We start from the raw sequence: 1,153,433 nt of genomic DNA, 5'->3' as shown, positions 1-1,153,433 counted from the left end.
AACGGTGAGTATCGAAAGCGGTATGGTTATAAGCTGTGAGCTTTACGCAGACATGACGTTAGTGCAGCGAATAAAAACCCAAAAGCTTCGCTGGCTAGGTCATGTTATGAAGTTGATGCAGACGCTTCGACCAATAAAGTATTTCAGTCGACACAGCAGGTGGGAAGCAGATAAAGTGGGAGACCTCCACTGAGTTGGGAGAGGCAGGTGGAGATACCCCAGCGGGTTAGGGGGGGTCAGAGTATACCCGCGGTAGGTATGCCTGTCGTAAGAGGCGACTAAAATACCAGATTCAAGGGGCTGTGTAGCGCAACCCTGCAGGTTGCCAGCGCAGCATATAGCTTCTCCAAACCCAATTGTCAACCTCACCTATCCGCGGCGAATCCTGTTTCACTAACAGACGAGGCTCTGGCGACCCTAAGCTCCTTATGGAACTTGGGGTTGGGGAGGGAGGGGATGGCCTGAAGGTTTAATGTGGCCACATAAATCGTTCCCGAGATGGTCGGGCCAGCACCTTAATGGTGCTGTGGTACCGGAGCGTGCCGGATCTGTATCCGGCAAAGGACCATCACATCGATAACACTCCCCAAAGCCTTCGGGGAGCAACCTTATCGCTACAACAACAACAACAACAACAGGCAGGTGGAGAAAGTCTTGACTCCCTCAGTGCTCCAAATGGCCGTCAGTTATGGCGAAACAGGGATAGCTTGCGTGACTTGTTACGAAACGGCCAAAATCATGTAAGCGATTAAGCGCCAATTAATCACGATGATTCCACATGAAATATTTGGCGGCCTTTGTTAGAGCGTCCAACTAGGGGAATAGAGAATATGGACTATTACCAAGGGCAAGCGATATACATAGACCTAGACATGTATAGTATTAGAACCTGGATGAATGATTAAGGCTTAAGAAGCTGGCCCAGCGTAATATATTTTCAGCCGCACCATTTTATCTTAAGTCGGATGAACGTATGTTGTGTGAGCTAGTCAAGTCAATTTTTTAAGCCATTAGCATTGACTTTCAAGACGTTCCGTTGATTGATGATTACAGAGACCTAAAACCCCTCTTATGTGTGAGCCTACACTAATATAGCTTCGCTAACCCAATTGCCAACGCGCTTGGCGAATCTTGTTTCTTTAACAGCCGAGGCTCTGGCGACCCAAAGTTCCTCATAGATCTCGGGAGTGGGAGGGCGGTCTGGCCTTGAATGTTTCATGTGTTCATACTAAATCGTTCCCGAGGTAGTCATGATGCTTTTTTTAGGAACGTACTGTATCTGCGTCCGGCAAAGGACCATCGATGGCACTCCACAGGGCCTTTTGGGAGCGTCCTTATCGCTACAACAACAACAACAACGGTTAATAACTGCGGTTTCCGTAACCATGTGATATCGAATCGCCCATACGATCAACAATGAGGCTATTGAAGCGGTCAGACTATACCACGTTTATCATTATTAAATTAGTCTTAAAACAGCAAGCACCAAGATATGTTTCCCTCCACACCACTGATGCTACTCAAAGCCCTTCTCATAATATTGTAACGAATTTACTGCAATTCCCCTTATTTAAAATCTTCTGCTAACGTTCGAATCACTAAACTGTTGAATAAATAACTCCAATATTGAATAATGGAAAAATGGCCTTTATTAAAGTACTTCACAATAAATAATACTGCTATTGCTCGCCAGATATCGTCTTAATCAAAACTGATTCTAGTGCCTCTACCTTTGGTGCTTTTATACTCTGTGATTTCCTCGTTGCATCTTCTAGGCGCTTCCAGAATTTACTTAGTTACTGCCATATAATTATAACTACAGATGCACGTGTATAGCTTCTCATATGCGCGCACGTATTTGTGAGCGACACTTCCACAATTACAATTGCATACTTTTGGGAGCATCTCAGATAAGATATCTGCATGTTTTTGTGCATCTCTTCTCCGCTGCGTGTACGTACATATATGTAGACATAATGATTGATTCGTTTATGTAGATACATAATGATTGATTTATGGAAGTGCATACAAGGCGCTGCTTAGCATCGGCTTAGAGATGGCAGTACCCCTTAGTGTTGCTAATATTCGTAACAATATATTCAAAGCAAGGAATTCATGCTCGACTGCGAAAACCCGTTGGGCAAGCAAGTTCTTTCCCTGACTTTCTGTGAGAAATTTGTTGCAAGTAGACTTGCTTACCTTTTAGAGGCATGCCATAACCATTCACTCAAGCATCACCACCACTACATAAAAACTAAGACAAAGGATTATTATCACTGGACCTAACTGCCCTTTAAGCAACTTTCTTGGCTTTAATGTGTTCTACATGCAACTTACCACATCCTCTTTGCTGTCAATGGCAATCAAAATTGCATTTAATTTGTTTAGCCCAAAGTGTGCAATTACTGGCATATGCTGATGACATTGATATCATCGGCCTAAACACCCGCGCTGTCAGCTCTGCTTACTCTACACTACTCACTTATCGTACCCGTCCTGCTATATGGGGCAGAAGCATGGACCATGACAACAGCAGACGAAGCGGCTTTGGGAGTGTTCGAGAGAAAAGTTCTTCGAAAGATTTATGGACCTCTACGCGTTGGCGATGGCGAGTACCGAAGAAGATTTAATGATGAGCTATACGAGCTATACGCAGGCATAAAAATAGTCCAGCGAATTTAAATGCAGCGGCTGCGCTGGCTAGGCCATGTTATTCGAATGAAAGATGATGCTCCGGCCAAGAAATTGTTTCTATCGGAACCCGCCTATGGAAGCAGAGGTAGAGGGCGGCCCCCACTCCGTTGGAAGGACCAGATGGAAAACGATTTAAACTCCTTTGGTGTGACCAATTGGTGCCGGTTGGCGGAGCGAAGGAGCGACTGGCGCGCCTTGTTGGACGGCCATAACCGTTTAGACGGTTAAGCGCCAATTAAGTAAGTAAGTAAGTGGCAAACAATGAATTCTTTCTTACTTACAACTACAACTATTTGCCAATATCATTACTAACATGCTAGTAACATACATATGAGACTTGCCAGACTTTTGGTGGCATGCAGCTGCAATATGTGGCCAAGTAAGATAGTTGCTATCATCCGGTGGCAAAATCCTGAGCCAGATAAATAATTTTGCATGTAAATGCAACAACAACGATTTGAGCCAGATAAATCCAGATAGAAGTCTGGTTCAATTTGTGAGCCAGATAATATGTTAATTACTTCTTTTTAGTTTGGCAACGCTGCCTTTAATAAACCTACTTTTTCATAAATAGATGTCGCTGCTTAGCCTTGCGCCGTATGAGTTAAATGAAAAACAGCAGCGGCATCTGCCCATCACATTTCACGTGTGCGAAAATTTCACATCTGCTTCTCAAGTCTCTCAATGATCCAGAGCATTCCCGTGAGAATTGAGCGTGAGCCGGAGCTGTAAAACTCACTGGAAGACGGCAAGTATTGAGGCCAAGTTTGGTTAGTTACCACAGGTGACGAACACATACGTAATACATTTTTATATCGATGCACATGTACAACACAATTTATATGTCTGTATATAGAAGAGTACATAATCACATTTTAAACTTACCCGATTTGTATGTGATTCGATGCTTCCTTTACTAGCCAATCATGATTTCAATGCTCTACCATTTCTAGCAGCATTCCTGTCCGCCCCTCCCATCCACTGCTCGTTGGTTTAAGCAGCAGCAGTAACTTTGTTACACTATAATTTACTACTGACTAATCAAGATTATATTTCGGTCATAATTTATTGGCGCTTTGCTATGAATGTGAAGAAAAATTTTACGTACAGTGCCTATCAACTAAAGTGAGACAGAATTGAGACACGTGTAAGAAAATAAGAGTACTTTTTATCCCAAGATAGGGCAAAACGATACAGGCAGATGTGGCTACAAATTTTCATTCAAGAAGTTAAGCACTCTTTGTAGAAAGACTAGAGACATATCTCTATAGACGAAAGCGTTTTGATTAACCCGCCTTCTATGACGCCGCTAGCATACATGAGAAGGAAATCCGCAGATACTGCGCTACATGAGGTATTGCAAATTGTGGGGAAGCCGGATCTGTAGGACCAATTTAAATTAGTGAATGTGGAAGCCGCTATCAACAACGTGAGTGTAAGCGAAAGGAGTAAAAACTAATATAGAATTGCACCTCGTCCCTTTTTCGATCCGCAGGAAATCAGCTGAACTCGTGCGTATTGATATGAAGATTGGGGTAAACTCATGTATATGTGAACGAATTTTGGTCATCTCTTGACAAATTTTGTTTGAAGACAAACTGTTTCCGTCGTTGTGCCATCATCAAAACCAAACCAATTGTCATAAACAAAGTAAGCCTTAAGTTGTATACAGATTGGAGGTATCTGCTAGGAAGCTTGTCAAGGTTACACGAAAAGTTTAAGGCATGACGTGCATTGCTCAGATCCCATACTTCAGATTGACTTGCATATACTCTGAACATTGGCACCAATTACGCTGAGATTCAAGTAATCTGGTTGCTCAGAAGATGCTTAGCATTGACTATCCGTACATCCAATTAACTTCCTCCAGGGGACAGGAAAATAGGGAAAGATGAAAACAAAGATAAGATGCGTCCTTAAACAAAGCAACAAGAGCTTTCTTCGCCTGTACTCGACTCGATTATAACAAAACGTGAAGGTTATTTCCCAAAATGTTATACTGGACAGTTAGTACTGTTGTGAAGCCAATTGTCACCTATGCTTCCTTAAATTGGAGACAGAAGACCACGCAAACAACGGAAACAAACATCGACTTATTGATTATTGGGGCGATGAGAACATCCTCTGCTGATGCACTTAGCTCTTTGTGGGAATACCACCCTTCCCTATTCTAATAGAGAAAGAGGCAATACTTGCTGCAATATGACTTCAAAATATCTCTGAGCTAGAGAGTGCTAACATGGCAGGGCATATGATAATAATAATAATAAACCCAACGGATTAATACCCTCCAAAGCCCGCCCAACCGACACGAGGGGCGCATCTGCATGACGCACGGATTTTGTTTTTGTAAAGCGTCGAGATCTAAAACTGCTCAGCTACAGAATACAAATCATCAGCTGAGTATTTATTATATACATAACAGTTGAAAATTATACATATAGTAAATTGTTAATACTGTTTTCACACAGAAACTTAATGATCTCATTTCACCTTCTAATGAAATCGTAAATTTTTTGCTTTCACACAGAAGTTGTTGGTCGATTAGTATGAAGGATGAAATGTCAAGCGAATAAAATGACAATGCTATGACATACAATGACATTTACTTTGACAAATAACATTTTTAAGCACTGAACACACCAAAAACTAAGAAACTGAACGCTGCCAACAGAGTTGCATTGGGCTTTTGATTTCATTAGGCATTCGATTGGTCACTAATGAAATAATTATAGATTCGAATTTTGTAGGGAAGATTGAGCTCAATAAGCGCCTTAATGTAGAAAACTGCCTTTATTATTCAATAAGCCGTGTGTGTGAAAATAGTATAAATAAGTTAATGCTTTTAGCATATAAAGATTTTTTTTTTTTGTTACGAGTTAAGATAGGATAAGACAGTTTTCCTTATTTATAGTACAAAGTGAATCCGTTATATCAAATCAATTCGAATGAGAGTTAAAACCATGACACAAACACCTGAAAGGTTCATTTAATTCGAAATTAGTTCTGCACTGCCTCAAAAGAAGAGGTTTGTAATGTCTTGACGCTCGTGATGGGACATTGAAGTTTACTTCGTTCAAAAGAAAGGAGCTAGAAATTAGTCCATTCAGTAGTTTAGCCATAAATAATACGCCTAGCATTTCTGTACGACTAGCGAGAGTTGGGAGATTGATAAGCTTTAACCGACTAGTATAAAGTGGAAGATTATGTGCAGAGTCCCAATGAAAATTCCTTAAAGAAAAAGTAAAAATTGCTTCTGTATTGACTCAAGCCTATCTGCATGAACTTGATATCGCGGATTCCAGACTATTGATCCGTATTCTTGTATCGGTCTAACTAATGTGGTAAAAAGGGCTTTGGTTATATAAGGGTCACTACATTCTTTAGACCATCTCTTCACGAATGATAGAACACCTCTAGCCTTATTGGCAGTAGTCATAAGGTTGAAACTAAGTTTAGCATCCATCGTGACTGCTGGCAAAGATCTCCGAGAGAGGCACATGAACTTACATTTCTTGATGTTCAGCGGCATTGAATTCGCGTTGCACCAAGCAACTAAGCAGTTTAAATCCGCTTGGAGCAAGGGACGTCCTTCAATAGACGCATAGGACCTAAAAAGTTTAACATCAGCATACATTAAAATTATGGAATATTTTATTGTGGTACAGATATCATTAATAAATAGAAAGAACAGAATTGGACCGAGATGACTGCCCTGTGGGACGCCATAGGGAACATTAATGACATCTGAAAGAGTGCAGCAGAATGCTTCGCCTAAACATTATGAGATTAGTAGATTTATCTAGAAATTTGTCTCTTGTATACTCCTTTGACTCTTGGGTAATTACGCATAAAAAAAGAGCATTTGCTCATATTCGCCTTTCCATTTACTTAGAAACTCGATTCTGAGAAAATGTCCGCACCTGATATCGGTTCTAACTCTAGGCCCTTTGATACGTATTATTGAACACCAGCCTCTTGATTTTTTACATACTTAGTACCTATAAATAATAGATGCCAGATGATTATTACAAAATACTTATATCCTCTTGTGTGGGGGCTATTTGGCGATTACATAATAGCGATTACGCAAATCATTAACAGAGATCAGTCTATCTTCCGTTTTTCTTTCCCATACTCAAAAATATTCGGTAGTGGACTGGACCATTTCACTTTCACAAAACCACTATATGCACCACCCTTTTGGTAATATTTTTTTATACTTACGTATTGGCTCTTGTTGATTGTCCAGTGTTGATAAAACTACCACGCCCAGTTGCGTGAGTGTGTTGGTGCGTATTTACTAACCAATCTTTAAAAATAAATAAATGTAAGGCGCGATAACCTCCGAAGAAATCTAAGGCCGATCTTCTCTTACAATTTGCGTCGTGCTCCTCTTGATTTTCCCTACAAATTGGTCGGACGGGACCTACATGTTTTATGCCGACTCCGAACGGCATCTGCAAGGCAGATGAGTTTTCACTGAGAGCTTTTCATGGCAGAAATACATCCGGAGCGCTTGCCAAACACTACCGAGGGGCGACCCCGCTTAGAAAAATGTTCGTCTAATTGAAAAACCTTATTTCTAAAATTTTGATGTTGCTTTGCCCGGGGTGTGAACCCAGGGTATACGGTGTAGTAGGCGGAGCACGCTACCATCACACCACGGTGGCCGCGATCTTCATATTGTATATTTATGCTTTTTGAGAACCTAATCAGTTATTCATGCGGCCACCGTGGTGTGATGGTAGCGTGCTCCGCCTATCACACCGTATTCACCGGGTTCAACTCCCGGGCAAAGCAACATCAAAATTTTAGAAATAAGATTTTTCAATTAGAAGAAAATTTTTCTAAGCGGGGTCGCCCCTCGGCAGTGTCTGGCAAGCGCTCCGATTGTATTTCTGCCATGAAAAGCTCTCAGTTAAAACTCATCTGCCTTGCAGATGCCGTTCGGAGTCGGCATAAAACATGTAGGTCCCGTCCGGCCAATTTGTAGGGAAAAATCAAGAGGAGCACGACGCAAATTGGAAGAGAAGCTCGGCCTTAGATCTCTTCGGAGGTTATCGCGCCTTACATTTATTTATTTTTTTATCAGTTATTCAATAAGTTCACGCGGAAATAAATTTCGATAATCACGTAGTACATATTTTCATGAGCTTGAAAATTCTAATTCAGTGCAACGAAGCGGAACTGTAGAGGCGGATTATTAAGCCAGAGTTGTAAAAATGGACTATGCAATTAGTAACTAATTTCGATCGTATGAATAATCCAGTAAAATAGTTTATTATAACTAATCGATTAATTTTTTGCATAAAAGCTGTAAAAATTTACAATCATTTCGATTTATAATCAGCGATTGACCAGCGTGATGTGATTTTTTGCTTTTTTGTGATTATAAAATGTACAATCTACTATCAAATATTGCAATCGAATTCGATTGCTCTCAGTGATTGAAAAACTGGCAATCTTTTTAAAATCAAATATGTATTGCAATTAAATTTTATTGCTTTTTTGTAATTGTAAACACCGGAATTTACAATCAACTTGATTGTAAGCACTTCGTTGAATTTAGAATCACAAACAAATGCTTTGATTGCAATCATCAAATATGCAATCATTTAGGACTTGGATATATCATATACACTTCTGTAAGTTTGTACGTATATGCGTACTCACGATTAAGAATATTTGAAATACTGTTATAGAAGACAAAGCTAGACTTTTTTTTTGGAGGAGTGACTGTCGAAAAACCGTGCGCTCAGAAATCTCAGTCGTTTTTTTGCGGTCCTGGACATCGACAGAGAAAGTAATGAATCGACTCTTAAGGGCCCATTACTGATACTTAGCATAGACTTGAGAACTGTCACTTACAGTTCTGTTAAATGAGCATTGCATGTTACTGATTACCCAAAACTTAGCAACACTTAACTTGACTTAGAAGTCTGTTGAATTTTGATTTTCTGTGTAAGTTCTAATTGACGTTTCCATTTTGAGATGCCATTTGTTTGTTTCCATTTCATTTTGACATTCCTCGTGTTCCAATGGTACATGAACCAGATACGGATAGAGATTTAACATGCAAATGCAACAACAATGTGAACCATATGGATCACATTGTTGTAGCATTTGTAAGTTAAATCTCTATCCGTATCTGGTTCATGTACCATTGGAACACAAGGATTTTGTCATACAAATTGACATTTATTGATTTTGATGCCAGATTGTATGCACTAAGTGGACTATAATCGTGGCTAAGTTGCCAAGTTTACGTCAAGTCAAGTGAAGTCTATGCTAAGGATCAGTAATGGGCCCTTTAATCGTGACAGCTTCTGCAGTAGGAGCTTGTTGGTTTGCGCCAACGTCGAAGCACTGGTGCAATAGCGCAATGAGCTGTGACGACACCCGTAAGTACGCCTACTGCAGATTTTTTACTTTAAAATGGAAGCTGATTCCTTTGCTAGCAAAATATAGTCATAAGGCCTTGCACCAAGCAAAGGGAGACGTTTAGGTATCTTATGGACGTTTAGGTATCTTATGGACGCCAGTGAGGCTCGGAAACTCCGCACGATATTCGACTTTATTACGTTGGATTTTAAAACCTTTAAAGCGGCCTGGCTGTCGACAAATATCGTTACATTGATGTCTGCGACATAGACCTCCGCCTGGAATGCACTGTATGAGTCAGTAAGTCGGTACGATTTATTTACCTGCAGAAGCTTTGCGTACATTGCCGCTCACGTTCACTTTTCGTGCCGTCTGTTTAGATTATAATGCCCTTACCACTATATAGGCCTTCCTACCATTCCTCCCTTCAAGGATGTCTTATGCTATTCGCCTGAGAGTTCGAACTAACTTACCTTTTTGTGATTTTTACATCTGAGCTCAGCGATTAAACGGCGCTTCCTCATTAAGGTTAATTTCTATACATTTTTTCTTTAAATTAACAATCAAATTTATTTTTCACATTAATAATTCCATTTTTAAATGATTTAAAAATGTAATAATCAAAAGTAAAATTTAGAAAATGAAAAAAACGAGCATAAAAATCGTATGATCTTAATAAGTAATAAAATAAAGGCAGCTGCATAGAGCTAAGCATACTTTAAGTTCAATCAAAATCAATTGGCTCATTTTTGATAGTTACAACTTCAAAGTTGTCAGAGCCTATAATGCCAGAGAAATCCATACCTTCAAAATCGGCAGGGCTTATCTCCATATCGGTTGGTCTTAATAGTGAGTTCGGTGAACGTGTATCATCGTCATCTAAATTCATATTCATCGAATAATAAGCACGCAAATTTATACCTTTTGGTAGCTCATTATTAGAGTTCGATGCATTCGGATTCGATGAGGATGTGGATTGTTGCAATCTATTTAAATTCACTGAAATAGGCATTGTTCTGGCAGATGAGCTGCTGCTAGATGCGGAGGCGCTAACTAGTGGGTTACCTCTAGCTGCAGTTGTAGTAGTCGAAGCTGTAGCAGTAACAGCAACTGTTGTAGAGTTCGAGCTGCGCCAAAGGGTTGGTAACTTGAAAAGCGCATTGTTAGGTTGGCTTGCTTGAGAATTACGACTAGCAGTGCTCACTTGGTTTACGCTCGCAAGTTTTTCATCATTTGCAGTGGTAGTTAAAACCGTATTAGGGCTCGATTCACGTTCAATGGCGGTGATACCCTGACCACAAACTGAGTAACGACGCATTGGTGGACGTGTGGCAGAAGCTATGGACAATGGTGTCCAAGCGGTAGTGCTTACAGCATTTGTTTCAATTTGCCCATAATTAGTAGTTATAGTTTTTGTAGTGGTTGCGCTGGTAGCGGTGGTGCTGCGGGTCGTTGTCACTATTGCTCGTCGAATATTAATTTGATTGGGAGCTGTTGTCGTAATTGCTGCTCCTGCTGGTGACGGTGAGCTATTATTGTTAGGCGATGTGTTGTCAATTCTTGTTTCTGGTGTAAATAAACGTCGCAAATTTGTGCTGATTGATTGATTGAGCGATGTTACTTTATTTGGTTGAATAATTTGAATGCGTCCAGAGATGTTTTGCGTAGCAGGGGCGGGAGCTGGAGCAATTCTCTGAAGGCGCGGTTTGACATACTGAGCAGCTTCGGCACCGCCGGATGTAGGCCGCATGCCGATGGTGCTTGTTGACGTACTATCGGTGTTTTCAGAGCCGTCTGATATTATGTCGGTGGAGCGCGGTTTAGTAAGCTGAATGACTTGTGGTCTGGTCACAAAGCCAGCTGACGTCACATTGGTGGTGGTGGGTGGTGTAATAATTGTAACACTATTTGTGCTTGCTGGAATTAGTTGAACGCCTCCGGTGCCACTACCACCTGCACTGTTAGAAAGTACGTTACGCAAGGCCGGAGTTGTTCCGTTACTTGGCATAAGGCGGTAAATGCGTCTACGACCGTCAATAGTGGTTGTTGTTGAGCTTGAATTAGGTGTTGTAACTTCAGTTAATTCATTAACTTTCACCACTTTACGTATGACACGACGTTTTTGTAGCGCCGAAATCGCTTGAGCTGTTGTAAGTGCTTTAATCGTAGGTGTGCTAGAAGGTAGACTAGCTGTAGGCTGCTGCACTGCACTAACACGTGGTTGTAAGCAAGTTGGCAGTTCGGCGCGCGAAACTGAAGTGCCTTTAAATGGTATCTTTGTTGGTGTGACGCGCAATAATGGTGGAGGTTTTGTTGTTGGTGCCGTTGCCGTTAAGGCTGGCATAAGCGGGCCTTGTTTTTCGTCGTCATTCACCAAGGTCACACTGTCGGTGCTGCTGTTGCTGTTGTTGTCGTTATTGTTTAGCAGCAATTCTGGCGTCTGCTTAGCCGCTTGTATTATAGCTACCAATTCGCGCACTAAACTCAGCTCTTCACCGCTAACTGTGTCTTGCAGTTGTGGTGGTATAATTGCTTTAGATGGCGCTACTGCAACTGCTGTTTCTGTGAGTTTTAACTTTTTGCTTGCCGGAAAATCGGCTCCGCTGTCAAATACTTCCATGAGTGATTCGAATATCTTTTTTTTGAAATGCAACTTTTGGCGCGCATTCATATCATTCAAATATGGACGAAGATTGCTGAGGAAATCATCAGTGGTTTCAGATTTCAACAGTTGACATTGTACGCCAACGACGAGCGTTTCAGCTTTTTTGGGCTCAGGCGTTAGTCCGTGTGTTTGCGTGCTTTTAGTTGACATTAATGTTTTCTTAATTGTTGGCTCTGGCGGTACGGCAGGCAGAGTCTGGGTTCCTGCACACTTAGTTTGCAATTTTGTTGGTAATCGCATTTTTGTTGCACTATTAGACTGCTGCGCCTCTGTTTGTACTTTATCTACAAGTTGTGGTGCATTAAGACTTTGTCTCTTCCTTCTTATGACTTCCAATTCTTTTGATTTTGCTCGTTTTGTTTCTTGCTTCGGCAATTCCAGAGATTTGCTTAATTCTTGCTTTGCTTTGGCTATAGATTTTAGACGTTCGGCACAGCGCCTTGTGCGCTTTACTTCCGGTTCCTTCTCACTATCTGCCGGCGCGTCGTTTGTTGTCTTACCGAAACTTCGCTTACAGGCTCGTTGCAAACGTAAACTACGTTCGCTTATTTGTTTCAAAGGAATGTCGTCGTCCAAATCTTCAATATCTTCAGTTTTACTGTTCAGTTTACTGTTTTCTTGCGGTTCGGTCTTATCCTTCAGTTTTTGTTTAGCAGCAGAAGATTCAGTACGTACAGTGGCATCTTTTTCTTCATCATACTTCTTTTTTATAAAGAAAGTTCCATCATTCTTTGGACTAATGTAGAAAGCAGCCAAATTTTTCTTTGGCGTTTGTGGTGTTCTATTCGTTTTAGTTTCGTGCGGATTTACAATCTCAGCACCCAAAATTTTCTTTGGTGTTTGTGGTGTTTTATTCGTTTTGGTTTCGTGCGTGTTTACAGCCTCAGCAACCAACTGTTTCTTTGGCGTTTGTGATGTTTTATTCGTTGTAGCTTCATTCGGGTCTACAACCTCAGCACTCAAATCTTTGTCTAGCGGTTGCGGTATTTTATTCGATTTAGTTTGCTTCGGATAAACAAGCTCAATATTTCCAGTTTTATCATTGAGTATACTGCCTACAGGCTGTGAACTTTCTGTTATTGGACTCTCATCCAAATTTTTTTCTTCGGTCTTAACGCTTTCATTGTTTTTTTCATCTATATCTCCATTCTTCAAACCGTCGTTATTACTATTTTCTCCTTTAGTCATATCCTCCTTTTCATTCTCACCGCTCGTTTTCATTGTGTCGCTATTTTTTTCATTTTCTTCTACATCACTATCAGGTTCACTTTTAATTTCATCTTGTGATTTGCTTTTATTGTCAATCCTTGGATTTGATTTTGGTCTTCTTCCTACGCTCACCCTTCCAGATTCAATCGGTTGATCTTGTTCATCAGTGATATCCAAGTGTGGCACCAAAAATCCTAACACGTCGCGGAGATGGTATTCCCTAGTACGAATCCCTTGCGATGCTTCCTTTAATGATTTTACGAAGGAGCGGTATAGCAGGCGCCAGCGGCTTTTACACGACGATACTGCGAAAAGAATCAAGAAAAGAAACAAATGATACAATATTTTAATGGGCGCGATGTTTCTACTCGGGTTCGTAACAGTTGGCACATAAAATTATGACTCACTGATTTGTGATATGATTTTGATGGAATGTGGTATATTTTCCCACTTTGGGAAAAGGAGGCAATAAGTTTTTATTCGGGTTTTATCGTAAGACTTTCTCAGCTAAAAGAGACTATTGACCTATGATTATGGATAGCCATATCTATTCTGTACTCAGACCAATCACTGATTATATATTACAACAAATGTCAGAATCAGTATCTAAAGAAGATGATTAAGTTGAACACTTAACTTATATACACGGTTAAAAATTTCAACCTAAGGGCCAGTTTACGTATGACGCCGTGACACTTTGCGGCGCACTCACTGGCATTCACATTCACCACCATATAATACTGTCACTAACTTAGGTGAATGAATGCTCTTATATGATACGAATTTTGGTTCACAAGAAAAAATATGAATCGTTGCGTTTTACATAATATGCCCCTAAATTTTAAGATATTCATCGGTTTAAGAAATTTTTTAAACTTTTGTGCATTTATGGAAACATTAATATTTATTACTGCGGTTTTTAAATTATATTCGGTTTAAATTTTAAACTTTTTTGAACAATAAGTCTAAAATCTTAAAATGGTTTTAAAACGAAACCAAAAAGTTTAAAACAGATGTAAAAATATAAAAATATAAATCTGTAGACACTTCTGGTTTTAAAACAAAACCAACAAGTTTAAACTTACTGATTAAAAACCTAATAAAAGGATTTCATTTGTAAAATTTCCAATTTCCAACCACTCATCGGTTTAAGCAATTTTCAAATTTCTTGTTTTGTACTAAATTGAGAGGTTTGTCTCAATTTACAAATGCGTCTTCTAATTGTATTATTTTTAAATGATAACTTTATTTGAATAATAAGTCTAGAATCTCATAATTCTTTTAAAAGCTTAAAAACTCTTTCAAAAGAAACTAGTTTGTATTCAAAACAAAAAAGTCTAAATTTATTGCTGAAAATCTAGAAGTATAAAAATTCTTTTGGGAAGAGTGTCTGAAATGTTGTGATCCAGAGCACTTCGACTCGAAAGCTACAGAGTACCGCAATATTTAATTTTTTTTTAATGTAAGTGCAATCTTCTCTGGTTCAAAATTGAAACCAAGCTCTAAGCACTCACTTTCACGCAAACAGGGTTGTTTTGATCATATATTTAGTTCGAAAAGGTTTCAGATTTAGGCTCAACTTTTTAACCGTGTAGATTGATCTTTTGCAGGTCAGTTTGCAAAAAGTCAGAGGCTTATTGTAATACGCCCAACGAAACTGTTTGCACAACACAGTTAAAAAAACACGCAAAGGAACACTGCCAATGCAGCAACTAACTTGAATGTCGCGAAGATCGCGAGATTTACGAGTATTTCGAGATATGAGAAGCGGAGTTCTCGATTTCATGGGTCTTGAAATTCTCGAAGAAATAGTAACCTCTATTTAAAATGAACCCACGAATAAGTTTCAGCATTTGTTTAAATGGCGTATTTATTGGCAGTAAAAGTAGTTTTATAGATGCCATTTCTACTACTGGAATTCGCATTAGGGCATGAATAGAATATCAATATTTATTGTTGGGATATGATTTTACAGTTTTATTTTATGTAGTTTCTTGTGAATAATCTAGCCATAGTTTTCTCTTAGTGTGAAAGAGCGTGCTCTAGTACATTTTGATGATGTTTGCTAAACTCTCCGATAAAATCTCACTGGCACGTGTGCTAAAAGCATCCCCTAAGGCTTTAAATTGCTTTGCAAGCTTTCCTTGAATCCTATATGACCTAGATGTCAGGCTAGGTACAATATATTCTGTAAGGCCATCTTCCTTAAATATCTGCGGCGGTTCAGAGAAAATTTTGAGGTAATCGAAAAGTTGTCAACAACAGCGATTTTTTCAAAAATCAAAAAGCCCTTTTCAAAGGGACTTTCCCGAAATAAAAATTCTCTGAAAAAATCATTAAGGTACAATCCCAGTGGAAATTAATTGTAGGCATACAGGATGTATGTATATATGCTGAATGCATGAAACAGCATGTAAGACTTATTTTTATTGAATTCTAAACATATTTAAAATAATTGTTTTTATCGGCCTATTTATAAAAGATTCAAGGTTCGATTCGATCTCAAGGCCAGAACAATAATTAAAAAAAATACCATTGTTAATTAACCAAGAGCACATGGGAATGTCAAACAAAGTAATTGACAATAAACAAATCCTGCATTATCAGTGATTTGCAACAGATGGCACAACGCTGATTAAATATAGTTGGTATAGAGGAATAGAAGAAGCAATTTATCAGTCAAACAAAACACCGCTGTATAGCTAAATGGTTAGCGCAGCGTGCTTAAAGCGTACTGATCATGACGGCTTAGCGCCCTTCGAAATGGATTTATCTGCGCAGCTACGGCAGGTAGTCTGAAAAATATTCTACTTACTATTCCAAAAACAAAATACAATTTTTCAATTAGTTATAGAAAAATAAAAAAAAAGGTTATCAATAAAAAAAAATTATTGTTCTGGCCTTGAGGTCGAATCGAACCTTGAACCCATATTTAAAATAAATAAATGTAAGGCACGATAACCTGCGAAGAGATTTTAGGCCGAGCTGCTCTTCCAATTTGCATCTTGCTCATTTTAATTTTTCCTACCAATTGGCGGGACGGGACCTACATGTTTTATGCCGACTCCGAACGGTAAGCTTTTCATGGCAGAAATACGCTCAGAGTGTTTGCCAAAGAAAAATTTGTATCTAATTGAAAACACTTGCTTCTAAAATTTTGATGTGCTTTGCCCGATAAAATGAAGTGTCAATGCCAATTTATATAAATCGGAAAAAGCACAAAACAACAATGATGTTATTCAGATTTATAATGATAGAAAAAATTTCAAAACAAAATTATTTTATTATTTTTTGCCTGGGGCGTGAACCCAGGATCTTTGGTGTGGTAGGTGGAGCACGCTAATATCACACCACGGTGCACAGTGGCATTTTTGCATGATTTAGACGCGAAAAATTAATAACTCACTGAAAAATGAATATATTTCATTCAAACCAAGTGTATATGTTTGTATGCCTTACCCCCCTTCCGCGAGGATAGGCAAATGGGGGATGGGGGCTTGGGGGGTTGGACCCCCTACAAAATTTTTGAATTTACCCCAAACAAAAATTTTCTTATAGCCTTATCTCGTTCTTTTGTTCACAATTGAACATACCTATATTTAAATGTCTTATCTTCTTCAAGCCATGAAGCAAGCTTTCAAAGAAAATTAACTTTGGTGTAATTCACTTGAATCCATCTCATATGAAGCTTTGATAAAAAAAATTCGAACTTTACTGCAGCATTCATCATACAATACACTTTTGAACACTTGCAAAATAATATTATTTCGTGTAGATTTTAAATAGCCAAAAAATATTTTAGCTTTTGTTTCACCACAAGGTTTAATTTAATTTTAAACCACGCGTTATTTCACTTCTGTAAATTGTACTACTTAGCGCGTCATCAACAACTCACAATTTGACAGCAGATTATTTAATGAAGAACAATAAATATAAGAAATGATAATTACCGTTATATACTGTGGACATTTTAAAAACAAACTGCATTCAAATTAAAAAAAACATGACTTGAACATTTTTACTTTTTCGCGTCTAAACCAAGCAAAAATGCCACTGTGCGGCGGCCGCTAAACATATTGATTTTGATTAAAAGTATGCGTGCTGTATGAGTGAACAAGTATGAAGAAATAATTGCTACCCGAGTGAAAAAAATTGTATGCATGCATGAAATATGCATGTTGTATCAATGATCGTATGTTTGTAAAAATGCACTTTTCTGAACTTTTCTGTCCGTTTACAATTTAGGACCCCTTGATTTTCCTTTATCCTTTCCTTTTCCTTGGGTTTCAAGACCCTAGAGATCTAAGCGTTCGAAACGTATTCTAAAGTTAAGTAGACCTCGTATGATGGAAGTTGCACTAAATTTTATGCAGTGGTTTCTGCGTGGTGCGAGTACAAGCAACCAGACAGACAGACGACAAAAATTTTAAAAACATCGACTTTTTATTAGAATTTTATTATACATATGTATTGATTTTTATTTTGTCAATTTAAAATTTGTTTTTTAATTTTGTAAGCAAAATTGTTTAATATTCTAAGTAGGGGTCTATGAAAAAATCAGATAAACCTTGTCGCTCAACTGCCTCATCCGATATAGTCGCCGTCCATATTTCTGGAGCATACACCATGGCTCCAGCCAAGAAGTGCATATAAGAGCTCGATTTCTGTTAGTCACAAAGTGTGTTTACTTCCCAACTGTCTCATTATGGATAAAACAAGTGCTATAACTTCTGCAGAGACGTCAAAATTACAAATAGAATGGATCACCCGATTTTTAGTTGACTATCGCTGTCTCATCTATCGCTGTATCTCTTTCTATCAACCGCTGAAGATAGCTGGCCCTATGCGCCGCCATATTGAACACCCTGTCAAAACGCTGCCAAAATGCTAAAAAGTAACCATATTGAACATCCTGTCAGGCAGTTGACGGATAAGATATCACACTTGTTTTATCCACAATAAACTTTCTGTTTAATTTTAAGTTTTTTCATATATGTAACACTACTATATTGCTACGTTAGGCTAGGTACACTAACAAACATCAGAGTGCCGATATATTAAACGGTTGTATTTAGCTTACTTGACAGTAATTGAAATTTAAGTAACTTCCCGATAAGCTACAAGCTTGAAACTTGGAATATAGTTCAGAACCCGAGGACAATGCAATAATTAGAAAAAATCGCCGCTAGGTGGCGCAAGGAACAAGATATTCACAAAAATCGCATTCGTGGTCCGATTTGGCTCATATTTGGAACACATAATACATACAAGAATAGAAAGCGACCTATGAAAAAATCGCCGCTAGGTGGCGCAAGGATCGAGATATTCACAAAAATCGTATTTGTGGTCCGATTTGGCTCATATTTGGAACCAGGGTTTGAATTGCTTACTGAAAAATAGTAAAATTTATAAATTTCTGGCTTTCCCACAATGAGTTTTTTGTCGGCTTGGAATTTTTGTATACAGCTTACATTTGTATTTGATATTTCAGCAACAGAAAAAAGCAAAGCAAACAAATTTTTTTTTATCATTTTACTGCAGATATTACTTGAATGGATGCGAGCTGTCGTAGTCAGCAGAAAAAAACTTGAATATTTTACTGTGCTTTGAAGCTATAAGTATTTCATGATTAACTATTTTTAAGTAAACATTTTTCAGTTTCTTTACAGCCGAAATTCTGGTTTCGAATTACTTGCTGAAAATAAGTAAAAGTAAATTGTTTTTACTATTTCAGCAGAACTATTTGATTTTCAAAGGGACATACAAACAATTGTACGATGTATTGACCTGCGAGTATGTATTTTTTGTTTTTATGTTGTTTTGACCCGCGACACACATATGTATATACGCATGCTTCTACTGAAAAAAAAAGACAAATACGTACGTACAAAATCTGCACCTCCACCGGTAGCTTGGTATATGTACTGGAGTCACTTAGGGGTTTTTTCCGGGAACAAAGCACGGCATTTCAATGTAGCATGGCTCAATTTCTCTCGGATCGTTCAAAATTTGTCACACAATGAGTAGCTGCTTGTGGAGAGACTGTGCTTCGTTCGTTCCTAGAGACTAGCACTGCCCCATCTACTGAAGAAATACATATTTATAAAACGGGCGCAGATGTATCACATGCAAAACGCGATGTTTTAGGCAAACCCTTAGTACTTGTTGTCGACGCGATTTCTTTAAAACATGTATGGCTCCTTTCTGTTCACAACCAAGAGCGATTCACGCCACGTTTAAGCGCACCTCCGTTCCTTCCTCATCTATTAGCACCAAAGCTGGTCTGATAGCCAGACAAAATTCTCGTTTGTTGTAGCGCTAAAACGCGCCTGAAGTTAAGAGATACAATCTCACAAGCTCGAAATGCCCGACCACCAACATTCATGTGAGACAAGATCATAAGATTACTCACACCGTGTGCACCGTATGTCAACAATAAAGACACTCCCCGAAGGCTTTGGGAAGTGCTATCGATGTTGATGCTCCTTTGCCGTATGTAGATCCGCTACGTTCCGGTAACAAAGCACCATTTAGGTACTAGCCCGACCATCTCGGGAACGATTAATATGACCACATTAAACCTTCTAGGCCATTCCGCCCTCCCCACCCCCTGGTTCCATGAAGAACTTGGGGTCGCCAGAGCTTCGCCTGTTAAATATAAGTCTGATACACTCATATTTGTAACAGGATTACCTACTACACCGAAGGACCTGGGTTAAAGTACCTAGAAAATCAACATCAATATCGCCCCTTAGCAAATACTCAAGAGTGTATTTCTGCTATGAAAAGCTTTTCAGCGAAAATACATCTTCCTCGCAGATGCCGTGCGGAATGGTTTTAAACAACGCAGATTGAAAGAGAACTTCGGCCTAAATCTCCGCGAAGGTATATCGTGCCTTATGTTGATTTTTTTAATTTTTTTAAGGGACATTGTGTCATGGTCATAATTGTAAAATACGTAATTTAAGTCATCATTGCGAGGATGTTCTCCTAATTTTTAAGATTGCAGCTCTTCGTAAGTTACAGATATATCTTATATGTATATGTTTGTATTTTTATAAAGAAAGTGGACGTAGTTGTCTGCCTATTGTATTTTTTTGAGCACTTCCTCCTTGAATAGGAATATCTGAAGATATTGCTCCCGACTTGAAGGCAATAGCTCAATTAGGTATTAAAATATCGAAAAGTCAATTTACAGGATATATTTGATATACATATAAAAACTCTGTGTGGCTATATACCGATTACGGCCATTTCTTGTAGGAACGTTACTCGTGTTCGAAAGTAGCGGCATGACAAATTTCACTACAACAATTAGCAACAAACGAGAATTTTTCTATCAGGCCAGCTTTGGTGCTAATAGACGAGGAAGGAACGGAGGTGCACTTAAACGCGGTGTGAATCGCTCTTGGTTATGAACAGAAAGGAGCCATACATGTTTTAAAGAAATCGCGCCGACAACAAGGACTAAGCGTTTGCCTAACATGTGACATATATGTGCCCGTTTTATAAATATGTACTTCTTCGGTAGATGGGGCAGTGCTAGTCCCTAGGACCGAACGAAGGACAGTCTCTCCACAAGCAGCTACTCATTGTGTGACAAATTTTGAACGATCCGAGAGAAATTGAGCCATGCTACATTGAAATTCCATGCTTTGGTCCCGGAAAAAAACCCCTGAGTGACTCCAGTACATATACCAAGCTACCGGTGGAGGTGCAGATTTTGTACGTACGTATTTGTCTTTTTTTCAGTAGAAGCATGCGTATATATGTGTGTCGGGGGTTAAAACAACATAAAAACAAAAAATACATACTCGCAGATCAATACATCGTACAATTGTTTGTATGTCCCTTTGAAAATCAAATAGTTCTGCTGAAATAGTAAAAACAATTTACTTTTACTTATTTTCAGCAAGTAATTCGAAACCAGAATTTCGGCTGTAAAAAACTGAAAAATGTTTACTTAAAAATAGTTAATCATGAAATACTTATAGCTTCAAAGCACAGTAAAATATTCAAGTTTTTTTTTCTGCTGACTACGACAGCTCGCATCCATTCAAGTAATATCTGCAGTAAAATTATAAAAAAAAATTTGTTTGCTTTACTTTTTTCTGTTGCTGAAATATTTTCCAAATTTAAGTTCAAGCAATTTTGTAATACTGAAAATTTGTTCAGCATTTTCAAACCCTGTTTGGAGCATATAATACATACAAGAATATAAAACGACCTATGAAAAAAATCGCCGCTAGGTGGCGCAAGAATCGATATATTCACAAAAATCGTATTTTTGGTCCGATTTGGCTCATATTTGGAACACATAATACATACAAGAATAGAAAGCGACATATGAAAAAAATCGCCTCCAGGTGGCGCAAGGATCGAGATATTCACAAAAATCGTATTTGTGGTCCGATTTGGCTCATATTTGGAACACATAATACTGTGACGAATATTAGCAACACTAAAAAGCCTTGGTTCAATAATAGAATCAATCTTAAAGCTTGTCAACAACAGCGATTTTTTCAAAAATCAAAAAGCCCTTTTCAAAGGGACTTTCCCGAAATAAAAATTCTCTGAAAAAATCATTAAGGTACAATCCCAGTGGAAATTAATTGTAGGCATACAGGATGTATGTATATATGCTGAATGCATGAAACAGCATGTAAGACTTATTTTTATTGAATTCTAAACATATTTAAAATAATTGTTTTTATCGGCCTATTTATAAAAGATTCAAGGTTCGATTCGATCTCAAGGCCAGAACAATAATTAAAAAAAATACCATTGTTAATTAACCAAGAGCACATGGGAATGTCAAACAAAGTAATTGACAATAAACAAATCCTGCATTATCAGTGATTTGCAACAGATGGCACAACGCTGATTAAATCTAGTTGGTAAAGAGGAATAGAAGAAGCAATTTATCAGTCAAACAAAACACCGCTGTATAGCTAAATGGTTAGCGCAGCGTGCTTAAAGCGTACTGATCATGACGGCTTAGCGCCCTTCGAAATGGATTTATCTGCGCAGCTACGGCAGGTAGTCTGAAAAATATTCTACTTACTATTCCAAAAACAAAATACAATTTTTCAATTAGTTATAGAAAAATAAAAAAAAAGGTTATCAATAAAAAAAAATTATTGTTCTGGCCTTGAGGTCGAATCGAACCTTGAACCCATATTTAAAATAAATAAATGTAAGGCACGATAACCTGCGAAGAGATTTTAGGCCGAGCTGCTCTTCCAATTTGCATCTTGCTCATTTTAATTTTTCCTACCAATTGGCGGGACGGGACCTACATGTTTTATGCCGACTCCGAACGGTAAGCTTTTCATGGCAGAAATACGCTCAGAGTGTTTGCCAAAGAAAAATTTGTATCTAATTGAAAACACTTGCTTCTAAAATTTTGATGTGCTTTGCCCGATAAAATGAAGTGTCAATGCCAATTTATATAAATCGGAAAAAGCACAAAACAACAATGATGTTATTCAGATTTATAATGATAGAAAAAATTTCAAAACAAAATTATTTTATTATTTTTTGCCTGGGGCGTGAACCCAGGATCTTTGGTGTGGTAGGTGGAGCACGCTAATATCACACCACGGTGCACAGTGGCATTTTTGCATGATTTAGACGCGAAAAATTAATAACTCACTGAAAAATGAATATATTTCATTCAAACCAAGTGTATATGTTTGTATGCCTTACCCCCCTTCCGCGAGGATAGGCAAATGGGGGATGGGGGCTTGGGGGGTTGGACCCCCTACAAAATTTTTGAATTTACCCCAAACAAAAATTTTCTTATAGCCTTATCTCGTTCTTTTGTTCACAATTGAACATACCTATATTTAAATGTCTTATCTTCTTCAAGCCATGAAGCAAGCTTTCAAAGAAAATTAACTTTGGTGTAATTCACTTGAATCCATCTCATATGAAGCTTTGATAAAAAAAATTCGAACTTTACTGCAGCATTCATCATACAATACACTTTTGAACACTTGCAAAATAATATTATTTCGTGTAGATTTTAAATAGCCAAAAAATATTTTAGCTTTTGTTTCACCACAAGGTTTAATTTAATTTTAAACCACGCGTTATTTCACTTCTGTAAATTGTACTACTTAGCGCGTCATCAACAACTCACAATTTGACAGCAGATTATTTAATGAAGAACAATAAATATAAGAAATGATAATTACCGTTATATACTGTGGACATTTTAAAAACAAACTGCATTCAAATTAAAAAAAACATGACTTGAACATTTTTACTTTTTCGCGTCTAAACCAAGCAAAAATGCCACTGTGCGGCGGCCGCTAAACATATTGATTTTGATTAAAAGTATGCGTGCTGTATGAGTGAACAAGTATGAAGAAATAATTGCTACCCGAGTGAAAAAAATTGTATGCATGCATGAAATATGCATGTTGTATCAATGATCGTATGTTTGTAAAAATGCACTTTTCTGAACTTTTCTGTCCGTTTACAATTTAGGACCCCTTGATTTTCCTTTATCCTTTCCTTTTCCTTGGGTTTCAAGACCCTAGAGATCTAAGCGTTCGAAACGTATTCTAAAGTTAAGTAGACCTCGTATGATGGAAGTTGCACTAAATTTTATGCAGTTGTTTCTGCGTGGTGCGAGTACAAGCAACCAGACAGACAGACGACAAAAATTTTAAAAACATCGACTTTTTATTAGAATTTTATTATACATATGTATTGATTTTTATTTTGTCAATTTAAAATTTGTTTTTTAATTTTGTAAGCAAAATTGTTTAATATTCTAAGTAGGGGTCTATGAAAAAATCAGATAAACCTTGTCGCTCAACTGCCTCATCCGATATAGTCGCCGTCCATATTTCTGGAGCATACACCATGGCTCCAGCCAAGAAGTGCATATAAGAGCTCGATTTCTGTTAGTCACAAAGTGTGTTTACTTCCCAACTGTCTCATTATGGATAAAACAAGTGCTATAACTTCTGCAGAGACGTCAAAATTACAAATAGAATGGATCACCCGATTTTTAGTTGACTATCGCTGTCTCATCTATCGCTGTATCTCTTTCTATCAACCGCTGAAGATAGCTGGCCCTATGCGCCGCCATATTGAACACCCTGTCAAAACGCTGCCAAAATGCTAAAAAGTAACCATATTGAACATCCTGTCAGGCAGTTGACGGATAAGATATCACACTTGTTTTATCCACAATAAACTTTCTGTTTAATTTTAAGTTTTTTCATATATGTAACACTACTATATTGCTACGTTAGGCTAGGTACACTAACAAACATCAGAGTGCCGATATATTAAACGGTTGTATTTAGCTTACTTGACAGTAATTGAAATTTAAGTAACTTCCCGATAAGCTACAAGCTTGAAACTTGGAATATAGTTCAGAACCCGAGGACAATGCAATAATTAGAAAAAATCGCCGCTAGGTGGCGCAAGGAACAAGATATTCACAAAAATCGCATTCGTGGTCCGATTTGGCTCATATTTGGAACACATAATACATACAAGAATAGAAAGCGACCTATGAAAAAATCGCCGCTAGGTGGCGCAAGGATCGAGATATTCACAAAAATCGTATTTGTGGTCCGATTTGGCTCATATTTGGAACCAGGGTTTGAATTACTTACTGAAAAATAGTAAAATTTATAAATTTCTGGCTTTCCCACAATGAGTTTTTTGTCGGCTTGGAATTTTTGTATACAGCTTACATTTGTATTTGATATTTCAGCAACAGAAAAAAGCAAAGCAAACAAATTTTTTTTTATCATTTTACTGCAGATATTACTTGAATGGATGCGAGCTGTCGTAGTCAGCAGAAAAAAACTTGAATATTTTACTGTGCTTTGAAGCTATAAGTATTTCATGATTAACTATTTTTAAGTAAACATTTTTCAGTTTCTTTACAGCCGAAATTCTGGTTTCGAATTACTTGCTGAAAATAAGTAAAAGTAAATTGTTTTTACTATTTCAGCAGAACTATTTGATTTTCAAAGGGACATACAAACAATTGTACGATGTATTGACCTGCGAGTATGTATTTTTTGTTTTTATGTTGTTTTGACCCGCGACACACATATGTATATACGCATGCTTCTACTGAAAAAAAAAGACAAATACGTACGTACAAAATCTGCACCTCCACCGGTAGCTTGGTATATGTACTGGAGTCACTTAGGGGTTTTTTCCGGGAACAAAGCACGGCATTTCAATGTAGCATGGCTCAATTTCTCTCGGATCGTTCAAAATTTGTCACACAATGAGTAGCTGCTTGTGGAGAGACTGTGCTTCGTTCGTTCCTAGAGACTAGCACTGCCCCATCTACTGAAGAAATACATATTTATAAAACGGGCACAGATGTATCACATGCAAAACGCGATGTTTTAGGCAAACCCTTAGTACTTGTTGTCGACGCGATTTCTTTAAAACATGTATGGCTCCTTTCTGTTCACAACCAAGAGCGATTCACGCCACGTTTAAGCGCACCTCCGTTCCTTCCTCATCTATTAGCACCAAAGCTGGTCTGATAGCCAGACAAAATTCTCGTTTGTTGTAGCGCTAAAACGCGCCTGAAGTTAAGAGATACAATCTCACAAGCTCGAAATGCCCGACCACCAACATTCATGTGAGACAAGATCATAAGATTACTCACACCGTGTGCACCGTATGTCAACAATAAAGACACTCCCCGAAGGCTTTGGGAAGTGCTATCGATGTTGATGCTCCTTTGCCGTATGTAGATCCGCTACGTTCCGGTAACAAAGCACCATTTAGGTACTAGCCCGACCATCTCGGGAACGATTAATATGACCACATTAAACCTTCTAGGCCATTCCGCCCTCCCCACCCCCTGGTTCCATGAAGAACTTGGGGTCGCCAGAGCTTCGCCTGTTAAATATAAGTCTGATACACTCATATTTGTAACAGGATTACCTACTACACCGAAGGACCTGGGTTAAAGTACCTAGAAAATCAACATCAATATCGCCCCTTAGCAAATACTCAAGAGTGTATTTCTGCTATGAAAAGCTTTTCAGCGAAAATACATCTTCCTCGCAGATGCCGTGCGGAATGGTTTTAAACAACGCAGATTGAAAGAGAACTTCGGCCTAAATCTCCGCGAAGGTATATCGTGCCTTATGTTGATTTTTTTAATTTTTTTAAGGGACATTGTGTCATGGTCATAATTGTAAAATACGTAATTTAAGTCATCATTGCGAGGATGTTCTCCTAATTTTTAAGATTGCAGCTCTTCGTAAGTTACAGATATATCTTATATGTATATGTTTGTATTTTTATAAAGAAAGTGGACGTAGTTGTCTGCCTATTGTATTTTTTTGAGCACTTCCTCCTTGAATAGGAATATCTGAAGATATTGCTCCCGACTTGAAGGCAATAGCTCAATTAGGTATTAAAATATCGAAAAGTCAATTTACAGGATATATTTGATATACATATAAAAACTCTGTGTGGCTATATACCGATTACGGCCATTTCTTGTAGGAACGTTACTCGTGTTCGAAAGTAGCGGCATGACAAATTTCACTACAACAATTAGCAACAAACGAGAATTTTTCTATCAGGCCAGCTTTGGTGCTAATAGACGAGGAAGGAACGGAGGTGCACTTAAACGCGGTGTGAATCGCTCTTGGTTATGAACAGAAAGGAGCCATACATGTTTTAAAGAAATCGCGCCGACAACAAGGACTAAGCGTTTGCCTAACATGTGACATATATGTGCCCGTTTTATAAATATGTACTTCTTCGGTAGATGGGGCAGTGCTAGTCCCTAGGACCGAACGAAGGACAGTCTCTCCACAAGCAGCTACTCATTGTGTGACAAATTTTGAACGATCCGAGAGAAATTGAGCCATGCTACATTGAAATTCCATGCTTTGGTCCCGGAAAAAAACCCCTGAGTGACTCCAGTACATATACCAAGCTACCGGTGGAGGTGCAGATTTTGTACGTACGTATTTGTCTTTTTTTCAGTAGAAGCATGCGTATATATGTGTGTCGGGGGTTAAAACAACATAAAAACAAAAAATACATACTCGCAGATCAATACATCGTACAATTGTTTGTATGTCCCTTTGAAAATCAAATAGTTCTGCTGAAATAGTAAAAACAATTTACTTTTACTTATTTTCAGCAAGTAATTCGAAACCAGAATTTCGGCTGTAAAAAACTGAAAAATGTTTACTTAAAAATAGTTAATCATGAAATACTTATAGCTTCAAAGCACAGTAAAATATTCAAGTTTTTTTTTCTGCTGACTACGACAGCTCGCATCCATTCAAGTAATATCTGCAGTAAAATTATAAAAAAAAATTTGTTTGCTTTACTTTTTTCTGTTGCTGAAATATTTTCCAAATTTAAGTTCAAGCAATTTTGTAATACTGAAAATTTGTTCAGCATTTTCAAACCCTGTTTGGAGCATAAATACATACAAGAATATAAAACGACCTATGAAAAAAATCGCCGCTAGGTGGCGCAAGAATCGATATATTCACAAAAATCGTATTTTTGGTCCGATTTGGCTCATATTTGGAACACATAATACATACAAGAATAGAAAGCGACATATGAAAAAAATCGCCTCCAGGTGGCGCAAGGATCGAGATATTCACAAAAATCGTATTTGTGGTCCGATTTGGCTCATATTTGGAACACATAATACTGTGACGAATATTAGCAACACTAAAAAGCCTTGGTTCAATAATAGAATCAATCTTAAAGCTTGTCAACAACAGCGATTTTTTCAAAAATCAAAAAGCCCTTTTCAAAGGGACTTTCCCGAAATAAAAATTCTCTGAAAAAATCATTAAGGTACAATCCCAGTGGAAATTAATTGTAGGCATACAGGATGTATGTATATATGCTGAATGCATGAAACAGCATGTAAGACTTATTTTTATTGAATTCTAAACATATTTAAAATAATTGTTTTTATCGGCCTATTTATAAAAGATTCAAGGTTCGATTCGATCTCAAGGCCAGAACAATAATTAAAAAAAATACCATTGTTAATTAACCAAGAGCACATGGGAATGTCAAACAAAGTAATTGACAATAAACAAATCCTGCATTATCAGTGATTTGCAACAGATGGCACAACGCTGATTAAATCTAGTTGGTAAAGAGGAATAGAAGAAGCAATTTATCAGTCAAACAAAACACCGCTGTATAGCTAAATGGTTAGCGCAGCGTGCTTAAAGCGTACTGATCATGACGGCTTAGCGCCCTTCGAAATGGATTTATCTGCGCAGCTACGGCAGGTAGTCTGAAAAATATTCTACTTACTATTCCAAAAACAAAATACAATTTTTCAATTAGTTATAGAAAAATAAAAAAAAAGGTTATCAATAAAAAAAAATTATTGTTCTGGCCTTGAGGTCGAATCGAACCTTGAACCCATATTTAAAATAAATAAATGTAAGGCACGATAACCTGCGAAGAGATTTTAGGCCGAGCTGCTCTTCCAATTTGCATCTTGCTCATTTTAATTTTTCCTACCAATTGGCGGGACGGGACCTACATGTTTTATGCCGACTCCGAACGGTAAGCTTTTCATGGCAGAAATACGCTCAGAGTGTTTGCCAAAGAAAAATTTGTATCTAATTGAAAACACTTGCTTCTAAAATTTTGATGTGCTTTGCCCGATAAAATGAAGTGTCAATGCCAATTTATATAAATCGGAAAAAGCACAAAACAACAATGATGTTATTCAGATTTATAATGATAGAAAAAATTTCAAAACAAAATTATTTTATTATTTTTTGCCTGGGGCGTGAACCCAGGATCTTTGGTGTGGTAGGTGGAGCACGCTAATATCACACCACGGTGCACAGTGGCATTTTTGCATGATTTAGACGCGAAAAATTAATAACTCACTGAAAAATGAATATATTTCATTCAAACCAAGTGTATATGTTTGTATGCCTTACCCCCCTTCCGCGAGGATAGGCAAATGGGGGATGGGGGCTTGGGGGGTTGGACCCCCTACAAAATTTTTGAATTTACCCCAAACAAAAATTTTCTTATAGCCTTATCTCGTTCTTTTGTTCACAATTGAACATACCTATATTTAAATGTCTTATCTTCTTCAAGCCATGAAGCAAGCTTTCAAAGAAAATTAACTTTGGTGTAATTCACTTGAATCCATCTCATATGAAGCTTTGATAAAAAAAATTCGAACTTTACTGCAGCATTCATCATACAATACACTTTTGAACACTTGCAAAATAATATTATTTCGTGTAGATTTTAAATAGCCAAAAAATATTTTAGCTTTTGTTTCACCACAAGGTTTAATTTAATTTTAAACCACGCGTTATTTCACTTCTGTAAATTGTACTACTTAGCGCGTCATCAACAACTCACAATTTGACAGCAGATTATTTAATGAAGAACAATAAATATAAGAAATGATAATTACCGTTATATACTGTGGACATTTTAAAAACAAACTGCATTCAAATTAAAAAAAACATGACTTGAACATTTTTACTTTTTCGCGTCTAAACCAAGCAAAAATGCCACTGTGCGGCGGCCGCTAAACATATTGATTTTGATTAAAAGTATGCGTGCTGTATGAGTGAACAAGTATGAAGAAATAATTGCTACCCGAGTGAAAAAAATTGTATGCATGCATGAAATATGCATGTTGTATCAATGATCGTATGTTTGTAAAAATGCACTTTTCTGAACTTTTCTGTCCGTTTACAATTTAGGACCCCTTGATTTTCCTTTATCCTTTCCTTTTCCTTGGGTTTCAAGACCCTAGAGATCTAAGCGTTCGAAACGTATTCTAAAGTTAAGTAGACCTCGTATGATGGAAGTTGCACTAAATTTTATGCAGTGGTTTCTGCGTGGTGCGAGTACAAGCAACCAGACAGACAGACGACAAAAATTTTAAAAACATCGACTTTTTATTAGAATTTTATTATACATATGTATTGATTTTTATTTTGTCAATTTAAAATTTGTTTTTTAATTTTGTAAGCAAAATTGTTTAATATTCTAAGTAGGGGTCTATGAAAAAATCAGATAAACCTTGTCGCTCAACTGCCTCATCCGATATAGTCGCCGTCCATATTTCTGGAGCATACACCATGGCTCCAGCCAAGAAGTGCATATAAGAGCTCGATTTCTGTTAGTCACAAAGTGTGTTTACTTCCCAACTGTCTCATTATGGATAAAACAAGTGCTATAACTTCTGCAGAGACGTCAAAATTACAAATAGAATGGATCACCCGATTTTTAGTTGACTATCGCTGTCTCATCTATCGCTGTATCTCTTTCTATCAACCGCTGAAGATAGCTGGCCCTATGCGCCGCCATATTGAACACCCTGTCAAAACGCTGCCAAAATGCTAAAAAGTAACCATATTGAACATCCTGTCAGGCAGTTGACGGATAAGATATCACACTTGTTTTATCCACAATAAACTTTCTGTTTAATTTTAAGTTTTTTCATATATGTAACACTACTATATTGCTACGTTAGGCTAGGTACACTAACAAACATCAGAGTGCCGATATATTAAACGGTTGTATTTAGCTTACTTGACAGTAATTGAAATTTAAGTAACTTCCCGATAAGCTACAAGCTTGAAACTTGGAATATAGTTCAGAACCCGAGGACAATGCAATAATTAGAAAAAATCGCCGCTAGGTGGCGCAAGGAACAAGATATTCACAAAAATCGCATTCGTGGTCCGATTTGGCTCATATTTGGAACACATAATACATACAAGAATAGAAAGCGACCTATGAAAAAATCGCCGCTAGGTGGCGCAAGGATCGAGATATTCACAAAAATCGTATTTGTGGTCCGATTTGGCTCATATTTGGAACCAGGGTTTGAATTGCTTACTGAAAAATAGTAAAATTTATAAATTTCTGGCTTTCCCACAATGAGTTTTTTGTCGGCTTGGAATTTTTGTATACAGCTTACATTTGTATTTGATATTTCAGCAACAGAAAAAAGCAAAGCAAACAAATTTTTTTTTATCATTTTACTGCAGATATTACTTGAATGGATGCGAGCTGTCGTAGTCAGCAGAAAAAAACTTGAATATTTTACTGTGCTTTGAAGCTATAAGTATTTCATGATTAACTATTTTTAAGTAAACATTTTTCAGTTTCTTTACAGCCGAAATTCTGGTTTCGAATTACTTGCTGAAAATAAGTAAAAGTAAATTGTTTTTACTATTTCAGCAGAACTATTTGATTTTCAAAGGGACATACAAACAATTGTACGATGTATTGACCTGCGAGTATGTATTTTTTGTTTTTATGTTGTTTTGACCCGCGACACACATATGTATATACGCATGCTTCTACTGAAAAAAAAAGACAAATACGTACGTACAAAATCTGCACCTCCACCGGTAGCTTGGTATATGTACTGGAGTCACTTAGGGGTTTTTTCCGGGAACAAAGCACGGCATTTCAATGTAGCATGGCTCAATTTCTCTCGGATCGTTCAAAATTTGTCACACAATGAGTAGCTGCTTGTGGAGAGACTGTGCTTCGTTCGTTCCTAGAGACTAGCACTGCCCCATCTACTGAAGAAATACATATTTATAAAACGGGCACAGATGTATCACATGCAAAACGCGATGTTTTAGGCAAACCCTTAGTACTTGTTGTCGACGCGATTTCTTTAAAACATGTATGGCTCCTTTCTGTTCACAACCAAGAGCGATTCACGCCACGTTTAAGCGCACCTCCGTTCCTTCCTCATCTATTAGCACCAAAGCTGGTCTGATAGCCAGACAAAATTCTCGTTTGTTGTAGCGCTAAAACGCGCCTGAAGTTAAGAGATACAATCTCACAAGCTCGAAATGCCCGACCACCAACATTCATGTGAGACAAGATCATAAGATTACTCACACCGTGTGCACCGTATGTCAACAATAAAGACACTCCCCGAAGGCTTTGGGAAGTGCTATCGATGTTGATGCTCCTTTGCCGTATATAGATCCGCTACGTTCCGGTAACAAAGCACCATTTAGGTACTAGCCCGACCATCTCGGGAACGATTAATATGACCACATTAAACCTTCTAGGCCATTCCGCCCTCCCCACCCCCTGGTTCCATGAAGAACTTGGGGTCGCCAGAGCTTCGCCTGTTAAATATAAGTCTGATACACTCATATTTGTAACAGGATTACCTACTACACCGAAGGACCTGGGTTAAAGTACCTAGAAAATCAACATCAATATCGCCCCTTAGCAAATACTCAAGAGTGTATTTCTGCTATGAAAAGCTTTTCAGCGAAAATACATCTTCCTCGCAGATGCCGTGCGGAATGGTTTTAAACAACGCAGATTGAAAGAGAACTTCGGCCTAAATCTCCGCGAAGGTATATCGTGCCTTATGTTGATTTTTTTAATTTTTTTAAGGGACATTGTGTCATGGTCATAATTGTAAAATACGTAATTTAAGTCATCATTGCGAGGATGTTCTCCTAATTTTTAAGATTGCAGCTCTTCGTAAGTTACAGATATATCTTATATGTATATGTTTGTATTTTTATAAAGAAAGTGGACGTAGTTGTCTGCCTATTGTATTTTTTTGAGCACTTCCTCCTTGAATAGGAATATCTGAAGATATTGCTCCCGACTTGAAGGCAATAGCTCAATTAGGTATTAAAATATCGAAAAGTCAATTTACAGGATATATTTGATATACATATAAAAACTCTGTGTGGCTATATACCGATTACGGCCATTTCTTGTAGGAACGTTACTCGTGTTCGAAAGTAGCGGCATGACAAATTTCACTACAACAATTAGCAACAAACGAGAATTTTTCTATCAGGCCAGCTTTGGTGCTAATAGACGAGGAAGGAACGGAGGTGCACTTAAACGCGGTGTGAATCGCTCTTGGTTATGAACAGAAAGGAGCCATACATGTTTTAAAGAAATCGCGCCGACAACAAGGACTAAGCGTTTGCCTAACATGTGACATATATGTGCCCGTTTTATAAATATGTACTTCTTCGGTAGATGGGGCAGTGCTAGTCCCTAGGACCGAACGAAGGACAGTCTCTCCACAAGCAGCTACTCATTGTGTGACAAATTTTGAACGATCCGAGAGAAATTGAGCCATGCTACATTGAAATTCCATGCTTTGGTCCCGGAAAAAAACCCCTGAGTGACTCCAGTACATATACCAAGCTACCGGTGGAGGTGCAGATTTTGTACGTACGTATTTGTCTTTTTTTCAGTAGAAGCATGCGTATATATGTGTGTCGGGGGTTAAAACAACATAAAAACAAAAAATACATACTCGCAGATCAATACATCGTACAATTGTTTGTATGTCCCTTTGAAAATCAAATAGTTCTGCTGAAATAGTAAAAACAATTTACTTTTACTTATTTTCAGCAAGTAATTCGAAACCAGAATTTCGGCTGTAAAAAACTGAAAAATGTTTACTTAAAAATAGTTAATCATGAAATACTTATAGCTTCAAAGCACAGTAAAATATTCAAGTTTTTTTTTCTGCTGACTACGACAGCTCGCATCCATTCAAGTAATATCTGCAGTAAAATTATAAAAAAAAATTTGTTTGCTTTACTTTTTTCTGTTGCTGAAATATTTTCCAAATTTAAGTTCAAGCAATTTTGTAATACTGAAAATTTGTTCAGCATTTTCAAACCCTGTTTGGAGCATATAATACATACAAGAATATAAAACGACCTATGAAAAAAATCGCCGCTAGGTGGCGCAAGAATCGATATATTCACAAAAATCGTATTTTTGGTCCGATTTGGCTCATATTTGGAACACATAATACATACAAGAATAGAAAGCGACATATGAAAAAAATCGCCTCCAGGTGGCGCAAGGATCGAGATATTCACAAAAATCGTATTTGTGGTCCGATTTGGCTCATATTTGGAACACATAATACTGTGACGAATATTAGCAACACTAAAAAGCCTTGGTTCAATAATAGAATCAATCTTAAAGCTTATCAAAAACCGTAATAATGCTTATAAATATTGGAAGCGTAACCCTACTACTGCGCGGTGGATAGAATACAAAAAATTAAGACACAAATTAACAACTGATTTGCGTCAAGCCAAAATAAACTATCTCAAAACCAAATTTAATGATATAGTTCCTTCAAAAATTCTGTGGAAAAATTTAAATTCATTAGGAGTTCGTCCGAAGGCTGATAAAGCTTGCATTGTTGATGAAAATTTAATGAACTCGTATTTCATAAATAGACGGCCTGACCATGTTTCAAAATTTGTTGTGAATCAGAGCTTAGAATACAACCTCTCTAATAAATTTACATTTGTTTCAGGCACTGACTATGAGATCGCTAAGTGTGTATACAAGCTGTGGGTGTGGGTGGACTTAGTCTACGCTTTTTAAAATTAATCTTGCCCTCTGCACTTCCCTCTCTTACACATCTCATAAACTTTGCCATAACCTCATGTAAGTTCCCAAACCAATGCCAAGAGCAACAACTACGACTGCCCTCATAATTATAGGCCTATAAGTATTTTACCAGCTTTATCAAAAGTGTTTGAAAAGTTTATTGCTAATCAAATAACATCTCACCTGAGCAAGAATAGAATGCTGGCTGACAATCAATCTGGCTTTAGAGCTGGTCACAGCTGTTCCACAGCCATGCTCAAAGTAATGCATGATATCCGCCCCAGTCTCGATGGAAAATTACTTACATTTTTAATTCTTTTAGATTTTTCTAAAGCTTTCGATACTGTCAATCACGATATATTAGTTTTGAAGCTGAAACATTATTTCGGTTTTGACTCAACTTCAATTAAGCTTATTGAAAGCTACCTCTCGAGCAGGCAACAACAAGTTCAGTGTGGTGAAGTATCAGGGGTACCTCAAGGATCAATCTTGGGTCCTATACTATTTACAACTTTTATCAACGACATCGTTCATTGCTGTAAAAATTCTTCAATACATTTATATACTGACGATACTCAGATTTATTTTTCACGCGCGATAGGACTTAGGGAAGACCTTGTCTTTAGGCTAAACGAATATCTTGATAAAATATCAGTTTGGACAGAAACAAATGGCCTTTGCCTGAACGCGGAAAAAACACAGGTCCTGCCAATATCGCACGATTCGGTTGATATAACCGCGCTATCACCCATAGTCCTCGATGGACAAATATTACAGTATCAATCCGTCGTTACTAGTCTCGGCTTTAAAGTCAACACCCGCTTAACATGTACACATCACATTTCCTATAGTATATCAAAAATATACAATACTTTAAGAAACCTGTGGCATACTTGTTTTTGTCTACCTCATAACATAAAACTTAAATTAGTTAGCTATTTTGAAAATGTGTATGGAGATTTAGACTGCGCATCTAAAAATAAGCTAAGTTTGACTATAAACAACGTGGCAAGATTCATCTATTGTAAGAGAAAGTTTGACCACAGTTCACCATACTCAAAAAATATACCTGGGTTTAGCATAGAGGTCTATCTAAATGTCCGAAGTGTTTTGTGTTTATATAAAATAACTAGCTTTACCAGGCGTACGTTGTAACGCCCGAGATAGAATGAATGTTGCGTTATTTTATCTGTTTTGTTTTCTGATAATTTAATTTATTGTTCTGTAAATTGAATTGAATTTTGTACGCATATTTGGTGAAATTTGCGTTTAAAGCATTTTATTATTGTATCTTATTGTAATGCAAGTGGGTACATAATATTTTTGGTTTTTTCGTTCGGTGCAAAGATAAGCAAATTTTTTGGTTTTCCAATTCTAGAGCAAGCAACATATAGCTGGTCATGGGAAAAGCACGGACTCTGATTTGTTGTTGAATATAGATCTCGCTCCTGAGGATGCTAGGGTGACTAGCGAAACGTCGAGCTGCGACAGTGAAGTAAAATTGAAATATGAAAAACTTTCGTCTTGATCGAAGGAACCAACAGCCAAAATTTGGTGATGATTGATGTATGGGAAACACGTTTTCATAGGGAGCACACACACAGAATTTGATTTTTATATATATAGATAGATGTAGATAGACTGAAGCTAACAAATTTTTTTAACGGCGGCAGATTACTAAACGTCCAAAAGGCATAACAGCCAAACTCAACAATGCAGTCAAACTTTAGGTGTTAAAATAACTTAAGTTTGTACGGCAGCCATAGTTCTGAAAAATCCCATTTGTAGGGAAGGTGCCACGCCCCTTTTTCCCCATTCCACATTTTACTGGAGGTGTTAGGACTTAACGTCATATAGCTCCTTACCACTTTTCATTATCCTACCATTACTACATCAAGAGATATGCAGTATGATATATTCCATTTGTATTGGAGGTGCCACGCCCCGTTTTCCTAATCCCACATTTTCTTGGTGGTGTTAGGGATTGACCTCATATAACTCCTTACTGAATTTCAATGTTCTGGCATGTATACCTTCAAAGTTATGCAGTACCAAAGATACCATTTGTATGGGAGGTGCCACGCCCCTTTTATATATCGAAATTATTTTTAGCCTAAAACCTTCCCGTTGATCGAAGGAACCTATAACCAAAATTTGGTGATGATTGAAGTGTGGGAAATACGTTTCTTTGGCGAACATACACACATACACAGAATTTGATTTTTATATTCTTATGGCTAAACCGATTTGGGATTTCAAAATCAACTAACCATCATCTCTCCTTCCTGTATCTTTCCTAAAAATTTCATGGCAATCTTTCTATCCGTTCTCGAGTTATGGAGTGACAATTAAATGTACACTTCTTTTTATATACATACTAGCACACCCGGCAGACATTGTTCTGCCCTAAATTTGGTCTATCTGCATACATTTTAATAAGCTTTTTCCGTCTAACTCTGCCCTCCCTCTCTTCACTTTTTCTTAATCCTTTTATTCACTCCTCCCTCCATCTTTTCCGCTTCATCTATCTCTATCTTGGTCTCACTCTATCTCTTTCTCAGTCTCCTTCTCCTTCCCTCTTTTCTCTTATCTCAAATTCTTCTCATTCTTCTTCGTCATTTATTGCCAGTCCAAGAGGGTGGTATCTATTTTGTTCCAGTCCCATTCCGAGTCCCAGTCCCACTCCGAGTCTCAGTCCCAGTCCGTCTCTGGTCTACTACCAGAAAAAAGGATCGTAAATACTAATATAGGCAAATTTATATACCAAATTTCAGGAAAATCGAATAGTACGTATATAAATAGGTATGCGGGTATTATTAATTCATGTCCTTATTTCGGCTTCGCATGCATATTTATCAGTATTGCCAGGTTGATGCAACTAAATCGAATATCACAATGAAAATTACTTCAAAGCTCTCAGCACACACACATTCTAGGGGAATCCGGGTCCACGTTTTGGCCTATATATCGAGACAATAGTCACCAGTAGGTATGAAAACTACCCTGTACTAAAGCACACATCAACAGCTTCAATTTGATACCCATAATTTAAAAACACATCCTAGTGTTACCCTGATCCACGTTTTGGCATATATCTCGAGACGCTAGTCACAAATAGGTATGAAACTTATCCTGTACTAAAGCACTCATCAACAGCTTTCATTTGTTATCCATATTGTATAAGCACATCCTAGGGGTACCCGGGTTCACGTTTTGGCCTATATCTCGAGACCCTAGTCACCAATAGGTATGAAAACTACCATTTACTAAAGCACTCATCAACAGCTTTCATTTCATATCCATATTGTATAAACTCTGTCTAGGGGTACACGGGCCCACGTTTTGGCCTATATCACGAGACCCTAGTCACCCAGGGGTATGCAAATTACCCTCTACTAAAGCACTCATCAACAGCTTTCATTTGTTATCCATATTGTATAAACACTTTCTAGGGGTACCCGGGTCACGTTTGGCCTCAATCTCGAGACCCTCTTCACCAATAGGTATGAAAACTACCCTGTACTAAAGCACTCATCAACAGCTTTCATTTGATATCCATATTGTATAAACTCTGTCTAGGGGTACACGGGCCCACGTTTTGGCCTATATCTCGAAACTCTAGTAACAAATAGGTATGAAACTTACCCTGTACTAAAGCACTCATCAACAGCTTTCATTTGTTGTACATATTGTATAAACACATTCTAGGGGTACCCGGGTTCACGTTTTGGCCTATATCTCGAGACCATAGTCACCAATAGGTATGAAAACTACCATTTACTAAAGCACTCATCAACAGCTTTCATTTGATATCCATATTGTATAAGCTCTGTCTAGGGGTACACGGGCCCTCGTTTTGGCCTATATCACGAGACCCTAGTCACCCAGGGGTATGCAAATTACCCTCTACTAAAGCACTTATCAACAGCTTTCATTTGTTATGCATATTGTATAAACACTTTCTAGGGGTACCCGGGTCCGTTTTGGCCTCAATCTCGAGACTCTATTCACCAATAAGTATGAAAACTACCCTGTACTAAAGCACTCATCAACAGCTTTCATTTGATATCCTCTGTCTAGGGGTACACGGGCCCACGTTTTGGCCTATATCTCGAGACCCTAATCACCCAGGGGTATGCAAATTACCCTCTACTAAAGCACTCATCAACAGCTTCCATTTGCTATCCATATTGTATAAACACATTCTATGGGTACCCGGGTCCACGTTTTGGCCTATATCTCGAGACCCTTGTCACCAATAGATATGAAAACTTCCCTTTACTAAAGCACTAATCAACAGCTTTCATTTGATATCCATATTGTATAAGCTCTGTCTAGGGGTACACGGGCCCTCGTTTTGGCCTATATCTCGAGACCCTAGTCACCAATAGGTATGAAAACTACCATTTACTAAAGCACTCATCAACAGCTTTCATTTGATATCCATATTGTATAAGCTCTGTCTAGGGGTACACGGGCCCTCGTTTTGGCCTATATCTCGAGACCCTAGTCACCCAGGGGTATGCAAATTACCCTATACCAAAGCACTCATCAACAGCTTTCATTTGTTATCCATATTGTATAAACACTTTCTATGGGTACCCGGGTCCACGTTTTGGCCTCAATCTCGAGACCCTATTCACCAATAGGTATGAAACCTACCCTGTACTAAAGCACTCATCAACAGCTTTCATTTGTTATCCATATTCTATAAACACATTCTAGGGTACCAGGTCCACGTTTTCGCTTATATCTCTAGACCCTAGTTACCCGCGGGTACGAAAAATACCCCGTAACAAAGTACTCATAAACAGCTTCCATTTGATACCCATATTGTACAAACATATCTCAGGATTACCCAGGTCCACGTTTTGATCTCAAGACCCTAGCCAGAACGGGATAAAAATTATCCTATGTCTGTTTCCTGGTTCTAAGCTACTCCTCCACCAATTTTCAGCCAAATATGTTCATCCGTTCCTTCCTCTTCATCTTCGTCTCTATCTATTAAAAAAAAGCGCATCAAAATCCGTTGCGTATTTTTAAAGGTTTAAGCATTCAAAGGGACATAGGGACAGAAAAAGCGACTTTGTTTTATACTATGTAGTGATGTACATCCATACATACCTATAAACCTACGCCCGAAGTTAAATAACGCAGCGAATGCTGTGTATGTACGTATGTATGTGTCACATCATCCTCACTCAAAAGCAATTAGCGCGAACAGTTCACAGCGAACAACCACACAAACACATTTTTTGGTAAAAATTTTACTTTTATTTAAACAATTTGGCCGATATAAGAAAGGAATCAAGAATTTTTTTTGATGCAGAACGAACATAAATATTTCAAAGTTTTACTGAAAAGTAGAATTTTTCAAATCCATCCTTCTGTTTATGAGTTATAGCTGTGTAAACAAAAATTTTATGATTTTTTACTACATTTTGGCAATTTGCCACGCCCCTATAATATATACCTTCAAATTATATTAACTGTACCATCTCACGTAGCTAAAGCGCCAAATACACGACACGAACATTTCCGCGAACATTCCGCAATCTTGTTTTGGCCATACACCATACGAACTTTTGGCCGAACATTAGTTTCTTTCAGACAGCGATGAATACGGACAACAATTGTGCTGCAGCAATATTGCTCGCTGTGGCAATTAAGCGTAAAAAAATTTATACATTTCAATAAATTCACTCAGAAATTTTTTATATTTTACTTTTCCGCGCACGTCTGTTCCGTTCAGAAATTACTACGATTATGAGCTATTTCGCCATACACGCACGAATAGTTCGCGCAAATGTTCGCCAAAAATTAAAATATTTTGATTTTTGGCGAACATTTGCGCGAACTGGCAAACACCACCATACACGACAGAAAAGGTCGCAGAAACATGACATAACGGGAATGTTCGCGGAAATGTTCGTGTCGTGTATTTGGCGCTTAAGCTTTCAAATGCAAAAAACCGTTTTAAAATCGGAGCATTCTGTGTGAAGTTATGTGCATACATGGCATTTAGCGACTTTATTTTATAAGATTTATAGCAGGCATGCTTAACGAACGAAACGATATCATTTCGTTACGATAATCAACGCTAATAAACGGAACGAAGTCACTTCGTTTCGTTTATTAACGTTAAGATCGTAAAATTAACGTTAATTTGACGTTCTTAACGTTAATAAACGAAACGAAGTGACTTCGTTTCGTTTATTAGCGTTGATTATCGTAACGAAATGATATCGTTTCGTTCGTTAAGCATGCCTGATTTATAGATAGATATAGATTAAATTTCAACAACCTAGATATCTTTATGAGAAACTAAAATTTGTACAATCTTCGCGAACTCACAACATCGTGGGCCCCAGTAGAGATATACGCCGCCAATAAACGCCGCCGCCGACGTTTATCGCACGCCGCCGCCGAAAGTCAAAAATTTCGGCGCGGCGGCGGCGGTGGCGGCGTACAGCGCGTTACTATATTTTCTACTCGTTTAAGACTGTTTATGCCATTTATTGTTCATGTCGAAAATTGGTCGGATATGGTCGAAAGTGGTATCAACGGATGCGCATAACTGCCACTTATAAGAAACTAATTGTGAAATTTAACTCATTCTAAATGTTCAAAAGTTATTTAAAAAAAACAGGCGTTTTCGATGTCAGCTTAACACGGACTTTCCATCACCCAATTCACCAAGTTATTAAAACAAAACACTAAAAGAAAAGTGATATAATAAATTTATGTGCTCACTTTGCATATTTTTTAAAAAAAAAATTAATAATGAACAATGAATTCAAATAAAATGACCCAAGGCGTTTCAAATTGTTTTCAAATTGTCCTCAAGTTGTAAAAAAAACCAAAATACCCAGAAAAGGTGCCGGTTTTTTTTTTAAATATTATATTGCGATTGGCTGAAAGAATAATCGAAATCAGTGATGCAAAACCCTTTAGTAGGTTCTAAGGGCATAAACAGTCCATTGAAATGATTCTTACCCCATACTTAAGTTGAGGATATATGTATGTCTGAGAAGGGTTTGAAAAATCGATTGGGCTTACATTCAAACATCTGTTGTTTATTTGCGAAATTATACAATAGCGTCTGAAATGTTAATTTCACGCTTCATCCTTCAATACCCAAGTCTCCCGGTTTGACATTTCCTAAAGTTGGCGGCCCTATCCAAAACTAGTCCCTGGGAGTGAATTACATTGATTATAGCCTATCAACCGAGTTTAAACATCAACTACACGTTACGGCTCCTTTTACAAATTTGAATACGTAGGCACATATATTTACCAGGTGAGGCTTTTTCCTTCGCAAGAACACTCAAAGTGGTGAAGCAAAAGCTTTCCGAAGACAGTCGAACTAATGACCGTGTGTGCTACTACCCTAACGTAGTGGACATTCGAACAAGTCTGAAAACAGAAGCTACGCGGTCATCCATAATGAGCTCTTATATCATAAGGCCGGAAAACAGCAGTAAACATCTTTCAACTTAAAATCGGTCGACTTTCATTCTAAAATATATTTTTGATTTAAGGAAGACTCTTGAAATCAATGTTGTGAACACAAACGTTTGCAAAATTTGGTCTACATTTTAAAAATTTTATCCAGGGTCCTTGTAAAATTTTAATCATGCAGATTCGCCGAGGATTATACGATTATAGATTGCTTTTGATTTCGAAGGCGGCATCCTGGGCCGAATAATCACTCCCTAACGTTTCATGGCGTTTCTCTGGTGTAGCTCGGCAGCATAGCGCGACAAAAGCATCCCTTGGAAAGTCGTCGGGGCTACACCTAGAGCTTCTAGGAAAGTGAAGTCGACGAAGGTATGAGTTCGAAGTCGCAGTCCTATAGCTTCTGTACTGGCATATGGTGTGAGGGTCAGGAGGTGCGGTAGCGACTGGTTGTAGGGATTGCTACTGTTCGCATATCGAGAATTGTAGCTCTTAAAAACAGCCGAAAACACTGGAGGCACCCTGTGCTACGAGTCATGAGTATTAATAGACCATTAATAACAACCGTAAGTCGCCTTTGTGCGTGACCGCCAAGGAGCCACAAATGATTTAAAGAAATTGTGTTCGCGACGACTATTAGGAGTTAACCCTAGGTGAAACTACGCTTTGCACGAGACATGCAGACAAAAGTGTGGCTATTTTATGTATCTCTATTTCTTTTCAACAGACGCAGCAGTACCAATTCCAAAGACCGGGGTTAGGTTCGAAGCCTCTCTGGAGTAAGTGAACGAGGGACAATCCCTCCGCAAGGAGCTACTCCTGAAAATTTTTGAACGGTCTGCGAGATCTTGAGGCAAAAACCCCGGATCTTTCCGATATGGCCAACACGTTAATTTCCTTAAATACATACAAACAAAACTTTTCCTAAATATTATTTTTTAAATAGAAAAATCAAGCTTTTTAAAGCAAGAACACCGGCGTACGCCGCCGCAGATAAAGCGATCGGCGTAAACCTCTAGTCCCCAGGCATAACACAGTAGCGGCTTCTAGATTATTCTTTGTTAGTGCTGTGAAACTGTGGAATTCTCTACCTATTCCAATAAAATGCATTAAGTCGTATGGATGCTTCAAAACGGCAGTAACAGATATTTTCAAAAACTAACCCTCTCCTCTTGTTCAACCTACCTACCTACTACGCCTGTGTCGTATTGTCTAAAACTAATGTTAGCTTAAGCTTAAATTTAAGTAGAAAAATTGTAATAAACCTCTTAAATATGTGCAATGAAAAGACTCCAAGTCTTAATGTACTTTGAGATAAATAAATAATAATAATATAATAATAAGGGATACTATCATCTCTAAGCCAATACTAAGCAGTCACTTGTATGTACATAAACAAATCAATCATTATGTCTACACATATGTACATACAAGCAGCGGAGAGATACGCACAAACACATGCATATATCTGAGATACTCACAAAAGTATACAATCATCATTACTCACATATACACGCGCATATGGCTATGCGAGAGCCTATAAACTACAGATACACACGCGACGCGTATAGCTGGTAACCAAGTAGAAAATTCTATCAGAAGAAACGCCTAGAAGTATGCGAACGAGATAGCACAGAGTATAAAAGGAGCGAAAGCTGAGTAGGCAGGAATCAGTTTGATTTAAGCACGCTATTGGTTTCGAAGTATAAGTGTTATTGTGAAGTATTTTCAAAGTAGTCTAATAAAGACCATTTTGCACTATTGAATATTGGAGTTATTTATTCAACAATTTAGCGTTACGAACGATAGTAGAAGGTTGCAAATAGGCGGAATTTCACTAAATTCGTTACAATACATACAAGAATAAAAAGCGACCTATGAAAAAAAATCGCCGCTATGTGGCGCAAAGATCGAGATATTCAAAAAAATCGTATTTGTGGTCCGATTTGGCTCATATTTGGAACAAATATTACATACAGTCCGGTAGAAGTGACATCGAAATATTTTGGAGTTGGAGGAGGGACAAGCATACGTGGCGCAGAGTCGAGTAAAGTCTTTGGAAGGATTATGTATTGAGTACTTAGATTGTAACAAATTGTCAGGAAGGAGTCCTTGTAATAATGAGTCACTAAATGAACTAAATAGAGTGAGAAATAATAGGCAATTAAATAAAGACTAAAAACTTGAAAATAAAATAATTTAAAACAAGTAAGGAACGTTAAGTTCGGGTGTAACCGAACGTTACATACTCAGTTGAGAGCTATGGTGACAACATAAGGGAAAATAACCAAGTAGGAAAATGAACCGAGCGAAACCTGGAATGTGTTTGTATGACATGTGTATCAAATGAAAGGCATTAAAGAGTATTCTATGAGGGAGTGGGCCATAGTTCTATAGGTGGACGCCATTTAGGGATATCGCCATAAAGGTGGATCAGGGTTGACCCTAGAATTTGTTTGTACAATATGGGTATCAAAAGAAAGGTGTTAATGAGTATTTTAAAAGGGAGTGATCCTTAGTTCCATAGGTGGACGCCGTTTCGAGATATCGCCATAAAGGTGGGTCAGGGGTGACCCTAGAATTTGTTTGTACGATATAGGTATCAAATTAAAGGTATTAATGAGGGTTTTAAAAGGCAGTGGTGGTAGTTGTATAGGTGGTCGCCTTTTCGAGATATCGCCATAAAGGTGGACCAGGGGTGACTCTAGAATGCGTTTGTACAATATGGGTATCAAATGAAGGGTGTTGATGAGTATTTTAAAAGGGAGTGGGCCTTAGTTCTATTGGTGGACGCCGTTTCGAAATATCGCCATAAAGGTGGACCAGGGGTGACTCTAGAATGTGTATGTACGATATGGGTATCAAATGAAAGGTGTTGATGAGTATTTTAAAAGGGAGTGATCCTTAGTTCCATAGGTGGACGCCGTTTCGAGATATCGCCATAAAGGTGGGTCAGGGGTGACCCTAGAATTTGTTTGTACGATATAGGTATCAAATTAAAGGTATTAATGAGGGTTTTAAAAGGGAGTGGTGGTAGTTGTATAGGTGGTCGCCTTTTCGAGATATCGCCATAAAGGTGGAACAGGGGTGACTCTAGACTTTGTTTGTACGATATGGGTATCAAATGAAAGGTGTTAATGAGTATTTTTAAAAGGGAGTGGGCCTTCGTTCTATAGGTGGTCGCCTTTTCGAGATATCGCCATAAAGGTGGACCAGGGGTGACTCTAGAATGTGTTTGTACGATATTGGTATCAAATTAAAGGTATTAATGAGAGTTTTAAAAGGGAGTGGTGGTAGTTGTATATGTGAAGTCGGTTTCCAGATATCGACCAAAATGTGGACCAGGGTGACCCAGAACATCATCTGTTGGATACCGTTAATTTATTTATATATGTAATACCTGCCAAGATTTCAAGGGTGTTTTATTTCGCCCTGCAGAACTTTTTCATTTTCTTCTACTTAATATGGTAGGTGTCACAACCATTTTACAAAGTTTTTTCTAAAGTTATATTTCGCGTCAATAAACCAATCCAATTACCATATTTCATCCCTTTTTTCGTATTTGGTATAGAATTATGGCATTTTTTTCATTTTTCGTAATTTTCGATATCGAAAAAGTGGGCGTGGTCATAGTCGGATTTCGTTCATTTTTTATACCAAGATAAAGTGAGTTCAGATAAGTACGTGAACTAAGTTCAGTAAAGATATGTCGATTTTTGCTCAAGTTATCGTGTTAACGGCCATGCGGAAGGACAGACGGAAGACTGTGTATAAAAACTGGTTCGTGGCTTCAACCGATTTCGGCCATTTTCACAGAAAACAGTTATCGTCATAGAATCTATGCCCCTACCAAATTTCAAAAGGATTGGAAAATTTTTGTTCGACTTATGGCATTAAAAGTATCCTAGACAAACTAAATGAAAAACGGCGGAGCCACGCCCATTTTGAAATTTTCTTTATTTTTTGTATTTTGTTGCACCATATCATTACTAGAGTTGAATGTTGACATAATTTACTTATATACTGTAAAGATATTCAATTTTTTGTTAAAATTTTACTTAAAAAAAAAATGTGTTTAAAATTGGGTGTGGTCCTTCTCCGATTTTGCTAATTTTTATTAAGCGTACATATAGTAATAGGAGTAACGTTCCTACCAAATTTCATCATGATATCTTCAACTACTGCCAAATTACAGCTTGCAAAAGTTTTAAATTACCTTGTTTTAAAAGTGGGCGGTGCCACGCCCATTGTCCAAAATTTTACTAATTTTCTATTCTTCGTCATAAGTTCAACTCACCTACCAAGTTTCATCGCTTTATCTGTCTTTGGTAATGAATTATTGCACTTTTTCGCTTTTTCGAAATTTTCGATATCGAAAAAGTGGGCGTGGTTATTTATTTATTTTTTATTTATTTAATTATTTAAAGTCAACTAACAAGAGTGGTCGACTAACAAAATACAAAAGATAGCGTAAAAATATATACAAGTATAGAATTAAAAATGGAATAAATTAAAAATTTACAATTTCTTTTAACATTGAACAAGAACTAAAATTAAACTATCATTACAAATTAAACAAATAAACTTTAAGATATCAGTTGAGACTGAAAAGTATACCATTGCGTAAGGCAACAAACGAACATTCGATACTAATGCAATTATACAAGTCGTTATAGTACGAGCACCAAACACGTATAGGATCATTTTTGCCAAAATTTCTACGACACAGGGGTAAATGGAAGGGCACGTAGTGTCTGGACGTCCTAGCAGGAACTGCAAAGCTCAATCGACTTAGCAGCTCAGAGGAGTCAACCTCACCTAGAATTAGCTTATGCAGGAACATTACCCCGAGTAATATTCTACGATTTTCCAGAGTTGGCAAATTAATGAGAAGAAGTCTACTTCTATAAGACGGAAGATGAAGATTTGAGTCCCAGTTAAAGGCCCGTAGAGCAAAAATTAAAAATTGTTTCTGCACAGACTCAATACGCTTTATATGAGTAATATATAATGGACACCAAACACACGAGCAATACTCAAGTATTGGGCGGACCAGTGAAGTGTAGAGGACTTTGTTCAGATACGGATCCTTGAACTCCTTAGCCCAGCGTTTAACAAAACCAAGGGTACCCATTGCTTTATTAGTAATAGCTGAAATATGTGAGTTGTAGCTCAGTTTCGAGTCAAACAGAACCCCTAAATCGTTAATCGAAGATATACGCTCCATAAGAGTGCCATAAAATGCATAAGATGACAGGACAGGCTTCACGCGATGAAATGTCATGAACTTACATTTGGAACAGTTTAGAACTAATGCATTTATTGTACACCAACGTTGAAATGAGTCCAAATCAACTTGAAGTAGATTTGAGCGAGTTAAATCAGAAGGCAAGCATGTATAGCAAATTTTTACATCATCGGCATACATTAGAACTCGTGAATGATTCAAAATCTGTAGCAGATCATTTATAAAAAGAGTAAAAAGCAATGGGCCTAAATGACTGCCCTGAGGTACACCAGAGGTAACATGAATTGATTTTGAAATAATATTTTTATAAAGCACCTTTTGGGTTCTATTAGAAAGATAGCTTGAGAGCCATGAAGTCAGACTCTTCGGAAAGCCCAGTAAATCAAGCTTCAGAATCAGAAGTTCGTGATTCACTGAATCAAAAGCTTTACTAAAATCCGTATAAATCACATCTGTTTGCTTGCTAGCCAAAAAACAATCCCGAACTAAAGAGGTAAACTCAAGTAGGTTTGTGGTGGTTGACCTACATCTCACAAACCCATGCTGAAAGGGTGATAATATAGAAGTACACGAATGTTGAAGCTGACAGGTAATTATTTGTTCAAAGGTTTTAGGAATAGCTGAAAGCTTAGCAATTCCCCTATAATTCTCAATATTAGATCTACTACCTTTCTTGTGCAGAGGTATGATAAATGACTGTTTCCAAATTGATGGAAATGACGCCGATTGTAAAGATAAATTGAACAATTTTACGATCGGTTCTGTTAAGTTCACAGCACAGAACTTAAGCATACAGCCAGGAATACCATCGGGCCCTGGAGAAAAAATCGGTTTCAGAGCTAAAAAACTCTGAAGTACAGTGGCACTATCAATGACTGGATTGAGAATACAGTTAGAACTAACTATCTCGAACGGATAACTACCGGTTTGGGTACAGGTTGACGAATAGGTCGGCAATATCATGGTCAAGGCTAGCATTCTCGCCACCCAAATACAAAGATGATGGAAATCCCGAAGATCTGCGCTTTGAATTAACAAACCCGTAAAATTTTTTAGGATTGTTAAAAAACTCAATTTTGCATCTTGTTAAATACGACTTGTAGCAGTTTTGATTCAGGCGTTGGAAATTGGAACGGGCAACTAAATATTTAGAAAAATCTTCAGAATAACCAGATCTTTTAAAACGCTTAAAGAGCCTCGATTTAATATTGTTCAGGTTAGCAAGTTGCCTCGAGAACCAAGGTGGTTTACTACTCTTAGCCTTAACAAAATGAACCGGAACGCAACGATTAATAAAGTCACTTAGGTAACTATAAAAAATAGACGTGGCAGCCTCAACATCAGTACAAGCATAAAGGTCAGACCAATCGTGGGAAGCTAACAGTTGATTAAGCAAATCAAAGTTAGCCTTTTTAAAACATCTCGAACGAGAACGACATAACACTTCCATGAAATTAATCGTAGGCAGTAAATTGTCCAGTGTAACCTCAAGTGTAGGGTGCAAGGGATCTTCAGGCAGGGATAAGGCAGGGATTCGACTGAGACCAGTACCTATTGAACTATCACCAAAAACTAAATCTAACAACTTATTTTTAGAGTTCACCACGTTATTAATCTGAACTAGCGGCAATTCCATAAGCGAACCAATGAAATCATGCTGAGTAACAGGAGTCAAAAAGTTTGAATCATCGTTGCCAATCCAACTAACGTATGGTAAATTAAAGTCCCCAAGAACCACTAGGCGATCGTTATCACGCAAACGAGAATGTAGGCTGTGGATAACTGCTTTATGGCAATCATAAACGTACATATCTGACCGAGGCGGTATGTAGGAACAAGAAATATATAAGAAAAAATTCGGGAAAAAGAGCTTTACAGCTATGAATTCAATGTCAAGCGCGTCCTCAAAGCTCAACAATTCAGTAGAAATACTGGACAATACAGCTATCAGGACACCGCCTGCTCTCGATTGATATAATAATACTAAAAGCTAGAAAATAATTAGGTAGGTCCTAATTATTATATTATCTATTGATAGTCATATATAAGACCAACTGAACCTTAATCAGGTTATGCTACGCCTCACATTTTTAAAAATTTCACGCGCCCAACGCTTTTATTTAATTGTCTTATCAACGCCCTACATTGATGAGGAGTGTGATGATTAGTACTAATTATTTTCTAGCTTTTAGAATTATTAATACTTCATGTAAGTATTGTTTTCAATAAAACCGTTTAACTTAAACATTTTTGTGTTTCTTTCATTTCTATTTAAAATTTAAATTTTAAATGTTTTGGTTTTTGTATTCATTGCTCAACTATGTACATATGTATATGGTTGGCTCATCTCTACAGCAACAACATACCTTTTTTCAGATTTTCAGATAGTCAAAATATGCGTGTTGGTGTTAGGCGAATGAAATGGATTGAAAACATAAAAATTTGCAGTTTCTGTGTGTGTAAGAAAATATTCAGCCCAATTATAAATATTCCCTCGGAATTTTGTTCTCGCGGATTTTTTTATTCCCGTGGAAAAATCCTCCAATTCTTTTCTCCTAGGGAATAGGAATTTCGAATTATCGAAGTCAGCTGTTTTGACAATTGAAATTTCGTTGCGCATTCCTCATTTTGTTTAAAAAATAGAAAAGTTTAATTATTGTTGCGAATTTGTTTGAAATTAAGGTATTCACTGAAATGAGTAATGAATTGGTGCCACAGCAACATCAACAGAGGAGCATAAGAATAAGAAGACGGCGGATAATACAAATCCGCCGAAGTTGCCTGCTTCCATTCAGCAAAGCAATTTTGAGGCGGCCAAGTCGAATTAATTCGTATTTCGTCATATGCCAAAATCTATTTAAGCCTTCTTAAAAAATCCCTGCCCAATTTCTGGATGGTTGGATCAAATATACCAAGAGCTCTTCCGCTGCTTATGATATACTTTTCGACTTAATATAAAGAATATTGTGGTAGAATTTACATACATATTTTAGCACAAATTTATACAAATAAGTGTTCTTTCTTAAAACAACCAATTTCCTTTAACTATTTTGATGCATACCCTTTAATTTAACAAGTGAAAAAACTCCTATGAATTGGCAGAGAAATCTCTCTCTCCCTCACATTCACTACTACTACTACCTACTTTTCTCCCATAACCGATTTCCGCTTTTTCGGAAAAACTCGAACGGAATTTTTGTTTAGAATTGGGCTGATTGTCAATGTGATGGTTGTATTTTGAGTTTGACATCTCCTTTTGACAATCCCTACTCCAGTGAAATGAAAACAAGTAAGGAAGTCTAAGTTCGGGTGAAACCGAACATTACATACCCAGCTGTACACTTGAAATGCTGCGTTTAAAAGAAGCAAAAAGGATACAGAGGCTAACACCAATGACCATGAGCGGGTAATAATGTAGTTTTCTTTCAGATATGGGGATTTCCCTACTGTTTATTTTAAAATAAAGATATAACAGAATACTAAACATAAACACAAGTGCCATTGCACTAAAAAGCGTTATTACAAAAAAGGGCGGGGTTATTAAGGAAATTTTCCAACTTTTACTAGAAATAGCTAATTACCTTCATCTACGCACTTTTACAAAATCTTTCGCTAAGACTTAACTTATTATTTTTGCCTACGACGCTTTTAAAAATCTTTTATATAAAAGTGGGCGTGGTCTTTAACCGATCTCGTCCATTTTTTCTAGGAATATTTCCTGCTATAGGGAAAATTTGTGTACCCAATTTCATTACGATCCGTTAATTTTTTTCGAGTTATGGCTCCCGAAACATAGAAATTGCTTAGTCATAAAAGGGGCGGTACCACCCTCATTTTTACACTCAGCTGAGCAGAGCTCACAGAGTATATTAACTTTGTTCGCATAACGGTAATCCGTAACGGCATAAACTAATCGAGATAGATATAGACTTCTGTATATCAAAATGATTTGGGCGATAAAATAAATTCATTTAGCTATGTCCGTCCGTCCGTAAACACGATAACTTGAGTAAATTTTAAGGTATCTTGATGCGCTGGGATCGAGATATTCACAAAAATTGTATTTGTGGTCCGATTTGGCTCATATTTGGAACACATAATACATACAAGAATAGAAAGCGACCTATGAAAAAAATCGCCGCTAGGTGGCGCAAGGATCGAGATATTCACAAAAAACCGTATTTGTGGTCCGATTTGTCTCATATTTGGAACACATAATAAATACAAGAATAAAGTGAACTATGAAAAAAAATCTCCGCTAGGTGGCGCAAGGATCGAGATATTCACAAAAAACCGTATTTGTGGTCCGATTAGGCTCATATTTGGAACACATAATGCATACCAGAATAAAGTGACCTATGAAAAAAATCGCCGCTAGGTTGCGCAAGGATCGAGATATTCACAAGAATCGTATTTGTGGTCCGATTTGGCTCATATTTGGAACACATAATACATACAAGAATAGAAAGCGACCTATGAAAAAATCGCCGCTAGGTGGCGCAAGGATCGAGATATTCACAAAAAACCGTAAAGTGAACTATGAAAAAAATCGCCGCTAGATGGCGCAAGGATCGAGATATTCACAAAAATCGTATTTGTTTTCTGATTTGGCTCATATTTGGAACACAATACATACAAGAATAGAAAGCGACCTATGAAAAAAATCGCCGCTAGGTGGCGCAAAGATCGAGATATTCAAAAATCGTATTTGTGGTCCGATTTGTTCCATATTTGGAACACATAATACATACATGAATAGAAAGCGACCCATGATGTCCGATTTGGCTCATATGGAACAAATTACATACAGTCCAGTAGAAGTCACATCAAAATATTGTGGAGTTGGAGCAGGGAAAAGCATACGTGGCGCAGAGTCGAGTAAAGTCTTTGGAAGGATTATGTATTGAGGACTTAGATTGTAACAAATTGTCAGGAAAGAGGCCTTGTAATAATGGGTCACTAAATGAACTAAATAGAATGAGAAATAATAGGCAATTAAATAAAGACTAAAAACTTTGAAATAAAATAATTAAAAAAATTTTTTAAGTTAAACGGTTTTATTGAAAACAATACTTACACTAAAAGCTAGAAAATAACTAGATAGGTCCTAGGTACTAGTCATCACACTCCTCACCAATCTAGGGCGTTGATCAGACAATTAAATAAAAGCGTTGGACGCGTCAAATTTCTATTAGTAGTCATAAGACCAACTGAACCTTAATAAGGTTACGCTGCAGCTCACATTTTTAGAAATTTCACGCGACCAACGCATTTATTTGATTTTCTGATAAACTTCCTACATTGATGAGGAGTGCGATGACTAGTACCTAGGACCTCCCGAATTATTTTCTAGCTTTTTTTTAATTTTTTTATTATTAATTAATATAAGTATTGTTTTCAATAAAACCGTTTAACTTAAAATTTTTTTCTAATTATTTTAAATACGATTTTTTGAATATCTCGATACCCGCGCCACCTACATATGTATGTAGCTGCGATTTTTTTCAAATATGGGCCAAATCGGGCCACAAAAACGATTTTTTAATATTTCGATTCAGGCGCCACCTATCGGAGTTTTTTATGTTGTTGTTGTTGTAGCGATAAGGCTTTGGGGAGTGTTATCGATGTGATGGTCCTTTGCCGGATACAGATCCGGTACGCCCCGGTAACACAGCACCATTAAGGTGCTAGCCCGACCATCTCGTGAACGATTTATGTGGCCACATTAAACCTTCAGGCCATCCCTCCCTCCCAACCCCAAGTTCTTATTATTGCATTGTCGTCGGGTTCTGAACTTATTGCAAGTTTCAAGCTTGTAGCTTATCGGGAAGTTGCTTATATTTTAATTACAATATTCGTAAACGGCTAAATAAACCCCTTTTAAAAATATAATTGAGGCATGGACTTTCCTTACCATTTTTGGGTATGAAAAATAGATAACATCTCAAACTTATACAAAATTTCGTGAGAATGGCACAAGAATTTTATTTCGATTAATGAACGTATGTAACGATTATTTTAAGTATAGTTTATGCCGAAAAATACCCTTTTCTAAGTACTTAAAATTCATTTTTGACTTAACAGGGTACTTTTTTATGACTTAACGAAACAAACATATTAAACGTAATTATTTTAAAGCAAAATGGGCAACTCTTCCAAATACGAAAATACATATATTTTACAATTCTGGCAACTCTTAAAATGTGACTGCATTACATCTTTCACGAAACTTACCCGATTCTCCGCAATTTTCCGATATTTCAAGCCATGCTGTTTCATACGCTTCCCTTTTGTTATAATTTTCATGCGAACGATCATAAATAATCGGACGTTCTTTGACGGCCTGGCACAAACGTGCATTGCTGTCAAGTCTTGTTTTAAGAATGATCATAGCAACTTGGTCGCTTGCCGTAGCAATAAATAAACAAAAGCATGAAAACTATTTTAATGTTCACACAAAGCACTTCAATTTAATACACTTTACACACATGCATATTTGGAAATTGTTTGCTTTGTATTTTAGATTAGTTTTTTACACTTTACCAAACACAAAAGTCACTGCAAAGTAAATCACAAATTCTTATGCACAAAATAGAAAATTTGTTGTATTGTTGGTCGTGTGTCAAATTGACGCGAGCATTGCTGACAACTGTCAAACGATACGCCGGGTTGCTTTTGTCGTGTCGAACGAATATGTGCTAAAGGGTGTGTATATATGTGTCGTATTGCCAGCATTGAATAATTCAAACGCCTTTTGTTTTTTTTTTGTCGTGTCGAACGAATATGAGCTAGTGTGTATATATGTGTCGCATTGCCAGCATTGAATAATTCAAACGCCTTTTGTTTTTTTTTGTATGCAGAAGTATACGCGTTTTTATTCGTTGCTTGCTTGTGTTATTGATTTCGTTTTTCGCTTTGCTTATGCTTCTGCTTTTTATATACACACTGGCTTTGCATTGGTATCTTAATTTAATTTGCTGATGTTAATCGTGATGTTTATATGAGCGGCATTGCCAACTCATTATTAAGACTGATATCGCTGTCTCCGCGTATTGAATGTTGAGTGAAACGAAGATGATTTATTTTGTTGGTAGTGCTGCGTTTTATTGGCAATCGTGTGCGTCTGTTTGAAGTTTAATAACCACTGTTGGAGAAAGCAAGTACTACAATTGAAAAAACCGTGTAGTACAATATAAACATAAAAGTATTGGGTGTAGTGCAATATGCGTATGCGATTGCTTGTACGTACATTAAGGTTGCTCGAAAAAATTTATATTTCAAAAAAAAAAACACTCCTAACATAAACGGGAGATATTTTAAATAAGGTGCCATGATTTTTCAATTTTTTTTTTGAGGGGTGGAGCGGGTCCTGAAAAATACAAAAATATCATCCGCATCTCTAGGAAACTCTTAGTTTATGAGAAAAAGGCTTTTAAATTCCGAAATTTGGTAATATTAATACTTAAGTTTTGCACCTGAAATTCGCGTCGAACTTGTCGAAAATGGTACCCAAAGGCGCGTATTTTCGGCAAGCTTCAGAATACAAAAGCAGAAATTATATTTTTTTACACGTATCTAATAAGATAATAAAAAATCTCCTTTTTTAATGTTGATGTTTCCGACAGCATAAAAGTTTGAGTCGTTTTGGAATCGTTTCAAAATAAAGTGTTACGAGAATTAAACTTGCCGAATTACATGTATAGTTACTCCAATGGTGAATTACCTTCCAGCAATTTCATTCTTTACTTTTCTATAGCTTACAAGCTCTCTATTTAAAATGTTATGTCAAACATTTAAATAGGTTCAAACACACACCAAATTGGCAATTTATACTATTTGGGCAATTTATTACGCAATTTGTCGTATAATAAATTGTAATAATAAATTGCCAATTTAAAAAAAATTGCGTAATAAATTGTTTCAAACTGCAAATGCAACATTGTAAAGTGTGTTTATTGAGTATATTAAAAGTCAGTTACGCATGGCTGAACTATATGGTTGGCTCATCTCATCAGCTGATTTTATGTCTTTCATTTCACTGGAGTAGGGATTGTCAAAAGAAGATGGCAAAATCAAAATGAAACCAAAACATTGAACACATTTTCTTACAACACACAAAAATTTCAAAGTTTTATGTTTCCATTTCATTCCATGCACCTAATACCAACACGCACATTTTGACAGTCTCAACAAAGATATGTTCTTACTGTAGAGATGAGCCAACCAGCTATCAAAATACTATTGTGTAAGCTAAATAGAGTTGTATGAACACCACTCAAGTTAAACCGAAATAGCCTCAATTTATTTTTCTGTTTGAACATAGTATTATACTACAAGTTTTGTTCGAAAAAATCACATGTGGCAACTCTACATGCGAGAGAAGAAATTGAGAGTAATAGCTCCGCCACATAAGCAGTTTTTCATATAGATGAGTTTAACACAAGCTTATGCATTATGAGTAGATTGCACGTATTTTTATGGACAACGGTAGAATGAGCGACACTGGCGCCATCTGATATTGAAATGTGGCCATCTCCCAAATTTTGTGCCAAGCAAAGCATAAGAAGAACAATTTGACTGTTGCTTTGGCTAAGGGTGTTGGCACACTTTGCAAGTGAAATTTTTTTTCCCACATTTTTCGCAATTAATAACTGAACAATCGATTACGACACAAAATATGTTAGCAAGTATTTTTGTTGTACAGGGAGAATGTTTATAACATTGCTTCGCGAGATTTTGTATGTGAATGGGCAAGGCGTAATAAACTTCAATTGCGACGTCTGAACTTCCTTCATATTTACAAACGCAACATCTTGGTTGATTGTGGCGATGTTATTGGAATGCATAAGCTTGTGTTAAACTATCTATATGAAAAATGTCATTGTGTCAGCGCCTTAAGCAGTAAAGTGACGCGCGGTGAAGTTCAAAACTATAAATTATAAAAAATAAAATTTGGCGAAAGTGCGTTTAATAAAACAAAGTAATAAAATGTATAATGTTTAATTGTAAAAATGAAATAAAGTTCTTGAAACCGACGCCAATTTGGTTTAACAAACGGTATATGCTCTTATTTTCGCTAGTGCATGTACTAACGCGTGTGTGAATATGTATGTAGCATATATACATATATATATGTAGCAAGCATGCGTATTTATGTATTCACACATTTACGTATATAGATGGCAACGTGCTTTCGTACAAAGCTTTCGATGGTGATTTTAAACAAGCTTTGTTTATTTGAATTCAGATTTAAGTTAATATTATTTTAATTAATATTACTAAATACAGCAATAAAATTATTAGAAATGAAATGTACTTATGTGTATTTATACAAATAAAAAAAAAACTACGTAAGTTTAAAAATATATTCATCCGGCTTTTATTTTTTCCACAGGTATTAATGTCAGGCGGCCACCGTGGTGTGATGGTAGCGTGCTCCGCCTATCACACCGTATGCCCTGGGTTCAACTCCCGGGCAAACCAACATCAAAATTTTAGAAATAAGATTTTTCAATTAGAAGAAAATGTTTCTAAGCGGGGTCGCCCCTCGGCAGTGTCTGGCAAGCGCTCCGATTGTATTTCTGCCATGAAAAGCTCTCAGTGAAAACTCATCTGCCTTGCAGATGCCGTTCGGAGTCGGCATAAAACATGTAGGTCCCGTCCGGCCAATTTGTAGGGAAAAATCAAGAGGAGCACGACGCAAATTGGAAGAGAAGCTCGGCCTTAGATCTCTTCGGAGGTTATCGCGCCTTACATTTATTTATTTTTTTTTATTAATGTCATTGGTATGAATATAAAACTCTATTGATGTAAAAGTTTACGCTATTAATCTAGAAAAAACAGAAATATCTGTTGTTTCAATAGATTTCACTGTCAGTGTCATTTCGACCATAAACACTGTTAATTTAACAGTTTACGCTGGTTATTTCGAATGAACAGAAGTTCCTTTTATATTAACAGTTTTGACTGGTATTCTTAGAGCGACACTAATAATTGTTAATTTAACAAAACCATGGGTAAAGTATAATGAAACGACTTTTTTGTTTATTTGACTACTAAAACGGTCAATTACGAATCAACGATTTGTGCGCAGTTGATTCAACATCTTGTTGCGATGGATAAAAATTTACAGAAATTTCGTTTGAATTGACCCAGATTTCGGTTAATTTTACCAGTTTTTTTCTTTCAGTGCATATACATGTAAAATTATTTTATTTTGTGAACAATATTGGTCTCTCTTTCCGTTGTTGGAAATTATTTTTGTAATTTGACTTTCCGATAAAGTTTCGTCAGTTTTTTTAGCTTGGAATCCAAGCAAAAATAAAGTATTGTCATATAGGTATAACCATTGGTGCACTTGTAATTCTCAACTGGAAGGTTATTCAGTTATTATTTTTTAATCATATACACACAGAAATAATTTATTTATACGTGGGCGTTTTACCGGGTCGGTACCCACGAGTTATTCCAAGTCAATAAAATACATGAATAATTATGTGCTCATTTAAGAGCCCAAAATAAGTGTATTGCCCTTATCGAACCTTATTTCATACATTATATAAGCTTAAATTCGAGTCTGATCGGACTCCCATTTCGCTCGTAATTTGTTTCTTATATAATTTAAAAAAATTTTTTTAAGTTAAACGGTTTTATTGAAAACAATACTTACATGAAGTAATAATAACACTAAAAGCTAGAAAATAACTAGATAGGTCCTAGGTACTAGTCATCACACTCCTCACCAATCTAGGGCGTTGATCAGACAATTAAATAAAAGCGTTGGACGCGTCAAATTTCTATTGATAGTCCTAGATTGATGAGGAGTGCGATGACTAGTACCTAGTACCTACCTAATTATTTTCTAGCTTTTAGTATTATTATTACTTCATGTAAGTATTGTTTTCAATAAAACCGTTTAACTTAAAAAAATTTTTTTAAATTATTTTATTTGAAATATAGTTTACACACTTACACCAGTACTGAAACTGTATTAGGAGGGAGGGCGACAAAAAATATAAGAGAAATAAAGTAGTGTCATATAGGTATTATATTAATTAATAATAGTACTAAAGCTAAAAAATAATTAGGTAGGTCCTAGGTACTAGTCATCACACTCCTCATCAATCTAGGGCGTTGATCATACAATTAAATAAAAGCGTTGGGCGCTTCAAATTTCTATTATTAGTCATAAGACCAACTGAACCTTAATAAGGTTACGCTGCAGCTCACATTTTTAGAAATTTCACGCGACCAACGCTTTTATTTGATTTTCTGATAAACTTCCTACATTGATGAGGAGTGCGATGACTAGAACCTAGGACCTCCCGAATTATTTTCTATCTTTTAGTATTATTATTACTTAATATAAGTATTGTTTTCAATAAAACCGCTTAACTTAAAATTTTTTTCTAATTATTTTAAATACGATTTTTTGAATATCTCGATACCCGCGCCACCTACATATGTATGTAGCAGCGATTTTTTTCAAATATGGGCCAAATCGGAACACAAAAACGATTTTTTTAATATTTCGATTCAGGCGCCACCTATCGGAGTTTTTTATGTTGTTGTTGTAGCGATAAGGCTTTGGGGAGTGTTATTGATGTGATGGTCCTTTGCCGGATACAGATCCGGTACGCTCCGGTAACACAGCACCATTAAGGTGCTAGCCCGACCATCTCGGGAACGATTTATGTGGCCACATTAAACCTTCAGGCCATCCCTCCCTCCCCACCCCAAGTTCTTATTATTGCATTGTCGTCGGGTTCTGAATTTATTGCAAGTTTCAAGCTTGTAGCTTATCGGGAAGTTGCTTATATTTTAATTACAATATTCGTAAACGGCTAAATAAACCCGTTTAAAAATATAATTGAGGCGTGGACCTTCCGTACCATTTTTGGGTATGAAAAATAGATAACATCTCAAACTTATACAAAATTTCGTGAGAATGGCACAAGAATTTTATTTCGATTAATGAACGTATGTAACGATTATTTTAAGTATAGTTTATGCCGAAAAATACCCTTTTCTAAGTACTTAAAATTCATTTTTGACTTAACAGGGTACTTTTTTATGACTTAACGAAACAAACATATTAAACGTAATTATTTAAAGCAAAATGGGCAACTCTACCAAATACGAAAATACATATATTTTACAATTCTGGCAACTCTTAAAATGTGAATGCATTACATCTTTCACGAAACTTACCCGATTCTCCGCAATCTTCGGATATTTCAAGCCATGCTGTTTCATACGCTTCCCTTTTGTTATAATTTTCATGCGAACGATCATAAATAATCGGACGTTCTTTGACGGCCTGGCACAAACGTGCATTGCTGTCAAGTCTTGTTTTAAGAATGATCATAGCAACTTGGTCGCTTGCCGTAGCAATAAATAAACAAAAGCATGAAAACTATTTTAATGTTCACACAAAGCACTTCAATTTAATACACTTTACACACATGCATATTTGGAAATTGTTTGCTTTGTATTTTAGATTAGTTTTTTACACTTTAGCAAACACAAAAGTTACTGCAAAGTAAATCACAAATTCTTATGCACAAAATAGAAAATTTTTTGTATTGTTGGTCGTGTGTCAAATTGACGCGAGCATTGCAGACAACTGTCAAACGATACGCCGGGTTGCTTTTGTCGTGTCGAACGAATATGTGGTAAAGGGTGTGTATATATGTGTCGTATTGCCAGCATTGAATAATTCAAACGCCTTTTGTTTTTTTTGTCGTGTCGAACGAATATATGCTAGTGTGTATATATGTTTCGCATTGCCAGCATTGAATAATTCAAACGCCTTTTGTTTTTTTTTTGTATGCAGAAGTATACGCGTTTTTATTCGTTGCTTGCCTGTGTTGTTGATTTCGTTTTTCGCTTTGCTTATGCTTCTGCTTTTTATATACACATTGGCTTTGCATTGGTATCTTAATTTAATTTGCTGATATTAATCGTGATGTTTATATGAGCGACATTGCCAACTCATTATTAAGACTGATATCGCTGTCTCTGCGTATTGAATATTGAGTGAAACGAAGTTGATTTATTTTGTTGGCAGTGCTGCGTTTTGTTGGCAATCGTGTACGTCTGTTTGCAGTTTAATAGCCAATGTTGGAGAAAGCAAGTACTACAATTGAAAAAGCCGTGTAGTACAATATAAACATAAAAGTATTGGGTGTAGTGCAATATGCGTATGCGATTGCTTGTTCGTACATTAAGGGGTGCAGCGGGTCCTGAAAAATACAAAAACATCATCCGCATTTTTAGGAAACTCTTAGTTTATGAGAAAAAAGCTTTTAAATTCCGAAATTTGGTAATATTAATACTTAAATTTTGCACCTGAAATTCGCGTCGAACTTGTCGAAAATGGTACCCAAAGACGCGTATTTTCGTCAAGCTTCAGAATACAAAAGCAGAAATTATATTTTTTTTACACGTATCTAATAAGATAATAAAAAAAACATCCTTTTTTAATGTTGATGTTTTCGACAGCATAAAAGTTTGAGTCGGTTTGGAATCGTTTCAAAATAAAGTGTTACGAGAATTAAACTTGCCGAATTACATGTATAGTTACTCCAATGGTGAATTACCTTCCAGAAATTTCATTCTTTACTTTTCTATAGCTTACAAGCTCTCTATTTAAAATGTTATGTCAAACATTTATACTACAAGTTTTGTTCGAAAAAATCAAATGTGGCAACTCTACATGCGAGAGAAGAAATTGAGAGTAATAGCTCCGACACATAAGCAGTTTTTCATATAGATGAGTTTAACACAAGCTTATGCATTATGAGTAGATTGCACGTATTTTTATGGACAACGGTAGAATGAGCGACACTGGCGCCATCTGATATTGAAAAGTAGCCATCTCCCAAATTTTGTGCCAAGCAAAGCATAAGAAGAAGAATTTGACAGTTGCTTTGGCTAAGGGTGTTGGCACACTTTGCAAGTGAAATTATTTTTCCCACATTTTTCGCAATTAATAACTGCACTATAACAATCGATTACGACACAAAATATGTTAGCAAGTATTTTTGTTGCATAGGGAGAATGTTTATAACAGTGCTTCGCGAAATTTTGTATGTGAATGGGCAAGGTGTAATAAACTTCAATTGCGACGTCTGAACTTCCTTCATATTTACAAACGCAACATATTGGTTAATTGTGGCGATGTTATTGGAATGCATAAGCTTGTGTTAAATGCATCTATATGAAAAATGTCATTGTGTCACCACCTTAAGCAGTAAAGTGACGCGCGGCGAAGTTCAAAACTATAAATTAAATAAATTATAAAAAATAAAATTTGGCGAAAGTGCGTTTAATAAAACAAAGTAATAAAGTGTATAATGCTTAATTGTAAAAATGAAATAAAGTTCTTGAAACCGACGCCAATTTGGTTTAACAAACGGTACATGCTCTTTTTTCGCTAGTGCATGTACTAACGCGTGTGTGAATATGTATGTAGCATATATACATATATATATATATATATATATATATATATATGTAGCAAGCATGCGTATTTATGTATTCACATATTTACGTATATATATGGCAACATACTTTCGTACAAAGCTTTCGATGGTGATTTTAAACAAGTTTTGTTTATTTGAATTCAGATTTAAGTTATTATTATTTTAATTAATATTACTAAATATAGCAATAAAACTATTAGAAATGAAATGTACTTATGTATAATTTATACAAATAAAAAAAAACTACGTAAGTTTAAAAATATATTCATCCGGCTTTTATTTTTTCCGCAGGTATTAATGTAATAGGTATGAATATAAAACTCTGTTAATGTAAAAAATTACGCTATTAATCTAGAAAAAAAACAGAAATATCTGTTGTTTCAATAGATTTCACTGTCAGTGTAATTTCGACCATAAACACTGTTAATTTAACAGTTTACGCTGGTTATTTCGAATGAACAGAAATTCCTTTATATTAAGAGTTTTGACTGGTATTTTTAGAGCGACACTAATAATTGCTAATTTAACAAAACTATGGGTAAAGTATAATGAAACGACCTTTTTGTTTATTTGACTACCCAATTACGAATCAATGATTTGTGCGCAATTGATTCAACATCTTGTTGCGATGGATAAAAATTTACAGAAATTTCGTTTGAATTGACCCATATTTCGGTTGGTTTTACCAGTATTTTTCTTTCAGTGCAAATACATGTAAAATTATTTTATTTTGTGGACAATATTGGTCTCTCTTTTCCTTGTTGGAAATTATTTTTGTAATTTAAATTTCCGATAAAGTTTCGTCAGTTTTTTTAGCTTGGAATCCAAGCAAAAATAAAGTATTGGCATATAGATATAACCATTGGTGCGCTTGTAATTCTCAACTAGAAGGTTATTCAGTTATTATTTTTTTTATCATATACACACAGAAATAATTTATTCATACATGGACGTCTTACCGGGTCGGTACCCACGAATTATTCCAAGTCAATAAAATACATGAATAATTATGTGCTCATTTAAGAGCCCAAAATAAGTGTATTGCCCTTATCGAACCTTATTTCATACATTATATAAGCTTAAATTCGAGTCTGGTCGGACTCCCATTTCGCTCATAATTTGTTTCTTATATCACTCTTTTCGGATTCAATTATTTTCTTTTTATGCGGAGTTAGGGTTGGCCAGATCAGTGCGGATTTTTGATGCATGGCATTAACGCGGGGAAGGAAGCATATCCTTAATTTTTGTTTGAAAACAGGAAATTAAGTTATACCAACGTCAGCTCTAGTTCAAGATATGAAGGGCTCGATATACTAATCAGGGCATACCACGGAGTCAATTTTGTGGTTATAGTGAAAAAATACTTACACTGTTAAAGCGAAGTGTCCATGCCAACTTAAATCGGCAACAGCACAACACAACCTTGACTTTATTCAAATTCATAAAAAATGAAAAAACATTTCAAAATAAAATATGATTATTTTTTCCAAAGTTGCTTTGTTTTGGTAACTCTTGACATACAGCTCATAATTTTTATCATATCGGATTCATAACAGATTTCTGTGATTAAAAACCTAAGGCTCATATTTTTCACATATTTTGACTTATACCGCATTCCTGAATTATGAACGCTCCGAGAATGTTAGAGGTGTGGAGCTTAAGATTTATCAATTTTGGCTTCTCGTGAGATGAATTTTAGACCGCATTCCTGAATTATGAACGCTCCGAGAATGGTAGAGGTGTGGAGCTTAAGATTTCGGCTTCTCGTGAGATTCTCTCTTCCGAAACTCTGCGAAATTTTCCACAAAACCACAAATAAAATACAACCATGTGCATATAATACTGCCATGCAGCGACTAAGTTGAATGTCGACTTGCGAGTTTTATGCGTATTTCGAGATTCGAGAATCTCCCGAGAGGCCGAGTATCCAAGTTATCCCCTGCGTTCGAGAAGAAATCCTTAGACCTGGTTTAAATCCTAAAATTACTATGTAATAGCATTAGATCAGTATAGAGCACAATTGTTTAAGCACATTCAAATGAATTGAGTTGAGCTTTGCTTATTTCATATTTGTTGTATTACGGGCAAGTTTCATATGTATCGACGCAATCGTAATGTTGAAGCGTATAAATATTACTTAGCCTAATAAATTTTGGCATAATTTAACTTTATTACTATTTTAACAAGAAATAATAAATCCTGTAAACTACCTCACAACCAGTATGAATTCCAAGACAGGTGTATTTTCTTATATTAATCACCTAGTGCTTTTAATATGGCTTGCTAAACAAAATTCTGGTTTACTTATAACAAAAGAATACTTATTAAAGGCCACCGTTGTAGAAATAATGGTTTCAATTTTGACCTTTTAGGGGGGGGGGGGGGGGGGGGGAATTTCTCGCGTTTTTTGCGATACCTCATATGGCTTGGAGCTATCGACGGAAAGTTGGACCACAAACAATTAGGTTATAGGGCATTACTTTCCGAAGGTGTTTAGGCCACCAGCCTAAATATTACGGATCACCCTAACGCGCGCACCAATCTATTTTCTTTATTACCGGTAACGGCTAACACCTGCCGAGCACTAACCTCGAAAGGGGAAAAACTCGACGAAAGTTAGCTATCGGCAGGTGCCGCGGACTTTTTCGCGATTTAATTATTTCTTCCATTTTGGAACGTTCACGAGCCAGCAGCTAGCCCCAGGTGAGTTATCCTACCACATATCCATTTTATATTTTTTTTTTAAATTTAAGAATTTGCATTTGAATTAATATTGCAAGCAATTCTTTTGATAAGCTTGAGTTGCCAATTTTTTCTTTCCGTGAATTAATATTTGCACGTAACTATTTTAATAAATTTGAATTGCCAAGTGCATAGTGAAGTGTGCATTTAATTAATTCTTTCTTTTAACCAATACGTTTTGGGTTTGCATTAATTAAACCCCTTCATTAAATACAGCGAATAGTTGCACTTCTATATACAGTGAATAAATTGTTATTGTTTGATATTAACTCGGTTTTTTTATTTCTTTTTATGGTGACGCACACACCCGACTTCTCCGGGTCCACATTGCCCCGCAAACAGAAGGTATATAGTTTCTGAAATATAACTTTCGATAATTGTTGGTTTCTATTTATATACCCCACACCCGTTATCCACTTTACAAACCATTTTAACTGTGAGTACGGTCTCATAAAATTTTAGTCTAGCAATTTGCTATTTTCGGGAAGTTTAACAGTGGCCATTCATTTTTAGAAAGTTCAGCGTAAACCTAAATCAACGAGTTTTCAATTTTAAATTAAAAGTTTATAAGCTTTTTTATGATTTGTAGCCATAAGAGTTTATTCTTCATTATTAAATACAGATTTTATAAAAATATTTCTTTGGCAGAAAATCAGTCCAATTTTCCACAATCTGAAGAAGTTTTTTAAGAACTGTGGCTATGTAGATACTTATAAGCTTGTCTTTATTTATTATCTGGTTTCAATTAGTATTGTTACGAGGTTTCTACACATTGTTTTAACAGATGGTATTGAGAAAACCTCTTTCTCCTCTCATAACGTAATTAAACTTAGTTTTCTCTAGAATGTATATTTTATCAGAAATAGTATTTTTATATCAAATTGGCAATTTTTTACAGTCTGGCCCCTTCTTACGATAATACCAAATTCAAAAGTACCACATTACAATTTTGGTCCTGATTTTAGACGGTTGAAGGGTGTCGAACCGGTGTCATAGTTAAGATTTCTCTATGGAAACTCAAAAAAAAAAAATAAAATTTTATTTCTTCTTTTCTAATACCTAAATATAAGTACATATGAGGGCCACCCTAATGTATCTACCATCAATCATGACGCTGAAATGCCCGGCACTGCCAGACCGTAAAATCGGTTATTAACGCGGGAGCAGCTCATTGAAAATCAAGGGGAATGAACATGTTCTTTTTTGCTGGCAGTGCTTCGATTTGTTAAGTTGGCAATGCTAAATGAGTGCCAACAGCAGTTTGTCAGCCACTGGAAGAATAATAGGCAAGGGCGTTAAAAAAAATAGGGTGGCGAAATAAAATGGTCACGAGTCAAATACAAAAATCTCATGTTTATATGAAAGGGTAAATGTTAGGGTGTTTCGAAAAAAATAAAAATACTTAGGTATATTTGGCATTTTCGATCCTTATCATCGAAAAAGTGTGATTTGTGATTGTCCGAAGAAAAATTTATAGAAAAAATAATAATAATAGAAAAAAAATGCCGATACTTAGCCCTTGGTCTTCTTAATTTTGGCTGAAATGCGAAATATGTGTTAATTTTAAGAAAAAAAATATTGAAATAATAACTTAATATATGACCCTGCGGTTTGTAAGCCTTCAAAAATTATTTAATTACATATTTCATTAAATAAAATTATCAGAACTGATTATGGTGGATTCAAGTCTGGAGGTATTCTTGCTTATGACAATCGGGCAACACATATTAAAAGCAGACTCGCTAGCACTTAAAGTTAGTGATCATAGATTCGAGTCCCGGGAAAACTAACATCGAAATGGTTTACGAAAAGGTTTTCTGGAGGTGGTAGCACTTCGGCAGTGGTTCGACAAACGCTCCTAGTGTATTTCTGCCATTAAACGCTTCTCATATTAAAAAAGTCTTTGCCCAGAAAGAGTTCCTATCGGCAACAGAAATCCACATCGGAAAAGAGGAGATATCACTGAGTTGATGACTTGACATTATAGGTTTTTATCGAAAAGAAGCGCTTAGTTAGTGGAATAAACCTCAAAGTGTGAGTACGAGGAACCCCGGATGCTGGGGCATAGGAGTACGGCGCAAAAACTTTACAAGAAAATCTGGGGGAAGGTATTTATAATAATAGTTTGGTGCGATACTCCTCCGAGGAGATTTAGGCCAAGCTTCCGATGCAAGTTCCCACAGAAATGAAGATATTCCTATATATAGAGAGAGATAGATGATTAATCCGATACGCAACTGCCTGTTAATGGAATATACGTTCCGCAACACGTTAGGACGACGTCTGAAAAACAAATCACCAAGAAACGTTCCTCTAATGGACGTCAGTTGTCGCTAAACAGGTGCAATATTGCGTGATTGATTGGCGTAATGTGCCACGCAAAAGGCAAAATCACGTAGACGCTTGAGCTTCAATCAATTATGACTTTATATGATTTAGTATCTACCTCGAGGGAGCTCTTGTAGGTGAAAAGAAAATGATTCGAAAAGTTGTTTAGAATATTTAAGAATTGTGGACAATCTTTAGACAAACCTCCTCATACTTTGTTCGGGAAATGAAATATTGCTGCTGATGTTCTGGCTATTTAAAGCAAGATGACAATAGTAAGAGCGAACGATCGGAATGATCAATGACTTCATAGAATAACTATCATCGGTATGTATGGCTAGCATACAAGGCAAACGGAATTTTGGCGCGCAAAATTAATCATCACTCAATGATGATGTTGACTTGGTTAGATGCTATGGCAACGCTGTGAGACACAACTGCCCATAGTAAACAATAATAAACAGAGGTCCTTGTTTTCAACCGTATTGTTGTTGTTATGTATTAGTAGTTGCCACAAGGCCCGGAAAGACGTAAGCAATGTTTAGAAAGAAGTGAATTAAAGAATAACTAAATAATCTGAAAAAGGTATACCAAATGGCAGAGAGCGAGTGAGAGCGCCAAGACATTCTTGTGGCTTGTTTTGTACTCAATCGCTTTCGTACATCCCTTGATATATAATTGCTACCTACTCGCCCCTACCCGAGATATCTAAACGACTAATGACGTAGCTGTTTTTAGCGGCAGCACAGCAGTACTGCAGCTTCTCTGCAACTGCACTGCGACTTTTGAGAAGCGAACTGAACGAAGGAAAACAAAACGCAGAAAACGAGTGTTTTTAGGCACGAGTAGCAAAATTTAAGCAAGAGAGCTATGTATTTTTGCATGTATGAATATGTGTGAGTGCAGTCGTCGAGTTTGCTGGGGCGAGCCAAATATGCTGTTGGCAAACAAACACATATATCTACAAAACAAAACGCGTACATACTTCAAACGGCAATGAAATGTAGGCAACAGTGTTGAACGACAACAGCTGCTGCTGTTGTTGCTTTTCTCATGCTGCTAGCCACACACAACAATGGCGGTTGTTGTTATTACAATGTTGCTGCGGATAGGTAGGTTTGTACTTACAGATACATACATACATACATATGTAGTGTATGTACATATTGGGATTTAGGTATGTAATTGCTTGTGTGGTGCAATTGCTTCTAGTAGGGACTTCAGCCACAAAAGGAGGTAACCCGATGTGCTTCTGCTGATACCCTGAACAGCTTAATCAAGAAAATTAACGGGACCTAATTGTTTTATGTCGATTACGAGAGCTGTCTTCGTAAATTTATGCCGATGGTTTGCAAAAACGCACCGCAGTTTGGAATCAGAGGAAGAGGAGACCTCCACTGAGTTGGGAGAGGCAGGTGGAGAAAGACTTGACCTCTCTCGGTGTTCCCAGTTAGCATCAGTTATGGCGAAACTTTTATAGCTGCCGTTACGCAACGTCCAGAGCACCAATTAAGGATAATGATGATGATTTTCCAAAGGGCGACCCTGTCGGAGCAGCAAGATCAAGTCTTCCTTCACTTGCTTCTCCCAACTTGGAGGTCTATTTATTCCTATTGTGGTGTGGATTGAAATACTTTCTTGGCCCTGATGTCTTCGTCTGTTCGCATAACGTTTCCTAGCCAGCGAATCCCTTGGGATTTTATTCATTGAGCTATCTGCCTAAAGCTCATACATATCAACGGACAGGGTAATACATCTTCCGGAGAACTTTTTTCTCTCGAACAATACAAGTAGCTATCTAAACTTCCCTCGAGACAGTATTGATTCCTAGCCAAACAAAAGGTATGATGAGCGACAAGTACACAGTGGCGTAGATAGGGGGGGACGAGGGGATCAAGGGAAATTGAAAATATAATTTTTGAAAAATTGTACTTGTACATATTCATGTACGCATTCATTTTTCGAAATGCCATTAACCTTTTTGCAGTATTAAATCCTTTATATCACTCTAAAATTAGAAAGAAAAAATTTGTTTTTGACAGTTATGAATTTGTGCCACGACGGCACCCGGCCACTAATAAAAAGCTCAGTCGACCTCGTTGTGCGTCTCCGAATCGCATTCATGAAAGAAGGAGAAGAGTCTGGCTTACGTTTAAAATTTTGTAGTTTTCCGTTACATACACTGAAAGAAATGGTGCTAGTAAAATCAACAAATCGGTTCTGTTGTTCTTGACTTAACGGAGATTCGGTGAAATTGATCGAATTATGGTTAATTCGACCGAGTTCCTTGTCAAGCGAACAAATTAGTTTAGTCATTTTAACAGAAGAGAAATTGTCGCTCTTAAGTTAACAAAATTATGTAAAATTGACAGATTCCTATTCAATCTAACTGATTTTTCTGTTAACACAACTGATCTTACAATCCATTTCAACGGCGATCAACTGTCAATACATGAGCAAATTTCGAAGAGAATTTTACGCTCACTGCGCTCTGTACTTTGTACTTATGACGATGGTGCAACTTGTTAAAAAAAACACCAAAATAAGAAAACTATCAAATCGAAAAAAACACACAAAATGGAAAAACAGTAAAAAAAACTAGTTTTTCAGTTATCAATACAAAACGAAAAAACCCTTTTTTGAATTTATTGTGCAAAAAATTATGAGATACCGGGACACCTATTTATCGGGTGCAATTTAACAACTTGTCGTCCAAGCGAAATGCAAAATTGCGCCCTCTTGTTGCAAAAGTTTTGCTTGAACGAACAGGATTTTTCCAAAGTTAGTAACATTTTGTTCAAGTTTTTATGAATTTTCACTCACGTGAACGAATCTACTAAGATAATAAAAAAAACATCCTTTTTTAATGTTAATTTTTTAATTTATATGGCAACATAGGTACTTTCATACAAAGCTGTCGCAACAACTTTTTTTTGTTAATTTGACTACTAAAACGGTCAATAACGAATCAACGATTTGTGCGCAGTTGATTCAACATCTTATTGCGATGGATAAAAATTGACAGACATTTTAGCTGAATTGACCCGTATTTCGGTTGATTTTACCAGTCTTTTTCTTTCAGTATATGAAAAAATAAATCATATAATCAGCTGACTCGGTCTACTATGTAAAAAATTTTCTCTGCCGAGTAACGGCATCGCGATCGATACCATCTCGCTACCTCATGAATCGCATTATTCAAACTTCAGTTTACTTATGTTGCACGCCTTTGAGTCGCGAATTGCAAATGGTTAATTAAGATTTCGTTCAAGCCATGGATCCTGCAAAATATTTGCGCGAGGAAGTAAAAAAAAAGACGCCCTTTTCTGAAACTTGCGAAGCTTCGAAAATAATTGCTGAAACTTTTAAAATTGAGATTAAACACAAAAGAATAGCGCGGAGAAAAAAATCGGACAAATCCTGAAGTTCAAAGTGCAAAAAATTCCTTTCCATTTCCTTTCCTAGATTCTTACATCATGGATCTTGGAGAAAGATTCACTAAACATGCAAATATACTAGCATGCTTTGAATGAAATCGAAAAAGTAGCAGATATCATCAGATTCATCAAGACAGTCGAGTTTTATCAATAATTTTTCACAGCGGGCCACCTGCTGTTTTTGCCGAATTGGAAGTGTGAAAAACATGTTTGATTCGTAGAGGCGATATCAAACCCGGAAACTCTTTGGATGCGCTTGATCATTGTCCAGAAGAAAACTTTCCTGGCTGACTGCTCTGGCTATTCATCATGACATTGCATTCACAGCTGATGACGTTATAGATAAATTATCCAAAAAATTCCGAAAACTTGATTTCCTTCTTTAATTCTTGAAATCCGTTTTCGTATATTGACGGCATCCAAGGCAAAAATGTATCCCTATTTTTTGTTTGTTTTTATACAATATAATAATGCAGACGATACCCAATTATACATGTCTCGACTTATCGGTCTTTCCGAAGAGTTATTTGCTAGACTGAATGAAGACTTAAGACGTATAGCAAACTGGGCTAACCTAAATAAACTATCTCTCCATGCAGCTAAATCTAAGGCGATTGCGTTAGCAAATACATCAAATGACGTAAACAATTTCCTGATATTATTCTCAATGGAGATAAAATCATTTTTCATAATGTGGTAACTAATTTAGGTTATAAAATCAACTCTAAACTGACTTGAGTTGACCATATCAACCTTGTGGTGAGGAAGATATATAATACCTTGCGTAATTTATACAGAACTGCCTATTTGTTACCACGAGACGCTAAGATGAAACTGGTCAAAGCTCTAATAATACCTCAAATCTCGTATGGTGAACTAATATACGGTAACCTGGACTCAATGTCACTCAACAAATTGCAGCTGGCCTTTAACAATGTTTGTTTTTTCTAAAAAGAAATTTGATCACATATCTTCTTATGCAATGCAGATTCTTGGATGCGATATTTATAATTTCCTAAAAATGCGAAATCTCTGTTTTTTGCTTAAGCTAATACACTCGCAAAAGCCGCCGTACTTATTTAACAAACTAAGTTTCTGCCAATCTACACGGACTTTGAATCTATTAGTCCCGAATTTTAAGTACACAACGTCATCCAGAATGTTCTTTGTCAGTACAATCCGTCTATGGAACTCACTCACATACGCAACTAAAGCTATTAGGAAAGCAGGATGTTTTAAGCAGGCAGTATTATCTTTTCTCAAATCTTAACCTACCTTTTAATTATATATCTTTATCCTTGTCACAAAAATTTTGAACTGAGGATGTTTAATTGTTAATGAATAAGTTTATTTTATTATCTTTTTAACTCTTGTATTTACGTTATATTATATTAGATTATATTATATTATATTACTCTACTTTTATTTTTGATAATGTGATACGATTGATGTACTATCTAAAAGACTATGTCTTACTTGTACAAAAAACTCAAATAAATGAAATGAAATGAAATGAAATAAGTGATTCTCATAGTTGTAAAAAAGAACCAATAAAAATAACGTGAAAGTAAAAAAAAAATTCAAATTAAATCGCCCCCATCACAAAGAGGTATCTACGCCACTGCAAGTACATAGTGGATTTTGTTCGTCGAGAGAAGACTATACCCCTGCAAAAATCGTTAGATCATGTGGTCCACTGGAATACTTACCATTATACTCCACTGTAATGCATCAATGGACCAACTCATGTTTCTACACGAACATGTTGTAAGCCGATCATTGCTCGTTTATAACGATTGTAATCACTACACGATGTTTATTGGACTTTGGGTACTCCATGGATTACTCTGATGTAATGCGGAGCTGGAGTGTATGGTCCGGTCCTAGGACATTGCAATGTTACCCTGCAAAAATCGTTGGATCATGTGGTCCACTGGAGTACTTACCATTATACTCCACTGTAATGCAGCAATGGACCAACTCATGTTTCTACACGAACACATTGTAAGACGATCATTGCTCGTTTTTAACGATTGTAATCACTACACGATGTTTATTGGACTGTGGGTACTCCATGGATTACTCTGATGTAATGCGAAGCTGGAGTATATGGTCCAGTCCTAGGACATCGCAATGTTAATTGGACCATATTTTTTGCATGCATGGAGTACTCGCGATTTTTGCAGGGTAATTGGACCATATTTTTTGTATGAATTGTGGTTAATATTGGAGCACTCGCTTGGTCCATAGCGAGTACTCCATACATGCATGCATGGAGTACTAGCGATTTTTTCAGGGTCCCAGTCTCGACTTAACATCAGTTAACAGAGCGCGAATGCGCCGATTCTTTCTTGAATGACAGCCAGTATTTCGTCTTGTCAACCTAAACTAAACTCCTCCGTATAAAGCTTGGTAGTTGAAAATTGAAAGCAGATTTCAGTCTTACTAGATTAGGGGACTAGACACAATTACATATTGTAGAGAACAAACTATGTTTCTTTGAATTTACAAGCGCGACCCTACAAGTACAGTCACTATGAATTGATCTGTTAATTGAGATCGGGGTTTTGCCATCTTCAGAATATTAGTTGACACTGGGGTGGTCCAACTGCCTCACTGGCTTCCCCATCTACGCCGAAACACGCATACCTACGTATGTACATATCTGTGGATAAAATGTGTATGCAATATTGTTGCCACTCGTTTTTAGCCTACCTGCGGCATTTGTTCTCTTTGTTGATGTTGCCTTGGTTATTATTGCTTGTTTGCTTGCACTATTACTGGTGTTGTGTTATTGTTGTTACAGCAACGACCCAGCGTAATGGGTTTTGCTCCGCAATTTCATTTCAACTTTAGTTGTTATTACATTTGCAATGTTGTTTGTTATTACCCGCTGTTGGTGGTTATTTTTGTAGCATTTATTACTCGCCGTGATTACCTGACCCAGTCGGCTGCTTATATTCAACCGTATACAAATGTATGTAGGTAATCCACTTTTTTGCTGATTTGGCTTTCGGTTGTTTTGGCCCCGCCTGTCGCTTCATATGACGTATGTTTCTGCCTGTTGTCACAATCTCGTCAACAGCCTACTGTGTCGGATACTTTGCCAGTGTTGCCTTATACAAGTTCTTATCATGCTAAGTCATATGAGAAAGTTTAAGGAGTAAGAGATGTTTAGCACTTATGGGGTCTGCACAGTGTGCGTCTGACTCCGAAATCATATGTGTTCGTATTGACTCGCCGTCAAAATCAAACACATTTGGTTTTTTGACAAGTCAGCCAGAGTTGTGTCTATGTGACTAATATCAAAATATTTTCACTAACACATAGAAATTGAGTACAACCTATGTAGAAATGAAGGGGTTCGCAATAGCTTAGCGTTGTTGTTGTTGCGATAAAGATACTCGTTCCGATAACAAGCACAATTAAGGTACAACCCATCCTGCCCCACCCCTTACTTCCGTGAAGAACTTGTGGTCGCCAGAGCCTCAGCTGTTAAAAAACAGGCTTCACCAGGGGTAGGATGAGTGGACAACGTTGGAGAAGCTATAAATTGAGCTGGCCACCTCTTGAAAGGGTTGCGCTACACAGCCCATCATTTGGATATTTTAATCGCCTCTTACGACAGGCATACCTGCCTCGGGTACATTTTAAGCTGCCTAACCCGCTGGGGACCAATAGCTTAGCGTCGGTATGACGGCAGCGACTGAATAGCGGACGACCAGTCACAGTTGGTGACTGAATGCATACCAACATATCCCTTTTCTTCTCGACCGCGTGCAACGGTCGCTTCTTCAGAGATAATTGTCTGCGATAGAAGGCGGGTCGGTATCCTACCATGGTTGCAAATGAGTTGTAGTTGCAGAGGCATAATGGTCATCCCAGCTGCTCACGCATTGGTTTACGGCCGGAACCAGGGATGTGCAGTGTAGTCACAAGATGTACGAAGAGGCGGCCTTTATCTCCCTTTGCTCTGTTAAGGTGAAGGCTACTCCTGCCAAGCTTTTCACAGCAGTGTTTTTGATACCTATTTAAAATTTGTCAACAGTTTTTGTGGTCAGAAACACTACCGTATCTGCTTACCTTCGAAAATTATGGAAATATATCATAACTGGCAGCCCTGGCCACCACATTCTCTGCGACTAGCATGTTTTTAACCATTGCGTTCTATATCTTTCACTATTCTCTAACAATTTCTGTTATTATTATACTCAGCTGAGCAGAGGTCACAGAGTATATTTGTTCGCATAACGGTAATCCGTAACGTCATAAGCTAATCGAGATAGATATATACTTCTATATATCAAAATGATCTGGGCGAAAAAAGAAATTCATTTAGCCATGTCCGTCCGTCCGTCCGTCTGTCCGTAAACACTATAACTTGAGTAAATTTCGAGGTATTTTGATGAAATTTGGCATGTAGGTTCCTGGGCACTCATCTCAGATCGCCATTTAAAATGAACGAAATCGGACTATAACCACACCCACTTTTTCGATATCGAAAATTTCGAAACACCGAAAAAGTGCGATAATTCATTACCAAAGACGGATAAAGCGATAAAACTTGGTAGGTGGGTTGACTTTATGAGGCAGAATAGAAAATTTGTAAAATTTTGGACAATGGGCGTGGTACCGCCCACTTTTAAAAGAAGGTAATTTAAAAGTTATGCAAGCTGTAATTTTGGAAGTCGTTGAAGATGTCATGATGAAATTTGGCAGGAGCGTTACTTCTATTACTGTATGTGTGCTAAATAAAAATTAGGAAAATCGGATGAATAACACGCCCACTTTAAAAAAAAAATTTAAAAGTCAAATTTTAACAAAAAATTTAATATCTTTACAGTATATAAGTAAATTATGTCAACATTCAACTCCAGTAATGATATGGGCTCCACCCTTTTTCATTTAATTTGTCTATAATACTTTTAATGCCATAAGTCGAACAAAAATGTACCAATCCTTGTGAAATTTGGTAGGTGCATAGATTCTATAACGATAACTGTTTTCTGCGAAAATGGGCGAAATCGGTTGAAGCCACGCCCAGTTTTTATACACAGTCGACCGTCTGTCCTTCCGCTCGGCCGTTAACACGATAACTTGAGCAAAACTCGATATATCTTTACCAAACTTAATTCACGTACTTATCTGAACTCACTTTATCCTGGTATTAAAAATGGGCGAAATCCGACTATGACCACGCCCACTTTTTCGATATCGAAAATTTCGAAAAATGAAAAAAATGCCATAATTCTATACCAAATATGAAAAAAGGGATGAAACATGGTAATTGGATTGGTTTATTGACGCAAAATATAACTTAAAAAAAAACGTTGTAATATGGGTGTGACACCTACCATATTAAGTAGAAGAAATGAAAGAGTTCTGCAGCGCGAAATCAAAAGCCCTTGGAATCTTGGCAGGAATACTCTTCGTGGTATTGCATATATAAATAAATTAGCGGTACCCGACAGATGATGTTCTGGGTTACCCTGATCCACATTTTGGTCGATACATCGGAAACGCCGTACAAACATCGTACCTACAAACACATTATAGTCACCCCTGGTCCACCTTTATGGCGATATCTCGAAAAGGCGTTCACCTATAGAACTAAGGCCCACTCCCTTTTAACATACTCATTAACACCTTTCATTTAATACCCATATCATACAAACACATTCTGGTCCACCTTTATGGCGTTTGCTCTAGAAGGCGTCCACCTATAGCACTAAGTCCCACTCCCTTTTAAAACATTCTTTAATACCTTTCATTTGATACCCATGTCATACAAACACATTCCAGGGTTACCCTAGGTTAATTTTCCTACATGGTGATTTTCCCTTATTTTGTCTCCAAAGCTCTCAGCTGAGTATGTAATGTTCGGTTACACCCGAACTTAGCCTTCCTTAATTGTTACTATTGTTACTTTTTTGCTGCTTGTACGCATAGATTAAAATCCTATGTATGTAGATGTGTATGTGTTTTCATTTATCTTGCTCCGCTGGCTTTCGCGTTAAAATCCCCTTCTCGGGACGTGGTCTTTTCCTCCACCACTTACTTGCCTTCTGTTGCCTTGCCAGTTTCGTTGGTTTTTTTGCTCATATTTAATTGTTGTTTGCTTGTTGTTCGTTATCGGTTGCTGTCGCCTGCTCATTGTTGATTGTCTGCTTGCATGCCTGGCTTGCCGATGATGCCTAGTTGTTGTTGTCAATGCAAACAAAAGAGTGTACGCTGCAAAAAGCGCGAGTACTCCATGCATGCATGTATGGAGTACTCGCGATGGCCCAAGGGATTGCTCCAAAATTAATCACAATTCATACAAATAATATGGTCCAATTAACATTGCGATGGCTTAGGTCTGGACCATATACTCCAGCTCCGCATTACATCAGAGTGATCCATGGAGTACCCACAGTCCAATAAACATCGTGTAGTCATTACAGTCGTTAAAAACGGCCTACAATATGTTCGTGTAGAAACTGAGTTGGTCCATTGTAATGCAGAAGTGGAGTATAATGGTAAGTACTCCAGTATGACACAAGTGGACCACATAATCCAACGATTTTTGCAGGGTAACATAGTTTGTGAGTATATGCGTGGTTGTGTATGAATTGCTTTGCTATTTCGTTACCTTGTAGTATATGCAACTAGCTGGAAACTCGTCTCACATCTAGAATGAATCCCGAGCCTAACTACAGTTTTCTAATGGTAAATAAAATTATATGTTGAAAACGTTGACATCCTACAGGTTCTAAATTTTTATTATTTTGGAAGTAGAGCAAACAAACGTCTTACAATCATGATAGGCGCATACATAACTAATATAAATAGTGCGTTAAGTACTCAGCCCATATGGGAAAAAATAAAAACTAAAATAAAGAATTGTTAAGAGTTTTTTTAACGGTCCTCGAAACTCTAGATCTGTAGTTTTTACAAGATTGATCTCAAAGTCAAAACGGTTTTCGTTTTAAACTTTTTTTTTTGCTTCGTGGAAGGAGGAAATGCTTTATGCACTGACCGGCATATTTAAGCCTCACTTTGGGACTCTCCGTGTGTGACTCCCTGCTTCCTTAAGCTAGAATTCTCCGTACTTGGAACCGCATTTGGCATTACTTCGGGTATGGGTGCGCAATACCTGACCTCCATGGATACTCTCACGCTAATGTATTAGGCATCCATCTTTTCGTTTGCTGAGAAGTATATGCCGCACATTTGTGCTGACCGTATCCCATCTATTGTTTCGGCAGGTCAGGTTGCTAATGAGACTAACTAGGTATAGGTCGCCAAGTATTTCTTCGACCCTTCTTCACAGTTCAGCGAAGTGCTAGCACTCCGAAAAGGTGTTGTGTACATCGTCTAATTTTCCAAAGTACAGGCAGTTCAGGTTTTCTACCTTGCACATTCTGTGGACTTACTTTCGAGGGCACCGTTTCTGGTTAGAAATTGAATCAGGTAAAAGTATATCTCTCTGTGTGGTCACACCATGGATTAAGTTTTAATTTAGTTCCTTTGTCCGCTTTCCACGGGGCTGTTGCTCTTTTGTTCTTGTCAACGTTGAACCGAATCTTCTCGTTTTAAAGTTATTTAGTTATTTTGACTACATAGTTTGAAGTTTTACTGCTGGGTAATTATATGTACCTACAGATGTATTGTTATTGTGACTGTTACTAACAGCATAACCGCTGTTAGCTATTGTTATTATTTGTTGCCGTTGTGTTTTTTGTTATTGTTTTTCAATGTGTGTATCTATTCCTTTTCTACATTTCAGCTGCTGTTTTGTCTAATTCATAATTTTTCACACTTTTTATTGTTCTTGCCTCACTTGTAGGGGGGCATACTAGTGCGTCTACCATACCAAAGGCTGTGTTTGTGTTAGGGTGTTCGATTATTCGTGTAATTGAAAATTGCCAACCGATACCGATCTCGTTGAATATGTTTGAACTAAACGATGCCACGTAACGTGTGGTAGAGCAACAGATTCATTGAGAGGGGTGAAAGTCGTCATATATGTATGTACACTAATTTGTCGTAATTGTTGTTGTAATGGTAAAGGCACACCGCAAGATTTAGGGGAGTTAGAATTATTTTGGAACAATTTTCCGTCATCTCTTGTAAATTTTTTTTTCAAGACAACCCAGGTTCGACATTGTGCCTTCTTCGGTGTTTAGTTGTGAGCTTTTATAGTATTTCATTGTACTGAACGATTCTTTTAGGTACGCATTATGTGTATAGCAGGTACTCAACTCGTGTGTACTCGTGACGCGGTATTTAGTTATCAGGTGTGTGCGATTCGCTGGCAGGTAGAAGTATGCCTTCTGGGCGTTGGGTTGGGAAAAATTAAGAACACCTTCTGATACTATAACTATCATGTGAGTCTTCAGGTCTAATACCTTTGCTTATCTCTTCTAATATAAAAATGTTATTGAAATTAACTGTGATACATAGGAAAGAAACTGCAAAGATACCCCCCCCCCCCCCCAAAGTTTAGGGCAATGTAATAGACATTTACTGGATGTGATTTCTTACGCTGTGTTGCGTGAAGCTTCTGGTACTAGCCCAAATCTTGCGAGTACGATTAGCCAACGAGCTTTTGAGTCTGTAAATGTTAGTCGCGGGTATATTTTAAACGCTTTAACCTGAATTGGAAGTAGGCTGCATGTGCCTTTATGAGCATTCTTGCTCCCTACTACGTGCAAGGGACTTCGCTATCCTCGGCGCCCTCATAGATCTTTTGAAGCTAGACACAAATATAGGCGAAGCCCTACTTCCAATAAAGACATTTAAATAGGCAGTTTAAAAAAAAGTTGTAAACGCCAATCAGTGTTGTTGGAGAAATTAAAAACGTTGATCTATGCCATAGTAAAGGGCGTTTCTTTGCGTTTCTGCACAATAATGGTTGGCCCGTATAACGTTTTTTGTGTCGCCCATTTATTTAGATAATGTTGGGTGCTGTAAAGTTTTTTAGTCACGGAGTTCAATAGATGTATTTTCTTATAGTCAAGTTGCTCTCAAGATTCATACTATATTTAATCCCATGCGCCAATTATAAGATGAAAATCATCTGGACTAAGAATCACTGGAGGCGATACGAAATGGAGTCTATCGACCTTTATGCGCTATCTAATTCTTCGAAAGATGTGTGCTCACCTATGGATGCAAGTTTGCTTTGCCTAAGCAAAGAAATCGGTAAATCGGTTCCAATGAAGGTGGCAGGAGCATGCATTAGATATTTTCTATATTTTTACAACCCCAACGAATCATCTGTGGTATATTCCAGCAACTTTTACCATTTGAAACATTTCATAGAGATCAGCAGGTTAGAACAGAAAGGAAAGTACTCTGCAGATTTCAATGCAGAGCACTAGGCTCTTTTCAGAACCCAAAAACTCTGAATGCTAGCCCCTTTGAGCTTTATATAAGCCTGCGATCCGACTATTTCCATATGATGAAATTTCCAGCGAAGATTGTTCAGCAAAACTTGTCTATGTATTTAAAACAAACCCATAACAATGTTTACATATGATTTCAAATTAACGGCAGGGTTCGGGTCTGCTATTTACTTTGTCGATTCAAAAACAATTATATGATCAATCAAGCAGAAAGGGCGTGGACGAAGCGCTGGGCTGCGAAATTTATAAGATCATGCGCAAATCATATGACGTTAAACTCACAAAGTTGCGCATATCTTAAAAAAGAGAAGACTCGAGGTACATACTAACTGGACACTGCCTTCTGGCGTCACATGCTTATAAGGTAGGGCTCGTCAGTAACAGCAGATGTAGGAAGGGAAAGCTGCAGGAAGAAATGTTTGAGCACATTCTGTGCTCGCGAGGTCAAGGCTCCAGCTATAATGGACGGCAGAGTTGCCGGACCTCGACTCAGCTATTAAGCTAGGCGCTAGAAAACTTCTAGTATTTGTCACAAGGATAGTTATTTTATAACGTAAGCTTTGATACGTAACTGGATTTTTCCGTTTGGTCGTCAAACAAGAATCTCCAAGGAAAATTTCAGTTTCAACAGTGTTGGACCAAAGAGATAAGGTTGTTATAGGCTATGAAAAGATGGTTGGGGTCATGTGGGGACACATAACAATTTAGCACATATATCGCGTATATCAAAGACGGAGAAGACTAAGGTAGTCTAAAACACTCTCTACCTAATTGGAAGCGCCTTTTATTCATATGCCTGTTGAGAATTGCGAGTTTTGAAAACGCAAATAAAATAAATGAAAACAAGTAAGGAAGGCTAAATTCGGGTGTAACCCAACATTACATACTCTGCTGAGAGCTTTGGAGCTGGGCCGCCGAGAGAAAATCCGGGCCCGGGGGCAAAAAAAATACGGGCCCCCTTCTAAAATGAACGAATTCTCAAAATTACCATCTTTTACATATTTATATGCATTTGTATATACATGTATATTTAAGCGTATACATGCATACGTATTAGGCTGGGTCGATATATTAACCGATATCGCGCCATCGATTTTTCGATAGGATTTGGGCTCAGGAAGAAAGAACTCCACTACGCATACCCAAAAAAATAATTTTCGAGCCTGCGGAAAAAATAATGAATTTTTCGACCAAAACACTCCCCAAAACCCAAAAGATATCTTTTTTTTTCAAAAAACTGTTATCGCCAACGTTTTTACATACATACATACATACATGTGTATCGCTGTATAAGAATTTGCATCATACCGAATTTTTCTGCTGCACCAGAAAACGAATTCAACTTTATGCTAAAAACCGACATCAAAAACCAATAACACCTTATACGGGGTGTAGACACGTTGAGATTTTTAAAATTTGTTTAAATTTAAAATTATTGCTACCTACGAAAGGTGATTAAAGGTGTTGTTTGTTTATTTTCTGTAAGCAAAAAGCTTGGATAGCATTTTGAGATTCCTGGGCCCCTCAAAGCTCGGGCCAGGGGTAAAGGAACCCCTCAGCCCCCTCTCGTCGAGCCTGCTTTGGAGACAAAATAAGGGAAAATCACCATGTAGGAAAATGAACCTAGGGTAACACTGGAATGTGTTTGTATAACATGTGTGTCAAATGGAAGGTATTAAAGAGTATTTTGAAAGGGAGTGGGCCTTAGTTCAATAGGTGGACTCCTTTTCGAGATATCGCCATAAAGGTGGACCAGGAGTGACTCTAGAATGTGTTTGTACGATATGGGTATCAAATGAAAGGTGTTAATGAGTATTTTAAAATGGGGTAGGCCTTAGTTCTACAGGTGGACGCCTTTTCGAGATATCTCCATAAAGGTGGACCAGGGGTGACTCTAGAATGCGTTTGTACGATATGGGTATCAAATGAAAGGTGTTAATGAGTACATATTTTAAAAGAGAGTGGGCCTTAGTTCTATAGGTGGACGCCTTTTCGAGATATCTAGAATGTGTTTGTACGATATGGGTATCAAATGAAAGGTGTTAATGGGTATTTTAAAAGGGAGTGGACCTTAGTTCTATAGGTGGATGCCCTTTCGAGATATAGCCATAGAGGTGGATCAGGGTTGACTCTAGAATGCGTTTGTACGTTATGGGTATCAAATTAAAGGTATTAATGAGTATTTTAAAAGGGAGTGGCCCTTAGTTGTATATGTGAAGGCGTTTTCGAGATATCGACCAAAATGTGGACCAGGGTGACCCAGAACATCATCTGTCGGGTACCGCTAATTTATTTATATATGTAATACCACGCACAGTATTCCTGCCAAGATTCCAAGGGCTTTTGATTTCCCCTGCAGAACTTTTTCATTTTCTTCTACTTAATATGGTAGATGTCACACCCATTTTGCAAAGTTTTTTCTAAAGTTATATTGTGCGTCAATAAACCAATGCAAATACCATGTTTCATCCCTTTTTTCATATTTGGTATAGAGTTATGGCATTTTTTTTTTCATTTTTCGTAATTTTCGATATCCAAAAAGTGGGCGTGATCATAGTCGGTTTTCAGCCATTTTTTATACCAAGATAAAGTGAGTTCAGATAAGTACGTGAACTAAGTTTAGTAAAGATATATCGATTTTTGCTCAAGTTATCGTGTTAATGGCCGAGCGGAAGGACAGACGGTCGACTGTGTATAAAAACTGGGCGTGGCCACGCCCCTTTTGAAATTGTCTTTTATTTTTGTATTTTGTTGCATCATATCATTACTGGAGTTGAATGTTGACATAATTTAATTATATACTGTAAAGATATTAACTTTTCTTTTAAAATTTGACTTTAAGAAAAGTTTCCCGATTTTGCTAATTTTTATTAAGCATACATATAGTAATAAGAGTAACGTTCCTGCCAAATTTCATCATGATATCTTCAACGACTGCCAAATTACAGCTAGCAAAACCTTTAAATTACCTTCTTTTAAAAGTGGGCGGTGCCACGCCCATTGTCCAAAATTTTACTAATTTTCTATTCTGCGTCATAAGTTCAACACACCTACCAAGCTTCATCGCTTTATACGTCTTTGGTAATGAATTATCGCACTTTTTCTGTTTTTCGAAATTTTCAATATCGAAAAAGTGGGCGTGGTTTATAGTCCGATTTCGTTCATTTCAAATAGCGATCTGGTATGAGTGCCCAGGAACCTACATACCAAATTTCATCAAGATACCTTAAAATTTACTCAAGTTATCGTGTTTACGGACGGACAGACGAACGGACATGGCTAAATGAATTTCCTTTTTCGCCCAGATCATGTTGATATATAGAAGTCTATATCTATCTCGATTAGTTTATGCCGTTACGGATTACCGTTATGCGAACAGAATTAATATACTCTGTGAGCTCTGCTCAGCTGAGTATAAATCTGAAAGGCATTGTTCGTTTCGATGACTATACAAATGAACTTAGACTTCGTCAGTGCTGCGCTAGAACGACGTTGTTCCAAGAACGGGAAGTAGCGCAAAAGATACTGACAATATGGGTATAACAAACACACCAACAAACGCAGTAAGCTGTCTGGGGAGGTGATTCTCAGCGCCAAAATGGGCAACAACCACAATGAAATGGCATGGAGCAGCAACAACATACCAAGCGATAACAATGACAAAACGTGCGCCAGCGACTTTTGGCAGCGTGGCCAACAATAAAAGCAAAAAATCACATAAATATGTATGTATGTATGTACCTACATATCAAGATTTACATATATGTATGCTTTGTGAATATCGCTAACTCAAGCAGAAATTTTAAGCGCCCAGACAGACAGAGACACTTTTTGTTTTTTTCTTGCAAAAACCAAAAATACAAAACCGAGCAACGAGTTTGAAGGCAACCGACCAGTATGGCACGATGACAATAAATATGAATACCTATGTCAACAGCGGATTTTGCTAAACGCAGTGAGCGAATTGACAATAATAACAATAGTAACAACAAAATAGGCAACATATTATTTTCGTTGTAGTTTTTGTTTAATATTTTTCTTTCTACTTTGTTGCTGCTGCTCGGGCAATAACAATGACAAACAATAATCCGTACATACAGAGCGATAAGAGAGCAATATACAATATTGAAAAGAGACAACATGCAAAAATAACAATCACATCTGTATTTATGTAAATATGTACATACATACATATATGGTGTTAAAAAATTAAAGCAACAAAACTAACAAACCAACCGCAGAAATTAAATTCACCGAATGTATCTAATCACTGAATGTAACAGCAACAACATCAAAAATCAGCAACAGTATCGGAGAGAAATCAACCTGAAAACACCAGTAGCGACGTGTGCATAGTATTTGAAGGGTATGTTGCAGGGCTGCCAAAGTCTATTAATTTTATCAGGCATGCTTAACGAACGAAACGATATCATTTCGTTACGATAATCAACGTTAATAACACAGCATAACTAGCTTCCTTTTCAAGCTAAACACATCTGCAATGAGAGTACTTACGGATGTCATCGCATACCATCAATCTCCCAATGAAAGAGCTGTCAGGATGAGGAGGAAGATGATTCGATTCATCACTTTCTCTGCCGATGTCCAGGACTGCAAACAAGATGCCTCAGATTTCTGGGCACATGGTTTTATAACAGTATGACAGAGTTTGGTGAGGTGGATCTCTCACTCCAATTAGCTAATTTGGAAGCACCAAGGGACATGAAGTCTTTCTCAATCTGTGTCTGCCCATTAATTAAGATCTCCCCTTTATTGGCCGGTCATTTATAAATTCTTAGCTAAAAACTAACGCGGTTTCCACGCAAGGGAGAAAAGTATCTGTTCGCCTGTTCATACCAACTTCGAGTATGCTTCCACTTCATCTGCCAAAGTTGGATGTCGATAAGGTCCGACCATTTCCTTCCACGGGAATAACGCAAATCGCCATTAAATGTCCTGCGATACTTCTCGTTTGGCAAAATAGCACTAAGGGCAATTGATTGGTATGGTGAAACACCTTTCCAAAGTAGGTAGAGATATATTTCTATTCTCACGCCGTCAGCCAAAAGGTGAAACTCATTGTAACAGTGATTCGCCCCATTCCGAGAGGTGCAACATCTTCTAACAGTGCTTCGCCACATTTCAATAGGTGTTATTTTTTACAAATTGTTGCCCATTTTCTCTAAAACAGAACCCTGAGAAAACTGACAGTTACTACAGGGTTGGATCATAGAGACAGAATTTACCGACTGTATATGAATGAGGCTGAGGGGTTTCTCGTGCGCTCCTACATGAAACGGTTGAGTTACTGAAGCCAAATCTGTTCATATTACCTATGGAAAAGTCCCCTTATTTGCTGTTCGGATGTCCGCGTTTCTGCGAATTCAATAAAAACGGCCTGTTGGACAGGGCAGTAATTTCGCTTGTGTGAATGATGTTTAGGTGTCATAAGGAGACATGCCGTTGTAGCATTTCTTTATTCTTGTCCCAAGTGATACTAGAGACGGACTTGAGAATTTTGATTTCGGATGTGTGTCTTAAATGCAATTGCGGTTGTAAGGAAGGTAAGACTATTTCACCTCTGTAAAACAAATGCTTTAAATTAACTATAGTTCGCCCAGGTGTTGAAATTAAACCAAAATAAAACAAATGGATAACTTCTTGGTTACAAATCGAAAGCTTTTCGATAACAAAACGTTAATTTTTTCATACCAATTCAATTACAAGCCAATAACAAATTGGTACCTTTTCAGAAAGAAGTCGTTAGCTTTTTGATAACATTTCGACTAGAGTTGTCACGAATATTCGGCAACTATTCGGTATTCGGCCTATTCGGCCACTTTTTTTGCTATTCGGTATTCGGCCATACCATATCATGTAAAAAAGACCCGCTATATTACTCAAAATTATGTACTTACGGCGGCCACCGTGGTGTGATGGTAGCGTGCTCCGCCTACCACACCGTATGCCCTGGGTTCGCACCCCGGAAAAAGCAACATCAAAATTTTAGAAATAAAGTTTTTAAATTAGAAGTAATTTTTTCTAAGCGGGGTCGCCCCTCGGCAGTGTTTGGCAAGCGCTCTGGGTGTATTTCTGCCATGAAAAGCTCTCAGTGAAAACTCATCTGCCTTGCAGATGCCGTTCGGAGTCGGCATAAAACATGTAGGTCCTTTCCGGCCAATTTGTAGGGAAAATCAAGAGGAGCACGACGCAAATTGGAAGAGAAGCTCGGCCTTAGATCTTTTCGGAGGTTATCGCCCCTTACATTTATTTTTTTTTTAATGTACTTATTTCCAAATTACAACACTTTAGTATTTAAAATTGATCAGTGGTAAGTTATGTTAGACAAAAATAAGCTTTTCATCATTTTTGGGTAGTAAACGATTATGCTTTTCATCGTAAATGTTACCAGCATCAGAAAATAAGGTCTCACTATACACGCTACTTCCAGGAAAAGAAAGATAAACTTTAGCAAACTTTTAAACTTTGCCACAGCATTCTTTTCCACGTTCTCCTCATCATTAGCATTTCGCATATTATCTGTAGCGACTTCCTCAAATCAGTTCCAGAAACTTTCAGTACTCCTATCATTTTCATTCAGGCTTCTTTTCTTACGAATTGGAGAAGAATCGTTATCGGTACTATTTTCAGAGCTTCTAGAAGAATTTTTTGTCTTGCTCTTTCTGCTTGAACCAATCTTAGGAAACACGGTTTAAAGCGAGGATCCAGAAAAGCAGCAACCAGATATTTGTTTTTTTTTTCATCGAAGCTGAATCGCTTTTCAAACTCGCCTTGCAGTGAAGATCTCATTATTACTAAATTTGGTACTTTCTCAGCTGTCTCTGCTTTTCCCAGATATTTTAATAAATTTACTGCATGTGGAATCACTTCAGAGATGCAACAGATACCTGAGCTCGTTATTTTTGTAATCTCTTCGAATGATTTGAGGAGTTTGATACATTGTTCCAATAGTTCCCATTGTCAGATTTATTAAAGTTACATGATCTGTTATGTACAAGCAGGAAAACAGGTGTCCACTTGTCTTAATCCAGCTAACGCGCCCAGACAAGCATATATTTCGTGCCGAATATTCGGCGCTTCGGCCGACAGCGTTGCCGAATATTCGGTATTCGGTATTCGGCCAATTCACTATTCGTGGCATCTCTAATTTTGACAAATAATCGACAAATTTTCGATAATTTCGGTAATTTAGGCCGAGCTTCTCTTTTAACTTGCATCGTGGTCCTTTTAATTTTTCCCATAAATTGGCATGTTTCACACCGACTCCGAACGGCATCTGCGAGGCAGAAAAGTTTTCATTGAGAAGCTTTTCATGGCAGAAATACACTCGGAGTGTTTGCCAAATTTCTGCCGAGGGGCAAGGCAACCCCGCTTACAAAAACTTTTAAAAACTATTCGTACCCTGATTACCTTGAAATTTCACAAAATTGACAGCCCTGAGAGAGCAATTATACAAAATATTGCGCTTTATTCAGGGCTTACAAAAAAATAAAAAAAAACAAATACATACAAACGTACCGTACATGCTACGTACACCACACATACCAACCCACAATATCATCTGTGACCACAAACCCTAGAATTAATATAGCAGCCGCACGGAGAACAACAATTTATTTACCATCAGTAACAGCAACAAAAGTTTGTGGTGAAAAATAAAAACATTCAATTCGTTGGCAAGACGAACTAATGTAAAGGGGTGCCAAGTGTAAAAACATAACTGGGCTATAAAGCAGCAGCTGCTCACATCATTTATATTTTTGTTCTTGCGTCCAGCACCAATACATATATAATAGGTATAAGAGTATATAAAAAAGAAGGTTTAACATTAACGAATACAACGCGGACAGTAGTGACAGCGGCAACGGAAGCAAAAACCAAAGTTGTCGCGTAAACGTGCCGACATTAGGCCAAATACTACAAATGTAAATCCATACATACGTACATGCATACATATTTAGGTCTAAGCCGTTCAGTCATTTCTTTTGCTATTAAAACATACATGCACACTTACATAAGATCCGACACAAGAAAGACAGACTTTTTTAGCCAGAAGCCATTTCGACCTCTATTATGTGGAGACCGCTCTTTGCCGGACAGGTTTTCTTGCAACAAATATTAGGTAAAATTTTTAGCACATATACATAGACCTTCGTAAGGAGGAAACTCTCTTGCTACAAAATGGGATGAAAAACTTGTGCTGAGCGAACACAAACATTTTATGGGTCTGTCTTCATAACAAATCAGTCAGAAACCTCTCTTGGACGGACGCGTACTCCTCGTAAGCGAACAAAGTAGGAGAATGAATATTAATTTATATTTTTGAAAAACGTCGTCGGCTGGAGGCCCAAATAAAAGCAATTTGCATTAGATGAATATGTACATACTCAAGTTTAAGAAGTGTCATAGTCGGTCACTACTTAGTAAGATTATCTGAAGATAGGTTAGGTTGAACTGGTGGCTTCCTAAGTACTTCACATAACCTGAATGTATACATAGAGTTAACAGAAGCTTAATCGACGACCAAACTGAAAAATCCCCTCAAGATCCATCCAGCCTATGTTATGACATAACTACGTCCTCTGAGAAAATATTAGAAATTATCTAGGGCCCACCCCACTAGCGCATTCTAGACCTGAAAATTTGATTTGACTTGAACTTCGACACCTTGCAGGCTTACGCTTGACTTCACAACTTTCCTAATTGGTTCGTCCTATACAGCTATTGTCTCCTTTCCCAGTTCAGCTGCCTTTTCGTTACTCTCTACCTTCATATGACCGAAACCCTATAATGATTGTAAACTTCCCACTGTTCCAATTCTTCTAAGTGCTTAATTGCACCCTAACGCACTTCTAGTTGTTGTGCTCTTGTGCTGACAAACATTGCTTGAGTGAGTATCCGCCCAAGGGAGGTTTCACTGTATATACATAAATACTTTGACTTATCTGCCAGCAGGCAATTAAGTAATAATAACTGCACAAACATTAAGCAGATTTTTTTTTAAACTGTTAGCACCTTTTCATAATTGTTGAACTACCGTGAATACTTTGCATATGACCTTGCGTAGATTTCGCTTCGAATTATACCTACAATTTTTCACGCACAATTCAAAATAACCCTTTCCTGTTAGACATGGCCAGAGGGGATGTTATAACAGAACTGCTTTGAAATAAAAATGTCAATTCGACGCCCTTGAGTTGCCGTAAATTGATGTTGCATGTATAATGTGGGAGCAAGAGAACTGGCTTTGGGCGACTAGAAATCAGCGTTCTGGATTTATCAAACTCATGCCCAATGCTAATCCTGAATCTACGAGCAATCTATTAACTTTATCCTAAAATTTTAAACACAGTTGTTTTGCAATATTTAGCCAGACTCGATGTTGTTGTTGTAGCGATAACGACACACCCCGAAGGTTTTAGAGAGTGTTATCGATGTTGATGATCCTTTGCTGTATATAGATCCGGTACGTTCCGCTTACAAGCACCGACCATCTCGAAAACGGTGTAATATGATCTTATCGTTTTGTACCCGATAATCCAAAAAAAAAAAAAAAACGCATATCGATCTGAATGTCTTGCATTACGCCTACAAATTTTTCCCACTCCTATTGCACAGAGCAATTTGAATACGACTGTGAAAACTAAAATGTTGAAACTCTGGGCGAGTTTACCATCATACCAATGCTTTCTAAGTACCAGGGAAACAGTCATATAGGTAATATCGAAGGTTGTTATATATCAGAATATGAATGGAAGGTGGAAAATCATTAGAAATCATAGGACAACGGTCTGGTAAAAATTCCAGAAATTTATAGCAAGCAGACTTGGCAAACTCAAAGAGGCTGCCATCATAGAGTAGCTGGAGGAGTCCAACGTCCTTTCAGCAAAGTGCTTACAACTACGTATACTATATTCCAGGGTGGAGTATACTCAGAGAAAAATGCCCTTCTAAAATCCAGCACCACCGGACTCAATTCCAGCTTTTCATGTTCTTACTTTTTTGTTCTTAAAAAACGAATGACCTGTTCTCAAAACAACAACCTTGTTCATGAACTGACAACCATTTTCTTGAAAAGAGAATGGCTGGTCTTTAAATATGAACAAATGTTCTTAAATTAAGTTCAAGAAAACGGTATACATAATTCGCGTGTGCTACAATGTTAAATACAACATTTGGCACAAGCTATCAAGCAGTTGTAGTGGCCTAGCGGCTACGATGTTGCGGTTGCGATCGTGTGACGCGAGTTCGATCACCGTCAAACTCTGAAGTTTTTTGAAACAATTTTTTTATATTATATTTTTTTAACTCTTATTTTTCGTTGAGTTCCATTCACATATGCACAGGGAATTCTCAATCTTGTTATGCAATGTTTTTAATATATATTCAGATTGCATTATCAAATAAGAAGAATTTCTCAATAAGAGAAATATATGAAAAAAATTTGTATTATGTGTTTTTTTCTAATCTTTTGGAATTTTAATAATTTTTTTTTTTTGTTATTAATATTTTTTATTAATGACAAAAAAATTATTTATTAATAAAAAAATAAATAAATGGTACCTTCCCGCTCCCACCAATGATCAATCACAAACCGTTCTTGAATTAAATCGACCACAAATCGTTCCGAAGCATGAGAACGAAAAATCTTAAATCAAGCCCAAGTAGTGCTTGAAATGAGCACAGAAGGTTCCCACATCAATATCAAAGTGGTCATTAAATACGAACGGTGTGATTGGAAAAACTGTTCTTAAAACGAACCCATCGGTCACGAGTTAACAAAAAACGTACTTAACAGACTTTTGTCAACGAATGTTATTAATTTTGAACTTGTTTCGTTCGTTTTAGAAACATTTTTTCTCTGAGTGTATGAAGTTGAGTATTCTTGGATGGCAGGAAAGGGACATTTTTAAGCTGGTAAAAGCTGCGGAAAGCGAAGAGTGCTGGGACGAATATAGAGATATGTTGGGAACTATAAACGTGAAATTAAGAGGCTGAAGCGGGCTTTCATGGAAAAATGTCTGTGCGGGCATAGAATTCTCAAGCGAAACGATGATACCGGGGAAATTTCACCCTAAGAGATACAATTTAGAAACTGATGAAAAAAGACAGGGGAGTGGTCATACAGAAGTGATGCTTAATATGCACTAACCATCGGGATATGAAGACTTAAGGCTCATGTTGGGCATGCTAACTTGACACTGCCTTTTGACGTCATATGCTTATAACGGTTGAGCGCATTCTGTGCACGTGTTTTGTGCTTCCGAGGCCAAGGCTACAGTTACTAGGGGCGGCAGAGCTGCCAGATCTGGTAATACTATATACTATGGCAGGAGCGTGCGCAGGAATTATCTATGAGAGGGGGAGTTTGAACATATAGATGCTCATAGTAAGCATCCGTTATTGTCAATACTAGTTTTGCGATAAAAATTAATAGAAATGGGAGTAAAGAGAAACATTTACCATATTTATTGGCTATCAGTCAACAAATGCACTCTTCCATCTACCACTTTTTATGAAAAAAAATTCAGTCGTTGTAAGCCCATGGAGGGTTTGAACTCCGCCCGCCTCCCCCTTGCGCACGACCCTGTAATATGGATATATTCAGTCTATATATAGTAATCGTTTTCCGTCTGCTTCAACCTAATTTAATCTTAAACTGAAGGCAGTTGTGAAAATGTAGTCCATTTTTGGGTTGTGATATAGGAGTCGTTAACATTGAGCATTGCATATGCTTTCCTCAGGCTCTTACACTACCGCAGCCTAATAGCACTCTGTTATGCCCCAAAAGTCAATTTGAAGCTTTGCACTGTATTAAGCCTCCATTTCATCTAAGGTCATCAACATACGCTTAGATATTTTGCGATCGCTATAAGAAAAATTTAGGTCTGATAGCTTCAGCAATAGCATTAGCTATGTTGAGTATTAGATTACATCTGAACTTTGATTCCAACGTCTTAACTATCTTCAATTAAGACCAAAATAACTTATTTTTGAACGTGGTATTACCATGGTCAGTTCACACTGATGTGTGTATACACCGAATCGGGCGGTGCAGTGCCACTTTAAGAGATGGACCGGGACAGATACCATGAAAAGTGTCTCTGCCTATAAAAATCTCTCTATAGTAAAACCTTTTCGCCAGGTAACACTATGGCCTCATACAGAGAGATCTTACGGACCGTCTAGTCCAACCTAACCTAAACCCCTTTCATGTGCTAGATGTAGTTTACACAAATCGATCTGTCTTTTCGCTTGGAGCAATGGCAATGGTTATAAATATCTGCCAATGAAAGGGACGAAAAAACCCATAGTACATACCTATTTGAAACCAAACCATAAGTTCTAAACCCAACAAAAGTACTGCAGCACAGGTAAATGTGGAAGTTAATTGTCAACAACATTGTTGTCGGTAGAGTTAACGAAATATAACATTTGCTGTTTTGGCTTTTTTACTGCATGTATGTATGTATATATATATATAGGTTTTATGTATACAAATGTGTATGGATGTATAGTTGTATGCTAAATTATATTAGTTGCAATATATATAATCATATACACATACATACATATAAAATGTACAGTACCTTTACAGTTGCCTTTTTTGCTGCCATGTCAGTCAGTCTAACCCAGTGGGGGTTGTTGGTGAATTCAAGAATGTGTGAACGAAAATTTGAACACTTTCCATATGCCATTATTGTTCTGTCAAAACTAAAATGGAGAAAAATACGCGAGCAACACGTATTAGGTGTTGTCGTTTCTCAAATGCATATCGAGTGCTGAGTGTTCTCCTCGGCTACCAGTCCTACCAGCGGCAACTGAAAAGGCCCTCTCAAAAGCAGCGAGTAGCGAGAGCGGCGGCCCAGAGAAGGGGTACGCCACAGGGGGTGTTCTTTCTCCCCTATTTTTGTCTTGATAATGAACGAAATGCTTCAGGAACTTGACAGTAGCGGCTGCCGATGTCCTGGCAACTATTATCAGGGAAAATTCTGAAAACACAAAAACGTTTTAGAGGGTTAGACGGTTGTCGAGAGCACGTGGTTCGAATCATGTGGACCAGCTGTCGGCAAGAGCGAAGCGTAGTAGGTAGGTTTGTTTACGCGGAGGTACAAGATACATGGTTAAGTACCTTGGGAGTATTCTTGACAGCAAACTGTCATGGAAAGGTAATGTGTAGAACAGGGCTAAAAAGACTTCGGCTGCCTTGTACTGCTGTCGAGAGACTTCCTCACCTGCTGCCACATTCACCTCCCCCCCCCCCCCCTCCATATTCCTTAAAAAGAGCAATGGAGTGGGGAATTAATATAGGACGGGAGTCTGGTGACCTAGTGAAGATTGGGTGTGGAGAAGGCTGTCCGATCACTACAGCGTCCTTCAGGCGGATGTCGGCACTATAAAGGATGCGGTAGATGGGATGATATTCGTTACTGTACACAAAATCTGTAGACCCATGCTTCACGGGATCAAAAAAGATGATCCCGCATCAGGTGTTAGTATCGGATTCACATCAGGTAAAGGACTATTTCGGAAGTGTTTTTGCCGTTACAACAACGACAATAGGAAACCTGAATGTGCTACGGTTATCTAAAGAGATCCCGGATCCCGTAGTCATGAAAATATGAATGAGGCAGCCTCTGTTGCTGCGTTCATGTCTGTAAGCATACTTCTGGGCCGATGGGTTGTTGCTAATTTGCTGAAAGCTTGACGTTAGTTCTCCGAGTTTTGTGAAGAATATTTTTGGGACAACATTTGATACTATCTGGATACTTAACGAGATATGCATATTACTGTTATAGCCCTGGGGTTTCATTTCGTTTTTGACGAGATTTTGCGCGGATGAAAACTTGCAATGAACTCCACTTTAACACGCTTATATTAGCTTCACTTGTATGTATGCTTGTTTGTAACTCTCTACGCTAGGCGCGAAAAGGAGAGTTAGACCCATCTAGCGGCAATCAACATCAAATATCTAAGTGGATTTTAGATACTAAAACGGCACCGTACTTACGTGTTTTTTAGTTTTTATACTCAGCTGAGCAGAGCTCACAGAGTATATTAATTTTGTTCGCATAACGGTACCCCGTAACGGCATAAACTAATCCAGATAGATATATACTTCAATATATATTATAATGATCTGGGCGAAAAAACAAATTCTTTTAGCCATGTCCGTCCGTCCGTCCGTCTGTCCGTAAACACGACAACTTGAGTAAATTTTAAGGTATCTTAATGAAATTTGGTATGTAAGTTCCTGGGCACTCATCTCAGATCGCTATTTAAAATGAACGAAATCGGACTTTAACCACGCCCACTTTTTCGATATCGAAAATTTCGAAAAACGATAATTCATTACCAAAGACAAATAAAGCGATGAAACTTGGTAGATGGGTTGACCTTATGATGAAGAATAGAAAATTAATAAAATTTTGGACAATGGGCGTGGCACCGCCCACTTTTAAAAGAAGGTATTTTAAAAGTTTTGCAAGCTGTAATTTTGTAGTCGTTGAAGATATCATGGTGAAATTTGGCAGGAACGTTACTATATGTGTGCTAAATAAAAATTAGGAAAATCGGATGAAGAACACGCCCACTTTGTAAAAAAAAATTTTCTTAAAGTAAAATTTTAACAAAAAATTTAATATCTTTACATTTTATAAGTAAGTTATGTCAACATTCAACTCCAGTAATAACATGGTGCAACAAAATACAAAAATAAAAGAAAATTTGAAAACGGGGCGTGGCTCCGGCCGTTTTCATTTAATTTGTCTAGGATACTTTTAATGCCATAAGTCGAACAAAAATTTACCAATACTTGTGAAATTTTGTAGGCGCTTAGATTCTAGGACGATAACTGTTTTCTGTAAAAATGGGCGAAATCGGTTGAAGCCACGCCCAGTTTTTATACACAGTCGACCGTCTGTCCCTCCGCTCGGCCGTTAACACGATAACTTGAGCAAAAATCGATATATCTTTACTAAACTCAGTTCTCGTACTTCTCCGAACTCACTTTGTATTGGTATAAAAAATGGCCGAAATCCGGCTATGACCACACCCACTTTTCCGATATCGAAAATTATGAAAATATTAAAAAAATGCCATAATTCTATACCAAATACGAAAAAAGGGATGAAACATGGTAATTGAATTGGTTTATTCACGCAAAATATAACTTTAGAAAAAACTTTGTAAAATGGGTGTGACACCTACCATATTAAGTAGAAGAAAATGAAAAAGTTCTGCAGGGCGAAATCAAAAGCCCTTGGAATCTTGGCAGGAATACTGTTTGTGGTATTATATATATAAATAAATTAGCGGTACCCGACAGATGATGTTCTCGGTCACCCTGGTCCACATTTTGGTCGATATCTCGAAAACACCTTCACATATACCACTACCACCACACCCTTTTAAAACCCCCATTAATACCTTTAATTTGATACCCATATCGTACAAACGCATTCTAGAGTCAACCCTGGTCCACTTTTATAACGATATTCCGAAAAGCCGTCCACCAATAGAACTAAGGCCCACTCCCTTTTAAAATACCCATTAACACCTTTGGTTTGATATCCATATTGTACAAACAAATTCTAGAGTCAGCCCTGGTCCACATTTATGGCGATATCCCTAAATGGCGTCCACCTATAGAACTATGGCCCACTCCCTTTTATAATACTCATTAACAGCTTTCATTTGATACCCATATCGTACAAACAAATTCTAGAGTCAGCCCTGGTCCACCTTTATGGCGATATCTCGAAAAGGCGTCCACCTATAGAACTAAGGCCAACTCCCTTTTATAATACTCATTAACAGCTTTCATTTGATACCCATATCGTACAAACAAATTCTAGAGTCAGCCCTGGTCCACCTTTATGGCGATATCCCTAAATGGCTTCCACCTATAGAACTATGGCCCACTCCATCTTAAAATACTCTTTAATACCTTCCATTTGATACCCATGTCATACAAACACATTCCAGGGTTACCCTAGGTTCATTTTCCTACATGGTGATTTTCCCTTATTTTGTCTCCAAAGCTCTCAGCTGAGTATGTAATGTTCGGTTACACCCGAACTTAGCCTTCCTTACTTGTTTTAAACTATATATTATTTCGTTTCCAATGTTAATCATTCAACAATTTCCTAATATACTTACAGTTGTGATATTTAATAAACAAACATTCATTCATACACACGCGCGCGCATACAAACATACTCAGAAATAATTGAAATTACCGTCACATACGCTAGCGGCGGCACTCAATTGTTGTTATTTCATTGCTGCGCATTCAACTCACTTTCATACAAACATCATTGCTACATTTCAACGCCATCATTGCTTCAGCTGTCATTGTTGTTGTTGTTGGTTTTATTGCTTATGTGTGCTGTTGCTTTGTCGCTATTGCCATTGTCGTCATCACCACAGCAACACTGTTGCCATTGCCTCCACCCGGCTAGCCGCATTCGTCTCATCAAAAATGAGCAATGCGCTGCACTACATACATATTAACGCGTCGTTTTTGCCTTTTCAGCGCAGCCGACAGGGAATGATGACAGAGCGGCTTTGATTATCGTTGAATTTTGGCCAGGCATTGTTAGGCAGGTAGTTGGGAGCAAGTGTCATGTTTTGGGTATAGTCAAAGTAAAGGGCAGTTGTTTATTGCGCTCGCGCTTGTATGTATGCGAATGTGGTTGTTGAGCGCGTCTATGTTCTGTTCATACACTCGCATGTACATAGCTACAGCTGTTTGTTATTATCGGCGCTTTGTTTTCGTCTGGTGTTGACAATACTATAATGTGTAGTTCGTTTTCGTTTTGTTTTTTCGAAGGCGCTATTGTTGTTGCTGCTGCTCGCAAACATATGCGCGCTCATATGAAGTATGGGGCGTACATATATACGTTGTTGCCGCGCTGCGCGCTTATAAGTTTACATATATAGCAACAGCGCAGCCCGCGTATGCATATAATACAAACTCATGTTTCATGCCTCTCCTCTCACTGCTAGCTGTCGCGTGGTACCCCTCTTTCTTACATTTAGAGGATTACTTTGCAGCAGGCAGTCAGCAACTAGCAATCGCTGCCACCCCGCACAATTATTTTCACAAACATCATAGCTTAGCGCAGCGCGTCACATTGAATGTTATTTCAGTTCTTTGTCCACCGGTGTGGCTGTTGCCCGCTTTTTACGAAGATTTTTATTATCTTGTTTGGTACGTGCGCGCGTTAGTTGTTATTGCCATTTGTTATCGTTGTTCTCTATACACGCGCTTACATCACAAACCACTACACTTTGTTGTTGACTACAATTGCAAGCTGTTGTGTACGCGCTGACATTGCTGCTGCTGCTAGGTGGCGATTTCATCATCACACAACTCGTAACGCAGTCGCTAAAATCGTAAGCGCGCAGTCACTAAATACATATCATTGAGGTTGGTTGAATTTTTGAAACGAAGCGCAAAGTGAATAATTAATTAAAAATTTGCAACTGTTGCTAGTGATTGTGTGAAAAATATATACTATATTTTTGAAAAAAGGTTTGTTTGCGAATATTGTCGGTTTCAAGCGCCTAAAAATAACTCGTCGCTTTGGCGTTATTGACTTAAACGCGCGGCACGCAGCGCTTATAATCATTTGCTTGCCGACCAACAACAATAACTAGTTGTTTAAAAAAATAGTCAAATAATTTAAAAACAAAAATGAGGCTGTCCACATCAATCGATTCGAAACCGGATAATTATCAAATCAATGCGAAAATTTGCCGTCTAGTCGAACATTATCCTTGCATGTACGACCGTTCGCATCCGCATTACCTGAAAAAGGATGTTGTCGATAAGGCGTGGGTGAAGATTTCCAAAGAAATGGATGACTCAAGTAAGTATTATACATACATATAAAGATACACATAAACACACTCTTGCATGCGGGCGCATTGCATTTACAACAATCGCGCAGCGTTCGAAATTGCAATTGCCCATTCACTTAACGCCGCACTAACCCTGCTTTCCTTCATATACCACGACGTCAACTGTCGCCCCATGGCCTGTCAGGCAATTGTACCTTTTGGCTCGCAGCTGTCATGACGTGTTTTTTTACTAAGCTGTTGGGAATTGTTATTGCTTTGTTGTTTTGGTCACTGTTGTTACTGTTTGTGCCAGGCCACATCACATTTGGGCAGGGGTGTAACTAAATTTGTTTTAGAGGGGTTCCTTTCATAGTAAGGATTGCGCTTAATCTGTGCTATCTTTTGAAATTGATGTCAGAAAGGCTAGTGGTTAGATTTATTCAACAAATCACTACATTCGCATATCCTATTATATCAGCCGAGTAACAACTTACCTCGGTTGGCGGTTCGAAATTGTCTTGTCTCAAAAAAGTTTGAAAAATTATCTTCAAACAAATTCTACTAGAACGAAAAACGTAAATATTACACTCAGTCACACATTTTTACAGTTAGGTAAGGTTGTACAAGCGGCCTGTGAAAACGACATATACAGGGCTGTCATGGAATCCAATTGTTGTCGGAATCGGATTTAAAAACGACAAAAAAATACTTTCGTGTCATGAAATCCAATGTTATCGGTTTAATGTTCGAATTGGAATTAGTGTCGGTTTTAGGTGTCACAGAATCCGATTTATTGATTTTGATATCGGAAACAATCCAATCAGTTAAATGCTGTTGGATTTCATTTTTTCATAGTTGTGTTTTTCTTGCAGTTGAATATTTTCTAAAAATGTAAGTAAATAAAGGTTTATTTTATAAAAATAAATGTAAATTTACATATATTTTCATTCTTAATAGGGAAAAGCATAAAAATTCAATGCAAAACAGTATTTTGATTAAATTTATGGAGAAACATCCAGATATTGCGAAGGGCTTCACGAAGCACATCATCTAAAATCGTTGACACCTACACTCATGCTAGAATCCTTGCCAACTGATCTTTGATAGGATCCTTCAGATAAAAATCGTAACGTTGCTGCCAGTTGCAGCACTGGCAGAACTTTCGAGCATGTTAAGCGTCCTTCAGTGGTGTCCAATACCATTCGGAAAGCCTCTTTGTTTATGCGATAGTATGCAATGAAACTGCAAACACACTATAAATATTTAGAAACGCACATTAAGGAATATTTTTACTTACGTTGTCTCTGGCAGCTCCAATGGATTGCTGCGATCTCTCAAAATTTTTCTTTTGACCTTCTCCCAACTTTCTTCTTCCAATAACATAAACGCTACAACTGCTTATGCCATTTTGCACTCAATAAATTTCTTTATTTCTGTTTAAATGCACAAAACAATTAATTTTACAAAATTTTGCCAAAAAAATTTACATCAAAATTGCCGATGCACCGATAACACTGCAAATCAGCTGATTCGAACATCGCTTTTATTTACATTCGAAAAGAGCGAAACCGATACGGTTTTATGGCACCAATTTAAATCAATATTGGTTTGTAATTCCGACAAAACGCAAAACCGACTTGGATTCCATGACAGCCCTGATAGACTGAATGAGTCCATAGGTTTGTGTAATGAAGAAACTGAAAAAGCATATCAAAAACCACGACATTTGCTAAAAAATAACTTCCTCCTCTTGGCAAATGATAGAAGCATTCTAGGACCTATGTCACTTCCTACTTTTAGTCTTAGTTTGGCGAGCGCAAAAAAAGGTGCTCGATCGTTTTCCTCTCTTCAACTGCTATCGCTAACTAAGCCTAATTCCACCTGTCATTCGCCTAAATTCCTTAATTTTCAATGATGAGAGCATTGTGTTAGTCTAATGTTGTAAGACCTTTTCAGGGATTGCTTTCTTTCTAAGTAATAGTTTAGATGATGGGGTATTCTTAAAAAGTCTTGCTGAATTAAAGGAATGTCGAAAGGGAAGCTCATTAGGGTTATCTTTCACTTATAGCGTTTTCTTTCTTTTTTGCAAAAAAATGTTGCCCTCATGTTGCACTCTTAAATTCTAACTTTTGATCTAGTTACCTGCCGTGATGCAAAATGGCTCTTCTTCGTAGTTAATGAGACCCTTTTTCTTATTCGGTGGAAAATATTTTGTGAAAAGAACAAACAAGCTCACGAGAGAGCTGGGAAAAGCCAACAGGACGACACTTTTCAGAAAAGAAAACGCTATTAGGCAATTTAATCATGTAAAGTAGATTTACATATATTTGTTATATATTTAGCCTACTGCCAATAATAAATCTTGTAATATTCGAACGCACACGATGTGCCTTTAACCTTTCCCTTCGTTCCGAAATTTGCTTTTAATACGTGATCATTACCTGATAAGTCTGCTCAGGTTCAGGAAATAAAACAAGGATCGCTAATTTGAGGTTCTTCAATCTACTGCTTGTAACAACTTCGTACGCCATCCACCAAAGCAAACGATAGGTCTTAAGCTTTTTCTTAGTTCTGAAATTTGTTATCGATATACGATAGCCTGCTAGAAGCATTTTGTTGTTGCGTGTACCAGAAAATAAACAATGGGCATTATTTTGAACTTTGACCTGTAATTCATTCTAGTCGAAAGGTTTGCTATGACCAGTTATTCGAATGTGTACAAAATTTATCAACGTTTCCAACAACGGCGGAGGCCCATTGGCGAAAAGATCAAAATAGCAATAGCAATGGCGAAAAGATCTAGATAGCAATATAGATCTGGCCTTTCAAATTAAATCAGCTTTACTGTTGTTAAAACTGATTTCCAGCTGGTATGACAAACTAGGGCATGAAAAGAACGTGCCTTGTCTCCTCGCAGGTATACCGCGCTATGCTATTAACTTGCGTTCAAAAGTGCGACATTAAATACGTTCAGTGTGCTTAAAAGTTCGATCTAAGCAATCACAGCGAAGCTAAGAAAATGAAAATGTTTCTTCCATATTCGGCCATTTGTGCAGTTTCTTGATGCTTGGTGGTTACATCATCCTGGGTGAGCAGCATGAATATAAGCGTACATACTGTAGGAAAGAACTTTGCTACATCCCTCCGTCCTTATTAAATGAAACAGCTGAATAGTTGATTGCCAAGCTATAAAAATTCGACTGTATGCATGCATTAAAATCCCACGGTCCCTTGTGTTTTGGAAACGACGATGTGGTGGACAAGGAGGGTAAAGAAGTAAGAGAAGAAATTGGATGATAATGAAAAGGCGGGTGAGCTGGAGAGCTAGGATGCAACTCTTGAATCATATTAGGTTTCAAATTGATGAAATTAAAAAGAGACAAAAGTTGCACATGACCAACCTAGGAAAGGTGTGAAATAAAGCGCGGGGCTGCAAAACGACTAGGTTAAGTGCAAGTCTCATGATATTAGACTAACAAAGTTAGCGGCGCAATTTTCCGATGTAGTAGCGTCTAGTATTTTGTCCTAAAAAACGTCTAGTAGCCGCGAAGGGGACACAGTTATTTCGATAATACTATGGACATATTCCGTCAATGTGAGGTTCTTGCAGATCGAAGAGTTCAAACTTTACAAAACCCACATCTGCCAAACCCATTTATTATGTGATTTAGTTATTCCATGCCCATGCGATTACTAGGTAGGTTCAGAATACAGACCTGCATAGGACATTGCAATGCAGAAAATATTATTTACTCTGTAACTTTTGTATCACCCATGCTTTGAATTTGAGTTTATCATGACATATAAGTTGTATTTGTTCGGGCAACTTGAAGCATACACGGTCTGCATTGAGATCTAGGTCGTTAAAGGACATGCGCCAACACTCATGAGTCAAATTAGTGTAATTGATTTCATTTGAACAGAACATGACGAAGCGAAAAGCTGGGTATATTGTTAGAATAACAAACGTTTCAATGCTCAAAACTTTTGAGGGATACTTTCGCATAGTTCCAAGAACCCCCAAAGCTCCGCGCCTGCAACAATCATTTATTGCGTCGTAGTTGCGCGTACATTGTTGCTGTTGTGGCTTAGTTACGTTGCGACGGCAACAACGACGATTCGGCCTTTGTTTTTATCGTTGGCAATCCGCACGCAGGCAGACAAGCAGCCACTCAACGAAGCTCTCAACCACCACCAGACAACAAGCAAACAACCGCTTACCTCGCGCGCTCTTAGCTTAACAATCAAGCAAAAGTGGAAAAAATGTTGCTATCGCTAACGTCTGGTCATTTTGTTGTTATTGTCTATTGCTGCGCTATAACCCGACGTTTTTATTGTTATCGCCATTGCAGCAGCACTGTCTGCGTCATAGCTGGCAGTAAATTTTTAATGGCTTTGTTATTGACGACGGTGGTTGTTGATTGTAGTTGGCTCTTTTCAATATCTGCGCTGCGCGCGCGCTTCCCCACAAACACATTCTCATATATGTTTCTCTCTTAAAAATTATTTAATTTCTCTCGCATTGCTTGTTTGGTTTTTCTTGTTCCTTTTTTCTCTAGCGTTTTCTGTTTTTCTTTCCATTTGCCTCGATTATTGTTTTTCGATTTTACGACGCGTTCTCCGTGCTGCAATGCTGCCAACAACAAAATTATGCAAGAGATAGCAGCGAGGGCAACATTTATTTGGCGTGGCAAGGCGGAAATGCCGGTGAGTCAACCATGTTGTACTGGTTATCTTGAGGTTGTTTGTGTTTTTTTATTTTCCTTGCGCGCGTCGTTATTTTGGTGCCTTTTCAGTAGGGTTGCATTAGATGGGCTGCTGTTTCGGAGGTTTTGTTATGTATTTTCGTTTGCTGTTGCGTCTTCTAAACAATAATAAGAAAAAGATAAGGACAAAATGGCTTTCTCACTCTTTTCTCGTTGAAAAGGAGAGTACGCATGCATACATACAGTTGCTCACTAAAGTAAGTACACACAAGATATTGTGGGAATCATTTCGAAATATTTTATTATATTACATGAAAAGCATTAACATAAAGGTGACTTCAGCCAACAAAAAGTATACATATATTAAAACTTACATAAACTAAATTATGAGTAGAAATAATAAAACATGAGTTACAGTTAGATAAATGAAGATATGGTGGATTTCACATTACAAAAGTAAGTACGCAGGCAGTAAAAACTTAGAAAAAAATGTGTTTAATATTTTGTTGGGTATCCTTTTGACTTCATAACTGCGTGAAGTCGGGCTGGCATTGATTTCACTAGGTTTTTAGTCGTCTCTGAGGTAATTTTGTTCCACTCTTCCTTAAGCACTCGCTGTAAATCGGTTTTGTTCCTAATTTCATGTTTGCGTATTTGCCGGTCTAAATGCTCCCACAAGTGCTCGATGGGGTTGAGGTCAGGCGATTGGGGTGGAGTTTTGAGCTGTTTTGGCACATTATATAAAAGCCATCCACGAACAGTAAGGGCAGTGTGTTTGGGGTCGTTATCCTGCTGAAATATAAACGACCCTTCAATGTCCAACTTTACAGCACTTTGCTTTAAATTTTCTTTCAAAATACGCAAATATGCATACTTGTCCATTGTCCCTTCAATTATGACCAAGTTCCCCACTCCATTTGCCGCCATACATCCCCAAACCATCACACAACCACCACCATGTTTAACCGTACCAGCCATGTTGTTTGGATTCAGCTCTTCATTCTTTTTTCTCCAAACATTTGCGCGCCCATCAGACCCACAGATGTTAAATTTGCTTTCGTCAGAAAAAATAACATTATTCCAGAAGCTTTCGTCATATTTTTGGTGGTTTGTTGCAAACTCTATACGTTTGTGTCGATTGATTTCATTCACATATGGCTTTTTTCGTATTTTTCGGCAATGATAACCTGCATCATATAGAATGCTGCGGATGGTTTGGGGGTTACAATCTTTTCCAAACTGATTTTGAACTTCGGTCTTAATTTTAGGAACACTTTTCTTCGGATCTTGCTGTATTTTTCGAACAATTAAGCGACTTTCAGTGTTGGTAAATATTTTTGGGCGACCAGAACGCTCCTTATTAGTAACTGAGCCCGACGTTTTATATTTTTTTATTATTTTTTGCACTGTATTGTGACTTTTTTCAACAATTTTGCCAATTTCTCTAATAGATTTATTGTTTTTATAATATTTTATAATAAGTTCTTTCATTTCTCTTGAAATTTCTTTTCCTCTCGGAGCCATTATCAAAATATCTATTTGCCTAATTGTTTTTTAACCGTTTTAGTTTTTTTTTTAAGTTCACATAAAAATTTTAAAGAGATTTTTCAAAATTAAATGACGTTGCTTTTTCTTTTTGTCATATCTCTTGACATTTTCGTAGTAAACGCACGCTGTGTACTAACTTTTGTTATGTTAAAAATGACAACATCTCAAGCAAATGTACACAGCGCATAACGGTATCAAAACATACCGTTGGTTTGCAGTGGAATGCATAGTGTAAGCAGTACCTCAACTTCAGACTGGAAAATTATTGTGTTCTGCTTATAGTTTTAGAGATGTGAAGGAATTTTGGAAGAAGGAAAGGCTGTGTACTTACTTAAGTGAACAACTGTATATATATATGTATGTATGCTCTAAACTGGGCCATGGTGTTACTAACGCAACAGAAATCTAATCGAATAAAAATGTGATCGTAATACTTTTTACTACTCTATAATTCTTAGACCCTTCATTTTTTTCAACATAGAGGCAAACAATTTCATTCAAGATATTGCTCGCCGCTCTGCAGCTATGTTGCGAACCAATGGCTATCATACTGGGAAGACCTCAGCGCTCTGCCTATGTTGCTAATACTAAATTAATGACACCTATAAGTTCGGATTTTGGTCGGAACGAACATAACATCACTGCCCTACTCTGCTGGGCTTGAACGAGTCTTTCATTAGCACGAAATCAAACTTGCATTGAGCAAGCACCCATTCAGGGGATGCTTCGTCCCATGTTATATATTTTTTGCATCACTTAGTGATTTGAAGTTTTGTTGTCTTAGTGACTTCCGCAACCTGCTTTTCTGTTGGTGGGATCGGTGTATTAACACTATTTACCCATTCTTCAGTTTCTTGCAACGTATATCTTCAAGAGCCTATCCGAAATGAGACATGATTTGTCTCAGCAAAAATTAGGGGTTTTGAACTTATGGTACATTGGAAGCCGACTTCTGTCCAAACTGCTAAACATTCGACTTTTCCTGTATTTTCATTGGTTGCATTTTTAGATGTGGTTTCAAAACAGTTGCCCAGCTCTAATTGTGACCCTTTCCCAAACATTGGCGTCTGTTTTAAGAGGGTTCTTAGGATAAATATAATACAATGGCCTCAGGATTCCTACCGAACCTTATTACTGCTATGCTCTTAGTCTTCACATGATTTCGTATTGTTCAGAAGTTTACTCAAAATGCGAATTTCAGGATAAAGAGGAGTGGTTGTCCATACATGATACCTTCATTGTGAAAAGAGCTTGATTTGATAGCTTTCGTTTTTAGATATATGCACCCAGACAAACCAGACAATGCTGAAGATATAAGGAGCTCGTAACGGAAAACATGTGAGCTTTTGTCATTCAAAATGGTCCTCTGAAGTTTTCTAGAAAAGACAAGATTGCGAAAAGGACGGATAAAAGTAGACTAGAGGCTACGATAGGGATTGTCTTTCATACCATACATAAACATTTCCTTCTTAATCTTAAGTCCCTCCAGAAAATGCTATATCTATGTATACTAATCCTTACTCCCTCTCTTCTGCTTCTAGTTCCTTCATGCAAAGAACGTTGGCGCAACATACGTACCTCATTCGCACGCTCGATTAATGTTAACAAAATACCGTCCAGTGCGAATCGTACCAAACCCTATTATCTACATGAAGAGCTACAATTTTTAGCGCGTCACATCACACCCGGCATACCGGTAGCGCGTCGGCCGAACTACTACAGTTCAGCTGATGAAAAGAGTGAAATGATTGAGGTACCTATTGGCGAAGAGTCATTCGATGGTTTTGCCGCTATGGCAGCACAGAATGCGGAGGAAGAAGAAGTGGACGAGCAAAAGCATCAGCAACAACACACCGATGAGGGTGAATCACAACAGGAACGTTCGCCGAGTACCAGCGCTGATGAAGCAACAATGTCGGGTAGAGGAGAACAAGTGACGTCATGCCCACCAAATCAAGAAGCCCAAGCTGAAATATTGGAAGAAAAAATGCCAGTACAAAGTTCACCATTACCATTGGTGCAACATGTAATTCAACCACAGCAGCAACAACTAACTGTACCTCACATCGTACCTCAACTTCAGCAACAGAATATGATACCACAGCAACAACAACCACAAAATGTACCGTTACCTACGCAGCTTCCCCCACCGCCTGTACCAGCACCAGCACCAGCTGAACCCATGCAAGTTGAACGCATTGTGGCTGAAGTTCCTGTGCTACCGTTGTATCCATTCAAAAAAAGGCTGCGCCCCGCTGAAGCAATGATATATGCCGAAGTGGAGCCAGAGCGCGATGTGAAGGTGAGATTTAAATTGTTTTTACTTCAAACAAATTGTTCATTTATACTTTCCTTTTCTATGTCTTATCTCAGCCACAACCCAGCGAACTCTGCACACCTGATCCCGACTTTGATGCTACCTTCTTGCAAGGTTTACTCCCTGAAATGAAAGCGATGGACTTTCGTCAAAAGATACTCTTCAAGAAACGTATCTATGAAGTGATTGGTGAAATTTTTGAAGGCGCATCACACACCACAAGCTCGTCACGCCGTACCTCACAGCATAACACCAACTTTAATGGCAACAGTTGTGTATCACCACTTGTTAATGGGTATGCCGCAACCTATATGGATAGCTGCACGCCAAATGAAAAGAGTCAGGCGCATACACCCACACCTACACACACTGCCACCCCAACACCTACACCATCACCTAACGCTTCAGGTTATGCTTCGCCTCTACATGTTTTTAATGTTGCCACTATAGCCAGCACCAACACCGTTCCAGTAGCAGCTGTTAATGCTGCTGATTTGGCCTTGATACGCCGCCTTGGCACATTACTACAAAGTCCAGCGGTGGTGTCTAGCACAAGCGCTCTGACAGCATTACCCAAAAATGTTTCATCCATATCTTCGACTGTACGCAATAACAGCAGCGCAGCAACAACAGCGGCGTCCTCTTCACCATCAGCGGTTAGTGTCCACCGTGGCGCAATGACGCGCTCCAGCGCTCATTTACTACGTAATAGTTTGTCTAATGGTTCAACGCCTACATCGTCCACTTCGTTTGGCTCACACTCATCCAGTCCTGCAATTAGTCATGAAGTCAAGCAGGAGCTATTGGATGAATGAGTTAATCGTTGTGGTGTGACGCCTTCGCGTTAGTTTGAAAGACGTGTGGTTGAATAGTCCAGCATTTTTTTTTTTTTTTTTGTAATGCTTTTGGTAAAATGAAGCTTTAGAATTTTAGGAGTTTAAATTGCTCCCTATTATTTGTAAACACATTTGTCTTTTTTTATGTTTTTAGTTTTATAACTTCTAGATGGATAAATACATACCTAAATAGACGTAAGAAGATCACTATTTAATTTTACTGAATAAATAAATATTTTAAATAATTTGTACTTAATAGAAAAAAGCTAATAAAACTATTTTTTGATTGTAAAACTGTATATCTTTGCAAGCACCACGGTTTTCAGCCCAATGTCCTACGAATAAGGGAGAGCTTCCTCTCAGTAGCATAAGAGACATATTTATGAATGGAGCGATGAGATCCATTCCCGAAATAGGCGAGCTAGTACCGCAATGATGCTAATTTTCAGAATGGACCATCAACATCAACGTGTGTTCACACTCCACGTGTATTCATCGTTACAAGGAAAAAAAAGTTGCAATGCACCAGCTCGCTGCCGAGCCATTTGATGCTTTCACCAAGTCTATTAAGCTATTTGAGCCGAATCATCATCTATTGCGAACAAAGAACGTAACTTGCCTCGTGAGACCTGCGTTACTTTGGCACAATTTCGAGCTGAGAAGGGTGAGCCGCAAAACGGCGAGAACCACCAGTTCATACGCATTAAACAAACTCATCTCGTTTTAGACTTGCACTTCCATTAGACCAAGATGCTTTTAGCCTCGCTAAGCTAAGGATAAGAGATACATAGTCCGATAAAGTCCAGGTGCGCAAAAACATGTTCCAAGACAGCAACATCTTAAACCATTACCAAAACTCTATACTACATTTCAACGTTACTCTGTTTAGGCCAACTTTAAAACTGTTATATCTAAAGCAGCTGGTGCATGCGTTAGTGCTCAGCTTATTTTTCTCCCAATTGAGTGTACTCTGCCGCGAAAAAGATCGATTTTAAAATATGTATTAAGGGCTTCTTTGTATAATAGAATATCGTCTATTTATCGTCGCGGTGTAGTAGTAACAAAAATGGTGTAAAAGGTTTAGCGTCAATTAAGTAAAGATAAAGACACTCCCCAAAGACCCCAAGAAGAGTGTTATCAATAGTACGCCCGGCAACTAACATCTTCAGGCTACGACTATTTTAGAAACAATTTGACCACTTCGAGTCTTCTTGGTCATTCGAACTCCGCCTATGCAAGGAATTGGCGCTTAACCGTTGAACAAATCGCTCTTTCCTAATTGACGCCAGTTGGTAATACTAAGGAACTTGGATCTTTTTCCTCCTGCCGCCAAACTCCAACCATCAGCAACGCTGAAACTCCATCCCAAAAATCTAAACCAATTTCAAGTGCGCAGAAAAGCATGCAACATTTAATAAAATTAAAGAAAAAAAAACTTTTTTTTAAAATAAGCCTTTATTATTGGTTAAAAAAACTTTAAGATTTAATAATTTAGTTGTAAAGTTTTAATGTTAAAAATATATGTATAATTATGTACAATATGGAATTTTTTGTCGCAGACCAAAAAGCCTAATAATCGTTAAAGGTTACAATGAACTTATAAAGTGTTATGTTTCTTTACAGTCAATTTATTTTTTACTTTTCAGTTAATTTTACTAATTAATAATAAAAGCTTATTAAAAAATAGTTTTTTCTTTAATTTTATTTTTTACCTTTTAGTTCGTTTTATTAACAAGTAATAGAAGCTTGCTCTTAGAAAAGCGTTTTTCTTAAATTTAATTTAAATATGAATTTTTTTTAATTTTTAGTAGGGTAAAATATTGTTTAAATTAGTTATGTAATATTTACTTAGGTATTTGTAACATTTCTCATCCTATCAATTTCTTTTAATGCATCAACATTACAAGGTTTTTTCGAAGTCAACTTTGAACAGTTAAGTTCTTCTATTCGAGTGTTAACTAACTTAAAATCATATTTTATTGCGACTTTGCCTATGTCGCGTTCAGTTTACAACTACTCCTTGCAGATCTCTGCTCTGTTCCATCGCCAAAAATCTGTAAAACAAAATCAAGTGCGCAGAAAAGTATGCAACAATTAGCGATAACAGCCTAACTTTTACGTTTGTTGCATACACAAACAAAGCGAAGTTACCTGCGTTCTTGAGGATTTGTCATTGGTGCCGTTTGTCGTATCGCTGTAGTCGTATCCCTAACGTAACCCTATACGATACATTGTTATCGATTAATGGTGCCTTAACCTAAAAATCGTGAAAATTTCATAAAAATGAAGAAAACGCAAAAAATTGCAAACATATTCTACAAAAAATAAGTCTAGTCATAACGTATCCAAAACAATGAATAAAATCTACAAAAAGTTATTAAATTCACCAACTCAAATATTTTTAGGTTATGAATATGGCGAAAAACCAAATGGTTGGCGTTACGACCTTAGCGTTACGATATGGCACCAATAATCGATTAAATTCACCCTTATCGCGAAGTTCACGCGGAAAAGTGTTCGCCTTCACTTCTTTTGTTCGGGTGAACTTTTTCCGCCTATTGGCAATTTCGGGCTAACAAAAGTTCACTTCGAAACAGCTGATGCTCTATTGTGAATTAGCAGTGAAAAAATAATTTACTTACATTTGTGTAAATTTTGTAACCAAGCATATATTTCCTTAAAATACAACAAAAATAGAAATAAAAAATTATTCAAGGTTCGAATCGAGCTCAAGGCCAGAACAATAATTTTTTTCAAATGATAATTATTGTTATTTTTTAATTTTTCTAAATTTGAAAAATTGTATTTTGTTTTTGGAATAGTAAGTAGAAAATTTTTCAGACAACCTGCCATAGCTGCGCAGATAGATCCATTTCGAAGGGTGCTAAGCCTTCATCATCAGTACGCTTTAGGAATGCTGCGCTAACCATTTAGCTATACAGCGGTGGTTTGTTTGACTGGCAAATTTGCTACTTCTATTCCTTTTTACCAACTATATTTATTCAGTGTTGCGCCATCTGGTGCAAATCACTGATAATGCTGGATTTTTTGTTTATTGTCAATTACTTTGTTTGACATTCCCAAGTGCTCATGGTTTATTAACAATTGTTTTTGTTTTTATCGGCCTATTGATAAATATAGTTGGTAAAAAGGAATAGAAGTAGCAAATTTGCCAGTCAAACAAACCACCGCTGTATAGCTAAATGGTTAGCGCAGCATTCCTAAAGCGTACTGATGATGAAGGCTTAGCACCCTTCGAAATGGATCTATCTGCGCAGCTATGGCAGGTTGTCTGAAAAATTTTCTACTTACTATTCCAAAAACAAAATACAATTTTTCAAATTTAGAAAAATTAAAAAATAACAATAATTATCATTTGAAAAAAATTATTGTTCTGGCCTTGAGCTCGATTCGAACCTTGAATGATTTATCAATAGGCCGATAAAAACAAAAACAATTGGAAATAAAAAATTTATATAATAATGGCCCCTATTATGAGAATTTTTCGATCTTCGATCTTCGCTGGGTATCGAACATCGAAAATCGAATTTGAAATTGGTATTATGACATCTAATCTCTGTCGCAATTTTCGTTGTGTATCTAATTTTGAAGCGAATAGAAATTTGTTGTCGACGCTGTATCGAATTAGAAGAAAATTGTTTCAAACGTAAGTTTTTTGTGTTTATTTTCTACTTTTTTGCTACCTAATAGTAATTTTAAACTATTTGTATTAATCGTATATATTGTAGGATGCTTTATTTTTAATAAAATTAATATCTACACAAAAATTATTTAAAAGAAAATGTTATATTTTCGTGATGCAAAATTTAATAATAATTAAAATTTTGGAAATAGAAAAATCAATATTGAAAATTTAAATATTGTAAAACATATTAAAATTATAAAGTTCAAAGCAACATAATTACAAAGTTAGATGAGAATAATTGAGTCATATAGATTCAAGGTCGTGAATACAAAACAACTGCTTGAAAGACTGGGTTCAAAAATTTGACAAAATCCGTTTATAACAAAAGGAACTTGTAGAAAGGATCAAGTGGAAAAAATTCCAAGTGTATTCTCGTGCCGGATGCTCAGTTGAGACAATCCCTAGAGCAAAATCTGAGAATTGTTGCCAATTCCAAAAAGGTTGGAATAGACTTGGCTCTTGTGCATTGTTGCAGCCATTCATTTTTACTGGATAGCAAGGCCATGAACGCTTTTATGGTCATTATGAAGTTTAGTTTTTAACACATGTAACAACATGTTTAGAAAGTTATAATGTTTAGAAAGCTACAACTACGCGTTGAAATTCATTTCAGCGTTTTATACTTCTGGCTAGTTGCAGTCCTTAAGCTTTTTTCTTCATAATAAATAATTTTGCTTTCATTTTATTTGACAGATGGTGGGAATGTACTTTTCTGAACGGTTCAATTTATCGATTTATCGAACAATGACACTAGTCTTGATCGAATGAGTGTCATAATACCGAGTGAAAATTCGTTCGATCAGCTCTTTCGACCACAGTCGAAGATCGAATTTGTCTCATAATAGGGGCCAATGTTTAGTATTGCACTTAGGTTGGTATTGAATGAGCGTGAGGAGAATATAGATGTGAAACCGATTCGGAGGCAATAAAGAGACAGTTCTAACCCTTTGGAGCAAAATGATCCACTGTAAGCTAAAAATTACTATTGTCAGCACTTTTGAATAACAAGTTAATTTTGTTTTTCAAATATTTGGCGATGAGTTTTAGCGTTAGCGCTGCTTACAATTTGGGGACTGGTGTTTCCAGCGGAATGGGGCCTGGCATCTTCCTCTGCTTTTATTGTTTGGCTCCGATAAGCATTCTGGGCCGAAACATAGTTTTTCATTAGCAAACCTTGGCATTGCCAACGTAGACACAATGTTTTAGTCCGCTGGACAACGTTGATGTCGGCATTAAGGTCGTACTGCTCATCATTAAATCTTTTTCGGCACTCGTCATCGCCAACTAATGGAGGTCAGTAAATCTTTTTCTTTTTTTCTGTATCATCCGATGTTGTCAGCGGTGGGAAGTAGATGACGAACCTGGTATCCCAAACAGAAGAATAGCTATGTCTTGACTAAAACACAATAAAGTGAAATCTACGGACTACAGGCCGTGTTGCTGAAACATCAGAGTAGCTATCGGCCTGGTAAACCGACTAGGGACCAGGATACCCAAAATTCTTGAAAATACACGCCTTACGCTGCTATGTATAAATTTCAGTTACCTGCAAAGCTAATACGGGTTTTCCAAATAACGTTACGTACATAATCAGCTGTGTAGGGATTAAAAATGACCTCTCCAAGCTTTGCGAAACCAAACGAGGCTGCGGAGAAGCTATTACTCGAGAAGACAAATTTAACTGCGGAACTAAATGGTGATGTTTCAATTAATTTCAAAAACATGGAATCTGTGGGACATGCGGATGAAAGTGACATCATACGCGACGTAAGTTCTGACTTCTCTAGCTTAGTTCAAGGGGCAAAAACAGAGTGCAAGGCACATCATTGTTAACAGGCATTGGAAATTGAAAGATTTTTGCCTTGGAAAAAATCACAAAAGCACGCTTCATACGTCTCTCATTATAACTGCCCTGATGAATGGCTTGGAACAATGGACCTCCATATGTGGTAAAATACCTTCCAGCGTAGTCTTCCTGCAAGAAAAATAGGAGGCAGCCATTTAAGGCGACAGTTTCGTACTACAGGTATAATGACTGCTGGTGGCCATACTGATACAAAAAGAGCTTTGGTCTAAGCTGCATATACATATCTTAATATATAAAAAACACGTGTCACACAATTGAGGCCAATGGACTCCTAAACTACTGAACCGATTTTCAATTTATTTTGCACCACGTGTATAGTTTGATCTAACTTGAAATATAGGATAGGTGACTAGGGTCTCGAGATATAGACCAAAACGTGGACCCGGGTACCCCTAGAGTGTGTTTATAGAATATGAATATCAAATGAAAGCTGTTGATGAGTGCTTTATTATAGGGTAATTTTCATACCCCTGGGTGACTAGGGTCTCGAGATATAGGCTAAAACGTGGACCCGGGCACCCCTAGAGTGTGTTTATAGAATATGGATATCAAATGAAAGCTGTTGATGAGTGCTTTAGTAGAGGGTAATTTTCATACCCCTGGGTGACTAGGGTGCCGAGATATAGGCCAAAACGTGGACCCGGGTACCCCTAGAGTGTGTTTATAAAATATGGATATCAAATGAAAGCTGTTGATGAGTGCTTTAGTAGAGGGTAATTTCCATACCCCTGGGTGACTAGGGTCTCGAGATATAGGCTAAAACGTGGACCCGGGCACCCCTAGAGTGTGTTTATAGAATATGGATATCAACTGAAAGCTGTTGATGAGTGCTTTAATAGAGGGTAATTTCCATACCCCTGTGTGACTAGGGTCTCGAGATATAGGCCAAAACGTGGGCCAGTGAATGCCTAGACAGTGTTTATACAATATGGATATTAAATGAAAGCTGTTGATGAGTGCTTTAGTACAGAGTAATATATTATCCAGAACCGTACTGGGACTGAGACTCGGAGTGGGACTGGGACTGGGACTGGAATAAAATACATACCACCTTCTGGGACAGGCAATAAGGGATGCAGAAGAATGAGAAGAAAATGAGAGGAGAGAAAAGAGAGAAGGAGATTGAGAAAGAGTTAGAATGAGACGAAGATGGAGATAGATGAAGCGATAAAGACGGAGGGAGGAGTGAATAAAAGGATTAGGAAAAAGTGAAGAGGGGGGAGGGCAGAGTCAGACGGAAAAAGCTTATTAAAATGTGTGCAGATCGGCCAAATTTAGGGCAGGACAACGTCTGCCGGGTCTCCTAGTATACATATGTATTTAAATAAATAAATAAAATAGCACCGACTATTGAAGAACCACATACAGCTGAATCACTTAGGAACGCGTTCATAAGGTCTAAATAGAATTAGCACTAGTACCGTCTCTTATTACCATAGTTCTGCGCTAGTTCGGTTGCCTCGGGGTTGTTTATAAACGACAACACTTGCCTAGGTAGTTAAGCGCCATTTAATGAATGATTCAAGAGAATTAATACATAGAGAAGAGAAATAATACAAAAGATTTATTAGAAGACTATCAAATACTAAATACAAGTGGGGCCTCATCAATCAGCTTCTTGTTTTTCATTGATGCATTTTCTCCTAGTAAATAGCACCTCTAATTAATCATATCTTGTTCTGTCGATGTAGGCTCTTGCTTTGAATTGCATGGCGCACCCAGAAATGTTGGTGAACGTTCTGATGTATTCGTAACATTATTATCACATATGAGGTAATTGCCGCTATTGACAGGTATTTGAACCATCACATCGTCACGAAGTTCAATTTCGCGTTCACGTTGACGCATGAGTCGTTTCATTTCACGCAATTCACTTTCATTTAGTCTGGCAATACCTAACTTCATTTGCTGCATAAAAGTTTGAGTGTCACTGTGATGTTTGCTATCGTACGTCCTATCAGTGTCGGTAGACATGTTGTTGTTTTGATTAGTGGAGTAATCGGCATCTGAGTCCATAACGATGTGTACGTTCTTCCAAATATTAGCTTTAAAAATATGCTTTTGACGTTTATTCATATCTTGCATGACATATAATATACAGTTAAGAAACTTTTTATCCTCCAAAATGATGATGTTATCTTTGGCGTCGTTATTAGATTCTAGCTCAGTTGTATCCTCTGGCGTTGGTGATGACGAAATTAAACTGCGTTTTGCAATAAGGTTCTCGCTTAAGAGGCTTGCTCTACGTTTGAGTCCACTTGTATTGGCTTCTGTTGGTGTTTCTGATCCAACTTCAGAATACTTATCAACTTCGTTATTATGCTCTTCTATTTCTATTGGGCTTGGGTCTTCTTCTAATCGAGTTTGGTTTTCAAGCACTGGCATAGAGTCATTCGAATCGTCGGTTAATATTTCTATAATTGTTTCCCTCTGTGGGTTTGCTCCCTTTCGTCCACGGGTCGAAGTTAAAAAGGGTTTTAAAAAGTCCAATTGCTTATGTAAATAGTAGGGCTTGACAATATTGGCACCCTTATCGGTTTTGTAAGCGTTAATAGAGATTCCATATGCAAGGCGCAAATTGCGAAAACGTTTTTTACAGAACAGTTCTAGAATGAAGAAGAAAAAATAAATTTGAAATATCAGTAACATCAAGGACAAAGTAAAATAATTTTGCGCGATATATCTCCGAGAAGATGAAGGCTAAGCTTTGGGGGGCCTACAGGTTTTATGCCGACTCCGAACAGCATCTGCAAGGCAGAGAAATTTTTCTTGGTCGAAGTTTACTTGGAAGTCTTGCGAAAAGACTTTGCAAATGCTAACCCTTGAAGAAAAGTCTGAAATATTGTGGTGACAGTTGCCCTGTCATTTGAGCCGGGCACCTTCGCCTTGAAAGGCCGGTAAACTACCCCGAAACTTGACACTGCCTTCTGACATCACTTGCTTATAAGTTAGGCCTTGGGGGCAACAGGAAATGTAGGAAGTGCGAGCTGCTGGATGGGCCGGCAGAGTTGCCAGATCTTGAGGCAGCAATTAAGCTAGTTCATAGAATTTTGCCAAGTCTATGTAATCCATTATCATGAAGTCACTTTCAGTAATCTCAACTTATATCAGTCGACTCTCTAAACTAGATTCTAATAGCCATTAAGAGGGCATATTAGACTGGATCGGTACCCATGCGAAACAAAAAGTTACCAGAACGGCTGCTGAATTTGAAGTTTATGTTGAAAGGGTCTGGAGAAAACGCTTTTATCTTAAGAAAACCTAACGGGACTCCCAGGTAAGCTTCTGCGAAAATGTGGAAAGGTGACCGCCAGGCTCAGGAAGATGCTCTCGGAGGATCTTGCACCATTGGGGTACCTAAGGGATGTGAATGTAAGCTGTTCGATGAGCGGGGAAGAATCCTTTGGTTTTCTAATGAACACTCATTTTTCGGAAGTCCCAGGAGTGCAGAAATCTCCTAAACTGTCGACGATTGCCAGCCCAAGGGGAATGCTATTCATCCCCCTTGGCGAAAGCCTTAAACTTATTAGAGCCATTACTCTTTTAAGCCCAACAAATCTCCGGGAAGGTGTTGGAATAATTCCTGCGCTACCTCGGTGGTTTTTCGGGGTTTCTGGAAGCGTGCTGGCTCTCAGTTACGCCAACTGTCTAAGGATGGGCTATGTTCCCAAAGTCATGCCGTAGGCGAGTAAAAGTTCTCACGTGTATGGTGTGTAGCATTCTGCCATGAGGTCAGCGTCAGCCAGAAACTTCGGCTACCCGACCACTGGAGAATCTTTCAGGCGGAGGTCGCCGCCATAAAAGATGTGGTAGATGGGATGTTATCCTCCAAAGTAATTTAATATTTACTCAGACAGTCAGGCGGCTATAAAAGCGTTAAGCTCTGCCATCGTGAGGTCGAGGACTGTGAGCGATTGCCTTACCACATTTGCGGTGGCATCTAGCTACATTTTGATAATAATTATATATCCGTGGCAGCTGTCAGCTGACCTCTTGGCCAGAGTGATTGAAATTGCCTGCCAGTGGAGGCCATTGGTAGGTCTCGAGTCAGCGAAGAAAGCGCTGGGCTGACCCACTGCTTGCCATATGTCTACGTATTTCTGTTCTCTTGACTCCAAGCGTTTGGCAGTGCTAATAGGGTTTACAAAAGCTCATATATCCATGGTTATTCGAGTTTTAACACTGCATTGCCCAATAGTAGCACATGCAGTATGCTTTTATATACTGGGCAGCCCCAATCTGTGTTAGCTGTATGGAGGACGACGAGGTTGAATCAGCCAGTTACTTTATGCTCAGTTGTCCAGCATTTGCGAGAATGAGGCGTATTACACCCTGCGGAGGAAACTACTCTTGTTGTGGTTTTTGCAGCGATAAAGACATTCCGCGAAAGTTTGGGGAGTGTTATTTATGTTGATGGTCCTATGTCAGATATAGATCCGTTACGTTTCGGTAACAAGCACCATTAAGGTACAAGCCCGACCATCTCGGCAACGATTTAACATGACCACATTGAACCTTCTAGGTCATCCATCCCCCAAGTTCCATGAAATTGGGGGTCACCATGGCCTCGGTTACTAAAGGATTCGGTACGCGTAGATGGGGTTTACAGTTGGTTTGGATAAGCTATAAATTGCGCTGACAAACCCTTGAATCATTTGGGTATTTTAGTCGCTTCTTAAAACAGGAGAAAACTACTTGGGTCGATTTGTACCTTATTCGTAGCTTTATACTGGTAGCCAGTTTCACCGTTAAAGTATAGGACCTTAATAAATAGAAGAGCTAACCAAATTCATGACCCCAACCAGTCGATGCTCCTGTATAGCAAAACACTTCGCATATGAAGCGATAACATAAATACAAGATAACCTAACTTAACTACATACCTGGATGTCCACACCTTTCAGCAATCATTTTCCAAGCCGCTTCCACTGCCTCTTTGTTTCCATAATTAATATGATTGTTGTCGTAAATACATGGTGCCGCTTTAACTAATTCACATAATTTTGCATTTTCCAGACGTTGCTCAGAAGGTCGGCAGTCAACATCTTCACCAAATATTGCGGTTTGGCGCCTTTTTGTAATTTTATTGTTGTTGTTCATGGGTGAAGCATTGTTGACGCTGCTAGAGCGCTGATCGCGTTTTGGTGGCATTGTTCCAAGATGATGTAATTGGACTTTCTTGAAATGGGAAGTTTTGAAATTGATAACGCTGGTTACACACTTTGCTTAGATTATTCCGCCTTCTGGAGAAGAAATTTGCATTTATGTAGTACGAGCCGAACCCGTGCGCATATTGCGCAACAAATATGAAAGTCTCATATCAAATATCAACAAGAATCAGCTGTTCTATCAATCAATCATCTATCAATAAAAGCAATGGTGCTTACACTGCCATCTGGCGAATGTTAGCAACTGCCGGTAATGTAGTGTTAGTTCTAATCAAATATTCACAATAGTCCCATAGTACAAATATATTTCATTGTGTGCTCACAATCGTTTATTTTTAATAAATTATTTTAATAAAATATAGCTAAACAAAAGCACTACGACCAAAAAAGCTCGCTAATAGCACGAATCCCCATCTTTGCAACCAAAACTTTATTTATACAGTTGGATTCAAAATAAGAGCGAAAAAGGGACCTGTACATAAAAACAGCAATTAGAAATATTATATAAGATTTGACTAAAGATATTGAAGTAGAGCGAAATATTTTAAAAATTGCAAGCTTGGGATGGGATTTCAATGGATTTCTCAATTTTGTCCTAGTAGCTGCCGTTGCTCCAGCATCTTGGGAGAGACGATTACATACTAGGTGAACCGTTTTTGATCCTTTTGCATTATTTGATTAGAAATTTGATGAATTTCTATTTGAAACTCAAGCAGAAAGAAACTACAGTTCCCGCCTTCGATCGAATGCAGATATCTAGGAAAAACTCACTCTGCCCTGAGGCTGCAGAGTTGATATCGCTGTAGACGGCTGGGCAGTCTTTAAATTAGAGGAACCGCCGAAGAATATTGTACTCCGGTAACAAGCACATTTAAGGTATAAGCTCCACTTTCAAGGCGATCCCGCTCTCCTCGCCCTAGTTTCATGAGGTGAGTGAGTTTGACAATAAATGCTATAAATTGCGCTGACATCTCCTTGATAGGGTTACGCTACCAACATTTTGGGTATTTTAGATGCCTCTGAGGACAGGCATACTTGCCGTGGGTATATTGTAAGCCTCCTAACCCGCTGGAGCCTATCTTAGTGATGGTATCGTTAAATAACAAACCTCAGAGGGGCAGCGACCCTGAAAGTTACATGCGGAGTAGCACAGGGCTTAATTTTTGGTCCTCACCGGTGAAACGCCAGTAGCGATGAAGTTTTTAATTTTTAAATGCCTGATGATTCATTCTTAGTTGTATACGCAGATGACATTGCTGCAGTTTTTACAGCCCGTAATACAGAAGAACCACGATAAAGCTCAATCTATTCATGATACGCACAAAGGAGGGGCTAGACTCTCGTGGACTATTGCTGGCATCAGAAAAAACAGAGTTGATACACCTAGCAAGAAAACAAATACCGGTAGAAGTTAGCTTTCAAATCTTCTTCGGAAAGATAAGATCGAAGAAGGTAGTCAACTATATAAGAGTAAGGTTAGGCTCCCGACTAATATATTGGGCGCAAATTCTACATGCGACTGAGAAGGCGTCTAAACATTTATCGTTGTTAAGCAGAAGCAGAAAGCAAAAGGACGTTGCTGATGGACACAACCCTATCCGCGTTAATATACGGCTCCGAACTGTGGGAAGACACACTACGTAAGGTGAATCGTTGTAAGTATCTAACGTACAGCTGTTAGAAATATCAACTCTGAGAGTATGCGAAGGATATCGCACTGAATCAGGAGTAGATGTACTAGTGATTAGCGGATTAATACCCTCCAAAGCCCGCCCAACCGACACGAGGCGCGCATCCGCATGACGCACGGATTTTGTTTTTGCCGAGTTCTTGATAGGTGGAAGTTTCGAGATCTAAGACTGCTCAGCTACAAAATTAAAATCATCAGCGGAGTATTATACATAAGAGTTGGAAATTATACATATATTACATTGTGAAATAAGTGAGCACTTTTAGCTTATAAATATTTTTTTATAGTAAAGTGAATCCGTTATATCAAATGAATTGGAATGAGAGTTAAAATCATGGCACAAACGCTGAAAAGGTTCATTTAATTCGAAATTAGTCCTGCACTGCCCCAAAAGAATAGGTTTGGATTGTCTTGACGCTCGTGATGGAACATTGAAGTTTACTTCGTTCAAAAAGGGCTAGAAATCAGTCCACTGAGTAGTTTAGCCATAAATAATACGCCTAGCATTTCTCTACGACTTGCGAGAGTTGGAAGATTGATAAGCTTTAACCGACTAGTATAAGGTGGAAGATTATACGCAGAGTCCGAATGAGAATTTCTTAAAGAGAAATGTAAAAATTGGTCTGTATTGACTCAAATCAATCTGCATGAACTAAATATCGCGGATTCCAGACTATTGATCCGTATCGGTCTAACTAATGTGGTAAAAAGGGCTTTGGTTACATAAAGGTCACTAAATTCTTCAGAACATCGCTTCACGAATGATAGAACACCTCTAGCCTTATTGACATTAGTCATAATATGAAGGTTGAAACTAAGTTTGGCATCCATCGTGACTCCCAAGCCAACAAAATAATTTACTGATACAAGACAAAAATTATTAATTACGTAAGAGGCTGCTGGCAAAGATCTCCGAGAGAGGCACATGAATTTACATTTATTGAGGTTCAGCAGCATTGAATTAGCGTTGCACTAAGCAACTAAGCAGTTTAAATCCGCTTGAATCAAGGGACTTTCTTCAATAGACGCATAGGACCTAAAAAGTTTATCATCATCAGCATACATTAAAATTATGGAATATTTTATTGTGATACAGATATCATTAATAAATAGAAAGAACAGATTTAGACCGAGATGATTACCCTGTGGGACGCCAGAGGGAACATTAATGGCATTTGGAAGAGTAGTTTTAAAAATTATTTGTTGCGTTCTACCGCAGAGATACGAAGATATCCACTGGGTGAGACCATGTTGGAAGCCAAGTCGATCCAGCTTGTGGACCCCATCGGATTATGGGGTGAGAATATAACCGCGGTAGGTATGCCTGTCATAAGAGGCGATTAAAATACCAAATAGATTCAAGGCGGGATGACCTAGAATGTCGCATGTGGTCATAACAAATCGTTCCCGAGATATTCGGGCTTGGTACCGGAACGTACCGGATCTGCATCCGGCGAAGGACCATCAATATGGATAACACTCCCCAAGGCCTTCGGGGAGTGTCCTTATCGCTACAACAACAACAAAAATATCCAGCTTGTGGATAAGCAAGGAGTGGGGGAAACTTTATCAAATACTTTACTGAAATCAGTGTAAATAACATCGGTGTGAAGATTATCTCTAAACCCATTAGAAACATGAGTTGTGAATACAAGTAGGTTGTTAAGGCTAGATTTGCCTTTACAGAATCCATGATGGGAGTCTGCAATCAATGTAGAAATGGAAAATGTTAGGTGATTGGTAACAATGGCTTCAAATACCTTTGGGATGGTAGATAATTTTGCAATTCCTCGATAATTTTCTACACATGACCTACTGCCGTTTTTGTGAAGGGGTATTAGAAAAGATTTCTTCCAAGCAAGCCCAACGCACTCCCTTATCGTTATCATTAAGTGCGTCAACCACTTTTGCTGAAAAACCGGCGCACTTCATATGGGCAAGCCAATCGCAAAGCCAGCATGCCGCGAAGGGATGCGATTCACTTTTTACTAAACAGTTTGGATATAGACATGACATTAATAAACTTACAGAGGGTGAAGAAGAAATATATATATATATATTTATATATGCTACAGAGAACCGAGAATTAATAAAATAATTTAACGATAGCACAACGGGTTATACAGAAAAAAATTCAACAGTTTGAAAGTAGCTGTTAGAAAGGGATATGTATGAGCAGTTTCTGATGCACTGTTATAACACTGAACAAACCACACAAACAGCTGACACTGAGGAAAGACTGTGCACGCAAAGAATCAAAAATAAAAACAAGAAATACACCTTAAAACTGATATCAACAGCAACAACACAATGCAAAAACACTCGGCAATTCAACTGCTAGTAATATGTACATACATACATATGTGCATATGCAAACTGATGAAAATTTTATATTTTGATATTAAAAATTTAAGGAAAAGCAATTGAAATTAAATATTGCTTAATTCAGCATACACAATTGTTGCACTTCACCAACTATGTGAACAATAAAACTATATTTAGCAATATTAAACACTATATTTATTGAAAAGACAAGAGCACAGATAAAAAATCAACTACACAGCTTGACGTTTGCGAGAAGTCCGTGAACCTATTAGCGCTGGAAAGGTGTAGGTTATGGGGAACAAAAGTGAGTGCATGAGAGCAGCGTCGGTAGCAAAGAGAGCAGCGAAGAAACGTTTAGGTTGTGGAAAGAACGGTGGGAAAATGAGCAACGGAAATACAAGCCAGAACGGACAAATGCTCGAGGAAAGTGTCGACCAAATCATTGTCGATAATGTTACAGCAAAAATGCTAAGCGGTCCAGAAGAGTGACAAAAAATCAGTAACTTCGAAGAAACCACACTCAGCAGCGGGATCTAGACGCAGGAATAACAGAAGGCTCTTAAAAATTTTAGGAATATGGAATGTCACCCTGAAGTTATGCGAAAGCAGTCCCTGATGATTGTTTTTAACACGCTTATATTAGCATCACTTGTATGTTTGTAACTCTCTAGGATAGACGCGCAAAGAGACTCATCTAGCGGGAATTATTGAAGAAGGCAGTGGTTAAATAAAACGCTACAAAACGAGTTGTGCTTAACAGCAGAGACACGAACCTCTGTGCTACGGCGTGTTGTTTAGTATTTATGTCATAAGTACTCGGAAACATTTTTGCTGCATTAGAATTTTTTTATCCCAACCCGCAAAAAAATAAAAAAAAGTTACGCTCCACTCTAACACATAGACGAGCGCGCGTTCATTGGACGTACAAACGTCATGGTATACATTTACTTTGCTCGCTTATCGCTGACTAAGCATAACGGTTTACTTTGTATTCAATTTTTATTGCATTTCCTTGATCACTAAAATATGTATACATATTGCAATTTATATTCCCACCAAAATATTTCCCGCTTATATATTTCGAAAATTCACAAGAGTGTCGTATTCGTTGCTAAGTTCTAAGAACCTGGCAAAGTTGACATAGTCATAACAAAGAGGATAAATATTGTGACAAATATTAGCGACACTAAGGGATACTATCATCTCTAAGCCGATACTAAGCAGTCACTTGTATCTACATAAACAAACCAAACATTATGTCTACACATATGTACGTACACGCAGCGGAGAGAAACGCACAAACACATGCATATATCTTATCTGAGATGCTCACAAAGTAGGCAATCATTTGTGCAAGTATAACTCACATATACACGCGCATATGAGAAGCTATAAACGTGCATCTATCTGTAGTTATAGCTAGTAATTTTAAAGCTTGTAGTAAATTCTAGAAACGCCTAGAAGTATGCGAGCGAGGAAATAGAAGAGTATAAAAGAGCGACAGCTGAGGCATGGAAATCAGTTTGATTTAAGCACGCTATCTGTTGAGAAGTAGAAGTGCTATTGTGAAAGTAGTCTAATAAAGACCATTTTGCATTAATGAATATTGGAGTTATTTATTCATCAGTTTAGTGATTCGAACATTTGCAAAAGGTTGCAAATAAGCGAAATTGCACTAAATTCGTTACAATATAATAAGAGCCACCAGTCTGCTACGAGTGGCGAGTAACTCGCTGGAAATCAAAAAATTGATGCCGAATATTTTCTAAGAGGGACATTTTTGAATTGTCTCGCATTTATCCATGCGGTGTAGGCACCTTGTGCAACTGTGATTTTTGGAATGAGAATTAATTAATTAAATACAGTCGGAAAAATAAACACAAATACCCCACGAAAATGTATAGAAGACATTTTATGTACATCTCGCCCAAAAAAAAAGCCAGCGACTACCTCTTAGAAAACATCGAGCAAATGGCCGTGAGTACCGACTAACGTCTCTTATAATAACTGATCCTCTTTGGTCATAATACCTTAGTCATAACCATATTTTTACTTAACCATATCGATTGACAACGGATATCGGCGCCTTAATCTATCTTATAAATAAAAATAAATGTGTGCTTGATAGGCGTCCAAAGTGGTCTCCACCGATCTTCATGAAATTTTCAGGGTAGGTTCACGTATTCATTCGGTATTTTTCTTGCTATATCTATAGAATTTTGGAAAATTGGGCGGTGGCACGCCCACATGTGTATGTGGGTATGTGTATGTGGCCCGGTGGTACAAAAATTATGTATCTTTTGCAAATAATGAAAGAACAATTCTTTCCCCTATTATAAAAAATGAATGTGTGTTTGTGTGTGTGATCAATGGGCATCCAAAAACTCAAGTGATCTTGACAAAAAGTTCACAGTAGATTCACGTGGTCGTCAAAGTATGTGGTGGAGGTGGGGAGAGTAGATATGAAAGTCGAAGTAGGAACAAGAGTAGTGGCGTTGTGAGGTTATCTTGCGCCCTGGACAAACTATTTTTTGTTTTGTTTTTTTTACCCAAGTCGGTTCAGCATATGAAAGAGCTTTTGCTTTGCACTTTCATGAGAAAACTTCCATATGTATTTTAATTATGTATATGTGTGGGCATATGGGAGTGCTCTTTTTTTAATTTGAAATGTAAATGATTCAGGGCAAAACAAAAACAAAAGTGCTATAAGTGTATAGTGGTTGAGTAGCTCTATTTGTAACCATTGAAAATAAAATCCGAAACATCAAGCAAAACCGTATAGATTTTTGACTCCATTAGGCACTCAATAAAGCAATATTGAGATAATTTAGAATTTCTATTTTGTATGGAACATTGGGTTTATTAGGGGCTTTAATGTAGAAAACTTGGCTAATTATTTCATTAATCCTCTTTGTGAAATTGCTATAGAAATAACTAAATTGTACGAATTTGGGAAGGATGAAGAGAAGTTTAAGTCCACAACCAATTAACGTCTCATTAACACTTAACACAGGACTTTGATTATGTCAGACCACTTAACTTCGAGCAATGTTGCTCCTCAAAACTTGGTGAACTGCTCCCAACTCTGGTTTTGTTGGAAACAGCAGTTTGGAAACAGATAAAACTAATTAGTGTACCTTTTGTACTTTTCTGTGTTTGTCAATTAAAAATACAAACATTAGCATTTCTCAATTCAATAGCGCAATTAAACTGTGCAAATATACATATAAACAAATCTCAAGGAAATTTTATTTTGAAAACAGCCAAATATTTTCTTTGTGCTCATTTCCTGAAATCTAGAAGTTTCTGCTTATTTTTTATTCACACAGTCCACTAATATATAAATAACGCCCACAAAACTTATCTTGATTTACTTAATATCTAACAATCGTCTGATAAAGTCATAATCTAAAATGAGTTTACGAAATTATTTAGTGCTCCTGTTGGTCGCGCTTAGCTTCCCTTTGACCTACGCGAATGCGGAATTTCGTGTTGGAGGTAGCAGTTCTAGCAGTTCTGTGAATATTCAAAAACGGAGAATATCTTTGCCTTGGTTCATTGATTACTATGGAATTCGTGGTTACAGCTTTAGAATGCCTGAGGAGAGAAGAACGGAAAAGGGTCACAGTTGAAGCTGGTGCATCCAGTATATTTCAAAAGGGGCAAGGGAAAGTTCGCATAGTGAGTTATTTTATTCATAAAAGAGTCACGGGTTGCTACGATATGAATATAGGTATAAATAAAATGGAACACCCCTTTAACCAAGATTCTACAGTAGGAACAATAAAACTTTGCAAAACTGTTACAACAGGGCAGGCAAATGCAAATGCAAGTTAGTGTATTGTGTTCAAGAATAGGATTTAGTTATAATATCCGTTCTACTGTCGAAACTATAGTAGAATGGAGCTTTTGCGATCGTTATTTCCATGGGACAAGGAAAAGTTTTAAAAGAACAACGAATTTGTGCTGGAAATGGTTTGAGAAGTGAAGTGGATTCTGGAGCACCGGGCCCTGTGGACGGAGCTCTTTGTGCTGTATCCGGGCCTTATTTGGGTACTTCGTCAAAGTTATATACAGATTTATCTGATTGAAGTTCTGCTCTATTATATATAAAAGAAGTTACGGGATGTTCATAAGTGGTGTTATAAATAAAATGCTGTCATAAAAGTATGTAATACTTCTAAATTAATAGTACAGAGAGGGTACATACTCGCATTCTTCATGAAAGCCCTATTACAGAATTTTTTGTATAAATGCCCCCGCTCACGTCAAAACATTTTAAATTTATGCAGAGGTAGCGCGTTTTCGAAATTTTGGCTGAGATAGGGTGAAATTCCACTCAGCAGTCGAAATGGCGATATTTTTATGATATTATCTAGAAAAAAATGGTGATGGTTGCGATTTAATAAAAAGTTTTGGTTATATTCATTGAAAGTGTGATAAATTAAATTTTTATTTTCTTAATGACTTCAACCAAACTCATTATAAATTTATTTCTTTTTCATCAATTATGAATTCACAAAAAATGAATACTCTACTCTTAAAACTCATTGAAATATTTATCGCTTTTTATGATATTAAACAAGGTAAAATTGACATCTCTCCAACCTCCTAATCCAGAGTGTTAGGCACGATCCCTATTGCATGTATTGCAGCCAGGGGCGCTCTTGTAGCCGACGGTTCTTATCCCCACTTTTAACATTAGACCGCTGAGCCCGACTTGTTGGACAGGTGGTTGTACGACCAAAATGAATTCAAAAGCTTCTAAAGTAAGTAAGGATGAGAAGTAAAAAGAGATGGTGCCGCTAGCCCGGGAGTAAGAAATCGCTATCAGTGATGATTCGGACGCGGCCATTTGGCGCCCCCCCCTGTTAGTAGCGCCCGGAGCAAGAATCGGCACTATTTTGAAATCGTTATGGAATCACATTGGGATCGGTCCGAAGACATTTCGAAATAGTTCCGAAGATATTTCGATATAATTGCGGGATTAAGTTACCAACTCTATTTCGGCATTATTATGGGACTATTTTGGAATAATTTAGCAGGGCCCGTATTACGTGTTACGATCAGTGACTGAAAACCATTTTCACTCAAGCAATAACTATGCAACTGTCAAAATTTTTTTTAAAAATTATAACAAAGAATGGATCTAACGAGTACTATTTGTCGCTAGTTCAAATATGCCATTAATCCGATCTACCTTTTAAGTGCTATTGTGATTTAAAAAATGAGTTTTGATCACGGATCGTAACACCAGGATTCGGAAAAATTCTTTTATGAATACGAAAAATTATCGGACTGTTATTATGCATTATCGGATTGTTATCGACATATTATCGGCTTGTTATCAGTAATTGCCGCTAGATGGGTCTCCTAAACATTATCTAAGTGATGATAGCGTATTTTTTTTACCCGCGTATGCAGTTGTATATACATGCATGTAAAGAAAACACGGCTAATATTGTATGCAAGTTGTTTATATTATTTACATTATTATTTATCTAGAATCATCTTTTTTATTTTAATTTTTTCTAATCGCAGTTTGTTCCTTTGCATATCGCTATTTATTTGATACACATGTTTATTTTGTGCAAGCTTTAATTTTGCCATTTTTAGCTTCAATTTTTCTTCCATTATCTCAACTTCTTTCTTTTTTTATCTGGATATTGATTTTAAATTGAAATATATCTTTTTCAAGACTCTAACAGAATCTTTGTAGAACTATGTATGTTTGAAGGGCAGCCATTTGTATTTTTGAAAAGTTCGATTCGGTCGTATTTCGGGAACGTATTGTGCTGTAAGTCGCCGATCCGTGGGAGCAGAATGGCGTTGTGATACCCGGCACTTCTTCAGTATCTTGAAAGTCGCGCGAATTGTTCGGAGTGTTTTGCATGTCCGATTCGTTGTTAACTACGGTTTTGCTTGCCCCGCATTGCATATGTTTTATTCCACTTACCGAATTGTCCATTCTTATTTTTTCGCTCTGAGGTGGGTTTTGTAATCTGTTCAAGCCTATATTATATATGTATATGCGAAACAAATGATAACATGAGTATAAAAGTCATTTATGTCACAAAAATTATTACCTTTTTTCACGATTTAATATTCCGCGTAGGTTCTTGGAAATCTACTTCGCATCGGGGAACTTTATATAACCTTTGGCCAAACCTGAGTAGGTACCTGTGCATATAATCTATTATTAAATCGATTTGATTTTGCTTTGTGTGCTGTTTCTTGTCTGTCGAGTCCCTATTTTTTAAATTTAAAGCAGTTTATATTGTTTAGAGTATTAATAAAATAAAAGCCATATTTTTTTTTAAGCTCAGCTACTTAATACATTTTTATTCCTCTCTGACATGACCAGCGCTCCAATTTTGGTGCGGCCTTTTTCTGAAAACCGGCGAGCGATACGAATGAAATACTTAAAGCACTCGGATATTGGGGTCTCTTAGTACACTTATGTTGTATAATTCACTTCAAAATTGTAGTTTCAAAAAGTTGGGATTATATGGGTTAAATATATCACGTCAACGTACCAAGGAAGAAGAATTAAAAACTGGTATGGCCTTGAGAAAAAGTTAAAAAAAAAAATAAACTGGAGCTAATTTCCACGTATAAACATTGCTTAAATAACCACTACATACATTTTTCTATATAAAAATATATATGTATATAGATATACCTCCGAAGAAAATTTAGGCAGCGCTTCTCTTCCAATTAGTGTACTCCTTTTAATTTTTGCGACAAATTGGAGTGACTGGTTCATATATTTTACGCTGACTTCGAACGGCATTTGCTAAGGCAGATGAATTTTCACTGAGAAACTTTCCATGGCAGAAATACACTAAAAATAAAAGGTGACTGGTTTCCCGTTCAAACGGATGCTTTTTTGCGATTTTTCATACACATATACAAATATCTCAAGAGCAGCTTTCTAATGCACTTAATACTTTGTCTGAAAAATTTTTAGTTTTTTTCTGGTTAAGGTCTAGAAAAAAAAAAAAAAAAATGTGTACGATTTGTCCCGTACCAACCGCGAAATGCTCCAGTAGCAATTATTGTGAAGAGCAGGTGGAAAATTATCACCTTCGCTGGTTGCTTTTAAGCTGCCTCCGTTTAAGATGACAACTTCACTCTATAATCCAAGCTCTCTTTGAACATTGGTTGCCAGATCACATTTTTCCTTCTGACAGAAATTTCACCCTGACTTGGAACCTTCCTTATTCGCCGAATTTTTGGTAGTATTTTAAATTTTTCCTATACTCTGTACAGTATTTTTCGATCGGCTGACAGTGATGTAGCTTTATCAATATTTTACTGTTTAAACTTTGAGATGGATACGAAACCCTTTCGCAAAACAGCGAAGTCGATCGTCCTTACTTTATTAATCTTAATATATAAAAATCACGTGTCACTATGTTTGGCGCAAATGGACTCCTAAACTACTGAACCGATTTTGAATTTGGTTTGCACCCCGTGTGTAGTTTGATCTAACTTGAAAGATAGGATAGTTTATATCTCAGTTTATAATCGCAATATTATTTTATTGCAATTTTTTTATATGTTTATACGTAATAATAAAATGTTACGTATACGCATCTCACATTTTCAGGGGTGCGGATATACTTCCTTGTAATTGGTTGGTGTTTAATTAAACAACGTGCTTATCAATGAAAAATATTTTAGCGAATGATATCAAGTATAGCACATAACCAGGCCCGCCGAGAGGGTGGGGGGGGGGGGTTTCTGAGGGGGGCCCGTGATTTATAGGTACTATGACATTTTTTTCAGGAGAGTCTTTAGTTGTTCCATGTGCAATTTTTAAGCCGAATTTCAGAAGCAATGAATATCTGCAATTAGTTTTAATATTATAGTGAAGTGTGAAAAACATAAATCTATATTGTAGCGAATTTACTGCAATTCCGCTTATTTCAAATCTTCTACTAAGGTTCGAATCACTAAACTGTTGAATAAATAACTCCACTTTTCAATAATGCAAAATGGCCTTTATTAAAGTACAACAACACAACTATTGCCCGACAGATAGCGTACGTAATTCAAAACTTATTGTAGCGCCTCTACTATTGCTGCCTTTTATATTCTTTGATTTCCTCGTTGCATCTTATAGGCGCTTCTGTTCTAGAATCTACTAGTTGGTTATCTGTTATAATTATAACTACAGATGTACGTGTGTAGCTCTCATATACGCGTGTGTTTGAGAGCGACACTTCCACAATTATAATTGCATATCTCAGATAAGATATCTGCATGTGTGTGTGCGTTGCTTCTCCGCTGCGTGTACGTACATATGGTCTACACATATGATTGATTCGTTTATGTAGATACATAATGATTGATTTATGGATGTGCATACAAATCACTCTTAGCATCGGCTTAGAGATGACACTACCCCTTAGTGTTGCTAATATTCGTAACACTGCCCTCCACCTAAGTCTGATCGTCCCGATCAGACAAATCTCCCGATTTAAACGCCGCTAGCATCTTCAAATGTACCACTCTTCTACTCCGTGGCTTCCCAATGGTTTGTATGCGGTAGATGGTATCACTGATCTTCTTCACAACTTTGTACGGACCTTCCCAACTGCACCGAATCTTGGATAGAACACCTTTCCGCCTGGGAGGGTTGTATAACAGTACCAAATCTCCCGCCAAGAAACCTTCCGAATTATTGTTCTCATCGTACCTGTGTTTCATCTCATCGTACCTGTGTTTACTCATTACCCTGGTTCGTTCCTTCACACTCTGTTGTTTGGCCAATGAACTACTTCGTAGAGCTTGCGCTTGACGGATTTGCTTCGCATATTCAGTATCGTTCCGACGCTTCACCACAGTAGTGTGTCCTGGCTTGAAACCACCCTTGCATTCTTTCTGCGAAATTCTTTCCTTCGTTTTAGTGCGTCCGTTAGGGCTTTTCAATGCCAGTGTTTCTCTCACAGGTACCTTCGGTTTTGATTTGTTTGGCCCATTTGTTCCATCAACCTTTGCTCAATCTACTTTCCTTGACTTTCGTGGTCTCTGTCGAATCTCCTGCACCAGCACTCGCTTACTGCTGAACCCTTTTTCCAAACTGAAGTTAAGTGGCACATCCTGGTTCTTATACTGCATAATCCTTCTCTGCATATCGATCCTGATGTCATAGTCAACTAGGAAATCCACTCCCAATATGACTTCATCAACGATCTCTGCCACAACGAATTTGTGTAGAACCATGACCTCCCAATTAAGACTTCACATACAACTTCTCCCTGGACTTGGTTATACTCGCCAGTAATCGTACGCAATCTTGCTCCAGGTAATGGCTTTACTCTCCTGTTGACCAAATCAGATCGGATCAAGGAATGAGATGCGTCCGTATCTACGGTCAGTACACGCTCCTTGCCATCCACATCTGCTTTGACAGTAAGACTGCTCGATTTCCTTCCAGTTTGCGAGATAGGTATCACACGACATTCAATATCTGGGGCAAGTTCTCGATCTTTACATTTGAATCGCTCTTGTTTATCTCCTCCAGCTTTGCGTTTACGACCAGCCAAGTTGGAACTACCATGACCGGTGCTGCAATGACGTGCAATGTGACTTGGGTTACCGCACTTGAAACACTTCATAACTCCGGTATTGTTTTGTTGTAATCCGTTCAGTGCTTCCAAAATTGTGTCTACCCAATCGGCCCTTTCCACTTCCACGCGATGAGCTTTGTATGCGGGCTTACTCAAAAGTGACGCTGTTTCCTGAGTCAGTGCATGGGATACCGTTTCAGCAAATGTTGGCTTTGGGTTCGCGTATGTTGCTCGCTTCGTTTCGACGTCCCGCATGCCGTTAATAAAGCTCTGAATCTTTACCCTTTCAGTGTATTCCACGGGTGCGTCCGCATTTGCAAGATGAGCCAATCTTTCAACATCCGAAGCAAACTCCTGTAATGTCTCATTTGCTTTTTGGTAACAATTTTGCAACTCAATTTGATATATCTGTTTTCTATGCTCGCTTCCATAACGTCTCTCAACAGCGGCCATCAATGCTTCATAGTTGTTCCGCTCTCCTTCGGGAATCGTCTGTAGGATTTCGGCTGCTGGCCCCTTCAATGCTACGAATAGAGCAGCAACTTTATCTTCAGCATTCCAGTTGTTCACTGCTGACGTCTTCTCAAATTGAAGCTTGAATACCTCGAAAGGAACAGAGCCGTCAAAAGATGGAGTTTTTACCTTCGGATTGCTCGCTGGAACAGCTGGGCGATTTAGTTGTAACTGTTGCATAAGACCTTTCAACGCTTCTATCTCGGCATCAATTTTGTCCTCGAGTTGTAAAATGTTTGCTTCCTGCTCTTCCAGTTTCGCAAAGAGCTGCGATGATACCTGTCCCGAAATTTTTGTCGACATTCCAGATATACGTACCTCTTGCGCTTCCAGTTGAGATGACATATATGTCTTCTGTTCTTCCAATTGAGATGACATTTGCGACGCCATTTCTGAAATTCGTGCCTCCTGTGACTCCAGCTGAGATGCCATTGTCGATGTTTGTACAGATATTGTGCTCGTCACTGTCTGCGGTGTTTCGTTTTTTTCTTCAATTTTTGTTGTTGTTTTGTCGCTATCATAATGAAAGACATACTCCTCAGCATTGATTATTCCTTCAAATACCATAGCTACACTTAGTCGTTTTTGTAGCTGGGATTTATCGCCAAAAGTAGCCAGTCCACGGACTTCCAACTCCTCCTTCAGTTGCTGGATCGTTAATTCACTCAACTTTGCCATGTCCAAGTTGTATTCGAAGTCTTCGGAATTTATTCAACAATTCCTCTTCTGACACCAATTGTAACGAATTTACTGCAATTCCGCTTTTTAAAATCTTCTACTAAGGTTCGAATCACTAAACTGTTGAATAAATAACTCCACTTTTCAATAATGCAAAATGGCCTTTATTAAAGTACAATAACACAACTATTGCCCGACAGAGTACTTAATTCAAAACTGATTATAGCACCTCTACTATTGCTGCCTTTTATACTCTTTGATTTCCTCGTTGCATCTTCTAGGCGCTTCTGTTCTAGAATCTACTAGTTGGTTATCTGTTATAATTATAACTACAGATGTACGTGTATAGCTCTCATATGCGCGTGTGTTTGTGAGCGACACTTCCACAATTATAATTGCATATCACAGATAAAATATCTTCATGTGTTTGTGCGTTGCTTCTCCGCTGCATGTACGTACATATGTGTAGACGTAATGATTGATTCGTTTATGTAGATACATAATGATTGATTTATGGATGTGCATACAAATCACTCTTAGCATCGGCTTAGAGATGACAGTATCCCTTAGTGTTGCTAATATTCGGAAAAATATATATAAAAAGAAAGGCTAAAATGTGTGTTAGTTGGTCGCCGGTGTTTGAAGAGATGCGTCAGTCGATTTTGTTCAAACTTTCACACAAGTTGCGTAAACATCACGCGGTGGCTACTACATAGGTTTGGTTGCGATCGACGTACAGGGTCTCGAAAACGTGGACCCGAGTACCCCTAGAATGTGTTTATAGAATATGGATAACAAATGAAAGCTGTTGATGAGTGCTTTAGTATAGAGTAATATATTATCCGGAGACGGACTGGGACTGGGATTAGGACTAGGACTGGGACTGAGACTCGGAGTGGGACTGGGACTGGAATAAAATAGGATTAGGAAAAAGTGAAGAGGGGGGAGGGTAGAGTCAGACGGAAAAAGCTTATTAAAATGTATGCAGATAGGCCATATTTAGGGCAGGACAACGTCTGCCGGGTCTTCTAGTTAATGTATGAAATTTGCCGTGTACTTGTATTTTTATGAACAATATATGTTATGAATGTATGTCCTTTTTTCATCGCAAAATACATGGGAAGAAGCGGTAGATACTACAGATCGTGAATTTGTATTTTTCATTTTTATATAGAAAGTGGGCGAGGTAATCAACCGATTTTGAAAAGGAAAGATGGTTATAAATAACATCACAATATCTTCAAACGTTTTTGAAGTCGAAGCAAAGATTTTCAGAAGATTCGAGCGGCCTTAGTAGGCCATGAGTTTTTTTAAAGTTAGTTAACTACAGTTTTTAAGTCAACCCCACGAAGTGCCTCATATAAAACGTTAGCCTTGTAGCTTTACAAATGGCGGAAATATCGCGTTAAGGTTACAATTATCACAGAATTATATTTCATTTTGAAATAATATTTTTTTACAGTAGTATTAGCCGGGGTTGTTGTTGTTGTTGTTGTTGTAGCGATAAGGTTGCTCCCCGAAGGCTTTGGGGAGTGTTATCGATGTGATTGTCCTTTGCCGGATACAGATCCGGTACGCTCCGGTACCACAGCACCATTAAGGTGCTGGCCCGACCATCTCGGGAACGATTTATGTGGCCACATTAAACCTTCAGGCCATCCCCTCCCTCCCCAACCCCAAGTTCCATAAGGAGCTTAGGGTCGCCAGAGGCTCGTCTGTTAGTAAAACAGGATTCGCCGCGGATAGGTGAGGTTGACAATTGGGTTTGGAGAAGCTATATGTTGCGCTGGCAACTTGCAGGGTTGCGCTACACAGCCCCTTGAATCTGGTATTTTAGTCGCCTCTTACGACAGGCATACCTACCGCGGGTATATTCTGACCCCCCCTAACCCGCTGGGGGGTCAAAAGTAGTAGTGTATTAAAATTCATTACAATATATTTCTATTAATGAAATGTATCGCAAAAAAAATCGTTGGGCGCTACCAACGATACAGTCGATAGTGGCTGCCGAAAAAATTGTTTTTTTTTTTTATGAGTCCACTCTAATGTTCTTTGCTCGTTAAGGCAGCGGCACAATGAAATTTTTCATATAAATGCGTTTAACAGAAGGTTATGCATTCCAGTAAAATCGCCACAATCAACCAACATGTTGCGTTTATAAATATGAAGGAACTTTAGACTTGGCATTTGAAGTTTATTTCGCCTTGCCCATGTTTTAAACATTCTCCCTATACAACAAAAATTCTTGCTAACATATTTTGTATCGTATTCATTTGTTATATTGCAGTTTTTAATTGCGAAAAATGTTAGAAAAGTTACCAGCGAGTGGGAAAAATAATTTCGCTTGCAAAGTATGCCAGCACCCGTGGCCAAAGCAAATGCCAAATTATTCTTATGCTTTGCTTGCAATAAAAGTTGATACTTTTTCATGTCAGATGGCGCCGGTGCCGCTCAATCTACCGTTCTCCATAAAAATACGTTCAATCTACTCATACTGCTTAAGATTGAGTTAAGCGCATCTATTCTACATATATGAAAAACTGCTTATATGACGTGGCTTTTACTATTAGTGAGGGAAGCAAAGACAAACAAAAACAGAATGTTGCTTCAGTGAGAATCTTTTCAATTCTGCTTATTTTTTAATAATTACAAGTGTTTATATACAAATTCTTACAATTATATTCTTAATCTATTTATGTTTCTATGTATGTTTATTTGTATTTCAGAAAACAGTTGGTCCCATTTTTTATTGACTTTTTATGTGAGCATTTTTTTTCACTTGCTTGAGTGCATATAAAAATGTGCATCTTATTAGCCGGTGATAAGTAATGCTCGTCATGTAGTTTAATACTATTTTCACACAGACGGCTTATTGAATAATAAAGGCAGTTTTCTACATTAAGACGCTTATGAGCTCAATCTTCCCTACAAAATTCGAATATATTATTATTTCATTAGTAGCTAATCGAATGCCTAATGAAGTCAAAAGCACAATGCAACTCTGTTGACAGCGTTCCGCTTCCGTTTCCGCTTCTTAGTTTCCAAAGCAAATGTCAATGTCTGCATGGCGGAACGATACAAGGTGGCCGCATCGAACAGCTGATTATAACCTTTTTTATTTGATTTGATGGCGGCCACCGTGGTGTGATGGTAGCGTGCTCCGCCTATCACACCGTATGCCCTGGGTTCAACTCCCGGGCAAAGCAACATCAAAATTTTAGAAATAAGATTTTTCAATTAGAAGAAAATTTTTCTAAGCGGGGTCGCCCCTCGGCAGTGTCTGGCAAGCGCTCCGATTGTATTTCTGCCATGAAAAGCTCTCAGTGAAAACTCATCTGCCTTGCAGATGCCGTTCGGAGTCGGCATAAAACATGTAGGTCCCGTCCGGCCAATTTGTAGGGAAAAATCAAGAGGAGCACGACGCAAATTGGAAGAGAAGCTCGGCCTTAGATCTCTTCGGAGGTTATCGCGCCTTACATTTATTTTTTTTTTTTTTTATTTATTTGGCTCATGTTTGGAACACATCGCTCATTTACTTCAATAGTGTCACAACTCAAAAAACATGACTTTTGAGTTAATAACATATAAACGTACCCAATAACATGATCTATGTTGTATAAAAAAATCTTTGTGATCCGTTAAAAATTTAATTAAATTTTAATTTTCTGATCAACGCCCTAGATTGATGAGCAATGTGATGACTAGTACCTAGGACCTACCTAATTGTTTTCTAGCTTTTAGTATTATTAGTACTTAATGTAAGTATTGTTTTCAATAAAACCGTTTAACTTAAATTTTGTTTTAATTATTTTTTTACATCTATCTACGTTTACGCTTAGACTTTATATGGACTGCTAAGCGTTACACTTTATCTAACTTCTGAAATTGCTGCGCCTAAAACTAGTACTCCTAAATTTCAATACGCACTATACTCAGATGCAACTGAAATATGTGCCTATGCTTCACCTCTACAAACGGTGTGTGTCCACTATTCATCGCAACCGATTCAGCTATATGTTATACACTATGACCACCAGAGGTTTGTGTCTGCGCTTTTTGGTACAACATTTTCTGTAGCTAGTTGCCGCTAGATGGGTATCCTAAGCATTATCTAAGTGAGGATAAGCGTTTGTTTATTTGAATATCTATTGTGACGAATATTAGCAGCACTAAGGGATATTATCATCTCTAAGCCGTAATACGCTATCTGGCGAGCAATAGAAGTGTTATTGTGAAGTACTTTAATAAAGGCCATTTTGCATTATTGAATAGTGGAGTTATTTATTCAACAGTTTAGTGATTCGAACGTTAGCAGAAGGTTGCAAATAAGAGGAATTGCAGAAAATTCGTTACACTATCTTAAAAAAAAGAAGATACACAAGTTTTAAATCTTCCTTTATGTAGATGGTTTAAAACGCAGCGGATTATGTGTCCTTAAACACAGGCATAATGTTGATGAATTTTGATTTTGAAATTTTAGCAGTAGCTATTGTAAACAGCTTATCAAAAAATAAACAATAAACCTGTTTTCTGGGACGTTTGATATTTTTTTAAGTCACCAGTGCACCACCTAGCGGTTTTGTTTCTCCATTTGTTGCATTGTCACGATGCACTGAACTAAAAGCCCCGTCACATAAGATTCTTGATGCAGCATCGTGCGATGACAGATGAGTAGATTGCATGGAGAGCGTCAAATAACGCATCAACAGCGCCATCTGACAAGGAAAAGTAGCCAACTTAAAACTTTTGTTGCAAGCAAAGCATAGGAGAAGAATTTGACATTTGCTTTGGCTATGAGTGCTTTGAGACCTTGAAAGTGTAATTATTTTGCCGTCTCGTTGGCTCTTTTCTAACATTTTTCACAATTAAAACCTGTCTTTTAACAAATGAATACTAGACAAAATATGTTAGCTAGTATTTTCTGGTATTGTGGTAATTTTTTATGTGAATAACCAAGCCGAAATAAGTATCAACTGCTAAGTCTGAAGTGCTTTTAAATTTACAAATGCAACATTCTGCGCGATTGTGACGATGTTCGCTTTTGCATCAAAACTCGTGAACATGGGAAATTTCATTATGACGCGGTCATAAGTGCAATGTTTGAAGTTTCAATCTCAATTAAAAGTTACTCAAAGATCGATCTCAAGCTTCTAAATTATCCAAATGGACTCTCTAAATATCTCGATCCCTTCTCAAAGCAAAATTTCCGATCTCGGAGGTTTTTTTTTTTACGTTTAACGATCGCTGAACCACCCAATGAAAACCTTTCCGCCCATGTTGCATTATCATGGGGTTCCGTAGTACGTTCCTAGTTTGAAATAGCGGTCTCAAAATTCCACATGCTCTAAATTTCTCTTAATATTTCAATCTCTGTCCCATCTTCGTTCAAAGCTTCAGGTCTCTGGGTTATCGGGATTGGGGAGATCGAATGTAAAATTTCCAAGTTCGGACTATTTTCTAAAATTTTCACGTTCAACCAAAATTTCCATCATGTTAAATTGTCATCGCGTTCTGATATGTGTTCCAAACTTCAAGACTCTAGCTCCACGGGAAGTTACTCAAAAATGGGTTGCAAGATTCCAGGATTTTGTGAGAAGATTTTTTTCAACTTCGACCACATTTCGATGTCCAATAAGATATGAACTGGAGAAGTGTGTTGAATATTCATTTAAAAACGATCTCAAAATCTCGCAATGGTTGGAGTATAATTTGAGAATGGATAGAGATCAACTCGAGAGCTCTAAATTTAAAAAAATTCTCAAAGATTGAATAGTGATTGGAGAACGAAGTAAGAGTTAAGAATTATCAGTTTTAAGAATAATTTTAGATTCGAAAATATAGTATGATGTTTGATATGTAGATACACATTTCTCTAACGCTCGAGAAATAATTGTCAATGTTTGTTGGGTAAACAAAATCCAGCTGTTGTCGTATCTACAAATTATCTAAATAATAAAAAACCAATTTTGCCGTCAATAAAGCCTACCCCAAAGGCGGCCTTAAACTGTGACTGAAAAACTACACTGTAGTTTACCTGGAGTTAAAATTTGACTGGATTTTAATAAAACTTAGATTAAGCTAAACTTAACCAACTAATCAAAACCCAGGCCTAACTGAAGGCGATGAAAACAGCTTCAAGTCATTTTCCGAAATTTTTTGCACAATGTTTTGATTTCGGCGAAAAAAATGTATTTCGTATAAAAAAAAATTTTTTTTTTATTTATATCAAGCTACATTTGATACAAAATCATAGAGGTGGAGAGTTTAGATGGGAAACGGTTTTCTCACTAATGTTCCAGAAAATTTTAACTGTTATTCATTGTGCTGAAATGGTAGCATAATCTATAATTAATGGCAGTGAAAAATTATTTTAATAATTAAGTCGATTTTTTTTAATTCTTAATGCAATTTAGCAGTACTAAGTTTCAGTGCTATAATTTCATAAGCGTAGATAAAGTTATGCACCTTGTAAATCTCTTCAATACCTTTTCTCGCGGGAGTGGGATTTGAACCCGCACTCCTACGATTCATTAATTTCACAATTATGAGAGCAGTTTTCACTAGAAATAAAATCTTATAAATAACTCATTTGCATTTTCTAAGTTTAAATAGCCAATACTGGACCTACTGAATGAATATTTAGTTCAAGGTTGGAATCTAAAACAGATGTTTGTGGAGATAACGTTCAACGTGAGTCAGCAAACATCGTTAATGAGAGAATCCAAAAAAATATACATACCATATGGTCATTAAAATAGGTACTCCCATGTGAGTACTAATAATTCATTATTTTTAAGCGAATAGTAACAGATTTTCAATTCTGTGATGTTTTTGTTTTCAGACTATTAAGAAAAATGTAAATAATAACTCAAACATATTTTGAAGTTTACACTATTGTGAATATAAACAAAAATGATATTTTCATGCGGCCATTAAAATAGGTACTAAATAGTTTTAGTAATAGTTTTACAAAACTTAATGAACTTATTTTAAAAATATGTTTTCAGCCTCCAAGCTTGATCAATAACCACTGTGTCCACCGTAATTATCAATAACTTTTTGCATTCGGTTCGGCATAGAGCTGATAATCCTGCGGTACGTCTCTATGGGAGTGGAATACCACAACTCTTTAACTTTTTGCATAAGTCCATCTTGTTTTCCATCTTTCCATGTTTCCGTCTTTCCCGATTCACTTCCTTAAGTCTCCCCAAAGATTTTCAATAGGATTTATATCCGGTGATTGGCTTGGCCAATCCAGAACGCTTACATTATTTTGGGAAAACCAGTCAGGTACTAGCCTTGAGGAGTGTTTAGGGTTATTGTCTTGCATAAAAAGCCATCGAAGTGGCATGTTTTCTTCAGAAAAGGGCAACATCACATCTTGTATTATATTCCTGTACATGAACTTATCCATTGTATCCGAGATTATAGGATATATGGATAGGGCCAACTCCGTACCAAGAGAAGGAATCCCAAATCATTATGTATGGTGCCGCCACCGTGCTTAACTGTTTTTTCGTGTACCGCGCTGAGAATTCTTTGCGTGTAGGATGCCTTACATTCCGGCCAGCATCGTTTCCGAATTAATTTATTTTTGTTTCATCGCTCCAAAGAATATTATACCATTTTTTAATACCCTCTAATCCACACCATATGCTGTGCTCTCGAGCAAACGATTTCCTCTTCCGTAAATTTGCACTTCGCAACAAAGGCACTTTTCGCGCTACTATGCCTGGTAAGTTCCTGTTGCGCAATCGACGGCGTACAGTTCTGGCTGATATTGCATTATTAATTTCTGCTGCAATAGCCTTTGACGACATAAAAGGATCCCGCTTGGCAAGAATTCCAATTAAATTGTCAGTAGTGAGACTAGTTTTCTTTTTACCACCTCTTCGTTCCGTCGATTTTATGGGCTTAAGGGCATTTACAACAAAATTTTTAGACCTTCCTAGTGATTCAGCGATAAATTTATAAGATTTATTCTGTTTTCGAAGGTTGAGAACAAGTCTTCGCTCCTCAAGACTACAATGCCGAGCACGACCCATCATTTAAAAAATTGTACACTGATTTTTATTTATTTTTCTTTAATGAACGTCACATTCAATATTTTCCGCATACTTAGTTAAAAGCAAAAGTTATACGCAAAGTACCTATTTTAGTGGCCAAGTTAAATTGCAAACGGCTCTATGAAGCTTACAACGCAATTTATTATAACGGGACTTGCAATATACAATGAAGCAAAGTTGCCGCATGTGAAAAAAGTACAATTTCAAAAATGCCCTTAAAACTACGCGAGCTGCGAAAGGAAATCGATTTAAAAGTACAGGGTACCTATTTTAATGACCATATGTATATGGGGTATTCCCTCCCATTTCGACCAATTTTGAACCCGACCCCTTTAAAATTGGCTGCAAGTTTTTCTTCTTTTTCTAGCTTACGAAAGACGTTTTTCAGAAGTTTTTCAAATTTTTTCATCCAACTCAAAGTTATGAATTTAAAAAAAACACCGTTTTTGTTTTCAAAATGCTATAACTTTTCCAAAAATTGATCGTTTGGGATCATTTTTTTTTTAAATACGTTTTTAAATGTACTTTTCGGAAAAAATTCAAAAAAATTTCTGAAGTTTTTTTTTGTAATTTTTCAGTTTTTCTAGATTTTCCCAATTTCGCCCTTTTTTTCACATAAAAAACTTCAATCAATTCTGCAATCATCCCCAATAATCCCGGAGTGGGCCGAAATTTTTTTTTTTTTATTTAATTGGAAAAAAAAAACTTAAAATTTTTTTTTCCGAAAAGTACATTTATAAACATATTTAAAAAAAAAATGATCCCAAACGGTGAATTTTTGAAAAAGTTATAGCATTTTGAAAAAAACACCGTTTTTTTCAAAATATTTAAAACTTATTTTGAGTTGGAAAACGGTGTTTTTTTTTTAAATGCTATAAATTTTTCAAAAATTGACCGTTTGGGATCATTTTTTTTTAAATATGTTTTTAAATGTACTTTTCGGAAAAAATACAAAAAAAAAAAATTTAAAGTTTTTTTTTCAATTAAATAAAAAAAAAAAAAAAATTTCGGCCCACTCCGGGATTAGTGGGGATGATTGCAGAATTGATTGAAGTTTTTTATGAGAAAACAAGTAAGGAAGGTTAAGTTCGGGTGTAACCGAACATTACATACTCAGTTGAGAGCTATGGTGACAACATAAGGGAAAATAACCATGTAGGAAAATGAACCGAGGGAAACCCTTGAATGTGTTTGTATGACATGCGTATCAAATAAAAGGCATTAAAGAGTATTTTATGAGGGAGTGGGCTATAGTTCTACAGGTGGACGCCATTTAGGGATATAGCCATAAAGGTGGATCAGGGTTGACTCTAGAATGCGTTTGTACGATATGGGTATCAAATGAAAGATGTTAATGAGTATTTTAAAAGGGAGTAATCCTTAGTTCCATAGGTGGACGCCGTTTCGAGATATCGCCATGAAGGTGGGCCAGGGGTGACCCTAGAATTTGTTTCTACAATATGGGCATCAAACGAATGGTGTTTATGAGTATCTTAAAAGGGAGTGTGCCTTAGTTCTATAGGTGGATGCCGTTTCGAAATATCGCCATAAAAGTGGACCAGGGGTGACTCTAGAATGTGTTTGTACGATATGGGTATCAAATTAAAGGTATTAATGAGGGTTTTAAAAGGAAGCGGTGGTTGTTGTATAGGTGGTCGCCTTTTCGAAATATCGCCATAAAGGTGGACCAGGGGTGACTCTAGAATGCATTTGTACGATATGGGTATCAAAAGAAAGGTGTTAATGAGTATTTTAAAAGGGAGTAATCCTTAGTTCCATAGGTGGACGCCGTTTCGAGATATCGCCATAAAGGTGGAGCAGGGGTGACCCTAGAATTTGTTTGTACAATATGGGTATCAAAAGAAAGGTGTTAATGAGTTTTTTAAAAGGGAGTAATCCTTAGTTCTATAGGTGGACGCCGTTTCGAGATATTGCTATAAAGGTGGACCAGGGGTGACCCTAGAATTTGTTTGTACAATATGGGTATCAAACGAAAGGAGTTAATGAGTATTTTAAAAGGAATGGGCCTAGTTCTATAGGTGGACGCCTTTTCGAGGTATCGCAATAAAGGTGGACCAGGGGTGACTCTAGACTTTGTTTGTGCGATATGGGTATCAAATGAAAGGTGTTAATGAGTATTTTTAAAAGGGAGTGGGCCTTCGTTCTATAGGTGCTCGCCTTTTCGAGATATCGCCATAAAGGTGGACCAGGGGTGACTTTAGAAGATGTTTGTACGATATGGGTATCAAATGAAAGGTGTTATCGAGTATTTTAAAAGGGCGTGGGCCTTAGTTCTATAGGTGGACGCCTTTTCGAGGTATCGCAATAAAGGTGGACCAGGGGTGACTCTAGACTTTGTTTGTGCGATATGGGTATCAAATGAAAGGTGTTAATGAGTATTTTTAAAAGGGAGTGGGCCTTCGTTCTATAGGTGGACGCCTTTTCGAGATATCGCCATAAAGGTGGACCAGGGGTGACTCTAGAATTAGTTTGTACGATATGGGTATCAAATTAAAGGTATTAATGAGAGTTTAAAAGGGAGTGGTGGTAGTTGTATATGTGAAGGCGTTTTCCAGATATCGACCAAAATGTGGACCAGGGTGACCCAGAACATTATCTGTTGGATACCGCTAATTTATTTATATATGTAATACCTGCCAAGATTTTAAGGGTTTTTTATTTCGCCCTGCAGAACTTTTTCATTTTCTTCTACTTAATATGGTAGGTGTCACAACCATTTTATAAAGTTTTTTCTAAAGTTATATTTCGCGTCAATAAAACAATCCAATTACCTTACCATGTTTCATCCATTTTTTCGCATTTGGTATAGAATTATGGCATTTTTTTCATTTTTCTTAATTTTCGATATCAAAAAAGTGGGCGTGGTCATAGTCGGATTTCGTTCATTTTTCATACGAAGATAAAATGAGTTCAAGTAAGCACGTGAACTAAGTTCATTAAAGATATGTCGATTTTTGCTGAAGTTATCGTGTTAACGGCCATGCGGAAGGACAGACGGACGACTGTGTATAAAAACTGGGCGTGGCATCAACCGATTCCGCCCATTTTCACAGAAAAGAGTTAACGTCATAAAATCTATGCCCCTACCTGGTAAGTTCCTGTTGCGCAATCGACGGCGTACAGTTCTGGCTGATATTGCATTATTAATTTCTGCTGCAATAGCCTTTGACGACATAAAAGGATCCCGCTTGGCAAGAATTCCAATTAAATTGTCAGTAGTGAGACTAGTTTTCTTTTTACCACCTCTTCGTTCCGTCGATTTTATGGGCTTAAGGGCATTTACAACAAAATTTTTAGACCTTCCTAGTGATTCAGCGATAAATTTATAAGATTTATTCTGTTTTCGAAGGTTGAGAACAAGTCTTCGCTCCTCAAGACTACAATGCCGAGCACGACCCATCATTTAAAAAATTGTACACTGATTTTTATTTATTTTTCTTTAATGAACGTCACATTCAATATTTTCCGCATACTTAGTTAAAAGCAAAAGTTATACGCAAAGTACCTATTTTAGTGGCCAAGTTAAATTGCAAACGGCTCTATGAAGCTTACAACGCAATTTATTATAACGGGACTTGCAATATACAATGAAGCAAAGTTGCCACATGTGAAAAAAGTACAATTTCAAAAATGCCCTTAAAACTACGCGAGCTGCGAAAGGAAATCGATTTAAAAGTACAGGGCACCTATTTTAATGACCATATGTATATGGGGTATTCCCTCCCATTTCGACCAATTTTGAACCCGACCCCTTTAAAATTGGCTGAAAGTTTTTCTTCTTTTTCTAGCTTACGAAAGACGTTTTTCAGAAGTTTTTCAAATTTTTTCATCCAACTCAAACAAAGTTATGAATTTAAAAAAAACACCGTTTTTGTTTTCAAAATGCTATAACTTTTCCAAAAATTGATCGTTTGGGATCATTTTTTTTTTAAATACGTTTTTAAATGTACTTTTCGGAAAAAATTCAAAAAAATTTCTGAAGTTTTTTTTTGTAATTTTTCAGTTTTTCTAGATTTTCCCAATTTCGCCCTTTTTTTCACATAAAAAACTTCAATCAATTCTGCAATCATCCCCAATAATCCCGGAGTGGGCCGAAATTTTTTTTTTTTTATTTAATTGGAAAAAAAAAATTAAAATTTTTTTTTCCGAAAAGTACATTTATAAACATATTTAAAAAAAAAATGATCCCAAACGGTGAATTTTTGAAAAAGTTATAGCATTTTGAAAAAAAAACACCGTTTTTTTCAAAATATTTAAAACTTATTTTGAGTTGGAAAACGGTGTTTTTTTTTTAAATGCTATAAATTTTTCAAAAATTGACCGTTTGGGATCATTTTTTTTTAAATATGTTTTTAAATGTACTTTTCGGAAAAAATACAAAAAAAAAAAAAATTTAAAGTTTTTTTTTCAATTAAATAAAAAAAAAAAAAAATTTTTCGGCCCACTCCGGGATTAGTGGGGATGATTGCAGAATTGATTGAAGTTTTTTATGAGAAAACAAGTAAGGAAGGTTAAGTTCGGGTGTAACCGAACATTACATACTCAGTTGAGAGCTATGGTGACAACATAAGGGAAAATAACCATGTAGGAAAATGAACCGAGGGAAACCCTTGAATGTGTTTGTATGACATGCGTATCAAATAAAAGGCATTAAAGAGTATTTTATGAGGGAGTGGGCTATAGTTCTACAGGTGGACGCCATTTAGGGATATAGCCATAAAGGTGGATCAGGGTTGACTCTAGAATGCGTTTGTACGATATGGGTATCAAATGAAAGATGTTAATGAGTATTTTAAAAGGGAGTAATCCTTAGTTCCATAGGTGGACGCCGTTTCGAGATATCGCCATGAAGGTGGGCCAGGGGTGACCCTAGAATTTGTTTGTACAATATGGGCATCAAACGAATGGTGTTTATGAGTATCTTAAAAGGGAGTGTGCCTTAGTTCTATAGGTGGATGCCGTTTCGAAATATCGCCATAAAAGTGGACCAGGGGTGACTCTAGAATGTGTTTGTACGATATGGGTATCAAATTAAAGGTATTAATGAGGGTTTTAAAAGGAAGCGGTGGTTGTTGTATAGGTGGTCGCCTTTTCGAAATATCGCCATAAAGGTGGACCAGGGGTGACTCTAGAATGCATTTGTACGATATGGGTATCAAAAGAAAGGTGTTAATGAGTATTTTAAAAGGGAGTAATCCTTAGTTCCATAGGTGGACGCCGTTTCGAGATATCGCCATAAAGGTGGAGCAGGGGTGACCCTAGAATTTGTTTGTACAATATGGGTATCAAAAGAAAGGTGTTAATGAGTTTTTTAAAAGGGAGTAATCCTTAGTTCTATAGGTGGACGCCGTTTCGAGATATCGCCATAAAGGTGGACCAGGGGTGACCCTAGAATTTGTTTGTACAATATGGGTATCAAACGAAAGGAGTTAATGAGTATTTTAAAAGGGAGTGGGCCTAGTTCTATAGGTGGACGCCTTTTCGAGGTATCGCAATAAAGGTGGACCAGGGGTGACTCTAGACTTTGTTTGTGCGATATGGGTATCAAATGAAACGTGTTAATGAGTATTTTTAAAAGGGAGTGGGCCTTCGTTCTATAGGTGCTCGCCTTTTCGAGATATCGCCATAAAGGTGGACCAGGGGTGACTTTAGAAGATGTTTGTACGATATGGGTATCAAATGAAAGGTGTTATAGAGTATTTTAAAAGGGCGTGGGCCTTAGTTCTATAGGTGGACGCCTATTCGAGGTATCGCAATAAAGGTGGACCAGGGGTGACTCTAGACTTTGTTTGTGCGATATGGGTATCAAATGAAAGGTGTTAATGAGTATTTTTAAAAGGGAGTGGGCCTTCGTTCTATAGGTGGACGCCTTTTCGAGATATCGCCATAAAGGTGGACCAGGGGTGACTCTAGAATTAGTTTGTACGATATGGGTATCAAATTAAAGGTATTAATGAGAGTTTAAAAGGGAGTGGTGGTAGTTGTATATGTGAAGGCGTTTTCCAGATATCGACCAAAATGTGGACCAGGGTGACCCAGAACATTATCTGTTGGATACCGCTAATTTATTTATATATGTAATACCTGCCAAGATTTTAAGGGTTTTTTATTTCGCCCTGCAGAACTTTTTCATTTTCTTCTACTTAATATGGTAGGTGTCACAACCATTTTATAAAGTTTTTTCTAAAGTTATATTTCGCGTCAATAAAACAATCCAATTACCTTACCATGTTTCATCCATTTTTTCGTATTTGGTATAGAATTATGGCATTTTTTTAATTTTTCTTAATTTTCGATATCAAAAAAGTGGGCGTGGTCATAGTCGGATTTCGTTCATTTTGCATACGAAGATAAAATGAGTTCAAGTAAGCACGTGAACTAAGTTCATTAAAGATATGTCGATTTTTGCTCAAGTTATCCTGTTAACGGCCATGCGGAAGGACAGACGGACGACTGTGTATAAAAACTGGGCGTGGCATCAACCGATTCCGCCCATTTTCACAGAAAAGAGTTAACGTCATAAAATCTATGCCCCTACCAAATTTCAAAAGGATTGGTTAATTTTTGTTCGACTTATGTTAACGCCGTATCCTAGACAAATTAAATGAAAAAGGGCGGAGCCACGCCCATTTTGAAATTTTCTTTTATTTTTGTATTTTGTTGCACCACATCATTACTGGAGTTGAATGTTGACATAATTTACTTATATACTGTAAAGATATTAAATTTTTTGTTAAAATTTTACTTAAAAAAATTTTTTTTTTTAAAAGTGGGTGCGGTGCTTCTCTGATTTTGCTAATTTTTATTAAGCGTACATATAGTAATAGGAGTAACGTTCCTGCCAAATTTCATTATGATATCTTCAACGACTGCCAAATTACAGCTTGCAAAATTTTAAATTACCTTCTTTTAAAAGTGGGCGGTGCCACGCCCATTGCCCAAAATTTTACTAATTTTATATTTTGCGTCATAAGTTCAACTCATCTACCAAGTTTCGTCGCTTTATCTGTCTTTTGTAATGAATTGTCGCACTTTTTCGGTTTTTCGAAATTTTCGATATCGAAAAAGTGGGCGTGGTTATAGTCCGATTTCGTTCATTTTAAATAGCGATCTGAGATGAGTGCTCAGGAACCTACACACCAAATTTCATCAAGATACCTCAAAATTTACTCAAGTTATCGTGTTAACGGACGGACGGACGGACATGGCTCAATCAAATTTTTTTTCGATCCTGATTATTTTGATATATGGAAGTCTATATCTATCTCGATTCCTTTATATATGTACAACCAACCGTTATCCAATCAAACTTAATATACTCTGTGAGCTCTGCTCAACTGAGTATGAAAAGGGCGAAATTCGAAAAATCTCGAAAAACTGAAAAATTACAAAAAAAAAACTTTAAAAATGTTTTTGAATTTTTTCCGAAAAGTACATTTAAAAACATATTTAAAAAAAAAATTATCCCAAACGGTCAATTTTTGAAAAAGTTATAGCCTTTTGAAAACAAAAACGGTGTTTTTTTTTTAAATTCATAACTTTTTTTGAGTTCGATGAAAAAATTTGAAAAACTTCTGAAAAACGTCTTTTGTAAGCTAGAAAAAGAAGAAAAACTTTCAGCCAATTCTGAAGGGGTCGGGTTCAAAATTGGTCGAAATGGGATGGAATACCCAATATACTATTTTAAGATTTCAGTTGTAACAGACCAATGGATTTTTTTTTAATTAACACAAATAAAGATGAAATCTTTAATTGAACCCATTTTCATATTTTTTTAATCACATTTTTAAAATTACGAGGAAAACAAAAATTTGAAAATACGAAATTGATTTACATACCTACAGCAATCTTCTTTTCTTTATTTTCGATAATTTAAGAAGAAACTTCTATGAATTTTGAATAAATAAACATTAAATTATTATAAATAATACATTCCACAATCATTTTATAATTGACACATATATTTATATATCCACATTTTTACTAACCTACTAAGTAAAATAATATTCGTTTCCAAAATATTGGTTTGTTGCTTTAGTTTTGCACAGCTCAATGATAGCCAAAATACACATTTTTGTTGTGCTCACTGGTATCTGCTTTAAGGCAGGCATGTTTTATAAATAGTTGACGTGTCAATCACTATTACATATTTTGGAAAAAACACTGCTTTATATATATTTGAGTGGAACATACAGCCCATTGTAAATTTGCATTGCTTTTGTTTTCCCAACACTGTATATAAATATACCTAAATCATTTAACTGCGTGACATTTTTAAGATACATTGAAATATATACCCATGATACAACAAATAGAGGTAGTTCCATTTAGTGTGACATTAGCTACTTGACTTTTGCGGGGACAATTACAATTTCACCAAAACAAGCTACCAGATTGAAAAATGTTACAAATTTTTCTAATTTTGATGGATTTTATATTAACAAATACGACTAAATTACTTTCATAGTTAAAGAAAAAAAATGAGCCGCATGCGTTGGAAATATTTTAATACGAAATATCAGCCTAGAAAAGAAGGGTTTTAATAAGTTTTGTTAATAAGTTTTGTTGGAAGAAACCTGGGTCGAAGTATTACTATTATTACTAGGTCTGGAAGCACTGCGACCTTTGTGTAGATCTATTGTTGGTCAAAGTATACAAAGCAAGAAATATAGCCTTCTTAAGGTGCGTCCACACTACATGTTACAAACAGTTATATAACCAATGTTATGTAACTTGTTAGAAATTCAACTGAAAAATGTTGTATAACACGATGTTGTGTAACTTTTTTTCTGTTTTTATGGCAGGTTACATGTTACCCAGAGGTTGTCGGTAAAGATCAAAGGAAGTAGATGACTTGGTTGTATAACAAGTTGCAAGTTGTTTTAACACAATGGTGTGGACGTACCTTTAAGTGTCCGTACGTTTGCTCAGAACATGTTGACAAAACATACACGTTTGCCAATTGATTGCCCGAAGGAGGTCCTTATAAACCGACACCGCAATTTCTAAAGAGTTTAGCATACTTAAAAGCAGTTTTTATGAAATTGAATGGTGATAAATTGGCTACAAGTGCATATTTTTTATTTATTGTATAATTCAATCGTAGCTCTTGAGGAGGGAATTGTTAAACCATTTTTTAGGTTAGACACTAGTTAGTTGTACCAGGCGCATCTTGGGGCAAGCCCCACCTATACATATTCTGTGCCCTTTTAGCATTGACATGGATGCGGCGTCCCACAAACGTAACAAATTAAACACCTACCACTTACTGCAGACTTTGGAGGTAGACTTGAGAAATATCCACTGTAGAGGCATGATAATAGGGCCATGCTAGAACAACAGAATTTTTCGTTTGTTTTTTTCTGTCTAGGTATCAAGCTGCCATAAAGATATGAGTCATTAACCAATGTATGTGTCATTATCCATTATTTTTCAATAAAATTGCTTGTTTTACTGTATTCTCAATCGATATTTATGCACATAAATCGTGCTAAGCATATTATTATTGTCTCAGATGACCATTGCGTTTTCATCTTGAAGAAAATTTCAATCCCGGAAAACCACAGTTTCGCCTTAAACAGTAACGGTATGGCAACGCTTTTAGCAAAACAACAAACATTATGAAACTTCAAAAATCCCCAAATACCCATGTACGTCAAAAAATTTTGAGTGCAACTAACTTTATTTTTTATACCATATACATATATACCTGCTTGTAAAAGCCACAAATGCACACAAGCAATAAAAAAGCAATTAAATGCTTAGAATAGGTAAAGACCTACTGATTATTTATATATATATATGTAGATATATATTTCAAGTTACAAAAAATACACGCACAAACATATGTAAATATGTACATAATTAGATTAGGAACATAATTTTAAGAAATTGTATATAAGAACTTGTACATTATTAAATAAACCACATTCGTACAAAATCTCAAAACGAGCTTTGCTTTCCCTCACCAGCGGTAAGGGGCAATACTTAACATTTTTTGGTCCTTCGAGCCGGATATAAGAATTCAATCTCATTATTTTCCCCAAATTTGATGTAGTGATCGGAACGCCTGGCTCCTTATTTTTTGGAGTTCTCGAATTTTTTAGTTGTTCAAGAGTGTGGACGTATTTAACTCTCCATCGGTTCAAACAATTTGAATCGATTTCGTGGCTGATTTGCTTTTCAATAGTAAAGTGTTTACGCGGAATGAGTTTCAAATTTATCTTCTGCGGCTCCAGCGTTGTAGCACCATTTACTATTCCACTTTTATCCTCGGTTGGGCAAATTTGACCAGAATTTCCTGCCGTGGGAAAATAATGCGTTATGATGGTTGCGTTTTTAATGCTTTTCTGCTCCAACGTAGTACAAATACTGTTAACTCCGTCTATATTTATATCAAAAAATGCGAGATTTCTTCCTTTGCTCCTTCTTGTTCATTCGATTTAATATCTTCTTCTATACTTGGTTGAGCCTTGATATTGAATTCTCTGCTCTCTTCAATTTTACATCTTTCAAGCAGCATTTGAAGATGATCAATTTTTCCTTTAAATCCATTTTCCAGATTTTACTGTTCCGACTTACATATATTTTTGCTTTCTTGTTCATGCTATTCTTCTTTGCAGAGACTTACAGTACCTTCGTTGAGCTCTTTTGAGGCACGTATTGCCCCTTAGCGCTGTTGTGCGGAAGAAGCAAAGACGCAGAGGCGGAGCACGCTACCACATCGAAAGCCCTGGGTTCCCACCCCGGGCAAAGCAAAATCAAAATTTTAGAAATAAGGTTTCTCAATTAGAAGAAAATTTGTCTAAGCGGGGTCGCCCCTCGGCAGTGTTTGGCAAGCGCTCCGGGTGTATTTCTGTCATGAAAAGCTTTCAGTGAAAACTCATCTGCCTCGCAGATGCCGTTCGGAGTCGGCATAAAACAAGTAGGTCCCGTCCCGCCAATTTGTAGGAGAAATTAAAAAGGAGCACGACGCAAATTGGAAGAGAAGCTCGGCCTAAAATCTCTTCGCGCCTTACATTTATTAATTCATTTTAATACATACAAGAATAGAAAGCGACCTATGAAAAAAAATTGCCGCTAGGTGGCGCAAAGATCGAGATATTAAAAAAAATCGTGTTTCTGGTCCGATTTGGTCCATATTTGAACACATAATACATACATGAATAGAAAGCGAACTATGATGTCCGATTTGGCTCATAAAAAATAAAAAAACTCATATTTCGAACAAATATTACATACAGTCCGGTAGAAGTGACATCAAAATATTTTGGAGTTGGTGGAGGGACAAGCACACATGGCGCAGAGTAGAGTAAAGTCTTTGGAAGTATTATGATTGTAACAAATTGTCAGGAAAGAGTCTTTGTAATAATGAGTCACTAAATGAACTAAATAATATGAGAAATAATAGGCAACTAAATAAAGACTAAAAACTTGAAAATAAAATAATTAAAAAAAATTTTTAAGTTAAACGGTTTTATTGAAAACAATACTTACATGTAATAATAATAATACTAAACGCTAAAAAATAATTAGGTAGGTCCTAGGTACAAGTTATCACACACCTCATCAATCTAGGGCATTGATCAGACAATTAAATAAGAGCGTTGGACGCGTCAAATTTCTATTGATAAGTCATATATAAGACCAACTGAACCTTAATCAGGTTATGCTACGCCTCACATTTTTAGAAATTTCACGCGCCCAACGCTTTTATTTAATTGTCTGATCAACGCCCTAGATTGATGGGGAGTGTGATGACTAGTACCTGGACCTACCCAATTATTTTCTAGCTCTTAGTAGTATTATTATTTCATGTAAATATTGTTTTCAATAAAACCGTTTAACTTAAAATTTGTTTTAATTATTTTATTAATGTACAAGTTCTTCTGTGAAACTAATAACAAACCCAAATTTCGTATGTAAAAGTTATGTAGAGTCATTACACTTATGGGCAATAAAAAAACACCCAATTTCAGTACCAAGTTCCTGTAACAGTCGGACCATCATATCGACTGTTTTTTCTGTGTCGTAAACATAACAGGAATAAACCGTAGAAATCACTGTAAATGGTTTTATCCCACCCTAGGGTTATTGTTGTTGTTGTAGCAGTACACTGAAATGACAGCCATTAAAAAATAAAAAATAAATGTAAGGCGCGATAACCTCCGAAGAGATCTAAGGCCGAGCTTCTCTTCCAATTTGCGTCGTGCTCCTCTTAATTTTTCCCTACAAATTGGCCGGACGGGACCTACATGTTTTATGCCGACTCCGAACGGCATCTGCAAGGCAGACGAGTTTTCACTGAGAGCTTTTCATGGCAGAAATACAATCGGAGCGCTTGCCAGACACTGCCGAGGTGCGACCCCGCTTAGAAAAATTTTCTTCTAATTGAAAAATCTTATTTCTAAAATTTTTGATGTTGCTTTGCCCGGGAGTTGAACCCAGGGCATACGGTGTGATAGGCGGAGCACGCTGCCATCACACCACGGTGGCCGCCAGTGACAGCCATTAGTCAGGAAAAATGTCGAGTCGCTGTGGTTTCAAAACAATCCGGTTTCGGCGTTGTTCCATCATCAACATGAGTATCAAGATGCACTTTCTCCATAGCCATCTGGACCATTTTCCTTAAAATTTAGGCATCTTCAGTGAAGAGCAGGGCGAGCGTTTTCTTCAGGGCCACCGCACTATGGATTATTTATTCATTTTAATCTAAAAAATGGCAAGTTCTATCTTGGTCTCCCAAAATTCGCATTGATTTAGTAAATTTTTTTTTCCCAAGGCTGGTTCAGATTTTCTTCCATATTTTTTATTTTTTTTATACTGGGATCGCCATCTCTATTATCAAGTCAATCAGCTAAAGCTTGTCGCAAATTGTAATCAATCGAAATCGAATTAACTTGATTTGCATCTAACACTTATTGACTCAAAATACTACATATATTATTAGTGTAAACATTAGGGCATATCAAAATAAAAAAAAACATTTTTTTCTCAAAAATATGCTAAAAAATGTTGTTTAGATGCCAAATATGTTGGTAGAAATGATAAAACTTAGTTATTACCAATTTTTCCGCATGATCCCTTCAAATTCTTATACAAAATGTATGTAGAAATTTGGTATCACATTTTCTGCATCGCCGTTAAACTAGCTAAGGGAGTTACTGTAGGAAAAATGGGTTGACAAATTTTGAAGAGAATTGAACGCTTTACAAAATAGCTTTTTTTTATTTTTGTATTATGAAATTTTCTTTGCTAAATTTCTCTGTATAGCAAACTGTAATAGATTTAATAACTTTTAAGTCAAACGGTTTAGCGAACTTTTTTGTAGAGCGCTTAGCGCATAGACTAGGTATTAGGTGGGCAAGCATGGGAGCTACTCTTTTTAAAGAAGTTGGAAAGGACGCGTTTGTAATCCTCAATTGATAATTGATTTCGATCAACACAGATGAACACGTATTGGAAGGTTGAGAAGAATGCATTTCGAAGCCTCCCATGTTCCACACTTCACTAATTACGCAGCCCGACAAATTTAAGAGCCAGAAATGAGCCTATACTCTTCTGAAAGTGCAAACATTTTCATTAAAGATGTAGTATCATATTTGAGAAAGCTCTCTTCGCGATTACTTTAATACAGTCTGCGATAATTTTTCCCTACAAAATTTCTTCACAAGTTTGAAGTCCACTTTTAGGCGCGTTTGTCTCTTAGAAAGTGAATGTATGAACAAAACACTTAATTTATAGGGAACTATATCGACCACTCCATCTGCAACACAACTTCAAACTCAATATAAGAGAAATCTGCCCGAAAGAATGCTACATGTATTGATTTTGTTTTATGTAAGAATATCTCGAAAACAAGAACCAAATCCATCGAAGACTTTTCGAAAGGCATTATCTCATTTCTGCGTCTGGACATTTTTCAAATTTTGTCGGCCTGTGTTATTTACGCTGGAATGAGTGAGATTTCGATCAATACAGCTCAATGCGTATCTGGAAAGAACGTGTTTCCAATCTTCTCCTTGTCACACTCTGCATAGAAAAAGTCATTCATATTGATAACTTTTTACGTTACGTTTTCATTGATGTTGGAATGCACGTAATTCCGATGAGCGATGAGGGAAGCCATAATTTCCAAAACACCCTTATCGTGTCTTTAGGCGATCAGAAGATGTAATACGAAATTCGCCCATACAATTTATATGGGAGGTTAAAACTATGATGCCGGCAACCTTATAATCAGGGCTCTTCTTATCAGACCCCTCCATTAACATCTAAACCAGACGTCATCAGCTAGTGAAATAACTATTCGCGCGCAATTCACACATATTATTTTTCTCTTTTGACGAATTTCACTAGTTGCAATTTAGATAAATATTTCCACTTTAGAAATTGTTCCTTATTGGCATTTTTTCGATAGTTCCGAAATAGTGTTAAAATTGACAGCTAAGATATAGTTCGTTTCTTGGCACTATTTCGTTGGCTCCGTACAGGACCGAAACTCTACATGTGGCTTCTAGTAAGACATTATCCCCTTTTCCATAGTTCCGAACTGGTGAGAAAGTGGGGGGGGGGGGAAGGCATACTATAGTCGAAGCTCCTAGTAGTTTTTTTTATTGGTGGCCCATTTCTCAAATATATGTTAAATATGAAATATAAAAATCCAAACAGGATTTTATAGCTGGAGAAAATATAGTCACTAATGAACTAGTAATTAATTGGCATTATAGCTCTAGTTCCGAACCAGAAATTTGTATCTCTTGTTAATGACTTCCCATCATAGTAAATGTTCATCCGCAAAAGGTTTTAATTGTTTACTTGGCAATAAATTTTGTTAGACTCAAGCAATAAAATACTGTATGTATTGCCTATTTGTGAATTTATTTTCCATTGTTAATTCACTTACATATGTTTCTCGTTGATCAACGACTAAAGCGGCAATTACCCACCGACGTGTGCCGTACGTACGAACGTTTGTCGTACGAAACACGTTAAACCGAACTCTCAAGCCCGTAGGAATCAATGTGTGCGTCTGTGTACATGTACATAACATATTTGTGTGTGTATTGTTTACAGATAAGCACTGTTACCATTGACCAGTTTGCATGCATGCTTATGGAAACATCAACTTTTTCCAATTTAATTTTTGATGTTGTAAAAGGCTGGAATTAATATTAAATAAATATAAATAGATTACATATTTATAATCTGCACTTTTACATAATTATTTCGAATTATTTACACAATTTTTCAAACATTAATTAGGTGTTTTTACATAAAACTGCAAACGGTCAAAAATTAGCGCACAAAAGTTTACTAGGCAACTCTGTCTAGTGAGAGAGCGATCAGCTGACGCGTTCTTACGGAAAAATCAAAATTGTTTTGACTTCTACGTTCCGGGCTACGTACGAACGGGCGTTGCACGTTGGTGAGTTTTCGTTTACATTGCACACTCATAAGATAGGTCGTGTCAGCTGACACGTTTTTGGTACGTACGGTCGTGAGTAACTGCCGCATAACTGCTGCATAAACCACTAACAACACTACGAATATTTTATTCTTACCAACACAGGCACACTTTCAATGTTGTTGACCACTTGTCCAAACAAAGCTTTTAAATGTGACTCCGTGTGAAAACAAAACTACGCGTTAGTGCTTGTAGACTTGTAATTAAAAAATGTTAATTTACAAAAAATTTGTTTGTTTGGTTTTTACTTTTCATTACTCTGCCTTTATCACTAAACATGTGTGGGTACTTTTTATTTTATTTTTAATAATACACACACATATGTATATCACAATTTATTATTAGGAAATTTGAGTATCCAAACCACACTTGGTGGCCGCTTGTGTTAAACTGATTTTGAATTTTGAGTATAGAATGCAAGCGCGGCTTAGCAGCGTGAATTATCTATCCTTTGCATATGCGTGTGTGTGTGTGTGTGTGTGTGAGTTTGTGTTTATATAACACATATAAACTTCAAGTACATTGTAATGTGTTTTCACTTTTTGTTTAAAGTGTATCCATTGAATATCCGATATGATATTGCTAGCTAGGTGAGGAAAATTAGTTCTTTTGGCATACACAGGCATGAATATGAAGTGCGGCAATATAAAATCGCATATTTTACTTAGAACGATTTAGTAATGGACGTTTTAAAACAGTCACAATGGAGTTTCATATCGGAATGAGAGATAAGAAAAAGGAGTCTTATACTTACATAAAGGGGCATTTCATGCCTACTCACTCATTCTATGGATTTTGTATCGCCGATTTCGCTAAGATTTTACATCTTTCTGTACACTTTGACGCTTTTTGATTTTTTGAATATTTTCTTACTGGCAATTAGTAGATGTAGATTTTTGAGATTAACGGAATTTATTTTGAAACAAGAGAAGCAATATAATAAGAGATACATACTTGAAATGCTTCATATTATCAATATAGAGAGCGACAAACGGATAAATTTTAAAACGGACACGGAAAATTGTGCTTCGGCCTATAGGCAGCTAATAAGCAGAAACAAAAAAGCCCTTTGAGAGTAATTTGTTAGTTTAATGTCCCACCAATATTTTTATTATAATGTTAGACAACAACAGTTTACCTGTAGCTGATATATGTACATATACATATATGTATGCTGAGCGCGACGTACAGTTGGAGAAATTTGTACATGGTTGTTTTTGTCAAAATTTGTTTATATTTATGGTATTTATTTGTTTACATTATGTTGTTTATATTCGTTTCATATGTAATCTTTTAAAATTAGTCGATCAGGCACAGCCAAGAGTGTAAGTTGTGTTATAGTGATATATGTAAAATGCACTTTTTGATGTTTTTATTGTTTTTAATCTTTTTAGTCTTGAGGATGATCTCAGATTGAGGTCGAAATATTGATCAATTATTAAACAAATATATTTATTGAAACATATAAAATATTTTGTTTTTATTTATGCGTGGCCTTGAGCTCGAAAAAATGAATAATTTAAATATTGAAGGCCGAAAAACAACAAATAAAAATTATTTAATGAAAAATTTTCTTTTGAGTTACTTTTTTTTAGTTTTAGCTTTTGATGAACTTTTTATTTTAAAGTAAAAAAACTCACTACTCCTTTTCAGGCTGTTTTCATAATCTTCAGTTAATGCTAACTAATACTCTATTTTGCCGAAATAGTTCGGAGACCTATCAGATGTTGTTGTTGTTGTTGCGATAAAGGCACTTCCCGAAGATTTTGGGGAGTGTTATTGTAGGGTCCATATTTAGTTTTTAACTCTATTTTATTTACATATGTTAATACTTTAACTTGTTTTTCTACTTGTAATATTTCAATATTTAAAAATAATTTTGTACCGTTTAAATATGAAAATTTTTGAGTCAATCAAAAAAAAGAAATAAAAAGATGATAAAAAAATTTTAAGGACTACCTTTAGATACATGGACCAAAAAATAGAAGGCAATTTTTCCTTTAATACAGACATAGTCTTGTTGAATTTTTACTAAAAAACTTTAACAATAGCTCTTGTAAGAATTTTGGGATTTAAAACTATAAAGGTTGGGCGCAATCTTTCAATTTAAGGAAAACCATGTATTTGGGGTTAACTAATTGACTATTTAAAATTTAAACACGCACTCTACCTTTATAATTTTAAATCCCAAAATTCTTTTACAAGAGCTATTCTTAAAGTTTTTTAGTCAAAATTCAACAAGACTATGTCTGTATTAAAGGAAAAATTGCCTTCTATTTTTTGGTTCATTTATATAAAGGTAGTCCTTAAAATTTTTTTATCATCCTTTTATTTTCAATTCTTTAGTACTGCCTACAAAAAGGCAATTGCAACTTTGATTAGTAATTTAAGTAATTCCTAAGTGAAAATTCTTATCTTTATTTATTTGTTCAAAATAGCAAGATTTAATAGAATTAGTGGAATTTGCGCTGACAAAACTGGCGAAAACAACAGAATTCCACCTCGAATCATAACAGGAGAATTCCACGGTTTGTCAGCTACTTAATTTGCACAGCTGAAAATCGTGGTGAAATTCGCATACGCCTGAAAGTCTAAAAGAATCATGGTGAAAGTCGCGTACGCCTAAAAATATGCAAGGGCGTGCATTGAGTTGGGCCTTCAACGAGGTGGAATTCTACAACGCCTGCAACACTCAGGAGGCTAGCCATGAAGGTATGGCTTAATTTTCTAAATAGTTCGACTTGTGCGTTACGTAGCTCAATTTTTTTGATCAAACATTGCATTGTCACAGAGTTTTAAACTATATTTCAGGTTTCAAGTCTCTAGATATCCAGGAAGTTAGTTAAAAATCGATTGCAAGATTCCCAATTTAAAACTATCTCGAACCATGCGCCAAATAGCGGTTTGTTTTTGATAAAATATTGCATTGTCACCGTGTTCTGACTTACGGCCCAAGTTTCATGTCTCTAGCTCATCGGGAAGTTACTCGAAAATCGATCGCAAGATTCCCCCCGTTTTTAAAGGATTTGCAGTTATCTTGACTAGCGCGCCACATAGCGGAACTTTGTTTTCTATAAGTTATATTTTCTCCAGTCCTCTAACCAAGTGCCAAGTTTCAAGTGTCTAGGTAACCGGGAAGTTAGTTAAAAATGGATTGAAATATTTCCAAATTAAAATTTGTTTTCTTACTATCTCGATCCGCGTGCCACCTAGTGAATTTTTTTTGATCAAATGTTTGCATTGTCACCCGGTTATGACCCACGGCCCAAGTTTAAAGCCTCTAGCTCACCGGCAAGTTACTCAAAAATCGATCGCAAGATTCCCCTCGTTTTTCAGGTATTTGTAGTTATCTCAATCAGCACGCCACCTAGCGGAACTTTGTTTCCTCTAAATTGTATTTTCACCGGGTCTCGAACTATGTGCTAAGTTACAAGTCTCTAGGTAGCCGGAAAGTTAGTTAAAAATGGATTGAAAGATTCCCAAATTAAAATTAATTTTCCTAATATCTCGATCCATGCGCCACCTAGCGGAATTTTTTTGATAAAATATTGCACTGTCACCGGGTTCTGACTCGCGGCTCAAGTTTCATATCCCCAGCTCACCGGGATGTTGCTCAAAAATCGATTGCAAGATTTCCCTCGTTTTTTAAGGATTTTTAGTTATCCACTTAGCGCGCCTCCTAGCGTAACTTTGTTTTCTGTAAATTGTATATTAACCGGGTCTCGAACTGTGTGCTAAGCTACAAGTCTCTAGGTAACCGGGAAGTTAGTTAAAAATTGATTGAAAGATTCCCAAATTAAAATTAATTTTCCTAATAGCTCGATCCATGCGCCACCTGGTGGAATTTTTTGATAAAATATTGCATTGTCACCGGGTTCTGACTTACGGCTCAAGTTTCATATCTCCAGCTCACAGGGAAGTTACTCAAAAATTGATTGCAAGATTCCCTGCGTTTTTTCAGGGATTTTCAGGGATTCTCGTTTATCTCGATTCGTCTGCCACTTGGCTGCATTTTGTTTTCCACGAATTGTAGTGCCATCGACTGGCAGACTATGTGCTAAGTTTCAAGTCTATGGATCACCGAGAAGTTAGTTAAAAGTCGATCGCAAAATTTCCATTTTAAAATTAATTTTCTGTATATCTCGATCCGCGCGCCACCTAGCGGATTTTTTTCACTTGCATTGTAATGTCTCTCAATCTCAATAATGTAATCTGAGCTATGTTCTAAGTATCAAGTGTCTAGCTCAACGGGAAGTTACCGAAAAAGACTTTTCCGTGGGTCAACAATTCGTATGGAAATGAGGGGACAAACATGAAAGCGACTTAATATAAAGGTAAAAATAAAAAAAAATAAAATTTCTTTATAATAAAAGGTTTTGTAAAATACATAAATATTCAAATGAATAAAATAGAAATATTTTTAAAATTAATAGTTTTATTCTGACTATAATTGGCGATCCTGCCAGGGAACCTAAAATTAACTGAAAGTGCATGCTTGTACAACGAACGTTTTTAAATGCAGAACTAGTGAATTATAAATGTTAATATGACTATAATTATCACTTATGTACATGTGCCTACACAATGATACAGAAATGTGATTACAGAAAATCCAGATCATTAAGGCAGTGATTAGTTTAAAACTCAAAGACTTTTTTATATAGGAATTTAGATAACAGAAATATATTCAAAAAAATAAACTAATTAATTTTTATAGTTTTAAAAAAGACTATTATTTAGAAAATAGTTTATATGCAAAATTTTCGTTTCAGCATCAATAAATTAGTTATTGATATTAGAGAAAAATTGTAAAGTTTACAAACGGCGATGGTTACTAGGAAATGTTTCTGAATTTCACTTCTTCATCAGCTAGCTTTTCGGGAACTGAGCATTGAACTCGAGTCTCCAACATTCATATCAATGCAAAGGCAAATGCCTTTAGCTACTGTGTCATATGAATATCCCGTTGCTCGCTGTACAATTGGTCTCTAAGAATTGCCTTTTTGTTTCTATTCCTTTTAGTCACCATGTAGGCACATACACTCTGTATGTAGCTTATTCCTAATAGTGTGGATATGATTTTTAGGCGCGCTTTTGAAAGCTTAGTAACATTTGTTCGGATTTTTACAGTACTTGTTTTTAATACTTCCGCTGTTACTATTATATCAATATGATACATATGGTATACAATTTTTCTCTAATATCAATAACAAAAACCATTATATAAAGCAATATCAGCAAAGCTCGCTAATTAAATACATACGATCAATAAATTAGTTGAACAAGAATCTTTAAATTTTTAATATGGTAGTGAACAAAAATAAAACAATTATAAAATTAAAATCTCTACTATTACAAACACCTATCAATAATTCTCAACAATTTTTAATACAAATTTTTCTTCTTTCAAATTTAAAAATTTTCTACCAATATCAACAATCAATAATTTTACATGAAGCTACTCTTCAATCAATTTAAAATTAACTACGATAACAACAATCAATAATCAAAATTTCAAACTAAATTTATTTGGAAATTCACAGAAAGTTATTTAGTCATATTTTTTATTTATTGTAATATTTTATGAATATTTAACTTTTTAATTATATGTTGATAAATAATTGTTTTTGTTTTTGATAAATTAAAAAAAAAATTATATTTCTTGATCACCTTATTATTCAATTAAATTTTTCTTTATTTAATTAGATATTCTCAAATTTATTTTTACTTTTGTACACTCCATCTCCAATAAATTTTAAAATTATCGATCACTCTATACGTACACGAAAATGTACAACAACAGAAAATCAAAGTGAAGATATCCAACAACAAAACACAGATTTTAACATAACACAAAATATATAATCAAATACTTCAACACAAGATGGAAACAATTTTAGATCAACTTTAATTAAATCCATTAAATTACCTGAATTTTGGACAGAATGCCCTGAGGCATAAATTTTATTAGTTGAAGGACAATTTGAAATAAACGGAATTTTAGATGAAAATGTTAAATTTCAAACTGTTCTGATTGTTCTTCAACGAGAAACTATTTCCAAAACTATTGATATTATTAATCCACCCCCTCTTATAAATAAATATAAAACTATTAAGAAAATTTTAATTGAGAGATTTTCTCTTAGTGAAGAGAAAAGGTTGGAACAACTATTTTCAAATACAGAGTTAGGTGATCGATCTCCATCTGAACTTTTTTAGATACATAAAGTCACTAACAGGTTCAACATCTATTGTTAGTCAGGAATTTCTTTTTTAATTATGGATCCCAAAATTACCCCAAGATATTCAAATACATTTAACTTCAGGTAATATTCAAAATATTAATGATACAATTTCTCTTGCAGACAAACTTTTTGATTTAATTAATAAACCACATTCTTTTAAAATTTCTTTAATTGCTAGTATTGAAAATAATGTGGAGTAAATGTAGGGTCTATATTTAGTTTTTAACTCTATTTTATTTATGTTAATACTTTAACTTGTCTTTCTACTTGTAATATTTCAATATTGAGAAATAATTTTGTACCTTTTAAAAATAAAAATTTTGTAATCAATCAAAAAAAATTTTTTTTTATAATCATATATGTAATACTTCTATTTTGCTAATAGAAAATACTCGCAATGTGTTTTGAATTCGAAATCAAAACAAGACAGCCTATACAATTTTTGTGATTGTAGCAGCATAAGTGTGACAAGAAAAAATTTAAATTTAGGTACATTCGATTATTGAATACAAAAACAAAACCGTTTAAAAAACAATATATCGGCACTCTGATGTTTGGGAATGTACCTAGACTTTTGTAGCAATATAGGTGTATTACATATATGTTTATAATAAAAGGTTTTGTAAAATACATACATAAATATTCAAATGAATAAAATATAAATACATATTTTTAAAATAAATAGTTTTATTCTAACTATATTATCGATGTTGATGGCCCTTTGTCGCATATAGATAGGTTCGTTCCGGTAAGAAGCACCATTTAGGAACAAGTGCAACCATCACGGGAACGATTTAATATGACCACATTGAACCTTCTAGGCCAACTCATGAGAAACTTGGAGTCGCCAGGGCCTCGCCTGGTAAAGAAGCGGAAGGTGAGGTTAACAATTGGTTTGGAGAATCTATAAACTGCGCTGGCAACCCCTTGAACTAGATTTATGAGATAATACCTGTTAGCGTTAACTGAAAATAATGGAAACATACCTTAGATACCGGGTTTAATATTTGCTTTTCCGGAAGAGGTTTGTTGAGAACTTGGAAAGAAAATTAAATATGCAACCAATTTAAAGTTCATGCTTTAATTTTCTTTTTTAATATTGAAATAATAATAAAAAACATTTAAAGTTTTAATAAACTCCCCGCTTACCAACAACAACTAACACTCATATTAAAAATAGGTCAATGTAAAAAACCTGTTCATAAAGAAGAACCTGCCAATAACAATGCATAGCTTTTGTACAAGCAAATATACAAAGTACGCAAGTATAAATATACGCAGCAGAAAAAAATTAGGAAAAAGTTGTACAACAAGGCATGGGTTTGGGCACCTGTTTGTCAAGAGATCGATCAACGTAGGAGTGCGGATTTCAATTCCACTCCCAGACGAAAAAGCTTTGAGGAGATTTCCAAGGTATAATTTAAAGAGTGCATTACTTTCATGTTCTAGAAAATATTAATTAAAAAAAGTATATCATTGAATTTCAAAAATTCTTTTGAAATTCTATTTAGAAATGCGTAGTTAAGCGAGAAAATAAAAAACTAGGAAATCTGAAATAAGTTGAATCGACTAAAAGAGCTTTATTTGGAAGCATATCAATTGGGAAAAAGTTTTAACTCTACTTTTTGCCATTGAATGTGAAAGTTTAAATTGCTGGCCTGCTGTGAGTTATACTGCAATTCCTAAACAAGTGAATGGGGCTGAACAATAATCTTATGCCGTTCGTAATCTCCGAATAATCGGATGTATAAGATAAGAAATATATAATGAACAGATCTACATACCTAAACGATTTTTCAGATAAATATAAAATAAAAAATAGGTAGGTACTTTGTGTGAGGATGCAAAGTTTCAGGTTTTTTGTGGTCTGCGTGTAAAAACTATGACTACGAATCACGTATTTCAAAAATATATGACGTAAACGTAACTATTTGATGAAATTTGACGAATTTTGAAGCTTCTAGCCGTAACAAAGGGGCAAAAAAATACAGTTTATATGGGGTATATAATATATATACCACCGATCTCTATGATTTTTTCAGACAACAATATATGCTATATACGTAAGCATTTGGTGAAATTTGAAGCTTCTATCTGTTAAAATGGGGCAGAAATTGCGCAAAATTTCTTATCTGAACAATCGGTTGTATGAGATATATACTATATATACCACCGATCTCAATGATTTTTTCAGACAACAATATATGATATACACGTAAGCGTTTGGTGAAATTTGAAGCTTCTAGCTGTTAAAATGGGGAAGAAATTACGCAAAGTTTCTTATCTCAACAATCGGTTGTATGATGCCTCTATGATTTTTTCAGACAACAGTATATGCTATACACGTAAAAATTTGGTGAAATTTGAACATATCTAAACGATTTTTAAGATAAATATAAAATAAAAAATAGGTAGGTACTTTGTGTGAGGATGCAAAGTTTCAGGTTTTTTGTGGTCTGCGTGTAAAAACTATGACTACGAATCACGTATTTCAAAAATATATGACGTAAACGTAACTATTTGATGAAATTTGACGAATTTTGAAGCTTCTAGCCGTAACAAAGGGGCAAAAAAATACAGTTTATATGGGGTATATAATATATATACCACCGATCTCTATGATTTTTTCAGACAACAATATATGCTATATACGTAAGCATTTGGTGAAATTTGAAGCTTCTATCTGTTAAAATGGGGCAGAAATTGCGCAAAGTTTCTTATCTCAACAATCGGTTGTATGATGTCTCTATGATTTTTTCAGACAACAGTATATGCTATACACGTAAAAATTTGGTGAAATTTGAACATATCTAAACGATTTTTAAGATAAATATAAAATAAAAAATAGGTAGGTACTTTGTGTGAGGATGCAAAGTTTCAGGTTTTTTGTGGTCTGCGTGTAAAAACTATGACTACGAATCACGTATTTCAAAAATATATGACGTAAACGTAACTATTTGATGAAATTTGATGAATTTTGAAGCTTCTAGCCATAAAAAAGGGGCAAAAATGAAAGTTTATATGAAGTATATAATATATAAACCACTGATCTCTATGATTTTTTTAGACAACAATATATGCTATATACGTAAGCATTTGGTGAAATTTGATGCTTCTAGCTGTTAAAACGGGGCAGAAATTGCGCAAAGTTTCTTATCTGAACAATCGGTTGTATGAGATATATACTATGTATACCACCGATCTCAATGATTTTTTCAGACATCAATATATGCTATACACGTAAGCATTTGGTGAAATTTGAAGCTTCTAGCTGTTAAAATGGGGCCGAAATCGCAAAAAAAAATATATATATACTATATATGTGGCAACCCTGCCACTTACTTACTTACTTAATTGGCGCTTAACCGTCTAAACCCTGCCACTACTCATATGTAAAATGTATTAGCTTTCCAGTCTCTCAGAGCGACTAGTTATCCCGCTAAACAATCCGTTATCGTATTGAGTTTGCTATTTTAGATCTCAAATACCTTAAAGTGATCACATGCCATTTTATGTGACTTTTAATGCCACCTTTACAACGCCAAAATATAGGCATATGCAAGTTTTCAGCTGCGAGGTAAAATTGTAATATGACTGGACTGTTAGCTAATATGGCCAGATTGAACATGCCTGGTTATTTTCAAAACGTTTAAAGACTTGCACTTGAGCTAACATATACATATGCATACCTTTTTATTGATTGTCGTAACAAACATTTGAGAAAGTCCTCTTAGTATGTAGTGCGTATACATATTTCTTGCAAATAGTTAAAAAATATATTTTCCTTCTTCTGAGATGACATGTTAAGGGATACACACGCGACTCGGTCAAACATTGCTCAATAAAGTTTGTATTAAATTCGTAAGCAAAACGTGTACTTAATATATAAGCACAAGGCTACATTGGGTGTAAATTTCCGGGAAACGCGAAGGATGGTCAATAGTGGCGGTCGAAGGCTCTCCAATAAAAACATCGCGCCGCCTTTTCCTCACAGACCGGTACACTGGGATGCAATTCCTGGTGGACACTGGAGCCGACCTCTCCGTCTTCCCCCGATCCCGTATCAAAACAAAAGTAACCCCCGTTGGCTATCAATTATACACTGCTACAGATGCAATAATTGAAACATACGGACATCATACGCTTTTACTGGACTTTGGCTTGCGACGTGAATTTACATGGCGCTTCGTTATCGCCGACGTTTCGCAGCCCATCATTGGAGCCGACTTCATAAGCAATTCGGTATATTGGTCGACTTGAAACATCAAAAAATTAGCGACGAAAAAACCGGCATATCTTCGAATGGGAAAATGCGAAAGGCAGCGAAAATTGAATCAATAAAAGTTCTGCCGAACAACTCGCCGTACAATTCTCTTTTGAAAGAATTTTCGGCAATAACAAAACCTGACGCCGCATTCAAACGAACGAAGCACTCCACAGTGCATCATATTAAAGCAACGGATGGCCCACCAGTTTCAAGTAAGGCTCGTCGCCTTGCGCCAGAAAAACTAAAAATTGCGAAAGATGAGTTCGCTAAAATGTTAACGCTTGGAATAGCTCGTCCGTCCGACAATCCGTGGTCATCTCCGTTGCACCTAGCTGCCAAGAAATCAGGTGAGCCTCGCCCATGTGGAGACTACCGTCGTCTTAATGATCGTACAGTGCCTGACCTAGAAGATTTTGGTGTCAACCTACACGGCAAAACAATATTTTCAACTGTAGACCTCGTCAGAGCATTCAACCAGATCCCAGTCGCTGAAGATGATATAAAGAAAACAGCGATTATCACGCCTTTCGGTCTATATGAATTCCCGTTTATGACATTCGGTTTGAGAAATGCAGCCCAAACCTTTCAGCGCTTCATCGATGAAGTTACGCGTGACTTGCCCTTCGTTTTCCCGTATATCGATGATATACTCATTGCTTCAGACAATGAGCATCAGCATATATGTCATCTACGAACATTGTTTCAACGTCTTCACGATCATGGGCTTATTATCAACGTTGCCAAATCTTGCTTCGGTCAACCGGAAGTTAAATTTCTGGGACATCATATCACATGCCACGGTATAAAACCACTATCCGAAAAGTAAAAGCAATACGAGAACTAACGCCACCAGCAACAGTGAAGAAGCTTCGTGCTTTCATCGGTATGATAAACTGTTACCGAAAGTTCATAAAAATGCAGCAGAGCTTCTTTCCCCATTGAAGAATTCATTATCAGGGCCTGAGGTACGAGGATCACATGCTGTACAATGGACGCCAATAATGATAGATGCATTTGAAAGGTCTAAGGAGGCACTTGCAAATTGCGCCGAACTGGCACATCCAAATATCGAGGCGAACGTAGCAATCTTCACAGATGCCTCCAGTTCTTCAGTTGGTGCGGTCTTGCAACAACACATGAATGGTTCCTGGCAGCCACTAGCTTTTTTCAGTCGTACACTACCCGATTCAATACGGAAGCTATCAACGTATGATCGAGAGCTACATGCAATATACGAAGCAGTTAAACAGACGTCGAACTCATACAACTCATTAATTTACCGAATCCGACACTTCAACTAAAAAAGCTGTATTTTCCAGAACATAAGGTAAGCTTGTACTGCGATGTATCATCTGGCGTAGTGCGACCATTTGTCGCTGCATCTCTGAGAAGAGCAGTATTCGATTCGCTGCATTCCCTCTCGCATCCAGGTGTACGCTGCTCCCAAAAATTGTTTACAAGCCGCTACGTGTGGCCAGCGATGAATAAGGACTGTCGTGCATGGGCGAGGGCCTGCATTCAATGCCAGCGGAACAGAATTCAGCGCCACGTCGTCACTGCACCTGCAAGATTTCAATTACCCACTCATCGATTTCAACACATTCACGTAGATCTTATCCCGCTGCCATTCTCAAAAGGGTTTACGCAATGTTTAACAATAATTGATCGCTTTACGCGCTTTCCTGAAGCGATTCCACTGGAAAATGGTAACACATAAACGATCGTTAGAGCAATTTTTTACCATTGGATAGCTAGATATGGTGTTCCACTCAGAATAACGTCAGACCGTGGTCGACAATTTGAGTCCACGATGTTTCGTCAACTTTCGCAAATGTTCGGCATCAGCCACCTAAAAACTTCGCCTTACCATCCACAGGCTAACGGGCTCGTCGAACGTCTACACAGGCAGCTCAAGGCAGCGTTGCTATGCCACAGCGAAACTTGCTATGACGCACTGCCTGTAGTACTCATGGGCTTGCGCGCCGCTTGGAAAAACGATATCTCCACGACACCGGCCGAGTTAGTTTATGGTGAGCCAATAAGGCTTCCTGGCGAATTTATTAATCCGGCAAACAACGACCAACCTACATACGGTCTACTCAAATACCTAAGAAATCCTTTCCACAATTTGACACCAGCCGATATGTCCCGACATGGTAAGCGTTCTTTGTTTCGTTTCAGGGAACTGGACACATGCTCACACGTTCTGGTCCGCCAAGGCCAAATCGGGCCCTCTCTGAAAGCACCATACCAAGGACCATATCGCGTTGTTTCAAGACATGGTAAAACTTTTTGCGTGGACATACAAGGCCAACGTTCTACTGTATCTGTGGATCCTCTAAAACCTGTATATGAAATTTACGACGACCAACCAGCTGATAACACACAGGAAGAGCCAAGTACAAGTCGAGCTTCACGACATGTTCACTTTGCAGCTGACGTTTAAATTTATTACGCAAACATTATAATTTGTATTAATTTCTTAATAGTATAACTTGTATATAAAATGAATTCGTAAACTTAAATGTATATAAAATGAATTTATAAACTTAAAAAATTTAACAAGGGGAGGCATGTGGCAACCCTGCCACTACTCATATGTAAAATGTAAAATGTATTAGCTTTCCAGTCTGTCAGAGCGACTAAACAATCCGTTATCGTATTGAGTTTGCTGGTCTTAGCAGCTGATAAAAAATATATTTTCCTTCTTCTGAGATGACATGTTAAGGGATACACACGCGACTCGGTCAAACATTGCTCAATAAAGTTTGTATTAAATTCGTAAGCAAAACATGTACTTAATATATAAGCACAACGCTACATATATACCATTATATATATATATTATATATACCACCGATCTCTATGATTTTTTGACACAACAATATATACTATATACGTAAGAAATCGGTGAAATTTGAAGCTTATAGCTGTTAAAATGGGGTAGAAATTGCGAAAAGTTTCTTATCTGAACAATCGGTTGAATGAGATATATGCTATATATACAACAACATATATACATCAGACAACAATATATGCTATATACGTAAGCATTCGGTGAAATTTGAAGCTTCTAGCTGCTGAAATGGGGTTAACATTGCGAAAATATATATATATACTATATATACCACCATATATATACTATATATACCACCGATCTTTATGTTTTTTTCAGACAACAAAATATGCTATATATGTAAGCATTCGTTGAAATTTGAAGCCTCTAGCTCTTAAAATAGGGCAGTAATTACGAACAGTTTCTTATCTGAACAATCGGTTGTGGGGGATATATACTACATATACGACCGATCTCATCAATTTTTTCAGGCAACAATATGTGCAATATACGAAAGTATATGGTGAAATTTGAAGCTTTAATCTGTTAAATTGAGTAAGATATTACAAAAATCCTCTTTTTCTGAAATATCGGTTGTATGGAGGATATATGCTATAGGGGTCCGATCCGGCCGGTTCCGACAAATGTCTAATCGGACACCCAAATAAACCCGCTCACCAAATTTTATTAAGATATCTCAAAAATTGAGGGACTAGTTTGCATACAAATAGACAAACGGACAGACGGACATGGCTAAATCAACTTAGCTCTTCAACCTGATTATTTCGGTATACTTAATGGTGGGTCCATCTATTTTCTTTTAAGGACTTACAATTTTGGGTTTCGTGACGAAATTAATATACCATTTCATTTTCATGAAAGGTATAAATATAATATTGTGCTTATTTTCTAAGGTATGCTTATTTTAGTAAATATACATTTTTGTTATTTTAATTGAACATGAATTAGTTTTTCATGTTATAGTGGGATAATGTTAAATTAAGTAAAATTTTTGAAATGGTTTGACTTCATAAGACCAGCAACCTCGTTATCCGCGTTTATCCGATTAAATTTATATCTAAACTTCTTTGCTACTATTGGTAAAACTAAAGTAGTACAACTTTAACTGCAGGAAAATGCAGGTTTTCATGTAATATTTTGTTTTTAGGAAATATGGGAATTTCGAGGGGTGAATTTTTCGAGATTCGGTATAAGAAACATAACGCAAAAGAAAAAAAAAAAAAAAATACAGCACAAAGTTGACTTCAATAAAAAAGCAGTTTCAAAATTTGTGAGTGCAAAAGTTGCAGACGTATTTTAAAAGAAGAAGGGATGACCAGTGATATCTTTTTCGGAGGCTAGTCATCAGTCGAAAAGGAAAAAGTTATCACTTTCGATAAGAAACTATTCAAAAGAAGAGTTGACTTTTGCAACTGCTTCTAGCTTGAGGTTATCGGGTCAGCGAGATGCAGGATTAATGGTAGAAACCATCACAAAAAATTCAGACGCAACTAAAATATAACATGCCCTTACTCGTCCAGCATCAGTGTTAGTTAAATATACTCCAGAAGAGGCAGTAGCTCTATACATAAATCGAAAGTTTACAGTTAAAACGTATTTAGAAATACGATCTGGGGCTAAACAAAGACATGCTGACATTTACCCATCATATGAATTCCTTAGAAAAGAAAAAATTGCATGATACCCTCCAAAGGAATCCATTCTTATAACTGATCTGTCAGCGGAAGTCCACCTGCAAGCGTTGGAGGACAAAACTCTTGAAGGAACGGAAAAAAAGATTGTTGAAGAGAGAAAAAAAAAAGATTTAAAGAATACAATGGGTCATTAGTAGATCTTCCAAAACAAGGCTTTGGGACGACCAATGATGGCAACATAGCCAGGCGTCTTTTCCAATGCCCTTCAAATGCTGCGGAAATAAGGGGTGTTGACGAAAATTTAATTCAGCGACTTGCTGTCATACTTCAAACTATTTCATATGGATTCGCCATTGATTCCGAAGTATTTCGAAAGTATGCCATTTTGACCACAAAAATGTTTGTAGATTTGTACCCATGGTAGTACATGCCATCGAGCATTCACAAAATTTTGACTCATGGGGCAGACATTATTAATAAAGCAGTACTTCCAACAGGAAAGCTCTCAGAGGAAGCACCGGAGAGTAGAAATTAAGATTTTAAGAGAAACAGGCGAAATATTACAAGAAAGATGTCTCGTAAATATACAATGGAATATATATATTATTTTTGTCGTCCGATCCCCTAATATACTCTATTTCAGAAAAGAACTCGAATGGATTTATGGCTAATGAGGCACTCGACAAAGAAGTACTTAAACTATTGTCAAACCCAGAAGCAAATTTTGATCAAGGCTCCGACATCTCAGACCTAGATGCAGAGTTCTACTCCAGTGTGTTTTATAACCTGGTAGTCTGTTCTTGCCTTCGCACTAATTTTTATTTCTCTATGGAAATGAAATAAATATGACGTGTAAACAATTATGTGTGCTTCAGAGTCTCTTCCAAATAAAATTGGAAAATCAGTAGTTTTATTCGATGAAAATTAAAAATATATTAAAACAAGTAAGGAAGGTTAAGTTCGGGTGTAACCGAACATTACATACTCAGTTGAGAGCTATGGTGACAACATAGGGGAAAATAACCATGTAGGAAAATGAACCGAGGGAAACCCTGGAATGTGTTTGTATGACATGTGTATCAAATGAAAGGCATTAAAGAGTATTTTATGAGGGAGTGGGCCATAGTTCTATAGGTGGACGCCATTTAGGGATATAGCCATAAAGGTGGATCAGGGTTGACTCTAGAATGCGTTTGTACGATATGGGTATCAAATGAAAGATATTAATGAGTATTTTAAAAGGGCGGGGACCTAAGTTCTATAGATGGACACCTTTTCGAGATATCGCCGTAAAGATGGACCAGGGGTGACTCTAGAATGTGTTTGCACGATATGGGTATCAAATGAAAGGTGTTAATGACCATTTTAAAAGGGAGTAATCCTTAGTTCCATAGGTGGACGCCGTTTCGAGATATCGCCATAAAGGTGGACCAGGGGTGACCCTAGAATTTGTTTGCACAATATGGGCATCAAACGAAAGGTGTTAATGAGTATTTTAAAAGGGAGTGGGCCTTAGTTCTATAGGTGGACGCCGTTTCGAGATATCGCCATAAAGGTGGGCCAGGGGTGACTCTAGAATTCGTTTGTGCAATATGGGTACCAAACGAAAGGAGTTAATGAGTATTTTAAGAGGGAGTGTGCCTTAGTTCTATAGGTGGACGCATTTTCGAGGTATCGCAATAAAGGTGGACCAGGGGTGACTCTAGACTTTGTTTGTACGATATGGGTATCAAATGAAAGGTGCTAATGAGTATTTTTAAAAGGGAGTGGGCCCTAGTTTTATAGGTGTTCGCCTTTTCGAGATATCGCCATAAAGGTGGACCAGGGGTGACTTTAGAATTTGTTTGTATGATATGGGTATCAAATGAAAGGTGTTAATGATTATTTTAAAAGGGCGTGGGGCTTAGTTCTATAGGTGGACCCCTTTTCGAGATATCGCCATAAAGGTGGACCAGGGGTGACTCTAGAATTCGTTTGTGCAATATGGGTATCAAACGAAAGGAGTTAATGAGTATTTTAAGAGGGAGTGGGCCTTTCTGGACCAGGGATGACTCTAGACTTTGTTTGTACGATATGGGTATCAAATGAAAGGTGTTAATGAGTATTTTTAAAAGGGAGTGGGCCTTCGTTCTATAGGTGGACGCCTTTTCGAGATATCGCCATAAAGATGGACCAGGTGTGACTCTAGAATGCGTTTGTACGATATGGGTATCAAATGAAAGGTGTTAATGAGTATTTTAAAAGGGAGTAATCCTTACTTCCATAGGTGGACGCCGTTTCGAGATATCGCCATTAAAGTGGGCCAGGGGTGACTCTAGAATTCGTTTGTGCAATATGGGTATCAAACGAAAGGAGTTAATGAGTATTTTAAGAGGGAGTGGGCCTTTCTGGACCAGGGGTGACTCTAGACTTTGTTTGTACGATATGGGTATCAAATGAAAGGTGTTAATGAGTATTTTTAAAAGGGAGTGGGCCTTCGTTCTATAGGTGTTCGCCTTTTCGAAATATCGCCATAAAGGTGGACCAGGGGTGACTCTAGAATGAGTTTGTACGCTATGGGTATCAAATTAAAGGTATTAATGAGAGTTTTAAAAGGGAGTGGTGGTAGTTGTATATGTGAAGGCGTTTTCCAGATATCGACCAAAATGGGGACCAGGGTGACCCAGAACATCATCTGTTGGATACCGCTAATTTATTTATATATGTAATACCTGCCAAGATTTCAAGGGTTTTTTATTTCGCCCTGCAGAACTTTTTCATTTTCTTCTACTTAATATGGTAGGTGTCACAACCATTTTATAAAGTTTTTTCTAAAGGTATATTTCGCGTCAATAAAACAATCCAATTACCTTACCATATTTCATCCCTTTTTTCGTATTTGGTATAGAATTATGGCCTTTTTTTCATTTTTCGTAATTTTCGATATCGAAAAAGTGGGCGTGGTCATAGTCGGATTTCGTTCATTTTTCATACCAAGATAAAGTGAGTACAGATAAGTACGTGAACTGAGTTTAGTAAAGATATATCGATTTTTGCTCAAGTTATCGTGTTAACGGCCATGCGGAAGGACTGACGGACGACTGTGTATAAAAACTGGGCGTGACATCAACCGATTTCGCCCATTTTCACAGAAAACAGTTAACGCCATAAAATCTATGCCCCTACCAAATTTCAAAAGGATTGGTTAATTTTTGTTCGACTTATGGCGTTAAAAGTATCCTAGACAAATTAAATGAAAAAGGGCGGAGCCACGCCCATTTTTAAATTTTCTTTTATTTTTGTATTTTGTTGCACCATATCATTACTGGAGTTGAATCTTGACATAATTTACTTATATACTGTAAAGATATTAAATTTTTTGTTAAAATTTTACTTTAAAAAAATTTGTTTTTTAAAAGTGGGCGTGGTCCTTCTCCGATTTTGCTAATTTTTATTAAGCGTACATATAGTAATAAGAGTAACGTTGCTGCCAAATTTCATCATGATATCTTCAACGACTGCTAAATTACAGCTTGCAAAAGTTTTAAATTACCTTCTTTTAAAAGTGGGCGGTGCCACGCCCATTGTCCAAGATTTTACTAATTTTCTATTTTGCGTCATAAGTTCAACTCATCTACCAAGTTTCGTCGCTTTATCGGTCTTTTGTAATGAATTATCGCACTTTTTCGGTTTTTCGAAATTTTCGATATCGAAAAAGTGGGCGTGGTTAAAGTCCGATATCGTTCATTTTAAATAGCGATCTGAGATGAGTGCTCAGGAACCTACATACCAAATTTCATCAAGATACCTCAAAATTTACTCAAGTTATCGTGTTAACGGACGGACGGACGGACGGACGGACGGACATGGCTCAATCAAATTTTTTTTCGATCCTGATTATTTTGATATATGGAAGTCTATATCTATCTCGATTCCTTTATATATGTACAACCAACCGTTATCCAATCAAACTTAATATACTCTGTGAGCTCTGCTCAACTGAGTATAAAAAAAGATAACCCTAATGTTGAATAAAATGCTACAAAATAGCAACCTCAATTATCATAATAGAAAATATTAATATTAACACACAAACAAAAAACATATGGGGAAACAAATGATCAAAATAACAAGAAACCTTGACGAAAATATCTATTGTGTTAGAAGCAAATAAGTTTTGTAAACAAACCGTGAGACGCATTCGCTGTTAGTACCTATCATCTATACGATGATCAGTGAAAACAGTATATGGGACCCTGTGAGGCACACTTTACTCATAAAACGGGAAGGTGGTTGCTTAGCTTTTTAATCTGAGTGTAGTGGGAGCATTCCGCACCTGGGACGGGACAAATCGTATAAATTTTCAGATCTGAACTAAAGACCAACTATTTAGGCGATCCAACAAAGCGTTCGATCAGCTGTCTTCATAACTTCAGAACGACGAATTCGTCGTCACCATTCTGACTGATAGCCAACTCCACTATTTGTGAGACTAATTAGCCTACAAGATGGGGTCCTCATGGACCGGCCAGTTCAACCTAGCCTACAAGATCAAAAGATCCCTAAATAGAGGACTTTATTATGGAAATTAGACGACTGGTTGACTATTAAAGGGTAAGCTATGGTCATCTGTGAAGTCCTTGTTAAGTTCGCCAAAATATAATGAAAAAATACTGCTTTTGGCAATGAAATTATGTATGTCGAGTCCGAAAGAGTACGCAAGGCCTTTCTATCAACAATTTGCAACAAGGTCGAACGAAGATCCACCAGGTCGGCGCGCAGACAAACTCCGTGAATCTGACTGTATCAATTTATCTACCACCTCGATTGCCTCTAAAATACATGGGCGTAACGAAATCTGAAGTCGTTTGCTGTGAACACACAAACCAAGTACCAACAGATAGTATATTACTCGCCTCCGATATGGTCGACTAACCTTATTTGGGAAAGCTGCTCTCTTAGGACCGAGAGCATTGACACATGTTAATGCTTGTTTTTGCAAGGATTTGTATTGTATAAAATGTATAAAATTTTAGAGCATCCTCCTCCAAATAGTAAACTACAATTAATTATATATATATTTTTTTTTCAAGTATATTCAATGCACGAATTCACCCAATGCTTTCACGCTTTTTCAGAATTTACGATTTTCCATGGAATGTTCGTGCGACTCCTAGACTTTTTGCACAACAGAGCTCAATCGGGTAGAGCACACGACGCAGATCCATAGAACTTCGACTCGGAAACTTCTCATGCCGAAAATTTAAACCACATCCTGCACACTAATTTTCTCGAAGGCAGATATTTATCAAATTAATATATCATACTGTTTATTTCTTAATCTGATTTTCGACCACAGAGCTAACTTCACTCGACTTATGAGAATTGTGTTAGCGTCAATCTTCACTCATAATGAGTCTCAGAGTCGCACCGTATGTCGGGTGCTAGTTCTGAGAATATTTTCAAAAACGCGCTATTTCAGAGTTTGCTTCAAAAACGCTCTATTGCTCAAAATTCGGTCGAGGAATGTCCTATCTGAGAATTCATAAATTAACGCTCAATTAGGGCGTTTTCAACGGGATCCGTACGATATGTCGAAAAAAAAATTGTCGAAACACAAAAGGCCGAATCGTTTTTTTTTTATCGAATTAAAAAATGTCGAAAAAAGAAAAACGACCGAAAATGGCCAAAAAAAGTCGAAATTGGTATACTTAAAGCAAAATTCCAAAAACAAAATTTTAAGGCAGTGTTTTATTATTGTGGTTGTAAATTATGATAACATCAAGAAAACTATACTTGTACAATGAATGGTGGGCGTTAAGACGGCACCAATATAAAAAATCTGTTTCCTAATCACAATAACGTAATTTTTGGAAATAGTATTCATATATAATTATAACAGAAAATTGCTTTCATTAATTTAAATTAAAGACACAAATTACATAACATAATTTCGGATATATTAAACAAACTAAATTTATTTCAAAGTTACATTCTAACAACCATAAATATGTCGAAGTATCTAGAGTTACAAACAAATTACGGACGCGTTAGCATAGCGAATTGGAATATGCTAAATTTCTCAAAACTAAAATTTTTGTATACCCTGTCTTTTTATCTGTGCCCTGCACTTGCCAGGCTAAGACTCCAGCTATTAGGAGTGATACAGCTGTCAGATCTAGAAGCAGCAAGTGGTTTAAGTCCTAGAAAGCTTTTAGTATTTGCCAAGAGGACGGAGTTATTTTATAACATAGGTCCTGGTTTTTGATAGGGTTTTCAGTTTGGTCGTTAAAACAAACTTCTGGTAACACTACGGACCCAATTAGTCTATGTGAGGTCGTCATGGACCGGCCAGTTCAACCTAACCTAACCTGTCTTTTTATTAAGAATATTTCTAATGCGTTCTTTTCTCTTTTGATATACTTTTTTAGGTTTTGTTGCATTTTCAGTACTAATTAAGCTGATTTTATTGAGAAAAGCTGATGGTTTGTTGAGCATATTTAGGTTTACCGTTGCCCTGCAAAAATTGTTGGATTACGTGTTCGATTTTCTTCATGCTGGAGTACTCTAACAATACTCCTTTGCAATGCGTTTGCGGACCACCATCAGCCGATAATTGCTCGTTTTTTAACGACCGTGACCACGACACGATGGCGATCGAACAGAGTTGCCAAAAATAAAATATTGCATACAAATAACTGATAATAAAATTTTACTATGGGTAGTCTGATAAAATGCAACCGCGCACTAGTTTTATGCATACATTCTATAGTATGGAGAAATATTAGTTTCTTTTTTCACGCAAATGCTAAATAACATAAGAATTTTCGTAGTATAAAATATAAAAGTTGTATTGCGCCTCTTCATTTACTTTCATTTTAAATTAAATTCACTCCGATAATTCTTTCCGGCACAATTCCTCTTTAGTACTTTGGCATATGATCCTCTGTGGGTGCTCCATGGAGTACTACAGTGAAAGCACTTTGGAAAGTACTCTCACGCATGTACTCTATGGAATACTCACAAACAAAGCGAGAGTGGTATCACCTAATCCTCTCCTAGGACATCGCAATGTTAATTGGAGCACATTTTTTGTATGAATACAGATTAGTTTTGGAACACTCCTATACTCCTAAAGGAGTATTCTTTACACTATTTATAGAGTACTCGCGTTTTTTGAAGGGTAGCTCGCATATATTTAGTTGGAGCATTTACATCAGACGTCGGCAAATAGTGGAACAATTGTGCACACTCAATTCACACGTATTCTTATTCTCTTTAGTTTAGTAGTCGCTGAGAATTTGGCGCAGCAACATCGATTGCATAGATAAATGGATTTGTAACTCTTTGTTTCGGGAGAGCGCTTTCAAAATGCACATTTTTTCCAATGATGCCACTCCAAACAAAAATGAATAGATCTGAATATAAGGATTTTTGACATACATTTCGGCGATTATAGTTTCAATCATTTGATAAAATGATAGCCGTAAAATATTCATTTCTTTAAACTTATTTTACAATAATACGACTAGTTAGAGTTAAATATAAACCAATCTAAGTAAAATTTACATTGTGATTAAATTAATTAGTCAAATATTGTAACGCATTTAACTCACAGTAAAAACAATATATTCTTTTGAAATTTCAGTAAATCGAACCTATGATATAATAGTCAACATCATTTAATGGATAGGGCTTATCCTACATGTCTGACGTTCCACGTTCTGTGATCAAAATGGACTGGTTTCATCGGGACTTCATATTTACAAAACCTGTTTTTAGTGATAGCTTTTGAATGGGAAATAATATTTACCCTCCGCCTTCGAACTAATAATATTTACACTAAAACAAGTATTTTTATCCTTTTTCACATAATTTTTGAACGCTATTCTACAGTTGTAGGTCAAACTAAAGTTTGGACCGTTTTTCGTTTTAGCTGGCACATTTTTTGTTTTGGCACCCGCTTCAGCTGGCGCGAGGGATTTATCTGTGATTTTTACCAGCACAATATTGATATAAATCCCTCGTGAGAGCGCAAAAAATGAGAGAGTTTCGTATCAAGTCATCTTTGATCGATTGTCTGCGTCGCTCGCAATGTTGACGAATGTTGTTAGCAAGCAACAAGCAAATGCGTTTGCGTTTGTTAGTTTCTTTCAATGCGCACAAGGAAAAATATTTTATTTCCACCGACCATTTTGCGCAAATGCAATATGTTTTATTGTATAAACCTTTTGCTTGCCATTGTGCGCCTTAAAAAATTAATAAACGGTCTTGTCTTGTTGCTTGCTAATAAGCGAATGAACTAAGCAAACCGATGCATTAAGTGATGTGTGTGATCATCGCGCTCTCACTAACACATCTGCATTTTCATTTTGCCGACGTCAGAAAGAAAAATACTTCCTACGAAACAGTCGAAACAATGTAATGAATGATGTGTAAAATTCGGCACATCATTCATTACATTGTTTCGACATTTTGTTCTTCGGCATTTTATTTTTCGATATTTTAATTTTCAAAATTAGCTATGTTTTTGTTTAACAACTACATATATACATACGCGTTCGCTTAAACTTTATATGGACTGCTAAGCGTTAAACTTAATAAACTCTTCTGAAATTGCTGCGCAGAAAATTGGTACTCCTAAATTTCAATACGCATTATACTCAGATGCCACTGAAATATGTGTCTATGTTTCAGCTCTACACTAATTCTATGTATTACCTCTACAAATGGTGTGTGTCCACTATTCACAGAAACCGATTCAGCTATAGGTTATACACAGACACACAACAGAGGTTTGTGTCTTCGCTTTTCGGTACATGTTCTGTAGCAAGTTGCCGCTAGATGGGTCTCCTAAGCATTATCTAAGTAACAATAAGCGTTTTTTACGCGCAAACGTAGACGTATATACCTGTGAAAAAACACGACTATTCTTGGTTCTCGACATTTTTTTTCGGCATTTTTAGTTTCGACATTTAAATTTTCGACATATCGTATCAGACCAGTTTTGAACACAAATTCTGAGATAACACGGTTTTTAATCGATTTCTGAAATAGGGCGTTTTTCAAACTTATTATAAAATATGGCGTTATTCAAAAGCGTTTTTAAAACGGCAGCCGAGATAAGGTGGTATTCTACTCAGCAGTCGATATACATATACGAGATACTGAACTTAATCACAAAATCGTCCTTATTGAAATACACTATCAGCTTCCTATACTACGTTGAAACAATATCGCGACATATCCATTTTCATTCATCAAAGTGTATACTCATATTTCTAATACTGTCTACTAATAATTAACTTTATTCGGTTCTTACTGGTATTCGTACTATAACTGCACGGTTAATACGCCAATTTAAGTAAACTTCACTCTAAAACGTTTTGATTGCAACTGATGGCACAGCTCCATTTAACTGCGCTTTTATATGCCCTTTTGGCGGGAATTTTATGACTCATTTCTGCGGTTGAATCGTTACATCCGTGAATCTAATGAAACGAAATTTTTTCAAATGAATAAAACTTTTTTCAAATCAAATGAGACCAAATACAACTTTTCCATACCAAATGAAACTTTCTTCAAATGAACTGAAACTTTTTTCAAATCAAATGCAACTTTTTTTACGACAAATGAAATTTTTTTAAAATCAAAGGGAACTTTTTGCAAATTGAATGAAACTTTGTTCAAATTAATTGAAACATCTTTCACCTCAAAAGAAACTTTTTTTCAAATCAACAGAGTTTTTTTTTCAAATGAAATAAAAAGTTTCATTCCATTTGAAAAAAGTGTCATTTGATTTGTTTCAGTTGATTTGAAAAAAGGTCATTTGGTATGAGAATGTCTCATTTAATTTGAAAAGTTTCATTTGGTTTGAAATAAGTTTAATTTGACTTGAAAAAAGTTTCATTTGATTTGTGAGAGGTTTAATTTGATTTGAAAAAAGTTTCGTTTAATTTGAAAAGTTTCATTTGATTTGGGAAAAAGTTTGATCTGACAAAAATTTCGTTTTATTCGAAAAAAGTTTCACGTGACTTAAAAAAAAATCTTTATTTGATTAAAAAAATTTTAATACATTAATTTTGGGCCAATTTTTTGTTACAATTGTAATTATTTGGAGCTTTTAGGCCGCTAAAATAAAGACAAAACACAAGGTTTCTCTTTTCCTCCTACGCGTTTCGATGAAATTTTTTCATCTTCATCAGGGAGACTGTATATTTATAATAAAATATGATATAAAACAAAACAAACATTAGCACATTACTTAGTATTACACAATTTACATCACTCTGTTGTTAACATAATACTTACATTCAATCTATAACATTGAAACTTTTAACATCTAACACATAAATAAACAAAACTTTACATTTAATTTACTGCCACCATTCATGTTTCCTGCTTCATCCATTGGCTGATAATGCCGTCATATAAGCGCAGTTTATATTGTTGACGTCTTCTTTGAAATTCATTGCAGTATTGATTTTTTGTTGTATTCGTAGAGCTTCCAGCGTCATTCGTGTTCGTTCTTTCCCCTCAACGTCTAACATTTTCGCGTTTTCGAAGTCCGTTGTGTGTCCCTTGTTGGTCAAATGTTCGCATAGTGCTGTTGTTGTTTTTCTATTTTTGGCGTCTAGTCTATGTTCGTTTATTCGTACATTTAGCGATCGCTTCGTCGTTCCAATGTATATTTGATTGCAAGTTTCTCCTGCGCTCCCATTACATTTTATTTCGTATACCACATTATGTTGTTGTTCTTTGTCGATTTTGTCTTTTGTTTGTATAAAGATTGTGTTCAAAGTTCGAATTGGTTTATGCGCAAATTTTATATTGTTGTTGCGTGTGATGCTATACAATGTTTTGTTGTCCGTTAATCCTGGTATGTAATTGACGCCTGCATATATTTGCTTTTCTTTTGCATTCTTTTGATCAGTGATGCTTTGCGCGCAGTTGGTTTGACTAATTGTTGTTGCTATCCATGCATCTATTAATGTATTAGGGTAGCCATTCTTATATAAAATATTTTTAATTTTTTTAAAATTTGTGGTCATGAACTCCTGTTCACTTAAATTGTAGATTTTCTTTATAAAGCTTATGGCCGTGTTCTTTTTTTGTATCCATGGGTGATTTGAATGGTAGTTTATTATTCTAGATGATGATACGGCTTTAGCATACCAATTAGATTTTAGGGTTTGGTTCGATTTTATAACTTCGATATCTAGGAAGGGCAACTTGTTGTTTTTCTCTTTCTCTACTGTAAATTTTATTTTGGTATGTTGGTTATTTAGTGTTTTAAGTATTTCTTCCACGTCCTTAGTTTTAATTATAGCGAATATATAATCTACATATTTGTTTATGTATTTGATATATATGTCCTTTAATTTAAGCTCAGCAATGCTGTCGTCAATTATTTTGTCTAAGACTATATCAGCTACAGTGGGCGATAGAGGATTCCCCATGGGCATGCCATACACCTGTTGATAGAACGTACCATCATAGGTGAAATAGTTGTTATCCCTCAAGCAGAATTCGAGACAGGCTTGAAATTGTTTCTTCGATAATGTTGTGTGCATTTCTAGGTCACTCCACTGTTTTATGATCGTATTTATCGCTAGATGAATTGGTATATTAGTAAAGAAGGATACCACGTCGAAAGGGAGGATCTTAAAAAGAGATTAGACGGACAGGACTTAAACTTAGTTTTGGAAAACCAAATACAATTTACCAAGAAAATAAACACTGATACAGAACAACATTTAAACTCAAAAATGTTCATGACCACAAATTTTAAAAAAATTAAAAATATTTTATATAAGAATGGCTACCTTAATACATTAATGGACGCATGGATAGCAACAACAATTAGTCAAACCAACTGCGCGCAAAGCATCACTGAACAAAAGAATGCAAAAGAAAAGCAAATACATATATGCAGGCGTCAATTACATACCAGGATTAACGGACAACAAAACCATTGTTTACTATATAGTTTGGCAGCTTAAGTAAAGGTTATGTTGCGAATAGAGTGGAAGGCAGTGGACTAGGCAGTCGAATGTCATATAATGAAGGAATGGTGTTCGGAGATTTTTCAAAGTTAAAAAAAAAATGATAAAAGCTTTAATATAAATAAAACTATTGTTTCAATAACAACAAAAACGCCATATATATTCTGTATACATAAATTTGTAAGGATTATCTCACTTTAAAATTTGAATTAAATAATCTAAAGTTTTTTTTTGAAACAGAGTCGAGAACTGTGCGTATGAATGTGCGAGTTTTCACCGATCAGCTGTTAGTTGCGCTACTTGGTAAAATTTACAATGTTTATATGCTTTAAAACGCATGAAATTGTTAAAATAAAGTTGAAAAAAATGATAAAAACTTTAATATAAATAAAAAGATTGTTTTAATAACAACAAAAACGCCTTATATATTCTATATATACATAAAGTCGTAAGGATTATCTCACTTTAAAATTTAAGCTTAATAAACTAAAGTTTTTTTTTTGAAACTGAGTCGAGAACTGTGCGTGTGAATGTGCGAATTTTCACCGATCAGCTGTTAATTGCGCTACTTGGTAAGATATACAATGAACAAAACATTGTATAGCATAACACGCAACAACGACATAAAATTTGCGCATAAACCAAATCGAACTTTGAACACAATCTTTACACAAACAAAAGACAAAATCGACAAAGAACAACAACATAATGTGGTATACGAAATAAAATGTAAAGGGAGCGCAGGAGAAACTTGCAATCAAATATACATTGGAACGACGAAGCGATCGCTAAGTGTACGAATAAACGAACATAGACTAGACGCCAAAAATAGAAAAACAACAACAGCACTATGCGAACATTTGACCAACAAAGGACACACAGCGGACTTCGAAAACGCGAAAATATTAGACGTTGAGGGGAATGAACGAACACGAATGACGCTGGAAGCTCTCCGAATACAACAAAAAATCAATACTGCAATGAATTTCAAAGAAGACGTCAACAATATAAACTGCGCTTATATGACGGCATTATCAGCCAATGGATGAAGCAGGAAACATGAAAGGTGGCAGTAAATTAAATGTAAAGTTTTGTTTATTTATGTGTTAGATGTTAAAATTTTCAATGTTATAGATTGAATGTAAGTATTATGTTAACAACATAGTGATGTAAATTGTGTAATACTAAGTAATGTGCTAATGTTTGTTTTGTTTTATATCATATTTTATTATAAATATACAGTCTCCCTGATGAAGATGAAAAAATTTCATCGAAACGCGTAGGAGGAAAAGAGAAACCTTGTGTTTTGTCTTTATTTTAGCAGCCTAAAAGCTTCAAATAATTACAAAAAAATTTTAATTTTGTTTGAAAAAAGTTTCATTTGATTTGAAAAAGTTTCATTTTATTTGAAAAATATTTGATTTGATTTGTGAAAGCTTTAATTTGATTTGGAAAACGTTTCATTTGATTTGAAAAAGGTTTCCTTTGATTTAAAACAAATTTTATTTTATTTGAAAAAAATTCCATTTGTGGTGAAAAAAGTTTCATGTGACTTGAAAAAAGTGTCCTTAGATATAAATGTTTTAACAAAACTTTGACACCTTCAAAAGTCTTGATAAATCCCATTTGACTTAAAAGACTGACGTATCGTGCAAATTTTTTTATGTCGTTGCCATTCCATAACCGTATTTTACGATTCGACTTCTGATTATTCATACATCTGTATTCCGTACTTATTCTAGAAAGTTCGTATGTAGATATGTAACTTTATCGCCATTGCTCAACCACAATTTTAATATTTCCCGCGTTGAATTCAAATATTTCTTATCTACATACACGTGTACATATTTTATTGGAGGGTGATCAGCGGCTTTTTCATGTTGAGTTGTAATTACAAAAATTTTGATTACATATATATTAGGGTGGGTCGATTTGTTGGGAGGCAAAAATGTTTGTATGGTGAACCCCCAGGGGGGTTGCAGGGGGTGTGCCACTGGCATCGGTGGGTCGGGCCTCCAAAGTTAGTGGGGATCGGTCATACATTTGGACTCGATTGGAGCACTCTAAATGGGTCAAAGTGGGATTTTTCAAAATTTGCCCCTACCCAAAAGTTCGACCCAAATTGGGGTGGGGGGACATCAGAATTCGTTTTAGAGGTATGATTCCTTCGGCAAAGTTTCTTATTTTGACCCTAGAATACGATTTTCACAGAGCAATGAGCGATTTTTAAATCGACCCGCCCTAATAACTATGTATGTACATATATTTAGTGCAATCTAATATATAAAATTCTTGTGTCACGGTGTTAGAGGCATAAATCCTCCGAAACGGCTAAACCGATTCTCATGAAACTTTGTGAGCATATTGTGTAGGTCAGAGAATCGGCCAGCGTCTACCTTTTTTCACTAGGTGGATAGGGTCTTGAGATCAAAACGTGGACGTGGGTAATCCTGGGAAGTGTTTGTACAATATGGGTATCAAATAGAAGCTGTTTATGTGTACTTTGATTCGGGGTATTATTTGTACCCCTGGGTGACTAGGGTCTCGAGATATAGGGCAAAACGTGGACCCGGGTACCCCTAGAATATGTTTATGCAATATGGGTATCAAATTGCAGCTGTTGATGTGTGCTTTAGTACAGAGTATTTTTTATACTGCTGGGTGACTAGGGTATCGAGATATAGACCAAAACGTGGACCTGGGTAACTCTTGGATGTGTGAGCTGTTGATGTTAGCTTAAGGGCCGTTTTCTCATGTAGCCTTTATTTTTAGCGCTCACTTTATCCTGCCTATAAATGATTTTTCCTTTGCTCAAGTTCTTTTTAAATTACCGGGCGGAAAAATTTACCGGCAGCTCATCTGCCCTTTAAAATTTATTTTTAGGTTTAAACGTAAATAAAAACAAGTAAGGAAGGCTAAGTTCGGGTGTAACCGATCATTACATACTCAGCTGAGAGCTTAGCTGCGTTGCTTTCGTAGGATTTCGTAGATGGTTTATAAGTGGTTTTTAATTCCATATTACATGCATTTGGGAAATATCGACCAAATTGTAGACCAAGGGTGACGTTTTTTGGAACGATGTTCCTTCATCCTTTGTCAAATAAGGGAAAATCACCATGTAGGAAAATGCACCTAGGGTAATCCTGGAATGTGTTTGTATGACATGGGTATCAAATGAAAGGTATTAAAGAGTATTTTAAAAGGGAGTGTGCCTTAGTCCTATAGGTGGACGCCATTTAGGGATATCGCCATAAGGGTGGACCAGGGGTGACCCTAGAATCTGTTTGTACGATATGGGTATGAAATTAAAGGTATTAATGAGGGTTTTAAGAGAGAGTGGTGGTAGTTGTTTTAATAGTTACCAAGAGTCGTAATTTAAATTATATTTGTTAACAACGAAGAATTTTCTACCATAAATAAAGTATACTTTCACTGTCTACAACGCTTTCTATTATAAATACAACCCTATGGTAAGTTTTAATATTTGGCGTACTTTGTACACAGAGTATATTAACTTTGATTGGATAACGTTGGTTGTACAGGTATAAAGGAATCGAGATAGATATAGACTTCCATATATCAAAATCATCAGTATCGAAAAAAATTTGATTGAGCCATGTCCGTCTGTCCGTTAACACGATAACTTGAGTAAATATTGAGATATCTTCACCAAATTTGGCATACGAGCTTATCTGGACCAAAAATAGATTGGTATTGAAAATAAGCGAAATCGGCCCTTTTTATATATATAACATTTTGGAAAACACAAAAACCTGATTATTTAGTAAATAATACACCTAGAATGTTGAAATTTGACGTGTGGACTGATATTGAGACTCTTGATAAAAATTTGAAAAATTTTTTTAAAATGGGCGTGGCACCGCCCACTTGTGATAAAATCAATTTTACATATACTATTAATCATGAATCAAAAATCTTTAAACCTATCGTTACAAAATTCGGCAGAGAGGTTGCCTTTACTATAAGGAATGCTTTGAAGAAAAATTAACGAAATCGGTTAAGGACCACGCCCACTTTTATATAAAAGATTTTTAAAAGGGTCGTGGACGAATAAAATAAGCTATATCTTTGCAAAGAAAAGGTTTTATATCAAAGGTATTTCATTTCCCAAGTGGATTTATAACAATAAATAGGAAAAACTTCAAGTTTTAAAAAATGGGCGTGGCACCGCCCCTTTTATGACTAAGCAATTTTCTATTTTTCGGGAGCCATAACTGGAAGAAAAATTAACGGATCGTAATAAAATTGGGTACACAAATTTTCTCTATAGTAGAAAATATTTCTAGTAAAAATGGACGGGATCGGTTAAAGACCACGGCAACTTAGATATAAAACTAGTTTAAAGACTAGAATAATTAGCAAAAAATAGTTTTGAATCAATGATATTTCACTTATCGAGTTTTATTGTAAGAGGAAATGGGGAGAAATTGAAAAAAATTCCATCCGATTGGAAAAGAGATTCAGTTTATTTGTAAAATATTTTATGCGATTTGGAAAATGTTTCATTTGAAGTGAAATTAGCAGGGTTACGTGATGTTTATTTGAATGAATTACGAATCCAAAAATAAAATGTATTTTTTATTTGAAAATGTTTTCAAATGAAAGATATTTTTTATCTTTTATTTGAGTCGGCATTCAAATAAAAGGTACTTTATATTTGTTATTTGATTCCTCAGCCGAATCATAGATACCGTTTATTTTTTATTTACTCGGCGTGCAAATAAAAAATATTTATTATTTGTTATTTGATTCTTCAGGCGAATGAAAGATATTTCTATTTTTTATTTACTCGGCGTTCAAATAAAAAATATTTTTTATTTGTTATTTGATTCTTCAGCCAAATCTTACTTACTTAATTGGCGCTTAACCGTTTAAACGGTTATGACCGTCCAACAAGGCGCGCCATTCGCTCCTTCTCTCTGCCAACCGGCGCCCACCAAGGGAGTTTAATTCGTTTTCCACCTGGTCCTTCCAACGGAGTGGTGGCCGCCCTCTACCTCTGCTTCCATAGGGGGGTTCCGATAGAAACACTTTCTTGGCCGGAGCTTTATCTTTCATTCGCATAACATGGCCTAGCCAGGGCAGCCGCTGCGTTTTAATTCGCTGGACTATGTTGATGTCTGCGTAGAGCTCGTACAGCTCATCGTTAATTCTTCTTCTGTACCCGCCATCCCCAACGCGAGAGGTCCATAAATCTTTCGAGTAACTTTTCTCTCGAACACTCCCAGAGACGGGAACGATAAGTGACTTGTAGAGTATGATTTTCGTTTGCCAAGAGAGAGGAATTTACTTTTCAATTGCCTACCTAGTCCAAAGTAGCATTTATTGGCAAGAGTGATTCTTCGCTGGATTTCAGAGCTGATGTTGTTGGTAGTGTTGATGCTGGTTCCGAAATAAACGAAGTCTTTTACTAATTCGAAATTATGACTGCCAACAGTAGCGAGGTTGCCAAGGCGCGTATGCGCTGACTCTTTGCTAGATGACAGCAGGTACTTCGTTTTGTCCTCATTCAACATCAAACCCATCTTTACCGCTTCTTTTTCCAGTTTGACGAAAGAAGAACAAACGGCGCGGGTGTTTAGGCCGATGATATCAATGTCACCAGCATATGCTAGTAATTGCACGCTTTTATAGAATCATATATGTTGTACTCCTATATTGCTACAAAAGGCTAGGTACATTCCCATACATCAGAGTGCCGATATATTTCTGTTTATACGTTTTTGTTTTTGTATTCAATAATCGAATGTACCTAAATTTAAATTTTTTTTCACACTTATGCTGCTACAATCGCAAAAATTGTATAGGCTGTCTTGTTTTGATTTCGAATTAAAAACACATTGCGAGCATTTTCTATTAGCAATATAGGAGTATTACATATATATATAGAATATTGTTCTAGAGCCGTTAAGTTCTACAGCTAGTATAATTTTCTCCAGCATCAAATTAAAGACATCGCACGATGGGGGGTAACCCTGTCTGAAACCCCGTTTAGTTTCGAACGGCTCGCAGAGGTCCTTTCCTATTCTGACTGAGCTGATGGTGTTGCTCAACGTAATTTTGCACAGCCCTATAAGTTTTGCGGGGAAACCAAATTCAGACATCATGAACCTCGTGCTGGATATGACCATGTTTCGAGTACCGACAAAGTTAATCAGCCTCACTCCGTTAGGAGAAGTTTCATTGCGTAGGCTGAACTTTCCGACTGTACGGTCAAGAACACGTTCTTTGCCCACCCTGGCGTTAAAGTCGCCAAGCACGACTTTTCTATCATCATGATATAAAAGTCGTGTCGCTTTCATATGTGTCCGCAAATTTCAGTACAAAATTGTGGAATCTTGCAAACGATTTCGAGTAAGTTCTCGTGAAGCTAGAGTCTTGAAACTTGGAACATACTTCAGAAACTGATCGCAGTTCAAAACAAGGAGAATATTGCGATCGGTTTTTAAAATAACGTACTCATTAGGTAAATACTTATATCTATTATTGTTTCAAAGTTAAGTATTTACACAAGTGTTTGATTCTGATAGCATAAGGGTCGTTTTTTGTTATACATTATCGTATTTTAATATTCTTTTTGTATAAGCGAGACTTGTTGACATATCTTTTTTGTTATTGTCGTGCTTATATTATATATATGTGACCTGGAATAATGAAAGGGACCTATTGTGTGAAAACACGTTTTCGAGAAAAACGCTTTTAAAGTTTTTGTTTAGCTTGACTTTGCGGCCGGCCGTTGTGAACGAATTTTATAATTAAAATTTAAGCAACTTCCCGATAAGCTGCAAGCTCGAAACTTGGAATGTAGTTCAGAACCCGATGACAATGCAATAATAAGAAAAAAAACTCCGATAGCTGGCGCGTGGATCGAAATATTTCAAAAAATCGCATTTGTGGTCCCCTTTCGATTTAAATACGATTTGTGAAAAAACTAAGAAAGATAGAAAACTGCGGTTTGTTCCATGGAAAGAGCGTTAAATTTCCTACATACAAGAATCACCCAATCGGATTGGGAGATTTTTGTTCGACTTTTGGCATTAAAAGTATTTTGGAAAGAGTAATAAAAAAGGGGCGCATCCCGCCCATTTGAAAAATTTGTTCTAAGCTCAACCATACCACTACTGGGGTAGAATATCTGTCAAATGTAGTTAAATACCATAAAGTTATTGCAAACTTTGTTAAGGGTAGACCTTAAGGAAAAGTGGGCGTGGTCTTTAACCGATTTTGATTATCTTCACTCAGTCTATATAACTTGGCAAGGATAGTGTCTCTGCCAAATTTACAACGGCTTTTGATTTACGGCTTGTTAAACTTCCAAATTTTCTTCTTCTAAATGTGGGTAGTGCACGCCCATATGCCAAATTTTTTTGCAATTTATTTTTTGCGTCATAAAACCAATCCCCTTACTATATTTCATTAGATTAGCGGTATTCGTGTTTAAATTTTCAAATCTTTCCCACTTTTCTAAATTTTCGATATCAAAAAAGTGGGCGTGGTTGTTGTCCGATTTCACTCATTTTCAATACCAATCTATTCTGGGTCCAGATAAGCCCGTGTACCGATTTTGGTCATATCTCAATATTTGCTTAAGCTATGTTGTTAGGGGACGGACAGATATGGCTTAATCAAATTTTTTTTTCGATACTGAAGATTTTGTTATGTATATGGAAGTATGTAAAAAGAACATGCATTTGATTTATGTCACCTAATTACTCGTAGTCTTACGGTTGAAAAATTAGATTATCTTTCTTATGTATTTGTTGGTGGAGTTGCAATTTATTGCAGAGAGGTTTTAAACCCAAAGATAGTTTATTGTTCAGATGACGCAAGTGTGGTTGAATATATTTTCATTGAAATAGGTGACTCACGAACAAACTGCTTCGTAGCGTGTGTTTATAACCAGAGTAGGACTAACGATTTGGCAGATTTATTTAAGAAAATTTCTGAATTTACAGTTAAATACCAACATGTTGTCATCTGCGGAGATCTTAATGTTGATCTTCTTATTAACGATTCCCGTAGTAGAAGCATTCTTGGTAATTTTCAGGCTTATGACTTGAACATTGTTAACCAGTTCGCGACACGCTTTGCGCCAAATAGTAAACCTAGCATGCTAGATCTTATATGCGTTAACAATACTAAGTTTGTAAACCATGTTGACCAAATTCCTATGGAGGGTATCTCTGACCATGAAATGATTTTCCTATCCTATGGTTTAAAATTTAATGCAATAGAGCACGACATAGAATTAACGTACCGAGATTTCAATCGCATAGTGATAGAAGCATTAAATGAAGAGGCCTCTCGTCTGGACTGGAGTGGATGTTTTTCATTTTCTCAGTTAGACGAAAAGTTGAAATATTTTAATAATCTTGTCCACTACCTCTTCAGTAGATTTGTACCTCTTAAAACCATTAGAGTTCGAAGTAATAAGAAACCATGGTTTACAAGAGAAATTTTAAATCTAATAAAAAGACGGGGTATAGCATACGGGGAATGGAAGATATCTCAGAGTAAAAACCACTGGGAAGCTTACCGCCTTTTGCGTAACCAAGCTACCCTGTGCATTCGGAATGCCAAGATAGCATACCTAAACACAAAATTTAATAATAATTTGCCCCCTAAAACGCTTTGGAAAAATCTTCGCTCATTGGGAATATCTAATAACAGTAAAATTCAATGTAATTTTGATCCAAAGAAATGAACCAACATTTTTTGGGCAGTAGTTCTGATGGTAATACTAATGATAGTATCGATAATATGTCTTTCAGTGTAGGCAGTAGACCAAATATCAATAGCTTCGATTTCTCAGTGGTTACAGAAGCTGAAGTGTTAAACGCTATATTTGATATTAATCGATGAAATTAGCATACGATTTATCAAACTAATCCTTCCTGTTGTTATCTCTCCGCTTACTCACATTTTCAATTTTTCTGTAACTAGCAGTAGTTTTTCTAGACAATGGAAAATAGCCAATATTGTCCCGGTCCCCAAAACTAAGTCTCCGAGTTCCTGCAATGAGTTTAGACCGATAAGTCTATTGCCTTCTTTATCGAAGGTATATGAGAAGTTATTGGCAACGCAAATAACTGAACATACAACTACGAATAATTTGCTATCGGACGTCCAGTCGGGATTCAGAAGAGGGCACAGCTGTGCGTCATCCGTGTTAAAGATTCTTGAAGATATACGACCAGCCTATGACAATAATGAACTCACTGTGTTAGTACTACTGGATTTCTCCAAAGCTTTTGATACGGTTGATTTCAAAATACTTCTTTTCAAGCTCGAAGCCAGCTATAATTTCAGCCCTTTTGCAATCAAGTTAATGAGAAGTTATCTCCTCGAGCGATTTCAACAGGTTCAATGCGATAACCAAGTCTCTAGTCTAAAACCAATCACATCTGGTGTTCCACAGGGGTCGATCATTGTTTACACTCTTCATCAGTGACATAGTTACTTGTTGCCACAATGCCTCCATACATTTATATGCAGACGATAGCCAATTATACATGTCTCGACCTATCGGTCTTTCTGAAGACTTATTTGCTAGACTGAATGAAGACTTAAGACGTATAGCAAATTGGCTAACCTAAATAAATTATCTCTCAATGCAGCTAAATCTAAGGCGATTGCGTTAGCAAACACATCAAATGACGTAAACAACTTTCCTGATATTATTCTCAATGGAGATAAAATCATTTTTCATAATGTGGTAACTAATTTAGGTTATTATAAAATCAACTCTAAACTGACTCGTGTTGACCATATCAACCTTGTGGTGGGGAAGATATATAATACCTTGCGTAATTTATACAGAACTACCTATTTGTTACCACGAGACGCTAAGATGAAACTGTTCAAAGCTCTAATAATACCTCAAGTCTCTTATGGTGAACTAATATATGGTAACCTGGACTCAATGTCACTCAACAAATTGCAGCTGACCTTTAACAATGTTGCCCGGTTTGTTTTTTCTAAAAATAAATTTGATCACATTTCTTCATATGCAATGCAGATTCTCGGATGCGATATTTATAATTTCCTAAAAATGCGAAATTTCTGTTTTTTGCATAAGCTAATACACTCACAAAAGCCGCCGTACTTATTTAACAAACTAAGTTTCTGCCAATCTACACGGACTTTGAATCTATTAGTCCCGAATTTTAAGTACACAACGTCATCCAGAATGTTCTTTGTCAGTACAATCCGTCTATGGAACTCACTCCCATACGCGACTAAAGCTATTAGGAAAGCAGGATGTTTTAAGCAGGCAGTATTACTTTTTCTCAACTCTTAACTTACCTTTTAATTATATATCTTTATCCTTGTCACAAAAATTTTGAACTGAGGATGTTTAATTGTTAAAAAATAAGTTTATTTTATTATCTTTTTAACTCTTGTATTTACGTTATATTATATTATATAGATTATATTATATTATATTACTCTACTTTTATTTTTGATAATGTGATACGATTGATGTACTATCTAAAAGACTATGTCTTACTTGTACAAAAAAACTCAAATAAATGAAATGAAATGAAATGTATATACATACATATGTATATGTACCTTGATTCCTTTATACCTGTATGACCAAGCTTTATCCAATCAAAGATATAATACCATGTGTACAAGTACAGCTTGGTATAAAAAAAACTGATCTTCATTTTCATATTCAGGTCACATCCATATGTGTCTGCACATTTCAGTACAATATTTTGGAATCTTGCAAACGATTTCGAGTAAGTTGAAAATTGGAACATACATGCTTCAGAAACTGATGGCAGTACAAAACAAGGACAATATTGCGATCTGTTTTTAAAATAACATACTCATCAGGTAAAAACTTATATCTATTATTGTTTCAAGGTTACACACGTGTTTGGTTCTGATAGCATAAGGGCCGTTTTTTGTTATACATTATCGTATTTTAATGTTCTTTTTGTATAAGCGAAACTTGTTGTCATTTCTTTTTTGTTATTGTCGTGCTTATATTACATATATGTACATATGTATATGCGTGTACATATGTCCGGTTTGTAAGTAGTTGGTTAAGCTAAACTTAAACTAAGTTTCCTTAACTTAATTTAAACTCCAGTTAAACTAATCAGCAGTTTTTCAGTCACAGTTTAAGGCCACCTTTCGTGTTGGCTTTATGTGCGGCAACATTATTTACCCAACAAACATGGAAACATACTCCAGCGAAAATATATATCTAGTTCCAAAAGTGAAATCCAACATCACTATTTAATTATTTTTAAACCAGATAGTTCTCGAGTTCATATCCAACTTCATTCTCCAATCACTACCGACCTTTGAGACATTTTGTAAAATTAAGAGTTTTCGAGTTGATCTCAAACGTCGTTAATATTTTCCAATTATTATCCAACTTTCGAGAGATTTTGAGGTATGTGCAGTTCCAAAATATTAACTCAAATAACAGGGCCAGAAAATTATAAATCCATAATTGCATTTTGTCAGAAGAATTGTTACTCTCTAATAATAAATGAAACGACTGATATATGTATATCAAAAAATTTGGCAGTTTCGATTCGAATTTTTTATAAAAAGTGCATTGATAGATTATAGTGATAGATAGATTCATACCATTGACCGATAGTAGCACGTAGGGTATTTTTAATGCCATTATTAAATCTTTAAAAGACCATTCAATACCACTTGAAAAAATGTTTGGTTTCACTGCCGACAATTGCTCGGTTATGATGGGAGCAAAAGCGGAGTGCAATCAAGGCTGAAGCAAGTTGTTCCAAATCTGCATGTTAATGGATGTCTTTGTCACATTTTAAATTTAGCTTCAATGGCCGCTTGTAATGCATTTCCCAACAAAATTGATACATTTTTAAAAGACGTAAACTATCATTTTTGGATAACCTGCCGTAAGGACTGTGGAGTTTCAGAGTTTTCAAGAACATTTCGGTACAGAAATGCATGTTATACTAAAGTACGCCCCCACAAGGTGGCTTTCTGGACAAGCAGTCATAGATAGAATTCTTGAGCAATGGAATACCCTCAGGTATTATTTAAAACTTTACGTATTTGAAAATAAAAGCAGTAATCAAAATATTAATCTTATATCTGAAAATTTTCAAAGTCCTATTTATAAAGTATATTTTACATTTCTTTCTTATATTTTAAATGAAATAAATAATGTGAATATAGAAATGCAGTCTGAAGATATTCGCATACATTTACTTATTACCAAGTTAAAAATTTGATAAAAAACCTTATTTAGACTCCACTCCTATTTGGATGTTAAATATTGATTCAGACGACAATCACTTAACCCCAGATGAAGTTTACTGCTGTGTTAATGTGGATATTATTATATCAACCAATCTTTTCGAAAAAGCTGAATACACATATTTAAGAGCTGTGCTAAACAATTTTATATACAAATTTGTAGTACGTAAAGTAAATTTAAATGATAAAACTTTGTTGTCGGCTGCAAAGCTTTCACCAAAAAGTATTTTAAGCGGCGAAACAAATTGTATTGTGCCTTTAGTTATGGACTGGTTTCCGCAATCTGAATTTGATAAAATAGAGAAAATTAATTCCGAAATTAGAGCTTTAGCAGAGAATGAGAGACTTAAAAATTCAAGAATTTAAATATATGCAGCTTTTGGGCAGAATTAAGATCACTTAAAAATGAATTAAACGCGCAAATGTTTTCCAATATTTATAGAATAGTTCAAGGCGTATTGTAGATTCCACATTCATCTACAAACGTAGAAAGGATATTTTTTATACAAAATTCAATTAAAACTAAGTGCAGAAATATACTTCAAATAAACACAGTTTCGAATTTAATAAAAACTAAAGACTCGATGAAATCAGCTAACAGTAGTTGTCATAATATAGATACGAAAAAAAGCATTTTGTCAACTGAGGTATTTAAAGAACTCAAAGAGTTTCCTGACTAAAAACAGTTTTTGGATGAAGAAGCAGAATATAACTCTAGTTTGGTTCAAATTCGCATCCGAAAACTTTTGGTACATATTTGGATGATTTGGTACATTTTTATTCCTCGTTTGGTACAAATTGAACAAGTAAGGAAGGTTAAGTTCGGGTGTAACCGAACATTACATACTCAGTTGAGAGCTATGGTGACAACATAAGGGAAAATAACCATGTAGGAAAATGAACCGAGGGTAATCATGGAATGTGTTTGTATGACATGTGTATCAAATGAAAGGCATTAAAGAGTATTTTATGAGGGAGTGAGCCATAGTTCTATAGGTGGAAGCCTTTTCGAAATATCGCCATAAAGGTGGACCAGGGGTGACTCTAGAATGTGTTTGTACGATATGGTATGAAATTAAAGGTATTAATGAGGGTTTTAAAAGAGAGTGGTGGTAGTTGTATGGGTGGTCGCCTTTTCGAAATATCGCCATAAAGATGGACCAGGTGTGACTCTAGAATGCGTTTGTACAATATGGGTATCAAATGAAAGGTATTAATGAGTATTTTAAAAGGGCGTGGGGCTTAGTTCTATAGGTGGACGTCTTTTCGAGATATCGCCATAAAGGTGGACCAGGGGTGACTCGAGAATGTGTTTGTACGATATGGGTATCAAATTAAAGGTATTAATGAGGGTTTTAAAAGGGAGTGGTGGTAGTTGTATATGTGAAGGCGTTTTCCAGATATCGACCAAAATGTGGACCAGGGTGACCCAGAACATCATCTGTTGGATACCGTTAATTTATTTATATATGTAATACCACGAACAGTATTCCTGCCAAGATTTCAAGGGTTGTTTATTTCGCCCTGCAGAACTTTTTCGTCAATAGACCAACCCAATTCCATGTTTCATCCCTTTTTCGTATTTGGTATAGAATTATGGCATTTTTAATTTTTCCAAACTTTCGATATCGAAAAAGTGGGCGTGGTCATAGTCGGATTTCGGTCATTTTTTATACCAATTCTAAGTCAGTTCAGATAAGTACGTGAACTGAGTTTAGTAAAGATGTATCGATTTTTGCGTCAAGTTATCGTGTTAACGGCCGAGCGGAAGGATAGACTGTGTATAAAAACTGGGCGTGGCTTCAACCGATTTCGTCCTTTTTCACAGAAATAAGTTATCGTCCTAGAATCTAAGCCCCTACCAAATTTCACAAGGATTGGTAAATTTTTGTTAGACTTGTGGCATTAAAAATATTCTATACGAATTAAATGAAAAAGGGCGGAGCCACGCCCTTTTTGAAATTTTGTTTTATTTTTGTATTTTGTTACACCATATCATTACTGGAGTTGAATGTTGACATAATTTACTTATATACTGTAAAGATATTAAATTTTTTGTTAAAATTTTACTTAAAAAATTTTTTTTTTAAAAGTGGGCGTGGTCGTTCTCCGATTTTGCAAATTTTTTTTAAGCATACATATAGTAATAGGAGTAACGTTACTGCCAAATTTCATCATGATATCTTCAAAGAATGCCAAATTACAGCTTGCAAAACTTTTAAATTACCTTCTTCTTTTAAAAGTGGGCGGTGCCACGCCCGTTGTCCAAAATTTTACTAATTTTCTATTCTGCGTCATAAGTCCAACTCACCTACCAAGTTTCATCGCTTTATCCGTCTTTGGTAATGAATTATCGCACTTTGTCGGTTTTTAGAAATGTTCGATATCGAAAAAGTGGGTGTGGTTATAGTCCGATATCGTTCATTTTAAATAGCGATCTGAGATGAGTGCTCAGGAACATACATACCAAATTTCATCAAGTTACCTCAAAATTTACTCAAGTTATCGTGTTAACGGACGGACGGACATGGCTGAATCAAATTTTTTTTTGATACTGATGATTTTGATATATGGAAGTCTATATCAATCTCGATTTCTTTGTACCTGTACAATCAACCGTTATCCAATCAATGTTAATATACTCCGTGAGCTCTGCTCAACTGAGTATAAAAAATCCATTTATCTTCCCTGGTTGATATCCTACGCTGAATATCGAGTTGAGGTGGAGTGGTGGTACCACCAAATCCAACAGCTGTTTATTGTGAGAAATAAAAACCTGGTTGATAGCAGTAATTAAGCATAATTAATCAAAAAGAAATTATATATATATTTTATTTTATTTTCGTGAAAATACTGTAGTATGGAATTTTACTTTTGAGTCCAGTTAGAGAACCACAAGTTGGGAATTAAATTCTTTCAACTTAAGCAATAGCATTTTTAATAAAAAATAAATGTAAGACGCGATAACCTCCGAAGAGATCTAAGGCTGAGCTTCGAGCGATAGCATTTTTTGCCTTATAAAAAAAAGCGCTCATTTGCTGAGTATGGTATGATTCTCGAGTTGAGCCACTGTTTCGAAACAACTCTTGAGATTTTAGAAGTAAGCCCAAATGCTTGGTGGGTATATTCGACGCCATTTCGAACGAACTCAAATAACTGATAGGTTAACTAGAGTTTAACCCTGCCAGATCGGCCGCTTAAGCTTAGCTTAAACTTCAGTTAAAGTAGACTGAAAAACTGCAGAATACGTTTAAGCGTAGCGTAACTGACAAACTGAGTTGAAAATGTACTGAAAAACCGGGCCTAAATCTCTCAAAGTATATACCATGATTCAACGGCTCATCTCATACCTTTATTCGGTGATAGCGAAGAAAAAAACTCTCGCTCATAAGAAGCAATTGCAATACCATCCAGCTATATTCTTAGCGTGACAACCATTGAACTGCACAGAGTATGACAGCAGTGATGGCGAAGATATGTCCACTTAAACAGTCAACGGAGCGTACACACTCCCGGAAGTAACGTATAGGTACTGTCTGCATAGATCTTAGCGCCATTTGCCAAAATATCTCAACTTATCCGCCATCATCACCATTCATCATGAATTGGCACTTAATCGCGATTTTGGCAGTTTCGTAACAAATCATGCCAGCTTTCCCTGTTTCGCGCTAACTGACGGCGATTGGGAGCACCATGAGAGGTCAAGTCTTCCTCCACCTTGGCCACTCTGTGGAGGTCTCTCCCTTCCACTGCTTCCAAACTGCTGTTTCGACTGAAGTACTTTCTTGGCCGCAGCGCCATCATGCACTTGTTGGAAAGAATTGTCCTCCATTTCATTTCAAGGTTCGGGATGGACACACCACGAAGAAAACTTGGGGTGCGCTATACCCAAGCCACCATTTTGGCAGCATGGTCAACGAAGTATCACCACATCCGCAAGTAACATATAAGTATAAAATTAATATTAATTAAAATAACTTTTCAAAATTAACACCCTACTTATAAATTTCTGAATTCGAACTGTAATTTTCTGAACTTGAAATATAATTTTCAGAACTTGAAATGAAAATTCTGAACTTGAATTGCAATTTTCTGAACTTGAATTGTAGTTTTCTGCATTTAAATTGGAATTTCTGAACTTGAATTGTAATTTTCTGAACTTGAATTGGAAAAACCGAACTTGAATTGTAAATTTCTGAATTTAAATTGGAAATTCTGAACTTGAATTGTAATTTTCTGAACTTGAATTGCAATTTTCTTAACTTGAATTGTAAATTTCTGAACTTAAACTAAAAAAGGTGTAGAAATAGCCTAAGCCTGTGCCATTGTGGATAAGGCAATAATGATAGCTTCAGCATAGACGTTAAAATAACAAATAGAACCGACCACCTATTTTTTAAAGTGACTATCGCGGTATCATCCTGTATCTCTATCATCCGCTAAAGATAGCCGACCGTATGCGCCGTCATATTGAGTATCCTGTCAAAGCGTTGTAAAAACGCTTAAGAGTAGCCATCTTGAACATCCTGCCAGGCAGTTGACAGATAAGATATCACACTTGTTTTGTACATAATGGCTTCTTCCTGGAATAAGTAAATAAGAGTAAATTTACATGTATAAACAATGCTTTAGATAACCACAGCATCAATTTTTCTACATTGGATAAAACAGAGTTTCGTAGGTGTTCCGCACAAACACGAATGTCACGTACAAACAATTTAATTTTCATACGTAAATTTTATTAATTTTTTTGAATAAAATTATTTTAAAGAGTTAGACACTTGGAAAAATTCGTATGAACAATGTGTCTGAATATATTTACGCAGAGGAATTGACATATGTACATATAATGTAAATATTGTAACGAATTCACTGCAAATCCTCTTATTTGCAACCTTCTGCTAAGTTCGAATCACTAAACTGTTGAATAAATAACTCCACTATTCAATAATGCAAAATGGCCTTTATTAAAGTTCTTCACAATAACACTACTATTGCTCGCCAGATAGCGTCTTAAATCGAACTGATTGTAGCGCCTCTACTGTTGCTGCCTTTTATACTCTGTGATTTCCTCGTTGCATCTTCTAGACGCTTCCAGAATTTACTTAGTTACTGCTACAAAATTATAACTACAGATGCACGTGTATAGCTTTTCATATGCGCGTGTATTTGTGAGCGACACTTCCACAATTATAATTGCATACTTTTGGGAGCATCTCAGATAAGATATCTGCATGTGTTTGTGCGTCTCTGCTCCGCTGCGTGTACGTATATATGTGAAGACATAATGATTGATCTATTGATGTGCATACAAGTCACTGCTTAGCATCGCCTTAAAGATGATAGTATCCCTTAGTGTTGCTAATATTCGTCACATTGCCCTCCACCTAAGTCTGATGGTCCTGATCAGACAAATCTCTCGATCTAAACGCTGTTAGCATCTCCAAATGTACCAGTCTTCTATTTCGTGGTTTCCCAATGGTTTGTATGCGGTAGATGGTATCACTGATCTTCTTCACAACTTTGTATGTGCCTTCCCAACTGCATTGAAATTTGTATGGAACATCTTTCCGCCGGTGAGGGTTGTATAACAGTACCAAATCTCCCTCCAAGAAACCTTCCGAATTATTGTTCTCATCGTACCTGCGTTTCATCTTACTACTCATTATCCTGGATCGTTCCCTCGCACTCTGTTGTTTAGACAATGAACTACTTCGCAGACCTTGCGCTTGACGGATTGGGTTCGCATAATTAGTATCGTTCCCACGTTTCACAACAGTGGTGCACCCTGGCTTGAAACTACCCTCGCATTCCTTCTGGGAAATTCTTTCCTTCGCTTTCGTGCGTCCCTTGGCTTTTGTCAATGCCAGTGTTTCTCTCGCAGGTACTTTTAATTTCGCTTTATTTGGCCCATTCGATCCATTAAACTTTACCGTTGACTTCCGTGGTCTTTGTCGAGTCTTCTCCACCAGTACTCGATTACTGCTGAACCCTTCCTCCAAACTAAAGTTAAGTGGTACATCCTGGTTCTCATAACGCATAACCGTTCTCTGCATATCGATCTTGATGTCATGGTCAACTAAGAAGTCCACTCTCAATATGACTTCATCAACAATCTCCACCAAAATAAATTTGTGTAGAACCATAACCTTTCCGAATGACCAATTAAGACTTCACATATCACTTCTCCCTGGACTTGGTTATACTCGCCTGTGACCGTACGCAACCTTGCTGCAGGTAACGGTTTTACTCTCCTGTTGACTAAATCAGATCGAATCAAGGAATGAGATGCGGCCGTATCTACAGTCAGTACATGCTCCTTGCCATCCACATTTCTCCGACGGTAAGACTGCTTGATTTCCTTCCAATTTGCGACACAGATATCACAGGACATTCAATAGCTGGGGCAAGTTTTCGATCTTTACATCTGACTCGCTCTTGCTTATCTCCTCCAGCTTTGCGTTTACGGCCACCCAAGTTGGAACTACCAGGACCGGTGCTGCAATGACGAGCAATGTGCCCTGGGTTTCCGCACTTCAAACATTTGATTGAACCATTATTCTTCTGTTGTGTTCATTTTAAAGCTTCTAAAATTGCGTCTACCCACCCTGGCCTTTCTACTTCCACACGGCGTGCTTTAAAAACTAGCTTACACAGATGCGACACTGTTTCCTGAATCATAGCATGTGATACAGTTTCTGCGAATGTTGGTTTTGGGTTTGCATACATATGTAGCTCCCTTTGTTTCGACGTCCCGTACGCCATTTATGAAGCTATAAATTTTTACCCTTTCTGTGTATTCTACGGGTGCGTCCGCATTCGCTAAATGTGCCAGCCTTTCAACATCCGACGCAAACTCTTGCAATGTTTCACCAGGCCTCTGGAAGCGATTCAGTAACTCCATTTGGTATATCTGTTTTTTATGCTCGCTTCCATAACGTCTCTCGACAGCAGCAATCAATGCTTCATAGTTGTTCCGCTCGTACTCTGGAATAGTTTGTAAGATTTCGGCAGCTGGTCCTTTCAATGCTACTAAGGGTGCAGCAACTTTATGTTCGCATTCCAGTTGTTCACTGTTGCGGTCTTCTCAAATTGTAGCTTAAAGACCTGGAAAGAAACAGAGCCGTCAAAGGATGGTGCTTTTATCTTTGGATTACTCGCTGAAACTGCTGGGCGATTTAGTTGCAACTCCTGCATACGATCTTTCAAAGTATCCATCTCTGCCTCCATTTTATCTTGTCGTTCACTAAAAGCCTCCAGCTGCGATGAGAATTTTGTTTCCCGTGCCTCCAGCTTCGTTGAGATACGCTCTTCCTGTGCTTCGAGTTGTAATCTTATGCGTGCCTCTTGCTCTCTTAATTGTTCTGCAATTTGTGACGCCATGTATGTTTTCTGTTCATCCAATTGTGCTTCAATCTTCACCGTTATACGGTTCTCCTGCGATTCCAGCTGAGATGACATTTGCGACGACATTTCGGATATACGTGTCTCGTGTGCTTCCATCTTGGATGTTATACGGTTCTCCTGGGATTCTAGTTGTGTTTCCATCTTGGATGTTATACGTGTTTCCTGTGATTCCAGTTGAGATGCCATTGTCGATGTTTGAGCAGATATTGCAGCCAAAATTGTGTTCAAGTCTGTGCTCATAACTGTCTGCGATGTTTCATTTTTCTCTTCAATTTTTGTTGTCTCCACGTTAATTCCCTCTAATTCCATTGCCTTTCGTAGTCGTGCCTGAAGTTCGAGTTTATTGCCGGTTGTATTCAATCCACGGCTCTCCAACTCCCTCTTCAGTTGCTGGATCTTCAATTCGCTCCACTTTGCCATATCCAAGTTGTATTCAAAATCTCCAGAATTTATTCAACAATTCCTCTTCTGACACCAATTGTAACGAATTTAATACAATTCCTCTTATTTGCAACCTTCTATTAACGTTCGTATCGCTAAACTGTTGAATAAATTACTCCAATATTTAATAATACAAAATGGCCTTTATTAAAGTACTTCACAATAACACTGATACTTCACAACCAATAGCTTGCTTAAATGAAACTGATTGTAGCGCCTCTACTGTTGCTGCCTTTTATACTCTGTGATTTTCTCGTTTCATCTTCTAGGCGCTTCCAGAATTTACTTAGTTACTGCTATAAAATTATAACTACAGATGCACGTGTATAGCTTCTCATATGCGCGTGTATTTGTGAGCGACACTTCCACAATTATAATTGCATACTTTTGGGAGCATCTTAGATAATATATCTGTATGTGTTTGTGCGTCTCTTCTCCACTGCGTGTACGTACATATGTGTAGACATAATGATTGATCTATTGATGTTCATACAAGTCACTGCTTATCATCGCCTTAGAGATGATAGTATCCCTTAGTGTTGCTAATATTCGTCACAATATGTTTTTCTTCTTGTAGAAGTGGTACGCCCATCGAATAGCTACGATCACTCAGGAACTGTCATCGTTATCCTCTAACCGAAGTCTCATGAAACTAGGGTGGTGGGGCGAGATTTATTCAAACACTTCTTCGGTACTATTCGTTGTAATGTTAGTCTTAAAGATCATCCTACACCGAAAGATTTCCGATTTAGGCTTCATAAATATATATTGTAAGTTTTCACTATTTAAACATTCTTACATCGAAAAGTATTACTCTCAAGCTGGCCCGAGGCCTTAAGCGATATTTTTGGCGATTTAGGTTAAAACTGTAAATATTTTTCCAAAAATGCTGTGTTTTTTTGAGCTTACAGCTGCGTTTTAGTCACTTTTTTATTATTACCATTGATTGAGCTTCCAGTGTCGGGAAGTGGGTTAGGGACCTATCTATTCGAACAAATTCTGTGAATGGTTCGATTTGTCTGCAATTTAGTATGTAGGTAGCCCTTTGCCTAGACCCGACTTTAAAATACTTTTCCGAGAAACGTACCAGGGACCGATTGGGACTCGAACTGAGGCTGGGACTATAACTGGAACATAAACTTAGATTGAGACTTGGAATAAGAGATTGAGAATAGTAAGAAGAACTAGAGAGAAGAGAAAAGAGGGAAGAAGAAAGAGATAGAGTTGAAGTTAAATGAAGATAGATAGAAAGGGATGCACAGAGCGGAGAAGAAGCGAGGGAACGGACGGAGGGGAGGCGCAAAGAAAGAGAAAAGCAGAGAGAGAAATGAATAAAATAATTAGGAAAAGGGGGAGAGAAGGGGAGGGAGAGTAAGAGATAAAACCTTCTTTAAAGTTATGCAAATAAGCCAAATATAGGGCAAAACAACGTCTGCTTGATCGAATAGTTATTTTAATATAAATTGGCTTAGACAGATATTTACTTCTCGATTCCTAACTGAGCAGACTTATAACAGCTGTAAAGGCATCAAAGACCAGAAAAATTAGCTGATATCTTCTGAAGCAAACAATTCTTTTTTTTGACGTTCAACAAACTGTTCTAAGCAGGTATTGAGCGCAGTACCCGTTCAAGAACATACAAGACCTGCATCTGCCGGAAAATATGTATATATACAAATATATGTAACGGTTCATACGCTGTGGGTTAATCGGTTTATCGATAACTACTTTCGATTTGGGTATATCCCTTGAACCAAGTAAAGTTACATTTTTTTTGGTTTTGCAATACATATAATTATCGGTACACAAAAGGCCCACCCCCAAAATTGCCTTATTTCCTCTTGAACTTGATTTTCTAAACTCTCGTTTTGCATTATGTAGCTAACTGTTTGTAGAATAAGACATAATTTATTTCAGGGTTCTAGCATTAACGGTGCGGTACGTGAGATATCCGGTTTATGGACTAACTACAGACGACTAACCCGATATTGACAGTAGTCATCGATTAACCGATAAACCCTTGTAGCGCCCTAGTCGTTACGGCTTTTTAATTGCTTATTGCTATAGTGATATAAATTTATTTTAATTTTATTAATATTAATTAAAATTTTTATTGCAGGGATCGCAACAGACCGCCCTTGATTTCGCAACTCTCACACCTACTCTCTGAGCGCACAAGTCAACCCGATTGAATGCAGGAGCATATCTTTAAAGCACTTCGTACCGCCGCCGAGAAAAAAATTGGTGATTGGCGACCGCGGAAAACAACTGATACGATGAAGGATGCCGCTTTGCAACCGAAAGAAAAAACGCCGCCTACAGGGCTACCTTAAAAGCGAATGCAACAAGAGATGGAAAATGGATTGCCTGCGGAGCTATTTACATAAAAATACGGCGCTTAGGAGTTGGTAAGGCGTATGCATCAGCTTCTTTGCAAAATATGGTTGGACGCGTGCATGCGTGGCAATTGGAATCTAAGTGCTTTTTGCCCAGTCCACAAGAAGGGGGATGCTGCAAATCGTATTGTGGGAGAGATTGCAGCCCAACGTGGATCGGCTGATTGGTCTTACCAGTGCGGCTTCAGTCCTGGTAAATCTACCATCGGCCAGATGATTTAACAAGTTGGAAGTTTATAATTGTGGTTAAAACAAATTTTCATTTAAGTTGAAAAAAAAAATGGAGAGGCAATTCCATGGAAACGTAAATTTATCTAGTGATTAACCATTATTTAGTTTAATTTATCTTATTTGAATTGAATAAACAAATTTAATGAATTCAAATATTTTAAAAACAATGTGAATGTTTCTTATTTTAGTGTTTCCAACAAAATTGATAAAGCCGGTTCTATAGTTTTCAAATGAGATAACAAACACATGAAAGTAACGCAGCTGATTTTTTATTCTCACGGTCTAGTGTCGTTCTTTTTCTTATCCAAAGTAACAGGAGTTCAGAACTCAAATACCAGCGGCAGCGAAAGCAATTCCACTATTAAACGCTCCTAAAAGTTACTACAAATTTACTCATTTGTGTAGAGCATGATATACCCTATTTGTAGGAGCTGAATATAATTTGTATGATCTTGCTATAAAAGTGGGCGTGATTTCCTTTTTGTTTGTTTGTGTAAATATTACGTTCGACTATATTTAACCTTCTAAGTCGTCCTATACTCCATCCTTCTGGTTCTAAAATTTGTCGGCCTGTGAAGTTTATGTTGGGTTAGGTGGACAAGAGCAGCGGCTTTGGACACCACGAAATTCATTTTTAATATTTACCATATAAAATAGTCTAAGAGAATAACTGGGTTCCAACGATAAACGAGCATTAGTGAAAGCAATGAGTTCAGCAAAGCGCCCTCCATACACTTGCGAGCATACCAATCTCGCTACACATCTGCACAGCGAATGATTACAGGTGGATAGTTGAGTTCCGAATTCCCTACAGAATGGCCATGAAATTTATATGACAGCTACTGCTCAGAATATTGTCATGCCCCTGTATCCAGTTGAAACTAATCCTAAAACAAATAATTTCGAGGAAATCAAAGGCATCTTCAGTCTACCCTTCATCGTATCACTTTTAAGACGCTCTTGTTTGCGCTGAAAACACAAAGAGGCTAAGAAACTAGCTTTTGTGGCTTACATCGAGCTGCTCGCATAAAAACTTGCTTTAGAACTGTCATCCTAACTCCGATCCATCAGCGAAGTTCACCAGAGTGAAAGAGTAATCTGTCTTACTTAGGATTAAGTCGTGGCTGATACTAATCAGTAATTCAACGGCTGCACACATACTAGCTTTTTAGACAGCAAAAACTTTACACTGCACCCAGACAAGCATAGAAGACTCATATAAACCTAATACATGCCCCTTCGATGGCTACAAAGTCACTTATAGCAGATTCTCGAGCTGCTGGAGAGCCATAAAATCCAATGACAGACATAAAACGACCATGTTCGAGTGAACATTGGAGTACAATCAAGGTCCATCGCAGTAGAATATTCCAATCTGTCAAGGAAGACCTGAGAGTATCGGATAATTTCGAGCTAAATTCTGACATAGGATAATAGTTTATCCGTCTTAATTAAACTATGAGCACCTTAAATAGTCCCTGCATGGTGTAAGATACGTTTTACCTTCAAGAAAATTCCGCTTTCTGACATTGCCATAGATATGTTTGAAGGCTAGAAGGACTCATAAATTATTCCTTAACCGTAAGTTCGAAGGATTCTGAATTTTAAAAATGTTTTGTTTAATCCCAAAGTTGTGTGTGGTTTGTTTCTTATTGACAGCGACAAGGACCTGACAAATCCAAATTTTACTTCGGAAGTTTAAAAAAGGCCGAAAATTTTACAAATCTTGCATATTCTAACAGGAGCTCAGAAATTGAACAGAAGCCGCAGCGGAAGCAAAGCATTATGAACTACGCCTAAATGAATGCTACACACTAAGAACATGTTTCCTCTGCACGGGTTGAGCTTCCGCCTCAGGTTGTTAATATGTAGCATATATTTAGGCGCATTTCATAAAACAATTGTTTCAGCTGCCGCTTGTGTTCAATTTCTGAGCTCCTGTTAGAATATGCAAGGTTTTGTAAAATTTTCAGACTTTTTTAAACTTCGAAGTAAAACTTGGTTTTGTTAGCAGGGTCCATGTCGCTGTCAATAAGAACAAATCACACAATAATTTGAGATCAAACAAAACATTTTTAAAATTATGAATCGCTAGAGCATACAGTTCAGGAACAATTTATGAGTTCATTTAGCCCACAAACTATAAATAAACCTCTATGACGATGTCAGAAAGCAGCTCTACAGTTTTATGTGGACTGAAGGTTCGGAGTCTGCTGCTACAATTTTATCTTGCTTTGATAGAATTCGATTTTTATCTTAATTTGTTTGTTTCTGTAATTACGCTGTCCTCTTTCCCTGCCTTTTCTGATTCCTTTTAATATCATTGCCGAAAATTAATCAATTAAAATTGGCAAGTTCCCAAAAAACAGCCAACTAATTAATGCAACCTCGCCTCTCAGGGAAACGAAGTTCGGCCGTCCAAGAACTCATCCGATTTATCAAAAAAAGAATGGAAAGACCCTTTGCCTTACCTGTGCACGGTCATTAAATTCTTATGGCAAGCTATGCCCGGTAAGCTCTCTTCTTAGAGTTCACTACCAAATTCGATGTGTATATTGGGATTGTTATCAAAAATCAACCTCTCACACACGTTACGTATTTCATTTGTGTTGTGTCTCCACCAACCATACTTATATTCAATTGAATTGTAGAACTATCGCTTCTAACTACAAAGTCTCTATGCTCAAACTCTGTTGAAACTGCCAGTTTCCCTGTGCTTCCGTTGGAGAATATAGATGATAATTCGTGAGCTACCACAGCTGTTAGATGGGGCGAAGCACGGAAGAAGAGAATTTATTATTACAATGAGAATTTATCAAATGGGATGGTTCGCTCTCGAAATTATGTATAATATTTGACGTAGCTCAGGGCATGTGGTTCGAACATTTTCTGTCGAATGTTCACTCCATAAAAAGAAGTCAGGATCTGGTGACCTGAACGCCAGTGCAAATCATTATAACGCAGTATGAAGTGCGCCAGAAAGTGCCACGTTCTCTTTGTCACTTTGAATTCTGTGTTTTTTACTTCACAGGTCAGCTATGTATTTAAAATGCAGCTTGTCTGTTATGTCAGTCACGATCGCCATCATCAATAATTGTTGCGGACGTCGCTTTTAGTGAAATACTCTACATTTTAACAGGTGCTCAGAATAGAAGTACAAGCAACAACGGAAACATTATGTTACACTTTGCGCCTAAAAGTATGCTACGTTATTTATGTTGCATATCATTTCCGTGCGTACAATTGAAGTGTTAGTGATGGAACTTTATACCAAATTGTGGTTTGATGTACAAGTGGGTAGCTATATGAATGCAAAAAAAATTGAAATGCATTTACCCAATGCCTCTTTCTTGTATGGCGAGCCGCATGCATTTATTACCTTCAATGAAACAATGTAATACTTTTTTTTTAAATTATTGTTTGATATTTAGTTAATTTATTTAAAAGCAGTATACATACATATTTCGTTTTATTATGGATATACATAAGTATGTATTAAGTATAATAAATGAATATTTATAAGTATTTTTGTATATGTATAAAGAACATAATATGTATGTATTATAAATGTAACGTATATTTATGTATGCATATGTATCATATATCGTATAATCTTTTCACATAAAATGTCATACTTCTTAAAGCAGCATTTCAAATTTGTATGTATGTATTCACTATTATTAACATTTCTTTAATATTATATTGTTTATATGTATGTAACTATAAGTAAGCTTTTTCAGTAAGCTTTCAGCTGCACTATTGTATACAAATTTTGTTTATCGTATTTTAAGTGTTAGCGCCAGCTGCCCATAAAAGGTAAATATTACGTACTGAAGCACGAATATGTACTATTTAGCTAAGTAAAAGTTTGCGCGCTTAGTTTCGTTTTGTTGTTAGTGATTTTGCGCATTTATTTTAAAGAAAAATATTTTGAGGAAATGCAAATAGTGCTCTTTGAGTGGAAAAAAATTTATTTACTTCACAAATTTGAAATTAAAAAATTTTATTAGTTTTTAAAATTTTTGTACAAAAACTGAAAGAAAAAAATTTAAAAATGTGAATATTTTAAACATAAATGCTTTTATATTTCATGTTTACTCTTCGATAGGAAAAAAATCTATTAATTCCACAAATTAAAAAATATCTTTTTTTTTAATTCTTAAAATATTTGTTCAAAAACTCCAAGAATAAAAATTTAAAGAAAAAAATGTATATATTTAATTTTTGGAGAATCAAATGTAATTTTGAAAAATTTTTTTTTATAATTTTTTATTTTTGTTCAAAAACTAAAAAGAGTTCGACTCGAACATGCGTTCTTAAAAGAAAAATAGTTATAAAAAAATTTGAGTTTTTTTTAACTTTTTTTAAGTAAAATATATATAAAATTTTTAGGGAATCTAATTTTCAGAAAAAAGCAAAAATGCTGTTTGTGGGAAACAATTAATTAATTTTAAAATTGAAAATATGATACTTTTTTTTTAAATTGTGAAAACTTTTGTTCAAAAACTCAAAGAAAAACAGTTTTAAAAAAATGTTAATTAAAAAAAATTTTGTATAATTTGTGGAGAATCGAATGTAATTTTGATAAACGGCAAAAGATCCTTTGAAAGGAAAAAAAAATCGATTAATTTCACAAATTGGAAATCATTTTTTTTTAATTCTTAGAATTTTTGTTCAAACACTCCAAAAAAAATTGATATTTTTGAGGGTTTTGAATTTTTCTTTAAAATTCTTGAAACTCTTGTACAAAAACTCAAAAAATAAAAGTTTTCAAAAAATTTTAAATAGAAAAAATATTTAAAAAAAATTTAAATCTTTTTGAAAATGTTTAGATTTAAAAAAATTTTTTTAAATAAAATATTTACTTACATTAAACAATTTTTTAATGTTTTAACAAAGCAAATTTCTTAAATCTTTAGCATTAAAATAATATATAAACATTTTTTTTTAAATATTGATTTAATTAATTCAGTACAAAAAAATTTTTTTTGAGGGTTTTGAGATTTTATTTCATCGAATTAATTTTTGAGAAAAAAGAAAATGGTGCTCTTTGAGGAAAAAACTGTTTTATACACAAATGATATAAAATTGTTTTTTCTTTAAAATTCTTGAAACTCTTGTACAAAAACTCAAAAAATAAAAGTTTTCAGAAAAATGTTAAATAACAAAATATTAAAAAAAAATTGAAATCTTTTTGAAAATGTTTAGATTTAAAAAATTTTTTAAAACAAAATATTTACTTCTTACATTAAACAATTTTTTAATGTTTTAACAAAGCAAATTTCTTAAATCTTTAGCATTAAAATAAAATATTAAAAAAAAAATTAAATATTGATTTAATTAATTCAGTACAAACATTTTCAAATCTTTTCTTTTTTTTATTGAATTTTTTTTTGCTGTTTTTCTTTGTGGTCTATAAAAATAAATTTCCGCACAAATAGCCTGTTTCTTAAAAAATGTGACACTTTCGAAAAATTTTAATATTTTCATATGTACTCGGAAAAAAATTGCACATAATGCTACAAAACATAAACAAATATGTATTTAATAAATAATAGTAACACGCTTAGTTATAATAATAATAATAATAATATACATATTTTAAGCACTTTTGAGATTTTTTTACACATTTTTCGTTACAAATTTTTAGTACAAAAAATAATTATATAAATGCCTACACGAAAGCCATTGGGTATTTAAGTTTGTTTTTTCAAAATTTTTGTTTAATTAAATGTTTTTTTTTCACATACGTACACACACATTTATAGCAATTTGCATGTATGCATTTCTGGCAAAATTTGCACGCACATAAAAATATTTGTTTCTTCTTTCGCTGCTAATGGCAAGACTTTGAAATAAGAATGCGCTTTTATAACTGATAAATCTTTTTCTATTAAATAAAAAATAAAAAAGAATGTAAGAAAAAAAAATTTATATTAATTTCTTAAAACCTTTGTACAAAATACACAAAGATTGAAAGCTTTTAATAAATTTAACTTTTTTGAGAGTAATGGAAATTTTTTTTTCAAAAAATTCTACAAAACAAAATTTAAAAATTTAAAAAATTAGTTTGCCTTCCTAAATTTAGTTCTTTTTTAAATACATTTAAATTTTTTTCAATATTCTGCTTATCTTCGTACGTTCTCGAATTTCAACTTAAGCAAATGCATGTTTTATTTAACATTTATATTCAAGCAGAATAAAATAAAAAAATTACAAAATAATTAACAACAAATATGCCTTCGTAATGCTTAAAAAGTACAAAGTTTACCCAGCTTATTATATAAAAATAATTATAATTATAATAAGTTATAGCAATAAAGCATCAAACAGCAAAATGCATACATTTTTTAGAAAAAAAAAAATTATATAAAATAAAGCAAAACTTAAAATTAAGAAATATTTTTTTTTAACATAAAAAAAAAAAATTATGCCTATTTCGATTAAAATATATACTAATTACATAATATTGTGACAATAAGTATTTGCTGCGCCAATTTATGCAAAAACAATTTTGACTGGTCCCATTGGCAATTGCTTCATATAATTCCAGGCATCGACGCGTGTCATTTTGGCTGTAGAGGCACCGCCAATGGTTAGGATCTCATCACCATTGCGTACTTGACCTGTTTTGTGTGCGGCACCGCCTGCAGTCAAACAAAATATTATAAAATCAAGATTTTTTTGTTCTGAAAATAGCTTTAAAATTTATAAAACTAAATTCATACATATAAAGCCATCCGTGCTCGTTCGGAAAGCTTAGAAAAAAATTTCCGAAAATTTTTTGGTTTTTCTCTTTTTGCCTCGATGAGCTGCGACCTTTATTTACATCTATGGCGTTATCTACCTTGCAGAGCAACACTGTCGCAGACAATGTGAAGCGACAGATTTGTGTATCGGATAAATTTAACTCACTTAGCTATATCTTAGACTGCAATGTCCCGTATAGTACCCAGGGTATTGTTTGAACTGCTTTGTTTCCCAATTACTTATGGCTTCCTTAGTGTGTGCCTTTTTGAGTCCATAGAGAGGCTTTGGACCATAGAATGCTGCTATAAAGTCTTGCTTAGCTAGATAGTCTTATTGTACATTTCCTTCATTTCCCTGATGTCCGAGAATCGATTCTAAGAAAACTTTGTTTTGGCTCCCATTGCATTCATGCATGGCACGTAAAACTGTCGGCTGTCTTATATAATGAGGATATTCCTCCAAAATGAGCCTCTTTGTAGACATTCTCTACCGCAGAATTCTATTGCATAGGTTTCTGCCTGAAATATAGTGGGAGAGAAGTTCGGCTCATAGAAGTCAGCTCTTGTTTTTCCGCCATCAAATTTTGATCCATCCGTGGATCAGACTTTCGAGTCATGTAGAACATTCTGATGATAGGACGCTCTTTGAAAATATTTTACGCTAGTGTGTCTGAATCTTACTCTGTTATAAGGTAGATATACAGTAATGTTTTTAAGCAGCTTTTAGATTGCCAAAACAGAGTATATTGCCGAAATATGAGCTTTGAGCTTTACATGGATCATGATTTCGTTGATATTGGAAAAAATGTTCATGACAGTGCTAACATATTGTGTTATGTCACTACGGCAGAGCCCTAAATCATTAAGTAGGGGTTTTTTTATCGAGTAATCAACAACAAATGTTTGCGCGAAAGTATCTAGTTGGAAATTCGAAACTGCGACCGTCAGATCTAATACTGAGTTCCAGATTCCAAATTCTGTAGGGCTCCACAATAGTGTAACTAGTGAAAACTATCCTCATACAGGAAACATGCCACATAGTTCAGCACAACACAACTGTTATGGAGTACATGTGCGAATGACGGTGTGCTATTGTTTTTTTTATCCGCGCCATAAAGTTATTGGAGCGACTATGCAAGAAACACTAAAGAAGATAAGCGAATGGACGAAAGCCTTTGGCCTTGACGCTAATCCAACACATGTATGTCAATTTCTTTAAGGTTGTTGAAGTACATATTTGCTTGTCCTAATTAGGTATTTGATCATTACTACTTTACTACTTTAACAGATGCTTTGTTATATCAGTTGGATGTAATAAAAAAGTGTTACCTAATTTTAGGCGTTCAATGTTATTTAGCTCAGCTATGCCCTTCTTTTGTTCTTACTTCAATTCAAAGCGTAAAGTCATTTTGTATTTAACTGATGTTCATTTACTTACCCATGAAGACTTTCTTCACAATCAACGGCTTATTTCCCAAAGGCGAATCGAAGCCACCCTCAATGGAGAAACCAAGACCGCAGCTATCTTTAATGATTTCCACAATGCGTGAACCAGTGGCGGCATCTTCTGTGGAGAGAAATAATAAGGTTAAAAATAAAAATATTTTGTTGACTTTGGAATAGACAGTTAATAAAGTTGTGCAGGATTTTAGGCGCAGCTGATATTATCACTCACTTGCTAACCCGTGGAAATTTAACAATGATTAAAGTTCGATTTCTAATGAGATATAACTTAACGAGTTTCGAAAAACTGAATCATTTTGGAAAGGGTAATTCTTTCACCTGAAAACCTAAAGGGTGCACATAAAAGGCAATTTGGAAATGTTATGGTAGAAATAAAGGAAAAAGAAAAGATCATTGGTAGTGGAAGCGGAGCACGTTTCAGTTGATAGAATGAAAGCTAGCTTAAACCTCCTTAATGTTCTTCTTGATATACTGTAAATAGGTGAATATCAAAGATTTTAGAGAAGTTGTCCTGAGTGCATTTTTCAGTGAGGAAGTGTGAATGTTTTTTAAAGAACCCGAAGCTTATTTCCTTGGGTTTTTGTACAAACGGAAACGAGTGTAGACTCTCCAGCGGGATAGGCGGTTAGGATATACCCGCGGTAGGTATGCCTGTCGTAAGAGGCGACTAAAATACCATATTGATTTAAGGGGTTGTGTAGCGCAACCTTTTCAGATTGCCAGCGTAATATATAGATTCTCCAAACCTAATTGCCAACCTCATCCATCCGTGGCGAATCCTGTTTTATCAACAGCCGATGCTCTGGCGACCCCGAACTCCTCATGGATCTAGGGGGTGGGGAGTGTCCTTATCACTACAACAACAACACCACAACAACAGTGATGTAGACAAACCTGTTCGGAGGGTATCTAAGCAGGATTTTAAAAAAGTTAGGGTTAAACTCATTTGGCAGGGGATCGATTGAATATGTTCTAGATGGCCAACCCTGCATATATTTGTATGCATAAAGATACATGATTAACTGTTTTTATCTTTAGGCCGGGTTAAGTTGAACTCGCCGGTTCATGAGAACTTCACATTAAATGAATGAGTCCATAATGTGACCAGAAGTTTACTCAGCGATCAAACTGAAAAACTGTATCAAAACCACGAACGATGTCATAAAGCAACTCTATGCTACTTGCTCTTTATACATCTGATAAACGTGTCATCTAATAGCTGGTGTCTTATTTTTAGTTCTCTATTTTTAGCGACAAGAGTACTTTTGTTGGTCGTAAGACCTGCATATAATCTTCCACAATTTGCAGCCTTGTGGTTGGTCGATCATGTGCGTTTCTCGCCTTCGTTTAAACTCACCCAATCTGACTAGGACGTCTAAGGTAGAGACGTTGTGAGATGCCCCTTTTTAGCTAGCTCGCCTTTGCAATAAACTTCTTCCTATATTTTTTACTTTTAGTTTTCTCTAATTTTTAGTTCTTAATGTTGCATTACTCACCTTGCGCACGGATCTCTGCCGCAATGGCATTACGCGTTTCCGCTGCACGCTCCAATAGTTCACTAGTACTTAGTTTACTGGCATCGATACGTGATTGCTGACGGCGTGAGCGTATGCTAGCCAATGTGGAAGCCGTAGTATCGGTCATTGTCGGCGTAGGACTAGCACTTGATACAGTGCTGGGTGTTTTGGATGCACCCGCATCTTCGCTTGCTGAAACAATATCTAAATCTAAGTCTAGAGAGCGCGACGCTTTGTGATAGTTACGCTTCTTCTCGTAATCCACTTCATTGGGTTTCTCATTTAGCGAGGTGAGTGAGCCAAGTGATGAGCGTTTCTTGGTAAGAGGTTTCACAATGACCGATTCTGAACGGGTTACAACAAGCACCACTTCGGGACGGGGATTCTGCAAAGGAGTAAACAAAAAAATGTAGGATAAGTATGTTAATACAACTTTGTTTATTATACTCACCTTCAGCACAGTGATAGACTCACGGTGCGTTAAGCCACGCATGCTCATTCCATTAACCGCCAAAATGCGATCACCCTTCTTCAAGCGGCCATCCTTAGCCGCTGGTGTATTATTTAAAATTTTGTGGATCTGTGTAACGAAAAAAAATAGAGACGAGGAAATTTTTTTAAATAAAGAAACTACGACTTACCGTAATCTCCTTAGCTTCATAGTCGGATCCACCGGCAAGCGTTATACCAATACTGCTCTCGGGCGTTTCACGTTGTAGCACCACAATGAAAGCTTCCGGTGTCTTGAGTGGAGGTTCTGCCTCTTCGATAATTTGTTGTATATCTTGCGCAGTAATCAAGCTTTGATTGCTACCAAGCGATGAAAAGCTACCAAACTCTGTAGTGTTTTCTTGTGTTGAAACATTTTGTGTACTCGAGCTCACACCGGACGATGATGAAGCTATGGAATCGAGTGATGGAAAACGCTCATGACAGCTAGCACCTTTACCGCCAATAGCTTTGGTGGCAAGTAAAATATTTGTCGAGACCGCAGGTGAGGCTACGGATGAGGCATTTGAAACAGCAGCAGCGGCGCGCTCCGCGGCAGCTGTGCGCTCGAACTTTTCACGTATCTCGGCGGTAGTGACTTTAGCTGTTGTCGATGTTGATAAAGTTTTACTGTTGTATATTTTCGAGCTCACAACAGACGATTCGTACTTCTCTAGCACCGGCTTGAGTGACATACGTTCGGGTATAACTCTACTCGGCATTTGTGTGGCCTTCTTAGCTACCTCAACTTGCATCCATTGTGATAACTCATTGCTAGATTCTATTTGCATCTTCTTTGGACTTACCACTTCGGTAGCTTTGCGTGGCGTGACATGCTGAACAGGTACGGCGTTTACGGCAGGAAGAATAGCAATTGGTTTTGGTTTCACAACAACTTTGGGTGGTGTGCTGGCCTTTTGACTGGAATCGGCTTTGAAGCTAGCTTTGCGTTCTTCATCGATGAACATGGCACTGAGTTTTGATGGCGAATTGCTATCCGACTTACGACTGCTATCATCTGTATCAGAGGTTACCTCAACATAGGCGGCTACATTGATTACTTTGTCCACGAGACTTTGCTCGTTTTTGGACACAAGCTTGTAGTTAATAGGCGCCGATGCTGACAACGTTTTGTTAGGCATTATCACGAGCGAGGCACCTGATGAAGAGCGTGGTTTGGATTTATGCACACGCCGAACTTCATCTTCATCATAACCGTCGGTGCTATCCTCATCGTCGTATGGACGATTACGCAGCAACGCCGAAGCATCACCACGTCCATTGCGACATTTAGCTGATGCAAGTATATTTTTGCGATTCGTTGCCGAGTCACTGGAACCTGATTTGAGCACACGTCTTGAGAGATCAACTGTTGGTGTGCTGCCCACTGAAGAGCAGCTAGCTTGCGAACCCGAGCCCGATGTGAGCGTGGAAGTCGTTGAGCTGGCAATGGAAGTGTTTGTTTCTGAGGAAAGTGTGCGTGTGAGCGCAAACTTTTCAGGCACTTGCGGTACTGAAGGCGACATGGGTGGCGAGGAAACTTTCGAAGAGAAAACTGAATCAGAATCGCTTTCTTCATGCATAGCGTGCTGATGACGTGGTGGTACACTAAGTGATGTGCGCGGCGGTTTTGCAGGTGGTGTGCTATTGAGCATTGGTTCAAAACGGCGTGGTTGGTGTGGTATGGTCAGCGGCGATTGTACCGTTGTTGCATGATGACGCGGTGATGAATTTTGCGTTACAAAAATGCTACGATAGCCATTATTAGCGGAAATATTGGCGGCGCTATTATTTGCTGTAGCTACAGTCAGCGGTCGCAAAGGTGTATTCTGCGCTAAGATCTCGTTACGTTTGGCAGCGCGCGGCACTGTTGAAAAGTAACTACTGCTCGAACCGACGCCACTATCTGTCGAATCTGTGGACGATGTATTACCTGACTTGGGCTTTTCATTATTATCACGACTCTTGATCTCTGGCAGATCAAGTATGGGCTCCAGCGGCACATGTGGACGTTCCGGTATGACCAAACCACGCAACTTTGACATGCTGCGCCGTCGCTGTTCCAATATATTTGTTATTGCTGCTTTACGCGATGCCTCGTCTGGCATATAAGTCGGCTGACCAGAAAAGCTAATACGTCGCTCCAAACTCTGCATGTGACGACGCGGCAATGAAGCATAATTTTGTGTATAATCTGAAGCCAGCGTATTTAAAGCATACATTGAATCTGAATAGTTTTGCGCGGGCAATTGTTTCGCCAATTTCACCTGACGCGCCACATCATTCAAATTTTCTACGCTCATTGCGCGCGTCTTTGTCAGATTCGTGGCTGTTGTCGCATAGCGCGCGCTTGTTGCCGTATCAAGCAAATTCTCAGTACTCAAATTGAGTGGTTTCGTTGCGCTTTGTGTGCGTGAGAAATTCAAGGGTTTCACTGGTGTTTCTGCAGCCCCACTCTCAGCTTCATTTGAAAACATTGCAATTTTATCGCGTACGCTCTTCTCTGACTTTTCATCTTTACGCCAATCGCTATGACGGCGTGGCGCACTCAATGAACGTTTATAATCGCTGCTGCCTGTACCCACCACATCAAAGGAGGGTGGCTCCATTTTGTTGGCTGTTGGAGTGCTACCGCCGCTTGACGAAAGATTCTGCGTGGAACGACTGTGACGTGACTCGAATACTAATTTGCCGCTACCCGCACCTGAGGGTGTAGTGGCTTCGGCTAGCACATCACTGCGTTTATCAGACGCAAGACGCGCATCCTCTACTTTCACCACAAGATCTTGGCGATAAACCTTACGGGGCACAGTTGGTGGTGGTCCCGATTTTGGTAGTGGTGGCGGTGCGGCGGTATCTTTTGCTCCATTGCCGTCATTGCTGATGGTGAATTCCAGCGTCGGCATCTCGACCTTGCTGCTACAAAATCCCAAACTTCCATTCTGTGCGTTAGCCATCGTCGTTGCAGCGGTTGTTATGTCAGACGTAGTACTGGCGGCTGTTGTATTGTTAACGGCGCTGTTGTTTTTATTGCTAATGTGTGTTGTATGCGTTGTGCGTGTGCTAGCGACCATTGTTTGCCCACCGTTGGCGCTGGCTGCAGTGCATAATTTCTCTGTGTAAACTGTGTTTGTGTTGTTTTTGCTGTTAGTGTTGCCCTTAGTGCTGGAAATTGTCATGGTGGTGGAGGTGGACTGCATAAGGCTAGCTACCTTTAACAAGTTTGTGCTTGGCGGGGGCATTATGAGTGGTTCGCTGAAATTGGGTGGGAATTCATGCCCGTCAGGTGGCAAGCGTGAATATGTGGGTGGTGAGCTGAGTGTTAGATAATCGCTGACAAGTAACGGTGTTTGCGGCACCACCTGTATGCCGTTCTCCATTTTGTTTTTGCTACTCAAATGTGTTTGGTCAAGATCTGTGCGGGAGTGGAAGAAACAAAACAAACAAAAGGAAAACAAATAAATGGTTAGTCAAAGGGGCAAACACAGTGGTAGGAAATAGAAAAATCGTATGTATGTAAAATAATAATAAATTAAAACTAAATTTATCAGGGGCTGGACCATTTGTTATGTCGTTCATGTTTTATGATTTGATTATGTATAAGGATAAACTTAATTTACTTCTAACAGCTGAATTATGCCTTCGTGAAGTAAGGGGGCTGACCTCATCAATTGTACGGGAACCATTGTGTAGGCATTGCACTTTACCACGCCTACCGAAAGTGAAAAGTAAAGGAGGGCAAAATTCGGTTCACTGATATCAAGGAACCTTTCCTCACGCGCTGCATAAAAGCTCGAAGCTTCAAATTGTTTTTTATCTGCAGTCACTTACCGATGAAAAAACTCACGAACAGGTAAACGAGTACATATCACTCGTGCGTACAGCCAAGTCCTGGGAGAAGAGACATGTGAAGTTGTTATTGGGATGGTCCCGGTTCTATATAATTTCATAGTTGCAGAGATTGTTGATGAAGTCATAATATGGGTGGACTTCTCAGTTGACCGAGCAAAGATTGATGGAGAGAATAGGACAAATAAATGAAATCCGAAAATAAATACAAGAATACTTGGCGCAATTTACCTCCGAAGAGATTGAGACGGAACTTTTTTCTAATTGAAAACAATTTTTTCTACATTTTTGAAGAATTGTATTATCCAAACAACAAAGTTTGAGACAACGCAGCAATATCATGAGGCGTAAGATGAGAAAGAGTTGGGACAAGGATAAAAGCTCGGAAGGTTTCCTGGAGGGAGATTTGCTGCTTTTATACAACACCCACCAACAGAAAGGTTTTTCATCAAAAGTGTAAGTGGTAAGGCCCATACAAAGTAAAAAAGATCAGCGATGTCCCCTACCACATACGAAAAATTGGGAAACCACGAAGTAGAAGAAGGTTGGTTCATTTGGAAGGGTCAACAGCATTTTGATCGGGAAATTTGTCTGATCGACGATTTTAGGTGGAGAGCAGTGTGGCGATTCCGGCATATCTTTATGCATGTAGTAAATAAATGCTACATAACCACAGCAATGTAAGCGGATGAGACAACAAATAGCTACAAAGAAGAGAACAGCGAGTATGAGATGCAGAGATATGAGAGAACTAAATAAGCAGCTAATTGAGAAGGCTGTTCATGAGAAGTCTAGACCCAAGAGGAAATAGGCGAACGAGGTAATTGAGATAATACATTAAATTGTGCTGTTAATGAAGAGTATTTTGCATGTCAAACATTTGAGCTTATTTATGCGACAGCTAAGTGCTTCGCACAATAACAGAAGGCAATATTTAGATGGAATTCACAACAATATTGTGACGACTATTAGCATCACTAAGCGATACTATCATCACTAAGCCGATACTAAGCAGCCACTCGTATGTACGTAAACAAATTAATCATCATGTACACACATGCATACAAGGCAGCGGAGAGATACTCACAAGCGGATGTCATCATCAGCCGAAGTAGTACTCACATATACACACGCATATGGCTACAAGCTACAAATATACATGTATATGACTGGTAAACAAGCATGAAGTTTACGAAATTACTAGACCTTAGGAGAAATGGGTGAACGAGGAAACTGAGAGTATAAAAGCAGCGCAAGCTGAGGCATGACTAAGCAGTTTGATTTAAACGCGCAATTAGTTGTGAAGTAAGAGTTATTGTGAAGTACACTCAAAGTATTCTAATAAAGACCATTTTGCATTATTGAATATTGGAGTTATTTATTCAACAGTTTAGTGATTTTAACGTTAGCAGAAGGTTTGCAATAAGCGGAATTTCACTAAATTCGTTACAATATTATGACGCAGGCAGGCGGATCAAAATTAAGAGAGGAGGAATACGAGTCTACATGAAGGGTGAATATTCTGAGTGCCTGAAAAAGGGATGGTTTTTCAAACTTCGATCTTATTTGAAAATACCAAAAAAGTATTTTCAATCACTTTTTTGAAAGGGGATACGTTTTTGTTTTTAAACATATGTAGGCTGTGGGTTTCTATACATTTACACATATCTTTTAATCACAAATAATAAGAACGACAAAAATAATCTGTGTCACATATGTAAGCATAATAATTTTACATGATTGAGTATGTAGTATGTAGGTGTGTGTGAATTCAAAGAAAAGTAAATTAAAAATTGAAAAAGATATATTAAAAACTATTTATCAGTTTTGCACAAAAAGGCAATAATACTAATGTCGTATATAAAAAGACCTAAGTATATTGTACAAAGTGTGTGTACATAATAGGTGCATTTGCAATAATAGACCCAACGGTTATACCCATTTGTTCATACATTAATAATAATTATTTATGCACCAAATGTGACAAAAATCATACTTAAATCGTAACAGGCACAGCGATTACATATTTACATATCTTTATACATAGTAATGCAATCGTAAGCAGTTGTAACGAAAAAGTTGTCAAACTCGTAAGCAAATCAAAGCGCATAAATCATGAAACCAAAATTTGTTATGTTGGTCAGCTAAATAATAAATCAAAAAGTGGCGGGGAAAAAATTGAAAAAAAAAAATGTATGATTGTACAAAGTTTGCATCTAATTTAAGGCTGTTAAAGCCAAGTAAGTTTTTGTTATGCTTTATTCTGTAATATTCTGTTACGCTATGTTATGCAATGTAAAGTAATTTTACGTTATGTTCTTTGATTAATGTTATGTTATGTTATGTTATTTTATGTTATACTATATTATGTAATTTTATTGTTATGTTATGTTATATTTGGTTACGTTATGATATGTTATGTGGTGTACGTAATATCTATAATGTAATGTGTTATACTATGTTATGGGTCATGTTATGTCACGTTACATTACGTAATGATATGTCATTTTAAGTTTTGTTGTATTATGTTGTGCTATGTTAAGGCTGTTAAAGCCAAGTAAGTTTTTGTTATGCTTTATTCTGTAATGTTCTGTTACGCTATGTTATGCAATGTAAAGTACTTTTACGTTATGTTCTTTGATTAATGTTATGTTATGTTATGTAATGTTATGATATGTCATGTTATGCTATGTATTACATACTGAATCCTCTCAGCATAAATTTACGAACCTATATTATTTTCGCACATTTCTTAAAATAATTAAGAGTCGGTACATCTAGCAGGTGTCGATCTTGAAAGGGCAAATGCAACTCTGCGTTTCTTGCCATTCCATTGTCCAATTCCAAAAACCAACAGATATGAAATCTGATAGATTGAGCATAGGCTCACTTGCAGAACGGCAAGTTATACGAGTTTAACCTTCCATGAGGAGCTAATGATAAAAGTTAATTTTTCATTCAGAAAGTGGGCCTTAGGTGTTAATGGAACCCACTATGTTAATGAGCATTTATTTACTCAGTGTATACTGTAGTGTTTGTTTGTATGCTTTGCTGTGTACAAAGAAGTGTTTCGAACCGTAAATGCAATATATGTAACCTCCTCTTCCAAGTCAGTTAATTAAATTACTATTCCTCAAGGAACTTCGCCTACAATGGATGCTTCAAATTTCCGTCAAATCTTATCTACATATGTAGATTACAATGAGAATCGCAGTATCGTGAATATTACCCAGAAATTCAATTGAAGCACATCCATTAAGTTTTTTTTTACTCAATTTTTAGCACACTGGCTGCCAGCGTATGACCGTTGATCTTATCAAGAACTTGCCGAAGGTGTCCCCAGGTTATCCTCACCCAAGTCACCGCTGATACATTTGCTTATGGAATTATTTCTTTTTGTAAGCACCGTTGATACACTGGAAGCCAACGTGTTAAATGGATTACAAGTCACTACTACACCCAGATATATACCACTATATTGTCTTGGGTAAAAGTCTAGTTAATGGGTCGACTGCTAATGCGCTATCAAACGTATCGAGAGAGGTGTCAAACGACGCGTCTTGACATCAGTATTAATAATCCGAAGGCGGAAAATAAAAACTTTAACTCGTTCAATAGATATTAAAAAAAACCGAAAAATTACCCGCGGTCCCTCCGATGCAGGGGGTGGGATTCAGAGTATTTTTGCGCAGAACACTTTTCTGCATTGGCGGCCTTCGGCCGCGCTTATAAAAAATTACCATGGGTGGGGCCAACACCGGTTTGGAGACCAAAACTATATCCACGCAAAACAGTTATGTTCTCAATTTTTTTTGTGGGTACAACAACATTGCAACAACCACATGAAAACCGCCAATTTCAACTGCAAATATCCCCAGACAGAGATATAATTTTCTCTTTTCCGCCTTCGCATTATTGTTGTCGAGGTTAATACGCGTCTTTTGACATCCCTATCGATATTTTTTGAAGCGTATTAGGAGTCGACCCTTCAACTAGACTTTTACCTTGTCTTGATATTTAATACTGTCGAAAGGCCTTAATAACGCCTTCAATACCCAGCTTTTAGTTCATATCGCAGATAGGAAATATTTTTATTAAGCAGGGTGACAGCTCAACTTAATTTTCGATTTAAATTAGTTAAATAGAAGTGAGATGAAAAGTAATGTAGAAATAACCACCCTTGACTATTTCTTGGTCTTTGACATACAAAAATAGTTAGCTTTTTTGAAACAAAACAAACAGATAATAATGCACTTTGGTTTACATTTCCTAGATTCTTTTCCTGATGGGTATATATTGTGACGAATATTAGCATCACTATGCTGTTAGTAAATAATCACAACAACAAATACAGTAAGCAGCCAAACTTATGTACATGCACACACATAACTAGCAGCTCGAAGTGAAGAGATATCTCACACACACACATGTAGTCATCAGCCGAAGTTGTTACTCACATATACACACACATATAGCTCAATTACCAAGCAGGAGATACAACAGTTCTAGAAGGCGAAACGTCTAGACCTTAGTAGAAATATGTGGACGAGGCAACAGAGAGTATAAAAGCAGCGCAAGATGAGGACGACTAACCAGTTTGATTAAAACACGCTTTTGTGAAATACGTGATATTGAAGTATAATTGTAGTACTCCCAAAGTAGACTAAATAAAGACCATATTGCAATACTGTATATTGGAGTTTTATTCGACAGTTCAGCGATACGAACGTTAGCAGAAGGTGCATAATAACCAGGATTTCCCTAAATTCGTTACAATATGTATGGTAATTGGTTGAGAGAAGAATAACCAATCATGCGCGTATCGTGCTTCGAAAAATAACTGGTATTGTATACTAGGGACCCAAAATGTATGATGCACATTCTCGGACGAATATCTTTGGACTTCAATTCTTAATCTTGCAAAAAGCGAAAATAACCTAAAAGTTGGATGCGAAGCTTAAGTCTTCGTTGCTAAATCGATTTTTGATTATATCTGCGAATAACGAGAATGGGGCAAGGGTTACCATGTTAGACCAAAGGGATGCGTTATAGATTTGGAACACAAGTTGCATGGAGCATGCTGTTTGCACATACCAACTTTTTCCGAAAAAGCTTAACATTTGCTATGCTGTTATTTTGTTAGTTTCAGTAGCCATTTGTTGTTAAATTTTCTACCTCGCACACTGTGCTGCTTTGTCTCAACTACACTGGCCAACAATATTCAAAATCGCCCAGAATTAAGAGTGGAAACATAAATTTAAATGACAGTTACGAGCGTGAAATATATGAAGAAATCTGAATTATAAGAAGTAACAAAAAGAATAGATTAATTTGTCTTTGATGAAAAGAATGGAAACCGGTTTCCATGTCTACATAGTTGTGATTTTTGTGAACTTTTTCTGCTTTAAACATACATATATTATTTTGATTACAGGAATTTTCAGAATATAGATTAGGAAACGGATGATAAATTGCTGCATAAATTAAATTGTGCAATAAAATAAATATATTAACACACACATATGCAGACATACCTATATTATAGAACTTATTTAAATTACTATTTATTATCCTAGAACCAAGCGAATTTTAAATTACTTAAATATTTTTTAATGCCAAAATATGATTTACACTTACAGTAGCGAATACTAAAATAGCAGTCGCAATTTTTATAAAATTTCGTACTTATTTTTTTATTCTCGATAATTTTAGGAGGAAGACTATCACCCAGGCAAAAGGGCTTAGGCCCGGAAAATGCACTTTAGGCGCATTTGAAAACGTTTTAGCACTGCGAGATAATGCTTAATGCAAGCGAGTTGTTCTCTTTGCATCCTTAGACGCAAGAAACACTTTTACCAGCGCGAGATGGGCAGATATGCTGACCGCCTTAGAACAGCGATTCCAAATATCATGCTGACTACAGCGCATCATCAGAAGTTACCTCAGTGCTCGCATCCATATACATCACACCTCAGAGAGGCCGCGTACTATGAAAAGCACATGTGGAGCAGCAAGCTTGGTTCTGTTGAACGCCTGCTGATACATTTTTAGTTGGAATCGCAGGCGACATTGCTGCAGTCATTAAAGCCCGAAACACAGAAGAAGAACACATAAAGCTTAATCTAGTTATGATACGTACAAAGGAGTGACTCGCGTGAACTTCAGTTGGCAGCAGAAAAACAAAGTAAATGTTCCTAACAAAAAAGCGTATACCACTAGAAGTTAGCTTAAAAGGGTGATCAAATATTTAGTAGTAAGGTTAGACACATTTAGCGCAAGTTCAACATGCGACTGAGAAGGCATCTAAATAGGTATCTTTGCTAAGCAGGTTGCTGACAAACATTCGAGGACCAACAGAAAGCAAAAGGAAGCTGCTGATGGAGATCATACTATCCACGTTACTATACGGCTCCGAACTGTGGGCAAAGACATTACGTAAGAACAGAGGCGTATCCAGGATTTTGCCAAGGCGGGGGAGGGGGCGGGGGATGAGCAATAATTTATTTTAAGTTAAATAGAAATTAAGCTAAGATATTAATCTATATAAAGCAATGTAGTGATATTTCAAATACCTGTCCCGTAGAAAGTACGCTCTGATGTGGAAGTGGAAACGGGGAGTGTTGAAAAAATTTAAGCAATTGAAATAAGTTATTAAATGACGTTTTGTATCAGCGTCCAGCGCAGTTTGTGATGAAAGATTTTGTCGCTTTAAAAACGCCCTCCATACATTGGTTTCTGCTACAATATTTTTACTTTCAATATTCAGTATTTTACTTTCAATATATAATTTCGCGTCATTAACATCAGTACAGTTAGCCGAAAAAATTGAAGCAAATCCTTTGAAGATTATTTTATGTTCATTGAATCGAGTCACATTGTGGTTGAGGTAGTGAACAAGTGCACATGTGGATCAGAAACTTTAAGTGTTTCGAAATAGTTATTGTTACAACAATAACCAAATAAATATTACAATATAAAAAACAATAGACAATAGCTATTTAAAGCTTAACATATTTAAGTTCAAGAGTGTTATTATTCCAAAGTGAAGTTTTGTTAATAAAACTATCACAATAAAAATTAACACGTGAACAAATGAGTGACCAACGCTCACCTTCAGAGCAAGGTCACACTGTGCAGAGATCAGCAGACATAGTCAATGAGTTAAATGCTTTAATTAACCAATACTCAGCACAAACAACAAACCTCAATGCTGCGTTGCAAGGCAACTCAATCAATATGACATCTTTGAGCACAACTAATGATAATGCTGCTATCGTGGACTTTGATATGAGCAACGAAAATGACAGCAAAGTGGAATGGCAAACTGTGACAAACAAAAGACGCCAGTTAGGCTCTCCCACTATTGATCATAAGAGAACTAAGACAGCCAACAATAAAAACTTAGCAGAAAATATTAACAAAATTCCAAACAACAACAACAACAATTACATAATCAGCAATTCCAGCAGCACAAACATGTTTGCCGGCTTACAAGACGAGTCAGATGGTAATAATGGAAATCAACAGAACTTCGAAGAGACTACACCAAAACCACCACCAATTATTATACCAAATATTACAGACATTAGCGGTATGATTAAGTATTTTGAAAGTGTTATAAATAAATCCGAGTTTAGTTATAAGTCTCTGAGAGATGGTCAAATTCGAGTAATGGTGAAGCCTATAGATTCATACAGAACTTTGATAAAAGCTATCAAAGAAAAAGAAATTAACTTCCATACATATCAACTTAAGCAGGAGCGTGCGTATAGAATTGTGTTAAAAAATTTACATTTCTCTACTCCAGTAGACGAAATAAAAAAAGAAATAGAAGCGTTGGGTTTTCAGGTAAGAAATGTGAGTAACATACGAAGTAGATTCACAAACATGCCTTTATGTATGCATTTCGTTGACCTAGAACCAAACAATAACAATAAAAATATATTTGAATTAAAATATCTCGGTAATGCTATTGTAAAGGTTGACCCACCAAAGAGGGTAACTGATATTGTACAGTGTCATCGATGCCAAGAGTTCGGTCATACTAAATCATATTGCACAAAACCGTATAGATGTGTTAAATGTGGTCTAGATCACGCAACAGTGGAATGTGGTAAAAGCAAAGATACACCAGCCAAATGCATTAATTGCTTGCAAAACCACCCAGCGAACTATAAGGGATGTAAGGTGTATCAGAGCCTTGCCAAAAAACCAGCTTTTTCCGACAAAAGACAAAATGTTTTAACTTATTCTCATGCAGATCAACATTTCCCTCAATTGCATAACTCTACACAAAGAGAAAATGTTAATTCCAACCCAAATATGTCTTATGCACAATGTGTTCAAAATAATTCCAATCAAAATAATAATCTCCTTGAAAAGATTGAAAACTTACTTTCTAAACAACTTGAAATGACTCAAAGTTTATTTAAAATGATGTCCCTGTTGTTGGAAAAATTATGCAAGTAAACCTGCGAATAGCGATTTGGAACGCCAACGGCTTGAACAGCCATTTAGATGAAGTAAAAATGTTTCTCAATTCAAACAATATTGATATTTTCTTAGTGTCCGAAACTCATTTCACTAGTAAATCCTACTTTAAAGTTATAGGTTACAACCTTATTTGCGCCAATCATCCCCACGACAGAGCTCATGGCGGCTCTGCTATCTTAATCAGAACTACCATCAAATATGAAGTTTTGGAAGAAGTGAGGGAAGAATATTTACAAGCGGCCGGTGTTAAAATTAAATGTGATGCTTACGATTTACCCATATACTCAGTATACTTTCCACCACGATTCAGTATAAAAACTGATCAGTATGATGACATCTTTAAAAATTTTGGTTCCAAATTCTTTGTAGGTGGGGACTTTAATGCTAAGCACCCATGGTGGGGATCTAGGCTCGCTAACCCTAAAGGCAGAGAGCTTCAAAGATGCATAAGTAAAAGAAATTATGACATTTTATCAACAGGCACGCCAACGTACTGGCCAAGTGATCCCAGAAAAATCCCGGATCTTATTGATTTTGTGGTATACACTGATATACCCGTTAGCAAACTAAGCATACAGAGCAGTAATGATCTTAGTTCCGATCATTCTCCCTTAATTGTACTATACAATGGCAATGTTCATAACATTTCTAAGAAATATAAGATCCTTACCCCAAAAACTAACATCGAATACTTCCAACAGTGGATTACTGAACATATTGACTTAAATGTATCGGTGGAAAAAGGCGTTGACCTGGACGAAGCAATAGAATCTTTTACAAATCTTATCCATGAGGCTGCACATCTATCAAGCCCTAAGGATCAACCTACTTCTAATGATAACTTTCAACTCCCAGCTGAAATATTGCAGCTTATTGCTTCCAAGAGAAGATTAAGAAAAGCCTGGCAGGAAAATAGATATCCTGCAGAAAAGAGAGCTCTGAATAGAGCGACGAAGCAACTAAAGTTAAAGCTATCTGATTTTAAAAATAAGTATTTCAGTTCATTCATTAAAAACCTTGAACCTACTAAAAATGACGAACACAGTCTCTGGAGAGCTACAAAGTACTTAAAACGGCCAACCAAGCGTAACGCCGCCGTAAGGGATTTAGATGGTGTATGGTGTAGGAGTGATGAAACCAAAGCAGAGGCTTTTGCTAAACATCTATATCAAACATTCCAGCCTAATTCTTTGAATAGCAACAGCGACGATACAGAGGTACTAAGTTTTCTAGAATGTCCATGTCAAATGGACTTGCCAATCAGTAAGATATTAAATAGTGAAGTTTCGGCAGAAGTGTTTAAATTAAGTAATGGCAAAACGCCTGGATACGACTATATTGATAGCAAAGTTGTGAAGGCTCTTCCTGAGAAAGCTATCGAATTTCTAACTATTATTTACAATGCTATTCTTAATACAAACCACTACCCAACTCAGTGGAAATGTGCTGCTGTTATCATGGTACCTAAACCGAATAAACCCGAAAACTGTCTCAAGTCTTACCGTCCTATTAGTCTGCTGGCAACATTTTCGAAAATATTCGAAAGAATATTTTTGCAAAGAATGTTGCCAGTAATTGAGGATCACAACATCATACCTGAACATCAGTTTGGGTTTAGAGTGAAGCATGGTACACCAGAGCAATGCCATAGAATTGCAAATGTTATAACAGATGCACTTGAGGGGAAAAATACTGTTCTGCAGCTTTTCTAGATATTCAACAAGCCTTTGACAAAGTATGGCATCCGGGACTTCTTTTTAAGATAAAAAAGCTTTTGCCAGCACATTTCTACTTAGTACTCAAGTCCTATTTAAGTTACAGACACTTTTACGTAAGTCACCAGGATGCGACATCACAAATTCACGGAATTTATGCTGGTGTACCTCAGGGTAGTGTTTTAGGTCCCGTCCTATATACTATATTTACATCGGATATGCCAACATCAGAAGAAGTAGAAGTGGCGACTTTTGCTGATGATACCGCTTTTATCGCTTGTAGTGAGTCCCCTGTAGAAGCTTCTTCTATTCTTCAAAATCAACTTGACCTTTTCGAATCTTGGCTTATAAAATGGAAAATTAAAGTTAACACAGAAAAATCCACACATGTGACTTTTACATTAAGAAGAGATCAATGTCCCGCTGTATTTCTAAACAATAATCAGATTCCTACTAGTGATAAGGTCAAATATTTAGGAATGCATCTTGATCGACGCCTTACCTGGAAACCCCGTATTAAGGCTAAGCAACAACAGCTAAAAATAAAAACAAAACGGATGTACTGGCTCTTGGGTCGCAAATCTCAACTAGGTCTAGAAAACAAAGTACGGCTTTACAAAGCTATACTTAAACCTATTTGGACCTACAGCATACAGCTTTGGGGTACTGCTAGCAAATCCAATGTGGAGATCCTGCAACGGTATCAATCTAAAACATTACGATCAATGGTTAATGCGCCTTGGTTTGTCACTAATGAAGCTATTCACAATGATCTAAGCATTCCTTTCATAAAGTGTGAAATATCAAAATACAGTGCTAGATATCTTACACGCCTATCTAACCACATAAACCCAACTGCTATTTGTTTATTAGACACCACTAACGAAACTATACGGCTAAAGCGCCGCCATATCGTAGACCTGCCATTCTTCTAAATTTGAAATCTAACCACATAAACCCAACTGCTATTTGTTTATTAGACACCACTAACGAAACTATACGGCTAAAGCGCCGCCATATCGTAGACCTGCCATTCTTCTAAATTTGAAATCTATCTAAGAATAAAAATATATATATATATATAAATGTATAAACATATATATATATATATATATATATATAGATGTTTATATATTTATATACATATATATATTATATATATATACTTATATACAAAAATAAACTAAAAAGTTTTAATAACTATAATAAAAAGCTAGAAAACTTAAGTTAAATATAAGTAAGACCCTTTTTTCTTTTTATTTTAACTAAGAAATGAATTCAAAAATGAAGCTAAGCAACTTTGAAGTAATTTTGAAATTAATTCAACTTAAGAATGTATGTAAATATATCAAATTTTATACATATTTCTCTATGTAGATTTGTACAAGGCAAACCTACCGCTGTCATTATCTTATAAGATCCAATTTGCTGAATGTCTCATGTAAGATAGATTGCAAATAAAATATAAGTTAAAATAAAAAAAAAAAAATTGAATCGAGTATTAATTTCCATTATTATGTGGTCAATAAATGGGTAAAAGACTGATACCTTGACATAATCAGCTAGATCTTGCGGAACTTGGTTAGATTTCAATCGTTTCTTTTTGATTTCTATACCTATGTCATTTGCACACTTTTCACAACTTTTGATTTAAAATATTTGAAAATTGTTGAAGTGATTATATCGTTGGTTCCATGGAAGACTATCTCAGTTCAAATTGCGTCGAAGACTATCTCAGTTCGTTTTGTTTTTTAAAAACTAACACCTTTCGTTTGTTTGCTAATTTTGTATTATTTGGCTTATTTTTACCTATTTTTGTATTATTTTATTTTGTTTGTTTTTGTGTTTATTACTTAGGTTTTTCTCTTTTTTTTTAAATTAATTTTATAAATAACAAGTAACCGAACATTACATACTCAGTTGAGAGCTATAGAGACAAAATAAGGTTAAATCACCATGTAGGAAAATGAACCTAGGGTAACCCTGGAATGTCTTTGTATGACATGCGTATCAAATGGCAGGTATTAAAGAGTATTTTAAGAGGGAGCCGGCCATAGTTCTATAGGTGAACGCCTTTTCGAAATATCGCCATAAAGGTGGACCAGGGGTGACTCTGGAATTTGTTTGTACGATATGGGTATCAAATGAAAGGTGTTAATGAGTATTTTAAAAGGGAGTGGGCCTTAGTTCTATAGGTGGACGCCTTTTCGGGATATCGTTATAAAGGTGGACCAGGGGTGACTCTAGAATGCGTTTGTACAATAAGGGTATCAAACCAAAGGTGTTAATGAGTATTTTAAAAGGGAGTGGACCTTAGTTCTATGGGTGGACACCTTTTCGAGATATTGCCATAAAGGTGGACCAGGGGTGACTCTAGAATTAATTTGTACGATATGGGTATCAAATGAAAGGTGTTAATGAGTATTTTAAAAGTGGGTGGGCCTTAGTTCTATGGGTGGACACCATTTCGAGATATCGCCATAAAGGTAGACCAGGGATGACTCTAGAATGCGTTTGTAAAATATGGGTATCAAACGAAAGGTGATAATGAGTATTTTAAATGGGGGTGGGCCTTAGTTGTATAGGTGGACGCCTTTTCGATATATCGCCATAAAGGTGGACCAGGGGTGACTCTATAATGTGTTTGTATAATATGGGTGTCAAATTAAAGGTACTAATAAGAATTTTAAAAGGGAGTGGTGGTAGTTGTATATGTGAAGGCATTTTCGAGATATCGACCAAAATGTGGACCAGGGTGACCCAGAACATCATCTGTCGGGTACCGCTAATTTATTTATATATGTAATACCACGAACAGTATTCCTGCCATGATTCCAAGGGCTTTTGATTTCGCCCTGCAGAACTTTTTCATTTTCTTCTACTTAATATGGTAGGTGTCACATCTATTTTGCAAAGTTTTTTTCTAAAGTTATATTTTGCGTCAATAAACCAATCCAATTACCATGTTTCAACCCTTTTTTCGTATTTGGTATAGAATTATGGCACTTTTTTCATTTTTCGTAATTTTCAATATCGAAAAAGTGGGCGTGGTCATAGTCAGATTTCGGCCATTTTTTATACCAATAGAAAGTGAGTTCAGGTAATTATTTGAACTGAGTTTAGTAAAGATTTATCGATTTTTGCTTAAGTTATCGTGTTAATGGGCGAGCGGAAGGACAGACGGTCGACTGTGTATAAAAACTGGGCGTGGCTTCAACCGATTTCGCCCCTTTTTACAGAAAACAGTTATCGTCCTAGAATCTAAGCCGCTACCAAATTTCACAAGGATTGGTAAATTTTTGTTCGACTTATGGCATTAAATGTATCCTAGACAAATCAAATGAAAAAGGGCGGAGCCACGCCCATTTTGAAATTTTCTTTTATTTTTGTATTTTGTTGCACCATATCATTACTGGAGTTGAATGTTGACATAATTTACTTATATACTGTAAAGATATTAAATTTTTTGTAAAAATTTCACTTAAAAAAAAAATTTTTTTTAAAAGTAGGCGTGGTCGTTCTCTGATTTTGCTAATTTTTATTAAGCATACATATAGTAATAGGAGTAACGTTCGTGCCAAATTTCATCATGATATCTTCAACGACTGCCAAATTACAGCTTGCAAAACTTCTAAATTACCTTCTTTTAAAAGTGGGCGGTGCCACTCCCATTGTCCAAAATTTTACTTATTTTCTATTCTGCGTCATAAGTTCAACCCACCTACCAAGTTTCATCGCTTTATCCCTCTTTGGTAATGAATTATCACAATTTTTCGATTTTTCGAAATTTTCGATATCGAAAAAGTGGGCGTGGTTATAGTCCGATATCGTTCATTTTAAATAGCGATCTGAGATGAACGCCCAGGAACCTACATACCAAATTTCGTCAAGATATCTCAAAATTTACTCAAGTTATCGTGTTAACGGACAGACGGACGGACGGACGGACATGGCTTAATCAAATTTTTTTCGATACTAATGATTTTGATATATGGAAGTCTATATCTATCTCGATTCCTTTATACTTGTACAACCAACCGTTATCCAATCAAAGTTAATATACTCTGTGAGCTCTGCTCAACTGAGTATAACAAGCGAAAGGTGTCTGCTCTTCATAAATCAAAACGAACTGAGATAGTCTTCGATGCAAATAACGAACTGAGATATTCACGATATGGAATTTTATGAGTACTGTATACTCCATCATAAAATTAAATATTAAACAAAAAAGCAGAAGGATAAAGAGCGCAAAAAACACGATAGCAAAGAGAGCAGGAAAGAAGCGTCTAGGAGGGAAAATTAACCACGAGACATATGGAAAGCGAAACAAATAAACAGATGTTGAAGCATTGAGCACCAGACGCTTTGACAAGGTGAATTACTACATTACCCAAATGACCAGCAGCCAGGGGTATTTAAAAATTATTTGCACAGAAAAAAAAAACAAAGGCCGAAGTTGCTAAGTATATTTACGGCTATGCAGACGAGAAACTATGCTGAAAATACTTTCTTAAATGGATGGAGCCAGAACCGACAAATGCTTGAGAAGAGTCAACCAAATCACTATCTATAATGTTACAGCAAAAATACTGAGTGGCCTAAAACTGTGGCAATAAATCAGTAATTTTAATATAATAGAAACCATACACAGAGCAAAGAAGCTGTGCCTGGATGCAGGAACAGCAGAAGGCTATTAAAAAAACGATAAATATGGAACGCTACCTTGAAGATATGCGAAAGCCGTGCCGGGGAAGGTGACGAATTCGGTGCCAAATGAGGTGGATTTTAGTTCACGGACACTTGTTTGCTGCGGCGGCAGAAAATCTGGTGCAGTAGGCATTTTCCAATCAAGCCCACATATAAAAAAAAAAGTACAAAATATAGCTCCCTCAAAACTTTCACTAATTTTTTACAAGTCCTTGAGCTCAACTACAGTACGATCGAGGGTGGTCTGGGAGTGCCTGACATCGCTTGCGATGCATCGAATTATTTTATAATTAAGATTATCTGGGTCCCGGGCCATAGTGATATCCCGGGTAACTGTCAAGCGAATCTCTTAGCTCGCATCGGTACAACTGAACCGGATGAAGATGGCTGTAGGGATTTCGGGATCCTGCTGGCCACCTGTGGATTGCTCCTCCATAGCTGGGCCTCGAGTCAGCTCAGCAAACGTTGGGCGGACACCACGTCATGCAGGGTAGCAAGATCTTTCTGGCCGAAAGTGGATGGCAGGAGGTCTGCTGAAATAATTGGGTTCACTAAGGCTCATCTATCAATGGTCATTTGGCGTTTTGACAAGGCACTGTCCCATGGGTATCCATGCGGTACGTCTCAATATACTGGAAACTCCATCCTGCTGCAGCTGTATGGAGGATGATGAGGCGGAATCACCAAATCACTTTATGATTGATTGCACAGCTTTTGCCAGAACTAGGCGAAAGTACTTCGGTCGCGACTCACTTGGATCTCCCGAGGATTTATCCAAAGTTGAGATCAGTATCATTCGGAGCTTTATCGTTGCTACCCAACGATTCTCTAAGTAGCTAGATCTAAGTCACCGTTATTTTTGGTGTATGTGGTATCACAACGGACCTTCGTGTTGCCCATGTGAACTATCCCTATCAGGGCAGCTACCACCTAACCTAACCTACCAAAGAGTGTTTTATATTTTTGTATATACAAAGGGCGAACAATTTTTCGTATATGGAAGCAAACATGCCACACTCGAAAGTTTCTAGAATTTATAATTATTTTCGAATATGTTATCGAAATTGGTTTGCATAGTTTTAATTGTAAAATGCGGCAAGTTTTTTCTTTAGCGAAAAAAATTGAGTTTAATCGCCGAATCCGGCAAAAATTGCTAGAATTTAGAAAGTCACATTTTGCTTCTTATTTATTATTGCGATTTGTCATATTTAAATTAAATACTTAAGCATCTTTCATGGCTTGTCTGAATCGAAATTTCGTGAATCACATCATTCGTATCAACAGCATTAGTAAATGAATAATGAAAGTGAACTGCAAAACAATGTGAGTTTGCTGCGTAGGCGGCCTTGGAATTGCTAAATCTAGAAAAACGTTGGTCAATTCAAGAACGGTTAATGCTTTTAATGAGTAAAGCGAGGTAAGTTTGTCGTGAAAGCTCATATGTATGAGTATAAACTCTTGGACTCTAGTTAATAGTTATATTGGCAACCTTTTTTGATAGATGTAAATAGAAATCTTAATATTTTGATATGAAAAAATTTAAAATCCAAATTATTTTTTTCTTTAAATTCAAAAGCGTTTTAAATGATACTAAGGTCGAAAAGCTGCAAAATACGCATTCTTTTCTATGTGAATCCAACACCATTTTAATGTCAATATTGCATTTAAAAAAATTGCAAAGGTTTGTTCTGATTATTTAAATTTAACCACATGAGCAAAAACTTAGGGCCTCATTCGCTATTACGAAACGAACGTTTGTTTCGCCTCAGAGGCGAATTGCAAGTGTATTTACACTAGTTTAAACGATGGCAACATATCATTTGACAATTGCTTTGATATAAAGTAAGAACCGTTAAGGTCAAATGAAAATGATAAAGAATACCACTGGTAGACAAAATCGTTCGGAGGCGAATCGTTCGCAACACAGAATGAATCCCTTAATTATAGCTTCTTTTCTTCCTTAATGAATGGAAATGTGGGCAGCGGTATATACTCAAAAGATTTTTCGCTCGCCTTAAGTATTGAGATACCGAGCCATTTCAGCGTCTTTCAGGCAGAACTAAGAGCCATAAAAGGGAATGCCTGATAGCTACTATTAACTCCGTTGCAATTTACAATGGCAGTCCAAGAGCGATCAAAGCTATTGAAGGTAGGAGCACTTCCTCGTGTTTTGCTATAGAATGCAGTTAGTCGCTAAATGAACTAGCCTCACAATGGTGATGTGTATCCCGGGTCAGATTGGTGTACCTGGGAACTGTGTTGCTGATGAACTAGTGAGAAAAACCACACCACTGAACAGACAGAGGTAATTCAGTTAATGCACATCGCTCCTTCTCCCGCCACGTGCAAACACTTCCACATGTATACATTTACAACGAAAGTCAATGTTAGAACTAGAACTCACCCGTGAGGTGTCTCGATAAACTTGGCCTCGCATAAACTAGTTTGCTTACCAATCTCAATCGCCTCTCTTTAGGTCCACTGATCGGGATTTTAATGAAACGGTGTATGGTGGGAATATGCGGCGAACGCATTAGAATCCCAACGAATGAATTGTTGTTTGAAGCTGCAGGGACAAGGAGGAGATGGAAAGTCTTGAACATTTTCTTAGAAGATGCCCACCTCCAGCCAGAACACGCATACAATGTCTCAACCAGCAATTCATTGGCGGTTTAGAAGAGTTTGCATCCCATGACATTGAAGGCAGTAGTATCACACTTTCCCATTGGCCTAAGTGTTCCCTACGGCCTTACAGGGGGGCAGCCACTACAACCTAACCTTCTCCCTTCAATTAAATTATGAATTACTTTGACTATTCAACTTCTAAGCCAATTTTATTCAAATAAAAAAAAAGGTGAGTCCTGGCACTCTCCTACTCCCTCCCTCCCTCTTTTTTCCCTCTACGAAATGTGCTTATAAATTGCTAAAGCTTGGCTTTCACTTAACTGGGACCAATACTATACATTACTAGAAGATCCGGCAGACTTTGTCCTGCCCTAAATTTGGCCTATCTGCATACATTTTAATAAACTTTTTCCGTCTCTAGGCATTCACTGGCCCACGTTTTGGCCTATATCTCGAGACCCTACTCACCCAGGGGTGTGAAAATTACTCTCTACACAACTAAAGACTCTCCTGAATTAAAAAAAATGTCATAGTACCTCTAAATCGCGGGCACCTTCAGATATTGGGTCCCAGGGCATATGGGAATAGATGGGACTGAAAAAGCGGACGAACTAGGTAAAAAGTGCGCATCCCTTGAAGCTTGCTCCGTAGACGTCCCAATTAGATTGGGCGAGATTAAGCGAAGGCGAGAGGTGTACATGATCGACCAAGCGGGAAAGGCGTGGGTTTAAGCGCGCGGTTGTAAAGTGTCGAAGATTATGTGTAGGTCTTATAACCTTAGACTAACACAGTTGCTTCTATTATTAAAAAGAGAGGACTGTAGACTCATGACGGGTATTCTGACTGGACACTGCCTTCTGGCGTCACATGCCTTTAAGTTAGGCTTGGTCAGTGATAGCAGATGTAGGAAGTGCGGGTTGGAGGAGGAAACGATCGAGCACGTTCTGTGCTCGTTCCTTGCACTTGACAGGCTAAGACTCCAGCTATGTGTCTTAAGTCCTAGGAAGCTTCTAGTATTTGCCAAGAGGACGGAGTTATTTTATAACAGAGGTCCTGGTTTTTGATAGAGTTTTTCAGTTTGGTCGTTAAAACAAACTTCTGGTAACACTACGGACTCAATTAGTCTATGTGAGGTCATCATGGACCGTCCAGTTCAACCTCCCAAGCATAATGCAAGTAGACTCCTTTCTGCTAATTTGCAGGAAAAATTAAAAAGTATTGTGGCGCAAGTTGGAAGTAAAGCTCTGCCTAGATTCCGTTGGAGTTATAACGCGCCAAGCTTTTTTTTTAATATTTTTATTAATTTTTCTTCAACCTTGCATGCGTCTGGTTGTTACACCCGCCATAATAGAAAGACACGAATGTCGCAATATCCAGTCAGCTGTTGTGAAACATCTGTTATTCTGCTATTTATATTGAGTACTTTGGTTCTTTAATTTAATTTTTTGCTTTTAGTAACAGGCGAATTCTTTTTTAAATTCTTTGTAACTCTTTTTGTATGAATAGCAAAAGCTCAGCTGTTTTTTGTTTACATCAGACATTGGGGAGTTTTGTTTACCTTTCCTTACTCCAAAATCTGGCTGTACGGTTCAGAAATGCTTTTGAACTGAATGCAATGACTGGTACTTAAAAAAATAAAATAAGTAAATAAATAGCCCCCTTGTTTATAGTTAACTATTCAGTGAACCTGCTGTTTTTCATTGAATAAATCTGGCCATCACAACAGTTTCTATGAAACCGTTTTTGACAAAACCCGCACATGACACAAGTAAGTCATTTCTCGCAAAGCCTTTATTGCACTGAGCACAAAAATCATACATTTAGGAAAAACTTTAAATAAAATCGCGGAGCAAACAAAAGCACGTCTATACGCGACGAAAGGTAGCACTGTACGCAGCTATTTTCGTTAGGAATTTTCATGCTGGATACAAATTCGTGGGCACAAACCTCCAACATTTGTTATATCAGAAAATGTGGTTTGAATGGACTGCACTAAAACGGATCAAAATGACATTTTGCGTTTTAAGACAATTTTTTAACTGATTAATTTTTATTTGGAATGATTTTCCAATAGAGTGGAGAATTTATGTATATTGGAACGATTTTCCGTCATCCCTTGTCAAATTTGGTTTGGAGATAAACTGGTTTCGGCGTTGCGCCATCTTCAGTGTCATTTTCCGTTCACTGAAGATGGAACAGTGCTAAAACCGGTTAGCTTGATTGACTAGGGATAACGGAAACTCCTTCCAATATACAGCAATTTTTAAACTTTATTAATTTTTTTGCTACCTGCGTCGCTCATAATCTATATCAATGGCAGTAATTTGCTTGCCTGCGCAACGAACTATGCTCGGCTTTCACATGTATTCAATCGGTTATTTCCGGTATGTATGAGATTACTAGCAAACTTGATTTGCTTCACGCAAGCATAAAGCTCAAAAACTTAAAAAAATAAATGCAAGGCGCGATAACCTCCGAAGAGATTTTAAGCCGATCTTCTCTTCCAATTTGCGTCGTGCTCCTCTTCATTTTTCCTACAAATTGGCGGGATGGGACCTACTTGTTTTATGCCGACTCCGAACGGCATCTGCAAGGCAGATGAGTTTTCACTGAGAGCTTTTCATGGCAGAAATACACTCGGAGCGCTTGCCAAACACTGACGAGGGGCGACCCCGCTTAGAAAAATTTTCTTCTAATCGAAAAACCTTATTTCTAAAATTTTGATGTTGCTTTGCCCGGGGTGTGAACCCAGGGCATACGGTGTGGTAGGGGGACCACGGTGGCCGCCAAAAACTCAAAAGCTCAAAAACTTATCGATTATTTATAAAAAGGTATGTTATCAAAAATTAATCGAAGCACTTTCTATATACATATGATTAAGGAGTTATCGATTTATTAACAAAATGTTAACGATTTATTATCGAAAGTTTACCAAACATTAATCGAAATTCATCGATATATTATCAATTTATCGATTTTTATCGACCTTTTATTGATGCATTACCGATTTCGATTATCGTTATAGATTCTTTATCGAAAAGTTATCGATTTGATATTGGTGTATTCTCAATTTGTTATCAGCGTATTAACGATTTGTTATCGATTTCAAAAATCGAATGTCAAACAAACGAATTTACGCGGAGTTGATCTCAGAGCAAGCTTAAAATTTAATGCCAAATATTTTAAATTTTTTTCCACCCAAACTAATGCACATCAAATGGATTGTTATTTAAAAACAATTTGTAAAACATTGAAAAGAAATAAACAATTAAAGCAGCGAGCTACATCTGAACAAAAGTGATCATTAATTTATTTCGCAATATTCGGACAATTAGCTTGACCTCTTCTTTGGCTAATGTCTTTGCCATTTTATTAGATATTTTTTGTTTGCTCAAAGCAAATTCGTCATGGTGCCCTTCCATGTGACCGCTTTAAGTAATGCATGTGGCACAAGTCATTTCTTTCATATTTAGTCGTATACTCAAAAGTACCTTATTCATGTCATTCATACTTAGATACATATTTGGGCGGTATTTTTAATAGTTATTGTTGTTGTTGTCATTAGCAAATGGTTATCTAAAAAAGCGCCATATGCAATTACTTTAATTACAAGGCAAGCACCAACCACCGCCACGAAATTAATAATGTAAATTTTGTATAGAAAATATAAGATATATGAAAAATTGCCAAAAAATAAAAAAGAAACCAATTTCAAGTGCAAAAAACCAAAAAGTTTCTATATAAAAAAATGGCAACACAAATATGTAATACATTAACCTCAAAAAAAAAAAATTTGCGACTTTAATGATGCGCTCTTTGTTTTTCAAATTATTTGAGATTTTCTTTTGTGGTTTTCTATGTCATAATTACATTGCTTTGACATTAAAAATGAATCTTCATTTACGAATTTGTACATATGTCGAAAAAAACGAAAGTCACTCATTTCATTTTCGCATGGTGGAATAACCAGGTGAAGTAAGCCGTCAATTGTCTCGCTCTAAATTCTTCTATGTTCTGTCATTCGGCTATCTGAAAATTTTTCTCTAATGTTGTCCCCGAAAACTTGTTGTTTTTTTTTGCATTTTTCAGGAGTAAAGTATGTCAGTATTAGTACTTTTTTCACATAAACTAGTAAGCGAATATCGATGGACCTTTACTGGGTGCGAGTTCGCCTCAAATTTAGGTACCTTAACTAATATTCCACAGGAACTTTCCAACACTGCAATAATTTAGGAAAAAGCTCTCAAAACAGTGCGAGTTGATTTGAAACCCTGAATTGTTTATTTCTGCTAAGAAAATAATAACAATACGGGAAATTTGGTATTTTTGATGCGTTTTCACGCTTAAAAAGAACAGAGGTCAATTAGGGTCCGCGTTAAGTACCTATCCCAAGGTAGCAGTTCAAGAAAATGCAGTGGCTCCGTTTTATAAGACTTTGTTTTGGACATAATGGAGCACGTGTACAAGGACCTTTTGCACAATTTCGAATTCAATACTGTGATGTTGATACGTCTCCAATAACTTGTTTAAGCCAATTAGTGCACTTGGCTGCCAAATATGTTCAGATTGCGGTCCATATTTGAGAAGGATCAAATTCTTGTGTCGCCAACATCAGCTTGAACAGAATTGAGCTCACCATCACGTACAATCGATTGGACCTTAATCGCAGCAGGGATCGTCGCTCCATTATCTATGATTTACTTAAATTGAATGGACAAGAGCTATTTATTTGCATATACAATATTGAAAAATTAATATATTTGTTTTTGAAATTTGACATTTGAATTTAGGTTGAAAAGTATGCTCATAAAAGTTCTAAATTTTTATTTTGCACTGCCTTGTCGACAGTTTCCAGTGATTTAGGTTTTTTCTCTATTTAGGTAGAAATTTAGGTCAACTCGCACACAGCCTTAATTACAGATATTCGTCATTTGAGTATCTTTCGTATTGACTTTCATAAGTAAGACCGTGCCTAACTTTTAGGTTCATATTGTTGATGTTTCCATTATATATAAATTGAAACAGGGCTTTGTTAAAACAAACTATTTGTATTCACGCCATATCCAATAAGGATTTTCGCCTGTGCAGCGCTACTGAAGACTTTCGACAAATGTATTTGTCATTCCTGCATCAAGAACACCAAAACTATCGTATTACACCTTATTTATGTAAAACTTCGCTAAAACAATGGATTTCTGAATATAGTTACAAAAAATAAAAATTGTAACTCACTGCAGTTGTTTTGCCCTAAAAATTAGACCACTAAGATAAGAGTAATGTTACAGTTATGGATTGTTATTTAGAATATATATATGAATCCGGCTCGATCGGATCAGCATCTTCTGGTTCTAGGCCGACTTCCGTGGGGCTAGTATATCCCCTGGCATATTTTAGAAATTAATAACTTGGTAATATTAGCAATACATCATAAATTGAGCTGTCAGGAGTTTTTGGGGGATCTTCTGATAAAGTTTGTATAATATATTAGAAGCGCATAAGTTTTAGTTCCGACTCTCAACGACAAATCAACAGAGCAGATGGCAATATCAATGAATTTTTAGGGGTGGAAACACATTTAGAAGTATTATGGTCACTTCCAAGTGGGACTGTAAAACTTTTCACCGAACCCGAAACCCATTTAAGTGCACAAATTTACTGCAGTTCAGCTAATTAATGGATAACACCTCCCCTTATATGTCCGGTTTTTCGATGAAAGCTTCAACTTCAGTTGAAGTTGAGGTAAGTTTACTTTAGACGCATTGTTGAATTTTACTTTCATTTTATTCGATGCCACACTCGCACTGGTCCTCTAAATCCCCTTTTTGTATTGGCGTTAGGTGACACTGATATGCTGAAAAAAAAACAGTTTCTGTAATAGCCTTTGTAGCAAGGTATTAATTTTTCTGCTCCTATTTTTTCAAAGCGGGTAAAAATTTTACCCTCTTCTACCGTTCAAAATACATACCGTTTCAGATAGCGTAAATCTTCTGCCTTTGTTTATTTACTTCACCTGGTGATTCCACCATGCATTTTCGGCTTAGTTGACATTTTTAATTGTTTTATTATTTTTTTGCCAGAAAATATGTGATTTTTCCGCCTGAAACATCACAGAGACAGTGAAAGTTATTGTTATCGCAACTGCGAAATTTTTTTAATTTAAATTTTTTTCAGAAAATTGCGGCAGAAGATACAATGTTGGTGTAAGCAGTGATGAAGTCAGTAGGCACTTCGTAAAATAGGTTACTGGGTTTTGTTTATTTATAATCGTATGCAAAAGCATATTTTTAATCGAGGCCGTAGAAACCCCAGACCAAGTTGCAAGCTCGTTTTGTGTCAGAAGGATTAATATATCTCTGATGTGTTTTGCATATTTGCATACTTCTTGCATATTTACACGTTTTTGCATATTTCATTCACTTAGATCAGAGCTAGTGTAAAAAAATTTTCAAAAATATATCAGTTTAACCCCTTATGTCAGGTTAGCTCTGAGTTAAAAGTTAACTTGTCGTTCTGCAAGTAGGCCTAAGCTTAAGGGGCTTAGTGCCCCGCTATTAACTTTTCTGTGTGCTTTTTATTTTCATTCAAAAATTTTATACGACTTCAGTTGTGATTAATTGTGATACGAGTGGTGTTGTATTAATGATGTCTGTTATCAGTTTTTTATCGGCGAGTTTTCTAAGTTTTATCGGTTTGTTACATATCGCAACGTTAACAAGCCCATAATAAATCGATAGCCCCTCGATAACAAGCCGATGAGAAACCAATAATAACCCGATGACTCGACAATAACAATCCAATAACAAATCGATAGCTCGACGATAGTGTACTTTTCGATAACAGACGGCAAACTCTTCGATCACTGAGCTGATGAAACTCTGTTCAAAAAGTCCCGAAATTGAAGCGAAATGGTGCTAAATTATTGCCAACATGGTCCCAATAAAAGTCCCAAATCATCTACGAAATAAATTCCAAATTTTTTTTTTTAGGTGAGAAATGACCCCCAGATATCTGAACTAGTTCCTACATCATTACGAAAAGGTTTCAAATTTGACACAGAATGAAACCCAAGTCGTTCCGAAAATATTACAAACGAATACGAATTTATCCCAAATGATCCTTGAAGTGGACAACATTCTAAAAACACCCTATACGATTCCCGAAGAAGACCTTAAAATAGTGAAGAAAACCTTTTGAAAATAGCCACAAACTAATGAAGTGGTAGTCTCTCATTTTCCAGAAATGGTTTCGCAAATGGTCTTAATCATAGACGTACATCTGTACGTTTCATACGCCCGCGAACTTTTTTACGGACATAAATTTTACATATTTCTGGCATATTTTATTATTTGAATATATTTGACATATGTATACATATATGTACTTAATTTGCATAGAAACCCGAGCTGTGACTATAAGTCGGTGCAGTGAAATAACTCCCAAATGAAATAACTCCCATGAAATAACTCCCAATGAAATAAGTCCCAAAAAAATGAAATAAATCCCAAATGAAAATTTGAAATGGTATCTTTATACTATATAATCAGTTACAATGATATTTGAACAAGTAAGGAAGGCTAAGTTCGGGTGTAACCGAAAATTACATACTCAGCTGAGAGCTTTGGAGACAAAATAAGGGAAAATCACAATTTAGCAAAATCGACCTAGGGTAACCCTGGAATGTGTTTGTATGACATGTGTATCAAACGAAAGGTGTTAATGATTATTTAAAACGTAGTGGGCCTTAGTTCTATAGGTGGACGCCTTTTCGAGATTACGCCATAAAGGTGGACCAGGGATGACTCTATAATGTGTTTGTACGATATGGGTATCAAGTTAAAGGTATTAATGAGGGTTTTAAAAGGGAGTGGTGGTAGTTGTATATGTGAAGGCGTTTTCGAGATATCGACCAAAATGTGGACCAGGGTGACCCAAAACATCATCTGTCGGGTACCGCTAATTTATTTATATATGTAATACCACGAACAGTATTCCTGCCAAGGGTTTTTGATTTCGCCCTGCAGAAATTTTTTCATTTTCTTTTACTTAATATGGTAGGTGTCACACCTATTTTACAAAGTTTTTTTCTCAAGTTATATTTTGCGTCAATAAACCAATCCAATTACCATGTTTCAACCCTTTTTTCGTATTTGGTATAGAATTATGGCACTTTTTTCATTTTTCGTAATTTTCGATATCGAAAAAGTGGGCGTGGTCATAGTCAGATTTCGGCCATTTTTTATACCAATAGAAAGTGAGTTCAGATAATTATGTGAACTGAGTTTAGTAAAGATATATCGATTTTTGCTCAAGTTATCGTGTTAATGGCCGAGTGGAAGGACAGACGGTCGACTGTGCATAAAAACTGGGCGTGTCTTCAACCGATTTCGCCCTTTTTCACAGAAAACAGTTACCGTCCTAGAATCTAAGCCGCTACCAAATTTCACAAGGATTGGTAAATTTTTGTTCGTCTTATGGCATTAAATGTATCCTAGACAAATCAAATGAAAAAGGGCGGAGCCACGCCCATTTTGAAATTTTCTTTTATTTTTGTATTTTGTTGCACCATGTCATTACTGGAGTTGAATGTTGACATAATTTACTTATATACTGTAAAGATATTAAATTTATTATGCGTCATAAGCTCAACTCACCTACCAAGTTTCATCGCTTAATGCGTATTTGGTAATGAATTATCGCACTTTTTCGATTTTTCGAAATTTTTGATATAGAAAAAGTGGGCGTGGTTATTGTCCGATATCGTTCATTTTAAATAGCGATCTGAGATGAGCGCCCAGGAATCTACATACCAAATTTCGTCAAGATATCTCAAAATTTACTCAAGTTATCGTGTTAACGGACAGACGGACGGACGGACATGGCTTAATCAAATTTTTTTTCGATGCTGATGATTTTGATATATGGAAGTCTATATCTATCTTGATTCCTTTATACCTGTACAACCAACCGTTATCCAATCAAAGTTAATATACTCTCTGAGCTCTGCTCAACTGAGTATAAAAATCGTTAATGATGAGACATGTACTCTTAAGTCTTTATGGTGTAGTATAATGTACTGCCTGACGGATCGGATAGCTCCACTGAGGCAACAGGTTCTAAAACATAAGATTTTGACAACATGAATATAAACGCCGGCATTAGAGAGAAGAGTTCAGAAGTTCATCTGCAAGAAGCAATGATCGCAAGGAAAAGCCTTATCGACTCTTCAGTGTTGGAGAAAAGCTCTGACTTTACCAGTTTATCGGGGGTGATATTACTCAACCAACAAAAAAAATTTACAAAAGAGCGTCTGTAGTTAGGCAAAGTATTCGCCAGCCCATAAGCTTGTATCGTATATTCATGGATCGGAGATACCGTAAAGAATCTGAACTGGTTTTTGCAGCCGCCCCAAATCCAAAATATTTCTCGCGCTAGATATCTTCGCAAAAATACTTCGTGAAATCGCAATATTAATAGGCTGGCAGCACAAATTTTACGACAAGGAATGTAGAGTGAAGCGCAAGCTGATAGTTCAAAAAGGAAAAGCATCGAACACCTGAACTATACCTAATAACAGGCTCACACATTATACCCAAAATTATCCTTATCTATTCAAAGGTTACCAATTAAACTTTGTAGAACAAACGGAATTTACACTAATAGAACCGAAAGACATTTCCCAAAAATTAGCTTACCAAAGCATTTCAAAACGTCTTTGCTCTTTATCCCTTGATATCTACTTATCTGTAATTATGTTATATTTTATGTTCTGTTTATTCTTTCCCTTCGTCTATCCGTCCTCTTCTTTTCCTCTACCTACACGTTTGCCTCCTCCTTTTTTTCTTTTTCCCAACGAAGTGCATCACAACGATGAAAACTGCTCCATGGTGACCATCTTTTTTCAAGCTTTAATCGTTTCGCTTTCCAATTTTTAATTTTTATGGAATTATCAATGTATGTATGTATCCACAGCGCTCTTATGAACTAATTAGCTGAACAACAAAAAGGAGTAAACAACCTTGAGCAAAATATTCAGCAAGTTAATTAGGTTAAGCGAAAAAAAAAATACAAAAGAGCCAAAAATACAAAAGTTTCGCATTAGTTAAAATAATTAACCGTTAAACCTGTATTTGCAAATCTTTGTGTTTTTTTGTATTCTTCTCAAATAAGAAAAGATTAATTGATTGAACTAAGTGTGGCAATCTTAACAAATTTTAATGTGTGTACATTATTTCATGAAAAAAAAAAACCAGTAAGGACGGGACTGTATTCGGCTGTGCCGAAGACTTCATACCTTTCATGAATGGGGCTGAACAATGATCTTATCCCATTCGTAATCTCCAAATAATGCGCTGTATAAGATAAGAAATATATAGTGAACAGATGTACATACCTAAACGATTTTAAGTTAAATATAAAAAAATAGCAAAAAACCCCCTTATCTGAACGATCGGTTGTATGGGATATATATTATATATAGCTCCGATCGAAATGATTTTTACAGGAAATCTTCTATGATATATTAGAATAAATATCATCAAGTTTAACGTTTTTATATTGGAAATTAAGGGAGAAATTGGCAAAAATCTTTCTATCTCAACGATCGGTTGTATGGGATATATACTATATGTAGCTCCGATCAAAGTAATTTTTTCAGAAAATTTTCTATGATATATTAAAATATATATCAACGAGTTTCACGTTTATTTTTTCTAAATTAAGGGAGAAATGGCCAAAAATCTTTCTATCTGAACGATCGGTTGTATGGGATATAACTACATATATATAGCTCCGATCAAAGTGATTTTTTCAGGATATCTTCTATGATATATTAGAATATATATCACAGAGTTTCACGTTTATACTTTCTAAATTGTGGCAGGAATGACCCAAATCATCTTATCTGAACCATCGGTTGTATTGGAGATATATGTTATAGAGGTCCGATCCTACCGGATTCGACAAATGTCTAATATAATACAAAAATACATCCTTGTGCCAAATTTCATTGAGATATCTCAAAATTTGAGGGACTAGTTCGCGTTCAAACATACAGACGGACGGACGGACAGACGGACATGGCTATATCAACTCAGTTCGTCGCTCTGATTAATGGTGTGTCTATTTTCTATATTTCTCAACGTTACAAACATCGGACCAAAGTTAATATACCATTTCATGTTCATGAAAGTTATAAAAAGACTTGCTTTAGCCAATGATTAAATTAGCAAAAATGTGTAAAACTTTATGACAGCAGACATTACTGATTGTTGATTATAATAAAACAAAAACACAAAAAAAAATAGATTTTAGTTAATGTTTTTAGCTTTAGTTTTGATTTGTTAGTTTTGGTTTCATATTTTTGCAGGTCGTCAAAGTTCGTTGTGTTGCTGACAGATTACCATTAGGCAAATTGGAAATCTTTGACTATTGACACTTTGACACCAATTTGATTAATTTATTGAAATGATGTATTAAGTTGTTGATAAACCTTATGCAAAATTATTAAAATTAATTATATTTGATATATATAAATCATTTTTTTAATATATATTAAAAATTCTTTTATGCATTTGACTAGCCGACTAGTCGTTTATTTGAATAGTCGAAAATTTTGAACTAACTCAAAATGGAGTTGAAAGTATATTAGCGTTTTAAAATTTCATTAAATCGACTAAATGTCATAAATCATATAACTGGCATTAATCATATAATAGGTTGAATGCAATTTTTCTCACTTCAAAGCAAAAATGTTCACTTTAGTGTTTTAAAGACGCAAAAGAAGTCGTACAATATAGGATGGAAAACAATAATAACTAAACGTATTCGTAAAACTAATTAAACTAAAAACTGCAGTCTGAAGAAATCCTGAAAGAAAATAGTTAGTTAGGTGATTAGTCGAACTAGTCGGCAATTAGTCGACTTTGAAGGATTAGCGAAAAAAGGAATTACACTAATTTTTGAAACCCCTTTCACTATTCGATGAAATGAGTCAGGCCAATGTGAGAAACTTTTAATGGATGAATTTTATTCACTTATTTATTCAAATCTTTTATTTATAAGCTTTTTCTTAAATGGTTATTTTTTATTTCAAGTATAAGATTAAAACTAATCCAAAACGTTTTATTTAATTTTATTTGCGAAAAATATATGACTGCCAGTTCGAAAACGCCCTATCTCATAATATTTTTCAAAAACGCCCTTCTTCAGAATCCGGGCTGAAGAATGCTATATCTCAGAACTTGTTTCATAAATGCCATATCACTCGTGTATGAATTTATGCTCAGGTAGCATGTTTTTGAAACAAATTCTGAGAAAGGGCTTTCTTTAAACAAATTCTGATATAATATTTTCTGAGATAGGGTGCGTTCGAAATGGCTGTCGAAATAGTATTATCTTCTACTGAGCAGCCACTTTGACACCGTTTTGCACCTCAATTTGTAAGAAATCGAACCTGAAATTAAAATCGCTGGTACAAATAGATTTTTCAAACGTTAAGTGAGGTTAGTTTGAGAGTACGTGCATTTTGTACTTTGTGAATGACCTCGGTGAGTGTCGTGGCGTGAAGTCACATTCGTCTTTCGTACTTTATAATTAGTCTTCAACAAATCACTTGCTTTCCCTTATAGTCCTACGTAGTAGCGAAGATCCGCCTTTTTTTTTATCTAGACTGTCGAAAAACCGTGCGCCCAGAAATCTAAATCGTATTGCTTGCACCCCTGGGCAGAAAAAATGTTTGATCGACTTCTCTTGCTGATAGCTTCTGAGAAGAAAGCTTTTTGGTATATGTAGTTCCTTTCCTGGTAATAACTTCAGCAAACTCAATTGTTTCGATATTGCTGTGCTCTGGCACGCAGCAGAGGTAGACCATGCAGGCTCGATATATCCGTAAGATATCCGATTTTTTCAAGGTGGATTTGTATGCTTCAAACACAGTCGGACTTTCAGCAAAAGTCGTTACATTGGCTTCTAATACTGTACTGTATCAGAAGCATCCTAGTTGCTGTCTCTAAGGCATATTCCTATGCCTTGAAGACATTACAAGATTTGGGTAGTCGGCAAAATTGACTGAGCCGCAGATACTTCGATTACAGCAAAGCCCCACTTCTCTTTTTCGTTTTCGAGCCACTTGTATACACTGTAATTTCCTTACCATCGCCCTCCTTTCATTCCCCCCTCCAAGAATACCTTATGTTCTGGAAGTCAACAGTTGCGTAAAAGAGTTCGTGTCAGACATACATAAGGTCAGTTTGTATATTGTTCATTCGTTATTCTGACCTGTTATCTAATATTGGTCGATTGTTTTTCTGATGTTGGGTTCTCGCAGTCTTAGAATTTTGCAGCCAAAGCCAGCACGAATATATGCATAGGCACCAAGTGAAGGATGACTGATATTCCCTAGCATGCTAAACTTTGCACCTTCCCAACCTTCTGCTGATTTCTCTTTTTGTTTAGCGCTTTCCATCAGACTACTGCACCACGCGTTAGTATCGGTTGATATATTGATAACGAAATAATTAGGATTTTATATTTTTTATTAATCATCTCTCTGTAATTCATTATCTCTCTGAAGTATTCGCCATAAGTTTATGTAGAGATCTGTAAATCTGCAACGCGGCTACCCAAATGAAACTATCGCGATTCTTAGCGATTATCAAGCGGCTCTCAATGCAATATTTAGCCTCGACTGAAATAAAATCCTCAATGGTCCTTGACTATGTGAAGTAACTGAATAGCCTAGCAGCTAATACCGACATCAGGCTGGCCTTGGCTTCAGGCCACAGAGGGTTGGAAGGCAATGAGCAGACAAACCAGGAAGGTAAGTACTAAAAGGTCCTTAGGCATTACACCCTTTCTGGCCGTAGGAACTCACGTAATAAAGAATGAGCTTAGAAGGGAAAAGGCAAATCTGAAGAAGCAACACTGGAACCAAACCATAGGGCTGTAACAAGAAAAGACATTGCTGGTGGGATACAAAATCGAGTGATACAGAGCTGTTATAAACCTCTCCAAAAGTAAATATAGAATGTTAACAGGAATACTTGCAGGTCATTGCAGACTCAATAGCCACATGCACAATCTGTGCATCTTTTCCAACAGTATCTGTCGGTTCAGCGACAACGCTGGTGAGGCTGTAGAACATATCACTATCGATTGCAATGCAATAGCGAGAAGAAGACTAAACATTTTCGGCACATTCAAGCTTGAAGATAAGCACATACACTCCGTGAAACCGAGTGCCATGCTCGGTTTTCTGACAGTGCCCGGCATGGATGAGGCACACGAGACCCATTAATCGTAGAGCATTATTCTATTATATTCTGTTCCTTTTAGACCACATTGATGGACCAATATATAACCAAAACTTCATAGCGTTTAACAACGAAGAAAATACATAAAAATTTTCATAATTTTTCTTGTAAACTCTTCCTAAAAACATTTACCATTAACACCTCACTATTTTCCCTTGAAGCATAGATAAACACCTGCGTACATACAGAAAAGTACATATTTACATAACTGTAAAAACCCCTGATTTAAAGTTGATTCAGAATTTCTTGGCCAAATGTGTTTATGCGAAATGTCAATAGCTCTGACATATGAATTGTCCACAAAAAACACGTCATGCCGGTCAGTGCAAATAAATAAACAATCAGACCATTGGCAACGGAATGACAGCACCAACAACGTAGGCCAACAAGACCAGCGAGTCACCAAATGAGTCATACAAGTACATGCATTGAAGATATACAAATGTCTACAAACGTATTGCGAACAAATCGCAAAAAAATCTTACAAAAAGTTTTTTGCCAAGGGTGCTCGAGAAGTTTTCTCCGGTGAGTGTATAGCGGTAAAACGAGCACGATTATTTGCTATTGTTTTGCAAATCATGATTTAACATTGATTTTAGACTTAAAGGATTTAAATATTTTTTGGGACAACATTATTAAGCTGTGAGTATATGCAGTTCTTATTTTTGTCTTTGCCGAGGTGAAAAAAATTAGCACTGATTCATGAATGAAGTTATAACTTTTAGGTAAATAATTTAACAATTCGTAATATTTACGTACTTATTAACACTTACTTATGTATGTATTTACTGATACTAAAATTGGCAACACATATGTATCATGACCATTATAATTAATATCATTAAGCACTCACACCGATATTTTAACAATCACTGAAACAAAAAAGTTGATAAAATCCACCGAATCACGAGTCGATATAGCCGGAATTTCTAACAAATAAGCTATTGAATCAACTTCGCACAAATTTTTGTTGTCAAACGTAAGCCATAGATAGCTCTGTTAACCATTATTCGCATAAGACTACCAATGACAACTGTTAAAGTAACAACTTTTTCCAACATTATTTTAACAAAGAAGGCTGTTGATACGACAGAAATTTCTGTGGCACCATGATCATAAAAACAAACCAGTGAGTGCCCAGTGTCCGTGCCATGAGTGAGCTTAAGTTCTCTTCAAAATTTTGCAGATGTATTTGTAAAACATCCACAGTTGCTCGCTATTTAAATAACTAAAGAAATCAGTTTTTTAACCAAATAATCAGTTAGATTCATTGAGAGTCTGTAATTTTTACAAAATATTTTTTGCATAAAACGTACAGTTTCTCTTCTACTGAAGTTACTAAAAAAATTGTTTTCTTCACAAAACACTCGGTTAAATTAACCATAATGCGATCAATTGCAATTAATGTCTGTTAATTCAAGAGCAATAAACGCGATTTGTTGATTTAACTAGCAACCGTTCTTTCGGTGATGACGCATACCAACAAGTTGACACTGCGGAAGCAGAATAAGGCAAAAGTGAAGTCGATTCATCATTTTCTCTGCTAAATCCAGGACTGAGTGCATGTTTTACCGATAGTTTGTGAGGGTAATGGAAGTGTATACCTTGCTGCTAATTAAGTTGATGGGGAAATTCAGTGGCTTAAAAGAGAATAAACTGGCTGGTCCGTAAGGGCCTCACATAGACTAAATGAGTCAATAGTGTTTTAAAATGTATTGAGTATGAAATATTTGTGGTTGGGAGCATGGACATATTTACAATGGAAATAAATATTTCCGAGTGGAAGTGTGAGAAATCACATTTACGCAATCTCAACTTAAACCTAACCTGACATACATAACTCCTTAACACAGGTACCCATATACTATATGTATCTTACCTAAATGGTATCGGTTATATACGGAGAATAATGCCAACTTAGGATAGAAGATACAGTCCGATTCCGACGGATGACCGGTGGATTAGTCTATTTTGGCAGCCAGTTCGAAAACTTTCTATCTCAACTGAATATATATTGAGTTCGGTCGGCTTTGAATGAAAAATCCAAGATAGGACGTTCTTTTGTTGATTCCTTAGATATAAAACTCTTTGGTTGCTTTTGAATCCTAAGCCGGGTTATGTATTAAACCCATAATCTTGCCTAACATTATCCATTAGATTTCCACTAACTATTAGCTTAGCCCAATCTGAATAACGTAACGTTTTGAAGGTGGTTATGGGATAGTATTTCCTTTGACATTCATTTACTGAAGAGTTTTACGAGCTTTTACTTGCAAAGTTCTTCTTTTTTTAGATCTACCTTAGTACAATTTTTGTTTGCTCAAATTGTGCCCAAACTGATCTTATCATGAGAGCGCTAATAGTTCTGTGTTATTTTTATTTCGCTCACAACAAAATGGAAGGAAACATCTAATGTACCCACAACCTTTATAAGAGCCATTCTCACCATCTCTACTTTAGTTTAAAATCATTCTTCAGATAGCTTCATTTTATATTTGCGTTCTCATCAAGACAGGGTGGCTCCCCAGTTGAACCGATAATTGTCAATGTTTGGTAGAGAAAATGGCGAAACTGGATTGCTAATATACGACTACCAACAAAACGACTAACTTTTGTTTAAACTTTTTTCAATAATTTCGTTAACTTAGACTAACTGAAGATAGTGAAAACGGCCCTAAGTACCTGTTTTTGATCATCTTATATTTTTCTTAACGGAACACAGTGGAATAAAACAAGAAAATATATAATATATTATATTAATTTACCTTGCCTTGATTATGTCTGTATGTCGTGAAACTGCAGGAATTAACAACCCCATGCGTTTACTGGTATTTAAAAGAGGCTACTTCTATAAACACAATAAACATTTTTGAGCAATATGAATTTGAAGGGTACTTCATAACTGAGCGCGTTCTAAAACTTAAAATTTTATAGCATACTCAAACTGAAAATCATATTTTTAATTACAGATTATCTTTCTTCGCAATTATATATGCATGGAATGATATGGAATCGAAACACCATTTTGAAATCATTTTCAAAAGGTACTTACGTTGAAAAATAAGAATGTGTATACTTTGAGTTAACGTTTCGTCTTAAGTGATAACTAATTGCGAGCTTAGCTTTCCTTAAGTAAATTTCTTTTGTTTATTGGGTAACTGACTGGTTCGCATTAACACACTTCCAGCTGCATCATCGTCACTTCTCTGAATGACTCATCAGATTTTATTATAGTAAGAATGTGCATCGACCAAATAGCACATGTTCATATTTGTGCACAATAATTCGCACTACTTAATTTTGCTTCACGTTCACATGGCGGTAGATATATAAATGTAAAGGATGGCTCATATAGTGGTTTCATTTAAAAAACAAAACAAAACAAAAAACAACATTCGGATTTTTTATGAACTAATTCACCTAGTTTCCTTATTAGTGCAATCGGAGCAATATTACCATTACCTAACCTGGAGGTCAAAAGCTTGGCAATGAAATGGGATGCGGCCATATAAAGGGCAGTCCTCCCACAAACAATAAAAGTTTGTTCCAGTCTAAGTGTTTTACTTTCGGCTACATCAGTGTAGAGCAGCATTTCACCATGATGGATAAAACATAAAGAACAAACAGAAAGGTTGAAGACAACGTTGTTCGAGCCTGAATCAAAAAAATTTGATTTCTCTTCAGTCTTCTTTTTGGTGTCAGTCTTCTAAAACAAAGCCTAATAAGTGTTTGTTCTTTTTAAGAGTCCATTACTGTGAGATGGTTAAAGGCTAGATGCAGGCGGCTCCGAAGTCAAGCTGTTATGGCTTAACATATGCAATATGTCACATACGTGGCGGACAAGGAAGAGACTGCCAAATGATTTGGCGGTTTGTACTTTAATAGTAAAACGTCAGACATTCGACGCGTCTGTTGTCACATTCGGCATAATTTGCGAATTTTCTACTTTTGAGGCACGTCAGCCCCGTTTCTTATGTTACAAAGCATTTTTTGCCATTTATAGTACAAGTTCGCGAAAAATTGGTGTGAAAAATTTGGATTGCTTCATAAATTAATATTATGGCAGTTCTATACATCACTATGCTGCTACTAAATAAATGCACAACAATAATAAAGCAAGCAGTCACACTTATGTACATGAAGACACCATAGCAAGCAGCCACACATACACATAACCAGCAGCTCGAAGAAGGAAAAACAATCACATATCACGTTATCATCAGCTAAGAGCAGAAGCTGTTACTCACACATACACACGCATATAGCTAAATAACCAAGTATGAGATACAACTGTTCCAGAAGGCATGTTCGTGAAAAGTCTAGACCTTAGGAGAAATATCCAAATGGGGCAACAGAGAGTATAAAAGCAGCGCAAGCTGAGGAATGGTCAATCAGTTTGATTTTAACATGCTTTTAGCGAATTACGCTAGTATTGTAATTGTGAAGTACTACTACTTCAGTAGAGTTTTTAATATAACATTTAAAAATTGAGTTATTTATTCAACAGTTCAGCGATTCGAACGATATCAGAAGGTGCAAGATAAATGGAATTCCCAAAATTCGTTACAATATTATTTTGAGGATTAAGGCCACAATTTATTTTATAAAAAACAATATTTACGTCAGTTGTTATGTGTTCCCCGTTACGTGACGTAACGTGCTGTCAATCGAAATCGATGTACGTCATGAAGGAGACGGATGGTATCTGCTTAGCACTTTATTATAACTTCAAATATGTCCAATAGTTCTTAAATTCCAATTTTGCGAAATATTTCTTCAAAAAGGTTTCAATATGGGCGGGTGGAACATTAGGTAACTTCTCGTTTACTAGTAACTATAGAATTTTGGAAAATTTACCGCTTAAAGGCAAGTACTAAATTAATACGAAGCTATTGCAAGATAAAATTTAGGTGGTGGAATTTATACGAAAAATTGACATTTTCTGAGAGTGACGGGTGGGACTACGAATGCAAACCTGCTAAGTGTCATAATTGTCCAAAATTACTTTTTATATATATAGCAAGAGCTACTACATCAATCGGACAAATCAGTAACAAAATATAGTGACTATCAACGAAGGAAGTCAAATTTATGTTCGTTTCCATTATATGATTTCAATGAAAAATTCAAATAGTTTTTTGCATGCCATGTTAAATTTGTTTATGAGCAGGTTTACACTCTAAGCCGATGATATGCTTCAAAAAGAAGTACTATATGTATCACCATTTTGGTATTGTGTTACTTATCTCGTTCCAGCGGGGCTATTCAACTCACATATCTACCTACAGACATATTAACACACTCATCGACTTCAAGTTGAAATAAATTCATTACTTAATAGTCTGACTTTAATGCGTTGGCAATAATAAATAATTACAAACATATCTACAAGTTGCTTGTTATATAAATAAACGAAGCAACACATGAGCAAAAATTTAAAGTTATATACAGTGGGAACATTTTCTAACGGACACCTGTATGGGTGCACATTTCATCAACAGTATGAATTTCAGAACAAATCGACTGCTGAGTAGAATATCCCATTATCTTGGCTGTCAGATCAAAATCGGCTTATTTTGAAATTCGGTTTCGATTTTTGATTAATTCTCAGGGAGGAGAAGGAAGTTTTCTGAATAGGAGTTGTTGTAACCGCAGCCAAGACAAGTTGACTCGGTTAAGGAATTTATCGATTATTTATCGATAAGACTAAAGGTTTTTCTCATGTTATATGAACAGTCTACGGATACCGGACAAATGCCTGCATCTTTTCAATCTTTTTAGACTGAACTGGGATGGAATAATGTCTCTATGCACCACATATTTAAAAAAAAAATGTTGAGTACCAAGTACTTGTGAGGTACAATGCGTAAACAGACAGTTGTCCGCATAAAAACGAATGTTTTCAAGGCAACCATAGCAGAGGTAACTTAACCAGAAACATATCGTCGGTCCCATGGAAGACAAAAAGTGCGTGCACACTTAGCGGCGCGATATGTAGAGCTTCCTCGGCTTCTTAGCGGTACAACCGATACTAAGAAGTTATTGTTTTAACAACGGCTTGTTAACGATAACTGAAATATTATCATCGTGTCATCGACTTAGTGATTTCTTAACTGTTTGCTATTGGCGTATTACAGATGTGTCATCAATTTTATATTGAATGCTTATCGGTATCGGTTTCATAAAAAACCGATTAATCGTAGATAACAAACCGATAATACGCTGGTAACAAATTGGTAGCATTCCAATCTGAAATCAATATCTTATCGATAACTTTTTAACAGCCAATCGATACATTTTAGATTACACATAGATAAATTCTCGATAAAAAGTCTATACCTCATCAAAAACACACCCAACCGGTAACTTATCGATAACAAACGGTTAACACCATTAATCGCGACAACAAATGGATAAATTTTCCATAACAAACCGATATACTTTCGATATCAAATGTATAACTTTTTAAAAGTCGATAACTTTCGATAACTTTGTGATAGCAAGTAGTTATATTCTCAATAACAAATCGATAAACTTTTGATAACATAGCGTTTGTTTTTTTATTACATATCGATAACTCTTCGCTAAATAATTGATAATTTAACGAAAATAAATCGATAGAAATTTTTTAAAATTTTTAAGTTCATGAACGGGATGCGCGATTGAAAATTGTCAGACAGTGAGTGTCTGCCAAAGTAGGGTTTCACTGTGTATTGGTATGCCTGAAACGCTCATTCAATGCCTGCCTACAAACATTTATATATTTTCCTTGTCTATTAATAAACTCAAGCTTCAGTTCGCCACCAACAACGCCAATAACCTATAAGCCAATGATTTTTGTAGCTCTTTTACTTTTGCGTCGTTTCTGTAGCATCTATTGTTGCTTTTATAATGCTTCACTGCTTTTATGCCTGCAGCCTTTGCTCTTGCAGCTCCTCGCCGCCCCACTGCCGCAACACATCGTTCTCAATTCAATGTGGGACTCCACCCATTTGTCATAACATTTTATTAGTTGGCCACATTCTTTCCCAGGCCTTGAGCTTCCGTAGAGCAGCAGCAACACAAACAACAACATCAGAGCCAGCAGCTACGCATTTTTTTCACTTATGACAAATACCTACATTTTTTTTGCTTTTTGTTGTTGTTTTTTTTCACCTTCAACTTGATTTGTGTTTCACGGTATGTCCGCTGTTTCTTGTAAGTTTCCGCGAAGGATTTTGAAAAAAAAAGCCGCATGGGCAACCGGAAGCGCAGATAGTGTCGCTTCGCACATGCGAAAAGTTTAAAAGATTAATGATTTCATTGGAAACTGTTTTTGTTAATTTAACTAGAACTTGGGGGGTACTTAAGTGTTTAACCCGTTACGCGCCTAAAAGGCGATTATATATTTGTGGCGCCGTGGGAAACTTTTAAGTTGTATGGAATGCGTATGTTTGCGCTTTGCGGTAAAGCTAAAAAAGATGTGTGCGGAAAAAAACACCTACTAGCAATTTATTTAATTAATTATAATAATGCGCTTTACTGTTGATTTACCTTGGCATTTGTTACTGTAGTATTTTTTTCTTGTTCTATGCTTTTTGCATTACTCATTTGCTTCAGGCTTCTTTTCATAAAACCAGAACAAATTGCTTACATTTTATATTGCTTTTGTAAAGCATCATAGCAACAACAATTGCCATCGCTCTCTCACATTTCCAGTTTGCCTCCTACTTGACATTTGCAACTTTTAATCGGCCTGACTTAAATGGCTGGGAAAAGTTTCCTTACGTTCTTGTAAGACAACATAATTTATAGTGAGTGTAGCCGCGCTGGCGCTGTTGTTGCTTAGTTTCCGTTGTCAGTGCATCTTCTTCTTTAGTGAACTTTTCTCACTGTTGGTTTCTTTTCGAATTCCGGCTTTTGTTTATCTGTTTGACGTGTGAATATTTTCTTTTTCTGCTGTTCATAACAGATTTTGGGAATCGAGTTTTTGTTGTAAAGTTATTTATCACAAACCAAGACTTATTTTTTTATCTTTAATTTGAGAGATTACATATATTTGACTGATTTTTGCAAAGTCATTTAAAAGATTTTTTACTGCCAAAAAGGCTTTGAATAATAAAACAAATATTTTACAAAATATAATATGTATTTACGCGTTCCATCCCATTTCATTATGCTGAGGATTTTGTTCTAATATTCACGAATTCTCAGAATGTTAATATTTTGCGAAAAAAATACTTTTTGGTAAGTTTCATTCCATTTTGTTCCTTAAAGGTGCGGTAATTTTCATTTAGAACACCTCTTTGCGTGCTTATCTTCAACTAGTTTAAGTTTCCAACGAAATCGCAATTCGTATTTAGTGGGGAGTACTCTTATTGATTTAGATGTATGAAGACATTTTTATGAAGCAATTTTTTTGTGTTTTTAATTTTGTAATATTTTTTTTTTATATTTAGTTTTTAATTTTTTTAATGTTTTATTTTTCTTTTATTTTTTTTTCGTTTGTTTATTTTTATTATTTTTTTATTTTTTTTTTATTTTTTTCAATTTCCTTTTTATTTATTTTTTTATTTTTATATATAATTAAAAAATAAAAAAAACTAACGCATGCTAAATTGAACGGAATCTTAGATAGGTTTGCATTTAAATCTAAGAAAACTTTTAATTTTGCAAAGCGTTTCAGATATGTTTCATTCCACTTCGTTTCTTCGATAAGTTTTGATTTATCTTACTTTTAAATTCTTTTAAATCCGCGGATTTGCGTGTTTATCTTGAAATTTTCTTAAACCTTCAACAAATTAAAGCTTTGGACTAATTAAAACTTTTGAAAGAAAGCTACTTTACGTGTTTCATTCCATTTCGTTTCTTCTGAAATTTTTATATATATCAACATAGAGAAATTAGGTTTTTTAATTGTTAGCGAAACTTCAACTTTTTGGTGGGGACAGGCGATTAATTGAATTATCGTAATCATATCTTAAATTACTCAATTAATCAATGAATTATTCTTGACTTATCAAACAGGAAAGTTACTTAAGTTAATGTGTTTCATACCATTTCGTTCCTATTGAAAATTGAATGTCGATATAACAACATACAGCCAATAAGAAGCATTTTTTAATTGTAAGCGAAGGTTCAACTTTTTCGTGGAAACGTGCGATTAACTTATTACTTAAAATTGTAATTATAAATTCTATTTTTTATTAATCACAACCGAAGTTTACTCGCTTAAACAGTTCCTTGATTAACCACAACTAATTAACGAAAATTTTTGATTTATCACAATCAATTTATTACTGAAAATTATAATTAATCACATACCGATATAATAAATTAATCAATAAATTCTATTCACTATCACACAATTTCTTGATTAACTAAAATGAATTGATAATTGCTTTTTTGATTAATCACAAACAATTTATTACTTAAAATTATGATTAATCACATTTCAAGTTAATAAATTAATCAATAAATTCTATTCCTGATTAATTAAAACCGAAGTTTACTCGAGTAGACAATTTTTGACTAAACGAAGCTAAAGAGAATTAAGTAATCACCGTTTTGCTAAATCACAGCTTGAATGAAGTCATTAATGAGAGATGTGGTTCATTTCACCACGTTCCTTAAAAACACATGGTATCTCGGACCAAATAAATCTCAGAACGAAAAATGATGCTTGTTTCTCAATGTTTGCGACGCTTAACAACTTTGAATATATTCGCTAAACAAGGAACGAAGCGAAAACTTCAAAGCTGAATGAAACGTCGGGCTAACATGGTCGTATGAACGAAAATAAGGCTGTACGTTTTTGAAACTATTACTTAACGCTTTTTCATGGGATGGAATTGGAAAAGTTGAAATTTAGAAGATGTAAGATATGATGAATTTCAATCATATGTGAAAGGGTAGATCCTTGAAAAATAAGCAAAGCTCTGATTCTTACATGAAAAGCCGGGATTTTCGAAAACTTTTTTAAAAGAAAGCATCTCAAGTTTTAAAGTTGGCTAAAAACTGGTTAAAACCCTTAGACAATCAATCAATTAAGAGAAATATACTCTGATTACTTACAGTAAAGAAAGAAATAGAATTGGGGGCAGGATGACCACTCACACCACACCAATAGGAGTATACACGTGACATACATAAGTCATTTCTACATAAGTAATTTCCAAACAATACATAGGACATATATGTATACTCCATTAGCACACATTACGATTGGTCTATATGTACCAATCGTATTTATTGCAGGGTATTCAAGTTTGCATTAAGTTTTGAATGTGAATGCCTACGGGGCAAACTTTATAAGCGTAACTTAAAGTGTTTATTACGCTATTATTATATTTATACTAATGATAATAATCTACACTTACTAAATTGACGTAACTTATTTAAGCTATGCATATCGTGAGTACTTTAACAGATAATAGTTGATTTTTTTGTCTACATAGCTAACATCTATTTTTTTATTGTTAGTGTAAGCCAATGTTTGAAGGAACAGGCGTTTTAAATAATGGACAGCATTAAGGGGTTAATATTTTTTTAATGACATAACAACGTACTTCAAGATGTCTTAAATTTATGTTCAGATACGGCTTTTTTGAAACAAATTCTGAGATGGATCTTGTTTAAAGCCAATAAGTGCTTTATTTTATCAAAAACCAACTAATTACACGCAAACTTAACCATACAATCTTAAAAGAAGGGTACCGGTGCGTTTATTGTATACCGTAACGGTACAGGTATTGTCAAAATTGTGTATATTTTGTTATGTGTATGTGCTGTGTGTTCATTCAGAACCGAGGGTGGTTTTTACTAATCGATTTGTATGGCTGACTGAGGGAGGTAAAAGTCCGTAATATTAGTCGTTTGACCTTCTTTGTGGGTTTGTTGTTTTCGTGCGTTAATTGTTTTGTGTTTATTTGTTGCTGTGTGTTTGTCTGTTGTACCTGTGAGATTACTTTGTTTCTTGTAAACAAGTTTTAAAGGCTTTTATTTAATTGTCTGATCAACGCCCTAGATTTGTGAGGAGGGTGATGAATAGTACCTAGGGCTTACCTAATTATTTTCCAGCTTTTAGTATTATTATTACTGAATGTAAGTATTGTTTTCAATAAAACCGTTTAACTTAAAATTTTTTTTAAATTATTTTGTTTTCAAGTTTTTAGTCTTAATTGCCTATTTTTTCTCATTCTATTTAGTTCATGTAGTGACTCATTATTAGAAGGAGTCTTTCCTGACAATTTGTTACAATCGCAGTCCTCGAACTCCAAAGTATTTTGATGTCACTTCTACCGGACTGCATGTAATATTTGTTCCAAATATGAGCCAAATCGGACCACAAATACGATTTTTTTAATATCTCGATCCTTGCCGCACCTAGCGGAATTTTTTTTTTCATAAAGCGATTTCTATTTCTGTATGTTATATGTGTTCCAAATAGAAGCAAAATCGGACCACAAATACAATTTTTTTTAACATCTCGACTCTTGGGCCACCTGGCGCCGTTTTTTTCATTTCTTTCCTATTCATGTATGTAATATGTGTTCCAAATATGAGCCAAATCGGACCACAAATACAACTTTTTGAAATATTTCGATCCATGCGCCAACTATCGGAGTTTTTTCTTCTTATTATTGCATTGTCATCGGGTTCTGAACTATGTTCCAAGTATGAAGCTTGTAGCTTATCGGGAAGTTACTTAAATTTTAATAACAAAATTCGTGCCGGCCGGCCGGTCTGTCAAGTCAAGCTAAATAAAACCGTTTAAAAATGGGTCCAGATAGGGATATATTCGAATTTCTGAGTGTGCAGTTTTTGTTTACTCCTCATGGCCTAGAACTTGAGGTATGGATGTATGTATCATAAGAAGTGTACAAAATTTATTATTTTTTGTCTCACAGTTAAGTTTTCAGGATTCATGGAGCAGAGTTTTTGTTAAACGGCAATATGAAGGGGATGCGGAAATTTCTCAGCTAAAAATGATTTCTTGCTTCTGTGATACCAGTGTTTGGATACTAGATGCATAAACATATCGAGAAGAAAATATATCGGCGATAGCATTCGAAATTGACGGCGATACGCTATTCAAGGAAATATAGTTCCTTGAAATGTGATATTTTTGAACTACTGGATCGACAAGATATCGATGTGTTAACAAGAAATTATAACTATGTTATCAATTTATTATCGGAAAGTTATCGATTATTTAATGAAAAACGGATCGATTTGATATCAAACAGTTATCGATTTATTGATATCGAAAGTCTCATGCCTGAGCTTTGAAAGAGACTTTGGGGCCACAATAGAGCCGGAGGCGGAAATGGCAGAACATACTATACACAAGTGTACCAATGGTTAAAATAACGGTAGGAATCGGCATGCAGTTTGCTGACTCGATCGAGTAATAATTAGATTCTACAGGCCAGATCAGTGCAGTGTCTTTCAGGCGGAAATTGAAGCCGTGAAAAAAACACCAGAAATACTAGAGGAAGCATGATAAGCTGCAGTCGTGTTAATATATATACTCATAGTCAGGCTGCGATCAAGGCAATAATCTCACACAGTACTTCATCAAGAAGTGTCCTGGAATGCAAATAAGCTTCAGACTTCGCTCAGGCCAAAAATCTATACTGGGTTTCTCTACAGAAAGGGATAGAAGCACACGATGAATCTAAAAGGAGACTGGAGTTGCTTATGATTCACCAAGCAGGAAAGGCGTGGGTAGAAGCGTGACGCTGCAAAGTTTCTAAGATTGTGTGCAAATCCTAGATTTACAAAGTTGCCTCTGAAGAGAGAAGATGTACGGAGAAGAAACGGTTGGGCGCGTTCCGTGCTCGTGATCTGCGCTCGCAAGCTCAAAGCTTCAGCTTCTAGGGGAGGCAGAGTTTCGAGAATACGAGGCAGCAGTTAAGCTAGGTTTTGGAAAATTTATAGTATTTGTCAAGAGGTAACTACCTAAAAGTGGTACCTAATTGTGGGTTTTCAGTTCGGTCGCCAAATTCTGGAATCACTATGGACACATTCAGTCTGTAAGAGGTTTTTATTGACCAGCCAGTTCACCCTAGCCTGAATCAAAAAGTTATCGACTTCTTGTCGGCGTGTTATTGTTTCGTTAGTGATGATTCATCGGTTTGTTATGAACCAGATACCGAATAAAACATCACTATAACGACACATCTGTTACACGTCGATATTAAGCCGATATGAAACCAATAGGAAGCCGATGACTGGCGATAACAAGGCGATAAATAACCGATACTCGACGATGATAATTCGTTTACGACAGTAAAACAATAACTTGTCGAACTTTACGAGTACTTGATACTCAAGTTTTTTTTTTCCTTTTTCTCTCTTAACAAATATGACACACTAAAATAATCACTTTGTGTCGAATTTTAACTAATTAAAACTTTTTTTACAACTATTAAAGTTTTTTCATGCATTTAAATTGTAATTGTATAATTTTGCTATTTTGTATTTTTGTATTCAAAATAAATCTTATGCAATACTGCTTTTTTTTAATATTTTATCCCAACTTTTCTTTTGTTTCTTGATTAGTTGTTTATGGTAAATTATTTTTGTACAATACCATAAAATTAAAAAAAATAATAATGAAAACTTAAATGTTTATTTTTTATCTCAAATACTTTTATCTTTCTTTAAGTTTTTTTTTCAACATATTAATGCTTTTTAAATGCTACCGTGAAATACAAATTTATTTTATTTTTATTTTCTTTCCACCTCTTTATGCATTGTTTAATCGTCTATAGTCCAAAAAACAACGATGCTTATTTAAAAAAAATATTTATGTATAAACACGCTACAGCAATTGAATGATAACAATCGAATTTCATATGAAATTGTGACAATTGAAAGCGCATTTTTCGGCTCTTGCCAACATGGCCACATTAATATGTTATAACTATTGTTTTAGGTATATTAAATTTATTTACGTTACACATGCGCACATTTATATGTCCTTAAAAAGTTTCTTGGAAATTATGTTGAAAAAGATATAAACTCATAAGTTACACGGCAACTGGCTGCTACTGAGAGATCGCCACTGGGCATCTGGTAATCGGTTGCTGTCTAAAATTGTGGCTACATATGTTGTTGTTGGCAGGTGAGTTATGCGCGTAAACATTAAACGTTTATTTGGTGAGAATTTGTGTATGGGAAATGAAAAATGTGTAATGTAAAAATTTCTGACCTTTACAATAGGGCAAAAGTTGAGATCAGTAGGTGATTAAATATTTCTAAATTTGTGAGGAATAAGAATAGAAATTAGATGACAATTTAAGTAGCAAAAAAAAAAAAAAAAAAACATAATATTAGAAAGGCATAGGCATATTGAATGGGAATAAAGAATAGAAGATAAAGGTAGAAATGAAATTCTTAATAATGTTAACAAAAAAATCTCTAAATATTTTCGAATGTTTAACCCTAAAGGCATGAAAGCTCTCACAAAATGCTAACACATTGCTCTGACCTTTTTGTTAATAACAGTTAAATATTTTGCTGTTTTAGACTACTGTACTTGTTGTTTTTGTCAGCCTGTCATTTGTATATAAATAGACACATTGAAAACTGTGCGCCCCTTGAAATTTCGTGTACTGCTACTTAATAAAATAAAATAAAATATATAAAATAAAATGAAATAAAATAAAATAAATTAAAATAAGATTAAAAAAATAAAACAAAACAAAAAAATAATACAAAATAAAATATAATAAAATAAAACTAACTAAATAAAATAAAGCAAAAAAAAAAAAAACAAATACAAAAATAAAATAAAATGAAATAAAAAAAGTATTTTACCTTAAATACTAAAAAACAAAACAAAATAACAAAAAATTTAAGAAAATAAACTGAGGCAATAAAAAATAAAATAAAATATAAAAATAAATGTAAGGCGCGATAACCTCCGAAGAGATCTAAGGCCGAGCTTCTCTTCCAATTTGCGTCGTGCTCCTATTGATTTTCCCTACAAATCGGCCGGACGGTACCCTACATGTTTTATGCCGACTCCGAACGGCATCTACAAGGCAGATGAGTTTTCCTTGACAGCTTTTCATGGCAGAAATACACCCGGAGCGCTTGCCAAACACTGCCGAGGGGCGACCCCGCTTAGAAAAATTTTCTTCTAATTGAAAAACCTTATTTCTAAAACTTTTATGTTGCTTTGCCCGGGGTGTGAACCCAGGGCATACGGTGTGGTAGGAGGACCACGCTACCATCACACCACGGTGGCCGCCAGAAAAAAAAAAATAACAAAATAAAATAAATAAAATCAAACAGATTTAAATAAATTTAATAAAACAAAAAAGTAAAATAAAACAAAATAAGTTACTAAAAATAAAATAAAATAAAATGAAAAAGTTAAATAGAATGAAATACTAATTAAAAGAAGTAAGGACGGGATTGTCTTCGACTGTGCCGAAGACTTCATACTTTTCATGAATGGGGCTGAACTATAATCTTATCCCGTTTGTAATCTCCAAATAATCCAAATAATCTCCAAATAATCGGATTTATAAGATAAGAAATATATAGTGAACAGATGTACATACCTAAACGATTTTTAAGATAAATATAAAATAAATAAAATAAATAAAAAAAAATTTTTAAGTTAAACGGTTAGAAAGTAATTAGGTAGGTCCTAGGTACTAGTTATCACACTCCTTATCAATCTATGGCGTTGACCAGACAATTAAATAAAAGCGTTGGGCGCGTGAAATTTCTAAAAATGTTAGGCGTAGCATAACCTGATTAAGGTTCAGTTGGTTTTACTTATGACTATCAATAGAAATATGACGCGTCCAACGCTTTTATTTAATTGTCTGATCAACGCCATAGATTGAAAAGGAGTGTGACGACTAGTACCTAGGACCTACCTAATTATTCCGTATTATTATTACTTCATGTAAGTATTGTTTTCAATAAAACCGTTTAACTTAAAATTTTTTTTTTTTTATTTATTTCATTTTCAAGTTTTTAGTCTTTATTTAATTGCCTATTATTTCTCATTCTATTTAGTTCATTTAGTGACTCATTATTACAAGGACTCTTTCCTGACAATTTGTTACAATCTAAGTCCTCAATACATAATCCTCCCAAAGACTTTACTCGACTCTGCGCAACGTATGCTTGTCCCTCCTCCAACTCCAAAATATTTTGATGTCACTTCTACCGGACTGTATGCAATATTTGTTCCAAATATGAGCCAAATCGGGCATCATAGGTCGCTTTCTATTCATGTATGTATTATGTGTTCCAAATATGGACCAAATCAAATCGGACCACAAATACGATTTTTGTGAATATCTCGATCCTTGCGCCACCCAGCGGCGATTTTTTTGATAGGTCGCTTTCTATTCTTGTGTGTATTATGTGTTCCAAGCATGAGCCAAATCGGACCACAAATGCGAATTTTGCGAATATCTCGATTCTTGCGCCACCTAGCGGCGATATTTTTCTTATTATTGCATTGTCATCGGGTTCTGAACTACATTCCAAGTTTCAAGCTTGTAGCTTATCGGGAAGTTACTTAAATTTTAATTAAAAGATTCGTTCACAACGGCCGTGCATGCGGCCGTGCGGCCTGCCTGTCAAGTCAACCTAAATAAAACCGTTTAAAAATGGGAAAAAACCCCTTATTTGAAAGATCGGTTGTATGGGATATATATTATATATAGCTCCGATCGAAATGATTTTTACAGGAAATCTTCTATGATATATTGGAATATATATCACTAAGTTTCACGTTTTTATATTGGATACTAAGGGAGAAATGGCCAAAAATCTTTGTATCTGAACGATCGGTTGTATGGGATAGGTATATACTAGGCTGGGTCGATTTGTGGGGAGGCAAAAAAATCGCCCATTGCTCTGTGAAAATCATATTCTAGGGATCAAAATAAGAAACTTTGCCGAAGGAACCATACCTCTAAAACGAATTCTGATGTCCCCTCCTTTGGGTCGTAGGGACAAATTTTGAAAAATCCAACTTTGAAATGCCTATGTTTTTTTCTTTTTGGAGTTTATTTTTCTCTTTAGAAATTTATTTAGTCAGAACATATGTAAATGAAAAAATGAATTTAACTTAGTAATAGAAAAGAAATTTAAAAAAATTATTAGAAATTAGCGTTTTTACAACCCCCTTTTAAAACCAAGGCATCACTGTGATGCATTTGCATGTCGTAAACATAGTTGTGTGGGTTTTTTATTCAACCGTTTTAAAAAATGAAGATATCACTGTGACACAATTGCAGATCGTAAAATTGCTTGTTGTTTTTTTTAAGCCACCACAAGACACAGCAGGTAGAATTGAAATTGCCCCTACCCAAAAGTTCGACCCAAAGGGGGGGGGGGGGGGGGACATCAGAATTCGTTTCAGAGGTATGGTTCCTTCGGCAAAGTTTCTTATTTTGATCCCTAGAATACGATTTTCACAGAGCAATGAGCGATTTTTAAATCGACCCGCCCTAGTATATACTATATACATATAGCTCCCATCAAAGTGACTTTTTCAGGAAATCTTCTATAATATATTAAAATATATATCACCGAGTTTCACGTTTATACTTTCTAAATTAAGGAAGAAATGGCCAGAAATCTTTCTATCTGAACGATCGGTTGTATGGGATATAACTATATATAGCTCCTATCAAAGTGATTTTTTCAGAATATCTTCTATGATATATTAGAAAATATATAACCGAGGTTCACGTTTATACTTTCTAAATTGCGGCAGGAATGACCAAAATCGTCTTATCTGAACGATCGGTTGTATGGGAGATATAGTGGTCCGGATCCGACAAATGTCTAATATAATACAAAAATACATCCTTGTGCCAAATTTCATTGAGATATCTCAAAATTTGAGGGACTAGCTTGCGTTCAAACAGACAGACGGACGGACGGACGGACATGGCTATATCAACTCAGTTCGTCGCCCTGAACAATTCGGTATACTTAATGGTGAGTATATCTTCTATATTTCTCAACGTTACAAACATCGGACCAAAGTTAATATACCATTTCATGTTCATGAAAGGTATACAAATAAAATGAGCATAGGAATGGAAAGGAGATAAAAGGAAATGAAAGGAAAGGCAAGCCAAGGAAAGTTAGGAAAGTGATGGCAATAAAAGGAGAGGAAGAAAGGGAAGAAAAGTAAAGGAAAGAAAAGAATATGAAAGGAAGGAAAATGAGGATGAAAGGAAAAAGCAAAGGAAAGTGGAGGTAGTGTCGCGTGTAGTGGTTGAATTTAAACTACTGCGTGAACCCCAGTTATATTGATAAACACACAAAATGAAAGGAGCATTTTCTACTTTCTACGTGCTGTGTCCCATCCCTAAGTCCATTTAGCTTGAAAACCCACATCATGTCAAAACATTTCAATTTTAGCAAACATTTTTAAAGATTTTTAGCTATTTATTTCAGTTTTAAGGGATGCTCGAGTCAACGGCCCTTTATTTCGGTCATCAGTGCTTTTTTGGTCGGCTCAGTGAACCATTTGACCATGCGAACTGGGGTGTTGCGTTCGTCTGCTCAGTTTATATAATATATTCAGCAGTTTTTAAAAATATATTTTAATTTTATAACATACTTACTTAAATTACATAAATTACGAAAGTTTCAGCAAAAAGATTTTTTTTCTTAGCCGTGAAATCAATACATACCTGCAAAGAAAATACAAGAAAAATATTTTTAATTAGTTTTATTGCAAAAATAAATAATTAAGTTATATTTATTTGTAATTAAATGCAAACTTCTTTTTGTATGTACAGTAGAGAGCACGAAAAAAGAAGTCGATATTCGATATTTAAAAAAAACTTCGAATAATTATGTAATTGACATTATGTAAACGAAACCGAATAAAGCATTGTTTTAAATACAATACAACTGATCAAGTTCTCTTGAATGAGCCAAAAAATATTCCTCACAATTTGGGTTTGAAAATATGGAGTATGTATATACCAAAATTGTGTATAAAAGAATAGCACCAAAAGGAAATACTTAGAGTCAATTTACAAAGCGTGCCGGGTGGGGTTCAGAAGAATGAGAGGACCGAGTTCAAAACTTATAAACCGAAAAGCTAGCTCATAAAGAAGTGAAATTAAGAAACATGTCCTAGTAATAGTCGCAGTGTGAAACTTTTGTAATTTGAAAACCCAGTCAGATAAAAATTTTCAAAAATCAACGCAAATTATGAGAGATCTATTAGACTTAAATTCAGAGAAAACCAAATAAAAAGTTCGAAAGTTTTGTAAAACTTTCTGGAGTTTGGGATTTCTTCCGAAAACTCTTTTACGGTTGGCTTGCATAGTTTCGGTTACAAAAATTATAGAAGTAAAATATCGAATATAAAAAAGAGAATTTAGTAGACGAAATTTGATAAAAACTTCCACAACTATTTTTACGTTCGCTGCTGTATATGAGTCATTCTGCATTAAACTGGAAAATTTATATTTTTTTAAATATATTTTTAATTAAAAAGCCGCATAAAGTTGTTTTCCCATACTTCTTTAATACTTTAACCTTACTGTTGTGAGTAATGGATGATTAAAATTTTTTAAAGAGAAACCGAGGGTTAATTCTTGGACAGAATCCACTCAGGAGATTGAAACTATGTGATCAATGTTGGTGAGATATTGAAGATCAAAGACGAAGGCCGGACTGCCTGAGATAAAGGCTTTCGTTGGATCTAGTGGTGGGAGAAGTGGTAACTTAAGATCCTAAAAAATATAAAAACGTACCTGAGTAAAAGGCTAATCAGGCCATGATTTTACCCGCCAGTTATATCTGAGCGCAAACTAGCCTCTTACCGTAGCTATGACAGTAATCTAAGTACTTAAGTCTGACATAAAATGCAGGAAAATAAAACAATGTATGGAAGCAAAACGAAAAACCACAATAGTAATACCAACAACAATAAGTACAGTATTATACAAAATCAAGCACAAAAATGTACATATAAGTAAAACAACAATCAGTCGACATTTATACGTTTGATCTCTTGCCGTACAGAACGGTAGTCCATTCTAATCTCCCGCTGCACTTCTTGCTGTTATTTTAATTGTTGTTGCCTCTTTTAAGTGCACTACTAATGTTTCTGGCGTTGTAGTTGCTGTTTTCGTAGCAACAACCAACTACCGCATTGACAGCAACTTGTCGCTTATGCGTATTTATTGTCAATGTTTTTCTCAAAAGCATTTACAACATTTTCGAAATTTTCCATGCTTTGCCACAACGAAGAAGATTCTATGCGCAAACTTAAGCAACACAAATGCAGCAAATATTTCATTCACTTCCTTCATTGTTGAGAATTTTAAAAATTTTATACTGTTGCTGTTGTTGTTAATAAATATTTTGTATTGTTTTTTGTTGTTTTTGGTTATTCAGCATACCAATAAAAAGGTGGCACATAAAATACGATGCAATCGACTTTAAATTGCAACAATTAGCTGCCGCTTAGTGGGCAGAGTATGAAAACGAACAATGCAAAAACAGCATTTTTATGTTTTTTGTTTAGTTTCTTTCATTTAGAAAATCTAAACGGTAAGGCGGGCGACAGAGTGCTCGGGCTAGTACCTTAATGGTTCTTTGTTATCAGAACGTACCAGATACATATATGTATATGCGGCAAAGGACCATCAACATCGATACACTCCCTAAAGCCTTCTGGAAATGTCTTTATCTTAATACAACAACAACAACAGAGTGCTCGCTATGCACGACAAGAAGCAATATTTATTTTCATATATTTTACAAGCTTCAAACGTTTCTAGGACTCTGACATCTTTTAGAATTTTCCATAAGAAATAATTTCCATAGCCTTCTATCGTTTTATTATAACAACGCTTCTCGCGTCCACTCTGTCGTCAGGCTAAGGAAATACAAAAGAAAGTAGCAAAAGTTGTTTTGTGCCGTACTGTGCAGAGTATGACAACAAACCAAACAAAACCAGCATTCGATAATTTTTGCTAGTTTAATTGTGTGTTGTTGTTGTTAATAAATATTTTATATTTTACAGTGGTTGTTGGTTATTCAGCATATCTAGCTGCCGCTCTGTACAGATTGTGAAAACAAACAATGCAAAACAGCATTTGACGTTTCTTGTTTAGTACATTCATTTAGTAGAGCTAAGCGATAAAAAGATACAAATCAAGGTAATGGTAGCTTGAGTTCAAATCTTACGAACTTTTAAAAGGACGCAGCTGCGAATCAAGAAAGTTATGTTATGAAAACAATATTCAAGCGTTTGGACGTCGTCTTACATTGTTATTATGCAGATGGGGAGTTCTTGAATTAAAGGTACCGCAGGCTTCGGTGCACGGTTTAATGAACGAGCTCGAGAAAAAACAAAAGAAGTTGAGTACCAATTCATTCTGAGTTGTTTTCAGCATAATTTTTTCACTATTATTTCAGAATAATATTTAAACTATGTTCGGAGCTGTTGCGCTTGTATATCAACTAATATGGATCTAATTGCATCTTTTTCCCTGTGGATGAACTGTATCGCATATTCTTTGACTATTTTGGGACTACTTCAGTACCGTCTCCTGAAAATATTGGGATGACTTTATAATCATTTTGGGACTATATCGGAACCGCCTCGAAACAATTTCAGGATCGCTTCAGGACTATTTCGAAACCATTTCAGGACAATTACAGGCTCGCGGTAGAATCGTTTCGAGACTATTTCAGGACGGAATCGGTAAAATTTCAGGATCACTTCGGAATTAGTGTAGGTATCATTTCGCTAAAACTTCAGAATCATTTCGAGATTGTTTAAAAACAATTTTCGGACAGTTGAAGAACTCTTTCGGGTACGCTTTTGGACTACTTCTGGAATTATTTCGAGATTGTTTTGGAACAATACAGAATACTTTCAGGACAGTTACAGGATCACTTCCGGATTACACTGTGTTTATGATATTTTTATAGAATTCACATGCTAACTTGCGCACGTCTTCATAAAAAGCCTAATCTCAATCCTTTTTGTATACCGCGCCTAGTTATATGTAAGAACTCATCGGGGTTAATATAATATTCTGTTTTATAGTTTTTTTATAAATCTTTTTTGTTTTTGCTACAATAGAGTTGCCTTTTGCGGTCGCGTCAACAAACCACACGCTTGGCTGATTTCAATAATAGGCGCTGCTACTTGGCTTTGCCGGCAGCTGATGCAGTCAGTTCATAGGTAAAGTAAGCACTCAGTCAGTCAGTCAGACTGTCAGCTAAGCTACAGCGGTCAGTTGCCAAGCAATAGCAGTGCAAAGGTGATGGCCAATGTTGACCACATTGCCAACCGCCAACTACCAACTAACCGCCAACTGCGAACTAGAATAACAACGCCACTTTCACCCCTGCCTTCTTTGCCCTTCTTACTTATCGCACAACTTGGTGGCAATGGCAAAAGTTTAATTCTTAACCAAATAGAACAAAGGCGTTAAGTTCCGCAGCTGTGCTGTTGACTGCTTGGCTGATTACCTTACGCGCTGACAATCAGTTGGCGTAACAAAAACGAAATGCAGTCAATTGTAAGAAAAAAGGGCAAACAATGGCATAAAGAACTTATTTTTAGTGGCGATCATCAAGAGCAATAAAATTTTTTTTTTTTGTTTTAGGATAAAATTTATTTTTTTTTTGCCTTACTATATTGTTTTGTATTAAAAACCACAAAATATCAAGCAATTGTAAAAGAATGATTATTGAGGTTTTTGTTGTAAATATGTACAATTGTAAGAAAAAAACAGGCGTAATTACACGCACGCCATATTTTTTTTTTTGCTTTGTAATTCCTCAAAGTGTACCATCAACAATTTTTGTCATCACCCCAAACTCATTGCTCTCTACTGTGTCTACTCTACTACTGCTGATGTGCCTCACTGTCGCATCTTCATACTACAGTTAAGCGTCATTATGTTGACCTATAAAGCTTAACTTTCCACTTGAACATTAATAGAAATTTTCCGTAAAACTTACAATTAACCAAATTTCATAGCAAAGGGCCTGAAGTGTCTTTTAATTTTGTGCTCTCATTCATTTGGTCTGCCATATAAGGAAGTGATACAAAGTTTATGGTCTAATTGCGCAAATTAACTATGACAATTTTAAGAGTTTCAAATCTTAAACTTGCAGCGAGGGGCGCAAACAAAGTCAGCTATAATCAGCTATCAAATATGTATTATCTTGCGATATACTTTCGTAATTTCGTCCGAAAGTGTTGCAGTGTGTAAGTTGTAATTTAAATTTGTAAATTGTCTAACTACACTTATTATTTCTCTTACAGAGTCTTCAAATTTGTTGCAATCCTATTGCTCATTACCAAAAACTAATGGCGTTTAATTAAATTTATATTAGCCGTTCGCATTTGTAACAACAAATCGCCTGCAAATGCATCAAGGAAATTTGAGCTTCGAAAATATTAACAATTATCAAGACTATCTTTTTCTTTACACATCCTTTGACCCATCTTAGCCAAAACGGGCCCATCGTAGGAAAACGGCGACCTGTAGTATGATATGACCATAACGCATAACAGCCTAAGTCCTATGTAAAAGTATAGGAGTGAGGCCGTATTTTCCTGGAGACTATCGTATATATCATATATATGTATATTATTTCTAATTGCTGTTTTTATCTAAGGGTCCCTTTTTCGCTCTTATTTGGAAACCAAATCTATAAATAAAGTTTTGGTTGTAAAAATGGAGATTCGAGCGATATTTGGGCATTTTGGTCGTAGTGCTTTTTTTTTTTAGCTATATTTTATTAAAATAATTTGTTAAAAATAAACGATTGTGGGCACACAAAGAAATCTATTTGTACTATGGCACTATTGTGAATATTTGCAGTGCATTACAGGCAGTTGCTACCATACGCTAGATGGCAGCGCAAGCTGTAAGTTTTAATTGATTGATAGAACAGCCGATTTCTGTTGATATTTGATAAGAGACTTTTATATTGGTTGAGCAAGATGCGCGGTCGCCGCGGTGTGATGGCAGCGTGCTCCGCCATCCACACTGAAGATCCTGGATTCACGCCCCGGGAAAAGCAACATCAAAATTTTAGAAATAAGGTTTTTCAATTAGAAGAAATTTTTTCTAAGCGGGGTCGCCCCTAGGCAGTGTTTGGCAAGCACTCCGAGTGTATTTCTGCTATGAAAAGCTCTCAGTGAAAACTCATCTGCCTTGCAGATGCCGTTCGGAGTCGGCATAAAACAAGTAGGTCCCATCCCGCCAATTTGTAGGAAAAATGAAGAGGAGCACGACGCAAATTGGAAGAGAAGCTCGGCCTAAAATCTCTTCGGAGGTTATCGCGCCTTACATTTATTTTTTAAAATGCGCCCGGGTCCGGCTCGTATTTTAATAAAATGTTGCATACTTTTCTGTGCATATTATAGTGTTTTCGATATTTTTGGCGATGGAGTTTTAGCGTAAGCGAAGGTTGGAATTTAGAGCCTGGTAACCGATGTCCAGAGAATGCTAAGATTATGCAGGGAACACTTTCTCTGTGCTCCTAAGTGGAGAGAGCGATGAATCACCCGCTATGGATGGAATTAATGTTCCCCCACCCAACTATGACGAAGTCGGAAAAGCAATAACCAGATTAAAAAATAAAAAGGCGGCGGGCGGTGATGTATTGCCTGCAGAGCTATTCAAATAGGGCCGCACGGAGTTGGTAAGACGCATGCATCAACTTCTATGCAAAATGTGGTCGGACGAGTGCATGCCCGAAGACTGCGCAAACTATCGCGGAATCAATCTTCTTAGCATCGCATATAAGGTCGTGTCAAGCGTATTGTGCGAAAGATTGAGGCCCACCGTGAATCGGCTGATTGGACCTTATTAGTGCGGCTTCAGACCTGACAATACTGAAAAAAGAATTGACACACATCACCTCTTCGTCGATTTTATAGTCTTCGCCAGCGCGAAAGGGAGCTGCCAATATGCTGTTATGTCTGAATTCGATTTCCCGGTAAAAGGCTTAATCAACACATCAGTATTGAAACCCAGCGAAGAATCGGCCTTGCCAATAAATGCGACTTTGGACTAGGTAGGCAATTGAAAAGTAAAGTCCTCTATCTCGGCAAGCGAAAATCCTGCTCTACAAGTGACTTATCGTACCCGTCCTGCTATAGTGTGCAGAAGCATGGACCATGCCAACATCAGGTGAGGCGGATCTGAGAGTGTGCGACAGAAAAGTACTTCGAAAGGTTTACTGGCCTCTACGCGTCGGTGACGGCGAATAATGCAGCGAATTAAAACACAGAGACTATGTAAGTTAGATCATGTTATGCGAATGAAAGATGATGCTTCGGCTATGAAAGTATTCTATTTGGAACCCGCCTACAGCAACAGATGAAGAGGGCGACCCCCACACCGCTGGATGGACCTGGTGGAAAATGATTTAAACGTAACAAATTGGCGGCAGTTGGCCCAACAAAGAAACGAATGGTGCGACTTGTTGGACGGCAACAACAATTAAAACAATTAAGTGCCAATTAAGTAAGTAAGTAAGTAAATAAACAAGATTCCAAAATTGTTTTAAAACAAAACAAAAAAGTTTAAATTTGCTACTGAAAATCTAAAATTTGAAGCAGAATTGCTGTTTCGTTTCGTTTTATTTAGGGGAGCTAAGCATTTCTTTTCAGAACATTCAGGCCTGTTCTGAATTCCGATTCCGATCAATTTTTTCGGAATCGAAATGGATTGGTGTTCTCAATTTCGATTCCGACCAAAAATTATCGGTTTGAAAAGTATTGCCTCTGAGCAGTCGGAATGAAAATTAATTGGCAGATTATACACAAATGTTGCGATATTTGTCTTTCAAATAATTTTTTTTTAATTCTTCATTTTATTTGGAAGAGTTGTATGTATTTCTTTGTTTAAATTTGAGTTAAATTGGCATAATAAATCTTTCTTTAAAAACTTCTATCAAGAAATCTATTAGGCAAACAAATCGATGCTGATCGAAATGAAGTCGACCTGTTCTGAATTCCGATCAAGCGCATTTTTATGATTCGCACGCACAATAGCACGTCTTCTTGCGTCTGCGTATCCAAAAACCATATCTGCAGGCATTTTTTAATTAAAATAAAATTTTATGATACTTAAAACAAAACACATAAACAAAAACAGCTGATTAAACTGGTTACCGAATCGGAATGAAAACGATTCGAAATCGACTTCGAATCGATTTTTTACAATCGGAATTGACAACACCAAATAGAAACCGAGTCGAAATCAATGTCGTTTTACTTTTCATTCCGAGTCGGAATTCAGAACAGGCCTGATTGTGGTATTTTGTTCTTTGGGTGCATACAACTCTGATTCGGACAACATCTACAGAAAATTTTCCGACGGATCGCATAGCTTTTATTCTTATTCGAATTGCTTGTGTAAACTTCTATGGTTTAAAATTGATACCATATAAGATATAGTTTAAACCCAATTTCGCTTTGCTAAATTTTTAATCGTGTATCTTTAGTTCTATTATAGCAAAAGATCTTGATTTATATCGCCAACTTAGCTCATTTGGCGGCCTTTGAAAGTCGTTTGAACAGAATGATATCAGCTTTTAATTTTAGCAATTGTTATCTAGAGGAAACTTGTCATTAGCGAAAGCTATTATTATTCCAAATTTATCATTTTTTATACATACATGCGATACATATTTCCCTTAATTGGTGACGCGCATAAATATAATTAATTAAAATGTATTTCAACCATTAGCTGATAATAGAATTGAAATTGAACTACCTTTGCTTTCAGCAAGCTTTTTATGCAGGTGGAGCTGATAATAAATATATACTAAAAATATATGCATAAATTTTTTGATAATTAAAAAAAATAGCTTATTCATATAAACATACGAACGATCACGAACGATGTGATAATCAAAAGTTTGTACACCTGCGAAAAGAAAAATTGCAGTGGCAACTGTTATCAAATTTTGTCCATTGGAACTCCTATTTTTTCATATTTGATATTTTAAGAAAAAACTTCAATGAATTTTGTAGCTGAAACTGTGTAACCAAAATCAAAAGAGCGTTTTCAAAAAGTAAAATAAATTCGCTTAAACTATACGAAAATTTCGAACTTTTACTTAGAGTTTTCTGAATATTTTTGAGCATGCATTTTTGTAGTCCCTTAATTTTTGGTCTAACAAAGTGCAAGTTATATACCTCTCAACACTCGCATTGATTTTTGACAACTTTTTTTGAAAGGCATTTCAGCATCTCGTAAATTAAAAGATAATGTTCACACTTTGGAGAAAAAATTGTCAAAAATCAATACGAACTTTGAGAGATATATAACTTGCACTTTGTTAAATCAAAATTTATTGGACTACAAAACTACATGCTCAAAAATATTCAGAAATACTCTAAGCAAAAAGTTTGAAATTTTCGTTAATTTTTCTCGAACTTTCGAATCTTTTCGAAAACGGTTTTGGCACAGTTAAAAAAGAAAATTTCAATTGACGAAATTTGATTAAAATTGCCACTGCTATTTTTCTGTTCCCTACTGTTTGTAAAAAAAATATTCGCATTTATAGGCCTTAGTTACATCACACTTTTGATGATACTTGAAATTATCAAATGCGATCAAGTTGATTGACGTTAGTGTTTTGCTAGTGTAAACAAAACAAAAAATATGAATATGATTGCAAAAAAATAAAACATGTCAACAAATAAAATACTTTGTATGCATTTAAAGTTCAGAATCAAAAGAATAATTGCGCATAAATAAATTTAAGCAATACGAAAAGTAAACAAAGAAATCAAATTTAATTAAATTCAATATCGCATTCGTACTTCATTTTTAATGCATTTTGTTCAAGGAAAAAGACGACCTTGAGTGTTTAAGGTGAAACAATTATTATTTTACTAAAGCTAAGTAGATACTCTTATATATATAAAAGTAATCACCAACACATGCATATTAGGATGGTCTTTAATAATCGAATATACGATTTTTTCCAGTGTCAGCCTTTCAAACGGTCATATTAACGGCAAAAATATCACATGCAAATTTCGGTCCCGATTCGAGACGGTTATATAGAGGTCAAAGTCGTATAGAGGTCAAAGTGCGACATCACTTAATCATCTTCAAAGGGAACCAAATATTATGTGTGATATTTATGTCCATAGTTTTACCGTTTGAAGGGGAAAGACTGGAAAAAATCGGTACTTTAGATTTATAAGGACCACCCTCATGTACATACATATGTATGAACACATAAGTAACTATGATAGAAAAAAGTTATTTCTTATGTCATCGATTTTTTGTGTAATTTAATTTAGCAAAAAGTGACTAAGACTTTTCTATGATTGGCTGTTGCGCTGGCAGAATTCACTCTGTCCATTACGAATCATGTAAAAGCTTATCAGCTGATACCTAATAAGTTAATTAAAGAATCAAAACATAAATTTTTTTGCTCGAAATTGGCATGTGAAAAAATTGCTGAGATCATCAATAAGTGAGTAACAAGTGTCCCCCTCCAGCGGGTTAGGGGGTCAGAATATACCCGCGGTCGGTATGCCTGTCGTAAGAGGCGACTAAAATACCAGATTCAAGGGGCTGTGTAGCGCAACCCTTCAGGTTGCCAGCGTAATATATAGCTTCTCCAAACCCAATTGTCAACCTCACCTATGCGCGGCGAATCCTGTTTCAGACGAGGCTCTGGCGACCCCAAGCTCCTCATGGAACTTGGGGGTGGGGAGGGAGGATGTGGCCTGAAGGTTTAATGTGGCCACATAAATCGTTCACGAGATGGTCGGGCTAGCATCTTAATGGTGCTGTGGTACCGGAGCGTACCGGATCTGTATCCGGCGAAGGACCTTTACATCGATAACACTCCCCAAAACCTTCGGGGAGCAACCTTATCGCTACAACAACAACAACAACAACAACAACAACAACAACAACAACAACAACAGTAACAAGTATCACTTGATGATATGCCAATTTTAAAATGTTCGAAATATTTATTTATGTAGGCGAAATACAATGAATCTCACCGTAGATAAATAAGATTTTTTCTCATAGATTGGTTCCTAGTTCTTCCAGGTAGTGGCTCGGAAAACAGATGTCCTAAGTGTCTCACAAATAAAAACAATGCGCGATAAACTCCGAAGAGATTTTATGCCTAGCTTCTCTTCCAATTTGTGTCGCGCTTATTTAATTTTTTTTTTAATAATTGACCGGACGGGACCTACATGTTGTACGCCGATTCTGAACGACATCCGCAAGGGCGTTTTCACTGAGAAGCTATCCATGGCAGAATAGCCGCAGAGCGCTTAACAAGTCACCACCGAGAGGCGACTCCACTTAGAAAAGCTTTTTTTCCAATTGAAAGAACTTTTTTCTATATTTTTTGATGTTGGTTTGCCCGGAAATTGAACCGGGGATCTTCAGTGTGGGAGGCGGAGCACGTTACCACCACACCACTCATAATCTAAGCAATAACCTACCAATGAACGCATACGCATCCCCTAAATACTATTCGCTAGAATTCATTGGTCAATTACCTACGTCCCGAAAAAAAAATGAATAGGAGCACTCTCTGGGCGTTTATACAGCTATCTTGGAAATTTAATTAAAATCGGTTGAGTGGAGTCTTAGGAAATGGACTTATTTTGCCTTAAATGAATACGTAGGTATGCTAACGAACGTTTTTAAGCGTTTGGTTCACGGTAAACAAATACATAACCTGCTTTTTGTAAATGTCGTTTTATTTGAACAAAGTTTTAAAACAAATATTTAAAAGTTTAATTGCATGTAATGCTTGGTTGTCACTATGCCCAATTTGACCACAAACTCGGCAATATTAATGAATACGGCTTGTCATACAACGTCAAATACGTTTGCCATCCGTTTTGACTACAAAGTGACAATTAAATTGACCAATAAGTGAAAACGGATATTGCTCAACGGTATGACAATTTTTACACTCAAATTTAATTTGCTAACATTTTATTTTCGTTTGCCAACAGGCGTCCCATCAATAAATAATGCCAAAGCGCGTGAAACCACTGGATTTAATTAAATGAATGGGCACAAAATTGATAACGCACTCCTTTATCAACTACTTGTCAGTAATGTGACATAATGGAAACACTTATGACCCCAACTGACCAGGGGTTAGCTTGAGGTTTTTGACGTCAATCATTTCGATATAATGAACAGCAAGCATGAAAAGTATTTCTCTCGAGCTAGCTAAGCCTTAAAATGTAAATAACCTTCTGTGCGAAGAGAGATGTATTGAAATACGCTTAGTTAATAATAAATTTTCATCATATGTTTCAGAATCCTTTCTCACTATAACAAAAGTATCAAATTGTATGCAGAAATATTTGGGCGAGGTGAAAAAAGTGGATGGATATATAGGGGCATTTATACCAATTTCCACAAAATAGATAATGATTTCCCAAAAAGCGTCTAGGGCCGGGTAAGGCTCACCGAAAACTTGCTCGATGCTACCAAAAAGATTGAAGCTTTAAATGGGCGCAGTCAATTATTTGTAAGCCGTCTTTGTACCGCAGTGGGTAGTGCAATGGTCTTTCGCTTCGATTACAGACTCATATTGCTTGTGGGTATTGGTAGACATATGTACCATCTAAAATTGGATCAGATATTCGGAGTCAGCATAAGAGTTCAAAGCATATATATATACAAAATTTTTTTTAAAGATTTATAAAAAACTTCTTAGAGCTTTGGTTGCCAAGTCATATGTTTACCGCATTATAATTTGGGGTTTGAATGAGACTTGTGTTACTACAGACCACATTTCATGGTAGCATTCACCTAAAATTCATAGAACAAAAAATGTATTGGAATGAGAAAATATTAAACACGTCAGTGGCACATCTGGATCCACGGTGCTTAAGTATATCAAATTGGACAATATGGATCAGAGTTGTTATGGAAATCAATTACCCCAGAATGCAATCTATGCATTCACATTCCTGGACTAATGATTTTGGATTGCAGCCTTTCTTCCTTTTTTTTGGAATAGTAAATTAATTTCTTTAGCCATTATTCAATTTTGTTAGTCCTTACTAACTACCCAGCAAAAATGCCTGCAAAAATCGCGAGTATTCCATGCATGTATGTATGGAGTACTCACTATGGACCAAGCGAGTGCTCCAAAATTAACCAAAATGCATACAAAAAATATGGTCCAGTTAACATTGCGATGTCCTAGGACTGGACCATATACTCCAGCTCCGCATTACATCAGAGTAATCCATGGAGTACCCACCGTCCAATAAACATCTTGTAGTGATTACAATCGTTAAAAACGATCCATGCTCGGCTTACAATATGTTCGTGTAGAACCATGAGTTGGTCCGTTGCTGCATTACAGTGGAGTATAATGGTAAGTACTCCAGTGGACCACATGATCCAACGATTTTTGCAGGGTATTCCTTTTTGCATTCCTCATGTGGAATAATAAGATTTAAAAGAATTCCTCTTATGGAATAACAAAATTTTAAAGCATTTCGCAACTGAATAATAACATTGAAAAGCAAAAGGAATGAAAAGGATTGCGGAATGCATTCCTGCGAGTATTGCAGTTCAATGAATGCAATCCATGGAATAAAAAAAGAGAAATAAAAAAAGGGATTATTAGTCCGGAATGCAAAAAGTAATATTGACTGAAACGTTTTATTCATTATTTCAGACTAACAAAAGAGGATTGCAATTCACTGCAGTCCAATGAATGCAATCCATGGAATTAAAAAAATAGAAGAAAAAAGTGTTTATTAGTCCAGAATGCAAAAAGTAATATTGACTGAAACTTTTTATTCATTATTCCGGACTAACAAAAAAGGATTGCAATCCACTAATTAAAGGAATAATTATTCTAAATGGAATGCATTCCTTAATAACTCTGGTATGGATTATAATCTTCTTTAAAATTTCGCGTATGTTCACGTTATTTGAGGATCGAGCTGAAATATGCAAGTTTGAGCCTACCAATTGAACGTTGAGACGAGTGAGCTTCGAACTTAAAGATTTATCCAAAATTAAAATGTAGTCCCATTCCCTTACCAAGTGCTCATGCACGAATTCTTTTTTTGATTCACTCATGCAATTAGATTTCTCAATAATTAAACTAGTTAAGAAGGTTCTATAAGCATTTAATGCATATTCCGTTAACCCTCTACACTACTTCTGAGAAATGCGTCGTGGAAAATAGCTTTAGTGCATTCAATATTTAATTATTACTCAAAAGAAGTTCTATGGAAAAATGTCTAACGTATTTCCCACTTTTTAAGAAATACTAAATTACAAACAAAAGAAAAGCTTACATTTTTGCTCTCTGTGTTTTTTTAAAGGATGTATTATAATTTTTTTTTGACGACAGCTGCTTTTGCGGACAACGTCATGCAAGAGTAACCTGGGGTGGTGGACGAGTTGAAGCAACACTTTTGAACAGCTGAATGAGCGAATGAATCAATGCATAGCGAATTTGTAACACGAAAATAACAAAGGGGCATTGAAGTACTTTAAAATTTGCATACCCAAGAAGAAAGTGGTTTAGTTTGAGACTAGAACATTTGAGTTGAGTATTGGTACGATGTGGAAATAAGAAAATTGAATTTGACTGACAATTATCTGTATTCTCTATTCCAATAGAGAGATAGAAGATTGTAGCACTAAGAAATTCTGAGTCGAGTCTAAGTCTCAGAATTACCCTAATTCATTACTGTGCAAGAGTTGTTACTTCGTTAGCATTCTTCGTCTATCTATCGTTTGTAAAAGCTTTGATAGTTTTCGTAAGGTATAAATTACTCATTACCCAGTTTTTGCAGCTGGGTTTTGGTACAAAGGTATATACATATACCTATAAATAAAGACAAGTGTTACTGCGATAAAAATTGCATTAAAACAATAAAATTACTTAAAGTTGGATCATATATATTTAAGTACGCTTGGGCTTTTCCGAAGCCACATGCACATATGCGATACATTTATACCAACGTTGGAATATATAAGTGGAAGTATGCATTGCGCTTTAGTATTAGTAAATGTAAATAAAAAAAATTTTAATTCGTTCACTTTTGCATTCATTTACGAAAAAAAAGGCATAACAGAATGCGCAAGAATGCCCGCAAAAGACCATATAAAATGTTCGCCGTTGGTGTTGATATAAGAAGAGGGACGCTAATAGCGTTGTAAGCAAAATAGAGAAGCACAAAATAACTGAAAAAGTAGATAATACCCTGTAAGGCTAAAAAATTAATGTGTGAAATGACTGTGACGATTTCGAAGTATTTGAAATAATTGCGGGTTGTTGAAGCCAGCGATGGCGGAGGCCGCATTGTGTCGTCTGCATTTGAGATTAAGCGTCAATTTTTTTAGACAAAAAATCGTTCAGTTTGTCAAAGACTACAGAAATTATACACAATTATTTAAAAGTAATTCCCCGAACAGTCCAATCTATGCGTCGGCACCACCGCAATTTCCTTAAAAGAAAACAGATATGCTGAATGAGAATGCTTATTGTGAAGCTCAGTGGAAAAACTTTGAAGTTTATATGTCAACTAACAGGTGTACATACGTCTAGAAAACTAAATAAATAAAAATAAATGTAAGGCGCGATAACCTCCGAAGGGATTTAAGGCCGAGCTTCTCTTCCAATTTGCGTCGTGCTCCTCTTAGTTTTACCTACAAATTGGCTGGATGGGACCTACTTGTTTTATTCCGACTCCGAACGGCATCTGCAAGGCAGATGAGTTTTCACTGAGAGCTTTTCATGGCAGAAATACACTCGGAGTGCTTGCCAAACACTGCCGAGGGGCGACCCCCTTTCACTACCATAGGGATTATGCATCCCTATAGAAATTAAAAAAAAAACTGTCCGCCCTATTTGAATAAGCTGCGTCCCACTGGTTCTTATGAATTTTTTCCTTTCACGATCAGCTGTTATGGTTCCATCTGATGGTGCTTTTGAAAAGTGCGTATATTTACGAGTGAAAATAAACCTTTTTAGATCTAATTTGGGATTATATATCCCATCAATGTGGGTAAGGCCACAAAAAGGGAATATATCATCACATTGGTGTACAAAAATGGCACAACAGTCAATATATTTGAATAAATAATACCGATGGGTTAATGAGTCCTAAGCAACAGCTTGCTGAAACATATTATCCCAGCAGAAAATCTATTTTTCAAGGACTTTCCATCTTTTTCAAAGTGTTTCTTGCAAAGTTAGCTATCTGGGAAAATTTGCCTAATATGTGTCAGACTGCTACTTCAGGTACATTATTGAAAGGGTTAAACCATAAAATAGGTGAATATGCGCCATTTTATCGAAGGGTTACAAATGTGTCATCGGTTTTATATTAAAGCTATGTCGGTATCTATTTCGTAAAAAACGGATGAGTTATCGTTAGCGAATCGATAACCTGTCGATATTAAATCGATAACTTTTTGAAAATAAATCGATAACATTTAATTTTTTATGAAAAATCGATAACTTATCGATTACAAATCATTAACTTCTGTTACAAGAAATCGATAACTTTTCGATAAGAAATCGAAATCTTTAAGCAACAAATCGATTATTTTCGATAAAATATCGATAACTTTTTGATAAAAATTTGCTTACCTTTCGGAAATTCGCTTACTTTTCACAAGTCGAAACTTTTTTATGAAAAATCGATAACTTATCGTTTACAAATCATTAACTTCTGTTAACGATAACTTTACGATAAGAAATCGATAGCTTTACGCAACAAATCGATTATTTTCAATAAAAAAGCGATAAGTTTTTGATAAAAATTCGCTTACTTTTCGGAAAGAAATCCATAATATTTCGACTAAAAATCGATAAATTTTTGATAATTGGTAAAATTTGCTAGAACAAATCGATAATTTTTCGATAAATTATCTATCACTATTTATAATAAATCGATAACTATTCAGAGCTATTAAATAAAATTTGATAAAACATCGATCTTTATCGGAAAGAAATCAATAACGTTTCGATAACAAGTCGATGCTTTTATTTAAAACAAATCGATCACTTTTCGATAACTCGTCGATAAAAAATCAATAACTCAACAATAATTTTCGTGTGGGTAACTTTTTTCTATTGTGCATTGATTTTTATTATGTTAATCGATTTTTGTGAAATAAAAATTTTTTTTGAACTTTGAAACTTTTTGATAACACACCGATAACTTTTCGATAAATTATCTATAACTTTTTTGTAAAAAATCGTGCACTTTTCGATAACTCGTCGATAAAAAATCGATAACTGAACAATAATTTCGGTGTGGGTTACTTTTTTTACTATTGTGCATTGATTCTTATTATGTCAATCGATTTTTGTGAAATACAATTTTTTTTGAAGTGCGACTGGCTTTTCAAAACTAATAGACTAAGAAATCATATAATCTTAGCTTGGCTGGGTTTTCATTGTCTTGCAAAATATTTAAAGGCAGTTTCGATAATTCCCAACTTTGCGTTTTATTTTGGAATTTTTATCGAATTAGATGTTTCTGACATTGCTTGTCTTCTTCGTGTCTGCTTTCGATTTTCATTGATTATTATAAATTTTAAAAGTAGTATCGATTGACAATTAAATGTAATGTTTATCGATACTTTTCAATAGTTCAAACCAAATTCATTATTATTTCACATTGGTTTTTGGAGTAAATTTTTTTGAAGTTTTTTTTACTAAGAACTGGCTCGATGTTTATCGATTTGTATGGACTTCAGCGATTTTCAAAAATCTTGTATTTGTGAAAAAAAAGGTTAAAATATTTTAAAATGAAGATTACGCTCATTAATGCAACCTTGAATTGAATTTTAAATTATTTAAAAAATTAGCTGCTCTGACTTTGAAAGTTTAATAAAACTGCATAATTTATTACCCAAATAAAAGTCAGCATGTGGACGATACTCGTATAAGTAACTTCACAAAATGTGCTTAAAATTTTAAGTACCGATGTAGTTCATTGATATATGTATACTTTAAGGCAGATATACATACATTTATATAGACAGTCTTCTTTTGTACGACAACATTTGCTTTTATTGCATTTTTGACAATGGAAATTACTGCAAAATCAACAATTCCCTACTTTTGTTACCATTTTTTGTTGTTTTTTTCTTTTAATTTCGAAATAATTTTTATGTTTCCAGTGCATACCCAAATCGCATTACAAAACCACAAACAAAGAAGAGCAGAAGACGAAATGTTGTTGATATACATAAATGTGTATGTATATATGTACAAATGTACCTATGCAAACATTTATGCCATACAATTAAATTAAAATGGAAGCAGTAACCAGCAGAATTTGCTAACAGGTGAAAAAAAGAGGGCAAAAAGACTTTGTTTTGTAGGATTGTATATATTTTTATTTATATATGTTCACCGAATAGCTTATAGTTGAGTACTCATGTATATATCCTCATATGGAGTTAAACAGCAGCAAACACGAAAATAGAAGTGGCAACTTTTATCAAATTTTGACAATTAAGTTCTTAGAAAAAACTTCGATTAAGTTTGTAACTGAAACTATGCAAAGTAGTTTTAAATATATTTTCGAAAGAATTCGAAGGTTCGAAAAAATTTGTAAGAAATTCCAACTTTTTGTTTTCAGTATTTTGAATTTCTTGAATATGCAATTTTGCAGCGCAATCAATTTTACTCGGTTAAGGCACAGGCAAACCAATCTCAAACACGTTTTCGAAAAAATTCGAATATTTCGAACTTTTTATTTAAAGTTTTTGAAATTTTTTTAGCATGCCGTTTTGCAGCCCAATAAATTTTACTTTGTTAAAGTACAAGTTTTAGGTTTGGTCTCTCAAAATTAGCATTAATTTTTCAAAGTTTTTATTCGAATGGCGTTTTATATTTGCTTCCATACGAAGGGCGCATATAGCTTTATTTTTTATATGGAAAAAAATCTGAAACACACTGTGGACATTTTTTTTAAAGCAATGTAAATTTAGAGAGGCCTGTAACTTGTATTTCGTAAATTTTGAAATGATTGGGCTATAAAACTTCATTAAAAAAAAAAAAATTCAAACAACTTTAAATAAAAGGTCCGAAATTTCTGAATTATTTCGAAAACATTTTCGAGATTGCTGATGTTGAGGAAAATGTAAAAACTTTGCACATGACAATGGTTACTAGGACATATTCTGAATATCACTTCTTCATCAGCTTTCTTTCGGATGCTGAATTTTGAACTCGAGTTCACCTGCTTTTATACTGATGTTATGGCAAATGCCTTTATCTAATCACCCATTTTAATGCTCCACTGCACGTTTTATAATTTTTCTTTCAGTATTGCCTTTTTGTTGCTATTAATTTTTTACACAAATTGGTTTAAATATACCATATTGTTACTTAATCCCAAACAGTGCGGAATATTTTTCGTTCAACAGAACTTGATCAGTGACTTTGAATTTTTGAGCAAAGCATTATTAGCAATGCTTCGCTAATCACCATTTTTTGAGATTTGTTTTTTTTTCACTCCAACAATCGAAAATAAAATAATAAAAAATTAATTGGCGAAATGTGATAAAAATTGCTACTGCTATTTTTGTGAGCGCAGCTGTATAGCCATGTATAGATAAGAGGTAAGTAAGTGATGGCCATTGTATCGGTGTGACAATTTAAAATGCAATGTAAGCTTTATTTAAGCGAATGCGCACTCAATTGGCTAAAATAAAAAAAAAGTATCAAACAATCAGTTCAGCGTTAAGTATGTGGCCTGTGTAGGAAACACGGCCCCTTGACGTGAACTAACAACACACCGGTAGTGAACGAAAACCTGAGGAAGCGTACATAAAACAACAATCGATATTCATAAATCAGTAGTAGACACATATCGATATTAAACGATAAAAAATAAAAGCGAAATCGAAACAGATTTCACAAAAGTATGTTTAAATCGAAGAGGAAATAAAAATTTCGCTAGAGATCGGTGTTTCAATCGATACTAGTTTTTTTCGATAATATTCGATACTAGCTTTTTTTCGACAATTTCCCAATTTGGTAAAGTTTTGATTTGCGTCCATTTCTGCATTCATTGTTTGGGATATTCACAAAACTCGAAATCGAAATGCATCGATTTTTAGTTTTTTTTTATCGATTTATCGATAGTTTGCTTCTACATATATTGGTATGTATCCCTTTTAACATTTGTAATGACAAACGGTTTTTAAGGACTTCCTTCAATATCCGTGTATATCGACCGATACCTTAATCTCAATCTCAATTCAATATACATACATTTAAAAGAGCCAATGGCAGGAAATGTGGGCTCACCCCCTAATTTTTGTAGATGGATTTATAACGCGATTATCTGAACTATACCTTTTTATGGGATAGTCGTATTTTGGGCAGACTTGAAATGGACATCAAATCTAAACTTGTTGGGTAAAGTCTACAAATCAAGTATGATCGGCTCTTTATATAAGTCTTGGTATCCTACCATCAAATCTGCTGGTTTTCGAGCAGCGGCAACGTCAGCCCTGCGTTTAAGAGTGTTATCCAATTCTCCTGGCTTTTACTCCTTCATTTCTGAACTAACACTAAACTGTCGCCAATCTCTTCAAGAGATAGCCCAATATAACCGTGTACAGCCCACATGGGTACCAGTATACAGGAACATTGAGAGAAACTGCATTACAGACGAGCTCGCCAGGCATTGTACGACCAGGTCGTTTTTTTTTTGACCAAGAACATGCTTAGGTATGGCCAACACCGGGGTGAGGGACATCGCAGAAAACCTGGCCGAAATGGGGTCCTAAAGGATTTCGTCAAGCTTACACCCTAAGTAGGGATGAAATTTCCACACTTGTAGGAGTACTAACTGGACACTGCCCAGGCATACATAAAGGTTGGGAGCGCTTTGGCTACAGACGTTTTAAACAGCGTTTTTTGGGAACTCTCTTTCAGGATAATCTGCGCCAGACCGTGGAGTATTACATCAATGACTTGGTAGCCTTTATCAACTCCTCAAAACGGCTCGAAGAGGACAAGGGGTGGCGATTTTTCGTGGTATCACAACGAGCCTTATGTCACTGGTCTAAGAGAGCTCTCGGGCAACCACTTCAAACTAACCTAATATACACTTAAATAAGTATGTATATACATTTGAAAGCCTTAAAAAAATAAAGATAAGTAATAAGTGCAAAGAATAATTAAATTAAAAGAAATTCGCGTTCACCGCGCAAAGTTGCGATACTTCATTCTCACAGCTCCGCCACTCAACCAATGTGGGTGTGCGTTTGTCGCTTATGTAGCACATTTAACGAGGTTGTTAACACGTTACCAAATTTGCTTATATGCTTAAGTTACTGCGTGTGGGGAAATGTCAGAAAAAATTGTACACATCACAGCCTTGAAGAAATGCGGCTAATGTGAGAGACGCTTTAATAGTGTGACAAGCCTGCGAATACATTAAATTTACATTTCACGCAGACAATGCGCATGCGTAGCAGTTTTTGTGCGTTTTTTTGTTGCTGATTGTAGAATTTTTTTGAAATTTTTCGTTTTTATTTATTTTTTGTTAACGTTTTTGATAGTGTATAAGAATCTTGTAAGCTTTACAGAAGGAGAATTGCTTATAATTTTATACAAGCTCGCTATGACTCTCACTCCTACTCCAACTGTGGCTCCCACTCCTACTCTCACCTTCATCCCACTACCTTTCCAACTCAATCGCACCCCAACTACCACTCCAACTCGCACTTCCACTCCCACTCTCACTTTACTCGAAATCCATAAGAAATGAGCACATTTTTCACAACGAAAACAACTTTTCGATTTTCACATATTTTACTTAGTATCAATACAAAAGTAATAAATACTAATATTATTATTAAAATTTCTGAATAACAACAACAAAATCGGCATATGCACTCAAATACAAACAACAGCACAATCTTCATTTAATTTCCTATTCAATTAGCTTTATCGTCTGTTCACACCAACGACAAATATTTGCTACGAGTTTGCATAAAGAAATATTTGCATGAGCTTGTTTATTTGCAAAGTGAAAATGCCGCAACGCAGTTTTATTTATTATGGCTTATAACAATATTATGTTTTTTCGAAAGTAAGAAAATTTCACTTTTTAGTATTATTATTTTTCTACATATCTATAACGTAAAAATTTTCACAATTTGCTCTTCATTTGAGTTGGAATTTCTTTTGTTTTTAATTGAGAAAGATTCGCTAAATATCATATTTATGTAAATATGTAATAAGCAAAAAGGCAAAAAACAATTAAATTTAAAACGAATAGGAAAGCAAGTGCTTTGCACTACTCAAGCCTCAAAGTTTTGTACATATATTTATATAAGGGCTTAGTACAGCTGCGAACACGAAAATAGCAGTGGTGACTTTTATCAACTTTCGTCGATTAAATTATGTTTTTTTTTTAATTTTTGATAATTAAAAAAAAAAAAAGTTGCATGCATTTCGTTACTGCAACTATGTAAACCCATCTCAAAAACGTTTTCGAAAAAGTTCGAAAATTGGGGAAAATTTTACGAAAATTCAAACTTTTTATTTAGAGTTTTCTGAGTATGCAGTTTTGTAGCCCAATCAATTTTAGTGCAACAAAGTACAAGTTATAGGTGTCACAAAACTTGTATTGATTTTTGAAAACTTTTTTTCCGTAGAGTGTGTATATTTTCATCCGTACAAAGCTATGCTCCCATAGTTTTTTTTTTTATATGGAAGAAAATCTGAAATAACCTTCAGAAAAAAAATTGTCAAAAATCAATGTGAATTGTGTGATACCTATAATTTGTACTTTGTTAGACTAAAATTGATTGAGCTACAAAGCTGCATAGTCAAAACAATTCTAAAAACTCGAAATAAGAAATTCGGTTATTTCGAATTTTCGAAATTTTTTTGAAAACGTTTTTAAGTTGGGTTGCTTCAGTTACTAAATACACCAGAACTTTTTCCTAAATTACGGCTACCTAAAATTTTTGGTCAAGCTCAAGGCCGGATGTGTATTTTATTTTTCAATACTTCGACTTCATTCTAAAGTCATCCTCAGGATGAAGGAGAACTTAATTGACAACATTTTACAAAAATTTCCACTGCTATTTTCGTGTTCGCAACTGTACACATTTATTGAAATTTTTCCATTTAAAATTTTTTTCGTCAAGCTCACCGTTGGTTTGAAGTTAATTAATTTAGCAAATTTCGTTATGTACTTTTCGCGCCTTTTGTTTGTAATTTTCGTTTTTTAGTGTTGGGCATCTAAAGCAATTAATGCTACACTTCATTGCGCATGGCACATGGGCTCTTTTGAAGATTTAAAGAGGTATGCTGAGGTGCCTTTCAGTTATCACAAAAAATAACCACACAAATTATAAAATATCGAGAAATAAGTACTGAAATGAACATAAAAACGTTAGCTGAAAATTAGAATAATAAAAATTCTGCGGATATTTGTCAGCTTAAAGTCTTAAAAAAATAAACATTTTGCTTCAAGCCATGCAAGCGATTCCAAATACAGTTCCGGTTGTGTTCTTTCAAAATGGTTTTGATTGCGTTCCTTCATTGTACAAAACTGCTTTCGCTTTGATTTCGGCTATGATTTTTCTTTCGTTTGTCGAATCGCTTTCGAGCTCGTTTCGGTTGCAATTTTGTGCCAGCAGTTTCGTTCTAGTTTTGCTTTAAGTTCGTGATTTTTTTCGGTTTCGCCTTTTCATCTAAAGAGCTTTCGATTCTGCATTTTTATTGAATTGGTTTTGGCAAAGATCCTGTTTCGGTTTTAGTTTCGTTCCTTTTAAGTTTAGTTTTCAAATTGTTTCAGTTTCACCTTTTTTGGCACTCTATCATTGGCACATTAGTTCCGAGTTTGTTGTGGGATTCGCCCTTTTCGTTCCTTAAAACTGGTTTTATGTGTGTTCTAATTTTAGTTTCGATTCCGTTGTTAAACATTATCTTTTTATCTTTTCCGACTTTGGTTTAAATTTCGGGCTCGTTTTAGTTTCTTGTATAGGTTTCAGTTGGCATTCATTTTTTTATATCATTTATTAGTGCGTTTGTAAACTGGCTCTACTTTGTTCTACTACGTTAGTCAATGTTGGGATTATTCAAATTTTTGTTCCAAATTCGTTCTTAGTTTATTTCTGGCATTGAGTTTCGTTTCCAAAGTGTTTCGGATTCAACTTTCGGATTATTCTTCAAAGTGGATTTAGTTCCGGGTTTGGGTTCACTTTCGTTTCCGGTTTTTGTTTAAGGCTTCGTTAAAGGTTTTAATTTCTTCCATGGTTTGGTTTCAGTTCGGACATTTTTTTGGTGCAGTTTCCTTTTTAAAAGTATTTTTTTTTCACTTTTAAGTTTGTTCCACCATTAGGATTGGTTTTTTTATATTTACAGCTGTTAGATGGTTTCACCAAGAATTGGATGGGGTAACTTACTGATCCAATATTAACTTATGTACGATGAGTTTAATAGGTTAACTCATTTGCAATCCCTCTATGCTTCCTAATCACGGTTGAGCGAAATACTCGCAGAGTTTTATAAGCCTTTGCTTCGGTGCTCAACGCAGGGATGTCTTGAAGTAATTTCGAATCAATAAATGCCTGCAGCCTCCTCAAGTGATAAGTCGTTCTTTACCATAACTTGTAGACTTAAGGCGTATCGGCAAATGTTCTGAAATCTATAAATCAATCACAGACCACTATTAGAGTTATATAGCGTAATCTCTGCTTGGATTTCTTTTAATATCTTGTCCAAACAGGTAATATCTGTTTGTACTGGCCAGAGCTTAGCATCCTCCTCGTCCCTACCAGTTTTAAAATTCCTGGGGAGTTTTGGTTTAGAGCATTGGCGCCTCTTTAGTTGTTTCTCTTTAAAATTCTTTCACCGAAAATTCTTAACCTACTAAGCCAAATCGCGTTTACCTCAATTACCGCCTGTGTCACTAATTAACATTGACATCTGTTGCGCGTGTATTGCGGTTTTTTTGTTGCATAGGCCATACGAATGAGGTGACAGGCGGATAAATATGGTTAGGCAAAAACGAAAGTGTTCCGCAATAAGTTACGGTGCATTTCTTTGGTTAAGTTTTTTTGGAAATGATTTTTTTTTAGTCTTATTTTTAACAAATTTAAAAATTTAAACGGAACAAAAAATTTAAACATTTTTGAAAAATAAGGAAAGGAAAGGCTGGGAAAGGATACCTGGGGTGTTACTGTCGGCTTCATAGCATGCGTACTGCAAGGGCAGATCGACGGAAATGGCTCTCCATTCGATTGTAAAGCAAATAGAGGGGTCCCAAGAACACAAAGAGTATGCTCTGGGAGCATTTTCAGACATCGAGGGGCTTTTAACAATGTCTTACCGGGGGCAATCGAAAGAGGTCTTGGGTTTAGGAGTCGAGGCGGCTCTGGCTGAATTTATTATCAAACTTCTATGCGGCAGAATTGTCGCAGCGGAGTGGGGAGGGGCCATAATTAAGGGGAAGGTGTGCAGGGGCACGCCACAGAGGGGTGTCCTATCTCCTCTCCCCTGGGTTGTGGTAGTCAACGAGCTTCTTGTAGAGCTGGAAGCCAATGGTTGTCGGGTGGTTGCCTATGCAGATGACCTCGCTATCCTAGTCAGAATCAAATTTCTGGGCACCGTGCGCGATGTTCTGCAGGGCTACCTGGATACTGTGGCTAGGTGGGCATGTGGATTGGCGGTCAACCCGGGAAAAGCGGAATTGGTTATATAAAATGCCCGATTTCAGAACTCCCTCCATTGGAGGGGTAAGGTTGGTACTTTCTGATAGGGTTAAATATTTGGGGATTGTTTTGGACGAGAAACTGTCCTGGAGACCAAATGTGGAAGATCGGGCCAGGAAGGCCGCCATTGCCTTGTACTGCTGCAGAGGGGCTATCGGAAAGAGATGGGGACTCTCGCCAGGAGTAGTACACTGGCTTTATGAGATGGTGGTCCAACCGATTCTGCTATATGGGGTGCTGGTCTGGTGGAAAGCACTGAACACGGCGAGCACCTCCAAAATCTTAGTGTCAGTGCAATGGGCAACGTTGGTCAGGCTTCGCGATATGGGATATGGACTTTTTGTCAAGAGCTAAATTTAAGCCGCAAGTTTAAGTTGGCTGATCACTGCAGTGTATTCCAACCGGAAGTTTCTGCGATTAAGGATGCGGTGGACGGAATGCTATCCAGTGCTACTACGGTTAGGGAATTTAACATCTACTCTGATAGCCAAGCAGCTATCAAGGCCTTGAGTTCAACTACAGTGCGGTCGAGGATGGTCTGGGAGTGCCTGACCTCTCTTGCGATTGCATCGAATTATTTTACAATTAAGATTATCTGGGTCCCGGGCCATAGTGATATCCCGGATAACTGTCAATCGGATCTCTTAGCCCGCATCGGTACAACTGAACCGGATGAAGATGGTTGTGGGGATTTCAGGATCCCGCTGGCCACCTGTGGATTGCTCCTCCATAGCTGGGCCTCGAGTCAGCTCAGCAAACTTTGGGCGGACACCACGTCTTGCAGGGTAGCAAGATCTTTCTGGCCGAAAGTGGATGGCAGGAGGTCTGCAGAAATAATTGGATTCACCAAGGCTCACCTATCAATGGTCAGTGGGGTTTTGACAGGGCACTGTCCCATGGGTATTCATACGGTACGTCTCAATATACTGGAAACTCCATCCTGCTGCAGCTGTATGGAGGGTGATGAGGTGGAATTACCAAATCACTTTATGCTTGAATGCCCAGCTTTTGCCAGAACTAGGCGAAAGTACTTCGGTCGCGACTCTCTTGGATCTCCCGAGGATTTATCCAAAGTTGAGATCGGTATCATTCGGAGCTTTATCGTTGCTACCCAACGATTCTCTAAGTAGCTAGATCTAAGTCACCGTTATTTTTGGTGTATGTGGTATCACAACGGACCTTCGTGTTGTCCAAGTGAGCTATCCTCATCAGGGCAGCTACCACCTAACCTAACCTAACCTAACCTATAATGGAGTACATTTGTTTATTGTAGTTTAAAAATGGAAATAAAAATTTAGGAAAAGTTGTATGGGAAATTTTATGAAATAGCTTGTTGTTGAAAAATAAAATTCATTTTGAAATAAAGCAGAAATTTGAACAAAATATAATTTTGTATGTTTAAAATATTTAATAATTTTTGGAATCAATTTTTTAACAACCATAAATTTTGAAATTTTAAGAAAAGAGTAGAATATTTGGAAAAAAATACTGAAAAATAGTCTTTTTTAAAAATTTTATAATAATTATTACATTTGAATCTTCATTTCAAACAATTTTTGAAATATTTTTTTTTCTAAAATTTTTGAATTTGTTATGAAATAATTTGTTACTGAAAAATTTTATAAAATTTCGAATGCATTTTTTTTTAGTCTAGCGTAAGTTTGAACACAATTTTTGAGAAAAATATCATTTTTATCGTAAAAAAAAGTAAAAATGGCAAAAAGAGGTAAATAAAACAAGAACAAAAAACTCGAAGTTTTTGTAAAAATGTGTGCTTATGTTTGGAAATTCGAGAGCATAGAAAATTAAAATTTTTTTATAACAATCAACAATTAATTAAAAAAAAATGTGAGACATTTTTTTTGTTTGAAAAATTTATTTGAAATGAAATTGGAAAAACTTATTGAATATAAACGATTTAAAAAATTTTTTTAATATCTAGAAGTTTGAAAATCAAGCTAAAAGTTTTGGAAGAGGTTAATCGCCCGGAATTTTTTTTTATAGTCCAGAATAAAGTAAAATGAAGAAAAATAGAAAAAAAGCAAAACAGAACTTCCCAAGTTTTTGTACTGAGTTTTCCGTACGAATAGGGACAGCCGAAAAAGTTAGCACTAGAATTTGTTTCTGTTTAGAAACTGTAATAGCATTGAAAATTTAATTTTATTCATAACAATAAATTTTAGAATTTGAAAAAAAAAATGTTGTGTGAAATATATTTTTTGTGTTTGAAAAACTATATACATATTACAAAAAAAAAAAGCCGCAATGAAACTGAAAAAATTTAAATTGATAATTTTTTTTTGTGTTTGAAAAATGTTATAAATAAAAAAAAAAATTATGTGAAAAGGAGTTGAAATAATCTCAATTTGTATATTTTTTTTATTATAAAAGTAAATAATTTTTTTTTGACTACAATCTCTATGATTTGGCAATGCAGCTGAGGAATTGAAATCATTTTATTTGGCTATAATTTTTTCTTTGAAATTTTTAAGTTTTTATTTTAAATCATTCATAAATCTCGTAATTCCTCAAATTAATGACGCTGACTACATGAAGTCTTAACCTTCGCTTGTTTTTTTTAACGCAATTAAATTTATGAACGTTTTCCTGATTTGCGAAATCGACAAAAATTTATGAAATATTTTTTTTTAGGACTTTTTAATTGTTATTTTTGGCTTACACTTACTTGTTCGTCTTCGTTTGTTGGTTTTAATTGCGGCTCACATTTAATAATTTTTTTTTTAATATTATATTATTCTTTTATTAATTTTTTCTCGTTATTTTTTTTACTTCGCGCTTACTTTAAATCTTTATTTTTTTTCGTGCTTACTGCTTTGTTTGTTTCACATAAGGTAAAATTGCCACAGCCGGTTTTTGCGAATTATTTCTGCACTTTGCTTTTTTACGATAGTTGTAGAGGGTTTGTGTTGTTGTTTTTGTTATTACTACAGGCACGTATCTACTTCTTTATAGCGCACAGCACCAACGCGCTAGCGATCCCACTAGCACAATCTATATTTACCTCTACGCAGAGGGGGTAACTTCTACACGTTTGTTTGGTCGATTTTATATGGTTTGAATAAAAAAATTATAAAACACTGTTTGTTGTGCCTTTCATTAACTCTTTTTTTGGTTTTTAAATTTTCTTTTTATTAATTGTAATTGTAGAATTTGCACGCAAGAAAAAATTTCAATATACAACTGTTTGCGCTATGCAATGACTGAAGGCTTGGTTCACTGGCCGCAAGCGGGTAAAAAAAAATGCGCAACCAATACAGTCACAGAACAATATAAACACATACACAAACAAGAAGAAGAATGAAATGAAACTTGAAGAAGCAGCTGTGCAGAAAAAAGTTTTAATAAGCGGAATGTATAACGTGTGCGCTTAGCAAAGTTTCCGCAACCCCAGCGGTAAGCGTTTGTTTGACTAAACATGAACCAGACGAAGCGAGCAACAAAGACGAACTGAACTTGGTTGACTGGCCGCAAAGAATGTTAAGCAATACACAAGCTGTTAGCCCCCACAAGACCAACTGCTGTTGTTGCTCTTGCTGCTGGTGCTGGTGTTGCTGCCGGTTCAACTGACTGAATGAATTTTTTTGGAACTTTGTAACGTAAGCGGGCTGAAAAGGGTTGATACTAGTGTGGAACGCTATATAGTGCCGGTTAAGAATCGCGCGCGATGGTATGTGTACCGTTGTTGGTGAGATAGCAAGAGAGCACACGGGTAATTGGAGCTATAGCAAAATGAGAGTGGAGTATGGCGCTCAAGTGGCGTTTGAGTGGCGCTCGTGAGCGGCAATAATTTTTGGAGATCGGTGAGATATATGTGAAGTGGAGTAACAGTTAACAAAAAGTGTTTGACTAATTTCGAAGGGGAGAGGATGGTTGTTGTATAAATTCATTGCTTATTGCATGAAATTTATTGATGTGACGTCACATGCTATTTTCCACAGGAATTTGATTGTAAGACAGTTATTTCTTGTAACATAACGTGATGCTATCATGATCTGTGTGATTTGTTTTGGTATGAACTGCTTCTATGGAGTGTGATTTTATATGACCTGATACGACTATAATTGATCAGATATGATGTTGTGATGTAACATGTGACGTGTATGATTTATAAATGGTATTTTCATAGAGATTCTATCCACAGTCTTTATATTAACGATTAATTTCTATTTTAATATTACTGCAGGTAACGTTTAGTGGTTTGATATCATATACAAATTTATTTGCTATTGCATAACCTCATTTTATCTGACATGACATGATTTGATTTGACTTAACCCTATTCCAACTATGTTGTTAAGATGACATTGTGCCACAGGTGGCGGTATGAAATGATCTAATTTAGAGTAATTGGGTATGAAGCGATAAGATCTTAGATACACTGGTATAGTGATAATTGATACGATGCGATATTGTAAGACATGATTTATATATCGACTGCTGAGTGGAATATCACCATAACCCGGCTGCCTTTTCGAGCAACTGATTATTTCGCATTTTAACTTATTTGGTTATTTTGCACATGATAAATGTAACTGGTAGCTGGTTTGATAACAAATCATATGACATGATCGAATGTCGTGCATGCTTTGCTATGATAGATATTATCATGTCTTAAGTGTTTTGAAATCACCTCACATTATCTAATAAACTATAATTTGATGTGGGTTTTGCTATGATACGATATTGCCTTCACTAGTTTGATAAGACATCATTTGAAACGATCTAATTTGTTGTGTGCTTTGCTTTATTATGATATTGTCTTAACTGATTTGATTTGGCCTAATACATACATTAAGTATTTATTTTGGGCGTGATATCACTTCATATGAAAGGACTTAATATAATATGTACTTTACTTATTTATATCGATCTGGAATGTGAAATTTTAGAGATGATATCACTCATGGCATCATATGACGTGATACCATTGAAGAGCCACCCAGCGGGTTAGGGGATCAGAATATACCCGCGGTGGGTATGCCTGTCGTAAGAGGCGACTAAAATACAAGATTGAAGGGGCTGTGTAGCGCAACCCTTCAGGTTGCCAGCGCAATATATAGCTTCTCCAAACCCAATTGTCAACCTCACCTATCCGCGGCGAATCCTGTTTCACTAACAGACGAGGCTCTGGCGACCCCAAGCTCCTCATGGAACTTGCGGATGGGGAGGGAGGGAATGGCATGAAGGTTTAATGTGGCCACATAAATTGTTCCCGAGATGGTCGGGCTAGCACCTTAATGGTGCTATGGTACCGGAGCGTACCGGATCTGTATCCGGCAAAAGACCATCACATCGATAACACTCCCCAAAGCCTTCGGGGAGCAACCTTATCGCTACAACAAAAACATACCATTGAAGAGCACTTTAATATGATATGATGTTGTTTCAAGTGGCTTGACATGACCTATTCAGATGTATGTATACTTTGCTACGATATGATGTTGCCTCCGTTGATTTGATACGCTTTAACTAATTTGATGTGTGCTTTGCTATGATTTCATGTTGTTCTAACTGACTTCCATATGCTATCTTATCAAATTACCAAATATGACTCATGCTTCGATATCTAAACGATAATAGTTATAATTGGTTTGATATCACATCATCGGTTATGATACATCATGATATTGTCTTTGCTACATTGATATGATTACATTTGAACTAAAATATTCTAGGCTATGATATCATTCATTCGCATCCACTTAAACTTGAATTATTTTACTTGATTTGTTCTGATTTAATATGCTCTGATGAATATCATAGCATATGATGTGATCCAAATTGTTATGATAACATTCCCTGACACCTATTTAGATATCGTATTATCTAGACCAACTTCTTTCGCGGTAGTGAAAACAGGGTGTATCGTAATCAAATCATTTGGTTCACGAATGGCTAAGATAATCGGTCATAAATATAAGTTGATATGGTGATACGTTGATTCGTTTGATATGATATTGTAATATTTAATGAAACGCGGTTACTTAAATCAGCGAAATATACCATCACAACTTATCATTTCCTAAATTTTTATCAAGTGTAGTGGTGTTACTTGATGTGAATGATGGTGTTTTCTAATGTGATATGATCTTATATGATATGATCACTGAACATATTTACGCTGATGCGTATGATGTTCGCAACAGCAATTTGGCAATTGATCACTTAATGAAAATGCAAACTACACAAGATAAAAAATCTCAGAGAAGCAAGAGTTCTCACCTAGTTTCTTTTCTCAGTGTGCTCTGTATAAAGTTTTGCTTTCTCGCAAACACAACAATAGTGTATTAAAAAACAGTAGCACATTATCATGTTGGCACCACTAGCTGGACTTAAGCGCACAACTTTGCACTAATTTTACTCAGAATTATTGACTTGAACTCAGTTTGCGTTTGCTTCCAACCAGATCTCACACATTCTTATACTCTGAAGTGATCATTTATCTCATTCCTGCAAAGCTTAAGCCTGCTTATTTTCTATTTGGCTCTCAAACTACTCAGCATTCTCTCATACTTTTCTCTTTCCTTGAATTTTTGCTTTAACTGACAAAAATTGTCGCTTATGCACAACTAGAAATTAAACAATTAGAGCCGGTGTTTTTTGCAGTACCCCTCCCTTTACATTCCTCAAAAAAAGTTAAACGTTATGTTAAGCGGCCGTCGAACTACAAAATTGAAAAAATATAATCGCGCTTACATCAACTAAAAATATACCACAAATGCATATTTAGTATCTGTCTTCAAGTTAATATATCCAACCATATAGGTAAGTACATATGTATTGACAGCCAGTCAGTCAGCGAGTCTTCAAGTTCGTTCTAAAGTAATATTTGTCTTACTATGCTGTCTTGCCTTCCTTCTACCGCAATATTTTAGAGGCGCGCCGTGAAATTAATATCTTCTTTCCTTTTTGGAGCTGAGTTCTTATTTCTGTACGAAATATTAGTTAAATTGTTGCATTTTCAGCTTTTGCTAATTTTATGCTTAATTTTCTTTTCTTTTTAACTAATTCCATTACGTGTGTACTTCCGTTTAACTGACTTTTTTCCGGTTTTAACAGTCAATTTGGCTTTTTAATGTATTTGTTGTGAGTAATGTATGCATATTAATTAAAAAAAATATTTTTTTATGTAAAAATATAAGTCGTGCTCGGAAGACCTATGACCAGAAGCAAGAAGTACTTATTATTATCCAAAAATAATCAACCAAATAAAAAATATTGTTGCACATTTCATGGAGTATACTGGTTCTTGCAGACTTTGTAATGCTACCTACTTCAATAGCATCACAAGTCCTCATACACACAGTTCTTACCACTTCATGCGCACACACACGGCGAATGCTTGCATGCATTTCGTTCAGCAGCCCTACAACTTCGAGTGCGTAAACTTCTCAACCGTGTTATTATAACTTTTATTTATGTACACTGATTTTCGCTCTAGTTATAAACCTTTTTTGGTCTTCGGCAATCAATTTTTTCATATGGGAAAAGTCTACAGATACAACTGGCGTTGTTGATGTTTCTGAATCTCTAGGCGAATCCATCCGTTTTTTATTAACAACCTATTCCTCCAGTAATTTTAAGCACAAGTCAACTATTCACACATTCTATAGGTCCTTTTGTATTAAACAACTATTTACCAAATCCCGCCTTCACCTACAACGTAGATTTTTTATAAAGTATATGAGGCAGTGAAAGAAATTTCGAATGAAGCGTGGAGAAACTCTAATAAATTAACTTTAAGTCAAAATATTTTATATTATCTCAATTATGTTTTGTAAAAGGTAAAGAATTATCAACCATGATATTATAAATTCAAATAAGTTAGTGAGAGGAATGAGGCGAAGTGTCTAAATGTATAAAATGTAGATAAGCATACAACCTGATCAAAACGGAACACTATACTTCCGAATCGACCAGTTTATCACAGTTTTCGGAAAAAAAGAATGTGACTCCCCAAAATCTTTGGATTGTATGCAGGAGCATGAGAAGTTGTATAACATACAACTTTCTGTATAGTGTAAAAAAAATAAGTACTTGGCGCGATTTACCTCCGAGGAGATTTAGGCCCAGATTCTTTTCGAATTTACGTCCGTTCCTTTCTAATTTCTGAAAAAAATTTACGGGCCGGCACCTATATGTTTTATGCCGACTTCGAACGGCATCCGTACGGCAGATGAATTTCCACTGAGAAGCTTTTAATGCCAGAAATACATCCGGGGTGTTTGCCAAATCACTGCCGAGGGACGCACTTAGAAAAACTTGTTTCCAATAGTAATAAACCTTTGTCTAAATTTTCGATGTTGATTTGTCCGGGACTTGAACCCAGGACATTCGGTGTGATAGGCGGAGTACCAAAGATGGAATGCTGAGTTGATATCATTTTGCACGTGCCGTGCAGATATGAGGAACATCTCACTATGACTCAAGCAGGTTCGATAACTATACAGATGCACGTCTAGGTAAATTCACTTGACCACACCCAGAGGCAACTTTACCAGAAACAAATAATTTCAGGCTTTTCATGAGCCTCGTCGGCTGCTAATACCATCAAATTATTATTATTATCGATAGCGAATAGTTATTGTCGAGTTATCGGTTAGTTATCGGCTTATTATCGACGAGTTTAAAACCGATACGATTGTTATCGCAGATAACAAATGTGCCCTTGACTTCATATTGAAATTTTGTATCTACTTCATAACAAACCCATGTACAGTAATAAATCGATAACACGCCGATAACAACAACACTCTACTATCAGATAACTTTTTGATAACAAGCCGATACCTTTTTTATAACATTTTGGTAAAACTCGAATAGCTAATCGTTATTGATAACAAATCGATAATTTTCCACAACAAATAAATAACTTTTTGATAACAAATCGATCAGTCTTCTGTATCGAATCAATATTTTTTTTGATAACAAGTCGATAATTTTTTCATAGAAAATCGATAACACACCGATAAGAAATTGATAACATCCCTATAACAAATCAATAGCTTTTCGATAACAAATTGGTAACTTTTCGAAATTAAATCGATACATTTTCGATAAATATTCGATACTTTTCCGATAATAAATCGATAACAAACCGATAACTTGTATATAAAAAACTATTAACACTTAGATAACAAACTGGTAACATACCATCCGGTTTTGGTTAGGGCTTCTGGTTTTGATTCCGGCTTTGACTTCTAGTCTTTCTTTTCTTTTCTTTATGTTCCCTCTTATTATTTTTCCTTTTCTTTTTATTTCCTTCCGTTTCCTTTCCTTTCTTTTCTTTTCCCTTTCCCTTTCCCTTTCCTCTCCTTCCCTTTCATTTCATTCACTTTTTTCCATTTCGTTTTTTCACCTGAATAAGAACTTTAGTGTCAACACAAAATAGAAACCGAAAGTTACCTTTTATTCGAAATAACTTTCTCTACTCCAGTAAATCAAAAAATCATAGCACTTGCTAAAAAATGTACATAAACTAAAACACACAACAATAGCAAAGCTCATAAAAAACTTTAATTCGCCACTCCAGCAGCGCTGGCATATTCCAGACCGACTCTGGTTGGTGGGTCGTCTTTTTCTCCTCTTCTTTTTCCCCTTCCCTAAATTCATACTACAGCTTATTTTTCCTAATAGAAAGGGGCCACACAGTCAGCAAAATTGATTTTATTAATTTGTCAACGACTGTTTGTTGATTTTATTGCCACACAAAAGCGTATACTGTGTGCCCTACAAAATTGACAATTCAAGCAACAAAGAGACAATGTAGCAAACATACAACACAAGCATATTCGCCTTGAGAAAAGTCAATGAAAATTAATTTGTAATTTTTATTTTCACGCTAAATAATAAAACAAAATAAATTGCGTAATAAATATTTCTATTATGTAGTTACATTTATCTTTCCTTTTATAAGCGAACATTGGCTTTGTGCTGCATGCCACTGTCGCATTGCATTGCATTGCATGATGTCTCTAGCTGAGCTTTAAATAAAACAATTTTTTATTAATTACACCTTAATAATGCGCTATTCAATGAAGCTCAACTCAATGGAACTGAACGTAGTGGTTTTTGCTTTGTGTCCTCTATTCTCTTCTGGTACGATTGACTTCCCAAGTTCAATTAAGGAATTGTACGAGCGTGTGTACTTTAAAAACTTATATGTTTTAGCTTTTGCTACCGTGCAACGCAATTTATGCCACTCCCTCCTATTTCTAATTTTCAAACCATTTGTCCGCCTTTTTGAACTAAATACACTTACACTAATAAACAATCTGTGCACGCATTTATCTTCATATTTTCTGCATTTGTAAAGCATCAATTGCAAGACTTGGCTATTGGTAACCCTAATGACGCACTGATTGCTTTACGTTAGTAGCTACAGTAGATCGTAGACAAAATGGCACACACAATGTTTAGAATATTTTTCTGTGGAAGTGACTGTCCCTACAAAAAACAAATAGGAGACAGTCACGCAAAGTTCTACACAGCAGTCTTAATTGCTACCTCAAAGATGGTGGTAATCGGATGCAGAGCCGGACAGTTGTAAGCCAAACTGATACCCAAAGATGCTACTCTGCCCGATCACCATTTTCGAAATTAAATAATTTTTTGCACTGTCTATCTAATTTTCACTGTTACCCTCACTCCAAGTCCAACTCTCAACTTTCACTCTCCCTCTCACTTTTACTTTCTACAACCATTCGCTCTTCTATTGCGGTCTCTATCTCTGCTCTCTTTCTTACCAGCTAAAATTTCACCTTTCGGGAACAAATTAAGATGCAACTTAACTGGAGGACGTAAGCTGACGTTAGGTTATATGGTCGCTGCCCAGTAAAAGAATAGCTCACCTGAACGTTTTTTCTCTGGTCCTTGTTGTTACCACATTCTCTAACGGTGAAATCAGCCATTAATTATTAAACGTATACCAGCGTGGCAACGATAAAATTGCGGATAAGGCAGACATCGACTCTGGTTACCTTCTTCAGAGAATCCAATAAGTCCTGACCGAGATATTTACGCCTCGTCATGCCAAAGACTGGAGCAGAAAGAATGCGAATGATTCCACCTCGGCATCCTACATTCACCTAATGCAGTAGGGCTGTTCAGGATATTAAGGCAGTCTGCATAAAGCACAGGAGTGCTCTGTTAACAATCCATTACCATTGATAGATGATTTTTGGAGAACCTTAAAAGCTCTGCTGAGCGCTTACACTCAACCACAGGCCAGAAAGACCTCAGCATAACTTCGACAGCCTAGTAATACTTATCAAAAAGTAGACCAATTCCACTACAAGTGAGGTCAAGCAATCCCTGATAGACCACGAATTAACAGTGACAGAGTTTGACGCTGACTATCTACCTCACTTTTTTAAGCTATACAATTGCAAAGAGCTGTGATGAAATGGCGACATTCTGTGTAATACCTTTTTAAATTTCTGTGCTTAAATGTCTGTTGGCTTATATAGTTTGCACCAAAACGTTTAAGATCAGGTAGTGCGGTGGAGCACTCGTTTTCCTCTGAAGTAGAATTTGCCTTGATTTAGTGCAGTATAGGTCCTGTAGAAGAGTTTGTCTTGGTTTAGTGTAGTAGAGGTTCTATAGATTTCTTGGAAGCCACTTTGACAAACCTAGGTGGCAGTGTGATGCGTAAGCACCCTCAAGTGCCATCGCTACCACATTCTCATTTAGAACCGCCATCCTGTTACAGTCAAAACTATGTATTCCTTTATTCGTCTGCTCCATTTTCCTGACAGCCACTGTATTTATATGTACATATATCAAACATGAGGAGGCATATAAATTGCTACTTTTAAAGCTGTTGACGTATATATTTCACGAACAGTGTTTTTTGCAAACTATATTGCCCATTTGTGCTTTATTTACTCTTCATACTTTTCAATAATAAATAATTTAAAATTTCTTGTTTTTTTTTTTGTTACTTGCTGACAACTGCGTGATTTTACTTTGCTCTTTACCGCCGTTACGCTCAATTGATGTTTACTTGCGGATGACAAATATAAAGTGCAGTGATTGTCGCATAACCAAAGAGCGATCTCTACTGCGATAGCCTCAAGAGCTCCGTGTTAAAAAGTGATCGGTGGTCTTTTGCGGCACACAATTACATACATCCATATGTATATACCTATGTACATGATAGAGTGGCGTTAAAAGGAGTGACGTGATGAAATCCAATAATGGCTTTAAAATCCTTGTCGTAAACTTTGGCTAACAAGCCTCATCTGCAATGGTTCATTGAAGTCATAAACGACTACTCACGAGATCATGGGACTAAAATTTGTCACCTTGCAGGCGTGAGATCAGCTAAATTTGTGAATAGTTTAAAACCTCCCCTTGCTTGACCTTTAAAAGATAATTGGTGGACATGCCCACATAATGTCCGACTCTTTGTGTTTTCGTTGAGAAGTGTCGAGCATTTTTATGTTTTCTTTGCTTAAAAACAAGTGACAGACAACAGAACTACCATGTGATGTTACCACAGCGGAGCACCTCCTCCTCCGAAGATGAAGCTAAGGATGGTCCGATTAAAATGCTGATAAAATATTCAAAGCATGCTTCTTACAGGTTCACGGTGATTTCAGGGACCACTATATATGAGCGCACTAGTGCTATTCAATGAAGCTGGAGTTTTCGTAAGTAATAACTCAGAGCTTCCTCTGAGCAGGAAAAATAATTCAACAAATTGTTTTGGAATAAGCTTCGAGCAATAGACAGAAGAGGTAACATTCGGCAGAAAGGACGTAAAACTCCTAGACAGATGGACCCCAATAGCGAGGTAGAAACTACATCGAAATCTGCAAGTCAAATAGAGGATGTGAAAAGTGGCGATTTGACAATGACAGTAGGATATAAGCCAAAGGGAGGTAGCACTAAGATTCCGGCTTTTTGGGCGGGTCTAAATCGAGGTTAAACTAAAACACCTACTGAAAGTTATCACAAGAGTCGAGGCTAAGCAACAATCCTGATTAGTACTTTAGGAAGGTCTGTCAAGTCAGCACCATGCCTCAGAAACTCTGGGGTAAGTTTTTGCATTTTATATAATCTCTCAGCAAAGTAATGGTCTGCCGACTGAACACGTAATTTTTCTTAACTGAAATATATTTAGTACAATCTATGAAAAAACAGATGGTGCCATCGTTGGCAATCTCGGCAAGATCAACATTCTCAAAATGACATTTAAAGTTATGTAAAGAGCATTAAAGTGCAGAGACTCATATTTTATGGACTAATGGGAACTTAACAATAGACTTATTGGATTTTAGCAGGCTTAAGTAATCACATGACGAAGAATATCTACTAGGACAAACGTTTTGGCCCTGCAGGGTAGGACAGATAAGCTATCTAGCCAGTATCGTTGCTAAGCAGACTGATGGATGATAGAGTTAGGCTTTAAACCGTAGGCAAGCACATTTACAACGAAGGGCTCCTATAAGCCCGTAAATCGTGTACGGAGCTCTAAAAGTGGCCTACACTTATCGGCTATTTCAGGCCCAAGATTGTAGCGATTAGCGTTTCAAAGAAAAAAAATAGTTTGCAAAAATGAAATTTTAATAAAGACAGAATCAAACTCGTTAGCTACGAAAGCAGAGATTGTGAAATGGCCAGTTTTATAATAAATGAACAGACAGACACCAAGACTTATGATAAACGCTATAAGTGTAGAACGACACTCTGAAGCAACGGAAAAACGATCAACACATTTTTGAATTTTTGTCCTCAAGTCGATTTTTCTGCAGAAAAGACCGCTGGATTGATCGTGTCTAGAGCGATGTGCAATGAGAAAGGGAAAGCAACTTAGTACAACTTTTCTCGAAAAGCTCATTGTTTTATCAGACCATAAAATACTCTGAAAGGAAAACCTTCTGTTTTAACGACCAAACTGAAAACCCCTATCAAAAACCAGGACCTATGTTATAAAATAACTCCGTCCTCTTGGCAAATACTAGAAGCTTCCTTGGATTTAAGCCACTTGCTGCTTCCAGATCTGACAGCTGTATCACTCCTAATAGCTGGAGTCTTAGCCTGGCAAGAGCAGGGCAAGAGCACAGAACGTGCTCGATCGTTTCCTCCTCCAGGCCGCACTTCCTAAATCTGCTATCACTGACCAAGCCTAATTTAAAGGCATGTGACGCCAGAAGGCAGTGCCCAGTCATGAGTCTACAGTCCTTTCTTTTTAATGGTAGAAGCAACTTTGTTAGTCTAAAGTTGTAAGACCTGCACATAATCTTCGACACTTTACAGCCCCGCGCTTGAACACACGCCTTTCGTGCTTGGTCGATCATGTGCACCTCTCGCCTTCGCTTAATTTCGCCCAGTCTAATTGGGACGTCTACGGAGCAAGCTTCAAACAATTTGATTTAATTACAAGTACTAAGAAACTAATTTAAGCATCGTCACTAAAACAAGACAGTAATATGAAAATTTGTAAATACATACTAGAATAAAAGCACCATAAACATCTCATCATGGAACTCATTATGTTGTTGGATCATTACTCAACAGCAAACTAAAATAATATTGCGCATGCGTACACATATTAGACACACATAAACACACACACACATCACCACTTATGCTACCAATTGATTTTGATTGCAATTTGTTTTGATTGATTTACTTAGCAATCAAAGCTAAAAAAACATAAAAAATTGTGAAAAATTGTTGCTGCCACAACAGCTGCTACTGATCTCATTGCTGATCTTATTTATATTGCCTGCTATATATAAACAGCAACAAATATGTTAAACCAAATTAGTTAGATGTTGTTTGTTTGTTGCCAGCTTTACACATGTGATTTATTGTTGAGCTGCTGTATAGAGTAATGAGTTCATAGGGATTATCATGATTGGGAGATCTATTTTAGTGTTTTTTGTTTTTGAAGTATGTGAGAAACGCAGTGGGTTTGTTTTGTGCTTAAAATTAGGTGCGATAAAAAATGACTTGCGAATTTATTTTTAAAAGGGCGGAATATTAAACGATTGGTTATGAAGCCTAAACAAGTAGGTTAGTAGTGTCTTAAAACTTTTATTTTTATTTTTAGTTTCAAACTGTAATATTCAAAAGCTTCATTACGAAAATATGACCGACCTTGTAACTGAAAATATGGACGGACGAGTGCATGCCCGACGGTTGGAATCTAAGTGTTCTTTGCCCAGTCCACAAGAAGGGGGATACTGCAAAATGCACCAACTATCGTGGAATCAGCCTTCTTAATATCGCATATAAGGTCCTTTCAAGTGTATTGTGCGAAAGATTGAAGCCCACCGTGAACCGGCTGATTGGACCTTATCAGTGCGGCTTCAGACCTGGTAAATCTACCATCGACCAGATTTTCACAATGCGCCAAATCTAGGAAAAAACCCGTGAAAAGAGAATCGACACACATCACCTCTTCGTCGACTTTAAAGCCGCCTTCGACAGCACGAAAAGGAGCTGCCTATATGCCGCTATGTCTGAATTTGGTTTCCCCGCAAAACTTGTACGGCTGTGCAAAATGACGTTGAGCAACACCATCAGCTCAGTCATAATTGGGAAGGACATCTCTGAGCCGTTCGAAACTAAACGAGGTTTCAGACAGGGTGACCCCCTATCGTGCGATTTCTTTAATTTGATGCTGGAGAAAATTATACAAGCTGCAGAACTTAACCGCTCTGGAACAATATACTATAAAAGCGTGCAATTACTAGCATATGCTGATGACATTGATATCATCGGCCTAAACACCCGCGCTGTTAGTTCTGCTTACTCCAAACTGGAAAAAGAAGCGGTAAAGATGGGTTTGATGGTGAATGAGGACAAAACGAAGTACCTGCTGTCATCCAGCAAAGAGTCAGCGCATACGCGCCTTGGCAACCACGCTACTGTTGGCAGCCATAATTTCGAAATAGTAAAAGACTTCGTTTATTTGGGAACTAGCATCAACACTGGCAACAACATCAGCACTGAAATACAGCGAAGAATCAATCTTACCAATAAATGGTACTTTGGACTAGGTAGGCAATTGAAAAGTAAAGTCCTCTCTCGGCGAACGAAAATCATACTCTACAAGTCATTTATCGTACCCGTCCTGCTATATGGGGCAGAAGCATGGAGCATGACAACAGAAGATGAAGCGACTTTGGGAGTGTTCGAGAGAAAAGTTCTTCGAAAGATTTATGGACCTCTACGCGTTGGCGATGGCGAGTACCGAAGAAGATTTAATGATGAGCTGTACGAGCTATACGCAGACATCAACATAGTCCAGCGAATTAAAACGCAGCGGCTGCGCTGGCTAGGCCATGTTATGCGAATGAATGATGATGCTCCGGCCAAGAAAGTGTTTCTATCAGAACCCGCCTATGGAAGCAGAGGTAGAGGGCGGCCCCCACTCCGTTGGAAGGACCAGGTGGAAAACGATTTAAACCCCCTTGGTGTGACCAATTGGCGCCGGTTGGCGGAGCGAAGGAGCGACTGGCGCGTCTTGTTGGACGGCCATAACCGTTTAGACGGTTAAGCGCCAATTAAGGAAGTAAGTAAGCATTACGAAAATAGTGGAAGTGCGTGTGGATGGGACTGCTTACTGAGAGCAATCTTCGACCTGCCGATGTGGCCGAGCAAAGGGGCATATTCTCTCTCATTACGAAACGCTGCTGCTGATACCATAGCGAAACCGCAAAAACAAATTATACGATGAGGAGTGTAGCGCTGCCTCGGAAAAGAAGGACGCAGCGCTACACTCCTCATCGTATAATTTGTTTTTGCGGTTTCGCTATGGTATCAGCAGCAGCGTTGCGTAATGAGAGAGGCACGTATTTAGTAGGAAAAAAACGTGAAAAAGAAAGGCGTGAGTCCGAGGAGCTTCAAGTGTTGGCTGACAGCTTTTGATGTGTTCGAATGAAAAGTTTCCCTGAAAAATGTATGGTCCTGTCCGTGATACCGACGTCGCGTATCGAAGGAGGTATAATGATAAGCTGTATGAGTTTAACGCAGATATGAAGAAAGTGCAGTGAAACAGGGATAGCTTTCGTGATTTTTTACGAAACGGCCAAAGTCACTTAGGCGGTTAAGAGCAAATTAATGATGAGTATGTAGGATGTGGATGGGAAGCTGGCGTGAAAGTGGGAGTGCGAGTGGGAGTGGGAGTACAAAAGGGAGTGAGATTGGTAGTAGGATTGAAAATTGAATTGAGGGTGAGAGTAGGAGTGGGTGTGGAAGTGGAAGTATGAGTTGGAGTAGGATTGGGAGTGTGGGTGTGAGTAGGAGTTAGCGTGGGAGCGAGAGTGCAACATTTTCAGATCAAATCTTATGTGCGAGGTCTTTGCCTCTAAGAGTAACAGTTCCCGGGATGTCATGAAAAATATTTAAAAATTGTGTGACCTTACATTATGACCTCAGATTTGACCACAGGACCAGAAGTCACAACTAAGATAGTATCGAAGTAAGATTCTAAGTTCGGACAATTTAGACTAAAATATTTCCACAAACTTAGGGATGCCCTAGTGAACATAAATCACAGTCAATTAGATATATTTGAAAATAAAAAAATTGCATATAATTAATTTGTAAGTCATTCCGAGCTGCAAAAAACTCAATAAGAATGCTAAAAAATTCAAAAAAAAAAAAAAACAAAATAGCGCAAAGAAATTTTTAGAAATTTCTAAGCAAAAAACTTAAAAAAACAATACAATACAAATACAAAAAATAACGAATATCTTGTGAAAACAAAACATTTAATTTGGAACAGTACGTAGCAAGCTTTGTTCACATTTAAATTTGCATATAATAAATTATTCCACATGCAAAAGAAAGTGATCGCAGAATAGGGGATAGATCTATGCATAACAACTGGCGGCCACCGTGGTATGATGGTAGCGTGCTCCGCCTACCACACCGAATGCTCTGTGTTTACACCCCGGGCAAAGCAACATACAAATTTTAGAAATAAGGTTTTTCAATTAGAAGAAAATTTTTCTAAGCGGGGTCGCCCACCGGCAGTGTTTGGCAAACACTCCGAGTGTATTTCTGCCATGAAAAGTTCTCAGTGAAAACTCATCTGCCTCGCAGATGCCGTTCGGAGTCGGCATAAAACAAGTAGGTCCCGTCCCGCCAATTTGTAGGAAAAAATAAAAAGGAGCACGACGCTAATTGGAAGAGAAGCTCGGCCTAAAATCTCTTCGGAGGTTATCGCCCCTAATATTTTTTTTTTTTATAACAACTAAATGAAAGCGTGGACCAAAATGTCTAAAAATTACAACAACAAAAATACTGAACAAAAAAATTTTTTCAAAATGAACAAAGTCAAACGCGCACTTTAAAATACCCAAGATTATATACCCAGAGCAATGTTCAACGATTAATCAACAAATTAAAAGTTTAAAAACGTAAACTGAACACAACAAAGCGAGTGTGCACCTCTCTTACACCGCCTTAATCTTAGCAGCGTTACTTTTGCGCTTGCAGCTTTGGCTGATTTGATTTTCGTAAACTTGGCACTTTGTTCTGACCGAAGTTTGAAAAAAAGTGCCTGCTGGTGGTGCAAAGATTGGTTTAATGAAGTGATAAAAAAACGCTTACCATAATACAAATCTCAAAGAAATCTACTTTTTGTTCCGCGGTCATATACATAAATATATTTTTTAAACGCTGATTGGTTTGTTAGCATTTGATTTAAACAATAACTATAATTTCAAGGTGCCTTGCTAAATGAGCAAAGTGCTAAATAAGGCACAAAAAAAAAAAAAAAAAAAAATTAAAATTTAATGGGAAATTTTAAGCATGAAAAAAAAATTGCTTGTTTTGTTAAGAAAATTCGTTTTTGTTAGAAGTTAAATACAAAATAGTGCTGCTAACAAGGCACTTAAAGTTTAAAAATTAGTAGCTAATAAAAAAATAAAAATAAGATTGTATACATAACACAAAAATTATTAAATCGCAAGATGTTTGAATAAAATTAATTAAGAAAATATTAAGCACCAGAGCTACCGATATTTTAAGTGTTATATAAATTTATTTACTATTTTGAAATTTTATAACTTATCACACAATTATTATAGGTGTTAATTATGTTTATTGTATTATGTTATTTTTTGTTTGGTGCATAACGTGTTAATTAATAATCAATTTATATTTTCAGCTTAAGTACATAGAAAAATCACAATAAAACAAGAATAATGCATACAAAAAATTATATTGACTGCGATGAGGCTATATACCTTTCCACGACGACAAGCTACATATAAACATCTGTTTACTTGCCGAACTAAACGATACTAATTCGGGTGCTTTGATTTTATTCTCCACATTTAAATAATGTTAAATTTACAGCAGTTTTTCGAAGTACACATTTCCTATTTTGAAATATAATGCAAATTTGACATTATTTTCCATGTGGAAAACACATTATTATAATGTAATATCTACATTTTTTTCATATCAAAAACACATTTCAAAAATGAAAAATTCAAATTATTTGATAAATGAAAAAATAATGTGTTTTTCACATTTTAAAATATAAACAAGTAAGGAAGGCAAAGTTCGGGTGTAACCGAACATTACATACTCAGCTGAAAGCTTTGGGGACAAAATAAGGGAAAATCACAATTTAGCAAAATTAACCTAGGGTAACCCTGGAATGTGTTTGTATTACATGGGTTTCAAATGGAAGGTATTAAAGAGTATTTTAAGAGAGAGTGGGCCATAGTTTTATAGGTGGACGCCATTTCAGGATATCGCCATAAAGGTGGACCAGGGGTGACTCTGGAATGTGCTTGTACGATATGGGTATCAAATGAAAGGTGTTAATGAGTATTTTAAAAGGGAGTGGGCCTTAGTTCCATAGGTTGAAGCCTTTTCGAGATATTGCCATAAGGGTGGACCAGGGGTGACTATAGAATGTGTTTGTACGATATGGGTATCAAATTTATTTATTTATTTATTTATTTAAAATACACATATAAGACATAGTCTTTTACAGTTCCATATTTGTTATTAATCTTATTACTAGTACAAAGTAAGTTTAAAAGCTAGAAACAAAAATAGAAGTAATATTCAAACCATACAGCATATGTTCCATGGTGGTAAGTAAAAAAGAAAAAGAAAAAGTAAGACACATAATAATGTTCAAGAACAAAGGGTGCGATGTACAGCTAATTTGAAGCGCTTAGGATTTGATTCTAACTTTACTTTATTAGGCAAAGCATTCCACAACTGCAGAGCCCTAACGAAAAACATTCTCGATGTTACTGAATACTTAAAATGCGGTACAATTAGATTGCAAGTACGGGATGATTGTGCGAAAGTAAGTTTTACAAAAAGGCATTCCGGCGTACGAGAAAAGATAATCTTATGTATAAATATTAGTAAACGACGGTCAAAGAACGCTGATAAACTGCATTCAAGAATAGTTTTTGAGAAGTTCGAAATATGATCATATTTCCGTTTAAGATAGATATATCTGGCACAATTATTAATCAGTAGTTGATATTTGTTCATGGAAGCTTTATCCAGGCAACCGTATATCAATTCATGGTAAGATATTATTGGTATAATAGACTTTTGACAAGTTTAAGTTTTATGTCTTCTCGAATAAAATAAGCCGTTTTCCATAAATGCCTTAACATATAATATAACCTTCTAATTGAGGAATTCACATGATCAACACAATTAAGATGCTTATTTAAGACAAATCCAAGAGTTTTGACATTCTTCTCATATTTCACAACACATCGATTTATAACTATCGAAGAAATGCCATTCAGATTGTAGGAAAAATGTGAAATAGCGATCGCCTGTGTTTTGGATGCATTAAGGTGTAGCTTGTTCTTTTTAGACCATTGAAATATAGCTTCTAAATCTTCATTTAATCGGCAAACTGAATCCTCCATTAAGCCAAGAGGGGCAGAAAGGTATATCTGAGCATCATCCGCGTAGAGATGAATGGATACTTTACGACAGCATTTTACTATGTCATTAATGTACAAACTAAATAAAATTGGACCAAGAATAGAACCCTGTGGTACCCCAGATTTTACTGGTAATAACCTGGATCCACTATCCACACATATTACCCGTTGGTACCTGTTTGTCAAATAGCTCTCAAGTAGCTTCACAGCATCGCTACTGAATCCAAAATATTTTTTTAGCTTATGCAGGAGAATTCTATGGCAGACCGTGTCGAATGCCTTAGAGAAGTCCAACAACGTAAGAATTGTGAGTTCGCCATTGTCAAAGTTTGGTCGTATGTCTTCTAAAACCTTGAGCATAGCGGTTGAGCAACTATGTCCAATGCGATAACCTGATTGATTTTCCGAAAGCAGATTTTCTTCAGTCAGATATTTCCTAATCTGGTTCGATAAGAGCTTTTCCAAAACTTTTGATAAACAGGGAAGAATACTTATTGGCCGAAAATCACATGGTTGGGAAGCATTACCCTTTTTTGGAATAGGTATAATATTAGCCACCTTCCAAGCATCAGGAAAACTTAGAGATGTTAAAGCAAAATATAAAATATGCGTCAATGGCGCAATCACATATGGTAATATAAGTTTAATAAATCTTAGACTTATTTTATCTTCCCCTGTTGCATTTGAATTTATTGAAAATATGGATTGTATTGTTTCAGATTCAGTAATATTAGAAAAGTTAAATTTACTGCACCAATCAAACAAAAAATCGTCGCTGGAAATATTTGACTCACTCTCATTCGGTAAAGAAATCATTCATTACATCAGCCTCAATCGAGCATTCCGATTTTAAATCATTCTTAACACCAAGTTGTTTTAGATTATTCCAGAGAATCTTTGGTGGTAGGCATACATCAAATTTGCTTTGGAAATAACCCCTTTTGGCAACCCTAGTAATTTTCGTAGCTCTGTTTCGCAATATCTTATAAGCCTGCCAATTTTCTTCACAAGAGGATTTCCTCCAAAGTGAATAGCTTTTATTTCTTGCTTTTATTGCCTGAAGTATATCTCGATTGAACCATGGTTGCTTATTTTTGTTCACTCTAATTTTCTTAAGTGGGTCATATTTATTAAATAGGTAGTTAACCAAATTGGAAAAATTTTCAACTTTTTTATTTATGTCTGCTTCAAACCAATTGTCATTCCAAGGAAGTGAAGATGCTTCAGCAGCTAAAGCTCTGACATTTATTCTATTGAAATCACGAACGTACAGGTTGCCAATGGAGATAGTATTCGTAGATTGCAAAACTACATTATAACTAAAAAAAATTAAGTCATGGTCGCTAACACCTCCCAGAGAAAGCTGATCAAAATGTAAGACATTTCCCATGTCAGCCACACAAAATACATCTAGTAAACTAGGTTTGCAATGGGGTCCGAAACGAGTAGCAAGTTTATTTACAACTTCCAATCCTACGCCTGATATGCTATCAACAAAATGTTTGGACCGATCGTTTTCCACAAGCAGATATTTAAGTCTCCACACAAGAGTATGTGTTCATAAATTAAAGGTATTAATGATGGTTTTGAAAGGGAGTGACCCTTAGATGTATATGTGAAGGCGTTTTCGAGATATCGATCAAAATGTGGACCAGGGTGACCCAGAACATCATCACCCGACACCGCTAATTTATTTATATATGTAATACCATGAACAGTATTCCTGCCAAGATGCCAAGGGCGTTTGATTTCGCCCTGCAGAACTTTTTCATTTTATTCTACTTCATATGGAAGGTGTCACACCCATTTTACAAAGTTTTTTCTAAAGTTATATTTTGCGTCAATAAACCAATCCAATTACAATGTTTCATCTCTTTTTTCATATTTGGTATAGAATTATGGCATTTTTTCATTCTTCGTAATTTTCGATATCGAAAAAGTGGGCGTGGTCATAGTCGGATTTCGGTCATTTTTTATACCAAGATAAAGTGAGTTCAGATATGTACGTGAACTAAGTTTAGTAAAGATATATAGAATTTTTTCTCAAGTTATCGTGTTAACGGCCGAGCGGAAGAACAGACGGACGACTGTGAATAAAAACTGGGAGCGGCTTCAACCGATTTCACCCATTTTCACAGAAAATAGTTAGCGTCATAAAATCTATGCCCGTACCAAATTTCGCAAGGATTGGTAAATTTTTGTTCGACTTATGGCACTAAAAGTATTCTAGACGAATTAAATGAAAAAGGGCGGAGCCACGCCCATTTTGAAATTTTCTTTTATTTTTGTATTTTGTTGCACCATATCATTACTGGAGTTGAATTTTGACATAATTTACTTATATACTGTAAAGATATTAAATTTTTTGTTAAAATTTGACTTAAAAAATTTTTTTTTTAAAGTGGGCGTGTTCGTAATTCGATTTTGCTAATTTTTACTTAGCATACTTACTACATATAGTAATAGGAGTAACGTTCCTGCCAAATTTCATCATGATATCTTCAACGACTGCCAAATTACAGCTTGCAAAACTTTGAAATTACCTTCTTTTAAAAGTGGGCGGTGCCACTCCCATTGGTCAAAAATTTACTAATTTTCTATTTTGCGTCATAAGTTCCACTCACCTACCAAGTTTCATCGCTTTATCCGTCTTTGGTAATGAATTATCGCACTTTTTCGGTTTTTCGAAATTTTCGAATTTCATCAAGATACCTCAAAATTTACTTAAGTTATCGTGTTAACGGACGGACGGACATGACTAAATGAATTTATTTTTTCGCCCAGATCATTTAGATATATAGAAGCCTATATCTATCTCGATTAGTTTATGCCGTTACGGATTACCGTTATGCGAACAAAGTTAATATACTCTGTGAGCTCTGCTCAGCTGAGTATAAAAACACATTAGTGTTTTTCCGTGTAGATAGGACTTTTTTAAATTAAATTTTTTTCTATTCGATCAGTTTCTTTCTTTTGAATTTTATATACGTATACGTTAGAGCTCATGCATAGGCTCAAAAAGCATGAATTCTACTTATTCCTGAAGGAGGTACTTCGGTTTTTTTTTTTATCAATTTATCTTTGATTAATACTACAGGAATGCGATTCTGTGGCTTTTCCTAATGTTCACATGTTGTTGAAAACCTTGCGTACGCTTCGAGTAACAACGGTAACGAACGAGAGCCCTTTTTCAACTCTTACGCTTATTAAAAACTATTTGAGAAACACGATGAGTGAAAATTGATTGAATGAATGTGCATCACTAAGCATCCACCGTGATCAAATTGTTACCGTTGATGAAGTTTTAGATGAAATGGCAAAGAAAAGCCGACGCATGTGCTTGAGTTTTTAATGTAACCTTTTTCATATCATATTCTAAATACACGTACTTTAATGCTAAAGCTAAAGACAACGTTTATTTAACTGAAAAAAAAAAAAAATTCAACCAATTCGCCGTGCAAAAGAATGTAAAATCAATAGAAAATTTTCATTGATTTCGATCACCTGACATATTGTAGTACAAGGCGTTGTATGGAAAATAATCAAGAAAAAGCAATCAGCTGTTGGGATAACAACACCTAGTAATAAATTCGCCTTGCGAAAACTTTATAAAATTCGAGAAAATTTTGCACTTTTTATTTAGAGTTTTATTATTTTTTATATGCAGTTTTGTAGCCCAATCAATTTTAGTTTAACAAAGTACAATATATACATCTGTAGATCTCTCAAAATTCGTATTGATTTTTGAAATTTTTGTCCCAAGGGTGTTTCATATTTGCTTACTTACTTACGAAGGGCGCTTGTCTTTACTTTTTATATGGAAGAAAATATAAAATACCTCTCGAAAAAAAAAATTGTCAAAAGTCAATACGAACTTTGAGCGACTTACAGTTTGCACTTTGGGGGATTAAGTGCTTTATTCTGTATTACGAACGATAGCTCAGACGAACGATTCGCCTCCAAACGATTTCGTCTAACAATGGTATTCTCTATCATTTTTGTTCGGCCTTTACGTTTCTTAACTTATGTCAAACATGAAACATGAAAGCAGTCGTAAATTTATATATTGTCATATTTTAACAAAGTGCAAATACACCAGCGATTCATCTCTGAGACGAAACGAACGATCGTTTCGTAATAGAGAACGAGGCTCTAAAATTGATTGGGCTACAATACAGCGTACAAAAAAAATTCAAAAATCTCTTAATAAAAATCTTGAAAAATTTCGAACTTTTTCGAAAAAACTTTTAAGGTTGGTTTGTATAGTTTCAGTTACAAAATTCGCAAAAGTGTTTCTCAAACATTTCCATTGTTATTTTCGTAATCGCTGCTGTACATAAGAACATGTCATGAAAAAGAGTTGAAAATATTCCACTGGGATTTGATAACTGTCCCATGAGTTTAAGAAATGTAAAAAAAAACTTAAATTTTATCTAATAACCGTCCAGAGCACATTCCGCCCGTAGAAGCCATTAATTTATCTCAATAACTGTAGCTCTTACCTAAATTTTCTATAAAAATGACAGCCTTTATTAGACTCACATTTAGCATAGAGGAAGCAAAGGTAGAAATAACATTCGCGTGTGAAGTCAAGTGAAGACAATAAGTACGTTGTTTCATTAAAAAATCAACCAATTGCACGCAAACATATCCGCAACACATGAAAAGCCGGGTCCCGATGCGTACACGTAACATTTTTTTTATTATTTCAACGGCTGAGTGGAATATCACCCTATTTCAGAATTTGGTTGTAGAATACCCCATGTCAAGATTTTTTTCATAAACGTCAGAGATAAAGCCAAAATGTATTGAATTTAAGCTCAGATATAGTTTTTTGAAACAAAATTTTGAAATAGGGCGTTATTCAAAAGTTTTATGAGATGGACCGTCTTTGTTCTCGAAAAGGCAGCCGGTATAGGGTGATAATCCACTCAGCAGTCGATTTTGTATAAAAGAATTACATCAATACAAACTTGCAGTGAAGTTTATATAAGGGTGTTAAAATAGAGTGCCATGGTTTCTTTATTCGGGGTGCAGCACTTTTTTTTGAGAGTCTAATAACGTCAATCCTCATTGCGAAGAATCAGTTGTTTGAAATAAAACCAACGTTGATGCTGTCCAAAGTCAGTAGGAAAACTTGTAATAAAAGTATGACTTGACGTTAGAAAATTAAAAATTACGTAACAAAGCATATCAAAGATAACATAGCAAGCCATATCATAACGTAATATAGCGCAACATAGCAAACATAATATGCCAGAGCATAAAGTTACACAAGGCAACATATCATTGCATTAAGCGCCATCACAGAACTAACATAGTATAATACAACATGTGCTGTCAGCTACTCTTTATATTTCAAGAGACCGCATTGCAAATGCGAAAGAGTTTTCTAAAGGCTCTTTTCAAAACATTGCAAAATTATTAAACTTGTGATTTTTTATAAACATAAATACCTGTGCTCTTGATTCCTAAAAAATGTATGTATATTCCAATAAATTTTGATTTACGATACTCTTGCACCGGATTTGAATACTGCAATTAGTTTAATGAAATACATACCTGTAAAGAGAAGAAATCTAAATTTAATTCAGAAGCTAAAACCATTTTGAGTAAATTTCTTATCAAGATTTATTTATACATTAGGGGAAAACTATGTATAAGGCTACTCAATACAACGTGTAATAATTTGTAGTGTGAAACAAAAGTCGTATGATATAATTAAGAACATTCACTCACATTAGTGAATAGTTTTGTGAAATTTTTGGTATGATACAGCGGCAAATGCGTACGTAAATGACTGCCGCACGAAGTGTCACGGCGTCATACATAATTTGGCCTTAATATACATCGCCTGAAAAAAGATGAATCAAGCACACATATCTTACTTTATCACGAATCGTTTCGGTAAGTAGCACTGGCAGTTTATATGATGTTAGAAAAATCACACACACACGTATATCGCCACAACGAATATGAGACACAGAACAACGAGAAGTCAATAAGCAACTACTCGGTAAAGTTCTTCGCGAAAAGTCTAGACCCTGTCAGAAAATAGTGACGAACCAACTGAGTTGTATATAAGCAGCGAAATCTAAGGAATGGTGCTGCAGTTTGATTTTTACACATTGCAAGTGAATTACGCGAATACTTTGAATTGTTAAGCTCTAGTACCTTTGTCGTGGTGAATAAAGAACATTTCGATAAATGAAGAATTCATCGAAAAATATTGAAATATTATATATCACTTCTAAAGTTGAGCATACCTGACTGGAATTCGTTGAAAATGCACGATCAGGTGAACATCATGTCAAGGCTTAAAAGGATTTTTTGTTCGCAAATTTAAGAAATAAAGTTTAGGTAGTAACCGACTAAATGCGTTTTAAACAACAATTTAAAAAATAATTCCTCCATACAATAAAAAAAATAACTGAGGCGTTATTTGTTGTAATAGGCATCATCCAATGACAAAGACCCTGAGCCAGATACATAATTTTGCATGTAAATGCAACAACAACGATTTGAGCCAGATAATTCCAGATAGAAGTCTGGTTCAATTTGCAAGCCAGATTCTTTGTTCAATTCTTGTCTTTAGTTTGGCGAAACGACCTTACATGAATCTACTTAGATGTCGCTGCTTAGCCCCTTGCCGCATATGTTAAAAGAAGCATAACAGCGACATCTGCCTATCACAACTCATGTGTGGAAAAATATCACGAAATCTGCTTCTCAAGCCTCCCAATGACCTAGAGTATTCCCGCGAGAATTGAGCGTGATATGGAGCTAGACAATTTACTGGATGAAGGCTACTGGCTTACAGCAGCGAAAATGAAAATAGCAGTGGCAATCATTTTAATATATTTCATTGAAATTATTCTCTTTTTATTTTCGATAAATTAGGAGTAACTGAAACTATGCAAATTAATCATAAAAACATTTTCGAAAAAACTTGAAAGTTTTGACATTTTTATTTAGAGTTTTCTACTTTTTTAGGTGTGCAATTTTATGCCTCAATTAATTCAAGCCTAACAAAGTACAAGTTATGGGTCTCGCGAAATTCATATTGATTTTTGCCATTTCACATATGGATTAAAATCTGAAACACCTTTCGAAAAAAAAATGTCAAAAATCCACGCAAATTTTGTGAGTTCTATAACTTGTACTTTGTTAGACTAGAATTGATTGGGTTACAAGATTGCATACTCAAAAAATAATGTACAAAACTCTAAATAAACAAGTCGAAATTTTCGTAAAATTTTCTAGATTTTTTTCGAAAACGTTTTAGTGGTTGGTTTTCATAGTTTCAGCAACAAAAATAACAGCTCAAATGCTTTGTTATATTAATGCCAAAACAGTGGAAATTTTAATGTAAATAAAACGATTTAAATATGCATAAAGAACCCCTATAAGAGACTCAACCCATTTGCTTCATAAAAAAATAAATTTCCCTTGGCTATAAAACAAAAGCTTGAAATATGAATGCAACACTCTTGGCTATATTTACAGTTATTAATAAGATTGCTTACAACAAATTTGTTTTTATTACTAGTTAAATATTGTTAAATTCTTTTATTTGTAAATCACTATAAACTACGTTAAACATTTGAGCTCATTTTAGAAAGGCGCCATCAAATTTTTTCTATATTGTGACGAATATAAGCAACACTAAGGGATACTATCATCTCTAAGCCGATGCTAAGCAGTGAATTGTATGCACACCAATAGACCAATCATTATGTCTACACATATGTACGTACACGCAGCGGAGAAGAGACGCACAAACACATGCAGATATCTTATCTGAGATGCTCCCAAAAGTACGCAATTATAATTGTGGAAGTGTTGCTCACAAATACACGCGCATATGAGAAGCTTTATACGTGCATCAGTAGTTATAATTTTATAGCAGTAACTAAGTAAATTCTGGAAGAGCCTAGAAGTATGCAAACGAGAAATCACAGAGTATAAAAGGCCACAACAGTAGAGGCACGACAATCAGTTTGATTTAAGACGCTATCTGGCGAGCGTAAGTGAAAGTACTTTAATAAAGGCCATTTTGCATTATTGAATAGTGGAGTTATTTATTCAACAGTTTAGTGATTCGAACGTTAGCAGAAGCTTGGAACTAAGGGGAATTGCAGTAAATTCATTACAATATATTTGTGGCAGCAAAAACCACAGATAAATGACACGATAAATAACGAAAATATACATAAATTATAACTAAATATTAAGCATGCTCTTTATGCAGGCCGTTTTATAAAAAAATAAGCAATAATATTCACAGCTCAAATTAATGCGTGCAATTTAATGCTAAAACCATTTTATTATTTTTATAGTCGCAAATTCTTTCTTTTTTTATGACTGAATTAACAGTGACAAATTGAAATATTTAAATTAAGTATTTCGAACAGGGATCGTCAATAACTATTGTTGATCGAAATTTTAAACAAAATAATCTTAATAAAAGGGTAAATACGAAGAACCCCTCATTACCCAGACTATCCACAAATAAATTTTTATTTTTTTGAGTTTTACTATAAAAATCGAAAATAATTATTATTTTTAAGTTTTTTTTTATTTCGCCGGGAAAATAATAGTAATTTTTCAAGCGAAATAAAAAACTAAAAAAATAACTGTCAACGTCCTATCGAAATAAAAAAAACCAAAAAATAATGATTATTTTTCGCGCGAAAAATAAAACGCAACAAATAATTATTAAGAAACGATTTTAATAAAAAAAAAAACATGTGTTACGTTCCCAGGATTATCACTAGAAAGTTAAACAAGGAGCTCGAATACCATTTACTACCCAATAGCTTTATTTCACGACTCATATTTTACCACACCTTTACAAGTCATTATTACTTACAAACTAGATCTCTTTATCGCTTCGGCACCGCCTTTGTCTGGAAGAGCGGAACATTTTTCGTTCCTCTCCTTTAGTTATCTTCACTACAGTTAATTGTCCATATTTTCAGAAGGAACTTGATCGTATTCAGATTTCTATGAGGAAAAATTACTACCATGTTGGCAAAACTGTTTTAAGGTTGTAATCGTAGCTTGCACTTGTCGGGGGGAGCTGATTTTAAGAGAGTTATCTGTAATTTATCGCCCAACGCTAATGACGGAAAGTATAACTATATGAAATATACGTCTGGTGGAGAACAGGGCGTATGATCGCTCAAAGCTTAATGAAAAAATGGGGGATGATATCACCTCTTGGCTCTGATGCCTGTACTTCTGCTTTCGATTAAAAAATAAATGCAGCACTATTCAGGTCGAAGTGAAAGTCATTATGAAAGTTGTGACGCAAAGAACTGTAGGGAAGTGATTTCATCTTTTGTCATAACCAGGTTCCAATATAATCAATTGAACCCTAAGCAATTAGTATTAATCTAGTGTCGAACTGTCTTCGGCTAGCAGACGAATATTCACCTGGGTCTTATATTACAGGAACATAAGGCGAAACTACACTACATACGAATGTATAACGTCAAGTGCGACAAGCAATTGTTCCAAGCAAGGACCACATTTTTATGCCGAAAAGAAATAAGTCAACTTCGCTGTATTAACAGAGCACTGCCTTGATCAACAAGCACAAATGCTGGGTTTGCCTTTCTGAATATGCGGCAGATATAAAATCCGTAAAATTATTAATTGCAATCAGTTTGGAGACGCAATCAAACACTACGATTGCAATCATGTCGCATTCGGGTTGCCTCCGTGCTAATCTTGTTCATTAAAATAAATTTTCCGAAAACCCGAAAATGATTGCTTTTACAATTAATTGCAATCAGCATTTTTGTTAAATCCATAACGTCCCGTACCACAAGCGTGATTGCAATCACTTACATTCAAATCTTGTAGATTGATTCGAGCTCCAATTCGAATCAAGGATCTTTTAAACTAATATTCCGACTAAACAATTACTATTATAAATTGCAATTTTAGCACAATCAGTGATTGTTAACAAAAAATGATTGCAATCAACTTTAATACAATCAATACAATGCCTTGAAATAATTTAAATTGTAGTTTGTTTAAGTGACTTAAACTATGAACGTTTTTCGTTCTTTTGTATCGTTAGCCATTGAGTGTGCTTGTTATTCTCAACTGGTTAGTGAAATATTCTAAAGACATAGTTAAAATTTTTTATCCCAAAGCGGGGGTTTTTCAAAGCAAAACAAGGGGCTCAACCCGCAGCCAATACCTTGAAGCCCCCAGTGCTCGCCTCCATTGAATACATACAAGGTGTAACAGGCGCATAGCGACCTCTCTCTAAATAAAATTATATACAGCCCAAATAATATACAAATAATATAATAACAAAAAAACTATTCGCCCGTCGAATCACCAAAGCTTAGACATAGCTTTTACAACCACATTTGATTTAAACATAAAGTGATTGCAATATTTGTAGAATTTTGTAAGTGCAATAATTTACTATTTTATAAAATCGAACAATTTATTTTCAAACCTTTAATTCTTCATATTAACTCTTATCGCTTCGATCAATTTTAGCCACCCAAATGTTGATTATACATATATGTATACCGTATGAGCAATAACGATATCAAGTTCAAATAGAAACAGATATCTAAATATTTTTCAAACTTTCGAATTTAAAGAAGAAATTCAGTGCATAAATACTCTTTCACATATTTGCTTGCTGATTTCAGGTTAATGAAGCGTTTAAAATGCTAGACTGTCATAAAACAAATGACAATTGAATAGACAAAATGAATGAAGAAAACAAGAAAAACAAAAAATATACAATAAAAAGAACTTAAACAAGTAAGGAAGGCTAAGTTCGGGTGTAACCGAACATTACATACTCAGTTGAGAGCTATGGAGACAAAATAAGGGAAAATCATCATGTAGGAAAATGCACCTAGGGTAACCCTAGAATGTGGTTGTATGAAATGTGTATCAAATGGAAGGTATTAAAGAGTATTTTAAGAGAGAGTAGGCCATAGTTCTATGGATGGACGCTATTTAGGGATATCGCCATAAAGGTGGACCAGGGCTGACTCTAGAATTTGTTTGTACGATATAGGTATCAAATGAAAGGTGTTACTGAGCATTTTAAGAGGGAGTGGGCTTTAGTTCTATAGGTGAACGCCTTTTCGAGATATCGCCATAAAGGTGGACCACGGGTGACTCTAGAATATGTTTGTACGATATGGGTATCAAATGAAAGGTGTTAATGAGTATTTTAAAAAGGAGTGATCCTTAGTTCCATAGGTGGACGCCGTTTCCAGATATCGTCATAAAGGTGGACCAGGGGTGACTCTAGAATGTGTTTGTACGATATGGGAATCAAATGAAAGGTGTTAATGAAAATTTTAAAAGCGAGCGGGCCTTCGGTGTATTGGTGGACGCCTTTTCGAGATATCGCCATAAAGGTGGACCAAGGGTGACTCTAGAATGTTTGTACGATATGGGTATCAAACGAAAGGTGTTACTGAGCATTTTAAGAGGGAGTGGGCCTTAGGTATATAGGTGGACTCCTTTTCGAGATATCGCCATTAAGGTGCGACAGGGGTGACTCTAGAATGTGTTTGTACGATATGGGTATCAAATGAAAGGTGGTAATGAGTATTTTAAAAGGGAGTGATCCTTAGTTCTATAGGTGAACGCCTTTTCGAGATATCGCCATAAAGGTGGACCAGGGGTGACTCTAGAATATGTTTGTACGATATGGGTATCAAATGAAAGGTGTTAATGAGTATTTTAAAAAGGAGTGATCCTTAGTTCCATAGGTGGACGCCGTTTCCAGATATCGCCATAAAGGTGAACCAGGGTGACTCTAGAATGTGTTTGTACGATATGGGAATCAAATGAAAGGTGTTAATGAAAATTTTAAAAGCGAGTGGGCCTTCGGTGTATAGGTGGACGCCTTTTCGAGATATCGCCATAAAGGTGGACCAAGGGTGACTCTAAAATGTTTGTACGATATGGGTATCAAACGAAAGGTGTTACTGAGCATTTTAAGAGGGAGTGGGCCTTAGGTTTATAGGTGGACGCCTTTTCGAGATATCGCTATAAAGGTGGGCCAGGGGTGACTCTAGAATGTGTTTGTACGATATGGGTATGAAATGAATGGTGTTAATGAGTATTTTAAAAGGGAGTGGGCCTTAGTTCTATATGTGGACGCCTTTTCCATATATCGCCATAAAGTTGGACCAGGGGTGACTCTATAATGTGTTTGTGCGATATGGGTATCAAATTAAAGGTATTAATGAGGGTTTTAAAAGCGAGTGACCCTTAGATTTATATGTGAAGGCGTTTTCGCGATATCGACAAAAATGTGGACCAGGGTGATCCAGAAAATCATCTGTCGGGTACTGCTAATTTATTTATATATGCAATACCATGAACAGTATTCCTGCCAAGATTCCAAGGGCTGTTGATTTCGTCGTATGTGTCACACCCGTTTTACAAAGTTTTTTCTAAAGTTATATTTTGCGTCAATAAACCAATCAAATTACCATGTTTCATCCTTTTTTTCGCCATTTTTTATACCAAGATAAAGTGAGTTCAGATAAGTACGTGGACTAAGTTTAGTAAAGATATATCGGTTTTTGCTCAAGTTATCGTGTTAAAGGCCGAGCGGAAGGACAGACGGTGGACTGTGCTTAAAAACTGGGCGTGGCTTGAACCGATTTCGCCCATTTTCACAGAAAACAGTTACCGTCATAGAATCTATACCCCTACCAAATTTCAGAAGGACTGGTAAATTTTTGTTCGACTTATGGCATTAAAGTATTCTAGACAAACTAAATGAAAATGGGCTGAGCCACACCCATTTTGAAATTTCTTTTATTTTTGTATTTTGTTGCACCACATCATTACTGGAGTTGAATGTTGACATAATTTACTTATATACAGTAAATTTAACTTTAAAAAAATTTTTTTTATTAATTGGGCGTGTTCTTCATCCGATTTTGCTCATTTTTATTTAGCACATATATAGTAATAGGAGTACTGTTCCTGCCAAATTTCATCATGATATTTTCAACGACTGCCAAATTACAGCTTGCAAAACTTTTAAATTACCTTCATTTAAAAGTGGGCGGTGCCACGCCCATTGTCCAAAAATTTACTACTTTTCTATTCTGCGTCATAAGGTCAACCCACCTGCTAAGTTTCATCGCTTTATCCGTCTTTGATAATGAATTATCGCATTTTTCGGTTTTTCGAAATTTTCGATATCGAAAAAGTGGGCGTGGTTATAGTCCGATATCGTTCATTTTAAATAGCGATCTGAGATGAGTGCCCAGAAACCTACATACCAAATTTCATCAAGATACCTCAAAATTTACTCAAGTTATCGTGTTGACGGACAGGCGGACGGACGGACGGAGGACATGGCTCAATCAAATTTTTTTTCGAAACTGATGATTTTGATATATGTTAGTCTATATCTATCTCGATTCCTTTATACCTGTACAACCAACCGTTATCCAATCAAAGTTAATATACTCGGTGAGCTCTGCTCAACTGAGTATAAAAATAGATAAACCAATTCAAAATGTCATTTACAAGAGCAGAATATGAATGGAACGACAATCGTTCTCGAGATGGTCGGGCCGGTACCTTAATGGTGCTTGTACTGCAACGTACCGGATCTATATCCTAAAAAGGACCATCAGCATCGATAACACTCACTAAAGCCTTTGCGAGAGTGTCTTAACAAAAGGAATAATGGAAGGGTTCAAGGGTGCCACCACTGTTGGAGTTGGCAAAACTTTCCAAAAATTGGAAAAGGTATAAGCTTTTCAACATTAAAATGAGTGAAGCTCACTTAAATAAAATTTTTGTTTCGCAGAGTTCAACGGCCATTTAAGAACTCGCAATTAAAGAGGGAAATCATTCCAAACTTATTCATGGCTTATTACATTTTTACACACCCAATCAAATGTGTTTGATTTTTATGATCGTTACAGTAATAATTCGCAAAAGTTCTATCAACGCCATATAACAAAGAATTTTATTGTAAAAAATATGCAAACTTTTATCTTAATCTGATTGGTATTTTATATCGAACACCTAACGGAGGTTTAGCGTACCAAACAATCAAACTTTGATACAAAAAAATTTGCCTATGTGGGTGTCAGCAGTATTGAGTAATTCCATATGTATCTATTAATTATATGCGTACAAATTTTACATATATTACATACAGGTTCGCTTTTTGTCTTTTTTTTTTTGTTTAGATGAAATCTAATCGGGGCGATATATATAACACGTCCGCTTACTGAAACCATTATTAAATTGAGATTGTATATATTATAGAATATTGAGTGTGGTTTTGTTATATGAAAGTATAGCAAACATTTGCAAATACTTATGAGTCGGCAAGTATATATTTGAAGGCTTGCGCAAGCCTTTCCATATGGTTTCGTTAAATCATTAATTACTCATATTACTTATTGTAATTTTAATGAAGTTTTCTTTAATGGTTTTTCATAAAGCGTATATGAGGGTGGTCTAAAATTATGTCACAAAAGGAAAATGGAATATTTATCAATTTGAAGTCTTAGAAAACTTACATTTTTTAATAGGAATGAACCCCTGCTCTTGTGTTTTTTAGAAAGGTCGTGTTTCTCTTCAGCTACTGTCCCTGAAGGTCTGTCAGTATACTGCCGGCCCTGTTTTTGTATATATATCACCAATTGGCTTCATCGTCTTTATACTACAAAGAGAAAATCGCGCTTTTGTTTGCCCCCGTATTTAAGTATTGGTACTTGACGAGAATACCATCGGAAAAGGAAAAATAACCTGCTAGATGGCGCATGGAATGACGAGAGCAGGGGGACGGTTCTAGCTAATAACGGCGTACAAATCTACACCGATGGCTCTAAAATGGACTTTGGTGTGTTGGGTGGAATTTATTCGTATTCCCTGGACATAACCACATCATTGAAAGTGTCGTCATACTGTAGTATGTTTCAAGCAGAAGCCATCACGATTTGGGAGGCCTGCAAAACACTCGAGGTCTGGAGCATAATAGGCAAAGTATTCATCTTTACTGATAATCACGCAGCAATACAATAAATAACCGACACTCTGGAAATATCCATTAGCTGGGTTCCGTTACATAGGGGAATCGAATAAAATGAGATGTCTGATGAGCTGCCACGTAGGAGCTCAGCGGAAGGAAGTGAGAGAATAAGCGTAGAAGTAGGTACACCACTGGGGGTAGCCATGAGAGAAATTCGAAATGTTTACCTAAACAAAGCTCAGCAAAAGTGGAACAGCCACACCGGCTGTACATTTTCAAGAACTACATGGCCAGAATACAATGCAAGGAGGACATGGAGTCTTTCTACTGGGTAGATCTAGGGTTGACATCTATAAACTTATATTGGTCTGCACCGTTCATTGAGATTTACGCACGCATACTGGAAGGGAGGGGATTCCGCATAACGACTACTGCAACAGTTGTAAAGACCTTACTGCACAAGAGACCGTTGAGCACTTCCAATGCCCGACTGTAGCTAGAACTCGTTTAAGATTCTTCGGAAGTCTCTGATGGAAAATCTAGGTAAATTATCGGAAATAGGGATTCAAAATATTCCAGATTTTATAAACAACTCGGGCTGGTTGAAGTAAATATCCATTGTCGCACTTAGTAGGTTCAAACGAGTTTTATGGCTTTTCATTGCAGACTTGGGCTACCTCGACCGCAGTCTTTATACCTTCTTCTGTGTTAATGTTTGTTTTGTTTTATGTTATATTTTATGATAAATATACAGTCTCCCTGATGAAGATGAAAAAATATCATCGAAACGCGTAGGAGGAAAAGAGAAACCTTGTGTTTTGTCTTTAATTTATCGGCCGAAAATCTCCAAATATTTACAATTTACACCTTCTTACCTACTTAGGTCAGTCACAGGCAAATTAAGCAGATTTTATATAATTTAGTTGCAAAATTTATTTATTTTTGTTTATTAAAAAGCGATTTTTATAACAGAACTAAAACTCCGCCGCTGCTTCATATCACCACGATTTAACACCCTCGTTATTTACCATCCATTACATCCTCTGCCACATTATACATATCAGTCATACTCCATGTAACGGTGACTAACAGCTGTTCACTTCCCACTCTCAGCTGTTGTGTTTAATTATCTGACAACTCGTGTTGCTGATAAAATTCCCTATTCAATATATTACAGCTAAGGTACACTTAATTTTTTTTTCGTTAATCAACGACAAATTAAAATCTGTTGCTGTTTTGTGTTTTTAATGTTTTTCTGTTTTAATGTTTGTGTTTTTTTTTAATGTTGTTGTTCAACAAATATTTAGTTAACGCGCTCATCAAAAAAGCTGTTTAGCACTCATTGCATGACCTTGTCATCACTTTGCTCGTTGTTTTATTGTTTACTTACTTCAAGAGTGTTGTTGTTGTTATTTTATGTATGAAAATATGGTTAGATCACTTAACTTATTTGTATTTTTGCCAAAAGTGTCAAGAATTTTTTAATTTCGCTAATTGCTCAGTGTAATGTTTCTTAGATTTAATTTTCTTTTGAACTGAAAACAAGTTTGAGGATGATAAGGAAATACAAATTAATTTTGAATATTAAATATTTTCAATTTAAAAATGTCAATTGTTAATACGTGCTTTGCTGATGTTCATCTAGTTTTTTTAAGAAGCAACTTATCAGATTTAATTAACTTATTTGGCACAATTGTTTTTGTAATAAGCGCGCAAAAAGCTTTAAAAAGCATCTCTACAGAAGTTCGAACTTATCACAAAAGACTTAAAAAGCAATAGAATGCCTCTAAGACTTCAAGTTTTCGAATATTGGCTACTAATGTCAAATATCTTCGCTATAACCTCAAAAACGCAAACTTCAAAATTCTTCTGACACTGCGTCCAAAATTAATTCAAATTTTATAAATTCGTCAATTAAGCACTTCCGTTTTTATTTTCAATATTTTAAGAAACAGTTCTATGAATTTTGTAACTGGAACTGTGCTAACTAATCTCAAAAACGTTTTAAAAATGCGAAGATTTTTGAGTTTCGAAATTTTCCTTTGGAGTTCACCGAATTTTTTTGAGTACATATATAATTTTGTAGCCCAATGAATTATAGTCTAACAAAGTTCAAGTTATAGGTCTTTCAAAATTTGCATTGATTTTTGAATTTTTTTTTCTGAAGGGGGTTTAGGATTGTCTTTATATCAAAGAAATTTTTACACTTCCAAAAAAAAAAACTAAATCCTCAAAAATCAATGCGAACTATAATTTGTAATTTGTTGGACCGAAATTGACTGGTCTACAAAACTGCATACTCAAAAAAAATTCAGAGTACTTCAAATAAAAAGTTCGAATTTTCATAAATCTTTTTTGAAATTTCGAATTTTTTCGAAAATGTTTTTGTGATTTGTTTGTATGATTTCAGTTACAAACTTCATGGAAGTATTTTTTTTCAAATAAAAAGTTCGAAATTTTTATAAAATTTTTTTCGAAATTTTGAATCTGTTTTCGAAAACCTTTTGAGTTTTGTTTGTATGGTTTCAGTTACAAACTTCATGGAAGTATTTGCTTTATATAAAAAGTTCGAAATTTTCATAAAATTTTGTTCGAAATTTCGAATATTTTTAGAGAAAGTTTTTGAGTTTTGTTTGTATGGTTTTAGTTATAAACTTCGACAAATTTTTTTTTAAATTTCGAAATTAATAAAAGAAGCATTTAATTGACGAAATTTGAAAGAGATTTCCTCTACTATTTTTCTGTTCGCTGCTGTAAATTTAAAAATATAATTGAACTCTTGAAAATTTGAAAAGAATATATGTGGTAAACGGAAATGGGGTGCAATTAGCGATTAATTTAGACCTAATCAAAGATCCATCGTTAAGATACATATATCAAAATTGTTTTAATAATTGATTTCAGAGTCAGTTGTATTGTGAATCTCCTCGGATATCTGAATTAATTAGATGTTGTAACGAATTTACTGCAAATCCTCTTATTTGTAACCTTCTGATAAGTTCGAATCACTAAACTGTTAAATAAATAACTCCAATATTGAATAATGGAAAAATGGCCTTTATTAAAGTACTTCACAATAACACTTATACTTTGCAACCAGCAAAGTCGCCCTTTATACTGTCCGACCTCCTCGTTCCATATTTCTAGGCTTTTCTAATTCCAGAACTTACTAGTTAGTTATAAATTTCTCAGCTACAACTACAGATGTATAATTTTTATAGCTTCTCTCATACCACATGCGCTTGTATGTGTGAGCGACACTTCCACAATCACAATTGCATATCTTTAGGAGCATTTCATATAAGATATCTGCATGTGCTTGTGCGTTGCTTCTCCGCTGCGTGCACGCGTATGTGTAGACATAATGATTGAATTATTGATGTGAATTCACGTCACTGCTTAGCATCGGCCTAGAGATGGTAGTACCCCTTAGTGCCGCCAACATTCGTAACACTGCCCTCCACCTAAGTCTTATCGTCCCGATCAGACAAATCTCTCGATCTAAACGTTGCCAGCCTTTCCAAATGGACCACTTTCATTTTGGTTCGTGGTTTACCGATGGCTTGTATGCGTTACACTACACCGTTGATCCGTTTTACAACTTTGTATGGGCCTTCCCAATTACACTGCAATTTCGGGGACAAACCTTTTTTTACGTTGTGGGTTGTATAACAGCACCAAATCTCCTTCCTGAAAACCTTCCGAATTAATTGCTTTATCGTATCTGGCTTTCATATTATCACTCATAATCTTTGTTCGTTGCCTTATCAGATCATGTATTTCTCTTAGCTCTTCTTCCAAATCACCAGTGGATTTCTTGACATTTCTCTCCGCATTGGCATCTATCCCAAACTTCAAATCAGCTGACAGTCTAAGGTCATTGCCAAAAATTACTTTTGCAGGGGCTTGGCCCGTTGTCTCATGCACTGCTGATCGGTAAGCCATCAAGAATAATCGTATGCGGGTATCCCACTCTTTATGGTACTTTTCTACTACTTTCCTCAAGTGCTCCTCCAATGTTCTATTGAATCGTTCTACCATACCAGCGGATTGAGGATGCAATGCAGTTGTCCGTGTTTTTCGAATGCCCAATAATTTACATATTTCCTGGAACACAGCTGATTCGAAATTTCTGCCTTGGTCAGAATGTAACTCCATTGGTACACCATACCTTGCAACCCAATTGTTTATAAACACTTCTGCTGCTGTTTCCGTTTCTTGATTTGGGATTGGGTATACCTCTGGCCTCTGGCTGAAATAATCCATAACTACCAGTACATATTTGTTTCCGCCGTTGCTAGTAGGAAATGGACCGGCGACATCCATAGCGATCCTTTCAAATGGCGCACCTGAGTTATATTGCTTCATCTGGTCATGATTTCGGGTTTTGGGCCCTTTCGCTCTGCTGCAAACCTCGCAGTTCGCAATCCACTCAGTGACCGACTGACGGCAACCAACCCAATAGAATCTCTTTTTAATCTTTTCGAGCGTCTTCGTGATTCCAAGATGACCTCCGCTTGGACCATTATGCAGCTTCCTGAGCACGTCAGGAATTCTCTTTCTGGGAACAACTATCAGTTTATTTTTTCTTTGACCATCCTCACTCTCCCATACTCGATGCAAGCAACCGGATATCAATTCTAAACTGTTCCACTGGGCCCAATATGACTGCGCAAAGAGACTCTCTGCTGACATATCCTCTCTGCTTGGTCTTTCGTTTCGTTCGAGCCCTTGCATAACATGTGACAGATCTGTATCTTCTAGCTGACACTTTCTTAGTTGTGCCTTGTCCCATTCATCCGTACACGTTATAGTCATTGGCCGGAAATCTGTAATGTATTCTTTAGCCTCGGCCTTTGAACAGTGCTTGCATTCCAAACTACATGGTCTTCGTGACATTGCATCGGCATTTCCATGGGTACTGCCTTTTCGATGCTCAATGGAAAAGTCATAGCTTTGTAGTCGCTCGATCCACCGTGCCAATTGTCCTTCCGGATTACGGAACTGCAGAAGCCAATTTAACGCTGCGTGATCTGTCCTGACACGGAATCGCTGGCCGTAGAGGTATTTGTGAAAATATTTAATGCACTCTGCCAATACCAACGGCTCTCTCCGCGTAACGCAGTAGTTCCTCTCTGGTTTTCCAATCGAACGGCTGTAATATGAAACTACCTTCTCCTGTCCATCGACCAGTTGTGATAAAACGCCTTCTATAGCATATCCACTCGCATCTGTGTCTAGAATAAATGTTGCTCCTGGAATCGGATATGCTAACATTGGGGCAGTGCACAACCGCTCCTTCAATGTTTGGAAAGCCACTTCTTGCTCCTTCTTCCATTCAAAAGCTTTATTTTTTCTTGTAAGCTCATGAGGCTATAGGCTACGCTGGAAAATTTGGTACAAATCGGCGGTAATATGTGCACAGCCCAAGGAAACTTCTCAATTCATGTAGGTTCTGTGGTCTTGGTCAATCCTTTACAGCCTCTATCTTTTCATTCGCAGTACAGATGCCCTCTGTCGTTACCTTGTGACCCACATAATTTACTTCCTTTTTAAACAGCGCAAACTTTTTGGGACTTAACTTCAGACCAGCGCCAGCTATTCTCTGGAAAACTTCCTCCAAGTTCTTAAGATGTTCATCAAAGTTCTTGCCCAATACGATGATGTCGTCCACGTACACCAAGCATGTTTTCCAATGTAGACCTTTCAGTACCTGGTCCATGAGTCTCTCAAAAGTAGCTGGTGCATTACAAAGTCCAAAAGGCATCACTGTAAATTGCCAAAGACCATCACCGACACTGAAGGCTGTTTTCTCTTTATCTTCCTCCTTCACCTCAACTTGCCAGTAGCCGCTTTTCAAGTCCAGTATGGAAAACAATTTCGTACCAGATAGCGAGTCCAGAGTGTTGTCAATTCTTGGTAATGGGTAGCTATCCTTTTTCGTAACGTCATTCAACTTCCGGTAGTCCACGCAAAACCTCATTTTTCCATCCTTCTTCTTTACAAGTACTACCGGTGAGCTCCATGGACTAGCTGATGGTTCGATGACGCCGCTGTCGCTCATTTCTTGTACGATTTGACTCGCAACTTCTCGTTTCGCAAGTGGAACACTACGAGGAGCTTGACGTATCGTCCTCGCGTCTGCAGTGTCAATTTGATGTTTCACAATATTGGTGCAGCCTGGTTTGGAACAATCCTGGTCAAATATGTTCGCGTACTTCAGGAGCAGTTATTTTGCCTTACTCTGATAGGCTTCCTCTAGTCCCTGCGTCCATGCCGTGATGTCATTTGAAAGATCAGTATTACTAGATGAATCGTGTTCCTGGATCTGTTCACAGTTAATAACTACTTCAGCCTCTTGGCATCTTCCCAAAATAGCTCCTTTGGTCAAATTGAATGGTGACTTGAACTCATTGAGTACTCTTACCGGAATACGTCCATCTTGTTTTGTCATAGTCAGGGTTTTTCCTACAAGTATGTTCAGTGCTGATTTGTTTGCTGCTTTGACAACCCACAATTTGTTTGTCCCACAATCTCCATCAACCTTTGCCCAGATGGCTGCTTCGGATTTTGGTGGTATTTGCTGACTCTCTTCCACCAGCACCCGTTTACTGCTGTAGCCTATCTCGTAACCGAAATGAAGTGGCACATCCATGTTCTTATATTGCATCGTCTTGCTTTGCATATCGATCTTGGTGCCTTGGTCGATTAAGAAGTCTACTCCAATTATGATTTCATCAACAATATCTGCCACTATAAAATTGTGTAGTACCGTGACGTTCCCAATTGCTACTTCACATTCTACTTCTCCAATTACCTGGGTATCCTCTCCCGTTGCTGTACGTAATCTTGCTCCAAGTAATGGTCTTATCTTTTTGTTGACTAAATCCGCTCGAATGATGGAATGAGATGCACCCGTATCTACAGTCAGTAAACGTGCCTTTCCATCCACATATCCCCCAACAGTAAGATTGCGCGATCTTCTTCCAATCTGCGAGATAGAGATTATGGGGCATTCAATTGTGGGAGCCAGCTGTCGCCCCTTGCGGCTGACTCGATTTAGTTTAACGATTGAGTGGTCTTGGAGATTTGCTCATCTCCTTCTGCTCTGCGTTTACGACCACCCACATTGTTGGAACTTTTAGGGTTGGGGTTGCAATAACGCGCAATATGCCCTGGCTTTCCACACTTAAAGCATTTGACTGTATCATTATTCTTCTGCTGCGTACCCTTCAATGCCTCCAAAATTGCGTCTACCCAGTCTGGCCTTTCCACATCCACGCGATGAGCTTTGTACGCTGGCTTACTCAAAAGTGAGGCTGTTTCCTGAGTCAGTGCATGCGATACCGTTTCAGCAAATGTTAGTTTTGGATTCGCATATGTAGCCCGCTTCGATTCCATATCTTGTATGCCATTTATGAAGCTCTGGTTTTTACCCTTTCAGTGTATTCCACGGGTGCGTCCGCATTTGCAAGATGAGCCAATCTTTCAATATCTGAAGCAAACTCCTGCAATGTCTCATTTGCTTTTTGGTAGCGGTTTTGCAACTCAATCTAGAATTTCGGTTTTCCATGCTCGCTTCCATAACGTCGTTCTACAACATCAATGGTTCATAATTGTTCCGCTCTCCTTCGGGAATCGTCTGTAGGATTTCGGCTGCTGGCCCCTTCAATGCCACGAACAGTGCAGCAACTTTATCTTCCGCATTCCAGTTGTTTACTGCTGCGGTCTTCTCAAATTGTAGCTTGAAGACCTGGAAAGGAACAGAACCGTCAAAAAATGGAGTTTTTACCTTTGGATTACTCGTTGAAACTGCCGGGCGATTTAGTTGCAACTGTAAAATTTTTGTATCCTGGGCCTCCAGCTTCGATGTTACCCTTATCTCCTGTGCCTCCAGCTGCGAGGATATGCGGGCCTCCTGTGCTTTCAACTGCTCAGCCAACTGAGATGTTATATATGTCTTTTGCTCTTCTAGTTGGGATGACATATATGTTTTCTGTTCTTCCAGTTGAGATGCCATCTTGGATGTAATGCGTGTCTCCTGCGATTTCAGTTGAGATGACATTTGCGACGACATTTCTGAAATGCGTGCCTCCTGTGCCTCCAGTTGGTATGATATTTGCGACGACATTGATGTTACTGTCGATGTTTGTGCAGATATTGCAGCCAATATCATGTTCAAGTCTGTGCTCGTAACTGTCTGCGGTGTTTCTTCCATTTTTGTTGTTTCCTCGCCATCAAGAGGAAAGTCATACTCTTCCACGTCAATTCCTTCTAATTCCATTGCCTGTCGTAGTCGTTCCTGAAGTTCTAGTTTAATGCCAGTTGTATTCAATCTTCGGCTCTCCAACTCCTTCTTCAGTTGCTGGATCTTCAATTCACTTAACTTTGGCATGTCCAAGTTGTTGTTGTTGTTGTTGTTGTTGTAGCGATTAGGTTACTCCCCGAAGGCTTTGGGGAGTGTTATCGATGTGATGGTCCTTTGTCGGATACAGATCCGATACGCTCCGGTAACACAGCACCATTAAGGTGCTGGCCCGACCATCTCGGGAACGATTTATATGGCCACATTGAACCTTCAGGCCATCCCTCCCTCCCCACCCCCAAGTTCCATGAGGAGCTTGGGGTCGCCAGAGCCTCGTCTGTTAGTGAAACAGGATTCGCCGCCCGAAGGTGAGGTTGACAATTGGGTTGGAGAAGCTATATATTGCGCTACACAACCCCTTGAATCCCATGTCCAAGTTGTATTCGAAGTCTTTGGAATTTATTCAACAATTCCTCTTCTGACACCAATTGTAACGAATTTACTGCAAATCCTCTTATTTGCAACCTTCTGGAAAAATGGCCTTTATTAAAGTACTTCACAATAACACTTATACTTTGCAACTAGCTTGCTTAATAACCAAACTGACTGATAGCCTAAATGAAACTGATCTCCCGCCTCCACTGTTGTCGCCCTTTTATACTGTCCGACCTCCTCGTTGCATATTTCTAGGCTTTTCTAATTCCAAAACTTACTAGTTAGTTATAAATTTCTCAGCTACAACTACAGATGTATAATTTTTATAGCTTCTCTCATACCCCATGCGCTTGTATGTGTGAGCGACACTTCCACAATCACAACTGCATACCTTTAGGAGCATTTCATGTAAGATATCTGCATTGTGCACGCGCATGTGTAGACATAATGATTGAATTGTTGATGTGAATTCACGTCACTGCTTAGCATCGGCCTAGAGATGGCAGTACCCCTTAGTGCCGCCAACATTCGTAACAATGTGAATTTTTAATGGCGTACTTGTAACTACTGAAGTGGCAGGAAACTACAACATGAGAGCATAACGACTATCTTCATTTAAGTGGAGATTTGATCAGTATTTCTTTCATATTTGAGAGAGAGAATGATAAAGCTAGATTAATTTTAAGTGGCTGTCTTCTGTTGGAGCGGAAAGCACCAATTGACGTATAGCAAAATCATTGGTGGAATGGCAAGATTTCTTTATTCTAACCAAATACTGTGACCGAGTTTGGTTTTAAACACAATTGCTAGAAATCATGTGGATGACAATCCTTAGATTTATATTGAAGTCTTCTTGGGCCTTAATCAGAATACGGTATTGTAGTTTTGTCTTACTACTTTGATCGTCAGAGGGCTGATAAATCACAGGCTGGTACCTTGGTGGATTAAAATAATAGCGCAAGAAGTCTGTAGTGCTTTAATAGCCGGCTTAGAATATACCCGCCGCCGCCGTGGTGTTTTGGTAGCGTACACCGCCTTTCACACCGAAGATCTTGGGTTCACGCTCCGGGCAAAGCAACATCAAAATTTTAGAAACTCATATATTTTATCTGCCTTTCCATATGTTCATTCCCGAGTTACTCATAAGCTGGATTATAAAACAGATATAGACGAATTATCTAAATATTATGAATTTGATATCGATAATAGAGTTAAGCGGTCAGTTATCGAAATTTCATCGACGAATTTTGCTATAGAGGTTTGTTATGGAAAAGCTGTTGAGTTATAATGGATTTGTTTTTGAGTTATCAAAAACAGGGTCAATGCAATTTGTTAGCGCGTATTTTCGATTTATTCTCGAAATTTCTTTCGATTTGTAGGCAAGAGTTAATGGGGCTTTTATCGAATAGTATATATTATTTCTCGAAAAGTAATTTTCATGTTATCAAAAAATCATTGATTTGTTATTGTAGTGTTACCAACTTATTAAAGGAGTGTCAAAAAGTTGTCGATTTGTTGGTGCAGTGTTACCAACTTATTAAAGGCGTGTTATCGATTTGTTACCGAACATTTTTTGATTTGCTATCAATTAGTTATCGATTTGCTATGGAAAAGTTGTCGATTTCTTATCGTAGTGCTTCCAATTTGTTGGGCGTGTTATCAATTCTTTACGGACGATTCATCGATTTGTTATGGAACAGATACCAATAAAACTAAAATAGAAAATCGATGACACATCTGTAACCCGTCGATATCAAGCCGATAAACAACTAATAAGAAGCTGATGACTCGCCGATAGGAAACCGCTAACTTCAAGAAAATAAGTCGCTATCGATAAAAAGTTTATAAAAAACAGCAACTTTCCGGTGTCAGTTGCTACCGATAGATAAAAAGCTGACGAATCCCTTCTCAAATAGCTCAAGATTATTTGTTTCTGGTTAAGTTGCCTCTGTTGTGTTTCAACATCAACCCATGAGCGAGCTCCACTTCGCGATTACTTAGTACTCACGCCTAAATTACTTTAATTTCATAGCAACAAAAAAACCTAACGCGACGTAGTTTGAGTTGAGGTTGAGTTTGGGTAAAAATAAATAAAATATGGAGGTGTGCATAATTGGATGGTAAAGGGGGATGAGTACGGCAAAATGTTCACTTGTGCCCTTCGCATAACTTTGTTGAAAAACCCAAATGTAAAATAATAAGTTTAAATCGAATTTTCACGTGCATATACATTACGCAAAATAGACCACCGATGATGCCTAGATGGTATTAATTAATTATTATTATTTTTATTAAAATTTTTTTTTATTCGTTAAAGCATTCAAGTTCCCACAGTTTTATCCACCACAAATGCTTCCATTTAATACTTCTTCATTTTATGTATTTATTTTTTGATCATAAATGTAGAAGCATTCAATGTTTTCAACTTAACAAAATACTCAATTTTATACGCTCAATCGAAATTCATTATGAAATAATTTGCTTGCAACTTTTGTTGTTGGCTATAAATATTTGTGTGTTTCACTGCAACAATGCGTTGCAAAACTGCGTGAAGTGCATCAAAAAGCTAATAAATCATACAGACCGATCCAAAACTGGTGTAGACTCCCAACAATCATGTATGAAAAATATTACAGCAACAACACCAACTAACAACACTGCAGCGCACTATGCAGCTCAACGCTTTGACGTTCGAAGAGCAATCAAACAATCAACAAGTAAATAATCAGTTCAACTCCGCCTTGTTGGCGTTTTTTTGGGTTTTTTCGATTTTCACTGTTGTAATGAGGCTTACAAAGTGTAAAAGCCTTATTTTTTATACCCAGCTGTACTTGTATACAGGGTACTATAACTTTGATTGGATTACGGTTGGTTGTACAGGTATAAAGGAATCGAGATAGATATAGACAAAATCAGCAGTATCGAAAAAAAATTAACACGATAGCTTGAGTAAATATTGAGGTACCTTCACCAAATTTGATACACGAGCTTACCTGGACCCAGAATAGATTGGTACTGAAAATGAGCGAAATCGAATGATATACACGCCCACTTTTTATATATATAACATTTTTGAAAACACAAAAAACCCGATTATTTGTAAATAATACACCTAGAATGTTGAAATTTGCCGTGTGGACTGATTAAGGAACACGCCCACTTTTATATAAAAGAGTTTTAAAAGGATCGTGCATGAATAAAATAAGTTATGTCTTTGGAAAAAATTGCTTTATATGAATGGTATTTCATTTCCCAAGTGGATTTATAACAATAAATAGGAAAAACTTCAAATTTAAAAATTGGGCGTGGCACCGCCCTTCAATTTTCTATATTTCGGAAGCCATAACTCGAAGAAAAATTAGTTCAGAATAGAACCATATGTATATGTATTATTGCGCAGCCTTGTAACACAACAGCATTTCAAGTGTACAGCTGGGTATGTAATGTTCGGTTTCACCCGAACTTAGACTTCCTTACTTGTTGTTACTGTTTTGATTGCTATTTTAGCAGAAGCATGCAAGAACAGTCGTGGGCAGGTTAAGCGCTAATGAGATTTGTTTTTGTAAATATTTTCACACATAAAACATATTTGCGATAATTTAATTTAAAACTTAATTAAGTAATTAAATAAGGTTTGGTACAAGAAGGCGGCAACGAGAATCTTATTAAAATGCATTTTTGCGTACAAAACTCTGAGGAATTCTTAAGAGCTAATTTGTTTTTAGACTTGTAATAAATTCACATGCCAATTTCCCACTAAATTGGGTAGCGGAGAAAAAAAGCAGGTCTAGGAATCAAAACTATTTCCTAAAAATGTCAGAAGCGTAAAACGTAAAACATAAACACATTAAAATTAGGAACAGTACCAAATATTTCAACCAATTATTGTTAGAAAAGATGGTTTATCAAAAAGGATTGCATTCAAGCTAAGTTTCAGGAACTATAAAAAATGGCACGTGCCCATAATGCGTGATGCATTGAGGAGAAAAAATTCTTAGATTTGTCACAAGGAGGACAGGCTTTCAGCTTATCGTCTTTTCAGAGCTACACTCATGTATGGAAAGAGTTTGGTGATTTTATAACTAGAATGTTAAAGCTTATGATTTCATCGAAGTCGATAACTTAGCTTCTCGGGCAATTTTCAAATCTTGAAGCACTCGTAAAGCCCGCGAGCTTCTCGATTTCTTGGAGAACCGGCTTACCGCGAGTTTCTCGTAAGGTTCTTCTCAATATTTAATGCAATCGCTTCATTGCCAGTATTATATGTAGAGCACAAGCAAGAGTTACGAAACTTGAGATTCGTGTGCTCAAGAAACACTCGAATCTCGAAATACAATTCTGTCGATGCATTGCCAGTATTACGTGTAGAGTTTGCTTTTTCTTTTTGAGCACAGGCGAGAATTTCGATACTCGTGAAATATAAATCTCGGCTTCTCGCGAGATCTACGAATCTCAAAAACTCGTAATGCTCGCGAGATTTTCGACATTCAATTCAGTCGCAGCATTGCCAGTATTATACCTGTGGCTTCCCGGCTAACCGAAAAATCACCCTTTCCTCGAGTTGAGTTAATGCGCGATTCAATATCTGTAAATCTCCATTTTCAATTCTGAACTAAAAAAAACTGCAGGATCAAGTGTGCTTTAAAATTTTGAAGGCAAGTTTTCTTGAAAACAGCTGTAAGTGACTTTTTCGGTTATGCTGCGAAGCCACATATGTATATGTAAACCTTATAATTTCTTCCTAAACACAAACGAGAATTTCGAGACTCGAAAAATCAAGAACTCGGGTTCTCGTATCTCGAAATACTCGTAAAGCTTGCGAGCTCCTCAAATTCAACGTAGACGCGGTATTGGCAGTATTATATGGAGAGCTTACGATTTCTTCTCGAACACAAGCGAAAATTTCGATACTCGGCTTCCCACAAGTTGCTCGAATCTCAAAATACTCGTAGAGTTTGCGAACTTCTCAACATTAAACTTAGTCGTGGCATTGGCAGTATTATATGTAGAGTTTGTGGCTCCTTCTCGAAATTCGCCCTTGTGTTCGAGCAGCAAATTTTTGTAGGGATGAGAGATAAACGATTGTTTTCATAATCTAGTTTTCAAGACTTAAATGTCACGCCAGTGTCAGTTGAGACGTAAGTAACAACTGCGTTTTTTTAACTTTAACGAGAACCAGACAATATATTTCTGAAAATGAAGCCGATTGCTTTGCAGCATTTTCAAGCAAATTCGTTTCGTGTGCAGCACATAAAATCAGTTTTCGAGTATATAATTATACTCAGCGTGCTTTGAACACAGAGTATATTAATTTTGTTTGCATAACGGTTGGTTGTACAGGTATAAAGGAATCGAGACGGATATAGACTTCATTAATCAAAATCATCAGTATCGAAAAAAAATTTGATTGAGCCATGTCCGTCCGTCCGTCTGTCCGTTAACACGATAACTTGAGTAAATATTGAGATATCTTCACCAAGTTTGGTACACGAGCTTATCTGGACCCAGAATAGATTGGTATTGAAAATGAATGAAATCGGCTGATAACCACGCCCACTTTTTATATATAACATTTTGGAAAACACAAAAAACCTGATTATTTAGTAAATAATATACCTAGAATGTTGAAAATTTGTTTAAAAGGGGCGTGGCACCGCCCACTTGTGATAAAATCAATTTTACAAATATTATTAATCATAAATCAAAAATTGTTAAACCTATCGTAACAAAATTCGGCAGAAAGGTTGCCTTTACTATAAGGAATGCTTTGAAGATAAATTACCGAAATCGGTTAAGGACCACGTCCACTTTTATATAAAAGATTTTTAAAAGGGTCGTGGACGAATAAAATAATTTATATCTTTGCAAAAAAGAGCTTTATATCAATGGTATTTCATTTCCCAAGTGGATTTATAACAATAAATAGGAAACACTTCAAACTTAAAAAAATGGGCGTGCCACCGCCCCTTTTATGACTAAGCAATTTTCTATGTTTCGGGAGCCATAACTCGAAGAAAAATTAACATATCGTAATGAAATTGTGTACACATATTTTCCTTATAGCAGAAAATATTTCTAGTAAAAATGGACGGGATCGGTTAAGGACCACGGAAACTTAGATATAAAACAAGTTTAAAAGGGTCGTAGACTAGAATAATAAGCTATAACTTAGCAAAAAATAGTTTTGGATCAATGATATTTCATTTATGGAAGCTTCCATGAGAAAGAGAACCTCAGACCAAAAATTTGTTTTTTATTAAAACTAACAAACCCTGTTAAATATATTAACGCATCCGAGAAATTTTAAACTTTAACATTAAATACACTTTTAATGACTTTTTTCACTTTTTAAAGTAAAGTATTTGGCACGCATTTTTTGTAAGGATGAATAAGGTAGTTTTGAAATAGCTGTCAAATTGTTTGTGGTTCTCAATTCAAGTGAATGATAATTGTAGTGAATACAGGAGCTCGTCTTTATTTAATAAAATTTAGTTTTATCTCACATTGGGTAAGTTATTATAATTTGTTGTACAATAAATAAAACAATATCCGCCCGTGACAAAAAAAAAAAACAAAATTTCTTATTTTCCTAAATTAGTGATGAACCGTTTTTTTTCGTGTTTATTGCCTAAAACTAGAATTATATTGCGAATGTATACCACAATTGCAATTTCGTTTCTACAAACATATTTAAGAGATATGCAGTAGTGAAATATGTCCCACCCGTGACAGATATGGGTGGGACCGTTCTTGGAGGTGGGTTAACAGGGCTGATGGGCCTTATAGTGACAAAGAATGTTTCTTATAATTATGTTAACAGAAATTTTGATCAGAACTATGGGTAAAACAACATCGGCGGAAAGAATGAAAAAGTATAGACAGAAACTAAAGGAATTACCTGACAATTTTGCTGGCCACTTATTGCTGGAAAGGAAAATAGATCAGATAAGCCGTAAAGTAAGGAATGAGGAGGAAACTCGTTTCAAACAAATAAAATGGGGCAGGCAATAAAAAGAAAGGGAGAGGCAAAGACGGTATACAAGAAAGCGGAGTCGTTTTCATCTTTGGGGTCGTATTCTTTCAATCAGACATTGGGAAGAGCTGTAAATAAGGTAAGGAAAATACTTCCTTCCAGCCCAAACAAGAAACTAGCAGTGATTCGAAAGCTTGTTTTGGAAAATGTTGATAATCCTCGTAACTTACTTCTCCCACCTGAAGGTAAAAGAATGTGTAGGCATGCTATTTCTGATGTAATAAAAAAATTAATAACAAACATAAAGATGATAAGATTATAAAGGATATTGAAACAGGGAAAAAAGTGCCAATTCAGAAGCATCATATGAATATGACGGTACGAGAAGCTTATTTTCTCTTCCAAAATGACAACCCTGAAGCGAATATACACATTTCTAAATTTTATGAGCGGCGTCCTGAATATGTGCTATTGACTAGTCAAATGCCACATAATGTCTGTGTATGTAAGTACCACGCAAATTTCAATTATCTAACGGAAAGTATTGCCAGAAAGATTCCAGATTTCCCTTCTACTGGCAGTGACTTATTACAGAAGATTTGTTGTGATGTCACATGTGAGGAATGTATGCTTGGAGAATGCAGTCGATGCATAAAGCAAATTAAGAATATTCTAGGAAACACTAATAGAAATGATTTAAATGCTTTTTTTTTTGCTGGAAAAAATTTACCGAAATTGATGTACGGCATAAATTGATATCAGTAGAAGGCACTATCGAAAACGCCCTTGCAGAGTTAGATGAACAAGTCCCCCGCTTTAAGAGTCATCTTTATACAAAAAGAGTGCAATCTGACAAATTTATTAAGGTGAAACTAGAAATAGCTACTGACGATGCAATCATGCAAATAGATTTTGCTGAAAACTATAGCGTAATAATGCAAGATGAGATTCAGTCTGCACATTGGGTCTATGCACAGATTACAGTATTTACTGCATGTGTATGGCTGGCTGAAGGCAAAAGATATTCATACATCATTGTTAGTGGCATTTTATGCCATGACAAGTATACTGTGTATGCATGCCTAAAAAAGATTATCGTGTCACTAAACAATGAAATTCCCGGACTAAAAACAATTAAAGTGTTCTCTGATGGTGCAGCATCACAACTTAAAAACAAGTATACCTTATCGAACCTTTGCTATATGCCTACAGATTTTAATGTGCAGGTAGAGTGGTATTTTTTCGCCACTTCCCATGGAAAAGGAGCAGTGGATGGAGTTGGCGCCGTTGTGAAGAGGTCGGTATGGAGTCAAGTACGGCAACGTAAGGCTGATATCAATAATGCTGTAGATTTCATGTTGACTGCTAGAAAGAATATTGAGACTCTGCATTTATCTGAAGAAGAGGTTGAAGCTAACAGAATCATGCTTGACCGAAGATAGAACGATGTACTCGCTATTAAAAATGTTCAGTCACACCATTTCTTCAAAAGATGTAGTCAAAAGGATCTTTCTATGGGACTTACATTCAAGTCAAAACATACTAGTCTTAAAGTATTTAAACTTAACGTAAATAAAATTTATTCCGACGATGATGAAAGTTCGTGGAACGAGTCCGACTCTGAACCTTTGGCATCTTTAATTTATGGTAAAGCGTCGAACGAGTCCGATTCTAAACCTTTGGCATCTATAAATTATGGCAAATAAGCTTTCAAAGTACTTTCAGTTCGAACGAGTCCCAATCGTGACACAGGCTGTCCCACCCATGACACTACAATTTTGAATTATTATTATAAAAGTAGAAACTGAAAGAAAGCTATTTTTATGTTATTATATTCCGCATATGTCAGTATAAATGGAGATATTTAAATAATATGAATTACTTTTATAAATTCGCAGAGTTCAAGTAATACTTTATGTGACTAGAAAATACTTTCTTTTTTCTGTCCCACCCGTGACAATTTTTAAAATTTAATTTTTTCCAAACACGTTGTAATGTTACGGTTCTTTTCTTAATTGGTGCATTAACAATTGACTATGTTTTCCGAAATCTATATTTAAACTAGGAATAACATGTAAAATTTATTAAAATCCTTTAACAAACATGCAATTATGCGTACAAGTGTCCCACCCGTAACGATGGAATATCCCTTATCAAGTTTTATTGAAAGAGGAAATGGGGAGACATGTTGTTTTTGTAAACGGGCGGTGCCACGTGTTATGCAGAAAAGTTATTTATCTGAAATGAAATGTACACGCTAAGTATATAATGTTCGGTTACACCCGAACTTAGACACCTTTATTTGTTTTCAGTTAATTTTTATCAGCAATATTTAAAATGAACTGCCGTTTTTGAAAGTGCTGCAAGTTAACTTTTGATAAAAATTGTGTTAAATAAAATACACATATATTCACGCGTCTAAAATAATTCTAAAATTTATTTTTTCCCAAAATGCATTTGTGCCATTCTTAAAAAACGTCGTAATTTTTTGTAATCAATCACACGTGTTATTATTGTCGCTACGTGTTCAACGTGCAATCGAAACAATTAATATTTTAATGAATTCATTTGTTTATTTGTTTTTGCATTTGCACATTTGTTTTGCACACAATCACATATTGAATTAAAATGCACGCCAATTCTGACGCCAATATGTCTAGCTGGAAAAATAAATGAATCATTTTTGTTGGTGCAGCGCTTACGTGAGCGTATTTTCAATGGCATTTTTTCAATTTGAAATTGATTTGTTTAAAATATACCAAAGTGAATGTAATACCTTTCATCAATTACACGTTTCTTAATAGAAAAATATCAAGTAAGTGATTTCAATTGATTGATTTTTTTCTATTTTCCTATCAACGTTGACTAGTGAGCCAATTATTCGTCATTCAAATTTTAAGATTCTTGATTTGATTCTGCAGGCGCAAAGGTCTGTAGAGATGGGAAAAAACCTACTACAATAGTATAAAATTCCACGAACAGTTCTTCAGTTAAAGAGGCAATAAAATTAATTTAAAAACAAAAATTTGGAAATAAATTAACGATCACATAAAGACATCAATATAAAAACGTTGGATAAGTCCACGAACAACTTGCTTAAAAAAAAATATTCTTTCAAAAGATTCCAAAAAACCTGAGGTAAATTTTAAAACTTTTCTGTTTTCAAAATTCCAAACTTGCAGATTTTTAAGAATTTGTTTATTAACAATTAAAAAGTTGTCTAAAAAAAAAATTAAACAAATCAAATCAGTTCTAAAAATGAACCTACAACAACAAAGCGTAGCTTTGGTACAAGCGAACATATGTACAAAGCATGTCTGTTCAAAGAATAAATCTTTGCAAAGAAGGAAATTAGGAAAAGTTGCAGAACAAAGAAGTAAGGACGGGACTGTCTTCGGCTGTGCCGAAGACTTCAAACCTGAACAATAATCTTATCCCGTTCGTAATCTGCAAATAAGCGGATGTATAAGATAAGAAATATATAGATGTACATACCTAAACGATTTTTAAGATAAATATAAAATAAAAAATGGCAAAAAACCCCCTTATCTGAACGATCGGTTGTATGGGATATATATTATATATAGCTCCGATCGAAATGATTTTTACAGGAAATCTTTATGATATATTAGAATATATATCACCAAGTTTCACGTTTTTATATTGGAAACTAAGGGAGAAATAGCCAAAAATCTTTCTCTCTGAACGATCGGTTGTATGGGATATATATTATATATAGCTCCGATCGAAGTGATTTCTACAGGAAATCTTCTATGATATATTAAAATATATATCACCAAGTTTCACGTTTTTATATTGGAAACTAAGGGAGAAATGGCCAAAAAATTTTCTATCTGAACGATCGGTTGTATGGGATAGGTATATACATATAGCTCCAATCAAAGTGATTTTTCAGGAAATCTTCTATGATATTTAGAAAAAACATTACAAAGTTTAAAGTTTTTATATTGGAAATTAAGGGAGAAATGGCTAAAAATCTTTCTATCTGAACGATCGGTTGTATGGGATATATATTATATATAGCTCCGATCGAAATGATTTTTACAGGAAATCTTTTACGATATATTAGAATATATGTATATCACCAAGTTTCGTGTTTTTATATTGGAAACTAAGGGAGAAATGGCCAATAATCTTTCTAACTGAACGATCGGTTGTATGGGATATATACTATATATAGCTCCGATCAAAGTGATTTTTCAGGATATCTTCTACGATATATTACAATATATATCACCGAGTTTCACGTTTATACTTTTTAAATTGCGGCAGGAATGACCAAAATCGTCTTATCTGAACGATCGGTTGTATGGGAGATATATGTTATAGTGGTCCGATCCTACCGGATCCGACAAAAGTCTAATATAATACAAACAAATATAATACAAATCAAACAGACAGACGGACTGACGGACGGACAGACGGACTTGGCTATATCAACTCAGTTCGTCACCCTGATCAATTCGGTATACCTAATTGTGAGTCTATCTTCTATATTTCTCAACGTTACAAACATCGGACCAAAGTTAATATACCATTTCATGTTCATGAAAGGTATAAAAAGGTATTTCTTTGGCTGAATGTGTATGTCAACATATCAAACATAACAGGAGTGCAGGTTCCAGTGTCACTCCTGGAAGGAAAGGCTTTGAAGAGATTTACAAGGTATAGTTGAAATAGCTGTCGCTTTGTACGTCCTGGTGTCACCTTGCGGTAACTTTCCTAAAATATTAAATAAATAAAAAATTGCTATAAAAAATTGTATCATAGTTTAAAAGCAATAAATAGCCCAAAACAAAAAAGTTAGTTTTCAAAACCAAATTTCCTGTGAAAACATTTAAAATTTCAAATATATTAAAATTTTGAACATTAAAAAGACTTTTTTATCAAACATTTTTACCCAACTTGTAAATTGATTTAAATTGAGTTTTAAAATTTGACCAAAAAGAAAATTTGTATGTATAAATTATATTAACCAAATTCCAAAGTTTCCTGTGCACATTCTTAAGGGCCCATTACTAATACTAAGCATAGACTTGACTTGGCGTAAACTTGGCAACTTAGCCACGATTGTACTCCACTTAGCGCATACAATCTGACATCATAATCAGCTTTGAAAATTATTTTTAAATAAATGTCAATTTGTATGACAAAATGTCAAAATGAAACGGAAACAAACAAATGGCATCTCAAAATGTAAACGTCACTTAGAACTTACATAGAAAATCAAAATTCAACAGACTTCTAAGTCAAGTTAAGTGTTGCTAAGTTTTGAGTAATCAGTAATATGCTATGTTCATTTAACAGAACTGTAAGTGACAGTTCTCAAGCCAAGTCAAGTATATGCTAAGTATCAGTAATGGGCCCTTTACCATTTCAAATATTTTGAAAATCGAACTGACTTTAACGAAAAAATTGAATACAACTTTTTTTCCGATTCGAAGTATCTGATTTTATTTAAAAAAAAATGTTGTCCAAATTCCAAATTGATGTTTTCTGTTCCATTTATACCTATAAATTTATAAATTTAACTAAAATATTTTTTCCGATTCGAAGTTTCTTGTACGAATATTACAATTTTAATAATTTTTAAAATTTAAAAAATTTCAAATATTTTAAAGATTTTCAAAATCAAAACTAACTTTCCGTAAAGAAAATTGTTATCTGAACTCCGAATTGAAGTTTTTGTTTCGAGCTATACAATTTCAAGTAAGAAATCTCCAAATTATAATTTTTTTAAATCCAAACTCGAAATCAAGGTTTTCTATCCGAATATTAAAATTTTCACGATTTCCAAACTGAGCAGTTAAAAGAAATTAAGTTTTTTTACAAATACAAGTTTACAAAAACACAAAAAACTTTTTTTTAAGCAATTAAAAAAACAGGTTTTGTTTCCAAAAGACAACATATGTAAACATTACAGTAAAAGAACGGTAAAGGGAAATTCAAAATAAAATACTTTTTGAACGGAATTTCATTATCCTTGCTCCCAGTTAATACCATTAATTTCAATTTTTCAATTTAAAAAATTCAAAATTTTTAAAAAAAAAATCAAATTGATGTTTTTGGTAAATTTCAATACGATTGGTAAATTTCAATACGTTACTAGAACAGCAAATATCATCACTGTACGTGATTTTTGAAAATCAAATGTTACATAAAACGAAATTGCTTTTTAATATATCTGTAAAAAATTTTAATAGTTATATTTTTTTTTCAAAATAAAAAGAGTTTCTCGAAATTGATTGATTTTCGAAAACCGATAAGATCTTCCGATTTCCATTCAAGTAACCTTGAACCGGAACAGCGCTGTTAGTTTTTGGCTATTTTTATACTCAGCTGAGCAGAGCTCATAGAGTATATAAAATTTTGTTCGCATAACAGTCCCTCGTAACGGCATAAACTAATCGAGATAGACATAGACATATCATAATGATCTGGGGGAAAAAGAAATTTATTTAGCCATGTCCGTCCGTCTGTCCGTAAACACGATAACTTGAGTAAATTTTGAGGGATCTTAATGAAATATGGTATGTAAGGTCCTGGATAGGGTTAGATAGGGCTTCAGCCCTAAATTGGCTGCTCTTTGTTACCGCTGGTTTTTATTTTTCTATAATCGCCACTTACGCGCACTGATTTTATAGCGGGATATTAATAAATATTTTTGTTTGTTAATTTAGCTTCACTTTAGCTACAACCACTCCGACTCAAAGTTTAATTTTTAAACGTTACTTTCCTTTTATTTATTTTTTTAAGACGATGATGTTGACGGTCCTCGATCTCAGCAGGAAAAGAAAGATATTATGTTGCGAAAGTGGTATTAGACCCACATGCTGGATATATATGTCTATAATTAAGTTCAAAATCAGCCGGTTTTGAGATAAACTGTGTATATTGGGGTTTTGGAGTTGGAAAAGTGGTGGTAGAGAAAAATGGACACAAAAAAATATTTTTAAAGCAAAAAAAATTAATGAATATGAAGAAGAATTTGCGGCTCTGTACTACGGTACAGCACTCATTTCAGATCGCTATTTCAGATGAACGAAATCGGACTATAACCACGCGATAATATTACCAAAGACGGATAAAGTGATGAAACTTGGTAGGTGGGTTGACCTTATGACGCAGAATATAAAATTACTAAAATGTTGGACAATGGGTGTGGCACCACCCACTTCTAAAAGAAGGCAATTTAAAAGATTTGCAAGCTGTAATTCGGCAGCTGAGTATATAATTCGATTATACCCGAACTTAGCCGTCCTTACTTGTTTTATGATAAATTTTTGTCTACATATATGAAAATTAAATTTTTTAAAATTACTTATTACGCATTTAGTCGCATAGGTTGGGCAGCAAAAACCTCGCAGGCTTTGTGCCGACAAAGGCTTTGTTTTAAATGGTGCACAATTTTTTTTCACTTCCATTTGCTTTACCCCTTAATTATGGGCAGTGGTTAGTTGATCAATTTATGATTTTTTAAATAACTTTATTGCTTTGCTATTGAAATTTTTTGTTGTTGGACGCCTTTCTTGCATTGTAAATAACATTTATTTTAATTTAGTTGTATTTGAACCAATTTAATATTTTCTTATGTAAGTTGTTTGTAGTACTTATCTTTGTATACTTCTTCAGGCATTTGAGTCAGAAGCATCTTTTGTGAAAGATGCTTAAGTTGATATTGCGAAGAAATAAATTTTAGGGATGTTTTAGTATATTTTGGTATTATTTCAATAAAATAGTTATTAACTAAAATTTTTCGAAATTGAACTTACGCCATTTCATATGTGTTGTAGATGTTATTGTTTTTCAATTATTATCATGTAGTAAAACTAGTCAGTTTTTCTTTTATCTTCCGAGTTTTTAGTTTTCGTCTCCACTGCACCTTAGCGCCTTTAGGCTCCCTTCAACCCCTTGAGCGATGCCGCTTGTTCACGAATAAGTTTTATTGTTATTTGGTTGCCTGCTCGTGTCCATTGTTGCATGCATTTTTTGATTTGTTGTTTATACATATTTTTTTTTGTATTGCCAATTTTATTCTAAGGTCAACTAATGTATTTGACCGAAAAATTAAGATTTAAGCGTGCATTGTATTGTATGGTTAATTGAAAAATTTTCATATTCAATTACAATTTAATTCGCTGTTTTGCCGAATTTGTGCTTATTGCGATTATCTGATTATTTTAAGTATTCATAATTTCTTGTGTATTTATTGCTTCATTAAAATATATTTATTACGACTCTCTTGTTTGCAAAACACAGAAATTGTATTTATTTCAATATTATTTAGTTGCAGTAATCGATTTCGCAGTTCTAAACTAAACTTTTTTTTACAGATTTTGGGATTCAATCGTCATTGTTATCAGATTTTCCAATCATTACAGTCCGTCCTACACTAGGGATAGTTGATGGAAACGACAGTTTTTTTTCAAATGGGTCTTAAAACTAATTCATTAACAAAACTCACCTATATAACTCTACGAACATCTTAATCTTGGTTTCGGGCCCAACGTTGGGCGCTATTATTACGTGACAGACTAGTTGGGTGTTGAGAAGCGACAGCGAACAGGTAAGGTTTGCATATCAGACTAACTGATAAGATTGAGTGGAGAAACATAGCCGAAATTGTGCTGTAAGGAGCTGAGTCTTCTTAGCAGACAGGTAGAAGAGATTTGTAGGGACGAATGTAAAATATCGATACGGTACCCATGTCAAGTATTGCACAACAAGTATCGACAGTATCGAATCAAACAGACTGGATACTCAAAATATCGATACTGAATTTAAAAACAATATGCATCTTGAAATTAGATCTCAATATACCCTTAGATGTGTAAACTAAATGCTGCAATAGGGCCGAATTTGCAAAGAGCGTGTATTGTATCCCAGCATGACACCAACCACCTTTTACCTTTTCTGGTGAGAGGACTTCGATGACAATTTGGGACTGATCGCACCTACAGGATGGGAAAAATACTGTTACTAGCAGAAGATTTGCAATGAACGCTCTGCCAAAAGCTACAATTTTGACAGACGAGATTTTGACTTTTCGCTTCGTTTTACGTTCCACAATTTTTGTGTAGCAGAACCGCACCTGAACTTTACATTTAACATATTTGTCAAAGCCAAGCACTGGGCCATGCATTCTATACAAATTCGGTACAGGAATTATCAATGGAAACTTTGATTGTGCAGTTGTCTCCTTTTTTCTGACGAAACTAATTGCGAATTATCCAGAAAACTAGAGGAAGAGATAATCAGAGCCGCCTGTTGAGTCGATGAGCTCTTTCCTTGTAGCTATGCCGCCACCTTTTGTCGAAAGATGCTGCGATCGAAGTAGTCAATGTCAAAATGTATCGAGTATACTTAAAGTATCGACATGGTAAAGTAGCGTATCGAAATTTGTATCCCTATGAACGTGAAACCCAAAGGACGAAACTAGCATAAAGAAAATTGTCTGTGCGGACATCGAGTGCCCCAGCGAAACAGCGACGCCAAGGAGAAATAGAATCCAGAGGTACTAAAGAAAGGCAATGGAAAATGGTTGAATAATAGTAAAAAGTCCCTCAACATGCTTGCTGACTGATACCACAATCGAATGGGCGTTGAGAGTTTATCTACTTCTCCCACACATGGAAAACTAATTGTGTCGTTTTCCTGCCAAAGGTAAGAAATATCAGAATATGATCGGGGAGGGATGACTTAAGATCAACAGCCCATGACTACTTCAAATGGCCACAAGGTCAAGAATAAGTCCTTATTCAACTAAAAGCCTATTGAAAATTTGGAATGAAAAATCGCGCGAATAAACCTATTCCAACTTAAGTTCTAATTCACCCTGTGGAGCTTTTTTGTTTTGCGCTATGGTCGTTGTCCCCAAATTGTCGTATGGTCAAAGGGAAATATCATTGATGCCTTTATGTCAAATTTAAAATGGTTCATAAAGTCAATGGTCTTTATGACCATTCAAAGTACTCGTTGCAAAGATAAGTGGCCGAGAGGTTAGCATCACTTCCCAGAAACGAGAGTATCAGCTAAACTGATCAATCTAAGCAAAGAGGACCTACGAACTCTCGCTGGGTACTATACACTATAAAGTAAGATATCACCTATTAAGTTAAATATATTCGATACACAAATCAGTGGCTTTTGTGAGCTCGAGGATGAAATTCCTGTAAATGTATCACTCTTGCAAGGCAGATACCCTCACATATAGGTGACGTGACTCTTAACCCCATTGCGATATGGAGTAAAAAGCCTGAATAGGTACTTAAATACATTAAAACCCTCTACATATTGTAATAGGCTGAAAAGTCAAGCACAAAAAAGTCGCAGTGTACCGGCTTAAATCTAAGGTTTTACCCTAGTACTTATGTACTCTATACGCCTCTAGTTTTCGCAGCCAATGAAGCTTTTAGCCTTTACTAAGCTAAAATTTGACTGTAGGCATAGAAGTAGAGTTCATGATTCGATCTACATATATTTTCATTATTTCTTGGTGTGCAAAACAGTTTCGACTTACTGTTAGAATTGTGATAAATAAGAAGACACACCTACTAAGGTAGTAAAAAAAAAATATATAAAATACAACAACAACACAAATAAGCAAACTAATTGAGATGAAGTGTTAAAGCTACAAAAGTTAGCAACAAAAACAATAAAGATAAAGAACAACTTATTGCTGAAATCATATCCGGAGCAAAGTCACTGTTAAGATTAGAATACATTTTTACGAGCACGATGCAAAAAACCCGATACATTGCCAACTTAACTTTTAGTATTCAAGCAATCAGCCAAACACCCCCCAATAGCAGCCTCGTGACTCTTGACTGATAAGTATGAGCTCATTATGAGCTTACATTGGCAAATTGCTCTCTACATACATATACCTACAGTTTCAGTTTTAATTTTTTTACGCTGGGCAGGTCACTGTTGGAGTTAGATTGCGCAGGCGTGGCCGCATTCGGCTGGCAAAATTACAACTTTGTACGAATGAATGTACACACTCGTATGTATGTATGTATGTTTATGGATTCATATCTACATTTTTTGACCTGGTATTTATTTGCCGTTAATTTGTTGTTTATTGTTGGTTTCAGGTTCAACCTTTGCATTAAGTGATCGTCGTACTTTTCACATATTTAAGTATTTTGGTTTGTTGAGATTTATTTTTATGCGCAACACAAAATCCAGATAACAAGTGCATTGAGCGAGCGTTCATAGAGTGCTAGTTAATATTTATTGTTCCTTTGTAAGGTGATGTTAATGATTATTTACTATGTTTTGTTGTTATTTTTGTTACGCTGTTTTGATTTCATACTGTGTTTTAGCTCTTGTAGGTCTGTTTACTTTTAATTAGCGCAACGAATTACCTTCGTTGGCGGCAGCCAACAGCCAATATGTCAAGTCAAAAAGCAGGTAAAACCAACCCAACGAATCCTACGACTAACTACAGTGGAGTCTGGATATAGTGAACTAATTTCTGCAAGGCCTGTTCACAGAATCCAGGTTGTTCACTATATTAAGTTTGACATTTTTTTTTAACTTGGTTTATTAGCTTTAAATTCATGTTTGCTTATGGAAACAAAACAGGTTATTTGTATAAAGTAATATTTTGAAAAATACCGACATATTATTTAAAGAATTTACGAATAGATGTTTGCATTTTGTGTTCGGAAATTGACTTTTGAACCGCTTTTTCGCGTAGACTTTTCAGTACTAACATGCCAGCATAGTCAGTGGTGTTAGCTTCAGCCCATGCGATAACTATATCGAAGCTTTTAATGGCTTCAGTAGCTTTTATTGAATTTCCGATCTGTCCTTCGCCTTGGCTGTTATCACCAGATTCTTCAGTATCCATAAGAGTCTTCCGCTTAGATGCTCCGACTGCCTGGTGGGATATAATACTACGAGTATTTTTTTATTCCCGAAACTGTTGATTTGGCCACACCATAAATCTTTGCTAAGGATGAAACACTAGCACCTTTCTCGATTTTTTGAGCAATTTCAAGTTTTTGCTTTAATGGAAGGAATTTCCTCACAGGCATGATAATTTAATTTATTAGCACATAAACACTGCACATTCACTCAGAAGCGTTTTGCAACCGACAAGAGACAAATAAATATTGGCACCAAATACCTACGTAGCAGCAGTAAAAACATAAAATGAGCAATTTTGCGGAATACCCGACTTTATTTCTGTTTAAGTTTTTTTTTTTAACAGTTTATGCTTGCTGTTGCGTTTAGAACTTTGTTCACTATTTCGAGTTTTCGATAGTTCACTCTTTAGAGTACTCAATGTAAATTTTTAGGCGTTCACTATATCGAGGTGTTCATTATACCGGGGGTTCACTATACCCAGACTCCACTGTACGTAATTAAGAATTTAACATAGGAAATGTCAAAAGTCTTGCGGATATATTTAGCTGTGCTTGCAAATATTCATACAAACGTACATACAAACATACAAGTGGTGGTCTCAATCGTCAGTTAATTGTATTTATACATTGAAAGGCGATTAATGGCTTTAAAAATATGCGAAACAAATTAAAACAAGTAAGGAAGGCTAAGTTCGGGTGTAACCGAACATAACATACTCAGTTGAGAGCTATGGAGACAAAATAAGGAAAATCAATCTGGGGTAACCCTGGAATGTGGTTGTATAACATGTGTATCAAATGAAAGGTATTAAAGAGTATTTTAAGAGAGAATAGGCCATAGTTCTATGGATGAACGCCATTTAGGGATATCGCCATAAAGGTAGACCAGGGCTGACTCTAGAATTTGTTTGTACGATATGGGTATCAAATGAAAGGTGTTACTGAGCATTTTAAGAGGGAGTGGGCCTTAGGTCTATCGGTGGACGCCTTTTCGAGATGTCCCCATTAAGGTGGACCAGGGGTGATTCTATAATGTGTTTGTACGATATGGGTATCAAATGAAAGCTGTTAATGAGTATTTTGAAAAAGAGTGATCCTTAGTTCCATAGGTGGACGCCGTTTCGAGATATCGCCATAAAGGTGGACCAGGGGTGTCTCTAGAATGTGTTTGTACGATATGGGAATCAAATGAAAGGTGTTACTGAGCATTTTAAGAGGGAGTGGGCATTAGGTCTATAGGTGGACGCCCTTTCGAGATATCGCCATTAGGGTGGGCCAGGGGTGACTCTAGAATGTTTGTACGATATGGGTATCAAACGAAAGGTGTTACTGAGCATTTTAAGAGGGAGTGGGCATTAGGTCTATAGGTGGACGCCTTTTCGAGATATCGCTATTAGGGTGGGCCAGGGGTGACTCTAGAATGTGTTTGTACGATATGGGTATCAAATGAAAGGTGGTAAGGAGTATTTTAAAAGGGAGTAATCCTTAGTTCTATAGGTGGACGCCTTTTCGAGATATCGCCATAAAGGTGGACCAAGGGTGACTCTAGAATGTTTGTACGATATGGGTATCAAACGAAAGGTGTTACTGAGCATTTTAAGAGGGAGTGGGCATTAGGTCTATAGGTGGACGCCTTTTCGAGATATCGCCATTAGGGTGGGCCAGGGTGACTCTAGAATGTGTTTGTACGATATGGGTATCAAATGAAAGGTGGTAATGAGTATTTTAAAAGGGAGTAATCCTTAGTTCTATAGGTGGACGCCTTTTCGAGATGTCGCCATAAAGCTGGACCAAGGGTGACTCTAGAATGTTTGTACGGTATGGGTATCAAACGAAAGTTATTACTGAGCATTTTAAGAGGGAGTGGGCATTAGGTCTATAGGTGGACGCCTTTTCGAGATATCGCCATTAGGGTGGGCCAGGGTGACTCTAGAATGTGTTTGTACGATATGGGTATCAAATGAAAGGTGGTAATGAGTATTTTAAAAGGGAGTAATCCTTAGTTCTATAGGTGGACGCCTTTTCGAGATATCGCCATTAGGGTGGGCCAGGTGTGACTCTAGAATGTTTGTACGATATGGGTATCAAACGAAAGGTGTTACTGAGCATTTTAAGAGGGAGTGGGCATTAGGTCTATAGGTGGACGCCTTTTCGAGATATCGCCATTAGGGTGGGACAGGGGTGACTCTAGAATGTTTGTACGATATGGGTATCAAACGAAAGGTGTTACTGAGCATTTTAAGAGGGAGTGTACATTAGGTCTATAGGTGGACGCCTTTTCGAGATATCGCCATTAGGGTGGGCCAGGGGTGACTCTAGAATGTTTGTACGATATGGGTATCAAACGAAAGGTGTTACTGAGCATTTTAAGAGGGAGTGGACATTAGGTCTATAGGTGGACGCCTTTTCGAGATATCGCCATTAGGGTGGGCCAGGGTGACTCTAGAATGTGTTTGTACGATATGGGTATCAAATGAAAGGTGGTAATGAGTATTTTAAAAGGGAGTAATCCTTAGTTCTATAGGTGGACGCCTTTTCGAAATATCGCCATTAGGGTGGGCCAGGTGTGACTCTAGAATGTTTGTACGATATGGGTATCAAACGAAAGCTGTTACTGAGCATTTTAAGAGGGAGTGGGCATTAGGTCTATAGGTGGACGCCTTTTCTAGATATTGCCATTAGGGTGGGCCAGGGGTGACTCTAGAATGTTTGTACGATATGGGTATCAAACGAAAGGTGTTACTGAGCATTTTAAGAGGGAGTGGACACTAGGTCTATAGGTGGACGCCTTTTCGAGATATCGCCATTAGGGTGGGCCAGGGGTTACTCTAGAATGTTTGTACGATATGGGTATCAAACGAAAGGTGTTACTAGCATTTTAAGAGAGAGGGGGCATTAGTTCTATAGGTGGACGCCTTTTCGAGATATCGCCATTAGGGTGGGACAGGGGTGACTCTGGTATGTTTTTGTACGATATGGATATCAAATTAAAGGTATTAATGAGGGTTTTAAAAGCGAGTGGCCCTTAGATGTATATGTGAAGGCGTTCTCGTGATATCCACCAAAATGTGGACCAGGTGATCCAGAAAATCATCTGTCGGGTACTGCTAATTTATTTATATATGCAATACCACTAACAGTATTCCTGCCAAGATTCCAAGGGCTGTTGATTTCGCCTTGTAGAACTTTTTCATTTTCTTCTACTTAATATGGTAGGTGTCACACCCATTTTACAAAGATTTTTCCAAAGTTATATTTTGCGTCAACAAACCAATCCAGTTACCATGTTTCATCCCTTTTTTCGTATTTGGTATAGAATTATGACATTTTTTTCATTTTTCGTAATTTTCGATATCGATAAAGTGGGCGTGGTTATGGTCAGATTTCGCCCATTTTTTATACCAAGAAAAAGTGAGCTCAGGTAAGTACGTGGGCTAAGTTTAGTAAAGATATATCGGATTTTGCTCAAGTTATTGTGTTAATGGCCGAGCGGAAGGACAGACGGTGGACTGTGTATAAAAACTGGGCGTGGCTTCCACCAATTTCGCCCATTTTCACAGAGAACAGTTACCGTCATAGAATCTATGCTCCTACCAAATTTGAGAAGGATTGGTAAATTTTTGTTCGACTTATGGCAATAAAAGTATTCTAGACATACTAAATGAAAATGGGCGGAGCCACGCCCATTTTGAAATTTTCTTTTATTTTTGTATTTTGTTGCATCATATCATTACTGGAGTTGAATTTTGACTTAATTTACTTATATACAGTAAAGATATTAAATTTTTTGTTAAAATTTTAATTTAAAAAAATTTTTTTTTAAAAAGTGGGCGTGTTCTTAATCCAATTTTGCTAATTTTTATTTAGCACATATAGAGTAATAGTAGTAACGTTCCTGCCAAATTTCATCATGATATCTTCAACGACTGCCAAATTACAGCTTGCAAAACTTTTAAATTACCTTCTTGTAAAAGTGGGCGGGGCCACGCCCATTGTCCAAAATCTTACTAATTTTCTATTCTGCGTCATAACGTCAACCCATCTACCAAGTTTCGTCGCTTTATCTGTCTTTTGTAATGAGTTATCGCACTTTTTCGGTTTTTCGAAATTTTCGATATCGAAAAAGTGGGCGTGGTTATAGTCCGATATCGTTCATTTTAAATAGCGATCTGAGATGAGTGCTCAGGAACCTACATACCAAATTTCATCAAGATACCTCAAAATTTACTCAAGTTATCGTGTTAACGGACGGACGGACGGACGGACGGACGGACGGACGGACGGACGGACGGACATGGCTCAATCAAATTTTTTTTCGATCCTGATTATTTTGATATATGGAAGTCTATATCTATCTCGATTCCTTTATATATGTACAACCAACCGTTATCCAATCAAACTTAATATACTCTGTGAGCTCTGCTCAACTGAGTATAAAAAAAAATTAAAAACTTTAACTAGCTGCATCGGTAGATTCGTAAGTACTGCGTCAAAATTTACTTCCAATTTTTTTTCTTTCCGATAGGGGAGTCGTATAAAATCATGCAGCCAGCATGAGGTCCTCTCTGAGATAAGAAGGATTTATTCAACTAAAAGTTTAGAGAAAATTTTGAAAAAAATTCACATGATTATCTGTTTGTTATCGAAGTGTTATCGGTTTGTTTTCGACATGTTATCAAAAACTTCTCATTTTGTTATCGGAGTATTACCAATTTGTTATCGGCCTGTATTTGATTTGTTATCAAAAATGTATCTATTTGTTGTCAAAAATGTATCGATTTCGTAATAGAAAAGTTAGTTGTTACCAAAAATGTTATCGATTTGCTTTCGAAAAGTTATCGATTTGTAATATAAAAATTATCGATTTGTTATCGGAGTTTTATAAAAATTTTATCGATTTTTATCAAAAAGTTATCGATTTGCTATTTAAAAATTATCGATTTGTTATAAAAAACTCTCGATTTTTTATCAGAAATTTATCGATTTGTGATCAGAATCAACAAACTATCGATCTTTATAAAACAGTTGTCGATTTGTAATAAAAAAGTCAATGATTTGTTTTCGAAGTTTTATGAATATGTTATCGGTCTCTAATTGATTTGTTATAAAAAATTCAGCGGTTTAAAAATAAAAATAAATGTAAGGTGCGATAGCATCCGAAGAGATTTTAGGACGAGCTTCTCTTCCAATTTACGTCGTGCTCCTTTCAATTTTCCCTACAAATTGGTGGGACGGGACCAACTTGTTTCATGCCGACTCCAAACGGCATCTGCTATGCAGATGAGTTTTAGCTGCGAGCAGCAGTCCAACACTCTGTGTCTGCACATTAGGGGAGCTACATTCGTCATGGAACGTTCGTCACCAAAAAACTCTGTGTACAGAGAGTCTTTTGCTATTAAAACCTTCTACACATTTTTAAGAAGTTTGTATTAATATATATTGGGATTGTTGGAAAGAGGACGAATTGTTTAATTAATACAATCCCTTAAAACAAACAAAAATGCCTCATTAAAATGTGTAGAAGCAATTTAAAATTGCCCCTCAAATGGGACACTATAAATGAATTTCGCGTAAAATATGAACTGACGTCTCTTATTATATCTATCCTTTCTGGTATTATATTATCGAGCTAGTTACGTTGGATAATAGCTGACCAGTAGCTTCAACTGGGCCACCAATGTTGGGCATTTATCGCATTAGGGCTCCACTAAACTTAGAAGCTTTCTCTTCAACCGCCTTGAAGTGCGCCTTAAAGAATATTTTTGAGTCCAAGTCTACTCATAAATAATTAAAGTAAGGCTTTGACATTTTTGATAATTTCCTATGGTAAGGAATAATCTCTATCTCTATCACTCTCCTTATCTCTATGTCTATCGCTGTCTCCATCGATATCTCAATTTCTTTCTCCAAACACTATTTCTATTTCTATCTCTATCTCCATTTCTATCTTTCGAAAACGTTTTTGGTATAGCTTTATATTGTTTCACTTACAAGATTTATGAAAGTTTTTTCTGAAATTATCCAAAACAAAAAAACTTATTTAACTGTCAAAAACTTGGTAAGAATCGGCACCGCTCTTTTCGTGTTCGCTGCTGTATGTGTCTCTGCAAGTTGTTCTCCGGCAGAGAAACTCGTCAATAGTTGTATTTTGGGTTTAGTTAAAATGCGGAGAGCGGAAGTTTACTAAATTTCATCGAACTTAGCTAGAGGAAGAACAAATACTCCTACCTTTAAAGTATGAGCTTTGTGGCCCACCAACTCTTAACTAATGTGATGCATGAAAATGGGCAAGAAATATTTCAAAGTTAATAAATGTCTTATGTAAAACTTCACTTACGATGGTCAACCTTCCGTATGGACTACTTGCCTACATATCGCACACGTAATACATGAAATCAAACAGTTAAGAATTAGGGCCTATTACCTCATAACCGCTTATTTAATTAACATACCTTTCACTCGCACAATTAAATTCATATACCACTTTTTGCATTCGTTTTACTCTTCACTCAATACTCCACCCACAAGTCATTACGAGTACTTATTAATCATTTCAACGATCCAAACTAACTTACTGTGTAGAAATCGCTGAAAGTAGCTCTTAAACTAAGTTAATAGTTAGCGCATGCCAAATGCAAAAAAAATGAAAACGCCAACCATACGGACCATTAGGAATACCATAGGGTACATAACTGCTGCCAAACCAAAGATGTAAAGGGAAACCGTAAAAAAAAATAATATCGTTACAAAAATATCTAAATAAAAAATGTATGTAATTACACTTTTTATGTTGAAATTATGCAAACGTGTATCTCATTTCGAGATAAACTGAAAATAAAGAAAACAAGCGGACAAAAAATAAGAGGAAAATTTGCAATAAAGAAAAAAGCCAAAAGACGTTACTATATGCTGTAAAAAACAAAACCAAATAAGAATTGTAATAAAAAAATAAATTTTAAAGAAAATGTCTTCATCAAGTAGGCAGTTATGTAGAAATTTACCTAGAAACAAGTAGGGGTGTCTAAGTTCGGGTGTCACCGAACATTATATACTCAGCGTGAGCTTCAATTGTACATTTCATTTCAGATAAATTACTTTTCTACATAACACGTTGCACCGCCCGTTTAAAAGAAATGTCTCCCCATTTCCTCTTGCAGTAAAACTTGATAACTGAAATATCATTGATTCAAAACAATTTTTTGCTAAGTTATAGCTTATTATTCGAGTCTGCGACCTTTTTAAACTTGTTTTATATCTAAGTTGCCGTGGTTTTTAAACGATCTCGTCCATTTTCACTAGAAATATTTTCTGCTATAAGGAAAATATGTGTACCCAATTTTGTTACGATACGTAAATTTTTCTTTGAGTTATGGCTCCCGAAACATAGAAAATTGCTTATTCATAAAAGGGCGGTGCTAAGCCCATTTTTAAAAATTTGGATTTTTTCCTATTTATAGTAATAAATCTACTTCGGAAATGAAATACCATTGATATAAAGCTCTTTTTTGCAAAGATATAGCTTATTTTGTTCGTCCATGACCCTTTTAAAAATCTTTTATATAAAAGTGGGCGTGGTCCTTAACCTATTTCGTTAAATTTTCTTCAAATCATTCCTTATAGTAAAGGCTACCTCTCTGCCGAATTTTGTTACGATAGGTTAAACGAGTTTTGATTTATGATTAATAATATTTGTAAAATTGATTTTATCACAGGTGGGCGGTGCCACGCCCATTTAATATTTTTTTTTTTTTAATTTTTATCAAGACTCAATATCAGTCCACACATCAAATTTCAACATTCTGGGTGTATTATTTACTAAATAATCAGGTTTTTGTGTTTTCCAAAATGTTATATATATAAAAAGTGGGCGTGGTTATCATCCGATTTCGCTCATTTTCAATAACAATCTATTCTGGGTCCAGAGCAGCTCGCGGGGAAGATATCTCAATATTTACTCAAGTTATCGTGTTAACGGACAGATGGACGGACGGACGGGCATGGCTCAATCAATTATTTTTAAACGGTTTTATTTAGCTTGACTTGACAGGCTGGTTGGTTGGATGGCTGGTTGGCTGGCTGGCACGAATTTTGTAATTGAAATTTAAGTAACTTTCCGATAAGCTACAAGCTTGAGACTTGGAATATAGTTCACAACCCGATGACAAAAAAATTGTATTTGTTGTCCGATTTGGTTCATATTTGGAACAAATATAAATACAGTCCGGTAGAAATGACATATCTTGGAGTTGGAGGAGGGACAAGCATACATGGCGCAGAGTCGAGTAAAGTCTTTCGAAGGATTATGTATTGAGGACTTAGATTGTAACAAATTGTCAGGAAAGAGTCCTTGGATTAACGAGTCACTAAATGAACTAAATAGAATGAGAAATAATAGGCAATTAAATAAAGACTAACAACTTGAAAATAAAATAATTAAAAAAAAAATTGTTAAGTTAAACCGTTTTATTGAAAACAATACTTACATGAAGTAATAATAATACGAAAAGCTAGAAAATAATTAGGTAGGTCCTAGGTACTAGTCATCACACTCCTCATCAATCTAGGGCGTTGATCAGACAATTAAATAAAAGCGTTGGACGCGTCAAATTTCTATTGATCATATATAAGACCAACTGAACCTTAATCAAGTTATGCTACGCCTCACATTTTTAGAAATTTCAAGCGCCCAACGCTTTTATTTAATTGTCGGATCAACGCCCTAGATTGATGAGGAGTGTGATGACTAGTACCTAGGACCTACCTAATTATTTTCTAGCTTTTAGTATTATTATTACTTCATGTAAGTATTGTTTTCAATAAAACCATTTAACTAAAATTTTTTTTTTTAATTATTTTATTTTTCGATACTGATGATTTTGATATATCTTTTATACCTGTACAACCAACCGTTATCCAATCAAAATTAATATACTCTGTGTGCAAAGCACGCTGAGTATAAAAATAAATAAATTAAGAAATTTGCGCGTCACCAAAAACGGTCAAGAAATGGAAATTTTTGGCTGTGCAAATGTTTAGTTTTACGAAAAACAAAATTTCAGCGATAACAATACATTCGTGGTAAATGACAATATTAGCATGTAGTTGGCGTAATGGCAACATAAAATGATAATAAAAGAAGTATTTTTTCAGCTATTAAACGAGAAAAAAATATCTTTTCGTATTTTTGCTTATTCACGTTCATGGAATTCGCAATTATTTTCATTGCACTCTGGCGAAAGCTTAATTGAAATTTAAGTGGAATAAGGAAATTATTCAGGGCTTCAAATTAATTTTAATATATTAAATTATTTGGAATATATTACATTAAATATCTAATTAAATTTATTTTTGAAATAGGTATAACATTTCCTGAGTGGTAACACCGAAGTTAGGGGGTTAGTACTACAGCTTGTTAGTCATACACTGAAATTTCTTCCAAACAAGCCTTTTGCAGATTGTAGCCGATAATGACCCGTATATTAACAGAACTCTTCCCTATTCTCTTCCAACATTGTGATACATTGAAGTCTGTTAAAAAACAATACCTGGTCTTTGCGCTGAAGGGACGAAATCTTCCTCCTTGTACTAAGCGCCTGGAACCTATACCCTTACATACTTTACGATGTCACAGCGAAATGTTTGGTGTATTTACTATTCATTGGCGAAATTAAATAAAGGCATGCTTTTTTTTATGTTGGACGGCAATTTTTTGTTTTGAGAGATTATGTTCAACATACCCTTTATGCTGTCTAGACATTTTTAATCACTTTTCTTAGGCACGTGTAGATCAAATTTTGAAATTCACGGACCTTTACCAATTTTACTATGGTGCTTGAAGTCCTGTACCACCACCGGCAAAACAACTTTTGTTTTCCAATTAAAAGAAAGGGACGATAAACTGAAAACTTATAAGTTCGAACAAATTTCTACTATGGTGATCGGAATAACGTCCATACCGATATCATCAACAGTATAGCTCTGAATTTAAATAAACAAGTAAGGATGGGACTGTCGTCGGCTGTGCCGAAAAACTCATACCTTTCATGAATGAAGCTGAACAATAATGTGCCAAAATTTCAAAAATTCATAAAATCCGAACAAGTAGTTGTATGGGATATATATTATATATACGATCGATCTTAACGATTTTTTTAGACAGCAATAAATGCCTTATCCATATGTAAGCATTCTGTGAAATTTCAAACGTTAGCTGTTAAAATGATGAAGAAATTATCTTAAGCCTCTTATCTAAACAATCGGTTGTATGGGATATATATAATGTATAAGACCGATCTTGACGATTTTTTTTTAGAAAATAACGTACGACATACGTGTAAGCAGCTTGTGAAATTTCAAGCTTCTAGCTATTTAAATTAGGAAAAAATTATGTTAAACCTTTCATCTGAACATTCGGTTGTATTGGAAAAATAATATGTTTTTAACCGATCTTAACTATTTTTTCAGGCAATAATATATGCCTTACTTGTAAGCATCTGGAAAAATTTGAAGCTTTTAGCGGTTAAAATGAGGAAGCAATTACGTTGAACCTGATTTATTTTGTTTTGTTGATTTTCCGACCGGGTGGAGAAATAATGTATATTGGAATGATTTTCCGCCATCTCTTGTCAAATTTTGTTTCGAGATAAACCGGTTTCGGCGTTGTGCCATCATCAGTGTCTATTTTCGTTCTCAGAGAACGATGATGGATACATATTATACATATATATATGTATATGTATATGTATATGTATGAATGATCTTAACAATTTTTGCAGACAACAATGTATGCCTCATACTGTGAAATATTAATCTTCTAGCTGTCAAAATGAAGAATAAATGACAAAAGCGCTCTTTTTCTAAAAATCGTTTGCATGGGAGATATATGTTATAGTGGTCCGATAGGGTCGGTTCCGGCGAATGATTAATCGGACACCCAAATATAGTAGCTCACCAAATTTCATCAAGATATCCCAAAAATTGAGGTACTAGTTTGTTTTCAAACAGATAGACGGGCATGGCTAAATCAACTTTAGATCAACATTTGCACAGATATATAATGGACGGGAAAAGGTACCGAGATGGTAGATTTAGAGCGGCTCAAGTAGCGGAAATATTCGTTCGCCTTTTCTTAAAACAAGAAGATATTGGTTGTATGATACTGGCTCCAACTGACTCAGTCATTACAACAAAAACAATTTCAGCCAATTTAAATAGCAAAAAATAAAAAATAAAGTTTCTTCATGTTTTAATTAATCGAAGTGAGTGTGAGTAGGAGTACAATGAATGTTAAATTTTTATTGAACCAACAAAGTCAATAATTCAAATATTTTTTGATCAAAAACACATATTAAATTATTATTATTGCTTCGCTTTCATATGACTATTGTTTATTATTGCTTTTGCTTTTATTTGTTTGCCTTTTCTATTACTAGCCACAATTGTTTTGTTATTTTTAATAAACATTTATTTGTTAAACTGCTTTGCATAATAGTTTCTTGTTCACTTTTCGTTGTTGTTTAAAATTTAAATTAATTGCTTGCTGTTTGCTGGGTACATGTTTTACAGAAAAAAAAAATTGCTATATATATTTGTAAATGTTTAATTAAGTATGCAGACATGCATATGCGGTAGTGCTTACATATCTATGAACATATGTTAATACCTACTTGTTTTTTTCATTATAAAAATTAGCTTGGTTTTTACGTTGGTGATTATTTCATAAGCGGCAGCATCGCCCATGCAAGAAGTCTGACGTTCGTTGCCACTCGTCAGCTCTATGACATCAAGCATGCGCCGCCACTAGCCATGGTCAACTACAGAAGAAAGTCATGGGCGTGTATAGAGGGTAATAAGTTAGGTCTCTGTTCCTTTTTGTTTCTAAAATATTTGTTGATAGTCGATCTAATATAATCTTCTCTTAGGGACGAAGTTGAAAGTCTCACAGATCAGTTCCTAAAGGCGGATTATTACAACCTACAATGTTTTCCGTCTCTTAGTATGGCTTGAACGAAATTAAGTTTTCGTAGGCTAGCAGTCTCAAACTGGAAAAATGGTGCAATGTTGTTTTGTAAGGTAAAATAAATGACATGTCTCTTAGTATATATTGCCTTTTTGTTGCTATTCCTTTTATACACAACTAGCAGGGTACCCAGCGTTGCGCGGGTTGGGCATATACTAATCTAAATAAGGTGTATTTTAACGCATTCCTTCCCTTTACTCAAAGTCAAGCAATCAGTATATAAGATTTTATTGATCTTCTTCAAAATGTATCTCCCAATTTTTCTCATTCTTACCCTTTATAATTTCCTTATCTCTCCCTCTTCGTTCTTTACACCCTCTAACTCTCTCCTTCTTTTTTATCAGATCCCTCATTCCTCTAATATATCATTCTTTGCTTTATTTTTAAATTTTTTTTGTCATACACAATTCATATATAAAATCTCATAATTTTTAAATTACTCAATGCAATCGCTTTAACTTTTTGTGAATTCAATGCTATGACCAAACAAAAGTTGTTCATTTCAGTGCATACATGGCGTATGAGTAACTTCTGCTGACATACAAAATTTGTCGCATTGCCCAGTTGCGCATGTGAAATTGAAAAAAAAAATTTTAATTTAAAATCCTTAGTTCTGAAATATGAAAAACCTTCACCTTGATCGAACGAACCTATAGCCAAAATTTGGTGATGATTGAATTATGGGAAATACGTTTCCATAGGGAACACAACACACACACACACATTGGTTTTAATGGCCTGTTCAACGAAGCTTGGTCAGTGACATTGGATTTTCTAGCAGTGCATTATTAGCAAAGCACAATTACAAGATCCAATCAAATGAGTTGGCCATATATATTCATACGCTACGAAATTTCCCTGGACTATCGAAAGATAACGTTTTACGAGTGCGTCTCAATCCAACATAACAAACACTCAAAAATATGCATTTTATTAGAGAACATTGGCAAGCCAACAAACTTGTCTCAACATTGCATGAATGTCTTCTCAGGGCACTTTTAAGCACAGACGTAAAAAAGCTGGCAAAATAAATTGAAATTTCTGTTAATTTTTACACATCGCGAAAATTGTTCACTCTAAATTGAGTCGTAGCTCTGTTAACTTAACAACTAATATACAAAAATAAAAAATAAAAATAACAATTAGCATTAGAATAACAGGGAGGGCTGTTGATATAACAGAGATAGTAGTGAGCGCCGCGAGCACAACTTTCTCGTTTAAACTAGCTGTTTTATTTGCATAATACTGACAGTACTTCGCTGTTGAAATGTCCAATGAAACCAGCGCTTTCAAGAGAAACATCAGTTAGATTGACAGAAAGTATGCTCCTTTAACAGAATAGTTAGATAATCTTACTTTTATTACACGACTTAAAAAGAAAATTTAGTCAAATATCTTACTCCCTATTACAAAAGTAAAAGTTCAATGCTAGGGTCCCAAGCCCTCTGGGAACAGTTATTTTTTTTTTATTCCCATAACTGTGAGTAATCTTGAGATAGATCAAGTACAAGTTAAGACCGAGGCCTAGCCAAGTTTGATAAGGCTAGTATGTTTATATACCACTCTAAACGAGACACAAATTAATTTGATTGCTACTAGATATTGAAATTTTTGCAATTTGCTGAACTTTCCGATTCCGACAAAAAACAAAGTAAGCGAATAGACAAAAATTTCGAGAAAAATCAATATTTTGGTTGGAATATCGAACAATGATCAAAAATCAAAAAGTTTTTGGAGCCTTTTTTGTGAATATCGTGCATACTTATAGCTTTAGATATAAGAGAAAAATTACGCCTTTCCAACATGCCATATCCGATCTTTCTAACATTAAAAATACGCTAATAATCGGCCGATATGTTAAGCGCGGTATCCACGAGGTAAGAAATGAAAAATACCATACAAAAAACGTTGAAATAAAATTTCGTTTGTCAGGTAATATCCACCTCTCAAGAAAGCTCATACGCTTTCTGCTACCTTTCTAAACGATTTTTTAGCAAACGTGCTACGTGCACGGTGGTTTCCCAAAGAAATTATTTCTTGAGCAACGACCCTATAGGAACACAGTCGGATAAATACCAGGGTTGGCAGTTATTATATATATGAGTTTTTTGGATGGAATTTACAATTGTATCTGAGCAAAAGTGTTCCTTCTCTCTTGTTTAGTATATAACTTAATTGCATTTTTAATACGAATATTTTATGTTTAAAAACATTTCTTCTTATGTATTGCTAAATCTGACTTTCGTGACTTGCAGGGATGTGACGCCGCTTCATACAGAACAGAGAAATAGAGGAAATGTCTTGTTTTCCCCACAAGAAATATATACGAAATTTTTCTTGTGCGTTATCTTATTTTGTGGGTGGTAAGAAAGTTCTGAGCACGATTTCTCAAACATGTTGTATGGAATTCAAAAAAATTTATCTAATACAATTTGATAGTCTTGTTCTTTGGAGTACGTGTACGAAGTATTACAATCCAATTTTTTTGGATCATCAAGTTTAGACTCCTTCCGGTGTCTACGCCCCTGTATATTTCTATAACTGCTGACGTTCACTGACATCTTTAGTCGCTTGTGCCGCTTATTTATTATTACATATTAGTGTTGTACGCTTTTTTTTCTCTTACTTAGTTATATAGTTAGTAGTTGTTTTCAACTTTTTGCATGCAATTGAAAGTGAAATGCATGCGCTCACTTCATACATTTGGCCCGCCCCATATCAGCCGTCTGGCGCCTCTTATCCACAATCGCTCACTCACTTAGAAATTATCGCTTTATCACGATTTACATTTACTATTGTATATTTGTTTTGTGTATTACGTATCTATTATTATTTTCTCCTACATTTCACCGAAGTAGCAACAAAATGATAAACCAATTTCCACATTTTATTTCGATGACTTCTACTGACGAATGCTTTCGCAGGCGCGATTGTGTTGCATGAATTTGGGCCTCACTATTGCAATAAATTCTGTTTTAATATTTCATAGTCGTTAATTATGCAATTTTTCGTTTGAAATTGGTTGCATATCTTTTCGAGCCAGTTTTTTCGTTTATTTCGCTGAGGTAATTTCTTCAAAATTTTCCATTTCTACTTTTTCTACATCGGGCATTGCCTGTCTGCAATCTTCAATACTTCATTGTTTATGTACTTGAACATTTTCCTTTGTTCGTTTTTATACTCAGTTGAGCAGAGCTCACAGAGTATATTAAGTTTGATTGGATAACGGTTGGTTGTACATATATAAAGGAATCGAGATAGATATAGACTTCCATATATCAAAATAATCAGGATCGAAAAAAAATTTGATTGAGCCATGTCCGTCCGTCCGTCCGTCCGTCCGTCCGTTAACACGATAACTTGAGTAAATTTTGAGGTATCTTGATGAAATTTGGTATGTAGGTTCCTGAGCACTCATCTCAGATCGCTATTTAAAATGAACGATATCGGACTATAACCACGCCCACTTTTTCGATATCGAAAATTTCGAAAAACCGAAAAAGTGCGATAACTCATTACAAAAGACAGATAAAGCGACGAAACTTGGTAGATGGGTTGACGTTATGACGCAGAATAGAAAATTAGTAAGATTTTGGACAATGGGCGTGGCCCCACCCACTTTTACAAGAAGGTAATTTAAAAGTTTTGCAAGCTGTAATTTGGCAGTCGTTGAAGATATCATGATGAAATTTGGCAGGAACGTTACTACTATTACTCTATATGTGCTAAATAAAACTTAGCAAAATTGGATTAAGAACACGCCCACTTTTTAAAAAAAAATTTTTTTAAATTAAAATTTTAACAAAAAATTTAATATCTTTACTGTATATAAGTAAATTAAGTCAAAATTCAACTCCAGTAATGATATGATGCAACAAAATACAAAAATAAAAGAAAATTTCAAAATGGGCGTGGCTCCGCCCATTTTCATTTAGTATGTCTAGAATACTTTTATTGCCATAAGTCGAACAAAAATTTACCAATCCTTCTCAAATTTGGTAGGAGCATAGATTCTATGACGGTAACTGTTCTCTGTGAAAATGGGCGAAATTGGTGGAAGCCACGCCCAGTTTTTATACACAGTCCACCGTCTGTCCTTCCGCTCGGCCATTAACACAATAACTTGAGCAAAATCCGATATATCTTTACTAAACTTAGCCCACGTACTTACCTGAGCTCACTTTTTCTTGGTATAAAAAATGGGCGAAATCTGACCATAACCACGCCCACTTTATCGATATCGAAAATTACGAAAAATGAAAAAAATGCCATAATTCTATACCAAATACGAAAAAAGGGATGAAACATGGTAACTGGATTGGTTTGTTGACGCAAAATATAACTTTGGAAAAATCTTTGTAAAATGGGTGTGACACCTACCATATTAAGTAGAAGAAAATGAAAAAGTTCTACAAGGCGAAATCAACAGCCCTTGGAATCTTGGCAGGAATACTGTTAGTGGTATTGCATATATAAATAAATTAGCAGTACCCGACAGATGATTTTCTGGATCACCTGGTCCACATTTTGGTGGATATCACGAGAACGCCTTCACATATACATCTAAGGGCCACTCGCTTTTAAAACCCTCATTAATACCTTTAATTTGATATCCATATCGTACAAAAACATACCAGAGTCACCCCTGTCCCACCCTAATGGCGATATCTCGAAAAGGCGTCCACCTATAGAACTAATGCCCCCCTCTCTTAAAATGCTAGTAACACCTTTCGTTTGATACCCATATCGTACAAACATTCTAGAGTAACCCCTGGCCCACCCTAATGGCGATATCTCGAAAAGGCGTCCACCTATAGACCTAGTGTCCACTCCCTCTTAAAATGCTCAGTAACACCTTTCGTTTGATACCCATATCGTACAAACATTCTAGAGTCACCCCTGGCCCACCCTAATGGCAATATCTCGAAAAGGCGTCCACCTATAGACCTAATGCCCACTCCCTCTTAAAATGCTCAGTAACAGCTTTCGTTTGATACCCATATCGTACAAACATTCTAGAGTCACACCTGGCCCACCCTAATGGCGATATTTCGAAAAGGCGTCCACCTATAGAACTAAGGATTACTCCCTTTTAAAATACTCATTACCACCTTTCATTTGATACCCATATCGTACAAACACATTCTAGAGTCACCCTGGCCCACCCTAATGGCGATATCTCGAAAAGGCGTCCACCTATAGACCTAATGTCCACTCCCTCTTAAAATGCTCAGTAACACCTTTCGTTTGATACCCATATCGTACAAACATTCTAGAGTCACCCCTAGCCCACCCTAATGGCGATATCTCGAAAAGGCGTCCACCTATAGACCTAATGTACACTCCCTCTTAAAATGCTCAGTAACACCTTTCGTTTGATACCCATATCGTACAAACATTCTAGAGTCACCCCTGTCCCACCCTAATGGCGATATCTCGAAAAGGCGTCCACCTATAGACCTAATGCCCACTCCCTCTTAAAATGCTCAGTAACACCTTTCGTTTGATACCCATATCGTACAAACATTCTAGAGTCACACCTGGCCCACCCTAATGGCGATATCTCGAAAAGGCGTCCACCTATAGAACTAAGGATTACTCCCTTTTAAAATACTCATTACCACCTTTCATTTGATACCCATATCGTACAAACACATTCTAGAGTCACCCTGGCCCACCCTAATGGCGATATCTCGAAAAGGCGTCCACCTATAGACCTAATGCCCACTCCCTCTTAAAATGCTCAGTAACAACTTTCGTTTGATACCCATACCGTACAAACATTCTAGAGTCACCCTTGGTCCAGCTTTATGGCGACATCTCGAAAAGGCGTCCACCTATAGAACTAAGGATTACTCCCTTTTAAAATACTCATTACGACCTTTCATTTGATACCCATATCGTACAAACACATTCTAGAGTCACCCTGGCCCACCCTAATGGCGATATCTCGAAAAGGCGTCCACCTATAGACCTAATGCCCACTCCCTCTTAAAATGCTCAGTAACACCTTTCGTTTGATACCCATATCGTACAAACATTCTAGAGTCACCCTTGGTCCACCTTTATGGCGATATCTCGAAAAGGCGTCCACCTATAGAACTAAGGATTACTCCCTTTTAAAATACTCCTTACCACCTTTCATTTGATACCCATATCGTACAAACACATTCTAGAGTCACCCCTGGCCCACCCTAATGGCGATATCTCGAAAAGGCGTCCACCTATAGACCTAATGCCCACTCCCTCTTAAAATGCTCAGTAACACCTTTCGTTTGATACCCATATCGTACAAACATTCTAGAGTCACCCCTGGCCCACCCTAATGGCGATATCTCGAAAGGGCGTCCACCTATAGACCTAATGCCCACTCCCTCTTAAAATGCTCAGTAACACCTTTCGTTTGATGCACATATCGTACAAACACATTCTAGAGTCACCCCTGGCCCACCCTAATGACGATATCTCGAAAAGGCGTCCACCTATAGACCTCATGCCCACTCCCTCTTAAAATGCTCAGTAACACCTTTCGTTTGATACCCATACCGTACAAACATTCTAGAGTCACCCCTGGCCCACCCTAATGGCGATATCTCGAAAAGGCGTCCACCTGTAGACCTAATGCCCACTCCCTCTTAAAATGCTCAGTAACACCTTTCATTTGATTCCCATATCGTACAAACACATTCTAGAGACACCCCTGGTCCACCTTTATGGCGATATCTCGAAACGGCGTCCACCTATGGAACTAAGGATCACTCCTTTTCAAAATACTCATTAACAGCTTTCATTTGATACCCATATCGTACAAACACATTATAGAATCACCCCTGGTCCACCTTAATGGGGACATCTCGAAAAGGCGTCCACCGATAGACCTAAGGCCCACTCCCTCTTAAAATGCTCAGTAACACCTTTCATTTGATACCCATATCGTACAAACAAATTCTAGAGTCAGCCCTGGTCTACCTTTATGGCGATATCCCTAAATGGCGTTCATCCATAGAACTATGGCCTATTCTCTCTTAAAATACTCTTTAATACCTTTCATTTGATACACATGTTATACAACCACATTCCAGGGTTACCCCAGATTGATTTTCCTTATTTTGTCTCCATAGCTCTCAACTGAGTGTGTTATGTTCGGTTACACCCGAACTTAGCCTTCCTTACTTGTTTTGCTTAATTTAATTTGTTTTCGATTTCGAAAGCAATTGATACATTGTTGTCCGATTTGTTAGTAAGTTTCTTCATAAATAAATTTTTTTTCTACTTTCATGCTTTTGTTCAATGAATAATACTCTACAATTTTTTAGATTCTTATCAAGCGCAGTTATTATTATTACAGCGTGGGTTGTTACAAGTTTTTCCATTATTTCTCATGTCTGAAGCTTTTTGTTTTTATTTCATCCACTTGAAAATGATACTAAATTCATAATTTTAAAGATTTTTAAAAACGATAATTTTGAATGGCCTTGCTCATGGCCAAGGGCCAATGTTCGAAGCATAGGAAAAGAAATTGAAAGTTATGCAGGGAAATTTTTAAAGCAAGTTAGATAATGGATCGACTACATGTTAAATTACAAGAAGATAACTTCACAAGAGCCAGGAAATCAGTGGACAAGGGCATGCCGCAAGGCGGGGTATTGTTATGTCTGCGCTGCACGCTGGTTATCAACGAACTGCTCAGGAGGCCGAATGTACAGCGTGCGTAGGTACCTTTGTAGTAGTCGTAAGTAAAAAGTGCCTTCCGACAATTAGCTCTTTAATGGGTCAGGCGCTTTAGGATATAGATATGGTCGTGTTTATTAAGAAGTGTTTACTAAGAGGTACAAAATCGCAAGTTCCATCAGGCCTAAACTAGCAGGGGTGACCCTGCAGCAGAAACTTTGCACAAAATATCTTGGAATCATTATGGGCAGTAAGTTGTAGGTTAGAGTATAAACAATCACGAGAAGGAATCGTGATAGGGCCAAGCATACATCTATATTAGGCCCCAAGGCATATGGGAATAGATGAAAATGAAAAAGCGGATGAGCTAAACAGGGCGATTCGCTCGAAGCTTGTACCGTAGACATTCCAATTGGACTGAGCGAGATTAAAAGAAGGCGAGAGCTGCACATAATCTACCAAGCAGCAAAGGCGTGGAACCAAACGCCGACTGTAAAGTGCCGAAGATCGTGTGCAGGTTTTACAGCGTTAGTTACTCTTATCATTGAACAAAGGGGACTATAGGCTCATGATGGGTATTCTGACTAGACACGCCTTTTGGCGTCACATGCATTTAAATTAGGCCTTGACAGCCGAGGAAACGGGCCCATTTTGTGCTCGTGCCCTGCAATCGCAGGGCTAAGTCTCCAGCTATTGGGAGTAGCAGAGTTTTCAGATCTAAATGCAGCAAGTAGCATCGCTTCTAGTATTTTCCAAGATGACGGAGTTATTTCATAACATTAGCCTTGGTTTCTAATGGGGGTTTTCAGTTTTGTCGTTGAGAAAACTTTTGTTAGCACTAAGGACCCATTCAGTTCATGTGAGTTCCTCACGTGCCGGTCAACCTATCCTAACCTTTCAATTTACAACTATTTTAAGATAGAGATCATCAGGGCCCTGCGTTATAGCAAGGTCACTCGTAATTGTCACACGCGCATGGATAATATCAAACCAGAAGACCAAAGATGACTGTCGGGAGTACGGATTACCCCTGGTTACCTGTAGTCTGCTTCTCTACAGATGGGCTGCGATTCAGCTAAGCAAACGGTAGGCGGACTTTACTTTTTGCAGGCGGTCCGCTGAAACTATTGGCTTCACCAAAGCCCATATATAGATGCTGATTAGAGTTTTGATGGGCCGCTGTCCAGCGATACAACTCAATATACTTGAAAACCCCATTTGCTGCAGCTGCATGGATCGCCGAGGCACTTCAAATTTCACTATCCAGCTTTTCCGGAACCTAGCTAAAGTATTCGATTTAGGCTCACTAGGACTTATACAGGATCGAGCTCGGTCTTATTCGATACTAGCCTGTTGCTATGCAATACTTCTCTAAGCTGTAAGCTGTAGTTTACTTCAGCGTTATCTCATGTGCCATCACAGCGGACCTTGTGTAAGTGTGTTTCTTCTGCAGGTGTGGCTACCACTTTTTATTCTTATCCTGATTCCGAGGCTTGAGAAGGACTAAAACTGAATAAAAATACAACGGAAACCAGTGTTTATGGACTGAAATTTGCAAACTATCCCTCAGCAGCGAAAGATAAAGTTTCAATAACTTTTTCAAAACGAAGTGGCCCTGGCAATATTTTGGTAAACCTGTGTTTGATTTTGTTACAGCGGCTGGAAAACTTCAGCAAACCGCAGGTCACAGCTTCAAAGAAATTACGGTAACAAGCTAAGAGTAACTAGTAAACATTGTCGCCAGCAGCTAACTGGGAGGCAAAGCAGTAGATCATGGCAGTGTTACAGGGACCAATCTTTTCCAAAAATTCGTACTCATGCTTTTATTTGTTTGAAATTTGAAACGAAAGTGGTAAAAGATTGAAACTTCACCGAAGTTTCCTAAATTTATGCCAAAGTTCTGACAGGATAACGTCTGCCGGACTTTCCAGTTTAAGAATAATGCCAATAATTGAATCACAGATTGGATCTCTAGGTCGAGAGTCTATTTGAGCTAAAGGCGCCTTTAATTGCAATAAATAGAAACTTCAACTTCACCAAAAAAAAAAAAAATAATAATAATTTAAAAAATTATTAAAAAAGATGTCAAGAAAGAAAAAAGTATTCTATCAATAAATGATGGTGAAAAAGGAAGTTGTTGCATCAGCATCTGCAAAGCCACATATTTCGCGTTCTATGTACCATTCCAGAGGTTTACTTTTTTTACAACAAAAATGTTGAAGAAATTTTCTATAACTTAGCACAATATAGCAAACATTTTTAAGCTTTAATTGATCTCATAAATCATTCAGCTTATCTTTTAATACTTTCAATAAAAACAAGAAAATGCAAAAAAAAAAATAATAATAAGAAAAAGCAAAAATAACAAACACTTCCTCTACACATCACGCCCGGAAATTAATTCCACAGCATTTTCACAGTTTTCCTAACACACAACTAATCAACACTTAAGAATCTTTCAAGTGAATGCCAAAAAAGGTAGGAAAAAAGGCAGGCAACAATACAACAAAAATAAAAAATAAAAGAAGAAGAATGAAATCGAAATGCTTCTTTAACAAAATTTTTCTCACCATGAAACAACAAAAGCTGTAACTGCTACGACAACACAAACGTTCGCAAAAGATTAAAGCAAACATAAACGCCCATCTTAGTCAATTTTCAGGCGAGCATGTGCCACAAACTTAGTTGGCCACCTTGGGGTTTGCTTTTGTGCCTTGATTTGCCTTGCCTTGACGAAGAATGCGCATAACACATTTTACTCCTCAAACTTCTAAGGACACGAGCTGAGTATAAATGCAAGAACACACACACATATACACTTGTGTAAATGTGTGCATCATTGATCCTCTCCTACGTCTTGCATCTTCTTTCATCCACTAAACATTATCTACACATGCCATATTTGTTTTTGCTGCCTGTTGCATGCAACTTCCTGTCAATATTTTTCACTTTTCAACGTTTTCCTGTCGTTTTTACGAAATTTATTGCATTCGCTAGGCTTTTTCTGCGCTTACTTATCTCGAAAATTACCAAAGTAAATCAAAAAACTGTGAAATCCCTTTCTTCAGAAAATGCAACATGCAACAAATGCAGTGGTGATATGTATGTACATTAGGGTGTGTCCTTTTTTGTTGGCCACCAAAGTTCTATGCTCAAGTTGCAAAATAAGACGCACTATAATGCACATGCTAACATACATTCACACACCCATTGTAGTCGTAAAGCTATGCTAAGTATGCGCGTGGTAATGGTCAATTGGCCCTTATGGCTGCTGCGGCTGCTGTTGCTTCAAGCTGACATTCTTGTATCGCTAAGTATGCGTGGAGGAGTAGCGGTGTAAGAGCGCGTTCGATCATTGCATTGAGATCGGAAAAAGCAGACGAAGCCATTATTATTGCACGCTTTCAATGGAAAAACAGCACAAAATGTGACAGCGCAGTGGTGGAGCAGAGAGGTGCTTTGGCATGCAGTGTGTTGTAATAATGGAGTATTGGAGATTTTTTTTTAAATTATTAAAAAATATTATATATTACTCCCCAGCGGGTTTCGGAGGCCTAGAATATACCCACAGTAAGTATGCCCGTCGTAAAAGGCTACTTAAGTCCAAATCCCATTCCTGGGCTGTGCGCTCGGCTTGGAACCTGTCACTCTCTTTCCAATGAAACACATGAAAAAGCATCGAACGAGAACTCTTTTTTATAAGCGTTTATTTACTTTTACTTGGCTGTTGTAATGTTGGCTTGTAATGAAAACTTGCAAGTTAAATTTGATACACTTCCCGGTGTCCGATTGAGCTGAAATTTTGCACACATGTATAACTCCGATGACAATGCAATATTACTTTGCGAGAATTCGATAAATTAATTGATAACAGAGTTATCGGTAAAGATTTGTATTCACAAGGGAATAACAGCCTAAGTCGTCAAGAACGCAGGTAACTTCGCTTTGTTTGTGTATGCAACAAACGTAGAAGTTAGGCTGTCATTCCTCAATGTTGCATATTTTTCTGCGTACTTGATTTGGTTTTACAGATTTTTGGCGATCACGGTTGCTACTTTGGGTCCATTTGGACCAAAAATGGTCCCTTCCAACCACATTTGGTCCACTGGTCCATTTTCTTCAATTTGGTCCTTTTAGGGAGTTACCACGATTTTGGTACTTTTCTTTCTTTTTCACTCAGGTAAAAATTCACAATATTGCCCAAAAAATTTGCAGCGCATTCCTTAACCCACATATAATTTTGAATTTACTTGAATGGATTTCTCACCACAAAAAATTGCTCAGTCAATAAAAATTTACGAGAACAGTGACATTTCACCGAGGAAATAATTTAGGTGAGGAATTAAAAAGAAAAGTGTTGGCAAACAAACTGCCGTTAATTGTTGATGAAACAGCCGACTAATGAAAAAAACACTTGCTTAATATTTATAATAATAATGACTAGATATTTCCATCGGTTATTAAACACTTAGTGCAAGATTTTTGTCACTAGTAGAGCTAAAAGTATGTATTTCAAATGCACTTGCGCCTCTAAGAAATTTGACAAGGCTTGCAACTAATGAAGCGTGGAGATTAATGAATTGAAGATTAAGTAAAAGAATGAAACTAATTTATTTTGTATTAAGTGTACTTGCCACTTACTTGCCACTAAGCCTACCGAGAGATATTGAGAGTTTGTGAAGGCACGTCGATATTTAAATCTTTTTCACCCAGCACAAGAAATATTTTAACTGGAAGGCAGAAATACTTCTTGAAGGCGATAACTTTATAAATGTACAACGAATGCGATTAAAAAATTTTATTTTTATATTCAGCTTTTGAAGCAAATGCAAAAGAGATTTGTTTTTGGAAGAAATATTTTGTGTAAAATTATCCCCGTAGGTGCTAGCATTAACCCCTGATGCCAGGTATCAAAACTCACACTTACTGAATCTAGGCTATGATATAAAGTTTAAACGTTAAGAGAAAAAGTAAGCATCTATAGAAATAGAACTAACTAAATTGCTTAGCTTCATTTATGCTCTACTGAGTTTTCCACATAGTTCGACCAGAATGCAAATTTTTGAACCCTCCCTTACTAAAACTTAACTGCGCTATACATTTTATTTCATTGCACCCAACAACATAATGCTGCAACTAAAAGCTTTGTGAGCAAATCTAGGTTCACCACGTTAGGTTGGTGAACGACATACACTTATTCTGGAAATGTGAAAATATAATACCATCAACTACATTTTATTTTTGTTTGTTCCTTGAATTTAAGCAAAGTATTTATTATGTCCAGTAAAATTTTATATAGGAAACCATTGAAACATCCTAAAGTTTTGTATTTTACAACGAATACGACCTCCTTATATACCAATAAAAAAAAAAAAAAAAATTGGTCCTTTTTTGAGTTTTGGTCCTCTTTTCCGTGAATTTTGGTCCCAAATGAAAACATGGTGTGGCAAACGTGTTGGCGATGGAACAGAGCAGAGATCTGCAATGAGTAGTTGTCAACTGAACGCGACATAGGCAAAGTCACAATAAAATATGACTTTATGTTAGTTAACACTCGAATGGAAGAACTTGACTGTTCAAAGTTGACTTCGAAGAAACCTTGTAATGTTGATGCATTGAAAGAAATTGATAGGATGAGAAACGTTACAAATAACTAAGTAAAGATTACATAACTAATTTAAACAATATTTTACCCTACTAAAAATTAAAAAAAAAATTCATATTTAAATTAAATTTAACAAAAAAGCTTTTCTAAGAACAAGCTTCTATTACTTGTTAATAAAACGAACTGAAAAGTAAAAAATAAAATTAAATAAAAAGTAAAAAATAAATTGACTGTAAAGAAATATAACACTTTATAAATTCATTGTAACCTTTAACGATAATTAGTCTTTTTCGTCTGCGACAAAAAAATTCCATATTGTACATAATTATATATTTTTAACATTAAAACTTTACACCTAAATTATTAAATCTTACAGTTTATATCACAGTCCTAATTGTTCTAATAAAAGCGTGTTACATTGTGATAGAAAGAAAAGGACGTCCTAAATGTTCTTAATTATGTACAATATGGAATTTTTTTGTCGCAGACGAAAAATCCTAATTATCTTTAAAGGTTGGAATGAACTTATAAACTGTTATATTTCCTTACAGTCAATTTATTTTTTACTTTTTAGTTAATTTTATTAACCAATAATAAAAGCTTATTTTTAAAAAAGTTTTTTTTCTTTAATTTTATTTTCTGATGACGACAACTGCAAACGTTTAACGTTTTAAAGATCATGACTTGAGGCATGTATATCCGAACTTGTTTAGGAGAAGGTACCGATGCCCGGCTGTTTCGGTTGTTTGATGTCCGTGTCAAGGCAAAGGCCGACAACACCGCCATACAGGAAGTATGATGGATGGGACAAGGCAGCAGAACGAGGCGTTGCGATGTCACTACATTGGCCATATGAACAAAAGTGAAAGATGGGAACGAAACTTCGCCGCCAAGTACTATTGTTCACGGCATACTAAGGCGAAGTTTTTGAACAGCTCGATGCCGACGAAAAAGATAAGGACTCTTTTTATGAGAAACTAGAAATGACATACGTTGACTGCCCCGCCATGATATTAAAATATGGTGGGCGACTTTAACGTCAGGGTGGGAAAGGAAGGGCTCTTTGGTCGACAGTCGAGAAATTTAGCCTCCACGATGTAACATTGACCGATGGGTCGAGGCTGCTTGACTTCGCCGCGGTTCGAAATATGGTCTTTTTTTTTTAATAATGTTTATTTATTTAATATTCATGAGCTTAGATACTAAAATAAACAATAGTTTCAGTTGTCTTGTTCAATATAGTTATACAATGACTCTAGACGAGTTCTCATGTATATGACGGTCTTCCTATTGATATAATATAACATTTTATTAATTTATAAAATTTAAATGTTACTGCTTTAACTTAAAGCTTTTTATGTCCTTTATAATTATATTGCAAAGAAAAAACATGTAAAAACAATGCCTTATTAGCTATTTATGGAACGAAATATGGTCATTTGCAGTACAAGGTTCCAGCATAAAAAGATACAACAAGCTACTTGGCTATATTATTTAGCTCTGTTTGAGCGGATAATCCATTCGAGGGAATGGAACGTGACAAACGAAACAGCGGTTCTTTGGCCGAAATAACAGCCATTTCTCATGCAAAACCCACTGTGCACCTGACATAGTGTGCTCATCACGTCGCTTACCAATTCGCCGACAACTTGCTACCGCCATCGCCGCGCTCATTCTTAATTCCGCGCATTTTCTTGCTACAACCATTTTTGGCTGGTTGACGCCGCGGCTGGAGCAACATTGCAATATACAACATACAGCATGCAATATGCAGTGTGGCATGCAACGCGGTAGCTTACACTTGGGCTCGTTTTTTTAATTTATATATTTGAAATCGCGCGGCACATTTCGTATTTCTTATCACATTTGGACTCAGCGCCGCAGTAAGGGCGTTCTAAAAATAGATATCAAGTAAATGGCAAGCAAACATTCAATAGCGGCGTGCAATGTGCAACAACGTGCAATAAACAGACATCAAGCATGCAACAGCACTGCAACAACAAAACAAGAAGCAAAGAACAGAGCAGCAACGTGGCGGCAATGTAACAACGTTCCAACAGAGATGATGATGGCGACAGACGCGCAAGGCATTCTTCTGCATTGCTGCACATTTTGTTTTCCAAGGAACAATGCGCAGAATAGCAATAACAAAAACAACAACAAGCAGCAGCTGCTATAGCAACAGCTACGACGACGACGACAACAATTACATACAGCAAAACAAACGGGCTTGTTGTAAGTACACATTGTTTTTACGGACGATTTTGTACTTATGTTTTAAAAGTTGTTGTTTTTGTTATACATTGTACGAAAAAAGGGCGCATCATGAAATGCGCTGATGCTATTAAATTGATAGCGCGCGCGCTCAATCCTCTAGCCACTAGTGAGACGACTGGCTGACTTGGCGTCGTGTCGCATCATGGCCTGGCATCGGCTGTAAGATGGTTTTATAAAGTTTTTTGTGTGTTGAATATTTTATTTATTTATTTGCGCATTTGCTGCATGCATTGCATGTTGCACGATTATTGCAGCTGCAACAACAACAACGCGCGCGCTTAATCAAATACAATGCCATGTAACGTGTTGTCCATAGCAAAATATTTAGACGCTCAAGAACAGCAGCAAACAAAACCAATGTGGGCGCGTTGTGTTAAGGTCCCTTCGTTATTTATTTTTCATGATTTTTTTTCTATTTTGCTTGTGCCTGTGTATCTTATCTATTGGATATGCCTGACAGTTACTTAAGGACAGCGAAAGTTTTATAACGACCAACTTATTATTTACACGCAGATGTGTAGTACAAGGTGGAGGGAAGCGTAGATTTCGTTTAAAGGGTTAAAGCACTGCGACCTTGAAGCATTTTTTTGACATCGAACAACCTTCGGAAGAGAGTAACTGTTAGAAACTCACATAGAGTTGAATTCCTTAGTACACGGAGTCTCTAAATATAGTGGTTAGTTATCTCCACTGGAGAGAGCAGTCTCTTATTTTCGTGGCGGCATGGCAGATGCCCTTGAAGGGGAAGAGCTTACAAAAGAATCAATCATGATTACAAAAAAAAATCGGATCTGGTAATGCGGCACGATGTGCTGAATCCGAAAACGCTATGGTAGAAATTGGCTAGCGAATCCTGGTTCGGCCCTAGGCACAAAAAAACTCAATCGCCACGACTCGTTACGTCAATTCTGGTAGCGGATTCCTACTCAGCGCATTAAAACGCATCGTAATACATTAGCTGCATTACCGGATCCTAACATTTTTCCCTTTTTGTTGCGATGTTATTTATGGAATAACTGCATTCTAGCGATATAATTCCTCACTATTTACAAAAAAAATTTGTTGTCCAAAAGTTTTCGATTTATTATCAAAAATTTATCGATTTGTTACCGAAAATTTATCGACTTGCTACAAATTTGCAATCGATAACAAAGTTAATCATTGATTTACTGCTGTATTTTCGACGACCTATCGAAAATTTGTCCATTTTTGATAAACAAGTTATCGATTATTATCAAAAAGTTATCGCTAGGTTATCAAAACGTTCACGATTTTTATCGGAAAGTGATGGATTTTTTAACAAATAAAAATCGTGTTGTGTTATCGAAAAGTGCGGTAACTGCTTCGAAAAGTTATCGATTTTTTTATCAAATAATTATTATTTACTATGAAATAATAAAAGTTACCGAATGCTTAAAAGAAATTTCCAATTTGTTACTGAAAACGTACATTGCTATAAAATCGTTTTCAATAACAAAGTTAATTAATGAATTATGGCTGTATTTTCAACGAGTTACCGAAAAATTATCAACATGTTATATATAAGTTATCAATTATTTATCAAAAAGCTATGGATATGTTATCAAAATGGTAACGATTTTTATCGAGAAGTACTCGATTTTTTTACAAATAAATATCGATTTGTTTTTTTGTTGTCGATTTACTATCGAAAAGTTACCAAGGTGTTATCGAAAAGATATAAATTTTTTTATCAAATAATTATCGATTTACTATTTGACCGGAAAACTATCGACTTACTATAAATTCGCTGTCGATAACAAGGTTAATTCATGAGCAATCGCTTAAATTTTGACGAGTTAACGAGAAGTCATCAATTTATAATATAAAAGTTATCGATACGTTGTCAAAATATTAACGATTTTTTATGGGAAAGTTATCAATTTTTTAACAAATAACTATCGATTTGTTTTTTTGATAAAGAATTACTATCAAAAAGTTACCAAGGTATTATCGAAAAGATATAGATTTTTTTATCAAAAATTTATCGATTCACTATAGAAAAGTTATCGATTATTAAAAAAAAAACAATTCGTTATCAAAAATTTGTCGATTTGTTGTCGATGACACATCCGTAACCCGTCGTCGCTAATAATTCGCTATCGATAATAAGCCAATAGTAAAACAATAGTTTGTCGCCATCGGTAGGTACCGACAAGAACACAACAAAGCTCTTCTAAAAAGCCCGAAATTATTTGATTCTGGTCCTGTAAGCTTTGTTGTGGTTTAACTTAAACCACTGGGTGAGCTCTAGCTAATAATTAGTTTTCTCGACGTCTACACGTGTGTTTATACATCAGCCTTCACGAGTACCTGGTACTCGCACCTCTTTTTGCGAAGGCCTTCTAAAGTACATTCAAGTAATATTTTAAAATTTTTTCTTACCACGATAACGCATTGCAAAAAGTTTCATTTTGTTACCTGAAAAGATAAAACAAAACATATTATTACAGAAATACTTAAAAAAGCTGCTACATGCACTGAAAGGAATGGTGCTAGTAAAGTCAACAAATCGGTTCTGATGTTCTTGACTTAACGGCAATTCGGTGAAATTGATCGAATTATGGGTATTTCGACCGAGTTCTTTGTCAAGCGAACAAATTAGTTTAGTCATTTCAACAGAAGAGAAATTGTCGCTCTTAAGTTAACAAAATTCTGTAAAATTCACAGATTCCTAATCAATTTAACTGATTTTTTTTGTTAACACAACTGATCTCACTGGTCATTTCAACAGCGATCAACAGTCAATACATGAGAAAATTTCAAAGAGAATTTTACGCTCACTGCGCTCTCTACTTTGTACTTATGTATGCTGTGTACTACATGTATGCACATATTTACGTATGTATATGGCGGTCGCCGTGGTGTGATGGTAGCGTGCTCCGCCTACCACACCGAAGAGCCTGGGTTCACACCCCGGGCAAAGAAACATAAGAGTTTTAGAAATAAGGTTTTTCAATTAGAAGAAAATTTTCCTAAGCGGGGTTGCCCCTCGGCACTGTTCGGCAAGCACTCCGAGTGTATTTCTGCCATGAAAAGATCTCAGTGAAAACTCATCTGCCTTGCCAATGCCGCAATATAGGTACTTTCGTACAAAACTGTCGCAACAACTTTCTTTGTTAATTTGACTACTAAAATGGTCAATTACGAATCAACGATTTGTGCGCAGTTGATTCAACATCTTGTTGCGATGGATAAAAATTGACAGAAATTTCCGTTGAATTGACTTATTTCGGTTGATTTTACCAGTCTTTTTCTTTCAGTGTGTATGAAGATGTAATAAATCTCCAAAATCTTCAATTATTTATTACACAAATTACAATGGGCAGCCCCTTAATAAATTATTTAGATGGAACATCTGCGACTTGCTACAGATTCAAGTTCACATACTGTGGATTGGGTTAGAATAATTTCATACGCTAGGAAGGGCTCGACCAATAGTATCATTCGGATCCCTTGCAGTCTTGCTATCAGTAATCACCCATTTTTCAGCTAAATTCCTGAGCTTACACATCTCTCAAAAGTAAAAAAAAACAAGTAAGGAAGGCTAAGTTCGGGTGTAACCGAACATTACATACTCAGCTGAGAGCTTTGGAGACAAAATAAGGGAAAATCACCATTTAGCAAAATGAACCTAGGGTAACCCTGGAATGTGTTTGTATGACATGTGAATCAAATGAAAGGTGTTAATGATTATTTAAAACGTAGTTGGCCTTAGTTCTATAGGTGGACACCTTTTCGAGATATCGCAATAAGGGTGGACCAGGGGGGACTCTAGAATGTGTTTGTACGATATGGGTATCAAATTAAAAGTATTAATGAGGGTTTTAAAAGGGAGTAGCCCTTAGTTGTATATGTGAAGGCGTTTTAGAAATATCGACTAAAATGTGGACCAGGGTGACCCAGAACATCTTCTGTCGGGTACCGCTAATTTATTTATATATGTCATACCACGAACAGTATTTCTGCCAAGATTCCAAGGGCTTTTGATTTCGCCCTGCAGAACTTTTTCATTTTCTTCTACTTAATATGGTAGGTGTCACACCCATTTTACAAAGTTTTTTACAAAGTTATATTTTGCGTCAATAAACCAATCCAATTACCATGTTTCATCTCTTTTTTCATATTTGGTACAGAATTATGACTTTTTTTCATTTTTCTAAATTTTCGATATCGGAAAAGTGGGCGTGCTCATAGTCGGATTTCGGCCATATTTTATACCAAGATAAAGTGAGTTCATATAAGTACGTGAACTAAGTTTAGTAAAGATATATCGATTTTTGCTCAAGTTATCGTGTTAAGGGCCGAGCGGAAGGACAGACGGTCGACTGTGTATAAAAACTGGCGTGGCTTCAACCGATTTCGCCCATTTTAATAGAAAACAGTTATCGTCATCGAATCTATGCACCTACAAACTTTCACAAGGATTGGTAAATTTTTATTCGACTTATGGCCTTAAAAGTATTCTAGACTAATTAAATGAAAAAGGGCGGAGCCACGCCAATTTTGAAATTTTGTTTTATTTTTGTATTTTGTTACACCATATCATTACTGCAGTTGAATGTTGACATAATTTACTTATATACTTTAAGGATTTAAAATTTTTTGTTAAAATTTGGCTTTAAAAAAATTTTTTTTTAAAAGTGGGCGTGTTCGTCATCCGATTTTGCTAATTTTTTTTAGCATACATATAGTAATAGGAGTAACGTACCTGCCAAACTTCATCATGATATCTTCAACGACTACGAAATTACAGCTTGCAAAACTTTAAATTACCTTCTTTTAAAAGTGGGCGGTACCACGCCCATTGTTCAAAAGCTTATCTACTAATTTTCTATTGTGCGTCATAAAGTCAACGCACCTACCAAGTTTTATCGCTTTATCCGTCTGTGGTAATGAATTATCGCACTTTTTCGATTTTTCGAAATTTTCGATATCGAAAAAGTGGGCGTGGTTGTAGTCCGATTTCGTTCATTTTAAATAGCGATCTGAGATGAGCGCCCAGGAACCTACACACCAAATTTCATCAAGATACCTCAAAATTTACTCAAGTTATCCTGTTTCCAGACGGACGGACGGACGGACATGGCTAAATGAATTTATTTTTTCACCCAGATCATTTTGATATACAGAAGTCTATATCTATCTCGATTAGTTTATGCCGTTATGGATTACCGTTATGCGAACAAAGTTAATATACTCTGTGAGCTCTGCTCAGCTGAGTATAAAAATATCACAACCATTTCGTGTTTGGCACGCGTTTTCAATTGATCGTCGATAATTAAAAGAAAAATGTGCAAAATTATTTCCATTATTAAAATAACATTGATTTCTTTAGATAAGCAGCAAACACAAAAGCTAAAAACGTATTGCTGTGCCACATGCGTTTTTTCTTCTATTTCATCCTTTTACTATTCAAGTTAATCCTTTTGTTTGTGCTTTGTTGGCGCTGATTACCCCAGAGATTACAACATCAGTTCTGTAGGCCGCAAGTGAGGAGCGCCATAAAGAATAACAAAAATATTTGTAAATAAAGTCAGTATTTTCGTTAAATATATTTGCTAAAAGGTAAAGTGCATTGATAGGAGTTCCCGCTTGCCGCAGGCCATAGAGGAGCCCGCGTTCCCTTCGGGCAACAATAAATAAGCTATGGAAAACTACTGTAATGCAAGAATTTTTAAATATACATATGTACACACGCATGTATGTTTGTAATATGTGGCTATATTTTATAGATGCGTCTATCAACTACATGTGTAGGTTTGAACTGATCCTGTAGGGAAAATCTACAGTTCTAAGCTGGTTCGCTTATTATTAGATCAAAAGTGTCGATCGAATGGTTCGATTTTTTTAATTTAAGTAAAGAAATGTAATGAATTTGTCACAGGGGGATTTCTCAAGTCTATTTTTTAATAACATATATATTTAATTAAATTATACATATTAATAATGCAAAGGTTTGCTTGGTCATTCGCCATATGATGAATTTCATATCAAAGGCTGAAAAAAACGTACATTTTGAACCCGACCCCCTCAGAATTTGATGAAATTTTGCATGGGCTTACATCTTACCCACCCAAACACAACCTCATTTTTAGAAATTGCATTTTCGAAAAATTGTGGGCGTGACAAGGTATCGAAATATCCGAAAATATTAGAAAAATTACGATAATAGGTACTTTTAAAGTATGATTACTACGGAATGGCCTTACCGATTTCAAAGATCTTCATACCGTTAGAAAGGTATTGAAATAAGCTTTCAAAAAAATACACTGTCGAAATTTTTAGTACACTGAAAAAAAAATTTTTTTTTAATAAAATTTAAAACTGAAAAAACACTTCAAAGATCAAGCGATTTTGAAAAATAAAATTTTATTTTAGAAAAGTCTATTTAATATATATAACATATCTGAAAACTAAAATGGGTTTTTTTTTTTTAATTTTTTTAAGTAAATGCATCTCTTGGTTACTTTCTGATATTTTGATATCACGCGTAAACTAATCAACCGATTTCAAAAATTTTTATACCGTTAGAAAGGTATTAAAATCACCTTTGAAAACATATACTGTAAAGATTCTATATTACACTGAAAAAATTTTTTTAAAATTTTTTTTTCAAACTGGAAAACACTTCAAAGACCAAGCGATTTAAAAAAATTTTTTTTAGAAAGGTCGATTTAATATATATAACATATCTGAAAACTAGAAGGGTGTTTTTTTTTCTTTTTTTTAAATTTATTTAAGTAAATGCATCTCTTGGTTACTTTCTGATATTTTGATATCACGCGTAAACTAATCAACCGATTTCAAACATTTTTATACCGTTAGAAAGGTATTAGAATGAACTTTTGAAAAAAAAACACTGTAAAAAATTTTTATTCCAGTGGCGTGCACCCCATCTAACATCAAAACAACGGCTCGAATACTTCACGTACAAGGAAAAGGTCGGCGGCTCAATGTACTTGAGAACATGGAGATATACAAGTTAAAAACATTTGACGGCAGAATAATAAACGAACAAACCAACACTATCTCTGACGAAATATTTGAACCCTTAAAACTAGTTTACAAAAAACAACACAAGCCAAAAGGTACAGCAACCAAACACGTAACAATGAACAAGCAAAAACGAAAAATTTACCAAACGGCAAAAATCACCGATTTCTACCTACCTCAACCTACCGCTTAGCTAACAAGCGGTATGTCTAGATACCTACAAAAACAACCCTTGGAAAAGGTAACAATTCGGACGTATCAATGCCGCGCACACACACACGCATATTAACGTTACCTACCACGGACACATAGATTGACATTACCTGCCACAGCGCCCATGGACTATAAAAAACAACACAACGGATAGACACAGACCAGAACGAAACTAGGCATTGATATGGATTCAACTAATAAATACAGATGTGTGCAGCTATCAAGAAAATGTTCCTCTCAACTTCGAAACATTAGCTTAAACGAAGCAGCGCTGATATCTGAGCATTTTCCAGCAGTCTCCGACATGCATCGTTGCCGTATTTGCGAAAGTTGTCGCTTTAAACTTAAGGATGCTATCAAGATTGCTGATAATCAGCGTTCTACTGAAACGGAAAGTGAAGAGGCACAAGAAATCTTGACTAGCGGTGAATTGTATCAAGAATATAAGGAAGTTCCAACATGCAGCAGCTATACTAAATCACTCGAACGCAACGTACTCGTCGACAATATAAATAAGCATGTTATTCCTCATCTTGGAAGCCATCCATCGCCAATGAAGCGAAAATATTTAGAAAGGGATTCATACTGCAAAAAAAAAAAACAGCAAATTGCGCAAAGTATTTCGGTGGTTCACTGTCAACTTTATCAGAAGACCTAAAGAAGATCAAAGCTTACTACGAACAAGTTTTGGAGAACATGAAATATCAAATCGAAAACTGCTCAAATAATTTGGATAAGCAAAAAATATTATCTCTATTACCAAACACCATGACATCTAAGGAAAATAAAGACATTTTTGGGCATGATTTATCTTACGAATTGATAAAAATTAGCAAAGATATACAAAAAAATAAAACAAAGTTTTCGGATGTCAAACGCTCTAGCATGGACTATTAGAATACTTAGTCATAGTATCTGTATCTGTATAACTTCCAAAGTATAGTTAGGTACCATTTTTGTCACACAATAATAGCAAAATAAAAAAAAAGTTAACAAGAGATGGTTTTACTTATAAATTTTTTTAAAAAAAAAAAAAAAACACCATTCTAGTTTTTATATTAAATCGACCTTTCTAAAAAAATTTTTTTTTAAATCGCTTGGTCTTTGAATTGTTTTCCCAGTTTGAAAAAAAAAAAAAATGTAGAAAAAAATTAAAAAAAAAAAATTTTTTTTCAGTGTAATATAGAATCTTTACAGTATATCTTTTCAAAGGTGATTTTAATACCTTTCTAAAGGTATAAACAATTTTGAAATCGGTTGATTAGTTTACGCGTGATATCAAAATATCAGAAAGTAACCAAGAGATGCATTTACTTAAAAAAATTAAAAAAAAAAAACCAATTTTAGTTTTCAGATATGTTATATATATTAAATAGACCTTTCTAAAATAAAATTTTATTTTTCAAAATCGCTTGATCTTTGAAGTGTTATTTCAGTTTTAAATTTAATTAAAAAAAAAATTCTTTTTCAGTGTACTAAAATTTTTTAAAGGTGTATTTGTTTGAAAGCTTATTTCAATACCTTTCTAATGGTGTGAAGATCTTTGAAATCGGTAAAGCCATTCCGTAGTAATCACACTTTAAAAGTACCTATTATCGTAACTTTTCTAATAGTTTCGGATATTTCGATACCTTGCCACGCCCACAATTTTTCGAAAATGCAATTTCTAAAAATGAGGTTGTGTTTGGGTGGGTAAGATGTACCCCCACGCAAAATTTCATCAAATTCTGAGGGGGTCGGGTTCAACGCATATTGGATTTGATATGAAATTCATCATATACGCGTTTTTGCTTAGAGAGCTGCAGAAAACCTATTATATAAGGTGTTTATAAGAGAAAACATACCAAGTTTTGTTTTGCTTTAAGGGACTGACCGAATATCGGCCTTTGATCCGACTCATGAAGTTCAACTCGATTTGCTTGTGACCTCCGTGGTGTTCCTGGGTGGTGGTCCTGGGTTCACAGCTGGGTCAAAGCAACATAAAAATATTAGAAACAAATTTTTTTTTCAATTTGTAAAAGTTTTTTTAAGCGGGGTCGCCCCTCGGCAGTGATTTGGCATGCACTCAGAGTGTATATCTGCCATGAAAAGCCTCTCAGTGAAAACTCATCTGCCTTGCAGATGCCGCTTGGAGTCGGCTTAAAACATGTAGGTGCCGTCCCGCCAATTTGTAGGAGAAATTAAAAGGAGCACGACGCAAGTTGGAAGAGAATCACAGCCTAAAATCTCTTCGAAGGACAACGCGCCTTACATTAATTGTTTTTATAGGACGTGCAACGAAATGGCGAATGCCCAGTACAGTCGTCGGTGACATAGTCGCAGCTTTTGATTAATTATGGCTTTTTCTTTTCTGAAAATAATGCCACGCTGTTGATTCTTCTCCCCACTGTTGTTATTGTTGTGTTAACGACAAATACACTCCCCTAAGGTTTTGGGGAGTGTTATCGATGTTGATGGTGCTTTGCCGTATATATGTAGATGTGGTACGTTCCGGTAAGGTACTAGCCCATTAAGGTACTAGCCCGACCATCTCGGGTACGATTAAAATGGTCACATTAAATCTTATAGGCCATTCCGCCCAACATCCTAGTTCCATGAGGAACTTGGGGTCGCCAGATCCTCGCCTGCTAAATATGTGTTTGATACATTCATATTTGTAACAGTATTCCCCTCGCATAGGTGAGATTGACCATTGGGCTGCGGAAGCTTTGTAGCTATAAAGGTTTGTATTGCCCATATCAATCCTCTTCTCCCCTCTAGGATGCATTTGTGAATTCCTTTCACCAAATATTTTCGCATATTAAGAATGGAAATCTCATTATCTACAAGTAGAGTCATTCTGTATAGCGATAGCGAAAGCTGACCTAGTTCAAAAGTTATAATTTAAAAGTGCAACATAAGGGAAACATTTTTTCCAGAAAAGTGAACGCTATTGGTCGCATTACGTAACTGCCACCTACATTTTCTGCAGGAAAGATTATTGTATGTCGACCCACAGCTAGATTGTCCTGGTAAAAATGAACCTAGTTCCTGTTAGATACTGTCACTATAGTACTAAACCGATTATTTCGTTTACGCGGTAGTTATTGAACTTTTCCTGCAGGGTCTTTATGCCCGGAACTATTTACGTGTTCGTTTCGGTTGCATATGTGCCAAGGCGTTGCACTGCACGGCTATCTTTAGACTTGTAGGTGAGTTTCAATTTACCTGCTAGACAAGAATATATTTTTATGTTGTCGTTGAGTTATTTATAGATAGGTGTGAACTTACAATATTGAGTCGTAGCAGGAGACCAAAGCTTAAGTTGAGATACACAAAATGCGCCAAATAAGAAGTTAAGATGGTTGCAGAGAGTGGTTGAACAAAGTGAATCGAAAGGCTGTTTTTAGCTAAGAAAGGGCAGTTAGAACTCACTCGGAGCACTAAAAATCAATAATTATAAGCTTGCTTAAATACAGAATGTAAGCGTAATTGTAGTCATTACACTGTAGCGTCATGTGGGAACAATATACGTGGTAAAGTTGGTATAAGAGAAAAGGTTTTATAACGGTTTTTTATCGATGAGTTATCGGTTTTTTATCGAGGGTTTATAATTGTGTTACCCATCTCTAACGAGTTATCGCTTTGCTATTGGTGTGTTATCGACGAGGTATAGATAAGTTATCAGCAACATCGAATAAATAAGAGTTGAACCTGCTGCAGTACCCAGTCGAAGTTGAGCTGGAGTGGCGCGCGTCTTACTAGGGAGGTTGCTTTCCTCAACTGTGAGAAATGGGTACTTGTCTTTGATATAGTGGTTAACTGGGAATTTCTGGCAAAATAGTTTGCCTAATTTTTGTGGATATCTCTAATTGAGGGTCATTTCGTGCTTATTTTCTTAATACGGCTGACTGCGTGAGTGCTTACGGAGATGTCTCCTTACGTTCCTGGGAGGTGGATCCTCTTCAATAAGATCTCTGTTGGGATGTTCAGGTTTCTAGGGGTATCCCGCAGAAATTGGTTGTTTAGTATTTCATTTCTCTCCTTTATGGGGAGTATTCTTGCCTCATTACCCCATTTTATAATTTACGAAGCTGTCATAATGGAAAGCGCAAGGAATGCGTCACTATTTTGAATTTGACCAGCTTAAAGTCTCACGACATAGAGTTGTTGAAAGTATCGGAAACCAATACACTCCGTATCGACGGATTGGACAATGCTTGCACGGTTGAGTGCAGGCTTAAGGTGGTCATATTAATCATTCCCGAAATGGTCGGGCTAGTACCTCACTTGTGCTTTGTTACCGGACCATCAACGTCGATAACACTCCCCAAAACCTTCGGGGAAGGTCATTGTCGTTAATGCAACAACAACAACTGCAGTCAATCTACACTGATGGAAAAGTTGCAGGTGACGTTTTCAAATCCAATGCTTATCGGGATACAATTGACGCTTCGCCCTGTGATATAATGCTATTTAATTTAGTAAGTTCATGTTGATGAGGGTGGTCTCAACTCGAAACTTTTTATTCTCTAAGACTTCCACAACAAGACGCTATTAAAATACTTTGCTGCGCTCGGCCGGAAAAGGGCCAATTGAAGAATAGAAAAAATATGAGAAGTATTTTCGCCAGAAACTGTAAACCTTCAAGGCGCCTAAATCATTAGAAAGCAAAAGAAAAACAAACAAAAAATTACTCTATAATCAAGATTGAAGCGATTGGATAACGAAGAACTCTCAACAGAGTACCTGCAGCTAATTAAAATGTGCATTAAATTGACTTTTCGTCGCTAATTTCACCTTACAATTATTTTAAATTACATGCGAAAAAATTGAAATCGACATTTGTGCTCAATTTCGTACGAAAATTCGTGAGCTCAAAAACACACATAATAAATACACAAGGAAATTAAGCAAAATAAAAGCGAAAGAGCATAAAAAGAATGTAACAACGTTTAAACTACAAATGTGATCGCTTACGGGCAGGCAGCAATTCACCGATATTTGCTTTCTGCTACATTCGTTTTTTTGTTGTTTTTTTTTGCATTTTTTTTTTTTAATTTTTTTTCTTAAATTTAATATGTTTTTTTTTCTTCACTACTTTTCGCTTAATCACTCGCAATTGATCAGTGATCCGTGATTTGACATCCAAAGTAGCTACGCGCCATCGATTGCGCCGAATCGATGCTTTGATCGCATTACGTACGCCAATACCTACTTATTAAAAGAGTCACTCTATCTCGATACAATCCCACATATACAAATTATGTGTGTGTGTGCGTTGTGAACTACATTGAATCATCTGGCAAATGCCAAAGTACTGTCGTCACATCGCCGCCCTCTACCGCCTGGCGCTGTATGCGCATACCTTGTACGCTCACTTCCATAGACCACGTTTGCTTAGTTCGTCAGTCATTTTGCCATTTAGACAGGCATGCGGCAGTTTAAGCACCAGCTAATTCAGTCAGCCACTCATTTCCAGTCAACGCAAGTCGGCCAGAAATTTTGCAATCAATAACAGTTCATTGCTTGCCAGAATGTCACCGCTTTGCTTTATTTACGTCTTCAATTCGAATTGGGTTTTTCGGTTTTTAATCTCTTCGGTTTTGTTTTTTTTTTTTCATTTTAAGGAGTTAAGAAATGAGATCACTGCAAAATCGCAACCCAGTTTGTGGCATGTGAAATTCACTCGACCGTCTGCTTGCTAAACTTTTGACTTCTTGGAGCTCCAGTTATTATTACATATTTATGCTTTTCTGCTTTCTGCGTGAGTTTTATTAAGGCTTTTGGTGTTTTGCAACGATGTGTGACGAATTTAAATTTTTGGTTAAGAAAAAAAAAAAAATGTTTTTACTTGCACAGCTGTCCGTTTGTTTTCAGGGAGTGTACGTGTTGAAATTTACAATTTATGTACTGCCACAGTGTGACGTTGTTGTGTATTGTTTCAAAATTTACAATCAACTTGCTCATAATTTCCTTGGAAATATCTCGGTGCTGATTTATGTTGTAAAAAAAAAAAGTTGAAAAAGATGTAAATAATTTAAAAACGTTTTCAAAAGTAAAGTGCTCGAGTTCAAACGTGCTAAAGGTATTTTAGGAAGGCTGAAAACGATAATGAATTTGGAAAGGGAGTGTAGTTCATATTTTGCAAGGTAGGTTAGGTTAGGTGCCCTGATAAGGCTGCCCTGATAAGGATAGCTCACTTGGACAAAATGAAGGTCCGTTGTGATACCACATCCACCAAAAATAACGGTGACTTAGATCTAGCTACTTAGAGAATCATTGAGTAGCAACGATAAAGCTCCGAATGATACCGATCTCAACTTTGGATAAATCCTCGGGAGATCCCCGACCGAAGTACTTTCGCCTAGTTCTGGCAAAAGCTGGGCAATCAAGCATATAGTGATTTGGTGATTCCACCTCATCGTCCTCCATACAGCTGCAGCAAGATGGAGTTTCCAGTATATTGAGACGTACCGCATGGATACGCATCGGACAGTGCCCTGTCAAAACCCCAATGACCATTGATAGGTGAGCCTTAGTGAACCCAATTATTTCAGCAGACCTCCTGCCATCCACTTTCGGCCAGAAAGATCTTGCTACCCTGCAAGAAGTGGTATCCACCCAACGTTTGCTGAGCTGACTCGAGGCCCAGATATGGAGGAGTAATCCACAGGTGGCCAGCGGAATCCCGAAATCCCTACAGCCATCTTCATCCGATTCAGTTGTACCGATGCGGGCTAAGAGATCCGCTTGACAGTTACCCGGGATATCACTATGGCCCGGGACACAGGAAATCTTAATTTTAAAATAATTCGATACGCTTGGCTATCAGAGTAGATGTTAAATTCCCTAACCGTAGTTGCACTGGATAGCATTCCATCCACCGCATCCTTAATCGCAGCAACTTCCGCTTGGAATACAATGCAGTGATCAGCCAACTTAAACTTGCGGCTTACATTTAGCTCTTGGCAAAAGACCCCCCTGCCAACCTTTCCGTCCAACTTCGACCCATCCGTGAACAAGTTAACCGATCCCATGCCCCAGATAATTCCTCTTCCCCACTCCTCCCTCGGGGGAACGACTGGGGTGAAGGTTGCATAGGGAGCGGTCATCGGCATACAATAGTCCGTCCTGTCCGGGATATAGTCGAAATTAGTAAGAAGGCTAGAGTGTCCGTAGTCAGAAAGCCCATAACCCATATCACGAAGCCTGACCAACGACCGGGCCGCGGCTGCCTTTCCCGCAATATCTATTGGATGTATGTTCAGCATGACATTCAGTGCAAGGTAAATGATAAAAAATATTATTTTATGGCGTAGGAAGAAACTAGTTCAGATTTTTTCTATCGAGAGTCTTAAGTTGGTATCATAAATATCAACATAAAAACTTTGGTTTCAGCACTTCGTTTGTAAGTATCTTGTCGATTTAAGAGCCAGCAGCTCCAGCTTGTTTGCTGACTCAGTCTATGTCGAAGAAGCAGTCCCGGTACAAGTTTTCTACCCAGATATACACTTATATGCCGTTTCAGTATTTTGCTCTCTCGTCTTTAATGTCGAGAAGCTCGCCAATCACTTTATCATTGGCAATGATGCAAAGCGACATTGGATTGTTTCACTCTGCATCCCAATTTAAGGTGGTCTTAATAAATGTCGTTAATTATTGCGTTATTGGAAAAATGAGACAGTTTAAAAAAGAATACCGCTAAGCTAGTGCCTAGGTGGGTTGGTTTTATGACGCTAAACATAAAATCCCAACAATTTTGGAATATGTGCATGGCAACAACCACATTTAGAAGAAGAAAATTTGGAAGTTTAACAAGCCGTAAATCAAAAGCCGTTAAAAATATTACGTTGAAATCTGCAGAGACACTATCCTTGCCAAACTCTATAAACTGAGTGAAGATAATCAAAATCGGTTAAAGACCACCCCCAAAGGTCTAACCTTAACAAAGTTTGCAATAAATCTATTTCAAGTGCACAGCTGGGTATATAGTGTTTGGCTTCACACCCAAACTTTGACTTGTTTACTTGTTTTTATTTTACATACACATCTACTTATTTATCTAATATGCGCTGAGTTAAATAATTCAATATTAATGCGAGTAATCGAAAAAAAGTTGTCAGTGCAATTATTCAATGTCGAATAAGCGCCAAACCAAACACCAAAATATAGTTGAATTAAGTTGAATAAATATAAATTAAACAAATAACTATATGGATTTTTAATGCAATTTGTTAAGGCCGTTGAAAATTTTTGTGGTTAAAAGTTATGATCAGCTGAGAGATATGCAAGTAATAAATATTGACGAAGAAGTTAAACGAAATTGAATGTGAGCAAAGGGGGATCAACAAACCGTGTAATATATTTTTACTTTACAAACATGTAAATAATCACAAATAAGCTCAACCTATACTAATGATGGCGAAGTATTTAAAAAATATATGTATATGTATATATTTAAGGCAATTTTAAATGGTTTTATTTAGCTTGGCTGGCTGGCACGAATTTTGTAATTGAAATTTAAGTAACTTCCCGATAAGCTACAAACTTGAAACTTGGAATATAGTTCACAACACGATGACCGCTAGGTGGCGAAAGGATCGAGATATTCAAAAAAATCGTATTTGTGGTTCGATTTGGCTCATATTTGTAACACATTATACATACAAGAAAAGAAAGCGACCTATGAAAAAAATCGCCGCTAGGTGGCGCAAGGGTCGATGTATTCAAAGAATCGTATTTGTGGTCCAATTTGGTTTATACTTGGAACAAATATTACATACAGTCCGGCAGAAGTGACATAAAAATATTTTGGAGTTCGAGGAGGGACAAGCATAAAGACTAAAAACTTGAAAATAATATAATAAAAAAAAATTTTTAAGTTAAAACGGTTTTATTGAAAACAATACTTACATGAAGTAATAATAATACTAAAATCTAGAAAATAATTAGGTAGGTCCTAGGTACTAGTCATCACACTCCTCATAAACCTAGAGCGTTGATCAGATAATTAAATAAAAGCGTTGGACGCGTCAAATTTCTATTGATAGTCATATATAAGACCAACTGAAGCTTAATAAGGTCATGCTTAACGTGACCATACGTCCCGATTTGGGCGGGACCGTCGCGCTATGAGGCTGTCTGTCCCGCTGTCCCCAGAGAGACCTAAAATGTCCCGCTTTCGCCAACAGAATACGCAACAGAGAAAAAATCTACCAGTTATTCTAGAAATGGTTCGTAACGGCAGCCTTGTAATATCAGCTGATTATGTCAAGTTTGTATGCATCCTTTCAATTGCTGAGAAGAAAAACACGGGAATAATAAAACAATTAATTTGCAGTTATTCGTGGTTATAACATTAAAAAATGTCGAAACGTAAGTGTACTTTTAATATTACTTTGCAAAGAAAGTACCCATTTATAAAACAAAGAAGTGGGATAGCCGATGTTACGTGCGAAAATGTTGTACTTATTTTAGTGTAGGACATGGTGGCGCTAGCGATATTGAAAAGCACTTGAGATCTGAAAGACACAAGCTTTCTTATCAAGCTGACACTTCAAGCTCAACAATGCTTAATTTTTTTAAAATAACTGATTTGCCAACTTCCAAAGATTTGGATATAGCTGCAGCAAAGGGCGCATGGGCGTACCACACTGTGCAAGAAAACCATAGTTTTCGCTCGAATGATTGTGTCTCTAATTTAATACAAACATGTTTCGAGTAAAAACTTAGATGTGCTCGTACAAAATCACAGGCCATAATTGTAAATATTTTAGCACCTATGGCATTGGAGGACTTAAAAGACAAACTTCAGGATGCCCACTGCATATCTTTATTAACGGATGCTTCCAACCACGGCTCAATGAAGATATTTCCCATTTTAGTTGGGTACTTTTTACCACAAGAAGGGGTCAAAGTGAGAATTTTAGAGTTTCGGGAGCTTCCAGGCAAATCATTTGATATAATTAGCGATTATTTGATACAAGTATTACGTTCCAATGATTTGAATAAAAAAGTTGTGGCATTTTGTGGAGACAATACGAACTACAATTTTGGGGGAAATAATAGAAAAGGAAAAAATAATGTTTTCGCAAAATTGAACCAAACGATTGGACGGCAGCTCATTGGTATTGGATGTGCAGCCCACGTAGTTCACAACGTTATAAAAACAGCTGCTTGTCTCTCTGTGGATTTCGAGTGCATCATTGTAAAAATCTATTCATTCTTCTACATCTACAGTGTTCGAGTAGAAGGTGGCTTGCATTAATGCCTGCTCTTGAGAGAGTTTTAAAAATGTATAAGCCATTGGAAAAATACTTCTTGAGCATCGATAAATGCCCAACTATTTTAAAAACGTTTTTCGAAACCTTAAGTTCGGAGTTGTGGTTATCTTTTTTACACGCACAGGCAGCCACTTTCAATCAAGCCATTTTCAAAATTGAGGGACAAAAGGTGTCACCAATGAAGTCTGCAAATGAAATTAATCGTCTCCGAGATAATGTAGCACTCAAAAGGCACTCGATTTTTGTTCCTCTGATAGTTCGTAATTTACTAGAAAAACTGAAAGAAAGTGACGTTGCTGTAGATGTGCAGAATGTGAAAAGCGTTGCTGTTGAATTTTGTAAGACAAGTAAACCATACTTAGAACAATGGTGCCAGTTCAATGAACAGTTAGCGGTGTTTGATTGGTCAAATTTGCCGAAAGTGCCTTCTTGGAAAGGAGTACAGAATATTACGGATTTGCTGATTATACAAGATTTTATTAACTGCAACCAAGATACAGCAGTGTTCGACGAATTTTTGCTTATTACCAGTTATGTCATAGAAGAAAAAATCCGAAGCTGGAACGACGGAAATGTTGCAACTGAAGACCGTTGGGTGGAGTTGTTCCAGCAGTTTCGTGCTAACAATGTCAACTGCAGAAATTTTTCCCGAATTATTGAGTATATTCATTGTTTGCCTGGGAGCAACGCACCTGTCGCAAGAGGCTTTTCCCTAATGAGTAAAATATGGACTAGCAAAAAACCCCAATTAAGTGTCAAAGTTTTAAATGCTGTTTTCATTACTAAGGTCAACATCGAAAAATCATGTAATCAGCTCCATTCCTACTTGAAAACAAGGCCCGATATCTTAAAATCGATTTGTTCTGCGGACAAATATAAAACAACTACATAGACGTAAAAGTAATTCAATAGTGGAATAATAACGCAGTACAACAAATGTAGATCTTTTGTTTGCTAAATGGTTACCATGGTATTTTTAAGAAAGGGGACTTCGTACAGATCATATCTGTGGAACATGCTTATAGTCCAGCACGCCTGAACTTTTTGTATATTTTTATTCGAAAATTATTCTTTCAGAGAAACCATGGCTACTATTTAAAAATTAAAAAGATTAAAATATGTTGAACTGTGTTAAAATTGCCATTGTACAGTGCAAGTAAACTATTAATGTACATACATATATCTATACATAATCTTCATTTTTGATTAAAAATTAATGAAATACCAGAGCATTTTTTATTCAGAAATTGTCCCGCCCTGAAGATAAAAATAAATGGTCACATTAGTCATGCTACGCCTCACATTTTTAGAAATTTCACGCGCCAAATGCTTTTATTTAATTGTCTGATCAACGCCCTAGATTGATGAGGAGTGTTATGACTAGTAACTAGGACCTACCTAATTATTTTCTAGCTTTTAGTATTATTATTACTTCAAGTAAGCATTGTTTTCAATAAAACCGTTTAACTTAAAAATTTTCTTTTAATTATTTGATTTAATAAAATACATAGCAAAACATTAGTGACGAAAGCTTGACTTAAAAATAAGTAAATAGCAGTAGGTAGTGCCTTTCCCAATACTTCAGCCTAATTAATTTAAGGCATAGCGGGAGTTTATTGTTTGGTAAAACAGAGAGGGAAAAACTCAGCTTATGTTTAATGTTTTGAAAAAAAAAAAAAAATAAATAAAAAATAAAAAATAAAAATTAATAAATAAATGCAATTCCTTAGCAAAAGTAGTGTTGCTTCATTTACAGCCAGCAAGATTGCCCTTATAGCTGTTCAAGCTGTCATTGTTTCATACTGTGAATTTAGTTTATAATAAACAGTTTCAAGTACTAACTGGGTGTGAAAGACTTATGAAATTTATGAAAAATTAACTAGACATGCAAAAATGCGTAAAAATTGCTGGGGAGTAAAAATTAATGTAATAAAGCACATGAAAAATGAAAGTTTCGAAATTGTGTAATATATGATTTTGAGAAATTAACATAACTACAATAATTTTGACGTTTTTATTTTCGTTAAGATAAGACTTCGCAATGAAGATTGTCAGCAAATCATTTTTATAAAATATAAATTTAATTAGACCTTGTATATTGCAATGTACCCGTAATAATTTTCTCTCAGAATATGCGCTGCATGATTGCGCGAAGTGTAAGTTAGTGGATTTTTGCACGTACCACTTCAGTTGTGCAAATATTTTTAGCGAGTTTGTAATATTACATCATAGTTATTTGAATGGAGATGCATATAAGATAATATCATGATATTCCACACAGCAGTCGATATGAAATAGTCTGTTCTCAATTTCAAGTAGAGTGAATGCCTCTTTTACCTCTCACGGGAAACAGTGGCTACTTAAGTCTAACACTCTGTTTGGCGAACGAAAAGTTTTACGAGAGATACCTGCGTTGAGAACTTCGGGTATGTATGAGAAGTAAAACCCAACAACATCTTTATAATGTATTAAACAAGAATGTTTCAAACAAAGATATATTGTCCGGCCAAAGCGAAGTTTTTGAAATGCTTCTTTGCATTCCACAACACTTCTTGATGAAGTACTGTGTGTGATTATTGCCTGACTATCAATAAGTAAATTGCCCGCTTCCTCCAGAATTTCTGCTGCTTTCTTCACTGCTATAATATGCGCTGAAAAACGCTGCAGTAATCTGGCAGCCGGTATGATCTGTTATTTCTGGGTCGACACAGTAAACAGCAAACCCAATCACTTTCATTAATTTGGAACCATTCGTGTATAGTATGATCTGCCATTTCTGCACCCCGGCACCAACCCTCCGGCTCAATACCGAAGCTCAGGCACGAGACTATATATTCCGTTGGCCCGATATTAGATGGCGCTTTGCTGCTGTGGCCATAAGGCCTGCTCAAGCTGTTCCGAGGCCTTAGGCCTTATTGCCGTTGCGAACGTGATGTTTTTGGCCGTTAGGTCTGCACGCGGGATGTGTAGAATGGCATGCAATGCTGCTGTCAGTCATAAAAACCTAAAATATTTCGACGCAGAAAAAAAGGTGCTAATCACGCCATGTCAAGGTGCGAAGTCACAAGACTACGGAGCACCAAAAAAACTCGTCAAACAAAAAGACGTACAAATGACCACCAGCAACAGACAAGCAATCACCGCAGTTGGGCAGCAAGCTTAACAATAAACAAGAGTTGGTGGATGTGTAAGCTAGATGCGAGCTTGAAAATGAATTTAGCAAAAAAAGGTGCCATATGGCACTAACCAACGACAGCTAAGTTAGGTATAACTAGTAATTGCTACAATAACAACTATAAAAGCAACAATAAAACAACCTAACAACAAAAACTAGCTAACACCATAAAGCAAGTAAGTTGCAAAACTGAGGAGGCAACTATTGCACAAATAAATTGCACAATCTCAATGCACAATATTGAATTTGATTTAAGGCTGCTAAGAGTCAAGAAAAATTACAACAACTAAGCGCGCTTGTTTAAAAGGCAACACCCTGGAGGAGGATGTGAGGAGTGAGAGCGCGCAGAAAAACGCGCCAAATGTTAATTTTACGGTTTGGTTGCGCATCCAGGAAGACGAACCAAACAGCAATGAACCTGCTCAACTGGGCCCAAATATAAAAAAATTGTAACTCGTCTGGCAGGCGAATTGCTTTAAGGCAACGTTAGCTCTAAACTATAGCCGTTGTTGTTGGTTGCGTTACTTGCATTGTTGTTTGCACGTAGTTAAAACGGTAAATTTGCGTTCATTGCCAACAATTCATGAAAATTTCATAATTGTTGGCAACGTTGGTCTTTTTTGTTTGCGCAAGCTAAAATATTTCTACATTTTTATTTGATATCTTCTTCAGTGTTCGGCTTTTAATAAAGGTCATAACATTGACATTGAATGAAAGGATTGAGGACGGGTAGCTGAGCTGTAGTAGTCGGTAAGCTGCAGACATTGGTGCTTTATCGGTAACCTTATAACAGCTGATTCGAACAACCTTATGTGAATCAATGCAATCGATTATTGGTGCCGCTAAGGTCGTAACCGTATCGTACCCAACCAATTGGTTTTTGGTTTACCGTCATAACGATAAACAGCTGATTACGTTAAGGATACGACTACAGCGATACGACATACAGCACCAATGACTCCCGCTTTAAGCGCTACAGCATATATTTAAAGAAATTGTGTAAACAACTGCATTGTGGCCTGTCGTAGGCCAGCAGTGCGTGGGTGTAATAAAAGAAAAAAAAAATACGACAAATAAGTCGTGAATACGTTGCCATTACGAAGTTAAGTAGACAATTTTTCGATTAGGCTATACGCACGTAGATGTAAGTAAAGTTATCGCAGACCAGTGTGATGCCTCACAATACTATGTAGTGTTGTGACAGACGTTAGATTTTTGTAGTAAATCAGTAGTGGAAAACGTCGTAAATAGTTTTAAGGGAGCGTGCAGTTCTGATATAGGCTTCGTAAGATAACCAAGCCTTGTTGTGAGAATGAAATATGATGCTCCGGCCAAGAAGGCATTCTTATTGGAACCCGCCTACGGAGGCAGGCGGCCGCTTTGCGAACGAAAGATTTGAGGGTACTACCGTTATATATTTTAAAGAGCCGATTGTTTATGTGTCAAGGCCGAATACATCGCCCCTCAAAGGAAAATGCGAGTGCTGATGTACATCTACAGCGTAGCTCCGACTATAAATGCAACATTTTTCGTAGTTGTATGAGTTTGAGGACAATAATGTGAGAGTTTGAGCATAGAACTTTTGCAATAGATGTGTACTGCTTGAAGTAAAACCGAAAACTGTTTAACGGTTTACTTAACTGAATCTCAGTCGCTCTCATGACATGTAGCTGAGGGTAAAATCGTTTTCCGAAGCTCTACAATGCTCGTGAGGCCACCTCTGATATGTTTTCGAATTTTCATAGCGTTGTGGTCAGAATAGGAATTTTTGATGAGTGGAAATAGATAGATTTCGGGTTCTCCAAATATATCTAAGCAATGAATATCAATCACTTATATTTTTTAGATAGATAGGTAAAATCGGCAGTGAAGCACTAAAAATCCATTATGCTGCCAATTTTTTGCATTCTTTGCTTTGAAGCCAGTCAAAATCGATAACTTGTTTATAGTGAATCAATTAATCTTCATTAACAAATGGGTACTTATCGATAAGTTATCGACGATAACAAACCCATAACTTTTCTAAAACACGTCGCTAATAAATTTTGCAACACTCTGTTAACAAATATAAAGCCTACGATAACAAATCGATCACGTTTTGATAAATAATCGATATCTTTTCGATAACATATCGATACATTTTTGATAACAAGCGGTAAACAAGTCGAAACATTTTGATAACGTACAAATTTTCGATTAGAACAGTGCTATAAGAAATCAGTAACTTTTCGATAACAAATCACAAATAATCAGTCACTTTTCGACAGTAAGTTGATAACATTCCGACAAAAAGTCGTTGACAAAACAATACTTTTTATAGCAAATCGATACTTATCCATAGCAAACCCATAATTTTCAATAATACGCCGATAAAAAATTGTTAACACTGTTATAAGAAATCGATAACATTTCCATAACAAATTGATAGTTTTCTAAAAAATAATTGACTTCTTGACTATTGACTGGTCGATAACACTTCGGTAACTTTTTGATAGCAAATCGATACTTTTTTAATAACAAGTCGTTAACTTTTGGGTAATATAACTCGTCGATAGTCTTTTTTATCGATAGTAAATTCATAACACTTCGATAAAAAATCTGTAGGTCATCTATGCCTCGTCGATAAAATAAATACATGTAAAGCGCGATAACCTCCGAAGAGATCTAAGGCCTAGCTTTTCTTCCAATTTGCGTCGTGCTCCTCTTTATTTTCACTACAAATTGGCCGGACGGGCCTACATGTTTTATGCCGACTCCGAACGGCATCTGCAAGGCAGACGAGTTTTCACTCAGAGCTTTTCATGGCAGAAATACACTCGAAGCGCTTGCCAAACACTGCCGAGGGGCGACCCCGCTTGGAAAAATTTTCTTCTAAATGAAAAACCTTATTTCTAAAATTTTTGATTTTGCTTTGTGTGCACCCAGGGCATACGGTGTGGTAGACGGAGCACGCTACCATCACACCATGGTGGCCGCCCCGTCGATAACACACTTAAAAAAGCGTATAACTTTTTAATAATAAATCCGCGATAACAAACCGATAACTCCTCGCAAACAAATCATGAGGCATCATCCCTTCGCAAGATCTTGAGCGAGATAAATAATTTTGCATGCAAATGCAGCAACAATGATTTGAGCCAGATAAATCCAGATAGAAAGAAGTCTGGGTCAATTTGTAAGCCATATAATTTGTTAATTTCTCATCTTTATTTTGGCAATGCTGCCTTTAATAAAACGACTTTTTTAGAAAGTTGGTGATGCTTGTGCTTTAGCCGTATGTGTTAAATGAAATACCACGTCGACATCTGCCTATCACAACTCATATGTACAAAAATTTCACTACATCTGCTACTCAAGTCTCCCAATAATCCAGAGCATTCCCGTGAGAATTGAGCGTGATACGGAGCTAGAAAACTCACTGGATGATGGCTATTAACACTTCGATAGCGAATTGATAGCACGCCGTCCAGTTTCGGCTCCGGCTTCGGTTTTGACTGCTAATCTTTTTCCTCTCTCCCCGTGGGCAGAACTTGTTGTGAAATACTTCTCCCAAAAAAGGTAGTGGAACCGTTAATTTGAGAAAAAAGGTGGTAGGCGGTAGAGGGTGGGAAACTTTAGTAGGAAAAGTCCGAACACTGCTTATATGCTGCAATGCACTGCATTGGTCATCGCCGCTTGCCGACGACTTACAAATGTCTTTACAGTCAATCACGGCGCGCATACTCAAAGACATAACAGTTACATCACTCTATTGCGGTTGACAGCTCGTGGCGCGGGAGGTGCGCGCTTGAAAAAACATTTCTGCACATTTCTAAATTAAATAACAAACAGACCATGCCTGCTGACAAAGCATTGAGAGTAAGCAGAAGAAAAAAACACAAATGAAAAAAACGACAACAATAATAAGGAAATAACAATAGTGACAATAAAATTACGGTTAAGCCTTTAAGCGTATGGTACGTTAAAGAAAATAACGTTTAAATCATTTACTTTGAACTTTTCAAAAATTGACATGACGCTTATTGTGTTGGAAATCACGCGGACGCTGCCATAGAGCTCATTATGCACCGCGCCGCCGTGCAAACGAAAGTCAGGCGAGTTCAAATGTGCATTTCATCAAATTTGTTGTTTTAAGAGTTTGAAGTTTTATTACAAGAAATGTATTTCAAGTTATGAAAGAAAAGAAGTTATCTCAGTTATAATGAAATTTCAATTCTTACAATTGAATTTATTATTATTTTTTCTTGTTGCAATGAACTGAGCTAGTAAAATCAATCAAATTGCTGACAACTCACAAAACGGTACTTTGATTTTTTTTATAGCACATTACCGCTTACTGCAAAAGAGAATTAACAAAAAGAAGATTAGAACTCCAGCTACGAATCAAATTTACAATTCATTCAATTCCTCTGTTTGTTGAGGCACTCAGTTATAATTTAAAATAAGCCCAACCATTAATTCTCCTCACCTTCATCACTCATTACCCAGAATCATAAATGCATTCATATCACTTATGTAATTACGGCATTTTTCAACAATACTACAAGCTTTGTATAACACAATTAAGTATGCCATAATTGATATTGTTTCTTTCACCTTTATTCTCGATTTTAAGAGAAAAGAGATGAAAAATACTTAGTTTGTTTGGAATTGAAACCTAAACAACCAAACCTGACTCAAATTAATTAAACTCTTAGGTCTGATTCTCGTACTTCCCTACCGAAAGAATGTTAGATCTCATAATTTTTCGAAACCTTCCTATAGCAGCAGATCTCAGAGCTCAGAAGGGCATTAAATGGAGTTATAGGACATCTTAAAATAATAAGGGTAACAAAGTCATCATTGAATATTTTGAGATGTGACAACGCACGACACATGTGACATTAACATATGTGATATAATATGTAGAGGAATTCATACAAACTCACAAATGACTCGATAAGCTTGTAAACTGTGGTAGCTTGTAAAATTAAAAGAAACATATTTACATTTAACTCTTTTATTGTTGAAAGCAAGCAACGATCTTGAGATGTGATATGAGGTGGCATGATGTATTGCAGTAAAATAAGATACAAGTGCTTTTTAATAACAATAAATTATCTGATATGTTGTGATATAGTGTCACAGGGTGTCAAATGACGTGATATATCACGATATGTTTTAGTGGATATTATGACACATAATTAAATGAGCACTGTGCGGCCACCGTCGTGTGATGGTAGCGTGCTCCGCCTACCACACCGAATGCCCTGGGCTCACACACCGGGCAAAGCAACATCAAAATTTTAGAAATAAGGTTTTTCAATTAAAAGCAAATTTTTCTAAGCGGGGTCGCCCCTCGGCAGTGTTTGGCAAGCACTACGAGTGTATTTCTGCCATGAAAAGCTCTCAGTGAAAACTCATCTGCCTCGCAGATGCCGTTCGGAGTCGGCATAAAACAAGTAGGTTCCGTCCCACCAATTTGTATGAAAAATTAAAAGGAGCACGACGCAAATTGGAAGAGAAGCTGGGCTTTACATAAATCTCTTCGGAGGTTATCACGCCTTACATTTATTTTATTTTTTAATTAAATGAGCAACCTTGGATATGATAAGGTGATGCGACACAAACACATAAAGGAGCATCACTTATAAATAAATCGAAAGTTCGAGCATCGTATGATGATTATTATTGGAAATTATATCATAATGTGATTTGATGACTAGTCCAAGCAGATGTGAAATAAAATTAAGGTCGGAAGCGGAAATGGTACTAAACCAAATATTCTGATATATGATATAATCAGGTTCTCTGGATTGTCAGAGTAGCGCATCTACAAAATTATTTAACTTATTTATTGGTGAAAGCAAGCAAAATATATGGGTTATGACATGTAGCGAAGTGATATTGTGCATGAATATCATACAAAAATGCTATTAAAAAACGATGAGATCAATATTGCGTATGATTGATTGTGATGTGATATTTTTTCCACTTTACATGATATGATATGATATAGTGTCACATGCAGTCGTATGAAATTATATGTGACGAAATATTTATGCTTTTATTTATTTTTTGCCACTTTCCTTCTTTCTGGACGATAAAAGAATTTACAGACGAAAACCAATTTAATTAATTTTTATACGATATCATCATGTGATATGGCGATGTGATAAATAATCAGATAAGCTATGAAAAAAAAAATTATATCAGATGCAGAATAAACTTCAACAACTAATACTATCAGGCAATTATTAAAATATGTGCTTGAAAAAGATTTATAAACCAAAATGAACTTAATATGTGCTATGACATGATGTGGTTTGTAAGCCTATGGCCCTTTATCACATCGTACGAGCATTTGTTAAGCCCTTATTTGCAAGGAACAAAGAAAAATAATAAAACAGTGCCACAAATCATATCTGTCCTTTACAGAGCATACACTTAGCTCTACAGGGAGCTAACTCAAAAGTCTCAACTTTTGGAACTATGTGTGCTACCTGGCTCCTAAATTCAAAATATTTCATAAATATTAAATATTTTCTTCTTCTTCAGCGCTTCATTATGCAACTCGGTAATACTTTAACAGTTCAATTTGATTATCGTTAATCATGTTTCTATAGTTAATTATTATGCATTTTGATAGCGATTTCAACAAAATCTTCAATTCATTGCGTGATTATTTGTGATAATATGTGACGAATTGAATGCAGCAACGCTATTTAACAACAGTTATGTAAGTAGTTGCCACTCAATAGCATGATGTTTTATTCATTTGTGGGGCTGGGGCGAGATTTGGTTTCTTTTATCGTTTCAACTTTTTTTTTGTGCACTAAATTGCTGCTGATTTGTAATTGTTCGTTGAATGCAACTACATTAACAAAGCGTTTTGCAATTATTTATGCTGCAGGTATAAACTTAATTCATTCTCACATTAAATGATGTGTATTAACTAAAGATATTGTAACACAAAGTAAGACCTTGAAGAAATTGAAGAAGTGATGTTGGTATTTATGATTATTTGGAACGCGTTATGACTTTTTTGTTCGATTAACTTATTAAGAGGTCAATTGAGACAAGCGCTGATATTTGGGTTAATTAGATGGGATTAATTTTTGGTTACTGACATTTAAGTGAAAAATTAGCGCCTTAAACAGTATCTATTGCTGGATGGTAAGGAATTATTTGATCGCACAGTTTTGTTCGTTTTAAATATCTCCGGTTTAAACTTGTGATACAAATAGCTTACAGAGCTTCCAATACAAGCTAAGCATTTTTTGTAGTAGTATGTGTGTACAATGAGAAATCTGAACATAAAATTAACAACATTAAAATAACAGCAAATTTAACGTCATTTAAATCCTTCGTCGCTTATGTCACGTTTGACCAGAATTGCATTCTGGATCGGCAAGAAACAAAGAACAGGTTCCTACTGAAACAACTAGAGTGTGAAGCGGCAGTTTTTCCATATACCGCAAAGTCATCCTTACAACAAAATACAAAGTCCTCAATTCGGTAGCAAATTCTGTTTTCAAACCAAGTACTTACTACAAATTAATATATTCACTTAGATCCAAGTAGAAGGCAAAGCGGAAGCCAACTGCAGTCCACAGTAATGTGGTTTCTGGACATCATAGAAAATAATGAACAATAGCAAACATAAAACAAGGAAGCTTTACACTAATAATATTTAAAATAAATCTTAAGAAAATGAAAGTAAATCCCAAAGGCGATGATTGTGCAATTTCAAGCAGTTGCCGCTCCCACATATGAGCCTACAAGGTAAATATATAACAGTACAATTGTCTCCGTTTCCTCAAGCTTTATTATACAATATTAGTTGAAGTAAAAGAAAAAGGAAATCTTAAACAACTAAAAATTTTGCAATGACTGAATGGTGATTATCAAAACCACATTTCTTAGAAAGTCTCCCACATGACCACAAGTTTTTTTTTCGTAAAAACCAAACGGCAGCAATTATTGCAAGTAAAGCACAACAAAAACTCGAACAACAAAACAAAGAATAAAATAGCAAATATGCTCCTCTCTATAAATAAATATCAGGGAGCGGAAAGGTTGTGGCGCACAACTCAACTGGAAAGCGTGTATTAAGGAGTGGATATGGAGAGCAGCATATCTTTCTACACCTAAGTCAATGTACGGTAAAACCTGGGGTCTCGGGTCAAAGATGGTAATAGCACCATCTATATGAGGCAGTGGTGCGACCTATAATGTGGTGGGAGCTTTTAGTGATAACTATAATCTCACCAACAGAAGTTCAGCGCACTGCGTGTGTTGCACCTGCCCCAAGGCTGCTATAAATCTCATATTAAACCTGCTGCCGATAGCCATTCACATAATGTACACGTCAGCACAAACCGTACCGCGGCGCAGGGAATCTGGGTGTTGGATGGATACTCAGAAAGGGCATCTTCCGTTGGAAATATTCTATACTGAAATAGATTATCACCCTAGCAAATTGCAGTTCGAGGGCAGCGTTAGTACTATCATTTCAAGTAGGAATGTTCGCAAGAAGGATGCGGGCTCAGCAAATAACGGTATGCAAATCTATACTGACGGTTCAAAAATGGACTCAGGTGTGGGAGCTAGAATCTATTTGCATTCTCTAGAAATATCGGCGCAATTCAAACTGCTGTCATACTTTAGTGTGTTTCAGGTGGATGTCCTCGCGATTTCGCAAGACTTTAAGTCATTTATTTATCTTTTCTTAGAGACAAGCAGCAATAAAAGCCCTAGCTGCATCATACACTAGCTCAAACTAGTAGGAGTACGAAAGCAATTTATAGCTGCACTCAAAATATAGTAATATCTGTTATCTGGGTTCTGGGTCGAAGGAAATGAGATGGCGGATGAGTTTAGCGTAAGAAATGAGGGAATAACCAGCGTCGATGTAGGCATACCCCTATTACACAGCTCAGCAAAAAGTGAAAGAGCACTACGAGCTATACAATTTCACTACATGCTACATGGCCAGAATACAATGACAGAAGGACAAGGAGTCTTTTGAGTAGCCTCTAGCGGTCCGCCCCGGTCATTGGGCTTTAGGCGCGTACGGAAAAGATGGGTATTTCCCATAATGACTACTACAGAAGTTGTAAAGATGTAACTGCAACACAAACTGTTGAGCACTTTCTTTGTAAATGCCGACTCTAGCTAAAACACATCCGAGATTATTCGGAAGCCCCATTCTGCTAATCTGGGTAGATTATGAGATAAAGACCTTGGAAATATTCCAACCATCCTTCAAATTGATCAATTGTTTGAAAAACTTTGTAAAAGGAAAAATAAATAAAATTTGAAATCAAATTCGAAAAAAATAATAATAAAATCTAACACATACGCAACTTTCAAGCCTCTTTTTAACTTATGTTGACGGTTTTTGTAAGCAAAAACACAGCGTTGTACGGGAAGAAAAAAAAATTTATTGTTTCAAAAGTTGACTTCCTCTCTACTTTGTTGACTGCGCTTGGTGCACGACTCGCTAACACCATTCAAGTTTCAAAATCAACGAAATAATTGATTGCGAAGTTGATTACGGCAAAAAGCTTTTAAACTTACAAAAATGACTTTGCTACATGAAAACTATTAAATTAGGTCCCTGAAAAATATGCAAATACCATGTCAACAAGTAGGGAAAGGCGTAACAAAGTTGCCACCATCCACGATACTTTCAGTTAGTTATGCTCGCCCAACAAAATACTTGAAACTTTGCGACAAGTGGAAAAGCGTCCCATTTTTGCAATATTGCAAAGTTTGTTTGGTGAATTGGTATTTGCACTATGACGCTTTTCGATTGCACTAATTGTTGTTGTTCATATGCATATATACATTTGTATGTATGTACATTGGTACGATCTCATATAATGGGTGCAAATGTAGGGGCGCTAGCTATTTGAAGCGGCAGCAGCAGCAGCAGTAACAACACATTCATTACGATGGCAGTCAGCCATTAACCTCAGTTGATGTCAGATTTGACATGGTAAAGCGCAGCGACAACAAATGCCAGACTTAAGAGTGGAAGAGGGCAAAAAATGTCCAGTAAAGCGGTGTGAGTTTGAATGAATATAGCCAGTTGTGTGTTTTAAGAAAAACTTCACGTATGGCAATTCAAGGGTGCAAGGTCGTCTCCCGGAATGGTTGGCGATCAATATCCGACAGAGGGCCATCAACATCGATGAAGCTCTCAAAGCCTTCGGGGATTCGCCATATTGCTACAAGAAGAGGTACACTTTGCAAACATGTAAGAAGTTAGAGCCCAATAGACACTCAAGTAAGTCCGTTCAATGCGCTGATACTGCCAGCGGCGCTAGCTTCATGTTAGTTGCGCAATTATCCAACATTAGCACGAATATCGTGAAGCATCGTAGTATACAAAGTTCAAACGATTGTTTTCGTTCTAGATTTTTTATAATTTTTTTCTAGTGTCTTTTTAAAGAGCCGTTTTAAGCATTGGTAGTTGTGTACTTCATCATAGAATTAATCAATTCGTTAAATGTGTGCAATTCGAGGTGGATTGAACCCCGCCCATTTTCAATTACAATGTACAAGTTGTTTTAAATTCCAGAAAATATTTTTATATGAAATTCGGTATATATTATAATTGTGCTAGTAGCAATTGTAATTTTTTTAATAATTTCGAAAGTTCGAACTCGAACTTCGAAAATAAGAAATCAAACTTTGAAAATTCTAAATCGAAAAATTTACCCTTTTTCACATTTTGACCAGTTTGATTAAAATTACATGTTTCTTATTATGCTCGAAAATCCGATTTTAAAAGCAATCCTCCAAGTCTATATAAAGGTACAAGAGGGTATAAAAACTGGCCAAAAAACGCCAACAACAATAATAAATTAAAAATTTACTACTGAACAATGACAACTATTGTGTGGCACAAAGCGAAATAAATGTGCAACAAGTGCACAATGACATTTCCTACAAACAAGCATACAGCAGCATATGAGCATATTTTCAAACACATAAACACACAAACAAACATGCATGAATAAATTAATGAGAAAAATAGGGTGACTAACAATTCAGCGGCAGTGGGGTGTTAATGTTAAGTGTAAACCGTTAAAAATTTAGCTGCAAGGCAAATGCATCAAGTTTTGCAAATTGTAATGAGCGCACATTCAAATGATGACAATTACAATAACAACTACAATGCATACTTGTGTCTATGTTAATATGGAAGTTGGAAGATTTTGTATTATCTGCACAACGCTGCTGATGACAATCACATTTATTTATGTCTGGCAGTTGACATGTGACGGTTAAAGGTCGAGGCAAGTGCTTAGAATTGAGAATGTGGAAATGAGTCGTTTGTGGTGTGTTAAAAAGAGGAAATTGGATTATGAATTACTTATAGTATGTAAGTACTTAAGATTTCCCAAGTATGACATGCTCTACACTGATGTGAACATATTTCTAGCGCAAAAATATGCAGCGTATAGAGCTACATATGTTGATTGCATCAGAAGGGGAGTAAAATGAGTCTGGATTTATGCAGAAATCTTCGTGGTATGCACTAATTTAATTTGCAATGTTTTAGCGCCTTGTAAGGCATGCAAAAAAAAAGGAAGATGCTTGCTCAGTAATATGGAAGTAAATATGGAATTTATGGCGCTGTCTGCGGTGATTACGTACAGATTCATGCTATTTTTAATTTGAATTAATATTTTTTGTTCCCTGTAGGAATTTAAATATTATCAGAGGTTTGTATGCCGCATGAGATTCAGAGGCAGCCAACTTCCCACCCTTCTTTAAACTGTAGCCGGAGGGACAGAATTCGAGTAGAATGTTGCTGCCTTTTCTGGTGGTGTAAAAAAGTTTGCTGTGACTCAACAGAACTAAGATAGTTATCTTTTGAGGGACCATAACTCGGTATTCTAATCTTAAGTCTTTGCTTAGGTCTTCGTATAACCGCCTAAGTCTTATGTTAAGGTATAAGAGTTAGGCTGTAATTCCTTGCGACAATATGGTACTAAATGTTGCATACTTTCTGCGAACTTGATACTGTTTTAGATATTTTTGGCGATGGAGTTTCCAACCTTCGCTAACCCTAAAACTTCATTGCCAGAAATCCCAACCTTCACCCCCGAATTCCAACCTTCGCTAACGGCAAACTCCATCGCCAAAAATATCTAAAACAGTAACAGGTGCGCAGACAAGTGCCATATGGTCATTAAGAATAAATCCTTACTCCCATACTTCACATAGGACTTAGGCGGTTATTCCTTATGACCACATGGTACTAAATGTTTCATACTTTTTTCGTAACTGATACTGTTTTAGATCATTAGCAGAAGAAGGAGTTTGAGGGCTGGTGTATCCAAACAGTTTGCTTGGATACTATTGGATGATTCATACTTTTCAACTAATGCAGGACTTGTAAGATATAATGTCCTGTTGTGCATTCACTGTTATCCGGTCACTCCCACTACAAGCCCACGAAAGATAGTATATCACATTGGACAAGAAATTAAGAAAAAAATAGTCCACACTGATGCACGACATGTCGGAAGTCTCTTGAGTAATAATTTGGCAACATAGGTAATTTGGCATAGTTCCAGACTCCAGTTTCTGGAGAAAAGCGGGGTGTTTTGTAACTGTAATAAAATAAACAAGCCACATTCTTCTTAAAAGTCTACTCTTAAAGAATTTTTTTTTTGGCATAAAGTCCAATATAACTCAAAGAAATTTGAGGCGGAGCTTTCCACCAATGAATGTTTGCTGAAAGGTTTTCATGGTAGACATACAGGGAAAACGAGGCTCATTCTGACTTTAGACGTACTTCGCTTGATAGGCAATTTACTGGTCGCGTATTCAAAGCTTATGCCCGATAGCAAATTGTTTGCAGTATATATCCCTAATAAACTTCGTACAACAAACGACAAACCCATAAAGACGGGCGAAAATCTAGCAGTTTTTGTCTCTCGTACTCCGCGCCCAGAATATGGATATGATTCGAAGCTACATAGTAATGAAGCATGAATGAATGAAGCAGCTGAACGTATGTTGCCAACCGATATACAAGGGTGAATTTTCTGTCACGGTGGATGTTTGCAGGATCGTCACGTTACTCCAGAATAATACGACATTGAATAATATCGCACTGACCACCATTTTATAGTGCAAATGTATTGTATGTTCCTGACAAAAACATTGGCAATTTTTTAATGGCATTCGGCATTATTATGAGACAACGGTCTTTGCAATGCTCTGTCGAAGTCTTCCAGGGAGCGAGTAGCTAAAATACATTTAGTGTGGTTAGAACAATCCTTATATGGGGCATTGGTCTGGTGGACGAGCTTAGATACTAAATCAAACCTTCGGGTATTTCAGAAGGTACAAAGAAGTACTCTAGTCTGCGTGGGGGTGCTCAGCCACCCCTACGGAGGCACTGAACACCCTTTTTAATGTGTTTCCAATAGTTTTAATGGCCAAGCAATGTGCGGCCTTTTCTGCTCTGCGGCTGCGAGAGTTATCCGGCTGGAGGAACAAAGTTAACAACAATTAAGAATCTGGATTCGCCTTCGTCGGACTATTGCGCTCCGGCTGTCTTTTCGATACGAAGTATGAGGCTGTTATCCCGGACAGGGATTATTGGTTGAAGGAGTCGCCGCACCTGAATGATAGGCTGCAAATATATACTTACGGCTCCAAACTGGGTATTAAGGTGGGTAGCGGTGTCTTTGCACCTCAACTAGGGTGGAATCTATCTTTAAGCCTACCGGATCATTGCAGCGTCTTTCAGGCGGAGGTGGGTACTATTAACGAGGCCGTTGATCACCTGGGAAAGGCTGTTCACGGCTATAACCAAAATTGTGTTTACTCTGACAGCCAGGCTGCACTGAAAGCACTTGGATCGGTTTCGTGTAAGTCCAGGACAGTAGAAAAGTTAATATCATAACGGAATCGCGGAGCAAACTTCCCTTAGTCTGGAATGGGTGCCTGGACACTCGGATATACCGGGCAATGATATGGCTGACGAACTTGCAAGAGGGGGCAAATCCTCTCCGCCTTCGTCGTTCTGGAAGGGAGCAGGCCGCTCGCTCGCTATCTGTAAGCTCACTTTGAAAGCGATTTTCCTTAGGGAAGTAGGTGTAAGATGGAGCAATATTGAATCCTGCTGTCATTTGGAATGGGGACATATCTCTGGTGGTTGGACTTATAACCGGCCACATAGCAATCGGGAGGCATGCACAACGGCTGGGTGCTACTTATAATGATTACTACAGGATCTGCAAAGACGAAGAGGAGATAGAAACAGCCAAGCATTTTCTGTGCGATTGTCCTGCGCTTTGGCACATTTTTATTTATTATTTTTTTTTTTTGGCACAAGAGAAAGAAATCTCTGGGATCTCCCTTCTTTGACGATCTTTGTGATGTGGCTAAGTTAGAAACTAAGAAATTCCTGACGTTTGCTGAACCGACCTGTTGGTCTCAGTAGGGGAGAGATCCAAGGGGTATCACAATGGGGCCTAAGAGCACTGGTGTAAGTCTGGCCACTCTAACCTAATCTAACCAAACCTACGTGATAAACCTACTATGTAAGGCTCGAGTTAGATAGTAATTTAAAAATTGTTTCATCTGAAACTGAAACCGTTGCGTTATTTTAAATTAATTTCGCTCCGTAATCTCTATTCTTTTCTTAACGATACTACCCTATTTTCCATATAAAATGTGGGCACAAACTTCCTTTTCTAGATACGTCGCAAGTTCACTTAGTAACTTAGGATTATCTTCGGACTAGCTCAAGGCTTCATCTCTATGGTATGTGAAAGGAAACAGAAAAGGACTGAAAGTTATCGCTATTCAATTAACTGCGCGGGTATTCGGATGGTCTTGCGGCGAGCAGAATCTGTACTCGAAACTCGTTCAATGCGAAGTAGAAAAGTAAAAGTTCGTTTTTCTTTAAGCCATTTTGCAGAATAGTAACCTTTCACTTTTTTGCTTAGTTTTAAAATATTCAAGCTGAGCCAATTGATATCTGCCAATTAAAATGAACGCGCTAAGCGTTTCGCCCATTCATCTAATTTACAAATCCGCACCCACATTATTGCAGCGCATTTATGTCAGCTTTAGTATATTTGCTGTCAAAATAGTTTGACATAGCTGAAAATTAACAAAAATCCGCTTCAAATGTCACCTCATATAAGCACACGAGATGCTGAAGAGCTGAACTAGAAAACCAGAAAATCTGTCACACTTAAGTAACCAGATATGCTAAATTCAAAATAGAATGCAGAAAATTAACGAAAAACTTAAAAGCAATCAATGCTGATAAAATCGAATTACAAGAAAAAATAAATCAATGAGCTATGAATACAAGACACAAGATAGATTTCATTAGCTACCATATAATGAATGACTGTGGCACAGTGGCATTAAATGCTAAAAAATTGCTTTTTAAGTTGACACAAAACATTGACAGCTACAAGTTGACAGTATTTACAGAGGATATAAACAAATTTATATATAATTTTGCATATGGTTACTTGTTTGTGCACGCTCAAATGAATACTCATACAAATTTGCACAATATACGAGCTGTCAAATTAAATTATAATTTACAATATGAGCAAATGTGCGCATGCGCATTGAAGCAAATCAATGAGCGGTTGCATGCCACATATTGAATGCTAGTAAGTTTTGTAATATTTCTATGGGTCGGCAATCAATTAAGTTTTGGGAGTATGTGGAGTATGTAACTGTTTTATTGAAAACAATACTAACGCCAAGTAATAGTAATACTAAAAGCTAGAAAATAATTAGGTAGATGCTAGGTATTAGTCATCACACTCCTCATCAATCTAGGACGTTGCTCAGACAATTAAATAAAAGCGCTGAAGCGTCAAATTTCTATTAATAGTCATATATAAGACCAACTGAACCTTAATAAGGTCATGCTACGCCTCACATTTTTAGAAATTTCACGCGCCCAATGCTTTTATTTAATTGTCTGAGCAACGTCCTAGATTGATGAGGAGTGTGATGACTAGTACCTAGCATCTACCTAATTATTTTCTAGCTTTTAGTATTACTATTACTTGGTATTAGTATTGTTTTCAATAAAACCGTTTAACTTAAACATTTTTTTTTAATTATTTTATTTGAGTATGTAGTTTTGTAGCCCAATCAATTTTATTCTAGCAAAGTCCTTGTTATATGTCTCTCGTAATTTGCATTGATTTTTGAAAATTTTTTTTCTGAAGGGTAATTTAAATTTTTATCCATGCAAAAAGCTGTGCGTCCTTCGTATAAAAGAAAATCTAAAACACTATTCGGAAAATATTGTCAAAAATCAATGCGAATTTTGAGAGACCTATGACTTTTACTTTGTCAGACTATACTTGATTGGGCTATAAAACGGCATACTAAAAAAATCAGAAAATTTTAAATAAAAATTTTGAAATTTTTGTCAAAGTTTCTCGAATTTTAAAATTTTATCTTTCTAAAATTCTCAAAAATAAAAAAGGAGGAGTTATATTATGTTCAAACAGAAAAATAAATTGAGGAAATTTCGATTTAAACATGATACGAAAACTGGAGGTAGTTCCATTTAGTGTGACGTTAGCCACTTGACTTTTGCGGGGACAATGACAATTTCACCAAAAACAAGCTACCAGATTGAAAAATTTTACGAATTTTTCTAATTTTGATGATTTCATATTAACGGGTACGATGAAATTACTTTCATAGTTATATATATATATATATATATAGAAAAAACAATGAAATATTTTAACACGAAATATCAGCCTAGAAAAGAAGGTTTTTAATAAATTGTTTTGGTGGAAAAGACATGGATCGAAGTATACAAAGCAAGGGAATATAGCCCGTACGTTTGCTCAGAACATTTTGACAAAACATAGACGTTTGTCAATTGCTTGCTCAAAGGAGGTCCTTACGAACCGACACCGCAATTTCTTGATAAATTGGCTAAAGTTCCACATTTTTTATTTATTGTATAATTCAAGCGTTGCGCTTTAGGAGGGAATTGTTAAACAATTTTTTAGGGAGAACATTACCCTGTAGCTCTGAAGGTTAGCCACTAGTTATGTGAGTGTTTTTGCACCTACACACATTCTGTGCCTTTTTATCATTGACATAGATGTGCAGACTTTGGAGGTACACTTTTTCTCAACATGCCTTGAGAAATATTCACTGTAGGGGCATGGTAATAGCGCCGTGCTAGAACAACAGGATTTTTCATGTATTTTTTCTGTTTAGGGGTCAAGCTGCCATAAAGATATGAGTCATTAACCAATGTATGAGTCATTATCCACAATTTTTCAATAAAATTGAATGTTCTACTGTATTCTCCATCGATATGTATGCATTAAATCGAGCTAAAGCATATTATTATTGTCTCAGATGACCATTGCGTTTTCATCCTAAAAGAAATTTCCATCCCGAAAAACCACAATTTCGCCTTAAACAGTAACGGTATGGCAACGCTTATGGCAAAACATCAAACATTTTGAAACTTCAATAGTCACCAAATACGTCAAAAAATTTTGAGTGGAACTACCTTCTTTTTTGTATCATGTATTTAAATTGAGTGGTGTTCATACAACTCAATTTAGCTTACACAATAGTGATTTGATAGCTAGTTGGCTCATCTCTCTAGCAACAACATACCTTTGTTCAGACTGTCGAAATGTGCGTGTTGGTATTAGACGAATGGAATGGAATGAAAACATAAAACTTTGAAATTTTTATGTGTTGTAAGAAAATGTGTTCAATATATTGGTTTCATTTGGAGATTCCCATCTTCTTTTGACTATGCCTACTCCAGTGAAATGAAAAAAAAATATAAAATCAGCTGGTGAGATGAGCCAACCATATAGTTGACCCATGCGTAAAACTGACGTTTAAATCTAATCAATAAACACACTTTACAAGGTTGCATTTGCAGTTTGAAACAATTTATTACGCAATTTTTTTTTTTAAATTGGCAATTTATTATATGATAAGTTGAGTAATAAATTGCCCAAATGCTATAAATTGCCAATTTGGTGTGTTTGTACATATTATTATGTAGACGATATTTCATATAGATTACTACTGTGTTTTTCGTTTTCGCTGCTGTAGCTGTTCTAAAATGTAAAATGTAGCAAATGAACTATGGTGAGTTATGATTTTGTAATGGTGAGAAAATTTTGTAGTTATAATAGATACGTGATAGCGTAAAGTTGTTTCTAAATAAAAGGCATAAACCTCCTATCGTAAGTACTTTGCCAGCGTCTGTTATAGGCTCTATGATGATAAACTCACCACTCTGCGAGATTGTTCAACTATATTCACCACATAAGTGCAGTCAGTTGTTAAACCGATGTAGTTTATTTCCGATTGATATTGACCATGTGGTCACATCTTTCGATACTAATAATTAGCAAAATTGTGAAACTACATATATTCACCTCATAACTGTCAAATTTCGAATGCAAGATACTTTACTACAGTTTAACTTATATGGTATGGTGAGAAAGTTTTCTGTTCGCTATTTTCTAGAACATGTATTTATATTTTCCTCATAGCTGGCACAATTACTACAGTGAGAAAATTGCTACTAGTAATTCAAGAAATCGTGAAATTGTTTTCACCTCACAATTATCAAAATCTCCCACCCATGGTACTTTCTTACTTTCTGGCAACAAGCAATTCTACAATTCAGGATACCTTCCTAATGCTTTTCACGCATCTTTTGAATAATTCCTTCACTTTTCGCTACATCGGTTAAGTGCGAACTGTTAAAATCAGCTGTTTAACGCTTTAATGAAATTAGATAAGTATGCGTAAATGCTAATGCAAACTTTCTGCCGCTAAAATAATTACCGTAAACTGCTAGAAAATTTCATGTAAGCAACTTTTTATCTTGTAATTTTTTGCCTCTTTTGATTGTTTCCTATTGCTCCATATTTTTATACTCAGCTGTGTTAGCATACAGCTTTTTCAAATCTGTTCCTCTTTGTTGTTATGATAGTCTCTATCGGACTTTCTACCTCATTTCCAACGAATATTATTATAAGGCTCTGGATCCAAAATGACGACAAGCCCTGGTTTTTATAACGGAGTGAGAATCACCTAGCAATGGTACAATGTCAAAAAAAAGCCGTGAGCACCATGAATCTGTGTTGTTCGACGTGTTCGATAATGCTGCTTTAATTTACTATAATTGTATGTAATAAAATTTTAAATAATCGATAGATTTTCGATAAAAAATCGATAACATTTCGATAACAAAACTATACATTTTCGATAACAAATTGGTAAATTCTCCGATAAGAGTTTGATAAATAGTCAGTAGCTTGTCGATAACTTTTTGATAGGAAATCGATAACTCTTTGATAATATATATATAACTTTTCAATTAATCGATATCTTTTCGATCATAAATCGACAACCTTTCGGTAATAAACCTCGTCGTAATAGCTCGTCGATGCAAATCCAAAACCTTTGTAATTGCTTGCAAACTATAACCTGTCGATAACAAACCGATAACTCATTGATAACAAACCGTCAACACTACGTAAACAAATTGATAACACTTCGTCCAGTTTCTGTTACGGGTCCGATTTCGACTTAGGTTTTGAGTCCTACCCATTCCTTTCTCTATTCTTCTTTCGTTAGTTCGAGAAATGGGCTGGCTAAGGTCAGGGCTGAAGTAAACCATGTAGCTCGAGGAATCGTTCCTATTGTGTAACGAAGTCTATCTTGCCCAAATTCATAGTAATTCTGTTAGACACGGCATAATTACTTTATTTCTTTTCCAAGGCAGAGAGCGGTAAAATTAAAAACACATACTTATTGAAAAACGAGTTGCCACATAACGTAAAATTTATTACGTCAGACACAAATACACAGTTAAATGTCAACGTGACAGCGCGTCTTCGCCAAAGTCAGTGTCATTTGGAAAAACGTAAAAATCATGCAACTTAAAATGGTTAGAAAAAATGTCGCACGTTCATCGCCTTAACACATACGCCTATGCGTTGTTGTTGTTTGTAACCGAAGTTGTTATTTGTGTTGCTAGCTGCTGTTGGTTTTATTCTTGCTTTACTACGGTATTAGTTGTTAGACGCGTGTTACTTATGCTGAAGCGCGTGTTAAGCGTAAAGAATTTTTTACTTCTTTTTTTCATACTTGCTGTCTATTTGGCGACTTGTCTGCATATTCTGCCAACTAACGGTTATCGTGTGAAAGAGCAAGCAAACCAGATAGGCCAGACAAGCACTTGGGTGCAAACATAATGTGTGGACATAGCCAATCCGTAAATAAATTCTATGGAAAATGTCATTCGGTATGCGTTTTGCGTTTGGATATGGTAGAATACAGCGATGCACTGGAAACAATTTTCGGAAGTAAGGTATTAGATAAAAACTTTCTCAAAGTTTTACTCAAGTTTTTTCATTGCACTCGATTTTTTCTTGAAATGATGCATGCAGACTTGTAAAGGGGCTTCAAGCTTTTGTTGATGTAACGAATAGACGGGTATTTAGTTTTCCGGCAAAGACCAAGAAAGCTTATGCAGGCATTTTCTGTTGTATGAGTGAAATTGAGTAATAATCTGTGAATGAGCGTTAGTTCTTCGTTTAGTGATGAGACCGCAATATTTGCTTTATTCGTGTGCATGTTTACGGGTAAGCGTCCGCAGGTTGGGCGCTGCCTTGATCTTCTCACGGGAGAGTAAGAAATCTCCAGCCATTCTTCTAACAAGTGGTCCTACAACCGACCTTTATTACTCTGTTGCAAAGGCAGCTTATATATATTCAAAGCATCGTATTAAAGGTCGGGTGTGGGACCACTAGATGTCTGGATTTAAGTAAATCAGGATAAAAGAAAGTTTGTTTTGATTTCCTACTCTCTCTTATGCAGGTTTGGACAGCGCCTAAACTTCGCGCGCTTTCACGTCAACATACATATGAGTAAGACATATATGTCACCGTCTACCCAATACTCGATAAACAAGAAGGAAGTGATTTGGATATCGAAACCATCGTCTTCGTCCCTTGCTTGACTTGTTTGGCTTTAGCATTGTCAAAAGATAGTTCATACTTAGCTTTAAGCGTATAAGGCGGAAGCCGATTATGGTGTCGGGCCCCTGATATTAATAATGAAAATCCATCTTGCGGCTGCCTGTTTCTGTAGTTCTAGCAGATCGATTATCTTTGTTTCGAGGAAACAAATTGCGGAAGCCTGGAATACCATAAGCATGAATTTAGATAGGATTGGTTTCTTTCTGAAATTTGGTTTCAGACGCAGTACAGTGTGGCATGCTCTGTATTCTTTGTCCGCCAATTTATTTGATGATGACAAAATTAATTCTGACGACGAAAATTTCGAGCTCTTATCGGAGGCTAGCTACTATAGGTAAGAGTATTTCTTCTGAAAGGCATCTTTAATGCTATTATATGCTGACAAATCATAAAAACGTTACCAGCGGGTTAGCAGGCTTCGAATATACACGCAGCAGTTATGCCTGTCGTAAGAGGTGACTAAAAAACCCAAATAATTCAAAGGGTTGTGTAGTGCAACACTTTCAAGGGGTTGCCAGCGCAATTTATAGCTTCTCCAGCCAAAATTTCAACTTCACCTACCCGTAGCGAATCCTGTTTCTTTAGTAGAAGGTTCAATTCATATCATTCAATTCATTAAATCATTCCCGAGATGGTCGGGCTTTTACCTTACTGGTGCTTGTTACCATAACGTGCCGGTACTATATCCGGCCAAGGACCATCAACATCGATAACACTCCCAAAAACCTTCGAGGAGTGCCTATATCGCTAAAACAACAACAGCAACAACAAAAGAGACATTACTAGCTAAAATATATAGGACACGTACCCCAATTTCAAGTATTGCTTGGCCAACAATCATAACGGAAGCAATAATCGATGCCTCTCAATGAGCTGAACCTATTATTGGCTTTTCTTATGTGCCTTGCCCTTTCGCAGTCTCAGCAAAACAATGATCCAATTTTAATGGTCGATTCTTTTGTTTTCAGAACAACTACTTATACCTGGAATACTGTCACTGATTGAGTTTTGCTTTCGCGTTTGCTCTGTAAGGTGCAACAAGATGGAAGAAATAGCCTTCCGGATGAGAGTTAAGCACATATCCAAAGAAGTCGAACGGATTTCTTCAACATTCGGGCCGGGGACATATGCATTAGTAGGTACAGCCTCCAATATTGAAACCTCTTCCCACTATCTGTTGATAAGTTTCGCCCCGGATGTAATGGAGCACCTCCATGCCAAAAAGCGTTTCCATCTTTTCTTTCAGTGCATGTAAAACTCTTGCCCTGCAGCAATATACACCTTTATCAACAACAACACCAACAACGACACCAACAACTTCACGCAGACACATATTACATGTTTACCGCATTTTTGTGTGCAAAGCAGCGACAATGCGAAAAATGCGAAGAAAATACTATAACTAAATATGTAGGTACTTAACTTGCATAGCAAGTGCAATGCAACAACAACAAATATGTAATAGAAAAACAACAACATATTGAACCTGTCGTCTATCATGACAAAACCACATATTCATTTAGCATAGAAGTTGGCCGCCTAACCCTAACTGTATGTGGCTGACACTGACTGGCCAAAGTTGTAGGAGCAACTAAATGGCAAACAGCAAGCAACAGGCAACAAACAACAACTTGCCACTGTCAAATACACAACAATTGCCTCCAATACCTTATTTGCTAATGCTTTAAAGCTGACTACAGGTAAATATTTATTTTATTTTATATTCTTTAGATGCCCGCTTGACTGACTATGTATGTAAATACAGTCTGTTAAAGAAGAAGTTTTTTGCAGCATTAAACATTTTTTTGGTTTTTTCGTAATAGACGGAATTTTCTAAAAAAATCCTGAAAACTTCGTCTTATTCTGAAATTTTCAAATATTTTCACATGATTTTTTAACCTGTTGAAAAAATTGAAAAGCTTTTGGTACATCATGTAACCCTATGAATTAACCCAAATAACCTATCCGATTTGCTTAAAAAAGTTCCAAAAACTGCTAATTTTTATAAACTGGAAAATTATAAAAAGCAATTATGCAATTCATTCATTTATTCATTTATTTTCTAAAGTATTTAAAAAAAATACAAAAAAGTCCTTAAAAGTTATTTATGTAGTTCCAATGAACCGTAAGCTGAGAAAAATAAGAGAAAAGTAAAAAGTTAGAACTTATATTTACAACTTTTTACCTACGTACATACATACATGTTTTTTTTCATTTAATTTTCAAAATAAAATTTAATACAAATTTACAAAGGAAAATTTTCAAAAAATTTTTAATTTTTTTTTTAAACATTTTTTTTGTTTGGCTTTGAAAGTTTAATGAAAAAATAATTAAAAAAGATTAATTTGATAAAAAAAATTGCACCAAATTTTATAATTTTATTTTTAATTTCATTGATTAAAAATATTTAACATATTTGGTTTTATTATTCGAAAAATTCATAGATTTGTATTTTCCAGGGTCATCTTAAGCATTAAGACTTTATAATTACAAAAAAAAAAAAATATATTTTTCATGAATAAATTTGCATTTTTTTGTTTGATGTTGAAAATTAATTTTAAAATTTTATAGAAAAAATAAAAAAAAAACAACAAATTTTTTACCTACGTACATACATACGCTTTCTTTTTCCATTTAATTTTCAAAATATAATTTAATACAAATTTACAAAAGAAAATTTTAACAAATTACGAAAAAAACGTTATCAGTATTCTTTATTTTTTATAATTTTTGTTTTGTTTGACTGAGAGTTGAATTAAAAAAATTAAAAGGTAAATTTGCTAAAAAAAAATTGCTACAAACTTTATAATTTTATTTTTAATTTCATTAATTAAAAATATTAAACAGATTTGGTTTTCTTATTCGAAAAAATTCATAGTTTTGTATTTTCCAAGGTCATTTGAAACATTAAAACTTTATAATTAAAAAAAAAAATTTTTTTTCATGAATAAATCTGCATGTTTTTTTTGTTTGATGTTGAAAATTTATTTAAAAATTTTAGAAAAAATAAAAAAAACAACAAATTTTTTACCTACGTACATACATACATATTTCCTTTTTCCATTTAATTTTCAAAATATAATTTAACACAAATTTACAAAAGAAAATTTTTTAACAAATTACGAAAAAACGTTATCAGTATTCTTTATTTTTTATAATTTTTTTTGTTTGACTGAAAGTTTAATTAAAAAATAATTTAAAAAAATTAAAAGGTAAATTTGTTAAAAAAAAGTTACTACAATCTTTATTATTTTATTTTTAATTTCATTAATTAAAAATATTAAAAAGATTTGGTTTTCTTATTCGAAAAATTCATAGTTTTGTATTTTCCAAGGTCATCTTAAACAATAAAACTTTAAATGTAAATACAAGAAATTGTTTTTTTTTTTCATGAATAAATCTGCAAACTTTATTAGTTTGATATTGAGAATCAATTTAAAAATTTTATCAAAAAGAAAAAAAAAAATTTTATAAAAAAACTTAAAACAAAATTTGAAAATAAATTTTTTTATGGATCAAAAACGATTTAACAAAAAATTTCATATTTTTTTTATTGTCCAAAAAAGGGATTGTCTAACAAATTTTTTTTTTAATTTATTTAATAATTTGGGAAAAATTAAAACAACGTGACATCAGGACGGACAAGGCGACAGCTGTTTCGATTATACCTTGTAAATCTCTTCAAAGCCTTTTCTCCCGGGAGTGGGAGTCGAACTCGCACTCCTACGATAGTTGAAATGGTTATAAACGCATTCAGCTACCACTCCCGGGAGAAAAGGCTTTGAAGAGATTTACAAGGTATAATCGAAACAGCTGTCGCCTTGTCCGTCCTGATGTCACGTTGTTTTAAAATTTTCCCAAATTATTAAATAAATTATAAAAATTAAAAAATTGCTTCAAATAAATGTTTTCATACATTTATAAAAGCAATATGGGCAATCCCCGATTATTAAAATCATAATTTTTTTTGTTTAAAATTAAGGTTTTTTCTTACTGAAAAAATCTGCAAATTAATGGAAAAATTATAAAAAATATACAAAAAAAATTTATTAAATATATTATAAATATTTTCTTGGTTAATTATTTATGTTCTCCCAATTTTATAATTTTTTTTTATTTTATAAATTGTTTTATTATTTACTTTATTAAATTTATAAAGTTAAAATAATCTATGTTTTTTATTCCCCAAAGTAGTTTTAAGAAATAAATTTAAACAAATATTTAAAAAATGTCCTATAAAGAAGAAATATAAAACGACAGTAGTAATGACCAATGACCATTGCATTGAGCTCATTTGGTACCAATGATCATACAAATAAATCAGGCCGAAAAACAGAATCAAATATATCTTGGAAATAAAAGAGTAAAGTATACACAATTTTGCAAATGACTGTAAAACCATAAACTTTTTCATATTTTATAAAATGTTTTGTTTTGTTGTACTAGTGCGATCGTCGCTTACAATTGCGATGTTGTTGGTTGCAATATTTGTTGTTGTTATCTATAAGAGCTCTTTGCACAAGTGCCTATATATTTGTTTTTGTTGTTGTTCCTGTCAAAAGTTTACTTTAGTTTTAAGTTGGATAAATACATACATTTATAGTCTTGTTGAAAGTAGTAACCACTTTGTTGTAATTTTTACAGAAAATTTATACTTTAAACGGCTTGTATTTGTTGTAGTTTGTTTGAATGACACATTTACAACTAAAATGTGCTGATTGTTGTACGAGAGCTTTACTGTTATTTACCGCCCTCAACAACAATCGCCAGCAACCTGCCTTTGCGGTGAGCGTGTTTGCAGCGATTTTTTAGTCATAAATATTTTTATATTTCTTTATTGTTGAATTGTTTTTGTTTTTTGTGTTAACTATGTTGAACAATAAATGCTCATCGATTTGCGTTACATTTTATGCTCTGCTTATGCCATTACTTTTATCTTTTTATTTATAATTTTTGAAAAAGTTGGTTTGTATATTTGCAGTAAATTTGCATTTTTGTGTTACTTGTTTTAATTGGTTTGTTTTTTTTTTCAAGTTTTTTTTTAGAATTTCAATGGTGCAGTTTAGTAAAATTTATGACCCATTTCGTTAAAATTTATACCTTATAAACACAAAATAAAATTAGTTTTAAAAGTATTTCCCGAAATGAAAGTACTGTATACAAGCTCTATCTCATAATTTCCTGTTGCAAAATGTTAGTCAAAGAGAGACTCAAGGGACTCTTTACTACTGCCGATTCTCGCTGTCCTTCTTTATCTGTTCCAGAACTAGCTCAAACCTGGACAAGACTTTTCTTAAGCTCGCCGCCTTGAAAGAGTATTCGACCACCGCACTGCTTTTACTTAGCATAAACTAGCTCGACGCTACTTTAGTATGCTGAAGTTTTTTGTAGAACTCGCAAGCACGATGAACTATTTGTCCACCGACTACACCGTCCTACGTCTAACGCCCTTCTCTTGCCGCTTTAATTTAAGTCTTTCGAGGTCCCTTTCTACCGCGCCCGCTTCTAGTGTGTTATGGTTGTGAGTATGGAACTTCTCTTTCAGAGATGCGTATAAATACTGGCTGCACCAAGTTCACATGTCTCATCGTTACACGAAGTAATTTCAAATAGTCAAACCATGCGGTCGTGCCCCGCGTTTAGAGGTCAGAAACAACTTCCTATAGTCACACTAAACCGCCATTCTCAACTTCACTTTATTGCAATAACTAGCCGAAGCAAATGATGGACACGCTTTACTCGATTCGTGCTGCAATATTGTGATCATGAAGCCAAGAACCTTCATTTTCACTTATCTTCACTACCCAAAGAGATTACCACGTTCAATTAGCTCTGCTTCGCTCCTCCTGTCAGTTATATAGAACAAGGTTCCAAAAGGCGGACAAAAATCTCAATATTGTCCTCTACTGTGAGTGGACTATCTCACTCTCCTACAAGGTTTTATTTTGATTCGGAATTTAGAACAGGCCTGAATCTTACCAGAAGCGTATTTATTTGACCAAACTGAAAGCCAATATATATGTTATTAAATAACACTGTCCTCTGCACAGAAATAGAAAGTCTTTTAAGAAAAACTCTGCTTGCTGCTTCTAGATTTCAAAATGATGTCTACTTTTAGTAACGGTACCTTTATCCGGGTGAGAGCAAGACGACTATACAATGAGAGAAATAACTTCCCAATGTATTGGTAAGTAATTTTCAAATTTTCTAGTTGAAACGAAACAATCAAAACCACCAATTACAAAGAAAAACGGGTGTAACCGAACATTACATAATCAGCTGAGAGCTTTGGAGAAAAAATAAGGGAAAATCACCATGTAGGAAAATGAACCTAGGGTAACCCTGGAATGTGTTTGTATGACATGTGTATCAAATGAAAGGCATTAAAGAGTGTTTTATGAGGGAGTGGGCCATAGTTCTATAGGTGGACCAGGGGTGACTCTAGAATGAGTTTGTACGATATGGGTATGAAATGAATGGTGTTAATGAGTATTTTAAAAGGGAGTGGGCCTTAGTTCTATATGTGAAGGCGTTTTCGAGATATCGACCAAAATGTGGACCAGGGTGACCCAGAACATCAGCTGTCGGGTACCACTAATTTATTTATATATATGTAATACCACGGACAGCATTCCTGCCAAGAGTCCAAGGGCTCTTGATTGCGCCCTGCAGAACTTTTCCATGCTTTTCTACTTAATATGGTAGGTGTCACACCCATTTTACAAAGTTTTTTCTAAAGTTATTTTTTGCGTCAATAAACCAATCAAATTACCATGTTTCATCCCTTTTTTCATATTTGGTATAGAATTATGGCATTTTTTTCATTTTTCGTAATTTTCGATTTCGAAAAAGTGGGCGCGGTTATAGTCGGATTTCGGCCATTTTTTGCACCAAGATAAAGTGAGTTCAGAAAAGTACGCGAACTGAGTTTAGTAAAGATATATCGGTTTTTGCTCAAGTTATGTGTTAACGGATAGACGGACAGACGGACGGACGGACGGACATGGCTCAATTAAATTTTTTTTCGATACTGATGATTTTGATATATCGAAGTCTATATCTATCTCGATTCCTTTATACCTGTACAACCAACTGTTATCCAATCAAAGTTAAAATACTCTGTGAGCTCTGCTCAACTGAGTATAAAAATAATTAATATAACAAAAACAACATGCTTGTGTGCATGTCAAAATAATATGTTTGGCCTCAAAACACAGAAACTAAAAGAACTACTCCCACAAGGGCATACATAGGAAGAAAAATCAATGATACATGCAACATGACATCAAGAAAAAGTAAAAACAGAAAGAAATATATGTTTGGATTACACGACAAAGTGAAAAGCGAAAGGGCAGAAAGAAAAAATAAGTAATAACAAGAAAACAAAAGTAAAAACGATAATGAAAATCAAAGTTAAAAAAACATAACATATGCATGAAAGGTATGTATTGAAAATAAAGATATGCAACAAAACAACAAATTGATAACAGTAAAGAAAATCACTACAACAATAACAACAACAAAAACAGCAAACGAAATAATAGCAGCAACAAGTACAATTGGTAAAATAACAACAACTATAAAATCAGCAACAGCAACAACAACACAATTTAACAACTAACCCACTAACGTTTAACTGCATACAATGTAGCACAACGAAAACATTTTTCCTAATTGTTTATCATGTTTTTGTTTTTGAGTCTGCTTTGCTTCTTGTCATCGCCAGTTTGTTGCTGATCATCATTGCAAGCAAAAGAATAATGTTTTGGTTTCTTTATTTTCAAAGCAACTTAACAAGGTTTAAGGTATTTTAACGGAACCCTTAAGCTGCAGCAAAACAATTTTATCGTAATTTCACGCTGATTTCTTTACAATTTTGACCATTAATAAGCTTTTTTCAAATCTTTTTTTTTCAAGCTTTTTTTAGGCTGATGAATTTAGCAGATATTATTTATCATAAAACATCTTCGGCTCTGTAGGACGAGTGAAAGTTCAAGTACTGACTGCATATTTTGATAGATTTGATTTGAAGAACTACATTTAATTTTTGTTTCATAATGTTGTTGTAAGTTGCGTTGCCAGAAATCTTAGAACCAAACAAAATACAAAGCTTTTTGGAAAAAAAACAATAAATAAATAACAATCGTTTACTACACCGAAAGAAATGAAGTTTGTAGTTCTTGAATTAACTAAATGTCTGTTTAATTGAACCAGAAAGTCAATTTGTTTAGATATCTCCAGAGAAGAAAAACTGTTGACATTAATAATTGTAAGAGCTAGACGGTCAGTGCGGTGTGATGGTAGCGTGCTGCGCCTACCACACCGAAAATGTCGGATTTAAGGCCTGGAAAAAGCAATGTAAAAATCTTTCGAAAAAAAGTTCAACAGCTATTTGGATAAGATAAAAATTGAGAGAAATGTCGGTTAAACTGATCCGTAATTCGGTTGATTTATCCATCTTTTTGCTATTGTTGCTAATGTTGTACTTGCGGGTCCGTGAGAACCTCACATAAACTGAAAGAGTCCATAGTGTTACGAGAAGATTGCTCAACGACCAAACTGAAACACCTTATCAGAAATCAGGACCTATGTTGTAAAAGAACTCCGTCTTATTTGCAAATACAAGAAGCTTTCTAGGACCTATGCTACTTGCTGCTTCTAGATCTGATAGCTGGCACCCCGAGGGTATTTCTGCCATGAAAATCTCTCAGTGAAAACTCATTTGTCTCGCAGCTGCCGTTCGGAGTCGGCATAAAACAAGTTTGTCCAGTCCCGCCAATTTGTATGAAAAATTAAAAGGATCACGACGCAAACTGGAAGAGAAGCTCGGCCTCAAACCTCTGCGGAGATTATCGCGCCTTACATTTATTTTATTTTTAAACGGTTTTATTTAGATTGTCTTGACAGGCTGCACGGCCGTTGTGGACGAATTTTGTAATTAAAATTTAAGTAACTTCCCGATAATCTACAAGTTTGAAACTCGGAATATAGTTCAGAACCCGATGACAATGCAATAATGAGAAAAAATCGTCGCTAGGTGGCGCAAAAATCGAGATATTAAAAAAAAATCTTATTTGTGGTCCGATTTTGTCCATATTTGGAACACATAATACATACATGAATAGAAAGCGACCTATGATGGCTCATATTTGGAACAAGTGTTACATACAGTCCGGTAGAAGTGACATCAAAATATTTTGGAGTTGGAGGAGGGACAAGCATACATGGCGCAGAGTCGAGTAAAGTCTTTGGAAGGATTATGTATTGAGGGCTTACATTGTAACAAATTGTCAGGAAAGAGTCCTTGTAATAATGAGTCACTAAATGAACTTAATAGAATGAGTAGTTATAGGCAATAATTAAAGACTAAAAATTTGAAAAAAAAAAATAATAAAAAAAAAATTTTAGTTAAACGGTTTTATTGAAAACAATACTAACATGAAATAATTATAATACTAAAAGCTAGAAAATAATTAGGTATATGCTAAGTATTAGTCACCACACTCTTCATCAATCTAGGGAGTTGCTGAGACAATTAAATAAAAGCGTTGGACGCGTCAAATTTCTATTGATAGTCATATATAAGACATACTGAACCTTAATAAGGTTATGCTATGTTTCACATTTTTAGAAATTTCACGCGCCCAATGCTGTTATTTAATTGTCTGATCAACGCCCTAAATTGATGAGGAGTGTGATGATTTGTATCTATGACCTACCTAATTATTTTCTAGCTTTTAGTATTATTATTATTTCATGTAAGTATTGTTTTCAATAAAACCGTTTAACTAAAATTTTTTTTTTTAAATTATTTTATTATTAACTCATCTTATGTATAATTTTACTAATTTTCACAACATTGTGCGTACTTGCATGCAAACTACTGATTGTACAATACAAAATATGCGTGCGCAAGCGCAATAAGGTCGTGCGAATGATGTCAGCTAATGATTCCAAAAAGTAACAGTATTTACAAGTACTTTTTGTTAAAGGCTGTATGCGTGCTGTGGCTGAAATGACGACATACCTACTATAGTTTACTTTTGTATTTATTTTGAACCACGTCTACACGAAGAAAGTATAACAAACAGTTATTGCGGTATGAAACCGATATGATTCTGAAAACAGTTGATATACCGTCTTTGAAAAAATCGTGAAACAGTCCCTTAGTTATAATGCAAGCAGTCATGAAATAGTAGAAAGATAAGCCCTAGGTGATCCAAGGTGGCTCCGAAATGATTTCAAAATAATACAAAATTATTAATAAAACAATCACAAAAACAGCGGTGATGGTCCTAAAATCATCCTGAAATAGTGCCAAAATGAGCTCGTAAATAACTTAGGCATATACGCACATATACATAGAAAGGGAGTAGTAAATATGCAACTTATTGAGAAGGCTTTTCGCGAAAGGACAGACCCTTGAGGAACGAGGCAACTGAGAGTATAAAAGCAGCGCAAGTTAAGCACCTGTCAATCAGTTTGATTTTAAAACGGTGTAAGTCGAAAATGTTTTTGAGGTTGGTTTGCATGGTCTCAATTACAAAATTCATTGAAGTTGTTTCCTAAATCAACGAAAATAAAAAAAGAGAACTTAATTAATCGCAAATTATGAAAATCGTTACTGCTTTTTTCGTATTCGCTGCTGTATATATCTGCATATAATTATAGCATATGTATAACGTATGTATGTAAGCTTATAAAAAAGACAAAATACAGAATAAATATTAACATTTTTACTAAGAACTGCAGTAAATATATGAAAATTCAGAAACAGTGCAAGAAGATTAAATAAATGGCAATTGTTGAATACCCTATCATATGCGCAGGTGCGCTTACTTACACATACGTCAGTTTATTTAAATAATGCATTTATGCAAAAGGGCAACCGATTGACAAGTAAGTATTTCCAGAGAACATTCCGATGAAATAAAAAAGTTCACTGGGCAACATTTTTCTTCACTTGGCTTTTAAATATACATAATTCTTTTTTTTTTTTTTTTGGCTTAACACGATAATTTCCATGAATGAATGAATGTAATGTAAGGGCCTATTAGGGTTGTTTACATACATTGACAGTCATCATGACTATATGACTACGTAGCGTAACTGCCGGTCATATTTACTATAACATGGTTCTTTTTCTTTATACCTTCCACTAGATTCAAGTGTTTTTCTGACTTAAGCGCCTGAAGTTGAATATTTCTATTATGTCAGTCACTAAATCAAATATGTTGAATTATGCAGAGGAGCAACTGTCTACCTAGAACTCGTAAGTACTAATGTACATAGTAGAGTCAATTCATAGGAATGGTTGTATGACGACATGTATGATAGGGCTTAAAAGTATAAGCATTGTAGTCTAAAGTGAATTTCCCTACTATACATACATATTTATTGTATATTGAGTGAATGAAAAGACTAAAAATTTTACCGCCTGACAGATTGAATGAGAGGGTCTAAATGACTACATGCTTGACTAGCTTACTAACCGGCTTGCTGTGGCGTTTAAAACACAAAAAAAAAGCTGCGTGAGAACGCCTTGTGTCTTGTTATTTATTCCAAGCACGTTTTTGCGAATGTTTGTAGATATTTTTTCACAATTGCTTTAACGAGACATTGGTTTTGAAAAAAATTCTACATGTTGAACAGTAACTTGTTCTAGGAAGTGTGGTTTGTTAGGTGTGCAAGAAAGCTAAGAAAGCTTTGAAGTGAAGCTTTACAATAACACGTCTAAGCTTTCATAACCTAGCAGAAAAACAGCTGAATGTAAAAATAGCTCAAAATTTATTAACTTAAATTTTTTATTGATGTTTGCGACCCTCTTTTAGAGAAGGGAATCATTCGCAAGGCACTTCGTACGAGTTAAACTTCAAGTTCCTTCAAGGCCTTATGAGAAATAAATACAAACACATGTCCCATACATAATTCGAGCAAAAAGTTTTACGAAGGATTTCTGATATCTTTGCAAGCTGAAAACTTCTACGACTCAAAAGTTGGATTTTCTAAACTTAGCAAAAGGGCGGGATGGTATCTAGAACATTGAAACATACGAGTGAATTCATGCCCATTCAAAAGCTCATAGAACTTACTTGGAAAGCTTAACTCAAAGTGCTCAATCTTAAAAATCGAGCTTTATAACACGCTTGAGAATACGGCCAACTTTGAGACTGTCACTGTGTCACTTTTTAAATTAGGGCTTGCACTTAAGTGGCACCTGAGTAGAGTTTTTATAGAGTGTCAGTAATCATGAAAATGAAAACTCTTACATCTTTCACAAGCTGATATGGCGCACATGGAAAGCTTTATTTAGCCCTTACCCTTAAATGGCGCCCGAGCAGGTATAAGGGCAAGGTACTTTGAAAATGATAAGAAAACGAAAGTAATAAATTGGGTGGCAAATTAAAAACGCAGAAAAAGACCGATTTTAGTGAAAAATAGAAACTTTGAGGAAAGAATTGCCTTAAATAAGGAAAATAGATCACGTAGTATAAACTGGATGTTTTTAAAGACTCTAAGCCACGTATTCATTCAAGGTAAAACTGTTTTTGCAAAAATTATAAAAAAGTAATCAAATATTTGAGCTCTTAGGGATTCAGTATTGACGACTAGGTTCGTTTATAGGGGAAAGCGCAGTTAACAGCTTGATTCAATTAAAAATTATGAGCTTGTATGAAGTGTTTTAGGTTTCAGCCTCTTGATGCATAAACAGCGCATTTCAAAAGCTTTCGGGCTCCCAGCATATTTTCGATTATCCAAAACAGCTTTTATTTATGAAATTTTTGTAAGTTCCGCTAGATTGATTCTAAGAACAATAGTAATGGCGCTTCCTGAGCTTTCTAAGCTTATGAGCTTTCAATGAAAGTTTGAAGTTAGAATTTGATGTACCTACCATTTATTAATAGTAATTGAGTATTTTGAGTTTTCGAAGTCTTTGCGCCTAGTTTCAAAAAGCGCATTCCAAAAGCTTTTGAACACCCAGTATATTTTCGAATATCCAAATAAGCTTTTATTTATGCACCTAAAAACGAAATTTTAGTAACTTTCCTTCTATGTGTTCTGAGGTATTAAAAATCAGATTTCCTGTTTCAAAATAAGTTCAGCTTAAAAGCTATTTAATCAATAGATAAAATTCTTGAGCTTTCGAAATTTTTGAGCTTTTATTGAGAGTTTGAAATATGAACTTGATGTACCAGTAAAAAGTAAAATTGCTATTATTAAAAGGATAATCGAAATATGTTTTGAAGACTTTTTATTCACATAAACACTTTGGGGTGATTCATAAAAGCTCGTAAACTCATCGCAAAGCTCGTAAGCTACATAAACCTTAACAAACTACAACAAAAGTTGTGTTATTTGCGAAGTTTTCATGTTATTGCTTAAAAAAATTTTTATAAAAAATTTTCATTCTGAAATTCGACCGCAACGCAACAAGTAGATCAATTTATGCAGTGTCAGCTGAAATGGAAAAAACCGCCGTACGCAGCAATGACAGCAAAAAGTTAATGACTGATATTAACGTAAAATAAGAAGAGCAATAAAACGACAGCACAAACAAAAAACCAACGCGTCAGCAAGCCATTTCCCCATGAGTTGTTGAACCCTACCAACGAGCATGGATCTTTTTTCTTTCAAATTATTTCATGCTTTTCAAGCTAATGCAATTCAGCGCTTAAAGGTAGCACTAAGCGCATTTTTCAAACACATTCTCTTAGCGCAAAAGCCATGTCGTACTCTGTGTGTGTTATACTGAAAAAAAAACACAATTTTTAATAACAAGAAAAGCAAAAGTCGGAAAAAAGTAGCAAATTCTTGGCAATTAATCTATGCATGCTCACAACGTGTCTACCAGCATTACGCTCATTCTTCACGCTTGAATATAACTATTTACATATGTAGTAGTTATATATGCATGTTGGTATGATTACAACACACAAATATTATTGGTACATTGAATGTTATGCATACCATAAGTACTTGGAGTGAAAATGCCGCATGGAAACTTAAGCTCAGTATACAGACAACAGGGAGGGTTAGAAGGGAGTTTCAACAACAATGCTAAGTTATGTCAAACCTTGGCTATGTAATAGCATGTTTTACTATTATAAATTATTGCTGGTCTTAAGTCTTTAGATGTACTACATATTAGTGTTAGACGTCGAAAAAACTGGGAGTTCCAAGCGATAAAGGGCCCCGGGCCACGGTCAGTTTTTTGAAAATTACGTACATGTTTCATGTCCCGCGAATCACTAGCCTAGGTCAAATAAACTCGTTTAAAAACAACTGATCACACGAAAGAGATATACTACGTACCTTTGCAAAACTACTTAGACCCTGAACTATATAGTCCTATATCATATTTAATTGTACAGACCTCGACTTATGTAGTGATTCAGGTAAATCGATTGTTTAAGCTATAATTTTTGGATCACTTCAGGATGGTTTCCAGATCGTTACGGCGCCCTTTGGAATTGTTTCTGAATAATAGTGTATAACAAATTTGAGTTCAACAGATTGTTTAAGGTATCATTTTTGGATCAGTTTAGGACTGTCTCGTGAACATTATGGCAACCTTCGAATTGTTTCTAGATAATTTCCGCAATATTTCCGGTTTATTTTTGGAATCACATCGGAACTATTTCGGAATCCTTTCGGTGCTGCCTCGCGTTAATTTTGGGATTATTTTCAGGATCCGTTCCGAAATATTTCCTGATACTTTGTGGACTATATTTGGGACCGTTTCAGAGTTGTGCTTGGGAATATAATGAACTAACATTTGAAGACTGCTCACTGCCGAGATCATTTTGAATGATTGATTCTATAGGGTGCCATTTTCGGATCACTTCGGGATTGTTTGAAGATCATTACGGAACGCTTGTTGTTGTTATTGTATTAACGACAAAGACACTTCCCGAAGGTTTTGGGGAGTGTTATCGATGTTGATGTTCCTTTGCAGGATATAGATCCGGTACGTTCCGGTAACAAAGCACCATTAAGGTAAGGAGCTTGGGGTCGCCAGAACCTCGCCTGCTAAATATGTGTATGATACATTCATATTTGTAACAGGATGGAAGCTTTGTAGCTAGAAAGATTTGTATTGCGCTTATCTACCCCTTGAATCCCATAATGGAACGCTTCGGGATTGTTTCTGGATGTTTTCAGCAAGATTTCCAAATTTTTTAAGGAATAACATCGGCACTATTTCGGAATCGTTTAGGAGATTTCCTGAGTTAATTTCAGGTTTATTTTTAAGATCAGTTCAGAATTTTTTCTGGATCATTTCAAGGTTATTTTGGGACTATATTAAGGATCGTTTGAGTATTGTGCTTGGGAACATCAAAAACTAACATTTAGGACTATTCTCTGACGAGTTAATCTTTGAACTACATATATTGCGAAAGTATTCGGTATAGTACGGCGGCCACCGTGGTGTGATGGTAGCGTGCTCCGCCTATCACACCGTATGCCCTGGGTTCAACTCCCGGGCAAAGCAACATCAAAATTTTAGAAATAAGATTTTTCAATTAGAAGAAAATTTTTCTAAGCGGGGTCGCCCCTCGGCAGTATCTGGCAAGCGCTCGATTGTATTTCTGCCATGAAAAGCTCTCAGTGAAAACTCATCTGCCTTGCAGATGCCGTTCGGAGTCGGCATAAAACATGTAGGTCCCGTCCGGCCAATTTGTAGGGAAAAATCAAGAGGATCACGACGCAAATTGGAAGAGAAGCTCGGCCTTAGATCTCTTCGGAGGTTATCGCGCCTTACATTTATTTATTTTTTATTCGGTATAGTCCACCTCTCTGATGCACTGCATCTCCTACTAAGTCCTGTCTAACAAACTATGCCACTTACTGCCAACTCCATTACCCGCACACTTGACTGCATAGCTAAGGCATTAAAGATTACTTTTTTTTGCTCAGCTTAGCTAACTTAGCAGTGGATTTTTTGCTGCGCTGCCCTTACACACTTCTAACTCTTTCCGTCATATTTTCCCCCTTTTACTATCATATCATAACATACCACAATTTTTTTTGTTGCTTTACATTTGTAAGTAGCAGTAACGCTTTACTTTAGTGCGCTGATTCTTTGCCATCACGCGCATTATCTGCATTCCATCGCCAAGTCACTAGCCTCATCTAACTACTACTCTTAGCTATTTGTTACCCATATTCAGTTGGCTGATTTGACGTGCGCAGCAGCTTTTGCTTTAAGTTACTTACCACTACTTATTACTTATTAACTACCTTCCACGCATACTTTGCTTAATACCAATAGACGTTGGATCGTCATGTAACAAATTTTAGATGTATTTTTTGGAAAATAAGCTAAGTTCACTTTTCATAATTTTTTTTGTAGCTGTTTTAATAGTTACAGCTATCACTCGTAGCAAATATACAAAAAAAAAAAATTTTTTCAAAAGTGCACTTATATCGTTTTCTAAAAAGATTCGGCTAATATCAAATACATATTTCTGCGGATGTAATGTTTTTATGTTGGTGCTTCTTTCATTGTTATTTTGTAATTACAACATGCTTTATAGTGTGTTAACAAATGTTTCTAGGCAAAAAGATGTTGTAGAGTGCAAAGCTCAAGAGGGGTATTCACAAAGCAGTGTAACATAGTTTGATTGAAAATAAAATTTTAAGTTTTTCTTTATTAATATACAATTTTTTAAATTAGATACAACTTTTTTGTGTTTGTTACCCATATATGTAATACTCCTATATTGATAATTGAAAATACTCGCAGTGTGTTTTGAATTCGAAATCAAAAAAAGACATAAAATTTTTGTGATTGCAGCAACATAAGTGTGACCAGAAAAAATTTAAATTTAGGTACATTCGATTATTGAATACAAAAACAAAAACGTTTAAACAGCAATATATCGGCACTCTGATGTTTGGGAATGTACCTAGCCTTTTGTAGCAATATAAGAAGTATTATATATGAGCATTTCCGTAGAATGGTCAACCAGAGCAAACATTTTAAATGTTTATAAAAATAAATTCTTTTTTAACCCTGTTATACAAAATTACCCAAATATTTATAAAAATAAAGGTTTGGAAGTTAATTTGAATATTTTTATGAAAAATTTAGCTTAAAACCTGAAAAAAATTTTTTTTTTCATTTCCAGCCAGTTTTAAAGGCTTGTTTCTTTTTAATTTTTTCATATGTACGACTTATTCTAGCGATCCCTTTTTGCAACGAAATACCCCCATAAATATCAATTAAGACTATCAAAATGAAAGAAGAGTGAACGACGATGTATTAATGGTAAATTTTTATTGAAACTTTTACCTCTGCCTGGATCGTACCTTCGCGACCAAAAAAATACATTTTTTGTTACCACTTCTCAAGGAGTGTAAGGAAATGTCTAGAACTACATTGCTAAAGCCAGTTGAGTGCACTTAATTGAAAACCAAAACTAATTCTCGTGAAGGGTTTACCAAACCTTTTTTTTTTTTTTTTTTAATTTTCAAAGTTGCGTACGTTCGCGACCGTTTTGCATTTTGATATATTTTTGGCCTGTTCACTTTGAAATTATGTACTTTGTGCTTTATTTTTCTATCCATCGTGTTAGCAGTTGTTGTGAATCAGCGTTCAGGCTGCTGGAAAAAGAGTAACGTTAATATTAGATGGGAAAATTGTTGCTAAACGTTATATGCTGATAACAGTTTCTGAGGCTTACGAGATCTACAAACCGCAAGTAATCGGGAAAACCGTAAATAAACACAGTTTTTTGAATGTCGTCCAAGAAGTGTCCAGCTTTCGAGCAAAATGCCACATAACATGTGTGTATGCATTTATCATGACAATTTTAATTATTTATTGAAAAGTTTATCGAACGCTATGGACCCTATATCTGAAGACTTCGAAAAATTCCTCAAATTAGCGTGTTGCAATATAGAAAATGAATATTGCATGACCAACGCTTGCGAAAATGTAAGAGCGAAATTAAAGGGAGCATTCCCTTGAAATACCTTTAAAAAATGGACGAGAACGTCAAATGGAAGCAATGGCGGAAAGTGGATGATCGTGTAACACTGAATTACATTGTTGCTCCGTTATCTGACTTGTTACACGAGATACAAGTTCAACTACCACTTTTCAAGGAACATAGCAAAGCTATTTCGAAGCTGTAAGGAAAAATATGCCACCAGTACTTGTTATACAAGTAGATTTCGCAGAGAATTATAACTAGGCTAATCTGCCAAAACGAAATTCAGAGTGCGTATTTTAGTTATAAGCAAGTTTCTATTTTTACTTGCGTCGCTTGGATGTCTGACCAAACTAAGTCGTTTGCAACAATAAGTGACAGTTTAGCACACAGCAAAATCGATATTTACGTGTTTATAACACATCTTGTGCAAGAGATAAAAAGGCAACATGGCGAATTCCAAGACATTTCCTTTTTCTCGGATGGAAGTAGCCGCCAATTTAAAAATAAGTATATAGTTCGGAGTCTTCCAGATTTGCTGACTCAATTTAATTGCAAAAAGTTTGAGTGGAACTATTTTGCGACATCTCATGGCAAGGGTGCAGTCGATGGTGTTGGAGCAGTTTTGAAAAGAAAAGTCTGGCAACTAACAAGAACAACAAATCTTATTTTAAATGATGCATTAATTTTTATAATTGTGCAAAAGAGCACATCACTGGAGTTGAACTTAAATATATTGGAGCTGATTCAATCGCCGAGATATCCCCAACTTTAAGTCAAAAATGGACGAATATACCAAGCATTCCAGGTATCAGATTGATACATTCAATTTCCTGTGACGAAAACTTGAAGTTACATGTAGCTCGTACGGCATATTCACAATATAAAGATATTTAATAATAATTCATTATATAGATATATATGTTTGTATGTATATTAATAATAATAAATAATACTGATGCCGCGTTTTACTCCCATCAATCATAAAAGTTCCCATAAACTGCAAAAATTAAAAAAAGTGTTTTCACATTATCGTACGATGACATACACCTCACTGTACCAATTGTTTTCCCGGACTCTCTGGCACTCTATAATATCCGCACTAGTACTCCGTGTTGAAGGAGAATGTGCTCTCATTGCTCGGTCATATATTTAGATCGAAGTTTGCTAACGGTAAGCAGGCGTCGGAGCAAAGTGTAACTGTTTGAATTGAAGTTTTATCCTAAGAAATTTTTTTTACATAGATCTGAGGTCAAAACTCAATAATTCAATATATCAAACATACTTTTTTAGGGATCATATGTATGTACTTATGTTTCTGACTTTATTGTATTTTAAAACCGGATTCTACAACACTCCACACGCTCCACACGCGAGGGAAGTGAGATAAAAAAGCTGACCTAAGTTCTCTATATAACCGGATAATCATCACAGCCGCCATAAGGTTGTATTAGCGTTATCGTCTACCAAACCGAAGGTGTTGGGTCCAAGCCTCTATATGTAAATGCATGAGCCCTTCGATGCCGTTCGAAGTCGGCATAAAAGATGTAGGTATCGTAGGAAACATTTGAGAGTGGCAGCAGGCAAAGAGGAAGAAAAGCAGCGGAGGAATATCGCGCCAAGTATTCGTGTTTTTTCTATTTTTGTTAACACGCTTATATTAGCTTCACTTGTAAGCTTACTTGTAAGTATGAAACTTTCTTTTGGACTAGAACTAGCGGCTTATTATTGATAGTATATCCAACCGCTCTAAAAAGTATCCAGATTCGAAAAGGTACCCGGATTGGAATACTCAAAAGTAACGGGTTGAAAGAAGCATCCGGATCTAAAAAGATTTTTTGCAAAGCTTTGTTTTCATATATAATGTAGTGAAAGAAATTTGGAAGAAAAACCGGAGCACAAAATAATGAATAAATAAACAGTGGGTACAACAAAATTGACCGATGGATCGGGTAAAATAAAATTAGGTTCCATATACTGCTCCATTAGCCTAAGTATACCAATTTCTACCAAATTAAACAATTTCCAACTCAAATGCAGCTTTTTTTCAGCGAAAAAAACTTTTTTCAAACCAAATTAATCTTTTTTCTAGTCAAATGAATCTTTTATCCGTTTATTAAAAAAAAGTTTCACTTGATTTTAAAGAAGTTTTGTCCGACTAGAAAAGTTAAATTGGGTTTAAAGAAAGTTTTATTTGACTTGAAAAAAGTTTCATTTGACTTAAAAAACGTCTCATTTGATTTGAAAAGAGCTACATTTGACTTCCAAAAAGTTTCATTTGAAATGAAAATACTATACTGACTTGTGACAAAATTTGTTAACATTGTTACTACTTGAAACTTATTTAGTGAATACCCTTAACTGCTTTCTACATTAAAAAAATAGCAACGAAACCTTATTTTTGCAATTTTTGTTATTTATTTCGAGTGCTGAGTGGCTAAAGATTGTAAACACGTACAAATGAAGGTCACTGTACAAAATGCTGGTGCTTTTATGAAGGAGGGAGGGTTTAAAGCAAAATTTTAGTACCAGAAAAAAGCTCCCTAAAAAGTTAAGTAGGAAAAAGCAAGCAACATGAAAAAAGTATTAAAAATGTAAATTCTGCATAACGTTTTTTTGAATTAAATTTTGTTTACATATTTCTTACACGCACTAAACACCGAATAAAAGATAAACTAAAAGAAACAAAGAAAAATTTGGCGCACTTTTTTGCGCAAGGTTTTCTGCAGCTTTTTCGCTAAGCTAAGCTAGCTTACCTCATTATGTAAGAATTTGTTTGCTCTTTTTTAAACTTTTTTATTTTTCCCTTCTTTTATTTTATTCGCAATTTTTTTTTTTTGTTCAGCAAAAAAACTTTTTTGCTCATTCAGTTTTGTTTCCGTTTTGTCGCTTTGTGTGTATTTGGCATATTTGGGTTATGGGCGTTAGTGTTCCCGTTTTTGACAGCTGTAGACAGTTTATGACAGCTGCTGTAAATGTAGCACTCAACACTGTTGTTAAACGTTTTTTTATTCATAAAATTTTTTGAATAAATACTTCACACTGCAACCAGCAGCAGCTTAGAATTGTGTAATAACTTTTGTACTCGTAATTTAAATATTCTTTGGCGTGAAGTAATAGTTTTAAGTGCTATTTTTATACTCAGCTGAGCAGAGCTCACAGAGTATATTAACTTTGTTCGCATAACGGTAATCCGTATTAGCATAAACTAATCGAGATAGATATAGACTTCTGTATATCAAAATGATCTGGGTGAAAAAAGAAATTTATTTAGCCATGTCCGTCCGTCCGCCTGTCCGTCCGTCCGTAAACACGATAACTTGAGTAAATTTTGAGATATCTTTATGAAATTTGGTATGTAGGTTCCTGGGCACTCATCTCAGATCGCTATTTAAAATGAACGAAATGAACCACGCCCGCTTTTTCGATATCGAAATTTTCGAAAAACACAAAAAGTGCGATAATTCATTACCAAAGCCGGGTAAAGCGATGAAACTTGGTAGGTGGGTTGACCTTATGACGTAGAATAGAAAATTAGTAAAATTTTGCACAAAGGGTGTGGCACCGCCCTCTTTAAAAGAAGGTAATTTAAAAGTTTTGCAATCTGTAATTTGGCAGTCGTTGAAAATATCATGATGGAATTTGGCAGGAACGTTACTACTATTACTATATATGTGCTAAATAAAAAGTAGCAAAATTGGATGAAGAACACGCCCACTTTTAAAAAAAAAAATTTTTAAAAGTCAAATTTTAACAAAAAATTCAATATCTTTACTGTATATAAGTAAATTATGTCAACATTCAACTCCAGTAATGATATTGTGAAACAAAATACAAAAATAAAAGACTATTTCAAAATGGGAGTAGCTCCGCTCTTTTTCATTTAGTTTGTCTAGAATACTTTTAATGCCATAAGTCGAACAAAAATTAACTAATCCTTGTGAAATTTGGTAGGGGCATAGATTCTATGACGATGACTGTTTTCTGTGAAAGTGGGCGAAATCGGTTGAAGCCACGCCTAGTTCCCGTCGCCCTTCCGCTCGGCCCTTAACACGATAAATTGAGCAAAAATCGATATATCTTTGCTAAACTTAGTTCACGTACTTTCTGAACTCACTTAATCTTGGTATTCCACGCCCACTTTTTCGACATCGAAAATTTCGAAAAATGAAAAAAATGCCATATTCCTATATCAAATATGAAAAAAGGGATGAAACATTGTAATTGAATGGGTATACTGACGCAAAATATAACTTTAGAAAAAACTTTGTAAAATGGGTGTGACACCTACCATATTAAGTGGAAGAAAATGAAAAAGTTCTGCAGGGCGAAATCAAAAGCCCTTGAAATCTTGGCAGGAATACTGTTCGTGGTATTACATATATACCCGACAGATGATGTTCTGGGCCACTCTGGTCCACATTTTCGTCGATATCTCGAAAACGCCTTCACATATACAACTAAGGGCCACTCCCTTTTAAAATACTCATTAATACCTTTAATTTGATACCCATATCGTACAAACACATTCTAGAGTCACCCCTGGCCCACCTTTATGGTGACATCTCGAAAAGGTGTCCCACTCCCATTTAAAATACTCATTAACACCTTTCGTTTGATACCCATATCGTATAAACACATTCTAGATTCACCCCCGGTCCACCTTTATGGCGATATCTCGAAAATGCGTCGACATATAGAACTAAGGCCCACTACCTTTTAAAATACTCTTTAATACCTTCCATTTGATACCCATGTCATACAAACACATTCCAGGGTTACCATGGAATGATTTTCCTACTTGGTGATTTTCTCTTATTTTGTCTTCAAAGTTCTCAGCTGAATATGTAATGTTCGGTTACACCCCAACTTAGCCTTGCTTACTTGTTGATACTATTTTTAACTACTTTTGTAGCACAACAAAAAAAAAAAAATGTTTGATATTTGTTTGCACAAATATTTTTTGTTTTTTATTTGCATATTCAGTTTCGCTTTCAGAATTTGTGTGCCAATTTATCTCAAAAGGTATGTGTTTGCTCTAAACGTTTTCACAAATTCATTGATAGCTGTCAAAATGGCACACTAAGTGAAAATATACAATTGCTGATTGTGGGTGGACGTCAAACAACCAGCCCTTTGTTTGTTTTTGCATTTTTTGGTGTGGCACTGTCAAAAATTGACATTTCAAACGTATATATGGGTCACATTTTTTGGGTATTCATAATTTGAGAATATTTTTTTTTTTGATGCAAATATATTTTTCAGTTGAAATTTTTTTTATATTGTAATAAAAGCGGAAATAGTGCTTCAACAAATGTTCTTATATTAAGTAACCAAATATGCATTTCCACGTATGCATTCACCTGCCTTAGATTTCTTTCTGAGCACGCTCTTTTTATGAGCTCATTTGGGTACGGAAATACCATTGGCAGTTATCAATGTTGCGCTTGTTATATCCACTTTCTTCGTAAATACTCAAGTTTGTTTAGGCTCCATAAGCTGCCAAATATTTACCACACATGTTCAGCGGTATGCCAGTTTTTTTTAAATTATCTTTTTTCAGTATTTTATGTTGTTTGTTGGCTTTTCGAGAATATTCAGTTCGTACTGCTTATCTTGAAAAAAGACGCTGGTTTGTTGTGTTTGCAAGCAAACCTAGTCCCACAGTTGCTGCAGCAAAGATGAATGGGTAGCTGGGGAAAACCCCAAAATATATTAAGAAATAGGAACTTAAAAATGCGATGAAATCGGGATGTGGAAGTTTAGCTAATAAATTGGTGGGCGAATATCCTCGCCATTGTTAAGCTGTTTTGCACTTGTATATTAAGAAAATTAAAGACGTTCGTAAGGCTTTTAAAAAACATGACTTCGTTTGGATAATTTCCATGAGGATTCATAACATACCGTTAATATTGTCATTGTTGTTGTGATAACAGCGGGATTTCAAGGAAACTAGCAGTTTCAACAAGGTTACTGTTGGAGGCGAAGGTTCTACGTTAGGTTAGGTTCAAGTGGCTGCCGTCCGTATCGGAGCGGCACACTTAGGCCTTTATAAGCACATTGTGAAACCACACGGATTTGTTCCTACTCTCCTAATCAAACCACTTCGTTGAGTTGGTGAAGATAACTAAGCGTCGTATATTGAACACAGCTATATCAGTCAGATCTACGAGAAATATCTTGCCCACAAAACATTAACTTCTTCTACCGTGCGCTGGACATTCGCTGAGTAGATGCCTAACAGTTTCAGGCTCTTCTTCGTTGTCGCAGCTTCTACAATAATCATTAAATGAGGGCCAATCCTTTCCACATGCGGTCCAAAGCAAACGTGACCAGTGAGAAGAACCACAAGTAAAGAAAGATCTCTCTTACGGAGAGTGAGAAGCTCACGCGATCTCTTCTCATTCCATTCCGGCCATGTAAGTTTTGCCGTGTGGCATCTATCATGATGCTTCCACCTGGTTCCCGCTTCAATCAGTACAGCCTTCCTTATCTTGAGCTTGCAGGTGGAGAGCAGCATGCCCAACCTCTTCCAGGATGGCGAAAGTGGAAGGGAGGTACACTTTCTTGCAAGCTCATCCGTCATCTCATTACCTGGTATGCCCCTATGCCCCGGAATCCATACCAGATGCAGAGTAAACTGTTCAGCCATCAGGTGAAGTGATCTGCGACAGCCTTCTACAGCTGCAGAATTAGTTCTAACAGAGTCAAGGGCTTTCAGCGCAGCTCGACTGTATGAGAAAATATAAATGTGCTTCTGAGAGACTGCTTTCTGCCTAAGGCAGTGCACAGCGTCTTGTGTGGCCGCAAGCTTGGCCTGAAATACGCTACAATGATCCGTAAGGCGAAACGATCTTTGTAGGTCCAATCGTTCCGAATAGACACTCTCTCCGACCCTGTTATCCAGTTTAGATCCATCTGTGTAGATCTGAATGTTGTCAGTGGGCTAATCTGGGTTATTTCCCTACTGTTCCCTCTCAAGGATTAATACCTCGTATCCCTTGTTAAAGTTGGTATGTGGTTTGCAGAAATCAATCCATTCTGGTATGCAGGTTCAACAGTACAATTGAAAAAATGGTTGGTGTCATGTGACGACACATAGCATGTACAACATACATACATTACGTATGCCGGGATTGATTCTGGATAAGTAAAAGTTTAAACTGTTACAGTATCCAGAACGAAATTGTGACTTGTGTCCCCCTGGTAATCTGCTATCTTCTTCTGCAAACGTTGGATAGTATATATTGAGACATCCTTATGCTTACCTGAATTATACGGCTGCGTAGGAAGGAGCCAGATCACAGTGCTTACGGAGATATTTCCTTATCTCTCTGGTAGGCGGAGCTAGATCAAGCAGTTCTTTGCTAGGGTGTCCAGGTTTCTGACAACTTAGCAAAACTGTCTGTTCAGCATTTCGTTGTGCTCTTTTATGTTGAGCACGAGAACAATTTCGGACCGTTGATAGTAGAGATAAAAAGAAAAAATGGGAGAGGAAGGGAAAGAAAAGAAACCAAAACTGAATCTAAACCGCATGATATCAATTTGATATCGAAGTGTTAGCAGTTTGTTTTTGATAAGAACCGTTATCGACGACTGGGTTCGTTATTGCAAATATATGGGCCTTTCATCGATTGCAATAAAACTTCGATGGTATTTTTCGATAAAAAATCGATATTTTTTTATTCTAAACCGATTAGTTTTCGATAAGACCGATATTTTTTTGATAAATCGATATTTTTTGGATAACAAAGCGATAACTCATCGTTAAAAAAAAATAAATGTAAGGTGCGAAATCTGCGAAGAGATTTTAGGCCGAGCTTCTTTTCCAAGTTGCGTCGTGCTTCTGTAAGGCAGATGAGTTTTCACTGAGAAGCTTTTCATGGCAGAAATACACTCGGAGTGCTTGCCAAACACTGCCGACCCCGCTTAAAAAATTTTTCTTATTTGATGTCCCATTTTCTGTTCTTATATTCTTGAAATGTTGATGATGTGACGTCACACTCTCGCAGCTGATTGGTAAGAGAAAACAAATGAGGCTGCTCGAAGCAAACTTTATATTCTATCACTCCTGACTAACAACACACTAAATATCACTTCCTTCGTGATTTATAGACTTTACCAGAATTCTCAACATAGTTATGAAACATATTCAATAATTCGAATCGAAATGCATACATTTTTGTGCGTGGAAGAGTAGATTAATGGTCGTAGAAAAAGATTGTTTTCTATTGACATTCATGCTGGTAGCTCAGTAATAGATTTTCTCTAAATTATGAGAGCCCCTCAAGTGCGCTAGAAATGTATGAAGTAATTATGAGAAAAATACGACGTTATTGTAGAATACAAAGTAGAAACGAAGACTACTGAAGTGCAGTAATAATCACTTGTGCGATGTGATAATAGTTAAAGGGTGTCTGCAAATCTTTTGTTATACAAATGATTATTTTAAATCGATCCTGCACTCAAACCAAAACCAATCTTTTCTCACAGACTCGCCATATTTACATGTTAAATATTTGTTGGTTAAAGTAGTTTTTGAAGTAGTTATTGAAGTGTGAATCAGACAAAAGTAAATATTTGTGAGGATTAAGTAAACAAAAATATGTTGAGTGTGATAATGAAAATTTCGTGAAGGCGAGATGATTCTATTGGAACTCATGTTCATGCGTTGTATTGATACATCGGATTGATGCGACTCACAGGCATATTGTTGAGTATGCATATGTGATATGATTTTATTTTGAGATTTTCTAACAATCCTGGTGTATTTTTGAGGTAGATGACGCACAGCTCACATGTGTGATTTTTTATGTTAAAATCAAACAGATGATACAACATTTACAGGTCGAATGAAACTTTTTTAAGTCAAATGAAATGAAACTCTCTTCGAAATAAATTGAACTTTTTTCAAATCAAATGAAACTTTAAAAATTTATTTTGATTTGAAAAAAGCTTAATTTGAATTGAAAAAAATTTGAATTGATTTGAATAAAACTTAAGTTGACTTGAAAAAAGTTGAAAAAAGTTTAATTTAACCCGATAAAGTCTCATTTGATTTGAAAAAGTTTAATTTATTTTGAAAAAATTTCATTTGATTTGAAAAAAGTTTCTATTGATTTGAAAAAAGTTTCATTTGACTTGGAAAGTTTTTCATTTGACTTGAAAAAAGTTTCATTTGACTTGAAAAAAGTTTCATTCGACTTGAAAAAATTTTCGTCTAATTCTTTTTCAAAAAGGTTTTTTGATTTGAAAAAAGTTTCGTTTTACTTGAAAAAAAGTTTTATTTCACTTGAGAAAAATTTTCATTTGATTGAAGAAAGGTTTAATTTGACTTTAAAAGATTTTCATTTGACTTAAAAAAAGTTCCATTTGATTTAAAAAAGTGTCATTTGGTTTGAAAAAAGTTTTATTTGATTTAAGAAGTGTTTTATTTGATTTGGAAAAAGTTATATTTGACACGAAAAAAGTTTAATTTGATTTGAAAAAATTTGATTTGGTTTGAAAAAAGTTAAATTTAAATCGATAGTCTGATTTGAAAAAAGTCTAACTTGTTTTGAAAAAATTTCATTTGATTTGAAAAAAGTTATATTTGACACGAAAAAAGTTTAATTTGCTTTGAAAAAATTTGAATTGGTTTGAAAAAAGTTAAATTTAAATCAATAGTCTGATTTGAAAAAGTCTAATTTGTTTTGAAAAAATTTTATTTGATTTAAAAAAAGTTTCTATTGATTTGAAAAGAAGTTTCATTTGACTTGGAAACAGTTTCATTTGACTTGAAAAAAGTTTAATTTGACTTCAAAAAAAATTTCATTCGACTTGAAAAATTGTTGCTTTAATCCTTTTTCAAAAAGGATCTTTTGGTTGGAAAAAAGTTTCATTTTATTTGAAAAAAGTTATATTTGATTTTGAAAAGGGTTTAATTTGATTTTAAAAGAGTTTCAGTTTCAAAAGTTCCTTTTGATTTAAAAGAAAAGTTTCATTTGGTTTGAAAAAAATTTCAACAGATTAAAGTCTCATTTGACTTGAAAAAATTTCCTTTGATTTAAAAAAAATTTCATTTTATTTGATAAAAGTTTCATTGGATTTTGAAAAAAAGTTTCATTTGACTTGAAAAAAGTTTAATATGACTTGAAAAAAGTTTCATTTGATTTGAAAAAAGTAAAATTTGTTTTAAAAAAAATTTAATTTAATTTGTTTTGAAAAAAGTTTCGTTTGATTTGTAAAAAGTTTAATTTGTTTTGAAAAAAGTTTCTATTAATATGAAAAAAGATTAAAAAAATTGAAAAGAGGAGGTAACAATAAAACCCAAGGAAACCCAAAGAGGAACGTACAAAATGGGATCTGGAAAGCGGAAGGAAACCTTTTTAATACCTTCCGGACGACAGAGGCAAGAAAAAGTGCGAAATTTTTGCGTGCGCCCATTTAAATGTGCCACTTCAAATAGGCTAGCTACTTATGTCTAATTGACAGATTGTCGATATATAAAAATCATAGAATATTTAAATAAAAGAAAGCAATAAATAATCGATGAAAAAAGAAAAAATGCATAACATAAGTCATAAAAATGAAAACAAAAACAAAAAATAATGAGGGAAGCCAAGAAAAACTCAACAAATTGAAGCAACCCAGACCATCAGCCGGCACACAGACAATTTAAAGGCGAGCAGACTTTGGAACTAAGCAAACAAATCGTTCAGCATTACACAATAGTCCGCATGTGACTGTGGGTTTTTTTATACCTACACCAGCAGTATGCAGTCAACAGATGGATAAATTCCTTAGCTGAGCATAGTGCTATCAATCGACAGTCATAAAAACATATGATTACAGCGCATGCGTGCTGCATGCAGCAAAAAAGCAAGCAGTTATGGAAACGTATGAATGACCCCCATTTCAAAGTGATAAAAAAGGAAAGGGAAATATTGAAAATTAAGAAAAACCAAAGAGTGACAAAACAAATTACAACAAAAAATACATTTCTTTCACCCCATAGCGGCAAATATGACATAAAAGTTATAATCAATGATCAAATAGACAATATTTGGTGAACTTGCACTTTGAACTGCTCGTTATGCCGCTAGATCGATCAGGTAGGTAAGGTAAGATGGGTACACTCTTGTGTTTTCATATGTTTGTCTACTTCTTTTGTTCTAAAGAACACAAATATAACAAAATAATTAACAAGCAATAAAATACATGCCCTCGCGGTAATTTTTTTCTTAATTGAAAGACCATAAAACAAATAATTGGATGTTCGCTCGTATTGTGCTACATAAGAATGTACTTACATAAATACATATGAACATAATATTTTAATAAATTTTGACATTAGTTTGTTATTTTTGCCGAATAGGTAACTTTTTCTTTTTTCAGATTACAAGCAACGGCTTAATGCCGCTTTTTTCTTTGCGCATGCGTTACTGCTGTGGATGTATGCGTGTGATGAAATTCGAATACATCAAAGGTAGATCACATAATCACGCTCGTAACGAATGATGTAATCCCAATTTTTTTTTGGTGATAGTGTCATTTCAAGGTCTAAAAAGGTATTACAGATTCATAACGCCATTGAAATTTAGATCTAGCTGAACACTGGGTATCGTTAAGGATAACTCAGAAGCTCAGATCACTATTATCACCAACTTGGCAATATTCATTATGCTTTGGTGTTTATCTGGCAATGTGAAAAGTTGGTGTATATTTGAATAAGTTTCCGGCGTCAGCTTTTAAATTTGGTTTATATGCAAATCGGCGTTGTTTCGGCGATGAAACGAACAATGTAACTGAAGATGGCAAAATGTCGAATCTAGACTATCTCTAAACAAAATTTGTAAAGACAATGCGGAAAATTGTTTGAAACTCTTCATGAATAAGAAATCTTTACTTGGACGAAAACAACAGTCGGAACAAATTTCAAAGTTTCTTATATGGAAGTTATTTTCAATGGATCGGATGACTAGTTTTATGTGTAAGATATATGAATTGTTAATTACAAACCAGGACCCGAGATCGTAAAGCTAAATTCAAAGGATAGGAAATCTACACTAGTAGAGTGGTAGCCACCCCAGCAAGGGAATAAGATATCGGTGACGTGAGCTATAGCTATTGAGAAAACCGTTAAGTGGCAACGATGTAGTTTCGAATAAGACCGATCATGAGCCAGTATAAGTTCTTCGGAGGATCCTAGTGAGCCGGTAATGAAACACTTTCGCCTGGTTCTAGCAAAACATGACTCGAGGCCCGTCTATAGAGGAGCAGACCACAGGTGACCAGGTGTACTTCGCGGGTTATAGCTGTGTATATGCGGTTCAGTTCTATCCTTGCGCGCCAGGAGGTCTGCCTGCCAGATCCCATCCACCACATCCTTATTGACACAAAATAGTCTGTATTCTGCCTGGGATGAAGCAAAGGTTGCCAAAAATGCTGGGAAGTTGCAGCTACCTTGCCCTTTGGCGAGAGTTTCCTTCTCCTATTGATGTCCCCTCTACAGCACTACAATACAACCGGGGACTTCCTAGCCCTATCTCCCACATTTGCATTCCAATGATATTTTCCCCAATCGAGGGTGTTCTGAAAGCGGGGATCTTGTACCTCCGCTTTTCCAGGGTTGATCTCCAGCCCACATGACTCAGCTCACTTAGTCACTGGGTTCAGATAGTTCTGCAAAATATCGCACAGGCTGCCCAGAAATCACCTTCTGGCAATGATTGGCAGTCCACACTCATAGGCCACCACTCGCTTACTAACACAACAGAAAGTAGATATAGTACATTCCTTGTGGTTTGCCTGTGCATACTTATTTACTTACTTAATTGGCGCTTAACCGTCCAAACGGTTATGGCCGTCCAACAAGGCGCGCCAGTCCCTCCTTCGATCCGCCAACCGGCGCCAATTGGTCACACCAAGGGAGTTTGAATCGTTTTCCACCTGGTCCTTCCAACGGAGTGGGGGCCACCCTCTACCTCTGCTTCCATAGGCGGGTTCCGATAGAAACACTTTCTTGGCCGGTGCATCATCTTTCATTCGCATAACATGGCCTAGCCAGCACAGCCGCTGCGTTTTAATTCGCTGGACTATGTTGATGTCTGCGTATAGCTCGTACAGCTCATCATTAAATCTTCTTCGGTACTCGCCATCGCCAACGCGTAGAGGTCCATAAATCTTTCGAAGAACTTTTCTCTCGAACACTCCCAAAGCCGCTTCATCTGCTGTTGTCATGGTCCATGCTTCTGCCCCATATAGCAGGACGGGTACGATAAGTGACTTGTAGAGTATGATTTTCGTTCGCCGAGAGAGGACTTTACTTTTCAATTGCCTACCTAGTCAAAAGTAGCATTTATTGGCGTGATTGATTCTTCGCTGGATTTCAGTGCTGATGCTGCTGCTAGTGTTGATGGCTGTGCATACCCTTCTCTCAATTCTGCCATCCCCTACTCACTCCGCAGGGACAATTCTGTTGCACAGAAGATTGTTAATGATTTCAACCAGAACTCCCTCGACTCTTAAGTTGATTAGGGCATTTCCAATAGCTCCGAACGCTTCTCTATTTGCTCTACAATCGGCGACGCGCAGTTACAATAGGCATGCTGCGAATTCGATGGTAAACCCCGAGAAACAAAAAGATTGGTCTGAAGTCCATAGGTGACACGTGAGAGCTCTTAACGCCATTCGTAATTAAAGTCACATTGACCGCATTCAAATACTTTGGTATTTAGCCCCGTTTAAAGCAATTAATGTATTTGATGGTCAACCAGCGATGTACGATATGTTATCTTAGAATCTTAATTTAGAGTCGATCTGTGTTAGTACCAAGTTATAATTATTCATAAAAACTACAAATGCATACATGCAAATCAAATTTGTTTATTCTGAATAAGTTATTATTGTTATCGATACTTTTGATCACAGTTCGTGGTGTGATCTAGGATGATCACTGACAAAAATATCACCTTAGTACATTTTAAGCTTACACCATCTTCTTGTGTATTTCTCACTGGAAAATATAACATATAGATGATTTTGTTAGGAAAGTTTTAGCGATGTAAAGTACATACTTTCATCTAACAACCTAAAACTCAAATGTTTCTATCGGCCCTACGTGTTTTACTCAAAATTTCTTACTTTTATTGCTTGCTTCGTTCTTTAAGTAGAATCACTAATTCTCTATAAGTTATCAAACATTTTAGCTAACTATTACACTTTTAAAAATTTAACGATCCTTAGAGGATTTCCTGGTTATTACAATTTTAACATTTTACCGATCTTCACTGATCGTCAAAATACTTTTCACAAAATCTGTGTTACATTTTTAATTAACACATCGGTTTTAACAACCTAAAAGTGACCGCCGCATTGAACTGTGGCCTGTAAAGCAAACTTCACACTATTCCTTATCTCTAATATTTGTTTTATCTTCTTAATTTTGAGTGTCTTGTTTGTTTGATGATCGCTACACAATGCGTAACGATTTATTTTTCGTATCTATTTTTTGTTAATGTATCCAAACAGTTCTTTTCAGTTATCACCTACTGTTACACAAAAGGATATTGTTTATTCTACAGGATTTTATTTGCTTTACGCATTCCTGAAGAGCTAAGATAAAATTGGAAATTTGTTTGCATGCTCGTTTTATGATCTTGAGGAGAAGATCACTGCGAATCCTTTGTAAATATATTCATATGTAGTAGTTATGCATTAAATCTGGGCTCTTTCACTTCTGTATATGTATGACCTCTTGTCAATAATAGTATCTCTCGCTAAGTACTAGGACTGTAAACGTGGTTAAATAGCTCTTCCACATCATCTCCTGTTGGGAAGTGTGTGTTAGGTATTGCCTCAAGGGACTCTTCACTACTGTGTGACCATTCCCCGTCGTCTGTTTTTAGCAGTCCTTGGAATGTATCATTGTTCATTAAAATGTGAGGTCCTTGTGGACCGGCCAGTTGAACCTCAATAACAATGATACTTAAGTTAGGTACTCCACGATCGCTGACAACTTAAAAGTGAAGTCCTTACGGACCGGCCAGTTCAGCCTAAATAACCAAGACCCTCAAGGTACCTAATCCACGTTCAATGATCAGTGATCATTAAAATGTGATATCCTTCGAACCAGAGAGTGCAATCTAAATAATCAAGATGTTTAATATAGCTTATCCACGATCAATGATCACTTGTAACAAAAATGTGTGTTCAATGATCACTGATCATTAAAATGTGATATCCTTCGAACCAGAGAGTTCAATCTAAATTACCAAGATCTTTAATATAGCTTATCCACGATCAATGATCACAAAAATGTGAAATCCTTACCGACCGGCCAATTTAACCTAATCTAGCCTAGACCCGTAAAATAGCTTATACACGATCATTATTCATCGATGATAAGTTTGGTGATTACAAATATAAAAGCGCAAAGACACATGTTTAAAACTTACGATCTCTCATTTTGCTGCGTTGTAGTGTAGAAAAAGCTAAGTTTACCTAAAACTGATTTTTCCTGATTTTTTTTATTTATTACGATTACTACTGTGAGCTGTTCGTTGGGTTTAAGTGTTCTGCACTCTTATATTGCTGTAAGCTTTGTAAAAAAACTCAGTTAAATTTCGAAAGCAACAAGCTTACTAGGCTGATATACTGATTCATGAGTAGACACAGTAGCGATCACTTGAGGATCAGTTGTAGAACACCAATTATTAGAAGTCACTATGAGTATATTTTTTCTTAGATCTCTTTGAACTTCTTTTGCAGCGAAGACAAATGAAGTAAAGATTAATTTGACATTATTTGAAATTTTTATTTATGCAACAAAAACTTGCAAAGTCAAAATTTCATTTTTAGAGTTCACTTCATAAAAAATTTCTTATACATTTTTCCTTTATTCAAAAAATCCATTACTGAAGAAACATATACAATTCATACACACTTCTTCGAATCACACACTAACTTTACGCTACGCTCGAATGCCAAGAGTGCAACGAACGTACAAAGTGGAAATAACGTATTCATGAAGTTAAAACAAATTTTATTTTTAACTTGACCAACCGGTGAAATGCCGCACGCCACGCGCTTCCAAGTGGAAATGCAACAACGGAATGATACAGCACCGGCGCGCAGCCAGAACATAGTCAATAATCTGGTGGTGGTGGTGAAGGTAAATCACAAGCTGCTGCAGCAAACACCAACAAATAACGTGCAACTTTGGCAACATTTGTTTGACGTCGATCAGTGACGATCGACAGACAGACAGGCAGGCAGGCAAGCAAACGGAAATGCAGCGCGCATGTCATTGTCTGCGTTCGTGTGCAGGTATGTTGCATGTTGTGAAAAGGCAATCAAGCATCAAAAACTGATCGCGTTTGTTAAATGAATGCAGTTGAGCGAAATTGAAGTTTGTTATATTCGGGAAGTGAGTGGAAGAGCGCGATCGAGTGATCGTGTGAGAATAGTGAAAGAGGAAATGTGCAGAACTTGAGTATGAGCTATAGTTGTTTCAGTGGGTTGGCTCGCTAGTGCAACATATCTCTGGGTATGGTGAGTGTGCAGCGATATATTGCTACAACTGCCTTTTACTAGCATGGTGAGTTTAGATATTGTATTGATATCAATAATGGTGGGTTTCTAGTATTTAAAATATAGCAAGCCAAATAGATAGGAGTTTGGATTTTTAAAAGTGAGAGTTTTGTTTATCCAAACAAATGGTTCAGCATAAATTCATCCATTCTACTAGATGAAATCACGATATCCTTTTTATATCAACTTCGTGTCTTTATGTTATAATAGGCTAACGCGAAATCTCAAACTTAAAACGTTTCACATAGTACATTTTGTATCATTGTTTCTGTAGCCGGGGTAGTTACATAAACCGTTTAAAACCTATCTTGCTCTACGACTGTAATAAGAGCAAATGTTTCGTTTTAGCCCCACAGTTGGAATGAAATCTTTAACGAAGAAGATTTTCCTTCCCTCATTGTGGTAAAACTCTAAAGCAAGCGATATACAGCTTTTTGTTGGATCTGAGAAGGGATACATTTATGTAGACATTTCTCTTAATGCAATTCTCATCGCGTGATCAGTAATAGTCAGTGACAAATGAGGACATTAACTTAAATTGTCCTCTTTACATATTTATAATGGCCGATTAACCTGGCCGTTCAGTCAAGACCTCACAAAGACTAAATGTGTCTATAGACTTCAACCAAGGGTTAAGCCGAACTCTTCTTTTATCAGAACCTCAGCCATCTTATACTTATACTATATAAAAACTGGCCCTTTATGTGCTCCAACAACTCAAGACCTTCTTTCTACTTTGTGTCATGTCAGGCTACGTTTGGTGACTTCCGTATGCCGAAGAAAAATGTTCTGAATACCTAAGGATATAAAGGGCCACCGAAATCCCAAAGTCACCACTGGCAAACACACACCTGGTCGGGTTAAAACATCTATCTGGTTGTTGCGAAGGCTATGACTATGTCCCAACTTACCCAGATAATTTGTATCAAAAATTGGTTAAATGTCACCGAAAATGAAGTCAAACTATCTCTCAGAGGCCTCGAGCTCACTTTGACAGAGTTTAGAGCTTTCTTGGTAGCCTGAGTATCTGAGTTTGTCTTATATTCGCTATTAGTTACAGCTATGGATAACATCCCAATTACTGCAACCTTTTTAGTGACGGCCTTCAGCTGAAATATGGGCACCCTAATTTACACCGAGCAAAATGCTAGAGTGCCCGTATTTCACAAGCTGATATCCAGCGTTACGACGCCGTATCGGCTATTTTTCCTGCGATGTCATCCTCGTAAAGATTCACTGGTTCTATGCTTTTGACCATGGAAGAAGTGTTTAGTGCTGTCCACTACACAAGAACTGCACAGAAGAGAATAGTACATATAATGTACTACTCTTAGCCTTAGTCCCAAGTGCGCTTCGAGAGCAGTAAAAAGAAAGCGAAGCTTTCTGAAGTCTTGTCCTCCGCATTCAGCTTTCATGAGAGCTTGATGTCAAGAATAAACCCAAGTCACTCAAGCCTGTAGTCCCAAATTAATGCTTGTCCAAATCTGTACCATCGCTTAGGTAAAGCGAGTTAGTTTTGCTAGGGTTGAGCAGTTTGGCAGGAGCAGCTCTTTCACAACCACTACCCAAACTAGCCGTTGCTCCCCACTCCGTCGTTTTAGTTGTGCCACTTAGAAATCTGCTGACGAGTTCTAATAGAGCCGATTCGACTCCCAGTGTTAAGAGAACTCTTTCAATGGTCCCTCTTCCGATGTTAAGAAAGGCATTCAGCATAAATTCTTTGCTCTCGAGAGACCACTCTGTCACTTTGGCAACCGAATGAAAAGCAGTGTCCATTAAAATGTGTGTTAGTTACCAAGAATACCACTGTAAGTTCTCATAACAGCCGGCTTCCAGCACACTAGCGAACTAGATTCATAAGGCACCAAGAAATATTATTCACGCAATACCTTTCAAAAGTGAGCCTCTACCACGCTATATAGCTCTTTTTTCTCTTTTTTGCCTATTGGAAAGGATGGTATGTCCTTCGAAAGCTTTATTTTTTTATTTTCGTTGAGCCAGTAGGTTGTCGTTGTTGTATTAACGATAAGAGCACTCGCCGACGAATTCGGGAATATTATCCATGTTGATTATCCAAGTTGCTGGATATAGATCTGTACGTTCCGCTAACAAGCACTATTGAAGTACTAGCCCGACCATTTCGGAAACGATAAATATAACTGCATTAAACCTTCTAAGCCATATCGCCCCCACCCTTAGTTCCAGAGCTTCGCCTGCTAAGTATGTGTATGATACATTCTTATTTGTAACAGAATTCCCTTCGCGTAGGTGAGGTAGACAATTGGGTTGCGGAAGCTCTGAAGATATAAAGCTTAAATCTCACCCAGTAGGTAATGAAATATTGCACGTGTTGAAAAGGCAGACATCTGCCGGTCATTGTTAAGACTATATAACTGAGGATTGCAGTAAAAACGACGCAAACGATTTTATCACTATATTAAATTCTTAGATTCATGAGTGAAGATAAGCCCCCGGAGCTTTCCCCAGTTCTGTTTGTTTGGGACAGGCTTCCGCTACCATCGTGGTGACTGTGGTTGATATCCAAGTGCGCAAGAGTTTTTAACTTGAGTGTGGAATTGCATTGCAGCCAAGTGACATGACCCATATATTGGAAAAGGGGTTAGATTGAGTCCAACCCAACCGAGGTGGTGTTTTTCACTCACATCAAGGTAAGCAAGCCATTGCTTTGACCCACCCTAATCTTCGTAATACCGTTTAAGACCTAAGAGCTCTAACAAAGTAACATTTTTCGAGTTTGCTTCCTTGAAACCAAACTAAAAAGTTCTGTATGCGAGCTAAAGGCTGCATGACCACAAAGGGTGGTACTCGATAATTCCAAAAGTAATGACTTAAAGAGCGCTAGACATATCGAGGACATGCATGTTAGCAGATTTTTCCTTTTGCTCAACTCAGCAACATAGCGCTGGCAACATTTTATGTTAACAGCAGGCATGCTTAACCAACGAACCGATATCATTTCGTTACGATAAATAACGTTAATAAACGAAACAAAGTCATTTCGTTTCGTTTATTAACGTTAAGAACGTTAAATTAACGAAATGATTTTGTTTCGTTTTCTGCCATATCAAAACGAAATCAAATCGTTTATGTTGATTATTAATTTCAAACTATGCTGGCAAAGCTGATTGATGGCGGAGTCATTAAAGGTGAAAGCATTAGCCAAGCTGATTGCAACTTTTCTCATGAATTTTGACAGTACGAACATTTCTCACAGTATTTTTGACATTACCACCAACGAATTACAGAAACAAATTACATGGAGTTTGTGTGTGTATGTCCGCTCGCTGTTACCACCTTACGGCTTCACCATGGCTATAGCATTGCCAGCACAATTCAAACATAAAGTATCACGTTTTTGTTAACGTTAACGAAGGCTTTTCGTTTCGGTTAAAAACGAGATGCAATTTATCTTGCTAATTTCTTTATCGATAATATTTTGAAGTGTTTCAACGGAAACGATGGAAATTTTTTGATAAACGATTAGCTTAACGTTAAGGTGCATCCCTGGTTAACAGTCCTTTTAAATGTTGCAAGAAGTCACGTAGTTACATGTAGCGCTGAAGATTGTTTATATACATATGATGCCAACAAATAGTACAATCGCAACAAGTTTTTCTGCAACAAAAAACATGCTGCCCAACATGTTGCTCAGCAATTGTGAATCGACGCTGCAACTGTAAGGAAACAAATACACATTTCTTTTTTCGCATAAACAAAGGAAAGTGTTATCGATTGTTGATGGCCAACAATAAGTCATGCACTTTATATCTCATTTTTCAATGCAACTCCTTTAGCGGCATATTTCGACCCATTTTTAATAAATTTCAACATATTTATCAAGCTGCCACTACGACACGGCAATCAACACATTTGTGACCCAATAAAATAATAACATGCATTGATGCGCGTGTGTGTGTGTATATATGTTTGCATATATAAAATTAAGCTTAAATTATGATAAATTCACTTTATAAAAAAGTAAAGCTTTCATACATATATAGAGAAAAAGAGCTCTAGTAAAACTGAAAGCATATCAAAAATTCAAAAAAAAGTGAAAAGCGCAATGTACGAAATTGGGACAAATGCGCGCGCATGCGCAAACACACAATACACTATGCCGTTGGGCAAAGGAGGCTTGTTGTGCACATATTAAAAAAAGCCAATAAGAATCACGCAACAACAACTAAGTCAAAAAGTGACCTGCTTTATGGCGCAAAATATTTAGTACACGTGTCCAGTTCATTGTTTGTCCCCAGCCATCTATCCATCCAATGGCTGCAGCATTCTCAATATAATGGGCCCCCTCATAATCGACAGGCGCACGGTTGAATGGATGGGCAGACAAGCACATGCAACATTGCCGTGGATATGGTGCATGTTGCATTGTAGTGCCCAACGCAAAATTGGTAGACTTTGGCATTTTTGACATATCGCGCATTGCCAAATACTTAACTGCTCCATTTATTTTTTTTCCAACAATATTTCTCTTTAACAATGGTCAACCAGAGCAGTAACAAAAAAAAAAAAATAATAATAAAAATTTTGCTGAGTTTATTGTTGTACTCCTTGTTTGCAGTTGGCAATGTAATAAGGTAAGTATGCATCTATCATGTGCTAGAGATATCATGTGGTTAGCTATGACAATGAGCTTTGGTCGCGCATGCGCAGCGCATGATTGGAAACGAAAAATATAAAGTCTTTTGCTATAAAGTTTTTGTTGCTCTTTTGCACATATTACCTATTGACATCTTAAAAAATTTGACAATGTTTATAACTTATCATACACGAAATGGTTATATGTCAAATAAAAGCTGTCTTTATGCTAGGTCAAGAGAAATGGGTCATATTAAGAATAAGTCTTAAGTGAATGTAGTAAGTGAAATTCTTATAAAGGATCTTTTGAGATTCTGTGAGGGAGGCGTGGTGATATTTCAATTACGGCTTTGATTTCGACTTCGATTTGCCCTTGGAGTGCAGTTTCAGTTTTTATAGATTCTTGTTCCATCTTCGCTTGAAGAACCCCATTATGTCTCCCATTATATTCGCAATTGAGTTGACAGGGAAGGCGAACAGACATATTGCTAAGCTGTTGATTAAATAGTGATAGGGACACTCTCTGAAGATTTTGGGATTGTTACCACCCATGACAATAACTAATCGCCGGTTATTGAAACGCTCAGCTCGGGAACTTTCTAGTTCATCACAGATACTTCTTCTGCGCGCAACTTGGGGTAGGCTAAGTAAGCATGTGTACGTATACATAGGATTCGCTTCGCATGGGAGATAATTGGGTTTGACAACACTGTAATATTCTGCATGCAAGGAGCGTATAAAAAGCGATCGCTCGAAGGGGAAAGAAAAGTCGCTTTCTTACAGAAAGCAGGCGGAATATCACATGAATACGCTAAAGACTACACACCCATAAGCCTTACATGCTTCATGCTGAAAAATAGGGTAATACAAGCTAACATGGATTCGATAACAAGTACGCGCCTCATGTGCAGCGTAACTCCATAGGAAGGGGTTCTTTCACCGCTTTTGTGGGTCGTCGCACTTAACGAGATTACACTAGAGCTCAATTAAAATGGGCTGGTCGCAAACGTTGTTTCAGGTCCGTTCCTTTCGACATTTTGTAAATTATTGTTTACTAACAAGAGCAAAATACAATAATTTCGACTGTTCTCTCTAAATAGTACTGCTCTCTCCCCTTCATGGGAGTTAAGCATTTGGGCGTCGAGATAGACAGGTTCGTTTCCGATTTCTGCAAAGTTTTTGGTATCGGCTTCAGTTGCGGCTTGGGTACAGTTTCAATTCCGTTTTCGTTTCCGGTTATAAACCTGTTTCAGATTTCGGCTTTGGCTTCGGTTCCAGTTTCATTATTAATTTCGGCTCCAACTTCAGCTTGGTTGCGGTTTAAGATTCAATTTTGTTTTCATTTTTGATTCCGGTCCCAGCTCAGGTTCTTCTCATTTAGTTTACCTTCGTTTCCGCTTTCGGTACTTACTTATTTTTTTTTTTCGTTTCGTTTACGGTTTCGATTTTAGTTTCTCTCTTTAACAGGTTTTCGTTCCGGCACGGTTTAATTTCCTTTTTTTTGGTTAAAGTTTCGGATCTCATTTTGGCAGGGTTTTCAATGCCGTATTTGGTTCCGGTTCAGATTCGTCTACTTTAGATTTTTTCATTTAATGTCTCTATTCCATTTTCCATTTTCCTTTCAATCCAATTGATTTCAATAACGGTCTTTCTTCTTTCGTCTTCGGTTTTTCTTACGCTTTTCCTTTCCCGTTTTGCTTCATCATCTTGGCTTTCCTTTCGGTTCCGGTTTCGGTCCAAATTCGATATCGTTTTGGGCTTAGTTTTAGGTTATGATTGCAATTCCGACATCGTTTTCGGTTCCGGTATTGGCCCTTTCTTTTACGTTTTTTTCTTTACCGTTGCACGTATCGATGCCGGTATTGATACCGATTCCAGTTGCTATTCCTATTCTTTTTTTACTTCCGAATCAGCATTCTGTTTCGACTCTGATTTCAGTTTCGGTTTCCCTTCATTTAGTTCATTTCTGTTCCGGTGCAAGTATCGTTTAGGATGTCGGTATTGATCCCGATCGTTTCTTCCATTACAGTTTTGGTTACGTTTCCGATTCTGGTTCAGGTATGGATTACGTATTAAGTTTCTGTTCCGATTCCCACTCTGGTTACGATCTGTATTGCTATTTAATAGAACATCGCAATGTTGGCGGCGTCAGCTGAAAGCAATGAGAGGGGACAGAATTGGAATTCGGGTACCTACAGGTCTGTATGCATGAAAGGTGAGTAACCTGTATTAAGTGAATAAGTGTGTGAGTGCTGTTGGATTTGAAAGGAAAAATATAAAAAAAATTTGTGCGATCTCTTTAGATATCAAAATTGGACAACTGAATATGATAGCACTATTGAGTATTTAAAAAAATGGGAGCAAATATCAACACTCAAATTCTTACTCATATGCAAATTGGGAACTCGCATTTCAAAGGAAGAAATTCAAATATCTATAAGAGAAAAATTAAATATGTATAAAGCGCAAATTCTTGTAAATAAAAAGAGGATAAAAATTAAAATTTTCCTCCATCAAGGTGATAATTTTTCAGCTATCGCAGTCCTTTACGAATCTTCTTTCACTTAAGAATTTCAATTGACATTCCTGCAAGTTTGTCTTTCGAATATCACAAAGTCAGTGGTCCCGTCTTTGTTTATTGTATCTGAAAGTGCATTAATATTCACTTTTAATTACTCGAAAGTGAACGAAAAGTGAGTGTCAGCAGCTGCTTTCTAAGGATTTGGGCTCTCAACAATGCGCTTGTTTGAAAGTTAAATAAAAGAACCTGCATGAATAAGTGCACAAAGCAATTAAAATACATTTTTTACTATCAAATAATTTACTGCTTACGAAAAGGCAAACAAAATATAGAAATGAAGATGAGTTTTTCTGCAGATGCAATATTTCATCATTAACATTTTTGTAAGGCCTCTTTTGGATCACAACAAAAATAAAAAATAATATTTTTTTCAAATTTTTTTTTTTTACAATTTTTTTTATTATTGCATACCTTAAATTTGCATATAACAAACCCCAATTGCCTCTCCAAAAAAAAAAAAAGAGAATTAAATTAACCAACTTCAATCACTGCCAACACGAAGTTGCCACTTTTAAAGCCTCAGCAGCAGCCAATACGCACCACCACTTCATATAACAATTGTCATTGCCAACTGTCAAAGTCATCATTTTTGGCTGTCAAAATAACAGAAGGCAATATGCAAATCTCAACAGACATAACAGTAAAATAATAAAAACGCCCACGTTAATAGCTGCTTGCAACTGAAATGTCACTCGACAGTGTAGCATAAGAAATAAAAATTTGCATAAAAATCAGAAACAAAAATTGTTTTATTGGCGGTCAATAAATAAAAATCAAAGAGCGCATGCTATATTCGAAAATGAAATAAAATGAGGAATGCATTTTATGTCGTTGCTACTGTCTGCTCTTACAATGAGGGTCGTCGATCATACTTTATGGTACGAAAATAAAAGTAACTGTCACATGAATGCCTGCTTTTGTTGCAAGCAAATTCGGTGGCATTTTAGGCCAACCTACGTGCAAGTGAGTCAGTCAGACTAGTAAAGTTTTTATGCGCTATAGTTTATTGGCTTAACTTTGTAACGAATGAGATTAATTAAAAAAAAAAGGTTGTGCTCTTTGAAAGTGTGTTTTTTTTACGTTCGACAATGTGCAATCGGTGGCGGCCACCGTGGTGTGATGGTAGCGTGCTCCGCCTATCACACCGTATGCCCTGGGTTCAACTCCCGGGCAAAGCAACATCAAAATTTTAGAAATAAGATTTTTCAATTAGAAGAAAATTTTTCTAAGCGGGGTCGCCCCTCGGCAGTGTCTGGCAAGCGCTCCGATTGTATTTCTGCCATGAAAAGCTCTCAGTGAAAACTCATCTGCCTTGCAGATGCCGTTCGGAGTCGGCATAAAACATGTAGGTCCCGTCCGGCCAATTTGTAGGGAAAAATCAAGAGGAGCACGACGAAAATTGGAAGAGAAGCTCGGCCTTAGATCTCTTCGAAGGTTATCGCGCCTTACATTTATTTTTTTTTTTAATGTGCAATCGGTTTACGCAAGTACTGCTAACGCATGGCGAGCGCCAACCCAGAGCCATTTTAAGTGACCCACTAGCGTGCGGGAAAATCGTATAGAAGTGCTTTTCATGCAGCATTTAAGAGACTTATTTAAGCCCGACCATACATCTATACTGAATTCTAGGTCACTAAGGGATAGAAGGTAACGAAAAGGCCGATGCCTTGGCATAGGCGGACGCAGCACTCGATGAATTGACGTTAGAAGCCCCAATCAGTTTGAGAGAAATCAAAAGAAGACGGGAGTTGCATTTGATTCATCAAGCAGGAAAGGCATGGACAGAAGCATGGGGCTAAAAAAATTCTAAGATCATTTGCAAAACCTACAACTTTAGACTCACAAAGTTGCTGTTATCTCTAAAGGGAGAAGACTTAAGGCTCATGGTAAACATCTAACTGGACACTGCCTTCTAGCATTACATGCTTATAAGTTAGGCCTCGTGAATAACAGCAGATGTAGAAAATGCGAGCTGGAGAAAGAAACGGTTGAGCACGTTATGTGCTCGCCGGATCAAAGCTTCAACTACTAGGGGCGGCAGAGTAGCCAGTTCTCGAGGCAACAATTTAGCTATATCCTACATAGAAAACTTCTAGTATTTGCCAAGAGGACGAAGTTATTCTATAACATAAGTCCTGGCACCTGATTGGGTTCCTCCGTTTGGTCGTCAAACAAACTCTGGTAACACTATGGACACATTCAGTCTGTATGAGCTCCTACCTACCTTAAGACCATAGAACGAAAAAAGTTAGAATATAATTATTTTTAAACCCATTAATTTTTAGGAAATTGGTTTAAAGTTTGTGCATACTGTTTAAGTGACTTAAACTATGAACGTTTTCGTTCGTTTGTTTCATTAGCCATTGAGTGTGCTTGTAATTCTCAATTGGTTAGTGAAATATTCTAAAGACATAGCTTAATTTTTTTATCCCAAAGCGGGGTTTTTCAAAGCAAAACAAGGTGGCTCAACCCGCAGCCAATACCTTGGAGCCCCCAGTGCTAGCCCCCAATGAAAAAATATAAGGTGAAACAGGTGCAAAGCGACCTCCCTATCTAAAAATAATAATATAATATAGAGTCCACAAAAATAACAAATAATATAATAAAAAAAAAAACTATTCGCCCGCCGGATAACTAGCTCGTATGGAAATTTCACTAGACAACTAAGCCGCCTGGGCGGGCGAGTATGTTTAAGTGACTTAAACTATGAACGTTTTCGTTCGTTTGTTTCAATAGCCATTGAGTGTGCTTGTAATTCTCAATTGGTTAGTGAAATATTCTAAAGACATAGCTTAATTTTTTTATCCCAAAGCGGGGTTTTTCAAAGCAAAACAAGGTGGCTCAACCCGCATCCAGTACTTGGAGACCCCAGTGCTCGCCCCCAATGAACAAATACAAGGTGCAACAGGTGCATAGCGACTCCCTCTCTAAAAATAATAACATAATATACAGTCCACAAAAATAACAAATAATATAATAATATAATAATAAAAACTATTCGCCCGTCGAATCACCAAAGCTTAAACACATACATTTTTTTTAAGTCTTAACAACAAAAATAATTAAACACAAAAACAATTAATATTAATGGTTAAATTTACTCGAACTTTCCTTTTTATTTAAGCCTACAAAAAAAAAAAAAAAATCAAACATATTGTTTGTAAAAATAATTTGAAACGTTTATATTATTTGTTGTTTTTTGTCAAAGGGAAAATAAAAAAGAAATCAGCAAAACAAACATGCCTTTTTATATTCTTCAATTTTATTAAAACTTTCCAGTAATGTATTTTAAAGAGTTTTGCACTTTATTTTTAATGCTAGGCATTAAAAAATTAAAACAAAATATTATTTTATATTATTAACAGTTATATTTAAGACTTAGTTCTAAAAAGTAAAGAAATAATAAAAATTAAAATAAATATTTGTAAACATAAAAGTTTTTATTTTAATAATAACACTTTTTAGAAAATTTGCTTAAAATTTTTTATATTTTTTTCAAATCTTAACAACAGAAATTGATCAACACAATAAAATACCTTATATTACTTTTTTGGAGCTTAATATTTTTTTTTATAATTTATTTAATAATATGGGAAAAATTTAAACAACGTGATATCAGGACGGACAATGCGACAGCTGTTTCGATATTATACCTTGTAAATCTCTCCAAAGCCTTTTCTCCCGGGAGTGGGAGTCGAACCCGCACTCCTACGATAGGTGAAATGGTTACAAACGCATTCAGCTACGTCATGCCTTGATATAATATTAATATTTTAATATTAATATTAATATTTTTTATTAACACTTGACAAAAAAAATTATAAAAAATGCCTTAGCCAATTTTTTTTGAGCTTTCTTTTTTCTTTAAGTCTAAACTCAACAAAAAAAAAATTAAACCAAATTTCATTTAAACTGATAATTTGTAACATTTTCTTAAGAATTTTTACATATTTTTTTAAATCTAAAAAATAAAAAAAGCAACCAAAGCAAAAAAATGTCTGATTTATTCTATTTTTTTTAGCTATCTTTTGAGACATTTTTTTAAATAGTTCGTACTAAGTGTAAGCAGTAAACAAAAATTAAAAAAAAAATTTATTTTACAAACTGTAAAAATAAGTTTTTTAAGAAAAAGTAATAAATATTAATAAAAATAAATTTTTTTCATAAAAATATTTTTCTCAACGAATAGACCTTTAAGTCCAAATGAAAACACAGCACTTAGGATTTTAAATCTAAACAATACATAAAATCAAACACAAAAAATTTTTTTATTTATTTAGCAGTGTTAAGAAATATTTCTTAGAAGTTGTTCGCTACCTTTTTGCTAAGTCCAGACAAAAAAAAAATTTAATTAAGCAGTTTTGCTCAGTTTAAGCCTTAAAAAACATAAAAAAAAGATGATCAAAAAATTTTAAGAACTACCTTTCTATAAATGAACCAAAAAATAGAATGCAATTTTTCCTTTAATATAGGCATAGTCTTGTTGAATTTTGACTAAAAAACTTTAACAATAGCTCTTGTAAAAGAATTTTGGGATATAAAACTATAAATGTGGAGCGCAATCTTTCAATTTAAGGCAAACCATGTACATGGGATTAGGTAATTGATTATTTAAAATTTAAACACGCACTCTACCTTTGTAATTTTAAATCCCAAAATTCTTTTACAAGAGCTATTGTTAAAGTTTTTTAGTCAAAATTCAACAAGACTATGTCTGTATTAAAAGAAAAATTGCCTTCTATTTTTTGGTTCATTTATATAAAGGTAGTCCACCGTGGTGTGATGGTAGCGTGCTCCGCCTGCCACACCGTATGCCCTGGGTTCGCACCCCGCGCAAAGCAACATCAAAATTTTAGAAATAAGGTTTTTCAATTAGAAGAAAATTTTTCCAAACGGGGTCGCCCCTCGGCAGTGTTTGGCAAGCACTCCGAGTGTATTTCTGTCATGAAAAGCTCTCAGTGAAAAGTCATCTTCCTTGCAGATGCCGTCCGGAGTCGGCATAAAACATGTAGGTCCCGTCCGGTCAATTTGTAGGGAAAATCAAGAGGAGCACGACGCAAATTGGAAGAGAAGCTCGGCCTTAGAACTCTTCGGAGGTTATCGCGCCTTACATTTTTAATTTTTTTTTTTATTTAGTCCTTAAAATTTTTTTATCATCTTTTTATTTTCAATTTTTTAGTACTGCTTGCAAAAAGGCAATTGCAACTTTGAAAATTCTTAATTTTATTTGTTTGTTCAAAATAGCAAGATATAATAGAATTAGTGGAATTTTTGGCTGCCAACACTGGCGAAAACAACAGAACTCCACGTCGCATCATAACAAGAGAATTCCACCTCGTTTGTCAGCTACTTAATTTGCACAGCTGAAAATCGTGGTGAAATTCGTATACGCCTGAAAGTCTAAAAGAATCGTGGTGAAAGTCGCGTACGCCTAAAAGTATGCAAGGAAGTGCATTCAGTTGAGGTGGAATTCTACAACGCCTGCAACACACAGGAGGCTAGCCATGAACGTATGGCCTAATCTTCTAAATTGTTCGACTTGTGCGTTACGTAGCTCACATTTTTTGATCAAACATTGCACTGTCACCGAGTTTTAAACTATATTTCAGGTTTCAAGTCTCTAGATATCCAGGAAGTTAGTTAAAAATCGATTGCAAAATTCCCAATTTAAAACTAGTTTTCTCAATATCTCGATTCATGCGCCACCTAGCGGAATTTTTTGATAAAATATTGCATTGTCACCGAGCTCTGACTTACGGCCCAAGTTTCATGTCCTAGCTCATCAGGAAGTTACTCGAAAATCGATCGCAAGATTCAACCCGTTTTTAAAGGATTTGTAGTTATTTTGACTAGCGCGCCACCTAGCGGAACTTTGTTTTCAATAAGTTGTATTGTCACCAGGTCTCTAACTAAGTGCCAAGTTTTAAGTCTCTAGGTAACCGGGAAGTTAGTTAAAAATGGATTGAAAGATTCCCAAATTAAAATTTATTTTCTTACTATCTCGATCCGCGTGCCACCTAGAGAATTTTGTTTGATCAAATGTTGCATTATCACCGGGTTCTGACCCACGGCCCAAGTTTCAAGTCTCCAGCTCACCGGCAAGTTACTCAAAAATCGATCGCAAGATTCCCCTCGTTTTTCAGGGATTTGCAGTTACCTCAATTAACACGCCACATAGTGGAACTTTGTTTTCTGTAAATTGTATTGTCAGCAGGGCTCGAACTATGTGCCATGTTACAAGTCTCTAGGTAATCGGGAAGTTAGTTAAAAACAGATTGCAAGATTCCCAAATTAAAACTAATTTTCCAATATCTCGATCCATGCGCCACCCAGCGGAAGTTTTTTGTTAAAATATTGCATTGTCACCAGGTTCTGACTTACGGCTCAAGTTTCATATCTCCAGCTCACCGGCAAGTTACTCAAAAATCGATTACAAGAATCCTTGCATTTTTTCAGGGATCTTCAGGGATTTTCGTTTATCTCGATTCGTCTGCCACCTGGCGGCATTTTGTTTTCCACGAATTGTAGTGCCATCGACTCGCAAACTATGTGCTAAGTTTCAAGTCTAGGGATCACCGAGAAGTTAGTTAAAAATCGATCGCAAAATTCCCATTTTAAAATTAATTTTCTGTATATGTCGATCCGTGCGCCACCTATCGGATTTTTTTCACATGCATTGTAACGTCTCTCAGATCTGAAGTATGTTCTAAGTATCAAGTGTCTAGCTCAACGGGAAGTTACCGAAAAAGATTTTTCCGTGGGTCAAAAATTCGTATGGAAATGAGGGGACAGACATGAAAGCGACTTAATATAAAGGTATAAATAAGAAAGATTGTTTAATTTTAGCCTCACATTTTTTTTAGATGTTGGAAACATTCCTTTTTTGGACGTGGTTATTCGCCCGAAAAAAAAAAAGTTGTTTTGCCATGATTGAAAAAAATGAGGAAAAACAACAAACAAAAAAAAGAAATATGAGTTTTTTTTACGAAATTTTTCGAACGAAAAGCGCACTCTGTTTATTTCCGTCCAATAAGTAAAGTAATAATATTAAGTAATAAAGTAGGAAATTTTAAATTTTTTTTGAATTTTGGCGTCATATTTTTTAAACATAATTTTTTTGAATGTGGATGTTGGCGTAGGAAAAAAAATTTTTTTTTTCGTGAAGGAAAAGCACCAAGAAACTCCAAGCTATAAAACCCATTTATAAAAAACAATAGTTTCATTTTTATATTGTTTAGACGTTTCTAAAAATGTTTTTTTTTTCTCTCGCCCAGAGTTGAAATGAAAAAAATAATCAAAAAAAAAATAAAAAATGTTCGAGTATATTTGTACTGAATTTTGCGGACGAATAGGAACAACCTATTTTTTTAAAGTCCAAAATCTTAAAATCAAAAATTTTTTATTAAGTAACAACTTTTTAGCTAGTTTCTGTGCCGTTTTTTTTAAGCTACAAAATATTTCTTTTGTTTAATATCCGGAACATTAATTTAATTTATTTTAAAGCATTGAAAAATATATTCTAAATAAATTTTAAAGAAAAAAGCAACTGCTGGAAATCCAATGCCTCTTAGCAAGTTCTGTTGAACGAGCCTAAAAATATTCCACAAAATTTGGATTGTAAACATAGAGTATATATATATCAAAGTGTATATAAAAGGAAAAGCAACAAAAAAGGCAAAACTTGGAGAAAAATTACAAAGCGTGCAGCGGGGAATTCAAATGGCTGAATGGATAGAGACATCTGAGATAGCTGACTTTTGTACGAGAGCTTCATTCATACTGTCAGTACCAGAAGAGCTAGCTGATGAAGAAGTGAAAATCAGAAATATGTTCTAGTAACCCTCGCCATGCGTAAGTTTCTAGTTTTTCTCTAATATCATCAATAACAAAAATTTCATTTTCCAAGTTAAGCACTATTTTACTAATTGGTTTTCTTAAAATGTTCTGTGAAAGCTGGTGGTCTGCAGAAAAAATTTTTTTTAATCATAATGCAATTTAATTTTAGGACATTAGTTTATATAATCAAATATTTCATAAAAACCAAATTTCAATATTTTGTCTAACAAAAAACAACAAAAAAAATTATAATAGAAAGTGTTTTTTTTTTTTTTTGCTCTTTTTATTGGCAGCTAAACTAAAAATAAAACAGGTAACGTTTCTATTACAAGTATAACAAGAAAATATATTGCACTTGAAAGCTCAGGTGTATGAAAAGTCGTAACTTGAGCTATCTAAAAAATGTATGCAGTATTAATACTCTGCAAACTAAATTATGGAATATCGTCCGCAAGTTGTATTAATCAGTGGCGAGTTTTATGGCAAAAGTCAGACATTTAAGCCAAGTAAAACGGTGGTAGCGTCAAATATTTCAGTTAAATTGCACCAGTAAGGGGATAATCAACTGAAATGTTGAACATGTATATTAGTAAGTGACAGCAGCAGGTTGATCAGAAGAAATTTGTAAAAAAAAATTGAATATGAGCAAAAACTAAAAAAATTTGGTTGCTGCTGCCAGGCAACCGAAGAACTTACGCGAAGTTGCCACATTCAAAGCGAAGGTGAAATGTGATCCATCTGAAACAAGCACCCGCATAACCAGCAAAGTGAAGCTAACAAAAATGGCAAAGAGGAGCGTTACTACAAAAAAAAAAAAAAAAAAAAAAACACAAAGTAGCATTTGTGTTGTAAGTGTGCAAAGTTGACACTGAATTGTACACTGAAAGAAAAAACTAGTAAAATCAACCGAATTCAACCGAAATTCATCCAATTTTTATCCATCGCAACAAGATGTTGAATCAACTGCGCACAAATCGTTGATTCGTAATTGACCGTTTTAGTAGTCAAATGAACAAAAAAAGTTGTTGCGACAAAAAATAAAAATAAATGTAATGCGCGATAACCTCCGAAGAGATCTAAGGCCGAGCTTCTCTTCCAATTTGCGTCGTGCTCCTTTTTAATTTTTCCTACAATTTTCCGGGACCGGGACCTGCTTGTCTTATGCCGACTCCGAACGCCATCTGCGAGGCAGATGAGTTTTCACTGAGAGCTTTTCATGGCAGAAATACACTCGGAGTGCTTGCCAAAAACTGCCGGGGGCGTTGCTTTGCTCGGGGTGTGAACCCAGGGCATTCGGTGTGGTAGGCGGAGCACGCTACCATCACACCACGGTGGCACTTACTAACCGAACTTCAATTGGGCGCACCTCAAATATGCTGGCACACATTAAACATTATACACTTTATTATTTTGTTTTATTAAACACACTTTCACAAAATTTTATATTTTATAATTTATTGTTTTTGTTTTTATCGGCCTATTGATAAATCATTCAAGGTTCGAATCGAGCTCAAGGCCAGAACAATAATTTTTTTCAAATGGTAATTATTGTTTTTTTTTTTTTAATTTTTCTAAATTTGAAAAATTGAATTTTGTTTTTGGAATAGTAAGTAGAAAATTTTTCAGACAACCTGCCATAGCTGCGCAGATAGATCCATTTCGAAGGGTGCTAAGCCTTCATCATCAGTACGCTTTAGGCATGCTGCGCTAACCATTTAGCTATACAGCGGTGGTTTGTTTGACTGGCAAATTTGCTACTTCTATTCCTTTTTACCAACTATATTTATTCAGTGTTGCGCCATCTGGTGCAAAGCACTGATAATGCTGGATTTTTGTTTATTGTCAATTACTTTGTTTGACATTCCCAAGTGCTCATGGTTTATTAACAATTGTTTTTGTTTTTATCGGCCTATTGATAAATCATTCAAGGTTCGAATCGAGCTCAAGGCCAGAACAATAATTTTTTTCAAATGGTAATTATTGTTTTTTTTTTTTTTTTTTTTTAATTTTTCTAAATTTGAAAAATTGAATTTTGTTTTTGGAATAGTAAGTAGAAAATTTTTCAGACAACCTGCCATAGCTGCGCAGATAGATCCATTTCGAAGGGTGCTAAGCCTTCATCATCAGTACGCTTTAGGCATGCTGCGCTAACCATTTAGCTATACAGCGGTGGTTTGTTTGACTGGCAAATTTGCTACTTCTATTCCTTTTTACCAACTATATTTATTCAGTGTTGCGCCATCTGGTGCAAAGCACTGATAATGCTGGATTTTTGTTTATTGTCAATTACTTTGTTTGACATTCCCAAGTGCTCATGGTTTATTAACAATTGTTTTTGTTTTTATCGGCCTATTGATAAATCATTCAAGGTTCGAATCGAGCTCAAGGCCAGAACAATAATTTTTTTCAAATGGTAATTATTGTTTTTTTTTTTTAATTTTTCTAAATTTGAAAAATTGAATTTTGTTTTTGGAATAGTAAGTAGAAAATTTTTCAGACAACCTGCCATAGCTGCGCAGATAGATCCATTTCGAAGGGTGCTAAGCCTTCATCATCAGTACGCTTTAGGCATGCTGCGCTAACCATTTAGCTATACAGCGGTGGTTTGTTTGACTGGCAAATTTGCTACTTCTATTCCTTTTTACCAACTATATTTATTCAGTGTTGCGCCATCTGGTGCAAAGCACTGATAATGCTGGATTTTTGTTTATTGTCAATTACTTTGTTTGACATTCCCAAGTGCTCATGGTTTATTAACAATTGTTTTTGTTTTTATCGGCCTATTGATAAATCATTCAAGGTTCGAATCGAGCTCAAGGCCAGAACAATAATTTTTTTCAAATGGTAATTATTGTTTTTTTTTTTTTTTAATTTTTCTAAATTTGAAAAATTGAATTTTGTTTTTGGAATAGTAAGTAGAAAATTTTTCAGACAACCTGCCATAGCTGCGCAGATAGATCCATTTCGAAGGGTGCTAAGCCTTCATCATCAGTACGCTTTAGGCATGCTGCGCTAACCATTTAGCTATACAGCGGTGGTTTGTTTGACTGGCAAATTTGCTACTTCTATTCCTTTTTACCAACTATATTTATTCAGTGTTGCGCCATCTGGTGCAAAGCACTGATAATGCTGGATTTTTGTTTATTGTCAATTACTTTGTTTGACATTCCCAAGTGCTCATGGTTTATTAACAATTGTTTTTGTTTTTATCGGCCTATTGATAAATCATTCAAGGTTCGAATCGAGCTCAAGGCCAGAACAATAATTTTTTTCAAATGGTAATTATTGTTTTTTTTTTTTTTAATTTTTCTAAATTTGAAAAATTGAATTTTGTTTTTGGAATAGTAAGTAGAAAATTTTTCAGACAACCTGCCATAGCTGCGCAGATAGATCCATTTCGAAGGGTGCTAAGCCTTCATCATCAGTACGCTTTAGGCATGCTGCGCTAACCATTTAGCTATACAGCGGTGGTTTGTTTGACTGGCAAATTTGCTACTTCTATTCCTTTTTACCAACTATATTTATTCAGTGTTGCGCCATCTGGTGCAAAGCACTGATAATGCTGGATTTTTGTTTATTGTCAATTACTTTGTTTGACATTCCCAAGTGCTCATGGTTTATTAACAATTGTTTTTGTTTTTATCGGCCTATTGATAAATCATTCAAGGTTCGAATCGAGCTCAAGGCCAGAACAATAATTTTTTTCAAATGGTAATTATTGTTTTTTTTTTTTTTTAATTTTTCTAAATTTGAAAAATTGAATTTTGTTTTTGGAATAGTAAGTAGAAAATTTTTCAGACAACCTGCCATAGCTGCGCAGATAGATCCATTTCGAAGGGTGCTAAGCCTTCATCATCAGTACGCTTTAGGCATGCTGCGCTAACCATTTAGCTATACAGCGGTGGTTTGTTTGACTGGCAAATTTGCTACTTCTATTCCTTTTTACCAACTATATTTATTCAGTGTTGCGCCATCTGGTGCAAAGCACTGATAATGCTGGATTTTTGTTTATTGTCAATTACTTTGTTTGACATTCCCAAGTGCTCATGGTTTATTAACAATTGTTTTTGTTTTTATCGGCCTATTGATAAATCATTCAAGGTTCGAATCGAGCTCAAGGCCAGAACAATAATTTTTTTCAAATGGTAATTATTGTTTTTTTTTTTTTTTTAATTTTTCTAAATTTACTATTCCAAAAACAAAATTCAATTTTTCAAATTTAGAAAAATTAAAAAAAAAAAACAATAATTACCATTTGAAAAAAATTATTGTTCTGGCCTTGAGCTCGATTCGAACCTTGAATGATTTATCAATAGGCCGATAAAAACAAAAACAATTGTTAATAAACCATGAGCACTTGGGAATGTCAAACAAAGTAATTGACAATAAACAAAAATCCAGCATTATCAGTGCTTTGCACCAGATGGCGCAACACTGAATAAATATAGTTGGTAAAAAGGAATAGAAGTAGCAAATTTGCCAGTCAAACAAACCACCGCTGTATAGCTAAATGGTTAGCGCAGCATGCCTAAAGCGTACTGATGATGAAGGCTTAGCACCCTTCGAAATGGATCTATCTGCGCAGCTATGGCAGGTTGTCTGAAAAATTTTCTACTTACTATTCCAAAAACAAAATTCAATTTTTCAAATTTAGAAAAATTAAAAAAAAAAAACAATAATTACCATTTGAAAAAAATTATTGTTCTGGCCTTGAGCTCGATTCGAACCTTGAATGATTTATCAATAGGCCGATAAAAACAAAAACAATTGTTAATAAACCATGAGCACTTGGGAATGTCAAACAAAGTAATTGACAATAAACAAAAATCCAGCATTATCAGTGCTTTGCACCAGATGGCGCAACACTGAATAAATATAGTTGGTAAAAAGGAATAGAAGTAGCAAATTTGCCAGTCAAACAAACCACCGCTGTATAGCTAAATGGTTAGCGCAGCATGCCTAAAGCGTACTGATGATGAAGGCTTAGCACCCTTCGAAATGGATCTATCTGCGCAGCTATGGCAGGTTGTCTGAAAAATTTTCTACTTACTATTCCAAAAACAAAATTCAATTTTTCAAATTTAGAAAAATTAAAAAAAAAAAAAAAAAAAAAACAATAATTACCATTTGAAAAAAATTATTGTTCTGGCCTTGAGCTCGATTCGAACCTTGAATGATTTATCAATAGGCCGATAAAAACAAAAACAATTGTTAATAAACCATGAGCACTTGGGAATGTCAAACAAAGTAATTGACAATAAACAAAAATCCAGCATTATCAGTGCTTTGCACCAGATGGCGCAACACTGAATAAATATAGTTGGTAAAAAGGAATAGAAGTAGCAAATTTGCCAGTCAAACAAACCACCGCTGTATAGCTAAATGGTTAGCGCAGCATGCCTAAAGCGTACTGATGATGAAGGCTTAGCACCCTTCGAAATGGATCTATCTGCGCAGCTATGGCAGGTTGTCTGAAAAATTTTCTACTTACTATTCCAAAAACAAAATTCAATTTTTCAAATTTAGAAAAATTAAAAAAAAAAACAATAATTACCATTTGAAAAAAATTATTGTTCTGGCCTTGAGCTCGATTCGAACCTTGAATGATTTATCAATAGGCCGATAAAAACAAAAACAATTGTTAATAAACCATGAGCACTTGGGAATGTCAAACAAAGTAATTGACAATAAACAAAAATCCAGCATTATCAGTGCTTTGCACCAGATGGCGCAACACTGAATAAATATAGTTGGTAAAAAGGAATAGAAGTAGCAAATTTGCCAGTCAAACAAACCACCGCTGTATAGCTAAATGGTTAGCGCAGCATGCCTAAAGCGTACTGATGATGAAGGCTTAGCACCCTTCGAAATGGATCTATCTGCGCAGCTATGGCAGGTTGTCTGAAAAATTTTCTACTTACTATTCCAAAAACAAAATTCAATTTTTCAAATTTAGAAAAATTAAAAAAAAAAAAAACAATAATTACCATTTGAAAAAAATTATTGTTCTGGCCTTGAGCTCGATTCGAACCTTGAATGATTTATCAATAGGCCGATAAAAACAAAAACAATTGTTAATAAACCATGAGCACTTGGGAATGTCAAACAAAGTAATTGACAATAAACAAAAATCCAGCATTATCAGTGCTTTGCACCAGATGGCGCAACACTGAATAAATATAGTTGGTAAAAAGGAATAGAAGTAGCAAATTTGCCAGTCAAACAAACCACCGCTGTATAGCTAAATGGTTAGCGCAGCATGCCTAAAGCGTACTGATGATGAAGGCTTAGCACCCTTCGAAATGGATCTATCTGCGCAGCTATGGCAGGTTGTCTGAAAAATTTTCTACTTACTATTCCAAAAACAAAATTCAATTTTTCAAATTTAGAAAAATTAAAAAAAAAAAAAAAAAAAAACAATAATTACCATTTGAAAAAAATTATTGTTCTGGCCTTGAGCTCGATTCGAACCTTGAATGATTTATCAATAGGCCGATAAAAACAAAAACAATTGTTAATAAACCATGAGCACTTGGGAATGTCAAACAAAGTAATTGACAATAAACAAAAATCCAGCATTATCAGTGCTTTGCACCAGATGGCGCAACACTGAATAAATATAGTTGGTAAAAAGGAATAGAAGTAGCAAATTTGCCAGTCAAACAAACCACCGCTGTATAGCTAAATGGTTAGCGCAGCATGCCTAAAGCGTACTGATGATGAAGGCTTAGCACCCTTCGAAATGGATCTATCTGCGCAGCTATGGCAGGTTGTCTGAAAAATTTTCTACTTACTATTCCAAAAACAAAATTCAATTTTTCAAATTTAGAAAAATTAAAAAAAAAAAAAAAAAAAAAAAAAAAAAAAAAAAACAATAATTACCATTTGAAAAAAATTATTGTTCTGGCCTTGAGCTCGATTCGAACCTTGAATGTTTTATAATTTATTTAATTTATAGTTTTGAACTTCGCTTTGCAAATAGCAATGAAAATAGTAGTCACAAAACTGTTTCTCAATTCTTTCAGTTGCAGCTCAGCTAATTCTCAATTTCTTCTCTCGCATGTAGAGTTGCCACACATGATTTTTTCGAACAAAACTTGTAGTATAAATGCTTGACATAAATAAAAAAATAGAGAACTTGTAATTTATAGAAAAGTAAAGAAACAAATCGCAGGAAGGTAATTCACCACTGGAGTAACTTTACATGTAATTCGGCAAGTTTAATTTTCTTAACACTTAAAGTTGAAACGATTCCAAAAGAACTCAAACTTGTATGTTGTCGGAAACATTAACATTAAAAAAGGATGTATTTTATTATGTTATTAGATTCGTTTGCGTGAGTGAAAATTCGTAAAAACTTGAACAAAATTTTTCTAACTTTGGAAAAATCCTGCTCGTTCAAACAAAACTTTTGCAACAAGAGGGCGCAATTTTGCATTTCGCTTGGAGGAGAAGCTGCAAAATTGTACCCGATAAATAGGTGTCCCGGTATAATTTTTGGCAGTGTTATGCACAGTAAATTAATAAAAGGGTTTTTCGTTTTGTATTGATGACTGAAAAAGTAGTTTTTTTGTTGTTTTCCCATTTTGTGTGTTCTTTCGATTTGGTGGTTTTCTTATTTTGGGGTGTTTTTTTAACAAGTGGCACCATCGTCATAAGTAGAAAGTAGAGAGCGCAGTGAGCGTAGAATTCTCTTTGAAATTTGCTCATGTATTGACTGTTGAACGCTGTTGAAATGACCAGTGAAATCAGTTAGATTGATTAAGAATCTGTAAATTTTACAGAATTTTGTTAACTTAAGAGCGACAATTTCTGTTCTGTTGAAATGACTAAACTAATTTGTTCGCTTAACAAAGAACTCGGTCGAATTAAACGTAATTCGATCAATTTCACCGAATCTCCGTTAAGTCAAGAACAACAAGATAGATTTGTTGATTTTACTAGCACCATTTCTTTCAGTGTAAGAAAATGCCAAAAAAATACATGAATTCTGTTGGTAAAATTGAAACAAAAAAATGTTGTGCATATCAAACTTATTCCAACTGCTATTGCTGCTCCCAGGAATTTCTTGGTGTCGGCATACAAAAGCAAACTTTCAAGATTAAGCCATATGCCACCCACACAAAACCTATAGGTACACATACACATGCCTACTCCTTGCAAAGAAATATTTGCCCATGAGCTGTATTACTAGTAGAAAAAAGCCAATAACAATAAAAATGACAACTATTATAGAAATTTGCAGGAAGCACGAAAAAGCAATAGAACTTGACAAAGGTTAAAAAAAAGCGTAAAAAATGGACGCAAATGTTGCTTTTGATATAAAACTGCGATTGTTGCTGCACTAAAATTGGACAGATGTTGGTTGGTTGCTTGCTGTTTTGTGGTTTTTTGGACAAAATTTGTTGGTGTGCGCGCACAGCAAAGTTGGCATACTGAAACGATTGGACATTTTGCATGTCATGACATGCAGTGAAAGCAGGTTAAATGTAAATGTTAATGTAAATGTAAATGCACAGGAAATTGAAGGGGAAAAAATGTGTGTAGACAAGAACATGATAAAAAACAATCACAGCAATGATAAGCAGAAAAGAAATGAGTGAAACTATAACGGAAGAAAAAATAAAACAATTACTGTAGAAAAACAAATAACTTCAACGTAATTTTTTGTTTCAATTTTAATTGCTAAATTTTTTTTTATCTATTAAGTAGACTGTTGCAGCAGAAAGTTTTTTCCAACAAGCTCACAATAGCGAACAGAAAACTAGAAGTGGCAATTTTTTTTGAATTTCGCTATGTAAATACCTCGTTTTTTATTTTCGCTGATAGGGAAAAAACTTCTATAAATTTCATATCGAAATTCTACAAACCAATGTAAAAAATGCTTTCGAAATAAATCGAAAATCGAAAAAAATTGTAGGAAAGTCTAAACTTTTTATTAGCGGGTAAGCGCCATGGGCGCTCTTTGGTTATCCGACAGGAGCGTAGACGCCCTTTATACCTAAAATTTCCGCTTGTAGTTCTCTGAATTTTTATGAATATGCAGCTTTGTAGCCAATTCAATTCTAGTCTAGCAAAGTATAGTCTATCAAAAACAGCATTTATTATGGAATTTTTTTTTCCCGAAAGGTATTATCAATTTTCCTCCATTCAAAGTGTGAACATTTTTATATAGATGAAAATTTTAAATACCCTTCGAAAAAATTTTTTTTTAAATGATTGCTAATTTAGAGAGACCTATTTCTTGTAGAGCTTACGATTTCTCGAACTTGTTCGAGAAGAGATTTCTCGCGAGTCTCGCCTTCTCGCGAGATTTTCGAATTTCGAATTACTCGTAAGGCCCGCGAGCTTCTTGACATTCAATTTAATCGATTCATTGGCTGTTTTATATAGAGCATACGATTTCTTCGGGAGCACAAGCGAAAATTTCCATAAAACCACAACTAAAAACACCGAAATGTATAGAGTACTGCCAGATGCAGCGACTGAATTGAAAGTCGAGAAGCTCGCGAATATTACAAGTATTTCGAGATTCGAGAATCTCGCGAGAATTGAAAGTCGAGTAGCTCGCAAGATTTACGAGTACTTCGAGACACAAGAATCTCGCGAGAAGTCGACAACAACTATAAAGCCCTGGATTCTATTTCCAAAAGTACCCTGCATATCGCCCGCGTTTCAATATTATTGAGTAGTTCAAAGAGAACGTGATTCGGCGTCGATTCGGCGGAAGTTAGTATTGCCTTTTTTATGAAGGTCAAAAGAACTACAGAGTGTTGATATAGGGCGAAACAGGCTGATTGGCCTGTTGACTATGGTTTCTCAATACTTTGGTATTCCTACTTTAGGAACGAAATGCAAAGAGTTAAGAGTTCAATATTTTTTCGTAAGCGATAAAAACGTGAAAGGCACACTCAACAAATTTGCTTTCCGATATTCGGAAATTAAAATTGTTTGTTTTGTAAAGGTATGTAAGCCTCCCCAGTGGTAGAGTAAAGGAAGAGAGGCTTATTGGCTTGTAGTATTTTGCTTCTATGTAGTTTGCTCGCTTAAGGATTGCAATTCATACTATCTCCACGACTCTTGCATACACTCATCTAAAAAAGTACCCGGTTCATAAAAAGTACTGGGATCAGAAAGTACCCGGTTCGTAAAAAGTACCCGGTTGCAAAAGGACCCGGATTGGAAAAGGTACCCGGTTTTGAAGAAGTACCAAGTTACAAAAAGTACCCGGTTCTGTAAAAGTTACGGTACAAAAAAGGAAAAAGTTTTCGCATCGGAAAATAACCGGCTCACCGCACTGTCGACTGTGAAGGAATATAAACCCAATATTTTCTAGGCCAAATACTCCTCACTCATTTAGCTGAATATCTTGAATAAGGTTTTATGAAGCGTGATCTTTTTAATTGGATAACCCATAATAGTTCACCACATACATTATTTGTTTTTTATTGGTCCTAAATTAGATGCGAAAAAATGCGTTTTTGGGGCCTTATTTTTTCTTTATGTTGCAGGTTCCCCTTTTATTTAATGAAACCTTCATTTTCGTAGTAAAAATGAGGCAACACATTTCCTAGGAATGCTGATGTGACCCGGAACATAAGCATTTCATTGCTCACCTACTCATACTTCTGCGTCTTTCCCTTAAAAACGCTATTAACTTATTTTGGCAACCATTCAAAAAAAATTTTACTCACATAAATAAAAAAGTCCAAAGAATAACTATAGATCCACCGTTTTGAGTGAATATCATGTCAGGGAGAGATGTTGGTTAATAAGACTAATGCTTAAATATGATGGTCTTCCCTATCGTACCTACAAAAGACTTAAGACACGAACTTGATGATAGTATATTTAGATTGAGAAATATAAATTTAAGGTCTTCATTATCTAAGAGAAGGGCATAAGACCAGATGCGGTATGATGGGGAGAAGGCGACATTACAAACAAAAACATTGAGTTGACTGCTGTTTCGAATATCTCCTTACCTCGGTTTTTTGTCGCAAATGCCCAGAAAATGTATGAGAAACATTATTCAAAAACGCTATATCTGAACATAAATTCAATATATTCTGACTTTAGATATGGCATTTATGAAAAAAAAAAAAAATTTTGAGATAGGCCGTTATTCAATAGAATTTTGAAATAGAGCGCTTTTGATGCAAATCCTGAAGTCCCTTTTTTGAAAAAAAAAAAAAAAACATTACGACATAGGTAATTTTCGAACTGGCAGCCGATATAGGTTGATATTCCAATCAGCCTTCGAAGTGCTTTGGGCGTATGTTGGTGCTCTCAGGTAGCATGAACACATCATAATACAAATATTTTTATTATATTTATTTAAAATCAGAAAACAATAGTCAGTCAACCAATTGCTTCACTGTTCAACGCACTGTAACGAAAGACTGAAGACACAAACTTGCAAAATGTTGTAAAAGGGAACGCATAAACAAATATGCACATATTTTAACATACACACGTATAAGCCTAAAGCAGAATTGATTTATTAAAAGAAAAATACGTGTGTGGCATATGTGAAACTGAATGAGAGCGCCTGAGAATATAAAAATAAAAAAAAATGCTTTAAAAGCGATCAAATTACGGCAACGGCGACGTGGGTATTGCCAGATAATCATTACATGTAAAAGAGAACAAAAACAGGCAGAAAAAGTAAACAAAAAATAATACCCAGACAGAAAAGTAAAAAAATTTTTTTTAAATGCTTCAAGTACCGTTAAGGTCGTTTGGGCCACACGAATGGCCGGACAGCAGCAGCAGCAGCATATGCGTCGCCATACTTACTCTCTCCTTCATTGAGAAAAAAAAATGATAAAAATAATAATAAAAATTAAAAGACAAGCAAAAGCACAAAAAAGAAACGAAGAAAAAACTGCAGCGAGAATGAAATAAAAAATGTATTGTTTTAGTTTTGTATAGTCAGTGCTTGTAATCGCTGCTCAAGTTGTTGCTGCTGCAGCACTAAACTTTGAACGTTTAACTGTGGCTGTCAACGCGCTCACCTTATAAGTTGCAGGTAAAAATTAAGAAAATAAAAATTAATTTAAAAATGTATACTTAAGCAGAGAATAATCAAATTGTCTGCTTTGTTTTTTTTTTTTTTTTTTTAAATTTTCATTGTTCTTCTTCGTTTGCTTCTACAACATTCGCTTACTTTGGCTTTTACTTTGACCTCAATTATATATAGTTTGCTGGTCGGCCTATAGCTGCTACATAGCTGTTGGCTGCATTCTTCAGTGCGAGCATGACTCCATCGCTTCTTATTATGCGCATCACCTGCGTGTTTATCGCTTTTTTGAGACTCAATTGTTTTTTTTTTTTTTGTTGTTGAAATTTTCGAACTTATTGCCCTTAGCCAAAATCTGTTTTTATCACCTTTTTATGTTTTGATACATTTTTGCTCGAATTTTTGTTGCACAACATGCTTTCTTCCGGAAGCCGGCCGGCTGAAATGAAGCTATGAAACAAGCGAGTATGGTATGCGCGTAAAAAATAGAGAGGAACATGAATTGCTGATAAAATGATGATAAAAAATTTTAAGGACTACCTTTATATAAATGAACCAAAAAATAGAAAGCAATTTATCCTTTAATACAGACATAGTCTTTTTGAATTTTGGCTAAAAAATTTAACAATAGCTCTTGTAAAAGAATTTTGGGATTTAAAATTATAAAGGTGGAGCGCAATCTTTCAATTTAAGGCAAACCGTGTACTTGGGATTAACTAAGTGATTATTTAAAATTTAAACACGTGCTACACTTTATAATTTTAAATCCCAAAATTCTTTTACAAGAGCTATTGTTAAAGTTTTTTACTCAAAATTAAACAAGGCTATGTCTGTATTAAAGGAAAAATTGCCTTCTATTTGTTGGTCCATTTATATAAAGGTAGTCCTTAATAATTTTTTATCATCTTTTTATTTTCAATTTTTTAGTACTGCCTACAAAAAGGCAATTGCAACTTTAATTAGTAATTTAAGTAATTCCTAAGTGAAAATTCTTATCTTTATTTATTTGTTTAAAATAGCAAGATTTAAGAGAATTTGTGGAAACAACAGAATTCCACTTCGCATGATAACAAGAAAATTCCACCTCGTTTGTCAGCTACTTAATTTGCACAGCTGAAAATCGTGGTGAAATTCGAGTACGCCTGAAAGTCTAAAAGAATCATGGTGAAAGTCGCGTACACCTAAAAGTATGCAAGCACGTATATTGAGTTGGGCCTTCAACGAGGTGGAATTCTACAACGCCTGCAACACACAGGAGGCTAGCCATGAACGTATGGCCTAATCTTCTAAATAGTTCGACTTGTGCGTTACGTAGCTCAAATTTTTTGATCAAACATTGCACTGTCACCGAGTTTTAAACTATATTTCAGTTTCAAGTCTCTAGATATACAGGAAGATTAAAAATTGATTGCAAGATTCCCAATTTAAAACTAGTTTTCTCAGCGAAATTTACTCAAAACTCGATCGCAAGATTCCCCTCGTTTTTCAGGGATTTGTAGTTATCTCAATTAGCAGGCCACCTAGCGGAACATTGTTTTCTATATATTTTACTGTCACCGGGTCTCGAATTATTTGCTAAGTTACAAGTCTCTAGGTAACCGGGAAGTTAGTTAAAAATGGATTGAAAAATTCTCAAATTAAAATTAATTTTCCTAATATCTCGATCCATGCGCCACCTAGCAGAATTTGTTTGATAACGTATTGCATTGGCACCGGGTTCTGACTTACGGCTTAAGTTTCATATCTCCAGCTCACCGGGAAGTTACTCAAAAATCGATTGCCTGATTCCCCTCGCTTTTCAAGGATTTGTAGTTATCTCACTTAGCGCGTCACCTAGCGGAATTTTGTGTTCTGTAAATTGTATTTTCGACGGGTCTCGAACTATGTGCTAAGTTACAAGTCTCTAGATAACCGGGAAGTTAGTTAAAAATGGATTAAAAGATTCCCAAATTAATATTAATTTCCCTAATATTTCGATCCATGCGTCACCTAGCGGATTTTTTTTGATCAAGTGTTACATTGTTACCGAGCTCTGACCCACGGCCCAAGTTTCAAGTCTCTAGCTCACCGGCAAGTTACTCAAAAATCGATCGCAATATTCCCCTCGTTTTTCAGGGATTTTCAGGGATTTTCGTTTATTTCGATTCGTCTGCCACCTGGCGGCATTTTGCTTTCCACGAATTGTGGTGCCATCGGCTGGCAAACTATGTGCTAAGTTTCAAGTCTCTGGATCACCAAGAAGTTAGTTAAAAGTCGATCGCAAAATTTGCATTTTAAAATTTATTTTCTGTGTCTCGATCCATGCGCCAGCTAGCGGATTTTTTTCACTTGCATTGTAATGTCTCCCAGATCTGAACTATGTTCTAAGTATCAAGTGTCTAGACCAACGGGAAGTTACCGAAAAAGACTTTTCCGTGGGTCAGAAATTCGTATGGAAATGAGGGGAAAACATGAAATGGACTTAATATAAAGGTAATAAAAAGCCATCATTTCTTCTTCTTTTTCTTTCTCTGTACAACATTTAAACGCTTTCTATTTTAGCCAAAAACAATTTACATTAATTTTGTTAGCTCTTTCAATACCACTTAAATGGGTGTAAAAATGCGCATTAAATTCTTGTTAAATAGGCAAAGGAAATGTGACAGCGCAAAAGCAAAAAAGGAATAAAAAAATAAAAAAAAATTACCAAAATTTCGTCCATAATTATGATTAAGAGTTTTGACAGTTTCTTTGCATAATGATGATTACTTTGATTATGCACATTGGTGTCGTTACATTGTGGCTTATACGCATTGCTACGACACTAAGCGGCAATATTTCATGCGCCAACTTATCGACCCTTTTCCTTACGGTACAGCCCACTGTCCTAATTGTTGCACCAGCAAGCATGCTGCACAATTCGCTTGCCATGCCCCCTTTAACAATGTATTTTAAGCAAAAAATCTCTTTATAGAATGCAGAGAAAATATATTTTTAATTAATTGCCTTGTGCTGATGAAAGCTGCACTTGTTGAGGGCGGAAATCAGCGAAAAATTTTAAAGTTATGCTTTTAAGAATTTAATGAACGCTTTCAGTATTTATGCCGGCAAAAATTGCATAAGTAGAAGCAAGATCAAAGTGAAGCGCCACCGAAGTATTAAAACATACAGTGGGACGCACAATAAATTTTATTCCAACAAAGCCCAGGTTATAGATCTCTCAAAATTCGCACTGTTTTTTGGCAATTTGTTTTATCAAAAATCTTCAATGAATTTTATAACAGAAACTGTGCAAATCGATATCAAGTGTTTTTTGAAGCAATTTTTATAAAAATTTCGAATTTTTTAATCAAATCAATGTTCTTTCCAAAAAAGTTCGAAAATATTTACGTAAATTTCGAACAGCGAAATCAAATTTTGTCAATTACATTTTTTTTCATTTTCGATGATTTAAAAAAAGATTTCAATGAATTTTATAACTGAAAGTGTGCAAATAAATCCTAAAAATGTTTTAAAAAAAATTTGAAAATTTTAGAAATTTTTACAATTTCGAACAGTGGTAATTTTTATAAAATTTTGTAACTTACATTCTTTTTCAGATTTTCGATAATTTATCATTCAATGAATTTTTGAACTGAAACTATGGAAACCAATCTCAAACCAGTTTTCGAAAAAATTCGACAATTTCAAAAAGTTTTACGAAAATTTCGAACTTTTTATTTGGGGCCAAAATGTTTTCCAAAAAAATTTGAAAATTTAATTTGAGAAAAATTTACGAAAATTTGGAACATTTTTTTTCCTCAAATTTAAAGATTGCAATGATTTTTTTAACTGAAACTGTGCAAATCAACCTGAAAATTCAAGAAAATTTTACAAAAATTTCGAACAGCGGTAATTTTTATCAAATTTTTTCAATTACATTTTTTTCTTATATTCGATGATTTATCTGAAAACCTCACTGAATTTTTGAACTAGGATTACGCAAACCAATTTAAAAATTTTCTCGGAAAAATTCGAAAAAACTGCGAAAATTGTGTAGTTTTTATTTTGAACTTACTGAATTTTTTCGAGTAGGCAATTTTGTAGCCCAACCAATTTAGGTCTCACAAAGTAGCAGTTATAAGTATCCAGAAATTCAAATAGATTTTTGATAATTTTTGTTCGAAGGGTGTTTCAGATTTTCTTCCATGCAAAGTGCGCTTAGTTTTATTTTCTATATTGAAACGCGGCCACCGTGGTGTGATGGTAGCGGGCTCCGCCTACCACACCGTATGCCCTGGGTTCGCACCCGGGCAAAGCAACCTCAAAATTTTAGAAATAAGGTTTTCAATTAGAAGAAAATTTTTCTAAGGGAGGTCGCCCTTCGGCAGTGTTTGGCAAGCGCTCCGGGTGTATTTCTGCAATGAAAAGCTCTCAGTGAAAACTCATCTGCCTTTCAGATGCCGTTCGGAGTCGGCATAAAATATGTAGGTCCCGTCCGGCCAATTTGTAGGGAAAATCAAGAGGAGCACGACGCAAATTGGAAGAGAAGCTCGGCCTTAGATCTCTTCGGAGGTTATCGCGCCTTACATTTATTTTTTTTTTTTAATTTTATTATTGAAAAAATCTGAGTTTTGTGTGACTTATAACTGGTACTTTATCAGACTAAAATTGATTGGGTTACAAAACTGAATACTCAAAAAAATTTCAAGAAATCTAAATAAAAGTTTGAAGTTTTCCCGAAATTCAAATAGATTTTTGATAATTTTTTTCCGAATGGTGTTTCGGATTTTCTTCTATATTGAAAAAATCCGAGTTTTTTGTGATCTATAACTGCTACTTTATCAGACTAAAATTGATTGGGCTATAAAACTGAATACTCAAGAAAATTTAGAAAAATATAAATAAAAGTTTGAAGTTTTCGTAAATTTGTTTCCAATTTTTTTGAAAATTTTTGGTGATTGGTTACATAATTCATAGATGTTTTTTCTCAATATATGGAAAATTAAAAACGAAAAATTTGTTGAAATATCGAAAATTGAAAAAGAAAATTTTCTTCAAATTTACTACTGCTATTTTTGTGCTCGCTACTGTATATACCAAAATGCACTTGTATAGTACTTAAAGAGCATCATACATAAATAAATTAAGAATATTTCCCTGTAACTAATTTTCCATTCCCACAAATTTAATTAACTTCTTTATACCTCTGTGAGCTCGTTCTCATTTCCACATTCAATTAATTATTTTTTGGTTTTTAATTTCTTTCAATCCTATATTTGTTACCGTTTAAGGCAACTTTTAAAAAGTACGTGAATTGCATATTTTAGTTACTTTGTTGCGTTTAATGGTTTTGCTTTTAGCATTCTACATAATTAGGGCAACAAATTTAGGCCAATTAAAAACATGCACGCTCATATACAAAACTACCGAAGGCTAGATATGGGACGAAAACATATGTTTGGTGATCAGGTGATTGCAGCTGAAAAAAGATAACGGAACTGATACAGTAAACTTTTCCCTGCCCGATTTTTGACTTTCATATATCAAAAAAAAAAAAAAATTTCCCCTCTTTCCACTTACTCCTTTTCAGTATCCCATTTCCTCTCAACTTTTTTCCCACCTTCTCATCATTGATGGTTGAAGTGTTACAAACGCATTCAGCCACGTCATGCCTTGGTTGTAGTAAACCTTATCCCAATTGCCTTCTTTTGCATCGTAGGAGTGCGGGTTCAAATTCTACTCCCGGGAGAAAAGGTCTTGAAGAGATTTAAAAGGTATAATCGAAACAGCTGTCGCATTGTCCGTCCTGATAATGTCCCAAATTATAAAATAAACTTTTTTCGAAAAAATCAGTTTTTGTGTGACTGTTCGTTGTGAATCAAACATTCAAACACTCTTTCAGTGAGTGTAATCCACCACAACACAAACAAATGTGTATGTTAAACTAGATAACTGCAGTAAACCCCATTAAAACTGCAAACATCTTTCTAAACATACCCTTCTTTTAAAACCCTTGAACCTTTTTGTATGTTTGTATGTATATACCTATACCTATGTTTGTACTTATTTTATGCTAATGTGTATGCTGAATTGCAAAGACAAAAGCAGATCTATGTTCTCCGACTACTAAAAGATTTTATTGAAATTTAAATAAAGCTGCGTAGGCATCTAGGCAGTGCACTATCAAAGTTGTTACAGGATGTGGACCAGAAACCGATAAATTTTAAAAAGTCAGATTTACAAGGTGAAACCTTACATTGCTAAGCCCTTGTGCAGATCAGAAGGAACTTAGATGCGTCTTTTTGAAATTCGCGTACATTAATATTTCGCGTACTTTTTTCATGAAGCCGACTACTGGTAATTTGAATAGCGGAAACGTTATGAGTGGAATAAGCGGGGATGGAAGAAAGCGAGGAGTTAGATAGAGAAACAGAGGAAGGGAGAGAAAAAGACGGCGAGGAAAAAAGCGACGCAGAGCAAGAAGAAGAAAGAGCGAGGAGTGAGGAAAGAAAAGGATAATAGAGAGATATGGAGCGGCAGAGCGGAGCGAAATACAGAGTATAGGGGAGAGACAAAGGGAGAGAGGAGAGGAGATAAAGTCATACAGACGTCGGTAATATGAAAATGCAGATGATTAGTGAGAGCGCGATGATCGCGCACATCATTTTATGCATCGTTCATTCGCTTATTAGCAAGCAAAGAGACAAAAGCGTTTATTATTATTATTATTTTTTTTTTTTTTAATTCCATTCAATAAAATGATACAACATCGATGTTACTGCGCCAAATGCTCAGCGACTACTAAACTGAAGAGAATAAGAATACGTGTGAATTGAGTGCGAACAATTGTTTCACTATTTGCCAACGTCTGAATTAAAGTTAAGTCAGAACAATGTCTATCGCGGTTGCTGATAAAGCTTGTTATAACACATTATAACTTAATTGTTTTTTATTGAAAGGGCATATGGGCAGCTCCAGGAAAAAATTGCCATTTCGGTTTCAATGTATAATGCATCAACACCTTATTGCGAAAACCACGTTTACTCTATACAATTTTATAGGCGATGGAGTTTTGCTTTTAATTCGAAAATGGCTTATTGCATGGTTACGTTTTTTATGTCTGCTCAACAATTTGAAAAAAAAAAAGAGGACATATGCTCTTTTAACAATAAACGATTCAATGAATGTGTATCAAAATATAACCGAAATCATGGAGAAGAGTATACGTATATTTTCTGCAAGCATTGTATCACCCATTTTGCAAATCATTTGGACAGTGACCTTCTTAATCTACCCTGACGTATGTCGCCTGCTAAGTGGAATACCACTCTATCTCTGCTGGCGATTCGGGAACGCACTATCTCCGAAACATTTTCAAAAGCACGGTATCTCAGATGTGTTATTTAATATGGATACAGATATTACATACCATAATGTACTAACCATACAGAAATGTACTAACCACCAAAAATGTCTGATAAGTAATTTTGAGTCACCGTAATATTTGAGTTTACTGTGAAAATATAGTTCCTTACCTGTAAAGAAATATAAGAAACAAATTAGATATTAGTATTTAATAAATAATATATAGTAAGCATAGTTAAGAAAAAACCGTAGGGCAGCATAAGTATCCGGCATGCGTGTGAGCAAAAGGGCATAGTGTGAAAAGTTTGAGACGGGTTTTTGGAAAACATAACCAATAAAAATCTATCTATCTTATATTCCAAAAGCTGGGATATTGAAAAGAGTGTCAGAAGGCAAATTTTTCAGAATTGGTGGCATTTTAGTTGCAGAAGCTATGATTAAAGTCAACAGTCACAGTACCGCGACAACTAGCTCCAAGGCGCTCGAAAATAATCAGCGAAATAAAACTGTTTGAGAAGAGCTCTGCATTGACACAGGTTCAAGAAATTTAATATAAAACAAGAACTTATAAGGAAAACCACCCTGAAAACCAAACTGTTATCCGAATATACCAATATTTTTGAACATTTACCTCCTGCATCATACCAAGCCCTTCCCAAAAGTCAAAAGGAGGTACACTCGATGCGATTTTACTTTTTAAAGATTTATCTTTAAAACTCGACGCAACACTGATTTGTTGCTTCCTATCCAACATATGAGTCAATGCGTCTATGCCTTATTTTTTCTCTGTCTGCAACATATGCTCCGCTCCATTGTTTATTTTGGGTTGCAGTGCTGACTCTCGGTATATTATGCGATAAATTCGGGTAGACATTAGGAGCACCACTGTCAATAACTGCTTCGTCGCTCCATTGGTTTACCGGTAGTCAACCGAAAAAGCATCGTTTGCTCCTTTTAAAATTACTGAGTGATTCCGAGCATTTTTGCTAACTCTCTTTATCTTGTCAATCAATACCTGGCAACAGCGCGATTGCTGCTGCAGTGAGCCCACTGTTCTTTTGCAAAGGCACACAAGTTTGGGCAATTCAGCGTAATGCACTGGTGCAAGAATTTAACCGCTCAGCAACATAGGACAGCTCCGCGGAGCTCGAATAAGCCCCCCACCAGAGACACACCAGTACTTTAAACCGCCATCAACAGAAACCGTAGGCTTGACACATTATAACATGCAAATTATATACTGTGCAAAAAATTAACTATGAAAAAAGGCAATTGGGATAAGTTCTACAACAAAACTAAGGCATGGCATGACTGAATGTGTTTTAAACAGTTCAAACATTGCAGAAGTGCGCCACGCCCGGGAGAAAAGGCGTTAAAGAGATTTACAGGGTATAATAGAAACGGCTATCTCCTAGTTCGTCCTGATGTCACGTTGTTTCAAAATTATTTAACAATTTCCGTTTAGTTTTAAATTGAAACCAATAAGTTTTACTTGAAAAAAACTTCAAATTATAAAATATAAATCTATTCATTAAGAAAAAATATAGAAGATATTCAAATGTAATCAAGTTTTAAATAAAAGAAAATTGTTTTAAGTAGAACCTGTATAGTTACAGTTAGAGCGCGCCTATAATTATTCCACACAATTAGGATTAAAAAGAATGTAGAATTAGTATGTACCTAAATGGTGAATAAAGGAATAGCAAGAAAAAGGCAATACTTAGAGACCAATTGCAAAGCGAGCATCGGGGCATTCATATGGCTGAGTAATTAAAGGCTTCTGCCTTTACAATAGTATAAGGTATGAATGTTGGAGATTTCGAGTTCAAAATCAGCTCAAGAGAAGCTAGCTGATGAAGAACTGAAATTCAGAAACATGTCTTAGTAACCATCGTCGTTTGTAATGTTATAAACCCAATGTTAATAAGTTCTTAGAGCGCGCCTATAATTATTCCACACAATTAGGATTAAAAAGCGTATAGAATTAGTATGTACCTAAATGGTGAATAAAGGAATAGCAACAAAAAGGCAATATTTGGAGACCAATTGCAAAGCGAGCAGCGGGGTATTCATATGGCTGAGTGGTTAAAGGCATCTGCCTTTACCCTAGTATAAAGTATGAATGTTGGAGATTTGGAGTTCAAGGCTCAGCTCACGAGAATCAAGATGTGAAATTCAGAAACATGTCCTAGTAACCAGCTGTTTGCAAACATTGTAATTTTTCTCTAATATCAATAAGAATAATACAAAAAAAAAATTTGTAAAGGTCTTGAACCTGATTTGAGCCCATGATCTTAAGAGAAAAACAAGGAATTTTTATTAATACTTTTTAGGACTTTCAAGAAAATTGCATCAAATGGTGGAATAATTAAACCAAACTTATTTCTAAAATTACATAAATACTTTATATAAACACGAAATTATTAAGGTTCATCTGCATGTCCTTCTGTAAAAATATCCATAACTTATATAACAACTCATTTTCGCAATGAAATTTAATCACAACTCGAACACGGATAATTTACTTCAAGTGTACTTTAATAGGTAATATTTATATTTTATTGGCTATAAATTTGAACAGCAATAACAAAACAAACACAAAGACACTCTCACTTTTGTTCACTGCTAATAGCTCAATAAAATATTTTTTTACACAAAGAATTGACAACGTAAAAACAATAAAAAGCAAAAAAATAAAAAAAAAAAAAAAAAAAAATCGAAAATCGTGAAAGTCATTGATAATGAAATTAAATATGTGAAGGGTTACAAAAAAAAAAAAAGAAAAACCCATAAAGCAGGGACATAAAATTTAACACTAAAAAACAAATTTCCAACGAAGAATTCGATTGCTATTTTTGTAGTCAATAACAAAACGCCAAGTGGGGGCGCAGCCAGTAACCTAAAGAATAAAAAGTGAAATAAAAATTTCAAAAAAAAAAAACAAACAAAAAAATTCACACAACCCATGAAAGTGAGTGAAGGCTACTCTGTGAGTGAAGGCTACTCTGTGACTGCAGGAGGGCATATCGCCTGCTTGCTGGCAATTTTTAGGCGACAATGCGAAAAATTTCCCTTTTATGTGGCACTATATCATAGTGATGCAGCAACAAAAACAACGAACGGCAAGCGGCAACAATCATCAATAACAGTAAATAAGAGACTGTGAAACAACATTAAAATTGTTTGTTGTTGTTGTTTAAAATGCAGTTGCATGCAGAGAAAATATTTCATATTTTACACCGCCGCCGCACAGTGGGTGGTCATAACCCTAAAAGTGAAATTAATTTAAGGTATAAGTAAAGAGACAAAAAAAAACGAAAAGAGTGATCCATAGTTATCAATAAAAATATGAAAAATGAGACTATTTAAAGTGTCCAAGGTTAAGTGGTATATCAAACCAAAGTGGAGTTTTTTGTTTTCCGAAACTGTTCGACATGGAATTTTCTCGCGAGTTTTTTCTGCACCCAATAACGATGTGTTCAATTTGGCTTTGTGCAACCTGCTACAATGAATTAATCAATCCGTTTATATATCTTACTTTGTGGAGGCTTAATTTTCGGACTGTTGTACAAATATTCCTTCTATCCTTATGTTTTTATGATGGCGTGGCCGGAAAGCGACCGTATGACTTGAATAGTTTATCATAGAAGACAATTTTCTCAGTCGGCAACATAGCACAGATCAACATTACACATTCAAGGACCTGGCTTTGATGAGGATCGCGGTTACAATGGTATGCTGACGGCAGCCGTTGCATTTATGAGGACATAAACCAGCCAGGAAGAGGTACCTTTGCTGATGGATTCAAGTGGTTCTACAGCGCACCCCCGAAGGAGTTCTCAGCGCGATTCATAGCTACTACACAGCTACTACTTCACCTACTCGTGGGGAATTCTGCTTATTTAGCAAGCGAAGTTCTGGCGACCACAATTTTCTTCTGTTCTTGGAAAGCTCAATGTGGTCATAACAAATCGTTCTACGTATGGTCGGACTAGTCCCTGATGGCGTTATTTTCCGCAACGTATCGGAGACCGCATATAGGGTTTAACTATGAAATCTAATTATATCGACTGATCTAATTTTACCAGGTACAAGAGCGATCTCTACGATCCCACTTGTTATCAGCTATGTGCCCGTGGTATATTGGAGACCACTCTGACTCAATAACGTTAAGAACTACATTAAATAGCTCCTTAAAGTATGACTAAGGGCTCCGTGGGGCTTTTATCTTGAAAAATAATGATGCTCTTGTTTCCGTGACGTCTTTGCAAGTGGGAGCTTCTTAGGCCACTAAGGCCCTAGGGAAATTATGTACTTAAACATGCAGAGGCCAGTACTTTCCACCACCATTAAGTTTACAGGCGGTCTTTTTTTATTTTTGAGTTTCCTGAAGCGCAGTTTTGGCTTGATATTAATTTTGAGCTCTGGTGTGAAAATTTAAGTTTATTTTTAACTATATTACCAAACACGACGCGCTTACTTTATTCATAGTATCAACCCACACAGGAGCTCCTCGAATTGCCAGAATGTCCACTTGCCTACGGAAGGTCATGATCAGTTATTTCTCGGTCCACAAAAAGTTCAATCACTCGCTCCTCCGACTACCGAAATCAGTTTAATAATTTAGGTTAAACTGGCCGGTCCGCGAGAACCTCACAGAGACTGAATGAGTCCATAGTGCTACCAGAAATTTGCTCAACGACCAAATCTCGTAGGGAAGTTTTTAAATATTTTATTCAGTCACAAAGATCTTTTTAAGAAGCTTTCGTAATTTTGGTTGCTTTCCTTGTAAGGGGATGCCAAGTACACACTATTCATTAAGAGGAAAGTGGAGGTTTAAGCGAATTCATGAAGGAAGTTTGTGGAAAGATGGTTGAAAACGGAAGCTTTTCTCTTTGGCAAAATCTAAAAAAATCAGTGAAGACAGTATTTTTCAGTAATATCCTGATACTATCAGTTAAGAGGAACACTTCAAGACTAGAAACACTCCACCAGGATCATACTATTATATGGTATACACATGGTTCGAAAACATCGGTATACTTGGGCCCAAAATCCAAAAATGTCTATACCAATTGGAAAATATCCGAAAAAACAACAGTGATGTGAAAGTACAGGACTGCTGCACGGCGAAAGCCCCGAAAGGGGAAAACAACACAATGCGGTATAAAACCATTATTAAAAATAAAATAAATAAATAAATTTAAGGCGCGAAAACCTCCGAAGAGATCTAAGGCCGAGCTTCTCTTCCAATTTGCGTCGTGCTCCTCTTGATTTTCCCTACAAATTGACCGGACGGGACCTACATCTTTTATGCCGACTCCGAACGGCATCTGCAAGGCAGATGAGTTTTTACTGAGAGCTTTTCATGGCAGAAATACACCCGGAGCCCTTGCCAAACACTGCCGAGGGGCGACCCCGCTTAGAAAAATTTTCTTCTAATTGAAAAACCTTATTTCTAAAATTTTGATGTTGCTTTGCCTGGGAGTTGAACCCAGGGCATACGGTGTGATAGGCGGAGCACGCTACCATCACACCACGGTGGCCGCCAAACCATTATTAGCCTCTTTTAAAAGTTTAACACTGCAAACTCGAGCTACATGCACAAACAAGGAATACGGGCTGTGCATGTGCAAATGCTTCTGCGATAGCAAGCATGAGGCTCCCGATATAAGAAAGTAGATATATACGCTCACTAAGCCGGACACCATTCTGGTATTCCTCGGAAAGCTTGGCTTGGATGGATGCCTTTAAGAGAATGAGGACATTGTAGACCAATGGGTCCCAGTGTATAGCCCGACAACAATTTTTCTATCTAAATTTTTCTTAGAACACGCGATTCGCCGATTCTTTCAGTAATTTCAGGTAAAATTCGTGGCAAAGTAAAAGCTTAAATTTTGCCTTTTCTCACCTACGCGTTTCGACGCTTTCACGCCTTGTCCAGAGAGTCTGATAGTTTTATCCACTTTTATTTTCTTTAAAATTACTAATTTTATAAATTTGTATTCAAATTTAGCCAATATTTATATACCCAAATATTACATTAACTAATCCCACTGTTTTCCGCTCGCTCAGACATCGCTAGTCGTACGCTAAGGTGCTCGCGGATTGCCCTCGTATCTACTAAATACGTTTAACTAAATTTGTAGGTAATCTTATACTAGCACTATGTATGCATGTGTATTTAGGTAATTTTAAAGCGCCGCGCTGCGTGTCATCCACAGCACGTTTGGCGCGTCATTTTAATGACGTTGAAGTGTTCGAAAAATACCGATATTTAAATACAAATTCAGCTACAATTCACAATGAGATGAGTGCAGCAGCAATGCTGGGGATCCTAACAATTTGCTACGAACACAGCAAGATGGTCATGGTTGCGCATTCAAAGAAATTATAGTATATCCGTATAATATTAAAATGCTAGTTAAAGAGTAGTTGTTGTTGCTGTTGTTCTTATTATTAGTGTAGTTGCTATATTTATGGCATGAGCTCGAACGTTTCATTTTGGAGTTCATGGTTCGTTTGCGCTCCTTTTTATTGTTGTTGTTGCACATTTGCTTTTTGCCAATGACCAGCTTTGGCAGCCAACAACAGACAAAAGGGCAAATGAAAAACCAATAAAATCAATAAAAAGGTTGCGCTTAAAAATTGGCCAAAATCTAGCAAAACGCTAAAGGCAATTGAAGATGCGCTGCAGCTTTCAAGTATTGTGTAGAAAGAAAGTTTGCAAATGATAGCCGGAAGAAGGTTTTTATGTTTTAGTAGATATCAAGTGTTTATTGCTGTTGTTGTATTAGATGGGTAGTTTAGGTCGTTTGCGTTTTTGTGCAGTAAATTTCTGCAAGGGAAAAGGCCAATTAAGCGAGAAATTTTTGTTGCAAGCGCACGAAACGCAAATTGTGACAGATACAAAAATATCTCTGGTTTTCAGTCTGATCGCTTTTTTCTGCCTTAAGTCAATTGAGTGACACAAGAAATTTTAATTTGAAAATTTCCCATTCTGTGACCCAACATATAAAATAAAGAATTGGTTGAAGAAAATTGAATTGAAGTTGCTGATCTTTTTTTTCTTATATAAATACATTGGACCGTCTTAAAAACAAAAGCCTCCATATGAGTAAAGACTTTTGATATCTCGAAAAAAAAAAAAAAATAAAAATCCGGGTCACCCTTTTTCTGTAAATTTTTTTTATCATTACTTGCGAATAGGTCCAAAGTATTCAATATTCAATATAAATACATATTTATATTTTTTTTTGTTTTTTAACCAGAAAATTTAGATGTCGAAAGCTAACGAAAATTGTGTTTACAGGGTGACCGGACAAACATTTTATTTTACTTTTTTTTACATTGTAATCGACGGGAGCTGGGCGGTCGATATGACCTTACCTTTATTGAACGTGTATGTAGGAAACTTCAATCTAAAACGTAGAAGAGGCGGCCATCGTGGTGTGATGGTAGCGTGCTCCGCCTACCATACCGGATGCCCTGGGTTCAAACCCCAGGCAAAACAACATCAACCATTTTAGAAATAAGGTTTTTCAATTAGAAGAACATTTTTTTAAGCGGGTCGCCCCTCGGCAGTGTTTGGCAAGCGCTCCGGGTGTATTTCTGCCATGAAAAGCTCTCAGTGAAAACTCATCTGCCTTGCAGATGCCGTTCGGAGTCGGCATAAAACCATGTAGGTCCCATCTGGCCAAATTGTAGGGAAAATCAAGAGGAGCACGACGCAAATTGGAAGAGAAGCTCGGCCTTAGATCTCTTCGGAGGTTATCGCCCTTACATTTATTTTTATTTTTTAAAACGAAGAAGAACCCAAAAAGGCGTCCACCGGGTGCACCGAAAAAAAAAATTATGTAACGGTTTATAAAGTTTACTGAACATCACAACAAATCAATATGACAAATGTAGAATATGGTGCTCAGAAAAAAGGTGATCAAAATCCTTTTTTTTTATTCCGAAAGCTCACTGAACTTAAGTAATTCATTATAAGCTCGCGAAAAACATGTTTGCAGGGTGACCGGGCAAACATTTCCTTTTACTCTGAAAGCTAATTGTAATAAGTGGAGCGGACCGGTCCAAATGACCTCATATACCTTGAACGTGTCTGCAATCTAGTACTTTTTTAAATATTCCTGTAAAAACGAATTCAACAAAGTGTCCACAGGCTGTACCGAAAAAAAAAAAATATGTAACGATTTCCAAAGTTTACTGTACAACGTTATAAATCAGTATGATAAAAAATGTAGATATGGTGCTCACAAAAAATAGTGAACAAAATAAACTTTTTATTCCGAAAGTTTAGTGAAATCAAGTACTTCATTACAAGCTCACCAAAAACGTGTTTCCAGGGTGACCGGACAAACATTTATTTATACTCCAAAAGCTCATTGTAATCAGAGCTTCACAGAAAAAAGGGCGTCCGAAATACTTTTTTCTATTTCGAAGTACTTCATTATAAAATAAAATGATGGAAAATGTAAAAAGGCGTCCACAGGGTGACACATTTTTTGTACCGCAAGTTTACTAACTGGACTACTTCACTACATAATGATGTTCTAGAAAATGTATGTTATTGAACAATTCAATGTTGATGATTTATAAGATCGTTTTCAATAAAAAAGCTTTTTGGGCACCCTATTTCCCACAGATTCTTTTTAGACGTTTTCGGTTAGATTTTAAAATACGACCCATAAGTATTTTTTGCTCAACTCAATACATTGAGATTTCCAAGGGTAGCGAAAAAGACGTGCACAGGGTGACCGGACTTATGAATGTCTATAGCAAAGTCTTAATGTGAATATAGAGTACGTAATGCACACAGGGTAAAACGTATAAAAAATAATATCTTTATAAATGCTAAAAGACATTGACAGGATGATGCAAAATTTGAAAATGGTGTTAAAATAAATTAACAATTTTTTTTTATTCCGAAAGAACACCGCACGCACGGAGTACGTCAGAAAATATATTATAAAAGGGCTGCTACAAGGTGACCACATTTTTTATAGTGAAAGCACTGCATTGAAAAGTAATATGATGAAAGATTTGTAAAGGCATTATAAGGCGATGCAAATTGCTTGCATATAATTGAAAGTATGAAAAGGTGGCCAGAAAACAATATTGCTTTTTTGATTTGTTATCCTAACATACATTATAAATTGATGTTGAACAATTTAAAAAAGCGTTCACAGGATGGCCCAAATATTTTTTTGAAATCGAAAGCGAAACTTCAACATGAATTCCCATATAAAGTGATATGACGAAATATGAAAAAGAGCATTGTCAGATTGGTTGAAAAAATTGTAAACAGGGTGACCCGAACAAATTTTTTTTTTATTTGTAGCTTGTCGAATGAAGGTTAGGTTGAACTGGCAGGTCCGCGAGGACCCTCGTTGAGTGAACTACTTTTACCGACTAAAATGATACGGTGGGAGATTGAAAAGGACGTCCACAAAGTGACCGTAATTTTTCTTTATATCGGCAGCTTACCAACTGAAGTACTTCATTGGAAAATAAGTAATTTGACCAAAAAGAGATAACGGTGTTATAGGGTGACCCCGAATTTTTGTTTACTAGAAACCTATGAACTTGCACAGGGTGGCTCAAATTCTTCTATATATCGACAGCTTAGCAAAGTAATATGATGAAAGGTAATATGATGAAAAATCGATAACGGTGTTATAGGGTGACCATAAGTGCATATAATTAAAATGCTGAAAGGGTGACCAGAAAATATATAGCTTTTGATACCGCAAGTTCACTTGACTTACAGACTTCATAATTAAATAATTTTGATTAATTTAGAAAGGTTTTCACAGGGTGATTGGATTTTTTCTTCTCTATTAAGAAAGTTTACTGAACGCGATATGAAAATTCAAAAATTATTTGATTACTATATTGCATAGTAAAATTTTTATCAGATAAATTTGTTGGTGTACACATCTTAATAAGATGAATATGATGAAAAATATAAAAGGAGTATACAGGGTTACCAGAAAAAAATTTTTGTTTCACTAAACTGCTTTGAAAAATACTTCATGCTATGTGTCGATTGCAAACCTTGGTTTTTTTAAAGACGGTGTAATACAAAAACTTACATATAATGAGACTTATAGGAAATGGGCTTATAAGCAGAGAAAAACAAAACTAAATTGTCAAATAATGAAAAAGTTAACATTGCCAACCTATTGAAAAACAAATATACAACATAATATTGCATTTGAAGGAAATGGATTTTTTTTGCATAAACGAATTTGAATATGGGTATAGGTATATAGTATATACGCAAGTATGTAAGTTATGTGAAAAAATTGTATCAGATCAACTTTGCTGCTGCCGTAATTTTGCTGATTTTAGTTAGCCAATTATTGCGAAATGGACAAACGTGACTTTTACCTTAAATATAATTATGAATGAAGTATTATAAAGGTTGTATGTATAAGTATGTAAATACATATGTATATGCTTTAATGTATTTATAATATTATCGCACTGTCAGCAAAACTTATATTGGAAGTTTTTAGTTTTGAACATTTTTAAGAAATTTGATGACGTAGATTTGAATTGCTTTTCTTCATGACTTATATAATAAAATATTTGCATTTGTATATATATTTATGTATAACCTTTAGCTGTTTTTATCAATATGTATGTATTAAGTAACTTTAATAATTGTAATAAAAGCTCGAGGGATTTGTCGCCTATTCCATAATTTAATAAATACCTTGCAGATGATCTATTTGAAGAGCTGAAGCAGGTATAACAGATTTGATAAATTGAACGAAATTGTGAGGATGCATGGAGAATACCCTGAGATCTATGACGGAACCAGTGTCGAAAGTATATTTCCCTGGCTCATGTAGAAGTTCAAGCCTTAGGGGTGTAAGGCTTTCGCGAAGAATTCTACTTCTATCGTTAGTTCTACTACTAACCCATACAGTGTTGGGTGTTTACCCTGTACCTCTATGGTAATCCCAAGAATCATGTTATTAAGCTCTATGCTAGTCATGCTCTGAGATGCATAACAACTGAACATGTATATTCCTTTGATTTTTGCCCCCGTGAATCCAACCACTGTCGATGCCACGGAAGAAGTTTTCCTGGTACCCGACTTGAGGCTTTCCCAGCCGAGCTAGCCTTACTCCTGCTAATTTCTGTATGGCTCAGATAGTACCGCTGTGTCAAATCCTCCTTCAAACATTGTTTGGGATAAGAGGTCTTGGGCCGCTTCACAGTGGCTTAATTGAGTTGCAACAATCTCATAGGGCAATCTGGTTGCTTCCTTCCCGCTGTGACTACAAAATTTTGACCTATCTATAGTCTCCTTGCATTTATGGGCTATATGTCTATAGCCCCCGCACCTATAACAGCATCTCTCCTGTTCCTATTCTCCAATTCGACAAGATTACCACCCAAAGGTAGCAGAAGTTACTATAGCCCATAAAACTAAACCATACGTGTCTATGGTAGCTGAAAAGAACAGTGATAACGTTTACAAAGCGTTTGATGTCGATAAGGTTGGTGACTGAAAAGCGTGTTAACACAACAATAACAGAAAAGCAAGCTGTTTAGAGACAGTAGACTCCAGGTATTTACCATATGAAATGCATACTAAAGCAAATCGTCCCAAAAGGATGAGCTCAATACGAGCTCAAAAGAAAATGTGAGCCAAGCGTGGGAAAACTTTTGACAGATAAGGAAATACAAATTGGTCAAATGCCTCTCAAAATCAAGCAATAAGACTATATGAAGGGGACCTTTGGAGTAAAACGGAACAGGAAGAACCAAGGCGTAAATGATGAAGAAGCTATGAGGCTAGACGATCAGAGAACAAGAGCTGGTCAAAAGCGTGTGCAACGAATGCAAGTGATGTCTCTCCTCCCCGTACGTTTACATTTTCTTACCTTTTTTCTCATGCACGAGCCTGCATAAAACCCCAATGGAAAAACAATCTATCGACTATCGCAATTATTTTCCCATCAATATGTATTTAATATTATAAATATCCACCGCAGCTGTGACTAATCACGCAGCGCATACTCTCAACACGTTCTGAACGAATTAAGGTTGCCCGTAAAATTCTGATTAGACGCTAAGATGAGTAGTTGAAAAAACCTTCTCACAATATTTTGCATATGCCAAACAGCGAATGCCCATGGAAATTTACCAACACAAAATTTTCCCATCATAACTAATTTTAAACAGATCGATATTGTGATTTTTGTTTCTATTTTGTTAGCTCGCGGGCTTCTATTCTTTATGCTATCTTCCGCTTTCCTTCTTTTGCCTATCTATTTTATGCACTTTAACAATTTTATGCTTCCCACGTTTTAAGCACACTTCCGTTCTTCATTAATGGCTTTCTTTTTCTTCTTGCTATTAAGATTTTCTAGTCAGCGACTGTTTTACCTGCTAACTACAGTTAGATTTGACTGTTATTGTCCTTTTATTGATACGCTGTGTCAAATGCTCGCCCATTTCTTGTGCGCTTCGTGGTGAAGCATACACGAATACAAAGATATGTTGGTCAAATCAAGTATTTTCCATTGATTTCACCTTGGCGAAATTCTTGTGTTTTTGTTTTTGTCCGTTCATTCATTCATTGTTGTCAATAGCATGTTTCTTTTGTTGACATCACGTGTCACAGATTTATTGGGTCACTAAAAATTTTCTGTCTCACAAATATCCAACGAAACAGCAGCATCGCATTACATTAGTTAAGGTTTTTGTATTTGCTGTATTTTTGTAATGCAAACGTTTTACGATCTTAGGTGTCCAATTACTCTTTCATTGAAATGCTATTCATTGGCTTTTGATTTTTAATGTGATATTCATTCATGGTAATGTACGTGAGAATTTTGTGATTTTCATATTCACCATAACTGTTGCTTTCGATTTGTGAAATTTGTGTGCAAATATTTAAATTTTTTTATAAATGAACACATGCAGACATACATATTTTGCAGATCTAATACTTTATTTCCGAAAAAGGTTAGATAGGTTTTTCGAATAAAAAATAGCAGCGACAATTTTTAGCAAATTTCGTCAATTAAATTCTCCAATTTTTATTTAAATAATATAGGAAAAAACTTTTATTAATGTCGTAATTGAAATTGTGCAAATCAATCTCAAGTACGTATTCGAAAATTCGTGAAGTTTTTTTCGAAAATTTTTTTTTTGAACATGCAGTTTTATAAGCCAACCAATTTTACAAAGATTAAAAATCACTTAAAATTCGCATTGATTAAAAAAAAATTTTGTTTTTTGAATTTAAAAGCATGACTTTTTTTGGGATAAGTGACTTTCTTGTTACTTTTTCATTGTATCAGTGTGTTTTTTAATAAAGCGTTTTTTTCCTTCAGAAATTCCTAGAGCAGAGCGTAGGTTTTTGCAACAAGCGACTTTTTTATAACTTATAAGAAAACAGTGACTATTTTTGGAACCAGTGACTTATTGCAATACTTAAACTTTTCACACAGATTTTTTTTAAATTTAAATTGGTTTTTTCTTTTTCTTTTGTTTTGTTACTTTACGTTGTTGTGGGCGTTGATGCTATTTTTTATACAAATATTTGAATAAAATAATATTGAAAAGCGTGATTTTTTCATCATTAGTGACTTTATGGCACTATTTCCTGGCATTAGTGACTTTTTTGAATAAAATATTATTATTCGGACGGAAATTTTTGAACCGTGAAGCTTTGTTGCGACAAGCGACTATTTTGTATTTTTTCGGAAACCAGTGATTGTTTTTGGCACCGGTGACTTATTACAAGCCTTCAATTATTATTCACTCAGACGTTTTTAAGTTTTCTGTTTTTCTTTCTGTAATTATTGCAGATGATTTTGTTTTTGATACAAATAATTAAACAAGACAGCTTTAAATTGCGTTATTTTTTTGGAACCAGTGACTTTTTAAAATTAAAACAGTGCTCTCCGAAAATTACTGAGACGGTGAGTTTCTCACAGCAAGTGATAGCATTGCAATTCCCTTGCTAGAGTAAAATTATTTGTCCGGAAATTTTGGTTTCAATGTGGCTTCTTTTTTACGTGTTTTTACTGGGCTCATTGGTACGTGCTTACTGCTTTTGAAAAAATCGAACGGAACTGTTTTGTAATTTGTGAATTTTTTGATATGTCACTTAGGAACCTGTGATTTTTCTTAAATAAAAATTAAAAATTTTGTCCAGAAATGTTGTAATCATTGAGTTTTTCTCGAAACAAATTACTTTTTGTCACCATTGTTTTCTGAAACTAGTGATTGCTTTCGGAACCGGTGACTTGTTAATAATTCTCAGTTATTCGTCCAGATTTTCTTTCAATGTTGTTTTTATGTCTTCATTTTTTGGGTTTTATTACATTATTGAAGCTGCAGTTTCCATTTTTTTTGCGAATGATTGAACAAACCAGTTTTGGAACAGGTGTTTTTTTTGATAAGTGACTTTTTTGTTCCTTGTTTCCATGAGAATAACAGCGACTTTTTGTGAATAAAGTATTCACTTAAAGTTTTGGAGCTGGTAAACCTCTCACAAAAATTACTTCGCTATTGCCATGATTCCCTTTTGAAACAGTGACTTGTTCCTAATATTCACTTAGTCATCCAGAATACTTTGTTTCGGTGAATTTTTTACAAGTGACCCTTTTACGCTATTTTTGGCACAAGTGATCTTTTAATAACTAATCTCAAAACGGTTTACTTTTCGGAACTAGTTGTTTTCTTCAGAATGTTCAAAAACATTTCCGAAGCCAATCCGAAAACAATTTCAAAATGGTCCAGAAGAGACCATCTTCTTATCATTCCAAAATAGTTCCGAAATCTTTTCATAATGCCAACGAAGAGAGCAGGTAGCTTTGCTTATACACTACAGGTTAGCAACAAGCGACTTTTTCACTATTTTTGGTATCAGTGACTAATTAAATAGCAGTTACCTCTTCTGAGCCATTTATTTTGTCATAGTTGCTTCTATTCCAAAACGACCCGAATTTATATTAGAAAAAGCTTCCACATTCATTTCTGAAGCTATACCGACTAAAATCCTCAAATGGTGCAGAAGAGATTTCGAAACTTTGCTAGAGTGATCCTGTGGACGTATAGTGGAAATGCGCTCAAAAAGGTTCCAAACTGGGTGACGAAATGGGTTCCTTATGATACCGAACAGACTCCGAAATGTTGAAATTTATCGCGAATTTATTAATTGGAAAAATAACTCATAACATATCATCTGAGCTACAATATTTTCAGCTCTAGTGCAGGGATCGCCACAAGCTTCTTATGGAAGCGTGACCACACCTACTTTGAAATCCAAAAAAAAAAAAAAAAAAATGGCGACGGAGCTTGTAACAAGTACACTGTAAAAACTTCGAAATTTCATAAAATACGATTTTTTTTGAATATCTCAATCCTTGCACCACCTAGCGGTGATTTTTAATAGGTCGTTTTCTATTCATATATGTAGTACGTGTTCCAAATATGAGCCAAATAAGACTAAAAATACGATTTTTTTAATATCTTGATCCTTGCACCACCTAGCGCTGACTTTTTTCATAGGTCGCTTTCCATTTATGCATGTATTATGTGTTCCAAATATGAACCAAATCGGACCACAAATACGATTTTTTGACATATTTCGATCCATGCACCACCTATCGGAGTTTTTTCTTATTATTATTGCATTGGCATCGAGTTCTGAAATATATTCCAAGTTTCAAGCTTGTAGCTTATCGGGAAGTTACTTAAATTTCGATTACAAAATTCTGTTCGTTACACAGAGTCAAGCTAAATTAAACCGTTTTAAAAAACACTGCTATTATTTATTATATTCTATTAGATAAATGACTGATAATCTTAAATTATCTTCTTACTTCAAACTTTTCACTAATATGTATATTCCATATTCAATTTTTAAGATCAAGTGAGACGAAATAAATTTTTGTCAGTGCATGTCTATTCATCATCTTGTTTTCTAAAAAAAACAAGTAAGGGAGGCTAAGTTCGGGTGTAACCTAACATTACATACTCAGTTGAGAGCTATGGAGACAAAATAAGGAAAATCACCATGTAGGAAAATGAACCTAGGGTAACCTTGGAATGTGGTTGTATGACATGTGTATCAAATGGAAGGTATTAAAGAGTATTTTAAGAGAGAGTCGGCCATAGTTCTATGGATGGACGCCATTTAGGAATATCGCCATAAAGGTGGACCAGGGCTGACTCTAGAATTTGTTTGTACGATATGGGTATCAAATGAAAGGTGTTACTGAGCATTTTAAGAGGGAGTGGGCCTTAGGTCTATCGGTGGACGCCCTTTCGAGATATCGCCATTAAGGTGGACCAGGGGTGACTCTAGAATGTGTTTGTAGGATATGGGTATCAAATGAAAGGTGGTAATGAGTATTTTAAAAGGGAATGGGCTTTGGTTCTATAGGTGAACGCCTTTTCGAGAAATCGCCATAAAGGTGGACCAGGGGTGACTCTAGAATATGTTTGTACGATATGGGTATCAAAGGAAAGCTGTTAATGAGTATTTTGAAAAGGAGTGATCCTTAGTCCATAGGTGGCCGCCGTTTCGAGATATCGCCATAAAGGTGGACCAGGGGTGTCTCTAGAATGTGTTTGTACGATATGGGAATCAAATGAAAGGTGTTACTGAGCATTTTAAGAGGGAGTGGGCATTAGGTCTATAGGTGGACGCCTTTTCGAGATATTGCCATTAGGGTGGGCCAGGGGTGACTCTAGAATGTTTGTACGATATGGGTATAAAACAAAAAGTGTTACTGAGCATTTTAAGAGGGAGTGGGCAATAGGTCTATAGGTGGACGCCTTTTCGAAATGTCGCCATTAGGGTGGGCCAGGGGTGACTCTAGAATGTGTTTGTATGATATGGGTATCAAATGAAAGATGGTAATGAGTATCTTAAAAGGGAGTAATCCTTAGTTCTATAGGTGGACGCCTTTTCGATATATCGCCATAAAGGTGGACCAAGGGTGACTCTAGAATGTTTGTACGATATGGGTATCAAACGAAAGGTGTTACTGAGCATTTTAAGAGGGAGTGGGCATTAGGTCTATAAGTGGACGCCTTTTTGAGATATCGTCATTAGGGTGGGCCAGGGGTGACTCTAGAATGTGTTTGTACGATATGGGTATCAAACGAAAGGTGTTACTGAGCATTTTAAGAGGGAGTGGGCATTAGGTCTATAGGTGGACGTCTTTTCGAGATATCGCCATTAGTGTGGGCCGGGGTGACTCTATAATGTTTGTGCGATATGGGTATCAAACGAAAGGTGTTACTGAGCATTTTAAGAGGGAGTGGGCATTAGGTCTATAGGTGGACGCCTTTTCGAGATATCGCCATTAGGGTGGGCCAGGGGTGACTCTAGAATGTGTTTGTACGATATGGGTATCAAATGAAAGGTGGTAATGAGTATTTTAAAAGGGAGTAATCCTTAGTTCTATATGTGGACGCCTTTTCGAGATATCGCCATAAAGGTGGACCAAGGGTGACTCTAGAATGTTTGTACGATATGGGTATCAAACGAAAGGTGTTACTGAGCATTTTAAGAGGGAGTGGGCATTAGGTCTATAGGTGGACGCCTTTTCGAGATATCGCCATAAAGGTGGACCAAGGGTGACTCTAGAATGTTTGTACGATATGGGTATCAAACGAAAGGTGTGACTGAGCATTTTAAGAGGGAGTGGGCCTTAGGTCTATAGGTGGACGCCTTTTCGAGATATCGCCATTAGGGTGGGCCAGGGGGACTCTAGAATGTTTGTACGATATGGGTATCAAACGAAATGTGTTACTGAGCATTTTAAGAGGGAGTGGGCATTAGGTCTATAGGTGGCCTTTTCGAGACATCGCCAATAAGGTGGGCCAGGGGTGACTCTAGAATGTTTGTACGATATGGGTATCAAACGAAAGGTGTTACTGAGCATTTTAAGAGGGAGTGGACATTAGGTCTATAGGTGGACGCCTTTTCGAGATATCGCCATTAGGGTGGGCCAGAGGTGACTCTAGAATGTTTGTACGATATGGGTATCAAACGAAAGGTGTTACTGAGCATTTTAAGAGGGAGTGGGCATTAGGTCTATAGGTGGACGCCTTTTCGAGATATCGCCATTAGGGTGGGCCAGGGGTGACTCTAGAATGTGTTTGTACGATATGGATATCAAATTAAAGGTATTAATGAGGGTTTTAAAAGCGAGTGGCCCTTAGATGTATATGTGAAGGTGTTCTCGCGATATCGACCAAAATGTGGACCAGGTGATCCAGAAAATCATCTGTCGGGTACTGCTAATTTATTTATATATGCAATACCACTAACAGTATTCCTGCCAAGATTCCAAGGGCTGTTGATTTTGCCTTGTAGAACTTTTTCATTTTCTTCTACTTAATATGGTAGGTGTCACACCCATTTTACAAAATTTTTTCCAAAGTTATATTTTGCGTCAATAAACCAATCCAGTTACCATGTTTCATCCCTTTTTTCGTATTTGGTATAGAATTATGGCATTTTTTTCATTTTTCGTAATTTTCGATATCGATAAAGTGGGCGTGGTTATGGTCGGATTTCGGCTATTTTTTATACCGAGATAAAGTGAGTTCAGATAAGTAGGTGGGCTAAGTTTAGTAAAGATATATCGGTTTTTGCTCAAGTTATTGTGTTAACAGCCGAGCGGAAGGACAGACGGTGGACTGTGTATAAAAACTGGGCGTGGCTTCCACCGATTTCGGCCATTTTCACAGAGAACAGTTACCGTCATAGAATCTATGTATGTGAGAAGGATTGGTAAATTTTTGTTCGACTTATGGCATTAAAAGTATTCTAGACAAACTAAATGAAAATGGGCGGAGCCACGCCCATTTTGAAATTTTCTTTTATTTTTGTATTTTGTTGCATCATATCATTACAGGAGTTGAATTTTGACTTAATTTACTTATATACAGTAAAGATATTAAATTTTTTGTTAAAATTTGAATTAAAAAATTTTTTTTTTTAAAAAGTGGGCGTGTTCTTCATCCAATTTTGCTAATTTTTATTTAGCACATATATAGTAATAGTAGCAGCGTTCCTGCCAAATTTCATCATGATATCTTCAACGACTGCCAAATTACAGCTTGCAAAACTTTTAAATTACCTTCTTGTAAAAGTGGGCGGTGCCACGCCCATTGTCCAAAATCTTACTAGTTTTCTATTCTGCGTCATAACGTCAACCCATCTGCCAAGTTTCATCGCTTTAATTGCCTTTGGCAATGAATTATCGCATTTTTTCGGTTTTTCGAAATTTTCGATATCGAAAAAGTGGGCGTGGTTATAGTCCGATATCGTTCATTTTAAATAGCGATCTGAGATGAGTGCCCAGGAATCTACATACCAAATTTCATCAAGATAGCTCAAAATTTACTCAATTTATCGTGTTAACGGACGGACGGACGGACGGACATGGCTCAATCAAATTTTTTTTCGATCCTGATTATTTTGATATATGGAAGTCTATATCTATCTCGATTCCTTTATATATGTACAACCAACCGTTATCCAATCAAACTTAATATACTCTGTGAGCTCTGCTCAACTGAGTATAAAAAGCGGCAACCAATGAGTGAGCATAAATGGCGGTGGCACGTACACAAACCCAGTCGGACTTGGTAGCTTTCATAATAAACGTATCGAATTGTTTTCTTGAATGCATTTAAAAATACTTCTACATGCGCTCAATTAAAATTTTATTAAAATTAAAATTTAATTATTAAATAAATCAAATAAAGCTTCTTTGTTTTCGTACAGGTGAACCAAAAATATTCCCAAAAATATTACTTCAAGTAACTTTACACGAAATTATAGCAGTTTAGTTCCTAATGGGCACAGCATAGAATGAGTGCGCGCGGGAATGTGTGGGGCGCTTGCATGAGCGCTTTACAAAAACAATTGGGTGAAAGCTCTTATTGGGTGACGATCACTGCTCTAGTGAGATAAGAACGCGAAGCTGCGAACATATACTAGAGGTGCTAGTTACAGCTTCTTTTCGGCCTTTAACTAAATCTGAATAGTTTCTTCATTCTTTAAAGCTGAGGTGTCTTAGTCAGATTGGCCAGATAGTCAAAGAGGAGGTGCAGCATATACACACATTTAGATTCTTCCCTCTCAATGTTTCAATATTTCTAGAGAACCTTCAATATGCACGTATCTTCCAACTGAGGGACTTTGCTTCTTATCTTTTGATACGTTATTATCTTTGCTCGCGGTATGAGAACATCAAAAAATTTTCCAGAAAGGAAAAGAAACGAAACGGAAGTTTGTTATCTTTGCCATCAGATTATCTATTATTTATCGAGTCTTTGTCGACGTGTCTTTGGTTTTTTAACGAAAAGTTATGGATTTGTTATCGAAAAGTTATAGACTTGTCATCGAAAAGATTTCTATTTGTTTTTTAAAAGCTATCGATTTTTAATCGGATTATTATCAATATCTCGTCGGCGCGTTATCGATTTTTGTATCCAAAAGTTATCGGTATGCTATCGAAAAGTATCCGTTTGTTATTAAAAAGTTATCGATTTCTTATCGAAGTGTTATCAGTTTGTATACGGCGATTTATTGGTTTGTTGTGAAACATATAACGATAAAACCTTTTCAGGTCGTGACACTCGCGCCTTTTTAACATGCTTATATTAGCTTCACTTATTGCAACTCTCTAGGCTAGGTGCGCAAAGAGACTCATCTAGCGGCAATTATTGAAGAAGGCACTGCAAAACGAGTTGTGCTTAATAGCGGAGACACGAACCTCTGTGCTACGGCGTGTTGTTTAGTTTTTTTTAACAATATTTATTTTATTTACAAATGCCTGCCTTCATCACCTTCAATACACTTGACTTTGTGACATAAACAATTTCGGCCTCATGAACTTGTCAACACTTTCTCGGCACTCTCCTTCCATTTAAATCTGATACACCTCCATTCGATTGCCGGTTGCACCTCCACTGAACTCATCATAACATCAACCTTGTGGCAATCAACCCATGTGTACCGTGCAACTGTGCAACACTCCTCATTATATGCTGCTGTGGGTGCATCATTTCTTTTAAGTCAAAGCGTTATTGGTGCTGCTGACACCAACATCAACTAAAAGCGCCTACGACATATCTAAAAAACTTGTAATACGTTATTGCTCCAAGCGGTAAGTGCGCGCATGCGACCCAATTTTCAGAGCGGCAATTTAATGTTTTGGTTTAATTTTTTGTTTTTTTGACATTGCTTTTGTTTTTGGTGGTAAGAGAACTTGCTGCTGCTTCCTGGTGCGCGATGGCATTCACAACTCATTATGCTTTGTGGCAATATAACGCAGTGGTGTTTTTGTTGCGGCACACAGCTTGACTACTTACTAAACTTTCAAATAGTTTAAGTTTTTTCTTTGTTTTAACAAAATTAACTATTAGATTCAATTCATTTTGCTTAATAAAATACTTTGATGGCATATCCCGTCTTTCATTTGAATATTCACTGTTATGTGTGTGTGCCATGTGGCATGTGGCATGTGCACCCCATGTTGTGATTTTACCAACTTTTCGGCATTCTTGTATATACATACGTGCTGATACAAAAATACAATCGATTTAATAACATTTTCACTGGCCTTGCAACTGCGATTTTCCACAATGCATGTTGGGTGTATCATTAATTGTTGTTGTTGTGGCAGCACTCTCTAAACCGCTTCCAATTGCATTTCATACGCTCAATGGTATTGTCACCTCATGCGGCGCGTATCAAATGAACTTTCCACTGTTACATTTTGAATTTGTTACCGCCAGCCAATCATTCATATCTACAGTTATAATACCTCTCATCCGCTTACCAGATAAATGCGCATGCGCGCAATGGGCTGTTGTGTGTTTGCTTAGAACGTGCCTGCTTGATATTAAACTCAAAATTCTAACTCCTACTTAAAAGTTTTCTTAGTTCTTGTTATTATTATGTGTAATACATAAAGGTAAATTTTACTACATGTAGCGCATATCTAAAAGAGGTTCATTAACACGCTCGCTACACACCAAATAATATGATTATTTCAACACTTTGCTGCAATTAAACTTAGATTTTAGTAATCAAAATTATTACCGCTGTTTGTTTTGGCATGGAAGTTCTTTGATTCTTACTATGTAGAACTCTTCATTTAAAGCTAAAGACCTAATAAAAAAATGTCTTGCTCGGGCGCCATATAAAAGGTAAATATTTTCAAATGCGGCGGGTTAACTCAGTAAATGCAGTATCAAGTAAACCTAACAATACAAATCTTAAGGCTCAATCTTAGATGGACAAAGGTCCAAATAAAAAATTGCCTGCCCTGGCGCCATTTATTTGATGAGTATTGAGCTCAGTCAGTTTAAGATCAAAAACAACTAACAAGTAAAGTCTTAACCCTCAACCTAGTATATAAGGCTAAGGGGCAAATAACACAGTACCTGCTCGGGCTCCATTTCTAGGGTGAACTTTGTCAAAGGCATGTGATAAGCTCAGTCAATTCAGGATCAAGTAAAACTAACAACTGGAAACTCCAGACTTAAGCTCAAGTTCCTGCTGGGGTCCCATTTATGAAGCAAATTTTATCAAACGCTGAGAATGAGCTCTGCCAGTTCAAAATCAAGTAAAACTCACAAAAAAAAGCTTAAGTTTGTCTCTAAGTTTACAGCTTAAACCCAAATAGATAAAGGTTCCTGCTCTGGCGCAATTTATAAGGTGAATATTTTCAAACGCAGACGATGAGCTTAGTCAATTCAGGACCAAACAAAACTAACAATTAAAAGCTTAAGATAAGGTAAATTTTCTCAGAGGCAAAGAATGAGGTGAAATTTCTCAAGATCGGAGGATAAGCTCAGTCAATTTAGAACTAAAGAAAGCTAACAATTGAAAGTATAAAATTTAACCTTGGATTTAAAGCTAAAGACCAAATAACACAAAGTTACTGCTCGGGCGTCATTTTAAGACTTAAGGTTTTAAGGCTTAAAGCCAAATAACAAAGGTCCTGTCAAATTTTGCCAAAGGAGGAGAATTTCTTCAGTCAACTCCGGATCAAAGAAAAAAATAATAAATAAAAGCTTAGGACTTTACCTTAGATTTAAGGCTTAAGGCCCAAAAAAGCAAAATACCTGCTCCAGCGCCATTTATGAGGTGAATTGTCAAAGGCGGACGATGAGCTCAGTTACTTAGTTCAGGTCACACATATTTCAAATCGGCAACAGTTGAGCAACATCTTTATAGAAGTATGGTGCGGCGGATAGGATATAGCTAATCAGCGATAAATGTGAAACAGAGGAGCGAGTGCCATTCACAGCAGCGGCAAAGTGACAAGATAACAGAGTGGGTAAGTTGTTTGATGCACAGCAGCACTGCTGAGATTCTGATTGGAATGCTGGAATACGGACTCTTTCGCTGAATAAATCGTTTTCGTAGTTGTGAAAGGTAGCCGAATGGAAGGGGGCTTTGTATCAGCTTGAACTTTTTAGCACAATGCGGAATATGAAGGCAAAGGCACTCTTAAGACCCAAATGTAGCCTATAGTACGCATGCATCGCTCCACGGCAGGAGCCAGAGAAGACTTGCAGCGAGCCATTTTTACTTTATCACGTTAAATGATCGTAAGTTAAGGGCTTAGGATGCTTTTGGCCAACTGCTTGCAGTATTTCTGATGTGAGTAGCTCCGGGTAAGGTAATTTAAGAAGTGGAATTTCTATGGCTAAAGGCGTTGGAAGAGATCATCCTCCAGGGGGTTAGGGGGCTTAGAATATACCAGCGGTAGGCTTGCCTGTCGTAAGAGGCAACTAAAGTACCAAGTGGATTCAAGGGGTTGTGTGGCGCAACGCTCTCAACGGGTTCCCAGCGCAATATATAGCTTCTCCAATCCAATTGTCAACTTCACCTACCCTTGGCGGATCCTGTTTCATTAACAGCCGAGGCTCTGGCGACCCGGAACTCCTGATAGACTAGGGGTTGGGAGGGCCTGATGGCCTATAAGGTTTCATGTGGTCAAGCCAAATCGCTCCCGAGATGGTCGGGCTAGTACCGGAACGTACTGGAGCTTCATCCGGCAAAGGACCATCAATATCGATAATAACCCCAAGGCCTTCGGGAAGTGTCCTTATCGCTACAACAATAACAATAGCATCATAGCCAGTACAATTTTTAAACAAAAAATATCTCTGGTAGGAAAGCCCGCAAGTGGGTACAGAAATGATTGTTATAAAAGTACTTTGCTTTCAAGATTTTGGCTGACACAGTATCAGGAAGCTGTCGGTAAAGTTCCGCCTAACAGAAGACAGATTCTCATGCGAAGCAAATTATTTGAACATTGTTAGTAAGCGTTACACATCTGGGAAATATAGGAAGGACAAAATTTCCATCACGTGGTAAAGAAACACGAAAGTCTTTGCCGGCGTTCACCTTCTTTTTAATTTTATCCCACCTGAGATAATACATACATGGGGGAAGTCTTCGGAGTAGTGCACTTTTGGGCTGCTTTGACTGCCTTAATCATTTATTCATTTGTGAAAGTTGAATGACCAAATATGTGGCAGAAAGACAGCCAACGCAGTAAAAGTGCTGACAAACAAGGAAACAACAACCATATTAATTAAAAAAAAAAAAAAACTTAATGACACAAACAAGAAAGGATGCATTGCAACATAAAACAACAGCCAAAAACAAACTAAACACTTTAAACAACAAATAAAACAAGGTAATCGACAGAACATTCACAACGCATTCACTGAACCAAATTGGTTGAACGCGCGTTGACAAAGCGCAACAATGAAAATGCCACATTTTAACTGCGAATATGTAAGCGCGCTGACAAAAAAACATTTATTGCAATACTTATACAAAAACAAAAAAAAGATGTAAAAACTACTTACAATTTGGTTGCAAAAAGTTGATAAAAACTTTGCATACAATGCGGCGCGCGCACGCAAACAAAACGGATGCAAACGGCATTCAAATCAGCAGCGCGATCAGTGCGCAACGATCTTGCGCTCAGCCGCTCACGCGTTCGGCCGCATTGCGCCAACTCTTTCGCTTTCTATCAGCGCGCAAAACAATTGCGCTGAAATGCATTGCCGTTGCGCGTTGGCTTGTTGTTTTTACTACAACTTTTTAGACAATTCTTATTTACCTTCTTATAAGCAAAGATTTATTGGCTGTGAAAAATTGTATGCGCGCGCGTAATAAAAAAAAAACACAGTTACTTAAAAAGCAGCTACTTTACTTATAAGTAAATGCGTGTAGATACGTTTGTCCAAAAAGAACGTCAAGAAATGTAGAGCAGATTCGTATCAGCTGCAGACACGTTGAGTTGTCAATAGCCAGTCAATAGCGCGCCAACTAATGACAGGAAAACAAACTGACTTGGCGTTTTTCTAAGCCAACGCGCGTTGGCAAGTTACAGCTTCCTTCTTTATGAAGCTTAAGCAACAGCAGCAACAACAGTTTGCGCGTTCAAGCTAAAGCTGATAAATCGAATTTAGAAAGCAACACATTTTACAAATGAACAAATAAAAAAAGAAGCGTATAAAGCTTTTGCTAAGTTATTCACTTTTTCTGTTGCTTTATTTACGTACTGATCGCGTTTGATCGCGCGCTGATCTTCACTGGAGCAATAATGGCATGAGCTACATTAAAATTAGTGGAAAAAATTTAGATAAATTGAAATAGTCGTTAACAACACCCGCACTTTCTAGTTTAGACAAATGAAAAGAAAAAAAACGGTGAGAGTAATTTCAAGTTCACCCTTCTTTCTCTGCTCGTTTCCTGAAAGCAATTTTCTTATGTTGGTTCTCGACGATCGTTGCTGATCGTACTTTGTTGTGCGACCCGTATTTTCAATATCGTTAAGCAGTTTTGCTTTATTTTTTTGAGGCGTTTTTAGAAATATTTATCTACTTATTGTTTTATTACCTCCGTCAGCTATATGTATTAATTTTTTTTAGCTAGAACTTTCTGCTACTCGTGGGCGTTTGCATAGTCCATAAATTCGAATATTTGGCGATTTTTTGTTGTTGCTTTTTTCTATTTGTTATCATGTTTTATAGAACGAAATTGCGTTATTAATTATGAAAAATTTTATTTTACATTTGATTTTTTAATTGCAGATCTCCATAAGTTTCATATAAGAACAGCGATCACTACGCAAAGAATTACAGCAATGAGCACGAAAATACCAGAGGCAATTTTTATAAAATTTTCTCAATTAAATTTTCCTTTTTTATATTTTCCATAATTTAAGAAAAAACTTTCATGGATTTTATAAACGAAACAATGCAAACCAATCTTCAAAACCTTTTCGAAAAAATTCGAAAAATATTCAAGAAAAAAAAGATACCTTTATTGACGAAATTTGATAAGAATATCCATTGCTATTTTCCAGTAATAGTCATTTGACAGAAAAAGGCGGTTTACAACCTACGATCAGTTGACCTGTCCATTTCGTAAGGACCTTACATTTACCGAATACGTCCATAACGCTCCTAGAAATATGTGCGACCAAACTGGATACCCCAAAGGCAAAGCCAGAACTTCAGCTTTAAAATAACTCTAGGCAACAAGCTCTTAAACCGAGTTAGTTTGAATGATCATTCTTTCAGCAGTGCTTAAGCAATTCACTATCAAGTTTTCACGAACGACTACAGTGGACTTAAGTACCGATATTAAGTATGGACGTTGAGGTCCAAATACCGATTTAGGCTACAGAAAGATCAAAACTTGTTACCAAAAGTTAGAAAAGAGTGTGAAAAGAGATATAAACTAAAGGTAAGCGTAAGATAGAAGAAATACAAGGGGAAAAGTCAAAGTGTATAAGGTAACGCTTTGCAAAGTAGATTTGTATTGAAGATATCGTCTTCCATCACTCAATGGTATCAAAGGAAATTGTCTCAGCTCATCGGCTATTCTCAGGCTGGAAATCTAAGCCGCGTAGAAGGAAATTGTCTCAGCTCGCCAAATATTTGCATCGTCAGCTAGGAATTCGAAACACTATAGACACATTCAGTCTATGTGTGGCCTTTATTGACCGGCCAGTTCAATCCTAGTAATTCGAAGCCGCGTTGTCCTTACCCCACTCCCTCAAATAATGAGCGAGCCGACTTCATCACCTAGGAAATTCAGACCACAAAATATTCATCAACTTTATTCAAACCATGCCACCTTGAATTTGCAGAAAGCTTCTTTGCTTCTTTTTAATTTCGCCTGATGTCCGAAAGAAAATTGAAGATTTTTTTTTTATTCGCTTTATACAGACAGGTAGAGAATCAAGAAAATATGGTTTTTATTGCGGAAACTAGGCGAGAGTATCTTAGGACCTGCAGCTTCCCTGCTAAATAACGCAAATTTTGGTCGCTGTTTAACTCCGCAAGACACTAAAATAATGTATCTACTGAATTTCGCGACAATACGAGAACTCCATAAAATGCTAACCGTTTGATCAGCAGCACAGTTCTTGCAATTACCATCAGAGAGGTAGATAAGCCTATATGGGCGAATCTTGTAACTAATATAAATACTTAGCAACCCAATGTTCTTCGAAGGATGCTTTGGGGGCAGATATGACCTAGAGGTTACAACGTGGAACGTTCTGGATATACGGTAGCCAAAGGTGCATTACCATAGCTACAATAATAAGAACAATAACATCAAAGAGCTCAGGCTAGTTATCCCACATATGTGTCTCTAACTCGCCTCTGTCCACCTTTGCTATTATCGAAATATGCAAATGAAATGCTCATTCATATCCATCTAGATTTAGATGGAAGCGTCTTCAGACACTTCTGATCTTTTACAATAAAACTAATCTCTGTCTAGCCTATGCTATGAACGTATTTGCGCTCAGTTAATTCGTAGGCGTATTGGAAAAATGCCTTAGGACAGTATGGTAGTCGTGAGATTGGACATCAAAAGCAAAGCTTCTTGAAAACTAAGAAGGTGTTGTCCAGAGTGTAAAAAAGTGCACCGAAAATTAACTGAATGGTCGATAGGGATCTGTGGAATTCTTTCTAAAGCAGATGATTGTTGATTATCACAACGTCAATCTTCAACTTTTACATGTTTCCAACCTGCCAACGTTGACAATATCCCTCTTCCTTTTGAAACGTACTTATTTATCGGTATAGAGCGCCGCGCAAACTGGTTTGTAATTGCAGTAAGCTGCTGCTAAAGAGCATTGAAATGGGTTATAAAAACTTAGAGCCCCTTTTATGCTGTAAAACTTTGCCGATTTTTACGCAATTATTCGCAGACACCTTTTCAGAAAGAAAAAAGCAGAGGCAGAAAGGCGTGAGTGCGAGGAGCTTGAGCTGCTAGCCACCAGGAATAACGCCCGAAAATTTTACAACAAATTCGGCGACAGACGGAAGGTTTTAAAACCGGGGCAAACTTCTGTAAGAACGAAAACGGCGACCTTGCAACTGATGTCCAGAGAGTACTTAGATTATGGAGGGAACACTTCTCTGCTCTACTAAATGGTGACAACAATATACCGCACAGAAAAGACGATCCCGCAATCGATGATGATGGAATAAATGTCCCCCACCCGATTATGACGAACCAGATTGAAAAACAAGGCCGCGGGCGCTGATGGATTTTCTGCGGAGCTATTCAAATACGGCGGCGAGGAGTTGGTAAGGCGCATGCATCAGCTTTTTCGCAAAATATGGGCGGACGAGTGCATGCCCGACGATTGAAATCTAAGTGTTCTTTGCCCAGTCCACAAGAAGGGGGGTACTGCAAACTGCACCAACTATCGCGGAATCAGCCTTCTTAATATCGCATACAAGGTCTTGTCAAGTGTATTGTGCGAAAGATTGAAGCGCACCGTGAATCAACTGATTGGACCTTATCAGTGCGGCTTCAGACCTGGTAAATCTACCATCGACCAGATTTTCACAATGCGCCAAATCTTGGAATAATAAATCGACACACATCACCTCTTCGTCGATTTTAAAGCCGCCTTCGCTGCCTATATGCCGCTATGTCTGAATTTGGTTTCCCCGCAAAACTTATACGGCTGTGCAAAATTACGTTGAGGAACACTATCAGCTCAGTCAGAATTGGGAAGGACCTCTCCGAGCTGTTCAAACTAAACGAGGTTTCAGACAGGGTGACCCCCTATCGTGCGATTTCTTTATTTTGATGCTGGAGAAAATTATACTAGCTACAGAACTTAACCGTACTGGAATAATATTCTATAAAAGCGTGCAATTACTGGCATATGCTGATGACATTCATATCATCGGCATAAACACCCGCGCCGTTAGATGTGCTTACTCCAAACTGGTAAAAGAAGCGGTAAAATGGGTTTTATGGTGAATGAGGACAAAACGAAGTACCTGCTGTCATCCAGCAAAGAGTCAGCGCATACGCGCCTTGGCAACCACGCTACTGTTGGCAGCCATAATTTCGAAATAGTAAAAGACTTCGTTTATTTGGGAACCAGCATCAACACTAGCAACAACATCAGCTCTGCAATACAGCGAAGAATCACTCTTGGCAATAAATGCTACTTTCGACTAGGTAGGCAATTGAAAAGTAAAGTCCTCTCTCGGCAAACGAAAATCATACTCTACACGTCACTTATCGTACCCGTCCTGCTATATGGGGCAGAAGCATGGACCATGACAATAGCAGATGAAGCGGCTCTGGGAGTGTTGGAGAGAAAAGTTCTTCGAAAGATTTATGGACCTCTACGCATTGGCGATGGCGAGTACCGAAGAAGATTTAACGATGAGCTGTACGAGCTATACGCAGACATCAACATAGTCCAGCGAATTAAAATTCAGCGGCTGCACTGGTTAGACCATGTTATGCGAATGAAAGATGATACTCCGGCCAAGAAAGTGTTTCTATCGGAACCCGCCTATGGAAGCAGAGATAGATAGCGGCCCCCACTCCGTTGGAAGGACAAGGTGGAAAACGATTTAAACTCCCTTGGTGTGACAAATTGGCGCCGGTTGGCAGAGAGAAGGAGCGACTGGCGCGCCTTACGGCCATAACCGTTTAAACGGTTAAGCGCCAACCATGTAAGTAAGTAAGTAATTCGTAGACGAGGCGACTAATAATCATACAATAATGTAGATACTCTTACGATCAGGACTAGGCCGGATATATATGTGATAATCCCATCTATCCTTGCCTGCAGCTAGACCAGGCCAAGCCCCAATACTGTAAGACGTAAAGACAGCGACTGGAAAGACAGAGAAAACGGGAAGGAAAGTAGGGATCGGAGATATACACTTCATTCATGCCAATTGAGAGTATCTAGAGATACCAAGTCTGGAAGGCTCCACTGCTCTTAAAAACGGGCGCCGAAATAAATACTATCAGGGCCGAAGTGTCTTCATCCATTCGCAAAATTGAAAGTGGTTAACGCGACCTTGGGAATTTTATTAGCTGCATAATGTCTATGTAAGGCTAATATCGAGTATCATTGAATATTCTCTGATACGAGCCTAAGGGGAAGGAGGGGGAAGCGGGAAGATCGGAGGGAATCTTCCGCAAATTTTTTCTCTGAAATGCTCTAGAGATGGGCAATGCCACTATGGAAAGTGTCTGGCAATGAGGCTAGTGGCTTCTAATATCGTTACGAAGACCATGTATGAAAATCAGGGTTTAGAAAATTACGAAAGTAAGGTCTTTTTTTTTGCACGATATCTGCTTATGCCACTATGACTCAGGCTTCATAATACACCAACATTCCTACTTCAATCGGAAGTATGCGCTAATACGAAATTTCAGCTTTAATAAAATGACGAAGGTTTGGCAGTTACGGGCTTTTAGACCACCCCAGAGATCATTACATTTTTAAATTAAATCTTTGAATCGCCTGTTATTCCGAGTTGTACATTGAATTAGATACGAGGTTTAAAGAAGTGATTTTTGTAAATCGCGTGAGGACTCTATTTCAGTCCAAAGTAAGATTTGTTGGCGAAGAATGATTATCCGGGTATCAATTCTTTCTTTGATGACAGACGAAGTACTCTATCTTGTGCTGAGTTGGCTTGTTTAAGAAAACAAGAAAATCTTTTACTCAAAATTGCTTTCTAGATAAGTATTCATAAAAGAACAATCTCTTTGACTATTAAATTAAATTAACACTTCAGCACACCAACTAAAATTCCATTAACACATTTTACGACAACTCACTAATGTTTCCCATAAAAATATGAACAAATGAATCTTTAAGCAATTGTTGAAAAGTGTTAAAATCAAAATTATGCCTGCTGCTAACTAATTTCAAAAATATTCAAAATAATAAGAAATCAACCACTTAAGGCTCATTGCGGACATTTTATAATTAGCATACTAGTACTACTTACAGACAAACTTAAAAGAACTAGCGCATGCATATCGTCCAAAAGCAACAGCTAAGTGTGGGCGCAATAGGCCACAAGAAAGCGCCAATGATGAAGGCAACAAAAAGGTGTCAGCAAAAGCGGACAAAGCCCACACCTAAATGAAATAAATGCAAAAGGCAACTGATTTCACACTGAATAATGCATGTTTTTAATTTTGTTGTTGTTTTATTTTATTAAATTTTATTATATGCGCAAATAAATAAAATGTGGGCGCGTCTATGGCCAAATGACATGCACGACAAATCTTAAGCAACTTAAGCAAAAAACTTCGAGAGCAGGAAATCTTGTAACTTCTTTTTATAGTTAAATACGATAAACGTTTTTATAGTTACATCAGCGAACAGAAAATTTTGTAACTGAAACTGTGCAAAGCAAACTCAAACACGTTTTTGAAAAATTTCGAGAATTCGAGAATATTATTCGAAAATTTCGAACTTTTTATTTAGGTTAGGTTGGGTTAAGTGCGCGTGCGTGGAAGTTTCCCACAATTCTGCTAGAAAATAATTTTTGGCCATCCAACCTTTGCAAGACTGGCGAGAAACAGGGCGGTCAGCAATCTGAGACGTCTTCTTTGCAGTCCTCCTCATGCTGACAGCTTCAGCAGAGTGAGCTTGTTGGTATGTGCCAACGTTGGAGCATTTTTGCAAGGATCTGATGACACACGTAATTATACTCTTTGTATATTTGTTTAGCTTAAGCAATCTTGGCCACAAGGAACTTGAGACCGCGTTGGGCCTGTTTGGTCCACAGAAAGTTTGTTGCAATAATCTCATATTCCTCGATTTTCCTCAGTAGATAACCCGGAGGCGGTCGTACGGAGCAGTCCGCCGCGCTTAGGTATATTTCGGAACTTTTTATCTGCAAATTCATTCCTTTTAATGTTGTTGTGCTCAGGGACCAGGTAAAGAGAGTTATTTATGGACTCCAGCGAAGCTCTATACCTCCGCACCATATCCCACTTTATCACGTTGGATTCTTATGCCTTTAAGGCGGCCTGACCTGGCTGTCGAAAAAGTTCTTCACACTGATGTCTGAGATATAGCATAGACATCCGCCTTGAAGACACTGCATTCAGTACGATTAATTTACCTTCAGACGCTTTAAGTACATTCCTTCTTCATTTCCCTTTACCATTTTTTAGCTGCTTGTGTAGATTTTAATGTCCCCATTCTGTCCAATTCTCCTTCCCATTCTTCCCTTGAAGGATATCTTTTGTTCTGCAGCTGTAAGTCAAAAATCGCCAAATTTTTGGTCAGTATTGGATGTTACGTCAGATGTGATTTCCTTTAGTCGTTCTTTTTTCATGCCATCTAATATCCTCGCGTTCCCGTTTTCGATTGATTTCCCCATGTTGGATTCCTTAGTAGTAGCAAAAATACGTTTAACACTCTTCAAGAAGGTACTGGTAAAGGCGCCTGACATACCCAGGCATGCTAGCCTTCCCACCTTCCTAATCATATTTTGCTTTCCCTTCTTGTCTAGCGCCTTCCACCAGACAAGAGCTCCATACGTAAGTATCTGTCGGATGACTGTGTTGCACATGACATGCATGTCTTGCGTGGAATATTGCCAGTTCCTCCTGGAAGCCGCTTTACAGATGTTGCCAGAGCTTGCTTTCATCTCACGTCAAGGTTCCTTTTCAGCTTAATTTGCAGTCGAGTATAATGCTAAGATATTTGGCTTCGGAAAAGACATTTGTCGTTGTGCCATTTAGCCTTAAGTCAAGGAAGGGGATTTTTCTTTTTCTTTTGAACAACAGGACAAGTTCTGTTTTTGTCCATGAGCTCGCTAATCATGAGCAGGAATTTACCTGTCATCAGAATGACTAAGTTGTTGGCGTATGTGACTATTCTCATTCATTCTGCCCTAAAGATCTCAAAATTTCATTAGTAACCGGTATCGAAAGAAGAAGCGATAACAAGTCGCTCTGAAGCGTGCCTCTGTTGGCGATTCTTGTAACTGTGCCAGCTCCTAAAGCTGCGTTGACGACCCTAATCCTGAGCATAAAACCGATCCATGTAGCAATAGGGTTATGGGTTCCATGTCGTGTAAGTAATCTGCATATGGTCTCCGTTTGAACGTTGACGAAAGCACCCTCAATGTCGGGGAAGAATTTTTTATTTGAAGTTTTCTGAATGTTTTGAGCATAAGCAGCCCAATTAATTTTAGACGAACAAAGAGCAAGGACTCTCCAAATTCACAATAAATGTAGATAGTTTTTTTCCGAAGGGTGGTTTAGATTTTCCTTAAAACTAAGTGCGAAAAATTGTTTTTTAAATGAAGGCGTATCTGAAACAGGCTTCGGAAAAAATTGTCAAAAATCAATACGAATTTTGAGAAGCAATTAACTTGTACTTTGTAAGATTAAAATTTATGTAGCTACAAGACTGCGTACTCAAAAAAATTCAAGAGAACCTTAAATAAAAAGTTTGAAACTATCGAACATTTTTTTCGAACTTTTGCGAAAACGTTTTTCAGATTGATTTTAAATGTGAATTAATGAAAGTTTTTACTTAAATTATCGAAAAAAACGAGAGGAATTTAAAAAGCAACATTTGATAAAAATTGGCACTGCTATTTGCGTGGTCGCTGCTGTATATGTGATAATGAGCTGAGAAATGCAGTAGAACTTGCAAATGCGTATATGTGAGCTCCACGTAAATTTCTATTCCTAAATTTCAAATGCATTTTTTTCTTTTTCCATTTTTTTAATTAACACAAATGAGTAAGCACTCACTTCACTCTGCGCATTACTCACACTACTTGAAGATCCCTTAATGGCAAGCGCAACAAATTCCAAAATACATTTCAAATATACGCGCGATTTAATAATTTATTGACATTGGGTGGTTAAGCAATTCAGCTCCGTTTGCACCACAGCCAGCAAACAGCAATCAATTAAGCCATTCATTAACAAATGAATCAATTTTTTTCGAACTTTTGTTGTTCTTATTTCCCATTCTTAGCAAACAGCAACAAAATCATTTGCATAATCTAAACCACTTTTCAAAGTTTATCACATTCTATCGTTTAACAGCTGTCAATTTTGCAGTTGAAATTTTTTATAATATGTACTGCTTTTGTTATATTAAAATTTTAATTAGCAAACGTCTACATGATAATTGTATAGCGGTAATATCAGTAGCTGTTAGTGGAAAAGCACTTAAAAATAAAAATAAAAAACACTAAAAATGAGAATCACTTTTGAAGCAACTCGTGCTACGTAGGCCATGTCGCAATGCTCTTTCGAATACTTAATAGCAATGCGGAAATGAAAGACTTAAGCAACGAACGCGACACATAAAAATTTTGATTGAATATTGAAAGAAATGTGCGCTAAACAGTTAGAATAACGGATGTACACGTAAATGATCTTTCTGTTTTAAATTTAAAAAAACAAATCAAGAATATTCATTCACGTCATAAGAATGCAGCGCGTAGAAGCGGATCAGTAGCAATATGAAAGGAGATAATCGACTTATAAACTTTTTGAATTCCACGTTATCAGTACATACTTTTCTGATTCCTTTATATGAGTATGGTTAGCCACTGGGGGCTTTAACAAATAAAATATTTTTCTAATAAGCTCAGCGATGGTGTGCTGCCTTTGTTAAGACTATGCTGTACTAGGTTGAACTGGCTGATCCGTGAGGACCTCACAATGACTGAATGAGTCCATAGCGATTTTTGCTATAATAGCTTTAATTAAATTTAAGTGTGCAAGCCCTAACTCCAGCAATCAGTCTACTTAACAACGCATATAATATTTTATCAGTGCGGCTCTAGACAAACGTTTTCTTCTTGTAGTCATAAGGAAACTTTCCGACAATTTTAGGGGAGTTTCATCAATGTTGATGTTCCTTTGCCAGATATTGAGTCGGTATGTGCAGGAAAATAGCAGTAGCTCGATCATCTTTGGAATGATTTCATAATACCACATTGAACACTCTAGTTCCGCCGACCACTCCCTCCAGTGAGGAGCTTCGGCTGCTAAATAAACAAGATTGGCAAAGAGTAGGCGAGGTTGACAATTGTGTTCGTAAAGCTTTAAATTGCGCTGGATATGCCTTGAAAAAGTTGTATTACACAACCACTTGAATTTCTTTAAGGAAAATGGATGTCGTATGGTTATGATGTAAGTTCTATCTTCTTTGGACTAGTTGGGTATGCAAAACAAGGGTGGTCTTGCCGCAACGAGTAACAGACGAGTCGCAGGAAGAATCGCTGCTTCGGCAGCCAAGTCTCTTATAATGGAATTCGAGACAGCAAGGAGCTTGGTCTATCTGCGAAAAACGAAAGATCATTTTTTCCAACAAATCTTCTTTAAACTGAGTAGGCAGTTAGACAGTAACGTTCTCTCCCAATGAACGTGATGATGGACTGTATGAGCAAAAGTTACAGTGGCTAGCTCATGTTATAGGAACTGGATAAGATGCGTAGGCTAACAATTCATTCCTGTCTGCGCCCGTGTTTGTAAGCAGACGAAGGCGTGGATCCCCCTAGGTTGGAAGCGTGTAATGGAGGAAGTATTGGCAGCAGCTATTGCGATGTAGAGATAAGCAGTTATGCGTTAGTCAACGAAACTGATGATGCATTTTTGAGTCAATATGGGTTCTGTTATAGCGTATTAGGGCTGAGAGCGTACCCACGGTAAAACGTAAGGGCAATGGAAATTTTGGTTGCACTGCGGAAGTACGCTTGATTAATCATTTGGCTGTATTTTTACATAATTTACCCTACAGAACTTAGGAGGAGAAAGTACTCTCTCTGCATCTGCACCGCCTTAGGTAGGATAACTTTGGGTCAAAAGTAAATTTCGGTCTTAACTTTCATTTCTACCTTGAGCAGAAAGAGACAGCGGTGACTTCATTATTTTCGTGCGGATAAGGTAAGAGACTGGTTATACTCAGTAGTGTAAGTTACGGCAGAACATCGTCATTCCAGCGGAGGTTGGACCGTCAATATCTTCTGCTTTCATAGCCAGATTCTAATAAATTTAAATAGATTAATTGGAGCCCAAGAGGTAGGATGAGCTGTCTACATTTTTTGAATGGTAAGTCCCTCGCCTGCGTTGTTAAAATTAAGATAATGTAAACTTTACAAATAAGTTTTATTCTTCAAAATTTTCACCAGAAAAATCATATTATGTCCTGATCAGATATTTTTGTGGCCATGCAGAGACTATTGCTGGAAAAATTTTGAGATCATTTCTGGATATTTGGGGCTCATTTTTGAATCATTTCGAGAATTCCCGGAACTAGTTGATTGGGTTGATTTCGGGACTGTTATTAATTTTTTTTAGCATCGTTTAAGGCACTGCTTGGATATAATTTTAAGAAGGTGTTAAGGAACATTTCGCAAATCATTCGCACTATAATTTCGGTATCATTTCGGGACTATTTCGCGATTATTTTATAGATAATATCGCGATTATTCTGTGTTCATTTTAGGACAATTTTAGAAATAATTTGGCATAATTCGAGAAAACTAGTTTATTAATACGGAAAGTTAGAGTACTATTATTATTATTGGCTTCTTTTATGACTTTATTTACTTTGTTATCGACGTGTCGATAGTTGTTATCTGTTGAGAATATTTCGCTACTTCTCTAATACAATATGCATGTCAGTATGGCATCTCTGTTCAAATGTCAATATTCTATTATACTTTTTCTCTCTCTTTTGTTATTCACTCTTTTTGTACTTTTTTTCTATTGATACATATTAAAAGTTATAACACTAAACGAGTAAGTCGCCTTCTTTTTTAAATCGGATATTTCAGCTGCAATCTCAACAGGTTATGGGCCCAGTTACCCAAAATAACCCTGCTGAAATAATTTCGATTGCGCGTAATGGTTAAAACCGACAAAGAGGCGATTCCAAAAGAAGATTCAGAAATTATCCAACAGACACGTGGATCGACTCTTGAAAGTGCATCTGAGATGGCTGTGAATTCAGTGTCCAGCTCATCCAGAATTGAGCTCTTGTCCAAGGAGAACTTTGACACTTGGAGTATGCAGGTAGAGGCGTTGCTTATTAAAAATGACTTATGGGATTACGTCAATGGTACGTGTGCTATGCCAACAGAGGGTGATGCTGCTGCTAAAGCCTTATGGTTGAAAAATGATAAAAAGGCTAAGGCAGATTTAGTTCTTTCAATTCAGCCATCAGAATTGAAGCAAGTTCGTGGTTGCGACACTTCGCGGGACGTGTGGCTCAAATTGGAGTCAATTTATGCATCAAAAGGGCCGGCGCGCAAAGCAACTCTTTTGAAACAGCTGATGCTACAAAAATTGGATGAGGGTGGTAATGTTAAAGAGCATATCGCTACGTTCTTCGATGCAGTTGATAAGTTGGAAAGCATGAGTGTACCAATAAATGGTGATTTATTGTCAATTATGCTACTGTATAGTTTACCATCGTCGTACGAAAACTTTCGTTGTGCTATTGAGTCAAGAGACGAACTGCCCAAAGCTGATATATTGAAGATCAAGATTATTGAAGAGAGCGAGGCACGTAAACAAGCTTCGGGAAGTGCGGTTATTGCAATGGCCGCTGGGGAGCGTATACATGCTCATAAGAAATTTACAAAAAGTGAAGAGAAGTTCACTCCTAAACAAAACTTTAAATGTTTTAAGTGTGGTGCATTTGGGCACAAGGCAAGCGCTTGTAAAGCACGAAAAGGTGATAGTGCGAATCGCGGAAAACAACAACATCAAGAAGTAAACAAATCGTATGCAGCTTGTTATACTGCTGCTGAGCATAGTTTCAGGTCGAAACATGATTGGGTTCTTGACAGTGGATGTACGGCGCATTTATGTGGCGATGTTTCAAATTTTTCGTCGATTGATAAATCAACAAAGGTAAAACTGAATCTCGCTAGTCAAGCTTGTGCAGAAGTCAAGGGCAAGGGTAAAGTTAAGCTGGCAGTTGCTGGTTATGGTGGCGAACAACTCATTGAGTTCAACAATACATTATTTGTGCCGGACTTGCGCACAAACTTGGTATCTGTTGCAAAGATCACCGACAAAGGGCATACAGTAACATTTGCCAAGAATGGAGCATATGTTAGGGACGAGAATGGCAAAACAATTCTAGTCGCTGATCGTAAAGGTGATTTGTTCTTTGTACGTGAAGGCAACGAATGCGCGATTGCTGAAGTCAATTGCTCTGAGTTATTTAAGTGGCATTGTCGTCTAGGTCATCTTAACTCCAAAGACTTAGTAAGATTAGTTAATCAGGGTGCACTTCCTAAAGTGGATGTTAGCGACAGTAGAGAACCTTTAAACTGTGAAACTTGTTTGAAGAGCAAAATGACGGCTTTACCGTTTGATAAAAGCCGTGAGCATTGCAAAGAGTTGTTAAAGATCGTGCACTCTGACGTCGTTGGCCCTTTCAGGGAAGAATCAATAGGCCGTGCCAGGTACTTCGTCACGTTTATAGACGACAGTTCACGATGGTGCGAAGTTTATTTCTTACGGCAAAAATCAGAAGTTTTCACTGCTTTCAAACTTTATCAAACTTGCATCGAGAGGCAGACAGGACAGAAAATAAAGTGTCTACAATCAGACAATGGTCGTGAGTACTGTAATAACGTTTTTGATCAGTATCTTTCAGATAACGGTATTTTGAGGAGGTTAAGTATTCCCAATACTCCTGAGCAGAATGGGCTCGCCGAAAGAATGAATCGGACATTGTTGGACATGTCTAGGTGTCTTTTATCACAATCTGGCTTAGGGAAATCATTTTGGGCGGAAGCTGTTGCGACCTCGGCATACATTCGCAACAGGTGCCCATCGAGTAGTATAAATTGGAAAACACCCTACGAAAAGTTAAATGGCGACCAACCCCTGCTCAATCGCATGAAAGTATTTGGATCAAAAGTAATGGTGCTCGATAAGGATCCAGGTAAAAATAAACTTGCTCCTAGATCCATAGAAGCTATATTTGTAGGATACCCACGAGATAGAAAGGGTTATCGTATATGGGTCCCCAATACTCATCAATTAATCTATGCTCAAGATGTTAAATTTTTAGAGATGAATCTACCACGGTCACCAACTACGGTGGTTGTTGATGAGTTGTTATTGTCTGACAAAGAAGAAAACATCAATAATGACGAGCAAAGGGTGGTTGAGTTTTCTCCTCCGAAGTTGCAGGGAGATAATTCAGCAAGTACTGAAGGTGATCCTGTGAAAGATGTTGACCCTGTGAATGATATTAAACAGGTTGGAAATAGGGCACCTGGAAGACCACGACTCCTCCGCGGGCGTAGAGGGCGTCCGCGAAAGTTATTCCGTTCTCGAAATTCAGAAGAAACATCACATGATTCCGATCCTCCAGATGTTCAGGCTGACGAACTTAGTGATGACGTATTTACTGGAATAGCCGAAATTGAAACTCGAAGTGCTTTGAAAGGTCCCGATTGTGATGAATGGAAAGATGCTATGGAAAGTGAGGTTATTAGTATTCTTAAAAATGACACCTTTAAGATCGTGAAAATCGACGGTAACAAAAACATTATTGGCTGTCGATTTGTGCTTACCAACAAGTATGGAAACGAAGGAAAAATTGAGCGACGTAAAGCACGACTTGTAGCTAAGGGTTATAGTCAACAATGTGAATTACAATGAGACGTTCGCTCCTGTTGCGAGGTTGGAGACAGTCCGACTGATGTTGGCATTGGCCATTCATTTTAACTTTAAAATTTGGCAATTTGATGTCGTTACAGCTTATCTCAACGGCCCTTTAGATGAAGACGTATTCATGAAGGTTCCAGACATGTTACCTGAGATGCTGAAGCGTATTGTGTCAAAACGGAGCGATAATTGTCCGATTAGTATATGTGCTGGAAATATGCTCACAAATTTACATAATGGTGGTAACGCGTGTAAGCTTAATAAGGCTTTATATGGCCTAAAGCAATCTGGTCGCCAATGGTATATTAAACTTCGATCAAAGCTATCTGAAATGGGATTGAAGCCATTGAAAAATGAACCCTGTTTGTTTTCTGGTATAATCTGTGATGAGTTTTGCTTGTTATTGTTGTATGTCGACGATTTATTAATTTCAGCAAAAAGTTTGAAATGCATTGAATACGTAAAGAAGCAGCTCTTGCAAGAATTTGAGATCAAAGATTTGGGTCAAGCGAAATATTGTTTGGGACTTGAAATAAGTCAATCTGCAGATTATATAGCTTTGCGACAAACAGGTTATGTAATGAATTTGTTGAAGCAATATGGTATGGAAGATTGCAATCCTGTAATGACGCCATCCGAAGTGAGTGTTAAGTTTCCAGATTCTAAAAATCTGTCCGAAGTAAATAATTATAGAGAATTAATTGGGAGTTTGATGTATTTGTCAGTGGCAACGAGACCTGACATAGCTAATACTGTATCGCGTTTAGCACAGTATGTAACTAACCCATCTATGTGCCATTGATTGGCTGCGAAGAGAGTTCTGAGATATCTTGCTGGCTCGGCACATAGGGGATTAGTGTTTCGTAAGACGAATGACCCACTGATTGGCTACGCGGATGCTGATTGGGGAGGTTGCACCGTAGACCGTCGTTCATATACCGGCTACGTATTTTTGATTAGCGGCGCTGCGATTACCTGGAAGTCGCTAAAGCAGCGCACGGTCGCACTATCATCGACGGAAGCAGAGTACATTAGCTTGGCAGAAGCAACGAAAGAAGCAATATATTTACGAAGTTTGTTAACTGAGCTTGGTCTTCGAGAGTTTATCGACATAACAATTTTTGTTGATAATAAAGGAGCTCAATGTTTGGCTGGTGACCCTGTTTTTCATGCTCGCACGAAGCACATCGACATTAAGCATCACTTCATTCGTGAAACAGTCGCCGCTGGCCATTTAAAGCTACAACACATATCAACGCAAAACATGATTGCAGATGTTATGACGAAATCACTCCCAAAAGTTAGTCACGAGAGATGCTTGGATGGACTTGGATTTTCCACTTAAGTTGACCTGCTTATTGAGGGGGCGTGTTGAGAATATTTCGCTACTTCTCTAATACAATATGCATGTCAGTATGGCATCTCTGTTCAAATGTCAATATTCTATTATACTTTTTCTCTCTCTTTTGTTATTCACTCTTTTTGTACTTTTTTTCTATTGATACATATTAAAAGTTATAACACTAAACGAGTAAGTCGCCTTCTTTTTTAAATCGGATATTTCAGCTGCAATCTCAACATTATCAATAACAACTTTTATCGAAGAATTATCGGTTAACTATTGACGAGTCATCGACATGTTATCATTTTGTTATTGAAAAGTTATAGGTTTTTTATCAAAAAAATATCGATTTGCTATCAAAAATATATTGATTTGTTCTTATAAAGTTATCCACTTGGTATCGGACAATTATTGATTTTTTTATCGAAAAGTTATCGTATTGGTAAGACGTTAGGATTGATTAAGAGTATTAGCGAAATATTGAAAGTGGAAGTGACTAATATATTGTGGCGAATATTAATATTTCTAACATCACTATGATGTTAGTAAATAAACACAATCACAGTAAGCAATTTACATACATACATATAAGGCAACGAAGAATATTTCACACACATAACCAGCAGCTTGAAGCAATGAGATTATTTCACATATGTACATACGTATGTATTTAGCAGATAAGAGCGAAGAAGAAAGAGGGACAATCACACATCACGTTATCATCAGTTAAAGGCAGATATTGTTACTCACACATACACACGCATATATGTAGCTAAAAGAAAAACATAAACTACAGATATACATGTATATAGCTAAATAACCAAGTATTAAATACAACTGTTCCAGAAGGCATGTTCGTGAAAAGTCTACACCTTAGGAGAAACGGGCGAACGAGGTAACCGAGAGTATAAAAGCAGCACGCTGCAAGCGAGATTCAATCAGTTTGATTTTAACAAGCTTTAGTGAAATACGCGATATTTGTAAAGTACTACGTCCAAAGTAGTCTAAATAAAGAATGTTTTGTTATATTGAATATTTGAGTTATTTATTCTACAGTTCATAGATTCGAACGTTAACAGAAACTACCACATTATCAGGAATTTCCCAAAATTTGTTAGAATATGATAAAATATAGAAAGCTCATGAGTGTGCATGCTTGCAATTTTTTGTGTACGAATAATTATTTTTTTGCTGGTGAATAATTTAAACTGCTCAAAAAATCGACCATTGCCTGCAGTCAATTGGTCAACATATAATATACATATTTCAATGTACAATTCTTCAACAATTTGCGCTACGTAAAAGAAATATTTCTTTATTTATCTATCGGAATTTTTTTTGCTGGCGCAAAGTGAAAGGCTTTTGCAGCTCGCGCTTTTAGTTGTTTGTGTAGCTGTCGGTATTTGCTTAAGTTGTTATTGTATTGTATTTTTTTCTTAACTTTCTTCCCTTCTCTTGCCACTTATCGTGTTTAGTTATTCTCTTTCACACCCACTCACCCCCTTCCTTTGCCGATTTCAGGGTTTCATTGAAGTTGTAGTTATTTTTTTTTCATGCTTACATTCCGCCACAAAAATTTTGTGCAGAACATATAAATGTCGCCAATGGAAGCAAATAACGGCAGAAAATGCTTAAAAAAAATAAAGCAAAATTATTTAACACAAAAAAATCGTCTCAGCAGCTAGGAATGAGTCTTAAAATGCCGAAATTTACATTAACATTGGCAATGACAATGCGCAAAATTATATACTGCGAATACGTATTTACAACAACAACAAAATACAACCCACAATTATCACAACTTAGCACAACATAAACAAGTTTCCACGTTGAGATCATAAATAATGCATGAATTGGTTTGCTGGTCAATTTTACATTTGGACTTTTTGCATTTTTTAGAGATCTTGCTCAAGTTGTTCAAGGAGCATTGCAGCAGAAATAAATTTTTTAAATAGCTTTTATTTTTTTACTTATTTTAACAAATTTGACGCCTTCAAGCAAATAATAGTTGCGCTTGAACGTTTTCAATATTCTTCTTTTTTTATAAAAAAAGAAAAGAAGTGTACATTCGGATTACAAAATCTAAAACTAAGCAGCTTTATGTGGTTAAAAAAAACTTAACTTAAGAACTAGAGCAATAAAAACATTATGAAAATGTGTAATTTATGAGAATACTTATTCAGCATTTTTTTATTGGTATACTAATTTCTTTGTTTAATTTTAGACTAAATAATATTGAACTCTATAACGGAAAAAAATTAAACAAAAAATTTATCAAAAAGAATGTATTTTTTTTTTTGAAAAATGATATTTTTCTCCAAACGTTTGTTGTACAATCTAGAATAAAGTACAATTAAAAAACAAGGTAATAAAAACACACAAAAAAATTTTTGGTGGTTTTTGTACAGAATTTTTCGGAAGAATAGGGACAGATTTTTTTACTGCTTGGCACTGGTTAAAAACAAATAACAATGCAGTTTGGTTTCAAATACATCTTAAATGAGAATGAAAAATATGGAACAAAAGAAATAAAAAAAAATTAATAATTTTAAAATAAGTTAGATATTACTTAAGTAATTTGTTTTATAAGGTTTTGAGAAAGAAATAAGTAAGTGCGGGACTGTCTTCGGCTGTGCCTTTCATTAATGGGGCTGAACAATAATCTTATCCCGTTCGTAATATCCAAATAATCGGATTTATAAGATAAGAAATATATAGTGAACTGATGTACATACCTAAACGATTTTTAAGATAAATATAAAATAAAAAATGGCAAAAACCCCTTATCTGAACGATCGGTTATATGGGATATATATTATATAGCTCCGATCAAAATGATTTTTACAGGAAATATTCTATGATATAAGTACTAGAATATATATCACCAAGTTTCACGTTTTTGTATTGGAAACTTAATGGAGAAATGGCCAAAAATCTTTCTATCTGAACGATCGGTTGTATGGGATAGGTATATACTATATACGTAGAGCTCCGATCAAAGTGATTTTTTCAGGAAACTTTCTATGATATATTAGAATAAATATCACAAAGTTTAACGTTTTTATATTTGAAATTAAGGGAGAAATGGCCAAAAATCTTTCTATCTGAACGTTTGGTTGTATGGGATATATACTATATATAGCTCCGATCAAAGTGATTATTTCAGGATATTTTCTATGATATATTAGAATATATATCACCGAGTTTAAAATTTATACTTTCTAAATTGCGGCAGGAATGACCCAAATCGTCTTATCTGAACGATCCGTTGTATAGGAGATATATGTTATAGTGGTCCGATCCTACCGGATCCGACAAATGTCTAATATAATACAAAAATGCATCCTTGTACCAAATTTCATTGAGATATCTCAAAATTTGAGGGACTAGTTTGCGTTCAAACAGACAGACGGACGGACAGATGGACCTGGCTATATCAACTCAGTTCGTCGCCCTGATCAATTCGGTATACTTAATGGTGAGTCTATCTTCTATATTTCTCAACGTTACAAACATCGGACCAAAGTTAATATACCATTTCATGTTCATGAAAGGTATACAAATGGTTAAATATAAACACTAAAAATATATAGACTTTTTATGTTTTCAAAGCGTAGCTTAAGATTCCTGAGGATGACTGCAGACTGAAGTCGAAATATTGAAAAATAAAACCAAAAATAAAATACACATCCAAGTGTTTTATTTAAGAAAACCCGCCCTTGAAGTCAACCAAAAATTTTAGTGTTGCAACATATGTAATCCAAAATTGTAATTTTTTGAGTTTTTAAGATACACCACAACAGCCAACTGGTAAGATTACGTTCATGTGGTATTTGACTTAAATTTTTGTAATGAATCTGTACGTTTGCCTTTTCCCAACAAATTTTGATTTTTAATTACATCTGTTTACAATAAAACGGGCGAAATATTAATATTAAAAAAACATATTTCTCTGCCAAAAAATATAAGTGAAATTTGTTTTTAAAGGCAAACTAAAATAAAATAATGAAGGATTAAGGAAAAATTAACCAAAAAAACAAATAAAAATGAAAGTAAATTAACAAAAAGAAAAGAAACGTACAAAGAAAGTTTGTATTTTTACAAAAAAATGCATTAATCGTTCAGAATTAAGGAATGAATTTCGGAACAAATATTTTGAAAACAAAATTTTTTGGTATTAATATACAAATTTTATAATACGAAACAAATATTTTTTTGTGTCGCACGCATCGAAAAAAAAAAAATATATTAAAAATAAAACCTCTCCAAAAGATTTGTTTATCATCGGGAAAGAAGGAAATGAAGAAAAAAAGCAAAAAACGTAGAAAAAATTAATAAAAAAGACCTATACTTATTCGTCCGGACTTGTCTTTTTATCCTTGAGAGTGAAGTAAAATCTAAGAAAAACAGAATTTTTTGTACTGAAATTTTCGCACGAAGGGAGACAAAGGCACATTAAAAAGTAAATAAAGTGTTAAAAGGATTAAAAAATTGTTTAGAAAAATCGGAAAAAACTTTTTAACATCGTTCAGAATGAAGTGAAATGAAGAAATGAAGAAAATATTGTAATTTATGTACGGAAATTTAAGGATGAGTAGGAACAGCCCAAAAAAGTTGTTTGCACACTAGTGAGCACAAAAATAAACGATTAGTGTTAGTGAATTTTGTTTAAAAGAAAAGTTAGTTAAAAAAACTAAATGAGTTGTAAACCAAATTTTTAAGTACAAAGAAATGTTAACGTTTGAGACGTACAGCAGAAAACATATAAAAGAAAGATTCACTAAAAAATCGTTGCTAGAATTAAAATTACGTTGTTTTATTTAAAATTAAACACTTATAAGCACGCCTATCTATACTATCTGAAATGACGGGTACCGATATTTATACGTAACATTTTTTTATATAATTTAAAAGAGTTAAATACCTAGAAACATACGGATGACTTTTTAGCGGATTAAGATTTATTGGGCTACAAAAATGCATACTCAGAAAAATTCTAAATACTTTAAAGAAAAAATTTGAAATTTTTGTATAATTTTATTGAGTTTTGTTAATGTCGTTTTTTTTTAGAGATATATTTGCACAATTTCCTTCACTAAATTCATGGATTTTTTTTTTAATCTAAATTATCAAAAATAAATTTGTTAAACTGACCGCTGGTATTTTCGCGCACGCAACTGTATGTAACCACATGTACAATTATACATATTTTATTTTTGCTATCTCTCAATTGAAAATTAGGTTAACAACCATTTAAAGATTCCTGCTTTATTAATTGAACTAAATGCGCGTTATATTTGACACAATTGCGCGCTTTTATTGCAATCGCATTTTAGGTATTTATTTGGCTTTGATTATAGATAAACGTGCTCCTTAAGTATTTCAACTCGTAAGCAAAAGCTTCAGAGCTAACCAAATAGCTGACCATAAAGAAATAACTAACCAGCTGTGAGTAGTTTTTTCTTTACACTTTTTTTGGTGAGATCATTCAATTATTTAGCATTTCAATAGCGTTATGCTTAGAGCAGAACAAGAACAACAATAATTGAAATACCAAATAAATAACACCAAAAACAGCTGGTACGAATGAGAGTTCCATTTTAAGTACGCCATTAAATTTGAATCGAAATGATTGTCTCAGCTTGAAGATTATTTTTTGTTTTTTTTTTTGTTTTTTTGTTCTTAATTTGTTGTGTTTTTTTTTTTTTGGGTGGACTTTACCACACGAATGACCTGATATGCTTTTAAGTAAAAATTTTAAGCAAATGTAATTTGGCTTTTTTAACTTCAATTCAAATTTGGTTATTTTCAGCTCCTTTGGTTTCGTTTATGGCCATATGTGCCAGCTGCTCTGTTTGTGAGTGCTTTGTGTTTTAAAGCTGCGAAATTTTAGAAGGTAATTCAATGACGCGTGAATCGTGATTCGCTGAAATATTTTTGTAAAGAAATTTCGATGACTGAATGGAAAAAAGCAGAAGGTGTCTATGAACTTTGGCGTACATTTAAGTGATCGACACGGGTTTTGTGGAGTATTATGATTTAGGTAAAAAAGTCGTGAAGAAAAAAGAACGGCAATTAGAAGTATTGTGTTCTATTGCTTTAGCTTACAGAAGAACTTAACCTCTTTTTAACCGCTGCATATGGAATTTTCTAAATTTCTTCATACCGCCTCACGCTTGATAGTCCGATACTTTAATATGGGGGTCTAAGACTTTCGATGATCGAAAGCCTTTACGTGTATGCAATAACGTAGTAGGAGTCACGGAATATCTTGATGAGTGAATGTAACATCAAACATTCGGACTTCATTAAAGGCGCCTGATTCGTCATGTAATGTGCTGAAAAACTGTTATTACCAGTGATCTCATAAAAATAACGAAAAGGCAAACATTTCTATGCCAAGAATAATAAGAAAAATTGTTTGGAAAACTTTGGATATCACATATTTCGAGCTAAAAAGGCTTTACCAAAATCTTTATACTCTATAGAAAATTTAATAACTTTTCAAATAATATTTCAACTCGCAGACATTTTTGTCCATTGTGAGTGCCCTCAGTAAGTGCAGGGTGGCGGCACATTCGTTTAACCCCATTACCTCCTAGTGGTCCTCAACGAACTTTTGGATATCCCTGATGAACCCAAGAAGAAGCGAGAAGTCCGCCTTCCCAACCTCTGCCAGCCTGTCGCAGAACCGTGAGCCCAGAAATCTGCGAATTCTTCTCTGAAGCCCCGGACATCGGCAGAGAGATTGGTAGATCGACTCCTCTTCCTCCTCATCCTGACAGCTTCTGCAGAGGGAGCTTGTTGGTATTCGCCACCGTCGGAACATTTATGCGATAGCGCAATGACCTGTGATGACACCCGTAAGCACCTTCACCGCGGATTTGTTCAGTTTGAGAAGGAAGCTGGTGCCTTTCCTATCCACGCATGACCATAAGGGCCTTGAGGTGCCGCAGTCAACTCTTTTGGTCCATAGCAAGTCCGTTGCCCTATTCTCATATTCCTCGATTCTCCCCAGGAGATAACTCAGCGGTAGTCAGACGGAGCTGTCCACTTCACTTTTATCCAAATCGGAACCTTTCCTAACCATCTCATCTGCGAATTTATTGCCTTAAATACCGCTGTGCTTAGGGACCCAGCAAAGGGGGACATGGAGATGACTTATAGAAGCCATGTTGGACTCTAGTACCCTTAAGGCGGCTTGGCTGTCAACAAGGATTGTTATGTCGGTGTCGGAGACCATACTATCTTGAAACAGCTTGCTGCTCTGCCGGTAAGTTGCCTATGAACAAATTTATGCACATATACTTATCAACAGAAGTGCAAAGAACCTTAAATTTCATCTCCACTATTAAATGTGCTGTCTTCGATATTGGCCTGGTAACATAAGAGGGATATTTAGCTCTTTTTTTGAGAAAGTCTCCACAACAAAGAATTTTGAATAAATTAAGCTCAAGGGCCACCAGTATGACTCCAACGCATCTATGACCTCATCCGAGTAATTAAACAATAACCTTTACAGTAAGGATGGCGTTTAGAGACTGTGGATGTTTGCCACACCTTCACAGCAAACACTTTCATCTATATCGACCGATTTGAATTGATAAGCATTTGTTTCATTGAAAATCAACCAATTACACCCCAACATATTCGTACCACTGAAAACACGGGTACTGCTGCATATACGTAACATTTAGTTTATTATTTACTATGAAAGAGTTAAAAAGAAGAACACCTAAGGTAGTTTTCTTTAGAACCTGAAGCCAAAATTAAGCATTAAGATTCTCAAACGTCTTCCAGGTGGTGGTATCTGACTCCACGAAAGCTAGAAAGAACACTGCGCCTGAAAACCTAAAATCGAAATCTTTATCCCTATCAATATCCAAACTAAAGTAAATTCGTTGATCTCATTTCATTACCTACTACTATTACTGCAGTGATCGAACAGACTACATTTTCTTCTGACACTGACCTCCTCAAAACTTCTAAAAACAAGTACACAGAACAGTAATGATGAAGATATTTCGCCTCATGAATCAGGTGATACTTAGATGAAGACGCGCGCTCTTCGCCATAAAGCTTATAAGACTTTTAAGGAGATGAGCACGTTATACGCGAACAAAACCAGGTGAAACCATAAAACGCAGAACCACGCCGAGCTTTTCGTGAACATGTACAACAAAGTATTCGGAGGAAAAAATGCCACCGCCAGATCAAAGACAGCACGACAACTTATCAATGTGAAGCAGCAAGAAAACTCCACTAAACACTGCCTAAATAATGATGGAAAATGTTCCGAGGCGACTCACGGTAGCTAGAGAAGACAGACTCATCAAAAGCATTGTTTGCGTAGGAAGCACCCTCTAAGTATTAAGTACTGCTGATATCCTATGTATGTGCAGAGTAACTAGAGCTCATCCAGGGCATGAAGTTAAACCACCACAGAGGTAACCTTACCAGAAACAAATAGTTTCAGGCTTTTTGAGAAGAGCTTGATCTGCTTATCGGTTTGTCATCGCTAAATCATAGGCTTGCAGTTGATTTTTTCTCAGTTTTTTATCGACGCGTTACAGATATGTCAACGATTTTATTTTGAAGTTTTATCGGTATCAGTTAAACAAAAATCGATAATACACCAATAAGAATTCGATACATTTTCTACAAAAAACCGATTACTATTTGATAAGAACTCTATAAATTTCGATAAAAAAAAAATTTTCAGTAAAAAATCTATAACACGCTGATAAAATTTGATAGCAAATCGAGAACTTTTCGATAGCGAACCCGATAGACTTTTTATGAAGTATCGATCATTCTTCATAACTGGTGCCCGAGCAGAAACCCACTCAAATAAGGATTCCTAAAATGGATCTCTCTTTACGTGAGATTCCCACTGTGATATAACCAAAAGATAAATTGGGGACGGTTTTGCTTCAAGAGCTTTATCAACTTTAACAATTTTTAGTTAAAATACATGTTGCGTGCTTACTGGCGCCCGAGCACTCTGAAATTAAGACGTTTTGAAACAAATCTGTTTATCACGTCGCAGATCAATAAAATGAGCTGGCTGTTTGCCGTCAATAACCTCATGTTATTGCGGGTGGTTGCTTTAGTGTTGGTTTGAATTAGTCTGGGTTAACAAAAACGTGATTCAGTGGGTAAAAACTTCACTATATGAGCTAGAAATATTAAGAAATCACTAGAGCTTGACTTGGTTCATACCCAGCAGACATATGTGTTAAAGAAAATATATTAATTGCATAGGTAGCTTTTTGTTTCAGAAAAAAGCGTATTTGTATGAACAGCTCTCACTTTTCTCAAAAATATTATGACTGGCCTAATTACGAATCTCGACACCTTCAGAAAATTCAAAGTTTTTTGATGATGCGGGAGGTAATTTGATGTAAAAAGATTCCTAGTGGGATTTCTAATCATCTACAATCATACAAAACCCCAAATATATCAGAATTAAACTACATATTCATGTTAGCTTACTTGTCCAATGTAAGCCAGTTTTTCTGTCTAATAGAGTTTATGTTATGATATAAACAATCAAGATACTGTTACCTCACACAAGCTCCATCCTCAACTCAGATGTTGCAATATCCATAAATTCTTCAAATGATGGACTTAAAGAAAATTTGTAATGAGGAAAGAAAAAAAGCTAAGCAAGAAAAATCATGGCGATGACAATGAAGACAGGGCAAAAATTGAATATGCGGATGAACCATTACCATGAAAATTATCGTGCACAAACGCCTTAATGTATACAAATTAAATTTTAAGAGATCATTCAAGCACCACACCCATGCAAACATACGTTAGCGGAATGAAAGAACGAAATTTGCAAAAAAAAAAAACAAAACAAGAAAAGAAATCGGATCTAAAAGCACCAAATTTTTTTATACCGCAAAAAGTACGTGAAATTGCATAACAAAACTAAGCGTACTAAGCAGATTGGCTCCAGTGGGCTCAGTCTGGACTTTAGCTTAAATTTTGAGGTGCAAGCACAATAGCCGTAACTAAGTTGCTTTAACATACACGAAAATAAGCGCCAAACTCTAAGTCATATGGGATTTGAAACTCCGAATTATAGCAAAAGATACTAAGGGGTATTTGCGCTTGCGCAACAGGCTAAGGAGAGCTTTAATGTATAAATAGCATACAAAATGTGGGCTTTATGAGCAACTTTGGCAACAACAGAAACAAAAAGAAGCATAGAGAATAATGAAGATAATATTATAATAGTAACAGCAATCTTTCAAGGACTATAAAAATGAGCTGAGATACGAAAGCATTTTTTAGGCAGATTTAAAGTCAGCTTAAAATGGGCTGGATACTTTTTTAGAGCAGAAATTAGAAGAGAAAGAGTGTGCAATTTGAATACAAAATTTTCCAGTAATCCAATTTTTGTTTACTAATCGCCACTACTCCTACATGCGCTTATCAAGGCCTGGTATGTACATATAGCTACAGTAGCGAACTCGCAACTTTAGCGGGAGAGTATGAACTTGTAAGACAGCAAGACCCTGGCGACCGTCAAATCAGGGACATAAACCAGCCCATCAGACAGCTTGCACACAAACACAAGCGTGCAAAATGGGGGAGGAACATCTAAAAAATTGTAGCCTCTCAGCCGGTGTATGTAGCCGAAAGATCCCCATCAGACGTGACTAAGCACAATAACCAATATACATCGCTTTTGGCGAAAAAGAGCTATAGGATGCGAAGAAATGCGCCCGCACTTTCTGCCGACGAACCGTAATGCGACAACTCCAGTCGACAAGCCAACATACGCGCAGAAAAGCATAAACACACCGCTTCTCATATCACCATTTAAATCAGTAGGCCTGGACGGGATTGCTATGCCGATGCTTAACATCCTTGGCTATGAGTGATTAAAGTAGATTGCGCTCGTACTCGAGCTGTTTTTGTACACTTTCGTTATCCCTGAAAAATGGAAAATTTCGAGGGTACTACTGCTTGTAAAGCCCGGGAAGCCAGCTAACGTAGGAGATTCTTGTCGTGCGATATCTCTCATGTCGCCGGTAGCCAAGATATTTGAAGCTGTCCTGCTTCTTTGTTTCAGCACAAGCCTACGACTGCCAAACATCAGCATGGCTTCCGAAAATTACATAGTACCATCACCGCGCTAAACACCATCAACACACAAATAAATTGCAAGCTGAACCACGAACTCCATCCTAGAACAGTACTTGTAGCGTTAGACTGGTCAATAGCTTTTAATACAATAAATCAAAGCACATTTCTGTAACACTTGGAAGTGTCTACCCTTACTCCCAGTCTAGAAGGGTGGGCTGCAAGTTATCCTTCTAGTCAGCAGGCATCGGTGCAGTTCCGAAACGTAACATCACAACTCAGAAGATTTAAACAAGGTGTCTCACGCTGTGGTGTCCCTTTCCCATCAGAATGAGCCATCATTGTGTTCTATGCCGATGATTGTACAATTATGGCAAAAGTTTCGACCAAATCCTCGGCGAACTTATTGAAAACGTGAAAAAGGCAATCGTAACCATATTGGATGGAATTACACAACCGACTGTCCCCACCTCCGAGGAACTTAAGAAGTTATCTCCGTAAGCCTTATAAAGAAATTTGGCACTAAAGAGTTCAGCCGTATGAGGAAAAGGAGCACGAGAAGATCCTCAGAGACATCCGTAAAAAGTCATTAGATTAAAATTCCAACAGTTGCCCGGTGAACCCCGTTATAAAACACAAATACCTCGCAACTGAAGAAAGCAACCTCCCCAGGGTGACGCGCGTCAGTCTAGCTCAACTTCCGTGTATTGTAATAGGTAAAACTCTCACTTATCCAGAATTAACCTCGACATACCCAATGTATGTCCTGGGCCCGTATTACGTGTTACGATCCGTGATCGAAACTCATTTTTTAAATCACAATAGCTCTGATCCGATCCCCCAGATTAATGGCATATTTGAACTAGCGACAAATAGTACTCGTTAGATCCATACCGTATTATAATTTTAGAAAAACCTTGACAGTTGCATAGTTATTGCTGGAGTGAAAATGGTTTTCAGTCACTGATCGTAACACGTAATACGGGCCCTGCTTGTAACGTGAGTGATCGCACTAATTGGATGGTGTGAAGCACTGCTACAACGACAACAATAACTTATACTGTGATCCTTATGTTACGTACCGAATTTCATCGAAACCTTTCGAATAGTTTCCAAGATAGAACGGACATTAAAAGAAATAAATTATATAAAATAAGGCGTTAGGTGGCCACTCTATTTAAAATTATTTTTTGTTAAAATATAACATAAAATGCTTTAATTTTATTTCTAAAATTGACATAACTTAATTAACTTTTTAAAATAGCTTGAATCTCTATATTATCTGGCCCACCCTAATACACTTTCAAGTACACTTTCCTAACCAGGAAGCAAAAAAGTTCAACTCACTAAATTCTCCATCAAAGTAAAATGAGACTTTCAATGCCGCAAGGTTAAACAATTTCATCACGTTTATGTTTAAAATTTTATGTGTATTCATTTATGTTGATTCACATAATGCACACACACAGAAACATAACACACGAGCCCATCCCAACAAACACTGAAAACAAAAATCTCAAATATTTGAGAAAAAATTGATTATCAGTTTGATATTCAACATTATTTATTATTTGAAGCTATATATTCTCTCAACTTTTTCTCAAACGTTGTTCTTCAACTTCAGAATGGTTTGAGATATACTTGCATTTCGTTCCATTCTGGTTGAAAACCATCGATATCATGGAATATTTTCGTTAATAATAATGTGAATACTTTTTGCGCCAATGTGTCTAAATTTTAAAGTACATAATAAGTGTTCATGAAACCCAAAAATAAAATAAAACACAGTACAACATGCTTATTTTACATCAATGCTTTCGATAGTGTCGTCGATAGTGCCGTTGATAATTTGTCGATCTCTAATTTGCATACTTTAGCTGGAAATATAAACAAGCGATTTTATAGAGTGAAGTTGGACAAAAAGTGAAAAAATAAGGAAGTATTTATACATTTTAATAATATTAAGTTATATTGTACTACTACTGTAAAATATAGATTGGAAAGCCTACTTACATATATATTTAATATCAAAGAAGAACCAATCGGAATATATATAAAAAGATATTGTACTACATTATGCATACATCTAAACGAGCTAAAAGTGAAGTGAGGCAAATAATAAATTTGCTTACTGAAAGTGACACAACAGTGGATTCCATTTCGTTCCGCTTTATTCTCGTTTGAGAAAAAGTTTAGAATCCAAAAATTCTCAATTTGAAAATACAGAAAAATTCCATATTAAAAATGTGCCTTTTAACTTGAGAATGCTATCAACGGTTATTTGAAATGCATTTGAAAGCTACGTTTGAAATGTGAGAAATGGACCGATTATCTAATGTATCCCAAACTGAGAATTGAGAAAAATGTTTATTGGGATATGAGGACGTATGTATTGCCTATGTATTTGTGCATAAAAGTGCACAACCATAATGTAATGCCAAACCATAATGTGACTGCTTGCACATCACGAGTACTGCTCGAGCTTTGCTCCATTTCTTGAACTCATTGCATGCATTGACTGGGCATAACGGTTGCTCTTTGTTTATGGCGTTTGGTGTATTTTGGATTTTCAATTCTCCACCCATTGCTAAGTTGTAGGTGTAGCTGGTCATTTAATATTAACAGTTAAATTGTATGTAATTTGCAGCGCTCAATGTGCAGCTATAGCAGCAACAACAACGACAAAATCAAAATGCAACGTTTTGCACTTGAAAAGGAACGCTGCTGCTGCATATAGTTGTTGTGATATATGCTCTCATGGGCGAGGTATGTTTTGATAAAGTTTTGGGGAGAACGTTACTCAGTAAGCGAAAAAGAGTTGTCAGCTGGGTTTTAGTTGGGTTGTTCGAATGTAAGGCTCTCTTGAATATAATTTTAAGGCCAATACTAGGAGCTCATAGAGTGTATGGAGTCTGAGTTTATATTACAGTCCAATGGCATCCTGCTTACAGAACATCTGACATTATACCCGTCTTTCTATATGGTGCAGAGTCCAGGCTGCTTACAACACCAATTGAGTAAAGTGTTTGAGTAAAAGTTTCTCCAAAGATGTTTGGACTCTTAAGCGTGGAAGACGGAGAGTCGCAAATGAGATTTAGTGTTGCGCTAACAACCACGAAATAAATACAACGGTTACGCTACTCCGAAAAGAGTGGTATCGGCACCAACCTATGATAGTATAGGAAGAAAGATGCTCCGATTTCGTTGGAAGGACGAAACAGAAAAATATCAGTGTTTTCGCAGTGTCTACAAGTGGTGCCTAATGGTAAACCTAAGAAGCGGCTGGCATGCTCTGGGGAATCAAGCACCATTCGGTAACTTTGGTCCTTGGAGGTGTAACCTTCAAGCCTCAATATAAAATTTCCATCGAATCATGTCAACGTTTTCGATAAAAAGCTGATTTTTAGAGGAGTGAAAAATCAGTACGGGCTATCGGTTTATCGGCATCTTCAAGAGCACATGTTTTTTCGCTAAGCTATATGCTTGCTTACTGAGCTGAATCCTATATGCTGGAAGTAACCCTGGAAAAACTGGTTATTTTAACGAAGAAATGCAAGATTTTCCCTTTCAGGACACAGTCGATTGGCGAAATACTATTGCTTTTTTCTGATAGGGCTACGCTTATGGGGATACTGCACAGGAAATTGTCTTGGAGGGTCAATGTGGAGGATTGTAATGGTTTGGAAGACCCACTTAATATGGCAAACATTATCAAAATGTTAATGTTAGTGCAGCATACACCGCCCATTGGTATCAGCGGTGCGCTTAGAACAACACCGTCCTTGGCACTGAATGTCATGTAGAACATCCATCCAATGAATATTGCGGACAAGGCGGCTGTGGCCAAGTCGCTGATCAGGCTTCGTTACATGGGCTTTGGGCTTCTTTAATTAGGGCATTTCTGCATTCTTACCAACTTTCACTTTACCTCAGATAAGTTAGAGTATTGTGGTTCCGTCAGAAGCTCGCTTTACGCCTCAAGTTACTGCTATTAGCGATGTGGTGGATGTAATGCTTTCCAATACTACAACGATTAGAGAATTCAACATCTACTCCCATAGCCAACTGTGTTGCGATTGAGGGTGGTATGAGAATGACCTCCCTTGCGGACATAGCAATATGCCTGATAATTGTCACACGGATCTCATAGCGTGCATGGATACAATCGAACCGAATGTAGATGGCTGCAGCAATTCCCACCTGTGGTTTGCTCCTCTATAGGTGCGCTTCAAGCTAGCTTAATAAACGCTGGGCGGACACTACCTTTTGCAGCGCAGCGAAGTATTTCTAGTGGAAAGTGGCGAGCAGGCGGTCTACTGAAATTATTGGGTTCACCATGGTTTATGTATCAATGCTTATTGGGGTTTTGAAAGGCCACAGGTCAATATGAATCCGTTCGGTAAGTCTCAACATACTAGAAAATTCCTTTTGATGCAACTTTTCACAGAATAAGGCGAAAGTATATTTCGGTGTCGGCTCACCGGGATCCTCAAAGTACTTATACAGGGTCGAAATCGGTCTTCTTCGAAACTATCATGGTTTATTTATGCTGTCCTACTGACCTTCTCTTTCCGGGGTGTCTATCCCTCAACCTCAACAGTACAGCGCATATTACTGAGGCATATACAAACAATACATATGTAAAAGGCAACAGTTAATATGATATACGGAAACGAGCAATAAACAAGAAACTATTCGAGAAGGCTGTTCGTAAAAAGTCTAAACCCTGGGAGAAGAATGTGAACGAGACAACTGAGAGTATAAAAGCAGCCCAAGCTAAAGAAGAAAGTCAATCAATTAGACTTTAAAACGTTGTAAGTGAAGTACGACAGTAATTTAAATGTGCATTACCCTTACCATAGTAGTGCTGTAGATAAGGAACATTCATTTTATAGAATATTTTATTGTATTTAGTTATTAATCTCGCCCGATTTTATATACTACGGTCATTATGTCTACTACCAATAGAAAAAACCCACCAATATTTCAAATGCATTAACCATGGCAATCTTGTACTAACATTCATTAATATAGCTAGCCAAATAAAATATTCTTAGAAATAATATCTTTAGAGGGCACTTACTAAGTGAATAACTATTGAGTAGCGCTTAAACTAACCTGACTACCAAATTGGCTGCCAATGGGTTAAAAAGCTGTAAATGTTCACCTATTATTGAAGTTAACTGATAGGTAAATGTTTGACAGTTTACGGTAAAAATTGTAAAGGGTCAGGTATTATGACGAAATAACAGGTAAACACTTTTCTTTGACTAGTAAAGTGTGTGAGAGGTGCGAAAAAAGCCATAAAAAAGATGCTTGTAAAATTACCACTTACAAGTAGCAAATATGAATAACAGTAACTGCTACGTAACAAAATTATACGTTATTGGCAAGTTTTTTTGTTTACCGTTAACAATATGATGGGCGGTATGAGGGCGAGTAACTAAGTATAGCTCTAATAAAATGTACCAACTTGTTAGGTTTAGAAGAAAAACAAAAAATTTATACTATTTTGTTGGTCGGAGTAAACTTTTTCTAAATTAAATTTTACCTTAAGCAGAGGTTGGAGAAGTGAGCCTAAAATTATGTTGTAAATGATGACGTACCTGAAATGAAAAGAGTAAAAATCTGATATTACTAAAATGTAAGTTGTGAGAGATCAGCAGAATAGTAATTGCAGTTTTTTTGAAAATACTAAAACAAAAGACACTTATTTGTACTATATTGCAGGCAGGTATATAGACCCGCTCGCCCTATATATATATGAATGTTGATGATATTGTTTTTGAAGGGTCCACAAAAAGGTCTGCTTTTGCCTGTTCTCTTGGCAAGGTGGTCTGACTGTCCAATACCTTCATGTCCTCATGACAGTAACAAATCCTTACCACTAGAGTGTTGGCATACTGAGAGCATCTCATTGAGTTATATGTTCCTAAAACTCCATGTCGTCGGTCCCATTGAAGGCTTAAGACGACATATTTCATTATTAAAAAAGGAATCACACTACTAAGGGCTTTCACGCAAATAACGAAGGCACGAGTCCTCCATTGGAAATTGGAACGAGCGGCGAATATTTAAATTTTATCATATCGTATCAAACTTCATGTACCTATCCTTAAGACCAGCACAGGCGGTTAACTCTGCACACATAAAAAAATTGTCTTAGCCTTTGCCTTTTTAGTCAAAAGATTGGGTACGACAACGAAAAATCTTTATTTTCGTGTATGTTGCAGCATGTAATCGGTTGCGTTGCCGACCTCGGCCTTAATTCATACACAGCCTATAAATGGATATCGATTAAAACTATTAAAAGCTGAAACGAAGTATTCGACACTTCGAACATATGCTTCCCAAAGAGATAGCTCCTTTGGTAGTGCATTACTCAGGGACAAGAACTACATAGTTCTGAGCATTCTCAATACACTACGACCCTTTTCGATCAAACCGACCAGCGGATAAAATAACACGGTATACTTAAGCTGGGCTCACTTTTGCATCGGATCATCGATCCATATTTTATCTTCATCATTCTTCTTATTCTTCATTCTGCACACTTTTAAAAGTCCACTTTGATGGCTTCCGTGAATTGAAAGGGAGCGCCTTCGCTGCTGTTCCAATTCTGTTTGAAGGCGGACACGGCTAGCGAGAGTTCGCCAAGACTTGGGATATTGCCTACTGTATATGTTTAGAAAAGATGATCGAGATTATTGAACTTTGAAAACAAGCTAAAATGATGCTTCTTGAAACTTCTTAAACCACCTAAGGAAAGAGTGATGATTGATACCTTTTCGCAAGTAGCGATCGTCTTATTTCCTTACTACATCGTGTATATAGTTCTATACATTTCCGGCTCAGATCCTTACATAAAGGCGTGTAGGTAACTTGCATGACAAATGGTCGTGGTTGGAGTCAATCTGAGCACCTTGAATATTGCGCTTCTTCTTGTAGCAATAAACAAATCCCCTTTGGTTTTTGCGAGTATCTCGGTGTACTTTGCCAGATTAAAGCGACCATCTCCAATTATTTAATATGACCACGTTGAACCTTCTATATCATCACTCCCTTTGTTCCTTGAGAAGCCTGGGTCACCATAGCCTTGACTGTTGAACTAAGGGATGATACATTCATATTTGGGACAGGATTCGCTTTGTTTAGTATGTTGAAGCCATTATTGTTATTATTCTGACCTTTACACCTTTATTTAGATCTATTGTTATTGTGAGTCTCACCTTTCAGTCTATTACTGTATGTGAAGGTTTTTCTGCGGTATTTAAATACCTCTTCAGAATTTTGACTCCTTTTCACGATAGGCTTAAAATAATGCCATTTCGATGGAAGAGTCTCTGCCTTGCCAGAAGCATTGGCAAAGAATGTGAAGCTGCGGTTCATGCTCTAGCTCAAAAACGCGCCTGCTCCTATCAGAACATGTAATATGGTGGGTGTTGTATTCCACCTCCTTATGGACAAATATACCTTATCCTAATATTTCCAGCAATCGTGATTTATAGTCCTCTTCTTTAACCTGCCTCTCCTCCGTCGAGGGCGCAGTTGAACGATGTGTTGATAAACCTTGCTGTGATGCTAGTTGTGGCGAGATGCATGACTCATGCACGGATTGATAGTCTTTAATAATCTTTAGTAATACCTTTCTCTCCTTACAAATCAAAGTGCCTAGCTAAATTAATAAAATAAAGTCAGCCATTGTGTTCACGATACCAGCAATTAGGCGGATATGGAACATCATCACCACCATTATTTGACGCTTAACCGCCTATCGATATTGACCGTTTCGTACCAACCCTGCAGCGGAGCGCCTTACTCCCGTACTAGCACAAAACTATCTTATTAAGAGGCGGGACTAGTTCTAATTCTGTCCCCTTGCAGTGATTTCAGCTGAAACGTCTAACATTGTGATGACCCACGAAACGATAATTTATCCACTAAGCAGAGCTCTTGAACGCGTTTTGAACTACTTCACTGGTGCAGGTGGCTCTTACGATAGTCGCAGCCCTTAATTGATTAATTTAAATACATAACGTCAAATGTACCGTCCTGCATCTGATTAGCACCAGTTCGGAGGTAGTCATTAAAAATCTTGTGCTGAAATTTAGTTTTGCGCGTCTGCCCCCAAGAAAGTTACGCCAGCAAACCCTGTTTCGCGATAACTGACGCACTAAGTAAGATCAAGTCTTCCTCCACGAGCCTCTCTCAACTCTTTTCTCCTTCTTCCATTCCTTCCGAATGTGGGTGTCAATTCGGATTCTTTCTCGACCGGAGCGTCTTCGTCCATTCACTTAACATGACTTAAACAGGCTTTGAGACTTTATACGTTGGTCGGGTATAAACCCCTGTTCAATATCTCGTACTGTTAAATCACTTCGAAAATTTAATGTCGACTTTGTTATTTTTTATTTTCAGCCAAGTTCAACAAATCAGCGAGCTTCAAAAAAATGATCTTCATTATTCTATTGCTTTGTTTTTTATACCTTTATATTAGGTCGCTTTCATGTTTGTCCCCTCATTTCCATACGAATTTTTGACCCAATGAAAAGTCTTTTTCGGTAACTTCCCGTTGAGCTAGACACTTGATACTTAGAACATACTTCAAATTTGAGAGATATTACAATGCAAGTGAAAAAAAAAAATCCGCTAGCGGGCGCACGGATCGAGATATACAGAAAATTAATTTTAAAATGGAAATTTTGTGATCGACTTTTAACTGACTTCTCGGTGATCCCCAGACTTGAAACTTAGCACATAGTTTGCCAGTCGATGGCACTACGATTCAAGGAAAACAAAATGCCGCCAGGTGGCCGACGAATCGAGATAAACGAAAATCCCTGAAAAACCGCAGGGAATCTTGCAATCGATTTTTAAGTAACTTCCCGGTGAGCTGGAGATATGAAACTTGAGCCGTAAGTCAGAACCCGGTGACAATGCAATATTTTATTAAAAATCTGATAGGGGCGCATGGATCGAGACATTAGAAAAATTAATTTTAATTTGAGAATCTTTCAATTCATTTTTAACCAACTTCCCGGTTACCTAGAGACTTGTAACTTAGCACATAGTTCGAGACACGCTGACAATACAATCTATAGAAAACAAAGTTCCACTAGGTGGCGTGCTCATTGAGATAACTACAAAACCTTGAAAAACGAGGGGAATCTTGCGATCGATTTTTGAGTAACTTTCCGGTGAGCTATAGACTTGAAACTTGGGCCGTAAGTCAGAACCCGATGTCAATGCAATATTTTATCAAACAAATTCCACTAGGTGGCGCAAGGATCGAGATATTAGGAAAATTATTTTTAATTTGGGAATCTTTCAATCCATTTTTAACTAACTTCCCGGTTACCTAGAGACTTGTAACTTAGTACATAGTTCGAGTCCCGCTGACAATGCAATTTATAGACGACAAAGTTCCGCTAGGTGGCGTGCTAATTGAGATAGCTACAAATCCCTGAAAAACGAGGGGAATCTTGCGATCGATTTTTGAGTAACTTGCCGGTGAGCTAGAGACTTGAAACTTGGCCCTAGGGTCAGAACCCGGTGACAATGCAATATTTTATCAAAAAATATTAGGAAAATTAATTTTAATTTGGGAATATTTCAAACAATTTTTATCTAACTTCCCGGTTACCTAGAGTCTTGTATCTTAGCACATATTTCGAGACCCGGTGACAATACAATTTACAGAAAACAATATTCCGCGCTAAGTGTGGTAACTACAAATACTTGAAAACCGAGGGGAGTCTTGCAATCGATTTTTAAGAAACTTCCTGGTGAGCTGGAGATATGAAATATTTATTAAAAAATGCCGCTAGGTGGCGCATGGATCGAGATATGAAGAAAATTAATTTTAATTTGGGAATTTTCAATCCATTTTTAACTAACTTCCCGGTTACCTAGATACTTCTAACTTAGCACATAGTTCGAGACCCTGTGACAATACAATTTACAGAAAACAAAATTCCGCTAGGTGGCGTGCTAATTGAGATAACTACTAACCCGGAAAAACGAGGGGAATCTTGCGATCGATTTTTGAGAAACTTGCCGATGAGCTAGAAACTTGGAACTTGGGCCGTGGGTCAGAACCCGGTGACAACGCAATATTTTATCAAAAAAATTCCGCTAGGTGGCGCATGGATCCAGATATTGAGAAAACTAGTTTTAAATTGGGAATCTTGCAATCGATTTTTAACTAACTTCCTGGATATCTAGAGACTTGAAACCTGAAATAGAGTTTAAAACTCGGTGACAGTGCAATGTTTGATCAACAAATTTGAGCTACGTAACGCACAAGTCGAACTATTTAGAAGATTAGGCCATACCTTCATGGCTAGCCTCGTGAGTGTTGCAGGTGTAGAATTCCACATCGTTGAAGGCCCAACTCAATGCACATCCTTGAATACTTTTAGGCGTACACGACTTTCACCACGATTCTTTTAGACTTTGAGGCGTATGCGCATTTCACCACGATTTTCAGCTGTGCAAATTAAGTAGCTGACAAACGAGGTGGAATTCTCTTGTTATGATGAGAGGTGGAATTCTGTTGTTTTCGCCAGTGTTGTCAGCGAAAATTCCACTAATTCTATTAAATCTTGCTATTTTGAACAAATAAATAAAGATAAGAATTTCCACTTAGGAATTACTTATATTACTAATCAAAGTTGCAATTGCCTTTTTGTAGGCAGTACTAAAAAATTCAAAATAAAAAGATGATAAAAAAATTTTAAGGACTACCTTTATATAAATGGACCAAAAAAATTTAAGGCAATCTTTCCTTTAATGCAGACATAGTCTTGTTGAATTTTGACTAAAAAACTTTAACAATAGCTCTTGTAAAAGAATTTTGGGATTTAAAATTATAAAGTTAGAGCGCGTGCGTAAATTTTAAATAATCAATTAGTTAATCCCAAGTACATGATTTGCCTTAAATTGAAAGATTGCGCCCAACCTTTATAGTTTTAAATCCCAAGATTCTATTACAAGAGCTATTGTTAAAGTTTTTTAGTAAAATTCAACAAGACTATGTTGTATTAAAGGAAAGATTGCCTTCAATTTTTTTGGTCCATTTATATAAAGGCAGTCCTTAAAATTTGTTTATTATCTTTTTATTTTTTGTTCTTTTTCAAAGAAACAAAGTGCATATTTGCCTAATATCACAATTATGTGCCGCATACCTTGAAGCCTTCTGCTAATTGTATAACAAAAATAATTTTAAAGCAAGGCACGAAGTGAACGAAAAGCTAAATGTCTTCTACTGGCTTCTAGCGGTCCAACACCAACGGTCCAACGCATATTCTTTCTATGTATATTATGCATCCTTCTATACACAATTCTACATACATATATCTTTATACATGCACTGTGTAGCAATCGTAAAAATTCCAGAGATAACCATTTTAAAGTAATAATAATAAATGCACTACCATGCAGGGAGATACAACATTCTTCGTCTTGAAACCCCAACTCGCACTACTCTACTAAGTTCCATGTTATAAGCTTTAGGATTGCCTGCTGCCAGCAATCAACACTTTTGTTGCTATTGCGTTTGTTGTTATAAAAATAGTCGCACTATTTACATACCACACACAGGCAGTCAGGCAGGCCGGCGAGCAGGTTGAAAAACCTACAAATGACGTGAAAAAGTTAAAGAGTGTCTTATATGTGGAATATTTAGCTACCAATGCCCCAAGTTGCCACGAGTTTGCTCCAGCACGTCTGCCAACAACAACTATGTACATATCTATTCACCTTTTTGCCATGGCATGCCGACAATTTACAAAAGCGCGCAGCAACCAACCAACACTTCAGCATCAAACGTCAAATTCAAGGTCGTTTCATTACGTAGCACAAAACGCGTCCTTGGATAATTACCTTTATGGCAGCATGCGTAGGTATATATGTATTTGTATGAAGGTATGTTTGTGTAGCTATGATGATGTGCTTGCTGCTTACATGGTGCTTACGTTGTTGATCTATTTTCTTCTTATTCTTACCATTGCAGCAACAAGACAATATTGGCCGCTGTTGCTTTGGCATCTCACATGCCTGCATAAAAATTTGCACTAATTTTCCGCTCCATGCGCATTAAGCAGTTGTGCTCTGCTTTACTTCTTCGTGTTTTTTTCTTTTTTATTTAATTTTATTTACTTTTTCATACTTCCTTTTTTACTCTTTTACTTCTATTTTTGTTTTGTTGTTTCATATTGTTCAATTCCGCCTATTTACACTCGGGTGCCATACTTTCTCAATGTGAACAACCTGCCAGAGTTGAATGTTGCGAGTTTTTCGCACCTCTCTGCTCGGTCCGTTCGTCATTTCCAACTAAAACGACTGTGATTTGCGTGTGAAGCTAAAATATTTGCTGCTGTTGCATCGCACTGTATTGGCTGCCAGTGATCGAAAGAAAAATGCCTTCAATTAACTCAGATCTTAAATTCCAAACACAGCTGCAATGCATCGTCCATTGAATTCTGGTCGCATGAATGTGACCCTCAGAATGTCTGTATTTAAGAACAAATTTTTTGGTGCGTTTTGATCCTATTGTTGTTGTTGTAGCGATAATGACATTCCCCGAAGGCCTTGCGGATTGTTATCGATTTTGATGTTCCTTTGCCGGATGGAGCAGATACGGTAATGAGGGCCCATTAAGGCACCAGCCCGACCATCTCCTTCCAAGGCCAAAACTACCCTCCTACCCCCTTGATCCACGAGGAACTTAGGATCGCCAGAACTTCGGCTGTTAAAGCAACAAGATTCGCCGCAGGTAGGTGGGGTTGACTATTGGGTTGGCAATTTAGTCGCCTTTTACGACAAGCATACCTGCCGCGGGTATATGCTAAGCCCCCTAAACCGCTGAGGGCTTTTGATCCTTTTACATTAAGCAAGAGTTTAAAATTTGTGTATATCTTTTTTATTCTCCCCTTTTATTGCATACTCTAGGTACTTTGAGGTATGTGAGAAGTTTCAAGCTTGTAGCTCAGATGTAATTATCTTAAAAATTGTTCACCAGATTTCCCATTCCCTCGATGCGTTCGTTTTCTAGGGGATCTTATTAATATAGATGTGTTCTACTCCCTTTGGAAACTGAAATACATTTAAAATTTCAATTCCCTAGCTTACCGGTAAATAACTTGAAAATGTATCACAAGATTCCAAGTTTCGTGCGAATTTTTTAATTAGCGGATCTTTTCCCACTTTTGCTGCATTGCCTCTTTGCTATTCCAATTTGCGCATACCTTTTTTTTACTCTCTGGACCCCTGCGCCATACGATAACAGGGGTGAGGCCATATTCCGTGTCCGTTGTCGGGAAGTTACTTGAAATTCGACAGCAAAGTTTGCAAACTCCAACGGTGTTTTAAATATCACATAGACGTTTTGCCACCGAGCGAAAGTTTTTACCCCATCTTGCATTGTCGTTGCGTTCTTAAGTATGTTCCATGTACCAGGACTCCAGTTCAACGGGAAGGTACTCAAAAATAGTTTGGAAGATTTCTCAATTTCGTATTAACATTTGCGAATGAACATAAACCGACCAATGTAAGGGAAGTGGAAAGTCTATCGATACGAGATATATTTTGCTCGAATTTCATGGTTTTTTCTCCCTAAGAACTTTCGGGCACTGTAGAGTGGCTGCAAATTATAATACCAGTATCAACGCTAGAGCCTCACTCTTAATATGTTTTCACACTAAACAATTTAAGAGAGCGCGTCTAAAGATCAGTAACGAAAGCTTTTCTCGACCAATTCCATACCAGGCCTCTTATGTTCGATAACAAAAAATGTTACAATCAACATTTTGAGTATAAAAATGGTTTTCAAATTGTAAAACTTGGAAAACAATATCGTGTCATATCTTCTTAATATACTCAATGTAAAGACAAGCATAGTTGGGGACGGACTTTGTATTGTGGCGCTTCTTTATTTACGATACCAAGAATCCGCTCTATGAGTGTGACGTCAGATTATCAATGAAATGGAACGAGTATACCTACGTTCTGGTTTGATTCTATTAACAGTTATCTCTTTTGCGTTTCTATTGGTTTAAGGAAGGTTTTAGTTTTTTGATTGTATAAAAAACCATTCAATTATAAATTTTTTCTTAAAGTGATATTCCATACTAAAGGTCCTAGGTTCAGGTAAGGTCCCACCAATTCATAAACAAAGCAAAAGTAATGTATCTCGCCACAAATTGAAAGAAAAAATCTGCCTTAATATTCAGACCAATTCTAAATATTCTCGCGGGAGAAGAATAATTGGGGAACAGGAATTTCGAATTTTCAAAGTCAGCTGTTTTGTCAATTGAAATTTCGTTGCGCATTTCTTATTTTGTTTAAAAAATGTAAAGTTTAATTATTGTTGCCAATTTGTTTGAAATTAAGAAATAAGGTATAAACAATGCACATTATTGCATTTCATGTGGTATTCACTGAAATGAGTAATGAATTGGTGCCACAGCAACATCAACAAAGGAGCATAAGAAGAAGACCGGCGGGATAACACAAATCCGCCGGAGTTGCCTGCATTCATTCTGCAAAGCAATTTTCTGGCGGCCAAGTCGAGTTGAGTTCGCCTTTCGCCATATGCCAAAATCTACTTAAGCCTTCTTAAAAAATGCTTCCGCAATTTCTGGATGGCTGCATCAAATATGCGAAGAGCTCTTCCGTTGCTTATGATATATTTTTCGACTTAAAATAAAGAATATTGTGGTTGTTGTTCTTGTTGTTGTTGTTGTATTAACAGTGAGAATATTGTGGTAGAATGTAAATACATATTTTAGCACAAATTTGTACAAATAAGTGTTCTTTCTTAAAAGAACCAATTTCTTTTAACTATTTTGATGCATTCCCTTTAATTTAACTAGTGAAAAAACTCCTATGAAATCGCAGAGAAATCTCCCTCTCCCTCACATTCATAGTACCTACTTTTCTCCCATAACCGGTTTCCGCTTTTTCGAACATTGTTCAGAATAAGAGGAAAGGGAGAAGTGAAAAAACTCACAAGGAATTTTTATTTAGAATTGGGCTGATTATTTCTAATTGCTGTTTTTATGTACAAGTCCCTTTTTCCAAATCTATATATACAGTTTTGGTTGTAAAGATGGGGATTCGTGCTATTAGCGAGATTTGGCATTATTACTCGTAGTGCTTTTGTTTAGCTATATTTTATTAAAATAATTTGATAAAAATAAACGATTGTGTGCACACAAAGAAATCTATTTGTGCTGTGGTACTATTGTGAATATTTGATTAGAACTAGCACTACATTACCGGCAGTTGCTAACATTCGCCAGATGGCAGCGCAGGCGCATGTAAGTATATAGATGTTTGATTGATATTTGATATGAGACTTTTATATGTGGTGCGCAAGATACGCACGGGTCCGGCTCGTTTTTATTGTAACGAATTTAGTGCATTTCGCTTATTTGCAACTTTCTACTAACGTTCGTATCGCTAAACTGTTGAATAAATTACTCCAATATTCAATAATGCAAAAATGACCTTTATTACACTACTTGAAAGTACTTCACAATAACACTTCACAACCAATAGCGTGATTAAATCAAACTGATTACTGATTGCTCAGCTTGCGCTCTTTTACACTCTTCGATTTTCTAGTTCGCATACTTCTAGGCATTTCTAGCATTTACTACTTAGTTACCAGCTATAAAATTACAAGCTATAACTACAGATGCACGTTTATAGCTTCTCATATGTGCGTGTATATGTGAGTGATACTTGCACAAATGATTGCCTACTTCTGTGAGCATCTCAGATAAGATATATGCATGTGTTTGTTCGTTTTTCTCCGCTGCGTGTACGTACATATGTGTAGACATAATGATTGATTTGTTTATGTAAATACAACTGACTGCTTAGTATCGGCTTAGAGATGATAGTATCGCTTAGTGTTGCTAATATTCGCCACAGTATTATTATAATTTTTTCAACAGAAAGCTCCCAGTTCCATCATTATTCTTTTATGAAAGTCCGTGCACTGTTCGCTGCACACAATATTTCGCACAACTTGTTGCCGTGTATTTATACTCTACAAAGCTCTTCTATGCATCTTCCCTTATGCATATTCCCGCTCTCCGTTTCCATTATTGTAGATACTCTGTTCGTTCAACTTGTACTTGTTTCTGCATCATTACTTCCTTTTAAGCTTCTAATAAGTTGCGTTATTGTATCGAATAGCTCGTTAACTGCTCGCATTCTCCTTTCTCTACCGCATACTTGCGATTAGTTAGAGTTGCCGCAGCAAAATCAAATAAAAACGATGACCAAAGCATTATTACATAGTGGATAAATTTCAGCAATTGACATATTATATTTTCATGAGAACTCCATGGAACTCACGGCAGGTCGAAATATAGACTTCATATGTACACGCAACTCTACAGCGAAGCAAGTACGCGCAGTGGTACAATGAAAGTTTGCCGACGAAAAGCTGATTACGACACAGACAGCTTATAATGACTCTCTCAGCCCCAGATCTGCTTATTATGAGTGATCTTCAACCTGTCGATGTAGCCGAGTAATGGGAGCACATTTCTCTCTGATTGCATACCGCTGCTGCTGACAACATATGTAGGTTTCCAGCGATCCCGAAAAAACAACTGGTACGATGAGATATATATAGGACCACGCTGCGTGCGGGTATATTCGAGTGTTTGTGAGACGCGAAGAAGGAAGAGAGACGCCTATTTGGAAGGAAAAAACTGCGGAAGAATTGCGTGAATACGAGGAGCTTCAGATGCTGGTTGCTAGCAATAATGCCGGTTTCATAACCGGAGCAGCTTTGTAGCGGAATACAACAGAGACCTGGTAGCTGATGTACAGAGTGTACTTAAGTTGTAGAGAGATCGCCTCTACGCATTGCTAGCGAGGGAGAAGACGGCCCCAATACCCTAAGCGCCAATTGCAGCAAACCTTTTCCGGTACCTGACTATGACAAAGTGATCGTGGCTATATTACGGCTAAAGAATAACGAGTGTGACGACAGAATACTATCCGAGCTGTCCAAAAGCGGAGACGAAGAAATGGTAAAAAGCAACAATGAATTTCTATAAAAATTCAATGCCTCGCATTTGAATTTAAGTTATCTCTACGCAATCAATAAGAAAAACGATCCCAAGAACCACACAAATGGCTGCGACCAAGCTCAGCCTACTTGCCAACGCGTTTGAATCAGCTAACTGATTGGACCATATCAGTGCGTTTTCAAATCTGATAAATCTACTATCGGGCAGATCATCACGATATGCCAAATCATGTCGATATTAAAAAGTGCGTTCCCGCAAGGCCAGACAATACACAGTACTTGTTGTCATTTAAGACACAATCAGCAAATTCGCACCTTGGTAGCCAATTATAAAAGCCCAAAGGCTTCGCAGTCTAGGTCATATTGCAGAAATGCACTAAGACGTTCCGGTCAAAAAGTATTTCAATCAACACGCGCCGTTGAAATCAGAGGCATGGGAGATGACACAGAGTTGGAAGAGGTAGGTGGGGCAAGACTTAATTTCATTTGGTTTTATCAATCGGAATCAGTTATCACGAGGCTGAGATAGCTGGCTTGACTTTTTACGGGTGTGACTTGTTACGAAAAGGCCAAAATAGCTGAGACAAAAAATGTTTTCATTTTCCTATGGTACAGTAAGCGGATAGAAATTGTATATTGCATCAAACGTGCCACTACCATTTAACCTCAAGTAAGCTTCTGAAAGTTCCCTTAGCATTGTAAATGTGTTAATAACATTGGCAACTCTGGCATTCACTAATGAAACAACATTCACATGTTATGTTATTTCGTGGTTCTTTGCATTGAACTTTGTTGCTGAGCTGCTCTACAAGTTTTACGTACGTAAATGCATAGCAGACCGACTGACGTGACTTCGTTCTTAGTCTATACTTACTATTTTTTGTTTTTGTTTCTTCACTAATTCCATGTTGTCAACTTGCGCGCCCGCCAAGTTCAATGCACGCTATTGCCGCAAGCATTTTTGTGCAATTTTTCATCTGCTGCGCATGTTCTTCTCTAGTTTATAGCTGCTTTTATTTACTTGCTGTTGTTGGTTTTTTGTTCTACGATATTTTACGCTTGCAACTCGTTTGCATTTTTTGCGATTTTGTTATTATTTTTTATTTATAACTTCTTTTTTTTATTTCCTAAGGCCACTTATCGGTTTGCATAGTCGCACTGTGACTGTGGACTCACTTGCAGGGAAGTATGTAGAAAGTGCAGCTGCCTCTCTTTCCCGCCATCTCTCCGCTATTGATTTGAAGTTGTCGTGTACAATGGCTTTTTAAAATTCTTCACCTTTCCGATTTCTGCCTTAAGTGGGTGGCTCGAACTTGGACCTTTTTTCAATTACTATGACTCTGCTCCGTTTCACATTAGTGGCGGCATGGAACATCTGCAACTGCATGCAAAATTATTGCAATTCATGCAAAACAAACGGCAGCCTGAGACAGGACAGTGAAACGGACAGACAAAGAGCTTACTCAAGCAACCAACTTACCATTTGGGCTATTGTGTTTCTACGCAGTGGCGTAGGTATTCTTATACAAGAGGTGGGGGTTTACGTGGACTAAGGATATTTTTTAATTGCAAGCTAGCTTATTTAGTTGCAGGCTCACGTGCAAAGCTCTCTTGGGCTCATGGGGAGGCTATGTTGATCAGTTCATGGTCGCTGAATTTCTTGTACAATTATGAAATGCGCTCTTTCTCCTCCCTCGCATTCAGCGTGGTGGCAGGTTGGCTGATAGCCACCGCGGCAGAGGAAGCTCACTTGGAGAATATGAAGGTGCGTTGTGATACCATACTAGATAACTGAAGAACCTTTGCGTGGCATCGTTTTTGCTTCGAATAAGACCCGTCTTGACCCTGTGCCGAAATACTTTCGCTTAGCTCTCGAAAAAACTGGACAATCAAGCATGAAGTGTTCGTCATTCTCCATGCAACTTTGGCAAGACGAGTTTTCCAGTATGTTGAGATGTACAGCACGTGCTCTCAGTGGACACTGACCCGTCAAAACCCCAATCACTATTGATGGCTGAGCCTTAGTGTACCCAATAATTTCAGTAGCCAGATATATATTGTTCAGTTGTACCCATATATGCTAGGAGGTCCACGTGACAGTTGCCAGGCATTTTGCTGTCCCGGGACTTAGATGATATTAATATTAACTTAGTTCGATGAAGCCGCACGCGAAGTTAGGTATACTCATACCATTCTCGATTGCATCAAAGTGTAAGTTAGGGCTTAAGATACCATCGGGTACCAGCCCGACCATCTCGGGAACGATTTGATTTGACCATATCGAATCTTCTAGGTCAGTGGATTTTACTCGCCTCTTAAGACAGCCACGTCTTGCGCGAGAGGATTTTAAATCACATAACCCACCCGCTGCTAGATGAGCCCGTGTCCTGCTCAGGCGCCATGTGGTGATTTCATTGAAAGGCTCAGGTAGTACTCAACTAATCTATGAACAAGAAGACATTGCAAAATTCCCTATTGAATTTCATACTGAAAAAAGGGGCGAAGCGAAATGAAATGTTTTGACACACGCAGACCGTATCATAAATTCATTCTAATGAGCACTGATCTTTGGTAGGCAATAGCTGAGCGATTTGAGACGACAGCAACAACAGTTGAGTGCGACAGTAGACGATGTGTGTGGCCATGTCATCGGAGCAGTAAACAGGGAAAACAGCACAAATGAGGTACTAGGCCGATCATCTCGGAAACAATTTTATTTGACCATCCAACCCCATCCTGCCGTGAGGTATGGGGTCATGAGATCTTTGCCTGCTAAATAAGCTAGATCGTCTAATCGTGGCGAGGTGAGGTTGAAATTGGATTGGAAAAGCTAGGATTTGCGCTGAAAATACCTTGAATCGCATTACGCTCATTTTCTTCGGTTCTTTTAGTGAAAAGTGAAGATGATTGCACCCTTCTCTCTGCTACTACCTTCTAGCATGTCACTGTTCCTAACCGTGGTGTGGGTAAGCCTTTCCTGTATCATTGCTTCTACTGCTGACCAGTCACCTCTTCTTTTTAGTTGTTCCATGCATTAATCTAGTACTAGAATTCACGTTAGGGCAAGCGGCCCTCTTCTTCCGCTGATTCTTCTGCCTTCAATTCTTTTGTTATTCTTTTGTCGATATGTCGGATAGCGGTGTCTGGTTTTGGTTTCCAGTTCAATTGCATGCACAATTGTGGATCCCGCGATGTCCCCGGAAGCATTTGCTTGTTGTTTTCGATAAACCGTGCAACCATATGCGTCGATTTAAGATGTATTTATGTTTGTATGTATGCATGTGTTTATGTCCGATTTTACACCGGCTTGTTATGCCCAGAGTTTTGGTAGGCATAACAAGGCTTTTTTTCAGATTTACTGCTAAGCGCATAAATATATAACAACAATAAATAAATAGCAACTAAGCTCAAACGATTGTGTAGTGTTCTACCTTCGTATGTGTGTGTGTGTGTGTATTGCTATTATTATTATAGTGACCACTTCATACTTTAACTTATGGCATTTATTTATATGTTTGCTATTGAGTAGTTTTTTATTCACTTATAGTTTGTTTGTTTGCCATTCATTTATTACTTCTTCAGTTTTTAGTTATTCTTTTGTTGCAACAACTTCCTACTTCTGATTTCAGCTGCCTTGCTGATAACTAAGTACTTTTGGTTTTATGATTTTGATTGCAGATTAACGGTTAGTTTAAAGCAACACCAACAACCAACGGCTTTGCAACGGCTTTAGGAAGCATAAACTCTCAGAGGAAGCTATTTGATGTTGTACTGGGAATAACTTATGATTGGCATTGTGTTTGTGGCATTTGGTGAGGATAAAAATGACCGACTGAAGTATAAATGTAGGGAGCGGTGAAATTTACTGTTCTTCCCTAACCCAGCTATAGGGTTCATTATCTTCTTAGTGTGTTTATGAGGCTGTATGAGTTCAAGAAACAAAATACCACAACGTCCTTGGTGACATGGGCGCGCTTTAAGCTTTGGATGGCGATTCTGCCATGTATGGGTGGGGGTATATAGTTCTTAGTTCTCGACTAGGGACGGGAAAATAAAACCTACGTTGAAGAGGCAATAAAATCTTGTCAAAAAAGAGATTAAAGCTTTTCTTCTCTGAACTTTCAGCTACAACGATGTAACTACAGTCAGTCTCAGGCAGCAGACGGAAATATGTGGGTGGTTTCCATATATAGAAGGCCCATGACGGTGAAACGGGGCCCCCACCTGGTCTCTGACGCCAATGTGAATGCCAGCATACCATCCGTGGGAGCTTGGATAAAAATACGGGAGGTGAGTATTTAGTTTTATTATCAATGGCGATCTCTCAATATGTAAAAGAGAAGATGTCCCGACTTTTGTTACGTTTAAGGGACGAGGTTTTGAATCTCACCCTGGTGAGTAGGAAAGTGTAAGCTCGATAAGGGGTTGGAGAGTTCTTAACGAACAGCGACCTGTATCGCAGGAAGTTAGAAGAGCTTCTGTATGCGACGCCTGCCGTACCCTATGAAAAACTAATAGAAACTAATAGAAGAAAAGGCAAGCTCCTTTGGTCGCAAATCCCCCAACGACCTTAGAGCTTCAAGTAGGCAGCTCTTTAACAGAGCCAGGAGAAGTAAATGACCCTTTTACCGGTAGTTCTATAAGGTTAGTTGGTCGATTTATAAATACCAAATAAGTATAGCCAATCGGTGTTCGTTGAGAAGCATCAGCGAAAACGTTGAATGTCGCAACGAATCTGCGATGCACAGGAAAGTCATCTATATGAATCCTACCTTTTGTGGTAACTGAGGGATGTGAATGGTGGCTGGTTGATAAGTAGCGAGGAATCTCTGAAACTTCTGATGGATAATCATTTCTAAGTTTTTCAAGCCATACAAATATACGGGCTCGGACAGCATTATTCCTGCGCATTTTTAAAACTCTTTGGGAACTTCTTGCCGTTGTTTGGCCATACCGAAATCTTGGAACAAGGTCAAGGTTATTTTTATTACAAAGGCCGGTTAGATCTCTTCTATATCACCTTAGAGCTTCATACCAATCAGTCTCCCGTCATTTCTCCAACAAACGGTAGTTGACATGGGCTATGGGCTTTCTTATAATCCAATCGGATATCGCCGCTATTAAGTATGCGGTGGATTAGATGTGTTCCAGAGCTACCACATTCAGAGAATACAACATAGAGTCCAAAAGCCAAGCGGCTATTAAGTTCATCGGAATTTGCATCGAAGGTTGATGTTTGACATCTCTTGCCGTTGCGTCGAAAATTTGACAACCACGTCATCCAGATCCAGGGTATTACCAAGATCTCTTGATACAATTGAATCCCTGGCCACCTGTGGTCTGCCCATCTATAGATGGACCTCGACTCAGCTAAACCAGGAGTCTTGTGATCAGCGGGCTTTTTTCACGCGTTTGAGATTCAGGTATCGACAACTGTTGTGGACGTGTCTAATTTAGGGTTATTTTTTTCCAACATTGACTCACATGGGTAATGTGAAGAACAAAAAGAATGTATTGGAAATTATTGCAAGCAGAAGACCGCAGAGAGAAGATCAAATAGCTAAAAGAATTGGATCAGATTAAGAGGGAGTTTCTAATATAAGAAATCGTAAATGATATAGAAAAGGTCTACAACAATCAAGTAATGAAGATCAGAGATCGTAAATAATAGACAAAAAATCGACGATCAAATAATGAAGATCAGAGGCCAGAGATCGAAGGCGAAAGATCCAAGATTAAACATCAAAGCTCTAAGATAGCAGGGACAAGATCAAAAATCCGAAGAAAATATAGCAAAGATTGAAAATCAAATATCAGAAAGCAAAAATTATATATCGAAAATTGGCGATCGAATAAGGAATATCTGAGACCAGAGATCGGAGGCCACAGATTAAAGATCGAAGATGAAGCATCGGAAATGAAAAATCAAATAATATAGTAAACATCGACGATCAAATAATAAAGACCAGAGGCCAGTGATCGAAGATCGAGTGCAACATATCACAGACCAAAGATTGAAGAACAGAGCGGAATTAACAAAAATCGAGGATCAAAGATCAATGATGAGAGATCAAAAGTCAAGACTGAGTTTTCAAAACAAGAGATATGTTCTAAAAAAAATGCTCAGTAGAACACGTGGCTCATGAAATAACCTCACGTCTAAGTTATCAAATCATGGTTTCGAAATTCAAAAGCTGGCTTATCTTAAGCATAGCAAGTCAAAATTTATCTTTATAAGTATCTAAAGCATCACTGCGCTGTCTCTAGTTGAGGTGGACAATTCTGTTGTTAAGGAAACAAAAGCTGTTATGTCTTAGTGCAATATAAAATAGCGAAATAGTCAAGGTTACATTGTAGTGCCGTTGATCGGCCTGTTAGCAGAGTGGGCGCAGGAATGGATTGCGGCAAACATAGTTTACATGTATGGCGTATATAGATATGTAGAAGCCACCACCGATCGTGTGACGGCACATAATGCGTGGTCGGTTTGGGTGTAGTCAATGAAACAGTAACCAGGCTGTAACCTTAAGTAAGCGCGCGGAGTTGAACGCGGCTGTCGGCCAGTCTATGTACATATGTAAGTGCACCGGTCAATGTTGTAAAGCGCTTGTTATTTTATAACGATTGCGGTTTACTTATATGTATTTAATATATCAAGTATATAGTTTTTGTTTTCACAGTTGCTGCTGCAACAATGACACAAACGAGTTTATATTGTAAAAAAAATATATATATTTTATTTTTAAAAATGCAGCTTTTTATTTGTTTCAAGTTGCACTTTTAGACAAATACTGGCAAATGTGGTATTTACTTGCCTGATGTGGCTGTTGAAAGTCTCCTCTACTAAAAATATAAACTACATAGTAGTAGGTGTTCTAGGTGTATACACCAAATCACAAGTTCAACAGCACAATGCCCATACACTTGCCGGCGTTGAACCATCTACCAACTTAGACTGCTGTTGCCCCATTGGCGCGACGCGACGTAACTCTGGCGCTCCTTATTATTATTTGTACAGCTTTTGTTATTTGCTACAGGCTGACTTGTTTGTTTACCATGGGAAATCAGCGTTTAAACAGGAAATCTTATTTATATTGCATTGCATTGTAAATATTGTTGTTACTATTACCCAGCCCATTGCGGCTGCTGTGGCAAGAAATTGTTGTTTCATTTCGAGTTCAAGTTTGTTTTACGATTGCTTGTGTGGCAATGTGTGGAGGTAGAGTTTTTATGTTGTTGCTTTTGTTGTTCTGCAATTGCATGTATATTTTTCTCGCGTAAGTAGTTAGCGTAATTGTTTCACACGGATTGTGACTATAACATTAATCAAAATGCAATAATCGTAAGCGTAGAATCTTTGGCCGCATTAAATTTTGCTCGTCTTCTTGCTTCCCTGTAATTATCATTTCCTTGACACCCACTTTCTTTTTTGCATACATTGAAAGTAAGATTTTTTGGATTTTATTTTTACATTTCACATAATTCGCACCTAAGATGAAATCTTAGCAATCAAAGGCAATCACAGATGATTTACAAAAAAAAAAAAAACTCGAAAAGGGTACGCCGCATCATCCATTACTTCGTCTAACGCCGTCAGCAGCTACGAGAGGTCGCTTCAAACCGCAGCTAATTCCGCAAGCATAACGCTTATATGGTTACGTGGACAAGAAAATCGGGAGAAACGCGAAGGCAGACAAACTTGCAAGGGCGGGGGCACTGCAGTAAGCAACCGCTTACATCAATCAAAAAAAACAAGTAAAGAAGGTTAAGTTCGGGTGCAACCGACATTACATACTCAGTTGAGAGCTATGGTGACAACATAAGGGAAAATAACCATGTAGGAAAATGAACCGAGGGAAACCCTGGAATGTGTTTGTATGACATGTCTATCAAATGAAAGGCACTAAAGAGTATTTTATGAGGGAGTGGGCCATAGTTCTATAGGTGGACGCCATTTAGGGATATCGCCATAAAAGTGGACCAGGGGTGACTCTAGAATGTGTTTGTACGATATGGGTATCAAAAGAAAGGTGTTAATGAATATTTTAAAAGGGAGTGGGCCTTAGTTCTATAGGTGGACGCCTTTTCGAGGTATCGCAACTTAGACTTTGTTTGTACGATATGGGTATCAAATGAAAGGTGTTAATGAGTATTTTTAAAAGGGAGTGGGTCTTCGTTCTATAGGTGGTTGCTTTTTCGAGATATCGCCATAAAGGTGGACCAGGGGTGACTCTAGAATATGTTTGTATGATATTGGTATCAAATTAAAGGTATTAATGAGAGTTTTAAAAGGGAGTGGTGGTATTTGTATATGTGAAGGCGTTTTCCAGATATCGACCAAAATATGGACCAGGGTGACCCAGAACATCATCTGTTGGATACCGCTAATTTATTTATATATTTAATATTTAATACCTGCCAAGATTTCAAGGGTTTTTTTATTTCGCACTGCATCATTTTCTTCTACCTAATATGGTAGGTGTCACAACCATTTTTCAAAGTTTTTTCTAAAGTTATATTTTGCGTCAATAAACCAATCCAATTACCATGTTTCAACCCTTTTTTCGTATTTGGTATAGAATTGTGGCACTTTTTTCATTTTTCGTAATTTTCGATATCGAAAAAGTGGGCGTGGTCATAGTCAGATTTCGGCCATTTTTTATACCAAGATAAAGTGAGTTCAGGTAAGTACGTGAACTAAGTTCAGTAAAGATATGTCGATTTTTGCTCAAGTTATCGTGTTAAGGGCAATGCGGAAGGACAGACGGACGACTGTGTATAAAAACTGGGCGTGGCTTCAACCGATTTCGCCCATTTTCACAGAATAGTTAACGTCATAAAATCTATGCCCCTACCAAATTTCAAAAGGATTGGTAAATTTTTGTTCGACTTATGGCATTAAAAGTATCCTAGACAAATTAAATGAAAAAGGGCGGAGCCACGCCCATTTTGAAATTTTCTTTTATTTTTTTATTTTGTTGCACCATATCATTACTGGAGTTGAATGTTGACATAATTTACTTATATACTGTAAAGATATTAAATTTTTTGTTAAAATTTTACTTTAAAAAAAATTTTTTTAAAAGTGGGCGTGGTCCTTCTCCGATTTTGCTAATTTTTATTAAGCGTACATATAGTAATAGGAGTAACGTTCCTGCCAAATTTAATCATGATATCTTCAACGACTGCCAAATTACAGCTTGCAAAACTTTTAAATTACCTTCTTTTAAAAGTGGGCGGTGCCACACCCATAGTCCAAAATTTTACTAATTTTATATTCTGCGTCATAATTTCAACCCACCTACCAGGTTTCATCACTTTATCTGTCTTTGGTAATGAATTATCGCACTTTTTCGGTTTTTCGAAATATTCGATATCGAAAAAGTGTGCGTGGTTATAGTCCGATATCGTTCATTTTAAATAGCGATCTGAGGTGAGTGCTCAGGAACCTACATACCAAATTTCATCAAGATACCTCAAAATTTACTCAAGTTATCGTGTTAACGGACGGACGGACATGGCTCAATCAAATTTTTTTTCGATCCTGATGATTTTGATATATGGAAGTCTATATCTATCTCGATTCCTTTATACCTGTACAACCAACCGTTATCCAATCAAACTTAATATACTGTGTGAGCTCTGCTCAACTGAGTATAAAAAACGTGGATAACAGAGTCAATGAGTTAATATTGACTTTGAGTTTTGGATTTTGAGTTTTGAATTATGAATTTTTAATTATAATTATTATTTGAATCATGAAACGTGAATTATTAATTGTGAGTCATGAATTAATAATTATGAATTGGTAAATATTTATTAAAAATTATGATTTATGAATTATGAAATACGAATTATTAATAATGAAGTATGAATTATAAATTATGAGTTATAACTTATGAGTTATGAATTAGGAGCAATGAATTATGAATTATGAAAAAAAAAATATTAATTATAACTTGTGAGTTATGAATTATGAACTATTAATTATAGATTATGAATTATAAATTACGAATTATAGATTATGAATTATGAACTATTCGATGTACATAGATTATGAACTAAGATTTATGAATTATGAATGAAATATGAATTATGAATTACGAAGTATGAGATATGTGTTATGAATGATGAATAATGGATTATGAGTTTTGAATTATGGCTCACGATTTATAAATTATGAATTATGAAATATAAGTTATGAATTACAATTTATGAAAAATTAATTATGAATGAATTATGAACTATTAGTTATAGAATGAATTATGAACTATAAATTATGAGCTATTAGATATAGATTATACAATAAGATTTAAAAATTATCAATAATTAATTACGAGTTACGAATTATGAGCTTTGAATTATGAGTAATGAACTATGAACTTGAATTATGACTCAAAAAATTACGAGATATAAATTATGAATTATGCATTATCAATTATGAATTACAATTTATGAATTATGAACTGTAGACTATTAATTATAGATTATGAATTACGAGTTATGAATAAAATATGTATTATGAATTGTGGATTATGAATCATAAATTATGAATTTGAATTATGAACTACTACTTATTGATTTTGAATTATGAATAAATTATTATGAATTATGGATTATAAAACATGAATAATGAAGTATGAATTATACATTTTTTTTAAATTCTAAGTACTGGATTTCGATTGTGCTTCTTCGTGCATACATGTTTGCATTGGAATTTTCGAATTTTTGCTTCTTAATTCAATTCTAGTTCACATTTTCTTACATTCTTTTCCTCGTATTTGTTTATCCAGACGAAATTGTTTTTTTTTTTTTTAATTTTTGTAGTTTGCATTTTGAATATTTGTATTTAGAATTTAAGTGATAAATTTAAAATTTTGAATTTTTTTAGATACTAGAAGATCCGGCAGACGTTTTTCTGGCCTATCTGCATACATTTTAATAAGCTTTTTCCGTCTGACTCTCCCTCCCCTTTTTCCTAATCCTTTTATTCATTCCTCCCTCCGTCTTTTTGGCTTCATCTATCTCCATCTTTGTCTCATTCTATCTCTTTCTCAATCTCCTTCTCTCTTTTCTCTTCTCTCAATTCCTTCTCATTCTTCTGCATCCCTTATTGCCTGTCCCAGAGGTTGGTATGTATTTTATTCCAGTCCTAGTCCCAGTGCCACTCCGAGTCTCAGTCCCAATCCTAGTCCTAATCCCAGTCCCAGTCCGTCTCTGGATAATATATTACTCTGTACTAAAGCACTCATCAACAGCTTTCATTTGATATCTATATTGTATAAACACTGTCTAGGCATTCACTGGCCCACGTTTTGGCCTATATCTCGAGACCCTAGTCACCCAGAGGTATGAAAATTACCCTCTACTAAAGCACTCATCAACAGCTTTCATTTTTTATCCATATTCTATAAACACATTCCACGGGTACTCGGGTCCACATTTCGGCCTATATCTCGAGACCCTATACGTCGATCGCAACCAAACCTATGTAGTAACCACCGTGTGAGGTTTACGCAACTTGTGTCAAAGTTTGAACAAAATCGACAGACGCATCTCTTCAAACACCGGCGACCAACTAAAACACATTTTAGTCTTTCTTTTTATATATATAGATTTTTATTTTTCACACTTCACTATAATATTAAAACGAAATGCAGATTTTCGTTGCTTTTGAAATTCGGCTTAAAAATTGAACATGGAACAACTAAAGACTCTCCTGAATTAAAAAAAATGTCATAGTACCACTAAATCGCGGCCCCCCTCAGAAACCCCGGACCCGGGGCTAATCCCCACCCTCTCGCCGGGCCTGGTGATGTGCTATACTTGATATTAGTCGCTATAATATTTTTTATTGATAAGCACGTTGTTTAATTAAACACCAACCAATTACACGGAAGTATATCCGCACCACCTGAAAATGTGAGTGCCGGTGCGTATACGTAACGTTTTATTATTACGTATAAACAAATAAAAAATTTGCAATAAAATAATATTGCGGCTATAAACTGAGATATAACCTATTCTATATTTCAAGTTAGATCGAACTACACACGGGGTGCAAAAAAAATTCAAAATCGGTTCAGTAGTTTAGGAGTCCATCGGGAACAAACATAGTGACACGTGATTTTTATATATTAAGATTTGAATTTTGCACAAAGCAAAAACCTATTCATGAACCTGCCAACGGCAAGCGTGGATTGGTACAAGCAAACATACAAAGTATGTACTATCCCAAGAACAAAAACAATACAAAGGAGGCGATTAGGAGAAATTGCACAACAACAAAAGCATTAATTTGGTTGAATATGCTTTCCAACAGCTCAAGCATCACAGGAGTGAGCGGGTACAAAATCCACTCCCGGCAGAAAAGGCTTTGAAGAGATTTACAAAGTATAAACGAAACAGCTTTCGCCTTGTGCGTTCTGAAATCGCGTTGTTTAAATTTTTACCAAATTACCAAGTAAATTAAAACATAAAATTTGCTTTAAGGATTCTTTTCATACATTGAAAGCAATTATGGTACTCCCCGCTTAATAAAATAAAAATTTTGATTTAAGTTTCAACTAAATTGCTAGGTAAGTTCTTTTTAATGTTCGCCAGCAGATAACAACCTACAACTCAACCTGATCAACCTAGTACCACTTTACCAACACCATCATAAAAATGATGAGTATCTGCCTGACTAGGCTGCGCTGCGTTCAAGCTTTATAAGTATTTTTATACTCAGCGTGCTTTGCACACAGAGTATATTAACTTTGATTGGATAACGGTTGGTTGTACAGGTATAAAGGAATCGAGATAGATATAGACTTCCATATATCAAAATCATCAGTATCGAAAAAAAATTTGATTGAGCCATGTCCGTCCGTCCGTCCGTCTGTCCGTTAAAACCATAACTTGAGACAATTTTGAGGTATCTTGATGGAATTTGGTATGTAGGTTCCTGGGGACTCATCTCAGACCGCTTTTAAAATGAACGATATCGGACTATAACCACGCCCACTTTTTCGATATCGAAAATTTCGAAAAACCGAAAAAGTGGGATAGTTCATTACCAAAATACGGCTAAAGCGATAAAACTGGGTAGGTGGGTTGATGTTATGACGCAGAATAGAAAATTAGTCAAATTTTGGACAATGGGCGTGGCACCGCCCACTTTTAACAGAAGGTAATTTAAAAGTTTTGCAAGCTGTAACTTGGCAGTCGTTGAAGATATCATGATGAAATTTGGCAGGAACGTTACTCCTATTACTATATGTGTGCTAAATAAAAATTAGAAAAATCGGATTAAGAACACGCCCACTTAAAAAAAAATTATTTTGTTTAAGTCAAGTTTTTACAAAAAATTGAATATCTTTACAGTATATAAGTAAATTATGTCAACATTCAACTGCAGTAATGATGTGGTGCAACAAAATACAAAAATAAAAGAAAAGTTCAAAATTGGCGTGGCGCCGCCCTTTTTAATTCAATTTGTCTAGAATACTTTTAATGCCATAATTGGAACAAAAATTTACCAATCCTTCTGAAATTTGGTAGGGGCATAGATTCTATGACGGTAACTGTTTTCTATGAAAATAGGCGAAATCGGTTGAAGCCACGCCCAGTTTTTAAACACAGTCGACCGGCTGTCCTTCCGCTCGGCCGTTTACACGATAACTTGAGCAAAAATCAATATATCTTTACTAAACTTAGTTCACGTACTTATCTGAACTCACTTTATCTTGGTATAAAAATGGCCGAAATCCGACTATGACCACGCCCACTTTTTCGATATCGAAAATTTTGAAAAATTAAAAAATCAAAACATGATAACTGGATTGGTTTATTGACGCAAAATATAACCTTAGAAGAAACTGTGTAAAATGGTTGTGACACCCACCATATTAAGTAGAAGAAAGTGAAAAAGTTCTGCAGGGCGAAATCAAAAGCCCTTGGAATCATGGAAGGAATACTGTTGATAGTATTATATATATAAATAAATTAGCGGTACCCGACAGATGATGTTTGGGTCATCCTGGTCACATTTTGGTTGATATCTCGAAAACGCCTTCAAGTATATAACCAAGGGTCACTCCCTTTTAAAATACTCATTAACACCTTTCATTTGATACTCATATCGTATAAACAAATTTTAGAGTCACCCATGGTCCACCTTTATGGCGATATCCCGAAATGGCGTCCAGCTATAGAACTATGGCCCACTCCCTTTTAAAATACTCTTTAATACCTTCCATTTGATGCCCATTTCATACAACCACATTCCAGGGTTACCCTAGATTCATTTTGCTAAATGGTGATTTTCCCTTATTTTGTCTCCAAAGCTCTCAGCTGAATATGTAATGTTCGTTCACACCCAAACTTAGCCTTCCTTACTTGTTTCATCTTCAGTTAACTTGCTTTGCAAATAAGGAATTTTTGACTAACTTGTTGAATAGTTGTTGTCTAGCGGTTCTTGTGCATTTTTACTTTTTTTTTGGGTTTTTATTATCAGCACTGTATTTTACTTGCAGCTTTGTAACTACAAATACAGACGCTTATATAATTGCGCCATCTAGCGTCTTTACCTCTACTACATGGCTTTTTTTCTACAACATTTTTTTGTGGCATTGTTTTTATCGTACAAATCGAGTTGCTTTTTCCCAGTTGCTATCTTTACAACCGCTTTATATAGCCATTTTAATTCTGTTATTTATGACAGGCGTATTATTAAATAATAACAGGCTTACATAGGTAAAAAGTAGTAGAAGTAAGAGAGCTAATGCGGATACTACTTTTAGAACAGCTGATACTTGAAAATGAAGTTGTTGCTCAGCTGGAATATATGGAAGTTGGCGCATGGCGTGAGGGGTGGGTAAATTGATTTGTTTCAATTTCTTTAGGCTACTAAGGCTCTTACTAAAAAGGTAGTTGAAGCACCGACATGAGCCTTCATATCTTTCGATACTGAAAACCGTATTTTGATCGAAAAGCTACTTTTCAGTGTCTTGGCTATTAAGTTGGGAATCGTCTTCGAAAAAAAAATGGTTGGCAGAGCCTAGAATATCCTTAGTAGTATTTTTACAGCTTGGGTGGCTCTCGCTGCTCGCTGATTGACAAAGCCTTTTCGGACTAAAATTTGAGACAGATATATTTAAGTTTGGGCTTATTATAGATTTTTCTCTTTTCTTCCCTAAAGTACCTCCTACTTTACTAAAGAGCATCTCCGATATTGCAGCGCCTAAAAGTATGCTCATGTCCAATAAATATAAAAAAAACGTAAGGTGCGATGACCTCTGAAGCGATTTTAGGCCAGGCTTCCCTTCCAATTTGCACCTTTTAATTTTTGCTACAAACTGCCGGGACGAGACCTACTTGTTTTATGCCGACTCCGCACGGCATCTGTTGTCGTTATATACCTCTGTTTTAAATTACTTAATCAAAGTCTGAGACTATTTCAGAATAACCTACGACTGAAACAGTTAACAATACTTTCAAAAGGCTCGCAAAGAGGTCTATTGCCATTTCGTAGGACAACCCAATGTTAAAAGTACTGCAACGGGACTGAATTTGAACTCGAACTTGCGCTATTCGCTGCAGTGTTGCTGGAAGGGCCCGTTCGATACTTGCGATTGACTATCATTCTTTGAGCGTTTCGCTGCACATTTGTGAGTTTTCTTTTTAAAGCGTTTGTTCCCTTAACACAATATTCATCATATTGTAATTTCCCACACTCACTCTCAATCACGATCACAATATTGAGTACAAAACTTTGTCACATAAAGTTTAAGTGCTGACACATGAGCAATAAATATATCAAATGTCAAGGAGAAAAAAAACTGCCTTTAAGTCAAGCGCTAAAGAAGTTAAAATACACAGCAAACACACAAAGAGAGACAATAAATGGCAGATAATAAATTAAAAAAAATAAACGAGCTTTATTTATAATTGACTGATGAAGCAAATAACTTAAGGCGATACGAAATTTACTGCCTTGCCTGGATCGAATGGTTAAGCGCCAAAGAACAGTGAAAGAAACTGTGTTCTTTTTACTATGGCGCGCGCTGTAATCACTCTAATGAAAGTACAAATTTTAGCAACCATATGGTTGAGGGCTTAGTGGCGTATGTGGTGTCTACTAATCCTTAGCAATAAAGAAAGCATAAATAGATGCGGCTTACAGTAGCGAGAGCCGCCATTGAATAGCAGGGCTATTATTATCCAAAAAAAAAAGTAAAGCAAAAATAACAAATAATAATAACAAAAAAAAAAACACAACGAAGAGGCATGATAATAAAAATAATAATCCCAGCCCTAAACACTATAATTATGGTATGGAAAAGCTTGAATAGACGAAGGAAGCTGACACACACAAATAAGTACGCGTGCAATAGAAGAAAAGAGCAGTATTGTGATGGGTGCGCGCTACTGTATGCCGCATGCGCATCTACAAAGGCTTTTATATTACTTGCTTTTTGTTATTGCATTGTTAATTTATTATTACAAAAAGGAGCTGAATACGCGCAAATAATAACTATTGCACATATACACAAGCGCATGAGCGCTAGATACCCTGTGGCACAAACGTCATAACTCAAAAGTGGCATTTCAGTGACGCGCTGCGCTGCGCCGCTCAGCCCTAAGGCATCATTAGCATTTAGAGTGTGTGCGCGCGTGCTTTTACGCGTACGCGCCTTAAACATTAAAACGTCAAATTGAAAATAATTAAAGGTTAATTTATGTAGAAGAATGTTTGTTATATCTTGGCTTAAAGGGAAACTAGAAAAAAGAATTAGAAATAAATCGGCGCACAATTGAGAGTCTAAAACAATTGTTAGACAGATTAGATAGATATTTCATGGATTCGCATAGACGTTGCGCGTCAGCTTATCACCTCAAGTGATGACTAGTAGGCGTTGTGTAGCGTGCGCTGGCAAATGAGCGACTGAGTGATGGCACAAAACTAATGACTTGCAGTGTAGTTATATAAAAAAATACGAAGCGCTCAGTTTTCTTGATGATTTGCTGCTTGAAATGTGAGTGTGAGTTTAGTTAAAGGTACTCTACTTAGAGCGACAGGTCACAGGCACTTATGGGCGTGATTTTGAATGAGTGGTGCACAACTGTAAATAATTATATCAGCTTCTTTAAAAAAAAAAATAGGAATAAGAATGTGAATAGGATCACCAACGAGTATTAATAATTTGAACATGATTATGAATGCCAGCAAGAATAGTATAAAAAACCAACACTTATACAAATAGCAATATCAGTACGCACACGAATGTGATCTAATGTGAAGTGCTAATTTGAAATGCTCATACTGCATTCGCTATACATGTTCGGGTCACTTCACATAAGACGCATTGGTTGTACATATGGGGCTTAATGCAACTCTAAAGGTTGGAACACATAAAATTTTAGATGCAGCATCGTGTGTTGACAGCTATTTGTCGCCCCCTATACAAACACATGCAATCTACTTATATGTTACCGCACGATGGTGCATCAAACATCTTATGTGTTCGGGCTTTAATGCATTAGGTGTGTTTTCCTTCATCTGAGGTTGCTTCCAACCATCGTAACTCCTGGTCGTAAGTCTAAGCGAGGACTGGAAAATTCACACATATGGAATATTTTATAAGTTTAGGAGGAAAATGGAATAATTTTCCAGAGGGAACTGGTAGGATGCTGAAAAAAGAGATTTCACATTGAAGCTCATAGTTTAGGACAACTGCTTGAATGAAATGTGGAAGAAGCAAAGTATAAATAGCAGCAGGTTAAGCTTACATTTACGTACGTTTTGATAAAAATATGCGTACCTTTACGCCGTATCTCACACTTGGATGTGCAGCAAACCCTTTAGAGCTTTAAGTACACTGAAAGAAAAATACTGGTAAAATCAACCGAAATATGGGTCAATTCAACCGAAATTTCTGTCAATTTTTATCCATCGCAACAAGGTGTTGAATCAACTGCGAACAAATCGTTGATTCGTAATTGACCGTTTCAGTAGTTAAATGAACAAAAAAAAGTTGTTGCGACAGCTTTGTACGAAAGTATCTATGTAGCGGCATTTGCAAGACGCTTAGGAAATTTTTCTGCTTTGTCCGGGATGTGAACTCAGGTCTTCTGTGTAGTAGGTGGAGCATGCTACCATCGCACCACGGCGGCGGCCATATTCATACGTAAATATTTGCATACATATAGTACACAGCATACATAAGTACAAAGTTGAGAGCGCAGTGAGCGTAAAATTCTCTTTGAAATTTGCTCGTGTATTGACTGTTGATCGCTGTTGAAATGACCAGGAGATCAGTTGTGTTAACAAAAAAAAGCAGTTAGATTCATTAGGAATCTGTCAATTTTACATAATTTTGTTAACTTAAGAGCGACAATTTCTCTTCTGTTGAAATGACTAAACTAATTTGTTCGCTGGACAAAGAACTCGGTCGAATTAACCATAATTCGATCAATTTCACCGAATCTCCGTTAAGTCAATAACAACAGAACCGATTTGTTGATTTTACTAGCACCATTTCTTTCAGTGTAAAATGAAATTTATAGCTAAAGGGACTTCTTAATTTTGTGTTAGTAGATTTTAGACTGTCAAGCCTTCTCGCTATATCGACTGCTGAGTGGATTATCAACCTATCTCGACTGCCGTTTCAGAGTTCAGTTGTAGAACGACCTCTTTTAAATTTTGTTTCAAAACGCCCTATCTGTTCACAAAAATATTCTGAGATACGGCGTTCTTCAACCGAATTTTGAAATAGGGCGTTACTCAAACGTTTAGCGAGATAGGGCGTTTTTGAAAGGGCAGCCGAGTTAGGGTAGAATTCCACTCAGCAGTCGACATGTGCTAACCCTGTGAGAATAGTGTGCTTCATCTGATAGATGGGGCTACAAGCAAACTATTTTAACTTTTTTAAGCTTATGAGACTTTTCGAGATAATTTGAAACTCTGTCCGACTTATATACTACATAAAAATTTACCTTCCTTTTGCATTCCGCATCACATATACAAGAAATAGGACAATCAGAAACATACCTGAAAAAGAAAAATAATAAATATATAAGTAAATCTATTGACATCAAGACGAAGAAAACTTTTAAATAATAAGAAAGTAGTCGCACCTCAAAAACTATCACCTAAGAATATTAAAACTATGTGAAACTATTTATTAGCTTACAGCTACAAATTGCATACTTTTAGGTCTACGTGTTATTTTTTCTGGGTAGCAAAGGGTTAATTATATTCCCCTGACGCGCCTATAAAGGTTATCATTTGTCGATATACTGAACAAACCGGGCGTTTGCATATGATTTTCACAACATATAGAAAAATATACGATGCCCCCAAAGGTATGCTATTCCCGCCAAAGTTTTAGTAATGTCTGATCACATCTGGCGTTATGACAGCCAAATTTTGCATTTAGAATAATTTGTACAATACAATGTTATAGGTTAGGTTAGGTTAGAGTGGCCACCGGTGCGAACACCAGTGCACTTAGGACCAAAAAGGTCCCATTGTGATACCACGTGGATCTTTACCCTACTCAAACCAGCAGCTCGATACAGCAAACATCAGGAGTTTCTTAGGTTCCAACTTAGCCAGATCACAAAGATCGTGAAAGAAGGGAGATCCCAAAAATTTCTTCCTCTTGTGCCAAAGCGCGGGACAATCGCACAGAAAATGTTTGACTGTTTCTATCTCCTCTTCGTCTTTGCAGCTCCTGCAGTAATCATTATAGGAAGCACCCAGCCGTTGTGCGTGCCTCCCGATTGATATGTGGCCGGTTATAAGTCCAACCACCAGAGATATGCCCCCCTACCAAGAAGAAGGAGACTTTTTGTGTCCAGCGCCTCTGCAAGGGTGGTACGCAGGGCACTCCCCACGCAGATTAGAGGACTTCTTTGTACCTTCTGGAATATCTGTAGGTTTGATTTAGTATCTAGTAGGTTGGATTAGTACTAAGATAATTGGTCTAACCACAGCGGTGTAGAGCCACAGGGTAATATCCGGTGATAATCCCCATCTTCGCGCAATAGCTCCCCTGCAGCTGTACAGTGCCACCGTTGCTTTTTTCACACGCTCCTGAGCGTTTTCCCTCCAGGATAGTTTCCTATCCAAAATTACTCCTAGGTATTTGGCAGAGTCCCTCAGCATTAGGGTCATACCCGTTAGCACCGGCAACTGCAGTGCAGGTATCTTATATTTGCTGGTGAACAGCACCAGTTCAGTTTTGGCTGAATTGACCGATAGACCTTTACTCCTGGTCCAGTTCTCCACCAGTCTCAGCTTTGTTTGCATTATATCGCATTGTGTCTGCAGAAACTTCCCGCTAACTAACAGCGCAAGGTCATCTGCATATGCGATCACCTTGATGCATCCGTCCTCAAGAAGAACCAAGAGCTCATTTTGTGTGGCAACCCTTAGAAGTGGATAAAGTATCCCCCCCGCGGGGTGCCTCTCCGTATGTATTTGACCACCGTTGAACCAGCCAGATCGGCGTGAACCTTTCTTCGCAACAGTAACTGAACAAGTTCCACTAGCCCCGAATCGGCCCCAATCATTGTTGAAAGCTCCCTCAATGTCGAGGAAAGCTATGAGTGTGAATTCCTTGAACGCCAAGGATTTATCGATCTGGGAGACAACTGCATGCCACGCCGTTTCCGTGGACTTCCCTTTCATATACGCATGCTGGGATGTCAATAACTTTCCCTCCAAGGACTCCCTTAATGTGGAGGCTATTAACCTCTCGAATGTCTTCAGCTGAAAGGATGCCAGATATACCGGTCTAAAGTCTTTAGGGGTCGCGTGGCCGGTCGTACCAGCTTTTGGTATAAAGGTGACCCTTGAATCGTTCCAACCCCGTGGAATATAGTTAAGAGCACAAACTCCTTTGAAGATGTTATACAACCACAAAGAACTCAGCTCAATTGTTTGCTGGAATCCATCCGGCCCTGGTGCTTTGAAGGGCTTGAACGACATTAAAGCCTATTTAATTTTACCCTCATACGGCTCATCAGTATGAATCTCCCTCCAGTTCATTACTTCATCACTAGCGCCCGGAAAGTGCGTACTCAGGAGCAGGCAAATGGTACTCTCTGCCGAATTCGTCCATGTCCCATCAGATCCTTGCAGACATGCAGTTACACATTTTGGAGCACCAGAGAGTACCTGTCTGAGCCTAGATCCCTCAGACACCGTCTCCATTTCGCTACAAAACTTCCGCCAGGAGATCCTCTTCGACGACCTTAGAAGTTTCTTGTAACCCCCTAGGATCATCTTATATGCATCCCATTATACATTGTTATAATTATAAAGCAATATTCGAACTCGGATTTAGTTAAAACGATAAAAATAATTTGAGGTGAGCCTAAAGTGTGCTTTGCAAATATATCCTTTAATATATCCTTTTTAAAATTGATTTATTCCTTCTAAAAGGTAAATTATGTTCCACGGAGTATTTCATTGGGAGCTCACACTCCACCTCGCACTGAAATGTCTTTTGAGAAGCAAATATCGACTCAAATAAATCTAAAGTTATGGTAGTTACGCCTAGAAATATGCAAAATTTAGTATATGAAAAAATTTTGGTAGTTTTCGTGGCGGATAGCTGCGTACGATCGCCGCTGTGTTATCTCCTGACGAAAATTGAGGAGCATAACAAAAGTGCAACGGACTTGCTGTGGGCCAATTAGGATGATTGCGATATAAAAGTAGCTTTCTACTCAAGCTAAACAAATCTGCTGTGAGAGTACTTGCATGTGTCTTTCTAGGTCATTGCGCTATTGTATTGATGCTCGGACGGTGGCGCATACAGAAGCTTTAAGGATGAAGAGGAGCAGGAGTCTGTACATAATATTTGTCCAAACCTTCAGACGAGACGCCTTAGATTTCTAGAAGCTCACTTTTTTCCGCGTGGCCGAGGTTGGGAAAGTGAATCTTTCGCTCCTATTCAAGTTCATCAGAGAAAGCATGTGTTTCATTTAGGACTACTAGTAAGTAATCTGGTTGGACACTACACTCACTTAGGGCCTTCACAATCGACAAGGATGTCTTTGAGTGGCAGTGTGGGTAGTTCCGATGCATGCCTTCTCAACCTAACCTAACTTACTCCCTGTGAAATTTCCATCTCCAATAAAAGAAAAAAAACTGTGAGCGAAAATTGCGAAAATTACCACAATAGGCAACGCTGACCTAGACAAAAATGTTTTCTCACCGAAATCAAGAAGATACAACGAACTGACCTCGAACTAACTTCTAAGCAAATTAAAGCAATCAAAAGGCAAAAATAACAAAAGCTGTAAATTTACAAGCCGAATGCCAACACATAAAGTCAAGCAGATGAAGCAGGCATAGAGCAAATTACTGACAAAAATTGGGACATGTAAATCACAGCGCGAGTACATGGAAGAATTTATTGCTATATATAGGGTATCTTTATGAAAGCAACAACAACAAAAAATACTTGAGCAAAAGAGGCTAACTAAAAAAAAATTAAAAAAAAGACCACAAGTTAGAGCCACCAGGATTGTATGAATAAAGTGCTTAGTGCAAACTGACCGTAAGATATGCCAGAACCTCTCTAAGTTATGCTGAGCCACAAACACGCAAACCACGAATAAGTGATAATCAATTTACTTTTGATTACAAAAACAAAAACAAATTTAAATTAACCCATAAAAAGAATTAGAAGCTATAGTAACCTTCACTAGGTTATATGGTTAAAGTTGCGGTTGGGAAACGGCGCAGGAGCTAGTACACTGAGGCAGGCAGCTACAAAATTTTGTGTGAAATTGTTGGAAACGAAAAGTGCATAGAAATGGAAGAAAGCGATGCGAAGTAGAAATAAATAAATGATTGTAAGGAAAATAGTTGTTAACCATTGCAAGTCGACCTAAAAAAGCTACTAAATGCGATAAATGTGGAAAATTATGTTGCGGCAAAGGAAGTTACAGTTACACTGAGTTAAAATAGGCCACACAATTTTTGTAGTCAAATTTATTTTGAAAACCGATTTTCGAAATTTATGTGAAATTTATAGAATTTCCAAAAAAAATGTTAATTAAAAATAAACAAAAAAATTTGTTTGTATGAGTTAATCGGGGATTGCCCGTATTGCTTTAAATGTATGAAAACATTTATTTCAAGCAATTTTTAATTTTATAATTTTTAATTTTATAATTTATTTAATAATTTGGGAAAAATTAAAACAACGTCACATCAGGACGGACAAGGCACCAGCTGTTTCGATTATACCTTGTAGATCTCTTCAAAGCCTTTTCTCCTGGGAGTGGGATTCGAACACGCACTCCTATTATAGTTGAAATGGTTACAAACGTCCTGATGTCACGTTGTTTAAATTTTTCCCAAATCATTAAACAAAAAATTTGTATTTATAAAAATAATTTCAAGTTTTATTTTATGTTTTTTGAAGATTATTTCATACATTTTTGACATAGGAGGAGCAGCAGGTGTTTTGCTACGGGACTTATTTAGAAATCTAACAACTTTTCTAAGACAATTTTTCGTGTAACATGTACTTTGCTGCAAGAAAAATATTGGAACAAAAATTTTAAAATTTGGAAAAATTTAAAAATATATACTGTTTCGTATGTTATCTTAAAATCGTGTTTTATTTTGTTATATGAATTTTTCAAAAATAGTTTCAAATATAAGTTAAAAGTTTTTAAATAAAAACCATAAAAATTAAAAATTTGTACAGTGCGGATTATTAAAAAAGATCCATAAATTCATTCTTATCCAAACAATTTTTTTTTTTCGATTTTCAAAATAAAAATTACTACGAAATATTAAAAAAAAAAAATAATAAAATGTTTAAAATCAAAAGGCCTAAGTTTATAAGCCGCTTTCTATTTTATTCTGAAATGGCAGTTTTTGTTTTTCAAATTATGTAACAGCTGATGAGTTAATCAAAAAAAAAAAAAATATATATATATATATTTTAAAATATAAATTAAACTTTTTCTTCATATATTTTTGTTAAGCTTTTCCGATCTATTCTGAACTTTTTCTGTTTTTTGTTTTTGTCGGCCTAGTGATTAAGGATTCTTGAGTTTCGAGCTCAAGGCCTATACACATTTTTTTTATTAGAAGCCATGGAATCTGAATATTTTAACATTACCAAAATTAAGAAAAAATTCATATATTCGAATTCAAAAAAATTTGTTTTTCAAAACAAAGTTTATTTTGTGTTTTTTTTTTAAGATTAAACTAAAATTTCGAAAAATTATTTATAATTTGGAAAATTTTGAAATTTATATAGACTTATAAACCTCTTTATGTGTTATCTTGAAATGGTTTCTTTTACATGTACATATGTACCAGCTAATGAATTTAAAAAAATATATTTGAAATATAAATTTAACTTTTTTTTATTAAAAATCATGGAAACTAGAAATTTCAACTCTACCAAATATTGAAAAAATTCATACATCAAAAATGAAAAAATTTGATTTTTTAAAACAAAGTTCTTGTTTTGAAGAAAACTTGAGACAAAAGTTTTTAAAATTAAAAAAATTTTCCAAAATTTATTAACTTTTTTATTGGTTGTTCTTGAAATGACTTTTTTCAAATGTAGGGCCTGCTTATTAATTAAAAAAATATATATTATGAAACATAAATTGAACGTTTTTAAAAAAAAATTATGGAAATTAAAAATTTATCACTGCAAAGTATTAAAAAAAAGCACTGCAAAGTATTAAAAATATACAAATATTCAAATTCGAAAAATTTGTTTTAAGGCTTTTTCAAAAAATTGGTTTCTTTATTTTTTTTTTACTTTTTACGAAAAAAATAGGCGAAAAAAACTTAATTTATGCAATTTCTAAAATTTTATAGTTTTTAAATATTTAAATTTAAAAAATCATCAAATGTAAAAAGCAAAGTCAGTGTTATATTTTTTACATTAAAAATACAACACATTTGAAAATTCAGATTTTTATTTTGAATATAGTAATTTTAGAGCTTTAAAATAAATAAGAATGCAAGAAAAAACTTAAAAAATAATTTACAAAAATTAAAAAATAATAATAAAATAAAATCTACTAAACCTTTCTAATAAAAATAAACAAACAAAAAAATTTTTAAATTTTAACACTAAAAAATACAGCAGTTTCTTGATATTACGAACATTCGATTCTACGAAATTTCGATCTTACGAACATTCAAAATTTTTACATTGAGTACTTTATAGTACGAACAAACGTGCATCGACAGTACTTGGTTGTACGAACTAATAACATATTTTGTGTTTTGTATGATAAAAAATTGCAATTGAAGAGCCAAAAGTTAAGCATACATACGCTATTTAAAGTGCGTGCATTCTGTGGGCCAATCAAAACAATGTTGAGGCTTCAAATTTGGGTTTTTGGTTGACGGTGCTTTAAAAAGCTGCAGTAAACAGTTACCTCAATATTCCTGTCAAACACGCAATGATTAATACATTTTTTACATAAACATTAAATACTGTCTTACTGAATTAAGCACATGATATTGTTAGAACAACTTTTCTGAGCATACACCTAAGCTAAAATATGCACTATGTATTGTGACGAATATTAGTGACACTCACTTATCTCACATCACTAGTTTGATGCTAAGTAAATGAAGCCACAACAACAATAAAGCAAGCAGTTATTGTGAAGTACTTTAATAAAGGCCATTTTGCATTATTGAATAGTGGAGTTATTTATTCAACAGTTTAGTTATTCGAACGTTAGTAGAAGGTTGAAAATAAGAGGAATTCCAGTAAATTCGTTACAGTATGTACATATGTATGTATGTTATACGGTGATTACCACTCTGAAATTATTTTTTTCTTTTTGTTCTTTTTTTTGAATTTTTTATTTGAGTAAAACAAGTTTTAAAAAAGACGTGTACTTTCTCTGGTTAGTTTAGCTATTTTAATAAAGAATATATAAAAAATGTTATGGAACTCCATTTTACGAAAAAATCGATTTTACGAACAAACTCTGCAACGATGGTGTTCGTAAAATCAAGAAACTACTGTATATTTAAAAAATCTAAAGTTTTTATTTTGTACACAGAAATTCGGTAATCTGCTTTTTATGTAAATTTTTCTTTTATAAAATTTTTTTACATATTCCGTTTCATATCACCAAAGTACCCTGTACTACTATAAAAATCTAAAAAATTTCGAGAACATGATTGGCTTGTTTTAAAAAGGATATAAATTCTCATAAACCCTGAAAAGTTGAAATTGTATAAAAATTTGTTTTTTCTCGTAGATTGAGGTATATACTTTTTAAAGTGAACCCGGATATACTTTAGAATTCCTGATTAACAGAATGGTACAGTTTTTTTTTTTTTTTTTTAAATAAAGCCCACATTTCTTACAAAAACTTCAAAAATATAAGATTTTGATTTTTTAACCAAAATTTCGTGACACATAACTCCAAAAGCAGAGATCAGGTTAATCCAACTTAGGAAAGAGCCAAATAAATGAAATGAGAGGCTATTATTGATATATTAATTTTTTGTTAATGACATGATATGATGTCCCATTTTGACTATGAGTGACTATACACATATGGAATATAGAAGCAGTAACAAAGTGGGAAGCCTGGCAGCGGCCGTAGCAGTAGCTCCATAACAGATAAATTCAATGGGATTCATCGGCGTCTTTATCTACAACATTTGATGTCTAAGCACAATAACTGCTAACCGAAATAAAAATAAAAAACAATAGTTTTTGGGTTACGAGTGTAAAACGATTTTTTATGCATCCGTCCCTCAAAGGGAGAGCAACGCTAACAAAAGAAACACGCTGCCTAAAACTTGGAAAGCTCAAAGAAAATGCAATGAATAATAATAATAAATAAATATAAATGCAGAAAAAAAGAAGTTAGAAGAAAAACTAAATAAAAATATATTACATTCAACTTTAAACTTGACGTTAGCGCATTCAAAATTGTTATGGGCTGCCAAAATGGCCAGACAAACGATTTTCACTTTGTTGTTGTTCTTCTTCTGTGCAATTTTGGGTTGTTTGAGAAGAAAACACCAAAATAAGACTGTAGATGAGCGCATGCGCAACTACTAAGCTGAGCATTCAACAAAGAGTATTCGCCTACTTGCAGTTTCATCTCCCCACTTCCTCGAAGAAATGCAACAAAGCATAGCGTGCAACTGTTACAGAACGCCCATGTCAGTCAGGCTGCTATACTAGCCAGCTAGCTTTGCTAAGTTTTACCTATTTGCCTGTTGTCTCAATTTTGCATGCTTAAGCGCATGACAGCGCCACATTCGTAGGGCAGTTTGTCGTCGTCGTCGTCGTCATTGTATCAGCAATTCGTTACGATTGCTATGTAAGCAGCGTTATTCACTGGTGTTTTTCCGGTGTGCGCTATGCATTTTACCTGTGCATATTTTCGTAGCTGTGTAGGTGCTTAGACCGCAATTGTTGCTCTGCTGCGAATGCAGCATCTATATTGCAAATGCGCCAAGTTCAAAGTCGTGCAAATGTGATTTTGCGCTCCTACAAATATAAATAAACGTATGGATATTCATGCATTCGAACATATGAGACTATGGGGAAGCCTATGAGGCTATGAGCATGCATGAAGATGTTTGGGGAAGTAAATCAGGGGAATCCCAAATCCACAAAAATACGAATATGGACAGGAACATTTAAAAGGAATTTATCACGCTAAGAAGTTGAAATTGAAAAAAAGTCGAAGTCAATGTGGAATTCGATATCGAACTCGAAAAAGAAGTCGATATAGAATGCGAAATCGAATTCAAAATAAAACTCGAAGTCGATTTGGAAATAGAAATCGATATATAATTCGAAATTGAATTCGATGTAGCGTTCAAATCAATTTCTAATCGAATTAGAAGACCAAGACGCAATCAGCAGTCGTCAGAATCGAAATTGAGCTCGATATCGAAATATAAATCGTAATTGAAAGATAAATCAAGATCGAGAGATATAAATAAATCGAAATAAAAGTCAAAATCAAAATCGATTTTAGGCATAATGAAATTGAAATATAAATGCAAATTGAAAGAGGTATTGGAATTCCAAAGAATTAAAAATCTAAGTCGCATGTGTATTTGACAAATTCTCACGGCAGCCGGTTCTATGTACCGGAGCGACTCAGGATTTTTTTCCCGACCAAGGACTGTAATTTCGGTGAAACCCCATTTAATTTGCTGCGGCCCTCCCCGACAAATTTTTAAAATTAAATGTGAAAATCTTTAGTGGGATCGAAGTTCCAAATCCTAGAAGAAATACAGGGCTTGAATACAAAACGAAATTGAAATCAGTCGCTTAAGATCTGAATCAAACCAATAAGGATATTTAAGCTGTGTAACACTTATAACCCCATAAGCAGATAAGCTGATAAATAGGGTCACATGAATAGGAAATTTATTCGAATGAATAGAAAACCCATCAAAACAGAAAGAGAAAATGAGAGCATGCGATTTCTTCTCGAATACAAGCGAGAATAATTTCGAGAAACGAGATCTCGGCCTCTCGCGAGGTTCTCATATCTGGAAATACTCGTAAAGCACACGAGCCTCTCGGCATTTATTCATCTAGGGAAAAAGCCTATACTTGCGATAAATTTCTTCTCGAACGAATTCGAGACATTGTAAGCTCTAGAAAAAATATGAGGGGAAATATAAGTTACTGAAATGAAAAACAAATAAAGTTGAACTCAATATTGGAATTCAAATAAAAATCAAAAAGAAATAACAGCAACAGCAATCGAAAAATTCCAAAAAAAAACCGAATTTAAATGCTTTATATAGAAATCGAAAAAGAATTAGAAATTAAAATCGGAATTAAATACCAAGTTGAATTCGAAATCAATTCGAAGTCGAGATTGAGACAGCAAAACACCAAATTTAAAATTTAAAACGATATATATCGAAATCGAAAAATCGTCCAAAGTCACAAAAAAATCAATATGAAATTGCAAAATTTACCTCCCAGGAGGCTAAGTTTATTTTCCAATTTCCGTCGACCTACCTCCTAATTCCTCTACAAATTGGCGGGACGGGACCTACATGTTCTATACCGGCTTCTGTAAGCAGATAAATGATAAACTTTTCAGTGAAGAAATATGCTCGAAGTGTTTGTTATGCCACTACCGAGGACTACCCTGCTTATACACTTCTTTTTCCTATTTGAAAAAAACTTTCTTCCCAAAGATTTTGATGTTCTTCTCTGGTTTTGAGCCAAGGACCTTTTACACAACAATGCTACCTTCATACCACGGTAACCGCGTTAGCACGAAAATTTGGAAAATAGGCGTACCACCACACACATTTATAAGAAACAAAATAAGTTTTGCAAGCAATGAAGTAAAAGCCGTTGAAGATATTGTGGCGAATGTTGACATCACTATGCTGTTAGTAAATAATTGCAACAACAAAAACAGCAAGCAGCCACACTTATGTACAAGGCAACGAAGAATATTACACACCTAACCAGCAGCTCGAAGTGAAGAGATATCTGACATACACACATGTAGTTATCAGCTAATAGCAGAAGTTGTTACTCACACATACCCACGCATATAACTACATAACCAAGTATGCGATACAACTGTTCCATGTTCGTGAAAAGTCTACACCTTAGCAGAAATGTGCGAACGAGGCAACAGAGAGTATAAAAGCAGCGCAATCTGGGGAATAACTAATCAGTTTGACTTAAACACAGTAGTAGTGAAGTATAATTGAATTTGTGAGGTACTACTCCCAAAGAAATCCAAATAAAGACAATTTTGAAATACTGAATATTGGAGTTATTTATTCGACAGTACAGCGATTCGAACGTTAGCAGACGGTGCATAATTATCAGAAATCCCCAGAATTCGTAGCAATATTATGTGGAAATTTTGGCGGAGGTTGTCCGTTCAATTATATGTACTTTTTCAAAATTTAACAAAATCGTTTGGCGACCACGTCCACTTAAACATTTTTTTTTTTTCAAAGTCGAATCGTCATAAAAAAATCAATGCCTTTGAAGTAAATAGGTAACTAAATCCTGCTGATATTTCATCTCAGCAGTGATATGATGTAGCAAAGTACCTGATTTGAAAAACTTTTAAAAAAATGTGTGGCCTGCGCCTTTCTTAAGTTATTTCTTTAAAATACTATTAATGCCATAATTAAAACAAAAATCGCCCAATCCTAACAAAATTCTGTATATGCATTGTTTTTATAACAAAAAATGTTTCTCGTAAAATATGGTGAAATCGGTTTGGAAGCCATGCCCACTTTTTATAACCAGACGTACGTCTGACCTTCCGCCCGTAAATTAACACAACAACTTGAACCAAAAGTGATATTTGTATGCACTAAATTTAGTACAAGAGCTTATCTGAACTCAAAATATTTTCTGTTGAAAATTATCGAATTCGGTTAGTAACCACGCCTACTTTTTCGATATGGAAAAATGGTACAATGGAATAACAAAAAATGTTAAAGTTATGAAGCTTGCCGAGAAGATTAGATGTACAACAATGGAAACGGTTGCATTCGAAATTGAAAAGAAATAAGTCATCTCAATTTTATAGCAATTTAATAAAAAATATAAAAAATCCGACTTGCAGATGTGAGGTAATCAATCGGCTGATGGATAAGTTCCAAAAATCAAGAATCACATAAGCTGAAACTCTTCGACGCAGCTCTACCTAAGAGAAATATTCGAAATTAACAAAAGCAACACGACTCAGTTCAATTCATTCCACAGCCCTAAGTAGGTCAGTATTATGCCTTTATTTATATTTACTATACAAGTATTCGAACTTAAAAATAATCTCATCGCCTGTCGTCTCATCATATTTCCCTACATATTTATACAAATCAATGCGCAATTTTTCAGTTTACATCTACATCTTTATTACATTTAGTATATGTCAGTAGCAATCTTTTGTTACAAAGTTGCAAAACCAACCAGTATCCCAATTATTTCTTTCGTAACTGTTCCGTATAAAATCAACATGCACGCCCTGCTGTTGTTGTTGTTGTAGGAGTGCTTCGCCCCACCTAATAGTTGCGACCGATCACAAATTGTCATCAATATCCTCTAACGGGAGTCCAAGGAAACTTGCTGTTTTAACAGGGGTGGACCATAATGAGAGGGGTGTTAGAGGCGCTGGTTCCACATTACAATTAAAGACATGGTTGGTGTCATGTGGGGACACATTGCAAGCGGAGCATACATTTTGTATGTTGGGGTTGATTCTGGATAGGTAAGAGTTTAACCTGTTACAGTATCCAGAACGAAGTTGAGCCAGAGTGACTCGCGTTTCTCTGGGGAGTATGCGTTCCTCTTCCGCAAGTTTTGGGTACTGTTCTTTGAGTAACTACTGGAATCACCGGGCAATTCCTGGCATAAAGGTCCGATGCCTGTTTGTGGAGTTCACCAAGGACCTGCTTGTGTTTTTTTGCTTCATACGGCTGAGTTCTCAGGTGCCGTATTTCCTCAAAATGCTTACGGAGATGACTCCTTAAGTCCCTATGTGGTGTTGGCTCATCAATCAGATGTCTGATGGGATGCCCAGGTTACTGGGTATTCAACAGGAACTGTTTGGTTAGCATCTCATTTCTCTCCCTGATGGGGAGTATTCTCGCCTCATTATGTAGATGGTGTTCTGGGGACATAAGAAGACAGCCCGTAGCGGTTCTTAGAGCAGTATTTTGGCAGGCCTGAAGCTTCTTCCAGTGCGTAATTTTTAGGCTTGGCGACCATATAGGGGACGCGTAGCACGCAATCGGCTGGCCAATTGCTTTGCATGTGGTAATGAGCGCTTCTTTGTCTTTTCCCCAAGTACTGCCAGCAAGGGATTTGAGGATTTTATTACGGCTCTGGATTTTTGGAAAAATTGCGGCTGCGTGCTCACCAAAATGTAGATCCTGATCAAACGTCACACCCGCCAGGTTTCGCGAGGCAAAAAAACTGAAGAGATCAGGGAGGTAGCCGTTTATTCTGTTGCAAAGCTCATCGATCTGTGGGCCTGGGCCTGTGGCCATTATTGTGCAGTCATCGGCGTAGGAAACGATAGTAACTACTTCTGGTGGCGAAGGTAGCACCCCCTCTTTAATTCTTCTTGGTTTTGATGTTTCATTTCTAAATTGCACCGATGCCTGCCGACCACCCAGATAATTTGCGGACCACCTTTTAAGACATGGGGGTCTTGTAGTAACGTACCATGGTTGACCGTATCAAAAGCTTTTGATAGGTCTAGCGCAACGAGTACTGTTCTATGGTGGAGGTTTTGATTTAAACCACAATTTATCTGGGCGCTGATGGAATGGAGCGTTCTGAAGCCATGCTGATGACAGGCTAGCTGCAAATTTGCTTTGAAGTAGGGGAGCAAAATGGCTTCAAGGGTCTTGGCTACTGGCGATAGGAGAGATCGCTATGGCGTCTGGGCCCACTGTTTTAGATGGTTTAGCATGATCGATGGCGTAACCTCTTTGGCGGTGATGGTAATTGAAGACGCGCGAAATTTATGTTTATGTGCGCGCGTGTTGGCCCTCCGTCTATCTTTGTTGAACTTAGAATGCATTATATATTGTCGGCTGAAAGAGCTCGCGCATTTTTTCGCATCCGAGAGCACTTTATGGCCAAAGGCGATGGAAATTTTGGCATTGTGCTTAGACGGATTCGATAGGGAATTTACGGTGGACCAAAGTTTACCTACACCGGCAGAGAGGTTACAACCGCTTAGGTGCTCCTCCCATTTCGCCCGCTTGTGTTCATCCACAAACAATCTGATGCGTTGGTTTATATCCCTTATTTGGGGGTCCCCGGGATCGAGCTGTCTTATAAGGTCACGTTCTCTCGCTAAACTTGCGGCCTCCGTCGGGAAGTGGGCCTAATTTCGGGAATTCTACTGGCGGTAGTGAAACGAGCCGAGGCGGATTCAATGACCTTGCGGAAAGCACGCTCCCTTTGGCGGGCGTCAGTCGGGATAGGGAGGGCAGCAAAGCGGTTGTCTGTAAAGGATTTGTATTCGTCCCGCTTTCCTTTTTTAAAGTTAATGAAGGTGCGTTTTTCTGTGACGATGAAGTCGGAGGAACGCTCGAGCGAAATAAGTATAGGCAGGTGGTCGGATGCCAATGTTACCATCGGCTGCCAGTTGACGCAGTTTAGGAGTTCTGCGCTCACGATTAAAATATCCGGCGAACTGTGACACCTTCCTACCATACGTGTGGGGGCGTCTCCGTTTATTGTGCAGGACGTCGTTTCTTCTATTTGATCCGCCAACATCTCACCCCTACTGTCCGCCCGCAAGTTTGAATGCCATATATCGTGATGGGCATTGAAATCGCCTAAGATGATGCGATTGTTGCCAGTGAGTAAGGCGCTGATATTATGGCGGTATCCACTGGGGCAACAGGTGGAAGGAGGGATGTAGACGTTGGTGATTTCTACGTTTGCATTGCCTGACCGGACAGATAAGCCTTGACGTTCTAAGACTCTGTCCCTGCGGTCGATGTCGGGATCAAATATATGATATTGCACAGAGTAGTGCATGATAAACGCGAGGCCGCCTCCATTTCTACTCTCGCGATCTTTTCTGTGGACATTATACCCAGAACAGGTCTGCAGTGCAGATCTTGCTGTGAGTTTAGTGTCTTGAATTGCAGCAATGCGGATGTTGTGCCGCTTCATGAAATCGACTATATGCGTGATCTTCCCAGTTAATCCATTACAGTTTAACTGCAGAATTCTGAAGTGCATAGGGGGAGACGTCGTCACTCTGGGAGTAAGTGACGGGTGACTACGCCTGGGTTGTGGAAAGCTAGGGTGCGACTGCTGTTGTCGCCCTGGGACTGGACGTCCTTGGGTAAGCATTGGGGTACCCGGTGTATTTGGGTATGCGGCCTGGCAACATGGCGTAATGAAACCCGTCGGGGGATTGCCGTCGCGGAGACCACAACATCTAGGAAAGTGGCACCGTCCATGGCAGGAGCTGCATTGGGCGATTGTCGCAAACATATATATTCTGTGCTGGCAGACCGTGCAAAGGGAGGTAGGGACTAAGAGTATGTTTCCCTGAGGGGCTGATGCTCGGCATTGCTCCCGACTCTACTCCGGAGATTGTAGGTATGAGTGGGAGCAGCCATGTGAGTTGGTGGCGCCTTAGGGCGCGAGCAGCAGCGGGTACTTGTTGTGGCTTGCTGAGCAGCAAGGCTGCTGGAAGGTAGCGGGAGCGCTAAGGCGCAGACTACGGGACGTCCTAGGGCGTGAACATCAAGGAGCCACCAAGATTTATAGAAGTTACGTGGACGTCTGGTTTTGGGATCTAGCCCAGAAAATCCTGTCCGATGCAAACATCCCTTACACGAGACACACTGACAAGAGTATGACTGTCCTAAAAAGATTCTTTTCCGGCAGATGCAGCAAAACCATTTCTCAGGACCGGATTGGGTTCGATACCTTCCCGGAGCAAGAGAATATGGAGCAGTCCCGTTGCAAGGAGCTGCTGGGAGGATGACAATTTGTGGGAGGGACGCAACAAATTAAATGGTGTTACACTCCCTGCTAATAGAGGTTGCCGCCTTATCTAACTTTTGAAGCACAGCAGCGAACGCAAAAATAGCAGTGGCAATTTTTTATCAAATTTCGTCAATAAAATAGTACTTTTTTATTTTCATTAATTTACGAAAAACAAGTCCATTAATCTTGTAACTAAAACTATGCAAATCAATCTCAAAAACGTTTTCGAAAAAAATCGGAAACCCGAAAATAAATGAAATTTTCAAGTTTGTGACTGAAACTATTCATAGCAATCTCAATAACATTTTGGCAAAAGTTCGGAAATTCTAGAAAAATTTTCGAATGATTCGAACTTATTTTGAAATTTCTCTGAATTTTTTTGAGGATGCAATTTGGTGGCCCAATCATCTTTGGTCTAACGAAACTATGGAAGCGAATCTCAAAAACTTTTTCGAAAAAACAAAAATGTTTTCGAAAAAATTTGACAATTTCGCATTTTTTCTTTATTCTTCTATATTAAAAAAAAATGCAATTATGTAGCTTGATCAATTTTGACATAACAAATCTATTCAAACTAATCTCAATCATCTTTGGTCTAACGAAACTATGGAAGCGAATCTCAAAAACTTTTTCGAAAAACCAAAAATGTTTTCGAAAAAATTTGACAATTTCGCATTTTTTCTTTATTCTTCTATATTAAAAAAAAAATGCAATTATGTAGCTTGATCAATTTTGACATAACAAATCTATTCAAACTAATCCCAATCATCTTTGGTCTAACGAAACTATGGAAGCGAATCTCAAAAACTTTTTCGAAAAACCAAAAATGTTTTCGAAAAAATTTGACAATTTCGTATTTTTTCTTTATTCTTCTATATTAAAAAAAATTAAATTATGTAGCTTGATCAATTTTGACATAACAAATCTATTCAAACTAATCTCAAAAACTTTTCTAAAAAATTTGAAAAGTTTCGAAAGATTTTTGAATGTTTCGCATTATTTATCTAGTTTTCTGAAATTATGCGTATATGCAGTTTTGTAGCCCCATGACATTTAGTGTAACGAAACTATGCAAACCAATCTCAAACAAGTTTTAAAAAAAAATTTTTGAAACAGTTCGATTTTTTATTTAGTTTTCCAAATATTTTCGAATATGCAGTTTTGTAGCCCAATAAATTTTAGTCTAGGAAATCAATCTCAAAAACGTTTTCAAAAAAAAAAAAAAATAGAAAACTTGAGATAAATTTTTGAAATTTCGGATTTTTTTCATTTTCTAAATTTTTTCGAATATGCAATTTTAATTTTAATTGAACAAAACTATGCAAATCAATCTTCCAAACATATTCGAAAAAATTCGAAAATATTAGTAACATTTCGAATTTTTATTTAGTTTTTATAATCAGCTGAGCAGAGCTCAAGGAGTATATTAATTTTGTTCGCATAACGGTACACTGTAACGGCATAATCTAATCGAGATAGATATAGAATTCTATATTTCAAAATGATCTGGGCGAAAAAAGAAATTCATTTGGCCATGTCCGTCCGTCCGTCGTCCGTAAACACGATAACTTGAGTAAATTTTGAGGTATCTTGATGAAATTTGGTATGTACGTTCCCGGGCACTCATCTCAGATCGCCATTTAAAATGAACGAAATCGGACTATAACCACGCCCACTTTTAAAAGAAGGTAATTTAAAAGTTTTGCAAGCTGTAATTTGGCATTCGTTTAAGATATCATGATGAAATTTGGCGGGAACGTTACTTCTATTACTATATATGTGCTAAATAAAAATTAGCAAAATCCGATAACGAACACGTCCACTTAAAAAAAATAATTTTAAATGTAAAATTTTAACAAAATTTTAATATATTTACGGTATATAAGTAAATTATGTCAACATTCAACTCCAGTAATGATATGGTGCAACAAAATACAAAAATAAAAGAAAATTTCAAAATGGGCGTAGCTCCGCCCTTTTTCATTTAATTTGTCTAGAATACTTTTAATGCCTTAAGTCGAACAAAAATTTACCAATCCTTGTGAAATTTGGGCATAGCTGCTATGATGATAACTGTTTTCTGTGAAAATGGGTGCAATCGGTTGAAGCCACGCCCAGTTTTTATACACAGACGACCGTCTGTCCTTCCGCTCGGCCGGCCGCTAATACGATAACTTGAGCAAAAATCGATATATCTTTAATAAACTTATTTCACGTACTTATCTGAACTCACTTTATCTTGGTACTAAAAATGCGCGAAATCCGACTATGACTACGCCCACTTGTTCGATATCGAAAATTTCGAAAAATCAAAAAAATTCCCTAATTCTATACCAAATATGAAAAAATGGATGAAACATGGTGTTTGGATTGGTTTTTTGAGGCAAAATTTAACTTTAGAAAAAACTTTGTAAAATGGGTGTGACATCTACCATATTAGGTAGAAGAAAATGAAAAAGTTTTGCAGGGCAAAATCCAAAGCCCTTGGAATCATGACAGGAATACTGTTCGTGGTATTACGTATATAACTAAATTAGCGGTACCCCGCAGATGATGTTCTAGGTCACCCTGGTCCGATATCTCGAAAATTTCTTCACATATACAACTAAGGTTCACTCCCTTTTAAAACCCTCATTAATACCCTTAATGTGATACCCATATCGTACAAACATATTCTAGAGTCACCCCTGGTCCACCTTTATGGCGATATCTCGAAAATTCGTCCAACTATAGAACTAAGGCCTACTCCCTTTTAAAATACTCATTAGCACCTTTCATCTGATACCCATATCGTACAAACAAACTCTAGAGTCACCCCTGGTCCACCTTTATGGCGATATCTCGAAAATGCGTCCACCTATAGAACTAAGGTTACACCCGAACTTAGCCTTCCTTACTTGTTTTGAATATGCAGTTTTGTAGCCCAATAAATTTTTGTCTAACAAATCCATGTAAACCAATCTCAAAAACGTTTTCGAAAAAATTCGAAAACTTTAGAAACATTTTCTAAGATAATAAATTTTGGTCTAACAAAGTTAGCATTAAATTTTAAAAATTTTTTTCCTGAAGTGTGCTTCAGATATCCTTCCATATAAAATATAAAGCTATGCTGATAAAGAAGAAAATATAAAACAGTCATCGGGAAAAAAGTGCAGATTAGTAACCAAAGATTACCGCTATCAATACTTTCTTGTTTTTTTTTTTTGCAATACAAAAAACACCGCACACCAAGTAACGGCTAGGTACCGAAATAAAGGTAGGTCACGGCCGACGTCGGCAATACAATACTCATACACCACGTGCGCCTTGCCTTCCTACTCGCATACAATATGAGCCAAACAAATTATGCGAGTCGATTGCTCGTAGGTACTACAACGTCGATATGAAGTGTTGCTAAATCGCATGATTTATGAGCGAAATGCTGAGAAAATGAAAGAAAATTTATGTATGCACAAATATGCAATGAATTATCAGTAAACCGCATAGGCACTGGAGGGAACATGTAATGGCGAAAATATGGAAATTTGGCAAGCGTGCAAACAACGAAATTGTTGAATCCTTATGCTTTTTCGAATAACTAAGTATATAAGTATGCACGAATGTATGTTAGTCGGAAAATTGTTTGAAAAAAAAAATTAATAAATAACTGTTAAGTTGTGAAAAATTGTAAAAATTGTTCGAAATTATGGAATATGTGTAAGTTGGTCAAGCGAACAACCAGCGCGAAAAGCAGCAGCAGCAGCACTTTTTCGGTAGCCTGCAGAAAACTTCAATTTAGTAGTCGTTTTTACATGTATATTATGCATGGGAGAATTTGTGAATTATTTAAGGTTTGAATGCCAATTTTTTAACATTTGTTTGTTTGTTTGTTTTTAGGCATGAAAATGCGTGGAGTTTATAGCACCTACTTACCAAATCATGGTCAGTCAAATTTTGAAGTTTAATAATTTAACTAACCAAGCTCTTCATAGCAAGAAAAACAAATGCTGAACTTGTGTGCCGTTTATACTGAAGTTAAGAAACTGTTAACGCTTTCTTGAGCTAGAAAATTGATTTAGCTTGAATTTCTAAATGTTTTTTCGGCTGAAATTGCATCTATGACTGCTGCATTTAGGATAAGCAAAGAAGTTAACAAATAAGCTTTCACCTAACCAACCTTGTTTCTTTAAAAGCTAAACAATTTGTTGGCATTCCATTACGTACAATAGATAGCATGGCTGAGCTTGAGAAGAAGCCCCTTTAGCACAAGAAGGTTCATTAGAAGGGGAGTCCTCAAATGTAGTATTCTTTATTAAATCCATTTAAAATTATCAAAAAATATGAAATAAATGCTCCAGAAATGTCTATCAGTCGGCTCAACGGTACTTTTTAGCTACTAAATGAGCATTTTGAATTTCATTTCATTTCGGAATTTTCAATAGTTTCTAGAAAATGCAAAACATCCTCGCAGAGGAACTTATTCACATACTTCCCTAATATTTCTGCAGTAAGCTAACGGCCATCTTGAAACTACCTAAAATATGCACGAAATCTCGAATTTCCAAATATCAGCACTGTTATGGTGTTTTCTTTTCTACACGAAAATGTCGCCTTCACGCCAACCCTTCAAAGAGTTTTGTTCTGTTGTAAAATCAGCTTAGCCTAAATAGAGGGCATAATTATCTCTTCTCAACAACCTACCCGTAAAAATGGCCAAAAATGCAACATTACTTGCCCTTGCTGCCATTGACGGTGCAGAAAACAGCCCTGTCGATTAGCTGATGAATCGCACGAAGCTGAAGCGAATGCTATATATGTAGGTATGTGTCGCATCATGCCTCACTCAAAAGCAATTTGCGATCACAGTTGACAGCGAACAACCACACGAACTGCATTTTTTTTGGAAAAATTGTTACAATTTTTGTTCGTTTCAAGTCATGCAGGGTGGCACTGAACATTTTAAGTGGCTACAATTTCACAGGGCGAAGCGAGAATCTTAAAAATGGTTTCCGCTGATAGTGGCGACATTTTCGTGTAGAAAAGTAATCACCATTAGTTAATGTAGTGATTTAGCTTTCCTCATTTTGATGCTGAAAGATCCTTCACTTGAAGCTTTTTATTATCAGTCACCGTTAGGGGAATCACTGCAGCAACACAATGTCCAACGAAGCCACATTTTATTTTACCTTTACTCTCTAGGAGATAGGTGTTGAGGTACTTGGCGCAAGGTAAACTTAATTTATTTTTATAATTTAATGTAACTTTTAAGAAACTTTTATGGATTACTCTCGTTTTACTTCTACCTCGCACTTCCACTCCCCTCCACTCCCTTGCACTCCTTGGTTCACACTTCCTCTCATTTCCCTCCCCCTACCTCTTTATCTATATGCTCCTCTACCTCCTTTTGCCTCTTCGCCTTCTTTGCCTCTTTCTTCTTGTCACACTTTTTCGCCCTGTCTCTCTCCTAATTTCTCTCATTTATTTTCTCTGTCTCCCTCCCTCAGTTTCTCCCTGTAACAAAGTGAGTTACACTTTAAGATATGGCACGTTCGTTAATTTCTAAAATATTTAAGAATTAAGTTGTAAAATTGTTTACACTACGCACAGCATTATCTACGAGCGAACGCAAACTTAGTGCTGTACCGAAAAGAAGTGTTATTGTGTGCGTCGTAAATCAACTGCTCTTCGTTTATTCGGCTAACGAATTGGTTTTTCGTATATGTTGTTGATTTAACCTCATAATGAGGGCCTTGCATCTGTTCAAGTAGGTTGAAGCTAGATAAATAAAGATAAAGCGCAAATTGGGGCTATCAAATATGTATGGTGAAATTTTTTAAACGTAAACCTTGGCGAAAACAATGAGTGAACTCAATGTCGCATTTAAAGGAATTTGCTTTTGTACTATGCAAACTCATTTAACCAAAAATGTAAAGTGTGTCTGTTTCTCACATGCTAATTAATATTTTAATTTGTTTTCGCGCTTTTCGTCGTTCTGATTCGAAAACTTAACAAAGGAGAAACGGTTGAGCACGTCCTGTGTTCGTGTACTGCGCTCGCCAGGTCAAGGCTCTAGCTATTAGGGGCTGCAGAGTTGCCACCTCTCGAGGTATCAATTCAGCTACTTCTTAGAAAGTTTCTAAGTTGCTAAGAGGAGGGAGTTATTCTAAAACATAAGTCTTGTTCTTACGATTGATCGTCAAACAAATTCTGGTAACACTATGGACACATTCAGCCTATGGGAGGTCTTAATGACCGGCCAGTTCAAGCTAGCCTATCAGCACTTAGTTCTTTACCTTAAAATAAAGAGGTGAGAAGCGAATAGAAAAAATGTAATCATCAGCTAGGTCTTAGAAAGCTTCTAGCATTTGCAAAGAGGACGGAGTTATTCTAAAACATAAGTCTTGTTCATACGATTGATCGTCAAACAAATTCTGGTAACACTATGGACACATTCAGCATATGCGAGGTCTTAATGACCGGCCAGTTCAAGCTAGCCTATCAGTACTTAGTTCTTTACCTTAAAATAAAGAGGTGAGAAGCGAATAGAAAAAATGTAATCATTTAATTTATTTTTCAAGGAGCATAAATAAATAAGAAACCGGGGAATACTTATACGGAAACTCGTTAGCTGATATTCAGCCGAGCGACCCAAGAAAAAATCAGTAACTGTAAAAGATGGTGATAGGACGTCAACGCAATTTAATTAAATGACTATAATTTTAGAAACACTGTGTAGGAGCAACAAGAGTCAAGCGTTGTTATCTCAGAACATTGTAGACGACGTAGCTAAATAGTGGCCAAGCAACAAAAATTCCTTTTCCAAAGAAAAAGATCAAGCAAAACTATAAAAATAAAAAAGTAATCAAAACACATAACGCAATTCTAAAACTGTAAATACAGTGAGAGGGAGAACAATAAAAATAAGCGTCGCGCGCAGAGATGCAACTGTCAGATGAACGGCACAACAACACAAAATGGCAAAGTGAACCGCAGCACGGCACAATCACGCATATGAAATCTTGATCTAGATCAGGAAGGAAATCAAGAGTCGTTATAATTGAATAACTGCGCATGTGCATCAACAACAACACTGCAGTAAGATAGCAAAAAAAAAACATGAAACAACAAAACGAAGAACGCCAAGCAACTTGTGATGAGGCAAAGTGGTTGTAGGAATAAAACAGCGAATAAGCGGCAAAGAGAGCAAAGCATGCTTTGCTACAATGCGACATGGGGGAAGCGCCAAAAGCAAGTTAAAACGAGTCAAGTTAAAGTTGGAGGCTGAAGCATTTCTTTTTGTAGCGTTCTTTTTTATTTTTCCGTAGCTGTCGAAGCAGTTAGACAAGTGCGTTTCGTTGCTTGAATTAAATGCGTACACGCGAAAGATATGCAATTACAACGACACGCATTAAATCGTAGTTGAATAAAAGCAGACAAAGACGGCAGAGTTAAATCAGAAGTGGAATTATTCTCAATAAGAAAAGAAAAAAAGCAGTTTGCTGCAAAAGTTAAGGTGCTGCGTGAAAAGCAGTGGCCGCTAATGAAAAAAAGTATGCGCAGCATCCCTAGAATACAGTAAAACCTTGCTTGAGCATACATTCATCATCAGCCAACTTTTGTCTGCCCAAGAGAGGTGTACGCTGAACGGAGAAGGTAACTATTTTACTTTTTTTAAATTGATATACAGATTTAGTACTCACAAGCTTCTATTTTGAAGACATTTTTTTTTTATTATACTCTTCTAGAAATTATATAAGCTTAGGTTGAGAAACTCAATTGAGTTGGAAGGGATAGGCAAGGGCACCGAAATGTCGAAAGATACAATACACGATACGCGAACGGAACCAAACGAATAGCACCGGGATGGTCTATGACACTGTACACGATTTTGGTAAAATTCTTGCTTACTCTGCACTTCCTGTTACTTTCGAATCTCAGAACTGTCGAGTAAATAACTTATATATTCAGTGTGGCAAAATGTTCTCTATTTACAACATTACTGTGGTAGTATTACTTCAAAGCTAAACTACTCACGTAGTTCACTTATAGCGTTTAAAAATCAAACGATTATTATTTGTTATTTACGCTGCTTTTATACTCTCAGCTGCCTCGTTCGTCTATCTCTTTTTGGGTCTAGACTGTTCGCAAACAGCCGTCTCGGACAGTTGCTTATATCTTTCTCGCTTGGATATCACATAGTTGCAAGTGTATGTGTGAGTAATGTCATCTTCGCTCTTAACTGATTACAACTGTTTCTCTTTCTGCCTCGATCTTAGCTGCTGATTTCATGTATGTGAAATATTCTCTACACTCTTAGCTTTGATGTTTACATGTATATGCAACTGCTTGATTTGCTGTTTTTGTGCATTTATTTACTAGCAGCTTAATAACGTATCGAAACTGCAGATATACTATGACGATCTGGTAGTAAAAAGGTTGTACAAACTGGTAGAGGTACTGGAAAGAAATGCACAAACTGCAGCTTCGTTAAATTTTGTATTGAAACCCAGGCGGTCATGAGGGCGGTAATACCGCATAGCACAACAACTAGAAGTGTGTTAGAGTGCATTTAAGCACTTGGAAGAATTGGAACCGAGATAAGCCTAAACTAATTATAGGAATCCGGTCATATGGGCGTAGATGGTAAAGAAAAGGCGGATAAACGAACGGAAACCATAGCTGCACACGATCAACGAAGTAGGACAGTTGTGAAACAAAGCATAGGGCTGAAAAGTGTTAAGGATCACGTCAAATAAAATTGTCAGGTCTAGAAGCCGCTAGTAGGGTAGACCCTTCTAGTATTTTCCAAGAAGACGTAGGTATTTCATAACATGGGTGATGGGCCATGAGGCGGTTTTACAGTTTGGTTGTCGGAAAAGCTTCTGGTAACTCTTTTAATACATTCAGTTTATGTGTAGTACTTAAAACAGACCAGTTCAACCTAACTTAACTTCAGGCAATCTGGTGGCCTTCGCGCTTTTTCATCCCATTTCATAGCAAATAACTATCTGCATCCGTGCAAGAGAGTGTCCGCCTAACGGAGGGACATTTATACTTAAAATTATACCTAAAACTTGTTGCGTGAACAAATTTACGGCCACATAATGGAGGTTACCGTTAGGAGGGTGGCCATCTGTATGTTCGAATGCAAGACGTTGGACAAGCAGTCGACATGCATTGAAATCATACATTTTAAATTGGCAAATGGCAAAGGCGCGAAGAGCAAATGAAAAATAAACTAAACTGGTAGCACATAGGGGCAACAAAAGTGAGTACTTAGGCGTATAAAGAAGGAAATTGGTAGGTGAGTCAAAACAAGCGGAGAGGCGGGAAAGCTTGAGTGTGCTTGCTGTTAGACGTTAAGCCATTGACGCACTGAAACTTTGGCCACAAATTGGCAATACAAACCACTCATATACACAAAAATGGGCAATGACGCCGAGCAAAGCGTCACACTACAGCTTCGAATGGATGGACAGTTGAATAGACAAAATGTGCATGCTGAGCTTCTACTAAAACAGTGAGGAAAAAACAGCATTGACAGCACCAGCGCTTCGGCAAGAAACAACAACAGCCTTCGAAAAAGCCTGCACATATACATAAGTTTCTAAGGAGCATGCGTTCTACAAACTTCTTTGCTCCTATTTCCCACCCCTCAGCGCATCATTCAAGCGCTTGCACCAGAAAGGGAAAGCAACCGTTGGCTCTTACTATTAGTTAAGTCCGTTGGGGCAAATTGCGGTAAATTTTTACTAAGCAGACATGCCACAATGTTGCAGCAACAGCAGCCGGTTTTGTGCAGCACGTCTACTGCAATTGGCTAAAATGCGCAAAAGATGAGATTTGAAAACAAATGCAATAATAGCAAAAAGCAATAAAAATATGTTATCTAACAAAGAAAAATATGCTTCACTTCTGGCAAGATGTAGCAGTCGAGTCGCATTAGCGCCATTAGCAATAAAATATAATGTGAATTTAAAGAGAGTCACGCGTGCGCAAAACTGTAAAGGTGGGAAGTATATGAAGCTGTAGAAATAACAGTACATTTAGGTATCTACAAGAGGGAAATACAAGCAAAAAATTATATGTAAGCGAATGGCAAACAAATCGCAAATAGCATTTTGGTCAAACGAGATGGTCAAGCAGCTGATAACATTTTACTGCTTAATGATGATGAATGAGTGTAATGTGATGATGAGCGCAGTAATAATAATAATGTTCGTAATGATAATGAAAATAACAATTATAAAAGAAATATGACTATAGCCGGTTAACAGGTACAAAGCGCAATGATGAAGCAATTGAAACGAGAAAAGTTGATAAAAAAAAGCAATGGTATCGCTTGACTTTTATGGTGAGCTTTTGTTGAACATGTATCAAATAAAATCACTAGGAATAATAATTACACAATAATAAATTGTGGTTTGAGATTATTTTATGAATAGCGAAATAACATAATAATGGTAGAAGGACGAGTAATGCAAATGAGACAAGGCAAGTTCGGAATTGGCAGTGATTGTGGATGACTAAAATGTTGCTTGACTAGCCAATTCGTCAGCGGAAATTGCACTTAGATATGGAATTTTCACAAAAATATTATCTGATAATAAAATAAAAACTTCGAATCAGTGAAATGTGTGTCGAATTAGGCAATAGATACTGTAAACTCCACTGGTATTGCGAAAAATATAGCTATAATTCCGTGGCTGCACAGCTATATGCAACTAGCCGACCTGGAAGACGTTCTTCTGCCCTAGCTTTGGTCTATCCGCATAAGTTTTTAGAAGCTTTTACTCCTTACTCTCCCTCACTTTTATTCACTCCTCTCTCTGAGTTTCTCCCTCCTCAGGTCCATCTATTCCTATCTCTATCTCTTTCTCAGTCTCTTTCTCCTTCCCTGTTTTTGTTCTGTCTAAGTTTTTCATTCTTCTGGATCCGTTATTTCTAGTCCCTGTCCCCGAGGGTTGTAAATATTTTTTAATGCTGTTTCAATAAAAAATATAAACAAACCTACTCAATATGCTCACAAAGTCTCATGAAAATTGGATGCGCCGTTTTCAACCAAAAATACTGTGACACGAGAGTTTAATATATAAGAGAGATAATACCCCTGAACCACATTTTAGCATATATCTCTTAAACGGGTTGAAGATATCGCAAAAAGTTTACCTTTGCATTAAAGCTCTCATTAGCAGCCCTCTCTCCATGAAACAAGAATGAATGCCTTTAAATTCAGTTTCCGCAAACAGTTCATTAAAATATACTTGAATTGCTTCCCTTAACCCAATTAGCTAAAACTTCTCATAAGAGCTTGATATAAAATATTTCTCTAATATGGAGCTTAAAGTGCCCCAAAAAAATATGTGTTCATTGACTAAATCTCAGCTGAATATAAAAACAACATTTTGCGGTATTACTTAACTTTTCTACTACTTCCTACAAAGCTCTGCACGGAAAGTCTTTCTAGATTGATCATATTAGAGTGCCCCAATTAAAGTGTTACCAGAGCTAGCTCCCCATTGAACGATAGTTTATAATACAAATCATTCGAAAATGTCTTCAAAAACTTCTTCGAAGTTTCCCCCATACCCAAATAGCCAAGATTTCTCTCAAAAGATCCCAAAAAAATTTCTCAACTTATGCTTAGAGGGCAACAGTAAAGGATATGAATTGAAGACCAGCTGAGAAGATTTTACCTTACATAATAAAAATTAACTGTTTTAACGGCTTTGGCCATCCACCAAGGCAGCCCTGTCGCTTCACTACCAGGTGGCAAACTAAAACACCAAAGGCTCTAAATTCGTTCTAACCTGATGATACTAACAGCGAAGGATCCTCTCTGCTTATAAAGGAGGGCGCCATTTAAAGCACTTTTTGGGCAGGATCATCTTCGCTCACTCGAATGGCATGACTTGGTTAGTGTCAGTACCACTATCAATTCAAAACCGTGCGTTAAATCACTGAACTATATCGATGTCTTTGTGAAACCTATCATCCTCTTTTATACTCGCCATCACCATCGCGCCATTTTTTATGAGCTTTTATTTTGACTATTCGCAAAAATTTCTCATCGGACGTCCGATCGTCCAGGTTTCTGCAGAATAAGTACATTGTATAAGTTGTACAGATTGATTGCCTAGTCAGTCCAAAGTAGCACTTCATTTTGGAAACTGATTATACACTGAATACTTAGTAATGCCAAGTATACGAGGCCATTCACAGCTTCAAATTTACATGTGATAACAGTGATATGACTGCCAGAAGGTGAATGCGTTGATTCGTTATTTTTTTCAGCGAGTAATTTGCATCTTCCCTTTTCAACTCAAAGCCCTCCCTTCTGTGTAAATCAGCCGCATAAACTTCCTCTATCTTTCAGTGACTCCTTAATAAAAATATATTTCGGGAAGCTAATTTAATGCAGGACTTACTCTTAACCGGCGCATTGTTGCTGCAGAAAATTTGATTAAAATATGAATATTTCTTTGAAAAGTTAATTTTATTAAAGCACACGATTAATAGTTGTCCCTTCTTCATACTATACCTTTTCATCTTATACCTCTGTTCTCTTTCCCTCTCTAAACCTCAATTTTTCTCTGCATCCCCTCCTATGCCACTCTCTAACCCTTTTTGTACCCCTTCCTCTTTCTCCTAAAATCTCTCTCTACCTTTCAATATACCTATACCAACTCCTCTCCACTTCCTCTCCTTCTGCCTGTCTTGTCCCTCTCCGGTCCTTTTCATTTTCCTTGCGCTTTGCTCTCAGTCTCTCTGCCTCCGTCTCTCTCTTATTACCTAAGCTGCTCCCTAATCAGTGCCCACCCCTTTATCACCTTTTTTTCTTCTCCTTCTACCCCTACCCCTCTTCATAACGAAAGATAAACACGATTTCGAAAACGACCGTCTCTGGCTCACTTCCCGAAAAAAGGTATTAAAAATATCAACCTAAGCAAAAAGCTACTTACGTACTTCATTTCAAGCTAATCTCATGGTTCACAGATGTATCAAAATTTGATGATGGAAAAACGGGGGCTTCCGAACTTTAAGTAATCGATACCAATGGGATGCTACCCCACTACTTTTCAGGAAGGAATTCATACAATATAAGTTCGCGGTAGAGAATGCCTAGGAAAAGTCTTATCTTCGAGGAGTATTCTTGTTATATCAGACAGCTTTACGTGCCTGGCAGTCTTACACATTTACTTCTAAGCTGGTGGATGAATGCATTGAAATCCTAAATGACGTAGAAGCCAAAAACACGGTTATGGTAGGATGGGATTCCGGACATCAAAGACAATGAAGGTAATGAACAAGCAGACTACCTAGCCAAGTAAGGTGCTATAGCGGTATTTTATGCACCAAAGCCTTTCTGTGGACTCACCAAAGGCACACCCTAGGGAAACTATAAGTAATTGAGAAACAAATCAGTTCGAACGACACTAGATTGAATGGCCACGGTAAACAGCAGAGAGGACCTACGAACTCTCATTGGATACTAAGTATACGGGACACTGTAGTCAACGATGTCACCTAAATAAGTTCAATCTATCCGATACACGAATATGTCGGTTTTGTGAGCTGGAAGATGAAACGCCGGTATACATTATCTAAAGTTCAGCCCAACTACACTTCAAATAACGAATTCTTCATGAATGGTTATTTGTATGTAAAAACGAAAATTTTGTTGAGGCAACTCTGAATAATAATTGTTCGATGTCCTGAGCAACATTTTCCTATACCAAACGGAAAAAGACGGTTTTTTTTCACTATGCAAAATTCCAATTTTATTGTACGGTGGCGTGATGGTAGCGTGCTCCGCCATCCACACCGAAGATCCTGGGTTCACTCCCCGTGAAAAGCAACATCAAAATTTTAGAAACAAGTTTTTTCAAATAGAAAAAAATTTTCTAAGCGGGGTCGCCCCTCGGCAGTGTTTGCCAAGCACTCCGAGTATATTTCTGCTATGAAAAGCTCTCCGTGAAAACTCAGCTGCCTTGCAGATGGCGTTCGGAGTCGGCATAAAACAAGTAGGTCCTGTCCCACCAATTTGTAGGAAACATTAAAAGGAGCACGACGCGAATTGGAAAAGAAGCTCGGCCTAAAATCTCTTCGGAGGTTATCGCGCCTTACATTTATTTTATTTTAATTGATTTGTTCCTTTTTATTTAAAATGATGTAAGTATAATGGTGTAATTAGAATTGTGTTATGTTTTTACAAAATAAAATCAGGCTCCCTGAAGTGTGAAGAGGAAAAAGCAAAAAGCTAGTAAAGGACAAAGGTAGAAGTAAATTAATTTAAAAATACGCTCATATTAGCTTCACTTGTATGTTTGTATGTATGTAGCTTTTTTATAAAAAAAAAAAATATAAAATGCTAGCAGACCCGGCAGACGTTGTCCTGCCCATTTGGTCTATCTGCATACATTTTACCATTTACCATTTATTTATTTATTAAGTCTATGAACACATGTTCTTACAGACTACCAATGAAAAAAGTGAACAGCATATTATTAACAAAATTCTTACAGACTACTAACAATTTTCATACAATTAAAAAACTGACTACAATTAAGAAATACAAAAAGTTAACAAGTCAGTGAAAAACTAACACTTACAGACTAATATAAAAGAATTGATAACTAAAAAACACACTTTAATAAATTAATAAAAACGTTCTTCGACAAAGAGAAATCAAGTTCGACAAAATATGAGATCTTATTAAATTCATTCATAGCGCGGGTAATTGGGGCATTTCTCGCATAATTAGTTCTACTATTAATGCCATAAAAAGGGTAAAAGCTTTTAAGTTCTCTTCTTGGAACATTAAAATTAATTTTCTCAAGAAGAGCAGCACAATCTGTATCCCCATGGATGATGCAATATAAAAAGGTCAAAGAAATAATAGATTTTCTCGCTTCTAAAGTTTTAAGATTTAAAAGAAGTAAACGTGCATTATATGAGGGAAGAGGGCTAGTAAATCTAAGTGACCGCAGACAGTATTTAAGAACGGTCGCCAAATGATAGTGGCATACTCGAGATGAGATCGTACAAATGAATTGTAGAGCAATTTGAGTGTATACGGGTCAGAGAACTCTGCACTATTACGCCGAATAAAACCAAGCATTGCATACGATTTGGCTATGATAAAGTTTACATGGCTGTTGAAAGAAAATTTGGTATCATAAACCACACCAAGGTCCTTGATTTTATCAACAGTCTGCAGTGGTTTGTTATCAATGGTATATCAACTATTAAACTTAAAGCGCAATTTAGAGTAGGTTACGTGAAAGCATTTATTAATATTTAAAGAAAGGTGCGATCTAACGCACCAGGAATAGAGATTATTAATTTCACACTGAAGTTCGTACATATCACGCGAAGACTTTATAATGGAGAAAACTTTAAGATCATCAGCGTACAAGAGAAACCTAGCATACGAAAAGCAAGTGCTGATGTCGTTGATGAACAGGACAAAGAGCAAGGGTCCAAGAATACTGCCCTGCGGAACGCCGGAAGTTGCAAGGTATGGATCGGATGATACACCATCAATGCAGACAATACACCCTCTGTTAATTAAATACGATTTTAGCCACTGCAGAAAATTTGAGTGAAAACCAAGACAGGAAAGTTTATGAATAAGGATCTCATGTGATACCTTATCGAAGGCTTTGGAGAAGTTAGTATAAATATAATCCACCTGGTATCCAGATGCAAAAGCAGATATCCAATACTCACTAAACTCCACTAGATTGGTGACCGTCGAACGTCCCGCAACAAAACCATGCTGTTTGGCACAAATTAGGCTCTTCACTGAAAATTATAACTTGTCTTTTACAACACATTCAAATAACTTCGAAACAGTAGTGAGCTTTGATATAGGCCTGTAGTTACAGACATCATTCTTATTTCCAGACTTGTAGATAGGAGTTATCGATGCAAGTTTCCAAGCATCAATAAACTCCCCGCACTGAAGTGACATATTAAACAGGATCTCAACCTTTAAGCAAGGCACTTGAGAGACCATCAGAATCTGTCTTGACCGACTGCTTTAAATTAGTAATACCACTTGAGATATCGTCACGTGAAATCGACATTGAACCGAAATCCAGAGCAGAATTTAAATCAGATGCAAAGTTGAAAGAAGGGGCATCATCATAGGATGCAAAATTGGCACTAAAATAGTCCGCAAACAGGTTCACTACCGCATTAGGATTTGTAGCTACATTATCTTGGTAAAAGACAGAAGTAGGAACCGAGGAGCAGGTCCTTTTAGATTTAATAAAACTCCAAAATGTTTTTGGATTGGACTTAATATTTGCCTCAAAGCTAAGAATATAGTTTTTGTAAAGAAACTTATCCAAGCAGTTAAACTCCTTTGGGTACTGCTGATACTTTTCGTAAAAGAACAGATTCTTTGTCTGACTAAACTTTTTGTAGTATTTGTTTCGCAAATTCTTAAATTTTTTTAAACCCTTAGTATACCAAGGTAATTTATACGGTTTTTTTCTTAAAGACTGGAACATGCCTTAAACATAGGTCAAAAAGCGTTGATCTAAATATCTCATAGCAAATGCCAACATCTGAGGAGGAAAAAAGATCAACCCAGTTAATTTCCGAGAAAACATGGTTAAGTATAGACATGTCGCACCGTGCAAAATTAAAAGCGATATCATCATTTATAGAGGGCACACAAAACACATAAAACTCAAGTTTAAGAACAATAGTAGTGTGATGCATATCCGACGGAGCAAATGGTGCATGGCATTCGGAAATGTTAAAATTAATATTATCACTGAGGAATATAATATCTAGTATTATGTCAAGCCTGTTAGTGAAGTTATTGATTTGCAGCAAGTTTAAGCTTAGCATGTTATGTATAAAATAAGTCTCATAGGACTTCGATATATTATTTGGCATGAGGCCCGAACCACAGAAACCCTGAGACCAAGTGACATCACTTAGATTAAAGTCACCTAAAATACATATATGATTATCACCAAGCTTATTAAGAACTACAGATGAAATATTGTCAGCATGAGCTTTATAAAGATCTTCAGAACTATTCGGCGGAATATAAGATGCCATCAAGAATAGAGAGCCGGAGTACGTAGAGCCACTAACTTTAACACAGAGTTGGTCAAGTAGCGAATCGTTATTATCCAGCTGAATTAGGGAAGCATTATACTTGCGTTGAGCTGCAATAAGTACACCTCCACCTCGAGAACGCCCAGTTTTTTCGGCATCCCTGTCTTTACGGAAAACGACAAACAAATTGGGATCGAAGAATTCGCCATCAAAAAAATCTGGAGTCAGCCAAGTTTCAAAAATGACAAAAATATCATACTCTAACTGCGAGCTCAGCGACTTAACAGCATGCGCTTTTGTTCTGATGCCAGAAGCATTTTGAAAATAGATATTTAGTTGCATGTTGACAAGATTAGTATTGCCACTGGCAACTAAGGGCAATTCGATTGCCTTACCTCTTTGGAAAAAAAAAAGAAATGACCGAACGTTCACCCCAGCAGGCCACAAATCTGGTGATAAAACAGCATCATATAGTGTTTCTGTAACACCAAGCTTAAAGTTGACTTTTGTTAATGAGTCAAGCGGAGTGTCATTTTTTATTATATTTTTTTATTTATTTTAATAAGCTTTTTCCGTCTAACTCTACCCTCGCACCTTTACACTTTTTCGTAGGGGTACCCGGCTCCACGTTTTGGCCTATATCTCGAGACCCTAGTCACCAAGGGGTATGAAAATTACCCTCTACTAAAGCACTCATGATATCCATATTCTATAAACACATTCTAGGGGTACCCGGCTCCACGTTTTGGCCTATATCTCGTGACTCTGTGTGTCGATCCTGAATTGTCCTTGCATAAACCTCACGGAGCCCGAGACCTTCCCAACGAATGCAAAACCGTGGAAATCGGTTAGTGCGTTCTGGAGTCATAGCGTCAGTAACGAAATCCCGACTTATTTTTATATTATAGAAATAAAAAAATGTTACGTATACGCAACGGTACCCAACTTATTAGGTGTTACAGGTATGTTTGCGTGTATTTTGGTTGGATTTTAATAAAACAACGTGTTGATTATAACTTTTAAGAATTCTTTGAGATAACAACACGAAGACCCTTCAACTCAACGTACAGAAATTAAACGTTTCATTTTGAATACAACATACTGTGTAATACTATTAATCTAGTTGCTCCTTTACCTTTCTTGACATTTAATGTTGCCATACGTGTACGATACATTTATGAAAGTATATTCTCTGTAGCTTTTTTACCAAATAACACTTAATAGATATCCACAAAATTCATTTACAGCAACAAAGCTTTTCTAAACTTTAGTATAAGAACAAAGAAACTGTTAGCTCAAAGTAAGTTAAAATGTTTTTTTAATTTTGTTAGAAATTCTATTTTGGCGACTTTATAAATTTCACACAAATTTACTTCAAACATTTCACAAACTTTGTAAGGATGTATTCAAGTCTGTATGCAGTCACTTTTGCACCTCCACCTATTGGATATAAGTAATTGATTTAACAGTCCATTTAATTGCAGCACCAGAACAACACTTCTTTTTCACAGGTTATGAATTATTAAGTCGAGTTTAAGCCACGTAGAGTACATAAATAAACATCGGCTCAATAAAATCAGTTCATATAATCAGCGCAAGAATCAACCAATCTAAGCAAAGTCCGAAATCTTACTGAAATCTGCTTGACCAAAACGAAGGTGTCGATTGATGCGATCACACGAGAACTAGAACAACTCCTGTGCCAATGTTAGCTAGAACACGGCTTAACATGAGTTTAGCACAATTTTCTATTGCAGTAGAACTTTTGAAGAATTAGGCCCGCTTTTTCAGTGCGAGTTAAAGTTGACTATAGTTTAATCTTGCCTATGCCTCGATAACATAAAATTCTGCAGCGCATCTCACCTTAAGCGGCCGAAGTGGCAGGTTTAAACTTTAGTCAACTTTAACTTTAGTTTAAACTCGCACTGGAAAATCGGGTATTAATAACTGCTAATGTATCGCTGGTACTACCAACAGCACAAATGCGCACTTAACAGAGCGATAACAGTTTCTGTTGCTACTATTGTACTTACATGTAACATCCAAATGCAAAAACACGTTGGCAATGTTGCAGCAAAAATTTTGCAGCGTTTTTGCAGCATCCAACGATCACTGTTAATGAACAGAGACGATCAGCAATGAAAATAATTGAGTTTTATACTCATGCCTGCAAGGCTGCTTTGTAGTATTTGTTGCTGCACACTTCACACACGTTCGATGTTGCTGAAGAGAACTTATTCGCTGGATACAAAAAGAGTGCAACAGCTTGCATAATGCATTTGCAGTGCTCTTTGTCATGCTGCAACTACTTCTCTGCAGATTTGTTCTTAAGCTTGCTGTTCAAATAGTGATGTGATTTAGTTGAGTGGCAACATTGATCGATCATCGATTAAATTTACCCAGTTGTGCAATGTGAATCATTTTTTATAAAGGTAGTGATTCCCCCACTTTTCTGTGCTAGTAGTGCAATCATTTTTACTTCAATACAGTGTTATACAAACTTTGATAGAAAGTTATATTTAAAATAAGATTGCTTGATATACATACATATGTGAACGCTTGTGATGTGAAAAGAGAAAAGCCTAGTTAGAAGAAAGATACGCTCCGCTAGGGAACATAGGTGCTACTAGCTTCAGATAGTTTGAGAGTCCAACTGTGCCGGCGGATAAGGGAGGTTTGACTACCGCCTTAAATTCCTCCAGGTACGTATTGGCGCTTCATAACCGACATAATGGACTTGCTTAAGTTGTGAAGGGAGATTTTTCCTCATTGTGAGAATAAGATAATCTTATTCATGAAATATGTTACATGATTTGGCTGTGAAGAAGTGAGAGTACCCAGGCTAGAAAACATTGAAGCTTCGTCACAAGCCGGCCAAGTTGTTTTAAGTGTTGGAAAAGGGCGTGTTGGCAGCCTCGTCAGTGCTGACAAATAAGAATTAGAAAGAGTGAACTATTTTGCCTATTTGGTAACCAAGACTTAAACGAAAACAATTTAAGCCTAGAAATATAATAAAAGAATACAGCCAGACTAGAGAGCATCCCGCGACCACACAGCTTGTATGGCACACTTATGACTCAAATACGTCATAAGTCATTGTGCTAAGCTGAACCCTCAACGCAGGTACTGCAACGAAACTATTGCCATACAGAGCAACAATCAAGCCGCACTCGAGGCGATATCGGCGTTTGTAATAAAGTCAGCACCAATCTTAGTAGTACTGCTGGCTCGGTTAACAGTTCTGATGGGAGTGAAGGGTTAGGAGCCGGCGGACTTCAGCGGACGGCAGCGACTACACGATCCACGGGGTCTGAGCCGTTTATGATAGTTGGCTAACAGGAAATTAGAGGGCTTGTGCTTATAGAAGCGAGGGAGAAGAGAGAAGAATCGTTCTATTCAACAAGAGATAGTTGGACTAACTATTGAAATTACAACACTCTCTCATCATTCATCAACATTATTTGGAGGTTAACTGCCTAGAAGATTTTAGCTATTTTATTCGCGTTTACTAACGTTGATTGCAACCACCAAGGAAGATCAAGTCTTGCTCCATCTGCGTCTTTCAACTCAGTGAAAGTCTCCCACTTCCTTTGCTTCCAAGTATGGATGTGGACAGAAACACTTTATTGACTTGATTGCCTTTGTCCAAATGCATAACATGACCTAGCCAGTGAAGCCTTTTATTCGCTGCATATCTTTATACCTACTTTTAGCTCATACTACTTATTTGTATACATTCTTCGATACTCGCTATCGGCATAACAGACAGGACCATAATCTTCCGTAAAACTCTTCTCTCGAACACTCAAACAAACGTCTCATTTTCTCTAGACACCGTCTATGATTGCGAGTCATAGATAAGGGCATGTATGATAAGCGACTTATAGAGCGTGATTTTTCTTCGTCGTCGAGAGAATTTGCTCTATGATACCCGTGCCGGTAGTTCGTTCAGAATAGTGAGCGGTGTCGAAGGAAGATTGGGTGAGCTTTAGTGTATTCGAGAGAGGGGACCTCAGTAGGATTTCAAGTATCTAAGGGTGTTTAATAATGTGATATACGAGCTCTATGCCAATGTGCGGATGTATAAACATGCTCTGGTTCAAAACTTATTTCGAAACTTTAAATAGGCTGTAAAAAACAGCCAGGATGGCGGTTTGAGCACCAATCTAATATGATGATCGATATCATAATGGGAATGGATATAGGAGTAGAAATAGGAATAGTGATAGTAGTGGGTTAGTAGTAGCAGTAGGAATAGGAATTGAATTAGGAATAGGACAATTAATAGCAATAGGAATAAGAATAGAAAACGAAATAGAAATAGGAGTAGGAATAGAAATAGGAGTAGAAAAGGAGTGGGTATGGGAAAAGGAATAAAGGAAAAGGAGTAAGAATAGGAATAGGAAAAAGAATAGAAATAGTAATAAGACAAGAAAAAGGAATAATAATAGGAATATGATTAGGAGTAGGAATAAGAAGTTAAAGATCAAAATAAAAAGGAAACGGAATAGGAAAAGGAGAAGGAAAAGGAAAGGGAATACCAAAGACTAATGGATATGATTGGAGTAGGAATAGGAAAAAGAGGCTAAAGGCGAAAATGAAAAGGAATAGAAAAGGAGGATGAAAAGAAATACCAAGGGATAATGCAGTGAAAAAGAAGAGAAGGCAAGGAAATAGGAAGTGGAAATAAAAATGTGTGTGGAATTAGTATTGGATTTGGTAAAGGAAGACTTGGAAAAAGGATGCAAGTAAAAGTAATATGAAGAGAAAATGGAAGATGAAGGCTAATAGTAAGAGAAAGGCCAATACCATTAAAAGTAAAGGGAGAAGAAGAGGTAGGGGAAGAGGAAGGTGAGGAAGAAGATGTAAGATAGGAATAAAGGACCAAGGGTGGGGAAGATAAGAAGAAAATTAAGAATTTTTTCGTATAGAAGGAGGCCTATAGATGGAAATAGAAAGAGATGGCAGAAGACAGAAAAAATTATGTTTTTAAACCAACAATAAACTGACAACGTAGAAAAACAAATTAGCAACAAACACAACAAAATATTTGGAACTTTATGACTTTCCATTAAAACAACAACAAGCAATTGAGACTGAGTCAAGCAATCTAGAAACTCACCATTGTTAACGCTATTGTTTTTGGCTATTTGGCTGATTTTAACGAGAATTTTGCTTTGTAAACTGGCATATCCTTGTACTTAAGTAAAAATAAAACTTGAGTACATAAACAATTAGCACATACATGCATATACATCCCGGATAGACGCTTAAACGACCTAACTCCGCAATGTCAAGCTGTGAGTATTTCTTGGTCTCTCAACACAGTCAGCATGCTATCAGCATTAGAAATATAAAAATTAGTTTTCTGTGTTGTAACTTAAGTACAACAACTTGACTATTGTTATTATTATTTACATTATAACAACTGCTTTTCTTATTGTTTTTGTTGTTGCTGCAAATTTTTATACGCTTTTGTGTTAAGACTTGAGCGTTTGTTGTATTTTGCAAGACAAGAAAATTTTTTATGAGTAAATTTTTTTTACAGCAACTACTAATTTGCAAAGTTATTTTCTCATAAAATTTTAGCGGCGCGTAAATAGAGAAGCGATAAAAATTGAAGAGAGTACAAAAAAATGATTTGAAATTGTGTGCGAGGTTCAGCGCCAACGTTGAAGTCATGTTAAGCTGGTATTTTGCTCTTGGAGATGAAGTTGTAAGTATGTAGCCTAGTATTAGTATTTAATACAGTTACTACTTTCTAATGTTACCAAGTCAATTTTTGTGTCTAAATAACATAAATATTTGCGTTATGTGGCAGTAGGTGGGTGCACTTTTTGGCAGTTATCGCTTAGTTGGGGTAGCAATTGGTGTGAGCTTATAATCTCAAACTTATTTATGTGCATGGGTTTGTGTTTATAAAGCTTGCTATGTTCCTTATTGAGTATAGATATCCACACAAAATAAGACAGGCGCAAGCTTCAGGCACTAATTGAGACGTTTGCTTCCAACTGACATCGGATGCAAAAATATGTTTATAACCAAAGTTAGTGAAAAGTTTAGTTTCCGAACAGCTTTCACTTTCAATCTGCATGCCTCTTCTGGCAAATTCACGCACCTAGGAACGTGTTATCTATGGCGCTTTGGATATGGTGACATCTCTTAACCTGGTATTGTCCAGGTTATGTGGTAGCTTTAGCACCCCTTCAACACCCGATTTTCCATCCTACTTGTCAAGCCCACACAGAAAGAAATGGTGCTAGTAAAATCAACAAATCGGTTCTGTTGTTCTTGACTTAACGAAGATTCGGTCAAATTAATCGAATTATGGTTAATTCGACCGAGTTATTTGTCAAGCGAACAAATTAGTTTAGTAATTTCAACAGAAGAGAAATTGTCGCTCTTAAGTAAAAAAAATTCTGTAAAATTGACAGATTCCTAATCAAGCTAACTGATTTTTTTGTTAACACAACTGATCTTACTGGTCATTTCAACAGCGATCAACAGTCAATACATGAGCACATTTCAAAGAGAATTTTACGCTCACTGCGCTCTCTACTTTGTACTTATGTATGCTGCGTACTATATGTATACACATATTTACGTATCTATATGGCGGCCGCCGTGGTGTGATGGTAGCGTGCTCCGCCTACCACTCTGAAGACCCTGGGTTTACACCCCGGGCAAAGCAACATAAAAATTTTAGAAATAAGGTTTTTCAATTAGAAGAAAATTTTCCTAAGCGGGGTCGCCCCTCGGCACTGTTCGGCAAGCACTCCGAAAGTATTTCTGCCATGAAAAGATCTCAGTGAAAGCTCATCTGCCTTGTAAATGTCGCAGCATAGGTACTTTCGTACAAAGCTGTCGCAACAACTTTTTTTGTTCATTTGTCTACTAAAACGGTCAATTACGAATCAACGATTTGTGCAGTTGATTCAACATTTTGTTGCGATGGATAAACACTGACAGAAATTTCGGTTGAACTGACCCGAATTTCGTTTGATTTTACCAGTTTTTTTCTTTCAGTGCATTAGCTTAACAACATTTCTGCTCAAAACGTTTGAGAGGTTAATAGATGTGTTCATTAAGTATAACGCGGATGAAAAACTGCTCTCCACAACACAACATGCGTACAGTAGGAGTATTCTTAGACATTTGCGGGGCTTTTAACAATGTTTCTAAATGGGCGATCATGTGTAAGTACATTGAAGTTCATCAAGCCATAACCAGATGGATCAGATGCATGTTAAATTGCCGGAAGATTACTTCACAACAGGGATTGTATGAGGTGACGAAATCAGTGAACATGGGCACGCCGCAGGACGGAGTGTTATCACCTCTGCTGTGGACGCTGGTCATTAACCAACTGCTCAAGCGGTTCGATGAGGGACCCACAAGTACAAAGTGCATTCCAACAATTGGCTCTTTGATAAATCGAGCGCATCGGGATATACGTACCTGTGTTACTAATGTCGGGTTAACCGCGCCAACACGTTGAAGATGAACATGGTCTTGTTTGCTAAGAGGTACAAGGTCCCAAATTGTAGCAGTCCTAAGTTAGCAGAAGCAGTCCTGCGGGAGAAACGTTGCACAAAATATCTAAGAATAACTTTAGACAGTAAAATATCGCGGAAGCTCAACGTGGAGGAGACAGTGAAGAAGGACTATACAACACTTTATTTATATAAAGGAATGCTGGGGTGTACGTGGAGTCTATCTCTCTCTCTCTTATTGGGTATTTATAGCTATTGTAAAGCCTATCCTATGTATATTATGGATTCCTTGTTTGGTGGACAGCCACACAAAAAAGAAGCTACCTCAAAAAATTAGAGGCGGTATGCAGGCTATCAATGCTTAGCACAACGGTAGCTCTGAAAAGAATCCCGACGGCTACACTGTATGCCATTCTGCACATTCCACCTATAGAACTGAAAGCGAAGAACAAACCGGTAACAACTGCAATGACACGCAATGCCTCCGGGAAGCTTGAACAAAGACCATGCGGCCACAGTAGTATAGCGTCGTAAAATATTGGACGCATATGATACTTACTTCCCTAACTACGTTTAGATGCGTATTTTAAAGCCACAATTGAGATATACGTGTACCAATGGTTCCGAGGTAATGGAAGGAGTAGGGTCGGCAGCATACTACCTAAATCTCTGTAGTGGTTTTCAGGCGGGAGTAGTAGACGTGAGTAAAGCAGTAGAAACACTGAAGAAAAATAGCTTAAGCTGTCATAATCTCTCATAGCACAACATCTAAAATTGTGTTAGAGTGTAAGTAATCCCTGAAAAGAATCATGATAGGGAGAAGCATATATCCCTATTAGGTCAAAGGGATGCTTTATTCGAAGCTTTCCCCGTAGATGTCACAATTAGATTAGCCACGATTAAGAGAAGGCGAGAGTTGCTCTTAATCGACTAAACGGGAAATTAATGGACCCAAGCGCGCGGCTGTACATTGTCGAAATCATGCGAAGTTCTTACAACCTTAGACTAACTGAGTTACTTTAATCATTAACAAGAAAGAACTGTAGGCTCATGGGGGGTTTTTGGACTAGTTACTGGCATCACATGCTTTTAAATTATGCCTTGTCAATGATTGCAGATAAGAGACGTGCGGATTGCAGAACAAAACATTCAGGTAAGCTCTCTTCTTGTGCCATGCACTTGCCGGGAAGGGTAAAAAGGATTGGTCCTGGAAAACTTCTTGTATCTTCCAAAAGGATGAATTTATTTTATAACATAGATCCCCTTTTGTGATTGGGCTTTGCAGTTTGGTTGTCGACCAAGCTTCTGGTAACGCTATACACATTCAAAGCATCTACGGATATTCAAAGCATCAATCAAATCAAATGCCGACTTTCGGACTTACGTGGTGTCTTACAAGAGGAGGTCTACGTCAAAGATATAGCAGTCAGACTGCTCCAGGATAGTACGGTTCAAGACATCTATGTAACAATCTTTGTCGACAGGCATTATAAGAGGAATTAGAATTTAACGTGATTAAGTCGAATATCGTGCGGAGGTATTGAGTATCGCTGGTGTCCATAAGGTACTTAAATGTCTCCCTTTGGTGGGTTATGGTGCACAGCGATATTGAAGGGAATAAATTTGCAGATTGTACGGGCATAAAACGCTCCAAAATAGACATAAGCCAGGCGGACAGCTCCGTACGACCTGAGTTATCACCTGAAGTAAATCGAGGCATATAAGGTTAGGGCAACAGACTTGCTGTAGACCAACAGGGATGGTTGAAGTGTTTCAAGCTCCTAATGGCGCTATTGCCCGAATGACGGCCAGAGTGTGGAAGAAAAGTCGATTCATCATCTTCTCTGCCGATGCCTAGTACTGCAAACAAGATGACTCAAACTTCGAGACGCACGGCTTTTCGACAGTCTGGTAGAGGTTGGTAAGTTGGATCCATCACTTCAACAAAAGTTCATGAGAGAAAGCAAATGGTTCGTTGCGAGCTACTACAGCCTTATCAAACCTAGTCCTCTGCGCTTGCTCTGTCTATGAAACGCTTTAAGTTACGGCAATGGTTAAGTTTATCTAACATATACCGGCTTAAGCCGATCGTGTTTTTTTTTTTTTTTGTTTTGTACTACAATAATAGTAATTGTTGCAGTCCATCCCTTTCCATATTGATTGATACAGCGCGCAAATAGTAATTTTTCAAACAAGACAGAAATCTTCCATACCATTCTTTTAAGTTCCATAGAATTAATCCAATTTCTATATCGCGAATGGCGCCCGAGCAGAATCCGCCGTAACAGCAAGCATCAGCACTGTAGAAGCATTTCTGTTACAAAGTTAAGATTTACCAATATTGTTAGCCATTTCTTTTGATCAGTGATATACAAATATGTCGCTGAATGTGTTGCTAGGTTGAGAGAAAAAAATTGTTTCGGGAAGTGTACCAGGGACCAATCTATTCGAACAAATTCTATTCATCATTCATTTGCCTGAAATTTGGTATACAGGTAGCCCTCTGCCTAGATTAGTATTTACAACACTTGTATTTCCGGCCAATGGACCAGAGACCGACTGGGAGTGGGACTGGGATGAGAACTGGAACTGCGACAGGGAATAAGGGATGGAGAATAAGAACAAGAAAGAAGAGAAAAGAGGGAACGAGAAAGAGAAGGAGACTGAGGAATAGATAGTTAACCAAAGATAGAGATAGAGAAAGATGGAGCGGGAAAGAAGTGAGGGAAAAGACGGAGAGGGAGAAAGAGAAGCAGAGAAAGGGAAAGGAAGAGAGAGGAGTGAATAAAACGATACGGAAAATGAGGAGAGTAAGAGGTAAATATTTTTTAAAAGATATGCAGATAAACCAAAGTCAGGGTAGAACAACATCTGCCGGGTTTGTTCCTTAACATTTAATGTGAATGTCATTGTAGCCCAGCGCTAGTTAGACTCCATTTGAAGGTGTGCGACTAACTATCTTTATTTCTCATCTATTCCAAATAATTAAACATTTGCTCCCAAAACTCCAGTTTACTGTATTTTTTGTCATATGTGACCCGGCCTATGAAGTTGGCTTGTGACTCAAAAAAGAAATTGCGTGAAGCAGCTGTTAAAGATAAATAATACATTTCTTCAGTTTCTTAGTAGTAGTAGTAGTTTTTTCAAGTCATAAGCCACCTTTTCATAGGCCGGGTCACATATATTCCCACAAAAATTATGATCACTGAAAAAAAAAATCGACTTGCTACTCAGCCAACGCGCTACATTTATTTATCTCGAATCGATTCAAAATATTTTGGCAGCGATTGTTTCAAAGTTATCGGATGTTGATAATGAAGGGTTAACTATTGTTTAGCCGTAATTTCCCTATTTGATTTCTAAACAAGCGTAAATTTCTATTGCTATTGACTTTAAAATTAGCTGCTGTCATCAAATGAATTTACATTTAAATTTCTTATCTCAGCGAAAACTAGCAATTAATTTTACAAGCAAGCTTTCAAGTTCGTTGCTGACCTATTTCAGTTGTTTTTTATTTTGCTGTGTGGTTTTTAATTACACCGTTGGTGCTTCTTGAAGTATGAGAGAATTTATGTGGTATTGCTCGAATTGTTTGTTAGCATGAAAATTTAAAACTTAATAAATAACGGCGCTAATTAAAAATTTATAGCAAAATTTAAAAATGTTTTTTTTTTGGGTCTTTTGTTTTATTTTTATTTAAATTTTTATATTTCTTTTTTCACTCCCACAAATCTTTTCAGCTATTTAATTGAGCATTTTATGTTTTTTTTTTTGCAAATTTTATGAAACTTTTCGAATAGCAACACAACAACAAAAAAGCGTAGGTACTTCTAGCATAAAAAAGCACGAAAACATACAAACTCACTACATATGTATTTCCATAAACGAAATGTGTATTTCACGCCCTCAACACAATAAGCGTTTAGCCAAGTTTATTGAACTTAATTACAGACTATGCTTACTTACTGATATAACTTACACATTTTGAAACCCATTTCACTTTGACTGTCCAGCGGGTAAACATTCTTGAGTTTTATTTAAATATAAATCATTGACTGAATTCTAATACAAAAGTTTTTGCATGCTTTTCTCACAGTGTGAATGTGAGCGTAAAGGTTGTGCATGTGATTGGTATGCTGTATGAGGGAATATAGAGAATATAGGCGTAATGTGAGAAAAATGTAGCCGTGATCGAGACCCTACGTTTCGGTTTTTCTCAGTTTGTTATGGAAGTGCTAACGGTTTCTTATCGACGTGTTATGGGCATTGTAACCATTTCTTATCAGCGATTTATGGCAATGTTAAAGCGGTTTAAACGATTTGCTATCGAAGTGTTATCGATTAGTTATCGCTTCCAATTTGCTATCGACTTGTTATATATTTATTGTTAGCAAACATTTTGTAAAGAAGTGTATCGATTTTTTATCGAAAATTTATCGATTTGATGTTAAAAAGTTATTGATTTAATATAGGAAATTTATCGATATTATATCGGAGCATTACCAATTAGTTATCGGCGTATTATCGATTCTTTATTGACGACTCGTCTGTGTTGCGAAACAAATACCTATAACGCTTAAATATTAAGTGCAGGACTGCTCAAAAATTTTTGTATTGAAGTGCAAATACTAACACAACTACAAAAATTGTACGTGCACTGAGAAAAACTAAAATATTTTTTTTAAATGGAATTATTTTTTTGTAAATAATATTGTGTTACAGTTCAAGTAATTTTATGTCTGTATAGATCTACATATAATAATACAACAAGCATAGAATATTGTAACGAATTTACTTGCAATTCCGCTTATTTCAAATCTTCTACTAAGGTTCGAATCACTAAACTGTTGAGCAAATAACTCCAATATTGAATAATGGAAAAATTGCCTTTAGTAAAGTACTTCACAATAAATAATACTGCTATTGCTCGCCAGATAGCGTCTTAATCAAAACTGATTCTAGCGCCTCTATCTGTCGCTTCCTTTTATACTCTTTGATTTCCTCGTTCGCATCTTCTAGGCGTTTCCATTTCCAGAATCCACTAGTTGGCCATCAGCTATCAAATTTCTCAGCTGTAACTACAGTTCACGATTTTAAAGCTTTTCTCATTGCATTCTTACGGGAGTATCTCAGATATATGCATGTTGTTGTGCGTTGCTTCTCAGCTGCGTATACGTACATATGTGTAGACATAGTGATTGATTCGTTTATGTGGATACATAATGATTGATTTACGGATGTGCATACAAGGCGCTGCTTAGCATCGGCTTAGAGATGGCAGTACCCCTTAGTGTTGCTAATATTCGTAATAATATGTATTGAGTTAAATGGAATAAACGCAGTAACAAATTCATAATGTGTATACTTGTAACGATAAGTTTAAAATGTTTAAGTGCGAAGGTATTCGTCTAGAAATTTCTTAAATTTTCTATGTGTAAGTGCGTTATGACCTCTTATATTTTTTAAAATTTGTACTACTACATCCATAGTATTAGTGGTGTGCTTTCATTGAGCGCATAAGTTTTCTTGGTGGATTATGCAGTGATATTCAGGTACTTCTATTCCCCTTTTGATTAGCTGACCAACAAGACCATTATTCTTACCAACCATGGCTGGTGCTGCGTCTGTACATATAGCAGATACTTTTGTCAAAGCAAGATTCTCGTTAAACTTTTTATAAATAGCGTTGAATATATCTATTCCTCTGGTATTTTCAAAAGTGGCATGATACCAAATATCTCCTCGCTAATTTCAAAATCATCATCAATAATACGTATTCCTAAGCATTGATAAGTGAGATGTTAGTAAATAAGTTCATCGCGTCACCAATTACCATCACCGCCAAAGAGGTTGAGGATGCCATCGGTCATGCTAAACCATCCAAAGCAGTGGGCCCAGACGGCATAGCCATGCCGATTCTTAAAAACCTAGGGAAAGAGGGTTTCAAATATTTAGCACATGTCTTCAGCCTGTCTCTATCCACATTTGTCATACCCGAAAAATGGAAAATGGCCAAAGTGGTACCGCTACTAAAGCCTGGGAAACCAGCTAACATAGGAGAGTCATATCGCCCGATATCTCTCCTATCGCCAGTAGCCAAGACGCTTGGAGCCATTTTGCTCCCCCACTTCAAAGCAAATTTGCAGCGAGCCTGTCATCGGCATGGCTTTAGAAAACTCCATAGCACTACCACCGCGCTAAATGCCATTAGCACCCAGATAAATTGCGGTTTAAATCAAAACTCCTACCATAGAACAGTACTCGTTGCGCTAGACCTATCAAAAGCTTTTGATACGGTCAACCATGACACGTTACTGCAAGACTTGGAAGGGTCTATCCTTCCCCATGTCTAAAAAGGTGGACCGCAAATTATCTGGGTGGTCGGTAGGCATCGGTGCAATTCAGAAACGAAATATCAAATCCAAGAAGAATTAAACAAGGGGTGCCTCAGGGTGGTGTCCTATCCCCACTTCTGTTTAATTTTTACATATCAAAACTACCTTCGCCACCAGAAGGAGTTACTATCGTTTCTTACGCCGATGACTGCAAAATAATAGCCACAGGCCCGGGCCCAAAGATAGATGAGCTGTGCAACAAAATAAGCGGCTACCTCCCTGATATCTACAGTTTTTTCGCCTTGCGAAACCTGGCATTATCACCGAATAAATCATCCGCGACTCTATTTACAACTTGGACGTCCCAAATGTTGACCATTTGGAACATCCACGTCGATGGCACCACGCTACCGACTGTCCTACACCCCAAAATCTTGGGCGTGACATTTGATCAGGATCTACATTTTGGTGAGCACGCAGCAGCAATTGTTCCGAAAATCCAGAGCCGTAATAAAATCCTCAAATCCCTTGCTGGCAGTACTTGGGGAAAATACAAAGAAACGCCTATTACTACATACAAAGCAATTTGCCAGCCTTTTGCGTGCTACGCGTCCCCTATATGGTCGCCAAGCCTAAAAACTACCCACTGGAAGAAGCTACAGGCCTGCCAAAATACTGCTCTCAGAATCGCCACTGGCTGTCTTCTTATGTCCCCAGAACGCCATCTGCATAATGAGGCGAGAATACTCCCCATCAGGGAGAGAAATGAGATGCTGACCAAACAGTTCCTGTTGAATACCCAGGAACCTGGACATCCCAACAGACATCTGATTGATGAACCAGCACCGCCTAGGGACTTAAGGAGTCATCTCCGTAAGCATTTTGAGGAAATACGGCACCTGAGAACTCAGCCGTATGAAGCAAAAAACACAAGCAGGTCCTTGGTGAACTCCACACACAGGCGTCGGACCTTTATGCCGGAATTGCCCGGTGAATCCAGTACTCTGGGAACAGTACCCAAAAATTGCGGAAGAGGAACGCATACTCCCCAGGAAACGCGAGTCACTCTGGCTCAACTTCGTTCGGGATACTGTAACAGGTTAAACTCTTACATATCCAGAATCAACCCCGACATACAAAATGTATGCCCCGCTTGCAATGTGTCCCCACATGACACCAACCGCCATGGAACCAACGCCTCTAACACCCCTTTCGAAACAGCAAGTTTCCTTGGACTCCCGTTAGAGGATATTGACGACAATTAGTGATCGGTCGCAGCTATTAGGTGGGGCGAAACATTGCTACAACAACAACAGCATGTTAGTAAATATATACTAACTGGGTGAATTTTTTTGAAGTATTTCAGATTTTTTCGATGCTGATTTTTTTTTTGAGGTTTAAAATATAAACTTTTGCTAAACTTTCACTGAAAAGTAATTTTTTTCACCCGTGATAGCAATATATTATGCTTTATGACTACGTACCTATCAAAAGCTGGCTAGTATCTGCTATATCACAAGACTCATCTACTGCAATTGAAAAATATCCGCATGCATCCAGTTTCACTCTCAATTTATTATTTAAATATTGGTATAAATTTCTTAATTCGACGTGTTAGTGTTTATCGAGATAGTTTTACCCTGTTTATTTCGCTTGCCATTGCCTTTCCATATACTCTAAAATATGAAAGCATCTCCTGGCATATTTACTTTATTAAAGGTCCATCGGAAAAGGGCTTCAAACTTATTGCTATACGTAAGCTTGTCGTGTACGAGGCTTTCAATGCGCACATATCATAACTATCTTTGGTGTATAAAATTCTGACATGATTTGGAGGACCTTCGTCTTCAATCACATCAAGTATTCTTCTCGCACCATACTCAATAAACTCTTCTTTTAAGGCTTTTACCTTTTCTAGCCTTTCTTGATCCCCTTTGACCATTTCAAAAAAGTTTTGGTGACACGTGAAGAAATGTCGTTTCAACTGGTATTTCGATTTTTTTTTTTCATAGTTACAAAGCACATCATATCTACATTGTGCTTCGCACTCAAAATTTTCGCCAAAAAGGAACTCATGCTCCCATTCTTTATTAAAGGACATTTCTATTACTCGCTATTAGTTCCAAAATTCACACACACCAAATATATGAAAACTTTTTGTTATACAATTTTTTCAGTGCTGTCACATTTTTTATATTTTTTATACTCAGTTGAGCAGAGCTCACAGAGTATATTAACTTTGATTGGATAACGGTTGGTTGTACATATATAAAGGAATCGAGATATATATAGACTTCCATATACCAAAATAATCAGGATCGAAAAAAAATTTGATTGAGCCATGTCCGTCCGTCCGTCCGTCCGTCCGTCCGTTAACACGATAACTTGAGTAAATTTTGTGGTATCTTGATGAAATTTGTTACGTAGGTTCCTGAGCACTCATCTCAGATCGCTATTTAAAATGAACGATATCGGACTATAACCACGCCCACTTTTTCGATATCGAAAATTTCGAAAAATCGATAAAGTGCGATAATTCATTACCAAATACGGATTAAGCGATGAAGCTTGGTAGGTGAGTTGAACTTATGACACAGAATAGAAAACTAGTAAAATTTTGGACAATGGGCGTGGCACCGCCCACTTTAAAAGAAGGTAATTTAGAAGTTTTGCAAACTGTAATTTGGCAGTCGTTGAAGATATCATGATGAAATTTGGCAGGAACGTTACTCTTATTACCATATGTCTGCTTAATAAAAATTAGCAAAAGCGGAGTACGACCACGCCCACTTTTTAAAAAATGTTTTTTTTTAAATTCAAATTTTAAAAGAAAAGTTAATATCTTTACAGTATATAAGTAAATTATGCCAACATTCAACTCCAGCAATGATATGGTGCAACAAAATACAAAAATAAAAGAAAATTTCAAAATGGGCGTGGCTCCGCCCTTTTTCTTTTAATTTGTCTAGGATACTTTTAATGCCATAAGTCGAACAAAAATTTACCAATCTTTGTGAAATTTGGTAGAGGCTTAGATTCTAGGACGATAACTGTTTTCCGTGAAAAAGGGCGAAATCGGTTGAAGCCACGCCCAGTTTTTATACACAGTCGGCCGTCTGTCCTTCCGCTCGGCCGTTAACACGATAACTTGAGCAAAAATCGATATATCTTTACTAAACTCAGTTCACGTACTTATCTTATCTGAACTCACTTTGTATTGGTGTAAAAAATGGCCGAAATCCGACTATGACCACGACCACTTTTTCGATATCGAAAATTACGAAAAATTAAGGGGATTCAAGGGGTTGTGTAGCGCAATATATAGCTTCTCCAACCCAATTGTCAACCTCACCTTCGAGCGGCGAATCCCGTTTCACTAACAGACGAGGCTCTGGCGACCCCAAGCTCCTCATGGACCCCAAGCTCCTCATGGAACTTGGGGGTGGGGAGGGAGGGATGGTCTGAAGGTTTAATGTGGCCATATAAATCGTTCCCGAGATGGTCGGGCCAGCACCTTAATGGTGCTGTGTTACCGGAGCGTATCGGATCTGTATCCGACAAAGGACCATTACATCGATAACACTCCCCAAAGCCTTCGGGGAGTAACCTAATCGCTACAACAACAACAACAACAACGAAAAATGAAAAAATGCCATAATTATATACCAAATACGAAAAAAGGGATGAAACATGGTAATTTGATTGGTCTATTGACGCAAAATATAACTTTATAAAAAAACTTTGTAAAATGGGTGTAGAAGAAAATGAAAAAGTTTTGCAGGGCGATATCAAAAGCCCTTGGAATCTTGGAAGGAATACTGTTCGTGGTATTACATATATAAATAAATTAGCGGTACCCGACAGATGATGTTCTGGATCACCCTGGTCCACATTTTGGTCGATATCTCGAAAACGCCTTCACATATACAACTAAGGGCCACTCCCTTTTAAAACCCTCATTAATACCTTTAATTTGATACCCATATCGTACAAAAAAATTCTAGAGTCACCCCTGGTCCACCTTTATGGCGATATCTCGAAAAGGCGTCCACCTATAGAACTAAGGCCCACTCACTTTTAAAATACTCATTAACACCTTTCATTTGATACCCATATCGTACAAACGCATTCTAGAGTCACCCCTTGTCCACCTTTATGGCGATATCCCGAAAAGGCGTCTACCTATAGAACTGAGGCCCAGGCCCTTTTAAAATACTCATTATCACCTTTAATTTGATACCCATATCGTACAAACAAATTCTAGAGTCACCCCTGGTCCACCTTTATGGCTATATCTCGAAAAGGCGTTCACCTATGGAACTAAGGCCCATGCCCTTTTAAAATACTCATTAACACCTTTCATTTGATATCCATATCGCATAAACAAATTCTAGAGTCACCCCTTGTCCACCTTTATGGCGATATCCCGAAAAGGCGTCCACCTATAGAACTAAGGCCCACGCCCTTTCAAAATACTCATTAACACCTTTCATTTGATACCCATATCGCCACCTTTATGGCTATATCTCGAAAAGGCGTCCACCTATAGAACTAAGGCGCATGCCCTTTTAAAATACTCATTAACACCTTTCATTTGATATCCATATCGTACAAACAAATAATAATTTTGTTTATATGCGAGGGCATACGGGAGTGCTTTGACATTTTTTTTTATATTCAAAGTGTGAATTTGTATCTGTGCCTATGATTCAGGGCAAAACAAAAACAAAAGTGCTACAAGTGTATAGGGGTTGAGCAGCCCTGATTAAGTGGATGAGACATCTGTTGCAAACTGTAGAAAAGTTCGTGCATTTTAAAATTTGATTTGTGCTTAAGAAAACTGAATGAAAATGTCTAGACAGCTTTATGCGCACGTTGAATATAATCACACTTAGCAGAACAGGGCTATCCACCATACCTCTGGATAATTTCGCAATAATAATACTTCGCAAAGTTTTTTCGTATAAAAGTTTCTGACGGTTAGAATGGAAAGATGGGCACACCCTTCAACGCAAATGGCAAAAGTGTTTTTGGACAGATTCTATGTTATGGATGTAAATCTGACTACGCGGGTTACAAACGACTAAAGCATTTTACAAAATATCGTCGGATTCTTTATCCCAATGCTTAATAAATGCTAGGATCACTTTAAGCGTATACATATATGTGATTTAAAGTCAATTTGGGGGTCCATTGCTAAACCACAGTCAATGAAAGTAGTAACTTGTTCAATTTCATAGCGATCTGTCCTTAAATTACGGATATGCAACGATGTTTTAGCAAAGCATAAGGCTTTTTCAGGTTGAGTGACATGCACCAGTCCACAACACTTTTACTCGTAGATCGGTCTGGTAACGTAATAGGCCCTTTGCCGTATGAATGAGGATCAAAATCTTAATATCATCGGCGTAAATGAAATGTTTGGAAAGACTTGGAACATCGTTAATAAATAAATTAATAATAAATTTAATAATAAGATGAGTGGTGGCTTCCATGTTGGCTTTCTTGGAGTATACCGGATGGAACATCATGTTTTTAGTATTAGTGGTAGATTTGTTAGTCTATAGTCGAAAGACCGGCACATGATCTTCAATACATAAAATAATTAATTAAACGGTTTTATTTAGCTTGACTTGACAGCCTGGCTGGCCGGCACGAATTTTTTAATTAAAATTTAAATAAATTCCCGATAAGCTACAAGCTTGAAACTTGGAATATAGTTCAGAACCCGATGACAATGCAATAATAAGAAAAAAACTCCGATAGGTGGCGCATGGATCGAAATATTTCACAAAATTGTATTTGCGGTCCGATTTTTTTTTTTGGACCACATAATGCATATATGAATAGAAAGCGACCTATGATGTCCGATTTGGCTCATATTTGAAACAAATATTACATATAGTGACATCAAAATATTTTGAAGTTCGAGGAGGGACAAGCATACGTGGCGAGTATAGTCTTTGGAAGGACTATGTATTGAGGACTTAGATTGTAACAAATTGTCAGGAAAGAGTCCTTGTAATAATGAGTCACTAAATGAACTAAATATAATGAGAAATAATAGGCAATAAAATAAAGACTAAAAACTTGAAAATAAAATAATAATAATAAAAAAAAAGTTTAAGTTAAACGGTTTTATTGAAAACAATACTTACATGAAGTAATAATAATACTAAAAGCTAGAAAATAATTAGGTAGGTCCTAGGTACTAGTCATCACACTTCTCATCAATGTAGGGAGTTGATTAGACAGTTAAATAAAAGCGTTGGGAGCGTGAAATTTCTAAAAATGTGAGGCGGAGCATAACCCTATCAAGGTTCAGTTGGTCTTTTATATATGACTATCAATAGAAATTTGACACGTACATAGATGAGGAGTGTGATGACTAGTATCTAGGACCTACCTTATTATTTTCGAGCTTTTAGTATTATTACTACTTCATGTAAGTATTGTTTTCAATAAAACCGTTTAACTTAAAAAATGTGTTTAATTATTTTTTTTTAAGTTATGTTTAGTCTATGACACTCAAACTGACTCAAATTAATTGGAATATGCTGCATTACTGTGCACTTTGTTCACTTTTAATTTATCAACGAGTCAGCATCCAATAAAAAGTGAATAAAAAGTTCAAAAATTCAAAGTCAAACAAATTTGTCAATAAATATATTTGGTTGCTATGAAAAAAACGGAAGCGCCAATTGAAAAACATTGAAAAGGGCTACTATTCAAATGTTTAACCGACGCACAAAATTTGAATCTTTTCAGTTATCCAAATTGGCATTAATTGCTGAATTTGATTTTTTTTCGCTGTAACATAAAACTTTGCTAACATGATCAATTGAATTGAGTGAGCAGAGAGCAAAGAGCGCGTAAGTAATCAACTGTTAGAAGTATTGTGAAAAAAATTTGAGCTGGTGATATAAAAAAAGGATTGTTTTTTTAAACTGAGGTTACTTAAGTGCAGCATATATATAAAAATAAACTTTTGATTTGAGTTTATTTATTATTAATTACGCTATTAGGAAACAAAAAACAGCGTACACACACAGAGGAAAATGAGGCTAGTAAAATCAATAAATCGGGTTTCTTATTTTATTTTTAACAGACATTCATTCAAATTTGTCGCATTATGGTTGATTCAACAGAGATTTTTGTAAAGAGAACAAATTTGTTTAGTCATCTTAATAGGAGACAAATTTTTCGTCTCAAGTTACCAATATACTGTAAAAATAAAAGATTCTCAATCAATCTAACTGATTTTTCTGTTAAAAGAACTGATTTCATTGGTAATTTAAGTAGCGAAGAACTGTCAATATTATGCCACTTCATCAGCGCACTACCATGGTGCCACAAAAATCATTGTGATATTAACAGTTTTCACTGTTATTCTAATATTGACAAAAATCTGTTAAATTAACAATTTTCATTGGCATATTATGTGACAGTAATATTTGTTAAGTTTACAGAGCAATGGCTAAAGTACGATATGATCACTTTTTTTTGTGTTGATTTGACTGCTGAAACGGTCAATTTAGAATCAACAATTTGTGCGAAGTCTATTCAGCAGTTTTTTGCGATGAATAAAAATTGGCAGAAATTTTGATTGAACGGTCTCGTCAATAAAAAATGTAAGGCGCGAAACCTCCGAAGAGATCTAAGGCCGAGCTTCTCTTCCAATTTGCGTGGTGCTCCTCTTGATTTTCCCTACAAATTGGCCGGACGTGACCTACATGTTTATGCCGACTCCGAACGGCATCTGCAAGGCAGATGTGTTTTCAATGAGAGCTTTTCATAGCAGAAATACATCCGGAGCGCTTGCCAAACACTGCCGAAAGGCGACCCTATTTTGAAAAAATTCTTCTAATTGAAAAATCTTATTTCTAAAATTTTTGATGTTGCTTTGCCCGGGGTGTGAACCCAGTACGGTAGGCGGAGCACGTTACCATCACACCACGGTGGCCGCCAATCGTCAATAATACTAAAATATTTAATAGTATACTAGAATACATTAAAGTGGAAAATTATATTATGTGACGTAATAAATTATTCCACTTAAATTTTTAAACTAAATCTCTTAAGGATTTCACCTGAGTGATAGAAGATTACAACAAAGTCTTAGCCCCGGTTTTTAGTGCGAGTTTAAACTACAGTTAAACTTGGCTAGATTTCAACCGTCGGATGAAGTAAAATCGTTCCAATATACACCAACAAATGGTTCTCGCTAAAAGGGCGACATCTACTGGGGTGGCCATAAAATAAGCGCAGTTTCTGCGTCGGTAGGAGAGAGACTTTGTCTCCAAGAAGAATAAAATAGAGATGTGACTGCAATTCTGGCTCAAAAAGAACAGATCACTAGTTTGACATGCACTTAGCCTCGAGTAGAGCCATAGCGTGAGCGGCTCACATAGTGAGGTGACTTTTATCTGAACCTTTTTCCGACTGGCATCATTAATATTCGTAACAATCTCCACAGAATGCACATGAATTCTGCAAGCCATATCTTTTTCTACTGCGACCATTACGCGAAGATTGGATGAGATACTTTTTGCCCTTTGGTTTTTAATTATTTAAATGATGTAAACACTCACCGAAGGTTTTGGTATACCATAAAGGTACTATCCTGACCCTCTCGGGAACAATTTGTTATAACCAAATTGACCATTTCACTCCCATCACTTCTTCCCTGAAGAGCCAGAGCCTCGCCTGCTACATATGTGTATAATACATTCGTATTTGTAATAGAACTCTCCTCCCTTAGGTGAGGTTGGCCATTGGATTGGAAAAGCTATAAATTGCGCTTATACTTATACTTAGGAAGTGCGGGTTGGAGGAGGCAATAATCGAGTACGTTTTGTACTCGTGACCTGAGCTTGCCAGGCTATGACTCCAGCTACTAAGAGTGATGCAGCTATTAGATCTTGAAGCAACAAGTGATAAAGGCCCTAGAAAGCTTCAAGTATTTTCCAAGAGAATGAGGTTATTTTATTACATAAGTCCTGGTTTCTGATATCTTTTTTCTGTTGAGTACTTTAACAAACTTCAGACACCAAAAGGCCAAAAAATGTATGGGAACAAAAAAAACATAAATATGTACTTATTTATACACTTGCATATATACATAGAAGTACAGACTCTTGTCTGCAAAAATTAAAACCGAAAAAAAAAACACAAAATCAACTATAAGAAAAATATTATTTTATAATTCATAAAAAATCACAGAATGAAGCAACTCATTGTTTATCGAATCAGCGTCATAACATCTTGTCAAATTTAGCGACAATAAACAATCGAAAGCATAACAACCAAAAAATCGCCACAAATGTGCGCGGCGCCAATCAACCAGTTTCCCAAACAAAAAATAATAATAATGGAAGAAAAAAAGTGTAAAAACACACATAAAGAAATCGAAATTATTGGGCGCCACTTAGCAGTTCATTGGTTCTTGTTTGTAATTCCTTATGGCTGACATAAGTGAATTCAATGAACAGTGAAGGTCAAAATGCTTAAAAAGAATTAAGTTTGGGTGTTGGTTAAAAAAAAAAAAACAAAAACAATATAAAACTAAATACTCATAGCAAGAAAAATTAAATTATTTGTTTTGAGCTTAGGCTGGCAAACAACAATTCAAAGAGTATTTTGCCGAAACTTATTTCGTTCCATTTATGTTTCTATTTATCTTCCCTAGAAACATAAAATTGGTTCCCAAAAAAAATTTGTTTATCAGACGTATGAACCGGGAGCTTGCTTTAGAAAATGGCCTTAAATCTTTTTATGAGCTGTTTTTTTTACATTTATATACATATGCGTTTAAACTTTATATGGACTGCTAAGTGTAACTTTGTCTACACTTATGAAATTGTTGCGCAGGAAATAAGAACTCTTCAATTTCAGTATACATTATACTCAGTTGCAACAGTTTATCTCTACACTATTCTCCGTGTGTCACTACGGACTCATTCAGTCTATATGAGGTCCTCACGAATCAGACAATTCAAACTAAGCTAACCTTCCTGGTAACATAACCGTAAACGGAAGCATCGCCATTGCAGTTAATACTTCACTATATTATTGTCGACAGGAGTAGTTTGAACGCAACCGCAACAATGACAACAGCTGTAAGCCTAAACTATCGGGACCGCAGTCATATCTTCGCCTTAATTACTCGTCCCCTGCTTCTTCTTTATCTATTTTTCCCGTAAAATTTTCCCTCTTTTTTTATTTTTTACCCTTATTAATTCGCTTTCATGTTTGTCCCCTCATTTCCATACGAATTTTCGACCCACGGAAAAGTCTTTTTCAGTAACTTCCCGTTGAGATAGATACTTGATACTTAGAACATAGGTCAGATCTGAGAGACATTACAATGCAAGTGAAAAAAATCCGCTAGGTGGTGCACGGATCGAGATATATATAGAAAATTAATTTTAAAATGGAAACTTAAAACTTAGCACATAGTTTGCGAGTAGATGGCACTACAATTCGTGAAAAACAAAATGCCGCCAGGTGGTAGACAAATCCAGATAAACGAAAATCCCTGAAAAAACGCATGGAATCTTGCAATCGATTTTTGAGTAACTTCCCGGTGAGCTGGAGATATAAAACTTGAGCCGTAAGTCAGAACCCGGTTACAATGCAATGTTTTATCACAAAAATTCCGCTAGGTGGCGCATCGACCGGGATATTAGGAAAATTAATTTTAATTTGGGAATATTTCAATCCATTTTTAACTAATTTCCCGGTTACCTAGAGACTTGAAACTTGGCACAGAGTTAGAGGCCTGGTGACAATACAACTTGTAGGAAACAAAGTTCCGCTAGGTGGCGCGCTTGTCAAGATAACTGCAAATCCTTTAAAAATGGGGGGAATCTTGCGATCGATTTTCGAGTAACTTCCCGATGAGCTAGAGACATGAAACTTGGGCCGTAAGTCAGAACCCGGCGACAATGCAATATTTTATCAAAAAAATTCCGCTAGGTGGCGCATGGATCGAGGTATTGAGAAAACTAGTTTTAAATTGGGAATCTTGCAATCGATTTTTAACTAACCTCCTGGATATCTAGAGACTTGAAACCTGAAATATAGTTTAAAAATCGGTGACAGTGCAACGTTTGATCAAAAAATTTGAGCTACGTAACGCACAAGTTGAACTATTTAGAAGACCTTCATGGTACCTTCATGGCTAGCCTCCTGAGTGTTGCAGGCGTTGTAGAATTCCACCTCGTTGAAGGCCCAACACAATGCACGTCCTTGCATACTTTTAGGCGTATGCGAATTTTACCACGATTTTCAGCTGTGCAAATTAAGTAGCTGACAAACGAGGTGGAATTCTCTTGCTATGATGCGAGGTGGAATTCTGTTGTTCTCGCCAGTGTTGTCAGCGAAAATTTCACTAATTCTCTTAAATCTTCAAATTTTGAACAAATAAATAAAGATAAGAATTTTCACTTAGGAATTACTTTAATTACTATTCAAAGTTGCAATTGCCTTTTTGTAGGCAGTACTAAAAAATTGAAAATAAAAAGATGATATAAAATTATTAAGGACTACCTTTATATAAATGGACCAAAAAATAGAAGGCAATTTTTCCTTTAATACAGACGTAGCCTTGTTTAATTTTGAGTAAAAAACTTTAACAATGGCTCTTGTAAAAGAATTTTGGGATTTAAAATTATAAAGTTAAAGCGCGTGTTTAAATTTTAAATAATCACTTAGTTAATCCCAAGTACATGGTTTGCCTTAAATTGAAAGATTGTGCCCACCTTTATAGTTTTAAGTCCCAAAATTCTTTTACAAAAGCTATGTCTGTATTAAAGGAAAAATTGCCTTCTATTTTTTGGTCCATTTATATAAAGGTAGTCCTTAAATTTTTTTATCATCTTTTTTTCGTTTTTTTCTTTCCGTCCGTAGAATTGTACATTTTGCTTTTAAGTTAACTTTTCTTTTTCCCTCCTGTTTACCTTTTCCTAATTCGCAGACTTTGTTGTTCTAATTGATAACTTACAGTTTGTTATGATCTTTTTGCCTGTGAGAGTACAACATTGACTAATTTTTATTGCCATTTGTTCAACTTTTCATAACAACATACCTGAAAAAAAAAAAAAAAAAAATAAATAAAAAAAAAGTTAGTCAATTGGAAAGTTTATTTGGTTATGTACATATTTATATTCAGATACATAGATTAGACGGTTGAGGAATGAGTATCATATAGTAAATATTTTTGAATTTTAATCAAAACTAAAAATAGATATAAGTTATATATTACAAAACTAATTCGTTAGATCTTAAAAAATCGAATTTTGTATACAGATACTTTTTAGATGAAAGCTGCCTTAGCTGTATACCAACAACTCTATTTTCAAGAAAAAATTTTATATATCAGAAAAAGGGGTAATTTTAGAACTAAGTCGGCTTTCAGAATTAATAATTAAAAAAATATATTTTTTTCGTTTCTCAAAACTATTCTTCAAACCATAAGTAAGGACTTAAGAAGTTCGAAATTGGAGCTTTATAATAAATTATTCGAAAACTTAAAAATGTTAAAATATTGATGTGATCTTCATTCGTTTCTTATTTGGAATTTCAGCTAAAATTTTTTTCTAATTTTGTAAACCTCTACTTAGACGACTAACCTCAGCAGGACCCTAACCTCAGCCAAACCGAAAATGAAATATAAAAAAAGAAATTATTGGCAGGATTTAGCTCCAATGTAATTCAGACCGTGCTTCTGGCAGAAATACACTGGGAGTCTTTGCCAAACCATTGCCGGGACGAACCAGCTTAGCAAAACTTATTTTTAATTGTCAACACTTTTTTATATTTTTTGATGTTGCTTTGCACGGGACTTGAACTTAGGACCTTTGGTGTGGGAGGCGGAGCACGCGGTCGCCAGCAGAGTACATGTATAGTTTTTTTATTGAATTTTTTAAATTCACTACCATTTGCATAAAGGTTTCATTTTCTCAACTATATTTTTGTCAGTATCCTGTAAAGCATATGATCTTTTTGCACATGTGATATATTTACAGACGGGTGATATGTCACCAGTGTTGACAGCTTTTGTTGCATTTGTCGACAATGCGGCTTTGTGCCTTTGTTTATCTTCCGGCCATTATATGGACACGAATATACCCTTTGCACTTTACTCATTACTCTACAAAACATATGTGTCTACAAAATTTATGACACTTGAATATACTGGGCGCGGTCATAAGAAGGGGTGTCCAGGTATATGAAAGCAAACATGTGTATGTAATAGAACAACAGCAGGGCATGACACAAGGGAGGGTAGACTGTGGAGCTGAGACTCAAGTGGAACGGTAACAGAGTCAAAGGTGGCATCATAAAAACATTTAATGAGTATCGGCGTTAAGGTGCTAAAAAAATTATTAAGAATAAGAGTGAATGCTAAACGTAGGTCTAATAAAAATATGAGTAATTGCAAACAACGTTGAAAGAAGAAATGAAAAAAGAGCAAATGTGTGTAGTACAAATTTAAGGTGTGGTCGAAAAAAGGTGTTAAGGAAAAGAAGAAAAAAATAATGCTAAATGTATGAAATTTTGTTCTTGAAGTAACACTACACACAAAAATAAGTTAAATTTGCCCTAATTGCTTCCGACCTTTTGGCTAACAAAACTAAAGGAGAATAAAATAAAAATTTAAAAATATAAAAAATAAACACCCTAATAATTTTATCAAACTTTCAACACCCGATTTTTGATGTGCAAACATCTTTGCTCAGAGTGTCGGGGAATATTTAATGTAAGCGTAAGAAGTAAAGTGTAAACGTAGCCTTTAAAATGCAGGCATGGTAGTTGTAGCCGTGGGCGTAGTGTGTGGCATTTGTATGTTGTATGGAGTTATACAGAATTTAAGTATAAGTGTAGTCATTTACACTGCGGCATAATGTGGGAAAAATGTACGTGGCACAGTTGATATGACCGAAATCAGACAGTACATCTAGGCAAGGCAAGGCCATGAAAGGAAAGAAAAGGAAAGGTAAGGAAAGATAAGAAATAGTATCCCAAACCCGGAACGGAGCCCGACACCTGAACCGAACCCGGGACCTAACCCAGAAGCGAAACCGTAACCGCAACCCGGTGCCGAACCCAGAAGCGAACGCGTGACCATAACCGAACCCATAGTCGAGCCCGGAACCAAATCCGGAAACGAACCTAAACCCGAAACCAGACGTCATACCATCAATTTGTTATTGAAGTATTAACAGTTTGTTATCGTTGAGCTATTGGTTCAATATAGGTATTTTATAGACGAGATATGGACGAGTTATCAATTTTATATCAAAGTGTTATAAATTTGCTACCGATAACAAATGTTACGAGTTACTGATTTTTCATCGACGAGTTATCGGCTTGTTGCCAGAAATGTATCGAACAATCACCAATGTTGTAAAGTTATCGATATGTCATCGAAAAGTTATCGAATAGTTATCGCTTATATAACGAATATTAATCGTGTTTGTATTGAAAAATTTGTTGTGAAATAGATACCGATAAAATTTTACTATAAAAGCGAATACATATTTATCTCTAACCCAGTTATGACAGGCCGATATGAAATCAATAAGAAGTTAATGACACGCCGAAAACAAACAGATAAAATAAATAAATGTAAGGCCCAAAAACTTCCGAAGAGATTTTAGGCCGAGCTTCTCTCAGCGATAACTCGCCGATAATAATTCGTTGTCGATAATAAGCCGATAACAAAATAAGCGCATGATAGTATTGGCTGTTACCGCTGAGTAGCCAACGAAACTCCGCTCATAAAGCCCGAAGTTATTTATTTCTGGTAAAGTTGCCTCTGTTGTGGTTTCACTTCAACTTCTGGGCGAGCTCCACTTAACTTGAGAACATTAGTTTTCTAGACGGACACTGGCATGTCTATACATGGAATATCACGCGTAGTTCGTACTCACGCTTTCTTTTATTTATTTTTTTTTACCCTCTTTTCCTTTTTAATTGTCTTTTGTTTTTTTGAAATTAATTTTAAATCTGTTCCACATGCTTTCGAACAAGCTGATTCCAAAAGTGCTAACCACTTGTTTTTGACATTTTTGACGTTTCTCTCTCGCGCGTCCCCTTCACCTACCCCACCCTACATTCACTCTCGCTGCCTGTCACTCAGATGCACTTTGGTGTAAACAGTAAGGAAGCTTTGTTGTGCTCTTTGGGTTTGACGTGTATGATTTCAAAAATCATTACAATTTTTGAGAATGCAATATTTTGAATTGTCATTTTTGACATTTAAACATCAGAAGTGTATATGTCAAGATTCGTTCTTTTCTGGACACCCATATGCTTTATTTATATTAATCTGTTCCATCAGGTCTACATATAGCCTCTTATGTATTAAGACTCCGTTTTTTAATTTACTTAATTTTTTTTTTACATCTTATCCAGCTTTCTGACTGTCAACTTTTCACATATTTTTGCTTCATTTAATTTTATTAAAGCTCTGCTCATTTTTAACACATTTATGACAGTTTTGAGGAAGTACTTTTGTTGACAACGCCGCTTTAAGTTTTTTGTTGGGGGTAGTCATGGATATTGCAAATTTTTTCCAGTATTTTCTTTGATTAATTTCTAATACTATGATATCTGTCTGTAAAGCGATTATCTGCAATTGTTTTTGATGTGGGTGTATTTATTTTGACGCCTTCTTACCCATATGGTATCAAAGGGATTCTGGTTGTCAGATTTGATTTCCCAATGAAGCATGGGCAATTTATCTGGAGGTACGTCATTAATGCCATTTTAATGAGATTATATGATACCAGAGTTATGATTTGAAAACCAAAAAAAAAAAATTATATAACCAAATCTAATATATAGGGATAAAATGAGCTTGGCTGTCTTATGTGTATCCGGAACCTAAGACACAATCGTGACGAACAGAAAAAAGGCCTACTCGTTAAGCTCGATATGCAAACAAACAGGTGTACGTCAAGGCAAATAATGTTTTCAACTAGAGCTCGCCCTGAGATTAAAATTAAACCAGAACAGAGGTAACATTACCGGAAATATACAATTTCGGGCTTTTTTATAAGTGCCTCGTCGGCTTCTTATTGGTAACAACTGATGCCGGCAAGTTATTTTTTTATTATTGCCATATTATTAATAAAAAAATTGTATCACCGAGTTCTCGTTTTGCTTTCGGCATACTATCGCCGAGTTATCGGTTTCTTATTGGTTTTTTATCGGCTTGTTGTCGTGGACTGCAGATGTGTAAAGTGATTTTATATTGAATTTAATCGGTATCTGTTTCACAACAAACCGATGGGTCTCGTTATCGATGACGATAGCGATATCAAGCCGTCACCAAATAGGTAACATTCCGATAAGAGTGTGAAAACTTTTCCATAAGTCATTGCTGGCAAATATATAACTTTTCGATAGTACTTCGATCACCAATTGCCAATGTTTGATAAAATATCTATAACATAACAAAAATCGATAACCTAACGATAACAAATTGATAGCTCTCCAATAGCAAATTATTTGCAATCCGATAAGAAACTGACAGATTTCCGATAGCAAATATAACTTTTTGATAATATATGGCACCTTTTCAATAGATAAACCGTAACCTTTTTATAGTCAGCCGATAACATTTCGATATCAAACTTATAACTTTTTGATAACAAATAGCTGTTAACGATAGCTTTTCTATAACCAATTGATAAATTTTCGATAGAAAATCGACAGCTTTATTATAACAAATATATAACTTCCCGATAGAAAATAAATATAGAAATAATATAGAAAATCGATACAAAGTCGTTTTTTCAATAACAAATAGATAAAAAGTTAATAACAAATCGATAACTTTCCGATAACAAATATATAAGAAATGGGTAGCACGCCGATAGCAAAATTATTAACTCCCCGATAACGAATTGAGAACTTTTTTGTAATAAATCAGTAAGTTTTCAATAAATAAAGTTGATCCTTAATATCTTAGAAGTAACTTTTGTCGTTTGAGAGATAAGAGCAAACTTTCACTGAAGGGAACACCACTGACCTTATTATAGATACTGAACTTATTATAGAGCAGTCAATTCTGGAAAAAACCTTAGCTAAGGACTTACCAAAAATTCTATATACTCGAAGAAGATAAATCAAATTTAGCGTATATTTTTTTAGGGAAATGCTGTAAAAGCTTAAAAAAGCTCTATGATAAACAAGTTCAGAGCATATTTTTGCTAAGAGTGCACTTAGCAGAGCTGCAGTACGGGTTTTTCTTTTGAGTACGATTTTATTATATTCCCTTTGTTTGGGAATGATCATAGTAAAAATTACTTTCGGCTATAGTTATTTATACCTTGCTGAAACGCTTTATTAAGCTTTAGGATCTCAGATTTATATGCCTTTATGGCATTGATCTTCGTACTACAAAAGCTTTACATTGCCTGTGTCAAAGTTTTGAAAAGCTTTATAGTAAATAAGTGCCTAACGGCTTGAGAAAGACCTGCAGATTCATGCATTCCATTTAGTAATTTTTTTTCTTTAAGCTTTTTTCCCTTTATATTGTATGATCATAGAGAAAGTGAATACTACTGTTTGTTAAAACCTTGCTAAAAAGCGTTAATGAGCTTTAGATACAATCGCACTTCAGTTAAGAGTTCTTCAAGAAGATCTTTGATTTATAGCATTTTTTAACAATCAACTTCGTACTATAAAAGATTTGCGCTGTCAATGCAAAAGTTGGGAAAAGCTCAAATAATTTCTGAATACCTGGATAATTTTTTTACTAGAATGCTTAAATACAAGGTTAAAAGCTTAAAAGCTCAAATGAATTGAAGATTGAAGTAAGTACGGATTTTAACTTTGATAAGCAGTTTTTATACCTTTCATGAACATGAAATGGTATATTAACTTTGGTCCGATGTTTGTAACGTTGAGAAATATAGACTCACCATTAAGTATACCGAATTGATCAGGGCGACGAACTGAGTTGATATATCCATGTCCGTCTGTCCGTCCGTCCGTCTATCTATTTGAACGCAAACTAGTCCCTCAAATGTTGAGATATCTCAATGAAATTTGGCACAAGGATGTATTTTTGTATTATATTAGACATTTGTCCGATCCGGTAGAATCGGGCCACTATAACATATATCTCCCATACAACCGATCGTTCAGATAATACGACTTTTGTCATTCCTGCCGCAATTTAGAAAGTATAAACGTGAAGCTCGGTGATATATATTCTAGAATATCATAGAAGATATCCTAAAAAATCACTTTGATTGGAGCTATATATAGTTATATCCCATACAACCGATCGTTCAGATAGAAAGATTTTTGGCCATTTCTCCCCTAATTTAGAAAGTATAAACGTGAAACTCAGTGATATATATTTTAACTAGAAGACCCGGCAGACGTTGTTCTGCCCTAAATTTGGCCTACCAGCATACACTTTAATAAGCTTTTTCCATCTGACTCTGCCCTCCCCCTCTTAACTTTTTCCTAATCCTTTTATTCACTCCTCCCTCCGTCTTTTTCGCTTCATCTATCTCAATTTTCGTCTCATTCTATCTCTTTCTCAATCTCCTTCTCTCTTTTATCTTCTCTCAATTTCTTCTCATTCCTCTGCATCCCTTATTGCCTGTCCCAGAAGGTGGTATGTAATTTATTCCAGTCCCAGTCTCAGTCCCATTCCGAGTCTCAGTCCCAGTCCTAGTCCTAATCCCAGTCCCAGTCCGTCTCTGGGTCTACGTTTTGGCCTATATATCGAGATCCTTGTCACCCAGGGGTATGAAAATAACCCTCTAATAAAGCACTCATCAACAGCTTTCATTTGATATCCACATTCTATAAACACATTCTAGGGGTACCCGGGTCCACGTTTTGGCCTATATCTCGAGACCATAGTTACCCAAGGGTATGAAAATTACCTTCTACTAACTCACTCATCAACAGCTTTCATTTGGTATCAATATTCTATAAACACATTCTAGGGGTACCCGGGTCCACTTTTAGGCCTATAGCTCGAGACCCCAGTCACCCAGGGGTATGAGGAGTCCATAGGAGTCCATTGGCCTCAATTGTGTGACACGTGTTTTTTATATATTAAGATATATCATACAAGATTTCATGAAAAAATCATTTCGATCGGAGCTATATATAATATATATCCCATACAACCGATCGCTCAGATAAGGGGGTTTTTTGCCATTTTTTATTTTATATTTATGTATCTTAAAAACCGTTTAGGTATGTACATCTGTTCACTATATATTTCTTATCTTATACATCCGATTATTTGGAGATTACGAACGGTATAAGATTATTCTTCAGCCCCATTCATGAAAGGTATGAAGTCTTCGGTACAGGCGAATACAGTCCCGTCCTTACTTGTTTTATTAATTTTCACTCTTTACAAAATGGCGGCCACCGTGGTGTGATGGTAGCGTGCTACGCCTACCACACCGAGCATCCTGGGTTCACGCCCCGGGCAAAACAACATCAAAATTTTAGAAATAAAGTTTTCCAATTAAAAAAAAAATTTCTAAGGGGGCACTCCGAGTGTATTTCTGCTATGAAAAGCTCTCAGTGAAAACTCATCTGCCTTGCAGATGCCGTTCGGTGTCGGCATAAAACAAGTAGGTAGAAAAAATTAAAAAGAAGCACAACGCAAATTGGAAGAGAATCTCGGCCTAAAATCTCTTCGGAGGTTATCGTGCCTTATATTTACTTATTTTTTACTTTAGAAAATAGTTGCACTGTTGGTGTAAACTTGAAGAAGCTCTAAGTTCTAGTATCTAATCATCTATCAGTTTTATATGGACAAGATGCCTCAATTCTTTGTTCAAGCGATTCAATGAGCTGCAGATTCATGTTAATGACGAACTAGTTTCAAAGCCCTTACTTTCAAAGCTAATTTCCACTCTTTGATAATATTATGTTTGGAGAGCGTTTAAAAAATAACTATATATACATAAGTGTATAAGAATATATTTTATATCTTAAAGTCACCAAAGACCTGTGCCAATCACCTGCAGTTTTGTAACAGAATTCATACGTGTTTCCTAGATTCTTTTCAAAAAGCGATTACTTGCTTGCTGATGAGCAAATTCTCTTTTCCTAATGTCCCATCACATAAATAAGCTACCACTTGAGCTTTTAGTATTAACTTTGTTGGCACGCAACATCTGCTTTATTGCGTTATTCGAATGTTTAGCTTTTTTTCCAATTTTTTACTACGGCCAATATCAACCCGTGATCGACGAATCGTTTTGATCAGCTAATGCTGAAGGGCAACAACCAACCACCATCACCAACAGGTAACTAAGTAAAAGGCAAAAAGGAGAATATTCTTCCTTATGCTGAAGGCCAACTGCAATGTGCAAACCAACAACAACAACAGCAGCAGCAAGTAAGACAAATAAATATCTAATAACGAAATCGAGAGGGGGAATAATGAATGTTTGCATTGTTGCGCAACAAACTTACTGACAATCATTCTAGACAACAGATGGTCATTTTATTAGAAGGAGAAGCAAAAAACTATAATAAATATTAAATGAAAGAAAATAAGATAAAAAAAAATTGAGAAGAAAAAAAATCAAATAAAAATTTGCAGCTGTGTAGATGCAGCTAACAACTGACGGCCCAGGAAACGCGCATAAATTGCATTTTGTCGATTTGTTGTCGTTGTACAATTGTTTGTTGTTGTGGTTGTTCGTTGAATTTCATTTCATACTCTCTATTTGTACATAAGCATACATAAAGTACACGTTATAAACGAGCTTAGAATTATTATTTGTAATTACAATGCAAAGCACACACAAGAATACAAAAGCAAATAGAAATTGTTGAATATTGAGGAAGCTGCCCAGCTGTTGGGCGCGGGAACGCAGAGCGATATGAAAAAAGTGATAAGCAAAGGCATTGAGAAGTTTTTAAGAAGGCAGCAGTGTTGAGATTTTGCTTCGAGTTGAGTATATATTGAGTGTGGGGGAAATATATATTTCAAAAACGTAAAAATCAAATTCAGACAAGATCAATTGTATTTGAGAAGGCCGCAAATGAGATTCAGTAATGGGGATTTATATTTGAGAAAGTAGCAAATACATTTCAGAAATTATCAAATGAATTTGAGAAGAAGACAAGCGATTTTGAAGAAGAGGAAATTTAATTCAGAAAATATCAAATGAGTTTGAGAAATGGTGAAAGGATTTTGACTTTTCAAGTTCAGAAAAGGGAGTTTGGGTTGGGAAACCCTCTAATTGAACTCAGCACTGGACAAATATATTCGAGGAAAGAAGAGAAATATTTTTCAGAAAATATCAAATAAATTTGAGAAGATGTCAAACGATTTTGAGAAATGGTAAAATTTTTTCCGGAAAATAAATTCAGAAAATGGCAAATAAGTTGATGAAAATTTAGATATGGAAAAAAATTCAGAAACAGGCCGGGGTAATTCAGAAAAATCAAACGAATATGAGAAATGAGAAAACGAAGTTCAGAAAACTGGAAATGAGTTGAGTAAACCGCTAAAGAAATTCAAAAGGGGAAAACGAGATTTCACGAACGAGTAAATGTATTTCAGAAAAGTCAAATAAGTTTAAGAAAAGGGCAAACGATTTTGAGAAAAGGGGAAATGTATTTCAAAAGCGGCAAAATAAAATTCTGAAAACGGCAACTGAAGGCAGTTGGCGGAATCTCTACTGAAACTCAAAAAAGGAAAAATAGATTTCATAAACGAGAAAAAGTGCTTCAAAAAAGTCAAATGAGTTTGAGAAACGGGCATACGATTTTGAGAAAGGAGGAAATTTATTCCAGAAAGGCGTATTTAGAAAACGGCAAATCAGTCGTGAAAGCCGCAAATTTGAACCATAAATGGAAAAATGTATTCCAGAAACAAGCAAATTTATCTACGATAAGGTAAAATGAATTTAGAAAAAGGGTAAATGCATTTGATAATATTCAAATGCCAGACAAATGAATTCGAGAAAATTCAAATGTACTTCACAAATGGTGAAATGTATTTCGCAAAGGGACAGTTTACAAGTGCACAAAATTTTGGTCGTCTTAAAACAAAATCGATCTATTTTCTGACTCTTATAGCGGCCAACATAGATCACTACAACGCAATCGGAGATTAAAGCACGCCTTAGTGGCGAATGCCATTCCATATGTCCGGGTTGGCACTATGAAGATATCTGGCACAAAAGAACTCAACCGTTTTAATCAAAGTAACAAAAACAGGTCATCAGCCTTATCCACAACAAAAAGAGGAGGCCAGGTATTATGCTAATAACCGTCCCACGAGCAACGTGTCTAAAACCTGAAACTCGCTGTAGTGGAAAGCAGAATTCCCAGGGATGACACGCGTCACTTCAACCTGGATACTGTAATAGGTTAAATTCTTACTTATGTCCTGCATGTAATGTGTGGAATTAGTTGAGTCAATACTGGACAGTTTAAAACTCTTAATATACTTATATAAATAAGTATCGCAAAAGCCCGGGGAGTTCGATACCGTGGCACTTAAATGTTATCCAATCAATAGCTGGTCAGTTAAGCAAGAAACCCCTTGATGATTTCAACTCGTCATCCCATAATTCAGCAGCTAAAAGAACTATCCTCAAGTAAGCTGAGACACACATAATAAACTTTTATTGTAAAATGACCTTTCATAATATAAGAGTGGCGGGAATAAATGACCCTCAGGCAATTCAACGATTTCAGCGGAAAGGCGACTATTCTTCTCCAGCTAAAAGTATCTGGTTAAAATACAAGGGATATTATTTGCCCAGCATTTGGTAAGCTGAATAGAGACACATTTTTTCGAAACAAGATAACAGTAGGCCAGCGAAATCCCGAATTTCTTACAGCCAGCAACGACTGGCTCGCGGTCTCCCATTTGTCATTAAAGTTCTGCAGGGTAGTTGCGCAAAATGTTGCTATATTTGGGATGATATTTATAACAAGAGTTTAATGCAATCGACAGTGTGGGGATGTATTCCCCGACCAATCCGCACCACTGTCGAGCTCAAAGCCTTAATTGCCGTTTGGCTGCATGAGTAAATGTTTCCAAACCAAACTGTTAGAATTAGCCCACAAAAAAGCAACAACAGTGCACGAATGGATGCGTAATATCGATTCTTGACCATGGCCGCTACTTAATCACATCCATCGAAACGTTCCGATTGTGAGGATAACTGTTTTCTGTGAAAATGGGCGAAATTGGTTGAAGCCATGCCCAATTTTTATACACAGTCGACCGTCTGTTCTTCCGCTCGGCCACGATAACTTGAGCAAAAATGGATATATCTTTATTGAACTTATTTCACGTACTTATCTGAACTCACTTTATCTTGGTATTAAAAATGGGCGAAATATGACGACGCCCACTTTTTCGATATCGAAAATTCGAAAAATGAAAAAAATGCCATAATTCTATACCAAATACGAAAAAGGGATGAAACATGGTGATTGGATTGGTTTTTTGACGCAAAATATAACTTTAGAAAAAACTATGTAAAATGGGTGTGACACCTACCATATTAAGTAGACGAAAATGAAAAAGTTCTGCTGGGCGAAATCAAAAGCCTTTGGAATCATGGCAGGAATACTGTTCGTGGTATTACATATATGATTTTCCCTTATTTTGTCTCCAAAGCTCCCAGCTGAGTATGTAATGTTCGGTTTCACCCGAACTTAGCCTTCCTTACTTCTTCAAGTATATTTTTCTGACAAGGTTTCCAAAATAAAAAATTGTCTGAAGCTGATTGATTTTATTCTGTAATTTTTGTGATAGTAGAACTTAGTACCGACAAAGGCGTTTTCCGAAGACTCTGGGTTACAGGCCAACTAAAAGTTTTACAAAATTATTCCACCAGGGTATCTCCGTCTTTCATTCTCATTCTCCCTCTCGCTTCCCTCGAAAATGAAGATGCCTCAGCGCTAAAGTAAGGGAAAGCAAATCAACTAACTAAGCTTAAAGCCTATCAACCTCACTCACACACATCCCCCTTAAAGTCATTGAGACGAGCTATACAATCAACACATTTGAATTTATTGCACATAGAAAATGTTTTATTATCCCCATGCCTGGAACGTCGGCGAATTGCCAAGCTCGAGAATGCCACAAAACGCAAATCAATAGAAATTACGAGACAAGCGCTGAGCTAACGAATAAATGAAAGCAAAAATAAACTTAGAACAAAACAAGACTTATGATTTCTAAGGATCTCTTGTGAATGTAATTTGAAGACAGGCAAGGCAAGTGCGTATGAGTTGAACGCTATGAATTTATTGCGCTTAGGGGTCCCATAAACGTTGAACGCTTCAACGGTGTATCGATTGTTTGTTTGCTTCGTATCTACGTTCGACTCACCATTCAAACTGCCGCACCCCGTGAGCCATATAAACAAACTGGCTATTTAGTTGGTTAGTTAGTTACTAAGTTCGTTAGGTGATGTTTTGATGATTTGTTGTTGAATTTTTTTGATGTTGTTGCGCAAACAAGCCATTTCGCTAGAACTACATTAAATACTGCAGTAAAAGCAAAACAGCTGAGATCACTTTTCTACAGCATTCTTCTGCATCCTTTTAAATCACACAAGCTGGCGTTGGCATTTCGCGTATCTGTTCAAATTTCCATTTCACTGCTTCACTGAAAGTTGAAATTTTTGTTTCGCATTGAGCAGAAACTTTTTTAATTGCTTTTCTGCAATTTTTATGATGCCACATAAAGTTTAAGCAACAACAACAAATAGGACATGAAATATAACGTAAATACACAAAAGCTGAAAGTGAAACATTTTAATGGCAACAACAATCAATAAACATGTACATTCTTTAGCATTTCTTGAGAAATACACAAAAATATTTAATTTCAAATAAACTAAGCCTCAGCCTAAGATGAATGGGGAGTTTATCACTGAAAAGCGGTAAGCGCACCGTTGCACATGCGCATTGTCAAAAAAAAAAGTTTTAATCAACTTGGGAGACAGTGTCACACGGTGCACATTTTTGGTAGGAAATTAGCATGATAATATTTCTAAGTCTAAAGCAAAGTTAGCATATAACGAGATTACCTGCATTTTCGTAATTAAATTTCAATCGATAGTTAATTTTTTCTTGTAGGAAGTTATGACCAAATCTTATAGGTATCGATACTTTTTTCTATATCATCTCTAGACTTTCATCTCTTAATAAAAACACGAACTAAAAGAGAAACGAAAAAGAAAGAGTAAACAAGATGGTTGACCGATAGATTTGAGACGTGCAGGTTAACTTTAGTGTATTTATTATGGTCTATAGTACCGGGAAATAGGTTTGTCTACATTTGAAAAGTAAGCATTGCTTCCCATTTTCACTCTCTTCCACATTCTCTTCTATTTTATCTTCCATTTTTTTTTATTTTTCTTGCGCATCCCGTTTCCAGTTTTCTTCCTACCATTCCCGACCTATTCGAAACTCCAACTATCGCTCCTACTCTCACACTTACTCCCACTCTCACTCTTACTCCCAATCTGACTCTTACTCCCACTCTAACTCTTACTTCCACTCCTACTTCCACTTCCACTCCCATTCCTACTTCCAATAACGCTCACCTCAATTTCTACATACATACATATATGGAATCTCTATCCCAAATATGGAGAACCTGCTTCACCTGACCGGCCGCTTTCAATATGTATGTTTTTATAAATCAATACCAAACTATATGAAACCAGCAAAAGTAAAATTTTTAAAATCGCATTCATCCTTACATATAAGATATATATAGATAATTAAGATGTTCTCCTGTCCGATAATAAAATATCTAAGTAAACAGAGGTATTTGTTATATTGTAGCTTCTGCAAAAAAAAATTGTATCATCTTGCTTCTCCCTCCTGTTCTCCATGTGGGATCGCGTCTCTCCTACGAATCTTCTCCTTTTAACTTTCTCGATTTTCCTCCCTTCTCCCTCATCCTTTCTCTAATTTTCTGCATCTCCTTCCCTTCCCTATGTTCCACTTTTCATTGTCCTTCTTCCGTCTCCAATTCCCACTCATGCCTCTTATTTTCCTTTTTCTCTTTTTCAGCCAATGGCTTTTTGTATACATCTCTCTTTCCCTCTCACTCTTATTCTTAACAGCTACCTCTTGTTAAAGCCTTTTTCGATATCCATAAACACATTCTGGTCCACATTTTAGTCCATATCTCGGGTCCACATATGGAACTAAACGTAAAATTTACGAAAATAACGCAGCTATTATTTCTAAAATTGGTTCTTCCGTTCTTGAGTTATAAAGTTACCAACAGATCTGGTTCCACTTTTAGGAAGGAAAGGGTCCCAAATATTAAGCTTCTCGAAGAGAAATCCCTGCATGCGCCTAATTTCAAGCAAATTGAACAATATATTCGATGTTTTAGAAGATCTTGATCTCTGATTCACTTGCGGAAAAAAAATGTTTCTCAAATGATAAGCCAGTCAAAGAAGTACCCATGTACCGGAGTTCAAGAAAATCGCACCATAAATTTTTTTTTTAGAACAGGTCGGCCCCTGGTTCACTTCTCGGAAAGATAAGAGAAAGAACGGACCAAATTGTAAATCTAGCGCATCCTGTAATCGCCTTGAACACACACACTTCATCAAAATGGTGTCATCGAAACATTACTCTAGTCTCCCAGATAAGGAGAAACAGCCTTTCCTTAAGGCGAGTATAGGCGCTTGGTGCAAGCTGCTGTCAAAGCAAAGTAAAACAAGAATGAGATAAGTCAGTTGAGGGCTGCTTTTACGACCAGTATGAAGAGAAAACGGGAAGAGCGTCGAAAAGATGCCCCTCTGTGGGCCTGGGTTTAAAAATAATACTAAAAAATATTTCGACCTGATTGTTAACATAGGAGCTGGATATATTAAAATAGATAACAAGGCAAAATCACTCTTACCGTACAAACGTAATGAGGGAATTAAATGAAGTCAACATTAGCAGACTTGAAAAAACTATATTCGAACCAACATGGCTCCACGGCAGCAAAACGTCCTTAAAGCCGTAGAATTAACACAGAGAGGTAATGTTAAGTCTAAACAAGCTGTCTTCTTTGCAACCTAAGACGTAAGATATAGACATGCTGCTACCAATGCACGTCACTGGTCTGAGAAACGTCAGCTATGACGAAATTTTCAATATTGAAATGCTCGATAACTTGTTCATGAGTCGGATAAGCAGACGCCGTTGCTGCCTTCGCTACAGCCTGAAACGCAGAAGAAGTATGCAAAAAGCTCGATAAGGATGCACACAAATTTAGTAAGACACTCGCGGATTTGACCTGGCAGCAGAAAACACAGAGTTGATACTCCTAAAATACAGCTAAAGTTGACTTTGAAACCTTCTCTGGAAATATATCACCAAAGAAGGTAGTCGCCGAAAATTTGACATGCGACCGAGAAGGCATCTTAAAAGATATCGTTGTTAAGTAGGTTGATGGCAAACGCTGGAGGACTAAGAGGAAGCAAAAGGAAGCTGCTAAGGTACATCACGTTACTGTACGACTGCGTATTGTGGGAAGACCCACTTCAGACGAAGACTCGCTGTAAGCTTTTGACAGCGAACAGCAGCTCTGAGAGTAGCCTCCGCGTATTACTCTATATTAATTTTCAGCTGTACAAGTGATTGCTGAAAATAAGAAACTTATGTGAAACAGCTGGATCAAGAGCACTTGAAAGTCGTTAGCAAAAAGAGCAGGGTAGAAACGTTTTGGCTGAGGCGAGAGTACTGAGAAACGTACAACGATGTAGATGTATAGCGTAACTAATTACACATGCTTTGGCATGATCGGTGTAGGAAGAAGATCCTAAGTACGTTTACTACGACGAAAACGAAGACTGATAACATTTAACTATCTTGACTTTCTTCAAATATCTGCGATGGAGCCAGAACCGACAAAAGCTCGAACAAAGTGTCAGCCAAATCCTTGTCGCTTCTGTTACACGAAATATGTTAAGCTGTCCAGACGAGTGGGAACAAACCATCAACATCGTAAAATCCGGACTGGGGTTGGCTATGGCACTTTCCAGTCGCCTCTATCGATGTATTCTTTATCGATCAAAGTTAATCGATTGAGAACGAATCGTTTTTACTAATTTCCTAAGAAAATTTATAAACTACTTCTATAGAATCTCGGTATGAATTCATATTTTGTATGCGATCATATTCTGAAAACTTATTTTTCACCGAGAATAACCTACTGTGCGGCTGTGTAGCATTTTCCATACATATAATCAAAACATGTGGTATCTTCTTTATATTCTCTTCACACTATCCACCCTACATATATCGTGACTCCCTAACATTTCGCCCTTTTCAAGCCAGCACCCCCTTTTAAGTTTTCGCCATCAATACTTAACTGGCTAATTTGAAATGATATATTCATGTTAATAAATTTGATATATGATTGACAAGCTTGTTTTTGTTGTGCGTTTGCTCGTCTCGTATTTTGTTTCGCTCGTTCGTTGTCAACAATGACATATTTAGTATCTTAAAACTATTTTATGAACACCAATTTAAGTATCTCTTTTATTCGCGCAAATTAAAGTTTTGAGCCGTACCAAATAGGGTCGCAGAACGGCATCCTAAATCTTATCGTGCAACATAAACGCCAAATTGCCAAATGGTCTGGAATAATTGCAACACACACTGTTATTGTGGTTATGCGTTTATATGTGGGTATGTTGGTGGTCCTGGGCAATATGTGAATGTAGAAGTCATTCAAACGGAAAAATTAAAAAACATGAAAAAAAATATTATAAAGGAATACGCCAAGCCTTGCAAATGGTGCATAGATTGTCGTGTCATAAAAACAAATTACACTAAAAAAATTATATGCAACTCGTGAAATGTAAACCACGCTCGAACCTATATATACCTTAACCGACGGACTATTTTTTTAAGGTTTTTTGTTATTTGTGTAGCGATAAAGACCACTCCCTCAAAGTTTTGGGGATGTTATAGATGCCATGTATAGATCCGATACGTTCCGGTAACAAGCACCATTAAGGTACAAGCACGACCATCTCGGCAGCGATTTAATATTGTGACGAATACCAGCAATACTAAGGGGTACTATCGTCTCCAAGCCGATACTAAACACTGACTCGTATGCACATCAACAAATCAATCATTATGTCTACCCATATGTCCATACGAGCAGCGGAGAAGAGACGTACAAACACATGCATATATCTTATCTGAGATGCTCCCAAAAGTAGGCAATTATCTGTGGAAGTGTCACTCACATATACACGCGCATATGAGAAGCTATACATGTGCATCTGTAGTTATAATTTTATAGCAGTAACTAAGTAAATTCTGGAAGCGCCTAGAAGTATGGAACGAGGAAACCGCACAGTATAAAAGCAGCAATAGTTGAGACATGACAATCAGTTTTGTTTAAGCAAGCTATCAGTTGCGAAGTATAAGTGTTATTGTGAATTACTTTAATAAAGGCCATTTTAGCATTATTCAATATTGGAGTTATTTATTCAACAGTTTAGTGATTCGACCGTTAGCAGTAGATTTGGAATAAGTGGAATTTCAGTAAATTCGTTACAATACAATATAATCAAATGAATATTCTAGACCATACCTAGTCCCATGGAACTTGGGGTCGCCAGAGCACCGGCTGCTAAAGAAACAGGATTCGCCACGGGTAGGTGAAGTTGGCAACCCTTGAAAGGATTGCTGACAGCCCCTTGATTCATTTGGATATTTTAGTCGCCTCTTACGACTGGGGTACTATTTCCTTATAATTTTGTTTTGTTGATTTTTATCGATGTAGATGGAACCGATTCGCAGTTATTCTTTGCCAAATTTGCTTCGAAGACAACGAGGTTTTGGCGATGTGCCATATCTGAAAGAAAAATGACACTGAAGATGGCACAACGGCAAAACAGGAACTTTTCTCCTTTCGATCAAGAAAAATTAGAAACACTGGTGTAACGCCAGCAAACTTTCTCCGCACTTGATTGAAAGTCCTACTGGTAACTTCAAAATAATATAAAGTTACATACATTCCAAAGGCGGGAAAGAACTCCCACATATCTGCCAAGAGTCTGGCCAGTAAGATGTGACAAAAACGTTGGAGTGCCATGGAGATATGTCTATAAGGGATAGAATTCCTAGAGGGTACTATCGGCGTTGCAACATATATTTTTCAATAGAAGCCAACGGAAACGTTTCTCATACGATTGCGCATTGGTTAAGAAGATCGCTGTGTGACAGAACTTTTGTAGCGAAGTGGGGTGCGGCCATCATTCAAAAATGAGTATGAGGAGTTTCGTCACATGGTGATGTTGTCTTTCTCCTCTTTCTGCGTTGTGACTGTAAACAGGCTTCTGCTTTATTTGCCAACACACATGACCTGGCAATACTGGTTAGCGGAAAACTGCATGGTATGGTTTGCTAGACAAGGTGACACGGATGCCCCTTTAGCGCCCTATCTGCTTTCAAGGGATGTTCTCTTACCATTCGCTTAGTGCTGAAGTAGCAAGCGAGCTTCTGCTGGGCTTCGAAGCTAGTGGCTGTCCAGTGGTTGCCAATGCAGATGACCCGGCAGGTCTGGTGAGTGAAAAACATCCAAGAAGCGTTTGTGTGCTTATCTAGGCAGTGTGACTAAGAGAACGTAGCCATGGCGACTACCTAAATCCTCAGCAAAGCAAAACAAACTCTTTTAGCGGGAGAATATATGATATCCGCTTTCAGGCCAGCCTCACTTGTACTTTCTGATAGACAAGAGCAAGAATCTCTCAGCAAGGGTATTATACTGTTTTCATCAAATGGTAGTTAAGCCAATGTTTTACTATGAAATGCTTCTTCTTTCCTTGTCAAGACCAGCTCTGCCACAGTTTGGTGTTTCCAACTGGTTTCTACTGGTTGGTAACAGAGGCGTTCTTAGAACCAGACACTAAATGTAATTTTAATGGACCCGATGGATAATACTGGCAAGCAGGCTTCAGCGTGGGGTCAGTTAGTCTTTCTAGAAAGAGTCAATGAGCTTGCGGCTCATGCATTCTTATCAGCATCAACTTTTATCCGGGATAGGCAGATTATTGGTAGCCGCTCACTGCCTCTTTACCAGCTTTAGCAATTGTATTCCTAAGTGAGAGGGATGGATTAAGGACCTGAATTGGATGTCTTAGCACTAACGACATAAAACTAAATGCAATTTTGGCAAGTAAACATAGCAAAAAAAAAATCATAATTTATCGTCAGTAAGCAAAACTATTCTCCAAAAAAGAAACACCGTATTAGAAAGGGCATATCCTGCTTAAAGAAAAAGCAAATAAAATCCCGCATCAAACTTAGCAACCAACACATATAACAACAATAATAGCAACAATAAGCAATATACAGCAGCTGATATTACAGCGTTTAATAAGCCAATATGCGGACATTGACCATTGCAACAAACATAAATAACAATAGCAACAACAACAAAATAGAATTTATATGAATCGACATACCAACAAAACAGGGCAAGGCTTGAGCCGCACAGCAACCTGTTGTAAGTTGGCTATAACTATTGTTGTTATTGTAATGGTACTACATTGTTGGTGTCGTACTTTTTTCCAATACTGTTTGAACCATTGCTACAGCCTCTGCTAGTCAATGACACTTTGGTGCTTCTTCAGCGCGTGCGCCTATAGCAGCCAAGCGTGCCACTTGAGAATTTAAGATTGCACGTAGCAACGCTTTAAAGCCCTTAATGCCAGCGCAATGTTGGATATACTAAAGGAAGTAAGAATAGTTGGAGCGATCGTAGCCAGGGCTACAAAATACGAGTTAATGTTGAAAATTCTGAAGAATATGCGGCGGCCGCCGTGTTGTGAAGGTAGCGTGCTCCGGCTACCACACTGAATATCCTGTGCTCACGCACCGGGAAAAGCAACGTGAACATTTCAGAAACCAGGTTTTTCAATTAAAAGAACATTTTTCTAGGCGGGGTCGCCTCTCGGCAGTGTTTGGCAAGCCCGCCGAGTGCATTTCTGCCATGAGAAACTCCCAGTGAAAACTCATCTGTCTCACAGATGCCGTTCGGAGTCGGCATAAAACAAGTAGGTCCCGTCCCGCCAAATTGTAGGAAAAATTAAAAAGGAGCGCAACGAAAGTTGGAAGGGGAGATGCTCGGCCTAAAACATTTTCGGAGGTTATCGCATTTATATAGTAACTATTTAGTAATTTATCACTGACACACAGTGAGGAGATATATTTATTTATTTCCCCAAATAACTGTTATCAAATAAGAGAAATATATAACTTACTCGAATAAATCTCCTCTCAGCAAATCTGTCCAAATTACTAGTTAAGATGAAAGGAGCATTGCGATTGGTACCAACATATAAAAAGTCACTACTGGCTTTTGTTATAAATTTGTTGAGTTCAGTCGTAGAGCAATCACTAATCCTTTTGTTAAGCGGAATTCCAAGTTATGACCTAAAAGTGATTCGAGTGCGATCTGTACCAAACTTTGGTGCAAAAGTTTTTAATAAGAAAGCTTCTGGCTTTTAAAATAACTAATTGAGTATAGTCGTGGAGCAATCGCAGGAATATTTTTTGCTCACATGAGCTTAGGATATCTCTCCGTAACGGAGAAAGATATATTTCTATACAGAAATAAAAGAAAATTAAAAAGAGTTAAATGTTATATGCTGAATGATATACATCTCTCTTTCAACAACTCTTTTAATGCGACCTCTGCAAATAGTTGAGAGTTATTCTGGCGCTCAGATCATGCCAGCAATATATATTTGCTCACAAAACATCAATAGCAGCAGCAACGTTGCCATGAAATCCTATAAAATTGTTATCTTAATGGCTTTTATATTTGTAAAATCCTAAAACAAAAAGTAAACTAAGAATAATAACAACAACAACAACAATGAAAACAACAAAGCCAAGTGCAGTGAAGATGCATTGCAAAATTTTTATTGTGATTGCTATACTGTTTTACTTTTTGTTGTTGCTAGGATGCACTCACGTCATAGTGTTAGAGCTACATAGTAACCATCACATCATCCGTTTAGTACAACAGCAACAACAAGCGGTATTTGGCATAAATTTTCGTGCGCATGCGCAGCTTTACCCTTTTCTTTAACTATAAATTGTATCTTCCCTTTTTTCTTCATTTATTTGCTTCGTTATTGAAAAGTAATCGTTTGAATGGCATCGCCTGCCGTATTAAAAATATTTATCACTTTAAGTTGGAAGGAAGGAAATGCAAGTGGGAAAATAACGCTGGTATGCAGGGAAAAGAATTGATATGACGAAAATTAAACATCTGCCTACTTTCAAGTAAGCTTTAAGGGATATATTTCTCTGTCTTTTCGGTGATAACAGTAAGCTATAGCAAACTAATAATCCGTATCGTTGGAAAACTGACTTTATCCAACTTGAAAGAGATACCGATTTATACAGCTGGAATTCGTTGAATGTCGGGTGAGGTATGCGCCTTTAAGGGTTTGGGGTGCGGTGCCATTTTTTTATTACATCTAAATACGGTTATCAGCTAGCTTTTCGGGAGCTGAGTTTTGAACCTCGAAATCTCTTACATTCATACTTCATATTGGTATTAAGCAGATGCTTCTACCTATTCAGCCATATAAATGCCCCTCTGCCCGCTTTATAATTTGCCTCTAAGCATTGCCATTTTGTTGCTATTTCTTGTATACAGAATTATACATATATATACTATATGTTTTCAATCCGAATTGTGGGGAATATTTTAAGGCTCGTTCAAAGGCCACATTGCATTATCTCATATTTTTTAATTTTTCTCTAATATTAATAAACAAAAAGTTTAATTTTTTTATTTTATTTTGTTTCATTTTATTTTCTTTTGCTTTGTTTTATTTTATGTTACTTATTTTACTTTATTTTTTATATTTTATATCATATTATACTTCATTTTATTAAAATTTTTTTTTATTTGATTTTGTTTTAATTTAATATATATTTTATTTTGGTTTGTTTTAATTCATTTCATTTTACATAATTTTATTTTATTTTATCTTATCTTATCTTATCTTATCTTATCTTATCTTATCTTATCTTATCTTATCTTATCTTATCTTATCTTATCATATATTATCTTATCATATCTTACCTTATCTTATCTTATCTTATCTTATCTTATCTTATCTTATCTTATCTCATCTTATCTTATCTTATCTTATCTTATTTTATTTTATTTTATTTTGTTTTATTTTAATTATATTTTAATTAATTCCTGTTTTATTTTATTTTAATTTTATCTAATTTTATTTTATTTCTATTTCTTTTACTTATTTCAGTTTATTTTATTTTAATTAAATTTTTTTTAATTTATTTAATTGCACTTTGTTTTATTTTTTTAATATTATTTTATATGAGTTAATCGGGGATTGCCCGTATTGCTTTAAATGTATGAAAATATTTATTTCAAGCAATTTTTAATTTTATAATTTATTTAATAATTTGGGAAAAATTTAGACAACGTGACATCAGGACGGACAAGGCGACAGCTGTTTCGATTATACCTTGTATGGCTTTGAAGAGATTTACAAGGTATAATCGAAACAGCTGTCACCTTGTCCGTCCTGATGTCACGTTGTTTAAATTTTTCCCAAATTATTAAATAAATTATAAATTTGTAACGTAGCAAGATAACGTATCATAACATATTTGAAGTATTTTATAAGACAATTGTACGGTAACTCCTTTCACTTTAAAACTTTCGTTACCATAGTAATAGTAGTATAACTGAAGAACTATGTTTGTCTTTTTCTTTCTTTTGCATTTGCATTGTATAACATTTTTCTTAACAGGATTGCCTTAAAATAATTTTGCTCTGGCGCAGACTATAAAAAGGCCGCGCACTCTTAATTTTCAATCATTTCGTTTTGCGATCGGCGGTAAGAACACTTATCAGTAGAGGTGCGGAGTACGTGGCAAGCGCTAAACTCGCGTACAAAGTGCAAATTCTGATAAGTGGAATTTTATATTCTGGATGAAGTACGGAGTACGTGGTAAGCGCTAAGCTCGCCGTACAAAGTACCAATTCCAAGAATTGGAATTAAAGACAATGTTGACTGCGTTGTAGTGGGGACAGCGATGGTTGGCCGCTGCAAAGCAGAAGACATTTTCCGAAGTTTGCTAAACGATTTTGTACGAATAGTTTTACTTTAGCTGTGGAAAAATACATTTTTGTGAACATATAGACATTTTTGCGAACAATAATAAATAATTATAACGAAACGAACCAGCTGTTTTCGATTTTCATTTGAACGAGAGTAGAAATTAACAATTTAAACTCTACAAATTTATTTTATTTTATTTAATTTCATTTAATTTAATTTTATATCCTTTTATTTTATCTTATTTTATTTTTTTTTATTAAATTAAAATTTTTTTGTTATAAATTAAATTAATTATTTTTTATTTAAATAAAATTTTTTTTGTTATATTTTAATTAATTCTTTTTTTATTTTACTTAACTTTTTTAATTTTATTTTGTTTTATTTTTCTTTTAATTTAATTCATTTCATTTCTTTTTTTAATACTATCTTATTTTATTGAATTCTGTTTTTATTTTATTTTGACTTTTTTAATTTAATTCAGTTTAATTAATTTTATTTTATTTCAATTTAATTTATTTATTTCAGTTTATTTTAATTTATTTTATTTTGTTTTATATTATTTTATTTTATATTATTTTATTTAAACCTTTTTTTTTTAATTTTATTTCTAACACGGTTAGCCAAAGAGCAGCGAGATTTGGGATGAGCTCGGTAAGCGCTAAGATGGGATCCGGCACCTGCCAACGCAGCCGTTTGATCCAGATAAACATAAGTTGACCCTTATAATAATCCACGGAGAATCGGCAAATACCTTTGCTAGGTCGAACTAGGTTTGAACTCAACACTATCCCTGGGGGACACGAGTCACACTGTCACAACTTTTTCAGAATCAACCCCGACACACGTTGTGTATGTTCTTCATGTGATTTGGTGTCCATATGACACCAACTATTTTTTCAACTGTAATGTGGAACCTACGTCTCTTACAGCAACATCCTTTACATCTAACTCTGTTGAAACTGCTACTTTCCTTGAGTTCCCGTTAGCGGACTTTGATGATAAATTGTGAGTAGTCGCACCTACATAAGTACTGAATGTGGCAAAACACTTTTAACACAACAACAATAAGCAGCGAGATTTCATTAAAAGCGATAGCCACTATTTTTCCTATGTCCACCATACACTCTTTCATTCATTCATGACAACAACGGCGCCTATTTTCTTAGAAAACAACACCCTTTTCTGCTGGCTGCTGGCGACTGTTGATGTTGTGTGCAAAAATTGTAGCAAAACCATAGAAAAATGCTTAATGGCAGAAACAAGCCTTTGTCGCACAAAAAACATAAAGCATTTTTATAAGCATGTATGTATATACCTCTTTAAGTAAGTGTGTTTTTATGGCTTTTTTTACTCTTGTTAGGTACTGTATAGCCATAAATGGCAAAAGGGCTTGTCGCTTAAGTCGCCTAACACGCTGAATATTGAGAAGTAGGCGCAGACTTATGCACCCTTTAAAAGAAAAAGTGTGAAGAAAATAAATGGATTACAAAAATGTATATGTTTGAATAATGCAATGTTTTAGTCAAAGGGAATCGTGAAGTACAAAGATATGTAAGCTATTGTGAGTTATATGAAACATAAAGTTCGTGTCTTAAGTCTTTCGTTCAAATATTTGTTTTTTCGCTGTTTTACAAAATTTTCGTTTTTCATATTGGAAAATATTACGAAAGGGTGCATAATACGCCCTTTAATAGAATCAGTTGAAATAAAATAAAAACTATTATATGCAAAAGTTCAAGGCAGGACTAAAAAGCCAAAACCTTTGAGTCAAAAGTTGTGTGCCCTGAAAGCTTTAAATAAAAATTTGACCAGCCATTTTTCATCAAAATTTTTATTTCATTTAATGTTGTAAACAAACATCTATTCCTTATTGTTTGCATTCTTAAAAAAACATATTAATGGTCTCATTCAATAGGATTCAACTAAGCAAACACAACAAAATTACTAAGCGCATCAACTGCATAAACAACAAAAGCAACGATAGTAACCACAATGATAGTACAATAAGCTGAATAAACAATAATGCATCAACAAAACAAAAGACAAGTCAAAGTAAACAAATAAATGCACTGAAACAAAACTTTTTATCGCGATTTTAAAGCAAACTTCTTTCTGTTTTATTAGAGGTTCTAAAGTAACGACGAGTCTCTTTTGCATTGCCATCAGCTCGTGAAATCTGCTGTTGATTGTGTACTTCACCTTTTGTTTACATAACCCTACACCAACAGTTAGTTGCTATTCTTTTTTTCTCGATATTTGTGGTTTATTTGTTTGTCTCTTTATTCGTTTACTTATTTGTTTATTTATTTGTGTTTGTTAAAGCTGCTTTCATTGTTGTTTAGCTGCTGTTGGCATGTTGCATTTTGCTGGTTTCTGTTTTACTTACTTGCCATTTTTTAATAACAACAACAACGAATAGCAGCAAGTTGAAAGGGTTGAGTGCGAGTAGAAATGACAAACTGGAGTATTCACGAACTCTTGAAGATATATACAAAGCTTAATCGTATATGTGTGAGTGTGATTTGAATTCTAATATCTAAACCATAGGCCGAGAAGCGAATTCATAGAAAATTCATAGGAAATCCCACATTACAACTGCGTGACGTAATGGCCCCTAAGCTCAGAGTTTCACAGAAATTTGAACTGTCCATTGTGGACAGGACCCATTGGGAAACACAGAATCCTTATACTGACCCCCGCTCAGAGGTCTGGCTAACGGTTGGATCGAAATTCGATGACGGAAGAATGGGAGCTGACATCTATGGGCCGAACTTCGAGAAATAGATACCAATGTCAGGCAGAAATCCATGCAATAAAAGTCTGCGGAGAGGCTCATCCTCAAAGAGCATACACATTATGTCGGACAGCCAGGCGACCCTGCGTGCCTTGTAATCCTGCACAGTTACACCTAAGCTAGTGGATGACTGCATCTTTAATGACCTGGGAGCCAAAACCAAGGTTTTGTTAGGATGGGTTCCCGGGCATCAGGGACACGAAGGTAATGAACATGCAAACTGTTTATACTTCCGGCAACGAAAGTATCAGACAAACTCATTAATCTAAGCAGGCAGGACCTAAGAACTCTCACTGGGTACTGTACGGGACACTGTGGTCTACGATATCACCTAATTAAATTAAATCTATCCGATACTCTCTTTGTCGTTTCTGTAAGCTGGAAAATGAAGCGCCGGCTCACATTCTCTGCGAGTGCTTCACTCTGGCAAGGCAGAGACTCTCCCATCCAGGTGGTGTCACTCTTAGTCCCTTTGTGATATAGAGTAAAAAGTATGGAGAGGTACTTATATACATCAAAATCCTTCACATACAAAATTAGGCTGAAAGGACATGCACAATAGATCTGCGCAAAGATCGCAGTGCTTCCAGGCCTAATAATAATAAATATCAAACTTAAAAAGAAAAAAAAACCAACTACCGGGAAAAGTATCGTCAAAAATTTATAAAAAACAGTTTTTCCACCAGAAAAAAATTTCTAATCAGGTTCGCCACTCGGCAGATATTTGGCAAACACTTCAAATCAAAAAAACGCACTGAAGTTAACTTTTTCCTTAATTATTGTCTAAAGCGTATTTTGAAAATTATTTTAAACTTTTTAGTTCGAAGCGAGTTTTTTAGTTTTTTCAAACTATATTTATTATTTAGTTCGTATTTTTGTGCTGGTCTGAACTCATAAAAAACATAGTTGTGGGCTATTCACCGAAATAGTCACATGGTCAAACGGAAATTTTCTACATGGAGACTGCAACAAATTTTGAAGTCAGTTGGGCGTATGGCCGCTTAAAATGTCCAATTGATTAAATGACCAGTGCATAAGGCCATAAGCTAAATTGTCCGTTGACTTTATGTCACCCCATTATCAAATTATTGCATCGGTTCTCGATACGTGTGCAAAGTTTCAATTGACCGTATGGCAATTTTAAGTGGTATATGGTCAATTGAACTTATGCCCGTTGTCCTTGTGTCGCTCCGTCATCAAATTATAGCGTTGTCATTGGTCCTTGATAAGTGTACAAGGTTTAAATTATATTTAAACGTTTAAAGTGGTTTAAAATCGAGTCCAAAGCAGTCGGTTACATACATACAAACAAACAAACATGCGGGTGAGGTTAATATAAGCGTGTTAATAAAGCTATATACCTATGATATGGTAGAAAACACTCTTCAAAAAAAAATTTCAGATATGATTTGACTAAGGAACTGCATACTCAAAAAATTCTGAAAACTCTCGTTTTTGTAAATTACTATCGAATTTTCGAGTTTTTTCGAAACAGTTTCTGAGACTAGTTTGCATAGTTTTAGTTAAAAACCTCTAAGAAGCTTTTTCTTAAATTATAAAAAGTAGCAAAACAACAAGAATTTAATTGATGAAATGTTGCCACTTCATATTAAAAAATTAATTGAACTCTGAAAATTTTATCCATACTTTTCTAACTTTCGAATTTTTTCGAAAACATTTTTAATATAACGAAGTTTATAGAAGTTTTTTTTCAAATTGTGGTATATAAAAAAAGTAGAATTTAAGTCTCGAAATGGGCAAATATTGCCATGGCTATTTTCGCGTTGGCAGTTGTTTTTGTATCCATGCGCCATCTACCGGGATTTTTTTCAGGCTCACAGCTATATTCCCATCTTTATTACCGTTACGTCAAAATTGATTTCAACAAATTGAAATTGATTTTCTTAATATCTACCAAAAATGTTCAAATTTAGTTAGATTTTTTTCAACATCCCATTGCTTGCGCCACCTAGCGGCTGTTCTGTATCTCCTGTTGCATTGTCATCGAATTCTTAGTCATCTTGTCACTAATAAGTTAGCCAGATTCCATTGGTTTTTTACGGATTCTCCAAATATTAGGACCAGTGGGTCGTCTAGCGGAATTTACTTGTCTGAAATTAAATCGTCGGCGGGATTTGAACTACCATCGCCGGCTCCCAACAATCAATCAATCAAATCGGGATTCCAAGTAAAATTCGAAACATCTAAAGATAAATTATCACAACAACAAAAAAAAGGAAGCAGCCACACTTATGTACATGCACACATTAAAGCAAGCAGCCACATTTATGTACAAGGCAACGAAGAAGAAGCGAAGAGATTATTTCACATACATATATGTAGCAAGCAGACAAGAGCAGAAGATGTTTCTCACACATACAGACGCATATAGCTAGAAGAAAAACATAAAATACAGATATAAGTGTATATAGCAAAATAGCCAAGCGTGAGATACAACTGTTCCAGAAAGCAAGTTCGGGAAAAGTCTAGACCTTAGGAGAAATAGGTGAACGAGGATAACTGAGAATACAAAAGCAGCGCGGTGCAAGCGATAATCAATCAGTTTCATTTAAGCACGCTATTAGGAAAGTATAATTGTTATTGTGAAATACTACTCACAAAGTAGTCTAACTACATTAAAACTCTTTCGGCAACACTTTGTTTTAAGCTTGTCCAAAAATAATGAATCGCGAAAACGATAAGAATGAAGCAGCACATGTAAGCCGATTTCGGCTATTTGCGAGTTTTTATGTATTGCAGGTTGCCACTTTTGACAACAGCCCATTGCGTAAAGAAACAAAAACTCAAACACAAACCGTTCTTGTTCAACATATGTTGCAGCATATGTATGTTTGTGGGCATAAAATTACCAAACAAATATACATCCCAAGTTCTTTTTGAAGCGGTGCCTTTGCGTAACCAAATTAAGTTTTAAAGCGCAAAGGAAGCTGTGTCTGCCCAAATTGTAGATGATATATATGCACTTTCGGGATCCCTTTGTAATTTTTTACACTTTTTTAAATTTTTTTTTTCGTCTTTAACTCTTTGATGTAGGTTTTGTTGATTCAATAGACTACCCGCAGCGCCAGCTTACGTCTCATTTGCTTAACGTACTATGCGTTTGGCGAATTTATTATTTGAATCGTATTTTGGCATAATACTTTGGGATGCTTATTGACTTAAGTTGCAAAGATATACTTTATAATTTATGAAGTGTCCAATGGATATCCTAATTTTGAAAATATATGGTGTCACAAATTCTTTGATTTTTATCTCGGAAATTTGTTGGTTCCAAAGAAGGCACTGCAGGAAATTTGAATAAAGCAAAAATCTTGTTTATTAGACTGACAGATAGCATTAAAGCTAGTCCGCAAAAGATATCGTACTAGAAGAAATATCGCGACAGGTCGAAAGCAAAGAACTTTGCATACAGCACTAATTTGCATACGGATGAGTCACGTTATTTAGAAAAAGCGGCATAAGGTCAGTACTGCTGGCTTTGACAGCAGAGAAAGCCATAGTCGTTCACGGAGTTGGAAGACTTAAAAGTTATTGTTGTTGTAACCACAAACAAACCGCTCTTAAATTAAGAGAAGTGTCACGAACATAACCAATTCAATAAACTCCCATGTTAAATACTTTCCTATACTAGCTCAAATGTCACGAGGAGCTGGTGGATGCTAACTGTGGTAACTAGCGTGAAGACGATCAAGAGATTGGTAGGGTGAGGGGACATACGGCTTGGGGAAAAGGTTAATTGAGTCATCACACCACAACGGCTAAACAGATTTGCATGAAAGTTGATGGAAGGATATACTATATTTTTTTGAAAAATATGGGGTGGGGTCCTACGCCCCTTGGGCACAGTAACTTTTTGCCGGTATAGCCATAAGTATACTGACTGTGAGCAGTGATTGCAAGTATATGGATTTATAGAAGTAAAAAAATTAAGAAAAAGTTGTTCAGATACTCAACCCCCCTCCCTCCACACACTCTAGAACAGTATTTTTAAATTGCTCAAATACCGCCTGCTTTTTTTATATACCAATAATATTTGGTTTCTTATTGATATAAAGTCCTAAGCAACAATGAGCACTGGAACAGTCCCTTCACCCTAAAGTCCTCTTAGACCAATAATATTCAGTATATGGAGCATATAGATAGCGGTCAAGGCAGTTTTACAAAGTGGACAGTGGCGCGCTATCATTCCCCCCCCCCCCCCCCCAAGACACGAGGGACCTTTTTATAAATCGTCATAACTCTGAATGTAATGACCTCAGACCAAAAATATTTAGTATGTGGGTCATGCAGGTGGGGGTCAAAGCAATTTTGGAAAAATTAGCAGTGGCCCAATCCTTCCCACTCCAAGCCACATGCAACCTTTTAATAGGAAATTGCTATAACTCTAAGTGCCTTCACCTCAGACCAATTATATTTGGTTAATGGGTCACTTTAATCGTGGTCTACCAATTTTTTGTATATATTTTGTGGAAAAGTGAGCAGTGGTAAATCCGAGATGATTTAGGGATTATAATCATTACGCGACTGTTTTAAGTACACCATCGGAAATTTCTCCGTATCTGCACTATTTCGGGATCAACTTCGGATTATTTCGGAAATTTGTTTTCCGAATAAATTCGGAATTGTGGTGAGAGCTATTTCGCAATCATTTTGGAACTTTTTTGGGTGCGTTCCGGAATACATTTAGAACTATTTCGGTATTTTTTAAGGATCTTTTCGGGGCTTCTTGGATACGATTTCGGAAAAATTTCAGAATGGGTTTTGTCACCATTTCGTATTACTTCTGTATATATTTAGGACTATTACAATAAAATTTTGATCATTTTGAGGCTATTTTCGAATCATTATGGAATTGTTTTCTTAATAATATCAGGACTATTTCGAGATGATTTCAAGACACTACCGCCCTTAAAAAAAATATGCCCAGTAAATTCTTATTGAGTATTAACGGCGGACACCGTGGTGTGATGGTAGCGTGCTCCGCTATCCATACCGAAGATCCTGGGTTCAAGCCCCGGAAAGGGAACATCACAATTTTAGAAACAAGTTTTTTAAATTGGAAGAAAATGTTTCTTCTCGGCAGTGTTTGGCAAGCACTCCGAGCGTATTTTTACCATGAAAAGCTCTCAGTGATCGGAGTCGGCATAAAACATGTAGGTCCTGTCCCGCCAATTTGTAAGAAAAATTAAAAGGGCATGACGCAAATTGGAAGAGAAGCTGGGCCTAAAATCTCTTCGGAGGTTACTGCGCCTTTTATTTATTTTTATTTTTTATTAAGTAAATAAGTTCAGCCGTTCTGGCGTGATTCGAGTCACAATGGCTCCAACTGATTATCCAGATATCCTAACATCCCAACTTTCACAGTAGTTCTAACTCAAACCCTACGTCTACTTACTTCTGCTTCTAATTCCACTTCTACTTCTGCTTCTTGTCTACTTATCCCACCATTTCTATTTTTTGCGCTTTATCCCTTTCTTTCTGCTCCATTTTTTCTTTCCCCTCAACTTATCTTTCACCTTTCCCTCATCTCGTCCCCTTACATAAGTGCGCCTTCCTCAGCTTTGGAAAACTCAACTTTTTCGGAGCCTCAGCCGTTCGCAATTATGCATTTTATGCTACCTTCGTTACTATTGAATCTGAACAACTACAATTGCACACGCTACACTGTAACACGCAGCGCAATCAATTGTTAGATAACAACATTGACGACATTGGCATTGGCTATGGTGGCATTTGTCGAATGTTTTGCTTTACAATCTGCTAATGGTGGTAGCTGCTGGTTGCTGGTAGCTCGTAGCTGATATCTGTTGTTCTTTGACTAGTGTTTAGTTGTTGTGTGTTTGTAGCATACAACATGCAACAAACACAAAAACATGTCGCCCATTCACGTCGATCGCGCTTGTTATATATCGGCGACAATGTCATCAATAACTACGCGCTGAGCGTCAACAGGGTGGCCTAAGGAGCAACAAAAACTACAGCAAGTACATAGAAGTGACAACAACAAATAAAAGATGTCACCTTTTTTCTGCCGCAATAGCAATGACATCAACAAAATGAAAGAATAATTACTGTGCTTGATTTTAAATTGCTTGTGTGATGCGTGTTGTAGTTGTTATAGGTTGATTATGTGTATGTTTTGTTGTCGCTTTCATATATGCTAGTTTACCTATTTCTTTCCAGGCAAATTTCTTCTAATGTTTTCTTCGATCTTCAATCGATAAAAACATCAAACCCAACTGCATAGTATGGCGGAAAGTACCATTTCCTCGCAAAACATCACGTATACTTTCAGACTGACGCTACTGCCCGATTAAAGCATCTTGAAAGTCAAATTGATAAAGAAAGCCGCAAGATCACTACTATGAGGGAAAGAACAATATTTCGAGATCTGTTTAGGGAGCCATATATAAATATAGGTATACCACATGCTCTAAGGGGCATTAAAATGCTTAATGACAAGATATTAAGGATATATGCATTGCAGAAGGTCTTGTGATGTTACAACTGACTATCTCGTCATGTCATAGAAGCATATGATATCGGTCAAGCGATGTAAACCACATACACCCCTTTCACAAACTTGCGGTACAAATTTGGTTGACTAGGCTGACCTGTACATAAGTGACAGATACAACTAAATTATATAGCTATACTAGAAGACCCGGCAGACGTTGTCCTGCCCTAAATTTGGCCTATCTGCATACATTTTAATAAAATTTTTCCATCTGACTCTGTCCTTCCCCCTTTTCACTTTTTCCTAATCCTTTTATTCACTCCTCCCTCCGTCTTTTTCGCTTCGTCTATCTCCATCTTCGTCTCAGTCTATCTCTTTCTTAATCTCCTTCTCTGTTTTCTATTCTCTCAATTCCTTCTCATTCTTCTGCATCCCTTATTGCCTGTCCCAGAGGGTGGTATGTATTTTCTTCCAGTCCCAGTCCTACTCAAGTCTCAGTCCCAGTCCCAGTCCTAATCCCAGTCCCAGTCCGTCTCTGGATAATATATTACTCTGTACTAAAGCACCCATCAACAGCTTTCATTTGATATCCATATTGTATATGTAAACACTGTCTAGGCATTCACTGACCCACGTTTTGGCCTATATCTCGAGACACTAGTCACCCAGGGGTATGAAAATTACCCTCTACACCACTTAAGACTCTCCTGAATTAAAAAAGATGTCATAGTACCTCTAAATCGCGGGCCCCCTCAGAAACGCCCACCCTCTCGGCGGGCTTGGTGATGTGCTATACTTGATATCATTCGCTATAATATTTTTTATTGATAAGCACGTTGTTTAATTAAACACCAAGCAATTACACAGAAGTATATCCGCACCACCTGAAAATATGAGTGCCACTGCGTATACGCAACATTTTATTATTACGTATAAACCAATAAAAAAATTGCAATAAAATAATATTGCGAATATAAACTGAGATATAACCTATCCTATCTCTCAAGTTAGATCAAACTACACACGGGGTGCAAACCAAATCCAAAATCGGTTTAATAGTTTAGGAGTCCATCGCGGCCGAAAATGTTGTGACACGTGTTTTTTATATATTAAGATTTAAAAATATTTTCCATCCCATTAATGAATATGGAAGCAAGATGTTTTGTTCCTATTTTTGTTGTTTATAATATTTTTGATGTGTCTTTTATTTTACTTTTCATTGAATTGTAAATAATATTTTGTCCGGAATTCGAAAATATTTATGTCGTTATATCGCAAGAGATAGACCAACCAGGTTAGGTTAGGTTGAACTGGCCAGTCAATAAAGAGTTCACATAGACTAGAATTTGTTAGACGACCTAACGAAGAACCCCAATCCGGTGCCAAGACTCATTTTATAAAATAACTCCGTCCTCTTGCCAAATACTAGAAGCTTTCTATGACCAACTTAATTGCTACCTCGATATCTGGCAACTCTGCCGCCTGTTAAAGCTGGAGCCTTGACCTGGCGAGCGCAGGACATGAACACTGAGCGTGCTCAACCGTTTCTTCCTGCAGCTCGAACTTCCTACATCTGCTGCTACTGACGAGGCCTAACTTATAAGCATGCAACTCCAGAGGGCAGTGTCCAGTTATTACGCCCATCGGGAGCCTTAAGTCTTCTCTCTTCAGATAAATGAGCCACTTTCTGAGTTTAATATCGTAGGATTTGCACATGATCTTAGAAATTTTACAGCCCCGCGCTTCTGTCTACGCTTTTCCTGCTTGATGCTTTATATGCAACTCCTGTCTCCTTTTGATCTCTCCCAAACAGATGGGACGTCTGCCGTCAATTCACCCTCCTTTGCCAACTCATCGGCCTTTTCGTTATCTTCATAGTCCGGCGTAAGCGAAATCTCTCTAATGCTTCTTGACGTTCCAGGACATTTCCCTATGAATGAAGTACTGTGTGAGATTATTGCCTTAATCACCGCCTGACTATCAATATATATAACAAGACTGCAGCTTAGATACGCTTCCTCCACAATTTCTGTTGCTTTCTTCACGCCTATAATTTCCACCTGAAAAACGCTGCAGTTATCTGGCCTGTAGTATCTACTTGTTTCTGGATCGACACAGTAAGCAGCAGACCCGACCCTTCCGTCAAATTGGAATCATCGGTACACACGTGTATAGTATGTTCTGTCATTTTTGCACCATAGTACCAACCCTCCGGCTCTTTCGAGACTCAGGCATGGGACAATATATTATGGTGCGCTTTACTGCTATGGTCATACGCCCTGCACTCAAGCTACCCCGAAGTCTCGAGCCCTATTGATCCCATTATGCTAATCATTGATAATCTGCATACCCCTCATTTGTATTGGTATACGTACTTGTACAATAAGAGATTATAAGTGAAAGCCCCAACGTGCTTCCTAGCGTCCCTTTGCATGCGTACAATGCCGAGGAGGCTTTCTTCGCTCTCTCTTCCACACTCTCCTTACTGTCTAGTATAACTCCTAAATACTTTATGCTATATTTTTCATGTAGAGTTGCCCCTCCAAGCTTAGGTTTGGTCCAGTTAGGGACCTTATATTCCCTAGTAAATAATACCAGATCAGTTGTTTTCCCACACATGTACATCCCGAAGTGCCCGATTCATAAGAGAGCTGATTTTTGTTAGATATTTACCTCTTGTGATGACTGAAAAGTCATCTGCATATGCTGTAAGTTTGACTGGTCCGCCGTCGAACCGTCTAATAAATTGGTTTATAACCAGCGGTGAAATCATTTTGCAGCTTAACAAAAGCCGATCCAACTGGTTAAGGGAACTTCAATCGAGTTGATACTGTCCATGATTGCTCGTTTCTACACTGAAAGAAATGGTGCTAGTAAAATCAACAAATCGGTTCTGTTGTTCTTGACTTAACGGAGATTCGGTGAAATTGATCGAATTATGGTTAATTCGACCGAGTTCTATGTCAAGCGGACAAATTAGTTTATCCATTTCAACAGAAGAGAAATTGTCGCTCTTAAGTTAAAAAAATTCTGTAAAATTGGCAGATGTCTAATCAATCTAACTGATATTTTTGTTAACACAACTGATCTCACTTCGTACTTATGTATGATGTGTACTATATGTATGCACATATTTACGTATGTATATGGCGGCCGCAGTGGTGTGATGGTAGCGTGCTCCGCCTACAACACCGAAGACCCTGGGTTCACAACGCGGGCAAAGCAACATAAAAATTTTAGAAATAAGGTTTTTCAATTAGAAGAAAATTTTCTAAGCGGGGTCGCCCCTCGGCACTATTCGGCAAGCACTCCCAGTGTATTTCTGCCATGAAAAGATCTCAGTGAAAACTCATCTGCCTTGCAAATGCGGCAACATAGGTACTTTCGTACAAAGCTGTCGCAATGCCTTTTTTTCATTTGACTACTAAAACGGTCAATTACGAATCAACGATTTGTGCGCAGTTGATCCAACATCTTGTTGCGATGGATAAAAATTGACAGAAATTTCGGTTGAATTGACCCGTATTTCGGTTGATTTTACCAATATTTTTTTCAGTGTAGACATTGTTGAAAGCTCCGGTTAAGGTCAACACATAAGGCATATTCCTGGTGTTCCATTGCATTCTCTATATTCATGATCACCCTATGCAATGCAGTGTCGACTCACCTTCCTTTGGTGGGCATATTTTGCTGAAGATAACAATCCCTCATTCATATATGATTACATATACACATCTATTAATCACTCTAGGGTTTTGAGCAGCAAAAATGTCAAACTGAAAGGCGGCATGTAGTCTTTCGGGTGCAGAGGGCAGTTTTCCCCGCTTTCGGTATGAAGAATACTCCTGCCGTTATCCAAGGTTTGATTCAAATATTATTCTTAGCCATTCTATAATCGTTCCACCTGCCATCTGCAGCATAGCAGCGAATATCCCACCTGAACCCGGCGATTTTAACTTGGTACCAACAGTCATATAAAAATGAGCAGCATGAAGGGATTAGTTGATTAAACCTTGTATATATATTTATGTCAGATTAGACAAAGATCGTACCACTGTGCCTCCCATACTACCGATTTTTCAGATAAGGGGGTTTTTGACGTCTCTTCCTCTTTTTACAGCCAGAAGCTTGAAATTTCCTACATTGGTAAGCAATTTCAATCCCACTATTGAAATTATCTGCCGCAATTGTACAGTCCTTAGGTAAAACATGCGCACTGTTTATATTTCGACGGCCATCAACTGTACTGCATGTTGAATTGCTATCCTCCATGTTCTTTTATTTTTAGCATTCCACTTTTTTATTGTTGCATGCATGTCTCATGTTGTCCCCGCATATATTTTTGCTGTTGTCTTTAGAACTACATTCGAAATGGCAGCAATTTTCAGTTAAAAAAGTGCCGCATCGCAGCATGTGGCACAAACCACGACAGACAATGTCACACACATACACACACACGTATACACGAGATCATCAATACAAGCACGCAAAGCAACATACATTCCAACACATCTTCCAAGAAGTTTATTTGCCGTTGTTGGCTTTGCACTGTAATCGGCAACTAACAGCCGTTCAACCACCAACTAGCGCCAACAACAGTTGCCGCCACAGCATGCCGTCGCCGCGACCGCCGTCGACGTCGCCACCATGATTGCAATGTCAACGCAACGATATAAGAAGCTGGGAGGCGAGTAGTGGTGCTGCATTTTAGCATTGAACTTAAAGACAACAACGAATGCAATGAGCACCCGCAGATATCAGATTTTTTTTCTGCTTTCAAGTGATGCTTGTTCTTCTTCAACTATTCATTCTTTTTCTTAATCAATGTGAGCCCTTGCTTTTGCTTGGTGGCTTCGTCTTCATCTACTGTCGTCTATTGCTTTTGGCGACTTATGGCGTTGCAACGCGTTCAGCACAATGCTTCTGTATGACAATTCGTTTGCCACTGCCGAACTATGCTGGATTGGCGTCACAGCGGACACGGGGAGTGAAAATAAAGTTAAAAGCAAAACTGTTATACCCAATGAAAGTTAAAGAGGGGTTTCAAACAGTGTACACATATGTACGTTGCAAGAGCTCAACCACTGAGGATTTAGAAACCCATACCACCCGATCTAAATGCAGTTGTTGTTGTCGATGTTGATGGTCCTTTGCCGGATGCAGATCCGACACGTTCCGGTAATAAGCGCCATTAAGGCACCAGCCCGACCATCTCGGGAACGATTTAGTATGACCAAATGAAACCTTCAAGGCCATCCCGCTCTCCCACCCCCTACTCCTAGACATTCCTTATCCTAGATGAAATCGGTATCTCCATTTGCGACTTCCAAATATATGTTACCCACTAGAAAAAGATAGTTATTCAAGTCTTTTCGATTACCATGTCCTTGTACATTAATTTCTGGGTAGCTGGGTATAACCACACACATCCAGCGAAACCTATCCCTTTACATTGTATTAGATCTTTGCTTAAACGCTTGCCTGTATTTTCCACTTCCAGGAGCTGAGGTTAACAACCAACCATTGCTTTTGCGCGTGTTCATGCCACAATCTTGATATGTTTGTTGCCACTGCCATTGCTGAAACTCTGTTTCATTGCTAAAACTATAACATACATATGTATGTACATACCTAAAGCACAACAGCAAAAGCAACAGTCTTCGGTTGTTTTTATGATCCCTTCTTTCTAATGAATGTCGATGGCAAAGCGCTTCCAGATTTAAAATTAAACTTTTGTGCCACTAAAGATATATAGTAAGTAGATGTTGGTGGTAAATTTCTTAACCCTTGAAAGGATATGAGAGCAAAAAAAACTCTCTTTGATAAGGGAGCTTCTTCTTTAGAACTATCAGTTGTATAATACAGATGGGTTTGTATTAAAAGGGGTTGTGGTAGGCCGGGAAACCAAATTTTGATTGTAGCTGAGTTCAAAAGAAGTAAAAAAGGCATCTCAATACGCTTATTGTAAGGGCAAGTTTTTGGAAACAGCTCTGCATTTCGTTGTCAAACTTATAGAGGGGTCTCTTGAAAGCAAGGAATTTGTGATGGGTGTCTTTGTTGGCACAGAAGGAGTCTCCAACAATGTCCTACCAGTGACATTTGATAGCGGTAGTATTCCAAACCATATTGTTGAGTGGCACAACCTTAGCGACGAAGTAAGAAAGGGGCGCCGGCTCAGAGAAGGGATGCCACAGATGAGTATTCCTTCTCCTTTTATTTGGGACGTCGTAATAAGGAGCCTGCTTCAGAACCGTGACAGTAGTGGCTACCTACTGAGGGACGTTTTACAGGGTTACCAGGAGGTCGTACCTAAGCGGTACCTTAGCAAACCGGATATTGTTTTGTTTACGCGGAGCTGCAAAATTCCTATATTTGGACCTCCCTATTTTTGGGGAGTACCTCTGATACTGTAAGGGTATAGTACCTTGGGTGTCATGAAAGCTTAATGTAAAGGACAGGGCTGAGAAGGCTGCCTTTTAGTGCTGCTGAAGGGTAGTGGGCAAACGCCGGGGGTTACTTCAAGGTAGTACATTGGCTATACGATTATTTTCTATCGCGTTCTGGTTTGGTGGACAATATTAGACACTTCTTCCACCGTAAATAGGTAGGAAGCAGTGCAGCGATCAATCATTGGTGGGATAGGCGGAGGCTTGCGTACAACACCTACACTGGCACTAAACGCGATGCTGAATCTGTATCCAGTTGACAATACCTAAACTGGCACTAAACGCGATGCTGGATCTGTACACAGTTCATATAGTTGGCAAAATAGCCGCAGCATGAGCAGTAAAACGACTGCGTGATAGACTTCGACTTTTACCTTGGTAGAGCAGACTACTCTACGCTGGCTTCCGCTCCTATTTCTACATTCGCCACTTATAATCACCCAAGGGATTAATGGGATGGAGAATTAATATGGGATTGAGTCTGGTGTTCACGGAAAGATCCAGCTGTACGAGAGGGTTGTGAGTGGAGTATTCTGCCACGATCTCGATGATACGCAGTAATTTAGAATGAGCGATCACTGCAGCGTCCTCCAGGCGGAGCACGCTGCTACAAAAGATGCAAGAAGATAGATTGCTTTCTGCAGCTGTAAAGTTCAGGGAATCTAACTTCTACTCAGTCATGCGGCTATTACAGCGCTAAGCTCTGACCTTACGGTGGATCTAAAAAAGTAAAATAACTTGATAAAAATTATGTGGGTACCAGAGAAAATCGGAAGTGTCTGTCATTGGAGACTTTGGGATTCTTCTGGTCACTTGCTCTCTGCTTCTGGTTAGGTGGACACCACCTATTGCCGTGTTCTGAGCTCTACGTGGTCCGTTGTAGAGTCCAAGCGCTCGGCGGAGCTGATAGGATTTACAATAGCTCATCTATCCATTGGTATTGGAGTGTTAACTGCCCAATGGGAGTCCATACCATACCTTACCATACTGAAAAGCCCAGCTGTATTATATGTATGGAGACAGCGAGGTTGAATCATCCAGCCACTTTATGCTCAAATGTGAATGAGGGTGTAAATGGTGGTGATAGTGGTAATAGTGCAAATAGTTGGGGTAGCGGTATTTTGTATTGGTAGTGCTAGTAGTGGTGTTGGAAGTGGCAGTGACAGTAGTAGCAGTAGTGATAGTGTTCGTGGTAGTAATAGTTGTAGTGGTATTGTTTGTGGCTGTGGAGGTGCCAGGATCAGTAGTAGTGTTAGTTGTAGTGGTATTGATATTGGTAATGATACTGTTAGTGCTTGTGACTGTGGAAGTCGTGGCGGAAGCGATAGCGATATTGATGGTAGTAAAGGTGGAAGTGACAGTGCTAGTGAATGAGAAGGGAAACAATATACTAAGGGCCCCCAGAGAATAAGGGAAGGGTAGAGAGGGAGAACGAATGGAAATAGCTAGCTTCGAACTGTTCACTACATATTCGAAAAAAGTAAATAGTCTGTGGTAGCCAACGAGGTGTGGTGAAAGCTTTTACGCAAAAATTCATCTGCCTTGAAGATGCCGTTCAGAGTCGGCATAAAACATGCCGGTCCAGCCCCCAATTTGCAGAAAAATTTGAAAGTAGCTCGACTTAAATTGGAAGCGAAGCTCGGCCTAAATCCTCTAGAAGGTTTACCGCGCCTTGTTTATTTGTTTGTTGATTTAAATAATCAATTAGTCAAGGGTTAAGCAATCAATATTTACACAAACGACTTTATTTCAACTTTTCTGTTTTCATTGGCGCTGTCACTTAATTTAGCTTTACAAAACGCTTAATTAAAAGTTCATAAGCATAAAATGAAAATGGAGGCTGACTTTGATGAGGTCAGAGGAAAAAGCACAAGAAAAATAGAGAAACATAAATAAGGCATAACCATGCAAAGCTATAAAGAAAAGGCTACTAGAAAAATACATAGCTCAACCAAAGCAATGGAGGACACAATTTTGCTAAGAACAGCAGCTGCAACAGCAACAACAAGAACCCACTACACAGTTTCGCTAGCTATAAAACTACCAAAGCAAATATAGACAAATTCAAACGAAACAAGTCGAAATTAAAAGCTTAACGCTACCACAATCCGCCTTTATCTTTCATGTTGTTTGTTTTTTTTTTTTTTAATTTTACTGCAACCAATTTCCAATTACTCGTTATCCAACACTAACAAAACTATTTGCTAGCATGGCTGCTTTATCGGTGGCAATTGCTATAGCGCGCTTGCTTAGTTAGATATTTGTTATATTTTTTTTCCTGTTAAAGGTTGTTAGTTGCTTATAAGCCAAATAACCTACACATATTCAAGCATTTTTATCTACACGTGCTAGATAGTCCTTCTTATGTAGTCATAATGTGTCACTGGACCACCGATGTGGTGAACTTTTATAGGTCGCCAGCGTTAATAATACCTATTGTGCCGAATTGTGAAGTGCAATTTTCATGTTGGCATCAATAAATGAACTATTGTGGTAAAGCTCTAGTCATAAAAACACTAGTTCGGTAAGCACTGGAACCAGTTCGAAAAGTGCTTTATTGTGAGGTACGATCTATCATCTACAAACCCCAGAGTGTGGAGAATATGCCATTTGCCAGGGACTGTGCCAAGTTATGGGGAGAGTAGATAGGGGAGTTTCAATTGCATCTCAACTAACGGTATTCAACTTGCGACATCTGTGTGTAATATTTAGCAGTAGCGCCAAAGCCAATGAAGCGCCAGTCCAAAAACGCAAATTCATTCCGATAAGGGCGTGGTTAATGATGACATTATCGCTGGTGCCCATTACAACAAACAGCAACCCCAGCGGGTTGGGGGGTTAGAATATACCCGCGGTAGGTATGCCTGTCGTAAGAGACGACTAAAATACCAGATTGAAGGGGTTGTGTAGCGCAACCTATTCAGGTTGCCAGCGCAATATATAGCTTATCCAAACCCAATTGTCAACCTCACCTATCCGTGGCGAATCCTGTTTTATTAACAGCCGAGGTTCTGGCGACAACGAACTCCTCATTGATGTAGGGGGTGGGAGGGCGGGATGGCCTAGAAGGTCGCATGTGGTCATAACAAATCGTTCCCGAGATGGTCGGGCTTGGTACCGGAACGTGCCGGATCTGCATCCGGCAAAGGACCATCAACTCGATAACACTCCCCAAGGCCTTCGGGGTGTCTCCTTATCGCTACAACAACAACAAAAATAACAAAAACAACAACAACAAGTAAGGAAGGTTAAGTTCGGGTGTAACCGAACATCACATACTCAGTTGAGAGCTATGGTGGCAACATAAGGGAAAATAACCATGTAGGAAAATGAACCGAGGGTAACCCTGGAATGTATTTGTATGACATGTGTATTAAATGAAAGGTATTAAAGAGTATTTTAAGATGGAGTCGGCCATAGTTCTATAGGTGGACGCCTTTTCGATATATCGTCATAAAGGTGGACCAGGGGTGACCCTAGAATGGGTTTGTACGATATGGGTATCAAATTAAAGGCATTAATGAGGGTTTTAAAAGGGAGTGGTGGTAGTTGTATAGGTGGTCGCCTTTTCGAGATATCGGCATAAAGGTGGACCAGGGGTGACTCTAGAATGCGTTTGTACAATATGGGTATCAAACGAAAGGTGTTAATGAGTATTTTAAAAGGGAGTGGGCCTTAGTTCTATAGGTTGACGCCTTTTCGATATATCGTCATAAAGGTGGACCAGGGGTGACTCTAGAATGTGTTTGTACGATATGGGTATCAAATTAAAGGTATTAATGAGGGTTTTAAAAGGGAGTGGTGGTAGTTGTATAGGTGGTCGCCTCTTCGAGATATCGGCATAAAGGTGGACCAGGGGTGACTCTAGAATGCGTTTGTACAATATGGGTATCAAATGAAAGGTGTTAATGAGTATTTTAAAAGGGCGTGGGGCTTTGTTCTATAGGTGGACGCCTTTTCGAGATATCGCCATAAAGGTGGACCAGGGGCGACTCTAGAATGTGTTTGTACGATATGGGTATCAAATTAAAGGTATTAATGAGGGTTTTAAAAGGGAGTGGTGGTAGTTGTCGCGTTTTCGAGATATTGGCATAAGCGTGGACCAGGGGTGACTCTAGAATGCGTTTGTACAATATGGGTATCAAACGAAAGGTGTTAATGAGTATTTTAAAAGGGAGTGGGCCTTAGTTCTATAGGTGGACGCCTTTTCGAGATATCGCCATAAAGGTGGACCAGGGGCGACTCTAGAATGTGTTTGTACGATATGGGTATCAAATTAAAGGTATTAATGAGGGTTTTAAAAGGGAGTGGTGGTAGTTGTCGCGTTTTCGAGATATTGGCATAAGCGTGGACCAGGGGTGACTCTAGAATGCGTTTGTACAATATGGGTATCAAACGAAAGGTGTTAATGAGTATTTTAAAAGGGAGTGGGCCTTAGTTCTATAGGTGGACGCCTTTTCGAGATATCGCCATAAAGGTGGACCAGGGGCGACTCTAGAATGTGTTTGTACGATATGGGTATCAAATTAAAGGTATTAATGAGGGTTTTAAAAGGGAGTGGTGGTAGTTGTCGCGTTTTCGAGATATTGGCATAAGCGTGGACCAGGGGTGACTCTAGAATGCGTTTGTACAATATGGGTATCAAACGAAAGGTGTTAATGCGTATTTTAAAAGGGAGTGGGCCTTAGTTCTATAGGTGGACGCCTTTTCGAGATATCGCCATAAAGGTGGACCAGGGGCGACTCTAGAATGTGTTTGTACGATATGGGTATCAAATTAAAGGTATATATCGTCATAAACGTGGACCAGGGGTGACTCTAGAATGTGCTTGTACGATATGGGTATCAAATGAAAGGTATTAATGAGGCTTTTAAATGGGAGTGGTGGTAGTTGTATATGTGAAGGCGTTTTCCAGATATCGACCAAAATGTGGACCAGAGTGACCCAGAACATCATCTGTTGGATACCGCTAATTTATTTATATATGTAATACCACGAACAGTATTCCTGCCAAGATTTCAAGGGTTTTTTATTTCGTCCTGCAGAACTTTTTCATTTCATTCTACTTAACATGGCAGGTGTCACTCCCATTTTACAAAGTTTTTTTCTAAAGTTATATTTTGCGTCAATAAACTTATCCAAATACCAAGTTTCATCCCTTTTTTCGTATTTGGTATAGATTTATGGCATTTTTTTCGTTTTTCGTAATTTCCGATATCGAAAAAGTGGGTGTGGTCACAGTTCGATTTCGGCCATTTTTTATAACAATACAAAGTGAGTTCATATAAGTACGTGAACTCAGTTTAGTAAAGATATATCGAATTTTGCTCAAGTTATCGTGTTAACGACCGAGCTGAAGGACAGACGATCGACTGTGTATAAAAACTGGGCGTGGCTTCAACCGATTTCGCCATTTTTCACAGAAATAAGTTATCGTCCCAGAATCTAAGACCCTTCCAAATTTCACAAGGATTGGTAAATTTTTGTTCGACTTATGGCATTAAAAGTATCCTAAACAAATTAAATGAAAAAGGGCGGAGCCACGCCCATTTTGAAATTTTCTTTTATTTTTGCATTTTGTTGCACCATATCATTACTGGAATTGAATGTTGACATAGTTTACTTATATACTGTAAAGATATTAAATTTTTTGTTAAAATTTGACTTTAAAAAAATTTTTTTTTTAAAAGTGGGCGTGATCGTTCTCCTATTTTTCTAATTTTTATTAAGCATACATATAGTAATAGGAGTAACGTTCCTGCCAAATTTCATCATGATATCTTCAAAGACTGCCAAATTACAGCTTGCAAAACTTTTAAATTACCTTCTTTTAAAAGTGGGCGGTGCCACGCCCATTGTCCAAAATTTTACTTATTTTCTATTCTGCGTTATAAGTTTAACTCACCTACCAAGTTTCATCGCTTTATTCGGCTTTGGTAATGAATTATCGCACTTTTTCGGTTTTTCGAAATTTTCGATATCGAAAAAGTGGGCGTGGTTATAGTCCGATATTGTTCATTTTAAATAGCGATCTGAGATGAGTGCTCAGAAACCTACATACCAAATTTCATCAAGATACCTCAAAATTTACTCAAGTTATCGTGTTAACGGACGAACGGACATGGCTCAATCAATATTTTTTTCGATCCTGATGATTTTGATATATGGAAGTCTATATCTATCTCGATTCCTTTATACCTGTACAACCAACCGTTACCCAATCAAAGTTAATATACTCTGTGAGCTCTGCTCAACTGAGTATAAAAAGCAATATGGAAGATCTCCAGATTCGTAGAGGTGGTGGGCCAAGAACTGAATTTTACACCGAAAGGACTCCTATCATTATATCCAGATAATCTTATCTCTGCTTTACTTTAACGAGAGGCCGGAGAATCCAAACCCTTGCTTTTTTGCTGAATTTGTTTGTCCAGGGAAGAGGAGGATGGAAAATCATGTAGATTTTGTATGACAATCCAGGAGGTCTCAGCAAAGAAACTGAACCATCTCGGAGTTGATGATTGAACGTAATAAACAAAAAAATGTTTACAGCCTTTACCAAAAGCGCTTCCAAATTGTTCTGTATTTCGGAGTGTTGCCCCACTTTCTCTTAAGAGCCCTTGGAGCTAGTGCATGCATTGCCTTGCTAACTCATCGACCATCTCGTTGATATGTATTGAGATATTAATATCGTCTGTGGCATCTTATCTGTGTAGGATATTCTGCTGTCGGTATTTGTGCATATATTTATGCTTTACGTGCCTTCTAGATTGTGAAATGCTTAGATTGAAATACCTGCGCTTAGTGAGGAAGGCGCATATAGAGCCATTCGTGAAAAGTGATATAACGAATGTCTGAGTAAGCTTTCAGTCTTTTCACACAGACCACATTGGTCTCGTTTCTGTTGAGTTGCGACAGGACACCGTCTTGAGGAGTCTTTCTCCATGGAGGTTCTGAACCTGCAGCGCGCACCCTATCCAGTTTACGATATGAGTTGCAAATCAACGGCATAAAGTGCGTATTTTACTGTTTCTATTCGAGTATATTTTAAGGCTTCATCTATGTCCAATGATAGGAATGTCAGGCTGTTAACTGCCCAGAGGTAACCAACCTTCTAAGAATGTGGGCGGCTAGTAGTATTTCAAACGTTTTTTTAAACAAACTACGAAAGGCTTATGGGCCTGACGTTCTTGGGGATTTTATTGCCCCTTTTGCTGAACTTTTGAATGAGGGCTACCCAGGTCCTTATTCAACTCAGGGGGACATGATTTAGTCGAATAACTTAAATATACGTTCTAGTCAGAATATTTCCAGCGAACAGGTTTTCAAGCCATCGAGACCGCTGGTAGCCTAGTAGTATAATAAAAAAACGATAAAAAGATATTATATTATTTTTTAGCACATAAGCGGTATTATTTCGAACTGCACCACACTCCTGCATTGGCTGGTACAGTCAGCTTCAGAGCCACCGACCACACACGCAGCTTCTTTCTAGATGTGGATGATCTCATTTGAGCGGAAGAAAGATTGGCTTTCCAGGTACACAAACTCCTTGGAAAGTTAGATGCAAAAATGTAACCAATTTATTTGACTATTGGGTAATACGTACAATGTAGGTAATATCATATGTTTGCTTTCTTCGTTATGACCAACACGATAATCTTTATTAACAATCATGTCGTAATCATGTAATGACTTCATGTTTAATTAGTGTGTTAATTATTTAATGATTGGTATTTAATGACCAGCAAAATACATAATAAAATGTTGAAGTTTTGAAAAGGAGATAGAAGATATAAAATGTGGGCTAAGTCTTTCACAGATTCTATGCCAAAAAATTACTAAGCTTACTTCATTTGCCGAACTATAAACTCCTCATTCGTTAATGCAAAGGCCATAAAACAATAAACCTGTTGTGAGCTGGAAACATTTTTTTTAAATCTGCGCATTTAGGTCAGTGAACTACAATCAAAGCACAACAACGGGAGATACCGCCGGATAAAATTGAGAGTCAAGAGATACGCTTAAAAGCACAATATAAACTGCCAACCGCGTAGCCAGAAATAGGGTATCGAACGTTGAGCTTTCAGATAACTTCAATGTGAAATCGTACTCAAAGAGCGGATAGCTGTGCCGAATTTGCTGTGATATCGCACGATTCTCTAGGAAGATTTCGGAGTGTATAGCGGGAGTGACATTAATTTCACCGAATATAAATCCGATATGATCAGATACCATTCAAATAATTTTACTGGACCACGACGAATTTTCTTGGAATTTTCTAAACCATTTCCAGTCGTAAATGAGAAAGCATCATTTGGAAATGAGAACAGTTACTTTAAAATGAGAAAGCGTCATTTGAAAATGAGAATAGTTACTTGAAAATGAGAAAGCGTAATTTGAAAATAAGATTTGTAAATTGTAAATGAGACTAATCAGTTGTAAATTAGAAAGCGTCAAATGTAAATGCGAAAGCGTTATATGGAAATGAGAACAGTCACTTGTAAATGAGAAAGCGTCATTTCAAAATTAGAAAGCGTCAATTGTAATTGAAAATAGTCACTTGTAAATGAGAAAACATTAAATGAAACTGCGAAAGCATCATTTGTGATTGAGAATACGCAGTCAATTATAAATAAGAAAGTATCACTTAAAAATGCGAAAGCGTCATATGGAAATGAGAATAGTAAGTAAATTTTGAGTGAGTAAGCATTAAATGAAAAATCGAAAGACATAGTTAGTTCTGCTTACTCCAAACTGGAAAAAGAAGCGGTAAAGATGGGTTTGATGATGAATGAGGACAAATCGAAGCACCTGCTGTCATCGAGCAAAGAGTCAGCGCATATGCGCCTTGGCAACCACGCTACTGTTGGTAGCCATAATTTCGAAATAGTAAAAGACTTCGTTTATTTGGGAACCAGCATCAACACTACGTAGCAACAACATCAGGTCTGAAATACAGCGAAGAATCACTCTTGCCAATAAATGCTACTTTGAACTAGGTAGGCAATTGAAAAGTAAAGTCCTCTCTCGGCAAACGAAAATCACACTCTACAAGTCACTTATTGTACCCGTCCTGCTATATGGGGCAGAAGCATGGACCATGACAACAGCAGATGAAGCGGCTCTGGGAACCCGCCTATAGAAACAGAGGTAGAGGGCGTCCCCACTCCGTTGGAAGGACCAGGTGGAAAACGATTTAAACTTCCTTGGTGTGACCAATTGGCGTTGGTTGGCAGATAGAAGGAGCGACTGGCACTCCTTGTTGTACGGCCATAACCGCTTAAACGGTTAAGCGCCAATTAAGTAAGTAAGAAAGCCTTCTTATTTACAAGTGACTACATATTCTCATTTCCATATGACACTTTCGCATTTTCAAGTAATAGCTTCTTATTTATAATTGCCTACGTATTCTCAATTACAAATGACGCTTTCGCATTTTCATTTAATGCTTTCTCATTTACAAGTGACTATTCTCATTTACGTATGCCGCTTTCGCATTTACAATTGACTATTCTCATTTCCATATGACGGTTTCGCATTTATATCTGACGCTTTCTCATTTACAACTGTAAATGGTGTAGATAGGACTTAATAGCATGACGTCCAGCAAAATAACCTGATGAAATGTAATACATCAGAGTGACGAGAGAGGTTACCGCAAAATAACATGGACCGAGCAAATAAAATACACGCAGGCATACTATTAACTACGCGCTATAAGGGCGATAGAAAGAGAAGCAAAGAATGTAAGTTGCGACAGAGTCCAGCGCTCGGGTTTTTTGTTGTATTTCGATAATGCGACGTCACGTACAAAGAACAAATTTCTAATATCGTAAAAAGAAAGGCTGCCCCCATCACCACACTTCGATAATATGACGTCACTCTCAGCGAGCGAATTGTGATACTTCCTTAAGGGGAAAGGCAACGGAGCTTTGCAAAGCTAAACAATTTTCTGCTATTCCTGCCTAGAAAAGCTTTTGTTTTCATGAAGTATTGGGCCACCGGTGCAACCACACACCGATGGGTTCGGTCCACAGTTCGTGTCGCAGTCTACCGATGTGGTTGAGCACTACGCGACGTTTTTTCAACACCCTGCGAAAGTACAGCGAATTTCATTACACGTTTTTTCGATAGACCTGCAAATTTCAGGAACATAAAGTAAGAAGCGGAGTTCTATAGAAGTTGGAATCAATTCATATTTATAAATATTATTTTTATTATTTTTTTAGTGCTCTAGGCAAATAACAACTTTTTTAGTGTAATCTACATTACACCAATTGCATGCAAACAAATACGTACTGCCAGAAAAGACGGGTACTTGCGCATAAACGTAACATTTTTTTATTTTTATTATCACTACATAGTATTTTTCGTACTCCTGGGTGACTAGGGTCTCCCAAAACGTGGGCGCGTGTACGTCTAGACAGTGTTTATAAAATATGGATATCAAATGAAAACTGTTGATGAGTGCTTTAGTACAGGGTAGTTTTCATACCTATTGGTGACTAGGGTCTAGAGATATAGGCCAAAACGTGGACCCGGGTACCCCTGGAATTTGTTTTTACGTTATGGGTGTCAAATGGAAGCTGTTGATATGTGCTTTAAGTAATTTTTATACCGCTGGGTGAATAGGGTTTCGAAATATAGGCCAAACCATGGACCCGGATACCCGTAGAGTGTGTGTAATATGGATATCAAATAAAAGCTATTGCTGAGAGCTTTAAAGTAACTTTGATTCTGATATTCGATTTGGTCGCAACAACCTGGCAAAACTGATAAATATGCATACGAAATCGAAATAAAGACATGAATTAATAATACTTACATACCTATTTACATACGTCCTATTCGATTTGCCTGAAATTTGCCTATATTAGTATTTACGATCCTTTTTTCCGGAAAGTATACCAGAGATGGGCTGTGACTGGGATTAGGACTAGGACTGGGACTTAGACTCGGAGTGGGACTGGGACTCGGAATGGGACAGGAACAAAATACATACCACCCTCTGGAACTGGCAATAAGGGATGAGAAGAACTTGAGAGAAGAGAAAAGAGGAAAGGAGAAGGAGACTGAGAATGAGATAGAGTGAGACGAAGATAGAGATAGATGAAACGAAAAGGACGGAGGAAGGAGTGAATAAAAGGATTAAGAAAAGGTGAAGAGGGGGGGGGGGGGGGGGGGGAGGGGGCTGAGTTAAACGGAAAAAGCTTATACGAATGTATGCACATAGACCAAATTTAAGGCATAACAACATCTGCCGGGTCTGTTAGTTTGATATAAAATAGAGTTTTATACAAACAAACACACAAGTCAAGCTAATATAAGCAGATTGAATATGTCAGGTTTTATCAGACCACAAATTCTTCCTTTGCTAGTGGTAAGCTAGTTAAAAATTTTTGGTATCTTTTGGTAGATATCTTTTTGAAATCATAGCGCTCTCTTATCTCCTTAGAAATCATTTCAGATGCGATCTTGTATATTTTTTTGACACAATCGGCTTCATGACAGCATGTGCACCCTTTGACTTAGATGACTTTCGTGAATAAGTCAGCTAATTCTAAGCAAAGCTCTTTTTTTCTTGCCAGAAATATTTTGTTTTGTTTTTACTCTTGTCTCTTTCAGAACACTTACCGATAACGTCAATGACATTTTTCGGGCTAAGATAACAATCGACATTCAAAGGAGCAACCAACCAACCAAATAATCAGTAAGTCAGGCACGAAAACATCGATAAAAAAAAGAATGTTGTATCTACAACAAAACTTAGAAAATCCTGCCAGTGACATTAAATTCAAATAGCTTAAAATGAACATTGTGAATTGCAAAATAGTGTAAACGGAAGGCAAACAACAACAAAAACTACAAAGAGTAATAAAAATGACAGTGCCACTGACATTGGCACACTAACAGTGGTAATAGCAAAATCAAATTCAAGCGAAAAAAAAATATAATATATTCAAAGGCGATGGCGTCAAACTGTCAAAAAACGACGTGTAGAGTATGTTCTCCTGCAAAGTAAGTTGGTGAAGCCTAATATAGAGAGTTGTTGTAGTGAAATGTACACAACATTTTTAATGACATCACGACAATGACATAACTGACAAAACAACAAGAATAACAATAGGACTCCTTTTCCCTAGCGCAGATAAATCGCGAATAAGGAAAAAACCAAATAAAATAATATTAGCAAAGACTTTAAGAACTTTCAGAAAAGTTAGCACATACAAATTAAGCAAAAAGGAAGACAAGCCCTGTTGGAATTGACAGTTGTGAAACGGTATAGATCACCGATGGGCAAAACGGCTCGTATGAGCCTTTTGCTCATACGGGCACGCTTCGCACATTTAAGTGCTTGGTGAGGGACGATCAAGTGCAGGTATGTGGGGCGAAGAACACAGGAAGAGAATAATATACAAACACACCTAAGATTGATAAAGAGAGTGTATTTGGCCTTATACATATGTGGAAAATAGAGCTGCCACCGCCTTTATTATGTTCAAATTATTAAACGTTTTAGGATAAACTAGCCTTTATTTACCGGCGGCTTCGCTCGCACTAAAGGCCACAAATATGTAATGTCGCTTTTGTGTTTCACAACTCAAACTGAATTTTCGGTTGTAATTTTAAAAGTTCCCTTATAATTCAAATCATAAACAAAGCAAGTTTTAAAATTAGAAAAATGGTCGCCGTAAATTCAACACACATGCAACACATGCTCCAACAATTTTTGCAGTGTGGATTTAACGATATAGGTATGCATGTAAGCTGAAGAAATTTGAAAATTCCTCCATAATTTGAAATTTATAAATGAAAGCAGTTATCTATACTATAATAAATCTCTAGAAAATCGTGTCTGTACATCCAAGATTTCTACAAAAAAAAAATGAGTGTACTTGACGTTTGGAATGTCGTAGAATCCATCGGCACAACTTTTTTCTGTTTGTCTGTTTGTCTGTTTGTCGGTTTGTCCGTTTGTCTGTTTGTCTGTATGATATCGATAATCTCGGAAACTAGCGAATGGATTTTTATGAGACTTTCACAGATGGATAGCCTGTAATCCAGAAGGGAATCTAGAACTTATTTCATTAAAATCGCGTGAGAAACAAAAAAGATATAGTTGTTTAAGCTATAATTAAGCTACTTTTAAGGATTTTTTTTTTTGAAAAACGAAGGAAAATACACTTAGTTTCCAAACAAATATCAAAGAATGCCTTTGCAAAGTTTTTTTCAGCTTCATATAAATTAAAAATCAAATTCATGAATAGATACAGTGGCGTACCAAAAAAAAATTATTTCACGCTGCCATATTACGATAATCGGTTAAAATGAGGTTACCTAAAACCTCTAAATATGCGTACAATATGGGCATCAAACAATAGAGGAAGGTCACAGGCTTCATTTGAATTTTGTGATATTTCGATAAATTAATCGATAACTGAGTTATCGGTCAAAATGTATTTGCTCCAAAATCTTTAAATTTACCTACAATATGAAATACTTTTAGCTAAGATTTTAAACCTTTTACACGCGTTAATCAGGGAATCAAACCTTTTGGTGCAATTCGGTTTATCTATTCGCTGACAGGTGGCGCAAAGTTTTCGTGTGTACTGCGATGCTTTGGTAGGTGTGCGATTGGTTGTCGTACACATACACTAAATAAAATAAAAAAAAAAATAAGGGCCACTTTAATATAAATACGCATCCCGAATAACGTCGGGTACCCTGCTAGTGTTTATAATAAAACTGGTAAAATTAGTCGTTGTTTATGCGATTGGTACCGTTTTTATTTGTAAACGGATACATTTCTTTCTAGGCTCACGGCAACCCTGCCAACAAGTCTGAAAAGGGTTTCGTTTTCCCACGATTGTATACGAAACGTGCATTTGTACGTTTTTCTACTACTACTTCCTCTAATGCTACTACTTTAAAAATACTTTTTTAAATACTTTTATGTATATATTGCAAAATGAATCGGCTTGCATATAATTAAATGTATGTGAAGGCGAAATGAATGTCAATAAAGCGCTGCTTAACATAAAGTCGACTTCAGTCTATGGTTATTCCGTTATTCGTATTTCTTGCCACACCTAGCAGTCGCTGGCACTGAAACTGATTTAGGAGCCGAAAATAGGTTCATCCCTGGTATAGATAAATATTCTACCTTGTCACCAGATCCAGCTACTCATATACAGCAAATGCTCTGGTCTTTGCTGTTAACATTTAACATATTGTGGCAAATATAAGCATCACTATGCTGTTAAATAATCACAAATACAGCAAGCAGCCACACTTATGCACATATATACATTAAAGCAAGCAGACACCCTTATGTCAACGCAACGAAGAATATTCCATACACAAAACCAGCAGCTTGAAGCAGAGAGATTATTTCACATGCATATATCTAGCCGGCAGCTAAGAGCAGAAGTTATTACTCACACATTGTTAAAGGCAGTGACGCATACGTGATTTATATTCAATTATTATTCATTTATTGAATATTAACACTTAAAACTAACAATAGAAATTGGTGTATTCAACCAAAGATTTACGAAATGAATTTTATGAATTGAATGGTGCGCTTAAGGCCTTCTTCCGCGATGGCACGTATAGGTTCCGATGACTATCGCGCAAGGATATTGGCACATGTATACGCAAGGTGGACAAAGAGTTCACCGCAAGTGCGTGAGTTGATTAGTATAAATTAACAAACTAAAGATAATGTTTTTTTTTATTTTATTTTAAAGATAATGTTTGGAGATACTTCCTGAATGGATTTGATTGGTGATATGTTGAATGCATTGAATCTGCTTGAAGATGGTTGCACTTCTTTGGTAGACTTAGGCTTTCTAGCAACTGATAATTGATTACAGATGAACGATATGCCCATGCGACTAGTTGATGATAACGAATAAGAAGAGAGCGAAATGACGGATTGCACTTGTATATGTATATAGAAGTACACGTCAGTGGAAGGCATATCCAATGAGTGTTGGTTGGAAGTAATGGATGGCAACTCCAGTCCACTTCACTTGCAGGAATGTATGAGCGCATGTTATACAACTGGTTAGGTGATCGAAAGTCACTTATGAAACGGATAGTGACCTAAGGAACGGAATATTATTTAAGCGATCACAACTCACTTAAACACACATACATACGCATATGGCTAGAAGAAAAGCTTAAACTACAGTTATACATGTATATAACTAAATAACTAAGCATGAGATACTACTGTTCTAGAACACATGTTCGTGAAGCGACTAGACCTTAGGAAAAATGGGCGAACGAGGTAACTGAGAATATAAAAGCAGCGCAAGCTGAAGAATCAGTAATCAGTTTGATTTAAACACGCTATTAAGTGAAGTATAATTGTTATTGTGAAGTACTACTCCCAAAGTAGTATACGGCCCCACTGTAAAACCTATCAGCAAGCGAGCGAGAATGCACAAACTAAACGTAAGTAATCGCTTGCATCTATGTCATTCGCGCGACAGTCGTCTAACCTCGAGTGCGCAAACTTCTCGAACCGTTTACAGCGACTTATACTTAAATAGAAACAATTTTCATTTGATAGGGCGTCGAAGGCACGACCTATGATAAGTTACGTTTATAGCGCAAACACTGCTTAAACTATTATATTTTATTTATTTCCTTTATCTCGCACCCACTTCTGATCAACATGCGAACTTGATTGCCCACTACTTTTTGGTGTGTCCGGAGATTGGGTGTGAAGAAACCTAGTTATTTACTTGTTTAATTGGTGCTTAACCGTCTAAACGGTTATGGCCATCCAACAAGGCGCGCCAGTCGCTCCTTCGCTCCGCCAACCGGCGCCAATTGGTCACACCAAGGGAGTTTAAATCATTTTCCACCTGGTCCTTCCAACGGAGTGGAGGCCGCCCTCTACCTCTGCTTCCATAGGCGGGTTCCGATAGAAATACTTTCTTGGCCGGAGCATCATCTTTCATTCGCATAACATGGCCTAGCCAGCGCAGCCGCTGCGTTTTAATTCGCTGGACTATGTTGATGACCGTGGTGCGATGGTAGCGTGCTCCGCCTATCACACCGTATGCCCTGGGTTCAACTCCCGGGCAAAGCAACATCAAAATTTTAGAAATAAGATTTTTCAATTAGAAGAAAATTTTTCTAAGCGGGGTCGCCCCTCGGCAGTGTCTGGCAAGCGCTCCGATTGTATTTCTGCCATGAAAAGCTCTCAGCGAAAACTCATCTGCCTTGCAGATGCCGTTCGGAGTCGGCATAAAACATGTAGGTCCCGTCCGACCAATTTGTAGGGAAAAATCAAGAGGAGCACGACGCAAATTGGAAGAGAAGCTCGGCCTTAGATCTCTTCGGAGGTTATCGCGCCTTACATTTATTTTTTTTTTTTTATGTTGATGTCTGCGTATAGCTCGTACAGCGCATCGTTACATCTTCTTCGGTACTCGCCATCGCCAACGCGTAGAGGTCCATAAATCTTTCAAAGAACTTTTCTCTCGAACACTCCCAAAGCCGCTTCATCTGCTGTTGTTATGGTCCATGTTTCTGCCACATATAGCAGGACGGGTACGATAAGTGACTTGTAGAGTATGATTTTCGTTCGCCGAGAGAGGACTTTACTTTTCAATTGCCTACATAGTCCAAAGTAGGATTTATTGGCAAGATTGATTCTTCGCTGGATTTCAGTGCTGATGTTGTTGCTAGTGTTGATGCTGGTTCCCAAATAAACGAAGTATTTTACTATTTCGAAATTATGGCTGCCAACAGTAGCGTGGTTGTTAAGGCGCATATGCGCTGACTCTTTGCTCGATGACAGCAGGTACTTCGTTTTGTCCTCATTCACCATCAAACCCATCTTTACCGCTTCTTTTTCCAGTTTGGAGTAAGCAGAGCTAACAGCGCGGGTGTTTAGGCCGATGATATCAATGTCATCAGCATATGCCATTAATTGCACGCTTTTATAATATATTGTTCCAGTGCGGTTAAGTTCTGCAGCTAGTATCATTTTCTCCAGCATCAAATTAAAGAAATCGCACGATAGGGGGTCGCCCTGTCTGAAACCTCGTTTAGTTTCGAACGGCTCGGAGAGGTCCTTCCCAATTCTGACTGAGCTGATGGTGTTGCTCAACGTCATTTTGCACAGCCGTATAAGTTTTGCTGGGAAACCAAATTCAGACATAGCGGCATATAGGCAGCTCCTTTTCGTGCTGTCGAAGGCGGCTTTAAAGTCGACGAAGAGGTGATGTGTGTCGATTCGTTTTTCACGGGGTTTTTCCAAGATTTAGCGCATTGTGAAAATCTGGTCGATGGTAGATTTACCAGGTCTGAGACCGCACTGATAAGGTCCAATCAGCCGGTTCACGGTGGGCTTCAATCTTTCGCACAATACACTTGAAAGGGCCTTATTTGCGATATTGAGAAGGCTGATTCCACGATAGTTGGTGCATTTTGCAGTATTCCCTTCTTGTGGACTGGGCAAAGAACACTTAGATTCCAACCGTCGGGCATGCACTCTTCCGCCCATATCTTGCTAAGAAGCTGCTGCATGCGCCTTACCAACTCCTCGCCGCCGTACTTGAATAGCTCTACAGGCAATCCATCAGCGCCCACGGCCTTGTTGTTTTTCAATCTGGTTATTGCTATTCTAACTTCGTCATAATCGGGTTCCCTCCATAATCTAGGCACACTGTGGACATCAGTTACAAGGTCGCCGTTTTCGTTCCTACAGGAGTTTGCCCCGGTCTTAAAACCTTCCGTCTGTCGCCGTATTTTTTGGTAAAATTTTCGGGTGTTATTCCTGGCGGCTAGCAGCTCAAGCTCCTCGCACTCACGCCTTTCTGCTTCTGCTTTTTTCTTCCTGAAAAGGCCTCTCGCTTCCTTTTTCAACTCATGATAGCGTTCACACACTCCTCTTGTCGCGCTCGCTTTTAACGTAGCCCTGTAGGCAGCGTCTTTTCTTTCAGTTGCAACGCGGCATTCTTCATTGTACCAGCTGTTTTTTCGTGGTCGCCGGTAACCAATTTTTTCCTCGGCGGCAGTACGAAGTGCTTTGGAAATATGCTCCCACTGCTTCTGTATTCCTTCAGGATAAGTTGTGCTCTCAGAGAGCAGGTGTGAGAGTCGAGTTGCGAAATCATTGGCAGTCTGTTATGATTGAAGCTTTTCGAGGTTTAGCCGCGTTGAGGCGGGTGCGTATTTTGGCTGCAACGAGATAATGGTCCGAGTCGACCAACTCTTACCGCATTCGGATATCAACCACAGCCACCATGGTGCCAAAGGGCCCTCCCGCAAATGAGCAGAAACGGAGCAAGCCCTGTGGTCTATCTGCTCCCCATGGTACCACTTGGAGTCTTGGTCTGACTTTCGCAGCCGAAGGTACTACCGTTTAAGTATCCACCTACTCCGGACGGTGCCTAGAAAATTAAAAAAAGACGAAAAGAAAGAGAAAAATGAGATTGGATTGTAACCTCACCGCATACAAACTCACACAATCAACGATTCTTACCACCATTAGTCACCAATCGACGCCGTCGAAACACTTCCACTGCATAATAATTCAACAAATCAACAGAAAGACTAGTGGAGAGAGCGCTACTTACATCAAAACCATTTTCCCCAACAACAAAAAAAAAAAAAAAAAAAAACAACCCTTCAGATTAAATCTGAAGTCTGGGTTTTCTGCCACTCGTCTTCTATAACTCGCCGGGTATCAACCCCACCATCCATTGATTCGTTATCGCCGCCACCAACCGCCGCCAACCATCGAGCCCCTTCTCTACTGATCGATGAGACACTAGTCCGCTACAAACCCGCGTCATCGTCAACCGGTACACCGTTCACTGTTTACACCAGCAACCGTAAGGTGTCTATCCAAAGAAACACCGTTCACCCGGCAGCCGGACGCTGTTCATCAATCCTACAGCTGCCTGGATTGACGTGCTACTGAAGGCTTCGGCAAAGCACACCTAACAAGCATAAGCTCCGGATTCCTTACGAAATTTAAGGCTTCTTTGCTGTACTAAAGGCGAAGCTTACAAAATTTGTTTAGTTTGCTAAATAAATTAGCAAGTGAATCATTTCTAATTGTAACTCCAAGCTCATTCTCGAGGCAGAGTCCACATATTTTTCATTCCAACAGTGATGCGCAGCACAAAAAGACCCGCGTTCTAGTAAGACACCAACGCTGTGTTGGTAAGATCAGAATACAACCGCATTTGTCCCACTTGAGTACTAACGCATTACAACAAGAAAAACAGCAGTTCTTCATCGCTTACTGCAACCTTGCTAGAACTGTTAATTTTTCAAAGAATGCTATGAACAAGAAAAATTGCATACTAATTTACAATAACACCAACAAAGCAGCGACCACTTGGCGCATAAGTAAAAATTTATTTTACGTAAAATGATTTGACTGTCAATTAACACATTGAGCGCCGTTTTTTTTGTCCCATTTTAGTATAACATTTTTATGTATGTGCTTGGTAAGCATCATGAATGCACTTCATTGTTGTTGTTTGTTTTGCACCGTTATGAACTATTGCATAATGCATTACACCACAAGTGCGCTTAGTTCAGAGACCGAAGGCATTGAAATGATTATGCTAAGATAAAACAAGAAGAATTAAACAAGTTGTGCCGCAGTGTGGTGTACTATCCCCTTTGTTTAAGTTTTATATATCGAAGGTCCCTTCCTTAAATGAGGAAGTTACCATTGTTTCCTACGCGTGTCTTGGCACTATCACAGACCAAAGTGTCGGCGACCTTATTTACCACATGAAAAAGGCGAATTTAACAATATTGGACAGACATGTCAAGGGCATTACGCTACGGACTGCCCGGCAACCAAAAGTGTAATGAGCAGCATTGCAGCCGCAGTTGTACCTTAAGTTTAGAGCCGTAAAAAAATCCTGAAGTCTCTCGATGGCAGTAATTGAGGCAAAAACAAATAAACCCTGATAGCTAGCTGCCTGCGCTTAGCCAACTTCTTGTGTGCTGCGCGTCTCCAATATGGTCGCCGCGCCTAAAGAAATACTCTGCAAGTCTTTTAAAACACAGCGCTTAGAACTGCTAAATGATTTCTTTCTATGTTGACAGAACATCATCTAAATTGTGAGACTGGAATACTTCACACAAAGCAAAGAAACAAAATGCTTATCAGTTTCTTTGTAAATGCCCATAAAACTGAGCAGCCCAACAGACATCTGGTTGAAGAGGCCCAGGGCCATAAGAAATTATCTCCGCAAGTACTATGAAGTAATATGCCGCATAAGAACTCCGACGTTTCATCCTGATGGTCATACACAGATCCTCAGCCTCGCAGTTGAGGAAAGCAGACTTCCCAAGGGGATGCGCATCACTTTGGCACACCTTCGATCTGGATACTGTAATAGGTTAAACTTTCACTTAATCAATATCAACCACCATATACGTAATGTATGTTCACATGACGCCAACCAATATTCAGTCAATTGCAATAAGTCCAATGCTTCCAGGAGACATGAGTTTTTGTTTTGAGTTTGTTTGCACTTACGTTAGAGGATATCGATGACATTTTGTGAGTTATCGCACCTATTGCATGGAGCGAAGCGCTGTAATAAGGCGAAGAAGATAGCTTCTTGCTTAGTTTATGAGATATTTTGGACACTCTTTTTCTGGGTAGTGGGCTAAAAATAAATTGGTTGGCGTTTTCTTTTTGAAAATAATGCCGCCCTGTAGTTCTTCTCCGCTCTGTCCTGAGTTTATGTGTCCCTTTCACAAAATATTTTCCACCGAATAAGAATACGGGTCTCATTATCTACAAATGGAGCCATTATCCTTGTTTAAAAAAATTTAGAATTTAAGGGAGGTAACATGTTTTTCTTAGGAAGCGGATTGATAGAAATTTGAATAGAAGAAACGGGGAAGCGAGTGAAGGAGAAAGAGATAGATTAAGATGAAGAAAGAGAGATAGAGGGCGCTGGGATGGGAGAAGGAAAAGGAGCTAGATACCTATAAATACGGAGAGAGAGAATAGAGAGAAAAAGGCAGAGGCTGAGAGAGTAGCAGATAAAGATAAAGGAAGAGGTAGGAGCGAATAAAAGCAAGAGAGGTAGGCAGAGGGGGAGAGGGAGTAAGAGATAAAGTCTTCTTAAAAGTCATGGAGATAAACCAAAGTTAAGTTCTCAGAAAAACATCTAACGGGTCTGTTAGTTATGAATAAAATAAATGTGTTTAAGTGTCTTAAACTACATTTTTCTTTCCTTCTTTTCATTAACCATTGTGTGCGCTTGTAATTCTCAACTAGTTAGTGAAATATTCTAAAAACATAGTTCAATACTTGTATCCCAAATGGGGTTTTTTTGTAGAAATTTAATTGGCCCAACACGCAGCCAACATCGCAGAGCCCAAATGCTCGCCACAAATAAATACAGATAAGTTATAGCAGCGGGATTTTCACAGCAAAATGAGAAAGCTTTTCCTTGAGAGGCACAAAAAATCACAAAACACAGGACCCAGATATACATTAGCACACACAACCAAATCCCAACCATTCATAACATAGACACGGCAAAATCTCGACCATACTTAGGAAAGTATTATCCGGACACACAGACTCGACTATATATTAAAAGTTTTAAAAATCGCTTGTAGTTCCAGCCTATGAACACCCGACATCCTATTTTGTCTGAATTGTGCCTCGGTGCTGTTATTCAGGAATATTGGGATATTACCTATACTGGACGTTGTGCTATCTTAATGTTGTCCTTCTTGGATTACCATATAGCCTGTTTTTAGACAGGCTTGATAAGTGTAAATATCAAATATATCTCAGTTTTTCTAGTTTTGCCAAAATATCGCTGGTACCACTAATAATATGAAACGTCAAACAAATAGTTAAAGTCAAAGTAATCAAGCGTGTGGCGCCTGTGTATGCTTTCTTAATCAAGAATGATTAAATAAACTCGCTATTTAAAGAAATTCTTAGTAATTTTTCATTTAATAAGTATAGTGGAGTTTAGCACGTTTAGCTTTAACGGTATTAAGTCTACACATCAACGTATGGAATACAAAACAAGTAAGGAAGGCTAAGTTCGGGTGTAACCGAGCATTACATACTCAGCTGAGAGCTTAGCTGCGTTGGTTTCGTAGATGGTTTATAAGTGGTTTGTAATTCCATATCACATACGTTTGGGAAATTTCGACCAAATTGTAGACCAAGGGTGGCGTTTTTTGGAACGATGTTCCTTCATCCTGTGTCAAATAAGGGAAAATCACCATGTAGGAAAATGAACCTAGGTTAACCCTGGAATGTGTTTGTATGTCATGGGTAGCAAATGAAAGGTATTAAAGAGTATTTTAAAAGAGAGTGGGCCTTAGTTCTATAGGTGGACACCTTTTCAAGATATTGCCATAAAGGTGGACCAGGGGTGACTCTAGAATGTGTTTGTACGATATGGGTATCAAATGAAAGGTGCTAGTGAGTATTTTAAAAGTTAGTGGGCCTTAGTTCTATAGGTGGACGCCTTTCCGAGATATCGCCATAATGGTGGGCCAGGGGTGACTCTAGAACGTGTTTGTGCGATATGGGTATCAAATGAAAGGTGTTAATGAGTATTTTAAAAGGAAGTGGGCCTTAGTTCTATAGGTGGACACCTTTTCGAGATATGGTGAACCAGGGGTGACCCTATAATGTGTTCAAACGATATGGGTATCAAATTAAAGGCATTAAAGAGGATTTTAAAAGGGAGTGGCCCTTAGTTGTTTGTGTGAAGGCATTTTCGAAATATCGACCAAAATATGGACCAGGGTGACACAGAACATCATCAGTCGGGTACCGCTGATTTATTTAGATATGTAATACCACGAAAAGTGTTCCAGCCATGATTCCAAGGGCTTTTGATTTCGCCCTGCAGAACTTTTTCATTTCATTCTACTTAATATGGTAGGTGTCACAACCATTTTACAAAGTTTTTTCTAAAGTTATATTTTGCGTCAATAAACCAATCCAATCACCATGTTTCATCCCTTTTTTCGTATTTGGTATAGAATTATGGCATTTTTTTTCATTTTTTCGAAATTTTCGATATAGAAAAAGTGGGCGTGGTCATAGTCGGATTTCGCCCAATACCAAGATAAATTGAGTTCCAAAAAGTAAAGATATATCGATTTTTGCTCAAGTTATCGTGTGAACGGCCGAGCGGAAGGACAGAAGGTCGACTGTATATAAAAACTGGGCGTGGCTTTAACCGATTTCGCCCATTTTCACAGAAAACAGTTACCGTTATAGAGGCTATACGCTTACCAAATTTCACAAGGATTGGTAAATTTTTATTCGACTTATGGCATTAAAAGTATTCTAGACAAATTAAACGAAAAAGGGCGGAGCCACGCCCATTTTGAAATTTTATTTTATTTTTGTATTTTGTTGCATCATATCATTACTGGAGTTGAATGTTGACTTAATTTACTTATATACTGTAAAGATATTCAATTTTTTGTTAAAATTTGACTTAAAATTTTTTTTTTTAAAGTGGATTATACTAATTTTTATTAAGAACACATACAGTAATAGGAGTAACGTTCTTGCCAAATTTCATCATGATATCTTCAACGCCTGCCAAATTGCAGCTAGCAAAATTTTTAAATTACCTTAAAGTCGGCGGTGCCACGCCCATTGTCCAAAATTTTACTAATTTTCTATTCTGCTTCATAAGGTTAATCCACCTACCAAGTTTCATCGCTTTATCCGTCTTTGGTAATGAATTATCGCACTTTTTCGGTTTTTCGAAATTTGCGATATCGAAAAAGTGGGTGTGGTTATAGTCCGATTTCGTTCATTTTAAATAGAGATCTGAGATGACTGCCCAGGAACTTACGTACCAAATTTCATCAAGATACCTTAAAATTTACTCAAGTTATCGTGTTTACGGACGGACGTGGCTAAATGAATTTCTTTTTTTGCCCAGATCATTTTGATATATAGAAGACTATATCTATCTCGATTAGTTTATGCCGTTATGGGTACCGTTATGCGAACAAAATTAATATACTCTGTGAGCTCTGCTCAGCTGAGTATAACAATAATAACTGCATAGGTTTATTGGTAAGCCTGACGCAAAGGCTAGCACTGAATGCAACAAAAAGAAAACAAATAACAGCAACTGGCATATTTTTAAAATAAGTTATTAGAATCACAGTAATTACTAAAGTAAATTTAACAACAACCATAAAAATAACAATACCAAATCGTAACAGCAACCATATACCGATATAAGAACAACATCTTAGTGGGCAGTATTTAAGAAGAGTCTACAATAACCCCTTGCCACAGCAGGAAAGCGTAAAAGTAGTAGTAGCAACAAAACAAAAAACATTGCTAGCAGCAATACAACAATGCAACAAACAACTAAAGCAACCCTACAAAAAATGCGATTAGTCTAGAACGAATCTGGAATGGTTTGTTGTTGTTGTTGTAGCGATAAGGTTGCTCCCCGAAGGCTTTGGGGATTGTTATCGATGTGATGGTCATTTGCCGTATACAGATCCGGTACGCTCCGGTAACACAGCACCATTAAGGTGCTAGCCCGAACATCTCAGGAACGATTTATATGGCCAGATTTAACCTTCAGGCCATCCCTCCCTCCCCACTCCCAAGTCCCATGAGGAGCTTGGGGTCGCCAAAGCCTCGTCGGTTAGTAAAACAGGATTCGCCGCGGATAGGTGAGGTTGACAATTTTGGTTTGGAGAAGCTGTATATTGCCCTGGCAACCTGAAGGGTTGCACTACACAGCCACTTGAATCTGGTATTTTAGTCGCCTCTTACGACAGACATACCTACCGCTGGTATATTCTGACCCCCTAAACCGCTGGAGGAATGGGTCGGAAAGGGGTATGCGACGAATGCTAGTTTTGATATCTTTGTAGGCGCTGAACTGTTCCCTTTCGTTTGGCATGGCCTATGAAGAAGAGACTAATTGTACCCATTTATACGGGAACGATAGGACCAATCCCCTTTGTACCCATATGGGAACGAACGAAGAGTAATAGCCTTTCTCATAAAAAAGTGTTAGTTATCGTATGGTTTGGGGTTATGTTACATGTTACGGGCAATATTAAAATTCGCAAAAGATTGTTAAATACACATACAATACAGTTGGAAAGTATTAGAACAAGATGAAAAAAGTTGTTTTTGTCAGCTTATCGTATCATTTATTAAATTATTATTGACATATTCGCAGTAGTTTTGTACATTCAACTAAGTTCTATGATCCGAAGAAATGTTTAATGAATTTATAAGAAAACAGTGAGTATGTTACTACACTGAAAGAAATGGTGCTAGTAAAATCAACAAATCGGTTCTGTTGTTCTTAACTTAACGGAGATTCGGTGAAATTGATGGAATTAGGGTTAATTCGACCGAGTTCTTTGTCAAACGAACAAATTAATTTAGTCATTTCAACAGAAGATAAATTTTCGCTTCTGTAAAATTGACAGATTCCTGGTCAATCTAACTGATTTTTCTGTTAACACAGCTGATCTTACAGGTCATTTCAACAGTGATCAACTGCCAATACATGAGCAAATATCAAAGAGAATTTTACGCTCACTGCGCTATCTACTTTGTACTTATGACGATGGTGCCACTTGTTAAAAAAAAAACACCAAAATAAGAAAACCATCAAATAGAAAAAACACACAAAATGGGAAAACAACAAAAAACTAGTTTTTCAGTTATCAATACAAAACAAAAAACGCTTTTTTGAATTTACTGTGCAAAATTATGAAATACCGGGACACCTATCTATAGGGTACAATTTTGCAACTTCTCGTCCAAGCGAAATGCAAAATCTCGCCCTCTTGTTGCAAAAGTTTTGTTTGAACGAACAGGAATTTTTCCAAAGTTAGTAACATTTTGTTCAAGTTTTTACTAATTTTCACTCATGCGAACGAATTTAATAAGATAATAAAAAACATCCTTTTTTAATGTTGATGTTTCCGACAACATAAAAGTTTGAGTCGTTTTGGAATCGTTTCAACTTAAAGTGTTACGAAAATTAAACTTGCCGAATTACATGTCAGGTTACTCCAGTGGTGAATTACCTGCCTGCGATTTGATTCTTTACTTTTCTATGACTTACAAGTTCTCTTTTTAAAATATTATGTCAAACATTTATACTACAAGTTTTGTTCGAAACAATCAAGTGTGGGAACTACATGCGAGAGAAGAAATTGAGAATGAGCTGAGATGGAACTGAAAGAATTGAGAATCAGTTTTGTGACTACTATTTTCATTTCTATTTGCAAAGCGGAGTTCAAAACTATAAATTAAATAAACTATAAAATATAAAATTTTGTGAAAGTGCGTTTAATAAAACAAAATAATAAAGTGTATAATGTTTAATGTGTGCCAGCATATTTGATGTACGCCCAATTGAAGTTCGGTTAGTAAGTGCCACCGTGGTGTAGTGCCACCGATGGTAGCGTGCTCCGCCTGCCCCATCGTATGCCCTGTGTTCGCACCCCGGGCAAAGCAACATCAAAATTTTAGAAATAAGGTTTTTCAATTAGAAGACAATTTTTCTCAGCGGGGTCGCCCTTCGGCGGTGTTTGGCAAGCGCTCCGAGTGTATTTCTGCCATGAAAAGCTCTCAGTGAAAATTCATCTGCCTTGCAGATGCCGTTCGGAGTCGGCATAGTCCATGTAGGTCCCGTCCGGCAAATTTGTAGGGAAAATCAAGAGGAGCACGACGCAAATTGGAAGAGAAAGAAGTTCGGCCTAAAATATCTTCGGAGGTTATCGCGCCTTACATTTATTTACAACTTCTTTTTGTTATTTGACTTCTAAAACGGTCAATTACGAATCACCGATTTGTGCGCCGTTGACTCAACGTCTTGTTGGGATGGATAAAAATTGACAGAAATTTCGGTTGAATTGGCCCGTATTTCGGTTGAGTTTAGCAATCTTTTTCTTGTGTTTCTATCTTTTCGCAGTGTTTCTATCGGAACCCGCCTATGGAAGCAGAGGTAGAGGACGGCCCGCACTCCGTTGGAAGGATCAGGTGGAAAGCGATTTAAACTCCCTTGGTGTGACCTATTGGTGCCGGTTGGCAGAGAGCAGGAACGACTGGCGCGCCTTGTTGGACGGCCATAACCGTTTAAACGGTTAAGCGCCAATTCAGTAAGTAAGTAAGATCGAATCTATCACCTGCAATCTTTTTTATTTTAATCACTTCGTTGCCATTTTTGTATGTTTCTTAAAATGGGCTACATAGAATTAAACTGACTAGTCCCAACTGTGCCCAAAAGAGACTAAAGGGTAGAATAATGCCTCACTCTAAACGAAAGAGACCAATCTGAGACCACTCTCTTTGGAATCAATCGCACGCTTTTTTTCCTCGGAATGCACGGACAACTACACAAACATACGTACATACAAAACTACTAAGCATTTCTACCTATTGTGGTGCTAGTTACTACGTGCAATCTACACAATGTTGCTGTGTGTGCCACACAAAATGATTGGCGCCAGTAATTACACATTCCGCGCTGTTTGGCCAGCATTGCGACAAAACATTTAAGGAAGCTACCGACGCACTATAACATTATGCTGCCCAACCCGCACACTTGACACCCGCCAAACGTCAACCGGCAAACCAACAACCGATAGCCAAAGTCGACACAAGCCAACTAAACACAAAAAAGGCGACAACAGGTATGGAAAGCAACAACATTTTGCACATAAGATGCACTATTTTTGTTGTTGCTTGACTTTTAAAGGTAGCAACTAAGGAATTAACTTCCTTTTTTTGTCTTCTTCTTTTTAACTTTGGTTGCATTTCCTTGTAGATTTTTCTTTGATTATTACTTGCTGCAGCAGTTGGTACAGGCGACAAGATAGCGGTGTTAATGCTATCAATCCGACAATATGGCAACACTGTCTCTTAAGCGTGCCAACTATTGTTCTTTGTTACGTAGCTAGCACGACTGCTTCGTAGGTTGGATTGCTCTGCTGCTGCTGTTGTTCTTTTTGACTCCTACAACTGTTTCAAAATGTGGCATTAACGTTGTTAGTGTGTGGTAAGAACTTGTCATGTAAAAATAAAAAACAAGGCAAAAAATAGCAAAAATATCTGCTATGACAACAACAATATCAAATAAAAATCCTCTGAGGTTTACGCCTGTTGTGCGAGAATTTTAATGAGGTGTTCAATACCAAACAACAGCTAAAGAAATCCCACAACGCCAACAATGAAAATTGCTACTACGTAATAGAGAAGAATAATTGAGGGCAACAAAAAAGTGAAAAAAGAAGAGTTATAAAAGCTAGCAGAGCTATAAATGTAGTAAAACATGCGTCAAGAGCAAAGTGCGAAAATGTCATTGTTATTAGGTGGCATAGGTAACTCTTGGTGTTAGATCCCAGGAACTTCATAAAGTGCTTTTACTTAGGTGAGGTTTGTCGGAGACATGTTAAACACTCCAAAGTTAAGCTGAAATCCCCCTAGCATCTAATTTGCAATATCACTGCGAACTCGCCACGATTGAAAGGAATATGACCGTATTTTGTTGCCAGTTTGATGAAGCACTCTCACATTTTGTTTAAAGAAAGAGTCATTTCCAATTTCTTATGTGTAAACAACTTTACTCACGGTATGTATGCGTAGGGTAAGTGTAGGCGTTGTGTGATATTGGTATACTGTATGGGAGAATATATATTAAGAAGGCGTAAGTGTAGTATCTACACTGTAGCTCAATGTGAGAAAAATTAGCAATTAGTTTGTTCTCGAAGTGTTAACGATTTCTTATCGATGAGATATCGATTTATTATCTATGGTTTATCTGTTTTTAAAGGTGTGTTATCGACAAAGTTGTTACTCTCACATACACATGCATATAACTAGAAGACAAACGTGAATATCAGATACATAAGGGAGAAATAAATAAGCGGATGTTCGAGAAGGCTGTTCGTGAAAAGTGTAGACCTTAGGAGAAATGGGCGAACGAGTTAACCGAGAGTATGAAAGCAGCGCAAGCTGAGAAATACTGGGTTTGTTTGACTTTAACACGCTACAAGTGAAGTACGCGAGTATTGTAATAACGAAGTACTACTGCTACAGTAGAGTTGTAAATATATAACATTTTACTATACTGAATAGCATTTCTTAATTTCTACCCCATTTTAAGAGCTATAATTATTGTTCTCTGAAAAATTGGTCAAAATCGTTCATACAAATAATATGTATTCTATACAACCACGCAGGGGGGTTAAGATAAAGTAATGAGCGAAATCATGGAAAGGGCCTTGGCTAAACTCAGCAGGTGGGCACAGGGTTGTGGCCTTAGGTTAAATACCGACAAGGCGGACCTGCTTCTCTTCACGGGGAAGTACAAGCCACCTGCCTTCAGACTACCATTCCTAAACGGCCAGCAATTAACCCTGTCATCGAGTACCAAGTATCTGGGACTAACAATTGACTGCAAGTTTAATTGGAAAGTAATCATCGAAGAGCGGGTACAATCTCACCAGCCTGCAAAAAGTCCAGCGTACTGCGTGTGTTGGTGCCATAGGGGCCGGACGCACTTGTCCCATAGCTGCTTTAGGCCCTATTTTGCACCTGCTTCCGATCGAATTGCATATACTTTCTACATCGTCACAAACCGCACTGAGACTCAGGGAGTCTGGGTGTTGGGAGGATACTCAGCAAGGGCATAGTAGTATCCTAAATAAACTTCCGGATGGTACATGTAGTACCGATACAGATTACTACCCTCGCAAACTGAAGTTTGAGTACGGTTGCAATACCGCCATTCCAAGCAGGAACGAGTGGAAGAGAAACCCGGGCATAAGGGACGACATCCAAATCTACACTGACGGCTCCGAGATGGAATCGGGAGTGGGGGCCGGAGTCTTCTCTGAGTCCCTAGATTTGTCTGTCTCATTCAGACTCCCGTCGCCCTGCAGCGTGTTTCAAGCAGAAATCATCGCGATTTAGCAAGCCTGCAAATCACGGGAGGGCTTGAATGTAGCTGGTAAAGTTTGCATCCTGTCGGATAGCCAAGCAGCGATAAAAGCGTTTTCCTCGCCACACATTAACTCAAAATTAGTGTAAGCTTGTATACGACTCATATCCCAGTTATCCACCAATCTAGAACTACGCGTTATCTGGGTCCCGGGTCATAGGGGGATTGAGGGTAATGAGAAGGCCGACGAGCTATCACGCAGGGGCTCATCGGAGATGAACGAGGAAATAACCAGTGTCGAAATAGGCATACCCTTAGCAGTAGACAAGGGGAATATCCAAAGCTTCTACTTGAAGAAAGCACAAACAAAGTGGAATAACATCACCACCTGTGCAATATCAAAATCCATTTGGCCAAAATATGATGGAAAGAGGACGGGAAGTCTTCTGAACAAATCAAGGGCTAACACACGCAAACTGATGGCAGTCTGCATCATTGGGCAGTAGGTACGCATGCGGAAAAGATGGGCATTCCGTATAACGAATATTGCAGAAGCTGCAAAGTTCCAAATGCCAGGGAGACAGTAGAACACTTTATGTTTAAATGCCCGACTTTAGCTAGAGCCCGGCTCAGTTTCCTTGGAACCCCGTTTCTAGAAGACCTCAGAGGGTTATCTGTGATAGCAATCCCGAATATTCTTAATTTTATCAACAACTCTGGCTGGTTGTAATACATTGACCATAACATTCCGTAGGATTTTATACGAGTTACATGGCATCAAAACGGCTTTAAATAGCTACTTGGGCGACCAGGGTCGCAGCCATTTCACCTACCATACAACCAATTGTTAAGATAAAAGGATTTTCGTTATAACTTCCAGCTAAAAGCTTCAAATATCTCTGGATGCTTACATATATTGATGGTATGAGGTCTGCCGCACAGCCGAAGACAGTCCCGTCCTTACTTGTTTTTGATAGCTCGCTGAAGGGATTCACTGTTCATTGTTTGTCATTTATATCATTTCTCTTGCTTTGTAAAGCCAATTAATAACAGTGGGAGCGTGGCTTAATGCTGCATCCTAACTATAGCTATAACCTATAATGGTTCGTCGTTTAAGAATCACAAGCTCACAAATGATTATGAGAAAAAAATTATTCTTTTTAACGTTCAAATAACATGAAATGCTAACATTTATCTTAAAGAGAAAACACTTACCAAGAAATTTTGCTAGCAGATCATTAATAAATTTAGCCAAAAAGCTTGTAATTTCAACATACCTAAAACGAGAGAAAAAAGACGAATAAAAAACAAGTTAAATATTGTGCCACAAATGTGCATTTTGCATAAAATATTTGTATTTATGTATGAAAGTAAGAAAATGTTTGTGCGCTACCATTAATGGCGCAAATTTGCGATTTGATAAATTGACAGCATCAAATAAATGTCACTTGCAATAGCGAACACTATGAAAATAATTTGAAGAGCAAGATAGTTATTTTTTTTTTCTTTGAATAGCTCGATGGCAATCTGAAAGCAGCAGTGAAGAGTGGAAGCAGAGGAGCCATGATTTCAGAGAATAAGCTGACTGGTTAAGAAATGAAATGATAAAATAGAAAATACAATGAAGCTAAAATATGTACATATACCCAGCTGCGGGTTATGATTCGATAACATAGTGATGTCGGCTGTCCTTAAAAATGTTAGTGAGCACTACTGGCTTTGAGACAATATCGATCTTTGTATAAACATCTTTGTTCACAATATGGGGTAATCCATAATGTAAGTGTAAGTGTATTGTGAGTGTGTTGATATGAGCGCAATCATACACTAAATTAGTTATGATGATAATAATGATGTGGATGATAATAATGCTAACGCGTTTCGGAGCGACTGTTGCAAAAAAAAGAAAATACGTGGAATAAAAGGGAACTATAGAAAATAAAATGTAAGCAGAAAAGGTAGAGGAGAGGAAATGCGATGAAAAGGAAGGAAAGAAAGAAAGAAGGAAATGGAGAGAAAGGAACAGCAAGATATCGAATTGGAAACCGTAACCGATTTTAGACAGAAAGCAAAAGCTAAACTGAACAAAAACCGGAACCAAAAACATACCTAAACTGAATATGGAACCGGAAACCAGACACTAAACCAAACAGAAACCGCAAGCTGAAATAGAATAGAAATCAGAACCGAAAATATACCAAAACTGAATATGGAATTGAGATCGAACAGAAACCAGAATCTCAACCGGACCGAAACCAAAAACATATATATCAATAGCCGTTGAAGAGACGGAAACAAGAATAGAAACCGAAGTCAGAATGAAAGCGAAGCCGAAACCCGAAGAGAATCCCGACAAATCGCATCCTGAACCGAAATCGGATCGAAAGCGGATTGAAACCTTTTCCTCAACTATAAAAGGAACCAGACTGAAATCCGATCCGAATCTGCTACAAATACCGGAAGCAGACTGAATTGGAATGAAAAACTGCGAGAATACTGAGCGCTAAAATTTTACGAGACTGAATCCCGAAAAAGATTCGAAGCTGAAATCTCTCCTAAAACTTGATCCAAATATGGGACCGAAACCTGAATAGGTGTCGACGCCGGAACCGAAACCGGACCACACGCAGACCCAAACCATTAACGAAACCGGAACCAAATATGGAATCTAAACCGAAACTGCGACCGAAACCAAAACCAGAGCCACACCCAGGTTAAAGCCCGGAAAACGTGATACGACATACAACCGCATATTCACACATCAAATATCATGAGTACTTGGTGCTCACGCTCTTCCCACGCCCTCATATTAGCATGCGGCATTTGTAAGTGCAATCGATCTTTACGCTCTGAATTTTACAATATAATAATTGTGTTTGATATGCCACTGCAGAGATATCAGAAGTAAGGACCATTGGTACAGCAGAAAGGCATTGAAGGGGATTGTGCAGGGTGTTTAGAGGAGCTGCCATCGCAATAAAATGCCCCTAGCGAATCCTGTTTATTTGTGGTGCGAGGCACTGGCGGCTCACAATTCTTACGGAAGGAGGGTGTTGGATGACTTAAAGGTTCCTTGTGGTTATATCAAATCGTTACCGCGATGGTCGGGCTAGTACGTTAATGGTACTATTTTTCAAAAGAAGAAGAATATATAGTAGACAAGCGGGCAAGCTGCTAGTGTGGTAACATTGCTATGCCAAGTTATAAAGATTGCAAAATCTCTAGCCCCGATGACGTCTATCCCACAAATGAATATAAGCGCTAAATACGATGCAGTAATCCCAGTTATCTGCCTTGTTTTCGACCGCAGGCCTAGATATCAATTGAGTTTATTACAGCATTTATATAAATGTAGCTTAAGTTGTTTCAAGTGCCAGAGCAAGGACGTAAGAATGGATTTTTTATCGTGAGTTATCGTTTTGTTATCGAAAAGTAATGGGTTTGTAATCGATATTTTTTAGAAAATTTATAGACATGTTATCGCTTTGCTATTGGAGTATTACAAATTTTAATCGGCGTGTAGACATTTGCTATTGATTTACTATCTACTCGTTATCGAAAAGTTATCGTTTGTAATCGGCATTTTTTTAGTTATCGATTTGCTATAGAAAAGGTGTCGATTTACTGTCAAAAAAAAAAAGATTTGTTATCGAAAGTTCCCAATTTTTCATCGGAGGGTTATCGGCGTGTTATTGATTTCTTGGCGACTACTAATTGGTTTATTATGAGCAGAGCTGTTCAAAAATTTTTATATTGAAGTGCGAATCACAACACATATACAAAATTATATGTACACGGAAACTTTTGTAGGTTGAAAAACAAAAAAAAAATGTTTGAAAGAGTTTTGATGGTCCCCTTAAAGAAGAAATTTTTAATTAAAATCTTTCTCAGTGCTACAATATTTTTGAAAAATTTTGTGGTGTTAATTTGTTAGTGTAAATTTGAATATCATACCGAGGTGCCTTGGCTTCATATGGAAGTGCTTTTGCTTTGCACTTTCATATGAAATTCAGGCACTTTCAGATGAATTGAATTTATATGTGAGGGCATATGGGAATGCTAGGTTTTTTTTTTTTATATTCCAGGTGTGAATTTATATCTTCAGGGCAAAACAAAAACAAAAGTGCTATAAGTGTATAGGGGATGAGCGATCTGATTATGAGAGTTACCAATAAGACATCAACATAAAATTTAAGACACGGGTCTATAACAAGCTGTAGCCCGTCTATAACAAGCATATGAATGGGCGATGATAATTCGCTATCGATAGTAAAAAATAATTTTTCGCTATCGATTGACACCAATGAAGCTCTTGTACGCAAGTGATCCAACCTCAGACAGAGATTCATATTCATTTAATAGAAGTTTTGTCAATGTCATCTTTTGGTACCAGAATCGAACCGTCAGCTTACCACTTCATGAAAATTCTCATGTTAGACTGAGTAATGACCATCAATGACATATTTCGCAGCCGGGTATTTAAGGGGTGATGGTAGCTTAAAGCTGTCAACTGGGTATATTAAATAAAACAACAAACAAGTAAGGACGGGATACCTTTCATGAATGGGGCTGAACAATAATCTTATCCCGTTCGTAATCTCCAAATAATATATAGTGAACAGATGCACATACCTAAACGATTTTTAAGATAAATATAAAATAAAAAATGGCAAAAAAATCCCTTATCTGAACGATCGGTATGGGATATATATTATATATAGCTCCGATCGAAATGATTTTTACAGGAAATCTTCTATGATATATTAGAATAAATATCACCAAATTTAACGTTTTTATATTGGAAATTAAGGGAGAAATTGCCAAAAATCTTTCTTTCTGAACGATCGGTTGTATAGGATATATACTATATATAGCTCCGATCAAAGTGATTTTTTCAGGATATGTTCTATAATATATTAGAATATATATCACCGAGTTTCAGGTTTATACTTTCTAAATTGCGGCAGGAATGACCAAAATCGTCTTATCTGAACGATCGGTTGTATGGGAGACATATGTTATAGTGGTCCGATCCTACCGGATCCGACAAATGTCTAATATAATACAAAAATACATCCTTTTGCCAAATTTCATTGATATCTCAAAATTTGAGGGACTAGTTTGCGTCCAAACAGACAGACGGACGGACAGACGGACATGGCTATATCAACTCAGTTCGTCGCCCTGATCAATTCGGTATACTTAATGGTGAGTATACCTTCTATATTTCTCAACGTTACAAACATCGGACCAAAGTTAATATACCATTTCATGTTCATGAAAGGTATAATTAAATGCCGGACTGTTAGAGAGGCCCAGCAGCGACAACATTCAACAGTTTTACATCACTTGAATACAAGACACTGTTGTCAGTTGTTATTGTTATTGCTATTATTAGCACTGGTTCGTACTAAAGGTGCCACACAACATTCATCGACGGCGACTAACTATCAGCAATTTTCTACTGCAAATCATTTTACTTAACAGCCATTATTTTTTACACACTTGGTCTCGCAAACACATAAGGAAAGTGCGGAACGCAGTCGTGAACCTTAAGGGCCCAATACTGATACTTAGCATAGACTTGGCTTGACTTGGTATAAACTTGGCAACTAAGCCACGATTATACTCCACTTAGTGCATACAATCTGGCATCATAATCGATAAATGTCAATTTGTATGACAAAATATCAAAATGAAATGGAAACAAAAAAATGGCATCTCAAAATGTAAACGTCACTTGGAACTTACATAGAAAATCAAAATTCAACAGACTTCTAAGTCAAGTTAAGTGTTGCTAAGTTTCGAGTAATCAGTAACATGCAATGTTCATTTAACGGAACTGTAACTGACAGTTCTAAAGTCAAGTTAAGTCTATGCTAAGTATCAGTAATGGGCCCTTTACTCACTTCTGTTTTATTGATGCGCTCAAACGGCATCAAACAATTTTGTAATTTTTTTTATGTTTTTGTTTTCTTTTTTTGTTTTTGTTTATAACTTCAATTTCGGCGCGCACCCTAAACTTGAAACGTCTGCACATTTGCAGAAATGATTAAAAATGCCGAATACTACCGAATACCAAATACAGCTGAAAAGCTTCAGCTGCCTCACAGCTCATTACTCAGTGATGCGGCAAGTGTTTTGTTAGCGACTGATATCTGGTAATCTTTAAATTTGCGCAGCTTTACTTTTCCAACGCCTGTCTTCCAATACGTTCTTGTTTTGTTTTGTTTGTTGTCGGCCTGTTTGTCCAAACGTTCAACTGTCTGTTCAGCGCCATCTAACCGATCATCGCATATCGCTTGTCACTTTTTTAGTTACCGATCCTCAAACAAAAAAAAAACGTTAAAGCACCAACAACAACAATAGAGACAATTACTTAAACTATAATCGCTTTTAGCTCGTGTTTTTATTGCAGTTGCAATTTCAGTTTTAGTTCTTTGAAGTCGCGACAGCAGCTGGACCTTAACCTTAACCCTTCTTTTGTTACTGCGTTGCAGTCTTTGGATTTCTCTTTGAAGATGCGCTACTCCGTGGCTTACCTGTAGCTGTTTCGCGAGTACACGTTTGAATTCGTGTTTGCCTCAACATGTTGCACTGTCACTGGTCAGTTGTTTACCTACATCACGTCAGCGTTGATTCTAGCTTGCTCTGTTTTTTTTTTTTTCGAAGTTCATAGAAATTTTAAAAAGTATACAATCGAAATATAATAGTGAGACAATATAGCCGCGGAGCCCCCCCCCCCCCTCCCCACCAAAATCAGCCAGTTGGAGGTAAGGAGAGGACTGCCCACATACGTGATCCAAGAGGTTTTCAAACGCAATATAAAGCTTTATCAATCTGTCAGTTTCATTTGCTCGACCCCAAGCTCCTGGAGCTAAGGGATAGGAGGTAGGATGACCTAGAAAGTACAAGGTTGGCATATAAAATCGTTTCCATGGGGCGTTAACCTCAATGGCGCTAGTTACCGAAAAGTATCGGATCTAAATGCGGAAAGGTACCATCAGCATCAGTACGATCCGCAAAACCCTCGCTGAGTGTCTTTATCGTTATAACAACAAAACGAACTTCCTGGCGGATATATCAGTCTAACTATAAATTTTATGAAAGCCGGTTCGAACTTATAAGTTAGTAGATCCCTATTATACTACAGTAAGCATATTGATGTTGGCGCTCTCGATGTACAAAGAGGTTTTCAATAGAAACCCCAGCCTATGGAGGGACCTCTCTAGCAATTTTGCAACCGAATGCAGAACAAGTTCTATAGTGCATTTATGAAAGGTGTGTTTTAAATCCCATAACGGTTCTCAATACGTGGAGGGCAGTGAGAAAAAGCGGAGAAGATTATTGGTCAAAAATATTTTTTCGAGACGTGATAGTTGTCATCTTCCGTTAGTGTGAAGGTAATTTAAGCTACATTGGACTAATTGCGCTACCTGGTTTTCTACTAGGGCGACGGCTGACAATCCTCTTGAACGGGCAATCGCCTTATAAATTTAAGCAATGTATTGCCACTCAGAACTCAAGTTTTATTTGCAACCACATTGGATCTCAAGGGCGAAACACCATTTGTCAAGATTTACGAGACTCTCAGCAAAAAATAGTACTTGGGAGCCCTTAATTTCGGGACCCTGAAGAGGATAAATTACGATCCCGATTTGCGGTTCGAACTGGGATCCGTTTAATACTGCTCACATATTTGTTGCACTTTCCAAATCAATATTTAATAGCAAATCCCTGGATTTCCACAGATTACATATCTGTTACATCCTGAATACCCAACTCCACCATGTTATTGGAGCTCCTTATCAGAGAGTTGATTAGTTCTCCTGGGATTGTTGGTTCACTTGTCCAAAAACAGACTATAAAGTGGAAACAAGTGCTCCGAAGTGCCTCTCACTCGTCTCTCCAACTCTCAGTTATCTGTTTCGACAGAGCAGAGTAGATATCCCAAATGACCCGATTTCTCAATTGCGCGAACCTCCGCTTGGAAGACACCGCAGAGTACCAAGTAATTCTTTATACAGAGTTTGCATACTACCAACTTATCTCAACCCTCCAGAGCATGATGCAGATGGTGAATAATCCAAATGGATCAGTGTCGTGTGCAAAGTATAGAGTGTTAATAAGGAAGAAATCGAATCTAGTCAAAATGCTGGAGGCGTCGTGGTCTGCAAATTTACGTATAAGCCATTTTACGAAGGGTAATTGAAGCCGATCCTCCTTGGCTTATTGTTCACAGAGTTCAGAATTGTATTCAATGCCAATATGAGTGCCGTTTGAAAGCTCTACTTATACCAACCAGATAAGTGTTATTGGCATCCAGCACAGGCTTAGTTGACTACGACTTCATACAGACAGTGTACATGAGGGGGACATCTCTATGATTGAAGTTTCCCCTCAGCAATGGTAGCATATGTTGGAGGCCTTATTTGCATTGGTTTGCATTGGAGGGGTTAACTCCCAGATAGCACGACTCAGACTACCTTGTTTACAGAATGTACAGAAGTATTATTTGTCAAGAATTTCCAGATCCTCAGCGAAGGATAGCGCTTGCTATGCCTCAATTTAAGGGCCTTGCAGTCTCGATTTACGGCTCGAGTTGGAATCTCTAGTATAATACTTCAATATTTATTCAAAATCAATTTCCTTAAGTAACTCCAAGGACTTCCCCGGGCCACATATGTTAGAACTTCTATGGAAATACATTAATTTTTACTCTAAGAGGTTAAACTGTCAGTGTGTATGACTTATCACTGCAGACTCTTGACACCGCTGCGCCCTTTACATTTTTTTTTTTCGTTTTTACCTGGGTTATCTTTCCTAGTCACTTGAGTTGATTGCACTTAAAAATCGAAACTTCACCTTGCCACCAATGGACAATTTGCAGCCGTGGCGGTCCGGTGCGATTATAGGCGCACGTAAAAGACATAGCAATAACAACAACAATCGAAGAACATCGGCAAACAAAATGAAATGCAAGGTGAACCTAAGAGAGTCGCTGGCAAGCGGAAAGAGTGTAAAACAGCGAAAGCTTTTCAAAAATCCCTTTGAAGATGCCACGAAATAAAAGTGATGTGTGAGTACATATGTACGGAGCTCATATGATACGTATGTAAGTATGTACTTTGCTACAATGTCAGGTGAAATATCACTCGTTGGGTCAGGTTGAAAATTGAACAGACCAAAGCTGGCGAACGGCCATTTATGAGAATTATTACCTCCGCTGTAGTTTTGTTTTCTGCTCCCTCCACCTCTAAGTTGCATACATAATGTGGATGATACTTGAACCAATTCCAGTACTGACACTACGAACCTGCTTTTCGATACTTACTTTCCAGCATGCAAGGATGTGCCTGCGTGCCACAGCTGGTGGAAGAAAGGAAGCTAGATAGGAATTTATCAAATTTTGGGCCCTATAACTCACCAGAGCCGAATGGTATCTTCCCGGCCCAACTGCAACACACTGCCCAGTTAAGTGTTATATTTGTAAGCTGCCTTAGCCTTAATTACGTACCCGCATATGGAAAGAATTTGTGGAAGTCTTTATATAGGAAAGACGAAGATAGTCTTGCACTCAAATCAGAACGATTTCAGGCCTACAAGCCTATCTTCTTCTATCTCACAATTTTAGAAAGACTTCAGGAAGACTTAATTAGGAGATCACGCGATCCCTCGTTTCTTTCGTAAGCTCAACATGCATATATAGTTAAGGTATATCAACCGAAACTGTTCTTCTCTCCTTGGTGTCTGTCATTGGTTGGTCGCTCGACCACAAGGATGCAACTGGTGGCATTATTGTATATGGATAGTGATATGCTTCCCAAGGCAATCACTTCGGCCTTAACGAGCCTGCGAGCCTAGATGAGTTCATACACAATCGCCTACTTGCAGAAGATTCAACACAGCGCTAGATGGAAATACGCTACAAATGCTGGTAAACAGAAGCACCCCTCCAAGAGGTGTTCTCTCTGCGCTACTGTGGGTGTTGACCGTTTACCGACTACTACAACCCATGGAGGTGGAAGGCTATAAGGCAATCGCCTATGCGAATGATGTTTGAGTTAATATACGGAGGAAATTCCCTCAAACTCGCTTCAATCTATTGCAAACTGTAATTTCAACAATATGCAACTGGGCAAGAAGGTCGGGGCTCGTAGTCAACGTGAAACAGCCTGAACTGGTCCTCTTCAGAAGAAAGTACACCACGTCGAATCTTATACCACCAAGGTAGGCGGCGAAAGCCTGGCTTTCAGTGATAAAGTACAGTAACTGGTAATCATTATGGTAACCATATAAGAAACTACTTTGAAGTGACAATATAGCAGATTCTGTAATGAAAGTAACAACTGCATTGTTTTCTTTTAAATAGCAATTGGTGTCTCGTGAGGTGTTTCTCCTAAAGTAGTACATTGTTGTTGTAGCAGTTTATACTGAAATCACAGCCCTTGGTCGGGAAAAAATTCCGAGTCGTACATAGAACTAACTGCCTTGGGAAGCCACCACTTTACCATGCTACTGTATAGTATTCCGGTTCGGTGAACGGCGCTTACACAGGACTTGGAACTAGAGAACTTCTTTCGTCTTCGCTACCAATTTGGTGGTAAATATCTGCAATACGCGATGGTGTAAAAACACGAAATAGCCAAGCCGCTCTAAAGGCCTTGGACTCATATGTCGATAACGCAAAGTAGATCACTGAGTGCCGCAGATCGCACAAAGGGGCAGCCCAATACTTCTCCATCAGACGTTGTTGGGTATCAGGACACAAGAATGTTTAAGGCAACTGTAGTACTGATGAGCTGGCCGGAAGGGGTACTATCGCCCTACCCGAAAAGAATTAAGCAAACAAATATGGAATGGTCGGTGCTTTCATTCAGGGGGCGTTTGACCTTCCTATGATAAAGGACACCCTATCACTCTTTTGATCCTGAATATGTCAATACCTCTATGTAAAATTCACACTGTTCACTGTTTTATAGGTACTCACGCAGCTGCAAATATATTGAGGAGGAGGAAAGAGTGCAGTATGTTCTGCGCCACTGAACGGCACTAAGTAGAAGAAGGTTGGCTGCTCTCAGTCAACCGTTTTTCAATGATCTTGCGGAGCTTTCTACTCTCAAAATATGGAAGATAGTTAAGTTCATTGTCTCCACGGAGTGGTTCGATCCGCAGTTTCTGATACAGTAAGGGTTTCTTACCGTCTATGGCAGCACAATGAGCCAATCGGTGGCCTAAATGTCGCGCTGGGAGGCAACTTCTCGACTCAGTCTTTTAACCTAACCTAGCCTGTAATTTTGGAATGGCAAATTACTGACTTACTTAATTGGCGCTTAATCATTTAAACGGTTATGGCCGTTCAATAAGGCGCGCCAGTCGCTTCTTCTCTCTACCAGCTGCCGCCAATTGGTCACACCAAGGGAGTTTAAATAGTTTTCCACCTGGTCCTTCCAGCGGAGTTGGGGCCGCCCTCTTCTTCTGCTCCCATAGGCGGGTTCCGACAGAAACTCTTTCTTAGCCGGAGCGTCAACTTTCATTTGCATAACATGGCCTAGTCAGCGCAGCCGCTGCGTTTTAGTTCGCTGTACTATGTTGTTGTCTGCGAAAAGCTCGTATAGCTCATCGTTAAACCTTCTTCGGTACTCGCCATCGCCAACGCGTAGAGGTCCATAAATCTTTCGAAGAACTTTTCTCTCGAACACTCCCAGAGCCGCTTCATCTCATCTTGTCATGGTCCATGCTTCTGCACCATGGAGAACCGAGCAACAACAGCAGGACAAACTTAACAGAGGACACGACATGGATGCTGTCTAAGATTTTAAATCTATTTTTCCTACAGATCAGAGCTTATAACTGAAATTGACTTCTATACTTAAATTTCTACCCAAATAACCATTCGAAGTCAGCTCTTCTTCGAGGAAGCATCTCAAAAGGCAAACTGTCAAACCGGCCAGGTTCTCCCAAGTAAGTGGTCAGGCTGCCTGCTGTAGCACTCAGAGAAAGCAACATCCAGTGCTTTAAAGTGTTTGTTGTAAAATTCTTGCAACATAAAAATGCAACAAAGTTTGCCAAAGCAAATAAAATTACAAAATAACATCAAAATTAAAAACAAATACCACAACAGTAGCTCACCAACTATTTTCAGCTTCAAACAACGCATTGTGCGCGCCTCCAACTTTGATCCAAGAAGCAGCCGACGTGCAACATTTAAGTGGCACATTTTTGTTTAAAGGGCTTGTGGTTAACGCGAAAAGTAAACAAATAAAAGAAAAAACTTTGTGCAACAACAAAAAAACTGCACACAACTAACTATTTTGGTTACTCAATGGTTTAGCGTTGTTTGTATTTGCTTCTAAGTTTTTTTTAAGAATTTTGCTGTGCAACTATTTTTTTTTTTTTTTCTTCTTGCTTTTTATGTTTCTGAAGGACTTAAAGTGTTATTTTTTATTGTTTTTTAATTATGTTTTTGTTCTTAAATGTTGTTAAATATTTATACGCTTGTTGTCCCACCCAGGCGTTGAATTGCTATTACCCAGCCATCCATCATAGACTGCGAATTCGCACCTCCAAGAAAGTGACTTTTTATATGATATGCAACCACCCATTTCCCACTCCTCTACGCTTAAGCTTCTTAACACATTTCTTGCCTTGCTGGCGAACTCTAATCAGTCGCTTGATGTTGCTAACATTATTTGCATTATCTAAGCTGTGTGGTTACTGGCCAGCCGACCCTTGCGTTATTATTGTGAAGTGCTGCTTTTAAGGCTCAATTCAACTCAAGCCTATTGGAATGCCACTTGGTTGCTTTTTTATACTCAGCTGAGCAGAGCTCGGTAATCCGTAACGGCATAAACTAATCGAGATAGATATAGACTTCTATATATCAAAATAATCTGGGTGAAAAAAGAAATTCATTTAGCCATGTCCGTCCGCCCGTCTGTCCGTCCGTCCGTTTGTCCGTCCGTCTGTAAACACGATAACTTGAGTAAATTTTGAGGTATCTTGATGAAATTTGGGCGCTCATCTCAGATCGCTATTTAAAATGAACGAAATCGGACTACAACCACGCCCACTTTTTCGATATCGAAAATTTCGAAAAATCGAAAAAGTGCTATAATTCATTACCAAAGACGGATAAAGCGATGAAACTTGGTAGGTGTGTTGACCTTATGAAGCAAAATAGAAAATTAGAAAAATTTTGGACAACGGGCGTGACACCGCCCACTTTTAAAAGAAGGTAATTTAAAAGTTTTGCAAGCTGTAATTTGGCAGTCGTTGAAGATATCATGATGAAATATGGTAGGCACGTTACTCCTATTACTATATGTATGCTTAATAAAAATTAGCGAAATCGGATGACGAACACGCCCACTTTTAAACAATATTTTTTTTAAGTCAAATTTTAACAAAAAATACAATATCTTTACAGTATATAAGTAAATTATGTCAACATTCGACTACAGTAATGATATGGTGCAACAAAATACAAAGACAAAAGAAAATTTCAAAATGGGCGTAACTCCGCCCTTTTTCATTTAATTCGTCTAGAATACTTTTAAAGCCATAAGTCTAACAAAAATTTACCAATCCTTGTGAAATTTGGTAGGGACATAGATTTCTGTGAAAATGGGCGAAATCGGTTGAAGCCACGCCCAGTTTTTATACACAGTCGACCGTCTGTCCTTCCGCTCGGCCGTTAACACGATAACTTGCGCAAAAAACGATATATCTTAACTAAACTTAGTTCACGTACTTATCTAAAGTCACTTTATTTTGGTATAAAATATGGCCGAAAACCGACTATGACCACGCCCACTTTTCCGATATCGAAAATAACGAAAAATGAAAAAAAATGCCATAATTCTGTACCAAATATGAAAAAAGAGATGAAACATGGCAATTGGATTGGTGTATTGACGCAAAATATAACTTTAGAAAAAACTATGTAAAATGGGTGTGACACCTACTATATTAAGTAGAAGAAAATGAAAAAGTTCTGCAGGGCGAAATCAAAAGCGCTTGGAATCTTGGCAGGAATACTATTCGTGGTATGACATATATAAATAAATTAGCGGTACCCGACAGAAGGTGTTCTGGATCACCCTGGTCCACATCTCGAAAACGCCTTCACATATACCACTAAGGGCTACTCCCTTTTAAAACCCTCATTAATAGTTTTAATTTGATACCCATATCGTACAAACACATTCTAGAGTTACCCCTGGTCCACCCTTATTGCGATATCTCGAAAAGGCGTCCACCTATACAACCAAGGCCCACTACGTTTTAAATAATCATTAACACCTTTCATTCGAATGTGTATCATACAAACACATTCCAGGGTTACGCTAGGTTCAGTTTCCTAAATGGTAATTTTCCCTTATTTTGTCTCCAAAGCTCTCAGCTGAGTATGTAATGTTCGGTTAAACCCGAACTTAGCCTTTCTTACTTGTTTTACCTAAATTCCAACCAATTGTATGTTTTTTGAGTACGAGCATCCTCATATCGAGTTGTTATTGTTGTGTTATCGATGCTGATGGTCCTTTGCCGAATGCAGATCCGGTACGTTCCGGTAGTATGCACCATAAAGGTACTAGCCCGACCATCTCGGGAATGATTTGGTATGACCAATCGAAACCTTCTTGGCTATAACGCCCTCCCACCCTCTAGATCCATCAGGAGTCCAGGGTCGCCAGAGCCTCGGCTATTAATGAAACAGGATTCGTCGCGGGTAGGTGAGGTTAACAATTGGGTTGGAGAAGCTATATATTGCGCTGGAAACCTTGAGAGGGTTGCGCTACACAAACCCTTGAATCAATTTGGTATTTTAGTCGCCTCTTGCGACAGGCATACATACCGCGGGTATATTCTAAGCCCGCTAACCCGCTGGGGGTGCCTCATATCGAGTCACAGTACCCAGTATTAAGTTAAGGAACAGCTCGGGATTTTCTGCACACACTGCTTCCTGTATAGCCCTCTGACTCATTGAACGGTTATGTCGTCTAAAGGCCGTTTTCTCATATGAAAGGGGAAGTACTGCTACAACAACTACGTCAGTCGAATAGTAATACTAATAGCGTTTTCTTTTCTGGAAAAGGTGTTATGCTTTTTGTACGCCGCGCAAGGATTGTAAATATATTTTGTTTTATTCTAAAAAGCAGATAACGCCTTTACGGGGTATTTCGTTCTTTTGTGAAAACTGTTGCCTGCTCGCAACGCAAAGGCGTTACACTTTTACCCTGCATAAAATGGCGGTGTGGCAGTGCAACTCTGTGAAACTCTCAATTCGCTCTTAAGTTCCACATATACTCTGTTAATATGAGTGAATATGGTGAGTTGAAATGTTCTTTGTATGCACTATAATTGTTGAACATTTTCTGGGGTAGGAGTAACTCTATTAAGGCTTTACCATTTACTTAGGCAACAATTTATTTCAGAAAACAAAACGCTATGACATCTGTAAAAATTTCATCTTACTTATTTAAACCTTCGACAGTTTTAAAATATAACTTTTAAGGAAGGTTTGTTACATTGGACTGTGTATTGCAATTGAGCTGGGAGTTGGGAAGTTAGAGAATATTATCCCCAAGTGGAAGGCAACAGATTTTTTTGTACCAATTAGTTCATAAGGTCTCGTTTGCATTACGTAACGCTTTTGAGCAAGAAATTATATTAGCTTTGCAAGCGTTAAGACATTATACCATACTTTCAGGCTGTCCTTGGTTTATATAGATGAATGTATTAGGACGCATTGGACTGGTTTTATGAAATGCTAAATCATAGTAACTATCTTTTAAAAGATGCCATCTGAATAATGTGGTTGCTCAAATACTGATAAATCAACAATCTAAGCTCGGACCCATAGCAAAGGCGTAGTTTTAAAACAAGTTTCCAAAGTGTTCGTTCATAATCGATGGCCTTAGTATACAAAACCTTAAACCTAAAAGCTAAGGTTGTCTCATACACAAATAAAGATTTGAGGTTACCTACTGTAAAGCTTCATACAGTTGTCTCATATTCACGAGCTACCTGAGCTTGGCTTTTATACCTGGCACATTCTTCTTCGGAGAAATTTAACATAACACACAATGAAAATAACTCGACAGCTTATACAGCATACGAGACAGGAAAGAATGAAAGTGAAACAAAGTGACAAATTGATTTGAATTTAATTGCTTGTCACGCACAGATATCACAAGCAAAGGGCACTGACGCTGCATAAAGTAAATAAATTGCCGACGAAACATTTCAAGTTCTTCGCCTGCTTTTCAAACAGTTGATGTTCTTCCGTCTGACATTCTGTTAACTTTGGTTGCTTGTTAGTTTTTAGCGACTCATTAATTTTATCACCACCTTTTGTCTACCTTTGTGGCAGACAGATGTCACTATCATTTTTTTTTTTATAAGCAAACTTTAAAGAAATTTAACAACGCTCAGCTTTGTTAGTATTATCTCACAAGTGTTGGACTGTAAGATTTCATTTTCCTCTTACATTGCTCCCTACCGCCACAACTCTGTGAGTGAGTTGCTGAAATTTGCACTGGCAATTAGTGCACCAAAAGCATACCAAAACTGACAATTTAAAAATTTGTAGCATGCGATTAGAACGTCTAGCGGTAGAATATTAAAGGCAACATTATCTAGATAAATGGATTACGCAATTTACTTCCACATGCGCAGGCACGCACAACGAAAACAGACTTCCCTTATAAACTTTGAAGCTGATTCTATTTTACTACTTACGCGCATGCGCGCGCACGCGTTGCCTTATAGTCGTACCATTTTGCACAGCTTCATCCGATATGTTGACTAGCCGGCTGTCGCTGTGCACCAAATGCTCTATGCGAAATGCTCTTAGACAGCTCGGTTAGATTAGGCTGTAGAGTTATCTAATTTAAGCTGTCAAGCGAGCCACCGCTGCCAGTGCGCCAGTTATATCTGCTTTCGTTCCTTGTTTCGTTCCTTGTTCACTTAGCAAGAACGCGTTTTTATACTCAGTTGAGCAGAGCTCACAGAGTATATTAAGTTTGATTGGAGAACGGTTGGTTGTACATATATAAAGGAATCGAGATAGATATAGACTTCCATATATCAAAATAATCAGGATCGAAAAAAACTTTGGTTGAGCCATGTCCGTCCGTCCGTCCGTCCGTTAACACGATAACTTGAGTAAATTTTGAGGTATCTTGATGAAATTTGGTATGTAGGTTCCTGAGCACACTTCTCAGATCGCTATTTAAAATGAACGATATCGGACTATAACCACGCCCACTTTTTGATATCAAAAATTTCGAAAAACCGAAAAAGTGTGATAATTCATTACAAAAGACAGCTAAAGCGACGAGACTTGGTAGATGAGTTGAACTTATGACGCAGAATAGAAAATTAGTAAAATTTTGGACAATGGGCGTGGCAGCGCCCACTTTTAAAAGAAGGTAATTTAAAACTTTGTAAGCTGTAATTTGGCAGTCGTTGAAGATATCAGGATGAAATTTGGCAGGAACGTTACTCCTATTACTATATATACGCTTAATAAAAATTAGCAAAATCGGAAAAGGACCACGCCCACTTTTAAAAAAAAAATTTTTAAGTAAAATTTTAACAAAAAATTTAATATCTTTACAGTATTTTTAAGAAAAAATTTAATATCTTTACAGTATATAAGTAAATTATGTCAACATTCAACTCCAGTAATGATATGGTGCAACAAAATACAAAAATAAAAGAAAATTTCAAAATGGGCGTGGCTCCGCCCTTTTTCATTTAATTTCTCTAGGATATTTTTAACGCCATAAGTCGAACAAAAGTTAACCAATCCTTTTGAAATTTGGTAGAGGCATATATTTTATGACGTTAACTGTTTTCTGTGAAAATGGGCGAAATCGGTTGATGCCACGCCCAGTTTTTATACACAGTCGTCCGTCTGTCCTTCCGCATGGCCGTTAACACGATAACTTGAGCAAAAATCGACATATCTTTAATGAACTTAGTTCACGTGCTTACTTGAACTCACTTTATCTTGGTATGAAAAATGAACGAAATCCGACTATGACCACGCCCACTTTTTCGACATCGAAAATTACGAAAAATGAAAAAAATGCCATAATTCTATACCAAATACGAAAAAAGGGATGAAACATGGTAAGGTAATTGGATTGTTTTATTGACGCGAAATATAACTTTAGAAAAAACTTTATAAAATGGTTGTGACACCTACCATATTAAGTAGAAGAAATAAAAAGTTCTATAGGGCGAAATAAAAAACCCTTAAAATCTTGGCAGGTATTACATATATAAATAAATTAGCGGTATCCAACCGATGATGTTCTGGGTCACCCTGGTCCACATTTTGGTCGATATCTGGAAAACGCCTTCACACCACTCCATTTTAAAACTCTCATTAATACCTTTAATTTGATACCCATATCGTACAAACTCATTCTAGAGTCACCACTGGTCCATCTTTATGGCGATATTTCGAAACGGCGTTCACCTATAGAAATAAGGCCCACTCCCTTTTAAAATACTCATTAACACCATCCGTTTGATGCCCATATTGTACAAACAAATTCTAGGGTCACCCCTGGTCCACTTTTATGGCGATATCTCGAAAAGGCGTCCACCTATAGCACTAAGCCCCACGCCCTTTTCAAATACTCATTAACACCTTTTATTTGATACCCATATCGTACAAACATATTCTAAAGTCACCCCTGGTCCACCTTTATTGCGATACCTCGAAAAGGCGTCCACCTATAGAACTAAGGCCCACTCCCTTTTAAAATACTCATTAACTCCTTTCGTTTGATACCCATATTGCACAAACGAATTCTAGAGTCACCCCTGGCCCACCTTTATGGCGATATCTCGAAACGGCGTCCACTTATGGAACTAAGGATTACTCCCTTTTAAAATACTCATTAACACCTTTATTTTGATACTCATATTGTACAAACAAATTCTATGGCCACCCCTGCTCCACCTTTATGGCGATATCTCGAAACGGCGTCCACCTATGGAACTAAGGATTACTCCCATTTAAAATACTCATTAATACCTTTCTTTTGATACCCATATTGTACACACAAATTCTAGGGTCACCCCTGGTCCACATTTATGGCGATATCTCGAAAATACGACCACCTATACAACAACCACCACTCCCTTTTAAAACCCTCATTAATACCTTTAATTTGATACCCATATTGTACAAACAAATTCTAGAGTCACCCCTGGTCCACCTTTATGGCGATATTTCGAAACGGCGTCCACCTATAGAACTAAGGCCCACTCCCTTTTAAAATACTCATTAACACCTTTCGTTTGATGCCCATATTGTACAAACAAATTCTAGGGTCACCCCTGGTCCACCTTTATGGCGATATCTCGAAACGGCGTCCCTATGGAACTAAGGATTACTCACTTTTAAAATACTCATTAACACCTTTCTTTTGATACCCATATTGTACAAACAAATTCTAGGGTCACGCCTGGTCCACCTTTATGGCGATATCTCGAAACGGCGTCCACCTATGGAACTAAGGATTATTCCCTTTTAAAATACTCATTAACACCTTTCATTTGATACCCATAAGGTACAAACGCATTCTAGAGTCACCCCTGGCCCACCTTTATGACAATATCTCGAAAATACGACCACCTATACAACAACCACCACTTCCTTTTAAAACCCTCATTAATACCTTTAATTTGATACCCATATTGTACAAACAAATTCTAGAGTCACCCCTCGTCCACCTTTATGGCGATATTTCGAAACGGCGTCCACCTATAGAACTAAGGCCCACTCCCTTTTAAAATACACATTAGCACCTTTCGTTTGATGACCATATTGTACAAACAAATTCTAGGGTCACCCCTGGTCCCCTTTATGGCGATATCTCGAAACGGCGTCCACCTATGGAACTAAGGATTACTCACTTTTAAAATACTCATTAACACCTTTCTTTTGATACCCATATTGTACAAACAAATTCTAGGGTCACCCCTGGTCCACCTTTATGGCGATATCTCGAAACGGCGTCCACCTATGGAACTAAGGATTACTCCTTTTTAAAATACTCATTAACACCTTTCATTTGATACCCATAACGTACAAACACATTCTAGAGTCACCACTGGTCCACCTTTATGGCGATATTTCGAAACGGCGTCCACCTATAGAACTAAGGCCCACTCCCTTTTAAAATACTCATTAACACCAACCGTTTGATGCCCATATTGTACAAACAAATTCTAGGGTCACCCCTGGTCCAACTTTGTGGCTATATCTCGAAACGGCGTCCACCTATGGAACTAAGGATTACTCCCTTTTAAAATACTCATTAACACCTTTCATTAGATACCCATAACGTACAAACGCATTCTAGAGTCAACCCTGATCTACCTTTATGGCTATATCCCTAAATGGCTTCCACCTATAGAACTATGGCCCACTCCCTCATAAAATACTCTTTAATGCCTTTCATTTGATACACATGTCATACAAACACATTCCAGGGTTTCCCTCGGTTCATTTTTCTACATGGTTATTTTCCCTTATGTTGTCACCATAGCTCTCAACTGAGTATGTAATGTTTGGTTACACCCGAACTTAACCTTCCTTACTTGTTTTTTTGTTAGAGTCGTTGTTCGGAAGTGCTGGATACGTTAGCAACTTAACATTCTAAACTCATTTTTTTACTCGAAGTGAAGACCGAGAAGCTAACGTGAAAGGCAGTCAGTTTACTTTTTCATTCAACAAATTATTAATGCGTCGAGGTTAGCCCATTGTTAGCTTGAAAACAGTACTGGTTACAGCGCTAGTAGTGGAACCGCTGCTGGGAAGTACCTTAAATTGTTATTTATCTCTGTAATTTCCCATGACAACTACACAATCGCTCCAATCACTTTTTTAAGCCGGACAGCTACTCTGAATGTGGATAGCTTCATCTAAAACTTATCCGTGTAGGAATTTCAAAGAAAATACTGCAGTTTATACTTTAGTGAGCATGCAACATACATTTTTCATACTACGGATAATGCGGATAAATTTATCGTGGTTATCCGAATTTATCCGAAAGGTGTCTAATTGTCTCCCAGCGAAAAGCGATGCTATTTTCAAGTACTAAAAGGTAGAAATATGTGTCAGCTTTTGTTATGAGCTCAAAAATTCTATCCACTCACATGGTTTCCTAAAATTTGACAGTTTGAGAAAACAAATTGCTCTGCTTCATATGTTTTCTTTTAGTACCCAACCTACGAAAAAAAAAACAGTTTTTTATGGTTGGTACTATTTATTAGAAATGTAATCGAAATAATGTTGATAGCCACTAGAGTAAAGCGAAAATTTTGCAAACGGCACGAGTTCTTACATTTTGGATGATCAGAAGGACTTTCAACAAGGTACTATTTTTTAAGCAACGTAACCAAGAAAGTGTAAGATACTAGAATATAACGAAAACCTTTCGCTTTATAGTTTTTTTTTGTTTCTTTAAACTCGTGACGTTTTGACTATGATTATGTTGCCATCCCGATTATTCGTTTGTTACAATAATGTCTATGCAGTATTTTCAATGATATTACAGGGAAAATGGGATGTAACTATTCACATAGTACGGATAACTTTATCCACCCTATCCCATTTTAATAGATTTTATGTCACTTGCTGGCAGGAGTTATTTTTCATACATCGGATATGCCGAAAGTAAATTTATTCGTGTTACTCGTTTTATCCGCAAAAAAAACTTCTAATTTTTTTTACCGTTAAACCATGAGTAGAATATCAAGAAAACATATTGTAGGTTTTACTTATAAGCGGCAAAAATGGAGTTTTTAAACAACTTCTTGTAGCAAAAGTGTTTGCAATAATGTTTATCCGTGCCGCATTCTCAATGCTATTAAGGGCAGGAATGGCTCACAATGTAATCAGAAGACAATTTTTACCATTCAGATAAACCGGATAACTTTATCATTGCTATCCGAAAGTTGTTAAATTGCCACTTTATGGGCTGTTGCAAAATTTTGTACCAGCTTGAAATATCCTAAGATAGTAATGAAATTTTTGAGAAAAGGTTAGTTAATGGTTAGATAAGCCGACAATTAAACTCAATTTCAAATTACATATTGTAAAAATTAGCTTCACATCCGCAATTTCCTAATAAAACTTGTCCCTGTAGGATATAGAATCTATTTATACTAGGATAAGTTATCAGCTTTCATAAAATCTTGTTCCGATAAACCGGATAAATATTATCCGCTCTATCCGAGCTATCCCAAAAGCAATACTTGTTGCTATTCTTTAGTACGCCTTAAAATAAGCACAAAAATAATGTGCAAGCTTTATAATGCAATTTCCGCTATACTTTTACTGTTGCCATAACCAACTTACGTTTTAAAAATGTTATTTAAGCCATCACTTGCTTAACCAATCCTCCTGTCACAGTGGCATCCAGCACTATGTACCCACAGATCTTACCACATTCTAGCCTTAAGTATTGTTTAGTGCCATCAAGGCATTTCAAAGTTGAAAAGCGCAGTCAAAAAAAACGATAAATAAATGGCAAAAGTTAATTGGTTTATGTCAATCTGCAGGGCAGAAAATTGCCCACGTAACCACAACACGCATACATATGTTTGGCACACCAAAAAATCTACATATTTATGAACGCTCGCAAAGATTTTACAAGTGCGAGTATTTTACTATAAGTAAAACTGCTATCGCATATGCCACATCCGCGCTTACTCGAAGCTCATCCCGTTTACTGGGCGTAAGAAATTTTTATACGGAATAAAGACATTACATGGACACGACGTGATATTACATGCACTTGATGCTTTCTTTTACCTCAGCGGTAATTTTTTTTAAGCTTTTCAAGTTTTCCTCCAAAGTCGGCAAGTTGAACGTCTTTAGTCATGTGTTGATAGAAAAGTTCAGAATGATTTACTTACATTCATTTGCATAAAATTTTTTATAAATAAACATTCCACTGGTTAAATGACAGATTATCGAAAGGAAGAATGTGATTTATGTATGCGGAACTAAAAGCCATGTGGAATTTGTTAATTTGATTGCAGTTGAAACCCTTAGAGGAAATGAGAATAGTTTAGAAAATTTCATCTGAATTTCTTTTCGGGTATGTATATTATTTATATGTCACGTATTTCTATCAGTCTCTCGGATAAATTATTGTTTGTATTTATTTAGTTTAAGTTTTGATAGTACTGAGACTTATCCGTTACATATCTCAAACTTTATCCGCATAAAGTGGGCCATGTAATTCAACAACTTCGAAAATTAGAATCTAGCCTCAAATTCTTCAAACTGCCTTTGCTTCTCGTTTTAACCCTTGCAATATATAAATTCTGAGATGGATAAACATATTTTGCTTTTTTCAAACTCCAAATAGCCTATAGACCTTCCACTTATAATTTTAAGAGTCTAAAAGTAAGCAGGATAACGGCTTTCTCTTATCCTTTCACTTATTTTAATATTTTTAGTACCGAAAACTTAACCAAACGCATCTTAAAACAAATACCGGACTATACAAGAAAGTCGGATACTATTTTTGTTTATCCGTTTAATTGACATAGATGAGACTTGCTTCCTTCACCAACAAAAAGTATTTGTAATATACAATTAACAAAAGCCAGACTCTAAATGTAACTCAGAAAAACGTTTCCCCCTATCTGATCATTTAACTTAATTTTAAAATACCAAAAATTTAACCGGATAATGTTTTTGTTTATGAATTTCATTGATATCAATAAGACCTACTACTTATAATTTTCAATAAATATATTAGATATGTTCGCTAACTTGTCTCATTGTTTTCCTCAAATGAAGTTTTATAATTTTTTGTAATGACCGAACGAAATTTGGTCTTTATTTATCTACAATGCGATTCTGTTGCATTCGGTTCAAGCAGCTCACTACTGCGGGTCGCTTGCAAGTATCTTCTGGGTAGGCGCTAAACATCCGGCATGCACCTGGAACTTTCGCTCCCTGAATGGGATTGGTGCAGATGCCCTGCTGGTTGATGTCCTCGTCAAAGCCAAATCTGGCATCACCGCCATCCAAGATATGCGTTGGACGAAGCAAGGAAGAAAGAGGTGAACAATTGTGACATCTATTGGAGTGACCATACGAATAAGCGCAGCTTCGGCGTCGGATTCGTGGTGGGAGAGAGACTTTGTCGCCAAGTTCACGCCTGTGGACGAGCGTCTCGCCGCTATCTGAATAAAAGCTAAATTTTTTAATACATCATTCATCTGCGCCCATGCGCCGACAGAGGAGAAAGACGATGAGGTGAAAGACACTTTTTATGAACAATTAGAACGCACATACGAGCGCTGCCCCCATCATGATATAAAAGTCGTGCTTGGCGACTTTAACGCCAGGGTGGGCAAAAACGGTGTTTTTGGCCCTACAGTCGGAAAGTTCAGCACACAATGAAACTTCTCCTAACGAACTGAGGCGTATTGACTTTGCCGCTGCTCGAAAGATGATCATATCCAGCACGAGGTTCATGCATAAAAAATACATCAAGCTACATGGCTGTCTCCTGATCGAAATACTCGCAATCAGATCGATCACGTTTTGATAGACGGACGGCATGCCTCCAGTGTTTTAGATGTGCGCACGATCCGAGTACCTAACATCGACTCGGACAATTATCTCGTTGCAGCCAAAATACGCACCCGCCTCAGCGCGGCTAAAACCAAGGAACAAAAACCACAAGGAAAGCTAGACGTCGAGAAGCTTCAATCACAACAGGCTGCCAATGATTTCGCAACTCGACTCTCACACTTGCTCTCTGACAGCACAACTCAGCCTGAAGGAATACAGGAGCAGTGGGAGCATATCTCCAAAGCACTTCGTACTGCCGCCGAGGAAAAAATTGGTTACCGGCGGCCACGAAAAAACAACTGGTACGATGAAGAATGCCGCGTTGCAACCGAAAGAAAAGACGTGTAGGCAGCGTTAAAAGCGAGCGCAACAATAGGAGTGTGTGAACGCTATCGTGAGTTGAAAAGGGAAGCGAGAGGCCTTTTCAGGAAGAAAAAAGCAGAAGCAAAAAGGCGTGAGTGCTTGAGCTCCTAGCCACCAGGAATAACGCTCGAAAATTTTACCAAAAAATACGGCGACAGACGGAAGGTTTTAAGACCGGGGCAAACTCCTGTAGGAACGAAAACGGCGACCTTGTAACTGATGTCCACAGAGTGCTTAGATTATGGATGGAACACTTCTCTGCTCTCCTAAATGGAGGCAGCGATTCACTGCGCAGAGATGTCGAACCCGATCCCGCAATCGATGATGATGTAATATATGTCTCCCCGCCCGATTATGACGAAGTTAGAATAGCAATAAGCAGGTTAAAAAACAACAAGCCCGTGGGCGCTGATGGATTGCCTGCGGAGCTATTCAAGTACGGCGGCGAGGAGTTGGTAAGGCACATGCAGCAGCTTCTTCGCAAAATATGGGCGGACGAGTGCATGCCCGACGATTGGAATCTAAGTGTTCTTTGCCCAGTCCACAAGAAGGGGGATACTGCAAACAGCACCAACTATCGCGGAATCAGCCTTCTTAATATCGCATATAAGGTCCTGTGAAGTGTTGTTCGAAAGATTGAAGCCCACCGTAAATCGGCTGATTGAACCTTATCAGTGCGGATTCAGACCTGGTAAATCGACTATATTTTCACAATGCGCAAATCTTGGAAAAACCCCGTGAAAATAGAATCGATACACATCGCCTCTTCGTCGATTTTAAAGCCGCCTTCGACAGCACGAAACGGAGCTGCCTATATACCGCTATGTCTGAATTTGGTTTCCCCGCAAAACTTATACGGCTGTGCAAAATGACGTTGGGCAACACCATCAGCTCAGTCTAAATTGGGAAAGACCTCTCCGAGCCGTTCGAAACTAAACGAGGTTTTGAAAAGTTAAATTTAATGAGAAGAAAGGTTTCAGCTTCAATGTCTGACAAATATTTATTTTATTAAAGAAATTCTTTTCTCTTTTATACATAATTTCTTAACCTACACATTCATAATTATTCTAATACTAACAAACTAAAAATATGTACATTTGTAATAATAGTATGCAAAGTCATCAGATTGCTATTTATGTAAACCACGTAAAATGTTTGTGTATGAATATTTGGGTGATTCACGTTAACAAAGTAAACAATGTAAATTAGTTGTGTGTAAATATTTTGGTGACAAACTAACATTGACGATCGGCAAGTGTATTGACCGGGGTGAGTGACTGAGCAAAAATGTTAAGGTGTGAACTGACAAGGGTTTCGTATTCGGCATTCAATTGATGTTGGCTTCCCGCTGTGTCGGGTCAATGTAATTTATGTCGCATAATATTGTAATATGATTATGCTATGACTGCGTGTGGTCGGTTCATAAAAATGCATTGGCATAGAAATTCATGATACATAATGCCCCAAATGTATTGCATAGGTGGGCATGACGCATAATGTTACAGTTTCAGACAGGGTGACCCCCTATCATGCGATTTCTTTAAGTTGATGCTGGAGAAAACAATAATAGCTGCAGAAGTTAGAGGCTCTTGAAAAATATTCTATAAAAGCGTGCAATTACTGGCATATGCTGATGACATTGATATCATCGGCCTAAACACCCGCGCTGTTAGTTCTGCTTACTCCAAACTGGAAAAAGAAGCGGTAAAGATGGGTTTGATGGTGAATGAGGACAAAACGAAGTACCTGCTGTCATCGAGAAAAGAGTCAGCGCATACGCGCCTTGGCAACCACGCTACTGTTGGCAGCCATAATTTCGAAATAGTAAAAGACTTCGTTTATTTGGGAATCAGCATCAACACTAGCAACCACATCAGCACTGAAATCCAGCGAAGAATCAATCTTGCAAATAAATGTTACTTTGGACTAGGTAGGCAATTGAAAAGTAAAGTCCTCTCTCGGCGAACGAAAATCATACTCTACAAGTCACTTATCGTACCCGTCCTGCTCGTTCGAGAGAAAAGTTCTTCGAAAGCTTTATGGACCTCTACGCGTTGGCGATGGCGAGTACCGAAGAAGATTTAATGATCCCCTATCATAAAAGGCAACTCAAACATTAAAAAAAATTGGAAAAAGTTCCAAATTATTTCGAACGAATCCAATCTCATAATTCAACAATCCGAGAGAGTCAAATACCTTCGTATATATCTGGATAAATTTTTATACTATAACGATCACATTAACTACCAAATAACGAAAACTACTAAGGCGTTCCATGCTTATAAAAAAATGTTCTCGACAAAATTTTTGGATAAAAGGCTGAAATCCATTATGTATCAAACACTTTTAAGACCTATACTTACGTTTGGATGCCAGATTTGGTTTAACATATCCCCATCATACATGGAAAGACTAAGAAAGTTTGAACGTAAAATTTTGAGATCCTGTACTTCCTTGTACAGGTCAGCATATGGTAATTATACCAAATACATTTCGAATGCGAAGGTCTATAGTTCAGCAAAAGTACCGAGAATTGGCTGTCACATAATAAATTTGACAAGGAGACATATAATACGCTGTCTTAACAATGACAATAACACACTGATAAGTGCACCCTTCTATGAAAGCGAAGAATGCTTTTCCCTTACAGTTAGAAATAGATTTACACCCCCATAATCATTCCATTACCTTGACAGGAATTTATTTATACAAAATAAAGATCACATACCGATAATCTATCACATTTTTAGAAGAGCGAATATGAAAATAATCACCTCGAAAACAATTAACACAGAAAACAAACGTTTTAATACATATATCTCTACCAGAGAAAAACTAGAAGCATCTTCCATCATAAGACAATGCTGGTGGCTAAATCACATATAACCACAACACCTGCTCATGCCGGAAATCCGACATAACTTTCCCTTACTTAATTTTATCTTTTATTAAAAATATTTAATCAGGCATTGTTTTTTAATGTTTTTTTTTTCTTTGAAACATAATCATGGTCATACATGCTTTATGTTAAAGCGGTTACACATAAGTGTTATTAACTAATAAAATGTTATATTATATCATATGTAGCCCGTCAAGTACATGAAAACTCGTCTAGAGTCATTGTATAATTGTATTATTCAATGAAAACTATTGTTTATTTTAGTATATAAGATCATCAACATCGCAATAAATAAACACTAAAAAAAAAAAAACAGATTTAATGATGAGCTGTACGAGTTATACGCAGACATCCACATAGTCTAGCGAATTAAAACGCAGCGGCTGCGCTGGCTAGGCCATGTTATGCGAATTAAAGGTGATGATCGGGCCAAGAAATCTATCGGAACCCGCCTATGGAAGCAGAGGTAGAGGGCGGCCCCCACTCCGTTGGAAGGACCAGGTGTAAAACGATTTAAACTCTCTTGGTGTGACCAATTGGCGCCGGTTGGCGGAGCGAAGGAGCGATTGGCGCGCCTTGTTGAACGGCCATAACCGTTTAGACGGTTAAGCGCCAATTAAGTAAGTAAGTATTTATCTACAATTATATTGCAGTATTATTCTGCTTATCCGCCTAACAATATATATATATTTTTTTGATATTTGGAAGTATTCAGAAGCTTCTTGCACATGATAAATATATAAGAAGGTAACTATGGATAATAATTTTTTAACGTTTTCTCCTTATCAAAATTGATAACGCATAAAATTGGTTATCAAAGAAGTTATCGGTGCATGTGCTCATTTTAGAACATCTTCACACATATAACGCTTGTCCCCTATGAATAATAAATTTTCCTCACTATAAAACATAGTTTTATTTTATTTAATAATTTGGAAAAAATTTAAACAACGTTTTCTCAAATTATTAAATAAATTATAAATTAAAAATTGCTTCAAACAAATGTTTTCATACATTTAAAAGAAATAAGGGTAATCCCCACTTAAACTCATTTCAACTTTTATTTCCAAATCAAATCAAAAAGCTTTTATCCGTTCCATGTTTTGATGGTTTAGCGCGATTCATTGTTATATTTATAACACTAGCGATTTTCGGATAATTTAATACTCTGGATAAACCCGGATCACAATTATTTGTTAAACCGATATTGCTACTTCTTCAAATTATAATTTCAGACTAGTTTAAACACGCATGTTAGTCGCGGACAACTTTATCTCTTCAGCAAATTTTATAATAATTATTTTTAAACCTTATTAAACGGTTTAGAGCTGTGGAAATCTTACTTAACATCACCCATATTTCCAAATTTATCAATTCTTCTACATATATGTATAGCTTGGATAATCACGCATATTGCTTAAATTGTCCAAAACTATGTTAGCTTCATCGTACATGCTTTGAACAATATATTAAGCATTGTGCGTGGGATCTTATAATTTAACACGCTTTATCCGTTTTATGCGGCCTTAAGAAAATTCTAACGTTTTAAAATTGGAATCTTTACTAAAACGATTTCGCCTATCTGTTCAATTAATTCAATTTTAAAATACCAAAAATTTAACCGGATAATGTTTTTGCTTGTGATTTTCATTGATATCAATTAGACTTACTTCTTATTATTTTCAACAAATAGATTAGATATGTTCGCTAATTTATCTCATTGTTTTCCTCAAATGAAGTTTTATAATTTTTTGCAATGAACGAACGAAATTTCGTCTTTATTTATCTACAAGCATACTGTAGTATTATTCTGCTTATCCGCCTAACAAAATATATATTTTTTGATATTTGGAAGTACTCAGAAGCTTCTTGCACATGACAAATATATAAGAAGATAACTATGGATAATAATTTTTTAACGTTTTCTCCTTATCAAAATTGATAACGCATAAAATTGCTTATCAAAGAAGTTATCCGTGCATGCGCTCATTTTGGTACATTTTCACACATATGTATAACGCTTAGGGGACAAGCGAATATTATGAATAATAAATTTTCCTCACTAGAAAACATCAACTTTTATTTTATTTAATAATTTGGGGAAACTTTAAATAACGTTTTCCCAAATTTTTAAATAAATCATAAATTAAAATTTGCTTCAAATAAATGTTTTCATACATTTAAAAGCAATAAGGTTAATCCCCACTTAAACTCATATAAACTTTTATTTCCAAATGAAATCAAAAAGCTTTTATCCGTTCCATGTTTTGATGGTTTAGCGCGATTCATTGTTATGTTTATAACACTAATGATTTTCGGATCATTTATATATACGATATCCGTTTTATCCAAATCATTAAAAATGCATAAGGGATATAAAATTACAGAAGAAACGGATTATAAAAGCAGCTAGTAATCAAATACCTTAATTGACTAAAAAATTTGGTTACCGTCTACAAATAAACTTATTCTAGATTTCATTTGGATGGTTTTGGTTTTGGAAAAAAAAACGAACGTAGACAGAGTCCATTTAAAATCTTTAAGTTTTTTGATATAATAATCATTGGCAAAGAGTTTAAGTATCTTGTACCGATATAAAATTTTCCCGCAAAAAGCACTATAACCACATTCACTTTGTGTGAACTTCTTACGAACCAGCCAGTTAAGTCACATCGGTAAACTCAAAAGTCTACAGCCAGATACGAACTCAACAAACGTAGAGCAAACTATATCAAAAACAGGGAAATTTAGTCATTCAATCTCAAACCACGATAAGTTCACAAAATAGTTAAATATGTACAAAAGTGACGAAAAAAGCATTGCTAATTTTATAAGCCTATTGAAACACCTATTTCTTTGCGCTTAATACTCTGGATAGACCCGGACAACAATTATTTGTTAAATGAATATTGCTACTTCTTCAAATTGTAATTTCAGACTAGTTTAAACACGCATGTTAGTCGCGGATAACTTCATCTCTTCAGCAAATTTTATAAGAACTATTTTTTAACCTTATTAAACAGTTTAGGGCTGTTGAAATCTTACATAACATCATCCATATTTCCAAATTTATCAATTCTGAAATATGTATACGACCTTGGATAATGCTTAAATTGTTCAAAACTATGCTAGCTTCATCGTACAACCTTTGAACAATATTTTAAACATTGTGGGTGGCATCTTATAATTTAACACGCTTTATCCGTTTTATAGGAGCTTAAGAAAATTCTAACGTTTTAAAATTGGAAAAATTACTAAAACAACATACTAGCAAATAAACCATCAAAATATATGTTAAAATAGCTATTTTTAAACTAACATAAACTTCACAAGCTCGGATAAGTTCGGATAATAGTAATTTACTTATAACTTGAAAAAAAATTAGTTTCTCTGAGTTTTTTCGTACGCTGGATAAACTTAAATATTGTCTCTGTCTTAACTATTTTTATCGAAAAGCGTTTAAAGTACACAGCACTACGTAAATAATAAGACTGAAAACTCATCTGCCTTGCAGATGTCGTTCGGAGTCGGCATAAAACATGTAGGTCCCGTCCGGTCAATTTGTAGCGAAAATCAAGAGGAGCACGCAAATTGGAAGAGAATCTTGGCCTTAGATATCTTCGGAAGTTATCGCGTCTTACATTTATTTGTTTTTTAAATATAAAATTTTTAAAAGTTTTAATAAAAAATTTAAAACCTTAAACTACGTGTTTAAAGATAAAAAAATTAGAAAGATGTTGAAATTACTTTATTATTTTGTATACATATTTGACTACCTCGGAAAACGACGGTATTTATTAGATACTAATTCAGACTATTCTATAGTGGCTATTAAACCATAATAAATAAATAATAAATGGTAACCGCGGATAATGTTATCCGGTTTATCCGTTTTATTCAAAGTGTGAAGTTCCCAGCACTACTAAAATTCCAAAACGAGAAGCGAAAAAAGGAAAAGTAAAAGCACTAAATTCAACACTTAAAACTAGAAATTTTCAAATAAAATATTTAAGATGTTGAACTAATTGATGTTGAAATAACTTAACTCTGGCACATTTTCCTACGACGGATAATCACGGATAACAATAATTTATTAGAACTATGTTCAAATTTTTTATTCTCAATGATTATTATACCCCAAATAACTTTTGATAATGTTATTCGATTTACCCGCTTTATCCGAAATGTGCCTAACGCTCATAGAACTCATTAAACGGTATGCATAAATTGTAAACTTAATATTTTTTAACATTTTCTCAACTCCAAATGTAGTTAACGCTCTTAATTAAAATTTAAATCTTTCTTTTTTATTTCCATCTACTTTTTTCCTTTTTGTTTCATCGCACCCGCAACTTTTGCATATTTTTTATAAATTTTATCGCTTGAAAATTTCCTAGTAAATCGCAATTGTAATGCAAGTGTGAGGTGTCACATATATATGTAGGAAGCATAAAGCATATGAGACTATTCCTAAACTCACGACTTCATACAAGTCGTCTAAATAAATGTTCAACTTTTCTTGCACATATGTAAACATGTATGGATATATGTATGTAATGTACATTTGCATCTGTAAGATTCTTGATTTACTAGCTGCCTGCAAGTCTGCTTGATCGCCATAGCTTTTTTTTCACAGACATCCACACCAGCTGAGGGTATACAGTTTGAGCATGAGCGCAGCTGCGTCAAACGAGACTGTTTGTCAAATAGTAAAATGACTTCTAGGAAGCCAAACTAAAAAAATATGAACGCAACAAAAACTTCGCTTGAAAAAAATCAACAATATCTTTTACTTCCAGAATCTCATATAGCACAAAAACTAACTTGAACACTCCCGCAGCTTCAAGCATCGTTTGAAAACACATTAGAGTACTGGAACTGTTCGCTAGTTTAAATGGGTTTTTATTTTTTGTTACTCGCCTTATATTTACTCTGCTTTACGACGAATATGAGTTCCTTCTACTATAATGATCATATTTCATAAATTGTCACGGACCACGAAATCTTAACTGACGATATGCGTAAAGCGCAAAGATGGAATGACGAGATGGTGAAATGGGTGGCAATACTTGAAAGCTAGTTAAAATATTTGGCGCATTCCATCAAACAAATTTTTAATTATTCGATTCAACCCAAAAAGGTTACGATAAAACTTGAAAGTAATTTATTTCGGGCAAAAAAAATTTAGTGCGCCTAAAGGTATGCATATGGTAATTTGGTACACTTCATAGTACCGCCCAGTGATTTGCAAATAGGCTACATAGTGTAAATAATTCATATTGCGTAAGACGACTGAAATCCCCCACCTGAAACTTCTTAAAGAAGTATATCAGCCCTGTCATACTTGGGCTTACATTGAGCTGCTTTTGGTTGCCCATACGTGAAGCCTGAATTTCTTCACTTAAAGTCACGGGGAATGGGCCTGATACAGGATTACGACTGTGTCTGCGTATGCGACTACCTTCATGCTTCACTACCTTTTATGGAGTTCCAGTAGGTCCGACGACCCACAAAGCGGTGAGAGAGCCCTTTATTGGGAAGTTCCTCAGCTCACGCGCCGGGTATTTTTAATCGAACCCCTTATTATCTCGTACTCCGCATTTCGCAGCATTGATTACCTCCATGGCAGATTTCGCCAGCTCTGCGTGGGGCGTTGTTAACCGCGTAGATTTCTATATTGTTACAGGGTGCATCTTTATTTGAGAAAATATATTCTGTGTAGTGTAGTGTCCTCTATATGGCACCTATAAGACAATAAAAGGCAATTTCAGTAGACCTGCACTTAATGTATGCATGCTGCGCTATAAATACCTTGGGTCCATTTAGTACCGACCTTAAGTGGATATTTATGAGCCTTTCCAGAATCCTAACCATGTAGGAGGTATTGCTTATGGGTCTGTAGTCTTAAGCGAGTTCATGTGATCTTATGCCTGCTTCGAGTAAGAAAATAAACACTAACCCTTCTTTGAGGAATATGGGCTAGAGTGATGCTTGTTTATACACTCTTTCCAACCAGGGATTTGTAGGCTCACCAAATTTCTAGAGTATCACCCGAGTTATACCGTGAAGGCCGGGCTATTCGAAGGCGATAACGCTATTGTTAACGAAATTTATTTTTTCCTTGTCAATGACCGAGCCCAGCAGTCTCACCCAAGGAAGCTGCGGGCTCTGCATAGCTCGGTTACCTGAGGGACTAACGCGGTCAGGGAAACAGGTATTCAAGAGGATGTTTAGTGATTCCACAGCAGATTCCGCCCACACCCCATCCTTCCCTCGTGATCGCTGTGGTGTTCTTTGGACAGAGTTTTGCTGCGCCTCTATGAATCACGGCCTATTTTTAATCTACAAGAACAGGGATTACCAAGCCTCAGTTTAGGCTATTGCTTTCTTATATTTTTTGAGTGTCCCAATATATGGTTCTCATGGCATATTTATGAAAGACTCATTGTATAGCTTACTTCTTTTTGGTCTTGACACCCTGAGTTCACGGCTCCACCAGGGCGGGAGTTTCTTCTTTTGGATATTGCTCTAGGTATATTTGTTGAACGATATTGTGAGAGCGCGCTCTGGCTTATCTACCGTGTCATGCAGCTCAGGCATGCTTAACGAAATAATATCGTTTCGTTCGTTAAGCATGCCTGATGCAGCTCTTGCAGGTTGGTGATAGTACCGCTAGAGTTAGCGTGTTTATGAGATCTTGGTGACAAACTAATGTATTTATCCCAACCGAGTAGTTTTTCGAACATGTCTCCAAATGAAAGGGGTTTATTCTAACCAAAGGCAGTCTTAACATGGAACGCCCCAATACATTTGACCGACAGTGAAGTTGAGGAACTTCAAGAACACACGCCATGCAGCGCTAGCTGTCACATAAGACACTGCAGGTTACTCCCATGTAACTAAAAAAATCCGGTAGCTGGCGTGTATTGCGCTTCACATGGAAATGTTAAAAGCTGGTAAGTACACACATATGATTACTGAAAACACTCACTCTGACAGCGCATCATCAAGCCTTCGAGGGTGCCATTGCGGTCGCTGCTGTTGACAATATGAGGGCACTCAAACAAACTACATATAAATATGAAGATGAACCGTCGTAAAGACCTTAGCATATTTTCTATACCTTTAAGTCATATCTTAGTAGTGGTGACAACTATAGGAATGACTTTGCCACTTTGTTGTCATAATTCTCATTTGTTGACATTTATGACATGTGCACATGAGATTTGACAGTTTGCAAATGTAAAAGCTATATACAAATGTATTTGTTCCATCACGATGACTGTGATCAGACTATGTATAGAACAGCTGTGCAAATGTTGCTAACGTCGGCTAATTCGTTTTTTTTTTTCACAGTAGCTAGTAAATAAGACAAGCCATTGACATTTAGCTCTCATCTCATATTCTGCATTTGCAATATTTTAACGTATTTATTTTCCTTATACTTTTCTTAGACTCTAATGAAATTCTATAGAATTTGGTAACAGTAGGTGAATAAATTCTTTCGTCGAATTGTTTTTGTTTCTAATTCGAGCTAAAATTATGCTTTGAAGCATGTTGTTTCGTGAATGTGAAGAATTTGAATTATATTTGCTATTCATGAAATAAGATACAGTTTTAGTAAATTTTTTAATATTTCGGATAATACGGATAACATTTTAAGAGTTATCCGAAGAAGCTTTTAATTAATAAATAATTTTAAAATTGAGAAAAAGTATAAAAAATATATTATCCGGGTTAGGTTAGGTTGAACTGGCCGGTCCATGACGACCTCACGTAGACTGATTGAGTTCGTAGTGTTACCAGAAGTTTGTTTTAACGACCAAACTGAAAAACCCTATCATAAACCAGGACCTATGTTATAAAATAACTCCGTCCTCTTAGCAAATACTAGAAGCTTCCTAGGACTTAAGCCACTTGCTGCTTCTAGATCTGACAGCTGTATCACTTCTAATAGCTGGAGTCTTAGCCTGGCAAGTGCAGGGCACGAGCACAGAACGTGCTCGATGGTTTCCTCCTCCAACGCGCACTTCCTACATATGCTATCACTGACCAAGCGTAATTTAAAGGCATGTGACGCCAGAAGGCAGTGTCCAGTCAGAATACCTGTCATGAGACTACAGTCCTCTCTTTTTAATGATAGAAGCAACTTTGTTAGTCTAAGGTTGTAAGACCTACATATTTTCCGGGTTATCCGAGACATTAATTTTGACAATGTCCTAGAAAAAACCTTTACTGTACTTTTAATAATTAAAATCGTTAGGTTGAAGAAAGTATAAGGATTAGTTGAGACAATAAGCTTAACTTTAACAACTTTTTTCCATTGCGGATAAACGGGATAAAACTATTAATAAAATTCGGTCTGGATACGAAACGCCTAAAACACATATACAAATTTGCAATATTAATAAAACTTTATAATTTATAGTGCCATATATGTATGAATATAAAAGGCTAATATTGTAAAGCGTTAAACGTTTTAATAAAATGTACTAAAAACTTGTTTATCCGGCTTATCCAAGATACATTTTGCACACATTTCAAATATTTATCTTTTAAATTTCTTCTAAGTTACCAACGTAATAAATTTTTTTTTTTTTTTCGGAAAAATATTTTCCTAAACTATGTCCGGATAAGAGGAGTCATAAATAAATTGTTAATCCAAACCATAGGAACATATCTATCCTTCAAATTTCTGTGAAATGCATAAACCATTTTCTTATCCGGTGTATAAAAAAATTAAAGACCTTTTCGGAATTGAAAAGCAACTAATAGGAAATTTATTTTCTATATGTATTTGACAACTATTTACTAACTTTTTTACTCCAAGGATAATTCGGATAAAGTTATAATTTCTAAAAGAAACGTTTAATGCAGCTAATTTGAGCTTTTGTCCTGTGGGAAGGGCACCTACATGTTTTATGTAGACTTCGCACGGCACCTGAAGGCAGGTAATTTTTAACTGAGAAGCTTTTGATGGCAGAAATATACTCGGACTGTTTACCAAACTACTCCCGGGAGCGATACCGCATATAAAACCTTTTTTTTTAGCGAAATTAGGCAGATATCTTCCAAAGGGGAATGAGAATTAAGTTCCATCAAACCACATCAAATATTTTAGGGAAAGGATATAAGTGTTTTTGATCCACTGGATAATCCCGGATAAGTTTATTCGGTTTGTTGGAAGTGCATCAAATCTATTTTTCGCCTCAAAATCAACGCGCATTCTTATATAAATCAAGACACCGGTTAGTAACGGTTAATTAATAAAAAAATTAAAATTGTTTGAGCCAAATTTCCTAAAATTCGCTTTAAATAAATATCAACAGTTTTGAAAAAATTACTTATGAGTATTTTTGGTGCACCGGATAACCTCGGATAAATCCATTATGTTTATCCGAATGCTGAGAAAAAAATTATTTATTAGTATTTTTGGATAGCCTCGGTTGAATGCATACTGTTTATCCGAACAACTCAACTCAACTCAACTTTTTTGTTAAAAATGTTTTGGTTAAAACACTTTATTATACAAATAGTGAAGTAGATGTAACTAAACTCAATTATCTACGTAGGCAAATATTTTAAAGCTTTACATATTACATATTAACATATTACATATTAATGTGCTTTTTATGAGCTGGGCTTTGCTGTAAACCAATTATTATTAAAATCTTTTAAAGGCGTACTTTAAGATAAAGCAGTTTTACTAAGTTTGCGCACAATAAGTTCCAAAAAGTGAAAAAATTTGAATTAGATTAAACATGATTTATCAAAAAGCTTTTAAAATTATGTCAAAAATATGTTTTTCAAGCCTTCAGCGACCCGGATAATTTCGGATAACTTTGTCCATTCTATCCGAAACGAAAAATCTAAATGTTTGATTCAGCAGCATGTAGCCTGTACTCAGTTTTAGCAAAAAATATAGTCCGGATAATCAATAAACTCAAACTGGAGAAAACACTGAAGTATACAGATTTACAAAGAAAGTCAACTAAAACATTCACGTTTGATCGAAGAAAAATATTGACATTATTGCTTGATAATGAATTTGATATGAAAAGAGGAAATATTATGGTATATTGAGGCGGATATTCTATCACTCATCAACCACAAACGTGATTGCCATATTTCTTAGTTATCTCAAACCTTTTTTGCTTTCTTCTTGCTTGTTTTTCTTTTATTTATTTTAAATTTTCGAAACCTACCATCTTAATGCTCGTTTAACGTTGAAAGTGCTTTCGAGTGGCAAGTGAGGCAGCATGCCAAAGGGTAAATATGTCATATGTTGAAAAATACATTTGCCAATTCTGTATCTTTTTTTTTAAATTAGTTTTTTATCTGCAATTTATTCACTTAATCCACGCCATAACTCACATTCACACAAACTTGCAATGTATGAGTGTGTCATTTGGACGTGAATGTGTACAGCCAGAAAGTGGCAAATGTAAGTTTACGAATGCGTCTGTTAACTGCCTTCACTTAGGAGTATTCCCAGTGTTGTTGTCTATGTCACTGGCGCTGTTTTGTTGTCCCATAGGCGCTTCTGTATTTAAAGTAAGTCTTGGCCTGTACAACAACTGCCACCGTGACATGTCAACAGCATTTAAAATTGATTGATTGCCAGTTGCAAAAAATTTCAGGTTTTAACGATTTGGCTTTCAGAATTTTTTTTACTTTTTTGCTTTTTTTTTTTTTGTGATAGCTTTTTATGTTTAATGTGGCTTGTCGCTAACTTTCATTTCCTATTCCATTGGTTTTCAATTACGTTTCGAAGCGGTGCCATTTACTTTTAAAAGTTTTTTATTTTATTTTTGTCATTTCATTTGTAATCATTTTTTCTTTGCAATGCCCTTTTGACACATTTGACCGATTAATTGTCAAGTGAAAGCTCTTAACCCACATTTGGGAAAAGGAATTGAACACATGTATACATCTGTGTTTTTTGGTTCTTCGTTTTGTTTATTGCAATTGCTACCCCAAAGCTTTTGAGCTAAGTATCGTACTTTCATAGCTTACGCTTTTGGGGACTTTTCTATATCGTTCTCTAGCTAAACGCTATTCAACTAAAGGTACTTAGGCATAAAACCATTAAAAACAATTTACAGAAATCAAATTTACTCTTTTTTAACAAAAAATCCTTTATCCGGACTTATCCGCAACTATCCGGGTTTACCTAATTTATCCGAATTAAGAACTTAAAGTCTTAGGAACGATTATGCATATATTAATGGCAGTTAAAAAGCCCTATCCGAAAAAAATTATAATATTCTTTACACATAATTGGTTTTTTTTTTAATTTCTGAAATAATTTTTACAACTCGCATAGAGCTGGACGAAGTACTAGAGATCAAAACAAAGCACACATTTTAAGCAAAATACTTCATTTAATTTTCTAGTTTGCTGAAAGCCGGCGGCCGTTGTGGTGTGCTTCGCCTACCACGCGTAGATCCAGGACTTACGCCCCGATCTAAGCAACATCAAAATTGCAGAAAGAAGATTTTTTAATTTGAAAAAAGTTTATCTAACCAGGATCACCTCTCGGCAGTGGTATGGCAAGCACTCCTAGTGTATTTCTGCCATGAAAAGCTTTTCAGTGAAAACTCCTCCGCCTTGCAGATTGCGTTCGGAGTCGGCATAAAACATGTAGGCTCCCTCCCGCCAATTTGTAGGAAAAATTAAAAGGAGCTGGACGCAAGTCGGAAGAGAAACTCGCCTAACATCTTTTCGAAAATAATCTCGCCTAACATTTATTTTATTTAAATCACCGGGAAGCGAATGTTATGTTATCCGAGATTATCCGCAGGATATATTTCAAGCAAACTTACTACGTAAAAGTATTACTTGAAATGAGCTCATCAACAATGTGTAAACTACTCCATTTAGTGAATGAGCTACGTCAAAAATAGAATATGTACCCGAATTTGTCCAGAACGTAAAACGTAATTAAGTAAACTCGCCTCTTATAACCCATATATTGCTGAAATAAATGCTATTCGAAAAATAAATGATGTTATCCACGACTATTCGAAGTACACATTTAAAGCAAACTTGCTTAGTATAAGTGTTGTTTTATGCGAATGATCCAGCGATTTGAGCAATTTATCCGAGGTTATCCCGAGCCTAAAACACAAACAACGTTGGCTTTTTTAACTGCAGTGTTACTTATAAAATTGACCTGAGATTGAATTTTTTTATCCGATCCTATCCACAGTAGATAAAATATTTAGATAAAATTTAATAGCCTTAAATGTTGCAATTAATTAGGTTTGTTGAGCTAAAAGGCCGCGGTTATTGAATAAAACTTCCTTTTGATTTGTTTTATATCCGTAAATTTTAATTTTGGTCGATATTTCGACTTTCAATCTGAAGTTATCATCAGGGACATATGGACATGTATGATCGACTGATGATCGACCTAAATATTTATTAATTAGATTTGTTGAGATAAAAGGCAGCGGTTATTGAATAAAACTTCCTTTTGGTTTGTTTTCTATTCATAAATTTTAATTTTCGTCGATATTTCGGCTTTCAATCTGAAGTCATCATCAGGGACGTATGGACATGTATGATCGACTGATGATAACTTTAGTTTTAGTGAAAAAGTTGCCATGATATGAAAATTAGTTTATCCGGGCTTATCCGTAGTTGATAAAACACGCATTTCATCACAAAAATTAGTTTTTTACAAACTTTTTGTACCATACTTATTATCAACGTATCACATGCCAATGCTAATGTACATTTTATGCCACTTCTCAGTAGCTCAAAGAAATTTCACGTTTGAAAAATCACACATTAGCAAATGCATATGGGCTAAGAGAAGAAAACATACTTGTGCAAATATATATCACTATGCCCTTCAAGAATCATCTGGGGGCATGGGATGGCCAGAGAAAATTGGCATTACAATGCAACCAATTATAAAACATCCATCACAGCGATTTACAATGGTACACTTTAGTTATTAGCCTCGCTTGCCATTTGATGTGGTGGCCCTACACAGTACAAAAAAAACATCACTAGTAATAGCAATATCAAGTAGAGCCAGGGGCGGATTTACCTCTAGAGCGCCCTGGGCAAACAAATCAAGCCGCACCCCAATATTTCCAAAAAACCGTGCTTGCTTTCGTGTGGTGACATTTCATTACTGATATATTTTACGGATTGAAAAAATTTGATTCGAGTTTTCTTAGAAAGGATATTTATTTCATTTTTATTGATATATTGAAGCGTATCACAAAATATTTTTAGTTTCAAGAAACTTTTAGATTGTCAGAAAACTAATAACATAGACATATGGAAAAGATTATTCAAAAACACTTGCGTCTTACTTTTTGGAAGGCAAAATCTGTAATCAAATGTTCAAAATTCAAAGAGAAGAATATCAGATTCAATACAAAGCAGTGCTAAACTGTTGATTCGATCTTCAGTCATTTTGGAGCGAAGGTAATTTTGTATCCTTTTCAAAAAAGAAAAAGACCTTTCGGCGCTGCAATTAGTCACTGCCATGGTAGCAAACATACGATACGCGATGTCAACATTCGGAAAAATTGTGTTCAAATCATCGGACCGAATAAGCTTCATAACATTCAGTGGAGATTTCGTTTTAATATTATTTTCTTTGCAATAAGCAAAAAAATGGACGAATTCGTCATCAGTTGTCTGTTCCAAATCAGACGAGAACGTAGATATCAGCGCCTTCGATTCCATTCTGATTTCTTCGTTAGAACACAATTCGCTCGCCTTGAGGATAATCATACATTTATTTTTTATTTTATCGTATGCCTTGCGTCTCTTTTCTAATTCCACAGTCAAATTATCTAAAATAACATTGAAGATATTTACTCTGAAATTTTCTCTTCCGCACAGTGTCACTTCTCCACGAACCGATTCATCTGTTCTCAATTTACGTTTCCGTTTTCGTGTCATACTGGAATGGTACTCTGGATCTTCTGATAACTCGAGGGCTCGTTTCTCGTATTCATAAATTCATCCCGACAGTCAGAGATGATCTTTTGCAGTCCCTTGTAATGTTCAATGATTTCGGTAATACTTCATTCAACAGCTTGTAATTTTTGACTCCCTGCATTGAATCTTGCAAGCAGGAAGTGCCACAAAATAGTCAGAAATGAAGTTTCAAGCTTCTCCAATTGAATTCGAATGCCCTTCGCTTCTTGCCGACAAATTGCTTTTTCTGTCAAATCTTCTTCAACCGCTATCAAAACTTCAATAATTTTGACATAATTATCATTCAGAATTTTAACTGCGTCGTATCGAGCTGACCATCTAGTTGTAGATAATGATTTCAAAGTGATGGGTTTTGAGGCAGCTGATTGCAGATGCTCCAAACGTATCGTTGATGCAGTAAAAAAGTTGTACAAGCTTTGAATTGTAAAAAAAATGTCGCTGCTTCCGGACAATTCTCCACTGCCTGTACACCCACTAAATTCAGCGAATGAGCAGCACAAGGTACATATTCTGCTGCAGGATTTGATGCTTTTATCCGAGCTTGAAGACCATTATAAATTCCAGACATGTTTTTCGCGTTATCGTATGATTGACCGCGACAGTCAGCAATGCCTAGTCCGAGGTCAGTCAGAGTTTTTAAAATAGCATCAGCTAATTCTATCGCCTTGCGCCCCGCGTTCTCCATGAATTTTAGAAATCGTTCAACGTAGACACCATTTTTCTGGACATATCTAAAAACGAACGATAGCTGGTCAACGTGGGATATATCAGGGGTCGAATCTAATACGATAGAAAAATATTTTGCTGCTTTTATCTCCTCTGAAATGGTAGATATCACTTTTTTCGCCATCAAATATATGAACTCCTCACAAATCTTTTTGGATAAATAACTCGTGTTCAGCCAAGAAGCGGTCATATTCTGCAACAACTTCCAGAAACATCAAAAAATTCGCATTATTTGGAAATCCCAGTTTTTCGTTACTGCCCCTGAATGGAAGTCCACGGGATGCTAAAGCTTTCGTTACAGAAAAAACTCGGTTTAAAACTTTCCTCCAGTAATCTATTTCTTCATTCAATTGAATAACGAGCGTTTTATCAATCCTTGATTCCTGATGATTCCTTTGTTTCAGTTTCAATACGTTGTTTTTGTGGTTTGGAGAATTTTCATGCTCTTTTACTCGTTGAGTCGAATGTTTCCAATCATTGAATCCCATTTTGCAGTTGAAATAAGAAGCAGGATCGAACAAAAGAGATGGTACACAAACCACACTTCCTTTGCTAGCAGAATAAATTATCCAAGTGCGAAGACTTGTCTCTCCATTTTGAAGATTTCTATGAAAGAGATTTTTTGATAGGTATCTTACGCTTCCATCAAGATATATTCGTTTGGATAGACTGAAATCAGCTTCAGAATTCTGTTTGCATCCATGTATTGCTATATGATCACAAATTGCATCATTAATTGTCCATTTGGCGGGATCATCACTCAAAATCAATTGATCCAGTCCACTAGGGTCTTGTGGGAATTCAAATCTTTATTTTCCTGAATAGGAATGTCACATGTAGGATTTGATGTGACTTCTCCACTTTCGAGACTTTGACCTATAATGTATAAAACATATAATTAAAACTCTTATATAGGTACCACATTTTTTTCCATATTCTAACCTTCAAAATGATCTGATCTTAAACCTTCATTATTAGGTGGCACAGATTTCGCACTATCATTAAATTGCAGTTCATCATTCGAATCTGAAAAAAAATTTTATAGTGAAAATGTTAGGTACTGAAACTAAACTCACAATATTTGACAGTAGGGTGCCTCCCAGGTAGCGAAATCTGGCTTTCTGGCCCAGAATCTACCTGGGCTAACCTAGCTGTCGATCAATTGACTTATGCATTTTTACCTTTTTGGTTATGATCAACAAGGGAGTTATTTTCTTTTCGAGGAGTTTGAAAAAAACAATCAAGTTTAGGGATTTTCGACAGTAAATCTTTGTCTTTCTGCACTTTCTCGGCTGCACGTTTTTTGTTTGCTGCGCCGCTTAACTTTTTCATATTTGCACTCATTCTTCTATTTTTCACAAAAACATTAATTCACTGACATTTTTTTGATGTTTTTAACTCGGAAAGACTTTTAAGATTACATAAAATGTACGCAGCGCATTGTATAGAGGCGCGAACTATTCAAATTAACCAGAAACAGAAAATATTCAGATCTTAGTTTCCTCTGAAAAAGTGAGCTCGCGCATTTCCCCGAAAAAATACTTCAATGCCTACTTTATTTTTAAATTTGAAATTTCAATTAAATTTGAATCTTTTAGGGAAAACAGATTCAAGACGGTGCGGCATCTGTCAAGTTATTTTTACACATGTTCTTATGGGGAGGAATTTTTTTGGCACGACACGACAAAGCGGCAATCTATTATGAATGCCGCTGTCGCTAGATTATTTCTATTTTGACAGGCGACGGTCGTGGCGTCCTTTTTTCTTTTTGTGAATAAAAATCAAAATAAATGCAAATACCCTTAAATATCTGTCGAAATTAATTAGTTATACATTTTTTTAACACATGCAATACTTTTTTCTAAATTTTTTGTTGTTTGAGCTAATGCAGAACTGTCGTTGTCGCTTTCATTATAATCAGTCGTCGGTGCTTGGCGGCAAATATCGCGCAGTCGTCGTTTTGAATGTGGGCCGGGCTTTTCACGTCATTTACTGCACACAAACTGCTAAAACTTAGTGTTTACATATCGCTCATTTGCTGCAAGACCGGCATAAATCAAAAAACGTGATTTTTGGGTTAATGCTGCAGAATAGTTAGTTACATCATACTTCATGTTGAGTAAAAAATTCTTTATGATTTGTTGAAAACTAAGCGCTTCAGATACAAACCAAATGTTGGATTTACTTGCGCACCATATGGCGGTTGAATCTCAAAATTACCCTTCCTGAAAAGTTATGTATTTTGAAAAGTGCAAATGCCGCAAATGAGCCATATGTAAGTCCCACTGGGGCGAAGGTTAAGAACTGTACCAATGTTCTGAAATGTACTTTGATTCATTTTTTCTCTGTAAAAAATTTAAAAAATCTTTCATTCTTGTTGTAATATTAAAAAAAAATTTTTTTTGATAAATAAAAAAAAAATATTTTTTCCATGTCTTAGTTTTGGCGCCCCTTTTGAAATGGCGCCCTGGGCAGCTACCCATGTTGCCCCTATGTAAATCCGCTCCTGAATAGAGCTATGAATGCAATAATCAAATAGGCTGGAAAACCCGAATAAATATCTAAAGAAAATAAAAATATTTAAGGACGGGACTGTCCTCGGCTGTGTCGAAGATTTCATACCTTTCATGAATGGGGCTGAACAATAATCTTATTCCATTCTTAATCTCCAAATAATCGGATGTATAAGATAAGAAATATATAGTAAACAGATGTACATACCTAAACGATTTTTAAGATAAATATAAAATAAAAAATGGCAAAAAAACCCCCTTATCTGAACGACCGATATGGGATATATATTATATATAGCTCCGATCGAAATGATTTTTACAGGAAATCTTCTATGATATATTAGAATATATATCACCAAGTTTCACGTTTTTATATTGGAAACTAAGGGAGAAATGGCCAAAAATCTTTCTGTCTGAACGATCGGTTGTATGGGATAGGTATATACTATATACATATAACCCCGATCAAAGTGATTTTTTCAGAAAATCTATGATATATTAAAATATATGTCACCAAGTTTCACGTTTATACTTTCTAATTAAGGGAAAAATAGCCAGAAATCTTTCTATCTGAACGATCGGTTGTATGGGATATAACTATTATAACTAACGATCAAAGTGATTTTTTCAGGATATCTTCTATGATATATTAGAATATATATCACAAGTTTCACGTTTATACTTTCTAAATTGCGGCAGAAATGACCAAAATCGTCTTATCTGAACGATCGGTTGTATGGGAGATATATGTTTTAGTGGTCCGATCCTACCGGATCCGACAAATGTCTAATATAATACAAAAATACATCCTTGTGCCAAATTTCATTGAGATATCTCAAAATTTGAGGGACTAGTTTGCGTTCAAACAGACAGACGGACGGACGGACAGACGGACATGGCTATATCAACTCAGTTCGTCGCCCTGATCAATTCGGTATACTTAATGGTGAGTCTATCTTATATATTTCTCAACGTTACAAATATCGGACCAAAGTTAATATACCATTTCATGTTCATGAAAGGTATAAATATAATATGAAGTGCATAAATGAGTTTGTCAGCCACTAACAGCAAAAGGGTTATTATCCAGCAAGGCAACATAATAATAGGCATCAGTAAGCAATAGCGTGGCAAAGTACTTGTAAGAATGGTTACTTACTGCCATGCCCTGCGAACTATGCAGAAGCAAAACCGAACGATCAGCAGCAACAGCAGAAGTTTTGCACATTAACACCTTGCAAAAACACAAATTAACACGAGTTGAAGGTGCTTTTTGCTTAACCTTTGTAAGATTGCCGAATATGCTTATTAATTTTTAAAATAGGATTGTTAAAAAAAAATTTTAAAAGTATAAATCAATAAACTAACAAAATTATTTGAAAAAGAAAAAAGTGATTTGTAAAATAAAAAAATTATTTTTTGAAAGAAAAATTTTTCACTCAAAAAGGCAATCGAACAATTCGATATTTTAAGTTTTTCCTACTATGATTTTCAAAAATGAAAAGTCTTGGAAATTTTTTTAATTTTTACAAACTTATTTTTAATGGATAGTTATTTTGTAAGGTTATGGTCAAATCAAATGTACATTTTTTGAATACTGAAATACTGTGAAATTGCACTCAAAGTAAGGTAACCGAATTTGCAAGTTCCAGAAATTTTGGAAAGAAAATGTTTTGAAATTTATAAAATAAAGTTTTTCAAAAAGTTAATCGAATTCAACATTTTCAAAAGCTTTTCCGTGCGACATTTTCGAGGAAAGACTTAAATTTAAATTCTGGAAATATTTTTCACTTATTCCAAACTTTTGAAGTGGGTGACTTATTTCATACATGCTTAAACTTGCAAGGCTCAAAACCTTTTTAAATACAATTCAAAGTAAAAAATGATTATGAATCTTTATGAAAGCATTTGGAAGGTTCAGGAAAATCATTGGCTGACCTAGTCAGTCAAAGTCTTAAATAGAGTCTCAAAATCAATTTTTTGAAAAGCTACTTCATATGCAAAAAGTTATATGCATTCAAAATATGCGAAACTGGTTTCATCCAAATATGGAGAGGGAAATTGTTTTAAAAATGTACAATTTTTTTTCTAACTGGAGAAAAATTTGAAATTTCAAAATTAAAAAAAAAAAAATAATAACTTAAATTTTGGAAAAATTTTTCATTTATTCGAAATTTTTTAAATAAGTCACTTACTCCATACATGCAAAAGAGGTAAGGGTCAAATCAAAAGTATATTTTTTCAAAATTAAAAAAAAATCTCCTTATGAAAGTATTCGAAAATTTCAGTAAAATCAATAACTCGAGAGTTTACAAAATATTTGCAAAATTTGTTCAAACTATTTTTGAAATTTTCTAAAGTTTTTTTATATCGCAATTTTAAAATATTTTTTGAGTAAATTTTGAGGTATCCCATGGTTCCTGGGCGCTCATCTCAGATCGCTATTTAAAATGAACGAAATCGGACTACAACTACTTTTTCGATATCGAAAATTTCGAAAAACCGAAAAAGTGCGATAAAGACGGATAAAGCGATGAAGCTTAGTAGATGCGTTGACCTTATGACGCAAAATAGAAAATTAGAAACACTTTGGACAATGGGCATAGCACCGCCCACTTTTAAAAGAAGGTAATTTAAAAGTTTTGCAAGCTGTAATTTGGCAGTCGTTGAAGATATCATGATGAAATTTGGTAGGCACATTACTCCTATTACTATATGTGTGCTAAATAAAAATCAGCGAAATCGGATGACGACCACGCCCACTTTAAAAAAAAAATTTTTTTTTAAGTCAAATTTTTACAAAAAATTTAATATCTTTACAGTATAAAAGTAAATTATGTCAACATTCGACTCCAGTAATGATATGGTGCAACAAAATACAAAGATAAAAGAAAATTTCAAAATGGGCGTAACTCCGCCCTTTATCATTTAATTCGTCTAGAATACCTTTAATGCCATAAGTCGAACAAAAATTTACCAATCCTTGTGATATTTGGCAGTGACATAGATTCTATGAAATCGGTTGAAGCCACACCCAGTTTTTATACACAGTCGACCGTCTGTCCTTCCGCTCGGCCGTTAGCACGATAGCTTGCGCAACAAACGATATATCTTAACTAAACTTAGTTCACGTACTTATCTGAACTCACTTTATCTTGGTATAAAATATGACCGAAATCCGACTATGACCAATGAAAAAGTTCTGCCGGGCGAAATCAAAACCCCTTGGAATCTTGGCAGGAATACTGTTCGTGGTATGACATATATAAATAAATTAGCGGTACCCGACAGAAGATGTTCTGGGTCACCCTGGTCCATATTTTGGTCGATATCTCGAAAACGCCTTCAAATATACAACGAAGGGCTACTCCCTTTTAAAACCCTCATTAATACTTTTAATTTGATACCCATATCGTACAAACACATTCTAGAGTCACCCCCGGTCCACCCTTATTGCGATATCTCGAAAAGGCGTCCACCTATAGAACTAAGGCCCACTACGTTTTAAATAATCATTAACACCTTTCATTTCATACACATGTAATACAAACACATTCCGGGGTTACCCTAGGTTCATTTTGCTAAATGGTGATTTTCCCTTATTTTGTCTCCAAAGCTCTCAGCTGAGTATGTAATGTTCGGTTACACCCGAACTTAGCCTTCCTTACTTGATATAATTTAAAAATTAAATTTGATAGTTTACATTGTACATTAGGCTCCTATGTAGATTAGGCTAAACAAAATTTTCAATTAAAATAAAAAAACAGTAAATTTTAAATTAAAAAAAATGTGTGGACATTTCTTAAGTAATTTCTTGTTAGTAGATTTTAATCAAAGCTTAATTTTTAATAAATTTTATTAGAAAAATCAGTTATTTTAAAAAGAATAAAGCATCTTTCTCGAATACGGGCCAAACATGACCCAAACACCGTACAATGGTTAAGCACAGGTATTTTTTACATAATTCTTATTTCTGCTTGCATTTTGTTCTATTTCGCTTGAAGGCGTTTTTCATCTCTTTTCGATTGCTATTAAGAACGTTTTAGCCTTTTAGTGTTGTCAACATGTTGATTGCATTACATGTCTTAATCATCATCACAGACACAGACAGAGCAAAAAAATTTATTAAAAAATTACTACTAGATACAAAGTAGCAGCACAATCAGAATCAGAAGCAGACTTTAACATTACATGCACATTTTTACTAAGCGATTCCTTCACTCATGCTGTTCGCAGTGCTTCCGCTTCAAAAATGATTCGCATGGTTCACAAGTTGCGTGATTGACATTGACTATTTGTACATAATTGCATATAAGTATATATATACGTATATAAGACTTAATATAGTTACATTAACTGTACTGTTGACAGAGGGTGTTAGCAGCATATAATTACAATCGGCTATAAACAATTTTTTATTTTTTTTTAAGAAATAATAAAGTACCAATGTGTATGTGATAATCACGAAAGCATGAAACCCCGTATAAACCGATATGAACGGACGAAATGTTTAGTTTTATCTACGAAAAGCATTCAGGGAAAAAATTATGCCGACCAAGTTCCTCGGGACCTTAAAAATAGTTCTCGTATCAAGGCATGATTGTCCCGTATTTGAACTAGCTCTCGTTGGCTCGCAACTTTCTAGCTTTAGCTCTAACTGGCTCACTTTCAACTAACTCAGATATTTAGATCCGCAATTTTGATGATGACTCCACACGTTGTTTTTGTAGTCGATTGAAACTGCGTGACTTTAGTCAAAGCAGACGAAGTCAAAATCAGTTACTGTTGGCTCGTTGTGGCTCGCTTTTACTTGATAAGTATTAAGTAAATTTCCGTTGACGTCCAATGCTCCTTTTTTGGGCATTGTTTCCGTATAGAGCTGTACGACAATAACAAGATCGAAGTTGAGCTAGAGTGACGCGCGTCTCACTGGGAAGGTTTCTCTCCTCTACTGCGAGTTCAGGCTATTTGATTTAAAGAACGGGATTCACCGAGAAAATCCGACGTCCGACGCCGTTTTGTGGATATCACTGAGAACCTTATTTTACTCTATTTCTGCTTACGGCCGAATTTTCAGGAGCTCAATTTCTGTTGAATACTCAGAGACCTGAGCAACCCAACAGACTTCCGATTGAATAGGCCCCGCCTCCCAGCGACTTAAAAAGTCATTAGGTCAGAGGACTCATACAACAAGAGAGTGGTAAATCCTGAGATACCATTGTCAAGATTTCCATTCTCAGTGAAGTCATTTGTGAAAGTAGTCTGTAGCCTGTTTGGCTACAGTATGAAATTTTTTCCCTTTATATTTTCCTCAGATATAGTTCAGAAAACTCTTTCTCGAAATAAAGTATCAAAGTGCATACTCCAAAGTACTCCAGTTCCAGGGTGTGGCCTCCAAATAATGTCCAAATCAGCAATCAATATGATTGCATTCAGTCTAAGTGCTCTGTCTGAAGGTTACCATGTAGGTGTTCTATAGAAGGTTGAGCAAGGACAGCGTAAAGACTCAAAGAAGTTTTTGAGTATATTGCCTAGTATGAAATTATTGGGCCGATAGCTATCACCTATTGTTCTGCTCATCTCTTTTCTGTAACACGGATAGATTTGCATACTTCGCCTACCAAATACACAAGAAAAAAAGTTACCTACATACGCACCAGCAAAACTACAATAATAAATTGACTTTGATATGCATAGCCAATACAGTAAGAATACTACGACCAAATTATCTATCGTACTGATCAAGCAAATATTAACTGCAGATATTTTGGCGGCATAATGGTTGTTAATAATCGGTAGAATCCTCTCCCTCCTAGTAAAGGAAAGGATTTAACTTCCCCTGTGCAGGGCGGAAGATTTAACGTATAAATTGAGTTTATAATTATTTTGGGAGAAGAGGAATGGCTGGAATCTTGTAAGGCCCCTGAGAAATTAATTAATGCAACGTTGGAACTTGCTGTGAACATCACAAAGTGAAATTAGAGCTAGACCTAAATTGTGTGCACCCTGCTTTCATCATCGCCCTGATTCAATTAAACAATTTAACATAAATAAAGCAGTCAGTTATATACCTCAAGCCTTAATCAAACAAAATGCTTTTATACTTTTTCTTCATACCACCAAACTGTTTTAATGACATGTTTCCCACTTTCAAACCACAATCACGTACACTTACACTGAATGCACACTCAAAGATGCATGTGAATAAATTTAATGTGGCAATAACGCGCTTTACATATCAAAATGCACAATCATTATGTTAGTTTTACGTATGTATGTGCGTGTGTTCATAAATATTATTATACGTGCCGTAAAACAGTTATCCTTCCATAAACGCATGACTTACACGCTGCAAGGCGTAAAACCATCAGTCGTCGCCGTTAATGCACAGTCGTCGTATTATTGTTACCAATTTTGCATGCCATTGGGCTAAAGAGCCAAAGGCCTAGAGGCCTTCAACATTTTTTTATAATAGCTCGTAATATGTGTGTGTATGTGTATATGTGTTACTAGTAGAGCAGAGACCTTTTATCATTGATTTCTTCTTCTTCCATTCTCATACACATTTATATGCTAGGAGCATATGCGCTTAGGTTGGCGAGCTGCGCACTAACAAAAGTGGCAGAGGAGCATAATTGCTCGCATGCGGTGGACAATAAATGCACTAAAAAGTTTTGTATGTACAAGCAAGTTTATGACAGATTATTTGCCGTGATAAATATGCTTTGAATATGTGAGTATGTAAATATGAACATGCGGGGTCTAATTAAAGGCAAAGCGAGGAAAGGAGAAGAATGAAAGGAAAGGAAAAGAATGAAAAAGAAAGGAAACGAAAGGAAAGGAAAGGAAAAGAAAGAAAGGAAATAGAAAGAAGAGGAGAGGAAAGGAAATGAAAGGAAAGGACAGACTAGAAGTCAAAACTGAAGCCAAAACTGACACCGGAACCGCAACCGGACGGCGTGTAATCAACTTTTATCGAAGTGGTGATAGCTTGTGTTAATAATATTTATCGATGATTCATCGAGTTGCTTTCGAAAAGTAATCGATTTATTATATAACAGTTATCGATATTTTATCAAATAATTATCGATATGTTATAGAAAAATTATTGATTTACTATCGAAAAGTTGTTGATATAAAGTCATTATGTTATCGATTTGTTATTGGAGAATTAACAATGGGTTATTGCCGTATAAAAGATTTGTTATGGAAAAGTTATCGACTAGCTATCGAAAGGTTATCGCTTTGTTATTGATTAAACCGATAATTTTTCAAACGGTTATCGATTTACTATCGAGAATCGTCCATTATGTATTAAAAAGTTATCGATATGTTATTAAAAAGTTATCGATTTGTTATCGAAAAATTATCGATTTGCGAGCGATTTGTTATCAAAACGATATCGATTAGCTATTGATGTTTTACATTTTTTATTGAAGTGCTACCAGTTTGTTATCGGCATGCTAACGATATGTTATCTAATACTCATTGGTTTGCTATAAAAGGGCTACCCATAAATATTCAACATAAAATCGATGACGTAACCCAATGCGATAACAAGCAGATTTAGAGATGTCAATTACAAGCCGATAAGAAACAAAAAAACAGAGAGAAACAAAAACAGATATATACTTATCTAATTGGCGCTTAACCGTTTAAACGGTTTTGGCCGGCCAACAAGCTGCGACAGTCGCTTCTTTGTTGGGCTAACCGGTGCCAACTGGTAATATCAAAGGAATCTAAGTCGTTTTCCAGTTGGTCCTTCCAGCAGAGTGGAGACGCGCTCTTCCTCTGCTTCCGTAGACAGGATCCTATAAGAGTACGTTCTTGGCTAGAGCATCATTTTTCAACTTCAAAACATGGTCTTGCCGGCATCGCCTATGTTTATGTCCGCTTAAAGATCGAACAACTTATTAAATCTCCGTCTCTACTCGCCGTCATCAAAGCGTTGAGGTTCGTTAATCTTTCGAAGAACTTGAAATCGAAGTATGAAACAGACTGTTCTTAATAAAAGCAAGTACGATTATTACGTTCATTAGGCAGCTGTTACAATGCTGAAATATGTATAAGTAGGCATACCGTGATATGAAAGACCGAAACCTTAGGTGTGCTGAATACGATCTAATGACCTGTCGTTAGTCCTCTCGTATGTAGTATATGTATATCTGTTTCATTGCATCTTTGTAGTCACTTCGTAGGCAAAATTTTTGAATAGCTTCTGCACGAAACGCCAACACATTGCGGTTTTTCATACACTTCACAGCCTTACATCCCCTACCTTTTTGCATATATGTATGTGGTATAAATCTGTTAAAGCGTTTCATAAAATTTATTAGCAAAGCACGAATTAACTGCTTGCCATATGAATCCCACAATATTTTTATAAAATATTTACATACACTAGTGGCTATATAAGTGTGACAAGCACAAATTATCAGAGAAGTCCGCAGAAGTAAATTGTATTATAAATAGTCTCAGCTTTAAAGGAGGTATATTTAAAATGGAATATGAATATTTTCTTATGAATTTCATAATAGTTTTATTTGATTAACGCGGAACAATCGAGTGATGTTTGCTCCCCTCGTCAACCCACGTTACCTAAAATGGCATTATTTGTAAAAGAACACAAACAACAGCGGCTTTAGTGAGAGGAATAATGTGTGAGCGCTTCTCAACTATCAGTATGATCTTTCGAAAACATAACGTAGGCAGTAGAGATATACACCGCCGCCGATTTTGGTCGATTTTCGCAAGCCGCCGCCGAATGTCAAAAATATCGGCGCGGCGGCGGCGCACAGTGGGCTGGAATGGCTTTCAGTGGACTTAGGGAAATGAAAAAAATATTAGTTAATAACACAAAAACTTTGATGGGGATCGATTTTAAGTCTCATTACATAACGTTTTTATATATGAGTATTTTTTCAGAAAGTCTTAAACAAAAAAGATATAGCAAATAAACAAATTTTATGTATGGGAAAATCACATTTTTACAGTTAACTCATTTTCCTCACATTTCCTTAAAACTTCATTAATTTATTTATATAGTTAGGCTTATATACTATGCAATGTACTCGGTTTCATGGTTCGAAAAGGTTCGGGGTTTTTTTTTTTTTTTTTTGTTTTTTTTAGTATTACGAATCACTTTTTAATTTTGGGTAGAATTTAAAAACAAAAATATTTTTTTTTTTGTTTTTTTTAATGTTAGCATGGCGAATCACTTTTTAATTCTGGATAATATTTAAAAACAAAAATATTTGATAATTCATATTATGCATTTAATTTTTTTATATTGAATTTGCATTTAACAATCCAAAAAAGGTTCAAATCAAAAATTTAGCTATTCCAGCTTGTTCGTTAATTTTTTTTTTTATATGATGCTTACTACTCCAGCTTGTTCGTTAGTACCAAAAGAGTAATTGAAGAAATCTCAAAATATACATACAGGTATATGACCAAAAAAATAAAAAAGACAATCTTTATTATTTTAAGTAAATGTTGCGTTTCATATGTAGTATGTATATTCGTACCCAATTAAAATTGAGAAACTAAAATATTTAGTTTAGTCAGAACTAACAAATTATTTTAAACCTCCTCATTTGTGGCTTTGCGGCTAATTTTCTTGCATTGTCTCGACGATATGCTCTAAAATCTTTATTTCTGGATTCAGCGGCTTCTTCGGACAACTTTCCGATAGGAATGGAACCAAAATGCGCTATTATTGAAGCTCCGTGTACTAAAATTGTATGTACACTTGAAGGCGTGTAATACCATTCATATAGTTCGACGTAAACTCGAATGGTTTCTCTGGCGTTCATGTTGAACTTTTGTACATCTATTGGACACCCACATGAAAGTGCCCCTAATATTATAGAGAATCTTTGAATTAGATTTTCACTAACACCAGTTATAGAGGCGGTAGTTTTAATGTCAACGAAAAATCGTCTAGCGGTATTTGCATCATTCGTTGTACCGTGCCCTTGCTTTACCACGTCTACCAATAAACCAGTCTGAATAGTAAAAATTATTTTAGTGAAGCCAAAACTGCTGGAAATTGGAAAAAATACCTAGATGTACACATATGCTCGTTAGGGTAGGTCGATATGAAACCCGGTTACTAAAAGTGTCATAACTTTTTTAAATTAGGTTTTACGAAAAAATATTATAAAACAATAAATTATGGAAAAAGATCACAGAATACGAAAATGTACATTTAAAGTCCTAAGTCCCAAATTTTTAATTTCGTTCCACTGTGCGGCGTCCGGCGCGTTACTGTATTCTCTAATCGTTTAAGACTGTTTAGGCCATTTATTGTTCATCTCGAAAATTGGTCCGATATGGTCGAATGTGGTATCAACGGATGCGCATCACTGTCAGTTATAGGAAACTAATTACGAAATTTAACTCTTTTTAGCTGTTCAAAAGTTATTTTAAAAAAACAGGCGCTTTCGATGTCAGCTTAACACGGACTTTGCATCACTCAATTCACCAAGTTATCAGAACAAAACACTAAAAGAAAAAAATAAATAAATAAATAAATGTAAGGCGCGATAACCTCCGAAGAGATCTAAGGCTGAGCTTCTCTTCCAATTTGCGTCGTGCTCCTCTTGATTTTTCGCTACAAATTGGCCGGACGGGACCTACATGTTTTATGCCGACTCCGAACGGCATCTGCAAGGCAGATGAGTTTTCACTGAGAGCTTTTCATGGCAGAAATACAATCGGAGCGCTTGCCAGACACTGCCGAGGGGCGACCCCGCTTAGAAAAATTTTCTTCTAATTGAAAAATCTTATTTCTAAAATTTTGATGTTGCTTTGCCCGGGAGTTGAACCCAGGGCATACGGTGTGATAGGCGGAGCACGCTACCATCACACCACGGTGGCCGCCAAAAAGAAAGCTGCTAAAAGAAAAGCTATATAATATATTATATGCTCACGTTGCATATTTCTTTCAAAAAATTAATAATGAACAATGAATTCAAATAAAATGACCCAAGGCGAACATGTTTTTAAATTGTCCTCAAGCTGTTAAAAAAAGCAAATTACCCAAAAAAGTTGCCGATTTTTAAAGAATTTTATATTGCGATTGGCTGAAAGAATAAGCGATATCAGTGATACAAAATACTTTAGTAGGTTCTAGGGGCATAAACACTCCTTTGAAATGTTTCTTACCTCATACTAAAGTTGAGGTATATGTACGTATGAGAAGAGTTTGAAAAATAACTTGGGCTTACATTCAAACATCTGTTGTTTATTTGCGAAACTATACAATGGCGTCTGAAACGTCTTCGCGTTTGACATTTCCTAAAGTTGGCGGCCCTATCCAAAACCAGTCCCTTGGATTGATTATAGCCTATCAACCAAGTTTAAATATCACCTACACGTTACGGCTCCTTTTACAAATGTGAATACGTAGGCACATATATTTACCAGGTGAGGCTTTGTCCTTCGCAAGAACACTCAAATCGGCTAAGCAAAAGCTTTTCCAAGACAGTCGAACAAATGACCGGGTGTGCTACTACCCTAACGTAGTGGACATTCGAACTAGGCTGAAAAGTAAAACTACGCAGTTATTTATAATGAAAACAGCAGTTTGGACTGAGCCTAGTATCAACATCTTTCAACTTAAAATCGGTCGACTTTCATTCTTAACTATAGTTTTAGTTTAACGAAGACTACGTAAATCAATGTTTCGAGCAGAAAAATTTACAAATTTTGATCTACATTTAAAAAAAATTATCCATGGTCTTTGTAAAATTTATTATGTAAGATTATAATATTTTCACCTATAAGTTACGAAATAATATCCACTTGGACTGCTTATGATTTCGAGGGCGGTATCCTTGGCCGAATAGTTACTCCCTAATGTTAAGGTGTTTTTCTAGTAGTGCTCGAAAGGATAAATAAATAAATGGAAGGCCAATTTGCGTTGTGCTCCTTTTAATTTTTCTTACAAATTGGTGGGACGGGACCTACTTGTGTTATGTCTACTCCGAACGGCATCTGCTTTGCCCGGCTCGTGAACCCATGATCTTCAGTGTGGTAGGCGGAGCACGCTACCATCGCACCACTTCGGCAGCATAGCACGACAACAAAAATCAGTGAGAAAGTCTTCGGTGTTTCATCTAGAAGAAAGTGACGTCGACGAAGCACAGTGTTTCGTGTAGAACAAGCTAGCTGGACAAAATTATTTTATGAGATTTTCCGTTTCATATGCAGTCATTTATTACAACTACGTCATTTTTTTCAGCCATATGTTCTTTTTTTTTATTTTTTTCCAAAATGTTACTTCATATGCATACATTTGCTTATTTCATATACAGTAACTCATGTGAATAAGTGTCATAGATCCAAAAAAATTTAAAGGACTTAAGAATATTACTTTATTGTACTTAAATTGAATGGAATACAAATCTCAATACTCTAAAAAATTCTAAAAATTCGGAAAAAAAAATTAAAATTTTTTATGAAAATTCGTCGAATATTTTAAATATAAATTAGTTTTTGTTATAGATCGTGACAAATTTTCTTATGGGAAATTAGTTATACAGCCCAATTCTAAACGAAAATTCCGTGCGAGTTTTTTCCCTTCTCCCATTCCTCGTATTCTAAATAAAAATTCCTTGAGAGTTTTTTCACTTCTCCCTTTCCTCCTATTCTGAACAATGTTCGAAAAAGAGGAAACCGGTTATGGGAGAAAAGTAGGTATTATGAATGTGAGGGAGAGGGAGATTTCCTTGCCATTTCATAGGAGTTTTTTCACTAGTTAAATTAAAGGGAATGCATCAAAATAGTTAAAGGAAATTGGTTCTTTTAAGAAAGAACACTTATTTGTACTAATTTGCGCTAAAATATGTATTTACATTCTACCACAATATTCTCACTGTTAATACAACAACAGCAACCATATTCTTTATTTTAAGTCGAAAAGTATATCATAAGCAACGGAAGAGCTCTTTGTATATTTGATGCATCCATCCAGAAATTGCGCAAGGATTTTTAAAGAAGGCTTAATTAGATTTTGGCATATGGCGAAAGGCGAACTCAACTCAACGTGGCCGCCAGAAAATTGCTTTGCAGAATGAAAGCAGGTAACTCCGGCGGATTTGTGTTAACCCGCCGTCTTCTTCTTATGCTCCTCTGTTGATGTTGCTGTGGCACCAATTCATTACTCATTTCAGTGTATACCACATGAAATGCAATAATGTGCATTGTTTATACCTTATTTCTTAATTTCAAACAAATTCGCAACAATAATTAAACTTTTCAATTTTTTAAACAAAATAAGAAATGCGCAACGAAATTTCAATTGACAAAACAGCTGACTTCGAAAATTCGAAATTCCTATTCCCCAATTTTTCTTCTCCCTAGGAGAAAAGAATTGGAGGAATTTTTCCGCGGGAATAAAAAAATCCGCGAGAACAAAATTCCGTGAGAATATTTAGAATTGGTCTGATAATAAATTTGCGAAAGCGAAAATTGTAAGAATTATCCAAAAAGGGGCGTCTACTTATTTATGTGAGTGACTGTACATATGTACATACATATTCAGCCCAATTCTAAACCAAAATTCCGTGCGAGTTTTTTCCCTTCTCCCATTCCTCGTATTCTAAATAAAAATTCCTTGTGAGTTTTTTCACTTCTCCCTTTCCTCCTATTCTGAACAATGTTCGAAAAAGCGGAAACCGGTTATGGAAGAAAAGTAGGTATTATGAATGTGAGGGAGAGGGAGATTTCTCTGACATTTCATAGGAGTTTTTTCACTTGTTAAATTAAAGGGAATGCATCAAAATAGTTAAAGGAAATTGGTTATTTTAAGAAAGAACACTTATTTGTACAAATTTGTGCTAAAAGATGTATTTATATTCTACCACAATATTCTCACTGCTTATACAACAACAACTACAACCACAATATTCTTTATTTTAAGTTGAAAAGTATATCATAAGCAACGGTAGAGCTCTTGGTATACAAATTTGATGCAGCCATTCAGAAATTGCGCAAGGATTTTTTAATAAGGCTTAAATAGATTTTGGCATATGATGAAGGACGAATTCAACTCAACTTGGCCGCCAGAAAATTGCTTTGCTGAATGAAAGCAGGCAACTCCGGCAGATTTGTGTTATGCGGCCGTCTTCTTCTTATGTTCCGCTGTTGATGTTGCTGTGGCACCAATTCATTACTCATTTCAGTGAATACCACATGAAATGCAATAAATACTGTGCCATGTTTATATTTTATTTCTTAATTTCCAACAAATTTGCAACAATAATTAAACTTTTCAATTTTTAAACAAAATAAGAAATGTGCAACAAAATTTCAGTTGACAAAACAGCTGACTTCGAAAATTCGAAATTCCTATTCCCCAATTATTGTTCTCCCTAGGAGAACAGAATTGGAGGAATTTTTCCGCGGGAATAAAAAAATCCGCGAGAACAAAATTCCGCGAGAATATTTAGAATTGGTCTGATTTTGTATTTATTTGAGTATTTATCCTGACACTACAATTTTTACAGAATTATTTTATTGTACCAGTCAGGAATGTAAAAGTGAATTACAATAATAATAATAACAATGTAAATAATTAAATTAATTATGTGAAAATTACTTATTACAAAAACTTAAAAGTAAAGTATCATACAATGTAGAAAAGACAATAGATTTAAATTGAATAAAACCTGATCCAACAAAAAGTTTTAGGGTAGGTTATCTTTTATAATTATGTTATTATTCGCTATCATCACTTTCATTGGATGAGTCACTTGTGAAATAGTCATGAACATCAGCAACACTACTGTGAAAGCTTGAAACATCTGGGGTATTTATTGACTCCTCAACGTTATCGGGGGACAGTCAGACTTTTAAATTTTTTCTTAGGTATCTCCCTAAAACTGTTAACTAAAGGATCCGATGTTATAAGCAACATATTCATAAAATCTCTATTCGTGGCTTCACGCGACTGCTTTTGTGTGTTATCAGCCCTGAATCGTCTCAAATCTTTGTTACGGGCTTCCTGTGCTTCCTCGGAAAGTTGACCAATAGGTAAAATTGCTGATTTTATAATATCAGTACTATGCACTAAGAATTTATGAACTGTAACAGGCATATTAAACCATGGATAGAGATCTATATATAGTTTTTTAGTCTCGACCGCAAATTTTTCAAATCTTTGGATATTTATATTGTACCCAGATGCTAATGCGCGAAGGAGAGTATCGAATCTTTTGATGAGCGTTATATCCAATCCCGTAATCTCAGCACTAGCCTCAGAATTTTCGAAAAACCTACGAGCAGTGTTGCCGTCATTGGTATTGCCCAAACCTGGTTTTGGTTTATCTTCATCAATCCATTGTATGTACCTGTTTTTATGCCTTGGTGATTGGTGCGGTAGGTTGTGGCAGGTTGAAGTCAATGATCTTCGCCTTTTTGCTTTTGGTATGCTCTTGTTGACCTTGCGCGTTTATTTTTGTATGTTTTATGGCTACGTGTTTGTTCCCTGTACCAGGGAATTGGTTTTGCCGTTTGTAGATCAGCTTTAAAGGTTCAAATATCTCTTCGGAGCTGGTACGTACATACATCCTATTTGATATGTAGAGATAACTAAATCTACCAAAAAAAAATAAATAAAAATAGATGTGCAAAGAATTCGCAATGGTTTTTTCTTTCGACTATTAGATAATACTTGCGACTATAACATATGTAAAACTAAGCCCGGATGTCCGCGGATGTATGTAACTTTTTTGTCCCTAAAGTTAAAAATATAGGGAAAAAATACCTTTTCTTCTTAATAACGGAATGTTAAATATATTGAAAATACTCTAATTGTGAAAGAATTACTATTAAAAAATTTTACTTACCTTCGAGCTTAGAATCCATCAAAAAAATTATGTAAAAGTGTTCACTTAAAATAAATATGAATCTTAATATTCAACAAGAATTTTGCAAATTAATCAATGCATTTTACGGCCACTCCTGCCTTCTTACTTCAATTACTCAATATATATGAGCAAAAATATCAAAAAAAAAGCAAAAATCCCGTTATTTTGTTTGTTTTCTTTCATTTCTCATTACACTTTTCTTGGAACAAGAACTTTATTTTTGTCCAGCTAGCTTGTTCTACACGAAACACTGTGCGAAGGTACGAGTTCGAAGTCGCAATCCTATAGCTTCTGTACTGGCATGTGGTGTGAGGACCAGGAGGCGTGGTAGTGATAGGTGGTGGACATTATTACTACTGTTCGCACATCGGGAATTATAGCTCTTAAAACAGCCGAAAAAACTAGAGGTGCCCTTTGCCGCGATCAACAATAGGCCAGCGTTGGTGTTAATCGTTAAAACTGTGCCAAGAGAGCCATGAGTATTAAAAGGGCATCAATAGCAACCGTAAGTCGCCTTTGTGCGCGACAGGGGCCATAAATAATTTAAAGAAGGCGTGTCTAGTACGAGTAATAGGAGTTAACCAGAACAACTCCTTCGGTGAAAATATATTTTGTACGAGACATACAGACAAAATGGTGAACATTTTAAGTAATTGAATTTTTGCGGCAGACGGGGCAGCACCAGTCCCTTAGACCAGGGTTAGGTTCGAAGCCTCCCTGAAATGCAGGACAGTCCCTCCGCAAGTACCTGAATGATTCGCGAGACCTTGAGGCAAACCCACGGATATTTCCGGAATTACCACAACATTGATTTCCTTAAATACCTACAAACAAAACCTTTCCTAAATATAATTTTTTTAAATAGAAAAATCAAGCTTTTTAAAGTAAAAACACCAGCGTAGGCCGGCACGCCGCCCACGCCGCTGCCGCCGGTATATAATAGAGCCTACGCCGCCGAAGCCGATAAAGTGATCTATTCTATTATTTACACACTTCGGAAAAAATTTTCACAAATCAATGCGAATTGTGAGATACTTCTATATTGTTAGACTAAAATTGAATGCTCGAAAATTTTCAGAAAAATTTAAATTAAAATTTTGAAATTTTCGAATTACCCATTTTTTTCGAAAACCTTCTCGAAATTGGTTTGCAATAAATCACATTATCTGCTATGAACAAATAGGAGTTCCATTGACAAAATCTGATAAAAAACTGCCACTTCCCTTTTCGTGTTCGCGAGATCAAAATCGTAATAAGTATCAAGGAATCATTAAAGTCGTCCACAAAATTAAAATAATGGCCAGCAATAAAAACTTATGCTTTAATAACAAAATTTTTCTCGCCACCATTGTAGTTTGAGCTTAGTTGGATTTTTTGAGCGATGTGTTGAAAATTTACTCACTTTTTAAGTATTTATTTACTGTCATTGTGGTCAATGTAAACGTCTTCCACTCCAATATTTCCGAATTTTTTTCACGCATGCAAATATGGCACGCATGCGCTGTTGTAGCTTAATATATCATTCCGTTTAGTTGCTTTTATTGTTTTTTTTGTGAAGTTGAAAAATTGCGAAATGCAGCAGATAAATTACTTTTGTGGTTTTCAAAGTAGTCAGTATTTTCATCCTTATTTTTATTTACATATGTATGTACAAACTTTTATTTTTCCTTAATAATTGTTTGTTGTTAAATTTTTAGAGAACGCACTCACGCAGTCTCATATTCACCGCAACAATTTACGTGAGAGGTTATGGTTGAAGCTCAATTGAAAATATGAAGAGCGTTTATTGTTTCATGAACATTTTTTGTTTCTACCTTTTGCTTGCTCAATTGGATCATAGCTGGGCAGTTTTTTTCTCTCAATCTTCAGTTATTAAGATCATTGTGAATCAAACTAAGTGTGATATCTTCTACATAGACGTCAAAATTCCAAAGTGATTGGATCACCTGATTTGAAATTGACTATTGCTGTCTCATTCTGTATCTCTTTCTATCAACCGCTGAAGATATCCGGCCCTATGCGCCGCCATATTGAACACCCTGTCAAAACGCTAAAAAGTAGCCATATTGAACATCCTGTCAGGCAGTTGACAGATAAGATATCACACTTAGTTTGATTCACAATGATTAAGATGACGCGTTGTTGTTGTAAATCTCAGTAGGTCTTTCTAAAACCGTGAGTATTATAGAATGATGTAGAATTGCATAGGCGCGCTTGGTAACTTCACACACTTTCAGTCGGAGACACCTTACCCCTCATCTTGTCCACGGCCCTTGACATCGGCAAAGAAAATAATTATTCGACTGCTCATTCTAACAGAGTTCCAAAAATGGAACTTTTTGGGTTACGCCATTGCCAAAGCCGCAGTCTCTTAAGTACTGCGGTTGTCGCACGGAGCTATCGATCACCTTTTTATCCATTTTGGAAACTTGAAATAACAGTAAGTGAATTCGACTCTAACAAAATTGCCGCGCCAGATAACTGATCAAGGGGAAGATATCAAGAAACCCTATGGACATTAGCTCTGTTGGCAACCTTTCTACAATATCCAATTTATGGTTTAAATAAAAATCTTTTTCATAACTAGAGTAAAGTGCTCTCGACTATTTTATTTATTCTCAATAAAGCTCACTTAGCTGCGCTCCCATACCTCAAAAGAAATCCGGCACGAATAGAACAGCGCTTGCGGCCCGAATTTAAGGAAACACATAAGAACGTGTAACTTCCTTCTCAACGGAAGAAAACCAAGCGATATCTTTGTCAGCCAACAGTACTTTACCATCTCAACCGGTCTAGCTTGCGTAAAACTTTGGCCTTTCACATTTTTTTTCCACTCTTCGAGCAGTCTCTCGCTGTTCCCAGCAATCATGGAGCTAGTTAATCTTTGATACAGTCGTCTACGGAAAAAGGTCTCTGCTCGGAGGCCAACTACGAATACAGTGTCTTCAAAGCAGAAGGGATCACTCAATTACACTGGTACGAGGTAGATAGACATCCAACTGTTCCTGCCTGAAGGGAATAATCGTTTATGATGATTTCACATTTCTATGAAACATGTCCCTGCTCGGACGCCATTTATATAGTGATTTGTTTTAAAAGCACAAACAAGCAGTCAGCTACCCTAGAATAAAGTATACACTTCTCAATGCTTAATATAATATCAATGCTTAACATAATATCTGGGAGCATCGATATAATAATTATATGTTTCCATGAAATGGGGAACCACTAAGTCAAATAAGGTAGACATCCAATCGTTTCTCGATGAATATCAGGGAACATCGATAATGATTACTTCATGCTTCTGTAAAACAGGTCCCTGCTCGGACGCAGCACACTTCTGGCTTCTTTAAACTATCCATAAAGCTCTTAAGTTCTTATTCTGTCTGTCAACCATTACAACAATTATTTGAGAGATGAAAAACAACGTTTACAGTAAAATATGAATTCGATGCTGTTTGCGCAAATCAACTGTATACACCGTTGCAGTAAGTGCTTTATTTTTTCACTATTTAGAACGATATTTCCTGGCTTTTTTAAAGTTTTTTAGTCAAAATTCAACAAGTCTATGTCTGTATTAATGGAAAAATTACCTTCTATTTTTCGGTGCATTTATATAAAGGTAGTCCTTAAAATTTTTTATCATATTTTTATTTTAAATTTTTTAGTATTGCCTACAAAAAGGCAATTGCAACTTTGATTAGTAATTCCTATGTCAAAATTCTTATCTTTAATTATTTGTTCAAAATAGCAAGATTTAAGAGAATTTGTGGAATTTTCGCTGACAACACTGGCGAAAACAACAGAATTCCACCTCGCATCATAACAAGAGAATTCCACCTCGTTTTCCAGCTACTTAATTTGCACAGCTGAAAATCGTGGTGAAATTCGCATACGCCTGAAAGTCTAAAAGAATCGTGGTGAAAGTCGCGTACGCCTAAAAGTATGCAAGGACGTGCATTGAATTGGGCCTTAAACGAGGTGGAATTCTACAACATCTGCAACACTCAGGAGGCTAGCCATAAAGGAATGGCCTAATCTTCTAAATAGTTCGACTTGTGCGTTACGTAGCTCAAATTTTTTGATCAAACATTGAACTGTCACCGAGTTTTAAACTATATTTCAGGTTTCAAGTCTCTATATATCCAGGAAGTTAGTTAAAAATCGATTGCAAGATTCCCAGTTTAAAACAAGTTTTCTCAATTTCTTCATCCATGCGCCACCTAGCGGAATTTTTTTGATAAAATATTGCATTGACACCGGGTTCTGACTTACGGCCCAAGCTTCATGTCTCTAGCTCATCGGAAAGTTACTCGAAAATCGATCGCAAGATTCCCCCTGTTTTTAAAGGATTTGCAGTTGTCTTGACTGGCGCGCCACCTAACGGAAGTGTCAAGTTTCAAGTCTCTAGGTAACCGGGAAGTTAGTTAAAAATGGATTGAAAGTTTCCCAAATTAAAATTTGTTTTCTTACTATCTCGATCCGCGTGCCACCTAGCGATTTTTTTTTTTGATCAAATGTTGCATTGTCACCGGGTTCTGGCCCACGGCACAAGTTTCAAGTTTCTAACTCATCGGCAAGTTACTCAAAAATCCATCGCAAGATTCCCCTCGTTTTTCAGGGATTTGTAGTTATCTCAATTAGCACCCCACCTAGAGGTACTCTGTTTTCTATAAATTGTATTGTCACCGGGTCTCGAACTATATGCTAAGTTACAAGTCTCTAGGTAACCGGGAAGTTAGTTAAAAATGGATTGACAGATTCCAAAATTAAAATTAATGTTCCTAATATCTCGATCCATGCGCCACCTAGCGGAGTTTTTTTGATAAAATATTGCATTGTCACCGGGTTCTGACTTACGGCTCAAGTTTCATATCTCCAGCTAAGCGGGAAGTAACGCAAAAATCGATTGCAAGATTCCCCTCCTTTTTCAAGGATTTGTAGTTATCTCACTTAGCGCGCCACCTAGCGGAATTTTGTATTGTGTAAATTGTATTGTCACCGGGTCTCGAATTATTTGGTAAGCTACAAGTCTCTAGGTAACCGGTAAGTTAGTTAAAAATGGATTGAAAGATTCCCAAATTAAAATTAATTTTCCTAATATCTCGATCCATGCGCCACCTAGTGGAATTTGTTTGATAAAGTATTGCATTGTCACCGGGTTCTGACCCACGGCCCAAGTTTAAAGTTTCTAGCTCACCGGAAAGTTACTCAAAAATAGATCGCAAGATTCCCCTCGTTTTTTTTCAGGGATTTTCGTTTATCTCGATTCGTCTGCCAACCGGCAGCATTTTGTTTTCCACGAATTGTAGTGCCATCGACTCGCAAACTATGTGCTAAGTTTCAAGTCTCTGGATCACCGAGAAGTTAGTTAAAAGTCGATCGCAAAATTTCCATTTAAAAAATAATTTTCTGTATATCTCGAGATCTGAACTATGCTCTAAGTAACAAGTGTCTAGCTCAACGGGAAGTTACCGAAAAAAACTTTTCCGTGGGTCAAAAATTCGTATTGAAATGAGGGGACAAACATGAAAGCGACTTAATATAAAGGTATAAACAAGCATTTAGTTGAAAAGGATTGATAAAGATTGCCACTGCTATTTTTTTGCTCGCTGTTATAAGAGAAATGTTGACATGCGAATGCATAACAGATAGGTTAAAAAGATGCATAAGTAATTTTGATACGTATTGTGCACATACATATTTATAGATGTATAAATGTCGTACGTTTGTTTGCTTGCTTATAAAACTTTTAGTAGGCAATTCATTGATGTAAAATGCAAAAAAATGCATCATTGCATGCCAAAGCAACACAAAATCGAACTTAGTTAAATGGCTAAATGAATGCCGACAAAGTATTTAACCACCTTAGAGCATAATGAGTCTGTGTATGTGTGTGTGTTTGTGTGTGTGTGTGTGTGTGTGTGTGTGTGAAACTCTTTATTTGCATTTGCGGCCAGCGAATCAACCAACCAGCCGAGCTCGTTTGCACAAATTTTAATTTGTATACTGTTAGTGTATTAATTAAAAAATCACAGTAAAGAAAGAAGCGAGTGCATGTTTGTATGTATGTATGTTCGTATGCATATATGTATATGTTAGAGAGCATATAGAACAAAAATTAATTTACTCCTTACGGTCGTCATTCAATCGCTAACAGACAATAAATACATGGAGGGAGGTCAATTGATGCACGGCAATACAAACCCAAGCACACATACAGTCTGGTGCAATATAAAAGCAGCGCTAGATGTGGAGAGCACAGAATATCTGTATTTTTTTAAATTTATACGTGCATTCCATTTCATTTTTGGCGAAAAGTTTATTTGTTTTTAAAAAAGAAAGGGCTTTAGAGGGATTTTATGCTCTTTAGCGTTGCCAAGAAGTTCGTTGACTGGGGTTTATGACACTTCATTACATGCAACTCTTCCATCATACCATACAATCAATCCCACAGAAAATGCAGGCCAGGACAACGCATAGAGCATATAATACGTTCCACAGAAATTTCATACCCGGAAAATTTGTCCCATGGAAAGCTCACACTCGGAAAATCATCTTACGGAAACGAAAAATTCACACCAGAACAAATCATCACACAGAAAATAAAAAGTTAAAAATTCATCCCACAGAAAACTCAACCCACATCCCGAAAAATGCATCCCATCAAAGGTTCTTACCCGAGAATTCATCCCACAGAAAATGTCATACAAAAAATGTATCCCACTAAAAAATGCATACTAACACAATTCAGCCAACGAGATATTCATACCTAAAATATTGCATCGCATTGAAAATCCATACCCCGAAAATTCATGCATAGAAAAACTCTTCCCAGCTAAAATTCATAACCGAACAATTCATCCCACAAGAATGTCTAACCCAAAAATTCATACCACTGAAATTCATACTTGGGCAAGTGATCGCTCGGAAAATTCATACCAAAAAATGCATTCCAAACAAAATACATACACGGCAACACATCCAACGGAGAAATCACATCTGGGCAATTCACCTTTCAGAATATTCAAACCTAGATAATTAATTTAAAAAAAATGCATGCCATGACATCCTGTACCACAAAAAATTCTTAACCGCCTTTGGTATCGCTTCATAACCGGACCGAGCGATCGTCCGTTACGAGATTCATGATATTTCTTTACCGTAAAATTTTCTGCTTTGAGGACTTCGGCGGCTGTTTAAAATTAATTATATTAAAAGCGGTCAGCAAATAAAGTGCAGCAAAAGGAACGGCGAAGAAACACTTCATAAATTTTGCATGAGATGAATCTTGAGTAGTATGGATTTTATGGTAAAAAAAATTTCTAGGAACCGACGGAGAGCAAATTGTCAGAAGAAGCTCATTGCCTTCTTAGTTCGCATTAGATTTGTTGACTCCAAGCACAAGTGTTTGAGAGAAGAGTGTATGCAGTAAGCAGACCTCCACCTGTTCGCCACGTCCGGTTCGCAAGTATTCATTCGGTCGTAGATATATGCAGATTTTTTAAACAACCTACTACTTTCCATCTTATCCTTTGTGACACCATAGTGTTTTGAACTGTCGAATGCTTCTTCTTTGAAAGGTGTCTATTACAATTTCTATAAGCTTGAAATTCCACTATAAGTTTCGTCCCTTTCTAAGGAACTCCCAAACCATATGGATAATCACCTGAATACGCGCGTCGAAATCTGGTCGAGGAGCCTGATCCCATTTTAATACCCAGCGTATTCGAGGAGTTAATAAAGCACAGATTAATCCCTGAGTACGATGATGTCAGCCGCTGTGTCATTATCCCTATCAAAAAAGCACGCAAGGGAAAGGAGTATGTACGTTTAATTATTTCGGTGAAAGTCATCAACGCATTTATATTTTTAGAGTGCCATGTAATTCCAATACTGGTACCTTCTTTTTTGCCTTTCGCCTCCACAGCTGGCTGCATCATGGTATCAAACGTTGTCAAGTTCCAGTCGGCAGAACTTAGTTTAGGCCGCTCTATTTGTATCTTTCTCTCCAAAAATTCAGAGCCACCACAACTGTCGTAGCACTTCAGGATTTTCACGACCAGTCGCCGACCACAAACAGCCTTGCTCTTCTCCATTCCAACTTTGATTTCAAAGACCCTGTTGGAAATTTTCTAATTTTAGAAAATCCCTAAAATAAAAAATAAATAAAAGTAACACGCGTAACTCTCCGGAGAGATTTGAAGCTGAGCTTCTTTTCCAACTTGCGCCATGCTTCTTTTAATTTTTCCAACAAATTGGTGCGCCGGGACCTACATGTTTTATGCCCACTCTAAACGGCATCTGCGAGGCAGATGAGTGTTCACTGAGCAGCTTTTCAAGGCAGAAATGCTCGGAATGCTTGCCAAATTACTACCGAGGGACAACCCCGTTTAGAAAAACTTTCTTCTAATTGAAAATATTTGTTTCTAAAATTGTGATGTTGCTTTACCCAGCGCGTGAAACCATGATTTTCGGTGTGGTACGCGGACATACGCCACGTCAAATTGCTATTTAAGAGGAGTAACATACACCTGTGTCGGTACTGGTCTTTCTACTGAAGCTTAAAACACTAGCCTTTCCGACTTCACCAAACTCTACTCCTCGTCATCAGAGTATATGCCCTGCGGCATCCGCTCAAGTTCAGCGACAGTTTTGGATATCACATCACCGTCAGAAGGTTTTTCAGTAATACGAGCAAGACCACATAAGCTGTATAACCACATTCGAGAAAAAATCTGTTACAAACAAATATTATATGTTACTAAGCTCTTAGAGCGTGCCTATAATTATTCCACACAATTAGTATTAAAAAGTGTATAGAACTAGTATGGTGAATAAAGGAATAGCAACAAAAAGGCAACACTTAGAGACCAATTGCAAAGCGAGCAGCCGGGAATTTATATGGCTGAGTGGACAAAGGCATCTGCCTTTACACTAGTATAAAGTATGAATGTTGGAGATTTCGAGTTCAATGCTCAGCTCCCGAGAAGATAGCTGATGAAGAAGTGAAATTCAGAAGCATATCCTAGTAACCATAGCCGTTGTAATTTTTCTCTAATATCATTAACAAAAACAATTGTATAAAGCAACATGATCATGTCTCTCTAATTAAATACAGCTAATCAAAATATAATATACACAAGTAAGGAAGGCTAAGTTCAGGTGTAACCGAAAATTACATACTCATACCTATAAAAGGGAGTATAGGTGGACGCTTTTTCGAGATATCGCCATAAAGGTGGACCAAGGGTGACTCTAGAATGTGTTGCACGACATGGGTATCAAATGGAAGGTGCTAATGAGTTATTTAAAAGGGAGTGGGCCTTAGTTCTATAGGTGGACGCCTTTCGAAATATCGCCATAAAGGTTGACCAGGGGTGACTCTATAATGTGTTTGTACGATATGGGTATCAAATTAAAGGTACTAATTAGGGTTTTAAAAGGCAGTGGCCCTTAGTTGTATATGTGAAGGCGTTTTCGAGATATCGACCAAAATGTGGACCAGGGTGACCCAGAACATCATCTGTATGACACCGCTAATTTATTTATATATGTACTACCAAGAAAAGTATTCCTGCCATGATTTCAAGGGTTTTTGATTTCTCTCTGCAGAACGTTTTAATTTTCTTCTACATAATATGGTTGGTGTCACACCCATTTTACAAAGTTTTTTCTAAAGTTATATTTTGCGTTAAAAAACCAATCCAATCACCATGTTTGATCCCTTTTTTCGTATCTGGTATAGAATTATGACATTTTTTCCATTTTTCGAACTTTTCGATATCGAAAAAGTGGGCGTGGTCATAGTCGGATTTCGCCCATTTTTAATACCAAGATAAAATGAGTTCAGATAAGTACGCGAACTAAGTTTAGTAAAGATATATTGATTTTTGCTCAAGTTATCATGTTAAGGGCCGAGCGGAAGGACAGACGGTCGACTGTATAAAAACTGGGCGTGGCTTCAACCGATTTCTCCCATTTTCACAGAAAACAGTTATCGTCATAAAATCTAGAATCTTTTCCTTTACCAAATTTCACAAAGATTGGTAAATTTTTGTTCGACTTATGGCACTAAAAGTATTCTAGGCAAATTGAATGAAAAAGGGCGGAGCCACGCCCATTTGAAATGTTCTTTTATTTTTGTATTTTGTTGCACCATGTCATTACTGGAGTTGAATGTGGACATAATTTACTTATATACTGTAAAGATCTGCAATTTTTTGTTAAAATTTGACTTTTAAAATTTTTTTTTTATTTTGATAATTTTTATTTAGCACACATATAATAATAGGAGTAACATTCCTGCCAAAATCATCAAAATATCTTCAACAACTGCCAAATTACAGCTTGCAAAACTTTTAAATTACCTTATTTTAAAAATGGGCGGTGCCACGCCCATTGTGCAAAATTTTACTAATTCTCTATTCTTCGTCATAAGGTCAACCCACCTACCAAGTTTCATCGCTTTCTCCCTCTTTGGTAATGAATTATCGCACTTTTTCGGTTTTTCGATTTCGTTCACTCTTACCAGGAACTTACATACAAAATTTTATTAAGATACCTCAAAATTTACTCAAGTTTTCGTGTTTACGGACAGACGGACTGACGGTAAGACGAACATGGCTAAATTAATTTCTTTTTTCGCCCAGATCATTTTGATATATAGAAGTCTATATCTGTCTCGATTAGTTGATGCCGTTACGGATTACCGTTATGCGAACAAAATTAATATACTCTGTTAGCTCAGCTGAGTATAAAAATTTAAACAAACAGCCAAAACCGAATAAAAGAATATAAACTACAATCTTTTGCACAACTTTGAGTGATCACATAGCCTCCCGCAAAGAAATACGGCTTAATCAATCTCTTACAATTCAAAATTTGGTTGCAACAACTATATGTTCAACATTCTTTTTATAGCCAATGTCGAATTGAACAGAACTTCGCCGAAGCGAAAAGCGAAGCTCTCTTCTGCTCTAGTTATTAGTTATGCTGCTATTATATTGCACAAGACTGCGCCAGCCGCCATTTAGCTGCGTATTGTGATGCAGAACATGCAACTACATTTTGCCACATGCAAAATGCAAAAGTACCAAATCAACAACAACAAAATGATATAGCCTTCATTTAAATTAAAAACCAGAAAAATTGTAAAGAATATATGCGCCAGCAAAAATCGATCGCCATAAAAGCGGCTAAAACAATGCGAAAATTGCACGAAATGCCTGCTGCAGCTGATGCTGTTTGGGAGCTGCTGAGACGGCTTCGCTCTTGTTGCTACCTCATATTACCATTTAAATACAAAATACAAAAATATTCTTGTGGCACATGCCAACTTTGCATTGCAGTGCTCTACCTACCATATGCGGCTCACAAACTTTTTTTCTTTCATATTTGTATGTTTGTTTGTTTTTGTTTGTTTGTTCGTTTGTTTGTATAGTGCTCGCCTATGTAAATCACAGCGTACCATCATCGTTCGTCTGTCTGACCTGAAAATTTATATCTTTTAGGGCATTTATAACTCTCGGCCATTGCAATGATGCGAGCTTATTGATTTTCCGCTTTTTTTGCCGCACATATCTATGTTTGAGTTTGTTTGTTTGCTTGCATTGTTGTTGGCCATCACTTTACTTACTATGTTGCATGCCAACTAACTAGAGATCTTAATTTTATTATAGAATGGAATAATTTCAGAGATTTTTGTTTATTTCATTTTGTTTGTTTTGTGCTATCATTTGCTACACGTTTATGCTCTTATAGAACGAACGTTTAGCTAAATCAGTCAATGCTTGAATATTTTCATCGTCTGATATGCAAATGGTATATTTTTTTTGTTTTTTTTTTTACAAATATTTGCATTGCATGAAGCTATTAAAAAATGTAAAATAGTACAAATGACTAGGTAGGCAATTGAAAAGTAAAGTCCTCTCTCGGCAAACGAAAATCATGCTCTACAACAGCAGATGAAGCGGCTCTGGGAGTGTTCGAGTGAAAAGTTCTTCGAAAGATATATGGACCTCTACGCGTTGGCGATTGCGAGTATCGAAGCAGATTTAATGATGAGCTGTACGAGTTTTACGCAGACATCAACATAGTCCAGCGAATTAAAACGCAGCGGCTACGCTGGCTAGGTCATGGTATGCGAATGAAAGATGAAGCTCCAGTTAAGAAAGTATTTTTATCGGAACCCGCCTATGGAAGCAGATGAGGACGGTGCACCCGCCCCCCACCCTTGGTGTGACCAATTGACAGAGCGAGGAAGCGACTGGCGCGCCTTGTTGGACAGCTATAACCGTTTAAACGGTTAAGCGCCATTTAAGAAAGTATGTAAGTATAAATGAAGATAGATTTCGAATTTTTCTCATTTTTGTAAAAATAATTTATTAGAGATGGAAAGCTCGCAAAAAGGTGTAGGACAGAACTCCCAACCAAGCTTTGACTGTCACTTAGAGTTCGTTATGTTTGATGTGTTAGCTGTACAAGGCTCGTCTCAGCATAAACCATCTTCTTTGCTATGGATCATATTGATATGTTTGTTGCAAGATTAGGTTAGGTTAGGTTAGGTTGAACTGGCCTGTCAATGAAGACCTTACATAGACTGAATGTGTCCATAGTGTTACCAGAATTTGTTTGACGACCAAACGGAAGAAAACCCCAATCAAGTGCCAGGAGACATTTTATAGAATAACTCCGTCTTCTTGGTAAATACTAGCAGTTTTCTAGGACCAAGCTTAATTACTGCCTCGAGATCTGGCAATCCTGCCGCCCCTAATAGCTTTGACCTGGCGAACACAGAATGTGCTCAAGCGTTTCTTCCTGCAGCTCACACTTCCTGCACTTGTTGTTACTGACGAGGCCTAACTTATAAGCATGTGACGCCAGAAGGCAGTGTCCAGTCAGTATACCCATCGTGAGCCTAAAGTCTTCTCTCTTCAGTGGTATGAACCACTTTTGTGCCAAGGTGAACGAGTTTCTCTCCGCGATTCCTATTAAGGCGATGTTTTTCAATATAATATTTATCATAACGTATACGACGATAGATGATGCGGTCAGCGTGGATAGAAAGGCAAACAACGAAATCGTGCTTAGTGACTCTCAAAATAGGGATCATATGGAAGGTATTGTTATTATATACATATCTTTAGACAGCCGAAAATGCAACATCCACTATATAAAATCTCTTAATGCGTTGAAGTTGATCAACATCGCTGCAGCTCGAAAAATGGCCCTATATAGTAGCATAAAAAGATGTAGCAAGCTTTTTGGCAGTACCAGATCAAAGAACCGTATACCAAATTTAACACGTCGTGTTGAGGTCCATATATTGATTCGCAGTACTACCTTGTAGCAGCCGAGATACGCACAATAATCTATGTAGCACACATTGGTACTAGGGACCTCGCTGTGCTGGGACGCAGCAACGCGCAGTATGTGAGATAGGGTACGTGACGTTAAGGCGAGTAATGGCGTCACCATAGAAGAAAAGTACGTAAGGACAAACGAAGTGAGTGCGAGGAGCTTTGGATTAAGGCAAAGTCCTGCAAAAATGATAGTGGTAGCTGACGACTAGAGCATGTGTAAATTATAAAGTACCTACATTTCCGATATCGTATTCCTTGATGACGAAATACAGGTTCAGGCATCTGACTATGACGAATTTAGTGTGGCAATATCTCAGTTGAAAGAACAAAACTGCAGAAAACGACTGACTACTGGTGGAACTTTTCTTGCGGTAAGACTAAGAGGGCGCTGCCGCCAAAGGAATAATAGGGCTATTCGCGCCTTTGGCAGTCATGTGACTATATAAATTCAAGAGCTATGCCTTCCTAGAATTTTAACAATGAATCGCTCTTGTCAAGTAGTACTTAGTTGTACTAGCTGACATACGGGCCTTTTTCTTATACTTCGCTATCCCCTTATATCTTTCTGCGGGGAACACTTGTCGAGTGATATACTAAGGCTTGAAAGATGTTGAAAATAATAGACGTAAGACAGAAAGTGCGACCATCCTTCGATGATATTCTGAGGAAAATCTAAAAGTATGATCTTATGAAAGAAAGGAGTAAGACTCCATTAATCGACAATGTGCTATTGCACCCATAGCTCAGATATTGCTCATAAGAAAGAGTTTACACAGAAGAAACTTATTCATTACTAACCTTGCTCTGATGCCCGAGAAACGCAACCAACGCAAGTCAGATTACTGGCCACACATTTTTTGTACGTCTTTAGGAGATACAAAAAGTAAGTGCTTTAATAGGAACTAAATTAAAGGTAACTGGGTTGCTGAATAAAATTTTTTCGCGTGGAGGTGTACACAGTCTAAAAATTTCCACCTCTCAGCCTAAACCTTTTGTACTACTACCATGAAAAGCATCTAAGTCACAAAAAAAGGTCAAAGCAAATGCCTAAAGAAAACTCGGAGGCTAAGCACTTGAAGATGCAGGTTGGTTGCACGTGGCAATACTCTGCTCATCCTCATCCCAAGTGGTTTTGCTTAAAAAGTCACACATGATACCGCTATTCTGCCAATTGGCAGCATCAATAGAGATCAAGTCGTTCACCGCTCAGAACCCAGTAGATATCCTCCTCCTCTGCGTTCAAATACTGTTGCCTTTAGGAACAATTTCTGGGACGGAGCATGTTCATCCCTTCGCATAACATGTCTTAGCCAGTGTGGCCCAATTAAAGCCAAAAAATATGTCTCCTAAGGTCTTAACTGAAACAACTTGAATCCTGAATATCAGCACTATCCTCCTACTCGCATGATCTTTTTCGAAAGCTGAAAATCGTCTAACGGAAGGTCCAGGAAATATGGATTTCCAGACCATACAGAAATTGCTATTAGAGCCGTTTGCGCTACCTTACAGCTGAAAAGAAGGATCTTTGTCATGTAGGTGAATGCGTAAGTCGCAGTTCGCGTTGCATAAATAAAAGTTTAACCTGTTGGACTATTCAGATGCAGAAAGAGGCGAGCGAGTATCTCTATAATTCGTATCTCTAACAAACGTTGGAAAATCAGCTCTGATAACACCATTCAACGGGCGCGTCTCAAGAAAAATACCATTTCACAAGACAGCTGGTGCTATTCAAGGGATTTTTTGAGTGCTTTTCTCACCAAAAGGAGTCATTCCTGGCGTCATCAGAAACACGCTGTTGTACGTTTGGCATGTTCTTTTAGTTGGCCTTGTCATTTTTGAAATTCCTTGCATCTCAGACGATACTAGAGTGTACCAGTTGTCCAACGAATGAGTCGAGGTCTTCAAATCAGCGCCTAGGTTCACTTCATTGTTTTGTCATGACCTATGTATCTAATCTGCTTTTGGAATCGCTTCGCTTTCATGTAACTCGGATTCGTCAGTATACGGGTTTGTTCGTTATTCCTTCCCTTTAGGTTACCTGACTGTCAGTACTTAAATTCAACAATGACATTCAACATTTACAATATCCTATAAAAACTCGGAACTTTTTCCAGCCTCTATTAAAAACATGTGTATAATCTACTAAAATATATAAGATATTTACATTTGCAAAATTTCCATTCCTTGCTGAAAATTCTTATAGAACTGGCTTTATTTAGTGAGAAAGATGCATTACCTCATTAGAGCCTTTCATGCTAAAAGGTAATACTTGAGACATGGATTCGCATACGATCAATTAATAGTATACGTAGTTTAAAGTTGGATTGATATTGTGGCGAATATTAGCATCACTATGCTGCTAGTAAATAATCACAACAACAAAAACAGCAAGAGCCACACTCATGTACATGTACACTAACCTGGGTCGATTTGTATGGACGAAAGTTAACCGAAATTGCGCCATCGATTTTTCGATAGGATGTGGGCTCAGGAAAAAGTTCCACTACGCATACCCAAAAATAATAATTTTCGAGCCTGCAAAATGGCGAAAGGGTAAATTTTTCGACCAACACCCAAAAAATATATTTATTTTTATTTTTTTTTTTTTTTCAAAAAACTGTTGTAAAAACGTTGGCGATAACAGTTTTTTGAAAAAAAAAATATTTTTTGGATTTTGGGGTGTTTTGGTCGAAAAATTTACCCTTTCGCCATTTTTTTTTTGCAGGCTCGAAAACTGTTTTTTTGGGTATGCGTAGTGGAACTTTTTTTCCTGAGCCCAAATCCTATCGAAAAATCGATGGCGCGATATCGGTTAATAAATCGACCCAGTCTAATGTACACATTAAAGCAAGCAGCCACACTTATGCACAAGGCAACGAAGAATATTTCATACACACAACCAGCAGCTTGAAGCAGAGAGATTATGTAGCCGGCAGCTAAGAGCGGAAGTTGTGACTCACACATACACATGTATATAGCTAAATAACCAAGCACGAGATACAACAGTTCTAGAAGGCATGTGCGTGAAGCATCTATGTAGACTTAAGGAGAAATATGCGAACGAAGTAACAGAGAGAGCAGCGCAAGCTGAGGAATAACTAATCAGTTTGATTTAAACACGTTATTAGTGAAGTGTAATTGTTTAGCACTAGGCCCAAAGTAGTCTAAATAAAGACCATTTTGCAATCCTAAATATTGGATTTATTTATTCGACAGTTCAGCGATTCAAACGTTAGCAGAAGGTGCAAAATAATCGGAGTTCCCCAAAATTCGTTACAATATTTTTATAAAAATGTATCGGGGATTGCTTAGCAAGAGCTTCCCGTGAACCCATCTTTAAAAATTAACAGTAAATAGTATATATGTGCACTTACCTTCTTCACTCGCATTTTTCGACACTCCGCTACGTTCGATGACTTCATCCTCTGACGGCGATTCTACAATGGTACCAACTTCGATTACACTTTGCATCGAATCAGCTGAAGATGATGTTGACACAAATGTCGTACACGTGCTGTTCACAGTCGATGTTGTTGTTTTTGGCATTTGCATACCATCAGCAACACGTTCTGTTTGCTTCAATTTCTCTACAGTTTTAGATGACACATTTTGTAGCTCATTTGGCAAATTAATAGTTTCCAAATGCAATTCAGCAAGCTTTGCGCCGCTAGCGCCACCAACAGCGCTACCGAAATTGCCTCTATTAACCACACTTGTGCCAACACCTTTCAACGCATTCGCCGTCATTTCGTTGGGTAAATCTACGCTAGCTAAAGTAATAATTGCAGTATCTTTGTTGTTTTTCGCATCGTCAAATTGTTGTTGCTCTAAACCAACTATAATACGCTCCAGCTTTTGTTGTTGTGCGGACGGTGCTGGTGGGAGTTGATTACTGTTTATGACTGTTTGTGTTTCTGCTGTTTGCTCGAGGAATTTAGTTTTCGTTTTAATTGGCATTTCTAATTTAGACGTTTGCGCTTTATCGTTAGCGCACGTTGTGTGGTCGCCTACGGTGGCATGCTGCAGCATTTCGATTGAGCCACGTTTTTTGGGAGTTGGTGTGTTGGTTTTGTCTGCTGCTGCAGGCGTAGATTTCTTGCTGGTCGTTTTATCTGTAGATTTGTGTTCACGCTTCTGTGGGATCGGCGGCGTTGTAGGCTTTGTCGACTTTTTTATCGCCGATTCACCCGCTTTGGCTTTTCTTGCGCTTTTGGGTGTTGGTAGTTTCTCTTTGATCTGGATCTCCACATTTTCAGACGGATATGTTATTTCTTGTAAATGTATGTCATCAGCAATCAATTGTGTTGCCTCCTTTATTTCTATAACTTCACAAAGCTCCGCTGGTGCGGTGGTCGCGTCTAGATCAGAAAGCTCTGCAAAGTTTGGTTCAGCTTTTCGTTCTTCAATGATATTCTTATGTAGCACATAAATCGGTTCTATGTCCAATAAGTCTGGTGTCATATTTTTGTGTGCGGTTTGCTTCAAACCATTCTGCTTGGAGCTAACTTTTAGCTCATCTTCTCTCAAGACAACTTTTGTTTGATTCCTTGCTTTGCCGCGCTTATCTGCTTTTTCTCTGTATGCGTTTTCATGCTGCATGAAACGACGCTCTTCTTCCAAAAAGGCTGCGGTTAGTTTAAAGGCATCCAGCTTGTTTTCAACTGCGCTTAATACACTTTCAACCAAATCGGATTTCTGCTCAGCTTGATCTTTCGTACTAGTTTTGCCAGTAGTCTGCGTGCTTTTCTTTGATAGCTTCTTTGACTGCTCTAGCTCCACTTGTGTGCTATCCTCATTCTTAGTTATCTTCGCCAGTTCCTCCTTTGAGTTTGTCACTTGCTCGTGATCATTTGTGGTTGTCGCTTCAACTTTTGCGCTTTTTTCGTTCTCACTTGCTCCTTCCACTACTTTATCTACAGCCTCTTCCACCGTCATGCCATTATGTTCCTCCTCAGCATTCGTTTGCTTTTCGTCACCAAAATCGAAGCCTCCTTCGTCGGAAAACTGATGCTGAAATAACTTTTCCGCCTCTTTCTTCACCTTTTGATAGCTTTCAATCAACTTTTGCGCCTCCAACTCTAAACGCCGCTCATCCTCGGATTTCTTTAGCAACTTAACGCCCTTTTTGGGTGTCTCTTTTGTTGTCTCACTGCGATGCGTCACTTGTTTCTCACCATCCTTGGTCACAGCTAGAGTTTCACTGAACTCACGCAACAAACTCGGCTCTTTATCATGATTAGCTACATCCCCACCACCTAAAATCTGCTCCATATCTTCATATGAGTCTTGTACATGATGCTCACATTCCATATATTCCACACCTCCTGCCTCATTGCGTTGCAATTGTTTACCACTCTCCGATAAATTCAAAATACCCCTTTCAATACTTTGCTTATCTTGTGGGTTCTCAGCTAGTTCCAATAAACGCGTCTCCGCTGTGGCGGTGACCGTCATCGGCTTCAGTTTGTCGTTTGCAGCATCAATTTTCGCTTCGTCTAATGCAATACCGAGTCGATCGAGTTCGTCTTCATGGCTATGTACCTTTTTGAGCTTGGCGCGCTCCTTATGCGATTCGGCGCTCGTTTGTACTTTCTCCTCACCCGCGGCATCGCGTGTCCTTACTTCGGTGTAGGCATTTTGTTTCGTCTCAAATTGACGTTCTTCAAAAACCGTAATGCGTGGCGTTCCAGCTGAGCTTATGCGTTCTGTATAAGGTTGTAGCGTGAAAGCGATGGGTTTGTTGGAAGTAGGTGTTATCGGACTTGTCTTACCGCTTGACTCGAGCAGCTTACGCATATCTTCGTTTAGTCCATCAAGCGCATCGTGTGAGGTGTTCTCAATTAACTGTGAGCTAGATGATGTCGACGACTTGATTACTTGCTTTTTGGTAGTTGTAGTTGTGGTCTTTGTATGTGCCATCTTCTCAGACCTCGACTCGCACTTTTGCTCTGTCTTTTCTTCAAACTTTAGTTCTGTGCTTGAGCTATTGCTGCTTGCGCTTGTAGTTGTTGACTGTGCGCTTTCTTCGGTCTTACACTCTGCCCTCTCGTTCTTTGACCCATCAAGCATATATGAACGCTTAGACTCCGCCGCTACTTCACTCTCTTGTTTCCTCGTTCTCGTTGTTTTGCTGTCCACTTTCGCATCGTTGGCAGCACCTTTTGGTATCACTGCTGGCTCATTTGCTTTTTGGCTTACTTGTTGTGCCGCCGCTGTTTTTGACACTTGTTCAAATATTATCTGTGCGTCATTGTTGTCATAATTTTCTGCCCTATTAGCCTTGTTATTTTGCATATCAGCCGCTGGCTCTTCGACATCGCTTGTTTGGTAATTAACGTCCGTGGCTATTTCCACTGCAGCGTCGGTTATCTTATCGCTTATATCCACAAAGTTTGTTGTTATGGCATTTGATAAGGTCACATTCTCTTTGTCATTAGTGATTTCTGTATTCACATCTGTTTTATTCCCACTGGCTTCTTTATCGACGTTCGTCGCTATAAGCTTAGCATTTGTTTCAGGTGCATCCATTGTGGGCACTGAGGGCGGCTTTACAGGCAGGCCAATTGGAAGTGGTTTTCTGAATTTGCTTGTAACTAAAGGAGACGTGTTTGGAGACTTTGTGGAACCTTTAGTGAAGTCGCGAGCTCTAGACTCCGTTTCATCAATATCTTTCGCACCCTTTTCTTTAACTTTCTTCACTTCGGTGTTGCTATCTTTTGATATTTCTTCACGTTTTTGTTCTTCAGTTTCTTCTTCACAATTTTTGTGTGCTTTCTGGTCTGTTTGAGCTTTATTTGCTTGCTGCTTTGCGTGTTGGCTCAAATCATCCACAATTACAATTGGTCTGAAAAAGCAGGAAATTGTTTAAAAAATATAAATATTTTGAACTTTTTCTTTCAAAATCACTTGATCTCATAACACAGGATGACTCATGTTAATTATACAAATAAAAACTGTAACAAATAAAAATTGATTCGTTTCATTTTCTTTTGCCGAAGGGGTGGAAATATGATGCATATTGTGGGATCTTCAGTGCAGTTTTTCGAAAAATGACTCTGAAGATGGAAAAATGCAGCAACTGGATTGTCTTTAAGCGTAATTTTAAAAGGGACGATATACATCAACATTTTTCTTTGTACTCTTTTGCATTGCGCAAATTACGTTTACCCTTAAACGGCCACTGCGTCAAAAGAAATATCTTCAACAAAGAACTTTTATTCCTTTTAAATCTCAAAGAGTTCTCCTGCTCTACGTGGAATTAAATTTTCCACACATCTTAACGATGTGCATTGGACATTTCCCAAAGATGAGTTCTTATAAGTTTTTCTTTCAGAATTCAGAATATCAAACCGTCTAACAACAGCTATCTGCTCTACGACGGTTTGTCATGGGATACTTTCATTAGAGCAGTGACAGAAAAAGATAAGATTATACAGATAGAGCGTGCATGCTTCCACATCCATATTGAAATGCAGGGCTCATTCACCTCTAAGAAAAAACGAAAACTGAAATACGTAACCTTCGAAATAGGAGTTGCCTCCTTTGTAGTCCTAAACACCGCCATGGGGAGCAATGAATCGACCCTTCGTTACAATTCGTATTATGATAGTTTTGACCGAGAGACCTTGTTTCTATATGCCTTCTTCGTAGAATCAATGAACTGATGCCTTTAAGATAGGTTGGCTATCGATGGTTTCGTGGTGTATTATCGAAGGGGATGATACTTTTCCGGATATTGATCCGGCTCGTTTCGGGAAATTATCGCCATTTCGGACTAGTCCGACCATCTTGAGAACGGTTTGGTAAGACCATTTCGAATTTTCTAGGTGCGTGGTTTTTAAACGCCTTTAACGCCAGGCATAGCTATCAATGTAGACTTATAAAGGACTACTGTTTATAGCATATTTTTGTCACTTCACACATGATAAGGGACGGGACACTTGCCCATAAATTGGTATGAAATCTAATTTAAGCCTAGTAGGCTTATCATAGAGAGATGATTATACAATAATTTTGTAAGTTCTTGGGCGTACCTAAAAGAGCTGAGGAGTTACTATGATAAAACTCATTTTGGCAAAATTAAGGAGATAAGGGGGGAGGAGGTATGCGAAGTTTCCAGAATACGATTTGACTTAAGCCATTATCAAAGACCGGCGCTAATACGACAATGTGATAAACTCATGAGCGTAGCTGCATGGGTGATGCGGAGCAGGAGCCTCGCCCATTCCGTGCCATAAAATCATATTTAAGCATTGCAGATTTTTCAATGGCCGATGATAATACAATAAGGGAGTTGTTGTGTAAGGGAAGTTGTGTGCTTTGTATAGGAAAAGTATCCCATAGCAAATAAAAGTTAGGGATCATGAGCAACATTTAATTAAAAATTTTTTCTTTTCACTTTTTGTTTTGTACTGACGGTACAAATTTAATTTTCAACGTTAAAAATATAAACTATGTATTTTGATGTTGCACATTTGCAATGACGTAGCAAATGTATGGACGTGTGTTTTGTTAGTAGGGAATTAAGGATTTTGTACAAAAGGTGTAATCATTGCATTTGCAAACTGGTATAGTTTATTTGCAAAATACATTAACAAAATATACGACTATGGATTTGCTACGTCTTTGCAAATATGCAACACCTAACAACTCTGAGCAGCAAATCAGCAACTGTCAATACAACACAAAACATAAAAAAGGTAAATTAAAAATCTTGCTATAATAACGTTTCCAATATCGAATGCAAGTTTGCAATGCCATTTGCACAAAATCCAGAACTGCCTTAATAAGGCAGTTGTTGGTTGTAGGTGGTTTTGTTTCTGTTCAATATTAAAATTTCATTTGGTCGTAGCTTTGGTGGTGATGAGGGTAAGCAGGAGTCATGACTATGCTGCGCAGTGTGATTTAGTTTAACCCTTCAACAGTTATCAAGAATGATGACTCTTCAATAATTTCAATAAATTCAGGGATGTACCTAAGCTCAATGTCAAAAATTTAATCAGAACATGAACTCGCATAGAAAATCTGTTAAATAATTATCTGTTAAATAACAAAATCACCAGTCACAGACACAAAAGAGACTCTCCGTTGAACTCAAATGATTTTTTTGCAAATGGTCCTCCTTAGACATTCAAGGGTTAATTTTAAAATATTTGAAATATTTTTCACATTTATTTTGCTTGCACTTTTTTCTTCTTTTTAACACAACAATCGCTACAACAATCGGAAATTACTTTTTGCACAATTTGAAAAATTTTAATATTCATTAACAACAAATTGCTCTACACTTAACACAGAACTTCCTTCTCTGCCTCTTTAACTCTGCCTATCGCTTCCACAGTCACTAACTAGCGATTCGAATAGATAGATCTTGCCGTTGTTTCTCACCTTAACTGTGCTAAATTGAAACTTGTACTAATTACTTTTGCCTACAATGCAGAGCGTTGAGGTTAGAGCTCATCGACGCAATGCAAAATGTGAAGTTTGGTCTATGCAATACATAGGAATTAATTTTTGTTTGTTTGTAACCCCTTTCGCACAGCGACCGCCAAACTTCCCATCGAGTATATCTATGTTTACTACCTTATCTACACATATACATTTTTGGCTCTTCGCTTCTCCTTTCGCTACTGTTGTGCCATAATCAGTATACCTATACTACCTCTTATCATTATTTCTATTTCCATTTCAACACCATTATTCATGTAGGTACTAATATACGCCCTCTCCCCTCAGGCCTTGCATCGATAAGCCTGCGGTTGCGTTAATTGTTCTTTTGGCCGCTTCATACTCCCCATTTCAGCCAATTTTGTTTGCACATTTGCATTGTGCCGGTAATTTCTTTATTAGTTCATATTCATATTATTTCTCTCACTCTATTTCGCTTCGCTGATTGTTTCACTGTTTTGTTTATTTTTATTTTTTATTTTTGCTACCTTATCTTTTTATGCATATTTTTATCTTGCATTTTGTTTAGTGATTTCTGTTGTAACTAATCATTTTTGTTATGGTTTCTAGCTAATGATGGCGAGCGTGAGGAATTTGTTAACGAAACGCTCGCATATCAGTTGTGTTAACCTGAAAGCGCCTAAAAGTATGCGACAGCTAATATATTGAAGAATGATGGTCTGCGTTTGCAGGTAGATCACAGATCGTTTTATTAATATTTTAAGTTTTAAAATTTTCCTCTATAACCAAACAGTCTTACCAGCTGCTTTCTACTATCTTCTCTGTTCTCATAAATCCGTTGAGAATTGCAGACAACAGATGTTAGCGAAGTAAATGAAAACTGTTTCCAAACAAAATTATACTATTTTGTCTTTTGACTATTCTCTACCAATTCTAATAAATTTTGCGCGTATAATTGTCTCGTAAAATAAACTTGGGCAGATATTTCTGAGATCCCAATATATTTGCAGATCTGCTGTCTTCACAGCCAGTTGGTGCCGAAAGTAAGCCTTATGTAAAGCAAACTGACATAATCAAGCAGAATTGTACAGCTTTTTTAGAATCCCACTACCCCAACAACAAAGCGCTAACAACAAGTCGCACGAATGATTCAAGGGTTGTTTAGCGCAATCCTTTCTAGAGTTGCCAGCACAGTTTTTGGCTACTTCACCTCAACTGTCAACCTCACCTACTCGTGACGAATCTTGTTTCTTAAGAAGGCGAGACCTAGAACGTTCAACGTGGGCATATCAAAGCTTTCACGCGATAGTTTGGGCAGTACGTTTAAGAGGATATTTTCGGAATGTACCGGATCAATATACGACAAACTCCCCAAAACCCTCGGGTAGTTTCCTCACCGCAATAAGAAAAATAATAAGAGGCCGAACAACTTTTCTTACTTCTAGGGTGAGTGGCTGGTATATGAGCCGAGATCTGTTGTACCATTTTCACGCCGGTTTTTTTTTTCGCAATGGTTGGAATAGTACCTTAATTGTGATATTTTCCGGAGCAGATAGATAGATAGATAATAGAATTAATTGAGGATCGCACTGCGACCATTGGTCTATTGTGCCCTCAGTTCCTTCACAGCTCCTCATCCAAGCCGACATCTCTGATGAACCCTAGCAGTTCACCTGGCTTGAGAGATTTGATGTGAGAATTCTCTGGCCATGGTGAGCCCATAAACTTAGCCCTGCGTCTTGAGATTGCATCACACTACAGGAGGATATGGTCCACCGGAGCATACCGGATCACTGTTTGTCGAAGGCCCATCAGCATCGATAAAATTGCCCAATAACCTTGGGGGGAGTGTCCTTATCGCTATAAAAAGAAGAAATCGCAAGAGTTTGCTTACTTCCAGGTAAGTAGCTTCCATATGACGGAAGATTTGTTTTAAGTACTAATATCTCGCCTGCTTTTTTTCTCAACGCTATCTCGTGAGCATTACAAACTATACAGCCGGCTCAGAAGCGAAAAAGGGAACTTAGCGCGCAGCATTTACGGCTCAGTCAGTCTTACCTTTCTTCCGACTCTTTCTTGTGCCTTCCAGGAGGAGATCTTTGCCATAGAATACGCCACCTTAACTCATAGTTTGAATTTGGATCTGCCCTAAACATAGACGACCTACTGGATATGGTCTTTGACTCCTATAAAATACGGGATTTTGCCTGCCATATCGATGTACCTAACATAGACTACTTCCTGAGCCTTCCTTATTTTAGAAAGACATAAATTTTCAACTCACCCATTCGGCAAAGATTGTGGCTCCAACGATGAGAATTCCTCCTCTACCTCACCAATGGTAGGCAACATATTCGAATGCCAATAGAGATTGAAGTATGCCTCCGACGGTCCAGGACCATTTATTACCTCTGGTGGTCCCAATTTTTCACCATCTTCACAATCGTAATCGTGTTCGCCATCATTATCTACTGCACCAACGCAGTCCTCATCATCATCTTCACTCGAACTGGAGTAATAAGTAGGCTGTGAATCATTCACTTTGATACATTTACCAACTACAGCTGGTGGAGTATCGTCATCATCAACATTGCTCTCTAAATGCGCTTCCTGTTTTGCAACAACAGGTGGCTTGAAGGAGGTCAAAGTAGTAGGAGATTCATCTTTACGTTGCGCTTCTGGGCTATACTTGCGTACCAAATCAAAGAGACTGGGCATTTTGTCTTGCTCATTATCGTTAACATCTGTGAAGGGGGTACGAGGCTCTTGCGCCTTACTCTCATAAGTTTGTATTTTGAAACGTATCTCCCGATTGGGTGACGCGCCTGCGGGTGGTGTTTGCTGTTTGAAAGTTTGCATAGTTGGCGTATTGTTGTAGGTAGGTGGTGGAGTATGTACGGTCACCGTAACCGAACCACTTGTTGGTGAGGTTTGCAGCTTGGGTATATGCGTCGGTGGCGTCTTGGCTAAAGATTGTACACGCTCTGGTGGTTTTGGTTTGGGACCTTTCACCTTCGTAGGCGTACTGGGTGTGGTAGGCGTAAGTATAGCTTCAGCGGATGCAGACTGGCCACTAAAGATGGGTACGAGAGTGCGCTCGGGACTTTTTAGTTTCGAATCAACTGAATTTGTGCGTTGTAACGATGTTTTGAGACTGAAAGGCGGACTTGCTTCTTTGGATTTGCTGCGATATAGGCCAAGCTTCAAGTCAGTTTCAGACTTCTGTTTGTGCGTCAAGAAGCGTGGTATATTTGATGGACTACCGCTGAATTTGCGCTCGCCGTGTGCATCTAAATCGAGTGAACGCTTTGGCGAGAGCACCACTGGTATGCGTGACTTGGGTGGTGGCGTTAGTTTGCTTACTTCTATTGCTTTCGATTTCTCAGCCGCTGTTGGCTTACGTATTGTGCTTGCTACGCTATCGGAAGAACTATGACATTCCTTATCCAGAAACATTGCAGTTTGCTGTTTAATTGACGCTGACATATCAGCTGATTGTTTTAGCTTGATCTCTCCTTCAGTTTTGGCGCGCTCGAATGAGCGTTGCGAGTTAGGACCAAACACCGAAGCGATAGCTTTTGGTATTTTTGTTATAAACTCTTTCGTGGTTTGTGTGTGATCGTGTGAGGGCGTGGTTGGTTTATTTGCGGGTGCGTGTGGCATTTTGGGCTGCGTCGTGGGAGTAGAAGGTGCCACTGGTGTGGAGGGAGCAGTAGGCGCTGTAGGCGATTTTTGCGCATTTGAAGCTTTTGTTGGTGTCTTCACATGCATTGCCTCGGCAGGTACCACTGGTGGCGGCACTTGTATAGGTAACTTAGTAGTCGTGGCAATCTTGCGCGGTGTTGGTATGATCGAACGCTTCTTGGGCTCCACAGCCGTTGATGTACCAACAGTAGCGCCCGCCTGACGTGGTTTTGGTGTTGGCATTATAACTACTGGTGCACCTTGCAACTGCGGCTTCAGCTCAACATTCTCATAAGTATTTATCTTTTCCGTTTTGAATTCGACATTTTCATAGTTATTTCCTGGTATAAATGTCATTGGCTGCTTAGCGTGCGCTTGTGCTGTCATTGCGCTCGCCAATAAATCAGGCATTACATCGCCTGTTGACGCGACAACTTCTTTCAAACATTCATCCAGCTCTGCTGTCGCATTACCATTCACATTTACATTAAACTCCTGCTCGAGCATTGTAAATGGCTTGAGCACCTTTGCCAACTCTGATTTATTAATTACACTCTGTCCATTAGTCAGCGATGCGTAGCTGGACAAGTCTGATTCAGACGAATAATTAGAGCTTATAGAAAATTTATCAATCACTGTCGAAATTGTGCTTGCAGTGTCATCCGATTCAGATTCGGTCTTAAGCGATTGCCCATCCGCAAACAGATTGATGTAGTACTCAGCATCTGGCGGCGGTGTAAAAGGTTTTTCCGTCTCATTACTTTGTGATGCGCTTGCAGCGGTGAGTGTTATTGTTGGCGCAGTGCTTGTACTGCTGCTGCTGCCTTCAACTGCCGACATATTACTTTCGCCATTCAAGGACTTACGCTTCACAAGCTTACGCGGTGGCACAGGTGGCGGTGGTGGTGGACTGCCCTTCATTTGCCCATTACTCATAGTCGCAGTTACGCCGCGATCTCCTTCACCTCTATCTCTGCTTGTATCAGCACTCATCACTTGTCTACCTGCAGTCGCGCTACCATTATTAACACCATCTACTGTCGTTATACTAGTTATCACAACCTCCTCTTCCGCAGCCGGTTTGCGTCCATAACCATTACGCACCTGTAGCTCTACAGCCACATTATCTTTTAAGCAGCGCACGCATTCAATGCGCGTCAGCTCACAAACCCGCTGTCCATCGATGCTTACAATTTCATCACCTTCGCGCAGCGCACCCCAGCTAGCGCGCACTTTGGCGGCGGGGCTATCGGTAGCACAAGATTGTATAAAAAGTGTATGCACCTTTTCGGCGCTGCGCGTACCACCTTGAAATTTCAAACCAAAACCCAAACGTTCACCAGGCTGACGATGCACAATCAATTGTTCAACTTCCGCCTCCGCTTCAGTTGCTATGACTGCACTTTTGGCATCGCCGCCATATCCCATTTCTTCACCATTAACACTAACATTTCCGTCACTTTTTTCTCTGCCATCACTGTTGTTGCTTTTGTGCAATTGTTCGGTTTGATTGTTGATTGTTAGCACAGTTATATATGAAGAATCTTCTTCGACGGAGCTTTGTCTTTGCTTGACTAGTTGCCTGGGGTTTTTGTCTGTGGATGCCGGTTCGTCTACTTCAACAACTGTTATATAGTCATCATCAGCGTTAGGCGTTGTTGTTGCTATCGTTGTATTTGTTGGTGTTGCTGTCGTTGTATTGTTAAACGTCGCCATAATGTTGTCGTTGAATATTTCTTGTTGAACACAGTTGGTGTATTTGATCGTGTGTTGTGTTGTTGTGCGCTAGCAGTTTTGTTGTGGTGAATATCAAACATGAAATTGTTGATTTATCTGTTTTCACCAGTGGTTTGTGCATTGGATAAAGTTGCGCTTGACACCTGTGCTGCTCATTGGTGAAATGCGGCGATCGTGTTGTTGGTGTAGTTGAATTTTCGTTAAGCTCGTGGTGAAACTGAAAAAGCAAAGAGAAGTGCTTTAAATAAAAGTATATTACAGTTGGTAGAAAACTTAATTCTTTTTTTTTTTATTTAGTGCAAATATTGTCTATGTACTACGAAACAAATACTACAGTAACCTACAAAAGTTTTAGGACAGAAAAAATCAAAAAGAGGGCTGCTCGAATATATGTTCCCGTAAGTACGTATTATAGGTAGAGCTTACGATTTCTCGAACTGGTTCGAGAAGAGATTTCCCGCGAGACTCGCCTTCTCGCGAGATTCTCGCATCTCGAAATACTCGCAAAGGTTGCGAGCTTGGCTGTTTTATATAGAGCTTACGATTTATTCTGGAGCACAAACGAAAATTTCCACAATACCGCAATTAAAACCCACCGAAATGCGTAGATTACTGCCATTGCAGCAACCTAATTGAATATCGAGAAGCTAGCGAGCAATACGAGTACTTCTAGATTCGAGAATCACGCGAGAAGCCGAGTTCTGGTTTTTTCGATAAAAAATTTGAATATTATGAACGAAATTATGTATGTAAATAAATATATTTGAGTGCAGTATCGTTGGAAAGGAAATTTTATAAAAAAACACACAAGTACAAACATAAACGGAGTGTAAAGACTGTCAAAACAGCGACCAATTGAATTTCGAGAATCTCGCGAGATTTACGGGTATCTCGAGAAACGAGGATCTCGCGAGAAGTCGAGTTCTCGGCTCTTGGAATACTCGCTTGTGTTCGAGAAGAAATCGTAAGCTCTAATTGAAGGCATAATAAGCAAACGAGTTCTACAAGGCTAATAGGCAACGGGCAAGGTCCGATATTTATTTATTTATTTATTTATTTATTTATTTATTTGTTTAAGTCTATGAATTTTAATCCTTACAGACTATGATACAATGAAAATTTAAAAAATACTTATGCCTAAAAGTAATCGGTTTACTTAGAAAGCAGACTTCAAAATATTCATAAATTCAGCTCTCTGTATAGAAAAATCAAGAGCAGCGGAATTACTTATTGAGTTATGCTCCCGAATAGCACGCGTAATGGGAGCATTACCAGCGTAAATCGTTCTGAAATAATCGCAATAAAATGGAAAGGAATTTCTGAGAGATCTTTGGGGAACATTAAATCGAATCCTTTCCAGCAAATAAGGGCAATCAATGTAGCCATTAATAACATTATACATGAATGACAACCACAGTATAGATCTACGATTTTCCAAAGACTTGAGGCTTAAAAGTAAAAGACGTGCAGAGTAGGAAGGAATCGGCTCCGAAAAGTTTAACGGGCGAAGGGCATATTTAAGGAAAATTTTTTGAATTCTCTCAATTCTACAAATGGCCGTTTGGTTGCTTGGTCTCCAAATGAAGACAGCATATTCAATATGAGATCTAACGTATGACGTGTAGAGCAGCTTAAATGTATAGGGGTCTGAGAATTTTGAAGCATTGCGCCGTACAAATCTGAGCATAGAATATGCTTTCGATGTTACGTAGTTAATGTGATTAATGAAGGAAAACCTTTTGTCAAAAACGACACCCAGGTCTTTAATCTCGTCAACACATTGAAGTTCACAGTTAGATATACTGTATTTTGTAGACAAATTGTTAGTTGGTTTTGAATAAACTATTTGGAAGCATTTTTGCGTATTTAAAGAGAGACAGGAATTCAGGCACCATTGGTGAAGCTTATTTATATCATCCTGCAGCTTTATGGCATCTTCTTGCGATTTAATAGCTGAGAATATTTTTAAGTCATCTGCATAAAGTAAACACTTTGCAAACGAAAAACAACTGCTGATGTCATTAATAAATAATATAAATAAAAGTGGGCCTAGTATACTTCCCTGGGGAACGCCAGAAGTCGCAACGAACGGACTAGACATTTTCCCATCAATGGTAACAACGCAGTGTCTATTACTTAAATAAGAACGAATCCACAAAAGAAACGTTTAATGAAAACCGATACAGCTTAATTTTTTTATCAGAACTGTGTGAGGAACTCTATCAAAAGCTTTGGAAAAGTCAGAGTAAATGCAATCAACCTGTAGTCCAGCAGAGAAAGAATCTACACAGTATTCGCTAAAAACAGTAAGATTTGAAACCGTGGACCTATCAGCAACAAACCCGTGCTGGTGGGGTGATATAAGGGATTTAACTGCAAAACTCAACTTGGCATTCACAGCATGCTCAAAAATTTTAGAGATTGTAGACAGCTTGGATATTGGTCTATAGTTACGCACATCGTTCTTATTTCCACATTTGAAAACGGGCGTAATCAAGGTGAGCTTCCAATCATCGATGAACGTCCCAGATGATAATGATTTATTGAAAATCAGAGTCAACGGATAGACCAAGGCTGGACAGTTTACTTTTAACAAGACAGAAGAAAACCCATCAACGTCAGTTTGGGATGAGGATTTAAGTATAATAATAGCCTCAGTAACATCCTCACAGGAGAGAGTAAGCGTACCGAAGTTCAGGATACTAACGGCATCCAATGAAAAATCAACCGCTTTATTATTATCATCCTGAGAAAAATTTGACTTAAAAAACTCAGCAAATAAGTTCGCTGCCTCACTTAGAGATCGCGCAGGTTGATCATCAAGGAAAACTCCAGAGGGTACACTGGAGCCACCTTTTCTTGACTTTATATAGTTCCAAAAAGTTTTAGGATTCGATTTAATATTCGACTCAATATTATAAATATAGTTATTGTACAGAAACTTATCTAAATGATTAAATATCTTTAAATAGTGCTTGTACTTAGTAAAGAATATATGATTCTTTGTCCGTTGGAAGTTACGCAAATATTTATTTTTTATGTTCTTCAGTTTTTTTAATTCTTTCGAATACCACGGAAGTTTATACGGCCTCTTTCGCTTTACCGGAATTTTATCCAAACAGTGGCTAAATAGAATGGATTTGAACGTGGCGAAGCAGTTAGAGGTATCAAGTCCCTCCAGTAATTCGTCACAGTTTATTTCCATTAAAAAATCGTTAAATCTAGGAAAATCGCACGAATTGAAGTTGAACGTTAATCTGCTATCTGAAGTATCCGACGCATAATAATAAAAACTACAAGTAATGACCAGGGGTAGGTGATGCCTATCCTTGGGAATAACTGCATTAGAGCATTCGCTGACTTCACAATTAATGTTGTCACTTATAAATACTAGATCCAGTAATCTATTTAGGGCATTAACACTTTTATTAATTTGCTTTAAATTGAGACTCAATAAATTATCAATGAAATACAGTTCGTGATTCAAAGAAAGATTATTAGGTGTGAGACCATAACTAGAAACATTTGTTGACCAGTGAATATTACAAAGGTTGAAGTCTCCAAGCACGCAGAGGTGGTCATCATTAAGGTTTCGTAAAACAAGAGAGATTATGTTATCAGCATGTGCTTTATATACATCAAATGCGCTGCCTGGTGGAACATACGAGGCAAGCAGATATAGGGAGCCTTGCGCACCAGAACCAGAACCATTTATACACACGCAGATTTGGTCCAGTAGCAAGTCGTCCTTGTTGAGCGGAAATAAAAATGAACGCAGCTGGCGCTTGACAGCAATTAAAACACCACCACCGCGACTGCAACCAATTTTCCCAGCATCCCGATCCTTGCGATAGACATTGAAAAGATTTGGGTCTAAGAACTCACTATCAAAAAATTTTTCATTGAGCCATGTCTCGATGAAGACAAATATATCATAATCCATTTGCGCACTAAAATTATACACAAGATCAGACTTGGTTCTCATGCCAGATACATTGTGAAAATATATCCTTAAGTCGTTATTGCTGTTATTAGCGGGACGATTTCTCCCTACTGTGTGCGAGGAGGCTTTTTGTGAGCCTTCCGAAAAAACTGAAAAGGCTTCACCGTAACATTAGTCGGCAAAATTTCGGAACTGAGCAATTTTTCAAATGATGACTCAGGAACTCCCAACTTGAAACTAACTCTATTCAGATTTGCCAACGCAACATCTTTTTTTTACTAGCTTCGTACAACTTAATGCGGTTTTATTTAAATTAGCTTGCCTAGCCACATATTCAATTATATTATCTTCAGTTACAGATGGCGAAAAAGACGATATATGTAGCCATATTAGTCGTATATGCTATGTCTAAAATAATATATTTTGGAAATCATGGAAACAACAAAAAACTGAAGACTATATAGCGAATATGAAACTCTTGTAAATGGCCTAAATCTTGATCCGTTTTCGCAGATTATTGCCTTTTTCTGCCGCAAGACTACGAATAATTATCTTCGCGGAATTATTCTTAGCTGCAGACGGACTAGAGCGGTACTTCTTAGAGGGCGCCCATCTCCATTTATCAAATACTTTTGCAGTAAACTAGCAAAATTCACAGCGCCTATAGCCCAACTGTGCCTAGTTGATGAAAGTAGTTTAGGTGCAGCATGACAGCATGACAACTAAAAAAGAGCAACAACAACAACTAGCACATATTGCTACTGCCTCCATCGACGACGCCGCTACAACATGAAAAACTATGTCAGACAATCACTTCGCCATCGTACTCAGCTAGATTTGTCTGCTGCGCATGCGCAACTAGAATGTGCAGCTATGGGGTGCTTTATAGGAATGTTTGCATATTTAACTAGTACATATGTATAAGTATTATTGAGTGACGTTATATGTACATATATATGTGTGTCTCAACATGTATATATGTCTTTTAAAGCAGGTTCTAACTGCATGTCATTGTTGTTAACCGCAATTCTTGTTTGCTACAAAGATATCATTGACATTACATACTTGCTATTTACACACTTCTGTATGCCTACAATGAAAGCTAAAAATATGCTATGAAATGCTCGTAGAAAAATACTATCAGCAATAAGAACAACAAACATAGTATCGCGCTACCGGTAAAGTGCATTTGTGTGTTTGTTATGTTGTGTAAAGCACATAATCGCTTGTTAAGTTTGTTGCTTCAGTCTTTTGTTAGTCAGATCGAATATCAAGTGGTGGTGATGGTGGTTGCTTGAATAGACTCGTTTAAGCTGGATAATAAGGAAGTGCAGTCGAAAATAATAAAATGCTTCATTGAATTTGTTTGGGATGTATTTTTGAAATCTTAGCGAATGCAAGTGAAGCAACTGAGTGGCGTGCAGGGTTATTGTTGGAAATACTTAAGTTCAAGGAATATACTTTAAAATGCAGCAAAATATCTCTTGAGGTTCTAGATTTTGGGATAATAAACGAATAAACAGCCATTCAATTTTGTAATAAAAAAAAGTTACACCGCTGACAATCTTCGAAATATAATTTATATCGCTAGATGGATTGACGGTTATGTTATAGGAAAGAGCATGAAGGTCTAGATCTCTAAACAAATATTATGCGATGAGTATTATATGGGTTAAGTGGTAGGAAGCGCTATTTTCTGCTAAGAGCTCTATATTAGCGTCTTCCTCTTACACTTAACTTCCTTTAAAAAATAGGAGGGGGGGGGGGGGGGGGGTACGAGTCATCTTAAAATATACCCGCGGCATGTATGCCTGTCGTAATAGGCGACCAAAATACCCAAATGATTGAAGCGGCTGTGTAGCGCAACTCTTTCAAAGGGGTTCCAGCACAATTTACAGCTTCTCCAACCTAATTGTCAATCTCATCTAACCGTGGCGAATCCTGTTTGCTTAGCAGCAGAGGCTCTGGCTACCCAAAGTTCCATGGAACTAGGCGGTGGAGGGAGGGATGGCCTAGAAGGTTCAATGTAGTCATATTGAATCGTGCCCGAGATGGTCGGGCTTGTAACTTAACGATGCTTGTTACCGGAACGAACCAGATCTATATCCGACAAAGGACCATCAACATCGATGAAACTCCCCAAAACCATCGGGGAGTGTCTTAATCGCTACAGCAACAACAAGGAGTAATCTCAGCAAGCGAAGGGTTGATACTACATACCTTTAATGTACCTAGAGTGGCTATCGATAAGGGTGATTTTTAATTGGCACCTTGTAAGCTTAATTGCAACAGGAACTCGCATAAAGTAGTAATGTTGATTTCAGTGACAGAGGGTACATCATTTGCAGCTTATACGAGGGACTTTCGATTTTTTCTGCAAGCTTCAATGAGATAGCTGGGCATCTAACTATTCATCTCAAAATTCGATAGGATGACCCCAGCTCCGATAAGGGAAGAAGTGTCTTTTCGATGCCTCACTTGGTGCATCTCTTAACATGAAGATATTGTGGAAAATAGTTACTTTAACATTTTTTAAGCGAAAGTAAGGAAAACCCAATTTCAACAGTGGAAATGTTAATTTAAGGATTTCCAAAGTAAAAAAATAATATGACTAGCCACACTAGAAAAGCAAAGGCATAAAATAAAATATTTATCTTAGTTGAAAAAAATATTCCGCCAACACTAACCAATCACCAAGCACACAAGAAAATTTAAGCTCTCATCATATTGTGACGAATATTAGCAACACTAAGGGATACTCTAAGCCGATACTAAACAGCGACTCGTATGCACATCAACAAATCAATCATTATGTCTACCCATATGTCCATACGAGCAGCGGAGAGTAACGCAGAAACACGTGCATATATCTGAGATACTCCCAAAAGTATGCAATCATTTGTGCAAGTATCACTCACATATACACGCGCATGGGCTATGAGAGCTATAAAATCGTGCCTCTGTAGTTTTAGCTGAGAAATGTATAACTAATAACTAACTAGTAAATTCTAGAAATAGAAGCGCCTAGAAATATGTCAACGGGGAAATCAAACAGTATGAAAGGCGGCAACAGTTGAGGCACGAAAATCAGTTTGATTTAAGCAAGCTATCAGTTGCGAAGTATAAGTGTTATTGTGAAGTACTTTAATAAAGGTCATTTTGCATTTTTGAATAGGGGAGTTATTTATTCAACAGTTTAGTGATTCGAGCGTTAGTAGAAGGTTGCAAATAAGAGGTATTGCAGTAAATTCGTTACAATATATTTGTATGTACAATAGAATGGGTCGATTTATTAATCGATATCGCACCATCGAGTTTTCGATAGGATATGGGCACAGGAAAAAAAGTTCCAATACGTATACCGAAATTTCAGTTTTTTTTTGATTTTTTCGACTTTGATTTTTAAGGTTTTTTTCATGCCCTACTAAAAAAATTTTCATTTGATTGTAAAATTTTCATGTATACCCTGTCCGACCCAAAAATGTCCGCTAAAAACTTTGTCGATAACAGAGATGTTTTATATAGAGACTTTTATTTTTAGTAAATGATGATTTCCATTTCTAAGATATATTTATAAGATTTATTATTTTTCTTCAACCTAAATAAAAATTATTTGGTGAGAGAAATCAGAACAAAATAAATCTCCCTCTAAATAATTATGATCTCAAGACATTTATAAATTTTCTCTCCTTAAAAGAGATTTATTATTACTTCCTTTATATTAGGTCCGTTGAATATTTGTCCGCTTTGGATACAAATCTTGTCGATCTTTAAGTAACTTCTCATTGAGCTACAAAAGTTAAAGGAAAAAATCCGTTAGGTGTCGCACGGATCGAAATAATCAGATAATAATTTGGAAATTTAAAAAGGGTTTTAAGGAGCGTAACTTCTCGATGAGCTAGAGACTAAAAATTTATAGCTTAATTTAGAGGTCGATGACAGCTGATGACCAGGCTCGACGAGAGGGGAGGGGATGGGGGTGATTCCCCCTGGACCCGGCGTTTCTCAGGGGGCCCGCGATTTAGAGGTACTAAGACATTTTTTTAATTCAGGAGAGTCTTTAGTTGTTCCATGTGCTAATTTTAAGCCGATATTTAAAATGCAACGAATACTTATAATAATTTTTTTTTCTGGGCCTGAGGAGACAATAAAAACATCAAACAAAAATGTATGTTTACATGAATCCGAAATCGTAAAGTTTTCGTGTGGTGACACTTATGAAGGTTCATCTTCAAAAAGTCTTCCAACAATACCACCAACTCTGTATCAAAGTCCAGATTATTTAAACTACTTCGATAGTGGTACCGTGAATAATGAGTTTTTGCGACCTGAAGAAGTCAACGAAATAATTCGTCGAGGTCATCAAAAATGTCCTATTATTTTTCCACGTGATTGTCATGATGAGGCATTTCCTACCTCGTTGTTAAACACAATCTTGCCAAATGGAGAGAAAGTGGAGCATGACTGGTTAGTGTGGAGTGCCAATAGCAATGCTTTTTGTTGCCTACCATGTCGTCTATTAAGCACCAATACTTTAAATTGACCTAAAATTTGTTGCGGATATTCGGAATTTCAGGTATGGAAGAAGCTATACGATAAACTGCAAGCACACGAAAATATTCAAGACCACATTAAATGTTATATTCAATGGTGATCTTTACAAAATCTAACTCAAAAGGAGGCTGCAATTGATACACTTATCAATGACCAGCTAATCACTGAAACTCAAAAGTAGAAAGAAACTTTATATAGAATTTTGGACACAATTTTACTTATGGGTGAAAATGGCCTAGCTTTCAAAGGCGACAGTATATATCTTGGTGAACGAAACAAGGGACATTTTTGGGCATCTCAGATCTTATAAGCCATTATGATCCGATACTTAGAGATCATTTGGAGAAAGTCAGGATTTCACAACAGCAGCACAAACGTTTACAAGTTCACAACCTTCCCCAGACATTCAGAACGAGTTTATAGAAATTTGTGCAAAGCACGTGAGGGAAAATATATTAGATCAAGGCAAGAAAGCCAAGTATTTTGCTATTATCGTTGATGCTATGCCTGATGCTAATCACGTTGACTACGTTCATTTTGCGCTAACTCCATTTCAATTCGAAAGCAACAAATTTTGCAATTCAAGAACGGTTTTTGGCTTTCGTGAATTGTAACAAAAAAACTGGTCACAAAGTCGTTCATCTAATTTGCCATACTTGATTGAAGATTGTCGTGCACAAGGGTACAATAACGGCGCCAATATGAAAGGAGCTTTCAACGGAGCACTACGTCACATTCTCGGCAAAAACTCGAATGCTGATTAGTCGCCTTGTGTAGTCTCAATTTATTTGGTGTTGATGCTGCAGAATGTTGTACGGCTGCAATTACTTTCTTCGAAGTTGTACAAAAATGTTTTACTATTTTCAGCAGCACTCTACAAGGATGGGACATCCTCAAAAAAAATTTACCGAGCTCTCTTCATAGTCTTTCAGACAAAAGCCAAATTTGACTGCACAAGCATACGGAGATGCTGTCCTCAATTTGGTTCAAAATACCAACTACCATTAATGAAAGCAACGTGGTCTTCCAAGCTAGATACGCCACCATAGATGTTGAGGTCCGACATCTAGATACCTTATTAGCTTCTTTGAAGTTGATCAGGAACCAATGGGAAACAATTTTAAACGAATGCAAAACAGTTGCTATTCAATTGAACATCCCGCCAAAGTTTCTGGACATTCGAAAGAGAAAACCCAAAAGACGTTCTGAAGATAATTTAAATGAGATGATTACGGATGATTCAGTCTGATTTTAAAAATAATACATTCCTGGTGATCGTTGATTCAATCACTGGCATTACTGAACGATTTGCAGCTATGAGAAATTTAAGCGAGACGTTTTCCTTTTTGTGGCAATTTGAAGACATGGATGAAACTACGGTGCGGGCGAGCGCAGCAAAATTTGTCGAAAAATACAAGTCGAACAAAGCTTAAAATACGAAATAATTCACTTGAAACACATTTATGAAGCAAATTTTGATAAAGCTCTGTCACCATTGGAATTGCTAAATGCCATTTACATATTTTCAACATTTGTGTTGCTTTACGTATCTGTCAAAAACTTTCATAGACCGTGTTCATCTCAGGAACGAGTTTCAGAACTTGCCACGCTTTGTGTTGAATCCGTTTTGGCAAGACAGTTAAATTTTGATATTATTAGCCGTGTTTTTTAACACGCGCGTATACGTTTCGTTTGCGCGTGTTAAAAAACGCCTATCTTCGCTTAGATAATGCTTAGGTGACCCATCTAGCGGCTGTGGTTAAACAACTAGCTACAGCAACAGGGTGTACCGAAAAGCGGAGACGCAACGCTCTGATGGCCATAGGGTATAACATATAGCTGAATCAGTTGCGATGAATTGTGGACACACATAGAATACATAGAATTAGTGTAGAGGGTGAAACAAAGACACATATTTCAGTTACATCTGAGTATAATGCGTATTGAAATTTAGTAGGACAAAATTTATGCGCAGCAATTTCAGAGGTGTATTTATAGTTTGTCGACTAGCAGTCAATATAAAGTTTAAGCGTAAACGGATATACGCGTGTTAAAAAACACGGCTATTATAAAAATTTTGTAACGAAAAAAAGCAAGTAAAGCCACTCTTTGATATCCGAAATTTCTATATTGAATAATGAAAATTTATAAACATCATTAAATTTATCAGAAATGTATTAAAATGTAACCAAATAACTAGAAAAGATTATTTGAAACAATATGTGGCTGTTAAAAGAGAATTTTATTTCTACGTTACAATAAAATAGTACAAATAGTAAATATTCTGTGATAATTTTATTGTCAGCTCTTAGTTTAAAAATCATTTTGATGTGGCAAAATTTTTTTTTCATGTAATTCATCAATAATGATTCATGAATGAGACGTCATTAATTCAAATTAATCAAATGCTTTAGTGATTTTTTTATAGGGGGCCCGTAAATTGTTTAGTCCCGGGCCCGGATTTCCTCTCTACGGCCCTGCTGATGACACAATACAAAAAGTTTCGCTAGGGGGCGCACGGACTGAGATATTTAGAAAAATCAAACAGAATGGAGGGAATTTTGGGATTGATTTTTATGTAAGTTCTCACTGAGCTACAAGCGTAAAACTTAACGTATAAGTTAAGACACCGAGGAAATGTAAGAAAAGGAGAAAATAAAAATAAAATAAAAAAATGTTAAGACTTACTTTACAAAAATGGAAAAAAATCAGTGTGTAATGTCTCCTTATATAAAGACATACTCTTGCTAAACTTTCCTACCAACTTTCCAGTCCAAGTAGTGTGCGCTCCACTTTTATACTTATATTTCTCATAAATATTTTTGCAATTTCTATGTCAAAATTTAAAAATCAAAGTTTAGCAAGAATATGTCTTTATATAAGGAAACATTTTTCGCTGATTTTTGTCTAACTATATAAAGGAAGTGCTTAAAACTTTTTTATTTTATTTTTATCTTTCATTTATATAAGTTGCATTCTGAGAGAAATCGAAAACCAATTTTAACAACCGAAATTTGTGCCTCCTTAAATAGAGGTTTTTGCTCAGTTGATGCAGACTTATTCGATAGCTGTGCTTTTTACTAATTTCGCTCATACAAACTTACGAAATCTGTGTTGCAGTTCAACACTCCTCATTCGGATGCTGTTTGGAATGAATAAAATTTCTGGTATGCGGTCACCTGTAAATATTCAGTTTTCCAGTTTTCAATTTCAATTGAAAGCTCTATATTTTTTTGTGTTGTTATTGCTCAAACAAACATACCAAACAACCAAAATTCATGGCGGTATGAGACAAATAAAAACAAGTAAGGAAGGCTAAGTTCGGGTGTAAGCGAACATTACATACTCAGCTGAGAGCTTTGGAGACAAAATAAGGGAAAATGACAATGTAGGAAAATGAACCTAGGGTAAACCTGGAATGTGTTTGTGTGAAATGTGTATCAAATGGAAGGTATTAAAGAGTATTTTAAGAGAGAGTAGGCCATAGTTCTATGGATGGACGCCATTTAGGGATATCGCCATAAAGGTGGACCAGGGCTGACTCTAGAATTTATTTATTGATACCCATAAATGAAAGGTGTTAATGAGTATTTTAAAAGGGCGTGGGCCTTAGTTCTATAGGTGGACGCCTTTTCAAGATATCGCCATAAAGGTGGACCAGGGGTGACTCTAGAATTTGTTTGTACGATATGGGTATGAAATTAAATGTATTAATGAGGGTTTTAAAAGAGAGTGGTGGTAGTTGTATTGGTGGTCGCCTTTTCGAGATATCGCCATAAAGATGTACCAGGTGTGACTCTAGAATGCGTTTGTACGATATGGGTATCAAACGAAAGGTGCTAATGATTATTTAAAACGTAGTGGGCCCTAGTTCTATAGGTGGACGCCTTTTCGAGATGTCGCAATAAGGGTGGACCAGGGGTGACTATAGAATGTGTTTGTATGATATGGGTACCAAATTAAAGGTATTAATGGGGGTTTTAAAAGGGAGTGGCCCTTAGTTGTATAGGTGGACACCTTTTCGAGATATCGCCACAAAGGTGGACCAGGGGTGACTCTAGAATGTGTTTGTACGATATGGGTATCAAATGGGTATTTTAAAAGGGAGTGGGCCTTAGTTCTATAGGACGCCTTTTCGTGATATCGCCATAAAAGTGGAACAGGGTGACTCTACAATACGCGTGTATAATATGGGTATCAAATAAAAGGTGCTAATGATTATTTAAAACGTAGTGGGCCTTAGTTCTATAGGTGGACGCCTTTTCGAGCTGTCGCAATAAGGGTGGACCAGAGGTGACTCTAGAATGTGTTTTTACGATATGGGTATCAAATTAAAGGTATTAGTGCGGGTTTTAAAAGGGATTGGCCCTTAGTTGTATATGTGAAGGCGTTTTCGAGATATTGAACAAAATGTTGACCAGGGTGACCCAGAACATCATCTGTCGGGTACCGCTAATTTATTTATATATATAATACCACGAACAGTATTCCTGCCAAGATTCCAAGGGCTTTTGATTTCGCCCTGCAGAACTTTTTCATTTTCTTCTACCTAATATGGTAGGTGTCACACCCATTTTACAAAGTTTTTTCTAAAGTTATATTTTGCGTCAATAAACCAATCAAATTACCACGTTTCATCAATTTTTTCGTATTTGGTATAGAATTATGGCATTTTTTTCATTTTTCGTAATTTTCGATATCGAAAAGTGGGCGTGATCATTGTCGGATTTCGGCCATTTTTTATACCAAGATAAAGTGAGTTCAGATAAATACGTGAACTAAGTTTAGTAAAGATATATCGATTTTTGCTCAAGTTATTGTGTTAACGACCAGCGGAAGCACAGGCGGTCGACTGTGTATAAAAACTGGGCGTGGCTTCAACCGATTTTGCCTATTTTCGCAGAAAACAGTTATCGTCATAGAACCTATGCACCTACCAAATTTCACAAGGATTGGTAAATTTTTGTTCGATTTATGGCCTTAAAAGTATTCTAGACGAATTAAATGAAAAAGGGCGGAACCACGCCCATTTTGACATTTTCTTTTATTTTTGTATTTTTTTGAACCATATCGTTACTGGAGTTGAATGTTGACATAATTTACTTATATACTGTAAAGATATCAAATTTTTTATTAAAATTTGACTTTAAAAAAAATTTTTTTAAAAGTGGGCGTGTTCGTCACCCGATTTTGCTAATTTTTATTTAGCACACATATAGTAGTAGGAGGAACGTGCTTGCCAAATTTCATCATGATATCTTCAACGACTGCGAAATTACAGCTTGCAAAACCTTTAAATTACCTTGTTTTAAAAGTGGGCGGTGCCACGCCTATTGTCCAAAATTTTACTAATTTTCTATTTTTCGCACCTACCAAATTTCATCGCTATATCCGTTTTCGGTAATGAATTATCGCACTTTTTCGGTTTTTCGAAATTTTCGATATCGAAAAAGTGGGCGTGGTTGCAATCCGATTTCATTCATTTTAAATAGCGATCTGAGACGATCGCCCAGGAATATACATACCAAATTTCATCAAGATACCTCAAAATTTACTCAAGCTATCGTGTTTACTGACTGACGGACGGACATGGCTAAATGAATTTCTTTTTTTACCCAGATCATTTTGATATATAGAAGTCTATATCTATCTCGATCAGTTACGGATTACCGTTAATCGAACAAAGTTAATATACACTGTGAGCTCTGCTCAGCTGAGTATAATAAACTACATTACTGTAAAACTTGTTGTATAAGGCAATGAATGTGAATGGCGTTTGGTAGATCGAAGCAAAGCTGAAAATCTAACTGAAAAGCAACCGGCTTTAACCGGAAAATTAGCTTTGGCAGAGCAGACTTGTTGTTGGCTGCAATTATTTGGAGACTGTGATTTGCCAAAAAGGGCAAAACGAAATGCGACAATGGAAGGAAAGGAGTAATAAATAAAAAGCAAAGACGAAAAAATGTAAGTAATAGAGTACAAAATAAGAGAAAAATGTCAGTAAAAATTTTTTCGAAACTTGCAAGGCAGCAGTGTTCGTAGTGTGAAAAAAAATTTAAAATGCCAAAAAAAAGCCACTACTGCTACTAGTCCGAGTGACTAGGAAACTTAATTTTTGACCTCTAGAGCCCGCGGGTCGGTGGGTTTCATGCAGTACCCTACTTTGACAGCATAATATTAAAGCAAAAAATATTTAAAGCACTTTAGCAGGTTAAGGGAGCCAACCCATAGAAATATTAATAGGAATGGGAACAGGAATATGAATAAGAAAGAGAATAGGAATGGGAGTAGAAACAGGAATAGGAATAGGAATAGTAATATGAATAGGAATGCGGAAAGGAATAAAAATAGAATTAGGAATAGGAATAGGAGTATAAATAAGAAAGGAAGTAGAAATAGGAATAGGAGTATAAATAAGAAGAGGAATAGGAATAGGAGTAGAAACAGGGATAACAATAGGAATATGAAAAGGAATGGGATGGGAAAAGGAATAAAAATAGGATAAGGAATAGGAATATGAGTATGAATAAGAGAAAACCAATGGCATATAAGCGCAAGAACCTACCTCGGAGGCGTTTCGATAAACTTTGCCATATGTGAGAACCGAACTAGGATCGTCATCAACCTCAAATGTCTCTCCTTGGGTCCCCTGATCGGTATATGAACGGGTTATTGTCTGATGGGAGTACACGGCGAACGCATGGGAGTCCCAAGGAAAGACTTCTGTCGAAGCTGTACGGAGTAGGGGATAAAAAGTGTTCAAAATTCACTCTGCAGAGGCCCAGCTGTAGCACACAGAACTCTATATTATCATCACCAAGATACAGAAGGAGGTTGCCTAGGTTGAAGGCATCTTTCCCGACATGACTCAGGGGGAAATTAGAAGCATCCTGCGAGACTAAACGGAAAAATTTGTTTCAACTTTTTACATACATAAGGGCGAAGCACATAAGCTCATTCAGTGGTATCACAATAGGCCAGCTGGTCTTAGTGTGCCCCTTGCTGCGAAGCAGCCACTATAACCTAACCTTACCTAAGAGGAAGTGTATAAAGAGGTAGAAAAACGAGGAATATAAAAATAACGAAAAGATATCAGAGGAAGAAGTAGAGAAGAATTGAAGAAGAAGAGAAAGGGAGAGATGAGGAGCAGAGTACAATTAAACAAAGGTAGAGATATCAGTTGTCGGATAGGACAACGTCTGTCATGTCCGCTAGTGTTATTTAAACATAAATATTTTAAGGCAAGTGAGTAGTAGTGGTCCTAAGATGTCGAACTGAGTTCTTTGCTTGCCTTTGTGGCGTTAAACATCGCACAACTTTGCAAGAAGAAGTTTCAGCCCAGTGCTTGCTTAGCTGTCTGCCCCAATTGAGAATGACCAAAGAAGTTAGCATTTTTCCTACCCGAGAGATTTTGCTCAGGCCGGACCATGTATCTATACTGGGTTCTCCGTCATAAAAGGATACAAGTTAACGAAAAGGCCACGCCGATGAGTTCGCATAGCAGGGAGCAGCACTCGATGGACGTATACGTCCCAACCCGTTTGTGAGAAGTAAGGACAGGTGTTGGATATGACCCATCTCTAAAGAGTAAAAGCTTTAAACTCACGATGGGCATACTAACTGGATACTGCCTTCTGGCGGCAAATGCTTATAAATTAGGCCTCATCAGTAAGAACAGATATAGAAAGTGCGAACTGCATCTCCCTTTCCTTCCCCTACGCATTTAATGCATCCTAAACTTTGTGCTGTTGACTTGTATTTCATCCCACTCGGAGAATTTCACTTGAGGCCACTCATAAAACTAAAGAAAGTAGAAATAAACATAAACGTACTTAAGTCGTGCGCCAGCCATAAAATGTATTCAATAATGTCAGTGACCAATGCAACCATTCACAGTTAGTTGTTCACATATCTACAATTTTCCCAGCATGAGTCTTTGAGGGTGGCACCTGATTGGGGTGTCAAGTTTGCAACGAAACATATTTATTTGCATAATTTATGTGGCTAGTTTGTTTTAACGTGTGACTAATGGCAGGCAAAAGGTTAAGTTTTTGTAAAGCAAAGATCACATCTTTTGTAGTTCAGGGTGCATAAAAGGCAGTTCGAGAAATTTAGCGTAAAAGAGTTTTCGTTCCGACAATGAATATTTAAGCAACAACTGGGAATGCGATTATAGATATGCAGAAAAATACTCTTACAATTTAAATGAAAGTAAAAATCATTTCCGCCAGTACATCATTCGCTTTTTTTTAATAAAGTGCGCTAATTAATTCACCAGGTAGTGCCGCTGAGTGCTGGAACCAATGCAACAGGGTGACAACTTTCAACCGAAAAAATATCCTTTTATGAAAAAGTACCCCGATCTATATTATTATCCCTGCTCGCACCAGTGGCCGCTCTAACCCAACCTAACCATATGAGTATCCTACTCTGGAGTATCCGCTCTGGTAAAGAACCCGAATCCCAAGAACTACCCGCTTCTGAAAAGGCTTAAAATTTACCTTTATCCGTTACGAAAAAGTACTCTGTTCGAAAACAGGACCCCTTTCTATGAAGAAGTACCCGATTCGGAAAGAGAATCCGGATTAGAAAAAGGATTCAGTGCTAGAAAAGTACACAGTTATGAAAAAGTTCCCTTTTCTGAATAAATACCCGGCTCCGAAAAAGTACCCAGCTCCAAAGAAATACCCGGTTTTTAGTAAGCAATCGGCTCTGGAAAAGTACCAGAATTCCAAGAACTAGCCGGCTCTGAAAAAGGCGGTTCTTAAAATTTACCCTTATTCGTTTCGAAAAAGTATCCGGTTCGAAAACAGCATCCTTTTCTAAAGAAGTACCCGGTTCGGAAAAACTATTCGATTTTGAAAGAAGGGCTCAGTTCTAATAAGGTACCCGGTTATGAAAAAAACACTGTTCTGAATAAGCACCCGGCTCTGGAAAAGAATCCGAATTCCTAGAACTAAAGGGTCCTGCAAAAAGGCGGTTCTCAAATTTTACCTTTATTCGTAACCAGAATGTTCGCAGTTTTAAATCAGGTCCCTTTTTTAAAGAAGCACCCGTATGGTAAAAAGTACTATGTTCCAAAAATGTACATGTTCCCTGAACATAAGAAAGTGATCAGCTCTAAAAAAAAGTACCAATATCCGATAAACTACCCGGTTCTTGAATAATTGCTCGACTCTCAAAAACTGCTCGTTTCTTATTTAAAAACTGTCTATTACCCGACGAGTTGCTGCCGCAGACAAACTAATTTTAGAACTAGGTATTTTTTTTGAAAAGCTTTTTTGTTTAGTGATAACTTATGGTAACTTATGAATATTTCTCACTCGTAACCACTTCCTTTCGTACTATGTTTTATCCTAATTCTTTTCTTCCTTTTATATATATCCTTACACCTGTATTTCCTCCTTTAACTCTCCATTTTTCTCTATTCGCCTCCTCCCCCTAACTCAACCATCTCTCTTACATCTGATTCTGCCTCTGCCCCCGTCAACGTCTCTTTCTCCTTCCTTTTCCATTTCCTTTTCGCTTCACCTCTCTTTCCTCAGCCCCCTCAATTGTTCTCCTGCAGTAACCAGAAATAGGATACCTGACTATGCATTTCCAAAACTAATTTTGGCAAAAAGCTAACGAATATTTTATGAAACAGGTCTGTTCCAGGTTCATTTATCGGACAAAAGTTAAAATCTTAATTTAATCCGTTTTAGGTAGTTTAAATAGTAGTACGTACTACAATAAAAACTTTGAAATTCAAACTTATAATAAAGCTGTAAATAACTATTATACCCAGCATTTTGTTGCCATAAATAAATAGCAACAACTATATTATAATTACGTTTAAAACGGACCACAACTATAAAATATTAGTATTAACTCTGGTAATGCATATTTTACGTACACTTAACTCATTTAATACAGACAACAAGAAAGTTAGCAATTAAAGTGCAGCAAAAATTAACATAATTTTTTGCAATTATCACACACAGCAAAAAATTTGCAAGTTAAGCAAGCAACGTTGTTATGAGTGAGATACAAACACTATTAGGGAGGCTCTTAACTGCTTCAAGGTAGAAATCATATACACTGAAAGAAATGGTTCCAGTAAAATCAAAAAATCGGTTCTGTTGTTCTTGACTCAACGGAAACTCGGTGAATTCGATCGAATTATGGTTAATTCGACTGAGTTCTTTGTCAAGCGAAAAAATTAGTTTAGCCATTTCAACAGAAGAGAAATTGTGGCTCTTAAGTTAACAAAATTCTGTAAAATTGACAGATTCCTAATCAATCTAACAGATTTTTTGTTAACACAACTGATCTCACTGGTCATTTCAACAGCGATCAACAGTCAATACATGAGCAAATTTCAAAGAGAATTTTACGCTCACTGCGCTCTCTACTTTGTACTTATGCAGGCTGTGTACTATATGTATCCACATATTTACGTATGTATATGGCAGCCGCCGTGGTGCGGTGGTAGCGTGCTCCGCCTACCACACCGGTATGTTCTCTGTAACTTTTCGATAGCACTTCGTTAAGAAGTTGGTAACAATGCGACAAAATATCATAACATAGCGACAATTTTTCGATGATAAATCCAAAAATTTGCTATAACAAATGGGTAACTCATCCTTTTAAATCAATTTAATTTAAAATAGTTTAATTTAATTAAATTCAATATAATTTAATTTAGTTTAGTTTAATTTCATTTAATTCGTTTAATTTAATTTGACTTTAGTGTAATTGAATTTCAGTTGCACGGTGTATGGTAACATAACGGTTCATCGTAACAGCATAAATCATCCAATATAAATATTGTAACGAATTTGCTGCAATTCCCCTTATTTTCAGTTTTCTGCCAACGTTCGTATCTTCTAGGTGCTTCCATTTCCAGAATCTACTAGTTGCCATCAGCTCTCAAATTTCTCAGCTGTAACTACAATTGCACGATTTTATAGCTTCTCTCATTGTGACTGTCTGCTTTATTGTTGTTGTGACTTTATTTACTTGGCATCAGACTAGGGATGTGAGTATCACTTAGTGTCACTCATAATCGTCACACTGCCCTCCACCTAAGTCTGATCGTCCCAATCAGACAAATCTCTCGATCTAAACGCTGCTAGCAACGCCAAATGTACCACTCTTCTATTTCTTGGTTTCCCAATTGCTTGTATGCCGTAGATGACATCACTGATCGTCTTCACAACTCTGTACCGGGCCTTCCCTACTGCACCGATATTTGGATGGAACACCTTTCCGCCGGTGAGGGTTGTATAGCAGTACCAAATCTCCCTCCAAGAAACCTTCCGAATTAAAGTTCTTGTAATGCCAGTGTCTGATCTTACTACGCATTACCCTGGGTCGTTCTCTCACACTGTTGTTTGTCAAATGAACTACTTTGTAGAGCTTGCGCTTGACGGATTGGCTTCGCATAATCAGTATCGTTCCCACGTTTCACAATAGTAGTGCGCTCCGGCTGGAAATTACCCTCGCATTCTTTCTCGGAAATTCGTTGCTTCGTTTTCCAGCGTCTTTTAAGTTTTTGCCAATGCCAGTGTTTCTCTCGCAGGTACTTCTGATTTTGCTTTATTTGGCCCATTCGATCTATTAACCTTTGCCTTTGATTTCCGTGGTTTTTGTCGAGTCTTCTCCACCAGTACTCGATTACTACTGAATCCTTTCTGCAAACTGAAATTAAGTGGTATATCCTGGTTCTTATAACGCATCACGCTTTTCTGCATATCGATCTTGCTGTCATGGTCAACCAAGAAGTCCACTCCCAATATGACTTCTTCAACGATCTCCGCCACAACGAATTTGTGTAGAACTGTGACCTTTCCAATCAAGACTTCACATACCACTTCTCCCTGCACTTGGTTATACTCGCCAGTAACCGTACGCAACCTTGCTCCAGGTAACAGTTTTAGTCTCCTGTTGACCAAGTCAGATCGGATTAAGGAATGAGATGCGCCCGTATCTACAATCAATACACGCTCCTTGCCATCGACATTCCCTCTGACGGTAAGACTGCTTGAATTCCTTCCAATTTGCGAGACAGATATCACAGGACATTCAATAGCTGGAGCAAGCTCTCGATCTCTACATCTTATTCGCTCTTGCTCATCTCTTCCAACTTTGCGTTTACGGCCACCCATATTGTTGGAACTATTAGGACCAAGATCGCAATAACGTGCAATGTGAACGGTTTCTCGCATTTGAAACATTTGATAACTCTTTCACTCCGCTTTTGCGATCCTTTCAGCACCTCCAATATTGCGTCTACCCACTCTGGTCTTTCTACTTCCACACGACGTGCTTTGAAAATTTGCTTACACAGAAGCGACGCTGTTTCCTGAATCAGAGCTTGTGACACCGTTTCTGCGAATGTTGGCTTTGGGTTTGCGTATGTAGCTCGCTTTGTTTCAACGTCCCGTATGCCATTTATAAAACTCTGGATTTTTACCCTCTCGGTGTACTCCACGGGTGCGTCCGCTTTGCCAAATGTGCCAACCTTTCAACATCCGAGGCAAACTCCTGCAACGTCTCACTAGGCTTCTGGAAGCGGTTCAGTAACTCCATTTGGTATATCTGTCTCCTATGCTCAGTTCCATATCGTCTCTCTAGAGCACCCATCAATGCTTCATAACAGTTCCGTTCGCCCTCTGGAATGGTTTGTAAAATCTCAGCTGCAGGTCCTTTCAATGCCATGAACAGTGCAGCAACTTTATCTTCAGCACTCCAGTTATTCACTGCTGCGGTGTTCTCAAACTGGAGCTTAAATACCTGGAATGGAACAGAACCATCAAACGTTGGGGATTTTACCTTCAGAGTAGACGTTGAAGTGATTGGACGGTTCAATTGTAACTCCTGAATCCGATCTTTCAAAGCATCCATCTCGGCCTCCACTTTATCTTGTCGTTCACTAACAGCCTCCAGCTGCGATGAGAATTTTGTTTCCTCTGCCTCCAGCTATGTTGAGATACGCTCTTCTTGTGCTTCGAGCTGTAATGTTATGCGTGCCTCTTGTTCTTTTAATTGTTCTTCAATTTGTGACGCCATGTATGTTTTCTGTTCTTCCAATTGTGTTTCCATCTTGGATGTTATACGGTCCTCCTGGGATTCCAATTGAGATGCCAGTTGAGATGTTATTTCTGTCTTTTGCGATTCCAGTTGGGATGATATTTGCGACGACATTTCTGAAATGTGTGGCTCCTGTGCTTCCACTTCGGACGATATTTGCGACGACATTGATGTTACTGTCGATGTTTGTGCAGATATTGCAGCCAATATCGTGTTCAAGTCTGTGCTGGTAACTATCTGCGATGTTTCGTTTTTCTCTTCAATTTTTGTTGTTGTTTCGTCGCCATCAAGATGAAACACATATTCTTCCACGTTAATTCCTTCTGCTTCCATTGTCTTGCCTCGTAGTCTTGCCTGAAGCTCGAGTTTATTGCCGGTTGTATTCAATCCACGAGCTTCCAACTCCTTTTTCAGTTACTGGATCCATAATTCACTTAACTTCGCCATGTCCTTGTTGTGCTTTGGAATTTATTCAACAATTCCTCTTCTGACACCAATTGTAACAAATTTGCTGCAATTCCCCTTATTTGCAATTTTCTGCCAACGTTCGTATCTTCTAGGCGCTTCCATTTCCAGAATCTACTAGTTGCCATCAGCTCTCAAATTTCTCAACTGTAACTACAATTGCACGATTTTATAGCTTCTCTCATTGCATACTTTCAGGAGTATCTCAGATATATGCATGTGGTTGTACATTGCTTCTCAGCTGCGTGTACCTACATATGTGTAGACATAATGATTGATTCGTTTATGTAGATACAAGTGACTGTCTGCTTTACTGTTGTTGTGACTTTATTTACTTAGCATCAGACTAGGGATGCGAGTATCACTTAGTGTCACTCATAATCGTCACAATATTAACTTCCACATATCAAAATGCTCAGGACGAAAAAAGGAATTGTCTGTGCACACGATAACTTAAGTAAATACTGAGATATCTTTAATTTAATTTTACCAAAAAATTCGGCTACAGACGGAAGGTTTTAAGACCGGAGCAAACTCCTGTAAGAACGAAAACGGCGACCTTCTAACTGATGTTGAGAGAGTACTTAGATTATGGAGGGAACATTTCGCTTCTCTCTTAAATGGAGACGATTACCGCACAGAGATGACGAACGCGATCCCGCAATCGATGATGATAGAATAAATGTCCCCCACCTGATTATGACGAAGTCAGAATAGCAATAACCAGATTGAAAAACAACAGGCCGCCGGCGCTGATGGATTGCCTGCGGAGCTATTCAAATACGGCGGCGAGGAGTTGGTAAGGCGCATGCATCTGCTTCTTCGCAAAATATGGTCGGAGGAGTGCATGTCCAACGACTGAAATCAAAGTGTTCTTTGCCCAGTCTACAAGAAAGGGGATACTGCAAACTGTGCCAACTATCGCGGAATCAGCCTCCTTACCAACGCATATAAGGTCCTGTCAAGTGTGTTGTTCGAAAGATTGAAGCCCACCGTGAATCGGCTGATTGGATCTTATTAATGCGGCTTCAGACCTGGTAAATCTACCATCGACCAGATTTTCACAATACGCTAAATGGGGGAAAAAACCCGCGAAAAAAGAGTTGGCACACTTCACCTCTTCGCCGATTTTAAAACCGCCTTCGACAGCTTGAAAAGGAGCTGCCTATATGCCGCTATATCTGAATTTGGTTTCTCCGCAAAACTTATACGGCTGCGCAAAATTACGTTGAGCAACATCATCAGTTCAGTCAGAATTGGAAAGGACCTTTCCGAGTCGTTCGAAACTAAGCAAGGTTTCAGACAGACGAGGTGCGATTACTTTAATTTGATGCTACTTTGGACTAGGTAGGCAGTTGAAAAGTAAAGTTCTCTCTCGAGAAACGAATATCATGCTCTACAGGTCACTTTTCGTACCCGTCCTCCTATATTGTGCAGAAGCATGGACCATGACAACAGCAGATGAGGCGGCTCTGGGAGTGTTCGAGAGAAAAGTTCTTCGAAAGATTTATGGACCTCTACGCTTTGGCGATGGCGAGTACCGGAGAAGATGTAACGATGAGCTGTACGAGCTATACGCAGACATCAACATAGTCCAGCGAATTAAAACGCAGCGGCTGCGATGGCTAGGCCATGTTATGCGAATAAAAAATGACGCTCCAGCCAAGAAAGTGTTTCTATGGGAACCCGCCTATGGAAGCAGAGGGCGGCCCCCACTCCGTTGGAAGGACCAGGTGGAAAACGGTTTAAACTCCCTTTGGTGTGACCAATTGGCGCCGATTGGCAGAGAAAAGGAGCGACTGGCGCGCCTTGTTGGACGGCCATAACCGTTTAAACGGTCAAGCGTCAATTAAGTAAGTAATATGGGTTCTTTGACGTGATCTTATTTTATTTTTTCAGCTCAAGTCAGTTTAATTCAATTTAATTTATTTTAATTTTATTTAATTTGATTTAATTTAATTGAATTTAATTCCATTTAATTTAATTAATTTTATTTTATTTAATTTTAATTAGTTGAATATAATTTAATTAATTTAATTTAGTTTAGTTTAATTGAATTAAATTAAATTTTATTTAATTTATTTTCATTTGATTTAACTTAATTCAATTCATTTTAATGATTGATGTGATTTAATTTTATTTTCTTTGGTTCAATTCAATTCAAATTAATTTTATGTAATTTAATTTAATTAGTTTTAATCCAATTTAATTTTATTTCATTTAATTTAGTTTAGTTGAATTGAATTGAATTTATTTAAATTTAATTTTACTTAATCTAATTTAACTTAATGCAATTGTCTTTAATTTTATTTTGTTCAATTTAATTTAATTATTTTTTATTTAATTAAGTTTCGTTTATTTTAAATTAATGCAATTTAGTTTAATTTTATTTAATTTAATCTAATTTAATTTAACTTAATTTAATTTAATTTAATTTTGATAAATTTAAATTAGGTTGATTTTATTTAATTTATTTGAATTAATTTATGTATTTTATTATTAACTTGCATTTATTTTTTTTTTTATGTTTTTAACTCATTCCTTATTTCAAAGTAGAAATCGGATTGACTCCAAAAAAGCATAGTGATGCATCGAAATGCGAATATTCGCCACAATATGTATGTATCTAAATCTTCTACTTGGTATGGTGACCAAATCTATAAAACATCATCTTAAACGGTAGCAAGCGGTGAATTGTATACAACAGCAATTTTTTCCCACAACTATTTAAGTACATATTTACACTTAAATAAAATGTGCATTACTTTTACAACAATAATAAAAGCATCAAAGCAAATAGTTTGAATGTTATATAATCCTAACAATAATTACTCACCTAAAGCAAATATACTTGATGCAAATGATCTAGTATTTTCAGTGTTAAATTTTACGCTTAAGATTTGTTTGTATATAAATGCCCGATATTATAGTAATTTTCGTTTCTGAAAAAAAAGCTACCCTCATATCATCATCATCATCATCATTTATTGCAAAAATAGTATTAGTACAATAAGATCTAGGATCTTTTATAGTACAACAAAAAGATAAATCGCAATGTAAAAAAGAACAAAAGTCATAACAGAGGGTTATGTAGGTTAAATAATCACATCAAACATAGAGAATTATCGTAATTTACTAGTATCTAAAATAAACAAATAATTAAATTCAATAACAAAACATTGTATACACTCATACATATTGACGGCGAAAACTCAAGAAGTATAATGCTTTCAACTAAAATGAGCATAAAGAACATTTTTAAAGTTGCTTTTATTTAGACTACTACGTACGGATACTGGAATATAGTTCCATAGGCGAATGGCATTGACAAAGAATAGCCGTCCAGATGTTAGATAGTTATAAGTTGGTACTATTAGGTCGTTGATTCGAGCAGACCTGGGGAATATTAGCTTATCATATAGGTAACTAGGCTCCTTATACATGATAAGTTGACAAAGGAAAATGCTGTTCCTAGCTTTCAGATATTCGAAGATTTCGCAGCCCAGTAGACGCGCTCTCCAACTGGATATATGATCAAATCTGGCTAAGCCGAAAACATAACGTGTAACATGATTAAATGCTACATCAATTTTATGAGCAGACTGGGAGCTCAGTTTACTGTACACTAGCTCAGAGTAGCAAATGATCGGCATAATCAATTGAATTGCAAGTTTTCTTCTAACATTGACCGGAGTATAAATAGCAGACATTCGTAAGTTTCTTAAGATATAGTATACTTTCTTAACCACCGAATTTACATGATCATCACAGGACAACGTCGTGTTAATAACAAAACCAAGATTAGTCACCTTTGAAACGAGTTTGAGACATTTACTGGCAACGCGCAAGGGCGGAATACTTGAGAAACTTATTCGTTTTTTAGATATAGGCAACACGTATGATTTCTCACTGTTCATGCATAAGTCATTTTTCCTAGCCCATTCAAATATGGATGTTAAGTCATTATTCAATCTTGAGCATAAATCGTTTGTCCCCTCATGATTTCCCGACAAATATAGTTGGACATCATCAGCATATGCATGCATATGAGCATGCTGGCATGCATTAAATATGTCATTAATAAAAATACTAAAAAGTAGTGGAACCAAGATAGAGCCTTGCACTCTTAAATTCTAACTTTTGAACTAGCTAAACTGGTGCTATGCAAAATGACTCTATTTAAAACCTCTAAGCAACTGCTATCAGCTAAATAAATAAACCTTCAAAACCTTCAGCAAAATTATTTGTAGCTATAGGAAAATCGATTTGCTATGTTGATTGACATTTCATTGCCATTTGTTGTTTGGAGCAAAAGCGAATTATTATGGAAACTCGAGCACCGCAAAGAGCGCATAATACAATAAGGGATAGTAAAATATGTACTGATAAAAACACGATAATATTTATCATATTTTTACAAACTACGCAAATGATAAATGTGTTATTTATAGCAGCGTTTATTTATAAGCGTTTAATTAATATTTCTTTTATACTTCATTCTTTTCCCCCCCAAATAATGCAGTAACGAAAAATCCCTGTAGGAACTGTGCAGACCCATCTCCTTCATAATCATACCTTCGGCTATTGTTCGTTCACACGGCTTTTTCTCCAGGCATGATGCCTTAATTATGGTCTAAACAGATACAATACGTCACTTATTTGGCGCAGTGGAAAAAACTGACAGCAGAGTTGGCTGTGTTTATTTTAAAGGTGACCCCAGTTAAGCAATGTATTAGTCATTGCATCCGTCATTCTATGCCAATTTTCGTCTTTTGACATAGGTCAGCCACGTCTCCTTTTACTTTTCCAACAAATTGGTGGGACGGGACCTACATGTTTTATGCCGTCTACGAACGGCATCTGAATGTCAGTTGAGTTTTCAATGAAATGCTTTTCATGGCAGAAATATACTGGGAGTGTTTGCAAATCACTTCCAAGGGGCGACCCCGCTTAGAAAACTTGCTTCTAATTGGAAAAACTTGTTTCTAAAATTTTAATGTTGCTTTCACGTGGCGTGAACCGAGGATCTTCGGTGTATGCTACCACCACAACACGGGGGTCGCGGACAAGCTACTAATATTTTGATTGCTAAATAAAAGTATTTACGTCAGTTGTTATGCGTCCCACTCCACATATGTAAGTGCTGTCAGTGGAAAATAGCGTACGTTGTTCCGGTGACGTATTGTATCTGTTTAAGCCATTATCCACCATCTGTGATCCCATTGCCTTTTCGATCTTCTTCACGTTGTGTCATGCATTCAAGGACATTGACTAAGTGCCATCACATTTTATCGCTTGTAAACTGTCAACCCAACGAATTATTCAACTGTCATCGACAACAACTATGTAAGTATTATCGCAAGTAGTAACAACTGTTGTTATGCCTGTACTATTTTTTTTTTTTTTTTTTGTAAGACGGCAACTTTTGATGTTGTGCTGGCGTGCAGCGGTTTATGTCCTTGTTGGCATACTTACCATTGCCACAATGGAATGTGCAATTGATAGTGAACGCACAATTGCTTTTATTTTGTACAAATGTATGTGTGCTTGTTATATGTACCCGATATTTGTACTGGTCACTGGGTAAGTGGTTGTTGCGGCATAATTGCCACATATTTTATTGTAGAATGCTATTACCCTGCAAAAACCCCGAGTATTCCAAGCATGCATGTATGGAGTACTCGCTATGGACCAACCGAGTGCTCCAAAATTAACCACAATTCATACCAAAAATATTGTCCAATTAACATTGCGATGTCCTGGACTGGACCATATACTTCAGCTCAGCATTACATTAGAGTAATCCAGGGAGTACTCTAGTATGACATAAGTGGACCACATGATCCAACGATCTGGCAGGGTATTGCCAGACGGCAAAGTCTATTTTGAAAGAAATTAAAATTGCTGCTGGGTAGCAAAATAGCACAAAGCAAAGCTTGTGAGTTGCTGTAATGCATATTGTGAAATCTTGTGTTCGTTAGCCGTGGAGTTCACGTATATTTATGCATGAAAATTGTGCAGGGTCCTGTTTTAACTGCTATGCATTTGGCCGATGGGAAGACTCCGTCAACCTGAAACAATTTGACTTATTGTGACGGCCGATCGGACGACGTATTTGTACTAGTATTTGGTACGGAGGCCGCCCGATTAAGCAGAAAACCCTCAAAGATATAACGTGCTTTTCAGTACTAAAGCGAAAATGGCAAAATTTCACTTGCCATCTCTAGTCTCTCTGAGAGTGCCAAATACTTGAGAACACTTTTGACACCTTAGCTCAACTGTAGCCTAGAGCCAAAGAGAGGATACTTTGGCCAAAACTCATGTCATACATATCAAGCATTGATGTGATGGATGGTAGCCGCAGTTGCCTATGGCATTCAAAAACTGAACGAGGTATGCAATGAGCTACCTCTCTCTCTCTTTTTATTACGATAAATACATCACCGAGTGTAATAAGTAATCGTGAGTTGGGCTGAATGGAATGGGCTGTTTTCTGTTCAATGTTAATGACCTCCATATTACAACACTCTCTCGGATATTTGATATCTCAGATTTCACGGAGGCATAAGATGCTTGTGCAGTGAAACCTAGCATGCTTGGATCACTTCCGGCTGCAATCCTTTTCATGGGTCTCCCTTACTCAGCTTGCGTTATACCTTTGCTACCTAGAAGGCAGGGGAAGCTTTCAGTCTTCATTGCTAATCTACGTTTAGCCGTCTGGAGATGTTGCCCGTTGCGTAGCTACTCACGTTAATTAAGAGCCCCAAGGGAAATCAATTCGTCCTCCATCTGTCTCTTTGTTACTCAGAGGGCATGGGAAGCCTTCATCTTCCATTACTATTTAAGTTTAAGCGTGTGGAGATATTACCTATTGCATAGCAACGCTCGTCAATTAGGTAAACCAAGGGAGATCAATTCTTCCTCCATCTCTTTCGTTGCTACGCAAAAGGCAAAGGAAGCCTTCATCTTTCATAATTAGTTTTGGCTTAACAGTCGGGGGGGTTTTGCTCATTGCAAAGCAACTCTCGTCAGTTAGGAACACCATCAGATATCAGTACTTGCTCCATCGCTGTCTTTGTATCCACAAGGTAAGAGTAGCCTTCATCTTTTATTAAAAGTTGGGGCTCTCTTCACAATTAGGAACACCAAGGGAGATCAATTATTCCTCTATCTGCCTCTTCCAGCTCGATGTAGTTGTTCCTATCGTTCCGTGTATTTAACCATTTTCATAACAAGACCTAGCGTAACTTTTGGGCTTAAACTCGTTGCACTGTGTTCATATATACGTAAAGCTCATTAAACTCAGCATTTACCCTATCACGGTATGACGAAAAGGAACATAAATTTCCCTGAGAACTTAACTTTCGAATACTTCAAGAACAATCTCATATTCTCTTCTCCCTGGTAATGAGAGTGGTAATAGTCAGCTGGTTGCCTGAGCCATAGTACAGGTTTACAAGTATGATATGTATGAGAAGAAAGCAATTCCTTTCTCTTTCTAACATACTGCCGTTTGACACTTCGGTCAGTGTCAAACTATTGTAGAACTCAGTGGAACCTGCGTGAAACATGCGTTTGACACTGAACGAATTGCCAAATTTACCGGGGTTGCTGTCGCGGAAAGCGACGCAGGGAAACAAAAAAAGGAGCGGAATATCATATATGGGTTGCTGTGATGGTAAATTTTTTTGAACGAATTTACTATGAAAATGTAGTGCACCTATACGGGTCCTACAGAAAATTATACAAAAGTCTTGAATTGGGGTATCTGAGGACGCGTAGTTATTCCAGTATTAAGAATACAAACACGGAGGCTAAGTTTTTCTACCCGTTCAAAAGTTCTCCGCGAAAAACAGTTTGAAACCGAGGTAGACTGCAATAACCCGTCCAAAAATGTGGAAAGAGAAATGAAAGCACGCGTTTTGTCCTGTTATCAATAGTCCAAAGGTGAAAAAGTATTCGAGATATTGGAAGCAAGGCAAAAACCTCCCCCGACGGTTTTGGTCGTGTTTTAGCAATCGTCCCCGGTAATAAAGTATCACAATTTGTTAATTAAAATTGTCCAAAATATATGGATTTTAAAGAGAGATGTAATTAAGTGCTCGTTTGAAAGTAAATAAGGATATTTCTTTGTAATTTGACAATAAAAATTTTACGCAGTTTTCGTTAGCAGCTACTTCACTTTTCTTGGACCTAAGAAGTACAACAGTGCCAAACAGCATCCACAAAAAAAACGAACAAGAACAAGCATTTCATCAGGTGAGCGTGGCTGTGTATGTGCGTGTTGCTACATATCCTACTTGTAGACCTGTACTATGGCCTCAGCAACGAATTATGCTCGGCCTACACATGTAAACCATCGGCTTTTCACATGTATACAAGTCGAATGGAAACAGCGATTCCAAAATTGATATGTGACAAGGGAGCGATATTACTGAGAAAAATTACGATTGCTCTCTTTTTGAAGATAACTGGATTACGGACTTAAATAGCGTGACTTTTGTTAGTAAGCAGAGAGAGATTTAAAGCTAAAATACATTTTATTAGCGTAGCTTTATAACTTCATGTTCACTTTTATTGCAAAAACTAAACACAGCTCTCTCCAATTTAAAATAAATAACTGATTCTTTATTGATTTATATTCAACTTATACATCTAATTATTTCGTGCAATAGCATGCATCCTTCGTATTCGTCGAAATCCATTCCAAATATCGACTGACTCGGGTGTAGATGCCAGGCGCATTCGGCTTAGCGCAACCGTATCCAAACGAAACAACACCAGCCAATTGGAAGACACGCTCACGAACAGCTAATGGACCACCGCTATCGCCCTGAATTAACAGAAATAAAAGGTATATGAAACAACAATGAGTAAAGAGAGAGCTATAAAAAAGGTGATAAAACATAAAGCTGATACGATATTTTGCTAGCAAGCGGGCAAAGCATTATACAGATCGAAGAAGACAAAAGCTCTGTCTGAACTGTGAGATATGAGTCATAAAGGAAACAGAAAAAGACGGGCGCATTTTAGAGAAAAAACTATAGAGCATAGATAGTTTTGGGTAAGAAAACTGAGTAAGCGACGATATAACAAAATTGAGTGAAGAGATTTAGTGATATCTATAGAAGAGCAAATCGTTGTTTTCAAACTTTCCTTTTCCTAACTCGACACTTTTTCACGTGCTCTTTCTCACCTGACAAGCATCCTTGCCACCTTTCTCAACCAACCCAGCACACAACATCGTATCCGTGATCATAGATTTATACGACGTAGCACGACATTGCGTATTCGTAATTATTGGCACCGCAACCTCTCTCAAGACACTTGAAGCCATGCCATCCTCAGAAGTCAAGCCCCAGCCAGCAACAACGCCCTTAAACATCATAAAAAGAAATCAATTTACGAGTTTTTATAAATTGTATTTAATCACGACATACCTCCTTAAAATCAAAATTCTGATTCCAACGACTAGGCAAACAAACTGGACGCATTGGATCAAAGAGCTCTATTGGCTTATACATTCCCACCAATGCAATATCATTAACCAAAGTATGTACATTGTATTTGCTATGCATTAGCAACGATTTGACACGCCTCGTAATACCCATATTATTTGTGGAACGATTGAGTTGCAACAAGCGTACGGAGAGTGACTTAGCGCTCTGTCCATAAATGCAATGAGCAGCAGTGAGTACATAACGATCATTAATGAGCGTACCACCGCAATAGACGAGATCACCTTTGAGTAACTGTGCAGTCCATGGATATTTATTGAATGGTACAACAGTGCCGCCAACTATGCGATTTACATTCGGTACACCACAAGCTAAGAGAGAGATTTATAGAGTAGGTTGTGAGATGATGAGTGAAGATGAGAATGATAGAGTGAAACAGAAGCGTCGCACGACAACATAGAGCGAAAGGAAGTAATTGGTAGTAATAAGGAAAAAAAATGTATAAATTATTTTTTGTTAATATGGCAGCATTAAAATCTCATCACTTACTACACGAAGCACATTTATTAAATTTCGTCACTTTTGAGTCATCGTCATCTCCATATGCACTCGCCGCATCGCTATTACCCAGCAATGATGTAAGTATTTGCTCTTTCTGCTGATTGATAATATCATCGATGAAGTCACCCATTACGATTGGCATTTGAGAGCCAGCTGTTGTATCATTGCTTGTTTCGTAGTTTACATTCTCCGCAGATAATGGCGGAAGGCGTGATGGTGGTCGTGGATAGAAGTAGCCACCGAAATTTTGTTGAGATAAATCTGGTTGTAAAACCGAAGGTGGTGGATAGTAGTAACCGTTGTTGGGAGCGAAATTTTCTTGTGGTAAAGCGGGAAAATTATTGTTGGGTGGTTCATATATATAGCCCGGTTCCTTGGGAAATATTGCGTTTTAAATATAGTATATTTTTTATTAATGAAGTTTTTGAAAATATATTCAATATTTGAAATTGCTTATTTGGTAGTTAAATGTTTTACTTTATTGCCTTAACTTAGCTTTTAGAACTTTTTTATACTCAGTTGAGCAGAGCTCACAGAGTATATTAACTTTGATTGGATAACGGTTGGTTGTACAGGTATAAAGGAATCGAGATAGATATAGACTTCCATATATCAAAATCATCAGTATCGAAAAAAAAATTGATTAAGCCATGTCCGTCCGTCCGTCCGTCCGTGCGTCCGTCCGTCTGTCCGTTAACACGATAACTTGAGTAAATTTTGAGATATCTTGACGAAATTTGGTATGTAGATTCCTGGGCGCTCATCTCAGATCGCTATTTAAAATGAACGACATCGGACTATAACCACTATCGAAAATTTCGAAAAATTGAAAAATTGCGATATGTCATTACCAAAGAGGGATAAAGCGATGAAACTTGGTAGGTGCGTTGAACTTATGACGCAGAATAGAAAATAAGTAAAATTTTGGACAACGGGCTTGGCACCGCCCACTTTTAGAAGAAGGTAATTTAGAAGTTTTGCAAGCTGTAATTTGGCAGTCGTTGAAGATATCATGACGAAATTTGGCAGGAACGTTACTCCTATTACTATATGTATGCTTAACAAAAATTAGCAAAATCGGAGAACGACCACGCCCACTTTTAAAAAAAAAATTTTTTAAAGTGAAATTTTTACAAAAAATTTAATATCTTTACAGTATATAAGTAAATTATGTCAACATTCAACTCCAGTAATGATATGGTGCAACAAAATACAAAAATAAAAGAAATTTTCAAAATGGGCGTGGCTCCGCCCTTTTTCATTTGATTTGTCTAGGATACATTTAATGCCATAAGTCGAACAAAAATTTACCAATCCTTGTGAAATTTGGTAGCGGCTTAGATTCTAGGACGATAACTGTTTTCTGTGAATAAGGGCGAAATTGGTTGAAGCCACGCCCAGTTTTTATACACAGTCTGTCCTTCCGCTCGGTTATTAACACGATAACTTGAGCAAAAATCGATATATCTTTACTAAACTCAGTTCACATAATTACCTGAACCCACTTTCTATTGGCATAAAAAATGGCCGAAATCTGACTATGACCACGCCCACTTTTTCGATATCGAAAATTACGAAAAATGGAAAAAGTGCCATAATTCTATACCAAATACGAAAAAAGGGTTGAAACATGGTAATTGGATTGGTTTATTGACGCAAAATATAACTTTAGAAAAAAACTTTGTAAAATAGGTGTGACACCTACCATATTAAGTAAAAGAAAATGAAAAAGTTCTGCAGGGCGAAATCAAAATCCCTTGGAATCATGGCAGGAATACTGTTCGTGGTATTACATATATAAATAAATTAGCGGTACCCGACAGATGATGTTCTGGGTCACCCTGGTCCACATTTAGGTCGATATCTCGAAAAGGCGTCCACCCATAGAACTAAGGCGCACCCACTTTTAAAATACTCATTAACACCTTTCATTTGATACCCATATCGTACAAACAAATTCTAGAGTCACCCCTGGTCCACCTTTATGGCAATATCTCGAAAAGGAGTCAACCCATAGAACTAAGGCCCACTCCCTTTTAAAATACTCATTAACACCTTTCATTTGATACCCATATCGTACAAATTAATTCTAGAGTCACCCCTGGTCCACCTTTATGGCAATATCTCGAAAAGGCGTCCACCCATAGAACTAAGGCCCACTCCCTTTTAAAATACTCATTAACACCTTTTGTTTGGTACCCATATCGTACAAACTAATTCTAGAGTCACCCCTGGTCCACCTTTATAACGATATCCCGAAAAGGCGTTCACCTATAGAACTAAGGCCCACTCCCTTTTAAAATACTCATTAACATCTTTCGTTTGATACCCATATTGTACAATAGCATTCTAGAGTCATCCCTGGTCCACCTTTATGGCGATATCTCGAAAAGGCGTCCACCCATAGAACTAAGGCGCACCCACTTTTAAAATACTCATTAACACCTTTCATTTGATACCCATATCGTACAAACAAATTCTAGAGTCACCCCTGGTCCACCTTTATGGCAATATCTCGAAAAGGCGTCAACCCATAGAACTAAGGCCCATTCCCTTTTAAAATACTCATTAACGCCTTTCATTTGTTACCCATATCGTACAAATTAATTCTAGAGTCACCCCTGGTCCACCTTTATGGCAATATCTCGAAAAGGCGTCCACCCATAGAACTAAGGCCCACTCCCTTTTAAAATACTGATTAACACCTTTTGTTTGGTACCCATATCGTACAAACTAATTCTAGAGTCACCCCTGGTCCACCTTTATAACGATATCCCGAAAAGGCGTCCACCTATAGAACTAAGGCCCACTCCCTTTTAAAATACTCATTAACATCTTTCGTTTGATACCCATATTGTACAAACGCATTCTAGAGTCATCCCTGGTCCACCTTTATAACGATATCCCGAAAAGCCGTTCACCTATAGAACTAAGGCCCACTCCCTTTTAAAATACTCATTAACATCTTTCGTTTGATACCCATATTGTACAAACGCATTCTAGAGTCATCCCTGGTCCACCTTTATGGCGATATCTCGAAAAGGAGTCCACCCATAGAACTAAGGCGCACCCACTTTTAAAATACTCATTAACACCTTTCATTTGATACCCATATCGTACAAACAAATTCTAGAGTCACCCCTGGTCCACCTTTATGGCAATATCTCGAAAAGGCGTCAACCCATAGAACTAAGGCCCACTCCCTTTTAAAATACTCATTAACACCTTTCATTTGATACCCATATCGTACAAATTAATTCTAGAGTCACCCCTGGTCCACCTTTATGGCAATATCTCGAAAAGGCGTCCACCCATAGAACTAAGGCCCACTCCCTTTTAAAATACTCATTAACACCTTTTGTTTGGTACCCATATCGTACAAACTAATTCTAGGTTCACCCCTGGTCCACCTTTATAACGATATCCCGAAAAGGCGTTCACCTATAGAACTAAGGCCCACTCCCTTTTAAAATATTCATTAACATCTTTCGTTTGATACCCATATTGTACAAACGCATTCTAGAGTCATCCCTGGTCCACCTTTATGGCGATATCTCGAAAAGGCGTCCACCCATAGAACTAAGGCGCACCCACTTTTAAAATACTCATTAACACCTTTCATTTGATACCCATATCGTACAAACAAATTCTAGAGTCACCCCTGGTCCACCTTTATGGCAATATCTCGAAAAGGCGTCAACCCATAGAACTAAGGCCCACTCCCTTTTAAAATACTCATTAACACCTTTCATTTGATACCCATATCGTACAAATTAAGAGTCACCCCTGGTCCACCTTTATGGCAATATCTCGAAAAGGCGTCCACCCATAGAACTAAGGCCCACTCCCTTTTAAAATACTCATTAACACCTCTTGTTTGGTAGCTATATCGTACAAACTAATTCTAGAGTCACCCCTGGTCCACCTTTATAACGATATCCCGAAAAGGCGTTCACCTATAGAACTAAGGCCCACTCCCTTTTGAAATACTCATTAACATCTTTCGTTTGATACCCATATTGTACAAACGCATTCTAGAGTCATCCCTGGTTCACCTTTATGGCGATATCTCGAAAAGGCGTCCACCCATAGAACTAAGGCGCACCCACTTTTAAAATACTCATTAACACCTTTCATTTGATACCCATATCGTACAAACAAATTCTAGAGTCACCCCTGGTCCACCTTTATGGCAATATCTGGAAAAGGCATCAACCCATAGAACTAAGGCCCACTCCCTTTTAAAACACTCATTAACACCTTTCGTTTGATACCCTTATTGTACAAACGCATGGTCCACCTTTATAACGATATCCCGAAAATGCGTCCACCTATAGAACTAAGGCCCACTCCCTTTTAAAATACTTATTAACACCTTTCATTTGATACCCATATCGTACAAACAATTTCTAGAATCAGCCCTGGTCCACCTTTATGGCGATATCTCGAAAAGGTGTCCACCTATAAAGCTATGGCCCACTCCCTCTTAAAATACTCTTTAATACCTTTAATTTGATACGCATGTCATACAAACACATTCCAGGGTTACCCGAGGTTCATTTTCCTACATGGTGATTTTCCCTTATTTTGCCTCCATAGCTCTCAACTGAGCATGTAATGTTCGGTTACACCCGAACTTAGCCTTCCTTACTTGTTTATACTTTTTTTAATTTTTTTAGTATGATTTTACTTCTTTTATATTAGGTCGCTTGCATGTTTGTCCGAAAATTTCGGTAAAAAATTTGCAAATCTTTAAATCGATTTTTGTGTAACTCCGCGCGGTTCTAAAGTCCTGAAACTTGTCACAGCCCTGCAGCGAATCGCACTAGTTCCGAACTAAGACACAACTATCTCATTGAGAGCCGCCACTAGTTCTAGTTCTGTCAGCCTCGGATTCTATACTCTTGTACGGTGCAGACATATGGGCGAACGCAATGAAATACGGGAAGAACCGAATCGCCCTCACCTCGGTCCGGCTTACCGCACGTTCTCGGCTGAAGCTTTCCTGGTCGTTGCGCGAACCATACCGTTTTATCTTCACGCTGAGGAAATAAAACCCATATACGACAACGGATCGCAAGCGAATAGAGGTGCTGTTGCCAAGCAGGCGCGAGAAGAATCGATTCGACGCTGGCAAGAACAGTGGAGCAACAGCATCGTAGGAAAGTGGACTAGGGAACTAATCCCTGAACTGAATCCATGTTCAAGCGACCGCACGGCGAGGTAGACTTTTACATGACCCAGTTTCTAACCGGACACGGATACTTCCGCAAATACCTGTACATAACGGGCAACGTTAATAACCCGCGCTACGTGTATTGTCGGATAATAGACAATGTACGCCATACCTTCTCCGAATGCAGCACTTATCCGATCAGCGAAGAAGGGTAGAAGGAGATACTTGGCGATCTTTCCCCATGCAGTGTCATCAATAACATGACCTTCCGAAGAGACAGATGGGATACGGTCAGAACATATGTGAGGCGTATAAAAACAATAAAAAATAAATGTACGGCGCGATAACCTCCGAAGAGATTTTAGTCCGAGCTTCTGTTCCAACTTACGTCGTGCTTCTTTTAAATTTCTCCTACAAATTGGCGGGACGGGACCTACTTGTTTTATGCCGGCTCCGAACGTCATCTGCGAGGCAGGTGAGTTTTCACTGAGAGCTTTTCATGGCAGAAATACACTCGGAGTGCTTGCCAAACACTGTCGAGGGGCGACCCCGCTTAGAAAAATTTTCTTCTAATTGAAAAACCTTATTTCTAAAATTTGGATGTTGCTTTGCCCGGGGTGTGAACCCAAGACGTTCGGTGTGATATGCGGAGCACGCTACCATCACACCAAGGTGGCCGCTAGAAGACGTATGCCTAGCCTATTAGCGTGAGAGTAGCCATGGAGCTCACGTAGAGCGCACCAGTACCCGAAGTTATTCTGAAAGCGGTCCCAGGTACGGGGATTTGCACGGGTCGTGGGAGATTAGGTTATAGTGGGTAGCCCTTCATGGAAGAAGTCCTTCACTTGGAGAGTCTCGCAGTGAGGCTTAAATATTCCGGCCAATGCATAAAGCATTTCCGCCTTCCACGAAACACAAAAAAGTTTTAGTTCTGTCAACTCGCAGTGCTTTCAACTGACACTTTTAACATTGTGAAGCCCTGAAGTGGCAGACTTCTTTAAAGCCTTATCAGTTGGCTCCATCGCTGGTGGTTCTAAAATAGTCGCTGCCTTGGAGTATTATTTCAAACTCATACAAGACAGTCTTAAGTTCTGCTGGTACAACTACCGACTGTCCCTTTCTGCATCCGATTAGCACTAATTCAGATATAGTCATGAAACCAATAGTGCAAAATTGGTCTTTGCGTGATTGACATGACTGAAAAAACTGCCGGTAGGTGGCGCCAAGATAGTAATTTAAAAAAATTCGAAATTTTGCTGCCCAGTTTTAAGTAACTTCCCAATAACCTAGAGACCTGAAAATTTTTACATAGCTTAGAGCCATATCAAAATGCAATATTTTAGATAAGCAATTCTTCAAAAAAGAGCTGAAGTCGAGTTATTTAAAAATCTTTAGAGAATCCATATCGAACGGTGGAATCTTGCGGTCAGTTTTAAGTAACTTCTCATTGAGCTTGAAACTTTATACGTTATACTAGTGTGCGGGAATCGTGGCAACGCAACGAAAGGAAAAAACTCCGCTAGATGGCGTACGGATCGTGATAATTTAAAAACTCGTACGAGACTAGGAATGTAAGGATCGGGTTCTAATTAACTTACTGATAAATAAGAACGTCAAATTGTAATATTTAGAATAAAATATTCTTCTTAATAAATGGTGCATGGATCGCGGTATTTAGAAAATCCGTTCAGAGCAAATGGAGTCTTGTGATCAACTTTTAATAACTTCACGCTGAGCTAGAAACCGTTCAGGAAATCGTGATGTATTGATCAAAATGAAAACTTCGCTAGGTGGCGTACGAAATTTGGAATTTTGAGATCGATTTTCATGTAACGTTCACATGAGCTAGAGACGCGCCGATTGAGTATTACGAAAATTGTACAAAAGGGGGACTTCGGCGATCAATGTTTAGGAGACTTAGCATTGAACTACAACCCCGTAACTTCACACATTGTGCAGATCATCAAGACAATGCAACAAAAGTGTGGAAAGTTTCCGCTAGTTGGCGAAAGGTTCGAAATATTTAGAAAACTCGTACTAGACTTTGAATTTTCCTATCGACTTTTAAGTAGCTTACCGGTATGCTAGAAGCCTTGGCTTTTTAAACGTATTTCAGAAGCTTAAGGATGTAGATGAATATGACAAAAAGTTTTTCTGGGGGCGCACAAAACAATCTGTATAAAAAATCGTGCAAAAGAGGAGACATTTTTCCATCAAACGGTGTCTAATCGATTATTAATATATTCCTTACGGCTAAGTTACCAATTCAAGTGTACTTTAAAAACCCGGTTCACTATAGATTATGTTAGGTTAAGGGGGCGTGCATGGGTATTACCCACACTTCAACTCGGAGGCATTTTTGTCCATTGTGAGTGCCCTCAGTAAGTGCAGGGTGGGGCACATTCGTTTAACCCCATTACCTCCCAGTGGTCCTCAACGAACCACTTGCTTTTCCCTGATGAACCCAAGAAGAAGCGATACGTCCACCTCTCCATCCTCTGCCGGACTGTGGAAGAACTGTAAGCCCAGAAATCTGAGCCTTCTTCTTTGAAGCCCCGGACATCGGCAGAGAAAGTGGAAGACAGCTTCTGCATAGGGAGCTTGTTGGTATACACCACCGTCGGAGCATTGGTGCGCTAGCACAATGACCTGTAATGACACCCGTAAGTACCCTCACCGCGGATTTGCTCAGTTTCAGAAGCAAGCTGATGCCTTTCCTATCCAACCATGGCCATAAGGAGGCAACCCCTTTGGTCCATAGAAAGTCCGTTCTCCTGTTCTCTTTATCCCCGATTCTCCCCAGGAGATAACTCAGCGGTGGTCGGACGGAGCTGTCCACCTCACTTTTGTCCAAATCGGAAGCTTTCCTAGCCATCTCATCTGCGCGTTCATTCTCTTCAATAGCGCTGTGCCCAGGGACCCAGCAAAGGGAGACATTGAGATGACTTATAGAAGCCAGCGATGCTCTGCGCTCTACTTTTATAGTTTTTTATTTTGTTCAGGTGTTTCCAACAGCTTCTGCTAAGATTTCAAAATCAAAATTCACCAATATTCTGTGTTCAGAGACATATTTATGATTCACTTATATAAAGGAAGTGTGAATTTATTTATCTTCATTTCATTACTTCTATTTAAATAGGACGTCCAGATAATTCGACAAAAAAAATTTTCGTATTTTTGTATTCCTTTTTTGCCGTTTATCTTCATTCCTGCTGGAAAAACCAACTTCCGGCCGGATAGTCGCCTCGATTTTTTTATTGTAATTTTAGAAAATATCTTTTATTATTAACTCTGCTTTTATGTTTGCAATTTTTCAATTCAATTTAATGGTACTCTCTTTTCAGCACAGTAAATATTTAAAATTTTTCACTTTTCACATATCTGATTTCATTTGATTTCACTTTTTTATCCACTCACCGCTTTTCCAGCTCTTAAGAGCGCCAAGATTACAGCCAACACCGCAGACTTGAATTTGCTAATTTTCATTTTGACTAGCCACCGGTTACTAGGTTTGCTGGCTGTTTCTGATTCTTGTCTTTTCCCTTATTTTTAAACCTACAGTTTAATTAAAATAATTATTTTGTCAACGTCTGACTTGTTTCCATAGCCCTTCTGCGCTACGCAAGACTCGTGATTCAACTAAAGGAGAAAGTTGCCTTCGATTGCTTCTTATACGTCAGTCAGTATTCTTTTGCCCAGTGCCTACGATCGGAAGATCATTGCAAAAAAACAAAAATCTGACATATTTTTCTGTAATCAATTAAACGATTTGCCATGCCGTTTGTGGTCAGGCTCCAACTGCTATTCATGTTAACTTATGGTCTTCTTATTCTGTTTTCTTATAGTTCTACATTCATTTTGCCTTACTTTCTGCTTCTTAACGTATTAAAGTCAAAGGAATAATTTTTAATCGTTTAGTAGCATGATTTTTATATATTTTTTGTCTTCAAAGCGTTCCAACACTTCTCTGTTCATCTAAATGGAGACAGCGATTTACCGCGCAGGGATGACGAACCCGATACCGCAATCGATGATGATGGAATAAATGTCCCCCCACCCGATTATGACGAAGTCAGAATAGCAGTAATCAGATTGAAAAACAACAAGGCCGCGGGCGCTGATGGATTGCCTACGAAGATCTTCAAATACGGCGGCGAGGAGTTGGTAAGGCGCATGCATCAGCTTCTTCGCAAAATATGGTCGGAGGAGTGTATGCCCGACTCTTGGAATCTAAGTGTTCTTTGTCCAGTCCACAAGAAAGGTGATACTGCAAACTACGCCAACTATTGCGGCTTCAACCTTATTAATATCGCATATAAGGTCTGATCAAGTGTAATGTGGGAAAGATTGAAGCCCACCGTGAATCGGCTAATTGGATCTTATCAGTGCGGGTTAAGACCTGGTAAATCTACCATCGACCAGATTCTCACAATGCGTCAAATCTTGGAAAAACCCGCGAAAAGAGAATCGACACACTTCACCAAATTACCTCTTCGTCGATTTTAAAGCCGCCTTCGACAGCACGAAAAGGAGCTGCCTATATGACGCTTTGTCTGCATTTGGTTTCCTCGCAAATCTTATGCAGCTGTGCAAAATTACGTTGAGCAACATCATCAGCTCAGTCAGAATTGGAAATGACATTTCCGAGTCGTTCGAAACTAAGCAAGGTTTCAGACAGACGAGGTGCGATTACTTTAATTTGATGCTAGAGAAAACTAGACCAGCTGCGGAACTTAACCGCTCTGGAACAATAGTCTATAAAAGCGTGCAATTACTGGCGTATACTGATGACATTGATATCATCGGCCTAAACACCCGCGCCGTTAGTTCTGCTTACTCCAAACTGGAAAAATAAGCGGTAAAGATGGGTTTGATGGTGAATGAGGACAAAGCGAAGTACGAGCTGATATCGAACAAAGAGTCAGCGCATATGCGCTTTGGCAACCACGCCACTGTTGGCAGTCTTAATTTCGAAATAGTAAAAGACTTCGTTTATTTGGGAACCAGCATTAACAATAACAACAACATCAGCTCTGAAATCTAGCGAACAACCACTCTTGCCATTAAATGCTACTTTGGACTAGGTAGGCAGTTGAAAAGTAAAGTTCTCTCTCGAGAAACGAATATCATACTCTACAAGTCACTTTTCGTACCCGTCCTGCTATATGGTGCAGAAGCATGGACCATGACGAAATGAGATGAAACGGCGCTAGGAGTGCTCGATAGCAAAGTTCTTCGAAATATTTATGGACCTATACACATTGGCGATGGCGAGTACGGAAGAGGATTGTACATGCTTTAATCAGACATCAGCATAGTCCAGCGAATTAAAACGCAGCGGCTGCGCTGGCTAGGCCATGTTATGCGAATAAAAAATGACGCTCCGGCTAAGAAAGTATTTTTATATGAATCCGCTTATGGAAGCAGAGGAAGAGGACAGCCCCTACTCCGCTGGAAGGACCAGGTGGAAAACGATTTCAACTTCCTTGGCGTGACTAATTGGCGCCAGTTGGCGGAGCGAAGAAACGACTGGCGCGCCTTTTTGGACGACCATAACTATTCAAAGTGTTATGCGCTAATTAAGTAAGTAAGCAATACGCATACAAATATTTCGGTTATTCATGTGAATTGTATTTCTGTGAAAAATGTGCAGTTAAAATTATCAAGAAATTACGAATCACACTTAAGCATGATGACCCCCCTTAAGCATAACATTAAACAAATATGGGTCAGCAGAACAAAAGCACTTAACAGCTGAGCGTATAGGAATTCCTTACTGCTTAGCAACTTTTAAGTTTTTCTCAGCACACGAGTGATTTCGTATATGGATATCATTATCAATTTTATAGCCTCAAGAATAAAAGAATTCGAAAGTAAGCTAAGTAGCAGCAAACTTAGCTGGAAGTCAAGAAAAAGTTCAAAGTAATAGAAAAGTATAAATATGTATAATTAGAGGATTAACTTGAAAAAAATAAATACATAAATAAAAGATGAATATACAAAAACAATGTAAAACAACCAGTTTCAATTTAATTACGCGTGCGTTCTTGTCATCTTAACTGCGACGCTAGCAAACTAAGGATGCATAGATATTCACTTGTAGCTGCTTAAGCTGACCACCGACCCAAGCGCTCATTTATGCTGTACTAATTCAACGACTTAGTCAAGCTGACAGGTGACGAGATTAAGGTTAATCGCTAGAGCACAAATAACATAAATAGTCTTAATTTTTTCATTTAGTATAAACAACGCGAGTAAAACTGGCAGCAAGTGTATACAAGAAGCAGCAGCACCTAACGAAAGACTTGAGCAACGAACTTGCTGTTAAGCGTAATTTTTCCGCAGAATTAAGACGAAAATTAATAATTTTTTTCTACGCTCTACTGTCATAAACTCTTTTATTGTCATTTAAAAATGCTCTTAAAAATTTATGTGAAATTATGATTTCATGGAAAAGAAGTTGAAACGGAAGTGAAGCAACCAAGAACTGGGCAAATTCAAGCATTTAACGGTATTCTAATGTAGCAAGTGCCGTAAGATTTTAGCACTCAAATAGCGCTATCTTTTTTTATTAATGACCACATTGCATGCTGTTTTTAGTTTTTGTTGTTTTTTTATTTTATTTTCTTATGCGTTTTTGTTTCGCTTTTGCCTACATGCTGTTGGCCAATTCGTTCCACTTGCTTTCAACTGGGTCAGCACGAAGATGTTGCGAGATAAAGATGAAACAAATGCGCAAAAAGACTTTTGACGAAAGCTGTAAGCAGATAGCTGCAGCAGTTAGGCTACTGCAGTACCAAAAACAACAACAGTAATAGAATTGAAAGCTGCAAGCTTTTGTAATTGCGTAGCAAATAAACACAATGAGTGTGGAATGAATTTTTATAAATAATTCAGTAAACACATTTCACATACCCTACATTTTGCTAAAACATATGGCACCCAAGCATCTTCTAAAATGAGTGTATTCTGAATGCGAACTGGGTTTTTGTCGACACTATTCTGCTATACTTTTCACTGGATCAGGTTGAGTTAGTTTTTTTTCCAGTGGAAGTCGATGCGATTTCGAAAGCTATGCGTGGGATGTTATCCAGTAATACTACGGCGAAATAATATAGCATTTGCTCGGATACCCAGGATGCAAGCGCGACCCTTAGATTAACTGTGGTGGGCTTGAGGGTGACCTTGATGTGCTAGACCTCATCTTGCAATTGCACGTAACTATTTTAAGATTAGTTTAAACTATATCCCGTAATAAAAAAATTTCCCGGGAATATATTACATAGTCGTAGCAGGCTTTATGGAGTCGGCAGTTTCGCTGGTCAGCCGTAGTCCACATCAGGCCCCTTCATGTATCCGCTATGCTGCAGAATAATGGTCATTGATATCATAGTCCCTGATCTGGCACAAAAAAGTAAGAAAGGGAGCTCGCAGTTAGTGCTGTCTGGTGCTACGTAAAGCCTGGCAGTTCCAAATGAGGTTATTTAAAGTTTTCTTCACTTCTTCGTCTTTACAACTCCTACAGTATCGACGATAAGGCACTCCTAGTTTTTCTGCATGCCTATCAATACGGCAGTGCCCAGTTATTGCAAGTACAAATGTTAAAATTGTTTCAGTACTTACACCGATGGTACCTCAGTTATCTAAGCATATACTCTACAGCCTGTATATCTTCTTGAATAGCGAGACGCTCCTAATTGGAAGTGGATGCCAGATAGTCAGATTACAAGGATCTCTGGCGAACTTATCCAAGATCGAGGTAAATTTTATTTGAAAGTGCGTAGTTTTTACGTCTTGATTTTCTACGCCACCGTTATATCCTGTAGTAACACGAAGATCGTAAGGTCGGTGTGCAGTTCAAGTGAAGGTATCACGCCGGGGGATCCCCTTCTTAGCCTACACTACTGGTCCAATCTTTCGAGTGGCCGCTTTGCTTTATCACTTTAGATTGCAGAAGCTACATAAACCTTATTAATTCTAACGGAGAATGCCTTTTAGAACCTTTGCGGCTTTCCCTACTCCAGCAGATGTTCGAAATTGTTATTAGCAACACCAGTCATTTACATGATTTCGCCTTGTTTCTGGAATTTTCTCAAAGTTTCAGCACCGAACTAGTAAGAAAGTCAATATTGTGCACCAGTAGCATCCAGGGGACTGCAAATTCAAAAATATTACTTAAGAAATAAAGACATAGGTTGAAAAAAGGATATGAGCCAAATATAAGAAGAACGTGGAAAGCTAAAAATAAGGCTAAATCCTAAAATCCAGTGGGCCCAAATAGCATCGACAAGCTAATGCTAACACATCCTCAAAGTGAGCTAGCTACCTAATCCTCAGGAGGGGTGACTGTGGCATTCGATCTGTGGAAAGCTTTCGGGGTTGAATTACTTCCTTTTCTAGATGACGTTTAAGGGACACATTTCGATAAAACTTTGTAGCTTTATAGAGACACCGCAACCCAATCGTCAACCTCAGCTACTAGAGTGGAATCTTGCTACAAAGATTCTGGCTACCCCAAGCTATTGACGAAACTAGGGGTGGGGCCAGATGTCCTAGTAGGTTTAATTTGGTTACATTAAAACGTTTCCGATATGATCGGACTAGTGTCTTAATGGTGTTTGTTACCGGGATGTACCAGGTCGATATACGGCAAAGGAACATCAATATCTATAACGCTCCCAAAAACCGACACTATACAGGTAGAGCGAAAATTGGCAGAGTGAAGTCCTCAAAATTAAATATAATTAAAGATCTAACGTAATGGTTGTGCCAGATCATCGGCACTTCATGTACATATAGAAACTTCCTTAAGTAAGTTCGGTACATATATGACTGTTCGATTAATGCAGAAGAAATCATGGCTTATGAGCTCTCCTGCATAATAAATGACTTTTGTCCGTGAATGCCTAGCTTCATCGCTTGGCGTAATTTGGCCCTACTACATAAACTAGCAGTGTAATAAAAGCGGATCAATTTTCTTGAGTGTCAAAAACTCAAGCAGAAAATCCATTAGACTTTGCGGTGGGTGAGAACTAGGCTTTTAATGCGCACGCTGCTGTTCAGCTTGAATCTAATCTTAAGAGCAATAATATATTTGAGTTATGAGTGTAGACGATTTACCATTCGTTTCACTCTTGGATTCAATGAAAAATTTACTGTGAAAGCATAACATCTACAACACCTTGACCTTCGCTTGACCTAAATTTTTAGGTGAGTACTTATGAGTGCTCCTTTTTTAACACTGATGTCACTTCAATACGCCATAGCACTGCATCTCATTCAGTTACAGTACACAAAGGGTTTTCGTTCAGATCTAGAGGAAGATATTGTGGCGAATCACTATGCTGTTAGTAAATAATCACAGCAAGCAGCCACACTTATGTACACGTACATATTAAAGCAAGCAGCCACACTTATGTACAAGGCAACACTTAACCATCAGCTTGAAGCAGAGAGATTATGTAGCCGGCAGCTAAGAGCAGAAGTTGTTACTCAGACATACACTCGCATATGGCTAGAAGAAAAACATAAACTACAGAGATACATGTATACAGCCAAATAACCTAGCATGAGATACAACTGTTATAAAAAGTGAAACGCCTAGACCTTAAGAAAAATGGGCGAACGAGGTAACCGAGAGTATAAAAGCAGCGCAAGCTGAGGAATAAGTAATCAGTTTGATTTAAACAAGCTATTAGTGCAGTATAATTGTGAAGTACTACTCCCAAAGTAGTCTAAATAAAGACCATTTTGCAATACTGAATATTGGAGTTATTTATTCGACAGCTCAGCGCTTCAAACGTTAGCAGAAGGTGTATAATTATCAGGAATTTCCCAAAATTCGTTACAATATTTTATCATTCACACATACTTACTTATTAGATTGCTTTTTGGAACTCGGCAACAAAAGATTGCCCCAGCATCAGCAGCAACCTCTCTTTCAGTTTTGCCCCTGTTTTGTATGTTACTTGTCAGCCGAATATCAAAGTAAGTAGTAACAACAATTACAAGCTTAGTGGCAGTTTCTTATCGCCAGCAATCACCGCTGCTTTGTAGAAACTGATTTCCTAAGCAAATGAAGCCTTAGAAATTACTTAGAGCACATAAAACAACAACAAGAAATGTGAAGAAAAATAAATTGCTAAGCAAACTTGCAGCAAACTTGCTACAAGACGACTTTTTTTTCTTCAATAGCAGAAATTTATCGCCATTGCCATCACACATGTCAGTTATATGCTAGCAGCAAAAAAAAAAACAACAACAAAAGCTCTTATCGTTTAAAAATCGCCCAGCGTAGTAAATAACGAAATGTGTTATAAAAACAAAATACTTTTTGACTTGGCAATGTTGCTGCATAATTTGTTGCTTTAATTATTAAATATGTTTGCCATTTGTAAAAGGCAAATCCAAAACGTGTTGTATGTGCAATGTTGTTTGTTGTTATTTGTTGTTGCCATGCATGTAATAGCAGTTTTGATTGTTACTAATTGCATGTGCTTTTTAAAAATAAAAAAAAAATAAGTTTTTTTTGGAACTTAGCATTTGCAATAGATGTTTGGTTGGACTCCAGAAAATGGATGTAGGCTGACCGACGTCAAAGATGTCCGAAACATGTTCATACCCAGCTACAGGTACAAACATGAAAAGATCCATCAAGCTGAATGGCTATCACCACAGCCAGGTGGTCCATGTTGCAAAAGGCGGATGACATGCCTGCAGTATTTTAGATACTATCACAGCTCGAGGTCCCTACATCGAGTCGGATAACTAAATCAGCAGCAGCTCTCTTGGACACCGCGTGGTAATCGAATGCAACGAGAGCAGTTTAAACAGTTGCCGTAAGTTGAAAAAGGAAGCTAAGTGTATTTTCAGCAAGAAACAAGTAGACGCAGGAAGATGTTAATGTGAAGAGCATGAGCCGCTAGCTCACATATAAGCGCACGATTTTACCAACAAACTCAGCAAAAGACGGAAGGATTTAGTACTGGGGTTAAACTTCATAGAAAACTGTGACCTGGTAATCCAGGTCTAAAAAGTGCTTACATTATGGATCCGGTCAGCAATGAAGCACACAGCTAAGATGGTGAGCTTGAGCTCAAAACGTAAGGAGGCATTACCTGTGGAGGTAAACTGCGCTAACAGTCACTCTAACCCAGCTTCCCATCCTCCTTTCCCTAGCCCCCCCCCCCCCCCCCCCCTCAAACATTCTCAAAAAAAAACATATTACCAAGGTTGTGAAAATGAGAAGCTTTGGTTTGATGGTTGGCCTGATTATGCAGAACCTGCGGACTTAACCAAGTTCACTTGTGAAAAAGTAGTAGTAAAGTAAGCTATTTTTTTGTGTTCAAACATTTTAGAGTAGTGGTCCACCAAAAGCTCGCCTCCAGCACAGATTGGTTGATACTGCGCAGCTGATCGACAACATTTGAGGAACAGCTAAGTGAACTGTACAAACCACAGAACCGAAACGACGGATTGCGTAGCAGAAGCAAAACAGACACAATTGAAGCGAGTGATAATGAATAGGGAGCAACAGAGCAACAGTAGTCACCTATAACGAGCTGAAGGCGCCTGAATTGCGATAATGTCTCTCTGTCTCTCTCGTGAGAGCAACGAAGATGTACTGAAATAAAATGGATTTGTACCAGCCTCGAGTGATAAAACTATTCTACTAAATAGACAGTACAGCTAAGCGGGAGTTACAGCTAAGCGCAAGCCAATAGACGAATGCATAGATTTCCTAAAAAGCTCCGGTATATCGTCCTCAACAAAGTCATAAAAAGCACGCCCAAAGCAGTTTCTATACTATATACTACTACTTCGGCTTCCATGCTCAAAACTTGTTTGCTTCCGATAGGGTAGGCATTACCCTATTATCTCACTGAGCATCGTCGCTTCCCTAGCACGCTGCACCTTTTACCACCAGTCGAAGAAGTAAAGCTAGAAGGATACAGAGGACTAATAAACTATCTTTTTCAAAAGGGACAGCCCAGAAAAATGTAGAAAAATATCTGGGACCATACGTAAAAACTGTTAACAAACTCTCAACGACCATCCCTTGGAAAAAGCTCTATGACCTTGGCAAAATCGGGTGTCATTTTTTAGACGGGTTCGGTAAGATGCACATACTCGTACTTTAATTGGGTAATTCAATAGTTTATATTAGAATGATATGTTACAACTTTTTAGTAATCTTATAGTTTTACTAATCTTATGGATTTTCCATCTCGTTTTATTTTTTCCGCGAATTCGAGCCCAAAATGGGCAACCATTATCGAGTCTTGAGACATCGAGCCATGATACAGAATTTGAGTACTATAAAGAAAAATAAACATCCGCTAGGTGGGGCATGAATTTGCAAGATGGGATCGATAAATTCGTGAAAAGTGTGCCCGACAATGAAAATATTCTTTTTGAACTATGATATTTGTTTATGACTTAATTGTATGAAAACATGACCAAGGTGAGAAATGTAGAAAATTTTATCACGAGTAAAAGGAATGTTAAACTTTTCATGTACCATCTATCGTTTCCGTCCGTCCGTCCGTCTGTCCGTTAACACGATAACTTGAGTAAATATTGAGATATCTTCACCGAATTTGGTACACGAGCTTATCTGGACCCATAATAGATTGGTATTGAAAATGAGAATGAGATGAAAACCACGCCCACTTTTTATATATACAACATTTTGGAAAAAAAACATGATTGTTTAGTAGGGCGGGTCGATTTGTGGGGAGACTAAAAAATCGCCCATTGCTCTGTGAAAATCATATTCTAGGGATCAAAATAAGAAACTTTGCCGAAGGAACCATACCTCTAAAATGAATTCTGATGTCCCCCTCTTTGGGTCGTAGGGGCAAATTTTGAAAAATCTCACTTTGAAATGCCTATGTTTTTTTCTTTTTGGAGTTTATTTTTCTCTTTAGAAATTTATTTAGTCAGAACATATCTAAATGAAAAAATGAATTTAACTTAGTAATAGAAAAGAAATTAAAAAAATTTATTAGAAATTTGCGTTTTTGCAACCCCCTTTTAAAACCAAGGCATCACTGTGATGCATTTGCATGTCGTAAAATTGCTTGTGTTGTTTTTTTTAAGCCACCGCAAGATACAGCAGGTAGAATTGAAATTGCCCCTACCCAAAAGTTCGACCCAAAGGGGGGGACATCAGAATTCGTTTTAGAGGTATGGTTCCTTCGGCAAAGTTTCTTATTTTGATTCCTAGAATACGATTTTTACAGAGCAATGGGCGATTTTTAAATCGACCCGCCCTATTATTTAGTAAATACTACACCTAGAATGTTGAAACTTGAACTGTGGACTGATATTGAGACTCTTGATAAAAATTTGAAAAAAATTTTTAAGATGGGCGTGGCACCGCCCACTTGTGATAAAATCAATTTTACAAATACTATTAATCATAAATGAAAAATAGTTAAACCTATCGTAACAAAATTCGGCAGGGAGGTTGCCTTTACTATAAGAAATGCTTTGAAGCAAAATTAACGAAATCAGTTAAGGACCACGCCCACTTTTATATAAAAGATTTTTAAAAGGGTCGTGGACGAAAATAATAAGCTATATCTTAGCGAAAAGAGCTTTATATTAATGGTATTTCATTTCCCAAGTGGATTTATAACAGTAAATAGGAAAGACTTCAAATTTACAAAAATGGACGTGGCACCGCCCCTTTTATGACTAAGAAATTTTATATTTTTCGGGAGCCCTAACTCGAAGAAAAATTAACGGATCGTAATAAAATTGGGTACACAAATTTCCCCTATAGCAGGATATAATTCTAGAAAAAATGGACGAGATCGGTTAAAGACCACGCCCACTTTTATATAAAAGATGTTTAAAAGTGTCGTAGACGAAAATAATAAGCTATATCTTAGCGAAAAGAGCTTTGTATGAATATAATTTTACTTTCTAAATTGAATTATAACATTAAAGTGGAAAACACTAAAATTTTTAAAAATGGGTGTGGCCCCTTTTATGACTAAGCTATTTTCTATGTTTCGGGTACCATAACTCGAAGAAAAATTAACATATCGTAATGAAATTGTGTACACATATTTTAATTATAACAGAAAATGTTTCTAGTAAAAATGGGCGGGATCGGTTAAAGACCACGGCAACTTAGATATAAAAGAAATGTAAAGGGGTCGTAGACTAGAATAATAAGCTGTAACTTAGCACCAAATAGCTTTGAATCAATGATATTTCACTTATCAAGTTTTATTGTAAGAGGAAATGGGGAGACATTCTTTTTTAATTGGCGGTGCCACGTGTTATGTAGAAAATTAATTTACCTGAAATGAAATGTACAATTGAAGCTCACGCTGAGTATATAATGTTTGGTTACACCCGAACTTAGACAATTTTACTTATTTTGTATAACTTTGCAAAAAATATTTTCACGACCCTGCAAATCTGAAATTAAGCTTTCATTAATGAAAAATGTTCCTGATAGTCTTCCCCGCGAACAAATGAAATGTGTTAGTCTTCCACGCGACAAGTGAAACTTTTTTGTCTTAGTTAGGAGCGACGGTATCATCTTTTCATTTTATCATATTTCATTCTAAAGCCCATTAGCTGAGTTTTTAACTGATTACGTACTTTACATAATTACTCAATTTGTTCCGAATTCACTAATTAGTATAAAACGTTATTTGGTTTGACCGTTGCATACTTAATGGTAGTGTATTTCAGCTATGCTTCCCGTTACAATCCCGTAAACTCGTCAATACATTCTTCTTTCATTACTACACCTATCACAATTTTACTATAATGTAACTTTACTGATTCATTCTCAAGAAAGCATGTCATCTCACGCCGAAGTGATATATTAAAAATTTCTCATGCATATTAATTTCAAACATCATAATCACCATTATCATTAATCATCATCACTTTAATTGATTAGCGTTTATACTTGTTTACTTATCTGCTGTGACTTATTTGCGTTTGTGTGCGATAGAGTGTCATATCGAGAGTTGTGTAAGTATGCATTAAAATTCTCTAAAACCACAGTCAGTTTGCTTAAAGTTTTCAATAAAAAACAAGTAAGGATGGGACTGTCTTGGGCTGTGCCGAAGACTTAATACCTTTCATGAATGGGGCTGAACAATAATCTTATCCCGTCCGTAATCTCCAAATAATCGGATGTATTAGATAAGAAATATATAGTGAACAGATGTACATACCTAAACGATTTTTAAGATAAATATAAAATAAAAAATTGCAAAAAAAAAACCCTTATCTGAACGATAGGTTGTATGTGATATATATTATATATAGCTCCGATCAAAGTGATTTCTTCAGGAAATCTTCTATGATATATTAGAATAAATATCACCAAGTTTAACGTTTTTATGTTGGAAATTAAGGGAGAAATTGCCAAACATCTTTCTATCTGAACGATCGGTTCATCGGTTCGGATTTTTTCAGGATATCTTCTATGATATATTAGAATATATATCACCGAGTTTCAAATTTATACTTTCTAAATTGCGGCAGGAATGACCAAAATCGTCTTATCTGAACGATCGGTTGTATGGGAGATATATGTTATAGCGGTCCGATCCTACCGGATCCAACAAATGTCTAATATAATACAAAAATACATCCTTTTGCCAAATTTCATTGAGATATCTCAAAATTTAAGGGACTAGTTTCCGTTCAAACAGATAGACGGACGGACAGACAGACATGGCTATATCAACTCAGTTCGTCGCCCTGATCAATTCGGTATACTTAATGGTGAGTCTATCTTCTATATTTCTCAACGTTACAAACATCGGACCAAAGTTAGTATACCATTTCATGTTCATAAAAGGTATAAAAATGCATTGCGTTTTATGCTTGACAGCTTTTGCTCGAATGTTAAACAGTGGAATCGTATTGAAATATGCAAGTTAAAGAGGAGATGAAGTCAGGTTGATCACATCATCAGAAGAATATCAACGGACAAGCTACTTCAAGGCCTTCACATTACAGTACTTGTTCAAGAAAGTTTCAAAATTTAGAGGCAAAGTGCATAGTTGTTGTTCTGATGCGCAATTAGTTTTAATCAAAGGACATTATGATATCACATTTAGAAAGAAAAACGTTTGTAATCTTTGTTTATCCAAGTTTTTTTTAGTAATTTTTCCATTGATTCTCACAAGTTACAGACGTTATTTTGATGTCATTGGAATAAATTTTAATTTTGATTGGGAAACCGGACCCTCGTTTAATGAAGCGCTAAATATTTTATTACTTTTTTGTATATACTCTTCAACCTGAAACTCCCATTTAGGGCGCTGGATTACTCGTATCTTATTCTGGTTTTATTGCCCTACTATTCTCGTATGCTCATTATTACACTGGTTTACAGCCAAAATGCATCAGGAACGCCATTATGAAATTCCTATGTAAAATCACCCGCTGATTCCGAAAATCAAGGTTATTTTTAATTCTATAGTAACGTTTTCGAGATATTTACGAATTATCGTTATTTCAAAAAAAAAAAAGTTGGGTACACTTAATCATATATATCTCAAGAACGAATGCAGCAATTCCAAAACGGTTTGAAATTTTTTAAAGGTAATAAAATTTGCTATAAACTGTGCATACAGGGGCTCTGCAGATTCAAAGAAAACGAACAATCATTACGGATTTTTTAAATTTTTTTTGTAAGAAAATAAAAAAAATTGTAATTTGCGAGGAACGATATCGAAAACTTTTTATTTTTTTGCAGATTTTTTTTTTTCTCTCTAAGCTCTGTTTTATTACAAAAAAATAAGCTTTTATTCAACAAATCGATGGACTAATACAAAATTTATAAGCATTCAAGTAAATATATCCATTTAATACTCACAATTGCGTCCCAATTAATAAGTGGACCCAACTTTTTTTCTTTCTTTTTTTTAAAATAACGGTAATTCGTAAATATCTAAAACACGTTTACATAGAATTAAAAATAACCCTCATTTTCGGAATCAGGGGGTTATTTTACATAGGAATTCCATAATGGCATCTCTCGTGCAGAAAAAAAGTTGGAATTTGTGATCCAGTGTTATTCACATCATGTGATATATTCAAATTACACAAATATGTACATACATATATGTATGTAAAATTGTATTTATATACAATCAAATTTTAAATCAAATAAGACCAGTAAATTTTGGCTTTAAGTGTGAGAAAAAAATAAATGATGAATAACCGTTTATTATTAGCTCAAAAACTCTTGCCATGAAGTGCGACTTTAAACTAAGTAGCCAATTGAAAATTAAAATTCTCTATTGACAAACAAAAATCACGCTCTATAAGCCGCTCATCATACCTGTTCTGTTGTATGACTCAGAATCATGGATGGTGTTGTTATAGATTAGAACGTCCTTGGAGTCTTCGAGGGAAAGATTCTGCGGAATATTTATTTTCCGGTCGGCGATGTTGACGGCGAGCACCAAAGGAGGTATAATGATAGCTGAATGAAGATCTTGAAAAAGAATAAAAGCTCACAAGCTTCACTGGCTAGGTCATGTAATGCGAATCGTCGAATTACTCCGCCCAGAAAAAGTATTTCTTTCTATTTAGAAGCAGAAAAATAAGATTTTCTTCCCTAAAAAAGGAAGGAATATGGAAGAAAACCTGAAACACCCTTCGGAAAAAAAAATTCAATAATCAATGCGAATTTGAGCAATTTGTGTCTTTTACTTTGGGAGACTAAAATTGATTGCGATACAAGGATGTACTCGAAAAAAGTCTAAAAGCGATAAATGAAAACAAGTTTTCAACATGTATGTTTGTAGGTATGTAACTCTCTTTTATATCAAATAGTAAAAAAATGTTACGTACACGCACCGGTACCCGTCTTTTCGTGTGATAGGAATAACAAGATTATTAACATTACGGAATATAAAAATAGATAATATAATTGATGAAAATGCCAATGGTATTATCGTGCTCTCAACTGTATGTCCAAACATAAGACACAAATTAGCTTGCTGTGAAATGTTATTGAAAATCTAAAACTGAGTATATATAATCTTAGGTTCTACCCTATCTGAACTAAGACTTTCTCATTTGTAACACTTGAGTTTCTCATATTGCCTTTAGTTTGTAATTTTTTTTCTAGAATTTCGAGCTGCTATCATTATAAAATTTAATTGCCAGAATCAAATATAGCATTCGCTTTGAGACACGTTTTATTTATATTTACCTGAATCTTATCTTATAACTTTAAACGAGCAACTCTTGTTTGTTTGTATAGCCGACCGATCTCGGAAACGACTCAACCGATTTAAATGAAATTTGGCATAGAGATAATGTGTCACCTTCTAAGACTTTCTACCTAGGTGTTGCCACTCAGAATGTTTCACAAGGTTGCCACCTATTCGAAATTAAAAAAATTGCATGAAATATGCCGATATGGGTATCAAACGAAAGGTATTTCACTCCGAATTACAATAGGGACATTTTTGAGTAGGATTACCATTTAGGGTTGCCACCTATTCGAAATTAAAAAAAAATTGCATGAGATATGCCGAAATGGGTATCAAAGAAAAGGCATTTCACTCCGCATTACAATAGGGACATTTTTGAGTAGGGTTGCCCTTTAAGGTTGCCACTTATTCGAAATTAAAAAGAAGAAGCGTTGCTAACACAACGAAACGTTGCAATGCAAAGCTCAGTCGCCCAAATACTGAGTATTATAAATGAGTAATATTTTGAATTCATAAAATTTAATCGCTCACTCACGACGAACTAAAAAATGCAAATACTTTTATTGAAATAACGTGAAGTAATATAAAGATAAAAAAAAATAATAAAAAATAAATAATTAAAATGAAAAAGAAATAATAATAGAAAAAATTAGCAATGAAAATTAAGCACATTTCACGATAATGAAGTATAACAGTAAGATAAAATATTTTAACTATTTAAAATTATGTAAGTACAGCAGCGAACAGAAAAGTAGCAGTGGAAATTTTTATCAAATTTGGTAAATAAAATTTTTTTTTGCATTATTTAAGCGGGTTTTGCTTTTAATGAATTAAAACATTTTTTAAGCATTTTTTAAATTAAAATTTATTTAGTAATTTAGGAAAAATTTAAACAAGGTGACATCAGGACATACAGGGCGACAGCTGTTTCGATTATAGCTTATAAAGTTCTTCAAAGCCTCTCCTCCCGAGAGTGGGACTCGACCCGCACTTGCGATAATTGAAATGTTGACAAACGCTTTCAGCCAAAGCCATATCTTTGTTGTTGTGTAGCTTCTCACAGTTGCTTCCTTTCCATAGAGTTATTGTTCGAAGAGTCGCCAAAGCTACGCTTTTGTTGTTGGTGGTTCATTTTAAATACTCATTTTGCTTTGTTCTATTTATTTAAATACAAAGATAACACCATTTCTATATTTTATTTAACATATTTTAAGAATATGAATTTTGCGACTGAAACTATGCAAACCAATTTAAAAAACGTTTTCCAGAAAATTAGAAATTTCGAAAAAAATTTACCGAAATTTCGAACTTTTTATTTGGCGTTCTCTGAATTTGTTTGAGTTTGCAGCTTTGTAGCAAAATTGATTTTAGTCCAACAATAGGGCTCTGATATTTGAGAATTTTTTTCTGAAGTGTATATTTAGATCTTTCACCTTACAAGGTTTGAAACTTTTATTTTTTATGGAAGAAAACCTGATATAACCTTCGGCAAAAATTTTCAAAAATCAATGCAAATTGTGAGACTTATAACTTATACTTCGTTAGATTGAAATTGAATTAACTGCACACTGAAAAATTCGAAATTTTTTCTAGATTAATATATTTCATAATTTGAGAAAAAATGGAAACAACGTCACATTAAGATAGACAAGGGGACAGCTTTTTCGCTTATAACTTGTAAATCACTTTAAATTCTTTCTCTCCGGGAGTGAAATTCGAACTGGCACTCATGCAATAATTAAACTGTTTACAAACACATTCCATTGAGATTGGTTTACATAGTTTAAGGAAAAAGTTTATAGCAGTTTGTTTTTAAATTGGCAAAAAAATTGTCACTGCTATTTTCGTACACGCTGCTGTACTAAACAACTATCTAGATCCTCATAAGTACCAACTCAATTAAATACGTAGCGACGAGGCACGCGCCATGCGTCATGATATTCGAGGCGTGTGTCACAACAGCTGGGCTGCCTTAATTTGCTGGCCTACCGTTTACGCATGCGCAGCATATTGCCACATGCACTAATTCATTACCAAAATGGCAAGTTGTGTATGGTCAGGTTTGACATAAATTTTAGTTAATACAATATAAATAAATAAATATGGCAGGAAAATATGTACGTGCGTTTAACAAAATCAATATCAAATGCAAAGATACCAAAAAACTATATGAGACATACTTTCCATTTTTAATTTTCTTCAGCTCCCACTTTACTACTTTTTCTCTCTAATGCATATCAAGCACTTTTGTCAATTTCATATTATTACAACACTTTACTGTAATATTACGCTTTACGCTTTTGTTGTTATTGTAGATATTTAGCTTTTAAATCGTGAACACCTAAAAGTGAGTTCATTACAAAGTTAAGACACGCTCCTACAACTCAGTCAACGCCCCTTTTTCCCTCTATGAAACACTATACTCACACTTGGTATTTGAACGCTTGGCGAGGTTGTCGACTGCTTGGTGGTCGCATTGTTTTTACTATTTATCGCTATGGCTGCCCTGGCTCTGTTCCTGCTATTGTAGCTGTCAGCCAGCGGTGGCTGTTGTTGGTTTGCCATATAAACACGTTCTTGCACATTTGTGTAATATGAGCCAACATAAATGGACCGGGACACGTACAAGCAAGTGGAGTGTGTGCATCGCGCTGTGTGGAGTTACTAATGAGTGCGACGTACTGACAATGTAACTTGCTTGATATTTACGTTGTAACAACATATTTATATCATGAAAGCCGGTCGGTAGACTGACTGACCGCTAGCTGTTTGTTGCTTACATTGAGTAGGTACACTAACGATTTTGCTTGACTTGGCTGATTATATTACAAGCGTTGGTAGCAATTGCCCAACTATGTGTACATTACACGCTGCCCTTAATGAATGGTAAAAAGTTAAATATCGCTTCGGTTTCTGTTGCCGTAAGCGTTTTTTGTTATTTCAAACCATTTTTGCTCATTCAATTCATTCGCCGTTTTGTTGGGCGCTAGGCAAGTGTACATTGTTATTGATACAAATATTACTTTACAGTTTAATATTAAATAAGAAATGTAAGTAATATGTAGTAAAAAGTAGTCAAAGAAAAATAAAAGTCAATTCAATTTTACGGGTTTATGGCAAAAACAGAAAAAACTGTACAAAAGATTATATGAGTCACTTTTACGCACTTATAGTATAAACAGAAAAAAACTGTATGGTTCATATATAAGATCACATGTGTTAACTGGAGATTGCAATCTTTGTCGCCTTGAAGGTTTGCGTTTTTCTGATCATAAAGAGTACAGCAAAAACTGAGGCTTGTAGCGAATTTCAAGCATGGACCTTTTTAAAACAGATCTAAGATTATTTATTTTACTGTTGGGACAAATTTTTAAGTTTTGTATATTGAGTTGGAACTTTCCCCCGGAAAATAGAAGAAATCTATACTACACTACGCGTTTTGATATCTCCGCGTCTTCTTCAGGGAGCCTTGTGTTTTTATTTTAAAAATATTCTACTTATTATATATAGCAATCCTATACTCCAAACATGGTGTGGGTAAGTTTAGTTTTGATGGCTGCTGTTCCAACTAAATGAAGACAGCTCAATTTAACAGCTTTAATGTACGTTGTCATTAAATAAATACTGAGTAGCATCAGAGAGGAGAACATCAGTCCTCGATAATTTCTCGGGGATAAATATAAATTCGCGCTGAGTTATGTATCTAGGAAATTTTTCTAACAAAAAATTCTCATGATTCCACCGAGTCATCTTTCATGCAACTAAGATGGTTTGGGGTGTTCGAACACCAAGCTGTAGCGCTTGGAATCCCATCATCTTTGAGAGCTGAGCCTGAGTGGAACCTAGTTAGTCTGCTGAAAGCTAAATATTAGTTCCACCAACAAAGTCAATAGCCATTCTATTTGCTATTTCTCGACTTAAAACTTAAAGCCGAAGTGATAATGTCGTGATCGGAGGCAGGCAAACTGATGCAGGGAAATAAATATACCCAGCATCGCCGGGAAAGCGAAATATATATGTGGATTTTTAAACTAGCGTGGAAATATATTTCCTACTCTCGGCGGAATGGAATCTTGGATGGAAGCATATTACTCACTCTCGGCATACTACGCTAGCGTTATGTGAAAATGGGATGCAAGTCACATAGGCATAGATAAATGTGTGTATCTGGAAAGTAAATACGAGAACCTTCTAATACATTCTCATATAAATAAAGCCTCAAAACTCAGCCATAAAGCATGACGGATGACGGCAGGTTTAAAGGCAGGAAAATAATAATAATAACAAAAGACTGGAGCTAAGTATCTTTATGACAAACTGTATTTTACCAGGTCTCAAAGAAACCGTAAATTGGTGGTTCCAATGTGCAAATACTTAACGTCTAGCAGATTGTTTTTTATTAGCGCTGTTAGACTTTGGAACTCAATTCCCGAATCAATTAAAGTACGGCTGAATAATAGCAACTTCAAAAGCATTATACTGAAATACTTCGCCAATGTTGATATTTCTTCTATATTTTGACTAAAATACTGTTTCTAAAATAATCTTTATGTCATCTAATTTCCTTGTTTCTCCTTTCATTGTTTTCTGTACCTCTGCTATTCATGTGTCTAGATTAATTTGTAATAGTTATAAGATTAATTTAAGTAAATGCATATATATAAACGCATACTTTTATGTCAGTACGTAAATTTTAATTTTCTTTAAATTTTATATTGTGAACTTCCCATTTACATAAAATGTATTAGCATAAGTTTTTAATGTCAGTTGATGTACATATAAAAGGCTTTAAGTTCTTAGTTGTACAAATTTGTTAAATAAATGAAATGAAATGAAATGAAATGAATGTGTATTGCGTATGAATGTAAAGTAAAGCAGAGACATGGGGAGAGGAACGAACTGTTATCAGCGACTTATCGTTTTGTTTTCGGAATATTAGCGACAATTTATAGAGAAAGTGTTCGTTACTTATCGAAAAGTTGTAAACTTGCTATCGAAAAGTTATTGATTAATTATCGAAAAAACCGGTTTTTTACTGAAAGAATATCTTTGTTATCGGTAAGTTTTCGGTTTACTATCGCTTTTAACCGATAACAATAACACTGCATTAACAAGTAAATAAAATTACGTTAACAAATCGATAACTTTCCGATATTAAAATTGATATTTTTTCGATTATACGTCGATAGAAAACCAATAACATGCCCGTCATAATCCGATAGTAATAAAACCCGATAATTTTTTGTATTCATAAATGAATTTTCATAAACTATGTCAAAATGATTCCAAAATGGTTTCGAAGTAGACGATAATATTATTCCAAAATCACCCCAAAATGGCTCCGGAATGATCCTTAGATGGTACCATAATGATCTTGAAACAATTCCAAAATGTTCCTTAACACGTTCACAAAATGGTCCCAAATTACCCTGAGCATAATCTCAACATAACCTGAAATATGTCTCATACTTATCATAAAATTGTCCCAGAAATAGTACCTACATGACCCCAAAAATATACTACAGGGATGGTTTTTCTGGTTACAATTTTGAGGAATAATATTTATTTACAAACCCTGATTACAAGATGATGTTAAGTTTACTTTATGTTATGCCTAACAGAGCAGACGAGAGATTCCCCAAACCTATATCGGTCCGAAAATAACAGTTTAAGAAACCCTCTGGCAACAAATGAAACTAAACAATCTTAGTGATAATGAGAAAAGATTTGACAATAAAAATTAATCATTTTGAAAAACCGGAAAAAATTACCAACAAAAAGACATCTCACATAGAAAGTCCTTTCTTATGCTTGGAAATCGATTATTGTCCGTGAACTGAATTGCTTTTTCTGATTAACCGTTAAATACAATCTCTGAATAGAATACTTTTATTTCGAAAACTCACTTGCATTGTCTCAGTTCATTTTCTAATTGCTAACTATTTTCAAAAGCTAATTGTAGTTTACTGACTCATTTCATTGCTGACTGCTGGCTTATTTGCCTACATGCACACACATAGATAGCAGTATCCGTTACCAGCCTCAATACTAGTTGCTTTTTTTTGCAAGCGAGCTTTAAAAAACAATTACCTAACAATTTCATCTTGAGGGAACCATAGAGATGGGGAAGGCAAATCAGCTAATTGGTACTTTATTTAGGTGCTCTAACATTTCCGCTTCTGCTGCAGAACGTTTTTGACTCTAATCCAGAGAATTAAAAAAGCAAAATACATGGAATGCGTGTGTTTGTTTGTATGTGTGTCACCCTGCCGCCACAATGTTATTTGGTTGTTTGCGTTTATCTGCACATTCGTATTGTAAAGAATTCTCGGGATTTCTGCACTTTCTGCTAACGTTCGAATCGCTGAACTGTCCAATAAATAAATCTAATATTCAGTATTGCAAAATGGTCTCTATTTAGACTACTCCAAGTTGTACAATTATACTTCACTATCACGTACTTCACAAAAGCGTGTTTAAAACAAACTTATTTGTTATTCCTCATCCTGCGCTGCTTTTACACTCTCTGTTCCCTCGTTCACATGTACATAAGTGTAGGTGCTGCTGTTTTTGTTATTGTGATTATTTACTAACAGCATAGTGATACCAACATTCGCCACAGTATATACATTTCGATCGTTCACAATAGTGCCCTATTTCTGGTCGACTGTTGCTTAAGCGATTTCATCTCAAACCGTACAGCCAACTCAACTATCTTTCTTTGTGTTGTTGCTTTGTATGCAATTACGTAATCTACGTAGCGATTTATTTCCACTAGCTTGCACAAAAAAGCGGCTATTGCCTGACTAGCCAACCAAGCAATTGCTGATCCAACTGTCTATGCTATTTAGGCGCTTTTTGTTAGAAGTTAAATAGAAAAATTAAAAACAAATAAAAACATGCATGCACTACATTGAAAATAAATTCTTACTGACATTAAATGAGTGGACATTGCATTTGAATAGAGTAAAAACAAGTAAGGAAGGCTAAGTTCGGGTGTAACCGAACATTACATACTCAGCTGAGAGATAAGCAGACAAAATAAGGGAAAATCACCAGGTAGGAAAATGAACCTAGAGTAACCCTGGAATGCGTTTAAATAACGTGTGTATAAAATGGAAGGTATTAATGAGTATTTTAAAAGGGAGTGGGCCTTAGTTATATAGGTGGACGCCTTTTCGAAATATAGCCATAAAGCTGGACCAGGGGTGACTGTATAATGTGTTTGTACGATATGGGTATCAAATTAAATGTATTAATGAGGGTTTTAAAAGGGAGCGGGGGTAGTTGTATATGTGAAGGCGTTTTCGAGATATCGAAAATGTGGGCCAGGGTGACCCAGAACATCATCTGTCGGGTACCGCTAATTTATTTATATATGTAATACAACCAACAATATTCCTGCCAAGATTCCAAGGGCTTTTAATTTCGCCCTGCAGAACTTTTTCATTTCCTTCTACTTAACATGGTAGGTGTCACACACATTTTACAAAGTTTTTTTCTAAAGTTATATTTTGCGTCAACAAACCAATCCAATTACCATGTCTCATCCATTTCACAAGGATTGGTAAATTTTTGTTCGACCTATGGTAAATTAAATGAAAAAGGCGGAGCCACGCCCATTTTGAAATTTTCTTTTATTTTTGTATTTTGTTGCACCATATCATTACTAGAGTTGAATGTTGACATAAAAAAAATAAATAAATGTAAGGCGCGATAACCTCCGAAGAGATCTAAGGCCGAGCTTCTCTTCCAATTTGCGTCGTGCTCCTTTTTACTTTTTCCTACAAATTGGCGGGACGGGACCTACTTGTTTTATGCCGAATCCGAACGACATCTGCAAGGCAGATGAGTTTTCACTGAGAGCTTCTCGTGGCAGAAATACACCCGGAGCGCTTGCCAAACACTGCCGAAGGGCGACCCGCTTAGAAAATTTTCTTCTAATTGAAAAACCCTATTTCTAAAATTTTGATGTTGCTTTGTCTGGGGTGTGAACCCAGGGCATACGGTGTGGTAGGCGGAGCACGCTACCATCACACCACGGTGACATAATTTACTTATATACTGTAAAGATATTAAATTTTTTGTTAAAATTTGACTTAAAATTTTTTTTTTTCAAGTGGGTGTGGTCGTTCTCAGTTTTTGCTAATTTTTATTAAGCATACATATAGTAATAGGAGTAACGTTCCTGCCAAATTTCATCATGATATCTTCAACGACTGCCAAATTACAGCTTGCAAAACTTTTAAATTACCTTCCTTTAAAAGAGGGCGGTGCCACGCCCATTGTCCAAAATTTTAATAATTTTCCATTCTGCGTCATAAGTTAAACTCACCTACCAAGTTTCATCGCTTTATCCGTCTTTGGTAATAAATTATCGCACTTTTTCGGATTTTCGAAATTTTCGATATCGAAAAAGTTGGTGGTTATAGTCCGATATCGTTCATTTTAAATAGCGATCTGAGATGAGTGCCCAGGAACTTACATACCAAATTTCATCAAGATATCTCAAAATTTACTCAAGTTATCGTGTTAACGGACAGACGGAAGGACGGACGGACATGGCTCAATCAAATTTTTTTTCGATACTGATGCTTTTGATATATGGAAGTCTATATCTATGTAGATTCCTTTATACATGTACAACCAACCGCTATCCAATCAAAGTTAATATAATCTGTGAGCTCTGCTCAACTGAGTATAAAAAATTGCAATGCAACTTGCATACAAAGTGAGCTTTTTTAGTGCTGCTGCTTGGTGTTTGTTGCAAATTGATATGTGCCACAGTGTTGTTTCACATGTTAATGTAGAATAGAATAGGAGAACAGTTGCAATGGCAACTAGTCAGGCGTTGTAATTCGACATACTGAAACTAGTTTTCCGACATAGCATACATATGTACATGTGTATGTATGTGTGTATATTGTACCTGTTCATTAGTGCATGCGGGCTTGTGTCTCTTTTGAGTTCTTGTCTATCTTACCATGAACTCAAAATAGGTCACTGGTCTGCCATTCTAATGATTTCATTACATAAATTCTATATCGATTTTCATTAAAACGAGCTGCCTGCAACAATGCACTTTCTAGTGAGCGTGTGTGGAATATACATACTTATGTACATATATGTACATAAGACATATTTGGTGGTATATGCATATTGAAGTGTGGGCACACAAGTTTTCTCTAGCTTAAATATCAAAAGTGAATGTATGGCCTTTTTCTCTTTTAAACCTAATTGAACACAGGAACAACTTGAAAAAAAAATATATAGCTTTTTGTCAGCGAGAAACAGAGAAGAACGAAAAATCACACTGACGATAGCGCAATGCTGAAACCGGTTCGTCTCCAAACCAAATTTGTCAAGGGATGACGGAAATATACAACAGAAATAGGTGTATTCTACTAGACGCCCAAGATCGTCCAATCGCTATTCACTTTCAATTTGACATCAATTTGGCAATATCTCACAATCTGACACGTGATGAATGATATCGAATAAGCTCTACTGGAAATAGAAATCTGCATACATCTATATAGCAGAACATACATAAGTACTCGTGAGTACCAAGTACTCGTGATGTGTAAACAATAAAACTAATATTTTTATTTTAAATTAACTAGAGCTCCCCCTTGCGCTGAAATTAAACCACGACACAGGTTAATTTACCAGAAACAATTTTCGGCTTTAACTTGAATACATATCGATAGCTTTTCGATAACTTATCGATAACAAAGCTTTAAGTATTCAGTAACGTACAGATAGCAGATAAGATGGTAAACTTGTAACACTGCAATAAAAAATTTATGACTTTTCGTAAAAAATTGGACAATACCCCGCTAATAAATGGGTAACACTTCGATAACAAATCGATAACTTTTTTATTATGACATGGCGATCAATATTCGGTAAAAAATGGAAACATTTTTGATAATAAATCTCTAACTTTCCGCAAACAATTCGATAAGTTTTCTATAACACGCCGATAGCAAATTCTTAACATTCCGATAAAAAATTCGCTTTTTTCCAATGACAAATCACTACCTTTAAATTAAGTCGCACTGAAATGACATCCCTTGATTGGGAAAAATACTGACTTGCTCCGGAAAGCTGCAGGCCTATCAAACCACCGCCCTCAGAACTGCCAGGGGATGTATTCTTATGTCACCAGAACATCATCTACGCAGTGAGGTGTGATTACTACCCGTTAAGGGGAGAAACGAAAAGCTGCACTTTCTGTTAAGCACTCAGAAACCTGAACATCCCAACAGACATCTTAGTGAGTGAAGTCCCGTCCACTAGAGACATAAAGAGTCATCACCGCAAGCACAAAAGAGAAATCAACCATTTAAACCAAAACTGCGTAAACAGTCGGTCAGCCTCGCCCACTAAAAGTCCGCAAAGTCTCATACCGACAAATTCCTGGCGAATCCTGTCCTTAGTCTCCAATACCCGTAGTTCGTAGTGGAGGAAAGCAGACTTCCCATAAAGACGCGTCTCACAGTGGCACAACTTTGATCGAGATACTGGAATAGTTTAAATTTTTACTGAGCTAGAATCAACTACTACATACTCAATGTATGCAATGTGGAACCAACGCCCCTAACACCCAAATTTCTCTGGTCCAATCCTATTGAAACCACAAGTTTCCTAATACTCTCTTCAAAAGATATCGATGACAATTTGTTATTGAACGTGCTATTGAATGGAGCTAATCACTGCTAAAAGAACAGGAATGAAAGGGTCATACAAATATTGCCTAAAGGATAAGGTGTTAAGCAAAATAATTCCGTAGTCCCAAGGGACTGTTCTGGGAGTGCTCAAGTGCAGTTCTCAAGTTCTACTTGGTTTGAAAGAAGCCGGTTAAAATGAATTAAGAAACAATTTTCTTCAAATTAATGGTAAGTTTTATACCAAAACGGATGTTTTTATTCATACTCTGGCGAATTTTAGCACCACTATGCTGTTAGTAAATAATCACAATAACAAAAACAGCAAGCAGCCACACTTATGTACATGTACACATTAAAGCAAGCAGCCACACTTATGTACAAGGCAGCGAACGAGCAGCTTGTAGCAAACAGATTATTTTTCATACAGATATATAGTAGAGCTGGGACTATCCGCATATTCGAATATCCGGATATCCATACGGATATCCGTTGACACGGATAAAATCCGGACGGCATAGATATCCGGTTAATATTCGTTTGTGAAACTATCCGGATATCTGGATTTATGAACATCTGGTTAATAACTGTATTTTTGGATATCCAGTGAAAGCAACAAATTGATGTGCCATGTATGTTTATTTAACATTAATAACAATAAATTCGTTGGGCATTTAAATCAATTAACAGCGAATACAAAAAAGGCTCGTATTGAGAAATATGTAACACTAACTTATGCCCGTGTGTTTTACCACACGTTTCTATAAAAATATGAAAGCTACGCGTAACTGGTCATGGGTAAAACATGAGTTGGTAAGATTGACACTACAGCTAGCGACTGTTGTTGTATGATATAATCATATTTGTAACAGGATTCCCCTTGCGTAGGTGAGGTTGACAATTGAGTTGCAGAAGCTCTGAAGCTATAAAGGTTTGTATTGCGCTCATCAATCCCTTGATTCGCATCTAATGATTGTCGTTGAGCTTCATTGATAGGAATAGCAAATTTGAGGCATTTAAAATTGAAAAGACAAATCTATCGGTATCAATGGAGGCCTTGGTTCTAAACTTTATTGTTTTCGAAATTTTCCGATCAAATGAATTGCTGCAATGATATCCATAAAAGTTTTGTGATGAAAAGCCTTGTCCCACTACATAAGCGTGGAGAATCGGAATAACGAAGCATAAATATTATGATATTATGGGCCCTTTTTAAGGATCAATCGATGAGGAAAAATTTCTGATGGCTCAAAAGAGCTAATAAACTCAATCGGAGAATGAGCTTGGGACTCTTCCACGACTGTGTTAATAGAGTGATAGGTTTTCTTGGTTCTAGTGATATTAACATTCTCAGTTTAAGGTGCCTAAAATGCCTTTTCTCAAAGCAATTTATAGTTTGTAAAGATAGATTCAATATTTGGAAGAAATATTAGATATTAAACCTTCAGGTGATGTCATAATTTCTCAAAAACTTTTAGGAAAAGAAATCAAATCTGTTAGTAAAGAAATAGGAATTTTGCCATAATTAATTTCAAGAAGTTGTTTAGCAAAAGCTACTGCTGAAGTGTTTCCACCAAAATGCCCTCACATATTTCTAAAGAGAGTGAATTGTTGTACGTAAAGCCGTCTATAGACGAAAAAGCACGCATTTACTTCAACTGCGGCTGTTCCAGCAAGTAACAGGAAAGCACCACCTTTGGGATGATCATTACACCTTAAAATTACATCAATTAATATCAAATTAAACAGAAATGTGTACTTAACCTCATATAGCTCCTTACCAATTTTCATTATCCTATCATTACTACATCCAGAGATATGCATAATGAAAAATTCCCTTTATATGGGAGGTGCCACACCCCCTTCTCACCCACCCCACATTTTCTTGGTGGTGTTAGGGATTGCCTCATATAACTCCTTACTGAATTTCAATGTTCTAGCATGAATACATTCAGAGTTATGTAGTACCAAATATACATTTTGTATTGGAGGTGCCACGCCCCTTTTATATATCGATATTATTTTTAGCCTATGACCATCCTTGGAAGGTTTCTAGTGGGTTGTGCAAATTTGGTTGTGATAGGTCGATCCGTTTATGACGCAATTCCATCTATACCTACGTACATACATACATAATTTGAATTTTATATATGGGGTATTCCATCCCATTTGGACCAATTTTGAACCCGACCCCTTTAGAATTAGCTGAAAGTTTTTCTTCTTTTTCTAGCTTACGAAAGACGTTTTTCAGAAGTTTTTCAAATTTTTTCATCCAACTCAAAAAAAGTTATGAATTTAAAAAAAAAACACCGTTTTTGTTTTTAAAATGCTATAACTTTTTCAAAAATTGACCGTTTGGGGTCTTTTTTTTTTTTAAATATGTTTTTAAATGTACTTTTCCAAAAAAATACAAAAAAAATGTTAAAGTTTTTTTTTCAATTAAATAAAAAAAAAATTCTCGGCCCACTCCGGGATTAGTGGGGATGATTGCAGAATTGATCGAAGTTTTTTATAAGAAAAAAAATGGGCGACATTTGAAAAATCTCGAAAATCTGAAAAATTACAAAAAAAAAACTTTAACAATTTTTTTGAATTTTTTCCGAAAAGTACATTTAAAAACAAATTTAAAAAAAAAGATCCCAGACGGTCAATTTTTGAAAAAGTTATAGCATTTTGAAAACAAAAACGGTGTTTTTTTAAAAATTCATTACTTTTTTTTTAGTTGGATGAAAAAATTTGAAAAACTTCTGAAAAACGTCTTTCGTAAGCTAGAAAAAGAAGAAAAACTTTCAGCCAATTCTAAAGGGGTCGGGTTCAAAATTGGTCGAAATGGGATGGAATACCCCATATATATATCATGTTAAACTATTTTCTTCTAGTTCTGGTGTAAGAAAATAAGTGCCGATCATTTCCCGACTCAAACAATTTCGTATGGGACGAACTACATTTCCAGCACTTGAAAATACCCTTTCAAAAGCTGTTGAAGTGGCAGAAACCGCAAGATACCTTTTGGCGATTTTCGACAGATTGGGATATATTTTTTCATGGTATTGCCACCAATTACTGGCATTGAGATTGTGCTTTATTTGTTCTTCGACAAGGAACTACATACTCTAGTTCGAGGACATTAGGAAACTTCTTGAATCTATCACATTACACCAATGATATATGCAATAAGTTAACATCAATCATATTAGCCAAGGCTTGTGTTATTATCTCTTCACGTTCTTTGGGCATATACTTATTGCGAACAGCTTGAGCTACGCGTGATGTTCGAACTTTCTTCATTGGGTTTCTGAACATTTCGAATTGTGATCAAAATTACTTTGTCATGAACTGCTACTCGGCTTATATTCTGGCGCAGATTTAGAGAGAAAAGCTGCGTCCATACCATTCCCTTGAATATGGAAAAACCGATAGTGGCTCCATAGACTAAATGTCGATCCTTTGTTTTGTAGCGTTTTTTTCACAATATAAACAAATGGCACTGTTCTTATTTTCACTTTTTTCGATCTCGCTGACCATTTTAGCACGCATTATTAGATTAAATTGACACTTTGTAAAATATCCAAGTATGAGATCCAACTGTTCCAGAAGACATGTTCCTGAAAAGTCTAGGATAAATATGCGAACGAATCAACAGAGAGTATAAAAGCAGCGCATGCTGAGGACCAACTAAACACTTTGATTTCTACACGCTATTAAGTGAAGTATAATTTTGATTTTAAAGAACTACTCCCAAAGTAGTCCAAAATAAAAACCATTTTGTAATACTGAATATTGGAGTTATTTATTCGACAGTTCAGCGATTCGAACGTTAGCAGATGTATAATTATCAGAAATACTCCAAAAATTCGTTACAATATACATAAAAAGTCCTGAATTCAAGGAACTTGTTTTTATGAAATATTTTCCTTATTTAGAGCATGGGTATTTTTTCTGAGCGTATATTTACAACACTTTAAGTTATAAGATCCATTAAATAGCTATTCAGTTGTTTCTAGAGCTTTTTTAAAAAGAAATGTATTCTATAGTACCGTACAACTTCACTACACTTACTTCTTCTACAATAACTTAAAAGTTCATTGAGCTTTATTGCAGTTTTTATGACAAATGTTTAGTACGCCATTTAGTGGCTTAAGTAAATAAATGTAGAGTTAAAATAGTCTTAAAAAGTCTTGCCTTTAAACAGATATTTTGTGTTACTTCATTACTAAGCAACAAAATGCTTTACTTACTCAATGGAGATAACTCTTGTCCATACTCTACTTTTAAGTAGAGCTTATTTCTATTGCAGTTTGAGTTGGTATCGTGTGAAATATTATGTCTTTTTCCGTTGTCTTATGCAACATAATTTTTTACGAGGTCATTAAATTATGTAATTTTGTGCAAAAGAAAAGTAGGGAACATGAACACGGTGCTGGAGCACAATAGCAGTAGATTTAGTGATAGGGTTGCCATACAAACGTACCCATATGTAACTTCAAGGTGTATATCTGTTACGAAAGCACTGTTACAGCTAATGCCTTTAAGTATTTATATTACTCTTAGGTTTTGTTAACTTAAGTTAGGCATACAACTACTCAATAGATAGAATTAGAAATAAGCTTTCATAGCAATATAGTGATGATGCCATTTTCACACAGAGAGTTAATGAAATAATTAGTCAATTTGTCCCAATTATCTCATTATTGCTTAATTGAATGCCTAATGGAATTAAAAATCTAGTACGTTTTTACAAACGCATTCAGCGACGTCATTACTTAGTTGTTGTATATATATTTTGTGCCTGCTGACAGATGTGCGCTTAATGAAGCATTGTGATTCGAATAAGTTTCTGTGTGAAATCGGTATAACATAGAGTACCGACAAACATCGTAATGCCTAAGTAGCGAAAGAAAAATTTAAAAAAATATATCTTTTCAGTACCCCATTTCACATCTCTCTCTTCACTCTACCACACACTCCCCTCACCATCCTTTACACTCTCCCCACTATCATCTTTATTCTTTTCTTTAAAATAAAGCTCAACTAACTCTCACACTTGCAAGCAATTAATTTCGTGAATGCTTGTAACACATAAACTGCGGAGAGAATGAGATTAATAACAAACACACAATAAGGCGAGCATGATCGTCCTTCGTTTGTGCGCATATCTTCGTAGATACTTTTAAAATAATAAAGAAATGAAAATTTTATAGTGCAGCGAATTTAAAGAATTCTTAATCACTCTCCACCTTCTGTTATGGTTCGAATCGATGAACTGTCGTATAAATAACTCGAATATTCAGTACATCAAAATGTTCTTTATTTACAACTCTACTGTAGTAGTAGTACTTCACATTTACCATACTCGCGTACTTTACTTATAGTGTATTTAAATCAAACTTATTGATTATTCCTCCGTTTGTGCTGCTTTTATACCCTCAGTTGCATCGTTCACATATTTCTACCAGCACCTAGATATTTCAAGAACAACCTCCTCGAATAGTTATATCTCATAGTTGGTTATTTAGCTATATATGTATGAGTGATGCCATCGTTGCTCTTAGCTGACGTTTACATGATGTGTGACCGTTTCTCTTTCCTTTTCGCTCTTAGCCGCTGACTACATGTATGTATGTGAAATATTCTCTTTGCTGTTTAAAATGCTAATATCCACCATAATAGAATTTGCTAAAAGCGTGTGCGGTTTTATCGGTAGGAGAAAAATTACACATGAAATTATATCAATAATATAACTAAGTACCAAAAAAGTTAGCATATTATACGCCAAATGGTCTATAATTCAGGCTTAGGCCAATATATGCGTCATTCATCACCATCTCCGCCAAAGGATATATAGAAGACCCTATCAAACTTGCTAAACCATCGAAATCAGCAGGCCCGTACGGGATGGACATGTGTTACTTGACGAGCATCTTTAACTTGTCTCTGGCAATTTTCGTCATCCCAGAAAAATTGAAAATGGTTAGGGTGGTGCCGCTACTAAAGTCTGCGATACCATCTAACAAAGGAAATTCATATCATCCGATATCCCTCCCATCGCCATTAGTCAGACAATTGAAGACGCTCCGCCATCGCACTAAATGCTTTCAACACGCAAATAAATCCCAGATTGATACAAGTACTCCGTCATAGAACAGTAGCGCTACAGTTATCAAAAGTTGTTGACACAATCAATCACAGCAAACTGGATGTGGGCCACAAATTATTTGTGTGGTTGACAGGCAGTTAAGGAACGCAACAGCAATACCAAGGCCTGTAAAAACACTGGTTTCAAACCTGCCAACGGATGTATTCTAATGCCTCCAGAACATCATCTAAACAGTGATATGGGAATATTCTTTCACTACTATAAGGGAGAAACGAAATTCTGAACAAAGAGTTTCTGTTAAATACAATAAATGCAATACCTAACCTAACCTAACCTTATGGCGATAAATGCCCGCCGAACCCCGTTCTCAGAGTCCGATATACTATAATATACTCATAGTCCGATACTATAGTTGCTTAAACTTATACAGAATCAACACCTACAAACGTAATGTATGTGATACAAATATTTAGTCCCTACATAACACCAATCATCTCTTCAATTGTAACGTAGAACCAACCCTATGTCTGTTCGTTCCAACCCTATTGAAATAGGATGTCGATCACAATTTCTGAATGATCGCATCTTTGGGCTGGAGCGCAGCACTGCTATAAAAAGAAGAAGAACGGGACAAGTCGAGGAAGAGATAAATAACCGAGGAACAGGGCAACTAATTCTACTTATTGTATTATGTGTATGAATATTTCTTTAAATACATGTGTAAGTATGTCTACTTTTTCAAAAAAATTCAAAAAAAAAATAAAAAAAATTTAAATCAGAAAATAGTTCTACTAACCGCTTAGTACTGTCTATAAATTCACATTATTTTTTGCACTTAACAAAGACAATGCATTCCCGTGCAGATTGTGTGAAAATTTACACAATTCATTTTGCAATTACATACATACTTAAAGTCACTGAATAATGGGGTCTGTTTGCTGAGAAAGCGGCTTGAATAGCTTTTAATTTGTCTTAATAGCTTTGGCAACAATTAAGAAATGATTCTGAATGGCGGCGAGTGCACACTTTTTTATTGGGAAAGCAAACAAGTTAATAGCGGAAAAGAACATAAAGTGAATGTACACATGAAGAGCAAGCCGCACAGACATTGAGGCTAACAAAGTATGTAAGTATGCTGTTAAATATTCAGAACGGTAGTAGACAGTCACACGAGTTACCAATCAAACGTTGTGTCAGTTAGACAGTCACGTGAATTGAGCACTCGAAACTATGTTCCCCTTCAGAGGGTAGTCGCACTGTCTACCTTCTGGCAGCATATGTTTCGCGCTCAGAAATGATGGGCGTATATTTTGACCAGCTGTTGTATTTACTTGTAAAGTTTTTTGCTAGAATACAGTGACTCATATTTGTAATCCAAACTTACTTAAAGACTTCTAGTTTCAAAACTAAAAATATTTATTTGTATCTCTTATTTTATGGATTCCATGTTTTAGTTTTAGATTGTGCTTCTAAAATTTTCATATACAATTAGTTACGCGTTCAGGTATTGAAGGCACTGTTCTTTAATCACATGAATAATTGCCTTTTTATTTTGTTAAATGAATAATAATTGTTCTGCTTCGCTGAGCTATCTTTTTCCCTCAACTTAAGCGCTCGTACAAAATTGACGGTTTCGGCATTGTTTTGTTAAATTGTTGTTGATATAACAACTCAAATTTGTAGATAATAAGTCTTACTATTGTGAATGTCAAGGTTGTTGCATTCGGTTTAAATTATATCAAGTAATTGTTTTGAGTTTCAAGAGCAAACTCAAACTATTTTTATATTCATTAAGAAAGAAGTAAATTGTCTTGTAATTTTCAGAGTTTCTGGCATAACATAACAACTAAAGAAAAGTCGGATCTAAGTATCGAAGAGGTATGAATTCAAAGCCTTTTTTTTGGACGTTTTGGCAACGCACTGCCTCAAGTTTGATTTCATTATTAACATTTTTCCCCAAAAACACAAAGTCATCATATCTGGAATCATCTACACTGAAAGAAATGGTGCTAGTAAAATCAACAAATCGGTTCTCTTGTTCTTGACTTAACGGAGATTCGGTGAAATTGATCGAATTATGGTTAATTCGACCGAGTTCTTTGTGAAGCGAACAAATTAGTTTAGTCATTTAAACAGAAGAGAAATTGTCGCTCTTAAGTTAACAAAATTCTGTAAAATTTACAGATTCCTTATCAGTCTAACTGATTTTTTTTTAATACAACTGATCTCACTGGTCATTTCAACAGCGATCAACAGTCAATACATGAGCAAATTTCAAAGAGAATTTTACTTTGTACTTATGTATGCTGTGTACTATACGTATGCACATATTTACGTATGTCTATGGCGGCCGCCGTGGTGTGATGGTAGCGTGCTCCCCCTACCACACCGAAGACCCTGGGTTCACACCCCGGGCAAAGCAACATAAAAATTTTAGAAATAAGGTTTTTCAATTAGAAGAAAATTTTCCTAAGCGGGGTCGCCCCCTGGCACTGTTCTGCAAGCACTCCGAGTGTATTTCTGCCATGAAAAGATCTCAGTGAAAACTCATCTGCCTTGCAAATGCCGCAATATAGGTACTTTCGTACAAAGCTGTCGCAACAACTTTTTTTTGTTCATTTGACTACTAAAATGGTCAATTACGGATCAACGATTTGTGCGCAGTTGATTCAACAGTTTGTTGCGGTGGATAAAAATTGACAGAAATTTCGGTTGAATTGACCCTTATTTCGGTTGATTTTACCAGTATTTTTCTTTCAGTGTACGGTAAAGCTAAAACACGAATATGGATACCGAAAATTATTAAGTGCTAAAAATCTTTCAAATTCAAAAAGGGAATACAAAAAAAACTTTATTATTTATTTTGTTTATTTTAAAATAAATTAGCAACTCGCGAAAAGCAACAAAAAATAAACCAGTTTTAAACCTTGCTAACAGCTTAAGGCGCATCATTAGTCATTTACTTATATTAAATATCAGAAACAGTGAAGTCCGTGTCTGCTAATGCCCTACTAAGAAATATGGAAAAAAGAAGTTCGTAATTGTTTGGTCAAGGTGACCAACTTAAGTGAAATTGTTAATGCATTAGTCGACAACTTTATATTGCAATATTAAATGAGTTTACGGAATTCACTTATCTGTAAAAAAACAAATCGTAAACGAAAAAGGTTTTTTGTCATTCTAAAACTAAGCTTTGTGCGCTAAGCCATCTTCGATTTAAATTGTTAAAATATGCTGAATACCCATAAACTTGTAGTGCTATAATTCAACAGCGAAAACCCTTGCTACAAAACAAAACAAAAATTACATTTTCTCAAAAAAAATGTATGTGTGTATGTTCGCTGTCCACCAAACAGAAAACGTGTAAATATTGGTAAAAGAAACATTAAATATAGCTCAGTCAATTACAAAAAAATATATTTAAGGTGCGACGGCAGACTTCTTACCTAGATTATGAGGAACAAGAACACTATTCTTCTGGGTAATGGACACAGGACTTATCTATGAAATATTTCTCACTAGCAATTAAAAAAAATATATAATTTTCCCAAAAAAAGCAGTTTGTATGTGTTCCCTGTCAACCATACAAAAACCGTTTAAGTTCCGTAAATACAAAAATAAATATACCTGCTAGCACTGCACTCAACCGAGATATCGGCATAGGCACCCAGAGAGTGCTCCAAATCATATAGGTCCCGTCACGCCAATTCGAGGGCAAAATTAAAATGAGCACCACTCAAATTGGAAAAGAACCTCGGCCTAGATTCTCTTCGGAGATTTATTTATTAATAAAATTTTTTTTTAGGAAACGGATTGATAGAAATCGAGGAAACGGTAGAAAGAAGAAGAAAGATACTGAGGGAGCGGAGGAAAGAGAACTAAAGAGGGAGTGAGATGGGGATAAAAAGGGAGATAGTGAAATGAAAAGAAAAAGACGTATAGGGAGAAAGAGAGAACGAATGGCGAATTAAAGGTAAATGGGGAGTAAGTGATGAAGACTTCATAAAAGGCAGATAAACCAAAGTTAGAGCAGAACAATAGGCAACTCTTGTGCTGTTTCATCATAAATATATATTTAGAAAATGAGAGATTGTTGTGATTCGTTTTCGAATCTCAACTCGAGGAGGATGAAATTTAGATATCTGAAGATATTTGGCGGAATTGAAAAAGGTATAACATTAATCGGTATCTTAAATTATTTTCAGTTTTTCTATGGTAATTAAATATAATAATTTTAAAAAGAAAAAATTGCTGTAAAAGGCATATACAACTTTTTAAATTTATGAATATTCTAAGTTTATGGTAAAAAAAATGTTTTAAAAAATGTATAAAAGTAAAAAAATAATTTCTACTCACAGCTCTTTTTATGAACTCCTTTGCTTTGTGGTATATCCTTCTTTGCCGATTTTTGCTAAAAGGTTTTTATTTTTTTGAGCACTTTTAATCACTTATTTGTAATTAATCACTTTCCTTTCGTAATCCACTTAGATAATATAAAAATTTCATTAATCACGCAAAGTTTTTTTTTTTTCTTTGGATTTTTGAAAATTTTTTCTCAACACTGCAAGGTTTCTTGCTTTGATATCTTTAAATTTTTTCAGTAGACAATTTACAGACACTCGAGTATATTAACTTTAACTTCATTAATATGCTCATGTAAATACATATAGATTTACCATACGTACTGAGCTAAATATTTTTTTACTATCGCTTGTTTCGTAAAAACTTCACACGATTTCCTGTCGTTCACTGAACTGTGACGGTATTTTGTTTTTTTTTTTTTGCACTTTTGCGGTTTTTATCTCACGTGTTGTATTTTCATTTTCATTTAGATTATTTCTTTTTTTTCAATTTTTTACTTCGTATATATGTTGTTACTTAATTACATTTATACCTTTCGGTTTCACTATATTTGAGTTTAGTTTGTTTCTTTAAAACGTCTAAGTTGATAACAGTAAACGTTTCATACAACCTGTAGGGCATTTCCTGTATTTTGCATAATAAAGTAGATGATTAATTACCGTTACTTTATATCACAAAAAAAATTACTAATTTTGGTCTATTTTGCAAATGTTTACGAGCACTCAACAGGGACCAAAACAGTTATGGCTTTTATCAAAAGAGTCTAAAAATAATAGCTAAACGTTGAATTTTATATTTAAAATCAAAAATAAAAGTTAAAACCTTCTCTAAACTGTTTCAGTAAAAAAACAGTGCAACTTTTATTTGAAAGTAAATAATAACTTTGAGATTTATATTGTGTTATCAGTGATGACTTTTATCAAAAAAGTCAGAAAATAACTCTTAAAAATTGCAAAAAATTAGATAAGTATAAAATTAAAAATCTTTAGGGCAAAGCAGTAACCCATTAAAACTTTTCGAGAGACTTAAGCTAAGAGCCATTGAATGAGGATTACCGCAGGCCAACAGCCGGAAAAATTAGTTATTAGGCTCGGTACAACCTTAGTCAACACTGGCAGACATCAACATACCAATGATCGGACTTGGTATACTCGATTCATGATAAGTTCCAGAAAGCTTGCTGTCACACTTTGCTGCATGGAGCATCCCACATGGAAGGTGTTATACAAAAAACTGCCATGGGGCATCATTTAAGAACGCTCGACTGATATAAAACACAAGAAAAGCGGTGAAGAAATCTTGCACTTTCTTCATAACACTTACTATGTCTCCGTGTCACGAAGAGGAACGTGAATAGGCAAGTGCTGAAATAGTAAAGTGTGGCACGCCTGGGCTCTAAAAAATACGGAACCATAAAAGAAATAAAAAAAAGCACTCAGCATCTCCAAGCAAAACGAACTCACATGCTGTAAAGCGCTTTTAAAGATGTTGAATAATGAACAAACTCCATCCACCCAGACAAGTAATGAAACGGAAAATATGAGAAATATTGTAGACATTTCTCATCTCAGCATTCAAAGAGTAGGAGCACCTGAGACCCCAATGTATAACCATTCAGTTAAAAAGAGTTCTAAACAATCCTGCTAGCATAAACGTAATAATGCCCCAGGATCTGATAATGACTGCTAAAATTAGCTGCCCTGAGCTTTTGTGTCACGCCCTGAAACAAAAATACTAATGGCCAGATTGAAGGCATGAGTTCGAAATGATCCCAGTAAGGGCTGCGGATATTATAAAGAAACAACGTGGATTAATGTAAACATAATTTTTTCGCATGGGATTCTCTTGCATGCTGCAGAATTCAGCACGAATGTAATGAAATATCAGAAGCACCGAGCTCTTATCACCTCTGCCTTTAGCAGAGGCGCGCTAGGAATTACTGCCGGTCATCACCCGGTGTCTGCAGAATATGTCTTGGTTTATGCGCACGCTCTACCATGATGTTTAATTTTTGATGGAAGCAAAGAAATTTTCGAAGTAAGTAGAAGCGTTGATATTAAGCGGAATCTAAATTCCCATCAGAGCATCAACCATCATCTTCATTAACTGGCGTTTAGTTGTCTAAACGATTTGGTCGGTTTGTAACAAGTCACGCCAGGTATTCGGGTTTCGCGGTAACTGATGCCGACTGGGAGCTAACTGATGCCGACTGGGAGCACCAAGGGAGGTCAAGTCTTTCTTCGCCTTCTTTTTTCAATTCAGTGGATATCTCCCTTTCTCCCTGCTTCCAAACGGCGGTATCGATTGCAAGACTTCGTTGGTCGGACTGCCTTCGTTCATTTACATCACATGAATAACCACCGATGTTTAAAAACCTCTTTGCGGGAAAATAGTAAAAAAAATTATGTTCTTTCCTTTGCTATGCATTTTACTGTTTTTACGTTAAATTTTGCTTACGTTATTTTTTTTTTTTGTGTTATGTTTTAATTATTTTATTTGGGGCTTGTCTTATGATCAGGTCATTTTTATGTTATGGTTTCGTTTATGTTATATTTGGATTATGTTTACGTTATATTACTTTATATGTATTTTATATTAAGTTACGTTTTGTATATGTTATGTTTATGAATTGCTTATGTTGTGTTCATGTTATGTTTGTTAGTACTATTTTCAAGTCAGTTTATATTACTTTTGTGCTATTCTTATACGTTTGCTTTTCTTTTGATACATTTATGTTATGCTAATGTAACGTTTTCGGTAAATTTATATTATGGTAATGGTAAGTTAGTCTTATGTGTACGTTATGATTATGTTACGTTGATGTAATTGTTTCGTTCCGTTTACGTTATATTTATGTTATGTTTGTGTTATGATTATGTTATGTTTATGATATTTATGTTATATCTATGTCATTTTTATGTTATTTTTATGTATTGTTTATGTTATATTTATAATTGTTTATGTTGTTGTTATTTTGTGCTTAAGTGAGCAAGTATGTTAATTATATTGTATTATGTTATATTTTATTAGGTTTACATATAATCTTTTTACGATATGTTTATGTTATACACATACATGTTTTTATATTTTGTTCATTTTCTTTTATAATTTGTAATGTTATGTTAAGTTATGATATGCTATGCTATGTTGTGATATGCTATGTTATGTTATACTTATGTTATTTCTGTATTATGCGTAGATTATGTTCATGTTATCTTTATTTTATGGTTGTTGTTGTTATTGTTGTTGTTGCAGTGATAAAGTTACTCCCCGAAGGCTTTGGGCAGTGTTATCGATGTGATGGTCCTTTGCCGGATACAGATCCGATACGCTCTGGTAACAGAGCTCCATTCAGGTGCTATCCCGACCATATCGGGAACGATTTATATGGCCACATGAAACCTTCAGGCCATACCTCCCTCCCCACCCCCAAGTTCCATGAGGAGCTTTGAGGAGGAGGTTGACAATTGGGTTTGGAGAAGCTATATATTGCGCTGGCAACCTGAAAAAGTTGCGTTACACAACCCCTTGAATCTGGTATTTTAGTCGCCTCTTACGACAGGCATACCTACCGCGGGTATACTCTAACCCCCTACCACGCTGGGGGTATTTTATGGTAGTTCCAACTGCATATTCTATTTATGTTAGAGTTATGGTATATATGTCCTTGTTATACTGAATTCCTTCGTTTGTTTGTCAGCTTACATTTTTTGCAATCAAATATTACAAAAAAAAAAAGTCACATTTTATGATCGCATAACAACTAAGTCGTTTTTCGTTATATCGTTAATAATTTAACGTCATAATTCAATTTGGAGTTTCTCCTTAATAAAAATTGTAATTAAATTTTCAGTGCTCATAATATCTTGAAAATAACTTTACTATGCTTTAACGATTTTTTTATTTGATTTTTTATATTTTAACAACAAATTTCGTGGTAATAAACAAAAACATTTTGCATTTCTACTTTCACAAAGGAACCACTGTCAACTTTTTATTATCACATAAAAAATTTGCCAGATATTTAAAAGATTTTTCACACTAAGTTATTAGTGAAAAAATAATTTTGTTTGGTGCTGTAGAAATAAAAAGTGTTAAAAATGAAAAATTATTTTGTTTTCTTTTTAAATTGAATTGAAGAAATTTAAAAAAATAACACTACGCAACACACTTTTTACAGTAATAATACTGTACACATTTTGTTTGTGTTTAATTAAGCTATTTAACAAAATTTTGCGGTGTAATAAATCAAAAGTAATTAACTAAAAAAATTATTCAATAATAAAGCTACTTATATTGCAGCTTTTCTCCACCTCACACGCCATCCAAATCGTCACTAATTGACAGCTAAATGTTTTTGGGTGTTCTGCAAATTAAATGATCAAATAAATCACTCACGTTCACACCAAAATATCAGTTTTCGCACATGCACTACTTTTTTATATTTTTTATTCGTTATTATTATTTTTTTAATATTTTTCTTGCATGCAACAAATCTCAAGCACAACGCAACTGATTTAATGCAACAATTGCAACGATCTCGCCAGCAACATCATTTAATTGCTGGCCAGTGAATGGCCAAGACACAAGTGTTGTCTAAAAACGATTAGCGATTAGAAATTGGCGGTTGGCGCTTGTAGATCGTACGCTGAGCGTGCAACGACCGCGCCGCTCAGGCATTTTCACATTTGTCAGCAATTTTTTGTTTATTTCTTTTTGTCACACAACTAACGGTAGCCGGCAATTGGCATTCGCTAGAAATAGGCACATATTTGAAAGGCATTTAAATTTAGCTCTATGCGACAAAACACCCGTTAGCCGTCGTTGACCGGCCGAAATAGATTGATTTTATTTTTGTTTACAGAGAAGTTTTGTTTGTGATAAAATTTACATTAAGTTCCGGGTGCTCTTACTTATTCATGAATAATGCAGAATATTGCAATTATAGGTCAAAATATCAAAGGAAACCCAAAATGTTTTAACTAGCAATAGAGGGGAACATCATCCTATAAATCTGGGTATGCTTCTGTGTTGGGATCAATACAGAAGCGGATGATAAGATAAAGAACAGCTGGCTCAACGCAATTAACATAAAGAAACTGTGTTTTGAAAGAGAAGTTTTGTTTCAAGAATAATTAGAAACGATAGGAATACTTTTGTCTAGTAGATAGACTGTGTACATCATATAATATAGATTAATGTGGGATCTTGTTTGGATTTGATACCTGCAGATAGCACCGGATAACCCAAAATGATCAGTACTCTCGCTCAAGCCTCAATTACCTCCCATCAGCCATGCCGGCAGCTCTTGGGGTAAAGACAAAGAAACGCTCATTACCACTTACAAAGCAATTGGCCGTCCGATTGCATGCTACGCGTCCCCGATATGGTCGTCAAACGTAAAGGTTACTCACTGGAAGAAAATACAAGCCTGGCAAACCACTTCCCACAGAACCGATACGGGCTGTCTTCTTATGTCCACAGAACACCAACTACACAATGAGATTACTCCCCATTAGGGAGAGAAATTAAATGCTGAACAAACAGTTATCACATCATCAGTGATTTCACAAACAGGCGTCGGACCTCTTCGCCAGGAATTTCCCAGCGAATCCAGTTCTTAAAGAAAAATACCCAGAACTCGCAGAAGAGGAACGCACTCTCCCTAGGGAAACGCGCGTCACTCTAGCTCAACTTCTATCTGGGTACTGTAACAGGTTAAGCTCTTATGTATCCACGATCAACCCCGACATACAAAGCGTATGCCCTGCTTGCAATGTGTCCCTACATGACACCTACTATCTCTTTAATTGTAATGTGGAACCAACGCCTCTGACACCCCTCTCACTATGGTCCACCCCTGTTGAAACTGCTTTCCTTGGACTCCCGTTAGAGGATATTGATGACAATTTGTAATCGGTCGCGCCTACTGGATAGGGCGAAGCACTGCTACAACAACAACAACCTCCCATCAGCAGAAGGGCACCAAGGTTTTTGGTACTTGTCTAAAACTTTCCTGAATATTTAAATACTGAGTTCAGTTTTAAAGATAAAAAAAAGCGGCTCGCTATATAAACGTGCCAAGTAATATTTTCACCCCGGCTGAGTGGGTTATGCGCTGGGTTTGGGACCCGCCACGTAAAACCATACTCCAATGAAATATAACAACAAGCCTCGGATAAATACACTCTCTATTGATGACGACCATGGCAAACGTTTGAAGGACAATGAATTGAGGGCATGCACCTGGAACGTCCGCTCCCTGAATGGGATTGGTGCAGATGCCCGGCTGGTTGATGTCCTCGTCAAAGCAAAATCTGACATCACCGCCATCGAAGAAATGCGTTGGACGAAGCAAGGAAGAAAGAAGATCAAAAATTGTGACATATATTAGAGTGGTCATACGAATAAGCGCAGTTTCGGCGTCGGATTCGTGGTGGGAGAGATACTTTGTCGCCAAGTGCTGGCGTTCACGCCTGTGGACGAGCGTCTCGCCGCTATCCGAATAAAAGCAAAATTTTTTAATATATCATTCATCTGCGCCCATGCGCCGACAGAGGAGAAAGACGATGAGGTGAAAGACACTTTTTATGAACAATTAGAACGCACATACGAGCGCTGCCCCCGTCATGATATAAAAGTCGTGCTTGGCGACTTTAACGCCAGGATGGGCAAAGAAGGTGTTTTTGGCCCTACAGTGGGAAAGTTCAGCCTACACAATGAAACTTCTCCTAACGGACTGAGGCTGATTGACTTTGCCGGTGCTCGAAACATGGTCATATCCAACACGAGGTTCATGCATAAAAAGATACATCAAGCTACATGGCTGTCTCCTGATCGAAATACTCGCACCCAGATCGATGATAGACGGATGGCATGCATCCAGTGTTTTAGATGTGCGCACGATCCGAGGACCTAACATCGACTCGGACCATTATCTCGTTGCAGCCAAAATACGCACCCGCCTCAACGCGGCTAAAACCAAGGAAAGCTAGACGTCGAAAAGCTTCAATCACAACAGACTGCCAATGATTTCGCAACTCGACTCTCACACCTGCTCTCTGAGAGCACAACTCATCCTGAAGGAATACGGCAGGAGTGGGAGCATATCTCCAAAGCACTTTGTACTGCCGCCGAGGAAAAAATTGGTTACCGGCGGCCACGAAAAAACAACTGGTACGATGAAGAATGCCGCGTTGCAACCGAAAGAAAAGACGCTGCCTACAGGGCTACGTTAAAAGCGAGCGCGACAAGAGGAGTGTGTGAACGATATCTTGAGTTGAAAAGGGAATCGAGACGCCTTTTCAGGAAGAAAAAAGCAGAAGCAGAAAGGCGTGAGTGCGAGGAGCTTGAGCTGCTAGCCACCAGGAATAACGCACGAAAATTCTACCAAAAAATACGGCGACAGACGGAAGGTTTTAAGACCGGGGCAAACTCCTGTAGGAATGAAAACGGCGACCTTGTAACTGATGTCCAGAGAGTGATTAGATTATGGAGGGAATACTTCTCTGCTCTCATAAATGGAGGCAGCAGTTCACCGCGCAGAGATGAAGAACCCGATCCCGCAATCGATGATGATGGAGTATATGTCCCCCCGCCCGATTTTGAGGAAGTTAGAATAGCAATAACCAAATTCAAAAGCAACAAGGCCGTGGGCGCTGATGGATTGCCTGCGGAGCTATTCAAGTTCGGCGGCGAGGAGTTGGTAAGGCGCATGCAGCAGCTTCTTAGCAAAATATGGGCGGACGAAAGCATGCCCGACGGTTGGAATCTAAGTGTTCTTTGCCCAGTCCACAAGAAGGGGAATACTGCAAAATGCACCAACTATCGTGGAATCAGCCTTCTTAATATCGCATATAAGGTCCTTTCAAGTGTATTGTGCGAAAGATTGAAGCCCACCGTGAACCGGCTGATTGGACTGCGGCTTCAGACCTGGTATATATACCATCGACCAGATTTTCACAATGCGCCAAATCTTGGAAAAAACCCGTGAAAAGAGAATTGACACACATCACCTCTTCGTCGACTTTAAAGCCGCCTTCGACAGCACGAAAAGGAGCTGCCTATATGCCGCTATGTCTAAATTTGGTTTTGCCGCAAAACTTATACGGCTGTGCAAAATGACGTTGAGCAACACCATCATCAGCTCAGTCAGAATTGGGAAGGACCTCTCCGAGCCGTTCGAAACTAAACGAGGTTTCAGACAGGGTGACCCCCTATCGTGCGATTTCTTTAATTTGATGCTGGAGAAAATTATACTAGCTGCAGAACTTAACCGGCATATGCTTATGACATTGATATCATCGGCCTAAACACCCACGCTGTTAGTTCTGCTTACTCCAAACTGGAAAAAGAAGCAGTAAAGATGGGTTTGATGGTGAATGAGGACAAAACGAAGTACCTGCTGTCATCGAGTAAAGAGTCAGCGCATATGCGCCTTGGCAACCATGCTACTGTTGGCAGCCATAATTTCGAAATAGTAAAAGACTTCGTTTATTTGGGAACCAGCATCAACACTAGCAACAACATCAGCACTGAAATCCAGCGAAGAATCAATATTGCCAATAAATGCTACTTTGGACTAGGTAGGCAATTGAAAAGTAAAGTCCTCTCTCGGCGAACAAAAATTATACTCTACAAGTCACTTATCGTACCCTCCTGCTATATGGGGCAGAAGCATGGACCATGACAACAGCAGATGAAGCAGCTTTGGGAGTGTTCGAGAGAAAATTTCTTCGAAAGATCTATGGACCTCTACGCTTTGGCGATGGCGATTACCGAAGAAGATTTAATAATGAGCTGTACGAGCTATACGCAGACATCAACATAGACCAGGGAATTAAAACGCAGCGGTTGCGCTGGCTAGGCCATGTTATGCGTATGAAAGATGATGCTCCCGCCAAGAAAGTGTTTCTATCGGAACCCACCTATGGAAGCAGAGGTAGAGGGCGGCCCCCACTCCGTTGGAAGGACCAGGTGGAAAACGATTTAAACTCCCTTGGTGTGACCAATTGGCGCCGGTTGGCGGAGCGAAGGAGCGACTGGCGCGCCTTGTTGGACGGCCATAACCGTTTAGACGGTTAAGCGCCTATTAAGTAAGTAAGTAATATTGGGTGCAGAGATTCTAACTGCTTTGATCTTCCACCTCTTCCTGCCCCGAAAAATATTGGACATACAGACCACCTAGTTCTGTTGTTGTTGTTGTATTAACGATAAAGACACTCTCCGAAGGTTTTGGGGAGTGTTATCGATATTGATGGTCCTTTACCGGATATAGATCCGGTACGCTCCGGTAACAAGGCACCATTAAGATACTAGCTCGTCCATCTCGAGAATGATTAATATGGCCACATTAAACCTTCTAGCCCATCCCGCCCCATCCATGAAGAATTTGGGGTCGCCAGAGCCTCGTCCCCTCCTACCTAGTTCTCTAGCTTCGCTTCGATTGGTCTCTTAGGGCCACGATAGTGGTGGAAGGTTATCTTAATGACGCTCAAATGGCAGATGAGGCGATACACGTGTGTACCGATGGTTCAAAACTATTGGAAAGTGGAGTCTCCGGAAATAAAAAAATCTAACAAGCTGCCGCACTAAAGTAGAAGAAACACTGGAGAAAATTGTTTAAACTGCAGCGAAGCTGCAAGTAAGAATATAATATCCCACAGCACAACATCTAAAAGAGTGTTAGAGTGTAAGCAAACCCCGCGAAAAAATCGGGATAGGGAAAAATATACATCATCATTGGGTACCTGGGCATATGGAAATAGATGGCAATAAAAATGCGGATGAGCTAGCTAAACAGGGCGCATCCCTCGATGCTCGTGCTGTAGACGTTCCAATCAGGGCACGTATTACGGTTTACGATCAGTGATCGTAATTTTATTAAATCCCAATAACTATGAGATGGTGGATAGGATTAATGTCATATAAGAACTAGCGACAGATATTATTATAATGTTTATTGTTTGACAGTTGCATAATTATCGTGTGAGTAAAAATGGGTTCCAGTCGATGATCCTAAAACGTCATAGCCCATATTGGGGAAGTTTAAAAGAAGGCGAGAGCTGCACATGATCGACTAAGCAGGAAAAGCGCGAAACCAACCACGCAGCTACAAAGTGTCGAAGATCATATGCAGGTCTTACATCCTTAGACTAATAAAGTTTCTCTTATCATTGAAGAGAGGGGGGCTGTAAGCTCGTAATGGGTATTCTGACTGACCACTGCCTTCTGGTGTCATGCGCTGTAAAATCAGAGATAGGAGATATAGGAAGTGCGGGTTGGATGAGAAACGGTCGAGTACGTTTCGTGGCCTCTTTCTTTAGCTCGTATATGTATATGGCAACCTCTCTCTCCGCTCTCTCAGCATACTTCTATCATCTCTCCACCTCGACATAAAGGATATTTTTACCAAATATCTTTGTGAGTCATGTACATAAATTGTGCATATGCAAGGAACTTATTTAAGATGGACAATTGGACAATGTATGTAATAGCTTTAAGTGGATATCTGCCAAATATGGTTTAACGTCACGGTGTTCCAAAACATACGGATCTAATTACGTATTATCATCATTTCTGTACAACTCAGAGAGTACCGCTATGTCAAATCCTCCTTGGTCTTGGGCCGCTTCAAAGTGGTTTATATGGAGTTGCAACAATCTCATATGGCAATCTGGTTGCTTCCTTCCCGTTGTGGGCATCTAAACTGCCTGCCGAATGTTGTGCCCCACATAACAAACATTTCGATAAGTTTGAGCAGTTCGCGGCCTTATGGCCCTCCTGATCGCATTTCCCTCAATGTTTTGACCTGTCTATAGTCGCTTTGCACTTCTGTATGTCCATAGGCCCAGCACCTATAACAGTATCTCTCCCCTGTTTTACCTCTCTAATTCTACAAAATACCCATCCTACTCTTAATCTTTGCGCCTTTTATGGGTATATTCGCCCGGTTGCTCAACAACTTCACCACGAATTTCGCAGCCTATTTGAAAACCTCCCAAAAGGTATACGCATCACAGCTCGCTGCTTCTGAATACTGATGTACACGCCAGATTTGGTAACCGGGATTTCAGTCTGCTTTTACGATAGGCTTAGATACAGTAGTAACTCGATTCGTGCACATACTCAGTACTTGCACACCTCGATTCTTGCAACATAGAAAATTTTTCCATTACATATTCAGTGCACACACATATTCTAGGGGTATCGGGGTCCACGTTTTGGCCTATATCTCGAGACCCTAGTCACCCAGCGGTATAATATATTACTCTGTACTAAAGCACTCATCAACAGCTTTCATTTGTTATCCATATTCTATAAACACATTCTAGGGGACCTTGGTCCACTTTTGAACAAAATCGACTGACGCATCTCTTCAAACACCGCCGACCAACTAACACACATTTTAGCCTTTCCTTTTATATATATATATACATTTTTATTTTTCACACTTCAGTATAATATTAAAACGAAATGCAGATATTCATTGCTTTTGAAATTCGGCTTAAAAATTGCACATGGAACAACTAAAGACTGTCCTGAATTAAAAAAAAATGTCTTAGTACTTCTAAATCGCGGGCCCCCTCAGAAACCCCGGGTCCGGGGGTAATCCCCCACCCCTCTCTCGACGGGCCTGGTGATGTGCTATACTTGATATCATTCGCTATAATATTTTTTATTGATAAGCAGGTTGTTTAATTAAACACCAAGCAATTACACGGAAGTATATCTGTACCACCTGAAAGTATGAGTACCGCTGCGTATACGTAACATTTTATTATTACGTATAAACATTTTTAAAAAAATTGCAATAAAATAATATTGCGAATATAAACTGAGATATAACCTATCCTATATTTCAAGTTAGATTAAACTACACACGGGGTGCAAAACAAATTCAAAATCGGTTGAGTAGTTTAGGAGTCCATCGCGGACAAACATAGTGACACGTGATTTTTATATATAAAAATGTATATGAACGAATTGAACTTAAGCGTTTTGAATTAAAATGCATTTTAAAAATAACAAACTTATTTTCCAATCAAATTCTTACATAAAATTACCTTTCATTTCCTACGAAAAAAAAACTTGGTACTTGCGACAACCTCAAAACGTGCACCGAGCCCGGTTTCCATTACGTACAAGAATCGAGTTACTACTGTATATACTAAAACCTTAAGCCGTTGGGGGAACAAAAGTAAATATTATTTCTAATTCATATCATAGACTCACGGCTTTACAAACATCTCAACAAAAACAAAGCTTTAGTGCAAATTTCATTGAAAATCGAACATCACATCACAGTCAACTGTATCAAAGCAACAATGCAGCAATTAATGAAAACGCCAGCAATTTATGTGGCATTTAAAGTATTCATAAATGCATTAAAACATAACGATTTGTTCACAGCCTATATGAAAAGATAAAATGTGTGTGGCAAGTACACTCGCCATAATGAATGTTGCAAACGATGTGAAAGTCGATGACTACAACAGCAGCAAAAACAAAAACTATGAAAGCAATCAGTGATTGCAATACAACAATTTATAGAGAAATGGTGGACAATAATCCAAAAAAAAAGAAATGTTGTCGATATTGTCAACGCACAATGAACTTGATCGAACAGTAAATGTGTGGCATGAAACTTGAACTAAAGATACACGTAGCATAAACTACATACAAACACACATACGTACAAACATAAATACTACGTCGTCACACGTTGGTCACAGCATTAAGAAAATGGTGAAAGAAATGCAGCCAAAGCGATGTATATAAAAAAATTAAAAAAAAAAAAAAGAAAAAATATCTTATGTGAAATAAAAATTCCACAGCAAAAGCAATAAAAACAGCAAAAAAGTGAACACTTTTTAATGCTCTTGGATGCTGCTACACGATAGGCGCACGCGACGAACTCACTGAGCGCAAATGGGCACAGCAACGCGTGTTACCAGCGCCCGGTGAAGCTAACAATAAACAACAACAAAAAAACGAAATGCAAACAACAACTGACCTGACAACATTGTACCTACATAAATTTACAGTTACTTGCAGCAAGTGGCTGTCACTTGCTAGAAAAAAGCTGACTGCAGTGAATTGGGCGAAATAAAACCAAAAGAAGAAAGCATTCTCGAACAAGAACAACAAATTGCAGTGGGAGATGGCTGCGCTTAAATATAATCTTTAGAGATTGGTTCTGGAGGTTTGTTTTCCGATCAACTTTTCTTAAGAAAACCAATTTTTTAGTTATAACTTTTCCTGATTTCCATTATTTCATTCGAGGTCCTTTTAGGAATTCGTCTTTAAAAGAAAAACTATCTCTATCTTCATACTTAAAATTTTATCCTTTTGTGGGCAGGAAGCAGTTGACGAGTGCTGACTACATTTGAAGGGTGCTACGCAGACCTTCATCGCGATTAAGAACGCGATAGTGAGAAGCCCGTTAATGTGGCGTTCGCATCTGATTGTGTCTGTTTCTTAGACCGCCCAAATGGGTAGGAAGATCATCTGCTAAGCTACTTGCATTTAAATTACTTTGGCAGTAGATGGCCATTAGCGTGCCAGTTTGGGATTTGCAGAAACAATTAGAGATTTGAAAGTGCTGTAATGCTTGCAAGCGGAAAGATGCTCGAGTTCCTAGGTAAAACTCCAAGTTGCAGAGGAGACCATGCAGTCAATTTACGGCCACCTCCAAAGTATCTTATTGTGCCTTTCAATATCTGCGCCGAGACAAATTTAGCTGGATGGCCTTTTTTGCGCTTTCCAAGCCAGCCTATATATGAAGGTCTTATCTTTTTCCGATAGGTGGCACTTCTGCTCGAATCTGATAGAGTACCCGACATCACCATCCAATTTCATTCCCAGCCTTTAACGACGGGATGACGATACGCGCACGTAAATAAGTGCTCAAAATGAAAAGAGATAGCAATAGTAACAGCGAGTGAGAAAAGTGTGAGTGAATGAGAGACATGTGAACGAAGATTCAAGAGCGAAGTACCAGCTTTTAAGTAAAAAAATTATAGTAGCCAGACTATAAAAGGCGGCATAAAACAAATAAGGCAAATTAACTCGATTCAACCTGTTTCACTGGTTCGGGGAATTTTCAAGTTTGTAATAATACGTTCCTCTCCGTCTTTTCGGGAAAAGAAAAATAATTAGCACTCCTATGATACTCTTTTTTTAAATCTTGGAGAGCTTTTAAACTTTTGCTACCACTTGTACATGCTCAGCTTATATCGTAATCCCTATAGTAGTGCCGAGGACGCTTTAGAATACTGCGAAAACTTGATGATGGATTTACACTTGAGCTATTTTAGCCACAAATTTTGCTGAATGAGTGCCCGTCTTAGTCCTTTTTTTCTTTCGCTTTATGAGCTTTCATGGTGTGGTATTCACGGTGAGTGGAATCGCAATTGAAACTTGCATCTCTCTCTAACAAATAAAGTCTTAGGTTAGGTTAGGTTAAGAGGATGTGCGTGGGTATTACCCACACTTCCACTTGGAGACATTTTTGTCCATTGTGAGTGCCCAGAGTGAGTGCAGGGTGGCGGCCCAAGAAGAAGCGAGACGTCCACCTTCCCAACCTCTGCCAGGCTGTCGAAGAACCGTGAGCCCACAAATCTGCTCCTTCTTCTTTGAAGCGCTGGACATCGGCAAAGAAAGTGGTAGATCGACTCCTCTTCCTCATCCTAACAGCTTATGCAGAGGGAGCTTGTTGATATTCGCCACCGTCGGAGCGTTGGTACGATAGCACAATGACCTGTGATGACACCGGTTAGTCATTATTTTGTTTAAGATGTTCTAAAAGGGTAAGAGCTTGAAGCCCATTTCGGGTACTTATCTTTCGAACTACCATCATCGCCAGCTCAATGAATAGTGATGTTGCAGTGCACTACGAGATCGAGAAACCTACGTACGAAATACTTATTGCAGCATAGTTAAAACGCAAGTCATATTATTCCACATGTGTACCCCCCTTTTGGCAAGTTTTGTTAGATAATACACTGAAAGAAATGGCACTAGTAAAATCAACAAATCGGTTCTGTTGTTCTTGACTTAAGGGAGATTCGGTGAAATTGATCGAATTATGGTTAATTCGACCGAGTTCTTTTTCAAGCGAACAAATTAGTTTAGTAATTTCAACAGAAGAGATATTGTCGTTTTAAGTTAACAAAATTCTGTAAAATTGGCAGATTCCTAATCAATCTAACTGATTTTTCTGTTAACACAACTGATCTCACTGGTCATTTCAACAGCGATCAACAGTCAATACATGAGCAAATTTCAAAGAGAATTTTACGCTCACTGCGCTCTCTACTACGATGGTACCACTTGTTAAAAAAAAAACACCAAAATAAGAAAACCACCAAATCAAAAAAACACACAAAATCGGAGAACAACAAAAAACTAGTTCTTCAGTTATCAATACAAAACGAAAAACCCTTTTTTGAATTTACTGTGCAAAAAATTATGAGATATCGGGTACACTTTTGCAACTTCTCCAAGCGAAATGCAAAATTGCGCCCTCTTGCTGAAAAAGTTTTGTTTGAATGAACAGGATTTTTAAAAAAGTTAGTAACATTTTGTTCAAGTTTTTACGAATTTTCACTCACGCGAACGAATCTAATAAGATAATAAAAAAACATCCTTTTTTAATGTTGATGTTTCCGACAACATAAAAGTTTGAGTTGTTTTGGAATCGTTTCAACTTAAAGTGTTACGAAAATTAAACTTGCCGAATTACATGTAAAGTTACTCCGGTGGTGAATTGCCTTCCTGCGATTTGATTTATTACTTTTCTATAACTTACAAGTTCTATATTTAAAATATTATGGAAACATGTATACTACAAGTTTTGTTGGAAACAATCAAGTGTGGCAACTACATGTGAGAGAAGAAACTGAGAATGAGCTGAGCTGCAACTGAAAGAATTGAGAATCAGTTTTGTGACTACTATTTTCATTTCTATTTGCAAAGCGAAGTTCAAAACTATAAATTAAATAAATTATAAAATATAAAATTTTGTGAAAGTGCGTTTAATAAAACAAAATAATAAAGTGTATAATGTTTAAAGTGTGCCAGCATATTTGATGTACGCCCAATTGAAGTTTGGTTGGAAGTGCGTACATATGTATTTATATTAAGCTGGGGCGATTTATTAACCTATATCACGCCATCGATTTTTCGATAGGTTTTGGGCTCAGGAAAAAAATTTGAGTTTTTTGACTTTTTTTCTTTGATTTTTAAAAAAATCTCGAAAAACTGAAAAATTAAAAAAAAAAAAACTTTAAAAATTTTTTTGTATTTTTTCCGAAAAGTACATTTAAAAACAAATTTAAAAAAAGAAAGATCACAAACGGTCAATTTTTGAAAAAGTTATAGCATTTTGAAAACAAAAACGGTGTTTTTTTTTTAAATTTATAACTTTTTTTGAGTTGGATGAAAAAATTTGAAAAAATTCTGAAAAACGAAACGATTCGAAAAGAAGAAAAACTTTCAGCCAATTCTAAAGGGGTCGGGTTAAAAATTGGTCGAAATGGGATGGAATACCCCATATGTTTCCGTTAGACCCACCAATAAGTATACCAAAATGATCAGGGGACGAGCTAAGTTGATTTACCCATCTCCGTCTGTCCGTCCGTCCATCTGTCCGTTTGTTTGAACGCAAATTAGTACCTCAATGTTTGAGATATCTTGATGAAATTTGGTTAGCAGGCATATTTTGATGGGGGATTTGACATTTGTCGGAATCGACCGGATCCGACCACTATAACTTTAAGTGGGATAGGAACTATGAGGCAAATTCGTTTTCATCTGCAACACTTGAGGCAAATTCGTTTTCATCTGCAACACTTTTGCACGTTTCTGAAGAAACCTTTAAAAAAAAATGGCGAAAAAATTAATTTTTTCACCAAAACACTCCTCAAAACCCAAAAAATATTTTTTTTTTTTTTTTTTTTTCAAAAAACTGTTATCGCCAAGGTTTTTAGCGGACAATTTTGAGTCGGCCAGGGTATACATGCAAATTTTAAAATCAAATGAACAATTTTTAAGTAGGTCATGAAAAAACCTTAAAAATCAAAGAAAAAAAAGTCAAAAAACTCAAATTTTGCAGGCTCGAAAATTATTTTTTTGGGTATGCTTAGTGGAACTTTTTTTCTGAGCCCAAAACCTATCGAAAAATCGATGGCGCGATATGGGTTAACTTTCGTCCATGCAAACCAATCCAGCTTAATGTATATCTAGCACATATTTACGTATGTGTTTATATGGCAACATAGGTACTTTCGTACAAAGCTGTCGCAACAACTTTTTTTGTTCATTTGACTACTAAAACGGTCAATTACGAATCAACGATTTGTGCGCAGTTGATTCAACATCTTGTTGCAATGGATAAAAATTGACAGAAATTTCGGTTGAATTGACCCGTATTTCGGTTGATTTTACCAGTATTTTTCTTTCAGTGTACCGTCCTAAGCTTACTATAGTCCGCCCTGCTAAATGAAAACCGAAACATCTTTTAAATTCTTATTCGTGGTTATAGAATATTAGGTTAAGCTTAAATTTTTTTGCCGATCTCAGCGAAGCCACTTGCCATCAGAAAATAAATTATCCACTCTTACGGAGCTACCAGAACTTTTAGCATTAACTAGATTATGACATAGTAGACTGCAGGCAAAACATTCTGACTGGCTTTTAACAAGAAAATTGTTGTAGAGAAAAGAAGCTGCCATAGGTTGGGTTGAATTTAGAGTATGTAGGCAGCTCACAGAGACAGGAAGCAAATGTGAACTAAGATAAGAACGGTTTGGACTATTGCACTGAAGTAACAGTGGAACGCCTGCGCTAGTGTCAAACTAGTTTCATAGGCAGTGGCCGCTGAACTAACAGATTGAAAACAGTTTCGGAGGCACTATATGACAGTACGTAAACAGCTGATTCAAAATAAATGAGACGGAAAATACATAAAAAACTAGTAAGGACGGAACTTCATACTTTTCATGAATGGGGCTGAACAATAATCTTATCCCATTCGTAATCTCCAAATAATGCGCTGTATAAGATAAGAAATATATAGTGAACAGTTGTACATACCTAAACGATTTTAAGATATATATAAAAAAATGACAAAAAACCCCCTAATGTGAACGATCGGTTGTATGGGATATATATTATATACAGCTCCAATCGAAATGATATATCTTCTATGATATATTAGAATAAATATCACCAAGTTTAACGTTTTTATATTGAAAATTAAGGGAGAAATTGCCAAAAATATTTCTATCTGAACGATCGGTTGTATGGGATATAACTATATATAGCTCCGATCACAGTGATTTTTTCAGAATATCTTCTATGATATATTAAAATATATATCACCGAGTTTCACGTTTATACTTTCTAAATTTCGGCAGGAATGACCAAAATCGTCTTATCTGACGATTGGTTGTATGGGAGATATATATTATAGTGGTCCGATCCTACCGGATCCGACAAATGTCTAATATAATACAAAAATACATCCTTGTGCCAAATTTCATTGAGATATCTCAAAATTTGAGGGACTAGTTTGCGTTCAAACAGACAGACGGGCATGGCTATATCATTCAGTTCGTCGCCCTGATCAATTCGGTTTACTGAGTGAGTCTATCTTCTATATTTCTCAACGTTACAAACATTGGACCAAAATTAGTATACCATTTCATGTTCATGAAAGGTATAATTATTAAGGTAAATGTATCATTTTTTTTCGTTTTTTTTTATTTTTTTCTTTTTAATGTTATTCTTTATGTTATTGTTTATTCTGTTATTTTTTAAGTCTAATGCTTTTTCTCTTTCTACTGATTTCTCCTTAATCAATTTACAATACTTATGTTATTTTTTATTCAGGTTTCCTCTTTCTTTTGCTCTTCTATTACCGCATTGTTTTGCAACTTTTCATTATGTGGAAATTTTCAAGTTTCACGTTTATTTGTTTATTATTTTTGTTGTTGTTATTTAGCAAATTTTTCCGTATTTTTATTTTAATTTATTTAAATTTTTGTTGTTATTTTCGCATTTACACACACACGTCGATTTAAGTGAATGGTGAACGGAAAGTGGTTAGCGGCTGTTGATTTTGCAATTTTTTTTTTTTTGTATTTTTGCACCAACGAAGCTGCAAACAACTAATCACTAGTAATCAAATCGACAGCAACATCAACAACATGCAACAGCAACATCCAACATCTCCGCTGCCGCATTGCAACAGTGAAATTTTTTAATGTATTAATCAAAACGTCGCGGTCTTCGGCAACGCGACCGCGTATTGTAGTTGTTGTTGTCGTTGCTGCCAATTCCGATGACTATCGATGTCGAAACCGATGATAAAACCGCTAGCGCAGATGCCGTTGTTGCTGTTTTGGCCGTTATTACAATTGCTTGTTGTTAGAGGCTAGCGCTAATATTGTGGGCAATATGTGAGGTTAGGTACATAGATACATATGTGTGTATGTACGCATTGTTTGAAGGCACTTATACATTGTGCATATAAATGTGCATGGGTTTTCTTTTTACGTATAGATATGCAAATTTCTAATTAATTTTTGTTGCTGTTTTCCGCTGAATTACACACATTCACACTATTTGCGATGGTTCTTTAAACGGTGCCTCACAATAAAAGTAAGGCTAGGAAGATTGAACTAGATAGTCCGTAAGGACCTCACATAGACTGAAGGTGGCCATATTGTTACTGGAAATTTGCTCGCCGACCGAATTCCAAGAGGTGTAGGGAAATTCAGGCCTTATGAATTCTAGAGAAGATTCCCATATTGACGGTCAAACCTAAGTCATAAGCCCGGCATTTACAAATATTGTAAAGCACCCGATTCCATAAAGAGCTCCTTTAACCTCATCAGCGTATATGTTGGATTTGACGTGTCCCTCGGCGAACCGTCCGAGCAGTCGATTGACGACCAACGCTCACAATCCCTTGTCTTGTGAAGAGCCTTTTTTCTCAGCTTTCCTGGCGTCATAAAAGCTCTATTGTGAGGCAAATCTAAAAGCATCCGATTCAACTCGTCAATGCAGGATGTCATCGCCCGTTTTGAATGAATGTGGCAAGCACAGTCTGCCGGCTTGCCTTTGATGTAGGCGTGCTATGGTTAGGAATGCATTTCCCGCTGCATATTTGCATATATTAAACTCTCAAGGGTTCTGAGCAGCAAATATATTATTCTAATGGATCTTTAGTCTTTGGTGACAAGCAGCTGATCTTGCAGTAGAGACCATCTGCGGTAGGTAGACCACAACGCCTCCAGAAATGCCGCATATGACATAATATTTTGCACCTATCAAAGATTTGAGCATGTACGGGAATAATTCATTTGAAGCCGACGATTTAAGCCTTCAAATCCACTCAACTATGGCACCACTTATTCCAACATTATAATGTACTGTGCCACAGTGCTTGCAAATATGTTTTTAAACTGTGATAGCAGTATCCAGTGACTATAAAATTATTTTAACTCTACAGACATCCCAATGTTACTAAAACGCTCTCGTCCACACCATTCTCCGTAAGTAAATTGATTGTAGGGTAACTGACTTTAAACCCTTCAGTCTGTTCAATATTACGAAAAATTGCTTTCTTCAGTTTCATAAGGACTTGCTAGTATTGTCTATTGGCTATTTCAGATCATCTCTCGATGGAGAATGTGCATTTTTAAACTACTCTACAGGCGACTGGTCTCCCTAGATCGTTTGAAGTCTAAGCAGTAATTTCTCTATGAGTATTTCTATGTTAAGTAAATCGTTAGATCCCTATATTGGTCAGAGTACACCTCTTTCTTTATGACTTTTGCCAGTTTAAAAGTATTCCTTACATGTTTTGAAGAATTTCAAGCGCTTTGCTCTACCTTGGCTTTACACCTGAATATCTTTGAATGTCAGGATTTATTGTAAGCGCTTTGCGAGGCCTAGGTAACGATGTTGCTGGATACGAATTTTTATAATTTGGTTGCTCTAAAAAGCACTACTTTGAACATCCATCTAACGTGAAAGACGAAGAGACAAAGCCTCTGTAAACCTTAGAAATTCCAAAAACTCTTAGACAGGAGTCTAGTTCAGTATTAAAGATACCAATGTACTCAGCAGAGCTGGAGAAATACAACAACATCGTAACCCAAAAAATTATTAAAAATCAAACGAATTCCGAAGATTCGAGTATGCAGTTTTTTATGGTGTTAATCGGAAGTCATTGGTGCCGTTTATCGTATCGCTGTAGTCGTATCCCTAACGTAATCAGCTGTTTATCGTTACGGCGGCAAACCAAAAACCAATTGATTGGCTGCGATACGGTCACGACCTTAGCGGCACCAATAATCGATTGCATTGATACCCATAAGGTTGGTCGAATCAGCTGTTATAAGGTTACCGATACGGTTACCGATAAAGCACCAATGTCTCCAGCTTTAAGTGTTAGTCAAGACAAAGTTTCGATATGTTAGTGAAAATATTTTAGTTGCCCCGAAATGCATCTATGCAACGAGCTATAGCAGTTGTCTAAAATTTGTTTCTTTTTTCTACCCACGATCTCGAAAATATTTTAATATTAATCACATCGACATGACTCTGACTGACTCTTGATAATCAGTTCACATTTGACAAGGAGGAGTCAACATGTACGCAGCTGACTCGCGAGTCAGACGTAGCGTGTGTAGCCTCTATTTGGCTAATAGTTAATGGCTTTCGCAGTTTCTGAAAATCCTAGGAATGTATTTTGACATTTTCATAAAAATTTTAGAATTGTTCGAATTTTTCGAAATGAAAACAGTTTTGCTTTAAAATTTAGAAAATACAAAAATTGCTAAAAGAAAATAAAAACTGGAAAAAAAACATTGCAAAAATTGGAGGACTTGATGGAAGGGTTTATGGAAATTTTATGAAATAATTTATAAAATAATAAAAGTTATGAGTTCTTCTGTAACACTTTTATTCTATGTAAATAAAATAAAATAAAACGAATTTGGGAATCAGCATCAACACTAGCAACAACATCAGCACTGAAATCCAGCGAAGAATCAATCTTGCCAATAAATGCTACTTTGGACTAGGTAGGCAAGTCGTCTCTCGGCAAACGAAAATCATACTCTACAAGTGACTTATCGTACCCGTCCTGCTATATGGGGCAGAAGCATTGACCATGACAACAGCAGATTAAGTGGCTTTGGGAGTGTTTGAGAGAAAATTTTTTCGAAAGATTTATGGAACTCTACGCGTTGGCGATGGCGAGTTCCGAAGAAGATTTAACGATGAGCTGTACGAGCTATACGCAGGCATCCACATAGTCCAGCGAATTAAAACGCAGCAGCTGCGCTGGCTAGGCCATGTTATGCGAAAGAAAGATGATGCACCGGCCAAGAAAGTGTTTCTATCGGAACCCGCCTATGGAAGCAGAGGTAGAGGGCGGCCCCACTCCGTTGGAAGGACCAGGTGGAAAACGATTTAAACTCCCTTGGTATGACCAATTGGCGCCGGTTGGCGGAGCGAAGGAGCGACTGGCGCGCCTTGTTGGACGGCCATAACCGTTTAGACGGTTAAGCGCCAATTAAGTAAGTAAGTAAATAAAACAAATATTTTTGACTCATTATTTTTTTTTTATGGCGATTTCTTTTTAATTTATTTTTTCAGAATATTTTAGACTTTGGATACGTTTTGCGTATATTGTTTGAAATTTTTTTGTTTTTGGTATATCAAGTCAAAACAATTTTTTTTTTTGGATACATTTAAATAAATTTTTTTTTTATTTTTTTATTTTTTCGATTTGTTTCTTAATTTTTTTATTTTTTTATTTTATTTTTATTTTTTTTTTTTTCAATTATATAATTTCTAAGAATCTGATTACGTGTTATGTATAATGTTTGAATAGTTATTAATGTTTAAGGTATATGTACCAAGTCAAAACATTTTTTTTTTTAAGTGAAACTAACTTTTTTAATCCTTTTTTTTCAGTGGCATTAGTTAAAAAAAATTTATATTTTTTTCTTTTATTTTTTTTTTTGTAAGAAAAATTAAATAAACAACAAACGTTTTTCAATCGTTTTCCTTTTTCATACAGTTTATTCATTTTTTAAATTTTTTAGCTTTACAGTTTTTTTTTAATTTGTGTAACTTTTTTTTTTTTTTAATTTTTTTTTTTCAGGAAGATTAAATAAAAAACATAAATTTTTCAATATTTTTCCTTTTTCATATTTTTTTTTCTTTAGTTTTTTTAATTCTTTTTGTTCTAAAAGTTTTTTAATTTGTGTAACTTTTATTTTTTTAAGTATTTTGTTAGGAGTTTTATTTGATATTTTCTAACAAGTGTAAACGTTTTGCGTATATCTTTTGAAACAGTTATTTTTGGTTTTAAGTTTACCAAGTCAAAACCAGTTTTTGTCTAAATTTTAATAAACTAATTTTTTAATTCTAATTTATTTAAAGAGTATTGTTTAAAAAATTGGTTTCATATTTTTCTTTCGTTTTTCTCATCAAATTTTTTTTTTTCAGGAGTAAAGTTTACACATTTTTTTTTTATTTTTTTTTTTTTTTACATTCTTTTAATTACAATTTTTTTGTATTTTTCAATTTTTTTAGTTTGATGTATTTTTTTGTTTTGTGTTAGGGCTTTATAGATGTTTTCTAACACAGAACATGAATTATGCAAAACATTGATAAATTCGTTTTAAAATTTTTTAACAGTTGAACAATTTTGGGTTTGAACCAGTTTCTTTTTTCTATTCAAACGCCTTCAACGTCGAATTTACGTTCAGTTGCTTCAGCAACAAATTTAGCACAGCAGCTCCCAAAACATAACATTCTAACGGTATATGTCAAACTTGAAACACAAAAAACAGAAATTCGAAGCAGGTTTTAAAGCTGCACATCTCTATAATATTTAAAATTTTAAAAACATATACATTACACACACACCTACAAGTTTCAATGCTTAGCAACGCATAGTTGAATTCGAGCGCGATTTCGATACCAAAATGGTGACATAAACAAAACACAAATAAAACAAAAAAAATAACAAAAACAATTATACGTCTCTTTATTTATAAACAAAAAGTCAAAAAAATCTATAAGCACAAACGATTCGCAATAAAAATTTCAATAATTTTAAGCGAACAACGAACGCGTCTTGCACACGCAACGTATCAAACTCTAACTGCGCGCAATGGCCTAAACAAAACTCAAAATACACAACAATTGGTAAAAAATATTATTGGAGCAGCGCTACTCAACAAACGCTTGCCGCTTAACCGGCAAAACGTCAGCTACTCTATAGCTTTGCTTTGAAAGGCTTGCTGACTATCAAAGTTAACTTGAAACTTGAGACTGGGCAGCAAACTGGCTTACAATTACAAGCACACACACACACACAAATCGAAAAAATGCATGAGTAAAACTATGATAATAACAACAAAAATAAACAACCACAACAAAAACCATACAAGAGCAAGCAATGAATAATGAAACAGGCGACGTAAAAGTTGCTGCTGAGACTTTGTTGAGACTGATAGCTACTAACAAAGTCACCTAAGCGGCTTAAGAAACTAGTTAGTCAGCGGTGCCTTAGTGTGAGAAGAGCGCGCGCTGGAGCGTCAGAGTCAATAAAAAAAACAATCCACAAACGCCTGAGCGCTAAAATTTAATACAACTAAGGTGGACAAATGTAAAATAAACAAAAATCATTTAACTTAGTTTAAAAATAGAAAAAATAAATAAATAATTGTACGCATTTAATTGTGAAAGCGTTGCAACGGCGTGCGGCGTGCGGCGTGCGGTGTGGTGTTGGTGCGGCCGCATTTGCTGCTTTCAACGTCTGGCTAAACTTGAATGAAAATAGACACCGCGCCCGCTTAGCACACAATTAGAGAAGGATTTGAGAGTTTGAATTTGTTTGAGCGTTGTTGCTTAGATATTCAATAAATAAACAAAACAAAAGTACTCTACTCACTAAGCTCACTGAGTGTGAACAAAGCGTGTAAGTTGGTGCTCAAACTCATAAAGAGCTCGTAAAGAGAGACTACTTGCAAGTGAGCGAAATGTAGTGACGTGTTTCATTGTTGCTTGTGTGGTTTTTTTTTATTATTTTTTTCTTAAATATTTTTTGTCATTACTTGATAGTTTCTTATTTTTTTTTTTATAACTATTTGTTTTAGATATTATCAAATGTTTAATGAATTTGCTTTTATCACTCGCCTTCTTTCTCCAAGTCTTATGATAGTGTAAAGTACGTCCTACTTACATGTATTTTGTTCCCATAACAAATTTTAATTAAGCGAAACAAAACGCTTACCATTAATCTTTCTTTGATGGAAATAACGAATTTTACAAGCCTTTAAACTATTGACCGTTATATGATCAACTGTTGGAATGAGTAAAAGCAGGCTGTAGAGGTTGTGTGTTCCTAAAGAAAATACTGAGAACGATAATACTCCTGTCAGTGTGTCACGTGAATGATTGCATCTGGGTTAGATCTAAGCATTCATCCACCCCGTAATTTATATAGAACTTTTGTGGCATCTTGATGTCCTACATCAAATGTTGTGACATCAGTCATATTTTCAATTGCAATGTGGACCCAACGCCTCTAGCACTCATGTCCTTTTGGCCAACCCGATTGAAAATACAAGTTTTATTGAACCTGCATTGGAGAATATCGCTGACAATTTGTGAGTTAGGAGAAGGTTAAGAAGATAGTGGAAGAGGTGATGAAGATGGAAGGGTTGCCAGTAATCACCGAATTGTTGGCCTATCCTATCCGCTAGTTCTTCTTGTAGCGACAGGGAGACTCGCCGAATAATTTGGGGAGTTTTATCAGTGTTGGTGGACCTTTGCCAGACTTCGCACAATTAAGGTACTAGCCCGTGGATAATTTGATATTCCCTTAAAAAATTGGGGTCGCGAGAGCATCGTCTTCTACAAAAACAGGATTCGCCAAGGGTACCTGAGGTAGGAAACTTGGTTGGCAACTCCTTAAAACGTATACAGCCCCTTGACTACCTGTTTTTCTTTCTTATCCATATCAGCTGTAACAACGCTGACTGCTCTTTATACATGTTTAAAGAAGGTTACACCTTTTTGAATAGTGGTAAAAGCGGAAGTTTTGAACATGATGCTTGTTATTAGGGAACTATTTAATCGAGTCTTGGGTAAAGTATTCTCACCGAACACTTCTTCTCTGATCACCTATTTATACTCTTCTTTGTTAGTGAAGTATAACCCAGTAGAATATCTTTGAGAAACCTTAGACGCACTAACTGGGACTTGTATTGAAAGAATTATTGCGTGCAATGACGGAGCTGAGCTTCTTGAGAAAATTTTCCTGGTTCTAGCATATCCTAATTCTATTGGCGACGAAGAAAACTCTAAGGTCGTCGAGACACTTCCCCAGACGCTTGCCCTTCTTCCTATGAGTTATCTACCAAAGGTAAGTGTGAAGTCAATTCTGTTCCACAGCGTGCTGGTGTCTTTGATATTAATGCTAAACATATAAAGCGATTGATCAGGCTTTACGATTTCGGCTACTTCCACACAAGACAGACTATTTTATGCCAACAACTGCCCCTTGCTCGGGCTTTAGTTCTTTCATTTCTCAATATAATCAAAGGCTGAGGTACTCTTCACTGCCACGAATCTGTTTTCTGGTGCACAGATGGCTCTAAGCTAGAACGTAAACAGGTTGACGAGATATCTGTCATGGCGCGATGAAAGTCTAATATCGATTGGGACAGCCAAACTCCCATTAAGGCATTCATCTCGACTATGATGCGATCGAGGGAGGTCTAGAAGTGGATGATCCCACCTTCGTTTGCTTCTAATTAACGATTTGGAAACATCTTTGCTCACGGCATCACATGTAGTCCTAAAGTAAGCGTAGTCGTGGTAGTAGTACGCGGTATTTAGGCATCCAGAATGTCATTGTAGGGTAAATTTAGGAGTGAAGTGTAGGAGTGTTGGGAGGAAAGGAAATTAAAGATAAGGAGAGAAATAAGAGAGGGGAGATTAAGAGAAAGATGAGAAGCAAGCACTGAAGCCGGAACCGAAAGCGTTGACAGTTATTTTTCGATAACTACCGTTAACGACGAGTTATCGGATTGTTTTCCACGAGTTAAGGGCGTGTTACCCAGTTCTTTTCGACAAGTTGTTGGTTTTTTATACATTTCTTGTCGGCGTGTTATTGACGAGGTATAGGTGAGTTATCGCAGTGTTATACAGTTTTTATCGTTATTAATGAGCTATCAGTTTTTTAAAACCGGTTTAACGATTTTTATCGATGAGTTATCGATTTGTAAGCGGCGTCGCCTTTATGTCAGTCGCGAATGCACCATATGTATCTTTGCTGCTTACAGAATATTCTCTGCCTTGCAGCTGCCGTTCGGGGTCGCCATAAAATTTTTGTAGGAAGCTTGGCCTAAATCTTCTCGGAGATAAATCACGCTGTATACCAATTTAATCGTTTTTTATCAAAAAAATTTTCAAAAAAGTATTGATTTACGAGCCGGACCTGTGCGCATCTTGCGCAACCAATATAAAAGCCTCTTATCAAATATCAACAGCTGGTCTATCAAGCAATTAAAACTTACAGCTTGCGCTGCCATCTGGCGTATGGTAGCAACTGCCGGTAATGCAGTTCAAATATACACAATTTATTTTAACAACTTATTTTAATAAAATATAGCTAAAACAAAAGCACTGCGACCAAAATTGCCCAAAGCTCCCTAATAGCCCGAATCTCCATATTTACAACCAAAACTTTATTTATAGATTTGGATTCCAAATAAGAACGAAAAAGGGACCCGTACATAAAAACAGCAATTAGAAAAAATATATATGATCAACCAAAGTTTATCGATTTCTTATCGTAGTGTTATGGATTTGTTAAAAACGAGCTATCGGCGTGTTATCGACTTGCTATCGACGAATTATCGGGTTGTAGTTTGCGAGTTATCGAGTTTTTTACGAAGTATTATAGGTGTGTTATCGACAAATTAACGCTATGTTACCGAAGTGTTAGCGGTTTGTTATCGCTAGCAGCATTATCGACGGCTTATCGATTTGTAGTCAAACAAATACGGATAACACATCAAAAAATATCGCTAATGCGTAAAAAAAATTTGTTTAATTTAAATTGAAAATTAAAAATATTTGACCTGCTGCGTGTGTCAATAAAAATAATTAATGATTTAAGATATTTTCATTTTTAGCATGAAAACTAATTAAGTAAAATTCGCAGAGTTGAAATGCATATACAGTGTACTCTCTCTTAAACGGACACCTAAAAGACTGCCAAATTTGTCCGCTTATGAGAGGTGTCCGCTTATGAGAAAAGTATTATTGATGAATGTTTAAACAGTTTCATTTCCAAAACAAGGATATTAATACATACAAATAAGACTGAGTTAGGAGGTTCATAAAGCTTTCAATCAAAATAATTTAAAAAAGTCAGAAATTTTCGCTTGGCGAGTTTTTCCTTTAATTTCAATATCTTGAAGATGTAGTTGAATATCAATTAGCAGTTCAACGCCCCTAAGGTCGCCTTGATTTAAAGAAAAATCTTTTAGTTTTTTGTTTTGAAGCTTTCCAGCCAGCCAGATGATGCACTAAAATCGTCGTAATTGAGTCTCACTGCAATTTCTTTAGCTTTGCTCCTTATAAGTGTGCCTGACAGAGGAATGCTCTTATATCAAGCCTTCACCAACCATTCGTAGCACAATTTATCAATATTAAGGCCTTTGGGCTTCAGCAGATTCTTTTTCTCCCCGAGTTGACGTCAGTGTCCCACAAACTTAAAATTTGATCTTTGTTTTTGATAATGCTAGCAGCTTGCGTTTTTGCTGATCTTACATTTCTTTGCCAACTCTCGTACACTTAGTTTTTCTTTCTTATGAATTTCAGTGACATTAACTTTATCTTTAATACTCAACACTACTTTAGGCATTGCGATTCACGTACGTACACACACAAGAAGATACTAACTACGTGTATGCAATAGGTACATACATTTTTATGTTTTTTTGCTGTATTGAAAACAGGTTCTTCGTATTTAGGGGATTCCCCTACATCCATGTACGTATTAGTGAATAAGCAACAGCTGTACGAATATGGTAAAGAGTAAATGAAAAAAAAGTGTTGTAAGCTGTTCGGTTATGGGAGGGTTGTCCGCTCAAAAGGGAAAAACTTAAAAAAATGCTTAAGGATTTTTTTGGTACTGAAAAAATTGTCCGTTTATAAGAGGTGTCCGCTTAAGAGAAGTATCCGTTAGGAGAGAGTACACTGTACAATGTAAATAATAACAAATATAAAAAACAAGCAAAATGAAAATGGTGCTTAAGCAAATATGAACAAGCTGCATTCAAGGTCTACCGGCAAGCTGGCGTTAGCTAGCGAGACTATAAACTATCTCAACTCCAATTGGAATGTCTTAGAGTAGTTAGAGCTACGAAAAAAAACGGCATACCAATGAATATGGAATATAAAAATAAAAAAACATGAAAGCATGTCATTAAAGACTGCGCTACAAAAAAATATAGGTGCGCTGCGATTTCTTGCACAAAACAATGAAAAATTCATATTCGAAAATAAATAGAAACATTTGCAAATGCTGCATTAATGGCATGAAAAAATAACGAAAAATAATAAATAAAGAAGAAGAAATAAAAACATTAAAAAATAATAATAAGCATACATGCAACCGAAATAAAATGTTAAACTATGCACAATAATAACAAAATGGCAAAAAAATTACAACAAATTAAATAAACCAACGCCTGACATTTCGGCCGCAAAGCAAATGTAGCATAACAAATGACTGCTGCATGCAGACTTGAATTAAATATTAAAAAATAAATATGCAAATATCATAATCAGTGAAGCATTAAATTGTGCATTATTGATTTTTATGATCAATTTGTTTGAAGATTAGAGTTGCATGCGCTTAATACAAATGCTTGAAGCAAATTTTCAAAGAAATCGTTGAAAAAAATTAATAAACACATTTTATGTGAAAAAATTAGAAGCTTTAAGCAATATTAAACGCTTACAATTGTTTATTAATTAGCTTTGCATAAGAAATTGCAAAAATACAACTCGTTATAACTTTGTTATACAAAATTATGTTAGTATTTAATTACCAACAGCCAAATTGTATAAAAGACTTAAGCAACAAACCTGTACACTAATAGCTGTTCGTATATTAATTGCAAGTCACACTCGTGACGCTTGTCTTTTAAGATAAAATCAAGATTCTACATTGATCAAGATGGCGCTTTCACTTTACCGCAACCAAAGCTAACAACAACAACAGCACTAATGTTAATCAAATCAAATCATGTTGTTACACACCCAATTGAAGTACGCGGGGACACAAGTGGTTGATAAGCGCAATACAAAGCTTTACAGCTTCAAAGCTTCCAAACCCATTTGTCAACCTCACATACGCGAGGGGAATCCGGTTACAAATATGAGTCTATCGTACACATACTAAGCAGGCGAGACTCTGGCGACCCCAAGTTTCTTATGGAACTAGGGGGTGGGGAGGGTGGTATGGCCTAGAAGGCTTAATGTGGTCATATTATTCCTTCCCGAGATGGTCGGACTAGTACCTAATGGTGCTTTCCTACCGGAACGTACCGGATCTATATCCGGCAAAGGACCATCAACATCGATTACACTACCCAAAGACTGCGCGGAGTATTTTTATCGTTAATACAACAACAACAAGGCGGGAAGGCGTGAGTGTGAGCAACTTCAGATGCTAGCTAACAGGGAAAGAATCGAAAATTCGACCCGAGAATCCTGCGGTAGGTCATGGAAGATTTTAAAATGGGAGCAACCTTCTGCCACACCAATAGTGGCGACCTGGGGAACAACATACAGAGCATGATAGGTAGCGTAGAGAATGATAAACCCGACAATGAAACCCCTAATGTCGAAAAAGGCACCTGCGTAAAGCTGGCAGACCCAAGTGCTCAAAAATAAGTTTAAGTTGTTTGAGAATTAAGTGCATTTTAGGTGCTATTTAGGGCCACAAAAGATAATTTAGGTGCTCATCTGGTTTTCGAGATATTCGCAAAAAAGTGTGGGTCTGCTAGCTTAACGTCAAGCTAGCAGACCCACAACTTAAATTTCATTTTATTTTAAATAAAAAATATATCGAAATTAGGAGCTATTTAGGTGCTTTTTAGGGACACAAAAGATAATTTAGGTTTTCGTTTAGTTTTCGAGATATTCGCAAAAAAGTGTGGGTTTGCTAGCTAAACGTCAAGCTAGCAGACCCACAACTTAAATGTCATTTCATTTTAAATAAAAAATATATCGAAATTAGGAGCTATTTAGATTTTCGTTTAGTTTTCGAGATATTCGCAAAAAAGTGTGGGTCTGCTAGCTTAACGTCAAGCTAGCAGACCCACAACTTAAATTTAATTTTATTTTAAATAAAAAATATATCGAAATTAGGAGCTATTTAGGTGCTTTTTAGGGCCACAAAAGACAATTTAGGTTTTCGTTTAGTTTTCGAGATATTCGCAAAAAAGTGTGGGTCTGCTAGCTTAACGTCAAGCTTTTTTGCGAATATCTCGAAAACCAAATGAGCACCTCAATTATCTTTTGTGGCCCTAAATAGCACCTAAAATGCACTTAATTCTCAAACAACTTAAACTTATTTTTGAGCACTTGGGTCTGCCAGTTTTACGCCCGTGAAAAAGGCCTTGCTTCACATGACAACAACGAAGTGTGAACGGCAATATCCCGGCTTAAAAATAACAAAGCAGAGATAACGATGTAGTGCCCTCCGGGCTATTGTTCTTTTAATAGTGCTTCGACTCATCAAATAGTTAGGAAATACCCCAGTTAGGAAATACCATGGAAACAGGCTGTTTCAATAGGACTGAACCACAGGGACAAAATGGTTGGTGTCATTGAAATATATTACATGAAAGATATATGTACGTTGCTTTGTCGGAGTTGATTCTAGCTAAGCAAAAGTTTCCAGATCGAACCCACTGAGGCTAGGAGTGACCTCATGCCCTTGTGGACTGAATGGATAAGTTTATTTAATTAGGAATCCCTTATTAAGACTTACGGAAATGTTCCTTCAAATGGCTACAAGACAGGGTCGCTCAGATTGCTTGTTTCGTTCGTCGTGTTTCTGGGAACTTATCAGAAACTGTCTGTTCCGTCCTTCGATTCGATCCTTCATGGGGTAGAATATATGCCGCATTGTGCTAATGATAGTAAGGTATCCTGAAACCTCTCGTGTCAGTTTCGATGGCACTGTTTTGGCCAGTCTGAAGCCTCCTTCGAAAGCCAGCAGATTTATGAGTTATTAGCAGTGTTTTTCTTTCTTCTTTTTGTTCTAATTGCTGCAAGGGTGAGAGTTGAGGATTTTCTGGTGGCTCCGTATTTAAGATATGATTATGGTTCCATGTGCCCAAAAGTTTTAGATATCTTACACTCAGTAGCGGAACGGACGTCCATTAAACTATTTCGCATATTGCGTTCATGTCGTTAATAAGGTATCCCTTGGTCCGCTCAAATGGGGGCAGTTATCGCGAAGCAAAATTACTAGAACGATTGGCTTTAGCGAACAAAGATATGAATCATGGAGGGAAGTTATGAGAACGAAACGGAAATTATGAGAACGAAAAGATGTGAGCAGGTCTTTAGATGAGCTGGTGCGATCCTCATATCAGCAGAGATGTAAAATAGTTAAAGGACGAGGACAATATAAGCCGGCTTTGCCTACCTTATCACTTCACAGAGAAGCATGGAGGACTGCGAAAGTGGACAACTATTGACGAGCATTGTAAAGAGATACCATTATGGGGATTTCGATGCGGGCGACAAAATAGGAAAAATGGGGGAAGATTAAGGCAAATTTGTCTCACATGGTCAACGATTATGTGACTGCCAACCCGGCAGTTCATCCAGATAGAGGCTGTAATCGAATACAATATAAGAAAGCTCGAAAACCAGCATTCCAAAGGCTTATAAGAGAATTTTCTGTTGGACTTAAGTGATGAGTGGATGGCGAAAGGCATCGACTGTTCTGTTCGTTGAAACTTCAAAAAAAAATCGGGCTTGGATAAATGCCGAAGGTCCATATCCATTGCCAAGGTATACTGTTCAAACTTGTGGAAACTAATAACAGTCAGAAGCCTATATGCAGTCTTTGTTTGGAAAGGAGAACTGCATTACTCTGCTGAAAAGTGCGCCTTTCGTAAACCGTTTTGGCGTGGGAACTCCGCATTAGGAGTATTAACTACGAAGCGAGAACTGCATTACTCTGCTGAAAAGCGCGCCTTTCATAAGCTGTTTTGGCGTGGGAACTCCGCATTATGGGAACTTCTCATTACGATAAAGAGAGAGAGAGAGCATAGAGTGTTGACAACGTAAACGGGCTCTTTTCGGAGAAGCTGCTTATAAAAGCAAAATAAATGTAAGGCGCGATAACCACCGTAGGCATTTTAAACCCAGCTTCTCTTCCAACTTGCGTCGTGCTCCTTTTAATTTTTCTCACGAATTGGCGGGACGGAACCCAATTGTTTTATGCCGACTCCGAACGGCATTTGCAAGGCAGATGAGTTTCCACTGAGATCTTTTCATAGCAGAAGTACACTCGAAATGCTTGCCAAATACTGCCGAGGGCGATCCTGTAAGAAAAATTGTCTTCTAATTGAAAAAAAATGTTTTCGAAAATTTTGATGTCGCATTTCCCGGGGCGTGAACCCAGGATCTTCGGTGTGGTAGGCGGAGCACGCTACCATCACACCACATCGGTCGCCGGATTAAGCTTCGGAATACGCGTTTGGCTACGGACAACCTTACCATTTTGGAGAAGTACCCTTTATGTTGCCTTCTTTCAGGGGTCCTGGTGGCTAAACACTGAGAGTTTGGTACTCTCTTTAAAGAAATATTTATTTTGCAAGCTGCGATGCTTTGCTCCTTTTCTCTCATAGCGCTCCAAGTCTGGTAACAATTTCACTTAAGGCAACGGAGACTGTAAGGTGACTGTAAGAGGTGTAAGGTTGAGGTCTATATATTGACTTGATTGCAATGTCAGTTGCAGTTTCACCTGTGCGGAAGTAGAGGAGTAAAAGTTCGCAGTTTATCCGGTACCCATTTATTGGAAAAAAAAAACTATATTGATTCTTCATCTCTTCGACATGGAATGCAGCCATACAGAGTTCTTGTTGTTCCTCAATTCTTACACTAAATGCTGCTCGACAATATAAAAATTAAAAAAAAAAAACAAGTAAGGACGGGACTGTCTTCGGCTGTGCCGAAGACTTCATACCTTTCATGAATGGGGCTGAACAATAATCTTATCCCGTTCGTAATCTCCAAATAATAGGATGTATAAGATAGGAAATATATAGTGAACAGATGTACATACCTAAACGATTTTTAAGATAAATATAAAATAAAAAATGGCAAAAACTCCTTATCTGAATGATCGGTTGTATGGGCTATATACTATATATAGCTCCGATCAAAGTGATTTTTTCAGGAAATCTTCTATTATATATTAGAATAAATATCACCAAGTTTAACGTTTTTATATTGGAAATTAAGGGAGAAATGGCAAAAATCTTTCTATCTGAACGATCGGTTGTATGGGATATATATTATATATAGCTCTGATCGAAATGATTTTTTCATGAAATCTTCTATTATATATTAGAATAAATATCACCAAGTTTAACGTTTTTATATTGAAAATTTAGGGAGAAATTGCTAAAAATCTTTCTATCTGAACGATCGGTTGTATGGGCTATATATTATATATAGCTCCGATCGAAATGATTTTTTCATGAAATCGTCTATGATATATTACAATAAATATCACCAAGTTTAACATTTTTATATTGGAAATTAGGGAGAAGTTGCCAAAAATCTTTCTATCTGAACGATCGGTTGTATGGGATATATACTATATATAGCTCCGATCAAAGTGATTTTTTCAGGATATCTTCTATGATATATTAGAATATATTTCACCTAGTTTCACGTTTATACTTTCTAAATTGCGGCATAAATGACCAAAATCGTCTTATCTGAACGATCGGTTGTATGGGAGATATATGTTTTAGTGGTCCGATCCTACCGGATCCGACAAATGTCTAATATAATACAAAAATATATCTTTGTGCCAAATTTCATTGAGATATCTCAATATTTGAGGGACAAGTTTGCGTTCAAACAGACAGACGGACGGATAGACGGATGGACAGACGGACGGACAGACGGACATGCCTATATCAACGTCGCCCTGATCAATTCGGTATACTTAATGGTGAGTCTATGTTCTATATTTCTCAACGTTACAAACATCGGACCAAAGTTAATATACCATTTCATGTTCATGAAAGGTATAAAAATCGCAATGGCATGAGAAAATTCTTGCATAATTAAATATTCCCAAGTCCTTGTAATAATAACATTTTTTTTTTCTTTTTTCAATAATTTTTTGTATCTTTTCAATATCATACTTTTTAAATTTAATGAACTTTTTCCATGCATGTTAAGTGTCTACTTCAATGGCATTTTTTTTTTTTCTAAAAATTCAATCGCATATCCAGTTTTAGAATAAGTGTCTCAATAGAGTACTTGTATAGATAGCCAAGTAACCAACTGCCACACCCTTGGGCGAAATAAACTTATTATTTTGTCCGCAAAAGATTTATTGTTTCTATGGTGGCTGTGATGTCCGTGCTATGTAGCCAAATGTAATGTAACAAAGCCAAATTGAAAACTTAGCAACTGTGCTTGAATTGAGCAAGACTCGAAATTTATTTACTTCTGTACATACGCATGTACGCGTATATTTCATGTTTTTTTTTATATGTGAGTAAGTTTGTATTGTGCTAAGCGAATTCTCATGGCAATGGTATGCGTGTTTGAGATTTTTTTAAGCCTGGAGTAATGTGGATTTCAAGATTTTCTTTTTATTACTTTTTAAGTTTCATGTGCTGGCTTTTAACGCTTATTTGTTGAATATTTGAAATAATTTTTTATACAATTAAAGACTGAATAAATATATTAAAATATTCAGTTATTTTTATTAATTGTCCGAAATAGTTTCTAATCTAAATTGTTTTTTTAATCATTTGGAAAAAATTTTAAACAACGTGAAATCAAGACGGACAAGGCGACAGCTGTTTCGATTATACCTTTTTTAAATATCTTCAAAAAATATTTCCCAAATTATTAAATAAATTATAAATTAAGAATTGCTTCAAATAAATCTTTTCATATATTTAAAGCAATAAGGGTAATCCACGCTTAAAAAATCTCATACAAATAGACAACATTGGTGTTAATTCGTTGTAGTCCTATAAATAGAACAAAGCAACAACACCAAGTTTCTCTGAAACCGCCTTACCAACGCATAACTTTACCATATGATGCCATACGAAGTATGGACTATGAATAAAGAAAATATGCAAAGAAGGCAATTGGGATAAGGTTTACAACAACTAAGGCATGACGTGGCTGAATGCGTTTATAACACTTCAACCATCGTAGGAGTGCAGGGTCCGAATCCCACTCCCGGGAGAAAAGGCTTTGAAGAGATTTAAAAAAGGTATAATCGAAACAGCTGTCGCCTTGTCCATCCTGATGTCACGTTGTTTAAATTTTTCCCAAATTGTTAAATAAATTATAAATTAAAAATTGCTTCAAATAAATGTTTTCATACATTTAAAGCAATAAGGGTAATCGCCGCTTAAAAAAAACTCATCTAAATTATTTTTTTTCCAAGTTCGATAAAAAAAAATTATTTTTAATTTGAGTTTCATTTGTAAAGTCATTATTGGTACTCCTTTTATGATTATATAAAATTGTACATACACTAAGCAACTCTATATCAAATATTATATATCTCTGTCAGATTTATATTTTCTTTACAAGAAGGCCTGGCACTCGCCACTTTGTAAAACTTGTTCCATTCATATTGCCCTGCCTTCTAAACAACGCTCTTGAAACCAAATTTTGTTAATCAGGGTTAATCAAAATCAAAGACTAAAGCGTCAAACTCGTCACGCTTTTTGATTAAGTAAAAAAAAATCCAAAAAAATTTTATTTTTAGTTTTCGAAAAAAATATGTTTTGTTTTACTTTGACAGCAAAATAACATTTAAAAATATGTATATAATTTAAATCTCTAAAATAAATTAAAATTTATTGAACAATTAATTAACTTTTTCTTTATCTAACATCTCTCATCTCAAAAAAAATGCTTTCGAATAAATATTTCTATTTACTGATTTATTGACCTTTTCTTCTTAACTTTCCAGTTTGCTGGCTCGAGGTCGATGTTTTTCTTGCAGAAACTAATAAAACACAAGTTTTTCGTTCTGCCAATATATTAATGCTTTATGTTGTTATTAGTTTGTCCTGAAGACGATTACCGACGGTAATTCGAAATATATTGGCAGAACGAAAAACTTGTGTTTTATTAGTTTCTGCAAGAAAAACATCGACCTCGAGCCAGCAAACTGGAAAGTTATTTCTATTTACTTTTAAAGTACTATTAAAATTATAATTTTCTGTCAGTTATTGCAATCCCAAGATTAACAGATAAATTTAATAGATAAAAAAAAGTTTTATGAAATTCAAAATTATAAAAAAGAATATATGAAAATTAATGAAAGTGGCTTTTCGTCCACAAAATGTACTGTGTCTTCCAAAATTAAATAATATGAGGAATCGTGTACTAGACACTACAAAAACAATGTAGAACGAATTTCGAACTTAACGAACCTTTCCGGCGTTTATGCCAAGATTGATATGTGGGCTCCCTTTTTATCTATAAAAAATACTGTTCTTATTTCTTTCAATTTTATATCTCGACGCTTGACAAACGACTGCCAATCAATGATTCGGCAAAAAAAAAAATAAAAACAAAAAATTTATAAATAATAAAACTAATAAAAAAATTAATAAACAGGATTAGCCTGGTGTCATTGGCCCACTTTAGGGCAGTGCGCTGCCACAACGTACAGTTATTATTATTAAAAGCAAAAAAAAATTAAAAAGCACAAAAAATTTTGGAAATTTTTTTGCCGAATTTAAAACTATAAAATGATATTGTAACGAATTTAGTGCAATTCCTCTTATTTGCAACCTTCTACTAACGTTCGTATCGCTAAGCTGATGAATAAATAACTCCAATATTCAGTAATGCAAAATGGCCTTTATTAAAGTACTTCACAATAACACTTCTACTTCTCGGCAGATAGCGTGCTTAAATCAAACTGATTCGTCGTGCCTCAGCTCGTGCTGCTTTTATACTCTTTGGTTTCCTCGCACATTTCTAGGCGTTTCTATTTCTAGAATTTACTACCAGCTATAAACTTATCAGCAATAACACAGATGCACGATTATTATAGCTTCTCGCATAGCTATATGCGCGTGTATATGTGAGTGATACTCCCACAGATAATTGCCTACTTTTGGGAGTATCTCAGATAAGATATATGCACGCGTTTGTGCGTCTCTCTCCGCTGCGTGTACGTACATATGTGTAAACATAATGATTGATTCGTTTATGTAGATACAAGTGATTGCCTGTTTTATTGTTGTTGTGGCTTCATTTACTTAACATCAGACTAGTGATGTGAGTATGACTTAGTGTCACTAATATTCGTCACAATATTTTATTTGTTCATTAAGTAATTGATTTTTTCAAATCCTAACCAAAAAATATTTAAAAAAAAGTAAGTTTAAGTTAAATTATTATATAAAACTTGAAATTATAAAAAAATAATAATAATAATACATGAAAAAATTTTAATTAATATAATTTTGAAAAAAGTGTTTTTTTTTATTTTTGAAGCGATTTTTTTAGTTTTCAACTAATAAGTTATTAAAAAAAATATTTAATTTCAAATGCTCCATAAAATTTCAAATTTTTAAATAATAAAAAATACATTTAATAAAGAAGGAGAGGTTATTATTTTTTATCTACGTAACTTTTATCAAAAAAAATTTTTTAAAAAAAGTTTTTTCAATTTACAATCAGCTTATAATTTTAATGTCTCAAAAGTCTTACTACATTCGCTTTTTCCACAGCACAAACTAGTTCAACTGAGCACAATAACAACAACAAATGCATACAAGTTCTTTATGTGCATACATTTTGATGCGTAGGTGCCATCAATATCCGGTTGCCACCACTTGACCAATGCAGTCACCATTTTTCAACACATTTAATAAGACCATCTATCCAAAAAAAACTAGCCACTTATGTCACAAATATGCCTACTTGAGCTCGCATAATTTTATTTATTTAATTTTTTATTTAAATAATATTTTGTTTTATTTATTTGCGTGCGGCAAATTTCAACTTTTACACCAAACGAGTTAAAAAATATGGTTTAATGTTTGATACTCAGGCAGGCAACCATGAACGTGTCGCTAGTTGCAGTTTTTCGGCCATAAATATGTATAACTCAGTACGACTTATATGGGAAATTCGTTGGCATGCGGTCGTCGTCGTCGTCATCATCGTCGTCAACTAAATCCATATGCGCCCATAACGCTAAGGCAAAAGAAGCTGTGCATGCCATCTACGAGTATCTGCTGAAACGAATTGCAATGCCGTTAGACTGGTTATGATTGCAATAAGCTTGCGCCACTTGCCCGCTAGCTATTTCTTTACGCCGCTTTAACCCTTTTCGCCCTCACTTCCGTTTGTATGCTGCAGGTGTATATGGAATGCGGTTATAGATTTTGGGCCACAAGTTCATAAACCGGCACCGTACACATGAAAATTGCCAGCATGAAAATGTTGCCAATTGAAAAGTGAATGAGTGGAAATTCGGTTCTTGTGGCATATACTTTCTGGTAGTTTTTCATAAATTGATTAAATTTGTGTTTACAATTTTTTTGAGTAGGAGCAAGATTGCTCAATTTGCATATCTAGTTCAGGCGGCAGATAAGAACTAACTAAATTTGATGGAAGCTAGATGTTTACGATAATTCCAAAACTTGTAAGCAGCGCAAGATGATATGATCGTATCAGTTGTCGATAACATTTTCCAAAGCAAGCGCCTGTGTATCCGGGGACTTTCCCCGTTAGTAACGAAATTGTTATATCTCCAAAAAGGGTTGGCATGTTGACATGCAGTTCGCCAAAACTTTTACACGCAATCCGTATTCAAACTCAAAACCAGCTACAGGAACTTATATTTATTGCGGATTGCACAAATCCATGCAAAACTTTTCATGCTGAAAGTTGTACTTTCCTAGAGGCGTGTCCTATTGATATTGTCACGGATATTAACATCACTAAGTTATACCATCACTAAGGCGATGCTAAGGCCACGATAAGCAGTATTTACGTCAATAATCAAATCATTTATACACATATATAAGGCAGCCGAAAGATGTCACACACAGATGCATTTACTTATACGCCTATGTATGCGCGAGAGACTGTAAACTACAAACATTCACATCAATAATTCAATCATTATGTATCTACATAAACGAATAAATAATTGCGTCTACACATATGTACGTATACGAGCAGCGGAGCGGCAATGCACAAACACATGCATATATCTTATCTGAGTTGTCACAAGAGAGAGCAATAATTTGTGCACGTAGTTGTGGCTGGCGATTTTGTAGCCGAAACTAACTAGTAATTTCTGGAAATCGAAGAGCCTAGAAGTATGCAGCGTAAACTATAAAATCGGGGCAGGCGAGTAAGAAGTAATTCAGTTTCATTTGAGTTGTCAAGCAGTTTCGACTAAGACGCTATCTAGCGAGCAAGAGCAGTATTATTTTGAATAGTAGAGTTTCATTTGAGCTATCAATCAGTTTGGTTATTAAGCAAGCTATTCGTTGCACAGTTTGAGTGTTATTGTGAAGTACTTTAATAAAGGTCATTTTGCATTATTACAAATTGGAGTTATTTATTCAACAGTTTAGTGATTCGAACTTAGCAGAGGATTGCAAATAAGAGGATTTGCAAGTAAATTCGTTACAATTGGTGTTAGAAGAGGAATTGTTGAATAAATTCCAGAGGATAACAAGGACATGGCAAAGTTCAGTGAATTGAAGATCCAGCAACTAAAGAAGGAGTTGGAGAGCCGTGGACTGAATACAAGCGGCGTTAAACTTGAACTTCAGGCACGGCTACGAGAGGCAATGGAAGCAGAAGGAATGGATGTGGAAGAGTACGACTTTTATCTTGTTGGCGATGAAATAACAAAAATGGAAGAAACACCGCAGACAATGGCAAGCACAGACCTGAACATGATATTGGCTGCAATATCGGCACGAATGTCCGAAATGTTATCACAAATATCTACCAACATGTCATCACAATTGGAATCGCAGGAGACACGCATAACATCGAAGATTGAAGCAAAAGAAACGCGAATGTCAGAAATGTCGACGCAGATTACATCCAAGATGGAAACACAACTGGAAGAGCAAAAGACATATATGACATCTCAGTTGGCTGAGCAGTTGAAATCACAGGAGGCCCGCATAACCTCGCAGCTGGAGGCACAGGAGATAAAGGTAACATCGAAGCTGGAGGCCCAGGATACAAAAATTTTACAGTTTGAGGAAAAAATCGAGGCCCAAGTGAATGCTTTGAGAGGATGTATCAAGCAGTTGCAACTGAATCGCCAGCAGTTTCAACGAGTAATCCAAAGGTAAAAGCACCATGCTTTGACGGTTCTGTTCCTTTCCAGGTATTTAAGCTACAGTTTGAGAAGACCGCAGCAGTGAACAACTGGAATGTGGAAGATAAAGTTGCCGCACTCTTCGTAGCATTGAAAGGACCAGCTGCCGAAATCTTACAGACTATTCCAGAGTACGAACGGAACAGTTATGACGCATTGATGGCTGCTGTAGAACGGCGATACGGAAGTGAATACAGGAAACAGATATTTCAAATAGAATTGCAAAACCGCTACCAAAAAGTTAACGAGACTTTGCAGGAGTTTGTTTCGGGCATTGAAAGATTGGCTCATCTTGCAAATGCGGATTCACCCGTGGAATACACGGAAAGGGTAAAGATTCAGAGCTTTATAAATGGCATACGAGATGTGGAAACGAAGCGGGCTACATATGCGAATCCAAAACTAACATTTGCTGAAACGGTATCGCATGCTCTGATTCAGGAAACAGCGTCGCTTCTGTGTAAGCCAGTTTTCAAAGCACGCCGTGTGGAAGTAGAAAGGCCAGAGTGGGTAGACACAATTTTGGAAGCACTGAAGGGATCTTAACAGAAGAATGCCGGAGTTATTAAATGTTTCAAGTGCGGCAACCCAGGTCACATTGCACGTCATTGCGATCTTGGTCCTAATAGTTCCAACAATGTGGGTGGCCGTAAACGCAAAGCTGGTGGAAATGAGCAAGAGCGTGTCGGATGTAGAGAACGAAAACTTGCCCCGGCTATTGAATGTCCTGTGATATCTGTGTCGCAGATTGGAAGGAAATCAAGCAGTCTTACCATCAGAGGGAATGTGGATGGTAAAGAGCGTGTACTGACTGTAGATACGGGGGCATCTCATTCCTTGATTCGATCTGATTTGGTCTACAGGAGAGTAAAGTCATTACCTAGAGCAAGGTTGCGTACGGTCAAAGGCGAGTATAATGAAGTCCAAGGCGAAGTGGTATGTGAGGTATTAATTGGAAAAGTCATGGTTCTACACAAATTCGTTGTGGCGGAGATCGTTGATGAAGTCATATTGGGAGTGGACTTCTTGGTTGACTATGACGTCAGAATCGATATGCGGAGGAAAATTATGCGCTATAAGAACCAGGACATACCACTTAACTTTAGTTTGGAAAAGGGTTCAGCAGTAATCGAGTACTGGTTGAAAAGATTCGACAAAGACCACGAAAGTCAAAGGCAAAGTTTGATAGATCGAATGGGCCAAATAAATCAAAATCAAAAGTACCTGGGAGAGAAACACTGGCATTGAAAAACCCTAAACGACGCAGAAAAACGAAGCAACGAATTTCCGAGAAAGAATGCGGGGGTAGTTTCAAGCCAGAGCGCACCACTGTTGTGAAATGTGGGAACGATACTGATTATGCGAAGCCAATCCGTCAAGCGCAAGCTCTACGAAGTAGTTCATTGGCCAACCAACAGAGTGTGAAGGAACGAACCAGGGTATTGAGTGGTACGATGAAACACAGGTACCATGAGAACAATAATTCGAAAGGTTTCTTGGCGGGAGATTTGGTACTGTTATACAACCCTCACCGGCGGAAAGGTGTTCCATCCAAATTTCGGTGCAGTTGGGAAGGCCCGTACAAGGTTGTGAAGAAGATCAGTGATACCATCTACCGCATACAAAGCATTGAGAAACCACGGAGTAGAAGAGTGGTACATTTGGCAATGCTAGCAGCGTTTAGATCGAGAGATTTGTCTGATCAGGACGATCAGACTTAGGTGGAGGGCAGTGTCACGGATATTAACATCACTAAGTTATACCATCACTAAGGCGATGCTAAGGCCACGATAAGCAGTATTTACGTCAATAATCAAATCATGTATACACATATATAAGGCAGCCGAAAGATGTCACACACAGATGCATTTACTTATACGCCTATGTATGCGCGAGAGACTGTAAACTACAAACATTCACATCAATAATTCAATCATTATGTATCTACATAAACGAATAAATAATTGCGTCTACACATATGTACGTATACGAGCAGCGGAGCGGCAATGCACAAACACATGCATATATCTTATCTGAGTTGTCACAAGAGAGAGCAATAATTTGTGCACGTAGTTGTGGCTAGCGATTTTGTAGCCGAAATTAACTAGTAAGTTCTGGAAATCGAAGAGCCTAGAAGTATGCAGCGTAAACTATAAAAGCGGGGCAGGCGAGTAAGAAGTAATTCAGTTTGATTTGAGTTGTCAAGCAGTTTCGACTAAGACGCTATCTAGCGAGCAAAAGCAGTATTATTTTGAATAGTAGAGTTTCATCTGAGCTATCAATCAGTTTGGTTATTAAGCAAGCTATTCGTTGCACAGTTTGAGTGTTATTGTGAAGTACTTTAATAAAGGTCATTTTGCATTATTACAAATTGGAGTTATTTATTCAACAGTTTAGTGATTCGAGCAGAGGATTGCAAATAAGAGGATTTGCAAGTAAATTCGTGACAATATATTTGCGGTCAAAAAAAATTGTTGATTGTGGACTGCTACCAAGAGCATGGGAGGTATTTCAAATACTAATTACTAAGAGCGAATCAAAACAAGTATACCCAATAGACAAATGAGACTGTGTCTTTGAAAGCAGCATATTCCAAGAGTTCCACCGAGAGGGCAACATGATGCCGTCCTAAAAGACCCGTCAAGCAGTTTCAGGATCAGAAGCCGTAAAATTCTGTTGACCATTACCAGAATAAAGAAGTTAAATAGTGTGCAACGGGCTGGCGACGACGATAGTCTGCCTATTTAATAGACAAAGGTGGCACCTTGCTGAGACGGTTGGTCAGTTAACAGCGCCAGAGCCTCATTATCGAAACACTATCTATTAACTTAATGGTGTAGGATCATTTGAGATAACTTCTGGCTAATGCTGTATTCTGTCTCTGCATGCTGACTCGCATAAGGAATTGCGTTCATCGACAAGATTTCAATGTGACTAGACAACGGCATCTGCACGTTGTGCGGAAATATAGGCTTGATGCGGAGACTCTATGACACTCTATAGGAGCACAAAAACTAAAAACTCAACAAAAGTGAAAAAGAAATTAGGAACAGAAAGAGGACTACAACAAGATCTTACACCTAGTCTGGAGACTAGGACGACAAAAGCCGAAACAGTGGCCCAACCAGCCAAGATTTTAACCCTGTGGACGCCCCTTTGGCCAAAAAATCGAAATGAACGGAGTATTCAACTTTTAACTTTTGTGATATAGCCTGGAGCCAGTCCTGGCCCAAAGACACCGGTATGGTGATACGATCAGTCTTTTGCACTGAAGTCTAGTAACTTACTGATACATAGAATGCTCTCGAAACGCTGTTCCTTGTCGTAAAGAAGGATTTCGGCAGCGACCAACTGAAAATGCTTATTGTCCAATGCACAGAAACTCGATCATCTCCTATGGTATGCTGCATAACGAAACGCAAGGAAAAGTAAAATAAGTTGTTATCGTTGAGTTATCGATTTCTTATAGATGCTATTAAGGAGTTATTTATTTGTTATCGGAGTGCTTTAAACTATAGGTTACAATGGGTATCAATGTGTACCCAGTTTATTTCGACAAGTTATCGGTTTGTTATGCAAAAGTTATCAATTGTTTTTCGAAAAAATATCGTTTGTTATCGAAAAATTATAGGTTTGTAATCAAAAATTTATCGTTTTGTCATAATAAAGTGATCGTTTCGTTATCAAAATGTTATCGATATGTAATCGGAAAGCTATCGATTTATATAGAGAAGTTATCGATTTATTATCAAAATTGATCAATTTGTTATCGGAGTATTAACAACTTACTTTATGCGTGTTATCGAAAAGTTATCTGTTTGTTATCAAAAACTTATCGATTTGTCATAAAAAAGTTATCGATTTGTTAACGAAAAGCCAAAGATTTGTTACAAAAAAGTTATCGATGTAAGTATTATAGAGAAATTATTATATGTTCACACATCAAACTTTAAACGCGGGCACTCTAGTGAAAATTTGTTTGTGAAGCATGAGATCAATATTCTAAAATCTAGTTTGTGAGGTATCTCTGGAATGTTTTTCAAAAATTTTGAGTATACGAATACAATACACTTCCAAGATGAAGTTTCTATCTGCCTAGCGGCGCAGTTACGCTTTGTGATGCAGGTAACCATACCGTTCGCCAAAGCTAACTACTTGAAAAGTTGTTGTATTATGTCCAAGCCAAGCAATCTGTCATACGCATCCAACTGAAAGTTCGCACATCCACTCGGCCGATCTCTATAAGCAGATGTATGTAGAACAGCCGGATATATTGTAACCTAAAAGGCTCACCGTGGTGTGATGGTAGCGTGCTCCGCCTATCACACCGTATGCCCTGGGTTCGCACCCCGGGCAAAGCAACATCAAAATTTTAGAAATAAGGTTTTTCAATTAGAAGAAAATTTTTCTAAGCGGGGTCGCCCCTCGGCAGTGTTTGGCAAGCGCTCCGGGTGTATTTCTGTCTTGAAAAGTTCTCAGTGAAAACTCATCTGCCTTGCAGATGCCGTTCGGAGTCGGCATAAAACATGTAGGTCCCGTCCGGCCAATTTGTAGGGAAAATCAAGAGGAGCACGACGCAAATTGGAAGAGAAGCTCGGCCTTAGATCTCTTCGGAGGTTATCGCGCCTTACATTTATTTATTTATTTTAAAAGGCTATTTGAGCAGATCAAGCATGCCTTCCTCCTCCCGCGAGTTAGGACGTTAGGGCTGTCATAAGAGGCGACCAAAATACCAAATTTATTCAAGGGGTTGTGTAGCGCAACCCTTTCAAGGGGTTACCAGCGCAAAATATAGCTTCTCCATCCCAATTGTCAACCTGACCTACACGTGGCGAATCCTGTAACTTTAACAGCCGAGGCTATGGCGACCCCAAGTTCCTCAAGGATCTAGGGGGTGGGAGGGCGTGTTTTCGCCTTGAAGGTTTCATGTGGTCATACTAAATCGTTCCCGATATGGTCGGGCTGGTGCCTTAATGGTGCTTGTTACCGGAACGTACCGGATCTGCATCCGGCAAAGGACCATCAACATCGATAACACTCTCCAAGGTCTTCGGGGGGTGTCCTTATCGCTACAACAACAACAACAACATCAAGTATGCGCTCCGATATGTTGAGGTTCGTACATTTTGTATGTCCTGTGTGGCAAATAGGTGCTGCTTGATGAGATTTCGTCACTGTAACGAAGAGATTTTTGTACTATACTCTGTTGTTGTTGTTTTTCAACGACTAAGAACTCTACCTCGTTATTGGGAGTGCAAGACGAGAGGCAGTTACGGTATCACTCAGATAAGCCTTTGCAGCACCAATGCTTATTTCAATTAAATACAACCAAAAAATGCTACAAGAAAATCCCTAATAGCTTTTACTTTCAATCATTTTCAATTTCTGGTTTCTTTTTTAATTTATTTTTATTTATTTTTTTTTTTTTTTTTTTTGCTTTTGCAGAATTAAAATTCCCATTACGTATTAAACACGACAACGCGTGCATTGTTGTTGTGCACGACTGTCAGGGCATTTTTTAAGGATTTTTCACTAGGTGGCCAAAAGAAAAATATCTCCTCGACATGACTGACCATACCGGTCAGCTTTTGAATATTACCATTTTTGGTCAAAAAAAAACATGCTGTGGCAACCGTGGTTGTGACTCACTCATACCAAAACATTTGCAATAAAACAAGTAATCCCAGGAATAGTTATTTTTCATATCCAACTTATTACATTCTTGGCCAAAAATTTTTTATTATATGCTGACAAAAATCCTCGAGTACGTGCAGAATTTGTAGAATTTATATATGTCACGGAAGTCGTGAGTACCCATGTTCTTTTCCAAATAAATCCTTATTGACAGTGTATTGGATGAACTATCATTAGAGTTGGGATTCTACCGGGTATTTACCATTTTTATGGGTAAATACCGGGAAAATCCCCGGAATATTCCTTTTTTGTATCTTTTTTTGGCTATTTAAAAATCGTTTGAATCGAGGCTGCTTGGAATTACAATTCAGCAATTAAATTTATACGCCATTTGAAATTAAAAAAATTTCGTTTTTATTTTAAACAAACAACCCAGCAAACACTCGGAGTCAACAATTAGTCTGAAAGGAGTCCAAACTTTGGATTGTTTGCACTCGTTATGAACTCATTTAGGAACCTGAAGCGAATGCTATATGCTTATATTTTGCCTCTAACATAAATCTTATACAGGCCTCCTTCCGATATCATATATGACCCTTATTGGCGTCATATACTGCTAATTTTGAACCTTTTAATGAAACTACTTCAGGGCTTTTAGGAAGAATTTTTGACATATATCCGAAGCGAAAAACATAGGGGAGAAAATTGTTGTGATAGAACTCACATGAGGATAAGATAGAAATGAAATAAGTATTAGTTGAATTAATTATTTATTTAGAATAAATTGTCGCAGAAAAATTTTAGAGTTTTTATTCCGGAGCTGCATAGTTTTTTAATATTTTTCGCTTGTTCAAAATTTCATCAAATTGGAGTCATAAAAGGCTCTAAGGTGATAGCATTTTTGAAGCTTTTGAACCATATTAAACTCCAGAACTGTAAGCGAACATTTATAAGGGACACATATCTACCCAAACAAACAGGCTCACGGCGCTCATAATTTAAGAAGCCGAAACGAGTCCAAAATAAGTGGGCAATGTAGGAATCAGAAAAGCGTCGAAACGCGTAGGAGGGTAAAAGAAAATTTAATTTTTACCTTTTATTTAACGGCCTAAAAGCTCCTAACCTAGCATGCAAAAATTATCATTTATCAACTATTTATGTTCGTCACAGCGAGTTTGGAACAAATTTTGAAACTTAGTTACGATCACTGTTCATTTTAATACAAAATGAATTACATTTGTACATTATTTTTACCCTTGCTATTCTTTTATTGTATAAGCATCTTTTTTAGGCTCAAATGATTTACGTTAATAGGCTCATATAGGACGACCATTGCAAGAAGGAAATACATTGGTTTCGGCCTCCCAAATGAGCACATACCGGCTGTAAAGGCTCCAATTTAGATATTTTTCCGACTCTTTTTTGACCCAAAATGTTTACTGGGTAAACTTAAATATTTGCAACGGCATGCATTATTGGCTAAATATTTTAAAAAAACGCTGGATTACAGATTAAAGCTAACTCAACCGATAGCGTAATGATAACTACCCACCAATATAGGACAAATTGGATACATTTTGGAATGAATGTGTGTGTTTGTTTCCCATATTTTCCAAAAGATTATTTTTACCCTTATTTTGGGTAAATATTTGGGACTTTACCCATTTTTACCATGTATAACCAATTTACCGTGTATTTACCTTTTGGGTATTTACCCCTTTCCCATCTCTAACTATCATTCATTCGTTGATAAATTTCTTCGATTAGCACCAAAAACTTCATTAGAATTAGCAAGTTATATATTTTTTGACATTTTTGGGAAATCATGTATGTTCAGAAAATTTCTGACATTATTTCAGTTAGGTGTTGTTCACGCATTTTAGTTGTGGCCAGATTATGATTACTACGTGGCCACGGCGGACTACTACGTGGCCATTTGGCCACGTTCGTATTACTTAAAAAATGCCCTGACGACTGTCACATGCAATTTAAAAATATTGGCATTTTTGAACATCTGTAAACAAATTTTGTTGTCATTTTTGTGCAGCAATAACTTCCAACATAACAACAACAATACACATACACACTTAGTTAAGTATGCAGACAGATGAGACGAACAAACCGCAAATTTAAATTTCACTTTATCTAACGATAAATAGTGAAATGTGGAAAAATTTGAGAAAATTGCCTAGTACAAAGGAAAATTTAAAAAAAAATGTTAAAAACAGCTAAATGTGAATGTCAGTAAAATGTTTGCGTAAAAAATTATACATTTATTAATAATAAAATTTTTTTTTACTTCGTTATTAATCTCGCGCACAACAAATTAACTTTCGATTTCATTGCAATACTCATAAATTTAGTTGCAATTTTCTTTAATGTGCACGATCACACATATATACATATGTAGTAAGTGAGTGGATTAATATTTTTGCATATAAAAATTTCTTCATTAAAAATCAAAAGTTGCGTATAGCCTTGACCAGTCAGTCAGTCAGCTGCGGAAGGCCCGAAGGCATTCATATGTATGTGTTGAGCTTATACGTTTATATATCCACGCACTCGTATGTTACTTAAATTGCGACATGGTAAGCAAAAGAAATGGCAAACAATTACATTTCGTAAAAATATGCTGATTGCATTTTACGTTTTTTTGTTTGTTGTAAAAATAAACAAACAAAATTTAAATTAAATAGGTGGGCTAGCTTATTCGAATGTTTTATACCAAGCTGTGTTTGATAATATTTTTTACGCAGGGACCCATTTGAATAATGTTTTTTTTTTGTTTTTAGTCGAAAAATACCGTATCGAAAAAAAATGTCATTAAGCCAATCCGCTAACACGATAACTTGAGCAAACTGGCTTATCTGAACCCAGAATAGATTAGTATTGAAAATTACTGAAATCGGATGATAACCACGCCCACTTTTTATATATGGTGGCGAATGCTAGCATCACTATGCTGTTAGTAAATAATCACAGCAACAAAAATAGCAAGCAACCACACTTATGTACATGTACACATTAAAGCAAGCAGCCACACTTCTGTACAAGGCAACGAAGAATATTCCCTACACATAACCAGCAGCTTGAAGCAGAGAGTTTATTTCACATGCATATATGTAGCCGGCAGCTAAGAGCGGAAGTTGTTACTCACACATACACACGCATATGGCTAAAAGATAAACATAATCTACAGATATACGGGTATATAGCTAAATAACGAGGCATGAGATACAACTGTTACCCCAGCGGATTAGGGGGTCAGAATATAACCGCGGTAGGTATGCCTGTCGTAAGAGGCGACTAAAATAACAGATTCAAGGGGCTATGTAGCGCAACCCTTCAGGCTGCCAGCGCAATATATAGCTGCTCCAAACCCAATTGTCAACCACACCTATCCGCGGCTAAACCTGTTTCACTAACAGACGAGGCTCTGGCGACCCCAAGCTCCTCATGGAACTTGGGGGTGGGGAGGGAGGGAATAGCCTGAACGTTTAATGTGGCCGCATAAATCGTTCCCGAGATGGTCGAGCTATTACCTTAATGGTGCTGTGGTACCGGAGCGTACCGGATCTGTATCCGGCAAAGGGCCATCACATCGATAACACTCCCCAAAGCCTTCGGGGAGCAACCTTATCGCTACAACAACAACAACAACAGATACAACTGTTCTAGAAGGCATGCTCGTAAAACGCCTAGACCTTAGGAGAAATAGGCGAACGAAGTAACCGAGAGTATAAAAGCAGCGCAAGCTGAGGAATCAGTAATCAGTTAGATTTAAAAACACTATTAGAGAGGTATAATTGTAATTGTGAAGTACGACTCCCAAAGTAGTATAATAATGGCCATTTTGCAATACTGAATATTGGAGTTATTTATTCGATAGTTCAGCGATTCGAACGTTAGCAGGTGTATAATTATCAGGAACTCACCAAAATTCGTTAGCATATTTTAAAGCTAATGGTCTTTTTTGAAGTTCGAAAATTATCTACGAACAAAAATATTTTTTTTTGTGTGAACTAAGCAAAATACCAGTTTCTTTGAAACAACAAACAACAAAAAGCATAACTTTGACACATGATAATATAAACGAAATATGTGCTGAGCAAAGAATAAAATATGCAAGTAAGTTGATTAAGCAAAAGCTATTTTATTAATTTATTTAATAATTTGGGAAAAGTTTAAACAACGTGCAAAAGCTATTTTATTAATTTATTTAATAATTTGGGAAAAGTTTAAACAACGTGATATCAACTATTAAATAAATTAAAAAAATAGTTTTTGCTTAATCAAAAAATTGTTCGTAATGAAACAGGTTTTTTTTAAACAAAACTGGGACAGAATCAAACAAACACAGTAAACGCCTAATCCCAAATATGAGATGGGTGGGGGATTGATTATTGTTTTGTGAAGTGGAGAAATGAAAACAAAAATATTCCAAACAAAAATGTATGCAAATGAATGAAAATTTGTTTTTATCGTTTCACAAAGCACGAAATTGGTTTGTTTGATACCCATACAGGCATGTCTAACTTTTTTAAATGTATGCGTACATATTTTGCTCTTAGTTCCAACACTTCGTGTTGGGTATAAAAAATGAAAATTAAAAAATCGTATACAGCTTAGAAGCTGATTATACTCCATAACGACAGCATATAACCTACAAAGAAAACAAAAAACCGCAACACCAACGTCACAATTTTGCAAAAGCTCACTTTAGCATTTAAAATTCCATACACGTAGGCAAATTTAATGTCACTTTCAGACTCGGTAGACAACAAAAGTGACAGTTCGTATGTAACTAACGCGAAGCAATGGTAAATTTTTAATGAATTAAAAACAAAAACGAAAAACTACCTGACAACCAGCTACAGACAAAAATTTAGTTAATATTTCTGATTGTATTATAAGTGAGCAAGAACAAAGTGAGTTCTTTGTTTCTATATGACTCAGTAAAATAGTAGTTGTAGTTTTGAAAGCTGCTGTTTGCTTTTGAAATGCTAATAAATCGTTGAATAAGAGACTGGCGACAGACTTGGAATGGGTAAAGAATTTTGGAACTCAAAATATACACTATTCAAAAAAGCAAATTTTTACTTTTATTATGCAATCCCGGAGGTAAAAACCTTATACACCCCAAGGTAACTATATACGAAAACCTTGTTGTTTCTTTTTTTTTTTGTGTTTCGTGGAAGGAGGAAATGCTTTATGCACTGACCGGGATATTTAAGCCTCACTGCGAGACTCTCCGAGTGTAGGACTCCCTTCTTCCATGAAAGGCTACCCACTCAAACTTAACGCCCCACGGCCCGCGGAAATCCCCGTACCTGGGACCGCGTTTAGCATTACTTCGGGTACGTCTTCTCGTTTACTGATAAGTATATGCCTCAAATAAGTGCTGACCGTATCCCATCTGTCTCTTTGGCAGGCCATGTTATTGATGATACTGCCCGGGGATAGGTCGCCAAGTACCTCTTCTACCCTCCTTCGCTGATCCGAGAAGTGCCCGCATTCGAAGAAGATGTGGCGTACATCGTCTATTTTTCCACAGTACAGGCAGCTCGGGTTATCAACCTCGCCCATTTTGTGTAGGTATTTGCGGAAGTAACCGTGTCCGGTTAGAAAAGGCTTAATTGGCCACAATCAAATTTTAGACTATTTTTTTCTTATACCCCGAAGTTGAGTGCTAAACTTCGAAGCTTTACATTTAAAACTGTACTGTGACCTTTACAGTCGATAAATGGAAATTTCGAAATATATCGACGGTTGTGTGTAAGATCTCCCTATACATAGCCCATTCACCAATTCCATAAAATCCTAAAGAATATTCACTATAAATTTGGGTACAAAGGATCCACGTATAAACCAATGATCTTCAAAAAACAAGAACTCATTAGTATTTATTGATGGTATTTCACAGATCAAGCTAATGAATGAATGCATATATCCAAAGTACCTAATTCATGTCATTCAACAATGCGACATCAATATGCTTTCCTTCACTTTTCCATGAGACTGGATTAACTTGCCACTTTTTTACTCTTACCTTCGGCGATCTGGTAGTGTACATGTAAAACGCGGGTTATGTAAGTGTGAAGACCGAACAAATGTACATATTTCGAATCACAAGCAAATATTTAGCGAACAACAGCACAATGAACAGACGACGTGCTTCTAATCGCTATTGAGCGGGAAATGGGCAGGATGACGCTTTATCGTGCGATTCAAAAAGCTCATACTTTCCGACGCTCTCGACGCAAGTATTCGCTGGGTAGCCACTGAGCACATATAAGAAAGCGAAAGTCTAGTAAAGTCAGTGCGACATGGTTAAATGGCTAGCTGGGTGACTCTCACGGCATCGTCTGATGTAGTGCGGTTGCAAATTTACATACTCAACATCAATACCTTCGAATCAGGATGCTGGGCTTAAGATCCGCCTACACAAAACTTAGTTCAATTAAAATCCGTATAGGCCTCGGATGATGAGTTCTGATTTTTTCGATGACGACCCTTAAAAACATGATGAGTTTACGATTTGTAGGTGTACTTCTGAAATGCCTAATTCCTTAAAGCGTATGGTGCCGCTCCCGGGCTAGAGACATTTCATCACCAAGTGCTGCCACGCGTATGGACGAACGTGACTCCACTATCCTCATAGAGCCAATATTACTTTCATCCGCTCCCAGGCGCTGTTGACTATGGTAGTGAAATACGCATTTTTCCTGCGTCTGAAACGTACATACATTCAGTCGCTGCTCTTGTCTTAATATGGTTGACTCAATCAGCTCCATATTGGGCAAAGAAGGCGCATTTGGCGTCCCATAGACGGAAAATGCAACCATCACGATAATACTCGACCAAATGGATTGAAGGTGATCAATTCCGTCGGTGCTGAAAACTGGTCATATTTAGACCTGAATTCTGCACTCCAAATGAAAGAAAAGATGCTGCCTATAGGGCAACAAAATAACGCGAAGAGTTTTCGAACAAAACGCTGAGTTGAAAGGATAAGCGAGACGTTTTTTTTTTTCAGGTGGAGAAATACGTGAATGCTTGGTCTATTAGTCAACAGAAAAAGCTTCCAAAAACATCATAAAAAAATTCGGCGCAAGACGGAAGGTACCAAACGCCGAACGAGCTACTATAAGAATGAAAACGTAGAAGTAAAAGCTTCGAATATTCCCTCTCTATTTCAGCAATAGTCTACGTTTCTGTTACCGGCTACTGTTTTGTTATCGCAGTGTGATAGTACTTGGTGGGTTTTACTTTCTATATCGAACAAAAGGCTTTCTTCCGATTACCACCTACATAGGGGCTCAGAGTTCAGGCTCGCCAAAGAATACTCCACATTTTATCTACTCTTTCTTTTTGTGCAATGAAGCCAGCATGTATCAAAAAATCCAATACAAAAACAAGAATCATGAGATGATGTACAGAGCTGATCAACCCCTATACACTTATAGCACTTTTGTTTTTGTTTTGCCCTGAAGAATAGGCACAGATACAAATTCACACTTTAAATATAAAAAAAATTTGCGTAGCCCTCCCATTTGTCCTCACATATAAATGCGATTCATTTGAAAGTGCCTGAATTTCATATAAAAGTGCAAAGGAAAAGCACTTCCATATGAAGCCAATGTACTTTGTTATAATATTCAAATTTACACTAACAAATTGTTAACAAAAAATTATTCAAAAATATTTTAGCACTAAGAAAAATTTTAAATCAAAATGTATTCATTAAAGGGGCCATCAAAATTCTTTAAACATTTAAATTGTATATTATTACTAGAAGGCCCGGCAGACGTTGTCCTGCCCTAAATTTGGCCTATCTGCATACATTTTAAGAAGCTTTTTCCGTCTGACTCTGCCCTCCCCCCTCTTCACTTTTTCCTAATCCTTTTATTCACTCCTCCCCCGCCTTTTTCGCTTCATCTATCTCCATCTTCGTCTCATTCTATCTCTTTCTCAATCTCCTTCTCTCTTTTCTCTTCTCTCAATTTCTTCTCATTCTTTGCATCCCTTATTACCTGTCTCAGAGGGTGGTATGTATTTTATTCCAGTCCCAGTCCCAGTCCCACTCCGCGTCTCAGTCCCAGTCCTAGTCCTAATCCCAGTCCCAGTCCGTCTCTGGATAATATTACTCTGTACTAAAGCACTCATCAACAGCTTTCATTTGATATCCATATTGTATAAACACTGTCTAGGCATTCACTGGACCACATTTTGGCCTATATCTCGAGACCCTAGTCACCCAGGGGTATGAAAATTACCCTCTACACAACTAAAGACTAGCGTGCTCCGCCTACCACACCGAATGCCCTGGGATCACACCCCGGGCAAAGCAACATCAAAATTTTAGAAATAAGGTTTTTCAATAAGAAGAAATTTTTCTAAGTGGGGTCGCCCTCGGCAGTGTTTGGCAAGCGCTCCGAGTGTATTTCTGCCATGAAAAGCTCTCAGTGAAAACTCATCTGCCTTGCAGATGCCGTTCGGAGTCGGCATAAAACATGTAGGTCCCGTCCGGCCAATTTGTAGGGAAAATCAAGAGGAGCACGACGCAAATTGGACGAGAAGCACGGCCTTAGATCTCTTCGGAGGTTATCGCGCCTTACATTTATTTTTATACTCAGTTGAGCAGAGCTCACAGAGTATATTAAGTTTGATTGGATAACGGTTGGTTGTACATATATAAAGGAATCGAGATAGATATAGACTTCCATATATCAAAATAATCAGGATCGAAAAAAAATTTGATTGAGCCATGTCCGTCCGTCCGTCCGTCCGTCCGTCCGTCCGTCCGTTAACACGATAACTTGAGTAAATTTTGAGGTATCTTGATGAAATTTGGTATGTAGGTTCCTGAGCACTCATCTCAGATCGCTATTTAAAATGAACGATATCGGACTATAACCACGCCCACTTTTTCGATATCGAAAATTTCGAAAAACCGAAAAAGTGCGATAATTCATTACAAAAGACCGATAAAGCGACGAAACTTGGTAGAAGAGTTGAAATTATGACGCAAAATAGAAAATTAGTAAAATTTTGGATAATGGGCGTGGCACCGCCCACTTTTAAAAGAAGGTAATTTAAAACTTTTGCAAGCTGTAATTTGGCAGTCGTTGAAGATATCATGATGAAATTTGGCAGGAACGTTACTCTTATTACTATATGTACGCTTAATAAAAATTAACAAAATCGGAGAAGGACCACGCCCACTTTTAAAAAAAATTTTTTTTTAAAGTAAAATTTTAACAAAAAATTTAATATCTTTACAGTATATAAGTAAATTATGTCAAGATTCAACTCCAGTAATGATATCGTGCAACAAAATACAAAAATAAAAGAAAATTTAAAAATGGGCGTGGCTCCGCCCTTTTTCATTTAATTTGTCTAGGATACTTTTAACGCCATAAGTCGAACAAAAACATCCTTTTGAAATTTGGTAGGGGCATAGATTTTATGGTGCTAACTGTTTTCTGTGAAAATGGGCGAAATCGGTTGATGTCACGCCCAGTTTTTATACACAGTCGTCCGTCTGTCCTTCCGCATGGCCGTTAACACGATAACTTGAGCAAAAATCGATATATCTTTACTAAACTCAGTTCAGAAAAATGAACGAAATAAGACTATGACCACGCCCACTTTTTCGATATCGAAAATTACGAAAAATGAAAAAATGCCATAATTCTATACCAAATACGAAAAAAGGGATGAAATATGGTAAGGTAATTGGATTGTTTTATTGACGCGAAATATAACTTTAGAAAAAACTTTATAAAATGGTTGTGACACCTACCATATTAAGTAGAAGAAAATGAAAAGGTTCTGCAGGGCGAAATAAAAAACCCTTAAAATCTTGGCAGGTATTACATATATAAATAAATTAGCGGTATCCAACAGATGATGTTCTGGGTCGCCCTGGTCCACATTTTGGTCGATATCTGGAAAACGCCTTCACATATACAACTACCACCACTCCCTTTTAAAAATCTCATTAATACCTTTAATTTGATACCCATATCGTACAAACTCATTCTAAAGTCACCCCTGGTCCACCTTTATGGCGATATTTCGAAAAGGCGAACACCTATAGAACGAAGCCCCACTCCCTTTTAAAAATACTCATTAACACCTTTCATTTGATACCCATATGGTACAAAAAAAGTCTAGAGTCACCCCTGGTCCACCTTTATTGCGATACCTCGAAAATGCGGCCATCTATAGAACTAAGGCCCACTCCCTCTTAAAATACTCATTAACTCCTTTCGTTTGATACCCATATTGCACAAACGAATTCTAGTCACCCCTGGTCCACCTTTATGGCGATATCTCGAAAAGGGGTCCACCTATAGAACTAAGCCCCACGCCCTTTTAAAATAATGATTAACACCTTTCATTTGATACCCATATCATACAAACAAATTCTAAAGTCACCCCTGGTCCACCTTTATGGCTATATCCCTAAATGGCGTCCACCTATAGAACTATGGCCCACTCCCTCATAAAATACTCTTTAATGCCTTTCATTTGATACACATGTCATACAAACACATTCCAGGGGTTCCCTCGGTTCATTTTCCTACATGGTTATTTTCCCTTATGTTGTCACCATAGCTCTCAACTGAGTATGTAATGTTCGGTTACACCCGAACTTAACCTTCCTTACTTGTTTTTTATATTTTTTATTGAAAAGCAGGTTGTTTAATTAAACACAAAGCAATTACACGGAAGTATATCTGCACCACCTGAAAATATGAGTGCCACTGCGTATACGTGACATTTTATTATTACGTATAAACAAATAAAAAAAATTGCAATAAAATAATATTGCGACTATAAACTGAGATATAACCTATCCTATCTCTCAAGTTAGATCAAACTACACACGGTGTGCAAAACAAATTCAAATTCGGTTCAGTAGTTTAGGAGTCCATCGCGCCCAAAAATGTTGTGACACGTGGTTTTTATATATTAAGATTATTATTTTGTTTTTTTTTTTTTAGTTTTAAAAATTTTCAGGGCGCATATAATTTTGTATATGTATTGTGATTTGCACTTCAATATAAAGATTTTTAATCAGCCCTGATGATGGACAAAACAGGTAATATGCAAGAAATAAGATGAAGAGAAACAGTAGCACAGCAGTAAATTAATACTGATTAACATAGAAAATAAATAACATTAATCAATCAAACAATGTTGCAACTGACCTAATAACATCCGCATTCAACATCGACACTAAACTGTATGAATGAATAACCAAAGAGAAGTTGACTAAGCAACCGTCTTATTGATTAAATGCCAGAATCATCGACACACGAAAGCGCAAAATGCTAAGCACATAAAGAATGGCTTGAGTAAAGATGAGTTAGATGAAATGCTGAAATTGATGAAATATGTATGGCATACAAGAGAATAAAAGCTAAAAAAACAAAAAATAAGGTAAAACATGAACGGACGGATGGCAATACAACAGCGCAACGGCACGCAAGCGAGAAAGCTCCAATCCACTGCAAGCAGGAATAAATGGGGGAAACAAATTAAAATAGAAGAAGAAAATGTAATCAAACATTATTATTACTTTGCTGCTGCTTTGATCAGACAACAAATGTGGCAGGTGTAGACAGATGAACCAGCAATAATAATAATACAAAAATAACCGTGACACACTTTCATGCGATGCAACTGGCGATATAAATAGGTATGCTAGTTATGGCTTAGTATTTATGGGATGGTTTTGCTGAGGCTGTGCAAGCATTTAAGCATCTCAGGAAATTTTTGCAGGGTATAGTTTTGTTTTCGCGTAGAATACATGAGTTCAACTAAGCTGAGCTTTTTGTTATTGCTATTTGCGAAAATAAATTAAAAAGGAAAGAAAAACTTGGCATGATTTACCTTCGAGGAGATTTAGGTCGAGCTTCTCTTCCAATTTGCGTCGCGGAACTTTTTCATTTTTCCTACAAATTGGCGGGATGTGACCTGCATGTTTTATGGCTACTCCGAACGGTAGCTGCAAGGCAGATGAATTTTTACTTAGGAACCTTTCATACCAGAAATACACTTGAAACCTTTGCCAAACAACTCTCGAGAGTAGAAAAACTGTTTTCTAATTGAAACAACTTGTTTCTAAATTTAGATGTTGCTTTGTCTGGAACTTGAACCCAGGACCTTAGGTGTAGTAGGTGGAACTCGCTATCGCCACACCACAGCAAATCACAAACAAAACTGTGTCCAGGTCCTCTTTCCGGAGGAAAACTGTTCAATTAGTCAATTGAGGCAAAAACGCTACCTTTTTAGAAAATTTCGCTAGATTCAGAACATAAATACAATTTCTTGTTGTAGTTATTGTAGCGATAAGAACACTCCACGAAGGCTTTGGGGAGTGTTATTGATGTTGATGGTCCTTTTCCCGATGCAGATCCGGTACGTTGACGTTATAGCCATTGACCTTATTTCACTCCACCGCTGGTACAGGTAAGCTTTGGACAATCGTGGTCCTTGTCAAATGGGACAAAACTTAATGAGAAATTATGAATAGTTCTTGGGGACTACGTCCAACTGTGAAAAATTGTCGATATAAGCACATTTATTTTTTTTTTTTTTTAATAAGAGGATAATTTTCGAATTTTGCATTGTTATTCGAAGTTTTATATTCGAAGTTGAGTATGTACATACCAATTTGTAGACTTTATTTTTTCATTCAAAACCAACAAACTTCATAACACTCCGAAAATTTTTCAAGTTGGTTTTTATACTCAGTTGAGCAGAGCTCACAGAGTATATTAAGTTTGATTGGATAACGGTTGGTTGTACATATATAAAGGAATCGAGATAGATATAGACTTCCATATATCAAAATAATCAGGATCGAAAAAAAATTTGATTGAGCCATGTCCGTCCGTCCGTCCGTTAACACGATAACTTGAGTAAATTTTGAGGTATCTTGATGAAATTTGGTATGTAGGTTCCTGAGCACTCATCTCAGATCGCTATTTAAAATGAACGATATCGGACTATAACCACGCCCACTTTTTCGATATCGAAAATTTCGAAAAACCGAAAAAGTGCGATAATTCATTACAAAAGACCGATAAAGCGACGAAACTTGGTAGATGAGTTGAACTTATGACGCAAAATAGAAAATTAGTAAAATTTTGGACAATGGGCGTGGCACCGCCCACTTTTAAAAGAAGGTAATTTAAAACTTTTGCAAGCTGTAATTTGGCAGTCGTTGAAGATATCATGATGAAATTTGGCACGAACGTTACTCTTATTACTATATATACGCTTAATAAAAATTAGCAAAATCGGAGAAGGACCACGCCCACTTTTAAAAAAATTTTTTTTTAAAGTAAAATTTTAACAAAAAATTTAATATCTTTACAGTATATATGTAAATTATGTCAAGATTCAACTCCAGTAATGATATGGTGCAACAAAATACAAAAACAAAAGAAAATTTAAAAATGGGCGTGGCTCCGCCCTTTTTCATTTAATTTGTCTAGGATACTTTTAACGCCATAAGTCAAACAAAAATTAACCAATCCTTTTGAAATTGGGTAGGGGCATATATTTTATGGCGTTAACTGTTTTCTGTGAAAATGGGCGAAATCGGTTGATGTCACGCCCAGTTTTTATACACAGTCGTCCGTCTGCCCTTCCGCATGGCCGTTAACACGATAACTTGAGCAAAAATCGATATATCTTTACTAAACTCAGTTCACGTACTTATCTGAACTCACTTTATCTTGGTATGAAAAATGAACGAAATCCGACTATGACCACGCCCACATTTTCGATATCGAAAATTACGAAAAATGAAAAAAATGCCATAATTCTATACCAAATACGAAAAAAGGGATGAAATATGGTAAGGTAATTGGATTGTTTTATTGACGCGAAATATAACTTTAGAAAAAACTTTATAAAATGGTTGTGACACCTACCATATTAAGTAGAAGAAAATGAAAAAGTTCTGCAGGGCGAAATAAAAAACCCTTAAAATCTTGGCAGGTATTACATATATAAATAAATTAGCGGTATACAACAGATGATGTTCTGGGTCTCCCTGGTCAACATTTTGGTCGATATCTGGAAAACGCCTTCACATATACAACTACCACCACTCCCTTTTAAAACTCTCATTAATACCTTTAATTTGATACCCATATCGTACAAACTCATTCTAGAGTCACCCCTGGTCCACCTTTATGGCGATATTTCGAAAAGGCGAACACCTATAGAACGAAGGCCCACTCCCTTTTAAAAATACTCATTAACACCTTTCATTTGATACCCATATCGTACAAACAAAGTCTAGAGTCACCCCTGGTCCAGAAAGGCCCACTCCCTCTTAAAATACTCATTAACTCCTTTCGTGTGATACCCATATTGCACAAACGAATTCTAGAGTCACCCCTGGCCCACCTTTATGGCGATATCTCGAAACGGCGTCCACCTATAGAACTAAGGCCCACTCTCTCTTAAAATACTCATTAACTCCTTTCGTTTGATACCCATATTCCAAAAACGAATTCTAGAGTTACCCCTGGTCCACCTTTATGGAGATATCTCGAAAAGGGGTCCACCTAGAACTAAGCCCCACGCCCTTTTAAAATAATCATTAACACCTTTCATTTGATACCCATATCATACAAACAAATTCTAAATTCACCCCTGGTGCACGTTTATGGCGATATCTCGAAAAGGCGAACACCTATAAAACGAAGGCCCACTCCCTTTTAAAAATACTCATTATCACCTTTCATTTGATACCCATATCGTACAAACAAAGTCTAGAGTCACCCCTGGTCCACCTTTATGGCGATATCTCGAAACGGCGTCCACCTATGGAACTAAGGATTACTCCCTTTTAAAATGCTCATTAACACCTTTCATTTGATACCCATATCGTACAAACGCATTCTAGAGTTACCCCTGGTCCATCTTTACGGCGATATCTCGAAAAGGCGTCCATCTATAGAACTTAGGCCCACTCCCTCTTAAAATACTCATTAACTCCTTTCGTTTGATACCCATATTGCACAAACAAATTCTAGCGTCACCCCTGGTCCACCTTTATGGCGATATCTCGAAACGGCGTCCACCTATGGAACTAAGGATTACTCCCTTTTAAAATGCTCATTAACACCTTTCATTTGATACCCATATCGTACAAACGCATTCTAGAGTTACCCCTGGTCCATCTTTACGGCGATATCTCGAAAAGGCGTCCATCTATAGAACTTAGGTCCACTCCCTTTTAAAATACTCATTAATACCTTTCATTTGATACCCATATCGTACAAACGCATTCTAGAGTCAACCCTGATCCACCTTTATGGCTATATCCCTAAATGGCGTCCACTTATAGAACTATGGCCCACTCCCTCATAAAATACTCTTTAATGCCTTTCATTTGATACACATGTCATACAAACACATTCCATTTCATTTTCCTACATGGTTATTTTCCCTTATGTTGTCACCATAGCTCTCAACTGAGTATGTAATGTTCGGTTACACCCGAACTTAACCTTCCTTACTTGTTTATATTCAAACTGTTTTCAAAACTCGAATTATTTACAATTTTCCAAAAAAATTCGAAGTATTTATGTATATAAATATATAGTAATATATACTTTTCTAACAAAATTTTTATTCAAACCATTTTCGAAATTCTAGAAATTTCCAGTGTTCGAATTATTTTCCAGATTTGAATTTTTTATAATGCTGTGGTAAAACAAAATTTTTCATGTTTCCAATTCCAAGTTAATATTTTTAAAAAATACTAAATAGGTCTTAGAGCTGAAATTCTCAAACCCGGTTGCCTTGAGCGGCCTTAACTTAGATGCGCAATGTGAAAGGCCTTCGGGGAGTGTCCTTATCGCTACAACAACAACAACATTAAAAACAGCCTTGCATGTTTATGTTTAGCAGCCTTACTTCCAAATCAGACCGCAGGCCAAGGTTAGCGCATGGAATTAATAGTTTGTTGTTACTCTCCCTCTCCTCTTTGAACTAAACAAGTAAGGAAGGCTAAGTTCGGGTGTAACCGAACATTACATACTCAGTTGAGAGCTATGGAGACAAAATAAGGAAAATCACCATGTAGGAAAATGAACCTGGGTAACCCTGGAATGTGGTTGTATGACATGTGTATCAAATGGAAGGTATTAAAGATTATTTTAAGAGAGAGTAGGCCATAGTTCTATGGATGGACGCCATTTAGGGATATCGCCATAAAGGTGGACCAGGGCTGACTCTAGAATGTGTTTGTACGATATGGGTATCAAATGAAAGGTGATAACGAGTATTTTAAAAGGGAATGGGCTTTAGTTCTATAGGTGAACGCCTTTTCGAGAAATCGCCATAAAGGTGGACCAGGGGTGACTCTAGAATATGTTTGTACGATATGTGTATCAAATGAAAGCTGTTAATGAGTATTTTGAAAAGGAGTGATCCTTAGTTCCCTAGGTGGACGCCGTTTCGAGATATCGCCATAAAGGTGGACCAGGGGTGTCTCTAGTTGTACGATATGGGAATCAAATGAAAGGTGTTACTGAGCATTTTAAGAGGGAGTGGGCATTAGGTCTATTGGTGGACGCTTTTCGAAATGTCGCCATTAGGGTGGGCCAGGGGTGACTTTAGAATGTGTTTGTATGATATGGGTATCAAATGAAAGATGGTAATGAGTAAAAGGGAGTAATCCTTAGTTCTATAGGTGGACGCCTTTTCGAGATATCGCCATTACGGTGGGCCAGGGGTGACTCTAGAATGTTTGTACGATATGGGTATCAAAGGAAAGGTGTTACTGAGCATTTTAAGAGGGAGTGGGCATTAGGTCTATAGGTGGACGCCTTTTCGAGATATCGCCATTAGGGTGGGCCAGGGGTGACTCTAGAATGTGTTTGTACGATATGGGTATCAAATGAAAGGTGGTAATGAGTATTTTAAAAGGGAGTAATACTTAGTTCTATAGGTGGACGCCTTTTCGAGATATCGCCATAAAGGTGGACCAAGGGTGACTCTAGAATGTTTGTACGATATGGGTATCAAACGAAAGGTGTTACTGAGCATTTTAAGAGGGAGTGGGCATTAGGTCTATAGGTGGACGCCTTTTCGAGATATCGCCATTAGGGTGGGCCAGGGGTGACTCTAGAATGTTTGTACGATATGGGTATCAAACGAAAGGTGTTACTGAGCATTTTAAGAGGGAGTGGGCATTAGGTCTATAGGTGGACGCCTTTTCGAGATATCGCCATTAGGGTGGGCCAGGGTGTCTCTAGAATGTGTTTGTACGATATGGGTATCAAATGAAAGGTGTTAATGAGTATTTTGAAAAGGAGTGATCCTTAGTTCCCTAGGTGGACGCCGTTTCGAGATATCGCCATTAGGGTGGGCCAGGGGTGACTCTAGAATGTTTGTACGATATGGGTATCAAACGAAAGGTGTTACTGAGCATTTTAAGAGGGAGTGGGCATTAGGTCTTTAGGTGGACGCCTTTTCGAGATATCGCCATTAGGGTGGGCCAGGGGTGACTCTAGAATGTTTGTACGATATGGGTATCAAACGAAAGGTGTTACTGAGCATTTTAAGAGGGAGTGGACATTAGGTCTATAGGTGGACGCCTTTTCGAGATATCGCCATTAGGGTGGCCCAGGGGTGACTCTAGAATGTTTTTACGATATGGGTATCAAACGAAAGGTGTTACTGAGCATTTTAAGAGGGAGTGGGCATTAGGTCTATAGGTGGACGCCTTTTCGAGATATCGCCATTAGGGTGGGCCAGGGGTGACTCTAGAATGTGTTTGTACGATATGGATATCAAATTAAAGGTATTAATGAGGGTTTTAAAAGCGAGTGGCCCTTAGATGTATATGTGAAGGCGTTCTCGCGATATCGACCAAAATGTGGACCAGGTGATCCAGAAAATCATCTGTCGGGTACTGCTAATTTATTTATATATGCAATACCACTAACAGTATTCCTGCCAAGATTCCAAGGGCTGTTGATTTCGCCTTGTAGAACTTTTTCATTTTCTTCTACTTAATATGGTAGGTGTCACACCCATTTTACAAAGTTTTTTCCAAAGTTATATTTTGCGTCAATAAACCAATCCAGTTACCATGTTTCATCCCTGTTTTCGTATTTGGTATAGAATTATGGCATTTTTTTAATTTTTCGTAATTTTCGATATCGATAAAGTGGGCGTGGCTATGGTCGGATTTCGGCCATTTTTTATACCAAGATAAAGTGAGTTCAGATAAGTACGTGGGCTAAGTTTAGTAAAGATATATCGGTTTTTGCTCAAGTTATTGTGTTAACGGCCGAGCGGAAGGACAGACGGTGGACTGTGTATAAAAACTGGGCGCGTCTTCCACCGATTTCGCCCATTTTCACAGAGAACAGTTACCGTCATAGAATCTATGCTCCTACCGAATTTGAGAAGGATTGGTAAATTTTTGTTCGACTTATGGCATTAAAAGTATTCTAGACAAAATAATGAAAATGGGCGGAGCCACGCCCATTTTGAAATTTTCTTTTATTTTTGTATTTTGTTGCATCATATCATTACTGGAGTTGAATTTTGACTTAATTTACTTATATACAGTAAAGATATTAAATTTTTTGTTAAAATTTTTTTTTAAAAAATTTTTTTTTTAAAAAGTGGGCGTGTTCTTCATCCAATTTTGCTAATTTTTATTTAGCACATATAGAGTAATAGTAGTAACGTTCCTGCCAAATTTCATCATGATATCTTCAACGACTGCCAAATTACAGCTTGCAAAACTTTTAAATTAAAAAAAAAAATAAATAAATAAATGTAAGGCGCGATAACCTCCGAAGAGATCTAAGGCCGAGCTTCTCTTCCAATTTGCGTCGTGCTCCTCTTGATTTTTCCCTACAAATTGGCCGGACGGGACCTACATGTTTTATGCCGACTCCGAACGGCATCTGCAAGGCAGATGAGTTTTCACTGAGAGCTTTTCATGGCAGAAATACAATCGGAGCGCTTGCCAGACACTGCCGAGGGGCGACCCCGCTTAGAAAAATGTTCTTCTAATTGAAAAATCTTATTTCTAAAATTTTGATGTTGCTTTGCCCGGGAGTTGAACCTAGGGCATACGGTGTGATAGGCGGAGCACGCTACCATCACACCACGGTGGCCGCAAACTTTTTAATTAGCTTCTTGTAAAAGTGGGCGGTGCCACGCCCATTGTCCAAAATCTTACTAATTTTCTATTCTGCGTCATAACGTCAACCCATCTACCAAGTTTCATCGCTTTAACCGCCTTTGGCAATGAATTATCGCATTTTGTCGGTTTTTCGAAATTTTCGATATCGAAAAAGTGGGCGTGGTTATATTCCGATATCGTTCATTTTAAATAGCGATCTGAGATGAGTGCTCAGGAACCTACACACCAAATTTCATCAAGATACCTCAAAATTTACTCAAGTTATCGTGTTAACGGACGGACGGACGGACATGGCTCAATCAAATTTTTTTTGGATCCTAATTATTTTGATATATGGAAGTCTATATCTATCTCGATTCCTTTATATATGTACAACCAACCGTTATCCAATCAAACTTAATATACTCTGTGAGCTCTGCTCAACTGAGTATAAAAAATTGTGATGAATCTCTTAATGTCGATTTCATAGAATTTATTGAAACTGAATGGAGCTAAAATATTTATCATTGGACTTTCTACATCAATAAGAGAACAGAAGAATTTCTATGGGCTATTTAAGTCATTGCAAGTCAAATGCACAAAAATTGAAATAAAAAAACAAAAGAAAAGTATTGTCATCAGTAGGACAAGGCTCGCGTGTGGGAATGTGTTATTGAGTATATGTATGTTTGTATATAGAGTTGTATGTTTATAAGTAAATAAAAACTTTTATGAGCTAGTACATTTAAGTGATTGTTATTTATTCATTATATAATTCTAAACGTCAGCAGCATTTTCTTAAATCATTCGAAGCCAATATTAGAGAGATTAGAAAATTATAATCTATCCCCATAGCAGTGAGGAACGTTGGCGCTTGAAGTGAAGTAGCATTGACATAAAAACCCAAAAAAAAAGAAATATATTTACTTTTACTTCGTTCTTCATTTAGGCTTCTGATCGCACCTTGAAGCATAATCTTTACGTTTTACTTCACTAATTTTTCCTTTTTCTTCTACCTAACTTTTTTGTTATTTTCTCCATTAAGTTTAAATATTATTGTATGTTAAATAAGACAAAATCATTTCATTGCATATTGGGTCACTCACTTCTGGTGGTTGAGGAAAATTGTGAAGATAATTTAAACATGAGAGTGAGAGAAAATCAATGTAAATAAAGATGAGCTAGCAGTTGGTAGCTAGATATATACATTTTTGGAAATAACTACATAGACGTGTTAGTTTTGTTTGCAATAGTTAAGCAAATAACGTAACTATTATACAATAAGTAAACAAAATAAATGCATAAAGATGCTTGCTTAAGTCTTTCGTTTGTTGCATTAGGTATATCCCTATATACCTATAGCTTTGGAAATAATTCGTTTTTCAAAAATTTTCGAACTTCGAAAATTATTCGAATTTCGAAAATTAATTTTTTTTAATTATATCCACATAGAAGTTCCTTTTAATTTTGGAAATATTTCTAGCGTTACTAATAATCAATACGCTCACACTTAACACAAATGCATAAAACTGTTTGATTTCTGAAATTAATTCGATTTTGTTAAATTTTCGCCATAACCTCATTCTGTATTTATAAAGGTCCACACCAAATGGACGCATTTTTATATGAAAAGCATATTCTATTAAAAAAATACTTTCTACAAATCGACTGCTTAGTTGAATAATACCCTATCTCGGCTACCGTTTCGAAAACGCTCTATCTCAGAAAACTCTTGAATAACGTCCTATTTCAGAATTGGTTCACTAAATGCTCTATTTTAGAATTCTGTTGAAGAACGCCCTTTCTCAGATATTGTTTCCAAAATGCCCTATCGGTGCTTAAATTCAACGGTAACCGATATATAACGATATTTCAACCAGCAGTCGAAATGCTATTTTAAATTAACACGAAGCTCAGAAAATTGTTGTTTTTTTTTTTTTGTTAAAAATAGTTCATGATTAAGTTTTATGCTATAAAAGGTAGCAGAGTTTGATAACTTCTTAACTTTTTTGAATTTCAATAACTTTTGAACCGACAAACTTACCGAAAAATATTTATCAACTTTTTTCTTCGCAGCGCAATTTTTTGAATCTTCGAAAATGGCGCCAAACATGAAGATTTATTATGAGTATTTTGTTTTTTGTTTTTTGTTTTGTAGCAAAAATTCGTTTTGAAAATATTATATACAGCCATAATATCGAAGAAAAGTTTTACATCGAATGATTTTAAAAGGTTTTATTTTTCATTTTTGCGTTAAATTTTATATTCTTGTTCTACTAAAACCACAATTCCTTAAATGAATTGATATTCGAAAACTATTCGAAATATGTAAACATTTTTTTAAAGCAACGAGAAAGCAAGCAAGTAACTTTTAAACAAGTTAGGTTTCGAGAATATTTTAAATTTCAAACAAAAAATTTTGGAATTTGCATGTTTTTGTACTTGTTATGGTTTATAACACAGACCTCAAAAGAAATGCTTATAAAATATAGAAGGGGAAATGCCAAAAAATCCATTAAAACATATTTTAAAACATATTTCGAATTTCGAAAACAATTCGAACTTTGAAAATTATACTAAGTTCGAAAAAAAGTTGCTTGATTTTCCAAAAAAGAATTTTATGTATAACAAGTAAGGAAGGTTAAGTTCGGGTGTAACCGAACATTACATACTCAGTTGAGAGCTATGGTGACAACATAAGGGAAAATAACCATGTAGGAAAATGAACCGAGGGAAACCCTGGAATGTGTTTGTATGACATGTGTATCAAATGAAAGGCATTAAAGAGTATTTTATGAGGGAGTGGGCCATAGTTCTATAGGTGGACGCCATTTAGGGATATAGCCATAAAGGTGGATCAGGGTTGACTCTAGAATTCGTTTGTGCAATATGGGTATCAAACGAAAGGAGTTAATGAGTATTTTAAGAGGGAGTGGGCCTTAGTTCTATAGGTGGACGCCGTTTCGAGATATCGCCATAAAGGTGGGCCAGGGGTGACTCTAGAATTCGTTTGTGCAATATGGGTATCACACGAAAGGAGTTAATGAGTATTTTAAGAGGGAGTGGGCCTTTCTGGACCAGGGGTGACTCTAGACTTTGTTTGTACGATATGGGTATCAAATGAAAGGTGTTAATGAGTATTTTTAAAAGGGAGTGGGCCTTCGTTCTATAGGTGTTCGCCTTTTCGAAATATCGCCATAAAGGTGGACCAGGGGTGACTCTAGAATGAGTTTGTACGATATGGGTATCAAATTAAAGGTATTAATGAGAGTTTTAAAAGGGAGTGGTGGTAGTTGTATATGTGAAGGCGTTTTCCAGATATCGACCAAAATGTTGACCAGGGAGACCCAGAACATCATCTGTTGTATACCGCTAATTTATTTATATATGTAATACCTGCCTAGATTTTAAGGGATTTTTATTTCGCCCTGCAGAACTTTTTCATTTTCTTCTACTTAATATGGTAGGTGTCACAACCATTTTATAAAGTTTTTTCTAAAGTTATATTTCGCGTCAATAAAACAATCCAATTACCTTACCATATTTCATCCCTTTTTTCGTATTTGGTATAGAATTATGGCATTTTTTTCATTTTTCGTAATTTTCGATATCAAAAAAGTGGGCGTGGTCATAGTCGGATTTCGTTCATTTTTCATACCAAGATAAAGTGAGTTCAGATAAGTACGTGAACTGAGTTTAGTAAAGATATATCGATTTTTGCTCAAGTTATCGTGTTAACGGCCATGCGGAAGGGCAGACGGACGACTGTGTATAAAAACTGGTCGTGACATCAACCGATTTCGCCCATTTTCACAGAAAACAGTTAACGCCATAAAATATATGCCCCTACCAAATTTCAAAAGGATTGGTTAATTTTTGTTTGACTTATGGCGTTAAAAGTATCCTAGACAAATTAAATGAAAAAGGGCGGAGCCACGCCCATTTTTAAATTTTCTTTTGTTTTTGTATTTTGTTGCACCATATCATTACTGGAGTTGAATCTTGACATAATTTACATATATACTGTAAAGATATTAAATTTTTTGTTAAAATTTTACTTTAAAAAAATTTTTTTTTTAAAAATGGGCGTGGTCCTTCTCCGATTTTGCTAATTTTTATTAAGCGTATATATAGTAATAAGAGTAACGTTCGTGCCAAATTTCATCATGATATCTTCAACGACTGCCAAATTACAGCTTGCAAAAGTTTTAAATTACCTTCTTTTAAAAGTGGGCGGTGCCATGCCCATTGTCCAAAATTTTACTAATTTTCTATTTTCCGTCATAAGTTCAACTCATCTACCAAGTTTCGTCGCTTTATCGGTCTTTTGTAATGAATTATCGCACTTTTTCGGTATTTCGAAATTTTCGATATCGAAAAAGTGGGCGTGGTTATAGTCCGATATCGTTCATTTTAAATAGCGATCTGAGATGAGTGCTCAGGAACCTACATACCAAATTTCATCAAGATACCTCAAAATTTACTCAAGTTATCGTGTTAACGGACGGACGGACGGACGGACATGGCTCAATCAAATTTTTTTTCGATCCTGATTATTTTGATATATGGAAGTCTATATCTATCTCGATTCCTTTATATATGTACAACCAACCGTTATCCAATCAAACTTAATATACTCTGTGAGCTCTGCTCAACTGAGTATAAAAATGTTCTAGTCCTACTAACTTGAGAGTTTAATTTGATTGCATGTTATACAAAAATAGTCACAAGTTCGAAAGCCAAGCGGGATCTCGAATTTATCATATTGCAAAACTTTAATAGGAGTTACAAATATACAAACATAAGGAATATATCCCATATATAATTACGAGCATTAGAATTTGCCGAAAAGCAATTTTTTTTATTTCGAGCTACAGAAAATATATTTATTTTTTAATTGCTCTCTATTTCTGCGCGTCTGTCAATATGCATGAGAGTTCTTATAGTCTCATACTCTATATAATTTAAAGTATGATATTTTCGAAAACATGTAGTTAATTTTACAAAAGGATAATTACTTCGAAATTTAGTTCGAAGGTAAATGTTTTGATATTTAGAAAATAAAAATGTTTAAGCTTGAACAAAAATAGTGACAAGTTCGAAAACTATGCGGAGTTCGGAAGGTTTCACCATTTCAAAAAAGTTTGAATAGTAATTATTTCGAAAATGCATATATACATACATCAGAATTCGAACTTTTCTAACTTTTTTTAATTTTTTAATGTTAGTCTATAAATAATAACGCAGTTGTGTCATAGTTATGAGAGCGAAAATAATTTGAGCATAGAAATATTCTGAGTTTTATGTAGAGTTGCTTTGACATTAGTTGTGTTCTTTTAAATCTACATACATATGCACTTAAACTTTATTTGGATTGCTAGGTATGTAACTTTATCTATACTTATGAAATTGTTGCGCAGAAAATTAGTACTGCTAAATTTCAGTATGCATTATACTCAGTTGCAATTGAAATATATCTCTATTTTATCTGTACAGTATTCTCACACTTTTGTGACCTAAAAGAGTGTGCGTTCACGGTTCATCGCAATCGATGCAGCTATAGATTTACACTATAACCAACAGGGGTCGTGTCTGCGCTATTAAGCACAACCCGTTTTGTAGCGAGTTATTTAACCACTGCCGCTAGTCTTAAATAATTGCCGCTAGATGGGTCTCCTTAACATTATCTAAGTGATGATAAACGTTTTTTTTACCTTAGAAATGTAGAGTATTATCTGCCAAACCACGCTCAAAGCCGCACTCAATATTCACTGCCAATTTGGAGTAAAATTTTTCAAACAAACACTCCATACCATCTTCACATATCTCTAACGCAAGCTTAATATTAAACACATTTGCCGTAAGGCATATAAAAACAGTCTGGCCCATTGATGATATCAGGGATGCACCTTAACGTTAAGCTAATCGTTTATCAAAAAATTTCCACCGTTTCCGTTGAAACACTTCGAAATATTATCGATAAAGAAATTATCAAGATAAATTGTATCTCGTTTTTAACCGAAACGAAAAGCTTTCGTTAACGTTAAAAACGTTAACGAAAACGTGATACTTTATGTTTGTATTGTGCTGGCAATGCTATAGCCATGGTGAAGCCGTAAGGTGGCAACAACGAGCGCACATACACACACAAACTCTATGTAATTTGTTTGTGTAATTCGTTGGTGGTAATGTCAAAAATACTCTGAGAAATGTTCGTACTGTCAAAATTCATGAGAAAAGTTGCAATCAGCTTGGATAATGCTTTCACCTTTAATGACTCCGCCATCAATCAGCTTTGCCAGCATAGTTTGAAATTAATAATCAACATAAACGATTTGATTTCGTTTTGATATGGCAGAAAACGAAACGAAATCATTTCGTTAATTTGACGATCTTAACGTTAATAAACGAAACGAAATGACTTCGTTTCGTTTATTAACGTTGATTATCGTAACGAAATGATATCGTTTCGTTGGTTAAGCATGCCTGGATGATATGGTTGATTACAGGCAGGAAAACATGCTTAAAAGACGCATTGGTCAACAAGCAAAAAACAACAACAATATCAAAATATATTAACAGTTAGCAATGCTGTCAATCCAGATGCTTTTTATACCAAGCTGTCCAAAAGAGGCTGAACATAAATGCAATGCTGCAGCATTGGGCGCGGTAGGGAATCTTACATACCCCCATCTATAGTTGTGTTTATATTATGGATATCCAACGCCGAACACGCGCAACTGTCAAACAATTTGGACAGCGTATGCTTGAGCTAACCAAACAAGTACAAAACCCATAAACTCTGTTATTATATAAAAAAACATATCTACATACATATTTACCAATGTACCTGTGCTTTTTGCCCATGAGCAAATTGGAAGCAGCAGCAGCAATTCTTTTGCGTCACTCTCATCGACGCAAGCGCATACGTGAGCTCATGCTATGTTATGTTTGTAAGCTCGGCTAAGTAGCAAGTGTGCAAAATCAAAATATGAAGCAAAAATACTACAAAAAAAAAACAAAAGAAGAGTAAGCATAAAAAGCCGCTAGCAGCGTATTTCAAAAGAAGATGCTTAACAAACAACCGGTTCAAATAACTGTTGTTTACGCCTTGGCCCGTTTTGGTTGATTATGCGTTGAGATGGGACTGAGTGGCTGAGTTTGGCTTGAAGTTTGCTTAAATGGATGACAATTGCTTTGGGACAAATTCTTTGTGTGTACAAATTTTCTAGCTTAAATTTTAATTCGTTGTTGTTGGTGTTGTTGTTGTTGTAGCAATGTTTCGCCCCACCTAATAGCTGCGACCGATCACAAATTGTTAATTCGTTGTATTTTTAGTTGTTGTTTTAATTTATTTTTATTGTAATTTGTCTGCTTTCTTGTTGTTGTTGTTGTTGTTGTTGTTGTAGCGATTAGTTACTCCCCGAAGGCATTGGGGAGTGTTATCGATGTGATGGTCCTTTGTCGGATACAGATCCGATACGCTCCGGTAACACAGCACCATTAAGGTGCTGGCCCGACCATCTCGGGAACGATTTATATGGCCACATTAAACCTTCAGGCCATCCCTCCCTCCCCACCCCCAAGTTCCATGAGGAGCTTGGGGTCGCCAGAGCCTCGTCTGTTAGTGAAACGGGATTCGCCGCTCGAAGGTGAGGTTGACAATTGGGTTGGAGAAGCTATATATTGCGCTACACAACCCCTTGAATCCCTCTGCTTTCTTGTCATTGCATTCTATTAATAATTTCTTCGTTTTTTTTTTTTGCCTCTTCTTTTTCCTATTAGCTGTGTAACAGTGCTAACGGGTCGACAGGTCATTTTGCATGTGACTTGGAAAATATTAATTTTATTTTATGTGAGAGCGTGTGTGTTTTGCTCTGACACTCAGTCTGTTTCATTAATTTTCCTACAATTAGCGGTAAAATTTTGCTGCTTAAGTCTTTCGTTTTGATTGCAATAACTGGTTAATCAGTAATTTTTAATTACTTAACCCTCATTTGTACTGATGGGTCCAGCCAGACCTTTTTGAACTTTAATTCACTATTTCTACGCCAGGAGATGAGTTTATGTTTTAACGCTTCTTGATATCCTTCGTCATGTATTTTAGCATAATTTTTTTTATGCATACATTTATAAACATTTGTAAATAGTTATTAAATTGAATTTTTCAGTGTCAAAGTCATATTGAGTACTGATGGGTCCGGCCAGACCCTTAAGTAAATAGCGTAGTGACTAAATACGTTCGTATGCATCGGCCTACTTTATTTTCGGATTGTGCATGGCTTTCTTTGCTGTTTTGTGTTTGAAGTCCCGTTTTCCAAAATATTTTTGTTTTCTCACTTTTCACGTGGCATTAGAACTCGATGTTAACCGTGAAAACGTATATTTATTTATAAAAAAATAAGTAAAATATATTTTATTTATGATAATGTCCCACGTAGGGATCCCAAATTTTATGAGTTGGCTGCAAATGCTTTGGCCGAGGAAGTTGAGAACGATAATGACAATGACCAGTATGATTGTGCCTCAGAAGTGGAAAATGAGTCGGGATTTGAAGCTTCAGAAATTGAAGCTGAACATGAAAGTGAAGTCGCAGCAGTTATATACATATATAACAGTTCAGATAGCGACGATGATTTGAATACTGATGCAAGTAACGACTTTTTTGGTAAGGATGGGACCGTTTGGGGTAAGACAGTGCCGCAATGTGGTCGTATTCGCTACCATAATCTACTACGTGTTCCCGGTGGATCGACTAGCAAATCGAGTTCTCCTGTTGAAGTTTTTGATGAGTTTTTACACCAAACATATCATACATTATAATAAGTGAAACAAACAAATACGGTATGGAAAACACAAATGAATGGAACTTGAAAAATCCTACCAATATAAAAGAATGGCAAAATCTTATAAAAGCAGAGCTGAGGTGTTTTCTTGGTATTCTATTGCAGCAGGAGTCAGCAATATCAATAACCAAGCGGCGTCGGCTTTATGGAAAACGATTCAAATGCCGATTTTCAGAGCAAAAATGTTTTACCATAGTTTTTTGAATATATCCGGTTATATGCGCTTCAATGACGGGCGTACTAGATCTCGCTCAGAAAATGCACCTATAGGAGATATTTGAAATTTTTTAAATGTAAGCTTTCAAAGGAATTTTCGTCCGTATAGTGAAATAACTCTTGACGAGCAACTCTTTCCTTATCGAGGAAAAACAAAAATTGACTCAATACATACCTTCAAAACCGGCTAAGTACGGTATAAAAGTATAGTGGGCACGTGACGCAAAAACTCATTATCATTTAATTGGATATATTTATACTGGAAGAGTAACCAATGAAGAGAGAGCAAAAAAACCAAGGAGAAAATGAACGGATGCACTTGGTTTCAAAATATGCAAACTCAGGGCGCACAGTAGTTGCCGATAACTTCTTTTCTAGTTTTAATTTATGTAAGCGTCTAATGATCTTGGGGCTGTCCTATGTTGGAAATCTTCGAAGTAATAAAGCATGGATCCACCAGAAATTAAAAAACACAAGAATAGGGCAGTTATTTCCTCTGAGTAGAAAAATAAGATTATTTTGCCAGGAGTGTGAAGAAGCTCTTTGCCAGCAACACTCAAAATGCTATTACATACATATGTTTTAAGTGCACAAAAATAAATTTATTTTAATTTAAACATTTTATTTTATTAATATTAATATAAATATTTAAGTTTTCAAGATGGTATTAAAAAAAGTGCAGTTTCGATAAATTTATGTTAAATTTTCTTTGGGGTCTAACCAGAACCATGGGTACTCAATATGACAATACAGGTATCCGTCAAAATGAGGGTTAAGATAATTTTTTTATTTAATGTGACAACATACATTTATGAAATATGTATATACATATATGGTGGTTAGTGTATTGGCCTTCGTTACCAGAGCTCTCGAGTTCGATTACCGATTGTGGGTACAACAAAAATACTTGTACTGTGGCTTATATACTCTCCGGGTGTTTCTGCCTTGTCCAACAACTAAGACTGTGATAAGACAGATGTCTTTCGGTGCTGGAATAAGAATAAATAGCAGCGAAAATGAATATATAGCAGTGGCAACCCCCAGCGGGTAAGAGGGCTTAGAATATACCCGCGGTAGGTATGCATGTCGTAAGAGCCGACTAAAATACCAAATTGATTCAAGGGGTTTCCAGCGCAATATATAGCTTATCCAAACCTCACCTACCCGTGGCAAGTCCTGTTTCATTAACAGCCGAGGCTGTGGCGACCCTGAACTCCTGATTGATCTAGGGAATGGGCTAGAATGTTTCATGTGGTCATACCAAAGTGTTCCAGAGATGGTCGGGCTAGTATCTTTATGGTGCTTGTCACCGGAACGTACCTGATCTGCACGTTGTTGTTGTAGCGATAAGGTTGCTCCCCGAAGGCTTTGGCGAGTGTTATCAATGTGATGGTCGTTTTTCGGATACAGATCCGGTACGCTCCAGTACCACAGCACCATTAAGATGATAGCCCGAGCATCTCGGGATCGATTTATATGGCCACATTAAACTTTCAGGCCATCCCTCCCTCCACACCCCCAAGTTCATGAAGAGCCCCTTTGAATCTGGTATTTTAGTCGCCTCTTACGACAGGCATACCTACCGCGGATCTGCATCCGGCAAAGGACCATCAACATCGATAACACTCCCCAAGGCCTTCGGGGAGTGTCCTTATCTCTACAACAAAATAGCAGTGGCAATTTTTACCAAAATTTCGTCAATTAATGCCCACTTGCAGAACGGCAAATTATCTTCTTAACTCTGGGTGAGCTTCTCACCCGCTCTTTAAAAAATTTTAAAATAGACTTTGAGTAAAAAAAATAAGGTGTCGTTCTGCAAATGGGCCTAAGCTCTTTTTTTGGTAATTGAGAAGAAACTTTTCATGAATTTTATAACCGAAATCAGGCCAAATAACCTGAAATAAGTTTACGAAAAAAGCAGAAAATTTTATGAAAACTACGAACTTTTTATTTGGGGTTTTCACAGAATTTTGTGTAGGGAGTTTTTTAACCCAATTTATTATACTCAGTTGAGCAGAGCTCACACAGTATATTAACTTTGATTGGATAACGGTTGGTTGTACAGGTATAAAGGAATCGAGATAGATATAGACTTCCATATAACAAAATCATCAGTATCGAAAAAAAATTCGATTGAGCCATGTCCGTCCGTCCGTTAACACGATAACTAGAGTAAATTTTGAGGTATCTTGATGAAATTTGGTATGTAGGTTCCTGGGCACTCATCTGAGATTTAAAATGAACGGTATTGGACTATAACCACGCCCACTTTTTCGATATCGAAAATTTCAAAAAATCGAAAAATTGCGATAATTCATTACCAAATACGGATACAGCGATGAAACTTGGTAGGTGAGTTGAACTTATGACGCAGAATAGAAAACTAGTAAAATTTTGGACAATTTGGCAGGAACGTTACTCTTATTACTATATGTATGCTTAATAAAAATGAGCAAAATCGGAGAACGACCACGCCCACTGTTTAAAAAAAAAAATTTTAAGTCAAATTTTAAAAGAAAAGTTAATATCTTTACAGTATATAAGCAAATTATGTCAACATTCAACTCCAGTAATGATATGGTGCAACAAAATACAAAAATAAAAGAAATTTTCAAAATGGGCGTGGCTCCGCCCTTTTTCATTTAATTTGTCTACAATACTTTTAATGCCATAAGTCGAACAAAATATTACCAATCCTTGTGAAATTTGGTAGAGGCTTAGATTCTAGGACGATAACTGTTTTCTGTGAAAAAGGGAGAAATCGGTTGAAGCCACGCCCAGTTTTATACACAGTCGACCGTCTGCCCTTCCGCTCGGCCGTTAACATGATAACTTGAGCAAAAATTGATATATCTTTACTAAACTCAGTTCACGCACTTATCTGAACTCACTTTATATTGGTGTAAAAAATGGCCGAAATCCGACTATGACCACACCCACTTTTTCGATATCGAAAATTACTAAAAATTAAAAAAATTCCATAATAATATACCAAATACGAAAAAAGGGATGAAACATGGTAATTGGATTGGTCTATTGACGCAAAATATAACTTAAAAAAAAAACTTTGTAAAATGGGTGTGACACCTACCATATTAAGTAGAAGAAAATGAAAAAGTTTTGCAGGGCGAAATGGAAAGCCCTTGGAATCTTGGAAGGATAACTGTTCGTGGTATTACATATATAAATAAATTAGCGGTACCCGACAGATGATGTTCTGGGTCACCCTGGTCCACATTTTGGTCGATATCTCGAAAACGCCTTCACATATACAACTACCACCACTCCCTTTTAAAACCCTCATTAATACCTTTAACCGGCGGCCACCGTGGTGTGATGGTAGCGTGCTCCGCCTACCACACCGTATTCCCTGGGTTCACACCCCGGGCAAAGCAGCATCAAAATTTTGGAAATAAGGTTTTTCAATTAGAAGAAAATTTTTCTAAGCGGGGTCGCCCTCGGCAGTGTTTGGCAAGCGCTCCGGGTGTATTTCTGCCATGAAAAGCTCTCAGTGAAAACTCATCTGCCTTGCAGATGCCGTTCGGAGTCGGCATAAAACATGTAGGTCCCGTTCGGCCAATTTGTAGGGAAAAGCAAGAGGAGCACGACGCAAATTGGAAGAGAAGCTCGGCCTTAGATCTCTTCGGAGGTTATCGCGCCTTACATTTATTTTATTTATTTAATACTTTTAATTTGATACCCATATCGTACAAACACATTATAGAGTCACCCCTGGTCCACCTTTATGGCGATATCTCCAAATGGCGTCCACCTATAGAACTAGGGCCCACTCCCTTTTAAAATACTCATTATCACCTTTCGTTTGATACCCATATCATACAAACAAATTCTAGAGTCGCCCCTGGTCCACCTTTATGGCGATATCTCGAAAAGGCGTTCACCCATAGAACTAAGGCCCACTCCCTTTTAAAATACTTATTAACACCTTTCGTTTGATACCCATATTGTACAAACGCATTCTAGAGTCGCCCCTGGTCCACATTTATGGCGATATCTCGAAAAGGCGTCCACCCATAGAACTAAGGCCCACTCCCTTTTAAAATACTTATTAACACCTTTCATTTGATATCCATATGGTACAAACAAATTCTAGAGCCACCCCTGGTCCACCTTTATGGCGATATCTGTAAAAGGCGTCCACCTATAGCACTTAGGCCCACTCCCTTTTAAAATACTCATTAACACCTTTCATTTGATACCCATATCGTACAAACAAATTCTAGAGTCAGCCCTGGTCCACCTTTATGGCGATATCCCTAGATGGCGTTCATCTATAGAACTAAGGCCCACTGCCTCTTAAAATACTCTTTAATACCTTCCATTTGATACATATGTCATACAAACACATTCCAGGGTTACCCTAGGTTCATTTTACTACGAGGTGATTTTCCCTTATTTTGTCTCCATATCTCTCAACTGAGTATGTAATGTTCGGTTACACCCGAACTTAGCCTTCCTTACTTGTTTTTCTTATAGGTTCCTTGAACTTCGAATTGGTTTTAGCGGCTGCAAGCTCGAAATTACGGGGCCTCTTCGTAAAGTGAAGTCGGCCTTATCGGAGCAGAGGGCGCTGCTGCCCCGCAGTGATTGATGAACTAAAGAGAAGTAACACAGAGATTCCGGTTTCATATGAAATTCTAAAAGGAGCAAATGCTTCGACTCTAGTTCTGCCCACGAAAGTGAAAAGAGCAAGAAATATGCGCATTAGGCGATGCCAAATGAACTGAAGAATGATTCTTAATATCACGTTGACTGATGCGGGAGGAGTAAATAAACTGCTACCTCTCTTCGATACACCAGGTACAATGGAGTTCATTTGATAGGGCTCAACAATATTAATACCTTAAAAAAGTTGAAGGCAGTTTTTCCAAACTTTCAACGGCAAGGTTTGAATCTCATCAGGGTCGAAATTGAAGGACGTGCCTAAACTGTTGCAGCTTCAGAACCCTAATGTACGGAAATGGTATAGGAATACACATACCTACATCCGTCGTCCTAATAAGAAATGAGTTTAAGTACATATATATATGTTTGCAGGGTGGTTTTCCCTCCTAAGAGATAAAAAGTTAAGAAGTACTACTCTCCTTAGAGGTGTTGTTTTTTTGTGGAGGTGGTAATTACTTGAAATATAAGCTCCAAGAAAAATATTTTTAGATATTTTAGGATGTCCTAGAAGTTTTAATGTGGCCGTATTAATCGTTCCCGAGATGGTGGGGCTTATACCTTAATGGTGTTTGTTACCGGAACGTGCCGGATCTATATCCAGCAAAGGAGCATCATCATTAATAACACTCCCCAAAACCTTGGGTTAGGGCGGGATGGCCTAGAAGTCACAATGTGGTCATATTTAATCGTTCAAAAAATGGTGGGGCTTATCTATACCTGTTGTTGTTGTTGTAGCGATAAGGTTGGTCCCCGAAGGCTTTGGGGAGTGTTATCGATGTGATGGTCCTTTGCCGGATACAAATCCGGTACGCTCCGGTACCATAGCACCATTAAGGTACTAGCCCGACCATCTCGGGAACGATTTATGTGGCCACATTAAACCTGCAGGCCATTCCCTCCCTCCTTACCCCCAAGTTCCATGAGGAGCTTGGGGTCGTCAGAGCCTCGTCTGTTAGTGAAACAGGATTCGCCGCGGATAGGTGAGGTTGACAATTGGGTTTGGAGAAGCTATATATTGCGCTGGCAACCTGAAAGGTTGCGCTACACAGCCCCTTGAATCTGGTATTTTAGTCGCCTCTTACGACAGGCATACCTACCGCTGGTATATTCTGATCCCCTAACCTGCTGGGAGCCTTATCTATACCTCAATTGTGCTTGTTACCTGAACGTACCGAATCTATTTCCGGCAACAACAAAAACCTGTTCAAACTAAATTTGCATAGAATCAGGGTTGGGTAACAAAAAACGTAAACAATCATGAACAAGCACAAAACAAAATGTCAAGTAAGCAAATATAAAATCAAGGCGAATCCATACAAGGTGATGGCAAAGCGAATTCCACCTGATTCGCTGTGCAGAAAAATTCCAAGTCAAAAAATTTGTATTGATTTCGATTAACTGACATTTTTTCAAGCCAAGGCTAAGCAATCAACTGATTGGATAACATCACTTGGTACTGAATTCGCCTTGTCACCTTGATTTAAAATCAAAAAATTATATTCAAAACAATTTCCTTGTTAGTGTGCTGTTGTTTGACATACATAAGTCGCTGCGTGGAACTGCAGCGTAAATATAGCTGCATATGTTTCCACAAAACTAGCAGCGCTGCAGCAAAACTGCTGCACATATATTTTGGTCCTTATGGTATTTTTAAAATATTAAAATTCTAGTTTTAAAATGCATTATAGAATTTTTGGACATTTCCATTGGGCTGGAACCAGAAGAAGGTCTAACACAGTTTCCACCTTTTCTTGTCTAAATATTAAATATGTCGCTGGCGCGGATCAACGGGGGAGGGGAATGTCCCCTATTCCCCCCCCCCCCCCCCCCCCTCCAAAAGGTCGAGAAATTTTATTTTATTTTTCAAATACTTTACAGAACAAAAATGAAATATCCAAAGAAAACAAATATGTTTTCAATGTTCAATACTTAATTTTGGCATTTCACGATGCACGGCAATTTTTACATGAATACCGCTTGAAACCGCTATGAAACTTTTTGATACCATTTCTCCCCCCCCCCCCCCCCCCCCCCCCCCACACACACACACCCAAGCTCACGATCCGCTACTGATATGTCGACATTGCAAAATTTTATCCGTAGGCACAACAAACATTTTGGATTTTTCATGGCAGAACAGAACTAAAAATTAACAACACTTGCCGTCTTTCAGTGAGTTTTACAGCTCCGGCTCACGCTTAATTCTCACGGCAATGCTCTGGATCATTGAGAGACTTGAGAAGCAGATGTCGTGAAATTTTCGCACACGTGAAATGTGATAGGCAGATGTCGCCGCTGTTTTTCATTTAACTCATACGGCGAAAGGCTAAGCAGCGACATCTATTTTTGAAAATGTAGGTATATTAAAGGCCGCGTTGCCAACCTAAAAAGAAGTAATTAACAAATTATCTGGCTCACAAATTGAATCAGACTTCTATCTGGATTTATCTGGCTCAAATCGTTGTTGTTGCATTTACATGCAAAATTATTTATCTGGCTCAGGATTTTGCCACCGGATGATAGCTACTGCCACAGTTCTGCTGTTAAACATTTTCGGGTATACATATCACAAGGAACAGTTAAGCTAAATTCTTTAAAAATAACCGTTTTATTTCAAACGCTATATCAACCGATGAACCGGCTACCCTTTCATTTTGAGAAGGGTGGAATATGCTGTACTTTTGTAGGATTGCGGTGCAACATTTTGAGAAACGAACAAGTCGCCTTTAACAATGTATAGAATAGCACAACGAAATATGACAACCCTGCCATTATTCAAAATATATGCAGCATATTAGAAATCCTAGCAAATCAACACACAGGAAACGCACCGTTTTTACAAGCACCTTACTTTCGATTTGATTATGCATTTAAGGCAGAATATGAAATATATAATTTGCATTATTTGCAATTAAAATTTCAACATAATCTTCAAATATATAGGCATTATTCAAATATACGTACCTACATAAGTTTGGGGTTCGGGAATTGAGTAACCGTAGCCAATGCTTCACATTTATATTTTGTTGTTGCGCATAGAAACTTTTGACCTTAAAATGCAAAACTTTCTACATTTTCTTTGGTTTCTAAAGCGAGAATATCCTCATTGCATTGCTTCCTTTTTTTATTTTCGCATGCAAATAAGAATGCAAGCGTTGAATTCGACTTTTATATTATAAATGGCCATTTCGGCCAGCGACACAAACTCACTGCATTTGCACTTTTGATGTTGCACTTTTTACTCTACCAAACACTTCATAACTTAAAAACACATACACAGCTTCAATACTTTTCATATTTTCTTAATTTATTCACACACTTTTCGTTTTATTTACATTTTTCACTAATTTCTTTTCGTTCATATCGCGCGCGTCAATTTTACACTTGCTCGTTTACAAATAGCTGTGTTTATTGAACATAGCTACTTTATATGCCATTCAAATCACAGTCAGTGCTTACAAGCAGGATATTTAATTAAATAAACACGTTCGGCATCAGAAACTCTGCATTTTTAACGGTACTTATATCCAGTAATGGCCGAACCACAGTGGGGACAAAATCTTGAATATGAAAACGGAAATAAAAAATTTTGAAAAGATATTTGCAAATAAAATTTTTACTTTTCATGTAGTTGTTGTAATGTAGTCGTTGTACACAGGAAAAAAACTTAGTGTACAAAGGGATTTTGCAAGGATTTAATTTTAATCACAGCACATAGGTGAGCGAACCAGGGTAATTTTACATAAGCGCGGCCGATCACACGCCCGGTTCGGTTAATTTCCAGTTTTTCGTTATTATCTTTTGAACGATTCCAAAATTGTTTTCCGTTTTCTGATTGGTGATCCTGGCACCAAAACGCGTCTTTCATATAGATGCCAAAGAGGATAGATATATATGTATAGAAAAAGAGGATAGATATAGATATAGATATCTATCCTCTTTGTATGTGCGTTCAACGCAATCTAACACATGCCAGTAACATCGCCACAATTGCCCAAGATGTTGCATTTGTTGATATAAAAGAAGCCTTAGTCTAAGCAATGGAAGCTTATTTCGCCTTGCCATTCACGTACAAAATTCGCGAAGCACTGTTATAAACATTCTCACTATACTAGAAAAATATTTGTTGATATATTTTCTGCCCTATTATTTTTTTGTTAAAATGCAGTTATTCACTGTGAAAAATGTTAGAAAAGTACCAAAGAGTATGAAAAATAATTTCACTTGCAAAGTGGGAAAGCACTCAAGATATTCTTCTCATGTTTTGCTTGCAATAAAAGTTGGCAGATGGCTACTTTTCCATGTCACCTGGCGCTACTGTCGCTCGATCTGCCGTTTTCCATAAAAATATCGGCAATGTACTCATCATGCATAAGATTGCGTTTAACGCATCTATATAGAAAAACATTGTGGCTCGGCCATAATACGTACTGTATAATGTGGCAAAATTTTATTCTGGGCTACCTTAAACAACTTTTCCTTGGATAACTTAAATATATATCTTGTTTGATAGAGGGTCCAATATTAGGATTTTGTTTATATACGCGAAAAATTGCGAATTTAAAGTGTAATTTTCATTTCTAGTATTGGCCATAACTTCTAAATAGGTAAAAATATTTTAATTAAATATTAATAAATCGTACAACTCTATATTTCAAGCAAAAGCTTTTAATCATTCCCAAAAATTAAATAATGCTAATTTTATGCTATAGAAATATCAATGCCACCTAGAGCAATTTCATATATATTTTCGTAAAATAATCTAATTTTGTGGAGTATCTCGAGTGAAAAAACTTATTTTTTTAAATATCTTTCATTTGCAAAAATAGGTCGACCAGGGGGTCGATTCCGGTTGAGAGTTATAGTGAAGTGAAAAAAATTTATCACTTTGGTTATCACTTAATGTTTTCATTTTTTCAGTTCACTGAGTTCGAAAGTGCGATTCTTATAACTGCTGTGAATGACATTTGAATTTACGATGTGTGAAGTTTTCTTTGCTGAATGATAAATTATGACAGATTTCTTTTGTTCTTGTTTTCTTTTTGTTTGATGTTTGTTTGACAATTTTTTTTAAATTCAAACGTTAACACAAAATTTGTATCGGCGTTAACTTTGTTTTCACTACACTTCAATTCGAAGTTTTGACGCAAAACGAGAATCAATAATAGTGGTGAATTGGTGTTAATACTTTTCACTTTACGATAACGCACAACCGGAATCGACCCTCAGAACTAAAATGCAATAAAAAATATTATGTAGACGTTGCCTATGTGAACGTTAAAATATATTTCATAAGTTTATCTTCAAAATATAGTCCTTATAAATAAATGTATAATGTATGAATCTTCCGTAAGAGAAATATAACGGAACAGTAAAAAGCTAAACCTGGTGCAGTTATATCATCTTCAATATCATGGCGATCTTAAAGTATAATACTTTATATTTCAATTAACAAAATTTTTTTTGCTGCTAATTCACATTTGGTTCTTATTGTGAGCCATATGCAGGTAATTAGTTAAATAAATAAAAAAAAAAATATTTAACGCGTGATCTAAGGTCGAGCTTCTCTTCCAATTTGCGTCGTGCTCCTCTTGATGTTCCCTACAAATTGGCCGGACGGGACCTACATGTTTTATGCGACTCCGAACGGCATCTGCAAGGCAGATGAGTTTTCACTGAGAGCGTTTCATGGCAGAAATACACCCTGAGCGCTACCGAGGGGGACCACGCTTAGAAAAATTTTCTTCTAATTGAAAACCGTTATTTCTAAAATTTTGATGTTGCTTTGCCAGGGGTGTGAACCCAGGGAATACAGTGTGGTAGGCGGAGCACGCTACCATCACACCACGATGGCCGCCATTAGTTAATTGAAAAAGATAAATTACAACGATTATTCTTAGTATTTTTCGAAGCGGTTATTTTAGTTAGTTTTTTCTTGTCCTTGATAAGAAATTTTACTACAGGCGTACGTACACGCATTTGAGCAAAATATATGCCCGTAGTGGCCACGAAAAAAATTTTGCCATTGACCTGTTTGAATGCATGCATATGGAACCATCAACTTTTCTATTTTAATTTCTGATGTTGTAAAAGGCTGGAATTAACATTAAATAAGTATGAATAGATTCCATATTTATAATCTGCACTTTTACATAATTATTTCGAATTATTTCCACAATTTTTCAAACTTTAATTAAGTGTTTTTGCGTAAAAGTGCAAACGGTCAAAAATTAGCTCATAAAAGTTTACTAGGCAACAAGTCAAAATTGTCTTGATTTCTACGTTCCGGACTACGTACGTACGTGCGTTGCACGTCGGTGAGTTTTCGTTTACATTGCGCATTCATAAGATAGGTCGTGTCAGCTGATTCGTTTTTTGTACGTACGTTCGTGGGTAACTGCGGATTTACCCATCATCCAATGAACTTTCCAGCTCCGTATCACGCTCAATTCTCAGGGGAATGCTCTGGATCAGAGCCGGCCACACAAATACTAAAGCAATTGCATAAGTGTGTGTAAAAATTGAGTGACAACTCCCCACAGTGTGCTAAACGAAAATGTGTACTGTGAAGTTCAAAATTAAAAAGGACTCTGGTTATTTGATTTCAAGCTAATCCTAACAATATTTACTTATATTCATATAACTAAGAACGCGGAGGTCGGGCTAGCCAGATAAAACTTTTTTATAAAAGAAGGTATAGTGTTTCTTAAATGCAAAATTTACTTAAAAAAATAATTTTTTCATTAAGAAAGAACTACAAAACAAAGTAAATGTAAAGAAAGAAATATATATTTTCAAAACATAAAATTATTCAATTAAAAAAAATGTATAAAAATTAAAAACACTAAGTAGAACGTACAAAAAGGTACTTATATTGAATTGTCAATATTTATTAATAATGAATTAATTATTATTAATTATTAATATTTAAATTGTCAATATTAATATGTATGTTCAAAGGAACTTAATAATACTAACTAAAACGTATTAAAAGTCACTTTAACATTGCATTACATTGTTTTTATTATGTGCCCAAAAAGTAGCATGGACTTTTCCTTTTGTATTCACTGTTGATTTTAGTGAGTGACAAGCGAAAGCAAACGATCGTGATCGCACATCGTTAGTGTCTGTGTGAAAATACGAACTCAAATTGCACAATGTGCAACTTTTGGCCGGCTCTGCTTTGGATCATTAGGAGACTTGAGAAGAAGAGGTCGTGATATTTTTGTACACATGAGTTGTGTTAGGCAGATGTCGCCGTTGGTATACGGTATACGGCCACAAATCACACGCACAAGATTGCGCATTGAGCATGTAAACAAAAGATCAGCTGTTTTTTATGGGCAGTTTTGACTTCATTTTATTTTAGCTCTTGTTTTTTCTCTATTTCTTCCACTAGCTCAAGCAGTCAAGTGTGACGTAGATGCGGAGAACGAAGCATTTTTTAACTCGTGAATGCGCAAACTTCTGTGTGTGATTTGTGGTGGAATACGGCTAGAGGCCAAGCAGCGACATCTATTTTTGAAAAAGTAGGTTTATCAAAGGCAGGGCTTGCCAAACTAAATACAAGAAATTAACAAATTATCTGGCTCACAAATTGAAATAGACATATATCTGGATTTATCTGGCTCAAATCGTTGTTGTTGCATTTACATGCAAAATTATTTATTCTCTTTTGTGACGGGACGATGGCTATTCTCAAATCTTAAGCTGGAGACATTGGTGCTTTATCGGTAACCGTATCGGTAACCTTATAACAGCTGATTCGAGCAACCTTATGAGAATCAATGCAATCGATTATTGGTGCCGCTAAAGTCGTAACCGTATCGTAGCAAACCAATTGGGTTTTGGTTTAAGCTGGAGTCATTGGTGCCATATGTCGTATCGCTGTATCCGTATCCCTAACGTAATCAGCTGTTTATCATTACGACGGTTAACCAAAACCCAATTGATTGGCTACGATACGGTTACGACCTTAGCGGAACCAATAATCGATTGCATTGATTCTCATAAGGTTGGTCGAATCAGCTGTTAAAAGGTTACTGATACGGTTACCGATAAAGCACCAATGTCTCCAGCTTAACCGTCGTAACGATAAACAGCTGATTACGTTAGGGATACGGATACAGCGATACGACATACGGCACCAATGACTCCGGCTTTATCTACCTGTTGGCGTTCGTACAAACGGTTAAAGCGGGAGTCAATGGTGCCGTATGTCATATCGCTGTAGTCGTATCCCTAACGTAATCAGCTGTTTATCGTTACGAAGGTAAACCAAAACCCAATTGGTTGGCTCCAGCTTAAGCTGGAGACATTGGTGCTTTATCGGTAACCGTATCGGGAACCTTATAACAGCTGATTCGACCAACCTTATGAGAATCAATGCAATCGATTATTGGTGCCGCTAAGGTCGTAACCGTATCGTAGCCAACCAATTGGGTTTTGGTTTACCGTCGTAACGATAAACAGCTGATACGTTAGGGATACGGATACAGCGATACCACATACGGCACCAATGACTCCGGCTTTAATAAACAAAGCTAGTGCTGCCAAGTTAAAATAATATTCATTACATTCATAACAATTTGTCTATACCTGCTAAAAATTATTATATGCTGTTAGCAAAAGTTCGCTAGGATGCGGAATAAATTTAAGCATTGGGAATATTGCTTCTGGGCAAAGGATATATATCGCTCCCGTCACAAAAAAAAATATACATAAAGTACATACAGAATGTGCTTTTTCAGGCCTGACGTCACCCAGAAAAATATGGGAAAATATTTAGAAGGCAGCTTTTATTTGAGGTATTTCTACAAATGGCCAAACTTAAGAATTTATGTGCTGGAGTTCTTGACCCAGAGTGCTAATTTTCAAACGAATTTCAATAGCCCCTTAGCTTTACCTTGCTCTGAAGCCCCGATTGGGAAAAATTAGAAAATCTTAATGCTAATGGACAAATTTGTATTACTGATACTCAGGAGTATTTTTTACTGCCTGAATAAATATGTTGATGTTTATGAAATGTTCGTAGTCTACCTATATGGCGCTTGCTAAAATGTAAGTATGTAAACTATTAATCAAGGATGTGTACCTGCACCATTTCAAAACACTTACGAAATATTAACAACTGAAATCTCAACTAATGATCACCTTGTTGCTTACTTCAAGCTATAACAATAGATTGATACCTGTGTCACTTATTTTTTTAACAAAGAGGATCAACCGATTATTAAGTTACTTGAAGGCAATTGTTTAATGTCTACCTAATCAATATAAAAGCGGGCTGAATTTAAGGCTTTTCCATCAGTTAAGGAAAAGTATACATACAAAGCGTAACATAATCGAAGAAGTAGCTGAAAACATTGTCTATAATTAAGTAAATCGTTAAACCAAGATATAAAAAAAACAATCGCAAGATTCCCACAGCTTTCAATTACCGGCAACAAGAAATATGTTTGATGACTTCGATCTGTTGGATTACGAAGAAGAAGATGATATTTCGTTTGGTAGTATTGCTGAGTTAACGACTGTATGGACTGATGTCAAAGGGTACTACGCGTCAATACACAGCTTGGGATTTCGTAATTTTCTATTAAAGCCTGAAATATTGCAAGCCATCGCCGATTGTGGCTTCGAACATCCATCCGAAGTGCAACATGAATGTTTACCACAAGCCATACTGGGTATGTCGGACATGGGTAAGACTGGAGTTTTTATAATTTCAACCTTACAACAACTCGAACCGGATCAAAATGTGCCTTGTGTCCTAGTACTGTGTCACATACGCGAACTAATTTTCCGAGTTAGTATAGAATATGAAAGATTCTCCAAATACATACCCAATTTGAAGGTTCAGGTATTATTTGGCGGGCTACCTTTTCAAAGTGATGTGGAAATTTTAAAAGCAAGGAAACCACATATTCTTGTCGGCACTCCAGGTCGCATTTTAGCTTTGATGCGCAATAAAAAACTAAACTTACAGTATTTGAAACATCTAATTTTGGACGAATACGATCAAATGTTGAACCAAAAAGAAGTGTATGGTAATATACGGGAGATATTCAACAGTACACCGCACACTAAACAAGTGCTGATGTTCTCCGCCACAATAAGCAATGAAGTACGTTTAATCTGTAAGAAGTTCATGCAAAATTCCATGGAAGTTTTTGTGGATGACGAAGCAAAATTGACATTGCATGGTCTACAACAACACTGCGTGGAACTTATGGAAAATGAAAAGAATAGGAAATTATTTGATCTTTTGGATGTGCTCGAGTTTAATCAAGTGGTGATTTTCGTAAAATCTGTTCAACGTTGTAAAACATTAGTTGGCCTATTGAATGGACAACATTTTCCTGCCATTGGCATACATCGTGATATGGCTCAATTGGAACGTCTGAAGCGGTATCAACAATTTAAGGACTTCGAAAAACGTGTTTTAGTGGCAACCAATCTTTTTGGACGTGGTTTGGACATCGCACGTGTGAAGTCGTATTCATTGTAAATTTTACCAAGTAGCGCAACTAACAGCTGATCGGTGAAAAACGCACATTCACACGAACAGTTTTCGACTCAATTTCAAAACAAAATTTTAGATTATTTAATTCAAATTTTAAAGTGAGATAATCCTTACAAATTTATGTATACAGAATATATATGGCGTTTTTGTTGTTATTAAAACAATAGTTTTATTTATATTAAAGCCTTTATCATTTTTTTTTTAACTTTGAAAAATCTCCGAACACCATTCCTTCATTATATGACATTCGACTGCCTAGTCCACTGCCTTCCACTCTATTCGCAACATAACCTCTACTTAAGCTGCCAAACTATATAGTAAACAATGGTCGTATTCAACTACGACATGCCAGAAGATTCCGATACTTATTTACCATGATTCAATTACTAGAGGTTTGTTCTTCAATGACGGCAGAGCTTTGACACTCCCAAATTGAGAAATCTGGACGGGTTGCTTTTACGAAGTAAGGAAAACGGGTAATAATTGAATCCCCTTTAGCGAAAATTGTAGTAGAAAAGTACCTTTAGTAGTATATTAGTAGTGATAATAAATTTGTAAATGCAACAGGTTTTGGAGGAAATAATTCAGTTTCTACTAAATATTTCGTGAATTGATAAAGAGCTATGTTGGTTTAGAATTTTATTCAAAAATACACTATATCAAAATTTGTTTCAAAACTCCCTGAGCATAAGTTCAATGCATTTTGACATAAGAGGGAGTTAGTGAAAAGCATTCTGAGGCGTTCTTCAATCTAGTTCTAATATAGGGCGTTTTTGTGACAAATCATGAAATGGGAAGTTTTTGAGAAATATTTTGAGATAAGATGACATTGAAAACGCAGCCGACATGGTCTGACAAAAAAAAAATAAATAAATAAAAGAAAATGGCTTATTGTCTTAGAACTTTATATTCCGGTCTTGACTTTGACAGAAGAGTTCAGCTTTTATGCGGTCCTACTACACAGGGAGTATTTACATTTTTATTCTGAAATGTCAGAAAGCTCCTTTACGTTAAGTATTCATGGAAGTGTTCCGTATAAAACGTTAATTTAGAATATTCGGAACACGTTCGTTTGATACTACCTCACGAGGTCCGAATATACATAATATTCAAAATATAAACTGATTCCCCAAATTCTTAAATGGAGACGAATGTTCCGAACATACGGAATGAATAAGTTAACATTCTCAATGTACCAATATTTCGTTATGGCATCTCCATTATTTACTAATGACATTTTTACGTGAATCAATTTACTAGTAGAGTTTTTGACGTTGATCGATGAATTTTTAAGTGGTTTAGGGTTCGTATGTTCATAGGTTTACGAAAGTGCACGATTCCTTGGTGTCCGTACGTCATAAAACCTATGTTCAGCCACACTAATAGATCATGGCATAGTTAATAAATTCATCATAAAATTAAAATAACTGCCTCATTCTGTTTGACGATATCGTCTCAAAAAGGATTATCGTTCCTGTGTTCGTATCGTTCGCCAAACAGAATGAGGCTGTAAATGTTCTAAGGAATTATGCAGTTTAGTACTTATCGGGTATTTGTAAACTGATTGCTTCCTATTTCTGCTACTAATATTTTTCGAAAAATTGCAAAGAAACAACACAGTTAATGGATGTTAATTCGATTTGGGAGCAAAATGGCTGCAATTGCCAAAAAATGTGTCTGTCGAGCAAACCTCTTGTGATTGAATCATGCTTATTTACATATCAGGTTTTGAATGAAGTTCAGGAGAGATTTGATGTCAGTATAACTGAGTTGCCAGATGAAATAGATTTATCTTCGTATATTGAGGGGCGATAATGAAAGTACGTAAAAAAAAATATTTTTAACATAGTGCTTATGTTTTGGATTAACTTTACTGTATATATTTTAAGAAATAAAGAAGTCTCTGAGATAATGGACCAAAGTCTTGTATATGTTTTTTAAGGGTCATCTAATACCTAAGTGGTTTGGGCATCGGATTATTTTCTTTTACGTAAACGCCTTGGTCGCTTTGCCGAAAACCAGTGTTGGACCCATTCATAAGTGTATTTTACGTAAAAATTTATGGGCCCACCTGCGGTTCCAAAGTTTGGGGCGTTTTCCAGTTTTTTATTAATATCTTACGATAGAATGTCAAGAGTTCGAGCAGAAAATCTACTAGTAGAAAACCCTCGTCCAAAATACCGGGAGAGGTTTCAAAAGGCGCGCTCTGGCCTCAAGACGGCGAATCCGAAAGTGAAAATTAAAAACTTTCTGATAAATGGTGTTTTCAAAAATCCGTTCCGAAAAGGTTGGGATCTATAGTATTTTTTCGCAGTACACTTTTCTGCATTGGCGGCCGCGATTATAAATCGTTAAATTGGTTGGGTCGAACACCGGTTTTGAGATCAGAACTATATCCGCACAAAACACTTCCTCAGAATTGTTTTTTTGGGTAGAAAAAAATCCTCGAAGTTATTACAACACATAAAAGCTTTGAATTTCTTTCGCAAATATCTCTTTCGGTTTCCGCTCTCGAGTTCGGGGTCATGGATCCAAAGCGCGTCTTTAGACACCTCTCCCGATACTGTTGAGAAGTTTTAGCAGTTGAGCTAAAGTAAATAATTACCCGGACTTACACAAGCGCTTTTGTGGCGTTGCTCCGCTTTGACAGTTACACGAAGTGATCATATAGGAAATAAGGAATAAATATTCCCTATTGAAATTTAGAAATAAAATCATTTTATTATCTCACAATGAAAAAGGTTAATGACGAACTGAACAATGAAAACTTGTTGAACAATAAAAATTAAATGTTCATTGCTTTTGTTCTGAAAACATGAACTGCACCGCCACAATAGCAGAAAGGATGATAGAATAAGAGACGTCAGTTCAATTTTCATTTGTAATGTGCCTGATTGGCGGGTATTAGCAAATTGCCTGCTACACATTTGTAACAAGTTTATATTAATATATATTGTGATTGCTGGAAAGAGGATGAATTGTTTAATTAATACGATCCTATAAACAATCAAAAATACCTCATGAAAATGTGTAGAAGCACTTTAAAATTACCTTCAAATAGGACATTACAAATAAATTTAGCAAGAAGTATGAAAGGACGTCTCTTATTATATCTATCCTCTCTGACAATAGTTTAACTCCTAATCACTTTCATCGCTTTCAATACGGAAAAGCGTTTTTGCAAATCTTTTACGAATGCAAATCTTTATTTACTTTTTTTAAGGCTCCCATACTGAGCTTAAGAAATACAAAAATTGGGTGTCACTTTTTTGCTCATTAAACACAGCAGAATATTTTCTGCCAAATAAAAGCCTTGCAATCAGCTGTTCATCCCACACGTGTTGACATATTTTGTTAGCTCCACAAATTTCGGTGAAATTAAAATTGTTATATTATTACCTGTCTAGTGTTTAAATCGCAATAAAAACATAAGCTACACAAGTAAAGTTAATTTATAACAGTTATTCACCAATAAAATTAGTATTTGTTAGAAATGCGTGTACGACATAATAATACACCACCACATCCAAACGAAATTGAGGATGATGAAGCCGAGGAAATACTATTCGATAACGATATACCTCCTGATGCGGATGACGAACTCGAAATGGAAGAAATCACTATGGAAGAGTTAGAGGCACGTTATGGCTATCTTTCCGACGACGAAGATGAGAGGTCAGATAATCCTAATAATGACACCGTTTTCTTTCCACCCGAACGTGATGATGCTAAGCTTACCTTTATGAAACATAAATGGGCTGTTTTTGGAGGCTCATTACATCCCAGTCGTCCCCTTGCCGCCACCGGTGGTCAAGATGATCGCGCTTATGTTTGGAGTATAAACACATGCGAATTAGTATATGAAATAACAGAGCATAAAGACACTGTTACGGATGTGCATTTCAGTTATGATGGAACATATTTAGCGACGGGTGATATGGCCGGCGAGTTGTTTGTACACAAATTACAAGAAAATGAGTCTGGTGGCGCAGCAATAACATTACGCAAAATATGGGAGTATTCAATGGGCGATTTGACATGGATGCAATGGCATCGTGCTGCTAATGTTTTGCTAGCTGGTAGTGAAAATGGTGAAGCTTATGTATGGCGCATACCATCGGGGGATTGTAAAATATTACCCGGTGGGGGTGTACGTTGTGGTGTTGGCGAATTAACTGGTGATGGCAAAAAGCTGTTTGTTGGTTATAGTAATGGTGGTGTGAAGCTTTGGGATTTGAAGAGTTGTACGGTTGTAATGGATGTAGACGCACAGCATCCTTTGGCACATCAGTCGCTTGTCCTGTCGGTGGCGTGTGATAAAGAGTCACCGCTGTATGCTGCTGGAGGGCTAGATGGTAAATTTGCCTACAATTTAGATTACAATAAACATGTACATATGTACATATTTTGAAACCTTTTTTTTAGGTAAAATTGTATTCTACACCAATAACGGCCCAGTAGGCAGTGTAGAAGCTGAGGGTTCAGTTGAATGTATAGCATTTCCGCCATCAAATGAACTTAAAATCGTAGCCAGTGGCACCTTGCATGGACAAATAGCTGTTTGGGACTACACGAAGTATGGACTACGAGCATTATGTGATTATACCTTTGAGGAAGGGTTTAAAGGTGGCATAACAAGGTATGTTCAACACAACATTTGTGGTCTTAATCTTTGCTTACGTTTTCATAACTAATAGAAGAATTTATGAATTAATCTTTAGACGCCATCTATGATTAACCATTTAATGGGAGTTTAAGTTCAAAAAAAAGGTTGGCTCTATTGTTAAGTCGCTTCAGTATTTTAATCCCGTCGCCGGAGTAGATCGCTGATCAGACAATTCCCCTATTATGAGTGTCGATGTTGTTGCTGTTGTTGTTGTAGCGATAACGACACTCACCGAAGGCCTTGGGGAGTGATCGATTTTGATGGTCCATTGCCGTATACAGATCCGGTACGTTCCGGTATCAAACCTGACCATCTCGGGAACGTTTTGGTATGACTACATGCGTCGATGTTGTTGTTGTAGCGATAGCGACACTCCCCGAAGGCCTTTGGGAATGTTATCGATTTTGATGGTCCTTTGCCGGATGCAGATCCGGTACGTTCCGGTATCAAGCCTGACCATCTCGGGAACGTTTTGGTATGACTACACGAGACCTTCTAGGTCACCCCCAGCGGGTAAGGGGGTAAGAATATACCCGCGGTAGGTATGCCTGTCGTAAGAGGCGACTAAATACCAGATTCAAGGGGTGTGTAGCGCAACCCTTCAGGTTGCCAGCGCAATATATAGCTTCTCCAAACCCAATTGTCAACCTCACCTATCCGCGGCGAATCCTGTTTCACTAACAAAATGGCCTGAAGGTTTAATGTGGCCACATAAATCGTTCCCGAGATGGTCGGGCTAGCACCTTAATGGTGCTGTGGTACCGGAGCGTACCGGATCTGTATCCGGCAAAGGACCATCACATCGATAACGCTCCCCAAAGCCTTCGGGGAGCAACCTTATCTCTACAACAACAACAACAACCTTCTAGGGTATACCGCCCTCCCACCCCCTAGATCCATGAGTAGTTCGGGGTCGCCAGAGCCTCGGCTGTTAATGAAACAGGATTCGCCACGGATAGGTGAGGTTGCCAATTGGGTTGGATAAGCTATATATTGCGCTGGCAACGCCTTGAAAGGGTTGCGCTACACAACCCCTTGAATCAATTTGGTATTTTAGTTGCCTTTTACGACAGGCATACCTACCGCGGGTATATTCTGACCCCTTAAACCGCTGGGGTAACGAGAGTCGATCGCAATAGATAGTCGGCCGCTGAACGATAATCGATTATCTTTATAATGGATAAAAATTATGTTATAATACGTCGAAATATTAAAATAATTTGTATAGCAACAAAATAAAAGGAAAAGATGAAATCGACAAATAGTCGATTCTATTCCGATCGACAGTTGCAATAGGGGTGAATGGCTATCACGATATTATAAATGATTATGCTTCTTCTATGTTCCCCCATAATGTAATGTCCATATTGGTGTGCTACTCATTAGTTAACGCCGAATGGTAAGGGTAATTATTCAAACGGGCAGCATTGGTTTTTAAGTTGACTTAAAATGTTTTTGCTTAATTATTAATAAATACTTTAACATGTCTTCTTAATTTCACAGGATCAAATGGCTTACGGATCACACCCTAATTGCAGCGACAATGGATGGTAGTGTAATTGGATTTGATGCTCGCTCTGGTGCGCGCAAATTTTCACTTGAAGGACATGTGGCAGAAGTCTACGAAATGTGCTACAATCCAAATGAAAATATATTGTTAACAGTATCTGAAGATCGCAGGGCGAAAATCTTCAATGTTCCACAATTGGGTGATTAGTTTTGTTAACAAATTTGTAGTTGGAAATAAAGATTTTTTTCTATAATATATACTATACAAGAATAGATGTTACTGTTTAGCTAAAAATAGAATATGACTGTATTTTGTAATAAAATATAATTTTAAATTATTTACATTAATGCTTTCCAAAAATATAGTAGCTATGAATAATAGCGGATATCAGTATAATTTTTTATAGAGTTTAGAAGTATTGACTCCGAATTCATAAAAAGAGTGGGTCCTACCGGAAGTATAAAAAGCATAAGACTGCAGACACATTTAAGAATGCAAATACGACAAAATCGTTTGTAGTGGCAGCGGTATAGTGGAATTCTGCCCTTATTTTTCAGCTAAAGGCACAATTTTAGCTAAAGTATGATATAAACTTGCGGCAGCTGGTAGTAAGGCGCCCTTCCATATCTAACCTACGAACATACGTTCACCTTGCAATAGGAAGTTCCTGTTTTCTACAAGTTGGACTCTTAACTTTTTTTTGCATAATAGGCAAGCAAGCTGAAATAATCTAGAAAGTTCGGCGTGGTCCGATGAAATTCATTGCGAACAATAGTTCGAAAAAGTTTACTGAAGATGACAAGGAGTAGCAGGAAATCGTTCCAAAATAATTAACATGTTTTAGCTGTTTTTATTTAAACTATTCTTTTTTATTTAATTTAGATATTTTTTCAGTTAATTGTTAATTTTTTTTATTTTATCTACTTAATATTGATTTCTTAACTTTTTTTTACTTTTTTGTTTCAGACTATTTTATTTGATTTTATTTTCATTTTTGTTTAATTTTATTTCATTTTCGTTTGTGTAGTTTTTTTTTTTTTCAATTTGCTTGTAAATTATATTTATGTATATAGATTTCTTATTTCTATGTGTTTTTTTTTTATTTTATTTATTATTTTTTTTAAATTTATTTTTTTAGTATTTTTATTTTTGTAGTTTATCCTCCTAGCTTTTTATTTCCAATTTTATCTTATTTTATTATGACTATATCTATTTTTTTAATTATGCATATTTTATTATTTAATTTTTTGTTTATTTTATTTTCTTATGGTACACCGTTTTATATTTTAATTTATTTTTTCATAATTCTTTTTTTTTATATTATTGTCTATCCTTTTCTCATATTCTCTTAATTTCATTGTTTTGAACTTTTTAACTTGTTTTTTTTTCTAATTTTTTCCCTCATTTTACTTAATAATTGTATTTAAGTTTTTATTTTTTCCCCCAATTTTTTTTTTTTTAAATCATTTTAATTTTTTTGTTTCATTACTAATATTAAATTGTTTATTTATTTAAATTAAAAAAAAAATTATTTTGTTTATTTTATTTTATTTACCTACATTCGTTATAGTTTTTCTCTATTTCAAATCGTTAAATTTTAATTAGTTTTATTCCGCAAAAATTAAATTTGCTTTTGTTTCTTATTTAATTTTATACTTTATATATTTTTTAATTTCATATTATTCAAATGTTTACTTTTTTATTACTACCTTTATATTAAGTCCCTTTCATGTTTGTCCCCTCATTTCCATACGAATTTTTGACCCACGGAAAGGTCTTTTTCGGTAACTTCCCGTTGAGCTAGACACTTGATACTTAGAACATAGTTCAGATCTGGGGGAAATTACCATGCAAGTGAAAAAACCCGCTAGGTGGCGCACGGATCGAGATATACAGAAAATTAATTTTTAAATGGAAATTTTGCGATCGACTTTTAACTAACTTCTCGGTGATCCAGAGACTTGAAACTTAGCACATAGTTTGCGAGTCGATGGCACTACATCTTGCGATCGATTTTTAAGTAACTTCCCGGTGAGCTAGAGACTTGAAACTTGGGCTGTGAGTCAGAACCCGGTGACAATGCAATATTTGGCGCGCTAAGTGAAACAACTACAAATCCTTGAAAAACGAGGGAAATCTTGCAATGGATTTTTGAGTAGCTTCCCGGTGAGCTGGGGATATGAAACTTGAGCCGTAAGTCTGAACGCGGTGACAATGCAATATTTTATGAAAAAAATTTCACTAGGTGGCGCATGGATTGAGATATTAAGAAAATCAGTTTTGATTTGGGAATCTTTCAATCCATTTTTAACTAACTTCCCGGTGACCTAGAGACTTGAAACTTGGGACACAGTTCGAGGTTTGGTGACAATACAATTTACAGAAAACTAAATTCCGATAGGTGGCGCGCTAAGTGAGATAACTACAAATTCTTGAAAAACGAGGGGAATCTTGCAATCGATTTTTGAGTAACTTCCCGGTGAGCTGGAGACTTACTTGAAACTAATTTTAAATTGGGAATCTTGCAATCGATTTTTAACTAACTTCCTGGATATCTAGAGACTTGAAACCTGAAATATAGTTTAAAACTCGGTGACAGTGCAATGTTTGATCAAAAAATGTGAGCTACGTAACGCACAAATCGAACTATTTAGAAGATTAGGCCATACCTTCATGGCTAGCCTCCTGAGTGTTGCAGGCATTGTAGAATTCCACCTCGTTGAAGGTCCAACTCAATGCACGTCCTTGTATACTTTTAGGCGTACGCGACTTTCACTACGATTCTTTTAGACTTTCAGGCGTATGCGAATTTCTTTTACGAACAGGCTTCGGCAATTGTGAGCATATCCACTAACGACAACAAATTACCACATTTGCCATGTATATCTTAATCAATGGCTCCACCAACTTTGAATCCATCCATATACGACGATAATTCAACACACTCCATCGAATATGATTACATCCCCCAACGACGAAAATTCACTGCGTCCATCGAAGGTGTTGTATCCACCAGATCTACCAATTGTAAGCACATTCACCAGCAATGAAAATTCACCACATCATCAATTGTATTGAACGTACTTCCTCAACAATTGTGATCATATTCACCAACAACGATTGTGTTGCACTAAGTATCCGGCTTCGCCAATTATGAGAATAATCGCCAACAAGAATCATTCACCACATTCATACTCTTTGTCCAACTCACCCGCTCCACCAATATCAAGAACATCGAACAGCTATAATAATTCACCGATTTATATGTAGCACACATACAGTCACCTAAGCCGAATATAGATATAGACGTAGTACGTCCGAGCAACGCCAAAGAACGGGTAGCTATTTTGAACAAATAAATAAAGATAAGAATTTTCACTTAGGAATTACTTAAATTACTAATCAAAGTTGCAACTGCCTTTTTGTAGGCAATACTAAAAAATTGAAAATAAAAAGAAGATAAAAAAATTTTAAGAACTACCTTTATATAAATGGACCAAAAAATAGAAGGGAATTTTTCTTTTAATAAAAACATAGTCTTGTTGAATTTTGACTAAAACACTTTAACAATAGCTCTTGTAAAAGAATTTTGGGATTTAAAACTATAAAGGTGGAGCGCAATCTTTCAATTTAAGGCAAACCATGTACTTGGGATTAGCTAATTGATTATTCAAAATTTAAACACGCGCTCTAACTTTATAATTTTAAATCCCAAACTTCTTTAACAAGAGCTATTGTTAATGTTTTTTAGTCAAAATTCAACAAGACTATGTTTTTATTAAAAGAAAAATTCCCTTCTATTTTTTGGTCCATTTATATAAAGGTAGTTCTTAAAATTTTTTTTTCATCTCTTTATTTTTGTTAAATTTGTATTTTTAATTAATTTTTTAATTTACCCCATTTTTATTATTATAAGCTTTTATTTACTTTCACTTGGCTGTTGTCTGTAATCAAATCTTGTAAGTTAAATTTGATACACTTCCCGGTGTTCGATTGAGCTGAAATTTTGCACACATGTATAACTCCGATGACAATGCAGTTATGCTTTGCGAGAATTCGATAAATTAATCGATAACAGCGTTGTCGGTAAAGATTTGTATTCACAAGGGAATAAAAGCCTAAGTCCTCAAGAATAAGGTAACTTCGCTTTGTTTGTGTATACACGAACGTAGAAGTTAGGCTGTTATCGCTAAATGTTGCATACTATTCTGCGCACTTGATTTTGTTTTATAGATTTTTGGCGATGGAATTTTAGCTAAGCGAAAGTTTCAATTTTGTTTTAAAACAGAGCAGAGATCTGGAATGTGTATTTGTATACTGAACGCGACATAGGCAAAGTCACAATAAAATATGATTTTAAGTTAGTTAACACTCGAATAGAAGAACTTGACTGTTCAAAGTTGACTTCGAAGAAACCTTGTAATGTTGATGCATTAAAAGAAATGGATAGGATGAGAAACGTTACAAATAACTAAGTAAAGATTACATAACTAATTTAAACAATATTTTACCCTACTAAAAATTTAAAAAAAATTCATATTTAAATTAAATTTAAGAAAAAAGCTTTTCTAAGAACAAGCTTCTATTACTTGTTAATAAAACGAAAGAAAAAGTAAAAAATAAAATTAAAGAAAAAAAAACTTTAATTACACTAGTCAATAAAAGAAATTACTTTGAAATCTAACTATTTAATTTCGATGTATTATGGCCCCCTAAGTACAAAAACACCCAAAATTTAAAATTCTATGAATACGATTTTTTTTTTCTTTTTCTAAAATCACGAATTTTCACAGAGGTCTTTCCATTTATTTTATTATATCTTGGAAATTACTTATCTAAATTCGTTGAGAGAAACACCAGTGGATTCACCGCAAAATTTTCTTCAAGTTTTGATAAGAACACTTTTTTATATGATCGACGGTTGTGGAGTTATTCACATAAAAATGTAAAAAAAAAATTTTTTTGTTTGCAAAATCGAACTTTTTTTTATTTTTCAAAAATTCATAAAAAATAGAAGGTTTTAAAAACTTGCCAATTTTATTTCACTGTCTTTAAACTGTAAACATTATAAATAATTAAAACCTTATTTCGTAAAAATACATGAATAAATGTTGGTTTTATTGACAATAAAGTGAAAATACCCAATTTAGGGAAAATTTTGCATATCAAGCCTATTCTAGTTTTTTACAAACAAATTATTTAGGTATGACATTTTGCGCAACTTTGTCTATTTAAAACTTACTACGAGCATCGCCAGAAATGAGAAAACTCCATAATGACACTCAAGAAATTTTTTCCTTCAATTTTTCTTAAGGCAAAACGCAGATCATAAGAAAAAATGCTTCATACTGTATGGAAAATTTAAGTTGCCAACGCAAGTTTTCGTAAGAAAGAAGTATGGTCATATATATTTGTTATCAAATAAATACAACTTTTTCCTTGAGGCATTTCTTGCGATGTTCTTAGAATGCTTAAATCATAAAAACAAAAAAATCAAATTATCACTCCGTCATAGAAACTTTTATACCTACCTACTGAACATCCCAGCTGCACAGGCCATTTCCCATAGCATATGAAGTTTTTTTGAAAACCCCTTTTTTCAAACCCTTTCGCAGATAGTGGTTAAAAAATTTACAGGTTTATTAGATGCCTGCCCTGTATGGTATATTGTCGTCGATTGTGACAAACTTAACGAAAAAAAAAAGATACATACTTTTGAAAATCAAAGTGACCTGCGACTATTTAAAGTAATTCATTTAGTTCATTCAATGTTATTTAACTAGCATTCCTGATCGCGAAAAGTCAAGTTGTCAACAACAGTAAAAAAACTATTAATTGGTTAGTGAATTAAAAAAAAAATTAATAATAACAGTAGAAAATTTGTCTGCAAAAATGACCCGAATATATTTTGTTATGTATGTGCTCTTTACACTACAGCAAAAGGGCGGAGAAATTTCACTATTTCACTACAAAATTCATATAAGGATTATTTTAAAATAGATGTTGAGAATTTGAGCCAATATTGGACGCCAAATTCAATTTGTGATAGCTGTATATATATTTTAAAGAAATGGAAATCCTACCCTCAGTAAGTAACTATTACATTTATTAATTAAAAATATTTATGATACTCATTTTTCACAGAGAAAACATGGAAATTGAAAAACCTATAATGTGGAGAGAAACATGTGATCATGATGCTAACTGTTACTTTTGTTTAAGTAAAAAAAAAAAAGGATTTGGAAAACATATGATTTGGTCTTATCCCACGATTTCAGCTGATGGTTTTACTCTTCCCGTGCTAGATTCAGATGGAGTTCCACGTCCTTAAAATCAACATGAAACGTATACTGAAGTTCCTCCATCGCCTATTTCTTCGTCTTCAAAAATCTCCAGCGTAGCAGATGGATTTTGCCCAAAGCCTCTGACACAGTCCTTGTTAAACGATCTTATAAGAGACCTAGAGCTTCCAAAAGATAAGTCAGAGCTACTTGCATCCCGTCTAAAAGAAAGACATTTATTAGAAAAACAGGTTACGATAACTACCTATCGTGAGCGACATAAGCCATGATATAACTGGACTTTTTGGAAAGCTTGTCCAAACATATGACGCAAGTGAATGGAGATTATTTATTGATAGTAACAAAGAAAGCCTTAAAGCAGTTGTATTACACAATGGCAATCAGAAGCCATCAATATCCATCACACACGCCGTAAATATGAAGGAGACTTATGAAACCATGTCCAAACTTTTAAAATATATTCATTATGAAAAACACGATTGGAAAATATGTTGAAACTTGAAAGTGGTAGCTTTACTAACTGGACTACAAGGTGGTTTCACAAAACATTGTTGTTTTCTTTGCCTTTGGGATAGCCGAGATCGAAGCGCACATTATGTAAGGAAGGACTGGCCAGCAAGAACCAATCACGAAGTAGGCACACACATTATAAAAAATGCTGCTCTAATAAAAAAGGAGAATGTGATTTTTCCGCCATTACACATCAAGCTTGGATTAGTCAAGAATTTTGTTAAGGCGCTAAACACAAATGAAAAAGCATTCGATTATATTCAAACAATATTTCCAAAATTATCCGCTTCAAAAATTTCTGAATGTGTTTTTGATGGTCCACAAATCCGAAAACTACTACAGAGCTCAACATTCGAGACGTTACTATCACCCGATGAAAAGGCAGCTTGGAACTCATTTAGGCTGATTGTTTAAAATTTTTTAGGAAATAATCGGGGTCCAAATTATAAGGAAATCATTTCTGATTTACTAACCAACTATTCGGAATATTATATGATTTTTGTATATTCATCATAATTGTAACCTCTAAATTACATATACATATAATTTTAGGTGCAAACATGTCTCTAAAAATGCATTTCTTACACTTCCATTTGGATTTTTTCCGTTCAAATCTTGGTGATGTCAGTGACGAGCATGGAGAACGATTTCACCAACAACTTAAGTCAATGGAGCAGCGTTATTAAGGATTCTGGAACGAAAATATGATGGGGGATTATAATTGGTTTCTTATACGGGAATCAAATTCAGAAAATTACAGTAGAGAAGCAAAAAGCAGAAACTATTTTTAAATATTTCAATTACTAAGTTTTGTAGAATTTCTTTAATAAAGGTATCTTAAATAGCTAAATAAACAAAAATATTAAAAATACGTATTTTCCCTTCATTCACTTAATTGTTAATAATATTACCGTTTATCCATGGATTTTCATGAAATAAAGCTTTGTCTGATTTGGAATGTTCACAGTTTTACGATCATCTAATAAAAGTTGTAAGTTTTTGTCTCTTTCGATTTTTTACGAATTAAAGAAGAAAAAATGGAAATTTTTAATACAAAAAATCGATTTTTTATAATGCGATGCAAATAACTCTTAAACCAATAAGTATTTAAAAAAATGGTATTTAAACAATTTTAAGGTAATTTTATTTGCTATTATATGCTGTTTTCTCCAACAAAATCGGACAACCGTTCCAGAGATATGATAAAATCAATGGGTCTCCCTTTTCAAAAAAGGCAAATTTTAGAAAACAAAAAAAACAAACAAATACGTATCCATAGAATTTTAAATTTCGACCATTTTTATAATTAGGGGAATATAGCAAATAAAAAAAAAAATAGTGTTGATCCAAGGTAATGCAAAAAGTTTAATTTTGTAGAGCAGTATTATTATTATTATTAAATTTTGATGGTATAATTAAGGACATTTAGGACCTCCTTTTCTTGCTATCACAATGTAACACGCTTTTATTACAACAATTAGGACTGTGATATAAACTGTAGGATTTAATAATTTAGGTGTAAAGTATTAATGTTAAAAATATATAATTACGTACAATATGGAATTTTTTTGTTGCAGACGGAGAAGCCTAATTATCGTTAAAAGTTACAATGAACTTATAAAGTGTTACATTTCTTTACAGTCAATTTACTTTTTACTTTTTAGTTAATTTTATTAACCAATAATTAAAGCTTATTTTTAAAAAAGTTTTTTTCTTTAATTTTATTTACAATTTATGTCACTGCAAAAATCGTCTGAAAGCTGCAAACTGCAAACTGCAGTCTTTCATGTAAACAAAACCTTCACGAGCATGGCAATGCGTTTTTCAAGCACGTGCTACACGAGGCGCCACATGGCCAAAACAAAGGATGACAAATGGAGGAAAACCTTCGAAACAAGTATTTATGCAAAAGCACAGCAAAGAGTAACTGAAACAAGTAAGGAAGTCTAAGTTCGGGTGAAACCGAACATTACATACCCAGCTGTACACTTGAAATACTGCTGTTGTTTGATTTGTGAGCTTAGTAGTGTTACAAGGCTGCGCAATAATACATATACATATGGTTCTATTCTGAACTAATTTTTCTTCGAGGTGTGGCTCCCGAAACATAGAAAATTGCTTAGTCATAAAATGGGCGGTGCCACGCCCATTTTTTTCTTTAATTTGAAGTTGTTCCTATTTATTGTTATAAATCCACTTGGGAAATGAAATACCATTGATATAAAGCTCTTTTGCAAAGATATAGCTTATTTTATTCGTCCACGACCATTTAAAAATCTTTTATATAAAAGTGGGCGTGCTCCTTAACTGATTTCGTTAATTGTTCTTTAAAGCATTCCTAATAATAAAGGCAACCTCGCTGGCGAATTTTGTTACGATAGGTTTAACGATTTTTGATTTATGACTAATAATTTTTGTAAAACTGATTTTATAACAAGTGGGCGGTGCCACGCTCATTTTAAAAAAATTGTTTAAAATTTGTATCAAGAGTCTCAATATTAGTCCACACGTCAAATTTCAACATTCTAGGTGTATTATTTACTAAATAATCAGGTTTTTTGTGTTTTCCAAAATGTTATATATATAATAAGTGGGAGGGGTTATCATCCGATATCGCTCATTTTCAATACCAATCTATTCTGGGTCCAGATAATCTCGTGTACCAAATTTGGTGAAGATATCTCGATATTTACTCAAGTTATCGTGTTAATGGACAGACGGACGGACGGACAGACAAATGGGCGGACGGACATGACTCAATCAAATTTTTTTCGTTACTGATGATTTTGATATATGGAAGTCTATATCTAACTCGATTCCTTTATACCTGTACAACCAACCATTATCCAATCAAAGTTATAATACCCTGTGTGCAAGTACAGCTGGGTATAAAAAACCACTGAATGAACATTGCGGAAATGCATTAAACGACAGCAAAACAATAATCGTTTATGGGTTTGTGCTGTACGCTATATAAACTTTGTTGACATATGAAAATGGATGTGTGCATGTATTAAAATCTTGTTGTTTATGGGGTGTCAAAGTAAAATATCAAAAAATTGTTAAAAACCCACACATCCTCAAATAGAAAATGGGAGCAATAACACTCTTGCATACTTAGTTTTGTTGTATCGTCACGCAGAGCAAAGAAAAGGGGTTGCGTTCTCACGAAGCTCATACGCACGAGCAGCCCAAAGCAGCACCACTCCACCCGACCCACTTGTTTATGCGTCTCGGCAGTCAATGGCATTTTGTGTTTTGGTTTTTCTGTTTTTGTTAATATCTGTTGAATGCACACTTTTGTTTTCATTGCTCAACAAATTACATTTGTTCAACTGAAAAATATAATTTTGTGCTATAATACGCGAACTCGTATTAGTTGAGTCAGGTGTATGTATGCGCGTGTAATGTTTTGTTGATTATTGTATTCTATATTTCGACATTTACTGTATATGCCCACTTATTTAATATATAAATTATTTGTTTGCCTCATTTACACTTGTTTTATGCCTCTCCATGTTCATAAACCGACATACATCATTAATATGTAGATAGTGCAGGGTGCGTAACTGCTACAACTTTTATGAAAAAAAAAACTTAAAACGTGGCATTATTAATAAAAAATTTTGTTTTACGTTTTTAGTTGAAAATTAATTTCTTACGTATGACGAAAGGTTTTAAGACCGAGGCAGATTCCTGCAGGAATGATAATGGCGATCTGGTAACTGACGTACAGAGTGTGCTTAAGTTATGGAGATAACACTTCTTCTCAATGCTAGTTAGCGTGGGAAAAGAAAAACCCGATCCCCTGATCGCTGATGATGGAAAAACACGCTTCGGCACCCTACTAGGACGAAGAGAGAATTACAATATCCCGACTAAAAAATTACAATGCAACAGAGAATGACGGACTACCTGCTAAGCTGTTCAAACACGGAGGCGAAGAGTTGGTAAAGAGCATACATTAACTCCGCGCATGCCTTGGGATTGGAATTTAAGTGTGCTCAGTTCAATTCACAAGAAAGGCGATCCCGCAAACCGCAGCAATTACTGCTTCATATCGCGTATAACGAAGAAGCTGCTTGTGTGCTGATAGGTCCGGCCTTGAAATCCGTGCGAAGTTAATAAGGCTTTGCCAAATGGCATTGAGCAACACCACCAGCTCCATAAGGATTCGGAAGGACCACTCCGAGACATTCGAAACCAAACGAGGCTTCAGACAAGTCGATTCCCTTTTGCGCGATTTCTTCACCATAATGCGGGAGAAGATAATTTTAAGCAAAAGTAAACCGTAATGGTACGATCTATTATAAGAGCGTACAATTACTGGCGTATGCTGATGATATTGATATTATTGGCCTTAATAAACATGCCGATTTGTTCTGCCTCTTCTGGATTAGATAAAGAGGCAATAAAAGTAGATTTTTGTGTTAAATGAAATCGGGGCATTCGCGCCTGGACGCCACGTCACTGTTGACGGATATAAATGCGAGACTGTGAAGGATTTCGTCTATTTGGGTACTACCATTTACAGCAAAAATAATGTCCGTTTAGAAATCAAACGGATAATAATATTTGCCAAAAAGTGCTGCTTTGGGCTGAGTAGACAATGGAAGAGTAAAGTGCTCTCTCGACAAACAAAAACTACGCACTAGAAGTCGCGAAACAAACCTGTGCTGATGTACGACTCGGAATCATGTACAATGTCGAGAGAAGATGAGCTGTATGCGCTTTACGCAGATATGAAGATAGTGAAGCGAATAAAAACGCAAAGGCTTCGCTGACCATGTTAATCGAGTGGAAGAAGCTGCTCCGGCGTCGAATACAATCTTGCCGTTCTGATATATGAAATAACGTACAGGAAAATAATGCTTTCGGTCCGAATTTCCTTTATGGGCGGGAGTTATTTCATTTTGTTATATGAAATAGGGCCCACGGGCATAGCCTCTATCTTTTAGGCGTTAATTCCGTGGGCATTATTCCATTGCACCAAAAGTACGAAGCTTCTGAGTGGAGGCTTAAGTCAATGGAACTTAATGATTGCATCTTCAGACATTCAACTAAAGTATATGAAAACACCGTTGACATCAATGTGATGACTGACGGTTACTGCTACAACAACAACAATATCATGAAGTTGCGGATGAGTGAGGATTGCAAAACGAAAACTTGATATTGGCGGCAACAACCCAACATTTACCTATGTAAACCACGCGTCAGGAGGGAGGCTCATTTAGAATAAAGTGACAAATAGTGTAAAAATATACATATAGCGGAAGAGGTTTTAAAGCAACGAAGCTTGGAAAAATTAGAGCTTATAGATTTAACTAATGGCAAAAAAGAAGTCGTTGGCTTATAAGACCTTTATTTTTAACAGTTCCACCCAACGCATAGAATAACATAAAATACTTACATCCTTATGATCAAACCCAACAGACTTTTTCTAAGTATCTCTATCTTTGCACCTGCCTCTATTCTATATCACGCTTTCTTCCTCTACCCTCTACGTTTTTCCTGTTAACCTTACTCGGTCCACTCAATTTAAAATTCTCTTTCATTCTTCCTTGAATCTTTCTCCCTTAGAGGGCCGAAAAATTTTCTTGATAAATTATTTGTAAGTAGATAAGTTTGTTACGATCTAACAAGAACACCCTAACACTTCAGGAACGCAACATCCAAACCAAGAAGAATTAAACAAGGGTTGCCACAGGGTGGTGTCCTATCCCCACTTCTGTTAACTTCTACATATTAAAGCTACCTTCGCCACCAGAAAGAGTCACTATCGTCTCCTACGCCGATGACTGCACAATAATGGCCATAGGTACAGGCCCGCAGATTGATGAGCTTTGCAACCAAATTAAGGGCTATCTCCCTGATCTTTCCCGTTTTCACACCTCGTGAAACCTGACATTAGCCGTAAATTTCAATTAGTAGGACAAAATTTATGCGCAGCAATTTCAGAGGTGGATTTAAAGTTTGTCGCTTAGGATATACGCGTGTTAAAAAAACACGGCTAATGTTAGGTTTCGCGATGTGAAAAAACATTATACTCAGATGTAACTGAAATATGTGTCTTTGTTTCACCCTCTACACTAATTGGATGTATTCTATGAGTGTCCACAATTCATCGCAACTGATTCAGCTAAATGTTATACCCTATGGCCATCAGAGCGTTGTCTCCGCTCTTCGGTACACCCTGTTGCTGTAGCTAGTTGTTTAACCACAGCCGCTAGATGGGTCTCCTAAGCATTATCTAAGCGAGGATTGGCGTTTTTTTTCACGCGCAAACGAAACGTATACGCGTGTAAAAAAAAAACATGGCTATTATCACCGACTAAATCATCGGCGACCTTATTTACAACATGGACGTCCCAAATGTCGACCATTTTGAAAATCCACGTCAATAGCACTACGCTACCGACTGTCTTACACCCCAAAATCTTGGGTGTGACGTTCGATCAGGATCTACATTTTGGTGAGCATGCAGCCGCAATTGTACCGAAAATCCAGAGCCGCAATAAAATCCTCAAATCTCTTGCTGGTAGTACTTGGGGTAAAGATAAAGAAACGCTCATTACCCCTTACAAAGCAATTGGCCAGCCGATTGCATGCCACGCGTCCCCGATATGGTCGCCAAGCCTAAAGACTGCTCACTGGAAGAAGCTACAGGCCTGCCAAAATACTGCCCTCAGAACTGCCACGGGTTGTCTTCTTATGTCCCCAGAACACCATCTACATAATGAGGCGAGAATACACCTCAGCAGGGAGAGAAATGAGATGCTAACCAAACAGTTCCTGTTGAATACCCAGCAACCTGGGCATCCCAACAGACATCTGATTGATTAGCCAACACCGCCCAGGAGCTTAAGAAGTCATCTCCGTAAGCATTATGAGGAAATACGGCACCTGAGAACACAACCGTATGAGGCCAAAAAACCAAGCAGGTCCTCAGTGAACTCCACAAACAGGTGTCAGACCTCTATGTCAGGAATTGCCCGTTGAATCCTGTACTCAAAGAACAAATAAGAGGAACGCCCACTCCCTAGGGAAACGCGAGTAACTCTAGCTCAACTTCGATCTGAATACTGTAACAGGTTAAACTCTTACCTATCCAGAATCAACCCCGACATGCAAAATGTATGCCCTGCTTGACACCAACCATCTCTTCAAATGTAATATGGAACCAACGCCTCTAACACCCCTCTCATTATGGTCCAGCCTTGTTGAAACGGCAAGTTTCCTTGGTCTCCCGTTAGAGGATATTGATGAAAAATTGTGATCGGTCACACCTATTTGATGGGGCGAGGCACTGCTACAACAACAACAACACGAGCTAACGTGAACACCCTATCATTTTCGTTCTAGCTTTTTCTGTTAACATTTTTTTAAATACCTGTTTTATGCGCTCCCTGCTATACCGTTATTATTGTTTAGTCGCAATCCATGCATCAAATCTTTTCTGCAATTCATTTTTCCACATTTCTGAATTACATTTCAGTTCTTTTTCATTTCTTCCCGTGTGCGGTAAAAAAATTTGCGCTTATTTAATTGTGCGGTTTACAAACAAAAAAAATAATTTTTAACACTAAATAAAATGCGTAGTTAATACAAAAACAAAAAAAAAAAAAACATTGTGAAAGAAAAAAAAAATGCAAATATTATTAAGTGCCTAATCAGTCATTGCAGCCGAAATTAATAGACATCAAAGTTTTATCTAATACAGAAAAATGAGGTTGGGCGCCTGAAGTAATGGTGAACCGCCTTTTTATTTAGGACCTTCGAACGCACTGCCGTAGTAGAGTAAAATTCCTCGCAAAACTTTTTTTTGAGAGTCTATTGTTTTAATAATGTTTTAGCTTAACGGGATTGGATGAACAGACTACCTGATCTCATTCCTACGCTTTGATGGATCTCAAATGACAGACGAAGCGATAAACGTGTACTCAATAGTTTCGAAATAATGCAAGCAGTAGGGTGTGTGTAATACTGCGCTGATCCAGAAATAAACAGATAATATAAGCTGTGTTTTGTCAGACGGAAGTAGTAGCCGTGACCAAAGCAGGAGAAACACTGGCAGAAAATTGCTTAAACTGCACCCGCGTAAATTTTTACACAGATAGTCAAGCAGCAATTAAGGCACTCATCTCGCATAGCACAACATCTAAAATAGTAATAGTGTTGTTGTTGTTGTTTGCCGGATACAGATCCGGTACGCTCCGGTGACACAGCACCATTAAAGTGCTAGCCCGACCATCTCGGGAACGATTTTTATGGCCACATTAAACCTTCAGGCCATCCCTATGTAGATGAAAATGAAAAAGCAGATGAGCTAGCAAACAAAAGCGCTTTCCTCGAAGCCTGTACCGTAGATGTCCCAATCAGATTCGACCAACCAGCAAATACTTAGTTAGCGCGGTGGTTGCAATAAAACAAAGTTATTCTTGTCATTGAAAAGGAGGGACTGTAGGCTCATGATTGGTATTCTGATTGGACACAGTCTTCTGATGTCACATGCTTTTAAATTAAGCCTAGTCAATGATAGTAGATGCAGGTAGTGCGGGTTGGAGAAGGAAATAATCGATCGTGTTTTGTGCTTGTGCCATGCGCTTGCCAGGGCAAAACTCCAGCTATTAGGAGTGGCACATCTATCAGATCTAGAAGCAAGTAGCATGGGTCCTAGAAAACTTCTAATATTTGCCAAGAGGCCCTAGTTTTGATAGACTTATTAAGTTTAGTCGTTAAACAAACTTCTAATAACACTATGGAATCATAAAGTCTAATCATCGACTATTTCAGGACCACCTACGACTGAACCAGTAAAGAACGCGTTCTAAAGGTCTGCAAAGGGGGACGGTTACCATTTCATATGACTCGGTTCAAAGCGAGTGGATGAAACTGGAACTAGAACCGTCCGTAAATGCGTTAGTTCTGCGCTAGTTTGGAAGTAGTGCTCTTCGCTGCAGGGTACTTACGCTGTATCCAGAACAAATAAGGAAATTTATATATATAAAAAGAAACGTTGAAGTGTGTGTTATTGGTCGCCGGTGTTTGAAGAGATGCGTCAGTCGATTTTGTTCAAACTTTAACATAAGTTGCGTATACCTCACGCGGTGGTTATTACATAGGTTTGGTTGCGATCGATTTAGTCGCATCAACCCGGCAAAACTGATAAATATGCATGCGAAGCCGAAATAAAGACATGAATCAATAATACCCTCATACCTATTTACATACTTCCTATTCGATTTGCCTGAAATTTGGTATATAAGTTTGCCTATATTAGTATTTACGATCCTTTTTCCGGGAAGTAGACCAGAGACGGACTGGACTGGGACTGAGACTCGGAGTGGGACTGGAACAAAATACATACCACCCTCTGGGACTGGCAATAAGGGATGAAGAAGAATGACAAGAACTTGAGAGAAGAGAAAAGAGAGAAGGAGGCTGAGAAAGAGATAGAATGAGACGAAGATGGAGATAGATGAAGCGAAATGACGGAGAAGAGAGTGAATAAAAGGATTATGAAAAAGATAAGATGGGGGAGGGCAGAGTTAGACGGAAAAAGCTTATTAAAATGTATGTATTTAAGACAGACCAACGTCTGCCAGGTCTGCTAGTACATTCAATATTATAGAGATAAATTTGATAACTTCAATGGTGATTATTTCATCATAAAACTAACTGTTATCTAATTCAAGCTGCAAATGAAGAGCATTGTTGGCGGGAGAGTATATTAAGAATAAGGGGATTATTCTAGGCGTTGATTGCCGTGGCATTTCCAGACGCAACTAAACTTAATTGAATAACAACACACAAAAATCTTGAGATATCACGATGTACGAAAAATAAAACGCAAATCATAATTTTACCAACTGCAAAACACTAAACAGTTTGATGAGCCTGTGAAAGCGTAATATGTGCTAAGTAATAATATTAATTGAGTGAATGATAAAAACAGAAACCTTACAAAGCGAGTTATGTCAAGTGTATTACAGCTAGGCCTGACCAGTGGCTGAAAATAGAGGGGTCAAGGCCCACAGCGTATATAGAGCAGTTGAGTATTTGAAAACGATGTTGTAACGTTTACGTCTATTCACCTCATAATATTTTTATACTCAGCGTGCTTTGCACACAGAGTATATTAACTTTGAATGGATAACGGTTGGTTGTACAGGCATAAAGGAATCGAGATAGATATATACTTCCATATATCAATCAGTATCGAAAAAAAAATGTATTGAGCCATGTCCATCCATCCGTCCGTTAGCACGATAACTTGAGTCAATATTGAGATATCTTCACCAAATTTGGTACACTAGCTTATCTGGACCCAGAATAGATTGGTATTGAAAATGAGTGAAATCGGATGATAAACACGCCCACTTTTAATATATAAAATTTTGGAAAACACAAAAAAACTGATAATTTAGTAAATAATACACCTAGAATGTTGAAATTTGACGTGTGGACTGATATTGAGACTCTTGATACAAACTTGGAAAAATTTTTTTAAATGGGCGTGGCACCGCCCACTTGTGATAAAATCAATTTTAAAAATATTATTAATCATAAATCAAAAATCGTTAAACCTATCGTAACAAAATTCAGCAGAGAGGTTGCCTTTACTATAAGGAATCCTTTGAAGAAAAATTAACGGTTAAGGACCACGCCCACTTTTATATAAAAGATTAATAAAAGGGTCGTGGACGAATAAAATAAGCTATATCTTTGCAAAAAAGAGCTTTATATCAATGGTATTCCATTTCCCAAGTGGATATATAACAGTAAATAGGAAAATCTTCAAATTTAAAAAAATGTGCGTGGCACCTCCCCTTTTATGACTAAGCAATTTTCTATGTTTCGGGAACCATAACTCGAAGAAAAATTAACGGATCGTAATAAAGTTGGGTACCCACATTTTCCCTATAGCAGGGAATATTTTTAGGAAAAATGGACGAGATCGGTTAAAGACCACGCCCACTTTTATATAAAAGATTTTTAAAAGGGTCGTATACGAAAATAATAAGCTATATCTTAGCGAAAAAGAGCTTTGTGTCAATAGAATTTTACGTTCTAAATTGAATTATAACATTAAATTGGAAAACACTAAAATTTTTGAAACTGGGTGTGGCACTGCCCCTTTTATGACTAAGCAATTTCTATGTTTCGGGAGCCATAACTGGAAGAAAAATTAACATATCGTAATGTAATTGTGTACACAGATTTTCCTTATAGCAGAAAATTTTTCTAGTAAAAATGGACGGCATCGGTTAAAGACCACGGCAAATGAGATATAAAACAAGTTTAAAAGGGTCGTAGACTAGAATAATAAGCTATAACTTAGCAAAAAATAGTTTTGAATCAATGATATTTCACTTATCGAGTTTTATTGTAAGAAGAAATGGGGAGTCATTTTTTTTTTTAACGGGCGGTGCCATGTGTTATGTAGAAAAGTAATTTATCTGAAATGAGATGTACAATTGAAGCGCACGCTGAGTATATAATGTTCAGTTACACTCGAACTTAGACACCTTTACTTGTTATTTATCTAAATATGAACGTGTGCGTATGAGCTTTACTAAAAGATTTCCTCATACTCGTTAGGCACAATAAAAAAAAACAGAAATTCAATTATGCACGTTCTTTTAAATGACAAAAATTCTTATTCGAAATAAAGGCAGTGAAACAAAGAAATTGAATTAAATTTGCATGAGTACCATGAGTGATGAATGTCATGTTAAAGATAGTTGTCGACAAAATAAACTTATTCAGATTCATATCTACATAAGTATGGGAATATATGTATGTAGTATATTTTAAGTGTATTTGTTGTTGTATGCTGGAAGTGATCCATCACACTTATATATATTTAACAGTCGCTGGTAAATCAGCACTGATTTTAGGTTACTGAAAGCTCAATTTCCAACAGTGAACAAATACCAGTAGTCTGTGAGTAGATCTTTTACGAGCATTGGATTAATCCACAAATCTCCGAGTCCCTTACATGTTTTACTCCTTTTTACCATTGCATGTCCTTACGGGCGAGCACTCCCTTTGAGATCCTAACGGATGTCAAAGTGAGCATTATTTTTAGCTCCTTTTTACATTCAAAACAAACAAAAAGGGAGTAATCTTCCATACATCCAAATGGAGCAGAAATGGAGTGATGTATTTTATCTCCAGTGCGAGGGTAAAGTGAGCAATGTTTAGTTTGTCCAAATATACACAGAAAGAAAATGTGTATACAATTCAATTCAAATTCAATTTATTATTAAAACAAGTAAGGAAGGTTAAGTTCGGGTGTAACCGAACATTACATACTCAGTTGAGATCTATGGTGACAACATAAGGGAAAATAACCATGTAGGAAAATGAACCGAGGGAAACCCTGGAATGTGTATCAAATGAAAGGCATTAAAGAGTATTTTATGAGGGAGTGGGCCATAGTTCTATAGCTGGACTCCGTTTCGAGATATCGCCACAAAGGTGGACCAGGGGTGACCCTAGAATTTGTTTGTACAATATGGGCATCAAACGAATGGTGTTAATGAGTATTTTAAAAGGGAGTGGGCCTTAGTTCTATAGGTGGATGCCGTTTCGAAATATCGCCATAAAGGTGGACCAGGGGTGACTCTAGAATGTGTTTGTACGATATGGGTATCAAATTAAAGGTATTAATGAGGGTTTTAAAAGGGAGTGGTGGTTGTTGTATAGGTGGTCGCCTTTTCGAGATATCGCCATAAAGGTGGACCAGGGGTGACTCTAGAACGCGTTTGTACGATATGGGTATCAAATGAAAGGTGTTAATGAGTATTTTAAAAGGGAGTAATCCTTAGTTCCATAGGTGGACGCCGCTTCGAGATATCGCCATAAAGGTGGACCAGGGTTGACCCTAGAATTTGTTTGTACAATATGGGTATCAAAAGAAAGGTGTTAATGAGTATTTTAAAAGGGAGTAATCCTTAGTTCCATAGGTGGACGCCGTTTCGAGATATCGCCATAAAGGTGGACCAGGGGTGACCCTAGAATTTGTTTGTACAATATGGGCATCAAACGAAAGGTGTTAATGAGTATTTCAAAAGGGAGTGGGCCTTAGTTCTATAGGTGGACGCCGTTTCGAAATATCGCCATAAAGGTAGACCAGAGGTGACTCTAGAATATGTTTTTACGATATGGGTATCAAATTAAAGGTATTAATGAGGGTTTTAAAAGGGAGTGGTGGTTGTTGTATAGGTGGTCGCCTTTTCGAGATATCGCCATAAAGGTGGACCAGGGGTGACCCTAGAACGCGTTTGTACGATATGGGCATCAAACGAAAGGTGTTAATGAGCATTTTAAAAGGGAGTGGGCCTTAGTTATATAGGTGGACGCCGTTTCGAAATATCTCCATAAAGGTAGACCAGAGGTGACTCTAGAATATGTTTTTACGATATAGGTATCAAATTAAAGGTATTAATGGGGGTTTTAAAAGGGAGTGGTGGTTGTTGTATAGGTGGTCGCATTTTCGAGATATCGCCATAAAGGTGGACCAGGGGTGACCCTAGAATTTGTTTGTACAATATGGGTATCAAAAGAAAGGTGTTAATGAGTATTTTAAAAGGGAGTAGTCCTTAGTTCCATAGGTGGACGCCGTTTCGAGATATCGCCATAAAGGTGGGCCAGGGGTGACTCTAGATTTCGTTTGTGCAATATGGGTATCAAACGAAAGGAGTTAATGAGTATTTTAAAAGGGAGTGGGCCTTAGTTCTATAGGTGGACGCCTTTTCGAGGTATCGCAATAAAGGTGGACCAGGGGTGACTCTAGACTTCGTTTGTACGATATGGGTATCAAATGAAAGGTGTTAATGAGTATTTTTAAAAGGGAGTGGGCCTTCGTTCTATAGGAGTTCGCCTTTTCGAGATATCGCCATAAAGGTGGACCAGGGTTGACTTTAGAATATGTTTGTACGATATGGGTATCAAATGAAAGGTGTTAATGAGTATTTTAAAAGGGCGTGGGGCTTAGTTCTATAGGTGGACGCCTTTTCGAGATATCGCCATAAAGGTGGACCAGGGGTGACTCTAGAATGAGTTTGTACGATATGGGTATCAAATCAAAGGTATTAATGAGAGTTTTAAAAGGGAGTGGTGTGAAGGCGTTTTCCAGATATCGACCAAAATGTGGACCAGGGTGACCCAGAACATCATCTGTTGGATACCGCTAATTTATTTATATATGTGATACCTGCCAAGATTTTAAGGGTTTTTTATTTCGCCCTGCAGAACTTTTTCATTTTCTTCTACTTAATATGGTAGGTGTCGCAACCATTTTAAAAAGTTTTTTCTAAAGTTATATTTCGCGTCAATAAAACAATCCAATTACCTTACCATGTTTCATCCCTTTTTTCGCATTTGGTATAGAATTATGGCATTTTTCTTAATTTTCGATATCGAAAAAGTGGGCGTGGTCATACTCGGATTTCGTTCATTTTTCATACCAAGATAAAGTGAGTTCAAGTAAGCACGTGAACTAAGTTCATTAAAGATATGTCGATTTTTGCTCAAGTTATCGTGTTAACGGCCATGCGGAAGGACAGACGGACGACTGTGTATAAAAACTGGGCGTGGCATCAACCGATTTTGCCCATTTTCACAGAAAACAGTTAACGTCATAAAATCTATGCCCCTACCAAATTTCAAAAGGATTGGTTAATTTTTGTTCGACTTATGGCGTTAAAAGTATCCTAGACAAATTAAATGAAAAAGGGCGGATCCACGCCCATTTTGAAATTTTCTTTTATTTTTGTATTTTGTTGCACCATATCATTACTGGAGTTGAATGTTGACATAATTTACTTATATACTGTAAAGATATTAAATTTTTTGTTAAAATTTTTTTTTTAAAGTGGGCGTGGTCCTTCTCCGATTTTGCTAATTTTTATTAAGCGTACATATAGTAATAGGAGTAACGTTCCTGCCAAATTTCATCGTGATATCTTCAACGACTGCCAAATTAAAGCTTGCAAAAGTTTTAAATTACCTTCTTTTAAAAGTGGGCGGTGCCACGCCCATTGTCCAAAATTTTACTAATTTTCTATTCTGCGTCATAAGTTCAACTCATCTACCAAGTTTCGTCGCTTTAGCTGTCTTTTGTAATGAATTATCGCACTTTTTCGGTTTTTCGAAATTTTCGATATCGAAAAAGTGGGCGTGGTTATAGTCCGATATCGTTAATTTTAAATAGCGATCTGAGATGCGTGCTCAGGAACCTACATACCAAATTTAATCAAGATACCTCAAAATTTACTCAAGTTATCGTGTTAATGGACGGACGGACGGACGGACATGGCTCAATCAAATTTTTTTCGATCCTGATTATTTTGATATATGGAAGTCTATATCTATCTCGATTCCTTTATATATGTACAACCAACCGTTATCCAATCAAACTTAATATACTCTGTGAGCTCTGCTCAACTGAGTATAATTATACATATTAGAATGATGAAATAGGTTAAAAAAACAAAAGAACTAAATTTATATTCCACTTTAGATAATTACATATTGATTAATGGATCATTTATGTATAAATTTTATGTTTATGAAGAATTGATATTTCGTGGAGATTTATGCGAATATGTTTTGCGGTAAAATGTTGTCTTACATTTACGAAATGTTATTTTCATAGCATTTTCTTATTGCCCATATGATGCAAAATTGTCTTTCAGCGATTATGCGAAAAGGGAAAAAATTTCATGTATATATGTACATTTATTTACTTATGCATATAAGTTAGATAAAATATTGTCATTCTTACCGAAAAGGAAATAGCTGAATAATTTGTATTTGTTTATCGCCACTTTATCTTTCTACCCATCCCAATTTATTTTAAGCAAAACGTTGTCGTGAAATATTTTGGTAAGACTTTCTCAATTTTAATTTTATCAAACCTGGATTTTATATAGCTAATCTGGAAAACATAACAATAAGAGCTTTAAAAAGATCATTCAAAATTCTTTTACCACTTCTGAATCAGACTTGGTTTTAATCAACTCTTCTGCAGAATCTACTAGTGAACGAATTGGAAATATTTGTAAATCGATATATGTAAGCTGGACGTGAAACTTTTTGCAACTCTTCTAATTACACGGTATGTTTGCATGTAATTACTTTTAACGCTTCGACCTCGTTTGAAACATGATTAAGTTTATTTTCCAGCTTTTTGACTACTTCAAGAATTTCGTTGATTTTTTCTAAAACCAAAATAAACAAAGAAAATAAGTTTAATAAGGAAATAGTTAAATTTAGACACTTTAATTCATATACATGAGTCATTAGTCGTAGTACTTGGCATAGTTTCCGGCGTAAATATTGACTGAGTTTGGTATGTATTTGCATTGAAATTCATTTTTAATTGAGGATAGAAGATTGATACCTAAATTTAAAATGTGAGCGATATTTATTTGTTCTTATCAATTTTTACAGTGATGCAATACTGGAATGAAAACATAATAATCTGCATCAGGTATACAAAATATTTTACAATATACTTCACGCAGGTATATAAAATATTTTACAATATACTTCACGCAAGTTCATTCGTTCCCTAAGCGGATTAATAGCTTTTGCCTTACAAATTCCTAGGCAAGTTTTAGAGTCGACAGGGTATTCAAACAAGCTTGTTACATCTGTAAAAGTGTTACTGACTACGCATTGTTCATTCCCATCCACTAAAAAGCCAATTATTTTTATTGGAGTCATATTTCTAGTAAAGCAATAATTATCAGGAGTTTTTCCCGATAAAAAAAGTGTCGAACTGATATCTCATATATAAGTTGTTTCTATTTTTTTGTCCAAGTGGAAAAAAATTACGATTCTCTGATTTTAACAACCAACTTCGTTCAATGGCACGATTATTGAGCTGCTGACTTAGATTCGATGGTTTCCGACAATCTTTTTTTAATAAGCAAGATATTTTCATACTTGTATGCTGAAAAGTTGTCAAGTTCGCCAGGTGTAGTAAACATTTACGTTATAACTAATTTTATCAATCCGATATATTCCGTAGGCAATTTGATGGACAAGAAACAAAACGATATGCTATATGTAAAAGCAATAAGGGTGTATAAATTTTTATCCAATATATCTTTGAAAATAATTATTCCTGTGTAAAGTAGTAATTGGCGAAATTCCTTTGCTTTCCATCTCTTAACCTCATCAAATGTTCTTCCTTTCCGTGAAAATTCTTTCGGCATAAACTTTGATATATACAATATTTTGTAATTTAATGCATCTTTTTCTAAATCGCTTAGTTTCGATTTGGTGTGTTTGTTTTGTAAAATGAACACCAACATCTTTTTAAAAACCCCCAAATCTATTATCGTATCTAGCGGAAATTGTGTGACCATATTGATGGAGCATGTTTAAAGGGGGTGAGATTCGCTTTGAAATTTTGCTTGATGAAATGTTTTGTTCTTTCGTGCTTTGAAATCTTTATCTGTTCTTGGATTTCCAGGAAGTAGAGCGTAAGAAAGTATTTTATTTTTATTTTTTTGGGATGCTACCTGTTCGCATTTTGAACAACCTTGGGCAGATGTGTGTCCCACTGTACCAGTTAAAAATGCTCTTGCAGGAGTGTCGCATACGAAGAGCCGTATTTCTGGTAGAAAGGTCCTTCCATTATTTTGGATACCTACATTCCTTAAGTGGCGGTATTCTTCCACGAACCTCTTTAAGTAAACACTTACATCTGAAGGTTTTGATTTGCCAATATACGTAGCAATTAAAAATGGCTGAGAGCTCTTCAATCCCGAAAAAGCACCAAGAATTGGCCACAATGACGAGGCAGAGCTTTTATATAGCGGCAAGTCGTCGACAAATATATATATCGATAGTTCAGGATTTGTATCACTCAATAAGTACTGTCCATGCATTTTTAACGCTTTCTCTAAACCAAAATGAAAGTATTCGCCTGGTGACATTTTGCGTATTTCTAGGCTTTCCGTTGGGCCAATTTTGAGAAGCGTTTCCCTACATAAGAGAACATTCATGCCTTCTCTTTGTAAAAGATGCAGTAACTCACTACAGCATTTTTTCGAAAGCCGGTTTTTAATTAGCAAAGCTGCAAGCTTTTATTCAAATATTACGTTTGATCGCTTAAATTTTCGTTTAAATTTTCATTTGATTCGCAATAACTATTAATACAACTTTCACTTTGGATATTCTGATTTTCTGGTAATGAAAATTCGTTTGCTTCTTGGTAGGAAGAAGTCTCTACATTATGGGAAGTAAACTTTTCAACTTCCTTTTTTACTAGTCGCCTGAAGTGTCGCTTAGAATAAAAGTTATCACATAAAATCTTGATTAAAATAGCTGAAATAACCAGAGAAAGTACACGTGTTTTTTAAAACTTGTGTTACTCATTTAACAAATTCAAAAAAAAAAAGAACAAAAAGAAAAAAATCATTTCAGAATGGTTATCACCGTATAGCATACATACATATGTACATACATATTGAATATTTTAGCTTAGGTGTATGCTCAGAAAAGTTTTTCGAACAATATCATGTGCTTAATTCAGTAAGACAGTATTTAAAGTTTAAAATTTTTATGTAAAAAATTGATTAATCATTGTTTGTTTGACAGGAATATTGAGGTAACTATTTACTGCAGGATTATTCCATTTCAAGACACCCGGTCCGCGCAGGACATGATTTTTGATTTTGATGAAATTTTAATATATTGTTCTTTGGTCAAAATAATGAAACACGTGTTTTTTTTGCCTCATAAAAATTTTTTTCGGATTTATCGGCAATTGAATTCCATAAAATGCAATCGATATTTTATTCACCTATTTTTTTAACTGTCAATAACTTTGTCAAAAATTAACCGATTTTAAAGATTTTTTCTTTGAAATGTTCTTTACTATATTTACTTTTATATAAATTTATAAACAATAGCATATAGTTAAAAAATTTTTTTTTTAGTATTTAGTAAAAATTTATGACTTTTCAAAAATCAATATCTCAAAAAAGGTTATTTTTATACTCAGCGGGCAGAGCTCACAGAGTATATTAACTTTGTTCGCATAACGGTAATCCGTACCGGCATAAACTAATTGAGATAGATATAGACTTCTATATATCAAAATGATCTGGGTGAAAAAATAAATTCATTTAGCCATGTTCGTCCATCCGTCCGTCTGTCCGTCCGTCCGTCTGTAAACACGATAACTTGAGTAAATTTTTAGGTATCTTGATGAAATTTGGTATGTAGGTTCCTGGGCGCTCACCTCAGATCGCTATTTAAAATGGACGAAATCGGACTACAACCCCGCCCACTTTTTCGATATCGAAAATTTCGAAAAACCGAAAAAGTGCGATAATTCATTACCAAACACGGATAAAGCGATGGAACTTGGAAGGTGCGTTGACCTTATGACGCAAAATAGAAAATTAGAAAAATTGTGTACAATGGGCGTGGCACCGCCCACTTTTAAAAGAAGGTCATTTTAAAGTTTTGCAAGCTGTAATTTGGCATTTGTTGAAGATATCATGATGAAATTTGGTAGGCACGTTACTCCTATTACTATATGTGTGCTAAATAAAAATTTGCGAAATCGGATGACGAACACGCCCACTTTAAAAAAATTTTTTTTTTTTTAAGTCAAATTTTAACAAAAAATTTAATATCTTTACAGTATAAAAGTAAATTATGTCAACACTCGACTCCAGTAATGATACAAAAAAAAAATGTAAGGCGCGATAACCTCCAAAGAGATCTAAGGTTGAGCTTCTCTCCAATTTGCGTCGTGCTCCTCTTGATTTTCCCTACAAATTGGCCGGACGGGACCTACATGTTTTATGCCGACTCCGAACGGCATCTGCAAGGCAGATGAGTTTTCACTGAGAGCTTTTCATGGCAGAAATACACCCGGAGAGCTCGCCAAACACTGCCGAGGGGCGACCCCGCTTAGAAAAATTTTCTTCTAATTGAAAAATCTTATTTCTAAAATTTTGATGTTGCTTTGCCCGGGGTGTGAACCCAGGGCATACGGTGTGGTAGGCGGAGCACGCTACCATCTCACCACGGTGGCCGCCAGTAATGATATGGTGCAACAAAATACAAAGATAACAGAAAATTTCAAAATGGGCGTAACTCCGCCCTTTTTCATTTGATTCGTCTAGAATGCCATTAATCGAACTAAAATTTACCAATCCTTGTGAAATTTGGTAGGGGAATAGATTCTATGACGATAACTGTTTTCTGTGAAAATGTGCGAAATCGGTTGAAGCCACGCCCAGTTTTTATACACAGTCGACCGTCTGTCCTTCCGCTCGGCCGTTAACACGATAACTTGCGCAAAAAACGATATATCTTTACTAAACTCAGTTGACGTACTTATCTGAACACACTTTGTATTGGTATAAAGAATGGCCGAAATCCGACTATGACCACGCCCACTTTTCCGATATCGAAAATTACGAAAAATGAAAAAAAATGCCACAATTCTGTACCAAATATGAAAAAAGAGATGAAACATGGTAATTGGATTGGTTTTTTGACGCAAAATATAACTTTAGAAAAAACTTTGTAAAATGGGTGTGACACCCACCATATTAAGTAGAAGAAAATGAAAAAGTTCTGCAGGGCAAAATCAAAAGCCCTTGGAATCTTGGCAGGAATACTGTTCGTGGTATGACATATATAAATAAATTAGCGGTACCCGACAGAAGATGTTCTGGGTCACCCTGGTCCACATTTTGGTCGATTTCTCGAAAACGCCTTCACATATACAACTAAGGGCTACTACCTTTTAAAACCCTCATTAATACTTTTAATTTGATACCCATATCGTACAAACACATTCTAGAGTCACCCCTGGTCTACCCTTATTGCGATATCTCGAAAAGGCGTCCACCTATAGAACTAAGGCCCACTACGTTTTAAATAATCATTAACACCTTTCATTTGATACACATGTCATACAAACACATTCCAGGATTACCCTAGGTTCGTTTTGCTAAATGGTGATTTTCCCTTATTTTGTCTGCAAAGCTCTCAGCTGAGTATGTAATGTTCGGTTACACCCGAACCTAGCCTTCCTTACTTGTTTTGTTTAAACTTTTTCTATATTGATTGAACAGTTTATATTTCAACTTGGCTAAATACCTATTAGCCAAAATTCGTTGTTTTCGTTGCAATGCATATCAGCATACAATTGCTTTGTCAAAAATTAACCGATTCTCATGATTTTTTCTTTGAAATGTTCGCTATTACTTTTCATTTTATTTAAATTTTATTTAAATTTATAAACAAAGCATATAGTTTAAAAAAAAATTTTTTAGTATTTAGTAAAAATTTGTGAATTTTTTCAAAAAATGTTTGCCCAAATCGTGCTGGACCCGCCCTGTATGTAATGTTCGGTTTCACCCGAACTTAGGCTTTCTTACTTATTTCAGTTGTTTTGTTGTTATCAACACATGAGTAAATTGGATTATTATTTGCTTAAAGTTCATTTTTTATTATTACCTGTACTCAAATATATATTTTGCATTTGGTTTACTTTGTACGCATACACACACAGCATTCTCGTATTCAATTTTATGTGTTTTGGAATTTTCCTTCAGTAATTCAACAATTACCTCTTAAGTGTCTTTAATTGTTGAAGAAAAGGCATACAAATAATCCAAATCTAAATCAAATAAAAATTTAGTAATTTAGGTATACATTCATATTTTTCTGCTAAATGCCTTTTTTCGAAATATGACTTTTGTATTTGCTTTTGTCAAATAATTTAAGAGTTAAAAAAACTTAAAAAAGTAGGAAATAATAATAGCCGGAATTATATGCCCCAAGGCCTTAAATTTTTAGCAGTAACAATAAGATCATTCGTTTGAAATGCTAACAAAGCCTTAATTAGAGTTGTTTGTTATTATTGTTGATATAATTTTTCTTAATAGAAAAAATTGTTTTTAAATTTGAATATAAAAAAATGTCCTTGACAAGTGCACACACATGCTCAGCACAGGCACGTGGGGAGGTTATGTTAAGTTGAACTGGCTGATCAATAAAGACCTCACATAGACTGATTGTGTTCATGGTGTTACCAGAATTTGTTTGACGACCAAACATTGCCCTCTTGGCGAATACTAAATTTGTCTAGCACCTAGCTTAATAGCTGACTTGAGATCTGGCAACTCTACCGCTTCTACTAGCTGGAGCCTTGATCTGGCGAGCGCAAGACACGAACACATAACGTGCTCAAGCATTTCTTCCTGCAGCTCGCACTACCTAAACCTGCTGTTACTGACGAGGCCCAACTTATATCTTAGCATGTTACGCCAGCAGGATGTGTTCAGTTAATATGCCCATTGTGAGCCTTAAGCCGTCACTCTCTAGATATATAAGCACCTTTTTGAATATAATTTCGTAGGACTTGCACCGTCGATCTTAGAAATTGTGTAGCCCCGTGCTTCTGTCCACGTCTTTCCTGCTTGATGGATTATATGCAACTCCATCTACCGTTGACTCATCGAGTGCTGCATCCCTCTTTGCAAACGCATCGACTTTTCGTTACCATCTATCTCTTTATGGCCGGGAACCCACAATAGAGGTATGGTCCGGCCGAAGAAGCAAAGGCTCTCTAATGCTTCTTTTCATTCCAGGACACTTCCTTATAAAGTACTGTGTGAGATGATTGCCTTGATCGTGGCCTGACTTATCAATATATATCTATATTTATGCGACTGCAACTTAAGCACGCTTCCTCCAGAATTTCTGCCGTTTTCTTCATGGCTACAATTTCCACCTGAAAGACACTGCAGTGATCTGGCAGCCTGTAGGATCTACTTATATCTGGATCGACACAGTAAAACGGCAGGCCCGACCTCTTCCGTTAATTCGGAACATCGGTATACACGTGCATAGTGTGTTCGACCATTTAAACACTCTTGCGCCAACCCTTCGGCTCTATTATGGCCCCAAGCTGTCCTTCGCAGCTCAAGTACGGGATCATCTAATACGTTCTCCTATATAAGATGGTGCTATGCTTTTATGGCGATAAGAGTTGCACTCAAGATGCTCCGAGGCCTTAAATCATGTTGTAGTTGCTAACGCGGATATGCAGAATGGCATGGTAATGCTGTGGTTGGGGTAGTTTTTAGGGCTCCCGCTATGCCAAGTATTGATAATTTGCATACTCGCTCTAGTTTTTATGATATACATACTTTTTTGTGTGGCTATCCACCAAACAAGAACCCCATAGTAAAGTATGGGCTTGACAATTGCGTATATACCCACGTATAACCTAGCATCCGAGTTTAGCTTTTCGTCCAATTTGTGCAGTGCTCCTTTTAATTTTTCATACAAAGCGTCCAATATTTCGAAAAAGTTTTCTCTCGAACACCCCTAGAGCCGCTTCATCTGATGTTGTCATGGTCCATGTTTCTGCACCATATAGCAGGACGCGTACGAAAAGTGACCTGCCGAGCATGATTTTCGCTTGCCGAGAGAAGACTTTATTTTTCAGCTGCCTACCTAGTCCAAAATAGCATTTAATAGCAATAGTGGTTCTTCGCACCGCGTCTGTCTGAAATCTCGCTTAGTTTCGAACGGCTCGGAGAGGTCCTTTCCAATTCTGACTGAGCTGATGGTGTTGCTCAACATCATTTTGCACAGCCGTTTAAGTTTTGCGGGGAAACCAAATTTAGACATAGAAGCATATAGACAGTTCCTTTTCGTGCTATCGAAGGCGGCTTTAAAATCGACGAAGAGCTGATGTGATGTGAAAAATTACCAGGTCCACGGCGGAACCATACAAGGTGGCAGCATGGTGACATACCTGCACACATAAATAAAAGGTCCATGTACTTTGTGTTTGTAAATCGATGGACTAATGTTAAAATCATACTGCGCCCGAAGTTGATGTGTCAAATCAAATTAAAAAAGTATAAATCAGCTTTCACCGTGCTGCCACCTTGTATAGTTCCGCCAGCCGATCCACAGTGGGCTTCAATATTTCGCACAATGCACTTGACAGGACCTTATCTGCGATCTTAAGAAGGTTAGTTCCACGATGGTTGGCGTAATTTGCTCTCCCGAACATATTTTGCAAAGAAGCTGATGCAGGCAATCCGTCAATGTTTGCGGCCGTGTTGTTTTTTAATCTGGTTATTGCTATTTTGACTTCGTCATAAACATGTAGGGTGACATTGACCCCATCATCATTGTTTGCGGGATCGGATTCATCATTCCTGTCCGGTACATCGCTGTCTCCTTAATCTAAGTACTCTCTGGACATCGATTACAAGGTCGCCGTTTTCGTTCTTACAGGAGTTTGCTCCGAACTTAAAACTTTCCGTTTGTTGCCGAATTTGTTGGTAAAATTTGCGGGCGTTATTCCTGGAGGCTAGCACTCACGCCTTTTAACGGTATCTTCAAATTAGGGCAAATTTACTATCAAGTATCCTATCCAATATATGCAAATTTTATTTATTACACGCTTAACATATTTCTCATAATTAATTCATTATTTGCTTAATATTAAATCGTTTTTTTGTCTACTATTAGAGGAGATAAGAAATGTTTACTTGTAGAATTTGATTTAGTTGAGTGCGTGAGCGTTGAATCCGATAGCACGTTTTTGCAATTATTGTATTTCAGATTTTGCGTTAGACGCCGGGAATGATTATCTTTATAAGCGAGGTTTTTAAACGGTTTTATTTAGCTTGACTCTATGTAGCGGCCGACCGGCCGTTGTGAACGGATTTTGTAATTAAAATTTAGGTAACTTCCCGATAAGCTACAAGCTTGAAACTTGCAATATAGTTCACCCGATGATATTATTGCAGAAAAAACCGGCAGGTGGCGCATGGATCGAAATATTTAAAAAAATCGTATTTGTGGTCCAATTTGGCTCATATTTGGAACACGAGCAATATATACATACATGAATGGAAAGCGACGTATTAAAAAAACGCCGCCAGGTGGCGCAAGGATCGAGATATTAAAAAAATCTGGGATTTATTAAATAGAATACTTACATTAAGTAATAATAATACTAAAAGCTAGAAAATAATTAGGTAGGTCCTAGGTACTAGTCATCACACTCCTCAATCTAGGGCGTAGCATAACCTGATTATGGTTCAGTTGGTCTTACTTATGACTATCAATAGAAATTTTACGCTAGTACGACTAGTACATAGGACCTACCTAATTATTTTCTAGCTTTTAGTATTATTATTACTTCATGCTTAACTTAAAAATTTGTTTTTAATTATTTTATTTTCAAGTTTTTAGTCTTTATTTAATTGCCTATCATTTCTCATTATATTTAGTTCATTTAAGTAAGTAAGTATTTAGTTCATTTAGTGCCTCATTACTACAAGGACTCTTTCCTGACAAAGTGTTACAATCTAATTCCTCAATACATAATCCTTCCAAAGACTTTACTCGACTTTGCGCCACGTATGCTTGTCTCTCCTCAAACTACAAAATATTTTGATGTCACTTCTACCGCACTGTATGTAATATTTGCTCGAAATATGAGCCAAATCGGACATCATAGGTCGCTTTCTATTTATGTATGTATTATGTGTTCCAAATGTGAGCCAAATAGGACCACAAATATGATTTTTGGGAATATCTCGATCCTTGCGCCACCTAGCGGCGATTTTTTTCTTATTATTGCATTGTAATCGGGTTCTGAACTATATTCCAACTCTCCAGCTTGTAGCTTATCGGGAAGTTACTTAAATTTCAATTACAAAATTCGTTCACAACGGCCGTGCAGCCTGTCAAGTCAAGCTAAATAAAACCGTTTTAAATGATATTTCCCAACTTGTACTTATGTGTGGTTCTCTAACTGAATTCAAATGTAAGATTCCAACACTACAGCATTTTCACGAAAACAAAATAAAACATGTATAATTTAATTTAATTAACCAGTTGTTTTTTCACACAATAAACAGCTGTTGGCTTTGGTGGTACCACCTCGGAGAAGGTTTTTTTGCAACTCACCTCCATCAGATATCCAATGCAGGATACAAACTGGAGAAAAGTGTATCATATGCATTTGTGAGCTGTACATTTCTCAAAATCTCGGAAAGGTTGGAGAATAATTTGAGAATGACGTTGGAGATCAACTCGAGAACTATATATTTAACAAAATTTCTCAAAGGTTGGATAGTGATTGGAGAATAAAGTGGATATCAACTTGATAACAATCTGGTTTAAGAATAATTAGAGAATGATGTTGGATATCAACTCCGGAACCAGATATACATGTATTACTCAAAGGCTTGAGAATTATTTTGTATTAGGTAAACAAAATCCAGCTGTTGCCGTATCTACAGATTATCTAGATAATGAAAATACAAAAAAACCTACCCCAAAGGCGGCCTTAAACTGTGACTGAAAAACTGTATAATAGTTTCAATTTAGAATTTGACTAGAGTTTAAGAAAATTTAGTTAAAGCTTAGCTTTACCAACTACTGAAAAACCGGGCCTAAGTTATCTTTTAAAGAAGCAGCGGTCAGCGTACTTCTACTTACGTAAGATTGCTCTTGTTCCAATCTCAATTCTTAGAAGAGATACGAATTTGGTGCTTCTCTCCATCGATTTTTTTGTAATTATTACTAACAAATGCCAAGCTGTCTTATCATAACAACAATAGCCACATCATAAATAGTAATAAATTGCCAGGCCGATAAAACCAACAAGAAAATAGAATTTCCCGGAGAACAAAAAAATTATTTTTTAACCATGGTCAATTGTGCTTAATCCTTCAGCATATTAATGTATGCGGAGGCTTATAATGTATTTAAATAACTCTTCAGGCTTTTTGCTCCATATCACAAAGAGATTGGGAGAGTATCTACCTTGCCGCATGAACGACGCATTCCCAGAAAAAATTAACCGGCGCATCAACCTCAAGCTCACAAAAGCGACAGATTTGTATATGCATAGACTTAACTTATTTTGGTGATATCATAGACTACATTGTCCCGCATTGTACCCAGTGAGAGTTCGTAAGTTCTCTCTGCTTGAGATTAATTAGTTTGACTGATACTCTGCAGTTGTTGTTGTTGTAGCGATAAAGGCACTCACCGAAGGTTTTGGGGAGTATTACCGATGTTGAGGGTCCCTTGCCGGATATAGATCCGTGACGTTCGGGTAACAAGCACCATTAAGGTACAAGCTCGACAATCTCGGGGATGATTTAATAGGACCCCATTGAACCTTCTAAGCCATCCTACCACCCACCCCTTAGATCCATGGAACTTTGGCTCGCCAGAGCCTCGGCGGTGGGGTAAAATAATTTTTCCTGCATTTGCACTGGACATTCAATACAGTGTTGTCTGACCTGCTTTGTTTCCCAGTTACTTGTGCTATCCATGGTGGGTGTCTTTGTGAGTCCATGGAAGTGCTCTGGACCATAAAATGCTGCTATAGCACCATGCTTGGCTAGGTATTCTGTCTGTTCATTACCTTCGTGTCCCTGATATGCGGGAATTCATTATAACAAAACCTTGTTTTTGACTCCCAGATCATTTACGACTCGAATACATTCATCCACTTACTTAGAAGTAATTGCCTAAGACTACAAGGCACGTAAGGCGGCCTGGCTGTCTGAAATAATGAGAATACACCTTGAAGATAAGCCTCTACGCAGATATTCTCTACAGTAAACTTCTCTTCCATGAATTTCTGGTTTCATAACAGTGTTTAATGTGCAGTATAATATTTTGGAAGATAGAACCCATGTTTTGTCATAGAGTCGAGTCCAGCTGAAGAAAGCTTTTGTTGCTTTATTTAAGGTAGCATCTAGATGAGAATTACACTTGAGGGTTCTGTACAGTGTAATCCCTAGGTATTTTGCTTCGATTAATAATCGGTGCCACCCAGGTGTGGTTCTGGCATGGATAGTTAGGATAGTGGCCACAACGACTTGCCTCTACCATCACAAAACTAATTTTTCGTCTATTTAGCATAAATAATACCAAGCGAGATGTCAAGGCCCCAGAGATGTCATTGATATACCTACTTCTAAACATATGTACCTATTCACCCACTCTCGTATTTGAACATATGCAAGGCTTGGTATTTTTGGAATTTGAATTTATTTGAGTGCTGTCCAATTTCATTAAATATTGGCTTCAAGTTGTATCCATAAATACTAACATACGTTTGACGTTTGGCAAATTGATAGCCTCATGGGCCCGGCCCGTCTACTATGGCACATACGGTAATCCTACAAGATTTGCTATTCATTTGGCGATTTTATAATTTATTCATTTTTATGCACCGTTCAGTGCATTTGCATCATTGATTATGATCAGATTTTATTGATAAGTTGATGGTCTAGACTCTAGACTGAGTTAATTGGTGATAGTGAAACGGTTCGGTTAGTAAAAACCAAATGCAGGTAGTTGAGCACCATTGAATGAAAATCATTTTATGATATAAACAGCTGGAAGTAAGAGCGGTTCAGAAAGGCAAAAAAACTAGTTACTGCTGAAATAGTATAAAGAATTTGATGTTATATTTGAGATTGTGCTCTGGGTATGCAGAAAATAATATTGACAGTCAAAAGAGCGGGTTTTGCGGTAAATGACGACAAAACGAATTATTTGCTGTCATCCAAGAAATAATTGGACGGATATAAATTCGAGAATGTGAAGGACTTCGTCCATCTGGGAACAAAGTGCTACTTTGAACCGACATTTAAAAGTAAAGTCCTCTCGACGAATAAATATCACGCTCTGCAAGCCGCTCATCATACATGTCCTAATGAAAGGCTCGGAATCATGGACTATGTTGAGAGAAGATGAGATGACTCTTCGTGTTCTGAGTGTTCAAGAGAAAACTTCTTCAGAAGATTTATGGGCATATCGAAGGAAGTATATCATGAGCTGAGTGAACTTTGCACAGATAAGAAGACAGGGCAGCGAATTAAAACCCAAAGGCTTCGCTGGCTAGGTCATGTTATGCGAATGAACGGAGCTCCGGCTAAGAAAGTATTTAATTCGACACTGCAGTTTGGAAGCAAAGCAAGGGAAGCCCTCCACCAAGTTGGGAGAGGCAGGTGGAGAAAAGCTTGACCTCCCTCGGTGCTCTCAATTGGCGCCAGTTATCGCAAAACAGGGATAGCTGATAGTAATTTGTTACGCAACGACCAAAACCGCTTAGGCGTTTAAGCGCCAATTAATGATGAAGATGATGTGGAATATGGAATGTTTTGATTTTTGGATATGGAGATGTTCTGACATTTTTCTTTGTGGGGGCAAACATGCCAATAGTTGGAATGCATCTAGTGGGAACAGTTATTTTTTAATAACTAAGCGAATATCTCGGAACCGTTTCGGGATTAATTCGGAAATTTTCGGTATTCTTCTAAAGGTCATTTTGGCACCACATCGGCACAATTTAGAAATATTTTTGGCATAGTTTTTGGAATAGTTTCTGTCTGAACTTTTTTGGGATATTTTTAGGACTGTATGGGGATCCTCTTGACATGTTTTTCCATATATTTTCGAGACTCTTCCACGATTTTTTTCTGGATAGGTGTTAAGTCATTTAGGATTTGTTTCAGGATCAATTCGGCACAGTGCGACCGCTTCGAGATTGTTATCGGACTATTTCGGGATAATTTCAAAACTATTCGGGATTGTTGTAAAGATCAATTCGGTGCCACTTCGGAACTATTAACAAATACTTTTTTTTACATTAGATTGCATTTCAGTAACAGAAAGTGAATTGACAGACTTCTGGCACATTGATAAGTCGCGCTGATAATCACGATGCTGCCAAATTTAGCGATTCCGTGTTATTTTTTAAAAGCTGAACATTGGCACAGGCTTAGGAAATATAACATTAAGCGCGAATAGGCCTTGAAAACTGGAACCTTATCACTTATCTACGCCATCGCTTAGTTTTTTATTACTTCTTCAGCTCCTCGGGAATATTTCCCCGAACTTAGGAAAAAACCTTGATTTTTAATCAGTTCTACAGATAAATGAAATACTTGGCTCTTTTCTTCAGCTTTAGGAACTGTGTTTTGGGCTTTCAAACATATGTAGGTTTGTATGTATTTATACTCAGTTGAGCAGAGCTCACAGAGTATATTAACTTTGATTGGATAACGGTTGGTTATACAGGTATAAAGGAATCGAGATAGATATAGAATTCCATATATCAAAATCATCAGTAACGAAAAAACATTTGATTGAGCCATGTCCGTCCGTCCGTCCGTCCCTCTGTCCGTTAACACGATAACTTGAGTAAATTTTGAGGTATCTTGATGAAATTTGGTATGTAGGTTCCTGAGCACTCATCTCAGATCGCTATTTAAAATGAACGATATCGGACTATAACCACGCCCACTTTTTCGATATCGAAAATTTCGAAAAACTGAAAAAGTGCAATAATTCATTACCAAAGACGGATAAAGCGATGAAACTTGGTAGGTGAGTTGATCTTATGACGCAGAATAGAAAATTAGTAAAAGTTTGGAAACCGGGTGTGGCACCGCCCACTTTTAAAAGAAGGTAATTTAAAAGTTTTGCAAGCTGTAATTTGGCAGTCGTTGAAGATATCATGATGAAATTTCGCAGTAACGTTACTTCTATTACTATATGTATGCTGAATAAAAATGAGCAAAATCGGATGACGAGAACGCCCACTTAAAAAAAAATTTTTTTAAAAGTCAAATTTTAACAAAAAATGTAATATCTTTACAGTATATAAGTAAATTATGTCGAAATTCGAATCCAGTAATGATATGATGCAATAAAACACAAAAATAAAAGAAAATTTCAAAATGGGCGTGGCTCCGCCCTTTTTCATTTAATTTGTCTAGGATACTTTTAATGTCATAAGTCGAACAAAAATTTACCAATTCTCTTCACATATCCAACTAAGGCTCACTCACTTTTAAAACCCTCGTTGATAACTTTAATATGATACCCATATCGTACAAACAAATTCTAGAGTCACCCCTGTTCCACCTTTATGGCGATATCTCGAAAAGGCGTCCACCTATAGAACTAAGGCCCACTCCCTTTTAAAATACTCATTAGCACTTTTCATTTGATACACATATCGTACAAACAAATTCGAGATTCACCCCTGGTCCACCTTTATGGCGATATCTCGAAAAGGCGACCATGTATAGAACTAAGGCCCACGCCCTTTTAAAATCCTCATTAACACCTTTCATGTGATACCCATATCGTACAAACAAATTCTAGAGTCACCCCTGTTCCACCTTTATGGCGATATCTCGAAAAGGCATCCACCTATAGAACTAAGGCCCACTCCCTTTTAAAATACTCATTAGCACTTTTCATTTGATACACATATCGTACAAACAAATTCTAGATTCACCCCTGGTCCACCTTTATGGCGATATCTCGAAAAGGCGACCTATTGATACACATGTCATACAAACACATTCCAGGGTTACCCTAGGTTCATTTTCATACATGGTGATTTTCCCTTATTTTGTCTCCATAGCTCTCAGCTGAGTATGTAATGTTCGGTTACACCCGAACTTAGCCTTCCTTACTTGTTTTATTTACAAATAAAGCCGGTGAAGCATTCATGAATCGTGTATGCATAGCTGTTGATTCTAATAAGAATATCTTCTTATCAATGACAAAAAAAATGCCATATATACCCATATGTATGTAATACATGCATACACAAGTACATTAGTGCGTGCCTTACTGTGCAAGATATCTTTTAAAATATTTCTTTTCTTGCAGCTACATATATCGGAGAAGCCGTTTTCGATATAATAACAGAACTGATAATATCAAAATGTTTAATTGATGTTAGGTGGCAACACTACTTCAATATATTTTTGATTGAAGGACGATGTTAAATACCTCTCGTTGGTAACCCATTATAATAAATGTCATAAATTATATGAATACCTTCTTCAATTTACTACAAAGAATAAAAACATACACTTTACCCTTTCACTACCATTGCGCATATTGCATCCCAAAAAAAAGTAAAAAATTTTCAAAAAATGCAATTTACGCCCTATTTGAATAAGCAAGGGTTGCGTTGATTCTTACGAGTATTTTCCTTTCACAATCAGCTGTTTTAGGTTAGTTCAATGAAGCTATACATTTTACAGCTTTTTTTTTTGACAGCAACTTTTGTGCAATGTGACCGCCTTATTGAAAAATGCGTCCATTTTATTGAAAATAGACTTTCTTATAGCTAATAAAATCCAAATAATGGGACATATAATCCTATTGGCATACACAACTGGGCTAGCAGTCGTTATATATATATAAATAATACCGATGGGCCAATAAGTCCCAATCAACGGCTTGTAAGAAAACCAGTGGGACATATTATCCCAGGACAAAATTTATTTTCTTATTCGATTTTTTCAAAGTGGTTTCGCCACCGAATATGTACTATACCGCTACTTTTGGCACAGTAGCGAAAGGGTTAAGCTTAAATAAACTTTATACTTTTCATACCAACACTTTTACCATAAGATATGGTTCGCTCTAGGTAAAAAAAAATCCTATTCAAATCATTCACTTTTTTTTGGGGGCCACGTTTTGATTGCTTATCGCTCATAAAATAGGCGCACCCTAACATACATATGTACAATCAATTTTCGGAGAGATTTATATATTAAAATGCATTCCAGCTGATAAGCTGACACTTAGTATTAATCAATTAATTAGCGCTAAATTAACCATGAAACAAATGAGATAACTACAGTAAGCTCTCAACTCAAAGAATATGCAAGAATACCCAAGTGCTCTCACATCTTAAATCAGTGGCGTAGCGAGGGGACCAATGGGGCATCTTTAACCGGGAGCTACTCACAGGGGGGGGGGGGGAGGCGCAAAATGGTCCGCAAAGCAGAACTTCCTGGATAATTTGTATTTTTATTACAACTGATTTCTGGAAAATATTTATTTCTGGAAAAAAATGTCTATACTAAAAATGCATGCATATGTATATCCGGAATACCAGAATACAAGCGGTTAGCGTTATCGTCTATGGACTAGAGAATGTAGTAGAACACTTAGAACAATTAGCAGAGGACATTAACACCACAAGTGACACCCGAAGCGAAGCTACAATTCTGTTGCAAAATATACTAAATTTTAGTTTAATAACATTAGTTCATTTCTGGTATGAAATTTTAAGGAGGATTGACTGTGTGCAGCTCAGATTACAAAATCCCGGGATGAATTTTAGAAAAGCGTATCATGACCTTAAATCCGAAATTCTGACACTCTCTGTGAAGAAGCACTAGAAAAAGCGAAGTATCTTTGTGAACAATTGGATATTGATATAGTAAAACGTGTAAGAAAGAAGACCCCGCAAAATGCCCGGAGAATCGGCTAGAAATGTTGGTCTTTCCGCATAATGTGAAATTTCTCGCGTTATGGAAAGCCTTCCCGATCGTCTCCAACGAGAAATACGAAAAAAATTTACACGACTAAATGACCTAAATTTTATATTTGGATTTCTCTTAGACGTTGGAAATTTGTTAAACAAGGATAATGGCGACTTAGAAAGAAATTGTAAGCACTTGGGTGAATTTTATAATACAGATTTCGATGGAACTTTTTATCGAAATATATACTGCAAAATATTACTTCGCAGTACAAAAGAAATTGAACCTAACACTCCGTTTGAATTACTTACTTTTATAATCTCGTATGGATAAGATTTTTTTCCAAACTTGCGAGTGGCACTTCAAATACTCTTGACTATCTCAGTATCAATTGCTACCCCGCAAAAATCGCGAGTACTCCATACTCGCTATGGACCAACCGAGTGCTCCAAAATTAACCACAATTCATACAAAAAATATGGTCCAATTAACATTGTGATGTCCTACCCTGCAAAAATCGTTGGATCATGTGGTCCACTGGAGTACTTACCATTGTACTCCACTGTAATGCAGCAATGGACCAACTTATAAACAAATAAAGTCGTAGGCTGAAAATATCATCTATAAGTATCTCAAATACATATTTAATAATAATATGATTATAATACATTAGTAAAACTAATATCTATGTGCACATTTTATTGCCTTTCCACACCTAATAATTTTAGGTCACTTAGGCGATTCTACCCCATCGTCGATGGTAAATATGTCAAAATCAGTTTTAATTTGCTGAATGAACGTTCGCAGCTACCCTGCAATAATCGTTGGGTCATGTGGTCCACTGGAGTACTTACCATTATACTCCACTGTAATGCAGTAATGGACCAACTCATGTTTCTACACGAACATATTGTAAGCCGATCATTGCTCGTTTTTAACGATTGTAATCACTACACGATGTTTATTGGACTGTGTGTACTCCATGGATTACTCTGATGTAATGCGGAGCTGGAGTATATGGCCCCGTCCTAGGACATCGCAATGTTAATTTTGGTTAATTTTGGAGCACTCGGTTTTTTGCAGGCTAGGACTGGACCATATACTCCAGCTCCGCATTACATCAGAGTAATCCATGGAGTACCCACAGTCCAATAACCATCGTTTAGTGATTACAATCGTTAAAAACGAGCAATGATCGGCATACAATATGTTCGTGTAGAAACATGAGTTGGTCCATTACTGTATTACAGTGGAGTATAATGGTAAGTACTCCAGTGGACCACATGACCCAACGATTATTGCAGGGTAGCTGCGAACGTTCATTCAGCAAATTAAAACTGATTTTGACATATTTACCATCGACAATGGGGTAGAATCGCCTAAGTGACCTAAAATTATTAGGTGTGGAAAGGCAATAAAATTTGCACATAGATATTAGTTTTACTAATGTATTATAATCATATTATTATTAAATATGTATTTGAGATACTTATAGATGATATTTTCAGCCTACGACTTTATTGGTTTATAATTTTTGAAATTATAAAAGTATATATATTTTGCCCCGGGCGCAAGAAAACCTCACTACGCCACGTTCTTAAATACATATGTAAGTAAAAAATATTACTAAGTAAAAGATAGTAGCAATTGATAAGCTACCATATGAATATTTTCAAATGTCTGATATTACTCTCACTTTCAAAATGGTCCTATCTTAATAATAGTAGCACTACCCCAAGGTTTTCGGGAGTGTTATCGATGTTGATTGTCTCGGGAACGATTTATTATGATCACATTGAACCTTCTAGGTCATCCCTGCCAAAGAGCACGATTTGCCACGGGTAGGTGAGGTTCGCAATTGGGTTGGAGAAGCTATAAATTACGCTGGCTACCCCTTGTAAAGGTTGCGCTACACAATCTTTTGAATTAGTTCAGTTCACTTTTCTGCTCTTGATAATATTTAGGTTGCTGGCGAAAGCTTCTCAATCTACTTTCTAAGACTGTACTGTTTAATGTAAAATTGAATTCTGAGATAGTGTTATGGTGTACTCTTTAAAGTTAAAACTTATATTACTCTCTGGAAGAGTCCCTATTTCGGCTATTATTTCGTGAATTTCGTACCTCAGAAAACTTCTGAAAAAGCTCAGCATACATACATTAGAGTTTGAAGAAGTTTGAAGTTTGCAAACCGTCCCATTTAAGAAGAGGTTAGGTTGAAGTAATCGCTATTTCAGAATTTGTTTCAAAAACGGCCTAGCTCAACTCAATACCTTTCGAACTGAGGTTGAATACCTATTTATGGAATAAACTTTTTTAAGAGAGGGCGTTCTTCAAGCGAAAAATAAAAAAGCGTTTTTATTGGGTTTATTTGTAGTCCATTACAAAGGAGTGAAACTCTGTTACCAAAAAAGCAAGACAAGAAAATCTAAACACGCTCAATTGCGATGGATCATGTCTCTGAGTTTGTAGAGTACTCAGGTGAGCCAAAGTAAAAGAGCTGGAGTAACATGAGTGATTTCCATAGAGTTGTTTCGATGTCTTTCTCCACATGTTTTTTTTTTTTTGCATTTGCCACTTTTTCTTAACTCTCACACACCTCCTGGCATGGGGATTTCAGTGATACATGGCTTACATATGTACATACATACGAGTGACTACATTTATACTCAAATATGACTTATGTTTGTCTTGTGCTTGGATCCAAAAAGTGTTAACTCCAAAGTGCTCATTTCAAGGAAACGTCAAAAATGAATATCGTTCATACTTGTATGCCTTATCAGTTCCTACAAAGTTCCTCGTTAATTTGTAAAACCGTCATAGAATCTAACACATAGCTACAGCAGCGAACAGAAAAATAGCAGTGCATTGTTTTTATCGAATTTTAGCTGTGTTTTTTTGTTTACTTCTATATATGTACGTTTATGCTTAAACAGAGAATTTGTACAAATTTGTGTACAAATTTTCTGGTTTCACCCTTTACACTAATTCTATGTATTCTATAAGTGTCCACAATTCATCGCAACTGATTCAGCTATATGTTATACCCTATGGCCATCAGAGGGTTGTGTCTCCGCTTTTCGGTACACCCTGTGCTGTTATGTTAGTTATTTAACCACTGCCGCTAGATGGATCTCCAGAGCATGATCTAAGCGAGGATAGGCGTTTTTTTCACGCGCAAACGAAACGTATACGTGTGTAAAAAAAAGACGACTTTTTCCACTAAATTCTTTTTTCATTTCCGCTATTTTAAGAAAAAATTTATGAATTTTGTAATTGAAACTATGCAAACCAATCTCTACAAAACTTTCGAGTAAATTCTCCGAAAATATAGAACTTTTTTTCGATGAATTTTTTTGAGTATACAGTATTTTAGTCCAATCAATTTAACAACGTTTGCGAAAAAACGCGGAAATTTTTACGAAAATTTCGAAATAGAATTTAGAATCTAACACATAGCAGCGAACAGCGAAACAGCAGTGACAAGTTTTTTTTATCAAATTTCGTTAATTAAACTCTTTCCAAAAAATTCGAACATTTGAGAAAATTTCGAACTTAGTATTATAATATTTTAATCCAATCAATGTTAGTCACAATGTACAATGTACAAGTGACAATTTTTTCCTCGAAGGAACTCACATTTTCATCTAAAAAATATAAATAAATAAATTTTTAACCAAAACACACTTCTGAAAAAAAATTGTCAAAAATCAATGTGAATTTTGAGAGTCCTATTAATTCTGCTTTGTGAGACAAAAAATTCAGAAAAATACAAAGTTCGAAATTTTTTAGAATTTTCGAATTTTTTTCGAAAACGTTTTTTAGATTTAGTATGCAAAAAACAAAAATGTAACGAAATTTGATGAAAATTACCACTGCTATTTTTCTGTTCACTGCTGTGTTTAAGGGTCCTTAAAATTCAAAAGTATAATATTTAGAGTTGCTTCTCTTTTACATCTATGTATATCATATGTGTGCTTATCTACTCAACCCAGGGTATGATGATATATGCTTTTGTGGTTGTTTGAAGTTTGGTGCTGTTATTTCTTATATCGTTTCTTTACGCATTGATAACATTCTCTTTGGTGTAAGTGTATCGTCATTCATCCACCAAACTCTGGCCGGCCGGAGCGAGCAACCAGACAGCTGTGTGCACATATATAATTGCATATATAGTAGATATTAGAGCGATTGCCACTGCTTCTTTTTAGTATGAATTGAGCGCGCAAATTGTGCTGACATAGAAATAACGCAGAGGAAGTCGATGGGAGGCGATTTTTTCTAATTTTATTGTTTTTGAACTTGAATCAAAAGATAGTTTTATTTTTATAGAACAAATGTATTTATGGAATTAACAAAAAACGAATAAAGTGAAAAAATTGAATTTAATAAAAACTATACTTTCAAGCGTTAAAAAATCGAGTTCATCAAGGCCGGTCTCTGCTGAAGCAGATTTTAGCTTTGAAGTAAAAAGCAGCATGACCACGTGTACAACAAGCAATTTGAAGTAAGAGAGAGTGCGAGCGAAATTTGTGCAAAAATAAAAATGTAAAAAAATTTTAAAATAAAGTTTAAAGAAACACAAAAAATACAATGCTACAAATTGTAGTACGAATAAAAAACATGTGCGCATTTAATTAGAATTTATTAGAATTTTTTGTGGTACAAATTAAAACAAAATAAGCAAAATGTTTTAAAACAAAATTAGTTAACATAAAAAAAACATAAACAACAATAGCAATAACCCCATTTTTTTTTATTAAATTTTTATTTTATTTAACCTTCTAATAATTTGTTTTTGTTTTGCTATTGCCTCAACAAAGCGCTGTCAACTTTCTTTTTTAGAACAGATATCTGAAACAGTGCTTGTTTTTGTATTCAAAATGTAAGTTTTGTCGACGTTTACAGACTGATAACATACGTTGAGGTGCGCCAATAAATATGCGAAAATCCACAGTGGGGCGATTGCGTACGCAAAAAAAAAAAAAACGTTTGTATCAAAACCGCACTCTGTGGTGTTATTCTATATAAAAACCAAAATAGTGAGAATTTTGTTCCCATATTCTAAAAATTTTATTTAAGTCATAATAATTAATAAAGAAAAAAATGGATGTTGCTTCACCCGGGATTTCAACCCAGGACGTTCGTTATGAAAGGCGAATCACGCTTGCTGTTGGCATCCGACATAACTCAACTAACGACCAACAGCGTTGACTCCTAAAATGGTTTTAATATCAGTCGGAAAGTGTACCACTGTAAAATAAAAATAAAAAAAAAAATTCACATTGCACTATTTTGGTGCTAAATTTCAAAGTATACCAAAATTAACTTTGATATAACTGCACTTTATTATTTTTTAGTGTTATTGTGAAATTATGGCAAAAAAATCATGCTGAATTATGCACTATTTTGGTGCTAAGTTTGAAAGTACACTAGAAGTAATTTTAATATTACTCCAAAAAGTGTTAGAACTGCACTTTATTTTTGTGTGTGCGCTGAAATTAGAAAAATCTTTTATCAAAATAGGTTCTTGAAAATTTTTTCATGTTTTTTCTTTCAGCTAATCGCAAGATATGCATTTTTAAAATTGGCAGGAGTTGCCACTGTATGGGTGCAATACTTTCTTTTTTGCATCTTGGGCTTACCATATGAAATAAACTTTTTTAATCCGATTTTCCATCCAATTTTTACATCTAGATTACGTCTTTTAGTGTTAAGAAAAACTTTTTTCGCTTTCTATGTCCTCATGAGCCCTGAAGTCGTTTACAGTGTTTAGCCAGCAATCCGAGCTATAGCCCCTTCACCAAACTGATGAAAAAAGAAAGGTTGTACCCATTTCTTTGGAAATTTTCATTGTTGTCAATTCCAGACGAATAATTTTTTTCTTACTCGTTGTAGTTCAGACTGCTGACCCATACTTTCTTAAATTCCTGTGTATATTATCCTGATCTTATCTTTCAATTGAGTACAACAATTTTCGGTTAAGAATTTAAAAAAAAAAGAATGCAAATTCAATTAGGTACTCAACACTTTGAAAAATAAATCTTCAGTTATTCAATTGATAAGTTACATTTTTTGAATACTCTAAACGGAAATTTATTCGACTAATCGATTTTTTGTTTAATCCAAAGAGAAAATAAATTAGTAACCGTCTATTTTTTTAATCAAGTCTTTAACTTAAAATAACAACAACAAAAGCCATGAATTGGAAACTTTGGGTGATTGCAGTGATTGATTTGATTCTACTAGTGCGATTAACTGACTACTCAAAACTTTAATTGCAACTTCTTTATTTTTCCATTAATTGACTAGGAAAAGTTTTTAAGTAATCTCAACAGAAACTTATTCGACTAATCGATTTTTAGATTAATCACAATGCAAATTAATTGATAAGTAACCTTTTCGATTAATCACATCTTTAAATAAAAAAAACCACAACGGAAACTTTGTATAAGAAATTTTTGGTTAAAGCTGTTTATTTGTTTTCCAAGGCATGTTAGTTTTTAAGTTTAAGTTGATACTTCAGTTATACAATTAATAGATTAGATCAAAAATTTTATCAGTCCCAACCGAAATTTATTCGGTTAATCGATATTTTAATTCATATAAAGCAAATAAATTGGATAATTTTCTTTTTGTTTAATCACATCTTTTAATAAAAACAACAACAGCAAACTTTAGATTAATGTAGTGTATTTGTTTTCCACGTCCTACTAGTTTCTAACAGTGTAATTAATTAATTAATCACAGATCAATAACCCCTGCAGTTTTTCAATAAAATTTTTTTTTTTAATTTTTTAGTAATTAAACGGACATTTGTTTTGCTAATCGATTTTACGATTAATAAAAATTCAAACTAATTGAGTGCACGTATTTTTGTTTAACCGCGTTTTTAAATAAAATCAACAACAAAACCCATAATTCATGTGTATGTGTATTTGCTTAAAGAAAATGATTACTTCCCCAATATTGCGATTAATTGATTACTCAAAATTTTTAAGAAATAACTTCTGCAGTTATTCAACTAATTGTTTATGAAAATTTTTGATTTATCTATAAATTTTTTTGACTAATAGATTTCTTAGTTAATAAAAATTAAGATTTTTGAAAAATCTAAACGGAAATTTATGCGACTAATCGATTTTTAGATTAATAAAAATGTAGTTGAGTAATGATATCTTCGGGCGGCCGCAATGGTGTGGATATAGCGTGTTCCGGCTACCATGCCGAAAGTCTTGGGTTCAAGTCCCGCTCAAGGGACCATCAAAAATTTAGAAATAATTTTTTTTCAATTAGAAATCAATTTTCTAAGCGGGGTCGCCATAAAAAGCTTCTCTGTGAAAATTAATGCCGTCGGAGTCGGAGTGCGAATAGAAGCTCGGACTAGATCTTCTCGGAAGTAAACTTTAATCTATAGACATTGACCTTTTCAGTTATTCCATTAATCGATTAATAAAATTTTTTGATAAGTACGAACATTAATTTAGTCGAGCAATGAAAATAATGAATTTAAAGCAAACTAATTGAGTTCAATGCCGTCGGCGTTAGAGTGGGAAGAGAAGTTCGGCCTGAATCCCCTCGAAAGTAAATAGCGCCAAAAATTTCTTTATTTACAAAACAAACTCGAACACAAACTTGAAGTAAGAAAATATAGTCTTTCTTCAGTTATTCAATTAATTGATTAATAATATTTTTTTATTAATCAAAATATAAATTTACTCGAGTAATAAAAATAATAAAAACGTTTGCAGTTATTCAATTAGACGTTAAAACGATTTATTAACATTTTTAATTAAACCAAACACAAATTTGCTTGAAAATTTTAAATAATCATACAAAAAACGAATTAATTGAATTCAAAAGCAACGTTGATTAATCACTTATTTAAAAAAGATTATCACTCCTATTTTCTACTGAACTTTTTTGACTAATTTTGTTTTGTTTTCGCAACAACAAAAAACTAAGAAAAATAAAAATTTTCACTATAAATTCCTTTTAATTATTCACTTAATTAATTAATTGAAATTTTTAACCAGACCAAACTAATTGAATTCATATTTAATAAATCTTTTTTTTTAATGAGATGATCACTTACATTTTATTGTGTATTCTTTTGATTCAATTTATCATGTTTTTCAACAACAAGTAGCTCAGGAAAAGTTAAAGTTTTTATGAAACAATTGTTTTAATTCTTCGATTAGTATTCGCTGTGATTAATAAAATTGTTTTTATTTAAAGTAATCGACTCATTGAACAATTGTTTATTGGACTTACTTGCAAATGAAGACGCAGCACTACTTGTTACAACTAAAAATTTTTTATTCATCGCATTTCAATTTATTTATGTAGATTTTACGTTGAACTCAACCACTGTGCGCTTCCTTTACACAGCATTATTTACATACGAGTCTAATAAGAGCGAGTGAGGAGCATCGTGCTACCACCCACAAACAAAAACATATGTTTGCTATATATTTTTAGAGGGAAAAATTACATAAAAAAAGATATACGAAAAACTAAAGAAACAAGAACAAAATAAAAACGCAACCTAGAAACGCATGAAATCGTCAAAAGCCGGCTCTATAGTGATGAACAGCAAACGAAAAGAAAGGCAAACTAGTGAGAGAATAAAATAGCGCAAAAAAAAACAAAAGCATAGCACCAGCGCACGCCTTTCAAAAGGCTGATGCAATAGCGCGTTGTGATTACTAACAAACACAAACGAAAAGAAAGCAGCAAGGGGAAACCAAATAAATGAATTAAAAATATTATATACGAAGCAGCAAATACGAATTTACGCATGCGCGCAACAATTTACCAACACACCCTTAAATGTGCGCACTCAATAGCATTTTAGTCTAAAAAAACACCCAAAACTCACGAAAAACAAACTCATATATGTACCTCGATTTATATGTAGCTCACTCAATACCAGCATCAACTAGTATTTGCATAAATCAAACGTATAACTCAAATTGAGTTGAGAAAAAAGGAAACTTATTAAAAAAAAAAAAATAACTTAAAAAATTTGCGAAAAAATAACTAAACAAACAAACGCTTCTTCACAATGGCTCACACTAAGGCTAGTAATACCCCCTCGCCTCGTACCATCATTCCTACACCCGTCAATTCGACTGCAGATTTTGCCGCACAACAACGAAATATGTCAGCGGACAATGCGAGCCAAGGTTCTGGTGTTAAATTAAAAAAAGAAATTGGTCTACTCGATGGTGTGGCTATAATTGTTGGCGTTATCGTCGGCGCTGGTATATTTGTGAGTCCGAAAGGTGTTCTACTCTACTCCGGTTCAATTGGTCAATCGTTGATCGTTTGGATTCTGTGCGGTATATTGAGTATGGTTGGTGCACTGTGTTATGCGGAGTTAGGTAAGTAAAAATTAAATGAAAGAAACATTTAAAGCATAATTAAGTATGTATAAACTTACATTTTTTTCACATATCTATTTGCTCTTTCCAAACCGCTCAACACATAGGTAGGTAGCTTGAACTGGCCGGTCCATGAGGACCTCACATAGCCTGATTGAGTCCGTAGTGTTACCAGAAGTTTGTTTTAACGACCAAACTGAAAAACCCTATCAAAAACCAGGACCTATGTTATAAAATAACTCCGTCCTCTTGGCAAATACTAGAAGCTTGCTAGGACTTAAGCCACTTGCTGCTTCTAGATCTGACAGCTGTATCACTCCTAATAGCTGGATTCTTAGCCTGGCAAGTGCAGGGCACGAGCACAGAACGTGCTCGATCGTTTCCTCCTCCAACCCGCACTTCCTACATCTGCTATCACTGACCAAGCCTAATTTAAAGGCATGTGACGCCAGAAGGCAATGTCCAGTCAGAATACCCCTCATGAGTCTACAGTCCTTTCTTTTTAATGATAGGAGTAACTGTGTTAGTCTAAGGTTGTAAGACCTACACATAATCTTCGACACTTTACAGCCCCGCACTTGAACCCACGCCTTTCCCGCTTGGTCGATCATGTGCACCTCTCGCCTTCGCTTAATCTCGCCCAATCTAATTGGAACATTTACGGAGCAAGCTTCAAGGGATGCACCCTTTTAAGCTAGTTCGTCCGCTGTTTCATTCCCATCTATTCCCATATGCCCTGGGACCCAATATAGATGTATGCTTCCCCCTGTCCCGATTCTCTCCAGAGACTGCTTACACTCTAACACGCATTTAGATGCTGTGCTATGCGAGATTATTGCCATAATTGCTGCTTGACTGTCAATATAAAAGTTAACACGGTTGCAGCTTAAGCTATTCTCTTCCAGGGTTTCTACTGCTTTGGTTACGGCTAATATTTCCGCTTGGAAAACGCTACAGTAATCCGGCTCAACACATAACTTCTATCCTTTGTTTTGGCTATGCTTCTTGTTTATCTTTTTCACAATCGTCTTAAAGGCTGACGCAATTTTGCTTTTGTTTTCGCTAAACGTCTGAAATCCAGACATACCCACAATCGTTACATTGCTCTGCTAGCACATATGAATCACGTTAAACAAAACCAAACCTAAATTCCTTAACTGAAATATGATAATGAGAAACAACTCTTTTTTTTTTGTGGCATAAGCTGCGATTCGTCTACAGCGGCGATCCATAAATTACGTGACGCTCATTTTACTACTTTTCGATAATAACAAAAACTTAGGGCTACATCTTCAGATTGCGTCGCATTGCAAAAGGATATGTTCCACCGTCTAGGCTGCTCGATCACAAAATCGGCATGTGTTATTCGATAGTAAACCCAGTTTCTGCATATGGCTGTTGAGTCTACAATGTCCTGTAAGAATAGCTGTTAGGATTCTTAGGTTATTTTTCGAGAGTCCTATTATTTCTCTATTTCTGCAGCGTAACATGCAGCCGCACATTTTTATTTTTATTACCATTTCTGAAGATGAAAACCACTGGACCTTTAATTCGAAAGCTTAATATTTTTTAATCTTTTTTTTTTTGGCTATTCTTCTTTTCGCACGAACAAAAGAAATATCCATTTGTTAATATTTTATCGAAGTCAACTACTTAATATAGGTACTGATTTTCTTTGGATGCAAAAATAGTTCTCATCAAAGACTCTGGTATACTAAAGGGAATAGAAGAAGGCTAACCAAATGGCGTGAAGAGCAGCACCGCAAGGGGTTAGATGTGGGCAACTCGACGACGATCAAGATGGCACTGATTAGTACCGGAGCGCCATCATACATTTCCAAACTCAGTGTTGATCTTCCCTTTCCTCTACTTCGAAATACTGGTATCAATTGAAGCACTTTCTTGGTCGAAGCGCCTTTCTTCATTCGCATAACATGACCTAGGCAGCGAAGCCTTTGTACTTTTATTCTTTGGAATACTTATGCAAAGCTCATAACTCCTTCAAGGTTCAACGTCGTCAGCACGGAAATTACCATAAATATTCCGGAGAAAATTTCTCTCGAGCACTCCAAGATTCATATCAATTTCTTTCGACACCTCTATGATTTCGCGCAATACATCAGGGCAGGTATGATGCTCGACTTGTGGGGCGCGATTTTTGTTCGTCGAAAGAGAACTTTGTTTTTCTACTGCCTAAGAGAAATTCTTCGTTTGATTTCAAGTACTTAGTTTGTCCTCATTGATAAAATTTTTTTTTCTAATTTTGTACGCGTTTATATTAGATCATTCTCAATGCAGAAGCTGTTGGTAACCTAACTTATGTAGATCATATTGGGAAAGGAACTGCCACTTCTTCTAAACCCCTCATTATTTGTATATGCTCCTCAAAACGTTTTGCCGGCTATCACAACAACAGTAAAATAGCACTCCAGCATTACTTTTATTAAACGCGATTCATTTAGTGAGCTCGCAGCAATCATGGACTAAACAATTGTCCCTTTTTGGAGCTGTCAGCATTTTTTTGTTCGCCTTTTCATTGCCTCTGTCTAGCCTTCCTTCAGAGAGGATATTAACAGCTTACAGGGTTTCTTCACTTGAAGTTTGTTTGCACGCAATTCGTAGCCGTGCAGTAGAGTCGGTATTGTGAGGCCTATCCAAACTTTATTTTTCTTCTTGTAGCGATAAGGAGACTGTCTAAAGAAAATTTGGAAGTTTTATCGATGTTGATGGTCCTTTGTCGGGAAAATGGTACAACTAAGGTCCTCCGCTGTTTGCTATCAACCTGCTTAGCAAATATGCCTTCTTTACCGCATGCTGAATCCTCGTCCCATGTTTAAGTGGGGATGCTGATCTTATACCTAAATGGTAAACTTCATAGAAAGTAGTTTCTAGAGACGGTTTCGAAAGAAAATAAATTGTTTGAGTGCGCCATATTTTTATGGAAAAAGCAAACAAGCCACATTTTACTCAGAGACTCGTCTGACCAAATTGATACATCAGTGGAGATGATAGAAAATAATGTTGTTTTTTATTTATATAATGGCGATACAGCTAACATTTATTCCTTAAAAGTATATGAAAAACACAATAAGCGCAAGAAGAAGCGCAAAACTAAGAAAAGAATTTTTTTTGCAAATTTTGTTTTTCTCTTATCAACTCCAATTCTATGTTGCTAAAAGTTTAATGAAGTTTAAAAAAAAAAATTTTTATCGTTATATCTTCTTAAGTGTTCGCTGTCTAATTAAAATACCTACATATGTATGTATGTACGCACAACTAAATACGAACATAAGTAATAACATAAAAGCATACCTGAGAATGGCTGACGCAACTTTCTTCATTCAACCTTTGATAATTTACGTCAGCCAAAATAAAAATGGCACGTTGTTTGGGCTCTGTGATAAGAGTTGCTACTTGAGTCTGAAGAGAGCACCAGTCGCGTGCCTTTTGAGGAGGTCTCCCACTTTTCTAAGATGATTTTTATAACGAAAGTATGATTACTATAAATCAGTGGTTATCAAAATTGAAACTGTGGCTGTGTTGGTAAGAGTAAAATCACCTTAGTGGCATTGGTATAGTTTTTGATTAACGAACAACGAGGCAAGGCCTACGCACACATGTTTGTGAACACTCAGAAAATAATTCGTAATTATGATATACAAATAACATTTCATTATTAACAATGTGTATGCCCTTTTATTTCCTCTTCCACCAACTTCATTGTTGTCTTGATACGTGCCATATATATAGAAAGCTACTAATGTTTTGGTAAAAAAATATTAGAAGGCGTGTTTACTTAAGATATTTACTGCTTGTTTATCGCACCAAAGTGTGTATCGCACAGGTGTTTAAAAGTAATCACCTGCTGGACGGTAGGAGAGGCCACGTCTCCATTTCCTGGTTTAGATCTTGTTTTTTTTCTTTTTTTCTCTAAATATGTATATAGACATATATTTTGTTTTTCTACAAACTTTTTTTTTTGTTTTATCTAAATTTTTTCACCCAGTACTTTTCCAATTCGTATCGCTTCGCAAATTTTACGGTTGAAGCAAGCTTGTCCCCAATTCTTATACAAGCAAGAACTATCTATGGAGGTAATAATGATTTAGTCTTCTATTAGCTATCGGCTCTGCTTTAACGAGTCTAGGGTCCAGATGTGCTCGGTGGAGCTCAACTTTAAACTAGAAATAATATCCTTAAACTTATTTAAAGAGGCACCAAGCAAAGAGACGTTCTCTATACGCTACTTCGGGTGGTGACTGTAAAGCAACTATGCAAACAGTAAAAAAGTGTAGGACGACATTTGACTTCTTACCGCTAGCCTTAGAGAGCATTATACAATATTATGACAGAAAATTTTAGCAATCCAAGCCACCGTAAGCCTTTGCCCGTATTTGCCTGAGGATGGCAAACTTTAACATATTTTATCGGCAGCACTAAATAAGTTTATATTTATTTTATTGCTGTTTTAATGTCGACAAGTGACAGATAGGTGACAGTTAGTGTTCTGATGCAAACTCTTCGATTTGATCAAGCTCTTTGCTCATTTTTATCTCGTAGACCTGATCGGAATCATGTTTATCTATTCTATCGCTAAAGATCTGTAATTAACCATTTACTTAGATAAATGTTCTAGAAATATGTCAAGATCATGAAAACTGCAACTGAGGCCGCAAATAGCAACTTAGAGTGAAGAAAGACGCTGAGTTAGACTTTCCATTAGATACGCTAACCATATAAAGTGAAATGATTTTTTTTTTTTCAACTCAAATTAAACTTTCTTTAAATCAAATACATCGTTTTTCGTATCAAAATTAAACTTTTCTCATTTAAAATGAAACTTTTTAAAGACAAACAAGGAAGGTTAAGTTCGGGTGTAACCGAACAGTATATACTTAGCTGCCAAATTACAGCTTGCAACACTTTTAAATTACCTTCTTTTAAAAGCGCGCGGTGCCACGCCCATTGTCCCAAACTTTGCTTATTTTCTATTCTGCGTCATTAGGTCAACCCACCTACCAAGTAGCATAGCTTTGTCCGTCTTTGGTAATGAATTATCGCACTTTTTCGAAATTTTCGATATCGGAAAAGTGGGTGTGGTTATAGTCCGATTTCGTTAATTTTAAATAGCGATCTGATATGAGTGCCCAGGAACTTACATACCAAATTTCATTCAGATACCTAAAAATTTGCTGAAGTTATCGTGTTTACGGACGGACGGACGGACATGGCCAAAAGAATTTTTTTTTTCTACCAGATCATTTTGATATATAGAAGCTTATACCTATCTCTATTAGTTTATGTCGTTACGGGGTACCGTTATGCAAACAAAATTAATATACTCTGTGAGCTCTGCTCACTGTAAAACAAAATTACAACAACACACGAGTTTCAATTTATTCAAACAAAATCAATTCAAATCAAAGTTTTTCCAAAAAAGTTTAAATTGATTTGAAAAAAGTTGCATTTGACTTGAAAAAAGTTTCATCCGGCAAGAAAAAAGTTTAATTTGATTTGAAAAAACTTTAATTTGCTTTGAAAGTAGTTTAGTTTGATCTGAGAAAAGTTTTATTTGATTAGAAAAAATAATTTAACTCGAAAAACGTTTCATTTGACCGAAAGCAAAACTGTATTGATTCAGCATTTCTTCGAAGAAAATATAGGGACACACGTGATATAAGCATGCAAAGTATTCAAAAAAAAATTGTTAGTTTAACAAACTTCGTTTGCTTGTATATCATAAAAGTATTTTGTTCAAATTGTTTTAGCTCGAACAGGAAAACACAAAATTTGTTTACTGAATTATTCGAAAACAAATAGGTTAATTATTGCTAAATATTTGTATTGTTTTAGTATTTTCTGGAAATTTTTAATACAGCTCGGCAATAAGTAGCTGTTATTTTCGCATATGTGAATACCTCCCCCCTTTTTTTTGGAATGAATGAAGCTACATTATATTTAGTGACAATTAAGAGTGATCGTTAATTTAAGGAGTTGAGCTTCATTTTTAGATAACAAGCTATATCAGAAATTTCAAACAGAACTGCCAAGGATTGAAAACTAACATTTAATATTTTCTAAAGCTCTAAAACAACTCGTATTCTAAAGGGCACACATCAGTGTTTACTCTGTGGCAGTCAGAGTTGAAAGACCAATTTCTGTCTATGGACAGATGCAATGAACTTTACATGATGACCAGAGGTTCGCTGGTGTCGTTGTGATTGATCTATAAATTGGGAAAATACTGTTCTTAAGCACCTTTGTCGCTTTATTTAGAGCAGGCTAGCTTACTAATACCTCATAACGCATATTCTAACTATCTCAGAGAAGATCCACCACCTTTAAATAACTCAAATGTAATGAGAACCTTGTGAGGCTTTTGGAAGAATAGTTTAGAAAACATTAAACGATAATGAAATAAAATAGGGCGCGATGGGTGTGTTAAATGTACGAGGTGGTTGAGAATTGACTACAGATTCATTGTCAATCAGAGGTGCCGTCGATGATTTTGTAGAACATCAGAAAGCTATGCGATGTTCACCTACATGTCGCGTGAGCGCTGTGGCGGAGATTCAGCAAAACAAGCATTCAATCAATTTTCGCAGTAAATATCCATAGCGTAGAACGAGAATGTTTGAGCATAGAATTTATACACATTCTATGCTCAAACATTCTCTTTCTACGCACATACCATAGCGGAACCAGTAACAGGTTACTGCAGGAAATCACCTGATTGGTACTTTTTTAATATGATTTGACACTTCAACTTCCCGCGCAGTATGATTTTAACATTAGTCCACCGATTTACAACAACAAAGTGCACGAAACTTTTATTTATGTTTGCAGTTATGTCACCGTGCTGCCACCTTGTATGGTTCCGCCATGGCCCATACTACCAGAAAAAATTTGCCTTTGTATTCGACGCCCTGGCGAGTGGAAAATTCAAGGTAGTGGCAGGGCTACATATGTATGTATGTATATGCGAACAAACACATAATTTTCATGTGTTTTGTTTTTATAATTCGATGGTTTAATGTCAAAATTGTACTGTGCCGGAAATTGGAATGTCAAATCAGATAAAAAAATACCAATGAGCTGATTTCCGGTTATCGCCTGTATGGTTCCGTCATGCTCTGTTCCAACTCAATTCCAAAACCTAAATGTAAAATCATTTATTTGCACTCAAAAATTGGGCAGCATTGGGCGAGAGATGCACTAACAAAAACATTCGCCATGTTACACAGTGTTAAGTAAATTTCAAAATTAGAGCCAGCCGGCTTTTTTCAATTTTCTGCGTTATTTTTATGCTTTCGCTCTGTACTTGTCTCAGTTATGTTCATGCAGGGATGCACCTTAACGTTAAGCTAATCGTTTATCAAAAAATTCCCACCGTTTCCGTTGAAACACTTCGAAATATTATCGATAAAGAAATTATCAAGGTAAATTGTATCTCGTTTTTAACCGAAACGAAAAGCTTTCGTTAACGTTAAAAACGTTAACAAAAACGTGATACTTTATGTTTGAATTGTGCTGGCAATGCTATAGCCATGGTGAAGCCGCAAGGTGCTAACAACGAGCGCACATACACACACAAAGTCCATGTAATTTGTTTGTGTAATTCGTTGGTGGTAATGTCAAAAATACTCTGAGAAATGTTCGTACTGTCAAAATTCATGAGAAAAGTTGCAATCAGCTTGGCTAATGCTTTCACCTTTAATAACTCCGCCATCAATCAGCTTTGCCAGCATAGTTTGAAATTAATAATCAACATAAACGATTTGATTTCGTTTTGATATGGCAGAAAACGAAACGAAATCATTTCGTTAATTTGACGTTCTTAACGTTAATAAACGAAACGAAATGACTTTGTTTCGTTTATTAACGTTAATTATCGTAACGAAATGATATCGTTTCGTTCGTTAAGCATGCCTGAACAAAAGTGACACAAAAAAGTAAACTCACTCACCTTGATAAATGCTCATGCACAATTTGAGCGCTCTCTTTGAAAATCTTACGCGTTGCCAACTATTTTTTTTTTTATTATTCATAAATTTGGTATTGCATGGCGAAGTTCATGAATCATGATTGATGTGCAAGCAAACTACGCTTTTCTAATAGACATAAGTAAATCCTTTTCCCTCAGTTCCAAAGTTCATCATGAGCCCACTAACTTCATCGCCCCGCGCTGATAGAGGTGGTTAGGTGCTCGATTATACTGCAACTTTTCATACGATTTCAGCATTTTCATCAGGTCCACTTGCACAACGTTAAGTTATCCATACACTTTTGACAAATTTTAAAAATAACTCTGAGTTACCGGCCTTGTAGCGCCAGTAGCGAAGTGTTCCATAGTTATCCTTTGGCGCAATAAAACGACAAAGTAAAGAAACAATGCAAAATCGTTTATGTATTTAAAGCCTTAGAACTTAAACTCGATAACCTGAAACTCAGAAAATGCACTCCAATGAGATATGTTCTCCATCGAAAAATTTTGGAATCAGCTTAATCTTTTTATCAGTCTATTTTGTGATTACAGTAGAGAGTAGGCCTTGGTTTTAGCTCCAAGACCGTCTCACCGTAATAAAAAGAAATAGGATCGCGCTACGCCATGGAATTCTTTAATTGTATTAAACTTTTCGCTGGAGATCTATCGATAAATGTGTGTATCCCTTCCTGAGACCTTAAGCTTTCGCTTAACTATTTGGTGTATTAAAAGAAAATTTAGCCCAATAAAAACTACGTTTTCAAGCCCCTGAATTTAGGAGCAAATCTAGTTTTGCAGAACTTCCAACAAAATTTCGACCTCCGTCGTTTCCATGCTTATTAAGCGGCATTGAAAATTAATACTTGCCGCGATTTACCTCCGAGGAGATTTAGCCAAAGCTTTTCTTCCAATTTGCGCCGTGCTCCTTTTAATTTTTCCTAAAAATTGGCGGGACTGGACCTACATTTTTTATGCTGATTTGAAACGGCATCTGCTAGGCAGATGAATTTTCACTGTAAAGATTTTCATGGCAGAAATACACTGGAAGTTTTTGCCAAATCACTTCCGAGGGGCAACCGCGAGTATAAAAACTTGTTTCTAATTGAAAAAAACTAGTTTATCAATCTTTAATATTACTTTTCCCCGGAGCTGAACCCAGGTCCCTCGGAATTGTAGGCGGTGCACCACACTACTTCGGCTGCGAGCGGCCTTAAAACCTTATCTAGTTTTCGGACAAAAACAGGGAGCAGTCTCGGGACGAAGTCTTCTCGAACTCATGATATTGAGATAGTTTTACAAATCCTTAGCTGCATACTTCAACCAGTAATAATACTAGCTAGTACAATTTCACAATTTGGTGTATTCCACTTCCGATTTAAAATCTGCGTTTATGGCTCAGCACTTCGGCACAATCTCCAACTGTATCATTCTCCATTCTAATGTCTTAATGTTAGATTGTCTGTGAACAAGGATGAGCCAACTGAAGTATCCTATACGCTACTAGAGTGTAAACTTCAGCCTGGAAGAAATCACATTAGTTCCAAAGAGGATATGAGTGTAGATTGTTGGTAGTGGGCTCCCTACTCCTGTCAAAGCCTTTGTCCCTATAGCAAAGTGGTTTTGGATTTTAACCCTATGAAACTTCGGGTTCATGGATTTTTGTTGTCTCTTACGATTGACATATGTACCTTACCGCGGATATACTCTAAACCCCTTAACCGCGGGAGATCAACAACTGATATACTATAGGTGTCACTCTTAACCTTTTTATGAAAACATTTTCCGCGCTGTATTTGATCGATACTCTCTCCACAATATTTTTTTCTTCTACCGCATTTGAAAAATGTACTTTTTCCTTTACACAGGCACAATGATTCCTAAATCTGGTGGCGATTATGCATACATCAACGTAGCATTTGGTCCATTACCTGCCTTCCTCTATCTCTGGGTAGCGCTGCTTGTGATCATACCCACTGGCAATGCTATAACTGCGCTCACATTTGCACAATATTTATTGCAACCTTTTTGGCCATCCTGTGATGCGCCCGTAGAGGCGGTACAGCTATTGGCAGCAGCGTTGACAAGTAAGTTGCAATGGCATTTTAAAATTCTATGAATCAGTTTGTAATTCTCAAATGGTTTAGAGTTTTTTTCTTTCATTTTTTAATTCCACTTTTTCTTTCACACAGGCCTTCTCACTGTCATCAATTGCTACAACGTACGTTGGGTTACACGCGTAACAGACGTCTTTACTGGCACCAAAATATTTGCACTACTTGTTATTGTCGCCGTCGGCATTTGGTATCTTTGCGCTGGACACACCGATCACTGGAATGAACCAATGCGTGGCACATTTACTGCACCTGGTCTTATAGCGCTTGCTTTCTACAATGGTCTCTTTTCGTATGCTGGTTGGAATTATTTAAATTTTGTTACAGAGGAACTAAAGGATCCTTATAGAAATTTACCACGTGCCATTTGCATTTCAATGCCAGTAGTGACATTGATTTATGTCATTACAAATGTTGCATACTTTACGGTGCTTACACCAGAAGAAATTCTATCATCGGATGCGGTAGCTGTAACCTTTGGTGATAAAATGCTTGGGTTTATGTCTTGGCTTATGCCATTCTTTGTCGCTTGCTCTACATTCGGTTCGTTGAATGGTTCCATATTTGCTTCTTCGCGTCTATTCTTCGTTGGGGCACGTAATGGTCATTTGCCAGCGGCGATTTCGCTCATTAATGTGCACTGTTTGACGCCAGTGCCATCGTTAATATTTTTGGTGAGTGAACTTAACATAAATTGAATAAATTTCTCAACTTATCTATCCTCCAATCTCTTTAACAGTGCGTAATTACATTGATTTTGCTTTTCATCAAAGACGTATATACGCTTATTAATTATGTCAGCTATGTAGAAGCACTCTTTACGACACTCTCCGTATCCGGCCTTCTATGGTTGCGTCATACGCAACCGAAGACAGAGCGCCCCATACGCGTTAGCCTCGCTTTGCCTATTATTTTTTTGATAACATGTCTCTTCCTTGTGATCTCATCTGTCTTCCAATCACCCATTGAAGTTGGTATAGGTACAGCGATTATAATCTCCGGCATTCCAGTCTACTATTTGACGATACATCGACCAGTTGAATGGTTAAGGAATCTATCACAATCATTTAATCTTTGGTGTTCGAAGTTTTTTATTTGTATGCCAAATCAAGAGAAGTTCGATTAGTTTTAAAAAACCATTCTGTTAACTTAAAATGTATGGAATAGTCCTCAGTGTCATTCTAATCACGTTGGCTCGATCAATCGGCCACAGATTCGGCAATGAGAACGGTTACTAGTCCCCGGCTCTATTTAAAGAATATTTCTATAAAAGAGTACGAACATCGTTGAATAAAAAGATCAAAGTGTTCCTGAACAAACGATAAGTGGCTAAAACTGTAACCGACAAGGCCACTTCTTGCGGGTTCTAAATCCCAGCTGATACTTCTTCGAAAATATGAGCATTTTCCGCATACGCTTTATATGGTTTAAAATAAAAATGTAAAAAAGTACGCAAAAATAATCAACTAGGATATTCATTCAAACAGAATTATGACCAGGAAAATACCTCAAAACAAGTGGAGTTGTCAGTCTTCGGTGCCATTTTTTAACAACCCATCGTTCTTTCAGGAGCACTGTGACGTGCTCTGTTAAACTGTTTTTTAATTGTAAAGACAATCAAATAAAAATACCTCTATAATTTGTAAGAGAAAAAAAAAGTAATATATATAAATAAACTATATGTAAGATACTTTATTTGTATTAGTTTTAATGTTTTAACTTTAATACCACTCAACTTCTGTTTTTACTTTGAATTGTTTAATTTATAAATTTATTTACTGGATAATCATAACATGTGGCGGTCCTGCCAGGAGCTGTGAATCTGTTCCACCAATACTTATTTAAATGTTATGATTATCCAATAAATTAAAAAAATTTTTGAAATTATTTCTATCACAAACTAACTCTTTTTTATTAATGAAAATTTAAGAATTTTAAGATTGAAAATAAATATTTAAATAACTTACTTATCAAGTTAAAACAATTCAAAGTAAAAACAGAACTTGAGTTGTATTAAAGTTAAAACATTAAAACTAATACAATTAAAGTACCCTACATATAGAATATTATATGTAACCCGGTCTATGAAAAGGTGGCTTATGACTCAAAAAAAAAAAACAGCTGTGAACAGCTATTTCTCGCAATTTCTTTTCTGAGTCATAAGCCACCTTTTTATAGACCGGGTCACATATAATGAAATACAAAAATAGATTGAAATATATCTCGTCGCTCTATATAGTCAAAAAGCTATTCGTTAAGATCGTATGTAGGTGAGCATAGATGACTTTTTTTAAATATACAATCAGTAACGATTTTAGTTAAGTCATAGTGATTAATCAAAAAAGTTTACTAATTTAATTAATTCATTGTATTTAATCAAAAAAGTTGATTAACATGAAATGTTAATTAATCGACCATGTAACTAATCAATAAACATTTAAGTCACAAACTTTAACTCGCATGAAGAAAAAATTGTTAAATAAATTGAATTAGTTCATAGCTAGTTGAACTTAATCAGATTAGTTAATAGCTGAACTAATGCAATTAATATACTTTAAACATTTTTAATTAGTTATTAAACGCAAACATTTTATTTATTTATTTTTTTTTTTTTTTTGTTTTGCTAATTTTATATAATGTTTAAATTCTTTTTAAGGTAATTTGACCTGAGATGAAATTTCTAACATTAACTTATCTGGAATAACATTAAATTTCAATCATGCTAATTAATCACAAAATTTTTTATTTGAATTAATCGATCTAGTAATTAATTAATGACCATTTTAGTTTCGAACTTAAACTCGCATGAAATTGAAGTCATTAAGAAATCGGATTATTTAAAAGTTAGTTAAATTAATACAATTAATGCTCTTTATATTTAGTTACAATTTTGTTTTAATTTTAACTTCAATTGAGTATTTATTTCTAAATAAAAGATAAAATTTGTAACAGAGGAATAACGCAAAATTAAATTTCATGCGAATTAATGACAAAAAATTACTAAATTTGAATTAATCGATCATCAAGTTGACCAATCTTCATTTTAGTCTCAAATTCTGGCTAGTATGAAGACAGATTCAATAAAAAAACCAGAATAATTTATAAATAGTCATGCAAATTAATGTCAAACCTGGACTAACGTAAATTTGAATTAAGCGTTCGAATAATTGACCAATCATGTCTTTAGTTTCAAACTCTTACTGGCAAGCAGACAGATTCGATAAATAAATCAACTTAATTTAAAAATAATCGAGTCAAAAAAATATCCTTTTCACATTTTTTATTAATCATTAAATAGTTTCACGTACTTTTTTTTCAATTTTAAATAAGTCATGTTCTTAGTCTCAAAATCTGACTAACATGAATGCAAATTCGATAAATAAATCAGATTAATTGAAACGTAATTGAATCATTGCATTAATATTTTTATTTTTCATTAGTCATTAAATAGTTCCAATAACTTGTTTGTCAATATTTTTTTATTGAATTTCAACTTAAAATCTCTGCTAAGCTCTAATGCAATTTAAATGAATTGGGACTAACGTAATTCACCGTCATGCCAATTAATCACAAAAATTTACTTAGATGAATTTTATGTTTAATAGCTCTAGTAATTCATCATATTTTTTGTAATCTCGAACTGTGACTCTCATGACGGCGAATAAATTGGAATAGTTAATCTTTAAATAGTTTAACCAAGAATTTTTTCAATCTTTTATATAAATTAGATTTTAATATTGCATTAACCACATATTTATATCAAAAATAATTAAAAAAAGAAGGGTTTCTTATTTCCTCCAATCGCTCTAGTTATTATAATTTTTTATTTACTGATTATTTTTTGATTACTTGCAAACAATTATAATGATTTTTGACTTTTTTTAATTAATCAGTAAATAATTTTTACTCTACGCTAAAATAATTATTAATCATTAAAATTAATAGATTTCAAGCTGAGTCACTTGGAACGATTGGAAGAAAATAATATTGAAAAAAGAAAAGCAATGGATTACGTTAACGTTAATTATTTAGTTACTCATTTATTTCGTTAATCAGTTAATATTTCAAAATTGGAGCAACCAATCTTGGTTTGCAATAATCAAGAATGATTTTCCCGTTTGTAAAATTTATTTAACTAAGCATGACTAGTTGTAAATTGTTGCGTTGTAAAATTGATTAATCGATTTTGTTCAACTTAGAGCAGAAGGTAAATGAGTTAGCTGGGAAAGATTGGGGTATATGTAAACAAATAATCTGAAAAATGTAAACATGAATTAATTATTTATAATATATTATTATTCATAATTCATGGCGATATGTAAATTGATTAATTTACAAATTAGACTAACTAATTATTTGATTATATTTAACAGATATATGATACCGCATTTGTTCAAATAACTAAATGAATTGAAAATTCGAGTTCGTAATCTGATAATTTAATATTTTTATGTAATAAGTTGCCAATTAAAATTAGTTACAAAAAAAAGGTTGTACTGAAGTTCTTCTATGCAATTGCCGGTTTGATCTAAGTAGAATATTAAAAAAAAAAAGCACCCGTCTCGGCTGTCGTTTCGAAAACGCCTTATATCAAAAAACTTTTGGAAAACAAGCCTTTTAAGAATTTCTTTGAAGAACGCCTTATCTGAGGTTTTGTTTGAGGAACACCCTATATCAAAGATTGTTCCAAAGACCTCTGAGCATAAATTTCGTATATTTATATTACGTTATGGAAAAAACTGAGATATGAAGTTTTGTAAAAATATTCTGAGATAGTGTTTTCGCACTGACAGCCGATATTCCACTCAGCAGGCGAGTTTATCTCACCTTTATGAATTCGAAGTGAAACTTCTTGCACACAACTTAGTTTTAACCCAATCGGCGCCACTAATTTGGATAATTGTGACACTGACTTCAAAGAATCTAAGCGAAAAAAACGAACGAAAAATTACACTGAAGATGGCACAGTGCCAAAACCGGTATATTTCCAAAGCAAAATTAACAGTACACCACGTCAAATCATTATTTACTCAAAATTACTGATGGCGTATATTTTTTTTCGTAAGGTTCTTAGAGGTTGCTACCGAAGGTCAAACTTTTAGAAAAATCGTTGTAATAATATAATGATAAAACAGGAAAAAAACGGAAATTAAATTTTTAATGTATGCGGCGCGTAAAAGTTACATGCGTCATACAAAATTCAATTCTCGGTAGCGAACTCTAAATACTTTTCAAACAAATTGAGAAAAATTCTGTAACAGTTTCTCGGGATAGAGAACCAATTGATATGGCGCACTGACAAAAAAAAATAAATAAAATATTGTGCACCTCTATAAAGACCACCAAAATACACATACATCTTCGAAAAAAAAATTTCACTAATTTTTTTATTTTTTTGTTCTATTTTTTTTATTTTGTTCCTTTTTTTATTTTTAATTTCACGATTTAAACTAAAAAAAATCTGTAAATATAACTTGTTTAAAAAATTTTGCGAGCCTTGAGCAAGTTTTGAATTTTCTGTATTTTTTTATACATTTTTATGCAACTGTTAGGATACAAATAATATCTTAGAATTTTATCGACTTATGTTATAATTTAAAAAAATATTTTTATTCTCCGGAAAACACTAATTTTAAGCGCGGTCGCTTATTCATCAATAAACAGCACATTGAAAACAATCAGACTATTTTTTAACACAAAAAATTTTAAATAATTTTATAATTTAAAAAAATGTGAAGAAAAACTGCATTTCAAGTGTTTAAAATTAAAAAAAATCGTCGCTCGCAAGAAAAATTCATATTAAATTGGTTAAATGGAAGCGAATTTGTGCTTAATTTAAAATTAAGAAAAAAATAAATAAAAATATACTAAAATTTTTAAAAATTCTTATCTCTGCATTGACTTGAAAAAAATTTAAAACAATCTTAAAAACTTTATTGAGAAGTCCAAAAGCATGCGTACATAACAACGAAATTGTGTATGCAAAATCTATCTGTTTGAATAATTGTCGTGGAATGCGCCATTGACATTTAGTAACATAAGGGAACAATTATTTTTAGTTGAAACGGAATTATTGAAAAAAGACAAACAATTGTATTGTTATAATAAAAGTATAGGTTACACGTTCGGGCATTATGAGACGATTATTTTGTTGAAAAAAAAAATTATCTTAGTAATAAATTAAAAAAGAAAATAAAATTTTTGAAAAAATAACTTGTTAATTATACATTATATAATTCAGTAATTATATCACACCGTATGCCCTGGGTTCAACTCCCGGGCAAAGCAACATCAAAATTTTAGAAACAAGATTTTTCAATTAGAAGAAAATTTTTCTAAGCGGGGTCGCCCCTCGGCAGTGTCTGGCAAGCGCTCCGATTGTATTTCTGCCATGAAAAGCTCTCAGTGAAAACTCATCTGCCTTGCAGATGCCGTTCGGAGTCGGCATAAAACATGTAGGTCCCGTCCGGCCAATTTGTAGGGAAAAATCAAGAGGAGCACGACGCGAATTGGAAGAGAAGCTCGGCCTTAGATCTCTTCGGAGGTTATCGCGCCTTACATTTATTTATTTTTTTTTAATTATACATAAAACGAGAAAAAGAAGTAATTTATCATTTTATTAATAATAATTTTGCAATGCAATTATAAATAGATATTGGTATATTTACAATATTACGATATTTTTGTAGGCTATGATTAATATTACAAGAAATTTGTTAAAATATTATTAATATAATAAAAACTACCGACAATTTTGTTTATTTTAAAAAACAGTTGATGCAAATTGATTTAGTAACAGCAAAATGAGTTGTAACTTTTTTTGGTTCTCAAAGTATTCTTAATTTAGTGAGCTTTATTGAGAAAGCTAGTTTAATTGTTTAATTTACTTCATGTATGAAATTGCTGTAGGAGAGAAAGTTCAATCAATAACCTTTGCTTTTCTGATTCAACTTTCCGCTTTAGGAAGTCAAGTCGTTGTTGATCACTGTACAGAATCCAAAAAATTATATTCCGGTGCCCTGCACCGAGAAAAATTCTTAAATGAAAGAAACTGCAAAGGAGCAGCATCGTTTATAGTCCTTAATGAAGATGGATTTCCGAGCCATTAGATTACCACTAAGTCTAATCTTCTCGTCATTCCGATCATACAACCGCAATTGTAGTAGGGGAAAAGTGTTGCCTATATACTACGCCATAGCTATGCAATAGGTCTTTTATAGCACCGCTCCCATCGCTGTGGAATGTGTCACCAGGAGAGACACTTGCTTAAAACCAGGCATGCTTAACCATCGAACCGATATCATTTCGTTACGATAATTAACGTTAATAAACGAAACAAAGTTATTTCGTTTCGTTTATTAACGTTAAGAACGTCAAATTAACGAAATGATTTTGTTTCGTTTTCTGTCATATCAAAACGAAATCAAATCGTTTATGTTGATTATTAATTTCAAACTATGCTGGCAAAGCTGATTGATGGCGGAGTCATTAAAGGTGAAAGCATTAGCCAAGGTGATTGCAACTTTTCTCATGAATTTTGACAGTACGAACATTTCTCAGAGTATTTTTGACATTACCACCAACGAAATATACAAACAAATTACATGGAGTTTGTGTGTGTATGTCCGCTCGCTGTTACCACCTTACGGCTTCACCATGGCTATAGCATTGCCAGCACAATTCGAACATAAAGTATCACGTTTTTGTTAACGTTTTTAACGTTAACGAAAGCTTTTCGTTTCGGTTAAAAACGGGATACAATTTATCTTGATAATTTCTTTATCGATAATATTTCGAAGTGTTTCAACGGAAACGGTGGAATTTTTTTGATTAACGTTAATGCGCATCCCTGCTTGAAACGCAGTCGCCACCAAGACGAATAAAAAAACATACCCACGCGTAAATATCTAAGCTCCGGTAACAGAAAAAAAAGGATTTGAACCGCCGCTTTGGCGGCTGAAACTTTATTTGTTGAGCTTCCGAAATCTGTTATGGTAATTGTCGCAATTGACTCAAACTACCACTTATTGAAGAGGAGCGAGCACAGCCTACCTCGAGCGAGGCACATTACATTTCCAAAACTTCACTGCATATACTAAAACTGACTAAATGCTACGAGTATTTATTCTTAGTCTAGACATACCCAATGCAAGCCTTGAATGTGCAGAAACACTTTTCATAATAAAAAGCTTCTATTCGGAATGTTCTTCAGCCAAACCAAGCTAACATCATTCTCTCTTTGATTATGCTATAAAAAATACAAGGCGTGCTAACCTCCGAAGAGATTTTAGGCTGAACTTCTCTTCCAATTTGCGTTGAGCTCCTTTTAATTTTTTCCACAAATTGACGGGACGGAAGCTACATGTTTTACGATGACTCCGAATGGCATCTGCAAGGAAACCCACGATCTTTCGTTGTGGTAGACGGAGCAAGGTACCACCAAGGCGGTCTTCATTATGCTAGCTTAGTGTTGGTACAACTCTTTCGAATTCAAGAAATACATCAATTTTCCTAAGCAACGCAGCCGCTGAGTTGTTATTCAGTCATCTAAGCCTTTGTTTGTGTAAAGCTCGTACAATTGCTAGGACGAGAAATTTATAGAGCCCGGGTTTTGTTTGTCGGGAGAGAACTTTGCTCTTCAGTAGCCTACTTATTATAAATCAGCGCAGGTCTTAACTGAGTAGGTGTGAGAGCTGAAATGAGAAATAGTCAGTGGTCGGATCCAGCTTGTGTCCTCGGCAAACTGTTCTTGAGAGGCTATGCGAACTGTCACACGGTAATGGGTATGTGTCGACGCTCCAGCTATGCTTGCCGGGATTACAAATTTGGACCCACATTTTTTGATCAGAAGTTAGGTATCTCGGTTTAACAGATGGATGATTTTCGATCCACGACGAACATAATCAGTCTCCCTAATTAAAGGATGTGATAGTAAAGAGGCTGAATTTTCCGACTGTGGGACCTTGCTCACTATTGCGCTAAAAACGTTAAACACAATTTTGATCAGACGAAATTGAATGCCTCAGGGCAGCTTGAACACAAGCCTCATGGCCATGAAAATCTTATAGCTACAGGCCCAAGATAGTCGCCCTGTAGAAAAATGGTAGACAGTCAGGCAAAGCTACAGTTTCGCATTATACGTTTAATGTTTACCTCCGAATTGTTGTAAAACGGATACAGAGCGAAACAGTCGCATCCTCACTTGTACCAATAAGGCTGAAGTCTAAGCATAGAGGCTGCGATTATTTCAGAACCACGTGCGACTTAACCAATTAGGGATGCATTCATGAGATCTGCAAAGGCAGTAATTCCCATTTTCTAAGATATCAGGATGTTAAATGTGTCAGCTGAAAGCACAGCGAGGGGACTATATTAGATTTAACACAGGCTCTTAATACGGCAGTTCTGCGCTACTTCGCATTCGGTGCAGGGCGTTTACATCGATGGTTCTATCCCTCGATTTCTACCACATCACTGTAATGTTTGTTACCGGAAGAAAATTCCAGCCGCAGCAGTTTTCATTTTGTCAGGCTTGGTGGGACTTATTCACAGGGTGAAAAGCAAAGCAGAGGGGAAATGTTGGTGGAAATAACAGACGAAATGACGTTAGGCACGGCGAAAGGGTGCACACATGTGACGGGAAATTGTCATAGCTCGCTAGACTTTTCGATCGTCCACGTAGATCTTGGCAACTGCGTTAACCCGCAGCCGATGCTAACACAAGCATTTAGTCGTCTACCCATACTCCTCTTGCTGGAACGACCAAGTGATTTTATCTCATTTGGGTTGACTATATAGCATATACAAACAGTCTCTTTTTGCTGCCCTCCCAATCCCGACTGATGTCCGTCAAGAGGAAAGTGATTTCTGCAGGGTCATTGAATCCGCGTCGACCCGTTTTATTCCAAAGAGTGTGATCTTGTGCGACACCAAGACTCTGGCGATCATCATATCAGAGAACCGCCAGAAATTCGAGAAAAGTCCTAAAAACTATACCGAGATTGTCATACCGATTTTAGAAAACTTGGAAATAAGAGATTCAGTTACATGGCGCATGACTTCAACTTATCTCTTTTTGACATAATCAATCAGGGCATGTTTCTGAAAGACTGAACCACAAACAGTTTGAGATGGTCGGCAGGCATCGCTCCAGTTCAGGAAGGTGACATCTAAACCAAAAAGAGCTAAACAAGGGGTACCGCAGACTGATTTCCTGAAGGTGGTACCATTGTTTCCTATGCCGATAACCGCACGACAATGGTCTAGCTCTTCCATTCATGAGCTGAGTTGTGCTACAAAATCAGCAACTATCCCCATAGTCTTTCGCCTCGCATAACTTGGCACTATCACCAACTAAGAGTCTTCGGCGACGAATTTACGTTGTAAGCATGCCAAATGTCCGCAATATTGGACATCCACGTCGATGGAATAACGGTACAGACTGTCCGATACCCAAAAACACTCGCAAGCACACTCAAAGCTATTAGTTAAGCAATTGGCCAGGTGCTGGTGTGCAACACGTCTGCAAAATGATCGCCGAGCTTAGCAGAAACACTTTATTTATTTATTTATTTAATAGTCTACAAATTGAGCAATTTAAACAGACTAATTATCAGTACATTTACAAATAGTATGTCTTATACAAAACGAATGTGCAGTGTAAAACATTAAGTAAACGATCTTAAGAGTTATAGTTACATATTTGATATTAAGAGGAGACATGTATAATTATATGCGCGATAATTTAAATAAATAACTTAACTTTACAAGAGGGTATGAGTTTTGTATACGTATGCCCAGTAAGGGGCAGACGAAGGTGCTCAGAAGGGAGCTGTCGCGAATTGCTCAGAAAGGAGCTGATTGCCCAGTAGGGGACTAACGAAAGGTGATCAGAAGGAAGCTGAAGCGAACCGCTCAGAAAGAGCTGCTATATTATATATACATAAAATGGAGTAACAGTAAGTTATAGTTAGTTATTTGAAATATGTATACATATATACTAATTTAACTAAAATAAAATACACCTCTTTATTTTGAAAAGCGAGTCCGACGTATCAAAAATACTATAATGCTTGTTAAAATCCAGGCACAAACAACGAAGAGCTTCGTGCATTTCGAAATTCGACCTACATGTGCTCAAAAAAAGCGGATGGAAATGCCTTGATAGCCTCATGGGAACATTAAATTTGATCTCGCTAAGTAAAAACGGTCTATTCACCGTTCCACTCAATAATTTCACCATAAACAACACACCAAGCATTTCCGTGCGACTCTCGAGAGAAGGGAGGTTTATAAGCTTTAACCGACTGTTGTAAGAGGGAAATGACTCAAAGCAAAAAAGAGGAATTGTTTTTGAACCGATTCAAGCTTGTCACGATAGATTTGATACAGCGGGTTCCAAACGATTGATGCATACCCCAATATAGGTCTCACTAAAGCAGTAAAGAGAGAATTTGTAACGTAGGGGTCATTAAATTCCTTAGACCATCGTTTAACAAAAGCAAGAACTCCTTTCGGGTCCAATGTAACACCCAGGTGAATAAATCTAGTGACTTGCTCCAGCCGGTAGTCACCAACCGTGTAATTGTGCACTTGAAATGATTTTCTACCAAAACTCATGAATTTACATTTATTTAGGTTGAGGCTCAATTCATTAATATTGCAGCACTTGACAAAACTATCGAGATCTTCTTGAAGTAGCAATCTGTCTTCCGGAGTGAGTATAGGTTTAAAAAGCTTTACATCGTCGCCAAACATCAAAATCTTGGAATGAGTTAACGCGCTTGGAAGATCATTAATAAATAGCAAAAATAACAAAGGACCAAGGTGACTACCTTGCGGTACGCCAGAAGTAACCCTAATGAATTGAGATTCGCTGTTTTTAAAAAACACCTTTTGTTTCCTTCCTTTTAAGTAAGAGGAAATCCAACTCAGAAGTTGAGGTGGAAACCCTAAACCATTAAGTTTATAGGTGAGAATAGTGTGGGAAACCTTATCGAATGCTTTGCTGAAATCCGTGTAAATTACATCGGTATATAGGTTATTTCTAAAGTTTCTGGAGACATGAGTAGTAAATTCCAACAGGTTCGTCTCAGTTGACTTGCCTTTGCAGAAGCCATGCTGAGCTGGGTTAATGATAGGAGAAACTGAATGAGCTAGTTGTTTAGTTATAATGGATTCGAAAAGTTTAGGTATTTCGCTAAGTTTTGCAATGCCTCTATAGTTTGCAACACATGATTTACTGTCACTTTTGTACAGTGGTATAATAAAAGACTCTTTCCAAAACAGGGAAATACACCTTGCTTTAGAGAAGCATTAAAAATATTCGTTAAGGGCCGATACAAATATTCCGCGCAACTTTTTAGAACAACAGAAGGAATGCTATCGGGACCACTAGCATAAGAAGTTTTTAGGTTTTCTAGGTGTAAAAACACGTCGTTACAGGATATCGAAGGGGCTCGTACCGCAAAGCAGTGGCGAGCTAAAAAGAACATTCGGTTGGACGGGCACGGAGTTTTGTGCGTAGTTTGATTTAAAGAAATCAGCAAACATATCGGCAAACAAAATTGAAGAACGAGTTGGGATTAGAGGAAAGTTGCAGCTTAATCTTATTAATGTAGTTTTTGTAACACTTTTTGTTCAAAGAATTATATTTATAACGTAGAATAGAATATCTGCTATAGTCATTTGGAAGTCCAGATTTTTTATATCTCTTAAACCAACGCGTTTTCTGATTTTTTAAGCAGTTTAGTTCCTTGGTGCACCAACCATTATTTACTGAAACTCTAACGCTATTAGTTTGGGGGATACAAGCACGGAATATGAGGTGTAAAGCACTAGTAAAATGATGAACGCTCTCGTCAACATCTCCACTATAATCGGGCCAAACTATTATTAGTCAGTTTTCCTAAATAAAAACCTAGCAGCAGACAAATTATTATAGGTGTTACGTTGTTTTGGAAGGCTAAAGGTTTCAGCAATTAACTCCAATGCAGGGTGATATACATCTTCAGGAAGTACCAACGGGTCAGTTCGGACTAAAGAGAATCTAGAATTATCACTGACATATATTAGGTCCAAGCACTTAACCTGAAAAAGCCCACTATCTGCAAGGTTGTTTAGGAACTCGTTAAAGATTTCTCGAGAAGAACAGGGAACCAAGCAACCATCAATCATATTCCACGTTACACACGGTAAGTTAAAATCACAAAGAACTACAATCAAGTCAGAAGAAGTAGCCAAAGAAGTCACAGACATTATAATCGAAGCGTGTTTGTTGTATAACTGTAGGTAAGATTGCGGAGGAAGGTACCTAATAGTAATGTATAAATGCATAGATAAGAGTTTGATACGAACGCAAAGAAATTCGATTTCGTCAGCTTCAGGAATCAGAATTTCTTCAGCAGATAGGCTAGCACCTACGGCGATTAAGATGCCACCACCGACTTTACTTTGACGACCTTTTCTAAAAATTTCGTATCTATTACATAGAATTTCAAAGTTGAGCGCAGGAGGTTTTAGCCAGGTTTCGGTAAATTCCAGTACCTTATAAGTAAGGTCATGGCTGCTAAGAAAAAGATCTATTAATTTAGTGTTCAAGCCCCTCACATTCTGGTAATGGAAGTTGATGCCAAGGCCTACAACTAGTTTTTTGAGGCAGGAATAAGTCGTGGAGTGCGAGCAACATTTCTAGACCTAGACGTAAATGTCAAAACATTGCGCTTATAACTTCCTGAGGATGTCTTCTTATGACCCCAGAATATCATCTACACAATATCCCATAAAAGACAGAAATTATGTCCTGAATATACAGTTTCTGTTAAATAATCAGAGACCTTGGCATTTATAAAGCCACTTCACCCAGTGATATAAGGGTACATATCCGCACGCACCACGAAGAGATCCCACCACAATAAATCTGCCGTTTGAGCCAATTGAGCATAAACAGGTCCTCAGCCTATTCCACAAAGAGTTGACAAAGTCGTATGCCGATAAATATCTGACATAGCCTGTTCTCAGTGTCGAATTACAGAACCTCACAGTAGCGAAAATTAGACTTCCCAAAGAGACGCGCGTCACTTTGGCACAACTTCGATCTGGATACTGTAATAGGTAACTTTCTGCATGTTATGTGTCCCCACGTGACACCAACCATCTTTTCAGTTGAAATGTGGAGCCAACGTTTGAAACACCTACAAATGTCTTTTTGGTCCAACCCCATTGAAACTACAAGATTCCTCGGACTTCAGTTGGAGGATATCATTGGCAATTTTTGAGTGATCATGCTTTTTTATGGGGCAAGCAATAAACTGTTTGCGCTATAAATAAGAGTGAAAGCGTCAAAAAGTTATGGGAATACAAAAATCTAATTTTCACACCACAACCACAACGAATAACACAACCTTTTCTTCGATGACTTACTTTCTTTTTTTATACTCAGCTGAGCAGAGCTCACAGGGCATATTAATTTTGTTCGCATAACGGTACCCCGTAACGGCATAAACTAATCGAGATAGATATAGACTTCTATATATCAAAATGATCTGGGCGAAAAAAGAAATTCATTTAGCCATGTCCGTCCGTCTGTCCGTAAACACGACAACTTGAGTAAATTTTGAGGTATCTTAATGGAATTTGGTATGTAAGTTACTGGGCACTCATCTCAGGTCGCTATTTAAAATGAACGAAATCGCACTATAATCACGCCCACTTCTTCGATATCGAAAATTTCGAAAAACCGAAAAACTGCGATAATTAATTACCAAAGACCGATAAAGCGATGAAACTTGATAGCTGGGTTGACCTTATGACACAGAATAGAAAATTATTAAAATTTTGGACAATGGGCGTTGCACCGCCCATTTTTAAAAGAAGGTAAGTTAAAAGTTTTGCAAGCTGTAATTTTGCAGCTGAGTATGTAATGTTCGATTACACCCGAACTTAGCTTTCCTTACTTGCTTAAAAAAAACGATAGAGTACAAACTTATACAATGTTATATGAAAAAAAATTTTATGTTCAAAATCAATAACACGGTGTAATAGGAACCACTTAAGAATGAACTCACGCATGCAGGGTAAACCAGTAAGACGATTTGTAAACTTACTAAGTAGGTTTGTAAATAAAAAGGGAAATTCATATTAGTGATAATTTTATATTGAACGAAATTTCAGTATAGCCTCAAAATGGCTTTCGGGATGCTAAAGCTTCTACAATGATCTCGATACCGATTTCTATCATTCTCGCTCTGCAAATAAATAAAAAAGTTACTCATACGCCTTGGTATGCCGCAGTTATGTATATATGTAAGTAACTCGCTCTCTCTCGCTCTCACTCTCTCATTAAGCTTCTACTTTAAAGATTTAAATATAGCTGCAAATTTTTGTTAAGCTTTTTTGCAACATTAAAAGCAAAAGCTACATACACTACCGGCATTACCGTTTTTGCCCGCTCTACCATTATCATATCAACTAAGCACCAGACTCTTACGTCCACAAGCAAATAAAAACTCGTTCCAAAAACTCGTTAGTTCAAGAGACGCTAGTCTTTGTGTAGGTATGTTAGTATGTATGAGTTAGTGGCGTTGATCAGTAAACAAACTCGTAACTAAATTAAAACAGCTTGCTTTGTAGACTCAACCATTTAATAGTCCGTCAACCATTCAACGGTATCAAACGGATCAAATAAGCGAGCGCGTAAAATAAGTGTGAAATTATTAAAGAAGTGTGTAGCGATTTCGAGAAAAGTAATAACGTAATAATAGATGTAATAAGATTTCAAGTAATAACAACAAATAAGTGACAGTGACAACGTACTGGCGTACGATCAAGTGCGAGCGTCCAACGTTTAAATTAATAACAATCAAGCGCAGCATTAAATAGTGCGTCGAAAAAAAGAAATAAGTAAGAAGAGAAAGGCAAACAACATCGACAAAAACGCAGTCACGAAAATTAAAAAAAAATTTTATTTAATTGCAACACATTTATTTGAAATTACGTGCAAGGTTTTAGGGGATTTTTCAAAAAAGTACGCTGTGCAATTAACCAAAAAAAAACTAAATTTTTATTCAAACAAATAAGGTGAACAAGTTTATATATTTTCAAAACAAAAAAATGTGAATCCCTGCAAACCGCATTTTGTGTATGCAATAAAGAGAAATCTTGCAAAAGTACTTACATAAATTAAAACCGCAGTTGAAAATGTATTATTTTGTATAAAACAAAAAAAAAATTGTGGCTAAATTTGTTTACCCAATTAAATTGTGAATTTTCTGGTAAAGTACCAATATATGTAAGCAATATTGTAAAAACGCATTATTGTTGTTATTATTGTAGTATTTTTACATTTTGCCGCTTTCTAAATAACACTTGCAATCATTTCGAAGTCTCGTCTTACCTTACAATAATGGCTACGTTTACGCATGCGCAACTTTTGTGTTGTGCGATTTTTGTTGTTTTTTCGCTTTGCTGCCAAACCCAACACGTCAATGCAGCTACTGAGTACAATCGTTATTTGGCACATTTATTCCAAAAATATGGTACTGGTGGAACAATATCATTTGAGGTGAGTGGTGCTGAAATATATTTTTTCCTGAAAAATGTATTTTTGTGTGATTTGGAAAACATTAGGGTGTGGCGCAATGAAATGTAAGCAAGTTTTTTTTTGAATTAATAGAGTTTTAATATTTTTTATTTTTAAATATGAAAAAAAAAGTTTAAAACATTTTTGAAAACGAAATTTTAAAAAATTTGAAAAATGTTTTAAGTATATTTAATAAATTAATTTAACTTTTATACTAAAAACTTAAAACATGTTATGTGTTTTTAAAGGCCAAAAAACTTTAAAAATCGTTTAGAAAAAGTTCTAAATTAAAAAAAAACAATGAACAATTTTCAATAAATTTTTACTAAATGGAAATGGGAAAAATGAGGATGTGGCAAACCGGAAAACAAACAAATTTGCTTACAGATATATTTTTGTAAATATTTTATTTTTTAATTTAAAAAATTTAATACAATTTTGAAAAAGTTTTAAAAACAAAATTTATAAAATATTTGCAAATTATTTTAAAAGGTGATTTATTTTATTTTATTATTTTTTTTTTTGTTTCTTGTTCTTTAGTTATTTAAGAAAATCGTATTGTTTTTAAAACTAAATTCTTCGGTTAAACCTAATCTTTCATAGCCTTTCAAAAAGTAAAGCCAACATATTAAAAATGTATTTGCAAAATTTCAAAATCCTGCTTTCGAAGGAAAACTTTTGAAAAATTTAAAAATTTTTAAATTGTTTTAAGAAATGAAAAGTAATAAAAAAAATTGTTTCTGAAACCAAGATTTATGCCCCTGTTACCGTTTACAACTCAACTCTGGTTGAGTTGAAATTTCGCAATTTGGTATTACAGATTACAACTCAACCTGTCAAAAAAATGTCGATTGAGTTGTCTAGTCTAACAACTTTTTGTGGCATTACTGTTTACGACCTTGTGTTGGTGTAGTTGTCAAAGACGTCAAAATCTTACAACTGATAACTAGCAGTTGTCTCATACAATTTTGCAGTTGTTTTGAGAAAATGTTACGTTTTAGAAGACGGTTCATCACCTAATTTTTAACAAAAAATTTCAAAGTTGGTATCAAAAGACACGTTTCGACCTCCGACTTTAGAATCCAAAAACAAAAATTTAAAATTTTATTTCAGTTCAAATTTTCATGTGGTTGTTAAATTTTGCCAGATTTTTTGTACACACTAATGCAGAAATGCGTTGGATCCACCCAGCATTATTTTTGCAAATCGCGGCCGATGGCCGCCAACGCAGAAAGATGTTCTGTGCAAAAAAACTATGGATCGGGGCCATTTTGTGGGTTTTTGTGTATATTTTTTCGACAGGAATAAAATTTTTAATTTCCGCTTGCGTATCCAAAAAATGGAGATCGAAACACGTCTTTTGATACCACCTTTGATAAGAGTTAGATGGTGCACGGTCTCATAAAACGTTACCGAATAAAAACAAAAAATTCAAAGCCGGTAGTTAAAACTTTTTTTAATCAAACAATAGTCAACAATTTTGTACACATTTATAGAAAAAAAAACAACGTTTAAACGAAGGATTACATTGAATAACTTTTTTACTTTATGGAGCGACATTCCGTAGTTGGACGAGGCTGGCCGCAATTCGGATGCAGCCAAAATAGGTGAAATTATGCGAACGCGAGTCCCATTGATACTAATCACTATACCCCTAATCCTGTTTTAGAGTAAAATACAATTTTTGCTGTTTGGGTTTCCATCCACTTCGCCAAAATATGCTCCACAACATTCAAAATCATGTCCACAACATTTTTGATACCAGGGAATCTGAGTGTGGCGCATAATTTTAAAATAGGGGTAAAGCCTGCCTTCGAACGCGTTTGCGGAAATGGTCCTTAATTGTGTTTAGTAATGAGCAATATGCTTCCTTTCAAAACAGCAAAATAACTTCATTTGTTACTTACAACATTTTCTTAATTGGTGCTTGGTAGTTCCAAGGGATTGGAATGATCACGGGAATGTTTTTCGTATTCGCGACATGTCAATCACCAACAATTTCGCCATTATAAAATAGATTTCATATAATATCCGTTTTGCTTTTAATAACAAAATTACTTTTGCAAATGCTTAAATGTCCGCCACAAATTGATCAGATGCTCATTTATCAGTCAAATCATCACTTTCTTAGGTTGGCAACATCAATTCAACTTCAACTGAAATAAGTAATAAAGTCATTCGTAATACCAAACAGGAGTTGGCTTAAAGTTGAGTTGTTTTAATTAAAACCCAACTAAGTTAAGTTGTTAACCGTAATAGGTGCATTAATTAAAAAAAAAATTAAGAATATTTTATATTTAAAAAAAGCGTGTTAAGTAAAAACAATTTCGAATCCAGAAAGATGTTGCATTAAATTTTTAAAATAAAAGAACATTTTAGAAAAAATGTGTTTATAAAAATATTGAAAAAAAAGTTTATTAATAAAGCTTTGTAATTTAAAGCTATGTTTCCAAAAGAATTTTAAAAAAGTTCGAAAAAAATTTATATTAAAACAAAATATTTTTCAACAAACATTTTTGTAAAAAAACTTCAAATCGATAATAAAAACAAGTAAGGAAGGTTAAGTTCGTGTGTAACCGAACATTACATACTCAGTTGAGAGCTATGGTGACAACATAAGGGAAAATAACCATGCAGGAAAATGAACCGAGGGAAACCCTGGAATGTGTTTGTATGACATGTGTATCAAATGAAAGTCATTAAAGAGTATTTTATGAGAGAGTGGGCCATAGTTCTATAGGTGGACGCCATTTAGGGATATAGCCATAAAGGTGGATCAGGGTTGACTCTAGAATGAGTTTGTACGATATGGGTATCAAATGAAAGGCGTTAATGAGTATTTTAAAAGGGAGTAATCTTTAGTTCCATAGGTGGACGCCGTTTCGAGATATCGCCATAAAGGTGGACCAGGGGTGACCCTAGAATTTGTCTGTACAATATGGGCATCAAACGAATGGTGTTAATGAATATTTTAAAAGGGAGTGGGCCTTAGTTCTATAGGTGGACGCCGTTGCGAAAATTCGCCATAAAGGTGGACCAGGGGTGACTCTAGAATGTGTTTGTACGATATGGGTATCAAATTAAATGTATTAATGAGGGTTTTAAAAGGGAGTGGTGGTTGTTGTATAGGTGGTCGCCTTTTCGAGATATCGCCATAAAGGTGGACCAGGGGTGACTCTAGAATGCGTTTGTACGATATGGGTATCAAATGAAAGGTGTTAATGAGTATTTTAAAAGGGAGTAATCCTTAGTTCCATAGGTGGACGCCGTTTCGAGACATCGCCATAAAGGTGGGCCAGGGGTGACCCTAGAATTTGTTTGTACAATATGGGCATCAAACGAAAGGTGTTAATGAGTATTTTAAAAGGGAGTAGGCCTTAGTTCTATAGGTGGACGCCGTTTCGAAATATCGCCATAAAGGTGCACCAGGGGTGACTCTAGAATGTGTTTGTATGATATGGGTATCAAAGTAAAGGTATTAATAAGGGTTTTAAAAGGGTGGTGGTTGTTGTATAGGTGGTCGCATTTTCGAGATATCGCCATTAAGGTGGACCAGGGGTGACCCTAGAATTTGTTTGTACAATATGGGTATCAAAAGAAAGGTGTTAATGAGTATTTCAAAAGGGAGTAATTCTTAGTTCCATAGGTGGACGCCGTTTCAAGATATCGCCATAAAGGTGGAGCAGGGGTGACCCTAGAATTTGTTTGTACAATATGGGTATCAAAAGAAAGGTGTTAATGAGTATTTTAAATAGGAGTAATCCTTAGTTCCCTAGGTGGACGCCGTTTCGAGATACCGCCATAAAGGTGGACCAGGGTGACTCTAGAATTCGTTCGTGCAATATGGGTATCAAACGAAAGGTGTTAATGAGTATTTTAAAAGGGAGGGGGCCTTAGTTCTATAGGTGGACGCCTTTTCGAGGTATCGCAATAAAGGTGGACCAGGGGTGACTTTGGCCTTTTTTTGTACGATATGGGTATCAATTGAAAGGTGTTAATGAGTATCTTTAAAAGCGAGTGGGCCTTCGTTCTATAGGTGTTCGCCTTTTCGAGATATCGCCATAAAGGTGGACCAGGGGTGAGTTTAGAATATGTTTGTACGATATGGGTATCAAATGAAAGGTGTTAATGAGTATTTTAAAAGGGCGTGGGCGTAGTTCTATAGGTGGACGCCTTTTCGAGATATCGCCATAAAGGTGGATCAGGGGTGAATCTAGAATGCGTTTGTACGATATGGGTATCAAATTAAAAGTATTAATGAGAGTTTTAAAATGGAGTGGTGGTAGTTGTATATATGAAGGCGTTTTCCAGATATCGACCAAAATGTCGACCAGGGTGACCCAGAACATCATCTGTTGGATACCGCTAATTTATTTATATATGTAATACCTGTCAAGATTTTAAGAATTTTTTATTTCGCCCTGCAGAACTTTTCATTTTCTGCTATTTAATATGGTAGGTGTCACAACCATTTTATAAAGGTTTTTCTAAAGTTATATTTCGCGTCAATAAACCAATCCAATTACCTCACCATGTTTCATCCCTTTTTTCGTATTTGGTATAGAATTATGGCATTTTTTTCATTTTTCGTAATTTTCGATATCGAAAAAGTGGGCGTGGTCATTGTCGGATTTCGTTCATTTTTCATACCAAGATAAAGTGAGTTCAAGTAAGTACGTGAACTAAGTTCATTATAGATATGTCGATTTTTGCTCAAGTTATCGTGTTAACGGCCATGCAGAAGGACAGACGAACGACTGTGTATAAAAACTGGGCGTGGCATCAACCGATTTCGCCCGTTTTCACAGAAAACAGTTAGCATCATAAAATATATGCCCCTACCAAATTTCAAAAGGATTGGTTAATTTTTGTTCGACTTATGGCGTTAAAAGTATCCTAGACAAATTAAATGAAAAAGGGCGGAGCCACGCCCATTTTGAAATTTTCTTTTATTTTTGTATTTTGTTGCACCATATCATCACTGGAGTTGAATGTTGACATAATTTACTTATATACTGTAAAGATATTAAATTTTTTGTTAAAATTTTACTTTAAAAAAAATTTTTTTTTAAAGTGGGCGTGGTCCTTCTCCGATTTTGCTAATTTTTATTAGGGGTACATATAGTAATAGGAGTAACGTCCCTGCCAAATTTCATCATGATATCTTCAACGACTGACAAATTACAGCTAGCAAAATTTTTAAATTACCTTCTTTTAAAAGTGGGCGGTGCCACGCCCATTGTCCAAAATTTTACTAATTTTCTATTCTGCGTCATAAATTAAACTCATTTACCAAGTTTTCTCGCTTTATCTGTATTTGGTAATGAATTATCGCACTTTTTCGGTTTTTCGAAATTTTCGATATCGAAAAAGTGGGCGTGGACGGACGGACGGACATGGCTCAATCAAATTTCCTGATTATTTTGATATATGGAAGTCTATATCTATCTCGATTCCTTTATATATGTACAACCAACCGTTATCCAATCAAACTTAATATACTATGTGAGCTCTGCTCAACTGAGTATAATAAACATGTCTTTTTGAAAAAAAATTTTAGTTTTAAGAAAACAATCCACTTTTAAGAAACCCTTATTCACTACATAAAATTTTTGTCGACAAGGTTTTTTTTAATCGAATCGAGCTCAAGGCCAGAACAATAATTTTTTTCTAATGATAATTATTGTTATTTTTTAATTTTTCTAAATTTGAAAAATTGTATTTTGTTTTTGGATTCTATCTGCGCAGCTATGGCAGGTTGTCTGAAAAATTTTCTACTTACTATTCCAAAAACAAAATACAATTTTTCAAATTTAGAAAAATTAAAAAATAACAATAATTATCATTAGAAAAAAAATTATTGTTCTGGCCTTGAGCTCGATTCGAACCTTGAATGATTTATCAATAGGCCGATAAAAAACAAAAACAATTGTTAAAAAAAATTTTGTTAATTTAATATTTCAAAAATTGTTTTTTTAGAAGAAAGTTAGTTACAAAAAGATGTTTTGATGTAAAATTTGAAAAAAAGAAAGCAGTTTAAAAAAAATATTTTTTAGAAAAAATAATTAGATAATTAAAAAGTTTTTAAAACAACCATTCAAAAATAAAATATCGTTTATATTTTAACATTTTTAAAGAAAATGTAATTCATGTTTATAAAAAAGATTAAAAGATTTTTAAAATAAATATCTGAAAAAAATATTTTTTAGAAAACATTTTGAATATTTTGTGTTGGCACATTGACATTGGAATTTTTTTGGTCAAAGCTAGAAGATTAGAAGGAACATTATTTCAACAAATCCTCCTCGAGAAAGTAACGGACACTTTAAACGAAAATGATGAAAGGATCCTTTTTCGTTATTCTTCTCCTTCTTTTTGTAGTGATAAGGAGACTCCCCAAAGGTTTCAGGAAGTTTTAGCGTACGTTCCGGAAAATAGTTCCATTACGGTATTAGCGCGACCATCTCGGAAAGAAGTGTACATTTTGATTGGCACTCCATAACTCGAGAACGGCTCAACAGATTGCCATGAAATTTTTAGGAAAGATTCAGGAAGGAGAGATAATGGTTAGTTGATTTTGAAATCTCAAATCGGTTTAGCCATATATATATAAAAATCAAATTCGTGTGTGTGTGTGTGTTCGCTATGGAAACGTATTTCCCACACATCAATCAACACCAAATTTTTGTTATGGGTTCCTTCGATCAACGGGAAGGTTTTAGGCTAAAAATAATTTCGATATAGAAAAGGGGCATGGCACCTACCATACAAATGGAGTCTTTGGTACTGCATACCTTTGAAGGTATACATGCCAGAACGTTGAAATTCAATGAGGAGTTATATGAGGTCAATCCCTAACACCACCAAGAAAATGCGGAATTTGGAGAAATGGGGAGTGCCGCCTCCCATACAAATGGAATCTTTACTAATGCATAAATTTGAAGGTATACATGCCAGAACATTGAAATTCAGTAAAGAGTTATATGAGGTCAATCCCTAACACCACCAAGAAAATGCGGAATTGGGAAAAAGGGGGCGTGGAACCTCCCATTCAAATGGAATCTTTGGAACTGCATAACTTTGAAGGTATACATGCCAGAACATTGAAATTCAGTAAAGAGTTATATGAGGTCAATCCCTAACACCACCAAGAAAATGCGGAATTGGGAAAAAGGGGGCGTGGAACCTCCCATTCAAATGGAATCTTTGGAACTGCATAACTTTGAAGGTATACATGCCAGAACATTGAAATTCAGTAAGGAGTTATTTGAGGTCAATCCTTAACACCACCAAGAAAATATGGAATTGGGAAAAAGGGGGCGTGGCACCTCCCATACAAATGGAATATATTATACTGCATATATCTGGATGTCGTAATGGTAGGATAATTAAAATTGGTAAGGAGCTTAGTGACGTTAAGTCCTAAAACCTCCAGTAAAATGTGGAATGGGGAAAAGCTATGGCTGCCGTACAAACTTAAGTTATTTTAACAGCTAAAGTTTGACTGCATTGTTGAGTTTAGCTGTTATGCCCTTTGGACGTTTAGTAATCTGCCGCTGTTAAAAAAATTGTTTGGCTTCAGTCTATCTACATCTTCTATAAAAATCAAATTCTGTGTGTGTGTGTTCCCTATGAAAACGTGTTTGCTATACTTCGATCATCACCAAATTTTGGCTCGAGGTTCCTTCGATCAAGACGAAAGTTTTTCATATTTCAGAATTAAGAATTTTAAATTTAAATGTTTTTGTTTTTTGGCTATGCGAAAGAACTATCTTAGCTCCCAAAAATGATCATGTCAACAAAATCAATGATCGATTTCAAAATCATTTTCCTGGTGAAGTGACGAAATATAAATCGATCGACACAATTACAGATGAAGATAAAATTGTGAATTATCCAAATGAATTTCTATGCTCCTTAGAACCAAAAGGAATGCCTGCGCATATATCAACTTTGAAAATTGGCTCACCAGTCATGCTTCTTCGGAATGTTATCGAAGCAACAATCATCAGCGGTAAAAGCAATACAATAATATAAAATAAGATACAAGAATGAAATGTTTTAACAGAAAATTTCACCAAATATGCGTACAAAATTCAATTCAATTTACAGAACAATAAATTAAATTATCAACATTAACATTAACATTAAATTCAAGCACTAACTTTTGGCGTTTTGAAGTTATTTGATTAATCAAAAAATATGAATAATCAATTGTTTAATTAATTAATAAAAGTCTTAATTAATTACTTAATTAATAAAAGTCTTGATTAGTCAAAACCGAGTTAAACTTCATTAATAAAAGTTTTGATTAGTTAAAAACGACCATCACCTGTGTATTTTTATAAAAACGTTAATCAAAAATTACTAACTTTGCTCAGTTGCTCTTATGGGTACTGGATAAAGCATGAAGAAACGTGATTAAGTACTTAATTCAAACTTTGATTAAATAAAAAGGCGTTTAATCAATAAATTTCTACTTGATTAAAAACCGATTACACGTGAAGGCTCCTTGTTTGAAATAAAATTACTTATTTGAAATGTGTTTTGACAAACATTTTTTATAAACAAAAATCGCACTGCCCCAATAATTCATGCAAGTAATTATTGCAATTTTGACAGCTCTCTAAGGTACTTATATAATTTTTTAGTAATAGCGCTTTGGTAGATTGCGAGAAATTCATATCTAAAACTGCGACGTAATATTTCTTTTCAAATATTTCTTAGAACAGTAAAAAAATTCGTTTTTTTTTTCATTCAGCTCTTAGTCAAACTTAGGCGCATTTTATAAATTATAACAAGTAAGGAAGACTAAGTTCGGGTGTAACCGAACATTACATACTCAGCTGAGAGCTTTGGAGACAAACTAAGGGAAAATCACCATTTAGGAAAATGAACCTAGGGTAACCCTGGAATGTGTTTGTATGACATGTTTATCCAATGAAAGGTGTTAATGATTATTTAAAACGTAGTGGGCCTTAGTTCTATAATGTGGACGCCTTTTCGAGATATCGCAATAAGGGTGGACCAGGGGTGAGTCTAGAATGTGTTTGTATGATATGGGTATCAAATTAAAAGTATTAATGAGGGTTTTAAAAGGGAGTAGCCCTTAGTTGTATATGTGAAGGCCTTTTCGAGATATCGACCAAAATGTGGACAAGGGTGACCCAGAACATCTTCTGTCGGGTACCGCTAATTTATTTATATATGTCATACCACGAACAGTATTCCTGCCAAGATTCCAAGGGCTTTTGATTTCGCCCTGCAGAACTTTTTCATTTTCTTTTACTTAATATGGTAGGTGTCACACCCATTTTACAAAGTTTTTTCTAAAGTTATATTTTGCGTTAATAAACCAATCCAATTACCATGTTTCATCTCTTTTTTCATATTTGGTACAGAATTATGGCATTTTTTTATTTTTCGTAATTTTCGATATCGGAAGAGTGGGCGTGGTCATAGTCGGATTTCGGCTATATTTTATACCAAGATAAAGTGACTTCAGATAAGTACGTGAACTAAGTTTAGTTAATATATATCGTTTTTTGCGCAAGTTATCGTGTTAACGGCCGAGCGGAAGGACAGACGGTCGACTGTGTATAAAAACTGGGCGTGGCTTCAACCGATTTCGCCAATTTTCACAGAAAACAGTTATCGTCATAGAATCTGTGTCGCTACTAAATTTCACAAGGATTGGTATATTTTTGTTCGACTTATGGCATTAAAAGTATTCTAGACGAATTAAATGAAAAAGGGCGGAGTTACGCCCATTTTGAAATTTTCTTTTATCTTTGTATTTTGTTGCACCATATCATTACTGGAGTCGAATGTTGACATAATTTACTTTTATACTGTAAAGATATTAAATTTTTTGTTAAAATTTAACTTAAAAATTTTTTTTTTTAAAGTGGGCGTGTTCGTCATCCGCTTTCTCTAATTTTTATTTAGCACACATATAGTAATAGGAGTAACGAGCCCACAAAATTTCATCATGATATCTTCAACGACTGCCAAATTACAGCTTGCAAAACTTTTAAATTACCTTCTTTTAAAAGTAAAATTTATCTAATTTTCTATTTTGCGTCATAAGGCAACGCACCTACCAAGTTTCATCGCTAAAATTTACTCAAGTTATCGTGTTTAAAGACGGACGGACAGACGGAGGGACGGACATGGCTCAATGAATTTCTTTTCTCACCCAGATCATTTTGATATATAGAAGTCTATATCTATCTCGATTAGTTTATGCCGTTACGGATTACCGTTATGCGAACAAAGTTAATATACTCTGTGAGCTCTGCTCAGCTGAGTATAATAAAACGTGCACTATTTTAATCGCTTTCAAAAGTTAAGCACACAATTTTTTAAACAAAATTTCCCCATATATAACACGTACATATATATATGGTTTATGCACTTATTACCTTGCCAACAGTGACACAATCATTAATAATTATTTGTATGTCATTAACATTAACCTAATTGTTTATTATCATGCTTCGTTGATTTTTAAAATTTTTCATTTTACAAGTTCGAATGAACGCATGAGCACGTGCAAATAAAATTTAAATTTTGACATAAATATTTATACAAAACATTATTTGGTTTTGCACAGCATCATTATGATAAAAAAACACCTGCCTTTCTTTAATATCTCTGATAAACATTTTGTTTTGTATGTCAAATAATGCATAATAAATACAAATTTCTTAACAATACTAAAACTCTTGAATTTATTGTTCAAATATTATCGGATAAGGCTTAATAAATCGCACCTTTCTTAAGTGAGGCAGCACCAACAACAATTAATTTAGCACTGAGTGACAAGAGTTTGTGATGAATCAGAAATGAGATTATTAAAACTTTTACATGGCTACAGTCAAAGTGTGATCATGTTTGATCATTAGACTCCTTGAAGATGATATAAAAATGCTGCGAAACGCATAGGATTATTATATTAATGAAATATACAATAAAGCTCCGAAAGCATTAAAGTGAGCTTCTAGTTTTACTTTAAAATTGCAATCAGAAATATAGCAAACTAGCAGACCTGGCAGACGTTGCTTTGCTCTTACTTTGGTCTATCTGCATAACTTTTAAGAGGTTTTTATCTCTTACTCTTCCTCCTGTTTCCTTATCTTTTTATTCACTCCTCCCCTACTCTTTCCCTACATGTTTCTCTCTCTCTCCATCTTTTCCCTAACTTCTTTTCCACTCTATCTATCCCTATCTCTTTATCTTTGTGTAGCTCTATCTCTTTATCGGTCTCTTTCTGCTTCCCTCATTTCTATTCTCTCTAGTTCATCTTATTCTTCTACAGTCCCAGTCACATTTCCAGACCTAGTCTCAGTCCCAATTGGTTATTTCCCGAAAAAAGTCTCGTAAATACTAAAATACTAATCTAAGCAAATGGCTACCTGCATACCCAGTTTCAGGCAAATCGAGTCATAAATAGAATTAGTTCACTGGTCCACTTTCCAGAAAAAATTATCGTTAATACTAATCTAGGCAAAGGGCTACCTATACACCAAATTTCATGCAGACTGTACCATGAATAGAATTTTTTCGAATAGATCGGTCCCTGGTATACTTCCCGTACTTTCCCAGGAACACTCTCCGAGTTGTTGCGACGCCATCCTCCAAATTTACATAAAATCGACAGAGTGGTGTCGAATTTTACTATGTATCCTATATGTTTTTTCATACAAATTGTGTGGAATATTTAAAAGGCGCGCTTCAAGAGCTTAGTAACATTGAATTTATTAGCAGTGCTTTATGAGCAATGATTCCGCTATTCACTATTATATCAATGTTATTATGTGTATTTTTCTGTAATATCAATAACAAATACAATTTTATAAAACAATATGAACCTGTCTCACAATTTTAATACACAAAATTACTATTTGGTTTTGTTTTTTTTCTGAATTTGTAGTACACCTCTTTGGTTAAATCTGGTTGCACATTGCCTTCCAGGTTGACCTTCATTTGCGCACTCCATCAGCCACCATACTTGCGAATACCAACTTTGATACCACAGACACCTTTCCATTGACATCAAGTTTACCATAAATGGGTTCGTTATCGGCGGCGACAGAACTTTTCCGCCCACCGAATTGTTCTTATTATTGCAACTATGCTTGGCCTCGCTCAGTATGCTCAACAAACTTTCAGCAAAGTTCTCTACTGTTCAAGGAAACAGTTACAAAGAGATTTGACCACGAGAAGTTGATTTTTTTGCTGCACTGCTTAATAGATCGTTTGTATCATATGTGGATAATTTGCACTGAGAACAAATCTATATATAACCAAATCGAGTTAAGGCAGTGTGACGCGTGTCTCCCTGGGAAGTGTGCTTTCTTCTTCTGCGATGCTAGAAATTCAGTTTTAATCTGGTTCACGGAGCGTGACTGTTTGAAGAAAGATCCCAAAATTGTGTGCATACACTTGTGAGCCGGCTTCTGTTCCCCTGGATCGTATGGCTTTGTTGTACATATGTGCTTGGATGTCATCTCTGCAGGAAAGCAGGTTGTTGGTAGGAATGGAACTTTCAACAGTTGGTGAATCGACAAAACCCGCCTGGCAAAACCTCATCAAAAGTCCAGAAATTTTAGGAAAATGTACTCAAATAATCAAACATGAGAGATATGTGGGCGTCTCATTATTTCTTAAGCAACGACCCTGTACGAACACAGTCGGTTAAATACCAAAATTAACAGTGACTGTATTTATAAGTTTTTTGAATGGAATTCGCACTTCTATTTGAGCATAAGTTTTATTTTTCTCTTGTTTAGGGTATTGTCTTGAGGTTAAGTGTATTCTCGATTCGAATATGCCAGTTTTAACACATTTTTTTTATTGCATTGTTAAATCTGACTTTTGCGTCTTGCAGGGAAGTGACGCTGCTTTATAGAAAACAGAGAGATAAAGAAATGCTAAAATTGTTTGGCTGCCACTATTTTTCACAAATTTTTCTTGAGCACTTTCATATGATGTGGATATCGCGCTTTAAATGCAAAACTTTTCTCTTAAATGCGTTGAACAAAGTTACCCCCCGAACATTTTTATGCATAAGTGGAGTACGGCAGAGCTATTTGTTTGTTTTCAACTTTATAGCAAAATTTGCTTACAAAAATATTTTTTGTTTGCGAATATACTGGCACCAACAATTTATTTTACTCTGTACACCTGTGTACACAAAATTATAAAAAAAATGTTAACAAATTTTAATAGATATTTTCTTGTTTTGCTTAACTTCCTTAGTTGTACACAAAGTTTCGATGAATTACATAAGGTTTGCCGCTGGACCCGGCAAAGGAAGACATTTATATGCCCTATAAAAGCTTGTGCAGCTCGACAGCTTGGAATAATATCAAGGATTGTTACATTAATGTCTGGGACGGTACTATCCTCGAGCAGTATGGCTGCTCTCTCTTTGGCATAGGCCCACGCCTGGAAGCACTGCGTGAGTAACGAAGCCGGTACGATTGATTTGCCTGTAGATGCTTTCTCTGCACAGATGCTCTTTGCCATCTTCGAGCCGTCTGTGTCATTGTAATGCCTGTAACGCCGTCCTTGCATTCCTCGTATTCCTCCCTTGACCATACACTTGTGATTCCATTTAAGCGTCCCCTTGTCACATCATCTAATATTGTCGCACGCTCGTATTCGGTCGATTTTCACATATTTAATACGCTTAGTCTAAGAGCCCCTTTCGCGACCGATTTCTGCACGGACACTTATAGAATCATCAAGTGAAAAATTACGTTTAACCCTTCTTTAGGTACACTGCTAACCGCTCCTGACAAACCCAAGCATGCTAGGCTTTACATCTTCCCATCTCTGTCCATAGTGTAGTATCGTTCGTATGACTGTGTTGTACATGCCATGATGAGAGTTTACAGTGCTTCCCGAAAACCCAATTGCGGTATTCTAGAATGGTGGAAAACTTCTTATTTGATCTCACATTAAACGTACTTTTCCATCTTAATTTGGAGTGGAGTATCATGCTTAGATATTTAACTTCCGACGATGGATGTATCGTTGTGCCGCTCGTCCGCGGTAAGTTAGGTTAAGTTAGGTTGAACTGGCGGGTCCATGAGGACCTCACATAGACTGAATAAGTCAGAAGTTTGTTTTAACGACCAAACCCTATCAAAAACCATACCGGTCATGAGTATACAGTCCTTTTTTTTTAATGATAGAAGCAACTTTGTTAGTCTAACGTTGTAAGACCTACACATAATCTTCGACACTTTACAGTCCCGCGCTTTAACCCACGCCTTTCCTGCTTGGTCGATAATGTGCACCTCTCGCCTTCTCTTAAATTCGCCCAGTCTAATTGGGACGTCTACGGAGCAAGCTTCAAGGGATGCGCAATTTTTAGCTAGTTCATCCGCTTTTTCATTCCCATCTATTCCCATATGCCCTGGGACCAAATATAGATGTATGCGAGATTATTACCTAAATTTCTGATTGACTTTCAATATAATAGATAACACGATTGCAGCTTGGGCTATTTTCTTCCAGGGTATCTAGTGCTTTGGTTACGGCTACTATTTCCGCTTGGAAAACGCTACAGTAATCCGGCAGCCTGTAGGATCTGCTTATTTCCGGATCAGCACAGTATACCGCAGACCCTACTCCTTCCACTACTTTGGAACCATCTGTGTAAACATGTATTACCTCGTCCGCCATTTGCGCACCCTTGCGCCAACCGTCCACCTCTATTGTGGCCTCAAGATCTCCCTCGAAGCACAGATAGGGAATCAAGTAGACTGTTCGTCTTGTGATTGATGACGCTATACTACTATGGCCGTATGGTCGGCCCTCAAGCTGCCCCGAGGCACCGAGCCTGGTTGCAGTTGTTAACGTTATGTTCTTTGCTACCAGGTCTACAGGTGGAATGTGTAGAATGGCATACAGTGCAGCTGTCAGGGTTGTTTTCAGGGCTTCCGTAATGCTAAGCATTGATAGTCTGCATACGCCCTCTAATTTTTTGAGGTAGGTTGCTTTTTGTGTGACTTTCCACCAAACAAGAACTCCATATTATAGAATAGGGCTTACAATCGCTGTAAAACCGCAATGAGAAAGGGAGAGCGATAAGCCCCACGTGCACCCCAGCATTCTTTTACATGTATAAAGTGCCGTTGAAGCCTTCTTCACCCTCTCCTCCACGTTGAGCTTCCATGACAGCTTACTGTCTAGGATGATTCCTAGATATTTTGTGCAAGGTTTCTCCTGTAGGGTCACACCTCCTAAATTAGGCCTGATCCAATTTGGGACCTTGTACCACTTTGTAAATAAGACCATAACCGTCTTATCTGCGTTGACTTTCAACCCGACATTTGATGCCCAGGTATGAATATCCCGAAGCGCCCAATCTATTAAAGATCTAATCGTTGGAAGGCACTTTCCACTTATGACAATGGCAACGTCATCTGCGTAAGCCGTAAGTTTTACGGGTCCCTCATCGAATCGCCTAAGCGGTTGGTTGATGACCAGCGTCCATAGCAGAGGTGATAGCACCCCTCCCTGCGGCGTTCCCCTGTTCACTGATTTCGTGGCCTCGTACACTCCCCATTGTGATGTAATCTTCCTGCAATTTAACATGCAGCCGATCCATCTGGTTAAGGATGGATGTACTTTAATGTAATTAAGACCATTCATAATCGCCCATTTAGAAACATTATTGAAAGCCCCGGCAATGTCTAAGAAGACTTCTAGAGCATATTCCTTATATTCCAGGGTTTTCTCTATGCTAATTACCACCCTATGCAATGCGGTGTCTACCGGCTTGCCTTTAGTGTACGCATGGTGTGTTGTGGAGAGCAGCTTTTCATCCACGTTGGACTTTATGTACACATCTATCAGCCTCTCAAAGGTATTGAGCAGAAATGATGTTAAGCTAATGGGTCTATAGTCTTTGGGATACACGTGACCGATCTTCCCCGCCTTTGGTAGGAAAGCTACACGAATAGTTCTCCAAGAGTGCGGTACATGATTCAGCCTTATGCACCCATCGAATATTATTTTAAGCCATTCCACGACCGCCATACTTGAAACTTGTAGCGGTAAGTTAAAGGAGAGGACTTTTGTTTTTCTTGTAAACAGGACAAATTGCCCATCGGAAAGTGTCGTATCGATGATCAGTCTAACAAATTAAGACTTTTATTTTGAAAATTGAAGTTCTTAACATTTTGCAGATTTTGTTAAATTATTTTTGTACTCTCAGCTGTACTACATTTCTTCTATGTGTGTGATTTAAGTCTTATTTTGCGATAACTTATCTAATTTTTAATTTATTTTGAGATTTTTTAAATCAGAATTTCTTAAATAGTTGTTAATAAATGTCAAAACAACAACGACAAGATAGTGTGTAGGTACTAGGGATGTTGCGAATAATAACATTCGCATTCGTTTAATCGAATGAAAGCATTTGCAAATACGAATGCTGAGCATATTGTAACTAAAAAATAATTTTTCTGCTGGAGGGTTGTTTATTTAGGAGCGTTTACTATATTTATCAAACCTTCAGAGTTCGGCCATTGTTGTGTGGAAGTTTCGTGCTTTTCTAACACACATAAGCTCTCGGGTTCAATTCTAGGAAAAGCAATACGAAAATACTAAAGAAAACGTTTTTCTAAAATGGACTTCGGTTTCTATGGTGTGGTGGAACTGAGCTCTGCCTGCCACACCGAAGTTTCTGGATTCAAGTCCCGGGAAAAGCAGCATCAAAAGTTTAGGTTCCGTTTTATCAATTGTACAAAAAAGTTTTTCTAAGCGGAGTCGCTATGGGCAGTGAATTGGCAAACACTGCAAGTCTATTTCTGTCATGAAAAATTTCTCAGCGAAAACTCATCTGCCTCGCAGATGCCGTTCGGAGTCAGCGTAAAATATGTAGGCGACGTCCCGCCAATTTGTTGTAAAAATTAAAAGGAGCGAAAAAAGTTTAAAATTTATGACCGAAAACAAGCTAGCAAACATGGAAATATTTAAATCATACAAGCGGTGGTTAACCATTCATGGCAGCAAGCCTTTAAATATCCGTCCCGACCTCCTCACAGGTGGATGTTTAACAACAAATTATCGCAACATCCCAAATATAAACACAACACTAGTCACCTACTCGACGGACGGACTATGCCAACCTTCAAATTTTTCGGAGCCGAGGCGTCAATATTCTGCACTTGTTCCCAATATTTTCACGAACAATAACTGAAACGCAGTAAGCAACTCACGTCTTGTTTTCTCAAGTACTACTTAATGCTTATATTTTAATGCTACTTAAGTTTGATGAACAGAAATAAAAAGACATATCTTTTTATTGAATTTAGTATATGAAAACCGTAATCGCAAACGTTGGTTCGTAGGTGTGTCGAACCTCCACATGCTGCATTAGCGCTGCTGTGCCTTGTCGTTGTTTCGACTCGTGAATGAACTAATTGCGCAAGTAGTAGGGCTAGGCTAGTCGGTGCTCCGTTCAGTTCTGTTAAAGAATCAGCTGATATACATATTTTACGATGCATTAAGCAACATCTTGGAGTTCCAAAAGTATACAACTGCATACATAGTTTGAAACCTAGTATGTGCCAGAGCTGGGAATTTACACAGTTAGTGCTTGACTGTTTATTTGCTTGCCTCCTCGCCGCAGCTACTGCAAATACTGTTAAAAGAGAGAGATTTCCATTCTGTCATCATGTAAGCCAAGCGGTCAGTGCTTGTGCCAGTTTTCCTAAGGCTTGATTAGGCACAACCTCTGTTCTCTTACTATCGTAACTCTGGCAAATTTGCGTTGTTATCCTGCAAGTGTTCGATGAGTCCAGTTGGAGATGGAGATCGCAAAGTTTTGGAATCTGCCATGTATGCTCCTATCTAGGCCGCCGCGGCAGTATCCAGCCCTTGCCTTTGCAAGTTCGTCTGCTCTGTCTGTTCTTGTGACTAGAAACCCATATTGACTTGATGCTTGCGAAGTTAGCTGTGAAATGAACCGACCGCTTAAAAATGCTGACGGCCTTAAATGCTGGAGGAGTAAAGCACGGTGCCCTCGGACAGGAGCGTACAGGGCCTTTTCTATACCCAGAACTTTCTTTTGGAAAATACTAACCGAGTCAGTAAGGCGGTATGGCAACGATACCTTAAGTTGCTCGGAGAAGACACCATCTCACACACTGCAGTCGATTTTGGACCCGAAGGGGGGAAATGGCGTCCTTCATATGGCACATAGGCCAGTGTCAATGGGTCCGTTATGACACCACAAAAATACATCTTAATCTCTTACCTTCAAACCATTTTGAGGACCTGATAAAGACTACCACATGCTTAATGTCATACTCCACGACAGGCATCGCTGTCTGGCACCACTTAATGCCTGGCAGTTGCAGATGAGTTGATCCACTGTTTCCTGCTATACGCCTATCTCAAGATACCGTTTCGGCCAGCTTTCCTCAGATGTCCGTCATTCTTTTAGCATTACCTCGCATGTGGCAAAGGATATGCCTAAGCGTTCTTTGTGAGGAAAAATCTATTTGGTCGTGCCCTACCTAGCAGGTGCGTCTGCAATACAGTTTCCCTCAGCGTTCTTGTGTTTCGGCGCCCATGTGAGGTGTACACGATTGTTTTTTTAGCGATACGGACACTCCCTGAAAGTACAATTAACATATCGAACATATCGGGAACGATAAAGTGTGACCACATGAATGGGCTACTAAAGATACAGGATACGCCACAGATAGGTGAGGTTGACAATTGGGTTGGAGAAGGTATAAATTGCGCTGGTAACCTCTAGAGGGGGGTGGCGCTACACAGCCCCTTGAATCAATTTAGTATTTTAGTCGCCTCTTATGACAGGCATACCTGCCGCTGGTAAATTCCAAGCCCCCTAACCCGCTTGATTCTATTGAGCTATCTCTTTAAGAGATCGCTGACAGTTAAGAGCTAGTTGTATGAATAGAAGCCAGTGGATTTCATGGTCACTAGTCTGTCGCTAAAAATTAAGATTTCCTTGCAGATAGTGTGTTTTTCTAAACAAGCCGTGGCTTCCATATATGTACCTCATACTTCTGTCTGGCAGAATTTATAATCATCAGGTAGTCTTGAAGTGAGTTGGAGGCATATAAGTACAAATTTAGCAGGCAACCCGATGTGGGCTTATTCGATAATTTCATCGACAATAAGTTTATCTGGCCTGAAGGGACTTTTCTAGCTGGACCTTGTCAGAATTATCATTAGCTTGTTTGGCGGTAGAGCACTATTTCTGCGATAAATTTAACAGCCTGCAGTATCTTTTTTCCTGTATTCCTTTCTACCCCACGAATTCTATAAGCTCGTCTCCCTCTTGCCTCTTCGCTTAACGTTCTACCACTATGAATCTGCGAGATAATTATCATAGTATCAGTTGTATTTCTCATTCTGTAGCATATCACAAGATTTATCCCTCCGCTTGTCCTTCCCTCTTCACCTTAAAATGTAATAACTAATCTTATCATCGTTCCATCTAAAAATAGCATTTTCTAAAACCCTTTGAAATAAATTCTTCAATTGTAAGTATATAGCATATTAGATCGCTTTAACTAATTTACTGGAGGCACATGTCTAGTAAAAAACATACATACATATTTCCCATAGCTAATACTTCCTTTGTGTAATTTCCTTCTGAGCCCAGAAGACACATTTTCAAAACACCAACATTCATACATACTAACATATTTCCTATAGAAGATGATCACTGTCTCTATGAATGAATAAATAGAAAGACAGTTGACAAGTCGCAACATATATTAAATAAGCGAATATATAGACATACTGTACATATATACATATACATATACTATTTACGAGTACAAGTACATACATACAGATGTATATCAAAAAAGCGATTAAAATTAAACGCGGTACCAGGTCAACTACCCAGTCGAAAATGTACAGGTTGGCATCACCGCCAAACAAGTAATGCGAAGTCCGGGCAAGGCAGGAGGATAATGGAAATCCGCGACGCCCGCCACAGTAGTGGGAGCACAAGTCGGAGCTATTATGCAAGTTTTGTAGCAGGAAACAGATTTCACCTTCAAGTGCTGCCCTTCACAGCTGTGAACATATCTCACAGCGTTCCTTATCAAGGCGAGGTTCTTCAGTATGAAACCAACGCTCCAATAGATATTATAGCTGTCATGGCTCTCTCTTTTATGAGAAACTAGAAAAATCATTGCATGCCGGACTCGCCATGACATAAAAATCATACTTGGCGACTTCAACGACAGAGTGGGCAGGGAGGTGGTCTTTGATTCTATAGTTAGAAAATTTAGCCTCTACGACATAGCATCTAACAATGGGTTGAAGTTTATTGACTGTTCCGCGTTTCTTTAATCGGACGCTGGATAAGATAATTTTCATATCAGATCTAAGGCGCCATCGTCTATTAGAAGAATTTGTTTTATGCTGATGATATTTATATCATTGGTCCTAACAAACACCCGGTATGTTTGGGCTGATATATATTATTCTAAGACTTGAACTAAGAATATCCGCACAGTAAATTATCTGTTTTCCTCGAAGCAAGTTAGGGTCTTTTATTTTATACATATACTAGCAGACCTGGCAGACGTTGTTCTGCTCTACATTTGGTCTATCTGCATAACTTTCAAGCAGTTTTTACATCGTACTCTCCCTTCCTCTCTTTCCCCCTTCTCGTTATCTTTTTATTCACTCTTCCCTCTGCCTTTCTCTTTTTATGCATCTCTTTCTCCTTCTCCGTCTTTTCCCTCCCTTCTTTTCCACTCAAGCTATCCATATCATTTTATCTTCGTCCAACTCTATCTCTTTCTCCTTCCCTCTTTTCTCTTCCCTCTAGTTTTCTTGTTCTTCCCCATCCCTTTTTTTCAGTCCCAGTCTCACCCCAAGTCCACGTTCCAGTCCCAATCCCAGTCCAAATATCAGTATCAGTGCCACTCCCAGTCCCAGTGGTAATCGCAGTCCGAATCTCAGTCGGACCCTGCTCCATTTCCCGAAAAAAGTGTCATAAATACTAATCTAGTAAAAGAGCTAGGTAAATCGAACCGTGCATATAATTTTTTCGAATAGATTGGTCCCTCGTCCACTTCCCGGAAAGAAACTTCACAGGAACGCCATCCTATCTTTCAAGCTGAGTCAAACTGCACACGGCGTGCAAATTTGATTGAAATCGGTTAAGTAGCTTAGGAGTCCATCGCGGACAAACAACGTGACATGAAATTTATATATATTAAGATAGTAAAAATTATGTTTTTTTAATTCTTCACTAAATTACTCTATCGAGCACTCGGAACTTTGCATGCTGCAATTTCGCTATCTCTGCAGATGTTGCACCAAAACGGTTCTCTTTCACGTCAGTGAATAATAGCGACGCCTCCTCACTAAGTGCTCATTTGATCTTTAAATTTATATCAGTGCTAAGAAACTATACTCTATAAGGAATCATATCAGTTTATCAGTCATTGCTTCATCGTCTTTATTATTTTTGTTTTTGTGTAAACTGACATTCTTTGATAATACAACTATTATGATGAGATTTTATTTAATTTATGATTGTGTGGTAGAATTGCACATTTTACTTATTACACTTGCGCTTATATTTTTACAGATACATATACATACATACTTATTTTAATACAAATGTGTGTAAATAATAATAAAGTGCGATGTATTGTGAAATGTCTCACAACAAATGATCAGACTTTTTACGGTGCACAAACAAACGTATGATAAGAATTAACAATTTGCAGCGAGATTAACTCTGACTAATTTTAGGCCGAGCTTAAGCTTCAATATTTGATGTGCTACTACCTATTTTTTAGAACTCTTTCAATGATTCAATAACAAGAGGTTTCGTATGTAGCCTTTTTTAAAAATGTGACATACACGGCTGCTCCTAAGAAGGAGAGGAAAAAGGGAAAAAATGTAATCCCTTTTTTCAAAAGTGTACTACAATTCGCTTAAAAAATATACATAGTAATAAAAATATCTGTAAGAATATATCATCTACTCATGAGGCAGCAATGATTCATAATAGCTTTCTAAGGCACTTATTCCAGTACAAATGGAGATTTCGCCTACTCTAACCTGATGAAACTGGGAATCCAGTTTATTCGTCGGAAAACTTCAAATTGGCATCTTCTATGCAGCCTATTCCATGCAGCTGCTACAAAAATTACCCGCAGCTGAGGGTATCTATCTAACAGTTCCATACCTAATAGAAATTATAAAAAGGGTGTGAAGAAATAAGTGTTTTTCGTACACAAAAAAATGGAATAAAGTGACTATAATTTGCCGAAGTCTTTTCAAACAAATTGGCATACAAACTTCGTTTTAAAAGAAAAGGGGAAACTATAGACAATGAAATCTGACCGATTACTCTGCAGTGCATATACTCCGGCCAAACCGGACATAGAATACTTTAGGTGATGGTTTGCGACCTTATAGACATAGAGGAAGCCATCGACAACACATTCAACTGTAGGGATATTCGAGCGCTGTACTTTACGCTATGGTAGCCAAAATTACGATTGGAGAACATAGTGCACCGTAAGGCTAGAAAATCTGGTCATATTGTGGGATCCCATCGCGCCTTCAATTAACCGAGTGATCCTAACCGAACGGAAGAGAAAATTATGGTAGAAATCGCCTTGGAACAGGTAATGTTGGAGAATATGGCCGAAGTGAAGTATGTAAAATGCGACTATCGACTTACTTTGGAGGAAACATGTCTAAGATTTGAAAAGCTAACATGGTGTAGAAACGCAAAACAATGTATAAGCAGCGGTTTCTTCATGTCGAGTATTTCTGAAGATAGTGTACATGTCTATCCCCAAATTCAAACACTTGGCATATTTTTAATCACATTCGAGAAGATATCCAAAAAAATGTGGGGCATAAAGTCTCATGAAACATGTTCAGAGTTGAAAATGTCCACCACTATTGAATTGAATACAGAAGGCATGAAGACCAATGCGCCAGAGGGTTAATTTATTTGCCTCTTTTTGGCGGAGAATTTCGCTATTACTCTAAGCCGTCTAAGATGCAACGTGGACATTGAAATGTTAACATCTTTATTAAGAACCAGCTGGCAACTAAGGGCAATATGTTCGGTTGAGATCAAATCTTCATTATTCTGAAGAGTCTGAATAGCTTAGAAGCTGGTAAAACCATCCTATTGTCTAGGGCTCTTTGTTTTCCAGACGTAAGTAGTAGCCGAAACCAAAGCAGTAAAAACACTGGAGGAAAATAGCTTAAACTGCAGGTGCGTCAGCTTTTATATTGACAGCCAAGCAGCAATTAAGGCAATAACTTCGCATAGCACAACATCTAAAAGTGTATTAGAGTGTAAGCAATCTCTGCAAAGAATCAGGACAGGGAGAAGCATACATCTATATTGGGTACCAGGACAAATATAATAGATGGGAATGAAAAGGCGTATGGTTTAAGCAAAAAAGGGCGCATTCCTCGAAGCTTGCTCCTTTCATTTCCCAGTTAGATTGGGCGAGATTAAGAAAATGCAAGAAGAGCACATGATCGAGCAATCGGGAAAGGCGTGGACACAAGCGCGGGGCTGCAAAGCGTCGAAGATAATGTGTAAGTCCAACAACCTTAGACTAACAAAGTTGCTCCTACCAGTAAAAAGAGAGGACTGTAGACTCATAACGGGTATCCTGGCGTCACATGCCTTTAAATTAGACTTGGTCAGTGATAGCAGATGTGGAAAGTGGTGATTGGAGGAGGAAACGATCGAGCACATTTTGTACGCATGCCCTGCGTTTGCCAGGCTAAGACTCCAGCTGTTAGGAGTGACACGGTTGTTAGATCTAGAAGCGGCAAGTGGCCTAGGTCCTTGAAATCTTCTAGTATTTGCCGAAAAGACGGAGTTATTTTATAACATAGGTCCTGGTTTTTTATAGGGTTTTTTCAGTTTGGTCGTAGAACAAAGTTTTGGTAACACTACCGACTCATTCAGTCTATGTGAGGTCCTCATGGACCGGCCAGTCAACCTAACCTAGCCTAAAGGAGTTTGAAAAACAAAAAAAACACTTTTCATTTTTTGACATGAGAGTTTCGAATGTGGAAAGTACAGGGTGACATACTGCTAAGATTTAACTTTCATTAGGCTCCGTTATGATTCATGTGTAAGTCAAATCTAGCTATGCTTATGATTTGATAAAGAATTTTTATTGTTTTTTTATTATTATTTAAAACAACGCGTTTAATGTTGCAATCAATCACAAACACTTTAAATTTCAAATTTATTTAATGTATTCAAAAATTTAATATACATAAGTACTCCTTAATCAAATAATATTTCTATACGCACGTATTTTTCTTTACGAATAAACCCGCCTTTAAAACGTTCATTAATTAAAGTTTTAATAATTAAATACATTCAACAGCTAAGATATTAAAAAAAATAAGATTCAACTAAAATAAGTACCGCATGAATTAACCGTTTTGTGTGTCAGCCTCACATTTCCCATCACGATTTATTCTTGAAATATTAAAAATAGTTTTATAGCAAAATACATGCTGTATATGAATGCATGAATATGTTTTTAATTGCATTGTTTTAATTAAGTAAGCGTAACTTGTAAAATATTTTTTTAACAATAGGCCGGAACTATTCATTAAACAATTTATTTTTTTTTTAAGAAGCAAAGTCACGCAGCAAAAACATAAAAGAAATTAAAACAATTTTACGAGTTTGTACACTGTGGTGAAAAATTTTACGTACATCAAGATTTTTACTCCTTTTCAACTTACTTCATGCAATAAATTGTATTCGATTTCTTAACACTAAGGGGTTTCGTGCAGCACAACATTTCAGCCATTTTTTTTTTTTGTGTATGCTTAACGCCTTTATAAGCACTTACTCTCCGATGAGAACTTAAAAATCTGAACATACAGCAACGAGCACAAAATAGCAGTGACAATTTTTATCGAACTTAATTCTATTTTATTTTCGTAATTTTAAGACCAAATTTCGATGAATTTTGTTAATGAAACTATTTGAGAAAATTTCACGAATATTCCGATCTCTTATTGAGAGTTCTCAAAATTTTGTAGCTCAACAAGTTTTAGTCTAACAAAGTACAATTTATAAGTCTCTCAAAATTCGCATTGATTTTTAACAATTTTTTTCTGAAGGGTGTTCTAGATTTTCCTTCATATAACAAAATATGCACATCCTTGTATGGAGGAAAATCTCAAAACACCTTTTGGGAAAGCTTTTTCGAAAATCAATGCGAATTTTGAGGAACCTTTAACTTGCACTATAATTGAGTGCGCTACAAAATATGCACCCAAAAAACTCAAAAATCTCAGAATAAAAGTTCGAAACTTTCTTAAATTTTATTCGAGTTTTCCAAAACGTTTTTGAGATTAACTTGCATAGTTTCAGTTATGGAATTACATTAAAAAAATTGTTTTACTTAAAATATCAAAAATAAAAAAGAAGAATTAATTGAAATTTGTTAAAAATTGCCGCTGAAATTTTTTTGCTCGCTTCTGTAACTTTTAATAGGATGGAAATTCGGTATGATAGGTTCATTTATACAAAAATTCACCGAAATGAGCCTAGTCGTTTTTGAGTAGCGGATGTAAAGAGAATAAATATTCATGTAAAATTTTAAGAGTTGAGTTGTTTCCATGGTTTCCAATATGAAATTTGATTAAATAGCACATAGCACATATGGCGAATAGGAGACCTTGTTAATTGCCTAGATGTAATAAGGTTAGGTTATAACTCTAGGTGGCAACGCTGCTCGAACATATTTCTATTTAAATACGAGGTAAAATAATTTTCTATTAATAGCCATGCATCCCATTTGAATTTTGACAGTTTCAAATATGTGGCATCATTTTAAAAAAATCCTAAGTGGCAATACTCAAGTAAAAGGTCTTAGAATATGTACATACGTACTAAAACTTGAAAAATATATACACTGGCTTATGATATATCGACCAAAATACGGATTTAGGTAGACCCAAATACGATCAAACTTCTCGCTATATAAATGTATAACTACCTCTTAATCTCGTAAAGCATGGCAGGATTTGCACTCATTTTTCTAATGCCGATCACGACAAATGTTTTAAGGACTGTGATTAACGTGCGTATACCTGAAACATCTGGACGCTTTCAAAGAAAGGTACTTATGGCCGACTGGATCACATCCCCACAAATACAAAGACTGCCGTCGTACAGAAAATGCGATGAACGGTACAAGGATGGAGGACAATAAGGCTTTACGACATTTACTATAGTAGCCATAAGAAAGAAACAGAAGACGAACGTACGGTGTTGGTTTTGTGGTAGCAAAGTCACAGTCCGCCTGCATCCACCATCCGCCTTCATCATTTATTTGCACCCACAATGCAGTCGACGTGGATAAATATATTTCTATAAGAAACTAGAAAAGTGTTCCCCGCCATGATATCAAAATTATGCTTCACGACTTTAATGCCAAGGTGTAAAAGTAATAGATATTTGGTACTCTAGTCGTATGATTCAGCCTAGATAAGGACACATGTAGTACCTGGACTCTGCATAAATATAAACACCGTGCTTACTTGACTGCCTTCTGACGAAAAAAAAACACCAAACAAATTCGATCACATCATGAACGACGGCAGACATGTTACCTGTATGTGTGTTCCCTTTACGGGGTAAGGTTTCAGACCTCGAAAATCTACGTGCGTTGCCTCAGAAAATAACACTGCAGATAGGACGGGTGGGAAGAAAGAAACGCCTACTTAGAAGAAGAAGTAAATAAAAGTCCGAAAGAGATTAAGGCGAGGAGCTAAAAACGCTAGTTGAAATATGAATAGAGCCCTAAATATTCGGCGGATGACAGAAGGTTTCATATGTGGTACATTTCTGCGGTACTACTTCTGCAGTAACTATAATGTCGACCAGGTAATGCAGGTACAGAGCGCTAAATTATGGAGGTAAGACTTTAGCTCATTACATATAACGCAGAGATGATAAACCCAATACCCCCGATCCCGAAAATGTATACTCATTTTGCCGAGCGACAATAACGAAGTCACCAGCGTGTTGTGCGAAAAACTGAAACCCAAAATTCAACGCAATTGTTGGACCTTATCCGTACTCCAAAATCGACTTCCAATTACTCTTTTAAAATCCTGTAGGAGATACACGATAAGAGAACGAGCGCACCGGCTCAAAAAAAGGGGTGACAAATGCACGACTATGTCTGAATAAGAGTTTCCTCCCAAGTTTATGCAGTTTTTCCAAATTACTCAACACCATTAGCTCCTTAATGATTGGGCAGGACTTCTCAAGGTAACTCGAAGCCAAAGGATTTCATTAATTAGACGCTGAATAAGATATTTCGAGCTGCAGATCTGCTGGGTGTGTTGATATCATTGGCCTTGAAAAACACGCTCAATATCTTCACAATCCAAATATTAAATCAAGCTATGACAATACTTTGGCAAATATTAGCATCTCTGTACTGTTAGTAAATAATCACAACAACAAAAACAGCAAGCAGCCGAACTTATGTACGTGTACATATTAAAGCAAGCAGCCACACTTACATAGAAGGCGACGAAGAATACTCCACACACATAACCAGCAGCTTAAAGCAGAAAATTATCTCACATACGCATATGTATGTAGTCATCAGCTAAGAGCAGAAGTTGTTACTTACACATACACACCCATATAGCTAAACAACCAAGTATACGATACAACTATTCCATGTTCGTGAAAAATCTAGACCTTAGGAGAAATATGCGAACAAGGCAACAGAGAGTATAAAAGCAGCACAAGCTCAGGAATAACTAATCAGTTTGATTTAAACACACTATTATGTGTGAAGCATAATTGTGAAGTACTACTCCCAAAGTAGTCTAAATAAAGACCATTATGCAAATACTGAATTTTGGAATTATTTATTCGACCGCTAAGCGATTCGAACGTTAGTAGAATGTGCATAATTAACAGGAAATCCCCAAAATTCGTTAAGATACGTTTGTAGGTTAATCATTAGCCGATAATATTAAAGTACTATTGCTGTCCTTTTCCAATATAATAATACTGCCGGCACTGCTATAGTTGTGCTCTTTAGTATAGTTTGTGTTAAAAACTTGCTGTGTAGTTATAAATAGAAAGTTGCTTGGAATTGCCATTTTAGAAGTCAAATAAAATTTATTCTTAATGAGCTATACTGCCACAAAAATATGTACCCACCTGTTTATGTTTTTTTTTTTTTTCATTATTTTCTTAAGAAGTCATTGGCGAGGTGAGGCTGCCATTAAACAGGTTTTTAACAAATTTCTCATAAAAAAGCAAACATATACAGACATTACACACAAAATCTCGTAAGCAAAACCGCAACTTCTGAATTTTTCGAGAAGTAAATCGGCAAGTTTGCGATTAGATATAAATAAACGCTTATATATGTACAAACATAAATACATACATACCGCAATATGCAAATAAATGAATTGGTAATAAGAAATTAATAGCCTAGATATCACATGGCAGCGCATAAAATTTATGAAATTAAGCAAAGAGAACAAATGGTTTAGATTAGATAAAAATGTTTTCAATTCAACTTAATTTTTCTCAACAATAATTGACGAATTTTTATTCATGCATATTTTTGTTTACTTTCCTTTGTGAAAGAACCAGTTGCTGGCGTTAAAAATACTACACGATTATCTTCTTCTGACATAAGAGTATAAATATTAGGCTCTCCGTAATTTTCTAAGTTGTTTTATTCAAAAACTGCTTCCTTAATTTTTAGCTTGAGATTCTAAACCAAGTTTAAAAATCAAGTGAACAATTTTTTTTTAAATCATGCCATAAGACAGTATATTTTTCATACAAAATTGTATGGTATATTGAAGTGTTTTACAAGTACAGAAAATGTAATTGAAAATGTTAATCTACAACAAGAAGATTTATACTGTTTTCACACAGAAACTTAATGATCTCATTTCACCTTCTAATGAAATCGTAATTTTTTTGCTTTCACACAGAAGTAGCTGCTCGATTAGTATAAAGGATGAAATATCAAGCGAATAACATGACAATGCTATATGACAGACAATGACATTTACTTTGACAAATGACATTTTTAAGCACTTTTGATTTCATTAGGCATTCGATTAGTCACTAATGAAATAATTATAGATTCGAATTTTGTAGGGAAGATTGAGCTCAATAAGCGCCTTACTGGTGAAAACTGCCTTTATTATTCAATAAGCCGTGTGTGTGAAAATAGTATTATACTATGTAAAAACACACGCCAAATTGGCAATTTATACCATTTGGGCAATTTATTGTGCAATTTATCATATAATAAATTGTTATAACAAATTGCCAATATAAAAAAAAAATTGCGTAATAAATTGTTTCAAACTGCAAATGCAACCTTGTAAAGTGTGTTTATTAAGTAGATTTAAACGTCAGTTTTACGCATGGCTTAACTATATGGTTGGCTCATCTCATCAGTTGGTTTTATTTTTTTAATTTCACTGCAGTAGGGATTGTCAAAAGAAGATGGAGAACCCAAAATGAAACCAAAACATTGAACACATTTTCTTACAACACACAAAAGTTTCAAAGTTTTATGTTTTGATTCCATTCCATTCGCCAAATACCAACACGCAGATTTTGACAGTCTGAGCAAAGTTATGTTGTTACTGTAGAGATGAGCCAACCAGCTATCAAATTACTATTGTGTAAGCTAAATTGAGTTGTATGAACACCACTCAATTTAAATCGAAATTGCCTGAATTTATTTTTCTGTTTGAACATTGTATTATATGTTTTTGTAGAAAATTTAATGCTATATCAAAAATGTTTTTAATATATTTTCGATAAGGACAATCATTTAAATACTATCCGCGGTTTAGACTGGACTTTTACACAAGCGTAATAACGCACTAACGGCGGCCGCCTCCCACACCGAAGATACTGGGTTCGATTCCCAAAGGATAATAAAATATGTAGAAACATGTTTTTTTCGATTAAAAAGCAGCCCCCCCTCGGCTGTGTTTGGCAAGCACTCCGAGTGTATTTCTGCAATGAAAAGCTTTCAGTGAAAACTCATCTGTCTTTCAAATGCCGTTCGGAGTCGGCGTTAAACATGTGCGTCCTGTCCCGCCAGTTTGCAGGAAGAATTAAAAGAGGCATGACACAAGTTGAAAGAGAAACTCGGCCCAAAATCTCTTCGGAGGTTATTCGCACCTTCTATTTATTTATTTACTAAGGCGGTTTTGAAACCACAACGATTCAACTTAGAATACCTTTTGAATCAAATTTACCCAGCAAGAAAATAAGCACACTACGAACTAGCTACAAATTGGTTTCCAATAAACCAATGTGCACTATTATCTGTTTTTTTTTTTTTTTTTTTTTTTGAAAAAAGCTAACTAATTTTGTATGGCCCTAGCCAAAAAAAAAGTCATAGGTGGCTATTTCTGCACTACTTGTAAACTAACTACTAATCAACAATTTTTTCTTGAAATATATGTTAAGCCATTTCAACAGTTATATGTAACTGTTATACTTAAAACCATCTCGCACCTGCGAAGCGTCAAATACAATCAAAAGCCAACAACCAATGGCCAATGGCTTTTTTTGGGATGCATGAAATCAGATCTGGATGAAGGAGAGGAAACATTTATTTTCATGTTTTTTTGTTTGTTTTTTAATTTTAAAGAAACTTTTAAAATTTAAAAAACAACCTGTAAATAGTGAAAATCCAAAATATAACATATAAAATTTTCTTATATTTAACCTTTTTTTTACAAATAATTTTTTGCTCATTTTTGGTTTCACTGTGTCAAATTTGACCACGAACTTGGCAATATCATTGAAAACGGCCTATCATACAATGTCAAATGCATTTGGCTTCCGTTTTGACTACAAAGTGACAGTTAAATAGACCAATGAGTGTACTACTGTTGACCAAATCTATGGAAAATTTGACATTCAAATTTCATTTGCTAACATGTTGGTAATTTATTTTCGTTTGCATCCCATTAATAAATAATGCGAAAATATGTGAAACAAAGGGAAATAATAAAATGCGTTGTAAAATAAATGAACACAAAATTTTAGTGTGGGTTTTGACTACACACTGCTTTACCGATTTCGAGTCCTTAATGTGACATGATGGAAATGCTTTTGACCACAGCTGAGCAGCGGGCCAGCTTGAGCCAGTTTTTGATAAAGATTTAGACTTTATGAAAAGCAAGCTTTAGAGTTATTACCTTTTGATTTTCTTAAATTTCTCAATTACAGTGGTTACCATGGCAATGCTGCTTGACTTTTCAATTGGTTAACAGCTGGCTTTTTGTACTTAACTAACATTGAGTCATTTTTCGTAATTCTGTAAATATTCAGCTATCAGTTAGTTTTTTCTAGCAATTGATAAACTTTTTCTGCAGGGTATATAAACCCCCTTTCAGAATATCGCCATGTATATTATTGTTGTAAATCAATATTTTCAAGGCAAACACTTTTTTGGAAAAAGTTCCAAGATTCCATATAATTTCACATTGTCTTTGGGACCCGTTTTGAAAAAAAAAACTAATAACTAATTTTGGTTTGATAATACGCTTTGAGTTTTAAATTTACCATTTAAGGGACTTCTTGTAATTGGAAACACTCTTGATAAATTTGGGACACCCTAATGAGTATATACATCAGTACATGTTAAGGTCGCTAAAAGTATTGACAGTCTTTTGGAGTCAAATTAAACAGCTTTTGTTGTTAATAAGGCCAGGTTGAAATGACCGGTCAATAAAGACCTCATATAGACTGAATATCTCCATGGTGTTTAATAAGGCCAGCAATTGACAAAAGAAAATTAATGCATTGAATTATGATTTGTACGAATACAAAGAATAAAAGCCGAACATAACGTTAGTACGGTAATTATATACCGTTAGGTACAAAAATATGGAGAGCAGGCGAAGCTAAGCTTTAAACGGTAGGTTCACGTGGTCACCCAGTACTTTTCTAAGGTTATTTAGGTGAGAGAGGTAGAGGAGTGAAAGTGGGAGTGATGGTGGAAGTGAAAATGGTAATGAAAGTCAGAGTGGAATATTTGCTATTTATGTAGATTCTTTAAATAGATTCTATATATGGAGTAAATTAGGTGGTAGAGGCCGTGGAAGTGGGAATAGGAGTGAGAGTGAAACAAAAGTGTAAATTCGCGATATATCCGTAATTACGTGAAGGCGAATGCAATATTTGGTATACAGATTCCATATATGGAAGTGCGAGAAGAAGTGAGAGTGTGAATGAAACAAAAATTGTATTCTCAATGCCTCAGTAATTTTTTGACTAGGGAATCCAATATTTGGTATATAGATTCCATATATGAATTAATATATATGAGAGATATGAAGAGTGGACGAGAGGGTAAAAGTGCAAATGGGAATGAGAGAGGGATTGGGAATAAGAGGAGGTATTGGAATGAGAATGGGAGTGGAAGGGAAATGGGCTTGGAGTGAGAGGAAGAATTAGAATGAGAAAGGAGTGGAAATAAAGGTAAGTAAGGAAAGTACAGGAATAAGCAAGAGAAAAGGAGGTAAAAGTAGTTAAGTTGTCGTCTATTCGATAATAGAGTGCTAGGGGGAAGGAAGTCGACTTTTGAAATACAAGGCAGGACAACACCTGCCGAGTATGCTTGTTCTTACTAAAATGCTTGGAATAACATTCCGATGGATGGAAGGGCCGAGGCAGAACTAGATGAATAGGAGAAGGAAAAAAGAGTGAGAGGGAGGAAAAATAAGGCGAGGGTGAGTAAGGGAAGAGGGAGATAGCGAGTAACACTCAGAGAAAAACGCCGTTCTAAAATCCACCACCACTGGACTCAATTCAAGCTTTTTATATTCTTACTCTTTTGTCCTTGAAAGTCGAACGACCTGTTCTCAAAACAACAGCCTTGGTCTTGAACTGACAACCATTTTCTTGAAAAGAGAACGGCTGGTCTTAAAATATGAACAAATGTTCTATTAATGAGAACAATGTTCTTAAATTAAGTTCAAGAAAAATAAATCGGTACAATTCGTGTTCACTACAATGTTAAATACACTCAGGGAAAAAACATTGTAAAATCAATGAAAACGTGCTTAATCCAAGCAAAAACGTATTTAAAAGTGACGTAAATATGAAAATTTTTATTTTAAAAATGTGCATTATAAAGTTGTAAAATCAAGTAAAAAGATATTTGATTTAAACATTTTCCAATTTCATTTTAAATACATCACGATTTTGAATCAAAAATGATCACATTTAATTTAAAAATTTTCCTTTTTGATTCAAGCATGGGTTTTGTTAATTTAAATAACAAACGCATTTGATTTAAAAATATTTATATTTAAATCAAATATGAGTTATATCGAATCAAATACCTAAATTGTTGAATTAAAAATGCACGTATTCGTTTTGATAATGAAACATTTTACTTTTTCGACTTCACCACACTTTATTTATTCACCTTTTTTAAGCCATACAAAAATTGTTAGTTATAATCAAAAACTTAAATCTAAAATCGTACTATCAAAAATGCCTTATGATAATTTTATCATATTAAATTCGGCATTTAAATGAAATGAGCTACATATATATTTATATATAATAAAGTTATGTGTATTATTCAAACAAGTTAAGATAATCAAAACTGATCAAAACATCACATGTCTATTGTTTTGTTACAGAATAAATACATGATAAATACAACGTTTAAAGATATTTTGGTTTTGCGTATGTTTTGCCATTATTTATAGAATATAAATGTAATGGTTGACTTGTAAACATAGATATATTTATAACTTTTAAAACGTCTTCTTTCAAGCCAACATCATAGGAATGAAAATGTTGGTCGAAGCTTTTAATATATATAGGATAGCATATAATATAAAGAGTATTATTTTGATACAGAAATGATTTAATTTTGAATAATTCAGAATTATTGTGAGAACATAAATAATAATTGCTTTTATAATAAGTGCCTTTATAATGTACTTCATTTAACAACATTACAGTTTTAAAATTAATGGGTTGATTGATATTTATTTTTAAAAAAAATTCCTCTTTTGTTAAATCTAGAATTTCATAGCTTTTATAACTAATAATTGATTCAAATGATTTTTCATTATCTAACAAAAATTTAGAAAATTTTATACTTGACTTTATTGCTATAGAATATGGAGGATTAACTCTCGAAGTAATGCTGTTAAAATATACTTTAGCTTCTTTATGCTTCGCTTCGAAACGCATACTCCAAATATATTTAAGAGGTCCGCGGTTTTTAATAGCTGTGGGGTAGTGCACAAGAAAATGATGTTTGGGCTTTAATGTCCCAAAAAGCCGAATATGAATAGAGTGATGCGATTTAATTAGCTCTTCCAAGATAACCAGCTCTTCAGTAGCTATTTGAGGTTTAAATATGTATTCTATTATTTGCATTAAAATTAAAAAAAACTTCCAGTGCTCGTTATCGCGTGGTATTATAATCAATTTTATAATAAATATATTACCCGAGCACCATTTTCGTTTGGAAAGAGATTTATAATCTGCTCGAGCAAATTTGCAAAATCCTTGGCTTTTAGAATAATGTCATTTGCTATAACTTCGTCAATAACTATGCTTATGAGGTCGTCACGGTTTCTGTTGGTCAAATGTTGATTTTTTTTGTAGGATTCTAATAAAAGCTTCCCCTTGCAAGTTTGTTGGAGTAAACTTAGTAAATCCTTGTTCAAGAAAGGATAGTTATTAGGGGTATTTAGATCGAAAATAATTTATTAAACTTACTTTGTTGAGACAGTGAGGCGAAGAAGATGATTGACTTGACGGCATAAAGTTATTACTTTGTAACCATTCAGTTACTTTGCTTGGCATCGACATGGTTTCATCATCTATTCCATACTATTAACAAAATAAAATATGTGAACGGATAAAGATTTTTTAAGAATTTACCAATGTACATACGCACCTCTTTTTTCTTCCAAATAAATAATTTCTCTCTAAACTCTACACGTAGACCCAGCGGCGGAATGGCTTCCTGTAGGTCAGCAGCCTTTAGAAATTGCAGGCTTCTGAAAGTTATCTGCGAAGCTGCAGGTCGTTGTCAGATATATGTAATAATAGCAAGTTATTAGCTCGATAAAAATATTTATTTGTTAAGTAATTACTCACCTTTTAGGAATGGCAAAACGTCGACCAAATCAAACTCTTTCAGCAGCTCTACCAACTTCTCCTCATCCTGATTGTCAACAATTTGTCTGGTAGTAACAACTACTCCTTCTAAATTTGTACACACTTCTTCAGATTCCACGTTCTCGAAATTATAAATAAAATCATCAATTTGCAACGAGTTGTTCATTTTGTTCACAATATATCAAGCAAAATCCACAAAATAAATTTTTTGTCAGAACGGACAGCAAATAAAATCAACTAAACTCAGCAAACTGCTTCTTCTTACTTATGCATGAGCCATACTTTTAAATATGAACATGTTTAAAATAAAGACGTTTATGTTTGAACTAAAGTGGTACATTTTTTATTCAAGTATGGAACGTTGTAATCGCACGCAATTTTTAAAATGAATATGTCAATATTAGAATTAAAAATGCAACATTATTAATTCAAATATGAAACATTTTAAAATCTAAAATACACTTTAATTTTAAAAATGGCATATTTAATTTAAAAATATTTTGATTTGTTTTGAAAATCTTCATTTTTAAAATAATAATGTCGTCGTTAAAAACGTGCATATTAAAAATAAAAATTTTATTTTTGATTTTAAAATGCAATTTTTCTCTGAGTGTACAACATTTGGCATAAGCTATCAAGCAGTTGTATTGGCCCAGCGGTTATGATGTTGCGGTTGCGATCGTGTGGCGCGAGTTCGATCACCGTCAAACTCTAAATTTTTGTATGTTCTATTTTCTTTTAACTCTTATTTTTCGTTCAGTTCCATTCACATATGTACAGGTAATTCTCAAACTTGTTATGAAATGTTTTAAGTATATATGCAGATTACGTCTTCAAATAAGAATAATTTCTCAATAAGAGAAATATATGAAAAAATGCATATGATGAATATAATGCATTTTTTTCTCAAACTTTGGAATTTTGATAAAAAATTTTTTGTTATAAATATTTTTTATTTATGACAAAAAAAATATTATTAATAAAAAATAAATGGGTACCTACTGAAAAAATACTTTTCCCTCCAACCAAAGATCAAGCACGAACCGTTCTTGAATTGAGACCGAAAAACGTTAAAACGACCCCAAATCGTTCTCGAAGGGTAAGAACGAAAAATCTTAAATCAAGCCCAAGTAGTCCTTAAAGTGAGCACATAAGTTTAACACATCAATACCATAGTCGTCGTAAAATATGAACTGTGTGCTTGGAAAAACTGTTCTTAAAACAAGCCCATCGGTCACGAGTTAAGAAAAAACGTACTTAACAGACTTTTGTCAACGATTGTTCATAATTTTGAACTTGTTTCGTTCGTTTTAGAACGATGTTTTCTCTGAGTGTAGAAAAACGAATACAGCTCATACGGCCGCCGTATAGTGGTGATAGCGTACTCCACCTAACACACCAAGGATCCTGGGTTGAAGTCAAGTTTTTTCAACTAGAAAAAAAATTTAATTGGGAAAAAAGGATTTCTAAGGGGGGTCGCCCCTCGGCAGTGATTTGGCAAACTTTTCTCATATATTTCTGCAGTAAAAAGCTTCTCAGTGTAAAATATGTAGGTCCCGTCCCGCAAGTTCATAGATAAAATTAAAAGGAGCATCGCGCAATTTCGAAGAGAAGCTCAACTCTAATCTCTTTCGTTGAACTTTAACCACTGTGCGACACGCCCTTACAGTTTCTCAATGGTACCAAAATTTATATGTGATATCGCCAAATATACATAAGTAGAATTATCGATTTTGGGTATCAGAAATCCAACAAAATAGCTTAATTTATAGAGTTTCCATAAACCACACTCATTTTTGAGCCTTGGACGACCTCTATAAACCATCACAAAAATTTATATTGTAACGAATTTTGGGAGTTCCTGATAATTATGCACCTTCAGCTAACGTTCGAATCGCTGAACTGTCGAATAAATAACTCCAAAGTTCAGTATTGTAAAATGGGCTTTATTTAGACTACTTTGAAGTCGTACTTCACAATTACAATTATAATTCACTACTAGCGCGTTTAAATCAAACTGATTAGTTATTATTCAGCTTGCGCTGCTTTTATACTGTCTGTTCCCTCGTTCGCATATTTCTCCAAAGGTCTAGACTTTTCACGAACATGCCTTCTGGAACAGTTGTATCTCTTGATTATTAACCTATATTGTGTGAGTACTGCTCTTAGCTGATGACTACATATATGTATGTGAAATAATCTCTTCACTTCGAGTTGCTGATTATGCGTGTGGAATATTCTTCGTTGCCTTGTACATAAGTGTGGCTGCTTGCTTTAATGTGTACATGAACACAAGTGTGGCTGTGTGTTTTTTGTTGTTGTGATAAGGGTTGAGACTGGGGCAAATCGTATATAAGGACCATGCTAATGTACATATTTTTACATTTATACTCCAACATAGTCAATGCAATGCGATTTTAGAAAACAAAAACAGAAATCTATGCGAATTTGTATGCGATACGCATAGATTTTGCTGACGCCAATGTCTAGTCAACGTTTCTAAAGCGGATGGGTGGTTTCGCTGGTGAATTATGCGTCCATATGTATATATATGTATATGTATACCTACTTTATCTGAATGAATATGTCAATGCTTTGTCAATGCAAAAATTTACACCTGTGTGGATATAAAAAACGATTGTGAGAAGACACATATGTAAGTATGTATGTGAAGCAGGGACTGCTTAGTTACCGAGCGCGATCTACATTGATTTATGAATAGTTTGGAAATGCTTACGGGATATCACTCAATAATTTTTTTCTCTTCTTAACATTCATAGCATTTATGTACGATTTTGGTTTGAAATAAAACATCCTAGACTCTAAAGTACTACGAACTACATACACTGTAACCAAAAATTCATGTTAATTAACCAGGCTCAGTTAACTCGCTTTCGCCTAACTTATGTACCAAGTTCGTAAGTCCGCCCATCTGTTGCGTATTCATTTATCTATAACATTAGATAGAGGCGTGCGAATGTTGTGCGAAACGCGTGCGTGTTGCGATTAAGTTTTGATGCCAATAAACTTTTAAATAATTTTTTGTCGGATTTTTTTTAATGTGTTGTAAACTTTAGTTATATTTGTATAACAAACTAGTTGTCTATTGCATTTAAAAGCTAGCGTTTTTTATATAAGGCTAGTCGGTAAAAAAATGTAGTTTTTCACATAAGCGTGTATGTATGTAAATCTGTATTTACATTCTCACAAGTATATACTAAAATTGCATTCATATTTCAATGCAAACCGTGGTCAGTATAACAAAGTATTTGACCAGCACAGTTGGATTGGCTTAAGGAGGGCCACTTTTAACACCTTTCACCATCACGAAAACTGGCACTTTATTGGACAGAAATCGTTCGGTGAGCTATCAAATAAAGTGCTAGATACCTGGCATATATTGAAACGAGTTTCCGCCATTATTTGTCTAACTTAGTTTGGAAATAAACCGGTTTTGGTATTGAGCCATCTTCAGTGTCATTTTTCATTCACCCTGTCAAACGAAACAAAATGCAAAATGGATATCTAATAGGAAGATATCCAAATTACAATCACAGTTAAAATTGAATGGATTTCGGTATTGTGCCATCTGCAGTGTCATTTTTCATTAACCCTGTCGGACGAAACAAAATGCCAGATAGCGTTAACTGAAGATGGTGAAAACCTGCCTTAGAGAGATATTTAATAGATATGTCAAAATTACTATCACACTTACAATTGGATGAATTGAATCATTCAGCGCGTAATATGACTTAAACTGTTCAATAGCATCCATGTTGTTTAAGAATTTTAGGGATTCAAGGGGTTGTGTAGCGCAATATATAGCTTCTCCAACCCAATTGTCAACCTCACCTTCGAGCGGCGAATCCCGTTTCACTAACAGACGAGGCTCTGGCGACCCCAAGCTCCTCATGGAACTTGGGGGTGGGGAGGGAGGGATGGCCTGAAGGTTCAATGTGGCCATATAAATCGTTCCCGAGATGGTCGGGCCAGCACCTTAATGGTGCTGTGTTACCGGAGCGTATCGGATCTGTATCCGACAAAGGACCATCACATCGATAATACTCCCCAAAGCCTTCGGGGAGTAACCTAATCGCTACAACAACAAGAACAAAAACAACATCCATGTTGTTCTGAAGCAAATTACGTGATGACATTAACACATTCAAATACTCTAAGAGTGTTGGACAATCTATATTTCCATTAGCAATATCATAAATAAATACTTCTAATTGTGGAAATCATCTTTTTACTTTCTAGTGTGTGAAGATTGTCAAACAGTTCTTCGTGACTACTTTTTTGCACACGGTGAATCCTCATAGAAGAAACGCCATATAGTGGAAACATATTCAAGCCTTGATTGTATAAAAGCTATTGTTTGAAAGCTTGTTGGTTTAGGGATCTCGAATTTCTTATAATAAAAGTCAATAATGAGTATACATTGGAGATTATAAAGTTTAGATGCTCCGTAGATGCGATAACCTAACATCGACTCGGATCACTATCTCGTCGCAGCCACAATACGGGAACGCTTCTGCGCGGCTAAACTCAAGGAACAAAAAACACAAGGAAAGCAATACGTGGAAAGCCTGCAACAGGCTGCCAACGATTTCGCAACTCGACTCTCATACCTGCTCTGTGAGAGCATAAGTCAATTCGGCGGACAAGGCCGCGGACGCTGATGGATTGCCTGCTGAGCTATTCAAATACGGCGGTGAGGAGTTGCTGAGGCGCTTGTAACAGCTTCTTTGCAAAATAACGTTGGACGACTGCATGTCTGACAATTGGAATCTAAGTGTTTCTCTGTCCAATGCGCAAGAAGGGGAATCCTGCAAATTACGCCAATTATCACGTAGTCATCGTTCTTTATATCGCATATAAGATCCTGTCAATTGTGCGGTTGATTAGCCCATATCGGTACGCCTTCAGACCGAGTAAATCTACCACTGACCAGATTTTCATAATGTGCATAATCTCTGCACGAAAATTACCGCCAACGAGTTAGAGGCTTTGAATATACCTGGGGCAGGTATGCATGTCGTAAAAGGCGACTCAAATGCCTAAATGATGCAAGGGGTTGCCAGCGCAATTTATATATTCTCCAACCCAATTTTCAACCTCACCTATCCGTAGCGAATTTTGTTTCTTTAGCAGCCGAGGTTCTGGCGGCCCCAAGTTCCTTATGGAACTAGTGGATAGGGGGTCGTATGGTATAGAAAGATCAATGTGGTCATATTAAATCGTTACCTAGTTGGTCGAGCTTGTAACTTAATGGCGCTTGTTACCGGAACGTACTAGATCTATATCCGGCAAACAACCATTTAGATCGATAACACTCCCCACAACCTTCGGGGAATGTGTCTATCGCTACAACAACAACAGCACGAAAAGAAGCTACCTACATGCCGGTACGTCTGAATTTGGTTTCACCGCAAAACTTATACGGCTGTGCAAAATGACGTTGAGCAACACCATCTGCTCAGTCAGAATCGGAAAGGAACTCTCCGAGCCGTTCGAAACTAAAAGAGCTTTCAGACAGGGATACCCCTCTACCCTCGATTTCTTTAATTTGATGCTGGAGAAACTTATACTAACTGCAGAACTTCACCGCTCTGGAACAATATTCTATAAAAGCGTGCAATTTCTGGCGTATGCTAATGACATTGATATCATCGGCCTAAACACCCGCGCTGTTAGTTTTGCTTACCCCAAACTGGAAAAAGAAGCTGTAAAGATGGGTTTGATAGTGAATGAGGACGAAACGAAGTACCTGCTGTCATCGAGCAAAGAGTCAGCGCATATGCGCTTGGCAACCGCTGTTGGCAGCCATAATTTCGAAATAGTAAAAGACTTCGTTTCTTTGGGAACCAGCATCAACACTAGCAACAACATTAGCTCTGAAAACCAGCGAAGAATCACTCTTGCCAATAAATGCTACTTTGGACTAGGTAGGCAATTGAAAAGTAAAGTCCTCTCTCGGCAAACGAAAATCATACTCTACAAGTCACTTATCGTTCCCGTCCTGGTATATGGTGCAGAATCATGGACTATGACAACATCAGATGAAACGGCTCTGGGATTGTTGGCGAGAAAAGTTCTTCGAAAGATTAATGTTCCCCCACACCAACAGAGTCCAGCAAATTAAAACACAGCGGCTATGCTGGCTAGACCATGTTAAGCGAATGCACGATGATGTTCTAGCCAAAAAAGTACTCTTATCGGAACCCGAAAAGGGCGACGATTGAAATTCACTTGGTGTAACCTATTGGCGCTAGTTAGCCCAACGAAGAAGCGAATGGCGCGCTTTCTTGGAGTGGCATAACGGTTTAAACGGTTAAGCGCCAAATAAGTAAGTAGGTAAACTTGTACCTGTTTGTATTTGTTCAAAGCTATAATTGATTTTCTAATTTTTTGTTCATATCTATAAGTATGAATATTTCTCATTCACTTTGTTAATATTTAATTACTTATTCTATACCATTGGCAATATAAACATCAATCACCCCATTGTTCTCTTTCGGCCATGGTCTGGGGCGTATACGTAACATTTACTTAATGACCACTGCATTGTTTGTAAATTTATTCTTTCTGCACTATTTCACATTCCAATGAAGCATTCATTTTCAAACAACGCAATTATATTCATAGTTATTGGAGTTAATTTTTGGTGTGAAGGTGAACGTCTCTGTAGAAAGGTGTCCAAGCAATAATTTTAGGCAGCTATTTACAAGGTCGATTTGAGTTTAAAAGTGGGCAATGCAATTTTTGAAGGCGTTTTTATGTGGATTTTTATTTCAGCACCATGTAATAGCTAATAACTAGGCACCTTTTAAACAGCTATAAAAATTATGACTTAATGATTAAGCGAACATTTGACTCTAGGTAGTTGAAAGAAGGCACAGCTGTTGTACCGCAATTGATTAGCATCCACTTTTGAAAAAATTTGGATTTTGTTTCGCAAAAGTGCGAAAGTCAAACTGTATTGATTTCTTAATACATCCCTAATTGAAGCAGCGCGCAAGTCTCACGAAATTAGCTAGTCACGACGAGTAAGTAAGTGCTTTATGAGGTTTTCAATAGAAAAAGTGGTGGGATTTACCTCAAATATTCTAAAGTGACGGCGGTCACGATTTTGTAATCTTTAAACTTCGAATTATGAAATAAACCTTTTTGTGGTGATGTGAAATCCCTAAGTGCTCCTTATATTATTGGGATGTACAAGATAGCATGAGACTTACTTACATATCGCGATGTTTGAGCATTTATTTCATACAAAGCGCCGCGGAAAGGGTTATTTTTTTACATGGTACCTCTGCATGCGTTCGTGCACAGTTTAGCTACAAAAGAAGCTCTTTGATTGAGACAATGCAACAATTGGAAATCAGCAAATTAAGGTCACCCAACAATATTAGATGGCATGCCAAGACATTTGGCAAAGACCAAATAATGGTGTATATTGGAACGATTTTCCGTCATCGCTTGTCAAATTTGGTTTTGAGACAAACCGGTTTCGGCGTTGTGTCATCAGCAGTCTGATGGGATGACGGAAAATCGTTCCAATATACATAATTTATCCACCCTGTCGGAAAATCAACAAAACAAGATAAGTAACCAAATAGTGGCCATATTTGACTTAAGGGGCAGTGACAGACAGTAGTAGGGACACCGCAGTCTACACAGATGGGAACTGGGGCTACTCTGTAATCGTGGCGTCTGCAATTCAATCAGCCTTGGCAACTTTCTGACTCTTGCAGTGTTTTCCATATGGAGGTTTATAACAAAGAGAGGCATCTAAGCTGCCACAGAATATTACCCTACCAAAAACTTATGCAACGGTAATTGTTTTAAGTCAGGTTGCCTTAAAGGCAGTAAAATGTAATCTGATAGAATTGTATATAGTGCGGAAGTATCGAGTTTCTGGATCTCCAACCACTGCAAAATTTAAAGCAATTAATTTTCTGTTGAGATGACCGGGAGAGGTATCGAAATAAAAACAAACGACGCTAACAACTGCGTACGATCACAAGTCGATTCATTCTTTGCCGACGTCCCGGACTGAAACAACACTCTTCTGATTTCTGTTCGCATGGATTTTTGACAGCCTGGCGGACGAAAAGGGTTTTAGATTCCTCGCTCCCACTTAATTTTATACATAAAAGCAAGTATATTAAAAACTAATGTTGAAGTATCTGATTGAGCAGTTTTACCAACACACGGCACCCACTGCGTGCATTTACTCAGGAGTGAGTAGACATTTGATAAGTAAAGTTCTCCCTCTGCCAACGAAGATCATGCTCTGCAAGTCACTTATCGTACCCGTCCGGACATATGGTGCAGAAGCATGGACCATGACAACAACAGATGAGGCGGCTCTGGCAGTATTCGCGACGACAAAGAAGTTTTAATGATGAGCTGCACGAGCTTTAGCAGATACCAACATGGCTACGCTGGAGTGAAAAATGATACTCCTGGCAAACAAGTATTCTTATCAGAACCCGCCTATGGAAGCAGAAGGACCAGGAGGAAAACGATTTAAATCCCCTTGGTGTTAGAAATTGGCGTCAGTTACAAAAAGACGAAGCGACTGGCGCGCCTTGTTGGACGACCATAATTGTTTAAACATTTAAGAGCTCTCGCTGACTGCTTGTTTAAGCGGTTGGGTTCACAGCAAACAAACTGAGTTAGCTGTCGAATATCCTAGCGAAATACTGCGACTTTCTGAGGTTGCTTGCCATAAATTATGATGGAACGATACAAGGTGGTAGCATGGTAACATACCTACAAACATAAATAAACGTTCCGTGTACTTTGTTTTTGTAAATTCGATGGACAAATGTCAAAATCGTACTGCGCCGGAAGATGATGTATCAAATCAAATAAAAAGAGTTTATAATCAGCTGTTCCGTGCTGACACCTTGTATCGTTCCGACATGCCAAAAATCTAGTTCAACTAGCGACAAAAACAATGTCAGTATTAGTTAAATAAAATTATTCGTGCTTGATTTTGTGCCGCCTTATACCAGGTTTACACCCTGCCAAAATTTATTTATTTTCTTTTATATTTCTGTATACATTTTGAATATTTTTAAGTGAACTATTTGTCTTTAGTTTCGAAATCTTTTAACAAATACTTATTTTAAATAGTGTTGAAATTGCTTTTTTAATTATCAGTTTAATGCTAATTACTTAATGCACTCAGTAATACATAGCCCACGTTCGAATGGACAGTGATCCAGATCCCGATACAAATTTAACATGCAAATGCAACAACGAATTCATTCATATGGATCACAATGTTAAATTTCTATCGGGATCTGGTTCACTGTCAATTGGAACGCGAGTATAATCTTTAAATTATGTGATATTCAATAAGCAACTATGAAGATGTGTTAATATAAATTTGTAACACCATAATTAGCACCAAGTTTCATAGAACTGGGATACTTTATGACGTCATATAATATTGACTTTTTAAAGTTGAGAATTAAAGAACAAATATTGTCAAATATGTATAGCAAACATTTAGAGATGTCGGTAAAATAACAATTCCAGGTGCATTTAACCCATTTAAAAATCTGTGAAAAATGTATGAGTTTAACCCCTCATAAAAAGCTAACTCTGATTTAGTGCAGGTGAGCCTTATATGTAGCACTTAATATATAGGTAGGTAGAATGCCTACGATTCCAGTCATTCTGAAGCCATAGGTAATGTCTTAACCAACTAAAGTTTTAAACCGAGAAGGTTTTAAATCTCACTTTCGAGTAACCTTAACTGATTTTCCAGAATGGGCCTGTCGGCCGATCTTTGACGTATTCTTAGTTATGTTTTTCTGCTGGGGTCAGCATCTACAGTTGCCAATTTCTTCATTGCCTAATGATTAACGATTACTATGCAACTGTCAAACTATTTCTAAAAATTGTAATAAATTATGGATCAAACGAGTATTACTTGTCGCTAGTTAACATATGTCATTAGTCCGATCCACGATTTCAGAGCTATTGAGTTTCGATCACGTAACGTAAAACGTAATACGTGCCCAGAATGTATGCTTGATGTGGGGACGACGTGGTAGCGCTAATATGAGAGAAATGGTATGAAGGTTATCGGTTTGCTATCCATTTTTTACCGACGATTTATCGGTTTGTATTATCTACAAGGTAAAGATGAGTGATCGAAGTGTTACACGTTTGCTACCAATAACAAAAGCTATCGATGAGTTTTCTATACTTTATCGACGAGTTATCAGTTCATTATCGAAAAGTTTATCATCGAAAAATTATCGATTATATAACAAAAAGTTTATCAAAAAGTTGTTGATTTGTAATCGAAATATTCTCAAGTTTTTAGCAACCAATTTGTTAAGGGCGTCTTATCGATTTGTTATCAAAAAGTTATCGATTTGATATCAAAAAGTTTTCGGTTACTTCTTTGCTAATTTTTTACTCGCATATTATCGATTTATTGTCTGGTTATAAACCGGATACCGATAAAATTATAATAAGCCGATAAGAAGCCACTAACAAACCGATAACTCGACGATAATAATTCGGTTGCAGTAATTAGCCGATAATAAAGCAATAACTTGTCATTATCGATTGTTACTGATAAGAAGCCGACGAAGTTCTTCTCAAAAAGCCCAGGTATACTGAGACTCCAAGTAGATTCCAGCCACACGCCAAAGTCAATCATAGAAACGAAGTTTAAATTAAAAAGATAACCGTACCTCTAACCCAATCATAATTTCTCCTAGTAAGTAATTTGGACTTTCCACACCCGCTCCTAGATTCATATTTTCCAATTGCAAGCGATTGTTAATCTTAGATACTCGGTACTGGATAAGAGAGTTAGTTGTTATTCATACATATTTGGCGGTCTTCCTCTTTTTTTACACTGAAATAAACTCTGTCACGCTTTAATATTTACAATCTGTTCCACAAATTTTACGAGCGACTACAAAAATATTTACTTAGCTAGTTTTGAAATTAGTTTTGCTTCAATTAGTTTTAATAAATATTTATTCACCTTTGATGAGCCAGAAAAAAACTGCAAACGTCTAACTGAATTACATTCTTAACACATTAGGGGGACTCGCTTGTCTTGCACGGTCCATGATTGCACGGATTGTTTATATTCTACGGCAAAATATGCAAGACTACGAGAACACCCCATTGCGAAGTTATCGCATACATCAGTACGAAGCGTCAAAAAATTGGCACATCACATAACCAAATACGGCATATACTGAAAGAAAAAGGATGGTAAAATCAACCGAAATACGGCTCAATTCAACCGAAATTACTGTCAATTTTTATCCATCGCAACAAGATGTTGAATCAACTGCGCACAAATCGTTGATTCGTAATTGACCGTTTTAGTAGTCAAATGAACAAAAAAAAGTTGTTGCGACAGTTTTGTGCGAAAGTACCTATGTTGCGGAATTTGCAAGGCAGATGAGTTTTCACTGAGATCTTTTCATGGCAGAAATACACTCGGAGTGCTTTCCGAACAGTGCCGAGGCGCGACTCTGCTTAGGAAAATTTTCTTCTAATTGTAAAACCTTATTTCTAAAATTTTTATGTTGCTTTGTCCGGGGTGTGAACCCAGGGTCTTCGGTGTGGTAGGCGGAGCACGCTACCATTACACCACGGCGGCCGCCATATACATACGTAAATATGTGCATGCAGAGCGCAGTGAGCGTAAAATTCTCTTTGAAATTTGCTCATGTATTGACTGTTGATTGCTGTTGAAATGACCAGTGAGATCAGTTGTGTTAACAAAAAAAAATCAGTTAGATTGATTAGGAATCTATCAATTTTACAGAATTTTGTTAACTTAAGAGCGACAATTTCTCTTCTGTTGAAATGACTAAACTAATTTGTTCGCTTGACAAAGAACTCGGTCGAATTAACCATAATTCGATCAATTTCACCGAATCTCCATTAAGTCAAGAACAACAGAACCGGTTTGTTGATTACTCTAGCATCATTTCTTTCAGTGTATAAATATAAAAACAATTGCTCAATCTTTTCGTGAGCAAAATGAGAGGGTTGAGGAATGCCGTTGAAGCAGCGTTGATTTTCATTTCTTACTGTAAATTGCACGAATTGCGCATAGTTTTTTACGGGTATTTTATTGCAGAGACCCTACATTCCGTGCAATCCGTGCACCTTTTGCAAGACAAAGCGAATCCCCCTATTAACTTTTCAGCGAAATGTAAACCAGTATCACCAGCAAAATTCTACTGTTTCAAAACTTATATTTAGGTAACGGGCTGGTTTAACGAGCTAAATTTAACTGCTCAAGTGGAATATCTTCTTTACTATAAATTGTGTAAAAAATCTTGACTAATTTAAGTTTTAGACCAGATTTTGACGGAATTGAGCCCTAATGTTCACTTGCATTGATCGAAACGTATTGAAAATTTGTAAATAAACCATAGCATAATTTATTTAAAATTAACCTTTTTTAGTAACCTTATCTATCATCTATCTCGTTACAGGGCCTCGAGCATTTAATGTATAATCTGGGCATTGGCCAAATTGAATTCGAAGCCGAACATACAATCGACAAACATCGTCCGAAGGGTTTCAAAACATGGGATAAAGAGGATGATGCAAAATTGACAGAATATTTTGAGCAACAAATTTTGACTTTATCGCCTGCCAATGAAGATGATGTTCAAGTAGTAGCCCAAGGCGAGGCTGAGAAGAAAAATGTTGACGAATTAGATATACTAGTTAAGGAGAAAGGAAAAGAAGTTTTGCTGGAGTTTAAAGAGATGCATGACCCAAGGCATAGACATCCAAGGGATAGTGGTAAGAAAGTTTTCAAGATTGAAATGAATAAAAAATTACTTAAAAATGTGTTCATACTTTGGGTAATAGGCCCCCCTTACAGCAATACAAATACGTGCAGACCCGGCAGACGTTGTTTTGCCCTAACTTTAATCAAGTTGAAAAATTTTAATGAAATTTTTACCTCTTCCTATTCCTTCCCACTCTCTCCCTTTAATTTGGCCTTTTATTCACTCCTCTCTCTGCGTCTCTTTCTGCCTCTAAAACTGTTTCATCCCTATTCGCCCTAGCTTCCTCGCCTTCTCCCTCTCCCATCTATCTTTATCTGTCCATCTTCGTCGAAGTCTATCTCTATCTCAGTCTCTTTCTTCTTCCCTCGTTTTTCTTCTTTCTAGCTCTTTTTATTTTTCTCAATTTCTTAATCCCAGTCCCATTCACAGTCCGTCCCTGTCCCTGCCCCAGTTCCAGTCTCAGTCGGAGGCCAGTCCCAGTCGGAGTCCCTGACCCAGTCCCAGTCACAGCCCCAGTCTCAGTCGCAGTCGCAGTCCCAGTTCCAGTACCAGTCTCAGTCTCAGTGTCATTCCCAATACCAGTCCCAGTCCCAGTAGAAGCCCTGTTCTAAGTCCTAGAAAAGAAAAGCTCATAGAAGTATTTGACCTTCTGAGCCTTTAACTCATTAGGAACTTCATGTTTTGATTTTAGACTACAAACACTCTTTCAATAAATTGCTCATTGAGGTGGCCAACCTTTGCGCAACCGACCTTCAGATATTAAAAGGTTTTCATTGACTTTTGTTACTTATTAGTTATAATGAGTTTGACCTACACTTTGGCGGCGAAGTTTAGTTCAACAAAGAGCAAACGATTGCGACGTCAATTAAGTGTTGCACAAATATAATGTATGTCACACATGCAAATGCTTGCAACTTGTTAAGAAAATTCTACCCTGTAGAGTTAGCATAGCTACGAACCACGGTTTCTTCGACTTTTAAGTCCATCGACTGGATAAGTCCATATTTTGGAAGCCATATTTTTTTTTTCTCAAAGAAGACATCGACAGCATGCATCGCTTTCCTCTTTCGTGGTGGATGCTGAAAAGCAAAATATTTAAGAATCTTCTTGACAGGGCGGGACAAGGCTATACTCAGAAACTTTTTTTCAGAAGTAGGGAAATGGGAAAAGCTTCAGTATTTTGAAAAAAGTATTTGTGGCGAAAAATGATTGCCAATTTGGGAAAAGTTTGCACTTTACTTAGCCGCGAAGCCTCATCTATCACAAATCGATTACCGTATGCGCTCGTCTTACATGGATATCCCAGAGTTCCAAGGTCACTTAGCACTTATAAATTTATCATATCTTATAAAATCTGTGCGACTACTGCTTAAGGAATGGCGATCTACTTTGCACTGGTAAGGTTAGGTTGAACTGACCGGTCCGTGAAGACCTCCAATAGACTGATTGAGTCCATAATCCTGTGAAAAAACAGGGCCTTTATTAAAATTAACTCCACCCTTTTGGGAAATAAAAGCTTTCTAGAACCTATGCAACTTCTTACTTCTACATCTGTAAGCGGTGTCACTCCTAATAGCTAGAGCCGCGCTCCGTCGCTTCCTCCTTCAACTCGCACTTGCTACATCTGCTGATGAGGCCTAATGTATAATCATGACACCAGTAAGCAATGTCCAGCCAGAATACACATCTCCCACTTTGCGTAGACTTCTAGCACAAATAATCCATCTAGGAATGGATCTCTTTCTAGACGACAATATGTGTTTGAATATTTATAAACTTTTCTTAGAAGCTGTTCAGAAGACCTGACGCACAGCAATCATCAAGACGGTTAACTAGTTTCACATAAAAAACCAGAAGCGTGTATTACTCATTCACTGAATGTAGTCTTTGGGATATTAAAAAAAAATAATCCGTTATTTAAGGCTCGAGCTCGCGGCGGATCTGGGACTGACCCCACTTTCAATCTAGCTCCGGAGTAGCCATCACGTGAATTCCTACGAGGAGTATTGTCCGATGGAAGTTCATGCGGTGCGACTCAACATTTGGGAAACCACCTCTTGCTGTATCTGGATAGATGTTGATTATGTGAAGTCATTATTTAGCGTAGCTTGTTCTTCGAAAAAGCCAAGGTACCTAGATCACCAGAAAACTTATCTATCGTCCAGGTCGGTTTTATCCTTAACTATATCATATCAGCACAACTACTTTCCAACAAATGAAGAAAACTTTTGATATCGAATGTACCGTAGACTCTTGATACCTACGAGACAAAGAAAGAAACAACTGGATATCGCTAGTATATTTGAAGGGCTTTTGCTGTTTAAGCATCATATACGTACGCATCACATGCTCACCGAAGCGTAGCTTAAAATCGCTCAGTTCCAGTAGTAGAGATGTCTGTTAGCAGAAAGGCCTCTATTTGTAGCACTTCAGTCTTAGCATTCCATACAAGTTTTACAAGCCTTAGGTTTAAGCTGAGACTGAATACAATTAATGTGTGGTACTGATACTACTAGTAGTAGTGCTGATACTACTAGCGTACCCGGCAAAGCGTTGGTATGCCTACATTTAGAGTGGTCCTCCCTTCCCGCTATCAATCTGTCCCGTTCTCTTTTACTCTTTTTTCTATTTATTATTATTTTTTGTCTTATTCCGGTTATTTCCTTATTTCCTTTATTTTCATTAACATCTAATTATTCTCCTACTCTCATTCCCGCTCCTGCTCCAACTCCAACTTCCAGTCCTACTCCCACTCCCACACAAACATTCTCTTCCATCCCCTCTATCTCACCAACATTAATTTAACAATGTTTGGAATCTCTAACAAGTTGTACCTGCTTCAAATAATTTCGGAGAAATAGATAATTTAAATTTTTCCTTATAGGGGGCGGGTCCATTTACTCAAATGCCAATAGTTTCGGCCGAATAGACACGGATTTTTGGTAAAAGTAAATTTAAACTGCCAGCAGGCGTGCCCTCGCCTGCCTTTCGACTATATTTCTCCGACTTTCTCTGTGAGCGAACTGGCGGCAAATGTTCAGCGGAACATCTTGTTCTTCCGCTATGTTCAGCACTAACAATGAGCATTTCCAGCACTGTGGCCATCGCAAGTCCCCTTGAAAACGTGATTGACTGCCGCTTTATTTTAAATCAGCTCGTCCATCTATAATCATTTTAATAAAATATCTGTTGAGGTCTTAAGCGTGACATTGCGGTCAAAATTAAAAAAGAAGAAAAAAAAAACAAAACGCAGTGATGTCAAGAGACAGAAAAATTACAGGGGATTAACAAACATTTTTAAGCGGATGCCTGCGACTAGTCATTAAATCATACTTTTTTGTTTATTTATATTTGTATCTAATTTGCATAATAATAAGCAGATTATTTGATGTCAATGTGACTTTTACTTTTCAATCAATAGAAAATTAGATACAACTGAAATTTATTTAACGAAGTACGCAGACTGCGAACTTGTGCTGCCAGTATGACGACTTTTGTTTTGACTGTTTAAATACGCTTTTGTTGAAACTATTGTCAATTAAGAGAGGCGCACATTTTCCACCAATAATGTCACAAATGCATATGCTTAAGTATAATACTTAACTGCAATTGTAAGTACGTAGAATACAATTGACTCGTTAGCATGCGAGAAAGCAGCATTTTGACAATGGCAACACATTTTTCTTCACAGTGCAATTGTAATTATAATGAAAATAATATCTTTTTTTTTCAGTGGCATGCTTTATAAAATTAGTTAAAGTAAGCGCAAATGTTGTTATTTCAGTTTTATTATTATTTTGAATACAAATATATACGTAAGATATTCACATAAGATAAACACTGGAACAAATGTTCACCTTTTAGTCATTTTTAATAAGAGGGAAAAGGGCAACAAACGTTTTACTAACAAGCAACATTGTTTTACCAAATGTAACCTCACTTTAATTTTTATAGTTGAGTTCCACTAAGCTCTCCACCACCCGGATTCTAACATTCGCTAACGCTAAATCTCTATCGCCAAAAATATTGTGGCGAATTTTAGCATCACTAAGCTGTTAAGGCCGCGGCACAATGACATTTTTCATAGATGCGTTTAAGACAAGCTTATGCATTCCAATAACATCGCCACAATCAACCAAGATGTTGCGTTTGTAAATATGAAGGAACTTCAGACTTGGCAATTGAAGTTCATTTCGCCTTGCCCATTCATATAAAAAATTTCGCGAAGCACTGGTATAAACATTTTCCCTATATAACAAAAATACTTGCTAACATATTTTGTGTCGTATTCATTTGTTATATTGCAGTTTTTAATTGTGAAAAATGTTAGAAAAGTTACCAACGAATGGCACCCTTAGCTAACAGCCAACAGTCGCCCCAGCGGGTTAGGGGATCAGAATATACCCGCGGTAGATATGCCTGTCGTAAGAGGCGACTAAAATACCAGATTCAAGGGGTTGTGTAACGCAACCCTTCAGGTTGCCAGCGCAATATATAGCTTCTCCGAACCCAATTGTCAACCTCACCTATCCGCGGCGAATCCTGTTTCACTAACAGACGAGGCTCTGGCGACCACAAGCTCCTCATGGAACTTGGGGGTGGGGAGGGGGGAATGGCCTGAAGGTTTAATGCGGCCACATAAATCGTTCCCGAGATGGTCGGGCTAGCACCTTAATGGTGCTGTGGTACCGGAGCGTACCGGATCTTTATCCGCCAAAGGACCATCACATCGATAACATTCCCCAAAGCCTTCGGGGAGCAACCTTATCGCTACAACAACAACAACAACAACAACCCTTAGCCAAAGCAAATGTCAAATTCTTCTTCTTATGGTTTGCTTGTAACAAAATTTGAGAGTTGGCTACTTTTCCATATAAGATGGCGTCAGTGTCGCTCAATCTACCGTTCTCCATAAAAATACGTGCAATCTACTACTCATAAGGCATAAGCACGTGTTAAACTCATCTATATGAAAAACTGCTTATGTGTCGGGGCTTTTAGTAAATAAAGGCACAACAACGAAAACATTAAAGCAAGCTACACTTCTGTACATGAACACATCAATCATCATTTATACACATACATAGAAGGCAACGAAGAGATAACTCGCACATTGTGTTACTCACACATACACACGCATATAGCTCAATTACCAAGCAGGAGATACAACAGTTCCAGAAGGCGAAACGTCTAGACCTTAGTAGAAATATGCGGACGAGGCATCAGAGCGTATTAAAGCAGCGCAAGCTGAGGAATTATTAATTAGTTTTGATTTAAACACGCTATTGGTTGTGAAGTATAATTGTGAAGTACTACTCCGAAAGTAAACTAAATAAAGGTCAGTTTGCAATACTAAATATTGGAGTGATTTGCTCAAAAGTTTAGCGATTCGAACGTTAGCAGAAGGTGCATAAATATCAGAAATCCTCAGAATTCGTTACAATATCTAAAACAGTAACAAGTGCGCAGAAAAGTATGCATTATTTGCAAGTTACGATTAAAAGGAATAACAGCCTAACTCGAATACTCTTATATGGGACTCAGACGGTTATACCTTATGTCCATGTTGTACTAAATGTTTAGCGTTAGAGAAGGGTGGAATTCGGGAGCAGCTCTGGATCAAGATCAAATCTCCCGAACAACGTGCTATGAGAGGTGGGAGCACTTTCCTCGAATACCCCAGCGGGGTAGCGGGCTTAGAATATACCCGCGGTATTCATTAGAAATTTTAAAACGAATTGTACTTGTACTTTAAATCATACCACAAAGGCGATATAGTTTTAATATATAAATTGCAAAATCCTATGCACTTTAGAGCGGTATCCACATCGCAAGAGATGAAAAATTCCATACAAAAAACGTTCAAGTAAAAAATTCGTTTGTCAAGTAGTATTCACCTCTCAAGAAAACTCAAACTCTTACTGCCACCCTTTTTAAAGTTTTTTTAGAAATAGTACACAGGGGTGCCCTGATTTCGCCAAGAAATATACGTCTCATTAATTCTTTGGTAAGGACCAGAACACAGTCGATTAAATAAAACAATCACTGTATGTATGAGTCTTTTGAATTGAATAGAATTGGCAACTCTATTTAAGCGTAAGTATTCTTTTTCTCTTGTGTAGTGTATTCTCTTTAAAGGGCCAATTAATGGTGACTTATCCAAAACCAGATAAAACAGCTGATCGAACCAACCTTATGGAAATCAATGTAATCGATTTATGGTGCCATACCATAACGCTAAAGCCACAACCATACCATAGCCTACCAATTGGTCTTTGGTTTTTCGCCATATCCATAACCTAAAAATATTTGAGTTGGTGAATTCATTAACTTTTTGAATATTTTATTTATTGTTTGTAATTTTTTGCGTTTTCCTCATTTTTATGAAAATGTCAGTTGGTTATGGATATGGGTATGGTTACGACTATGGCGTTAGAGTTAAAGAAGTTTAACCGGCCCTTTACTTAATTGCATTTTCAATTCGAATATGTAAATTTTAACAAATTGTCTTCTAATGCATTGCTGGAACAGACTTTCGCGTCTTGCAAGGAAATGACGCCGCTTCAAAGAGAACAGAGATATAAAGGATATGTCAAATTACTTGGCCTCTTACTATTTTTCACGCAAGAAATACACACGATATTTTTCTTGAGCGTTTTCTTATGATGTGGATACTGCGCTTCACTAATTTTTATGAAATAAAAGGAAAAGGCAGGAAACATTTTACTAACAAGCAACACAACAAGCTCTACCAAAGCTAACCTCACTTAAATTTAAATTAATGTAAATCTTAACAAAACGTAAACATTACTTCAGTCTAATGCGGAAGCTATGTAGCTTTCATAAATACTATCTAAATCAAATAGAAATTTTTATTTGTTTACAGTTACAATAAAATTAACACAAAATAAATATTAGCATCATAAAATCTAACTATTATTTGCAGCAAAAAAATAAATATTATATTATGCATTTAATAACTTAGCAGCAGTCTAATTGTAAAACAAAATAAATGCAATATAATTACACTTAAATTTATATATGTACATACGAATCTCCTAACGCCAAACCTAACCTAACACACATAGCGAAGCCAAGCTCAAATGCTACAAGTTAACGTCAGAAAATAGGTGCTTTAATTACCTGGCTAACTGTCAGCATAGTCTGGAGACTTACATTACCTTGAGACAGATTGGATATGGCATTAAATCTTAAAAAGATGTGACGCGCTTTTACATGCAGACGTTAGGGTGCGCATTTTTGATATGTATCTTTGTTCAAGGTATGGGGTAATCTTGAATGTAAGCGCAAGGTGTAAGGATAAGCGTAAGCGTAGTCGTTATAAATAGCTTAAATTGAAAATTGTTTCTCTTTGTTGGTGTAGCAAACAATAATAATTGTAATAGTTGAAATTACATTAAACTTAAAAAAATAAAATGAATTAAATATACGAAAAACATAACAAAATAAAATAGAATAAACTAAAATGAAGTAAAATAAAAAATAAAATAAAACAACATAAAACAAAATAAAATAAATTTAAATAAAATAATATGAATTTAAAAAAAAATAAAGAACAAAATAATAAAAAAAAGAAGAAAAAAAAAAAAAGGAATTAAAAAAAAAGAAAATTAAATAAAATGAAATCAAAATTTTAAATAAAATAAAATAAAACAACATAAAATAAATTCAAAAAATAACATGAATTAAAAACAAGATAAAATAAAACAAAAAGAAAAATAAAATAATATAAAATCAAATAAAATAAATTAATATAAATAAAATGGAATAAAAAATTAAAATAAAATTACAAAAATGAAAATAAATTAAATTAAATCGATTTTTAACTGACGAGTTATGTATTTGTTTTCAAAAACTTATAGATTTGTTTTTGGAGTGCTATTTGGTATGGATTTTTTTATAATAAAACAATAAGTTGTCGATATCGGTTAATAAAAAATAAATGTAAGGCGCGGTAACCTCCTAAGAGATCTAAGACCGAGCTTCCCTTCCAATTTGCGTCGTGATCGTCTTGATTTTCCCTACATATTGGCCGGACGGGACCTACATGTTTTATGCCTACTCCGAACGGCATCTGCAAGGCAGATGAGTTTTCACTGAGAGCTTTTTGGCAAAAATATACCCGGAGCGCTTGCCAAACACTGCCGGGGGCCAACCCCGCTTAGAAAAATTTTCTTCTAATTGAAAAACCTTATTTCTAAAATTTTGATGTTGCTTTGCCCGGGGTGTGAACCCAGGGCATGCGGTGTGGTAGGCGGAGCACGCTACCATCACACCACGGTGGCCGCCGATATCGGTTGTTACCGATAATAAGCCGATAAAGCTCTTCTAAAAAGGCCCTAAACGATTTATTTTTGATAAATAAGCCTGGAAATTCTTAGCAAGCACTTAAAAGTCTGTTTTTATGAGGTAGGCTCGAGAGATCTGTATTCCATAGCACAATTATGCTCTCATTGTGTAGGCGAAGGGCAACTTCTCTAAATTTTTGAAGACCCATGATTTACGCATTAAACAAACGAAATGGTTCAGCTTTTTGTATATCTACAGAAGGAATGACTCCACCTTATGTAAGTGTAAGTGTAAACTAACCTACCTAAAGGTTAACGTGAAGGGATGCTATTTTATTCTACGGATTTTTTGAGACAAAATTGCTAAATTAGGCACACTCTAATGCATACAATAATAATAATAAGCATAATGATAAATTGTTCAGAACAATAACATAAAATCATGTGGAACTGATAAACCTGAGGCGGAGATTTAATTTTCTGTATACTACTTTGATTGACTCAAGTTTAAGATGCTTTGCCTAATTAGGCAATTTGCATACGTAATGTGAATGCTTAAGAGATGTCGATTACAATAGAATTTTAGTTCGTAAAATTAAAGCAGAGGAGAATAGAGCACGTGAAAAACGTTTAAGATCTTCAAAAATGATTACGGAAAGCAAACTGAGGTACATTGAGTAGAAAAAAAGACTGAGTACTTAGTACCTGTGAAGTAATGTTTGTAAATTAACTAGAGCCGAAACAAATAATTGCGGGCCTTTTGAGAAGGCCATCGTCGGCTGCTTTTAGATAACAACGGATACCGGCAAATTTATTGTTTTATTATCGCCTTATTATCGATATCGAATTACTATCGTCAAGTTATCGGCTTTTTAATAGATTCTTATTGGCTTATTATCGATAGTGAGTTACTTTCGCCGAGTTAGAGATTTGTTATTGACTTGCTATCATCGAGTCATCGGCTTTTTATAAGATTCTTATTGACGGGTTACAGATGTGTCATGGATTTAATATTTAAGTTTTGTCGGCATCTGTTCTATAACAAGCCGAAGAGTCGTCAGCAGTTTAATAAAAGGCTGACAACAAATCAACACTCCGATAAGAAATCGATAGCTATTTGATAACAAATCGATAACTCGCCGATAAAAAAATTCAATGACAAATCTTTTTGGTAACATAACGATAGCTTTTCACGAATGATCGATAACTTCACGATAGTAAATCGACGTAATTTCGATAGCAAATAGATAACTTTTAGATAACAAATCTATAAGAATTCAGTAACATATCAATAACTTTTCGATTAGAAACCGCTAACTTTTCGATAATAGTCCGATAAATCATCGGCAAACTTTGTTATCGATAGAAAATTTATAACACTTCGATAACTTGTCGACAACAAAGTAATAACAAATCCTTTCTTTCCTTTCATTTTCTTTCCTTTCCAGTCTGTCCTGTAAGGCAATTTTTCTTGATTAGGGAGCCATCTTCTTTGGCATTCGATAATCCTGGAAAATTGGATCGGTCGAAAGACGTATTAAGTCCTAACTAAAGACTTCTGTTTGTCTTTGGACAATATTTGATACGTGATTACAGAGCGTATTTTCAATACACAGAAATTTCTGTAACGATTTGCATATTTTCGGTTTCCCATCTGTGAAAAAAGATCCGGTTCTCTTTAGGTAAATTTGGGAATTTGAACTACTTTGCTTAGCTTGTTTACATCTCTGTACTTCGTTGATAGTTTCGTAGCTGTGATAAGTCATTTCTTCAACCCTTTCCGAAATGTCTCAAAAAATGTTTGATTTTAATCTCCATTTCCCTTTTCATGGGAGAGGATACGTGCGCCATAATATAGGTAATTTTCGGTCGACTTGTTTTAGACTTGGTGTGAGCTGCGGTGCGAAAATGAGGTATTGGTGATATTTAAGAATGGTGCTTTATGGAGACCTTGAGAGCCTCAAAAATCTGCTTTATCTATGCAGCTAAGGAGATATAAACAAATGATGCCCATCATCCGGGGCTTTTTGAGTATTCGGCCAAAACACCTCAAACGGTAAAGCACCAATTAATTAAGTAAGATGCCCATGAATCATCGAATCACGTTACTTTCCACATTGTAAACCAAAAGGCTTGTTTATATATTTAAAACGATTATTTAAATTTTGTACCCCTTTTATCAGCGTGAATGAGGTTAAAAACGTTAAGTATTCATAAATCAAAGTTAATCCTGAGCTGACTTGCTGCTTCCATCGTAAAGTTCATTGTAATTGTTTTACATTTACAACACAGTTAATTCTTTACCTTCCTTACGATTTTATGAGTTGGTTTTTAAATTTATATATTTCTTATTTTTTTACATATTTACTTTTGTTTACTTACTTTTTGTTTAGCCTTTTTATGCATTCTTTTGTGCTACATACGACGTACTTTCGCATTGTGGGCATGAATGCAGTGAATTTCTCAACGTACTGTGGTTACATATTTGCACCATTTTCATATGCTGTACACGTCGTATGAGCAACTGTTTGAATGCATGCATGTGCATTAGAGTATGTCATTTTTAGGAGTTTTTAAAAAATGCAATAAAAAGGAAACATCCATTCACTCGGTGGGCCGTGGTTAGAGATGTTTGAAGACTTGTAATTAGAACGAAGTTCAGTACCAGAAGTCACTGCCACCTTTTGGAAGAAATATCCACTTGGCGTCGCTCGGATCGTGATATTTAGAAAATTCATGCGAAATGTTGCAGTTATGCCATAAAATTTTTGTAAGTGAGCTGGAGTTTTGAAACTTAGAAAACTTACGTCATAATCATCAAATCATATTTTTATTTAAACAAGATCATCTTAAAATCAAGGTCTATTGATCGTACTACTAGACTTATGTATCTTTGAAATGTTGGAAAAGTTAATTTTTTTGAGTTTGCAGTCAAAAAAAAAGATTGTCCGAAAATCCTCTACCATTTTCAAAAGATAACAGCAGAATTTTCTAGCTCGAAAAAGTGTTGTTAAACTCATAAAATTTAAGACTTTTGTGAGCCTAAGACTGACGTCACGCCATAAGCTATGCTAGGCGAGAAGCAAATTTTTATTTTCATATATTTTACAAATCTCAAACGTTTCTAGTACTCCGACATCCTTTACTATTTTCCATAAGAAATAATTTTCATAGCATCATATCTTTATTTTACAGTAACGCTTCTCGCTTTAACTCTGTCGTCAGCCTAAGGATAGCACGCTATTTTTATATTACGGGGTGCCTAGCTTCTACAGTTGCCTTCGCATTAGTCGATTTCCACAATTTACAATTTTTTTTTTATTTAATACGAAAAAAACGATTCGCCTTCAAACGATTTCGTATAACAATGGTATTCTCTATCATTTACGTTCGGCCTTTACGTTTCTTACTTACTGTCAAGCCGGAAGGCGAAAACAAGTGTGAAATGATATGTTGCCATCGTTTAACATAGTGCAAAAGCACTAGCGAATCGTCTCTGAGGCGAAATGATCGCTCCCTTCGTAATAGAGAATGAGGCCCTTACATTTTTTACAATTTATATCTTGTTAACTATTGAAGTTCGCCCTGAAAAAATTACGCCTTCGCTTTTTTATCAAATGAGAAAAACAACTTATAAATCTGCTACACGCGCGTGTGAATATGCACAATACACATGCTCATTAGGGTGTGGCATTTCGATGTAATTTTTTTTTCTTATGCCTACCTAAAAACCATAATACATTAAGCTAGTAAGTTAAGGAGCTTTTCGCTTTCCTTTTTCTGTTTAATTTCAATATTACTCCAAAAAATCGAATAATGTCTTAAAGAGAACGAAAAAGATGACACAACGCCGACACCCATTTGTTTGCAAACCAAATTTTAAAAGTAATGACGGAAAATATTTATTTAATTTAAAATTGTTTACAAAGGCATCGTTTATAGTATTTCATTTAAAAACATTTTAATGTTATATTCATTCCTAAAATGCAGAATAGTGCGGCGAAATACGTTCTTTCCAACCTCCCAATAAAAGTGCTTTATAACTCTGAGATCCGAGTTTTAAACCATTCAAAAGTAGAACTTAGTTTCAACTTGCCAGTTAATAAAGCTCTCACATGCATAGTGTGGACACATTCGATGTAAATAGTCGAACTTAGTTTTACTAAAAATTCGAGGGGCTACTTTTTTCCAATTTCTTTATAGAACGCACGAACACCCCTAATTTTGGTATGGAACAAAATAGATAATGCCTTCAAAAAAAAATTAAAAAAGTCAAGGCGTTCCACGCAAATTAATAACTTTACTACATAAGCCTTAAATTCAATGGGCTAAGTTTTGAAAGACAAGGTACGACGAGATATAGTAATTATAAGTGAGATATATATATGAAATGCACTATGTATAAAGAGAAAATGTAAAACCATGTTTGTGCCCTATTTTTGCACAGAAAAGGATTTATTTCATACAAGTAGTAAATAGTTTTATACAAGAACAAAGTTTCATACAAGTACAAAGTTTCATAAAAGTACAAAGTTTCATGAAATTACAAAGTTTAATACAAGAACAAAGTTCATACAAGTACAAAGTTTCATATAAGTAGTAAAAAGTTACATACAACTACAGTTTCATATAAGTAGTAAAAAGTTACATACAACTACAGTTTCATATAAGTAATAAAAAGTTACATACAACTACAAAATTTTACACAAGTATAAAATTTCATACAAGTACCAAGTTTGATTAGTGCTTTGATGGATCGGGCGCTTCGGGATATTCATACCTGGGCATCTAATGTTGGGTTGAAAGTCAATGCGGAGAAGGCGGCATTGGTCTTGTTTACAAAGAGGCACAAGGTCCCCAATTGGACCATGCCTAAGTTAGGAGGGGTGACCTTACAGGAGAAACCTTGCACAAAATATCGAGGAATCATCCTAGACAGTAAGCTGTCATGGAAGCTCAACATGGAGGAGAGGGTGAAGAAGGACTCAGCGGCACTCTTTGCATGTAAAAGAATGCTGGGGTGTACGTGGGCTTATCGCCCTCTCTTTCTCATTGGGTTTTTACAGTGATTGCAAGCCCTATTCTATACTATGAGGTTCTTGTTAGAGGGGGTATGCAGACTATCGATGCTTAGCATTACGGGAGCCCTGGAAACAACCCCGACGGCTGCACTGTATGCCATTCTGCACATTCCACCTGTAGATCTGGTAGCAAAGAACATAGCATTAACAACTGCAACCAGGATCGGTGCCTCGGGATAGCTTGAGCGCCGACCATATGTCCATAATAGTATAGCGTCATCAATCACAAGACGAACAGACTACCTGTTTCCCTATCTGCGCTTCGAGGGAGATCTTAAGGCCACAATAGAGGTGGACGGTTGGAGCAAGGGTGCGCAAATGGCGGACGAGGCGGTACATGTGTACACAGATGGTTCCAAAGTAGTGGAAGGAGTAGGGTCTTCGGTATACTGTGCTCATCCGGAAATAAGCAGATCCTACAGGCTGCCGGATTACTGTAGCGTTTTCCAAGCGGTAATATTAGCCGTAACCAAAGCAGTAGAAACCCTGGAAGAGAATAGCTTAAGCTGCAACCGTGTTAACTTTTATATTGACAGTCAAGCAGATATTAAGGCAATAATCTCGCATAGCACAGCATCTAAATGCGTGTTAGAGTGTAAGCAGTCTCTGGAGAGAATCGGGACAGGGAGAAGCATACATCTATATTGGGTCCCAGGGCATATGGAAATAGATGGGAATGAAAAAGCGGACGAACTAGCTAAAAAGGGCGCATCCCTTGAAACTTGCTCCGCAGACGTCCCAATTAGACTGGGCGAGATTAAGCGAAGGCGAGAGGTGCACATGATCGACCAAGCGGGAAAGGCGTGGGTTCAAGCGCGGGGCTGTAAAGTGTCGAAGATTATGTGTAGGTCTTACAACCTTAGACTAACAAAATTGCTTCTATCATTAAAAAGAGAGGACTGTAGACTCATGAGCGGTATTCTGACTGGACATTGCCTTCTGGCGTCTTTAAATTACGCTTGGTCAGTGATAGCAGATGTAGGAAGTGCGGGTTGGAGGAGGAAACGACCGAGCACGTTCTGTACTCGTGCCCTGCACTTGCCAGGCTAAGACTCCAGCTATTAGGAGTGATACAGCTGTCAGATCTAGAAGCAGCAAATGGCTTAAGTCCTAGGAAGCTTCTGGTATTTACCAAGAGGGCGGAGTTATTTTATAACATAGGTCCTGGTTTTTGATAGGCTTTTTCAGTTTGGTCGTTAAAACAAACTTCTAGTAACACTACGGACTCAATCAGTCTATGTGAGGTCCTCATGGACCGGCCAGTTCAACCTAACCTAACCAAGTTTGATACAATTAGAAAGTTGAATACATGTACGTAATTTCATACATGATTTAAAAAGAATCGACACACCCTAATGTGCATATGTAGTTGTGCATATTCACGCGCGCGTGTAGCAAGTTTATAATTTGTTTCCCAACTTGGTTGAAAAGCAAACGCGTAATTTTTTCAGGCGAACTTCTATACTTAGCAAGATATCAGACGAAAATAAAATAATAAAAAAAATGTTTAAGTTAAACGGTTTTATTAAAAACAATACTTACAAGAAGTAATAATAATATTAAAAGCTAGAAAATAATTAGGTAGGTCCTAGGTACTAGTCATCACACTCCTCATCAATCTAGGGCGTTGATCAGACAATTAAATAAAGGCGTTGGGCGCGTGAAATTCCAAAAAATGTGAGGCGTAGCATAACCTGATTAAGGTTCTAATTGTCTGATCAACACCCTAGATTGATGAGGAGTGTGATGACTAGTACCTAGGACCTACCTAATTATTTTCTAGCTTTTAATATTATTATTACTTCTTGTAAGTATTGTTTTTAATAAAACCGTTTAACTTAAACATTTTTTTTTAATTATTTTATTTTCAAGTTTTTAGTCTTTATTTAATTGCCGATTATTTCTCATTCTATTTAGTTCATTTAGTGACTAGAGATTACACGGACTCTTTCCTGACAATTTGTTACAATCTAAGTCCAAAATACATAATCCTTCCAAAGACTTTACTCGACTCTGCGCCACGTATGCTTGTCCCTCCTCGAACTCGAAAATATTTTGATATCAATTCTACCGGACTATATATATAATTTGTTCCAAATATGAGCCGAATCGGACATCATAGGTCGCTTTCTATTCATGTATGTATTATGTGTTCCAAAAATATGAATTTTTTGAATATCTCGATCCTTGCGACACCTAGCGGCGATTTTTTTTTATAGGTCGCTTTCTATTCTTGTATGCATTATGTGTTCCAAATGTGAGCCAAATCAGACCACAAATACGATTTTTTTTAATATATCGATCCTTGCGCCACCTAGCGGCAATTTTTTTATAGGTCGCTTTCTATTCTTGTATGTATTATGTGTTACAAATATGAGCCAAATCGGAGCACAAATACGATTTTTTGAATATTTTAATCCATGCGCCGCCTATCGGAATTTTTTTCTTATTATTGCATTGTCATCGGGTTCTGAACTATATTCCAAGTTTCAAGCTTGTAGCTTATCGTGAAGTTACTTAAATTTCAATTACAAAATTCGTGCCAGCCAGCCTGGCAAGTCAAGCAAAATAAAACCGTTTAAAAATGTAAACAAGGTCAACTACAATGTTGTAGCTGTAGCCATAAAACCAGATTTCAACGTAATATCACAAGCGATTTTAATAATTTTACAGATTTTATATCTCCAGTTTCTTTTACGTATTAACCCAAAAACTTTGTGAAATGAGATTTTTTATTAAAACTTTATTTTATCTTTTTAGTTTATACGAATTCCAGGAAATGTTGGACTTACATTTATTTATTTATTATTTATTTAGTTGTGAGAAGATAAAAGAGAGGTTACACACTGAAAGTAGAACTGGAAACCAACGACGTAAAATTCGTATCAGATAAGATTTTTCAAAACAAGTCTTTAGTTTTAGTAATAAAACTCTCTTCACAAATATTATGAACGCAAATCAAAACTATGCAATGAAAATATTGTAGGGCATAAGATAAAATTTGTGGTAAACCGGTAAACGTAGAAAGATTTTACGAAGTACTCAGTCATTTTTGCCAACTGTACTTGAGGTGAGGAATCAATCCTCAACAACAAAATTGGCAGAACGTTTAATGAATTCCAGAACATTATCAAGAAATAAAAAACGTACATCAGCCTGGAGCCGAAAAAGGAACTGGAACTGTGATGTACTCAATGCATCTGAAGGAGAATCACCGACTTTCTGACTCAGGCATTGTCTTCCAGGCGGCGGTCTATGCCATAGAGAGAGCAATTAAACTGCTCCAGGATAGTACGATCAATGTAACGATCTTTGTCGACAGCCAGCCTTAATCCAACTTGATTAGGTCGGATATCGTGAGGAGTCGAGCCTCGCTGGCGTCCATCAGGCTCCTTTTGTTGTTATTGTTGTAGCGATAAGGTTGCTACCCGAAGGCTTTGGGGAGTGTTATCGATGTGATGGCCTTTTGCCTGATACAGATCCGGTACGCTCCGGTACCACAGCACCATTAAGGTGTTAGCTCGACCATCTCGGGAACGATTTATGTGGCCACATTAAACCTTCAGGCCATCCCCTGCCTCCCCACCCCCAAGTTCCATGAGGAGCTTGGGGTCGCCAGAGCCTCGTCTGTTAGTGAAACAGGATTCGCCGCGGATAGGTGAGGTTGACAATTGGGTTTGGAGAAGCTATATATTGCGCTGGCAACCTCAAGGGTTGCGCTACACAGCCCCTTGAATCTGGTATTTTAGTCGCCTCTTACGACAGGCATACCTACCGCGGGTATATTCTGACCCCCCAACCCGCTGGGTTCCATCAGGCCCCTAAATGTATCCCTTTCTTCTGCCCCGGGGCACAGCGCTATGAGGGGAATGAGATGGCAAGAAAAGTTTCCGAAATGGAAATAAGCGAGGCGGGCAACTCCGTATGTCCACCGCTGGGTTACTTTAACGGAAGAGCTTTAGATCAACCGTGATTATTGTAAGGTCTCAAGGTCCTTAGGCCATTTTTGGATAGGAAACAATACTGCAGCAAAAGTACTTACGGATGACATCACAGGTCATTGCCCTATTGTGCAAAGCTCTGCCGATGTCCAGGACTGCAAAACAAGAGGTTGGGAAGGTGGATATTTCACTCGTACTTAAGTTCATCAAAGAAAGAAAGTGATTCGTTGAGAGACACTAGGAGAAAATCTGGTTGAACGAATGTGCTGCCACCCAACACTCACTTACGTCACGCACAATGTACTTCCAACTGGAAGTGTAGGAAATTCCCACGCACGCCCTATTAACCTAATCTTTATGCGCCTCTGACTGCCAAATGCCTCGATTTTCCGTTACAAATCCCGGCTTCAGACCTTTTATACCGGTGCTCCGGCCAACTTCAAAATTTTACATTGCAAAAATTTTAAGCAATTTTCGAAGTTCTTTATCGGCGAAAATTGTTGTAATGGTCTTTCTTCTATTTCTCACAAACTAGTGAAGGTTTCCCCTTCCTCTGCTGTCAAGTACGGAAGTCGGTAAATATACTCTCTTGGCCCGAGAGGCTGATAAATTGATAGACCGATTTCGCATTGACCGCTTACATGGAGAGAAACTATGTATCTACAAATTAGTTTAGTCAAATTTCTGACCCAAATTGACATCAAGTTTTTTCCATTCATATTTGACTCAGCTCAATGACAATGAGAAGTTTATAAGGGTGAAATGTGAGTGGAGGCGTTGGTGTTAGGTCGGATATCGTGAGGAGTCGAGCCTCGCTGGCGTCCATCAGGCTCCTTTTGTTGTTATTGTTGTAGCGATAAGGTTGCTACCCGAAGGCTTTGGGGAGTGTTATCGATGTGATGGCCTTTTGCCTGATACAGATCCGGTACGCTCCGGTACCACAGCACCATTAAGGTGTTAGCTCGACCATCTCGGGAACGATTTATGTGGCCACATTAAACCTTCAGGCCATCCCCTGCCTCCCCACCCCCAAGTTCCATGAGGAGCTTGGGGTCGCCAGAGCCTCGTCTGTTAGTGAAACAGGATTCGCCGCGGATAGGTGAGGTTGACAATTGGGTTTGGAGAAGCTATATATTGCGCTGGCAACCTCAAGGGTTGCGCTACACAGCCCCTTGAATCTGGTATTTTAGTCGCCTCTTACGACAGGCATACCTACCGCGGGTATATTCTGACCCCCCAACCCGCTGGGTTCCATCAGGCCCCTAAATGTATCCCTTTCTTCTGCCCCGGGGCACAGCGCTATGAGGGGAATGAGATGGCAAGAAAAGTTTCCGAAATGGAAATAAGCGAGGCGGGCAACTCCGTATGTCCACCGCTGGGTTACTTTAACGGAAGAGCTTTAGATCAACCGTGATTATTGTAAGGTCTCAAGGTCCTTAGGCCATTTTTGGATAGGAAACAATACTGCAGCAAAAGTACTTACGGATGACATCACAGGTCATTGCCCTATTGTGCAAAGCTCTGCCGATGTCCAGGACTGCAAAACAAGAGGTTGGGAAGGTGGATATTTCACTCGTACTTAAGTTCATCAAAGAAAGAAAGTGATTCGTTGAGAGACACTAGGAGAAAATCTGGTTGAACGAATGTGCTGCCACCCAACACTCACTTACGTCACGCACAATGTACTTCCAACTGGAAGTGTAGGAAATTCCCACGCACGCCCTATTAACCTAATCTTTATGCGCCTCTGACTGCCAAATGCCTCGATTTTCCGTTACAAATCCCGGCTTCAGACCTTTTATACCGGTGCTCCGGCCAACTTCAAAATTTTACATTGCAAAAATTTTAAGCAATTTTCGAAGTTCTTTATCGGCGAAAATTGTTGTAATGGTCTTTCTTCTATTTCTCACAAACTAGTGAAGGTTTCCCCTTCCTCTGCTGTCAAGTACGGAAGTCGGTAAATATACTCTCTTGGCCCGAGAGGCTGATAAATTGATAGACCGATTTCGCATTGACCGCTTACATGGAGAGAAACTATGTATCTACAAATTAGTTTAGTCAAATTTCTGACCCAAATTGACATCAAGTTTTTTCCATTCATATTTGACTCAGCTCAATGACAATGAGAAGTTTATAAGGGTGAAATGTGGTCTCTTAAGTTATTTAACATGTTCATATGAATCAGTGTTTTATCTATACCCAAACCTTTTTCTTTTTCATATCAGATGCTTTGCTAGAAGCCCCTTCACATTCATCAAATGTCTGTCTCTCTCCAAAATCAATGCTACGCCTTGTCGTCGATCATGATGACTTACATAGACGTAAACTGTACAAGACACTCACATCCGATGCAGCAAGAGATGCACACAATTCCGAAGAGGAATACAATGAATTTCTCAATCGCGTACAATTAACGCCAGTGGCTTTCATGAAACTTTGTCCAGCACTATTGGCACAAGTGGATCAGCATGTGTGCGCGCGACCAGCGCCACTAACAAACGGTGATGATCCCAAGCAGACGCTGTGGAATGGTGAGTTGATAACACTTTGAAATGATTTATATACAAGACTAACTTCTTTTTTTGGTTTATTTCTAGCATGGTTGTACGCCAGCATATCCATTTTTATACTCTCCGCATGTGGTCTCATGGGCATTTTGCTAGTGCCACTCATGAAAACAATCGCTTATCAAGAGATTTTGAAATTTCTCGTCGCTGTAGCTGTGGGCACGTTAGCCGGTGATGCTTTAATGCATTTACTACCACATGCGCTGGTGCCCGACCATCATGGGCATGATTCGCACGCAGAAGTCGATGATCATCATGATTCACATGGCGACTCACATGAAGCTGTATGGATTTGCGCATGCGCCTTTTTCACATGCATTTTCATGTACATACTAGAACACATCTTACCGTTATTGAAGGGCGATAGCGCCAATGGGCATAGACATGGACATGGTCATTCACATGGTGGTCACGCGCACACGCACGGACATTCGCACAACCACGCGCATACAGAACATATGAAATCAATGGATAAGAATGTGGCTGCGGCAAATCCCGCAACCACCAATAGTGCACCAACCACAAACGCCGATGCAAAAGAAATCAATATCATGTTGAATGAAATGAAGAAGGATGAGAAAACACCAACGCCTCCACTCACGCCTGTCGCTTTTATGGTCATCATTGGTGATGGACTGCACAATCTAACAGATGGTTTAGCGATTGGCGCTGCGTTTGCTAGTGATCCTGTTACTGGTATGGCTACTGCTTTTGCCGTACTTTGCCACGAATTGCCTCATGAACTGGGCGATTTTGCGCTTTTACTGCAGACGGGTGTGTCTTTGCGTCGTGCAATTTTTTTGAATATTGTCAGCTCAGTGCTGAGTTTTGTGGGCATGGCTATTGGGTTGTTTATAGCTGGTGCGCATGAGAATATGACTCAGTGGATTTATGCAGCTACTGCCGGTTCTTTCCTGTATATTGCATTGGCGGACCTTGTGCCGGCTATGAGCGAGGTGGAGAGCCATGCGGGAGATGCAAAGAGCAAACTGAAAGGCACGCTAATACAAATTACGGGCATGATTATAGGTGGCCTTATAATGTTGGCGATTGCTGTTAATGAACATTCGCTAGCAGAGCTTTTCAAATGAAAAAACAGTTGCTTAGGTGCTTAATTTAGAAAATGTTTTTGTGAAATTATAAAATGTTGTCTCAAGCTTAAACTAATAAGGTGAACATAGGAGTTTACTCCAAATCTGAATTTAGAGTTTTATCATATAGAACTTGTTTATGTGGGAAGCGGAGCTTTCAAGGTGAATTGCCTTTTAAAGGCTGCTTTCTCAGTATCTACGATTTTCGTAAGTGTTAAGTATTATTAACTAAATACATACATACATACATATATTGTAATATATTAGGTAATAGATATTAAAAACGAGGTTTAAGACGAATAACTTATATTAAAAATAAATAAAATCTGAGTTGCCAATTATTTGTAATTTTAACATAAATAAATTTAAAATATTAAATAAAATTAAAAAGCTGACCATTTTTCCCGAGCTCATACATAATTTTGTTGGGGTTTTAAAAAAATCCATTGGGACTAGTGTCGTATGTAAAGGTCTTCTGTCTTGTAATAGGTCATAAGGGTTGTTGTTGTTGTTGTTGTTGTTGTTGTTGTAGCAGTGAGGCTATTAGGGTATTGTGTAGCTGTGACAGCACGCCAGATATCTACATCGCGGCAATATCAACAGTTGTTGTTTTTGTTGTAGCGATAAGCACATTCCGCGAAGGTTTTGGGGAGTGTTATCGATGTTGTAGATGATGGTCATTTTCCGGATATAGATCCAGTACGTTCCGGTAACAAGCACCATCAAGGTACTAGCCTGACCATTGCGGGAGCCATTTAGTATGACCGCATGCCACCTTCTAGGCCATAACGCTTCCCACCTCCTAGTTCCATGAGGAACTTGGGGTCGCCATAGCCTCGGTTGCTAAAGAAACAGGATTCTAGCTCTTGTGTTGATGGAAAAATCAACAACCGAAACAAATAAGCGAGTAAAAAAAAACATTGCCTAACTTTAGGCGCAGGTATAAAATATAGGCTAAACTTATGCATTTATAAATATTTACTAGAAGACCCGGCAGACGTTGTCCTGCCCTAAATTTGGCCTATCTGCATACATTTTACTAAGCTTTTTCCGTCTGACTCTGCCCTCCCCCCCTCTTCACTTTTTCCTAATCCTTTTATTCACTCCTCCCTCCGTCTTTTTCGCTTCATCTATCTCCATCTTCGTCTCATTCTATCTCTTTCTCAATCTCCTTCTCTCTTTTCCCTTCTCTCAATTTCTTCTCATTCTTCTGCATCCCTTATTGCCTGTCCCAGAGGGTGGTATGTATTTGATTCCAATCCCAGTCCCAGTCCCACTCCGAGTCTCAATCCCAGTCCTAGTCCTAATCCCAGTCCCAGTCCGTTTCTGCGTCTGTGCGGCTTCAGACCTGGTAAATCTACCATCGACCAGATTTTCACAATGCGCCAAATCTTGGAAAAAACCCGTGAAAAGAGAATCGACACACATCACCTCTTCGTCGACTTTAAATCCGCCTTCGACAGCACGAAAAGGAGCTGCCTATATGCCGCTATGTCTGAATTTGGTTTCCCCGCAAAACTTATACGGCTGTGCAAAATGACGTTGAGCAACACCATCAGCTCAGTCAGAATTGGGAAGGACCTCTCCGAGCCGTTCGAAACTAAACGAGGTTTCAGACAGGGTGACCCCCTATCGTGCGATTTCTTTAATTTGATGCTGGAGAAAATTATACTAGCTGCAGAACTTAACCGCACTGGAACAATATACTATAAAAGCGTGCAATTACTGGCATATGCTGATGACATTGATATCATCGGCCTAAACACCCGCGCTGTTAGTTCTGCTTACTCCAAGCTGGAAAAAGAAGCGGTAAAGATGGGTTTGATGGTGAACGAGGACAAAACGAAGTACCTGCTGTCATCGAGCAAAGAGTCAGCGCATATGCGCCTTGGCAACCACGCTACTGTTGGCAGCCATAATTTCGAAATAGTAAAAGACTTCGTTTATTTGGGAACCAGCATCAACACTAGCAACAACATCAGCACTGAAATCCAGCGAAGAATCAATCTTGCCAATAAATGCTACTTTGGACTAGGTAGGCAATTGAAAAGTAAAGTCCTCTCGGCGAACGAAAATCATACTCTACAAGTCACTTATCGTACCCGTCCTGCTATATGGGGCAGAAGCATGGACCATGACAACAGCAGATGAAGCGGCTTTGGGAGTGTTCGAGAGAAAAGTTCTTCGAAAGATTTATGGACCTCTACGCGTTGGCGATGGCGAGTACCGAAGAAGATTTAATGATGAGCTGTACGAGCTATACGCAGACATCAACATAGTCCAGCGAATTAAAACGCAGCGGCTGCGCTGGCTAGGCCATGTTATGCGAATGAAAGATGATGCTCCGGCCAAGAAAGTGTTTCTATCGGAACCCGGCTATGGAAGCAGAGGTAGAGGGCGCCCCCACTCCGTTGGAAGGACCAGGTGGAAAATGATTTAAACTCCCTTGGGGTGACCAATTGGCGCCGGTTAGCGGAGCGAAGGAGCGACTGGCGCGCCTTGTTGGACGGCCATAACCGTTTAGACGGTTAAGCGCCAATTAAGTAAGTAAGTAAGTCCGTCTCTGGATAATATATTACTCTGTACTAAAGCACACATCAACAGCTTTTTTTTTTTTTTTTTTGCGGGGAGGCTGAAAAATGCCTAATGCACCATAATTGCTGCCGGCGCAGCAACCGTGTGTCCGTAGATTAAAAAACAGCCCCGTTCTGGAACCATCGCCCACCCCGGCACCACATTCGCATTACTTCAGTGTGGCGTTCCATATTTCTCATTTTTTAAGAGCCTACTGCATTTCTCTGCGCTCCCTCTCAGCATCCATCAGGCGTGTCATTACTATAAATGCCATTTTGCTCACTGCAGTCCAGCACTCTTTCCTGTTGCACATATGTGAAACTAAATTTCTCGTGGTAGGTTCCTCCCCCAAGGTGAGTCTTTCTTCGTGGAAACGGGGGCAGTAGAACATGACGTGTTCTGCGTTTTCTAACTCTGTGGTACACATTGGGCAATGAGGATCTTCCTCTATCCTACGCTTCCATAAATACTCTTTGAAACCGCCATGTCCACTGATTATCTGCGTGAGATGGTAGTTCAGTTCGCCGTGCTTCCGCTCATTCCATTGAGCTACGTTCCAAACTAGTGTGAAAGTCCAACGCCCTTTACTCGAGGCCTCCCACCGTTCTTGCCACTTAGCTATTGTTTGTGTCCTTGCTCTTTTCTTGTCTTCTTCAGATGGGCGCTCGATATTAGTGTTATACAGATCGCCCATTTCGCTTGCCAGTAAGTCCAGTGGGATTTTCCGGGTTAGAACCAGGATCGCGTCGTCGGACACCGTCCGATAAGCACTTGCTATTCTTAAAGAAGCAAGTCGGTACGCTGCTAATATATATTTTTGATGGGTCTGTTTAGATCCATACCACACTGGTGCTGCGTATAGTATTACTAAGCTGGTTACTGTGGACAATAGCTGACGTATAGCTTCCCTCGGACCACCAATGTTAGGCATTATTCGCATAAGTGATCCATTAACTTTGGTAATTTTCTCCCCCACCGCTCTGAAGTGCTCTTTGAAAGTTAACTTAGAGTCAATGTGCACTCCTAAGTATTTTAAGGAATCCTTTGAGGTGATTTGATGATCCCCGACAGTTAAGACTAACTCGTTCGCCGACCGTTTGGAGCTTACTAATACCACTTCCGTCTTTTGGCTAGCCAACTCCAGTCCTGTATTGGTCAGCCATTCCTTTATTCTTGCTACGGCGTCATTACATAATGCTTGAAGCAGGTCCAGTTTCTTGGCCACTACTACCACTGCAATATAATCAGCATATCCCACAATTTGCGTGTTTTCTGGTAGATCAATCTTTAGCACCCCGTCATACATTACATTCCAAAGCGTTGGACCGAGAACAGATCCCTGTGGGACGCCTCCTGTGATTTTGTACTCTTTTGCTCCTTGATCCGTGTCAAAAAGAAGTACTCTGTCTTTAAGATAGCTACCTATAATTCTGCGTAAGTAAGCTGGATTGCCGAAGCTTTGCAGCGCTGCCATTATCTGCATCCAGTTCGCAGTGTTAAGAGCATTCTTAATGTCCAACATCCACATCCAACTCCAGAGATAGTTTCTCTAGCTATATTGACGACTGTTTGTATTGCATCTACGGTGGATCTTGATTTGCGAAATCCATATTGACTATTCGATAAGCCACCTGGTCTTTCTAGAGTCAGCTGTAGGCGCTCACTAATTATACGCACGAAAATCTTCCCTAGGGAATCCAGCATACAAAGTGACCTATATGAGGATGGTTGGTCCGGCTGTTTACCACGTTTCAGCAATAGGACAAGTCTTTGTCGTTTCCACGGGCGAGGGAATACGCCTTCTTGCATACAGGCATTAAAAAGATCAGTAAATAATGTAGCCCTATTTGTAGTCGCGGCTTTAAGGGCTATGTTTGGTACTTCGTCGGGTCCTGGGGATTTGTTATCAGCAACTCTTTTTGCAGCGTCCAGCACCTCTTGCTCTGTAATTTTCGGAATTTCCGTACTTTCTAGATCCTCGCTTGGATAAGTCCAGCGATCTTGCGCCGGGAAAAGTGTTTCAACAATAATATTCATCAGTATCGGGCACGTAGGTTGCTGTGATATCGGTCCTTTAACTTTGGCCATCACAGTTCTGTAGGCTGATTCCCAAGGATCTAGGTCGACATTATCAGTTCCCTAAAGCATAACTTCTTGCTCTTTTTTATGGCATTTTTAAGTGCCTTTCTTTGTGCGACATAGGTGCTGTGTAGCTCTGCATATCGTGGTGATGAGCGTGCCCTCTGCGCTATTCTTCGTGCTTTGTGGCATTTTCTACGCTCTTCCGCAATTTCGTCATTCCACCAATATACCGGAGTGCGCTGTGCTTTTCCGCGACTTCTGGGCATGGTAGCATCACATGCCATACATAGCAACTTAGTGATTTGAACCGACTGGTCTTCCGCATGCGATTCTCGTACTATGGCGTCCTTCCAGATAATGTCAAATATTTGTGGGTCGAAAAGGTGCTGTTTCCATTTCCTACTATGTCGATGTCTTGCTGCTACCGTTCGTGGAGTTTCGAGCAGCTCTACGCTAATAGCTTTATGGTCGCTGTGTGTGTAGACGTTGCTTATGGACCATTTTGCTCGTCTTGCTATTTCGCTGCTAGCGAAGGTGAGATCTATAATGGATCGTCCGGTACCTGTATCGAAGGTATATATCCCTGGTTCATTTAGGAGTTCTAGCCTCAAAGAAGTAAGGCTTTCGAGGAGAACTCTCCCTCTTTCGTTGGTTCGTCTACTTCCCCACACAGATGGCCATGCATTGAAGTCTCCACACACTAAAAGCGGGTGTTTACCTCGTGCTTCAATGGTGATCCCGTATATCATGTCTTCGAACTCGGCGATGGTCATGCTCGGAGGGGCATAGCAACTGAAGACGTATATACCATTGATTTTTGCCCACGTGAATCCTGCTACCGTTGGCGTCATAATTTCCTGTGGGAGAAATTTCCCTGGTGCCCAAATTGAGGCTTTCCCTGCTGAATCTGAGAGCCAACCCTGCTCCTGGCGATTTTTGTATTGTTCAGAGAGTACCACTATGTCATATCCTCCTTCATAGACTGTTTGGGATAATAGCTCTTTGGCTGCCTCGCAATGGTTTAAATTGAGCTGCAATACCCTCATGAGACAGTCATTTTGCTGCCCTCTCGTTGTGGGCATTTAAAACTGCCTGCTGAATGTTGTCCCCCACATAGCGCGCATTTCGGTGCATTTTCGCAACTTGCAGCCTTATGACCTTCCTGGCAGCATTTCCTGATAGGTTAGACCTATCTACAATCTCCTTACATTTCTGAGCTATATGCCCGTAGCCCCATCACCTATAACAGCGTTTTTCTTGCTTGAGCTCTCTACAGCTTTCATTTGATATCCATATTGTATAAACACTGTCTAGGCATTCACTGGCCCACGTTTTGGCCTATATCTCGAGACCCTAGTTGTTGTTGTTGTAGCAATGTTTCGCCCCACCTAATAGCTGCGACCGATCACAAATTGTCATCAATATCCTCTAACGGGAGTCCAAGGAAACTTGCTGTTACAATTAAAGAGATGGTTGGTGTCATGTGGGGACACATTGCAACCGGGCATACATTTTGTATGTCGGGGTTGATTCTGGATATGTAAGAGTTTAACCTGTTAAAGTATCCAGAACGAAGTTGAGCCAGAGTGACTCGCGTTTCCCTGGGGAGTATGCGTTCCTCTTCCGCAAGTTTTGGGTACTGTTCCCTGAGTACTGGATTCACCGGGCAATTCCCGGCATAAAGGTCCGACGCCTGTTTGCGGAGCTCACCAAGGACCTGCTTGTGTTTTTTTGCTTCATACGGCTGAGTTCTCAGGTGCCGTATTTCCTCAAAATGCTTACGGAGATGACTCCTTAAGTCCCCAGGCGGTGCTGGCTCATCAATCAGATGTATGTTGGGATGCCCAGGTTTCTGGGTATTCAACAGGAACTGTTTGGTTAGCATCTCGTTTCTCTCCCTGATGGGGAGTATTCTCGCCTCATTATGTAGATTATGTTCTGAGGACATAAGAAGACAGCCCGTGGCGGTTCTGAGCGCAGTATTTTGGCAGGCCTGTAGCTTCTTCCAGTGGGTAGTTTTTAGGCTTGGCGACCATATAGGGGACGCGTAGCACGCAAACGGCTGGTCAATTGCTTTGTATGTGGTAATGAGCGTTTCTTTGTCTTTTCCCCAAGTACTGCCAACAAGGGATTTGGGGATTTTATTACGGCTCTGGATTTTCGGAACAATTGCGGCTGCGTGCTCACCAAAATGTAGATCCTGATCAAACGTCACACCCAAGATTTTGGGGACCAGTCGGTAGCGTAGTGCCATCGACGTGAATGTTCAAAATGGTCGACATTTGGGACGTTCAAGTTGTAAATAAGGTCGCGGATGATTTAGTCGGTGATAATGCCAGGTTTCGCGAGGCGAAAAAACTGGAGAGATCAGGGAGGTAGCCGTTTATTCTGTTGCAAAGCTCATCGATCTGTGGGCCCAGGCCTGTGGCCATTATTGTGCAGTCATCGGCGTAAGAAACGATAGTAACTCCTTCCGGTGGCGAAGGTAGTTTTGATATGTAAAAATTAAACAACAGTGAGGATAGGACACCACTCTGTGGCACCCCTTGTATAATTCTTCTTGGCTTTGATATTTCGTTTCTGAATTGCACCGATGCCTGCCGACCACCCAGATAATTTGCGGTCCACCTTTTAATATATGGGGGAAGGGTAGATCCTTCCAAGTCTTGCAGTAACGTGCCATGGTTGACCGTATCAAAAGCTTTTGATAGGTCTAGCGCTACGAGTACTGTTCTATGGTGGGGCTTCTGATTTAAACCACAATTTATCTGGCTGCTAATGGCATTTAGCGCGGTGGTTGTGCTATGGAGTTTTCTAAAGTCATGCTGATGACAGGCTAGCTGCAAATTTGCTTGGAAGTGGGGGAGCAAAATGGCTTCCAGCGTCTTGGCTACTGGCGATAGGAGAGATATCGGGCGATATGACTCTCCTGTTAGCTGGTTTCCCAGGCTTTAGTAGCGGGACCACCTTGACCATTTTCCATTTTTCGGGTATGACAAAGGTGGAAAGAGGCAGGTTGAAGACATGTGCTAAATATTTGAAACCCTCTTTCCCTAGGCTTTTAAGCATCGGCATGGCTATGCCGTCTGGGCCCACTGCTTTGGATGGTTTAGCATGGCCGATGGCATCCTCAAGCTCTTTGGCGGTGATGGTAATTGGTGACGCGCTGGACTTATGTTTACGTGCGTGTCTGTTGGCCCTCCGTCTATTTTTGTCGACCGTAGAATGCATTATGTATTGTCGGCAGAAAGCGCTCGCGCATTTTTTCGCATCCGACAGCACTTTGTCGCCAAAGGCGATGGAAACTTTGTCATTGTGCCTAGACGGATTCGCTAGGGACTTTACAGTGGACCAAAGTTTAGCTACACCGCCAGAGAGGTTACAACCGCTTAGGTGCTCCTCCCATTTCGCCCGCTTGTGGGCATCCACAAACAATCTGATGCGTTTGTTTATATCCCTTATTTGGGGGTCGCCGAGATCGAGCTGTCTTATAAGGTCACGTTCTCTCGCTAAACTTGCGGCCTCTGCCGGCAAGTGGGGCCGAATTTCGGGAATTCTACCGGCGGTAATAGAACGAGCCGAGGCGGATTCAATGATCTTACGGAAAGCACGCTCCCTTGGCGGGCATCAGTTTGGATAGGGAGGGCAGCAAAGCGGTTGTCTGTAAAGGATTTGTATTCGTTCCACTTTCCTTTTTTAAAGTTAATAAAAGTGCGTTTTTCTGCGACGATGAAGTCGGCGGAACGCTCGAGCGAAATAAGTATAGGCAGGTGGTCGGATGCCAATGTTACCATCGGCTGCCAGTTGACGCAGTTTCCGCGTTCTGCGCTCACGATTGAAATATCCGGCGAACTGTGACAGCTTCCCCCCATACGTGTGGCGGCGTCTCCGTTTATAGTGCAGAACGTCGTTTCTTCTATTTGATCCGCTAACATCTCACCCCTACTGTCCACCCGCAAGTTTGACTGCCATAGATCGTTATGGGCATTGAACTCGCCTAAGATAATGCGATTGTTTCCAGTGAGTACGCCGCTGCTATCAGGGCGGTTTAGATGTTGATGATTTCTAGATTTAGATAGATAGATAGATAATTAATTGAGGATCGCACTGCGACCATTGGTCTATTGTGCCCTCAACTGCTTCACAGCACCTCATCCAAGCCGACTTCTCTGATGAACCCTAGCAGTTCACCTGGCTTGAGGGATTTGATATGAGAATGCTCTGGCCATGGTGAGCCCAAAAACTTAGCCCTACGTCTTGAGATTGCGTCACATTCCAGGAGTACATGTTCCGCCGTCTCCGCTGATCGATCACAAAATCGACATGTGTTGTTCGATAGTATGCCCAGCTTCTGCATGTGACTGTTCAGTCTGCAATGTCCTGTAAGAATAGCTGTTAGGATTCTCAGGTTATCTTTCGACAGGCCCATTAATGCCCTATATCGAGTTGTGTTGCAGCCCCCTAGCAATAACTTAGATTGCCTAAGGCCTGACATATTGCGGCAGTGTTCTTCCCTCTTTTCCCTTTCTTCTACTAGTAGATGCCCTCTGATTTCCTGCGGGCCTACTGGCAGGAACGGCTCAGGACCAATAGGCCAGGCTGTCCGCTTGCTCATTGCCCTTCACTCCCCTGTCGCCAGGAACCCAGGCCAACAACAGTTTGTTGTGTGCTCCTGGTTGATTTAGCTTTTCAACGCACTCAAGGACTAGTGCTGATTTTATTTCAGACACCGAGATCGCCTTGAGGGCGGCCTGACTATCACTGAGTATGGCAATTGTTTCATTGGAGTATTCGCGCTGAAGGTTCAGGTCAGCACACTGGCTTATAGCGAATACTTCCGCTTGAAAAATGCTCGGGTGTGCTCCCAAAGGCGTTGATATCTTGGCTCTGGGTCCAATGACTCCAGATCCAATCCCTCTGGCGTCTTCGAGCCATCGGTATACCATACTATTCTATTTAGCTAATGAATGTACTCAATTCTGCTTTCCTCCCACGTACCCTTGTCTCCCAGTTCTACTTTGTACCTTCTCTCATAGACTATCTGCCTGAGGATATCATCCCTCAGGAGTTGAGATATTGGGATCTTCTCTCTCAATTCCTCCATGTTTCGGGACGATATGACTTTACCTATGCCCGAGCCCTCCTTAGCGAGATTCAGTAGGGTTCGCTTGGCTGACTGCTCTATTGATATATGCAGCGGGGTCAGATCGAGGATAGCCTCCAGCGCTGCTGTAGGGCATGTGCGCATAGCTCCCGTGATGCATACACATGCCAGTCGCTGAAGTTTTGACAGTGCTTGCCTCGTCGTCGCCCGAGTTGTTCTCGATGCCCAGGCTATGTTGTTGTTGTTGTTGTAGCAATGCTTCGCCCCACTTAACAGCCGCGACCGATCACAAATTGTCATCAATATCCTCTAACGGGAGTCCAAGGAAACTTGCTGTTTCAACACGGGTGGACCATAAGGAAAGGGGTGTTAGAGGCGTTGGTTCCACATTACAATTAAAGAGATGGTTGGTGTCATGTGGGAACACATTGCAAGCGGGGCATACATTTTGTATGTCGGGGTTGATTCTGGATAGGTAAGAGTTTAACCTGTTACAATATCCAGAACGAAGTTGAGCAAGAGTGACACGCGTTTCCCTGGGGAGTATGCGTTCCTCTTCCGCAAGTTTTGGATACTTTTCTTTGAGTACTGGATTCTCCGGGCAATTCCCGACATAAAGGTCCGACGCCTGTTTGTGGAGTTCACCAAGGACCTGCTTGTATTTTTTCGCTTCATACGGCTGAGTTCTCAGGTGCCGTATTTCCTCAAAATGCTTACGGAGATGACTCCTTAAGCACATAGGCGGTGCTGGTTCATCAATCAGATGTCTGTTGGGATGCTCAGGTTTCTGGGTATTCAACAGGAACTGTTTGGTCAGCATCTTTTTTCTCTCGCTGATGGGGAGTATTCTCGCCTCATTATGCAAATGGTGTTCTGGGGACATAAGAGGACAGCCCGTGGCAATTCTGAGAGCAGTATTTTGGCAGGCCTGTAGCTTCTTCCAGTGGGTAATTTTTAGGCTTGACGACCATATGGGTGACGCGTAGCACGTAATCGGCTGGCTAATTGCTTTGTATGTAGTCATGAGCGTTTATTTATCTTTTCCCCAGGTACTGCCAGGGGAAAGGCAGTCGGTTCTATGTACCGGAGCGACTGGGGATTTTTCCCGACCAAGGACTGTCATTTCAGTGTAACCCTATTTAATTTTTTGCGTCCTCCCACAAATTGTCATCCTCCCAGCAGCTCCTTGCAGCAGCACTGCTCCATATTCTCTTACTCCGGGAAGGCATCGAACCCAATCCGGGTCCGTCTCCTGACCCCGGTCCTGAGAAATGGTTTTGCTGCATCTGCCGGAAAAGAATCTTTTTAGGATGGTCATACTCTGCTCAGTGTGTCTCGTGTAAGGGATGGTTGTATCGGACAGGTTGTTCTTGGCTAGACCCCAAAACCAGACGTCCACGTAACTTTTATAAATCTTTTGTGGCTCCTTGCTGTTCACGCCCAAGGGCGTCCCGTAGTCTACGCCTAAGCGCCCCCACTACCTTCCAGCAGCCCCGCTGCTCAGCAAGCCACAACAAGTACCCGCTGCTGCTCGCGCCCATGGCGCCAAAACTCAAACAGCTGCTACCACTCATAACTACTACCTTCGTAGTAGAGTCGGTAGCAATGCTGAGCATCAGCCCCTGCCCCCGTCTTCTCCCCCCCCCCCCCTCTTTTCCGGCAGCAATCGTGTAGGTCAGGGAAACAGACTCTTAGTCCCTACCTCCGTTTGCACCGTTTGCCAGCACAGAATATATATGTTTGCGACATCCGCCCAATGCAGCTCCTGCCTTGGGTGGTGCTACTTTCCTAGATGTTCTGGTCTCCGCGACGGCAATCCCCGACGGGTTTCATCGCGCCATGTTGCCAGGTCGTAAACCCAAATCATCCGGGGACCCCAATGCTTGCCCAAGGACGCCCAGTCCCACGGCCACAACAGCAATTGCGTCCTGGCCTTCCACAACCCAGGCGTAGTCACCCGTCACTTACCCCCAGAGTGGCGGCGTCTACCCTTATGCACTTCAGAATTCTGCAGTTAAACTGCAATGGACTAACTGGGAAGATTACGGAGATAGTCGATTTCATGAAGTGGCACAACATCCGCATTGCTGCGATTCAAGAGACTAAACTCACAGCAAGATCTGCATTGCAGACCTGCTCTGGGTATAATGTCCACAGGAAAGACCGCGAGAGCGGAAATGGAGGCGGCCTCGCGTTTATCATACACCACTCTGTGCAATATTATATATTTGATCCTGGCATCGACCGCAGGAACGTCAAGGCCTATCTGTCCAGTCAGGCGATGCAAATCTAGAAATCATCAACATCTACATCCCTCCTGTCACCTGTTGTCCCAGTGGATACCGCCCTAATATCGAGGCCTTACTCACTGGCAACAATCGCATTATCTTAGGCGATTTCAATGCCCATCACGACCTATGGCATTCAAACTTGCGGGCGGACAGTAGGGGTGGGATGTTGGCGGATCAAATAGACGAAACGACGTTCTGCACAATAAACGGAGACGCCCCCGCACGTATGGTAGGAAGCTGTCATAGCTCGCCAGATATCTCAATCGTGAGCGCAGAACTCGTAAACTGCGTCAACTGGCAGCCGATGGTAACATTGGCATCCGACCACCTGCCCATACTTATTTCGTTCGAGCGTACCGCCGACTTCATCGTCACCGAAAAACGCACTTTCATAAACTTCAAAAAAGGAAAGTGGGAAGAATATAAATCCGCAACAGACAGCAGCTTTGCTGCCCTCCCTATCCCGACTGATGCCCGCCAAGGGGAGCGTGCCTTCCGTAAGGTTATTGAATCCGCCTCAGCACATTTCATTCCCGCCGGGAGAATTCGGCCCCACTTCCCGGCGGAGGCCGCGAGCTTAGCGAGGGAACGCGACCTTATAAGACAGCTTGATCCAGGCGACCCCCAAATAAGGGATATAAACCAACGCATCAGATTGCTTGTGGACGAACACAAGCGGGCGAAATGGGAAGAGCACCTAAGAGGTTGTAACCTCTCTACCGGTGTAGGTAAACTTTGGTCCACCGTAAAGTCCCTATCCAATCCGACTAAGCACAAAGACAAAGTTTCCATCGCCTTTGGCGATAAGGTGCTGTCGGATGTGAAAAAATGCGCGAGCGCTTTCTGCCGACAATATATAATGCATCCTACGGTCGACAAAGATAGACGGAGAGCCAATAGACACGCACATAAACACAAACTCAGCGCGTCACCAATTACCATCACCGCTAGAGAGGTTGAGGACGCCATTGGTCGCGCTAAACCATCCAAAGCAGTGGGCCCAGACGGCATAGCCATGCCGATGCTTAAAAACCTAGGGAAAGAGGGTTTCAAATATTTAGCGCATGTCTTCAACCTGTCTCTTTCCACCTTTGTCATACCCGAGAAATGGAAAATGGCCAAGGTGGTCCCGCTACTAAAGCCTGGGAAACCAGCTAACGTAGGTGAGTCATATCGTCCGATATCTCTCCTATCGCCAGTGGCAAAGACGCTTGAAGCCATTTTGCTCCCTTATTTCCAAGCACATTTGCAGCTAGCATCAGCATGGCTTCAGAAAACTCCATAGCACTACCTCCGCGCTAAATGTCATTGGCACCCAGATAAATTGCGGTTTGAATCAATATCCCCACCATAGAACAGTACTCGTAGCGTTAGACCTATCAAAAGCTTTTGATACGGTCAACCATGGCTCGTTACTGCAAGTCCTGGAAGGGTCTACCCTTCCCCCATGTCTTAAAAGGTGGACCGCAAATAATCTGGGTGGTCGGCAGGCATCGGTGCAATTCAGAAACGAAACATCAAAACAAAGGAGAATTAAACAAGGGGTGCCACAGGGTGGTGTCCTATCCCCGCTTTTGTTTAATTTCTACATATCTAAGCTACCTTCACCACCGGAAGGAGTCACAATCGTTTCCTACGCTGATGACTGCACAATAATGGCCACAGGCCCAGGCCCAGAGATCGATGAGCTATGCAATAAAATAAACGGCTATCTTCCTGATCTCTCCAGTTTTTTCGCCTCGCGAAACCTGGCATTGTCACCGACTAAATCTTCCGCGACCTTATTTACAACATGGACGCTCCAAATGTCGACCATATTGAACATCCACGTCGATGGCACTACGCTACCGACTGTCCTACACCCCAAAATCTTGGGTGTGACGTTTGATCAGGATCTACATTTTGGTGCGCACGCAACCGCAATTGTTCCAGGAATTCAGAGCCGTAATAAAATCCTCAAATCCCTTGCTGGCAGTACCTGGGGAAAAGATAAAGAAACGCTCTTGACCACATACAAAGCAATTAGCCAGCCGATTACGTGCTACGCGTCACCCATATGGTCGCCAAGCTTAAAAACCACCCACTGGAAGAAACTACAGGCCTGCCAAAATACTGCTCTCAGAATCGCCGCGGGCTGTCTTCTTATGTCCCCAGAACACCATCTGCATAATGAGGCGAGAATACTCCCCATCAGGGAGAGAAATGAGATGCTGACCAAACAGTTTCTGTTGAATACCCAGAAACCTGGGCATCCCAACAGACATCTGATTGACGAACCAGCACCGCCTAGGGGCCTAAGGAGTCATCTCCGTAAGCATTTTGAGGAAATACGGCACCTGAGAACCCAGCCGTATGAAGCGGAAAAACACAAGCAGGTCCTTGGTGAACTCCATAGACAGGCGTCGGACCTTTATGTCGGGAATTGCCCGGTGAATCCAGTACTTGAAGAAAAATATCCAGAACTCGCAGAAGAGGAACGCATACTCCCCAGGGAAACGCGTGTCACTCTTGCTCAACTTCGTTCTGGATACTGTAACAGGTTAAACTCTTACCTATCCAGAATCAACCCCGACATACAAAATGTATGCCTTGCTTGCAATGTCTCCCCACATGACACCAACCATCTCTTTAATTGTAATGTGGAACCAACGCCTCTAACACCCCTTTCCTTATGGTCCACCCCTGTTGAAACGGCAAGTTTCCTTGGACTCCCGTTAGAGGATATTGATGACAATTTGTGATCGGTCGCGGCTATTAGGTGGGGCGAGCATTGCTACAACAACAACAACAACAACCACCTGCACATACTTATTTCGCTCGAGCGTACCGACGACTTCATCGTCACCGAAAAACGCACTTTCATAAACTTCAAAAAAGGAAGTGGGAAGAATGTAAATCTTTTACAGACAACCTCTTTGCTGCCCTCCCTATCCCGACTGATGCCCGCCAAGGGGAGCGTGCCTTCCGTAAGGTCATTGAATCCGCCTCGGCACGTTTCATTCAGCCGGGAGAATTCCCGAAATCCTGCCCCACTTCCCGGCGGAGGCCGCAAACTTAGCGAGAGAATGTGACCTTATAAGACAGCTTGATCCAGGCGACCCCCAAATAAGGGATATAAACCAACGCATCAGATTGCTTGTGGACGAACACAAGCGGGCGAAATGGGAGGAGCACCTAAGAGGTTGTAACCTCTCTACCGATGTGGGTAAACTTTGGTCCACCGTAAAGTCCCTATCGAATCCGACCAAGCACAAAGACAAAGTTTCCATCGCCTTTGGCGACAAAGTGCTGTCGGATGCGAAAAAATGCGCGAGCGCTTTCTGCCGACAATATATAATGCATTCTACGGTCGACGAAGATAGACGGAGGGCCAATAGACACGCACATAAACACAAAATTCAGCGCGTCACCAATCACCATCACCGCTAAAGAGGTTGAGGACGCCATTGGTCGCGCTAAACCATCCAAAGCAGTGGGCCCAGACGGCATAGCCATGCCGATGCTTAAAAGCCTAGGGAAAGAGGGTTTCAAATATTTAGCGCATGTCTTCAACCTGTCTCTTTCCACCTTTGTCATACCCGAGAAATGGAAAATGGCCAAGGTGGTCCCGCTACTAAAGCCTGGGAAACCAGCTAACATAGGAGAGTCGTATCGTCCGATATCTCTCCTATCGCCAGTAGCAAAGACGCTTGAAGCCATTTTGCTCCCTTATTTCCAAGCAAATTTGCAGCTAGCCTCTCATCAGCATGGCTTCAGAAAACTCCATAGCACTACCACCGCGCTAAATGCCATTAGCACCCAGATAAATTGCGGTTTAAATCAATACCCCCACCATAGAACAGTACTCGTAGCGCTAGACCTATCAAAAGCTTTTGATACGGTCAACCATGGCTCGTTACTGCAAGACCTGGAAGGGTCTACCCTTCCCCCATGTCTTAAAAGGTGGACCGCAAATTATCTGGGTGGTCGGCAGGCATCGGTGCAATTTAGAAACGAAACATCAAAACCAAGGAGAATTAAACAAGGGGTGCCACAGGGTGGTGTCCTATCCCCACTTTTGTTTAATTTCTACATATCTAAGCTATCTCCACCACCGGAAGGAGTCACAATCGTTTCCTACGCCGATGACTGCACAATAATGGCCACAGGCCCAGGCCCAAAGACCGATGAGCTATGCAATAAAATAAACGGCTACCTCCCTGATCTCTCCAGTTTTTTCGCCTCGCGAAACCTGGCATTATCACCGACTAAATCTTCCGCGACCTTATTTACAACATGGACGTCCCAAATGTCGACCATTTTGAACATCCACGTCGATGGCACTACGCTACCGACTGTCCTACACCCCAAAATCTTGGGTGTGACGTTTGATCAAAATATACATTTTGGTGAGCACGCAGCCGCAATTGTTCCGAGAATTCAGAGCCGTAGCAAAATGTCCAGGCTATCGAACCGTATGTTATCATAGGTTTTACTATCATGGTATACATCCATCTTAGCACATGCGGGCTACAGCCCCATGATTTGCCTGCCCGACCGGACAGATAATCCTTGACGTTCTAAGACACTGTCCCTGCGTTCGATGTCGGGATCAAATATATGAAATTGCACAGGGTGGTGTATGATAAACGCGATGCCGCCTCCATTCCGCTCTCGCGATCTTTTCTGTGGACATTATACTCAGAACAGGTCTGCAATGCAGATCTTGCTGTGAGTTTAGTCTCTTGAATCGCAGCAATGCGGATGTTGTGCCGCTTCATGAAGTCGAATATCTCCGTGATCTTCCCAGTTAATCCATTATAGTTTAACTGCAGAATTCTGAAGTGCATAGGGGGAGACGTCGTCACTGTGGGAGTAAGTAACGGGTGACTACGCCTGGGTTGTGGAAGGCCAGACTATGGGACGTCCTAGGACGTGAACAGCAAGGAGCCACAAAAGATTTATAGAAGTTACGTGGACGTCTGGTTTTGGGGTCTAGCCCAGAACAACCTGTCCGATGCAACCATCCCTTACACGAGACACACTGACAAGAGTATGACCGTCCTAAAAAGATTCTTTTCCGGCAGATGCAGCAAAACCATTTCTCAGGACCGTGGTCAGGAGACGGACCCGGATTGGGTTCGATACCTTCCCGAAGCAAGAGAATATGGAGCAGTCCCGCTGCAAGGAGCTGCTGGGAGGATGACAATTTGTGGGAGGGACGCAAGAAATTAAATGGGGTTACACTGAAATGGCAGTCCTTGGTCGGGAGAAATCCCGATAACATTTTATTATTACGTATAAACAAATTTAAAAAAATTTGCAATAAAATAATATTGCGACTACAAACTGAGATACAACCTATCCTATCTCTCAAGTTAGATCAAACTTCACACGGGGTGCAAAACAAATTCAAAATCGGTTCAGTAGTTTAGGAGTCCATCGCGCCCAAAAATGTTGTGGCACGTGTCTTTTATATATTAAGATATTTGCAATATGTTTAAAATATAAAACAAACAAAAACTTAATTTTTATTAAGAAAAAACTTAACGTGTATAATTTAAGCTATCTGCTGTTGTGAATCCTCAAATGGTTCATTAGGCAATCGCGCCGGGTTCTAAAAAAGCGAAAAATATATACAATTTCAATTACATAATCTCTTTACAACAAAATAGTATTCAAAAATTACCAGTTTCTTAGCACGTTCCTCCAAAGTATTGTACGCAACATGACTCAACGTAAACCCAGCTGGCAAAGCAACACCCTGCACTCTATATAATGCATCATTTTCGCCTTCATTAGCTATCTTATGCGCTACCGTTACAGTACATTTGCCTAGAAAACGTGAGGAGGCTACCATAGGGCCACGCGATATATCAATATGTGTACCCAGACGATAGAGTGTAACCCGCCCGTGATTTTGCTGTGCAATACTAGGCAATTGTTCGTGTTTGTAATGTGAATCGGCGAACATTTCCAAAGCTAGTTCATCACTTACATCGAGCCGTTCAATTTGCAAATCTTTTGCTGCTAATTTAATCATTTCGGCGGAAATAGCGCGTAGCTCTACCTTATTAGGCGCCCAGGTTTGTGAACGTAGTACTATATCGTAAATAAAACTACCGGATTTAACTGCAATGTGATGGACGAAATGTTAGTTTTCCTTGTTTTTTAAGGGCAAAAAAATGTATGCATCGCTTACTATTGGGTCCAGGGAAACTATGGAGTTGCAATTGTGCCTCTTCAGTAAAACAGTTTTCCAATGCTGCACCCAGCATGAAGCTACATGTGCGCCAGAATGCTCTGAAAAAGCAGCAATCACAGTTTAAAAGGCGCGATTGCCAGATTGTTGTGTTAATTCATTTGTAAGCAAGTAACAGATCCCGAAATATTTACGAGATTATAGTAAAATGGTTCAAATGATATCGTAAGAAGGGCCTCAGAAATGAAACCGACATGATAATTAATAAGCAGTTTTGATATGATCCGCAGATAGTCTTGAAACTATCGACAGATGGTATGAAAACCATTCCGAGCAATACCGTAAAGACTCCCAAATTTTTTATGATATACATGATCAAGAGTTCCGATAATCATCTTAAATCAAACGCGATATAATACGAAGTCAAGGAAGAATATTGAAATGATGCACGAATTGGTTACAAAAACTAAATAGAAACAATTCCAAAATATTCTTGAATATAGTCGCGAAAGTAGCCAGAACTAATTTCAAAAAAATTACTACTAATGAGGCAGTAAATCGAAACACGTAAAAGACCACCCCCAGCGGGTTAGGATCAGAATATACCCGCGTTAGGTATGCCTGTCGTAAAAGGCGACTAAAATGCCAGATTCAGTAGCGCAACCCTTCAGGTTGCCAGCGCAATATATAGCTTCTCCAAACCAAATTTTCAAGCTCACCTATCCGCGGCGAATCCTGTTTCACTAACAGACGAGGCTCTGGTGACCCCAAGCTCCTCATGGAACTGGAGGGATTGGCCTGAAGGTTTAATGTGGCCACATAAATCGTCCCGAGATGGTCGGGCTAGCACCTTAATGGTGATGTGGTACCGGAGCGTACCGGAGCGTACCGTATCTGTATCCGGCAAAGGACCATCACATCGATAAAACTCCCCAAAGCCTTCGGGGAGCAACCTTATCGCTACAACAACAACAACACCGTAAAGACCTTAAAATATATAGCAATACTTAATTTCATATTTCCTAAATAATTACTAAATCTACGTGAGTAATCCCGTATCCCGATGTGGGAACTGAGGGTTGGAGGGAAGAAAAGGTTGAGCACGTTCACTGTTCGTGTCCCGCGCTCGCGAGATCAAGGCTCCAGCTAATAGGGGCGGCAGAGCTGCGAAGAGGACGTAGATATTTTAAAACATAAGTCCCGATACCTGATGGGGGTTTTCCGTTTGGTCGCAAGCAAACAATGGTAACACTATTGACACATTAAGTCTATGTAAAGTCTTTATTGACGTCAGTTCATAATCTCATGACAAGCTAGCCCTGAAACGAACCTGATGCGACAGGAGTCGAATGTTGTTGTTGTTGTTGTAGCAGTGCTTCGCACCATCCATTACACAAATTGTCATCAATATCCTCTAACGCAGGAGTCGAATCGCACAGCTATCATATGCCACAACTTGGTCCCCGGTTACCAAGGGATCTCGACTTTAGCGCGAATCAGCGCCGTAATCGGTTCGTTTTCCATGTGCATCATATAGATATTTTAGATATTACAGCCTTTTAGCTGATAACTATTGGTTTGCAGATTGAACTTTGAAATGATATAACTTTGTATACTGTTGTTGTAGCAGTATTACGCCCCACCCAATAAGTGCGAATGCTCACAAATTGTCATCAATATCCTCTAACGGGAGTCCGAGGAAACTTGCAGGATCAACAGGGGTGGGCCAGAGAAAAAGGGGTGTTAGAGGCGTTGGTTCCACATTGCATTTGAAAAGATGGTTGGTGTCATGTGGGGACACGTTACAAGGTGGACGAACGTTTTGTATTTCGGGGTTGATTCTGGATAGGTAAGAGTTTAACCTGTTACAGTATCCAGGTCGAAGTTGAGCTAAGGTGACGCGTGTCTACTTGGTGGCTTGCTTTCCTCTACTGCGAGTTTAGGATATTTGACTTTAAGAACGGGGTTCGCTAGGCAATTTTAGGCACAGAGGTACGACGCCTTTTTGTGGATATCCCGCAGGACCTCTTTGTGCTTTTGTTCTACATACAGCTGAGTTCTCAGGTGCCGTATTTCCTCATAATGCTTGCGGAGATTACTTCTTAAGTTCCTAGGAGGTCTCTTCAATCTGAGTACTTTACATTTGTTTCAATTTATTTAATGATTCAATAAATTTATTTTTTGTATTAGGTGTAAACGTATGCATATAAGGCGCCTCAACTATGGTAATTATATAACTTTATTGTATTTTGTGTTATTGTTTTTTTAAATAGTTACCTCTCTGTGAGGACTGTATCGTGTAAATAAATAAATAAATAGGTACGTACTTGTTTACTATATGTGGATCAGCTACGGTGAAATTCAACAACTGCAATGTACATGATTCGGGCAACGGACGATGCATATCCCAAGGCACATTTCCGTCGATTAATGCGAGTGCAGAACGTTTGCAATGACCTTCACTTAAGTGCTGTGCACAATTATAGGGTGTAGATATAGAAGCATTCATAGCGAGTGTAACATCCTCTGGCAATCCAAGATAACGCACTTCAATTTTTTCGATTCTTCCCACTGCTTCTTTCTGACGTCGCTGCTCCTGTGAGAATAGGTCATTGCGTTTAGCTACAGCTGGGCTTATGACGGTTGTACTGGCGGCGGAATAATGACCTTGAAAATCTTGTATTAATTTTTGGGTATTATAAAGATATGTACAGCATCTCAGCAGTGGCATTGCTGCATATTCCAGTTTGGTGTTTATATAAAACCTACATTTTATTTAACACCATCCACTGTATTCTTAATCAGATACTCACGTAGGTTTGTTAATCCATTTAAGCGACTTGCTATATGCAATACTGATTTGGTGAGCGTTTTAGTGGCCGTCATTTTTCTAGTTTTTTAATGAATTTTCTTTTAACTTTCGAAATAAAATCCCTAATTTGTTTTTTTCAAGCGGCACAAAAGTTGTTATCAAATCAGTTGGTTTATTGAACAGCTGATGAAGCGTGCTTGCGGCTTGAATGTTGCCACAGTTTTGTATAAGAATGGTGGGTAAACAACAGCTGTTGGCGAACTGTTAGTTTTATCACGAAACAAGTTAAGGGCGAATTAATGGTGACTTATAAACATAAAGCCATAACCAGATAAAACAGCTGATCGAACCTACCTGGAAATTATTGTAATCGATTAATGGTGTCATACCATAACGCTAACTCGATTAAATTGATTTCCATAAGGTAGGTGTGATCAACTGTTTTTTCCGGCTATGGCTTTATGGTTATAAGTCACCATTAATTCGCCCTTTAAGCTGCAGTCACTGATGCGTTATCGGTAACAGTATCGGTAACCTTATATTTAAGCTGCAGACACTGATGCGTTATCGGTAACCTTATATATAACAGCTGATTTGACCAACCTTATGGGAATCAATGTAATCGATTATTGGTGCCTTATCGTAACGCTAAGGTCGTAACCGTATCGTAGCCAATCAATTTGTTTTTTTTATTTTTTGCCATATCCATAACCTAAAAATATTTGTGTTGGTGAATTTAATAACTTTTTGTAGATTTTATTCATTGTTTTGGATATTTTTTGACTAAAAGACTTATTTTTTGTGGAATATGTTTATAATTTTTTGCGTTTTCTTCATATTTATGAAATTTTCACGATTTTTAGGTTAAGGCACCATTAATTTAAATTAATTAATTAATTTTCAAACTCAAATAAATTTAGGTTATGGATATGGCGAAAAATCAAAAACCAATTGGTCGGCTATGGTATTGTTGTGGCTTTAGCATTGTGGTATGGCACCATTAATCGTTTACATTGATTTCCATAAGGTTGGTTCGATCTGCTGTTTTATCTGGTTATGATCAAGTCACCATTATATGGCCCTTAAGGCCGGATTTACATAGAAGGCTTCCAAGCGTCAAAGCAAAGTAAGCGAAGCGTTCTTGTAATTATTTCAATCCCGAATATCCCTTTACATTTTTTAAAATTTTGCTGATGTATTTTAATGCCACCTGTAATATGAACCTAGCTCCTCATATATTAGGGTCGCGGCACAAGAACATTTTTCATATAGATTCATCATATACAAGTGAACTATCCTTATCACGGCAGCTACCACCTAACCTATCATATACAAGCTTATGCATTCCAATAACACAAGCACAATCAACCAAGATGTTGCGCTTGTAAATATGAAGAAACTTCAGATATGGCAATTGAAGTTTATTACGCCGTACCCATTCACATATAAAATTTCGCGAAGTACTGTTATAAACATTCTCCCTATACAACAAAAATACTTTCTAACATATTTTGTGTCGTATTCGATTGCTATATTGTTGTTTTTATTTGCGAAAAATGTTAGAAAATTTACCAACCAGTGGGAAAAATAATTTCACTTGCAAAATGTGCCAACACCCTGAGCCAAAGCTAATGTAAAATTCTTCTTCTTATGATTTGCTTGCAACAAAATTTGGGAGTTCATTAATTTTCAATATCAGATGCCGCCAATGTCTCTCGATCTACCGTACTCCATAAAAATACGTGCAATCTACTCATAATGCATAAACTTGTGTTAAACTCATATATATGAAAAACTGTTTATATGACGGAGCTATTAGTGCCGACACACCAAGGACCTAAAAATTATTTTTTTTTTAATTCTACCATCAAACAATTGTGAATTACGCACTTTTCTATTCTGAATGACTCGTCGCGATAGAAGCAGCATAAAAAATAGTGCTGTCATAAATTTGTTGGTCATCTTTCATCAGCGAGCTATTTATAATTTTACATAGTAATTTTATAAAAATTAACGAGTTTTCAACTTAACTGGAAGCGAAGAAATGCATTTGGAACAAGTACGTGAGGTGCCCAAAGGTGGCTTCAATTTCGATAATTGTCAGCGGTAAGTTATGGAGTTTACTACGAAGCTAACGGCTAGGCTAATGTTTAACGTGTTCCCTTTAACAGCAATGAAATGCTGATCAAATCTGGTTTCAAGCAACCGAGGACGGTAAAAACCGGCACAACTATTGCAGGTATCATCTTCAAGGATGGTGTAATCTTGGGAGCAGATACGCGTGCCACCGAAGGTCCCATTGTTTCAGACAAAAACTGCTCCAAAATTCATTACCTCGCCAAAAATATGTAGTAAGTAGAATTATGTATATGAAATTGCACAACGCAACTTTTCTATAAACAATTAAGAGAGAAACGCGGGGTGAATTTGAACTATATCTAGTTGATCATGGTGTAGTAGGTTTAAAGGAGTGTTATCGCTGTTGAAAGCCATTAACCCGATATATGTATGTAGATATGTTTCGAAATTAGCATATTCAGGTACTTGCCCGATATCACGGTCACCCCACAGTTTCATAAACATCTCTACTGTTTTGTTGTAGTTGTAGTAATAAAGACACTCTCCGAAGGTTTTGGGGAGTGTTAAAGATGCTGATAGTCTTTTGCCGGATATAGATCCAGTACAATCCGATAACAAGCACTATTAAGGTACAAACCCGACCTTCTCGGGAACGAATTGCCTTCGTACTGCAGTGTGCTTCAAACGGAATTCCACACGCTTTGGCAACATACAACAAAGAAAAAAACATCGACTTACTGCTCAGTTAAGCTTCTCTCTCAAATTTCTAATATATGTATTTCTTTTCCCTACTTAGCTGCTGTGGTGCTGGTACCGCTGCTGACACTGAGATGACTACAGATTTGATTGCTTCGCAACTGGAAATGCATCGCCTAAATACCGGCCGTCAAGTGCCTGTTGTCGCCGCCAATACATTGTTAAAACAATTTCTTTTCCGCTATCAGGGTCACATTAGCGCTGCTTTAGTGTTGGGTGGTGTTGATAAGACCGGCTCATACATATATTGCATACATCCACATGGTTCGACAGATAAATTGCCGTATGCAACAATGGGTTCTGGTAGTTTAGCTGCTATGTCTGTTTTCGAATCGCGTTGGAAACCCCAAATGACTGAGGAAGAAGGCAAACTATTGGTACGTGATGCGATTGCTGCTGGTGTTTTCAATGATTTGGGTTCGGGATCCAATATTGATTTATGTGTTATACGTAAGGGTTCTGTGGATTATTTGCGTAATTATGAATTTGCTAACCAGAAGGGCACGCGACATGTAAGATAATCAGCTGAATGTGCATGTTTGGTAAAGAAATAATTCTCAATATTTTTATAGGGTAACTACCGCTTCAAGCCAGGTACAACCGAACTTATTGGTACAGAGGAATTAATCGAAGTTATACCTTTTGAAGCTTTCCACAAGAAGTTGTCATCTGATGAAAACACTGAAGCAATGGAAGTTGGTGCTTAAGATATCTATAAAGCAACAATGTGGATGATTTAATATCTAATATAATTTGCGGTTATTTGAAAATAAATCTAGATTTTACATAAAGAATTTTAATTTAATTTTTTTCCATTGTATTTAAATCTAGAACATAACATTTGGTAGGACCAACAAATGGTTAGTTACTGAAATAATTTGCGTAATGTGTAAGGCAACCCTTATGATAAGTGTTGAGTGACCATAACATCAATCATTAAATATTAACCACGTCAATTTTTTGACCACACCAATCACTCACCATGAGGGTTACCTTCATAAACGTCACTTTGAATGACGCCAATTAATTTCGCGCATTCAACTCGTCAAGAAGCAAAGTTTTCAGCAGCTCACATATATATATATAAATACATATATATTAAATTTTCTAAGTTTGTGAACATTTTTATATTCAACAAATAAAATATTTTAAAAAGACTATATTTAAAAAGTAAAGTTCATCAGTTTCTTGTTTTGGTATTAGAAGCAGTGTATGTGCGAGAAGTCTACGCAATTAGTATTGTGTGCCTTACTTAAGTTGCGTTAAGGCGTTTGGGCGATAACCTGCGTCAACTACGACGCAAGAATAAAGATGACCACGATGGTCATCTTACATGGCGACCGTGACGATGGTCGTCTTACATGGCGACCGTGGCCATGCCTGCGGAAAAAACTGGCGTCGGGGAAGGAAAAAATTCCCTGCACTACAAAAGCAGCATAATTAAAAATAAAATCTGGAAGAATATGTGCGTGGTGGTTGCGACGAAAAAGTGCGTGGTGGTTGTGCCAATATGAAGAAAATTTTTTTTGCAAAATTCATAAAATATATGCAAAAAAAGAAAATTACTCGAAGTAAGATAATTTCAAAAATTTACGAAAAATTACAAAAAAAATACAAAAATATATAAAATTCCAAAAAAAAATATAAAATTTCAAAAAAATACAAAAAAAGTTATAAAATTATAAAAAGACTACAAAAAAACTACAAAATTACAAAAATACTACAAAAAAATTTTTATTCTTATCAAATTTCAAACCTACAAAAATTACAAAATTTCAAAAATACAAAAATCATAAAATTTCACAAAATTTTAAAGCTACAAAATTACAAAAGTTGCAAATACTACAAAAATATACAAAACTCCGAAAGGAAAAATTACAAAAAAAAATATACAAAATTTCAAAAAAAAAAAAAAACGAAAAAAATACAAAGTTGCAAAACAAAAAGCCACATATGGCAAAATGGACTATTTAAAACATATACATTTAAAAACTAATTTGATAAAATTTAAAAGAAATTTAAAAATACAATTTTTACTAAACATAAATTTGGAACTTACACAAAACCTACATTTTGTGGTGTTACATACATACATACATACATGTATATGGAGATATTAAATTTTGAACTGGCTGTACCACGCCATAACGGTGAAACTAAAAACACAACCACCAGTGACGCCTTTACAGAGCACCGTTAATAGCGGTTAAATATAACCCCAAGCCATTTACTCATCCACAAAAATTCGAGAAAGCAAAAGAAGCAAAAAGACAGAAGCAAGAATGAGAGGCAGAGAAGCAGAAAAAGCATCAGTGGGTAACGGCAGCAAAGGAAGACAACAACAACAAATTTCAGCAGTATACAAGCAAAGGCAGCAAGCAAAGCAGAAAAAAGGGCGGTACAGTACCTTAAAATATACGTATATAAAATTTTAACTTTGTACATACGTAGGTAGTTTGGCTTTCTCAGTATAAATACATGTATACTATAAACTTAGCAACAATTTTTCGTAATACACATGTAGCCTTCGCATGTAGCAACACAATTTGACACTTTTGATTATAAACATACTTTTCTTAAACATTTGTTTACTACGCATGTAGCAACATACTTTTTCTACTTTAAAGACAATAACATGTTAAACTAATTAAATTAAGAAATTGAATTTTTCAAATTACTTACATACATAAAACAATTATATTGAAATATAAACATATAAACATTTAAATATCGCCAAAAATTCGAATGCACATTAAATATAATTTCAAATATACGGCCATCACATGCATATTATCACGCATATATTACTATATTCTTTCTTTTTCGAACATTAATATGGAACTGGAATTTTTTATTTTAAATGCGAACATTGCTTCGTAATAAATACAATCGAAAAAAATATTTTTTTCAAATTCATACATTTTTTTTAAAACATTTTTTGGAACGCAAATTATACATCAATTTTATATGTATAATACCAAAAATATCAAATCTTTTCGCCAAAATTTTGCGATAGTTATTCAAACCTAATCAATTTTGAAAAATTCTCATTGACTTTAAATATCAACATAGACGGGTTACAGTCAATCAAAGTAATGGTGAAAATTTATTTTATCGGTGAAAGCTTACTTTTCTCTTTTTCCAATTATTTCTTCGGAAATTAAGCATCATAGATGTCTAAACATTTACATATTTTTTTTTGCAACAAATACAGTGCCATTCAAATAGTTAACAATTCCTTCGAAGCATCACACGAATACAGTGTATTCCAAATATTTCAACATATCTTACATTTGCGACTCTTTTCAAACTGTGTATTATATACAGTGTCTTTTAAATATCCCAACAGTTTTTTCTCTTTGCATTATTAAACGAATACAGTGCGGTTAAAATATTTCAACATTCACTTGCATTTACAAAATAAGTCTTAAATACAGTGCCTTTCGAATATGTGAATCTTTACGATTTACCAATTAACTCATCGATTTTGAATATTTCGAATATTCTCTGATTTTTAAACAAAAAAAAAATTTTTTTTAAATTACAAACCACAATTACTGAGCGAATGAATAGTTTCAACTTCATTCTTATATAAACAGTGCCTACAGCGTTAATCTTAACATTTTTCCGAATTTTTTTTATGAAACATTTTTTTTCTGCCACGGAGGTAAACATTTTCAATAAATGTAATAAAGTTTTCAGATGTCAGTTGTCAAATGTCAGATTTTGATTCCAATTTCAAAAATTTACGCTCTAATTTCACTAAAGTTACTAAACGAGTTTTAAATAACCGATCTATCTCAGCGAAAAAATCAATAGAATATGAAGATGCTTTAATTAAAAGCTATAACCAAATCATAATACAAGTAAATTCATATTTTGAAAATCGAGATAAGCCTAGTTCAATAATCGAAAGTTTGTCAAAGTGCAGAGAACAACTCACTAAATGTTTTTCTAGAATTAACTGCAATATAAAAATACCCAAAGATCTTTCTGAATTAATACAAGAAAGCGAACCAAGTTCTGATTTTGACACTGAGGAAGAATTATCCGACGCATCGACAACTTCAGCTTACAAAGCTAGTATTATTAAAAAAAGTCACGTATCTTTTCTTGAGGATTTCCCTGGATTTTCCAATTCACTCCACAATAATAATTTAGACACAATTAGCGAAGAACAACCAACAATGGCGACTTCAGAGCAAAAGAAAACTTTTATTACTATGTGTGCATCCATAATTAGAGAAAACTACAGCGGCGATCCGCTTTCACTTGCATCCTTTATAGATAAAATAGTTTTGATAGAAGATTTGATGGAAGAAAATTTGACAAATACTTTCATTTCGTTTATAAAATCCAAGTTAGAAGGGAAAGCGCGTGAGGCAATTCCAAATGAAGTAACAACAATTCAACAAATAAAAGATGCATTAAAAGGTAGAATAAAACCTGACAACTCAAAAGTTGTTGCAGGAAAAATTGCATCGTTAAAAGTTTTTAATAATAATCATACTGAATTCGCTAAACGTGTTGAGGAACTCTCCGATGCTTTAGAACGATCATTAGTTATAGAAGGAATGACTCAGGAAAAAGCGCACGAAATGGCAGTCGAACAAACCGTCAACGTTTGTCGGCTTAACACTCGCTCAGACCTAGTAAAATCAATTTTAGCGTCAACTACGTTTACTGACTCTAAGGATGTAGTTGCGAAAATGATCGTAGAACAAAATAACCAAACAAGTGAAAGGCAGGTACTAGCGTTTAGATCACGTTATAACAGGCAAAATAATAGTTTTCGAGGTAACTTCAGGTCAAATCAATATAATAGGAACAACTTTTCGAGGTACAACAACAATTTTAACAGAAACAACAATAGCAATTATAGGCATAATAACAACAATAATTATGGCTCGCGAAATAATGGTAATTTTCGAAATAACAATAGCAGGCCCGTAAACAGAAACAACAGCAATAACAACAGAAACAACAACAATCGACGTTCAAATACTACAAATAACGCTAGTGTACGCACTTTAAACGCCAACGGCCCTCAGGAGCGAACACTGGGGGACCAGAATCTGAATTAAATAACGTTTTTCAAAATAAATCAATTTATTGTTTAAACCTGAACTACTCAGATTTTATCGAACTGAATTGTATTGACTCTTTTAAAACATGCACTTTCTTAGTAGATACACAGGCTGATATATCAATTATAAAACTTTCAAGTTTAAAACAAAATGTTTCTATAAATAACAACAATATTATAAATATAACGGGTGTTACGACAGATACAGTTTCAACATTGGGTACCATTAAAACAGAACTTTTTTATTCAAATTTTTCAATTCCACATACTTTAAATGTAGTAGATGACAAATTCAATATACCGTCAGATGGTATTTTAGGCAAAGACTTTTGAAAAAATACAATTGCATCATAGACTATGCAAACGAGAGCATAACTATTGGCATTGGCAAAAATATCCATAAAATTTCAATTTTACATAATACAACCGATAATACATTGATAATTCCTCCTAGATGCGAAGTTTATCGCTTATTTAAGCTGAAAAAATCTAAACATCCAGTTTTCATAGACGCACAGGAAATTTGTAGTGGTGTGTTCACCGCAAAGTGTATTGTTGACACTAACAATCCGATAATAAAGGTATTAAACGTCACTGACGAGGTAAAATACGTAAGAAATTGTAACATAGTTACGGATGAAATCACCAACTATAACGTGTATAAAATCAATGATCTTTCAAAAGATTCGAAAAGGTCAGAGGAATTAAAATCAATTTTAGAAAAACAAATGCCAAACTATGCCAAACCAAAACTTCTCGATTTATGTCTAAACTATGATGATATTTTTGCACTAAAGACCGATCGTATGACACTTAACAACTTTTATGAACAGAAATTACGATTGACAGATACAAATCCTGTTTACATAAAAAACTACCGTTTACCATACTGTCAGAGAGAGGAAATTAATAAACAAGTTGATAATTTATTGCAAAACGATCTTATAGAACACAGCTATTCCAACTATAATAGTCCATTGATACTTGTGCCAAAGAAAAACCCAAATGGACAGAAATCCTACAGGATGTGTGTTGACTTTAGAGCCGTAAACAAAAAATTGATAGCAGACAAATTCCCACTTGCACGAATAGACGATATTCTTGATAATCTAGGCAGAGCCAAATATTTTTCTACATTGGATCTGTATTCAGGTTTTCACCAAATCCCATTAAATAAAGATTCTAGAGACATCACTTCATTCAGCACTGATCGCGGTGCTTTTCGATGGAAAGTTTTACCATTCGGCTTAAACGTAGCTCCGAATTCATTCTCAAGAATGATGTCAATTGCCTTTTCAGGAATTTCTCCAAACCAAGCCTTTTTATATGTCGATGATCTTATAGTCATTGGGTGCAGCGAAGCTCACCATCTTAAAAATTTAGAACAAGTCTTTCAAACATGCAAAAAATTTAATTTGCGTCTCAATCCCGAAAAATGCAACTTCATGCGTTCAGAAGTCACTTTCCTAGGACACAAATGTTCGTCAAAAGGTCTACTTCCAGACGATTCCAAAATAATTGCAATAAAGAAATATCCGAAACCTTCCGATAAAGATGCAGTAAGACGATTCGTGGCATTCGCCAATTATTACAGAAGGTTTATACCAAATTTTGCTTCCATAGCAGCACCTTTAAATAAACTTAGCAGGAAAAGAGTGGAATTTAAATGGGATCAATCATGTGATATAGCATTTGAAAAACTTCGAAAATCTTTAATTTCTCCTCAAATTCTCCAATACCCAGACTTCAAAAAGGAATTTATAATTACTGTCGACGCTTCAAAAATTGGTTGTGGTGCCATTTTAAGTCAAAATAAAGATGGCATTGACTTACCAATTTGTTTCGCGTCCAAATCATTTAATAATTCAGAACAAAAGAAATCAATAATTGAGTTAGAGCTTTTAGCTATATTTTTTGCAATAAAACAGTTCAGACCATACATATATGGCACACACTTTACAGTCAAGTCCGATCATCGTCCATTAGTTTACTTGTTCAATATGAAAGATCCCTCTTCAAAACTTTCACGTATCAGACTTGAACTGGCAGAGTACAACTTCACTATTGAATACATAAAAGGTAAAACGAACGTAGGAGCAGATGCACTCTCTCGCATCACAATAGAAGAAATAAAAAATTCAGGAACATCAATTTTAGCAGTACAGACAAGATCACAGACAAAACAAGAACAATTAATGCAACAAGAAATACTCAAAGAAGAAAAAGTAAAAGAAAACATAAAATTACAAGTTTATGATAATTTTTCAAACAAATTTTCAAAGAAAATACCCAGAGTAAAATCACAAATAAATTATGATAAAAGTGGTAAAATTACGAATTTTGAATTAAATGCGCATTTAAAACACAAAAAGATTGAGTTAATTAAGGTTGCGTGTGCTAACAAAATAATACATTTAGATGAATTACTTTTGAAGCTACAAAAAGAAGCTGGCAAGCGCAATATTAATATAATTGAATTGCAAAAAAATGATAATCTTTTTAAATATTTTTCGATATCAGATCTGAAAACCACTGGGAATAAAATTTTAAAACATTTAGAAATCGTCCTAACCGAACCCGTAGAAACTGTGACAGACGAAGACAAAAAACAACAATTAATAACAACTTACCATACCGACCCAATTTTAGGAGGACATTTCGGTAGCAAAAAAGTTTATGCAAAACTCAGAACCAAATATTATTGGAAAGGCATGACGCGCGATATAGCGAAATTTGTTAAAAACTGCGAAAAATGTCTTTTGAATAAGGTTAAGCCAAAAACAAAAGAAAATTTAGTCCTAACCGAAACACCATGTAAGCCATTCGACATTGTTGTCATTGACACTATAGGACCTCTACCTCAATCCGATAATGGTAACAAGTTCGCTGTCACCATTATATGCGATCTCAGCAAATACTTAGTAACGATTGCGATACCTGACAAAAGTGCAAAAACGGTCGCATCAGCTATTTTTGAAAATTTCATACTAATATATGGCATTATGAAGACGATTAAAACTGATTTAGGTACCGAATACAAAAATGAAATTTTTTCAGAGTTAACAAAACTATTAAAAATAGAACATAAATTTTCCACAGCGTACCATCATGAAACTCTTGGCACAGTAGAGCGAAATCACAGAGTTTTCAATGAATATTTAAGATCTTTTCTAAATCCCAATTTTTCCGACTGGGATGTTTACTTGAAATATTTCACTTTTCTTCATAACACAACAACAAACACAGTATTCGATAATAAATTCTCACCATATGAATTAGTATTTGGCAAAGCAGCTAATTTACCAAAAGAACTGCAAACCGATAAAATAGACCCGATTTATAACATAGAAAACTATTCGAAAGAAGTTAAATTTCGTTTTCAAAAAACTCACGAATTAGCGAATAAAACAGTTACAGAACACAAATTAAAAAATCAAACCGGATATAACAAAAGTTCACAACCAATATCTGTCAAGGTATTTGACAAGGTATTGCTTGAAAAAGAACCCCGCGACAAGCATAGTAGTATCTATATTGGTCCGTATACCGTAATAGGTATTGACGGCGTAAACGTCACGTTAATTGATGACGAAACGAAAAAGAAAAAAATAGTACATAAAAATAGAATAAGAAAAATTAATTAAATTAAATTTTAAATTCAAGATTATTTAAAGTTAATCTCTATTGTTAAATTAGAAATAAAATGTTTTTCTTCCAAACCTGGAAAAAAAAGACAATGAAATCAAATAAATTTAAACAATCATTAAAAATTAAGAACTTAATTCATACAGTAAAATTAAAACACAAAAAAAATTGTTTTTAATTATAAAAATTAAATTTAAGTCCTACTTT

At 36.6% G+C, this 1,153,433-nt stretch overlaps 12 protein-coding genes across 32 annotated transcripts; 6 read left to right on the top strand and 6 right to left on the bottom strand.

Annotated features, from left to right (window-relative positions):
* Positions 1-9,628: 9,628 nt before the first annotated feature.
* stwl (stonewall) lies at positions 9,629-156,180 on the bottom strand. Of its 2 annotated transcripts, none has more exons than XM_067788099.1 (3): positions 155,905-156,180; positions 59,283-60,316; positions 9,629-13,257 (listed from the first exon to the last, which is right to left on the bottom strand). In XM_067788099.1, exons 2-3 carry the CDS (start codon positions 59,437-59,439, stop codon positions 9,803-9,805), a joined length of 3,612 nt encoding a protein of 1,203 aa, XP_067644200.1. In that variant the 5' UTR covers positions 59,440-60,316; positions 155,905-156,180; the 3' UTR covers positions 9,629-9,802. The 2 variants fall into 2 exon arrangements, with proteins under 2 accessions (XP_067644200.1, XP_067644199.1); XM_067788098.1 differs by lacking the exon at positions 155,905-156,180 and adding an exon at positions 53,307-54,216 and having other exon boundaries at positions 59,283-59,420.
* On the top strand, positions 96,623-107,023 carry LOC137252432 (ataxin-2 homolog). The gene is made up of 3 exons (XM_067788100.1): positions 96,623-97,351; positions 105,118-105,878; positions 105,950-107,023. Exons 1-3 carry the CDS (start codon positions 97,177-97,179, stop codon positions 106,706-106,708), a joined length of 1,695 nt encoding a protein of 564 aa, XP_067644201.1. The 5' UTR covers positions 96,623-97,176; the 3' UTR covers positions 106,709-107,023.
* On the bottom strand, positions 113,837-180,180 carry LOC137252433 (transcription factor Adf-1-like). Of its 9 annotated transcripts, XM_067788106.1 has the most exons (5): positions 180,112-180,129; positions 127,572-127,665; positions 127,442-127,497; positions 117,186-117,545; positions 113,837-114,908 (listed from the first exon to the last, which is right to left on the bottom strand). In XM_067788106.1, the coding sequence occupies exons 4-5, from the start codon at positions 117,451-117,453 to the stop codon at positions 113,962-113,964; spliced, it is 1,215 nt and encodes a 404-aa protein (XP_067644207.1). In that variant the 5' UTR covers positions 117,454-117,545; positions 127,442-127,497; positions 127,572-127,665; positions 180,112-180,129; the 3' UTR covers positions 113,837-113,961. The 9 variants fall into 9 exon arrangements, with proteins under 9 accessions (XP_067644207.1, XP_067644204.1, XP_067644202.1 ...); XM_067788103.1 differs by lacking the exons at positions 127,442-127,497; positions 180,112-180,129 and adding an exon at positions 120,049-120,196 and having other exon boundaries at positions 127,572-127,663; XM_067788101.1 differs by lacking the exons at positions 127,442-127,497; positions 127,572-127,665; positions 180,112-180,129 and adding exons at positions 120,049-120,196; positions 121,441-121,742.
* A 28,778-nt stretch (positions 180,181-208,958) lies between these two features.
* bbg (big bang) lies at positions 208,959-962,038 on the bottom strand. 8 transcript variants are annotated; one of them, XM_067756836.1, is made up of 9 exons: positions 902,322-902,820; positions 878,361-878,990; positions 798,655-802,008; positions 790,337-793,806; positions 215,929-219,191; positions 215,739-215,867; positions 215,267-215,672; positions 213,745-213,870; positions 208,959-212,204 (listed from the first exon to the last, which is right to left on the bottom strand). In XM_067756836.1, exons 3-9 carry the CDS (start codon positions 801,768-801,770, stop codon positions 212,056-212,058), a joined length of 10,659 nt encoding a protein of 3,552 aa, XP_067612937.1. In that variant the 5' UTR covers positions 801,771-802,008; positions 878,361-878,990; positions 902,322-902,820; the 3' UTR covers positions 208,959-212,055. The 8 variants fall into 8 exon arrangements, with proteins under 8 accessions (XP_067612937.1, XP_067612933.1, XP_067612935.1 ...); XM_067756832.1 differs by having other exon boundaries at positions 213,745-213,873; positions 902,322-902,819; XM_067756834.1 differs by having other exon boundaries at positions 213,745-213,873; positions 798,655-801,939; positions 902,322-902,819.
* On the bottom strand, positions 832,429-842,649 carry LOC137233638 (trypsin-1). The gene is made up of 5 exons (XM_067756840.1): positions 842,440-842,649; positions 833,835-834,219; positions 833,268-833,656; positions 833,024-833,203; positions 832,429-832,660 (listed from the first exon to the last, which is right to left on the bottom strand). Exons 1-5 carry the CDS (start codon positions 842,506-842,508, stop codon positions 832,487-832,489), a joined length of 1,197 nt encoding a protein of 398 aa, XP_067612941.1. The 5' UTR covers positions 842,509-842,649; the 3' UTR covers positions 832,429-832,486.
* A 5,936-nt stretch (positions 962,039-967,974) lies between the features above and the next one.
* LOC137251958 (ATP-dependent RNA helicase WM6-like) lies at positions 967,975-969,383 on the top strand. Its single transcript, XM_067787031.1, has one exon. The coding sequence runs from the start codon at positions 968,120-968,122 to the stop codon at positions 969,170-969,172; it is 1,053 nt and encodes a 350-aa protein (XP_067643132.1). The 5' UTR covers positions 967,975-968,119; the 3' UTR covers positions 969,173-969,383.
* Positions 969,384-972,507: 3,124 nt separating this feature from the next.
* LOC137254109 (angio-associated migratory cell protein) lies at positions 972,508-975,759 on the top strand. 2 transcript variants are annotated; one of them, XM_067791847.1, is made up of 4 exons: positions 972,508-972,628; positions 972,679-973,542; positions 973,613-973,826; positions 975,357-975,759. In XM_067791847.1, the coding sequence occupies exons 2-4, from the start codon at positions 972,681-972,683 to the stop codon at positions 975,568-975,570; spliced, it is 1,290 nt and encodes a 429-aa protein (XP_067647948.1). In that variant the 5' UTR covers positions 972,508-972,628; positions 972,679-972,680; the 3' UTR covers positions 975,571-975,759. The 2 variants fall into 2 exon arrangements, with proteins under 2 accessions (XP_067647948.1, XP_067647947.1); XM_067791846.1 differs by having other exon boundaries at positions 972,669-973,542.
* A 15,353-nt stretch (positions 975,760-991,112) lies between these two features.
* On the top strand, positions 991,113-1,040,895 carry mnd (minidiscs). The gene is made up of 6 exons (XM_067787012.1): positions 991,113-991,751; positions 991,874-992,228; positions 1,023,881-1,024,917; positions 1,034,767-1,034,985; positions 1,035,091-1,035,686; positions 1,035,752-1,040,895. The coding sequence occupies exons 3-6, from the start codon at positions 1,024,599-1,024,601 to the stop codon at positions 1,036,136-1,036,138; spliced, it is 1,521 nt and encodes a 506-aa protein (XP_067643113.1). The 5' UTR covers positions 991,113-991,751; positions 991,874-992,228; positions 1,023,881-1,024,598; the 3' UTR covers positions 1,036,139-1,040,895.
* On the top strand, positions 1,024,780-1,121,015 carry Zip71B (Zinc/iron regulated transporter-related protein 71B). 3 transcript variants are annotated; one of them, XM_067787010.1, is made up of 4 exons: positions 1,024,780-1,024,917; positions 1,099,322-1,099,637; positions 1,119,184-1,119,489; positions 1,119,556-1,121,015. In XM_067787010.1, the coding sequence occupies exons 2-4, from the start codon at positions 1,099,337-1,099,339 to the stop codon at positions 1,120,614-1,120,616; spliced, it is 1,668 nt and encodes a 555-aa protein (XP_067643111.1). In that variant the 5' UTR covers positions 1,024,780-1,024,917; positions 1,099,322-1,099,336; the 3' UTR covers positions 1,120,617-1,121,015. The 3 variants fall into 3 exon arrangements, with proteins under 3 accessions (XP_067643111.1, XP_067643110.1, XP_067643112.1); XM_067787009.1 differs by lacking the exon at positions 1,024,780-1,024,917 and adding an exon at positions 1,050,602-1,051,573; XM_067787011.1 differs by lacking the exon at positions 1,024,780-1,024,917 and adding an exon at positions 1,099,109-1,099,246.
* On the bottom strand, positions 1,086,102-1,086,987 carry LOC137252702 (uncharacterized). Its single transcript, XM_067788747.1, has 4 exons — positions 1,086,801-1,086,987; positions 1,086,598-1,086,719; positions 1,086,417-1,086,530; positions 1,086,102-1,086,355 (listed from the first exon to the last, which is right to left on the bottom strand). Exons 1-4 carry the CDS (start codon positions 1,086,985-1,086,987, stop codon positions 1,086,125-1,086,127), a joined length of 654 nt encoding a protein of 217 aa, XP_067644848.1. The 3' UTR covers positions 1,086,102-1,086,124.
* Positions 1,121,016-1,138,068: 17,053 nt separating the features above from the next.
* mRpL39 (mitochondrial ribosomal protein L39) lies at positions 1,138,069-1,141,868 on the bottom strand. 2 transcript variants are annotated; one of them, XM_067756924.1, is made up of 5 exons: positions 1,141,662-1,141,868; positions 1,141,176-1,141,524; positions 1,138,849-1,138,949; positions 1,138,336-1,138,778; positions 1,138,069-1,138,263 (listed from the first exon to the last, which is right to left on the bottom strand). In XM_067756924.1, the coding sequence occupies exons 1-5, from the start codon at positions 1,141,732-1,141,734 to the stop codon at positions 1,138,207-1,138,209; spliced, it is 1,023 nt and encodes a 340-aa protein (XP_067613025.1). In that variant the 5' UTR covers positions 1,141,735-1,141,868; the 3' UTR covers positions 1,138,069-1,138,206. The 2 variants fall into 2 exon arrangements, with proteins under 2 accessions (XP_067613025.1, XP_067613026.1); XM_067756925.1 differs by having other exon boundaries at positions 1,141,176-1,141,515.
* Positions 1,141,869-1,143,568: 1,700 nt separating this feature from the next.
* On the top strand, positions 1,143,569-1,145,289 carry Prosbeta2 (Proteasome beta2 subunit). Its single transcript, XM_067757085.1, has 4 exons — positions 1,143,569-1,143,766; positions 1,143,832-1,144,011; positions 1,144,536-1,145,007; positions 1,145,068-1,145,289. The coding sequence occupies exons 1-4, from the start codon at positions 1,143,705-1,143,707 to the stop codon at positions 1,145,200-1,145,202; spliced, it is 849 nt and encodes a 282-aa protein (XP_067613186.1). The 5' UTR covers positions 1,143,569-1,143,704; the 3' UTR covers positions 1,145,203-1,145,289.
* The last annotated feature ends 8,144 nt before the right edge of the window (positions 1,145,290-1,153,433 follow it).

This window comes from Eurosta solidaginis, chromosome 5 (assembly GCF_040869045.1).
Source record: "Eurosta solidaginis isolate ZX-2024a chromosome 5, ASM4086904v1, whole genome shotgun sequence".
NCBI classification, from domain to species: Eukaryota; Metazoa; Arthropoda; class Insecta; order Diptera; family Tephritidae; genus Eurosta; species Eurosta solidaginis.
This window is presented reverse-complemented; position numbering and strand designations above follow the sequence as displayed.

Bases quoted from the DNA above. Each gene is read 5' to 3' on its own strand.
- stwl (XM_067788099.1), bottom strand. From the start codon at position 59,439: ATGATCATTCTTAAAACAAGACTTGACAGCAATGCACGTTTGTGCCAG. The intron at 13,258-59,282 runs GTAAGTTTCGTG...TTCTTTTCGCAG, and splicing joins CGAAGATTGCGGAGAATCGG to TATCGTCGTGTAAAAGCCGC.
- LOC137252432 (XM_067788100.1), top strand. From the start codon at position 97,177: ATGAGGCTGTCCACATCAATCGATTCGAAACCGGATAATTATCAAATC. The intron at 97,352-105,117 runs GTAAGTATTATA...TTCTGCTTCTAG, and splicing joins CAAAGAAATGGATGACTCAA to TTCCTTCATGCAAAGAACGT. The intron at 105,879-105,949 runs GTGAGATTTAAA...GTCTTATCTCAG, and splicing joins AGCCAGAGCGCGATGTGAAG to CCACAACCCAGCGAACTCTG.
- LOC137252433 (XM_067788105.1), bottom strand. From the start codon at position 117,453: ATGCCACCAAAACGCGATCAGCGCTCTAGCAGCGTCAACAATGCTTCA. The intron at 114,909-117,185 runs GTATGTAGTTAA...TCTTCATTCTAG, and splicing joins TGAAAGGTGTGGACATCCAG to AACTGTTCTGTAAAAAACGT.
- bbg (XM_067756835.1), bottom strand. From the start codon at position 801,770: ATGGCGACGTTTAACAATACAACGACAGCAACACCAACAAATACAACG. The intron at 215,868-215,928 runs GTAAGTCGTAGT...TTCGTTACACAG, and splicing joins ATGAAGCTAAGGAGATTACG to ATCCACAAAATTTTAAATAA. The intron at 215,673-215,738 runs GTGAGTATAATA...ACTCCTTTGCAG, and splicing joins AGTCTATCACTGTGCTGAAG to AATCCCCGTCCCGAAGTGGT.
- LOC137233638 (XM_067756840.1), bottom strand. From the start codon at position 842,508: ATGAAAATTAGCAAATTCAAGTCTGCGGTGTTGGCTGTAATCTTGGCG. The intron at 834,220-842,439 runs GTGAGTGGATAA...ATATTTCCCAAG, and splicing joins TCTTAAGAGCTGGAAAAGCG to GAACCGGGCTATATATATGA. The intron at 833,204-833,267 runs GTATGTCGTGAT...ATGATGTTTAAG, and splicing joins AGAATTTTGATTTTAAGGAG to GGCGTTGTTGCTGGCTGGGG.
- LOC137251958 (XM_067787031.1), top strand. From the start codon at position 968,120: ATGTTTGATGACTTCGATCTGTTGGATTACGAAGAAGAAGATGATATT.
- LOC137254109 (XM_067791847.1), top strand. From the start codon at position 972,681: ATGCGTGTACGACATAATAATACACCACCACATCCAAACGAAATTGAG. The intron at 973,543-973,612 runs GTAAATTTGCCT...CCTTTTTTTTAG, and splicing joins TGCTGCTGGAGGGCTAGATG to GTAAAATTGTATTCTACACC. The intron at 973,827-975,356 runs GTATGTTCAACA...TTAATTTCACAG, and splicing joins TTTAAAGGTGGCATAACAAG to GATCAAATGGCTTACGGATC.
- mnd (XM_067787012.1), top strand. From the start codon at position 1,024,599: ATGGCTCACACTAAGGCTAGTAATACCCCCTCGCCTCGTACCATCATT. The intron at 1,024,918-1,034,766 runs GTAAGTAAAAAT...TCCTTTACACAG, and splicing joins ACTGTGTTATGCGGAGTTAG to GCACAATGATTCCTAAATCT. The intron at 1,035,687-1,035,751 runs GTGAGTGAACTT...TCTCTTTAACAG, and splicing joins TGCCATCGTTAATATTTTTG to TGCGTAATTACATTGATTTT.
- Zip71B (XM_067787009.1), top strand. From the start codon at position 1,051,415: ATGGCTACGTTTACGCATGCGCAACTTTTGTGTTGTGCGATTTTTGTT. The intron at 1,051,574-1,099,321 runs GTGAGTGGTGCT...ATCTCGTTACAG, and splicing joins GTGGAACAATATCATTTGAG to GGCCTCGAGCATTTAATGTA. The intron at 1,119,490-1,119,555 runs GTGAGTTGATAA...GTTTATTTCTAG, and splicing joins CAAGCAGACGCTGTGGAATG to CATGGTTGTACGCCAGCATA.
- LOC137252702 (XM_067788747.1), bottom strand. From the start codon at position 1,086,987: ATGAACAACTCGTTGCAAATTGATGATTTTATTTATAATTTCGAGAAC. The intron at 1,086,531-1,086,597 runs GTGCGTATGTAC...TTTTGTTAATAG, and splicing joins TTATTTGGAAGAAAAAAGAG to TATGGAATAGATGATGAAAC. The intron at 1,086,356-1,086,416 runs GTAAGTTTAATA...TTCTTGAACAAG, and splicing joins CGCCTCACTGTCTCAACAAA to GATTTACTAAGTTTACTCCA.
- mRpL39 (XM_067756924.1), bottom strand. From the start codon at position 1,141,734: ATGACGGCCACTAAAACGCTCACCAAATCAGTATTGCATATAGCAAGT. The intron at 1,138,950-1,141,175 runs GTACGTACCTAT...CTGCTTTTTCAG, and splicing joins GATCCACATATAGTAAACAA to AGCATTCTGGCGCACATGTA. The intron at 1,138,779-1,138,848 runs GTAAGCGATGCA...ATCACATTGCAG, and splicing joins TAGTTTCCCTGGACCCAATA to TTAAATCCGGTAGTTTTATT.
- Prosbeta2 (XM_067757085.1), top strand. From the start codon at position 1,143,705: ATGCATTTGGAACAAGTACGTGAGGTGCCCAAAGGTGGCTTCAATTTC. The intron at 1,144,012-1,144,535 runs GTAAGTAGAATT...TTCCCTACTTAG, and splicing joins TACCTCGCCAAAAATATGTA to CTGCTGTGGTGCTGGTACCG. The intron at 1,145,008-1,145,067 runs GTAAGATAATCA...ATATTTTTATAG, and splicing joins ACCAGAAGGGCACGCGACAT to GGTAACTACCGCTTCAAGCC.